The sequence below is a fragment of the Stegodyphus dumicola genome, chromosome 2, assembly GCF_044657685.1.
Source record: "Stegodyphus dumicola isolate Sdum_Otavi_A_Nest chromosome 2, ASM4465768v1".
In the NCBI taxonomy this organism is placed as follows: Eukaryota; Metazoa; Arthropoda; class Arachnida; order Araneae; family Eresidae; genus Stegodyphus; species Stegodyphus dumicola.
Window position 1 is genome coordinate 65419377 of NC_140769.1, and position 1153433 is coordinate 66572809.

At 33.4% G+C, this 1153433-nt stretch overlaps 3 protein-coding genes and 1 non-coding gene across 8 annotated transcripts in view; 2 read left to right on the forward strand and 2 right to left on the reverse strand.

Moving 5' to 3' along the window:
- Nucleotides 1-102383: 102383 nt before the first annotated feature.
- LOC118190665 (sushi, von Willebrand factor type A, EGF and pentraxin domain-containing protein 1-like) lies at nucleotides 102384-796069 on the forward strand. 3 transcript variants are annotated; one of them, XM_085810734.1, is made up of 19 exons: nucleotides 102384-102546; nucleotides 480002-480193; nucleotides 601606-601785; nucleotides 643643-643837; nucleotides 661969-662142; nucleotides 666853-667026; nucleotides 682929-683105; nucleotides 690530-690709; nucleotides 718774-718947; nucleotides 729181-729522; nucleotides 732533-732730; nucleotides 736004-736198; nucleotides 741658-741864; nucleotides 759210-759545; nucleotides 766011-766280; nucleotides 768703-768876; nucleotides 770254-770391; nucleotides 786659-786832; nucleotides 788678-796068. In XM_085810734.1, exons 1-19 carry the CDS (start codon nucleotides 102462-102464, stop codon nucleotides 788875-788877), a joined length of 3765 nt encoding a protein of 1254 aa, XP_085666860.1. In that variant the 5' UTR covers nucleotides 102384-102461; the 3' UTR covers nucleotides 788878-796068. The 3 variants fall into 3 exon arrangements, with proteins under 3 accessions (XP_085666860.1, XP_085666861.1, XP_085666862.1); XM_085810735.1 differs by having other exon boundaries at nucleotides 768706-768876; XM_085810736.1 differs by lacking the exon at nucleotides 759210-759545 and having other exon boundaries at nucleotides 788678-796069.
- A 58624-nt stretch (nucleotides 796070-854693) lies between these two features.
- Uch-L5 (ubiquitin carboxy-terminal hydrolase L5) lies at nucleotides 854694-916038 on the forward strand. The gene is made up of 11 exons (XM_035353344.2): nucleotides 854694-854851; nucleotides 859903-859966; nucleotides 867773-867878; nucleotides 869692-869817; nucleotides 876763-876824; nucleotides 876932-877062; nucleotides 890093-890159; nucleotides 893274-893373; nucleotides 897956-898048; nucleotides 907401-907499; nucleotides 912964-916038. The coding sequence occupies exons 1-11, from the start codon at nucleotides 854773-854775 to the stop codon at nucleotides 913021-913023; spliced, it is 987 nt and encodes a 328-aa protein (XP_035209235.1). The 5' UTR covers nucleotides 854694-854772; the 3' UTR covers nucleotides 913024-916038.
- LOC118183743 (SH2 domain-containing protein 3C) overlaps nucleotides 913023-1153433 on the reverse strand; it is a 333243-nt gene continuing 92832 nt past the window's right edge. Inside the window, exons 2-13 of one of the 3 annotated variants that reach the window (XM_085810737.1) lie at nucleotides 1095272-1095399; nucleotides 1092774-1092885; nucleotides 1058337-1058418; nucleotides 957591-957657; nucleotides 950541-950786; nucleotides 948326-948665; nucleotides 946792-946954; nucleotides 946254-946408; nucleotides 928005-928482; nucleotides 925651-925819; nucleotides 923291-923564; nucleotides 913023-916833 (exon numbers count right to left, since the gene is read on the reverse strand). In XM_085810737.1, the coding sequence (XP_085666863.1) occupies nucleotides 916532-916833; nucleotides 923291-923564; nucleotides 925651-925819; nucleotides 928005-928482; nucleotides 946254-946408; nucleotides 946792-946954; nucleotides 948326-948665; nucleotides 950541-950786; nucleotides 957591-957657; nucleotides 1058337-1058418; nucleotides 1092774-1092885; nucleotides 1095272-1095399 (2516 nt within the window). In that variant the 3' untranslated portion in view covers nucleotides 913023-916531. Of the gene's footprint in view, nucleotides 916834-923290; nucleotides 923565-925650; nucleotides 925820-928004; nucleotides 928483-946253; nucleotides 946409-946791; nucleotides 946955-948325; nucleotides 948666-950540; nucleotides 950787-957590; nucleotides 957658-969569; nucleotides 969641-1019096; nucleotides 1019401-1058336; nucleotides 1058419-1092773; nucleotides 1092886-1095271; nucleotides 1095400-1153433 lie in introns of those variants that run through there. The other 2 variants (XM_085810739.1, XM_085810738.1) reach the window with 2 other exon arrangements.
- TRNAH-GUG (transfer RNA histidin (anticodon GUG)) lies at nucleotides 1097920-1097991 on the reverse strand. The gene has a single exon. It is a non-coding gene; the product is annotated as a tRNA-His (tRNA).

The window sequence follows — 1153433 nt, forward strand, 5'->3', positions numbered from 1 at the left end:
AACATAGACCCTGATAGTGGCGCCCAACGAAGAAGAATAACCATGGCCGAGTTTCAAGAAGAACCTGTGCTGCCTGCAGAAACGGCTCAGAATCCAGAAATGCCAGCTGCCGCCCTGGAAGGATTTGGTTACATCGTCCAGACCATGCGCGCTTCGATGAAACCAGAAGCAACATTTAATGGAAACTCACCGGTAACCAGTTTTTTGGAAAAATTGGATGACCACTTCATGCTCTACCCCGTGCACGAGTTTCAAAAAGTTACCTTAGCTACCAGCGCTTTGAGGGGCCAAGCGCTTAACTGGTTTAAATGTATAGGCAGAAATCTCTTGGGCAAGCAGGAAGTCCCACCTATACTTACGAAAATTTCAAGACTGCCCTACTAAAAGCCTTCCCTGTTGTAAGAGATCGTGCGAAATTAGAAACGGAACTTTTCAGTATATATCAACAAAGAATCGAAAACCTCTCGAGCTTTATTTTAAGAAAAATTCACGTTTTCAAGCTCTTGTATGGAAACCGTCCGGATCCTGAAATAATTCAAGTGATTTTGCCGAGGTTACTACCCCAAGTGCAAGACTTTATTGAATTGAGAAATCCAACTACACTGGAAAAGTTATTTGAGCTAGCAATCCAGTTTGAAAGTAGAAGAACGGCGGACGTCGAAACAAGACGCCAATATCAACAGCGAAACCAATTTGGTACGCCAAGACTACAGCAAACTCAAGCACACGGCTACGGAGAAAAAGCGAATCAGTGGGCAAGGAAACCCGAGCATTCAAAAACAGCCGGCGAACGTCGACAGTTCAATAGCAACCCAGGAAAAAAAGTCTCAAGGCCAGTGGAAAAAGAAGGAAAGCACGGAAAGGAAAAATAATTTAAACTAAAACGGATTTCTGCAGACGAGAGGGTGCGGAAATCCGAAGGCCACGAAAACCCCTCTTCTTACAAGTTAAATATAGTAATGGTGAAAAATTTGACTCTTCCGAAGATTGAAGTCTTGGTGAATAATATCTCAGCCACCGCACTCCTGGATACCGGCGCGCAGTGTTCCTGTGTGGCAGAAGATTTTTTTAGGAAGTATTTTTGCAAATACCGCATATATAATTCGGATAATACGACAGTGTTAGCGGCGCAAGGAGAAAAATGTAAGTGCGTAGGTAAAGTACCTTTGTATATCCGTATCAAGGACGAACAAGTAAAGGTGATGTTTTTTATAGTAAAGAATCTGCAAGCACATTTAATCTTAGGAATAGATTTTCTTTCAGACGCACAAGCAACACTGGATTTTAATGAAGCGTCCCTTAAGCTGACAATGAAACCAGTTCGTACTGAAAAGGCTGAACCGCCGATGGTAAATCTTGACCACCTGCCTAATGACGAGCAAGGAAGAATCCGACAAGTGGTAAGTGAATTTGCTTCGTTATTTAGTGATATTCCAGGATTTACTCAGGTTACTAACCATAGTATTGACACCGGAGATACAATGCCAGTTCGCCAAAAACCATACCGGTATGATAAGAATAAGGAAAAAATTATAGAATGGCATATTACCGATATGCTACGTAAAAAGATCATAACGCCCATCTCAAGTAGTTATGCTAGCCCGGTGGTTTTATGTAAGAAAAATAATGACTATCCTTTGACCCATCCAAAAAGATGGAGATTCGTTATTGATTACCGTAAATTAAACTCCATAACTAAATATCCGGTATATCCGTTACCGATCATAGAAGAAATTTTAAGGAACATAAAATCAACCAAATTTATGACGACTTTAGACTTAACGACTGGTTATTTTTAAATAGGGGTTAGGCCTGAGGACGTGCCTAAGACTGCTTTTATAACCAAGTCTGGCACTTATGCATTTTTGCGTATGCCGTTTGGCCTTTCAGGGGCCCCGGCAACATTTCAGCGATGCATGGACATTGTGTTAAGACCTGTTCTTGGAAAGTCCACATTTATCTATTTAGACGATATCATTATTACTAGTGATAATCTCGACCAACATGTACAGGATTTAAGACAGGTGTTTTCTTTATTAAATGAGGCCAGTCTAAAAGTTAATGTCGAAAAGTGCAAATTTGCAGCCCCTGAATTAAAATATTTAGGTTACAAAATATCTCAAAAAGGGATCGAGACAGATGAATCAAAAATAATCTCTGTACAAAAGTATCCGACTCCAAACACGGCAAAGAAGCTCTCTTCTTTTCTAGGACTTTGTTCATATTATAGGTCCTTTATAAAAGATTTTGCGGCTATCGCTGAGCCATTGTTAAAATTAAAAAGGAAAAAGGCAAGATTCTCGTGGACGGCCGAAGCCAATAGTGCTTTCGAAAAATTAAAACAAGCATTAACGCAAGCCCCTGTGTTAAAATTTCCTGAAAAGGATGAGAATTTAGAAATTTCAGCGGATGCTTCGGATTATGCGGTAGGAGCGGTACTTTCGCAAAATCAGCAGCCCGTGGCATTTTTTAGCCGAACTTTAAATCAAACACAAAGAAACTATTCCGCGACCGAGAGAGACGGACTTGCAGTTCTGTTAGCAGTGCAAAAGTTCCGGGTCTATTTTGGAAAGGCGCCGATAACAGTGTACTCTGATCATGCGGCGGTAACTAGATTGTACTCAGGAAAAATTTATCCCCCAGGTTAATAAGATGGGCACTCAAGCTGCAAGAGTATAATCTGGTAATCAAGCATACCCCCGGAAAGGAAAATATCGTAGCAGATGCCCTATCAAGAATTCAAATAGACGAACAAGGTAATACCGTAAAGGTGGCAATGCTTACAGCATGTTCAATAAATTCCCGAGAAACTGTAATAACCGAACTGGGTAAGGTTCCTGAGTTTGGAAGCATTTATGAGTATTTGAAGGATCCTGAAAATTTTAGCCACCAAGATATTGTGGCGATAAGAAATAGGGCGGCCCATTACGAACAAATAGATTGTCTATTATTCTATACAAAAACTACGAATTCCAACAACGAATTTCAACCTGTTATCCCAGCTAGTCTTAGATTAAATATCCTGCAGGAGCTCCATGACAGCCCTTTAGCTTCTCATGCTGGTATTCGAAAAACTATCCAACGCGTACGCGAGGCAGTCTACTTTCCTGAACTGCAAAAGTTAACAAGGGCGTATGTCCAGTCCTGCCCAACATGTCAAGCAGTTAATTATATTAATTTCCGCCCGTCCGAGTTTCTAAATAGTATTAAATCCGAATTTCCAAATGAAATAATTGGCATCGATTTATTGGGCCCTTTCCCAAAAAGTCAGTTAAATAAAAGTCGCTATCTCCTTGTTATGGTTGATCATTTTAGTAAATGGACCGAAATTGTTCCCTTAAAACGAGCCTCCGCGAAAGTAGTTACTGATTCTATTTTAAATAAATATATTTTAAAATACGGGGCGCCCCTAAAAGTTATATCGGATAATGGTCCTCAATTTGTAAGAAATATATTTGAAGACATGTGCCAAAAACTGGGCATACGTCATTTAAAAATGGTCCCGTATCGGCCGCAATCAAATATAGTGGAACGGGTCAATAGAAATATAGTGAAAATTATCCGTAGTTATGTTAAAAATTTTCACAAAAGCTGGGATAACTATGTCAATGAATTTGCTTTCGCCCTTAGGACCGCAAAACATGATACTACGGGCAAAACTCCTGCTGAGTTATTTCTAGGCAGAAAGATTATAACACCATTAGATAAATTATTTTATGTGCAACAAAGAGCCCCAGAATTTAAAATGGGTGATATAGAAAAACTAATTAAGGAAGCAAAGAAGAATACGGAAGTAGCACAAAGAAAACAGAAGCTCTATTATGATTTGAAACGACGGGGAGTAACTTATAAAGTAGGGAATGAAGTTTTAAAAATTAAGCATTCACTTTCTTCAGCACCAGAAGATAAAACTGCCAAATTTTTTCCACGATTTGAAGGACCATATGTTATAGAAAAAATAACTGACGCTGTAGTAGTGTTAAAAGCCATAAATGGTGAAATCTGTTCCGCAAATATTGATGAAATCAAGCCCTACTTCGATCGTAATAAAATGCAAATATTTTCAGATCTTTTGCAGGATCCGGCACGGCAGACACCGCAGGCACAAGCTCCAGAGGTGGAAAAACGACAAGTACAAGGGCAAGCCAATAAGAGGCAGGAGCAAGTGAAAAGAAAATTGCCCCGCGGAAAAATTGAAGGTAAAAAGAAAAAGAAGCCGTTCCACCGTCCAGAAAACAGAGTTCACGAACACCCCCAGAATGAAGAAGGGAGAAGGACGACGTATGTGAAGAGAACCAGGAGAAATGACGGCAACTATAACCCGGCTCTAAAACGGAAGATCTACTCATCTGACAGGACTCTCCGCAGTAAATGTAGCCGAACTGCGGAAGGGCCATCAGCGGCGGAGGAAAAGTTACAAGGAAAATTTGAACGGCCAGCAACGAGGTCCAAGCAGGAACACGACAGAAGTTTCCCGGTTCCGCCAAGACCAGCTGCCATCAAACGGCCAAGACCACAAGCAGAGGAGAAAAAGAAATTATTCAAGGGTGACCGAACTGGTGAAAAAAGGAAGCTTCCAGAGGAAAGCACTGAAGGGCGAGCCCGTACAAGAAGGAGGATAAATCACACAACTATCTGCAATACCTTTAAAGACTGGGCCCAGAAAAGGATGTCTGAATATCACAAAGATAAGTAAAATTTTATGTTACTTTGCAAACTTAAGTTAATCTTTCATTCTTACTGCAAGCGGAATATTTCAAGAAGTTTTACCTCATGCGAGGTCTACCTTTATCGCCAAAAGGGCGAGAAATCAGTTTTTACCGATTTTGATATTATGTTTTTAAATTACTCGCGCGTAAAACTAAAGTTGATGTATAATAGCGTTGTGTAAAGACTTAAATATTGAAAAAAGCTATTGTATAAATTTTATTTAAAACATTCTAGCAAGAGAGAAGTTTTAGTCTGAAAGACTTTTTGAAATGTAGTATTTCAATGTAGAAAGAATTGGCACTTGCTTTGAAAAGAATAGAAGTTAACAATGTACTACTAATGTATGTTTTCAAATGTGTAAAATTAACGGCATGTTGATATGTTCTTATATACAATGTGAACTGTTATTTTAAATGTTAAGAAATACCGTGATATGGTAAAAGTAAATGTTAAAATTTTTTTATTCGTGTGACTGTAAAAAGACTAAAGCATGGCGAATATGTGTTAAAGGTTGAATGATGTAGTTAGGCTCTCTGACGCTGCACTTTAGAGTAGACACTTTCAGAATAGTACCTCAGGGTTTAGAGTTGAAATTAGGGTGTGTTAAGAGGTCTTGTTATGTTGAATTTTAACACGTTAGTGTTTTGATTGTAGGAGGAAGTGTGGAACACGTAGACAGAAACACATTCGTGTTTGGTGTTCTTTTACAACACATGTCAGAGAGCACGGGGAGAGATAATTAAAATAGTCCTGAATGAAATAAGAATGTTAAGAGAAGTATAATTGTATATGTTACTTGCCATTTCATTGTGTAACATTTCATTAAACTAGTTTTCCTTCCAGATCTCTGGAAGGAACCAGAATTGAATAAAAGCTCCTGTTTAGATGCAGTACAGATGAAAAAAAATTGTTGTATATCCTGGGAGCTGCTATTGTAAAAAAAAAAAAAAAAAAATTCTTTCTTTTAAATTTCTAGTTTCTAGCGAAGTATGTTTGTAAAAGATTGGCCTCGCGTTAGATTCTAGAGCTAAAAGTTTTCAACAAGGTCATTTTAGACCTCAGTTTCAAACTAATTAACTCTGGCGGGAAGTATGTAAGGATCTTAAGATTTACTAACGTTTATTTTTATTTTAAATCTTTACTATCACTTCTTATTTTCTACTTCCGGCCAGAACTATAAGCGTTAAGGTTTTTATGCAAAGTTGTCTGGCGAACGCCAAGTATTTAAGTTGTAGCCTTTTGCCAAGCGAGAGAGAGGAAGCAGTGAGTCAAAGCAGGCCGCTTACCTTAGAAGTTGCGCAGTTGCTGTTTGCCTTCCAGGCCAGAGGTTTTAATCCTCTTGATAAATTTAAACGTATTGCAGTGTTCACAGTCTCTGTACTACATACGCTTCCTGTTAATATAAGGCCAATCTTACACGTTTATTATTCTAAAGTTAAATTAGAGTTTAGTTTTATTTTTATACTTTTACGTTAGACCCCAAGTAGCGGGTCAGTGTATTCCGAAGAACGGAAGTTATTGTATATAGAGAAAAATAAAGGGTTTTGTATACCCTTCGTCTGTATCCTGTCTACTTACCACAATTAGTGAACATAGCTTTAGTAAGCTCTCTGTTCTGAGTCAGGTCCTTGTATGTTCCCGAAGAAGGTAAGAAGGAACATAGAACCTGATACTACGACTGCTTTAACCTCTAATTCGTAGCTCGAATACTTACGTTCAATGTCTGTCGTTTTCCTACTCATATAATAAACCAGATGCATCTGATTATCAATTAAGGATTTCTGTAACAGAACCGCACCATAACCGTCAGCACTAGCATCAGTGTGTATTTCGGTTTCTGCTTTCGGATTATAAATACACAAAACAGATTCAGATGTCAAGATGCGTTTCAATTCGTTAAAAGCATAAAGTTCTTTAGTTTCGAATTTAAATTAAAAATCTTTCTTCAGTAAATCACTAAGCGGTTTTGCAATTAATGAATAATTAGGTATAAATTTTCTGAAGTAACCAGTTAAACCTAAATAACTTTGAACACCTTTTACACATTTAGGTTCTGGAAAATTAATTACTGCTTTCGTTTTAGAAGAGGAAGGATATAACTTCCCATCTTTAATTTTGTGTCCTAAAAATTCGATTTCGAGCTTCAGAAATTGATATTTTTTAATGTTTAGCTCTAGTCCATATTCCGATGCAGTCTGTAATTCCCTGAGATTCAATTTTTCAAAATTCAATTTTTGAATTCCCTGAGCTTCATTTTCGGAAGGAATAATGATGTCGTCCATATAGATTACAAGAATATTGTCCTTTAAAAGATCACGAAATATATCGTAGATGTATCTCTGGAAAACACTTGGGCTGTTGGCAAGACCGAACGGGACTTTCAGAAATTCATACTGTCCGTTTTGTGTCACGAAAGATGTGTATTTTCTACTTTCTTCGTCCACTTCAACATGAAAAAAACCGTTCTTTAAATCTAGTGTTGTAAGTACCATTGCTGCTTGTAATTTAACAATAACATTATCAATTAATGGCAGAGGAAAGCGATCGCGAACTATTTTTTTATTCAGGCGCCGATAATCTATGTAAAGTCTCAATGAGCCACATTTTTTTTCTACTTAGCACGATATTACTTGCGTAATCAGAACAAGTTTGTTTAATGATTTGTTTCTCTAACCACTCCGAAATCTGTTTATCAATTTCACGCTGCTCAGCGGGGAGAAAGCGTCGCGGCGAGTTATAAACCGGAAGTTGATCTGTCAGCACTATTCGCATCTTCAGGCCAGATGTTTCTATTTTATTCGGCTCATAATTCCTTACTAAGTGAAGTATTTCATTTCTATGTACTCCGTCTTTGATATGACTTAAATCAATTTCCTCGTCATTATAAATATCACGACTGCACATCAAATAGTTTTCAGGTTGCAATTTTCTAATTTCAACTTCTTTTTTATTTACAGTTAATTCCCCTTGCCTTATAATATCAGTACCAATGATCGCTTGTAAAAACATTTCGTTTTCTGCGATAACACAAATATTTGATCGAAATGAAGAACCATCGATTTTGAATTCACCATCAAATTTTCCTATAGGCTTAATTTTCCCATTACCAAACCCCGTTAACAGTAGATCTGCCGACTTAAGTTCAGGAGAACCTATCTTATGTATATCTTCTCGGATTAGCGTTACCTGACTACCAGTGTCTATTAAAGCATCAATTTGCAAATTACCCAAATTAACAGTTTTATGCATTTCTTTCTGACAAGTTTGAGTTATTGGAGTAACAGCTTTGGCATCTTGGATATTTTTAGATGATGTTTTCTAACAATCTACGGCTTTATGTCCAAACAAATCGCATTTAAAACACTTAAATCCTTTACTCTTATTGTTACAGAAATTCGATTTATGGCCTAAACTTCCACAATTATAACACCTTGGCTCTTTAATCTTACTAGGTACAACGCGTGTTTTATTTTGTGTGTTAGTACTTGAATAAACCTTATTTTTCGTATCTGGAACGCGAATTTTCTCATAAATATTTAATTTCTCTTTGAATTCAGAAATAGTTTTACACCCGTACAAAACAATTTTGTTTCTACTCTGATCTGGTATCCCATTGATTACGTAATCAAGAATTGATGAATCATCAATCATTGATTACGTAATCAAGAATTGATGAATCATCAACAGAACCGCGACTGGCTATTTCACGCATGGCAATTAAATATTCGGAAAGTGATTCACCAGGTTTTAAGTGTCGTTTCTGTAACAAATTATGAAGTTGCGCACTGTTTATTTTAGAACCAAATTCAGATAAAATATTTTCTTTTAATTTTTACCATGATATTATACCTTTCAAAGACCTAATAAATACTTTACCAGAACCAGTAAGCAATTCTTTAGCAAACACAATTTTCTGTAATTCCGATAACTTAAATAATTTAAAAGATTCTTCTAAATCACCAATGAAGGACTCAACTGGATATGTATCAGTGTCATTAAATTCAGAAACAGTTTCTAAGATATCACGAAAATGTAGGAAATATTGCTAGGCATTGTAATGTTTCCATCCACTGAGTTATTTATGGGAGGTGATTCTGATCGAACAGAATTAATATCATCATTTTTATCAGAACCATAAACACTTTCCTTTTCAGATAACTCATCATCGTCATCACTTTCGGATTTTAAAAGCTTAAAATCACAAAGACTATTCAATATTAAATCACAGTTTTTATCAGGATTTGAATCATAATTAAGATGTAAAAAATTACACACAGAAATAAAATCATTTGCAGTAAGAGTTTTAAGTAAATTTTGTTTTGTTTCTTCAATATTAAAATCAGATGGAAAACCCCAAAATTTACGCAATCTAGCTCTACTTTTTCGATCACCCAAAGTCCCAAACACAATTTTATGTAAAAGTTTAATTGAGTTAGTAGGCCCAGTCTTTAAAGAATTTGAAATTCTAGAAATAGAATTTAAGGTAGTCATCTTAATTCACAGTATCATAGAACACTATTCTTAGAAGTAACAATGTGGAAATAATCGAAACAAAACTTACTTCTCTTCTTTTGTAATATTCATCATGCATCTTCCTAGGCTCATACCTGCCTGAGCGCCCAATTCTGTGGAATTGGTACTTACTGTCTAGGAATATGATGTTTGTAAACTTACTCCTTTTGTGGCTGTCTAAGGGCTAACAAACTAGTCCAATTTACAAATAACTTGAATATTTAATGGAAACATGAATAGTTGCTACAAACTACAAAATGATTAATGTGTAGAAAAATTAATTTTAACAGATGATATATACAGATGAAGAGAATCTACTGTCTTTTACATGTAAACATCTTTCAGTCGCGTCATCGTCTTAATGGCGGAATCGTCTGACTTCATCATCGAAAAAGTAAAAGATTTATTCCCACAGCTTGTCAAGTCATCCGATTATAATGAACGATGCCATCCCACATGAATATAGTATTAATTGACCGCATTTATCTTTCGAAGGGTATTTATAGAATTCGGTTAGATCCATTTCTTTAAACGTTATTTTTAGCATATCATCATTTTGAAGATTAATCCGTTTCAATTGAAGATTTGACGGAAACTCTCCAATCAACAACACAGCCTTTCCTAAAAATAGGACAATGGTATAATTCACTGCTAATCATTCTTGCTTAGGTGGGATGGGAGAAAGTATCTTTAAGGCGTAGGCCAACGTTATATTTTGTATGGATAGTTTATTTTGCTGTGCAAGGTTTTAGCTGGTATTTTCTTTGTTTATTTTATGGATTTATGACAATAGCATGTTCATTTGAAGCTCTAGAAAATCTTCATTAACCTGTTGGACACCCAGTTTTCAAGGTGGTGTTATTGGAATAGAAAGACCCAAATAGGCAACTGTTACGCATATTCGAATATCCAGCAGGCTCAGACTATCATCATTAAATAACTGACGGAGCTTCCATGAAGCAATAAATTCTGTTTCAAGCGTATTAATAAATAAAGGCGAGTACCCATTCTTTTCTTGAATTGACATAACATAAGCTGCTACATGATTATTAAGCAGGTCAGCTCCCTTTTTTTATATTTATTGTAGGATATAATGCACATTGGTATCTGTATCCGTTTTCTGCCACATTTTACTCTTCTGTCTACGGTTGATACACTTTCTCTTTCTTCGAAATTGTGTATTACTGAAAGAACACAACTGCTATTCATTTGAACTGCTGCAACTTTGCTTTTTGAATCAAAACTGCTATCTGAAGAGCCGCGTTCCATTTTTGACATTGTTTTAGAAGTATAAGCGGACATTTAGACATTCTGCTTTCTCTAACACTACTTGTAGCGAAGAAGGTTTTATGTGCAAGAAGAGATAATAATTCATAGGAAGTAAAAGAAATTATCCATATAAATCTTACGTATCTCAGGGTTTTAATTATTGACAGCAAATTTTGGACAACTGTATCTGATATAACAGCTCATTCACGACTTTCTTATTGGTTTCTTCTTTTGTGTCTTTGGATTTTTATTCTTCTTGAATTCAAGCATGCAACAACGACAGAAATGTAGTCTACTTCGATGAATTTCAGAATACAAACTGGCTTCACGAGTCAATGCTTGAAACATTGACTCAAACCCCTCCTCACATTTTGCACTGCTGTCTGCCTCGTGATGTGCACCGACAAGCTAGTCTAAGCGCTAGCTTGTCGGACCCAAGCACTTAGTCTAGCTAACCCAGGCACTCGCTAGTCAAGGTAGACCCAAGTGCCTGGGTTAGATGTAAAATAGAAATGTTTGGAATGTAACAGAGAAAAAAAGGATTATGTCCATTGCCCCCAAACTGATGCGGATTTGGTAGTAGTGGATTTTACCATCGACCTATTTTTAGGATAGTTAAAAATGCAAAGAAAATTTATCTTTTGGGTAAAACTTTTTAATAATATTTTAATGATTCTAGCTGGGATAAACGTAGCGAATATTATCTCAACAAATTTACATGTATGTTTTTATTGGAGATCAAAATTTTAATAACCTTGTTCGTTGAAATCCTACGCAAAAAAATCTGCAAAACTCCCTATTTTAAAAAAGTTAGTAAAACATATCTAAATTAATTCTAACTTGCAATAAAGACAAATATATAGTTAAATGACTCTTAGATAATAAATCATCTTAATTTGAATTAAATTACTTCAAATATTTTATACAAAAACCATTTATGTGTGCAGTCTTATTTTTAGGACGATGAGGAAATATGTGTTAATTTCACAAAATACATTCGTCGCGAAGTTGTTTTGAGGAAAGGGGGTTTTACTAATATTTGAAATATTTTCAGCATGGAAAATGATCAAACTTGTTTAATGTGATTTGTGTTTCAAACAGTCTAAATATTCAGCAATGAGACTTTACGATAGAATACATTTCACATTATGAACACTGTTTTCCCGCGTAATTTTAAATTCGTTAAGATATCCCACTATGTCTGTAGTAAATGTTGTGTTCCATAACTATTCATTATGGAACATTATCTATTGTTCGATAACTGTTGTTGGAGGCAGTTTTCTCATTTAGAAAAAATTATATTATTTTTTTAGTTAAAAATCTGCTAACCCACCGAATTGCTGTATGGTAGGGCGAATAAAGATTTTCGGCTTCTGTTTTCAATAAAAGTTCACACAACTAATGATGGTGAAGTCCAAGAGAGTTAGTAGAATTAACCGTTGACACAGCTGGTTCAATTTCCCACAGAGAACCTGCTGATGAATAATGCAATGAATTATCAGATGGTTTGAACATTTAGCTTGTTTACAAGCCTTAAAATTTTGTCCAACCAATGCTTTCCCACATATTTTTACCATCATCAGTTGTGACACATTTTAACACATTCAATTGCGAATTATACTGAGTTAGTACTTCTTGACTTCCTTGAAGATATTTTAGCTTGTAGCTGCTCCGTGCGTTTGTTCCTAGAAGGTAATACTTCAGTCAATATTTAACCATCGAATAAACAGTTAGTCATTCTCATTAATGCTTGTCGACTCATCAACAACCAATGAAAATCATTCGAAATATTTTGTTTAATCTTTGAATTGACAATGACTGAATGTAGGTCTCGACACTTCTATCAATCGTTCTCGCTGAAAGGCTAACAGATCTCTATTTCCTTTGGGCATATTTCTTCGATAACTACAAGCAAACATGATGTAATTAATTCAGCATCGTTATATGACTTCCCTTTCTTAGCTAATAAATGAGCTATTCGTAAGCTTATCTGACCTAAGTTACTAATCGTTGTTGTTCTCTTGCTAATGTATTTCATGGAAGAATGGTTGCTAAATCCTCAAGGAGATTTTTTTTTTTGCTTCATTATCATTTATTACTTTTACGAATAAATTGTTCTATGATTTAGCTTTTCGTTTTAAAATTTTCAATGTAGGCAATTGCTCATTTTCTATGAATTTTGACACAGCGACAGGGCACCTGACTTTTCAGATTTATTGCTTAAAAAACCTAATGGTTTAATGGTGGCAACCGAAATAAAATATGATGGATGATAACTGGTCCCACCTGGGTTCGGTCGATTGGGTCTGTTATTTCTTTCCCTTGTCTCCTAGTGAGAAAGGATTTAAAGCATTATTATCTTTCTCCGTGCGTACGTTTAGGGTGCAATTGGTAACCTCGTCCAGTTATCAAAATGAAAGATCTGCTTTAATGGTCTCTACAACTGCAATATCTACTATAAGATCTAAGAGAGAATTTCCTCATTCCTTAGAGAAATATTATCTAAGAATTATTCTATTGGCTGAAAGAGAGATGCAAATTCTATAAATTCCCGCGAGAACTAAAAGTGTTGAAGAAATGCAAACCATGTTGAACTTCAGAAATTCAAAATTACCAAAAAATATAACATTTTGAATAAAAAACTATTACATTTGAGGTGCGGAGATACAACTTTCTGCTATTACCATAGCATGAATCTTTCATCCCGAGTGCTTGAAAAATATTCAAAACGCGAAAAAAGAAACATTTTTGCGTATATTTATAAAGCAGTTCACAAAACGTTACCAACAAAACATAGCTTATTTTCCGCTATTCCAGGCTTGAAAATCGAAGAATGCAAATTTCACATATAGTGCAACATAAAAATATTTTTTTTATTTTTTTAATGAATGATCAGCACATAACTGATTGTATAAGAATTTCTAGTTAATACATGCTTACGTTGCTTAAACCTGGGAACTTGGAAAGATTTACGTACTCTGGACAGAAATATTACATAAAATATCTTGCTCTCTTCCTGAGACTTTCCTATTTACGGGCGACTCACATTATGATAAGCCACTACAGATTGAAATTATCACTTAGTCGAAATTGCTTCTAATATATTTAACCTAGATATTACCATATCGTTGCACATTTTATTTTAATAAGGCTCTGGGAACTTTATTATAGCGTTCAAGTGAGAAAAGTCATTTAACACGAAACTTCTTTAATACAAAGTTTCGTCAGAAATATCTAAAAAATTATTGAATATTTCACCCCTTCTTACTGTTAACTTTGTGTAGACAGAATTTGATTTTAAATACACTTTTTCAATAACACGTCTTTTGCAATACGGATATGCTGCTATTTAGCAGAAAATACCTAGTGGGAACTGTAAATCTTTCTAACATTTTATTTTAGGTGGATAAAGTATTTTCAAATAGAAATATTATATCATCCCTTTTTTATTGTAACATTTTTATTTCACTTGCTTTATATTACATTAAAGTGTCATGAATTTCAGATTTTATATTTTAATTCAAATGTCGCAATAATTCAAATTTCTGCTTTAAGTTTGCAATTTTTGTAACTTTTTAGATATTTATCAGTCAACTACAATGAACAAACTAAACTGGGTTTAAAAATATATGTTCTGTTATACATTGCTTTCTAAAACCCATATACTTAATATGTATCGGAAAACCCTGTTATCCTGCCCTTCGATAAATTAACATTTCGCATTCCTCATTTTCTCGATTTTGTTTTGTCCACGTTGTGCTAATAATCTATAATTCTGCATTTTAACTCTGATAAACAGTGATATTCCCATAAATTAACATAAATCATTTTCGTTTCTCGGGCATTATTCAAACTTTTACGTGCTGTACCACACGAGGTTAAAAATGCATTAAAGAAGTTATCTGATAATAATAGTATCGGAATTACTGCACTACATGCTTATACAGATATTGATTTTGGTTGACATTTAATCACAGTTACACTGACAGAAATTAATTTAAAATGTGGTTTCTCTCTTCTTCCAGCATACCTTCGCGGTGTAGCGGTAGTACACAAGGCGTGTATTTGAGAGGTATGGTCAGAATCCCGGCGAGGGCATTGCACATTTTTCACATCTCCAGCATCTAAAAACCTAATGACTCTACAAGTGGCATCCGAACTAAAAGGATCTGGACAATTATTTGTCACCACCAAGAATAGGCGATTGGGCCCCCTAATCTCCCGTCGACCTTTAAAAGGGGGAGTATATAAGTTATTTTCTTCCTCCCACTAGCTTGCCTTCCGAGTGTAACGGTAGCACACTCGGCGAGTATTTGAGAAGTTGTAGTTCGAGTGCCGGTAAATACATTGCTCAATTTCTGTGTCTCCTGCTTCAAAATAACCTAATGACTCTACATGGTATTGGCCTTTGACATAAAGATAAAGAAAGCGGCTGATATTAATTTATAAAATAAAGAATAAAAATCTGAAGGATAGACAAAATAACACTTTGATAGTAATCTTTCTATTACAAACTCTTAACTGACGAAGAAATTTAAAGCAATTTCTGAATGTGCAAATAGTCCCATTGAAAAAGAAAATATAAGCGATAAAAAATGTTGTTTTTTACCTTCAGCGGGCTCTGCATTCTATTAGTTCCTTCAATTTCAATTTCAAGATTGGAGAGTTTAAAGCATAAGGCAATTTAAAGAAAACTTACCTTAAATTTGAGAAATTGAGAATTATTAAATTTAGTTAGACATTTAATTTATAAGGATAGTTAATCTTATTGTAATACTCATATATATAACTGGCATATTGTTGCGTTTTTCCTTTTCTTTCTGTCACCAGTTGTTACGTTATTTTCTTCCTTCACGTTATTACGGAGTTCGTATGGATTTGGAGTGAATAATGACAATACTACTTGATGAAGTATCGAAACACACTTTATTTAGCCAATATTAATTAGGACAGCTCCAAAGTCACTTTTTACAGTCGTCGAAGATCTACTATAAACACGCTGGAACAATCAGCGACACAGCCTTCACACTGTCAGGCAATAACGGTGGAGAAAGCTTCACTGCAAAGCACCCGAGTTCAGCTCCCAACTTTGCTTGGTCGTTCTCAGAACTCCATGTACTCTCGAGACTCTCCACGCGATGCACTCGACGATACACAAGAGTATAGCTCTCGTCTCAGCACAGTCTAAGACAAAACTCGACGATGCACCAAAAGACTCTCTGGATGCACTCGACGATCAACTCGGCGCTAGACTTCGAGACACTCGCTCAATGACTGACTATCAGCACGCTAGACGAGGCACACACTAACTGACTGCGGACCAGCAGGGTTTATATAGCTTTCGGCTTGTGTTCGAGAATATTCTGGGCTAAACCTGTAAGAATTCGTTCCAGAAAGTTCTCCATCCGTCCATGGCATATCGCCAAAATTGTCACCAAATGGGCGATTTCTCGCCAAATGTGGCAACTCTACATTTCCCTGCCATTTTATGGCAACCCTAAAACTGCTTTACGTGGAAGCCATCTTACCGCGCCTGTACATTTCTTAACACTGCTCCCTCCCAAGGACTCCACGTCCCGGGCAGTACAACCCTAGGCCAAATTCGATACAATCGAAACGTTTTAAAACATACAGATAACATAACTAAAGAAACAAACATTCACACTACATACAAACATTACACAGAATTTAGGTAAGAAAACTCATGCACAAGAATTATTTGTACCCCTAAGAATGAGAAGCACTAAGTGCTATGGCCATAGTATGGGGCTAATCTGTCATAATGAACGACTTTGTGTTTTGAATTTGGGGATTTACGGATCCGTATCACAACGTCGTTCAATCTGTTGAGCACTGTATAGGAACCCTCCCAATGCGACTGCAGTTTGGGAGAAACGCCCTTACGACAACTTGGATTCCACAGCCAAACCTGTTGTCGTTTTCCTGGAATTGACGTTCGGAGGCTCTTCCGTTGTATCTCTTCTTCATCCTGTCTGTCGAGATGTTGATCCGCTCTCGAGCAAACCTGTGTACTGTTTGCAACCGGGCCTGGAGGTTTTGCACGTACTCCTCAGGCGAGGAATGTACGTCTGGAGGGTGGCCGAAGAACAGGTCACTTGGCAGACGAAGACCGCAATCGAAGAGCATCTGTGATGGAGAATAGCCGGTGCTTTCGTGGACGGCACTATGGTAAGCAAGCAGGAACAGGGGCAGCTTGCGATCCCAGTCTTCTTGGTTTTTTGAAACCATTAGCAAGAGGTGGTTCAGGAAACCTCTCCACCATGCCATCAGACTGCGGATGTAACGGGGTCGTCTGCGTTTTCAGGACAAGACTTCCTGGATAAAGCATCCGCATTTCCGTGGGAGGAGCCTTTACGATGTTTTATCTCAAAGTAATATTCATGCAGTCTTTGAATCCATCTGGCTATTTGTGCTTCGGGGTTTTTGAAATTCAATAGCCAGGTTAGAGAAGCATGGTCGGTTCGCGATAAAAATTTTCTGCCATAGAGATAATGATGGAAATGTTCTATGGCCTTTACGATAGCAAGCAATTCTTTACGGGTGGCGCAATATATTCCTTTCCGGTTTGGACATGCACTTACTCGCTCTTGATCATTAATCATTTGAGAAAGGACTGCTCCCACACTTTCGTTGCTTGCATCTGTGTCCAATATAAAATTTTTGTCTGTCTGGGGATATGCGAGCACGGGCGTAGATGTTAATGCCGTCTTCAACTGATTAAAGGACTTCTCGCACTCCTCAGTCCACACGAATTTTTGTTTACTTTCTGTTAATTTATGCAGAGACCTTGCGATGTTGGAGAACCCCTTCACGAATCTTCTGTAATAAGTACAGAGTCCCAGGAAGCTCCGTAGTTGATGAATATCCACAGGATGTTCCCAGTCCTGAACCTTTTCTGGATCCGTGCGGACACCTTCGGCAGAGATGACGTGCCCGAGATAGGTAACTTCACTGCGGAACAACTTGCATTTCGAAGGACTCAGTTTAAGGTTGGCATCTCTGAATTTCTGGAACACCTTCCTGATATTTTCTAGATGTTCCTCGAAAGTACGGCCCACTATAATGATGTCGTCTAGGTAGACCAGACAGGATTCGTAAGATAGACCACGAAGCACTGTTTCCATCAGGCGTTCAAATATTTCAGGGGCGTTACAGAGTCCAAAAGACATAGCTTTAAACTGGCAGAGTCCTTGACCGGTAGTGAACGCAGTTTTCTCTTTATCGTTGGGATGAATTTCCACTTGCCAGTATCCACTCTTGAGGTCCAGAGTGGAAAACCACTTGTGTCCTGATAAGGTGTCTAGAGTATCGGTAATCCTGGGAAAAGGGTAATTGCTTTCTTAGTGACATTATTTAGTCTCCGGTAGTCGACACAAAATCTTGTCGAGCCATCTTTCTTCCGGACGAGAACTATAGGAGATGCCCATGGACTTGTGGATGGTTCGATGATATCATTTTCTTGCATCCCCATCAGAAGATTTCCAACCTCTTCCTGTTTTGCGAATGATAAATGTCTGGGATGCTGCTTTATCGGAGAGTGATCCCCCATATCAATTCGTTTTTTGTTGCGTCAGTTTTGTGCCGCCAACATCTCTGTATGACCTAGAAAACGATCTTCAAATTCTTTAATTGTTTTCTTTGCCGCACGTCTTTGTTCATGGGTTAAATTTGAACTCTGTAGAAGTTCTTCCATTAATTTCCTAGTTGTCTTAGTCGGAATTTCAAGTGGGCTTTGTAAACGCAAGTAACTGTAGTGCATGCTGTAATGCAAGTTAACTGTAGCACTTCACCCTTTTGGATGTTTCTGGGTCTGTGACTAACATTCGCCACTCTCACAGTGATGAAATCTTTAGAGTTGGGTTGGGTTGGGTTATTTAATTACGGCAAAGCCACGACGGCTATCTGCCTAAGGGGAGGGATGCCTTCGTGGAGGACTTTCTAAGGGATACTGGCTCGTATACACGTTACACATGGGGAAAACCACGAAAACACCCATGCAGCCAGCCCGTTCGCGGGATTCGAACCTCTGACCGAAATCTTTCGAAAGGTCTATTAATGAAAAGGCCACTAATACCTCTCTTGGGCTATTTTCAGGGTATTCAATTAATCCAAATCTGAAGCTATTCTTTCCTATGGAGCCGGCTATTATTAATTCTGTCATCGGAGGGATGGTGACATCTGTTTTTGTTGCTACTTGGCGAGCTGAGGGAATGATGCTCTTCATTTCAAACACAGTTATATCTTCTTTTGCAGAGCGCATTTCTTTACGTTTAAAGTACAATGTAAAGTCGTACTTCCGCAAAAAGTCCAGTCCGAGTATTAATTCGCCCGCGATGTTAGCGACGAAAGCTAAGTGATGGTAGGTCTAATTCCCGAAGGTAATGATGATCTTAATTTTACCTTCAATGGGAATCTTATCACGTCTGTTATCTCCGCCGCTAATTGAAAAATTTGAAGAACTTCCAGAGGGGCTGCATTTTTTCCTGGCAACCTCCGCCCCGTGAAATTGCCACACTTTAGTTTCCCTGGTTTTGTTTCGCAGGAACTCTCTCCCAGTCTTGATTCACGTGACAGTTCCTACTGAGATGTCCTTCGACGATTTTCTCCCCAGTATTGTGTTTATTAGGTCTTCTCAACGCCTCCCAAATTTCTCTTATTTTTTTTTTTTTAGTTTCCAGTTATCAAAATTTGAATCTTCTGTTTGAGCCGCTCTAATAGGATGGCGATCTCTTTGAGCCGCTTGTTGAACCAACTCGAACTTCACAGCATAGACCAAGGCAGATTTCAGGTCTTTCAGATCCGCCAATCTGAGAGCTTTCTGAATTTCCGCATCCTTAACGGCATCGACGAAATGCATCAAAGTCAGATTTTCTCGGACATCAGGTGGAAAGTCCGGATATGCTTGATGCTCCAACCTCTCGATGTCAGATGTAAGTTCTTGAAGGCTTTCCGTGATTTTCTGCTTTCGGGATTTCAACTGCAGACGGCTACATTCCTTTGCGCACCTTTCCCCGAATCTCATTTCCAGCGCATTCTAGAGGGCGTTGAAGTTTGAAATCTTGTCTTCGGAGAGAATTCCTAAGATGTCTGCAGCATCTCCTCGGAGTGACGCAGCCAACTGAGAAGCTTCATGTGGGAGTCCCACTTGTTATTTTCCGCCACGATGCAAAACTGGGTCTTATATGCACCCCATGATGATTTTCCATCGTATGTGCTTGTTCCACTTCCGTCTGTTCGAATTTTTTTTGCATCGTTTTTTGAAAGCCTTTTATTTCGCTCTTGATCTCAGCCCTTATCTCCTCCTGTCCGAATTTCTTCTCTTTCATTTCAGCTTTCATCTCTTCCTGTCCAGCTTTCAACTCGGCTAAACGGTGCATCAAAGTCTTCTTTTCTCCAGCCATGGCTTTCATCTGCAGGCGGGTCACTGGCATTCACTCGTAAATCCCACTTCTCACACCAGATGTTGCGTTTTTCCTTTTGTTTCTGACACCAGCTGTTACGTTATTTTCTTCCTTCACCAGTTGTTACGTATGGGGTTCGTATGGATTTGGAGTGAATAATGACAATACTACTTGATGAAGTATCGAAACACACTTTATTTAGCCAATATTAATCAGGACAGCTCCAAAGTCACTTTTTACAGTCGTCGAAGATCTCCTATAAACACGCTGAAACAATCAGCGACACAGCCTTCACACTGTCAGGCAATAACGGTGGAGACAGCTTCACTGCAAAGCACCCGAGTTCAGCTTCCAACTTTGCTCGGTCGTTCTCAGAACTCCATGTACTCTCGAGACTCTCCACGCGATGCACTCGACGATACACAAGAGTATAGCTCTCGTCTCAGCACAGTCTAAGACAAAACTCGACGATGCACCAAAAGACTCTCTGGATGCACTCGACGATCAACTCGGCGCTAGACTTCGAGACACTCGCTCAATGACTGACTATCAGCACGCTAGACGAGGCACACACTAACTGACTGCGGACCAGCAGGGTTTATATAGCTTTCGGCTTGTGTTCGAGAATATTCTGGACTAAACCTGTAAGAATTCGTTCCAGAAAGTTCTCCATCCGTCCATGGCATATCGCCAAAATTGTCACCAAATGGGCGATTTCTCGCCAAATGTAGCAACGCTACATTTCCCTGCCGTTTTATGGCAACCCTAAAACTGCTTTGCGGAGAAGCCTAATACTGTATACCGCGCGTTTACATTTCGTAGCAATATGTTATTTATTGAATATTAGATAAGAAATGAAAAGAAACTTGATTGAATTGATATTCACCATTTTACTCAAAAGATGAAAGCACATTATGTCTAATAGAGTCTGAAAAGAGCAAAATAAATTAAATACTGAATGATAACATGGATATTACTAAGAAATTTATCTCTGTTTTTCTTCTAAGGCTAGAAAACAGCTGATAGAAGACACGGAGGCTTCGCATGTGCATAATATTCCGCAAAAAAGCATAAACATTTCATATTTCAAAACGCAATTTTTTCTTTCTTAATATCTTTCACTACAGCAAGTAAATCATTTATAATCAGAGCGTTGCTCACTTGCTTTCGCGTATCATATAGTACCGCTTATAAACGGATCTTGAAGTGTTGAAAATGAATATTTTATAGTACGGGTTATACCAAAAATGCATCATGTTAATGCTGTCATAGATCCGAAAAATTGCATATTCAAATGTAGAAAAATAGTGTGTAACTTTAGTATATAAAATATAGGAAAACTCTCCGGTTGTCATTTCCGGAAGTGGTAACCATCTCTGGAAAGGACAATCTTTAAAAGTGAAACAACGTTTGAAAATATAAGTAGGCATATATACTGATAATTTAAATATTGTTCTCTAGGACGGTCATTTTCTAAACCACCAAAATTAACTTATTTGATCACCAGAAACCTCTTAATTTTAGCCAAAAAGAATTTTTGGCTAAAATTAAGAGGTTTTGCAAAACGCACGACAGCTATATGCCTAAGGGAAGGGATGTCTTCTTAAAGTAATTTCTAAGGAGAACCTGCTTATTATTCGTATTCACTTTACAACTGTGAAAAATCACGAAAAACAACAATTCACCTAGCCTTACCGCCTAAGATAGAACAAATATTTAGCAATTTTAATAGTTAGGCCACTGGTGGGACTCTATCTTTGGAATTAGTTCAAAATAGTATCTAAATGCTGTAAAAATTACGAAATGTCACCTCAACGGAAAACTTATTTTTTGATAGAAGACGGATTTTTATACTTTCTGAAAAATAAGTTCTATACTTATCTCAAGAAAATGCGATTTTACTAACAGGAAAATTTTTGACACAAGTCAAAAGGACTCATTACATACTCAAAATATGTACACTAATATTTTCAATTTACATCTGTGCAGACTGATACGATAAATTAATTGCATTAGTTCTCATCATTAATAAGATATAATAAGTTAAAGAGCATTTTATAACTTTGACAAACTTGTTATCATCATTATCTACTAAATTATCGACAATGAAAACTCAAGCATGCAAACATAATAAATAAGTAAAACACAGGGAGCTCTATGTTTGCTTCAGTCAGTGCTTTAGACGAATAAACCACTGTTCATAGAATATATTAACTTATTATGAGAAGTCATTAATCAAAGTAGAAAATCAAGTAGGTAAATTTCATTATACGTATAGCGAGTTTTGTTATTATTATAATAATGCTGAAATTACTAAATGAAGCATATAATGTGAGGTTTTTTAAAGTATTTTTGATGTGTTATATATATATAATTTATTTTATATATATTGTACGCTTCTATAAATATTATGAATTTCGGGATGTAAGAAAATAATATGTCTAATAAATTACAGAGGTTATTTAAAATTTTTTACAGTTACTTTAATTTTTAAACATGTTTTACCGTCTTTTCTCGTTTCCCACTAACTATTTCCTGCCATAATAAGTTTCTAGTATTGCGTTGCATGTAAAAGAAGAAGAAGAAGTATTTAAAGTTTCGCTTACTTCAGCAAAAGAGCTCAAGACGTGTGTTGTTTCTTAATGGAGCGTGTTTTCTCCGTCAGGCTATTTCATTGTTTAACACTAGCTGCGCTCGGCCGTATTGTACGTGCCTGCTGATATTCGCTGGTGAATTAAATTACGGAGCGGCTGAGCGTAAATTCTCTGAATGCTGGTAGTTTTGTCCGAGGTTCGAACGGGCTGGCTACATGGGTTTTTTTCGTGGTTTTTCTCTTATGTGATGTTGTAGAGAGATGTATTTTATTAAAGGAGAAGAAAAAAATGAGCAATGCCTTTGCCGGGAATCGAACCACGGACCTCTGAAATACGCGCTCAGCGTGAAGACTACTACACCACGAAGACACGCTAAGAAGGCGGGAGAAATGCCTTATATACTCTCACTTTTAAAGGGGGACTGGGGTTTTTAAGGGACCCAATTGGCAAATTCTGGGTGAGGAGAATCATCATCTACCGCCCTTTTAGTTCGGGAGCCACTGTAGAGACATTAGGTATTTTTTGGAAGCAGGCAAGATGAAAAGTGAGCAGCGCCTTTTCCGGGAATCAAACCACGGACCTCTAGAATACGCCCCCAGCGTTTAGACCGCTACACCACAAAGGCACGCTAAGAAGGCGGGAGAAATACCTTATAACGTGCATACCAGCCAGTTTCCCTTAGAACGTCCTCCATGAACGCATCCCTCCGCTTAGAGAGATAGCTCTCGAGGGTTTGTCGTAATCACATAAACCGAAACCTAATTTAATTACAGCTCAACTACGTTAGAGAATTGTGCATAGCTTGACATAATAAAGGAGGAGTTTAACCCTTCTCTGAACTTTTCATTTACACACTTGGACTCAGCGATAAGTCACTACATAGTTCAATTAGGTTTCTACTAACTTAAGCATAGATAAAGCAGTTAAAAACATTACAAAATGGTTTCCTAATACTTTCATTTTGTTATTTTTTTATTGATGCCCAACCGGGATAGTGATTCGCGATGCTGACTACCATACCAAAGGGCTTAGGTTCGAATCTTGTTGAAGACATGGATGTTTCTAAAAGTATAATGTTAGGGCAGCATGGGATCACTCTAAATATGCAGCGAGCAGAAAGTTCTCTCGGAGGGTTGGAGGTAGGGGAAGAGGGGAAGGAGACCCTCGGACCAACATACCGTACTTCTACATCAATATGCTTTTCTAAAAACACCAGAAATTTTAAATAAGAAAAATTCGTTACATAAATCGATAATCCTTATCGACAGGCTTATTTTTGTTAGACGACGACGTCGCAGAATACCCGAATTACCTAGAATCTCCGGTAGTCGTCCAGGCAGGATTCACTGCATTTTTGGAAACAGGGCTATCTGATTCAAAACATTTATTTCACTTTTGATTGCACGGAAGCGGTAATTTTTTAAACAAAAACGTTAAAATCTAAACAGTTTGAAAATACCCTAAAGCCTTACCTTTCAGACGCATGCATATTTCTCAGAAAAGGGGCTTAACATGTTTTAATCTCATCTGATATTAGCTATGTCATTTTAATAAGTTTGCAATTACTTAGACTTTAATTGAAATTCACATCATGCCTTCGAATTCCATTTTCATCATTTTGCTTTTATATATAACGTGAAGGTAATTAAAACTCATACTTCATGTGCATTCAGAATTTAAGAATTGGGAACTATTTGCATATTTATTTTACGAAACATGGGTTTCATTAAATGCATATATTAGTTAAAAAAATTCTTCTTTTTCTTAAGAAGGTCCCTAATGTGATTCTCAAGTATTTCGAATGATGTAGAATTCGGAATATTAACTGATTTTCTAATTTTCTCCTGTAATTATTTCTTCGAAATCCATTCAAAACATATATCTGTGAAGGCGGGTAATTATAAAGTTTTCGAGGAACAAAAATGTACGTGCACACTGTACACGGGGAAAACACTTAAATATTTATTGCTTAGACGCTCTAGGTAATAATAAGGAATGTTTAATATAATCGGGTGAGTTTTGCGTTTGTCTAAAATAAATAAGCAAACGTATTTAACCAGCTTTTCTTCTATCCTACTTTGTTTTGTCATTTATGGTTTTAAACACAAAAGCTCACATCTCAGAAGATTATGCAAAATAATTCCGTTTCGAAAGGATATAAGGTACTTCTCCCGCTTTCTTAGCGTGCCTTCGTGGTGTAGTATTACTGCACACTGGGCCGGTGTTCCAGAGATCTGTGGTTCGATTCCTGTCGAAGGCTGTTGCTAATTTTTCATCTTTTCGGCTTCCTAAAATAGACCTAATGTCTCTAGAGTGGCGCCCGAACTAAAAGGGTTTTGGATGAGGATTCTCCACGCCCAGGATTTGGCAATTGGGTCCCCTAAAAACCCCAGTCGCCCTTTAAAAAGGAGAGTATATAAGGTATTTCTCCCGCTTTCCTAGCGTGCCTTCGTGGTGTAGTGGTTCTGCAAGCTGGGCAGGTATTCCAGCGGTGCGTGGTTCATTTCCCAGCGAAGGCAGTTGCTAAAGTTTTATCTCTTCGGCTTCCAAAAATATAACTTATGTCTCTACAAAGACATTGTTATTAAAAATAACTTCTCGACTGCCATCTATTTTAGACGACATAAGTGATTAATTATTTTTAACAGGGATCAGATGGAACATAATTGCTTATTAGTTAATGTTTAACACTACAGAGGAGGGTATTTCCATGTACTAATATTTTTCAAATCAATTTATTAGCTTTTGATAATAGTAATAGCTACGGATATTATTGTTACCAAAAGTAATTATTCATCATATTTACATACAAAATGCTAAGCATGTACACTGCTCAAAAAAAAAAAAAAAAAAAAAAAAAAAGAAAAATAGGACAGTGCTATATCTCCCGTTCTACTGGGGCGATTCACGAAATTCAAATTGCGTTCTTCATGTCTCGAAAGCGCGACTTAGGATATATATTAGATTTATATATAGCACTATTCTAACATAGGTATTTTGACACAAATTCTGAAATAACATACCAATTGTTTTACATATTTCGATTCTACGACTCAAATTATGCAAGAATACCACGTTTTGTAAAAATCGTACGAGTAGTTTTTGAAATATTAGCTCTCAAAATTTTAGCTCCTCAATGTTAATTGAATTTGGCAAATATTTATTTGTATCCCTTTTTTTATTAAACATTTTTGATTTTTTCTCTCACATTTCGAAATTTAGGTTCATTCCAAATAAAATTTACCCATTTTTTGTGTTTTATTTTTTTAATATTCTATTTTTAAATAATTTTTATAATTTTTCGAAAAACATTTTGAATTATAACCTATAAAATTTTTACCATCATCTTGAAGTAGGTATATTTTTAAGCATATCTGCAAAAAATTAGACTTTTTTATTCAAAATTTTCTAAGATATACACAAATTTACATATTTTCGCGTTTCGAAATTTGGCATCTTGTTTTTGAGCGATAATAATGCCAAATGTGGTCTATGGAGTTTTGTTACACTGTATTGCCACAGCTATTTTTAATCTTAAATTTCAAGTAAAATTTTACGGAGAATTAATTATATTACATTTTTTCCCTCAATGATGCGTAATAAATATTTATTAATACTATATGAAAAGCTATTTTTTTAAATAAATGTTTTAATATTTTTTTAATTTTCTCTCTATCTTCTTTTTTTAGTCCAAAGGGATTTGAATCCCGAAGGACTATTACTTTCGTTTTGGCATTTTGCGTCGGACGGATAAATGTCGGTTCACTTTTCAAACTGTTGCCATAAAATGTTAGAGTCCTGCATTATATTTGAAGAAATTAAATAATGAAAATCTGCGTAAATGTATGTATATTTCTCACATTGTCATAAAATAACGGTACATAGAGTCATCGAATTTTGAATAACGTAATCCTCCAACGAATATGAGCATGTGGAAGACCAAATTTGAAATTTGAAATTTGTTTTATGATCGATTTCCTATTTTTTAAAACTTTGACGAATTTTTGATTAACAAACTCAAGGATTTCAAAGCGAGCAATGTCAACGTTGTGCAGAAAAAACATTTTTATCTCCAGCGCGTGAGTCTCTGTATCGGAAATTCTAAAGATATGCTCGTTTTAAAACTATTTTGCGATATTGCTGTTGCACTGGATCTTATGGTTTAAGTGCGAGGAACATGATATTTAATAAAGAAAGGTGTGTGTGTGTGTGTGTATTTAATTATGGCAAAGCACACTAGGGCTATCTGCCTAAGGGGAGGGATGCCTTTCGTGGAGGACTTTCTAAGGGAAACTGGCTCGTATACACGTTACACATGGGGAAAACCACGAAAACGCCCATGCAGCCAGCCCGTTCGCGGGATTCGAACGTCGGACCGAACTACCAGTGTTCAGCGACTTTACCGCTCGGCCGCTGGTGGGCAATAAAGAAAGGTAACACACAAAATGTTAAAAAACGCCCCTTTGGACGTAATTTAAAATCTGAAACATTTCAGATTTTTTTTTTTTTTTTTTATTTTTAATAAGAGTACATTTTTGTAAAAGTAAATTTTTACCTTCGGCGTTTTATCGTCAGCTACTTTACTTCGTTTAAATCGAATTGTCTAAAACTGAGAATTTTCGTTTGATGTTTATTTGAATTTTATGACATTAACTGCACAATTTATTTCTAAACAAACTGATGCTTTTGAAGTGGCTGAAAGAGCGGCTGGTACTATCATCCATATTTTTAAAGCACAGTATATTTTTATACAAACATAAGATTTAGAATAATCATTTTTATAAAAGTCAAATTATGATATAAATATACAACCCTCTAGAGACTGAATTAATGGAAGTTCAATGGTTATGTAGAAATGATCTGCAGCTACTTAATCGCTGGATAAGTCAGCAGATTCCGTGGACAAGTAAGAATAATTATATAAACGACACCCAACATTCTGAATTCAATTAACAACGAGGATATGATGTTTATTAAATGAATTCAAGAAGTTTTAAAACATAAAAAATCAACTCATGTTTTATCAAAAAATGTATTTTTGTGCGTAGCGTATTTTCATTATTCTAATTTAAAATTCTAATAATTCTTAAAATTCTAATTTAGAATGTAATTGTCAAGAACTGATTCCTAATCATCAGTAATATAATAAGTAATTATTACGGTTATGAATAAATCCTTCTTATAAAGTAATTGCAAATATTTCAAAAAACTTTCTGTCTGAATGCAAATATTTTTCTGTGCAAATATTTTTAATTTTATATTAATCAAGATTGCACACGATATTATTTATTTGCACTTCAATTCTTAACGTCAGTTCTAGTAGAAGTTACAAATCAATTATATTTAATTAAGGATTGGATTATTTAATTATGGCAAAGCACACGAGGACTATCTGCCTAAAGGGAGGTATGCCTTCGTGGAGGACTTTCTAAGGGAAACTGGCTCGTATACACGTTACACATCGGGAAAACCACGAAAACACCCATGCAATCAGCCCGTTCGCGGGATTCGAACCTCGGACCGAACTACCAGTGATCAGCGTCTGTACCGCTCGGCCGTTTGTGGGCCTTTATGAAATGGAAGACGATAACTTTATTTAAAATAATTGTCAGAAATACAAAAATGTTTCGAAAAGTTGGATACTTTTTAATATACTTTCAGAATGCTTAAAGAAAAAGAGAAGAAAAATAAATTTTTTCGTAATATTTGTATTTTTTTAATTTAAAACTTTTCAATGTTATGATATTTGATTCTTGCGATTTCAAAAATAAAATATTTGACTAAAATATGAATAACATTTTAAGAAACCAAATGTAGGATAAAATTGTGTAAAGCAATGGGCACAATGATAAAACTGTTTAAAGCAGTGTATGCAAGTCATCCTAAGTTAAAATGTCGGTTATACATCTCTCTTATTTATATATATCTTTTCTGAACGGAACATTGAAAGGCGTGTAAAACTGTGCTTTACTGTATTTTCTCTTTTAATATAGTATGCAGTTTTCAAACTCATCGTAGTCTGGGCTACAAAGTATTGTTCCGAAAGAAACGCAGTTCAAATAAATAAAATCAAATTCTGGAAAATTGATATTAATAAATATATTTAAAATGAGTTCGAAGGAATAAATAGAAAATTTTAAAACAATTATCTGAAGAGACAATGCAACACAAACAATTAAAATAAAAGTATAAAAATTTAAAAATTACCTAAAATAATAACTATGACGAAAAATACCTATAAAAAAACTATTTGAAAAAAAAATAAACGCTGCACCTTTATTTACGCAGTTCGAATACGTAAATAGAAATTTTTAAAACAGTTATTCGAAAAAAAAAAAAAAAGTGCAACTTAAACAATTAAAATGAAATTCGAAAAAGAAAAAATTACTTAAAATAATAAGTTATAATTAAAAATATAATATAAAGAATATTATTTGGAAAAAGGAACGATGGTGACTTTTTTTCCTCTCACGGGAAAGGAAACTAGGTTGCCATGTATTAAGTTCGCCAAGTGAAGTATTCTTGGCGCAAACTGACAAAAAAGTGCCAACATAAATTTGTGAATTTCTCCGTAAATTTCGCTCTAAATTTTACAAAATTTCATATTTAGGCGTAATTTGAGTCGTAGAATCGAAATATGTAAAAAAATTGGTATGTTATTTCAGAAAAAGTCCGATTTTGTGTCAAAATACCTATGTTAGAATAGTGCTATATATAAATCTAATATATATCCTAAGTCGCGCTTTCGAGACATGAAGAACGCAATTTGAATTTTGTCAATCGGTCCAGTAGATCGGGAGATATAGGACTGTCCCATTTTTTTTTTTTTTTTTTTTTTTTGAGCAGTGTACAAACTATTTTGTTTTCTGAGCACCAAACGTGAAAACGTGCGTCCTGATTGAGACACGAGGCATGATTGCCCAATTGTGTTATCTAACACATATGCGCAGAAGTAACAAGTAATAAGATACGCGCGCAGAGAATTGCAGTATATTCCTTACATGGACAAGCCATTCTTACTTAAACAGTATGTATATACATGCTGAAAAGTTCTTATTTTCATTCTGAAAGAAAACTAATGACGATATTTCACTAATTCAAAATTTTTTCAGTTATAAGTCAAAATTTTTTGCTGAGATTTATACATTTAGGGTGACTGAAATTGGTACACCCGGAAGGAAGCATTTCCTGCAACATTAATAGGCATCAAGGTACTTATAAGAAATATGTATTAGCTTTTAAAAATTATTACGATTAAAATAAAAGATATATATAACAAGGAAATGAAGGAAGACATTGTGCGTCCAACTCTTCTACAACAGAGTGTTGCAACCACCATGTACTGCCAGACAGGAAGCAACACGGCAAGCGCCTCACATATTTCTGCTGCAGATAAATCTAGATCTGTAGTGCAAACATATTTTTTATTTCAATTATTGCGATATGCGATATGCGACGGGGGACGTGGGCACCATCCCTTTACCATTGGGTTAATTGGTACAGCGCCACGTCCACCTTTATCTAGAGTTTGGCTATTAGAATAATGGGAGATTACATACATATTTGAAATTGGTATTAAGGAGTGCACTACATACAATACTTATCGGTAATACATATAAATTATGGGTTAAGGTACAGTTGGCCTGTAGATATACATAAGACAATGACATATTCGTGTATGGTATGATAGATTCACATAAAAGCTGCGCCATATATATCTGCGCATTAGGACATACATTACTGCATTGCAAATATCTAGCGGAAATTAACACAGACAGAGGAAAGTGGACAATGATTATGACATTACAACATTCATATTTACAACACTAATTAGCTCAGCATAGGGGAGTGAATAATACTGTACCTTGATTATAAACATATACAGTTATAGCAACAGATACAGGCCATTACTATTACATTGTCACATCGTCTCTATGACAACTGAAGTTCATTATTATAAATATATACAGTATAACAACAGATACAGACAAATATTAATAGGATTAGTTGTGATACGCTACTAAGATATGATATTACTTATGCAATGCGGCTTAGGCCACATATCAGACTTACAGGTGTAAATCCTAAGACAATTATATATCATATTTAGCACGTACAAATGCAAGGCATTTTAATGTACAGTTTAACAGGAGATAGCAAGTAGTGGTTATTTAAAACATTATGACACTGTCACATAGTTGCGCTGCAAATAAAATTTATATTGACATACATTAAGCATAATATACATTTATGCAAAAAGGGAGTATTAATATTCACGGTACAAACATTGACATTTATAAGATTCATTCAGTTTGACATTAAATGTGTATTATATACATTAAAAAGAGGAATAAATAAATTGTGGTTGTAAAAATTACATTGCTACAACATCGCTGTGACAACAGATATTCATTATTATAAACATACGCCGAGGCTGGAGTATTTTGTATGTTAGATTATCTACATGCACCTCTGTGTGTACAGTTTCTAAGGCTTTTGATGCAAGTTTAAGTCAGTGTTCAGTTCTGCTAGTTTGTCCATTATGCGTCCGATTTTCAGGACTAAATGCCGCTGTTTGATTAGGAACTTGCAAAAGGCCTGCCGTTGGCGGTCGGTATACGGATGTGGTGTCCCTCTGTTAATGGACATGTTGTTAGATAGTGCTCCGGGGAGCCGAGGTGACCACATGTACACTGGTCTTTGTGCCAAAGTCCAAATCTTTTTAAATATACCGGAAAGGGTCCATGACCCGTGGCATACCTTATCAGCTGTGTGTTGGCGACATTCCGTGCTGTGTCCACACAGCTGATATGGTAATGTACACGTCTGCAAGTGGTGCTGCTGTCCCATTCCTGCTGCCATAGGCCGATTGCTTTGAGTCGCAGTGATTTCTTTAGTAATGACACCGGCCGTGGTATTTCAATTTGTATGTCTGTCGGCCCTAGTGCCGCTTCTTTAGCGAGTACATCCGCCATCTCGTTGCCGAGATGGCCTACATGTGCCTTTATCCACTCCAGTTTAATGTGCCTATTGCTTTGGCGCATATTTCAATTATTGAGATACGGCAGTAGAACAGTTTTATTTTATCCCGGACACACTCAACACTACGTGGGTAATCCTGAATAGCACCTGACAAATGCAGCCCGTAAATATCCCTCTGGACTAACTTCCCCAAAAGAAATGTGAGCACGTGTGGCCGTACAATCTCATCCGCATATGCTGAGCTATATCTGTACCATGAATCACTAAGAAAGCGGATTGGCTACCTAGGGCATGGTTCCCTAGGCTGTAATGCACCTGTATCATTCCACTGCGTGGGTGAAATTGTACCACTGCCTACAGTTGGAGACGATAGTTACCCGACACAAAAACGAAGATGGCTGAAAGTTATCTATTACTATTCCGTGGCCTTCCAATTTCCAATACCCTGGCACAATTAGAAATGAAGCCGTCGGATATACTAGTGTTAAAAGACAGGATACGTAAAGTGTGCTGAGATTGGATTCCTTTTTTGGAGGCGTCTCGCAATTATTTTCACACGTCACATGAGCTGCTATAGCTGCCCGTGCCGACTGAGCAGCTACTGAATCTGCACATGCCTGGAGAACGAGTTTTAGATCTCTTCTGCGGTGGAGTTCCTGGTCAATTCTGAACTGGTTCGCCCGAATGTGCGTCCCTTTATGTTTGCATTGTTTAAAGCACTGACGAATGGTACTCTCCGAACTATTTGCATATCAGACTAATCATCGAGCCGAACTCTCTGAGATCTTAGTTTCGACAGTAATGCATCTCTGTTTGGATGTCTGAAATGTACTTAAATGTTCGAGCTCTGGCGGGCAAGTAGCATCTTTCTTCAACCGTGCATCTGATTTCAATGATTTCACTCTTGCATGAAGTCGATGAAATGCTACTATTTAAAATGTGTCCCATTCACGATTGCAGAGAAATTATTAAAAGAAGGTGTCGATACTATGGAACTACATTTAGATCATTTGTAGACCAACGTGCACTGTAACCATTTGTGTGGTTTCGTCGAAGTGCAGCTCATTTCATTGATCGTCAGCGTATAACAATCGTGAACATATAACAATATTGCCTCATTTATGTTTTTTAAGATAATGACCATTAACTGATAAAAATAATAAAAAATTGCGTTATTATAAAGAATGAATATTATAAACAGAATTTTTATAGGATTTATTTATATCTTATTTGAAGGCAGAATCTCGTCGAAAAATGCCTATTTTTCTTTAACAATTATCGCATATTTGAAAAATCTGTGTGGGTAAATAAAACTTTTTATGCCAATGATGGATGACATTTTAGTTGTACGAATGCAGAACTTGGTGCATAGATATGTTTCAGGAATTGTGGCTGCTTCAGTTCTTTTCTGTATAATAAGCTTTAATAAGCTCAATATGTCCAACTACCTTGATTATTTATTCATTTTGCACATCATTACACAAATATAATTGAAGACAAAAGAGGTAAATGTGAGCATATCGGCAGAGCAAAGAAGAAATTCACAAGGTTATTTTAAGGAGTATTTTATTAATTCATGTTTCATTACGTAAGTTTTATAAGATTTTATTTAAGTGAAGATCAGTTAAGGTTTTATTCCGATGAAAAGTTACGTAAGTACCTGCGGCATTAGCGTTATGTAAGAATGACGTTGTAATGATTAATTCTAAAATGACATAGTCTAGAGAAATTTATTAGAAAGGTAATACTATTTTTAAGATAGAAAAGAGAAATAATGAAATTGGAAAGGAAAGTTAAGGCGTAAAATTTATTGTAAATTAAAGTTATTATTTTATCTTTCTTCTTAAGAAAATCCCGCCGATGATAATAGGAAACTCTCAAATCAGGATTTTCAGAGGCCCAGCTTGTGAAGAGAGTATTTCGGTTTCCATTTTTCGTGTCGAATTTCAGATTTACCATACACCGACAGGACCTGATGTTAAATTAACTTCTTTTATACTTTCAATGCATTTTAATGGAATGTTAATGGATTGAATTGATTCCCTATTCTTTCTTGTATTTGCTTTCTGCAATTCCTATGAACAATAGAGAATTTCAAGTTATGTTGGTTGCGGCGTGTAATCATGTTGTAACTTGTGAAAGCGTTTTACTTTTAATTTTTTCAAATACAATTTTGCATTTAATACACATTTTCGTTAAAGATAGTACACTTTCATAATTTTTTGTTTTACGAGTATTTCTCAACATTTAACTGTTAGGGAACTCGATTGTGCAAATAATTACTTGTATACATTGTTGTAAAGTTCAGAAGATGTTTAAATTCATTTCATTGCGTTATTGTTTTTCTGTAATTGAGTCTTTTTTTATTCAGTTATTTGTTGCTTTCAAGATAACAGTTTTAAAACTTATTTTGTGAGTAACTGAATTTGTTACCACATGGTTTTTGTACACAAATATTTATTTCTTACACAGAATCATACAACTTTAGATTCTGAGTTCAATAACGTTTAAACTGTACGGAGAGCCTTAGTAATCTGAGAGTTATGGGCAAATTCACTCATGACGTATATTGGCAAACATTTTCGTCCCCACGTTGGCAACATTTGGAGATTTCTAATCAACGTCTTTCTGGGAGAAACGAGAAAGCCTATTTTGGAAGACCTACTGCCGATATTTCTCGAAGCTTCTAGAAGACTGTGCTAGACTATATAAATGCAGCTCCGAGAACTACAGAGCTAGTTTTTGATCTGCTAGGAGACTTAAATGCTCAAAATGTTCGTTGAGTTGCGATTTAGATTTTACTCTGAGGCTAATTTCAAAAATTGGCAATATTTCTCTTGCACTTGTGCTCTTAAGAGTTCTTGAATTATTTATATTTATTTATTGTGCTGCGTGTGACTTTTAATAATAAAACAGTTCAAATAGTTATGGAAATAGTATTTGCCATTCAGAAAGAAGCAGCAGCTAAGTTCGCTGAAATTAAGACCTAGATTGATGTGAATTCTCCTGACATGAAGATGAAAACAAAGAACTCTATTGCAACGAATTCTGCTCAAATGAAGAACTCCTTTGAAGCAAATGCCGCTGAGATGAGAAAGATAGCAGTTGAAATGAAAATAGTAATACCGCGTTCTACGGGAAAATTGTGAATGTTTGTGAACAAGAAAGCAACCGCCAATAGGACAGAATATTGAGAGAGACACAGGACAATCGACCATACATAAAGATGGGAAGAAAGAAGTAATCTCAGAACAAAGCACAGGTATCATCAGAGCACATATTTCTCCTTAGGACCAAAGATCCAATGAGGAAGTAAGGCGAAAATTGAAAAGTACACAGAAAACCTTAGAAGTAACCGTACATCAGCAGCTTGATCTACGTTGAGTAAAGAGCTGGTGAACTGTAACTAAACTGAAAAACTATAGAAAAAGAGATTATCAGGAGTTGTTCATTATTTCTGATTTAGGATTTTATATTATGTTTCTGGTCGCAGTCTCAACAAAGAAACATACTGGTTTTTAAAATTTTTATTTCCATAATTTTATTGCAATTTTCAAAGAAAGATTAAATTATATATATATATATATATATATATATTATATATAATTACGAAACAGTAAATTTAGAACTAATTTTTCACAAAGACAATTAATAAATTTCAAATAATCCATAAATGTTACAAAGAATTAAAAAAAGTTAAAACCAAAACTTTTCAAACAAGCAACACTATATATACTATATATACTACATATACTATATATACTATATATACTATATATACTCTAATAGGAAATGATATACTCAGTAATCCATTAGTAAATAAATTATTTTATATAACTATATATACATATAACAATTGTCATATTATCATATAATAACAATTGTTAATTGTACTAAAATCAAACTCAGAAGTAATGGCCAGCAGAAATTTTGATGGCGGAGAAGTGTTGATCCATAATGAATAGAAAACTGGAGGCGAAGGCAGATTAAATCTTCATTTTTTATTTCAGCAAACATGTTGTGGTCACAAACAAGGTAGCACATTAAATGTGACTATTCCAAAAGTTCACATTTTAGATAAATTTGTAGTAAGATAGAAGGAGCAGACAGACTACAGTCCAGCTAAGCGAAAGCGTAGAAAGCAAGTGCGTTATGTTCAGGGTAAAATCGTAATTCAGACTGAGTTAGTTTTGGTTCTCAATGCATTTTTATTGGATAGTTAATATTGCTGTAAAATTACTATTGGCTGTTTAAGTTTTAGTTCCATTTATATCATCAGAATTACGTAAAAATCATATGACATGGATTAATCTCGAAATGACGCAATGCAAATAGAGGTCACTATTTTTAGAATTAGAGAAGCAAAATAAATTTACGCTGATAATTTAATCTTTTACATATTCTTTATTTTCTCACAGATATACACTGAAGTGCCACTGAATTAGGGATATACATGGCTATGCAAATTTTATAGCGCTGCACGGCATCTGTGCTCCTGTGAGGAAGTTGTGGTAAATGCACATACAGCTAGTATTATGGCTGTAGGTAATCAGTCGTTTTAATTATCAGAATGGATAAAACTTCTGATTTAGACAATTTCAATCTCAGACAGATAGTAGGCACTCGACGCATGGGCCATTCAATTTCTAAAATATTCAGCGGGCTAGGATTTTCAATGTCGACAGTTTCAAAAGTATACCGAGAGAGTCACGGATAGTCACGGATGTCAAGAGTACACGGACGGTGGGAAAAAGAACTAGCAATCGGGTAAATTGCAAAGGACAATTAACCTAGAACAAGCATGGCGTGAGACGGCTCAGCCGTATTGTACATAGTCAACGAAGCCAAACATTAGCCCAAATTACCACCCAGCTGGAACAGGGCGACAGTCGTACAGTCAGTAAAAGGATCGAGTAACTCTCGCTTCTCGATATGGGCTTCGGAAGCCGTAGACCCACGAGAGTGCCTTTGCTGAATACATGCCATTGAGCTGCATTTCTTGCCTGAGCAAAAGAATACAGAGAATAGACTCTAGTGGACTTGAAATGAGTAGCAAGGAGTGATGAGTCTTGATTCCGACTAATTAATACCGATGGGAAGCTAAGAATATGGCGTCAGACTCATGAAGCCATGAACTCTGTATGGAAGATTGGAATTGTACAAGGTCATGATGGCTTAATCATGGTCCGGAATATTTTCTGTTGACAGTGTTTGGGATCTTTGGTACTTGTACCAAACTCCCTCAATATGAATCGGTACGCAGAGTTGTTGGGCGATCATCTCCATCCATTTATATTGTTCTGTCATTCACACGGAAATAGAGTACCTTAGCAAGATAACTGCACCTCTCACAGGTGCCGGTTGGCTACTACCTGGTTGGATGAGCTTTCTTCTAATTTCTCTGTCATAAATTAGGTAATTAAGAGCCCTTACTTAAATTTTACTTAGCATCTTTCGGACGTTTTGGAGAAAGGTTTGAAACCTCATCACACAACACTAGTGACTCTTCCTAAATTATAGACAGCTCTATCCGATGTTTAGCAAGCCATTCCAGTAGAGTGCTGTCAGAAACTTATTGAATCTATGCTTCGGCGTTTAACAGCCATTATAAAGGCCAGGGGAGGTCAAACTCGTTATTATTGACTAGCTATGCCTAATTCAGTGGCACTTCAATGTACCAATATATATGTATATCCTGATCGGAGGTAATAATTGTATGTAATAGTTGGATGACTACATAAGAAATTTAACGTAAATATGTACAAAGATCTTGTTTTTTTCCCTTTCAATTATTATTTATACTATCTTTTTACAATTTTGTAAATTTAATAACTGGAAAATCTTCTAGCTTTTACTAAAGAAATGGGGCTTCTGGTTTCAAAGAAGTATTGAACCCCGATTACGTGAAGACTTTTATCTGTTTTATAACATATATTTTCTCTTTTTCTCAACTTTGAGCCAGTACTGCTTTCACGTCTTACAAACGTCTTACAAGACTTTACAAACGATATCATCTTTAGAAGTTTCTTACGCCGCCATTTTGGAGTCGACGAACCTCCTCCTCGTAAGTAATAATTTTTGCAGACTGTACCCAACGTTTGGCACCCCCGCACACGAAGTTTAACAGGATAGGGCATTTTGAACGCACATTTAAATGTATAGGTCTGCTATTGGACATTTTGAACCTTATCGCTTACTTACAAGAACTATCCAAAGCAGTTTTAAATTCCACAAGGAACACAGTTTCACAGTTCGGTCGTCTCAAGAATTTACTAAATTTTCGTTTAGAAGGCCCCTCTTAGATTTCAGTAAGTTTGCGTTTCTTTCGATTTTTGTTTCTAATAGGTTTTCAGTTTTTAGCTTATTAATGCTCATTTGATTTTATCATTTAGAGAAATTTCTTTCAAAAGTTTTTCGTTTTTTGGTATGAATAATTTAGCATAATTGGTGACCACCCAATTTTTTAGTGTTGTTTAAATAACAATTTAGTTTAAAGTGCATTTGTTTTGCTTTTGAATTTCGGATTTGCATATAATGGTTTAAGACCAGTTTGGCTCTTTTGTATGGTCGTTTTACATAATGTAAAAGGACCATAAAAATTTGGCACTATGCTATAATTCATTCTTTTCTCCAAGTGCTTCGAAGGCGTGTAGGGAAAATTCTGGTACATTTGAGATTCGATTTTTCAGTTTTATATGAATTTTAATGTCTTAAATGAAAATTTAATTGATTCTTTTTTCGGTTTTTGATCTCACATGAACCAGGAGAACGAAACATGTTTTCTAAACATATTAATCGACTTTTACGAAGCTTTAATTCTTTTACCCTGATGAGTTCTGAATTGGAGTTTCAGTGAAAAGGAGATTAATTTTTATATTTATATTATCTTGTATATTTTTTTTTCTTTAACATTTTTATTTTTCGTGTTTGTACTACTATTAATTCTTATTTTAATTTGATTTATTTAGATATTGTGTTAAGCCTCTTATGCACAGTTGAAATTATTATATTGTTGAGGAATTGCCTTGCTTAGATTCCAATTTACTTTTAACTTTGAATGCATTAAGTTTATTTTATTTCAATCCTGCAGCTATAGCGCAGGACGGGTATAAAAATTTTATTTTTAATTTTTAGCCTCTTATTATATTTCTTTATGTATGTATATATATTCATGCTAATTTATATACATATATTAATTAAAAATATTGCGAATTTACAAAGTCGACTTAAATTCAAGTTACCTAAACGTTTACAGAATGCATTATTTATCTAACAGGGAAGACTGCAGTAGGCCTCTTTTAATGGCTTACCTTAATATTATTTCCTATTTTTAAACCGAAATTTGCATTGTATTTTGATGTCTTCAGACTTTGTTCTGTGATATTTCAGGATTCTTTTAAAAATTCATCTTCCTCTTGAATTATTTCTCTAAGTTGTGAATTGAAATATCGAAAAACTTACTTTACAATCATGATTGCTCTTTTCAGAATGAATTTCTTTTAAATGCAACATTTTTATAATATACAAAAGAATAGCGTCATTAACAGTTTCGCTCAGTGCTGTGAAACTCATTTTAAAGCAATTAAGTATCAAGCGAACATTTTCCCTTTAATTACCCCTTATTGTTAGTAGTAGTTCTTTTTTATTATTTTCCTCTCGTATAAAGTTCTATTAACCTTCGGTCTCGTATTTAGTTCTACTAATTTGTAGGTTTCTAAATTGTAGCCGTAATTAAAGTAGTTTAAAGTTACTTATTGCTATTTCTGATTTTATGTTTGTTTAAAGTAATTCAATTTTATGTTGAACAGTTTAGAAAGGGCATCCTTCCGTTAGATGGAAGAAACTATTCCAATAGGGTTTATCTTTATGCTTTTTTCATTTTTATTTATTGAGGTAATTTACTTTCCTTGCTTTTATATCGGTTAAAATGTTTCATAGAATTGCAAAATTTTCCGCCTGAAGCTGAGGTAGCCAGGTTTATATTCGCACCCTACTGAAAAATTAGATTCTTCACTGGGGAGGGGGTGGATTATAAATATACGTATATTTAATGAAAAGGTTATGCATATACATGTTTAATATTAAATTTAAATACAATTTTGTTTATTTCTTTTAATTAATCATTTAAGAAAAAGGCTAGAAACAAAATAGACAGCCACCGAGCTCTATGAATATGCACAGAATTTAAATGCGTAACAATCAAGTAAAGGCACGTATGCATATCTGTATTTTTAAGTTGCCCCTGTCATAATGAAATAAAAGGGAGTAATATTACATGTGACCAGGGAAGTGAATAATGAAAGCTATGGCGGGATAAGAGAATTTTTAAGGCAATTTCACTCACTTGAGTTATATTGGATTTTAATTCCTCATATATATATACAGCAAAGATGCTTAAAACTAATATAGTCAAGACCACCCAGATATCAAACCTGCATAACAGTTCCCGTATATGGCCGGAATTGCCTGATGCTACTTAACTAGCGCAATGAACGCACTGATTAGAGTATTATTAACAGCCTCAGAGATCACAATTTTCACAGAAACGTCTTATGTGTGTGTGTGTGTGTGATTATGGCAAAGCCTCGAGGGCTATCTGCCTAAGGGAAGGGATGCCTTCGTGGAGGACTTTCTAAGGGAACTGGCTCGCATACACGTTACACATGGGGAAAACCACGAAAACGCCCATGCAGCCAGCCCGTTTGCGGGATTCGAACCTCGGACCGAACTACCAGTGTTCAGCGACTTTACCGCTCGGCCGCTGGTGGGCCAGAAACGTCTTATGAATGGCTGTAAGAGATCCGTATGTATCTATTTAATGAATGCAAGCTTGGCTAAGCTACGTGACATATTACGATTTATTCAGCATTCGTGCCCCGAACATTCTGCTAAGAACCAACAAGAATGAAACAGTATATTGCTTACTGACAAGCAGAATTTCAGCCTAGAGAGTGATAGTTGTAGATGTTTTTCAGAGAAGTGTTTTCCTGAAAAAAGTCGAATATTTTCATAACTTAAAGAAGTGTATTTACACATTAAAAGTGAATTCGAATTACCATATTTGTTACTTTCAATTAAGAAATAATATAACTGAAAAGTGACAAACAAAGCGCAAAAGTACAAAATACAGCAGCCGATACGTCAAAAGTAAGATAAAAACATGTGTAAAATAAAAAAAAAATTAATTAAAATTCTAACTTTAATTTTCAACAGTTCTTCAATTCTCTTTTTTTTTAATTTGGTTAATTCCCTTTTTAACTTAAAAACAAAAAATCTGTCTAAACTACGTCATTTTAAAATTAATCCATGTCATATGACTCTAACGCTAATGCGCAGATGCTCCAGCCAAATTAGATTTCAATTTAGGACCCGAATTTTATTATTAGGTAATGGAGACAACTATGAGATGAAACGGAATTACTCTGAAAAGAGATTTTATCTTGTACGCATAATATTAGCTCTCTGCTTGCTGAGTCTCTGCTTCCTGTCCAAACAGATTGCTCTTTCAGCTTTACTTACTGCTACGCCTTAAAAATCCAAAATTCACTCAGAAACAAGTACGCTTAGCACAGTTTTATCAGCAATGCATCAATAATGTTCATCTTCAATTAAATTAATTTTAAAAATAAAATTTACTGATTCGGCCTCGATTGCAACTATTCTTTATGCATTTGCATGTCTTCAGCGTCAAAATTATTTAATACGCACACATCAGTAAAAGTACCTATAAAATTCGCTGAAAAATATCACCACTACCTCTGATTCCCTTTCTGTACTAAAAAGTGGCAAAACTGCACTGAGGTTTGTAAGCAGTTCAATAGCCATGACTTTTATTATTTGGCCGCAAAAAGTAGAAGCATATAGAACGTTTTAACTTGACGGTTATGGAATGTATTCGTGTGAAAATACAGCAGACCTTCGGTTGAGTTTGTGAATTGTAAGAAGGGAATAATAGCACTTGAAATACTGTGGCATGATTTGTTATGCAAAATATTATCGCAAAGTGGTGAAATACTCAATCTTGGTTCAATAGTTTAATAGTGGAGGCACTTCCAATTGCACATTATATCCCAATTGCACATTGTATTATAATCGTCAGAGAATCTCAATATTTGCTATCATATGTACTAATGCCTGGACGGTTGGGTGAGTGTTGTGTGGAGGGCGCTTTTGGTCAGTTTGACTGCCCTCTGGATGGTCCGAGCGTTGGGCCTCGGCTTTTGGTGCTGGGCGCAAATGTGGCTCCTACACATTGGCTCTAGACAGTGGTGGGTACGGTGCAATACCGATTAACCATTATGGTAAAGGGACAGTGCCCGTGCTCCCCGTTACCTACCTACCTACCTACCACAATAATGCATCCTTCTCTTTTTTTTTTCTGTGTGTGTGTTTTATGTACAGTTTTATATTTTTGTGTTTTCATGTATTTAGTACTTAGCTCTGAGCCTCTCATCTGTAAATCCGCCTCAGAAGTCTCATAACCTGTAATTATGTAATTAGTCAAGCATTGTCAATAAGTCGCCCCTGTTTGGCCATGTAAACTCCTGCGCTCTTGAAAAGCTCTCGGTGTGGTCTCTTGAGGCCACAGGGAGTTATTGCCATTAGCTAGTGGAAGGCGAGGAACACATGCCTGTTTATCTGTGGTAGCCACCAAGCATCCCCGTCATCCGTCACCTACCTACCTACCTACCAAAATAGTGAGAATTGTAATAAAATGCGTCAATCATTAGTATACAGACATCCGTCATGTTATTTGCATTTGTTATAATTATACTCTGCGCTTACATATTTTGCTGCAAGCCTTATATGACTATTTTTTATTTGTTATTTATATTTAAATTAACAATTTTATAAAGTATTTCTCTCGCCTTCTTAGCATGCCTTCGTAGTGTAGTGAGCTGCATCCTCGGCGCATATTCTAGAGATCCACGGTGCGATTCCCGGCGAGAGGGTCTCTCATTTTTCATCTTGCCTGCTCCGAAATAACCTAATGTCTCTACAGTGGCGCCCGAACTAAAAGGGTGGTGGATGATGATTCTCCACACCCAGGATTTGGTGATTGGGTTCCCTGAAAACCACAGTCGCCCTTTAAAAGGGGAAGTATATACGGTATTTCTTCCGCGTTCTTAGCATGCCTTAGTAGTGTAGTGGTCTAAACGCTTGGCGCGTATTCCAGAGGTCGGTGGTTCGATTCCCGGCGAGGGCGTTACTCATTTTTCCTTTTGCCTGCTCCTCCCCGAGGGTCAACGTAGAGAACTCTGCGAAGCTACTGGCTAGGATCTGTACCTAGGCAGTCTCGGCCACGGGGGTATAAAATTTATCAACTTGGTGGTTCTGAAGGCCCTGGGAGAGGTCACTTATTGGCCGGCCTCGAGGTCTGGCATGTCCTGAGCGGTACGGCTCTAGTAGCCGGAGGTAGCGCCCCCCGGTTCTCTAGGTTCGCTGGGCGCCTGGCAGAGAGCACGACCAGTGCTGCCTGCTGAATTCCAGGTGCTGGGCCGGCCCCTCTGAAGGGCCAGAGCGGAGGTTGAACCTGCGCGTCTGGTCCTGAGGGGGAGTTGGATCTCTAGTACGGACTTATGTAGTCACGTGGAGCAGAGCATGCCAAAATCTTATCTTATCTTGCCTGCTCGGAAAGAACCTAATGTCTCTGGAATTTTATATATTAATTTGTTATTTTTATGTTATTGTATTAGTTCTTTCTACTTTTATTTCTATTTTTATTCTATTTTATTTTTATAATACTTCATTTATGTATGTATTAGACGAGTTGCTGCATCAACTACTGTCTTACGTTTCTTGATTGGCTTATGATTCTTGATTGCCATCTAGTGATCTGCAAGGAAACTTCAGAAACGGTCAGTCTTGAAAACCACTCACACGAGTGATTAAGACGTTCAATAGAAAAGATGGTTAATGTAGGTAACCATGGCTTATGTTTCTTGATTTGCTTGTGTTTCTTGATTGTTAGCTACAAGGGAACTTCAGAAACGGTCAGTCTTGTAAATCACTTACACGAGGGAGTGGTTGCATAACCAAGGCTCAGAGAAGAACGATTTCTCAATAGTGAGAAGAGAGGTGCGTAGAAAAAAAGTTTTCGATATAATGTTAATATCAATAAAAAGTTAATATCAGCACAGATGCAGTGCTGAAAGAGATATCTTAATAACGCCATTTTTATATTTTTGACCCTCTGATCGGCACGAGGTTCCACTAGAAAAGCCAAATTCCAGAAATCTCCTATAAGAAAGAGGTAGTTTCTTGGTTTTAATACCAAAACGCTCCAGGTACTTTATACCTGAATTTATATTATACCTGGTACTCTATACCAGTATTATTTCTTGGCCATATTTCAAGATGTACATTTTCACAAAAGTAACAAAAAAACATTCTGGGCCGTAAGTATACGGACTTGCCAGTCAGAGGGTTAAAAAGGAAATACATTGTGAAAGGCTGAGAAAGAAAGATCGTAAAGGACATAAACACTTATTAGATGATAAATAAGATAAAAGTTTAAAAAACTTGGCAATCAACTTACACACATATACAAATCAAAATCTGTTTATAGGCTTCTCAAAATTCTTAAAAAGTTCCTAATTCCCAACTGTCATTTGACTGATATCGTTTCGTTTAACTGTTTGTGTATTCGCGTTAGATTACTATAACTGCACAGTTTTAATGGAATACATATTTCTAGTTTAATGATGTCCCATCAATATATTCATTGTGGCTAATTCTGGAAGTACCTAATTTTTTTACAGGATGCATCGTTCTTTCGTCGGGTCCTCGCTTTCGGTTTTGTTAGATTGCAAAAATGAAGAATTAAGGGATTACTCCCAGTAAATTATAAATTTCATAACTTATTTTATGCTCTCTCTCTATACATACAGTGTATTCCAAAAATATCTGGCAGAATGTAAATGCAAATAGAGGAGGCCCAAAAAAGCAGATTTCGTAATTCCCCGTGTATTTTAAATACTTTTTTTGAAAAATATTTTAAATAACGCGTTGAGGTGGTACAAGACTCTGTTCAGCGGAAGATAAAAATATTCAGTTGGCGTAAATTGTCAGTTGACGTAATTTGGCAGCCATTACGTGATTTGAAATAGTGTGCTTCGCTACACGAACGCGAATCTCGTCTACATACATTTTACCTCTGGGGCTGCAGCTGAAGCAAAGTACTTACTTAAAAGTAGTGCAATGAAAGATTCTCGTGTATGTTCTATAAGCAGTTGCTTTATTTCTTTCTCCAGCCCTCTTGATGAAATTCATGCCGGTGAAATCAGCTTTCGGATAACAATACATATCACTTAAAATGTTCACTCGAAAGCTAATTGACGCTATCCGAATAATTTTATCTACAATTCAATAGCACCTTGTATCTTCTCAATGCACCATTTGGGCACACACGTTCCATTGCAAAATCTGTTTATTTCTTTCTTTCCTAATTTGCATCAATTATTTCCAGATATGTTCCGAGCACCCTGTATATCTATGTGCATGTATACATGTGTGTATGTGATATATATATAACTTGAAGGAAAATGACTAACTTGAATTTAATAATAGTTCTTTTAATTCCTCATTTTAAATTGGCTATGTCCTCTTTTTGTTTTATAAAATACTAGTTTATGAAACCAAAGTGAGTCATCTGAAAACTAATCCGCATTATGTCACCTTATTAGTACTACAATACGGTGAGTTCTTGTCCTGTCAACGTTCAAAATTTAAGCAAAAAAATCAGCTCCATAAATATATTTTTGTTAAAATACGCTCTAACGTTTTTGCCTTCCTCTTATTGTGTTAACGTGTGTTGCTAATTTATCCATTTTATTCGTTATCTCGAGTTGTGATCATTTATATAAAACTGTTTGCCAATGGTTAAACAATGGATATCCACCAAACTTTACCATACCCATATTCACTTGTATAAAACTATGGGGTGCTTACCGCATCCATAATAAAAACGTGTAAAGACGAACATCATCCTTCAGAATTATTTATCAAGGAATAAAATGATGTGTTATACTTCCGCCATGTCTCCTAAGTTTTTCTTCTCCGTTATGTTAAGATGTCCAAACAGCTATTTTTAATTTTAAGATGCTAAAAAATTTATATTATATATACATGTATACACCATATTATATGTGTGTGTGTGTATGTTTCTATTTATATGTATGTAAAAGATTTTGATGCACTTCATTTAAACTTATTACGTCGAATTATTCTAATTTAATTAAAGAACGAAGGCAAGTTTAAAATGGCATCCAAACCTGGAAATTTTGGAATTAAATATTATGTTTAATTTTTGTCGTACAGGGGTCAAAGTTCCTGTATTTTTATTTTTTTATAAGGAGCATAAAATTTTCCCAAAATTAAGTGTAGTAACTGGGAGACCGCATTAAAGTTATATTTCGATATTTATCCAAATCTAATTTTTTTTTAAAATATGACATTGCTTAAACATGAATGTTTTCGTTAGTTTAAATCCTTTTGTAATTTAAGCTGTATGACTACGACCAACGATTGCGAAGGTAAAAGTCGGGTAAGAGCAGTAGGTATTTGGAGTAATGCTTAAAGTTTTGATTTAACATTTTTAAAATTCATTTTTAGTTATAGTATTATTTGGAATTTATTAATTATGAATTTCAAATTTTTGGTCTTTCTTACATTAGCTATAAATTTCTTACTTTATATATATGTTGATGTATGTGAAATAAAAATATGTAAATCAAAATTATAGTTTAATATTTCCTCTTAATTGTTCATTTTTAATTTGGGTACTTCCTCTCTAGAAATAACTTTTTCGAAACTGCGTTGTATCTGAAAACTAATTTCGGTTTATGTCATTTTAAACTTTTGCATTGCCTGTAAGTTTTAGCCAGTCCAGATTAACAAAACATTTACTATAAATATCCCTTTCTTTTTTTCTGCCTACGCTAGCTAAACGACGTCTTTTTCTTGGGTACTCCTGTTAAAATTGTAATGCGTCATCATCAAAACTGTGGGGATGCAATTTGGCCCGGTTGTGATGTCAAAGGGCAATCAACAAGTAATAGAGATATTTGCACTATCAAGTAATAAAGAGATATTTGCACTATCAACAAGTAATAAAGAGATATTTACACTATCAACAAGTAATAAACAGATTTGCACTATCAAGTGATTTTTCAAGAGTTCCCCCGCATCTTCTATTACGTAATTGATATTTTCAGTGATCTTCTAACCTCAATCCACTCGCGACAGCTAAATAATGTTTTTCCTGTACTCATCTCATTTTAACTAAAATAAATAAAGTGTAGTTTAAATAAAGTGTAGCAAAAGTGTTACATACATATGCATGCAAACATACATACCCACATATATATATATGCACAACACACACACACACACACACACACACACACATATATATATATATATATATATATATGCACAACACACACACACACATATATATATATATATATATATGCACAACACACACACATATATATATACTCGTATATATATATACACTTTACGTACTTCCGATAGCAATAAAAAAGGAGGTGCAAGTCTATATATCATAGTAGTCCCATATACAAAATTTCAACGGTCTAAGGCTAATCTATTTTGAGTTATGCAAGATACATACTTACGTACGTACGTTCTAATGTAACGAAATAATCTATTTTAAATTTACTTTACTATCTGTTCTGGAAAAAAGAGTCCTTTATTTTGTCCGTACGTTTATAGGACGTCCATATGTCCATACAGTTATCACGCAAAATATAGTCAAAATGGATCCAAGAAAAGTCAAAATGCAAATTTACGTTGAAATATGATACTCGAAATCCTTCGCAAGTACAATACTTCCTTTACTTCGTACAAGGAAAATTTGAAAATTACATTAATTAAAAATCATTAGAATATTGAAAAAGGTATACAGAAAATTATACACAAAATAAAAATTTTAGCATCTGTTTTATCGGTAATACATATCAGTGGTACAAAATGTAACTCGTTATTTTGAATTTTCTCATATTATATGCTTTCCTTTTCACATGTGATACTCGTCATTCCTGCGTATTAATTGTGGTACAACAAAATCAGGAATGAATTTATCTTCAAATTTCGTAAACTAGACATGATCTAAATGCCTTTCCAAAGATTTTCTCTTAAAGATGAAAAGTTTATATGACTTTAAATCAATATCTAACTTACATAATGTCAAAGAAAAGCTGACTGATAGAATTCTAATATAGAGACTGAACCCTGGAAGCTACGTTCTAATTAAATTTATACTTCAAGCTCAATTAACTCCATCTCAAAGACTTCAGCTTCTGCACGGTGTGTTTCCCATTAACATCATTGCTGGTTAAGAAATATTGCAATATCTTGCCATCGAAATTCTGCAGACTGATGATTATGTTTTCATTTCATGGATTTAATCAAACTTCACGGTGAAGATGCATTTTAGCTTAATTAATGGTAATGAATCCAAGGAGAATCTACAAATATTTCATGGCTTGCCAAAAATGAGATTAAATTTATTTTTAAAGCTTTCAGGACTGCAGCAAGTTTGTAGGTATTCCATTAACTAACATCATAATCCGTCCAGGGTTTTCAAAATCCAGATGATTAAGTTCTTTACTTCCTTGTACGAAATAAAGGAAGTATTGTAATCACCAAAAATTCCGGATACCGTGTTTGAAGGAAAATATCCATTTTGACCGCTATCGAATGCAATTTGACGTTGTTTTTGCCTGACATCTATATGTAAGGAGAAAACTCTTTTTCCCCAAATGATTTATAAAATTGATATAAAATGGATTAAGAAGAGATTTTTTTTGTGGCGTCTGTACGTGCGTACGTATGTACGTAACTCGCAGAACTCAAAAACGAGTAGCCTCAAAACGTTGAAATTTTCTATATACGACTGCTATAACATGCAGATGTGCACTTCCCGTTTTTGGTTGCAGTCGGCCGCACCAAAAGTATATAAATATACATACATATATACATACCCCCTGTGATGCTTCTTTGGCGAAATGAAGCAACTCCAATGATGGAACACAGCAATAACTTTTATTTAACACTAAAAAAAATGGCGACATACAAACAAGAAGAGAAAACATATTCTAACATTTAAAAATAAATTACATTCTTCGTGCGATAATCGCACGAGGCACTCGAGTCTGGTTTCATATATTGCCATTCACAAATACCTTAATGTTCATCTATTTAAATTATTTAAACTACAAGATTTTAATATTATTTAAAGCTGTTACACCCCTCTGTTTACTCGGTTCAGTGAGCTCAGTTTCTTATTCTTATATGTTGTTAAACTGGGCATTTTTCCTTAAAAATGATTGAATTATTTTGTTCTTATCTTCCGGTTAAGGGTTTTATGCATTTGCTTAATCTGCATGCAATATTTGTAGAATGATAAATAGTTTAAAAGTTGTTCAAGTCTAATTCTTTTTTATCGTAGTAGCCATATTTGTTTATATTTGAAACTTAGCAGAATAGTGAATTAATTCTTTCTGCACCTTCAATGTCTTTTTTCCGAGTGGGACCAAAAGGAATCCTTCAGTTTTGCGCACCGAAAAATCTGTGTTCTTGCTCGCTGGCCGAATTGCTTATTTTTGCTTAGAAACTTTAATTTTAATTGCAAAAACTGTTTTTTTTATTGTTTTAACTATACTTGGTGTTTTATGTTTTTCTATATCTTTCAATTTTTAATGAAAATATTCGAGTGTTTATGCATTTTTGCTTTGCAGCGAAGTGAGAACGGTATAATTGAATGATAAATATATCTCTAATGAAATTTGAGGAAATAAGCTCTTCGTATTAGTAGCAAATTGTATTGTTGCCAATCTGCATCGGAGAGTGGATGTTTAAGAGTAGTGCATTAGGTAAGCGGCGCTGAATCTTCTGTGAAAATCTGTTTCTATTTTAGTATTTTAAATTTTTTATACATCGTTTTAGATTTCATATAGTATTTGAATGGAACATGAGGCAATGATTAGATAATTCTTTAGATGATATAATTTTTGTGCGTTATGAGTTATAAAATTTGATTGCCTGCGTATGCCATATTCAGTTTCCTGGATCGCTTCGGAAAATTTGCTATCTCATTGACATATTAAGAGAAAGATGTCATGAAAATTCTCGCCTAGGAGGCTCAGTAATTCATAAAGAAATGATGCCAAGGAGCACTATTTCTTTATTAATTACTGTGAAATGCCACTGGCATCAAATTGAATTACCAGTGAAGACTTGAAGCAGTCGGTACTAGCCGGAGAAAGACCGTTCACAAGTTCACAAAGTTATAAAATGAAACAGATGTAACGCTGTTAAGTCAAACTAGTGCCAGAATCTCGCTATTCCAAATGAATTTTAAGAAGTGCAATTATTTTATTGTGTTTTATGCGCTTAAAGTAGATTTAATTCAATTCAATAAGTTTAAATGAAATGCAGGAAAAAATACTTATTATATAACATTTTGTACAAGGAAGTCATGAGGTGTACACATCAACTTTTTTATAGGTCATGACATTACATTCAATTATTCATCTGTATATAAGTGAAAGTGTGTTGCTTAATTTTGTTTATACGATTTTATTTCATTTTTCGAGAAAATGAAATTTTTCGAGAAAATAAATAGTAAGATCCATTTATAAGCATCAGACCGTAGAACAAGCACACTTTCATGTACTGTAAGGATCATTTTAATTTTACAGCCTGTTATTTAATATTAATTCTCTTTATTATCAAGACTTGCTTCATTTCGCTGCCAGAATGCAAATTTTCAGCACGCGCGATATTCTAATTAGGTAGAAAGGAAGAAATACTTAAAGGAAAGTTTTCGAGAGTGAAATCAGAGCGTAGCGTATTCTGCTTGTTGAAGACCACGTTGCTAACCTTGATTCTCTAGCGATTAGAATTCTGCGCCATTGAGTAATTCTTACCGTTAGGCTTGTTTACGCCGACTTCGGTCAGAGCCAGCTTGCGCCCTAGTTAAATTATGAAGCCGTTAGGCTAGAATTGAATTTTATTAAATTTAGTTTATCCATTATCTTTGATTCAAATTCAAACATGTTGGCTTCTGTACGCATGAGTTGGTGCCACCTATTAAACTTCATTTGCATTAATAAAAGGGTCTTTTACACTCTTTTCTGTCTCTGTGCTATTTACAAGATATAACTATAATTCGCCGCTTGTCTTTCAGAGTTTGGATCTAGTGTATGCTTTCTAAGAAGACCCTACTCTACAGTACTTTCACCCATTTATCCAACAATACTAGAAGAACATAGAACCCAGGCTATGTTAAGCATAGTAATTCCATTTCCATTGTCAATGGACCAGTCGTTCATCGATGGTGAAATGAACTGAAATGTCATATTGTAGATAATGATGGCCTTATAGATTATGTTTGAATGCGTATATCATCTACAACGTTTTATAAAAGGAAAACTACATCAACCTTTATTTCAAAACGTTCTTTATCTAGAGTCTGAATTAGAGATTATAACATATCTAAAACAAAACAGTTTCTTTTAAAATTAGGCAAAATTGAACTTTTGACTCGTTTTGTGGAAACGCATTGCGAACGTTTTATCTTTAAGAGGGAAATGTAATTTCATCATTTTATAGGAAATACCTCATTTAAATATTCGCAAAAGATTACTAACAAAATTACTGATAAGCAGCAACTTTTATGATTTATCGATTAAAATAAAAGTATACAAATAATGAAACTTAAATTTTAAAAGCTTTTGGAAAAACACAATTGTATATAATGTAAACTAAATTTGATCTTGAAAGTGAAGAAGAAAATGTCGAGTTAAAAAAGATTTTTGAATAGAGTTTGAAGGAAAAAAATTGGAAAAGTGTTTGAAAGTTAACAAATTATTCTAATGAGTTATTCGCAGTTATTAATTTCTTTTCTTTCATTTATATAATTTATTCTTATTTATAAGAAATTTCAAAATTAGCTAAAATTTACAAGCTACACTGATAGCAAACATTCTAAATTTCTGAGAAAATCTATAGGCAAGATGATCGTTATGAATCGATGGTGACAAGGTGATAGTTTCAAATTGAAATCGTTACGAATATGCCTGGAATGTATTTATCGAAGCTAAAATAAATAAATCTGATGTGGGTACCACATGACTTCCTTGTACGGTCTATTAAATTATATAAATATTTCGCTGCACTTCATTTAAACTTATATCCACTAATTATTCTAACTTAGTTAACCGATCGCTTTAGCTAAGTTGAAAATGACAAAAATATTTGTAAATTTTGAAATTCAATATCTCGGTCAATTTTTTGTCGTACGGGAGTCAAACATTTTATAATTTTATTTTTTCATAGTATAGGAAACGAGGGACAGCATTAAATATTAAATTTCATTATTTCTCTAATTTTGCTTTTTTATTTGACATTGTAAAAACATGAATATATTCATCATTTAAAACAATTTTGTGGAAATTAAGGCTGGGTGAGGATTTTTAAGCCGGATAAGGGGGTGGGTATATATATATATGTAGAATTTGACTTGATTCACAGCATGAGAGCACGAAGTAATATTTAAATGGTTTATTTAATAGAAAGAAATATAAGTAAATAAGAAAAGTATATAAAGATGAAGTTAACGGTATGCAGGATTAACATAATGATGCACCAACAGTCCTTTTATAAACTCTTGAAGACGTGTGAGCCGTCTGCTCACGTCTGCCCTCCACTCTCGACCAGGTCTCAGCGCTGTCTGGGATGATTCTTACTGCGCTGGGTGATGCTATACTGATGACGTCATAATCCTGGTATTCTAATTCAGCATTGGACGTTGATGACTCCCACAGCTTCGGCCAGCCTGAAGAGGCATCGTCCTCGATGTCTGTTGAATGGACATCACTATCATGTACCTGCAAAGATAATAAAAAAAAAAAAAAAAAAAAAAAAAAAAGAAAAAAAAAGAGTATCAGGTCCTTAGGTTTTGAGCTGATACAAACATCAAATCAATTTGACCATGGCTTCATATGGTCAGCCGCAGTAGATGTCAAATTTGGTCCTTCATGGCATCCTACTTTCTCGACTTCATATCTATCATTTGATCGAACAGCTATGATTTTATACGGTCCATGAAACTTAGGTCGTAGTTTCAAACCAGTCCCATATTGAGTTCTCTGAATGGCTACCAAGTCGCCAATCTTGTATAGTTTCGGTTTCTTACGTTTCTTGTTAAATTGTTTTCGATTCTCTTCTTGAATCCTCAAAATGTTGTTTTTCGCATCTTCTCTCATTTCATCACGTTCTTGCATCAATTGCTTTAAATATTCTTCATTCAATATTTCACTAATTCTCAAATCTTCTTTATTCTTCATTTTCGTGCCTATGAGAAGCTCAAACGGTGAATATTTTGTACTTCTCGTAGTTGTACTGTTGATTATTCTCTGAACATCTGGAATATACTTAAACCATTTCGTTGAATCTTCATGTGATAATTTTGACAAAACAGGAATCAAAATTCTATGAATTCGCTCAATTTGTCCGTTACCTCTTGGAATACCGGTGGTAATTTTGACATGTTCTATACCCTCTTCAGTACAAAACGCTGAAAATTCTTTCGATGTAAAGGCATTACCTCGATCTGAAATGATTCTGGCTGGATTTCCAAATACAGTTTGTTGTTGCTTCAATTTTGAAATAACTTCTTGCGTAGTTGGTGATTTCACTGGATAGAACCAAGTAAATTTCGTAAAATCGTCGACAACAGTTAGAATGTGTTGGTATCTCTTGTTCGTCGATGGAAGAGGTCCAATATAAAGTCGATATGATACGTACTCAAGGGAACGTTTTCTTTCGGTACAGGATGAAGAAATCCTTCTGCTTTTCCTTGCTTCTTGTTGTACAGTATACATTCTATACAGTTAGCAATTACTTTCTCAACTTTACATTTCAGTCTGGGAATATAGAATTCTTGCTCTACGGCATTCACAGTTTTATCTACAGCAAAGTGACCTTTTTTATGTACCTTCTGTATGATTTCATTCTGTAAGGATTCTGGCACTACTAGAGGATATTTACCATTTTCAAATTTGTACAAAATATCATTTCTCACGAAGAATCCATTTTCTTCTCCCTTCTCAACTAAATTCTTGATCAGTTTCACATGTTCATCTTCAATCTGTTGTTGTGCTAACCGAATCTTCTCAGTTACATCGGATGTGTATGATGTTAAAATTAGAGCGTTTCTACTTAGAGCATCAGCATGTTTCATTTGGCTTCCTGAACGATGTACAATTTCGTAATCGAATTCTTCAATAAACATTGCCCATCTCGCAATTTTAGGAGTTAAATCTTTCTTATCTAAAGTTTTCTGAAAAGCACTACAATCAGTTACAATTTTGAATTTAGTCCCTAACAAATAGTTTCGAAATTTCTTCAGAGCTTCTATTACTGCAAGGGCTTCTAATTCGTAACTACAGAGTTTCTCTTGCTGCGGTGAAGTCTTCTTGCTCATATACTGGATTGGGTGATAATTACCATCATCAGACAATTGGAGTAATACCGCACCAAAGCCTTGACTACTAGCATCAGTATGAAGTTCTAATGGATATCCTTGCCTAAATATGCGTAGAACAGGTGCCTGAGAGAGAATTTCTTTTAGTCTGCAAAATGCTTCCTGTTGTTCGGAATCGAACTTAAAACCAATACCTTTTCTAAGCAAGTCACTAAGAGGTTTAGCTATTTTAGCATACTGAGGAATGAATTTACGAAAATATCCCGTTAGTCCTAAAAAGCTTTGTAGTTGTTTACAGTTACGCGGTTGTGGAAAGTTTCGAACAGCAATAGTTTTGGAAGGTGATGGTCGAATAGTTCCGTTTTCAATTACATGTCCCAAAAATTCAATTTTACGTTTTAAGAATTGGCACTTTTTGAAATTTAGTTGTAATCCATACTCCGAAGCAGTTTTGAGTACTCTTTCTAATTTGTCTAAACATTCAGCTTCATCATTAGCCGGTATGACTATATCATCCATATAAATAATTAGTACACCTTCATTTAACAAGTCACGAAATACTGAATAAATGTACCTTTGAAAAACATTTGGACTAATACATAAACCAAAAGGAGCTTTAAGAAATTCGTAAATACCATTATGTGTTACAAATGCGGTATATTTGGTGCAATTTTCGTCTATGTCTACATGGAAAAAGCCATTTTTCAAATCTAGTGTCGTGAAGACTTTTGACTGTTCTAAGCGATCAAGTACTTCCGGAATTAAAGGCAGTGGAAATTTGTCTTTAATAATCTTCTTATTTAATTTCCTATAATCTATACATAAACGTTTTGAATTATTACGCTTGTTACACAAAACAATAGGCGCCGAATAATTAGAATTGCTAGGCTTTATTATGCCCTCTTTCAACCATTCCTTAATTTGATCGTCAACAATTTTTTGTTCCGCGAAAGACATGTATCTTCTATTTTGACAGACAGGAATATCATCGCATAAATTTATTTGCATCTTGAAGTCAGATTGTCTATTTTTCCGAGGCTGGTACGAATTAATTAAATTACACAGTCTTTCTTTATGTTCTGCATTCGAAATATGCGATAAATCAATCTCGTTGACAGAAATAGCATTCACCAGATGTGAAAGGTAATTAAACGTCGAGCTACTTCCGCTTTCGGGACTTTTGTTTACATTAACAGAGACGCCAGACGATCGCGAAGGATCATAAGCATTCTTCAATGAGATAGCAATATTCAAATTTCCCATAACGCAACGCACGTTAGAATTTCGAGATGACTCAGCAGTTATCAAGTTTACATTACTTTTATTCCGATGAGAAATTATTTGAAGGCCATTCTCGGTAAAAGAGAAGTTAAACTGACTCAATACATCCAAACCTAATACAATTTGATTACATAATGACTTAACAACATAAATTTTCGTACGAAGTGAAAAACTATCAATTGAAATATCAGAAATGAAAAAGCCGATGGGGTACGTTTGCTTTGATTCAATTCCGTTTAATGTGATATCGCTACAATTTAAATTAGGAGAACCAATCTGCTTGTGTAACTCTACGCTGCATATCGTTACATCTGAACCAGTGTCAACTAAACTATCAACTAAATGATTATTTATCTCTACAGTCTTCATAATTCTATCCTTGTCACAAATTCGTTGTAATAAAGCTGCTTGATGTGTCTCGGGGGTCTGCTGTGGACAGTTTGTTGAATAATGCCCGAACTTCTTACATTTTATACATTTTACACCCTTTGATTTGTTTACACAATGCTTTGAATAATGCCCAAATTCCTGGCAATTAAAACATTTGACCTTATTAACGTTAAATTGATTTCGGTTTGATGACGAAAGCTTACTTCTATCTTTAACTTGAGTGTCTACTTTCGGTTTCGGATTTTTAAACTTATCATTGTCCGATCTCATTTTATCATAAATTTTAAGCCTTTGTTTAAATTCAGATATTGTTCCGCAACCATATAGTATAGTTTTCCTAACCACAGAATCGGGAATACCATCAATAACATATTTAATTAATGAAGCATCTTCAATGTTACCTCGCGAACACATTTCTTTCATTTTCAAAAAATACTCATCTAAGGATTCATTAGGCATTAATTTACGTTTACATAACATTTCATGCAATTCAGCAGAATTAAAAGCTTTACCATATTCAGATTTCAAAAGCTTTTTTAACTTACACCAATCATTAACTTTAGGTTCACTCTGAATAAATAGTTTCGCTTTACCTTTTAATGATCTTTTAGCAAAAACTAATTTATGCAAGTCACTCAATTTCAAAGAGTTTATAACATCTTCAAATTCATCAATCCATTTATCAACATTTTCATATGAATTATCAGAAAAAGGATTAACAATACTTTCAATATCAGAAAAACTAAGATGAGGTTTACTATGATCTTGAATTGGAAGCTGCATACTGTTATTTACTTGAGACTCGTTAAAACCAGGATTGTCTCTTTGATTATCATCAAGCATTACTTCAGAAATTTTATTAATATTTTCATCTTCAATATCACTATTCTCTTCATGCAAAGTATTTTCAAATAATACAGATAAATCACATAGAAAAGAGACAATTCGGGTTACGACTTCCGTTTTTAAACCTTCTGAATTTATGCACAATACATTGCAAACTTTAATTAACTCATTCAAAGTAAAACTATTCTGCATTGTATCTATTTCCTTATTAAATTCTTCAGAATCTGGTTTAAATATAAAGCCAGAAAATTCACGTAATCTTTTCCGGTTATTTCGATCTCCATCAGTATTAAAAATAAGCTTATGCAAACTTTTGATTTCAGAACTTTTACGGTTCTTTAAAGCTGCTTCCAATTCTGGAATTTCTACTAACTTCATATTGGAAAGAAAGTTTTGTACTCACCCGACAGATGATCGTCGTTAATTGGGTAATCCACACTTTATACGAGTAATCCAATAAATCGAATAACTTGTGACAACAGTTCACTCAGTTCACAGTTCAAAGCACAGTTCTACTACTCGAACATTTTGGAATTCGAGGCCGCACGGTTGGTCGCCATATTTTTTTTGTAGAATTTGACTTGATTCACAGCATGAGAGCACGAAGTAATATTTAAATGGTTTATTTAATAGAAAGAAATATAAGTAAATAAGAAAAGTATATAAAGATGAAGTTAACGGTATGCAGGATTAACATAATGATGCACCAACAGTCCTTTTATAAACTCTTGAAGACGTGTGAGCCGTCTGCTCACGTCTGCCCTCCACTCTCGACCAGGTCTCAGCGCTGTCTGGGATGATTCTTACTGCGCTGGGTGATGCTATACTGATGACGTCATAATCCTGGTATTCTAATTCAGCATTGGACGTTGATGACTCCCACATATATATATATATATATATTTGATACCTCAAATTGCAATAATAAAGAGAGAGAACAGCTACATGTTATAGCAATTCCATAACAAATTTCAGCGTTTCAGTTTTTAGGTATGCGAGATACATATGTACACTGCGCCAAAAAAAAGAGGGAAAGTTCTATATCTCCCGTTCTACTGAGACGACTGACAAAATTCAAATTGTGTTTTTCATCTCTCGAAAGCGTGACTTAGAATATATATTAGATTTTTATATAACATTGTTCTAACATAGGTATTTTGACAGAAAATTGGACTTCTTCTGAAATAACGTACCAATGGTTTTTCCATATCTCGATTCTACGACACAAATTATGTTTAGATATTAAATTGTGTAAAATTTGGTGCGAAATTTACGGAGAAATTCAAGAATTTATCTTGGCGGTATTTTTCAGTTTGAGCCAATAATAATTCACCTGCCGAGCTTCTTAATATGTGGTAACCAATTTTCCTTTCCCTTCTATTATGCCGGGACGGAAAAACGCACCTCGTTCCTACCTTTTTACATTGTGCATGAGCGGGGAAAAAGTCACAACGTTTTTACTTCCAAATAAATTTAGCAAAGTATCTAAACTACATTTGATGTTTTATCGCTTTCAACAAATATGCCAAATTTCAAAACGCGCCAATATATAAATTCACGTATATCTTAGGAAATTTTGAATAAAAAACCGTAATTTTTTGTAGGTATGCTTAGAAATACGTCTACTTTAAAATGATGGTAAAAATTGTATAGATTATAAATAAAAAATTATTTAAAAATACAAATTTTAAAATTAATTCATAAAAAATGGGTATATTTTATTCGGAAGGAATCTAAATTTCGAAATGTGAAAGAAAGAATCAAATACGTTTAATAAAAAAGAGAGCTTAATAAATATATACTCAATTAATATTGAGGTGCTAAAGTTTTGAGACCTAATTTTCTAAAAAGTACTCATGCGATTTTTACAAAACGTGGTAGTTCGGCGTAATTTGTGTTGTACAACCAAAGTATGGAATAAAATTGGTATTTTATTTCAGAAAAAGTCCGATTTTAGGTCAAAATCCCTATATTATAACAATGCTATATATAAATCTAATACATATCCTAAGTCGCGGTTTAGAGACATGAAAAAGCAAGTTGAATTTTGTCAATCGGCCCAGTAGGATGGAAGATATAGAACTGTGCCATTTTTTTCGCAGTGTACATACGTACAAACAGACATCACGAGAAACTCCTTTTGAATTCATTTTAAATAAATTTTATAATCCGCTTTAGAAAAAAAGAATCCTTTATTCTGTGCGTACATACAGATGTCATGGGAAAAAATTCCAAATGGATGCGTTAAGATTTGATGGATATTTTTGTTGAAATGTGATAGTCGAAATTTTTTTATCTTAAGCAAAATGTCTTGTGCGAACCTTTCTTGTGTGACGTACATGTTTTTTAATCTGAAGTTACCATGATTTCTCGGGAATATGAATCATAGTCTAAATGAATAGAGTCCCTAATATTTGTAATATGGATCACATGAGTTCTACTCTTATCAAACTAAATATAAGGAACTAAATATAACGAGTGACCTCTTGAAATATTAATGCTTTACTTGCACATACGTATAAGCCAATGCTTATACAATTAATTGGAAACAAAACATTTGCTAAGAAATGTAGTTTCCTATAAAAAAAGGCAATATATATATTATATATATAAGAATAAATTGAGTTTAATTAAAAAAAATTAAATTTAAACACATATTTAATTAAATATTCTTTGCGCCATTGCTGCAAGGAATGAAATTTAAATATAAACAAATTTAAATTCTTAACAAATACGTATAAAAGTAAAAAAGTAAAAAAGCAAATTTAAATTCTAAAAAAAGTAAAAAAGCAAATTTAAATTCTAAAAAAAAGGAAAAAAGCCAAAATAATTTAAAATAATTTAAAAATATGCAAACATATAAAAGATTCAACTCTCGAACTAATCCACAATATTCAAACTCAGAAGCACAAGCAAATCAAGTGCAAAATCTATCCATGAAAATAAATCTACTAATTTAATAAATTAAAATTAAATTAAACAATTTTTTAAAAAATTCATATGTGAATGATCGTAGAGTAGGCAGGAGACAGACTTATCAAGGGGAAGTTGCCTCCAAACCTAACTCTCCAATCATTCAACTCGTGTTTCGCCATTCATGCAGGTAAGGGTAAAAGTCAAAACCAAAAATAATTCCAATAAAGCGGTATCCCTAGAAATTTACATTTAAGTATTACCATTTAAAAATTAAAGCTCAAAAAGGAAATACCAATTAAGTCCCCTGAGAAACCAGCAAGTAAAGTCAAGAATTAAACTTTTCTTAAAAAATTAAATTTTTTAAAAATTAATTTTTTATAAAAAAATAAAAAAAAATCTAGAAACCAATGTATTCTAGAAATCCTTGTCTACAGAAACTTCCCCTACACGAATATGCATATCAACAAAAAGAAACTACAAAAGAACTATACATGATCCATATAAACCAATAAGAAATAAGAAACAAAATGAAACAAAAAGAACTAATTCACAATTTCCAAAAAATAAATATATATTTAAAAATATAATTTCATATTTAGAAAATACTTAGATACTACATAAAAAATTAAAAAAAAAATACTTTTTACTTTTACCCTTGCCTGCATGAATGGCGAAACACGAGTTGAATGATTGGAGAGTTAGGTTTGGAGGCAAGTTCCCCTTGATAAGTCTGTCTCCTGCCTACTCTACGATCATTCACATATGCATTTTTTAAAAAATTGTTTAATTTAATTTTAATTTATTAAATTAGTAGATTTATTTTCATGGATAGATTTTGCACTTGATTTGCTTGTGCTTCTGAGTTTGAATATTGTGGATTAGTTAGGGAGTTGAATCTTTTACATGTTTGCATATTTTTAAATTATTTTAAATTATTTTGGCTTTTTTCCTTTTTTTAGAATTTAAATTTGCTTTTTTACTTTTATACGTATTTGTTTAAATTTATATATATATATATATATTGCCTATATATTGCCTATATATATTGCCTATATATTTAACAAATATTCTCATTCGTATAAAGCTCATTTAAAGCAAATTTTAATTTTAATTTTAAATTATGAAAATTTAAAAGAATTCAAATAAAAGATGATTATTGCTTCGAACTAATTTACAATATCATTTAAATTCAGAGAGCATATGTAAATTAAGTGCAAGTATCTAAAATCTTGAAAAAATATTTTATAATACAAATAATCCTAAATATTTTTTTTATTATTTAAATTTAATTTATACATAATTATTTACATTTAATTTAACTTTACTATTTATTCTTATGAAACAGTACACTGTTTATATAAGCAAATACTTATTTTAAAGTTCATGTACATAATATTTTAGTGGAAATATCTTTTATTATTTATACTAATAACTAGCAATTACTGTTATACATATTCCAAATTAGACATACTATTGTATAAATAAGCATTATTCTCGTATATTGTTTTTTGATATTAATACACATTACTTAGAAGACTAATGTTTAGTAATTGATTTGCGCACTGAAATGCAATATTCTTCTGTTAGCTGTAAAATATACTGAAGTTTGTTTGCTTCTTAAGGATGTGTCAGTTTTCACGAACGCTTTTGTGAAAATATCCAGTTTTTACAGAAGTAATAGAATAATAATGAAGTCTGTTTAAAATATAACATAAAACAAAAGGGTATAAAATTTTATGAAAATGCAAAAAGGTAGGTACTCTTAGCGCCTAAATTCTGGATTTTCTGTTTAGCGATTTTTATTGAAATAACGCGGATTTATAAGATTTTTCTAGAGTTATAATAGGTTTTATACTATAGATTTGGAAATGTGTAAAGACAACAAATTAAAAAATACTCCGATTTATAAAACCAGGGAAAATCTGACCATACGTTCCATTACTGAGCGCACAGAATTCATATTTTTATTGCCTAAGAAAAGTCATTGTCTGAGAATCACCCCTGGATATATGTTTAATATTGAAAACAAGGGAAACTCAGAAACCGATTCCATTAAATTTGGATTTAATGGATAAGCAATTTGATGCAAGTTTGCAATAGTTATACAGTTAAGTGATTGTATTATATTAATGGAATCAATTAATTGTATAAGTATTGCAAACTTCTATCAAATTGCTTAACATTATCAATATTCGAATATAACAAATGAAATGCAAATTAGTACTGCATTTCTTTTCCTTCATAAAACTTAAAATTACAGGATTTGTCTTGCTCAGTTAAATATTACGATAAATTTTAATTCGCTCAATTTGCTACAGAGTTAAGTAATTCGCTGCTATAATGTAAAAATGAATTGAAGATATTATACCTGAGGAAGACAACAGATCTAAGTGCTGTAGTTTAGGAGACGATGTGGATTTTAAATTCTACCGCATCTTAACATTACCTTAAGTAACGTAACTGGAAGAGTTAAAAGGACTGTAGATGCTTCTAAAAGCAATAAAAAACTCAAGGCTTTTTAAGATAACATTTCCTTTTAAGACTTCTTTTTTCTTACAACCACGTAATAGGAAAAGTTTCTTATTAGGTTACTTTACAGAGGCTTTTTTTTTTTTTTTTTCAAATGGTTCTGTGAGCTAAAGAGGAGAACTGTAGAATGAGAGAAAGTAATAAGGAAACTGTAAAACTTGCATCCAGTAATCCCCTTTAGAAAGCGTGGCACGGGACGCTCGACGAAACTCGATTTCTTCGCCTAGGATTTTGCGGTGCCAAGAAAATAACAAATGGCACTTGCTGTGTAATTTATTAAATTTTCTACCGCCTTTACATCACCGAATCCACAACCGTGCCTGGGTGAAGAAAAATAAAGTTCTAGAAGCGAAAAAGTGATGAAATAGTGATGCTAGTCGGCACAATATGAAGGTTTTTGTTGTTGTACGATCATGAAGTGATTAAAGCTAAGTAACTGTTCACAATAATGGTATGTTTTGAGGGATTGTTCGGTGAAATCTTTAGTCTTAGCAAAATGTTTTGTTCTAACATTGGCTTTCGACTTTGAAGCATCGTTTAGGGGATAATATATTTCATAAAATAAAATTTAGTTCGTAGTTTTTCTGATAGGTATATTCCTGTTTTAGTTATTGTTAAGGATTTGTTCTTCCTTTTATTCAAGTGCTGGAATAAAAGAAAGAATAAAAATTCAATCATAATTGTGTTGGATTGTAAGAATTAAACTGTAACTTCATGAATCAATGAATCAATCCACAGTATATCAAAGATAAAATTAAATATAATGCTGACGATATATAAGGTATTAGATGTACACCAGGTTGCATTTATTTGCTTAAGTAACTGTCCTTAAAGTGTAATTACAAAGTTTCTTAAAATAAGATGAGTAATTTTTATGAAAACAGTTTCAATACTGTAAGTGAGAGGGTATAGTAAAATGTTTATTGCAGAGGTATTTTATATTGAATCAGGAAAGCAAAAACTATAACTACTAAACTATTTAACGTATTTTGAAAGCAAAGCAGATAAAACTTTAAGCAAAATTCTGAGATGCATGTTTCACCCATTCTCAGATGTTTCACTCATCTATAGGACAGCTAAGGAATAAGCATACGGGAGACCAGGAGTTTTTAGTGATACAGGTACTGTACCATAATGCTACTGATCCAGTGAAGCGTCCTACAGAAGCACGTTCAAATTTTCCAAACCATTTTCATACAGATATTAGTTAGAAGAATTCGTATACTAGTATAAAGAAGTTTACGTAACAGTTGCCATTGTTCTGAAAGTTATTTACAGTGTTGTTTATTTTTGATGAAATTTGGGATTATTGATGATATATCTTGCAAACTCGAGTTCGAGTTTTGTTGATATAACGCTGTGATGGGCTTGTGTTAATGAGTATGACAAGAGGTAGTGTTCTCGACATCCTCATTAACTTCAAACACAGTTGTCTGAAGAGATATTCCTCGCTTAGTAAATTGGGTAAGGGTCCATGCCGAGTTACTGAAACATCTTTTCCCGCTTATTAAAATGGTTAGTTCACCTGGGAGAACTGAGTTCCATTCTTTCTTCCAAATTCGATTTATTTCCTTGTTCATGTTTTCGGAATCAGGATTTAGCTACATTTTTAGCAACTGAAGGTCGGCGTCTTCGCTTTCTTCATTTCCGCAGTGTCCTTTCACCCTGTCAAAACCAAATTTTAATTTGGTTATTTTCTTTTATGATGATGGAGATGAAGGATTTCCTGTGTTTGTGGAGAAGAATGTTTGAAGTTTTCCAGGGCATCTAGCAAAGAAAGAGAATCTGATTGAATTGTGAGCTGCAAGTGTAAAAAAAATAGTTGTAAAGAATTATCCAAATACCAAGGAATGATTATTTATTTATATAGCCAGACAATTATCTTTATAGCTGTGGTTGCGTTGTATGCAATACCCTAAAGGAAGAGAAGATTAAGATTTGATTTTGATGTGCTTTAATAACCTTCATTTGGATAAAAGATTAACCTTAATTTACCCATGTAGTACTTCCAAAAGGGAAAAAGTAATAGCTTCACCTGTGAAACAGAATTTTTTTTCAGAATATTAAGGTTGTATTAGAAATTTAAACGCATCTTCACAAAATTGCATAAAAGCAGGTTTATATGAAATTTTGTGCAGGTAGTCACAAAGTTACATGTAAACATCGACTAAATGAGGACACTAGCGAATTTGTCGTTCAGTAGCAAGACACAGCGAGACGTACAATCTTGAAATATTATATGATCCATTAATTATTTTTAGCCTTTAGGCTTGTGGAATACTGTAGACTGGGTAGAAATGAAAAATGTCCAGGTATGTTTAACCGAAATACATGCTTGGTAGACGCCGTGTCTCTGCCTCGTTACTCGGAGATAGACCCAGCTAGCGAGTGTTAGAGCTTTTTGAGCTCCGCGTTTTCCGCCTTTAGATCTGGCAATATTCATCGGAGAAGTATAAAAGTAGTTGTTCTGTGTAGCCTAGAGCGTAAGCATTACGCGGATACCAAGTTTACATGGATACGACCAGTGGTTTGTGAATTATGAATTTTCTAAAAATATAGAAAATCACTACATTGTTCTGTGCCATTTTCTGTGCTACCGCTAGCTTTATCACCCAGTCGAGACGCCGTTGTCCATCGCAGAGGATAATTTTTTACACCATCAGAAAGAGCAACTTCCCAGCATTACCACAAAAGTTGTTTCATTGGAATTGGATAAGTGGATGAATTTTTATCAATTTTAAAAAATTTTTTGAAACTCTAAGTTAGCATATTTTGCACGTCAAGAAAACCAGTTCAAAGGAGCGACCCTTGGGAGCAATCGTCCCCCCCCCACGGGCAGGAGAACTAGTTCAAAGGAGCGTACGTTGGAAGCAATCGTCCCTCCCACCACGGGCAGGAGAAAATAGTCAAGGACGTTCAAGTGTAAGCGGGCATTCTTTAACAAGCCGTTAATTAATAACCAATTAGTTCCCCTGACTCGGGACCAACACTAATCCTCCTAACATCCGCTCGCGGATACAGGATTCTAAATTTGGAGACAATCGACCCTTTAGTTCCGGAGTTAGTATTTTTTGAGTTAATTATTTGGACTTAGATTTTCGTCATCTGTGTGTGAAAAGTGCTGTGTCAACAGTGAGTACCGTGTGTGTTAATAATGCCATTCCCTTTCACCTAACAGAAACGGGAAGAAGGACTGAGGATTATTAGCACAATTTGCTAATCAAGCGGCTAATTGGAGTAACTCGTCGGGACCCTTGGATTTGGAATCCTCACGCGATAAGGATCACGGATATTTAAAAATCGAAATTTTTGAACGAGTACAACTAGAGGTATTAACTTTGTGTTATTCCGGACTAGAATTTACATCTTCCAGTGATTGTGCCAGTGATTTGCATAATTAAGTGTTGTGTGACTATAATCTGGATTACGCAGTTCCGCAGCAGCATCCTGTACAGAAAGCACAGATAAGATAATAACGGCCAAAGTAGGCTTTCTCTACAATAATTAAATATCTAATTATTTTCCGAGTTTAGCTATATAATCGATTTAATTTTCCGCCGGATGTAATCAATTACATAATAGGACAAGTACTCTTTTTGTTAGCTACTTCAATGACTAAGATACAGGTTTCTATTTAATTAATGTAATTAATTTTCCTAATTTTAAAATTTAAATTGTGTGTTGCTCTGCTTCGATGGTGCAGTAGCACTGAGTAAGAAGCATATGCTAAGCTAATTGACAGATTTTTGCTAAGTAGCGCAGATAAGTTTTTAATTGTGTATTTAATTACCTGCTATTAGCAACTTTATTTTGATATTTCACAACATTGTGGTATTTATTTTGTGTGCAGTCCGCATATCGTGACATCTAAGCAAACTGTAGTCTGATAGGTGCCATAGATTAATTAATGTATGTGAAGTTAATTACCTGTAATTAACAAATCTTCACGTTACCTGTTTCAGTGGTCTTAATTTTGAGTGTATTTATTGACATAGTTGCTTCACTGTTGAACAACTGTGTATTAATATTGAATAACGAATTTAATTGACATACAGTCAGTTCCCGTTAATTTGTGCACAGAGTGATATATGCGATTGTTTAACAAGTGCTTAGTGAATTTAATTAGCATCTATAGTTAGTATTTGATAATTGTGTGCAAGTGATATATGTGACATCATTAACAAATGCTTAGGAAGTTTTAATTGATATATACAATTAACTATTTATGACTTGTGCACAGTGTGACACATGTTATTTGTGTAATTTATTTAATGAGTGTTCTTATTTTGACATAGGCAGTTAGTGTTGATTTATCGTGCACAAAGTGATTTTCATGATTTATTAAACAAGTGTCAAGTTATCTTAATGGTGTATACAGATAGTTCTTGATTAATTGTGCACAGAGTGACATATGTTATCTATTTGACCAAAAATAAGTGCATTGCGATTCTTCGCATTAAAGTGATTTAGTTAAAGTGAAAACAATGTTTAGGGTATCGCGTTTAGCTGTTAAAAGTGCCTTAGTGAAAGTGTCATCAGTAATTAGTGCATAGTGTCTACTCACATAAGAGTGCTCTAGTGAAAGTGTCATCAGTGCTTACCGCATCGTGTATATTCGCAAAAGTGCATTAAGCTACACCAAGTGTTTTTTAGTGAATTTTTCTCAGCGTAAAGCGGATCGTGCGATACTAAAGTGACATTACACACCCCTCAGTGGTGCCAGAGAACACGGACACCCAAAATTTACAAGAGCCACTGGATACAAATGCGCTGACAACCTCGGAATTGACCCACGAGGACCGAGTTAAAGCCCTTGTCAAAGACATCTGGCAGATCACTGCCACTTACAGAAGGGGAAGGCATCTTCTTCCGCAGGATCTCCGAGATCGGGTCCAGCAATCTCTAAGTATCCTACAGGGCTTAGCAATTGAGGGTGAAGACTTTAAGCCCAAGCCAGTTACTGCAGAGATAGGTGTGAATACGTCCACTTTTGTTTGCTGCAGCCAGCTGCACACGCCGCCCACGGCAGCACAAAGTGAACCTCAGCAAAGAGCCACTCCTCCAGTTCCAGAGGCATTTCCTGGTGCACAGGACACAACGCCAAGGTCGTTTGCAGAGGTCGTCAAGCTTACGCAGAAACCCAGCCTAATCCTAAAACCTTCTGCGCAAAAGAACAAAACACAACTGAGAAAAGAGCTACAAGAGAAGGCCCCTCTCAGCAAGTTGCAAGTAGCAGTGGAAAGGATTTCCACCACAGCAAAAGGAGAGATAGAGGTCTATTGCAAGACAGCGAAGGACGTCGACAACTTAGAAGAGGCATTGCAGAAAGCCAACATCGATGCCAGCCTACGCAGACGACAACGAAGGAAACCGCGTTGCACAACTCACAACGTCTCAGACTCCGTTAAACCGGAGGATCTCATCGACGAATTGGCAACGACAACAAGCATTTCAACCAAAAATGTCAAGGCCCTTTTCAAGCTCAGAGAGAGAAATCCAATGCGTGTTAAATGGGTCCTGGAATGCGACCCCTCCTGTATCCAGGCAGTCCTTCGAGCTAGAAGAATCTACATCGGATGGCACGCACATAAAATTACAGAGTACTTGGGAATACGCCGATGCTACAAGTGCCAACAGCTCGGCCACACACAAGACCAATGTACCTGCAAAAAGGAATTCTGTGCTTACTGCGCCGGACCCCATCACACCAGCAAATGTAAAGCCGAACTTCCAGAATGCATTAACTGTCGGGATGCAAATGAGAGACATGGAGCTAGGTATGACTGCAGGCACCCGGCATATGCAGCGGAGTGTCCAGAGTACCAACATGCAGCGGCATATATCAGAAGTATTACCCAGTACTGATAATAGCATCATATCACAAAACAGCGGAAGCCAGTCAAAAACTGATGTACTTGTCAACCGAGAGACTATAGCAGAAGAAACACCGGTGAAAATACTACAAATCAATATGCAGCGCGCCAGAGCGGCAGTCGCTCAAACAATACAATATGCAATCGAAAAGAACATAGATATAATCCTTGGTCAAGAGCCTTATGTCAGAGAGGGGATGGCAGTAGGTTTCCCGGTAAAATGGACGGTATTTCAGAAAATAGATAAAGATAATGCACCAAAAGCAATTTTAGTATGTTGCAGGCCGGACTGGTCGCCGGTTATCATCGCAGCGGAACAAGACAACATTGCAGTACTCCTGGAAGTTCATTCACTTACTTTGGCCATCGCTTCGAGCTACTCGCCACCGACAGTGGAAATTGGGCCCACTCAAGGTTCATGGAGCAAGTTTTACACAAGATAAAGATTCCATACGTACTTTTCGGGGGAGATTATAACGCCCATAATACTACCTGGGGCTATCGTGCCACGGACACAAAGGGCAGAGAACTGGAGGACTTCCTCAGCTCGAAAAATCTTGTTATCCACAATACCGCAGAAGCGCCACCCTCCTTCGACAGAATCTTCGCTCGGGGCTGGCCCGATCTCACTATTACGTCTTTGCAAGCAGCGTTCTTACTGACAGATTGGAAAGTAGATGATCAAGAAAGTCTAAGTGATCACAAATTTATAACTTACTCTCTGCGGCAGTCGACATCTATCACCAAAATTAAAAGGTACAATCTCCCAGGTAGAAAGCTCCTTACCTTCACTAGGAAGGTTAAAAGGCACCTGGAAACTCTTGAACCGGCGCTACAGCATGCAGACACAATGGCAGACTTAGAGAATTTCTCCATCAGGCTACAGAACACCCTACAATTAGTTTGTGACCAAAATCTCCCCAAGAAAAAACCTCAGAAGATAAAGGAAATGCACTGGTGGACGGGCGCATTACAGAAGCAACAACGTAAATGCAGGGCTTTGCGAAGGAGATTGAAGTACGAGAGGCGGCTAGAGATCATCTCGGGCACACTCACCATTTTTCAAAGAGAGCGAGCAAAATACAAAAGGATGATCATCCAGGCCAAAGTAACATCTTGGAGAGAGTTCTGTTCCAATACAAAAGAAGTATACGGGCTGCATCACAAGATAGCAACGGGGAAGGTGTTCAAGCCTTCGCAGTTTCAAATCCCGTCATCACTGGATAGCAGCCAAAGCTACACGACTGACACTTTGAATGTAGTTTTAAATACTGTGTTCAGTCAGGACGATGCAGAGCAAGACACCGCCGAACAAGCTGCCCTTCGAGCAGATACAAATAGTGTAGACACAGAAGCAGATCCGGAATTCACGCTTCAAGAACTGCAGAGAGTGCTGGCAAGTCTGCCGCGTAAGAAAGCCCCCGGGACAGACGGCATGGACTACACAATCGTAAAAGCTACCATAAAGGCATACCCTACATTCTTCGTAAGCTATTTCAATAAGCTTCTGTCAGTAGGACTTTTTCCAACACCATATAAAATAGGGCAAGGGGTATTATTCCTCAAGAAAAACAGAGATCCTTCAGAAGCCTCATCATTCAGACCCATCTGCCTTTTGTCTGCGATGGGGAAGGTGTTGGAAAAGCTAATCATCAACAGACTGCGCCACCACTTGCATCTCAACGGTTATTTCAGCAGCAGCCAATATGGCTTAAGGACTGGTTCATCGACGGTGCATGCTCTCCATAATATAAAGGAGACAATTCTGGAAAATAGACACAGCGGCCACCACACGGCTATGGTCAGCATAGACCTAAAGAATGCTTTCGATACGCTGTGGTGGCCGGCTATCAAGCAGGCATTACGAAGGGCCAATTGCCCAAGTAACATATATAGTATAATAAGCAACTACCTGCAGGATCGGAAGCTATTAGCGGTGCATAATGCAGGCATTATCGAAAAGGTGCAAACTAGAGGATGTCCGCAAGGATCGTGCGCCGGGCCGCATTTATGGAACTTAACGTTCAATGAAGTACTGACAGCGACGTGGCCGGCGCACACTAAAATCATTGCATACGCGGATGACGCGGGGCTTATCGTAAAGGGTACCACGCGAGAAAAATTACAGAAAAATTGCAATGAAGTTTGCGCGATCTTTCATGACCAGTGTACCAAACTTAAACTCACAATTGCAGAACATAAGTCAAAAGTCCTTTTAATTCCGAAAAAAGGAGGATCCTTAGTAAGACGCCCCACCATAAAGATTAACAACCAACGTCTGCAGATAGTGGACCAGCTAAGATATTTAGGGGTCACTTTTGATCATAAGATGACCTGGATCCCTCACGTGCAGGATCTCAAACTCCGGACGGCAGCCATAGCCAAACAAATGAAACTCTTTTATGGTCACAAATGGGGGCTTAACCCCCATATTCAAAAGGTATTGTACACGACAGTCATGGAGAAGATAGTGACGTATGCTGCCGCAGTATGGGCCTACCCAATGCAAGGAAGGAAGGTCAGACATCTTAACAGCATACAACGACCATTCGCATTGGGAATCACACGGGCCTACCGCACCACCTCCACCGATGCCATTAACGTACTTGCTGGTCTCCTTCCCCTGCACATCCGGGTTGAGGAGGAGGCAGCACGCCAACACATTTTGCAACTTAAGAAGGCAGTTACTTTTTATGATGAAACATACTACCCGGATGAGTACGAAACAAACTTCTGCCCTCTTGACGTCCACCCGGCAGAGAAAGGCAAAGGGATACTTATCTCAATTAATCCCACTGCAACTCATCACTCAAGGGAAATGACCATCTATACAGACGGGTCTAGATTGGACGAAAGAGTGGGATGCGCCTATGTCGCCACGAAACAAGACAACGCAATCGAGAAATGGAAGGGACAGTTAAGACAACATAACAGTGTCTTTCAAAGCGAAGCAGTGGCAATTGCACAAGCGATTCGCTACCTGCACTCGCACCAGCATAGCCATGTCACCATTAAAACGGACAGCTTATCATCGTTATATGCCATTTGGAATGCAGATCATCCCTCGGAGATTATACAGGGAATCCAGAGAGATCTTAGAAGTAACACCCAGTACCGCACAAAATTAGAGTGGATAAAGGCTCATGTTGGCCACTATGGCAATGAACTTGCCGACCAACTCGCCAAAGAGGCAACAACTGACCCGCCTGATGCACCAATTATCATCCCATGGCCGCATTCGTATTTAAAGAAGACACTACGCCTAAGGGCTACTGGCATGTGGCAGAACGAATGGGACCAAAGCACCACAGGGAGAAGGACCCACTACTTCATCGGCTATGTGGACACTAGCCGAAATGTAGCGAACGCACAGTTGGTAAGGTTCATTTCCGGGCATGGGCCCTACCCGGAATATTTCTTCAAGCGTGGCATAAGTCACACAAGTCAATGTGCATGCGGCGACTCAGGCTCACCAGAGCACTATCTAACGTCATGCCCATTAACAGAAGGACTGCATATCAATCTCCCTGAAACAAATCGCCAGCCGTTCTGTAAATATATGATAAAACAGCGGCACTTTATTAAAAAGCTGGTACAGTTGATGGACAGACTGTCCGATTTAGATACAGACTTGTGTCAGCCATAGAACAACCCAGCATGTAAAAACAACTTAAGCATTTGAAAAGGACATGTATTGCAATGTAAGAAAACTGTCATTCAAGTGAATTGTAAGAAACTATAATGTAGACTAGAAACTCACAGTATAAAGACTGCCTGTATTCATATCTGGAAAGTCAGTTGCATTTAACAATGTGCATGTACTGTGTAAATAAATTTCGGCAAATTATACCGTAAGACCATATATAATGAACCGATATATAATGTAGGCATAACGAATGTATGAAAGTGCATATATCTGTAAGCAAAGTAATGTAAGGGAGTGTAATATATGTAAATATTTTTGTGTATCAGTAAGCTATGTATAAGTAAGTTATGCAATTTAAAGTAATGCAATATAAATGCAGAAATGTCTAATAAAAATGCATGGGTAACATATATGTTTTGTATTATGAATAAGGGATATAGGATGTCTAACGCAAAGCAATGTATGTATTGGAATGTCTATTTCATGTACTGGAAAATTATGCAATAAGTACCCAAATAACATGTAATGTAAGTAACCTGTAAGACTATTATGTTTGTAAATATTTGTATCTAAAAAATTAATCAGAATGTATCTGCATGTATCTATATGCAACTGCAAGTATATGTAACCTAAGTTTAAGCAGTGTAGGTAAAATTAAGTAATATGTGAAGCAGGCGTGCCTGACTATGTATGTATATAAAAATAATGTAACGCAAGGCACATGTAATGTTGGCATATGTAACTGTACATGCAAACTGTATTTATATGCAATCTACAAGTAATGTAGGTATATTTATTGAAATGTACAGCTAAAAACTATAACTGTACACAAAAGTAATCCAACGCAATGTAAGATTAATGTAATTCAGGTAATGCATATGCATTGTATGCCGGAAATGAGAGACAAAGTCAGTATGTAACTCTGTAAATCACGTTATCCATAGAATATGTTAACCAGCAAACAAGAATGTAATACTAAATATTAACAGCCCTTGTATGGCCATGTAATTGCTCTTTTGAAAGACTCAAGGTTCAACTCTAGATATTGGTGGACGTGGCGCTACACCAATTAACCGACGGTAAAGGGGTGGTGCCCACGTCCCCCGTCGCATGTCGCATGCCTCGTTACTCGAAGTAAAAGTGATGCAAAGAACTTGCCTCTGAATTCAATTCTGAATTTACGAATTATTCTTCATCCTAGCAAAACGTTCGACGAGAAAAAAATATAATCTTGATGAAAAAATATTAAAGATGTTCACAGATATAAGAAAAGAAATAATTACATGAAGAAGCACGAAGACTTGATATTAAAAACTACTACACCGATTTAGCCTGGAAAGAAGTCTCCAGACATGTCTCGCAGTCTACATTAAAGCTAGTGTCTTCAGTGAGTAAACAAATGAATAGCTAAGCGGCAACAACAACCTCAAAACTGTCATTAATCTTTTTATTTAGCGTCCGTTGCCGTAGTCAAACTGGAATTCGAATTCAAATATCCATTCACATACAAATTACCAGAGATCAGATGTTTAGATAAAATGACAAATTGAATAACATAACATAATGTCCTGTGATGACTAGTATAATTTAAGGTTATATTTCGGGAGCTACCTTTGGTCTTGGGTTCGAATCCCAAAGAATGAATTAATAAAAAAACTTGAATTATTCAAGACATAGCTGACCCTTTATTCAATTCTATAGCTTATAGTACATATGACTTGGAAGATACTTCCTTTATGTGGCAATTCTTTCTACTTTGTCAAAATATGCATTCCGATAATTGGTAATAATACAGACCTCAGAGAAATTTACTTGGTACTTCTTAAAATGTTTAATAAAATTTCTGAAATGTAAGCTAAAAGATCTCAATGAAATTTTAGTTTTCATAAATAATTTTGAACCTCTGATGATGTATTCTAAAGAGAATGCAAAAAAATCAGTTTTAATATAATAATAAGTGTATAGAAATTTAACTATTTCATAGTGAAGTCGCCTGAAAAGCGCGTGCTTTCAGACACCGGCATGTCGCACGAACGCTTGCGTCCCTCTTCTACCTGGTGCTTTTCCCTTATCGCGTTACTGCACTGCTCATTGGTTTCGGGAGTTATTAAATAACACGCCTTTTGAAGCGACTAAAAGTAGCTCTGTTATTTGAATGCATCTTCCCTCCCCTTTGCTTAGCTTCACCATTTAACTATTGATGCTCGTAGCTGCAATCGTGTTCTAAGGGTTCTAAGAAGATGTGCTTATTCTAGACGCACATAGTTTTATTGAAATATGTTTTTTTTAGGGAAAGGGGTTCAATTATCTTATAAACCTGAAGTATTAAAAATTATAAATTCATAGAGAAATAGTTCAAAAGATTAATAAAGGTTCTGCTTAAATGGCGAAGCTTTATGTGTCAATTTGACTATGTACTATATATATTTTCCTACATAAAACGTAATCTATAACAGTGGAATTAATCCAACATAAAATCATATAAAGGAAATTTGAACCTACTGTTAAATGTTTTAGTGAACAGTTTATAAAATTTTAGGGAAAAATAACGGTTTAGAATTTCTATATTATGCGGGAATGGATGAAAAATGCATTTATAATTTAAGGTACACTAATACTCTACTTGATCTTACGTATTTCTCAGAAATTATGAAGCAAACATTTTAGAATTTTGAAATGGGGAGCCATGTATATCAAATTAAGAATTCCTTTCTTGCGTACGCATGCAAATAGATAGAAGCATGCGTACGCATGCGCATAGAAACTGTTGTAACGTACCAGAATGCAATTAAAAAATATTACAAAATTTCCAAAGATGATTTTTGTCATTATGAAACAATATACTTATAATTAAATAATATTATGCATGTTGGTTATGAAATCTCCCTAATTAACATTCAAATGTAATATCAAAGATAAGGGGTAAACGTATGGTATTCATTTAAATATATCTTATACAAAGAGGGCTGTTCGTTGAGTCTTCGGTTAGATTATTAGATACTAACTATTTATCTTGTCTCTCAGATGGGTTTACTTTCTTAAGTGCAAATATATGTTCTAAGCTAGCATTTTAAATTAAAAAATAAACATATCTCTCTTAAATGATCATTTCCTTGAAAGATTTGAGTCAGTCCTTCCATAGAAAACTGAACTTAGCTCATCAGCAAAATATCTGAATATATTACATTAAATGTGCCATAATATGCAGAAAATTATAAACGATCTGTATTGGCTCGAATATAAGAGGAACTGTTTTTTCCGTTAAAAAGCTATTATAAAACAGCATGTGTTATATGCGCAGCATGATATTTAGAAACATAAAGTCAAATTCGCTTAATTTTATCTCAAAGTACTCTATTTAGTCTATTCAATTAGTTTTTTTGTGAAATACCTAAAAATATATCAAACTATAATTTATTTTCCTGCAAAACGCCTTTAGAACTGCAATATTCCATTCCATAAACCATCAATATACAATAAATCGTTTTTCACATTTTATTTCACACTTGTTTTTCAGTGTCTGAAGTTAATGCGTATGAAATACATAGTTTGGACAACAAATGATGAAGCCAAAGATAAAAGCACAAAAAAATGAAAGAATGTTTTATTTTTCTCTTCCATAAAGTCTATTATTACGAGTTTGAAAATAATATACTAGGAAAGGAAATTAATTGCACAGTTTAAAGCTCTTTTGTAATAAATGAACATTTATTTAACTACACGATAATAGGACAAAGTTATTATCCTTATATCTTCCTATAAAATGTATTTATCTAGTGCGATTAATCCGCTCCAGCTCAGATCGCTACAGATCTGATAGGAAGCCTTTTCCCTCACATCTTATTTAAGAGATGTAAGTAGGAACGTGTTTCGTAAATTATGTATGTACAGTGGCAGAAGCCTTCTCATGTGTATATGCACAGAGCTCCCCCTAAGGACCAGCAATGCAAACACGCTGGCACTCGTTAATATTGGTTATTGATGAGAACTTACTCCTCACGAGTACCTGAATCGCGGATATCCCAAGCTAAAACTTATTTCTTGTTAGCAAAACCACTCATTACCAAAGTTTGAGGCACTGGTAATTCAAATTTAAATCTGATCAAAACTTTCTAATGTAATGAATGAGTTGTATAAAACACAGATTTCCACTTAGAGAACACAATGAAGATTGTGATAATTTGCTTAAAACTGCGTAATTTATCCAGATTTGCTCACGTAGCCGAAAAACGAATACCAATTTCGTTTATATAATTTAAAAATTAGTTCTTTGTAGGGATTCGCAAACTTTTTTCACAGCGAAAAACTTCTTAAGTTATAAAATTGTTAAGAAATACTAGAGTAAACGTAAGATTTTAGTTATAATAAATTGGAATGTAGATATGTTGGAAACATGGCATGAGAAATATTGCTGAAGAGTTAATTGCAAGTCGTACAGATATTGTAATATTTTATAAGGTATTTTCTGTCTGCTTCCGCGTGCCTTCGTGGTGTAACTGACGTCCGATGCCTTAATTGGGAAGTCCGGTTTTCGTGTACCAGCTAGAGCATTGCCGATTTTTCAGGCTTCCCGCATCGATAAAGCGTAATGATTCTGTAGCTTCATTGTAAACTTTTCTGTCTACTTTTGAATATTCTTTAAAATCTAAAATTTCCTTTTGTTAAATTAAAACCTGAGTATAAATATTGTAGGTAATTTAAAGAATTATGTAAGAAAATGCATTAATGTTCAATTCATACTTGCTCATCTCAGTTGCAAAAGCTGGTCTGTTTAATATGTGGGGTAGAGAACTGGACAATCACATTTTTGAATTATATCTGCTGTCTTAGTTCTTATCTCATGTCAAGGGCTTATCTCTTAATGTCTTAATGCTTATCTGTCATTCTCCGTGACGTTTTCTATGTTTTTATCGCTAATATGTGACCTGTAATTCAAGTATGTCAGAGCACCTGGGAATTTTGTGGAATATTTGGGTCAATGGATTGGGCATGGGGATACCATTTGTGTCATTGTCACAATTACTGGATTTTGATACCTACGGATTTCTTTCTATTAGACATTCCAAAAGAACTGGTGCATCGAATCCCACTTACTACAAAAACAGACTTTCTCATCCTCATACTACGCCAGCACGTTTCTAGATCATAAATGGTCAGCTATTTCACGGCAGGTGCAAGCATAGCTTGACATATGCGTTTGTCATATACGGGGTTTTATTGTGCAAACGTAATGTGATATATCTGTAACATTATTCAAGTTTTCGAAACAACCTATTTCGCATGCCTCAGATAGTCTCTCTGTTCCAAAGAATGGCGGAAGTTCAAAGCTATAAATGTCTCCAATCACAAACTGTGGTATATTTTAATAGCGGAGCAGGTAAAGTTAAATAAATGCGTCAGATACCAATATCATAGTCTTTCATTGGCATTGTTTTCGGAAACTACAGGGCGTAGAGGTATTTTTAGATGCACTGACAGAAAAATTTCCTGTTGCAAAGATTAACGTCTTGGGAGGGACAGCCTATATTATTAGTTAGTTATTTACATGCCGTCTGGTATTCAACTCATTGCGGATTTCGTTCTTGGTATTGGAACCTTGCTGTAAAGTGCATGTTGATGAATAATTCATGAATAATTGGAAGCATTTCTTGAGACTTAACGTTTATCAAGGAAACCAATTAGAGTACTTATTTATCATATCTTGTCTGTGGGAGTTTAACTGAAATTATCAAACTACAACCAATTAGAGCTCTTCTTTATTATATTTTTTCAGTGTGAATTTAACTGAAAGTATTAAACTACAACCAATTACAGCTCTTATTTATTGTATTTTGTCTATGGGAGTTTAACTGAAATACCGTTAACACTTTATAACAAATAATTCTAATACCATTATCAAAAGCAGGATAGGTTCTGTATCCAAATTAGTTCAATCCTAACTTGTTCCTCATACATCTGCAACCCAGAGACAATGAGACTTGAAAACTGGCATTAGTTAAATTTGCGATATTTGCGCCTCGCTTTACTATTCTATTTTGAGTACCTGAGGTGAGTGATCAGAGTTTTATTTATTAAAGTTTGAATTAATGGTTTCTAATTGTTACCTTTCATATATATTTATTCCTAAATTATTCTCTGTGATATAAATGTTAAATATACGCTTTCCTTTTCTGAAATGCAGCTTTTCTTGTTTTAATAAAAAGGAGAGAAATCTGTTCCATATAAAATTCCTTCAGTCCTCAACTTTACTGCTCCATTCTTCCCTGAACGTTTTTTCTATTCATTCTATTTGCCACCATGACTGCGCACGATTCTCTAGAGAACTTACTGTAGGATTTAAATCGAAAGATATTTTTTAGAATCGCTTTGGATAGATGCATGGAAATCGAAACTTGAATTCTTTTAGGATTTTAGAGGTCAAACCTGAATGTTAGAGTTGTGATTAATAAAGATTACCCGCCAATTTATTTGATTAAGTGCATTAATTATCTTTATTTCGTCGATAACAATCGCACAAAATTTAGCCATTATTTTATATGTACTATCAAATATCAAAAGAGCGTTATTTTCAGGGCTTTATAAAACTGACACATTAAGTCTGAGAACTAAAGTGGAGTTTAAATGTGTTTTAATATCCATGTCACAAACTTGATTTTAAAATAATATTTTAATATTATTTTAATTGCGAAATCGTCCATACAGAATGAGATGAAATAACAAGCAAGTAAATCAATCAATGCTTCGTTATGAAATCTTATATAACAGATTTCCAAGGTTTTTTTTAATATTTTGCCGATACCTGCTAAAAAGTTTCAACAGGTTGTGGTAGCCAAATGGCATTTTGTTTTCAGAAAACTAATAAGTAAAATTAAAAAGCAAAATCTTCGGAACCATTGTGATTTGAAGTCAGCAAATACTGGACGGCAAAGCATGCAGTATGGCTTCAAAGCCCGAAAATGTTGACCCTGATAACCCGCCAATTTAAGATCGCCAAAGAAGATAACGGAGAAGTTATTGGGAATGAAAAGACTTACTGACTATTTAGCGGAAATTTTCAGCATGGTAATTACAGGAAGAAAGACTTGATAAAATAAATGTTAAGCCTTGTTTCGTAAATTTTGCGTTCCTTCAGGTCATAAAGCATCACTATTTCACCAACTATCATTTCATATTTTTAATTTTATACTTTCTAGATATCATCTTAAACTGATGATCTAACATCTGCAAATTTCTGATATTTGGAATTACTGAAGTCCTGACTGTTTCAGATCTGAGACTTTATACTACACGCATGTCAATAAATTAAGGATAATTCGGAGTCACGCGGAAATCGAACTCTAAAATAAATATATCACCTGTAAAATCGCTACACACATCTTCAAGAATCATATGCAAATTTCAGTAAGTAACCAGATGACACCGATGGTACGTCACAATGACGAAAGTGTAAGAGAGTGTTATATAAGATTTGCAGGCAAAGAAGTAAAATTGTTCGCAGGCGATTTATAAGCATTTCAGTGCAATAACCGAATAGTTATGACACAAAAGACGCATTTGGATGATTTTGTACGTGGTAGAATTATCGGCCGTCTGGAATGTGGATGTACCCAACTGGAAGTATCAGACGAACGTGGAATTGCCTAGAGTGTCATCTCCAGGCTTTGGCAACGATTCCAAGATGATGGTAATGTGAGTAGACGTTACAGCACAGGTCACCCCAGAGTTACAACGCCGAATGAGTACCGGTATTTGGCAGTTACTGCCAAAAGAAACAGGCGGAGCACAGCCTCAGACCTGTCTCGTTAGCTCTCTTCAGCCACTGGTACGACAATTTCAAGGCAGACTGTGTACAGACGCTTAGGGCAGATTGGTCTATATGTTCATAGACCTGTCAGATGCGTTCCACTTACTGCAACTCACTTTCGCCTGCGGCTAGCCTGGAGTAGAGAGCATGCATTGTGGATACCGCAACAGTGGGCTTGTGTGATGTTTTCCGACGAGTCCAGGTTTAGCTTTCTGTCTGATTCTCGCCGAACGTTCATATGGAGAGCTCCAGGTACCCTTTACCAAAAAGAAAACATCATTGAACGACACCGTTACGGTGGTGCAGGAGTGCTCGTTTAGGGTGGAATTATTCTTGGTTCCAGAACTGACCTGCATGTTCAAATTGGAACCATGACAAACCAAATCTATAGGGACGTCATTCTGGAACAACATATACGTTTGTTTCGGGGCGCGATGGGCGCACAATTTGTGTTTATGGATGACAACGCCCGTCCTCACCGTGCAAACATCGTAAGCGAACGCCTTCAATCGGAGGATATCACCCGTATGGACTGGCCAGCATTCTCACCAGTAGAGCACGTGTGGGACATGCTTGGCCGACGAGTTGCAGCCCGTCAACCTCCTCCTACATGTCTACCGGAACTTCGGAGAGCATTGCCTTTTGAGTGGTGTAATATCCCCCAAGATCAGATCGATAATTTGATACTCAGCATGCCTAGGCGTTGTACGGACTGTATTGCATCGTCTGGGAGACATACAATGTATTAACAATCATACCAACCATGTAATATTGGTTTTTTGTAAATAGGTTTTTTTTTTTTTGTAATTTGCTCCAGGGAGAAAAAATCGCTAATTTTTTAAATAATATCAAACATATAGCAACTTTCTTTGCTCTTTACCTTTTGTTTAATAAATAAGCTTTACAGATAAGTCAAATTTGTTTTGCTCTAACTATTCCTTTGCCTGATTTTGCATTATCCTTAATTATGGACATGAGTGTATTTCTTTATGTTCCTATGGGTAAACCCTCACCAGTCAAGACATGCACGTTGATTGTAATATTCTTTGGAAGCTTTTGAATTTACGTATAGTAAGCATCTTACCTAATTTGGTCTGTTGTTTCAGGGCTATAAGTGCTTATGGTTTATTAAATGGTAGTGATGAATCCGATAGACCCATGTTTGGACAGGTGAGGCTTTCAGGAACTCTGACACCAAGTAATTACTTAGTTTACTATTTCTTTGAGTGTTTGATTTGGAGAAACGAATTTTTGTGCAGAAAGCTATTCATAATAAAACAGTATGAACATAATCTTTGTTGCGTGACTAAGTTGCTTAATATCTTTAATCTTGGAAATACCAACAGTTGTATGACTGGACTAAACCGGTGAACACTAGAATTGGTGCTCAGAGGATATATTTGTTAGCGACACTGACCACCGTACCGATGGACACAGGTTCGAATTCCGGAGAGGGTATGCATATTTGTAAATGTACAGTTTACAAACATGCTACTTGGCGAGCCGAAAGTCCTGTTGAGAAGTTTGATGTTAGGGGAAAAGGAGTGGAAGTTCCTCGGAACCGTCTCCTGAGATGCGTTCCTTCAAAACTGGTGTAGAAATGGGTAAAGTCGTACTGTTACCTATATAGTGCTAGAGTCTTATGCCACTACAGACCGGCGACAGGTGAGAGCAGGGTCCAGACACCCGAGCTGGTTTCACTGACTATTCGGGTATCGTCCGGATCCCGCAACTGTGCAACAACAACAACAAAAAAAAAAAAAAAAAAAAAAAAAAAAAAACATTGCCAAACAGAGGCTGATGTTGGAAGACGCCACTACAGACGCAATTTTGCGCTCTTAGCTGCAATAAAAATTCGTAGGCTTGTTCTAATTAGATCCAAGAGATGAGAATAGGTAGAACAATAACAGCACTCTAAATTTGGATTATGTTCATGTCCTCTGAAAAAGGGCTTGACTGTTAGTTCCCCATGTGTAATGTGAAGATGAGTCAGTTTTCATTATAATTTCCTCTATGAAGACATACACATACAGCCTTGTCATCCTGGTCTTTTAAAAGTTCCAGAAATTTTTAATGTCACACTTTGGAGCTAACATCTGGAATTTTCTAGATTTTACTTTTCATTTTCATGGCGTTATGAATGGGAATAGTTATTTATATTTTAGCCAATATTGCATGATCTTCTTCGCGCCTGTCTGAAATCTTACTGTACTTTCACTACCTTTAGTACCCTGAGTATATTTATATCGTGAGGTTTTGAGCATTTTGAAGTTTCTGCCTCTTCGAAGTTTCTACAGAATGACAAGAAGATTCTTCTTGTTGGACATGATTCCATCAATGTGATAGTTCTTAATTTTTATTAAGAATTAGACTTTGGGAATAAATCGCAATAACGTCTTTTATTCAGGAGATCATGAACATAAAAATGCAGCGTTATTTATATCTGAATTAATTTTATGATTCATTTTACATTACCTTATTGTTTTTTTCCTTAAAAATTTTAAATTCCTAAATGTCTAGGAGGAACAAAAGAAATTATTTTGCTCTTGTGTGTTAGATTTAAGTCTGAATTCCAGCTTCTTTAGAAACAAGCAGGGAATCTGAATTCAAACTGTGTATCATGGATTCTTTGAGCTTTAGAAATATCTTTAAAACGAATAATAAGAAAAAATATTTTATCCGAGGTTTATAGTTCGTGAGGAAGATATGATAATAAATCTATGTAGAGGTTATGGGGGCGGATTTCAGTTCAGTTATTTTCATGCAATTCGATAAAATATGCAAATTCTCTTAATTTATTTCACCAGTGTATATTCTTACACCACTTTTTGAGTCTTTATTATGGCTTAGGTTTAGAGGACAAGCACTAATGGTGTTGAGTTTGACAATTTTATACATTGATGAAGTTGGTTTTGGTTATGAACGATTTAGATTCTTCTGCTATTCTTTTACGAGTTACGGGTACATTATACTATAGCGCCGCTTACGTAATGTTCTTGGTGTTGACATTGCAAATTCTTAATTTGAAAATGCCTGCCCTTGGAAGATAAGAAAGTCTAAATTTTAAAGTCAGTCTTTAGTGATAATAAAGTAATATTAAATACGATTAATGAAAGAAATTGAATGCTTCCATTAAAAGAGAAACGAAAGCTGAGTTATCAGAAAAACACATAAAAAGAACCTGATGGTGAATTTTTAAATTTCCCTCTTTTTTTCATTAAATAAAAAGTATTTTTCGTTTTATATACTAGAACTTCTTAGAGTGTCACAAATGTAATTATCTCAAAATTTTCAAAATGCATTAGCATTAATAAATGTACTAAAAAGGCAGAATGAATATGCTATCATCTGCTGAAAAATAATAAAAACTCATTTCCAAGAAAAAATTACCATAAGTAATCTGAATGAAAAAATCGGATGAATCAACTAAGTTAATTAATTTTAGATGCATATATTTAAATGATTAATTACGGCGTTTTTTTAGGATCAATTATTAAATGTGCAAAAAAAGTTCAATTTTCTAACGTGGATATTTCTTTTGTGGTCCTTTTCCAATCAAAGATTCTTAGAGAAAAGAGGAAGCACGAAAAGAAAAGAATGATTTATATTCACGAAGTCAAAGTGTATATTTTCCTTTATACATTTGTACGAAGTTAGATTCTACAATTCTAATGTTATATTGCATATATTACATAGAATAAAGTTGCTTTGTGGAATAGGTTTCCTACATTCCCAGAAAATTCCAATTTTAGAAGTCGTTGTTCTTTCAAGCAACACAATCTCTTTATTCAACATGAACATCTTGTGACAAACTACGAGTTCCATAGAGTGGTATCATTCAACGCGAAAAATATTTTGCACTCAACTTTCAAATTAAACCAGCATGCTGCATAACAAAACGAAAGATTTAAAAGCAATATATTTATTTCAGAATTATTTATCACTATATTTACTTCAAATCATTCAGTAATTCTTAATATTTTTTAAAAGACTATGTAATTAGTGTAGTTAAAGATATTAAAAATAAATTGTATAGTATGTTTAAAATTTTATAATAAAGCGTTTATATTAACTGCACATTTGACTACTTTTGGTAAAACTTCCTTGACCTTAGAAAAACCTTTAGAGAAATTTTTTCATATATTTGTACGCCTCCATACATTTACCACCCACGTAACAGCACAACATAAAATCAGTTAATTACCTGGTTGTCAAAACCGGTTGTAACCAGTTATTTATGTGGTTGTTAAGTCCTTACAAACAAACTAAGTGGTTTAAAATTAAAACTAAGTGTTTTAATCAATTATTTGTCTGGTTGTTAAGTGTTTACAAACAAACTAAGTGATTTAAAATCAATAAACTGATTACAACAAATTTTGAAAACCAGTTATTTATCTAGCTGTCAAAACTGGTTGTAATCTGTTATTTATCTGGTTGTTAAGTGCTTACAAACAAAGTGATTTAAAATCAATAAATCTATTCCTAATAATTTAAACCATTATTTATGTTTCAATGCAGGGGGCTTACAAATATTTACCCCATTACAAATGATGATAACTCATGACTGTGCACAGATAATAAAGCATGCATTGTACCTGAAATTTATAAACTAAACAATTTTGGAATCACACTGAAAATATCAATAAACTTCCACAGGTGCACCTCTAGTAGCAAGTAGAATTTTTAACACGTGCTAAATTTCCTGCCACACATACCACATTAATATTTATCGTGTCATTGTGTGAATTACATCTTTGATGCGCTGAGCAAAGTCACAACAGTAAGAACTCTTGCGTGATGCACAATGTCTTTAACATATTTCCAAGGTAAAAAAGGTTTGGGGGAAGGTTATACGAAATGTGCATTTGTAGAAGTTAACTAAATGACTTCATTATGATTCTAAACTTTGAGAGTACATGCATTTGACGGTCACCTTATGTTTCATTATCTGAATTATTATCTTTTGTAACCAGGTTCAACATTTACGGATTCGTTTTATGTAAGTTGTTTAGATTATTTTTTTGAACATTTCTAACATTATTTTATTTAGAAAAATTTTTAACATGATATTGTATTACGCATCTGGTTACAGAATTGATGAAGTGTTTCTTTCACTTCTTGTGAAGAATAAAATTGTTTTTAAGGTGCGCCATTTCTACGTTTTCTTGAAGTTCTAAGCATGATCGGTAATTTAATACTTACATTTTATCTCCGAGATTTTCTGTTCTTAACAATGCACTTGACATTCTCCTTGAAAGTATATTTTGTAGAATTTTATTATCTTTTAGTGAATCTAGTACAGCTACATTCAAAAGAGGTTTGGATGACACCTTTCGCAAAATTTGTCCTAAACTCTTCGTCCTGAACTTTTATTCAATATTGACTAATTTATTTTATAAAGAGTTTACAGTCGTGGGCTATTAAAACGAATTTTAAAGTAAGTTCTCATGGAAAAAGAAACTTTTAAAACGTCTTTCCAAGAAACTTCTTGTCAAGAAGAGGAGTTTTGAAAGAAATGTCGTGTTTATTATTCGCCAAGTTGTTCCCAGTGAAGAATGCTTATCGTTTATAATCTTCACAGTTTTCAAAACTTAAGTTTGAAACATTTAAGTAGCTATAGAAAACATATTATTAAAAGTTTACAGTTTTAATGCTGTCAACTATTCTTTTGTAGTTTACGTCAAAAATAAAATAAAGTATTGATTAATGATAAGAAGCTTTAAATAGAGATTTCACTAACTAATGTTTAGAAAATTAATGATTAATTTTTCTTGAAGGTAAAAACACTAAGCCATGTACATATATACCAAAATGAGCCTGTAGTGATAAATCAGTACAGGCTCATTTTAGTAGCCACTATAAGCACCAAATTCAAAATTTTTACGTTGAAGCTTAGAGTAATTCTTGCCTCGATATCTGTTGAAAAACCCCACAACATTTATACTTCTGCGAAAGGAATTATTATAATTTATTGAAACGAAATATTATTTATTATACTGTAAAGTTTTCTCTCTCCTTATGGCGTGCTTTTGTGGCGTAATTGAGAACACACCCAACTAGCATCAGGAGGTTCGGAGTTTGAATCTAGCCAAGGGTATTGCCAAATTTTCATGTTTCTTGCTTCGACAATACTACTATACTCTGCAGTGGCATGCAAACTAAAATGATAATTCGTCACCAAGAGGGGCTGGAGATCGGGTGCCTTTGTGGATTAATCATCTTTAATCTAATCAGAACATGTTGGAAACTCTCTTCGAAGTTCCTGTCATACATACCAAACTAAATATAGATGATAAAATAAACTAATATAAATAAATAGGGTCAGCGTTCACATTACAAACCTCAAGCTAATATGTTTACCGTAAAAAATATATTATTTGTTTCAAGGTAAATGTACTATTACCAGACTTATATTAATATAGCTTCGTTTGTAGTAATAAGGGTCGATCGTCACAGTCAAAGGTATTTCCTACCGTCGATTTCCGAGAGGATGGCATGTTATACGCGTCTTAGTAAATGTACCCCACTCTCCTATCCCGCAGGTGTGAAGCCTACATTACAGCTTGCGGAAGGTCTTTTGAGCAATTTTTTTTGAGCATGTACATTCTTGTTAATAAAATGTTTTCTGAAGTGTCTCGTCTCATTCTTGCGTTAATTATTTAAATGTGACAATAGAAAACTACCATTTAACTTCTCACCGTTTGCGTTCCGACCATATATTCTGCGACGAATATTACATGTATAGCTTCGTTCTATCACTCCATAAAGTTTTGCCCACTTTTTCAGATTCATCCTGTACAGAAAGATATATATTACACGTATTTATAGTAAACTCGGCTTTTTTATAGTTTTCAAATGGCAGTATTATATTATTTAAAATATTTTATGCGTTTTTCTCTGTATAAAGTTACCTTCAAAAAATACAAAAACAAATTTCCGACGCTTTCACAATTATAAGTCTTTTTCCTTTAAATTTGAGCCTCATTTTTGCTTTATAAAGATATATTTCATTATTTCAATCAGTTATTATTAAATAAATATGCATTAAGTAAATGTGTTATGTTTATTAGCAAATAATCGTATTAATATTTCGATTGCTACTTCTACTTTCGTCGTTTCCATCAGGATGCAAAATAGTTAATGTACTTAGCATAGAATTCTTGAGTTACAAAGAAGGCTTGTGGCAATTATCACGTACCGACTCCCTTGCTAATCAGAACTAATCACGTAAGTTGAGGGCTTGAGAGAAAATTTTTACGCGTGATTTGTCTTGTAAATCTCCTATTTTAGAACTTTAAATTTTACTTTAAGCTTAGTCTCTCTTATTATCTCAAGCTACGGAATTTACTTTCTATCATTGAAAGCCATGCATCAGCGTACTGCCATGGTGAAGAACTAATAAAAAAGCTTATTTTAAACCTTCTGTTTTTTTATTATTTTACTACGATACAAAGATAGGACGTTAATTCGTCTGACGATCTTCACGTAGCCATTTACAGTATTTAGGTTCCGGGCAAATGTGATGTAGTGAAGATAGAATCGTCTCCGATGTGTTTAACTGTAATCTGAATCTGAATTCTCCCTCAGAAAATACAACATAGAGAAACACAGATAGATTCTAGAGGCACCCATCATTATTCATTCGCCTTAGCAAATGTTGTTATTGCATGAATATAAGATATTTAATTTGTATTCATCGTGAACGAACAGTCGATTCTCATGTTATTTCTATGCCGAAAAGTATAAGATCTTAAATATTTTTACAAATCTAATTAATCTGTTATTATTAACAAAATAGTTTAATGCTACTGAAATGCATTTACTTCTTTTAAGGTTGTAGAAACATTAGGTTATTTCGAAGCAGAAAAGATGAAAATGAGCAATACCATCACCGGAACTCGAACCACGGACCTATCGAATATGCGTCGAGCGTGCTGACAACTACACCACGAAGGCATACTAAGAAGGTGGGAGAACTACCTTGTAAAATAGTAATCACACGTCTAAGTAGTCTATAACTGCATTTTATTTATTTTGATAAAATCTAACTAACAAAAATTAAATAAACTTAATTTTTTATATTTTCAACCGGTAACTTTTGTAAAGATTTGCAACTTTTGTACTAATTCAGAAAAAGCATTTTCAATGGCATTTCTTATGTAACTGGTAGAGAAATTTTTAAAAAGAGTTTTCATTTTATAATTAAAAAATTGTTTAACAGACATTTGTAGTATTTTTATAACAAATTCTGTTATGACTTTTGAGATTGTGATAGGGAGTTTTCGGCTGTAAGAGAAGATAAACCCCTTCTCTGTGACTTGTGAGATTGTAATTTGTAGTTTTCGAACTGCAAGTGATCTACCACTCGCTTGAATTTCCGATGTTTGAAGTTCTAGGGCTTGATTAAGAACTTTTATATTTATTTATTAATTTAAAAATTAAAAAAACATTGTTCTGAAATATTTTTCATATATCGATATGTTTTTTGGAAGCGGAGACATGCAATTTTAATTTGCGTTATTCTGTGATACTTTGCGAAAAATAATTTAGTTCCTCATGCTACCGGATTTTAGTAATAATCCTGTGAATTTTGCTTAAACAACTACCTGCTGGAATTTTGAGGAAGGCTAACTTAATCTCGAAATCCTATAGCGTAATTTTAGGGACAGGAAGAGTGCAACACGCAGCAAAATAGATTTCATATAATAATCAGCAGAGTAACGATGACCAAGTGTGGTACCCTCCATAGTCCGAATGCAGCTGGATTGGAAATTATTAATGATAATTCCTCTTGGAAAGTTAACTGCAACTTCGCATTCTTCAAAAAGTTTATTTATTCAAAATAATGCTTTCTAAAATGTATGTTGTCAAGATGAGGTATAACATATTTATTCAAGTCACGCACAGGAGCAATACTTGGCTTGGCTTTAAAAATATTTGCAATTACTTCTTAGTTGCGCATGGAACAGCTACTGCGCTTTAGTTGAAGCTGAGCAACTGAATGTTTTCCTGGAACTGTATGTTAGGAGAGGGAAATTGAAGAGACCTGGAAATTGTAAAGATTCACCTGTAAAAAACTTAACAATATTTGTTAAACATTTAGGATATTATTGCAATACTAAATGAGAGTACTGTAATATTACTACATTAGGAACGTTATTATTAGATTCACTTTTATATTTATTACTTAAAAAATAATACTTATAATGTTATTCATTATTATAATGCTTATAATGTTATTCATTATTTTTGCGTTAAACTTACTGTTTCTGTGAATGTAATTTATTATGAATGTTAAATATTTAACGCAATAATAACTTTTCATTCTTATATGGGAATAATAACGTTAATAACAAAACAATGATGTGATTAATATAGCGTCCTGAGTTTATTGTTATTGAATTATAATACGTTAAAATTATATTCTTATGTGCCTTCTAACTGAATATAAAATCAGGGGTTCTGTAAATTACTGCTGTCAAGAAAATTAAATTTTCTATTCTGATTAAATAATACAGAGCTTTCATTCAATATTAAATCTTGTGGTCTGGTAGTTCTACCTTAGTTCAAATTTTGGCGAACGAGCTGGACGCATAGGAGCTTTTGTGTTTGTTAACGTATGTAACGAAGATACGAGCCATGAGAAGGTTTCTTTCACATTGGCAGACAGCTCTCCATTTGCTTTGCCTTAATTTATTAACCTAACTTAATTGCTCACTGCACATGAAATAAATGAAATATTGTCATTGCTAGAATTTAAGTGAAATTTGTAAAAGCATTATCAAACAAGAAAGGTCTGAAAAAAGACAACAAGCTTCACTTTTTTAGTTGCACTGGTTCTTAAAATAAGATTTTATATAAAACGTCTAATTTGATGCAGTGGAAGAGTTCCTTAAGAAGAAATCCAGTATTTTATGAAGTTTGAATAATTAGAATAATTAGTTAGTAAAACATTCATTGTGCTTTAATGAGCTATGTGCGAAAAGTCTCATACCTTACAAGGAAAATCTGCAGATATTTTAAATTGATAATTTTTAAGGCTAACTGAGGTGTTAGAAATAATTCCTGCATTACCTAATATAAAGGATAATAATAATATATAATTTTAGGAATCACTAAAATAAGTAACTTTTATTTTGTAGGTGTGTCCTAATTTTAGACTTTGATTCATTTCGACGTTCCTATACATGTTGAATTTTTTAGAATAATTCTCAGATCATTTGCATTTTGAAAATGATCTTCACCATTAATGTAAGGATTTATACATTAGTAATATTTCATAAACATCGTAAATTAATAAAATAACTTACTAATTAATGGAACATAAAAGAAACATTAACTAATTTAATTTTTTTCTTACTTAATGCTAAACTAAAAAGATGCAAGATTTCTTCTCATCCTTAATTTGCATAGATGCAGCATAAATTAGTTACAATAAAATATTTAAAAGCTGTAACTTTAATAAATATCCCATAAGAAACAAATAAAAAACTTTTGAATACTTTACATTAAAATTGATATAGTCGTTAATAAATCAAATCTTTTTAAAGTTACCAAATTCAAAATGAAGTAATTGTTATTATAAGAAAACAAACGGGTTTAGTCTGCCAAAGATCGTTCTTAGGGGGATAGACTTTCTAAACATTGGAAGCATTTTATAGCTTTCCATCAGACTAAAAATGGAAGTTATTAACTTAAATAGATAGTTATTCTGTTGGCAGAAATTTATTTATTAGTTATCAATTATTTGTTTAAGGTAAAGACAAGAAATTGTTTACCAATTCAGAAGTCAAACAACAAAAATCAGCGTTACATTTACAAAGTTTTCACAGGACTAGTTTCGATGGTTTTACCGAACCACCATCTTCAGCTGCAAAACCGCAAATGAACAAGATAGGAAATAATGATTAGATAAGATAAGAAAGCCTGGACAAGAATAAGCAAGTGGCGCCGTCTGTTGGTAAAACCAGAACTAAAACATAATTTCTTTAAAGGCCGAAGGCAAATTTGGATTGGAATTAGGATCGTTAACTAGAACAGAAAGATTTTTATGAATGTGAAATGCCTCTAGAAAATCCAGTTCTCCAATGGAAGATGTTTTTTGAATAATTTTGGCAGCAGAAAAACTGAAAGTGTGGTTTTCGGACCAACTATGTTGAGCAACAGAAGACTTCTGTGTTTCCTTTTTTCTAACAAATGCCTCATGTTCCTTGACGCGAAATTTTAAGGCTCTCTTAGTTTGGCCAATGTAAATTAAACCACACTGGCAAGGAATCCTATAAATACCCCAGGAATTCATATCCGGAATGGGGTCCTTGAGTATGGAACTCTGAATTTTATTGATGGGAGAATAAACAACCCGAAAGTTAAATTTCTGCAAAATATGTGCAACTTTATAGCTAATTGATGGAAAGAAGGGAATGACAACAGAATTTTTATAATCTCCTAAAACAAGAGTGTGCCTTTTAGTGTGTTGAGATGAGAATTTTTTAACTGCTTGGTTAATAATGTTGGGTGGAAAGCCCCTGTCAATAGCTATTGCTTTTAAATACTTTAGTTCTTCATCAAGGGCTAGTTTGGAGGAGCAAACTTGAAGAGCACGGAAAACATAGGAATAAAATGAAGCTAACTTTTGTTTAGTCGGATGACATGATTTAAAGTGTGGTGGAAGGCAAACCGATGAAGGTTTACGGTAAACTGTAGTACTGAAGTTGGATGTGTTACGTGTGACCAGAATGTCGAGAAACGGAAGAGAATTGCAAGTCTCAAGTTCAAAAGTGAACTGAATAGCAGGATCAATAGAATTCATTGTTGAAAGAACTTTATTTAAATCATCTTTATTACCTTCAAACAGAGTAAAAGTATCGTCTACGTAGCGGAACCATGCCGGGAAGTTTAATGTTTCAAACAATTTTGATTCATAATAATGCATGTAGATATCAGCCAGGATGGGACTGAGGGGGCTTTCCATGGCTAATCCCTCAGTTTGCTTGTAATATTTATTTTGGAAAACAAAATGTGTTTGTTTCAAACAGAGTTGAGTGAGAGAAATTAGCTCATCAATTTCGATGCAAGAGAAATGAAATTCGCGAAGTCTGGTTTCTAGACATCTTAATGCACCCTCCACTGGGACATTGGTGAATAATGATTTTACATCAAAAGAAACCATGAGTAAATTACTAGGAGAAATGTTTTTAACTTTTTTTACAAACTCTATTGAATTTTTTATGGTGTAAATGTTATTGTCTAAAAAGTTGAAAATCTAGAAACTAAATATTTAGCTAATGGATACGAGGCAGTACCTAAATTTGATACAATAGGGCGGAAAGAAATACCACTTTTATGAATTTTGGGAAGAGCATATAATCTGGCACAATTCGCAACAGATGGGATAAGTGAATGTTTTAAGTTGGCTGAAATGATTTGCGAAGATTTGATCGCAGTTTTTATTTTTGACAAATCCGAAGGTGAAGGATTTTTAGGGATCGGATTATATGGTCCTTCGTTTAAGAGTTTAGTGACACCATCGATGTAAGTGTTCCTATCCATGACGACTATCTGGCCACCTTTGTCGGCCTTTGAAATAATAATATCCGGGTTAGAATGAATTTCACGCAATGTAGCTCTTTCTCTCGCAGTTGGATTTGGTTTCAAAGGTTTATTATTGAATTTCACATTATGAGCGATAAGCTGCCTAATCATTTCTTTCTGTGAATCTGAAACTTTACTGAACTTGAAAGCTTTTTCGATAGGAGCTAAAATCTTTGGAATCGAGGGTTTACAGGTTTGTGAGAAGTTAAAATTATATTTTAGAATTCTCTCTTGTTCTTCTGAAAGACTAACATTAGAAATATTAACTATTGGCTTGATGTTTACAATGGGAAGATTTTTTGAACTACTTGAACTGGAAGATTGTAAAAGAAGTTTTTCGAATTTAACTGCAAGGGTGTTTTTATGACGGTTAACTGCATTCTCCGTTCTAGACCAAGACTTTTGTTCAAGGTCAGTGAATTTTGGATATGATTTAGCGAGTTCCAGATGAAGCTTATAGAGTTCACGTTCAATTTTGGACAATTGTTGACGTGTATCCCTTATGACGAACCGAAGTAAGGCAAGCTTGCAATTTAACAGAATTCTTGAAACGCGACTCGAATTAATTCAGAAGAAAATTTAGAATTTAGAATTTTCAATATTTAGAATTTACTTTTGGTTTTGGTATTTTTGCGATTTAAGATTCTACTTTGCTGATTATAAAACTAAAAGTTGAAATTGCTATTTAATACTTATTTAAATTCCGACTAAAAATTTATTTTCATTCTTGGTTTTAAATTGAATTTGTGTTCATTGTAGATGGTAAACGGGAAGTTTTTTTATTATAAATTATTATGAATTATTTGTTCATTACTATGCAGCCTTAGCGCAAATCATAGGCTTTTTAGTTTGCTTTTAATTACTTTATTTAGAAATTAAGATATGTATTTTTGTTTTCTCAAAGACTGGTTTCTAACTAATAGATCTCTAAGCGTTTACATTAAAATTGGTTTAGGCATTAAAATGCAATCCGCATACTAAAGTAAAACGGTAATTTTTATAATGTTATACTTTTATCTGGTGTATTCAGATGGCGATGCTTTTAATATTTACTATATATTACTAAAATTATGTAATGTATAGACTTTTTTACATTTAAAATTTAATTTATTGCATTAAAATTAAACAAAATGTTAATCTATATTTCCATCAGTCAACGCTCGTAAGCCTTTTTCATGTAAACTAGTGTCCTTCAAACCGAGGGGAATAGAACCTTCATCTTGTTCTAAAAGCGCAAAGCAGGTGCAAGTGTGAAATGCCACTCCGGTTATTTTTTCTATTCTGCTCATTAGAATATTATGCACACCAGTGAGACACATTCCAGGTACTTCGCTAGCCTCATAAGTAAACCTCAAATATACTTTGGCCAGTTTTGAAATCAGGTGCCCAGAGTTAGTCAGTGCAATATTAATGGAAACGTTGCTGTTAGTTCCAGTTGTAAGGTTCTACTAGTCGTGTAGAAATTTAAATAAATATCATTCAAATCCTAGACAGACAAGTTATCTTTCCAGTCTGAGTTAAGGTGGCAAATTCTCGAAAAGGTTAAAATAATCCTCATTGCTGCACTTTAAAACACGTAGGCGGCCCTTGCGCATACGAAATTTCGCCAATTGCGTGTATTTAAAATAACTTAAGCTGAAATTCAAATTCAAGTAAAGTAGTCGGAGACTACACAAAATGGTCTATTTAATGTGGATCAAATATTTCAACAGCGTGGTTTTAACGCAGACTAGCAAAATGGCTCAAACCGGATTTAATATCTGACAGAGCTGTGGATAGGACGTAACTTGTAGGTGAGTCTTCCAAACGCTCTATACACTAAATCCTTCGAAACCTTTGACTTAAACAGCTAATTTGCATTGTACTAAGGACTAAGGAAGAGAGAAGCTCTGGTAAAGGTTTAAATTATAATTACCTTATAAATGTTACACCTGCTTCGGATATAGTTAAGCGTTTCTAGAGAACTCGGTTTATAACAAACTCCCTGATATAATGAGCGAACGTTTGGGTCCCGACCAATATTTTAAATACTTAATGCTATTTTTATACGATTATAGTGGACCTCCAAATGTAGGAAAAACTGATACAATGACATTTATGGAAATTTTGGACCTGAACATCTTTGTAGTTTTCATATTTTGCACAGAAGTTTTGCAAGACTCAACCAGAAATTTTGCAATTTTAATAAAATTGCTAAATAATAAAATTTTCCATTTTTAGGATCCTAAGATCCGCATTCCTTCGATGTGATAATAACAAAATTCCTTTACATTACTGTTCTTTTTATTTTTAACAAATCTTGCTCTAAGTTATAAATAAAAGCTATACGAGGCAGGTGTAACATCTAATTCTTACCGAAGTAGAACACACGATACGTATGTTTTAAGACACCATTTGGTTATCCGTGTCTATTAAATCAAAGAGCTTGAACTGGTTCTATGATGATTCCATTCAAATTCGTAGACTGAGCTCTCAGTCTGAGTCCTATTAAAATCTAATTTAAGCTGTGATTGAGAATTCCGAAGTTTTTGTTATTGACGGAAAGAGTCTAGGCCTTATATATACGGCCTTGCCGCTTAGGAAAAAAATTTTCGGTTTGCTTTATTTCAATATTTGAAATGCTGTGGAAGTTCTGTATTCCGAATTGGAGAGAGATGCTCTATATTAGTTCTGTTTACCGAATTGGAGAGAGATGGTTTGTATTAGTTCTGTATTCCGAATTGGAGAGAGATGCTTTATATTTTTTGAAAGATTTCACATATTTTTTGCAAGGTTTATTGCAGCTTTGCTTTGCAACCGAACATATATTGGAGGAAGCAAATGAATTCTGACTAGACTCTGTATAGGCCAAATTAATAATGAAACTAACTTTTCATATTATCCAAGAAAAGCAAAACTTAGGGTATCCTTTTATCTAATTTGTTCATTCTGTATTGGGGAAATTTTTCATGTCTTAAATTTCTCCGTAGACCGTTCGGTAAACGTAAAACATCCTGGATTGAAGATAAGGTGAGTATTATTAGAAAAATACAAAATGTGTGACTCCAAACAGATACCTGCCATGAATGACGTTTATTTAAATCTACAGTTTGTATCAAATGAAAAACTTCGAGACTCGATAAATTCTATTTGTTAAAAAATGGCAAAACGTTTGCTACAATGAACTTTTAACATAATGTTATTTAATCAAAAGTAATATGGACTGTACTGTGTCCTTAAATCTGTATTTTGTATATTATAAGTACAGCACAAAGTAAACGACGGGTATTTCTGTATTCAAATGTGCAATTTGTTTGTAATGTGTAATTTTGCTCTTTATTTAAGAGCTCTTAATTTATTTATCTGTTGTATCAAGTTATTTATTTAAGCCTGTCTTATATAATTAAGTTATGTACTATATAATCAAGTTATGTCTTATTGAATCAATTACATTGTTCAGAATCTATGTTGAATTGTCAAGAATAACGTTTAGCGTAATATGTTGCAAAGAATATATAGTGTATTAAGTGTAGCACTGAGTTATAAATGTGCCTTAAGTACAGTGCCATAATCAACGAAATGCATGTTATAAAATGTATAGTGTAGCAAATGTGTGTAGCAATGTGTTAATATGCGATGTAGCCAGGAAAATGTTTAATTCCGCATAACAGAAAAATCTATATTTTGCTCTTGTATGGCTATGTACTTTGCCCTTGTATTGTTTTCGGAGTGTAACTTCAGATAGTTGCGGGATCTGAACGATACCCGATTAGTCTATGTAAGCCGTCCGGGTGGCATATTTCACAAGTGCACATCAGCGTAGCCACTGAGCGAGGAGTTTCGAAAATGGACCAATGAGCTGCTATTGCTCTTGTGATGCTAAATCTTCGTGCATGTGAGCATATATTGTTTACGTTTTAATTTGCATTTGTTTCGCAGTTATAAATATATGACATAATAGTAGAAATCTTGTAGTGCTTTCGTTTTCTGAGTTTAATTAATAGCGATTTTTATCACTTTCGCGATTTTTATCACGCATTAATATTTGGATTGATGTTCACTGCATATTATGTGGGTTAAGAGAATTGAAGTGTATATTTTTTTAATTGAGCTGAGAATGACTGAAAGGGTTGCAATGAATCTAGTGTTTTCTTATTTCAGTGCTTGCATTCTTTTGATTTTTAAAGTGTAAGATTCAGAATACATATAATCTGATTATATCCATTGCCAACATTAAAAATTATATGTAAATAAATTGAATATATTCGTTGTAAGATAAATTCACTCTGTTTGATGAGTATTATTTCTCGTGTAGACAATACATTTAAGAGCCAGTTATTAAATGAGAAATTTAACACACTAAATGTATATGAATGCAAATGACTAAAGTTCACTTTGAATAAAATTCTGCATTGCTTATTATTATAGAACATCTTTTTCATATAGACTGCAATAAAAAGTGCTGACTTCTATTTACATATATAACTGGTGTAAGTATTTTTCTTATGCGCATAGTTTTATGTAAAAGTTGCATTTGGGCTCAGATGTTTATCACATATTTCTTTCTTCATCTTTTTTACCACTTATTAAGTAATATTTCACATCCATATTTTTTGCGAAGTATCCAACATGTGTTTGTATTTATTTCAACCACGTAGTGAAATCTTCATAATTGCCTATATTTGAACTAACTTCGCAATGAAAAGTTTCAGAAGCAATCGACGATGCTTTAATTGTTTTGTACAGAAAATTGCGTGGCAGAAAGTTTTCAACCATCTTGCTTAATCTTAAAGCACGCGAAAGGTCATGTGACATGATAGAAATATCACAGGATGCTCATTGGTCCATCCTAGAAGCCACTCCCTCGGTGGCTACACAGATGTGCACTTGTGAAATATGCGTCCGGGTGTCCGAACCTGCTCTCACCTATCACCTATTAAAAATTGATACAAGAAAAGCTTTTGTAAAGATAAGAATAAGAATGCTGAACCACCACTGCTAAAATGGTTCGCCATTCAAAGAAACCAAATCTTCCGTTATATAAACAAATGCTAATCCTAAATCTTTATTTTAGATGGAAATATGTATCCATTTTTGCGATCCTTCAATCAAATTGTCTTCCACTATTTTGTAAAATAATCCATATTTTTCTTATCAGCTCGAATACAGCGAACCTAACATTCGGTCCCTTGAAGTTAGTTACAGCGAAGTTCGACTGTAGTGTGAAACACTTTTGGATTAATGATATATTCGGTCTTCCAGTTATACCACAGAATGGAAATAGCAAAACTTTAAATATGACATAAAGAGTGGTTACCAAAATGAGCACATCCATAGTCTTGCTGGCCAGTAAACCCGGCCGTATGACTTTAAAGGTGGTATTAAAGCAACGACAACCTGGAGTTGAAACAAATTTGCTTAAATGTATGAGGTAAAGAAACATTCTTCAAATTCTTAAGTGATGACGATTTCAGATAGAAAGTTGAGGTAAAACACGGAAAATATTCGATTAAATAAACTGCAGGCTATTAAATATGGGAGATCATAAAAAATAACATCCGAGGTAAAATGTTTAAATACTTCGATAATTAGCCTTCAACAAATTCACAGCGAGATGGCGCTAGCATCACCATCTTGGTAGTGCCTACTGATCCTTCACGCTTCTGGTTCTAATCTTTGGCAGTACTTGTTGCCTCTGCTTTGTTCACTGCGGATGTTTAAAATGTATGTGGCAATAGAAAATCCCGCTAGTTGTGAAGTGCGATCAGTGATTATATTTTGTTCACAAAGAAACTGAGACCAATGCAAATTTATCAGAAACTTTGTACGAGGTAATGAGTGAAGTCGGAGTGAGACAATGACATCATGTTTGAAAATGGACTCACAGATGTTCACGAGGAAGCTCGAAGTGGCCGACGAGCGAAGTTAATGCTGAACTGGTAGAGAAAATAAATTTATGAAAGTATTCGAGACCGCTGCTTCACAATTTCGGAGCTCTCACTAGAGTTCCTTTAAATTTCGGGAACTTTGTTTGGTGTTGCGACGAAACTCTTGTGAGAAAATCACAAAAAGCAGCACATAGCGGCAACTTTGACATTTGGTAGAGGCGTACCACGAGCATGATGAATCACTTCTCGATCGTGCTGTAACAGGAGAAGAGACTTAAGTAAATTTCGTGACTTATGAGACTAAACAACAGTTTATATAGACTGGGGTCAAACAAGTGTTTCCAGAAAACCAAGTAAAATGTTTGCAAACATTGTCATCAAAAGAAATCATGGCAACTGTTTTATGGGGCAGGTAAATTGTACTTTTGGTGGATTAACTCGAACGTGGTGAAACAATAAACAGTGAGAAGATATGGTGAAGTACTTAAAAAATTAAAAGAGCGATTTAAAACAAGCGTCGAGGAAAGATGAGTTCCAAGGTTTTTTACATTCATGGCAAAGGAGCCCCCACACCGCCATTAAAGCTAGGTTGCTGTTGGGTGGTTTTTGGATGGGAGTTATTTGTCCATTCACCGTCTAGTCCAGACCTTGCTCTTAGCCATTTTCACTTGTTTCCACGCATGAAGATCCGGCTTCGAACACAGCGCTTCGACGATGACGAAGAACTGCATGAAGGCATCCGTGCATAGTTGAAGTCTCAAGCAGGAAAATTATATGACGATGGAATTAACAAGCTCGTGTACAGTTATGATAAATTTCTAAATTTAGGAGAATATTATGAAGAAAAATAGCTGAATAAAGTGGCTTTCAAATGTAAGTTATAAAAAATGTTTACTTTCATTTTTTATTCTAAAACGTAAGTTACGTTCTGAATAGCTTACATACTATTGTAACACAAATAATGCAGAATAATTAAAACGTATTGACTACGCATCCAAGCTGAAGTTTTGAAATATATTGCCAAAATAAATAATATATGCTAACTAATTTCACTTTAAATAAAAGTTCGTTGAGTTTAAAAGCAATTTTAAATAACGAACCTGTGCTTATACCATAAATTTAATTTCAGGTTCATTAATAATTAAGTTTTCTGTTGTTGAAACAGCACCTTATTCTTATTCGGAAGATTAATTGCAGCAAATGTCTACCAAAAAATCGTTAAAACGGATGCGAAACTAAACGAATTATACAAATGTCAAAGCTACATAAATGTTATAAAAGCACAGAAACTTATCGCAAACAAACACTAAATCATTTCATTTTGTAAACGATAATCGAGAAAAAGGCATCATTAAAAGTAAAGCAGTCAAAAAAATTGTTTACATGCTGTCAGTTAGATTGAGAAACTTATATCGCGGCAAATTGTATCTCACAAATGGATAGTACAAAAAACAGAATGTCGTATCTGCTGATATATTAATTATCACAGAAGTGTTCTAATTGATTGTTTCATGCTAAAATCTTTGTACTATATTTAGATTAAAAAAATTAAAGAAAAACCTTAAAATGCTCAGATTTTAGCGGTCGCTCAAAAAGGTTTGTTAAGGTTTTTCTACGCTCTGTTCAGCTCGCAGTGACTGTCTGCTGTTGCACTCACTCTTGCTAACCTATTTCTTTTTGTCTTTTTAGCTTTATTATTAAGCTTGATTTTCTTCGCACATATGCCACATACAAAATTACAGAAAAATTAACAAAAATTTTAAAAGCAGCATGTGTTTCGAATTCCCGATGCATTTTTATGTTTTGGCACAAATTTTTCTATTTTTTTTTTTTCAGTCTGTTCTGAGTTTCTCGTATCAACGTACAGTTTAATTAGTAAGAGGGTTTGGGGACTATTTTTTGGCTTTTTATTATTAGCATTTTGTGTGCTAAATTTATTAATTAAATAACATTTTTTAACGCTTAAGCCACTACATAAAATTCAGTTGCATATCAAAATAAAAATGTATTCAAAAACAGTATATCTTTAGAATTTCCGATGTATAGTCTCGGGCGCTGGCGATAACAATGTTTTAATCCATACGGTGTTGCCACTGCTCGCTTTTAAATCATTGAGTTTGTTAAAAAATTTATTAAAAGTTCTACATAATATGGATTATAAAATTCAAAATTCGAAATTCGGGCTTGCAGGTAGACATTTTCTGGTGAAGGACTACGTTATTCAAAAATTTGATGGCCCTAGGTACCATCACGTTTTCCCGACGCGAGAAACATATATATATATATATATATATACCTTCAGATACTTCATTATTTAATTTCTTTGAAAATGGATATATTATCATAAAATATGGCGATAATATTTGGTGGCAACAATTTAAAAAGTGATTCGCCGTTTGTAGTGGACGAAGCAAAATCCCGTTTTCAGACTAATACCCCATTCGAGCTAACGCTTTTTTGGGGAAAAAATACAATTTCAGAGATCATTTGTGCTCTGGACTGCTTTAAAAATGATATTAAATTTTGGTTTGATTACATTTTATATTTGAATGTTTATCTACCTAATGGTGCCTTTTTGAATGTCTATCGATTTTTAAGAATATCCTTTTTGAAAAAGGCTTTTAGAATATAACCATATCTCCAAACCAACCTATTTACTTCATAATACTAATGAAAAAATTTCAGGCAATTCATTAAGTGTTTGCTGAAATATAAAAATTTGCTTGCTGAATAAGTCTAACCTTTCGGTCTTCAAATATCCGGAATCCAGTTATCCGGATCGATTTTATGACAATACGAAAAGAACTAATTAATTAATCTATGACTTTTAATTTTCTGTTGATTGAAAATTAGGAAATAATAACTCACCAATGTACATCCTTTTAGTTTAGTTGAATGTGTACACAATATATAATATTAATTTGATAAACAGTTTTCAACAAGGATCTGAGGGATAATCGTTAATTAAAAAGCAATTACATTCTTCGAGTAGATCTCCTATTCGCTGTTTATTCCATGAATCATTGCTTAAAGTGATAAAAATAACACACAATTAATTTTTGTCTGAAAATTTTAAGTTAGACAAACTGATTAGCTTCTTAAAAAGTTAAAAATTTTTAAATTTTATATTTTAGTTAGATAAAATATTTTAGAGAGTCTATAGAATATATTATTTTAGACAAAATTTCAAAAATTCTGTTGATTAATTTAGAGATTATATTAACTTGCTTAATTATAGTTATATTAGTATAAATTAATACATAATTATATTGATATAAATCCACTGAATTAGGCAAATTAGACAGTATATTCGTTCCTAAAACATTTTAAATAGATATGTTACAATCGGCAAATTTAAATCAATTACTTTTTAGTTACAATCATTTATTTTTCTGAGACTTTGTACGGCAATTTATCTTTTGAATAATTTCATTTTATGGAATAAATTGCCAATTTTTTAGATAGACCTCCAGTGGAACGGTGTAGCACCAGGGTGCCTGGGTTATCATGAACCCTACCCCTTGTAAAATAAGTACGCTTGTAGAATAAGTACGCTGTTGCGAATTATATCAAGGCAATAACTACAGTTAATATAGATCAAATGAGGATATACATAAGTTTTTCTTTCTTTCTTTTTTCTTCTTATATATATATATATATATATATATATAATATTTATATAATACATACATATATATATTTTTAACATATTTTTTTAATTTACTTTTTTCCCCCCACAAACTAGAAAAACTGAGAAAACAATACTTAAAAACTAGCAAGGCACGAGAAATTGAGTAAGTGTGAGTCTCACGGTGCATAACAGAATGAATAAGAAAAAACACATTAGCACAAGTCATACAATGAAAAAATACAGTAAAGGAATTAATCAATATTTCTAGCCAGTATGGACATCGGCCGTCTGATGTTTTGCACATTATTCACATCATAATCGTAGACCCGAATAACTGGGTTTTTAGATAGAATAAAGTGTAATATTTTTTGTAATAATGCAATATTTACTAAGACCAAACGTAAAAAAGTTATTAGTCAAACCATTTAATATTCACTATAAATAGGCGCAACAAAAAAGAAAATTCTGTTATCCCAATCGTTATAATATCCGAATAAGCTGCAGTCCCTGGTTGATATTTGCCAACACACTATAGTTTAAAGTTAAAAAAAAAGTAAATTTATATTTCATCGATAGATTCTTACAAAGATATTTATAGCCTTCTCCTGATTTGTAATCAATAGGAGACATTTAAAAAGAATCAACAATGTTTCAAACTAAAATTTTTAACTAATTCTCTCACTATTTCAACTATTTCCTACACGAAATAATTATTTAAGCTATTTTACTTTTCAGTTAATTAATTTACGCTCACAGGATATATCTCGTGCAACAGAAGTATTAATCTTGTCAAATTAAAATTTGCTGTTGCCCGAAATTCAAGAAAAACAACCATTGTAACCTTTTAACTTCCCTTCACCCATTTTGTCATACTTTTTCCATTATTTGTCGGCGTGAAAGCTATCAGGTCTGCACCGTAACTCCTCTCCCGCCTCGACCGCTAGGGGTTGAGGGACGTAGTATATATACGAGCGTTTCTCCACGTCTTTCCAGTGTGAGCGCATATCGTGCTCTGTGGGAAAAGCAACAGTACAGTTTCTATTGCTCTCTTCAGCGCTTCGCAGGAAAGTCGGCTGTAGCACATGGCATTGCTGAAGGATTTATTGGGGTTGCTTTTGTGTCTGTTCGCTCTCTGCCAGGTCGGGAAAACCACTGGAACAGTAACTGGTAAGAAATTCAAGCTTTTTCCCCCAACTTGTGGGATGTTTTCTCTTATTTATTTATTTATTTTTTTCGGTGAAAGGGGGAGATTACGCTGTTCGCTTTTTATAAAAGTGGTTGTTTCGATGTGATGCGTAAAAAATGAAAATGGAAACGGGTTTTATATATTTTTCTTTAAATAGTTTTGAATACTTTTTTTGCAAAGGATATGAACATTTTTAAAGAATTCAGAGCAATCGGTTTTCTGTTATTTTACTTTCTGCTGATGCTAAGTTAGAGATTATTCATTGGATAGCTTTTCCATACATAACTATACAAGTAATGATAGTAAGAATGTTCTAAATAGTTCATCTTCAGCAGCCTCCTTAGATTGTGAATATTCTTTCGGTATTCATAGTATTAACAAGTTCAGTAACGATAATACTTTGTGTATAAGGTTATTCAAGCGAGTTTTGGGAATCTAGAGATTGAGAATGCAAGCAATGTTATGAAGCAAAAATATGAATTAAACAAGACATCAAACCAAAACGATTAATTCAGAGCTAAAAGGGTCATAAATTTAAAATAAAATAGATGCTCTGAAACTTTAAAATGTAACTTCGTATTAATGAATGTCTTTGATGGTATGCACCATGTATTTTAAATTAATTCCTCCTATTCTTAATTGCTTAGTATTTATGTTTAGTATTTATGTTTAGTATGAGAGGATATTATAAAATATAACGCAAATTCTTCAAACTGCATTGCAGGATTTTTTATCATTTCTGACAGATAGACACTCCTTTTAAGAATATGTGGATGTTATAATAGCGATGCAAAAATTTGTGAACGACATATTAATACATAAACATTGTAAAACTTTATTTTCTAATATCATGCCAACAATTTCAATGATAAAAATTAATGATTGCAATCACAATATTTAATATCAAACAAATTAGTTTAATATTTAAATGCTAGTGTTTGCATTTGTTTCGTAAATGTTTATCATGCATACTTTTGAGTTTGGATCTCCCGATTCCAAAAATACTTGCAGTGAATGAAAAGTATGCATTACATTAAAATTCAAAAAGATGTATTCAAAATCATTAATACAAAATTCAAAAGGATGCATTGTCATCATGGTTTAAAATTGACAAGAATGGAAAATTTGTACCAAAACCAATGGTGCCGATATTGATAATAAATTAATTGCAAAATTCGAAGTTTTTAGATCTTGTGGCTTAGAGATTGCAGCTTTAATCTCAATACTAAATTATTAAAAGTATGAAATGTACAAATTGTATGCGTTGGAAATCTCGATTTCCAATACTTTCCTGTATTCATGGGCTTTATGCAGAGTGCATTCAAATTTCTAGATCTTGTCGGTTACAAGATACTTTTGAAATAAAAAAAATGGAAATTTGTTATCCATAGTTTTTATCAAAACCCTCACTAAAAGAAGACCACACAAATGTATCGTTTACCATTGTTTATAGATTTCAAGTATATGACGCATTATGCGATTTCAGTTTTTACAGAAGTTGAACTATTTTGTGCTAAGAACAAATTTAGTACCATTGAATAATAAGGCTGATCTATTTTCGTTTTTTTAGCTAATAAAATTATAAATGATTGCTGTTGATTATATTATAATGCTAAATAATTAACGCCATTTTTTCCTACTGTTTTAGCAGTGAAATTTGATTATTCTATTAAAATTATGAAATTTTGATAGCAAATATAATAATATTAAATTACAAAATCTTTCTTTTTTCCTTCCTGCTAAGCATCATTAGACGAAAACTCATTTTTCAACCCAAAATATCCTTATCCTCTGAAATTTCTTTTGAAACCTCTTTATTTCCTTGATCTGCGTTTAATAATTTCTATTATATTGAAATATTTTACATTTTCAGCGGTATGATATGCATTTAATAAACAAAACTCAAGTTATCGATTTCTTAATTTGATTTTTTTTTTCGAATAATATTTTGAATTTGACTGGTACTGGGGAATTGACCTACCCTTTTAAATTTTCTTTAAGTTTCTTGGTTTAGTTAGTTTCTTGAAAATATATAATTTTTTTAAAAGTATTATTTTACATACTAAAATTAGTCATTTGAAAAGTACCTTTATATACATATATGTATATATATATTTTTTAATATCACAACATACTTGATTTGATCACCTCGATATAGCAATACCTTTTTCTTCTAATGAAACATTTAATTTCTTAAGCGTATATAATTATGTTTAGATTTTTTGGTGTTTCCCTTTTAGATGAAATTGTGTTGCGTAAATACTGTTCTATAACCATGTTAGGTAGATTCCTTGTTATAAAGGTTTTAAGTTTGCTTTTTTTCAGTATCATAACATATATGTGTTTGATCATTCCACGTAGATATATATTTTGTTCTTTTAAGAATAGACTTAATTTAAGTGTATGTAATTATCTTTAGCTTTTTCTGAGTTTTCCCTTTTATATAAAATTTCAATCCTCAAATACTAAACGGATTTTTGTACCATGTTAAAGACATGGTAGAGAATTACTATGTTAGAGAGAATTGTTGTAAACGCTTTATGTTCACTTGTTTACAATTTTACATGTTTATCTACAATTAATTCTTTTACATTATTCTTTCACAATTATATTCTTGATCCTATTAATATTAATTTCAAAAAACATGCACAAAATTTCATTTTAAGAATCAAATATGAAATGAGGGAACCAGTTAAATATTTATCTCGTGAACAGAAAAATATATTCGTGATTTAGAATAAGTAAATCTGTTTTATTTTTCATAAAATGTCTTTATATTTGGTTACTTTAGAAGAACATGTGAGACCATATTGAATTTATGCAGAATATATTTTGTGATTAGATTGCCAATCAGTGGACTGCACATAATGTTTATTTTTAATGTTATGTAAAATTTAGTTTAAAAATGTATCAAGATTAATTCGAAAGATATAGATTAATTTAGCATTGAATCTAAAAGTTATTGACAAAATGCTATCTGCATAATTAGAAAAGTACTAGTTGTTCCTAATTTTATAAATTTAGCACAATAATGATTAAGTTGCACCTATTCGAGAGAATTCATTAGTTATATATTGCACCAATCCCAGAAGACAAAAGGATTGAGGATTACTATAGAAAATTGTATAAGTGGTTACCATGACATATAATTTTTAATTTCTATACACTGATTATTGTCGGAATAAGATGTTCCTTATAGCTTTTGGTTCAGTTTTTGAAACAGGAGTGCGTCAATGTCTAGAGCTCTGAAAATCGAATGCAGTTAATGTACATATCATTTTGACTGGAGAGAGCTATCAATATAAGTTAAGCACCAGGTTTTTTTGTCCTTTTTGTTTAATATTTTCTTTACAAAGCAAATTTGTAATCCTATTTCGGCTTAAATAATAGAGCATGGTTTAATTTAAAAAAATACAGCAAACTTGTTTTAATCAATATGTCTTACATACACTTTCATATATCAAAATGATGCTTATAACGTGCGCAAAATCGCATTTGTGACAAACATTAATTTTGTTGAAAACATTGGCTTTTTTTGAAATGCTATTTACTCAAGTTGGGTTTTGCCGGTATCTCTTTTCATTTGTATTAATTTATCTAAATATTTAATAATTATAATATCGAAATACCAAACATTTATCGAAATGGTAATAATTTTATACTTTAGTAAGAGATTGAGATTTAAATTTCTTAAATCTATCTCGTTCCACAAGAAATGTAATTTCTGAAAAGCATTTACTTAGCAAATTTTAGATTTTCTTCATGTTTGCATCAGATTTAAAGCATTCATCCGGAACTCAAAGCAAATTTTAAAGCTATTTTTAAATAATGTTAACTGAAATAGATAAAGGTATCAACCAATATCAATACCGCCAAATCTAACAACCCTACAAATTTTACTATACACGCAATTTTATAGAAATACTACTTTTGAATCGATACTGTATTTTACGTCATTTTAAAGCTCAGAAGAAGTGAAAATCAGAGTTTTGTTTCGAGCTTAAAACCTCGCGGATCATATACGTTATTGGCTCTAAAAATGAAATAGCATTAACAGCTAAACGTTCTTCCATCATATCCTTTAAAGCTCCCTGTGTCAGCTATATCCGCTTCGGCATGCGCTAATCTGATACTTCAGAATATTTAAGAACTATTCAATGCATCAGAGCATCTCAAACGTTTAGATTTCACATATCAATAAAGCGTCTTGTTTAATGCACATCATATTTTTCAAGCATATTGAAACAATCCTTTTAAAACATTAGGACATATAAAACATTTTCTTTTTTTTCTGCAGCATCAGTTTGCTTTTTATGGTTTTAAGACACGAAAGTATTACGCATTTTGTAAGACGGCGTTTAAAAAAGTAACAAAAAGTTCAAAATCATACAATAAATGCTTCAGAGGTAGCTATGTACTGTATATCCTTTCATGACATTATCTCTGTTGTTCTGTCTCCTCATAGAGGTCTGATAAAATGTAAATTTATTAGTCTTCTATGATATATTTTTGCAGCCTTAAGACCAACTGAACTTAAAGTAATATAGCAAGAAGACATGTATGATTTAAACACACACATTTGTATATACCTTATAGCTAACTTTATTTTCGTATTTTATGCCTGACATGTAAAATAAGGAACAGAAACGAGTGACGTTGTTAAATTACATATCAGGTTATTTCTCTCTTCTTTCAGCATGCTTTCATGGTATAACGGTAGCACACTCAGAGCGTATTCGAGAGGTCCAGATTCGAGTCTCGGCTAAGTAGCCCATTTTTCACATGTACTGCTTCGAAGTAACCTAATAACTCCACAAACACATCAATCTATCACTTCGTGTACTTTTTATGTACTACCATTGTCGAAAAATGAATTTTAAAAAATCAGAAAATTCGAAAAGGCTGAACAGTTACGATTTCGTAATAAATTCGTGATATGCTCAACGAACAACTATCTTTCTCTGTTTACGTTTCGCACTTTTACCTCAGCTTCTTGACACAATTACGGAAAACGGTTTTAGAAGTACCAGGAACAAAGAATGTAATAAGAATAGCTTGCTCTTTTTTTAAACTCTACCTCATTCCGAAATGATTTCCCTCTTAAATTCATAAAAGGGACCAATTGTATAATATTCCCAGGGAGAAAGAATGGTTTTATAACATTTAAAAAATGCATGTTCCAGCAGGGTGTCTGCGCATTTTCCCACCATTTAAAATTTAATATAATAATTCTACTCTCCTCTATTACACACGTTCTTTAGGCATGGTGCTGAAATCCCGATGCTTGAAGATTCATGCTCTAAACCAGCCTATTGCTGAACTACATGCAATAGTATTTCTTGGCAATTTGTGAGTTTCAGCACTACCAGGCACTACTTCTTGGCAATTTGTGAGTTTCAGCACTACCACTACAAGCACTTTCAGCACTACCAAATTGTCTTGCTAAGTCATATAAATTATTGGAGAAATTAAGGAAACACAAATCAGCTTAAGTGTAATATTCTTAAATTTGCAGGACTAGTTTCGGAGGATGAAACAAGGAACCTTCTTGAGTTGCAGAAGTGCAAACGACGAAAGAGAAGCATGTTCTCAAACAGTAAGAAGAAGGAAGTGAAGTTATTAGCGCCATTTTTGATGAAAAATGAAAGCAAATATGAAGCAATTTCCATAAAAGCTGAGGCTAAAGATGAATTGGAATTGGGACTGTTAACTAGAGCTGAAAGATTTTTATGAATGTGATAAACTTCTAGAAAATCTAATTCGCCAATAGTTTAGGGCAACAAGAGATTTATATGTTTCGTTTTTCGTACATAATCGATGGAAAGTAAGGAATGACAACAGAATTCTTATAATACCCTAAAACGAGAGATGCATTTTGATGTATTGAGATAAGAATTTTAGTGAAAAAAACTCTGTTAATAGAAACTGCTTTTAAGTAATTTAATTGTTGGTCAAGAGCCCATTTGGAGGGACCAAGCTGAAGTGCTTCAGAAACGAAGGCCTAAAATGAAGCTAGTCAGTCGAATCACGTAATTTGAAGTGGAATGGAAGACAAACAAATGAAAGCTTACGGTACACAGTGGTTCTGAAGTTGGATATGTTGCGTGTGAAGAAGATGCCGAGTAACATTTAGATATAAAATTGCACGTATTTTACAGAAATTCAACTTTCGGTCATTTTCTCTTCTGTTAATAAAGTTCGTTCTTCGATACTTAAAGACATCATTCTGCATATGAACTCCTTAGGTGTACGCAGGGGATTCCTTTCTAGTGTGGTTTAATTTATACTGTCCAGACTAAGGTTTACTAACGTTTATTTTATTTTAAAACTGTACTATCACTTCTTATTTTCTACTTCCCGCCAGAATTAAATGCTTTAACATTTTTATGCAAATTGTCTTGCTAACGCCCAAGTACTTAAGTTGTGGCTTTTTGCCAAGCGAGAGAGAGAAGGAGTTTTAGGAAGCAAGCCGCTTGCCACTGCAGTTTTACGAGTTTTCACTCGGTTTCTGGTTGCCTTTAAGACCAGAGGTTTAGCCCTCTTGATATTTGCAAACATATCGTAGTTTCAGCATCTCGGCGTACTACATACGTACCTTTTTTAAACAACGGCCAGTCTTAGTGCTAGGCATTTGTGTACTAATTCAAAGTTAGCTTTTAGTTAGAGTTTTAGTTAGTAGTTTTTATATTCTTACGTTCAGACCACAAGTGGTTGGTCTCTGCATTCCGAAGTTCGGAAGTGACTGTAAAAGATTGAAAATAAAGGATTTCGTATACCCTTCCTGCTTGTGTTGCCTACTTCACACCTTCTTGAACATAGCTTTAGTAAGCTCCCTGTTCCTATTCAGGATCATTCATGTTTCCAACGCAAATCAAGAGAAACACAAGTCCTGACAAGGCAGCCTAAGACTATCGCGCTAAAGAACTCGAGGCATATGTTAGAAAACCATTGCATAAATCCCCTGCTGCTCGACATTGTTGGTCGGAAAATCACATTTTGCATTTTTCTGCAGGCAAAGTTATTCAAAAAATATATTCCGTTGCGAATTACATTTTCAAGAAGCGTTTCACGTTCATAAAACTCCTTCAATTCTAGTTAGCCATCCCAATTCCAATTCGTCGGTACCCTCAGTTTTAAAGAAGTTATTTGGGAGTTGTTTTCAGTTTTCATCCATAGATTGCGCCAGTGGCTTGACTTCTCTCGTTGTTGTCGCCTGAGCACAGGCATCTCTTTCGTCCTTTGCACTTCTTCAAAGGGATTTGTTTAAATCCCTCTTTAAATAAATCCTTCCTCGTTGGTCCTTCAAAACGAATTCTAAACATTTCGAATATTACAATGATTCTTGTTGCTCAAAAAATCGCTATTCGGTGTGTTATTTGAACTCAGATTAGTCACTTAGATGTTGCGCATTTTATATAATGTAATTAAAAATTTAAGGGCAAATCAAATTTGCAAGCATCTGAGGTTCAGAATAATTAAAAAATAACTTTTACATCTTTGTTCTAATATTACAAACATAAAATGCTACTGACTGCCAAGCTAAATAAAGTGCACTCTACTGGCTAATTTCTCATTTAACTTCATAGCCCTGTACGTTTTAAATATCCGGATTGTAATACTTGCTAATCTATTATTGAGTATTGCAAATTATTCCTTCGGTAAATTTAATTCATTTCCAAGCATATCTCACTTACTTTTAAAAATTAGTTCTTGTCAGTTTATTCTTTGGATATTTTCTTGTTGCATATTAGGAGCCATTATTCCTTTTTTGGAGAATAGTTTCCTATTCGGGACTTATCGCGTTTTCAGAAATAACATATTTATTCCTGACGGCAAATGTAAATAAAGTAACCCATAAAAGCGAGTCTTGCAAAAAATAAATGAAATTGTCTTCAAAGAAATTTTTCAGTCTTACAAAATTCGGAAACGAAGAGAAAGATCGAGACACACAAGCAAAATTAAAATTTGTAGCATAAAATTCGGGTTATATTAAAATCGAGCAGATACCTGTGATCATAGATTAATTTACAGAAATGCATACAGATCATTTAAATAACTGTAATGTGTTAATAAATGTAAATAATTGTAATGTGTTAATAAATGTAAATAATTGTAATGTGTTAATAAATGTAAATAATTCCTTCACTCTATATAAACATTCAAGTTTTTCAGAGAAATCTTCAGTTTAAAAATTAGTAATGTAGTTTTTGAACCTCATATTACGTCTGCTGCGTTTCCTAATTTACAGCAAAGAAACAGTGAATTAGTAAACAGGAAAAAAAGAAAATTTAAAACAAAAGCATATAAAAAGAGAATAAAAAGCAAATTACTTCACTTGACTTTTACATAAACGTAGTATTTCCAACTGTATTGGAAAACGCTTTCAAGATAGGATTTTAACACCCCCCTGTTTTTATTTCCCATAATAAATATTCCTTTATCACTGTGTTTCAGATATGCTTTCTCTGACAACAAAGCTTATCGAAAAAATGTTTGAGTACAAAACATATTTTAGGAAGGAAACTAAAGTGCTAAATTTTACCATGACATAAAAGTATTGAAACTAAGTAATACCCAACTCATAATAGATTTTTATTTTTTGCGGAGATAGACCATATCCGATTTATATTCATATCGTAAGAAGATAAAGCAAGAGCATTGATTCAAAAACCCGTAACACTTTTTTTCATATCTGTAATATTGTCCGTTAATGACTAAAATCTATTACCCCTTTATCAGGTTTTCGCAGAGGCGGAAATATGTTTCGATTTGTTAGGAAATCAATTCATTTCCCATACGAAAAATTGGAAATTTAAGCTTTCTTTTTTGCGATTTACATGCTACATTTCTTTGTACGAGTGGAGAAGTCAGATGCTTAGATTTGGTTTCACGTAGCAAAGGATATTTACTTCAACGTTAAACTTCAACTTCTCATAATGTTTCGTATAGGTCATACGAAACATTATGAGATCGCTTTTATATATTTTAATGTGATAGAAATGTAAGTATTTAACACCGATAGTACCTTACACTATATTTTTATATTAGAAATGTAAGACTCTTGCTCGATCTGAATACATCGACGCCATCTGTGTGAATGCACCTTTATATGATTTTGAGAATGCACAATGTATCTGGTTTGCTTCTGTATTTGTTGCGATGCTGAAAATTAGAGGGTCTTAACTTTTTAAACTTTACACCTTAACTTAACTGTCTCATCTGCTAAATGCGGGAAATCCATAACCGCAGCCCGCTAGTTCACGGCGCTCGCCCCGCCACACTTCTGTTTTCCTTTTCTTTTTCGCTCAAAAATCAGAATCAGAATTGACTTCTTACAACGTGCAGCCTGCAAGGTAAACTCGGTCTCTCCGCCGAGACCATATTTCATAGGCTATGAAATAAATTAAATTAGATAAATTTCATAGGCTTACAAAAAAATCACAAACTTAAATCTCACCAACCCAAGAATTTTACTTTATCTTTAACTGAGAAAACGATACCCCCACAACGAATCAAAAACAAGAAAATCTGACAGTTGAAGTCCTGAGCATCTGTACTTCGGGAAAAACGTGGGAAATAGACCCCCCCCCCAGATAAAAAGCGGAAACTAGCGATAAGAAATTCAATCACCTAAACTTACTGAAGGACACATTGCAAGTATAAGAAAGCGAAATCAAGTGAAATAAGAAAGCCGATTTTAGATATTCGTTTCAGCGCCATTAATAAAAGTCCCCAGCGAAGAAATGCGACAACACCTTAACTGCTTCTACTGTTAGTAAGAAGGAAAAACCAGGTGTGTTCTAGTAGATGTTTCCTGTCTTTGTTACACTACAGTTTCAAGAACTACCAGCTAAATAAGGCTTTTAATAACTGAGAATATAAGGAATATAATTAAAAATACTTGAAAAAAATACTTAAAACAAACATTAATATAATTAAAATTCGCGACATAACATATTCAGTGACAATCGACGCTTTCGAAATTATGTTTTTACTTCAGAGGAAGTGTGCAAATCTGAAGAAGTAGGTTCATCTCCTGTGAAGTGAATGCCATTACTTCTATACCTATGGTGACATGCTGGAAAATCAAAATACGTTAGGAAGGGACAATATTTTTTCTGAAATTTCCAATCAGATATCGTCTGTTCTAAATTTTAGGGAAAGTAGCTTCTTGAGAATACGTTTCAATAACTTTGCCTTCATGCATTTCGCCTTGATATTATTGACATTAATATTTATAGTCATAATGAAGCTCTACTCGAGGATGGAAAATACCATTCAGATGTATTTTTCCATTTGGAAGATTACTATCCTACACATTTTCGCTCAATATTTGAACAAATGTTTTTCTTACAGATAATTATAATCGCTTTAAGGTATTTTCTCCCTCTTTTCCGCATGCCTTTGGTGTAGCTGGAAATACACTCGAAGAGTACTTGGGAGATCCGGCTTTCGAATCCTAGCTAGGGCATTTTGGATTTCTTCAGTTCGCAAAATTCTAAAAAGCTCTACAAATGGCACCCGAGCTAAAAGGCGCTGGAAAATAATCCGTCAATTACAGGATTTGGAGACTGGGTACCCTAATCCTCAGTCACCTTTTAAAGATGCTGAGTATATAATGTATTTTCTCGGTCTTTTCCGCAGGCCTTCGTGTTATAACTGGAAGCAAACTCGACGCGTATTCGGAAAATCCAGAGTTCAAATCCCGGCAAGGAAGTGCGAACAGTTTCCTGACATCAGAAAACTTAATGACTCTATGATTCTGTGGCTGTTTTATTCACTGGCAAGAAACACTTGATAGCTGTGCGTTGCTACACATTAAAACTTTACTCAATTACAGGTAACCTATCTGAACTCTAAGCTGTTTGCTATAAAATGAATCAGTTCAATTTTGCAACATAGAGATATCACGTGATTTAAATTCTAACGTATTCCAACAGATAGAACTGCATGGTCTACGTGGTTTTAAATCGAACCTATGAGATTATTCTCATTACTTTTTTAACATAAATTTGTACGAAACGTGATTGTTTAAATATTAATTTCTGGCTCCATATTGACAGCCAGCCGATGTATCGTTCCGTCCTAAATCTTAAGTAAAGTAACCCTAAGTCAGAAGAAGGTTTGAAAAAATCCTTTTTATCAGAATTTTAGTTTTAAAACTTAGTATATCGCATGTGACAACAGAAGACCTCCGTCATAACAAAGTTAAATTTAAAACGTTAGAATTCATAACACAAATTGCGTCCATAAGTTGTTGCTCTCTCTCTCGAGAGTAATGTAGTGAAATATGTTGATAAGAATCGACAAGTAATATAGAGATGTTCGGATTTTTAAGTGAGTTTTGTGATTTTACAAAAGAGTTTCAGTTATCTACCATGCTACAGAATCAATCCATCTGCTCTCACTTTCCGCCACTTCATTTATGATTGTTAGCGAAAGATTATACTTAATTCCTCACCGTGCTAATTAATTATATATTATATACATATATATGTAAAATGTTTTATGCATAGTCGTGATAGCAGAGCGGAAAGACGGGAAAACACAATTTTATCACCAAAACAATTTCAGCTAATTACGATCTTCATTTCCAGGCATATTAGAATAATTAATCGTAGACAATATTTCTTTAATCATAAACAATTACAATAATCTTTATATATATAAGCGGCTAAAGTGTGTGTCGCCGATAGTTAAATGAACGCGGGAATTAACGTTTCCGGAGTTTTTAATTAATATCTTAACCGATTAAAGTCGTACGAAGATTAGAACGGTATCGATGGATTCGGAGATTTCTTTTGGAATCCGAGGATACGCGTCTCGAATTTCAACTCGGCGCCGTTCCGTAGATATTCGAGAAAAAAGAATTTGGCACGCAGCCAAATCCCTCTAATAGGAAAAACCCAAGAAAGAAAGAAAGTGGAAAATGTAGGGAAAACGTAGGGGAATGTTAGTTTTTAATTAATATCTCGGCTAATTAAAGTCCCAAGAAGACGCGAATGGTCAAAATGACGTGCCACGGACCTGCGGAATCCAACGGTGTGCTTCGCTAAGCCCGGGAGCCAGCCGTTTCGATGAAGATGTTGTTACTTCACCCCATATATATATGCGGCTTAAGTGTCTGTTTGTCGCCGATAGTTTATTAGTTGCTTTCGTAACTGCACTAGCCAATGGGGTGAAGTTGCCATGGCACAGGGTTGCCGTTTCAATAAGACGTAGACAATTTCCTGTAAAACTTCCCTTTGCTATGACCATCAGTAATTCTCAGGGCTTTTTTACCTGAGTCTGCATTTGGACACGGTCAACTTTATGTTGCCTATTCAAGAGTTTGTGAAAGAACGGACGTAAAATTAAAAATATTGGATGGTCCTCTGCAAGGCGAGCTTAAAAAGGATGGAAAGATGTACACAAGAAATGTTGTGTACAAAGAGATCTTTGACACGTGAATTAACATTTCATTATTTAAATCACCTTTATTGATTGAGCTAGCCACGGGCTATTAAGAAAATAGAATAATAGAATTCTATACTAAATTGCTCAAAGTAGAGTACAGTGGTTTCCTTCATTGTATTCTACTTTAAGCAATTAAGCAAGTAGAAGGGAAAACCCCGTGGGGCAGTGAGCAAAGGGGCGTCCTCGCCGCCTGCTTTGGGTAATTCAGTTTAAATTAGCAGACACCTTTGCACAAACCATTTTAATCACAATTCATAATATCTAGAACAGCTGTCATTTCGTATGACTGCCGGGCTTTCTAGTTCCTTAACACAGATTAACGGGGCGATATGATTTTAGACGAACAAGCAAAGCAGCGTGTATCTTGGCGTGGCGAAGAAGCGTGGCGAAGGCTGGAAGAAGATGACGCAGTTTACTTGCGAGCGGTTATTGCTGTTCATACTAAGCACATGAACCTGATTTCAAAACTGCTGGAAGTATATTTGAAGTTTATTATAAGGCTAGCGAAGTACCTGGAACTTGTCTCACCAAAGTGCATAATATTTTAATGATTAGAGGAGAAAGAATAACCGGAGTGGCATTTCACACTTGAACCTGCTTTGCGCTTTTAGAAGAAGATGCATATGTGTTTTAAAGTGCAAAAATAAGATTATTTTAACCTTTTCGAGAATTTGCCATCTTAACTCAGACTGGAAAGATAACTTGCTTGTCTGTTTAGTAGCGTTTGAATGATATTTATTTTAATTTCTATACGACTAGTAGAACCCTACAACTGGAACTGACAGCAACGTTTCCATTAGTATTGCACTGACTAACACTGGGTATCTGATTTCAAAACTGGCCGTAGTATATTTGAGGTATATTATGAGGCTAGCGAAGTACCTGGAATGTGTCTCACCAGAGTGCATAATATTTTAATGAGTAGAGGAGAAAGAATAACCGGAGTGGCATTTCACACTTGAACCTGCTTTGCGCTTTTAGAAGAAGATAAAGGTTTTATTCCCCTTGGTTTGAAAGACACTAATTGATATGAAAAAGGCCTACAAGCTTTGACTTTTGTGCTAAACAAATAAATGATAACTATTAAATCAATTTCTACCAACAGAATAATGATCTATTTAAGTTTATAATTTCCACTTTTAGTCTGATGGAATGCCTCCAATATTTGGAAAGTCTATCCCCCTAAGAAAGATCTTGGCGGACTAAACCCGTTTTTTTTCTTTTAATAATAATTACTTCATTTTGAATTTGGTAACTTTATAAAGATTTGATTTATTAATGACTATATTAATTTTAAAGTAAAGTATTCAAAGTTTTTTATTTGTTTATTATGAGGTATTTAGAAAAGTTACAACTTTTAAATATTCCATTGCAAATAATTTATGCTGCATTTATGCAAATTAAGGATGACGAGAAATATTGCATCTTTCTTGTTTAGCATGAAGTAAACAAAAAATTAAATTAGTTAATGTTTTGTTTATTTTACACTGATTAGTACGTTACGTTATTAATTTCCGATGTATATGAAATATTACTAATGTATAAACCCTTACATTACTGGTGAAGATTATTTTCAAAATGCAAATGATGTGAGAATTATTCTAAAAAATTCAACATGTATAGGAACATCGAAATGAATTAAAATCTAAAATTAGGATACACCTACAAAATAAAAGTTATTTATTTTAGTGATTCTTAATTCTTTTATATTAGGTAATGCAGAAATTATTTCTAACACCTCAGCTAGCCTTGAAAAATTATTAATTTAAAATATCTGCATATTTTCCTTGTAAGGTATGAGACTTTTCGAACATAGCTCGTTAAAGCACAATGAAGGTTTTACTAATTAATTATTCTAATTATGTAAACCTTATAAAATAGTGGACCTCGTCTAAGGAACTCTTCCACTGCATCAAATTAGACGTTTTATATAAAATCTTATTCTAAGAACCAGTGAAACTGAGAAAGTGAAGCTTGTTGTCTTCAGACCTAATTGTTTGTTAATTCTTTTACAAATTTCACATAAATTCTATCAATGAAAATATTCTATTTATTTCATGTGCAGTCAGCAATTAAGTTAGGTTAACAGATTAAGGCAAAGCAAATGGAGAGATGTCTGCCGATGTGAAAGAAACCTTCTCATGGCTCGTATCTTCGTTACATATGTTAACAAACACAAAAGCTCCTATGCGTCCAGCTCTTTCTCCAAAATTTGAACCCAGGTAGAACTACCAGGCCACAAGATTTAACATTATATGAATGTTCTGTATTGTTTAATAAGGATAGAAAATTTAATTTTCTTGATAGCAGCAATTTAGAGAACCCTCTGATTTTATATTCAATTAGAAGGTAAGAATACAATTTTAATGTATTATAATGCAATAACAAAAGAATCGGAACGCTATAATAATCACTTCATTGTTTTTTTATTAACGTTATTATTCCGTTATTATTAACGTTATCATTATAACAATAAAAAGTTATTATTGCCTTTAACATTTAACATTCATAATTAATTACATTAACAGAAACAGTATATTAAGTTTAACTCAAAAATATCGAATACCATTATAAGTATTATTTTTTAAGTAATAAATATAAAAGTGAATCTAATGATAACGTTCCTAATGCAGTAATATTACAGCACTCTCATTTAGCATTGCAATAATATCCTAAATGTTTAACAAATATTGTTAAGTTTTTACAGGTGAATCTTTACAATTTCCAGGTCTCTTCAATTTCCCTCTCCTAACATACAGTTCCAGGAAAACATTCAGTTGCTCAGCTTCAACTAAAGCGCAGTAGCTGTTCCATGCGCAACTAAGTAATTGCAAATATTTTTAATGCCAAGCCAAGTATTGCTCCTGTGCGTGACTTGAATAAATATGTTATACCTCATCCTGACAACATACATTTTAGAAAGCATTATTTTGAATAAATAAACTTTTTGAAGAATGCGTAGTTGCAGTTAACTTTCCAAGAGGAATTATCATTAATAATTTCCAATCCAGCTGCATTCGGACTATGGAGGGTACCACACTTGGTCATCGTTGCTCTGCCCATTGTTATATGAAATCTATTTTACTGCGTGCTGCACTCTTCCCGTCCCTAAAATTACGCTATAGGATTTCGAGATTAAATTAGCCAACTGCTAAATTCCAGCAGATAGTTGTTTAAGCAAAAATTCACAGGATTACTACAAAAATCAGTTTAGGAAGTTAGAGGAAAATTATTGTTCGCAATTTATCACAGTTGATTACAGAATAGCACGAATTTAAATTGCATGTCTCCGCTTTCAGGAAACATATTGATATATAAAAATATTTCAGAAAAATGTTTTTAGAGTTTTTAAATTAATAAATAAATATAGAAGTTCTTAAGCAAGCCATAGAACTTCAAACATCGAAAATTCAAGCGAGTGGTAGATCCCTTGTAGTTCGAAAACTGCAAATTACAATCTCACAAGTCACAGAAAAAAGGTTTATCTTCTATTGCAGCCGAAAACTCCCTATCACAATCTCATAAGTCAGAAGAGAATTTATTATAAAAATACTACAAATCTTAGTTAAACAATTTTTAAATATAAAAAATCGGTTGTCTACTGGAACCGAGAGTTGTAAGAGGCGCAGTTATCTTGCTGGGATTCTCCATTTCCCTGTGAATGACAAGACTAAATAAATGGATGAAGCTGATTGTCCAGCAACTCTATTTCTAAGGTATTTCTCCTGCCTTCTTAGCATACCTTCGTGGTCAGCACACTCGGCGCGTATTCGAGAGGTCCGTGGTTTGAGTCCCGGCGAGGTCATTGCTCATTTTTCACATATACCTGCTTAAAATTAACCGTTTCTAAAAGGCCCGAATAAAAGTTGCAAATCTTTACAAAAGTTACCGGTTGGAAATATAATAAATTAAGTTTATTTAACATCAATCAGTTACATATTATCAAAATAAATAAAGTGCAGTTATAGATTACTTAGACGTGTATTTACTATTTTATAAGTTATTTCTCCCGTCTTCTTAGGACGCCTTCGGGGTGTAATGGTCAGCCCGCTCGAAGCGTATTCGAGAGGTTCGTGGTTCGAGTCCCGGCGAGGGCATTGCTCATTTTCCCTCTTTCCTGCTTCGAAATAACCTGATGCCTCAACAGTGGCGTCTGAGCTAAAAAATGGTGGTGCATAATGATTCTTCACCGCTAAGATTTGGCGATTTGGACCCCTAAATCCGAGTCGCCCTTTCAAAGGGGGTTATAGGGTATTTCTCCCACCTTCTTAGCATGCCTGTATTGGTCAGCACGCTCGACGAGTATTCGAGAGGTCTGTGGTTCGAGTCCCGGTGAGGGCATTGCTCATTTTTCACATCTGCTGCATTGAAATAACCTAATTTCTCTACATATTTATCGAATCATATTGAGAGAGGTTGGTACAAGTTCCAAAGATCTCAAATATTGCCAAGAGAAACACTCCAGACCATGTTTGAGCCACCATTGCCTTGTAGAGGTCCAACCTGGTATACAGGATCCATGATTAATCGAGATTTATCACTCCATGCTACTCGTTCTCTGTCTTCCGGAGTCTGTTCTCTGTGTTCTCCTCCCTAGGCAAGAAATGCAACTCGATGGCATGCATTCAGCAATGATACTCTTGTGGTTCTACGGCTCCCGAAGATATATAGTGAAGCTCACTATATAGTGAAGCGAGCGTAGAACGATCGGTTTATTGATTATACGAATGTGGCCCTGATTCAGCTAGATGGTGCTAATGGTTGCCTTCGTTGACTATGCACAATACGGCTGAGGCGTTTCACATCACGTTTGTTCGAGGCTAATTATCTAATGAAATTTTATCTAATGAAATGAAATTTTCCCGACTGCCTGCTAGTTCTTTTTCACCCTTCCATGTATTCTCGGTATAATCTATACATGACCTTGAATCTTCTATACATGACCTTGGATCTTCTGACGATTGTTGTTGACAATGTTGACGTACACTGTTCTGACGATTTCGGAAACTGAATGGCCTATGCGTCGAGTGCCTACTGACTGTTCGCGATCGAAGCTGTTTAAATAAGAAATTTTACTCATACTGGTAATTGAAACTACAGCACTGATTAACAACAATAGTACTAGCTATATATGCAGTTACCGCAACGCTCTCACTTGAGTATAAACGTGGTACAGCTCTACAATATTTGCATAGCCATGTCTATTACTAATTCAACGGCATTTCAGTGTTGCATGGGTCCAAAAGTGGAAACGTCAATAAGACTTTGTAGCATCAAAAGCGTTCAGAAATGCACATATTGCACGTTATTCTTTAATTTAATAAATTCTCTCTTATTTCTACAGCTGTAGCTGTATGCGACTTATTAAAGATGATTTTGCTCAAAAGGGCAAATGCAATTTTGGGTTATTTCACTTTTAATTAGAGTCTGCTGGAAAAATGTAAAATTTGAAAACATGTAAGATATTTTTCTTTCAAATTTAGCCCCTCTGTTACTAAAGAAAAAACTAAGCTATTTAAAAGCAATCTATGCAGTTCTTAAGAACATTTCTTTTAATTTGAACCTAGTTCAAAAGTAAATTTAATTTATGATCCAGCTAATTAAAAAGATTAAATATTTTTATTGAATAGAATTACGTTATACATTTACGTATACTTATAGAATTAAGTTACATATTTGTGCACTTTTTAAATATACAAAAAATACATAACGTTTCCATGTTAGTCTAAATTTATATTCATCTAGTGTCCTAAAAGTGTTCCGCTATTCCATCTGGATCATCTCTGCTGATAAACCACATTAAACTGTGGTAATGTGGTTTATCAGCAGTAGTGTAAGGTTAAAGAACCATTTTAGGCGAAGGTAATAATCTGAGCCCTTTCAGATTAAATTTTTTAAAATAATTTATCAAATATTTTTGTCAGATATGCATGAAATAAATAACTATGTTATCATTTTGATTACTTGCCTAGTATATTATTGGAAGAAAAAAAGAGAAAACTTGCAGAACGAAATTAAATCAATAAATAATATTTTTCATCATATTCAACATCTAATTAAGTTGCCTTCAATTTACTTCACCCTAGGTTCTTAAAATATGTATAAATGCGGTCAGCATTAAAGCTGACTTTTAAAGTTGATATTTCTCTTTAATTAAATATCTGCAGTTCGTTATTTGGAAATCCAAAGACGCGAGCGGTTATTGAAATGGAAATATTTATCTTTTGCCAATACGTTTCAAATTTTGTGGATATAACCCACAATTCTGGACAATCGAATGAGGCTGCTCATATTAAATAAACACTACGGTTAGAGCAAATTAGTATTTAAATCTTTTCAAAATATCAAACAGCTAATAGAATATCTATTCTTGAATTCCCTAAAGCTTGATATTTAATGAAGGTATCCAAAGTAGCATTACAAATTGAAATCGATTAACGATGACGTGATATTTGCAAGCGATTGCTTCAATATTCTGTGAGTTTCTTAACTGCAAGATAAGAGTTGCAAAGGTTTTTATTTATTTATTTATTTATTTTTTTGTAGTTGATGTAGTGATACAATGAAATAGAGTAAGCAGACATAAGGTTTCATTCACGATCGAATTTTCTGTTTAATTAATTCTCTTGATAAATGATTGTTTTGACTTTTTTATATTTATGCACTAGATTTTAGAATCTGATCTAATATTTTGAAGTCAATTTAACACTCTTTGAGAATTTTTTTGTTGTTGGAGTGATACAATGAAATAAAGTAAGCAGGCATAAGATTTCATTCTTTTTCTGTTTAATTAATTCACTTGATAAATGATTCTTCTGATGTTTTTATATTTATGCACTTGATTTTAGAATATGAGCTAATATTTTGAAGTCAATTTAACACTCTTTTAGATAAGTATTTTTAAGAAAAAAAAAAAAAAGAAATATCTGTCTTCAGTTTATAAGGAAACAAGTATCCCTTGTGCATACTTTCATGGTCCAAATGGTTAACATGGCCATCTGCTAATCGGAAGCTCTGCTATTAAATCTTTTTTGACACAGTTAACTTATCATGTTTAATTATTCACCTCCACAAAAAATCTTTCTAGTGACGCTCTATGAAAGGGAATGGACGTAATTTGTGACCACTGGAACTTGATAGACTGGAACGTGTAGTTTTTCTCTATCATCATTTAAATGATGAATAGTGTAAGGGATTCAACCGGGTGTACTATCATAGCGTGAGACAGTAGCACGTCCTGGTAGAAACTGCAAGATTCGTGGTCCGAATCCAGGTGAGGGTGCAATTGATTTTTAATGTCCCGCATCTTCGAAAAACGTAATAAACGTTATAAGCATTTATACTCGCGAAAGTTCATTTATCACGAAATTATAATCAGGTCTATCAAGCGTATAATCGTAATATAAACGTATTTCATATATTTCATGAGATATGATAAGGTGAGTAATATAAAATTCAGGTGCAATAGAAAGCTGCATCTATATTCTATCTTTTTGGCTTAGAGATAAACTCACCAGTTTATAAGGCACAATATAACTTTTGAACACATTTTCGTATCGTAATCACGCACATATATACAAAAATTTTACGATATTCCAAATATGTTTCACAGTACATTATTCATTAAAATTCTAACATAGATACTGAAATGATGTTTTTTCAGTTACATTGAAAACTCAATGTTACATTGAAAAAAATTCTAACACAGATACTGAATGATTAATCACCCCCTGAAGTTTAACAAAAAATTACAAAACAAATATGTACAGATTTTACTCAGTATTATTACTAAAAACGTTTTTTAAAACATTTTTCCGAATATTTTTATAACCAGTGAAAGTCTATATATTAACCCTAGTAATCTGCAGTTAACTCAATTTCAAAATATTATCATGTGAAGTATTATAATAAACATGCAAAAGTCATTTTTGGATGAAATGTAAATAAATTTGAAACGTCTTGGACGTATATTCTAAGAACTTCAACAACACAATATTCTGGAAAATAAATTTATAGGTATTCTCTGAATTGAGATAGTTCACTTTGTAGGAATTTTAAGTTTTACTATCGTTTATTGATGTTATTACTAACGTTTAACGCTTGCAAACTGATAAATATTGAAGTTGTGGATTTTAGCCAAGAGAGAGAGAGACTTCTCGCTACCGTACCTAGTAGAAACTTTATAGAGACGCTATCTTATAGAGAAACACACCTGAAGATTTATCGCGCGCGTTTCAGTCAGTTTCTGTCTGCCTTTGAAACCAGAGCTTAGTTCTCTTTGATACTTGAAGACGTATTGTTGTTTCCTGCATTCTGCTCACTACATACGTAGAGTTTAAAAGGCCAATATCCGCGTTACTAGTCTTTGTAAAGTATCTGAGATTAGTTCTTATTTAATTTAGTTTTAGTTCTTCTTTTTACTTTTCAGGCCATAAGTACTGGTCTTTGTATCTCGAAGTGCGGGATCGGCTGTAAATTGTAAGAAATAAAGAGTAATTAAACCCTTCTCATTTGTGTTGTATCTTCTACACTTGCATGAACTTAGTTTAAGTAAACTCCCTGTTCCTACTCAGGACTCCATTTATGTTTGCAAAGGCAATTAGAAGAAATTGTAGTCCTTATAACTTTTACGAAATTCTGCATTAATAAATAAAAATTATAAATATATAAACTATATAAATATTACATATAAATTTATTTTCAAAATGTCTACTTCAACAGGCAGAACAACTGAAATTTGACAAATTTTCAGAACTTTAGTCTAATTCAACTTAATGATTACCTCTCCTCTTATTCAATAATTGCAGAATTGTATCAGTTTGAAAGACTAATTGGTATATGCAGTGCGGTTCAAAGTTTGGCAAAGGTATTTTGTAATTCAAAGATGTATGACTATAATAACTTTTGGCATACTTTTGTCTTTCAGACTCTGTATAATAATCACACTAGTTATCAAGCTGAGATATTGCAAAGGTCAAAGCATTGAAAAGTTGCAAGAATTAGCGACATTGCTGCCTAGGTAGATTCAGAAGATAGAGAAGATATTAATAGGTGAACAGTCTTTTCTGTTTTAATTTCGAATTTTTCCTCCTTGTATAACTTCAGCCTCAATCGTTGCAACCATGAACTCTGAGTTTGCTGGTTAGTTTATTTTCGTATTTTAGGTACGTTGTTTGTGCTTAATCACATTATTTAATTCTTCACATCAGCTTGTTTTATTACATGCTACTCTAATTTCTGGTTTTACTTACCAAATCGTTGCGTGCTAACGGATCATAAAGATTCCGCCATATAAATAGTGAAACACACCTGAAGATTTATTGATATAAATAATATCTCACGCAGTAAGATAGATGTAAATAGAGCAAACGAAAGACAGTTGTAAAGAAACTCGTCTTACTCACGCGGAATATTCGAGTTAAAAATGAATCACTCGCAAAGCAAAATCTGAAAGAAGTATTCAACGAGAGATGTTTTCATGCAAAACAATGGTAGATTCTGAACTTAGTGGTATATGTGACGCCCGAGGTACGATACCGTTTTGGTATACATTATACAGTAATATACTAATAGTATAGAATATAGAATAGACGAGAAACACACCAATGTGACAATCAAAATCGCAATAACAACCTTGTACTTAGCGTGCATATATTAAAACACTCAATCGATTTTACTACTCACAGAATATACTTGTAATAAGAATATAATACAAATAATAATAAAATGCAGTATCTGCCTTAAAATTCTCTGTAATATATTCGGACTACGTAGCTACACCTCTACAAAATGCTATGCAGTTTTTCGGGAGGATAGTCTCAGCTAGGCTTTACATTTAAGACAAAGGATTAAAAAAAAACCTATTAAAAATATCAGTACTAGGATGGATTCGGAAAATCTGGTGTCAGTGGAAAAACCAGACATCCTGTCACCTAGAATTACTTAAAAATATATTACAATGGGAATTAAAGATGCTAAAATATGGAAAAATCGATCATTTTAATTTTTTTCTTTCCACAGTTAAAAGTGTTAGGTCACTTAGGCGATCTTGTCCTAGCGTTTATCGTAGGGATGACAAAATTAATTTTAAATCTCTGAACGAACGTTCGCAGCTAGCATTTGATACTGAAATAGTAAGGATTATTTGATGTGCGACTCTCATGTGTGGAAAATATTTTCCATATGAGTTTATTAAAGGTAACTCTAAGTTATAGGTTCAGTTTCTTTTTTACTGCGGAATAACATTTGCAGCCAAATATTTCAACGTTGAGTTCTGTTCCATTAAAATGTGCATTATGACATTCACCCAAATTTTTATTATTCTTTTTAATATCGTTTATAATGTTATTTATGTTTAATAAATTTTCAACGTCCAGTAAATATCCACATTTGGAATTACGATAAATTAGTCGCGTAAATCGTGTACTTACGTCCTGCTGCAAACGATCAGAAACGCTTTTCATAGCGTAAGAAATTTCACTTTCTACGGGAAGGCAAACATCTCTAGCCAATTCTTTAGTTTTACAGCATCTTCTAACACGACCCGTTTTTGACAAAGAGATTTAGTCTTTTCTATTGCCTCTTCACATATCTTGTCTCAAATTTCTGCAAGTTGAGTCGCTAATGATTCAAAAGTCATGAACCTCTCTAAAATTCATTTTAGGATCTTGTAATTCTAGCTGCACATGATCAGTTCTCCTCAAGAGTTCATGCCAGAAATGTACTTAAGATATAAAACTAAAATTGTGTATTTTGTAATAAAATTCTACATTCATTTCTGGTGTCATTTGCTGTAGAACTATCCTTTGATAATTTCCCTAATAGATCTACTAATTCTTCCAGTCGATAGATGGTAACACTAGCCGCCTGTGCTCTGGCACTGCATCTTTTTCCAGAATTCATGTTTAACAGTTTTCTTTAAAGCTTTTTTAATTCCCATCGTAATGAGAAAAAGAGCTATATGTTTCCACATATTCTAAAAGATGGTTACAAACACTGAATCTTGTTTAGCTGCTGTAAATCGTACTAAATTTAGTGAATGGTTGTAACAGTTTACAAAAAATGCCGCATTATTTTTTTCATAAATGTTTTGTTGAACGATATATATATATATATGATCTGACATTACGGCAGCATTATTATAATATTTTGAGCTACAGATTTTTAATAAAATCTGATCGTAATTTAATTTCTCTAAAATTTCGTTTTCAACTGAGACTGCACCTTTAACATTTACTTCAATGAATTTCGAAAAAGATTCTTTGACGTTTCTGCTGGTAAAATGAATACCTACATACCTATAGACTTGCGATATTTATTTTAGATGAGCGATATCAGAAATCGAATCAAATAAAAGGGTCATAATATTTATTTCTTTTGATATCACTTATTAGTTGATCATTATAGTTTAGAGGCCGAATTAATAATAGTTCAAGGTCGAATGGCTTGTAATATAATAAAAGATTATAGTTTATTATTTTATCGTTTTAAAATAACAAGCGTAAGCTGTACGAGGATTTAGTTTAAAAAATAAATATATTTCAATAATTTAGAAAAACAAAGTGTTCAGAAAGAAAAAAGGAAGAACGTTTTGCATAAGGATATGTTTGATTGATTTAGTGCAAACATTATTTATAACATATTTTCATCAGACAAATCAACGAAGGAAATAATTAATTATATTATAAACATTATTAGTTTAAAATTTATTTCCCAGAAATCGATTAAAATAAAAAGTAAAAATTTCCGGAAAATCTTGTGTTTCTTCAAGACCATTTTGTGCCCCTTTGGGAGCGGTGCCCGGGGCATGATAGGCCTCTTGTCCCTCTCCCGGTACGTAACTGTCTGAACTATTTGCTTGCGTGTAGCTTTTTGAATAGTATTCATAGGGTTGCTCAAGAATGGATAAGCACTCCTAGAAGCCTCGACGGGGGTTCGCATAGGGCTTTTCCAAAATCATTCAGAGTATCGTTACGTCAGCGACAAATCGGAAATCGCTTAGATATCCAGTAAGAGAGTGTCTTCTCATATTTCTAGTTCTTTTCAGCTTCTTTGACTGTCCTTATATGTAGAGAGTCAAACGATTCAGTTTTTAAACAGCCACAGCATAATAAACACACACACATTATAGTAGCTATAAATTAGATTTAATAAAAATATGCGATAAATAAACGTAAAATCAGTACTGGAAGTGTAGTAAACAAATAAATATATAAATGACAACAATTCAAAATGCGTGAAAACTTTGAATTTCATAGAAATGACTAGAAATAATTTTAAAAAATCTGCAAGATTATGCTTTACGCTAACAGTACGCTAGTTTTTTTGATGCTACATAAATTTGATTTAGGTCGAATTTATAATATTATGGCAAAATATTTCAGGGTTAATTGTTTAAGATGGAGCAATACCTTTGTAAAGGATCCTGTAAGGAAATCTAGCTCATAATCTCGTTACACGTGACGAAAACATCCTTGTGTCGTTCATCGCGATTTGAAGCTGGGATAAACCATTACAGTTCGCTGCTCGACCGCTTATCCACTTAACCACTGTTGCAGTCATATTGGCACCCGTCGCGTGGTGTCATGTTCACGTGATTTATCTAGTATCAGGTTCTTTATGTGGCTGATCTTTAAGATCATTAAATCTTTAAAACTATTAGGGTTTTTCGTAAAGGCTAAAAAACATACTTCTCAATAAAACAATGTATGACGAATTTCAATGCAGCTTAAGAAATACCTTGATCCTCACTTATTTCAGCATGCACTAAAATTAATTATTAATGATGCATTTATCGGGTACAACAAATTCTTCCTAATGTACCGTTTTTGTTGCTTTTGTTTTACGTTTAATGTTTCTAATCACTTGAATCAGCTCTGCCCTTGTCTAACATTGTGGTAATGACTTTAACGTAAAAGGGAAAGTACATCAGCAGTGATAAATTTAAGCATACATAGGTGCAATTAAGTGGTTTATCGAAATGGCCTTTGCAACGGATTAATTCCGCTTCTTTTACGACGCAACGGCTCGAACAATAAATTCTAATTTCCTTTCTAATGCGTATTAGTGAGTGGATATGGATTTCGAAATTATTTTTGCACGAGATCAGTTGAAACAAGGTTGCAATTTAATTTATTTACACGGTAAAAGCAAAATTTTCTTTTTTAGTTGGTAATGTCAAACGCATTATATTATTGACTGATGTTGCAGTTAATGCATTTCAGTACTGAATTAATTACGCTTTTTTCTTGCCTTAATTTGAAATTCGCTGATATTGCTATTAAATTCATGAACGCAATTTGTTGCTTTTGTAGTTTCAAGTAATCATTAATAGACTGTTGATTCACAGATTTATTTCATTGCTATTTAAGTAATTTTATCACTTAACAGTGTATTTAAATTTTCCCACTACATGATTGTAGGAATTTTTTCTCAAATCTCAGTGTCTATACAGGATAATTCAATACCAATAACAGTTTATTTATAATTATATTTATCACTTTGTATTTATCATTTAATTTTTTATATTAAATATATGTAATATTATTATTATATTTATAATTATATTACTTATAATTTATCACTTAACAGTGGATTTAAATTTTCCCACTACATGATTGTAGGAATTTTTTCTCAAATCTCAGTGTCTATACAGGATAATTCAATACCAATAAAGCGAAAAATAATTAACCATAATGAAAAATGTGAGAATCACAGTTACTTTGAATTTTAAGGCAAATCGTAAGTTTAAACTTTAGTAGTGTCGATTCCAAGAAAAAATCCTCACAGTAATTTTGAGAAAAAATGCTCTTTATTTCTGATTGAAATAACTCACGAATGAAATGAAAAAAAATACTGATAAAATGTTTTTAGAATACTTTCTTTGTAGTAACACGTCGAAAAGAAACGTTATTAAAAGCATAGGAAGCAAGCTATATAAAAATTTTTGAAAAATTAAATTTTTATTTTGCAAATGCCTCCACGGATTAAATAATGGAATAACATTATATTTTTTTATCTGATGCTTGGCATTAATATTTTGTAGACATGAAAACAAATGTTAAGATTTTAAATGTAAAAGTACAATTAAACCAACATAAATGATACGATACCATAAAGTGGTAGTTCAATACTAAAGATATTATACAATAAGGATTCGATACCATAAAAATGTGGTAGGATTAAAAATGATTAGATACTTGTTAAAGATGAAACTGTTCAATGTAACAGTTGAATGATAAGTACGATAAAATAAAGAAAGGAAACAATGTTATAACATTACTAATGATACGATATTTGTAAGAAAGGAAACAGTTCATGGTTTTCAGAGGAGAAGTATTCTGCCACAATTTGCTCTACATGTACAGAGATCCCTCCTTTATCCATTGAAATGTATTGAACGTTAATTTGAGATCTTCATCAAATAAAATCTGGCCATTGGTGAGTTGTTAGTAAATTATACTTTTGTCAATAACTTCAGAATTTAGAGCTTATTAGTTTTCTAACTGAGATAAAATGCAAATAAAAATTCGAAAGGGTTCAGATTTTAAAGGTCATGCAGAACGACTCTTAAAGATTAACATAGCTAATCAGGAAAAGATATCTATAGAACTTCATAAGTGGAATAGCGAAGTATTTTGTAGGATATTACATAAATATGCATTTAGACTAACAGGAGAAAATTATATATCTTTTGTATATTTAAAAAGAGAAAAATATGTCATTCTATAAAACTATTTAATGTTTTTAATTAGTTATATCAAGAATAACATTCATTTTCATTTAAATCAATGAGGTTAAAATGGACAAAAATAATATTTCTAAGAACTGCATCTATTGCATTTAAATAATTTAGTTTGTTGATTAATAATAGCTAGATTTAATAAGAAAGAATAATATATTACGTTTTACCGAACTGCAACAGAATCGAATGAAATTTAAAAAAAAAATAATAAGTGAAACAAAGCAAAATCGCGTTTCGAGCTTATAGTCTTTTCGGGCTAATAAGAAGTTATCAGGAAATATTTCTTTTATTGTAGCCAATTCTAATATTTGCTTTCCGTCTTCTAGCGCATGAAGCAACTATCTTAAACTTTTAAAATTAAGAATTATCATTTTTTAGCAATTTTTGTGAGTTTAGGTGTGTTGAAATTCATCTTAGCAAATATCATTAGTTTCCTTTTTCCTTTGCCCTACCTATATCCTTTTACTTTACGTATGATGATATATACCATAAAATAAAAAAAAAACATAAATATGCAAGTTAGTTTTTATTTGTGCACGTAAGCGTACATACACATACATGTAGAGAGAGCATGCAGAGGAAAAAATAGGAAATCTAATGGTTCGTGCAAAAAAGTATTTTTATTTAGGTTTTCAAAACTGCACTGAACGTTTTTTCATAGGCTTAGATGAGAGAAATAGAAACTGTATTGGAATATTCTTTTAACTCTTGCTATACATTTTCCTGATTGAAATTTTTTTTTTTTTTTGCAAAAGGAAAGTTTGAATTTTTTATTGATAAAATTTAAATTAAGTATTTCGTTATGTACATTTTTTGCATAAAGATTGTGTTATATCAGAACTGAATTGCAAGAAATTATTTGCTGTATTTTCTTTACTTTTCGATTTTTTTTTGTAATACTGTTATAGCCCAAAACATATTTGCATAATTTTTTAACTGTTGGGAGTTTTCGGTTTTCAGAAACATTAACGAACGGAATGGAAATTGAATTTGAATTTTTCCTTACACTGTAGTATATATATATCTATATATATATATATATTGGAGACGAATATTATTGTGAAAGAGATTATAATATTTATTGAAAGTTTTTCTTCTAAAATTTTAGAATTATTTGTAAAGGTCTGCTAATCAGCGTGTCTGCTGTATCGAATGTATACAAACAGTGTAGATCAAGCTATAAATGCTTCCGCATTTAAAAGTTTAATACTCCATAAATCATAAGAGAAATAACAGGCACAACAATTATAGAAATTTTGAAAGAATGCTTCGAAAAGAGCTGTTATTAGTTTCACCTTCTTTGGGAGAAATATTTAGCGCAAGCATTGGACATAGTCCATCCAGGAAAGAAAAAGCACTGAATCTCAAGTAATTAAATCTTTGCTCTAGAAACGTTTGTAACGGATGAGAATTTATGATGGAATAATATTATAGCAAATTTTTATCAACCTCTTGGAGCTGCTATTTTGAGCAAGATCAATAAGTAATAACTTTAAAAATATGAGTACAATCAATGTAGGATAAATGATAGGATACTATTATTTAAGGTATTCCACAATAAAGATATGATACCATCAAGACGCTATACGATATAAAATGATTCGCTATTTCCTAAACGTGAAACGGTATTAAGATGAAACCATCAAAGATAAAACATGTTAAGCTACAATAAGCGAAATACAGTACTATTACGAAAATTGCCATATCATTAAGATACGATATTTATAAATATGCAATTTTAAAGATACGATTTTTGAAGATTAATTTTTCAACTAGTGGGCCTGAACTGTTTAGCTGAAATTTGTTCGAGTGTGTAAGGGAAATCTGCATAAGAGGACCACATTGCATTTGTTAATTTTTATACTCCTTAAGTTTGCGAAATATTTAGTGGTAAACTTATAAGGTAATTCTCCTGCCTTCCTAGCGTGTAGTGGTTCTGCATGCTGGGCCGGTATTCCAGAGATCCGTGGCTCGATTCCCGGCGAAGGCGTTTGCTAATTTTTCATCATGCCTGCTTCCAAAAAATACCTAATGTCTCTATAGTGGCACCCAAACTAAAAGGGTTGTGGAAGATGACTCTCCACACACAGGATTTGGCGAGTGGGTCCCCTAAAAACCCCAGTCGCCCTTTAAAAGGGGGTATATAAGGTATTTCTTCCGCCTTCCTAGCGTTCCTTCGTGATGTAGTGGTTCTGCACGCTGGGCCGGTATTCCAGGGGTCCGTGGTTCGATTCCCGGCGAAGGCGGTTGCTAATTTTTCATCTTGCCTGCTTTAAAAAATACCTAAAGTCTCTACAAACTCTTTGAGGTAATAGAATTTAATATTAGTTCCCAGATAGAACATTTTAATTATTATGCATGATTTCTAATTGAAAAATATTGCAAATATGTCAAAATCATTAGCTTGGGTCTTTACCATTTCAGCCATGCAGAGAGAAGCTAAGTGATCATGGGTTAAAATTTTTATACATCTACACTAAATAAGAGCTGACTGCTTAATTTTTCTGCTCTGCATCTTCGTCATCATCAAGTAATTTTCGTAATTACCCTAAGCGACAGAAAAAGACTGTTTTTTTAACAATTCCTCTAGATTTACAGAAGGAAACCATAGCTACCTTGAACCAATTTTCTCCGTTGCTCATCTCGGCAAACCCGTTGAGACGCGCTTCAAATTAAGTTACGGTAAAACTAATTTATTATTTCGTCGCTTTGTTCATTTTTTCTCCCCTTTCCACCTTCCTGAAACCGCGAAGTCATTTAATTGATGAATCAAGTTTCACTTTTTAAACGAGCTTCCCTCTTTTTTTATCTTTTCAAGCAGCGTCGCTTTGAAAATTCAAATAGGTAACAGTTCTCCTGAGAAAACTTTCGGTAAAAATAAATTTGGTTTTCTTTTAGTAGAGGATAATATGCATTAAATATTAAAAACCTAATTTCTTTTACGGAGTTTGTCACGTGAAAGATTAATAGATTGCGGGAGGATGCGAAAAAAAATTCAATATTTAAAGATGTTTAGAATATTGCTAGAATTAGAGCTTGAGGAAAAATAAGTGTCAGTAGTGAATGAAAGTTTAAAGTAACGAACTGAATTTTAAAACATAAAAGTTTTAAGCAAGTATCTTTTTCTACATCTGTAATTGAGCTGGAAAATATTCATCATAAAATATTGTTTCATTTAATGCCAAATATTTTGAGACTTTCAATCATTTATATATATATATATATATATTATAAAAAAGAAATTAATTAAAAACCATCTCAATGCAGTTTATTCATCAAACAGAAATTACGTTATTATATGTAATTACAGTACAGTTTATCATGTTAGTTAACACATTTTATGCCACATATGCTAAATTGCACATTTTATGCCCCATAGAAGGGCAATAGTTCGTAAAAACTAGCAATTTACCACGTAATGTGTAGTAGGCAGCATTAACTTAAAAAGATATATGTACGGAATTATCACTATTATCTTCCCTAATACTTTAAAGACAAATCTGAAGAAAGAAGTAAGAGTGATTCAGTCGTATAGGCTAAATAGTTTAAGTTCACATGTTAAAAGTTGACTGATTTTAATCTAGATTTGTATGACCCATCTCAGGTTTTAACATTTAAATACAAGGTTGATTCTTAAGCTGGTACCCGTGTGAGACAGACGAATAAGATATACCTATAATTTACAAATAGGCCTTTTAAATTTTTCCTTCCCCTTTTTTACACAAATATAACACTTAGGGTAAACTTAGCAAATATGGCCACTAAAAGGTAATATGGGTACATTTATGAAAATGCTTATAGTAGAGGGAATTGTTGAGTTGCTACATTCGCACTGCGGTGTTTGCAATTCTCAAGTGCCATGGCAACTTTGTGATTAGTTTGTGTTGTTGTGCGGTTCAAATAGAAGTGCAAACGGACCGTTTCGAATGACAGCACAAGTAGCTGATATTTCAAATTAGGGTTGCTGTTATATTTTAGTAATTTTTAACACACAAAATTAATTAATTTTACATGAAACCTATAAACTGCTGCAATCGTATGTGAGTGGTGCGTTGGCAGTAGCGGGAGGTGTCGTTCGTTCTCCCTTCGATAGCAGTAATGCCAACTATTCAATGATGGCACTGCAGAAAATATGGGCAGTACGATTAAGGGTAATATGGGCAGTACCAAAATGTTATGATATTTTCCTTCCATGAGGCAATTATTATGATAAAAATCAAGAACAGAACTGCGTGTAATGTTGTGACTCTTGTTCATCCTGGTTCCATGAGGAATGTGTCGAGTTAGAGGGCAACTGCTATTGTAATGAGTATAGCGTATGATACAAGTACATGTCCTCGTTAAGAGTTATTCTTCATTAAGTTTGTAGTAGTTTATCTGATTTTCACTATTAAATTATTTTTAATTTATATAAAACTTGGACATTTTTCGGTACAATTTGTTCAATAACAATAGTTTTATTTTACTTCTTATCATTTGCCAAACTTATAATTTGTATAAGAATGCAACCTGCCCATATTTCTCCATAGTGTCCATATTACCTAAAATATTAGTCAAATATGGGGCAATTACAGAATTTGTTGCAGAGCTTCTTTATGGACATAGCATTAAGAGTTAGAGGCTTGTTCATATACCTTTAGAAAGACCGTACTCTGAAGTTTGATATATATTAATTTCTGAGAAATGAATTTTTTTAATGTACTATATTTTCAATTAAGTGTTTTGGTGCCCATATTTGCCAAGTGTACCCTATCAATATCTGATACAATATAAAATTCTCTGAAAGGTATTTGGTCATAAACAAAGGCATAAATGTAAGGAGTTTACACCTAATCTTAGAAACGAACACCGTTTATAACATCGTATATTTAGAATTAAATTTATACAGAGAGATAAGCCTATCTCTTATATATTTCATTGACATATAGAAATGTGGGTGTCAATGCTTATCGACGCTGCCTTCAAAGGACCTGGGTATTCATGAAACCCTCAGGAAAAAAACATAAAACTATAATTCACAACCTTCTCAAGTTTCAGTAGTCTCATATATTAGGCTACTGGTCAGAAAATCTGCTGGCCTCTGTCTAGTGGTGTTTCGTTTCTAACAAAAGTTTGTTGCTTCCTTCTCTATCGAGAGGATGATTCATCCGCTTTATTCTAATGAAGACGCACGACGTATAAATGCTCACCAGCTATTGTATTCATTACCTATACGGCTGTCATTTAAAACGTAAGTGCCAGATTTAAAGTAAGTGCCAGTCAGGGTTAAATAATCTATTGCAGCTGAATCCGAAGGCACATGCTTGACGCCCGGTAGGTTTGGGCCATTGAAGCCGGAATAAAAAAAATCATACAGAAAACAGTATATTTTTAAACCGTGGCAGGTTCGAACATTTCTCTTCGTATCACCTCACTTTCCGAAACAGCAACTTTTAAATATCAGCCCCTTCTTAAATAACGGTAGTCTGGAACATCGCATCTTTTGGGCTTTCATTTTCTCCCTTTTCCCACTCTTTTTAAAAAACTCATATGATCCTACAGCGATCGAGGAGTATGCCACACCACATTCTATACTATCAATTAGAAGCGCAGGGGAAATTAAAAGCTTACTAAACATGCTTTCCCTTCTTCCCCCGCGAAATTTACGGATATTGTTCTACGGCAGGAGACCCATGGCATCAAATGAAACGGCCTTCAACAAGTAATATGCCCCGTATACAGTACGTGTACATTTTAAATTTTTATTAACTCCAAAACCAATTCTAAGAATATATGCAGTCATGCAATTAAAGGGAAACCCTATTTTAAAGCTACCGTTTGTAGCTCAGGATCTACAACTAATTATTTCCTGAAAATGTTAATATTTCCTCATTGCAGACCTCCAGCTATTAGATAATTTTGAACAAGGAAATATTTTCCTTCAAATCAGCTTCTTTTTTTCATCGCGATTTCATGGCGTCTGAAACAATCTGGATCGTTATAACGACGGAGTCACTCAGCAATGTTTCTGCAATAAATTGCGAGAATGCGACGTCGTAAATTTTGAACCTTTGTTAAACGACTAAACGTTGGGATTATGATCAGACTTAAATTTTATTCTCCCGAGTAGTCTGTGATATCTTTATTACGTTATATTTTACTTGGAATGAGACTGATCTCTTGAAAATAATCTGCGGTAAATGTAGTTACATTCTCGTATAAGTTAGCGTATTCGTATTATGTAAGATAAAGTCTTGAGGTTAAAACTGAAAATGTATTTTTAAGGTTAAAATGATTTAATAAACCATATTAAAATGATTTTTAATGCTTGAATGAATTATGAAAAATAGACGAGTTTACAGAGAATATTCAGGAAAAAAATTCACAATTTCAAAAAAAGACTTTATCTTACATAATACGAATAGGCTACCTGATTCGATATTATGACTTATAGACAAGCCAACACAATATGGGAGAATTGTGTATTATATATATATTTCGGTTCTATTATTTTAATATTTATAAAATATTAAAAATGCACTAAAAATATAAACGATTTCAGAACTTGGGAAGATTAAAATGATGTTCAGAATAGAGGTTATTATTTAGTTCTGATAATGGCTCTACTTTTTATGAAACTATCTGCGATTTAATAATATGTCATTCATTAAACCAAACGTTTCATTTTAATTATGGCTACAATTTAATAAACGCTTATAGGTCTCAACATTACTCTCTTACCTTCACAATTTATTTGAGAGATGTTCTCCGTTTACGTTTATTTACTGCTACTTAAATGCATGGCGAGTACCAGATTTCTGTAATGCACCATTCAGAGTGCTCTGTGTCTTCAGCTTGTGTACATTTGCTTTATGTATCTTCTGGATGTAAATGTTTTCATCAATATGATCGCAGCTGCTTTGATTTGTTTAAGATAAGGTATGCTTAGCATTAAACATTTGAACACACAGCTAAGGTGTTTAAGTGTGTTATCCTAAATTCAGCACAGATTAAAAATAGAATAATAATTTATTATAACTATGAAATATTTATTAAATAAGTAAGAGATTTTTACTTATCTTAAGCAGAACAAAAATTAAATTAAAATTCTTCAGAGAAATTTAAAATTGAAATGTTGAAATAACGACTTACCTAGGCTAATCTATCAATCTTGATTAGCATCCATCTTATCCGTTTGAGAACATTTTAAAAGCAGGATTACTTCTAAAGACGGGAAATAGAACGGCTGAAAGAAAACTTAGGGAATGAGATTCTGACTTAGGTGTAGGGTTAATCTGGTCTCACCAATATGTACTCGGCGCATATTCGATTAACGCGTCCGAGATTCATTATTTAAAAACAAGTCACTAAACTACTATAACAAGATACCTCTCACACATTTTCTGAGGTATAGTTATCACATATTTTTTTCTTCTTCCTGATGTTTGTTCTCAGTGTCATTCTGTGAATTGTTATGGCTTAAAGGATAATTTTTGTATTATAAACAAAGAGATCCTAAAGTCATCCTAGTTTTATAATGACCGGAATGATTATTCCTTCCAAACGCTTAAATTAATAGTGCTTAAATTAATTTCTTTATACTTCCCGGTGTATTTTAATATATACCAGGGCTACTTTATTATAAACCAAATGTTACACGGAATGCGTTGTAATGCTACTTAAAGGAAAGAAAATGTTTGTGTTTTATCCTGTTTACTGAAATGTTTTTGGATGAATATTTTTAGATGATGGCAGAATATGTTTTCAATTCTGGTGCGGGCAATTTCACGTTTCTACCCACATAGCAACATTCCTTATGCTTCCTTCTTAAATTTGAAAGCTCTGTAATGCATTATAATTTATCCATCTTTCCAACAACCACACTTGGATGAAGACTGTTATCATATTTAGCATCGTAATGGAATGCATTAAGATTTAAATCAGCGTGCAATGTCCATCTAGACAGAGCAGTGCGTACTCATATACTTTCCAGTCTTGCTGCCCGTTGCTCGTTTGTTTCATACGAACGGGTTTGAAGCAGTATGTACTCGAAGGGTTTCCAGTCTTGTTTCCCGTTGCCAGTCTGTTTCTAAGGCTCGTGAGGTCCTTTTTTTATCGTGCTTAATGTGAAAAATCGAGCAACCGATTTTCTCTCTAGTGGCATAATTGATTTCACAGCAAAAGTGACGCTTTGTAGTGATTATTACAAATAATTCACTTTCAAAAGAAACGAAAATACGTGTGATGCAATAACACGCATGTTGATACGTGCGTGTTATTGCGTGAAAAATTAAATATTTTACGCTTTGTTGAACGGTAACAAACTTTGAAATATTTTAATTTGAGTAGTGCAACATATTTCTCTTAAATAGTCTAGTTTTCATTAAATTCGATATAAAATCAATATAATTGCGTTTTCCCAAGTGGCAACACAATTTGTTTATATCTCCGAGTATTTTGATTATATTTGAAACATATATCTCTTACGCTTTTGCAGAGTAGCAACGCAAAGCTTTCAGAGCTCTGAGATTTTAATCAGATAATTTTTAAATTCGTGTAAAATATATGTGTATTGAATTTGTTTTGAAAAAACGTGAACGTCGATCTTTTCCAGGACACAGAAAAGAATTGTAGAAAGTTTGGTTACGATAGCTGTAGTAGTGACTGAGTGTATCGCAAACGAACAAACAAACACACAAACCGACATTCTTCTTTATATATATAGAGTTAATGACGTGTTAGGTATTTTTGGAAAGGAGAACGTGAGAAATCCAACAGTGTTGTCTAAAGGATTCACATAAATCCAACAACGAATCTTCGTTGATGGACATGTGAACCATACAAAGGTAAGTACAGGCAAGCATGATATGTCCTATTGTCTTCCTCACTTGGCAGGCGATTTGGATTAGGCATGGAATTAATTTGACAAAATTATTGATTACTCGTTCTCCACATTTTAGTTTAGGCATTTTTATAGAGAATATTAAGTGTTTTGGAGCAAGAACAACAAGAAAATCGACAAAACCAGCTGTGCCCTCATCGTGATTCGAACTATGCATCTATCTCTCACTTCTTAGCTGCAACTGTCTCCCCAGAACATGCTGACCACTTATATAGAGGAATGAAATAATAAATTATATGCATGCAAATGAAACCTTCCGTAAGAAATGGCAGTGATATTTGCAGAGAAATGACACTTATCTTGTGGTACATTTTAAAATCATTAATTTCTAAAACTGTAGTTGAACTTCAGTAGCTAAGCCTACTTTACAGCAGCATGCCTTCATTAACTAATATCTGATAAATCTGATTAAAGAAGTTATGTGAAGTAATTAATTAAACTTTCAGAGGAAATATTAAAATTACTTCTATATACTCACGGTAACTGTACTACGCAACTTCTGCCGGCTCCACCGTCATCTCATTTTCATTCTACGTTTTACGTCTCCTTATTATATCTTACGTAATTTCATTTCGTTTACTGTGTACATTCTGATGATGAGTCACAGATGCCATTTCATTCATTTACAATCAGTAATCACCCAGTTAGCTTCAGTATGTGTTACTGTTTCTATCTGGCATAATCACTGATCATCTGTAAGTTACAGCATGTTATCTACCAGTTGCATTCAGAGATGTCGTTCATGCCAACTACAAGCAGTCATCTGTTAAGTTTTAGCTAGAGTCAGGAATGCAGTTGCATTGCTTAGACAATTATCCTCAGATTTTTGTTAGAATTATTTTTAATTCATTAATTAATTTTACAACTGTAGTTCAAAATATATAATTTATTGCAACACTTCACAAATTCCGGCATTTCAATTCTATCGCAAATGACGCAAGTTTAATACTTGCTTCGCTTTAATAGTAAGACTTATAAAAGCAGTTCCGACTAACTTGCCAGTGAGCGAGGCATTTACCCTAAGAAATGCGAAGTTTTTATAATAAGATGCCTTTAGTTTGCTATTTTTTATGAAGGCAGTCCTAAAAAAGTCAACTTTTGCTTTGAAAATTTATAGAAGACGAAACCGTTGAAATTGCCACACCGTATTTACTTCACGTTATTCGTAAAAATGTTTCAAGTAACTGTAAAGCTCTCTTCCCCTCGCATTAATGATGCTTGCGGAGAAAAATTTCCTTTTCCACTCTCACTCTGCTAAACAGAATATTAAATTAAAAAACAAAATATTTTTTAAAAATTGCAGCCATCTGTGTCCTGGTGTTTCCTTCATAACTTAACTTGTTGTTTTTTTAAAAAGATTTAAAGACTCTTTTAGTTGAAGACGGGAGGCAGGCAGGAAAGTACAACAGCTGGAGAATGGCGACTGCCTGCGACTTAATCGTGTTTAACCGCTGTTTTTAGTTAACGGATTTTTGCTTCTTAGAACCCCTATTTATAAATTTTTTGACGTTGGAAACACGTGCAGTTTATTCTTACAGTTTTTAATATCAAATTACGTTACGTTAAACAACCAGGACAATAACCACTCATGTAGACATGCAATTTATAATACTAAGAGCTAATTCTTTAGATATAAAGTATGAAATTCATCTTTTAAATTAAAATAGTGCATCGTTTATCAAAATAACAGATAGTGGTTTAGAATCATTAAACCAGATTCGTAATAGGTTGATATTATAATCTTTTTTTACGTTTCGGTCATGTTACATAATGGTATGCTACGAATTAATCGTTTCCTTTTCCATTAAGTATACGAGACGGATATCTCCCATTTCTCGAATTTGTTGTTATTGCACATGGATTAAGGTTTATAACTTATGTTCCAAATTAAAACAATATATTTCTATATATGTTCAAAAAACCGAAATTAACTGTAATTTACTCAGCATTGTTAGGCTGCAAACCACTAACTTAATTTTGCTTCTGCCGAAATTTTCCTAAACACTTCTTCAGCTGATGAATTAGATTTCTTTGAGGCATATTATATCCATAAAAATATCTCGATATTAGTCAGTGGCTTAATAACTCATTTTCGGAATTCATCCATAAATAGTTCTTCCTGATTGTATTTTCAGTACCTAGCTGGCGCAACTTACATTTTTGCATTGATTAGTCTTTCTCGTTTCATGACAGAATGCGTGTGACAACGCAGTTCTCTCATTGATGGATTTAATCGTCATTTATTTAATCGTAAGTTGAATTATCATCGAATAGTTGCACGTGGGAAAAAATTCTCCCAGAACTGGGTTTTTCCCTCTTTTCTGATGACGACGGCTAACGGGAGAGCAGGGTTTCGGTCCCGCTCTTCCCGTAATGGAGTTAGTGTCAAAGGTGCGCTACGTAGCTGACGCTTAGAGGATGAGATGCATAGAACTAGTAAAAGAGTAATTTTTCATATTCTTAGATTTTGTCGAATTTATTCCCCTGCTACTCTTGTTCATTCTATCATGGTAAATAAAGCACCTGATGCGTATATTAATGGAATTAGAGTAGCTGTGGTGCACCTAATGCTAAAACATAATAGACGGTGTGGAATTAATCAAAACAGGTCTATTTTACAAAAATAAGCGACACATTGTGAACTATATAACATAAAAAGTGCAAGTGTGTAATTTTCAGTAATTCCAGAGAGAAAAGGCGAAGGATTTCACAGATTAACTCCGGTACAGTATAGTGCACGTGGTTGCGCAGCTAATTTATGGTCACTATAGCGAGCTTAGTTCAGTTCATATAATGTTCTTACCTTGTGTATTTAATCAAGATGGTTGCAAAATTTACTCATGAGTTATAAATAAACTAATTTGTTTGAAGACTATACCATGAGCGAGTAAGTGAAGTTCTTTATTTATTTCTTTTTCTAGGGTTATTTTAACGCAATGTACTTATTTTAGTGTAGGCCCGCAATTATTGAGCACATACGACTTTCGTTTCAACGCCTAGAGCGTATCTCGTTTAGTACCAATTTCACACCATCACAATGCGTCAAGGCTTGATATTGACATCTTTTACAAAATTCATCAGACTGTTCTTCTGTTTATGGTACTTGTCTTTCAGTTAGTTGCAGATGAAGAAGACGATATTACAAAATCCCGAAAGTACCTCTGCTAAATCTACATATTAATTATTGCTAATTTAGTGAATTATTTCTTCATAATACTATTAAAAACTGAACTATTGCCATAGATAATAAATGAAGCTTCTAAAGCCATATGTCATGGAATTTTGCCAAGGAATGTTTTATTCATCATTTGTTTTACATTTTCCTTTCTTGAACTATAACATACTTTGTTAATGAACGCAAAAATTCTCAGCTATTTATTATCAATGAAAACGGTTAGCTCTTACATAATCACGCATCTAATCGAATTATGTGACGTTCGGTAAATTTTATAAATGTTGAACTGCAGTGTGTATAACTGGTACTTTTTGCACTGTTCACTCCCTATTGTTTGATTTAAAATCTTCTAATGACACACACATCCATATGTATGCCTTCCGAGAGAAGGTAAATGAAAAAAATTTTGCTTATAAACAGCGCATGCTTTTACGGCTTTCAAAGCAGATTACTTTGTAAATTATCTAAAGTGTCTTTCCATTATCTACAGGGCATTAAAAATATTATAATCATTGTTGCATATTGGGTATAGTAATACAAAACTGGGGTACGTTGCTGTAGGTACTTTATGTTTCCTCATCTGATAAGCATACTTCGCTCAGCGAGCTTCTTTTGATTGATCTTGGCTTTGTTATAAGAAAAACGTGGCAACTCTGGTTTGATTTTAACCAATCTGCAAATATACGATTCCTTCATGTCTCTATATCTCATTTCAATAACTTCATTTCATATTTTTTATATTACAATCAAATTTTTGTCGTTAAAACATTTACACTTTCTTAGCTAATAATCATATGATGAACATAAAGCGCCTGGAAATATTAAACCTTCAAACGGTAACCATTTAATTTTTTCTATTATCAACACTGTATCTATTATATTTCTGTTGTTCTGAAGATGAAACATAGGCATAAATTTCACTTATTTAGTGTATATATATATATATATATGCTTAACATTTTCAATACCTCAGACCTTTACACTGATCATATAAAAACTAGAATTATTAATTACCACACAGTGCCATCTACGCCTTATATAGTTGCCTCTAAATGTAATAAAACAGCGGTCATTCGCCTTCCATTTTAATTCAAAAGCTCTCATTCGTTCCTTATCAGTATAGACATTATTAACGCCAAACAGGCTGAAACTTCGGTCTTTTGTGTTCAACAGACGACTTGTGAATACAAAAGAAATACTGCAAACATAAATTTTGTGTTCAAAAAATCCATAATTTCTTTTCATTTATTTTACTGCGATAGCCTGGAATTGAGCCCACAAAATATGAAAGTAAGTTTGTTCGTATCCTTTTGTATTCGAAGCAGCTTTTCTCAAATTATTAGCTCTGATACCTTAACTAAAGACTGTGGTTAACAGAGAAAACATTAAAAAAGAAAATTTTTTAAACTCAGAGAGAAAATATTAAAAATGACCTGATTGGCCGTACTTCATTTAAAGCTCTTCAATGCTTATATTAATAATCTGTAAGCGCACATAGACATTCTGTCGTTTTTAATTCTGTCATAGCCTGCGAGAAGACAAACATTAGAGTATATAAAGAGAAGAAATGAGCGAGCATTTGCTTTCAACAAACGTAAATGTTTAGTTAATCTGTTAAAGTTTTGTTATTAGAAAACGGAGAACATGTGCGAAGAGCAAAGACGAAAGACAAACTTAAATACAATCTGTAAAGGCTATAAAATTACGCGGCAAGCTTTGAGGGGAAAGAAAAAGTATGAGATCGTAAGAAAAAAACAATTTACAACTCGAAAATTCCAGTGGCTGAAGTGTGGGGACAACAATGCAGATTTTCAAAGTTTGCGCCACGCCTCAAAGCAACACAGGCATGATGTTGTAAGAAATACGAACTAGTCTATCTGTATTTACCCTTCTGCTGAAATCGTATCCACTTTCTTCGACCGGTTCTGCAGCGTTGCGGACGATTTATTTCTCCCAAGGTTTTTCGCTTTTGACATTCGTAACTTTAAGACATTGGACGCCAAAATGTTAATGCATGCTAGCAGTTCTTCTATAAAAATATGTAAACATTATTTTTGGAATATCATATTAGATATTTAGAAGTTTTGAACACCAGGGTAAAGTATTAAATCTTTGCTAATACTCCATTATCATATAAGAATTTGAAAATGTGTGATATGTTTAAAAAAGGCTGAGAATTGTTTAAAAGGGATTATATGGTACGTTTAAAAGGGAACGTGTCTAAAATTGACGTGAAAATATTAGCCAGTCATACAATTTGCATTACATGTGAGTCACTTAAATGATCTGTACGATTTCTCTTAGGAAAAATTGTGAACAAAAATAGGTATTTTGGTTTTGCTTAAATTATTTAAAGAAATAATAATAAATAAAATACATTTTTGTGCAATAATGTTAGACAGAAGTTATTAAAATTTGACATTAAGAATGTTTTACGATGAAACGCAAGCTAAAGTTTTAATGAAAATTTCTAATGGATATGTTTTCTCGCCAGAAACAAAATGTAAATATACGCATAGGATTCTAGATCTAATTAAAAATGCTGGATTTTGAAATTTTTTGTTTAGCATTACTCAATTTTTATATGATCTCAAAACTGGGAATTTAATCACTTCATTTTAGTCAAGATAATCCATATCTTATACTTTTAACAACTTTTTAAGAGTCTTGTTTCACATTACAAATTGATGATGTTTTCAAACAAATCTTTAGTAATTAAGAGAGAGGCGTACTGTTGAAATGTTTTCTGAACACAGTGAAACTCGCAAAACTTTGAAGCGCATATTTCATGCATTTGCAATAAAATGTAAAAAGTGTTCAAACTTATTGTGCTTGGGAAATAAATAATCTGAGTTTTTAAAATTTAAATAAAAGAGGAATCTCAATATTTTTATTTTTAATGAATTATGAAATTACAAAATATTTTATAAAAGACTAATTTTACTTTACAATTTATTGATCCTGTAACATTATCATATGTCCTTTAATAGTATAATGGAAATAGTATAATGTAATCAATGTCACCAACCGACAATAAAAATAATGAGTTAAAATTAAAAGAAAGTGTTTGGTATATGCAATTAATATCGAGCAATCGATATAGGTTGTAATGTGTTTGTCACAACTGGCCAACAGTGAGAGCCAATAGTACAGATGAAATGTAATTGAATTACACATTTATCTAAGCCTTATATCCTCTTTAAATTTAATCAGGAAAGAGGGGTGAAGGATTCTCTCAGAGCGTATTAAGCATAGGTTTTAAGCAAATTAGTACAACAATCACAATCGGCGTTACAGGGAGGATCCTTACTGAATGTTCCAGCGCTCAAAGACTCATAATCCTTTCAATGTAGATGCTTCGGATAATTGCTTTTCTCTTTCTAAAAGATTATTTCAAACTGATTTTGCAAGCACTATAATTTGATTAGATTCCCTTACATCGTTCTGAATGGGAGTGCAGATGCTGAGTTTTAGAAAAGGTACCATTGTAATATTCTGAAAATTTCTGAGAGAAAACATTCTTAGGCAAATCTATATATCGGTAAAATTGAAAAAGAAAGGTGCATGGGTATTTTTTAATTTAAAAACTATATATATATTGTTTTTATGATCAACTCTACTTTGAACTTAACAACCTCAATTATATTCAAGTATCCGAAAGATCTTTGAGATTTTGCGAAAATGTTGCATTTTAAAATGAGTTCCTGAACCAATTACATAAAACCAACATAGTACATTAATTTTTTATCTAGCTGTGTGCTTTCAAATAAAATGCTGCAGAAAATATGCAATAATATATGTTAGAAATACATTTTTTAGTTTTGTGCAAGGTAGGAACAAGCAAATGAATAACAATCTTTTCGTACGAAGTATCGTACATTTTAAGCTCCCCCAAAGGGAAATTTTTGTTGATCGAAATATGAATAACAATGTATAATCGATAGTAATCTATTTTATTTGTCATGAAAGATGTACAGTGCGCAAAAAACAAATGGGACAGTTCTATATCTTCCATTCTACTGAGCCGATTGACGAAATTCAACTTGCGTGTTTCATGTCTCAAAAGCGCGACTTAGGATCTGTATTAGATTTATACTTATCATTGTTTAATGTAGGTATTTTGATACAAAATTCGAACTTTTATGAAATGACATGCCAGGTTTTTCACATATTTCCATTATATGACTCACATTAGGCCAAATTGCTAAAGTTTGTAATAATCGCACGAAGAGTTCTTAAAAAATTAGCTATCAAAATTTTGATCCACAATGTTAATTGAATTTGATATATATTTATTATATTGTTGCCCCATATTCTATTCAAATACTATAATATATCTAAAACGATGTATAAAAGAAATTAACTAACAAAAAAAAAAAAAAAAAAGAGAGAAACAGTTTTCAACACGTTCAGTATTTCTCATCCAATTAATTCAGCCTCCCTTCGTGATAAGGCAAAAATGCATAAAAACTCAAAATATCTATAATAAAAATTACGAAGTAAATCTTAAATACTTATTTCCACGAATAAATTCCAGAATAGATTAAACATGATTTAATTCGCAATAATAAAAGAAGGCGTTGTCTTTGTTGTTGCAAAGATTAGTTTCTCTAGATTGGAACAAATCCACTAATTTGTCAACTTGCAAATGTAAACAAATATGGCCGCTATAGTAAAAATAATTAGGCTTAGCCACACATAAACAATTTTTAAATTGTTGATAATTCTACAAATATTGTATGCAGATTTACTAAAGGCATAAAAACCTTAACTGGAAGATAAGAACAATATAAGTGAATCATTTTTAAAGCAAAAAATGCTCCATTTACAAATATATAAGAGTAAAGAAACTGAGATCACTGAGCAGAGCAACAGAGTGGATATATATATATATATATATATATATACATATAGTTATATACTTTAGGTGCGGCCGATTGCAACCAAAATAGGAAGTCCACATCTACGTGTTTCAGCAGTCCTATATACAAAATTTCAACGTTCTGAGGCTACTCGATTTTGAGTTATGCGAGATACATACGCAAGCACAGACGCCACGAAAAAGTTTCATCAGAATTCATTTTAAATCAGTTTTACAATTTTTTTCGTGGAAAAGGTCCTTTATTCTGTCCTTAAGTATAGATGTCACGCAAAAACATCGTTAAATTGCATTCGATAGCGGTCAAAATGTATATTTTCGTTGAAATATGATAGACAAAATTTTTCGCGATTACAATATTTCCTTCTTACTTCGTACAAAAAAGTCATATATAAGTCTCATATATAAAATGATCTTGGCTTCCCAGGTTGAAGTTTCATACAGAGTGATGCGGTCTGTAAAAATCTGATACAAGGTGTTTGACGAATTGTCACCAAAGTTATTTATTTTCGTTCTATGCATTGTATTTTCGAAGTGATTAATATGATGCTTAATGTTTCGTATGTGTGACAACCCTGAATGCTCATTATTATTTCGATGTGTATGATTTGCGTGATACGTTTGATGAAAAGTCCGAATATCTTAGGGCTGAAGCTTTATGAGTTTTTGAGTCCTATTGTTAGAACTTCATTTTTAGTAGCTGAAATTTGAAATTTGCGCTGCCTCCAGTCTGTTAAGTTATCGAGTCACATCTGTTGAGATACAGATAGTTTCTGCCAACCATAACCAGGTAGTCGTCGCCTGCGTAAACCATGAATTCTGTGTCTTTCATCTCTACATATAATAAAAGACAGAGTCTGTCTGTGTGTGTGTGTCTTTCGTTCGCGCCGTGCATAAGCTAATAGACCCACGGATGCGAAATTTGTTACATAGGTGCATCTAGACAAGAGCCAGTGCATGTCGAAGCAACTTTTTCGAAATTCAAATTCGAATTCTTTTTATTTTATGTTTTGTGACTAAATCGCGTCATTTTGAGACATAATTCGCTATAGGAAAGCGAGATTTAACTCTACACACTCTATTTTGACATCGTCGTGAAATGTAGGCACTTAGCTATTTTACGAACTTAAAATAAATTTCGTGTTTCAATAAATCGATTAAATACGAATTTATTTAACAAAGGGAGCTTAACACCTTTTCAACGGATTTTTTTTTAAAAGTTCATTTTTAAAAATGTACAGTTTATTTTTCTTTGATTTTTGGACACGTTAAACTTTCATCCTTGTGATTGCTTTTACAAAAAGAATTTTGGAAAAATAATAATATTTTGTATTTTTAATAACAATTTTAAATGAATCTTTCGAGTACACTTCTCACATCTTACATCTTTAAAAATGTGATTTTGGCAACGATTTTCCTGTCTTATTGTTGTTGATAGATTTTTGACGAAATCGCATCATTTTGAACAGTTTAATTCTTTTAGAAATATAGGTTTGGCAACAATTTTCCATCGTATTTCTTATGTGACTGTTTTTAAGAGATTGGCATATTTGATTGTCATTTTTATATATATATAACGGGTGGCCATAATTAAACTGACAGTGCTCACAGTGTTCTGTAGCGCGATCTATTTGCGAGAATGACGCCACATTTTGTAGGAAGATTAAACAAGACGGGGTACGAAGGATTCCGCAAAAAACAAATTAGTAACAAAAGTCACCGCTAAGGGAATATTTGGCGCTGTCTAATAGAAAACAGAGTGTTAACAAATGCAAATCAATACGGAAATTCCCTTTTATTTTGCATTCAAATGAGTTTCAATGTGGCCGTCGTTGTTGTGGATCACATATTGCATTCTGTGCACAGTATGCACAACAGCAGAAAGTAATATGTCTGCAGGAATCTCCCGTACAGTCCGTGATATGTTATCCTTCAACGTAGCCAGGTCCTGGACCCCTCCTTGATAGACCTTGGACTTAAGATAAACCCATAGCCAGAAGTCGCATGGGGTAAGATCAGACAAACGAGGTGGCCATGCAGTTGGAAAGTAGCGGCTAATGACTCTTTCTGTTGTGAATTTCTGTTGTAGCAGCTGTTGCACCCGTACAGCAACGTCTGGAGGGGCTCCATCTTGCATGAAAATGATTTTTCCCAGGCATTGTCTTTTATCGCTTTTTAAAATCGCTTTTTTAAAAGTGTTGCCATATTGCACTTGAACTAAATCAGAAAATGTGCATAATAAAAGGTAATTTTATTCCGTATTAATTTGCATTTGTTAACACTCTATTTTCTATTACACAGCGCCAAATATTCCCCTATCGGTGACTTTTGGAACTAATTTGTTTTTTCGAGGAATCCTTCCCCCCCCGTCTTGTTTAATCTTCCTACAAAATGTGGCGTTATTCTCGCAAATAGATCGTGCTACAGAACACTGTGAGCACTGTCAGTTTAATTATGGCCACCCGGTATAATACATTTTTATTTAGTTTTTTGATAAAGTTGTTCTGCAGAGTAAACTTCTGCGCGGAATTTAATGTTTTTTGAGTTGCTTTCATGTTATTTTTTGTTTATTTCACTGTTTGTAAGATATTGGAAAGTTTTGCATGATTTATTTTCTTCAACGGAAAGTTGGTTAATTTTTTATTAGGATAATTAATATTTGTATTAAGGAATATAGCTTATTTCATTGTAATTTTTTCCTCTTGAAAATATAAGATAAATTATAATTAATTATACTTTGTTTTTTCAGAATTTTTTGTTTTTTGTATTCTTTTGTGTTATTTATTGCTCATTTCACTGTTTTTAAGATACTGAAAAGTTTTGAGTGACTTTTCTTAGGAAACAAATTTCTTAGCCTCCTTTCTACCATTCAATTCTTAATATATGGATCACCAACTTTAATATCAGTAAAATATGACCCTATTAATTTGAAATTTTAACAATAGCTTGGAATTATTATCGGTCACAATTGGAATATGATTATTTCGTTTCCGTTTGGTTCTTTCCTCATAACTGAGTTTAATTTTTCTGTGTGAACTCATTTTATCTAACGTTTACTTTAAAACTATTTTTGCGGTCATTAGATTAGCAGCGCTGGAAAACGTACCTTACAGTCAAAATCACAATAACAACCTTGTATTTCGCGTACATTTATTAAAACACTCAATCGATTTCGAGGCCAGCTACTGGTTCCTCCTCATCAGGAAAACTAAATTACTAGAAAGCACTAATGTTAGAGTTCCGTGCACATAATTTGAGTTTGAAACCACTATTTGAACAGTGTATTTTCGAAAACCAAAAATGTAAAAGATTTATGGATTTAATTAAGTTCAGATGGTGACTGAAACTTGAACGCATAACTCTCTCAAGAGCCTTTTATAGGATAAGAAGGAGACATATTGACCGACATGGCGATAGCAGGTTATGAGCGTTATTGTTTTTCAGGAATAAGGGGATATCGGCGATCTTTGTGGGTTTTATTTTTGATAATTACAAACATTTTTGTTAGTATATTTCTTCTACTAAAAATTACGAAATCATATACGGTGAAAGCACTTTTATGAACATGATTTGCAATAGAATGTGTTAATCAAATGTATATTGTTTATAATATTTATCAAATGTGTAGATTTCTAAAAACCTTTCTGAGAAATACTAAACACAACATGGCAGAATATTAATATGTAATATTAATTTTTATCGCCTTATTAAGTCCTTATTTTACTGTAACTTCGTACAAAGAAAACATGTTCATCTCAATTAATGTTTTAGTCTTTATTTCTGCATTTAGAGAATTTTTCCTCTGCTATAAACTGAATGTAAAGGAATTTGCAAGTGAACTGACGAATCTAAAAACAAATAGAACTGTTACAACTTTCCATGTAACATTTCTGACTAAATATAACTACGAACAAATATTAATGTTAGCATATAGAGGAACTACATCTGCTTACATCTTAAAATAACTTTTAGCTGGCGTAATTAAATATTAACTAGAACGCGATAGAATTAGTAATGCTTTATGGGAGAGCAATTTCCACATTTTGCCTGTCGGTGGCTTGAAAAAATCTTTTCCGAGCCCTCCCTGCTTTCGACCAAGGACTGCATATTTCGCTGCATTTACCCTAAAAAGTATTATTTTGATAAAGCTCTACGAAACAGCAGTAAAGATAAAACTTTGTGCTTATTTATGCTAATTATTATGCTGAATTTAATTGCTATGAGACAGTAGAGCTCTTTTCCTCGGGAACCTAACAATGGTTGATGTCAGTTTTTTTTTTTAAGTTTCTTAATTTATTTCTGAAATGTTCTGTCAATTAAATTGAATATTCCGATGTTCAAGAAGGCACTAAAGTTATCATTTTAATCCACCTAAGCTTTTCTAAGTTTTCGTTTATGTACTGTTATTATAGAGTAACAATATTCATATATTTTATAAAAGATTTATATATAGTTGTTTATTTATAATCCGAATTTCAGTCACATATCTTTTACAGGAATTAAAATGCAGTATCAGATATTACTTCTTGGTTTTATATTTCTATATAAAATTGGATACACCGTTATGGCCTTTAAAATATCAGCAATTTTGGTATATATTTTCCATAACATATATTTTTCCATAATATGAAGGAACAAATCTCGAAAGAATTACTATCATTACTGCTAATAAAAAGTAAAAGTAATTTTGTAAAATTAAATAACGCGGTTTTAAAAATTAAAAAGAAAATCTGAAAGGTTTCAGATTTTAAATTACGTCTAAAGGAGCGTTTTTTTAACATTTTGTCTGTTACCTTTATTTATTAAATATCACGTTCTTTGTACTTAAACTATAAATTTCAGTTCAAGAGCAATATCGCAAAATAGTTTTAAATTGAACATATCTTTAGAATTTACGATACAGAGTCTTGCGCGCTGCAGATAAAAATCCTTTTTCTGTACAACATTGCCATTGCTCGCTTTGAAATCCTCAAGTTTGTTAATAAAAAATTCGTTAAAGTTTTACAAAATATGAAATCTATAATAAAACAAATTTCAAATTTCAAATTTGGGCTTCCACATGCCCCTATTCGCAGTAGGATTACATCATTCAAAATTGGATGTCCCGATGCACCGTTGTTTTATCACAGTACGAGAAATATACATACATTTATGCAGATTTTTCATTGTTTAATTTCTTCAAATACAATGCACGACTCTAACATTTCGTAGCAACAGTTTTAAAAGTGAAACAGACATTTATAGTGAACCAACTCAAAATCTTAAAACGAAAACAATAATCCTTCAGAGACAAAGCCCCTTTGGACTAAAAATTTGTAAAATGATACTCCGGAACAGCCAAATTCTATCACGTACAAAAAACTAAATTTTGATGGCCAAAAACACGAGTATGGAAACTCAAATTACTTATTAATGCAAAGCAATAAAGATTCATTGGAGAACATTTTGTTAAAGAGCGATTTAGTTGTGATCGAATGCAATAGGTTAATCTTATTTATAAATACGAGATCAACTTATCATAATTTCTATCGAAAACAATATGCATAGATCACATGGTTTTTTCTCTCCTAATTTATTGTTTAATTTTATGAAAAACATTTTTCAGCATAACAAAATCTTAATTAGATACGAAAGTGCTCGCTAAACTTTGTGCTCTTAAGCAAGGAGGAATTCATCCGAAGGGAGAATTTCATAGTTTCAGACTGAGGGGGGGGGAGAATGAAGTCAGCCTGACTCCAATTTACATGCGTACTTCGAATTTTGGAAAGAGAGGAGGGGGAGAGTGATCTTCTGGCAACGGGAAATGGAGTAGTGCTAAAGAAGTTGAGAACCATAAACGTCAAGATCAAATTAAGCCTTCAAAACAACTGATTTAATTGGCAGGCTTAATTTTAATGAATATGGAAGTTGCGATCTATCTTTCAATTTGATTGCCTTTTTTACTTAACTTACCACACTTTCGATTTAAAGAAACACATTCAGCAAAAGGTGCGCTAAATGCATTACGCATTCAATGTAATCACTCTAAATTTCGTATTAATTCGAATTTCTTTAATATCATCGTCAGAAAATAAAAATACATCTTTCGCTCAACATTATAGTAACCAGTATATCTAAATTCTTTGTAAGCAGTGATCTCTGATTCATAAAGAGCAAGGGGTCCAAAAGCATGGACTTTTTTCCATTAAAATATTCTGAATTATAAGTAATTTTAAATTTATTTCAATTATTTGAATATTTATTGAGCATTTTATTACAGATTGCTTTCTTTCTCATTAAAGGTGCTTTACATTACACTGTTTCCATTGGCTGGTTAAAAGAAATCAGCATTTGTTTTAATAAGGTTTCGTCTTTTAGGATTAACTGCAGTAAGAAAAGAAAATAAATTTATTCGATTTCTCAAACATTGTATGGATGCTCTATCTTGATCGTTTGACACTTCATTGGTCTTCATTCCATGTAGAACAACATCATCCTTTTTTGCATCTACCAAAATGCCCCTTTCTTTCCCGAATGTTTAAATTTCTTTCCTTTTTAATTACAGATAAGAAACTTGTAGGAAAGCAATGAATTTATTGACACCCTGCAAGCTATGCAGTGCTAGAGTATTAACGGCTAATAATAATAATAATTCCTTAATCCAAATTTTGAAAAACAAATATTATTTGGAGCAATCTAAAGAGGTATATTTCCTGCTCGGGTAAATATATGTTTTAAAAATGAGTCATGATTTCTTATAATAAACGATTCAGAAAGCATGAGTTCGGAAAAAAAAGCAAGAGAATTGCCAAAACAGTGTATTTAGGTAAACATATAAGTCATCTTTTCTTTTCTTAAACTTTTTTCGGGCAGAGGTTTAAAAGTAAAGCAGCTTTTAATAAATAAATTAAGAAAGTTTAAATCTTATTATGCTTTAGAAAGGCTTTTATACTGCGAACAATTTTTAAACAGCTAAGAAGACTAAGTGCGCATTGTTTCACTTATTTTCTAGGAAGAATTTTTATATTCTCGGAGAAAGCTGCTAGGGAAAAATAATTTCCCAGTAAAATAAAAGGGAAAAGACCGAATATTTTTATTCTTTAAAAAGAAGAAATCCCTTTTTAGTTATGAAATAAGCCAGATATTAATATTTAAAGAATTGGTTTATGAAGACTATTTTTAACATATTACGAAATTCAGTGTTTGAAAAAGGAATGGGAAATGTTGTAAAGTTTTATTTTAAATGTAATATCCAATTAATATTATACTTAACAGTTATAGGCATCATATAGCTATCCTATATAGTTAAACAAACGGGGACATTTATCAAAAAGAAAAAAAAACTAAAATTCAGTGGCGTAACAGCCCTAATGGGCCAAGGTCTGCAGTGCCCGAAATCTGCTTTCTTGACCGTGGGCCTCGGGGTGCGAAAGCATATGCCCTGAACATAGTGGTCAGCTTGTCGCCAGACCCCCAGTCTTTAGTCCCCAAGCGAACTTGGTACTCATTTTATCGACCCAAGTGATGGAAATCAAGGGATGAAAGTCGACCTTACACAGGCGGAGAATCGAATCCCGGACATATGGTGCTGCTAAACGATGCGCTGCCCCTGCGCCACCAGGCCTTATTTATCAAAACGTATCTATTTAAATTGTTCTCAGACTTTACTCGACAATTCTTAAATGAAATGTATTTTAAAATTAATTCAGTGAAAAATAGTTTTTTTTTTTTTTTTTTTTTTTTTTTTTTTTTTTTAACATATCAATCCTTTTTTTTCTTTTTATAATTTGAGGTTCTAATATTTTTAATATTTTTCTTGACGTTGAAACATTAGAAATTAATAATGAATCTAAAAGTTAAAAATATTTGTTTTGTTATTTTTAATGAAATTTTAGAAACTCGATTTATGAAACGATAGCACGAAAGAATCCATTATAAAAAGAATCTGAATGAATTAAATGAAAATATTATAAGGAAACAAAAACAAAAAAGGGGAAGTGAAATACTAACCGTAACTGGATCTCCGATAAAATCATTCAATTAAGTTGCAACAATAATTCTTTCAGTTCCCCGGAATTCTCAAATTTGCCAGAATATGCCAATGATCTTAACTGGAAAGCAGAGGAAGAGCGCCCATCATACTTGACTGACTGATTGTTCCAGCAGTTAAAGCTGATTTATTATTTGAAGCTTCTCCAGTGTCTTTTAACCGCATCTCAGGTTTTGAATTAAGGTTTAGAACTCTGTTATTTGTATTGAACTTAACATATTAAACAATAAGTGTGTTTAAAATCACTTTATTTTCTCGTTAAAAAGAATGATGTTTCGGACATAACTGTGTAAAAGTGCTTGAAGTCATGTCATATTTATAAGCATTGTTTGGATTCCTGTTCCATATTCATGACTTTTCTTTTGCAAATTTTCTTCTAACGTCTTCTAAAGATTAAGTTTGCAAATAGCAGGCTCTTAGCTTATCACTTAACTGGACTTTATTTTCTATACTTTTATAAAAATGTTTACTTAGAAACATCTACGTCTAATCTTCCCATTTCAGTATCATGTTAGAAAACATTGCAATGCCACATTATTATTTATGGGACCACACAAATAGCCATTTGGAGATTCAGTCTTTGAATTGCAGCAGTATATTGAAATTTACTGCTACAAATTTAGAGATTCGGCCAGTTATTGCCTTTCGTTTTACAATACCGATTATTCTTTATGTTATTATCGCTAATGTATTTTTCAAATCTAGAAATGAATTGTTAATAACTGTTGATTTAAAAACAAAGTTTTTGTTGTTAGCTGTGTGATTTAAAAACAATTGTTTTTCTTAAGAATTTTTAATTTTTAACTAATATTTGTTTCCTAAAAAATAGGAATGCATTCCTTATAGGTGTAAATAATCTATACAAAAAAGCAATATGCTGCTTTGTTTTGGTAAACATCAATAATAAAAAATAGTGCTTATTATTTACATAATGCTGTAAAGTGAGTGAGTGAGCGGCTAAGATGGTTTCACCATGGAGATAAACAAAACGGAATTATATACCACCACAGCGAGGAAAACTAATAAGTTATAATGTTGAATATTATGCACTGATAGTAGTTTTTATAGTTTAAAAAGTAGTTCTTGTCTAAAGTTAATTCATATTAATACATTTTCTCAGTACCTGAAACACTCAGATTTATACTTCTTGCTGAATGAATAAACAAGCCTTGCTGTTCTGGGATAAAACTCCTAGTAGTTTGGGAATTATTTAGCATGATAACTACGGACTTTAAGCGGTATACTAAATATCGGGTAAATTCTGATCATGTGCAACCTATTGTTATTCAGAGTGGATTCTGTTTAAGCAGTGCCTTGAGAATTTCTATATTTTACCTGTGATTACTCTGTTCTTGAGTGTGTTATAACTCCACGTTGCTGAAGTACATTCAGATGGTTTCGTGAAGTGTCATATTCTTGTAGTAATATAATGAAAGTAATAATGGATCGTGTAAACTTCCTCTCCGCATCCGCAGAAAGGAGTATCTCTTAAGTCTGAATCTGTTGAGATATACTGAGAATGTACCATGACCTGTGAAGAATTGTGTTAGACTAGCACAGTGCGTCTTGATTTATATGTTAACTTTTGTTAATAAGCGATACGTCCTTCGTCCTACCTCTTTCTCTGGCTATCTACTTTGAGAGTTTTGTAGCAGGCGTGTGAAAGTGTCTCTTTTAATGTGAGACCAAAGAAGTTTAGTAGATTGTTATAATGATTCCGTTCCAATAGCTGACTGCTTGTCAGAAGGTCGCGGCTTCATTTGTCCTTAATCACTGTATGAGCGGGAACCCATTTTAGAGCGGATCTTTGTGAGATAGGCATAGACATTTTTTAATTCGATATACTAAGGGACTTTGTTTTGCTCTTTTGTCCTGTGATAGCCACCAGACTAGAAGCTGAACCACTGAGCATGGAGAATTTCTGCTTCTGTTATATATTAGTATGGTTAATTGCAGCGCTGATAGCTAGAAGCTCTGCTTGGTATAGCGAAATGTTGAAAATTTAGTTTTCTCTTCTACACAAATGTTACAGTACCATTTTCCGGTCTACAAAAGGCCCGTGCCGTTCTCAGTTTTGGAGCATCTGTAAAAAAGGTTATTATTGCTACTTTGAATTGATTCGCCATTTATGTTGATGCCGTCAGAGAGATTAAAAGCAGCTTGTTGAGAGTTTTTGCAGAAGTTTCGCTTCTCAGAGTGCAGATGGGTTTCTTCTCCAGGTGCTGATAACTATTATCCCAGAGTGTTGACGTTTGACCCAGCAAGGTCATCCTTGAGATAGTTGCCTTCCTTTCAGCTATGAGATATAGAGGAGGAATTCCTGCCAGTTAATGCTGTAAAGTATTTTCTCTCTCCTTACCGCATGCTTTCGTGGTGTGGTGTAATTCGAAGCAATTTTAGCTAGTAATTGGGATTTCCTGAGATCGAACTCGGGGAGAAATTACACATTTTTCACATGTTTTGCTACGACGACCTAGTGACTCTATAATGTAACTTCCTGAGAAGCAAATTGGATTGTAGAATCATTAATTAATTAATGATAACTTTTGTAAAAATAAAATTATACATCGATAACTTTTATAAATATTTATACTATTAATGCAGTTTATAAGAAAGTTCCCTTCACTGTTATTTATTACGATATTAAAAAGATGTATTCCTGTATAAATAGTGCATGTGTTTACTTTCTGGTTTTAAAAATTTTGCGGAAAGAATGTAAAGAAAATAATATCATTTATTAAACTAGATTTTATTAAATATATTTTGAGTTACATTGAAGTTAGTGAGAGTGGAACTATCTTCAGAATACCGTGATTGCTTAACCAAGGGGAAATAAAACAGAAATGAAGTCTTGGTATTCTAAAGAATTTTTCCTTTTTGTAACTTCTCCACGAACACATTTAAACCACGAACACATCAATTTTAAATAATAACATCTGTAATAATATTATAAAGCTGTAACTAGTTAGCCAAAGGATAAAAGGTATTGATTGAAAACGTTTTTTATAACTTCTAAAGCATTTATTAAATTTATTTTATCAAATTTACTCGTTTTTACTTAATTTGTTTACCCCAAGACAAGACAAGGATACTTTTTAATGATCTAGAAAAAAAACATCTTTGATGTTTTTAAAACGAAAAATATCTCTTTGAGGCCACGAGTTGTTTATTAATTTCAATTCTTGTATTTTGCCGTTTATTTTGTAGGATTCTAACCTGTTTACTTTTAAGTTACAGTTAAAGTTGAAGAATCTTAAGAACTGGTAAGCGAATAATCGCTTGAGTTCGTAAGACAGAAAATAAAACTTGGGGAAGGGTTAAATACTCTTTATTATTCCAAATTAATTTCACAGATTTCCTTCTTGGAATTTTACAATAAAGTCTCTACTCGGGGTTGAACTCAGAAAGCTAAAAACTGAAACTTAATTAATCTTAACTGAAAGGATACAGCCTAAGCTATCAAGATGCTATCAGAGTTCGCCCCTTAACGCTAATTAACGGCGAAGCTATCAAGGGCCTAAAGTACCTCCGAGCGTAATAATAGCTTAAGAGTGAAAGTAGCCTAAAAAGGCGGACGCACGCTAGTCAGAATCACTGTTTCTCTCTAACGAAGTCAGTAAAATTTCACAATTAAATACTACCTCTCCTCATTTGCATTCAACCGCGATTCTAAAAATACATTCTGGCCGATAGTTGTAAGCTTGTAATTAAGAAAGGACAGGAAAGTAACTTTTTAGAAAATTTAACTGTTAGGTAAATTAACATAATCCTTACAATCTAAACATCAAGTATTATCCCTCGAAAAAATATTTGGTGCAAACCTCCTATAGAAGAGATTCTATGAACTGAATAATATAATTACATCTTGAATACTTAAATCTTTCCTATTGTTTCTTCTAAATACAATTGCACAAATTTTTACATCACATAAATTTTAGGGAAACTAATACTGTAACAAAATGTGCCCAAATGTCTTGCACTGTAACCTTAAAACGTGTTTTCAAGTACGTGACTTACACTCTAATATATTTTTAATTTGGTTGGAGGACTCTTAGATCAATAAGACAATCATAATTGCTTATCTTAAAAGTATATCAAGTGTGAAACCTGAAATAAGCAAACCACGATCCTATTTCAATTTTCTTTATATCTGATAACATTTACATTTAAACTTGATGGTAAATTTCTCGAGATAGAGGTAATCTGAAGTTTCAAGATTATAATTTCCTTTCCCTAAAATTGTCTCTGTTATGCAATTAGTCCTCCAGATAGAAATCATTAATAAAATAATAATTATTTTTTATTTTTATTATAACATTTTTTTGTGTTGTGTGAAAAAGGGGAAATTATTTTTTTCTTTGAGATCTTTTGTTACTTTGATCTTTTGAGTCCTTTTGTTTTGACACTAATAATTTTAGTAATCTAATAAAAACATACTTTTGTGTTCGCTTATACAATGTTATTTACATATAGATCGATTAATTTAGTTTATTCTTCGCAAATGTTTGCACACTAATGATAATTTCCTCTACATTTAAATTAAAAGATTTATGAGTAAAATGTATTTTTTATTTTCATTGAAGTTTTCTCTATACTAAGAGAATTTATTCAGCTTAAGGATAAAAGTGTTTATAATAAAAGGTATGTTTTGTTCTTCAGAATGTTCATCTTGTTTCTAAACTAAAAAATTAACTTAAAATTTTAATTTTTAAAATGAGTATAATTTTTTTCAACATCTTATTCAAAAGAAATTAGTATGTTAAAAAATATGATTTGAATTTCATTCTAAATTTAATTAAAATTTTTCTTTAATTGCAAAGTTTCTTTATATTTAATTCTTCAAAACTTTAGGAAATTTGTTTTAGTAATTTCATGCATATTGCAAGCACTAAACACAAAATTTCTGAGCATTTGAAGATTTATGAACTCTTCTGAGTTTAAACAATTTGAAGATTGAAAACAATGAAAGTAGCAGCAGAATAAGTAGTTATGTTTAAATCTTATGTTTCATTATATCTTATGTTTAAATCTTATGTTTAAATCTTATGTTTAAATCATATCTTATGTTTAAATCTTATGTTATGTTTAAATCTGCCCAATATATGCAGATGGATACTAACGAAAGCATTATAAAATGTGTTATCTAATTATAATTGTGATATCACACTTACTTCATAGCTTTCTAAAATACATGCAAAAAATTATGAAAAAAAGTCTATAAGGTATTTCTCCCGCCTTCTTAGCATGCCTTCGTAGTGTAGTGGTCTGCAAGCTCTGTGCGTATTTCAGAGGTCCATGGTTAGATTCCTGACGAAGGCGTTGCTCATTTTTCATCTTTCATGCTTCTAAAAAAAATTTAGTGACTCTACAGTGGCGCCCGAACTAAAATGGTAGTGGATGATGATTCTACACACCCAGGATTTGGCGACTGGGTCCCATAAAATTTCCAGTCGCCCTTTAAAAGGTATATAAGGTATTTCTCTGGCCTTTTTAGCATGTCTTCGTAGTGTAGTTGTCTGCACGCTGGGCGCGTATTCCAGAAGTCCGTGCTTTGATTCCCGGGGAAACCGTTGTTTATTTTTCATCTCTTCTGCTTCCAAAAAATACCTAATGTCTCTAGAAGTCTTTTTTAAATATTTGATTTTAAACTCCGTAATTTGCTTTTAAGCTTAATTGATCCTTTCGCTCACTCTTCCGGAAATTATTTCTGGGCTAGATAGACTTCATCACATATTTAGTTTAGGTGTTATAAAGAATGTTCATAAGTAATATCTGAAAGAGGAACAACCGTTGTGATATTTCGTGCCTGCACAAAATCCTCATCGGGGTGTGAATATCATTTATATTCATCTTCTGATTAAAACTAATACCACTTAGTTACTTGAATCTCCGGTGCGAAGGATCATTATTAAGATATCTGCACACAAAGGATGCATAATACACCCTCTAGAATGGACAGATTCTGTAAATTATTCCATTAACTTTAACGCTTCAGAGTCGGCCATCTGCATCCCAGAGGAGATACGATAAGACAAGGATTTAAAAATTGAAGTGATATTTTCTGATTATCTTCTCCACTAATCGCTGTTTGAATTCCCAGATTTATCAACCGTTGTGTATCCGAGCAAGTGCGTAAATTGGAATAATGTCGTGAACTGCTCTGTTATGAACTGTTATTGAATGCTTTCGTCCATGATGCACTGCCACAGAAAAGAGTAATTATTGCTAAATATCTAAAGTTAATCAGATTCATTTACTTAGAATATATCAACTGGCGAGCTGATGATCTGATTAATTCACACTAAATTAGAAGTTTTAAATGCAAACTAGTCAGAAAAGCGAAAATTTAATATTTTTTACTGCTACTCGAATTTTTCAAAATAAATACCATGCTTTAAAATTTGAAAGATTTTTATTTGTTTATACACAACATACAATGATATTATAATCAAAAGAAAATAGCATTATTTATTAGCCCAGGAGCGCTATCAATCTCAAAACAGCATTTGGTGACATTTCCCTAATGGCGAATCATTTTTAAGCTGTAGCCATTAAATATTATCGCACTGTATTATATTTAAAGAAATTAAATAATGAAGAACTTTCGTGAATGTGTATGCTTCTCGCACTGTAAAAAAACGACGCTACCTAGAACCATCAAGTTTTAAATAATGTAATCCTGCACCTGAATATGGGCACCTGGAAGCTCAAAGTTTGAATTTCGAATTTGTTTTATTAATTGTTTCATATTTTGTAAACCTTTAACGAATATTTGATTAAGAAATTCAACGATTTCAAAGCTAGCAATGGCAACACTACACGAAAAAAAAGTTTTTCTATCTCCAGTACGAGAGAATATCTGTTGGAAATTCTAAGTGTATGCTGTTTTTAAATATTTTATGATTTTGTTGTTGAAGTGAATTTTATGTGGATTAATTATGAAGAAGAACATGATAATTAATAAATAAAGATAACCCATAAAACGTTAAAAAATTCCCTTCGGTCGTAATATAAAACCTGAAAGTTTTCAGATTTTATTATTTTTTAAAATTTTTGTTTTGTTTTATTTTATCTTAATTTTAATGTTTTAGTCTTAGCTTATCTCTATTTTATTTATGTTATGTAACAATTCTAGTTTCAGGGTTTTCCTAGCTGTGGATTCTTTGACAGGAAACTGGTCGGCAAATATGTATTTAAGTAAGAGCTAAGAGGTACAGAATAGGATCCTTTCTCTTTCCATATGTGTTCTAGTGAAAATGAAATTTTTTCCCTTTCCCTAGTGAGATCTTGGCCACTGGCCTTTCGATAAGAACTTGAAGGGAAAAGTTAGGATTGTTAATGGGCAGGTGGGCTACCTTTGTAAAATAAATCTTGAATGAAAATAGGCGCCAGTCTCTGTTACGCATTACTTGATCTGTAATGCAGACAGAATATGTAGATAAATGTAGGGACATTGTAGACAAATGTTCATTGTAGAAGACGTTTTGTCGGGACGTGTTTTGTTTTCGATTTTTTCCCACGAAGAAGGCAGTACTCTAATGTTTTCGCACGCCGTTTATAAAGAAGGATGTGCGGCACCTACTCATATTTTTTACGGATTTATTATTGGCGAGATAAAGTCCTGGTAGACTGTGATTCACCAATTAATTTGAAATGAGACGTAGTTGCGTCCGTCGCTGCTGTATAATTACTAATTAGGCGAGAAGTTAAGAGAGGGAGACTTGTTTGACAGGGGGAGTTTTTCATTGAGCTGCTTGTTGTTGTTCAGAGTTTTTCTCAGCCGCTAGTTTTGAGTTAGCAAAAATAAAGTGAAAAAAAGAGATAGAATATCTTGAAAGTGGAGGGCTCGGAAAGTTTCCTTCTGTTATTTCTTTGATTAGAGTCTACAGTTTTAGATGAAGGCAAAGTGTTGAAAAGACAGTTTCTAGGTTTCTAGAAATTATTTCTACAAGTTAACAATAACTAGAGATTACTGGCTGAATGCTGTGCACTTGACGTAGAGGAGAACAAACGTATTTTAGATAATCTCTCTTGGAAACACCAGAGAAGTGGTACAGTTTCCAGATTCTAAGAAATGATTTCTACAAGTTACAAATAGCAAGAGATACTGGCTGGAAGATGTGCACGGAGTGGATGGAAAAAGAACTTTTATTGTAGATATCTAGAAATAAAAATCGTGACAATGAAGAAGAGAAAGTAGTGTAATGCGGTGATGAATCTCCAGCGTATATAAGACAGAAGTAAACTAACGAAACAGTCTCGACCTTACGGAAGATAACTAGCGGTATGGAATGAATACGTGTGTAATGTAAGTGAGATACAGGAACTCATAAAACACTAAAGATGCATATGAATTGAGCTTTGTTATGCTCTCGGTAGGTATTCTAGTTTCCTAAGCCTGAAAAGACGGTTCCGGATGCATTGAAATATCGAACTGTGTTAATCAATCTGTGTGAACAATTGTGTGGACAATCGTGAACTATCGTGAACAATATCAAACAGTATTATGTACTAAAAGTGAGTCTGTTAAGGACAGGTTTCATGTATTCGTCGTACTGCATCGTTAAATTTGTTTTGTTTCTTGATTGTGAGGAACCCTGAAGTTGGCAGTAGTAAGGACCATTCACCTTCTGTTTGTTCTGGAGTGATTTAGTAAATTTGAATTTTACTTGATTAGTAAATATTTATTTTGGAGTTTAGGATAAACTTTTATTTGTATGTTTATTCTGACCTCAATATGTCATTGGGGAATGCAGGAAAACACATTTTGAAAAGAAAAAAATAATGAATAAATTTTGTATCTAGGGCAAGTGTTTATTTAGGAATATGCTTTTATTCATACCAGATCTATTTAATGAATTGCAAATTGAAATATGTAAATCGAACCTGGGTTAGTAAATCAGTTTCGATTGTACTGTATTTAATTGTCAAAATGTTCATTAGGAAGTAAAATTAAAAGTTCATAGTTATCAAAATTTTGGTATGTGGTTATTTAACATCAGACCTTAACCTCAACATTTATTCAAGTCTGCATTGCAAAAATCTTAAAAGTATTAAAATTTTTCTAATGATGTATTATCTGTTAGTGTATTGAATATAATACGACTATTAGACTTTTCGTAAGAGAATTTCCGAAGAATAATAGAAGACCTTGGATATTCGACCCATCACAGTTTAGCCACGTGTAGTGGGAACCTGGTCTTTCCAATCGCGTGTGGTGATTGTGAGAATCATAAATAAGCAAGAAATACCTCTTTTCCTGAAAAAACGAACTATCATGAAATTTTCGGAAGGAATGAGAACTGATGCATTTAAATTTTGACAGCTTCACTAACAACATGGAGAAAAATGAGCACTTAATAGCAGGTAAAGTATGATGCCATATCTCATAGTAGTCTGGAATTATTCCCTATTACAGCATAACTGTTAGAGAGAGATACACATCCAAACAATTACCTTTCCTTGAAGAAGTCTTGAAATAGTTTCTGGATCATTGAGAAGATACGATGCAAAAGAAATATTTCCAATAATGGTATACTTTGCAAGCATGTAAATCAAACTGGTCGTTGTAATAGTTAAAAGTGTTAACTGGCATAATGTTGGGCGCGGATTTCGAATTCCGGAGAAGGCATGTGAGCTTGTAAATGTTTTGTACCTTTCTAGCATGAAGGCACTTAAATGTTATCGAGACCAAAGTCTTTTTAAGAGATTGATAATAAGAGAAATGTTAAGGAAACCCTTCGATTTCATCCACAGAGGTTTTCTCCATCGACATGGAGCGGAAATGGACAAACTGGTGCTGTCAACTATAATGTATAGCCAATGACAGGCTCAATCCTTTGTTCATAATGGCCAACAAGCACCATAACGAATTTCGTGGATGTCACCTTAAAAATCTATCTGATCATTTTGCAAACGAGTGTTAAGTTCTGTGACAGCAGTAGTTCTCCTTTGGAACCTTAAATGGAAGCAAGATAGGAAAGTCGGAATTTTAAAATCAGAAAATTTCCATATATTATTTCTAAGATCTTGCAAGTTAATTGATATGTACACATGACTTAACAAAGTGAAAAAGTAATATTTTTTGGTTTATAAATTCATTAAAATTTATAAACAAATTTAAATTTATAAACATGCATGGGAGGAAATAAAAAATATTAAGTAGAATTTAGATTTTAAAATTTAACAAAACGGCATTAGCTTGAAAATATTTTGCTTGAATTTTAATAAAATACTAGAGGGTTACACTGGATGAGCATATTGTTAGATCCGAAGAATATAAATTCAAAATTATATACTGTAAATAATTAGTACAAGAATAAAAATATCGATACAGATCTGCAGTTTAATACAATACATCGCTACATATGCTAAAGAGCTTTCCTTCGCAAGATGTATGAAGTTAAAACCATTCATGGTTTAGAAGATTAAAAAAATTCTTTTTATTCATAAGCTTCTAAATTTCATAACATCTTACAAATATATGTTGCAAAAAGTTTATATCGCAGTTGATATATATGATTGCTCTGTAAAGGTTGAAGACAGAACGCTGCCGAAATCCATCTTGAAATAAATAAAATAACGAAGACAGGTCTATGAGTGAATACTATGAAAGTGAATGGTCTCGGAAATTTTGAACTGATACACTCTTGTTTATGATGAATGATGAAGGTAGTCAAGAAGATGCTGGTTCTTGTGATAATTTTGTAGAACAAATCGGGAAAAGTAATGTGAGGGCCGCTGCTAAGCACTATCAGAAATATCTCCTGAATTTTTTTAAACTAGTCACACATTCGGTAGAACTGTGAATGTTACATAAAACTAGATTATAATAAGTTTTGTGTAACAGTCACAGTTCATATTTCAGTTGCTTTATGCAACTGGAATTCAAAGACTGTCGCTCTGTGTACATGTTATATAAATGCAAGTGCAGATTATCTTTGTAGTAATTAGTTCTAGGCTTTATAATGATTAATTAGTTCTAGGCTTTAAAGTAAGAGTATTTTCAGCCAAAATCCACTTTTGAGACTAGATCAAGTTTCGAAAATATGCAGTGAAAATTATATTATATTATACACAGAATGCATAAGAGAAAGTTCGCTACCTGCTTGCCATAGCTGAATCGGTAACGAGAGAGTAAGAATTGTATTAATCAACGCTCAATATAATATATATAATATATTCTTGAACAACAGCATCCTTTGGTACGACGTTCAAGGTGATTTTTGCCAGCCTCATCAAAAGAGAATGAAATGAATAAAGAGTGTCTCGGCTATCTATTAATTGTACATTTAAAGGTAAGTAATCATCCATACATATTGTTTTAAATACTAATTGTAGTGCCCAGTAATTTACATCAGGTTACTCAGCTTATTCCAAAAAACGTTTTGCTTTAACGCATTTTGATTAATTGTAGTATCTTTTGTATATGCGATAACGTAGGCGAAGTTAAGTTGTGAAATTACTCAAATTAGGTATGTCATATGTAATACTTTTAACCTGTGATAAATTGTGCTCTTGTGATTTATTGAAAAATTCTTTTCAGAGATATAGAAACATATTTTTAACAAAAAAGTAAACATAATTGAGTATTTTTAAGTTATAATAAGCATATTATGTACTATATATAAAGCGTTAATATGTATGTCATAAAAATGAATTTATTAAAATATCTTAATATCTCAAACTATCTGCCTTCAGTATTTAAAGATTTCTGCAATGCAGGGTCTGGGATCAAGAACATTTTGATATAATTTTTTTTGTTATGAAATTCATGGCCTCCTTCTGTCATAAATCAAAACGTCTTCAACAGGAATAATTTTTTTGAAGTATCCCAAAAATGGTATCCATCGGAAAGAAATGAAGTGATAGGGATAACACGTATCGACACAACACGCGATGGAATAATTCTTGCGCAAGGAAATCTTGCATGATTACAGCATAGTAAGAGGGAGTACTATCTTGCTAAAACATTTCTCACCTTAAAAGCTGCGCTTTTTAGATTGCCTCATAACAAAGATCTTTTTTATCGTTCCTGTCACAAAGATTCGTAAAATGGATGCTCGAAAATAACTACAGGATTTTTTTAGTGAAATATATAATCCTAGATATGGTTTTATTCGTCAGTCGAATAGAACCATATGTATGTCTAGTTATCATTCTATTAAAAATCTAGTACCCACATTTAATTATCATCTACTAACAGGATAATAACCATATCTAGTTATCCTCTGATTAAAAATTTCATATATCCTGAGAGTATTATTTGATGTGATGAATGGCTCTAATTTAAGGCATTAAATTGAATCTTCAGTTATTGAGCCATATGACATTCATTTCTAAATTGCTGTAAATTGATTATTCTCTCCTACTCTTTAGACCCGGATCATTATTTACTTTATTCGTTCGATTACAACTTACGATAATTCTATTCTTTCAACTTCTTCAAATTATACTGACTGGTTCTGTGAGAGAAGAAATTTTAAAGTCTCTAGAAAATGTTCAGGTATTACATGAATTCTTTGTAATAAAATATTGTTAAACCTATATGTAGAGCTGAAAGGCTTTTGAGAATAAAATTCAAACTATGATATCTAGTATTAAAAAAAATATAAGCTGCGAAATAAATTCAAACCAAAAAGCGAGCCTTTAAAAGGAAGTATAAAAGAATTGGTAAGTTCAGCCAATGTTTTTAAATTTAATGACAGGTGATTAGGATTAAGAGGAGTTACGTACACGGCTGTGGTTAAGTTAAAAAAGCTCTTTTCATTGGTCTGAAGTGGTCTGATATTTACTGTAAAGTGTTTGCGTTTCAAATGCTCCTTTCTTATTTCCTTTGTAAAGAAGCTGGCAGCACCTTTTTTTGTAGTTAAGCTAGAATGTTTTCTGAACCCCTTTCTAGAATTACGTTTACGTTTCTTTTTCTGCTCTTTTAAATTACATTCTTTTTCACTTGAAATCAAACGCATTCGATCACTTATTTTCAATTTCCGTAACCCGAATTTCTTTTCCATGGTTTGTTTCTTTCCTTTTCTCCAGACTAAAGGAGAAAGTAAAGTATTGGAACTGACCTTCTGCAGAAAGTCGCTTTAAATTCGCTACGCTTCTCTCCTGAATTGTTGTTGCGATGCTGTGCAAGTTTTGCCAAACGATTTCAACCAAATAGTAGATTCTTGACTAAACTGCTTTCTTTCAACTTACAATTCATATATAAGAGCTGTGAAACATCAAAGTAAATAAGTATCATATATGTTGTAAAGGAAGGAGACCATCATAGCAACTTATCAAATTACAAACATGAATTAATAATTAAATTAATAATGGAAATTATCCAAAGCTAGTAATGATTAAGATCAGTTATTAGTGGAAAGGAGACTTTAGTTCTCTCGACCACCACTTCTTGTCAGTGATGTCCGTGTAAACTAGAATTTAAGGAAGGGTAAGAAGAGTCTCTATCGCTATAGATTTGACTAGAATAATTTGATTAATTGCTTAAAGTTAAATTATGTGATTTCATGGATAAGTGAAATTATGCGCAAGTCATAGATCAATGCAAAAGGCACTTGCCTACGGATATAAGTTCTTCGTTTGATTCATAGTGAAAGCACTGATATTGGTAAAATTTGTTTTTCATCTAAATCCGCGAAATATTTGGAGATTTTTCCTGATTTCTCAGCTCCCAAACATGGTTTACATGTTTCTCCCATTTTTAACATAATAAGAAATACTTCGGAAGTCAAACAACAAAAATCAGCGTTATATTTACCAAATTTTCACAGGACTAGTTTCGATGGTTTTACCGAACCACCATCTTCAGCTGCAAAACCGCAAATGAACCAGATAGGAAATAATGATTAGATAAGATAAGAAAGCCTGGACAAGAATAAGCAAGTGGCGCCATCTGTTGGTAAAACCAGAACTAAAACATAATTTCTTTAAATCTACATGCATTATTATGAATCAAAATTGTTTGAAACTTTAAACTTCCCGGCATGGTTCCGCTACGTAGACGATACTTTTACTCTGTTTGAAGGTAATAAAGATGATTTAAATAAAGTTCTTTCAACAATGAATTCTATTGATCCTGCTATTCAGTTCACTTTTGAACTTGAGACTTGCAATTCTCTTCCGTTTCTCGACATTCTGGTCACACGTAACACATCCAACTTCAGTACTACGGTTTACCGTAAACCTTCATCGGTTTGCCTTCCACCACACTTTAAATCATGTCATCCGACTAAACAAAAGTTAGCTTCATTTTATTCCTATGTTTTCCGTGCTCTTCAAGTTTGCTCCTCCAAACTAGCCCTTGATGAAGAACTAAAGTATTTAAAAGCAATAGCTATTGACAGGGGCTTTCCACCCAACATTATTAATCAAGCAGTTAAAAAATTCTCATCTCAACACACTAAAAGGCACACTCTTGTTTTAGGAGATTATAAAAATTCTGTTGTCATTCCCTTCTTTCCATCAATTAGCTATAAAGTTGCACATATTTTGCAGAAATTTAACTTTCGGGTTGTTTATTCTCCCATCAATAAAATTCCGAGTTCCATACTCAAGGACCCCATTCCGGATATGAATTCCTGGGGTATTTATAGGATTCCTTGCCAGTGTGGTTTAATTTACATTGGCCAAACTAAGAGAGCCTTAAAATTTCGCGTCAAGGAACATGAGGCATATGTTAGAAAAAAGGAAACACAGAAGTCTTCTGTTGCTCAACATTGTTGGTCCGAAAACCACACTTTCAGTTTTTCTGCTGCCAAAATTATTCAAAAAACATCTTCCATTGGAGAACTGGATTTTCTAGAGGCATTTCACATTCATAAAAATCTTTCTGTTCTAGTTAACGATCCTAATTCCAATCCAAATTTGCCTTCGGCCTTTAAAGAAATTATGTTTTAGTTCTGGTTTTACCAACAGATGGCGCCACTTGCTTATTCTTGTCCAGGCTTTCTTATCTTATCTAATCATTATTTCCTATCTGGTTCATTTGCGGTTTTGCAGCTGAAGATGGTGGTTCGGTAAAACCATCGAAACTAGTCCTGTGAAAATTTGGTAAATATAACGCTGATTTTTGTTGTTTGACTTCTGAATTAGTATTTATTCGGCGTATTATTGTGTCTTAAGAAATACTTCGGTTGAAAATGCCCACATAAAGACAACCCTTATTTTATTTAGCCTTCGTATGTTGCCTCATATTTAGTTAACACGTTCAATAATTAAAAATAAAATAATTTAATTGTCATCCAATTATTTCTTCCTAATATCTGTTATTCCATTCATAATTGTCACTACTGTCGTGACCAGCTATCAGAGTGATCAATCCTTCATCCCGGTTAAGGTATGGGTATTGTGATCATAGTTATCACTGCATAATAATGGCATTCAAAATTCTTGGATCTGAAAGTCTTCTCAGAAGTTGGCAATGGAAAATGCTATATGATCATTCTTTGGATACTGTCGATCAATATTTGATTGAATTGTATATAAACTTACAAATCTTTGACAATTCTCGGTTCTGACAATCTGTGTCTATCATACGCTTGTGTTAAATTAAAACTGTTTTCTTCCAAATAAAGATGTAGAACGTTACAGCAAAAGTATTTGTAAATTTGCAGAGCATGAAGCGAAGGGTTGATTCCATTTTATTTAAATATTTTCTGTAGAATTCAAGGATAAATTTTTAGCATTTAGCCTGCAATCATGAAGATGAGAAATAGAGGAGAAGCCCGAAAGAGTTTTCCCATACACTTCCTTGAAGCCGCCCCTCCCCGGTGACGAAATCATTTAGTGACTTGTCATTAAGATCACCTGGTTTTGATAAGATCGGAGATAAGCATTTTGTAAATATGTCGTAAATATAAGAATCAATGTACACACTTTCTTTTTCTACAGTATTTCAGAGCCATTTATATGTGAAAGAATACTTTTTCTAAACAATATTTCATTCTGAATGCCATACTTTTCCCAGAACAGTTTGTAAGGATTATGTTAATTTTATTAACAGTTAAATTTTAAGTTAAACTTCCTTTTCTGTCAAATTCTTAACTTCAACTTACTACTTCCGGCCAGAACGTAGTTTTGGAATCTTCCTGAATATTTAATGAGGAGGAGTGGTATTTAAACCACGAAGTTACTTGCAGAGGGAGAGAGAATCAGAGTTTCTGATTTACGCGCATCTGCCTTTTTGGCCACTCTCTCTCTCGAAGTTGTTATTACGCTCGGCCGTACTCAGGCCCTTGCTATGCTTCGTAGTCAGATAAGTTAAGGGGCCAACTCGATTTGAATCTTGATAGCTTCGGCTATATTTCTTTAGTTAATCTTAGTTTTAGTTTAATTCTTAGTCTCTTAAGTTCAAGCCCAAGTGAGGGCTTTGTTTGTACACTTCCAGGCGGAGTTTTGTTAAATTTTATTGAAATAATAAAGAGTTTGTAAGGATCTTAAGTTTTACTAACGTTTATTTTATTTTAAATCTTTACTATCACTTCTTATTTTCTACTTCCGGCCAGAATTATAAGCGTGAAGGTTTTTATGCAAAGTTTGTCTGGCGAACGCCAAGTATTTAAGTGTGGCCTTTTTGCCAAGCGAAAGAGAGGAAGCAGTGAGTTCGAAGCAGGCCGCTTACCTTAGAAGTTACGCAGTTGCTATTTGCCTTCCAGGCCAGAGGTTTTAATCCTCTTAATAAATTAAACGTATTGTAGTGTTCACAGTCTCTGTGCTACATACGCTTCCTGTTATTATAAGGCCAATCTTCCACGTGTGTTATTCTAAAGTTAAATTAGAGTTTAGTTTTATTTTTTATACCTTTTACGTTAGACCCCGAGTGGGGGGTCATTGTATTCCGAAGTACGGAAGTCATTGTATATAAAGAAAAATAAAGGGTTTTGTATACCCTTCGTCTGTATCCTGTCTACTTACTACAATTAGTGAACATAGCTTTAGTAAGCTCTCTGTTCCTAGTCAGGTCATTGTATGTTTCCGAAGAAGGTCAGAAGAAACATTGAACCTGATAGTGGCGCCCGACGAAGAATAACCATGGCCGAATTTCAAGAAGAACCTGTGCTGCCTGCAGAAACGGCTCAGAATCCAGAAATGCCAGCTGCCGCCCTGGAAGGATTTGGGTACATCGTCCACACCATGCGCGCTTCGATGAAACCAGAAGCAACGTTTAATGGAAACTCACCGGTAACCAGTTTTTTGGAAAAATTGGATGACCACTTCATGCTCTACCCCGTGCACGAGTTTCAAAAAGTTACCTTAGCTACCAGCGCTTTGAGGGGCCAAGCGCTTAACTGGTTCAAATGTATCGGCAGAAGTCTCTTGGGTCAAGCAGGAAGTCCCACCTATACTTATGAAAATTTCAAGACTGCCCTACTAAAAGCCTTCCCTGTTGTAAGGGATCCTGCGAAATTAGAAACGGAACTTTTTAGCATATACCAACAAAGAATCGAAACCCTGTCGAGCTTTATTTTAAGAAAAATTCACGTTTTCAAGCTCTTGTATGGAAACCGTCCGGATCCTGAAATAATTCAAGTGATTTTGCCGAGGTTACTACCCCAAGTGCAAGACTTTATTGAATTAAGAAATCCCACTACACTGGAAAAGTTATTTGAGCTAGCAATCCAGTTTGAAAGTAGAAGAACGGCGGACGTCGAAAGAAGACGCCAATATCAACAGCGAAACCAATTTGGTACGCCAAGACTACAACAAACTCAAGCATACGGCTACGGAGAAAAAGCGGATCAGTGGGCAAGGAAACCCGAGCATTCAAAAACAGCCGGCGAACGTCGACAGTTCAATAGCAACCCAGGAAAAAAGTCTCAAGGCCAGGGGAAAAAGAAGGAAAGCACGGAAAGGAAAAATAATTTAAACTAAAACGGATTTCTGCTGACGAGAGGGTGCGGAAATTCGAAGGCCACGAAAACCCCTCTTCCTTCACGTTAAATACAGTAATGGTTAAAAATTTGACTCTTCCGAAGATTGAAGTGTTGGTAAATAATATCCCGGCCACCGCACTCCTGGATACCGGCGCGCAGTGTTCCTGTGTGGTAGAAGTCTTTTTTAGAAAGTATTTTCGCAAATACCGCATATATAATGCGGATAATACGACAGTATTAGCGGCGCAAGGAGAACAATGTAAGTGTGTAGGTAAAGTACCTTTATATATCCGTATCAAGGACGAACAAGTAAAGCTGATGTTTTTTATAGTAAAGAATTTGCAAGCACATTTAATCCTAGGAATAGACTTTCCTACAGACGCACAAGCTACACTGGATTTTAATGAAGCGTCCCTTAGGCTGACAATGAAACCAGTGCGTGTAGAAAAGGTTGAACCGCCAAGGTTAAATCTTGACCACCTGCCTAATGACGAGCAAGATAGAATCCGACAAGTGGTAAGTGAATTTGCTTCCTTATTTAGTGATATTCCAGGATTTACTCAGGTTACTAACCATAGTATTGACACCGGAGATGCATTGCCGGTTCGTCAAAAACCATACCGGTATGATAAGAATAAGGAAAAAATTATAGAATGGCATATTACCGATATGCTACGTAAAAAGATCATAACGCCCATCTCAAGTAGTTATGCTAGCCCGGTGGTTTTATGTAAGAAAAATAATGATTATCCTTTGGAGCATCCAAAAAGGTGGAGATTCGCTATTGATTACCGTAAATTAAATTCCATAACGAAATATCCGGTATATCCGTTACCGATCATAGAAGAAATTTTAAGGAACATAAAATCAACCAAATTTATGACGACTTTAGACTTAACGAATGGTTATTTTCAAATAGGGGTCAGGCCTGAGGACGTGCCTAAGACTGCTTTTATAACCAAGTCTGGCACTTATGCATTTTTGCGTATGCCGTTTGGCCTTTCTGGGGCCCCAGCAACATTTCAGCGATGCATGGACATTGTGTTAAGACCTGTTCTTAGAAAGTCCACATTTATCTATTTAGACGATATCATTATTACTAGTGATAATCTCGACCAACATATACAGGATTTAAGACAGGTGTTTTCTTTATTAAATGAGGCCGGTCTAAAAGTTAATGTCGAAAAGTGCAAATTTGCAGCCCCTGAATTAAAATATTTAGGTTACAATATATCGCAAAAAGGGATCGAGACAGATGAATCAAAAATAATCGCTGTACAAAAGTATCCGACTCCAAACACGGCAAAGAAGCTCTCTTCTTTTCTAGGACTTTGTTCATATTATAGGTCCTTTATAAAAGATTTTGCGGCTATCGCTGAGCCATTGTTAAAATTAAAGAGGAAAAAGGCAAGATTCTCGTGGACGGCCGAAGCCAATAGTGCTTTCGAAAAATTAAAACAAGCATTAACGCAAGCCCCTGTGTTGAAATTTCCTGAAAAGAATGAAAATTTAGAAATTTCAGCGGATGCTTCGGATTATGCGGTAGGAGCGGTACTGTCGCAAAATCAGCAGCCTGTGGCATTTTTTAGCCGAACTTTAAATCAAACACAAAGAAACTATTCCGCGACCGAGAGAGAGGCACTTGCAGTTCTGTTAGCAGTGCAAAAGTTCCGAGTCTATTTTGGAAAGGCGCCGATAACAGTGTATTCTGATCATGCGGCGGTAACTAGATTGTACTCAGGGAAAAATTTATCCCCAAGGTTAATAAGATGGGCACTCAAGCTGCAAGAATATAATCTGGTAATCAAGCATACCCCCGGAAAGGAAAATATCGTAGCAGATGCCCTATCACGAATTAAATTAGACGAACAGGGTAATACCGTAAAAGTTACAATGCTTACAGCGTGTACAATAAATTCCCGAGAAACTGCAATAACCGAACTTTGTAAGGATCCTGAGTTTGGAAGTATTTATGAGTATTTGAAGGATCCTGAAAATTTTAGCCACCAAGATATTGTGGCGATAAGAAATAGGGCGGCCCATTACGAACTAATAGATGGTCTATTATTCTACACAAAAACTACGAATTCCAACAACGAATTTCGACCTGTTATCCCAGCTAGTCTTAGATTAAATATCCTGCAAGAGCACCATGACAGCCCTTTAGCTTCTCATGCTGGTATTCGAAAAACTATCCAACGCGTACGCGAGGCAGTCTACTTTCCTGAACTGCAAAAGTTAACAAGGGCGTATGTCCAGTCCTGCCCAACATGTCAAGCCGTTAATTATATTAATTTCCGCCCGGCCGGGTTTCTAAATAGTATTAAATCCGAGTTTCCAAATGAAATAATTGGCATCGATTTATTGGGCCCTTTCCCAAAAAGTCAGTTAAATAAAAGTCGCTATCTCCTTGTTATGGTTGATCATTTTAGTAAATGGACCGAAATTGTTCCCTTAAAACTAGCCTCCGCGAAATTAGTTACTGATTCTATTTTAAATAAATATATTTTAAAATACGGGGCGCCCCTAAAAGTTATATCGGATAATGGTCCTCAATTTGTAAGTAATATATTTGAAGACATGTGCCAAAAACTGGGCATACGTCATTTAAAAATGGTCCCGTATCGGCCGCAATCAAATATAGCGGAACGGGTCAACAGAAATATAGTGAAAATTATCCGTAGTTATGTTAAAAATTTTCATAAAAGCTGGGATAACTATGTCAATGAATTTGCTTTCGCCCTTAGGAGCGCAAAACATGATACAACGGGAAAAACTCCTGCTGAGTTATTTCTAGGCAGAAAGATTATAACACCCTTAGATAAATTATTTTATGTGCAACAAAGAGCCCCAGAATTTAAAATGGGTGATATAGAAAAACTATTAAAAGAAGCAAAAAAGAATACGGAAGTAGCACAAAGAAAACAGAAGTTATATTACGATCTGAAACGACGGGGAGTAACTTATAAAGTAGGGGATGAAGTACTAAAAATTAAGCATTCACTTTCTTCAGCACCAGAAGATAAAACTGCCAAATTTTTTCCACGATTTGAAGGACCATATGTTATAGAAAAAATAACTCACGCTGTTGTAGTGTTAAAGGCCAGAAATGGTGAAACTTGTTCCGCAAATATTGATCAAATTAAGCCCTACTTCGATCGTAATAAAATGCAAATCTTTTCAGATCTTTTGCAGGATCCGGCACGGCAGACACCGCAGGTACAAGTTCCAGAGGTGGGAAAACGACCAGTACAAGGGCAAGCCAATGAGAGACAGAAGCATGTGAAAAGAAAATTGCCCCGCGGAAAAATTGAAGGTAAAAAGAAAAAGAAGCCGTTCCACCGTCCAGAAAACAGAGTTCACGAACACCCCCAGAATGAAGAAGGGAGAAGGACGACGTATGTGAAGAGGACCAGGAGAAAGGACGGCAACTATAACCCGGCTTTAAAACGGAGGATCGACTCATCCGACAGAACTCTCCTCAGCAAAAGTCGCCCAACTGCGGAAGGGCCATCAGCGGCGGAGGAAAAAGTACAAGAAAAATTTGAACGGCCAACAACGAGGTCCAAGCAGGATCACGACAGAAGTTTCCCGGTTCCGCCAAGACCAGCTGCCTTCAAACGGCCAAGACCACAAGCAGAGGGGAAAAGGAAGGTGTTCAAGGGTGGCCGTACTGGTGAAAAACGGAAGCTTCCAGAGGAAAGCACTGAAGGGCGAGCCCGTACAAGAAGAAGGATAAACCAGGCTACGGTCTGCAGTACCTTTAAAGACTGGGCCCAGAAAAGGATGTCTGAATATTACAAAGATATGTAAAATTTTATGTTACTTTACAAACTTAAGTTAATCTTTCATTCTTACTGCAAGTGGCAGATTTCAAGAAGTTTTACCTCATGCGAGGTCTACCTTTATCGCCAAAAGGGCGAGAAATGAGTTGTGACCGATTTTCTTATTATGTTATTCAATTACTCGCGCGTAAAACTAAAGTTGATGTATAATAGCGTTGTGTAAAGACTTAAATATTGTAAAAAGTTATTGTATAAATTTTATTTAAAACATTCTAGCAAGAAAGAAGTTTTAGTCTGAAAGACTTTTTAAAATGTAGTATTATTTCAATGTAGAAAGAATTGGCACTTGCTTTGAAAAGAATAGAAGTTAACAATGTACTACTAATGTATGTTTTCAAATGTGTAAAATTAACGGCATGTTGATATGTTCTTATATACATGTGTTCTGTTATTTTAAATGTTAAGAAATACCGTGATATGGTAAAAGTGAAAGTAATGTTAAAAATTTGTTATTCGTGTGACTGTAAAGACTAAATCATGGCGAATATATGTTAAAGGTTGAATGATGTAGTTAGGCTCTCTGACGCTACACTTTAGAGTTAGCCACTTTTAGAATAGTACCTCAGGGTTTAGAGTTGAAAGTAGGGTGTGTTAAGAGGTCTCGTTATATTGAATTTTAACACGTTAGTGTTTTGATTGTAGGAGGAAGTGTTGAACACATAGACATAAACACATTCGTGTTTGGTGTTCTTTTACAACACATGTCAGAGAGCAAGGGGAGAGATAATTAAAATAGTCACGAATGAAATAAGAATGTTAAGAGAAGTATATTCTATATGTTATTTGCAATGTCATTGTGTAACATTTCATTAAACTAGTTTTCCTTCCAGATCTCTGGAAGGAACCAGAATTGAATAAAGCTCCTGTTTAGATGCAGTACAGATGAAAAAAAAAAGATTGTTGTAGATCCTGGGAGCTGCTATTGTAACAAATTTCTTTCTTTTAAATTTTCTAGTTTCTAACGAAGTTATGATTGTAAAAGGTTGGCCTCGCGTTAGATTCTAGAGCTAAAAGTTTTCAACAAGGTCGTTTTAGACCTCAGTTTCAAACTAATTAACTCTGGTGGGAAGTATGTAAGGATCTTAAGTTTTACTAACGTTTATTTTATTTTAAATCTTTACTATCACTTCTTATTTTCTACTTCCGGTCAGAATTATAAGCGTGAAGGTTTTTATGCAAAGTTTGTCTGGCGAACGCCAAGTATTTAAGTGTGGCCTTTTTGCCAAGCGAAAGAGAGGAAGCAGTGAGTTCGAAGCAGGCCGCTTACCTTAGAAGTTACGCAGTTGCTATTTGCCTTCCAGGCCAGAGGTTTTAATCCTCTTAATAAATTAAACGTATTGTAGTGTTCACAGTCTCTGTGCTACATACGCTTCCTGTTATTATAAGGCCAATCTTCCACGTGTGTTATTCTAAAGTTAAATTAGATTTTAGTTTTATTTTTTATACCTTTTACGTTAGACCCCGAGTGGGGGGTCATTGTATTCCGAAGTACGGAAGTCATTGTATATAAAGAAAAATAAAGGGTTTTGTATACCCTTCGTCTGTATCCTGTCTACTTACTACAATTAGTGAACATGGCTTTAGTAAGCTCTCTGTTCCTAGTCAGGTCATTGTATGTTTCCGAAGAAGGTTAGAAGAAACATTGAACCTGATAAGTTAGTTACCCTTCTATCTTGTTGTTTCTTGTCACCCGAACTTAAGCGATTATTTGCTTATCACTTCTTAAGATTCTTCACTTCCAACATTAACTTAGAATTACAAAGTGAGGAACTTTACAAGTTTTAATTTGAATGAAATGCTTTCACAAATACGTTAGAAAATAATTACGTTAGAAAGAAATTTTAAGGCAATTCTATTTTATTCGGATAACGATTGCAAGAATTAAATTCAAAGTTTATTATTTTAATAATTTTAAAGTTATGCATTGTTTCTTTTCTATTTATAGAGCTTCTTTCTGAAACACCGTTCTCAAATATGAGATGATTTTCTGCTTCCGACGTAGCTTTTAAATCAAAAATCAAAGCCACTCTATAATTAATGTTCTGTTCAGTTCATTTCAAATTAGAGAAGATTTTATTTTAATAGCAAAATATATTAAATATTGCTGCTGATCTCTAATTTCCATGTATTTAACTTTCTCTGAATATTTCTGAAAGGATAAAACGGATAAAAATGGAGAGGAGTTGTTAATATTATTTAAAACTTGTAACTGAATTATTATAAAATGTAAGGAAACAACTCTTTTTTACTTATAAAGCTATTTTTTCCCTTGAGTTCAACAATATAAATTCTACTTTACTAGTTCCTTAAGTACGCATCTCATAGACTGTGATTTACAGTATCTTTTAATAAATTTTTTCCAGTACGAACAATTCCTGCTTAAATAATTTTGTAAATAAATTTAGCAACTGAATTTTATTTTGTGTTTGCAATTAAAAGTTAAGGTCATTGTACATTAAATACTGTTTATAATCATTATAAATTTACATGCGTTTAATAACTAGATTTCTCCACAGTAATATTCACTGAAGTTTATAAATTAATAAATCCTTACTTTCCAAATACCTTTATAAAAAATTTAATAAATATTTATGTATTTTGTTAAAGGCAAATACATGTTTTTTCAAGTATGTATGTAAGTACTCATATTTTTTATTTTCGGCATGTGCAAATCTTTAATTACTCTGCATTCACAATATTTTTCGAACAAATTAATTTACAATAACTTAACATGTATCAGAATTTTGCGTAAGAAATATGTATAAATATAAGTTGAATAAAAATTAACATGCATTATTTTTAATACGCACTACAAATCAGTTTTTCTCCAAAAGTCCTTCACAAAGGCATCTCCCCCTTTTGCACATATCCCTTGCATGCTATTCTCTGTTTGAAAAATTTAACCTTAATTATGTGTCTAATTACAAATATTTTAACTTGCATAGTTTTACATCGCGCAGCTAGACCACAGGTTCGGGGTTCAATCCCCGGGCTGGGCATGGTTTACTCAGCCTTTCAGCCCTTGAATGAGTACCAAGTTGACTAAACACCGGGGGTCCTGCGACAAGCTGACCACTTGTGCAGGGCATATACTGATGCACCCCGGGGCCAAAGGTGAGGAAAGCAGATTTCGGGGCACTGCCGGCCGTGGCCCACTAGGGCTGTAGCGCCACTTATTTTTTAATTTTAGTTTTATGTTTTCAATTAACCATCAAATTTGAAACTTTTGATTTAAAACACGTTTTTGGACAGATCCATTATCGAATTCAAATTGTCTAGTAAATATACTTTAGAAGATTATTCAATATCCCTCCTAGCATATTTGCCCTGTTATTCTAAAGAATTTTACCACTTTTTAATTGTCATATTGAGAGTAAATGTTGTAATATGCTCTAGTAACCCAGTAACTTTGGCTATGGATGAGAGCTACGGATGGTAAAAACCTATCATAAACCTCGAAGTTTCGAGGAGAAAAGACTTGATAATCGGACCAGCCGCGTTTTCGGACCGAATCCTAAAGAACCGAAACAAATCCTATGTATACAAGCCTAATATTATTCGCTTATTTGGACCAAAATTCCGTTTAATCGGACCAAAAAAACGTGAGAGCGGAAAAGAAAGATTAGTCGGCCGCGTGCAGCGGATGTACGGGTGGTCCGCGACATATGGGAGGATCTGTAGCTGCGCTTCCCAGAAGTTCCTTAGTTCCTTAAGTTCCTTAAGTAAGCTTTATCAAAGGTCAGGAATTCCTTAAAGTGCGTGACAAGAGCAAAACCAGTGGGAGGTAAACACCCGCACCATTTTCTTTGACCTTTCTTAAAACAGAGCCATCAGTAGCCGCCAGGGAGGTTATTGGTCCCACTGCATCTCCGATTTTTGAGGAAATGAACAATAGAGTATCCGGCTCCACCTGAAAGGAATTCCGGCCTATCAACCATCATTAAAGTTTACAAGAGAAAGGTATCATTTCACCACATTTTGGGAATGATTTTAGTGCCAAAGCTTTGAATGGCGAGCATTATATCTCCCTCTTGACCTCAAAATCTTGAACCCGAAATACCAAGGTTTCTTCAGACCAGCAAGGTTTCAGTGAACTGTGCGCGTGTCTTGTCTCCCCTGCAAAATGTCACGACGGAACTTGACGTTAGCTGGAAAAATTGGTTTCCTGGATAAGATCAAGCAACAACCACGAAACACTAGTCAGCGTCGGTAGGTGGAAATTACCGGATTGGCAAAGACTACAGTTTCGATCTTGATAAAACAAGAGAATGAGCTGCGAGGAGAATGGGCACAATGTGAAGGACGAGGAGGAACTTGCAAAAACGGAAGCGTGAAGGCAAGGATCCAGACGTCGATAAAACCTTAATGAATGGTTTGCCATTGTTACTGGACGAGCTGTGCGAGTGAGCGGCCCAATGTTAAAATGCGAAGCAGAAGAACATACTAAAAGGCTGTGCCACGATGACTTTAAAGCTACGGACGTTTGGTTGTCTCAACGGAAATCTAGACATGACATGAAATTCAAGAAAGCACATTGCGAGAAAGAAAGTGCTGATAGTGCAGATGTTGAAGAATGTAAATCAACAAAACTGCCCGAGCTTCTTGAAAATTTTTCAGCAGATGACATCTACAATGCTGATGAAAATGGGCTGTATTACCGTGGTACACCGGACGGCTCGTTAAATTACAAACATGTTGAACTCTCTAGCTCCAAAAAGCGATGGATCGCGTAACTGTCTTGTGCTGCTCAAACATGTCAAGAATGGACAAGAGGAAGCTGTTGGTTATAGGAAAAAGCACTAAGCCTTATGCTGCTTTAAAGGACTTAGGATGGACAGTTTACCAGCTGTGTATCGTGAGAACAGAAATGCCTGGATGACCTCTGAACTTTTTAAAGAATGGCTGAAGGATTGGGACAGAGAGCTACAACGGCAGTCGAGAAAAGTGCTGATTTTTCTTGATAATTGTGCAGCACATCCTGATTTAGATTGCTTGAAGAACATTCAAGTGGAATTTGTACTTCTGAGGACCACAGCTTTGGTACAGCCAGTAGGGATCATAAAAAATTTGACCCTTTATCGTGCAAGGTTGGTTAATTACATCCTTGAAGCAGAGACAGGGAAAAGTGGACGGAGCACCAGAACTTCGTCAGTGACTTTTACAGGTGTTGCTCCGCCGCACTACTGTACCCCGCTGGGCTTTTAGTTGGCCCGCATCGGATGCTAGCCTATCAAGACATAGTAATTTTACATTAATACTAGACTTACGTATTGAATATACAATTACAATTCTGACCTCATCGTCAAAAGCCAGCGAATTCAGTGCAAAGGACCACATTTTACAAGCAGTTACATTTTTGGCCGAGAGCTGGCGAAAAGTGAGCAGTAAGACAATTCAGAACTGTTTTTCTCACCGTGGCTTTAAGCACTTGGTTTTGGAGATGGATGTGGACATGGTCATTGAAAGTGAAAATGATGACGGACATGTGGAACTTCAACAAGTACAAAATTGCGAAGAATTTATATCCATCGACAACGAGCTTCAATGCTACGATGAAAATAAAGATTACGACGCTGCAATCGTTGCTCGAGTTGCAGCAAAGCACACGATAGCATCGGAAGACCAATAAAGTGATGATGATGATGCCGCTAATAAGAACTTGTTTTTATTATGCTTCGCATGCTGAGTATCGTGGAGATCGTTTCTTAGAATTTGTTTCTAAATTAATTGTCTTAATGAAAAATGTTCGACTGTAGTTCTTGTTTGTATATATATGTTCGCCATACGTGTGTACCGCACAATAAATGTCACAATTACATTTTAGTACATGATTTAGATGTACATTTACTGTTTGCTACATACAGCATGTCCCGTCTCACAACATAGGACATGTTCGTGTAAGCGGCTCCACCGGTTATTAGGACAAAAACTATCGCTTCCCGATGTTGTCCGATTAAACGGAATCGACTGCAGTTAAAAAATAGTCACTTTGGGATTATATAACTTAACTGAAAAATGAAATTATCTTCAAATGTTATAATACTTTTTTAAATTAATCAACATGATAAGAGATATGTTAATAAGTCAACTTTTCCATCATTTGTAAAGTTCCTTGCAATCCGAGATAGCCAAAGCGGGAAACATGACTCAGAGCAACCATTTGCACAATGAAATATTTTGCAAGACAATCCGCTGTTGCGAGAGAGCTGACTGTGCATCGTAGTCCCATCAATAGGCTGTGAAATCGTAACCAATGGGGTCAAAACCCTTGTAGAAGACGTGGGTTTAGGCGCTGGAGGATTGACACACTGACAGAAGATCGCTTCCTATTGCCATACTAATGTGCAAGACGCCGTAGATCACAAACAGCTTGACAGCTACCGTCGCAACCTGCAGGACGGCCCATATCCTGCTAACCGCTTGAAGGTTTACTGTGCGACCGACGACCTGTGGTTTGTTTTCCTTTGTCTCTATCGCATGCCAGAACGCGGTCTAATTGGGCCCTTGAACACTGCAGTTGAATACTAGAGCAGTAGGGCCACTTATTCTTTATGGATGGGTCTCGATTTAACATCCAGATGATTTCCGAAGGAAAAATACATGGAGAGAGTCAGGGACACGCTATCGGGCGCCAGACATCACAGAAAGCTTCTTTTACAGAGAAGGAGACTTTCTTGTATGGGCTGAGATAGCAACGAACGGCCGCATCGACCTCTACATGATTCGTGGTGGTTCCATCACAGCCGTCCGATATCGTGACGAAATTCTACACCCGCTTTTGTGTCCTTTTATCTCTGTAACGGGTACCGACACGATATTTATGGACGATAATGACTGCCCGCAGTGAGCTCGAGTGATTCGGAGTTATCTGGAGAGTGAAACTATTCCACATATGCTGTGGCCTGCTAAATCACCGGACTTGTATCCCATTGGGCACGTGTAAGACACGATATCAGGATGATAGCAGGTCGCAGTGTGCCGCCGGGTGCCTCCCACAAGCTACGACATCGGTGCTAGTGCGACAAGTGATCAACTGCAATAATGCCAGTTTGCATCCCCATTGTCAAACATGCATTTGAGCTAGAGAGGATCATACCCTTTATTAGCGTGTTGTTTCTATTTCACATTCTTCCGACCCATTTGGTTTTCCGTGATATGATAGTTGTAATACATGTGTTTTTGCACATCTTTGCTTTATTGTGTGGTGGTCTAGTAATTCGACACATCTTGGATCAGTTGTTCCTCAACATCTTGGATCAGTTTCATGCGTATCGATTAAATACTTTTTTTTAATCCGCGTTCTGTCTTTGTTGCTCATGTTAAGAGCAAGAATGCATTACAAGACATGACTCATATTTTATTTGAATTAATAATCATCCTCGTTCTCCTCTCTTCATTATATGTTTTTTAATATACTTATGTAAAAGCCAATAATATTTGAGAATTGAGTATTTAAGCAACTTTTTACGTTATTCCTGTCTCTTTCGTGGATTTAAATTTCCCTTTATGATGAACACTATCCACACAATACAAAAAACTAACAGTTCTCTGTAGAAACATTAGGTATATTTTTGAAGCAGGCAAGATGAAAAATTAGCAACGCCTTTTCGCCTGGAATCGAACCACGGACATTTGGATTGGTCCAGCGTGCAGAACCACTACACCACGAACACACGCTAGGAAGGCGGGAGAAATACCTTATAATCTCAATTTCCAAAATGCGGATATCAATCCAGACGCACATGCACTTGAATATGCATTCGTATAAAATGCGAGTTTTGTTTCGTATTTTTGTTTCGAATTTGTTCGTGTGCAGGAATGTACGTGTATTTTTCTCCTGTTAAAATTTTCAAATATCTTCACTTTGATTTCATATACTTAGCTTTCTTTAAATATCTACTTCAAAAACTTTTTTCTAAACAAGAATATCTATTTTAAACATTGTTATGAATAAAACATTGTTATGAAACGCAAAGTACCTTTTATTGTAACATTCCATTTTACTAAAATATTTTAATAGAAAATTGCGAAGTATTCTTTAAAGGTTCCCAAGAAAAGGAAGCCAAAATGGGTAACTAAAATAATATTCGCTAATTTCTATAATTTTCATGTTTCGATTCTATAATACAAACATTATTCTACATTAAAGCTTGCTCTTCCAGATAACTTTCATTAGAATTTCGCATTACCCAACTAACACTGTAACTCTCTTCTTATTCATAATTTTAGCAGCATTTTAGTCTTTTATTTTAAAACACACAGCAATTTTTCTATTAATCAGTTTGCTCAAAAAATAATTATTTTGATAATGTCACATTAGTCGTCTTAAATTACTACGCAAGTGATTAATTAGTGCTCTATTTCGTAAAATGACAAATTGCTTTATAAGTACCTAATTAACTTCCTCATTAATTCACAGTTCACAGATAATCAGATCTGAAAAGTGAACTAAAATTGGTCACAAAAATCGATTCCTTTCGCTTGTTGTTACGTTTTGTCTTTTGGTGTCATTTTTTAGGTGTTTCTGACAAGGATTCTGGGGTCTTTTAACAATAAATAATATGTAAAAGTAATTATTAATTATATAATTCTAACTCATAACATATTCTAATTTACATTAAGTATTACATTAATTATAATATTTTATTTAAAATGTAAACAGCTATAATTTTATACAGAATGGTTACAGTTTTAATTCAAAATATGAAAACTGTTTAAAATTTTTTAAGTCTTCTTTTTATAGAATATTCACCTTATAATAAAAACTCCAAAACTTTTCAACTTGCATACTTTTAAAACGCAGATTTAACTTCGTACATGAGCTATGAGGAGTACTAAAAATGAAATTTTTATTGAATTATGTCACCACATAAACTAGAGTTACGTTTGGAGCATTTCCATGTTTAAAAATGTGTGTAGATACCGTTTATCTGTTTCAAAGGCGCGAGAAACCCACTAACACTATTCAAATACCTCTAAGAGCGATTCAGTTTGAGAAGGCTAGAGTAAGATCTCTTTAGTATACTTACAAACCTCCATGTCTCTTCATGAAACCATAAATTCTGAAATGTACAGAAATGTTGACGAGATGAACTACCTGGTGTTGTCCAGGTTTTCGCACAGTGAAGAGGCATCATTTAGGGGATCGTGTTCGATAAGGATAGACAGTGAGTTTTCTCTTATTTGGGTTGAAAGTCAGTCGTGCAAAATTTTACCAAGCTCGAATAAAACTGTCGAACAGTGTAAAATTAACACAGTGCCATTCAGCGGTTTTATTAAAACTGATACTTGCTTTTTTATCACTTATGTCGAGTTTCAGAAATAACTCTTCGGAAAATAACCATTCACTTTTTCCGATTTCTCCATCGTTTTTGAAATATTCGCGAAAGGTTGATACAGAGAGTACTTAAATTCTGCTTTAAAGGCTGTACACTGTTCTGGAAGATTCTGCATTGTTCTAAAAAGTAAACGAACACTGCGCCATCCAACGTTTTTAAGAAGGACTGATAGTGGAACTCAGCAACGGCGAGCTGAACCTAAGATGTGTGACGAAAGGGTACTGTTCTAATACAAACTGCCTGAAATGGACCCTGTGGATTAGTAGTTTGAAATCTTATGCAGGCAATACTCATGTTTGGAACGTCAAGTATGTAAAATTTCATCAAAATTGGGATAAAACCTTAGATTTATATAAATTACTCAATCAAAAACAAGCAAACGGGCAGTCTTCTTTCATGCTATATGCTTTTATGCTATTTGCTTCTTTTATGCTTTATATACTATATGCGGTTTAATAAATCCAACAGGTGTAGTTTAATTCGTCCAGTTAGCAAATAATAATAATGAAAATGAATCTACTTTTATTACTTTTAAACCACTTGAGCCCAAAAGGAAAATTACGTGTAAAGTTATTTATTTCATAACAAAAAGCCGACTTCAATTTTGGCGGCATTCACTATGAATTTTATTGCATGACTTTATACCTTTGATTACAATACAGAGTATCAAAGTCTTCTTTTATTCAAACTAATAAAGTTCTACAAATATTTATTAATTTCCGTTTATACATTTATACCGTGAAATACTAAAAGTAATATTAGCTTAGTCTATTAGTAAAGCTATTTAAGTTTGAATCTATTTATATTAGCAAATTATTTCTTTGTATTATCATATTAATGTATTTGTCTTTAAAAAAAGGTTTTATTAAACTAGAGCATTATTTTTCCATACAAGAGTTTGTATTCAATTATTAAATGCAAAATAAATGAAAATTAAAGAACGATGGAATGAATAAAAGTGGTTTCTCCAGATTACCATCATGTAATCTGTGCCAGGGAATAAATGTGCTTTATTGAAAGGAGTTTATTTTAAACATTCGATGCTGATTCTTTGATACGAATGCAAAAATAAGACAATTCTGTGTTTTTTCTCGTAAATATTGTGTTACTTGAAATTAGACGATAATCCTTCATTTAAACGATATGAAACATAAATTTTACTTAGTTGTTGAAAGCATTTCATTCCATTTAAAATGAATAAATTATTAATAAAAATCTTCCGTGAAGAATCAGCTATATAAAAAGCATAAAATATGTTAGTTTTGAAAAATAGCTTATATAAGACACTCTAGTTATGAATTTAGTCTTTAGTTCTTCACCACGCATTTCGTTATTTTTAAAATCGGTTTCTAATTTCATCCTTCACTTAATATTAATAGATTTTGATTAGTAGATACATTCATTGAGGGAATTTTAGTTTGGTCTTTTATTATAATCCAAATTAGATGCTATTTCTTTCATTACTTAATGTTATATTCTGCCCAAATAGAAATTCAGTAAATTGCATGTGTTAAGTTAGAATACAGCGCCACCTATTGCATAGGGAGAGAAACTCTCACTTGGCCATCTGGATTCGGCTAAGCAACATGCCGGAGCATGTATTAGATCTGAATAGTTAATTACTGTTAATAAATTAGTTAGTTCTTTTGCTATACAGTCCATTTATTAGTTTCGATCATAGTACATGGTCAGAAGAACCGGAGAAATGAACAAAATGCTGGCATTAGATAGAAACAAAACTTCGTTAAAAGCGAAACTAACTAGGTTAGAAAATGTAGTGAAGGAATATGATGATAGTTCGAATAATAATGAAATTCAAATAAAGTATAGATCGCTACAAAGCATTCGAATGGATATTAGAAACTTGAGAATTAGATATTTCGAAAGTGTTGATGAAAAAGATGTCGCAGCCATCGATGAAGAAATCGCCGAAATGGAAGAAAGAACGGAAGTTCTGGAGGTAAGAATTATGCAAATTCTATCATCTATCGCACATTCTGAAAATGAAAATGATTGTAATAAATTTGATTCTAAAGTACAAATATGTTTGCCAGAATTACCAATTCCTATGTTTACAGGTAAATATACCTAATGGAATAATTTTAAGCTTCAATTCGAAAACATCATAGCGAATAATACGCAACTGACAGAAGTTCAGAAACTCTACTATTTAAAGGCTGCATTAACTGATGAAGCAAAAAATCTTGAAACTGTTGATGATACTTTCAGTTCTCTATTTAAAGCCCTTCAAGATAGGTATGAAAATAAAAGAATATTAATTGAGACGCATATAAAGTCAATAATGGATTTACGTACTTTAACATTCGAATCGTCTAAAGGAATAAGATATGTAATAGATGATGTTACTAAAAACGCTAGGGCTTTGAATGTTTTAAAATATGAGAAAAATAACTTATCCGACATTCTGTTATTAAATATCGTACTTCAGAAACTAGCTTTCGAAACGCGCAAACAATTTGAACTAAGCATTAATGCTACGGAAGTTCCTATGTTTGATGAATTAATTTCGTTTTTAGAGAAAAGGTGTCAGTTATTGGATAACATTAACCGTAATGCTAATAAAATGAAAAAACTTCGAAAACAAAGGCTCTGATGGTTAAAACCGATAGTGTTTCGATTTGTGTTATATGTAAAAATAATAATTATCCACTGCATAAATGTGATTCATTTTTAAAATTAAATCCAAATCAAAGATATGAAATAGTTAAACCCCATAAACTGTGTCTAAACTGTCTCAGTAACGAACATTTAATCGCAAAATGCAATTCTAAGTTCAGATGTTCGGAATGCCATAAAAAACACCATTCATTAATACATCGTCTGCTGAGAAATGGCGCCATTCAACATAAGTTAGACAAAACAAAAACAGAAGCAAAGAGTGACGAAATTATAAACAAGAACGCAGATGTCTCTAATAAAAATCAATCAAGTTGTCTTTTGACACGCAGAAAAAACGTGTTATTGGCTACTGCAATAATATATATATTTGCAATTCCGAAGGAAAAAGAATCCCAGTTCGCGCAATACTTGATAACGGCAGCATGAGTTGTTTCCTGTGTGAAGGAGTTGCTAATTTGTTAAATATAAGGAAAGAAAGAATTTATGCATCTGTATCCGGAATTGATGAGAACGTTATAAATATTAATTATCAACTAGATGTACAGATTTCGAATAAGGATTTAACATATGTAAGATTAGTTAATTGTTTAGTTATTTCTAAAATAACCAGTGTAACTCATTCAAGGAGTTTCGATGTGCAGTCATTAAATATTCCCATTGATATTGAATTGGCGGATCCGCAATTTGAAACACCTAACAAAATAGAAAATGTTACTAGGGGCCGAATTGTTCTTTGAGATTTTAAAAGAAGGATAATTTCAATTAGAAAATCAACCGTTGATATTTCAAGAAACAGTTTTTGGATATATCGCGTCTGGTGCATGCAAGAGTGACTCAGAAGTAAATTATTGTGGTTTAGTTCTAAATAGTGAAGAAAGAGTTGAAGAAATTTTGAAAAGATTTTGGGAAGTTGAATCCGTTGAAAATATCGAGGATGCTTTGAGTGAAGAAGAAAAATACCGTGAAAAACATTTCAGGCGTACTCACTATAGACAAAATGATGGAAGATATGTAGTTCAGTTACCCATAAGGGAAGATGTAGAATTAGGAGAATCGAAAACGCTGGCTAAGAAAAGATTGCATCAAGTGTGGAATCGACTAGAAAGCGATTCGAACATGAAAACATTATGTAAGAATTTTATCAAAGACTATAAGGATCTAAATCACATGGAAGAAGTTCAAGAAATTGAAACATCGACTTGCAATTATCTTAGTCATCACGGAGTTTATCGGCCAGAAAAAACTCTACCAAGCTTCTCGTTGTGCATCAGCGGCTTCTAGCAATGGAAAATCACTTAATTCAATATTAATGAAAGGGAGAATACCTCAAGAAGATTTATTTTCTGTTATTATTAGATTTCGAAAGTACAACTATGCATTAGGAGCTGATGTTCATAAGATGTACAGACAAATACTTATTGAACCATCTCAACAAAACCTGCAGTTGATCTTGTGGAAAGAATCAGTTGGTAGTCCTGTACAGACTTATCGTCTAAGGAACATACGGAACAGCAAGTGCACCATTCCTTGCAACAAGGGTCCGGAAGCAGTTAGCAATGGATGAAGCAACTGACTTTCTTCATGCCTCAAGAGCCATACTGAAGACAGTTACGTGGACGACATTATTACTGAAGCTAGTACGATGCAAGAAGCCAAGGAGTTGCAGACACAGTTAACCTGTTTTCTAGAACGTGGTGGAATGCAGTTACACAAATTGTGTTCAAACAATCCAGAATTATTGAAGAATAAAGAAAGTGCTACTCAGGATTACTCCTTTCAAGTTACGGATAAGCCTCAGATTACAAAGGCTTTAGGAATGTCATGGAATACGTCTACAGACTGTTTTTCTTACGATTTAAAGATACTTGACATTGAAGAAACTGGAACGAAAAGAGATGTTTTATCAACGATAGGTCACCTCTTTGATCCGTTAGGTTTAATTGGACCTGTTACGACAAAAGCTAAAATATTTATACAAAAATTTTGGCTTCTAAAATTAAATCGGAATACACCTCTTCCTAAAAATAACTTTGAAGAATGGAAGGAATTTCTGCATTGTCTAAAAATAGTCAACGATTATCGCATCCTCAGATTTGTTCTAACCAATGGATTACAACAAATAGAAGTTATAGGATTCTGTGATGCTAGTCAGAAAGCCTATGGTGCTGCAATTTATGTGAAATGTATGTCATCTTCAAATGAATGTTCATCAAGACTTCTGTGCAGCAAGTCTCGTGTGTCACCTCTGAAGTCAATTACCATTCCTCGTTTGGAACTTTGTGGTGCAGTTCTGTTGGTAAAACTAATGAAAAGAGTACTAGAGGCCATACAGCTGCCTATAGTGAAGGTGTATTACTTCACTGATTCGTCAATAGTGTTAGCATGGATTAAGAAGGAACCTTATCAACTAAAGACATTTGTTGCTAATAGAGTATCTGTTATTCGAAGCATGACTGCGGTTCATGAGTGGTACCATGTTAGCACTCACAATAATCCAGCTGATTTGATATCACATGGAGCTTAACCTAAAGATCTTCATAATGATTTATGGTGGTGTGGACCAACTTTCTTGACTAAGGAGAAGTTTTTGACTAATCCTTGTGAAGTAATTTCATCTGATATGGCTGATGTGGAATACGTCAAAGAACTCAAACTTAAGGATAATGACTTAGTTAATCTAAATGTGAACTCTAATTCTCTTGTTTTAGATCATATTCTTAACATTAGTAATAACTATTTTCGTATTATTCGTGTGTTAAGTTTTGTTTGTAAATTTATAGCCAATTGTAAGGGAAAAAATTTAATAGGTTCTCTAACAGTTAAAGAATTGGATGACGTTGAGAAAATCATGATCAGGTATGTACAGTTACAACATTTTAGCAGAGCTATTCTATCTTTAAAAAATAAGAATTGTGTTTCTTCCAAAAGTAAGTTAAAATTTTTATTTCCATTTTTAGATAATTATTCTCTTCTGAGAGTAGGAGGCAGACTTGCCAATAGTAATCTTAATTACAACCAAAAGTGTCCTTATGTAATGTCAAAATCTCATGTATTTACTAGATTAAATTTTCAGTATTACCATGTTAAATATTTACATCTTGGTGCTCAAGCACTATTGCATCAGGTTCGTAGTAAATTTTGGATTATTAATGGTCGAGATATAGCTCGAAAGGTTGTACATGAATGTGTAACATGTTTTAAGATTAAACCAATTTTATGTGAACAACTTTATTTTACCTAGTGAGAGAGTTAATCCAGGGTTTGTATTTAATACGTGTGGACTCGACTTTTCTGGTCCATTCCTCATCAAGTATAAAAATCAGAGAAAGGGTAATTATGCAAAAGTTTACGTTGCTATATTCATTTGTTTAGCTACTAAAGCAATACATTTAGAGGTAGTAACTGATTTAACCACAGATTCATTACTTGCTACTATTAAAAGATTTATTGCTAGACGTGGAAAATGTAATTCTATAATGTCAGATAACGGTACTAATATGGTTGGTGCAAAATCAGAACTGAAAAAATTGCATAGTTTAGTCCTTAAATCTAATTCTGATATAGCAGATTTCTTAACATTTGATGGTATAAATTGGAAACTAATTTCACCTAGAGCACCAAATTTCGGTGGTTTATGGGAAGCAGGTATTAATTCATTTAAATACCATCTTCAGCGTACAATCCGCAGTTATAAATTAACTTTAGAAGAATTTTGGACTGTTGTCACACAGATTGAAGGTATTCTCAATTCTCGTCCAGTTTTACCTTTATCAACAGATGCAAATGACTTTGAAGCCTTGACGCCGGGTCATTTTTTAATTGGACGTTCCATTACTTCATATCCTGAACCAGATTTGTCTCATCTTACAGATAATAGACTTTCTAAATGGCAAGTTATTACCAAGTTTATTCAAGTTATTTTTAAACGTTGGCAAACTGATTATTTAAATCATCTACAACAACGCACCAAATGGTTTATTAATAAAGAAAATTTAAAGGCAGATATGTTAGTTGTGTTAAAGGAAGATAATCTTCCCCCATTTAAATGGTCTTTAGCTAGAATTCTAGAAGTTTTACCTGGTAAAGATAATAAGGCCGGAATTGTTAGTGAAAACATCAAATGGTGTGTATATTCGATGTATTAGTAAAATTTGTTTACTACCTATCCAGGATAATAATGCTTAATTTACATTATGTTCTTATTGAAAATTGTGCTTTACATTAAAAATGGAACTGTTTAAGAATAAGTTCGATTGTAGCATAGTGAAAGTTAATGTTCTCAAAATGATTATATTATTTTATATTATATTCATGATGAAATTATCTATTAGCTTTCATATTGTACTCTAGAATTAAGTTTTCTTGAATTGTTAAATTGTATGTTTGTTTGTAATTTACATGCTAAAATTTGTAATTTCAACGGGCGGCGGCATGTTAAGATAGAATACAGAGCCACCTATTGGATAGGGAGAGAAACTCTCACTTGGCCATCTGGATTCGGCTAAGCAACATGCCTTAGCATGTATTAGATCTGAATAGTTAATTACTGTTAATAAATTAGTTAGTTCTTTTGCTATACAGTCCACTTATTAGTTTCGATCATAGTACAGCATAAAATTACGCAATTCTGATACAGATTATATTAGCGTGCGTTATCTGAAATTGATAATAAAAGATAATAAATTATTTATTTTCCAATTCATAATACCTTTTTTAAGCTATAGAAAGACTGAGAAAAATATTAATGTCAACAGCATAAAAACAGATATATTTGAATACAATTTTATATTTCAAAGAAATTATATCGAATATTACAGAAATCGAGTATAAAAAATAAAATGTCAAAATTTCCAATTCCATCTAATTTTGAATAAATACGCAAATTTTAGTTAAAAACAAATTTCTGTTTTTTTAAAAGTAATCGTAAATTTTCTAATACTTATAAATGTTTAACGGTGCTGTTGCATGTGTAAATGACCCAGAAGACTACCACAATGCAAACTGCGCGCCGATAGTTTTCCGGGTCTGTCGTAAAGACTATTTATTATATTTCGATTTCTGGGTCTTTCTGTTGCAAAGACTATTAGATTTTTGGATCTATGAAACGTGAAAAATCAGCTGTGCCATTGCAGTAATTTGAGTCACGAATGTTCCGTTACCAGCTGGACATAAAACCAATTGACGCCACTAGGGTAGGTATGGGGGATGTGATAATACTTTACATTCTCATCCACTTTAAGGGCGACTTTGGAGAACCACAAACAAGTCGCAGTTCAAAATATTCAAATAAAAACAAAATACTTTCCATTATATTTTAGTTCGGAGGCAACTTCTAAACGCGTTAGATATTTCGGAGAAGAAACATGAAAAATCAAATTGTATTCTCGCCTGGATTCGAACCGCGGATTTTCCGACTGCCAGTTAGAAACTCATGTTGTAAGCTAATCACTTACAACACGAGGGAAAGCCCCAGAAAATTCAATAATTCCTTATAGAAATATTTTTAAAGGAGCTTTGGGTTTATGATCTTCATGTTTTTCTGGTAATGTCTCACTTCAGTTCTTCGAAGGAAGAAGGAAAATTTTAAAAAATCAACTTCATGAGTTAAAAAAAAAAAAAAAAAAAAAAAGTTAGACCTTTTCAAATTTTCCCAGTTAAAGAAATACGACTTATCATTTAGCTCTAATTTTTATTTATGTAATACATTTCTATCCTGATTACGAATTCAAGTTAATTCGAAATACCGAATTCTACTGCCCTGCCTAGAATAGCAAGAAAGGCATATACGAAATTATGAATATCTCTGCAATAAATCTGCTTAAGCAGGATAATGCATTTTAATTCATGATACCTTTCAGTTAACCTTAAAATAATTTGAAATATCGAATCCTACTACCCTTCCTAGAATAGTAAGAAATGCATACACGAAATTATGAATACTTTGCATTAAATCCATTTAAACAAGCGGAAATACGAAAACGTTAGTTGTTTCATGAAAATCTACACATTGTAACACTTAAATTTAGTTAACACTGCAATATTTCTCCTCAAATTTAATCAGGTTTAAATACCTTAACTTTTAGACTTTGCCCATCAATAACTTGTAGGGTACAAAAGCTAAACTTCCTTCCTTCTTAACTCAAATACCGCAGAAGTGATTAAGTCTTATAGATTACACTATCGTCTAATATGAAAGGTTTTACTGATTAAAGTAGTTCATTTATCAACAGGGATTAATTACTTTCATAATTAAGCGTTATTCTGGTGTAATCACTGTGGGCCTAAGTCAGTCGTCCATCAAATCCTAAAATCTTCTAACATTTTGCTGTTATTCAGTATATGCAGTAGACATATTGATTATTTTCTTTTGGGATTTTATAATCAAAGAATAAAATAATGCTTTGTATATCCTACAGAAAAAATAACGTATTGAAACTGCTGATGACCTCCGTCGCCCTAAAAATAACAAAAATAAATATGCGAAATAGTATTGAATTTAGAAAGGCAAATTTATTGTTAGGAAACATACACAAAAGGGGATATATGTAAGTATACTTATAATGTATTTTGCAAAATTTTAGTTTTCTAGAATGGATAACTAAATTGATAGTTTCCAAAATTGTATTGCTATAATAAATTGACTTTGCTGTTTTCGGCATACATATTTTCATCTCATTTGCCCATTTTGATTCGATTAAAAATACGTTTCTAAATTAAAATAAGTATTTTTGCTGTAAAATTGTTTATGTAGAATATTTTCAAATGTCATTAAAAAGTTTGTTCTTTTTAATAAAATTAAACATCTGCACTGAATTGCTGATAAAACACTTTTAAATGCAACAGAATATTATTTAATATTTTCTTTAGTCTTAAACTAAGCACTTATTGTAAAAATGATAAATACGCTAGAAGTGTGCTTATAACTAGCAAGAAAAGTTGTGCGATACTATCCTGTTATTATTTTCTTAGATATACTGCGGTTTACTTTATCATGCAATATTTATACAGCATGCAAGTGCTGTATAAAAACATCATGCAAATAATGCTAACTCTGAGTAAAATTTATCCTATACATAACGATTTTTCAAGCATCAGTCCTTCTTTCAACGAATAATGAAGTTTTAAAAGAATGTCCATGGACGACATTTTAAAACAAAGAAAATAATTCTGCCTTCAGATACGTACTATATTTCTCTAAAATTATCTTTTTAAATTTAAAATAAATTTGAAAATAATAAAAAAAATTATATTACATTAATGATCAGACATCTCCTGTTTAAGATTTTGTCGAGAATTATAGTCATAACGACTGGTCACTTAGCAATGTCAACAATGACAGCATTGGCCAAAGGGCACCCAACGGATTTAAAAAAAAAATTAGTGGCTTTTAAATCTACATTTAACATTTTATTCAAAGCATGATTTGACAAAGATTATACTAAATTAACCGTATTTTTAATATTACCAACTTTTTTAAAACACATGATTTCTCCTTTGAATTCTAGTTTGTCAGAACGTGAAATAAATTTATTTTCGTCTTTCTCTTCTATGTAAGCATAAATTAATACCTTAAGAATTTATATTCCGAAACCTTTAAACTGCAAATACCCTGCAGTTTCTTTTAATATTCAGTTTTGCTTATATTATACAATTTTCTTCCTTATTTTACACAAATAAATATGAAAATAAAAATGCTTCTGCAAATAAATTCAGCTGTAATAGAAAACCTTTAAAATTACGTTAACTTTCCATTTCTCTTATCGCAATACTTTAGATATTCCTTTTCAGTTTATGTTTTCTTAAAATATACAGAAAAACTCTCAACAATCTAGACGTTCCGCATATTTACATTTTACATAAATTTTATCTTTCAAAAGCATTCATTTTGCGTTCGAATATACACAGTTACTGCAGTCTATATTTCTAAAGCTGTAAAAAGTACTACTAAGGAAAGGGGAGTGCTTCGGGCTAGACGTTGCATCGTAGGAACAATAAGGAAAATATCATCTTAAAATAAGTTAATGGAAGATATGGAAGAAAAGTGAGAAGTTTATCCCTGAAAATGTTTTTAACGTCGAAAATATACCAATTAGAGAAAACTGTGTCCCTTTACTGCATTGAATTAAAAATTTTTCAATTGGAATCTGTTCCATTTTACGCAACTGCGTATATTTTTTATACAGGATGTTTTAAAAAGAAGGAATAATTTTACGTGCTTGCAGATGTTTTATTTCAACCAACTGACAAGCGTTACTTAAAAGAGAGAAAATAAAAAGCGCCTTATATTAAACATTCTACGTATATTAGTTAAATAACGTACTTAATTCTACGCATTTAATTCACCACATATCAAAGCAAAAGTGAATTTACTGCCGCATGTATTCAAACTGTGCAACGATAATGAAATTTACTGCTGTAACAGTTCATTGCTAAAGTGCATTTGATGTAATAAGTAAAGCAAAAACTAATTTGGTATGTTCAACGAATCCGCAGAAAATAATGTTTTGATATCTGTTTTTTTAAGATCCACTTCACTAACTAATTTATATCGTATATTGTGCGTTATTACTTATGTCACTTGTCTGACAGTGACATCAAAACAAGCTCACAAAATCCATCGTGGTAAGGAGAACAAGATTGCGTCTGTTATTGGCAAGAGCTTTGAACACCATACAGGGGACAGTATGACTTCGCTCAGTTTCCCCCCCCCCCAGATCTGATGGAGAGCACTCCGGGAGCACAGGTCCTAGGGTCTCCCAAACCTCTTTCCCTACTACGAGCCTCTGGAGAGGACTTTCGGCTAGCCTTATATTTAGAGTGCCCCCATGCCGCAAAGACACTATACATTTACGAACATCTATGCCTTCTTCGGGATTCGAACCCGGACCCTTCGTTACCGCAGTAAGCTCTCCTAAAAACTGTACCGTCGGGGCGGCTTAACTAGTTTTCGGTTGTTAACTATTAACAATAATTTCAATATGCTGTAGTTTTTACTATTATTTTATTTATTAGTTTAATCTAGAACACTTTCTGTCCCTTTTTAATGCAACTATATGGAACACGACAAACTGTAAAATAATATTTTGCAGCAGTGTAACAGTGAATAGAGCAATTTCTAGAGCTTTTCTGTTTCTGACAAGAAAAGTAGTTAAAGTTGTTTCAAAAACAATAAACGAAAATTTTGTTAGTCGGGGAAAAAAAAAAAAAAAAAAAAAATGCTTATAGTATTTTTATTTAAAAAAAGTGCGTATTCTGTTAAATCTTTGTTATGTTATTTTGCAGTATGTTTTCATTATGGTTTATCCTCCATACATTTTAACTGACTGCACTTCTACAAGTTATTCTTATTTCATGCTGCTTGGCTTTGCTATTTCTTCGAAATGTTAACAATGCGTAGAATTTATAAACAGCAAAAAAGCGAATTAAAAACGTACTTCGAAACTCTGCACAGCTAGATTTCTCGTTGGGAGTACATAAAAACTACCCAAAGAAGTGTTCCTGTACTATCAATAGTTTACGTGAGAAATACGAAAAACAAAGTATGACGTCACTGCCGGTGCTAGAAAAATACTTTATTGGACATATCAACAACAGTATTGGCATATCTTTCCAGACGATAATGCTTAAAACGTTCGCCGCGCATATTGCGTCATGCATGCGCGCGCGCCGTGGAATGACGTTAAGCCACTGTTGAACTGGTATTTAAAAGGCTGCATCTTGCAGCTAACGGTAGTCTTTCGTATGGTGGCCATGTATTCCGTTCGTGACTACTGCGACATGTATTTGATGTACGGCCGATGTAATGGAAAAGCCTTACGAACTTCTAGGGAGTATGCCCGTCGATATCCGTCCCGTCGTTCTCCCGATGTTAACGTCATCCGTAGGCTGGACGACAGACTGCGAAATAGGGGAAGCGTCTTGCCAACAGCCAATCTTCACGATACTGGAAGACCACGGAGCGGCCTGACGGTAGCACAGGCGGATGCAATACTGCAACGGGTAGAAGAGACGCTCGAGGTAAGTACACGTGCATTACCCAGTGACTTCGAGTAAAAGTAATGTACACAGGCTTGTACTGTCTGAGAGGCTACATCCATTTCGGTACACACCTGTGCAAAGTCTGAAACCAGATGACTCTCAGAAACGCGTGGCCTTCTGTGAATTGTTGTTGCAGCAACAGAACACAGATAATGGTTTCATTGTACATATCCTGTGGACCGATGAATTATGTTTCACTCGTGATGACGTATTCAGCCATCACAGGACAGGAACATTCAGTAACGTGTTTTTTCTTGCACCGGCGTGTGTGTGTGATTATAGCAAAGCCTCGAGGGCTATCTGCCTAATGGGAGGAATGCCTTCTTGGAGGACTTTCTAAGGGAAACTGGCTCGTATACACGTTACACATGGGGAAAACCACGAAAACGCCCATGCAGCCAGCCCGTTCGCGGGATTCGAACCTCGGACCGAACTATCAGTGTTCAGCGACTTTACCGCTCGGCCGCTGGTGGGCCTTCTTGCACCGGCAGTGACGTCACACTTTGTTTTTCGTATTTTTCTCGTAAACTTTGGATCGTACAGGGACGCTTCTTTGGGCAGTTTTTATGTACTCAGTTAGTAAGATTAAAAAAGACATCTCTTTGAAGAAGAGTGTTATGTAATATCTCTGCTACAAGTAAGTTTTAGTCTATTAAATTTAAGTAAATATCACATTGTTTGTTTAGCAAAATCTCTTGAGAATTTTTAAGATCTTTTTTGGAACACATTTCCATTTCATTTCTAGATCAAGTCATTTACTTTACTTCAGGAAGAATATGCTGAATTTCATGTTAAACAACCAAATATTTTTATAAGTATAGTCTTTGATCATCCAATTTTAAAAACTTTAATCATCATTGAAAAAGCGTGTTTTCAAGTTTTGCAAAATGTGCTGAAAATGAAATGATCACTTATATACAAGCGAGGTAATCATCGGATTATCAGATAATTTCGCTTGTTAGCTTTTATCCTTCTTTCTATCTTGCGCTCACAAATCATTATGGAAATATCCATTTACAATTATTAAAGCCTGAAAAAAGCATGTCTGCAATGTTATCGTCATGCGATGATATGTTTTTAAACTGCGAAATTTTTGAACCGCTTTATTTTGGACGAGATATTTTGTATCGCGATGTTTTAGAATTGAGGTGTTTTTTCTCTTTGCGATGTTTTCTCCCACGATGTTTTGTATCACGACGTTTTCGCCTTGCGTTGTTTTCTCCGCGATTTTTTCGGCTGTAACCGAAAATTCGCAAAATATTGTTTTCTTCAAGTGCCCGTACACCGTTCTTCAGAGTAAGAACTATTTTTTTGCTTGAATTTTCTCTTAAGTATGTTCCCTGTGGAACAACTGATTAACTACAGTTAGACATTTTATTTCATTCATGAAATGTCAAGATTTTCTATTTATTTCGCTTGAGTAAGTCTACCATATTTTTACATGCCAAAATATAGTTCCAAAAGGTTAGATATAATACAAATTGCAGATTTTATAGAGAAAATAATGTTATAAACTAATAGCAACCAATTTATTACAAAAAAGAGCCGACCACTGATGCCGAATTGTCGCGTAAATATAGTTTACATTGGCAATATTTTGGAATGTTTCCTATAATAATAACAATGACTAATATGTAAGAAATCGCCGAATTCCGTTGCACATACTGTTATCATAGAAGTAGATTTAGCTAGAAATTAGAAAAATTCATTGTTAGGATCATGGCAGGGGTGCAGTTGATATTTATGCTTCTTTTTCCGGAAAGTTTAAGATTCGCTACAACATTACCCAACTAAATGTTTGATGGAATTTCGACATCTGTATTTAGTCATCTGGATGTGTTGAATGTCACCAGTCCTCGTCGCTTTTAAATGGAAGATGGTATGTAGGGAATTATCGCATATCTCCATGCTGGCTCTCGGGGAGTATGTGGTTAACATATACAGTCTGAAACTGCAATTTCTGCAGTTCGAATATTGGCAAGGGCATAATGAATGTTACACGTTTCCTGCTCCAAAAGACAAATACTCTCTATAATATTGAAATTTTAAAATTATTTTTAGTAGTTAACTCCAAGTTAAAATGTAAACGTTATTGATAATACTGAAATAAAATGATACTCTAAGTTAAATACTGATAAATGCTACTGACAGCTGGCAGCTTTTTTCCTGAGTTTACACTATCAAAAATTAGAACTTGTAAACTGATGCCAGAAAAATGTATGAAAACCGAACGCATCGCAAAATCACTAGTCAAAATAATGATTATCAACATCAAACATTTATGTCTTGCTGCGGGCTAAGTAATAGTACTTTGATGGTAAAATGCAATCCATTTACCAGCTGTTGATTGTAACTGATGTAGATAATCAGTAAAATAATTGTATTTGATCTTTCTAATAATCATGTAAGGGATTTTCTTTATTACTGCGTGCCTTCGTAGTCTAATTGAAAGCACTTCCGGCTAGCATTTCTAAGATCCAAAGTTCGAAAAGTGGCTAGTGCGTCGTTAATTTTCTTCTTTTATCTCTCCAGAATTTCTAAAAGAAATTTAGTATGGTGCTGGACCAAAATGTGGTGGACAATAAATCGTCCTCTAAGTGAGAGAAAATATAATAAGTTTTTAACCTAACCCCGTAAACACCTTCATGATGTAATTGGAAACATGTCTGGTTAGCGATCGGAAGTTCTCGAGTTTGGATCCCAGTAAAGGCAGAGTAGAATTTTCATGTTTCTCTCTTCAGGAAATAAACTAATATGTTGTATACATACTCTCAAAGTTTTAACCCAATCCAAGAAAACAGCAATGCGAAAGATTTAAAAGAATGCAGACATTGATATCAGATTATATTAAAAGACTAAGGGATGTACGGTGTTGAAAGAAATTTGTTTGTCATGAAATTTTAATTTTTAACTAAGATTCGAAAAGAACAAACAAAAAAAAATATTGTAGCAGCGTATTTTAGATTCCAGTTTAACATATGAAAGCTTATATCAAATTATGCCTTTGCAGAGTAAAACAAGGGAACTAAAAGTTGAAGTTCATATTTTTAGTAATGAAAAATATTTACTTTTCCATATATATGGTACAAAAACGTAAATCGGAGATCATGATGCGTTGGAGCTTAAATATTATTATAGGCTAAATTTGCAAACGAAAGTTGGCCTAGCTTCTTATTTATAGATACTTTTATGAATTTTGTATACATGTAAATAACGGTAGTGTAATTGTATGTGAATTGTAGTATCTCTCACAAAAGTAGTATGAAAAGTGTCAGAGTGCGAAGCATCGCGGGAAAGACAGATTTATAGATATAATTTAATTTTGAGGTAAATGATTATCTCGCCAAGCGCCAAATTGGATATAATTTTGGTGACTAATATTTTTTTTTTTTGCCAAATGTAGCGAGAAATAGTCAAAAGTCACTAAACTTGCCGACCATTTCATGACATTTGTGTCCGATCGCTGTGTAACTACCAGGCTCGATCGTTGTATGACTGTAACTCTTTCAGCCATTTCAAATCAAAGGTACCGGAAATTTCTTGGCAGACAGAGTAAATTATATAAGACCGTAAAGAGCATAATTTTTTAGTTTAGTTCAGGAGTTGAGTTCAGAGTTATGTCTGAATATTGAGAGTATTCAGAGATCCCTGTCTCAGCTTACGGATTTGAGGCTTTTTGTATTGCCTTGTGTTTCTTAGTAGTTTTATGTGGTAACTACTGATTGTGCTCTGTCATACAGAAAAAAGCTGTGCGAGTATTTTTAGTGGAAAGTTCCAGAGTAAATTGTTTCTTTTGGGAAAATAAATTTTATCAAGCTAAGATCGGTTCTGTGTGTGTTCAATCCATTTCGAACCCATACGCACGTAGCAGTATTATAGCGCATCGTTTACATATGCTTTATGTAAACGATGCGCTATAATACTGCTACGTGCGTATGGGTTCGTATGGGTTCGTAATAAAAATACTTAATTAGACCCGATTTCTTCGTTTAGTTAAGATATTAAATGAAACGAATAGCACTTGTTTTCGAGTATTTAAAAATCGTGCTGCTGAGCAAGCTCCATTAGCAAAGCAGATTAAAAGCAAAACAAGTGGTTATTTAGCAGACGCTCCTAAAGAAATTTTTAAAAATAAAAAATAAAAATAATAAAAGCTTCAAATTTTAACGGTCGCCCAAAAGGGCTCTTTTAAAGTTTAATACGGCTTACCAGTAGAGACTATGGAGAGATATGGCCCAGATGGAACACTTTTAGGATATCAGAAAAATGTACATTTAGAATAACATGGGAACGTTATACATCTTCTCTATATTTGAAAAGGGAAATCAATATGTAATGTAATGTAATTCTATTAAAACATTTAATGCTTTAATTAGATATATCACAAATTAAATGCATTTTTATTTAAGTCAATCAGATGAAAACGTAAAAATATATAAACATAATGTTAAGAATTGCATCTATTGTTTCCCAATAGTTTCATAACTGATAATGGAGAGATTAACTATGAAAGAATATCTTACTTTTTTCCGAATGGCAAAGTGAAATGAAAATGATACTCAAATGAAAAGTGAAACAACGCAAAATTGTGTTCTGAGACTAAGAAGCCTTTTGGGATAATAACGTAATGTTAAACAAATACATAACTATTAAAATAAAATCATTTATATACATGTTAAAATAAAAAGAAGGTATAATTCGTAGCGTTTGTAGCATATTTCCAACAAAATAATGAGATGAAAGCTATTAGAAAGAAATTTCTTCGCTTTTATAATATCAACTTCCTATACTTAATTCATAAGTTTAAAAGTTTTAATTTTTAATTCAACATTTTTCAAACAAAGATAGATATAAAACAGAGAAAAATATGCATTTTTTGAAACATTATAGTTTATACGTAGAATGCAGTTTCCGTTTTAAGTCTTTGCCGAAAAAAACTAGTGAACTTGATGAAAAATAACACATTCTTTTTCTACACCGAAATTCTTTAAGAGTTTTACTGTCATTAAGCTGCCTTAATGACATTTGTAACACGCTTAAGTATTGATTTCTAGGCTAAGTTAATTAATTAGTCTTAATGAATCGTAAATCAACGGTAATTTGGGCTATTAAAGTATGGTCACCATTTATAAGATGCCGTTTTTAGTTGTATTTTTCTGCTTATCGATTAAGTATTCTGTGCATTGTTATTTGCAAGACAAGGGTTTTTTGCAAGTCTTAAAATTATATAATTTTAGTTCCAATGAATAATTGTTCTGTAGATTATAGGAATTATGCATTTTGTGAAGAACGGAAGATAGTGTTAACTATTATGAAACTCACGTTTTTCAGAGGACAGATATTCGGAACTTTTTACCTTTGGTACACCAAGCAAAATTATACTTGTTTTTGATTTATTTTCGTGTTTTTATTCCTTTCACGGGTTAGATTAACATAAAAAAGAAATTATTGCTTAGAACCTATTTTTATGAAGACTTTTGAAACAAAGTTTAATATGTATGCTTTTGATCTTATTTTAGTTTTATGAATTACAACAATACTTTTACTTTCAGCAAGGAAAATGTAAACACATTTTAGCTAGTCTGCATAACAAATACTTTAATTTTTAACTGCATACATATTTTTAACTGCATAGACATTGCTAAAATAAAGTACAGTTAACGAAAAAATAAAATTCTTTCATTTCATTCCAGTAAATTTAGATTTGGCGCATAAAAGAGCAACCAAATACCAAATTTTTCAGTTATCTGAATGGAAAGCAGATTATCTACGTATTACTGAAATTAGATAGATAAATTGCAAATTCTATGTCATGTAAATTGCAATAGTTTGAAGAACTGGAATGCAATAGGGAGCAATATGATAAATCAAAGTATGTATCATTATGCAAAAAATGGAAAGACTAAATATAAACATCTCTAACGTCCAAATAAAATAAGTATCTGAAAGTTTATTAATACATTCAATCGCTAATTCCACTGTTCAAACTGTTCAAGAAAATTTAAGACATAAATATCTTTAAGATAAACTTTTAAAACGCAATACAAGAGCAAATTGTACATGCATGATTGAAATGTTTCCTTGAAGGACTAGTAGAAGTGCTTAGTTAGTAAATTTATAAGCAAGACAAAACCCATGTGTTGCTGAATTTCAATACTCAAAACGAAATGAAATTGTAACTGATATGAAATTAAAACTTATATTAGAATTCGAAACAATTATATCGAAATTCTTTTCTGTAAGGTTCGCTCAGCTCACTACTGTAATATTACCACGTGTAGGAGATATACTTAAGTTTTACGACGTAGAAGAATTAGAGACTTAACTTGAAAGGAAAAGACAATTTTCTATTCTTAATAAAAATAACTCTGTATATCTAAGCCTGTTAATAAAACTTAGATGCAATAAAAAAAATAAAATTGGTGAACAAGGAGCTAATACACCATCTTAACTTCTTTGCGAAATTCGGTGACTCATAATTTTCAATTTTTTTCAATAAAAGATTTTTTTCCTTTATTACTGTGGATAGAATTGTGCACGGAAATACGCATTATATTTATTATGTCATTAAGATATCACAATCCGCTGGCGCGGAAAGTCAGTCTGAAAAAAAAATTGAGAATAATAAAAACAAATTAGTATCAAAGGGGAAAAAATCGAATGTAATGCAAACGCGCAAGAAAAATAAGTTTGTCCTATTTGAAAAATGAATATATGTTAATAGATATAAAACATAAGTATTACGTATTAAAAAATGATTAAAAATAATTTGCACAAAACTATTATTTAACATAAATTACTATGCTGTCAATCGGCTAATCTCAAAATATTCAAATTAAAGTCAAATATACGGAAATTTTAAAACGACAGAAAAGCGGATTCCCTTGTTTTGTAACCAATCTCTCATTTATATGATGCGGGATCACCTGTGACGTAAATGCATGCTTCATGTCTTGAACTCATATAATTTACAAAACTTTAATCAACGCTTGTGAAATTCTTCTAAAAATGCTCTTTTCTGATCTTGAAGGAAGCGGGCAGGCATTTGATACGCTATATAGATCGGCGGTCTAAAATATAGCATACATGCTCAACGCATTTCACGTCCAGTGCTTGAGCTCGTTCAACTATTCGAGTTATATTTTATGTTGACAATTACTTGGTACCAGAGCTGAGATACTCAATGAGCATTCTCATTCAATAGTAAAATATTTGAGCCAACAGCATGATTAAATAGAATTAACAGGCATTCTAAACTGTGTTTGTATACCTGTCATCGGTTAAAGAATCTCTATTAAAAGTATATAGCTCGATGGAGCTGATGATTCCACCGCAAACCATGGAACCATTTCCATGGAAATGAAATCCTTCAAGAACAATACAAGGCAAGTTATGTATGTATTCATCCCATTAGAAAAGTTAAGCCTGTATCTGGAGTTGATAATAAACATTACATTGATCTATTCCTATTGGCTTCACTGAACATGACGACGTTTTAATCAGACGCTTATGGAAGCTGATGCGGATGGTTTTCGTGCATTATGTTAACCTTGGGAAGTTTTCATGTGACAGTAAAACTGTTTATTCGAGTTCCTGTGGCATCCTGAAGGAATAAGACCAAACTTTCTGGACTTTCCTTTTTTCATCAAAGAACACATTCCGTTGTTGAAATAACAGTAATAACCTTGTCATTTCGTTTTATCCTTAAATCAATAATAAAACTGATCGGAGTTTTGGAAAACTCAACTTTTAGTAATTTCTCACCTATCAATATGCGTTTATCAGTTCTTAAATGCTCATTTCTAATTTTATTTCTAGGAGAATCTTTCTGGTTGTCTGAAAGGTCACGACGCATGTTTTCGAGTATGTTCTTCAAAAGTCATTTATTTACATAAAGAACAATGAACAGTCAATAGTATATTGCTCTTTTGTTCGGTAACTGCTTGCTTTCTTTCAATGAGCGTCCTAATTCCTCCTGCCTAAAAGAACCTAGCTCCATCAGCGAAACGCTGAACAAGGTGCTGATTTACGACCTCATCCGAATTGAATGTTACATCACAAATTGAATTTTGGTAAAACTTTGAGGGCACTATATCAGGCGAGTATAATACTTTCATCCAAACTTCAATAATTTTTGTCAGGTGATCAAACTTGTATGTAGTCTCGCGTTACCGGGTTGGTGTGCGTTTCGGCCAACAGAGCTCTCTGCCTGTCTGTGAGATATTATTTCGCAATGCGCAGATTGTATGCCCAGCTCGCATTTTGTTCTTGCATTCTTAAAATCGCTAATTGTAACTCTGTCTTTTTACTTTGTGCTGTGTCGTGTTCGAAAGTTCAAACTGCCGAATAAAGGTTAAATTTTACAGTCCACTCGCAGTGATGTATTCTTAGGTTTATTAATTTAAAGTTAAGATTCCGCTTCGCTACATTATTTGGTCGTCCTACGCCGGAGCTTCGAGAAAAACCCTCGCTTGTGAATAAGAATTCTACGTGTCCGTAATGGTGGTGATAATGCAATTTCGGTTTAGAATTCTCAAGAGTTACGGAATGGATACAGTGTTCGAGGTGAGTGAAATAGTTAACGCATTTTAATTGCATTTGAGATTTCCTTATTGCTACTATTTTAATGTTTAAAGTATTATTAAAATCGAGAATTTAGAATATTTTCAAAATGTCAGATCTAGAAAAAAAAACGAAAGAAAATTTTGAAAACACAGTTAACGAAATTTATCGAGAGAATAGATTATGATAGCTTAGATAATGCTGAAGCTGAATTAATCTTAGAAAAATGTAAAATCTTTAAGGAAGATTTTAAATCTCTATTTAGAGAAATTTATACAAATTGTGATGATGAAAAAAAAGACACTTTCGTTGAGGAAGAACAATCGATTTTAGAGAAAATTGAGGAGGTTCACTTAAAAATTATTCGTAAGTTAAAGGTTTACAAGGTCGTAAATGCAAATGGCGACAAACTTGTCGTACCTGAATCAAAATCTGAAAGTTTAAAGTTACCGAAATTATCTTTACCCACATTTAGCGGAAATTTAACTGAATGGATAACATTTAAAGATTTATTTAACGCTAGTGTTCGCAACAATCCAAATCTTTCTGGAGCTCAAAAATTACAATATTTAAAGAGTTCTTTTAAAAATGATGCTTATCGCATTATTCAGTCAATTCCCATAGCTGATCAAAATTTCAGTATTGCTTGGAATTTACTAGAAGAGAGATTTTCTAATAAAAGAGAACAGATATTTGCTTTTATTAAAAGAATTCTTAACGTTTCACAATTACAAAAGGAATCTGCATCCTCGATATTAAGTTTAGTAGATAACGTAAACGAAATAACTCGCTCATTGGAAATATTAGATCAAAGGATAGATAATTTTAGTGATACTTTGTTGTTGTATATTATTTTGCAAAAAATTGACGTTTCGACAAAGTTGTGGTGGAAGCGTCAATTAAAAAAAGACGAAATACCAAAGTTGAATGACTTGATAGAATTTTTGAAACATTACGCTAGAACATTACAGAACAGTAAACCTTTAATTAGTAAAACGCATAAATCAGATAAACCAGTGTATAATAGGGTTACTTCTCTGATTACTAATTCTACCTGCTTATTTTGTAAAGAAGATCATTTTTTATACAGGTGTTCTAATTTTTTTAATTTACCAGTGCAAAAACGAATAGAGTTTGTTAAGACTAATAAACTTTGTTTTAATTGCTTGTCTAATGTCCATAAAGTTAAAATGTGTAAGAGTGCAAACACCTGCAAGCATTGTTTTAAGCATCATCATAGCATTTTGCATTTAGAAAATAATTTCAAACCAAAAAATGCATCTAGATTCCCTTCACCGGAAGCACAAGTGTTTGTTCCGAAATCGCAAATTAAACCAGAAAACAACTTGAGTGAGGTTTCTCCAACTGTTTGTGCAAACAACTATGAAAATCAACATTTTGGTGCTCATGCTAATGGTAAACGTAGTCATGTACTTTTGTGTACTGCTTTAATTAAGGTTCAAAACTCAAAAAATGAATTCATAAATTGTAGATGTTTACTAGATTCAGGTAGTGAAAAATCATTCATTCGTCGGAAAACAGCTATCAATTTAGGATTGAGCATAAAGGAATCGAAGATATTAGTGTCATGCTTAGGTACTTTCAATACAACTACTACTGGAGAAGTTGAGTTGTTGTTTACACCTCATTTTAATACTAATTACAGAATTTCAACATCCGCTTTCATAATAGACAAAATTACAGGAAACATTCCAAGTGTAACATTACCATTATTGAATTTATATGAAAATTTCCAGGATTTAACTTTAGCAGATCCTACATTTCATGAGTCGGGAGAAATTGATATTTTATTTGGAGTTAATGTATTCCTTAGTTTAATCAATGGCGAGGTAATTAAAAGGAGCAAAAATCTTCCATTTGCATGTTGTTCTGAGTTAGGATGGGTAATTGCTGGAACTACACATTTTGAATTCCCAAACCGTAAGCAGGTTTCAGTCAATACGCTAAACGTAAACACGGAGGAATTAGTTAAATCATTTTGGGATTTGGAACAAATTCCCACATCGAAACCTTTAACTAAAGAGAAAAGATTGTGTGAAAATCATTTCGTGGAAAATCACGTGCGTAGTGAAAAGGATCGTTTTTCAGTAAAACTGCCATTCAAGCCTAAAAGAAATGAGTTGGGTAATTCCAGACCATCAGCCTTTCGCAAGTTTCTTAGTCTAGAACAAAAATTAATAAAAACTCCTGAAGTATATCAACAGTATAAAGACTTCATGTCCGAATATTTATCACTTGGACACATGGAAGAATTATCCGATGATAATCCAGATAAAGTAAATTTTCATTATTATATACCTCATCATCACGTGCTAAAAGAATCCAGTCTTACCACAAAATTACGCGTCGTTTTCAATGCTAGTGCCAAAACTACATCAGGGATATCGCTTAATGACACGCTAATGAATGGTCCCAAGGTACAAGACGACTTATTTACTATTCTTTTGAGGTTTAGATGCTATCCCATAGCCATTACTAGCGACTTATTAAAAATGTATCGACAAGTTCAAATTCACGATGAAGATCGCGATTACCAAAAAATATTTTGGAGAGATGATCCATCGAAACCGATTAAAACTTACAGGTTGTGCACAGTTACGTACGGCACTACTTCCGCTTCATACCTGGCTACTCGCGTACTCAAACAACTAACAATTGACGAAGGAGCTAAATTCCCAAAGGCAGCTGAAATAATATTACACAATTGTTGTATTGATGATGTCCTATTTGGTTCAGACACAGTAGAAGACGCAGTAGAGTTAATTTCACAACTGAGTGAACTTTTACAAAAAGGTGGCTTTCAATTGCATAAATGGTGTACAAATGATCGCTCGATTTTGGAAACTGCTTTGAGTGCTCGGAACTCAAATTCTTCATGTACAGTAGTTGATACTAAATCAATAAAATTATTGGGTTTGGAGTGTTATCCAACGCAAGACAAGTTTACTTGTCACTTTGGAAATCTCGAAAACAGAGAGTATTCTACTAAAAGAATAATTTTATCTTCTATTTCGAAAATCTTTGATCCACTTGGTTGGTTAGCACCTTTTATAGTTGCAGCAAAAATCTTGCTTCAAGACATATGGAAATTACAAATCTCGTGGGATGATCCCTTGCCAGATGAAATCAAAGATGGAAAATCTATTGTGAAGATATCGCAAATATTGAATCCATTCATATTCCTAGGAGAGTATTATTGCACAAATCTACAAATATAGAACTTCATTGTTTCTGTGACGCATCAGAGAAAGCTTACGCCGCAGTGATTTATTTAAAGTCTTCAAATCATTCTTCAATTTCGGTGCAGCTACTAACATCAAAAACTCGCGTAGCTCCCCTGAAAGTAATCTCTATTCCTCGTTTAGAACTCTGCTCTGCAGTTCTATTAGTGCATTTGGTTCAAGCTGTGAAGAATTCATTGCAAATTCATGTTGACAGTATTTACGCATGGAGTGATTCAATGATAGTTTTGTCCTGGATACAATCAGAACCAACACGCTGGCAAACATTTGTAGCCAACCGCGTTTCAGAAATTCAATCAGTCTTACCTTCATCGCATTGGAATCACATAAAAAGAAAGGAGAATCCAGCTGATTGCGCATCAAGAGGTCTTTTGCCTTCAGAGCTTTCTACTCATGACTTGTGGTGGACAGGTCCTCAGGGGCTTAATTCAAATAATATTCCGTTCTCTATCAACTTACCATTTTCAGAAGAGTCTTTAAGAAAACAACGGAAAAATATTTCTTGTTCAATTGGAACAGTCGCTTCGCAAATTCCAGTCCTTAATGAAGTTTCATCATTTTTGAAACTTAAAAGAATCATCCCTTGGTGTTTTCGGTTTGCGAATAATTCAGCTAAATCTACCGCAACAAGAATTAAGGGTTACCTTAAAACCGAAGAATTGCAATACGCTAGAAATGCAATTGTTAGAGTAGTTCAAATGGATGAGTTTTTTAACGAATATAATCTTCTGAAAAATAATCAACCGTTAATCTCAAATAGTAAGATCCTTTCTTTGAACTCCTTTATCGATAAGAATGGACTTATACGCGTTGGAGGAAGATTAAGACAATCCAACATCGCGCAGGACAGAAAATATCCTATTTTGTTGCCCAAGAAACATCACATAACACACACATCACATAACACAGATTATAGTGAATCATTTTCATATATCCCATCTTCATGCTGGCCCCCTGCTATTGCTATCAGTAATTAGAAGAGAATATTGGATAATCCACGCTAGGTCAGATGTAAGACAACAGATTTGAAAATGTGTGAAATGTCATCGTGTACGAGCTAAAACATCTACCCAGATAATGTCTGATTTACCATCGTCTAGAGTCGTTCCGTCAAAGGTTTTCTCCAAAGTTGGAATTGACTACGCCGGGCCATTTCAAGTGAAGCCCAGGCAAGGTCGAGGAGTAAAACCAATGAAATGCTACATTTGTGTATTCGTGTGTTTTACTACAAGAGCTATACATATTGAATTAGTAGGTAATCTTACATCAGAATCATTTATTGCCGCTTTGAAGCGCTTTGTATCTCGAAGAGGAAAACCAATAGAAGTGCATAGCGATTGTGGCACAAATTTTATTGCTGCAGATAAGGAATTGAAAAGAGTAATAAACTCCTTGAAGGAAAATGAATTGGTTAATAAATATTGCTCTACTGAAGATATTAAGTGGATATTTAATCCTCCCGCAGCGCCAAATTTTGGAGGATTATGGGAAGCTGCAGTCAAGTCTACAAAGTTACATCTCAAGCGAACCATAGGTGAACAACTTCTAACGCAAGAGGAATTTACGACATTGCTAGCTCAAATTGAAGCTTGTTTAAATTCGCGACCTTTGTGTCCACTGTCTGAAGATCCATCAGAATTTTCTGCACTTACGCCAGGCCATTTTTTAATTGGTACCCCGCTAACTGCCTTACCAGAAGAAAATTTACACGATCAAAAAATTCCTATATTGCAACGTTGGAAGCTTGTTGAGAAAATGTTTCAAAGCTTTTGGAAAAGATGGTCCAATGAATACATTTCTAATTTGCAACGACGTTCAAAATGGTTGAAAGTGCAACCTAATTTAAAGGTTAATGATTTAGTTATCATAAAGGAAGACAATTTCCCCCCGCTACGATGGAAATTGGGAAGAGTGCTGGAAGTTTTTCCTAGCTCAGATAATATTGTGCGTATCGTGAAGATCAAAACCGCTAACGGAGTTTTCAAAAGGCCAATTCACAAACTTAGCGTTTTGCCTATCAATGTTTAAGTGTTTTTCCCTAAAGCATTATAACTTTGTACTTTAACTATAAGTTCCTGAATTGTATAAAGGCTTCTGTGCATCTGTTTTGAGAACAATTTAGTTTCATTGCATAATTTCATAGTACGTTTTCTTGTGAATATTTTAATGACTCATTTTTGCATAATTTAATATTGTTATGATAATTTCATTTTGTAAAAGCTATTTAGTTTGAAACGATGTTTCAACGCCGGGCGGAATGTTTCGGCCACCAGAGCTCTCTGCCTGTCTGTGAGATATTATTTCGCAATGCGCAGATTGTATGCCCAGGTCGCATTTTGTTCTTGCATTCTTAAAATCGCTAATTGTAACTCTGTCTTTTTACTTTGTGCTGTGTTGTGTTCGAAAGTTCAAACCGCGAATAAAGGTTAAATTTTACAGTCCACTCGCAGTGATGTATTCTTAGGTTTATTAATTTAAAGTTAAGATACCGCTTCGCTACAATGTGTATTGGTGTATTGAGAATACGGCAAAGCACACTAGGGCTATCTGCCTAAGTGGAGGGATGCCTTCTTGGAGGACTTTCTAAGAGAAACTGTCTCGTAAACACGTTACACATGGGGAAAACTACGAAAACGCCCATGCAGCCAGCCCGTTCGCTGGATTCGAACCTCGAACCGAACTACCAGTGTTCAGCGAGTTTATCGTTCGGCCGCTGGTGGGCTCTTTATCGGGTTGGAATGAAGTTCCTATACTATTAATGAGCTCTGGGAGTTTCTGGAAGATGGATTCGTGTGTGTATGTGTGTGTGTATGTGATTATGGCAAAGCCTCGAGTGCTATCTGCCTAAGAGGAGGGATGCCTTCGTGGAGGACTTTCTAAGGGAAACTGGCTCGTATACACGTTACACATGGGGAAAACCACGAAAACACCCATGCAGCCAGCCCGTTCGCGGGATTCGAACCTCGGACCGAACTACCAGTGTTCAGCGAGTTTATCGCTCGGCCGCTGGTGGGCTCTTTATCGGGTTGGAATGAAGTTCCTATACTATTAATGAGCTCTGGGTGTTTCTGGAAGATGGATTCGTGGAAACTGTCTAGTTAGAGACAGCACACATTCGAATTAATTCGTTGGCGCGTTGGTAAGAGCTTGGAAATAAGACCACGCACAAGATAGTAAGTTGTAAATAGCAATGAAGAACAATAATTATAAGAGGACTTGAACAATTTTATTAAGCTGAAACTTGTGCAAAGATTCGAATAATGCCACTTTTCTTATTTTACTATGCCTATATATTACTGATTATTTGTAGTTAACTTATGTACTGTTCTGGATACAAAATAACTCCAAAATACTATTATCCTAAGCATTTTTCCATTTTTTGAAATTATCTATAGTTTTATGCTGATGCTTTGATATAGTAATTTTTAAATATTCAGTAATAAAATATTGACTCTTTTTCGATATGTTTGATTAATCGAGAGTTAATTATATTAGCATTTAAATAACACACATGAGAACTCTGGGAGCGCATGGACAATAAAGTTAAGGTTGTGTGATAAACACGCAGAGGTTGTTTATCTCAAGAAAAAATTCAAAGTAAATGTATTTCTGCACCATTCTTAAAAACAAATAATAAATCAAATTTTGTAAGTAATAGACACACAAAATTATCATTAATTTTTAATACCTTTTAAATGTGAGAAAAAATATTTTTTTCACCCTGAAAATTCTGAATTTTCAAAGTTCAGAAATTTAGATTTCACGGTAAATATGGTTAATAACATTTATAAATTTCTACGACGATTATTGCAGAATTACAATAGATAAGAGAAACATTAGACTGTTCTAGGAATGTTCTAGGATCTCATTGTCTTTGTATCCCTGAGCATCCTTTTATAACATTCTTGTCACTCTCAAACGTCATCAGAAGACCAAACCAATCACCATCCATCACGTAGAGTTCTTACATTGGCTAATGATTCGTGACTGAGCATCCCGGACTCCTGTCACTGATATGTGCGAAGATATCATAGCGCAGAATTTCTGTGGAGATAATATGTTCCGCTAATGCCATAATAATTACCGTTCCTTGTGAGAAAATGACGTATGTATCAAATGCATACGCGCAGACTCCTCAGTGCGTAGTTTAAAGAATAAAAATTCTTTAAGTGGTAAATAATTTCATCTGTGGATTCTTGGTATATTTCCTGATCGTTATTTAACTGGTTATGCACATTAATTTTAACTTAAGTTTCAAACGTATACCTTCCAGATAAGATAAGACACAACGCAGCCTTTAAAAGATTTTACAAGCGTTACTCCTTCTTTGGTATGATTGAAATGAGACACGAATACCATAAAAGCGCTTAAGAAATAGTCTGAAATCCTGCATGTATTTATCTAAACATAAGTAGTAATATTTTTAATTAGTAAATAAGTTATTGATCATATAAAGTATAAATACATTACATTTATTCAATTGATATCTTTACAAATTAATAATTTTACATGCTATATTATCAGCTTTAAAATAATAGTAATAATTAATAATTGTAATAATTAATATAATACTGTTTTGTATTATTAATAAGTTACATACAACATTATAATGATGTTTTGAGACACACATGTAGTTAATTTCCTTGCTACTGTTATTGTCAGTTACTGCAGGATGATTTTTTTTTGTTCATAGAGTAATGAATACATTTAATGCTTTGAATTTCATTGGAAAACATTTTTCGTTTTTTCCAATGATCTGACTCTTCCTCGATTATAATTGGTCATTGATCTGACTCTTCCTCGATTATAATTGGTCATTCCTCCATTATAATTGGTCGAATTCACTAGTCCCTTAGAAGTTGCCCCGGATGAAGCACAGGTGATAGATCCATATTATACCCATCAGAAAGGTGAATGATACACACACATAACAACCAAGCATTTTGCGGGAATTGAGTCTACGGCCTAGATTTCGATTTGGGCTTTTGAGCTCCGCTAACCACTGCACCACCCAAGGCTACGCATTGGGATGCAGTAAAATGGAATTCAAGCTCTTCCCATTGTGAACGAGTGAATAACAATGTTATAAAGGTTGTCTTTATCGTATTCAGTGAAACAATTTTTCCATAGCTGGGTGTTTTATCTCATTCACCTACACAGACTGCTATTTTACGGTCGCCTTCATTCTGGTCTCTGCTTTCCTCAGTTTGTGTTATGTCTGCTAGCATTCTTCTTTCTCGAGGAAGATTTTTTTTTCTCACTCACTTTTAAATCTCAATCTATATTTCAATTTCCATCGTCATCGCTGTTCATTAAAAGATTTATCTACATCGTTATAACTACTTAAATCATGCAAATGCTGTTATGTGATCTTAATTGCACGTACAATCTGCACAAAATAAAAATCACAGAACATTTAAAAAAAGCATATCTTTAGAATTTCCGGTACACAATCTCGCGCGCTGGAGATAAAAATGTTTACTTTTCCATACAAACAGTGTTGCAATTAATCGATTTGAAATTGTTGAGTTTATTAATCAAAAATGTTTTGCAAAATTTGAAATAGATGTTATAACAAATTCTAAATTTGGGCTTCCCGATGCCCATTACGTTATTTAAAATTTAATATCTCTAGGTACCGTTGTTTTTTCACAGTTCGAGAAACATGTATACGTGCAGAGTTTTCATTATTTAATTTGTTTAAATATAATGCAGGGCTCTAATACTAGTTGGCAACAATTTGAAAAGCGAAACCCCGTTTTATAATGGACGCTGCAAAATCCCAAAACGAAATTTATAGCGCTTCTGGGCAAATTGTCCCTTTGAGCTAATAAACTTAGACAGTTATATATCTCCTATTCTACTGCGCCGATTATATATAGCATTCTTCTAACTAGGTATTTTATCACAAAATTCGATTTTTTTCGGAAATGACAGAACGAGTTTTTTTCGATACTTCGATCGTACACCCAAACTACGCCAAAATGCTGTTTCATAAAATCACATGAGTTTTTTTCTTAGCTCTCAAACGTAATCAGGATTAATTAAATATGGTATACATTTATTAATATCCCTTTTTTATTGAACTTACTTGATTCCTTCTTTGACCTTTTTAATTTGAGCTTGGTCTCAATAGAATCCGCAGCTATTTCCTGATTTATTTTTCAAATTTGTATTTTTTAGTATTTTTTATAAATTTTTCGAAAACATGTTTTAATTATAACTTATCATATTTTTACAATCACCTTAAAGAGGATGTATTTCTAAGCATATATTCAGAAAACATATATGCAGATTCTAAGCATATAGATATATGCAGATTCTATGCTTTATAGCATTCTAAGCTATAAAGATTCTAAGCGTATATGCAGATTCTATGCTTTATAGCATTCTAAGCTATAAAGATTCTAAGCGTATATGCAGAACACTAGAGTTGTTTTCATTCAAAATTTCCCAAGATATAAGTGAATTTATATCTTGGCACATTTTAAAATTTAGCATATTAGATGCAAGCAATAATAACGCCAAATGTGGTTTAGATACGTTGTTAAAATTATTTGAAAGAATAAGCAATGCACGTTTTTTCTACTCGTGCCGAATGAAAGGGAGAGGAAATATGGCATTATAAACTAATAATTTCGCCAACTGAATTGTCGCGAACTAAAAAAAAAGAGCGAAGATAAATTTTAAAATCTTTATATATATATATAATTTAATATTCATGCATATTTTTTGCTGTGGAACCAAAATAGGGATAAAACCTGCTATGTCATTTCAGAAAAAGTCTGATTTTTGTCAAAATACTTATGTTAAAACAATGCTACATATAACTGTAATATGTATCCTAAGTCACATTTTCGAGACATGAAAAATGTAAACTTAATTTTGTCAATCGGCCTATTAGAACGGGAGATATAGAACTGCACTTTTTTGTGCGTGATATTCGCCAAAAATAAGACTAGACACTGGTAACTAAGACTATATAACTACTTTGAAAAATGAAGTATACATTCTAAAAATATTGGAGTTTCTTGCAGTTATCTTTTCCCCATTATTGACATCGTTTATGAGAAACTGTCCAGGTAAATCCCTTTCAATTTTAAGTCTTCTGACTGAAGGTACTTCATTCTTTGTATTTATCTGCCATAGATCTTTGTACTCAGCTCATTAAAGCTTAAAATAATATGATTTAGTTTCTTTCAAACTTGTCATTAAAATAAAGTTCGAAGCTTCAAAAGACCAATTCTTCACCTCCCAATGGCACGCACTATCCGTTATAGGTTTTGACCAGTATAATAAGACCGGAAGCGGTGGTCAATTTATTATAGAGGCATTTAATAGGTGGGCCACTATTGCTCATAAAGGAACAGAAATTTAACTCCCTTCTCTCGGATTTGAACTCGGGCTTTTTGGTACGGCATTGAAAGTCCCAACTGAGTGACGCAAAAGACCAAATATCGTACCTTTATTTCTGGGGCATTGATAACGTCCCTTGGAATAGAATTTGTGGCGTACATATGAGAAACCCGCAGATCTTTGGAAACTTGATAAGAAAGTTCATATGCTATGTTAAACAAAAGCAAGTGCAATAAATTACTGTTGTTGGATAGGTATCATAAATTTTAATTTCATGAATCCAAAATAACAGCTGACACAATTTCGATCTTTAATCTGAATTTCTTAGAAGCTTTTGAAATTTCCCTGCACAGTAATCTCGCGAATGAAATAGCTTTGAACATAGTTCCTGTGTTTCTCTTCTTCCGACTAAGCACTGCGACTTCTACCACATTACCCATCTAAACGACAGTGTTGGTCTGAACTACAAACAACTTGCAATCAGCGAAACAGTTTTTACTTTTCCTGTGCTAATCATAAAGTTGTATACTTCGTTATTTATTTACTTATTTTACTAAAACCAAAAAAATGTTACACAATGGCTCACAAAACAATCCATAGAAGATGTATCTGTCAAAACGAAACTTTTATAAAGATACTGATCAATATATAAATGATTAAGAAGATAGGAGTTTTAATACTCCTGTTCTTTAAACTTAATATGTTTCACAAACAATAATCAATCAACAAATGGACTGTATTCCTACAATTTTATTTCATTACACTAATTATAAATAATATGTCAGCGATGCGAAATAATTGATACAAAATAAGCGAGCCATTCTACATGGCTGTCACAAACACAATTCTATCAATCAATTATCTTGTTGCCACACATAAAGTTCAAAACTAAAGGAAGAAAAACAAAAGGAATTTACGCTGTTTGCAACAATAAAATGAAGCAAACGATACTCACATAAACATCCTGGCCCTCGTTGAAATCCCAGGGGATTTCAACAGTTGGAACATTTTGAAACGTCTTAGTCTGTAATAAAAGATAAACATAAGAAAAATAATGCAAAATATTATATGCAAAGCAGTTCATAGTTTTTAGTCTGAATAGGAAGAGGACACAATTTCAGGACTGGTCGTTTTATGACACCATGACCAGTTTTAATACTAGCAACTCTGACTCTTTGATCTGAGCCCGGATGAACAGCAATTATTCTCCCCAACCTCCATTTCAGAGGCGGAAGGTTGTCTTCTTTGATGAGGACTAAGTCATTGATTTCTAAATTGTTTTGAATTTTTTGCCATTTAGGTCTTTGCTGAAGCTGAGACAGGTATTCTCGACTCCATCTTTTCCAGAAGTGCTGAAAAATAAACTGTCTCACATGCCATCTGTCAAGGTGATTGAAGGAACTATAATTTAGGTCTGGTTCAGGTATGGCAGTTAAAGACGTTCCTATTAGGAAATGCCCAGGTGTTAATGCAGTTAAATCATTTGGATCAGCCGATGTTGGACACAATGGCCTAGAGTTGAGACAAGCCTCAACCTGCGCTATCAAGGTCGGAAATTCCGGATAGGTCAGCACAGTATCACCAACAGTTCTTTTTAGATGTAATTTCATTGACTTTACTGCCGATTCCCATAGTCCACCAAAATGGGGAGATGATGACGGGTTGAATATCCATTTTATTTCCTCTAAAGACAAAAATTTGTGAATTTCTTGATTTTGCTTACATTTCAAAAAACATTTTCTGATTTCTTTGTCTGCACCTTTAAAGTTAGTACCGCAGTCACTATAAATCTCAAATGGTTTCCCTCTTCTTGCAATAAATCGTTTCAATGCACTTAAAAATGCCTTTGTTGACAAATCTTCTACCACTTCAAGATGTACTGCCTTGATTACAAAACACACAAATAAGCATACGTAATATTTAAATGATTTTTGTCCACGTCCTGCACGATGTTTAATCATGAACGGTCCAGAAAAATCTATTCCAGTTCGATGAAATGGTCGCGATTGTGTTACTCTAGATTCCGGTAGATCAGCCATAATTTGACTTGCAGTTTTAGCTCTAAGTTTGCAACACGTGATACAAGATCTTACTACTTTTCGAATAGCAGATCTAGCAGCTATGATCCAAAATTGCTGTCTAATTAAAGATAGAAGAAGTTCCGGTGCTGCATGCAGATATTTGACATGAAAGTGCCTAATTATGATTTCTGTCAGATTGTGTTTTGAAGGTAATAAGATTGGATGTTTTTAATTTTCTGATAGTTGCGCATTTTTCAGTCTTCCTCCTACACGTAACACTTTGTTGTCATCTAAAATTGGACACAAGCTAAGGAGGTTGCTGTTTGTAGGTAAGTCCTTTCCCAACTCCAAACATTGAATTTCTTTAAAAAAGTGAAATCGCTGTATTATTCGGACAATACAGAAAGTTGCAGCTCGAATTTCATTACTAGATAAAAAAGACGTATTTCTTTCTAGATATGCTACTTTAGAATTCGATATGAATCTTAATATCCAAGCAAATATGCGTTGTAACTTTGGAAATGAAGATATATTTGATATAATAGCAAGTTCCTGTACAGGTTCAGAAACTACAAATGAGACTGTTTTACGTGCATCTGGTAATGCCTCTTCATCTATAAGAATATTTTTAGACAAGGCAATCTCACTGCACTTTAACCAAGAGGGACCATTCCACCACAATTGATGCGATAGTAGTTCTGCAGGAAATAACCCACGTGAAGCACAATCAGCTGGATTTTCCTTTCTATCAACATGACTCCAGTTCTCAGGTGGTAAGATGGATTGTATTTCAGAAACTCTATTGGATAGGAAAATGATTTGCCATTTTTTAGGATCAGATCTTAGCCATGACAACACGATTTGTGAATCACTCCAAGCTTGAACTAAATCAAAATTTATAACTAATGCAGCTTTTACAGACTGAATCAAGGGTGCCAATAACACTGCTGCACATAATTCCAGTCTTGGAATCGTAATAGATTTTAATGGTGTTACACGAGTTTTAGTTGTTACGAGTTTAACATTAATGTCAGAGTTATTGCAAGTTTTGATATAAATAACTGCTGCATAACCTCTTTCAGACGCATCACAAAATCCGTGAAGTTCACATCGAAAATAATCAGGTAGCAGAATTTTCCTAGGTATATTTATAGAATTCAAAAGTTTAACTTCTCTACATAGATTTCTCCAATTTCGATCAATCTCTTCTGTTACAGGATCATCCCATGATAATTGTAATTTCCACAATTGCTGAAGGATCATTTTAGAGAGAACAATAATCCTTTTAATCGGAACACTTTGATACTCTATTACACCGACATTACATTTGAATTCATCATTGTCCGGATGCCATTCCAATCCCAGAACTTTCAATGTTTTGTCTTCTATTACACGATGAATATTGTCACTATCTGTGTTAACATAAAAATCTCTTAAAACTATATTCTTTGCCTTTGGAAAGTTCAATCCTTCATCAATCGCTAACTGACTCAAAACTTTGGTTGCAAGATATGGAGCAGCTGCAGTTTCATATGTAACTGTTTTCAAACGACAAACTTGTATTTGTTTATACGGGCAATCTCTCCATAATATTCTCTGAAAATCTCTATCTTTTTCATGAACCTTTATCTGTCTGTACATCATTTTAATATCAGCGGTTATTGCAATGTTATGAAGTCTAAATCTTAGTAAAATACAAATTAAGTCATTTTGTATTTTTGGGCCTATCATTAACTTATCATTTAAAGAAACACCTGTGGTTGTTTTAGCGCTCGCATCGAAAACAACTCTCAATTTTGTTGTTAAGCTAGAGTCCTTCAACACTGATGTGGGATATAATAGTGTTTATTCTCTAATTCATAATCTGTGTCTGGCACTAATTCTACGTGTTCTAGTGAAAAGTACTCTTTCATAAACTGAATATACTGGTTGTAAATTTCTTTCATAGATAACAACCTCTTCTCCAAGTATTGAAATCTTCTGTACGCCATTTCACGCGAGTAACCTAGAATATCTCTATTATGTTTGAATGGTAATGCAACTGAATAACGACCTGATGTGTCTCTAAAATGCGAGTTTTTAAAATGTTCTTCACAACGTTTCCTTCATTTGTTAAAGGTTGTACATTTGGAAACTTTTCTAACTCCCAGAAAGAATTTACTAACTCATCTGTATTTGTATTCAAATGATTTACATATACTGGCTCAAAATTTGTAGATTCAAAATTTGTAGTACCCGAAATTATCCATCCCAACATCGAATTTAGAGCGAATGGTAGATCAGGACCACGTTTGACAATTTCTCCCGTCATTAAATGCAGAAATACATTTACTCCAAATAAAATGTCAACTGGTTGTGACTTGTAAAATAATGGATCAGCTAATTGTAAATCACTGAAGATATCGAAGATGATTGATGGCAAAGATACATAGGGAATGTTATCTGTCACCTTGTCCAGTACAAACGCTGATGTTGATACACGAAAATCACTTTTAAAATGAGAAGTGAATATTAAATCGACTTCCCCATTACTTATAGTATTAAATTCTCCTAAACATGATACAGAAATGGAATTGTCTGTCACTCGTAATCCCAATTTCTTCACACAATCCCTTGAAATAAATGATCTCTGAGATCCAGTGTCACATAAACATCTACACTTCACAAACTGTTGTTCAGAATTTTGAACTTTTATTAAAGCAGTATACAATAAAATGTGACTGGTTTGATTACCTTTTGCATTCGAATCATAATGAGAGGCACAAACTGTGGCTGAAACGTCCTTAGGAGTCGTTAATTCATCTCTTTTAGGGATAGATTGCGTAGGCGGAGATATACTGTTTAACTGAGTTTTATTCTTTGAATTATTTACAATGTGCAAAATACTGTGATGCTTCTTAAAGCAATGTTGACATGTATTTAAACTATTGCATTTTTTGAGCAAGTGCATATTAGATAAACAATTAAAACAGTAACGATTAGATTTTACAAATTATATCCTTTGCTGAACCGATAAATTTAGAAATTTTGAACATTTGGCTAAACTATGATCTTCTTTACAATAACCACAACCCAAAGTAGCAACCAGAACATTATTCTTATTTTGAAACACAGATTTAGGTACCTTATTACTTGTTGATTTGCTATTTTGAAGTGTTCTTGCATAGTTTTTTAGGAATTCAATTAAAGTCGTAAGTTTTGGAATCTCATTAGATTTTAACTGACGTTCCCACCATAATTTTGTAAAAGGGTCTAATTTTTGCAAAATTAAATAAGTCATTAAAGTGTCACCAAAATTATCAATGGTTTGATTCAATACTTCTAAAGAACGAATTACTTCATCAATATTATCAACTAAATTTAAAATAGCAAATGCTGATTCATTTTGAATAGTTGGTAAGCTTAGAAAACGTTTAATATATGCAAAATTTTGTTCTCTCTTATTTGAATATCTTTCGTCTAACAGATTCCATGCTATTTCAAAATTACAATCCAAAATTTGAATGGTTTGAATAATGCGATATGCTTCACATTTCAACGAAGCCTTCAAATACTGCAATTTTTGAGCATTAGATAAATTTGTATTATTTCTTACACAAGCACTGAAAAGATCTTTAAAAGCTATCCATTCTTTAATATTACCACCAAAAGTCGGTAATGTTAACTTGGGTAACTTAATATTGTCAAGAACCTGTTCTGAAATTACACCATTAGAATTATTTTTACTATTTTGATTTTTTAATATTTTTTCACCTTTAAATTTCCACAAATAAATTTTATCTGTGTACTCCTGAGCATTATCTATTTCGTTTTCTAATTCTTTAGTATCTGTAATTAAACTTTCGATTTCAGAATCAAGCTTCTTTAACTCAGTTTCCTTTTGTGTCAATAATTCGACACATTCCTCTAGTTCTATTAAATTAATTTCATCTGCAGTTAAAATAGTTTCAATTTTCTTTACATAATTAGTAACACTCCTGTGTAAGACCGCTCTTTTTGTTTTAAAAGTTATAAGTTCACTCATAATTGATCAATTCAAAAACAGAAATTGTTCTTAAATCACTTAACACTATTATTAAAATGAAATCGAATTCTATGCTGTATTACAAAATTGTTCTTAAAATTTAGCAACAAATTAAACGAATTTTTGTTCAAAATCCACTTACCTCACAAATTGGAGTAATTTTTCACCAACCATATGCATATTTCCGTTGTTAGAATACACTTAGAACAGTCACTATCTTCACTAGCTCTCCGGCTAGACTTTTGACCAACAATAAATGTTCTTCAAACTTAATATGTTTCACAAACAATAATCAATCAACAAATGGACTGTATTCCTACATTTTTATTTCATTACATTAATTATAAATAATATGTCAGCGATGCAAAATAATTGATACAAAATAAGCGAGCCATTCTACATGGCTGTCACAAACACAATTCTGTCAATCAATTATCTTGTTGCCACACATAAAGTTCAAAACTAAAGGAATTTACGCTGTTTGCAACAATAAAATGAAGCAAACGATACTCACCTAAACAACTCCTGAACTATGATTCTTTACTCAGCAATTATTATGGCGCAGTAAACAAAAATATATAGTGAGGTCTAGAATGCGTTCAACCGTGCGCACTATTGAGGAACCTTGCAGGCAGAAATTTTCCAATTTTATCCCAGTATTCAATATGTTATATAAGATAATTAATAATTTAAATAACACTGGCTGCGGGTTAAATTCTATTTCCAAGCCTTAGGCAAATACAAGTTTTCTCAATTCATTTACAGTTGGCTAGGTTAAACTATGTAATTCGGTATGTTACGCGTTTTAAATGGGACTTCAGTTTGTAGAGTTTTAAGCTTAATGATAGATTTATCATGAATAACTTCATAAGAATATGAGGCCTTTTCTCTTGCATCCATGAAGGCGTTTCATAGCTCAATGAGTTTTCCAAAGCCAGGAAATATGAAGTATTCAAAACATGGCTCCTTCTGATGCCACCTGTGTATGTTAAACATTTATTCCAAAAGAACACACGCATGGGGTCCTGGGAAATTTCTTTATATTCACTCCCACTTAAAAGGAAACTGGGGAAAGATACGAGAACCAGCAAATCCAAAAGGTGACTACTCCATACCTCTGGTGCGACTATTAAGATAACCGAAATTTCCGGACTAGAAAACATGAAGAATCAGCTTTGTCCTAGATAGAATTCTAACTACATATCTTCAGTTCTCAGCTTAATGTGCTAAGCACTAACACCACAAAGGCACGCATGGGGAGAATGCAATAATTCTTTTAAAAGTTAATCAGTTAATCTAAGTTATCACACTAAAATAGGAATATATTCTTGTAAAAGTTTCAAAAGAATACTCGCATTCTTATTCTACACATTATGATGTTTCTGAACAAGCAGTTCATAAATCTTAAATATATAAAAAGAAGAATGACAACTAGCTGCTGTGTTTTCTCACGTATGAACATATTCACTATCCAGAAGCCATTTGTTTGTGCAATATAAGTCATTTATTGAAGCACAGAACTTTGCAACTTGAAGGCAAAGAAATTGTAGTTCAGGTTTCTTTTTCTACCAAAAGAAAAAGTCGTCTTTAAGAATTTTTAAGGCTAAGCTGGAATTCAAAGAAACGGAATGTATTAAAACGGGATTTAAAGCATAGACGTTTAGTCTGCTTTCAAAACTATAACTCACATACCGAAAGAAGTTGCGACAAAAACTGTGGTTGTTTCGAGTTGATGGGACAACTGCTCTCTTCCTGAGTAGCAATTTCAAAATTATAGGAAGTTACCTTCAATTTAGAATAAGATATTTTATTCCTACAGATTCAAAAAGAAACTGGATTATATTGAAACTTAGTAACAATGTAGAGAAGCAGGAAGTAAAATTTCCTGCTTCTCTACATTGAAGAAGTTAAAAAATTCCTATTTTGAGACCAACTAGTGATATTTAGGGGTTAGTTAGACAATAGACTTCTAGAAAACCTTTTTCTAGAATTTATTATGATAAGTGAAATGTAATTTTGTAATAAAACGTTTCAGTGTTAAAAGTTTTTTTTCCCAAATAAAAAGTTAGAAGCCTTTTTATTTTCTCTTGCTTTGTAGAGACGACTAGATGTTCTAGGAGATGTAAAACAATTGATTGTGCTTCCTCTGAGATTAAAGCCATGGGTCTTCGAATTGCTACTTGGGCCCGCTAGCCGAGTACACCACGAAGGCACATTTTGGGGTTGCGTTAATTCCTTACATTTTCCTCTCCTTAAAAGGCGATAGAAGGAAGGCACGAATTGCATTCGACAAAGGTGACGAGCTATCATATACTTCATTCCAATCTGAACACCACTGTAGACACGATTAAATATTTTCAGAACAGTAAATATAAAATATCAACTTGTCTGTAGCTAGCTAAATGTATGAACCATTTATATAACAGCACATGGGGGATTATGAAATTTCCTTACGTATTTCGTGTTCAACAACTTACCAAACAATAAGAAAACATTTTAAAGCTATTAAAATTTGTTTTCACACATTAAATACTATTTAAAAACTGGTATCTCGAAAATGGAGTTTTAATATGATAACACTCTGCTGGATTCATTGAGTTAATAATGTAATTTTCAAATTCGAACAGCAAATGAATATTAATGTATTTTTAAATTTAAATTGTACCGTGTATATATAATATTTTATCAAATGCCCAAAATGTTTTGCAATTTTGATGATATTTACTGAGATAAATTGCATTCATGAAAGTTTGAGTTAAAATAAAATTTCACTTTCATTTTGAAGGAAATTGAATTCTTTAACGAAAACTTCTGCGCAAAAGAAGAAAAAATTTGTTGCCCTCAACATCCATTAACATTTTTATTAGTTTCGAGTAAAAGCTCGGCGGTTACCAAAAAAAGAGATTTAGAAAATTAGAGGAAACGCCCAACTTTGGGAAAAATCGTTTGACAGCCAGAGCTTAGAATAATTGATATAAGTAGCTTACGAAATATTCCATCTGCATTAAGGGAACGTAATTAAACTTAGGAAATTATGATAAATAGATGGAGATTCTCCGAAAGAGAAACGCAAGAAAAAAGTATTTACCCAAAAATTTTGATAGTTAATAGAAACAGAAAATAACATAAGTTGTAAAAAGTATGAAGCAAAAGTAAAAATGAGAAACGTTTGTGCCCTTTATATTAGTACACAAATTATACACACTAGAGCTCCAAATGTCCAAAACTCCAGTTATTGGGATCACTTGTTCGGTCAAGTAAAATTTATCTGACTGTTTATTTATGACATTCGTCTTAATTTCCTTTGATTTAAACAATACAAAAACATAAATATAGTAACACCATATACATTCGGCTATGAAATACATTCAAGTTGCAATACGTCTTGTATATTTGGAAGCGAAACGTTTTGTTTGGTAAACCATACTTTTTTGGGATATGACTCGAGTTCGATGAGTCACGACTATATGTATTGCACTTTTTTCTCGTTTGGAACGATGCTACAATAGCTTTGAGCGTCATTAAGCCTGTTGGTGCTATTCAGTAAACAACGCGAGCTATAACTCTAAATTTCCATGTGATTTTGTTTCTCCGTTCAGAAATGTTTTATAATTTCTCTAACAATAAGTTTTAAGAACGTCAATGAGAAGCGTCAACAAAGAAAAATGTTATGATTAGCATAAAGCTGAAAAAAGAAATTGTTGAAAAGTGTGAAATGGCGCGTGTATCTGGGACTTACTGCATATCTTATGTTGAGAACGATGGGATCTACGATTGTGAAAAGCAAAGATAATATTTAATAGGTTAATGTTGCGAAATGTTGCGAAGGAGGAAATCGAGTACCGAACGCAGATTAGAGATGTTTTAACGCATGTTAAAAAATCACTTTTGATATGGTTAGCAGAAAAACATTTATGTAACGGGTGGTGGCCATAATTAAACTGGCAGTGCTCACAGTGTTCTGTAGCGCGATCTATTTGCGAGAATGACGCCACATTTTGTAGGAAGAGTAAACAAGACGGGGACGAAGGATTCCGAAAAAAAAAAAAAAAAATAGTTCCAAAAGTCACCACTAGGAGAATATTTGGCGCTGTGTAATAGAAAATAGAGTGTTAACAAATGCAAATCAATAGGGAAATTACCTTTTATTTTGCATTCAAATGAGGTTCAATATGCTGCCGTTGTTGTGGACCACATATTGCTTTTTGTGCACAATATGCACAACAGCAGAAAGTAACATGTCTGCAGGAATCTCCCGTACAGTTCGTGATATGTTATCCTTCAACGTAGCCAGGTCCTGGACCACTCCTTGATAGACCTTGGACTTAAGGTAACCCCATAGCCAGAAGTCGCATGGGGTAAGATTAGGCGACCGAGGTGGCCATGCAATTGGAACGTAGCGGCTAATGACTCTTTCTGTTGTGAATTTCTGTCGTAGCATCTGTTGCACCCGTACAGCAACGTATGGAGGGTTCCATCTTGCATGAAAATGATTTCCCCCAGGCATTGTCTTTGCTGAAGTGCCGAAATGACAAAGCTGTTCAACATGTGGCGATATTACTCTCCGGTAACAGAACAGGTTTCCGGTCCTGTCGGGGTAATGTTCTCATAGAAGAATGGACCTACGATAAATTCCGCTGTGAACCCACATTAAACAGTTACCTTTGGTGAATGTAAGGGAATTGCTGTGACTGTATGTGGTTATTTGTCTTCTCAAGTTCGGCAGTTCTGGGTATTCACAGTTCCATTCTGTTAAAAGTGGGCCTCGTCTCCACATAAGATCCATCACGGCCAAGCATCATCCACCTCCATTCTTGCAAGAAAGGTGAGAGCAAAAGTCAATCGCTTATCATATGGTCGGGGTACAGTAACTCCTGTGCACGGCTGATCTTGTACGGATAGAAGGTGATAATCTTTCGTACGATTTTCTATACCGTACTGTAAGGCATATTCATATTCTATAAGGCATATCCATAACAAATGTAATTTTATTCCGTATTAATTTGCCTTTGTTAACACTCTATTTTCTATTACACAGCGCCAAATATTCCCCTAGAGGTGACTTTTGGAACTAATTTTTTTCGCGGAATCCTTCGTCCCCCGTCTTGTTTAATCTTCCTACAAAATGTGGCGTCATTCTCGCAAATAGATCGCGCTACAGAACACTGTGAGCACTGTCAGTTTAATTATGGCCACCCGGTATATACTGTTCTTCGTTTACGTACAGTACGTATTTCACGTCTGGCATTTGAATTTTAGTCTCAAACGGTGTTATAATACGAGGTGCATCTAAAACGTTCGGTGAATGGATGAATATCTCATAAACAATGCGAGTTAAAAATGTGTCCTTACGCATGCTCAGGTAAAGACCAATCGTGAGAAGACACGTAGCAAGAAGCGCAAGAAACCGAAGCAAAATAGTCTTCTATAGGCAGTCGAATTGTGTATGTTGGAAAACACGCGTCCTATTTAAATGGAGCAACGGATAAACATCACGTTTTGATTCCATTTGGGGAAAACCGTCATAGAAACGTAAGCAGTGTTGGTCAAGGTGTACGGAATAGACGCAGCGAGAACAAAATGGGTGTACGACTGGTTTAAATGTTTTCGGGAGGGAAAGGAAATCGTGGATAACGAATCACTTTCAGATCGACCTCAACAAGTGTGACGACCAAAAATAACGAGCGAGTGCGCCACATGGTATTAAACAATCGCCGACTGCCTTTATCAGAGGAGTTCTATGGATATCAGAGGAGTTCTGAATTGGCAAGGACAGTATTAGCACCATCATTCATCAAGATTTGGGTAAGTGCAAGATCTGTTCCCGTTTAAAAGGAATGCATGATGCTCAAGATTTCATTGACACGTGTGGCCAAGGTTCAATTTTTCTGCAAACCATTGTCACAGGAGATGAGATTTGGTGCTACCAGTACGATTCGGAGTCGAAACGGCAAACAATGGAATTGTGCTCACCAGCTTTCCAGCGCTCCAATAAGAGTCGCCTACAGAAGTCCAGAATAAAGGCACTCCTAATTGCGTTTTTCCAGCAGCAACTGCATGATCCACTAAGAATTTATCCCGCAAAGGCAAACTGTCAATGTAGAATCCTATTAAACTGTTTCGAAGCGCTTAATGATAAAGAGGAGTGAAAAGTGAAATATGCTGCGTGACAACCTTCCCAGCTTACTGCAATCCATAAACTTAAGTTCTTGGCCCAACATCGTGTAAATGTTATTACACATCCACTGTACTCGCCTGATCTGGCACCTGCAGACTTCTTTCTGATCCGTTGCCTCAAGGGAGTCATTAACGGCAGAAGTTTTGCAGACATACCATATATCCGACGACGTGTGACACCTGTGATTCGGTCGATCCCAAAAGAGGCCTTCGCTGACTTAGTCCAGCAGCTTTATCAACGATGCCATAAGTGTACTGTAACCAAGACAAATGTTGTTTTGAGAGTGATTAAAGGTATTTTGGTTCTATGTTTTATTTTACTTGTTATACGCTTCCATTCACCGAACTCTTTAGACGCCTCTTGTGATAAATATAAGATTTTTTGATAAAAATGGATTAATTATATCCCCTTTATTTCCTATTGGAAACTTTCGTTGGTTACAAGTTCAGTTTGTTATACGTCGAAGGATATGAAACTGATTAATGACTTAAGTTCTTAGCCCAACATCGTGTAAATGTTATTACACATCCACTGTACTCGCCTGATCTGGCACCTGCAGACTTCTTTCTGATCCGTTGCCTCAAGGGAGTCATTAACGGCAGAAGTTTTGCAGAGGTACCGCTGCATAATACAGTGTAGAATTCTGTGAGTTAATTTGTAATTGGTGATGGTCTGATTCCTTCTTATTTTTTTCAAAAATCGCTCTTCTTCAGAAACGCAGATTATTATCTTTTCTTCTCTTCCATCATAAAGAACTTTATCTCAAAATGCAAGCAAGTGATAAAAATTTCTATATGAAATATAGTAGTAAGACAATACAGCTTCAAAAATTTATTATAAAGCTATGATTAATTTTTGGAAATATTATATGTCATTTCGTATGCGTAGCAGTAAACGCTCTCGTCATATTTGACGAGTATAAATTATTTCTTAAAATATATAAATTATTAACGGAATATTTAAATAACTTTTCTAGGACTTAATGTTTTGTTTATGCAGCTGAATTATAGATCCTTATTATAAGAAACTTCGCTATTGACAACCTTTGAAATATTTAGGAAAAATTAAGGATTTCAAAATTTTATTTATATCTTACTATATTATATTTTTAATATTTTGTTACTTTACTTTAGGTATGAATTTATTATGTTTACTAATTTTTATATAATGAAGTCCTCGGAAATTGTCTCTATACGTTTTATTCGAAAATAGTTAACGAATAGTGATCTGGGCGCCATCTAATGAATGATGGCGCTGTGCTGGCTTCTCTGATCGTATTTACCTCTGCAATAAAGTGCAATGCATATTGTTTAAAATTTATTAAATTTATTCAGTTCAATCTAAGTGTATTTCAATTTGCAATATATGCAAATTGAATAGAGATATTCATTAAATACCTTGGTTGTAAACAGTAATGAGACAACATCTGCATACTAGGTACTATAATCTCATTGTTCTGGAACAGATCAAATTCTCGTACATTAAAATACAAGTGTGGCTTTAATTTAAGATTTATATAAATAGAAATTTAAATCATTGTTTGATTTCGTTAAAGTATATATTGATTGTGCGTTTATGGAAATGTAAATCCTTTTATTGCTGTTTTGTCAAAACATTTGTGTTTTGAATTTCATTTCGCAGAAGTAAAGTTTTCGTGACTCTGGCATACGTTTTGAAATAAAACAACAGGACGAATAAGAATTTCTTACTTATATGTATTGATAAAAAAAAGAAAACATCAAAATTTTTCAGAATTTTTTAACATCCGTGTTAGTTGCAGTTTCAATGTGTCTGTTACAATATTGCACTTAGAAAAATTAATCAAAAGATTAATTATTACTTTTATTGCCGGAAATACATGCTTTAAAATCTAGAATTCTCAAAGAAAAAAAAATGAAATTTCTGATTTTAATATGTGTTGCTTTTTAACTGAAATCTGTTCAAAAAGTTCCAAATACATATAATCAGTAAATTGATAGTGTTGACATTATTTAATCAAGCACTTTACGATATTACTCAATTTAAATATTTCCGTTTCGGATATTGCATTTCATTGCGTAAGTATTGACCTAAGTTTCGAATTTACTTAAAACGAATTTTATATATAGATATATAATGTAGTATTATTTTACCTTTTATATTATCTAAACAGTATTTACTTGCCATTTTTTAACAATGTTTATAGCTTTCTATTAAATACAATTTAATGAAAAAAAAACGTATTTCCCACATACCACACTTAATTCGATATCTTATCTGCCTTACAATAAATAAATTTTCTTTTACAACGCTATGCAAACAGACTGTTGAGTCACATGTGAATGGCGGCCTGAAATTGTGTAGACACGATGCTCTCGATTCAGGAACAGCGGAGTTGTTGAAAATCCAACAGCAGTTAGAATACGGAACTATATTGTAGTTCTGTATCCTAACTGCGTATTTTATATTGTAGCGACATCATTACGTGTCACGTTGAAAATCAAAAGTTCGTTGGATCCCTAATATTTTGAAAATTATGATAATTCTTATAAACTACTATGACGGTTTTACTATAATGCATATCTTACTTCAAATGATAGAGTGTCTATATCCATTATTACTCTTTCTTTTGAAACTTAACCTGACACCAGCCCCGCAGAGAACCTGTGATACTTTTTGAGAAATCCATAATCATTTTGCAAGACAAAATTCAGACACGTTCGAATTGCTGAATTGTGTATTGCATAGGGCTGATAAGTGTTTTATTCACTTATTATATTTCTTGGATGTTAGCCCTTGTCTTTATGATTTGATTCTTAAGATGAAAGAATTAATTTGTGGTAGTCACATTATAACTATTCTGGAGATATTTGTTGGAAACGATGATCCGATTTGTACTATAAAACACACCAGGTGTGAACAAATTGCGTCAGTGGGCCACTTTCACTTACCCTCTTAACAGCGCTCTCTGACATCAGAACACGTTAATATCACACACACATTCGATTACAAAGTCTGTTCATTTCATTCCCCTCTGCACTTTTACCAGTTATTTTACAATTTGCCTTTACAGTTTTGCCAGATTTTTTATAATAACCTTGTATTTCTATACCTATGCTTACCTATTTCTGTATCTGTATAAAGGGCTTGCAATTTTTACATTAGTATAAATTTTCCATGTAGCCATAGATTTTATTTCTAAGACAAATTATAATGTAGGCGAAAGACGGGACTGGAGACATGTTATCCATTATTACTTTATCTTTTGAATCTTAACCTGACACCAGTCCTGCAGAGAACCTGTGATACTTTCTGAGAAATCATAATCATTTTGCAAGACAAAATTCTGACACGTTCGGATTGCTGAATTGTGTGTTGCATAGGGCTGATACGCATAGGTATAGAAATACAAGGTTATTATAAAAAATCTGGCAAAACTGTAAAGGCAAATTGTAAAATAACTGCTAAATGTGCCGAGGGGAATGAAATGAACAGACGTTGTAATCAAATGTGTGTGTGACATTAACGTGTTTCGATGTCAGAGAGGGCTGTCCAAGTGGGTAAGTGAAAGTGACAGAAGTCTATTTTTATTACATTATATAAAAAAACAAGTAGAGCAGAATGTAGCTAAGAAATTCAGATAAAAATATTTTTAAATGATTAACAGCTTATAAAGCAACGAATTTTACGACATCGACGAAAAGTGAGAATAAATTCTTTGAATTATATAAAAAGCAGAAACGAAATCTCATGTGAATTTGTTGCGATATGTTTCTTCTTGAGGCTTAAACGGAAGAAAATTATATGGCACCTCAGAGTATGCTTGCAAACTAATACCTCAATGAATTTCTTTAGAATTTCAAAACGTAAGCAAAACAATTTACAAAAATTAAAACGTTATGTTTTAAAATTAAGAAACATTACAATCTGATATTTATAAACAAAGTTTTGAAATTTTGTATTTGTAAGAACTTCCTGTTTTAAAAATTACTGTATTAGAAAGTCAAGACATAAAGCATAAAATTATCCCTTAAGATGAGCATTTAAACATAGCAATGACTGATGATACGAAAAAACATTATTACGGTATTATTGCATCATGAATAAACACTACACGGATTTTTGCGCGTTTATTTATGAAAGAAAAATGCTTAATTATTCAAGAGGGACTGTGTACTTTTTTATCGGATAGTTTGCGCATGGGACTTGCAAATAATATTTTTTGCAAATAAAATGATAATATTTTCTTTTCCCAGAACATGAAATTCGCGTATTGAATGCAATATCAGTTTCTTAGAATTGTTAAAAAAGGAAAACGTGGAAAAGGAATCGCACGTTAATTTGTCAAAATGTGTTTTTCGCTCAAGTATAATTTAAAAATACGTTATTTGTTAAAACATCCAAAAAAATAGTTAATATGTTAATTGTAATGCTTCCAAATTCATGCTAACGGAATGGTCGGATTAGTTAGGCAAATTAATCGAATCTCACCCTCAAGTAAAATTTACATAAAGCGCATTTCTACATGGCTTAGTTGGTAAAAGTACCTGACTAAAATTATTAGCCTCGGTCGCTAGGTTTACAGAAACTAAACTGTTTTTGCCGAAACTAACTAATCTATATTTTTATAGAAACTAAACTTAATCCGCATCTACAAAGCGTTTGAAAAATATAAAATATTATTTAAATAGTAAAATTGAATTTCTTATATTTTCTTTACATAAATGAAAAAAAAAACCCCGACAATATGGAAATGCATATTAGAGTTTCTCTCCATTACAAAATTTATTCTCAGTTGCAGACAAACTTTTAAAAATTCCAGACCTGCAATTTTTTACTCTTACGTGCACTGCTATACATATGTAATTTAAAATAATTAAATGTATGCCTCTTGTATGAGGCATCATAGAGTCTTATCTCCTACCACAAACTACTTTAAAATCATTTCCCAGTGTAATAATAAGATTGAAAACTTTAAAATTCTTAAATATAATCTAGATACAAGGAAAACGAATCCCAGGAATGTCTGAGCCTAACTGATATCTACCTCATTCGTATAGGGATTTGTTCCCATGTTCGCTTTAATAGGATTTTGAAAATTTGCATAAACAATCCGAAAATTTTCGTGATAAAAATTTAAAAATCTTGTTATTCTATACTACACGGAATTATCTTTTCACTCGGTACACAAGTTCCGAATGACAATAAGCTGAAAATAACTGTGTGAAAAGTTTTACAGAACAAATAGAAAAATATATCAGACTATATCCAGACTTGGCAAAGATAGCTCAAATATTAAGTTCGAACAATTTATACAAAATTCTTCAAGTAATCTTTACCTTATCTTATTTAATTAAGCACAATTTATTTACTAGTTTATAATTTTATGTCAATATATAAAGAAGATTTTTTGTAAATAAAATATTGTGTCCTTAATTTAAGAATATAAAATAATGCCCCAAAACTATGATTTATATTTGCTTACTAATTAAATATGATTCGTTGTTCTTTCTGATGGTAAAGATATATTGTTAATAATGTTTTCCGTAAAATAACGAAATACGTTTTCTTAGTTTCACTGTCTGAAAATTTACAGTTTTGAAGTATATGTCATTACATTGTTATTTCAATATCAATAGTGCGTTTCAAATTTAAACAAAAAATTAAGTTTTAAAAGATAATAATCATGACAAAGATCAATAATGAAGACTAAATACACTTTGTGTTTCAGTTATATAAAGCAATGAAAGTAATTTTTATCTAAATGTATACATACATGAATTTTAGTTTTAAGATATTATATCAGTCTGAATTTAAATTAATTCTAGATGGAAACGTTTTAGTACATTTTCAGATCGATTTCGGGGACGCCTAATTAGTATTGAAAATCTAAAAAGTATTTCTAAAAAGTATCTAAAAAGATTTATTGTATCTGGAATCCAGATAATTCAAGCTCTATTATGTAAAATGCTTTTAATATTAAAACTAAAGTAAAGCAAGCAATGGTTATTTTTTCAATAATTTTATGACTGCGTGGTTTTAAAGGAAGAGAAAAAGAGTTTCTTCTAAAAATATAACTTAAATGTATCAAATCTGCTCTTGGGCAAGCATTTTATGTCGTCTAACTATTTCCCAAACTCGGCAGTAATACATCCTCTTTTATCACTCTAGAGCTAGTGCTCTTCGTTACAGTCTCCAACAGAAAGTGAAATAAAACTCGAGAAACTTCAACAGTTGTTTCTCTTGGAGAAAAGTTTACTATCGTTTCGTTTCCAGTATTATTTTACCTTGGGGGAAAATCCCTGGGGAAAGTTTACGCCTGCCTTTTATCTTATCTCGGCCCGACCTTTTCCCTCCCCCTCTTTCTTTTCCATTTCACATTTTAGTTTTTCTTTTTAACTTGAAAAATACAGATTGGAGGTTGAGTGGAAATTGTTTAGAGATATGTGGCTTTCGTAGCAGCTAAAACTATCGCAACAGATAAAGAGAAAATGTATTGGGTAGAAATTTAAAATAGAAACTTCAATAAAATGAGAAACCTGTTTCGATTTTACATAATTACTCATACCTTTGAATGCTACTTTTAAAATCATAATAGTTAAAGTAATAAATTGTAACACAGAATTTGCCAAACAAACTTCTGTGCAAACTCTTTAGCACCTGGTCCAATTATTTTTATATCTAATTATGGAGATTTGCTATGGCAAACAGTTTTACTGAATGAATATTTTTGGCTACCTTTTAAACAGCTTTAAACATACTCCTATTGCTTTATATGCTTTTAAAAAGCATTTTAATCAAGATAATAAGTTACGACAAGCAAATGCAGTAGATAACCATTCTTCGAATTTTAATTTTTTTTAAATTTTTGAATGATTAGGGTTACTGGTTAGAAAACGTATTTAATAAAGATTTTCATTTTTAAATAATGTAAAATTCAGTTTTGATTTTAGACTTAAATCAATGCTCTCTTGCATCACATAAAGATTTATTTATTTATAAAAGCTGTAGATATTTTTTTTAAGCAGGAGACTTGAAAAATGCGCAATGACTCGAAAATATACCCCCAAAATACGCGCCCAATGTGCTACTAGAGGGAAAATACCTTATATACTCCCCCTTTTAGACGGCTACTGGGGATTATGGGACTCCAGTCACCAAATCCTGGGGGGGGGAACGAATTATTTTGCACCACCTTTTAGTTTGAGCATCACTGTAGAGATATTATTATTATTATTATTATTATTATTATTTTGAAGCAAGAGACATGAAAATATGCAATGCCGTCTCCGGAATTCGAACCTGGAACTCTCGAATACGCACCGAGTGTGCTTCGTTTACACCACGAAGGTATGTTGAAACGAGGGAACCATTATCCGCTTTGCTTCTGAATAAGTTTTGTTAACAGAAATAAAACTATTAAGTGTACAGCACATGCTTTTAAGTGTTCGTTTGCTGATAGGTTTTTCAGAGTCGTAAAAGATAGCACACTGCAGAATTCCTGAGGCTAAATACAAAGAGATGAGCCATAAGTCAATCACGTCGAAGTAAAATCCAGATTAATGCCGCAGCTGAAGGGCGAGGATAATCAAAGAATTATATCCCTTGTCCGTGAAAAATTTTTTAGACTTTTCATTAGCTTCTATGCACAAATATGACTCATGTATCTCACTAAATTTCATATTTATCAATCATTTCACAGAATGAAAGAGCATGAATATTTTCGCTTCTTGGAGGACAGTCGTTTCTTTCCTTGTCTGGAAAACTGCACACTTGTATATGTGTACTCCACAATGCTCTGGCGGCCTTCTCTGCAGTCTTATTGAGTATTAAAGAGATCTCGGCTTTCATAATTCCTTTTTCAGTCGCCAGTTCAGTTCTTAGCAAAAAAAAGGACAGATCTAGAGTCAGATAGCATAACGTCTTTAAAGAAAGACGTCCACCACAGAAAAACTCTTTCAAAATTTAAAAAACGGAAAATGTAATAAATTGGCCATTATTAATAATCATCGTTTGTTTCTTAACCATTTTTTTTTAATTTTGAGTTCTTCTGATATCATCCAAAACATGTGAGCGAGGAAATTATTTCGTGTTTTAATCTACAATAGTGTTTTTACCTAACTGTTTCATCCAATAAAATTCTGCAAAGTAATTACACGAGATAATGCATTAGAATTTTGTTTAATTACTTTAAAGAATCTTGTGTTCATGGGTAGAATAACTAACGAGACCTAAAAGATTGTGTAATTATAGTTAGGTTTCAGTTACGGCAAAAGTCAGAAGAAGGCTGTAAAAAACCCTTTATTCACTCAGTATAAGTTTAAATAAGTTAAAGATTAAGTTACAGATGGTCCCAATTGGGCGTACACAAAAGCCAACACTTCTGGTTTAACTCAAACAGGTAACGATGAACTTAAAATTAAATTAGTAAGTTTAGCCTAAAGGTTCACGGGATAATTTAACGCGCAAGAAGACTCATAGAAACAATCCTAATGGCGTAAAAAAGGATAATTGCTAGAAGCGCTTAATACCACAGAAATCTAATCGCTGGTAATTTAAGATAGCAACGTGGCCTTCAAGCAGACATAACACGCTCTTAAATCACCTTCCAAAACCTTCCCTTAAATACTGTTTCTTTTTAACTGATTTGAATACATGTGCGCTCGCTTTTTAACATTCTGCCAAGAAAGCATGGGTGAAAATGAGAATGAAAAGAAAGATGCTTTAAACCCAATTTAACTTTTAGCTAAATTAAATGAATCTCCACAAGTTACACAAATGAAAAAAAAAAAAACTTTTTTTAAAAAACTTAAATTTTAATTTTTTAAACTAAATTTATTTTATAAGTTGTATGTTTAAATCGAGCAATTTAATATAAGTAATACTATGCTATTTATAATTTTAAAAATAAATTAAAAGTACATTTGATGAAGAAATAAGAATTTTCAGAAGTGGCTGTTTGCAAAGTCATTTGGATCATTGAAAGAGCAAGCAAGGCAGTTTCATAAGGTAACATATTGTAAAGTGAGTCATTTTTTTCAGAAACAGAGAATGCCTTACCCACTCCCTCGATATTCAAATCCTGGATCTTCTGATCGCGCTATCATTTACACCACCATGGCACACAATAAGAAGGGTGAAAATAAAGTGACGCATCGGAGAGACTACACTGGTGTGCAAAAATTAAGGACGAAGTCGAAAAATTAGCATATCAGCTGAACGAAGAGGCAGAGCGGACAGAAAGACCAATCAGGAGATTAAGTAAGGTGATGTACGGTAGCACATGCGCAGATATGAAGGTAGACGTAATGGGGGAGTTACTGAGTAGTATAAAGCATGTTGTCGTTGTAAGATCAGTATTTCTGGAAAAGAGATTGCACGCCATATAGCAGTTAAAATCACACGGAGTTGCTGCCTCAGCGAGAAAGGGCGAATAATCAATCTGTTAGACGACATCTGGATGCTTTTACCCGAGGTCGAATCATTGGGAAGTTGGAGGAAGGCCGCAGTGCGACAAGTGTGGCTGCAGAGTTCGGAATTGCTCACAGCATCGTTTCACGACTTTGGAGACAATTTCAAACTACAGGAACAGCTATCCGGGGATTTAGTAGTGGTCGTCCACGAGGAACCGCACCCGCAGATGACCGGTATATTGCCTTACAGGCCAGAAGAAACAGGCGGCAGACAGCGGAAGAAATCGCTAGACACACGACACAGGCGACTGGACGACCGATATCGCGTTTTACCGTGGCCAGAAGACTGCACGCTTGTGGTCATTTTGCACGACGCCCTGTACGGTGTGTACCTCTAACGCCTGCCCATCGGAGAAGGCGTTCTCTGTGGTGCCGGGAACACCGGAATTGGAGAGACAATGAATGGGGACGAATACTCTTTACAGATGAGAGCAGATTCAGTCTGAGTAGCGATTCTCATCGCATACTCATCTGGAGAGAGCGGGGAAGCCGCAATCCTCCCTCGAACATCATTGAAAGGGACAGGCATGGAGGTGGCGGTGATCTCATTTGGGGAGGCATCATGCTTGGTAGTCGTACAGACCTTCACATCTTCGACGCAGGTTCAGTCAACGGGACCCGTTATTGCAACGAGATTCTTCTTCCATATGTGCGTCTTTTTAGAGGCGCTATGGGTCCGCAGTTCCTTTCCATGGACGACAATGCACCATGTCATCGCACAGTAGCTGCCGAACAGCTCTTAGAGAGTGACGATATTGAACGTATGGATTGGCCGGCACGATCTCCGGATCTCAATCCCATCGAGCATGTATGGGATTTTCTAGGCAGACGCTTGGCAGCTCGTACCTCACCACCAGTAACGATTCCGGAGCTTCGATTGGCGCTGCAAGACGAATGGGCAGCAATGCCTCAACAACTCATTGACACCCTCATTCTCAGCATGGGCAGACGCTGTGAAACCTGCCTAGCAGTCAGGGGAGATCATATCCCCTATTAAAGACCGGATGTTTCTTGCTGGACACCCATCACAGGGATGTTTCGGCCTTCAGTGACATTGCGCTCCATGCTACTTTTTCAATAAAGCTTCTTTTTATCCCTCTGATTTCTCTTTTAGTAAGTGATTCTTACATTACTCATGTCCTTACGAATTGGGGATCTTACGGTATTAAATATGTTGATTTGGAAAGCTTTTGTACAAAGTTATATTGAAAAAACCGTTTCGTCCTTAATTTTTGCACACCAATGTATGTTATCGACGCTGCTAACGTAACAGTATTGAAACGGCTGTCTAAAGCTTCTAAAAACTCAGCATCATCCGTGGTATAAAAAGTGCTCAAAATTTGTATTTAACGATGTTTGCGCTCTAACATAATAGATTAGACAGGCCAGAGTTGATATGGATTCAATAAATATGCCACTTTAAAATGCTCTTTCGCTCTAGCTTTTCAATAGCAATAATGAAGTTTTTGAGCTAGTTTAAAGTCACGTTGCTAAAGGCTCAGCTTTTATTGTCAAGCTATCTTTTGCGAATTAAAACCTCTTTCGGTTTCTGTATATAATGCAAATAATTCATTTTTGAAATCAGGATTTTATGCATAGAACTATTGATGCCCAATTTCATTCCGAAGGAGAAAAAGCAACTTGAACTAACCAGTGCAAATATTGCTGATAAATTTCAGGATGTAACAGTACCTCCTTAAAGAGGAATTGTTCTTAAAACATTAATTGCGTTATTTGTCTTTTTGTTAGGAAACGCACAAATTTAGACTTATATTTCCCATCTACATTGTTCTCCCAGTGTAAAACGCAAGCACAACGATATGGCAGATGGTGCAGCTAACGACGAAACTGAACATGGCACCATATAAGAAATACTAAAATATGATTATAATAAAAAAACCTCAATATGAATAATGACTGCTGGAGCTATATAGTGAGTTAGCCAGCGAAAGTGATAAAAGCAATTCTGGAGACAAATGTATGAAACGGTGTGATTCTACTTGAGAATTAATTGAATAGATATATAGCTACTTAAAACTAATGTTGAAAATTTAAAAAAGTGATTTTTTTAATCTGAAATGTCTTTCTAAATGTAAAGATACTATATTTTGATTTCTGAATAAAGTATTTGCTATCCTTTAAAATATATAATAAAAACTATAAAATGTTAACCATCTTGGTTTCTTTAAATCTCATGCAAAGACATTTATTGCATTTTCAAATTATTTTGATAGTTACTTTCCACATATTGAACAGTTCAAGATTACCATTGCTTGTGGTTATCATTAAATGATTCAAAAGTCCCTAAAGCGCAAAAACGCAGTTTTCGTCATAATCAATTACACGGAAGTAATTTATCGTCATTAAGGATTCTATAATGCAGTAATCCTATAAGAAGAACGAGATACGAACTCCACAGTTTGAGGAAAAATCTGTAGTACAGAAGGAATATAAAATATTCTCGGCATTAGTCATGAAACGCTCGCCTTAACAAATCCTTTATTTACATTCGATTTGTCGAGACAATTTAACCTCAGTGTGTTTTAGAATATATTTTGCCCGTGGTAACGGTACATTATGATTTATTTAAAATTCCCAATTATCTGTGTAATAGAATTTAAGAAGTGCTGATAATAAAAAGCTAGATTTCCTAAGATGAAGTTTTCGTTAAAACACACCTCTGATTAGTTAATAACTGCTAAATTATTTAAGACCTGTAAATGTAATCGTGCATTATCACTTTGCATTTATAGAACAGCATTTATATTTTACATTTTTATTTAAGTATTGCCTTAAAATACAACTTTCCAAACAGGCGATACTTTCGTATTTGACTTTTAGATTCCTAAAGTATAATGGAAAGTCAACACATCTTTCGCACGTAAAATGCTTTTCATAATTACGTGAGAAATCCGATAAATTCAAGTTAAAATATTTTGATAATTCGGTCAACTTTAAAAATTGCATTTCACAAGATCTTATTAATCAGAATTAAAAACTGAATTTACGTGTTCTTACTGATTTGTCATTTATGTGGATCTCGATGAAATTCCAGTTACCAGTATAATGTGATTTAAAATGTTAATAATGATGCTATCATGTATCTATAAAATGTTGATTTTAAAATGAGATCAAACTCTTCAACTTTAAACAAAACAGGAATTGTTACAAAATGATTGCTTAAAAGTACATTATAAAAACAGTGGGTGCTAATATTAAAGGAAACCGTTTAATTTATTATGATACAAATTATTTTATCTGCGGCACTTTCTTATTTGAAAGCTTTTACTTTATTTCGATTTCCCACATTACTAAGGCAGTGCTCAAATACATATGTAGATAAACGTCTACCAAAAACATGTTCATAACATATCAACATAAAATTTAACGGTTTAATAATGTTCAGAACTAGGAAGAAAAAACGCAAGACCTTCAGGACAAAAATTCCTATGGTTAAAGTTGAGGTTGAAAGCAATGAATCCATTCAATGAATGAATGAATCTAATAAGGTAGAGACTTACATCTGAAAACTGTGATTCTGTTAAATCACTCAATCATTTGAACAAGCATTTTATTTTACAATTAGTCAAATAATACCTGAGAATCTGTGAGTTATTTAAAAAAAAATTCTTGAAATGTGGGTACATGATGTGCGTATTTCTAACATATCCATACAGACGAGAAATCGCTATGAACTTACTTTTTCTGTAATATCTAGCGCTATATTTTGCATTTCACATTTCGTTTGTTGCATCTGCATATACATTTTGTGAACTGAATTACTTGAAAATGATTTTTTCACGACCATTTCTAAATGTGCTGCACTAACATAAATTCTTCATTTATTTTTTGGTGAAATTAATTATTTTCAGAAATACCGCTTGTGGCTTTATAATGCATATTAATTTCGAGCTGCCCTTTCTAATGTGATATCAATTGAGCGTTACTCTAGCTTTTACTAGGACTTCTACGCGTTGCTGGGTTTAATTATTCGTTTACCTTGTTTAACCAGGTTACCTTAGTGCTCAAGTGTATTTTAATTTCGAATTTCTCAGGAATGTAAATGTAAATTAGATCATTTGCGTTTTACATTGCTTTTGTTGAGATTTACGATTTAGCGATTCCCCGATTTCCAAAAGCCTGAGTGGAAAGAAATGAACGTTTGCCTTAAATTTACAAAACAATAAACGGAGCGATGCAAAAGAGAATTAAGTATCTGTATAAACTATTGCCAGTCTCAAAGATTCAATGTACACACATGTCCATAAATTAAGGATAATTCGGAGTCACGCGGAAATCAAACTCTAAAATAAATATATTACCTGTAAAATCCCTACACACATCTTCAAGAATCATATGCAAATTTCAGGAAGTAACCAGATGACACCGATGGTACGTGACAATGACGAGAGTGTAAGAGAGTGATATATAAGGAATACAGGCAAAGAAGTAAAATTGTTCGCAGGCGCTTTAAAAGCATTTCAGTGCAATAACCGAATAGTTATGACACGAAGGACGCATTTCTATAATTTTTTACGTGGTAGAATTATCGACCGTCTGGAATGTGGGCGTACCCAACTGGAAGTATCAGACGAACTTGGAATTGCCCAGAGTGTGATCTCCAGGCTTTGGTAACGATTCCAAGATGATGGTAATGTGAGTAGACGTTACAGCACAGGTCGCCCCAGAGTTACAACGCTGAATGAGGACCGGTATTTGGCAGTTACTGCCAAAAGAAACAGGCGTAGCACAGCCTCAGACCTGTCTCGTCAGCTCTCTTCAGCCACTGGTACGACAATTTCAAGGCAGACCGTGTACAGACGCTTAGGGCAGATTGGTCTGTATGCTCGTAGACCTGTCAGATGCGTTCCCCTTACTGCAACTCACTGTCGCCTGCGGTTAGACTGGAGTAGAGAGCATGCATTGTGGACACCGCAACAGTGGGCTTGTGTGATGTTTTCCGACGAGTCCAGGTTTAGCTTTCTGTCTGATTCTCGCCGAACGTTCATATGGAGAGCTCCAGGTACCCTTTACCAAAAAGAAAACATCATTGAACGACACCGTTACGGTGGTGCAGGAGTGCTCGTTTAGGGTGGAATTATTCTTGGTTCCAGAACTGACCTGCATGTTCAAATTGGAACCATGACAAACCAAATCTATAGGGACGTCATTCTGGAACAACATGTACGTTTGTTTCGCGGCGCCCTGGGCGCACAATTTGTGTTTATGGATGACAACGCCCGTCCTCACCGTGCAAACATCGTAAGCCCTCAATCGGAGGATATCACCCATATGGACTGGCCAGCATTCTCACCGGACTTGAATCCAGTAGAGCACGTGTGGGATATGCTTGGCCGACGAGTTGCAGCCCGTCAACCTTCTCCTACATGTCTACCGGAACTTCGGAGAGTATTGCTTTTTGAATGGTGTAATATCCCCCATTTGGTAAAGGGATGGTGCCCACGTCCTCCGTCACTAAACTAAACTAAACTAAGATCAGATCGATAATTTGATACTCAGCATGCCTAGGCGTTGTACGGACTGTATTGCATCGTCTGAAAGACATACAATGTATTAGCAATCATACCAAACATGTAATATTGATTTTTTGTAAATAGATTTTTTTTTTTTGTAATTTGCTCCAGGGAGAAAAAATCGCTAATTTTTTTTATCAAATATGTAGCATCTTTTTTTGCTCTTTACCTTTTGTTTAATAAATAAGCTTTACAAATAAGTCAAATTTGTTTTGCTTCTAACTCTTCCTTTGCCTGATTTTGCGTTATCCTTAATTTATGGGCATGAGTGTATATAGCTACTTCGAATGAGTGACTTCATAAGAGATTATGAATTCATGCACTGGCTAGCTAGATCTTCCGCTTAAAACCAATTATTCATATGTGAAATGTTCTCCGGATGCTAAGCGAAGAGTATTCAGAAGGCTAAGTCGGGATTAAATAATATCGATTTCTGGACGTAACACTGTACCATATACGGAGGTATTAAATTTCATCTGTACACTATGCGATTCAAGTTTGAGAAAGCAAATAAAAATATATACGTATACGACATATGAAAGCAAAGAATTTAGTTTCCTTAGTATTGTACATACCACTAAAATCGAAACCGTCGAACGACTTCTAGAGTACAAAATCTGATGTATACACCACATGACTTCCTTGCATGTAATATTAAATTATAGGAAATTATACGCATTTTTCCCGCATTTCATTTATACCCATTGAATTTAATTAAATCTACTTCGTCGATAGCGCATACAACACAATGAAATAAAGCACTCTTTTAAAAATCACGATATTTTTTACCATAGCGACACTCTGGCACTAGGTTTACTTAACAGCGTTACATCTCGTTCATTTTACAACACAGAATGCGCAAAAATGATATCATATTAAGAATAACATAATCGTTGCCACACGTTCTACTCAAATACTATAATAAATCTAAAAAGATGTGCAAAACAAATTAGACAAATAAAAAAGAAACAGTTGTTGTTGCGAAGCTTAGTTTCTTTAGATTGGCAACAAATCCACTATTCTGGTTATTTTCAAAGGTAAGCAAATGTGGTCGCTATGATAAAAATTTAGGCTTAGCCGCACTTAAACGACTTTTAAATTATTGATAATTCTACAAATATTGCATGCAGGTTAACTAAAGACATAAAACCATAACCGGAAGATAAGAACAATATCATTCAATCATTTTTAAAGCAAACAATGCACAATTTACCAACATATAAGAAAAAAAATTGAGCTCACGGAGCCAAGTAACAGAGTGGTTATACGTATATATATACATATATATATAGTTATTTACTTTTGGTGCAGCCGATTGCCACCACAAAGGGAGGTGCACAACTACATCCTATAGCTGTCCTATATACAAAATTTCAACGTTCTGAGGCTACTCGTTTTTGAGTTATGTGAGGTACATACATGCGCACGTACGAACGTACGTACGTACAGACGCCACGAAAAAAAAAAACTCTTCTAAATCCATTTTAAATCAACCTTATTATATTTTTGGAGGAAAAGAATCCATTATTCTGTCCATACGTATACAGATGTCACGCAAAAATATAGCGTTAAATTGCATTCGGTAGCGGTCAAAATAAATATTTTCGTTGGAATATGATACCTGGAATTTTTAGTGATTATAATACTTCCTTTAATACGTACAAGGAAATAAAAAGGAGATAACACTCAAATTTTATGTATGTTTATATATTGGTGAAATTCAGGTATTGTTTAACATGCGTTTTTTACAATAAACATTCAAACTGCATTAAACATTAAATGTTTAGGTTATCTTGTAGAGTCATTAGGTTATTTTGAAATAGGAGTATGTAAAACTTATACCACACCCTCGCCTGGATTCGAACGTGGCTCTCTCGAACACGCGCCGAGTGTGCTGCCGTTTCATCACGAAGGCATGTAGAATCGTGGGAGAAAATACCTTATGATCTATGCAAAACAAGAAGCGAAGCATCCATAGCTATTCATTATCTAGCTATTCTCTTCAGGCCAGACCCAGCAGAAAATTCTCACTTTTCAAAAAACAAAGTATAAATTACTTTTAAAAGCGCTCTTTCTGTTCATGTGAATTGTTTTGTATATTCCTGTTCTTTTATTCCTGTCACCAAAACGTTCACAGAAAAGTCGTTTCATGTGTATAAAGTTTGCAATATTTGAATTTTTCTCTCATAGGCCGTTAGCATGATTTCTGTAAAAGAAATGTATAATGTGCGAGTAACATCATCTGCAGCAGCGTAATTTGTATTGTTAGATACACAATCTTCGAGCGTCATTCGGTCACTCGGCGCAGTGATGCTATTTTTCATAAAGAACATTCAAGGAAGAAAGTGTGTGTGTGTGTGTGATTATGGCAAAGCCTCGAGGGCTATCTGCCTAAGAGAAGGGATGCCTTCGTGGAGGACTTTCTAAGGGAAACTGGCTCGTATACACGTTACACATGGGGAAAACCACGAAAACGCCCATGCAGCCAGCCCGTTCGCGGGATTCGAACCTCGGACCGAACTACCAGTGTTCAGCGACTTTACCGCTCGCCCGCTGGTGGGCCTCCAAGGAAGAAAGCTGAGATACTTTGATCTGAAAAAGTTCCCCCTCATACAATTTATTAATATCTATTATATATGTTATATATCTATTATCTATATTATATCTATTATCTATATTAATATGTTATTTGCCAAATATCTAACCTTTTGGTTTCCTTTTGCTCCATTATCAAGATAGTAACTCCATTATCAAGATGAGTTAAGAATTTCAGACAATTCAGTTGATCAGTTAAACGAGGGCATGACTCAGCTGCAACAGAGGCTAAAATAGGCAATCCACCAATGTTTTCAAGAATAGCAGAGGCATTGGAGCAAACATGCGTATTTTGATGGATATTACTTCCAAGATAACTAAGTCATAATTTTTCCCATTTCAAGCGGAACCGCCTCACTTGCATTTGCCACAAACGTTTTGAGCAAGGGATTAAATTTCCATTATGGAATGAAGAACATAAGTCCTTCGGAATAAAGTGTAGAAAGAAAAAAATATCTTTATTTATTTCCTTCTTATGTTTCAGAAGTCCTGTCAGAAACAACCGAAGAACATATTCCTACAGCAATCAGTTGATAGTTTAAGAAACAAGACATTTCCAGGACTTTATTTTTATTTTATTTATTTATTTATTTGGTAAAGCTAGATCACCATATTCAATAGGATATTCCAGTCGAATATCAAAAAGAAATAATTTACTGTTTTTATTGAAGAAAGACAGTTTAAATCTTGTCTATTTTTTTCTAATTAACCAGGCTACTTGCAACATGTAACAGATAACAAAAAATGGAGACACCAGGACTTTGCAGTCATGTCTGCTAGTTAGACAGATGTAGTCTCACACACGGGTCGTGCGAAAATCCGGGGTGCGACTATGGTTTGACAAAGAATGCAAAGGAGTATTGGGAGTGATGTTAAATCAAAATCTGGAAATGCCTATGAGAAAGTACTGTGCAAATGCGCGAAAGAAGAAGTTAAGTTACATTACACACATCTAGTCCGTGTGCTACCAGGATATCTAGGGCAATCTTGATATTTCTGATGAGTGCTTTTTGTTTGATGATACAACCTTGGTACGGGATTGTGGCATCTATATTGTCCGGAAATCTGAGACAGCGTCTGTATGTCAGCGGATAGCTTGTCAGCTAATGTTGTAGAGTTCCTGCGCTACCGCAGGTGCACTGGTCAGCATTGCTTAGAAATCATTATTTATGAAAATAGACTGGAAATGGGCCATGACCTGTAGTAACTTAGCTGAGCAATGGGAGTACATTGTTTCTGACTTTGGCAAGGAATAAATAGGCGACGGCCTTATTGTCCACGATCGCATTCGTTATGCCATAGCCAAACTGTCTTCACCGCTTTTGAGGTGAGAGTATGCTAGGGGCAGATGTTGCGAGCTGCCTCCTTTGCCAATAAATCTTCTTACTTATTTTCGTGATTTTCGACATTTCCCTTTATGCAATGAAGGTGGAAATTAAAGAGTCTGAAACCCTGTAAAGTCCCTGTAAAAACCCTATAGAGTTAGAACTGTGGTTTGTTTAGGATGTAGCACCGACAGCCTGTTGCTGTAGAAACTTGTTTTGTAGTGATTACTGTTCACTGCATGAGATTTTGCTATTGCTAATAATTTCGCTGCTGCTTGGAAGATGCTAGTCTTGGGTGAACGTTGCTGTTTCCATGTGTAGAATTATTATTCATCAGTGTACTGAACAAAGACACGGTCAGTTCCATCATCTTTGCTTGAATCGCCAGTGTGAATGTTGGATGAATGCGCACCTTATTGTTAATAGCACTTCATACGCAAGATAGTGGAACCATGTGTTGTATAGCTGGGTTTGTTTTCGTAACTAGAGAACAGTCTACAATGCAAAGTTATTCAAGTGTGTATATTCAGTTGGTGAGTCCTACAAAATTTGATGCAGCTGTGAACGTTGTACGGTTGGCATGTGTAATGTTGATGTCAAAAGGTGTCTGAATGCTTAGAAGATGTTTCACTTTTGTATTTTACATTGGCCTTGGCCATACTGTCGCTGCATAAGATTTTTTTCAGTAACAGTTGTGAACAGCATTCTCGTAGTTGTGAATTCAAGCCTCGCTTCGCACTTTGGAATTGCCGAATTTTGTATGCAATTCTTAGCGTCTGATTCTTGAGGTCCATTATGCATGGAATCCAAGTAAGACCTGGATTAAATATCAGTCTGAGGTATGTGAATGTAAGGGCTATTTTAATTCTATGTCGCATCATTCCTAGTCTGGGCGTATTTGTGAGTTCGGTGACATTTTAAGTAATTAAATGGGGCCGTAGAATTTCTTTCGAATATGCGAAGATTAATTTGGTTGCAGCCATCATAGGAGCTCACTTGTTTTATTGCAGTTTAGTTTAACTTCGTTGGATCACGTTAAAAGGTATTTCTCCCACCTTCTTAGCATGGTGTAGTAGTGTAGTGGTCACCACGCTCGTCGCGTATTCGAGAGGGCAGTGGTTCGAGTCCGGGCGAGGGCATTGCTCCTTTTTCATTGTTCCTCCTTCGAAATAACCTAACGTCTCTAAAGTGGCGCCCGAACTAAAAAAAGTGGTGGATGATGATTCTCCACCATCAGGATTTGGCGATTGGGTCCCTTAATCTCCAGTCGCCCTTTAAAAGGGGAAGTATATAAGGTATTTCTCCCGCCTTCTTAGCATGCTTTCGTGGTGTAGTGGTCAGCATGCTCGGAGTGTATTCGAGAAATCCGTAGTTCGAGTTCCGGCGACAGCATTTTCCATTTTTCATCGCTCCTGCTTTGAAATAGCCTAATTACTCTACAAGATAATTAGAAATGAAATAGACTTTGCTGGGGCATTTTCTATTTCACAGGACACGCAAAGTCGCACGCCACCAGAATGTGTCGAATGCGCTTCGGAGGACAACGTTTAGAAGTACTGTGTGATATCCGTTGTGTTTGTTGATCAAATACTGTCTTTTAGGTCCAGAAGGACATGGACTGATGATTTTTGACTCGGAAGCCATACTATCAAGTATTTTGACTTACGTAGATAAAGATAACCTCTCAACTATTAATTTTTCGTACACATTTTCTAGCGTAGATAAAAGGCAGATGCGATGGTAAGAGTCGGGGTTTTGTGGATCTTTATTGCGTTTGAAAAAACAAACAACTTGGCGTATTTTGAAAAAACCCGCGAAGGCGTAATAATGCAGTAGTTTGTCGAAAAAATTCAGAAAGTATTTTGGTCTGCTGTGGTAAATCTTTTTAACTATGGCGATGTCTACCTCAACAGAGATTTTTATGTATCTGTGTTATTCCAACAGCCAAGCACACCCACAAAGTTATTGTCACGCAACCATTGTCAAACAATAATCCTCAGCCCCTGTTTGGCCATATATTGATCTTTAGATCTGTATTATAAACTCCCGAGGCAGCCTCACGGGGCCCCAGGAGTTGTTATTCCTAGATAGGGGAGGGCGTGGGACACACGCCTGTTTACCTATGTTAAACACCAGGCGTCCCCGTCCTCCGTCACCTGTCAACAGAAGTTGGCGCTTTTTCTTTAGGCAATGATTCCGATGAATTGATTAGATGTGAAAGGCGGTCATAGGACGTTGTTGGTTTGGAAGTGTCCGTTTGCAAGGAATGTTGCAGTTGTGTATCCAGATTGAGATTGTTATTTGGAAATAATCCATCCTGTATTGTATTAAGATATATTGTGTGCTATCGTTTGTGGTTTGTCCAGATTGCAAGTGGGAATGGCATGGTTTAAATAGTTTTTTAATAGCTATTTTGAGCAAAAGTACCATATTCATCTGTAGTCTGGGTGCAAAAAAAAATTTTCTGTCTTTATTGATAAGCTCTTGCAAGCATATGTTTATAAATTGCCCATTTTTTCCTTAAGTTCTGTAGAAGGAATTGATGTATAGCATCATCTATCACACTTTTTAATTTTCGTATTATGGCTTTGCATTTGTATTACTACAAGCAGTTTACAAGCAAGATATTTGAAATAAGTAATGATTTTTCTTGTAGTAAAATGTTACGCAGATTACTTTAATAACTAGCTGTAAAAGAGAAGAAACTGCTTCTTGCATCTTCCATTTTTAGTTTCGTAGTTTCGTTCTGGTATGAGACATATTTTCAGATCTGGAAAGTACAACACCACACTTATGTTTCTTTTATGCAGAAAATACTGGTTATCGTTTTTTTTTTTTTTTTTTCTTTTTTCTTTTTTTCTTTTTTTTTTTTTGTGTGTGAGGGTTGTCGTCAAGTACAAGTCCTTTTGGTCCATCGTCGAGTCCAAGTCCATCATCGAGTAGAAGTACTGCATGTCAAGAAATATAGTGAATTAGTCTTCGTTCCTGAGAAATAAAGCTCCATAAAACACGTTATATAAATGCTTTAGTTCGCAGTTCACACAAAAGTTACATTTAAATTGTACGCTATTATATAAAGCAACAATGATTATATAAATAACAAAGGATGTTTCACTTTTTCATCGTGTGTGTAGTCATCAGGTAGCACGCTTACTGCCCATTAAGCACACATATAAATATTTTAACGGTTTACATATAATATATATACAACGTTCTATATATACTATAATATTTTATATTTTTAAACAAAATTCAAGAATACTCTTTTAAACATAGAGTAAGACTGTTATTTTGATAAAATATGTATGAGATATTTTAATAGGAACTATCACTGAGATAAAGAAGAAAATGTAAATTAATGTTATTGGTGGATTGGAGCTAATTGAAATACTTTGATACCAGACTGTCGCGTACATTCAGCATTGAAAAAAGCGCAGAATGGAGGAAATGTAATACAAGGGAGTACAATAAATCAAGATATTCTTATATATTTATTTTTTAACTGTTGCATAACTTTGGATAGTCGCACATTTTAACGATAATTATAAATTGAAGCTATATCAAAAATTACTTTATTTCATGGGCGTTCCAAGCTACATATTCAAGAAAACATTGCCTGTAGTTTAATAACATATCCGTACCTTTGCCAGATGTTATAATTGATTCTAGGAAATCCTAGGATTACAAGTTACCTCAGAAATCTTCGTCTTCCCAGTCTTTATATTTTTGCTTTTGTTCAGGAAACACCTGCTCCATTCTTCTTGAAGAAATCCTGTACTGTTGTATATTTTTCGCGTCGTATAAAATCATTTCTGATAATAGGGGATCCTCGTAATATATCGGAAAAGAATATATCAGATCGCTGTCCTGTTATGTGCGTTGCACGTTTATTCTACAAACAAATGGTAACTGTAATTTTTCAAGCTATTTTAGTAAGAATGAAGAGTTGTTAAGGTTTAGCTATCTTTGTATCTCAACTTACTCCTCTCAAAGCTGTGCCTTAATACAGTTTCAGTGAAGTACCTTGAATACTATCTTTAATTATTAATACAATAAGAAAGTGATTCATCTGAAAGATTTAACATTAATAGCTCATTTAATTTACTGCACTTCCGACTACAATGCATTATAACTCATGTAGCAAGATCAAATGAAAACTTCGTCATAACAGAAGTTAAAAATTTGCAGTAAAAGCAATCCAATGCTTGTATAGCATGATAAAAATAGCATGCGTATATGCATTTAATAGTGAGCCTTAAATAAAATTACGTCTATGCATTTAGTAAATAGAAAGCAATACACGAAGTAAAAAATATACATTTAAATAGTAGAAAATAAGAGTCTAAAGAAATTAGAAATCTAAATAGGATATACTAGAGTCTGTATGATTGTTTACTAAATTACACAATTTGTTTATTAAATTACAGAATGGAATTCGTAACGCCAGAGTATTTCAACTGCCAAGTTATCATTGCAGCTCTCTACTAGCTTGGTTCACCACTGCAGGATATCCTTTATAGTCCTCAGACTGCAGACCTGGCAAGACTTGTCATGCAGACTTTTTGGCTCCATTTAGCACCCTTTTTATGGGCAAGACAAAAACAACATGGAATTCTTAAAATAGCGTTATTTGTAGAAAATACGTTTTTCAGTGCTACACACATCAAAATGTATATATCTCTGTACATTCACAGAATTTCTGGAAGCATTTTTAGTAGGTTTGGTTATAGCAATAGGAGACAGCAGCTCTGAAAATATCTTTCATCATGGTATGGGAAAGACAAACATTTTCAAACGCCTTAATCCTACGGAGTGCTACAGGAGAAAAGCAAAACAGGTAGTTGGCATCCCTCACGCAAAAGCGACAAAGCACAATATTTCGAGTTTACCCCAGTCGGATTAGAAGTATATTTGACAAGTATGCTGCCTCAAAAATGGAGTTTCAAATGAAAGTAACCTCCATCGTACAGGAAAATACTTGCCATATAGGAAAAGAACTTTAATTCATTAAAAAAAGTGGAAATCGTTTCGAAATTTAAAAAAAGTGGAAGTAGTGAAAACAGTTGGTTCGTGTATATTCGCATTTAAAAAAATTAGTCAGGATGATGCAATTCCCAAAGAATCAAATAAAATCTTTGTATCTGATATAATTAAATAAGAGGTTATAAGGTATTTCTCCCGCCTTCTTGGCATGCCTTCGTGGTGTGGTGGCGTATTCCAGAGGTCCGCGGTTCGGTTCCCGGTGAAGGCGTTAACATATGTTTCATCTTTCCTGCTTCCAAAATACCTAATGTCGCTAGAGTAGCGTTCGAACATAAAGGGTGGTGGATGATGAAATTCCACACCTAAGATTTGGCGACTGGGTCCCCTAAAACCCCAGTCACCCTTTAAAAGGGAGAGTATATAAGGTATTTCTTCCGACTTCTTGGCATGCCTTTGTGATGTAGTGGTAAGCACGCTCGATGAGTATTCGACAGGTCCGTGGTTCAAGTCCCGGCGACGGCATTGCTCATTTTTCATCTTTTCTGCTTCTAAATAACCTAATGTCTCTAGAAGGTGAATACATAAAGGTATATGGTAGGCTGAGCTCTGAAATTGAAATACCATTTTCATGGAGAGCACTCATCAAACATAGCATATTAGGAAATAGATTGCAAATTAATACTTTACACCCAAATATTGTTATATAAAACAATATTAGAAATCCATACTTAATAATTACAAATGAACACCATATCTGTGAAACAACTAGAGCAAAAGTTCATTCTGGGTTATGAGGTAGGTAACTGTGTGTATAAGTCACTTAACTGAACATATCAATCAATATTGTAACAATAACATACTAAGTATGTGAGCAGTCATAGTGAAAAATAAAAACAAAATATGTAAACAATTCAAATTGCGTTGTGAATTTTCTTAATAACCCATTATATGTTTAAGGTCTCGTGTAAAAGTTAATTACAATAATTACAAACAGGATAATAGAATCAAACTAACGTTTATTTATGGTAGGACAATATTATGATTACAAATCAGAAGAGAGTCATGACACTCACAAGTTTCTTTACAATTAAAACGTGGTGGCTGGATCAATTAAATAAACTGAGGATAACAACAGAAAAGGATGACATGCCCTTCTTTAACATATATAAATTATTTCTTTCACAATTCCGGATTTGGGATCCATCATACATTTTGGTTTTTGTTAGAGTACTTGATAGTGAACATTGTGATCTCAAGGAAAACTTGAGATAGTATCCGAAATTAGAAAAAAAAAAGTTAGGTTGATGAGATTCAACAAAGCTATTGTTTTGGAGTCCAGGCTTCCCTCATATTACTGCTTCCAACCAGTAGGACACAGGTCTTCCCTCCACAGGCCATCATGACAGCGTAAATTTTAGGAAGAAATATAGATGTTGCAGCCTTTCTTCGGTGCTGGTTATTTTACGTTGCTACGTCTACGATGCGTCTCACCTCCAAGCTGCTCGGCCAAGTTGACATCTTTTTATGTTCTCGTGAAATTTCTTTTCTCCGTCTCTGCGTCACTTCGTCTCCCCGTCTCTCCTGAAAAACACTACGCAACCGCTTTAGTAGCTGGCGCGTTTTTTGAAAATTTGGCGTAGATGTTGACTAGCAGGAAGCCAAAAAAAGGCAACCCACACTCTGATCTTCACGGGAAGGGGTTTCCCGACTACCAAAAGGAGCCGTTTCTCGCCATTCCATCTTTCAACTTCCAAGGCCACACCAATGTGTCATCAAAACTGCAGGCGGAAACAGGGGGGAAGAAACTAGCCTCGCTCCAGGGTCCCAGTCGATAATGCAGATCTTCTATCTCAATGAATATTTTCCCCCACAATAAGTATGCTGTAGAACATCTCCCTGCTTGCCTGGTCCAGCAAAACAGGGTCCTCTTTTCGTGAAAACACATGGTATAACTATCCAGCACTTCGCCCCTCACACATGGTGGAACGCTTGGTAGAAAGGAATTTTTGGGTGCAGTACAACTGCTGATAAGAATTTCCGCTGAAGGAAAGAGGGCAAGGGGTGAAAATCTCTGAACCAAGTTAATACAAAATGGGAAATTAAAAAAAATGAAGCTACTAATTACACGACATTATAATTCATAATAAAAATGTCAGCACTGTAATAATTGTTTCCTCAGCCACAAATTGAGACTAAACACAATTTATCCAAAAAGAAATACAAATAAAATCAAATTATTTTTCTTCTACCGCTAGTCAGAAAGTATGTATTCGTTTAACGTTAAAAGAAAGAGGGATACAAATTAAATTACTTAAGGTTAAGAAAAAAATTAACACACCAAAAGTGCAACAGCAAGGCTTTAAAATAAAATTAAAGTTAAAAGTTAAACAACCATAAGGGTCAAAACAACTAGAAAACAACTAGATACAAAAACAAAAAATCTTAAGTCCCTAAACTCAAATTAAAATTAACCAACTTCAACTTAGAACTTTTAAAGCAACCTAACCAAAAATTTAAAGTTTACGAAAGTTACAATTTAAACTTACAACCAACTTTAAACAACAAAAAAATATTAGAACTTCAATTACAAATCAAAACTGAAATAAGCAAAACAACTTAAGCTTAAAAAAAAATAAAACGATTAATACATAACAATATTACGCGTGAACATTTCTTGTTACATGACGCCACGAACTAGTTGCTCTCCCGAAATATCCGGTAAGGTAAAGGCTCCATTTGACAATGAATGATTATTGTATATGTTGGTGGGGAGAAATTTTAAATATTTAAATCAGCTCCCTATTTGACCAAACCATATAGAAGATTTAATGCTTGCTATTATGCAGTTAAGACTTATTAAGGTTAAAGCGCTTTTTAATTATTTTGGTATGCTTTACCGAATTTTTCGATGCTATTAAATTTATGCTTTAATGTATGATTTCAATTTAGCGAATAGAGAATAGAGGTTGCAAAATCTGACACGAAACATTTGCTGCTTCCGTTTAAGGTGATTAGAAACAACTATGATGGGGTTAATTCCTTTTAAATCTTGGGCCTACTATTACTTTCTAGAACATACATGTTTAAGCAAAAAATTCTTTTCATTTATTTAGAGCTAATGAAAAAAGAAACTTGCTGTCCTCAAGTTTTTTGAAAGCTTATTCTCTCTTATCCACAAAGTTATTTGTCTATCTATTTAGCTATGATTTCAATCAAAATCTTTTGGCTTTCCATTCTTTCCCTGAATTCGTTAGCTGGAAATATAGACTGAAGAAATTAATGCAAAATGTTCATATAAAATTGTTCCCATCAGCAAAAGCATTTTAAAGGAATATAGTTCGGATTAGTTATGATTGCCATTGATTATTAGTAGGCTATTGAGGCTAAAATATTAGTTAAAACATTTTGTAGAATATACTATGTGTAAGTATACCGAAATCAAAATTACGTAATACGCATTTGTATATGTATTATTTCACATAAGAAGCATATTTTAAGTAGTATAAGTTATTTCACATGTACATAATACTTTCTTTTTTTCATTTCATTTTAATACATTATTCTGGAGCTCTCGCTTGGTTACTCGCTTGTAGTTTTAGAATGCACTGAAATATAATATCATAAATCGCAGTATACGGAGCATTATTATAACATAGAAATACTGTACAACTTACAAATCCATTATTCGTCTTCACAATGAAAATGCATGAAAGCATTTAAACCATTTAATTACTTGTCAGCGAAATTTCGCAAAACTGGAGCAACAGCTCTAAGTGCTTTTATCGCACACAGTTACTGGTGACATGGGGACTTTGATACTTAAATACTCTACATTTCAAGTGGTTATCGTCTTCTGTCATGAAGTTCCATCCGGTCCGTTTGTGGTACATAGAAAATGCTCATTTATTCTAGCTGCGCCGGCGGAGTAATTGTGATAATCTGCAGCCGCTGTGCGTAATGGGTCTTGAACGACCCTATCGTACTCATTAGTGGAGACCGTCATCCATCGTTATGAATTATAACTCGTTCTCTGTTTGCGCAGACCTCTGCTTACTTAAATCACTGCTGATTGTCATTCGTTTACAACCTAATCTCCCAGTTCATTGTCAACATAATTCTCTCGTAAGGTTTAAGTGTGGACAAACGCAGAGAACGTTCTTTAACGCACAGAAATTTGTTTGCATGCGTTAATTGTTAAAACGTTTAATTCGTACGAGCAAATATATATGTATTGTTCTATTTGCTTAGTGATTAGCTTAATGGAAAAGGATAGCTGATCTCTCTTTAGTCCTCATTGAAAGGAATGTCAATAGTAATATAAATAATAATTATTTAGATAATTTACAAATGCCTGTTTTGTTTCCAGATGTTACTGGTATAGGTTTAAATTTTCATGTTCATGGTATTCATATTTATGTTGTATATAAATCCCCCCCCTCAGTGTAAACCCTTATCTGAAACTAAGGATTCAAAATTTTACATTACCTTGTAAAATATGCAATCGTGCGTCGATATCCTCAGAAGAAGTGTCATAGGTTTGATTCATCCAAGTTTCACGATTTAAAGAAATTTGGGATTAATAACTACGAACTTCAAACAATGTTCTGCGGAGCCTAGGGGCTCCTTGCAAATCCAACAGGGCTTTCTGAAGTCAAAATCAAATTGTGAAAGAAATTTTAATGCTGCATGGACCACTAAATTAAAAATAATTAGTTAACCAATACATTTTATTTCTTTTTTTTTTTTGTTTCTTAAAATAATATGAAATTATTTTTTTCTATGATTAAAATTAAAAATAAAATTAAGTTTTTGTTTTCATTTTCCACATAAATTGCATGCAACACTGATAAATTTTCGTTTCTCATCTGAAATAAGTTTTTCTTAGGATATTAAAAGTTTCTCAAAAATTTAATCTGACAGGCCCTTAAAAATTTATTATTTTATGATTTCTGTAAAAAGTAAGGTTTTAGGAAGGCCTCAAGCTCACGTTTTAGGCTAGCGTTTTTAAAGCTAACGTTTTAGGAAGGCCGCAACACTACATTTTAAGACTACTGATCTATATTATACGAAAGTTCAGCATGCTTTAAATACTGAGGCGTATAATAGCCGAACTGCTTGGAGAGCTATTTTTTCAAGGCAATCCGGACAATGAGCACAAAAATACATGAGTGATTCGAGGCATTGTTTCATTCCATATAGAGAGCTTAAATAATTGATAAAAACGAAATTATTTTTATTGGATTTTAATCCTTTTAAACTTTAATGCTATTTTTCAGTGCATCCTAGACTCTAGAAGATAACGATAGAATGTTAAAACGTGTGACTCTGATGCATGCGAGGGAAAGATAGAGAGGACTGCTCTCTGAATATACATTATATCATCATTATACTCTATTACTATTACTTTCTCTGGTGTCGGCAATGTATTAGTCTACGCTTTTGTTGATTAATCCTCATAGTATTCATACAGGATGTCTCAGAAACAGTATGACAACATCAAATCCTTTACCTGGAAAATAAAAAAAATTAATGTCATTAGAATTGTTTCGGTACACCGTTTCATTCAGTTTCTTCAGAAGATTCAAACCACGTCGGGCTGGGCGAATTGGATGTATTAAAAGAATTATTCCTGATGATGTCGCAGTACAAGTAATCCTTTCGATTTCATTTTATGTGTTTACGTGAAATCAGTTGTGTGCTAAGAACCGCTGAACATTGAATATGCTCTCGATGAAGGCATTCAGTCGGCTTTCGACAACATTCTGACTGCACCAAGAATCTTTGTGTTATATAACCTGTAATCCAAATGTGACGCTCCAATTGAAATCAACGATTGATAATTGACTGCTTATTATGACGGGTATTAGATAAGACACACGGAGCGACATTCATGAGTATGTGCACGGGTCTGCACCGATTAATAAAATAAACTAGTAGATGCTGTAATAACTTTATACGTATTGCCTCTTTCACTCTGCATAGCAACGACTGCACTGTCATCTGGTGACTGATATATATTTGCTCGCAATATATCAGTGTTTTCTCACGTAATATTACTAGGAGGTAACACAGGAATTACTATATGGTGATTGTTAAGAGATAAGGAATGTGTTTCACGAACGTCCCTTTCTCCCATTTATCATTTGTCTGTGTTGTTTCCTTATACTTTCAGACACTTAATTGATCTTTACCTCTCACTTGTTTCCCTGACATTGTAGAAATTCTTAAGCGTTTAGGCGCGATGTCTATCAATATGTTTTTCGTGTTCTAAAGACCTGCGGCTGCATAATTGTGTCCTTTCAACCGCCTTTCTGGAAGGAAGGTCAAAGGATACTGAAGACTCGTATCTCCTAAGAAAGACGGGGTCTACCGAAATAACCTAAAAGATTATCTGTTACTTCTTACCTTCCGAAAAGGCTGTGTAATAATAGCTCAATTTTTATGGGACACCTATGTTATACACCTATTATATTATGTAACATATCGTGGAAAAGGCAGTGATAGGACTTACATACTTAAATACTGATGTACTTCCAATTACAAACTCGAACGGAACTCGAATCTGGACCTCTCGAATACATGCCGACTTGCTACTATTACACTACGAGGGCATGTAGAAAGGAGACAGAAAATCCCTTTTAAATCTTTAACGGGCAGGAAAAGGCAATTAACTTTTTCAGCAAAACTCTTGTTTTATTTACTCTATCAAGTATTACAAGAAATGATTTGTGAGAATAATCAGTGACCACCGAAAATAGAACACATCTTACAAATCAGTCTCTATAGTACTCATGGAAACAGTTTTTCTTTTCCAAGCAGAGTGCAGCTTTGCATGTGCTGCATTCCCACACTGTTCTTACAGGCATTTTCTTGGTGCTACAGAGTGCACATCGTCATGATGTTGTCTTCGATGGCTGATGCTTATTTTCTTGAAGACGATTTGCTGCATCAACTACTGGCTTATGTTTCTTGATTGGCTAATCTTTCTTCATTGGCATCTAGTGAGCTACAAGGGAACTTCAGAAACGGTTAGTCTTGAAAACTACTCACACAAGTGAGTAATACGTTCAATAGAAAAGGTGGTTACTGTAGGTAACTACCGCCCTTCAAAGGGTTAAATAGTGACTGGGAATTAGGGGACCCAATTGCCAAATCCTGGTGGTGAAGAACCATCATCCACCACCTGTTAGTTCGGGCGCCAGTGTGGAAGCATTAGGTCCTTTTGAACCAGCAGACATGAAAAATGTGCAATGCCCTCGTCGGAACTCTAACCTAAACCTATCGAAATCGAGTGTGCTAATCGTTACACCACGAAGGCATGTAGGAAGGAGGGAAAAATATAGAAATAAATTCACATAATTTTATGAAAACTATTTCAACAATTTGATTGGAAAGCTTCTATAAATGTAAAATCTAATATTTTATCTGGTACTCCTAAGGAAAATTTTCCTCTAGCAGACTGTTCCTTAAAGATTTATAAATGAAACACAAACTGCCAATGCATTTATATAAAAATTTAAATTAAGCTCAATTAATAGATGAAAAATTATGCGTATTTAATAGTCTTGTGATGCAAGCTATATATTTGATAATAAATGTTTTTTAATCCAATAAGGAATCCCTAGTCGTCAAATGAAGGTATTTTCGTATTTCAGTTACTTCCTAACTTATGCCGAAAATCATAAATTTATGTCCGTGTTATGTACTGAAATTACTTTAAACAGGTAAATTCGTTCTTAAATATCTCCTCGATTGTTAAGTGAATGTACAGAAGATTTCGTGTTTTTTTAAGTTAAGAAAACAAATACAAAAGTCCTAGTGTTCCACAAAATATTACACGAGGCTTGCAGATATAAGTAAATAACTGGGAATAACTGGAATAATAGTACAAGGAGATACAATTGAACAATAAAAAACAATATCTAGGTCTGGAGAGGGGAAAGAAATATACAAAATATAAATACTATTATAATAAAAATACCAAAATATACCATGAATAATAAACGTATATTAATACTCCTATAAAAGAAAATAAACCAACTTAATAATAATAATAATGGAATAATATCTAAAAATAATACTGATCCAAAGAAAAATGATAAATCAACAGTACAATACATCAATACATAATGTAATCATACATAGAGGGTAAGCAAAACAATAAAATGACGCATAAAAGATTAAAATTTAATCATATAAGTAATAATACTAAAAGTGCAAACAACAAATAAAGTCTTGCAAGGCTGCAAAGGCACCGGAGCTCCTGACAAGATCATAGAAAATAGGAGGTCAGCATATAGAGAGCTGCCCCAAATTTACTTTAAATGCACTTCTGGTACTCGCATGCAACTTACAATGTAATAAAATATGTTCTGTATCTTTCACAGCATCGCCGGAAGCACAGAGTCCATTAGTTACAGTATTAAAACGAAGTTATGAAATTCCAAAATCCCTATGACCGGTCAAAATCGGAGAAAATTTTTAGTCCGGTTACTTATAAAATTGTGCTTAATGCACTACAAATCGGAATTTTTGCCTGTATGGTATCGATATAAAATATTACAGCTTATAATTAAGGTAAAATAACACGGCGAACAAATATTAATTTTACAGTTTATTTACAGCTTAATTTAGTTAATATTACAGCTTATGTTTACAAACATTTTCCATTCGATGATAATGAGAAAATTTTGATGAAACTCTCTCGTTTATTTTGTTGAATTATGTTACTGGAAAAACATCAGTTTGTAAGGATATAAGATTCGTGCCCACTTTGCTTTACACACTGTATATTTCGTTTAAACTGTTTACCTATAAGCTAAAACTTACTGCTGCTTTCTTTCACGGAAGAATTTAACTCTTCCTTGGAATATGTAAAGATTATTATATACCTTTCTGAAGCGTATTTATTCATTCAGTCCATAACTCTAAAATACAGCATTCAAAATTCTACTTTCTTTCTCAAAACGAAACAAACTAATAAACAGAATGCACCAATTTGGGGGCGTACTGTTTGGATTTTATTTCCAAAAGTAACCGTTTCGCAACGTTCCTGTTCTCTGAACACTCATTTTGGAGAACTCTACTATAAAAAAATCCTTTGTTCAAAATCGAAAATCGATCACAGAGTTCAGACGTGCCACAAAGTGAACTGAAACGCAGGAATGTGTTATAAATATTTCAGTAGCATATTTTGATTTACCACTCAGACCTGTTTTTTTCATCTCCTTCGTTCCCAAAAAGCGTGCTTAAGAATACGGTAGCGCCTACAAAACAGTTCCTATTGTTCCTTTAGACTTCGTAAACGTTATTGTCGAATCAGAGTTTTGCCGCTATTTCTACACTCTTTTAGATCTTCAAGTGGGATGTGAACATTTTTTACTATTTGAAAAGGCAAGCAACTTATTCACTAAGAAGCAAGAATGAAAGGAGTTTAGGTAGTGCTTAGGAATAATAATTTTAGAACTTAAAATTGTAAAATGGTGCTATATAAAATGAAAATTTTTTTAATAAATTCCGATTAAATTCATATAATCTATTTGCCTTCCAACTCAATTATGATTTTCGAGCCATATGCTGTCCTAAATATTTGTTTTTATTTTCATTCTTTAATTTTACGTATTTTTGTGACGTTAGGCATTGCTTTATATCTAATTATACAGTTCATGTTTTATAATAATTTTATATTGAATGTTTGTTTAATCCAACGCGTAGTCATTTGTTGTAATAGAGTATCTTATGCGTATTTAATAATGTCGCTGAACACTGGTAGTTCCAACTGGATTTCATTAGAGGTAAACGTGCTGAACTGTATGGATATTTTCGTGGCTTTCTGCTATGTGTAATATACATGATAGCCAGTTTCCCATAGAAAGTGTTTGGTGCCTTTTAGGAAGGACACCACAACACCAAATTAACTTTTCCTAAAATCATAAAAAGTGATATAAATTAATAATGCGTAAGCTTAAGTTAAGTACAATAAAATCAAGTTTATTATATAGAAATTCACCCGATTCCATTGCGTGTTTCAGCGCGTTTACAAGTAACGAGTAAAAAGAACGTACCATATCTTTTTTACAAAAATCCCAATTAAAATTAAACAAATTAAAGTATTTATTAAATAGAATACATATTGTGTATTCTATTTATGTGTAGCATAAATTTAAAATATTAATAAATTAAATTTCTAGTAAGTTGTAATTCAAATAATTAAGTGAATTTCATACACAACAAGTCTTCCAAGAAGGCATCCCTTCCTTCAGGTAAATAGCCTTAGCGTATTTTGTCGTAATCAATTAATTAAATTTAAGATTTGTTTTTAAATTTAGGGTTGATTAAATCTTATTTGCAAGCATAACTCAGGTAGAATGAACGAAATATGCAGAAATTATTCTACCAGACCCTTGGCAATATTTCGCAGTTTCTCCCCAGCGAAGCGATATATTAAAAATTTCTAGAAAACGCTTCTTCGAAGCACTAGGAGCAATTCCTTAAAGCTTTCAGAAGTTCTTCCCTCTGATCGGCAAGGCCGTATATATACGGCCTTGAATATTTTTGTGACCGCTTCAAAATACACACACACACACACACATATATATATATATACGTATATCTTGAAATGTGTTCAAGAATTTATGGTAATATATTAAAAGTACATTAATTTATGTATAAAGTACCAGGAGCATTTTGGCATTAAAATAAAGAAAATACCTCTTTGTCGTAGCAGTTTTGGAAAATTTGAGTTTTCTTAGCAAAACCTCTGGGTGGTCAGGCGGGTTGAGGAACCCTACAGGGAAAAAAATCGTGAGTGTAGTAGGTTTGTGAGTGGAAAAGAAGTTGGATCGAGACTCTTAATTTAGTGACTGCTGAGTTTCTACTCAATGATTATTACTTTTGCTCTACGAACAATTTTGTTGACCTGCGATACTCTTTGCAGGTAAGGAACAGTTTACCCAATCTGTATTTTTCTCGTTAGGATATTTACAGCTGTTTATTTTGTTTTTAAAAACTACTTTTTGTTTCTGTACATTTTCAGGTCTTCCTGTTCATTTGTCCCTATATTACGAGTATCTTCCTTTATCCTAGTCTCTATCTCTAAAAAGATCTCTGCTAACACCTAGCACACAAAATATGAATCTATAATTGAATGAAAGTCTTAATATTGTTAGTGGTTTGGAAAAATGTAACAAATTCTGGAATATGTTTTTACTTCATTATTTTCAATTATGTAAATCTATAAATAAAGACATTAGGATTCATTCACTGATCTATTATATCTGAGGAAGCGGCTATTAAATCACTTATTACTTCTCGAAGAATAACAAGTGCTTGTTACTAGATGTATCTTTAAATTGCTCAATCAAGATGAAAATTAAAAAAAATAAAGTGAAATAAAAAGCGGATCTTACAAGCAAATTAAACAGTTGTAAGTGTCCTAAGGAGAAAAACAGAAATAGTTCAAACTTCTCCTTACGCGCAAAGAATATTGCAGGTCACCAAAATCGCTCCCAGAGCAAAGGTAAAACTAGTAATCACTAAATAGAAAATCAACAGTCAACAAATTAAGAATTTCGATTCAGCTTCGACTACTGTACTCACTAACTCACAACCGCTTAGAACCTTTTCTGTTTCTACTAAGTTGTTGAGGACATTTGAATCATATTAGCAATCTCATGATAAATCGCATCACAATTCAGATTATGTAAACTCATACTGAACGTATGTAATTATTGCTCTGTATTAGTTTTTTACTCCAACGATGATTATGATAAATATCCAAAAATAGGTCACGAGATTTCTTATTTCTTACTATTCTTTATGCACTGAAAGATGAAAAAAATCGGTAAATCTGGAGCAATTGTAATTTTCAACAATGAACTTTACATTAAGTGCAAAGCTTAAAGCGAAAAAACCAAAAATAAGTGCAGTCATAGTAATTTTTCTGAAAATATTGTGGATAATTGGATAGATTTGAGGAATGTTCAAAATGCATTTTCTGTTTAGTTCATTTTAACTGCACCAAAGCACTAACTTGTAAGTTTTAATTACCACAAATTTATAATGAAAGTTTTAAAAAGCATTAGAGGCATTTTTTGTATAGAGCTAGAAAAGGAATTTTTTTCTGAATAAAAGCACAAACATTTGCTGCTAATATAATTTTCTCAAAGAACAGTTCAGTTTTAGGAAAAAAAAAACTGATGAGATTTTTTTAAATAGCTAATAAATCGCCATTCTCATTTTATGTCACGCTCTACAGTTACATTGACTGCGTCACCCAAAGTGTACACAGCAGTAAATTAAAATATAAATTAACTGACGACTGTCTGTACATGTTAAAACAGATACTACGTTAGATTTCCAATTAATCGGTGAATTAGCATTTGATGCTATAACATTTGGGAGTTAACTGTTCTTAATTTAAAATATATAAACATCCTTAAATCATTTTTTTAAAAAAACACATCCTAAAAATTATATCGAGTTACAGTCATTAATGTCTTTCACATTAACGCTTCTTATTACAAGAGTAATGTACACAGAAACACATAACAGATGCTCGGCCTTGACAGTGAATAACTGGCCTCGCTCCTTTCATCCTAGGCCTTATTTGCCATCGTTTACTTTTGAAGAATTTATGCCTTATATGCTTAATAGTTTGGGTTTTGATTGTTTCACACTCAACTAATGTTTGTGAAGATTACACTTTGAATATGTTTGCATTTTTTGCTGCCTTCTTAACTACTTAAAAGAGCAGATCCTTCAGCGGCCGAGAGTAAGTAAGTCGCTGAACACTGGTAGTTCCAACTGGATTTCATTATAGGTAAACGCGCTGACTGTATGGATATTTTCGTGGTTTTCTCCCCTATGGGTAACAAACATGCGAGCCAGTGCCAGTTTCCCATAGAAAGTCTTGCAAGAAGGCATCCCTTTCTTCAGGCAAATAGCCTTAGCGTATGTTGTCGTAATCAAATAAACCAAACCTGGAAGAGCTGGAAGACAGTCTGTTGAATCACAGGATGACATTTCGCAAGATAAGATTATCGATCTTAAAAAATAAACCACTGTCCTAACATATAAATTCTAACCGATTATTTTGTGAGAGTTTGAACGTATTATATTTTACAAGTTCTCTTCTAAGTTATAAATAGCATTAAGTATTCCTTAATGCTATTTATAACTTAGTTTCCTCATTTCTTATGATGCTTCCGTTATTTATAGTGCGTTCTTATTGAATAATACGTCAAGCAACGATTTTAGAAGTCAAACAAGAAAAATTAGCGTTATACTATTTGTGTTATATTTGCAAATATAACGCTAATTTTTGTTGTTTAACTTCTAAAATATACTGTACAGAGTTTAGTGTTCTTGGGTAATATAAGTTACCTAAAAATGCTAACAGGCTTTAAGCGAATTATCGCTCAATCTGAAAAAAACTACAGAATCTCGAGAAGGTTTACAGAAACCTTTTCCTATTAAATCCGAACTTGAACATAAAGGTACTTCTCGTGCTCGCATAATCTCATGTTCATCTTGTGGCGATGAAACTTAAAATGCAGTCAAATTCAAAATAAAACTATGACTATTAGTTGAAGACTACATAAATGATTTAACATGAAGTTGTTTCAAACTTTTCACAGGCGTAACAATTTAAATGCCACTAATTATATAATGCAGGTTGAAGACTGTAATGTTATCTGAGTTAGTGAAACCTAGTAACGTGCCTTCGAGAGACCGAAACATGTTCTGTCACACAGTCCAACAACCTCACCTTAAAAAACATTAACCTGATTTACTGCATTCTGGTAGAGAAACGGGGAGGGGGAGAAGTGACATTAAAGATCTAAATCATAATAATTGGTTAGATTAACATACAGATACAAATACAGTGAATTCCTAAAACATTTTTCAATTAATTATATTATTTATCATTCTCTATCTCTGTGTTTTTTAACTGCTTTCGTATTAACTGTGATTTTGACTTAAATGTGCCCATCCTTCTCGGTCTCAGTTATTCGCGAGTCTGCTATATTTCAACATCGAACTTAGAAAAAATATGTTTATCTTTTAAGTAAACAACAAATCATATACTTTACAGCTGGATTTCAAAAGATACGTCACAATGCTAAATTAGTGTTTTAATAAATGAGATGTTGAAGGAATGAATTTCATTTCCCAAACATTACGTTCTAATTAAATTTAGAGGTTATTATCAAGTTAATTAGTGAATACGTAGTGATACAATTCGTTCAAATTAGTTAATTCAGTTAACTTAAATTAATTTGTTTAAATTAATTTAGATCCACATAACTATCAAAGCACTGCTAATATTATTTTTAAACATGTTTTAATTCATAAAATTTGTGAAATAAATTTTATTACTTGTGCTGATAATAATATACCTATTTTCATTACTCACACATTTCAATTACTAATTGTTATTCCGAGTGAATGCACAATCCTATTAATTTTGGCATGTATAAACTATATAATTGCAGTAAAATATTTCCTAACTGTAATTCCTTGTTAAATAAGCAATCACCCCAATTTTTACCGTGCAAAACCGTGCAAATCCAAATGACATCAAACGCTTATGCACTAAACGTTTTAAAAAGGAAATATTTTTATAAAATTTTCATTGCAATAGGAAAAGGTTTTTAATTAAATATGCATCATCAGTGCTTTCTTATTAAGCTGCTACTGCATAAGACTTTAGCAACATTTGAAATTTGCGCGTTATTAATCAAGCCAATTAAGATTGCCAGTTTTGGCTACTAAGCAAGGTGGTCATTTTAATAAGAGAAGTACTAAATTATTTTTTCATCATATTATATACTTTGTTTTACAATAATTTCGAAAATTTACGTCCTACTCAATAGCTTAGATAATTGAATAAGAGATACTAAAATAAAAAAATTTTTAATAATTATACGATTAAAATGAGGAAATTTTCTGTTCAAAGAGTACACTATCTGAAACCATATCTTAAAAGACTTTGTCTGTATTCATTCCACATGAACTTTTACATAATTACCGTATTTCATAAATATAAATTGCTATATAATTGTCGTCTTTCATGTGTACTACATGTGTACACATTATGTACTTCGCTTTTATTACAGTATATTTTGTGCATCTCTCAATTTGTTGATTTCATAGAGTAACGTACCTTCATCTATGCCTTCGTGGTGTAACAGTAGCAAACTCGGCGCGTTTTCGAGAGGTCCAGGTTCGAGTCTTGGCGAGGGTAATGCACATTTTTCATGTCTTCTGCATCTAAATAACCCAATGACTCTACAGTAGTAATAAAACAAAGGGTCCTTTGTAGAAATAAAACAAAGGACAAATTTTCCGACCAAGATTTAACTGGTGACCGATATTTTTATGTCCAATTAAGATTCAACGAATGCCGATATTTTTATGTATGACGGTATTCTTATTGAACTAAAAGTTGGTGGACCATATTCGTCACTGCGAGGATTTGACGATTGGGTCTCCATAACCCACTCTCCCTATAAAAGGAGGAGTATATAAGATATATTCTCCCTCATCCCCGCATGCCTTCCGGGTGAGTATACTCAACGGGTATTCGAGAGGTTCAGGATTCGAGTCCTGGCGAGGACATTGGACAATTTACACATCACTTGCTTCAAAATACACTAATGACGATACAAATTTACTTTTTATAATCCCCTAGATCTTCATATTTTTGCTAAATTTAAACATCTGTATAGCAATTAATTTTGCATCAGTATGAAAAAATAGCGTAAAACATTTTTCGAACGTTAATCCCAATTCGAATAGAAACTTACCAAATTATAAATACTCAGACATACAACTAAAACAAAGAATAAGTAAAATCGTATACTACTCCATCAGAAAGCGATATTTTTGTTTAAGAATACAAGGAATATTATGGCTTAAAGATACATTTTTACTTTGTGAGAGTAAATATAATTTATGAGTGATTTTTAAAAAAAAATGATAACAAATTACAGAGTAGCGTTACTGCATTTGAGTGTATGAGGAAAAACGTCTTCCTATAACGGCTCAAGGGGTATCCTCACTGAGAATGTGACAAGAACACCACAACTGTTGACCGATATTACATCTGCGAAGAGTGGAAAGAAAAGACAACATAATTACCAAAATGTTTTACGCAAGAGTAGAAACTACATCTCTGATTTTGCTCTTGCAGCAAAACTTCCGCTAACCAATATGCCATCAAAGTGACTAATCAAGGAAACTGATTCAGATTGGATTTTAACTGAGGAATGGTTAAATTTTTTAAAGCGTCCTAAAATTCTTGCTGTACGTAATCAAAATTGAAAACCTACGAGCAATATGAAAAATGATTTCTTCAGTATAGCGTCAGACACGGTGCGAGCGGTACGAGTGCAATGGAAGATTTAATATCAGAGAGGCAAAAATTTTAGTATTCAGGAAGTCATCGGAAGCAGAATTTATTAGCCGCAAAGATTGCATACGGAGGTAAAAAGATATAACGCTGGCCCTGAATAACCATAAATACTTCTTCTATTTGTAACTGAAAAACTCAGCAAAGTTATCCAGTCCAATACTATCAGAAGAAGAGACACAAAATAACAAGACAGATGGTTTCACAAAGCCCGGGAAAAGAATTAGAAAAAAAATAGAGAAAGAAACCCAAGTGACAGTTCATTAGAGAATTGCAGAAGACACGTCCTTCCCTTCGAAAACAGCCATTAAGGAAAACAACTGAAAACAGCATAAAATCTAAGGACAATAAAAGAATACCAATGCTATATAAAATTCTTTATTAAGTTGTAGGATTCTCCACTGCGTAATTCTAAGTTACTGTTGGAAGTGAAGAATCTTAAGAACTGATAAGCGAATAATCGCTTGAGTTCGTGTGACAGGAAACAACAAGATAGAAGGGTAAAATTACCTTTTATTATTCCAATCACAGTTTAACAGAACTCCGTCTTGGAGTTATACAGTAAAGCCGACACTTGGGCTTGACCGTAAGAAAGTAAGAATTAAACTAAACTAATCTTAAGAGATATAGCCGAAGCTAATAAAATTTTAACAGAATTGGCTCCTTAATGCTAACTGACTGCGAAGCTATCAAGGGCCTAAAGTACGCCCGAGCTTAATAATAGCTTATGAGAGAGTAGCCTAAAATGGCTGACGCGTGCAGCCAGAATATCTTGTATATCTCTTTCTACGACAGTAGAAATCCTTGGTTAAATATCGTTCTTCCTCATTAGCATTCAGACGTGATTCTAAAACAACGTTCTGCCCGGAAGTGGTAAGTTGAAATTAGGAAACGGTAGAAAAGGAAGTTTAACTCAAAATTTAACTGCTAATAAAATTAACATAATCCTTACAAACTTTCAAATAATATTAAAATATAGTTACGAATATAGTTACGCCACCTGAAAAAAACATTTTCGAAATTTCGTTTGAAATAAACATATGAATTTGAAACAGACATATGAATAATTTATTTTTTTATTTTACATCTATCTTACTTAAATTATACAGCTGAAATATAAGCAAACTTATTCTTACTGAATTTTTTATCTGAATGTAGCACTCGTTTTTTTTTTATTTTCATTTTTATGTTAAATTATTTCTCGTAATCATGAAAATTAAAAATCATTTCTTGAACTAACATTTTATAAAGTACCTCGATAGCTCTAAATCTCGTTGAATGCTATTTTATGTATGAATAATTTATTTTTACTATTTTATATCTATCTTTCATTTTGTCTTAAATGAGAGTTTTGTCATTGTGCAATCTTAACATGGTTTTGTCATTAAATTACTTTTGTCATTGTGCAGCTAAAATATAAGAAAACTGACTCTCACCGAATTTTTATCTTAATGTTACGTTTTTAGGTATTTTATCTTTTAAGTTAAATCATTTCTCGAAACCATGAACATTAAAATATTAACTAAAATTTTATAAAGCACCTCGGTGGCTCTAAATCTCATTGAATGTTATTTTATGTATGACGGTAATCAAGAATAAATGAATGTTAAAGAATCTTCTTTTATGATTAATTAATGTCTGTCGGTCTTAGTGTGTTATGTTATTAACTTACTCTTATTAATTTTTTCACTTCAAAAAGTGATAATAATAACAGTATTTCGAACGAAAAGTCTGTGAGCATCTGATAAACATTATTATACCTCAAAAGTTACTACATAACCTGAGATATTAATGCACACACCTTTCTCGCTGCTTTCATGTTCAGGATTGGAATCACAAAGGTTTGCCCCAAAGCATAGTCTATGTCATCACACGAACAGCACAAATCCTGCCAAACTGGGGATTTTATGAATTATTATTGTAATAAGTCCAATGCTTGGCAGTCTGGAATATATAAATCATTTGAAATCTTAATGTTAGATTACTAATATTAATCATCTCAACCATATAGTGAAACGATGATATTGTTGTGTTCTACGGGTTGCTGGATTTGGAGTGATTGACGACAACACTTGTTGAAGAATCAAAGCATAAATTATTCGTCAGATCACATAGGACAGATACAAAGACGCGTTACAGTCATCAAAAAACTACAATAAACATCCTGAAACAATCAGCAACACGGCCTTCAGGCTACCAGGCTGTTACGGTGAAGACAGCTTCACGGCAAAGCACTAAAGTACAGGTCCTGACTCGGTCGATCGCTCTCAAATTAAAGCTGAACTCAAAGCTCTACTTAACTCAACACACTCAAGATACTCTTCACGATAAACTCAAGATACGCTGCTACTCCGCGTACAGGTAAGGTTTATGTAGCTTTTGACCTGACTTCGAGAACATTCTGGAGTAAACTGGTAGGAATTTGTTCTAGAATGTTCTCGCTCGGTCTATGGCATTTCGTCAATTTTGTCGTCAAATGGGCCATTTCGCGTCAAATCTGGCAACCTTACCTTTTTTACCACTTTCTGGCAACCTTAAACCTGCTTTGTGGGGAAGTTATCTTACCTCAGCTGAGCATTTTGTAACAATATTTTGCTTCTTCAAGGATTATATAGCCGGTAATTTTTGCCCCTTAACACATTTCAGGATAGCAGTTTTTAGTAATTAAATGATTCTGTATAACTTTATAATCATCCATGTACTTTTGTCTTATTTCGCTGAAGAGCGAATATTTGATAAGTTTCTTCATTATCCATTGTAAGGTTTTACAGTCTCTTTATTTGCTCAGATATGTCCCTTTTATTAGACACAGGTCTGACATTTACTATCTGCAAGTTAATACCTAAGTAAAAAATGTAGTTACTGACTTTTGCAATCTCTATAAAAACACATTTTAAAATCACTCTATTCACTGTATCAATCGTTAAAAATAATTGTACAGAATTTATTCTCTAAGATTGTTTATAAATGGCGACATTTTTCGAAATATATTAATTGTTGAAAAGTAATCAGTAATGTACTTAAAGAAGCGTCATTATTTTCGCATTCGACACAAATTGAACTTCAAGGCATCACTCTGCTTTTTTAAGGTTTTATTTCTCCCTAAATATGAGTTTATATTAAAATTCATTACGTTTACTCAAACTTTCAATAAGATGATCCAAATAAGATAACCCAAATTTGAGTTTAAGGGAATAATGATAAGAAGTATTCAAATCTGAATTTAAGGGAATATTAATAAGAAGCATCCAAATTTGAATTTAAGGGAATGATAATTAGAAGCATCCAAATTTGAATTAAAACAACTTCAACTTTCTATCAATAAAGTAAATAAAATAATTCAAGATATTCCAGATTGGATTCCAAATTAGCGTAAAAGGTGTTTCTAAAGTGTTTCTCAATACATCAGAAACCGATTACCATAAAATTTATGAGATATATTTATCCTATAGTATACACTAAAATGTACTAAGCAAGAAAATACTTTCGTTTACTTCTAAATGTGTGTTTGCTGAAGTAGCATTTTTAATGCGCTCTAAAAAGTGTTCAAAGCGTTCCTAACAATTTGTTATTTGATTCTATGTAGCCGGAATAGTTATCGAATATTAATTAAATTATAAGCGAAACTAAATGAGCAATGAAGCTTAATGAGCAATTAAAACTAAATGAGCAACAAAATGCATTTACTACGACATATGGATTGCAAAAGTCAGAACGTAAAATAATTAACCGAAATTTAGCAACTACTCTTTATAAATAACTGTTTAATTAGAAACAAAATTCAATACGATAAACCAGTTTCATTCATGTAAGGCACCTAAAACCCATTTGCCTACCTATCCATTATTAACTCAGAATTCTCACTTAGCAATTCTAATATTTCATTCAGAACAACCTCGAGAACGAAGGTTAAGACAAGACAGTAATATTTCGAGCAGGAGATCCCAACGACCTCCTACTCCAACCAAGTATTGCGACTTTGGAGTACTCTCCACATTTTGAATTATCAAAATGGCATATTAAATTTGCACGATAATTCTGTGGCGTTTGTTTGGCATTGGATTTATTTGTGCTCTTTGTTAATATTATTTTTCATTCCTGTTCAGTTTGGAAAATCAAGTTAATTGCACCGAACTGTAATATTCTGATTTTTAGAAAATATTATAATAATCGATTAATTGATTCAAGGACTCGCCAATAGACAAAAGCGTAAGTCTCTGAACTCTGGTTGTTTAACCTGGGCTCGCTCGATTACAAGCAAATGGGCTGCCTGCATGAGCTTTTTCTGTGGTTTTAGCCGCGTGTACTGTGGATGCGAGTCTGAGTCTCATAGAATGTTCTCCACAAAGGCATCTCTTCCCTTACACAGATATCTATCGTGTTCGTTTTCATAATCAAATAAACCAAATCAGTCGTATACATAGTTAAGAATTATATTTGATGAAAATGTGACATTTAAAGACCAAGTAGTTTACACTGTCAATAACGCCAAGAAAGGCTTTATGATTATTTAATGTCTTATCCGAAGGAAATTCAAATTACGTCTTTGTATTAAACGTAATTAAAAAAAAGTAAAATGCAGAAGTAAAAGGAAAAACAACCAAAAAAAGTACAAAGAAAGAAAAGCTAATGAACCACAGCAGGATCTATGCCTGTTTTTTTCGTCCTCGCCTGTCGTTGAAACTTTTTAAGACAAGTTCTGGTCAAAAAAAATTACGTCATCAGTGTGTAAGTGACATACTAATGATATTATATCTAACAAGAATTCGACAAATTAAAAAGTATTCCTTTGGCTTTTATTATTTCTGGCTTTCATGAAGCGTTCAGATATTTCTTTTTTAAATTTTGTTGCTTGCTTTCATTTGATCAAGTATAATTTGAGACTAATATTTTATTGTTTTTTGTATTCAATCAAAATGAATCGAGCCTAACTCGTAAGACAAATAGTGGCATAAAAGCACATTTCAGCAACTCTTCCGATTATTATATTCAAGAAATGCAGCATTCTTAAATCAAATGCAGTTACAAAAATTCGAAATTTTAAAGCAATCTAAAGCTAGTCTTTATTCGAATTTTTTAATGAAAGAATCTTATTCTTAGAGACGAATAACAACGATTTCAGATCTCATGTTATGAATCGTCCCGCTTTCCTTTACTTTTCTCAAATATCACCCTAAATGTCTTTTGGGTTATGATTAAAACGTTGTATACTCCTGGGCAGATTTACCTTTGTGCCTGAGGGGAGAGATTCCATCTATTGTCTCTCAAACTAAGCCAAACATTGTTTTTATTGAAATCAATATTAAGCAAAAAAGCAAACCAATTATTAAAATATAATGCCTTTTTCATCAATAAAATTTAAAAGTATATTAGTATCGTTCTTAAATCGATAAAGTCAACAAAGCAAAGGATAATATGCGTTTCGTATTAAAAAACTTGCATTTTTTGCCTCCCTTTTTTCCTACTAGCACTTTTATCGTAGCACTTACAACGATCTCTACGAGAAATCTTTGTATAAAAGAGACGCATCATTGACACATTATATGACTTTTTGGCTTCCTTACTGAATGCTTTTATGGTGTAATTGGAAGCATGGCCAGATAGCAATCTAAAAGTCTGAATTTCGAATTTCGGTAAGTACTTTGTTGACACTGGCTCCTTATCCGATAAATACTTTGCTCCTTGGCTTTGTTCCGATACTTTGCTTCTTATCTGATAAATGCCTAACAGTTCCGTAACGTTACAATAGTAAAATCAAGAAATCAAGTAATTGAAAAATTAAGAAAAATTTGTAGTAATCCCTATGGTGAAATAAAAAATAAAATAAAATGAAAAAGTGTTGCATTTGATACTCTAATTTAAGTAAAAACTGTAAGACTCCACCTGTATATTAGATATATAAATAAAAATCTATATTAAAATAATTATGATTAACTATAAATGACTAAAGAGATAATAATATTTAATATAGTTACCAAATTAAATATATAAAGTTGGGTTTAAACAAATATATTATAAATTAGGAATATGGGATTAAAGGCATTTGCTGCACAGGAAATTTGGCATATGAGCTTCAGTGTTTTGGACATATTTATGGTTATCACCTTTTACAATTGATAATTCAAGTAATTTTGTTCAAGCTAAATAAAGAATTTGATAAGCTTTTAAGTGATACGAGGAACGTTACCAATTGTTTCTAGTTACATAAAATGTATCAGTAATTTTAATATTTTTTCTAAGTATAAAAATTAAATTAAGACATGCAATAAGATAAATTTCGGTAGATTCTTCTTTAAATTAAATTGAAGCTGAAAAGTAATTTATTTTAATATATTTTTTTTTTCTTTTGCAGGTAAGCAAGTTCTTGTTTTCTTGTTCCAAAAATAGGCATATGGAAGCTGTTTTAAAAGTAATGTATAAAAGTTCTTACTTTAAGATAGTGTGATCTCATAAATAAAGCTGCAAACAATAAATTAAAAAAATTAATAAATAAAATGAAATTGTGTTCTTAAAAATGTGAGTAAATTTTACCCTAAATGTTTACTCTTATATTTAACCCTAAATGTTTTTAATACAAAATTAACTATTTCGCATTAAGTAATTAATAATACAAATATAAAATCTTAACTTGGAATTATCAAAACGAAACAACAATTTATACGAGATTATAAGTCACTTCAATTCTATGCCTTTACATAAGCAACAAAATAAAGATCTCTGAAAGAAAAATTTATCTTTTGTTTATACTAGATAGATAAACGGGGTATTGGACCTAGCAAATATATTTAGATTTAAGAATTTATACAAAGAAAATGAGGATTTCTGAACATTCGTTAAAATTAAATGCATTTAATACTTAATTTTTCACATTTTGCGAAAACGCTAATTTATTTCAATTGGTATTACAATAATGAAATTGATTTATTTCTAAAATTATTTCCTCAGTAAAATAATAACGTATCATTATTCAGTCTTTATTGTAAGTAGATATTAAGCTTTTTTTAAATACCGAAATGACAAGAAAAATTCAAATAAGTTTAAAATATTCTATGAAAACTCTTTTCTTTTTTAATAAAATTGCACATATTAGACTTATAGATGTATATTGTAAATAAATATATATTTTCTTGAAATAGTTAAATGACTTCCCAATAAGGGACCCTTCCGAAAAAAAAGTTTTGCATTAGCAAATTTAACTTTTAACAATTTATTTTTTGATACTGCAATAGAAAATACACACGCTAAAAATAATTCCGATATTTATTTTATACTTTAATTATTGGGAATATTTATTCGCTTAGACATAACGCTTCTAAACAAAGAAGGAATAAACTGAAATCCATGTTTATAGCGCATTAAATTCGCAACTTTCGCAGTTAAAAGTTCTTATAGCGCTATGTATCATATTGTTACGAAATGTCTAGCCGCGGTAGAATAGCTTCCCGGCAAAGCAGGTTTAGGATTGCCAGAAAATGACAAGGCGGCTAGAAATAGTCCATTTAGCAACATTTGGCGACAAAATTGGTGATATGCCACAGATGGATAACCTCCTGGAACGAACTCTTACTGGTTTAGCCCAGAATGTTCTGGAACACAGGACACAAAGGAAAGCTATATAAAACCTGCTGGTAGGGTCAGTCAGTGCCGAGACTAGTGAATTGATAGTAAGTCAGTGACTGCCTAGTCGAGTCAGTGAGCGAATGTCTCGAAGTCTAGTGCCGACTTGCTCATCGAGTGCATCGAGAGAGTCTCTTAGTGTATCTCGAATTAGTGCATCGTCAAGTTCTTTCTTAGAGTGTGTTGAGCTCCGAGTAAGACCGAACCGAGTCGGGATCTGTACTCTAGTGTATCATCGAGTGTATTGCTAATTGTAGCATGGAGAGTCTTGAGAGTATGTAGAGTTCTGAGAACGACCGAGGAGAGCCGGAAGCTGTACTCAGGTGCTTGCCATGAAGCCATCTTCACCGTTATAACCTGATAGCCTGAAGGCTGTGTCGCTGATTGTTTAAGCGGGTTTAAAGTAGTTCTTCGACGACTATAAATGTGACTATCAGCTGTCCTGACTAATACTGGCTAATAAACTGTGTTTCGATACTTCATCAAGTGTCGTCGTTTATTGACTCCAAATCCACGAACCCGTGCTCTACGTAAGATAAAAAACGTAACAATATTATATATATTAGTTAAAAATCTTATCTCATGGTTTATAGGATTTATATATATATATCAGTTGCTAGTAGTTGCTAGCAGTTGTTATATCATGCAGTAGTTGCTAGCAGAATAACTGGAGTATTTTCTGCTTATATTACGGATCCAGTGTTGCGCCAAATTTTTGTATAGAGTAGCAAAAGAAGATTAGAAACGTCGAAAAAGTAGCACTTGACGTCAAATACCACGTGATATTGTGATGTCTTAGTTTCGTGAACTTACATGATCTCTGACATCATCACAAACTGAATCTCCGAAGGTTTCGTAGGTTAAGAATTGTAAATCGGTTTGGGACTGTTATTTAGAAACAAGTTTTTTTTTTTTTTTTTTTTTTTTTTTTTTTTTTTTTTTTTTTTTATTTACAAACCTGGTGCTGCTTTCATTTTTAAATCATTTCAAATGTTTAGTTTTTAGCAATCATATAATCAGGATAACGATTTCAAATATACATCATGCAGGAAGCTAACCGTCACATAATAATTTTCAAAACTGGGGAAGGGCGCATTGACAAAAAAGCATCTACAGAGCAATAAAATGTCCAGTAATAATATTAAACTGCATAACATCGTTTTACTCTTGTTTTGTGATGATTTTTCCTTTATTGCAATGCAATCTGTAATTTCACGAGTTCAAAGCAAAACATTTAAATCGCCTTTCACACGAAAGGGATGGGATCTCGAGTGCGAAATTTAGAATATTTCCGGTTTTAATTTTTTAAATTATTTATATTATTGTTTTTTTAAATATAAATTATTTTCTTCCTTTTTAAAGGTATATAGGTGACTTTAGCTGAAATTATTAGCAAGAAAAGGGAAAGAAAAAAAATTACTAACGTATTTTCTAAATAAATAAATAAAACTGATCCTTAGATATTTATACTATATTTTTATATGGAATTTTATTAAAAAAGGTATATATATATATATATAATGCAAGATATAAAAATACGATAGCTGCTTTAGAAAGGATTGGCGACCTCAAAATAATGTTTCTAGATTTGGTGCGCTCCTCCTAAATTTATCTGTTCTCCCAAATTCGAGATCCTTCTGTGTTATGTAACAACCTCAAAAATTAACCAATCATAGCTTGTCTTTGCAATTACATCAGATTTCATCAGACTTAGTATAAATACTGCTGGCGAATTAATTACGTCATTTCATTCCTTTACCTAAGTCCTCGGGTCTCTTTGCTTCTCAACTGCGTACGTCATTCCTTGTTAAAACCCAATGTACACAGAAATTATCATATTTAATTATGATTGAATAAGTGTCTGCCAAATTAATTGGATATGTGTGAAAATAAAGATTGGTGATTTTGTTGAAATTCAGTTTTGTTGCCTTCACCTGTATATCTAAACCACCAGCCATGATGGATAACAAAGGCTGTTAAAACTTCTAATATTTTCTCCTACGCATTAGAACATTACATATATATATATAATAATTTATTTCCTAAACAGTATTGATTAATTGATTATATTATCTCCTAAGTTTAATTAGAATTATTTTAAAAGTGTGCATCCATACTGGTAAGTTATATTTTGAAAGATGTTTTGAAGTAATTTGAAAGCAAAATGTTAATAATGTTTTAACGGGGACTGGAGTTAAATCATCACGAAGAATAATATTTCAATTGTAAAAGGAAAAATTAAAACATGTAATTATTGTCATTGATCGGAAATTAGTTGACTTTTCAAGGGGAACAAACCAACTCCCGTTCAATGAGCAATAATTGATAAAAATACGTAAATATGAAAGTGTTTCGTCTTTACTCGAGTTATAAGTTAAAGCCAAACCGGCAATTCTAGTCAGGCCAAATATTTCCGCGAATAGTTGCTACTCAAAGAACTTATTCTCATGAAGCATTTTAATCAATTCAATTTGGAGTAAAAATCAATTACTGTAGAGAAATCCTGTAAAACTCGAGTAACCGTCCCCGACACTATCATCTTTATGTATTTGAGTACTATATTATTTGTAGAAATTAAACATTGGAAATTGTCATCATGAAATCGAATTCAAAGTAAAGTTGAAATAAACATAGAAGATTATAAAAAAGATAAATAATGCAAACTTTGTAAAAACAAATCAAAGAAAACATAAAAATAATATAAAAAATAATATAAATAAGATCAGTGAATGTACATGAAGATATAAAGGCCAGAAAGGTATTAAGTAACTTACATTCTTTCTAGTGGGGGAGTTGACAAAGTGTTCTCTTCGTGTTATATTATTTACTATATTTTATTTTTATATTATTTTTATGTTTTCTTTGATTTGTTTTTACAAAGTTTGCATTATTTATCTTTTTTATAATCTTCTATGTTTATTTCAACTTTACTTTGAATTCGATTTCATGATGACAATTTCCAATGTTTAATTTCTACAAATAATATAGTACTCAAATACATAAAGATGATAATGTCGGGGACGGTTACTCGAGTTTTACAGGATTTCTCTACAGGAATTGATTTTTACTCCAAACTGAATTGACTAAAATGCTTCATGAGAATAAGTTCTTTGAGTAGCAACTATTCGCGGAAATATTTGGCCTGACTAGAATTGCCGGTTTGGCTTTAACTTATAACTCGAGTAAAGACGAAACACTTTCATATTTACGTATTTTTATCAATTATTGTTCATTGAACGGGAGTTGGTTTGTTCCCCTTGAAAAGTCAACTAATTTCCGATCAATGACAATAATTACATGTTTTAATTTTTCCTTTTACAATTGAAATATTATTCTTCGTGATGATTTAACTCCAGTCCCCGTTAAAACATTATTAACATTTTGCTTTCAAATTACTTTAAAACATCTTTCAAAATATAACTTACCAGTATGGATGCACACTTTTAAAATAATTCTACTTTAATTAAACTTAGGAGATAATATAATCAATTAATCAATACTGTTTAGGAAATAAATTATTATTAACTAACTTTGCAGCAATTGCGCAAGTAATAATAACTTGTATTCGCACTAAATGGATTTAAGTTCATACAACATTATATATATATATATATATATATACAGAGAGAGAGAGAGAGATAGATATAGATATAGATATTGTTCTATAAATTTTATATTAATCAAGTAGCATTTGAAATAAAAATATATTATAGAACAAACACAGTGAACATACGTATGCTTGTTACTCATAACACAGCAGCTAGAATTTGGAATCCTATGCATAGATTACCAAAACATTAAAGAAAGCAATCAGTGAAACACATGAAAACATTAGTAACTATTGCTGAAATTAACACATGCGTTCATGGGCTCCGATCGCCAATTATTAGCATTTATTTAAGAATAAACAAATTACTAATTTTAGTATATATTAATTTGGATACACACATTATATTAACACAAATGAATTTTATAATATATTACAACAAATTTAAGCAACAGAAAGTAGCACAAGGATATAACACAGTAGTAAAAAAGTCGCGCAAAATCGCATAGATATAAATTTTAATACCACAAAATCAGCAAAATTCGTAAGTTTGCAAAACATAGCACGATTCGGCAATACTGCGTGCAAATAAATACGTCAAATGGATACCATAATTTAATTTTCTATAAGTTATTTCTATAATATCATTAAACGTAAATTCATTAAGATCCCCGCGTAACAGTAAACAATGCTCGGTAGGTTTTGGAGCCATAGTTGACTACTGACTACCGTACATTTCGGAGTTAGCACGATGAAAAGAAAAATTATAATAATAGGTGTTTTCTAATTTTGCTATTTTCTTTTGTGCTTCCTCGTTATCTTTTGTGCTTCCTCGTTATTCCTCGTTCAAGAGAATAAATAATAAGCGAAATTTTTGGTAAGATGAGTTTTGAAGTTTTGCAAATAAAGTGCTGTTATAAAAATTGTGCTTTCGACGGCTTAATGTAAGTAAATGTCGTATCTAGATATAATATAAATAGTTTCAATATGTTTCAATATTATTTAGATTAAACTCCTAAACATTCAAAGTAACAAATAGTAATTTCTGATATTTATGCCGTGATATAATGTGTATATTCTTACGTTATGGGATATTTACTCTCGAGAAATTGCCTATCGTTGAATATATATCCTCTCTTTCGCCAAGCCTGAATCTTTTCCAGAACTAAGTGCATTTGGGAGCAAGGGGTTTGTTATGTGTGTTTTCTAAAAGTCTAAAGCCGCCAGATTTTGCAATCGGACCAACATCTTTAAAAGGCGACAGAAGCTTTCCCGTTACCTCCCATTCCTTTCTCTTTGAATTGCAAATGCCTTTATGTTGTTTGTACCACTCTTAGGATTCCATTTTATGGCAAGTAACCTTTCGGATGTGCACTTTTTGCACTTCCATTTGGGCAATTTTATTTTGAAGGTACGGGATAATATTTAAATATTCTTGAAGGCGAAATTGAATTTCTATTCTGCCGTATTAAAAATCCTTGTTTCGAAAATATGTAATAATACTGAAGAAATGAAAATTTTAAAAAAATCCTGCGAATCAAATTAGTAGGCTTTTGTTTTCAATCAGACTTTCGAAATCTGAATTAACAGTTTAGCCAGTTATATTTTGGCTAAATGGAGTATTTGTAAATATTTTGGGTAGCGCCTGAATGAACTTATTATTTACTAAAAGTATTTAAAAATTATTTACAGTATTTATCAACTTACGAAAAAAAAAAAAAGCTAAAAGATTTGATTAATTAATCATAGTTATTTTAAGAGATTATTTTTAATGTTTCTTATTTGGTGTTATATTTTATTATAGGCAAAATAAATAAGTATATATGTTACATTTTAAATAAGTAATTTTATTTTATAATATTCTGGCTTGTATATTATATGCGAAAGTCATTCCAGTGCATGTCTAACTTTTGAATGAAGTTTTCTGAGTTTTAAGAAAACCGACTATAGGCTGCAGAATCAATTGCTACTCCTCTAGCAGCTATTTAAAAATAATAGGATTTCTGTTCCCCAATTCAAAGCACCAGAGGCAAAATTTTCAATGATTTTATTCTATACCGTTTTGTGCATATTTAAAAATGATATAAGGTTTTACAAAATAAGTATGCAGATGCTGCCCAACCAGGATAGTGGTCAGCCATGCTGACTGCTGTACCGAAGGGCCTGGGTTCAAATCCCGGAGAAGGAATGGATGTTTGTAAAAGCATAATGTCTGTGTGGCATAGGGACACTTTAAATATGAAGCGAGCTGAAAGTCCTTTCCAAAGGTTGGTGGTAGGGCAAGAGGGAGGAAGACCCTCGGACTCATTCCCTCGGGGTGCTCTCCATTAAAACTGGGGAGGGGAGTGGGCAAAGTCGTGCTGTCACCGGTATGATGCTCAAGACTCTTGCCATTGGCAGGCGCAATCTTGCACTCCTTGCCAACATGAATTTCGTGGATTTGTTCTGCTTTTATTGTCATACAAGTGAGTTACGTCACAACAACAATATGCAGATAAAATTCGGGTGATAGAAAACTTGTAATCAGGGAGAGATCTAATTTAATTTTGAGAAACGTTCTAAGGCATATTAAAAAAGTACATAATTTGTGTATAATTTTTAAAATGCTATCTTAGCTGATACATTTGTATCTGGACAACGAGCATATATATCCTACAACATTTTAACCATACTACAAATCAGACTAGAAGAGAAACGCGCTAATGTGACAATCAAAATCGTAAAAACAACTTTGTATTTAGCGTAAGTATAATGAAACACTCCATCGATTTCGAGGGCAGCTAAATGTCCCTCCTCATCAGGAGAAAGAAATATCTAGAAAGAAGAAAATAAAGGAGAAGGAGTCTCAGAAACACGTGGTCCTTATCAGCACTGCGCGTGGTTATAACTGGATTTTTAATCAGAGTTGCACTGGCCGCCTACTTTTACTGAGCAAGTATCATTTTAACTTCGCTAATTTTTCTTGTCCTTTTGCTTGATCAGATAGCCTGGCTCAGTAAAAGTAGGCGGTCAGTGCAACTCTGATTAAAAATCCAGTTATAACCACGTGCAGTGCTGATAAGGACCACGTGTTTCTGAGACTCCTTCTCCTTTATTTTCTTCTTTCTAGATATTTCTTTCTCCTGATGAGGAGGGACCTTTAGCTGCCCTCGAAATCGATTGAGTGTTTCATTATACTTACGTTAAATACAAGGTTGTTTTTACGATTTTGATACTACAAATCCTTATCTCAATATTATTCTTTTTGACTTTCGCCTTGCTCAAATATGCTGTAACCCGCAGAAGCGTTCACCACCAAAACAAATTCAGATGTTACCAAAACCTTTTACATCCTTTCAAATTGTTGCAATATCTAGTTAACTTGCATCTTCATATAATTATTACTGAAACTTGATTGTTTACTGTAAACAGAATAATTCTAAATAAACAGAAATGAGCTTTTCAAAAGAGCTATCACTTTTCCAAGAGTATATTTCGCTACATCCTTCAGTCTGCTTAGATGCTGCCAAAAAAAAAACCCGCATTTATCCATGCTAAATTATTTCCTAATGAGAAATATCTTTTTTCCAAGGCTTTCCTCATTAAGATCAACTTTTTATCATTTCTAGAATAGGGATAAGATTTCTAAATTAGTCACTTCGCTGCTAGCGAATTCTGCACATGTAACCCGTAGTCTGGTTCTATTTTAAAATACTCATTTCCTTTCTAGAAGCGCTGCAAATCTACTGAATCGCCAGTACTGGATTTCTTATAAAGAGATGATATGCCTACAACTGTAAAGAGCTTCAATTAAATGTAAAAAGCTTCAAACAATAATTGTTAATATAAAGTTATAGAAAGTGCATTGTAATTCGGAAAAGAATGTTTGAGAGGAAATAAGGGTTGCAGATATTCAAACCGTGCAATAAAAATTCTTATCTTTTTCCTCTGTTACATTAGATATGTATAAAGGCCTAGGACCATGCCTTTCTACAGTAGATAAATTACTTTTTCTTAAAATCCAAAAACGTAAAACGTCCAGCGTTTATGAAATAAGACGTATAATAGAATAATACAGAAACAAACAATTAATTTTATTCAAGATACATCTGTTTGGCAGAGTATACATATACAAGTGGTGTGATCTGTTAATGACTGAAACGAACACTTTAATTCTCTTTTTTTTTTTTCAAATGTCTCGAAACAAAAACCATACTCTACTGAATATTTTCAAGAATATAAAAACTTCTTTGAATAGTAACTTCAATTTAAGGAACAGAAAATGCTCAGAGACATACATATCAAGAGAGCACAATAGATGAATAACTATACATCCTTTATTTTAAATATCTAGAACAATTATTTCTGAATAAGAAACTATACTGTTGTGAAAAGTAACCAACTGCCAATTGACCAATTATCGGGTCCGATTTGTAAAATCTTCTTCAAAGAGTATTTTAAACTCATCTAAGCACTACCGAGGAAAGCGTAACCTTCCTATGAAAATCCTGAAAATTATTCAAGTGATTCCCTTTACTTTTGAAGATTACATCTCTTATCATTTGATGACCCTGGTGATTACTAGTCAGCATTTGTACGTTTAGCAAGGAACATTTTTATGATTAATTAGCCTTAATGTCAGCGTATGGCAAAGACAAAAAATATCATCCCCTACCCAATCGGTTTCAAAAGGTTTAATTTCTGTTTTGATGATGCTTATGTTATGATGCCTCATGATTTTGACCACTTGAAAAAACATGCAGCACAAACCAGGAAAGCATCTTTCTCTTATTTACTACTTCCATTACTACAATTTGTATTTCTGTCAATAGAAGCGTATTCTACCATGATTCTTAGAAATTCATAATGATCTTTAAGATACTCCCAGACACATAAAACCGAATCCCTAAATGTGTTTTAATTTCCCAAAATTTCTTCACCGTGTATGAAAGACCTAAATATCTATTACACGCGATCCATGTATTCCAGTGTAATTCCCTATGGAGTACAGTATCTCCATATCATCCTTTCAAGATTTAAAAAAAAATTTAAAATTGTCTCTGTAACCATGATGTGACTGGTATAACACCCATTGGCTACCCACCGACCTAAAGCTTCCTATTCCCAGCAACCGTAATGAAGAATCATAGAAGGAATTCTTACCTCCATGGCAAAACAAGATACTTGCTGGTAGCCTCTGGTGCTCAGTATAAATGTGTATTGTTGCATAATTATCGGATTCCTATGACAAGGTTAAACTGAAATATCATAGTTTAACTAAATTCTCTGTTTGAGAAATTCCTTTCTTTACAACTTTCTTGCCGAAAACACAACTTTAGATTTCTGCAAAAAACATCTCTACAATGAATTTTAAAAACGCATGAACTTTGCTTTCGTGCATGCAATGAAAGGCGTATTGCTGCCAAATACCTTTAAAGTAAAGTAAAACTTTTTACATTTCTAAAGGATAAAGCAATAATTTGCAGAGAAATTTTATATGTAATAAGATTTCACAAGATATTTTTTGCAACTGTAAATCAAAAATATTTTCTGCCGATTCAGAGTTTCTGTTTATTAAAAATATCAAAAAATGCCCTTAAAATCATAGTTTAATACTTTTTCTCTAAATTCACTTTCTGTTACAAAAAATACATAGTTTTCTATTTCAGCGTGCTATAAAGATTATTGGAATCACACTTTTTTTCTGAAAATAACTTTTGATACTATCAATCCCGAACTTTTATTGCTAAAACGAACTCACGTAAAGAAAAAAGAAACCAAAGCATTAAAAGCCATAAGCTTCTGAGCTAAAATAATAAAAGTATTTGGGATAAAACTCTCAACTTTTGAGATTAGAGAAAGTCTGAATTTGGTGGATCTTATTTCTTTCTTTGAATCGTGTAAACAAAGATATATAGTACGTGAACAGAGGGGTCGATAGATATTGCAGACAATGCTTCAAGTATGGTTAAGAGCTTATTAAAGAAATCAAATAGATGCGGGTTCTTTTGTTATATAAAAACAACATTTAATATCTTAAAAATCTGAGCTTAATATAGATCCAAATCTAATTTTTATTCAGTAATGTAATTAATTGCTGACATCAAATACTGGCGTGAGTAGCAACTTGAAGTTTTACGGCAGTTAGAAAGAAACCATGCAAAATTTATTATTACACAGCGGTGATAATTAATATTTGAATCATTGGCTTCTCAGAGGCATATTGACTAAAGATTTAACTTACTTTGATGATTTGGTAATCAAACGTTAAATCGGGCGAAAAATATCACATTGGACGCTTATCTTTTCTGCATCCGTTAAAAAATAATTATTTGTGGAAGATAAAGCGAAGGTCAAAGAACAACAGAAAATATCATTTATGTAGCAGATTAAACAAGAAAATAAATTATAAAGATAGTAAACTAGAAGGTAGAGACTTTGTGATCCGAGCTTTAAAATGTCCTTAACATGGAATGACGCCTAAGTATGACGCCTAGAGACGTTCGACGGAGGCGACAGTCCGCTAGTGGTAAATCCCGGGCGACAATGAACAAGGTCAGGTTTATGAGCACAAGACAGGGCGACCAGGCATCAGCTGGTCACCGAAAAAAACTAAGCCAACGTTAAGGCAGCGTCGTTCCCCTTGAATTGACACACGGAGGCGAACTCCCGAAAACGACCTTAACCATATCAAATTCTCACTATATATATTCATCAAATCTACAGTTTTTTTTTTTTTTTTTTCTGATTCTAATGAAATTTTATACAAACTGACCTTAAAAATGTAAGGACGGTTACTGTTGCCTACATAAGATTTCAAAATTTGAATTTCAGGGTACATTTGAAAGCGTTTATACTAAATCGTTGCCCTCACCATACTTGTCTTAAACTCACGTTCCCATTGTTGCGTTCCTGCTGGCAGTGGAAGTCATATGTTCTATGCAAGGAATATATAATTCTTTTCACAAAAAGTAAATATGTTCTATGCAAGGAATTTATCATTTTTTTTACAGAAAGTAAATGTTATTATCTCTACACGGTTTCAATTTTAAACCACGTCACCTATCTTTCCAGTCTCCACTACTGCGTTCCTGTTATCAGTTCTTGCTATAAACATCAGATGGTGTCCAATTCGTTCAGTCTTAAGAACACTGTAGAACGTTTAAAGCAGAATTTAAGTGGAATCTCTGTCAGCTTTTCTCGAATATTTCAAAAACTGTTAAGAAATCGGCCTAATTGGATGATAATTTTTCAAAAAAAAAAAAAAAAAAGAAGACATAAACGATAATAAAGCAAAACATTACTAGAATCGTTAAGTAGTGCAATATTATATCTACGCTTTCTGCAGTTTTTTTAAGTTAAGTAAAATTTTGCACGATTCCGCCTGAACCAAAGTAAGATTAAAATTACCGTTTAGTTGAGATTTACGAAAAAGCCTACTCCCATCCCTCTAATAAGGCGCCTTTCATTTGCCCCGTGCAACGCCGAATACTTCAGCTAAGATGGCTATAGTTTAATGTAACACGATGGGTACAGTGTGTCATTGGTCCATCCATAAAGAGCATTGCAAGGGTAAGGGAGCGAGGGAAAAAGTTATTGAGAGGGAAGAGGTGATGGTGGGGTTCGTTGCAGAAGCCAATTAATGGCCGCTACCTGGGAATAAGAATGAGGAGAAGCACTCTTGAAAGTAGCAAACGAAAACTACGGTACGCCCCGTCACTACGTTTAAATTGTGCCTTTTACTTTAAGAATAAGTCCTTGAATTTTTTTTTATAAAAACTGCGCAACATCTGCACATAGAACGGGGATTTCATGTGATACAATATGTAAAACAAGAGCTTTGTTTGCAGGTGCTAATATGGCTATCAAAATAAATATTGATTAGAATATTGGCATTCCAAAAATGAGCTGATATTATCATTAGAGCTTTTACTTTTATTTCTTGCCAAGTGCAGCTTTAATATTTTGGAGTAAGAAACATAATTTTTGCTTAAAGAACTAAAAATATAGTTCATGGTGTGGTTGTTTTCATCAGTCATATATTGCATTCGGTGGCAGATTTTATCGGGGAGTGGGTTTTTGGAAAATCGTTTTTCGAGCATGCTTCTCAATAACTCAAAAAATATTGACACTATTATATTACTTGCATTAATTATTAAAATAATTATTTCTACCTAAATTTTAGCTAAGAATTGTTCAAAATTCACAATTAGATAATAAATAGCAGTAACATTTTTATATGTGACAGGATAATCACATAGAGATAATTACTATGAGTGCAATAGAAAGACCAGATTTAATCAAGATAGCATTTTTTTGTCTGATCCCTTCTCTGATGCAGTTATTAGACATGATTCTGGTTTTAGTCGTTGATAACACGTGACAGTTTATTTTTATCATGAGGACAATGATCTATTTCTCTCACTCAGTAACTAAATGATATTTGCATTGGAACTCTATAAATTTGCATAACGTGTGAGTGGAAGGAAACAAATTCACTTTTTGATACTCTCCTTACAGACTGATTTTAAGGTCTCTTTGCCCAACATTTATATTTCTGCTACAAGTAATTAAGTTGCATTCATGGTACAAGATCTATTTGTGCTCGTAGATCGTAATTAACACATCATTTGTAGTCTCCTTTACATCCAGCGTTTCAAAATATCTTTCAACTTCGTTTTTGCACCGATTTGTTTTGTTTTGTCTGACAATTTTTCCCCTAAACGCAATTTCTAAGAACAGAAATGAATGCTAAATAAAAATATACATATATTTAATTCAAGTATTCGTAAGGGTATAGAAAGTAAGGGAATTCACAACCATTAATAAATATCTACTGATACTTGTAATCGAATGTCCATTAATATTTTTAGGACATAATCACAATTATGATACAATTCAAATTAATTCAGAATGCAACAGCACTAAACCCAAGAGCGTAAACTGAAAGTGATTCAAAACAAATATCCTATTTCACAAAAAGTCTCCTAATTTGCTGAATGAACAATGAACCATTCCCCCCAGATGGGCAAATTCTAGTTTTGCTATCTCCATTCCATATTTTCAGCCTGGACTTGTAATGAATTTTAAATACTCGAATAATGAAATAAGAAGAGTTAAACGCCGAAATAATTTCCTTATCTTTTTGTTCATTAATATTATGAAACATGTTTTTCAAACTCATGGCGTGGATTACATTTGAATTACTAGCATATTTCAATATCTGTGTTGTCAAGAACAAGTTAAAACTTTCAAACATATTTAAAACTTTCAATGAAGTCATTTGTTTAATGTAATATGAGATACCTTTATAAGGTGTTTCTCCCACTTTCCTAGTGTGCCTTTGTGGTGTAGTGGCTCTGCACATTGGGACGGTATTCCAGAGGTCCGTGGTTCGATTCCCGGCGAAGGCTACTGCTAATTTTGCAATTCTCCTACTTCCAAAAAAATAATAATAATAACTACTGACTCTAAAGTGGCGCCCGAACAAAAAGGTTGTTCATGCGTGGATGAGGTTTCTCCACAACCAGGATTTGGCGATTGGGTCCCCTGAAAACCCCAGTCTCCCTTTAAAAAGGGCAATATATAAGGTATTTCTCGCACTTTCCTACCTTGCCTTCGTAGTGTAGTGGTTTTGCACGCTGGCCTGGTATTCCAGAGGTCCGTGTTTCGATTCCCGGCGAAGGAGATTGCTAATTTTTCATCTCTTCTGTTTCCAAAAATTACCTAAAGTCTCTAAACCTTTAGTTTACTATAAAATTTTCCCTTTACTTTAATGAAAAATGTGTTGGAATATCAGCTCAGATTAGTTAGTCATAGTTATATCAGGTTAACTTCTTCTCAATGAATGGCTAAAGTGGTAAAACGCAGGTAGTTTGCCTCAGATGCTATTTTCCTTAGTTGAAAGGACTGGCTTAGTAAGGTTTCCCTATTTTTTCTCGTGGGGTATTTAAATGCGACCCGCTTTTCTGTGCAAGACACCAATAATGAAGGCATTTTTCACAGCAAAATATCCATACTGTGCTGTATAATAATTAAACAATCCAAACGATTAGATTAGGCGAATATCAGAATCCGAAGTTAACAGTTTCGGGTAGCTCAATTCGTAACAGCTCTTAATTATAAAATGAAGACATTAAGTTCGAGTCTTATCCAAATCAAAAGTATGTATTCTCAGTGCAAATTAACATTTCTTTACTGACGGTTTAAGCAAAAAGAGGGAATATAAATGCGAGAAAAATAATTAAATTCAAATGTACTATCTGATTTTTATGTCGTGGTCACATTTTTATTCTAAATATCTATTACACCACAGCCTTTGTCATAAAAGTATACATTAGTTTTCTATAAGGTACTGTATCCCTATAGTGAGCGAATTTTCTGCATATAAATCCATCAAAATTAGTTTTTACATATAGTATTTTGATAATCCCAGAAAATGTTGCTAGGATGCAAAGACGAGAAGTGGAGGACAAATGAGGCATGTGCATCAGCTATGAAATGACAGACGGCGCGTCAGTTAAAAATATAATGATATAATTGCTAATATGAAAATTATTTTAAAATATTTAAGGACAGAGTTTTACTAAAGAGATTTCTCAAAGCTCGTTAAAAAATCAATTTCTTATTTATTTACCACTCGAGGTAATTCCTTTTAACTCTGAATACTATCTTTGAGGAATCTAAAGACTTTCAGATGCTATTTTTTTTTAATTTTCATGCATCCCAGCACACAGATAATGAGAAAGGTCTGTTCTTTCCTTTATTGATTAAAATTAGGAAATATAAAAAAAGGAAAAACTTGCTTAATACTAAATATAAACGCAAAGTATTCATTTAATTTTTATTTCATTAGTAATCGCACAACTGAGACCTCCATTTACTTTTTAAAAATTACTTATTATGCAAATGCTGTCATATGTGAAATTAACAAAAATAAAGTCAACCAAAAGAAACAAGGACAATGCGATGTGGATCCGGAGATTATTGAAATAACTTTTTAATCAAAACTTTTTCTTACTTTTAAAATTTCTCCGAATAATTAAGTCAAGAAAAGCCACGAATTTGTTTTGCGAGTTTAACAGCGAAGCTACTTAAACGCACACTGAAAAAGGTAATTTGAATTCCCGAGGGTTGCAGTGAATAAAATATCGTAAAAATCTTCATAACGTAACCAGATAAAAGAAATATGCTTTCTGTTTTGTTTAGCTGAAAAATTATTTTTTAATCTTTTTATTTACTTTGTATCGGAGATCTTTGTGATTAAGGGCAAAAGAATACATATGTAAAGGGAAAAGGCTAATTTTTTTAACAGTCAAATAATTCAATAACTGTCGAACAATCACAATTTATTGAAATTACAAGTAAAATATTTCTTATGCAAATTCTCAATAAAGCTCCGTTTCGAATACAATGAAGATGTTCTCTAAATGCCCCCAAGGTATTCTGTTAAGACCTTATAATAAGGCATATAGCAATAAAATAATCATTTAAGCTGCTCCCTTCTTTACGAAGAAAACTTGATTTCGCAATAACACGTTAGTTGCCTGCAGTATAATAACTAAAAAAAACTGAAAGTTTTCAAATTTTATATTACTCTCAAAGGAGCGTTTTTGTCATACATACACGTTTCGACAGCATTTGGGTTAAAAATATTTAAAAACAGCCTATCTTTAAAATTTCCGATTTACAGTCTCACGCGCTGGCGATAAAAATGTTTTTTCCCGTACAGTATTGCCATTTCTCGCTTTGAAATCATTGAGTTTGCTAATCAAAAATTTGTTAATGGTTTACAAACATAAAACCCACAATAAAACAAATTGGAAATGCCAAAGATGAAACTCCAATCGGTTTGAAGCAATAAAGTAGAAAGAAATATGTCAACTAAAATTAGCCGCTGAATGTGCACAATATACAGATTGTTAAGAAAACAAGCATTGCATATGAAATGTTTAAGCAATTAAAGAGAATTTTCTGATAAAAATGTATCGGTATTGAGAAATTCCTGAAAGTTGCCAAAATATTGCTACATCTCTCTATTTACATATACCTCATGCCAATTGTCAGTTTGAGCAGACTTGCGGATAACGGATTTTTGCGTACTTTTAAATGAACGGATTTTTTTTTGACAATTAATGTTTTATTGGTAACGCGTTGATCCAATTTTTAAAACTCAAATACTTTTACTCATTTATCGAAATCGTTTGCTCAATAGTTCATAAATATTTTTGCTGCACACTAGGAGCGCAGCAAACGAGCGTGCGGACAATTACAAAACACTATAGCTCGATCGCGGCTCAAATTGCGGTAAACGGGCTGTTGTTATAGTTGTTCTTGTCTTGTCCATTATTACATGGAACAATGGCTGCCAGAGCCTGCTCCGAAGAGAGGTTGGACTTCTATTTTGTACTCCCCAATTTTGAGGTAGAGCACCCCAGGGGGATCCGGGGGGGTCTCCCTCCAACCACATGAGATAACTTTCGGCTCGCCGCACACTTAGAGTGCCGCCATGCCGCACCGACACTATACCAACACCCATGTCTTACCCGGGATTCGAACCCGGGCCCTTAGATACCGTAGTAGGCTTCCCTAAACACTATACCGTCTGGGCGACGTTAGTATAGTTTCTATTGTTTTCCTCATTTGCAATTCGACTGTTCCTTTAAAAGAAAGTTTTTCATGGAAAGTCGGAAACCCTATACTGACAATTTTAAATTGGCCATTTCGATGTACATTTTCTCAAAATCTGCTGTAGATACATGTTTGAATTTTTTTTTTTTTTTTTTTTTTTTTTTTTGTTTAATTAAAGTACACCTGTCTGATTATATGGAAATGAAATTTTGAAACATTTTGAGTTTTAGAGTAATTTATAGAATATTTTATCGGGCATAGTAAAATTTAGCCTTTTTCTCACAAAAAAAATTTGAAAATTTTCGTGAAAAAAATAATTTTACAATATATGAACGAAAGAAATTCGTACAGGAATAAATGCATATGAATTAAGATTCTACAGATACACTAAGGAAAAAATTGTGAAATTTGTTCTTTAGTTTATCACAAAAGGCTTATTTCAGTAAATATTAGGAAACATAATAAATAAGCCATAAAAAATTACACTGGTGTGCAAAACTTAAGCAACAGGTGTTCTTTTTGACATAAATCCTCGAAATATCATCTGAGAAACATGAAATTCAGAAATAAGAGAGAGCATTTTGTATTTAAACGATGACGAAAGCATAATTGCGGAAAAATGAATACAATGCATACAGTATGGAATTAAACAAAAACAGGCTTTATTGAACTCATAGTATTGTTACACATGATTGTCTGTATAAAAGGAAGAACAACAAGAATATGTTCCTTAGTATGGGATATGCCTTTCCCTTACAGCAGTGGTTGCTTCTCACCATCTCCCCATACTCAGCGCCAGATTGTCCAACAGATCTACAGGTGAGAGTGCCGATTCCTCAATCAGCATCTGCTTCAGTTGTTGGGTGTTCGCCGGAAGATGTAATCGTGCCTCAAAGCGTCTCCCCAAAGCATCCCATACATGTTCTATGGGATTTAAATCAGGGGAGTACGTAGGCCAATACATTCGAGTGATATCTTCTCTTTTCAGTAGCTTCTGAACAGCAGGAGTCCGGTGTGGCCGTGCATTGTCATCCATAAAAACGAATTCTGGTCCAATTGCACCTCAGAACAGACGCACATAGGGAAGGATCACCTTCTGACAATAGCGATCTCCGGTTACAGAACTTCTGTCGAAAACGGGGAGCTCTGCCCGCCCGTTCAGCATAATGCCTCCCCAGACGATATCTCCAGGACACCGTAATGGTCTCTTTCCATGATGTTACTGAGATTAAACCGTGTCCTTACCTCTCCCGAAATAAGTTGGGTCCTTACCTCTCCCGAAATAAGTTGGCGTTAAAAATCGCTTGGGGCACTAAAACAACTCTTATCCGTAAGGAGAACACGACTCCATTGATAAGTGATAAGTGACGGGGGACGTGGGCACTGTCCCTTTACCTTCTTTAGTGGTTAATCAGTACCTTCTTTAGTGGTTAATCAGTACAGCACCACGCCCACCATTATTTAGATAACAGCATTAACATATACATCGTTCGAGGTACATATGGTGCAACTACTATATGAGAAGAGATTGCAATGTTACAATTGAAAGATTAATACAACATGTACATATTTATATAGTGTTACTATTGTGGCATGAAACGACATTCATAGTAGGAGTAATTACACCTCGGGGGGGTAGATATAAACAATATAACACATACACGTTGTTATGCGACAACATGACATTCGCAATCGTGATGTTATAGCAGAGGTACGGAAATATGTTGGACGATTTGTACAACCTGCATGACATGTAAGGACTACTAGCTAAATGATACAATACAGTTACCATACAAAGTGCAGGTTACAATATTACGTACAGACCGATTATAACACCGCTGTTAATGTGAACTACAACATAAAATACAATAAATACATATCTGGATTAACATTTTACTGATATTCTGGAGTAAATACATTCAAGGGTAAAATGTTTATAATGGCATTCAAAATACTATATACATGTTATATAACACAATATAATTACCATTACAAAATACGAGCAAGAAGATTATTGAGAAATTAATTATTACATTTCAATAGTATAAACAGTACGTTACACTAGTAACAGTAGTAAATACACTTCTGTAGTAAAGTGTTCGAAATATCTTCTAAAGTGAGTACAAATCAATGCTAAAAAGTGCGAAACCCCTTTATAAAGACTTTGTCATACGAGCTCCTACGTATAGGGTGGCCCAGAAGTCACTTTACATTTTGAAAATTAAATAACCTTTTCTTAAATGACTGTATTTAATTAATTCTTTTTTATTTTTTGCTTATTCACATGTCCATTCAAATGGAAATGAGCTTCATCTCCCATGATCAACTTGTGAATAAACTCATTGTCATTTCTTGCAGTTCTCTGAAACCTGACAGCATAATTTAGTCGTTTCTGAAAGTCTGTTGGTTTTAAAGATTGCACTAATTGAACCTTGAAAACGCGTCACTAAGTTCCTTATTGCAGGCCTACTAGGGGGATGTCGAATATTAAAATGGCGCATATAACGATCTTTGCGTTGCAACAATTGACCGTCCATTTTCAAAGTAAAATTCAATTATCTTCACTCGTTGTTCTGTTGTAAACTTATCCATGCCAAAAATTTCCAGGGATTATATTTTTTAATTCTGAAAAGAGAAAAAGAAATATATTAATAGAAAAAAAGTTATTTAATTTTCAAAATGTAAAGTGACTTCTGGGCCACCCTTTATAAAATAGCGACAGTACTCATCACAAGATTACCGGTAGATTAATTATACAATGTTATTCTAGCAAAGGTGTTACATACAATATGCAGTATGGGTAGACAAGGCGCTAGAACCATTACAGAACATACTGTTATATATAATACATACACCGGGTGTTGGATATACAAATATTGTTGCAGTAGCATTGGTATTTTACATAATGTGATAAATGTTAGAAATAAAGAATCATTACAGAACATACTGTTATATACAATATATACACTGGGTGTTGCATATACAAATATTGCTGCAGTATTGGTATTTTTCATAATATGATAAATGTTAGAAATAAATTGATGCATAGCAATATATACCTATCTTACGTATAATCTCACAAATAGTGTTATCTTTGATACAATAGAGGTGTGTAATAAAGATGTCATAGATAAATACGATACAATTCTGTGATTAGGCTAACATATAGACACAAAATTTCTTTCACAAATGAAATACTGGATGAGTAGACTATTACATCATAGGTGTGTTTAACATCTTAAAAACATACAGAAAGAGTATTTGGCTGCAGAGCTTGTTGCACAAACATATAATAGTAGCAGATTAAGATTCACATAGCTATACATAATACAAACATACACTCAATATTTTAATATGCAGTAAAACACGTATGACAGAGAACACTGTCAAAGTTAACACTGTGTGAGATGCATAATGTGCAATACATTCTAGAATGCATATCAGTAACTATACATTAATTGACTACATCATTACACCACAGGTGTGCTTAAACACTTCTGCATGACCTTAATTTGTATAAAACAGTTACCACGTTTGAATTCTGAGAAATATGTACCAATATTGAGATACTTTTAAATTACGGATATATTGGAATATTTGATGATTGATGCTAGAACTACACTTGAATTTAATGATGTAAGATTAAAGTTTAGGCAGTACATGATTCGATGTATACATTCAAGAGTAGATTGGTGCATATTGATAATTAAATAGTTGGGAGATGCCTAGTTTTTGTGCTCCTTGCACCACTCTAAACGGTGACGCTAATGGCCAACTTTCAAAGGGATGCAGCGTTCAGAACGGCGAGCGAATAGGCCATCTTTGGGAAGATGTCTGGACACTATAAACCACGGCAATTGTCTCCGGTTACTGTACACAGTTGCTGAGCTGTGGAGCTTGCTGACTGGTTTTGGGCTCTTTTCGCCTGTAGGACGATATATCGGTTAGGTTATCTGCTGCAGTTGTTGTCCTGGAGCGGCCACCACCAACCTTTCTAATAGCTGTACATATGGCTTGGAAGGTTTTCCAAGCCCGCGAAACGACACTTTTGTTGAGTTCAAAATCTTCAGCCACCCTGGTCACACTACGCCCCTCCTCCAGCTTTTCGATCATTCTTCCACTCGTGAAGTTATCCAGATGATTTCTTCTAGCCATATTTCACGAAATATTTCGTTTGTACTTGCAGCGAATATCTTTAATTGCGTCTTCGTCCTTCCTTTTATGGTAGTCTCGAGTGGAGCGCACGCGTTTTGCGTACGATCACGTAGCCTGTGATGTTTTTTTTTTTTTTTTTCCGGACATTTGCATATGCATGACCTTTCTACTGAATTCCGTGTTCATTGTACCGATAGCAAGGACCCCTTTTCTGCAACTGCATGGTTATCTGATTAAAATTTGTACTGTTGCTTACGTTTTTCACACCAGTTTACATACTTGTGAGCAGTAGTTCCTGAGAAAAGGTACATCGAGTATAAAAAACCACATTTGGAGAAAAACGCATTTTTATGTAAAACTCGTCATTTATCAAAGCATTCGATGATAAATTAAAACTAGATTTTTTACAGTTCTAATATTCATAGATATTAAAGTGTGATATTTTTAGAAAGCTGAAACGGTAGAGAATTTTAAAATTAAAAAATCCTAAACCACCATTTTTTGAAGATTTTTGGCTTCTAAGCCCTTTTAAAAGGTTTTTCCTGACGCAGAAAGATCTCGGGTGTTTTACCATAAATAAATAATCCTGTCCTAATCTGTGCTTTGGAATAAAGTCCTCAAATTATGTACTCTTAGTAATATATGAATTATTATTAATTACTAATACATGTTTACATAAAAGCAAACTAGTGTTTAAACTTGATAATGATTAGCATTCAAACTGCACATTTAAAAAATTTTCAATATGATATTCCTGTTCATTTCGGGATATGTAAAATTTAATTTTGTTTTGATCATTTCAGAGCTTTATCCTGCAGTCTGAAACACCTCCTTACATAAAGATGGTTTTCCAAACTTCAGTGAACTCTGAAAATCATCTTTCTGAACATGAATCAGGCTTCATATTTAATTACTTAAATTACTCTTCTGTTCATATTCAGGCATCCTTTATACTGTTTTTTCATAGTCTTCTTTATCAATTGTTTTTAAATGTTTATTACAGACTTACTGAAAACAAATAGATTGCTAACTATAATTAAAAATGAACGAAAGAAATTCGTACAGGAATTTCTTTCAAGGATGCATACGAATTACGATTCTACAAATACACATTCATTTGTTATTTCACATTACCTTACAGAGGATTAATCATCTCATGCATAGTATTCTAACATTCTGAAAAATCTTCAAGTGCCAACCGTATTCTGTTTGTATCTCTGTTGCTACGAGCATTTAGCTTGCTTACCTACATAATTTCTGTATCTAATTTTTTAAACACTTTATACTTTTAGATGAGCAATCGTATACTATATTTGTTTCTTAACAATATTAATATTGACAGGTCATCATTATGTAATAATAAGTTGAATAATTACACTGGTGTGCAAAAATTAAGGACGAGACGGTTTTTTCAATATAACTTTGTACAAAAGCTTTCCAAATCAACACATTTAATACCGTAAGATCCCCAATACTTAAGGGCATGAGTAATGTAAGCAACACTTACTAAAAGAGAAATCAGAGGGATAAAAAGAAGCTTTATTGAAAAAGTAGCATGGAGCGCAATGCGACTGAAGGCCGAAACATCCCTGTGATGGGTGTCCAGCAAGAAACATCCGGTCTTTAATAGGGGATATGATCTCCCCTGACTGCTAGGCAGGTTTCACAGCGTCTGCCCATGCTGAGAATGAGGGTGTCAATGAGTTGTTGAGGCATTGCTGCCCATTCGTCTTGCAGCGCCAATCGAAGCTCCGGAATTGTTACTGGTGGTAAGGTACGAGCTGCCAAGCGTCTGCCTAGAAAATCCCATACATGCTCGATGGGACTGAGATCCGGAGATCGTGCCGGCCAATCCATACGTTCAATATCCTCACTCTCGAAGAGCTGTTCGGCAGCTACTGTGCGATGACATGGTGCATTATCGTCCATGAAAAGGAACTGCGGACCCATAGCGCCTCTAAAAAAACGCACATATGGAAGAAGAATTTCGTTACAATAACGGGTCCCGTTGACTGAACCTGCGTCGAAGATGTGAAGGTCTGTACGACTACCAAGTATGATGCCTCCCCAAACGAGAACACCGCCACCTCCATACCTGTTCCTTTCAATGATGTTCGAGGGATGATTGCGGCTTCCCCGCTCTCTCCAGATGAGTATGCGATGAGAATCGCTACTCAGACTGAATCTGCTCTCATCTGTAAAGAGTATTCGTCCCCATTCATTGTCTCTCCAATTCCGGTGTTCCCGGCACCACAGAGAACGCCTTCTCCGATGGGCAGGCGTTAGAGGTACACACCGTACAGGGCGTCGTGCAAAAAGACCACCACCGTGCAGTCTTCTGGCCACGGTAAAACGCGATATCGGTCGTCCAGTCGCCTGTGTCGTGTGTCTAGCGATTTCTCCCGCTGTCTGCCGCCTGTTTCTTCTGGCCTGTAAGGCAATATACCGGTCATCTGCGGGTGCGGTTCCTCGTGGACGACCACTACTAAACCCCAGGATAGCTGTTCCTCTAGTTTGAAATTGTTTCCAAAGTCGTGAAACGATGCTGTGAGCAATTCCGAACTCTGCAGCCACACTTGTCGCACTGCGGCCTTCCTCCAACTTCCCAACGATTCGACCTCGGGTAAAAGCGTCCAGATGTCGTCTAACAGATTGATTATTCGCCCTTTCTCGCTGAGGCAGCAACTCGGTGTGATTTTAACTGCTATACGGCGTGCAATCTCTTTGCCAGAAATACTGATCTTACACCGACAACATGCTTTATACTACTCAGACACTCCCCCATTACGTCTACCTGCATATCTGCGCATGTGCTACCGTACATCACCTTACTTAATCTCCTGATTGGTCTCTCTGCCTCTTCGTCCGCTCTGCCTCTTCGTTCAGCTGACATGCTAATTTTTCGACTTCGTCCTTAATTTTTGCACACCAGTGTAGTTACATATAGTACGTGTGTTTCAGAAATGGCTAGTTGAGGGTTTGAAAAGCGCTGTTGAACCGTAAGTTAAAGCATTTTGCTGATGTAAATCGTTGTTTTTTCATGCAGGGTTTGAGATCTTTGTTGAAACGACGAAACCGCCGATATACGTTTTGTCCGCAGCCCATAGATTAAAACTTAGCCTGCAACTCAAAGGTGATATTTAGGAAACAGGCAGCTGCTCAAAGGTGGTACTTAGGAATCGTTCTTTCTGTTGTTGCTGAAGCGGTAAAATGTATGCTGTCAAGCTCAGCATTCGTGTAGCGACTCTCGAAATTCGCACGGGGAATAGCGGTTTATTCCATCAGAGCGCGGTTTCCTACCATTCAAGAGAGCGCTGTGCTGCTTACTAGCCGATGTCTCACACACATTTTGTTATAAAATCTGTTTATTTTAGACCCTCTGTCTGACTTTATAGATTTATCAGCTATTTTCGAATCACTCTGTATATATTTAAAATTGGTATTAATTTTAGCTATTCAGGTACATGGCTTAAAAATCGGGTTCATTCTAAGCTTTTTCTGGCATAATTGAATCGTCACGTATTAATGTACTATAGTCAAAAAGAGATTCAAATCATTGATGTGGTATGACATATTATAGGAACTTACACATTAAGCAATCAGATTTCTAAGACATACATGTTTTTAGCAAGTCCATTATTCCTACCAAATCTTCACGGTTTCTTTTTAAAGTAAATGGATAAATATTTTCATACAGAGTAAGTACACTATTTAATTTTATTAATACAAGTATTACTAATTGAGTTAATTAATCCTTTAATTAAAAGCTATGTTATGCTTCTTCGTTCCTATCTGTTTCCTAGAATAATATAAAATGGGGAGAATTATTGTTATTATTGCTATTATTATTGTTATGTAAAGCATTATTCGAATATCGCTCTTAAATTTAGAAATGCTGTTATATTTCGTATATTAGAAACATTTACAATATAGTCCTTCCATTCCTTTGAGTAGTGTAAAATGAAGAGAATTGCTATTCATGAAGCATTTTTTTCATCAATTCTAGGAATACATTTCTCAACAAGTATTGATAAAAGAGTTTATTTGTGCGACAATTTTATAAGGTAGAGGCAGCTACGTATAGATTGTTAAAATATTTATTTTCTTCCTTTACTTTAAAACTGATTCAGAGAATTTGGTGAGAAAATTAAAAGGCGTATTTGATGATATTTTTAAAACCCATAACTGAATAATTTTTAATTAATTTATTATTAATTTAAAATAGAGTAAGCATACTTAGATAATTACTTCAATTAACGTTTGAAATTGATTATTAGTTATTTTGAACATCTTAAAAAATTAAAGTTTAAAAGCTGCAGCGTTATTGATAATTTTCTGTAAGGAAGTTATTTTTACGTTATTATTTAGGTTATTTAATCTTGTGTATATATTCTCTATGCTTACTAAGGATTCTAAATATTACATTCAGAAATTTGAGTTAAGGAGCATTATATACAAGAAAAGTATATTACAAATATCATACATTAATTTAGATCAACAGTTTACAAACATAGCTTCTTAGATACCAACTAATATTTACAACTTTCATCCAAGATTATTTGGTTTTAATTTGTTCCTTAAATGGACGAATATTTTTTGTTGCTTCTATTATTTATCGAGTAGTGATAAAAACATTATAATATAACATTCTCGGTCCCCAGTATATTTTAATACAAATTTAAAAATGTTTACATTTAATCAGAGTCTAATTTGACATTAATTAATTTGACATTAATTATTTAGTCCGTGGTGTGATTAGGATGATTTCTTTTGACGGAAGTTTTTTTTTTTTAAATCTATGCTGCAAAATCTACTATAATCCAAAATCTACTATAAAGAGAAATTACAACTAAAAGCAGTGATGCAAATAAAAATGCTAAAGTATCTGAAAAGTGTACAATAAAATCAAATTTTGTCTTAATAGAATGCATTTCAGCTGAAAGGTATTTACTTGCAAAACGTTGCATGATTAAAATGAGTACACAAATTGGCATCTTTTAGTAAGTAACTTCAAGTTTTATGAGAATGCAAGTTTAAAAATAAGTTATTTCAAATGCAAGCAAATTTCAACTGAAAATGAGCTAGATTTCTCAAAGATAGCCGGAAGATTCGTTATTTTTTGTGTGTATATCTATCTATATCTATAGGTGTGTGTGAGAGAAAGAAATGCAAATATGAAGGAACATCATTAATAAATTTCTGCTTAATTGGAACAAATTACTAAATTAATTGGCAATAAATAGTTCTTTTAATTCATCAATTGAATTTAGATACAAAGAAGCTGTGCTTCGTCATTTTGCGTTATTAGGTTTTCTGCAGTAATCCGCATTGCTATAAACTCTCATTGTTTTAATTGCCCAACTCATGTTCAAAATTAGCACAAAGGATCGTATGTCTTCCACTTCCATCACCTCTTCGGCCAGTTGATCTTCTCTCATCGTATCGTCAAAATTATTACATTTTCGAGTCAACAGGATATCAAGCTTGTGTGTGCCTTTCCACGTATGTCATGCATCATCGGAAAGTGTTCCATCTTCAAAACTTCTAAAATAAGTGGCTTACTAGGCATAAATATTTAACGCAATAAACCTTACCAGTCTATTACAATAAATTCAAATCAATGTATGAGAAGTGACAAAAAAGAAAGAAAATAGTGATGCGTGTTCTGTTCTATCTGTAAATAGATCTGCAGAAATTTTAGCCTACTTAAATCTGCAATTTAATGAGAGCATATATTTTGTACGAGTTTTTATTGAAAGTAAACGAATTATCTGATATATTTAAAGATAAAATTATCATTTAATACATTAAAGCATTTGTTTTCAGATTTAAATTATCCAAAATAACACATCATGCAAAGTACAGGGTGTTAAGGCTTGATTAAAATTCTGAAAACCTGATTTTTATTGAATTCACCATAAAGACATAAACTGAATTTATTATTAAAACTTATTTAAAATTCTGATCAGAACGCATGTTCTTATTTCCATTACTTATGTGGCAAAGAAGTAAAAATATCATTAAAAATCTGTATTGATGTGTTGAAAAAAAACCTATACACGTTATTTATTTCTAAATCTAATTAAAACATTGTTGTTTACCTTTGTTGCTATTGTTCCTTATTTATAATTTCGCCCTGACCATACGAATAGCGCTCGTGAATTAAGATAAGTTCAAAATTTGCTGCTGTCATTAGTCAGATACCATCAGTCGTTATATTAAACGTTTTGCATATATTGGTCATTTTTTGATCGAAAACATCCCAAGAAATAATATCCGAAAGTCTCCTAAATTCTTTACCGCTACCAATTGCTACTCGACTACTTTTCCACTACCAACTGCTACTTCCTTATTCCATAAGACACTTATGATGCTCTGCCTTATTCAGCAATCGAGGAAAGGCTCATAAAATTGTGACTGTTTCCGATGAGCGTCATATCAAACAAATGGTTGATTTATGAGCATTTTCTGCCTTCTTACAGTGTGTCTTCGTGGTGTAAATATAAAGCACGTCCAACTAGCAATTGGGAGGTCCGTATATCGAATCCGTACGAGGGAACTGCACATTTTGCATATTTCTGTTGTGGAATAAAATGCCTAATGACTCTGCAGTGCCGCCCAAAGTAAAAAAGGCATTACCAGAATTTAAGAATTAGGTCTCCTCTTCTCTTCTTATAGATGGGGAGAATGTAAGATATGTTTTTCCTTTTAAACATGTGCCTGAGCTTTGTGTGCCTTCGCCTTTTATACCTCGTGCTGGCGTAGAGACACCCACAGGAATGCCTAAACTCATTTCAGCGACACCAGGATCAAACATTACGTGGTAACCAACTATTCAGATTTTTTGTGGTAATTGAGGAGCAGTGTGGAAAAATGTTTTCCATCTCTTAATTTTGTCCGTCAGTGTAGTTAATAAATGTAAACTATATTATTGACCTTAATTAAATATAAATTAGGTTTTAATTGTAGAATTTTATTTTATAAAGTCTATTATTGGACCAGTACAGTACTATAGCAGTGTATCTTCCGGCTAAGATCAAGGACATTAGTTGCCTTGAACTAAAAAGCATCAGCTTTGTATACAAACTTTATTGATATTCCAAAAAAGTGAAATTCTCTAACAGAAAGATTACCTGTAGCACAGTTTGGCTAAGAACGCTATTCTACTGAAACATAAACATGAACAACTGTTGCCATTCACACAAACTCAATAGTAAAATAAAGCATGTTGCCAGTAACAAGATTATTGTAAAAATCATAACATAAAATTAAACAGTGAGAAAATAAATAAGGCAAAAGAAAAAAAAATGAAATGCAAATATTAAATATACATCCAACAGGCTTGATTAATGTCAGTTAAAAATATTTAGTGTCTTTAAAACAATTCAGCAAGAAAGCAGCCATATATGCCATTTTAATACTTTGATCATAAAAGCTTTTAAATTAAATTATTTACTTTCCATTCCAGGAAACGTATAATTTACATTCCAGCGTCTTTTTTAAAATTTATAAAGAAACTTGCAATAACAATTATAGGAAATCGAAACTTACTATCATTATTTTCTTATGCATATCTAGAACTATCCAAGAGTTTTAAATTCAGTAACAATCAATAAATTAATAGTAGTTAAATCATTTAAGATAGCAGTTACTATTTCGAAAACTTCAGTTAACGGCAAACGAGATAATTTTAGATTTTAAGCAAAACAAATTCAGAGAAACTGATATAAATGAACGCTGAATTTCATGATGTGAGCTACTTCTATAAATTATTACTCATACTTCCTATTTTAATGCAAGTAATTTACATAAACCTATTATTTATATAAACAGATAGAACTTCCTTCCTTTATTTTGGAGTAAATATCAGGATACATTTCATTTACTGAAACTTTATACATGGGCATTTCAGCTGAAAATAAATGCATTTTATTTAAACAAAACGAATATACATTACTCGTGCATGTATCCGATTTCATTCTCCAGTGATAATTTAATTTCGGTAAAGAGCTTATAAACATTGGTATACATTTCTATGCATACTGATTTTAAAATGACAGCTTTCATACTTCAAAAATTAATTTATACTTAAGAAATATATTTAGTTATTTTCGAAAACATTTGGACAGGCAGATTCGTTACGATAAGATACTGTAAAATACGCTGATCATCAATGCGACTTGCAAAGTATTAAGATTGCTCAATCTTTAATTTATTTTTCATGTGGCCTCACACACAACACAGCCCGTCTAGAGTGTTACCATTCGTGAAATTGCAAGACCTTTAATAGAGTTTCCAAATTAAAACATTCTCTTATTTCTTAAGCTGTTGAGTGACTCAAAAGCAACAAACGCACTTCTTAAAAGTTAAAATAAGTCTTTTGAACTAGATTTATTATATTATGAAAAACACGCAAGGGGTATGCCTTCGTGAAGAATAGTCTGAGACTCTGATTCACATTACACATAGGTAAATCACAGAAACGCCCTTACATGCAGTCCTTTCGATATTTATGTTGTTCTTAAATATATAACTCACTGATATCATTTAAAATACATTTAATTTATAATATCTATAGATGATATAAGCATTTTATGCTTTGCTCTCATTACTTTTTTATTTTTCCTCCTCAAATGACAGGCATTTCATCCTTAAGCATTGATCGAGAATGGCCAAATTCATCGATCATTTAGACATTTTATCACCGATAGCCTTTTTCAGTGTGCACCATTAAGGCAAACAATATTACCCCAGCAAAGAGGAAAATAGGCAATACACATGTAGCCAAGCGTTACCCGAGTGTCGAATACACATCCTTAGTTCAGAACAGCAGCCAGTATTCACTAACATTTATTCATCCACTACAACTTTAATAAAAGATGTCTCTATACACCGTATTTCCTTCAATATTTTTCCCAATCGCGTATTTTTACCCCTAGAAATCTACTAATAGCTTAAATATGAATGTCTGTACTATTTTAATGTTGTACATCAAAATTTATGCCTAGATCTCAAAAGTTTAGAAATTTCTTGTTACATCGTATCTGCATCTTAGTTAGATCATCGACAAAGTACTCTCGAGTCTCATGACAGTTAAGTTTTGAATCTCAAATGAGACGGAAAATGATTATTAGTTAACGATGCAAATGAGGTGATTAACAAATGAGATGAATAGTTAGCAAAAGAGTTTTTCTCGACAGTTAATGGCTGGTTCTACGAAGCAATAGGAATAACATTTGGGTTTCCTGAATTATACTTCAGTTTTAAGGTAAACTCATATAGTCTGTCGATTCAGGACGAAAAGCAAATTTATGCTATGAATATTAATAGAACAGTAATGCAGCGAAATGGGTATCCATAATTAAAAGAACTTTTTAGGGGGGCATTGAATACGAGTACAATGGTTAAAATTGTTTACTACGTTACCCTCGTATAAATAACAGTGCTATCCTAATTTTTTCGGTAAATAATTTAACTATGTAATATTTCTTACTTTTTTATTTATTATCTGTCTTTGAGTATTAACCGGGAACATGGACCTTATAAGATATAGACTAACCCAGTGGGCGGGGCGCATGTCACCGACATGTCGGCAAGAAAGTGTAGGGACGATCTGGTTTACTGTAACACTGAAACCTATGGCGTTTGTATCTTATAACTGTTTTAATTATTAAATGTGATACGTTGTATAGTGATGAGATTATGAAAGCCACAGTTTTTTCCAAATAGAATTTAATATATCTCATTAAAGTACTTTGTACTGCATTTCGCGCATTTTTTTCAGGCCTAATTCTTGTATAAACATCTTTACTTTGGTAAAACGGTAAGAACTCTAGGCACAAAATTTATGAAGTTAATTTTGTGTACAAATAACGTAAAATTAAATAAGATTGATAGTACGTGATGCTCTGAAATAAATAAGATAAAATTAAACAAGATCTGATATTTTTTTTTTTTTTTAAATTTAATGACCATTTCCAGGCAGTGATTTCCAAGACTATAATAACATTACAAAACAATCATTTATTTGATTATATCATCATTAAATTATTAACATTAAAGTGGAATATTTATTTTAGTAATTTATAAAATTCGGAGCATAAAATTTTCTGAGTGTAATGAAGGGGGCGGAATAAGGTTAAATAAAATCTAAAAGCATTCAGATTTTATATTACGCCCAAAAGGAACCTTTTTTAACGTTTTGTGTGTTTCCTATATTTATTACGACTTCGCCCGTAAACCACATATATCATATTGAAAAAAGTGGTTTATTGACATAAACCACATTGAAAACAGCATATCTTTAGAATTTCCGCACTGGAGATAAAACTGTTATTTTCCGTACAGTGCTCGCTCTGAACTCATTGAGTTTTTTAATCAACAATTCGTTAAAGTTTTACAAAATATGAAATAGATTGAAACAAATTCGAAATTCCGCCGTCTAGATGCCCATGTTCGGGTGGAGGATTACATTATTCAAAATTTGATGGCTCTTGATGGCTAGTTTTTGTCACAGTGCGAGAAACATACATGTACTCATGCAGATTTTTCATTATTTAATTTCTTTAAATATAATACAGGGCGATAATATTTGGTAATAACAATTTGCAAGGAGACTCGGACATTTATAGTAAAACAGCGCAAAATGACGATTCGAAACTAACAGCCTTTCCAGGCTACCGCCCCTTTGGGCTAATAAATTAAATTAACAGTAAATAAAAAAATCTTATGCAGAACTAAAAATAAATTTAAAAAAATAATCACTATAAAATACAGGCAAAATTAATTATTACGGTTAAATACAATTTTAATATTAGAATTAAATGTATAAAAATTATTAAGGAGTCAAAAGAGTTTATCACTATGATGTATTATAAAATATAATTGAAATAAAATTCCTTTATAGAAATTGTGCTATAATATTCATCTATAATTTTAAAAAAGCAGCACAATTTAGAATTTTAAACAAAACTTTGAAAATTTCGTTTTTAAATATTTCAGTATTTTTTACTTATTTACACCAATAAAAAGCATAAAAACTGCTTGTTTGAAATTTTCTATTAGTTCAAATTTAAAATATTATTTTCTAAAAGAAGTAGTAACAAATTTCCTTACAAGCTAAAAGCCTAAAAAAGTATCGAGCCCTGAAAGCTTGCAATAGCTTTATAAGTATTTGGAATGCTAATTATGCTTGATAAATATGTTAAATTTTTAAAAATAAATCTCTTTCAAAAATAAAAATATGGAGAAATTCTAATTTGTGAAATGAGGTGCTACAACCAGCTTTTCCTTGACAATTATACACGCTGCAATAGGCAACCACTGTTAAATTTCTGCAAGTCGTCCCTACTCCTTCGGATGTGATCAAGGTGACAGACTGGACGAGGGAGAAAACTCATTTGGGTTAGTCTATTTCTTATAAGGTCCATGACCGGGAAAGATTGGCTAATTTTGGGATAATTGGGGAAAATATTTTTTTCGGGTGGTAAATGTTTGGAAATAGCTTCAAATTAGTTTCAAAAGATCAATTTACTCTAAGCTACAACTTTCTGCCACCATATGAACACCGGTAAGTACGATTTCAAATGGAGCCTGACTGTTGTACTCGTAAATTATCTTGCTGATGCAACATCGCCATACTCTCTTCGAGTGACTCGAATAAAACTTCAATTTGTGCAAATTGGAGCACTGATGTTTATTCTGCGTACGTTACAGCTTTATAAGAAATGTATAGCATCAATTTCCTTGTTTCGTAGGTACCATAGACCCATAATCGAAATATAAATGACGTCTTATAGGCGTACTTAAAATATAGAGACATCCTACGATTGCAACAGCGATTAATTAGCATCATAAACTGTTCGTACTTTTTCGGCAACATTTTTTCCTTTAACATGTAAGTACTCATTAACCTTCACCTTCAAGTTGATTGGTTTATGTAATTATGGTAAAGCCCCGTGATTATCTGCCTAAGGTAAGATATGCTTTCTTAGAGACTTTCTAAGGGAAACCAGCCGGTTACACACCTTACAGATGGAGAAAACCACGAAAACGCCTATGCAGCCAACCCCTTTTGTGGGATTCGAACCTTGGACCGAATTATCAGTGTTCAGCTTCTTTACCGCTCGGCGGCCCTCTTTTTAGAGGATTTTTAATTCATTTGAAAACTATAAGTAAACTATCAGTTTCACTTTCATTTTTATCTTTACCTATCACAAATTATACAAGGTGATCCGAAAACAGTGAACATCAAATTATTAATATGTGCAGAAATTCCGAAACGGATATTAATGGCAAATTGTTTCAATGGATGATGATGTTCCTATACTGTTACAAAAATATATCATTTAAAATTTAAATTACAGCTGATAATGTTAACTTTAAAAACCATGTGTTTGGTGCGAAAGGTAATAAGATTTTTCCTACAAGCAGAGCGAATTTTTATGATTGAGCAGTACTTCGCAACGCATTCTTACAGAAAATTTGTTGAAGCGCTTAAAAAGATCTTGTTCGTGAACCTAACAAGAGGTAACAATTCCCCGCTTGGTAATAAGATTTCGAGAAATTGGAAGCTTTTACTGTATAGAATGAAGTGGCTACTTGTTTCTTTTGAGTTCCTACAAAATACAAAAAGTCAGGAACTGTTATATAGAAAAAGAAATAATTTAACTTTAAAATAAACTCATCTCTTTAAAACTGACTGCTTGGTGCCGCAACAAAAAAAAAAAAAAAAAAAAAAAAAAACTACTCTAAACTACTAAAGTTGTACATACAATAATCAAAACTTTTAAATCTAAAAGACATCAAAGAAAGATATCCTCCCTGGTGTTTTGGTAGAATCACGATTAATTATGCACTTCCATAACAAAATCTTTAACAGGCTATCTCTCACTAAATTAAAACTAATTTATATCTCCAACCTGAAAACACATAAATTTCAGTACAAAATCTAGAGATAGCCTTAAACCTTTGACATTTCAAATACCACACAGATCTCTTCAAACACCGGGGAAAGATACAAACTCACAATTAAGAAGTTTACTCAACAAAATCAAAATTAAATTCTGTAAACAGATCGTATAGTCACCAACACTACAATTGATTTTTTTTCTACTACCGCAATATAATTAGGTAATTACCCAGGTTCGAATAAAAAAACCATGTTTCCGTTAGGATCACATGGGTGACCTACAGTAGATCACAATTAATACACACAAAAAAAAAACATACAATATTAAAGATAATAAACACATTTATTGAAAATTCCCACAAATTATAACTTAAGATAGCTGGCCAGACTACCCCTACAAAATCTTTTAAAGATACTCATAGTTTTTTTTTTTCAAATCAATCTCATATTTAACATTAATCCATTAATACAAAAATCATAGCGAAACACGTCACAGTTCTTAATCATTTTAAACAGGAACTCAAGAAGATTAAATTCATTTAAAAGGACTAATTTAGAACAAATCATATTGAACATAGCACTTAAACATTAAAACAAAGATTCACTTCCTCCAATTAGTTCAATTGACTTCTGACTATTAAACATTAAATAAAAAATTACTTTCTCAGCTAGAAATTTGGTAAAAATATTCAATTTTTATCTACTTAACATGGCAACTCTTGCTTTAGTATTAAACATTTCCAAATTTAAAAGGATTATGCATCAAAATAAAACACCAATGAAAATTAAAAAGTCACTCACGAAATCGGCGTACCACCTTTGAGAGACTCAGGGAGCTGCCCCGATCCAAATTACAAATCCCGAAACAATAACTGCCAAATCTTCATCGTTGTTTTCCGGAACCGGAGCCTTTTCATAGTTCCATTTAAAGTTTTCAAATTCCTCCGTTAAGCAGCACTTTCACTCAATCAACTTCCCGTTTTCGAAGTTCCACTGAAGATAAGAGGAGGTCGAAACTGGAGACAAAAGACCAAAGCAGACTTCAGGCGATGACGACTTTCCATATTTCCATCTTTTCTAAAGCAAAATAGATACTCCAGCACGAACGAGCAGTTCAAACTGTTCCACAAATGGGTTAAAGAAATCTCAGCGACGAAATTGGAAATAATAGGCCGCAAGAATTGCCGCCGTCAAACATGTTGAGCACCCACACTGTCTCGGACCCTCCGTACCCAGAAATCTCGGAGATAAAAACTTAACTGTATACCGCGGTCGACCACCGAAGAACCACCGCGTTTTTCCTCCGCTCCATCTCAGCACCTCACTGACCGCGGCCGGCCCCTCAGGGGCCGCCGTCAAAGAAGCAAACCCCTAAGGCTCCAAAAAACCTCTTAAAAGTCTTCTCTAAAAATCGCTTTTTTTTTTTCAAGTCCAAAAAGATCCCCTCTGCCTTCCGTGCAACGGCTTAAGAAACCTCGGTTTACACACCCTAAGAAACGCCTCAAAATTACTATTGGTTCAAACAACACTAAAATTAAAAATTTAGCCAATCTTAAGGAAACTTGGACTCCCTTTCGCCAATTAAAAGAAAGGTCATAAATCGCCACTGAAATTCTCTGAAATTCAGAACTTTCTACAAGATGACAGACCCTTTCTTTCCCACGCAACAGAAGAATGTTTCCAACCTATAACTCTGTCAAAAAAAAATCGCCGCCCCTTAGAACTATTCGCCTCTGAACGAGAAAAACACGTGTTTTCAACCCCCGCGAAAAAAAGGGGAAAATGCAGCTGGACAGTGACCTCTAACCTCCAAAGAAGCCTACGCGTGAGAAACGGAAATACAACCGCGCCCTTTTAACTGTAACACCTATTCAATTCGTTAAACACAGTAAAATATTATAATAACTAAGAATACATTATGCACAGTAAAATAACAAGCAATAATTATATACAACAAAAATAAAATACATAAGAATTTACATAACAGAACAGAATGTTGCAAACGCCAACAAACAGTATGAGGAAGATGGCATTACAGTCAAATTTATGCATTGTTAAATAATCATAAAAACCGTTGAATTTGAGAATAACTCTCTCCATCTTGCACTAAAAATTGCCTTAAAAGCTGATAGCAGGAATTTCAATTGAAATTTCAAGTGATATATTACTTTTAACAGTATAGCGATACCATCCGTGAATGAATTTCTATTAATTTTGGAATTTCTACAGTTTTTGAAAGTTTGCTTGACGCGACTTTTGAATCACCCGACATTAATAATTGCATTTAACTTAAAAGATATCGGAGATTAATTAAAATTTATTAAGTAGTTTTTATTCATAAATTTATTCTGAATCATGTGACAGTTCTTTATACATTTACCGAATACACAAATGATTCTAATAGTTACTGTTATGAATGAAAGGAAATGTTTAAATGCGTGAAAGCTAAAAACAGTTATGTTTTTTATGAAGATAAGTTGAAAAGAGATTTTTCTCTGTACCACTTAAAAAAAGTAATATCGAGATAAAAATAAATGTAAAAATAAGAATGGAAAAATGATAGACGCGTGAGAGAAAAAAATATTCAGGTTAACATTACTGAAAACGTATAACGCGTCAAAGCACAATATTAAACTCCCTAAATAAAGTCTGGGAGAACACAAATGGTATTTTTAAGCCACAAAGATAATTTTATATTCAAGGCTTGCCCATCTGGTTGATGAAGTTAAGGATACTTTCAAAACTGCGTACTTTATATTGACACATTTTAGAGGGGTTAACTAAAAATAAATTTTTTACATCCCAGTCACAAAATCTTTTAAAATTCGTCAAGATACGTTTCTGAGTGAGACTGCACAGTTTTATCGCAATTTCTTATCCGTCATTATAATCGAAATTCCCAATTTAGTTCCATCATTTAAGAGGGGGTAGCCTGAAATAATAGAAATTATTTAGGCAATTTTGTCATACATTTCGCTACATATTGTATCCCCTTTTAAAATGTTCTCTATGTTCTCTACCATTATTGATACATTTTTCTCGATATTCTTCTCACGGTTAGAAACATGGAAACAGTTCTGAAGCTTTTGACTCCATTTTCCTTTGAGCTCCATTTTCCTCAATGGTTACAAATGTAATATTCTGATTGCTCGCGGAAGTTCGTAAAAATGTTAATTGTTTTTAATTTTCTTCTTTATGCCCCTCCATGAGCGCGGGGAGCTGCGATTCGTAATATCGCGTCTCAGCACGAGAAGGATTTTCTATGTGCTCCTCCATTTTGGAATGTGTATATTTATGATTTCAGGGCAGCGTGAATTTTATGCATGATTTACAAAAGGTGTAGCCGTGTTGCTTCCAAAAAATAACGCTTTCTGACAGCAGATAATGTCATTGTATTGAAGGTTTTTTCTATCAAAAATTCTACGAATTTAGTTGTGCGTCATCATTCTTCTGTTTTGCATTGACTAATACCGAAATAATAGAAAGTATTGTATATAAACTGCATGCAGCACCGAGAAGATAAAAAGCTAATTTAGCATTGTATACAAATTAATTTCAACATTTCTAATGTTGTTTATTTTTCTGTCAATCCTATTTTTTAATTTTTGCTTTGAGTACTGATTCAATTTAAGTAGCAAAATAATTTTTTTTTATTAAACTGTTTAAAAAATAAGTATGTGGTTAACAGTATTTTTCAAATAACTATAATCTGGGTTGTTCCTCTTTTCTATTAGTCCATTAAACAAAGAGTTTTGCAAAAAAATAGAGAGATAGCAGTTTTCCTCGCCGGCGCAATATGTTTTTTGGGATACTGATTCCGAATTTTAGGTCTGCAATCTCGCCAGAGGCAGGCTTCGCAATAGAAATAGAAAAACCTCAAACACTAGGCACTTTTTTTCCGTTTCTTGCTTATAATTCGAAATCTAAGCATTTGTCAAAGATGACCATTTTATGCAAACTTAAAGCAGGGATAATTTTCTACGAAATGCGAATACTAGATTTAGTGTTAGGACAATCTGTAACGCCGCTGAAGCGCACTAAAGAAAGACCATTTTTTTAATTTCTGTGAAAAGTACAAAGATGTGCCGCTCTAACAGAGCAGTAGTGTTCTCGTATCAATGTCATATGCCTGAAACTAATTATTTTGTGAATATTTGGCATGCCTAAGTCATATTATTGGACGTAAGGAACGTTAATGAAGTGACGTAGTCTACGAACCCACTAACTTATGAGCAATCGTGCTACTACTCTCCTTGTTACATCTACAAATGATAAATGAAACTTAAAGATTTCGAGTGATGGTATATTAGAATACTTTTGTATGCTAGATTTTGTACTAAATTGGCAGATCTACAGCGATGTGAAATTAGCAATGCAATCAATTTTCACATTTATGGAAAACAGTGCAGAAAAATGCCAATTTACAATTGCGAAATGATGAACGAAATTGAAGGTAACTTTTGTTCTCACCCAAAAATGGTAAAATCATGCCTGCTTGAAACGCATGAAGATAATGTGTTGGTAACAGCTAATATGTCTTACGTTCCGTTTGAAGGCTACATGTCACAGATTTATTACTAATTTATGGTATTAGAAGAGGTTGTATGGATCAGGAAAAGCTAAGAATTCTTAAACCAGCAGCTGCTATCTCAAGCTGTGACACGGTGCGCTGCAGCAGATAGGATTCTGGAAGGCATTGAGGAAGCAGATAGTTTTCTAGAAGGTCCTAGCCGATAGATTAACATGGTACCCTCCAGAAAATAGGTTTCTGTAATCCTGAATGGTCATTGCATAAATTCCTCCAGCTTTTACAGATGTTGCAGTGATGAGCAAGAAGAAAAATATTGACAATTGCAGGAATAAATCATTTTCAATACCCGACTGCTTACTTAAAGCTGTGAGACCAAAGTAATATAAATTTCCTCTGCAAGTGTGGATTGCAGCATTTTTGCATACAAAGTACGGATCACACAGCTTAATTAATGTGCTGAATTCCTTAGGGTTTTGCTCATCATACACATATGTGACATGTTTTTAAATGTCTTCCATCACCCAACTACCTCTGACTATTGATGGGTGGCAAATTTTGTGTGACTCCAAAGTCTGCTGTGATACCGATTGAACACATAGCTCGGTTGAACGATATAACTTAAGCAGGAAGTATTGGTCGTGTCGGAACTGTTCTGTTGAAACTAATGTCAAACTTGAAAACTCCCAACTGCATCAACACAAGACCCATATGACAGGGCAACCTAAAAGAAGATATACCAACCTTCAGAATAACCAACCTAGTCCCTCCAGAAGGGAAAAAAGAAGCAGTTCTGAGCGTTATGCAGATATAAACTTCATAATAATTCATTCTAGCACAGTTGATCTTTCACGTCTCCTTTTCATAGACTCCACTGATGGAACTGACATTTTTTTCAAGTAATAGTCATCTGAAACCCCCTTCTTTCTTTCCTAGATGAAGCTAATTCGCGAAAATATCAAACTAAAAGCCATTAATTATTCTGAGAACTTTTCCACTGTAAACAAAATTTCGTTTCAAACATATCTCAGCAGTACTTCTCTAATTTTTTCCTGAAAGCACCATTTTTTAAGCTTCGATAACTGAACTGTGACTGTGTCTTTAACTTCCGTCTGATTACCCGTGGACGTTATCCCTGATAATATTTCTGTAAATTGGGAGTTCAGTTTATTTATAAACTGCCGTTTCTTTTTGGCTTGCTTGACCTCTTATGATTAGGTCTGTTATCTTGTGAGTGCTTTGTTTTATATGAAAATGGCTTTTATATTTCATAATTATTGTTCTTGATAGACAGCAAATCTTTTTTTTTTATTTTTTAACATTGTTTTTAACAGTGTTATAGAAAGAATGCGCTCCTATTGCAGGCAGTTAATTATTCATGATAGCATTTTTTGTGTGAATGAGTCAAGTAAAGTTTAGATCACAGTTAACAAATATGACGATAAGTACACTTATTTTAAGTAATGTATCTAGAAAGTTACCTCTGTTTGCGGCATTAAATCTTAAAGAACTAATAAATTTTTCTCTTACTTTTTCAACTCAAAATTTCTCTTGTCTAGAATGGCTATAAAGCAACGTGCAGATCTCAGTACATGTTACAAAGGCATTCGCGCAAGCTTCGAAATGAATTATTTTACCGTGTTGTACTATGTTTCGTCTTGGCGTTTTTATTGCTTAGAACATTATGACTTTTCTCTAAAACGTTTACAAGTGTCAGTTTTTTTTTTCCTTTTTCCTCTCTTTATGAGCGGCGCAAACATGTTGGAGCGGAAGCGTTGCGCGGTCTTTAGGGACAGAGCATTTTACTTTATAGAATTCCTTACAATTTTTATGTTTCGCGTACTTTAATATAATGTATTTTCAAAGGTTTCCGAAATAAAAATGTGTTTCTGTTGCTTTACACTGTAAAATTTTGAAAATGTATATATTTTTTGAGAGAAATAACATCCCAGAGCGTCAAATTTCGGAATTGTTACTTTCTGTTGTTTTATGGAATGTGTGCTCTGCTTAAGGTATTTCATCTTAAGTAAGCTCATATTTTAATCATGTTAGAGTGTCTTTTAAAGTGAAAACATTGTAAAGTAAGTTTGCTATTTGTATGCAAAATATTATGACACATTTTCTGCCATGTATTTTTGCTTGAAATCTGTTAATAAAGTCTAGAAACGACAGCTTGACAGGAAAATAGTAGAAAACGTTCTTTTACAAATTGATATTTCGTTTTCATAGCTTTTCGGAAACCGCAAAATCTTAAATATATTAGTTTTAAGTAGCGCAACATTTCAAAATACATTTTGATAAATAAGGAAACTTTATAGAAAGAGTTTAATATATATTGTTTAGAAAATAAGACGATATAGCCTTCTTGAAAAGTCTTTCATAAAACTATATTAAAATCTCGCCGAAAATTCACGTGTTTTGCCATACTGGATTAAGCAAATTGATTAGCCTTACCTTTTTAAACACATCAGAAAAATTATCCTTTATTCCCTCTTTCTAATTTAGAAAGATATTTAATGATTTAGTTTTTATTTCAATGTCAGCATCTATGCCGTTTTCCTTCTATTGTAATTTAAAAGTACAATATTCATACAATTAAAGCCGCATTATGTGTAAGCCAGTATATTTTCGAATTGGTAAACAGCTTTAAATATACAGGTTTTGGATGTTTGGTTAATTATGATCAAGCAGGCGACGGCTATCTGCCTGAGGGTAGGCCTTTCTAAGAGAAACTTATTCGTATATGTGTTACATATGAGTAAGCTAGAAAACCTCATCCAACCTGCCCGTCCGCTGTTATTTGAAACCAGGTCGAACCGCCAGTATTCTGCAGATTTACCGCCGCTGGTGAGCCCTTCAACTATATAAAGTCATTTTAAATTTGAAGCCCAAATACTGAGTCATCTTTAACAACTCATTTGGTTTCGGATCCTGCAAATGGTATTTTTAACATAATATTGTAAAATGCTGCATATATGGATTATACTGCGCATTTCATTTAGGCACTTAATGATACTTTTAGTTGCATCGCATATAAGATATTATTCGACACTTGTTGCTGAAGCTTCGATTAGATTTTTAGATTGAAATGTCATACAGAAACTTTTAGATCAATCCCTGCATCTTGCAATAAAAACAGCTATTGGTCCATATGTAACTGTAATACATTGTTAAAAATAGTATGAAATATTAAAAAATAATTTGTATAATAATGAATATGAAATTTAATAGCGAATTATTATTTAATAACGATTATGAAATTGAAAAGAATAATTTATTTTAACGATTAACATGAAATTCGAACATAAGTTTTAAATTAATGGATGCTTTTAAAATTTTCTTCGACCAACATTACTGAAAGATTTTCTTAAAAGGTTGTCGAGATGTAAATCACTATGTGAAAAGAAAGGCATAAGTCGGGCATTGGTTTACGCTTCAGTATATTTTAAGTTAAATTTCAAAATGAATACGAAATTCAATGTTATTCTCATACTAAATTTTAATAGTTGATAACTGTTTGACTAGCATCGGAAGAGCGGTAAAGTCGTTGAACAGTGGTAGTTCGGAACGAGGTTCGAGTGGGCATTTTCGATGTTTTTCCCATGTCTGACATGCATACGAGTCAGTCTCCCTTAAATTGCCCTCCAACAACACATTCCTTCCCTTAAGCAGATGACCCTCGAGAGCTTTTCCTCATTCAAATAAACCCAACCAATTATCTTCAATATGCTTTTCAATGGGCCATTCTATTTTCCCTTTTAGCAGCTTTTCTTGTAGAGTTGGTGTTAATGTTTGTATATAGCCCAGCGTTTAAAAGCCTATAAAACACAGACTGGACAAAAGCTGCATCTATCGTTAGGCATAAGTCTTGTGGATAAGTATGCGCAATATAATTTTACTCTCATATAATACTACAACAAAAAATGTTATTATTTCATTATTAACATTTTCTCTACAGTCACGATACCGTATGCCAAATCGTACTAAGAAGAAATTGCAGATTATATTAAAGTTTGATGTCTGCAAAATGCAAGTACCATTTCAGAGTTCTGTTCCGCAGTTTTTTAAACCTTGAGAAAACAATATTCAATGTATCTATAAGAGTCCTTAACGCGATATTTATTTTCGGAACCATGAGTTGTAGACATGCACTTCTAAATATTAAACGTGTCTTAAATAACGTAATATCTCATGTTATAGTATTTTTTAAAACAAGGAAAGAAAAGAAAAAACTGTTTCACTATTCTTTAGTCCATATAGTGATATTTAGTAAAAGTTACATTCACTGTGAAACCTGAAACACAAAACGATTGATTCCCATACGATAAAAGTTGATCAAAATCTTTAATTTCGATTTTTTTAAAACTTTTTTTAGATTTTTTCAGAACTAAAAAGCACTCTTATTGCTCCCCTTGAATCAGTCAAACACAAATTAAAACAGTTCAAGTTTACTCTTTTTACCATTTAATGTCATCTATTGGTATTGCTTCGCGATTTACTGGTGTGTATCGATCTCCAATTTATAATATTGTTACTTTATGTATACCAAAAGCATTTTCGCAGAAGTAATTGTTGAGCTTTCAAATGCTAAAAATATATTATTACTATTTACTAAAAGTCATAAAATATATTTAAAAATTATTCATTTAAACAGCTAAAAGTATGTTAACATTATTCGCAAAAGAGCATTAGAAGCATAAGCTTGCTATCCTACCAAAACATTCATTGGGCTAGAAGTAATTTTAATTTTAGTTTATATAAATTGAACGAATTGGCCTTGAATTGGCCTTCTGCCAATACCTATCACAGAATTTTAGAATATGAATTCTGTAAAATTCTGATAATAATTTATGTAGGATAATATATGATATCGAAAGAAAATCTCCCTTTTTGAAAACATTTACGTTGAACTGATCTTTCCATGGCAGACTACATTTTTTAACTAAAGATAACTGTTAAAAACGTAAACTTTACAAGGTAAAAGAATGCGTTCTTAAACTTTCAATTATAATTGCAAACATTTAGTTTCTCGTAGAAAGTACTCCAGAAAGGCGTCCATCCAAAAGAAAATAATCTTTGCCATAATCAGCATCCAGGCTAACTTTATAATAATTCTTTTTAAGCTGATTTTTATAACAAAATCTCATTTGTATTTCAATCGATGTAAATTTAATTTTCAATTCGGAATAAAGTTTCCTCGAAGCGCCAGTTAAAGGTTCGTCCAATACATTAAGAGGGGATCAAAACTGAAGTATGAATTCATTTTATAAACACATACCTTCGCAGAATAAATAATGCATGAAATTTTCTATTTAAAACCTAAATAATGCGAGATAATTTAACTATAATTGCAAATTCGTGTAGCTGCACAATTAATTTAACTTCCATTAACTATGCAATTTTTCTTTGAATGTTTCGGTTGAGCGAATACGAAATATCCCAAAGTGGAGATTTTCTGCTTAAATGCATTTTGAGTGCTGTTAAATTGCTCGTTATGGAATACTTTCCCTATTGTTCAGCGAAAGAGGGATAATTTCCAATACTGCATACAACGGTGACGCAATACCAAGTGTAGCTATCTGTCAATATTTTGTCGCATAGTTTCGTTTTTCTCTTCTTCTGCCAGTAGTTTATATAATCTCCTTCATAGTTGGTTTGTGTACATGAATGAAATATAGGGGAAAAAGTTATTTTTTTTTCTCTGTGATTTCTGCATCATTTACCTTGTAGCATTTATTATTTAAATTAACCAGTTACTTACAATTCCAGCTTTTACAATATCTTCATCTTTCCATTTCCTCAGCAGAAACGTAAATTAGTTGAAAGGTATTTAAAGTAACAAAATGCCTCTTTGAGATAGAGTGAAGTTTTTGGGGTTCGTAAGACAGCATGTGTCTAGTTCTCCAGACCGTATTACTAGGTTTCGTCAGCTTTGATAAAAGAGTACTCATTCGGCTCTGTGTGTTAGCTGCCGTCATTTAAACTCTTACGCCGATTAAGGCTCTGACCCAACTTAGTGTTAAAGTTAATTGTGTAGGCTCTGACTTCTAAGCTTAGTTTAAATTCTGGTTGGGTTTGGTTTAGTTGATTATAGGAAAGCCCACTAGGGCTATCTGTCTAGGGAAGGAATACCTTCGGTGAAGGCTTTCTAAGGGAAACTGGCATACACATGACAAAAACCACGAATATGCCTATACAACCAGCCCATTCACATAGAATCGAACGCAGATCGGAATTGCCAGTGCTCAGCGATTTTACTACTCGTCCGCTGTTGGACAGTTAAATTTTGAATTTGAGTATTACTTTAAGTTGGTACCTCAAGCGATGGCTGATGCTGTGAGCACGAGCAGTACATTTATCAAGTGCATTTTCAAAAATCTCTAGTTCATTTCAGACACTTCGTTAATTCGCTTAACGGCTGTTAAGAGATTTGATGTTAATTTATGCTCCCAAAGAAAGTTTTACTCCGTAACTTCAACGAGGCGTTTTGTTTTGTCTCCGTTATTTGAGCATTCAAAGATGACATTTCATAAGTCTTAATATAGTCACTTGAATACCATTTTATATAGGCGGAAATTTAGAGAGATGTTCTTAATTTTTAATGTAAATTACAAATAAAACTCAGTCTGTTGTTGCAAGTAAATTACAAATAAATTACTGTCAGTTATTGCAAGTAAATTACAAATAAATTACAGTCAAATTTTATGTTGGCATATGTGTTTTAAACATTTTTCTTAAAAATATATTTATTGTATTAAGAAATATTTATACCCTAACTTTCCCTGTTTCGCGTTATAATGCTATATCAGACTAGATTCCTCTTCTTTAAAGTTTTTCCAACCTTATGGAGATCATTAAGATTATTTTGTAGACAGGAAACGTAAGGAACTAATTTTACTCTCGCTGGGATTCTAGCCGCTGTTCTTTTAATTTATAACTGGGCATGTTGTCTTTTGCTCCTACAAAACGCACAGGGAAATACGATAATTCCCTATAATCTCCCTTCAATTAAAAGCGATTGGACAGAGGCCACAGACCCAGTCGAATCAATCCAAGTGGTAGCGGTAATTCCTTATTTTCTTGAAAATAACCATTTAATGAGATACTCCCATTCTGCGCAGATATGATTTATAATTATCTTCGTTAGTGATGTTATTATTACTTTTGCTTCCAATCGTGAGATACCTATTCAGATCAGGTCCACGAATTAATAGCAGCCAAGCGGAAGACAGTGCCTGTCATTGTTCATGGCCTTAATATCGTCTTGTTTTCACATTCGTTAAATACTTATTCTAATCAGGGTCTACCTATTCGTACGCAGCATATGGTAAGCAACAGCAAATTCCGGATAGGCATGCTATCTTCATGCATTTTAATACCCTTTCATGGCGATTCTGACACTTTTCTTCGTTGCTTCTCTTTAACTTTCCTAAAACTCAGAGTTAATGAATTTTAAATAAATTTGTTTAAAAAAACACAAAACCACTTAAAAATTCAAAATTGTTATGTGAGTTGTTTGCTGAATAAAGGCAACAAGTTTACTGAAACCCATAGGCAGTCGTCTTATTATTTTCAAAGATGTGAACAAGTATAGTACACGCAGTTGGGATTCATTTGACTTGAGTTGTATTCCAAACAAATATCATAATACCAAACAATATTTTTCGCCTATAAACAGGACGCATACTGAAGTGCCTCTAAACTGGACGTACTTCAGAGCGGGCGTATACCGAGTTGCTAATGTATGTATAATTTGGTTACAGAGACTTGATTTCATACCAATCCATTTATAGAGATCATCAACGCATATCACAGCTAAAACTAATGCATAATTTTTGTTGGAGAAAAGTACCTGATTATTGAACACCTCAACAAAAGATGCGAGAAATAAATCAGTCAGTAATTAAAGAAACAAATCTTTCACAAACTTTGTATAGCGTAATTTTAGTTCAATAAATTACTGATTAAATATGTATGCATGTATATAAATATGTAATTTAAAATAAAAATCTTAATTTGTAATAACACTTAAGGTCTTCTTTTAAATTTGATTACTTCCTTCTTCTCTCCTGAATATTCTTATATTTTTATAATAATCTTTTAACAGTCATCTCTTTTTAATCCCTTTTGCATGTTTGAATAGTAACTCTAAAGAGGCGCATACTTACAAAGTGGCAAAAGTCTATATCTAAACTAAAAAATTATAACTAAAATAAAAACGTTTCCTTGATTTATAATTTAATCGAAATTAAAATAACTGTAGTATTTATAAGCTCAAAAGGGCTATTAGTCTTGAAACACAATTTTACGTTATTTCACTTTAATGCATTATTTCACTTTTCTTGTGAGTCCGTTGCCATTCTGAAAACCGTAAGATATTATTCTTTCATATTTAATCCTATGTTATTAACTAACAAACTAAACTATTTAAAAATAATAGATGCAGTTCGTAAGAGTATTATTATCGTTATTTTTACATTTTAATCCGATTGAAATACATACCGCGCATTTAATTCAGGGCATATCTAATTAAAAATATTAAATGTTTTTATAAAATTACATTACATATATTTTTTTTTCATTTTTTATACGTAGAGAAGATATATAGCGTTCTGATGTTAGTCTAAAGGCACATTCATCTAATATCCAAAAAATATTTCGCCATTTCACCCGAGCCATCTCTATCGATGATCTATACTGATAAACATAATTATACTTTAAAAGAGTCCTTTTGGGTGACGTTAAATTCTAGATACATTTAGATTTTTTACCTTATTTTGTTTAACTCAAAAAGATCTATTAGTCTCGAAAATAGATTTTGCGGCATATCACTAAACATTTCCGTTTACTTTAGATGGCTAATTCACTTTTCAAATTCCTGCCAACAAATGTTATCTCCCTATATTGTTTTTAAGTAAATAAATAATGAAGAATCTGCATGTATGTGTATGCTCCTTGCTTTAGTCCTCCACCCGAACGTGTGCACCTGGAAGCCCAAATTTTGAATTTCGAATTTGTTTTATTACTTGTTTCATATTTTGTAAAACTTTAATGAATTTTTTGATTAACAAACTCAATGATTTGAAAGTGAACAGTGATAACACTTTTCGAAATAAAAGTTGCTGCCATTCGGAAAAATTTAAGATATTTATCTTTTGATTCTAATTAATAAACTCGACACTATGGAAGCAATATGTTGACGCGGCCGTCAGTAAAATACCGTTATCTTCCATACACCAGCGTGTTACCATTTCCTACAGCTTAAGATGCTTTCAAATTCAATCTGGAAGATTACTGAGTAATAAGCTTAGATATTTAAAAGCAATACAAATAGTTCTTCAGAATAATTTTCTACATTTTAACGTTATTGATTTAAATAAAGCTGAATTAAAGTCATCAAATATCTATTTAGAAATATTGTGAATTTTTATGAAACTATATTAACTGTAATCACTGAAATTATCATATACGTTTTCTTTTCTACGATAAATATTTTAGACTGCTGGTCAAGCATGCGGCTAATTTTTGCAGAAACAACATAGCAAATATTTTGCGATTTTGCTGTTGAATTAAACTTTATAAAGTGTAAGTTTGAAAAACATGATATTTAATAAATAATAACATACAAAACGTTATTAATAAAATGGCAATAAAAAACTGCATATTAATGTGATGATCTGAGAAAAGTTTGAAAAGAATAGAAAAATGTGTGACAATACTCACACTGCATCGGGAATTCTAAAGATATGCTGTTATTGGTATACTGCGATTTACGTTTAGTCTACCAGTCTACTCTAGCACTCCCTCCTGCTTAAAAAACCTTAAGAAACCCTTTTGGGTGCCCGATAAAATCTGAAACCTTTCGGATTTGTTCCGCTTGGATCTTCTCAGTCTAATATCTTGTCAACTGCTTCTCAACATCATTTGCTAGAATGCTGTGAATACGACGGAACCAAAATTTTAATCATATATTGTTATTTCATTAGCACCGAAGTTGTTATTAGTCTCGAAACTCACTTTCTGTCTATATTGCGTTTATATCCAAATCTTTTTTCAAACTGTTGCCACCAAGTGTTATTGCGATGTATTGTTTAAAAAAAGCATTAAATAAGTAAGAATCCGATGTATGTGTATAGTATGTATGTATGTCCTTCACGTTGTGGGAAAACGACGGCACTTAGAGCCACCGAAGTTTTAATACACGTAGTCCTCACCAGGAATGGGCACCTCGAAATCTGAATTTTGAACTTCGAATATGATTTTTTATTTATTTCAGATTTTGCCCATAATTAAAGAATTTTTGTTTAACAAACGCAACGATCTGAAAGTGAGAAAGAAGATGTAACACTGTTTGAAATAAAACATTTTTATCTCTGGCTCGCCAGACTATTGCCATTTACCAAAGCCTAATACCTTTTCGTTTTATCCATAAATTCGGCATTGGAAAGCATTGTATTGTCACTGCCTCAAATAGAGTACTTAACATCTACACGCAATAGCGTACTGCTATTCAGTAAAGCTTAAGATGTTTAACTTTGAAATTTAATCTTTCTATTACTGAGCAGCAAACGAAGTGATTGAAAAGCAATAAAAACAAGTCTTAAAAATATGTTTTCTAATTTTAAACTGATGCATTGAAATGAAAGCGCATTTAAATCATGACATGTCTAGTAGAAATATTATATATTTTTATAAAATAATACTAGGTCCACTCATTAAAAGCGTTATATATTATTTTTATTATAACACTTTTAGGGTAGTTTTTAAAGTAACAATATAGCGAATATAAAAAAAAATGTATGCCTACCCCTCTATCGGAAATTCTCAAGATATTTGTGATTTTGCTTTTGAATTTTATGTGGCGTAAGTGTGAAGTAAGCGATGTTTAATAATAAAGGTAAAATACCGAAAAATTGTGTCAGCTGTAGCGAGTCTAATGACATATTGGTAACCTGTGATGTTCAGTGAGAGCATAAAAACAGTAACAAATTCTGTGATGCGAAGTTAAAATCTGAAGCATTTCAAATTTTCTTTCTTTTTTATTTCTTTTTATAAATTTATTTTTTCTTCGTTACTTCGATTAACAAAGTTAAATAATTTTATAAATAACAACTAGTTCATTTCAATCAATATTGAACTTAACTGGTTTTCATTTGATTTTCAATTTTTAAATAACTAAATGCTATGTAAATATTTTATTAACTGTCAGAATCATGAGAAAATATTCTTCCAATTTTGTCTCAATTGTTTACTGTTTCGATCCCGATACGAAAACTTACATCAAAACCTACTGCAAAAATCTGAAAATCAGAAGTAATGAAAGCCTATTTGATACACTGAAATACATCACAATTGTATTTTCTTCGATATTTCCTTCAAGGCAAAATCAATAATATTCTAATAGTAATAAATTCAAGAAAAGGTTCAATTAGTTGTCATAGAAACACTCACTGACAACTAGATTTCCTTTCACACAAACACGAAACACACGAAAAGTATACCGATTGCGCTAAATTTAAAATATAAAAAAGTCGTGGTCGATATGAAAACTTCTTCCATTTCAAGAAATTCTCTGATGCGGTTGGAAACCACACCCAGTACTAAGCTGCCATCATGCCAATTGATGCGCATGAAAAATTCATGCTTTAATGTCCATCATCCAACTCTTCTGCGGGTATCAGGTGATAACTTATCAATTAAGAAAAGTTGTTTCACACCCATTAAATCTCTTTCGCCTTTACCATTACAGCTCTTCTCGGCAAAATATTTTTCTTTTCGATAAGCCTTCCTTCGTAGAATCCTTGCCAATTCATTAATCATTGGAGTGGATAATTCAGGAGAAGATTCAGCTGAAAGACGTTCAGACATTAAAGTAGTAAAGAAACTGATGAATATATCGAAAAATATTTTGCCGACCTGGATGATTATATTAGTAACGTTCTAGGGTTAAGACGTTAGGAATTTAGTTAACCTGCTGCAGTCGTTTCAAATGAGGACTAATAAAATTGAGGATTTTGAATTAAAGAAAACGAAATTTTATTCAAGTATGAATTAATTATGTATGTAAAGTTATAACAGAAAACATCTGAAGCGATTTGTATGCATTTCACTCAGAATATTACATAAGTAACAAAAGTTACTATAGTAGATAGTAAATAAAAAAAGTAAATACAGAAATGTAAATATGTAGGACTTACGTAAGTACGTCAAATGCACATATGTGTATGAACATTGGAGAGAAATATAAAAATATTCAAAAACTCGTGTGACTTGAACGAGAAACTTGAACAAGACCTTTATTTTACCATGCATGACATGCCTTCAAAATAAATAATTACCTATTTTTACAAACATAAAAAATATGATGTGTACACGACATGATTTCCTTGTGCGGAATATTAAAAAATACGCATTTTTTCCTGCACTTCGTTTAAGCTTATTTGTCGAATTTCATTAGAGATATATATCTAATTCAATTATTTCAGTTCCCACTTCGCGGCAAAGCAAAAATACATAAAAACTCAAAATATCTTCATTAAAAATTTAAATATATAGAAAAATATAAGACACCGAATACAATTAAGCGTTTGACAGCTACGCGGTGCAAAAACGCTACTGTCATTTGTCTTGAAAACCGCGACGCAGCGCTTTCGTGCTGCGAGTTTCAATGTGTTGCTCCGTGGGTGTGAACGTACGTAGTCTGACCTCACGCGTACTTTGCAACATGAGTGCATTCTAAAATAATTAAGTGCGTTGCGGTTTTCGAGACAAATGAACGCAGCGCTTTTGCGCCGCGTAGCAGTTGAAACTGTTAAAAAAAAAAATTACAATTAAAATTACAGTTTCTACGGAAAAACAAGCAATTTGTCCAGCGGGCAAGAAGACATATTCTTCGGTGCACAAAACTAAAAGTTTCTTTTTGGTCTCAGTAAACAAAAAGACATGAAGGTGCAGAAAGACTTAATTAACTATTCTCCTAAGAATCAAACGTAAACCAATATGGCTGCTATGGTAAAAAAACTAGGCTTAACTGCACTTAAACAACTTTTAAATTGTTGATAATTCTACAATTATTGCATGCAGATTAACTACAAGGCATAAAAAGCAAAAAATAAACAATTTACCAACATAAAAGAATATAAAAAACTTAGCTCTATTAAAGCTACTCAGGAGGCTTATTACTTTGCATTTTAAGTTAATAAAGGATGAAAGGTTTCAGGTAATTCATTGTTTCACATCTTGTCGTGTTAATAGATAAACACTTTTGTCAAAATTGATATAATAATAGAATAAAATTGCAAGTTTAAAATTATTTAATAAACTTAGTTTTCTCGTAACATGAACAGAGAGTGGAATAGCTAAACTACATTATATGGAGGAATAACTGAGATTTTTTGGATACCTGTCATGCAGTTGGCTGCGTTAAATGGTTTGATTGCTTAAAAACATTCGGATAAGCACTTTAATTATTTAAGATTAAAATCAGTTCGATATATTTGTAAGGTTGAACTTAATTAACTATCTGTTTTCCTCGCTCAAACTTTTGCTCTGCCAAATTTTCGTTTTCGCAATACATTGAAGTCTAAATTCAGTTACACAGATAAGATAAAAAAAAAATTAACTAAAAAATTACTATGTCTAAAATAATTAGAGAAGAACTATGTCTTGTTGTACACTTAGGATTAAAAATGCTTGCCATTGTTATTTTTCGAATTGCCTTAAAGCAGATATTTCAATAAATATAAAACTCGCGCTAACTTCTCAGCTTCAACTAAGGGTATTACAATGTTGCGTGCCAACATATAAGGTATTTTCTACATACCTTCGTTGTGTAACGGTAGTACACTATTCCAGAGGTCCAGGTTTAGTCCCGGTGAAGGCACTGCAGATTTTTCACTTTTGCTTAAAAAAATCTTAATGACTCAACAGTGGCGCCCGAACTAAAAACTGTGATGGATGATGATTCTTCATCACCAGGATTTTGCGATTAGGTCCTCTAATCCCCAGCCGCCTTTTAAAAGTGGGAGTTTATAAGGTGTTTCTGCATACCTTCGTGGTGTAATGGTAGCACACTCAACGCCTACTCAAAATGTCCATGTTCGAGTCCCGGCGACGGCATTGTACTTCTTTCTCTTCTCCTGCTTCAGCAAAAGTCCTAATGACTCTACAAATAAATAAAAATTTCATTCGTGAAAGAAGTCAAATAGGTGGGCATCTCAAACTGAATAATTCTATAAATTTATTATCTAGCTGCCTCTAAACACTAAGTAGCCGTCATCTGCCTCTAAAGTACAAATAAAAAACTATGAACATTAAGCTAAAGTAATCGTTAGCTGCTGCTAAATTCCGTCTCGCTTAGTGTTAAATTCAGCATTGTTTATATTTTAGTGAAATTACGCAAAAATTAGGAGGTACTGAAAATAGCAATTAACGTAAAAATAAATGTATCAATTAAAAAATAAAGCTTACATGTTCATCCTTTTCTTCTTTTTCGAATTATTATAGAAATTCAAAAAGAATGTAAATTAAGATAAATACACATTTTTCTATTTTTAGGTATTATTTGGGAAACACTTGCATTTTCATCTCATATGTAGTGTACTAAAAACACAAAATTATCTATAAATAATTTCGTAACATACAAAAACCCATTCATAGCCAAAACTCACATGCACACAAAACTTATACAACCGACGAAAGTTCATGTGTTATGAATGCGATTATATAACTCACTCACTAATCATTTCAAACACTTCCAGCCACGTCACTGAGAGGTTCATTTCCCTCGTTACAACACATAACTGAATATTACCTTCGATTTATGAGGGCCATCATCTCGAAAATGAGAGCCCTCACACGTTATCAAGAGCCTAAAACATAACCTTTCAAAAATGACCCACTTCATTTAAGAAAGAAAATCAGATTCTTCTCCTGTAATGACACACTTCGCTTTGGGCACAATTGATCACTTCTAAATGAATACCAAGTTCCTTTTGATGGATATCGGTTAATTCCCCGCCTTCCCCCTTAATTGAAGGGGCTGCCTTGGGGGAGATAGACCCAAGTTCTATTCGAAAGAGAAATTTTCATTGATTATGGATTTTCACTTAGTGGGGGATTTTGGTATAAATATCTGTACGTTAAGTGCTTGAAATTCTGCGAAGAGGGAAATTATAGTATTGGAAATGGTTTTAATGTACATGTATGTTGAATTATTAATTCTTAATATAAGCTTTCTCTAAAGGGATCTCGACTAGCTTTATAAATCCAAATGTCAAATATATAGTTGTTAACATTATAGACTATTGACGTCATAGTTACCCGAAAAATCACATTAGAGGTCTAGTAAATCGATTATCGCTCGTATATGCATCACAATATAAGGTATCGAAAGTCAAAGAAATACATTTATTTCGACATTTACCACAAGCTGTATACGTACATAGCATATAAAGGTAGTACTCCCGTAGTATCAAAAGATAATATATGTGACGGTACTTATTATTTATTCATTAAAACTTTGAACCAAGTGTATAAGACACGAATATTCCGACTCGAATTTGGAAACCAGTGAGTTGCTTAATTACTTGGATGTCTTCATGATTTATCCCATATGTAAAATATACCAGGTGTACATAAACTGATGTAAAATACTAAGAGTGACTATAATCCTATCGAGGCAAGCAATATTGTGATGGAATCTAGGACCACATTCTTAGAGTAAATTTGAAACAAGTTCAACAAAAACATAAATCCTCACTTTAGACGTCACTTCTGACATGGCAGAGAAATAGCACAACACCACCAAGTACTAATTTCCAAAACCAGCTGCATCGACAGATGCGGTTGTTCAATAGAAAGCTAGAGCAAACGTTGCGCTTCAAAAATTTTCCCTCTTTCGTTTCCTTCTCCCACCCATTTCTATTTACGTAGCAATTGAAATATTTTTCTCTTCAACATCTGTATGGCCGTTGAAGTTTTAGACACACGATGTCAAAATTTAAAACTAAATGTATTGGTCAGTCAATTTTAAATTAATTTTCTCATAAAATTGTTAAATCATTTGTGCTTAGCTTTTAAAATGAATTTAAACTTTCGGTGAACGGATGGAGGTTGTATGAAAAGTTAAATTTTGTTATTACTACATAAATATTTTTAATTTAATTTTTTTATATCCAGAATGGCCTCTCTTCAGTTTTTTTGCATAAATACGATAATAAAGGTCATTGAAAATTCACTTTCGGCGACAACGAAACTCTTAGTTCAATGTAATGTTTACAAACTAAATGCAGATTTCCCTAGGCGAAAGCTTTACTAAATTTAAAGACTGTCGAGTAGTTTAGTGTTATTATTCACTTACTATGGCTGCCTAACATACTTATTCTCGTTTCATCATCAGCTCATGTCAACATAGGACACACCGAATAGAAAGCAAAATACTCTAAATGTAACCCCCAATGCCTCGAATTCCGAGCGTGTTAATTGTTCCTCACTTTCTCACAAAATTCGATTACTTTGCGATAATAAGGTATTTCGGAACAAGCCGCTAATGGATGTCTCACCATCTGAGACACATGAAACGAAGTTAATGCAAAGTCTTACTAACCTATGTCTTGTAACACCTTCCAAAAATATTCTTTCAGTAAACTACTAACTGGAAATGCTGGAGATGTTCAAAGGGAAAAATTCAATTAGTCGTAGAAGCGTAAAGTTGATGTTTGAAGTTTACGTGATGTGAGAGTTATGTTGTTTAGAGGCTTCCTTTCACGTAGAATAATTTTAATAATATATGAAACAAAAAGGAAAAGACGGCGAACTTCAGCGGAAAAGAGAGTATTTTAAATATATATTAGCTTTTGCTTCTTTTAATGAGTGTTTGAATTACGTTAATTTCGGGCAAAGCGAGTATGTAGCATCTGTATTTAAATATGTAAGTTTGAAAAGTTGTACCTCAAGAAATAATTTCTACCACTATGCGTTTTCAATATTTAATAATTTTTGCTGCATTTGTTTAACTTTAGATGCTTGACTTTAAATGTTAAATAACATAATATGAACGCAAGACAAGGGTTGCAGTTACTCACTATTTTATTGAGGAACAAATTTCTACATTTTTGACATTGAATTCAAGTATGTGAATGTATCAGTATTTCTGTAGATAAAATCGAATATGTAGTCATAATTTTTGTATTCTGAAATTATATTTTGTGATAACATACCTTATATTCATAAAGTTTATACTGATGTATATAAATTTATGCACATGCTATGGAAGGATATTATTTAACAACTATAAATACTCAGCGGTCAAATTGACCGATGGGTACTTTTATATTCTGATTTTGGCAACACTGGCTGAGCAAAGGAAGTGAGGGAATTTGTGAACTTTACATCACCCTAGTATATAGTATGTCAATGTTTGCTAACAATAAGTTTTCTGCTTTTTTAAAAGCTTCAAAATTGTAACACATTTATTATCAGTCTTGTTTCATAAGCTTTGCTTGTTAATTTAAATATTCCTTAATTAAATAGTCGTTAATTTTTATTGCCTTATGATGCTTTTTAAATAGCAAAATAGGTAAAATAAAAGTATTAAAAATGCATACGCAGTCAAAATGACTGCATGTGTACCTCTGCGTTATAATGAACATGTGTTCTTCTAGGTGTTAAAATATGGAAGTACAGGAAATTCATTCTGATGATCTTAGAAACATCCCTCGCAATGGTCGAGCAGATGTAAGCAAGCATTATGAGAATATAAGCAATATGCAATAATTTTTCAGTATAAAAAATATTCGATCAAAACTCTCACAATGTTTACCATTCCATTCTTCAAAATTGTAACATGTTCTAGGTGATAATGCAAATGATGTTATATGGTGCAAAATGGTAATCACTTAGCAGCATATAACATCATTGTATGACCTCAAAGAATTATCACGGTTTTCGATACACCTTTGTCTTACAGTTCTTCGATTCTCTAAGATATTTATGCGTATTCTTGAAAGTCTGCCAAACAGCTTTTTCCATTAGATCCCATCTGTGACTAAATTAAATCTAGAAATAATTTTCTAAACTGTCATTACTAAAAAGATCTTTCTTTTATTTAACTGTTACATATTTCAGGATTTTTGTTTCCAAGATATGTAAGTCTTGCCTATTTGTATCCATTTCCTCAGAAAAATTGATTTTACATATAATCTTATCATATATGTTTGTTTAATTGATTATAAATATTCCGTATATGTAGTTTTACATTATATGTTTTGTTGCAGAATTTTCAAATTTTCTAAATTTTCTTTCATATTAACATCCTTACCTAACAGTACTAACTATCCGCGCTTAAGAATTACCACTTACTCTTGGTTAGACGTAACTGCATATCAAAAGTAGAGAATTAAAAACCTAAAAACTGAAGGTAATACGTGAAAACGTACAAATGGAATTTAAAATGTTTACGTTTGAATATGCCTAAACACTTAACTTAATATTCTATATATCCGCAAATCCTTATGAAGCATTTAAATAATTTCAGACAGCTTCAGCAACTGATGTCACTAATAAACTACAACGATAGCAAAAATTTCTTAAATCAGAATGTAAGAATGTACTGGAAATAAACCTTGTTTATTCTGTTATAAAACACTTGTTGATTATAATTTTAACGACCCTACTTTTTACGATGATAATGTGTGTCGACATCAACATTTGAGGGAATTATGGAGATTTTTACGAATTAGAGGATTCTACCATCTTCCGAGCCTTCGTTACCATGGTTACGAAGCAAGCTTGAAGGGAGAAAATGGCCTTGAAATGCCTGTTGTAAGGTACCAGGTTCACGCAGGTCTCATTAATGGTGACTAAAAGGGCCATCCTTCACTTAAGTCACTAACGGACTTTACATTAGGCTCTCTAACTCATTATTTTATTGTTTACTTATTCGTCTACACGTTATATATAGATTTCACGTTAATAAAGAAAGTTAGTTTACGTGCTTCTACTCAAAATAATACTTCACATTACTTTTTTAACTTGTGCAATAATATTTAAAATAAACATTTAATTAATTTTGCTTTTACCATTTGTTTCTTCTTTTTAATTTAAGTCTGTTATTACGAAGCATGCAGATTTAAGGAACGTTAAAGATAAAAGATATGGAATAGATAATTCGGAGGTTACATAGCTAACAGTTAAGACAGTTTGCTGACTGATATTGCTTTTATAAGGTTATAGTGTCTCGTGCTTTTTCAAGCATGAACTAATGAAACACTAGAAGACTATGTGAAGAATTATCCTCAGGATTTAAGTACTACAAAGTCCAGAGAAGGGTGTAAATAACCCTTTATTAACTCAATATAATCACAGGTGGTGCCGACCCGTGCTTACAGAAGCCAAAACTTTCGGTTTAACTCACAAAAGGTAACGATGAACTTAAAATTAAATGCAGTAAGTTTAGCCTAACGGCTCACACGATAGCTCTGACTCCTAAAAGTTGGCGTAAACAAGCTTAATGTCTAGGAGCGTTCAACGTCACAGAAATCTAATCGCTAGTAATTCAAGATTGCTCTGACTTCTAAAAGTCGGCGTAAACAAGTATAATGTCTAAACGCGTTCAACGTCACAGAAATCAAATCTCTAGTAATTCAAGATAGCTCTGACTCCTAAAAGTCGGCGTAAACAAGCTTAATGTCTAGAAGCGTTCAACGTCACAGAAATCTAACCGCTAGTAATTCAAAAATAGCTCTGACTCCAGTCAGCGTAAACAAGTCTAATGTCTAGAAGCATTCAACGTCACAGAAATCTAATAATTAAATGTAGTAAGTTTAGCCTAACGGCTCACAGGATAGCTCTGACTCCTAAAAGTTGGCGTAAACAAGCTTAATGTCTAGGAGCGTTCAACGTCACAGAAATCAAATCTCTAGTAATTCAAGATAGCTCTGACTCCTAAAAGTCGGCGTAAACAAGCTTAATGTCTAGGAGCGTTCAACGTCACAGAAATCTAACCGCTAGTAATTCAAGATAGCTCTGACTCAAGTCAGCGTAAACAAGTCTAATGTCTAGAAGCATTCAACGTCACAGAAATCTAATCGCTGGTAATTCAAGATAGCTCTGACTCCTTAAATTCGGCGTAAACATGGTCTAATGTCTAGAAGCGCTCAACGTCGCAGAATTCTAATCGCTAGTAATTCAAGATAGCTCTGACTCCTAAAAGTCGGCGTAAACAAGTCTAATGTCTAGAAGAGTTCAACGTCACAGAAATCTAATCGCTGGTAATTCAAGATAGCTCTGACTCCTTAAATTCGGCGCAAACAAGGTCTAATGTCTAGAAGCGCTCAACGTCGCAGAATTCTAATCGCTAGTAATTCAAGATAGCAACGTGGTCTTCAAGAAAGAATAACACGCTCTAAAATCACCTTCCAAATCCTTCCTTTAAATATTACTTCTTTCTACCTCATTTGAATACACGCAAGCTAGCTTCTTGATATTCTGGCAAGAAAATGTGGGTTGAAAATGAAAATCAAAGGAATGTTGCTTTAAAATAAAAGTTAACTGTTGTGTAAATTAAATGAATCCCCACAAGGTGACTATGGATTGCCAGTCAATGAACTTAATGCGTATATGACTGAGCTGTCTGGCACTGTTCTTCTAACTATTAAAGTAATTCAGATTTACTGTTGCGAAACGAAAGATGAGAATTTTATAACATAGTTAATTCGATAAAATTGTGAACTTGATAAAATTCAATAATTTATTCTTCTGTTACTGATATTTTAGTTTGTGCTTTCTCACTGCAAGCTGCAGTATATAAATATCATATAGTTAAACAAATATACATGTTTTTTCTGTGATCGTTTTTCTAGTTCTGGCGTCTTGCCTACCTAAATAAATTGTTAACTAATCGTACTGATGTAAACTATGATGTAACTAAAAGTAACTAATCGTACTATCGTACTGAAAACTAGCTAAATAATACTCGTGTGCTCACCAATGATCGTTGACATTATTAAATTTATTATTTAAGTCTGAAAATTAATATTTAATTTCACTTGTAAAAAATTGCTCATCTGTTTAATTTAAATTAATTTAAATAGCGATTTTGATAAAATTCTTATCTTAAATATATATATTTTTAAAAATTTACACAAATTAGAGTAAATTTTAAATATAGAGATCAATTAGCTTTTGTTAAACACTTTTCTACTTATATAGACTTTATTTTTAGCAATATTTCAAGCTATTCAAAAATGTTTAATGAAATTAAAAATGTAAATAATCGCATAACTTGCAAGAATTACAGCATTTTCCAATATTTTCTATTATAACATAATGGTTAGCATGTCCGTAACATAATAAAAATAATGGCTAGCATGTCAGAAATATAACGGTTAGCAACTAGAAGATCTGAGTTTTAACTTTCCTCTTCTTTTAAGTGAGGCAGAATGTAAAAAACTGTCACATTCCCATGTATATCTCTCGAAATGTAAGTAGTTAGCACGACCATCTGCAGGAGAGGAATCCATGGTCCGAATCCCGACGAGAGCACTGCTGATATTTCATGTTTCCCCACCCTGAAAAAACAAATATTCACTACATCTGTCCCTGATTTAAGATGTGGTGAATGGTAGTTCATTAATACTTAGATTTGGTCCTTTGGATATTGAACCTTTCCCCAGTTGCCTTTTATTCAGGTGAGAATATAAGGACTTATTACAGTCTCCCATGCGCGCTGTCTTGGTGTATGTGGTTGGCACCTCCAGTTAGGAAATGGAAGATCCGTGGATTGATTTGCAACTAAAGCATAGCTGATTATTCAGATTTCTCGCTCTGAAGAACTAACAGTTTCGACAATTTAAGTTAATGAAAGAATCCGACATCTCTCATTTCTAATGAAAACCTTGAAGGTCTTCGCTTTTGATTCAATATATATTTATTTAATATCCGTTTTGGGAAAGTTGTATTCTAAAATAACAATATTTAATGTAGCGTATAGGTTCGTAATATAGTGAATGCGCATAACAGAATTGATTATAGCTTTATAAAATTGATTTTACTAAAAGGAACACTTCACACCTCTGGAAATTTCCACAAAAATACTCGTGCAACTATTCACGGTATCACAGAGCGCAATCAGTAATTACACTTAAAATTAATAAGAATGTTAAACACAACGCAATGGAAACATCATCTAAAAGACCAAGTTCTTATGGAAATATCAATACTCCGAATTCAGCTCTGAACTTAACAACAACTGAGGGCAGATGCTATCTTCTGGATTATATAGTTTTTCCCCTGCCGCCGAGAAATCTCTGGTAAATGCCATATCTCGAAATTGCTGGAAAGCATATATGGTTAAAATTACATCTAAATGCCGGATAACGTTGCAGTTGCATATAGATTAATTACGGCTATTCAGTTGCAATACCCATTACAGTTATACAGAGATCGGACCAAAATGTTGCGAAATTTGACCTCGTTTGGCGATTTTTGCCAAATTTGGTAACAAAAATTAGTCACCAAAATCGCCAATTTAGAGGAATAGCCTGTTGTTCAGTGTTAAATAGACTTGCCCCTTTATTCCTATTTTTTCGGCAGAGCATCGCTTCTTTAGATTTTCATGTTATATTATAAACGAAATTGGTAACTGATTGTAAGTAATTTCTAATGTAATCTCAAATATATTTTTAAATTTAAATAAAATTACAATAAATTTAAATTAAAAAATGTGTCGAATAAATAAACTTTTGAGACGCTCCAATGCCATATCAAATATAATTATAATGCAGAATTTTTCAGAAATGTTTTATAGGTACCTGAATTAATTTCACATTCTCGTATTTTTGCAACAAAAGACACAGAATTTTGTTTCCCGAAATTTGAAAATAATTAGGTGATTTACAAGCATTTTATTTCCATCCGTTTAACAAATTTTTCATAACAAAACAACCGTGCTTCAGACACCGTATACGCAAAATTCCATGAAACTAAAGTTTTCCGCTTCCTTCTACATTTCCCAGACTCAAACTAATTAAAGAACATGTCATATGTTTTCAGTCACTCTAATCATATCTCAAAGTCAGTAAAACGGGTCACTTTCCAAATATTCTTTTGACAGAAAGAATTCTCAACCGAAAGTTTCGTTCAAAATGCTAATTCGAGTGCCTGGGTCCTTTCCATTTCAGAGTAAAGAACAAAAATTCTCTTCCCGAAATGTCGACGCGCGTGCGGCTGACAAGGAAATCTTTCGAAATTCGATAACAAAGTGGCCCCACGCCACTATTTTAAAGCGAATTAATTTCGAATATTCAGCGTTAATTGATGAATAAATTAATGCTTCGTTGGCTTGCTTAGTGGAGTGGAAGATAAAAGATGCTAAAGTTCTGATTAGCTTAAAGTTTAATGAATAGTTAAGTAATGAAAGCGGTTGTGAATGGTAAGACACATCACTTATAAAGCAGTTAGGCTCCTGAAGCTCTCTGAATCTATGTTAATGCTGTAATCTTAAGATAGCCACACCATATTTTATTATTTTTTACAAGTATTTTTGGCAAATGAACGATTTGAGGAAAACCTGCATCCTAAAAATTTCTGAGTGGCATCCCAAAGCTTCTCAAACGTTTTCACAACACAATTACGTCCACACCTTTGCAGCGTTTCCATTTAAATATATATACAGTCGCAAAGTATTGAGGAAACTCATACCATATCAATTTATCACGACCCACATTTATACATTCGTAGTTTATCTTGATCAACATGCCTACGTTCACAACAAGTCGCTGAGACAGTCACAAATGAACACGGGGTATATATAACACTCTGTTTCTCTGAATATATTACATTTGCTGTCAACAAATGAAATATAGGAAAAGGGTTTATGACAAATAAATAACAATAAATAAATTTGAGATGAAGTTTACTAAATGTTAAAAATAAGTTATTCGTTAATAACTATGAATAAATATATACAGGTATATAACAAAGCAAAATAAAACTTTGCGATCTGGCAACAATTTTTGGATGCATTACTGTTTAGTTAATAATATTTTATCTATCACTGTTTAGCGAATCATACTTTCTTCATCACCAATCAATACTCTATTATAGGTGTGATGAAAATGCAGCCCGCGAGCTACACATGGTTGTTTCTCTGGCGAATACAGCTCGCATTGCAACAGATAGTAGTTTTATTCAAATAATCTGAAGTATAAATTATGTTACGACATTTTCCTTTTAATAATTAATCGGGTGCTGCTAGCTGATGATGTGGCTCAGATCTTACTTGATGAACGTTGCGAATATGTGTTTTTGTACCTTTCAATGGAGTAAATGAAATGCGTTTGATGATCCAAATTGTGTTTAACAAATGAATCAGTTAATTTAAGACCTTTGCTATTATGCGGGAAATACTGCTTTGTTATTTGTTAAGAATACCGCTGTCAAGTTGGCACCTCATTTTGGGTTGGGCCATAAGTTCTGTTGTTTTTCATTTATTTGTTTTTAGATTTCACAAAAATAAAAAAGAAATGAACAATAAAGCAATCAATTATGTATTATCCATTGGTCTTAACAATCTCTTTCCAACGATCAAGAAGCTGTTCAGTTCCTCGACGGTAGAAAAAACAATCTTTGAATAGCTTAAACCAATTCTGAGCCGTCTTAAGAGGGACTGCCATACACTTTATACAAATCTCCAGCAGATTCTGTGGCTTTGGACCTCGGTTAAACGCAAAACGCAGAAGGTTATCCAAAATGCTTTTTTGGAGTCGACTTAACAGTTCATTTTAATGACGTAAAAAGAACAAAATATATATCAGTATAAAAAGCTAAATGAACTCTTTTTATAGAGCACATCGATTTCGTTCTCTATAGAATAACATAAAACGCATTGACAAACGATTTTATTTTCCACGCAAAATTTTCGCTTAAACGCAAAGCCTTGCGGGCCAACCCAATACTAAAAGAATTGTCGTATCTCGAACTGCAGTTTCTCTGTAGCACAAGTTACCCAGTGTTATCAGTGTCTGAAATTTTCATTCATTTCGCCAGCCTCAAACATATATCAAATAAATTGTCTTTGTTCGATTGTGGAATAGAATACATCTGAGCTCCAGTCAATAAATTTACGCTTAGTCAGCTGGTTAGAAATTGTTTCGAAAAAAAGAAATTCTGGTATAGTGTGATCAGAGACTGGTTAGAATTCTACTTCTAATGATAGGAGTGTTTTTAAACATGAAAACAAACTATTGCATTTGTTTGTAATTGATCAATTTGTACTTCACCCATAATTATAAACAAAAGTGCAAATGTTATGGAATTTGATTTGCAATTTGCACACACGTTAAGCTTCTAGAGATATTAGGCATTTTTTTTCAAAGCAGGAGAGATGAAAAATAAGCAGTTGTCTCGCCGGGAATCGAACCACGGACCTCTAAAAGACGTGTTGAGCGTGCTTACCACTAACCTACGAAGGCATGCTAAGAAGGCGGGAGAAATACCTACATACTCCCCCTCTTAAAGGGCGACTGGGGATTAGGGGACCCAATCGCCAAGTACTGGGGGTGGAGAATCATTATCCACCACCCTTTTAGTTTGGGCGCCACTGTAGAGACATTTGGCATTTTTTGAAAGTAGGAATGATGAAAAATGAGCAGAGCCCTCGCCGGGAATCGAACCACGGACCTCTCGAAGACGCTTCGAGCTTGCTTACTACTACACTACGAAGGTATGCTAAGAAGGCGGGAGAAATACCTTATAAGCTTTTTTTAAAGTTTTCCTGCAAATGATTGTACATCGATTGGAAGAAAATTCAATTCATAATTCCCATATAACAGAAATTAATATTCACAAAAAGTGCTGGTTTTTTTTTAATAAACAAAAAATGATTGAGAAAGCTGAAAAGAGAAACTGCAAATCGTACTGCCCGTCACGGTCCTTATCTCAACCAACAAATCGGCTTTCTTAGACGAAAGGAAGGTAAAAGATGATAAAATCATGTTAGCTTTCAATTAATGTTAGATAAGGTGCACAATATTTTTCTCATCGGTATAGTTGAAGGAATAGCAATAATTTAAATTATTGATTAAAATTTAAATTGTAGATAACAACGAAGGAATGGTCTCAGAGGTAATGGACATACATTCTACTTTGCATTTTATTTATCTAAAAAATTAAGCCTTAAATATACTCTGATATTAAAGAAAACAAAAAGAAATATTGCAAGTTTTGGTAGGCAATTTGGTAGTTCATAAAATCTTAATCTTATTTATTTGGCTATTAACTTGCATTGTATTTAATTTTTTTTACCATTTAAGACTATTATAATTATAGTATCATATTTAATTTCTTGGCTAATTATTCGAGCTTGCTTATTTTCTTAGATCAAAACACCTTTATACTAATTTCAAATTATCAATTAATTGTAGTGTCTGTTTCGTCTGTTAATCTCTGTTTAGCAGAATATAAAAGAAAAGGAATATCTCTAATGAATGAAGTTCTCTGCCTCCAAAATGAAGCTGAACTTAAATCAAGTCTTAACACGAAACTATAAATAGAAACTAGAAGCTGCTTCTGGCAATCACGTAATAACAATTAAAGCTCAAGTATAAAATCATATAAGCACCATACAGGAAATGAATAAATAATTCTGTAAGCTTTATTCTTACTAAAATTAACACCGAAGAGTTATTATTGTGTGTTGTGTCTTATCTCACCTGTCTGACAGTAACATAGAACAAGCCCACGAAATTCATCGTGTCAAGGAGAGCAAGATTGTGATTGTCGTTGGCAAGAGCCTTGAGCACCATACAGGGAACAGTGTGACATTGCTCAGGTCCGCCCCCCATTTCTATGGACAGCTCCCAGGGACACTGGTTCAAAGGTTTCCCAACCCTCTTCCCCTCTCGAGAGAAGTTAAGCTCGTCGCATATTTAGAAAGTCCCGTGCCACACAGACACCATACATTTACAAACATCTATGCCTTGTCCAGAATTTCAACCCGGGATGCGCATTAGATCGTGAGGGTAATTTCCCTTTAACTATTAAAACTTTATCTTCATTATTAGTTAAAGTGATTAGGAAACTTTTCTCCAACAATGCTTCTTATTTTTCGAACTTATATAATCATTATTTTTTTCCCAAATCGGTTTAACATTTAGGGGATTGAAGAATTTTCTTAGAAATATGTAACTACTGAATTCTTCAAGAAACAAGGCAGTATTTTTTAAAATTAACCCATGTGCATAATTTAATGTGATTTGAATATTCACATTAATTTATTATTAATCACTGGAAATTATATTACTTCTATTATTCATATTAATAGAAATAATATATTTTATATGATTTACAGCACGTAATTGTTTTACCAATTCATTAATCAGTTTTAAAAATACATTTTTTGTGTTTCTTTAATATTCTTACTGAGAATTTCTCACCGGGCTACTTTTATTTTGCTTAAAAATTTATAGTCTGTCTTTAAATTTACCAATAAGTTGGCCAGGTGAATAACTAGTTAGGGCAAAGCATTCAAACAGTTTGAGGCATGATTTCTCATTCACCCATCAAAGCTGTGACTTTAAATCCAGTAGTTCTGTCACTTTCCACGCCTTCACAACCATTTCTATACTTTTAAAATCTCGCTTTTAGCTTGCTATTTCAATGAGGCAGTATTAGCTACTACTTCTTGTCTCTGACCCTTAATTTTCAACAACGTTAGAGGAATTCCATTAATTTAATTTGACAAATTGTCTTCGCGTAATGCATTACAGTTGGAATAAACACGAACCTAGAGTTTATTAATAACTAAACTGTATTAGTGTAAGTTAATTAAGAATGATGATGAATGGGTTTCATTTGAGCACTCAGACATTCCTTGAGATATATTAACTGAATTACATTGTTGCTTCTCAAGGTAGAATAAGGGAATTCAGCGCTATTTATTTAAATTTATGGTTTACATTACTACTGATTGGAGTACATATTTTTATTTATCAAGATCTTTTCTATATAGCAGTAAAAGGATTTTAATTGGTTATTAATCTACCTTTATAAAGTTTTGCTTTGTTATTTAATTATGATGCGAGTATCTGAAATATTCGTACTAAATATCTCATGAGTAAAACTCAAAATTTTCAACTAAAGTTTTCACATAAGTCTCACCTTGTTACAGCCTAAACACAAATCATTAACACAGCATTGTGACACCCCTTTCTTCCTCTTTACTATTTTTACATATAAAAGATGTTTCGGAAACGTTACACGATTAAATGCCTGTTGAAGATCACGAAGACAGGTGGGCACGTTTTAATAACCATATTAAACGTAGTAGAATTTCAGATAACGGCAGGCTTGACCTTTTAACATCTTCCAATAAAAACGTGCAGAACTCAAATTCCTATTCGATCTCTATAAGGTTACAAATACCTATATGTAAATGTTTTTCATAGTCGAATTAGTCTAATGAAAAATTCTATTTACGATGCCAATTAAAATAACTTCAGTTATCGTTAATTTAAATATTTCTGGATCTTAAGCAAATGTCCCTAGAACAATTGTAAAAATAAAGTACCAAGAAAATACTTTTATTACCTATTTGTCAAATTTCGTCATATTTTAATTGTAGAAAGTTCTCGATTTAATAAGGGTAATATAAAAACACAAGGGCATATACGTAAAAAAGCAAAGTTAAATTTATAAAGAGTCTAAGTTCCGGTAATAAACTCGTTTGTATCATAAAATTGTGAAGTCCTCTGGATATTTAAATTTTCTTTTGTTTTCATATTATAAGTATACTTACAGAACGAATTCTAATTTTAGATACAAATCCTAAATACAGAATAATTATCCACTGATTTCAAATAATTTGAACCGATGCAATAAAAATAATTGTTAAAAATAGTTTATCTCTAAATCTAGACTAGCTTTAACTCAGTTAACTATAAGGTATAAGCCACTACACAGTTTAGTTCTTATTTATAAGAACTAAACTGTTCTTATAAACATTCAGTTCTTATTTATAAGAACTAAATGTTGTCTAAAACTACAACATTTATACATTACATATAAGTAATGATTACGTATCAGTATTTTAATATTCTCATCAAAATACCCATCAAATTATATTTTTTGTTCAAAATACTGCAAGCAAAATAGCAACCCATTTCAAACCTTTAGCATAAAGAATAAAGCATATTATAAAATTTAAATATACAGTACTAAAACCATTTCTGAAAAAGTAGAGTCTTGAGTCGTTTGTATTTTATGGAGAAATTGAATATGTAAAAATACAAAATATGTATTCACAAGAAATATTGTCTAAGACAAACTAAAATACGTATCCTTTCGTTACATGAAAGCCTCTGTTGTGAATTTTGGATGCTGTTTAGAATTGCACATTTTTGTGATGTACTATATCACCTAGCAAGTTAAATTACATACATTGTTTATTAAATTTGAACAATACATTGCAATTGAAAAGCAACATCTCGCATTTTGTCCTTATGTTATAGAAATCAAGTTATTTCAGTAAATCTCGATAACAAACTGAATTTAAAAAAAAAATCTAAATGCTTTGATCAATCAAGAAAGAACATTGCACTCATGGACATACTTTTGAATTCGCAAAATGCTCTCAAAATAGCGATCTTTAGTGTGATATTTTACTTTAGAAATGAGTAAACAATACGCAAGCGGCGTATCTTTGCATTAATTTGCTCGTTCAACACTGCATAGCGAAAAAAATCTTATGGCTTGTTTTTTTGCAATTTTTTAATCTCCAGCAGCACGTATTGATTCCTTGAAATCACGTAAAATATCTATTTGAATCTCTTATCAGAGAAGAAGGTACATGTGTAAATAAATCAAACTGAGATGTGTTTATAATCTTAGCTAATAACTATTGTTTAATACCTTTTCTAATATTATTTCAAAAAATGTCATTTCTAAATTTACATATATTCACTTTGGGCTTGCAGTGTTCTCTAATAATAACATTTCAGATGGCTCCAAATTTAAACTTTTCTAAGTCACATATGTTATGCCAAATCTCCAAAACGGAAAAAAAAAAAAAGAATAATGCATGTGGGGTGCCAGTGCATGTGGGTTGCAGCGGAATGGCGACCCGTGATGTCATCATTGATGATCCAGGGTGATATCCCCGCTTTACTTTGGGTTCGCATAATCATGAAATGCAGAATTCGCCTGGCCAGCTATAACATCCTAACCTATAGCTTATGAGCAGCATTATATCCCAACAATACAAGAGCAGTCATTACGACTTGAGAAGCAACTTCCTATGAATGTCGGCTTGTTTCATAGCACACTGTAGCCTTGTGTTAGGCAGATGACTTATATTATGCTTAACTGGTATAGAATTGTTTGTATTATGTGCAATCATTTCCATAGCCTACACACTCTCTCAGCCTGTGCCCTAATCGAACATACCTGGGAGGAATTCAGAGGTGACATGACGCCGTGGCGCAGGCTTACGATTTGTATGAATATTCTTATACGAAAGGCGCGATTTCTTCTGACAATGGTAGGCGTTTAGACGTAATGCATGAAATGCTGTGGCCTGTACCTCAACCCTCATAAGTGCAACACACAGGATTGAAGAGCATGGAATTATCTGAGATCATACGCAGTTTCATATGTGTATTTTTGTCTCTTAAACTTCAGTTTGTTTGCCTCCTTTTGACGTGCATATAAAGAGCTATTTTTAAACACAGATAAATGTGTTTGCGTTTAAAATATTCCCTTTTCTAAAATAACTAAGAAATTTACTTCCAATAAACATTAATTAGCTTTTAAAGAAATAAGGTCAATGAGTTCACATGTATTGGGTTTTCATGAATTTGAGGAGACAATAAATGAATATATAAGTTAATATGTATGGGAAATTAAATGGAAATGACATAATATCCATTTGTATACTAATGCAGCTGTATATAGATTTCTTAAGATTTTTGAAAAATACAAAGTCGGAAGTTTTTCGACTGTTATTGAATTTATATATTCTTCTGCAAACTAAATCTTTTCAATCCAGTTAATTACAGTGTTTTAAAATGAGTTTGTTATTCAAAATTAAGAAGAAATTTGAGGCTTAAATAATCACTGTGTTGTTACCATATGAACTACTCCAGGTTGTGTTATTTATGTTTAATTTTAGATTGCACTATCGTAATATATGCAGTAACGGTATATCTCACAGCTCTATGACCAGTAATGAGTTTTTAATTGTAAATATGATAGAAATATAGAGCATTTCAGTTAGTAGTTTCCCAAAGTATTAAAAATGCTCTACAAACTATTCTTAGAAAAGTGACTTATGATTTTCAACTTGACTTGAATGTATGTGAACATAGTACTATTTGCTAAGAATGATGCAAATATCCTCCCAGATGCCATATGATTAATGGAGCTGACAAATAATAGAGATTGCATCATTATATATAATAGAGATATAGATAAAAGATATATAGAAAAATAGCGATTGCTTATGCTAATTATTGTATGGAGATTTTTATAAGCTTTCCTCCAATGTTATCACAAACGTGATTTCACATTTGTCTTATATTTTACTACCCCCCCATAAAAACATATCTCTATATAAATGTTATGCACTTTTTATGTAGTATGTGATCCAATAATACTTAAGATTAAGTATCTACTCTTTAACAGTACAATTGCCAAACTGAATTACTTTTAAAATCTCTGTAAAATATAAGCACATGCTATTGATATTTTCCTTGTCTTGTGAATGTTTTCCAATAATTTCATTATCTCAAGGACACTTGGAAATAAAACGTCTTATTTCTCTGTAGAGTGATTTGAAACAAATAGTGTGCTATTCGGAGAGGTTTTAAAGCATTAAATAATTTCAGAATGTTTTTGCTTACTATTGGTAAACGTCGAAATGAATACGCAGCATATTATTATTCCTTTGAGACGTTTCATACGCTAACATTATAATCCTTAAATACAACGTGTTAACGACAGTTTCAATGCAATTCAAACCTGTCATTTACCTTTCTTTATTACCATCACCAAGCAAAGACTTTCTGTTGAGTAGCTTACTAACTAATTTGCTAGCTGTCATTGAAAGCACTAATAACGCGAGACAAACTTTCTAACCCGTTAATTAAGAGATACCAGGTTCCAAACAAACAAATATAAAAAAGTGAAAGTAAATTAACGACTATTTGGAAATAGCATACATTTAGTGAAACAACGAAAATAAAAATAAATAAAGAACGCTATATTTTTATTTCAGTATTGAGAGTAGAAAGTAAAAAAGACATACTAAATTGCCCCTAATGAAGTTATCTGTGTGGGATTCAGACATTTGAAAAGAGGATGTGTTGTTAATTATTTATTCTGAGGTTTAGTCCTGAATGCCGAAAGACTGGAAATAATTTAATGATATTTCGAGTACTCTTTTCAGAGCGGGTGGCATCACTATCTCTGAAAGGATAAATCTAGTTCAAATGAAGCTTTATCATCAACGATTGTAAATGAACTGAATGTGAAGAGGATACTCGATAAAATTACAATAAACCTTGATTTGAAAGCGACAAGCATCTGGAATATATGATCCTTAACCTATGAAGTTAAAATATCTCTGTTGATGAAACTTCAATCCAAACATTATTTCTTAAACAATTCGAAACTTTTAAGGCTTTGTTTTACATTAAATTATAGTTAATTTTATCATTAATTATAGGAGAGTGATCAAATGTGATAAATGTTTGAAACGCTTGAATACTGATACGGGTGTAAAAATTAGAAATCACCAAAAGATAGAAGAGTACTCTAGGTATTTAACACCCTCCAAGTTGCTATATTAATGGACGATGTGTTGCCTGCCTCATAAAAAGTACATTATGACAAACGGCCACTTGAAAAAAAAAAAAACGACGCCTGCTTCGAAGCATGTATCAAGAAAAGTATCAAACAGATATCATCGTCATATAATCATATAATTATTGACAACATATAGTTACTTCCAAATAGTAATTTACAGAAAAGACTGGTCTTACATTTGGACCATGCAAGTCTCGCACTTAACCTTGCACTCGATCTTCGCTTGGTGTTGCTCCTGACTCATTATTCTCTCACAAGATTAATGTCCCTGACACATAATACTATTCTACACAAAACCCTTCCCTGTTGATATAATGTGTTTTAGATAAGGGTGACTCCATTTTCCGAAGCTAGGTTTAAGAGTGCAGTTTGATTCATGATTTTTGAGAATTAATTAATTTGTATGGGAAAATAAATTTAAATTGATTCTGTCTATGGTCAAAACGCGTTTTTGTATTACTTGCAGAAATACCATAAAGTGCATATGAGATGAAAAAAAAATTATGTAAGTTATTAGCCCAAGAAAAGTTATCCCATATTTGCTATTTGTCTTTCGTCGAATCACTATAAACGGCGGTATCACTTTTCAGATTGTTGCCACCAAATTTTATCTCCCTATATTATACTTATAGAGAAATTAAATAATGAAGAATCTGCATGAATGTATATACCTTTCTCGTATTATGAAGAAAACAAAGATACCTAGAGCTATAAAATTCGGAATAACGTAGTCCACTACCCGAATATGGGCACTTGGAAGCCCGAATCTTGAATTTCGAACTTGTTATTACTTATTTCGTGTTTTACAACTTTAATGAATTTTGCATTAAGAATCTCTACGATTTCAAAGCGAGCAGGGCAACACATTGCACGGAATATAATATTTTTATCTCCAGCGTTAGAGACCGTCTATCAGAAATTCTATAGATATGCTATTTTTAAATATTTTAGTCCAAATGCTCTCGAAACGTGTACGTAACTGTAAATGCAAGAAACACCCTTTTGGACGTAATATGAAATCTGAATTCATATTATCTGATATGAATTCATATTAACTGACGTAATATGAATCCTTCAGATTTTTTAATAGTTTTTTTTTTTTTTTTTTTTTTCAAGTTTTTTTCTGAATGCAAAATGTGAAAAATCAATAATGCCCTCGTGGGGATTCGAATTCTAGATCTCTTGATGTTAGCTGATGTGATAGTAATTCACTAGAACAAAAACTTCCTTACAGCTTTAATAACAGTGAGAAATGTATTGTTTCTGTGTTGCTTCAAGGTCTGTTGATTTCAATTCAGCTCTTATATAACTCGCGTTTTTTTTATCGACTTCTAAAATAATTATAAAGGCAGTTTTATTTTCTAATACAAATGTGCTTTCATCTGTCTTTATACTGGTGTAAGGTATATTTTATTTTTATAGCAGTTCTTTTAAGCTAATGCATCTTTCCTGTGTTACTTCAACTTATAACTCCCTATCAGAATGAGTTTTTAGAATCGCGTTAAATGCAAATGATAAAAAATCAAGTTCACCTGACTTCGAAAGACATTTCTGAGTAGCGCGCTTTTGCCTTTGGGCAACGTCTCTCTAAGCTGTTGCATTACGAGCCTTTTGATAGTTCGCTAGCTAATTTAATATTACTGGCCAACTACTAGTTTAGAACTGTATTAGCTTCGGCTAAATCTCTTTAGTTAGTCATTAGTTAGTTTTTATTTATTACATTTTAATCCAAGTGGAGGCTCTGCTGTATGCCCTAAGAAAGGGACTGCCGAATGTTAATCTTAATAATGTTTTCAAAATTATTCAAAAAACATCTTCCATTGGAGAACTGGATTTTCTAGGGGCATTTCACATTCAAAAAAATCTTTCCGTTCTAGTTAACGATCCTAATTCCAATCCATCTTTGCCTTCGGCCTTTAAAGAAATGATGTTTTGTTCTGGTTTCATCAACAGATGGCGCCACTAGCTTATTTTCTATCTAGGCTTTCTTATCTTATCTAATCATTATATCCTATCTCGTTCATTTGCGCTTTTGCAGCTGAGAATGGTATTTCGGTAAAACCATCCAAACTAGTCCTGTGAAAATTTGAAAACATAACGCTGATTTTTGTTGTTTGACATCTGAATTAAATAAACGGTAATTAATCCTTGTAGAGTTTACGTTTCTGTTCTTGGGCTTAAACGATTGTTCGCTTAGCAGTTTATTAGGTTCCTCGACACTTAATTTGGCAGAATAAAAGTGAGGTACTCTATATACTGTAAACATAAAAAAGATTATTTTTAAATTTAAATTCTACTTCAAAATATATGCTCCAAAACTAAATTCATTCTTTCATATTTGCTGCATGTATTTTAAATATTGCTAGTTTCTTATACCAAGGAATAGTTAAATAAAGAACTGCTACTATACTGTAAAATATAGATCTACATAAACTTTTTGTGGCTGGTTAAAACATCTAGGCTCTGAAAGCTGAGGCGAAAATAAAATGATTTATCTTCATCTTGAACTAGGCCTCATTAAATATTTGTTAAACCTATGGCTAAAAAGGACGCGAATTCTATTAAAATTTCCCTAGAATAAGTGAGTTTAGTCTTTTAGTTTCCTTAAGACCAGTGGACGATAGTAAAAAAAACACGTTTTTTATTTTGATTCAACAGTTGAAATTCTATAAAAAAAAACAGCCGAAGAAATGTCAGAGTAGAAATAAATATCTACATGTAAATCATTATACCTAGGGATGAAAGTGTAAGTGAGGAGACTTTTCAAAACTTTCAAACGTTTAATCAGCTTGTTTTGCTTTATTCTCGACAACAATTATTCACACATGAATGTAACGACAAAAAGAGTAGGTATTTTTCTTGAAAATATGCATAAATCTGATAGTTTTCTTCAAGTATGGCATTGTAAAAACTAGTAGAAGATCGCTAATTGGATTAAAATAATTTTTAGCAGTATTTAGACCTAGGCGATAAATGTACATGGTTCAACTGTATTAAAATATTTTAGATTGAATGAAAGAAGTAGTTGAATGGGAAAAGGTTTAGTTATCAGAATGAGAAAAATATTTTAGTAATGCAACGCAGAAAATATTTTCGCAGTTTCGAAAATATGCGTCAAAAGCAAATTTATTCTTAGAGAAGTGCGCCATATGCAGCCACTCAGATGCAAAAATGAATTCAGAAAAAGCGAATTTCTTTTAGAGTTTTACAGAAAAGTATGTAGACACAAACAAGATTCAGCAAAATCAAATTTATTCTCAAGTTCCTGAATTTAAAATAAGTCGCACATTTCGTAAACATGTTCATAGTAAGGCTATAAAAAAGCAAGTAATTGAGAAATGATTCTGAAAATATGAATTCATTCACAAAAATATAAAACATTTTGCATTACATTCAATTCAATTTAAATAAGCAAATATATAATATAGAACCTGTAAATGTGCAGAATATGAAATTATAATTGAAAGGAAATAACCGGTACAGATCAGTAAATGAAAGTAAAAGGATAAAGTATTTCCAAAGGATTGTAATTAAATACTTGATCAGTGACTGCTCGTAAGCATATGGCTTCAGCTGAAGGAAAAAATCCACCAAGATACACTTCGCGATAATAATAATTCTCTTTTTATAATGAAATATGAATAACATGCTTTAATAAAATACGTCAAATGTAAAATTTCCTTTGGACATTTTTTAAAGAAGCTCTTGTAAAATTTCTCTTAATTAGCATGTTATTTTCTCATGTTACTCGTAAATATTTCGCTCAATTCTACTTTCTGTCAGTTAAACTAGATATGCAAATAAAGCGAATTCAAATAACAAGAGAGAATCTAAATTATAATTAATTTAAAATTAATTAAACGAGAAGTTACTGTCAACTTATACTAAAAGCGCTATATGTTTCTTTCAACTTTCTGAAGTGCTATGTTATTCTTGATACGTTTGATTTCTCTTGAAGACATGCGGATGACATGTTATCGTACGCTAAATTGTTTGCGTATCGCATTAGCACGTAGCTTAACACAACTGCACGTTGTCATATTGCGCAATGGCTGCTTGAGTTGGTGGCTGTTACGAGAATTCGCAATCGGTATATCCAGAAAGGAAACACCTCCTGCAATCATGAAGCACATAAACGCATTAATGACGCGACATCATCTTTTCTATTGAATACTGCTTTTACTTACATCATACCGACCGTATCCGTGCGTGGAGGTGTCGTGGGAAACAAATGTCAGATGCTTGCATATTTTATCGTCATACTGGATTAATGGTGTTGTATGCCAATGGGTACACATGTCTTTGCCCCCCTTCACATATCGAGTGCTCTGCAAACCTTCCTGACATTACTGAAATTTTAATGCTTGTTTCCAAGACCTATCGTCGAAACTGCGTCGCTTCACCCTTCAGCACTATAATGCAAGATTCATTCTCATGTTGTTTAGGCTGTCTTCTGTTTCCTCAATGCTTAAAAGTTTCAAGTCCTACATTGTCAGAGGTGTTTTCTAGATTTCCGACCAACTGAAAATGCCTGGTCAATGCTTATAGAGTAACTGACACGAACACACTCCCCATATTACGACAAATATACTCTTGCACAGAACTGAAGCCAATACCGGGTACTCCGTCAAATATGTCCATGACAAAATAGCCCGTGGCAAAACAGCCCATAACAAAATTGCCTAAATCAAAGACTTCTGAACTGGATCCCCAGAACCGTTTTTAAAATTTTTAGTATCTAGATATAAGAAATAAAGAGTGTCACTTCATATGTATAAGTCAGTAATTATATTTTGCAAGAACATACATTATAAAAAGTATAAATATCGAAATTTGATAATTTACACATATTTACATACGTTGGCTAAGAGGCTATCTCTAAAACAATTTTCACAACCATTTATTATGGCAATAAAATCCACATACAGGTTTATTGGTATTATCTGGGCTATATTCTAAATTATAATATATGTATATAAAAATTACAATTTACCGGATATTTACATGTTTTCGCAAAACATATTTAAGTAAGCATCGCAATAATTTTGAAATATGAGTGTCGATTAATACTGATTTTGTTATTTTTATTGGTCTCATGCACTTTATTTTTATTTTAAAATGTATATAAAATATAAATAAACTTTTTGGTTATTTTAACTGCCAAAGCCGGATGTGACTTTTTTCGAACGCTATAAAAATCGATATTCGCATAAAGTGTTTTTTAAACTGAACCCGAAATTCGATATTTATCGTTATATTTAGGTTATGTTGTCAGGAGCTATTCTGTCAAAGACAGCTTTGTCAGGGCTATTTTGACAAATCACGGCAATACCATAATCGCATTTAAAGTTCCTCCGATTATACATCCACCCATACAAACGCTGCTGTTTCTGCCGGAAGTGACTACAGGATATTGATTTCTACATGTTCTGTATCTAATAGTTACACTAAATGTTAACTATTTCATCATTTCGTCATAATTTATATTTTTTAAATAAATATTATTCTCTTGTTTGATTCCTAGATGTAGCAGTTTTAATGGCAAGCAGTGTCTATTGTCAAATAGGTTAAAATTCATCTTTCAGAGGTACGCTCCATTAAATACATATTACTCTATGACGTATATTTAATTTTATTGTGTAAACTCTATTTAGATCCTTCTGCTGTCAGTAAATCATTTTATTTTGCTACTTTATTTAATATATTATTTTGTGAAGAAGTGTCACAGAAACAGAATTCATTTGTTTTGGCACGAATAATATAAACAACAAAAGAACGTACCTATAGAAGTACACACAAAAGTGAAAAATATTATGGCCCAAAACTTTTTCAAATGGAGGAATATAGGAGAAAATGGCCAAAACATTCAAACTACTGAAAACAATTTGGCCAGTTTTGCTACCGAAAAGTAAATCATCAAAATGTTTTTATGAAGCAAATCTTACGCAGACGGAAACAATTCATCGAGAATAAATTACTGTTATAAGGCAAAGCGTTAAACTCTTTCAAAAACTGTATTTTTTTAAGTTGTGTTTTCCATAATAGCCCTAGAACGGACACTACCTCAAAATACCTTCGTTTTTTTTATCCCATCTCTATTTTAGTTGCGCAGCCATACCGCCATGTATAGCCCACAGCCGACAGCTCCTCCTTCACATAACGGTTCATTGATGCAGACCATTAAATCTAGCATCTACGAAAGATTTTCCCCGCTAAACGTTTCCGTTAGAGAAGAATTTTTAGGGGTCATTATCATTTTTTTCCCTCCAGTTTGCAGAAATGTTTTCGATAGCCATGCAGAAAAGTAAAAGTTTTACTTTTTTTAGCATTTATTTTTAGATTTCGTATTGATCTAACGTAGGGAAATTATTTTCTGCTTCTTGCTTCATAGACGAATTGCTTTTCTTTCTTTCGTATTAACATGTTGATAGTGAAAGAAATTTTTTCCACCTTGTGATGAAAATTTCAATGCAATCTGTTTACAATTTTGAAGGCATGTGTAGATGTATGTCTCTCGTTAAAATGTAAACCACTCTTCTAACTATATTTTGCTCCACTCTCTGTATCAATGGGGGCCAAACGTCATATTATTAAGAGCAGCAAGTGATGATTCAGAAAATAGATTTTTCAGATAGAATGGCATATTTCATAGAAGTAGAATTTCATAGTTTTTAATTAATGTTGTTATCGATTAATATAAATATACAGCTTGTCCCATCAAAACATCGCAAACCCTGCATAGCCAGATGGCTTGCTTGGAATATGTAAATAATACCTAAATAACTGCACCAGTTAGAACCACAGTTTTCGAGATAAATTCGGAAGAATAATATGATGGCGTGTCCGTTCAAGGAAAAAAATATTGCAAACATGAACGGCAGTATTTACATATGTTTACATAGCAAGATGTTCAAAATCACAGCGCATATCCAAGTGTTTCGTACCGATGTTTATTTTTCCAATATTTTTTTTTCTCCTGGATATGAAGTTACATTTTTCTTTTACACTTATATAGAAAACTATCGGTCGTACAGGTACAGTTCTTTGGGTATCTTTTATGCACTGTAAATGAGAAATCTGATTGGGCAGATTTTGCGGTCTTGAAGGGACAATCTGTATTATATATACTGGGTTTACTTTTACATTGAGAATGCGGCCACCATCCACTGGGCTGAATCAGCAACTTGGTTATTAAATCTCATTATCAGAACTATTTGTAAACTTGAGCAGCATGATTTGCTCCCTTGGTCTATCCGTTAACGACAGTACAAGGATGACTTAGACATCACATAAACTAATCTTTACCTTATATTAGATTTGCTGCTTTTTCTTACACTCGCTCAAAGCAAATATTAAACTACTGTAGTTATTTCATAAATTAACTTTTAGCACCGAATTGTTTCTAAATTCAATACCAAATTTTATTAACACTCGTCAGGTGAAAATTAAAAAAAAATATCTGGAATGCATATTTGTAAAAAAACTTTTTAGGTAAATTTCAGATACTTGAACTGATTTCAGAAAGTCACAGAAGTCATGTAATCTTAATTGACTTTCAATGAATAGAGTTTTAATGTTTTACTTGGAAAATGGAAAGAATATTATAGAGCCTCAAGTCTTACTTCAGGAAGAAGAGAAAAAATAAATAAAAATAAGAAAACTGTGAAGGTGAAGTAAACTTTTTAAAACTGTTTTCTTCATGATATATGCACCAGTCGAACTCCCAAGATCGTTAAGTTAAGCGCTCAGCCCACAAGTGCTGCATTTCACGCCTGGGCGTACTTTTTCTACAATATTCATCATTCTTAGGTAAAGGAGATAAAATAGTATCGTATTTTTGTCATGAAAAAGTGGTTTAAATTTTAATTTTGACAGTTTTCGGTGCATGATTTTACATAACACAGAATAGAGATTATGAGCCAACATATTTCAGTCAATTTTTACTACTTATAAACGTTGTTGTGACTTATCTCACTTGCATGACAGTAAGATCAGAACAAGCTCACGAAATTCATCGTGGCAAGGAGTGAGAGATTGCTCCTGCCGTTGGCAAGAGCCTTGAGCACCATACAGGGCACAATACGACTTCTGCTGCCCGACCACCCTGGGAGAAGGGATCCGATGGTCTCCCATCCCTCTTCCCATAGCATCAAACTCTCGATAGAGCTTTCGGCTCGTTGCATATTTAAAGTGCCTCCCATGCCGCACAGACAGTATACATTCACAAATACCCATGCCTTTTCCTGGATTCGAGCACGTGCGCTTCGGTACGGCAGTCAGAGTCATTTACCACTATACCGATTGGGCGACTACTCGTAATACTAGTATATTTTAACCCCAGTTTTTAAAGACAATCAAGTTATAGTTGAGAAAACTAAATACTAAAACAATCCTCATGTCACTGAGATTTAATTCGTGTAATTGAGACTGAATTTGATGACTCATTTTAACAGAAACTCAGAAGAAAAAAGGAAAATAGGCATATTTATATTAAAAAATTATGAAATGAACATAATTTTCACAATAACTATCGATTTCTTCGATTTTCAGAATGTGCTATTTTGAATTTCGTAATGCTCGGATACCTTCTAATGATAAATTTATATGTAAGGGAATACATCGGTATATCAGGCTTACTTTCGAAACTATTTACTTTTTATTGACCAATATGAAACGATAAAAAATAATAAACGATACTGAAAGAAAATTTGAACGAATTTAGGCTGTTTTATTCGTTGTATTTTTTATAATTTTGTATTTTTTATAATTTTGTATTTTTTATTTGTTATATTTCTTCTAGTGTTTCAGTAAGTGTTGGAAATAATTGTACATTATATATGTTCATGTTAGACATGCAAAAGGGACTTATGGTTATATTTCAAAATTTTAGACATTTTGCGTCTAAAATCCAAATAATTTACGGTTTGCTAAATTGTCTCCAAAATAATATTAATAAGAAATCTAAACATTAATTCTTTTTGCTTTCAAAAACAATAACAATAAAAAGCAAAGATGATATACGTTATGTAGCTGTATTCAAATATACTCATGCATGCTTACAAATACATACCTACATGCATTAGTATAAAATCTAGACGCAAATCAAATTTTGTTTCAGGGATTTTCTCAGCAAAGTGATGCAGCACTTTGTTCTCAAAGCATTCTGGATATATCTTTTCTTGTCAGAATACCTTTTAGAAGCAGAAAGGTTTTAGAACAATTATATGAAGTTTTATGGATTGGGTGAAGTATTTGGGAGCAAATTGCTTTTAAGCGCACTCTCCATTCTAGCTCTGGAAAGCTTTGAGATTCGCTGGAAATATCTTATTCATTCTGACAAGCATTTCAAGCTGTCATCTTGTTTCCAATTCAAAGAACAAATATAATGGTATTAAAGCAGGTAATAATACGAGTTCTCAAGGTTAGACCCATCGCTTGATTTAAGAGAAAAGTTCTTCAGAAACTGCCATATAACTAACATTTATAACAATTTAGACGAAAAGTATTTTCGAAAGATTCAATTTGTTATTCAACTGGCAGGAGAGCAAAGCCGTTGTGATTGAAATAAAAATGATGAAATTCTTCATTATTTATTATCTATTTCGAGTGTAGTCGCATGAAGTAGTTGCATGTTTTAGGTGTTTTGAACGTATCATGACTGGAGAAGCTTTATTTCATTAGATGTAGTATAAGGTATTTCTCCCGCCTTCTTAGCGTGCTTTCGTGGTGTGGTGGTCTGCACGCTGGGTGCGTATTCCAGAGGTTCGTGGTTCGATTCCCGGCGAAGGCGATGCTCATTTTCCCTCTTCCTTCTTTCAAAAAATATCTAATGTCTCTACAGTATAAGATGCTGCTGCTGTTTAGAAATATTCGATTTGTTGCAATCAAACTTCGAGACGTTGGATTGGCGCAATTTTACCAGCTGCACATTTTCAGCACTTACTTTTTTTGTAATATCAAGATTTTTTCAAATATTTTAATTATTATGATACCAATCATAGTAATAACTTTAAAATATCCTATAAGTCAGTGGTATTTAACCTATTCTACTTCACCCAACCCTTTCACTATCACTAGATCATCCTCCTCCTCTTCCAAATTCAAAAAAATACATGGACACATTTATATAGATTCAATTACTTTTATCGTTTTTATAAACTAAAGAAAACGTCATAAATACCACAACTTTGAATGAAAGTAACTTTTATCCTCATAAACTAAAACTAAATACTAAATTGCTGAATAAAAAAATGACCACATATCCTCCTGAAACTTTGAAATTGCCCACTGGTTTTGAACTCTTGCTCTAAATGTTTTATGACAGTATTAAAGTTTTACTGAAGTTCTCATAAACTATAATTTAATTTCATCTGTTGTTAAAATTGTCCAATTCATTAACACTTTTTCGAATACATTTCAGAGCAATTCTAATATTCTTATATTTTTAACTCATTAAATGTTTTTCCGGGTACTCCATTTGCTTAAAATAAAGTTATAGAGTATAAAATGTACCTTCAGGTACAATTTACAAACTTTCAGTTTAAATTAAAGAAGAAAGTTTAAAATAATGAATCGTAGATGAAGGAAACTATCGAATGCTGAAGCAAACTCCGGGATTAGTTCTTTTAATCCTAGATTACTCAACATTCATCTAAAATCTACGCTAATTTATGAAAAAACGTGATTAATAAAAGTTTTTGCTAAAATAAAAAAAATATACGTGCCATATTTGCAAAACCTCATGAAGCAGTAACTTCCAAATAACATGATTACCAAGATATGGATGATAAACCATTTTCAATCATGAATATAAAAAACACGAGTTTTTCACTATCTGTTGTTGATTCCAATAATGATGATTTAGTAATTTAGTCTCCACTGGATAAATTTGACGTAATATATTAAAGTCTTCTAAACCTATTTCATAAAAGAGAATCAACATTTCTTGTCAACTATAAAGGCAAATCAATTCAAACATCTTCTAGTAAGGATTTTCATATCATTCAAAGTCCTCAGAATAAAGACCAGCGTGCATTTCAACTTATCGATGAGTTTTCACTCATTTTGAGAAAAATGATAAAATTCAACCCAAGAAACACATAATCAGAAAGCATCCGCAACAATATCTGATATTAACTGTAGACGAAATAAAAGCACTTTTCGTTAGTTTAATTGTAGCTTCTGTAATGAAAATGAAAATTACTTATTCTTCTTCTTTCGAAAAACTATCTGATTCATCTTTACCGAGAAATACTTAAAATAAGGCAATAAGATCTAAAGGGCTATAATTTCTCTAAAATGAAATTCGGTTTTATAATAAGAATTCTCGCAATAAAATAGAACAATGAATCTTCATTTTTGACAACAATTTCATTTTGCATTCATCTGAATAACTTGGAGTCATTTGCCAAGAACTGTAGAAAGGTATAAATCGAAATGTTACCTTACAGTTTGTGGGCAACTATTAGCGTTCCGTGATAGATATCCGAAATCAATTTGCCTTTAAATTCAATCTGTTAAAGAGTAATAAGTGGAAAGTTTTCACATCACAGCATGTTTAGACTGTGAAATTAAAATGGAAATCAAATTTTTTTTGTAGTCAAACTCTTAGCAGGAAAGATAAATTTATGATGACATAAAACGTGTTAACTTTAATTTTAGTAAACATATATTCTCTCAATATGTGTTACAGAAATCTTTAATATGTATGGTATCTCTTTAATAGAGCTAGTAATCTAAGATTAAATCAAATTATTAGCCAAACATGAACGTAAAAGCAAATTTCTCGAAGGTAATTTAAAACATTACACTAGCAAACAAATAATGGGAATCAAAATCGAAAAAAACAACCTTATATTTAGCGTAGGTATAATGAAACACTCAATCGATTTCGAGGGCAGCTAAAGGTCCCTCCTCATCAGGAGAAAGAAATACATAGAAAGAAGAAAATAGGAATCATAGAAACACGTGGTGCTTATCAGCACTGCACGTGGTTATAACTAGATTTTTAATCAGAGTTGCACTCGCTGCCTACTTTTACTGAGCCAGGCTGTCTGATCAAGCATAAAGAAATATTAGCGAAGTTAAAATAGGGAGCGAGGGCAAATGCACATTACGCTCAAAATATGAACTTCAAATAATGGAAAGCAACCACTGAACGGATTTTTATACCCTCTGGTAGTACCAAGTGCGAGGAGGTAACGCCATCTATCGGCAAAAATAATTGAATTAAGACAGTAGAATTTTAAAGGCATTAGGAAGGACTGGATTGGACTTCAAATCATTAACTAAACTTTCTAAATCTTTGTGAATGTGAAAAGCCTCAAGAAAATCCAATTCGCCTATGGAAGAAGCCTTTTGGATGATTTTTGCAGACCCAAAATCAAAATTATGGTTAAAAGTCCAGCTATGATACGCTATTGAAGACTTGTTAATTTCCCCTTTTTTGACATAAGATTCATGTTCCTTGATACGAAACTTCAACGCTCTTTTTGTTTGGCCAATATATCTTAAACCACACTGACATGATATACTATAAATTCCCCAAGAATTCAAGACAGAAACGCAATCTTTTAGAATCGAAGGGTGAATTTTATTAATAGGGGAGAAACCGACTTGAAAATTGAATTTCTGGAGAATCCGTGCAATTTTATAGCTAACAGAAGGATAAAATGGAAGCACGACAAGGTCATTGATATTATTTCTAACAGTGGAATGTCTTCTTTGATGGGAATCTGAAAATGTTTTGACGGCTTTATCAATAATCACGGGAGAAAATCCACGGTCAATCGTACCTGCTCTCAAATAATTAAGTTCATTGGTAAGCAAAGATTCAGAGGAACAAACTTTTAGCGCGCGGAAAACATAATAGTAAAAAGAAGCCATTTTTTGCTTAACAGGGTGGCATGACTTGGCATGGGGTGGTAAACAAACTGCAAAGGGTTTACGGTACACAGTGGTGCTAAAATCGGTTTCATTGCGGATTATAAGAATATCGAGGAAGGGGAGGGAATTGTTGGATTGGCTATGGGTAATCCTCTCAGTTCGGTACTTGCTGACATTTATATGCACTATTTTGAGATGAAATTATTTGATAAATTATCTTTTCGTCTTTGGATTCGGTATGTTGACGACACTTTCGCACTTTTTGACGGTTATAAAGAGGATTTATCCGAGATTCTATCTATTATGAATTCAATTGATCCAGCCATCCAATTCACTCTTGAAATTGAATCCAACAATTCCCTCCCCTTCCTCGATATTCTTATAATCCGCAATGAAACCGATTTTAGCACCACTGTGTACCGTAAACCCTTTGCAGTTTGTTTACCACCCCATGCCAAGTTATGCCACCCTGTTAAGCAAAAAATGGCTTCTTTTTACTATTCTGTTTTCCGCGCGCTAAAAGTTTGTTCCTCTGAATCTTTGCTTACCAATGAACTTAATTATTTGAGAGCAGTTGCGATTGACCGTGGATTTTCTCCCGTGATTATTGATAAAGCCGTCAAAACATTTTCAGATTCCCATCAAAGAAGACATTCCACTGTTAGAAATAATATCAATGACCTTGTCGTGCTTCCATTTTATCCTTCTGTTAGCTATAAAATTGCACGGATTCTCCAGAAATTCAATTTTCAAGTCGGTTTCTCCCCTATTAATAAAATTCACCCTTCGATTCTAAAAGATTGCGTTTCTGTCTTGAATTCTTGGGGAATTTATAGTATATCATGTCAGTGTGGTTTAAGATATATTGGCCAAACAAAAAGAGCGTTGAAGTTTCGTATCAAGGAACATGAATCTTATGTCAAAAAAGGGGAAATTAACAAGTCTTCAATAGCGTATCATAGCTGGATTTTTAACCATAATTTTGATTTTGGGTCTGCAAAAATCATCCAAAAGGCTTCTTCCATAGGCGAATTGGATTTTCTTGAGGCTTTTCACATTCACAAAGATTTAGAAAGTTTAGTTAATGATTTGAAGTCCAATCCAGTCCTTCCTAATGCCTTTAAAATTCTACTGTCTTAATTCAATTATTTTTGCAGATAGATGGCGCTACCTCCTCGCACTTGGTACTACCAGAGGGTATAAAAATCCGTTCAGTGGTTGCTTTCCATTATTTGAAGTTCAGATTTTGAGCGTAATGTGCATTTGCCCTCGCTCCCTATTTTAACTTCGCTAATATTTCTTTATGCTTGATCAGACAGCCTGGCTCAGTAAAAGTAGGCGGCCAGTGCAACTCTGATTAAAAATCTAGTTATAACCACGTGCAGTGCTGATAAGCACCACGTGTTTCTATGATTCCTATTTTCTTCTTTCTATGTATTTCTTTCTCCTGATGAGGAGGGACCTTTAGCTGCCCTCGAAATCGATTGAGTGTTTCATTATACCTACGCTAAATATAAGGTTGTTTTCTACGATTTTGATTGTCACATTAGCGTGTTTCTCTTCTAGTCTAAATAATGGGAATTTGTAATTACACACCTACAATCAGCCATGTGCATTCTGCTTAAACATAACTTATCTTTATGCTGAAATATTAAGATTTCAGTTTGTTTTATTGCAGAGAAGTGGAATCAACCCAGCAACATCTCGCGGTTTTGCTTGTGTATTAATGTTATGTTTGCTGACTTCATCAGCTGTCATAGGAGTTGTGAAATACATTTAGGATAAGCAATCTGAAATCAAAAAGGAAATTTTCCTTTTTTGCTTTCTGTCGTTATATTTCATTGTAATTATTTCACTTCCTACAGAAAAAGACTGTATTTAAATTTTTCAACAATAATGCAAATTATTGGCTTAATTGGTCACCTTTAAGTTAGCCAAACTAAAGATAGAATGTCACTGATGTGTCGTGTGAGCAGTTTTTAATTTAATTAATAAACAGAAAAGGCATGTTCTCAAAGCCTGTGTGATTAGGGTCTTGAATTTATAAGGAGTTACTGCATTCCCCTTTCTGATCGCATACGCTTTTGTGGTGTAAGTGGTTAGCACGTCTCTCTAGCATCATAAGCTCCGTAGTTCGAATCTCAGCGAGGTCGCAAGTGACTTTGTCAACCTTTCTTATCTGAAGCTTCCAGATGATTGCTTCAAAGTTGTAGAGTCATTAGTCATTGATGCTGGAGACGAGAAAATGAGAAATTTTCTTGAACAACATACCATCCCTCCGTCATCAGGAAAAGGATCCTTTTTAGGTGATGGAAGTGTAATGATTTAGAGGCTGGACGGCTGCACAGCCTTGCATGTTTTTGAAAATGGCTCCCTAACTGCTATGAGGTATAGAGAGGAAATCTCAGAGCCCTATGTTTGACCTTTGAGGGGAGCAATTTGCCCTGAGTTCCTCTTAATGTAACCAATCTGTATAAGTTCCTACTAATACAACCTTCGTCCACATAGGGCTCAACTGGTCGACGATTACCTAGAAAAAGAGAATGTTCGCCATACAGATTGCCGACTAGTTCTCTTGAACCTATACAGCATATCTGGGTTTCTCTTGAGACGACAATATCATATCTCCATTCCCCTGCCATAACAATCCCAGAGTTGAAAACTGCCTTGCTGCAGAAGGGGAATCGACTGCCACAAGTAATTCTCAACTGCCTCTTATTCGGTATTCCATCACGTTCTGCGATCTGTCTGGTTGTGAGTGGAGAACAAATGCCATATTAGGCTCATTTTGTGTTCGACATCACAACACTAATTTTGGATATCCTGCACTATGAGCTTTACTGATAATTATGCATACAGGAAATGACTTTTGAATAGTATATCTCTTTCTCTGTTATTAATATATATTCACAGCAAATTTTATTATAATCTGTCGAATAGGTTTTCCCAAATTCGACATAATATACATTCTCTTAATTTTACACACTAGTGTAAATAAATTATCTTTTAAAAAATTACTAATTTTCCAGTACAAATAATGGGATTGGAGATGTGCATTAATGGTTGGGTAATCAGGTAAAGGAACACATTTTGGCGGAATAGCTACTGTTACTGACTGTATTAGAAAGCTGAGCATTCTGAAGATTATGTTAAAAACTAAGTTAGTGATACTGAATGTGCAAATTGTAGTATTTACTGTATATTTATTAATTAAGTCTTCTTCTTAGTTTCATAAAAAATTTAACCCGTATTGTTAAATAAAATTTAGTTAAAGTAGGTTAGTGCCTGCTTTAATGAAGGATTTAAAAATTATTCACATAAATTGAATAAAGGATACTACTAAAATGGTTAAATTTTATCGACAGTTACGTATAGTGCAACATTGGAATACAACTAATTAATTAAATTGATTTTATGAACGCTATGTACAAACGCATAACGGAGTTCAATACATCACAGCAGTTAAATCGATAAATACATCGTGCTGTTACTGCCTTCACACTTTACCACCGCTTGTCTACTCACTTTACCACCGCTTGTCTACTCACTTTAAACTCACATAGCTTGGCCATCATTATAACTTGTTACACTTGCACCTAAATGACAACATTCAGAAAATTAACAAGCTCATGTAATTAGACAGTTGCAAATTTTGGGATGATTAGAGGAAATGGCAGGGAATTCCGTAAACCTATTTGCTTTAAAATAATTAGGATTAAATAGAGAATGAAATGAAATGTAACTTATTGGTGCTCATTTTATTGAAATTATATTATTGTATTACGAAACTGTGCAAAAATACCACATAGTACTTTATCTGTTTTAAGTTTTAAAGATAATGCTTAAGCCTAAAAATCATAAATAAATACTGCACCATATATATTGTGATCAAGAAAGTCGAATGTATTTTGACAGAGATAAAACGTTTAAAGATGAATAATTTGGAAGCATCCGAAGTTTTAGTAAATTAGGTGATTTCTAACTAGCGAACTGATGCTATTAAATGTTATTCACAATATTTACTAGAACAGACCTCATTGTTAAATTATATTTTAATTTAGTGATTCAGCAGAGCAGTGAAGATGTTTAATTCCATCTTCAAGTTCTCTAAAGTATGATTGAAAAGAATGATATTGGTGACTGAAGTCGTTATCATCTAGAAATATGCAATTATTTGTTTAGAAACTTTGTCTGTGCCAGTGAACAGACATATTTAAATAATTATGTAGTCAGTGGCATTTATACTTTCTTATAAGGTGATAATTAGACCTGCAGCAGAATTGCAATTATGTTTTATTGTAAGAAGCAGAGAATTTAAATTTAAGCGACAAGTAAACTATCATAGTTGGCGAAGAAATATATCTTTCGTGTAGAGCAGTATTTAGAGTACTGAGGGGTCATTTATCCCAATTTGAAAGCTCGCGAAAATGTGTACAATATGATTTCAGAAGGACACAGAAAATTCTAAAATTTTATCATGTTTTATGAAAAAAAAGTTTCTGCATCTAAAAATAATGACTTTTCACAATGAAACTAGTATTTTCTACTTTTTCAGTTTCGCCAACAGCCCAAGCGCCGGCTGTCTAGAAGCTCAGGCAACTGACAAAAAAAGAAAATTTCAACCGGAACTCCTAGTTTGGTATACATTGTCTGAAACTGGCATTTTGCAAACTTTAATCCGTAAGCGATGACATAGTGAGGTCCGATAAACAATTGTCAAAACTAATTACATGTATTCGAATTAAAGTATAAAAGATAATATAATCTTCCGCCACTTCTAGCTCCGAGTTATTACATAAATTCGAAAATTCAACTACGTAATTTTATCATTCAACAGTACAATCCTACTTATTGATACATTTTTGGATGTATTAAAATTTTTGGTTTACGATAATGGTTAGTAAGATAGATATGCTAAAGAAGATACGGAATACCTGGGTAAACAAATATTTCTTTGCAGAAAAATTAGACAAAACGCAAAGTGGTAATGCTATCTATCGGAATGGACTGACCAAAAGATAACTCAAATAATTTTAAGCTGCTGAAATTAATGGAGAAATAGAAAAACTGTAAATGAGACAAAAAGGCTGCCTTAATATCGCGTTCGCTTAGGAGAAAAGGCAATTAGCGGTCGAGCGGTAAAATCGCTGAAGAAGCAGTTCGGTCCGAAGTTCATATCCCACGAGCGGGCTTGTTGCATGGCCGTTTTCGTGGTTTGTCCCATATGTAAAGTGTATACGAGCCAGTTCCTCTAGAAAATCCTTTACGAAGGCATCACTTTCCTTAGGCAGATAGCCCTCCAATGCTTTGGCATTATCAAATAAACCAAATCAAAAACAATTTCGGAATTAAAACTATAGAAATTTTTTTTTTTTTTTTTTTTTTTTTTTTTTTTTTTTGTGTGTGTGTGTGTGTGTATAATATTTCTATCATATACATGATGACTGGCAGAGTGTAATTTAAAATCCTCATGAACTAAATTTCCTTTTCTCCTTAATTTTAAATTTTACGCAGGTGTGGTTTACTTTCAGTTTGATTGCAAATAAATTTTTGAACAAATTCAACAAGAGAAAACACGACGAATTTCATTTATTTTGCTACTGACATTAGCACATGCAAATTTATATTATTTGTATATCCCGAAAATTTTTTGGGCCTGTATTATGCAACTTACGTTTAAGGAATTGTTAATTCTCTGCCAATTTAAGTTTCAAGTGGTACAGATGAATGACTAAACTTGATATATACGTTGCTTGTTCGAACTAGTGCTGTTTGGAAGCAATGAGTTTTACTTTACTACCAGAGAAAAATCATATACATACTGACTTTGAGAAATATTTATATCGTTGAACACTTTCATTGTTATTGCTACTGTAATTACTCTCCTATAAACTGTGACTTGCTGCTGAGCAGGCTGTTACTAAGACATCATATATAACGTACTCCGATAAGAATGAAAAATCAATACTTATTGAGTACTCACTAAACCTTCGCCAAGTATTCGCGAAGGCATTAAAGATAGATACACCTTATTTCCTCTGATAACTTTACATTTGCTTTTTAATGTATCATGTTTTCTTACTTCCCCTAACCTGCTTCTGTGGCTTCCGATGTATTTGAACCACCAGAAATTGCGAGCTGTTTGCACTTCAAGTTCTTTCAAGTTCTGAATTTTTTTTTTATTGCACGTTACTGCACGTTTTTCTTGCATTTCAATTTCCCTGAAGTTTACACATGTTTTTCAGTGAATGAATGGGTATCTAAATATTGAGCTGATACTATATAATACAGTATTTGAGTATACGTAATGTATCATGGAACTGAATTTCAAACTCCAGATGGCCATTCTGCAGATACATACCATACTAAACATTTAGTACGAAATTAAAACGAGAAAAGTTTGTAAAATTAGTACAGCAATATCCTTGTGTTTGACGTGGAGTTAGTCAAAGACTCAACTGATTTCGAGGGCAAACACATACAGGTATCTCTTCATCAGGAGCAAAGAAATCTGCAAGACTAGAAAGCAACTAGTAGTTAATTAAGCCCGAATTATCACGCGATGTTACCTGCTCTGCTAAAAAACTGCCGATTTTATGGCTCTTTTGCTAAGTCCATGGTATAAGTGTATCCGCGAGCGTGGATGAATGATGACATAGATAACCTCTGGAAAGCAACTAGTACCAATCTACATCACTAGCTCAGCCTGAACTCTCCCCTTTTGTTTCGTAGTGTACAAGAAAATAAGATAAATACACAAATATGGTCATAGTTATGGTTCATAGAAGTAAGGATTGGACTGCATTTAAAATCATTAACTAAACATGATAAATCAAGATAAATAAGTTCTGTTAAATTATGTTTTCAGTTTTCGTTACTACTTCTAATTGACCACGAAATCGATTGACTTCGTATAGAAATCTACACCAAACACAAAGTTGTTGCTTTGCTAATTTTGCGTTATATGTTTTGGACATTGTTCTGCATCGCTGTAAATAATCAAAATATTACCCCGCGGTTGAGAATTTGTGGTTATTTTCTCTACAGATTCATCAAACGTACCAGTGTATATATACTCTACTCGCTACATTATACAAAAACTTCGGCGGTGTATTTCATAACCGATTGCTCAGTCAGAACGACTGTAGGCCGAAATTGACTGTTGCTTCCATGCAAGGGTCAGATGATGAGATTGGAATACCTTGCTAATATTCTGCTCCAAATTTTAAACTATACACTTTTGGTTCGAAATCTTGAATGTGTTTACCTATACCGGAACACTATCTGAACTTTGATTTTTCAACGGTATTGGGAGTGTTACCTTCAAAATTGTACAGTATAAGTGGGGATTAAATTAAAATTCAGAAAAGTACAAGATGCTTGGGTTTATGTGTTGTTATATCTATAGCCAAGACAACAGGTTTTAATGACATATCAATAGCCACAGCATCCAGGCTCATACCTGCACATATGGGAAAGCCACACTTACATTGCAGCTAAACTATTTGTGATTAGGGGTCGAAACTTACATGATCGGAATAATTTTCGAAGTTCGAGAAAGTTATCTAAAAATATTTTAGAGAAGAATTATGTCCAGAAAACGTAAAATAAAGGTATTCAGACGAAGGCTGAACTTGACTTTCTCTCTATATGGCGCATAAAAACCCTGCCTGCCAGAACTTACATGGGATAAATATTCACGGGTAAACAGCTACAGCAAAGCCTCTGATAACCATTGCAACATACTATGCTCTGGTTTCAGTATGTCAAGAACGTAAAACTTGTGTATATGTAATGTAACGACCTTAAAGGCCTTTCCCAGTTCTTCTAGAATTTATGTGCGGCAAAGGCCTTGACACTATCATACCAAGAGTGGAACATGGATGTGAAATGGTGACACTTCCGGCCACTAGTGTACAAGTCTTTAAGAATACTGATTCTTCTTGATGGTTATATCACTGTCAAAGAATATCTATGGAAAAAAATCCACCCAATTACCTTGATATTTTAGGTCAGAACAATAGGACATCACAAATGATGAACGAGTTCTTTTAAGAAAATGAAAGTGTGCTCTGACATCTTTCACATCTTAGACAATGTTCTGATCTCAGCACTGTTCAACTTTCTGATGTAAGCTAGAGAACAAAACTTGGAAAATGTTTTGCTCTTGTGGCATCATAAAAGAAAATAGGCACCTTTTTTACACAGAATTGGCATAAAAATAATGTTATTTATTGAATAATACTTATACCGATTATTTCTAAGATGCCTGGGTTGATTTTTCTGATTATAAAGAACACGCTACAGCTATCTAATTAAAAGGAAGGATATTTTCGTGAAGAACCTTCTTAAGAGAAATTGGCTATCATCCCTGTAATATTGGCTGCCCAGTTGCAAAGATTATGGCATGATCTTTTGCAACGTGACCTACTTGATTCAATGCCACACCGTGTTTCAGCTTGTATAGCTGTGAGAGGTGTCTACACTATTTACTGATTTGTAACCTTTTTTTTATGCCATAACTTCTTCAGAATAAAACAGTCTTTTATTCTGAATTCGTAATCATTTGCTTATCTCCACATGCACTACATACATGTTAAGTTTTGTGATAGTACAGTCAGATACCGAAAATCCGCCGACCTGAAATCCGCGTTGCCTCTTAGAATATAAACATTTAGTTTATAAGTTCCGGAAACCGCAACATTGAGTATGAAATATCGAAGAAAAAATACTTACCGAATAATGACGTCATAATTACCGAATAATAATGAGTCAAAACGGAATTAGCAAATTATTGATATAAAAACGTTAAAAAAAATAAGATAATTTTTTTCCCTCTAATCTGCATCGAGGTAAAAAAGCAGACGATTCACTCGACTCTTTGTTCAACTTCATGATTCACGTTGTTGTATTTTCTGAGCTTTGTTATTTTATTTCACGAGATTGTTTAGTGCTGCCTTTTTTATCCAGATATTTTGTGGATAAATTAAGAATATTTTTAATTTCAGTCCTTTTTAATACAATGACATATAAGAAACGCACTCGTGATTTTACTGCTTGCAACGTTGAAAAACGTAACCACGTTGCATTGACGGTACCGCAAAAAGTGCAAATTCTTGCAAGAGATGGAAGCAGGTGCTACTCCTCGATTTATAGCAGAATGGTATGGAATTGCAACACGATTGTGTATGATATACGGAAAAATAAAGAAAAGCTGTTCAAATTTTACAGCAACAGTGATTCTAACACCGAAATCCGAAACCGGAAATCTTTGCATGAGACGAAATCGGCAAACCTCGATGCTGTGTACATATAATACAATGAATAATATAATCAATTTATATATGTAATAATAATTTAATGCATATAATAAATTAGTGCAATAATATATATAATAATTTAATTAAATGTATCTAATACGCATTAGTCATTTTGCACTTTTAGTCCGAAAATTATGCTTTATCTTTTTTGTCCTGAAATCCTAAAATCCGCACAACCTCTGGTCCCAAGCTTTGCGGATTTCTGGAATTCTACTGTAGTTCGTTTCTTTCTGAATGCATATATTTTTGTGACAGAGTGCATTTCTGTAAATACAGTAAAAATCATCTAAAAAATTTGTAAACAGCCTTCGTGCATTTCTTTCTTCTCCTTCTGACTTGCTTCTTACCTATGGTAATAACTGTGGTTTGCAGACTTGTTATGCTTAAACTGTGAAATGGAAACAAAAAATTTTAAATAATGAAACCAATGTAATAACAAGCAGAAATAATAAAAATAACCAAACAAAAATATACAGTATCACATTAATTCATTAAATGCGTTGCCATAAAAAACAAAATCTTGCTAACATTGTATGGTTATCATAACGGACCAAAAAAAATTGCCAAATTTGTTAACTTGTACAATTGGCAAATCTGTACCCATAATTTATAATCCGTTACTTTACAATATGTACGTTAAAGCAGTTTTTCCCTCTTTTGGCAGCCGCCTAAACCTCGGCAATGACTGTTGAAGAAAACGGTCATGTTTCCTAATTGGTTCAAATACTCTAATTCTCTCTGTGTAATGAGATGACACATATTACATTCATAAATGAGAGAAGAATAATTACAGCCTTGAAACGTCTTAATTTAAAGTACTAGACTATATTTAAATGTAACTGCATTTACTGTTAATTTCATTAACATACAAATAACTCAACCTCGACGTTACTATTTTAATTTTTTTATATATTTTTATAAAATATAAACTTGAGTTCCTTCGAGGCATTGAGCATTCAATTTTTTACAAAAGGCAGTAAATCAAAAATATTTGAGAAACACTGGCCTAAATGATATGCTACATACATTTTATAATAAAGATTCTCAGTTCTACAAACAAGTATATCATTTTCTAAGTTCAGATTTTAGTCGAAATGATTTGTAACATGTATCAGATGTAGGTAATTTCTCTGCTGAACAAATAAGCTTTTCCCACATGCGTAAGCAAAAGTTCCCATTAAACTAATTTTTATTCTAAAGGACAACAGACTTCTCTTTTGTGTGGATATGCATATGTGTTAGCAAAACACTTTTTCGTCCGTATGACTTCTTACATATCTCACACACATGAGGTTTTTCTCCTGTGTGAATAAGCAAATGCCCCCTTATATCTCCCTTATTTCTAAATGATTTCTTACATATCATACAAACATAAGATTGTTTTCCTGTGTGAATGAGCATATGTCTCTTCAAATAACTTTTTATCCCAAATGACCTCTTACACACATCGCAGACATGAGGCTTTTCCCCAATACGAACAGGTGTATGTTTATTTAAATCACCTTTCTGTCTGAATGACTTGTTACATATCTCACACACATGATGTTTTTCTCCAGTATGTATCAGCATATGCATATTTAAATGACCTTTTCTTCTAAATGACTTATTACATACTTCACATACCACAGATTTCTCTCCTGTTTCAAGACGCATATGCATAATTAAACCACTCTCTTGTTTAAATGACTTGCTACATAACTGACAAACATATGGTCTTTCTTCTGTGTGATTACGCCATATGTACTTTTAAAATACTCCTAAACGATTTGCTGCATATTTCACAAACATGAGGTTTCTCTCCCGTGTGAATAAACATATGCATTTTTAAATAAGGTTTTTGTGTAAATGATTTGTTACACATCATACACACATGACATTTTTCCCCAATATGGACAAGTATATGATCCTTTAAATCACCTTTTTCAGTAAATGACTTATTACATATTTCACACACATGAGGCTTCTCTCCTGTGTGAAGAAGCATATGAATGCTCAAATTGTTTTTGCGCTTAAATGATTTCTTACACACCCCACACACATGTGGTCTTTCTTCTATGTGGATAAACATATTTCCTTAAACGGCTCTCGTTTTCAAAGAATTTGTTATCTATCTGATCTTTGCTGTGAGAAAAGCACATACACATTTAAGTTATCTTATGTGCTTATGATACGCTAATACCTCACATAGATAAAATTTCTTTCCTTCATAGATAAGTATCTGTCTATTTCAGATAGTTTTGGTTTCATGTAACTTGCTACATGATATTCATGTTCTGCGTGTATGCTAAAACAGATTTAGTTGCATTCAACTTTTACACAACTTACTTCTTTTAGCAATTTCTAGCCTCTACATATATCCATATGACAACATTTGTAAAAGCATTAATGTTCCTTATGCACGAGGCTCATCCTATGTGTGATTTAAGTAAACATTTCCAGTAATTTCATTAATTTCCAGAAACATTTCAAAAAATTAGATCATGGTTAATTTATCCAAATATTTCTTGCATGAATACATATACACTCTTCAATATCAAATTTAATGAAATCAAACCTTTAAGCGTATGAGGCAAATCACGAAACTCTCTGTGCAGACTGCCCGTTCGCCAGGATTTGAACACGAATCGAACTAACAGTGCTCAGCGAATATAACGCTGGGCCGCTATTGAGTATTTCAGTGAGGAATCGTTGTATATTGACTCAGATAGAAAGCCTATACTGCATTGATAATGCATTTGCTCTTTAGATGCCGGTATTTCAGATTCCTTGTCCATATTTTGTGCGCTTATACTTACAGACATTGTGTGCATAAATTACTGACATATCAAATGTTTTTCTGTTCGCTGTGATATACCAAACTTCGTCCAGTACGTTGTTGCACTGTATAAATAACACTTGTTCAATTTGGTAAAATATGTTCCTTCTTTTCAAAACAGTAAATCAATAAGCAGGTAATGCACACGTTCAGACACAAAATGATAAAGAAAAATTAAAAAAAAATAATTGAAATCTAATAAAAACGCTTATATGTGCTTTCCAAAAGAGACTAGTAGCAAACATTATTTGAAATCAGAATCTTAAAAACAGTCATTACATAATGCAAATATGTTTTAATTTAACAACCTAATCTTTTTACTATTCCGTATTACAGATAGATTTATGAGAAAAGAAGTTTGTTAATTCAACATCATGATCCACGTTTATTCTCTGAATCATCACTACGGGTGCAATGCTTCGGAAAAACTTTTTTTTTCCTCTGTTATCGATTATGCATTACCCGATAACAATCACTTCAGCTTTATCTGCAGAATATTTCAGCTACTTTTTTTTATCTTATCTCACTTAATTCACCTCCTAAAGCAACCTGCAAGTCAATTTATTATCCGCTGGGCAAAGTGATTTATCCTACATCATCTTTTCATTGTTAAAACTTATTTTAAACCAAAAAAAATTTACTTTTACTAATAATTCATTTTTGTCTTTTTCAACAATTTAAACATGTCCTTCATGTAAACCCATATTTTTATGATATTCCTTCAAGAGAAAAAAGGAATTTTGATAGGAATAAAAAACGCAGGCTTTTCTTTAAGAAAGTTACATGCGTAAACTCTGCGAACGTTATACTCGTACTTTCCGTGTGAAGATTGTGATATTACTTTTAGAAGTTTAAATATGACAAACTAATATACACCTTGCCCAAAATATTCCTTACTCTTTTCCTTCTTAGAACCTATGGTTGTAGTTATTTACAAAATATTTTAAATGACGCAGAGCTTCATGCTTTTGCATTTAAAATTTTTACAAAAACTGAATAAGGTATGAAAGCTAACTTTTTATACGTTGCTTAGATCCCTATATTTATATTTAGAAACGTTTTCAGATATTTGGTATTAAAATCAAGAATCATTTCAGGAGCCCTATACAAATTGAAGAGCGAAATGCCTGCATTTATATGTAACTAAAACTAAAATAGGGTTTAGATAAAGAGTATATAAGCTTATTTGAATATGGCAGCAAGTAAGGCTGACTGACTGCCTGAGAAGAGGAATGCCTTTGTTGAGGATCTGCTGAGGGGAAATTTCTGGTATTCTTGTTACATATGGAGCATACCACGAAAATTAACCATGCAGCCAGGCAAGTCTACCAGTGGCCTTAATGAGGGTCCACCAGTGGCCAAGAGGTAAAGTCACTAAACACTGGAAGTTTGGTCCGGAGCTCGAATCAGACTTTCCTTATGTGTAACATGGATACGAGCTAGTTTCTGTTGGAACATCTTCACATCTTCTACGAAGGCGTCATTTCCCTTAGGGAGATAGCTCTCTAGTGCTTTGACATAATCAAATTTTGAAACAGAAAATTTCGGGCAAATTTTATAGTGCGGGAGTCAAGTACTTTGATTGCTGCCTAGATCGTATAGGAGTTAGGAGAGGTAAACCGCTGATTGGTTTCCGACACAGCTATAGATATATTCATGCAGAATTGATTGCCGATTCGGCGGGAGTCAGCCACTAGCTACCAGGCCGCAGCCCTGGGCAACCCCGGCTGCGTAGACGACATTTATAAAGTGCAAAAAAGAAATATACATGTGCATACAAGGCACTTGAAGAAGAGTACAATCAAAATATATGTATATACATATAAATACCAACTCAGATACAGATATATACACACTTACATATATATATATTCCGAAATAAATAAAAGTATACATACCCTCACTCCTATTAATATTTACATCTATACATATACGTTATCATGATAGTTAAAGTTTACAAGAAGAAAGCCATTGAGGCACGCGGGATCCTTAGTATAAATTAGGTACCATAAATAAAATATATAAACATATACAGATACATTACAGCATTCAGATACAGTACGAACTTTATGAGAACCTGGCACAGCATAAATACAAAATTACGTATTGAACATACATATCACATATTCTGTTGGTGACATATTGAACTAGCTTATATAGACTTTTATGACTACTATCTTCCAGCGTCAGAAAAGTAATTGCTAGTACAGTAGTCAATTATTGTTTTCAGTTTCCGCTGGGCAACTCTGTTACTTTGCAGATTCTGGAACCAATTTATACAGAATCTGGCTCCTGGTTGCTTAAGGCTGTTATGTGCTGTGCGTGGGCAGGAGAACACAATATGGTCTGGATGACCCTCCTCCCCACATTCACAGTCTCCATTCCCTCTCAAGCCAAAGCGGCAGAGGTATGAAGGGAAGGGCCCATGACCAATGAGGAAATACATCATGTAATTGCTATTAGTTTGGATTGTTGTCGTGACCTTGGGAATGAGATTTTAAACACGTCTCCCTGTGGAGGCTTGATCCCAACGTTCTTGCCATATTCTTAGGAGCTGGTGGAATGTCCGACTCTTTTAGTCCGAGACTGGCCTAAGGGTCGGGACTTCTCGCAAAGTGGATGAATCCGCTGCTTTCTTTGCTACAACATCTGCTCTCTCATTTCCTTTCATTCCCGTCTGAGCGGGCACCCAGATGAGTGAGGGCCTTTACGAAGCAGGCATGTGGGTTAGAATGTCTCTAATTCTGCTGACGATAGGGCTGCGAGAACGAATTCCAGCTATCGCAGCGAGGCTTGAGGCTGAGTCTGTGTAGATGATATTGGGCACTGTGGGATTAGTCTTCAGGTGGAAAAGAGCTGCTCTAATTGCAATGAGCTCCGCCTGAAAGACAGAGTTTTCAGAAGCGAGCTTTCTTTTCCTCTCATACGTTAAAGCTCCTCCAGAAAATATACAGAATCCGCTTCCCGTGCCCCCTGGAGTTTTAGAGCCATCAGTGAAAACACCATTTGCAAATCCCGAGTCCTGTGTTCTTTTAAAGTAGATAGTGTCCACAAGGTTATTTTTAGCAGGGTGGCAGGGAGCTTGCGGTATGTGGTGCTCATAATCAATATGGATATAGATTTGTCCCCAGAGACTCATGGTGCGTCGTAGCCTGCTTACGTTAACCACTGCAGCCTCTCGTTCAACTAACAAGTCCAGAGGTGGCGTGCCTGCGATAATTTGTAAGGCTGACGTGGACGTGGTACGATAAGCATTGCAAATGAGAAGAAGCTGGTGTCGCTGCATAGAGAGTAGTGAACGTCTCATTTGGGAAGAGATGTTAGTTCACCAAATAGCAGAGGCATACAGTCGTGTGCCATATTCTAAGCAAGTGGCATGGGATACCCCATCTTAACGAGGTTGTTGATCGCATGGAAGTAGTCAGTCTATTAATTCTTAACTTTAAAGAAGAGATGTGTGTTGCCAGGAAAGTCTATTATCTCTTATTACTCCTAGGTATGCTAAAAGACTTACTCCTTCTTTGTTTTCAAAGACTCAAAAAACTAAGTTAGCAACTATGTTCCAAAGAACGGGTCCAAGACAGGAACCTTGCGGACATCCGCTCTTAACACCTTTCCTTACCAATTCTCTGTCTAACATCATTAAAACTTGTCTTTTGTCAAGATAGCTGCGAATCATGTGTCTTATGGAAGCAGAACATTTGAGGGCATCCAAACTGTTCATGATGTCGGGCCACCACAGCGAGTCGAAAGATCCTTGTATATTGAGGGATATGACTGCTCTGTGCCTATCTTCCATTTTGCTAGTGAGTATTATATCCAGCAGCTGACTCAATGCGTGCTCCCTGGACATACCTGGTTTGAAACCGTCTGATGAATGCTTTTAGATCGTTCAATGAAGTACACGATTCTCCCGAGTACAACTCGCTCAAGTAATTTACCCAGAGCAGGCAGGAAACAAACTGGCCTACATGAGGATGGAAAGAAAGAGTCTTTTCCTGGTTTTAGAAAAAGGGCCAGTTCAGCCGTCTTAGTACCAGAGTGGTTCGAAGAGCCTGACTGCGATACCGAATGACCCGGGTTCGAATCTCGGAGAAGGCATGTTTGTAACTGTCCGTCTCTTCATAGGAGGTAACGGAGGCCGCCTATAAGGTGCCTACACAATAAAATGGTCACAACTTTTGGTGGCCAATGTCGAAAGAAGAGACAAAAAGGTACCCGCCGTTCGAAAAAAAAAGTATTTTGAATGTATTCTTTTTATAATGAGTCAACGTTTTTCCTATATGTAAGTACAGGAGCTGGAGGAACGTATAAAATTTAGTTTTCGTATTTTGAATAAAATAAATTTTGTTTTATTTTAAAATACAAAAATATGAATATTTGAAAATGTATAATATTTTTGTAATTGGAAATGTCTACAGTCAAATGTTTCAAAAATAAAGGCCGGGTAAAGATATATGTGCACAGGGTGTATATAGTTTTACTGGATAAGAATGACAGGTCGAATCTTAAATAGATTTTTTAATTTGCTAATTTAAATACATCTCAATAATTACATCGAAGCTTGAAGTTGATAAAAACAATTTTAGGTCTTAAAATAGAAAAGATAAACATAAAAAACATGCAGTTACATATATATTTTTTAAAAATATGATTTTTAATATTTTCTTTAAGTTACTCGCTGTACTCGCGATATATATATATATATATATAATTTAAAGTAAAGTAGAAAGAACAAACGATAAAAGACCTATGTGGTCAAAAATTTTGCGCATTGGACTGCGAAATTAAGGAAATTAGAAGATAAATTTTAGTACGCACGCTAAAAAGTTGCTAAAAAACTGTGGCTCCGCGAAAACTTCAACATAGCCAAATTTAGTTGCAATGAATTTTGTTAAAAGCGAAATATACAACATTTGAATATTTACAAGTAAATATTAACAAAAATAGTAAGCTATATGTTAAACTAATTAAGTATATTTAAAACATAGTAAAAGTACTAGTCGATTGCTCGAGGTAAAAATAAAATAAAAATTAAGAAGCGGTAAATGCTTGATTAGCCCAATTCGAAGTTCATTTTGGCACGCCATGTGTAATTTTTTCAATGAATTTCGAACTAAGCTAATTCTATCACGCGTTTCCCTGAAACAGACAGGTGCATCTGTACGCGACACATTTTTCAAAGAATTAAATAAATTACGTCAAAAACTTTAGACTCGATTCTCTGTTCCAATTTCCCGACGCGTCCGCTTACATTAACTCATTAAGGTGTAAAAAAGATAATAAATAAGTAATGGAAAGGAAATGCCGATGTATAGAAAAAATAAATAGCAATATGCTATTAGTCAAAATGTACAAGATCTTATGGTTGGACCTGCGAGCTTAAAGAGTTAATACTTTGTGAAAGTACCGTAAATTATATTTAAATAAAAATGAAAAAGAAAATATAATAGACGAATTGTAGCAAGGGTCTTGCCAAGACCTAGAAAAAATCTTTTAGAGAAAAAAATTATTAAAAATAGACCTGTATCATTGCCGTCTTCCTCGGTCAACGAGGAAACTCGAAAAGGGTGGGCAAACCCCGAGCGTTCCCACTGCTCTCCAACTCGCCGGATGACGTATAAAGGGGGGGACAACGTCACTGGGAAATAAGCAATGTAGAGCGACTGACCGTTTCAAAAAACCTGATTAATTGCAAAGAGGGGGGGGGGTAAAATGTGTTGATAAATGCGGAAAAGATTCAAAATGGAGTAGTAGTTTGAAGAAGTCTTAGTAGTTTGAAGAAAATTGGACTGGGTAAAAGAGCAAATGTCTAATTCAACAAAATATTACCTAAAACGGCCTCTAAAGTCAGCAAAAATAATGAAAAAAGTAGTAATTTCTTAATTAAAGTCGTAATTCTTCAAGCTAGAGGACGTTCAAGCTGCCAGAAACGAAATAGCCCATAAGTTAATAACAGAATAGAATTGACCAGCAAATGCTTAAAAATCTATTTAAAAATAGAATTAAAAGTATTGTGCCAAATTTCAAGAGGATTGGATTGAATTGGATTATATAATTATGGCAAAGCACACGAGGGCTATCTGCCTAAAGGGAGGGATGCCTTCGTGTAAGACTTTTGAAGGGAAACTGGCTCGTATACACATTACACATGGGGAAAACCGCGAAAACGCCCAGCCCGTTTGCGAATTTTAAGAGGAAAAATAGACGTAGTGACAGGAATTATTTGTACATTTATACAATAGATCTTCAGAATCAGCCTACCACTTTATACCGTCTAATAAGGCTTTAAGCATAAAATTTCATTATCTAACTCAAAACAATCTAAAAAATGGCAAGGCTAATGCCAGCTTTTTTTAACGTATTTTTAATTACTTTTTGAGGAATAAGGTTATTTTTCAATATTGTGACGAAGTATAGTACTTCTTCTTGAAGGTGTTTTGTTGTATTGCAAATTCTTTTAATTCTAAGCAGCTGTGAGTAAATTGTGTTCAAGATGACTCTTTTAGAAAGATTGGAATTCCAGTTGGTTTATTTAAGTGTTGAAAAGTTGAATTCTCTTCATTTGTCATAAAAGGATAAATACGGAATGAAAAGTAGTTCAAAACCTAATCCGTAGGTGAGCAGAAAGCAGCAACAAGTGGTGGTAACAAAACAAAAGAAATAATAGCTTTAAAATTTTGTCCCATATAATTCAGTTCCTTATAAACAAACCCCAAACAACAGTGTGCTATTCACGAATGTCACACTTTGTCTCGCCGGTGTAGAGCTGTACGCCACTAAACCATGTCGCTAATAATCACGGCACAACGTGGCCAGGAATAGGCAGATACGCTCTAAAAATAACTTCCAAAACTCTTACTTAAATAACACTTCTTTAATCTGAATAAACGCTTGCTAGCTTATATACATTTTAATATGAAAAGCGTGGGTGAAAAGAGAGTAAGAGGAAAGTGCTAGCATAAAATGAACTATTAGTTAAAAATAAATAGAACAACCTCATAAAATAATGAATTTAATAATAGTAGTTCTTACTAAACCATCTCCTATTTGCTTTCTTTCTTTGCCAAATTTCTTTCCTTTGACTTTCTTCACTCTGCTAAACAAAATATGCTTTTTTAACATTACGTGTTCTGTTCTTATGTATTTTCTTTCAAAATTTACTCTTTCTGAGGAATTCTGTATTTCATATGCGGGTTCATTTCATAGACGATGTTCTCCTTCGATAACACATACAATTTTTTAACATTTTCTTCTCAAAATTAAAAAATAATTTCTTAACGAAAACTTGTGTGAAACTTTTGTGATGCTATTTTGCACTTCTGATAAATCCAAAATCTTTTCACTGTGTTTTTAACAATACAGAGTTTCTCGAAGTTTTCACCTTCCGATTATTCTATACTAAGGAAATCAGTTATTCATTTCTTAAATATCTGACTTCAGGTTATTAATTTATGTGAAGTTTATAACACTTTTAACATTGTCGTACAACTCACATTGGCTAGACGAGTACAGTGTTAAAATTCCATACGCAGCAATAGAAATCTTATGGCAGAAAAAGAAAACTTAATTCAATTTTTACAACTAATCATTGAATGAATTAATCATCTCTTAAATCTATTAATTTTAGCTTATAAATTCATGGAAAGTAGTTCAGGTGTAATTGATAGTGAGTTGTACTTCAGTTCGCTCCTAAATACTTTAAAGCTCATCTCAGGATATTAAATTTGTCATTTCTTGTTTGTTCTGATCACTACGACTATTGCTTTCTACTTTTTATTTATTTTGTTCGTTAGTTACCTGTTAGCTTGCTAAAATATTTCTGCTGTATGCGAAGAATTACCTCGTCACATTTTTTTTCATGTTCTTATGTTAACCTCTCATTCTTATGTTAAATTTTGTTTATTTAATAGCTGAAATTAATGCGAATCTTTTCATTCTTTTAAAGTCTGGCTAAAACAAAGCAATATCTAGAAATCCTAATACACACTGAAGTGACAAAAGTCATGGGATACCTCCTAATATTTTGTCGGTCCTCCTTTTGCCCGGCGAAGTTCAGCAACTCGACGTGGCATGGATTCAACAAGTCGTTGGAAGTCCCCTGCAGAAATATTGAGCCATGCTGCCTCTATAGACGTCCATAATTGTGAAAGTGTTGACAGTGCAGGGTTTTGGGCACGAAATGACTTCTCAATGATGTCCCATAAATGTTCGATAGGATTCATGTCGGACGATCTAGGTGGCCAGATCATTCGCTGAAATTGTCCAGAATCGTTCAGTTCGTCTAACCAATCGCGAACAGTTGTGACCCGGTGACATGGCGCATTGTCATCCATAAAAATCTCATCGTTGTTTGAGTAAGTGAAGTCCATGAATGGCTGTAAGTGATCTCCAGGTAGCTAAAGGTATCCATTTCCAGTCAATTATCGGTTCAGTTGCACCAGAGAACCGATTCCATGCCATGTAAAAACAGCCCAGACCATTATGGAACCACCACCAGCTTGAACAGTGCCTTGTTAACAACTTGGGTCCATGGCTTCGTGAGGTCTGCGCCACACTCGAACCCTACCATCAGCACTTACCAACTGAAATCGTGACTCATCTGACCAAGCCACGGTTTTCCATTCGTTTAGGGACCAACCGAAATGCCCACGAAAGTCGCTGCAGGCGTTGTCGTGCTGTCAGTAAAGGCACTCGAGTCGGTCTTCTGCTGGCATAGCCCAAGGAAGACAAATTTCGCCACACTGTCCTATCGGACAAGTCCCTCGTATGTCCCACATTGATTTCTGCGGTTATTTGACGCAGTGTTGCTTGTCTGTGAACATTGACAACTCTACGCAGACGTCGCTGGTGCCTGAAATTAGATACTCTCGGCACACTCTTGACACTATGGATCTCGGAATGTTCAATTCCCTAACGATATCCGAAATGGAATGCGTCTATCTCCAACTACCATTCCGCGTTCAAAGTCTGTTAATTCTCGTCCTGCGGCCATAATCACGTCAAAGCCTCTTCACATGAATAACTTGAACACAACTGAAAGCCATGCAAAAGCACTTCGCATTTATACATTTTCTACGCGATACTACTGCCATCTGTATATTTGCATATTGCTATCCCATGACTTTTGTCACTTCAGTTTATACTTACAAAGATATTAACACGGCAGGTTATAAGATATTTTCTCCCTCCTTTCCGCATGCCTTCGTGGTGTAATTGGACACATACTCGACGCGTATTCGAGAGGTCCAGGGTTTGAGTCCCGGAGAAGGCACTGCACATTTATCACGTCTTCTGCTTCAAAAATTCTAATAACTCTACAAATAACATCCGAATTAAAAGGGTGGGGACGATAATTCGTCACCTCCAGGATTTGGCATTTGGGTCTCCTAATCCCCAGCCGTCCTTTAAAAGGGGGTATATAAGATATTTTCTTCATCCTTTCTGCACGGCTTCGTTGTGTAATCGGAAGCATATTCGACGCGTATTCGAGAGGTCCGAAGTTCGAGTCCTGGAGAGGGCATTGCAAATTTTTCATTTCTTCAGCATTAAAACCTTAATGACTCTACATGGTAAATTCTCATAATTGGAGTGAAACCTGTATTGCCCACGCGAAAACATGGTATAAACCGCAATGCAGGTTTTGATGCTTCTAACTCCAAAACTGTAGCATGGGATTAGAACTTACTTGCCGCATGTAAATCAACGCTGGTTTATGAACGTGTTTTTAGATTATTAAATATCACATAGGGAAGAAGAATCACAGAACCACAGGATTTCGTATAGGATAAGGAAAATAAAAGCAATCTTAGTTTTGAAATCCTGGATCTTTGTTAAAAATTTACCAGGTTTGGTTCTGTTCAATTCAAATACTGATAATTTATAGTGTTTAAAATTTCTAAGACCTCAGTCATCAGTTTTTTTAATCTATTTTCTAATTTTAATGATCACATTCTCGCTTTAATTCAAAGACTTAATTTTCAGTTACTATTCATACTGCATATTCAAAAGAAAAGTATTTTTTTAATTTGCCACATTTTTTCAATATATTGCTCATTAAACAAATTTTCATTTTTTAACTACTAATATGCATTTATCGATAATCTCAAATCCTCTAAACTTTTCACTTTCCTAAATTCCTTTGCTAAATATTTCGGCATCTATTATTCCAGGTTCAATATCTTACATTTTATTTCAGTCTAATCAGTAATGCACTCTAGAAAGGAAAATCAATACTATTTAGCATTTTCCTTTATTTGTATAAGCAATACCATCAAAATTTCTCAATCAAATAAAAGGCAAACTTTCATATTTCATCTAATAAATACACAATTCAGGTGTCCCACTCTCTATCTCATTGATTATAGAATTGCAGCTAAAATCGAGGAAGGTTCAATGGAAAAGGTTTAATTTTGTCCATTTAATTTGCATGTCATTATGCAGTTGGCATTGAGAATTGATTGCTATGGTTGAAGCGAATCTAGTGATTGCTACTGCTTTGGAACTTCTCTTATTCGAGCGTGACTTAAACTATTCGTGCGGGAAGTAACTATCTCAACTTGCAGTGGACTATAGTCATCTAAAATAGAATTGTTATTACATAGGTAACAGATTTGTCCATAGTTTTCTTAACTTCGGCAGAACTGATTAGGAAGGAATATGTTAAATAAACTTTCAATTTTTATACCAGTTATTTCAAAAATACACTTTTTATTTTTATTTACTTGTACGAAGTAAAGAAAGTATTGTAATCACGAAATATTCCGAGTATCATATTTCAACGAAAATATCTATTTTGATCGCTATTGAATGTAATTTAACGATGTTTTTGCGTGACATTTGCACGTAAGGACAGAATAAATGAAATCGTTTTCCCCAAAACGGATTATAAAATTGATTCAGAAGAGATTTTTACTTGAGTCTGTACTTAAGTGCGTGGGTATATATGTATGTATCTCTCATAACTCAAATTCGAGTTGCCTCAGAACGTTGAGATTTTGTATATAGGACTGCAATAACATGTAGTTATGCACCTGCCTTTTTGGCTGCAATCGGGCGCATGAAAAGTACATAAATATCTGCTGCGCGGCGAGAGATAGTGCTAGTGTCCTCATTTTGGTATCGGAGTGTATACTGAATCCTTACGCTTCCAGTTATAATTGGTGACGGCAGGTATTGCCCCTGCTTTGTTCACTGTGAATGTTTAAAATATGTGCGGCAACAGAAAATCCCGCCAGCTGAGAAGTGCGATCAGTGATTAGATTTTTGTTCGCGAAAAAACTGAGACCAATTGAAAGTTATCGGGAACTTTGCAAGGTGTATGGAAACGACGTAATGAGTGAAACCGGAGTGTACATCATGTCAAAAAATGGCCGCACAAATTTTCACGAGGAAACGCGAAGTGGCCGGCCAAGCATTGTTAAGGCTGAACTCGTAAAAAAAATCGATGAAAAGATTCACGAAATGCACCACTTCACAATTTTGGAGTTTTTTTAAATTTCATGAACTTTGTTGTTTGGTTTTGTGGCACAAGATCTAGACTACCACAAACTTTGTACCAGATGGGTGTCAAAAATCTTGTCAAAAGGCCACAAAGAGTAAAGCATGGCAGCAACTTTGATATTTCTCAAGGAGTAACACGAACTGTGAATCACTTCTCGATTGTGCCATAACAGAAGACGAGACTTGGGTAAAGTTCGTCACTTGTGAGACAAGACACGTGTGTGCCTGATTTGCTTCGACAATAACGAGGAACTGCATGCAGGCATCCGTGAATTGTTGAAGTCTCAAGCGGCAACATTCTGAGACGATGCAATTAACAAGTTCGTGTGCCATTATGATGAGTGTCTTATTTTATACGGTGATTATGTAGAAAAATATCTGAATAATGTGCCTTTGTAATAATGTAAATAATGTAATAATAAATAAATAATAATAAATAATGTAAATAATAAAAAAATTTTACTTTCATTTGTTTTTTTAATTCTAAAACGTAAGTTACTTTCTGAATAGCCTACGCATATTTATTTTTGGCAAGCCCATTTAAATAATTATTCTTAAAAAATAGAATTAATGAGAGGATTGGGAGTTTTTTTCAACTTATTTGAGTTTACCGTACGAGGAATGACCGCTTTTTCCAGTGTATGCTCTCGGGGTGCAATTGATTAGTAGGCTTGTCTAGCGACTGGAAAGCTTATGGATTGGATCTTGCTGAGGCTATGGTTGATTTTGCCAATTTTCCTTGATTTTAAAAAAATATAGATATTCTGTACAGAGGATAATATTACACAGGTATTGAAAACTGCAAGTGAGCCGTGAGTTTGCTTAATATGTAATTATATGGGTAGTAGGAAAAAAAAACATTTTAAATGTAACTTTTTTGTTTTTATTTCTTGTTAATTAGTGTAAAACTGCGAAGACTCCAAAAAATCATTTACATGCACGAGAATTTAATTCATGAGTGAAAAAATTGCATTCTGTGTAAAGAAGCAGAAAAGCCGAGACCGCCGATAGAAAAAAAAAAAGGCAAATTTCGATAGCAACTCTGTAATCCAAGGGCAAGATAATGTTTATTAGAAAGATAATCCTTTTCCTTTCCTGTCAAGTTTCACGCCATGTTGAATGCTGCACATATTAGCCTTTACTAGTAATTCTCAGATTTTCCAACAAGTCAAATAATTTTTTGAATTAAAATGACCATTCAATGTATTCTGTGTCCTATTCCACGTTCAAAACATGCTTCTTGTCTAGTATGAAATAGTTTTTTGGTGTGTTAATATTAGTGTGAACTCATCGAACGCATAGGGAGAGCTGAATTATTTTAGTGTTAAATGATCTCTTTCAGCTTGATTTTGATTACTCTCATTTTCGAAAACATTTTTTGTACACATTGATCCTTTGAGTGCATCTCTAGCGGTTTAAATTCGAAATGTCAATTTATTTTCATTTTCTTACGTACAAATTCATACTTTTAAACACAACCTTCTTTAGAAGAAGAACCAAAGCATTTAAAATATTTCAAGAGTTTCTTATCTATAAATAAGAAAATACGTAATTATTATGATGTTTGGAAACCGCCAGCTGCAGCTACACCGTCCGTACCAAACACTTTCTTTTATCTTCCTCCTTCTTTTTACTTCGACATTTTTTTCCTTCGCCTTTCTGAATCAAATTAACCAAGATGCTGATGTGACTGATAATGCTAGGTATAATAGCTGAAGTACAAATTTGAAAGGTTTTCACATAAGATTATAAATCTGATTTATTACAATAAATCATCATTTTAATATATATCAGTATTATCTCATCTCATATAAATTAAGATAGCTCATTAGTTTGAGTTACATAAGTTTTTGTGCGCTGTCCAAATCCATGCTTATTCCAGTTATAATTAAACAGACTGAATATGACATCATTTGACTATCTATTTGCCTGCCTTTGTACGTTTGTTCATGTTACGGCTTTAACGCCAGTAATTCCAAGAGTCTATATAATCAATTTTCACTTCTTCACACATGGTCTGTGTGTATCCAGCTTGTAATGAATCCCTTTTCAGTACAACTTTGGGATACTATTCTAATGCTCTAATACTTGGAACACTGGTATGTAAATAGTACTGACACAAAAGAAGAAATTGTTCAGAGAATACACTTCGCCTTCATGAACTATTATTTTTGCGTTTCAAAGTTAAAGCATTTTCAAATCCTAATTAAGTTCCAGTTTATTCACTCAGTAATTTCGCTGTTGCTAGTAAATTTTGTCCCATAACATAATTTCCAATTATGATAAGTAAGGTAATATTCAGTTTAAAAATTAGTTGGTTTCTCCAATTCCTATCATTCAGAAATTAACAGAATTCACAATTCATAAACTTCAGCAACTTTAAAAGTTAATTCAAACCTAGAGTGCAGATCAAATTAAAAATAAAATTACTAAATTTAGTATTTAAAAAAAACCCAAAAAATTGCAATTAACTTTGTCTTAAAGTCAAAATTTTCTGCGGTAGAAGGCGTTGACTATCTCTGTCTCAGCATAGGAAGATAACTCTGGTATGCTTTGTGTTATTCAAATAATAAATCTCAATTTCAGACATTGCTTCCGAGAATGCATCAGATTAAGCAAAGCAAGTAGATGCCAAATTATTGTGAATTATTGTAATGGAAAGACATGATATTTTGATGATAAAAAAAGCCATCACTCATATAGCTAATCCGAAGCGATGTATCTTCTTTTAGCTGATCTAACTCAAATTTCCCCACATCTACGACTGACGCATTTTCTTAAATGTTTTGATAATTTTCCCATCCAGATCAGAGGAAACTTGAAATACGAAACAGAAGATAAATAAAATTTTATTTAACTTACAAATCAAACATAAACTTGCATTTGAATCCTGTTCATTTAATTAATCATTTCAATCGTAGATTAAAATTCAATGATAAATATTTAATACAGTATTGAGCTCACTGTTGAGCATATAGTATACAGTATTGAGTATTGAGTATACAGTATTGAGTATTGAGTATACAGTATTGAGTATTGAGTATACAGTATTGAGTATATTTAATACAGTATCTCTTATAAGTTAGAAATCTTCGCATTTTATTACGATCGCATTCATGTAGAAATTTCTCGTTAGTAAACAATGCCTCAGATCAAGCGAAGCATTCAGATACAGAATTATTGTAGTACACAATGTCTTACCAACACAGTACGGCCTCCCTATCGAAACATGAATAACGTGGCATCGGATAGCACGTTGGGTAGCATATGTACAAAAGGCATCCGTGCGTGGAAGCGCATAATGACACCACCGCTTCCACTTTCCAGAGATTGAACAACAGTCGCAGAACTAAAGATTCAGCGATAATTGAAGCTTGAATATGCGCATATTCCATTAAGAGAAAGGGTTGATTGCAATCATTGAAACTCTTAATGTTGCCATTCTTAGTTAGAGAAATTCGTATCGGCCCATAACCACTGGGAGATAAAGCGAGCTGATAGAAACTATTTTGTGAAGCTGCCTCTCTAATTTCTCTAATAACGCTGAAGGAATACACTGCTCGTTTAATTACGTGGTAATTGTGGCATAAATTTGGGTTAGCACTACAGCTGTTACGCATGGAATAATCATCAGTTATACAATTGCCTTCAGATGCCCATCACTGAAACTGAGGGAAGAGAATTTTCTTCCGTTTATTTCTGAAACATTCGCAATTAACGAATTGAAAGATAGAATTTTAATATTCATAAAGGATTTCGTCATTTTCAGCTAGATAAACTTATAATACCATAAAAGTAAATTAAATTTGAAAACACCCTTTTTTTAAAGCGAAAAAATCTGAATTAAAATAAAAATTGCAATGGATGCTACAATTTTTGAAGGAAGCTCATAAATTAATTTGAAGAAACCTTATGAAATTAAGTGAAGCTTCAGAAGAAAAAAACTTATTTAGAAATCTACGAATAACGCTTTCCTTTAATATTTTCCTATTGGTATATCAGATGATACTGTATTTCAAAGACATGGTATATTTCAAAATGTATTTCAAAGACACAAAAATTGTAATTCCGTTCATTAAACTTTTACTAAATGAAAGGAATTACGATTTTTGAACTATAAATTTTGAAGAAATCTTGCTACAGCAGGAAATCTAAATACAACATATATGAACGTCGCTTCTGAAATATTATTATTCTGAATTTGTGCAATTATCGAACCTGTGCTATTACTAAGTGGATATGAAGTTAGTATGTGCGCCTTAATTAAATTCAAACCTTTTTAATTAGTATAGTAAATGCAATCTTCGCAAATCAAAAAGATGCAATGTTTGAAACAGCAAACTAATATTAAACCAGCGTCATCAATTTTACTCAAAAATTGCCTCAGAACTGAATTTTATTATTTTCCTTACTATTTTAAGCGCTAAACATGAAATATATTTAAGAAAACAGCGCTTTATAGTTACCAGTTTTAAACTCAGTCATGATTTTTACACTAAATTTCTATGAAACAGCAATGTAAATTAGTATTTCTTCGTAAAACAATTAATGCATTGTAAAGTATATTTTTATCTACAGTTTTTATTATTGGCATCAGATTAAACATTTTAATAAAATATAATTACAAAAATATACGTCTTTTAATTATTAACAAAATAGCCTATTTCTCCTAGAAAGTCCTCCGTCAAAATATGCCTTTGTTTAGACAGCTATATCTAGCTTTCTTTGCATTATACACTAAACAACTTACTTTAATTATCAACACATTAAATTCTGAATAGCAGGGAAGTAAAAAATTATATTTATTTAACTTTTATAATGGTGATCTTTATATCTAAAGTATCAAGTTAAATTATCCTTAATTTAGTAAGTGATATTATTTGAACAAAATACGTTTATATTTTTTGGCTTTGCTATGTGTTTTTTAGGAGCTGTTATTTTTTAAATAGAACTAGTTTAAATACTAAAATATCCAAACTTTATGCTTTTCATGGTATTTTCCTTACCTATAGAGACATAGCAGTAAATAAAGTTCGTATCACAGAGCACTTTGAGAGATCATTTCCGTAATTTTCAAGTTAAAATACATGTATATTATTACATGGTATTTGAGTAAAACATATTGCTTAAATTTACAGAACTCTCAAACACAATTTTTATAGTTCGTCTGACATCTTCTGTTTGATATGTTTAGATTATCGTGAAAGAAGTGCGGAATAACTAAAATAAAATCTTGATTCTTTACCTTAAGAAGCTGGAAGTTATAAAACTAAAATAGCGAAAGAAGATTGACCGGAATTGACTTTATATATTCCTTCACTCTGATATCAACTGGAAAAACTTTTTTTTTTATTTTTAATCAGAATCAGTTTATTTTAGAGTTTGTTGAGCTCAAAACAAGATTTCCAGATATAATGTTTGTAGTTCCCTTGACATCTTCACTTATCGTCCTCACGTGTATTTTCCGGGTTTAGGAGAAAGAAGTGCAAAGATAACTCAAATTAAAACTTGACTCTTATTTTGAAGAAACTATAAATTCCAAAATTAAGATAGGTGAAAGTGTTTAATATAAAGGTTGCTATGTATTCGTTTGATCTGATTTTGCAGCACATTTTAGAAACTCTATGCAAAAATAACTGAACATTTGTTTTTCCAAAAATGGTGCTATCTCAAATGACATAATAAATTTCAAACGCTGTTTTAGAAGTTGTATATATTTTAGAAATGCTTATTCAGTTGCGCTGTGTTTGTAGAAATTTTATTCAGGGAAAAAATAATTTTACTTAAATTTTGTAGAAAACGGAAAATAATTTGTTTAAGAATACCGTCGTTCAGAGCATACATTTAACTGAATCACTCTTTTGGGTAGCGTTATATAGAAATACCAACGTTGAATTCCTTTCAACTCCAGGTCTATCTTAACGTTCTGGCTAGAAAACTTAACTAATAAATCAAAACATGACCATAAGTGCCAATATCTTCTAATTCTCCTCTCGATTCTACTGCCTTACATTGAATGCTGCCTCATTGGGGCTGAAAATTGAAAACAGTTCAGTTTTCATTAAGTTACTTTTACTTGTCTTACAAAAAAAGACAAACAATTCAGATTTCGGATATCTAGAGACTGAATATTTTAAACGTTATTGCGCTACTTACTTTTGTATGTCTTTTTCTTATTCCTGCTGAACATGCTATATTAAAATGTGTCCAGGCACCTTTAAACAATTGAAAATACTTTACTCAAAGGCAAGAAACGTTTCATTTAAAGTATCCGAAAGTTCAAAGCTGTTACGCTTATTTAAGGAGACAATAACCTTTATCTCTAAACACAAAGCCTTATGCTAAGAACCTATTTGACTTTTCCAGTGTAAAAATTGAAGCTACGCTGGCTATCTTAATTACTCATACATCAACAACAAAGTCACCCTTTAATGGATTCCCTAATTGGCTTAGTGTCCTCATTCGAAAGCTTTTACACGATCCAATAAGTAAATTAACTTAAATTTAATGTTCGGCTCCATAACTTTGAGTTAAAAGGTGCAGTCATAAAGCTGTTACAATGGATGCCGCCCATTAAGAGACACGCGGAAATGCACTCCGAACTCATGATGGCAGGGTGAATGGGAATTGTGTTCCGTTCCTTGAACGCTCGTTGCCATCACTCGGAGAGCGATGTTATCGATGTTAGCACACTCTGTGATCTTAATCGTATCGATCATTAGATTTAATATCGACAATTTTTGAAAGTTACAAAAGCGCAGATTAACCAAATGACAATTGCCTGTTGTTCGAAAACGAAAGTTACAAGCTCTATTTTGTTAAATATTGATTTTTGAGATGTACTTCCAGTTACAAAATTTAAGGCGGAAAGCAAAACTTCAATTTTTGTAGCAGAACTTCACGTTTTCCAGTTAATTTTCTGTGTAAGTTTCGTGTTTAGTGGACAAATGCGGTCAGCTCCTTGTTAACTGGGAGCTGATTAATCTGATTACAGGGCTGATTACCGATAACGGATCCCATTTTAAAAAGTTTGTTTATTGCTAAACGATAGAAAAATAGCAGTTAGAAAACATCAGCGTAAAAAAAAAACTATCTAGTTAAAATGCAAAACAGAAAAAATTCTTCAAGATGTCCTATCAAGACCGCCGAAACTCTGCACAGCCAGATTTGTACCTTGGAATTCTTAAAAAAATTCCCAAAAAATTGTACCTGTACCATAGTTTCGTACGTGAACCATAAATTTCGAGATAGTTTGCGAAAGAAATGTATGACGTCACATCCAGTGGAACAAAAACTTTGCTAGAGACATGAATATCGGTATTTGCATGTGATCACAAAGGAAGATGTTCAAAATGTCTAACGCATATATCGAGGTATGCATACGCGCGCTGTGAAATTGCTTACACACGATGTAGCTGCATGGTGTCTACCAAAGTCACTTTCTGTAGTAACTAGGTCTTGATGGACTTAGTTATTAATCAAATCGCCTCATCGGAAGCAATCCAATGGATTAAGATCTGGTGATCGTGACGGCCATATAACCGGATGCCCACGACTAATCCACCGGTCTGGGTATTCCATATTCAGCCAATCACATGCATGAACGTTTAAATGTGCCGGAGCTCTGTCATGCTATAACCATAGACATATTTTTTAAAGAAACGAAAATCAGATTTCTCTAACAGGTTGTTTTATGCCAGTTTAAATTAAATGCCATTGCTCAAGAGAATTGCCATAGTTCTCTTGTAGATATTGTTTTTAATATTAGTTATAAATTAGTTTCATCGAATCCAGTTAAATTTATTGTTCCATTATTTACAATATGTTTATTATTTTTAAATTTTATTTTATTCAGGTAATCACATAAATGTTTTCTCAAGATTAAATTACTTAAAAACGCAGGTCAACTTTTTGATAAAATTTTCCAGTTATTATAAAATAGATTATTATTCTTCATTATGCTTTTGTAAATGTTCGTGATATAACTATGATTTTGAGTCAAATATAGTGGACCTCTCCGGTATTATACCATTATTGTGTTTATGAATTTGTAATTCCATTTTAGCTATGTATGCTCGGATCATTACTAGCCATTTTTAGCCTAAAGGGCGTTAGCCCAGATGGGTTATTAATTTCATTTTGGCATTTTGCGCTGAAAACTTTAACTTTAAAATTTTTCGAATTGTTGCCACCAAATATTATCGCCCTGGGTTATATTTGAAGAAATTAAATAATGAAGAATCTGCACAAATGTATGTATGTTTCTCGCATTGTGATAAAACAACGGTATCTAGAGGCATCGAATTTTAAATAATACAATTCTCCACCGAATATGGGCATCTGGAAGCCCTAATTTAGAATTTGGAATTTGTTTTATTACCGATTTCATATTCTGAAACATTTTAATGAATTTTTAATTGACAAACTCAACGATTTCAAAGCGAGCAATGGCAACACTGTCCGAAAAAAAATACATTTTTATCTCCAGAGAACGAGATTGTGTATCGGAAATTCTGAAAATATACTCATTTAAAAATTATTTTGTGATATTGCTGTTGAAGCTGGCTGTGAAAAAATACAAATGTTGGAATCTGTTGGGAAAAAAACGAAATTACTTTCTGAACAACCCAGTAGGTCGGGCATTATTCCTCAGCTAAAACGAATTTACTTCATTTTTTTCCTTTTCTTTCATCCAAATGCAATGATTTCAGATTGATATATCGTTTTTCTGATCTGTGGATAAATAAATTAATGTTAGATATGCTTCCTGATCGACTTTAATTTAAAAAAAAAGCATTCAGTCAGAATAAAAATGTCATTTTCTTTACAACTTTCTGTATTGAAATATAATGTTTCCGTGGAATAAAGTCATGAATATAATTCGTAATGCTAACATAAAAGTAGATAGTGAGGCTTCTGAACATATGAATATTTTTGACATGATTAATTCCACGCCAGAAATTCGTCACGGTTTCTTAGCAATGAGTAATTAAAATTCGAACACATACCAGACTGGAAGGCAAATCCTTTAAAAAACAATCCAAATATTGAACCATTTGATTAAAGCTTAATTAGCGGCTGAATCCTTCTGAACATATCTATCTATTTTTTCTTTCATTTTTCCAACAACATTTCGTGAGCAACAGATCATTAATTTAGTTACAACGTATTTTACTTACGTCATAAATATCGATTCCCCCCCCCCGCGAAATGGTTCGCTAAAAGCGTTTACTTTGTTGCAAAATATTAAAATTCATTACCCATAAAACTCTTAGTTGAATTGATTTCAGATAATATAAACATTAGCGAGTACTTTGAAAGCATTCACAGAAAAAAGAAGGAAATGGCAACGCTCCTCTTGTTAACAAAGATACTAAAAACTATACATTTCAGCACGCAATTGCTATTATCTTTTGCAGAAAAAACAAAGGGGATAGTTTGAAAAAGAATAGATTATGAAGGTCTGTATCATAAAGCTGGTCATCATTTCCTATACAAACGAAAGAGATTAAATTTAGTAAAGCGGACTAATTCCTCCTGTCGCTTTTTGAAGAAAGTCAAAGTAAATAAAGAACGAAATCATCGTTAAAGAGGAAATGAATCTTTCTAAGGCGTACCTGATGAACAATTAGAAATTCTTTTTGCTTCAAATCGCAATTATGTCATTGAAGCCATTTAATTAAGATTATGACTTGCCTTTTATGAGAAGGACTGCAATAAATCTTCAGGAACTAAATAAACATGGTCGTTAAAATTGCAAGACATTTCATGAAAAGGTAAAACTTAAACTCGCTGTTATAAAACACATTGCCGTTGTTATGACTCAAAAGAATGTATTAAAGTTTCATAATGCAGTGATAGAGAAGGTGAATTTAATTACTTTCGATTTATTTCCTCCTAAACCAAACAAATCTATAATATTAATACTTTTCCTCCCTAGTAAATGCTAGGATCATTTAGTTCGATCATTCTGAAACTGTTGGAATGCTAAGTATTTATATTTTGATACAAATTGAATACATGTCACATTAAGGATATTCTCCGCTAATGTTTTTGTACGTCTGCCATCTTTTTTGGTAGTTTCCGCATAACTGGGGTGTGTATCTGTATACCACTTCAATTTCGTCGGCACTATTCCTTACTAACCATCCATTAATGGCTCTGTGGACATCACCGAATAAGCACTAGTAAGTACGGCCGGATTTCCATCTCAGCAAATGGTTGATTGTCCAAGCATTTTTGTGGCCCAGGTTCCCTCAAAATGTCCTCCACAAAGATGTATCTCTCACCAAACACCATTGCATGCTTGGTGGTATTCAAGTTAACAAACAAATGAAATGGAATTTCTTTGCACCGAAGTGAAAATAGCGTTCAAGACAAGATCATGAGAACAAACAGAATGAGACAGCACTGTACACTTCAGAGATTGTAAGGTACCGATGATGTGATTATGCATATGGGAACTCATATTATCGTGTTCAAGAAGAACGCTGCAATTATCTGGCAACTTCGTTGTTGAATGAGTTGATGCAGTATCTTTGAATAATTGGTTACTGTTGCCATTTTCTGTATGCAAAATACTTGATTTAAATTCCTTACGATAGCTTTTCCTTCAAAAGTAAAGAAAAAGAAATTAATTGCTAAATTTAAAATTCTATGAATCATTGCTGAATATGCTGCTGATCTCTGATGAATCTTCGTCGGGCTAATAGTGCATTTTTATCTTTGCAACGCAAACATTTAGTGTCAATATATTTCTTAGAAACATTTTTATTTATCTCATTGATAAAAAGATTCTTAACAAAATATATCCCATTCTGAACAATATTTTGTACGCAGAGTTTTATTTGTTACTGTGAATATCAATATTGCAATTATAACTTTCTTGAAATGCTTTCGCATAAAAACGCAGGGAAAAAGGAAATCCCTTTTCCTACAGTCCCCAGAGAGGCGGAATGTTTTTAATAGTTTAGTAGATTTTTCAGATACTTGTTTCATTTAGATAGCTAGTAAAATTTGGTTTTGATAGATTGTTCTGTTAATGATATTTTAATAAGGAAATTGTTTTTGATAATTTTATGATAATTTTAATGAGCAATCGTTAATGATAATTTAATGAGTTCCTGCTACTCGTTCTGACATATTCATAAATATTCATTGACTCATGTGGAAGATATATGTCTCAATTTATTTACTCATCTCCTGGCATTTCTGACTTTCAACGTCTGTTGGCAGGTTTCATGGTATAATTAGTTCCAGGTTTCAACAGCTTGCATATCCTAGTAACGTACATCGCGTTATAACTTGAATTTTACCAGGAAAAGTACGATAATGTGTTGCAGTTTCTCTAAGGCAGTGTACTTCATCAACTACTCCGTTTACAGTTCTAAGTAACGTACGTAAGCTGTAGCCAAATCCATTTATTGCAAATATAATTCAGCTTTTGCTAGTAACATTAAGATTTATAGTGTCATTATGCCGCTCTACAGCCCCAAGCAGGCCATTCTCGCGATATATCACTTACATCTATATTCTTATGTAATAGCTTGGAAGTACAGTTGCACAGTTTAAAGTGAAGATTTATAACCGGTTATTTCCATAATTTTCTATTCCCATTATTGTTTTGTATTCATTTAATCTTCTATTACTATGAGCAGTTTTGAAAAACGCATTTATTATCGCTTTGTTACGTTTACTGTTGTTAGATTGAATATTACTTTGTTTTATTCTGATTATATTCTTTTCTTTTACCTGGATTTTTCACGTTATGAGTTATTCCGAAATAGCCACATAACAAAATTATGAAAACCGGTATGTCATGCATTATAGGTAATCCTCAATTTGTTATAACACATTTATAACACATTTGGTTTTAATTTTTACGAAACATTTATGTTGATACTTGTTTACGATTTCTGAAAAGATCTGAAAAGGATTTGCTTGGGAGGAGAAAAGAAAAAATCCCTTAGCTTTGTTTTATGCTCGAGGTTTTTAGATTTTATGTGGTATTTATTAACATCTGATTGAAATAAAAAAAATTCTAATCATCTTTTTCCAATTTGATAATCATTTAACTTTTGCCGGCGATTTTAATTGTTATTGTTAAATTTTTGTAAGTTTTATAGCGTTTGGGATTATATATCTCCTTTTATGAGATACGTATGTTTCTGCATTTTGTTTTGCATTTTAATGTATTATTTGCTTTCTGCTCTCCGCCCAGGCAACATAAGGGTTAAAAGTGGCTGGGATTTCACTCCAGCAGAAAGCTTGGCTACAATTGTATATGTTCCTGCTCCCCTTCGTGAATATTATACTCCTCTCCTTCTGTAGCACAACCTGAGCAATACTCTCGGCGCTGACACGACTAAAGAAATGGTCGACGGATTTGACCATTCTCTTCGAATCCTCAACGAGAAATTAACCGACTAATTTGAAAAGAAAACTGCTCCTGTATTATTAGCTACTGATAACTATTTATGTACTTATTTTTTATCAACATCGATAATTCTTTTACATTTATTCAGCTGCTGGACCCACATATTATTTCTTTAACAAGACGAACACATGGTATCTGTTATTAGGCAAAATACTCACGACCTTTCAATTAGGAAATCATGATAGCTATATCTGCAGTAAATATCTTCATTCATCTTCCAAAGTAACTATATGTATGCAGTACAGTTTTACAAAAATATTTGCTTATTAATAATATAGCAATACTTTACGATAACTTTTTCTTTTTAATTTGGTTTTCTTTTGTAGCAGTTATTTAAAACTTGATTTTCATCTCAACACACTAAAAGGCACACTCTTGTTTTAGGAGATTATAAAAATTCTGTTATCATTCCCTTCTTTCCATCAATTAGCTATAAAGTTGCACATAGTTTGCAGAAATTTAACTTTCGGGTCGTTTATTCTCCCATCAATAAAATTCCAACTTCTATACTCAAGGACCCCATTCCGGATATGAATTCCTGGGGTATTTATAGGATTCCTTGCCAATGCGGTTTAATTTACATTGGCCAAACTAAAAGAGCCTTAAAATTTCGCGTCAAAGAACATGAGGCATATGTTAGAAAAAAGGAAACACAGAAGTCTTCTGTTGCTCAACATTGTTGGTCCGAAAATCACACTTTCAATTTTTCTGCTGCCAAAATTATTCAAAAAACATCTTCCATTGGAGAACTGGATTTTCTAGAGGCATTTCACATTCATAAAAATCTTTTTGTTCTAGTTAACGATCCTAATTCCAATCCAAATTTGCCTTCGGCTTTTAGAGAAATTATGTTTTAGTTCTGGTTTCGCCAACAGATGGCGCCACTTGCTTATTCTTGTCCAGGCTTTCTTATCTTATCTAAACATTATTTCCTATCTTGTTCATTTGCGGTTTTGCAGCTGAAGATGATGGTTCGGTAAAACCATCGAAACTAGTCCTGTGAAAATTTTGTAAATTAACGCTGATTTTTGTTGTTTGACTTCTGAATTAGTGTCACTCTTTTAGAAATATGGGTTTGGCAACAATTTTTCATGGTATTTCTTATGTCACGACTTTTAAGAGACTGACATATTTCATTGTCATTTTTTTATACATATATAATACATTTTATTGATTTTTTTGATAAAGTTGTTCTGCAGAGTAAACTTCTGAGCGGAATGTTTTGTTTTTTGAGTTTCTTTCATGTTATTGTTTGCTTATTTCACTGTTTGTAAGATATTGAAAAGTTTTAAATGATTTTTTTTTCAACGGAAAGTTGGTTAATTTTTTCTTAAATGTTATGTTAAATGTTATGTTCTGTTAAGTTAAGTGGCTGCGATGTGACTGCTGACACATTTTCTCAGCAGTTTCCTGAAGTATCATAACATTTCAATATTTCAGAAAAAGAATCATTCAAACTATCGAGTAAGAAACTGTTTAAAAAAATTTAATTTTATTGTAGAATTTTTATATAATTTTTTATCTAGTTATGGTGGTGGTTAAGAAGGGGGATATAAATTATGCTTTAACAAATGTTTAATGTACATCTCATGCAATCAGTTTGCTAAAAATTCAAGATGTATATGATTTTCTGGAGATACATCAGGGCCGTATGCAAGGGAGGGTTGGAATCTTAACAAAGAGAAAAAATTTAGAAGAACATACGCGGCCATCGGTCCCAGGTGTGTCTTTTAGGCATTTTTCCGGTACGTTTAAAAGCCAGACGAAGGCTGGCCGCATAGCGGCTAGTATTCTATATATTCAAAAGTTCTGAAGATTACTTTTTTCTGAAATATTATGCATTTTAAACTAATAATTAATATTCATTCGTGATCAGATAATGAATCACTTTATAACTGATTATGAACTGCAAATCCCTCTTCTCTTCTCCTTTTAGCAAACAATTTCTTTCGATGTCGAACAGAAATCCAAACATCACACTGCAAGTTGTCTTTCTCCATTAATTTTGAAAACAATTTCTGCTGAAATATGTTAAGAGTAAGCAAATTATTATTGAAATGGGATGAGTATTTTATTTTTGTGTTCTCAGCCGTTATAATATAACGCATTTTAACTCACCTAAGCAAAATTTTTAAATTCCTAATTTCCTAATTGCATGATTTCCTAACTGAAAGGTCAATACTTATTTAATACAGTTTCTTATTTATTACATTTTTTCTCACTTCCCAGTATGCAAAGCGTATTTATATTACATTACTAACCAACTCTCACAAATTTCACATCGCTTTTGTATTTATCGACATTAGTATAAATTATTTTCGAATACTGTGTAAAGTTGCGCTCCTCCAACCTGCACGCAACAAAGTGGTGACTGCTGAAACTGGAAATGAGACAGAGTCTTGAGAAGGGTTTAAGTCCCTTTTTATTCAGCTTTAGAAATTACAAATGCGTGCTCTTGACGCTCACAACTACGCCGACACGGCGGTAAAATAAAAATAAGAACCTGAAAAGAAATAATAACAAGAGACTAACTACGAGGCTCTCTAAACGTAACTAACCTCACCGCGTTTTACACTACCGCTGATACTTCAGCAAACTCTGAATATTACGTTGAAAGATTAACAATTTGCCTAGGCAAGCACACAGGCCGAAATGCGTGGTTCTTCAATTTCTAACTAACTACCTCCGCGCTCGTGAAGCAAGAAAGCACACTTCGAACTCGTTTCCTTTCTATTTAACTCAGAATACTTCCGCTGATAATTTGAATCCTTGCGCGTTCTACTAAAATTTACATACTCTGGCATTGGCAGTTCCAGGGGAAAGTAAAGCATTGACAGGAAAGATAGTTTAAACTTAAAATAAATGTTAGTTAAAATAAATATAAACCCTACAACTGTATTTTTATTCATACATGCTTCAATATCAAACATAATTTTATAGTAAACTTTATTTGTTAATTTTAGATCTAGGACATCTAATATCAGTATTATGCCAGAAAATACGGTGTCAATAATTAAGGATTAAATTTCTAAATTAAGTATAATCTCTATGTCTTATTTTCCTTTTGGATGAACCGCTACCATATAAATAAAACAAGCTAACAATTTTCAGTTATCATTTCACTATGCACTAATATGACCAGCAAAGCGGCCAGGAAGAAAACAAAGAATTTTAGAGTAAATGGAATTTTCATAAATAATTCATATGTTTGGAAACAAGAAATGTTCAACGGGGATAAAGTCTGTGTTCCTTCTGGTAAAGCTGTATGAACCACTGTTCGTTGCTTAAGAATTCGTAATGAACTGAAGCCTGAAAATCATTCCAGTATATTACAACTAATATACAGCTATAGCAAAATAATTCTGTCATGTCTACACGGATCGCTCGGATTGTCGCAAATAAATAATCAATCGTAATTTTATAAGCTTTGCATTCGCGTCAGGATTCCAGTACCCACCGTTACTAAATATTTCAGTGGGCATTTTTGAGCTTCTTGTTAATGTACTTCTTTAATAGATATGAAACTGATACTGGCTGATTCACTAACCGCAGTTTGTGGTGTTCTATAATATATTGAAAATTAACTAAGCAGTGTACTTTTGCTATAGATGTATAAACCCAGGGAGCTGCCATATTATGTTTAAAATACAATATACAATCTTTCATTCCCAATTGTATAGTGGGATCTATTTCTAATTCAAACACAAGTCTTATTATTTATGCAATTCATTTGGTAAAAAACGGGATTTTTACCGATCTGATATCCTCGAAATTGAGCGTAGTGCTCTGCAATACTGAATTTTCTCTTGCTATGTCATTTTTTGAAGGTTAGAATAAAATGGATGAATGGCTTCTTTACAGATATGCGAAAAGCGAGTGCGATGAAGATTTGTCAACCTAAAATCTTTCTATCTGCTTTATACTTAACATAAATTTAAAATATCATCATATAACATATATATAACATAAATTTAAAAATCAAATAATGCATTAATGAATTGATATATTTATTCAAAATGTACTTCACATTTTACCTTGTAAAGACAATAGGTATTTTTGGAAGTAGGTGAGATGACAAATAAGCAATGCCCTTGCCGGGATTCGAGCCACGGACCTCAAGAATACGCGTTGAGGGTGCTGACCACTACACCACGAAGGCATTCTAAATACCTTATATGCTCCCCCTTTTAAGGGCGACTGATGATTAGGAGACCCAATCGCCAAATCCTGGTGGGGAAGAATCATCATCCAACATAACATAACAACGGGGGTCACTGCAGAGACATTAGGTACTTTTATTTTTGAAACAGGAATCGTGAAAAATGAGCAATGGCCTCGCCAGAACTCGAACCACAGAACTCTCGAACACGCGCCAAACGTGCTGCCACTACACCACGAAGGCATTCTGAGAAGGAGGGAGAAATACTTTATAAGCTTAAAAGTGAAAGATTGTGTGTGACTACACCATAAGGGAGAAGGCGCTTTTCTGAGGTTAGTATTAAGTTTCTGAGGTTAGTGTAGAAGTCAAAATACGGTTTTAATGACCTCAATTCGAATGTTATCTCATTTCAGTAACTGTAGTCATGAAGGAAAGGGTTCAATTTTTTTCAAAAATATCTCTTAGAATATATGAAGAAAAAGCATATTTTATATAATTTCATATGATTAAATATCAGCAGCTTATTTTATGAGGAATACTGAGAAAAAAAAACATTAGCTTAACAAAATAAATCCAAATTACTTAGTAACTACTGTAGATATAATATAGCTTCCGATATGAATTAGTAGTGTTTTTAAGATCGTCGGCTTAAAGCAACATTTCAACAAACAGCAGCCAAGATACTTGAGATACCCGAAGAGAAACAGCCAGCAGTTATCTGGAGTTTAGGTACTAAATATACTGTTACGAATTTGGTATTTAAAAAGCTAATGTTAGTTCAATTATAAATTAAATGGTTTTATTTCTCGCGCAGTGCAGCGCGTGACGAATATTAAAAGAAAGCTAAGCCGGAAAAATTAAAAATACAAGAGCGCGTGCATTAAATAAATAAATATCTCTTTTTGATTTCGAGAAAGTACTGGAAAATTCTAGCGCGTGATTTTAAAATCTTATAAAAGGAGGAAAACATCTCAGTTTGTAGTAGTTGCTTAGTTTGTTGTTGTTTAGAAAACTGCCGTTGTTGATTATAGCGAATTCGCGGATTAGCGTTCTTTAGTTGTTTTGAATTACGTTCTATTGTACATTTAAGTAGTTAAAAGATAACTACTGTGAGATATTGTGATACTGCATGATAATTTGAGAAAATTTAAGCATTTCTGTTGTGATAATAATAAATTTTTGTTCATTTTTCATCGGACTTGTGCATTCATTTCATAACGAACCCGTACGCACGCAACAATTTTAACTGCCGGATAACTGCTGGCTAGCCTGATAAATACAAACATTTAGCGTAGGATAAAAACAATGTTTTTAATTATGTTCAGAACTTATGCGTATTGGTTTAGCAACTGTATGATTGATACAGTCAAGGAGGCACACGTTAACAAAATCAGTACAGCAATGACATAAAAGAGGTCGATCATTAATACATATACATTCAAATAAAAGGTTTTTTTTTTCTTTAGGTTGCAGAATCCAGATATTACTCAAGTGTTCGCACACCTCAAATGAAGCTTTTCGAGATTGCTTTAAAAAAAGGTTTGAAGCGTTGTAAGTCTTATTCCTGCGTATTCCATTAATGCAAAATATTAAAAATTACTTCTAGCTCTTTCGTCGTTTTAACCCGTCTCCACGTTTTACATTACAACTTTTGTTTTCGATATTTTTCTGGAGTAAAATACATTAAAAAATTAAATGAGACTTCATTTTTTTCTCTTTTTTGTTCTCATTCTCAGTGTTATAAAACTGCCTAATTATTAATTGCCTAATTAATTGTCTGTTTTTCTTGCTTTATTCAATCAGCAGAAAAATGTGATACACACAAACGCATATAAATGATGAAAGAGGCGTCAAAATCGGCAGGAACAGTAGCAAAAGAAGCAAGCCTAATTACTCTCGGTTCTTTTTCATTTAAGTGAATTAGGAACGCATATTTCGCCTACAGAAAACAACATTCTGTATTCAGACATATACATATGATCCATGTATTCGCAAAAACGCAATATTATGAAGGGGGGAAATATCTGCGTGCGACACATTTGCCAACCGGGGTGGTGGTGGAAAGGAATGCTATGAGAAATGGAGGTGAAGGTATGCGAGAGAACCTTTAGATGGCGTCGGGGGAATATCTGGGAAAAAATGCAAGATCAGCAGTTGCTGAGCGGTTGGGGAACTAGATTTATTAGAAACTGGGGTGATTCGCTTCCCATATGTTTCTCTCCAGTGCTACATAGGGACCGTGTATTACACAAGACTATGGCGCAAAGAAATGCAGTATTAGTTTGTTGAGAGGGGAATAGGGGGTTAAAACTACGCTATGATGACATTCGTCTTATATGAAGTTTCCAAAGAAAATGTTTAATACTTGCACAGGGACATTTAAGAAGGAATTTCAGAAACCAATTCCATATATTTCAATTTAAAAAAAAAAAACTGAAGATTGGAAAACGGAAAACTGCTACGGAGGATACGGACTATTAAGGAGGCAAAAATGTAAAAACATAATTATAATGCATATATATATATATATATCGAAGTTTCATCATGTGCATTTCATTTACTTAACAATCGCACAATGCATGTAAGTGCTCATTTCACAAAATTTATTTATTCATTTATTTATCAATTTGTTATTTTTCTAAAACATGGTTATTTTTATAATTTTACCGTATTCTTTTATTATGGCGTAAAGAAGCGTGTTATTCTGAAAGAGATTTAAATGCTTAAAACATTACCTGTTTTAATTAAGAGAATTTTTCACTTGCGTTGTTAGATTTTTGGCAGTCTCATTATTTGCATAGTTTTTGTTAGCACCATCGCTTTATCGACGGCGGTGTTATATATAAATGGCGCTTTCCATCTCATCAAAAGTCGCTTAAATGTTACTTGATACGTAATGAAACAAGTGATATTTTTGAGGCGGACATTTTAGGCATACAATAGATAACTCTTCCGTACTTAGTGCATTATATAAGCTATTTATTTATTTTACGTAACCAGTTACGTTATGTTCCGAATCTATTCTGTCACTTGTCCTCTTCAGTTTTGCAAATTTTATTTCACGTGTATTTAAGTCAGGGTTGAGATTGCTTTAGTCAAAGTGTGTTCCTCCAGTTGAAGACCGCGTTACTAGTTGATATTCTCTACAAATTCCTGTCTTGGCGTAGTTTTAATCTTGCAAATAGCGCTATCACGACGGTGTAGGCTTAAGCCAACTTGCACGTTAAATATTTCTGCGTAGCCTTTTGCCTTAGTTTTAATTTAAAATTCTACTTCCTAAGATACGCCATAATTACCGGCTGATTTTCTAAACTCCAAGAGGGCCTTCTATTCTAGTAATTTGAGTTCTTAATAAAAGGGTCTTTTACATTCTTCTTACCTTCTGTTCGCGTATCTAGACATAGCGATAAGTCACTTTGTTATGTTTAGAGTCTTGACTCAGTGTATGTTACTAAAAATAGTGAGACTCTACAATTGATGTGGTCCAAAATGTTCCAAATTGAGATCTGATTCCGAGAGAATCAATGTTGAAATTTTATGTAATTGGCTTCAAATCATGAACTTGTACAGCGAGAAAGGCAGGTACTTTGCATAACCTTATTAAAATGCAGGTACTCGTTTTATTTTTGAGAAACAAAACATAAATGCAGTTCTTAGCAGAAAGAAAAAATAACTTACTGCAGGTGAAAAGACTCATTTTCAATATAAGATAAGCTATCTGAATGTTTTCAGATACCATATCATAAAATATATTTCCGTATTTCACATAGCATTGCTTATTGCACATCTTATTAGAATATATCTTTCCTTACTTATATGCAATTCGGACTTTTTTAAATACTTGAAATTTTTCTAAAAGAAGAAAGAAAATATTAAAACTTCATCGAAGTTATTTATTTCATCACTGATCAGAGAGAAAGGAAACATATTCAAACTTTAAATCATTTCTAGTAATTTTTGGATTTAGGAACAGAAATAAAACGAAAATTACAGGAAGCTCTTTTGAAAAGTAATGAGCGTTTTGCTATTCATTAATTATAAAAATTTTCTAATTACAGAAAAAAAAAAACCGCAATGTTTTTCTTAAAAATAAGCCAAAAGTTACGAGATAAGAGAAATGCATTGATTAGCAGTTTAATGCAAAAGTAAATACTTTCGTTTATGTCATTTTAAGGGAAGTAATGTTCCAGTCTCAATAAATAAAACAAAAAGAAGCAATTCATGGATAATAATTGCAGCTCATCCTAAGAATTTTTATCTGATACCTGAGAATAGGTTAGTATAAAGATGTTGTTTTCCTAACTCATTTTGCCTAAGATGAAGGGTTAGGAATCTACCAAACTATGTAGCGACTTATCGCTGAGTTCAAAACAACTGAGACGTAGACTCTAGAGGGTAAATTACCCTTTTATTCACTCAGCTAAGAATTGGCCCTTTTCGGGCTTAGAGAAAGCCTCTACTCGGGGTTTAACTCAGAATAAGAAACTAAACTATAATTAACTAAACGAGACTTACCCGAAGCTACATACAATTATCTAACATAGTTGGCCCTTAATTAAATAAGCCGACGAATATCAGTAAGCCCGTACAATTTTGCCAAGCGTAACAGCTTCAAGAGTAACTTGGTCAGAAAACGTACACGCACCACTAAGGACTCCTAGTCCCCTTTATCGAAGTTAACTGAACCTTCCTTAAATACTTCTTCTAACTCAATTGCATTCAACGTGATTCTAAAAATTCATTCTGGTAGGGAGTTGTAAGTGGAAACAAGAAGCGAAAGAAAAGGGTTTCCAAATTAAAACTGTTATAAAATTACAAAGATATGAACAAAGTTTTAAGTTCCCAAAATCGGCACAAGATTGTATATCAAAGACAAGAGCACATTGCGTAACATTTTCCAATGAGTCCTAAACCTAACATTTTCCAATGAGTCCAACCCAACTTTACAAAACAGGAATACAAATAACGGACGTTTCACAGCACTGGGAACTCTTCCTCCTATATTTCTGCTCAGTGTATTAGATATCAAACGGTACGAATCATATGTACAATTTCGTGAAATAATATCATAATTTTTTATTTTTTAATTCAAAGTTATTTCAAGGAAATACGAATCTCACATTTCTATATGTTTTGTCTCTTATTTTAAATTTATTATGAGTTGTATAAAATATAACCTCATACATTTTGAACTAGGGTCATTTTTTTCCTGTAAAAGTACTGTGGTAAAGAAAAAAAAAACTCAAAGAATCCGTAATAATTTTATTACAAGCCTTAAGCAATTAAATTATAGAAATAACTTAGCAAATGCAATTATATTACTTATCAATTGGATAATCAAACATATACCTACGTCTGTGGCAATCAAAAGATCCTCATATTCACGCTTTAAGCATGGTGCTTTAGGCACAGTAGCAGAAATTGGCTTTGTAATTTAGCATTCATTTAGAAATTAAGGCTCCGCTAAGCGATATAAGTCACCAACGAGAATGTAAGGTATTGACTTAATGTCTAGTCTGATATTTGAATAAAGATATAAATATTAAGTTTAGAATATTAAATTTAGATTTAGCCGAGATTTTAAATTGTATTCCTGCATCTAATTGTACATTTTAAACCCTAAAAATTAAAAACGACTAAAATTTAGGTATTTCAAACGATAGAATGCCTTTGTTTATTCTTGTATAAGTATATCATTTCTTGTATAAGTATTCCCTCATCCGTTTATTCTTGTACAAGTATTTCATCTAAGAAACTATGTAAAATGTAGTTATTATAATAGCCATCTGTTAAAAAGATTGTATCATGGAAGCAAATATAAGGTACGACAGAGTTAAATCATTTTCTAAGTGCATTTTTTATAAAAGCCCTTCCTTTTTTTTCACTTTTCCAAATTACCGATACAATTAAGTTTAGTTAAAATTCTCTTATTTTTTTCAAGCATTTTTGACCGCATTGCTATGTTCAGATTATTACGAAATGTCAAATGTACAGGCACGGAAAGAGTGCAAGTGAGTGTGCCTCGTCTGGAGTGCGAGATAGTTAATATCGAGTTGGTTTCTCGTCTAGCGAGTCAATCTCTGCGGGGTTGATCAAGTTGACAGCCGGGTGTGTCGAGTGCACCGCAAGAGTCTCGTAGTGTATCGCGGCTAGTGCATCGCCGAGAGAGATTTTTGAGCTCCGGGAACGACTGAACCGAAGAGTCGGGAGCTGTGCTCTGTGTATCGTCGAGTTTTGTCTTAGACTGTACTGAGTCGGGAGCTGTACTCTAGTGCTTTGCGGTGAAGCTGTCTCCACCGTGAAAGCCTGATAACCTGGAGGCTGTGTCTCTGATCGTGTCAGCGTGTTTATAGTAGTTCATCGACGACTGTAAAAGTGTTTTAGATCTGTCCTGATTAATATTGCTAAATAAAGGAGTGCATAGATTTTCCATCAAGAGTCGTCGTTATTCACTCCAAATCCACACAAACTCCGTACGAACGTGAAGGAAGAAAATAACGAACAACTGGTGTCAGAAAAGAAAAACACAACAATATTTTCTTCGATATAGTATACTGTCCTTATTAACAGATTCACTAAACATTTTCCAATGAGTTCAATACGGACTGAGAAAAGACCATATTAGACTGTATTTGTCATTGGCTTCCTATCACCTTAGGATGCTCACACTAGATCGTTAAATTACCCTCTATCTTCTCATATGGAGCAACCATTAAGCAGCAACTGTACTTTCAGTACATCTTAATATTTTATTCGTTTATCTGTGCATCAAATAGCAAAGGACAGAGTAAGATCTCCTGTAAATGCTCAACTAATCAGTACTTTTCTTTCATAAGATTCTACTACTAGGATATTAGTCTAATAATTTTAAAACCATCTATCATATTCAATATTCAAATTAAAATTTATTCGTTGGGAATTTATGTTCCTATCCTCTCCAAGATATGACTCTTGGAATATGTTTTTGAAGGAATTTTGTACAAACAAGATTGCTGTCCTTCGAAATAGGTGCACGAGTTTTAATTTTACAAATTATGGTTTGAAGACATAAATTGGGGACAAACTTCCGAGTGGAAAAATATATATAAATAGAATTCTAGAATCGTTAGGCTTTTAGATGCAAGATACATTAAAAGTGGGCCCTCGCCGAGATTTGAACTCCGGAGCCTGATTGCTAACCGAATGGGTTTCAATTGCACCTCTAAAGTACGTGGCAGGGAAGGAGAAAGTATCTTCAACTTCGAGCAAACTATCAACGTTTCAAACGTGACGTTTACATAAATGATACCAAATATCAGCTGAATTTGGTATCAGTTTAGTTAATTTTCTCTACCTAGTGCTTAGTCTTTCGATAGTTTGCTAGATATGTATTTCGTTTAGTTTTTAATCTGTCCATAAATTTTTAAATAGCTGTAATGCTTATTTCACGCATTTTATTTGAAGAATTGTGTCTCATTCAGCAGCAAAAAGCTTTTTCCCATGGAGTATCGTTAACCGCAAACTAAATGAAAAGATTTAAGATTTATTCTCTTACTTAATTACTTAATTCTACAAATCCTGCATTTTGTTCCCTTCAAATCTGAATGTTAAATTATACTTTTCGCGGGGTATTCTAAATTATTCAAAAATATGAATTAGACCATTATATGACATCCTCTTTAACAATGCGAGTGTGTCGTTCATCATTTCTTCATTTAAAAAGAGCTTTTTTCAAACTAATTACTGTTAGTGTTGCGAAATTGCAGGAATGCCACGTCACTTTGCAAGCATACATTGCCCCGGAACAAAAGTGCTGCTGCTGTAGAAAATTTTCTTTTTCTTCCTCTTGACTTTATTTAAATGATTTTAAAGATGTTTACATAACAAAAATCGTGCAATTTTAGCTGGCTATGCTTGTTAGTATCCATTATGTATTGTGCAATTTGTCTGAGCATTGCTTTGTCGATCACTCGCGTGTTACTGCCTTATTATAATACCATACTGATTTCTTTCTTTTTATTATGTCCTTTTAATCAGCTTATTTTGAATATAATAGCATTTAAGTTCTGTATCCTTAATACCTGTGGATTAATTATTAAACTTGTAGACTCATTGTAACTGCTTACCTTAAAACTGTTTCATTTTAAACTGAAATTAATATCCCAAGGTTAGATTTATTTTTAAATATATGATATTTATAGCTGTCAGTTTTTAATACATTTCCTTAATGTTAAGCTGGTTTTAAATATTGTTTTTGTTGGTTTGCTGTTGATCTTTTTGTGGCATTAGTTCGAAGAAAACTACGTTTAATAAATACAGTTTAAAAGACAAAATGTTAGTAATAAAAAGATGAAAAACAGTCATCTTACTAAAAAAATGAATATTGAAATGAGGAACTGAAAAAGTTGAAGCAAATAGAAAAGTGTATGGCAACACAAGGCACTGTCCATCGGGAATTCTGAAAATTTGCTTTTAAATTTATGTGATTTTTAATGTTTTATTTGATATGATCTAAACTGGGAAGAAAGCCTTGTTTAATTAAGCTTTGTTGTTTAAATTTAAAAAACAGAAAATGCAGTTACCAGGACCGAGTCCAAGAGTAAATTTGTAAAATCCTTTAGAATTTTGTTTTAATTTTATTCTACTAATAGAGAATTTAGAAATCATAACTCATAGTTATTTATTTTTTATTGCTATACAAAATTTTGAATTTTCTCTTTGGCTGCATTTTTGTTTTGTTGTTATCTTGATAACAATGGCTTAAGTACTCAAATACGCAGCGGTAATTTTTTACTATAAAATGGGCTATATAAGTAATTAAAAAAAATGTAAATAAGGACTAATAACTATTAAGTATATTAAAATTTAGTTATGGCATAGAACATTATACTAAAAATGTTTTTTAATCATTTTAATCATTATTATTTTTAATTTTATATAATCTAATAATACAGAATTTGCTGTTAAGAAGATATTCATATTTTAAGCACACTTATTTAAGATATTTGTAAGGCTGACCCATTTCCTGTTATTTTATTCGATTTACTACGAAATAAACTGGTTCTGGGCATAGCTCCAGTTTAGTTTCATTCCCTCAAGAAAAGTCTTTATTGCGTGTTTTTCTGCTACCTGAATATAAAACTGTTATTTAAGCTCAGTAATGTTTCGAAATGGAATTTACAATGTTATTCCCTTAATGAAAATTTATAAGACATACAGAAAATTGTCTGCAAATTTCTTTGTAGGATGAATTAGACTTAGTGGTTCTAATATCTGGTATCACATCGTTGGGTATATTATTCTCTGCTTTGTAGAAGCACATGTTTCAGACAACCATAATTTGACTGCCTAATTCGAGCTGCTCTTTTCCTGAAAAATATGCATAATATACGCACACTGCATATACTAAATGTATCGCGAGTCTCTCTTCGAATCTAAAAGGAATATACGCTAAATTGTTGTCATTTCTGGCAATAAATTGACGAGTTAATTATCTTAAATAAATAAATTTTCATATTTTTATATGTATTTACATTATTCTATGCATTTAATTATTGAATAAATTTGATTAAAATGTTACATATTACAGTTAATTTTAATAACTTTAGAAAACCCTGTTGGGTTTGGGGAACTGAGAACACACAAAATCGCTAGGTTAGATTATAGGAATAAGGCAAAGCTATGAGAGCTTTCTGCTTAAGAGATGGTGTGCCTTCATGGAATATTTTCTGACAGAAACTGCTCGTACTCAGGGGGAGAATACATGAAACACAGCCATGCAGATAGCCCGTTCACCTAGGATCAAACCCAACCCAATTTGAACTACCGGCATTTAGCGGTTTTAACCACTCGGCCACTGGTGGGGCTCGAAACGTCACTATACTTGAAGAGTATAATTTTCACAATTAACTAGTAAACAGATAAAGAGGTTTAGTTTAGAAATTAACTCAAAGAAGCAAAAAATTCAACAATTATCATTGAATACAACTTAGCTGGACCTCAGTTCAATTTTGTTGAAACTTTGTTGCATCGGTGAATGTAATGGAAGGTATGAAGTTAGTGCTTCAGGAGACATTTTAGACCTTTATCGAAAGAAATAAGATGGGGCTTAGAACTGGTGTTTTCATGCCTTCGAAGAAGCAGAGCATAAGTTAAGTCAATAATGAGATTTCCATGCATAAACATTTGAAAATTTCTACGAAATAGAGATTAAAGGCCAATAAATGTGAGCGGCAATTTTGACCTCCGGAAGACGAAAGTTATTGTGCCAATTTTCTCTAAAACCAACCCTTTATCTAAATATTTCAAACGCTATAGTTTTCTCTTAAATTTGCTAGAGAAATAAAATTCTCAGAGTTGTCGAATGCACATTAATGGCATTTGATTTAAGGGAGATTTTTAAGAAATCCATGGCGTGTGTATATAGATCAAACTCGCATGTCTTTAAAATTCCGGAAAAGAAAACCATACTTATATGTTAAAACAAAACCATACTTATATGTTAAAACAAAACCATACTTATATGTTAAAAAGAAGAAAATAAAAAGCTCTTCACTTGTATCTCATTATTAGCAGAATACCATACATATCATTTTAAGGGGCCAAACTCATTTCATTTATAACAGGATTGTTAATGACTTCCACTCTGTTCCTATCTGAGGTGTCGTGAAGGCCCCCTAAAAAAAGAAAGTCTCATAGAATTCAGGTTTTAACGTCACACCAGTAGTTTATTAAGGTTTTTATACTCCCGCTGAACAGCGAAGTAAGGGATTGGGTGAATATATATATATGTGTATGTATTTATATACTTTCGGTGCGGTCGATTGCAACTAAAAAGGGAGGTGCACAGAAGTCCTATATATAAAGTTTCAACGTTCTGAGGCTACTCGTTTTTGAGTTATGCGAGATACATAAATACGTACATACGTATGTACAGATGTCATGAAAAAATCTCTTTTGAATCCATTTGGCAATCCGTTTTGGGAAAAGAGTTCTTTATTTTTGTTATGTACGGGTGACGGATGAGAGCGGATCTGGACACCCGGGCGGCTTACTAGGACTATTCGGTATCGTCCGGAATCCGCAACTGTACAGCGCGATAATTCTTTGGTGCCCCAGAAGCGCGGCGTCAGGAGCTTAATACAAACTTTCGTTGTTGCTGTATATTGAAATTTTAGCTTTTTGAACTCATGTTTAAACATTTTACAATAATTGTAAATTACAATACGATAATTGTATACTGATGCACACACTGCAGCTGTTACATAAATATTATACATTAATAATTAAACATTACCGTGGTGCATTTTATGTGCACCTAGGTTTAAACACTGGGAAAAAATTGTTTCAATAATATTTGTTTTGCACATGCGCACGTTGTTGCACATACCTAAACATTCCACACTAATAATTAAACATTTTACTCTTGGTTACAGGCCAGTTCTACAAGGATACATACATATATATATAAATAAATAAACACACATAAGTTACCCTGGTGCATTTTACATATATAGTAGCTAATGATAGGTTAGTTACTTTAGAATGTTCATGTACTGGGCTCCATCATACATACACTAAATAGCACACTAACATGCCGCACAAGGACACAAGGACATACAACGAGACACTCGGAAAAAGGCAATTAATACTGAAGACTGGGCGGGAATCTACAGTGCACTAGGTGACATGACGAAGGTCCTGTCCCCAAACCTGCAATTTTTCCATTATGAGTTTTAGTTTTCTGAGCAGAGCAAGCTGTTTAATGAAGAATGGTGCATCATCAACTGGCAGCCGCATGTGGCGCGTCTCAGTGAGTGGGCATGCTGTTATGTAATGGTTTGGAGTACCAGCCTCACTGCACACACAGAGATTAGATGAGACAAATCCCTTTTACAGAAATACTCTGGAAAGGGGCAGTGGCCCGTTACAAATCTTGCTACAAAGGGTGCCGAGATAAGTCGGTCAGTGGAAACTTTATGATAAAATACATGAGCTCTTCTACCTTGAGGAGTTGCATCCCATTCCTCTTGCCACTGTTTTAATGCCTTCTCCTAGATCTGTCTCTTGAGATGAGATCTAGGTAGCAGAATGGGCACAGGCTCAGCATTGATGTTTCTTTCTGCTTCTTTGGCGAGTTCATCGGCTTCTTCATTCCCCTGGTATCCAGCATGTGCCTTTATCCGTCAGATATAAATGGTCCTTCGACTCTCTAAGCAAAGCCTGGATATCAGCTATTTGAGTAGAGGAATGGTAGGGATTACGGATTGCATAAATAGCAGAAAGGCTGTCTGTGAAGATGCGGAATGTGTGCGCATGAAATTGTTCCGTCGCTGCGGTGGCCTGCCTAGTTGCGGCCACTTCAGCTTCAAATACCGTATTTCCTTATGTACAGTTGTCACGCAAATACATCGTTAAATGGCATTTCGTAGCGGTCAAAATGGATATTTTCTTTGAGATATGATTCTCGAAATTTTTAGCGATTACAATACTTCCTTTATATCGTGCAAGGTAATAAAAAAGTGAGTTTTAAGACTATGGCACTTCAGGTGCTAGCGATGAAAAAAAAAAAAATCTGAGTCTCGCTTTTTCTTCCGACTATAAACTAGGAATCAACCCAAACATTTTCCTTTAGCTGTTGAATGTTTTGACGACTGCCCAAGGAAAAATTCCTTTAAAATCTAGTATACTTAGATACATTCACTAAATGTTTTTGTTTATTATAATTATGTTTCATTATATTTGTTATTAAAATTTTGTTGTTAAATTATTAGAATGTTTAAAAATATTGAATATGTTCGATTAAATGAATTATAATTAAGGATGAAATTAAAAATTCTCTCAGGTTTATATCTGTCTTTGGTTTTATTATTCTACCAAGTTGATGTATGTCCCATTAGTCCGTAGTCCAGCAAAATTTGTAGATGTATAATGAAACAACTCAATCCACCTCTTCTGCCAGCTCACTTCGTCTTCTACTAAATCATGAAAGATGCGTTAAAAGATGCGAGGTTTCTAGAAGCCTAATTACCTTGCTCATTCATTTTCGCATTAGTTTAGGTTTATGATGTTCAACAGATATAAATGCAAACAAAGTTCTCCCATTTTAGTTGCAGCAGTTTTCCCGCCTTTACCATGTTAATAATAATTTTAGGATTTTATGTAAAGAAGACTTAAGATATAAATTAAGTTTCCCAAATTTTGTGTTCCTTTAGAAATTTGGTAGAACCTATTAGCGCAAGCTAATTGGATTTGAGCATTCTGGTAAACACTTTCTTTTTTGGTGGAGATGGTAATTTTTATGCATATAACTTTCGACAATAATGTCATCTTTGGGTGCAATTTTACAAAATAAATTTCCATTTTCCTTTTAAAGTATTTATTTTTGTTAAATGAATAAATGAAAAATATGCATCTGTAACCTCAAAAATGTTTTCTTTTTTATTATCACAGTTACAATTTTTAAATTTTTAAGCGAATGTTCCATGTATGCAGTTTGGAAAAGGCAAGAAACTTAATGCTGCTGTAAATTCAAAGCATGCATATTTACAATACAAAAGAGACCTTTATCGAAAACTCTCGTTATTAGGTGGCTTAATAATCCTTAATTTTCTAATTTCAGAAATTTGCTTTTGGAATATTGTCGGTATCAACAACAAACGACTGATTAAATCTACTTGATTAAACGTAAGATCTCAAAAAGAGCTAAAGGTATAGGAACCATTTTTTTTATTTGTAGATAAAACTTACAAAATCAGTAACTTAAAAGTATAAAATCGTATGACTATTAGACATAGGATTATATTTATTTTCAAAATTCGAGTTTCATTTATTATTTTTCTTATAATTTTATTCCTTTAGTTGTGTTTTATTTAAATTTTTATAGAAATTGTTAAACCATATAATGACTACAGGCTTTATCTCTTGAGGTATTGAATACATGCGTCTTCGAATTACATTTTTTTTTTTTTTTTTTTTTTTTTTTTGGAAACAGGGAAATAATATTTATGAAAATGATTTTAGTACAGTGGATGGAAAAGTATATTCGTAAGCTTGTGAAGTATTTTCTCTCACTTTTTCGCGTGCCTGTTGTTGTTACCAATTTCATTTCTCTGTTAACGGTCAGCTCTGTTAACGGTCAGCACAAGGCTACAACATTCGTCATGGGAATGAGTCAAATACGCCTCTCGTTAGCAAGAGCTTTGAGCATCATATGGCAGACAGCCCGACTTCATCTCAGTTCAGCCCCCTCCCTCCCCATTTTAAGAGTGAGCACCCCAGGGGGACGGGTCCGCTTGTAACCCAACCCTCTCCCCCACCATCAACCGCTCAGATGGCCTTTCGGCTCGCTACATATTTAGAGTGCCCTTATGCCAAGGCTGTACATTTGCAAACATCTATACGTTCTCCGGGATTCGAACTCGGGCTCTTCTATATGGCACCCATTCACTATCGCGGTTGGGCGGCCCTCGTGGTGTAAATGGAAAGCATGTCTAGCTAGCACTGTGAGATCCGGAACTCAGGACCTAGCAAGCGCATTGCTTATTTTTCCCATTTCCTGCTTCAACAAACCTAACGACTCTGACATACGTTTTGACTCTTGTCGACAAAATTCACAGAGATAATCAAGAACGAATTTACTGACTTAAATCAATTTTCATTACATATTACGAAAATTGTCAATTTAACCTATTACGAAAATTGTCAATTGTCAACTGTAAAATGCATTAAAAAAACTGTTGCTTCCTATAGCGACTGATAGTTCCAAACCAATTAAAGCACCATTTGCTAATAAATTTAGTTATATATACGAACATATTAAATGCACATATCTGTGCAAGTTTTGCAAAGATTTGTAAGCTTTAACAGATAAATTAGATTATTTTGAGGTAGATTATCCCCTGTCAAATGCCATTTGATGATATTCTTCTATGATTTATTACTATCTTTCAAAATAATTTTGTTACATTTTGTGTACCGAAAGAATTTTTATTTAAGTAATTTTAACGTTATTAATATTCCCATGAATTTTCATGACTTTAATCATAAGCCGGTAATCGTAAAAAATCATTAACTACAAATATTTTTCAATAATTAATACAAGTAAAATTACGTGTTGGCCATGTGCTAATATTTAAGCTTGTTAGTGTTTTCACTATAACGAACATTCACTAAAAAGAACATTCTATAACATTCAGTGAATCTCTTCGAAAAAGGAATTATACTGATCAATATTTTTCACGATTCAACGATTTCAAAGCGAGCACTGGTAACACTGTATGGAATAAAATATTTTTATTTCTAGTGCGCGAAACTGTCTATCGGAAATTCTTAAGTTAGGCTGTTTTTAAATATTTTGTGATTTTGCTGTTGAATCGAATTTTACGTGGTGTAAGCGCCAAGAAGCGGATATTTAATAAATAAAGTAAACACACAAACTTTAATAATAAAAAGACAAAAAAAATGTTTTGTAAAGCCATATCAATAAGTAAACTGAACGTTGATATAATGAACTGGGAAAAGACTGAAAAAAAGTGCGTGGCAACATTTAACATTGCATTGCAAATTTCAAACATATACAACAATGCTGCTTTTAAAATTTTGATAATTTTGTTGTCTAATTGTATACTGCGTAAATGCAAAAAATAATAATAATAATTGAAAAATTGCTTAAATAATAAAGCTAAAAAGACAAAAGAATGGATTAATAGGAGGAAATGTAACAGAGGACTGCTAGACTGCGAGCTCAGCGAGAGCGTAAAAACCTTGAGAAACCCCTTTGGACGGCCGTTAAAATCTGAAATCTTTTAGATTTTCTTCTTTTTTACATAATTAATGTCTTTAAATTTAATAATGCTGAAACACGTATATTTGCGTCATTTAAAATATTTTTGTAAATGGAAACTATGACCAACTGTTACGCAAATCAAGGTCGGATATGGACTTTTGTGGGCACAGTGTATATGAATGCATTGTACCGTGCATTTTTGTGTAAAAATATAACTCGCTTCATGCATACGAATAAGTAATATTATAGTGTATTTCTGTAAGGACTTTCAAGCCAGAATATTTTAGTAAATACTCTTTTTTGAATAAATTAATCACATGACAGGAATATTGGATTTCGAGTTCTGTGTGATATTTATCAATAAACTAATGGCCCAAGAAAATACTTTCAAATTTCATTTTCGCTTCAGTTATTACTGTTACCACTTTCAAGTAACAAAAATCCTAAAAAAGGCGGCGTAGATAAAGAAAGTTCAGTATTGGACTTTACAACAATGCCAAAAGTTTTTCAAGATTCATCAGCAAGTCCAATACTTTTGATGCAACAAAAAACATAAAATCTGATACATAACATAAAAAACATTTCTCGAGTACCTGATCCTCTGAGGTTGTAAAACTAATCTATCGAACTGAATTCCAGACCCAGTCTTTGATATTGACTGACATCGGTCAGAGCGACCTCTAGTGTGCTTGCTACAAACACTTTTTCCATTGCATTTCAGAGGGGAAAGGCGGATCAGCTTCCTTTAATCCGTTAAGATCCCAATTTTCTATTTGGAGATGCTGCTTCCAAGATTGATTGGTTGGCTGTGCTTTCACCAGATAGCTGGCTTAAGCATTGATAAGGATGTATGAAAGTTGTGTTTACTTTTAAACGAGTGGTTCTAATCCCCTTCTGCGAAGCGGAGTTCAGATGCTTACTTTCCCATCTGTGAGAAACGGTTCCGATCAATTTTACTAGAGGTGTTTACTTTGCATTCTCTGCATATCAAGATTTGTTTGTTCTCAAAGGTGGCAATTTTAAAATTTCTATCGTTTAACTAGTCTTGTGAAGTTAAAAAAATACGTATGTAGAGATTTATTTATTGTTCTATCAAAAATATTGATTTAAATAAAAAATGACGTTTTCAAAATTAATGTTCCCATTAAATAAAAGTTTTAATTGCCCAACAATTGCTACACAAACTTATCTTTTTTCTCATCACTCAAGATACTTATGGTAAACAAAAATTTTATAAGATATATCTATTGTCCAAAACTTTACATTCATTAAAGAAATTTTAAAACCAAAATTAAAATTTTTTCGCTAATTTTTGTTCCAGTCACAGCCGAATTTTACGTTAATTCGTAAGGTTTTCGCAAAGACTTTATGAGGTATCTCTCTCGCTTTCCTAGCGTGCCTTCGTAGTATAGTGGTTCTGCACGCTGAGCCGATATTCCAGAGGTCCATGGTTCGAATCTTTGCGAAGGCGTTGCTAAATTTCATCTTATCTGCTTCCAAAAATATACCTAATGTCTCTACAACTTTAAAAATAATTATTGCTGGAGATTATTACAAAAACTGTCACAAACTTATGCTTATACAATAAGATCATAACTCATCAATAAAACTTTGTTACTTTTGACCCTTTTCAGTTTAGAAGGTCTAGGTATTTAAACAGAGATATTTACTTATTGTTTCATTGAAACATGAAATTGGTGTCGGCTTTATCTATTCTGAACAAACACGTAGGTTAAAATGTCAAAAGAAAAGATTTTATGATCTTTTCAAAGTTAAGATTTAATTCTAATCAGTTCTTTGACGTAATAAAAGTAATCCGAATAAGTAAAAATTATTTGATAGACGCTTTAATGGACAGAATCAATTGAAGAATTTTTTTTACTTATGAAAGTGCAACTGTTTTAGATATGCATTAGATTTATAATTTTAAAATAAAACTTCTGGATTAAAAAAGACCAACTGACTTTTGAAGAAATAAATGATACAATAAAAATTAACGGTAAAAATTAAGTGCAAGAATGTCAATTGTGAATAATTTTATTAAATACTTATGTTAACAAAGATTCTATAAAACTCTTCAGTAATTATTTTTTTCTCGTAAAACAAAGACGAATAACTATTTGAAATTTGTTTATTGTAACAACTGCTATAAGCATTATAACTAATTATAACTATTTACTACTTCTGAAAATATAAAAACTAAGCAAATTTACGACTAACAGTTCAATTTAACTTACAGGAATAAATAAAAATTACAGTTTAAATGAAATCATACTCAGAAGAAGTAATAAACATTTTAAATCAAACAAATATTTTACTGCTAGGTCTTGCCTTATCTTAGAGAATATCTTGCCCTCCTTCTTCTAAACATGGGTAGAGACCAGAATAATATTTCGCCCGCTAAAGTAACATATATGGAAATAATTCTCCACCCGAAACTGGACACCTGGACGCCCGAGTTTTTAATTTCGAATTTGCTGTGTTATCTATTTAATATTTTGTAAACTTTTAACGAACGTTTGATTCACAAACTCAACGATACCAAGGCGAGCAATGGCAACACTATACAGAAAAAATATGTTTTTAAAAATCTCGAGTGCACGAGACTTTCTATCGGAAATTCTAAAGACATGCTGTTTTTAAATATTTGTGATATTGCTGTTGAATTGAATTTTATGTAGTTTAAGTGCGAAGAACATGATATTAAATAAATAAAGTTAACACACTAAATACTAAAAACGCCCCTTTGAGAGCAATATAAAATCTGAAAGCATTCAGATTTTTAAATTTATTTTATCCTTTTTGCTGAGTTTTACAAACCTCCAGTTGCTATCATGGAAACCGCAATCTTCGCAATTACAGCAAGATTCGTCATTCAACTCAAAATATCAAAGTTGAGATGAAATGCAACCTTTTAGACTAATCATACATGCTCTTAGAAAATCAATAACACATAAATGATGCATGATATCCTGCAGACCCATTCAGAATTTGACAATGAAAAACGTACTTAATCACTAGATCTGCTTTAGAAAAATAAACGAAGAATTTTTTTAAGGGAAGTTATTTAATCGTCTTCTTCGAAGAGACTTAATATCCGGTTAGAACCGGATATCTCTTACTGAAAAAATGGTTCAGCAGCATTTGAGCAGAAAAACAAGCTGGAAGCAAATGTAACGGTGTTTCATTACTTCGGCAATAAAAAGAGACTTCAGCAAAAATCTAAGAAAGCTTACGTTTTCCTGAAGTTAATATTTTGCAGCGAATTTCTTTTTTAATTTATTTTTCGAGAAAGAATAACATTTCATTTGAAATGAAAAATGTTGTGACAGAAATATATTTTAGGATAAGAAATGTGGAAAAAACGAGGAATTTATACTAACTTCGGAATATAAATATTAAGAAAGTCATTTCTCATAAAACATTTAATAAATTTATTCAGTTACTCATAATGTCCTTCTTTCATTATTGTTCTCTTTTTTTTCTCCTTTCCCGTTAGCAGGGAAACTAAAACTTTCATACCTCTTTAAAACAAAATCTTTCTTTGACGACGATATTCAGTGGACGGATCAAGTGAAGTCTCTTGGAGTCACACTTGACAAAAAACTAACTTTTCGGCAACATTTACACGAAACTGCCAGGAAATTCAATATCTCAATAGCTACTATGCGTTCTCTCCTCGACAGACATAGCAATCTGACTATCAACAATAAACTTGTTTTATACAAGTCCATCCTTAGACCTACTTTACTTTACGCCAGTCCGGTATGGGGACACGCCGCTAAAACCCACATAAAAAGATCCAAGTTATTCAAAATAAAACCCTTCGTGAAATTATTAATGCACCCTGGTTCATCCCAAATTCATATATTCACAGAGATCTTCAAATTGATACTATACAAAATTATATCAAAAAACTTGCAACAAATTTTTTCCTTTCTGTATTTTTACATCCAAACAGCTGTATCAGTTCTTTGCGATGCTCTCTTTTCCTAGAGAAAAACACGAATATCCTTCGGATATTCTTACCTAACATTTTGTTAATTATTCGAAGTACCTACTACCTTACTGATCCAACTTTTTTTCACAGTGCTTGTCTGTTTTCATTCATTACATCTTTCTTCGCCAACTGATGGCGGTTAAGTGAAATATTCTATTCTACCATCTCGATTCTTTATACCATCCTTTTGTTGTTCCAGACATTCTTTTATCTTATGTAGAGTAAAAGCTCTCTGTCGCGCGCTGTAACTCGCTTTCCGTTCGACACAAGTCGAGTCAAGTCAGAACATTATTTTTTTCTTTTCGATGAACACTAGAAAACTTAACAGGCGTTTCTGTATTTCTGGCCATTCTCAAATCATTTAAATGAAAATGGTCTGAGATTGCTTTATAACGTTTCAAATAAGAAATTATTTCTTCCCATAGAAATATGTTTTACCTCCAAAATAAAGTTTTGTTAAAGGTCTGGCTATGTGATTTGCGGTCATATAAATGAAACATGAAATGTACATTTAGTCGTGCTTTCTTTCACACTGAACTTTTAACTTACATTTCTTTTACAGACATTTTTTTGCATTGGTTATGTGATTTCAATGTATTTAGATATTCTGTCAAAAACATTCATGTCTCTTTCAAAGCTGTTCATCTCAGAGAGGTAGCACCTTGAAAAGGTTCACTTTATATTATAAAATTTAAAACTGCACAAAAATATTTTTGTGAGCACCTTTTTATACTAAAATTAGCTCGAAGAAAGGCCTTTCCAGATAGAAAAGAGGCAGCGCAGTGAGAAAAATATTTCGCTGTGGAGTGTAGTTACAGAAGTACTAGACCGGATGCAATGCCCGATATTAATCACAATGACATCAGAAACTTCCGTTGGATGTAACGACTAATATTCATATTAGTTTATTTTGATATTTTTAGGAATACTAATATGGCTTAATATAATATATGGACTTACCTGCAAAACGTATTAACCCTCCATTAGCCTTCATTTCTTATTACGTAATTGCATGCCCAATTCAAATGCTCTTCTTGTAACGTTAGGCGAAGCAATGGCGTTCTAGCGTAAAGAAAACTATCAAGCACACTCAAACGTACCCAAAGAAAAGTTGTTAAAATACTTATGTCTAATGCAGTACTCATACCAGTGATATAAAGCAGCATCTGTATCACACTTTGTCGTTCAAATTTCTATTAATAACAGACAGATTAACTATATCTGTCTGTTATTAATAGAAATTTGAATAGTGAGAATATTTGAGAGTGAGAATATTTGAGTCATTATTCTTTTATAGTTAATCTATCTGTTAATCTGTCTGTTATTAATTGATAGACAGTCAACTCGCAGTGCCATTTTAGTAGGTGTACCACAGGGTTACTTTCCTGGCCCCACTTTACTTAAGTATATAAAGGATATTCCTAAAACACCTCACACTACATTTGCAGTGTATGCTGATTATACAGCGATCCGTGCATAAAAGGCATTTCTTAGTCCAGTTATTCAACATCTTCAAAGCCACATACACACACTAGAGGCTTGGCGTATTAAATGGAAAATCGAAGTCAACGTGGACAAGACCGTTGCAGTCATGTTCAAGATAAAAAAGAACATTCAACAGCATCTGCAGTTGTATCGAATAACTCTGCCCTGGGCTAAACACGTCCCTTATCTTGGAGTAATTCTCACTAATTCTCTTACTTGGACCTAAAAAATATAGTCGATTCTCCAGAAGTTTCGAGTTCGCAGAGCTAAACTATACCCCTTAATTGCTAGAAACAGCGTTCTATCTTTAGACAAGTTACACATTTATAAGTCCATGTCGCGGCCAGTGTTATGTTATGCCTGCCCAATCTGGGGGTATACTTGTAAATCTGACAGAAAAAAACATCAAACTGCATAAAACTGTGTTCTCAGGCAGATTTAAAAAGCACCCTGGTACGTTGGTAATAATATCTCTCATGTAGAACTTGGCATTGTCCAAATAAGATCCTTTTATTCCCATCTTTCAAGAAAACTTAATGCGCAAATGAGATCACTTAGTCATCCTGATTTCCGGATCTATAACTGTAAATATCCGAATGAGCAGCATAAAAAGCGGCCCGATGACCACATTTAACCCCAGAGTGACAATGGAGTAATTAGTATTTCATGTCATTTTATTTAAAATTTCCCTTCCTTGAGTATATTTAACTGTATTATCATTAGTGTTATTATTATTATTTGTTGTATGTATTCTTAAATCGTGTAAACTTTACCACTACGACAGCTCGCATTGTGCAGTTAGTATTTTTCTTCCCAGCTCTATCAGCTTTCTGAACAATCTCCCCCAACTAATTAATTAACATTTATAATATATTAAAAAAACTCTATAATACAAATTTGTTATTTTATTTCTTAATGTATTATTAAGTATATTATTTCGAAATTTTAATGGTTCGAGTGGACGTAGGGCACTGGACGCAGGCACTCGGGTGTCTTAAAAGCAGTTCCAAGTCAGCTGCTCTCAGTTGTTGTTAGCCGATATCTCAGCGGGCGTTCCGAATACTATTTCCGGTTTAGCTTTGCTCTTTAGCTGCGCTAAAAACTGCATTGTGTTTAACGTCCATAGTAGTTTGAAGTATAACTATTGATTGTACTCTGTGATATTATGAATATGTGAGACTACGTTTTTGGAAAGTTCTAGATCTATGAAGTGTTTCGTTTGATAAAATAAATTTTATCAACCTATCTATTATGAACACGTACGCGTCTGTCACCATTCAGAAAAATGTAAGTCATTATTCTTTTATAGTTAATCTGTCTGTTATTAATTATCATATTAATCTGTTTAAAAGAAACAGAAATATTTAAGAAATATAAATATTTAAAAGAAATAGAAATATTTTTAAGATATGCTTTTAAAAGAAACAGATACATATCTTAAAAATATTGCATCACATTATTATCTTAAAAATTATCATGTTACATTACATTACACATTTTCTAGTCTCAAAATGTGAGTTTGCTTTTCCGCTGTAAATGTGTTGTTTCACGTTCCATTCGGAAAAACGTTAGATGTTATTCTTTCATATTTAATCTGTCAGTTATTAATTAACATATTAAACAATTTAAAAGCAATAGATGCATATCTTATTTTTTTAATTTTTTAATCTGATTGATTTAAAGTATAAATGCATTTAATTTATGATCTATATAATAAAAACATTGATTTTTTTTTGCTTTTTAAATAGACAGAAGATATGCAATGTTGCCATTTTAGATTAAATGTATATTCATCTAATATCCTATAAAATGTTTCGCTATTTCACCTGGGCCATCTCTATCGACAATTATTACTGATAAACAATATTATACTTTAAAAGAGACTTTTAAGCGATCGTTTAATCTGAAACTTTTCAGATCTTTTTTACAGTTCTTTTTTCATCTTTGCTTATTACGCAATCTATCTCGAATTACAAATCTCCAAATTTTTCCGATATATTTCTTTTTCAAAATAGAAAAATCTCTCCGTACAAGAGGATCTCTCCGAGGTAATTCAAATTTAAGTGATTTAAGATTCAAATGCATACTTTTACTGTCTTTTTATAGTATTATAAATTTTTAAGAGATCCTTAAATAATGTGTGTGTGTGTGTGATTATGGCAAAGCCTCGAGGGCTATCTGCCTAAGGGGAGGGATGCCTTCGTGGATGACTTTCTAAGGGAAACTGGCTCGTATACACGTTACACATGGGGAAAACCACGAAAACGCCCATGCAGCCAGCCCGTTCGCGGGATTCGAACCTCGGACCGAACTACCAGTGTTCAGCGGCTTTACCACTCGGCCGCTGGTGGTCCCTTAAATAATGAAATCATAGCTTAAAAAACCACAAAAGTAATAAATAACATTTGGCAGGATTTTTTACCTCAAATTCTCTTTATTTCAGTACAGATGACACTTATTTCTAAGCACTTTTTCCAGTACAGAAGAACTTAGAGTATCTCAGTTCAGTGCTTTTAAAGTGAAGTAGATATATATATAATAGGTTTTTACCAATATTAATGGAATTAGGCAGATCAATACAGAGATATATATATGCGGCAAGATTTTGTCTGTGTACGTGGCAAATAGATGAAACAATCTAAAAATATACAGAAGACTAAAACCAAATAAAAATACTTCCTTACTTAGTCCTTGTACTTTCTTTTTGGCAATTATCTATTTACTTTGATCAGTATAAAATCCCAAATGATCCGTTAGATCTACATTAATACCTATATAATTACATAGATCAAGATAAGCAATCAAAAAGAGCTTGAGAAAAAAATCCGCATATAATTCAACAAAGAAACAACAGAACCCCCCCCCAAAAAAAAAAACATAGAAAGGAAAATGAGAAAAGCAGAGAGCTGTCTGGCTAAATACCTCCTTCGACAAGGAAAGCAGGAGTAACTGCAAAAATCAAAACCAAATACAATATACGTCTTGTCTCAAAAGAGATGAAGGAATTTTAGAATTTTGATATATTGGAACATTTTACTGATGCCTTATGATATTGAACTCTGATGCCTTATGACATTGAACTTGCATATACGGCTAATATGGTATAAAGATATGGCTAATATGGTATAGATTGCACATTTTTTGAAGTCAGAAACTTCAACATTTTCCATTTTTCACGTCAACTTGAATGCAATTGCATTACGCTGCTACAGCAGCCACTATTTATATAAACCTTATATAAACCTGGAAATTTTAGTTTTGAGTGTTTTTTTTTTATTCTATGGGAATCAGAACTTCAGTTGCTCATTCAAATAAAAACAATGTCTGTTTTAACTGCATATCAAACAAATTTAAAAAAAAAAAAAAAAAATGTCCTTACTTACTAAATGGTACGTTTACTTTATTTACAAATTGTTATACTAATAATTTTCTTTCAAATAATAGGAATACATTGCTTATCAGTGAACCAAAATTAGCTTTCAGCTTCCTTGTACGAAATATAAAAAGTATTGTGATCGCGAAAAACTTCGGGTATCATATTTCAAGGGGAATATTCATTTGAACGACTTTTTTGGGTGACATCTGTACGTACGGACTTATTAAAGGAGCATTTCTTATAAAACGGATTGTAAAATTGAATTAAAATAGATCCACAAGGGATTTTTTACTTTACGTCCGTACGTACGTATGCATGCAATTATGTTTATATGAATGTGACTCGCATTATTCAAAAAGGTTAGTCGTAGGACGTTGAAATTTTGCATAAGGGATGCTATAATATCTAGTTGTGCACCTCTCTTTTTTTTATTGCAATCGGTAGTACCAAATATATATATATATGTGTAAGATAAAAAATATGTGAATCAAAATTATAATTTAAACTAACGTAAAAACTTTAATTCTCCCTCTCTGTTTTAAAAATCGCAATAACTTCTCTGGATTGCGTCATTTCTATATCATTCTATGGCCTGCGCAGCTCTGATGACGTAATAATTGGGAACTGAAACTACCATCGTAAACCAAAACTTATCCCTTCGCGTGCTTTCGTCTTGCATAACTAAGAACTATAATATCGGAATGAATACGTCTTTGAACACTCTAAACATACAAAATAATTACCTTCCATACTAACGACCGCGGTAGTAACACCTTAACTAACTTCTATGCTTCAAACTTCTTATTCAGGCTTAAATTCTGTAACGAGGCAATATTTAGTGGAGTAACATGTCTTTAGTTGCCAATTCTGTATAACGGACACCAGCCAATAACCAACTGCGCATGCGTGAAGCAACTTTAATGCAAGGCCGAGACGCTACTGTAGTTATGCAAGATGGAAGCACACGAAGAGATAAGTTTTGGTTTACGATGATAGTGTCAGTTCCCAATTATTACGTCATCAGAGCTACGCAGGCCATAGAATGATCTAGAAATGACGCAATCCAGAGAAGTTAATGCGATTTTTAAAATAGAGAGGGAGAATTAAAGTTTTTACGTTAGTTTATATATTAAATAATAATATATATAATAATATAGAATAAATAATATTATTTAAAATAATGTATAATAAATAAGTATACATATAAAATAAATAATCATTTATGTCTTTAATGATAACTATTCTGCAGCTTATTTCGCGAAAATACTAGGCATGTTTATATTTCATTTTCAAAAATAAATAAATAAATATAAGAGGAATGTTAAAAGCCTAATGCTAAAAAATACATTGAACACTATAGTTCCTTAGCAAAATTGTAAAATTATGTAACAACTAGAAACAATAGTAAAATAGTAAAAGCTATCTCGTAAAAATTAAATGTAGAAATTACAAATCGAGATGACTTAAATTAAAAAAGGGTTGGAAAAAAAATAAGAAATTTTAATGCACAAACAATTTTAAAAAGAACAATAGTAAAAATAGAATACATTTCAAATACACAGTAAATATGTACAATAAATGGTAAATAGCTCAACTTGAGGCTTGAGCCGGATTTATCAAGGAAAAAGCAGCTCAAAACTCGAATCAAGTTAATACCTCAAATATTATCATTTCGTCAAACGATAATATTTGAGACTATAAACGTAATTTCACTAATAGAATAATCCAACTTCATAATCTATAAAAGTTTAGTAAGTCCCAATTATATTGCTCCTTTTCCAGACCCGCCGTAATTTAAATTGTAAATGTAAAACTTACTAAACATGAAAAAGCTTTACAAGAAAGCCTAGTTAGGCAAATGAACAATTAAAAGAAAACAGCTAAAAACCTATTGACGAGTTGTAATTTAAATTGTAAATGTAAATCTTACTATTAAGCATGAAAAAAACTGTACAAGAAAACCTAGTAAGGCAAATGTACAATTAACCACTAAGGTCTCTCTAATTAAAGTTGTTTTGTTACTTTCGTATATATATATATATATATATATATATATCCACTATCTTACCCAACTTGAAAGTCCTTAAAAAAGCTTTAATTTTCGCAATCGTTGGTTGTCATCATATACGTTCCAATTATAGAAGAATTTTAAAGACGAAAATATTCATTCACGAATTTAAAAAAAAAAAAAATTAGTTTTTGACAAATAACGAAATCTAATTTTTATTCTATCTCCCGTCCCCACTTATATTTGTGAAATTTTTTATACTCGTTATGAAAAAAATTCAATTATAGTAAGTTTGATTACGTATCTCAAAACTGAAGGGGACATTTAATTTCAAAATTTGCAATTTTTTATGTCATTTTAAACTTGTTTTGAGAGATCAGTTAATTAAGTTAAAATAATAGGATCATTAACTGTTTCTAGAGGATTATTTTAAAAATATTAATTATGAAGTACACTTAGTAAAATATGTTTCCAATTTGTCTAAGGAATAATCATTTTCATTGTAAGGTATTTATTTATTTTACCTAACCTGTTACTTTAAGTTCAGAATCTATACTATCATTTCTCTCTTTCCGTTTTCCTGCCAGAATGCTAATTTTAGTTCGAGCGTCTTGCCGACAGTGTTGTCACACCAGTATAGGTTTGAGCCACCCTGCTCGCGTGTTATTTCTGGGTAGCCTTTGAACTAACTTAAGATTTAATTTTGCTTAATTTGAATTCCTTACTTTTGAGTTACGCCATAAATGCTGGTTGGTTTTGCATGTACAAGGAGTGTCTTCCGTTCAATTATCTGAGGTCTTAATAAAAGGGTCCTTTAGACCCTTCTTATGTGTTTTTGTTTTCTTGTAATTAATAGCAGTAATTCACTTAATTCTTCACTTAGCGTATGCTTCCGAAAGAGGTGAGATTAAATTATTTATAATAGAAGATGCATTAGGGTTACTTTCGCTATTCAAATACTTATAATAATGAAGGTATAAGCATGTTAAATCTATTTGCTTTCCATTTTGACTAATTATATATAACAGATGTACATATAAAATCAATTTTGTTTGAAAAGAAGGTTGGATTAATATAAAGCGGTTTAGAGTCTCAGAGAATTCAGTGGAACGAAACATGTTTTCGACACTAATTTATCAACTTGGCTTAAGGCTTCAAAACACTTTACCCTTGACAAGTTCTGTTTGATGCGTTAAACAGAAGAGCTTACCTTTCAACTTTACATTAAACTTTTATTTTATTTGTTTTTATTATGTACAAATTTATTGTATTTATATGCAAATATATTGTATTTATATTTTACTCATTGAACTAATTTTTTTAATACATTTTTTTAAAATTTCCGTTAACTTTCGTTTTACCAGTTTATAATGTAACCAGGAGAAATTAGGATGGACCTTCAAAATTTTGAGTACGGAATTTTATTCTTTTTCCTTCCTATTTCTTTTTATTTATATATGTATTTATATATTAATTGATTCAGAAAATGATATACCCAGATAGATCGGTAGACATGCATGTTATTGCAATTCTTTGGGTGGGATAGATTTAATTTGTTTTATTCAAATAACCACAATGCATACATTACGAGCGTAAAAAACCGGTCAGTCTAAAAATAATATATTTGTTATTTAATAAGTCTTGCCATGACCTTTTCTTATTCGATTAAGGAATAATTATATAAAAAGTAGATGCATTAGTTTACGTTTATTACTGTTTTCATATTTCATATTATAATTACTATTTTTATGTAATTTCATTAGATTTTGTATTACATTTATTTTACTACTTCTGCGACAAGACTGTGCTAAAAGATATTCAGAAAGCGTCAGTCATCTTTGGTAAAAATTAGCTTATAAATGCCTTATTGTTTTTTAGTACTTTAGATAACTAATCGGTAAATTAAGATAATAATATAATACAAATATGTACTAAAGTGTTTATTAATTTATGTTAATTGCTATACAAATCGATATCTTAGACATTAATAATACGTATCAATACGTAAGATTATCTTGGACATAGTAATACGTCGTACGTACGATTATCTTGGATCTTAATTAGCTTAGTAACACAGATGTTGCTTATATAGTCCGCTTCTTAATTCAGCGTTTAATACATGTTATTCCTTTACATAGGTCCGTCTAAAAATATTGTGTGATTAGTTTTTGTATAACTAGTCTTAGAACCATATGACCAATAAATTAATCTAAATGAAGCAAGGTTTCCGAAAGTGACAATTTTTATTCATGTTACACTTTCTAATTAAAATACGCAAAAATAAAATTCTTATTCAATCCTTTGACGGAAGAAGTCGTATTTAGTGACGTCGTACTAAAACATTTGGAAAAATTTCCGATTCTGTGATATTTAAAATTGTCTGAAAAAAATTTTAAATGTTGTGATTTAAACTAATTTCGTATAATGAGAAGAAATGCCGAAAATTTAAATTTTTCGATTGTTGGAATCTCTGTAAAACTTTAGGAATTCAGCATTATTACAAATGTGAATTTAAGTGGTTACTTCACGTTCCTGAAATGACATGCATTTTTCAAAAACCTGCACGGGAAACTTTTTCTTTTTCTTTCTACATATGAGCTACTCTCACGGTAATTTGCATGTAGTCTCTTATTGCAAAATAAAAATTGTAATGAAATCTCAGAAAATTTTGATTTCGCGGTTTTTCTAAATGCTAGTTACGTTTTAAACACAAATGTGATTTTTGTGTCTTATAGAGCCACTGTTAAAATTTGAATTTTGCACATTTTTTATCTAAGTTGTCACGCTAACATATTGCCGTAATCTGAAAGATTTTCAATACGTGCACCTTTATTTTAAGTGAAAGGCTTATGACGATTATTTAATAGTACTTTTAAAAAACCTCAAGTTCTTATGCTGGAAAGGAAAACAAATACTATTTTAATTTAGTTTTACTGAGTGAATTATGCATCTTGAGGAATATTCAACCAAGAATCCATCAAGGACTACAGACTTACGAGCCGCATTTACTAGTACTGACAATTTGACGCCTTAAGTTTTGAACCATTTGCAACCTGTCCCTCAAATGTCCACGTCCTTGGAACCAGCTGGTCTAATAATTATCCTCAAATACCGAGGTAGTTGGGATGGGGGGTACACAGACGGGGACATAATGAAGTTGAGGACGTCATATACGATGACCGTTGACAAGCAGATAGTTTGAGAAGGGCTGCTGTCCAAAAGGACCGGCTCAAAAGTTTAAAACCGTTTGTATTTGATTTGACTGAGTACGTTTTTTTAACTGTCATTATTCTCTTCTAGGACTAAAATAGCCTTTTCCTGCATTACTTCCCCCCTTGGCATATTTTGAAAATGTGATTAGAGTTGTTTCTTTTACGACGTTTCGATATCATCTATAAGACTGCAGTATCTATTACGGTTTCGAAGCGTCAACATTTAGTTTCTTTTTATCTCTAGAATAAATGCTACATTACATGAAACTAGAGTGGGATATTATGTAGCTAATGTATTCATTTACGATTTTTTGACAGATATATTCTTCCACTGGACTGTAAATACAAAGTTTCAAGTTGTCTTAATGGCTTCTTTTAAGTTTTCCACAAATTAAGAACTCGTTTTTTTAGAAAGCTATCTTTAATCGTAAGTTTACAATATTGGCATTTACGATCTGTTCATTTAAAAAAATGACATTAACGCTAAATCACCTCTCACTTCATAGTTTTGACCTCTACTTTTACGTTGCTTAAACCACCGAAACATAAGCAAAGTAACATGGTAAGCTATGCTGAACAAAGCATTTCATAAAAATTTGTAACTGTTTTGCTTAGTTGCAAAGCAAGCTAAGTTTAGAGAGTATGTCACGTTTTTCAAATTTCGATTGAAAAAAATGAAATATAAAATATATGACGTAGAATTTTTATATGTTGACCAAAGCATTTGGCAAATTCTTTAGCCTTTTATTTACCACTTTAGCATACCTAGATGACATCATGCTGTTCAGAAATATGGCCATTTGGATAGCATAATGCTGTTCACAAAGATCACCTGTAAACTTGCCTACAAAGCAAACTGAGTTTAGAGGCAAAAAGCAAGTATCCTATTATCCTAGCCAAATTTTTCCCCTTTCAAACGCTTTTATATTTACCTGGAATTATCTGCATTTTTTCACAGTAGGTAGCATGGCTTGTTACTAAGAAACATACGTGTAAATTTGCAATTTACCATCCCACCAAAAAACAACTTGGAAACAAAAAACTCATTAAAAAATAATAAGGATTGCATTACCAAAACTGACCGATTTCCTTCCATCTCATCACTAGTAATCATCTGCACACCAATTTTTTCTGCTACTTATGGTGTGATTTCCATATATTTCAATGGCATTCCTCTTTTTATATCTGATTTAGGGCAGAAAAGTCTTTTCTGGAGTTGAATTACGTAGTTGTTGATGGCAGAAAAGAATGTTTACGACACTCAGTAACGAAGCCATGTCTTAAGCTTTTGAGAATGATCTCATTTAATAGAAGATTTCTGTTATCTGGCATAATGAAGGCAAATGAAGGGGATTTATTTTCTGGTGCTGTCTCAGAAGTGCTATTATTTGTTGTTCGGACTATTGCGACTAACAAAAGATAGACACTGTATGGAATTCATGTAACCTTATTATGTGTGGTACTTTGCTAGTTTGCATATGCTACACATAACATCATGTTCACCACTGCGCATCTGTATGAAATAGTTCTCTTGGAGGAAGTGATTTATTTTTTAATATGTTTAACATATAAGTTTAATATATAAGCTTTTTTGAAGACGTTTCTTCTAAATTATCAGAGCGATATTTCGGTCAATTAATGAGACTCAGTAAACTCAAATACCAATTAAACTCAAACGCCAATCTTCCTTTTACGTCTGCAGGCTTTTGTCTTGTCTTCCCTTTTTTATATAATCAATGCCAGCAGATCTTTTAAAATCCTGTGCGAAATCTGCATCCAAGATATCATATATGGGATGCGAATTTTATGTAGAGTGAAAATTATAACATATGTTGCAAATGATCTCAATCTATATTGAGTAATATGCTTTCTTAAATCTGCGAATTTTAATTCTTTTAAACACGTAATTTAAAATACTTTTATACATGCCACTCTATACGCCTAGAATGTTTCGATCGTTTATTACAAATTGTTATGTTCAAGTGCGTTGTGTTGATGCAGTCATCGATAGTTTTTTTTTATTAATTTACAAAACAAAATTGCAAAAATGATAACATAAATCCATGTAAAAGAGTAACTGAATGTTACTTAAACGTTAGATATTAGACTTTATCTAGATTGCAATTTATATATCAGAAAACTATTTTAGGCTCTTGATTTAGCAATTTTAGAGTACAATGAATTGTATCCTGATACTTTAGTGATTTAGGGAAGTGACTGTAATGGTAGTCATACTGTTAGTCTTTTGTCGGATGTAAATGTTATTGCAAATGATAAAATATTATGAAACAATTATTCTTAATTTTAACAACAGGACAAGAAATAAGCGGGACACCGCAATTTCACCATTGGGTTGTATAGGTGTAGTTTCACCGCAATGACTATACATTTTTACTCCAATTTTGAATGTGAAATTCCGGACGACGGAAACAAGGTCATCTCCTCACCAAACCTCTTTTGCCTCAGCATTATTTTAAGTCCCTTCATGGCCGTGATAAACCTATGCACTTAACAAATCCATGCCTTCGTTCACTTAAAAAAATTAAATTTAAACAAATCAGCGTTTCTAACCCAAATCCCATGATACGGCAGCCAATATGTCCAATCACTACGCTGAGCAAGGCGCCAAGTTTTACTTGCAGTTAAGTTAAACTTGCTTATCCTTCTTGTCTCATATCGCAATATTTGCTGAGACCAGAAAATTGCGCAAACTTAAGCATAAGTTAAAAGTAAAAAGATAATCATTATTAGAAAGTTTTTGCAATTTCCACGGCATGCGCGTTGGCATTCCATAACTTGACACCTGTAGATGATAACTTATCTCGCTTCGTAGTACAATTGAACATTAAATTAAAATAGCAATAAATTATGAAATTACTTTCGCAGATTTAAAGCATAATCTGTATTGTACTTTATATTTAATCATCTACATTTCTTGTTGGGAAGAAATTGTCCAATTTCTTAAGAATAAAAGCACCTCGAAGCATAAACCCAAGATTAAAATTTTTTTAAACAATTAAGTAAGAATGCTCCACAAGTACTAAATTTCCTTTCTAAACGCATTCTGGCATTGTTTTTACTTCCTCGGAGAAAGAACATGGAATACAATTTGCATCGGCCTTCTTAGTCAAAAACAATTTAAGTAGTTGCGCAGCTATCGCTTTGATTTGTCGTCTTATTCCCGAAGCCTTTATTCTTTCTTTGATGTGAATCTAAAGAATCTCCTTATCCTTGTAAGCCGAATAACAAATTCCCTTTGACAATAAATTAAATTGAATGACATAAGCATCGTATTCCTTCCACTCTCTAAGATTTAGAAGAGGTTTCCAAAGATACTTTGGTGTATGTCAGTTAGATGGCAAAGTTCCAATAAGTTTCGGTTAAATTCTGCACAATTTGATGACATGCAAATAGTATAAAAATATATTGGAATTTCACTGTAATCATTTTTCTCTTGGATATTTGAGAATACGAAAATCTCTAAGGATTCATTATAGTATGGAAACAAGTTCCATCAGGCTTGCAGAAGAAAGGCATTACGGATGATACTGAATACTTCTCATTCCAAGGAAAGAATGTTAAGGTACACTAACAAAAAGACTAAGAAAAAATTAGTTAAATTAATGGTTGTCAAGTAAGCATTTCTCAGCCGCGTTGTCTAGATGCTTTGATTCTGCCTTTCTATCTGCCTAGTATTCCGATTAATCGAATCGGAAATGTTAAAAATACTATTATCTGAGTTCTGAATATACCTAATTGATATAAATAGTTAATATGCTTTTGGAAGATGGAAAACAAATATCAAAAATTAAATGTACTTGTTTAGAAACGCAAATTCGTAAAATAGTTAATTCTCCTCACGAAGTAAAAAGAGTCACAGTAAAATCAATAAAATAAGAAAAGAATAAAGAGATTAAAAATAAGTCAAAAATGAACTGTAACGACATTAGGTTATTTCGAAGCAGGAGAGATGAAAACTGAGCAATACCCTTGTCGGGAGTCGAACCTCTCGAATACGCGCCGAGTGTGCGTGCCGAGATGGCATTGTGCTGGCCATTCTGATATATGTTGACATTCTGCCTGCCATAAGTTTTTTAATTTATGTTTCAATCCATAGTAATGAATTACCCTTATTAAAATTCGGGCATTTCGTTAAAAAAAAAAGAAAGGGGGGAAAAAAGAAAGCTTTTACATTTTATATTATGTGCAAAGGGGCGTTTATTTAACGTTTAATGTCTTACCTTTATTTATTAAATATCATGGTCTTCGCACTTAAACCATAAAATTCAGTTCAACAGTAATATCGCAAAATATTTGAAAGAGCATATCTTTAGAATTTCCGATACACAGTCTCGCGCGCTAGAGATAAAATTGTCTTTTAACGTACACTGTTTTCAATGCTCGTTATGAAATCGTTTAGTTTCTTATTCAAATTAAAATTTGGGCTTCCAGATGCCCTATTCGGGTGGAGGCATTACGTTATTCAAAATTGGATGTCTCTAAGTACCATTGTTTTATCACAATGCGAGAAACTTACATACATTTATGCAGATTTTTCATTATTTAATTTCTTTAAATAGAATAAAGAGCTCTAATATTTGGTGGCAAAAATTTAAAAATGATTCGCCGTTTATACTGAATCAAACCAAAATGCTGAAACGAAATTAATAGCCCTTCTGGGCAAATTTTCCCTTTGGGCTAAAAAAAAGCCAAGTGGAACATAAAATTATTAACGCAATGACCTTGAGTTTGGCTTAGATTTAGTCAGCATCTCAATCCATTTCGAGGGCAAACAGGTACAGGCCCTCTTCGTCAGGAGTAAAAGAATCTGCAAATCTGACTGTCTTGCAAGTCTTGCAGATTTCTTTCTTCCTGGTGCAGAGCAACCTGTACCTGTTTGCCCTCGAAATTGAATGAGATCTTAACTAAATGTACGCCAAACTCAAAATTATTAAATAAATTAAATTGAATGACAATTAAAAATTAAAAATTGAATGACATTTAAATTAAATTGAATGACTCTCTTATAGCGACCATTTGGCCATATTTGGGTCCGGTCCTTATATTACGGTTATTGGTACTATAACTGAAAAACTGTAATTAATCTACATATTCAACTGTAACCGCCTCCAGACCTTTTACGTAACTTTAATTGTATATGCCGTTCAGTAATTTCAAGAGATTTCTCGGCAGCCGGGTGAAAGCTGTATAAGACCGAAGAGAACATCTGCTCTCAGTTGTTACTTCAGTGCTGAATTCGGAGTATTGAGATCTCCATGAGAGTTTCGCCTTAGACGCGCTTTACATTGCGTTGTATTTGACATTTTTAGTAGTTTAAAATGAAACTACTGATTGTGCTCTGTCATACTATGGAAAAGTTGAACGAGTGATTTCGTAAAAAATTTCTGAACTGTTAAGTGTTTATTTTGGTAAAATAAGTTTTATCATGCTATCTTCGGTTCTCTGTGCATTTAGTCCATTACGAACCATACGTATGTACAAAATATTAAAATACTATTTATTATGAAAACTTACATTGTAAATACACTAGGTATTTTTTGAAAGCAGGAGATGAGAAAAACAGGCAACGCCTTCGCTGGGACTCGAACCACGGGCCTCTCGAATACGCACCGAGCGTGCTGACCACTACACTACGAAGGCATGTTAAGAAGGCGGGAGAAATACCTTCTAACATAAGCTGTTTTATTTGAGAATAATATATATCTATGAGAATTCATCATTTTGCACGATAATTCAATAGTATTTTTAAGATATATTCTAGACCAGAAATCTTTAAAAATTTTCTAATTTTAATAAATTTACTGAAATGCAATTGGGTATTATTTCAAATTTCAAGTTTTTAATCTTCTGAAGAGCAGCGGCTACAAAACTTAGGAAGGTTTTTCAAAATGTTTTGCTTAGCAATGTTATAGTTGAGATCACAAATTTGTCTTAATAAGGGGGAGTTAGCAAATACACAGCATAAGTAACAGTTGTCGAAGGTTCAAAATATTGCAATAGTTAAACTTTGCGACACATCCAGATGTTTAAGCAGACTTGTATATTAAAACTTACTGTCGTCATCATTTAAAACTTGTTTAGAATATGGCCTTTAACTGAAATTCAGATACCTCTGCTTTTTAGTTTTCATGCGGTTTATTCCAAAATTGTCGTTCATAAAATTCTGTCGCTAGAATGTAGCTGACCTATAACTGTTTTAATATTTGTTAACTATGTTATTGGATTATTATTAGATGTTTATGTATGGATATTTAATTATTATGTGCCAAAATGTGATTTTTATAAACTGGGAGTAGTGTAATTATTAAAGTTATTTCAAAACCTAACTTCTCAGTCAACTTCGCCGCCATCTGATTAACGGCCAGTAATATATATATATAAACGGCCAGTAATATATATATATTAACGGCCAGTAATATATATATATAAACTGAACCTTGTTAACCTATTCTAGGAAATCATTATGTATATTAATATCACATTTATATTCTGTTTTAAAGTAAATGTTTCAGTTGTGGAGATATTAATGAGTCTGTGATTTTGATAAGAGGCGACTTTACAACTTATTATAAGAGAAAGGATAGAATGGAATAGTGGTGGAGGTATTAAAGCATTTTTTATCAAGAGAAGTTGAACAAATACTATAAAAAGATGGCATGAAAATTGCATGGATAAATGTTCTCATGACAACACTTGTAAGTATAAAATTTTTCATAGTCCAGCATACTGTTTTTAGTTTTCAAAGAAGAAACATTTAATATCAAAGTCACTGACACGATATCAGTTGAACATGATTTTATACTTATAAACCGCCTATTTTAACATACATAAAAAAGGAAATGACGCCGTTATACCTGTGTGTGTACAGCCTTGTCTTCTCAACGAAATGATTTCTTGATTATGTAAACTCTTGGACTGGTCACAGTGAACTTGACACTGTGTAGTTTTTAACTGGCGACGTGTGAAAAACGTCGTGTTTTCGATCATTCTTGCAACATCCTCACAGAAATTCTGATTTACATTTCAGAAACTTCGCTATTGTTGCAGTGAAGGCAGCAAATATAAAACACTAGCTTTGCATCTGTGAATTTCAAAAATAAACCCATTTGAAAACAATTTGATCAATCGCTTTAAATAAAATAACTCTGTAATTTAGATTTCCCTCCCTTCGAAAAGAAAATGAATTAATTGATTACTTTTACATTATTAAAAATGGAACCTTATCTATATATTTAAAATAAATGCTTATTTTAAATTTTATTTAAAATTATTGATTATTTAAAATTATTTAATTTATTTATTTTATTTTAAATTTATTTATTATTTATTTTATTTTAAATTTTATTAAAAAAATCATAGAAAATAGAAAAAAAGATTCCTTTGAAATTGGAGTAGTGTAACAATTACTAAAATTTTTAAGGTATATGCTTATTTTTAAGGTATATGTTTAGGTTATATATATATATATTTATGAAACATTAAACCTAAAGATAGCCTAAAGATTAGATAGAAATTAACCTAAAGATATATTAATCATTACTACTTTTTGAAAATATAGCTTCAAATATTCTTTAATTTAAGAAAAAAATAATAATACATGATTTGCAACTTCGTATTAAAGAAAGTACTTAAAAGTAAGTATGCGTATTCTTTATCGTAACACTTATGAAACGCAAAACAAATTCCTTTGGTTCTTATACAACCTATTTAAATCTTCTCTCATAAATAAAGTCAAAGGAAATGCTCTCTTGAAGTGCCCCGCGAATTTTATCTCTAAGACCGTACTAGCAATTTCCGGAGGTTGAAATTTATGGCATACTTTGTCGGAGAAATCTTCACGAAATCTGCGATCTTTCGTCGGCTTTACGCAGCTCATTATTGCCGAAACCACAATGACTGCAATAAATTGCAGTATTAGTCGTAAGGAATTCTGAAATCTAAAAAATAAGAATATGTTTCTATTGAAGAAACTTTGTACAAGATTTCAGTCATCGTCATTTCACCAGGTTTTACTTTAATCAGAATTAAAACTTTAAATTATTTTTTAGTTTTTCTAAAATGTTTTATGAATTTCAAGGAAATATGGCACAGATTCTTGTTCGAGGAATAAAAATTTCAGCTTTTATTAACAGCATACTTTTGTTATTTCAAGAAGATGTTCTCAAAATGACTTTAACGTTGCTGTGAAACTAATATAACGTAAGGTTAACTTTTGCCTGATTAAAATGATGTTAACAGAGCGTTCCAATAAAAATTTAATTTGGGATTCTACTGGCGTAATAACGTAAAGGCAAGATCAGAATAGTACTAAACATACACGTTATTAATATCTAAGTTAGTATTTTTTCAAATTTTATTTATTATTTTTATTAATTTTTATTCTTTAACCAAAGCATAATTACAATCGTTTAAACTCTACGAAAGCTTATGGGCGTGATTGTCGTACATATGAAACGTGTAGTACTTTATTGCAAACTGAATTTTCTTATTACTTTTAGCCGGTTTTCCACTTTTTCACTTCAATAAATATATATATGAGATGTTGTAGTGTTTATAGATGATGAAAACAATTCACTCTTGAGTCATCGCCGAGAAAAACTGCTTCGCATATGACTGAAGGAATGTGTTTAAATAAGTACCACATTAGGAATGCCAAACGCCCCACCCAATTTCTATATATACAGTTTAAATTCCAGTTAATAAAGAGAGAAAGCGAAGCGAGAGTAGAGTTTATTCAAGCAGCAGCAGCGAAGAAAAAGATGCTGCACACTGACTGTGGGCGTATTTATAAGAAGGAAAGTCTTTGCTTTAATCTTGAGCAGTGACTGGGCTGAAGATTTCGTTATGCTGAGAAATTGCAGGGAAAAAAGAGTGACGTAACATGCTGCAGAGCAACGCAGAAAGTTGCAAAGCGTATCCTTTGAAGCGGGGATGTATTTAATTAAATTTTATGAATTTGAAAATCTGTTGTCAGTTTAATAATTATGCTTCATATTTTATATGTTACAAGTATATAGATAGAGAAATTCATAATTACTTTTGTGTTTCGAAAATTTATTACACATTAGCTGTAATAAATACAGCAAAAGGGGCATACCAATACTTAAAGAATTTCTTCAAGTCTTTTATAAAATCTTTTATACGCCTTAAAAATACTCTATTATGTTTACCTGTGATAAGGTGGCATTGCATTCAAGTTATTGCGACACACGTTCCAACATGTCATAATCCATATTAGAGATTGTAAGCAGGTTTCTTTTTCGTAACTGCATTACCGTGGCATGAACACACCATCACTGATTTAATTACATAAAAAAATCATGTTGGTTTACGCTAGGTTAGCGTGAAGACCGCGGGAAAAGAGAAGAGTTATCTTGACAAACATGTTTACTCCAGTGACCAAAAGCTTCAGCATCAGGTTAAACTCTAGCACCCATGTAAATGTGGAGGGATATTCATATTGCTGAAAAATTAAGTCGTCACTCTGTTCCTACAATTGTGACATTAGCCTCTGTTACGTTGTACTAAATGCCACTTCATCAGTAATAGTTTGTCCTGTAAAGGAAAATAGCACACGCTAGAACATATAAGAGAAATTGATTTCCGAAAGTAAAGAAAACTTGTGGGAAAAAAACTCACAATATCAGAGTTCCGTAGACGCAATAAAATTGCGAACTTGTTTTCCGCGGAAAAGACTTGAATATTACATACTTGTACTTGCTGCTCAATTCTAAACTAAGTTGTTTGGCGTTTTCTACCATCTAGTTTACATAATTGTGGTTCAATAAAATTCAATGAGGGAAAAAATGACAGAAATTTCTGGAAAAGTTCCTTAGAACTTCTTCTATACTAGTCTTAGAACTATTCCAAAATGTCACCAAATTTAGCGAGAGTTTGCCGAAAGGTGGATAGAAAACAAACACTAAATTACAATATAGGAAATATAATCAATTACATAATAATATGAAATAATTAAAATATATGCGTTTTAAATATCAAACAAGTATTTGCATAAATATGCAACAAAAGTTTTAGAAATACAACAATATTTCACTTTTGGGAGGAGACAAAGATACAGAGCTGTGCATCTAGAGACAAAAAAATACCCAATAAAGCTATCTAAATTATATAAATTACTGTATTTAATAACAGAGATGTAAAGTCCTTATTTTATTCTAACCAATTATTTTTAGTTTACTTTCCCTCCTCTTCTGATTTCAGTTTCCTGCCGGAATGTAATTTTAAATGACGTAGTATGCAAAATCTAAACGTGTTTCAGAAGCAGTATTTAAGCTGCCTTCCAAGAGTTCGTGAGAGTAGTAGCGGAGTTAGTTCCGAGTTTTTGCTGCTTGGTTGAAATTAGCTCTCTAGTTTGGCGCTAGACACCTTTCAATTTATACTGATATTATAGACTCGGCTAGCGGTTTATAATAAGCTAAGGAGCCAGTCGTTTGCCTTTCAAATTTATTAGCGGTTTATTGCATTTTTATTTTCTGTTAGCCGCAAGTGGTGGTAAATTGTCAGCACCGAGTGCGTTCATCTTGTTAAATTTAGTTCAAATGAAAAGGTTATTTAAAACCTTCTTTTGCAGTATCTATTCGTCAAAGACATAGCGAGTATTCTCTACTTCGTCTTCTACGTATGGTGTACAATTTACGCTTCCAATGAGAGTGAGACTCTATAGAGTAACTCTGGATGCATTTGGAAATTACCACAAACATTTATAAAATTTTATACTAACACATTTTGCCTAGTGGCGATTGCAAATTAATTAGCAATATTTAGTAGGATATATAGTATTATTTTAAGTTTCATTGGATGGACCGTTTAAACAAAACTATTCAAACGGAGTAGAGCATTTTGGAAAAAAACAATAACAGTAAATTGATTTTTTAACTAAATATTTTGTCATGTTTGGTGGAGTTTTTATCTCCTTTCCTGCTCTTAAAAGCTGTTACAGCTTTTATCTTTGAAACAACGGAGTTAAAAATATTGCATTGATTTTCTCTGTAAAAGCTTGCGTTTATTTCATGCAAAAGCACTTTAACTACACTGGTTTGTTTTTGTTTCAGTAAGATTAATGAAAACGTTCTTTTTTTAACCCTAAATTTTCTCATGTTCGCATTTCATAGTTATTATTAGAAAGCTTTCATTACTTAAGAGAGATTTGCATTTGTAGAAAAGTTCTCGGTTTTTTTTAATATTGTTATTGTTTCTAGCTTATTTTATTTTATATTTTGATTCATTTAATGGATTTTGGATTAAATTACTCTTTTAAACTTTCAGTTTTAATCGAAGTCATCGGTATTTTTTGCTTAAACTGATAACTTACTTTTCAAGATAAACAAATTTTGTGATTAATTTTGATGAAAAAAGGTTTATCGTAACTATCTATGCCTTTGCAACAAATGCAAAGGCAGTTAAAAAAGCTATATAAAAAAAGATACAAAATTGTTTTTCAATTTTATATCACTTTTATGCACATGATATTTCTCTACCAGGATAAAATGACTTTTATTCACTTATTAACTTAATTTTTTTTTAAATGTTCATTTTAAAAGCATAATCGGATAATATTTTTTTCCTTTTGGTTTTAGGTTTTACTTCATTTCGGGAATCATAATAGTCATAATAATTTTCAGTTACTTCTGAATATTTAAAGAAAGTTATTTTTATGTCAAATTATTACACAAGAAGTATTAAAATCTTAGCAATGTAAAAGTATCATCATGCGATAGGCGAGAGACCATCGCTAAGAATTCTTTTATTAATAAGCAAAATATGATAATAATACACTGAGGAATATTAATAGCAATGTTATGAATTACAATGCAATGTCATTAAATTTATTTCTAAGCAGGAAACATGAAAAATCAGCAATGACCCTACCGAGATTGGAACGCTATATCTATACATGCTAGAAGGACGAGCGTCCAATAACATTACAAAATACGCGTTTAGGAAGGACAAAAATTCCTTATATTCTCTCCCACTTAAAAGGCGACTATAGAGGAAGAGTCTCTGTCTCCAAATCCAGGTAGTGACAAATTTTGTTTCGGGTAACCACACTTTATTTCAGTCAATATTTACAGAGTAATTAGGATTTTTGGAACCAGAAAATCAGAGAAATTAGCAGTGCCGTTCCTGGAAGTTGAATTCCTGACGTCTTTATTAACACTCGGACTTTCTTTCAATTACACATCAAAGGCAAGCAATGGGAAGGAGAAAATTATTTACATTCATTTTTAGAAGGAGAAAAAGAAAAGGTGAAAATTCCTTTTCAGAATTAAAAATTTGGAAAGAAATTACATGCTTCTCAAATTACATCTAAAGCAAATTTCTTTATTTTCAGTAACTTTACGCTTTTGATAATTTGAAATATTATTCATATTTGCATATCATATTTAAACTCAAAATTAAATAGCACCTGCTTTCACTACTATTAAACTATCGTTTCCAGCTATATTTTAATCTTCTTGCCAACACATTTACTGCTACTAATCGAAAATAAGCTAAAGAGAATAATATCTTTATGCTTATGCTAAAGAGCATCTTATGTTTATGCTCTATTATGCCCCTTACGCTTAAGGACTCCCGATACAAGACTGAAACTAACTGGAAGAAAAATACGTTCACGCAGAATTGAAAATTATGCAAAAAATGCAGCCTTAAAATGTCATAGATTTTGAATGAAACTCTATCAACGTCGAAAGCAATCAGGGATAAATTTCTAATCCTTATTAGCAAAACCATTTTGAGGAACAATAGCTATATATTTAGGAAACCGAAGGATTGTAGCAAAGAAAAAACGATTTTATAGTGATCTTTGGAAGAAAACAGTAACGAAATGTGAAGAAGCTAATTATGGAAAGCTATTATAAAAATAATATCATTGATTGAATGACGTTCTTTAATTTGTTACCTAACGACATTAATTCAAATCCAATTTTTTAACTTTTTCTAATATCTGAGCATTTTTACATTTCATTATTGTTTACATTGAAAGACATCGCCCATCAGTGACCGAGCGCCGCCCATTTGGTATAGTGGTTAGCGTCGGGTGGAGCACCCTGTAGCGCGATCTAATAGCCGAAATGACACCAAACTTGGTATTTAGACTAATAAAGACATGGGACATCAAGCCATACAATCATGCAGTTAAATTATTAATGTTTATTTACTACATTAACTTCCCCGGTGAGGAATTAGAGCACATTCAATGTGAGCACCGCTCTCAAAAATAACATCGTGCATTCTGTGCACAACGTTCTCCACAGCCGTATGCAACATATCACGAGGGATATTCCGCACTGTCTTTGTTATGTTGTGCTTTAGAACAAATTTGATACTTCACTAACATAAACTTCAGATTTCAAATAAACCCAGAGCCAAAAATCGCATGGTGTGAGGTCAGGGGAACGATACGGCCATGCAACTGGAAAACTGCGACTTATGACTCTATCATCAGTGAAGCTTTGGCGCAATAGTTGCTTTACCTTATTACTAATGTGTTGCGGAGCACCATCCTGCATAAAGATTTTCTATTGGAGACGGTTTCTTTGCTGAAGTTGTGGAATAACAAACGTTTGCAACATTTCGTGGTACCTTTCTGCATTTATGGTGCCCGTTTGAGGTCCTGTCGGAGTGATGGTCTCAAAAAAGAATGGCCCAATTACGAATTCGGCTGTGAAACCTTACCAAACAGTGACTTTTGGGGAATTTAATGGGATTTCGTGCACGGTGTGGGGCGCTGCTCAGAAGCTCAAATTCGGCTATTTTGTGTGTTTATGGACCCATTGAGATAAAAATGGCACTCATCTCCCCACATAATGTGCCATGGGAAAGCATCATCAATTTCTGCCTTTGCAAGAAACGATAGAGCGAAAGTCACTCCCTTATCATAATCACTTGGTTTCAGTACGTGCAAGAGGCTGATTTTGTAGGGGTAAAATCCAATAACGCGCCGCAAAATTCCCCATACCGTGGAATAATTCATGTCCTATTGTCGAGCTACACTCCGGGCGCTGCTAGTACCAGCAATGGTTCCCTGCGATCCTTCGACAGTTGCAGTTGCCACATCAGTTATTACATCTTCTGATACTGGTTTACGTCCTCTTCCAGCGCGAATGGTCAGTGACCCCGTTTCCTCGAACTTCTTAATTATTTTCTTAAGACCATTCAGCGATAAAGGCCCCTTTCGTAATATTTTTCTGGTTCGAAATTCCCGAAGAGCTGCGGATGCATTACATACAGCTTCACCAGTAACGCCCGTTCCGGTAACGTGAGAGGCATGTCCACTGGAGCTCGTTTACTTCAGTTGAGATTATTTGTCGAAGCTGTCTACTACTTGCTTTTATAGGCCCTATTACTGGCGCTGTCATTGCACAGAATTTGCATTCTTCTTTGATACCCGTGTTTTATGCTAATCCTCGTTATTGTAAGCTACAGCAGCGGCAATTTTTGGAACTAAAATATTTTTTCACGGAATCCTTTTTCCCATGTCTTGATTAGTCCAAATACCAAGTTTGGTTCCATTTCGGCTATTAGATCGCGCTACAGGGCACTCCAAACACTGTCATTTTAAAAAACATCACCCTGTACTTTAACAGCTATGACGTACCTCTTTACCATTTGATCGGTAAAGAGGTGAATGACAATCTGTTTTCATATCTAAAAGAGATTGGATTTTATCATTGAATTTGATCTACTTTGTAGTGTTTATAAATGTTCCAAATATTTTAATCTATGTTTTTACTCTTCATACTTTCAAGTTTCATTCTGTTGATTAATCACATCATCACAAACATATTTTAATACTGGTTTTATCTGTCATCTGTAGAGATTCAAAATTTAACCATTCGTTTGACGCATTATGACCTTAAAGGTTATGCGCCATGAAACTCACAAACTCAAACTCAGTGACCGAGCGTTAAAATACTGAATACTTGATAGCGAGGACCGAATTTATACCTCGCAAAACGACTGGCTTAATGGAGGGTTTCGTGATTTATCCTGCCTTCAACATGAATACGAGCAATTTTTCTTTAAAACATTGTACACAAAGCTAATTTTTGTTCTTAGTTAGACGCCCAGCATTGATGAGGTGTTTGAAATCGCTGAATACTGGAAGTTTGACCTTGGTTTGATCCTAAGGAAACTCACTGGTTGCATGATTTGTTTTTGCATTTTTTTTCAATGTATAACAAGAATAGGAACCAGTCTCGATGTATAGCATAAATATGAGTTTGCCCTCAAAGGCATTTCTTCCCTTACCTTTTGCTTTCCCATGTTGAAATAATTGGATCTCCCTTGGCCCACTTGTCTTTTGTCATACTGTTATAGTTTAATCTTCTTTAGACAGAGAGTCATTGAGAGCTTTGCTATAATCTAAAGTCCCAATCACATTATGTTTTGTCTACGCGCGACTTGACGTCGAAAGGGATAATTCTCAGAACCCGCATAATTCCAGGAAACTCACGTTGCTAAGCTACCATTTCCACTTACTACAAAGACTTGAACGCCAAACACTAATCGATTATCGCTCAGATTGGGATCACGTGAGGCTTCAGAAGCAGAATTTTCATCTGATTGGTAGTCTCTACCCGGGACTGAGGTCCAGACGAGACATTTTCGGTGAGGTTTGAAAAAAATCCCGCGTAGCCGCAACATTGTTTTCGTAGGTAGACGGGACTCTTTTTTCTAGGAATCCTCCCGTTTAAACCAGTGCTACCAGAAATCTCGTTTCTCAGAAAAGCTCCGTCTATCAGGGACTGTAGCTATGCCTCTTAAATAGTCCTAAACTTAATCGAAAGATGGCGATCCGCTATTTTCTTTTTGCTTCATCGTTTGATTTTTTTAGAAGTTAGTGTTGCAATGTAATGTGAAGGAACTAGATACCCGTCCTCGTTTTAAACACAAACTTATATTAAATAATTGCACAATACAAGTATAAACAAGAAAATGACATATAAAACGTATAAACACGAGAACACAACAAAAATAGTGAAGAATAGACAGCATTCCAGCTGCCTTGCGTATGCGTTCTTCTGAGTCTGACTGTTCAACTGAATTCAATGTTCTTTGGCATAGTTCCAGAAGCGAAAGAGACAGGTTGAGTTGTTCTGTTCCGGTGCACCGGAACATACTCTCACCCTATCAGGCATTAGTCCTGACATATGGGCAAAGGAGCTAATTTAAGAATGTTTCTTTTGAAAAACAGAGTTTTTAGTTTCAACCGTGGTCACACGAACCTATCCGTCAGCACTATGATGAAGTTCAACCACTTGTCCTAGTGGCCAAGAACCTGGAAGATGACCCTCATATAGTAACAGGACGATGTCTCCAATTTTTATATTCGGCTGAGTGTCCTTCCATTTCTTTCTGGTTTGAAGAGAAGATAGATATGCTTTGGTCCATGATTTGCAGAAGTCCTTCCGCATCTTTTGAAGGAGATCCCACCTATTCCGTATATTGGCAGGACTAGTAAGAGGTAGTTCAGGAGGGGATAGGATCACGTCTCCTGTAAGAAAATGTGAAGGAGTGAGAATATTAATGCAATCAATGTCAGTATTGTTTACACTACATAACGGACGAGAATTTAAAATGGCTTCTATCTGAGCCAATAGTGTTGTCAATTCTTCGAAAGTAAGTAGCGTTTCACCTATTACTCTTTTACAGTGATATTTGGTTGATTTAATTGCGGCCTCCCAAATTCCTTCGAACTGAGGAGATGCTTAAATGATAAAGTGCCATTCTATTGATGCTTGAGTTAAATGATGAGCAACGGCTTCGTTCTTAGGAAGTGAAGCCCACAATCGTTGTATTTCGCTGAGCTTTCGATTAGCCCCAACGAAGTTTGTTGCATTGTCGCTGTAAATGGGACTTGGAGCTCCTCGTCTAGCAATGAAGCGACGCAAAGCAGCTAAAAATGCATCAGTGGTTAAATCGCTCACTACCTCGATGTGTAGTGCCTTAGTAGCGAGACAAATAAATAGAGCAATGTAACCCTTGGTTGATTTTGTTCCACGACCCTTGTTGAATTTGATTGAAATAGAGCCGGCATAGTCCACTCCGCAGTTGAAGAAAGGCCTGTCGAGTGTTACACGATGCTTTGGTAGATTACCCATAAGCTGAGATGCGGTGGATGCTTTAAATATGAAGCATTTGATGCATTTGTTAATGAGCTTTTTTCCACCTATGATCCAATATGATTGTTTGATAATGTGGGAAAGTAATGAAGCACCAGCATGTAAATAAGTCACATGCTTTTCTTTTACGATGAGCTCACTTATCTTGTGTTTAGCAGGTAGAATCACTGGGTGCTTTTGATTAAAAGACAATTCTGAATTTTGTAAACGCCCTCCCACCCGTAAAAGACTGTTTTCATCTATAAACGGATGGAGGGAGTGTAGCTGACTTTTCTTAGGCAACGATCTTTGATTTTTAATGCATTTTAGGTCTTCATTAAAATAATCTTCCTGAACCCACTTAATTATGATTATTTCTGCATTTTTAGTTTCCGTGTAAGTGAGTGGAGAAAAGGAATCAGTTATAAGTTGACATTTGTTATTGGTTTTGCACTTATTGATGAATCTTAAACAATATGCTAAAATGCGTATAATCTTAGAAAATGATGAATATTTTTCAAATAAATCTCTATATAATTCACTTGACATAGCACTATGAAATGAAAATATAGGATCAGACCTTTGTTGAGCTTTAATTAGATCCTTGATTTCTTTGGAAGCGGATTCCTCTTTCGGCCAGTGAGACGAATCCAAAAAAAGCCAACTTGGGCCATTCCACCACAAGTTGCAATTAGGAAGATATTTGGGATCAATACCACGCGAAGCGATATCTGCTCTATTCTCTTTGGAAGGGACATGCCTCCAGTATTTTGTTGAAAGTATTTCGATTATTTGAGACGTCCGGTTTGCAACAAAAGTCTTCCATTTACGGGGATGTGCTGAAAGCCAGGAAAATACGACTTTGGAGTCAGTCCAAGCGTAAACATCAAACTTATATTTTTTAAGAGTGTTCATGACTGCACGATATAACTTTGAAAGCAAATGAGCACTGCATAGTTCCAATTTAGGAACAGATACTTGTTTGATAGGTGCGACTTTAGTTTTAGAAACTAAGAGAGAAACCTTTATTTCATTTCCGTGTATTTGTTTGCAATATATAGCAGCAGCGTAAGCAAGTGTTGAAGCGTCGCAAAAGCCGTGCAATTCAATTGTGTCAGAGGAAATAAGCGTGACACATCTAGGAACGTTAAAATGTTCAACTGCATTGAAAGATTTCTGAAATTTAAACAAATCTTCAGCAAGACTTTGTGGAATAGGAGAATCCCAGTACCCTTTTGTAAGACAGAGCTTCTGATAAAAAATTTTCATTACAACAGTACATGGTGAAATTAATCCTAATGGATCGAAAATGCGTGCCGATTGGGGCAAAATGCGTCTTTTTGTCAGCGGTGAGGTGAGTGCAAGTGCGGGTTTGAAAATGAATGTATCTGTTGAAGAGTTCCAAAATAATCCTAAGACTTTCGTGCTTTCCTTATCATTAGGAATTATTTCTAAATGAGTGTCCGTTGAACAACGTTCTTGAAATTCTGCAAGAAATGCATTTGAATTAGAAATCCACTTTCGTAGGTGGAAACCGTGGGTTTCTAAAATATTGTTAATTTCCTTAGAAAGTGATATTGCATCACTATCGGTTCTTGAACCCGATAGCAAATCATCCATGTATACATCGTGTAGTAAAGTATGAGAAACACAACTATTTTGTGAATAATCTAGTGCAATTTGCTTAATGCACCTAGTGGCTAGGAAAGAAGCTGGAGCTAAACCATATGTTACGGTGTTTAACTTGTATGTGCGTATTTCTTCGTTAGGATTAAACCTCCAAAGAATTTGTTGGTAATTCCGATCCTCATCGGACACTAAAACTTGACAGTACATTTTCTCTATGTCTGCTGAAAAGACTATTTCCGGAAATCGAAAATTAAGTAAAATTTCGAAAATGTCTCGTTGCAATTTAGGACCAACACCCAAGATTGAATTCAATGATTTACCGTTGGAAATTTTACATGAAGCGTCGAAAACGACTCTTAATTTGGTAGTTGTACTAGACGGCTTGATCACTGCATGATGGGGAAGGAAATATTGCTCATTTTGAAATCTATTTAAACAGTTTTGTGTGACCAATTCCATATGACCTAAATTTTCATATTCATGCATAAAATCCTTGTATTGGTTTTCAAATTCCGAGTTTTCCTTAAATTTACGTTCCATAGCATATAATCGAGAAAGTGCAGCTGGTTTTGAATTACCTAATTAAAATTTAGATTTTAAAAATGGCAACTTCACCACAAAACGACCATCTGAATTAATTGAGTAATTTTCCTGAAAGTGCGTTTCAACAAATTGTTCTTCAGGTGAGAATACAGTGTCAGTTGAATTTGCCACTTCTTCTAACTCCCAAAACCTTTTCAATTCGCTGTCAATATTTATTTCATAAATATGCAAGTTTGAAAGTGAATTTGATTTCGTTTGAGATTCCGGTAGTTTTCCGGATATGAGGAAACCAAATATTGAGTTTTGAGCAATTAAATCACTTTGAGAACAAGTTATTTGTTCAGGACGTAAAATAGAAAACAAGTAGTCAGATCCTAGAATAATATCTATCTTATCCGGAATGTGAAAATATGGATCAGCTAACTTTACATTTTTCAAATGCGAAAAGTTTTTCTCATTTATTTTTGGCTTGGAAGCGCAGCAGTTAGTTTATCTAATGCAAATGCCTTAATTGGCATTCTCACTGATGTATCATGGATTGACATCAACTCAGTTTCAACGCAACCTTTTGTAACTGCGACTTCTGACTCAGCTAAACATTTGACAGGAAAACGCGCATTTTTTCTTTTAAATCCCAATAAATTAATACAAGATTCAGATTTAAATTTGGGGCATTTGAAAAGAAAATGATCTGATTTACACATAATACATTTGATACTTTTGTTAACAGAAACTCTTTTAACACTAGGTTGAGTTTTTTCCCTTTCCTTTTCGTGGAAAATTTCTAAAGAGGAACATCTATCATTTATAAATTGCATAAACATTTCAAAAGTAGGAAATTCCACTTTTACTGAAAACTCAGACCATTGTTTACATGATTCGTTGTCAACCTTCTGTAATAAAATATAAATTAGCCAAACATCTCTTTCATTAGCTTTGGGATCAATAGATTTTAAACCTCTGATAATCTCATCAGAAGTATCGGCAATTTTTCGCAAATTAATTGAGTTTGCATTAATTACACAAGATTGTTCCATGAAAGTTTTTATTAGTGATGTGACAATTTGCTTTTTCTTATCATACCTAGATAATAATTTTCCCCAGGCTTCCATATAACTATTTTCTGAAATGGGAATATGTTTAATAATAGAAGCCGGTTCATCAGTTAATAAACCCTTTAGATATTGAAATGTTTGAATGTTGCTTAAATTTTCATTGTTATGCACTAATGATACATATAAGTCCTTGAAAGACATCCAGTTTCTGTAATTACCGTTAAAAGACTGCATATTTATTCTCGGGAATTTAAAATTATTAGCAGTATTTGTAGTACTATAACCTGGTATTTGACGTTCATTAACATTAGTAACTTGCATATTAACAGTAACATTTAATTTCTCAAGTTCTTGTTGTAGTTTGGCTTTGGTTTCATAATAATTTTTCTCAAGTTCTTCCATTTCAGAACTTTCCGGCGGACGTTCTGCGTCTGCCTTGTCAAAATCAGAATAAATACTTTCAATTTTTTTAAGTTTATTTATTAAATCGTATTTTTCGAATAACTGCTCATCATCATGAATGAAATTTGAAATTCTAGTAAGAGCAGCTTTCGCTCTACCTTTTGCAATCTTAACCTTGTCTTCCATTACGACGTAATGGTGCAATGAGGAAAAGCAAAGTCAAACTTGTAAAAAAGAAAAAAAATACTTATCTTGCTTGGTCTTTAAATGAAGTTCGATGCTAAATGTATCCTGTAGTAGCCAATACTGTACCGAATGCAGCGTTGCAGTGCTGACGAATGTTGCAGTGCTGAATCAAAATTCCTTTAATCTCGCCGGTGCCTCCAAAATTTATGTTGCGATGTAATGTGAAGGAACTAGATACCTGTCCTCGTTTTAAACACAAACTTATATTAAATAATTGCACAATACAAGTATAAACAAGAAAATGACATATAAAACGTATAAACACGAGAACACAACAAAAATAGTGAAGAATAGACAGCATTCCAGCTGCCTTGCGTATGCGTTCTTCTGAGTCTGACTGTTCAACTGAATTCAATGTTCTTTGGCATAGTTCCAGAAGCGAAAGAGACAGGTTGAGTTGTTCTGTTCCGGTGCACCGGAACAGTTAGATTTCATGAATATGGCAAAGCACACAAAGGCTATCTACCAAAAAGAGGAATGTCTTCATGAAAGACCTTCTAAAATAAACTGGCTCATGTTCACGTTATACATGGAGAAAACCTATAAAAACAACTATGCAAACGGCTCGTTTGCGTGGCTTCGAACTCAGGTTGAAATATGCGTATCCAGATGTATTTAACTGCTTGAACGTTATTAGGGCTTGATTTCGTTGTAAATGTGCTTGTTGCTTCTTCCAAATTTGCTGAAGTGTTTCGTTGCTGAATAAGACTGTCGTTCTCTTGCTTGACTCCCAAATTTGAAGCAAGTGATACAAATTAGTGCTTGAGAAGTGAGTTTCCAGGTATATCAAATTGTTCTTTATCAATAGTGGAGAAAAAAATTAAAGGATAAATAATCATAACTCAATGGAGATGAAAATCCCTGAACTCTATGCATTGAAAACCCGTAAAAGATATTAAAATTAAAAAAAGAAAACTAAAATTTGTAAAAGAACAAAAAAACTGTAAATGAGCTAATCTGAAAGGTTTATCTTAAACTAAAGAAAATGAAGCAACATGGACATGGAGAGATTTCAGTTAAGTCCTTAAAATGATAAAAAGCTTTAAGTGCACGATATAACGTGACTACTTTGTTTCAGCTTTTCCAGGCATTTTCACCTTTTAGATTTCCCACTTGTAATCTTCAGTTGAGTACTCTATTCCAAAGCATGGAGGCTTGCAAGGTTTTCCAAGCTTTGCAAGGCTTGGAATTAACTAAAAGTTTGAAATTTGCAATCTGTACATGCCCGATATTTGCACATTTTCAAATATCATTGCCCTGTGCGTTACTGATGACACCCATTAGTGGTCTAAAAGCTAATGCTTTGAAGAAGTTATTTCAAGTTTCGTTCGTAATTTCCAGCTCGTAGGTAGATTTCATGTATGCTCATTTAATAAATTAATAATTCAACTTCGCTGTGAAACGAATTAAGACTTACTCTCGAAGTTCGAAACGAATTTCCAATTTGCTTTGTATTAGTTTCTCACTTAAAAATCCGACTAGTAAATATTTGTGAGTACTGATTTGTTGATATGTTACCATTCATTTACTTATGAATAGCAGAGAAAAAATAAAATTAGCATAGAGAAAGATAATAACACTGCCAAATTTACAGCAATTTAAGATTTCTTACTAACCCTTAAATTAGAAATACATATAACCAGAGTTAAAAAGAGATCAACCAGGGTCTATTCTAAGAATCTGCGTATAACAAGCTCTATTAGCATCAGAGCAAGGGACAACACTGCCAACTAGGACTTCTGAAATTTCGCAATGCTGATTCTGCTAATAATATAGCAGAGTGTGACTGATGAATAAACTACTCTAGACACCCTTGGTAATTAAATACTTTCTCCTTAGAGACACCTTCATTTAACTAACCATTAACGTCCCAGAAGGCAAAGTATAAAAAACTGCCCTTTCAGCTACATTAAATCTATATTTATATCAGGTTACAGTTATGTACTTATATCTTTACCGAATGGAATGCGTTCTTTCCTGACTGAACGCTTGTGCTCTTCAGCGAGTACTTACGAAATAATTAAATGATACTTACGAACCCATAAAATTTGACAACACCTCAGAAAGGAAAATAGTTCAAAATTAAGATAAAATAATATTTAATACCTTTCAATAAACACTTTAACATAACTCCTCGTACTTTTTTGCCCGCAAAACACATAGTAATTATGTTGTTGTTACCTAGGGCTTAAGATCAATCCAAACGTATAAAACAGCTTAAGTATCACACATGAACAATGATAATTAATAAAAAAGAACAAACATTTATAAAGTAAGAATCAGAATTAATGCACGTACGAATAAATGTACGTAGTAATTATGTTACAACACTTTCTGTTTATTATCACTTAGTACTGTAATTGGATTTCTATATGTTTCCAGAAAAGAAAAGCAAATAAAGAGATACTTTACCTCATTGTGTTTCATTTTTCCAAGGTTACCTACCTTTTTAGTGCTATTTCGAAGATTAATTTCCAATAACAGGACATTTTTTTCTGTAATAATTATTCCTATCTGTTACTTCAAACTCAATCAGTTCATCAGTTCCCTGCATTTGTTAGGACAAATTGAACCAATTCACGATAATTGAGCCTTCGTATTATTTCAACAATGTCTTTGGCAATAGTAAGGTCTTGTGGTAATGAACTAATGCCCTTAAGAACATTTAAGAAATAATAGGTGTAATGATGTTCGTAGAAAAAAATAGCCCTAGTAGTTAATGATTGATCTGTATTTATTGTTCACTGAACTCATTAAAATATACGAGTTCATGATCAGGAATACATATTTTATGTCCCTTTTATTTAAGTTTTTTCGTCCTTAAGCAGCATACATAATGTGAATCAGGCATCAGGCATAATGTGAATTATTAAAACACTCGAGGAATATCTGGACTCACTTGAAGACTATCTCGAGAACTAAGAAAGGTAAAATTATTAGAACATGATAAAGCACAAGAAGGCTCTCTGCCTAATGGGAAGAGATGCCTTCCTAGGGGATTTTCGAATAGGAAAATGGCTCAGTTCATGTTAGACAGGGGGGAAAACAACGGAAATCGAGCATGCAGCCTGTCTGTTTGCCTGGGATCGTCATAGTCCCTGGGTCGAACTCGCAGTATTCAACCGTCTTAACCATTCGGCCATTGGTGAAATACGGCATATTTCTGTGCATATGTATAATTGTAGAGGCCACCTAATTATTTACCCTAAGTAAGTAAGTATTAGTCCTTACAGTACTTAATGAGTGTTTAATGTCATGCTTCATGTCGTTAGCGGTGCTGTTTGCTTTCCAGTGAAGTTGCACTCGAATACTTTTTATCTGCATTTAACTGCTTTATTCCGCTGTTTCTGAAGCACTTCTAAGGTGGCTATGTGTATTGATGCACGAGTTACATTTGTTAACATTTTGGGATGCGCTGATTGTGTTAAATTACAAAATATTACTTTCATATCAAGATTCGATTGCTTCTGTATAATTATAATTATATAACAACTATTCAATATTTCAAAATTGTTATTTTGTTTATTTTATTAGTAGCTGTTTAGATATAATGTTATTTGTTTTTGTTTAAACAGCATTACATATTACTATATTTTGCGATCTTAGTGTCATATAAATTTTGCATAGTTTCTCAGAGATTAGAAAGATTAATGTCATATTAGCTATGCTACATCATTCAAATACAAATGCTGTCTAGACATTCTGTGCTATGTCACTTTTGAGTCACAGACGCGTAAAACTATTATCAAGCTAAAATTACCTAATTTAATGTCCTTTGGATAATTCTGTGAATGTTTAAAACTGCTGGAAAAAACAGTCACGTTTTCTTGAATAAATTGATAGGAGGGCTAATTTTGTTTGCTTTGAAACGCAATGCTCCAGAATAAGCAAACAGAACCGTATTTCTTTGCTTACCCCCTTTTTTTCTAATTCTATCATTTTTACCTCTCTGTAACTTCAATCTCGCATTTTCTCATTGTTGTCTCTGATACTCCTTAGCCCTTAAATGTTCCATAAATAAAAAAAAAATTAAAATTAAAATTAAAAAAAGTGAAGGAAAGAAGGTGAATTTGCAACTGACTCAGCAAAATCATAAAATGAATGTCAGTTTGTGTTTGCTTTGTTGCGATTGATCAGTTCTTAGAGTATTAGGCTGGCATAAAGCTTAACAGTTAGAAAGCGAAGAATCGGCGTTAACTGTGCAGGTAGTTTGCGAAGATTTATTTCTGTTCGTGAGATAAAAATAATCACTACGTATGCCACTCCATTTTAGAGTTTTGGAGAGCTCGCTCTTTGAGCGCTTTGAGGAAGAGAAATATTACTCGAATAATTTTCAAATTTTCAGAAAAAAGGCTAGACGCTAAAACGCTAGGGGGTAAATTAGCGAGAAAGTATGACCTTTTTACATACATATAAATTTATTATTTGCAAAAATAGTTTTAATATATATGTACGTACATATATGTAATTTATACAGTTATAAACACACATATGAAAAAAATTGAAATAATTTATTGTTTGTGCTCCAGTAGCTGTATATGCAGAATACGGTGTCTTAATAGTACTAACGTCACATATATTGCACATGATAGATAAATTAGTTCCTTTTTTAAGTACAGAAAAAAGATTTTAAGCTGATTAAGTTACATTATTGATAATTACTACTTCTGTTATGTTATTCTAAAACTACTTCTGTTATGTAACGTATTATAAGCATTAGCCTGTAGGCATTTACTATTCTCTTTATTCTGATATACATTTAATAATATTATGCGTCTTTAGGAGCAGTCATTAAAATTGTTTAATAAAATAGCTCCGTAACTTAAATAAACTTCCACTGCAAACTATTCATTGAATCTAAACCTTTTGTCTAAGTATCCTTTTAAATGAAATACTCAATCTTAAAATCTCTTTGATCTAACGCATCTCAGTGACTTCTCTATTCACATCCCTTTACAATGGACTAGTATGTGACAATAATCCAGAACAAAATCCCATTTAAATCCCCCCAAGCAGGACAATACGAACTTCAGATACAGCGGGGTCGCCTATCGAATGACCCATCGTTTATCCCCCACCCTTCTCTTCGAAAATGGTGAAAGAAGGAAGAGTCTTGGCGGATTATCCTGTCAAGGAGCCACGCTGAGACACTCTGGGAACATAAGCTTTAAGTACGGCGATGAAAACCTTTGTCTCTTAGCCGCCCCTCTCATTCTGGCGCAAGCTGTCACCCATTTGGGCCATCTTTCTTGGCGTGATATTCCGCGTCAGCGACTCTGGATGAGATTTCAGCTGAAGCCCAACTCGCCAAGCGTGTTCGCCACGTCTGTTTTCATGATCCTCCCGGAAAAGGATAGTCGAAATCTTGGTTTCTGGTTTACTTTTAAGATAGCTCTATTGGGAAATGTGCTGATACTGCATATTGAAGCTGATGTTTCGAAGAAGGAAAGTGAAAAATATTTTGTCAGTGTTTATTTTTGTGGGCATATAAAGTTTTTAATATTATGAAGGAATTTCAAAATGTAATTTTAAGGCCATAAAATAATCCCTTTAAAGGTATATTTTTGAGTTAAAGGAATAGAAGCAAAACAGCGAAAAGGGGCAATTTAGGGAAACTTCATCACTTTTTAAAATATTTTCTCTTACGAACCTTCCGTGTCATTAAAGATGAGAGTATTAGAAAATGTTTCAATTACGTTATAGTAATGAAATACATTATAAGCTCTATTAAACAGGCGTCTGCTAAAAGAGCTATCTGTTAAAGGAGCTATCAATTAGTTTAAAGTAACCCTTGATAAAATGTAATAACTTTAAAATGGGTATATCAAAACTCAGAAACATTCGCAATTGTTCTTACCTGTGATTAAACCTTTTGGCCTTTCTGATCTATCATAGAGGTTTTAATGACTCTCCTATTGTGCCATATGTGATTGTAAGTACAAAAGGAAAACTGTAATGTAGGACTGAATTTTAATTTCGGTTTTAAGGAATATTAACGATCGCGATAAACTGAAATTGCTTTAAATTGTGAAATATTCTTAAACTCAGGGCATACAGAAACATTACTCTCGATTGTCTACCAGAGCAATATAAAAAACAAAGTATGCCTGAAACATGATTCTACTAAGAATTTATTTTACAGATGAGACAATATTTCAAGAAATTAAATCTGTTTGGAAATACCATATTGATCATCGAAAATGTGCCATGTCATCCAAATGAAGAGGTGTTGGCTTTGGGCAAAATAAAAACGAATTTATGTAATTTGAAGCTACGGATAATTGTTGCGGGGAAGGTAGACTCATTTCGCATACCTGAACAATTAAATAATATTCGTAATTAAAAGACATAAAGGCAAAATTACTAAAATAAAAATAAAAAGTACAATAAATCATATAATTAATTTTATTTTACAATTTAAAAAGTACAATAATCGTATTTTAAATAAATACAATAATCGTATTTATTTACGATTTAAAAAGTACAATAATCGTATTTTTAAAGTTCATGGTTTTTATTTTTCGTTTTTATAAAACCAAACGCTGTGTATTGGACTCCTTAACTAAGTTGCGTCTCAGTTTTGGTTGAAGGAACCGTTGAGAAGAGAAACACGGTGGGGATATTTCAAATGCTTATTGCTATTACAGCCGTCTACAACCCGTACGAGATTCGATTTTGAATCCAAAGACTCATCAGAGGACATGAATGTTTTGCTGATACTGCGATTCAGTTTCATAACGAAGTTATCTCATTTCATAATCTTGTTGGGTGAATTATAGTTAACTCTTTAATTTTATGCAGTACTTTCGAACTCTAGCACCCGTTTCATATTAAAGGAAATATATAAATGAAAAAGAAAATTTACTTTAAAGACCACAGTTTTAATTATAACTTTTTTTCGTAGCAGCGGCACTGAGTCACTTATCATATGGAAGGCAAATTCTTGTGTGTCTTTAATCTTATAAAAAATGTCTCCAAATAATATTTACATTTTTAACATTATTAAGAGAATGAAAATTCTAAAATTGATCTTACTAGATATTTTCTCTTTCAAGCTGCAATGTCTATGGCCATTGCGTGTGAGAGAATGTGAGCATTTAGTTGTTCTTACTATTACAGACACTGGGAGGTAGATATCAAAGCACACTAAATAACAGAAACGAGCACATGTGTTTTTACAAGCAATGCTTTGGCCCGCCAACAGCCGAGTGGCCGCTGATTACCAAAGGTTCGACCCATGTTCGATTCTAGGTGAACAGCTGATGGTATGGATGTTTCCCCATCTTTAACCTGAACTACGAACCAATTTCCTTTAGAAAGACCTCCATGAAGGCATCCGTTCTCTTTGGCAGATAGCTCTAGTTTGCTTTTCCATATTCAAATAACTTAATCTAACTTAATTTAAAGTGATTCTGGAAAAATGGAAATGTGTACGAGGCACAAAGGCAAAAAGGAATTTATAGTAGCAAAAGAAACAAGCAAAAGTAACATCAATGGATAAAGTAAACAAAAGAACAACAATGGACTTTCTGACGTATATGCTAAAATTTTATGGATATGGCAAATCTTCAGACAATACGACTAAGATCACTTGTCCTTCCGCCTCTGGTGTCCATAATGCTCACTTTTGTCGCTCTGTTCCGTAAAATTGCAGACGATGTATTGCTGCCAATAGCTGTCATTTTGAGAATCTAAAAATAACTTTATGACACCAATAAAGTTAATACTCGTTGTTGTTAATGCTACTATTATTAATGTTTAAAAAATGTAGATATTGTTTTGAGTAATTTTGAGTCCTGCCACCATTCAATTACGAAATGCAATTACTGTTAATCTAGGATACTGATAAATGTGATTACATTCTGAAGTTCTCCTTCCAAAACTCCTTTATTTTGTAAAACTGTTCCAATGCCTAGGGCAAAGTCAGTTTCTTCCAGACCTATTGAAAATTTTAAAGAATTTGTATGAAACAACGGCAAGCGTTTGAGGGCTGTTGTGGAAGATGATCAAATTTTTGTTACAAAGCATTTCGTTGCTAAAGAATAATTCTAGTAAATATTAACTCCATTTCTCAATAGGCGAACCATAGAAGTGTGTTACTAAGATATATACATACGAACTTGTCTCCAGATATGCTAAATGTCAGGGGTGGCTTTGAGCTATAATACCCCAAGCCTAGGTGGAATAATCTTCAGTGCTTATTATTTTCCATTCTCTCTTAGAATAAGCGAATGCCCCCGTGAATCATAAAAGATAGAAGAAAAATAATTTGAAAACAAAAAGAGTTCAGAGTTTGAAATTTTATAAATTAATCATTTAGAATAATCGTTCTGTGGCTCTATTTACGTTTATGCTTACAAATTTTATTTTCCAAAGAAAGTGGAATAAGTGTAAACTTAAAATTTAGATCATTATAAAAGCGTTTTCAATTTTACAATTAGGAGCAAGCTTTAAATTAAATTTCAAACACAATGAGCAAAATGCGCATGATCAAGTTGTAATCAAATAACATCGCTTAAATTTACTATCTGAAAAAATCTGTCTTGTGTTTTTATGCACAAGAAATTTCACTAAAGTTAAAGAGAATAAAATTTTAAAATCATTTTTTTAGCTTTAAGTTCTTCTACGAAACGTTCGAAAGCAAAGAGCAGCATAAAAAGTATTCTGCTTTCCTAGAAACATAAAAATAAAATCGTCGTGCCCTGCATCTTAAGGTGCAACTTTGTAAGTGTCTCGGCTTAACATGACGTTCAATATATCACTGAAACAAATGAAGCGAAGGAAGATGCTTTCACGACGGTGGATTTTCCATCTCACAGGGTTCGATTTTCGAGCTGTTGCTACAAAATTCTAGAATTGTGATGGATGTTCTAGATCTGTGGTGTGAAAAGACGCTGACAAAATTTGCTTCCTTTTTATTGTATTCTTATTCATAACTATGTAACAGGCAATGTATTAGAGTTAGGGCCATGTATGTGAAAAGGGTATAAAGGAACATTTATTTTCATTGTTTCAATCGGTTATGCAAGCATTACTGATTTACTGATTTAAATACAAGTTATGCTGGAAATACGTTTTCAATTTACGACTTTTCAGCTTTAAAATGGTAAAAAAGTGATATGTTTTCAGAATACAAGTTTCAACATAATTTGACTTAATACAAGTGTAAACTTTTAGAATGCTGGGCAAACTATGATTCTATCCTTATTTTATGACTGCAAAAGTAATAAATAAATAAAACAATGCTAAGCAACTGAAATAATTATTGATCTACAGTCTGAAGTCATAAGGTATTTCTCCCACCTTCTTGGCATGCCTTTGTGGTGTGGTGGTATGCACGTTGGGCGCGTATTCCAGAGGTCCGCGGTTCGATTTCCAGCGAAGTCGTTGCGCATTTATCATCTCTCTTGCTTTCAATTTACCTAATGTTCTCTACAGTGGCGTCCGAATTAAAAAGGGTTGTGGATGATGATTCTCCGCACCCAGGATTTAGCGACTAGGTCACCTAAAAACCCCAGTTGCCCTTTAAAAAGGAGAGTATATAAAGTATTTTTCCTGCCTTATTGTTATGCCTTCGTGGTGTGGTGGTCTGCACGCTGGGCGCGTATTCCAGAGGTCCGCGGTTCGAGTTCCGGCCAAGGCGTTGCTCATTTTTTATCTCTCTTGCTCCCAATTTACCAAATGTCTCTACAAAGTTACAAAACTAATAACATTAACAAAAGAAGCTTATGTTGTTTGGCTTTATCAGATACAACGATTCAAGATATTTACGAGTCAAATTTTAAGTTATAAACCTAATAAATTTCTTCCGATATTCCGAGATTGCTAACTTAACTTCTAAATAGGCACAAATTCAGCAGTTAGGAGCAACAGCGCTAAAAGCAGACAGTAACAGAGGAATTTCATTACTGTGATTTGAAGTAGCCAATCCACTCTCCTAAACTTACATTCTTGTCTCCAGCTTCAAATTCATATAATTTACACATTCTAGTAGAGTAGACGAAACAGATCAAATTCAGGAAAGATCTAACATTAGAAATAACATTTTAATTAAAATAAATCTTACAAGTAGATTCATTAATTCGAATTCTGTATATTGATCCTTTTCTAGGCTGAGAATGCATTTGATGTGATATTGAGATAACCTTAAGAAATCGGAAAAATAAAATTTTAGAAACTTAGCCGTGTCTATACTAGTCGAATTCGGGACCTTGAAATTACCGAATAGATTTGCTGATTGTTACACCTAGCGTACAGCAAAAGTTTTCAATTTCTTATAAATAAGCTCAAAGTAAAGGTAAATGCTGAGCACATCTGCTTCACAAGCAAACCTTGACATACTTTTAAAAGTACTAATGCTGCGTAAGCTTACATCTACTTCGAGCCTTCTGAAAGAACGTAAAATGAAGCTTCTTATTTTCTGAAGCTCCAATCCGGCATTTAATTTGGGATCTCTTTCAGTTCATTTGCTACTCAAAAGTTGGCAAGTTCTCTTAATTTCGAAAATCAGGGTAAACTTAAAGAGTTGATGAAAACATTACTACGGAATTTTTAACATCCAGTTTTGTAGTCTAAATAAACTGCTAAAGTTTCGTTGATAGTAAATTATAGGTATCAAACGCATAGCTTCTATGTGCCGTATTGACGCTAAAAATATTTTCTTAGTGTTATCAGGGTCAATGTTCCTTCTAACCTTCTTCGGGAACATGCAAGGACCTGACTCGGAACAGAGAGCTGACTAAAGCTATGTTCAAAACTGTGGGAAGTAAAAAGGATACACAAGAAGGGTATACAAAACCCTTTATTTTTCTCTATTTACAAAAACTTCCGTACTTCGGAATACACAGACCCGCTACTCGGGGTCTAACGTAAAAGTATAAAAATAAAACTAAACTCTAATTTAACTTTAGAATAATAAACGTGGAAGATTGGCCTTATATTAACAGGAAGCGTATGTAGTACAGGGAACTGTGAACACTACAATACGTTTAAAATTTATCAAGAGGATTAAAACCTCTGGCCTGGAAGGCAACAAGCAACTGCGTAACTTCTAAGGTAAGCGGCCTGCTTCGACTCACTGCTTCCTCTCTCTCGCTTGGCAAAAAGCCACAACTTAAATACTTGGCGTTCGCCAGACAAACTTTGCATAAAAACCTTAACGCTTATAATTCTGGCCGGAAGTAGAAAATAAGAAGTGATAGTAAAGATTTAAAATAAAATAAACGTTAGTAAAACTTAAGATCCTTACAGTGTCTGTTCTCAAATCGGCAAATCGACCGTGTTGATGATGAATGCTTCGATAATGTAGGGGATCACGTTTTGCGTTCTGTGACGTTACTATACCCACTAATCGCATTACGCGGCGCTGTATTACCAATCTGAGAGCTCTTGACAGTATTGCAGAGGTAGAATTTATCATTCGAAGTTTAAAAGAATATTTAATATCGTTTAAGAAACTGGGAGATTTATCATTCGAATTTTAAAAGAATATTTTATCGTTTAATATACTGAGAGATTTAATATCAGTAGATGTACCTCATAATAATTTACAACACTGTGTTATTTTTTCTAATATATTGTCCCGAATTTTTTATAATACGACATCAACAGCCTCTAAAAACGCAAAGATATGCCGGAAAAATACGATTACAGGGGCAAGTCTATATAACATTGAGGTAAATGGTTATTTCGCATAATTGCCGAAATATCACCAGGCTGGCGATCCCTAATTAGGCAATTTTTTATTAAATTTTGTCGTCAAATTTGGCAAGAAATCACCGAAAGTCACTAAACTATTTAGCGACATTTTGTCTGTTCCCTGTATAATTGTAATATCTAAATGCATATGTAACTGTAACTGTACCCGAAACTTATAAGTAATTGTAACCGTGTATAGGCCAGTAATTTCGAAAAATGGAAGGTACTGGAAATTTCTCGTTGGACATAGTGAAACTATATAAAACCGGAGAGAGCATACGTTCTCAAATGAAATTCTGAGTTCCATGTGAGTGCATTTGTGGAAAGTTCTAGAAATAAATAGGGGTATAAATAAAAGATCTGAGTTCCTAATGTCTTGTAATACAGAATAATTATGCATCAATAAAATCAGCACTGCACCCCTTCATTTAACTGCAGCGAAAAGAACTGGAACTGATGCAGATTACTTTCAATATTTTACAACGTGCTCATTTTTATTTAAATTTTGATTTAATTTACATAACAAAATTACCTAATTTCTTGAAAACATAGCCAAATGTTTATAGTATGTTTTCGTAAACTGTAATATGGATTATTTCTCTGTGCGTTTTTTTTTTCTCCTTTCTACGTTGCTTTATGAAAGGCATATTAGGGTAGCATTCGGATGGTCCAGAGTTCGAGTACCTACGCGATACATTTTTCACGATCCAGAATAAAATGCTTAATAGTCTGCGACACTTTATGCTGAGCATTTTTAACTACCTTTGGATTACCGGTAGCTGTGGCTGGAACCAAATGGCTTCATGAAACAGCCTTTTAATTGTATTTTTTTAAACCAAGGACTATGGTTCACTTAACTTAAAGTTATCTTTGTATATTATGAGGTTAATCTCTAAGTTGGTTAACTAAAATTAATTTTCCCTTTAAACTTAAAAGACGAAACTAAACTTGTTTCAGATTTCATCTTGATGTTATAAGGTATTTCTTCGGCCTACTTAACAGGCCTCTGTAGTGTACTGGTTAGCACGCTGGGGGCGTATTCCAGAGATCCGTGGTTCAATTCTCGGTGAAGGCGTTGCTCATTTTTCATCTCTGCGGCTTTTCTAATTAACCTAATATCTCTACAATGGTGCCCGAACTAAAGGGGAGTTGGATGATGATTCTCCTCACCCAGGATTTGCGTTTAAGTCCCCAAAATCCCCAGTCGCCCTTTAAAAGGGAGAGTATATAAGGTATTCGTCCCGTATTCCTAGCGTACCTTAGTGGTGTAAGGGTTTTGCACGCTGGGCCGGTATTCCAGTAGTCCGTAGTTGGATTCCCGGCGAAGACGTTTGCTAATTTTCATCTTACCTGCTTCCAAAAAAATCCTAATGTCTCTACAATGTATAAAAGTAAAATAGCAGATTCCATATGAAATCGAATTGCATACAAATCACAAGTTAAATCTATCCTAGTACTTCGATAAATTGTGTGAACTAATTACCTAATATGCAACAGCAAATGGTAAACTTATAGGCTCAAATATTTCCCGCTCTCAATTGGTACAAGCACGGACACATTCTCCGAGGATCCTTTTCCTTAACTTAGATTCTTACAAAGCAAATCAAGATTAATTTGGACTAAGCAGCATACTTTTACATATTCGATAAGATGCTTTAATACTGAGTTAATATTCGATAAGATGCTTTAATACTGAGTTAATATTCGATAAGATGCTTTAATACTGAGTTAATATTCGATAAGATGCTTTAATACTGAGTTAATATTCGATAAGATGCTTTAATACTGAGTTAATATTCGATAAGATGCTTTAATACTGAGTTAATATTCGATAAGATGCTTTAATACTGAGTTAATATTTGTTAAGAGATACTTTGTCTGGCCTAATGAATCCTTTACTTCCTTAAATCGTTCAAATGAAACTTTTCCATTCACAATTTAATGCACAGTAAAAGTGTAAGATATCGAGCCGTGTTTTTCATTTTCTACTTATTTCATTAAATTTTGAAGCAGACTATACTTATTATCCCGATAATTAACTACAAACATAAATGTGTATAAATATTATAAACTGTGTTATTATATTTATAAATATCTGGCAAAACGCATAGACCAATGTAATCTGAACTTTGACATATATTGATAAAAGTAAGGCAGAAGCATGCTGGATGGCATGAATTAGATAACTGACTAAATCCCTCAAAGGCTTTATCAATATTTTCGCGCATGATGTCACTCACTGATGGTAGACTTCATGAAAGATAGGGCCGGCGGCCGGAAATTAGCCACTGGGTGAAAGAGACTACCCCATAGATTTTCCTTCCCTCACTTAGAGATTATTCTATAACCCTTTCCACTAGATTGTATTTCAGCTATCAGAATTCAAGTCATGTAATAGATGGATGTGAAGATATGCGCGCAGTTATTTATGATAATATGAGTTAGAAGTAACTCCACTTATCAGGCAATACAGCTTATCTGTTTCTTTCGTAATCAATAGTCAGTAGCGACTTTAAATTTACCAGCATTTTCAGTTATCAGTATTTCAGTAAAATTGCCAGTTAAAACCGTTTAAGGAAAATCACCGGTAATTCATCAGTATGTGTTCTTTCAAAAAATATTTTTTAATTTTTAAAGAACATAATACAAAAAACAGATATTTTATTCAAAACATGTTTGGCTGCACAAAAAGTACAACAGAAACCGAAAATGCGGCTGGTTCAAGATTAGGGATGTTTAATTATTGGAATAAAATTTTGTAATGCTGAAAACCATTTTTTTGTATACTATTGAAAGAAAAAATATTGCGCATGATAGTTCTGAAAATATACAGCATAACTCATTAATAAACAAATGTATTCAGAGTTAATTACATTTAATACCATACATTTCTTGCTTTGAAATACTTATCAGTTTTCTTCTTGAATGTATTATTATTACTAGTGTAAGAAGTTTTATTAAATGAAGCTGGTCAAAGGCTTCACTGACTCTGCTCATTTTTCAAAAACCTCATTTAGTACAATATGATTATTCATTATTTCTCCAGTACTGCATTTCTCCCTCTTAGAGAATTTCGCAAATATATTAAATGCTTCACCAATTGGACGCCAAGTAATCTTGTTCATATGTTTCAGTTTCATTCTCTTATAGACTTAAACAATTGGATAGCGTTATTTTAAAGGAAGAAAGATAAAGCGAGAACATGATATATAAATGAGACGTTTTAAAACAAAGATCTAATTAAAAAGGACTAAAATGTAAAAATACTTATGAAACCTTACCAAATATTGCGATAGAAAAGTTAGTAGCCTCATTGTGAGTAACAATGTCAGTAAAATGAGTGCTGTATTATCAGATGTGCCAAACCAATAGATGCCAGCATATTGGATTTTTACTACACATATTGTGCCTATAAAGTTTTAGGTCTGAAATCGAACGAAACTAAAAGCTGATAAAATAGAAAAGCAGTTGAAACATTACTTCATAAATTTCAGAAATAAGGTGCGCCCCCTAAAGTAATAGAACATATTTCAAGCCTAAACAATAAAATGAAAAGTGAAAGAATAAATGTGAGTTTAGAAAGAGTGACATTCCAACTTTTGTTAAGGATAGTTAGAACTAGTTATTTTCTCGTTTGCGTATCAAAACGCTGGAGTTATTTTCATTTACTGAGAAGATATTGTACCAAAATATTTGCTTTCAGATGGAACAACATTATAACTCTAAACTTTGTTACAATAAGTAAATCTGCAATCGAAATGTTAGAAATGATTCCAACAGTATATGGGGAATGCACCAGTATGAAGACCATGAGTGTATGAGTGGTACAATCGCTTTAAATGTGGGCATGAAATGCTGTAGATGAACGAAAGATACAGTGCCCTTCAACTTCTAAAAATGAGGAAAATGTGGAGAAAATTCGTTCTTCGGGTAAAAGCTGATAGGTGCATCACAACTCAGCAACTTTTGAACATGCTTGGGATAAACAAATTAAAAACAGTAGGTTAAATGTAATTGAAAATATCAAAATGAGGAAACTTTTTTTCTCAATTTATACCTCTAATTTTGATAGAACAGCAAAAAGGAAATCGAAAAGCTTGCTGTAAAGACTACTGCGAGACAGAATAGCAGTTTCTTAAACTATATCATAGCGGGAATGAGATCTAGTGTCTAGAATACGAACCAGAAACAAAAAGACAAAATGAATAATTGAAACAATTAATCAAACAATTTTCAGATATGAAAATTAAGTTGAAAGTCCTGACTGCGTAAATGAATAAACTTTTGACTTAAAAAAATAGTCAAAGTTATAAACTTGTGAAAGCAAAAAAAGGAAAGAGGAAATTGCTTAAAAATGAAAATTGTTAAAAATCGATGAAAGTCCAAAAATTGTACCTGTTTGTTGACGAAAGCTCCTGCAGCAATTAAGCTGTGAAAACCCCGAACGTGGAAAGGTTGCCAAGATTCGAACTAACTTAACAGAAAGGCAACGAGAAGTTTGAAACAGTCAATTTCAACGAATAGCAGGGCAATCAAATCTGAAACAAGTCTTCGTAATCTTGTTGCTATGCCAAGAAGGCTTCCAGAAAAAGAGGGCCCAGTGGAGGGGTGGGGGAGTATTAGTCAAATCCCTTAGAAAAGAAAAATGTTAAAACCTAAGAAAATCCAAAAATCATACCTGCTTGTAGACGTGAGCTCTTACAGCAATTAAGCTGTGAAAAATCTAGACGTAGAAAGGTTGCCAAAATTCGAACTAACTTAACAGACAGATTTGATTCAACGAATAGCAGGGCAATCAAATCTGAAGCTAGTCTTCCTAATCTTGTTGCTGTGCCGATGGAGGCTTCCGGTAAAAAGGAGGCCCAGTGGGGGTTATAAAGTCAGAGGTAGCTTGTCAGAGTATGGTGTCGTTTTAAGCAGGTTTGTTCTAAAAGAGAGCTAGACAAAATGCTTAAATGTCGAAGTTTTTGCTTAAGTTGGCCAAAAATGTTGAGGAAATGAAAAAAATTTTTGTTAGTAAAAGTCGTCATTCTTCACGCAATCGAGCTATTAAAACGTCTTAAAGAAATGAAAAAGGCTTTTTTTTTAATAAAAAGGAAAGATTGCAAGTAAATCATTAGAATACGTATAAAGTATTTTACTGATCTTGAAAGCCGAATTCAAAGAGAATGGAGAAATTTAATTACATATTTACATTAAATCACTTGTACGAGTCATCCACTATATATATATATGTTATTAAAGTAAGCAATTTTGTATAGCTTTCTTATCTTATGTATGGATCTTATGTGTGTATATATATATATATGTCATAATAAGAGCACAAAGAAAAAAGACGGAGCAGTGTCGATCTGTGCTTAGATTCATATTGAAGAAGAATTTTGATTGCGTAGTATTTAAAGAACTTGGCAGTCGAGGCAGTTTTAATTCCATTTTTATTTCCAATTGATATTTGTGGCCACAATCACTTGGCACTCTAGTCGTGCCTTTCCACAGAAGATTTACATTTTTGATATTGTTGGGATAGCAAGCAAGCCAGCGAGATTACATCTTAGCAGCGTAAAGAGCAAAGCTGAAGTGCGTAGTTATGAAAGATGAAAGCACGCGAAGAGAAAAGTTTTGGTTTACAATTCGGTGATTGGTCGTCAAGAGGCATCTGGTATTAACGGTTACGTAAGATCGCATGATTAATTTGAATGACGCAATGCAGATAAGTTATTACGATTTTAGAATAGAGAGGAAGAATTAATCTTTATAGTTATATTATAATTCTGATTTATACATTTTTATCTTACATATTCCCCCCTTCAATAAGAAAAAGGCGTAGCGACAGAGAAGCCTTTTTAAAGAGAAAGAGTTAAAGCACTAGCAAATAAAAAAGAAAAACATAAATCATAAAATTTTGATTCTATAAAAGTATAATTTATAAATATCAATTTTTTTTTAAATAAATTTTTAATTTTTAGAGTCCTATTGACTTTTTCAGCATTTTAGTCCAAAAGTCTTTTTTGTTTGAGAATTCACATAATCATAATTCTTCAGGGAAGGTTCTTGTTATTACAGAATATCGCAAAATAAACTTTTACATAATCATTACTTATAATTAAATGTAATGCACATAAATATTTATGATATTAATTTTCATATTGATAAATTATAATTTAACATCATAAATAATAGGATTAAGATTTTCAGAATTTATGGTTTCACCGTTATCATCTTTCATTTACAATTCCTGATTTTACCAAACTGGAAGCCTCGCAATACTTCTAAACAAACATATCCATCAATAGGGCTGTCCTCTTGAGCTAACCAGTGTGTTCTCTGCACTGGTGGCCCAGGGTGCCTAGACAGTTACTTGAAAAGGCCTCCGTTCCTTGCATTAAGGTAACTGGCCTTTGAGAACTGCACTAATACATTCCATAATAAAAAAATATAATAATAAAAAAATTTACATGCATTCATAAAATGAGAGCCTCCAACATTATCTTGCATGAAGAGGGTAAAAGGAAAAACTGGTACAGAGGTAATTACAGGTCTCTGTTGAAGGCACCAGTACACCCTCATCATACTATACTTAACACACAATAACCCACAAATTTTAACATGCATTTACCATAATTTCATATTACTTATCTGTACTAATTTCACTTATTTTTAACTTCTTTATTTTTAGAATAATTATAAAATTCGTATTCAAAATTCTCAAAAAAAATTTATCTTAATATCCTTCCCTGTGAATAATTTAAATAGCTTAAAATTAATTATGTAATTTGCTCACACATAATTATGAAAAATTAGAAAATTTGATGAACAAGAATTTCAGATTTTATCAAAACAAATTGCAGAAATTTTAACCAAAGTTGAAATGAAAACTATAGAATCCGATGCACATTAAATAATTTAGTTCCTGAGCTAGATTCACACTAATGTAATAATTTTTGAGCTGTTGAAAAAGCGGAAGTGCAAATAATTTTCTCTCGCACATACTTGCAAACACCAACTCAGATCGACCTTGAACTCGCTGTAATGCTGAATTCCTAAACGGTAATTCACTGATGATTTAAAGCACTTTTTTTTTCTAAATATTGTAGAGATCGGCGAAGCAAATTCAATATTCCTTTTTACTATCATTCGAACTTCTCAATTTATCGAGATATTACTTTCAATCTGTAAACACTACGCGTGATTATTTATTGAAGCACTTGCAAAACACCACAGCAGGAAATAACGGAGCAGTGTCGATGCGAGTTTAGATCCATAATTGAAGAAGATTTTTGATTGCGTAGTATTTAAAGAACTTGGCAGTCGAGGCAGTTTTAATTCCATTTTTATTTCCAATTGATATTTGTGGCCACAATCACTTGGCACTCTAGTCGTGCCTTTCCACAGAAGATTTACATTTTTGATATTGTTGGGATAGCAAGCAAGCCAGCGAAATTACATCTTAGCAGCGTAAAGAGCAAAGCTGAAGTGCGTAGTTATGAAAGATGAAAGCACGCGAAGAGAAAAGTTTTGGTTTACAATTCGGTGATTGGTCGTCAAGAGGCATCTGGTATTAACGGTTACGTAAGATCGCATGATTAATTTGAATGACGCAATGCAGATAAGTTATTACGATTTTAGAATAGAGAGGAAGAATTAATCTTTATAGTTATATTATAATTCTGATTTATACATTTTTATCTTACATAACACATAATTATGAAAAATTAGAAAAATTAATGCTTATTATAACATATATATATACTGTCAAGGATCGTTCTTCTCGGTGTCTCGAACCACGGATGCGTCTATCATGATACTGTATGCAGAATCAGGATTCGTCTAAAAAGACGACGTTGTGACACTCATGTTTCCCAGTGTCGGCGGTTGTCTCACCAGTGTATGAGAACTTGTCCCTGCTGCAGCGTCAATGGAAGCCGCAACGATGTCACCGTGCTGACAATCCATGTTGCTGTACATTCTCGCACTGCCCATCCAGATACTTACCGTCCTACACACTAATTGTCCGAATACTTCTGCATACAAATTCCTGATACGATCGTGGAAGCCTGAGAAGACAAGATTCTATCCTCTCTGCCTTTAGTGGCTTGGGCCTGCTGAAGATCCTGCATGATGTTCAGTATTGGCCTAGAGGACTCCTTTTCCCCATCGACTCCTAAGTCGCCTGTCAATCATTGTATCCCGACTAAAACCTGCAACAATGTTGCAGAACGATAAACCGCAGTCAAGATTGACTACAGTCCTCCCGCGGTCGAATTTTGAAATCTACTGGTAGGAGTGTTTCCTTCTTACACGAGGCAAAGCACAACCTTTACACAAACAATCAGTGTTCAATTGCGATTTCCAAATGAGAAACCTTTGTGCAATCTTCTCATTATGCATGATGATTATGCTTCCCATTATGATGTCATTACTCATGTCTGCTTTGTACGCGCTAGTAAGCTAGTGATGTACATAGCCCAGCATACAGCACCTTTCATGAAAGTTTTACGACGTTTCTTCCATGTTGGCTTCATGGTATAGAAAATTATATATATATATATGTATAATTCAGAGAACTGATAAAAGAAAGCAAATAAATTAAGTTGCATTACATGCATACTAATTGCTGGTACTATTAATATAAATAAATAAGCAGAAATAAAATTGTTTTAACAAAATTGTTAAATACATGATATATAAGTTACCGTGAAAGACCGAAATTAGAGAATGTCGACTTTCACCGGAGAATGTTAACATTCACCAAATACTTTGGTGAAAGATCGAATATTGCACTACATTCTTATATATTCGGACCTTCACCGGTGTATGTCGACAATCACAGATATGCTCTGGTGTAAGTCTAAAAGAGAGGTCATAAAGTGCCATAATAGTTTAAGTTGTTGCAATAAATAAGATTTTAATCACATAATTTAGTAAGTTTTTTATTACTGTTATTTTATTTTCTCATTTAGAACGTACTGTATAATTAAGTAAGTTTTTAACCTCTATTATTTTCCTTTCTCATTTTGAATGTATTGTGTGTTTTAGGTTCTCTGTTCTTAAGTTCTTATTTCAAGTTTCAAGTGCGTTTATTCGCGACTGAATTACGGAGAAGAAAATATAATATTGTTATATGTTCAACATTCACCATTAGTACATGGTGAATGTCGACATTGACCGGTGTAAGTCAAGAGTATTTGGAAAATATTTCGGACATACACCAAGAGACTATGTGAATGTTGACATTCACCGGTGAAAGTCGACTTTCTCCAGATTTCGGTCTTTCACCGTAACATATACACCTCATAGAAATCAAGATAAATCGAAATAAAAAATCGCATATTTCCAATTCCAGATAAGTAGAAAGTGGGGAAAAGAAACAGGAGTGATTACGATATTCCGCTATTCGTTAAAGAAGACGTTAATAGCCCGTATACTAAAGTACTACTTTTCTGAATTCATTTCTAGATCGATTTTAAATCATTTTGAAAAGCACACTTTTTTAATTAAAAATTAAGCCAAAACGTAATAACTTTTAAAATATCGTCACCAGATACGGATCTTCAACCAGGTTCATTACTCTGCATTTAATTCGCATTTCATTGGCAAATAAATTTAGTTGACGTAATCGGTGAAACTGCCTTTTCTTTTAGTGTCATAATTCAATTTTAACTAGAATAAACTTTTTTCTTTTAAATTAGATAAACAGAACGTATAAAGAAGAAGAGTAAGCAACATCATTCAGCACTTAAAACTACTTAGTTTATTTACTAGAGAAGAAATGTGCTTCAAGTTTCATACCTTTAGTCGTTTGAAATTAAAGGATATTTGTTTTTAAATCTCTTTCATTCTTAAAAGTTAAAATACCTACTTATTCAAAGATTAAAAGCAACTTTATTACATTTTTATTTCCTATGTGCTTGAACTTTGATTTTTTTTCAAACCATTCTAAGTGGATCTTGAAAACAAATTTCTTCGCATCATTCCAATAATTAGAAAGTTGATTTATTTCTTTGAACAAATAGACACTTGTATTGATGTTCCTGTGAATTTTAAATTGAATATCTGAACAAATAAATCTTTGGAAGTAGTAAAGGAACCATATTAATATAAAAATTATTTGAAATGTAATGATAGCCTGTCTCTTTCGTTTTCCTAAATTTCTTTCCTTTTACTTCCTTCTACGAAGTAAAGGAAGTACATGTTTTACTACTGTAATCGCGAAACATTTCGTGTATCATATTTCAACGAAAATATCCATCTCAACCGCTCTCGAAATCATTTCAACGAGTTGTTTCTGTGTGACATCTGTACCTACGAACAGAACAGAGGACTATTTTTGCTAAAAAGGATTGTAAAATGAATTTAAAATGGTTTCAGAAAAGACTGTTTTCCCTGACGTCTCTACGTACATACGTAACGCCTGTACGTACATCATACGTACGTACCGTCTGTACATTTTCGTGACTCATGTACGTACGTGCGTGCGTGCGTATATACGTATGTATATATCATTTCGCATACCTCAAGAACGAGTAGTTGTAGGACATTGAAACTTTGCATATAGGACTGCTATAACATTTAGTTGTGAACCTCTCTTCTTGGTTGCCATTGTCTGCACCAATCGTATATAAATATATGCATATGTATTTATATAGAGAGAGAGGCTTCAAGATTCTAAAGTTAAGAGTAAATTGGAGTCAAAGCAAGGTTATTCCTCAATAATTAGAATTAAAATAAAAATTCATAGTAGTACAAACTCTAAAAAAAAAAATTAAAATGCAAAAGGGAAAAAATACAAGATAAACAATATAAAAATAATAATTAATATCCTTTTAGTGAAACTCCAGATTAGAACTCATTATGGGAAAATGAATTAAAGCTTCCCAAAAGTCGATTAATATGTTTCGAAAACGTGTTTCGTTCTTCTGGTTCATTTGAGAACAAATTAAAATAAGAATTCGTATCAAAATTAAAATAAGAATTCATAGTTTGTACTACTATGAATTCTTATTTTAATTTTGATATGCTTGAATTTTGTGTTAAACGACTTTTACACGATTGCTAATGTTAATATTGTTGAGAAATAACCTTGCTTTAACTCCAATTTAGAATATTTAAGACTACTTTACTTCAATCCGCAGCTACAGAGCAGGACTGGTTTAAAAATTTGCTTATATTTTAGCCTCTTGTTATGATTTTAATATATATATATATATATATATCACCACTTCGAGCTTAGTATTTTTATTCTTGTATGTTATTAAATTGTGCATTTTTTGCTTTAAAAGTCATTGAATTATGTGGTTTTTATTTTCCATTTATGGTTTTTATGCCTCTAGTAAATTTGCATGCAACTGTTGTTGAATTATCAACAATTTAAAAGTTTAAGTGGCGAATTAAGCTTAATGAACGGCAATTTGTTTACATTTGAAACTAAGTAGACTAGTGAATTAGGTCAGTTTCTGCACCTTCATGTCATTCTGCCGAGTGAGACAAAAGGTAAACTTTCTGTTTTGAACACCGAAAAATATGCCTTCTTTCCTACTGGCCGAATTGCTGGTTTGGGGGTAAAAACTCTGTTTTTTGAACTGTTATAACTGTATTTGGTGTTTTATGTTTTTCGGCATTTTACGATTTTTAATGAAGAATATTTTGAAATTTTGTCTATTTTTGCTTTGCCGCGAAGGGAGAACTGCATTAATTGAATGAGAAATATACCTCTAATGAAATTCGAGGAAATATGTTTAAATGAAATGCAGCAAAATATGTGTATAATTTAATAGGCCATGCAAGGAAGTCATGTGGTATCCACATCAGATTTTTTAATAATAATAAAATTAATTTTTCCATTTTCTTAATTATTTATTACAACAAGATGCCAAGTTCCTGATTAAATTTTGAATTTGTTTGATTTCTGAAAAGTTCAATTTTCAAAATTTTGACTCAAATTTTAAATTTATATAATTTTTTTTATTCAGTTCTGCAGATGTCAGTATATATTTAATCTCATACTGCATGAACAAAATTCAGGTTGTAAAACTACAAAATTCACTATCTAGTAACAATTCTTAAATTTTGCTAATAGCTAGTGAAACCCCATGGCTCAACGAGCGCCACCTAGCGGCCGCCGGATTAAACACCGGCCAATAAAGTTAATAGCCGTCAGTCGATATACGGAAGTTATGAACCAAGCATGCTGTTCCCCGAGATTTACTTTGTAACTTAAATGTATAATTATACCGCCCTTAATTGCAATGGTTTTGTTAATTGTGTTTTGTTAATTAGAACTATTTGAAAAAGCCAAGTGAGTCGTTGTTTATGGTAGTTTGGGTTATGCGCCACTTTGTGAGGGTGTCGTTTTAGATAGGATCATAGAAGAGTCCGGTATAGTGTAACAATCATTTATTAACATGTTTAAATTACACGCGGACATTACATTTAACATTAAGAAAACTGGAGAGTAAGAGTCTGACACAACCTATAAAGTTAGACACTTGGCTTTTACTGAAATACTTCTCTGGCTATTCACCAGAGGGTAGCCTTGTTGTCACAGTTAGTCCAACAGTTTATGTTAAAGGACTGGTTACACTGGGCTTTTAAACTCTATCGTATCTTTCTCGTCTCAAATCACAATGTTCGGCCAGACCAGAAAGTAACGTAAATATGAAAATTTGCAGCATAGTTTAAGAGTATTACTTTCTGCTAGTTTAATAAGACAAGTATTTATTCTAATTTGCTTTTGTAGTTTAAATTGTAGGATTTGATTTCTTTTGTGGCTATAATTTTAAGACAGATAACTTGCCAATGGGTTAAAATTGACCATTAACGTAAGTATTCGCTTTTAATCAATCTCATACCACAGAGTTATAATGCTAACCATATAGTTCTTATATTCTCAATTGGAAATATTTATAAAAATTACTTAAAACTAACTAGATTTAAATTATATCATTATTCATGTAATTCAGCTTAATACTGGATCGAAGATAGTTTTTAGAGTAATTTGTTTCAGTGAAAAGTAATATTTTATAAGTTATTATTTATTGTGGAAAACGTTTTGAACATTTCGTTTTGCTTTCAAATATTTTGAGGCGGACACCACAAAAATATACAAATAAATATTGCAAATATTTTTATTTTAATTAATTAAAAAACTCTGAACATTATATTTCCGATGTGTAATATAAATATTTTTTTTCTAATGAAATAATAGATTCACTGATTCTCAAAAGCATATTCACTCAACTACATTTTCTATATTCTTAAAGGCAATACGAAAATCAGTTAAATCCTATCTACCGTTGAATTCGAAGTGTAAACTATTAAGCATATAGAAGCCCTTTAAAATGATTACTATTTCTAGAAATTTTGCAAATTTCTTTAAATGCCTAGTAGAATCCTCTTCATTAAACTGCTCAGCGAGTATTTTCAGCTTCATTGTCTAAATATTTACGTCTACTAAATTTGGTAAGTGAAAATATTTGCAAAATGAAATTCCAAACGAGTTGTTCGCATTCGAAAATTCTTCGGCAGTAGTAAATTTAATCAATTTATTTTGGGAAACTGATCACTGCAGTGTTTAAATACTGAATGAGAAATCAAGTATAGACACTTAAATTTTAAAATTGCTAAATGTATTATTATTATGTATTACGCATTTCGCCATTAGGCTCTACACTGAAAGGGAGCGATGTACCGTGGAGGTCTTTTTAAGGGAAATTTGCTCGTTTCCACATTATACATGGAGTAAACTGCAAAAACGTCCATGCAGCTTAAGCGGTTCGCTGGGTTTTGAACTGAACTACCAGTGTTCAGCGGCTTTTACCGCTCGGCTGCTGGTGGACTTTAATTTGCTAATGTCTTTGTTTTTAATATAACATTATACAATATATAGGGACAGAAACTAAATTGTTTTCTCCTTCATACAAATGCATGTTCTGAAGAATACTGTTGATGTGACTTATCTCGCTGGTCTGACGAAAACATCAGAACAAGCCTGCGAAATGCATCTTGGCAAGGAGTGCAACATTGCACCTGTCTTCGTCAAGACTGACGGACAGTAGTATCTCCTGTTTGCTCATTTCTGCCTCCAATTTTGATGCAGAACACCTCTGAGGAAAGAGTCCGAGTGTCTCCCACCCCTCTTCCCCACTTCCAACCTCTCCAGACGACTTTCGACTTAAAGCATCTTTAGAGTGCCCTTATGCCCTATGTCACTGTACATTTACAAACACCCGTGCCTTCTCTGGAATTTGAACCCAGGCCCTTCGGTACAGCAGTCAGCGTCGCTAACCACTATCCCGGTTGGGCAGCTGCAGAATATTGAATTTTTTTTTTCAACTTAACATTTTGAATAAAAATAAAATCTATTAAGTATTATTTCAAAGTAGGAATTTTTAGGTAAAACGAGTTTGAGCCCTAAATGAATTCCATTGAATAAAAAAAATGTTAAAGAATTATTTTTCAATAATAACTAAGATAATAATCGACTAATATTCTTAAAAATTAAGATAAAATATTTGAAATGTGAGACGATTAACCACTTTGCCGGTACAATTTTTTTAAATTTAATTTAAGTCATTTGCATAAAAGCTGCATTCTTGTTTTATGCTTTGTTTCAATGAAACATAAACTAGTCTATCAGAAATATTGCAACACTGTTAGAAAGTTTACAGTGCAAATGCATATTAGCAATAGTACTCGTATAAATGAGAGGTCATAATTTCTGCTGTAAAAATGAAATTATTTTTTATTATTTCATTTCCTGTGATAGACCTGTAATAGATAAAACTTCTTTAACTATTTTGAATAATTAATTCACTTATTGAATTATTTTCATAATTTAACAAAAAGCATTGACATCATCTTCCAAGTACACCTAATATCATATTCCAGTTTTTTGCGAAAGGGGCTGCTCACCAGCGGCCGAGCCGTAAAGTCGCTGAACATTGGTAGTTCGGTTCGGGATTCGAATTCCGGCGAACTGGCTGACTGCATGAACGTTTTCGTCTTTTCCCGCATGGGTAACGAGCCAGTTTCCCTTAGAAAACCTCCAGGAAGTCATACCTTCTCTTAGGCAGATAACACAAGTGTGCTTTATCGTAATTAAATAAACCAAACTTAAGAGAAATGGCTTACCTCTGTAGAAGGTAGATATTCGAACAAAATGATATTATAAATTAACGTAAAAGTGCTTAAGCAGAATTTTGAATTAAAGTATTGTAAAGTAGCAAATACTGTGATTTCGTGTTAAAATATATATGTACCATATGTTATGGACTGGGGAAAATTTCCTATATGTATATAACAGTAAAACAGAAGAATTTGACAAAAGAGGTAAAACATTACATTTATAAAATTTAGCAGTATAGACATATTTAACAGTATGTACATTGTACATTTACGTACATTGTGAATTTCCTTTGTAATTATACCGAAACATAAACTGCAATAATATGTTAGCTGGTGACCCAGCTTTACTGATCAGAATGTCACACATTATTATTAAACTCATTTTATTAACGAACTAATTATTTACATATTTACATCCAACTGTATGCTGGGAAACAACAAATTGCTCTCTCGTTTTCGCTCTTCTATCTCGCTCGCACTTCTCCATTTTGCGTCCTCTAATGGAGGCTTTCTTACAACGCCATTTGTTGGAGCCTACAAATACAATTTCTAATAAATATTTAATATATAATAAAACTTCCTTCTCTTTGCAATGATTTACAAATGTAAATTAACTCAGAGATTTTAGCAGTTGGCATAAAATGTATTCTCTGTTTATTTCGAAGCCCAAACTGTTCTTTGCTTTAGTTTTAAATGTTAATTTGGAATGTTTTACTTTGGTTGAATAATAAGCTAATTTAAAAGTAATGTGACTATCATGTTGCGCTAAAGAAATTCATCTACATTAATCTGTAGAGCCTTATATTCCAGATTACGAGGTGGACCCTTTAGTCCCTGTGGATCCCGAAGGCTGCTTACGCAACAGGGAAGAAGCAGCTGCCAGAGGGCAACAGTGCCTACGGAAGTGCAGTTCTGACGCAGATTGTATAAGTGCCAGGAAAAGATGCCTTTGTGACGGTCTTTGTGGATGGTCTTGCATACGACCAGGTAAGAAATATATATTCAACTAAAAAAGAAATAAATATAGAAGTCCTAATTAGAGAACTATAAATATTTTGATGCTAAAAAAGCATGCTTAAGAGATGAAAACGGAGAACACAATGATATGTATAAAATACATACAAAAATTAATTACCGTTTTTGCCGACGTATAAGACGCACTTTTCTCAAAATTTCCTCTTTTCGATTTTGAATGAGTGAAAGCTACATGGCATGCTTTAAAAAACAGAGACAGTGGCATTTAAGAAGTATGGCATTAGTTATGCACTGGATGGTACAGAGGACAATTTGTTGTATGAGGACTCGGATGCTGATTTAGAAGAGGTTCCAAGTGACTCGTGATTTAGCTCTGGAGATGAGTATCCGGGTTTTGAAGAAGATTAAAAGGTATTCTTTCCCAGATGGAATGGGTATTTGCCAAAATGTGTTACTTTGTTTTACTTTATATTTAAAATTCTGTAAATTCATTATAATGATCAGTAATAAAGTTTTATCCTTCAAAAATGTGTATAAGAAAAGGAGATGCGTCTTATACGCCGGCAAATACGTTATATGTGGAAAATTTTTCTACATATTTTATTTTTGCATGTAATTTATACCTTACTTCGTACTGTTTATTTTTCGCATAATATATGCTCTGTATCCATAAAAATTCTTATGCGACCTAGCTTTTCAAAGCCTTGGACCTAAACATATATTTTTAATTACAAAAATGTTTGAAACGATGCAGATTCGTATTTTAGAATTTTTAATTTAAAAAGATGAGCAATTTTGTAAAAGTTATAAGCTATTTCTCCCGCCTTCCTAGCGTGCCTTCGTGGTGTAGTGGTTCTGCACGCTGGGCCTGTATTCCAGAGGTCCGTGGTTCGATTCCCGGCAAAGGCGATTGCTCATTTTTCGTCTTGTCTGCTCCCAAAAAGTACCTAATGTCTCTACAAAGCTACAAAATTTAACTTTTCATATATAATTCCCATTTCTTTACATATATTTTTACTTATATTTAGAAAACGTTTATATTCGTTACAAAAATAAGACACAAAACATTTTATTTCCGCATGACAGAAGCTGATCGAGATATTTAATTGCAAAGTTTCCTTTTTAGTGCGTAGGAAGAAGTGTCCTTGATGGGAGGTTAAAAAATAAATTAGAATGATTCGATTCGAGGTGATTTTTCCCATTTAACATTTTTTCGTGGTATCCCTGTGCTATGTACTGATATTTATTTTAATATATCATTAGCGTTAAGGAATATTACACATAAATTTTTTTAATTTATGTGTAATATTCCTAAATTTATAACTTTATTACATTTGGTATGCTGAATGCTTTTTCACTTAAATCGTTTATAAGACTTTAAATGAAAAATATAGATTAAAAATATTGATATACAATTTTGCTATTTTAAAATCATGATCTAAAAGTCACTGAAAAAACAATTAAAATAAAATAAAATAAAATTGGTGTGGAATTTTTCTTCTTTTCTAATTTTTGCAAATGATTGTGTTGACCCTCTTACCGAAGCCAACTACAAATTTTCAGAATCTATTTTTATAACATTCTGTAGCTAAGATCTCTTTTTTGGAAATTTTTATATTGATCAAAAGGTTTCATGAGAGTCTGCATAGCAATACTTGCCACTTAGTCTATTCACATGGGAAACATTCCCATAGACATATATTTCATTTTTAGGTACCACGTACAAATTTAAATACTTCACGCTTCAGTTTTAAAGTTTGAGATCCTGAACTCCTGGATGTTATTTCAGTCTTTAAAAATATTAAATATCTGGACCAAGTTTTATCGTACGGAGGTCAATTTTTCGTGTTTTAATTTTAGAATGAGTATACGTTTTTACCAAATACACACGAGGAATATATAAAAAAAAAACAAGAGAATTTTTTTTTATTTAAAAATGCCATAACATAAATATTTTGCTTTACCTAAATCAGTTTCATAACTGAAAATACATGCGTATGACTAATTATTACAAAATAACGTCGCCTAAAGGGCTGATATGAATGCGGTATATGTGTACATAGAAAGACGAAACATAAATAGGTATCTACGACGAAATTTCCCTATCTCATCTCTCGGTTAAAACGAAATTGCGGATACTAAATCGTTCTTAAAGGTTTGTTTAGTTTAATTTACTTTGTTACGAAAAGAAACCCCTATAACTGTACTTTGAAAATAGACACCTCTTAAATCAATGTAAGCTATCTCTCTTTCAACAAAATTTTCTGTGCCTTTCAATTTTCAAGAAAAGTAAATGGCTGGCATTAACTTTGAAGATTAAACGAAATGCGAACAATATCTGACAATGATAATGATTTTGTTGTAAAGCTAATTAAAGAGAAATTTTCATCACAATATAGCCTTATAATTATGCAGATGGCTTCTGATGACGAAGTAAACTCAAACTTATAATCAAAAAACAAAACTTAAAAAAAAAAAAAAAAAAAAAAAAAAAAAAACTAATAATAATTATAAAACAGATACATAATCCTCGTGAGGAAGATATATCAGAAGTTTGACGAAATGTTAAATTTGAACTTAATATAAAGAAGGCATAGGTATAGTTCTCTATTTCTCTTAGTTGAAGATGGTTCGAAAGTAGTTTTGGAACACTTAAGCAGCGTTGCACTTTTTCAAAAGAAAACAAATTACTCTTTAAGACGTTTCTAAGCATTAATAACAAAATCTTTTATAAACTGGTTCAGTTAGTATATATCCGTTAAGTTACCAGATTTTATGTTTTGCTGTAAACAAAAGAAAAAAAACCTATATATTTGATTCAATATGCAATTTAATGTAAGCTTCGAGAAAGGAATCTATGAAATTTTTATCATTAAAATAAGGAAAGATTAAAATTTGCAACATTGCTCTTTGAAATTTAAATTAATGGGTTAAAACTTAAAACTTCTTACAAATTTCCTTCAACTTTGATAACTCGGCAAAAAATCTTAACAAGATTTTATTTTCTTTAAGCAATATTTTACTGCATGGTCTGTTTAAGAAAGGTTGGATACATCTTTTATTCGCTTGATTATTAATCCTACGTATATGCCTCCAGTTACGATTTATCAATTTGACAAGATGGTTTCAGTACTAGTGCTAGGACAATTTTGAAAATGCAAAATTTTATTTTTTACATTCTCCACATAAAGGCAGAAGTCTGATTACTTAAATGCTCATTGCGCATTCATACGCTAAAAATAAAATGTCCTATATGCATGCCTGTAAATTCGCAGGTTTATTTATAATTCACTGTTTTCATGAAACTAGCCAATAAAATTAATATACGATAGGGATGATTTACTCAGTACGGGACTATTAATTGCCAAAAGAGTAACTTTATTTTTTAGTTTCTTCTCATAGCTAAGTTAAAAAAAAAAAAAAAAAAACATGTTCGCTAATATGTCTCTAAAAAGGATCAAAGTCAGTGAATTCGTTTTCTTACATAAGTTTTACATATAAGGTATGAAGTTAGTTGTTTAACTTATAAATGCATACTGAACTTGCTAGTAAACTGCATGTTACCTTGTACGACAGCCACACAGTTAAATTTTTAAATAAATAATTAAATTCCGTTCTTACAACACCTTCGATCTCCAATGTTGAAACATTTTTGTAAAATTCGCTAACTCAGTTGAAGACAATAACTCAAAATATTTTCTAAGATCAACACTTAAGGAAATGTATCCAGGAGCCGGCTTCTTCGAACAGCCTGTATATCCATTTTATTTAAGATATATATACTTATATATGAGCATATTACTATGCATGCCGCAAAATAAATAATAATGAAACAAGAAAACATTTAGAGACAAATATGTTATGATAATTAAATACGAAAACATTTGGATGAGTGCATTCAAATTGCTACTACATTTTCGGTGTTCTTTTATTCAGTCACGCAAATTTGAATTTGTTTTTCGTGAAATTTAACTGTCTTACCTTTATGATATTTTAAATTTTAGCTTTAGATTATTCTTCAGTCACACAAATACTAAAAGTTACTATGTGGTTAATGCTATTTCCATTTTGTTTTAAACCTTCAATCCGGAAATGTCATGGACGCTTGTTGCTTTATAATGGCTTTGTAGAATTTTATAATGGTTCTGTCTTTAACATTTGTAGATACGAAGTTGTCAAGTTGATTGCCAGAAGAAAAGTAAAAAGCCTTCGAATTCCATTTCCCAATTAGTTCTTCATCAAAACTATGGTGGAGATATGTATAAAATATTTTCAATTGTAGTAGTTATTTCCGTTTTTATTATTTATTTATTTTCATTTCATTTTCATAAGCAGTTCTCTCCTTGTAGAATATTTCTTTACTGTGGAAAAAAAGATTCCTCGAAATGCATCTATATATTTTACAAAACTAAAATCAAATTAAGGTTAATTTAATTTTTCAATTTTTTAACTATAAAAGGACTTTAAAGGAAGCTAAAATAATTTAACTTTTTGTTGACTGAACTTCAGAGATATGTATGACATTTTTAATAATTAATAGAAATACTAATAAATATTCAAACTTGTAGCCACTAGTGTACATAAGCAAACAAGGTTTCTAAGCTTATACGCAAACATGTCAGTATCCATTACTAATAATTTAACTGAAAATGTCATGTCATTGATCAAGATCATTGATGTCCTCAATTTTCTGTTGAAACACTTTTACTCATCGTTTATAACCGTCAATGGCATTTACATTTTACCCTGTCTTGTTAATGATTAGTTTCTCGCAAAACAGTATGTTGCTGACATGTTGGAATGATACCAGAAACTATCAGTTACCACCGATGGGATTTTGACATTAAATTTTGATAAACTACACTTCTGTAAACATTCCTAAAAGGGCTTTAGGAATTTTGATACTGAATTGAATATTTTTGCTGTTTGATAGTTTGTACTATTTTTAATTCTAAAGGTTATTATTTTACTTTAAAAAACTAATAATAAAAATTTTTAAATTAATAATATATTATTTTAAGGCTATTAAAGTAGGGATTGTGATTCATTAGAAGGTCTCTAATCTCATTAACGGTCGCAAAAGTATTTTTAAATTCTTTTATGAGTTATCAGATTACTAAAGTTTTTATCAAAATTGTTTAAAGCGTAGACATTTTTGATGCCTCTATAATAGGTGAAACTTATTTAAAGCTTTTTCACTACACTTATTTTAATTTAATTTTTTAACGTATTTCTTCATTTCAGTACAGCTACAGTCTCGGCTTAAAAGTTTTGTAATTTTTAGTATATCCAGTATTTTGTGTCGGTACTTCGTGTATTTTTAGTACATTCCGTATAAGTGTCAAGGGTGCGAAAGTATAGGTGCCAATATAAGTTCCGCCCTGAAAATTTTCGGATGATAAATGGAAAATTCGTATAGTAAAATATTTGAAAACATAAGTCTGTATTATATGGAAAATAAACATACAAATCGAAATTTAAAACTAAGAATTCTATAAAATTGATAGTTAAAATTCCGTTTCAGAAATTTTCTGTCTTTTTTCTTGTTTTCTTGCTAAAATTTGTTTTCCAGTCTGTTAAAAAACCTGTTTTCTAACTTAAATTCATGGATATAACATTCTTTGTAATAATGTTTAACATACAACGGCTGCTTTAAAAATAAAGTTAATGAATTTTACATTACAAATGAAGAACAAGACAACTCTTTCTTAACTAATTATTGTTTCTTTCTTAATCACTGTTGTGTAGGGAAGACGAACATCAGTGTTATAGTCAAAGAATGAGATTTCTTATTTTGGGAGCGGGTGTACAAAGCATAATAGATATGAATTATTCCACTCATAACATTCATAATATTATTCAGGCATTCTCATTATATTCGGCAGTAAGAGGCAATTTTTACCTCGAAATATGAAACTGAATTATTTGCTGATGATCTAATTTTACGGAACTTTGCTCCAGATATTGGAGTGATTGAAAACAATATTAATTCCACACTTTCTGAAGTGGAAGTTTTCGCCACCATAGAATACAGTTTCACATCTCTAAATATTTTGTGAGCTTTTTTACTACTTTTCGAAAATTATATAATTATCATCCATATATAGTTATGCTGGATCAGAGTTTACCATATATTAAACATCCTAAATATTTGGTCTCTACTCTTGATCTGGAGTTTTTGATAATAAACACACTGAAAACCAGGTTTTGAAACAGCCCTTTTTCTTTGGCTTATCTCATCGGTGTGATATATAAACCTGTTGACAGATACTCACTAAAACTTACTATCAACCTATTGGAAGGAATTCCGTGCGTCTATTTTTACACCGACCTAAACTCTTATACCAACTAAAAACAGATTTACCAGATTATCTTCAGCAGATTGCTCTGGAAACTTTAAATGGCATTCTCTGTAATATCATTCAGATTTTCACTGACGGCAATAAACATGAACATGGAAATTGCGGTAATAGAGTTTTCATACGAACATCTACTAATTGCTTTAATTTTAAGACTAGAAACCCTGATCACTGTTCTGTTTTCCATTCTGAGCTTATATTAGAAATTAAGGAGGGCTTTAAAGCTGCATGCACTTGCACTGCCTACAAAGATATCCGGATTTTGACTAAGAGTCGCAGTTCCATCCAGCATCTGGAAAGTTGGCCTCATATTGGTGATAAGACTTCACTCTCTATTTTGGCTTTACTGTTAAAACTCTTTTCCCGCCGTGATGTACATCTGGCAATGGATTCCTTCACATATTAGCGTCAGCGGTGATGAAATGGCTGATGCCTTCTCTAAGGAAGGTACTTCAATGACTCTGACCACTGGCACGCTGACATTTTTGAGATCTGCTCGAGAGTTAAATATACTGCTGCCTCTTTCTGGAATTCTTCTCCGGCTCATGACTGGTACTTTGGCGAGCAACCGGGAGTTTCTATTGCTTTTAAGGGTAATTGTGCGCAGCAGACTACTTTGACGAGGCTTCTAAGTGAACACCTGAAGTCCCTTAAATTTTACCAGGGAAATAAGATCTACCTAATATGTAGGAAATGCAGCATTGATCATTTCCTTCGAGGACCTCTTCTCACTTGTTTAGAACTTGCAAAAGAGGACCTATCGAAAATACCTACCTTCGTGGTAGAAGTATTGACGGCTCTTGGACTTAGGGATCTTATCTAGCCTAATGGCTAACCAGTTAGGATCATTTACAAAAACATAATATTTTACAGCACTTAGTTCCATCCATAATAATTAAAAAACTAAGTAGGTTAATAATTAATTTTTTAAGCTTTAATTGGGTAGTCAGATAAAATACAAAACAAATATATATATTCAAAATGAACACTTCAGTTGTCTCTAGATTATTCTTTCGAGTTATAAATAATTCGGATCATCTTTATATTAACACAACGTGCTTGTATATAACAATATCTGAATCATTATTAAGTACTTTAAGATAGCGGTTTCTATATAGTCTATGCCGTTTCGAGCAGTCAGTTTCCGTGCACATTCTCTAAGGACTCCGAGCGCTCTTCGGGAAATTAAAATAAATTAAAATTTAAAAGTTGCATTTTAATTTAAGAGCTTAACATTAAATTGGAATTATCTTCTTTAAGTTATAATTCGAGTTAAAACTAATGATCATATACATATTTGAATTGTATTTTATCATTAATTTGGAGTAACCGCCTTATTGTACGGATATTTTCTTTTGTTGTTGCCAGAAATGTAAATTTCAGACGGTTTGATTCATTGAATGCTTGTAGAAATTTTATGTCTGGCCATGTTTTAACCATGTCATATATATTGATGATAGATGAAAATAAACTGAGGTATTATAACAAATTTCCAAGTTTTTAAATTAAAATCTCATTGCATGGACATTGCGCAATTGGTTCATTGCTCTTTACTTTCAGTTTCATTAATCTCGTTTCCCCTTCTTCCGTAATATTGCTCCTAAATACATGAAACTTGTAAGGCAGAGGTTAGATACTGAATCCAAAAAAAAAAAAACAAGTTTTCACTAATCAAAAAGTTTCAGAACTGTTACCTTAGGAAAATTTTAAGCAATCGATAATAGTACCTTTCTGACAGTGAATAATAATTATCTTTTGTCACACAGCTAAACATAAACATATTTAAAAACTTAAACACAAATACAACGATTAATAGATAAAAGGTGCTAGTAATGTATCAGATCTAAAAGAGGGTACAACTTACTTACAGGAACCACCTTCAATGGTTCCATGAAAGAAATGAGACAATTTACTTTTTTTTGTGATGTGTACTGTTCTCAGTTCATCAAAGCTTAACAATCCAGATTCCACAATCCAAGACGGTAGATGGATAATATAACACACAAAGCAACGATATCCTTTTTACAAGCGTCCACTTCGAGATGTCCACACCGCAGGAACAACCGAAACTCGAATGAAGCCACGCGATGAAGCGAAGTCTCTTCGTAAGTTATTGATGACGGTCATAGAAACAACAAACAAAAGTTTAAGAATACGGGATTGTAAAGGGATAATACATTATGAGAAGCTGCGGAATCCTTTTAAAGAGCTCTACTTAGGCAGGAGTCCGCAATGCAGAGCCATCGAAGCCACATCTAAAAAAATTATCCTCAACGAAAAACAATCTCTCTTTAAATTTCTGAAGCCGATTATACCAACGTAGTCAGCCGAAATTCATTTTGGCACCCACGAAGCAATTTGCATCAAACATCGGTGCTGGAAAGTTGTTACTTTCTTTTCCGATTCCCATTAAACCCTCTCGAACATCTATCACTCTAGAAAATTATGAAGATCAGGTTTCTGGATATAAAATTAAAACCAGTCAGTCACAGACTTATTCGTACTATTCATCTCTAATATTTCGTTTTCATCTCCTCTTGTCGGCGTTCTTTATTTTTCTTTTCCCTTCTGTTTTTCTCCAGCTTCTTCTTTTTGCACTTGAAAACAAAAGCTAATCGGGCAGACCTACCTCCAAACTAAACTTCTCTTCTCTCCTTTCTTTTTATTACTTTTCATTTCTCTTTTCTCACTATTTATTCGTTTCTTCAATTATTAATCAAAATGAACCTTAACGAAATCACGCCTGACTTCATCTTTCATCAATAGAAGGATATCTGCAGCATGTTCTGGAAACCAATCAAGAACTGCTAATCACCCTCTTCTGAGAAAAACAAGTTACAAGCATCAAGTGGTGCAATTACAATTATATACCTAACTTCCAGACGGAGTAATTTTAATTTAATAAGCCAGTAAACAATCTAGAACGAGGAAACAAAAGGAAGAAATTTTTATCGATGGCCACAGAGGTAATCTGTTTAATATTTTATCACAAAGTCTAAATAAAGTGCTTTTCATTACATTCACAGAAAATTATTTTCAAAGACACTGTACTTTTCCTTTATTTTTTACTTTCCCTAATTCAAGGTCCGCTGCCCCTTCCTGAAGTTCAAGCTGACTATGCTCAAAGCAGTATATATTTTTAAAGCATGCTTAATAAGCTGTGGAACGATTTAACTAATTAGATCCAAGGAGAGTTGGCAATTTCTTCATTTTTTCGATGAGTAATACTAGAAGACTGTTGTTCTTATTATTGTTAAATTTTCTTGCTTCTAAAATATTTTGTATAAATTCTTTTTCTTTCGTCGGCCAGAAACGTATTGCTGTAATGAAAAAGGAAATTTTCCAATACATTCTTTCAAACGGCTTGAAAATGGAACCGTTATGCAGTTGACAATTTGCCCTCATTTGGGGTCAGGTATCTACTATATCATCCTGTCAAATGTAATTCTGAAAATGTTTCTAAAGACACATTTTCATTTAATGAACTTACCTCATTCACAAAAGTATAGCATTTTTAATTTCGATCTTCTCCTTCCTGAGTGTAAAGCATTTTCCTAGTATTTTATTTCTTTGGAATACTACTATTTTCCGCAATTAGCAAAGCTACCATTTTTGCATTCTTTTTAATTACATTTTGTCTAGCTAAAATACGCATTTATAGATATAGCGTGGAATAATATATTTCATAAAGAAGTCCGTACCAACCTACACGAGTGAAGATTAGTTTAAAATACTTGTAGCTTCAGCAGTGTGATGTGATGACTACAGGCTTCCCGCTATAGCAAGTAAGTATTAAAGACCTATAATTACATATGCACGTCTCATAATGTTAAATATTTTATCAGATTGAAAATTTCCCAGTTTATAAAAGTTGACATTGCTGCTTTGTAAAATCCGGCATTTTTATAAATTAAAAGCTAAAACGCCTGCAGTATACCATCTGAAGTAACGTTCGAAAGTTTTACTTTCATATATTTTATCATTTAAGAGTTCTAGTATTTTATTAATAAAGAGCTAATTTAAACACTTAAAGAAAAGATCTACAGTCAGCATAATTGTGTAACACTGTAACCCTTTGCACTCAAAAAGATGTTTAGACAAGCAAATATTTCTTGCAATTAATGCGTTAGGCAGAAGTGTCTTTTAAAAAAAATTTTCATTTTTTTCACTTTTTAACCTATCAGCTATTCCATTACCCCAACTGTTTTCCATCTTAACAACGATGAACAAAGTCTTAATCAATAAAGTTTTGATGAATCTGGTTACCTTGCAGAAAAGTAAAATTATTAGTTCCCTATACAAGGTGTGACACAAAAAAAAAACAGAGACTGGTCCAATAAATCATTGTACCTGCAGAATCAATTGTCCATGACATTATCACCTTCAAGCAGTCCCCTTTCAAACGCTTCTGCATTCGGTGCTGCCATTGTTGGTAACAATTCTGGAACGAGGGTTTTGGAAGGCCCTTCAGGAGATTCTCCGTTTTGGCCTGAACCTCTTCAGCTGAGGTAAAATGTGTTCCCTTTAAGTAAGATTTAATTTTATGGAATAAAAAAGTCACATTGAGACAAATCAGATGAATAAGGAGGATGCCCCATCACAGTAATGTTTTTGCTGGTCAGAAACTGCTTGGCAGATAAGGACGATCACTTAATTCACAAAAGAGACTCTATGGAAACATGCTTCAAAGCTTTGCCTATTATGTCTTAGAAAAAAAAACATCTAACGAAAATACAAATTATAAAATGAGTTAAGATATGCAAAAAGAATGTTTACAAAAAAAAACCAGCGTCGATAGTAATAGAAGTCAAATGACAAACACTTTCATAGCTTATCGCTGACGTCAGGCCTTTAAATCAGTGAAATGTCGCATAAATGAGTGTTTATATTTGACCATTAAAAAAAACTAGTGTTGTTGTATCGATGAGAGTGGTTGCAAAAGCAGCAGAAATATAGTAACTTTAAAATTAATCAAAAGTTGAAAATTCGATTCTTCGGGCAATTTAAGGTGTATGAGATCTATTAAATCTGTAAAGAATAAAACTATTTGATTAACTTTCCAAGCATAATTTCATAAAATGTTACGAAGGCTCTGAGTAATGATACAAAGAATCGCTTTGAAAATGCGTCGCATTTACTACCAGAAGCATAAAAGGACAGTCATGGAAACTTTTTATCCGGAGGCTGATGTCTAAGAAGTAATGTTGCCATTACATTTTTGAAACAAATCTAAAAGATAAAATAAAAACTGAAAAAACATATATTTTATAAAAACCCGGTGCAGGAACGAACTGGGAACGAAACACTAATGTACATTACTTTTTACTACTTCAAAACCTTCTCTTGTTATTTTTCGATTAGGAAGTTTATTTGCCTGAAGCAACTATTTTCAAACAGTTCAGATACCATCGGCGATAAAACCTGTTTTTTGGCAATGATAAAGTTTCGCTAATCATTTCCTTTTTCTGTTTTACCATTTTTTAAGTTTTGGAAACTAACCGTCGCTTTTTTTTTTTTTTTTTCCGATGGTACTAGCATCTAAATTTATCTCACAGTTTAGGCTTTTTATTATTTTATTTTTAAATTCTCTTTATAAAATAAACCTCGTATTAAATTTTTTGTAACAAAATACAAAGTTCTTAAGAAAGCTTCTGTTAAAATTGTTTGCTATATTTGAATACGTAAATACTATTTTTATAAATATGTTAAGAATGCTTTTGGCTATCAGATTAAAAGAAACAAATGTCACAAAATGTAGCCATGAGATTAAAAGACAAAAATGTCATAAAATGTGGCACTCAATATTGTGATATTAATGTAGAGCTTTCAAAAATAAAGTAAATAGTGTTTAATTATTATACAGCATTATTAAATTTATTTTCTAAAGCAGGAGACGTGAAAAATAAGCAGTATCCTTGCCGGGCGTCGAATCCAGGATGTCTCGAATACGCGTTGAGTATGCTTCCAATAAAGGATTTTTTTTTCTGTTGTTTCCAACATCTTTGGTTTCTGTCGATTTATAAATTAATATCAATCACATTATTAATTTACATAGTCGGCATGAGCCCAATAAAAGAAATATAGTATTTTTGATGCTTCACTTTATAAATTTTCTTGATATTCACTATCGGTTTTCCTTTTCTTCTTATTTTTCCGAATTTTTGTAAATTTTATAATTTTAATTGTCGTTTTATTCTCAGTTTGCTGCAATGACTTTCTTTTATTTATTTGTAGACAATTGAAAATATTTTCTTGATCCCTTTTCAGTTTGTGGGAATTAATTTTTTTTACAGTTAATTGAAACTGAACGTTTCCGCACATATTTTTCTTTACTTAAAGATAGTTACGAAATGTTCAGACTTACGGCAAAATAAATATTTTCTCTGTCATTCACTGTATGCAGTTCGAAAAGTTTTTAAACAGAGGAATACATTTTACTAGAGTAATACCATACTTAACATATAGCATTATTACAATCTTATCATGTTTCATTCCCTATTTAAATTCAAGTAACTAATTTAATTTTTATTATTATTATTATTACTAGATGCTTACCCTTCGATCTGGGATAGTAACTCATAAAAAAAAATTAAAAATAGAAAAGGAAAAAAAGAAATCGATAAGCAGGGAATCGAATGCACTAGAATATTAGGAAAACAAGGAAACTACGAGAACACTGAGTATAGCAGAAAGTTACGCATGCAAATTCGGATACACTGGCATTGTAAAAAAGCAAAAAATATATTATAAGACCACTCATTTGACTTTAATAAAAAAACATAAAAAATTCATTTTCTAGATTACAAAGCTGACACAAAACAAATCTCAGCTTAAAGATACGCACATAAACACACAAATATATATATTCAACAATATATATATATATATATATATATATTGTTGAATGATCTTAAATTCACTTAGTTCGGAAAAAAGTTTTTCTATAAACATGACATATATATATATATATCATTTTTTAATGCGTGGATGGAGGAATCCGGCATCAGAACATGACAATTTAATTTCTGGCCTCCTAAGACACTTTATTGCTTAGTTGGTAGGATGAATGCATAAACCAAAAAATTCCATACATGGCCGTTTCGAAACATAATTTTATTGCAGGATAATTCACATCAGATCATCTTTCTGTAGATAAGATATTTTTCAATCATAGTTATTTTCATGTACACGGGTTTTAAGGTACGACGTCAGGCAAGTAAGCAGCAGCGTGGGTGAGGAGCGTCTTGCTAGTAGGAAAGCGTAAGCAAAAAAGGACGTAGCGATACAGAGGAAGAAGGGAGGGGGTCAAAAAGTTTCAGTTCCGAATTAAATAATTTTGTTACTTATAGCGCCATTTTTAAGTTAGAGAGAGGAAGTATTCGAATTGAATAAAAAATAAAAGTGTTTATAGTCAATTAAATTTAGCAGTTTGCTTTCATATTTTGTATCTTACATATGTAATATAATACGGATATTTTGTAGAGAGATGTAACTTGTCTTATTAAATTCTGGAAAGCACTCTAGAGCTATCTGCCTAACGGAAGAGATGTTTTAGTGGAGGACTTTCTAAGGCAAACTGCCTCGTATACACGTTACATACAGAAAAAACCACGAAAACACCCATGCAGCCAGTCCGTTCGCCAGGATTCGAACCTCGAACTTAACTACCAGCGTTTAGCTTCTTTACCGCTCGACCACTAACCCTTTAACTGTCAAGTTATTTTGATGATTTGGGTACACAAATTGTCAAATCTTTTTATTGGAAAAACCAAATGTAGCCGAAATAAACATCTCCCGATATATATTCGGGTATGACAATACGATGCACTCAAAAAATAAATTACCCCGAGAAATACTCGGGCGTGACATTTTCGAACACCAGTGCTAATCTCGGGCATGACAGTTAAAAGGCTAATGAGCAGAGAGATGTAGATTGCACACAAATAAGATCGTCATGGATGATAGATTGATAATGTTGCGTGGTTGAAAATATTGATTAGCATACAAGCATGTCGATTTCAACATATAACATGTTAATTTCTTAAGATATCTCCTTGACAGATGCAACACTTTGTGTGCTATGAGCGCCTCACAATATCTATATAAGCATTTTACGTTCTAAATAGTAAACACATTTTGGCGAAGAGACGTGATATAGCAGGTACATGCAAGCGACAAAAATTAACGCGTAGTAAATAGCTTTAGTAAAAACGTAGTACTGACAATATTTTTTACCTAACCACAGGCCAAATTTCAACAAACGAACGATGTTATATCTCTCGCTGCTTCTAAAAGCGCACTTACGTTTTTCCTTTTCTCTCTTGCTTTGCAGCAGGTTGCCATTCTGTGTCTTCAATAGTCTAAATATGTGATAAGCTATATTAAACTGTGAATACGTATCTTAAGAATATAAAGCAATAAATTATATCTCGTTTAGGACCACATGTACACGCTTTTCTTCTCCATTTTGCATCTATGACGCTACCAGTTCTCGTCAAGCTAATATAAGGAGTCATCATTCTATCTATGCAGTAAAGATTCTCAAAGTATTACATAAAGTATTACACATATATACACAGTGGAGCCTCGCTGAAAGAACATAATTTTTTCATTTTTGTCAAATTTTGTAATTTATTATGTCTTGCAAGACAGAGAAGCAGAAATGAAAATGCACAGATCATAAAATGAAAATCCGGTCAATTTCGATTAAGTTTTGGTTTGATTTAATTCTTATTGGCTGCTAAAGCTTTTAATAAACAAATTTTAACATTATTATTAGACGCGCTATCTAAGTACCTGCGGGACTGGTGTTATATAAAAATTGTATGACATGGAGTAATTTTGAAATGCCGCTGATTAGAGCAATTTTGTTAATTTTTACTCATTGATATATTTTTTCAAAAGCTCTTTAAAACATATTTTAAGCTATAGATTAGAAAATTACTTAATTTGAAAGGAAAACACCTGTAACTTAATGATGATGTAAAATTTTAAATCGTACAATGATTTAATACCGTCTCTGGAAGTAGAAAATGTCAAAAATTAAAAATTGTTTTAAATTCTGCTGGATCATAAAACAAATGAAAGAAAAATTCGAAATTCAAAATTCGGACTTCGGGGTGCATATTTTCGGTTACAGATCTATGCGTTTCCTGATTCAGATGGCTGCCACCTTCTTTCCATAGTGCGAAAAACTTGCATACTCACTCACGAATTCTTCATTTTATAATAAGAGAGATCGTTAAGATAAACCACAATCTTTCCATGTCGCTGGCAAGTGTAATACACGAATTGGATTTAGGTGGCACATGAAATAATTGTGATTATCTTTTAAAATTTAACAAAAACACCAAGAAAACCATGCATATTTAGTTTAAATTACTAATATTTTTTGAAAATTTAACAACGAAAGAAAATTGGTTTAAAGCAACAAAAATGTCAAGTTTCATTGGCCGTGATGTAACAAAGTTTCTCAAGTTTTACCAAATGAAGAGCCTATCTGAATCAATGTCAAGCAGCAAAAGAGCAAATATTCTATACCTTGTATTGGTTTCCACAATTTTAAAGTAAATACGAGCTAGTTTTCCTTACAATATCCTCCAAAAATACAGCTTAAAACAACTATATTTCGTGTTTTTTCTGATAAACCAACAAATTAACCATCCTCACGCTGTACCTGTATTACCTGTACCTGTATTCAAATAGCTATGAATAGTTGTTGATGATGTGTAATATTGAGCGGCCCCAACCTGCACGCAACAATAGTGGTGACTGCCATGAACTGCAAATTACACTAAGTCTTGAGAAGGGTTTAAATCACTTTTTATTCAACTTAGAAATTACAGATGCGTGCTCTTGACGCTCACAAACTACGCCGACCCGGCGGTAAAATAAAAATAAGAAACTAAAAAATGAGTAATAATAAGTGACTACCTACGAGGCTCTCTAAAACATAACCTAACCGCGTTCTAAGATACCACTGAAAATTCCGCAAACTTCTGAATATTACGTTGAAAGATTTAACTATCTACTGAGGCAAGCATACAGGCCGAAACTCGTGGTTCTTCAATTTCTAACTAGCTACCTCCACGCTCGTGAAGCAAGAAAGCACACTTTCGAACTCGTTTTCCTTCTATTTAACTCAGAATACTTCCGCTGACTATTTTGAATACTTTGCGCGTTCTACTAAAATTTACATACTCTGGCATTGGCAATTCCAGGGGAAAGTAAGGCTTGACAGGAAAAATAGTTTAAACTTAAAATAAATGTTAGTTAAAATAAATATAAACCCTACAAAGTAGTAAATATTGTGAATAAATTGTGTATTTTTTCAACGACAAATTCTGGGGCGAACCTTCCATTATTTGACTGTCAAAGATACCTGAAAAACACTATTTATTATATTCTGAAAAACTAAAGGATCTCATTTTGTTTAAATTTCTACTTATCTTTTAAAAAATAAATATCATTTAGTTTTTAATTCCGTAAAAATTCAAGTGGGATAATATCTAATGTAAAAGTGAGAACAATCATATTTTTACCTGTATCGCTGTTCTTGGATAAAGAACACATTTTCCCGGGAAGATTTTAATATAAATTTAATTGTAATAATTAACACCGAAATACAGGAGACTGATCATTCTGCTGTCCTTAAATTAAAATTTTTCCAGTGCTAGAACTGTCTATTAGTTATTAATTTCATAGCAAATCATTGAAGTTACATGTAATTATTTTCCCAATTATACTGAAATAAAGAAGTTTTAACATTATGTCTTTCAACTAAAAACTGTCCAGTTTTAAAAGTGCCTATTATTCTACCCCACTTATTGCAATATTATATTTATAAAAAAAATATAAATTAAATTTTAGAATGTCAACGCTTTAAATTCTTTTGATAGCAACGCTTTAAATTCTTTTGATAGCAACGCTTTAACTTCTTTTGATAGCAATTATTCTTGTATAAACATGTGTGTTTACAGGTTTACAGGTTATATTTCTGTAAATAATGATTCTTCGTATGCATTTCCAGTTTTAAATCTCTCTAAATTAGATTAAGTTATTTTACAGAAGCATTTCAAAACTGTCTTGGTAAGGCAATGTTTAATATAAAATCTAACTTTTTATACAGCTTTCACAATTGCAAAATGTTACTCGTGTTTTATTAAGTTAAATGCTAAATGGTCTATTAGCTATGGAGAAAAATTCGCAAAGGTATTAAAAAACGAATTTTATTATCAGGTAAATCAGTTTTCAAAGCTATTATGTAGCCAACTCAACATTATCACAACCAGATTTGGAAATAAATAACGAAGCATCTTTCATTCTGATGACTAACTGGACTGAAATTATAACTGGATATTTGGACTGGGTTAGATTTCTCAGATTATGAAAGAGCACAGAATGGATATCAACATAGGGGAATAAATAGAGGACACTTTGTGGAAACCGACTTGTATTCGGTTTACATAGGGAAACCCACTGGGACTGAACTGGAATTGTTAGGCTTTGAAGCGGAATCGAATTATAAGTATTCAACTTTATTACTGCTCAGACACTCGTGGGAGCACTGGTCCATAAAAAATATTAACTACATACAACCTGCAAATTTCACACGTAAATAGATGAAACCTTTGGCTTTTAATTTTCTAAACTATAAAACTATTTTTTGCTATGCACTTCACTGATTACTCTAATAAATTTTTCTATTTTAAATAATGTAAGAAACAATCTGTTCGTAGTTTAAAACTTTCCTGTTCAGACTATATTATAGCTGTAACGAGGAAGTAGACTGATGCGAAAATTTATATAAACTTTGTATTCAAACGATCGAATTAAATAAATGAGAAAAATCAAAAGGACTTTTTTAATCAAACTTAAGATTTTGATCTCTTGTAGAAAGAGTCTCCTTAGAAAAATACAATTAATGTAACATTAATGAATCCTAACCCTTAGGAAATCATCTGGAAAATTATATTCCATTGTTACACATCCATCTGTGTCCATTAAAGTCTCAAACGCATTCATCTGTTTTCATTACTTTAACATAAGAATTTTCGTAATTGGTTAGGGCCAACCAATCCCGATCGCTAAACACACGTAGTTTGATCCAACGTCAAATCCCTGTGAACCAGTTCGCGGTATGAAGCTGTGAAGCTGTTTTTTCTCGTTTATGTGTAATGAAAATACGATTAAATTTCCTTTAGAAATTTCTGCACGAAGATAAGATATCCCATTTTTTAGGCAGATATGCTTTGAGATAATCAATTAGCTGTAGTATATGTCAGTAATTAGTGAACAAAATTCCTGGCCAAATTTTAAGAACTTTGCACTACCACTGAAAACTAAAATTTAGAATGTGAATATTTTAAAATCCTCTCTAACTTTTTTCTTCCTATACCTATTTTCTTCCATGCTGAGAGCTAAAAATACTGTCTATGTATACTAGTTCTTTAGCTGCAAGTCTTCCGGTAAATAATGATCATGAAGTGTATTTATTTATCTCGTTGACTCAGAATGTAATCCCAGGAATTAAAGCCGGATGTACAAACACGGGAATCACTGACTAATTTCGCGAGATAAGCCTTGACGGTACTTTTTTCTTTACCATATCTCAGTCTTCGGATCAAAAGCCAAAGATACATTGCTTGATGAGTTCCCTCTGGTTATCTAGCATGAAAAAGTGGTGCAAGTCCGTCACTAAGCAACACTTTTTGATGTCGATCACATATTATAAATAGATAATAAATCTTACTAGTAAATGAAATTAGTATGAAATTTAAATATCCAATTTTCATTTGGAGGCAGTTTAATTTTTAGATATAAAATGAAATTTACTGAAGAAATCTTGATATAATAAGGATATATCCTCCCCCGTCAAAATATATAACTGTAAGTTTTTTTAAAAAAAGCTTCACGGTTATTAGAAAACTCTATGTACATCCTAGAAATACTGTTTTAAATATATCTTGATTAGAATAGCTGTATAAGCAACTGTGTAATAACGAAGAACTGTGTACCTTTTATATATAACTTCAATAATGTAGAAAATTCTGTTAAACTTTTAAAATTATGTTGCAGGTAATTATGAAAGTTTCTGTTGAAAATTAAGATTATATTAATGCACATTTTTGTCGCTAAAATTTTATGAAAGTATTTTAAGATTCCACGTATTTAAACTCATATACGTTATTTTTTTTCACATTAAGATAAATTTACAATTAATTAGAGTAAAATTTTACTGTAAATAGTACGAACTAGATGACCTACATCAAAATTTCAAAATAATTTCAAATTTCTACATAAAAATTCATTTTTGATCTTGTAGAAAATTATCGTATTCCCCTGCGCTTAATTCTTGTGGTATAAATAGATAAAACACTTAGTTTCGGGCGAGGACATAGTTGATTATTAATGTTTCTTCCCCCCCCCCGCAAAAAAAAAGATCTTATTCTTATCTGGCAGTTTAAGTCCAAACGTCATTAGCGAATTCGACAGTTCAAATACAAATAAATATTGGGAAAACTTACAAGGAGAATGTGTAATACATTACAATGAAAATTGAAGTATTTGAAAAATGTAAGAAGTATAATGTTATATGGCAATCTCATTAAAGTTTCGTTGTGCACAAGCATTAACTCTTCAAATTAGTAATCAGGCGAAACTGAACTTTGAAATAACTTTGAAATCAACAACAAATTGTGAGCTGTTTACGTTCAAATTTTACTTTTGACTCCAAAAGGGAAAAGCTACGTTTATTTCGACAGAAAATGATAACTTAATTATTAACGTCCTTAAGAATTTGAAATTTACATTCATGTTGTATGAATCATTTATTCACATCTGGAAGACAACTTTTAAATATAAGCCCTTTTATACGGTGTTCGCCGAAAATATCGCGGAGAAAACGTTGGGAAGAACACAAAGCAAGGCGAAACCATTGTCATATATCGTGGGAGAAAGCAATGATAAAATATTGTAGTTCTAAAACGTCATAAAAGAACGATTTAAAACTATTGAAGTTTTAATATATCGTCGTAGAAAATATCGTCGTAAAAATTAAAGCACCTACAAATCATGACATGACGATACCATCGCAGAGATGTTTTTCAGGCTTTAAGAGTTGTTAATGTATATTGACATGCTGAGTTGTGAGCGCAAGAAGGAAACTTAAGTATTCAAAAATTGAAAATGAGTAGAAAATCAATGCTCTGCATAGCAGTTAATAAAATTTTAAATGTATGTAATTAACAATTAAAGGTCATTATTTAATTAATCTGTTTTGTAAAATTGTACTGATAGTTTTCAGGAAAAATATAGTCTAATAAAGACTATAAAAGTGAAGTTGAGTGTCTGCTTGAGGCTACTTAACATTAAAATTGTTTAAATATAATTAATTCAGTTTAATTTCAATAACTTAATTAGTTAGTTCATTTTCAGTTTTTAATGCTTAAGTAGCCAAAATTTATTATTAACTAATTCAAGAATAAAAATATAGAGGTAAAATATTCCTCATTTCTTCTTGCGACCACAAATCATTCTGCGAAAATACATTTATGACTTTTAAAGCCTAAAAATGTGCGTTTTGTTTCTTTATTAATAAGCAGTATGTGCCAGTAATCTCAAATTACTATTCTTATAAAAATATTTCTTTGAATATTTCCAGCTGGAATCTACCGAATATTTTAGTACTAATATATAAGCTGTCACGAGCTGCATTATTTTATCACATTACAGTATTAATGAGGTAAACATGTCACTTTATCAAAGCAGCAGTTTCTAAGTTAATCTCTTATTATGCCTTTGGATGACATAAGGGTTAATGAATTGATTTATTATGTTTTCACCCCAAACAATGTTTGACTCCCGTTTGTATCCTAACTGAAGTACTTTTGCAAAGTTAGACACACAAACCCAAATAGGTTTTTTTTTTTTGTGTGTGCACTGATTCTGATTTCTGTCACTTGAGTTAGAAGACAATAATAATAACTACAAAGTTAAAAGGGTAAAATAAATGCTAAATTGACAAGGAAAATAAACAATAGGTAAAATGAAAGTTAATGAATTAGCACCGATTGATGCGAGGCTACACCAAGTTCATGAAGTAAACTCTAACCATCGAAGCAGAGTACAGAATGGGGAAGATACAAGTCTCCCCCTTCCAGAAGACATTTTATGCAAAAATTATTCTCTTCCTTCCAAATACACATTTTTAAAATTATTAACAGTATAACTTCCGAAATGTTACTTGCTACATATATTTTTAAGCTTTCGAAATTTGTATTCGTTAATTATTTTTACTTTACTTGCGTTTAAGGAGAGTTTAATATTAATTTCCAATCTGGCTATCTATATATTTTTTCTTTCAGTTATTGAAATTACTTGCAAATTTTTCTGTTCAGATATATAAACACAACACAATAATGGAAAAGAAACATAAAAACAGAGGAAGTAGAAACCTTTAATTACTGATGTAAACAGATTTATTTTTTTCAGAATCTCTTCACACAGATTTTGTTTACTCTGTAAGTAATGAAATCTCTGAATTAATTCTGATTATTTGCTGCGATAATAAAAAATTACAAGTTTAAAAATCAAAATATTGAGCATAACATTTCTGATAACTTGAGCCAACCAGTGAAATGAACACTGTAGCTAATTCGCATACGTTTATTGATGAAACAAAAAAAAACGTAAACTAAAAAATAACTTAGAGCTACCATTAATTACAGAGTAAGTATCTAAATAATTTTAAATATACTAGAGTATATAAGGCGTTTTTCTTATTCATGTTTTCGAGTGAAACTCTAAAATAATACAGGACCTGTTCATTAAATACAAGTATGACTACAGACTTACCGAGATGTTTATAGTTTGTATTATTTTTTTAAAGAGCAAAGCCCATTTTGTCCTTATAGGGTGGCTTTCTTATTATTCAAGTTATGATTTTCTTTTCATATACCTTTTTTTCTGGGTGTGCCAACCAAAAATATATAGCTAGCTTGACTTACAATACAGCACTGCTTTCATTAGTTTACACGCAACGTAGACGTACTACTACCACATTTCACTGTGTGCTGTCTCGCTACAGGAGGCGTTGAAATTGGAAAATATATCAGCTCAGTCTGACATTATCAATAGTGTATATGTGTAAACGTGACTTTGGTTGGTGGTATAAGTAAATTGAAATTCGTCTTTATTAATCTTTAAGGAAGTATGCTTTGCATACAAAATTAAGATAAAAACTCTTTACTTCAGGTCTGTATATCTTAGCGTACTGTATATGTATTCCTCTGTACTTCAGTACTGCATGTCTTCATTCAGTGTACGTCGTAATCTTTAATTTTGTATCGTGGGGAGAGATGTAGTGGAAATAAAACTATTAAGAGGATTCTCTACAGTGCTATTAGCGTAGAATTAATAAAACATAGCCTCAAAAAATAGTATGTCATTCTTAGTATGAACAAAAATTATATTAACATTATTTTTCATTTATTTCGCGTATACTTTTATTTGTGACATCCTAGATTTCAGAAATATTAATACAATTAACTGATCGATGCTTATCACCATAACATAATTTACAAATTAAAAAGTTACATAATACATAATTAAATTTACAAATTATATAAACATACACATACACGCGACCCTTACTCCTTACACATAGTTCGAAATATGTCTGTGAGTCACTGAATAACTGAAAGAGAAGTAATGAAGATTTGTCGCTTAATGGTGAAACCTTTTAAATTGACTATAAATTTTAATTTTTTTGTATGACATAACGTTACCCTACTAGATCACTATTCGCTATTTAATCATCAATGATGCCAGGAACGTTATCAGTTCTGCAGTTCTGTTTCCGCCTTGCATAATATTTTAAATTGTATTTCAAAATGTAAAAGTACATTACTTATAAAAAACTGATAGGCTACGTGACAGAAAAAATTGTCATGACAACTTAAAGTAAGTGTCATATATATAAAGAATAAAAATATAGCATCCGACATTGGCAAACTTTAATGAAATGTCAGCAGTTTCTACATCGTTGGCTGTGATCCATCAACGTTTTGTCTATGCATAAATACTACGGCAAGTATGTATATCAACAACACTTCAGATATTACGAAATTTCCCGTGACTTGCATCAGTCTCTCTCTGTCTGTGATCCTAGATCGTAAAATGACTTTCTCCCCGAATGATCATCAAAGATGAGCTCAGAATGACAGCTAGAAGATCAGTTCCGCATCACTGAGGCATAGGTGTAGATTGCTTTGAGCGCGTCACCGAAGACTTCTCCAAGTGGAAAAGGCACTTCAATAATCCGTTTGATGGTTCCTCTCGACGAAGCAATGATTAAATAGATATTCGGATAGGGTTTCATTGCCGCTTTCATGTTCTATTAGTCTACTAAGTAAACTGTAATAAAATTTTCATTTGCGTCATAAGCTCCTTTAGTGGATTACGGTCCACTTTCCCACAAGAGAAACATATCGAAACCACCATAATTTTCCCCGCTAAACCTTATGACTGTACTACTTTCCTATCTTAGGTTGTAAATGATGTTTATGGGTTTATTTTCTAGCTGTAATAAGATACTTAATGTTAATTGCGGCTAAGTAGCGAACGACAAATGGAATGGAAAACATATTTTTAAAGCAGTCCTAAAATGTCGTTTCTGTTCGTCGATATCGTTCATGGTTGTAAACAACGAAAGATGATGCAAAATTTAGTTTAAGATATTGGAATTTAATGGAAAGAATGCCGCAGAATTCCATTAATGCATTAACCAAGAGGTGAAGTGGGATGATGTCTTTTAAAATATTCAATATTTATACTATCTATTTGCTGTCTGCCTATACGTGAGAATTAAATTGTGTAATTTTCTTTTAGTAGGTTGATCCAAAAAACGTTTACAAGCAGAAGCATTTGAAACGTAATAATTGTGGAGCGAATACTTCCACCCAGGGTGGTTGACAGATGGTGCTAGTTGTCCTACAGCGGTTCTACGAGTAAGTAGCGTCAGTACGCAGACACTTAAGAGCGACAGTAATAGCACGACGTCTAGAAAAGTGGTGTCGCATAGAGGTGCGAGCCGTAATTCGATTCTTATCGGCCAAGAATGTGGTCGCATCCGAAATTCACAGTCAAATCATTGAGGTATACGGTGACAAAGCAATGAGTAGACAACAGGTAGCGAAATGGTGTCGTTCTTATCATCAAGAGGGCATGGAGCATGTGGAAAACCGCAATATGGAAGCGAGCGGCCGTCCAAGTTCTTCAAGGACGGATATCAACGCGGCACGGGTTGAAGAAATCATCCAAAGGGATCGACGAATAACCGTGCGTGAGATTGCCTCAGAGTTGGACCTGAGTTATGGTAACATTCAGCGTATCGTAACCGATGAGTTGCGATATTCCAAAGTTTGTACCCGCTGGGTTCCACGTGCGTTGTCCGCGGAGCATAAGGCCACTCGAATGATGTGCAGCCTCACATTTCTTCAGCGATACCATTCAGCCGGCCAACACTTCATTGATCGCATCGTTACCGGTGATGAAACAAGGCTTCATCTCTTCACCCCACATCCAAAAGAGCAACGATACAGTGGAAACACGCTGGACCACAGACGAGGAAGAAGTTTAAGTCACACCCTCTGCCGGTAAAGTGATGGCAACCGTTTTCTGGGATACGACTGGTGTTATCCTAATCGAGTATTTGGAGCGTGGCCATACCATTAAGGCTGATCGTTATTATGCCACCTTAACGAAATTGTGGAAAGCCATCCGACGCAAACGGCCTGGATTACTGAGCAAAGGCGTCATTCTTCTGGAATCAACCCCCATACAGCTTCGATTTGGCTCCAAGTTATTATTAACAATTATAATTGATATAGTCATCTGATTCATGTGATTCGTAATACATATAAGTGATTATTTTTACAAATGTTTGCCCATAGTTGTAATCAACAAAGATACTTCTAACTCTGTGTGTTACGTATCTAAGTACAGAATAATTCTTTGAACGGCACCTAACAAATTCGAATTGTCCGAGCGTATTTTCAAAGATAAGTGAGCAAACAATACTATACATATATACACATAACAAACTATAAAAGACCTATGGGGTCAAAAACTTTGCGCATTGAGCTGCAAAATTTTAAAAAAAAAGTTGAAAGAAAATTCCTAGTTCGTACGCCAAAAGGTTGCTTAGATACTGTGGTTCCGTTGACAATATTAACATAAGTAACATAAAGTGCAATGAAATGTGTAAATATAAAGTACTAAATAAGCAATATAAACACTTGTATATTTACAAATAAAATTCAATACTAATTGTAAGCAATATGCTGATATGATAAGTAAGGTATATTTTAAACATTAGAACTTTATTATTTTAAACATTAGAGTGTGACAAAAGACTTAAGCAAAAATACAAAAACAAAGAAGCGGCAAATGGTAGATTAGCCCAATTCGAATCTCATTAAAGCTCTTCAGGAGAAATTATTTTAATGATTTTCGAATCCATCTAACTCCACATCGCGTTTCGCAGAAAAAAACAGACAATTGAAACTGTATACGAAACTCTTTTTTTAAAAAAATTAATTGAATAAACTTAGCCATGAACTTTAGTCTCAATTCTCTGTTCCAATTTCCCGACGCGTCCGCTTGAAGAAACACATTAAGGTGTAATAATAACTATACAATTGTTTATATTATTTATTTAATCTTTTAAAATATTCAAGTGTTTATGTGTCATAATTTCGAAGCAGAGTCGCGACGGCTGAGCGGCAGAGCGAGAGAAAGAAGCCGACACCAAACCAAAAGTTCAGCCAATTATGACCTTTATTTACAGGTTTTCAGGCACACTGGAATAATTCTTCGTAGACAATGTAATCTTTAATCATAGCAATTACGATAATTTCTTATATGTCCGTTATATCATCTTATAATAAGAACAAATGGGGCATAGCGAAACTAGAGATGCCGACAAAGCGAAAGCTAGGGAAAGGAATGCAGCAGAAGAATGATGATGTAATTACTCGCCAGCGGTATTTATACTAAGTTTAATGAACAAGTCATCATAACTAATATATGATTGGTTAGTTTTAGTTTTAGTTGCCCTTTTCAAGTAGCATTACATAACGTCGAAAAGTATCGAATTTGGGGGAACAGGTGAAATTAGGGAAAGAGCACCAAATCTAGAAATATTAATTTTGAGGTCGCCAGTTATTTTTAAAGTAGCTATCGTATTTCTTATATCTTATACATACACACACATATATATATATATATTTCATAAATACTTATAAGAACAAGACTTTTGTTGCTTACGGATCTGACCAAATGACCAGTAACCGGTTTTTCGCATTAAGTAATTCTATAAACGAGGTATGGAGTGTAATTCCCATGATTTAAAACTACTAATTTTAGTTTGCAGAAAAAGATTTGTAAAGAATAATAATATTGGCGTCATTTGAAAAATGTAAGACTCGTTGAATTTTTAAATTACAAAATTTTGCTCATCAGTAAAAGTTAACATTAATTATTAATTCTTATTTATTTGTTTACTTATTCAGCATGAAAAAAATAATTTCACTGAGAAAATTACCGTGACCCGAAAGTGACCAAGTGGATAAGAACGCTGATTAGTCGTAGTTGGACCAACGTTCAGATCCCGACTAATTGACCACCTGCATGGGCATTTCTATAATTTTCCTCTGGAAAAACCTAAATACCAGCAATTTCTTTTATAAACCCTTTACGAAGATATTTCTTTCTTCATGCAGATACCTCCAATGTGTTTTGGCATAATTAAAATTCATTAAATTGTCGAAATCCGTGCAATCAAAATTAGATATCGTAGTCTTTTAATGTTCACTGTTAAGCAAATAAGTTTAATTCTTTTTATAATTGATAATTTTTTATATCGGGACTTTTTTCTTTCTATATAACGCTGATTTACTTTTGATACGGCACTAAGCATTATAATGAAGAAGTATTGCATTAGTATTATAAAAAATACCATCAAGAAAGGATTCGCCTGACGAATCCGAGCAATTAAAGGATACCAGACAGCTGAGATGTAAAACATGCCTGCAGCAGTTAGAGACCGAAAAAAGCCTTTGGATAGTTTTGATATTGCAGTCGTAAGAAGGGGCATTAAAAAGACAATTATCCTAATTGAAGAACATTTGTTTGAAAAAAAATATCACATAGCTGCAAGACAGGAAAAACGAAATGTTGCTGGATTTTATTACTTCAATTCACATTCTCATCCGAGATTTAAAAATTCGTGTTTTTTCTGTGCGTTATAGATTTCATTTCAGATAAATATATGAGATAATTTTATCTGCTCAATTTTGTTCATTCAATAAATAGCGAGGAAAATAAATACAAAGTTTTGCCTTCGATTATATAAAAATTGATGAATAAGGTGAAGTTTATGAATAAATCAAATTTATGAAAAAATTCAAACTTTAATTTAGGGTAAAAGAAAAATATTTTATTTCCTTATATATTACTTACGCATTCCTTAGATATTCCTAACTTTTTAATTCGGGACACTATGCGCTGTTTATTCCATTCTTAAGGGCATATTCATTGTTGTTAACATCAAAAGCCTTTGTTTCGAAAAGATTAAACATTTTGCAATTTTATTTAAATCATTCATTACCCCACACTCCTCTAGGGTAAATCGTGAGGCAAAAGGTAGAATGTTATTTCTTAAAATGGCATCACCTGAATGTAAGATACCTGAGTTTTTTACAATAATAATTTTTTCGTTGTTATACAACGAGAATAATAATAATTGAACCTACACGTCAATATTGATAAATGATAAATTTGCATAGTTCTAGCAGTCTTTTGAATTGTTTAGTTTGTTAGTAATAATGCAAAGTTAGATTATTATCTGGTTGATTCATTTAATTCCTATGAGTTTTAAGTAATGGTACAAAATCTTAGAATTCTTCAGGTTTATTCAAATATTACCTTTCTTATAACAGAAAACTGAATCAAATAATGACGATAACTAGAAAAATATGAAGAGAAAATCCAATCATTGCCAGAAGCATTTTGCATTCAAAGTTCAGTTTAAGTTATTAACTAGTACACTTAAGTTTCTTGCAAATGTAGTATCTAAAGCGCCTTTTAATGAAAATTTGTTCATAGAGATTTAACATTATAGCAAAGAACATTCAGATATTAGCACATGCAAGTATCCAAAGTGCCTACTATTCCAATTTGGAAAAAAGGCTTCCAGTTTTGGATCGTAATCTTGGTAACCCAATTTATAATATATTTTTTCTGATATTTTCTTATTCTAAATCTCTTCTGACTTTTATGCATCCTGGCATAATATTTCATTACTTGCAGAGATAGTTTTTATATCTGGCTTTTGATATACCATATTCCTAGTTACTAGATTACCTATGAATAGCAAGGCAGTTTCATCAGCGGGACTCTGCATTGCGGTCCCGCTAGGCAAATCAGAACAAATATAATGCTCTGAAATGTTCTGAAAATGCGATGTTTCGTTCTAATGCGCAACTACCGTTTTAATCTGGAGTATATTAGTCAATACAGATGAGTCTGTTCTTTGCATTCTTTGATCGCTATGAAGCTTATCGCTGGCTGAATAATAAGACGGCTAAACACTGATACAATTAGACCTCGGTTCGAATCTCGCCGAACAGGCTGACTACATTGTCGTCTTTATGCATTTTCCCGTACGTAAAGTAAATATACTTCCTGGCAAAGAAAGGAAATACCACACCATGGGAGATTACTGGAAACAAATCATTACCCATTTGTACATAATAAATTTTATGTATAGATAACATCAAGTATTTAACGAATGATTTACTTTTCAACGATCTACAACGATAAGGCAGAATAGCAACGAGATGTTTGGCCCCATTTTTATCAATACATTATCGTTTCATTGAACCAGTGAGTGACGAATCGTGTCATGTAATACCGTCCACCACGTTAATGTTCATCTTTGTTTAGTGCAGGACAGGAGGTATTTGACTGAACCTCAGTCATGTCCTACGAATACTGGATTACTGTCTTAGCATATATTTGAATTTCCGTTTTGTTATTTTTTATGCTTGCTGTTCTAACGGCTAGTTATATAAAAAAACTATTCATTCTGTAGAGACATTAGAATTTTTTTGGAAGCAGGCGAGATGAAAAATAAGCAACGCCTTCGCCGAGAATCGAACCACGGACCCCTGGAATGCGCGCCCAGCCTTCAGACTACCACACCACGAAGGCATGCCAGGAAGGCGTCAGAAATATCTTATATATTCCCCCTTTTAAAGGGCGACTGGGGTTTTAGGGGATCCAGTTGCCAGATCCTGGGTGTGGAGAACCATCATTCAGCACCCTTTTAGCTCGGGCGCCACTGTAGAGACATTGAGATTTTTTGGAAGCAAGAGAGACGGAAAAATGAGCAACGTCTTCGCCGGGAATCGAACCAGGGACCTCTGGAATACGCGCCCAGCGTGCAGACCACCACTCCACGAAGGCGGGAGAAGTATATAATTCCACATAATATAATACATATTCCTTATAATTCCGCATATTTTTATCATTTTAAAATTATTTTTGTTGTTGTAAAGTTCACTTTATTTCCTAAATATTTGTTCCGAATTTTTTTAGATCGGTACCTTTGCAATATTCGAAGTGACTACTCCTTTATTTCAAAAACTGCGGCTTTCACGTAAAACTTAAGACATACCAATAACAGTTCGATTTTGCAGAATGAAAAATAACCGCGACAAATAAACGAACAAGCTAATGCACAGCAACGAATCAACTCGAAATTCTGAAGTGGTAACAAAACAGCACGCAATTTTTTGGATTTTACTACAATCATGTAATCTGGCGACAATCATTTTGTCTGAACAAAAGAAGCAAAAAGAAAATTACCCTTGAGAAAATGGAAACCAACGAAACTTTGTTTAAGTAACCATGCTCAATTTCTAGCAAATATTAACGACCATTTTTGTACCGGAAAGATATTATCAACCTCTTATCTCCGAATTTCTAAAACTGAAAAATACTTATTTCGGCTGTGTTTTCTTTTTGTTACTTTACATTTACAAATAAAGTAGCTATGTTTTTCTCAAGAAATATCGATTTTAGCATTTTCTCCCTAAGAAAACCATTTGTCAGTTTTGCTATCAGTTTTGGGGTGGAACTTGCATCATGAATTAGTAATATGTTCTTTTTCTACTCTAATGTAGTTTCATTTTCTAAATGCTGTTGTGCATAATGATTTCTCGCTCTGATAATGGTTTGATAACTTCAAGGTATATTTACATAAACATTTGAGCTTTTTTTTCCTAATATTGTCAAAGATCGTACTTTGGCATATACTCTTTTTTGTATGAAAGCTGAACATTTTGAATGTGAATTTGATGATGAACGTTTGAATTCATTGGATACAACTTTAAGGTATTTAAAATAAGCAAATTAATCCATCCTACGCAACTTTTATAAAAGAAAGAAACAGTCAAGAATAATATAGCAAGAAAAATAACAAAAGCAAAAAGCTTTTGTTATTTTTCTTGTTATTTTTTCTGAATTCTTAAATTAAATGCAGAAATACTTATTAAATGCAGAAGTAGATGAACACTAGTTGGATATTTTTACCCATGAAATTTTCATAGTTTTATAGTACCATTGGTAATAGTCCGACTTTGCAGAACTCTCTCTGCATTTTGATTGAGAATGTGTCACACTGGATGTCACCCTTTGTCACACTGGATGTGCTAGTGGCTAACTTGTACGTCCATCTCCAATTTAAAGGAATTTATTAGTACACATTTGGAACAATTTTTCAATCATGGTGTTTTTAACTCTTGATTTGCAATCAAGACACAACGCGTATTATATGGAGATAAATGTTATATTTCCATGCAGCTTGGCAAATATACATAGGTATCAATACAACAGTATCAATCAAAGTTAGAACGAAAGTCTGAATAGTATAGAACTAGAAAATATAGATAATCAAGAAATATTAGAGATATTATGTAGGTCTAAAATATACTGTATTGCCAATAAAGACAGGAGACCCATAAGTATGCGTTTATCTAGCACAAAGTTTATCATTGTAAGCGCGCCATATACAATGTAGAAGAACCATTTATCGTGATCTCATTATCTTCCCTTCGATTAAACTTTAAGGTGTGTACAAGCATGCGAAAAAAAGACAGATACAACTTGTGCTATTTCACAATCGCTGGCAACCCCCAGAACATAGCATATTAAATGGGACGCATGTCCTCAATATTCTTAGTCACGTATTGTGTATTTGGGAGTTAAGAGATCAATGTATGATAAGACACGTGCCTGGCAAATGACATACATATTGTAGAAAAGGAATTGTTGCTTGTGGGTTGTGATATAGGATACGGACCTATTCGACCGCCAACAATAATGTAAATAATATTAAATGTATTATGTGACTAATCAAATTGAATGTAGTTTACAAGTTGTGGTACAAATACTATTAATGGTAACGCTTCCGCAGGAAGAAAAACTTGAGAAACAAATAAGAAGGTTAAGAAGCACATTCATGGGGATTGTGTAGCTTATAGTAGTAACAAAAACCAGGAACTGTTAAAAATATAGGTTGACAAAATACAGTAAATTGTAACTGCTCCTAAGACAAACGGTACAATGAAATGAGAAGTGGCATAAAATCGCCAGTATATGTATACCAAATTCCAGTAGGTGCGTAACATGGATCAACAATTCACTGCTGGCATTTAAAGAAGGAAACTAAAGAAGCAGTTACGCCAATGGTCATTCCCATTTTTAAATCCAGCAAGTATTATTTTCACAACTTTAAATATCCCTTCTGTTCATCACATGGGTTGACTTCTCTCCATGACATGGTGACACATATGTTGTAACTACCTTATACACTGACTGCCAATAAGTATTTGGACACCTGTGATAGAAAAGAAAAACTAACTTTATTTAAAATCAATAGTTGGTAGAGCCTCCACGAGAGGTAATTACAGCGTGGACCCTCCGGGGCATACTTTCCACAAGTCTTTGTATGACAGCTAGTGGTATTTTCTTCCACTCGGCTTGGAGAAGACATCGAAGTTCCTTCACCGATTTTGCACGGGTAGTGCACCACTGAATTCGGAAATGCAATTCGTCCCAGAGGTTCTCGATAGAGTTCAGGTCTGGACTCTGGGCAGGCCAGTCCATTCGATGAACTCCATTGGCACCATACCAAGCCTTGGTTAACGTCGAAACATGACAACTGGCATTGTCGTCCTGAAAGTAACAGGGCTCCGAACCGTAAAACTGCCACAACGTAGGAAGCACATTGTCATCCAAAATAGTGCAGTAGGCATCGGAGTTGAGCTTACCATGAATGGGGACCAAGGGTCCTAGCCCATACCAGGAGAAACACTCCCGACCATAATGCCACCTCCGCCGAACTTGACTGTTGGCACAATGCATTCTGGCAGCAGACGTTCTCCAAGTAGACGCCAGACCCAGACCCTGCCATCCGAACGGTAAAGGGTGAACCTTGATTCGTCACTCCAAAATAACCCGTTTCCACTGATCTACGGTCCAATTTCAATGTGCTTTGCACCACATTAACCGAGCAGCGCGGTTGGACTTTGTGATCAAAGGCTTATGGACAGCAGCACGACCATGAAAACCAAGCAGATGTGCTTCCTTACGGATGGTATTCATTGAAACAATACTCCCGGATGCCTGTTGAAACTCCTCACGGATGAGGGGCATCGGTTGGGTGCGGTTCTCACGAATTTCTCTGGACAGCACTCGTCGGTCTCTATCTCCCAGTTTCGTTGGTCTGCCGACTCAGAGCACATTCCGACAATCACCGCTCACCTTCCACTTCTTAATCACATAGGCCACTGTCGATTTTGGGTACTTCAGATCGCTAGATATGTTCCTTAAGGATCGGCCACATTTGTGATACCCGATAATTATACCTTTCTCGAAATCAGAGAGCTCCGAACTGCGAGGCATCTTGCATGCGACTAAAGCCGATGCTGTTTCCTACACGATATATACCGGCGGAGTCCGTGACGTACCTTAGAACCGCAGATATCGTCATTTGCATAGGTGTCCAAATACTTATTGGTAGTCAGTGTACCTCATAGATAGATACATGATGTTAACCAATCTAAAGTTGCAAATACCGTGAGAGTAGGCAGCACTTTATCTGCCGTAAATGTTGTTTTTTGCACCTCCTGCTTCTGCACTCCTTGAGGATATCCTGGTAACTAATGACTTTCCTCCTGAACTGGCATCGTTCATTCATTACGATAGCAATATCTATTATGCATATTCAATTTAAGCACAGACATTTTCTGGATGGTGATGTGTCTGTATGAGGTACGGGAAATAACTCTTGTTCCATTAGGTCTACAATTATTAACAGCATATGTATCACCATGGCTGTAAAATTATAGTGTCCAAAAAGCTACCAAAATAAAACGAAATAGATAAATAATTATATGTACTTGTGAAGGTGAACGTATTTAACTGACTGTCCAACGAATTAACGTTTCTTAATTATATCAATTTACCATAGGCAAATTTCATGCTCTTTTGATTGACTATTAATTTTTCTCAGCAAATGAACTTATAACTCTTTATATCATTTATTGGCAAATGAAAATCATTAAAATCGAAATTTGAATGGATGCAAATACTGAGAAGCTCCCAAGTTAGTTAAAAATATTTAATTCTCGTAATATAAAAACGTTCATAGTGGTCAAAAAGCTAATAATTTTTTTCTTCTTGATATATTTATGAAATTATATATTTATGAAACATTATTCTTTATGGAAGGATAAATTGAAGCTTTCAATTAGTTTATTTTGATTTACGTAAGAGATGAGTTAATTCACACTAAATCCATCATCAGATAGCGCAATAATGCACAATATTAGGAATTGTCGCTCTGTAACAAAATAATTAATATGAACTTCGTTAAAGTTAGTATCGAAATATACCATTTCAACAATAAAATTATTTCTTTAAATCACAATGTTTGAAATTAAAATTTTTACACTTGTGTAATATAGGGAATGTTTCAATCAATAATTTCTTTCTTAACCGATTAATTGGGTTATTCTTTATAGAAGGGCTATAAAATATTTGTAAGAATTATATCCTTTGAAATTTTTCAAAGACTATTTTCACTCGAAGAAAGGAAACAAATTAAATTTAATTTCGAGAACATTTTAGAGATGTTAATTGAGAGTTTTTGCATAATTGAAAATGGAAGTTTAAGAATCCTCTTTCTTGAAGATATTTATATGGGCTTAAACAAGTTTTTAGACTCTTTTTCTTTTGCTGAGGTGTTAACAGTAACATGCAACAAAAAGGAAATGTCAAGCATGTTAAGTTACAATGAATCGTCATAAGACCTTTTTTTTGGCAAATTTTATTATGAAATATTATTATGAAAATATTATTTTTTCTTCAACCATGCAATCAAAATTCAGAAAAATTATTATATAAAATTTTGCCAAATTTTGTGTTTAAGCGATATTTAGAGTTACAGAAAATACTGTAAATTTCTGAAAAAACATTTTCCAGGGAAAAATGCACAAAACTTTCTGTCTCAAATTTATCCAAATTCTAAAACACTCTGCATTTCTTTCACATTTTTTTATTCCTTTAATAAGTACGCTTAATGCTCAGCTTGTTTATTTTCCTCTGAAATTTAAAAAAGGTTTCTGTTTTCTTTCTAATGACTGCGTATGAGTCAAAAAAGCAGAATCTAGAAATCATGGTTGTTTCATTTGTATCGGTATTATGCAAATTTGCTTAAAGTATGTGTTGAAAACATTGTTCATTCTGATCACATGTACTACATCCCCAATGTGCGCAGTACTTGTATAACATGCGGTCGTCTGTTTTTGTAATCACATTAAAATTTAGCTCCTGAATTACATAATTACAGTTTCAGATCTCTTAGTGCTCTTACTGTAGATCATTTCAAACTACTTCATGTATTCAGAAATGACTTGCATTACTGAGAAAAGCTCTGGTCCAGAGCCTGTGATATCTTAGTCGAGAAGACCTGGCTTTTAGATAATGAGGAGGATGTTCTCAGTTAAAACTGTATTAATTTTTCTATTATACTGTAGAAGTAAAGTGCACTTCAAAGCAGGTTTCGGCGTGAGTATTGAAAGCGTGTATAACATTTCTGAACATAGTGAAAATATTTGACATTCCTAATGATAATTTATTGCAGCAAGCTACATTCTTTACTAATATATTCCCTTAAACCCCTCAACTTCAACACTGCATATGAAATCAGAATACGAGTATCTTCAGAATTCTTTCAACTAGTTCTAACGAATCAAATACGCAAATGGGTGAAACTCCCTAGGGAATGAATTGAATGGAAAGATAGTTAAAAAAGAGAATAAATCGAACTACATAATATATAATTTATTAAGTTGTGTACACATTATGAGACTTGGAGATAAGATTAAAAGAAGTTTAGACGAAATTAAATAAATAATAAATTATATTAAATAAAGATTAAAGAAGATGGATGAATGTTTTTGTTGTTTTTTTGCTGAATTATTTTACTCAAACTTCGCAGGACAATGAACAGTAAAGTTAACAAAATAAATTAACTCGTGAAATTAATGAAATCTTTATTCTACGCAAGGTTTCAGTAAAAAGCCTCTTCAATATTTTTAAACACTGGTCAGCCGAGTGATCTACGCTATATACATTTTAATCTCTTTATCTTTTCTAATATAAAATACCTGACATGTACTTCTGATCCATAACTCAACATCTGAATATTCGGTGCTCGTTTTTACAAATGTATTATTATAATTATATTACGAAAGTATATTATTTTAATGAAGAAAATGAAGATATGTCCTGTTTGTACAGCCGTCATTCTTTACATTCATTACAAGGATTATAATAATATATAATTTATTCAGTTGAGAAAAATCTTGAAAGTTAGCGCAATAATTTCTATATTGCATAATTATTTATTACTGTCAGTGTTATTTGCTGTTTACACGTAAATTACTTTTCATCATTTTCGATTTAAAAACGTTCAAGTAATTATGTCATTTACCTAAATGTATAGAGTAAAAGTAAAACATTTTATATAGGAGTACTCTGATTTTAAAGTTTATAAATATAAAAATGTACAGATATGGTTAAATTAACTGTATACAGCATTTACGTTTTTATTTCAGGTGAAAACATATCCATGCACAGCACTGCGACACACTTATTTTCTATTATTGCAATATTAAAAATGTATATCACATTTTGTGCATTCTCAGCAAAAAATTCATCGATACTTGAAGTAGCGTCCAGACGTTTAACTTTTTTCACAGAAAACGGATAAAATTCGTGTGCTTTTTAGGACCCTATGTCAGAATCCACTCTACTGCTTACTTGCTTACATGAAAAACATTCCAGTCAATTTGTTTGTTTACAGTAGTTTCATGGTTGAATATTAAACATACTCTAATAAGGCATTATTTTTATGTAATATTTGGAGTGTTCAACATATAACTTACTTGTCAATAGTTTTGAATAATTTTGTGAGGTGTAATTAATACTTTTGCTTTCCTTATACTAATTTAGGCAACTGTTTTGAGCTTATTGCACTTGATTTTGAATGAAGAAAATATATTATTTTATGAATATATGAATTAATGTATTATAAATGTATTACTTTATAGATAAAAATGTATTACTTTAATGAAGAAATGTCTTGTTTACATATCCTTACGTTCATTATAAGTACTATAAAAATATAATTTTTCATAATTATGAAAGAATTATGAATTATTGATTATCGTAATCATTTATTTGAAATTAATTTCAATTAATTATATTGAAAGGCATTCATCTTCGAATAGATTGTAACTAGGCAACGTATTTTTCTAAACATCAGCTTGTAATTTTGATAAAAAATAAGTTTGTATTGATTTTATAGCTTTGTTAGCACTTATTTTGTACTAGGATTGATTTTTTAATCGAATAATAAATTCGTAGTTGCTAGAAGTTATTTTTCCTGTTGAAGTGTCTGATTTCGAAATCTGTTCTCTTTGTGTTCATCGCATATTTTTGTATCTTTTCCCCATAAATCTACAATGCTTGTCGGAAAAATTCATTTGAAATCACGCTTTATGCAATTTTCTGTTGAACAAATACTTATTTCAACATTTGATTGAATTTCTAACCTGCATGTTTACTTTGGAACTAATCTCTAGATGAAAGTGGTATTCCACGGAGATAATTTAAAATTCCGATTTGATGGATGACATTCATGTCCCAGATTCCCATGAGTTGAATGAAAACGCATTTCTATTCCTTTAATTTAAGCTACTATTATTGCTTACTTGCTGTTATTTTAAAAACAGTAATACTCCATGCATTTAAAAAGCATACTCACCAATGAAAAATCGTTAGTATTTCATCTTATTTTAAACAAATTATTTATTTTTCATAAGAGGTTACCTTTCAGATCTATCTTTTCATAAATGTAAGTTTTAGGAGCATAAGATTTATCTTTCGCACGCACGAAAATATTGTTGTCTAAACACCTCATCCTGTATTTTTAATCCGTTAGAGCATAGGAAAAAATTATTAAAAAAATCCTTAAGCAGTAAATATTTTATGTAAAATATAAACTTCCATAGGTTAACTTTGGCTAATCAGTATTCATTTTTATGTGTTCTGATGCATTGCCTGCCTGAAATAGTACTAATGATAAAACACGGGATTTTCTACTGAAATTTCTTTAATCATTTCATTATACAGAAAACTAGGACCAAGTCATATCTCTTCTTATTAGTTCCTTCTAGATTCCTGCAAAAAGTTTTTTTAATCTGCCGTTATATATCGTTACGGATTTGGTATTTAAATAGCTAATGTTAGTTGAATTATAAATTAAATTGTTTTATTCCCCGTGCCAGTGTAGCGCGTGATGAATATTAAAGGAAAGCTAAGCCGGAAAATTAAAAATACAAGAGCACGTGCATTTAACATTTAATAAATAAATATCTCTTTCTGATTTCGAGAAAGTTCCAGAAAATTCTGGCGCGAGATTTAAAATCTTATAAAAGGAGGAAAACCTCTCAGTTCGTGTGATTTTAGTTAGTTTGTTGTTGTTTTAAGAGTTTGCTTAGAAAACTGCTCTTTTTGACTGTAACGAATTCGCGGATTAGCTTTCTTTAGGTGTTTTGAATTAAGTTCTCTTGAACATTTGAGTAGCTAAAAGATAACTACTGTAGATATTGTAATACTGTACGAATATCTAAGAAACTGAAGTATTGTGTTTTATTTATTTGTGATAATAATAAATCTTATTCATTTTTCATCACACTTGTGCATTCAATACAAACGAACCCGTACGCATGCAACAATTTTTGGTGTCAGGAGTGGGGTTTTGAATGCCAATTACAAGAGCGATGGAAGAACAATTCAGGCAAATGATGAGTGCATTTGCTGCTTTCCAAGAAAAGATGAAAGGGGCCGTCAATTCCGTTAAGGAAGAGATGAAACCCGTCAGGAAAAGATGGAAGCTGGCCAAGCAGCATTTAAAGAAGAGATTAAAGCGAGACAGAAACCGTTAAAGAAAAGTTGGATATTGTTCAGGAATCTTTTAAGGCAGAGATGAAAGCTGTTGAAGAGGAATTGAAAATAGGGCAAGAGGAAATAAAAAAAAGAGATTACTTGTATAACAGAAAACAAATTTGAGGCTATGGAAGGCAGATTTGACACTGTTGAAACTAAAGTTGGACAAATAGAAGAACGAGTTTCTTCGGTAAATGAACAAGTAGAAGAAAGATTTTCTTCTGTAAAAGAACATAGAGAAGAGAGAGTTTCTGCCGTCGAACAACAAATTGATGATAAGGTTTCAGCAGTTGCGGCAGAAGTTGGTACTTTAAAGAAGATCGTAGCGACGGCAGGGAGCAATTCGGATAGTTTTAAATTTTTATCGATGTCTGCTCGTTCCATTCTGAAAATATCTGCATATGATGGGAAGACCTCCTGGCAAGTGTATACGACACAATTTTCTATCGTTGCGGATGCGAATGGATGGGATTCCCAAACTAAGGCCTGTCATCTCGCCGCTTCTCTGAGAGCAGACGCAGCGGATATCCTGCAGACGCTTCCAGAAAATCAAAGACTTGACTTCGAAGCTCTATCTGGCGCATTGGAGCTGCGCTTTGGCGAGAAATGTTTAAAAGACTGCAGCAGGCTTCAAATAAAGTCCCGTCAACAGAAGCCCACCGAATCACTCCAGGAACTCGCGGCGTATGTTGAAAGGCTGTCCCACCTCGCCTTTACGGAGTGCCCGAGAGAAACGAGGGAAATCCTGTCCCTGCAGTACTTTATCGATGGCATCCGGGATCCCGAAATACAGAAGGCTCTACGAATGGCTGACGTTAAGGATATAAAAAGCGCTCTGTTGTACGCCAGGAAGTTCGAGGCAGCCCAGCAAGCAACTGGTAGAGATCGTTTCCCAGTCCGAGCTGTGCGAGCCAGTGGATGAATTGATGGCTTGTTTAGATGATTTATCCAGACAAGTCGACGCTTTGATACGAAGTAGCAGTGAGAACAAAGTGGCTATAAGGTGTTGGAGATGTGGTTCTGAAGGCCACCTACGACGGAATTGCAGAACACCCCAGAGTACGGAAAATAAAACAGATGATTTTACCAGACAAGTCAGTGGCTTGAGACGGAACAGAAGTGAAAAGAAACCAGTTCTAAAGTGCTGGAACTGCGGTTTTGAAGGCCACGCGCGAAGGAACTGCAGAACACTCCGAAGCACGGAAAATATGACAAACGAGTTGAACAGACAGTTAAATGCCGTCGGACGAAAAACGATTGACAAGAAACTAAAGTGCTGGAACTCTGGAGCTGAAGGCCACGTACAAAAGAATTACAGAACACACCAGGGTACGAAAATTGAGACCATTTCTAAGCAACGACGCAGGAAACAAATTAATGACCATATCAAGGAACGGAGGTTGCCAGATAATGAAAAACCTTGTTTTAAAGCACTCAAGATTTCTACGGTGAGTGGCAACAGTAACGGACTGTCCATCAATGGGCATATCGATGGAGTTCCTTGCAATATGATCATTGACACAGGAGCTAATGTTACCATCATTAGGAAAGATTTAGCTGAACAGTTTAAAGATAAACTTATTTGGACGCCATCCTGTGTTACCCTTCAAACTGCGTCTGGTGACAAGATCGACATAGCTGGGAAGTTAAACGTGAGCATCACGTTTGGAAGTGCCTCCTACCATCACATGGCTTATGTAGCGGATATTACAGATCCATGCATACTCGGATTGGACTTTTTAAGGAAATACAATTTTTCCTTAGACTTCAAAAACAACAAACTGATTTCAGCATCTGATGACATGACTATCCATCTTCAAAAGGGATCCTCACCTGGAAATGCCGACGCCTTGTCCGAAAGACCCAGCTCGGGAAGCTGCCAAAATCATACTAGAGTCGAAAAGAAACGCAAGACTACCAGCTATTCTCCATCGCAGATACTCTTCATTCGAGACCTTTGTCTGCCTTGTGACCACCTGTTTGGTCGCCCTACGGATTCGCCTTCATTGCTTGAGGAATACATCCAAGATGTCCAAGCCCGGTTTGAAGTGATGCACCGTTCTGCAAGAAAGCGAGTCAACTTGGCGACGAAGGCATTCCTCCTCTTAGGCAGATAGCCCTCGAGGCTTTGCCACATCACACACACACACACACACACACACTTGAGCTACAATCTCGCAAAAGCGAAAAAACGAGGAATTCATTCCAATTTGCAGGTAAGCCAGGCACATGAAATTCTGCATGACGAATAAGAATATAAACCACTAGAACGATGTGCGTAAAACGAGAAACAGCATTTTAAAATAATAACTAATTGAACAAGTAAATTACAGGGGAGGAAAAACGGTTAACTGAAATATAGATGATGCACATTTTTGAATTGTTTGCATTGTATGAAAGCAACAACAGATAATACAGTCCTACAATACAAATTGTTACGGATTTGGTATTCAAATAGCTAATGTTAGTTGAATTATAAATTAAATTGTTTTATTCCCCATGCAGTGTAGCGCGTGATGAATATTAAAGAAAAGCTAAGCCGGAAAATTAAAAATACAAGAGCACGTGCATTTAACATTTAATAAATAAATATCTCTTTTTGATTTCGAGAAAGTTCCAGAAAATTCTCGCGCGCAATTTAAAATCTTATAAAAGGAGGAAAACCTCTCAGTTCGTGTGATTTTAGTTAGTTTGTTGTTGTTTTAAGAGTTTGCTTAGAAAACTGCTCATGTTGACTGTAGCGAATTCGCGGATTAGCTTTCTTTAGGTATTTTGAATTAAATTCTCTTGAACGTTTGAGTAGTTAAAAGATAACTACTGTGAGATATTGTAATACTGTACGAATATCTGAGAAAATTGAAGTATTGTGTTTTATTTATTTGTGATAATAATAAATCTTATTCATTTTTCATCGGACTTGTGCATTCAATTCCAAATGAACCCGTACGCACGAAGCAATATGTTATTATGTATCATAATTTCGGGAAAATATCCTGAAACGTTTAATTAGTTTTGGGAGCATAGCCTGCGTTAGTATTACATATATTATTTAAGATATCGTAAAAACTTCTTATTCCAATAATAATTTTAAATTCAACGGTTTCGAGATTTCGAATGCATTTAGAAATCAGTAAATAAACTGAGACTGAGATTAAACATGACTAAAAAAAGTAAATAAAGAGAGGAATGTTTTCTCTGAGCTTTTTGGGAGATGAAAAAAACCTCGGTTTTCTTAACATAAAAAGTATCGACTTGGTATCAACTTGTCCTTTTAAAGATTGTTTGCGTAAAGGAACGAATAATTCTTAGTTTATTAGAAATTATCGCGTTTCCTGAAACGTTCACTAATTACGTAAATAATTAACATATTTAGTTAAGGATGGAAGATACATAGTTTCAATCATGGCAAGGACACAGTTTAACTGTTCTTATTTCTTGGTTTCAAAAGTGTAATGATTCGTGTGGGAACTAAATTTTAGAGGGTGATCATTTGTCATCATCTGGATTGAGTCGACTAAGTCTTGTGTCCCAACCCAGTCACATTTTAAGTGGGGGAGACCATAAGGAATTATTGCATTTCCCTGTCGAGTTCTTGAGCCATAGTTAGCACGTCCAATTAGCACCTGAAAATTCGTAATTCGAATCCTTGATTTTCGTGATTTCTGGTCTTAAATATTTACGTAATTTCTAAAAAAATTCCAAATTTAAAATTAGACAATAATTCATGTTCCTCAGCAAGTTTTATAGTTTAATTAAAAGAAACCCTCGACCGTATTTTCCTGTGGAAGTCATAAGTATTATTTTGTTTTGATATTAAATAGCACGAAAAACCACGAAACTCCAAAGTTTACGAAATTCCCATAAGGCAGATATATTTCTTCATTGCAGCCGTAGAGTGTCAAATTTCACGCTTGATCTCTTTAGTTACAATATGCTTCCTTAATCTCTACATATAATAAAAGAAAGAGTCTCTCTGTGTGTGTGTCTTTCGTTTGCGCTGCGCGTAAGCTAATAGATCCACGGCTACGACATTTGGTACATAGGTGCATCTAGACAGGAGCCAGTGCACATCGAAGCTATTTTTTCGAAATTCGAATCAGAATTTTTTTATTCTATGTTTTGTGACAAAATCGCGTCATTTTGAGACATAATGGGCTATAGGAAAGAGAGATTTTACTCTACACACTCTATTTTTACATCGTCATGAAACGTAGGCACTTAGCTATTTTACAAACTTAAAATAAATTTAGTTTTTCAATAAATCGATTAAATATGAATTTATTTAACAAAGCGAGCTTAACACCTTTTCAATGGGATTTTTTCTTAAAAAGTTTATTTTTAAAAATGTACAGTTTATTTTTCTTTGATTTTTGGACACGTTAAACTTTCATCCTTGCGACTGCTTTTACAAAAAGAATTTTGGGAAAATGATATTTTGTATTTTTAAAAAATGTTTTAAATGAAGCTTCCGAGTACACTTCTCACATCTCACATCTTTAAAAATGTGATTTTGGCAAAAATTTTCCTGTCTTATTGTTGTTGATAGATTTTTGGTGGAATATTTTCATTCTTTTAGAAATATGGGTTTGGCAACAATTTTTCATCGTATTTCTTATGTCACTGTTTTTAAGAGAATGGCATATTTCATTGTCATTTTTGTATATATATATAATACATTTTTATTGATTTTTTTTTGATAAACTTGTTCTGTAGAGTAAACTTCTGCGCAAAATTTTATGTTTTTTTAGTTGCTTTCATGTTATTGTTGTATATATATATAATACATTTTTATTGATTTTTTTTGATAAAGTTGTTCTGTAGAGTAAACTTCTGCGCAAAATTTTATGTTTTTTTAGTTGCTTTCATGTTATTTTTTGCTTATTTCACTGTTTGTAAGACATTGAAAAGTTTTGAATGATTTGTTTTCTGCAACAGAAAGTTGGTTAATTTTTTATTGGGATAATTAATATTTATATTAAGGGATATAGCTTATTTCATTGTAATTTTTTCTCTTGAAAATATAAGATAAAATATCATTAATTATACTTGGCTTTTCAAAATTTTTTGTTTTTTGTATTCTTTTATGTTATTTATTGCTCATTTCACTGTTTTTAAGATATTGAAAAGTTTTGAGCGATTTTTTTAGGAAAAAAAGTTCTTAACCTCCTTTATCCCATTTGAGTTCTTAAGATTTTGCAAAGGGAAGTTAGTTAATTTATTTATTAGGATAATTAATATCTGTATTAAGGGATATTGCTCATTTCATTGTAATTTTGTTATACGTAATAACTTTTTTATGAAGTTGTTCTGCAGAGTAAAATTCCACGCAGTTTTTAAATTTAACGTTTGGTGTTTCCTTCAGCCATTTTTCCGGTACATTTAAAAGCCAGACGATTACTGGTAGCGAAGCTGCTAGTGGTTTAATATATTTCAAGATGCACGTATGTGTACTTGCCTGAATGTTTAAAGGAAATACTGTTTAAAGTATATAAATGGCTTAAAAGCGTGAAGGGTTGATTAGGGTTCTCTCTTATTGCAGTTACAAGAATTTTAGTAACAACTTGATATTTTGCCAGGACGCGAATTTTTCCAGTGGAAACGATAACATCTAATTTCAACTGTCAATAATACCTGAGAATGAAATCACTGCAATGCAAAATTACGGCTATTGGGTATCATTATCATGCGTTATCTAAATAAAATGTTAAAGAAAAAGGGCGCAAATTATATTGTCTTCTTTTTTCTCGAAACGAAAGAAATAGAAGATATATGTAACAGGTTCTGCAGACGTTCTCGCTAAATTAAGAGAAACTGATCTCTTCAAATTTATTCCTCAAAGAAGAAGAGAAAATGACAAATTTTTGCCAATTTATTACCAGAAGTAAATCATATGAATAATATCCTAGTTTATTTTTTAAATGCAGGTTTCAAAATGACAGGCTCTCGCATAGGAAACTTTTCATATAAATGTCCTATTTCCTTCTTTTTATGCCTCTTTTTCCACGTCTTAGGCCTGCTTTATTGGCAAGCTGTCAAAAAGAAAAAGAGTTCAATATTTTATTGTCATAATTCGTTTTTTCTAAACCCAATAAACCATGAAATCTGCATTTGAGAAGTGTATATATATATATATATATATATATATATATATATATATATTACATTCTTTGACTACTCAAAAATAAATATCCCTAGCTAACTTTTGCCATATTATGTATTATAAATTTATTAGCTTGTAGGTAAAGCGTATATCTGAAGTCAACGTCTTTTTATGCAAAAAAAGAAATGCTTTTTATTGTAAAATATGTAAGGAATATTTAGTTCAAGAGGAACGTTAGACCCAAATGAGATATTATTCTCGCAACGACATTTTGCGTTGAAATACTTAAATGCGTTGCATCAGTTTTTAGATTATTGCCACCAAATGTTATCGCCCTAAATTATATTTGAAGAAATTAAACAATGAAGAATCTGTATCAATGTATGTATGTTTCTGGCATTGTGAAAAATAAACGGCAACTAGAGCCATCAAATTTTTAATAAAGTAGTTCTCCACCCTTGTGCCCGTGCTGGCACCTGGAAGCCCGAATTTGGAATTTCGAACACTATGCTGAATAAAACATTTTTATCTCCAGCGAGCAAAACTGTATATCAGATATTCTAAAGATATGCCGTTTTTAAATATTTTGTGATTATGTTGTTGAATCGAATAAATCGAAAGAGACAGAAGCATGTATTAATAAATAAACACACAAAATGTTAATAATAAAAAAGAAAAAAAAAAGCTTTTAAATCCATCTTAGCAAGAAAATTATTGACATTGGTAGAATGAACTGAGATTAAACATGACTAAAAAAAGTAAGCACACAAAAAGCGGAAAAACATATGCCAACACTTAACGCTGCATCGAGAACTCTAAACATACACTACTATGCGGCTGTTATAATGTTTGTTATTTTCTTTTGAATTGTATATGTAACGTAAGTGCGAAGAAAATTGTGTTAAATCATAAAGCAAAATATACAAAAAAAAAAAAAAAAAAGGGTTAGTAGCAGTGAATGTAACAGCAGATTAGTAGACTATGAGCTCAGCGCGAATGCGTAAAAGACATTAACAAACTCTTTTTGGGTGACCTTGAAAATTTGAAACCTTTCAGATTCTGTTTCTCTTCTTCTTTTCCCCCGTAGCAAGAATTATGCTGTAATGAATCTAAAAAATATGAAAAATATTTGTAGAATTTTTTTAATTGAATTGAAACAAAAGAATATGTATCTAACAAATAAATATTTCTTCCTGCATTATTTAGCCTAAGAATTAGATTTCAACCTAATTTACTGCATTTTAAAGTGGAATCAATATGTAAAACGTACTATAAAATAATATTTTGTTGTAACTATTGTGATCATTATAATGTTTAAGTTCCAATGTAAAGAAGTTTTAGCATATATCAAAAATAAAATCTCATTTTATCGTGACACAGTCATATATTATTTCGATCATACAAATCATACATATATTTTATCTAATAAATTTTTGCTCAATTAGTATGGCCAATCCATTTCTTTCTAGTGCTTTTAAAATTTTGGCATTTTAATGTTTTGACATTTAATTTATATTTTCCTCAGCAGATGGCTCTGCATTTGTTTTCTCCTTACTGCGCCCATTGGTTTCTTCATAAATAGGATGTTTATAAAAGATTTCTTATTGTCGAAGAAGATGTTTGTTTCATCACCATCGAAATCGGTAGAGTTTTACAAAATCTGAGACAGTGTGAGGATGATTTTATCTCCCTTGTCTTATTTTAAATTTTATAATAATTTATTTAATTTTATAATAATTTATTTAATTTTATAATAATTTATTTTATATTTTATTTTTTGTTTCAATTAGAACTGTGGGTGACGACCCCTATGAGGATCGTGGGACCTGCAGCAAGGGATCGCCAAAAATTTTAGCAGTTTTGATATTTCTTTAACCTAATATAATTATTATATAACTTATTATACTATAATTATTTATTATATTATACTAATTTTACAATTACCAAATATTTTTGCACAATGTATCTGAAAATAGATAAAGATAAGACAATACAGACAAAGAAAACCGAAAACATTTCGACGCATTGTTTTTTTAACATAAACCTTCATTTTATTTGCCTTGCACGTGACGCTGTCGTTTCGTCTGTTACTTATTTAAATTTTCACATTGTTCTATGTCTTAAAATTAGAAATTAAAGTTAATGACCTAAAACTGCAATAGTACAAGTGACATTACAAGTGAAAAAATTGACACTCGCGCGGGTGTCGGATTTGCGAAATTCTTATGGGGTCCCACAAAATGTTCGTAAATATTATGGGGTCCTGGGGCCGCGAGTGAAAAATGTTTAAGAAGCCCTGAATTAGAAGATATGAACATTTGTAACTGGTTTATATTATAAGGTATTTCTCCCGTCTTCCTAGCGTGCCTTCGTGGTGTAGTGGCTCTGCACGCTGGGCCGGTATTCCAGAGTCCGTGGTTCGATTCCCGGCAAAGGCGTTGCTAATTTTTCATCTTTCCTCCTTCCAAAAATACCTAATGTCTCTACAATATGATTATGACAAAACACTCGAGGGTTATTAGTATAAGAGGAAGGATGTCTTCGTAGAGGATTTTCTGCAAGAAACTAGCTCGTGTTCATATTAACGCATGGGAAAAATCAGGAAAACATCCATGCAGTCAAGGTGCTCTCCTAAGAATCGAATCCAAGACGAAGTACCAGTGTACAACGACTTTACCGCTTGGCAGCTGGTGGATTATTTATAACTAGAGTGGATAAGGTAAATTCCATTGGTCAAATAAAGCCAATTGGTAGAAACATAGTGAAAAATTGAAAGCCAATTGGTAGAAACATAGTGAAAAAAGATTCTCTTATTACATTCCCTGGTGTGCTGTCCATCAAGAATGTGATATAGCTGAACGAAGTGCTTCTGACGCCGCTGATGATGACGATTTGAATACAAAGAGTTTGCGCAAATCCAATACCAATCATTAAATCTTCCAGCTCAGCAGACTGCATTCAGTTTCATACCAAGTGTGGTGACAAAGAAGAGCAGCAGGAAATCCAGATTTGAAGTAGAAAGATTAACCTGATAGGATTCAAAAAGGATCGTTAGATGCATCTTAGTCAAAATCTGTTTCTGAGTTCTTCAAAGACTAATCTGGATTCATTCAAATTCCGTAATTCATGTAAATCAATTTTATCTGAGTCAATTGAATCATCCATATGTTGGTTAAAATTATCCCAAGAATCTCAATTCTTCATGTCATTGGATTTCTTTAAAAAGGTCTTTATCACGGAACTTTCAGTTTATTTCTGGAAACTGCAATGCATGCATTCTTTCTTAAAATACAAATGACATTTCAGCACAATAAGCAAAAAAAGCTATGACCGGAAACTTACGATCATTAAGAGTAGAGGTACTTTGTGCATCAAAAATTTAAACAAAAGAACTGCTCTCATCGATATACAATTAAAAAGTTTCCATCATCATTTTCTCGAAAACTAGACATCACCATCATCCTCTCCTTTATAGACTCTTCTGAAAGATGCTCAAAACGACATAAATAATGAGTAACTTTCGAAACGCCATCTTAGTTAATTACTGCGCGCTTTTTATTCGTCGCCCTTCCCATTCTACTAATTTGAATTGGAAATGTAATTTATGGCTTTTACTGTTAGCCTTCGGGGAAAGTTGCGCTCAAAACAGAGCGGATAATTGAAGGATTTTTTTTCCATAAATACAATTACCATTAACAAGTTTCCGTTCCTTTCAGGTATTAAACGATTCTCTAGAAGTCAAATGGTACTAAATAATCACTGGATAACTGACTCTATGAGAAAGAAATTACGGCGGAAATAAAGGAACAATATTTGATTTGCTATGAAATAACTTTACATTGATAAAGGATAAGCTTATAAACTATTTGATGGGAATATGCGTAGCAACTAGAATGCCGTCTGTTATACATATTCAGACGTTTCCTTCAAATCTGAAATACTATCGGAGTAGATTATCTGATTATAGCAAAACACACAACAGCTATTTGTCTAAGAGAAGTAATGTATTCAGCGAGGATTTTAAAAAAGTTATAGGATTCTATATTTATTGCCTATAACCACCGAAATGCCTGTACAGATAATTTATTCGTTCTGATTTAAACCCAGGAAAAAACTACCTAGTACGTTTATAAAGTTTAAGTACTGAGTTCCTATAAAACTGAAAGTTACGAAAAATAACAATTTTATTACTTAGATTTCTTAGAAATATACATTCATTATATACCTCCGCAATGCTTGGCACGTTCAGACACTTCTTGGTAGAACTCACCGTATGGAATACACATTAAACCTCTGATTACGGTTATGACTTAAAGCAAGGTAATGGTATTGCCGCTAATTTGTGGGACGATGCTGGTTTCATGAAGTCATCTATACTTGGCAATGATAATTATTTGTTTGTTGGTTCACGCAGTTATGTTGATAATAAGGATGTTCGTCCAAAAAAAAGATGGCACCAGTGGAGTCTGTGTACTTCTTGTCTACTCTGTTTCGGATCAGGTTACAACCTGATGTACTTCGGATAGTATCACGATGTTCAAATCGATGAAAGAATAAGGTCTCTCATAAAGGCTATTCATACTGGGATTTATCTGAGCTAACGGAGTCAGTTCCATGTCTCGACTAGCTCCGCTATAAGTGCAGTTCGGATTTTTCAACTCGTTCCGCTATGAGGAAGAACTGGTTTTGGAGCTGCGTCGGCTATGCTAAATGTTTTCGTTAGCTCTGATAAACCCCAGTGTGAACGGCCTTTTAGAGTGACAGCATTTGAAGCGATGACTTTTCTGCGTGACAATCGAAGCCTACACATGATTTCCTGAATCTCTTCTTTCCTATTGAAATAATAACAATTCAGGTAAGAGACTGTTCAGACTGTACTTTATCTGAGCTAATGGAGTCAGTTCTGTGTGTCGACTATGCGTGGAGTTCAGATTTTTCAACTCGCTGCGCTATTGGGAAAAACTGGTTTTGGAGGTGGTTCGGCTAAGTCAGTTGTCTCCGTTAGCTCAGATTAACCCAACTCTAAACGGCCCTTAAGATTTCAATTTAAGGAATTGAAAGTAATGTATACTGGACAAGTAAGAACGGTGGTTGTGAGTTACGGCAATTTTCATTGCTCGAAACTACATGACGAGAATGGAATTACGTGATGCTGTACCATCTCGCAGGAAAACCAATTATTTGATTGACGGATAACCGGCTGAATTCATTCAGAAGTCGATCTATTATGTCTTTAATAAATTATTGAGTCCACCATCTACTTCTAAGGGAAACATTCCTTGTGAATTATCCTTTCTTAATCAAATTGTTTCCCTAATGTTGCCTTAACTCGAGATTTCTGTATTCGAAATTCCTGTAGCCCCTGTAACCTACTGTAATCAAAACAGATTATCGTGGTTTTTATCTTAGTTTCATAAGAAAGCAAGTTTCATCTCCAATCAGAGTTTGAGGAAAATCTGTACTAAGGTCTGCCGTTTGGCTAAAACCACTTGCTCATCTCATCCATGCTCATCTCATATCCATGACAGCAAATGTTCACTGGAGGTGAATAAGCAATTAATTGCGAAGAAAATCTTACCCGTAAGCATGCTCTATTTCAAGAAAAGCAAACTCATATTATCATTATAAAATAGCGTCAATTAGCGCTTACATGCTTGAAAGACTATATTAAAAATTCAATCTGGAAACTTTGACGATGCACTTCGTATTCTGCGAGTTTTTACTACATTTTTCACAAATATTTATTAATAAATATTGGGCTTGTTTAACATTTTATGTATTTGTCGTGAATAAGCAGGCAAAATGGAAAGGAAAACCTGAGAGATTAACAGAAGTGAATAAAAAGAAAGAAATGCAATATTTCTGTCAGCATGGATGTCCCATAATTGTTCTTGGAAAAAAATGGGATTTCATTTTCACAATGCAAAATCATCTAATGTCTAAAATTTTTCATGACTTCGGGAATTTGAAAGGAGCAGCAGGATTTCGAAAGTTTTTAAAAAGTTGCAATCTGAAAATTTCAGATCTAATACGTTAAAGATGATTATATCATTATTTATTTATTTTTTTAATTTCAACACCTCCAAATAATTTGTATCCTATTCAGACAAAACTAAGTTCTGTAGTCAACTTCTGTAGCCAATGTAAGTACTGTCTTCTGCCAATTTGAGAACCTAAGTCTTTACTGTGGCATAATATTAAAACTCAAAAAGAATTCTAATTTTCATGTCTACAGTACTTTTTCTGCCTTTCATTTTTAGACAAAAAAAGGTGCATAAAAATTCAAATATTCAAATATTAAAAACATAAATTAGAGTTTTAAGAAAATTTTTAAAAATGCGAGTACACTACAAAAGAACTTGGAATATATATGTATATTAGGCCAAATCATAATATCGATTAGATTTGTTTGGGATGCGGACAATAATGTGCATGCAGAGAAAGAATATTAACTTTGGAAAGTTAATAAAAAATTAATTGGAAGCTTTTAACCAGCTGTCATATTTTTCATGCTCGTGGTATAAACTTATAATGTAATAATTGTTGAAAAATACTGTCACAAAATCAAGGTAAAATGATTTTTTCTAAAATAAGGGAAAAAAATTACCTTATAAATTAAAAATCTGTAACTGGAACCTTAACCTGGAATTCCAGTTAAATTTTAAAAAATATAACTGGAATGTAACTGGAAGCTTTGGTGATGTAACTGGAAGTATACTCGACGCGTATTTGAGAGGTTCAAATTTCGAGTCTCGGCGACGGCCACACAATTTCCACATCTCCTGCTAATTAGCATACTCGACGCGTAATAGAAAAGTACAAGGTTTGAGTCCCAGAAACGGCATTACACATTTTTCACGTCTTCTGCCTTCAAAAAAAACCTAATGACTCGTATTAACTTGACACTAAATAATTCATTTTTATAATGCCACAGATAAACTAGATCATCTTTATAGTCGATTGGCATCAACATCTGTTTATGTTCGCGACATCGTGTTCACTGAAATTTAAAATAATAACATTTCTTTGAGGTGTATAACTTTCACTGTGGTTGATTTCTCTTTTGAATCTCAAATTACTAAATGATGAATGGCTTCTGTAAGCTGCACTTTTCTTGGAGAAGGAGAGAGGACTGGCTGAGAGTAAAGGCATAAGACATTTTCTTCCTCCTTCCAGCATGCTCCATTATAGCACCATAACCAAACTGCAACAGTAGCACACTCGGCGGGTATTCGAGAGTCCAGGTTCGTGATCCGGCGAGAGCATTGATCAATTTTACACATCTCGTGCATCAAAAATTTTAATGACTGAACACTGGCGCACGAACTAAAAGGTGATGGATGATAATTCGTTACCACTCGAATCTGGCTTCTGGGTCCCCTAAAAAGGGCGAATATATAATGTATTTTCTCTCTCTTTTCCGCATGGCTTCGTGGTGTAACGGTAACACACACGGCTCGTATTCGAGTCCCGGCGAGTGCATTGCACATTTTTCTCATTTCTTGCTTCAAAAATAACTTAATAACTCTGCGAAGGAACTCTTTCTTTATACCTTTCAAATAAATTTCCTTTCGAAAGCTTTCAAGAAGATCGTATCCTTGCAAACCTGACTTTCAAAACATTCCATAATTCGCCAAATTAAGCAATAATGGTGATTCGCTTAGTTCGGGATTTATCAAATATAGTTTAGTTTGATAAAAACTGATTTTCTCTCACTGGAAGTATTTGTCCTTCAGTTTTTCTTAGAACTTCCATCACGAAGGCATCATTTCAAAGAAAGTTACTCCTAAAGTGCTTTGCCTTTTCAAATGAACTCTATCTAACATAACCTTGAAAACTTATCCACGGTATTATTAGTTTACTTTTCCTTTGATTTTACTGTTTTCTTAAAATACGTAAAAATAAATTTCGTCATTATGCCGAAAATACACCCAAATTTTAATAAACTTAAAATCCAATAAAACCTGGGCAGAACTACATGTATTAGAATGTCCCATTAATTAAACTTAGCATAAAATGTCTTACTTAGTATTCTTTAAGTGAATCAAAAATTAGAAATTCCCATCCCTGTGTCTTATCGAGTCTGAAGCACTCTTTCAAAGAGATCTTAAGAGTTAGCTACAAATTCGTAATGTCAACAAAACAAAAGTTCCTTGTCAACTGCACAGGTTCTTTTATATTCAAGTTAATTGTAACTAGAACTAATCAGCATCGTTGTAAACCCCACTTAGAAAATCATGGAAAAAAGAAAAATTCTAACCGCATCTTTTCCAGAATGTCTGTTGTGAAAGTATAAAAAGAACACCGATCACACTTGATTGGTTTTGAATTAAAAGCTAATTAAATCTTTCACTTAACCTTTTTATTAGGGTTCAGGAAGTCCTTTCTGGATGCATTTTTATTAACGCAGCTTCATTGTCCAGGAAAGTGTTGCTGGAAAGAAACGTAAAAGATTTTCTAATATGAAAGAAGTTGTGATACAGAAAGGAAAGGAAAGTTGAGAACAACTGTCGTTCTATTTCGTCTGCAGATAGTTTAAGAAAAGCGGAAAAATGTTCGAAAGCTGTTAATGTAAAAGACAGTTTCAGTGTGGTGCTTTTATCCAAATAACGTATTACTTATTCGTAAGATAATGGGGCACTCGTGTTTTGATAAAATTCTTTCCAAACGCTGTCGAGTTTTGAGCCAAAATATTACTTAGGTGATCTAGAAATCTGTGTTTCATTATGTTATAAGGTATTTCTCCCGCCTTCCTAGCATGCCTTTAGTGTGGTGGTCTTACGCTGGGCGCGTAATTGAGAGGTTCGCGGTTCGATTCCCCGCGAAGAAGTTGCATATTTTTCATCTCTCCGACCTCAAAATAACCTAATGACTCTACAAAGTAATAACTGAGCAAGGCGCTACAACGTAGCGCGAATAACATCGTTGAACACTGATTGGGCGAGGATTCTAATGTTAGCAAACGGGCTGCTTGCATAGATATTTTCATGGTGTCACCCATGTATCACGTCCCCAAATGAGACTCATTTTCTGTAAATTTTAGTACGAAAGCATACCTATCTTTAGACAGACAGATTAGGCGGACAGCTGTAGCCTCTTTGTGTTATTTCTTTAAATCCTGGTTTGAGAAATTCTCAATCACAAATTCATCATGACCAAGCTGTATTAAATGCCTGCCATTGAACAATTTCTTGGGCATCGTATAGACGACAACTCGTAATTGCCCAACTTTGTATCAATTCTGATTGAGAATCCCCTAAGGGATTTATCTAAAGGCCTTTTACCTCTCCTGCCCTACTACACTTTCTCGAAAGAAATCTCAGCTCGACAGTATTTTAAGTTTCCCTACTCAAAAACACTATATACTTACAAACACCTATATCATTTCGGGTATTCGAAACCGGGAATAACGATGCTGTAACCGACTTCGTATATCACTATGTTAAAATGGGGCTAGGCATATTGTGCTTTGTCATAAGGTTGTAGAGACATTAGGTATTTTTTGGAAGCAGGAGTCATGAAAAATGAGCAACGCCTTGGCCGGGAATCGAACCACGGTCCTCTGGAATACTCGCCCAGCGTGCAGACGACCACACCACGAAGGCATGCTTAGAAGGCGGGAAAAATACCTTATAAGGTAATAAATCCCAGCTACAATACGTCTTGAAAATGTTGTTGTGAATGTTTGTCCGTATTTAAATAAATATACTCATGTCCAAATTCCAAACTTTTCTGTACAATACCCAAAAATAATGATATTCCACGAAATACCCTATCAATATAATCCATTTTTGCAATGTTAATTAACATTATACAATAAAAATATTATCAGGCGTTTTCTGATATGCAAATAATTAGTTACGTCATCTGACGGTGAATCAAGAGCTTTGTACACAGTGAATATCGGAGTAAATATCTGCAATACGGTATTTGATTTTAGTGTGTAATGACTGAAATCGGTTTTTTATAGCTCAGAAGTGTCATTTAGAAGAATCTGTGACGTGGAAAATCATCGGCCGTTAGAAGTAGAGCAGACAATCTAGAAGTAGTGAGATGTGTGAATATTTCAAGACAGACAGTCTCTACGCTAGGGAAACAACTTCATAACTTTGGAACTGCTTTAAAATGACCTGGATAAGATTCTAAACGAATAAAAACTTCTCCTCAAGATAGATATCGAGCAATAATTGCCCGTCGTAACAGGAAATCTACTGCTCCGCAATTAAGTTCAGAGTTTGCAATCGTCACTGAAACTATTGTATGTAGACACTGTAGACATGTGACTAGCCGGAGATGTCAGAATGAAGTCTTAGAACGTTAATGTAAGATTTTTCCAAAGTGTATATGAATCTGACTTTTTATTTAGGCTCAACATTGCTCTTCCAACGTCGAGCTAACCTCGTAGATGAATTCCTTCCTTCAGAGTAAAGACATCGAGTGAATATCGTAGTCAGCAAAATCTGATCTGATGCTGTACAGAACTTATGGGACTACCTGTAGAGACTTTTATGGGACTTGCGAAAGCAGTTGCACAGAGACTACCTTCTTCTGATAATGTAAATGACACCTATTATGGTGATTGAGGAACAAAACGCAAATAATTTGGCGAATTTTGGCGATTTCTCACCAAATTTGGTGATGAAAATTAATCGCCAAAACCATTGCCAGCTTGGCTATCTATCTAAACAAATTACCGAGGTAGCCATTTACTCAATGTTAAATGAATTGCCTCTATATTCTTAGTTTTTCAACAAGCTTCGTTTGTCTGGACTTTTATCTTCTGTTATACAGGAAATAGAATAATTTCACATATAACTGCGTTAAAATAATTTGTGCATGTACCAAATTCGTAACGTTGCTCCTGAAGATCGCATTGCTGGAGAAGGGGAAATTAATTCCCAAAACTTTGGTTAACAACGTTATTGTTAGCATGAAAATACGTTCTGGTATATGTGTACTAGTCAGAGGAAATCATGTTTTTATAATAAATTCATAAGGTATTCATAATTAATTTTTTCCTGAGGTATTAATTTTTCCCTTGAACTCTTATTTTAACATGCTATTCATTTTTATTGTTTTATACTACAATTTTATATCATATGCAATCTTCTTAATTTTTTTCTTCATATTTACGTGTCATTCCACACATATTCATAAAATTATTGTTCGCAGTTTATGAGAAATGCATTTCATGCATTTAAAGGTAATTTTGGACATGAATAGATTAACCTGGAACATATAAATGCAGTTTACTGAATTTCGTATTTCTTAATATTATTATAACTTAAAGGATAATTCGAGAACTATTTTGGCGTTTTCCATCTTTGTTATTCATATTATGTATTGGAAACGTAGAAATTTTACCGATTAAACAGAAAATAACTAGAATTAAAATTAACTCCAAATTAGCTTAGATTAGATTAATTGACTAAAGGAAGCCAGCTCGCAAGCTATCTACCAACGGGTAAGATGCCTTCGCGGAGAATATTTTAGGGAGGGATGGCTCGTATCCACGTTACGCCTGGAGAAATGGTATTACACGTGGAGAAAAACCACGAAAACCAAAAATGCTGCCATCCCATTCGCTGGAATTCGACCCCAAAATTAACTCCAGAATAAATTTTTAAGACACTAGTTATTTATCTACTAATTGAATGAGTACCAACTTTCAAAGCATTATCGTAATAAATTTTTAAGACACTAGTTTAAGGCACTAGTTTTTTAAGACGCTAGTTAATTAATAAATTTTAAGACACTAGTTATCTACCTACTAATTGAATGAGTACAAAATTTCAAAGCATTATCGCAGAGGCCACTTTGACAGAATATTCATCATTTTCTCTAACTTTTAGTCTATACTAACAATAAAACTCCCTAAAACAAATCTACGGCTGTACATTTTGTATGGTTGGAAGACAAATTTTGAACCTTTGTATAGTATTATTTGTTGCTTTTCTAACTCAATAGAGATTTCTGCGAGTATTGTTGTAATGTTAAAACGATTACAAAAGTTACCTAAATATAAATCGATCGAAGGAACTTATAAAAATTTAGATTTCGTAGATTTAATAAAATTGATATCTTTAAATTTTAAAATATCAAATTAATATGAATATTTGCATCCTGTAAAACAATTTTATAACTGGAAGTAAATGTCGACGACCAACGGCTGCGAAACTGAAAGCCAGGTGAGGATTTTCATGCACTTATGTAAATTTCTTAACAATACATATGGAAACTGCATAACACATAAACAGTTTTCTCTCATACATACAGTTTCACTTTGTTCCTAGTGATAATACTGATTGCCTTTCTAAAATAAACTGCAGTTATCATTTCATTACTCCCAGAAACAAGAGTGCAACTACTTAGGAGTTTGACAAAATAGTCCAGGAAGTCACGAGAGGGCAAATATTTCGAACTTTTATCGAGCCGTAAGGAGATTCTTACACGGGTCTGACGCATGAATCATGCGTTTATAGTTATAGTCTTCAGTTATAGAAAAATCTACATATGGAGGGAGATTAAGACTGCATCCAAAATTCTGTGCGGAAGTAACTGAAGTTCCGTACTACTGAAGAGAAGAAATGAAAGAATTTAAATGCAGTAATCGCTGTATGTGAGACAGTACTACATCCAAGCCTTTCCTCCTTCTAAAACACTCAGATGCATAAAATATGCGAGTTCTTTTTATATTTGAAACTATGTTACGTTTGAGCGGAAACACTCTAGAGAATTACCGAGAACATGCGAAAAGCAACTGTGCTCTCGCCGAGTTTCAATTTGCTAGCTAGACGTGTCTAATGCCACGAAAGCACGCGTGGCAGAATACATTAATTCCTTGCATTCTTCTCCGATTAAAGAACTGGGGAGAGGCAGGTGACCTAGTGGACTAAAGTACTGATGATTTATACATCATTGCATCTTTTTCTTCGCCTATAGTTAGAGATAATAAATTTCTCTAATTAACTTGAGAAAACTAATAGTGGCCTTAACGGTATTTGAACCACGGCCGCGTATTTCTAGCTAAGCGATCTAAACAACTACGTCACCACAGTATGCAGAAGGAGCACAATAATTCTTTACAACAGTAAACCCCTTCCCTGAACAACGTTAGTGATATCTACCTAAAGATGTCGAAAATTATTTCCATGGACCGCTATGTAAAACATTTATTGAAAACAATTATACCATATGCTATATGAAAAGGTAGAACTGTATTATAAAATTACGGTTTTCTGTGATATAATATTGCCGCTTGTTCATTTTATCTTGCCATTGATATCAGCGGTCATGTATTACAGTCTATCCGACGCCTTTATTTTTTATGTGCTCCCCTTTCACATTTCTGTAACAAACTGATAAATATTTTTTCTACGTTGGTGAAAAGATTTATATTGATATTGAAGGAAAAAATAATGATTTAGAGACATGGAAGTGAAAGTGGTCGCAGTTTCTCCTCCGGTGATGATGAAAATGTCGATTTTGGAGGAAAGAATTACATGGAGTAGGCTGAAATAATGCTTTTATTTGCTGGGAAGAGTAATGTTCCTAGTGTCTGCTCTCGAGAGATATCATCCTCTTATATAATAGCTTTAGAAAGAATGATGAGCTTTGAATCAAACACAGGAATTCCGGTGCCTTCTTATTAAAAACAAACATAACTTTCACATCTGAACTTGAAAAGTTTCATTTTTATATGGACTACCGAATTGTTAGTAATACAATGGAATTTGGAAGCAAGACAATGATTTTATTTTTGTTGTGATAAAAAAAATTGCATCTTTTTTTTTTGGAAGGAATAACTACGCTATTCATTAAAAGACAATTATTTCTTTTACCCGTTTTAATAAATGATGGCATATTTTAGAAGCAAAAATATTAGTTAGGAGTAGAAAGTTTCTTTTCATTAGCTTCGTTTCATTTAAAGAAAAAGGACAGAAACGGAGAAACAATAAATTTACTTTCAAAATGGTAATAAAATTATGCTTGTTATGACGCAAAGGATTATACCCTAATGAATCCTTTTTATGGTAAAACTGGAGAGTTCCTCATTGAAAACGAGTAAGTGATTGGCGTGTGCTTTTAGGCAACATCTATGTAATATTCAAACTTGCGCAGAAACCTCTAACATAAATAAATATCCATAAACAATTTCTTTTTATTCCTTGGTATCGAAAATAAATTTTTATTGCCTTAGTAAAACCAATTAATTTATTTTTGGAGAATGTAATTGAGCATAACCATTTCTTATTTTTCATGCATAAAGATTTACTAAAAGACTAAGTTTTAAAATTAGCCTAAAAGGTAATGTAAAGTTAGCATATATTTTGAACAAATCTTTATTGATTTCGAAGGAGATCAGCCTATGTTCTTTTGGTAAAAAATTATGCTCTGCATAAAACTGAATGTTGAAATTCAAAGGTAATAACGCTGATTGACGTAGATTTTATTCTAACAGAAGAAAGAAAATGTACAGCGCCGTCGACAGGATTTGAACTCCGGAGCTTGCAACTTCTAACCGCATGTGCTTCCATTTAAAGCACGATGACATATGATTAGGAGGTAGAATATACTTTACACTGTATACATTATTTTAAGACGTGAAAAATTTCGCTCTGATCAAGTCTTTATTTTAGCTGATCCCCGTTTCGGTACATCTCAGTTTCTGAGTGAAATCATAATTCCAACTAGAACGCACTGAAGCTTCAAATAAAACAAGCTGTATTATGCCACTGAATTGAAATATTAATGAAAAACAATATTAACAGAAAATATTAACGGTATTTTATTCAGCATTTAGTAAAACTGTTCATTGGTGCTTGTCTCGGAATGAACGACTCAATTTCTCTGAAAAGAGCAAAATGTGTGAAACAAACTTCATCAGCTGAGAAAGAAAAGTCTGCTTTTCAAATAGCGAATCGGTCAGGAAAGGAATTTTTATGAGACGCATTCATTTGGACAAAATATCTTTAAATAGATTAAAAGCCGAAATAAAACTGCACTCGTCGTTGAGTGCAGTGAAGACTAAAAAGAAAAATTTACTTTCGTTTTATCGTCCCCCTAGACTACAGAGTAGTTAGTGGTGTCTTCTTGACTGCCAATCTGATTTGCAGAGTGATGATTTAAACTCTATGCAAAAGCATGGCTGCTTGCATGTCCTTCAGCCTTCTGGCAAGCGTAGTATCAGACCACTCCTGCTGACGAACTCCCTATAACGCTTTCGGTAATAAGACCGCTAATTGACTGATGAGTTCTACTTTTCCCGAAAACTCCGCGAGAAATAAGTGCCCAGATATTTGTGGGAAAGAAAAAAGAGAGAAAAAAAAGAGAGGAAAAAAAAGGAAGAAAAAGAGAAAAGAAAATCCTAAACCTAGGTGTTATCTTCTAAATCATACTTTGTTACTACGAATTTTCATATATCATTTGTTTAATTATTTCGCTTAATTTTTTTAATTAATTTATTATTAATTTACTCATTTTCATTTAATTTTTAGGGTATTTATTAATTCGTTATTTTCTTATTTATAAGTAATTTAAATTATTAAAAATAATATCCCTTTATATTCTTTAATTAGTCATTATACCTACTGCTTTATTTATTGTTTTATTTTAGTTTTTAGTTGTTTTTTTTTTTTTTTTTTTTTTTTTTTGTGCCGTGTATGAAAATTCAAGATACCCTCTGAATTCACTATAGTTACCAATAAACTTATCTCAAGTTTCTTTCGATGCGTAAAAACTGCTTGTTAAAATTTTTAGCATAAAGTTGTAGAGACATTAGGATTTTTTTTAAAGCATGAGTGATGAAAAATTAGCAACGCCTTTGCGAGGAATCGAACCACGGACCTCTAGAATACCGGTCCAGCGTGCAGAACCACTACACCACGAAGGCAAGCTAGGAAAACTGGAGAAACACCTTATATATTCCCCTTTTTTAGGGGACCCAGTCGCCAAATCCTGGGTGTGGAGAATCCTCATCCAACACCCTTTTAGTTCGTGCGCCATTGTAGAGACATTAGGTATGTTTTAAAGATGCAGACGAGATGAAAAATGAGCAATTGCCTTCACCGGGAATCGAACCGCGGACTCCTCAATTACGCGCTGAGCGTACAGACCACTACACCAGGAACGCACGCTAGGAAAGCGGGAGAAATACCGTATAAAGTAATAAATATATACAAGCATCGAAACTCATTATTAGGTTGAAACATAACAAGTTGAAATGTCATTTGATAACAGTGTTGTGTAGCGAATTTAATATAATTTAGTGATTCATAAAAAATCAAAATTTTAATTTGTAATTATTCAAAATTTGAGCTACACCACAAGTTTGGTTATAATCTTTTATTTGGCTTATTAATTCTAGTGTAATCTATTTCGGCTATTCGAGTTTACGCGAACTGCGTCTTCAATCTTGTACGATCAGACAATGGATTTAGGCGAAATTTTCATGTAATAAACTCAGTTTTTCATGTTAAAAATTAATTTGATTTCTTAGTATTTAATATCATTATTTGCAGAAAATTAGCTCTTTAATTTAACATAACTTTCGTTTTCCTAACTTTAATTGCATTTTAGTTATGAGCTTTAATTAGTAGATTTTTTTTCCGTTTGCATTGTGATTTCTCTTGTGGGGGGTGAAATGCCCTTTTCCGGTAAAATAGTCGCTTTTTTTCGAGTTTCAGCGTTTCATCGTTGGGATGGCTTGCAGGGTTGTTGAAATTCCAAGTTTCCCCTTCCATTAGGCGTGGTTATTTTGGCGGCGGCTTGGCGACTTAGAATTTCCGTTGGGGTTTCAAAGTGGTGGAGTTGGTGAGTTTGCTAACATGAAGGAATGCTTTAGTTGCAACTGTTTTAACTTTTGGCGAGGAGGGAGTTGTGCCAACTTGCAGTCCGGCGTCCTCCCTTTTAACGGGTTGTTTTGAGGGGACGAGGTGACTTTTTGACATTTTTTGCGCTTTTGAATTGCTTTCTGATGCTGTCCGAGGCGACAGCTGTTTCCGCCGAAAAAATGGATGGAACTCCCGATAGACCTACGGGCCCCTTGGCTAAGCGCCTTGAGCGCGGGCCGTAGGTATTGGCGTCTATGTCTTCGCAAAAATTCAAAATTCCTTCTTCAATTTATTTTCTTTCGTGTGTGTTTGTGTATTTCAAGAAAAAATTTAAAGCAGAAAACGATCTATGAAAAATGATGAGTGCTCCCAGTTCTCAACCGTCTGATTGCCGCTATACTCTGAAATGGAGCGTAAAAATTACCACCGTTGCTTTTGGACCACCTATAAGATCTTGACTCGTCGTTTCCCGCTGAAGATGTCCGGAAAGTTGTCTGAAAATTAGTTCCTCTTGATCTCCTCGTATCTCCAATCCGGGACTGTATGCACTTATTGGCCGTTTTTCATCCTCATTAGTTCATCATAATCTCCTCGTATCTCCACATCCAGAACTGTATTTCACTCATCTTACCTTATTGGAACCTCATTTGTTCATCCTAAATTCTACTGGAACTTCTAGGCTTCCGTACTGACTCCATACATTCGACGAACATTTTTTTTTCCATTCAACAGGCTGCCAGCATTCCTCAGGAGCTTCAATGGACATTTTTTTTTGGGGGGGGTTGACTTTCCAGCTACTCAGCTACAAGATAAGTTTTCTTTCTTTTTTTTTTTTTTTTTTTGTTCAATTTTTGGTTAGTTAAATATCACAGATTTCTGCAGTTAAAATGATTGAATTAATTGCATTTATTGAACCTTAAATTTTTATAGTTGATAAATTTATCATAACTATATAGAAATCATTTTTCTTTAGTGTATCGATTAAGAAAAGCATTAAATTGAATAAAGAATTATAGCCTTATTAAAATTATTGTAACTTAACTTAATAGTTAAGAGAAAGAAGTTCTTCAGGAAATTATTTAATTGAATTTTTGTTTGTATTACTCATTGGTGAGGATGATTTGTAATAGTGCCTGTATTAGAGCATTCTTGCTCCTCTCAAGACGAACTTGTTTGTAGAAGTGTAAAGGTGTCTCTACTTATCTTTATCCGGTTAAACCATATTTAATTAATCAAAAGAAAAAAAATAGATGATAAAAATTATTATGTGCAATAATAGTATTTAAATGATGGTATTGAGTGCAATATTATGCAATATTATTTTTGTATTGATCAGTTCGGTGTGAAGTGGAAAGTGTAACTTGTTAAATTTATTTTTTTTTTATTTTATTTTTCTCCCCCGGGAGGGTACTATTCTTAAATTTATAGTTTATTTTTTGGTATGTTTTACCAGATTTTGCAATATTAAATTTAACAGTAATTACAAGGATGTTAAAAGGATAATTACTCAAACGTTTGATGTGTAAAACAATAGTACAACTTTTGTTGAATATATTTTGATTTTTTTTCAACTAATGGATATATATATAATTTCCATTAATAGTTAAATAAATAAGTTTTTCTAAATCAATCAATGGTTAAATTTATTTTGTGTGCTCATGATTTTTACCAGGCTTTTACTCAAATTGTTGTAAGGGTTAATCCGGAATAAACACAACGCAAATGTCAATTTTATTGGTACTAGTATCTTATTGTTGAAATGAGTTTTATTTAATTTGTTGTGGGCAATTAGTAGGGTACCTTTTGGTAATTTGGGTAATTTCAAAAACACCATAACAACAGAACGTGTACTTACATTAGTTAAAATAAGCATCATTAAATGCAAAATACTTCTTTTAACATAATACTGGTGCCTTTATTCTAGTTTTAAAAACGACTGATATTTTAGATTTAAAAAAAACGTTCCGAGGGAATTTATTGCAGTGTTGAACTATTTTCCCTCTAAATAAATCATCTAATTGTTTCGAAAGACGATAATCGCTTGTCTGTGTTGTTTCTCATGCATTACACGAACTGACCGTTGTTTGACACAAGCGTTGCCATGAGCAGTATAGCTCCATCTCGGTTGAACAGTCTAGGACTTTAAAATCCACAGTTTTTAATATATTTCATTTAGCTAGATGCTATAATTCTCAGCATTACTGGTTTATATGGGGATCCCAGGTACGCACCATCAGTGCCTTCGCTAGATCAAACCGAGAGTGTTTGTCCTCCAAGAAAGTAAATAAATGCAAACTTGTATGTCACATATCATTTGTTTTCCAGTGAATTCACAGAAGAGTTTTCCAGATGATTGTATATCATGTAAAACTTTCGAAGAATTTATTCTTAATTTCGTTCGTATGTTTTTTATAATTCAGTCAAGATAAAACTCATAAAGTTGGCAATTCGTCGTTGTCAGTGGCTGATGCTGGGTGTCCATTCTGCTTGCTTTCAAAGCATGTACCGCTGGAATTGAACTTTTGTAATCGTTGCTGTATGTTTTTTTAGACCAAGGGGGCAATTTGCTACAAAGGGTTATTAGTTTCGCTTTCCCATTTTGCGTTGACTCACTATAAACTGCGAATCACTTTTTTAATTGTTGCCACCAAATATTAGAACCCTGTATTATATTTAAAGAAATTAAATAATGAAGAATCTGCATAAATTGTATGTATGTGTCTCGCATTGTGATAAAACAGCGGTACCTAGAATCATCAAATTTCGAATAACGTACTTCACCACCCGAAAATGGGCATCTGGAAGCCCAAATTTGGAATTTGGAGTTTGTTTTATTATTTTTTTCATATTTTGTAAAGCTTTTGTGAGTTTTTGGTTAAGAAACTAAAGGATTTCAAAGCGAGCAGCGGCAACACTTTACGAAAAATAAAACATTTTTATCTCTATTTCATTTTATATTTTATCTCCATTTACATTTACTGTTTTGCACCACAACGTTTTAGATTTGCTTTCATCCTATCACAATGCTTTATGCAATTTTTACCCTCGTGTTTCTGCCTCCTCAACATTTTTGTCAGTGATGTGTCCGTCGACAATCCATGCTTAGAACGAGCAGTTTAAAAAACACTAAAAAAATTAGTTTTAAAAAATTATTTTAAAAATCCTTAACAAAACCATGAGTCCCTCGAAAACACTTTCTGATGTGAAAGAATTCATCGTGCAAATATTCCAGAACTGAATATGCAAAAGCTTAAAACTCCTCAATGAAATAATGGCCCACCGGAGGGTAGGAAACTGCATATCAAGAGAGAGCTGGCATTCAAGAGCAGCTTTGGTTGCGCTCTGTACTTTGACGGAATCATGCGTACCTCTAGGAGGCCGTAACATCCAACTAGGTAACGTCATGATAAAGGCACGAATAAAACGCACGAAGAGCATCTATAACATCACTCGCTGTATGGCATTATCTGAAGTTAAACAAGAAGGCTTCAGAACTCCAACTGAATTCCAGAAGGCACTGTCTTCGCTTATAGATAGTAAACATCACCAAAATGTAAGTTTTTCTTTAGTAAGTTTTTATGAGTAGCGTGAAATAGCGTCCAACTCCTCTTGTGGTTTTCGATGATGTGACGCAGTTCATGCTGGGTTTTCACTTTTTCTTTTAGATGTAAGCAAAACAAGCTGGAAACCCAAAATACCAATTTTTTTCTTCAAAATGATGCATATCACTGCTATCTAGAATAACTGATTGTGTAACCGCATCAGATGACAAAGGGATTATTCTTAGAAATCCTTCTTTCTACTGTCATTTCAAAGCAGAATAAAAATGGCATTTTAGATAAATTTTATTTACATACTTAGTATAGCAATTTCAACCATTTTTTACAAACATAAACTGGATAATATTTGGTATTTGGGTGAACATTGACGAAATTGAAAAACCGGATTAACTTGCGAAATTTGGGATTTTTCAAATACTTTAACTGAAAGTAAAATCCAACGAATGGCCGAGATAAAAGGAATAGAAATTTGGCAAAATGGTGGGTGGAAATGCTACTGGAAGAACAACCTTTAAATTCTTCCCCAAAGTCTTTGAAAAGAGATACATATCGGATATTTTCTTAAATCAAATTTTAACAAATCATGGAATATTTCCAAAATATTTAAATAGATTAAATTTTAAAGGAAAAAGTTGTTCCTGTATTTATGGACACACCAAGGTGGATGCGTTACATATGATTTTGGAATAGCGTCTTGTATTTTTCGCAACCATAAACTAACAAGACAGAAGAAGACTGAGTGAGGAATTATTCTCAAGCCCTAATAGTACGACAAAGTCCAGAAAAGGTCGTAAATAACCTTTTATTAACTCCATATAATCACAAATGGCACCGACTCGTGCTTCACTTTTTGCTTAACTCAAAAAGGTAACTAACTAACGCAGGATGAATTTAAAATTAAACGACTTGTAAAAATTGGCGTAAACAAGTCCTAATGGCTAGTCATCCCCATTAAATCAAATCGCAAGTACGTTAAGACAGCAACGTGGCCTTACGGAAGGCACAACACGCTCTAAAGTCCCCTTCCAAAATCTTCCCTTAAATCCTACTTTTTTCTGCCTCATTTGAGCACATATGTGCTAGCTCATTAACATTCTGGAGAACGCGTGGGTTGAAAACGAGAATCAAAGGAAAGTTCCTTTAAAATTAAGTTTAACTGTTAGCTTGCAGAGATATTAGGTATTTTTTCGAAGCAAGAAAGATGAAAAATTAACAACGCCTTCTCCGGGAATCGAACCACGGATTTCTGAAATTCCGGTCCAGTGTGCAAAACCACTACACCACGAAGGCGCGCTAGGAAGGCGAGAGAAATACCTTATATACTCCCCCTTTTAAAGGGCAACTGAGGTTTCAGGGGACCCAATCGCTAAATCCTGAGTGAGGAGAATCATCATCCAACACCCTTTTAGTTTGGGCGCCAATGTAGAGATATTAGGTAATTTTTTGGAAGCAGGAAAGATGAAAAATTAACAACGCCTTCGCCGAGAATCGAACCACGGACCTCTGGAATACCTGTCCAGCGTGCAGAACCACTAGACCACGATAGCATGCTAGGAAGGCGGGAGAAGTACCTTATAAGGTAAATTAAATGAATATCCATAGTAAAATGCTCCAGTGTGACTGTTGAAAGATCAAAATTCATTCCGTGAGCATTACCAGAAGATATATGTTTAAATTAGTATAAATGGATCTGGAGTCTCCCGGTCACGTCTTTCTACTCGAATATATTTGGCATTTGATGGGACATACTTATCATCTACTAATTATCATATATATATCACAATCAAATTTTATAAGAGAAAATTTCGCTAAATGTTCTTCTGATATTTCAAATTTCGGTTTTCAGGTTTTGATTAAGCATTAGAAAACGCATCAAATCTTATGAAACATAATTTCTCTAAATAAAAGTAGATATTCCTTTGAAATTTTTAGAATTTTAATCTGTACAGTTCTTATATCTATACATATATAAAGAAGAATGTATGTGTGTTTGTTCTCGATTAACTCAGTCACTATTATAGCTATCGTCACCAAACTTTCTATAATTCATTTCTGGGCCCTGAAAAAGTCCAAGTCCACTTTTTTTCCAAACAAAAATAGCTAAAATCAGAGATATTAATTATAAACTCTGAAAACGCTTATTTGCCCTAATTTTTCTGAGCGGTAAGTCAAGGACGCTGGAGGTGAAAATCTGCTTTTTTTCGAGGAGTGTTGCCACTGCTCGCTTTCAAATCGTACAGTTTATTAATAAAGCATTTCTAAGTTTTACAATGAAACAAAAATACCATTGCCAAACATTAAATACATTATTCCCGATTCCAAAATACGGAAGCCATTTCGATTGTTCCGATTTTCGTACGACTTTAATCAGCCGAGATATTAATAAAAAACTCTGAAAACACTAATTTTCACATTCATTTTCCCAGGTGGCAACAGTCTCGAGCGTTGGAGATAAAAATGCTTTATTTAAAAAAGTGTTGCTACTGCTCTCTTTCAAATCGTAGAGTCTGTTAGTTGATTAGAAAAACAAAAATCATTAAAAACTGCGTGTCATTATTCGTGATATAATGAGAGTGAATTAGTTTATTATTCTGTCTAAATTTTTTATCTGAGTTCCATATCGCATCAGACTGAAAAATGTATGACTAGGAATCGTAATTTTTGCATCGTTATTAGAGAAGGATTACAGCGGTATCGTTCTCTCTGTTGTTAGAAACTTTAGTCTCAATCTAACTTAACTGGCATCGGATACTTCCGCTAGTATATTACGAACTGCTGAAAACTAAGGCAGTTTACCAGAGTGTTTACCAGAAAATATTAATTCAAGCCATATTCTAAGTTGAATGTATGGTTTACTGAAATTCAGTTTCCTCGGAATATTTCTACAGCTGAGGAAGAAAATCTAGAGGAATTACACCATTTCATCTAGTAGAAATTCCACTCATATTCAGAAACCTGCAAAAGCTATGAAAATCGATAGTTTGCAAATCATAAATCACTTGAATTTACCACGCTTCTAAACTCCGAACTAAACTGAGGCATACCATTCCTATTCACGAATTTATGAATAGATTTCATCTGCTGTGTATGTGTAACCAGAGATTACGTCTGGAGCATTTAATATATTGAAGTAAAGTTACTAAAATTAATGAAATTATTCAACTGAATGCTTATAATTTGAAACTTTGAACATGTTGAAATGAAATTTGTCCAGCAGCTCAAATATTCAGTAGATACTGGATTGTAAGTGATGGTGAGTCTGTTATAATGCTGACATGAAATAGTTCCAAAAACACTAAAAACATGCTTGAAGCTTTTAAATATGTAACATTAAAATGATTATTTGTGGATTCATGAAATGGAATTCATGTGTAAGGCCATAACTTTCCATCAATGTTTCCAGTGATGGCTTAGAATTATCTTATTTTTGTATCTTTGTACTCCATTCCTCGCCACATGTTATGTTACCACAATATCAGTCAATCTAGCAAATTCTTAAACCGATATTCTGTTGCTTAGGTCCTTCAAGGTCGTAGTACACCTTCCCTCTATAACAACTTTAAATATTGTTGGCAAAATCTTGTGCAATTGGAATAGATAAAGAATAAGGTATAATTTAGTGGCAATGTATGAAACGCAGGCTAGAGATCCGCACGCTGTTCTCGCACAAAGAAAATATTTAATTTTAGTATTTTCAAAAAGTTAGAAGACGTGTTTTTTTCTGGTTTGCACGTCGCCATTTTCTTGAGCGTATCTTTCATGTTGTGAAATTAAAGTGTCAAATAAAGTCATTGCTGTGTTCCATGAATGGAGTTTGCTTCAACTGCGAAATAAGTATCACACCTCGCTTGTGATTATAACGTGTATCGTCTTCACCACACGGGGGAAATTTGGGGATTTTAGCAATTCCGCAAAAATCGAATCCTCTCCACAGTAGTTTCTACTATGACTATGAGGCATGGGTTGGGAAAATGGCTTCGAAATATTTAAAGTAGGAGACTGTATGAGCCGTTTCCAATTTTACAAGAGGATACATCCAATTAATGTTTCAATTTATAACACAATATCAGTGTAACAAACTGGCAAATTTAAAAATACCATAAGTAATTTCTTATAGCTTTTATCACTATCTCTTAATAATATCTCAATCTGATATAATTTACAATATATCTAGTTGCTAATTTTTAATACATATTGTACAATTAGCGTGAAAGGTGTTTCTAGTGCCAATATGCAACTACTTTCTTGTAGAATAATAAGAGAAACTGATTAAAGTTTGCTTGTTATTTAGCTTTTACTAGGCACTTCTCGTTAGTTTGCCAGCCTCTTAATTTTCTAATACTATTATTTGTTTATACATAACTTTGCGTTTTTCAAGGAATTATAGCAAATATATTAACTAAATCCTATAAACTCTTTGGCACTGTAAACAGCAGTTTGTGTTCGCAAAATTGTTTAGCATGAAATTTTTCAACTAAATGCAACTAATTCCACTAGAAAATTTAATTACGTAGTAAAGTTTTTATTCTTAAAAGTATTTCATCAGACAAGAAGCGATAGAGTCATAATAAATGGAAAGTGTGTAATTAGTGTTTTATTCTCAATTAATTATCCCCCAAAAAATTTCCATTTCAAAGAATAAAATTAATTTTCTCGATATCAATTTATATTCAAGAGAAAGAAAGAAATACCGTTATCTGACTATTACTATTATTATTGTTTTTACATCCAGTTGAATTTATCCTTTTATTTTTTTGTTTTCAGGATATGAACACCTCTATATCATTAATGAATATAAATAATTGCAAGTTGATATAGCAAACTAATCCTTTCATCGAAACATATTTCCTGTAAATATTTGACTGTAGAGGTACTGACTACGATTTAACTGTTTTATTGCTAGGTCATTTGTTAAATATACATCTCATTTTACTATCTAACGTAGTCGCAGGGCAATAAAAACGCTTTATTTTACCGCAACCTTGATCTCGAGTAGACAGGAATGATTATTTTTCTGTTTTTCTGGTTCAATATAAGCATTCTATCTTGTTAAAACTTTAATATATAACTTGTTATTCGCGTTAACCTGTCTCCCATCCATCAGTTTCGCTTTTCCACCAATGATAACACTTTCTACAGCCTTTTCTGGGATGGGGTAGATTTTTATTTCTCATCGGCCGGACAACTTGTTTTATACGTGTTTGCTTGATCAATGACAAACTCTTATATATTTATGTCTTATGTACTATCTTTGACGAATATGAATACAGCTTAGTACTAATGATTTTTGAATTAATACAATTTATAAGACTGTAATGCGACAGTTAATTTCCCTAACTTTCTGTCACGATTAGGTTCGTTTTTTAAACAATCTTACCTGGAACATTCAGTTTATGAACTACTATAATTGTCGTAGATTCGTCGTAGTCCCTATTCCATCAAAAAACACTTCTTAAAATTCAGTAATCTATATAAAGGAACGAAACATATATCTGTATCCCAGCACTTCCCGCTCATTTCATTAAACGTAGCAACAAGTCGAGAGAAACAGGGAGTAAAATCTCTCTACGTAAGGGAGCGACTAATCTTCCTCCGTTAAGAGCGTAAATTACGTGCTTGATTTACGCTCTTTAACTATCCTTGATTATAAGGCATGAATGTGATCCTCTTCGGAATTATGTGCTTAGCTAGACACGTCTTTCTTGGGGTCACTTTATCATTACATTTACTAGATATTCAGGAAAAAACATGAAAAACAGGAAGACAACTCTTACCGATATCCCCACCCCACACCTGAAATTGACTATTGCCTTGAACAGAAGTATGGGTAATGTTCTTACTGAAGAACCTTCTTCGCGTATCTCTGTAAGTTGACACATGTTTTTGTACTGTCATCACTGTTATTCATTTGAATTTTCCTATTTTTCTTCGATATGCACACCAAGGATGAGACTGTTCATTTTTGCTCGACCTAAAGCCCTCTAATGAATAATTCTTCTGCTTGTGCTCTTACCTTTTTCCCTCAGTGCCTTGAGTATTCGATGATAATACGGTTTTCCGCTCGCAGCTCCATTGCTGTCTTTCATTTTCTGCTTTCCTACTAACATTTTTATATTACTTCTAAATTTAAATGTTCGAATTTATTCAATAATTTTTTAGAAGTTGCATTCTTTCGTTACTGTTAAAATGTTCAGTTTTAATTCTAATGTTACTGTTAAAATGTTCAGTTTTCATTCTAAGTATTCTAATGCTCGCTTTATGAAATTTCTTATCTTAATAATGAAAAGTATTAATCCTTTAATAGCCGTCATCGAGCTCAGCTCGTATTCCAGTTACTCATTACGATGTGCGCAAATGAACATGCCATACAGTACGACTTCGCGTTACAAATTTTCGGCTGACAGATATAGGGCGTATTTTATAAGAAATAATTGCTTAATCTCGTAACCACCGAAGGATTAACTTCTGCTAACTGTTCATCATCTTCGAATATAATACCTGGTATCCTAGCTCTGGTTTCTTACGAGAGTATTTTGTTATCATATATGCGTTTCTTAACTTTTCCTTCTAAATCAGAGTTTCATCTCTATAGTGAAATTTACCTCATTACTATCCATTACTGGTCAAAAGAACCGACAACTTATCTACTATCAAATATGAAAAAGCTTACCTAATCACCTATACTCTAAGTTTTCATTTTTGATTTTTCATTATGTTCTTGCCATATTTTGCTATTTTTCTGATGTAAATCTTCCCATATTGGGAGCTTCGCCCTTAATCCTATTATTATTCAAACACAGACGTATCTGCTAAATGTGAGGTCCATGCTGCCCCCATGCAGCTTTACTTCAGTTGTTGTTCTTGTTGTGACTAATCTCCCTTTTTTTATATCAGAGAAAGCCCTCGAATTTTGTAGTGGCAAGAAATAAAAAATTACGTTTGCCGTACGTAAGGGTCTCAACGCCATGCAGTACAACTTTGCTTAGTTCCGTCCCCAAGCACGAAAAAGAGCATACTGGGGGACGGGTCGGAGAATCTCAAAGCCTCTTCCCCAACCATCAACCTCTCAATAGGACTTTTGGCTTGCTGCATGTTTAGAGTACCCTCATGCCGCACAAATTTACAAACATGAATGCCTTCTCCAGGATTCGAACCCATGTCCTTCGGTACGGCAGTCAGCGTAGCTAACTACTATCCCGGTTGGATTTTTTTTTAGTACAGCGAACAACCAAATGGATTCTCAACCACATGACGGTTAAAATGTAAATACCCCTGTTGTAGAATGGGAAATGTTTTTATACACCCACACCATGAAAAATATAAGTTTGTTCCAATTTTTCTGGTTCTCCCTTATCACATGATACAACTTTTCCATAAAACCTTTATTCCATCTTTCCACGAACCCTTTCGTATCGGAATGACTTAGAGCCCAAAACCTAGAATAAGACCCCCAGAACCCCAAAACCCAAGAAGCCTTGAATACCTTGAGAATTTTTTTAATTAAGCCACAGCGACATTTGTTCTTGAGGGGTGTTGGAACCCCAAAATCTTCCAAAAATTGTGATTTCGGATTTTTGCATTTTCAAGTTCTCTACACTTTTATCTTTCTAAAAATACCATTCTTTAATCTCTATGAAAATTAGAACTGTAAAAAAAATCTACTTTTAATTTGTCATCTACTGTTTTGATCAATGAGGATTTTTACATAAAAACCCGTTTTTCTCCAAATGTGATTTTTTTATACTCGATGTACCTTTTCTCTGAAACTACTTCTCACAGGTATCTAAACTTCTTATGGCTTATTTATTAGGTTTCCTAATATTTACTGAAATGAGCTTTTTGTAATAAACTTTAAAAAAAATTTTTTTATATTTTGTGTGTGAGAAAAGTGCTAAATTTTACTATTCCTAACAAAATATTCTGTAGTTTACTCTAAAATTCAAAATGCTTCAAAAGCTCATTTCAGTATAATCAGGTAGGTATACTTTAACTACAGAAAAAATTTCAAGCTTGTATCTACAGCAGATTTTGAGAAAAGGTACATCGAAAATGGCCAATTTAACATTGTCGGTATAGAGGGGTTTCTGATACTCCTTGAGCCTAAACAATCAATTGGGGATACTAGGCTTTGGAAATATTCCGAGCACATGTCTTTCTCCAAGTTAGAGCTTTAATTAACACAAATTTCTGTCGATGGGTTCAACTATCATGAATGCGTAGCTTCATTCGATTTCGAATAGTTCGGTTATGTCTGTATATTTAAGTCTCGCACTTCAAGTTCCTACCAAATAGCGGCGTTCTAGAGATGGAAAAAAGTGCGTTGAAGATCGAGAATTCACAAATGATCCGGTGCGTTTTTGATATCAGTCTGATGGTCAATCGGTTGGCGCTTCACGAAAAACTCGACTGAAGCATCCTGCCGCACAATTTTAGTCGTTCACTCCATTTACTTCTGAGCAGGTGTTACAGGTATTCGATTCGCTGTCTTAATTCCTGTTCTTAACTCTGGACATGAATTCATGGACTTCTTTAGCCAAATGTAACCAGTAAAATGAATGCTTAATTCTTTCAAAAGTGTTTTGTAACCATATGGAGTTTAGAAATCAGTGTAAGTTTCTTAATTTAATCTAACCATTTATTATGATTTTGATCGTTACTGTAACTTCCCCTTTCCGTATTCCTCACCAGAATGCAAGTTAGTTTCTCCCGGTTTCAGTTCCTGGAAAAGAAACTTCAAGATACCATGTTTTGTCTTCTCATTTAGCATTCTCTTTGATTCAGGCAGCAACATTTCCACCTCTTAGTAATACTTCCCTTATCGTTTTTTGTTTTGTTTTGTTTTGTGTTCTTACTTCACCCCTTTGGAAAAAATCTGCAGCATTGTTCTGCTTCCTTCCTATGGGTGATTTTCAATGCTGCAATATGCGCCCTATCATGGTTCTGTTAAGTCTGTGCAGTCAACGGAGCTCAACAGTATATTATTATTCACATTCCCAGTGTTTATTAGATATGATAACGTTAATAATTGGTTTTACTCTGCTCCCTTCCGATCTTGCTACGTTTAACGTCACCTTTCCTAATTTAGCTTCAATATAACCCCCAAACGTGTACTGTGATTGTATAACTTGTTGTAATTTCATATTTCACGGATCTAACAAATTTGTGTTAATCACAGAAATATCGACTTCAGTATCACCTATAGTATCCACTCACTTTTATACGTACTTAATTTTACCTACCTCTAAACATAAGACAAACTTAATTTTTACTTACCTTTAAACATAAACTTCAGTTAGCTCTGGAAGTTTAACATCTCCAGATTTTATTCTACTTCCAAGCTTAGAGCTTCTAATTCCTTCTACTACCTGATCATATATCTCTTATTTGCTTTATTAGAGCTTCTATATTATTTATTTTCCCTTCCGATTTCTTTCTTTTTTCTCTCAAAAATGTGTTCCTTTTTCCTGAAGTCGAAATATGTCTGAAGTGAGATGGGCGATATTTTGCATTTGATGCTAAGTATACGCCCCCTGGAATTTTAGTCTACTAGAAAATCAGGGTTTCTGGTTGTTTGGTGGTCCTCCAGCAGATAAGAGGCTTCTCTCCTGATGAGAGGCTTCCTTTTCTCACTCCAGAAAAGGAAATATATTTCTTTTTAACCTGGTGGGTAATTCTTCCTTTAATGTCTAACATTACAACACAATTTATTTATTTCCCATTTTGTGCCTTCTTGCTATAAACATGGAATACTCTCAAGGTTTGATCAAGGCTTTTTGAAAACTATGATTCACACGGTTGTAGTTTCTCTCTATAGAATCGCGTATAATATTCTACAGAACTTAAAATGTTTGTTTCTCAGCTCTTCATTCTACATTTCTTCGTAATCTATAAACTATTCTGTGATTAGCTTGCAGAGTATATCATTCTTTTCATAACAGGGAAAGCGAAATGTCAGTGATACCCTCACCGGATTTCGAACTTCGAGATTAGAAGTAGCCTGACATGTTTCCAATTAATTCACGAAAGCAAGCTTAAGGAAAGAGAAATCCGTTATATTCTTCTCCACTTAAATGGCGAATGGAAAGGACGGGACTCATTTTAGGAATGAACTTGAAAAAAGAACATTCCATAGAAGAAAAGAAAGTAACATTCCGCAGGCTATGAAACGTATTACGAGGTATTTGCGAGTCATTGTTTTGGAGACTATAACTAGCCCTTAAACAATGAATGGTGTGTCAAAAAAGCAGCTTCTAAACATTTAAAGTACAGTGTATAAAATCTTTCATTTATCTTCGATATTATGAAAGTCTTGTACTCAATACTGCTTAAGTTAATCATTTAGAGAAATCTCTTATGTGAAATTCTTAATAGTAATTTTTAACAAATGTTCATTTTACAATAAGTATTATAACCAGGTAAGTTTCTTAACATCTAAAGAGGTCTATTGCAAGTTTCCTAAGTCTATCACTTGCGTGCGCTATGATCAGCATCCGAAATGAAATTTAACGATTATAATGATAAAAACGTCGCAATAAAACATTTAGGTTGTAACCTAAATGTTTGCTGACTTCATTCAGACAAATGTTTGACGTCGCAATAAAACGTTTAGATTGTAACCTAAATGTTAAACTGGCTTAATATTACTTCATGCAAACGGCAACAAATTTTATAATACAGGGTGTTTATAGGACCCATTTTAATGCTTAAAAGCTCATAAAATAATAAAGATAGATTAAAATTAATAACATAAATGGTTAGATAGACTCAAAAAGTTTCATGACCCTTGTCAATAAACTTCCACGTGTGCCCCCTTCGTCACACGGAGAATATCAAGTCGATATTCAATTTCACGCCAGGTACCGACCGGCAAGCATGTCGGCATCCACAGAGGCTATTGCGGTTGTAATTCTGGCTTTTAGGTCATCAATGTTCGACACTCTTCTCCTGTAAACGTTGTCCCTTACAAATTCCCAAAGGAAAATGTCCAGCGGCGTTATATCAGGTGATCTGGGTGGCCAAGGAATTGGACCTCCTCACCCAATCCATCTTCCTGTAAAATGGTGATTCAAAGAACTACGAATGATGGTACCCCAATGAGGTGGTGCACCATCTTTTTTCAAAAAGACATGTGGCTGAAGCTCTTCTAGTTGTGGAAATACGAAGTTTTCCGACATGTCTAAGTATACGACTGATGAGACCGTCTTTTCTGTAAAAAAGAAAGGCCCAATGACTCGGTCGTACATTAGACCACACCACACATTAACCTTTGGGGAATCCCATTGTGCCTCATGGTATTCATGGGGGTTTTCAGATCCCCATATGCGTACATTATGACGAATAACAATGACAGAAAAATGTCAAAAACAAAAGAGAGAAAAATGCAATTAATAAGCAGACGATATTTAGAAAAGTACAGATATTTAGACTGGAAAATGAAATTATCTGAAATTAACCACACGCGCAGACGATATTTACAAAAGTAAAGATATTCAAACCTGGAAAGGAAAATATATAAGTTATTCCATCAATAAATGCCATAAATTCGTTTATATCTTCATTATTTTATGAGTTATTAAACACCAAAATGGGTCCGGAACTTTATAAGCATCCTGTATTTTATTTTTTCACCATACCATTTTATGTTGAAAAAAGGATATGCTAAAAGAAACTGAGCTTTCAAAATTGAAATTCATATTGAATTAGTGAAAACAATTTTTGAGTTGGCAGCAGTAGAATAAAAATGCACTCGCGGACAAAATTAAGAGTTGGAATGCTTTTTGCGAAATATGTCGAGAAATACTGGATAGAAATAAATAAAATTATGTACGGTTATAGTTTATTATATGCCAATAATGTGTACAAACACCGAAAATGCCATTCATTAGCATGAGTTATGGCTAAGATTACAATTTGGTCCAAACTTGAGGTTGAAAGATGACAGTAAAAATGCGGCTAGTTGCTTCTGACAGACAGGCAGCATGCACAATGAGTAGCCATGCTGTTAATATGAGAGTTCAGGAGTGCCTGTGGAAGTCGCATCTACTACATCAGTTTTTAACACATTATTAGTTCTGAACGACGGCTGGTGTATTGGCATAGCCTTCCAAAGAATATCCCAAGCATGTTTAATAAGATTAAGGTCAGAAGATTTGGCTGGCCAATCCATTCGGTGAATATCCTCGCTTTCGAGATAGACATCAACCAGGTGGTCCCTATGTAGTCGTGCATTGTCATCTATAAAAATGAACTCAGGGCAAACATCAGCCCTAAAAAGTGGCACATAAGGCTCTAGGATCTCCTGCCTGTACCTCTGGTGATTCATGGAACCATTTTCTAATAAATGGAGCGATGAGCGGGTATCTGGCATGATTCCTACCCAGACCATCACTCCTTCACCACCATACTGTTCCTTTTGCGTGATGTGACTGGCATTGGTCTCGGATCCCAGGTTCCCTCCATATCAATAATCACTGAGATTCAGGTTGTGGACTAAATCTATACTCATCCGTGCACTGAAAATGTGTCCAGTGTTGGTGTTTGCATCATTGTAAACGCTCTCTTTTGTGGGAAAGAGTGAATGAGATGCAAATTGCGGGCTTTATGGCTACAGTCCAGTGTGATGGGACCTTCTGACAACTGTCATCCTTGAAAATGATATTCCTGAGGCTGCAACGAGGTCATGATACAGTCGTATGGCTGTAGACGTCATCTAGTGCTTGTCTGAAAGTACCAATACCGGCCGTCATTGATTATTGTGGCACTCGGGCAACCTTGTCCTGGTCTTCTGGACACTTTCCCACTATTTTTAAACTAATTCCACAAATTAGAGATGAAACTTAATGTTACATTCAATTATTTCGCAATCCGAGATGCCCTGCCTTAAGCCTACACACGATTCTCCATCTCATACCTCCATCTAAGCGATGATGTGTGCTCATTTCGCCTAAAGCACAGAAGAAAACAGCAAGCTTATTCAAGAAAGACAATAAAAATCACTTCTTTGTTGCAGAGCGAAATGAGTTGAGCAGCTGGATGCTTTTTATTGAGCAGCTTTTATACCTCCTGCTGGCGTAGCGACGCTCACAGGAATACGCAAACTCATCTCATTCACACCAGCGCCACACTAACATTATACGGCAACCAACTTTCCAGGTTTTATGTGGAAATGTTTTCAATCTCTTAATTTTATCCACTAGTGTATAATGAGGTATTATAAGAAGTAAAATGCTTGTCTGTTACATATTTTATATGTTTTCTCTGCATGTCTTTTTTTAATTTTTTAAAGTGTTTTTAATAAAACATGAGCATTTTAATAAACATTTTAATAAAACTCCATCTTAAAACATGAGCTTATAATCTAACGCTTTTCAAATAGTAACTATTTTCCTTCCTCTTATTAATATAACAGAATAATATCAAATTTGAAAGGAAAAAAGGTTGTTAAATTGTGACATTATTTTGACAAGTGTGAGAAGTATATGATGCAAATAATATGTGTTTTAGATATCAGTAAAGACATGCCTTTTATTTTAAGGCGGACAACTCTCAAGAATTTGGATACAGGCACACATCTCAAAATACATTGATGAAATAAATTAAGGGAACTTGCATATTTTATCGAATTGCATGAAAAGAACTGAATTGAAGGAAAAACGACTGCTTCTAGATAAAAATGCAAATCTTGTACAAAAAATACGTAAGCGTACACGTGTGTGTAGGCGGAGCCAGCAGAAAAACAGCCTCGATAAGCGCGTGGAGGGTAAGATGAATTGCGTTCGCTAGCACAACTCGGCGAATTTCTTGGTCTTATCTGGCAGAAATCGGTTGAATTCACATCGGAACTGTAAAAGTGAGTAGCCACCAACGTTTAGATGATGGAATGAGGTGGCGAAATGTGGGTAGGCAGAGGCAGGCCAATCGCAAGTCCAGATATGCAGAGAGTTCAATTTAACGCCCAGCGCCGCGTGTAACCTATGGAATCAGTTCCAGGATACTGGATCCACCAAGAGAAAGCCCAGGGAAGGTCGTCTAAGAGCCACGATGGCTAGAGAAGCTCGCTGTTTGTCCATTTTAGCGAGGCGTAACGGAGGGGCTACTGCTTCTCACCTCTCTCGGGACCTGTATAGCCACAGGAACTCGTGTAACAAAGGTGACTGTTTCCAAAAGGCTGAATGATAGAGTGTTGTTTGCCAGAAGACCGGCTGTTTGCGTCCCGCTCACTTCTACGGACAGGAGAGTCCGATTAGCATGGTGTAAGCAGCATAGTGATTGGAGTACGGAGCAATGGGCGAACGTTCTGTTCACTGACGAGTCCCGTTTCAGCCTAAACACCGATTCTCGCTGTACTTTCATATGGAGAGAGCACGGAACCCGCTACCTAGCCTCCAATGTCCGCGAAATCAACAATTATGGCGGACGTGTAATGCTCTCAGCAGGCATCCTGTTGGATGGCCGCACACCTCTCCACGTCTTTGACAGAGGCTCTGTGACTGGTATGAGATATAGGAATGAGGTCTTGGAGCCCTATGTTCGCCTTTTCCGGGGTGCAGTGGGTCCCAAGTTCATCTTACAGGACGATAACGCGAGGCCCCATAGAGCTCTTCTGGTCGACGAATTTCTCGAGACTGAGGATATTCACCAGTTCTCTAGACCTCAATCCTATATAGCATGTCTAGAACGCTCTGGAAAGGGCAATTGCAACTCGCAACCCCCCTCCGAGAAACATCCAGCAACTGAAACCAACGTTGCTAAATGAGTGGGACAAATTGCCACAGGCACTGATAAACTGCCTTATTTCCAGTACTACATCACGCTGCGAGGCCTGTGTGGCTGTAAAAGGGGACCGTACTCGTACTAACCCATTTCTTATGTAGTCCCTCCTCTAAGGCAGATACCCTAGTTTGTTTTTCCGTAATCAAATAAACCAAGCCAAACAGTCCTTAACAATTTCAATTTCCAGGTCATTATGTAGGTTTTTATTCCCGATAAATTATGAATTGGGGATTATCCTCAGAAACTTCTTTTAAAGGCCGCAGTTTTTCCAGATCTTTTCCCTTCCAATTACCCAAACAGATGAGGTGTAGAAAAAATCTTCCTGGTAACAGCTATGCGGATTCTTCTCTTGCAAGCTAGATTTCATAATGAGGTACTGGATAGGAATAGGAAGAGCTTCAGTATAATTTCGCAGATTTTACCCCTGACATTATTAACATATACTGACCATATTAAGGTTCGATTTGACCCCTGAGTACTTGGAAAAGATAACTGAAAGTAAATACTTTTAATGAGAACATACGTTTCTTTGTTACGAAGATTTGGCATTTTTCGGGGTTAATTCTCGTCTTCCAATTCCTACACCAGCAATCAATCTCTGGAATCTTGTTCAAAATTCTTTTCAGCGTAAGATTTGGTGGTCAGGAACAGGTGATTGCTGTTTGCGTAACAGCCTGAAATGGCATTGTCTGAATTTTTAAAAAATTCTTTTACGTATATCACATAGAGGAACAGCCTTAGATGGACCTTTGCGGAACACTAGAGTATTTTGAATAGGTGCTTGACGTGAAGTCTCCTTGTCTCACTGAGAAAGCCGTACTGTCAAGGTATGGTTTTATGACGAGTATTATATCTCGAGTAAAATCCAACTAAATAAGCTTGTAAATAACTTCCTTATGCCATATACTGTCAAAAGCTTTGGTCTAGCATAAAGATAGCTGCACTTGATTTATTGTGCATTTCCGTACCAATGAACTTGGAGATTCGAACTAGTTGATGGTGGATAGTCCTCTTCGTAATCTATACTGATATAAGCGCAGAAGTATGCTACAGTCTGTTTTAGGTTAAGGATTCCAAAACATTTCCCAATGATGACAGGATACTAATTTACTGATAGTTTGACGGATTTTCGTATAGCTTGTTACATTTTTGCTGATGATTAAGCGTATGGAAAAACATTTTAGCAATCTATTAATAACTGCATCATTTCCAGGAGCCTTTTCGGAATTGATGTGCTTTATAATTTCTAGAACTTTAATGTTAAGCAACTAATTCGATGATGTTATTAAGGGAAGGATTTACTTCCAGGCATGTGAGGAAGATAAGTACCATTTCCTGGAGCTTTTCAATTCCAACAAAACATTTCCCATTAAAAATGTGATCGCCTTCCATGACAAAACTAGATATTGCCACAACCACACAACGGCTGATTCGATAGTTGTAAATATCTTAAAACCAATGTTAATGATAAACACTTTGAAATTATGTGTTTGGTCTAACTCAGTATATTAATAACAAAAATCTTTCGAAAAACTATGATATTCTTCAAAATTGTATTATACTATACACGAAGAATGCGCATGCCATTGCCAAAATGGTACCAAAAAGTCAACTGGCTCGATGCAAGAAAGTACTTGTTTATACCATTATCGATCTGTTTCCATTTGCAAAGTAAAATGCTTGGGCTAAAATTAAATACTTATATATAATCTGAAGAACTGAGTCTCTGTAATCCCAGTAACTAAAGTGTTTTATTAGTGAAAGTAGTTTGTTAATCAACTTCCTAACAATTTTATAATTTCATTAAATTAGGCATTTTCATTACCTAATTGAACTTTGCTTTACAAATGAGAAAATAGCTCATAATGCTTTTTATTCGTACTGTTAAAAACCTAATTATGACTTGTTTTCGTCTGCCACCTGCTATGACGTATTTAGAAATCATTCAAATATCGAAAACATTAGAACTGAAGCATTAAGAAAAAAAATAGAATTTAAGCAAATATTTACTAGTATTCTATTGATAGCATTTGCTATTTATCTGCTTTAAATAATTCGTTTTTAAGATATCTTGCGAAAGATGAAAATAATAGTAATGCAAATAATGCAGATGATGTAGCAACAAGTATATTTACGGTCAAACTCTCATCTTATCTAGTATTCTGCTGTTGCATATGCAATGCAAAGATGCTATTTCTTCAGATAATTTAATGCTCTCGAAATGTGCTCCGTTATTCGAAACTTCTTTCTGCAATTAAATGGAGCATAAGGAACGATCAAGGAAAAGCTCCTAAAATGTTTCTTTACATTTATTGATGAAATATTCCTGTCATTTGCTCTAGGTACTTGACTAGATATAAGCATGCTGATTTTAAACATATACCTGTGCAGAATTTAGATTCCATGCAATTGATAGTTATTTTGTTCACAATTTTCCAAAGAATATCACTTATTAGACATATTAGTTAACTACTTCACAAGTGTATTTCAATTTGAAAGTTTCTGAAATAAATGGACTTTTCTACGTAACAATTAGCATAAATAAGTAAAATTTGATCCCTAACTGGAGTTCAGTCCATATTTATCAAATTGTTGCTGTTTATGATTGTGAACATAATAGAAGTTGTAGTGCTTGATCCAAATAAAAGAGGAAGAAAAGTGTGATGAAGATAACTATCTTTTTATTTACTTGTAATAATGAAGCTAAAACAAAGTTTTCTGAAAGCTAGAATACTGAAAAACCGTATAGCGACCATTTGTGAGTTCTTATGCGTAAGTAACAACTCCGGAAAAGGGTTAAAATGCTTTTTTTTTTTTTTTTTGCTCTAATTTTATATATATATACTATAAACTCATTCTGGGAGGAAAACGTAGGTGAGAATATAAGAGGGTAAAGTTTTGTTCAACATTATGGTTTGTTTTATTTAATTATGGCAAAACACACTATGGCTATCTGCCTAAGGGGAGAAATGCCTTCGTGGAGGACTTTCTAAGGAAAACTGGCTCATATACATGTTACACATGGGGAAAACCACAGAAACACCCATGCAGCCATGCAGGGATTCGAACCTCGGACCGAACTATCAGTGTTCAGCGACTTGAACGCTCGGCCGCTGGTAGGCCCGCTTGTTCAACAATAGAAATAACTATTAGCGAAATAAAATAAAACCTCTACATTTAATTAATTGAAATCGAAATTTCAAAACCGAAATATAAGTTATTGTATTTCGTTATAGTAAATCGCCAATCCCGTGTTATTAATTTATATACAATGAAATTTCTAAATATAAGGTGTCTAAAAAGATAGGAAACAAGAATTAATTTCTGTATAAATGAAATGGTTTTATATTAGTGAGCAAAAGAAACTCAATCTCTCTGAAATTTGCGTTCAGTGGTTTCAATAGTCATCTACATATTTCAAAATAATTCTTCATAGAAGGAACAGGATATTAAAATTAACAAGCAAATAATAAGCGTCTTGCGCGTATATTTTGAAACTTAGCAAAATTGTATTCTACAAGCTTTAGTCCACACCGCAGAAGAAAGAGAGATTAGCTTCAAAAGCTAGAATTTAGATTTAAAGCTCTTAAGATATTCTCCAATTGATGCTACTATCATATTGCCTTCTAGTTATCAAAATGTTTGATTTGAATAACACTGAATATTATGACAGATATGACAGATTGAACTATTTCTTCCTGTTTCTCATGCTTGCGGCACTACTAGCCCAGTAGTGTTGAGTCGGTACTACCAAACCGGGTATTTTGTAACGGGTACTGAAAATCGGTACATCCAAGTACCCGTTACTTCAGTACCGAAATCGGTACTTTTCGGTATTCGTTACTTCTGTAAGATTTCTCATTTACGTTTTGAAAGATTAAACTCAAAATGTTTGATTTGAATAACACTGAATACAAGATTTCTCATTTACTTTTTGAAAGATTAAACTCAGCTTTTCTGCTTTTAAGGTCAAGTCTTGAAACCCATTTCTGATTCCTATCCTGAGAACCTAATTTCTTGAAATCTTGAAAATCTATTTACTCGAAATGAAAATGTAGTATTTCAAAGCGATTTTTCCAGAATCCGATAGCGACTGTCTTTTATTTAATGCATCTTAACATAGATCTAAAAATACAAATGAGGTTTATTCGGAGTTTCTAGTATAATTTACCGATTTTTCCAACATCTGCAGAAATAAACTCAATTAGCCTACTGCTTTAATTAATTTAATTAGTCCTCCTGAGATTATCAAGCCTCTTATCGCTCCGCCTATGAAATCAATACCTGAGTCAGAAGAGCATATAAGATATTTCTCCCGCCTTTTTAGCGGGCCTTCGTGGTGTAGTGGTTTGAACGCTCAGCGCGTAATTGAGAGGTCCGCGGTTCGACTCCCGGCGAAGGCGTTGCTAATTTTTGATCTTACCTGCCTCCAAAAATACCTAATATTTCTACAAGGATTTACTTTTTTTATTTAAACTTCAACTTATCATTGCACTCACTGCTACAAATCAGTTTTCGTTGCTTCGTTTGCGTAACTTTACGAGACACAACCATCAGAGTTACTGCCAGAGGTGTCTCCTCAACTTTCGAGAACTATGCTTTTATGCACAGGTATCTTATTTACATCTGGTGGGAACTAATGAAAGTGATAACAGTTCAATTAATAAGATAATGAGATATTTAACATAATCGTTACTCATCGACCAATGGGTTACTTACAATAACAGATTTTTAAATTAAAATGTGTTAAATGTGTAAATGAATTAAATATAACCTTACAGTATCGATCAGACCTTAAAAGATCTTGAAAGAAATTGATGTCACGTAGGCCATTGCTACGCTGATTACAGGTAATAATTTTTCTGTGTACATAGGAGTGGTTCTGTTTATTACGTTTCTCTGTTTTATTTAATAAAATAAAATATGTATTTAAAATAATGTACATATTTAAAAAACGAATTTTACATAATAATCTTTACTGGCTGAAAGTACAAATACTTAGAGATTTTTAAACAACAGATACTATGCTAATATCTTTGTTTTATTTTTATTTTTTAAATATTTAATGTTTGCTGCTTTCAGTATGACAGATTGAACTATTTCTTCCTGTTTCTCATGCTTGCGGCACTACTGGCCCAGTAGTGATGAGTCGGTACTAGCAAACCGGGTATTTTGTAACGGGTACTTAGTTGTAACGGGTACTGAAAATCGGTACATCCAAGTACCCGTTACTTCAGTACCGAAATCGGTACTTTTCGGTATTCGTTACTTCTGTACCGAAACGGGTACTTTTCGGTATTCGTTACTTCTGTACCGAAACGGATACTTTTCGGTATTCGTTACTTCTGTACCGAAACGGGTACTTTTCGGTATTCGTTACTTCTGTACCGAAACGGGTACTTTTCGATATTCGTTACTTCTGTACCGAAACGGGTGCTTTTCGGTATTCGCTACTTTGTAACGAAAATATGCGTCTCTTCTCGGTATTTCGGTATTCGTTACTGGAGGATCGATGAGGGTTCAGCTCACTTCGGTTTTGGTACGAGGACAGTAGTATCTGGTTGTATTTGCGAAATGGTGATATGCGCTTCTTGTGTCCATGAATGGCCTGCTCCTCAAACACTTCCGTAGTTGACATGTTTTCTGATATTCAAAATCTTACTCCGTACAGATAAAATCAAACACGTGGTGACGTGGCAGAGTTCCTTCAGTGCGCAAAATCGTTAGCTGCGTATTTCGGTACTCCAAATCGTTACTATGTCACTTCGGTACTCCAAATCGTTACTAGGGTACTTTGGTACTCCAAATCGTTACTAGGGTACTCCGGTACAGCAAACCGTTACTCCGGTATTTCGTTGCTTCGGTACTCCAAATCGTTACTTGGGTACTCGGTACTTGAAATCGGTTTTCGGTACTTTTCAAAGTAACGGTTACTTGAGTAACGGGTATTTTGTACCGGGTACTTGTCTGTACCCGTTACTCTCGTACCTGGTACAAGAAAGTACCGAAGTTGCCCATCACTACTACTGGGTGTGAAGGTTGAAGATAAAATTAAGCTATCCTTTAAGGACTTAAAAATATCTACATCTGAGGATATTTTATAATTTTGTCATTTATTTTCTTTTATTTTACCATAGCAGATGAAGTCATACTTATTTAAATGCAATGTAATTCTTTTTAACAATACGAAATTTAACAGTATGAAAAAATGCCTTAGAATTTTTTAAATGCCTTACATTTTTAGCCTATAACTAAAACGTAAAATAAATCAAAGGTATAGCATCAAATTTGGAAATAGAAAGAGTCGACAGGTGGTTGAAATTGCAACGGCCTTCTTTCGAGTTACCAAAAAAAAAGGGGGAAAAAGAGAGAGAGAGAACATAAAAATTAGAAACCAAAAAACCATTAAGATATTTATAACGAATCGAACGAGCATGAAAACTTACCGAAAGAGCGAATAAAATGTTCTTATTAAAAGCATTGCTCGTTGATGTTTAGCTAAGACATCCAGTAAGTATGAAGTGACACGTCTCAAAATAGATTAATGTTGCAGTATATATGCGAACTCACTTGTCATACGACGTGACATCTACAAGGAAATTAAAGTTAGGATTCTGAGATAAGCGCTACTTGTCTTCCACTCCAACAAGAAGCTGGGGGGGATAGAACTGCAGACGCCACTTCGTTCTGAAGCATTTTGCCATATAAAATACCATCGTGATATTGAATTTGAATTTTTATACTTTTGACAACAGCGTTACAAACAGAAACAAAATGACAATATTTTTAGCGGTTTTTGCTATCGGCTTAAAAATAACATTCTGCTTTCAATTTTTTATATTAAATTGGAAAAAAAACTGGCATTATATTTTTGTAATTCATTTTTACACTGTTTCGTCTTAGACCTACATTTTGCAGATATTTTGAAATTTTCAGGCTGATATTTGATCTTTTATTTATGGTCAATGTACATTCCCACGTAGTACAAAATTTTCTTAGAATAATTTGAGTATGGTGCTTGTGATCTTAAAGCACATCTTCAGGATATCCAAAAATATTCCTTTTCTTTCCAAAATACTACATCTTATAGACGACTATTTTGTACATCTTCAGGCCTTTCTCTAACTCCCCACGACAGCATTTAAGTATATTATTACTCCAGGGCTTTCTTCAATGAAGTCTAGATTATTAGTTCTGATCGCTAACTAACAGTAACAAACGTTGTGGTAACTTGGATGTCTTTTCTTAGAAGTAAGTTTTAGAGTTGATGTATTTAGAAACGCGTTGAATTATCCAACAAAAAGTTCTTTCATGGTGTAGGAAACAGAAACGGATTTCTTTAATTTATTTTAAGTACTGGAAATCCTCCGAATACATTTCAAAAATCTAAGGTCATAAATTATTTAAAATTTAAAGCCTGTTTGAAGCTTATTTAACGTTTTCCCCTGTAACATTTTTTCTTTTCAATTGCAAGGAATTATTTTTGTTGAAGAAACAAATTGCATGTTATATAGTCTTAACAGAGAATAAGATATGTTAAGTGAAGAGGACGGAAATAGAGAAACGGTGGAACCCATAAAGGATCTTCCTTCACTTAAAAAAAGAGAAAAAGTGAAAATAAATAATAAATGTAAAACCATTTGAGTATCTAGCAGGAAATGAGCATGAAAAATAACAAAAGAAATGAATGAAAGCTCTTGTTAAGCTTTGTTTGCTGAGTTTAGCTACAATACCCAATAGCTGCTGGCTGAAACGTCACAGAAGAGATTAATGCTGCAGTATATATGCAAGCTTACTTGTCATACGGCCTGACATCGACGAGGAAATTAAAGTTGGGATTCTGAGATAAACGTTGCTTGTATTCCTTCTTGGGTGACGTGGGATAGAGGTACAGTTTCGAGAATACAGTTTGGTTTGGGAAGCGTTATGCTGTATAAAATACGCATCGTGATAATAAGCTTGTATTTTTATACTTTTTTAGAATCATTAAAAAGAAAAAAAATGGCATGATGTTGTTTTACGATTGTGATTATTGATATTAAAAAAAGCTGTGTCCTGCTTTTTTTTAACTTTCGGAGCTCAAAATTAACTTCTTTTATTTTATTTCAATACTCCTTTGCCCTGGGCACATATTTTGCATAATAGTTTGAGATTTTGAAGCTGAGCTTCGCACGTTTTTACGACTAAAGTAAGTAACGTGTAAGACACAGCGCTGATGGAGTTAAAAACGCTTTTAATGACTTCCCAAAAAACTCGATTATGGTGCAGGAGAAAACAAAAGGAGAATTTTATCTTCTTTAGGAGCATGTTTCAGGGCTCTAATTTTTTTAGCAATAGCTCTGCATATTTTAAAAGAGGCAAAAATGCATGCACTTTTTAACGTAACAACCATTTCTAATGTTACAAACTGAAGTTCTGAGGTACTTGGAAAAGAAAGAGTATAAATTATTTGGAGCTTAAATGCATTTTTAAGCTTTTAGTGTTATTTTGGGAACAGAATATTTTTTATTCCTCCTGGAAAAATATGCTATACACTTTCTCAGCTACTCTTCATTTTTTATCATGAAATTTCTTTCAGTTTTTCTCTTTTTGTTATAAACAAGAAATTGTTTGTTATATATTACTAAATTTGATTAACATAGATTAAGTGAGAGTCTTCTGACATAGGAATTAATTTAAAAATAAATCATACTAAAATTCCAATAGCAATGTAGATTTCTTACAGTTTGGTTTAATTAATTGGAAAATTTATTCTTATAGGTTTTATCTCTAATTATCACGTAGAATATCCACAAATTGTTCATAAGATAAAAAAATAAAATAACTTTAATGCAGAAACATACATCAGCAAACGTTATCCCGTTACATTCATTGATTCAAACATTTAAAGTGTCTATTGTTTTCCTTATAAACATCTTTCTTAATACTGTACCGAATAAATACAGTTAGGGTCCCCACTTATGTGCATCTGCAAGCATAGATCACATTGACAGCCGACTACAGTTCCAGTGTAAAGAAACGTAATTTTTTTCATTTATATGGAGTGTTATCGAAAGGAAGATGACTATGTCGAAAACATTCTTCTGTGTTGATATTAAGAAAAGATGTGTGATAGAATTAAATTTCAGTATCGTGGTGGTTATGGCATCAGTAATGGTAGACCTGGTTCACAACATGTAGAGTAAATTTGTGAGTAGAATTAGAAGTACGGAACCTACTTTGGGTTCCCCCACGGGTATTTATATGCTCTGCTGTTCACAGAAATTGCAATGCTAAGAAAAGTTAGCGAGAAACCTGAAATTCAGCCATCGACTAAGAAACACAGATAATTATTGATGAATTGCTTTGGAAATAAAAACGTGCGCACAATAGTGGTTGAAATCTGATTCGAAGGACATTACAAAAAAATTCTATCCCCAGATAGAATTTTTTTGTCACAAGTCAATTGTTTTTGTATTCACAGTAGGTAAGGATGCCTCAGAGTAGAATGAAATAGCGTCATCAACAGTTGATGGACGTCTGGTGAACGGCTAGCGGCGCCAAATTTTCTGTGACATTTTAGAAACACCTTTAATAATTATGATTGTTAACTCTCCATTTTTAAACATATCGAGAAGCACCGTTTAAAAATAGCGCTTTTAAAACAATAAAAAGGGTATTATATTCTTCAGAACTGTCACATTCCCGCGCTTTTTCTTAATCAATTAGCCAAACCAAATCAAAAACTTAGTTAACACTTAACAATTAAATACTCGTATTTAAAACAAGGCAGAAAAATCATTGTGACGTATTTTATATAATTTTAGTCAGTTTTTATTATTTTACATTTAAGCAAATTTCAAAATTATATGAAACTTAATGATGTCACTGCAATGGGTTGAAACTAATAACCTGTTTAAACAAATTAATTTATAATTTTATATATCTTCGTGGAATTTAACACTGCAAGAAAAAGAAAAGACAAAGTCTTGCAATAAAAAATTTTAAAGATACGAAATCTGTATCCTTAATAGAGCAACTGAATCCCAGCGAATGAGTTGGCTGCATGGATGTTTTCGTCATTCCCCCGCCCCCCACGTGTGAAGTAAACACCAGTCAGTTTTTCTCTAAAATGCCCTCTACCGTATCCTTCTCCTTAGACATATTATCTGCATGCGCTTTGCTTATTAAACTAAACGAATAAATGAAGTACCTCTTTCTTTACGGAAAATGAGAGAAATAGTCTTGAGAAATGTGAAAACTTAGATTTATAGATGAGTGTGTAGAGACATTAGGTTAATTGAAAAAACCGGAGAGATGAAAAATGAGCAATCACCTTCGCCGGGAAAAGAACCACGGACCTCCGGAATACTGGCTCAGCCTGCAGAACCACTACACCACGAAAGCACGCTAGGAAACCGGGAGAAATACCTTATATACTACCCTTTTTAAATCGCGACTGTGGATTTTAGGGGACTCAATCGCCAAATCCTGGGTGCGGACAATCCTCATCCAACACCCTTTTTTAGTTCAGGCGCCACTGTAGAGATACTAGGTTAATTGAAAAAGCCGAAGAGATGAAAAATGAGAAATTGTCTTCGTCGGGAATCGAACCAAGAATCTCTGGAGTACTGGCCCAGCGTGCAGAACCACTACACCACGAAGGCACGCTAGGAAAGCGGGAGAAATACCTTATCTGAGGAGAAGTGGAAAAAAAACTAAAAAGGTCAGATTGTTAAGAATCATTTGAGATTAATTTTATCAGAAAAATATTTTTTCACGGCAGAAATGAGAAATATTTTAACCTCAAAATTAAAATGGAAGTATAAAAAATTAAACGAGATAGTTTCCGATTTTCAGATTCATACTGGTGAATAGTTAATAATGTTGGATTTAAGCATTTTAAAAAACGGAGCTTTTAATTTAACACTTAAATATAGATGATGCTTCATATATTCTATCAGATATATCTAGTTTTAAAAACCATGCTATTTCGAAAACTGCACTCGTTAAAACAAAATCAAGTTTTATTTTTAAAGCGAATTAAAAGAATGCAGTTTATTTCAATCATTTCCGAACTCGGAAATTACATTAAGAGCCATTTCAAGCGTTGCCAATCACACATTTTAGGGTTAAAGAAGCTTAAAGAAATTTTGAATAAAATTAAATTTAAAAAAATTACACAAAATCTTCTCGTGGTCCCACGAAACAATTTATAGCAACACTATATTGAATATAAATTAAGTAATCAAGTAGATGAGATTTGGAAAAAACAATTACTGTCCATTTTATTTCAATAAATGCAAAGGAGAGCTAAATTACAGAAAAGCTTGAATATTAATGCAAATGTTAAATAAACCTATATTAATTAAACTTCTTATATTAATTTTAGTATATGATTTATATTATTTGAGTATTATTTGTTATTTAAGAAAAAAACGCCTTTTTTAATATTTTTACTTTTAAATTATATACATTATTACATGCATCAATTTTCTGAATACGTAAATTTCGGATTTTAAAACGTTCTGAGAGTTGTGGTATGATTTTATATAATTACATTTGTTGAACGTAGATGTACACATACACATTTAATTTGAATGTATACAGGGGCGAGTATTTACCTGTTTGTCTAAGGTGAAAAAGTACGTCGCCATGGTTCTGATGCTATTTACAATCATCAACTGTAAATGAAAAGGGGGTAAAATGAAGTACTCAATTTAGCAGGTTCCTTTTGGTTTACAGTTTTGAAATTTTAATTATTCATAACTTTACTATATGAACTATTTGAAATAACTGTGTTGTAACTCATGCCTTTCTTGGTGCTGTAATTTCTCTGAGCTTTTCTCTTGTGTAATAACTATAGAGTTCAAGCAAAATTCCTTGAGTAAATAAATATAAAAAATTCACTTATTTTCTGAAAAACATTTTCCATATAAAGGAATCGCTCAAGCGTTCTCGTCACCAGTAAGTAGTAATTAAAGTTTACTCGTTGTAAAATCAGAAATATGAGAAAGTTTTAGTTTAGTCTGCAATCCCTTAAAAATTTGAAAAAGCGTTAAAACATGCTCAGGTTCTGTTGCTCACAATGTTCTTTTGGGAAAAGTTCTCATTAAATTCTGAGCACCTACCAGCTGTAGCTCTTCTATGGAGGTTTAATTTTACTAGTTTTCATCTTAATTCTCAGTAGATATTTAAATTGTGTAGCTTTTATCTTAGTTCTCAGCAGATGTTTTAATTTTACTAGCTCTCTTCTGCAGTTCATAGCTGATAAGCGATAATTCGCTGAGTTTGCTCAGATAATTCAGTAGAAAGTGAGTAATACAAAAGTGAAGTGGTTGTGTATTTCAAAACACGAATCATCTTTCCTATCCTAAAGTTAACTAATCCTAAAGTTATCCTAAAGTTAACAAGTTTTATCATTTAATTCATTTTCGGGATTGTTTTCCTGAAAATTAGCAATGGTTGGTTTTTGCACACATTATTTGGACACTAGTATTATTATTAATGTCTTTTGTACAATTTGTTGCCTTAAAAAGTTTCGATTCTGAGCTTTATAGTTTCGCTTAAAATACAGCAGTTAAATGCTTTATTACAAACAAAATGAAGCCAGCTTACATTTTTCTTAAAACTATCACCGAGTTAAATTAATGTCCCATAAATAAAATTTGGGAAGCGCGGTGGTGAAAATGGACAGTTCTTTGGCTTACAATCTAGAGCAATTACAAAAAATTAATATATAAAAATATGATTACAAAATTTAGTAACTTTCCTAAATAAGGACAAAATTGCGATTTCAGAAACAGTCTTCAAAATGTTTTCAACATCAGTGAGTAAGTAACTCACTGATGAATTTCTTTAAACAGCGGCCTAAATTCGTTTTGAATGCACTTCAAATCTTGTTTTAGATGGGAGAGAAATATTTTATTGAAGCCTTTGTTACTTCCTTTTTTAGTTTAAAAGAATTCGTTTACCAACACTGAAATTTTTATCCGGCATTACACATCAATACGAGCAGGTACTTAAGTGTAATCTTCTCGCTATAGATTTCAAATTCTATTTTATCCATACAAAGCATAGCGATTACTTTGTAGAGACTAATTGGCTTTTAGGAGTAAGAAATGCGAAAGCTTCAACTGTGATATTGCCGGAGTTCACGCCACTAATTTTCTAGGTTCCCACTAGATGCCCTAACCACTTACACAACGAAATCATGCATGTGGGAATGAAATAATTCCTTATATTCTCTCATATTTAGAAGAATTGAGAGAAGATATCCAATCGACTAAATCAATGTAGAGACGAATTATCATATCTGCCGCAGTTTTAGACACTGTTTGGGAGTCAGTGTAGAGCTCACTGGATTTTTCAGAATAGGAAAGAATAATTAACCTTGCTTTCGCTGAGAATTGAATGACTGATCTTTTAGTTGTCGGATGGAAATACTACCTACTTGCACCACGAAAGACAGCGACATGTATTTATATCATGAAATACGTACATATGTATTTTTAATAATGAGAACTTTGAAGACGTTAACTTAAAAGTTAACTTAAAAATGGTGGATTAACTTTTTATTTTCTAATTAAATATTAATTTAATTATTCTACTTCCGTTTCGGTTAAGCAAAATTCAGTTAAATGAGATTTTACTGTAATAAAGTTACACGGTGAGGAAAATTTCTGAAAAGGAAACTCGTTAAAACAATTTAATAAAAATAAAGGACTCTGAAAATAAAAGAATAAGTTTTTAAAATCATAAAATGTTTAAAAATGTAACTTTATGCTTTATCATTACCTATAATACACATACCGTGAGCAGACAATGAAACGTCTGTTCGTATAATATGCTTATGAAGAGCAGTTTCTGCAATTATCTGAGAAACGTAATCCTTAAGTAACATGTAACTTCATTTCAGTATCTGCTACTTGTCTTAACTAATTTACTTTCCAACTTAATGGAGTTTCTTTCTGCTGAATACTCCATAACCCCAGAAGTACTTGAATTCCCCATTCTTGCACTTTAAGCTCCAGTAATTACTTTTCATGCGACAATTAAATTTCTTTACTCGTTCATAAAGGAGGAAGAAGAGGAGAAAAGGCCTTTAAGAATTTCTACTTCAAGCGACAACTCTATCCTGCGATCATCAATGGCTTTAGAAGTTACCGTTAATGTTATTTTGTGTCTGACGCGAAGCTTTACGTTTCCAAGAAGATTCTGTATGCGAAAAATGAGCTAGGAAGAGGACATCAGAGTTTTTTATTTTATTTTCTTGGCTTAATTCACTTTATATTCAAAGAAACGTGTATTTCCATTTCAATATCCTCTTTAACTCAACATTTAAAGTTATTCGTTTAAGTGCCCACTCCAAATTCCTCTGATATGAACCGAGGAAGGGAAAAAAGAATAAACCGCTGTGTTGCGTGATAAAGAGCATGTGAATAGGAGGGTTTTAGTCGGCGTTTCATTTATGTCATTTACTTACTCCATCATCATACTCTTAGTCATTATCTGGGGTTTCCATCATCATCATCGTCAGGCATCATCGATGTTCGGTTAAATTTCTGGACCGTTAATGGTTGGAAAGACTGAGTCTTATGTTACAGCCATATTTTATTTCTTTCGCAAAGCTATTTTTCATCGCTGTTCTTGCAAGAACAGTTCAGTGTCAGATATAGATAAAGGTAATGAGACAACGATCCTTAACCTTTCTTGCACCGGTTGGTGTTTAAGTACCATCATGTTCGAAGTCGATTTGTTTGTGACCAAAATTAATTATGAATTTATAGCATAACGTTATCGCATTTTACCTTGTGCCTTTTTGAGGAGTAAATGGTTTTAGTACCTCCAGCTAGCAAACTGAGAGCTTGTAGACAGCAACTGAGGGCACTACTGGTTTACTATGCGGTGAATGGGTACTAACATTTGACAGTAACTTTCTGTGGGGTACCTTTTATCTTTCATGTTGCATTAGTTGTATTGCTTAATCAGATTTATATGAACGAATAAGTTGCATATGTACGGCTATTGAATTTTCTGTGATGCACCATTTATGATTAATTCTCTTGATTACGACTTTCCTGAAACGTATGTTCTTCATGTAGTGTTCCTGGGATAAATGTAGTGTTCTGTAAAATGAAAGATATCGACTAATGCATAATGAAGAGGGAAACTTGAGGAGAAGGGAGAACACTATCTGACGTATTGGAATTTTATGTTAGATGAACGTTCTTTATTAAGGTTGACACGAATCAATGCTTATATTTGCTACTGTGTTCATTATTTTAGGAATGGATCACAGTTATTTCTATGTTTTTCTATTCATGTTTCCTCTGAGGTCTTTCCATTTTATGAAAAAAGATATAGATTGTAATATTTTATTATTTAACAAATAATTATATTTATTGACCTTGAGATTGGAGTAGCAACTCGTATTTTGTCTCGTGTTTCCGTTGCTGAGCAACGTCAGAAATGTTTAAAATTTTGTTTTACCAGTAGTAAATATTATATGAAAAATTTATATAGAGAGAAATTGTAATAATAAGCCAAAATGTGATGCAAAGTGTATAGAATTGTATCTTAAATTATATGTCTCCGTGAACTGGAAATAAAATCTATGTTTTACTAAGAAGCTCATCTACTGTTTCGTTAAATACCGCAGAAAATCGTTACAGTATCTTGGAGTTAGTTGCGCTGAGGATATTCCTTGTTACTGTGGATATCCTTCATTACTGACTATTTTAAAACATAACACAGATTGATTCTTACATTTTGTATTCCAAAAACAAAAGTCTAATTTTCCCTATAACAGCGTTAGATTTAAAGCTGTAGGGAGCGATAACTAATTCTCTTTGGACTCTCTGACGACTGGGTCTCGTGTTTCTCTCCAGTTGTACTTTAAGCGAGGTAATTGTGCTTTAAATAAGGCAGAATTTAAGGACATTCACATTCCCCCTACATGCAATCCTGTTAAAAGTCTTTAGTACATCCCTCCAGCAGTTGAAAGATCCATGGTTTCAATCTCGACGTTAATTTTTCCACTTCCTGCTGAGGAAATTAAATATTCTGTACATATGGACTCGAACTAAAACTACAATGGATGATAATTTTTCATCACCTGAATTGGGTCGCCTGGGTTTCGTGTCTCAGTCTAGTCGTTTTTTAAGTGAGAGAAAATGTGAGAAATTATCGCATCCCTGTGTGCGTGTTATTGCAGTGTCAGTGGTTTGAAATTCCAGTTAACGACTGGAGGATTCGTGATTTAAATCACGGCAAGGGCATAGCTCCTTTTCCCATTTCCTACTCCAAGACAGTTTATATGTACTAAGTTAGTACTAAAGAATAACTAACCAAATTATAATACAAAAGAAACCTGCATTATAGCTTATGACTATTACCTGTATTACAGTTTTTAAACCTGCATTATAGATTTTGATTGCATAAACTAACTAAAAGATAGTGGCAATCAGTGCATAATACAAGTTCCATGAATAATACGCTTACAATATTTTAAGACTGATTTCGTGGCTAATTAAATTTTTTTAATTACTACTGTATTACGGATCTACAATTTATGTTTTTCATGTCGGTACTAGAGCTAAAATTCGTTAAGCGAAAACTTTGACCACTTCTGGAATACTGCGGTCGGTCATTTCTTTTATTTTCTGTGAAATATTACAATACTAATTGATGTTGTTAACAAATATGCATTATAAATTTTTCTAGGAGTTTTACTAAATTTAACAAACCATCTAAACTCTGAAAACAGTAAAATCCACCAAAAAACAGAAAGTCATAATAATTATATACATGTAATTATGAAATTCAAAAACGAATGAAGGGATAGAACAAAAAACAAATTATAAAATTTTGAATAAATGTGAAGATTTCCACGGCTGTTGTCTTAGATGGTTATAATTCTGTAAACGATTTCACACTTTGTGCTTTTGCTTCGTAGAAAAAAAATCGAAAAGTCGTTCCCAGTGTCTGGTTGTATTTTTACAGCATAACGGAATTTACTTTAAATTCAAAAGGTGCAGTGATAAAACACTTAATTGAAAAATCCCTTATTTTCATCAAAACATTTCGCATCAAGGCAGAAGTGCCCAAAATGCAAAGAATAACATTCAAATAAAAATTCTCTTTTGTATCAAAATATTTTACATCAATAAGGAAGTGGGCAAGATGTAAGTAATAATATTCAAAATGAAGTTTCGTTTCTATTGCAGAATATTTTGCAACAAGGAGAAAATATGAAAGATGTAAGAAAACGTGCTCAAAATAAAATTACAGTTTCAATGCAAAACATATAACATCAGTGCCCAAGATGTAAAAAAAAATTTAAATAAAGTTTTCTTTTTGTTAATTTAAATTTCATAAAACTATAAATGCAAAGCAATAGTTTCAGAAAAAAATTATAAGGAATTTTGTTTAACAGAAGACGCATAAATACATTAAACAATTCCCAATAATATTATGTTGGAAAACAGTCCCCATCGGGCTTAGAAAATCTAACTAAAAAAACTTACAATTTTGCTTTACATAAAAAAATTAAGTAAATGATCATGCCAAGCGTATTCTCATATCTTGTGATGTATTATGGTTATGAAGAATTCAATCGGCGAAGACATCCCTGATTTTTCATGCTTGCTGCTTCGAAAAGAACTTCAAAGTTTCTACAGTCGCGCCGGAAAAAAAAGTTATGGTGGATAATAATTAGTTAATACTTGGATTTGATAGACTGCATCTTGTGGTCTCTCCAATCGCCCTTCAGGTAAGGAAATGTATAGATATTTTCCCGTGTGTTCTCTTGTAATGTAAGCGAAACTTGTCTGGCAAGCAATCGGAGGATCCATGGCTCTAAAACATGTGACAACTTTGAGAATGATTTTTTTCTATTTATTGCTGCAAAAACACATGTATTTCTATACTACACTACACTTCAGCAGACAGAAGAACATTCTTCGGAAGTCTAAACAAAACTCTTTAAAACCGAAATTTCAAATCTATGTATTGTTTATTATCCGGCCTCGTGGTAAATGTGTTTAGAAACACTTTAAAAAATTATTAATAGTGCAAATATTAATAATATAGTTAGGAAATATGAAATTTGCTTTTAAATTACCTAGTTTTCTGTAATTAAAGAATTGTGTAATTTTAAGGTGGATTAAAACTCTTGAATTGCGGAGAATGGCAAACAGAACTGAAATTTTGACTTTTTCATTAAGTGGGTCTTTTATATATATCTGTTTAATTAATTAATTAATTTATATATAAATGTTAAATTCATTTCGCAAAACGAAGTCCAGAAACACGCCCCTTACATAAATTCAGGCAATATGTGAACATGTTAGTAAATTTTTTCACATACGCGAACGATCGGCTCTGTAAATGGCCCTTAGGAAGATTTCGCAAGCGCGGTTCCACTCACCCTCTAGGCAATATCATTTATTTTTTTCTTTGTCCGTTTGCCCAAATCCGTATTCAACGGACGTTATCTAGCAAAAACGATAACTGATACATTTTCCTGATCTCTTTTATTGATTCCTTTGTTAAGGAGAGAATGGGTATAAAAAGGTACGGGAAACTGATATAAAGCGCTGTTTCCCAGCCTTTAAGTCGCAGATATGTTGTGTCTCAATATATTAGGCCTTTGTTTACTCGCTTATAGATATAAGGAAGGTCTTAATTTGCTGGATATAAACTGTGATGTCTGAAATTAAATAATATTCGATTTCCTTTAATGTAAAGTTAATAAACGCAAATGCAGTTGAGAAACTATGTCAGAATTTCGTTTCTAATAACACAAAGAAAGAATAACTATCTTAATTTGAATTTCCCTGTATTATAAGCTGTAAGGAAATTAGTGAGATAATAATAGGAAACCCTCAAGTTAAAAGATTCTGAATGGTACAAGTCTTATATATTATTCAAAATATTCAAACCTATTTACTGTACTTCTTAAGTTTTTCCATTGAATAATCAACTTATAGATTTGCTATAAAAGTTCTTGTGTTGTTGCTCAAAAAAATTAATTCAAATACCCTGTCTTGACGTAATCATCAGGAATAATATAATAATAATATATCTTTAGTATGTATGACAAACATTTCAATAGTCTCAATAAAATTGCTTCATAAAGTCTCCTGTTAATTTAATAATAAGAGTATAAGTATAATTATGTAAGAGGTCCATCTTATTTCTGGACATCCCTGGTTTTTTGCTTTCGACTGACTACTGCATGTTTAAATCCAGCTGCAGTCCTCAGAAGGTTTTTCATCAGAAGAGCTTCATTATAGCTGTCTCTTCTGTAACTTCACTGATTTGAAAAACGTTTTTTTCCGCCTTCAAAAATCTTCTATGTGGAACACCAGAGTCGTCCTTCCTGCTTCCACCCCTTTGAATTCACGAAGCAATATCATCCCGTTTTAGAATGTATGATCTTAACGCATTAACCTAAAACATTTTTAAGAATTTTAAAGTTTCCCCATCGATAAACATGAGAATTACGTAATTCCCTGTATTTTATTTGAATCAGTATATATGTATAGTAAAAAGCTCTTATGATTATATAGGTAAATTAACAGATACATAAACAGTCAAGAACAGCATAAAATAGGAAATGAAAGATATAATAAATGGAACTGATTAAAAGTATCAAAATATTTATGATACTAATTAGAATAATAAAAACTTTGAAAATTATATAATAACCAAGGCTAAAAACTTGTAACGTTGCGCGCTTCCAACTTACACGCAACCAAGAGGTGACTGTGAAAACTGGATAAAAGACAGAGTCTTGTTAAGGGTTTAAGTCCCTTTTTATTCAACGTAATAAATTACAAGTGCGTGCTCTTGACGCTCACAAACTGCGCCAACGCGGCGGTCAAATATAAATAATAACCTGAAAAGAAACTAAAGACAAGACTCTAACTACGAGGCTCTCTAAAAGTAACTAACCTCATCCCGTTTTACAATACCGCTGCTAATTCAGCAAATTTGAAGATCACGTTGAACGATTAACAATACGTCCAGGCAAGCACACAGGCCGAAACGCGGGGTTCTTCAATTTCTGACTAACTAACTCCGCGCTCGTGAAGTAAGAACAGCACACCTTGAACTCGTTTCCTTTCTATTTAACTCAGAATACTTCCGCTGATAATTTGAACCCTTGCGCGTTCTACTAAAATTTACATACTCTGGCATTGGCAGTTCCAGGGGAAAAGTAAGGCTTGACAGGAAAGGTAGTTTAAACTTAATGTTAGTTAAAATAAATATAAACCCTACAAACTCACCAAATATTTAACGGGTAAAAATGCTATAAGAATAAATATGAAGTTAAAAATTATAAACCCAAATAAACTTAAAAGAGAAACAAGTCCCTTCAATGAGAAAAGCAAGTACACTCCCGATTATCCGCGGAATTGGGTGGCGCGGCCGCCGCGGATAACAAAAATCGCGGATAATCCGAAAAAAGCTAAAAACGGGTATAGCAAAAGAGAAAACAGTCATTCCAACTTTGAAAAATTGTTTTATGTACAATAAAACGTAAAATAAACAGCAGGAAATGTTTAACTAACACTTAATATTTTAGTATATCACTCAAAACTAACCTAAAATGCATTTTGTTAATGAAAACAGAAAAGTGCTTTGTACTTACGAGAGGCGTCAAGGATACACAGAAAATTTAAAACATATGTACTGTTTTAATACTGTAATGTATTGTGTAATTACAAAAGCATAACTGTAAAACTACACCTTTTAGAAGAAATCAGTCATTTGAGTTTGCTTCTTGCTTTGGAAGCATTTTCTCTTGATCCGAGATTGCATTTTTCGTAGTATAATTTTCTCGGCCAACCCCGCGTCGTCTTGTTTTCCAAATAGCTCAGCAGTCCGTCGAATTGTTGCAAAGCCGCTTCGTGAGTCTTCCGCATCTGCACAGTGGGCTCTTCTTCGCTTTCACTTCGCTCTCCTTCATTCTCGGTCTCTTCCCTTTCTTTCTTCACAATTTCGTCATCTGTCAGGCGTTCGAAGCCAAGTTCGTTGACGTCACACTCCAACCACTCATTAATGTTTTCAGCATCGACGTTCTCATCGTCCGGAACTGTTTTCACCATATCGGCAAGAGTTGCCGTGGGCGTGTCTACATCTTCATTCTCTTCTTCACAACTCAAAGGGGTTATGTTGTTGTTGGCTTCAACATTAGGCATGAAATTTCACCATGATTTTATGAGGGTTGACGGTTTCACTGAGTCCCATGCAAATGCAATATCGTAGATGCTGTCCAAGATTGTGTAGTGTTTCCAAAACTCTTTCAGATCATAATCTTCTTCAATTTTGGTCATTAGCAGCTTGGTTCGGTATGTTCTCTTCATTATTGCAATGACTCTTTGGTCCATGGGTTGGATTAGGGGGTTAGTAACGTTTGGGGGAGATAACGTTTGCAAAAATTTGTCCATCAGAAGATTTTAGCACGCTTGTTGCTGGGTGAGAAAGTGCGTTGTCGATCAATAGCGCAGCTTTTACGATTTAAGATGTTTACGCATTTGAAGAACAAAGATTTTTTCGAACCATCTTTAAAATTTTTCGGTTCATCCATCCTTCTTTTTTTTTTTTTTTTTTTTTTTTTTTTTTTTTTTTTTTTTTTTTTGTTTTTGTTTTGTTTTGTTTTGTTTTGTTTTGTTTAAGGTAATCAACGGGCAAATTTTCTATCCTTGTGCCTTTGAAAGATCTCGTTTTTTTTTCAATGAAAGACATGATAGTTATCCTTTCCTTGCTGCTTTTATGACCCGCCGCTTTACTTTCACTTTCAGATGCTAAAGTGCGAGTGGGAAGATATTTTCACAAAGTCCCGATTCGTCGGCATTGTAAATTTGTTCAAAAGATAGCTCTTCTTTTAAAACAAATCCTTCAAATTCATGGTGGAAATCGTCGGTTGCTTGTTGGTCACCACTAAGTTTCTTCCAATGAAGTCCAATTTCTCGAATTCCATGTCGCTGCTTAAAACGAGTCAACCAGCCAGAAGACGCTTCAAAATTTCCTTTCAGGCCTAACATCTCAAAAAAGGTTTTTGCCTTCGTCGCAATGATAGGACCATTTAAAGGAGTACCCTCTTTTCGAACTTGAGCTAACCACTCTGTCAATGCTGTGTCTAGCTCATCAAAGGTAGACCCTTCATAGTTTTCCGCGTTTTCATTGCGAAGCACTATCCGACATTGATGCAAAGTTCACCAGTTTGTCTTTTTGCCTTAGAATGTCACGCTCTGTTGTTTCCGCGATTCCGTAATCCAATTCCAGCTACTGCCTTGTAGCGCCTTTGCTACTTTGGAAATTAATTCTAGTTTTTGCTCAATCGTCAACACAACCTACTTTCGTTTTCCTGACATTTTAAATCAGTAAAGAAAAACACAAACCAAAAAGCACAAGCACTGAATACAATAAAAGATAAGAAATTAACTCCGACCGGTTCGCAAACACTATCAGGCTTAAACTAACAATGGCGAGTGGGAGGAAGTGGACGAGTAAGATTAAGACGAGAGAGGGCGGTGGAGCGGACTCTGCAGGGGTGAGTAAGAAATCAAGAAAGCACTTACTCATCAGAGGGGAAGGTTCCGAGAAGGCCTGGGATATTTTTGCGATAAATAAGCACGATGTTTAGCAAATTTAACGTTTCGCTCACTTTTTTGAACATTTTTATTTTCTTTGCTTATATAAAAAAAAATTGTGCGGCAGGCGCGGATAATCGGGAGTCTACTGTACTTGTGTATTCCTTCTTTCCCCCTTCCACTCGTAGGACTCAATGAACATTCAAAGGAATAAACACAGTTTTGAAGTTGATACTGGTCCTCTTGAGTGAACAGAATTGGTTACAATAGCATACAAAAACGAAAAACAGAAGCACATCTAGACATTTCGAAACTCTATAGCAGTTGACAAAAATACATACCTGGCAGCCGCCCAGACAGTATAGCGGTATACTATGGTTCCGAAGGGCCCGGGTTCGAATTCCGAGTAAGCCATGGATGCTTGTAAATGTATAGTGTCGGTGCAGCATGGCGTTACTCTAAATATGCCGTTAGCCGGGAGTCCTGTAGCGTGGATTGGTGGAAGACCCCCGGATCCCCAATGGGATGCTCTCCCTTAGAATTGGGGGTGGAAAATAGAAGTCCAACCTCTCTTCAGAGTAGGTTCTGGCAGCCATTGTTCCATGTAATATGCGCAAAAAAACAACAACAACATACCTGGCAAACACAGACGTTGCTAGATACAAAATCTTTCAAATCTTTACATCTACAAGGTGGAGAAAGGTTACACTTATGCGTTTACACTTCAATTTGGCAATGCTGAATATAAAACTATTCATTGTTAGTTCCAGCGAATATTGCTGCAAAATTCCATTTTTAGTTGTCAATCGATTGATGGAGGTAAAATCCCCAAAATGTCGATAAATTACATTAGAAATTCTTATTAAATTCCATTTCGAATATCATTTACCAATCTATCCAATGATATAAAATAGGAACTCTGCAGTTATTTACTTGATTATTAAACAAAGATCCATGAACAAAACTCCATAAAAATTTCTTTTACTATTAAACGAGGAAAACAGACCTGCAACGAACTTGAGGAAAATTTGCTGTAAAATATTGAACTGTCATCGCAAATGAGAAATTTGAAAAAACATAAAAATAACAGAACTAGGTAAAAATTATTTTCAAGATCTGACCTAAACAAATAAACAGAGAAGCCAACTTAAACAAAGCCATTCAAAATATTAAAAAAATTGCAGAAAATTTAAAAGAAAACTTTCACTAATACATTAAAATAATAGAAAGGATTTTCAGAGAAATTCTAGAAATTGCAACAGCCCATTTACTCATTGTAAAACTGTAGTAAGGATTATTAGTCAAAGACCCTAATATTCCTCTGTCAAAGATAGTGAATGAATTAAAAAAAGAATATAATGTAAGTGAGATTTGACAAGTATAAAATTCCTACAAATAAATTCAAATTCAAATAAATACAAAGATAGTCAACAAAAATATTTCTGAATGGTCATAAATTACGCAAAAACATACAAGGAGAAACCTCACAATCTTTAAATACATTTACTTTTTAGAAGACCAGAAACATTATTTAATTATTTGAGCTCAGGGTCGCCGTTTCGAACAGAAAAAGGAATGAATACCCTTGTCTAATTCTGCGATTATAAAGGCAACTGCAATGTTATGTTGAATAACGTATGATTATGCGTGATGACAAGTGTTAACCATTACATGAATTATGAAATTTTAAATCCTTTTTACGCAGTATGTTAAACAATCATTTAATGTAAGACATTTTATTTTTTCTTATATTTTCTATGCTGTAAAATTAAAAAATGCAATAAAAACATTTATTGTTAATGTAAGCCTCACTAATGCCTGAATGGTTAAGCTCGCTAAATAATACTGGTGATTTGACTCGGGTTTGAGCTCAGGCGAACCGACTAACTGCATAGTCATTGACATCATAGACTGTCCACATGTGCCATGTGCTTACTAGCCGATTTTTCTTAGGTTACATGAAGGCATCAATCTCCTTAGGTAGCAACATGTACTTTACCATATTCAAATACCTGCATCCAAGCTTTATTGATTTAAATGTTTATTTTTCATAAGTAGTATAATTTAAGGTATATTTAATTTAAGAATTAATCATTAATTTGATAGTTATAAGCATTTGCAGCAATGATGCAAAATGAGAGATATTTCTAATGCTATATATTATGTACCTCGGAATCTGTATTACAAACTCGTATACAAAAACAAAATTTCTCCAGTAAATTCAATTTAGACTTCTATCCTGAAAACAACGCTGATGTCATGAAATTCATTTAAATGCCGTTAGCACTTTTTATAGCAAATACTCTCAACTGTCGATTAAATCTTTTAAACATTTTAAGGAGTCAGAAAGCCCTCGTATGTTTTCCGTACTCAACTAAAAAATCAATTAAATACTGTAAAGCTTGTAGAGTCATTAGATTAATTGGAAGCACAAAAGATGAAAACTATGCAACCGCCTTCGCCGGGACTCGAACCACGGACCTCTGGAATACCGGCCCAGCGTGCTACCGTTACACCACGAAGGCACGCGTACGTTTTTCCTTAACACATGCTATTTGCACTTATTTTAAGTTTTATTTTGTCGGCCAATTATGACGTTACTTTACTAATTCTTCCTACGCTGGATGTTTTTACTCACAATATTGTCGCCTTTTTTTAATGTTTTAAGGGATGAGAAAGATAGAATGCGAGTTCACTAAAAAACTGGAATAGGAAGGATTCATTAATGACTTATAGTTTGATGCCTCAAAAGTAAAATATCCAAACTCTAGTAGTTTGACCTGGGTTCAATAACCAAAAAAAAAAAAGCGAACAGGCTGCTAAGATGAGCATTTTGTGGTCTTTCCTATGTGTAGGATTACCAGACGACCTAGATTGTGCCCCGAGGATATTTGAGATTGTGAATAAAAATGTTGCTTTTGAAGAAAAGTCTGAGAATTTTAGAGAATAACTGTCCTTTTGATTTTTCCGTTGAAATCACTAGTTACGCACAGTGATTTCTGAAAGCGGTTCAAGAATTCTATTTACACTATCCGCGCGTAATATAATTTTGCAGAACGTTGCATGCTAGTGCCCTCTTGTGATACAAGCGTTTTTCAGGCACGAAAGAAAGTGTTGCTGGCTTGAGCTATTTGCCCTGATTTTAAAATTTTTATTTATCGGTCATTTATGACTTTACTCTTTCTTTTTACGTTGGACTTTTCTTCTTGAAAAACTACCCCTTTTTCATTTTTTAAGGGATTGGAAAGGCAAAGTACAAGTTCCTAAAAAGTTGCAAGTTGTGAGTAAATTTTTAAAACTTTGTTACGGTAGTGACCATGTAAATTGCATGTCATGTAATGGAGTTTTCAAAATTTCATACAAAAAGAAAGTAGCAACAAAAGATCATTTAAAAATTATAAACACAAGAAAGCAATAAGCTTTGCTTCGTGTTCTAACATTGCTGCTTTTCTTTAAATCGATAGATGTTACTACTATTACTGAAATGTGCCATTAAAATATTAACGATTCTGCTACGCATAAAATTAATTTGAAGACATCAAAATGTATATTTAAGCTAAATAATAAGTTATTTGAACCAAACTTTTGCGTAACACGCATTAATCTAAAGCGATAATCACACATGTGAAACTGCTATTCATTTTCAATGAAAGGTGAGGTGCTTTGAGAAATGTCAGTTACTTAATTGTAACGACTGCTAGTTGAAACCACAAAGACATAAAACAGAATCCTAAAGTGGTTCGACTCTATGCTCATGGGATTACTTCATTGCTTCGACTCATGGGACTCAAATCACCCTCTTACATTTTGAAGAAGTACCAGGAGAATATCAGACGTTATATGTGGCTACATTTAGAAATATTTCATTACTCTGTCTTGGAAGAGTGATATGTTATTGAGAGGATACCAAAATGAAATTGAGAGGTATAAATAATAAGGCATAAGATATACGTATTTTTAAATGAATAAACTACATTCCAGTTCCAGCAGATAAAATACCTGAGGTTACTGAAGTGAAAGTAATTAAAATGCATAAATATTTTCATATGTACACCCTCAGAATAACATTAATAAAATTAATGTTATCAGCTAAATTAGCTAAATTATCAAATTCACTAAAATGTTTAAAAAGTTATTTTTATTTTAAATTATAGCCAATTTAGTTGTATACAAATAGTATAAGAAATCTCTAAGTTGACCAGCAACAATTATGCTGATTACTAAATATCATAATGGTACTAGACCTATCACGTCTAGCTACGGAGTTAGCTGCCCTAAGAATATTGTATCATACTGAAACGCATGTACTGTTTTTATCCTAAATTCTCATTCCTAAGGCATGGAAACATATTCATATATTTAACGTATTTTTATATAGGTGTTTTCTTCGATAAAATGTAAGGGAACAAAACCCACCTTTTTCTTTATGTTAATCTTCACCAGCAATCTGAGAACAGCTTTCTTTCCATCATATGCAACATGAATTTTTTTCACGTTACAATGTTTTTCCAGACTACTGCATTTGCGCCCATATAAAACAGAATATTTTATCCATGAATTTCAGTATGTATAAAATATGTGGCTGTCTCTACTGTTATGACACAAAAACCATTTTCCAGAGTTACTATTTTCCTTCTTTTCGTCTTAGACCACAAAGAATTTATAATATATATAACGAAAGCCCGCTTCAATTTGAAATTTAAAGTTTGAATTTCTTAATTTAAAGTTTTAGCTTCCTAGGAAAGATTTTTTGAATTTTGAGAATGATCTATGATTTGGCTCTGTCTTCTTCGAGGTACTGGCTAATTAATAATTGATAGAATTTACGTCCCAGTTATGAATTGCGAATTCAAAGCTATAGGGTTTTGGTTCAGCGATAATGTAAATAAGCATTAATTTTCATGGATAACATAGTCTTCATAAAAAAGAAGATTATACAGAAATCCTGCACATCAAAGAAGACAATGACTTTTTACTTAGTCACCTGATTTCGGGAAATTCGAAGCATTCACCATAAGTAACAAAGTGGCCGGCAGTCTCTTTTGAGCTCAGATAAAATGAAAGGAGAAAAAAATGTTGTAGTCACCAATAAAGAGTGCAAGAAAGAATGAATCGCTATCGAATTTACGCAAATTCTCGTTATAAAATTATCATTAGCTTAATCGTAAAAATTCATTCTTATAAACAATCATATCCCTCTTACACCAAATAAATGGTTTTTAGCTAACAGCATAAATTGCAACTGAAATTTCAAGCGATATTTTACTTATAAGAAAAATTATAGGGTATCAGCCATTGGAACAATTTGCTATTAATGTCCATTTTGGAATACGCCAAATTTTTGAAAATTCGATTGGCACGAAATTTAAATCACCCTTTATTATTATTTTTGCCCATTTTTAAAGCCGACTAAATTTTGTTTTTGACATTAGGCATAATTATACCTTAGTTCTTTTTTTTTTTTTTTTTTTTTTTTTTTTTTTTTTTTTTTGTGTGTGTGTGTGTGTGTGTGTGTAATTCCATAACGCTACAAATAGCTTATGTCATTAACTCTGCCTATTAAAATGCTACCGTTCCACGTGCCGCACGACCTTTAAATTATTTTGTAGAGTCGTTATGTTTTTTTATGCTGGAGATGTGAAAAATGAGCAATGCTCTCGCCGGAACTCGAACATGGACCTCTAGAATACGCACCGAGTGTGCTACCGTTACACTATGAAATCAAGCAGAAATGCATTATACACTCCGCCTTTTAAAGAGCGACTGGAGATTGGGAGGGACCGAGTCACCAAATCCTGGTGGTGAAGAATCATTATCCACCACCTTTGTGTGCCACTGTAGACTCATTAGATTTTTTTGATGCTGGAGACGTGAAGAATGAGCAGTGCCTTCTCTGGAACTCGACCCTAGACCCTTCGAATACACGCTTAGTGTGCTACCGTTACACCATGAAGGCATGCAGATAGAAGGGAGAAAATAATCTTATAATCTTTCAAATTATAACTGTGGTTGCTTAAAAAATTAAGCGATTTAAAAATAGTAGATAGGTTTCGTAAAAATATATATTCTTTATTTTAATTTGATAACGTATCTAGGGTATTTAATTTACTATATATTTAATTTATATAATTTGTGGTACATCCAATTAGTGTAAATTTCATTGAATAATTGTATCATTTTTTTATTAATAAAATATTTTTCTGAAGCTATATATTATGTACCTGCTTAAATAGTATTCATTTGCTCGCTGCCTAACAGAAAGTTATATGTTGCCAGTCGCAATAATATTTTTACAAATTCTGTAAGTCTAATGCACAAGCATTTAACTACCGTGTAATATTACAAACTTATCCACTGAAATTATATTGAAATTAAGGCTTTTCGTAATCTTTTTAACTGAGTATAATAATAGTTAAAGAATGAGACTTTCGTCTCTCATTTTTAATTAAAAGCTAGAAAAAAAAAACAAGTCAGACTCAAAACTTTTAGATTTATTAGATTCATCCCAACAGATAAATTGACTCATATTCACTTTAACTAAGAAGAAAATCATAAAAATATTCACCAAGATTTATAAGGTATTTCTTCCACCTTCCTAGCGTGCCTTCGTGGTGTAGTGGTTCTGCACGCTGGGCAGATATTTCAGAGGTCCGAGTCCGTGGTTCGTTTTCCGGCGAAAGCGTTGCTTGTGTTTCATCTTGCCTGCTTCCAACAAATACCTAATGTCTCTACAGTGGCGCCCGAACTAAAAGAGTGTTGGATGAGGATTCTCCACACACAGGATTTGGCGACTGGGTCCCCTAAAAACCCCAATCGCCCTTTAAAAGGGGAGTATATAAAGTATTTCTCCTGCTTTCCTAGCGTGCATTCTTCGTGTAGTATTGATTCTGCACGCTGGGACGGTATTCCAGAGGTCCGTGGTTCGATTCCCGGCGAAGGTGGTTGCTAATTTTTCATCTTGCTTGCTTCCAAAATACCTAATGTCTCTACAGATTTTAATTCGAGTTCAAATTTCAGTGTTCAGCGGTTTTATCTGCCCGATCGCTGGTTTTCCATGTCTAGATAAAGACGTAAATTGATTAGAGACAACACGTAAACTGAGCCTCCGTCAAGACTTAAACTGATTATTTTATATCAGGCAGTAAATTAGGTGCTTTTGAATAAAAACGTTTTGAATACATTATTATTATTTATTATATTTACTTGCGAATGCTTCGTTTTTGTCATTTAATTCACTAGCTGTCTAGCTTCCTAATGCTTCTGGATTAATGTAGAGCAGGAACTCAAATTTTCTCTGTTTATGACTTGCCGAGAGAACCAAAGACAATATTCTGAAGAATTCCTGAATCTAATATAAAAGAGACGAGCATTAGGGCAGTCAAGTCAGCTATGAAACGAAACGATGTCGCAGCTCCGGCGCGAAAAGAATTTGGAATAGCAAAATCTTCTCCTCTTGATCCTCTCCTAAGATGGATAAATTAAAAGTTATAACCTTTTTTAAGTATTTAATTCTACACAGAAAAAGTATCCGGTTGATTTAAGATATGGGTGTTTACATTTTTGGCAAATGTTTTCTGCCAAACTTAGACTACAAAGATTTAATGTTATTTTTACTCGGCGTTTCTCTGCGCTTCAGTTTCTTAAAAATCATGTCTGATCTTTATTCTCCATTTTCTTGCGATATTTGTAATCCCTTCTAAAATGCTAATTAGCATTCAGACAAATCCATGTATTTCCACCACCTTAGGCCATTAAATGCATGACGCTGCAAATGCAAAATACTTTCGCTATAATGAGATTTTTTTCACTCCGCCTAACTTCAAGAAGAGGAAATGGATTTTCTAATTCAGTTCAAAAATGAAAAGTTGAAAAAAATATATTTCTCTGGCAATTATCAAAAAGAAAGCAAATTGCAAAACAAAAATAAATCAAAAAGCACAAGGTGAAAGTAATTTTATTTTAAAGAAGAATTTCTAATTTTCTTCTTGCGATAAGTGATGAATAAAAGTTGTAGTAAAAACTGATTCTTTTGTCTTATTTCGAAATAATTATTTACAGCTTCACGTTTCATAATTTAATTCAAATCGCTTTCTGAAGCTTGATAGACTTTTACTGGCAATAACTAAAAGTCGGAAAAATATTACTTACTACTGAACTGGCACCACAATGCATCCGGATATCTGATTCGTACGAAGGAGTTACTTTCTTTTTCAGGCCAAATGCGTATGTATTGTGATGTAACAGTGGGAACTTTATATTTTAGTTTTCGGTTATTTACTTAATCTTTTATTGTCAATATTTTACCGTCACTCTATATTTTTGCTTGCTTTTAATGTAATTAAACGGTTAAATAACGAATTTTCATTTTGTTAAAACAAGAGTGCAAAACAAATTTTTTGGGCAAATCTAAATCACACAACGAAATCCCTCCATAAATAAACAGCGCGACATGCGCAAAACTTTTTTATGAAAGTAACTTAAAAGAATTATATTGAATGTTCCAAAAAAAAGGACCTGCATAAAATCATCTCGCTTTTTAAATCTATCTTTTAGGAAACAGTTCTTACAATGTCTGAGCAACGATTCATGAAATAAACACGCTCGAAATACCAGATTTTTTTCTTGAAAGCATTCTACTGAATGATGACACCTGCCGGCCCTTTAACAGAGATAGTAGTAGTATTGGTGTACAGACAAAAACACTGATATTTCATCCGCAAGAAATTGGGGATGACCGGCACATACACTCAAGCTATACACACAATCTAAAACCTCACTTTTTCTTTCGGTTGGTTACTATAACGTCAAAGATGGCAGCCTCCGTTAACCTCTATACTGCCTATAATGGCAGCTAATATACAATATATAATAGCTTTTACATTAATGCGCATAGGATGCTTATATTGTGTTCATTATTTAGTTTTACTTATACATCGTATATATTTATGTAAATTTACTTAACAGGTTGTAAAAGGTATATGTACTAAAGTGTAAATAATTAACAACAAACTTGATTTTATTTACCCTAAATGAAGAACAAGCAATCCGAATAATAAGCTCTAGGTACCTGGGCTATTTAACGATGTCTAGCAATAAAAGCATAGCCCGCAGTTCTGTCGTGTTTTTATTGCTGAAGTCGTTTCAAACATGAAGTCCAAATGTATCCATTTCATTAAGACCATGGGTCTGACTTGCCCTAACCCATATATGATGAAGATAGAATTTATAAATAGTGCAAGTAGTATAAGTAAAATAGTATATGAAATTGTTCATTATGTTGGATTTTTCTTTCCATATTATTCCTTTTCTGAACACTACAGTCAACAAATAAGCCTGCATAATTCCCTTCCACCGTGCACTCGGTATGAGTCCTTGCATGTATGTTTCCATGAGGTTAACATGAACAGAACATCGATGCATTTTTAATAATATTCCTCATATCATGGGATTCATTTCAATCAGCAATGAAGAAAAATGTTCGAAAACAATAAATACGTGACATTCACCTATAGATTTATTATTTTATGATATATTATTTTGCGAAGAAACGCCAGGAGCTATAAAAAATTATTTTCTGTCCTATTTCTCCCTTTCATTAAATATTAAAATGCAAAATTCGGATTTCATGACGAGATTGTTAACAGTTATTGTAATCAAACTATATATAAACGACTAACTGCACCGACGAAGTGCTCTTTATCTCAAATTCCAGTTTAAAGGACAAGATTGCTTACAGTGAGTCGTTTACATATAATTTATATAATTTATTTGAGGAAAGTATTTAAAGAAGTAAAACATTACTTCTCAAAATTTGAATAAATCTATCTCCTCAACAGTTACTTATAACGTATAAGTTAGGTTTGCACATTAAATTGTTCGCTACCTTTTTTAATAAATAAACACAAAAGTGGCTTACCTGTGCACGGGAAGGAGGAAACATAGTCAGATTAGACATTTTCTGAAATTTTGAACTTTGACCCTAGAAAACTTACAATCGATAGCCTGGTGGATAAAATCGTTAAAACAAGTACTTATGTCTAATCTATTTCTCGCGAAAAGCCTGCTGTTCTTTACGAACGAAAAATAATCCAGACTGATATTCTGTGGAAAAATTTTTCCTGAAAGGCATCACCCAAATTCAGATAAACTCTGCTAACTTTGTTATAATTAAATAATCAAACTTCGTAAACACAAAATGAAATTTAATTATAAAGCTTTTGTTTGGTAAATTAGTGACCTCCCGGTATAGAATGATTAAACAAGACAACGTTTTTGCTCAAACAAATGTTTCCCATTGTTTAATCTCTCCTCTTGGATATTCACTAAGTACACATAACTCTTCCGATCAATAACAGCCCCCTCTCGTTTTTTTTTTTTTTTTTTTTTTTTTTTTTTCAAGACGGGGAAACGTTTTAGATTACTTCATCATCGATTAGTGTTATTTCTGTTAATTATTCACGATGTCTAACCGTTTTGGCTTATTAGAAAGGTACGGATTTATTCCGCTAACAGTTTTAAGAGCAGTACCTTGATCTTCCATGCATAAAAGTTCAATTCACTGCCAGTGATCTAATCAATCCATCATTTTTTATTTGCCTTATCAGCTTACATTAAAAGCACTACAGAACAAAAACTTGATCATCTACAAAATTAGTCTGTTGTACGCAATTTTAAATATCCCAGTGTAAATACGTTGGGTTCTCGCAAATGAGGTGGCCTATAATGTGTTTTCTCCCTCCTTTCTGCATGCCTTTGTAGGATAAAGGTAGCACACTCGACGCGTATTCGAGAGGTCCAGGTGCGAGTCCCGTTGAGAGCTTTGCACATTTTTCACATCACTTGTTTCAAAATAACCTAATGTCTCTACAGTGGCGTCCGAAGTAAAAAGTGGTTAATGATGATTCTTCACCACCAGCATTTGGTGACATAAGGTTGTTGTTGTTGTTGTTGTAAGGGGGGAAACCCCAGGCCCCCCGGGCCGAAACAAGTTAAGCCATCAGGCCATAACAGGGGCAAACCCGTTAAACAATAACGGATAACAACGAGCCAGCCATGTTTCATCAAATTATCCAATAAAATCAAAATCCCTATCACTTCTCTATTCTGATTAATTCTCATGATAATTTCTTCAGGTACGTAATTAAATTTATCATAATTTTCAAATTCCCCATTTATATGAAACTAGTGTCTCTGAACTACACTCTTAGACAAAAAAAACGACGCACCAAGAAGATATAAAGAAAATTGGACACAAATTGATATGCGTATAGGTTTCGACGAAAAATGCAATATTTTACATTTTGGCTGCCAATGAATGAACGGTTGTCGCTACAGCGCATCTGATCTGAGCAACTGGCAGGATAGAGGAGAAATTACGATTCCAGGTCATAAATTCTTCACGAATTTCATTCCGTGTACTCTGGTAGACTGTAACTAGGCCTCACATACAGGTGCGCGAACGATATGCCCAGATGTCAGAATTTGAGAGAGGTCGTGTAGTTGGACTCAAAGAAGCCGGTTGGTCTTATCAGCAAATAGCTCGACATTTGAACAGGAGCGATGCCACTATTGGACTATGTTGGCAGGAATGGGGGACGCTGTGCGCATTGCCGCACACACAGAACGCGGTAGGCCTAGAGAAACGATAGAACGTAAAGACTGAGCAATTGTCATTGCGGCACTCACAGCCCCAGGATGCATCATTATCATCGATTGTATGTGCAACTAGTACTTCAGTGACCGTAAGGACCATTCATAGACGGCTCACAGAAAGCGGGCTGAGGTCACGGCGCCTCTTGCGCCGACTACCTCTGTACAACGTCAAGCCCGTTTGCAGTTGTGTCGGGATCATTCGCCCTGGAATGTCACTGACTGGAGTAGAATAGTCTTCAGTGATGAGCCCCGCATTGAACTGAGCACCGATGACCAGCGAAGGCAAGTCTGGAGACGCCCCGGACAGCGGTGTTATACCAACCTTACTGTCTTCCGGCAGGCAGGCCGACAACCAGGAGTGATGGTCTGGGGCGCCATTTCATTTCATAGTAGAACCCCTTTGGTTGTCATCCGTCGTAACCTTACAGCATAGCGGTACGTCGACGAATTTCTAAGGGCCGTTATGTTGCCCTTCATGTCACGCACGATATCCCTCAGTAGGACATCCGCAACCTCTATCAAAGGATGCCAAGCCGAATAAGTGCTTGCCTAAGGACCAGAGGTGGACAAATGCGCTACTGACCTTTTCACTTTATGAAGCTCTATCACTTCAATAAATCATCCAATTTTCTCAAACTGTAATCATTTGTTTTTCTGTACATGTACATCACTTCTACCGATTTTCGCTCCAGTCGAATAACTGCTTCTTGTTGCGGTTTTTTTTTTTTTAGGGGGGGGTCTAAGAGTGTATGTCTTTAGTAAAGCTAGAAGATTCAAAGATTCAAGGAAGTGGCAATTATTACTCCTTTTACATTACAACTTTGACAGTTTTTATTTTCTTGAAGACTAAATCTTTTAAAATATGCTGGATTACGTCCGTGACCAGTAATAATTTGGTTCATATCTATATTATTAAATATCTTTTTCCTTTTGTTAACTTTCAAAAATCTGATATAACCATTATTTTTTCCAGACGATTCCCAATTTTCTTTGCATTCCACAAAATTTCTTTTTTCATAATATTTAATAACTTTATTTTCGAATACAACACTTCAATATCTTTCTTTCCTAGAACTTTAGCAGCTTTCTTTGCCAGCATGTCTGCCTTCTCATTACCAGCATTCTCAAAATGGGCCTTGATCCAGTGTAAATTTATGTTATGTTTTTTAGCCAGAAATTTGAAATCAGTTTTAATTTCGTTTATAAGTAAATTAGCAGTGTGCATATTCGAAATTGCATATAAAGCAGATAGAGCATCGGAATAAATATCTATTTTATGTCTGTAAGTCAAGTTTTCTTTAATCCATAAAACATTGCTTTAATCTCAGCTTGAAAAACTGAATTCAATGGATTTAACGTATATTTTTGGCACTCAATCTCTGTTCCATACAAAACATCACACATGAACAACCAACTCCATTGTTTATTTCCGATCCGTCTGTATACATAGCAATCTGGCTTACATCCAAAAGGTTCTTATCGAATGTAATTACAGTCTTTTCGGCCGGATTCGTATCCATATCAAAATATTCATGGAAACATTCCGTCTTTATAATCAACTCTGTAATATCTAATTCATCAATTAATCCATTATGCAATAAAACTTTATGATAAAAATTACTTGTATTGTATTGAGAGAAGGGGCACACCGGCAACAATACATGCCTTCGCTGTTGAAACTGTTCTAAATACTCTAGTGGCTGCTAGCATCCAGCTTCTCTATTACACTGTCCAATTTTTGTCTCAGCTTTATTGGTTTCTCCGCTCGGGCACCCCATGCACCAACACCATACCTAATAGGGGTAATGACATTTCTAAATAAAAAAAAAAAACTCAGGTGGTAACCTTTTGAGCAATAACATCAGATTAAAATATATTTTTATAATATATTAACATACCGTCAGTCCTTGTTTCAATACTTTTAAAATGTTCTATAAAGTTCAATTGACAATTAATAATGACCCCTAAATATTTTATTAAAGCCAAAAACTTCAATCTTTTTTCATTGAACTTTATTCTAGGGGTCATAATACATTTATTCTAGAAGGCCATTTGTTTTTTCAATATTAAATTCAATGTATTATTCATTACTCCAATCCCTCAATTTTTGTTCCCCTTCCATAAAGTTCTTTTCAATTTTTTCCAACAAAACATCATAAATAAGGAATAAAATATCGTCTGCGTAACATATTATATCCACATTATCCATATATATGTACTTCTAATAAGTTTGTTGGCGATGAGGCTGCAAAACAGGGAAACACTGCTCGAACCCTGTGGACAACATTTATCAAATATCTTTCAAGAATCATTTCATTCTGATTATCAAGTAGGACCAGAGGCGTAGCTAGGGTGGGGCAAGGGGGGACATCCGTCCCCGCGCACAACATCCAGAGGGCGCCACATTGATGATAAACATATCAGAATGGAATGTTTTAAATCCTTGGAACACAGAAAGGGGCGCAAAATCTTTAGGTGTCCCCGGGCGCTGAAAATCTTAGCTACGCCTCTGAGTAGGACAATCTTTCTTTGGCGAGTATCTAAGTTATTTTCTCCTTTCTTTGTGCATTTTTCCTTCGTGGTTTAATAGTAGCACACTTGGCTACACTTGTCCAGTCCGAGTCCAGGGAAGGGCATTGTCCATTTTCATGCCTCCTGCTTCAAACCTCCTAATGTCTCTAAAGGTCGATTAAAAGACCGATCGAAAAAGAAACGAATAACGATAGGAACACCTGTTTAATCAAAATAATTTCCATCAACAACAATAATTTGTAAATTTGTAACCATTGTATGACAAGGTACTTCATAACACGATTGTGAAAGTCAGCGTCTCTAGAAGTATTGAAGTATTCCCAATGCTCTAAATTGATGCGTTAATAAAGAAACATTTCTTGTATAAAAAATTGTAATCTGGTAATCTGTTGTGGAATTGTCAGGCTAGTAGGGAATATGATATGTAATTACTATCTATAAATATTTATTTGCGGTAAAGTTGACACTGCCTGACTATATATGGTCGAGAGTGGTCGTGAAAGAACGGATTCTCTGTTTCGACATATAGCCCAGTGTGTTACGCTTTCGCCTCATATTTGAATAATATCATGCTGCATTTATTATTTCACCTTGTGGAAGGAATGAATAGAGAATAACACCAACAAAAGACCACAATACAGTAGACAATATCAAGTTTGGACGCGAAGGTGCCTTTCGTGTTCTTCCTACCTAGAGAATCTGTTCCTCCCAATTATTACGTTAAATGCATTGTTGTAGAATATCCACTGCCACGATTCGTTGCAGGAAACTTTCTCCTTTACTTCTTTCTAAAAGAAAAAAGCGCATCATTTTCAAATGCCCTGGTTTGATTTCATCTGTGATTTAGTGAGACATCTACTTTTCGAGTTTTCTACTTTTTCCTATTATTGCAAACTAACGTAAAACAGATGAAAAGTTTACATTTAATGTCTGGGTAATGTCTCGTACAGATTGTTATCAATCTGATTTGATTAAATCGATTAATTCATTCGAATCGAAGGATGTAGGCGATGGCCTCAGGGTATTTTGCGTAGCTATATAATAGGAGCGTTACTTATAATGTGAGTAATAAAACAAAAATACAATATATACATTACAGCGGTGTCGGCAAGGACTTATTGTATATTCCTGAAGGTGCTTTCTTATTATAAATGGTTAACATATCCTTCTAGCAACTGCAAGATCTGCGATTCGAATACTGAAAATGCATGGTTCATTTTTCATGTTTGTTCTATTCGAAAAATGTTTTCTGTTCTTATAGTATCTACAATGTACAAAATGAAGAAGAGGGCAGGACACCAGAATTTCACCAGTGGTTGTACAGGTATAGTCCCACCACATATTACAGTAAAGGAAAAGAAGAACTGGAAGAGACAGCAGGATTTCACCAGTGGATATATAGGTAAAATCCTACCATACTAAGAGTATGGCTATATCCCACTCTTTATAGAAAACATTCGGGCGATGAATTGGAAGGTTTCCCATCCCTCTTCGCTTACCAACAAACCTCTCGAGAACACATTCAACTGGCCAATAATTTCGCGCCCCAGTCGCACAGACAATATACTACATTCGAACTTGGGTTTAACAACACATCAGTATAACTAACCTCTACATACTAGATCAGAGAGGCTTGTTGTATTTTTAGTGGTGCCTGAAACCTAAACGTAGTGCACATTCCTCACTGATTGTGTGTTACAGCGAATAGGTATTATGCTTCCGTGGTGGCTAATCGCACCGACGGTGCGAATAGCTAACAGGCTATTCACACCACCTATGTTCGCGCATGCGCTCAAGCAGCCCAGGTACAAGGCAGGTGGTAGTGAGAGCGACGGTTGTTAACCCTAACTCAGCAATAGAAAGGGTTGTTAATAATTCACCAGCAAGAGAATAATTTGCTAGTAATAATTATCAGTTACAAAGACGAAGTCAATCTATATACATGAGAATGTTCAAAAAATGATTAGATAAAATAGGGATTTAATGATGGTTCTAATTGCAAGCGAGGACGAGTAATTAGTTAAAAAATTTTTAGTGTATTGACAAAAAGGCTACAGAAATTACTTAAATTCTTTTATTTAACGGAGGAATTTTTATGCAAACTTAGACCCTAGTCTTATAGCATTGGACTGTCAGAATTTATTATTTAATAAGAAAACTTAGTGAAAATTATAATATTCTTATATATTCATCACTTTTTCAGTATCCACTCATGTTTATAGGTTAAAATGCCATACTCAATATTAAAGGTTTTATGAAATAAAAACCTTATAAAATCTGATAAATCATTTGTGCGTGCAAATTTTTAAATCTAAATCTCTTACATTAAATTATTTCTGTCTTTTAAATTACATCCCATTATTTATTTCAATTTAATTGATTAATGTGTTTATACTAATATTTCAAAGTTCTTTGAAGCACTTTTTGTGTCCTGAAAATGCCAAGTATTTCCGTAAAAAAAATAAGCAGGCATACAGAATAATTCATTTAATAGTTCATATAATCGCTTTTAACTTATTTCATGTCTAAATTTTCTACACAGAAATCCGCTGTCTGATTTTTAGTATCTTTCATCGGACGAAATTTTTCAAAGAGGAATGAATTAAAGGCTTGATTGAACAAAACGCATCTTTAAAGCTAAATGTATTTTAAGAAGTACAAAAAATGTCAACACGATTTTGCCCCCTCCCTTTAAATCAGTCATTTAAACTATTCACACCGTTCAGGAAAAGGATAAACATTGCGAACGTAAAAATCTGCCCTTTTTTATATATACTTTAATAAAAGGAAATGTGTTCCTTCTTTTTATAAGAAAAGGAACCCATCTTCCTTTCTAAACTTTTGAAAGTCGCCAATGCTTAAAAAATGATAAACTACGCCAAGGTAGAAACCCGCCTCTGACAACTCAATGCGCATGCGTGGTTAATGTTGGTGCGAATAGCTTAAGCGGCTAATCGCACCGGTGGTGCGAATAGCATCGGCCTTATGCCTCTCCAGTAGCCTTTTGAAAGGGAAAAATGCAAGAACTTTTCGCAGCTCTCGCCTCTTCTGTGCCTTTTCGTATTTCTCTCCTGAGGTTCAAAATATGTTCAACTGTTAGTCAAGCACGTCAGCTGGAAGATAAATGGTTAGCCACTATGATCGGTGTAGTGGTCTGTGTTCTTGGCTGCTGTATCGTTAGGCTCAGGTTCGAATCCTTAAGAATGCATGGATGTTTGTAAGTGTATATTGTCAGTGCGGCATATTATTACTCAAAATGCGGACAGCCGGAAGTCCTCTCGGCTGGTTTGTTGTTGAGGGAAAGAGAGGTGGGAGACCTTTGGAGGGTCAACAGAGTGATTTCCATCAAAATTGAAATGCAAGCTAGACAACGTTGTAATGTTGCCTATATGTTGCTCAAGACACTTAACCAACGCCAAATGCAACCTTGAGCGTCTTGTCGCATGCAGGTTCAGATAAAAGCACGAGGAACACTTGACCACCATGATAAACCATCACGTATTGTTTCCAATTACTAACCATCCTTAAGGGCTTCCATGAGAGTGACCGCATCGCAAACCTTCCGTTTTAAAGCTCTATTGTTTCACTTCATAGAACTAGCTCAACTATCTTCAACAGCTCATCATGCGCATCCCAAACAATGCTATCTTGCTACTTTCTATAGCTTAATGAAATAGATACGTTATAATAAGTTATAGCAGATTAAACTAACTGGAGTTGCATTGTTAGACTTTACATCAGTTATTATGCTTCATTAAACAATACCATTTACATTTAGGCAATATGATGAAATGTGCATATTTATTAAAAAAGGATTATTCATTTTCTTCATGCAATTAATTAATTTGTCATTCTCAGTGTGGCACTTTTATTAATAGCAGCGTAAAAAGGGGGAAATCGAATAAAATATGTTAAACAGAATCAGGGGAACATATTTCTATAATTAATAGCTCTAAATATAACATTTTATAGAATTATTAGTTTGAAGACTGACAATGTTATGCAATAGTTGATTTATTTGTTTTCGTTTTGCGAACAGATGTCATTGCTCTTATTCAATTAGTGTTATTTGCCATGCCATTTTATATTAATTACCTATGTGCCTTTTAATGGATCCACTATGGAGCTTTTAAGCTACCTACCTATTACATTAAGTGTAAAAAACGTAATTTGCAAATATTAATCGTTCGTTATTCTCTTAAATGGTAGGAATATTACTCTGGGATTTTTTCAGCTCTTTCCGTAATGAATTATTGAATGTGTTCTTAGCATTTGTTTGAGATACCCGTTAGAAGCACAAACATGAAAGAGGTAATTAAAATCAGACAATGCTTTTTAAGTTTAAAAAAGAGAGGAACTGTAATTCACTAACCGGAAATTCTTCATTTCAGATTTACATTGCGCGGACCTGGCATCCATGGAGAACGGAAATTTCAAAGTAACAGGTGACCACTTTGGAGCCAGAGTTATGTATTCATGTGATGATGGCTACTGGATGTCTGGCCCTAAAGAAAGAGTTTGCCAAGGAGACGGATCCTGGAGTGAACACAGTCCTGAATGCAGACAGAAAGGTAAGTATATTAGATTTATATATAGATTATATCTCTCACCACCAGTTTAGAAATTTGTGGTATTTTATAGGCTTATAAATCCATTATTATTTTAAACTATCGCTGGTTTTCCACAGTGATAACATACATATATATGTCGCTAATAATAAAATAAATTGTTTACACCTGGAGAATCTGCAAAATGTGGAAAATGTTGTTCAAGCAGACTTTGAAGCACGGATTGCATTTTGGATCGCGACAGCAGCAGAATATCAGACTGCTGTTTTCCAACACAAACAAATCTCTTTGTGCCTTGAAGTTTGCAAAACTTAATGCGCACTTGTGCGTTGAGTTGGAAATTTTTAATTTAGTAGATAAAGAAAATTAAGTAGAAGGAAATCCGAAAATTGGTTCTTTAGAGTATAATCAATTGTGATTTAGATGCAGTATAAAGCAGTGTATTTGAAATTAAATTTCATTACATTCCAAGTTATCAGTTGTATATCCTATGTTCCTAAAATCATCGTATATCCTAAAATCATCTGAAGATCAGTTCTGCAAAATGGAAGTTGAGACAAAACTGGAAAATATTTTCCTAAAACTGTATTATACTAAAATTTTATCGCACATTTCAGTGAAAACTCGAAACGTGTGATATACTAATTAGATCACACATTTATTGAATTCATATATTCATGAAACAAATACGTGAAAATGTATAGTCAGTCACATTTTATGGTTAAATTAAACCCGTAGAAATAAACGAGGTGAAAAGAAAATCTTGAATCCCTATTCCGAACTGAGGTTTATAATATCTCTTGTAAGCAATGTAAACAGATAAAATTAGCTTAAAAACACATAGAGATAAACTGAAGTTCTGCTTGACATGAAGTAATATCGGAGATCTCTCGAAATCTCTCCGCAGCAAAGCTGTAATTAACGACTTGAAAGCTCACTAGTGTAAAACAGACTAAGCGTCTCGACAGAACTGTCTAAAAATATCTCAGAGGGTCATAGATATCATTGCTCAAGGCAGGTTTTTACAAACTGTCTTTCTCGATCCGGATGTGTTAATAGGTTTCTGTCGTGACTTCAGCAAAACCTTTTGTGGTTTATTGATAAATTAAGCAAGTTGTGAAGTTTAAGATATTTTCCTTATTATTATTATACAGTAACATACAAAATGTATGCTACTTTCACATACAAACAGTTACAATACAGACAAAATGTAAAACAATAAAAAATTTTTAATGGGAAGTGTTATAAGGTATTTCTCTCACCTAGCGTGCCTACGTGGTGTAATGGTTCTGCACGCTGGGACGGTATTCCAGAGGACCGTGGTTCGATTGCCGGCGAAAGCGGTTGCTAATTTTTCATCTCTCCCGCGTTTCCAAAAAATACCTAATCTCTCTACAGCGTGATGCTATTTCTCGCTAACTAGAACTTTCAGGTTTACCGAAAACGATGACAATATTATCCTTAAATCTACTTCAGCATTTAATAGGACTTTTTGTTATACTCTCGACCGCAGGATAGCCAAAATCTATCGATGGTATTTTGTCGAAGCTGTCCTTTAAACGTTGTACCCCAAGATAATTTATCAGAACTAGTATTTCTCCTTATCTGCTTTGCGAACATGATGAGTCCTGAAGGGGAACAGTGACCTCACTGGAGGCTATGTTCTGTGGAATTGTAAAATAGATGACTAAGATGCGAAGGGTTTAACTACCCTTTATGCTCCACGATATTACAGGCGCTCCCGCACTTCGGGATACAAAGACCAACCACTTGTGGTCTGAACGTAAAAATATAAGAACTACTGACTAACTAAATTTAAATAAGAGCTAAACTTTGAATACTTTACACAGAAGACTAAACACTAAGACTGGCCTTTCAAATTATCACGTATGTAGTACGCAAACTGCGGAAAACTCTACAGTACGTCTTTGGATTTCAAGAAGACTAAACCTCTGGCCTTAAAGGCGGAAAGCAATTCATTGCAAGCTCGCGTGAAGTACAGTGGCAAGAAGGCTCACTCTCTTCCCATCTAACTAGTAGTGGCGAAAACGCCACTACTTAAATATTTAAGCGTTAGCAGGTACAATTTGCATAAACAGTTTGACGCGTTTATTCTGGCCGGAAGTGGAAAATAAGAGAGGATATTAAAGTTTTAAAACAAAATAAACGTTAGTCAAACTTAAGATCCTTACAAATTCAATTATAGATTCAACATCCCAGCAAAAGCATTGCAGATTCCTCCAGCTTCCTTACATCGAAAAATTCTAAGAAGACACTACAAGTGGCATCTCATCTAAAAGATGGTGAAAGGTAATTCGTCAGCACCAGGATTTGGCGACTAGTTCTCCTAATCCTCAATTGCCCTTTAAAAGGAGTAATAGTAAGTAAATAAAGTATTTTCCCCTCCTTTCTGCATGCCTTCGTGTTGTAACTGAAAGCATGCTCGATGTGTATTCGGGAGGTCCGGAGATCGAACCCCAGGGACGGCACCGTGAATTTCTTCAGTTTTCTGACATCGAAAAATTCTAAAAAGGCTCTACAAGTGGCGCCCATACTAACGATGGTGGTGGACGATGATTCGTCATCATCAGAAATTGGCGATAGTCTCCCCTAATCCCCAATCGCTCTTTAAAACCGGGAGTATATAAAGAGTTTTCAGAGGGGAAGCACGATCGACGCGGATTCAGGAGGTCTGGATTTCGAATCTCGACGAAGGGGAGATGAATCGGAGGAAACTATTATTTCGGATTTGTCTGCAAATCCTGTCATATTTTCATTCATAGCAACTTAAATTTTATTAGTCAAGGAGCTAATATTGTATTCTTTTTGAACTTCTCAAAAGCCCTATAATTTCTTTCTTCCACACTTGGTGTCCACAAAATGAACGTTTCCATTGCAGCATTCATTTTTCGTGCACTAATGTTGATTTAAGAACGTTAAAAACCTCTTCTCCCATTTCCAAAAGCCTCTTCGAAACATTATTTCTGGATAACCATCGTACATCCCAAGGTAATAGGCTCATGCTCACTACCCATCTCTTCATATAATGCACTGAATAACCTCGAATTCAAGAGAAAATGTTTCCTAAAATTTACACATTTTATACATTATTTATATATTTTATTTTATAGCAGTTTACAAAAGCAATGGCATTTTTATGGCCAAGGCTTCACTGTGTATGCTGTAGTGCAAGCATAAACATTTCTAGTGTCATGGCCTTTATTTTTGGTAAAAGACTTTGCACACACATCTAGACATTGCTAAAGATTACTGCTTAACCCCACACTCTTTTTCCAGTCATTTTTACAGTCAGTGTCATTTCGATGAATATAGGTCTCAATCAAGTTAAAAACTTTTCTGATGTTGTTTTTGTATTCATCGGTTAGCAAGCCAGAAATTCTTCATTAGGTGTAGTCTCAAAATCATATCTCACAAAACACCTTTAAAAACTCGGTATATCTGTACTTTCATGGATTTGAAAAGAGAATTATTGTACTGTTTTAAGCGAACTATAGCAGTTTTTTCGATGTTACCTACTATTTCCACAATTCTACACTTCACTGTGCTACTGGAGAGAGATAGCATATTTATCTGCTTTTGCTGTTTTTTATCATATATATACGAGAATCGAATATTTTCATTGCAGAAACTATTTCCGCAACTGTATGAAAACATCCAGTTCCAACAATAAATTGGGATATTTTATAAGAAGCCACAACTACGTTTTCAGATAATCCTACGTTACTGGAGAGAGATAACATATTTATCTGGTTTTGCTGTTTTTATCGCATATACGAGAATCGAATTTTTTCATTGCAGGAACTATTAACTTTTCCGCAATTGTATGAGAACATCCAGTTCTAACAATTAAATTTGGATATTTCATAAGCAGCCACAACTACGATTTCAGATAATACTGTGTTACTGGAGCGAGATAACATGTTTATCTGGTTTTGCTGTTTTTATCGCATATACGAGAATCGAATATTTTCATTTCATGAACTATTAACATTTCCCCAACTGTATGAGAACATCTAGTTCCAACAATAAATTGAGATATTTTAATAAGAAGACACAACTGCGTTTTCAGATAAAGCCCCCTGAGAAAATCTCGAAGATATAACCTGTTTGCTAGCTCTTAGTTATTTCTTTTCATTTATAAAGAAATCTATCTACTTGTTACTATATTTTGGATGTTTTAATTCCAAGTGTCGCTTCAATGTTGGAGGCCTCATAGACTCATATTAAATGAGTTAATTAATAACGCCGTATAACAAATAACACATAATTGTTTTTCATCAGCACTTTTCATGAAACCGAATTTTATAATTTTAAGAATACTGCCGAATCAAAATGTTTGCTTCTTTTTTATACGCATAATCAAAATACCTCATGCGCTTTTTTAGAGCTATTCTTGAAACTAGTGCTTGTCTCAACGTCACTTAACTGTTTTTTGTTAGTGTCAAATTAACAAAAATTTTTCCTATCTGGAAATCTTTTGGTTTTTAATTGGTTATAACCGATACATTTTTAATTAATAATTTATACATTAATAATGAGATGTGATATTGTAATTAATAGTAAGTAAGCTCAAAAAATGTACGCAGCATCTAAACTAATAAATCTAAACTATCTAAACTAATAAATCAATACTATCTAAACTAATAAATTTATCAATAGTATTTCGTCGAAGCTGTCATTTAAACGTTGTTAATTCAATTATAGATTCAATATCTCAGTCCAATAGTTCCATCTCTGACTGTACATTAATAAGGTATTTTCTCCCTTTATTCTGCACGTTTTCGTGGCGTAATTGAGAGCATGCTTTCCTGAAGTAACTATAATCACTGAGAGTGCGAAATAAAGCTGTGTCGCCACCAAAAGTTGATTGGAACACGGTAGTACGTCCTAGCCAAGTTTTTCCGCTCTAGTCTAGACTCTGTATTGTCGCTTTCAAACAAAAACATTAGTTGAGTCTGCTGCCGTACTCCAGTTAGCCCTAGTTAAGTTTTGGTGGCATCACAAATAACATTAAAATAGGATCAAAACAAAGAAATATATCAATAGGCGATACGTTTTAGTATTATATGTCATACATGAAGATATTAAATTATTAAATCTCGAAGTCATCTTTTGAAAAACTGCATATAATACAGTTTCATGCCACTCTAATTGTAATTTTAGTAATTTTGTTAAGTTCATGTCCGACCCGGTGCTTTGCTTTCAAAACTCAGCGCTGTGTCACGACCCGGTCCATTCGGAAAATACTGGTTGAAAAGGATGAAAGCGAGTTTTAAAAAAACATCGCTTTCATTTCTTGAAAAATGCTTTTTCCGAAGCATTCCAAAGTGACGAATTACATAACCGTAAGTTTATAATGTCTTAAGTTTATAAGACAGTAGAACAATCAAATTTTTCGCATCTGATTCGCTAACCAATAAATTAGCATTTTTATTTATTTGTTAAGATCATTTTAATACAACAGAAGTTCACTTGAAAACATTAGTAAAGCTAGAGTAACCAAATCACTATTACTTCCATATATTCCATCTCGCTGAGACCTTTGTTTTAAAACCCTTACTTATTACTGTTTTATTAATATTTTCCTTTCGCTTCCGATCACCACTTTGTTTATTATACTAAGATTCTGTGTATGCGTGAGTCAATGGCAGATTAATGCAATGTACCTAACTTATCATCGCACAGATTTATTCATGTAATCCTTCATTATTATTATCTTATTATCATTCTTCATTACTCATTAACTAAAAAAAATAGGCAAGCTTTTATTAAAGCAAAAATTTTTGTAAAATTTCCAAACCATTATTCTTCGAATTTGGGCCACAAAATATTAAAATAACATCATTGTGTGCAGATCAGGCAGCGCATCAGCCATAATATAAGTCAAATGAAGTAAAATTAGCTTAGCAGAAGATTTCTTATTCTGGCTTCAAGCGAAAAATTCTTAGAAATTCCATAGAACTGAACAATCTTTTATTTGCTTATGCATTGTTTTTATCTTTGATGATATTTTAAATCTGTTCCAGTGACTTAATTCTCTTATTAAATAGTATTTCCGAAATTCATTACTTTAACGACATTTCAAATTAACTTTTCCCTGTATAAACCTCGAATATTACAATGTTATTCATTAATAAATAGATTTCCCGCCAAGGTATGGTAGTCGTCAGACAGCAAAGCAGACGTTTGCAAAGCGTACGTTGATGTATATTCAACAAGATAAATGTTTATTAATCGAACTATTAAAGAATTGTTTTAGTATATACCCTGTCACACTGTAAAACTAACTTGCCTATAAAAGAACATGGACGAAAGTGGAAGTGTAATAATTGTACAAGAAGGACGTCTGCCTTCAACCGAGTTTTTGGATCACTGAAAATTGTTCTACTCAGATTTATATCCTAGTAATCAGACTGGCTGCATGGGAATTTTCGTAGGTTTCCATATATCTAACGTGTCTACTAGCCAGTTTTTGTTAAAACATCCTCAGTGAAGGCATCTGTTTCTTTAGACAAAGAGCCCTCATATGCTTTGCCATAGTCCAAATAACCTAACCTAACTTTAGGAGATTTTCTGACACCACAAAAAAATTTATACAGTTACTGTAAATCTATTCTTCATTTATTTTATTTTTCCAATGAATAAAAATATGGTGAAAGCGATTACATATAGAAACATTCACATTTTCGGTATCTGCAAATAAAATCAAAGCACTCATCGATATATTCCATATTTTTTGACAGTCACTGATTCATAATTTAATCATTCGATACTGTAACCGATTTTAATTTCTCTCAGATATATTTTAATTTCTCTCAGATTTCATACTGTAAACTAGCAAATAAAAATTATGCAGTTCCAATGCTGATGAAAGCAAAAATGACCTTCCATAGTTCCTGCGTCATTTAAGTCTAATGTCTCTACAATGACTGTGGAGATTCCTTCCTCGCTGACATTCGAGACACGAAGCTTCCATTTGTTAGGTGGATGTGCTATAGCCACTAATTACTGTAAAAAATTTGGTTCGAGGTTTCACCAAATTATAGTACCAAAAATTAAACCAAAAGATGTTGCAACCAAACCAAAAGTTGCAACCAAAAGATGGTAACATGTTGTTCCATAATTTGGTGCTTTGAATGAACCATTGTTTGGTAATATGTTGAACCATGAATTGGCATCCATGATTAGAGAATGTTGAACCGTGAAGTAGGAATACGTTGAACCGTAAATTGGAGACATATTGAACCATGATTTAAAAATACCGTAGGCCTTTAATTATAATAATATTTACCATTAATTGTAACTATTTTTAACTATTAATTATAAGGCGCAGGAAATTATTTCAGAGCACAGGCATAAAATTTCACATTAGCCATTTTCTGCTGATTCTTCTGGTATTTTTTTATTCTATTATTGCTAAGGAAATGCTTTTTAATAATTATTGCTATAAGTTATTAATTATTATATATCATATTATACAATTAATAACCTATATCAATCTACTATTACTTTTTTCTATATAACAAACAGCATACAACATATTGATTATGCAAATGACTTCACATGACCATTAAACTATCAACAATAGAAATTTTTTTAATTAGATTCATGTTTTTTTTGCTTTTAATTTTATAAATATAAACACGTTTTCAGAAGCAAAATCACAGATTGCAAGTGAATAAGGGTTTCATTTTATTTAAACCTTCAACACAATTTTTTAATATTTTGCATAAAATTGTTTACTTCTTAAATCACGTAAAAAATGTTCAACTTGTTTTCCATGGTAAATTGATTTGACTAAAGCCTGCTTCCAGTAGGTACGAAGAGAGGAAAGTCAATAATGTTGGTTAAATGTAACAATATTTATTTTGGAATGTTTCTCTCGAATGACTTTCAAATTCCAAAACTTTGCAGATTATGCTTATGATCTTTCTTCAATAGAAATATCTCTTACTGCAGCATAAGATACATTGCAAATCAGTGGTGATATCATCTATATCCTCTGTGAAGATATACAGTATTTTTCAATAACAGACAGTAGCATTTGTGTAATTCTTACCATCTGATATAGCTTTATATCACTACAAAATTACCAATTTTATTATTACATTTTTTGTAATAAAATTTGAATATGCCGATCTACTGCTCGTGCATGTTCAGCTATTGATATCGATTCCGTCAGGAACTCTTGATTTTGCAATATTTAAATCTAAAAAAGAGAGAGGCATTTTCCCAACATAAAATTAAAATTACACATTGCTTCTGGTGTATAATTAATAAATATTTAGTTGATTAAAATTAGATATAAAAATAAATTATTCTATGCATAAATCGTACTTTTATTCACATTCCATGCCATTTATAAGCTGATTAAACTGCTGGAGATTCTGTCAAATATTACTTGGAAAATTCTTTTAGTCTAGATCTTAAGAACTTCATTTATAGTATAGGTTAAAATGCATTATGTAGGTATGTTAAAACGTAACATGCCTATGACACAAAGTAAATTTTAGAAGGATTCAAATGAATTTTTTTATTTAAAAGCAAGTTTTATTTTCTTAGAGATTAAACGTATCTCTCGATAATCTAAATGTTAAACTATAAGATAATGAAAAAACAATCCTAAAAAAATCATTACAAAGAAATTAAGGAAGAACATATTGAAATAATCAGAGACTGAAATAATGCACGGCTGTTACTCAAGAATATTAATAATTCAAGAAATATTTTATATTGATTCCTGAATATATATACATATAAACAAACATAATTACATTATATTGCATAACTTAAATTTAATTTACCTACATAAAGCCACTCTGCTTATCAACTGCTGATAAACATTTTAGTAATTAATTTTCCGAATTAACTATCACAACTGTAGCATTTAATATATTTCAGTTTTTGTAACTCAAATTAAATATATTACTGCTATTGCACATATATTAAAATGGAGATGAAATATGCATTATGAAATGAAAACTTGATAATAGTAGGCTTGAAATTAAAAGTTTTGAATTTTCACAGAAAATCTTTAAAAACAGGAAAACAAAATATTCTACTTGCTTATATTTCATAGTGTAGTAATAGCATGCAGTAACACAACAGCCGAAGTAAAGTCTTTTGAGACACTTAGAGTTTCATTTTCTGCAACTATACAGAAGTAAGAGGAAGAAGCAGTATGTCCAACTAAAAAACATGTAGGTGAAACTGACTGTAGCGTTTTTTCAGCATCAGCAGGAACCTAAAAAAACAATTGGAGAAGAAAAAATTCAATAAAAGTTATAGTAATGGACTTTTTAATAGCAAAACATTTTATTGCCAGAATAAGTCATATAACATTCACACAAGATGAAGTGCCTCTACACACCACAAATCCTGACCTGTATCTTCTATAATCGAAACATGAAAATGTCCACCCCCTGAATTGCTCTAACATACACGAATAGCCAACAAGGTCTCTACATATATACCTTATGACTTTTGACTATGGCTATAAACCGCAGGTATAAAGAGGTCAGCTGACATTCCTGGCCATGCTGAAACAATTTTTTATGGAATTAAAGCTGAGTATGGAATTATAGCTGCATTTCGTTCCTTGAATACCCTCTACTGGTATGACAACCACCATATTGAGCATATGTAATCTTAGTGGCAGTGTGAATTGTACTGCATCACTATACGGATTTCTGACATAACAGACATGTCAGTGACAATATCTAACTATTCTGGCAATAACATCTGGCAGTAAAACAGCAACCAAGCTCCATATGAGCAGTCTGCTAATGTGTTAGAAACCAATAAATACTCCTCTTGAATAGCTCCAGTTTTAGTCTTTCTGAGCGTTTCAAATGTTAAGAAAAATATTTCATCCATCCTCAGCTTACTGTTAGAAAACAATAACGCATATCGAATTGACTTTGAAATCCACATTCCTGCCGTAACTTTTCTACATACCCGCATAAAACAATTTGACTTTTTAATTTTAAATTTCATTTTAGAATTACATTTCACGCATGTAAATTCTCACTTTATTAAACCTGCTTCCTTTAGGAAATATAATAATAATTGCTGTTTTTGGCATTAATGTAAAAGGAACAGCCTATTCCTTACACCAGTCTTTCCTAACGTCATCCTTTCATTTGAAAACAAACTATAAATTCCTCATTAACAATCCCTGAAACTCCTCAATAATGCTTAAAACAGACGGCATGATAATCAGAAAATATAGTACGGAAATCGAGGCTAATCTTCCATGAGCGAGGTAAGCTGGCGCTAAACTATTTTCGTTTTCGATGTCAGACTTCATTTTACAATTGCCAATTGCAAAAAGAAAAGGCGATGTAAATTTTAACATCGCCAAACGAAAATGACGCGAAATGCAACAGAAGCATATCCTTGTTAACAACTAACTAAAATATACAACTTAATATGGTCCGTGGAATTCAACACATTGAACACCTTTCGCTCAACAATCGCGCCAAATAAACACCTGCCAAGTTTCGCGCTCTCCCCGCTTATGGAAGATTAACCGAAATCGGAATAAAAGAAAAGAAAAGAAAAGACGTAACAGCTAAAGAGAACAGGAAAACATCCAGTCATGCATATACATAAATTAGTACTGTTTTTAAAACAATAAAGTAAATAAATTGTACTAATACTGTTTGCACCGTATTAAGTGATGTTCGAAATCGTTAGTCTAGCTACTAATGCATCATCTCATTATTTCAAAAATAATTTTCTTACCAGCAGAAAACAATTATAAAAATAAAATTATGTTTGGGTTATAAGGAATGTAGAGTCTGCATGTCTTTACTGAACTTTTGTTTTAAGTCAGAATAAAAAACGAATACAGATATTCGATTCAAAATATCCTGAAGCGGGAATCCAAATATAGTCTCCGGTTGCATGCATTAGGAAACAAAAATCCCAAAGTTCTTCTTATAGAAATACATATATTTACAATTGCGAAACTATACATTATGTTATGAACAATTTACGTAAGAATATATGAGAATCTCTTTTCAGTGCCTTACTCGGAGCCATTTCTTACATAATAGCTACGAAAATAAACTTCTATAAACATATGTAGTTATGAATAAACTAAAAATATGCGTACATACAGTTAGTCAATAAAGTCGGCGTACATCAAGAAAAGTAATATCAAATCCAAATTTTAAGGTGCCAAAAGGGTAGTTTCTTAAAGTTTTATTTTTTAAATATCTAGTTTCAATAAGGGACTTTAAAATCATTTAACTGTAATATTTTCATATCTAATCTAATTTTCATATCTGTAATATTTTCATATGCACACTAATTTTTAAAAGATAAGTGGCCAGAAATCAAAGCCAATAAAGTTTGCGTACAACTCGAAGGAGGCGGGGGATTTTTTATCTAACTTTTAAACTTATGATGTTGCTTGGCCCCAACTTGTCCGCAACAGTAGTAGTGACTGCTATGAACTGTAAATTATACAAACTCGTAAGAAGGGTTTAAATCCCTTTTTATTTCACTTTAGAAATCACAGTTGCGTTCACTTGACGCTCACAAACTACGCCGACCCGGCGGTTAAACAAAATAGAAAAGTACAACTAAAAATAAATGACAAGATGAATAAATAACGAAGTCACTATCTGCGAGGCTCTATAATCGTAACTAACTTAACCGCGTTCTAAGATATAGCTGAGATTCAGCAAACTTACTGATTAAGAAGTTGAAAGATTCAACGAACTACCGAGAAAGGCACACAGGCCGGCGGTTCTTAAATTTCTACCTAGCAACCTTCACGCTCGCGATTCAAGAAGCACACTTACAATTTTGTTTACCTTCTATTTAACTCAATTTACTTCTGCTAAAATTTAAATACTCTGCGCGTTCTACTAAAATTTACATACTCTGGCATTGGCAATTCTAGGGAAATGTAAAGGCTTGACAGGAAAGATAGCTTAAAATTAATGTTAGTTAAAATAAATATAAACCGTACAAACTTCAAACTTGATAATGCAAAGAAGGTTACACTTTCAAGGTCATTGACTTCCGAAGCAAATTTCACGTTGATTGGAAGTTGTTCTTTCTATTTTCTTTGACGAAAATGACAACCAATAAAGAAATTCCTTTAGTTATGAGACAACTAATTATCAAATTGAGAGATGAAGGTAAAACTCTTCGTTATATTGGTAAAACCATTGAAAAACCATTGTCTAGTGTGCAAAGAGTTATTCAAAACTATCTTGACACTGGTAGTCTTGCTGTAAAACCAAGATGTGGGAGACCGAAGAAACTAACGCAGAGAGAAGAAGGAAAAATTCTTTTACGAATTAAACAAAATCCTAAACTTTCTGCTGCAAGCATTGCAAAAGACATTTTTTTAACTAGCAACAAGGAAATTTCTCCTGAAACTGTACGAAAAGTGCTGCGAAAGGCCGATTATCATGGACGCAAACCTAGGTCTAAGCCATACATTTCCAAGACAAATAAAAAGAAAAGAATTGCTTTTGCCAAAACATATTTAAACTCTTCGCAGGACTTCTGGAACAATGTAATTTGGTCAGATGAAAGTAAATTTACAATATTTAAAGTTAATGGCCACCCTATTGTATGGAGAAAACCAAGAACAGAACTGAATCTGAGAAATTTAAATCCAACTGTCAAACAGGGAGGAGCTGGCGGTGTGATGGTATGGAGGTGTATGTCGTCGAAAGGAGTTGGGAAATTTTCACATTATTGATAAAGTCATGAATAAGTATAGTTTATCTGGATATTCTGAAGAAAAATCTACGAGACAGTGCCCGAAATTTAAACCTTTCTAATACCTTTATTTTCCAACAAGATAACGACCCGAAACATACAGCTAAAATTGTGAAGGAATATCTCCTCTATCACACTCCAAGACAGTTGCGTACTTCTCCACAGTCACCAGACATCAATCCAATCGAACATTTGTGGGCAAAATTGGAGAAACGAATTCGAAAACACAACATTACGTCGTGAAATGAGCTAATTAGTAAATTGCAGTGAGAATGGGCGAAATTTACTTCGGATGACACTGAAAAACTAGTTCAGTCAACGCCCAGACGTCTGCAGGCTGTTTTGAAGAATAAAGGATATCCTACAAAGTAGTATTGAAGTAATGTAAAAAACTTATATTTTGCATTTTTTTTTTTTTTTTTTTTTTTTTTTTTTTTTTAAGTGTACGCAGACTTATTGGAAGGAATTTCTGAGTTTTTTTGATAAAATATATTTTTGAAAAAATGTAAAAAGTATTACACTGATATTATTTACTTTTTATTTAAGCTTACAATTTTAGCTAATAGAAGAAAAAAAATGCAATGATTAAAATACATTTTTCTATGCTTTAAGTGTTTTTTTTTAATTTAAAATTTAGTCTGTACGCAGACCTTTGTGGTTAACTGTAAATCAATGCTTAGATGCGAATAAATTAAAAAAATACACACATAAGTCAAAACATAGCAATGAATATTCTAAAAATATACATACCTTGTAATTTTCAATTCCATGTACGTATATTCAACCACCACAAGCGTTCTTAAAGATGGTGGTAAAAATAGGCTGACGCGCTTGCGCTGAAATGGTTTGCATTGATTGGCTGTAACACGTTGCCAAGAAATGGTGAAAACTTGAGCCGTTCTTGCAGTTTCACCATTTATCGGAGCTGTTAAAAAAACAAGTGAACCATGTTTTGATTCATCCTTGAATATTGAACCATTAAATGGTCCAACATTGTACTGAAATGTTTTACAATGTAACCATAACAGCCCGTACGCAGACGCACGTATACAATTATTATTGAGGGTTTTCTTATGACAATGACAGCAATGAGGATTTTCGTATGCAAATAGCTCTGAAGTACATTGCCATAAAACGTCAAAGACTCAACCAACCTTCACATGATTTCGCTGTTTTGTAGTTCGTGATTCTGGAAATCCTCATGACAGCAGAAATAAGAAATACATATAAAAATGAGAAAGAGACGTAATATTTCCTCTAATTAAAACTTCAGCGATGTTTGAAGTGGCTTCGCACTATCTAGATGCAGAATTTCAAATCAGTATATCAACTTTAACGTCTAGAATTTATAGAACATAGAATTTAGAGTCAACAGTTTCCAATGAATGTTTACGTACTTGAAGTACATATATATAAGGTTCACTCATGTATAAGGTTGTCCATCTGTTGAACAATGGATTACTAAACACTGGCTTTTAGATCTAATTTCCTATCTCGGACAATGGCTGTAATGGTATTTTTTCGCGTGTAAAACATAAAATCGAAACATTTTACCTCAGAAATTCCACCACTAATGCATCCCTTTCTTTAGGCGGATAGGAAGATTTATCATGATCTAATAAAGCCAAATCCAATAATGAAGGAATCCATCCGCTTAGACAAGTAATTCTTGCGTATTCTGTATTATATAATTAAACAAAAAGAAATCTGCATAGAAATAGTGATAAGAATGGTACTTAAGAAAGATAAAAATCTGAAACATGGCTTGCAAAAGAAACTTGAATTAAATTTATCCTGAGGCAAACCTACTTCTGAAGATCATTTTAAAAAAACTTGTGTTTTGGGAAAAGGCGAAAGTGCAATACTTTTTTTTTTTTTTTTTTTTTTTTTGTTTGCAGCAAAAATAATTAAAGAAAAATTTTATTTTCGGAATGTCAACACAAACGTAAAAACACTTGAATGGAAACAGATTTTTCTCAAGTAAATTCAAAAACATGAAACACGATCGAAATGCATGAAAACCTAACTATATAGTAAAAACCTGATATTGTCTCTAGCATAAAAAGGTATTGAATAGTGTCCTAAAATAGTATGCAAACAGTATTGTTTTGTCTCCGATCAATAAACTGTAACGTCTTTGTACCAAAAAGAAAGAAAGAGAAAATATTTTTGAAACTGAAACAATAAGCAAATCAACTCTACATGTGCGACTATGGAGAATAACAATTTCAGTAGCAGAAAGCATTTTACTTTCTATGATGCCAGTAAAAATCCTTTCCTTATTTCAATATAATGGATATTGAACCTTGTAGGAAGAACAAAGCTAAATTTTCAGAATGAACAAAATAACTTTATTTGAATTTTAAAACAGAACCAAAAAAATAAATGCCCCAGCTCTTAACTATCAAAATTTTAAACTCTTAACTAGTATAGTTAAAACTCTTACAACTATTAAAATACTAAAATCTTAAACTCTCCAAACAAAATATATCAAAAAAAAATCTTCCGAATCCCTTCTTGTTGCCACACCGTAAAATGCAAGTCCTTATCCTATTATTTATATTTCACGTTCTCTTTAAGTCACGATCTTTACAAGTCATGTTCTTTATAAGTCACGATCTTTACAAGTCATGATCTTTACAAGTCACGATCTTTACCAGTCATGATCTTTACAAGTCCCCTCACAAGAAGCACATTCGTCACCGTAGAGACAATGCTGCTCAGAGTTCATTGAGAGAGAAAGAGTTAACTGCTAACCTTGACAAAGCATCAGCATTCCCATGTGAACTTCCTTTGCGGTATGTCACAGTCATGTTATACCGTAACGCTAAGGCCCAACGAGACAGTTTAGCACCATGAGGGGCGCTTTGGGTCAAGTAGGTGAGGGAATTGTGATCAGACACAATCTGCACTTTGGCACCGAAAATCCATGTGTCGAATTTTTTCAAGGCTTCGATGCAAAATGCTTCTCGTTCGATGGTTGACCATCGTTGTTGACAGGGCGTTAGTTTCTTGCTGAAAAATGCTATGGGCATTTCTTTGCCATGTTCGACGTTTTGAGCTAAACACCCTCCAATTGCGAAAGCAGATGCATCCGTATAGAATTGAAAGGGCTTGCTGATGTCCGGAGTATGTAGAGATGGCATTTTAATCAATTCTTCTTTAAGTTTGTTGATAGCTGCTTCTTTTTCAGAGTCCCATGGAATATTATTTGGAACACTCTTCTTTGTAAGGTTTGTTAGAGGTAAAACAATCTCAGAAAAATGTGGGATATAATCTCTATAGTAGCTTGCTAGCCCTAAAAGACTTCTGACTTCTTTTTTAGTGGTAGGCTTAGACAGATTTCTGATGACTTCTACCTTCTCAGGATCTGAAGAGTGAGTGCTAGAACCTACTACGTGTCCTAGAAACTTCACGTGACTCTTTCCGAAATCACACTTTTCTAGATTTGCGGTTAGACCTGCGTTTCTCAGTGTCTGAAACACTTGGTCGATGTGATAGAGGTGGCCATCCCAAGTTTCAGAAAATATTGCCACATCATCAATATATGAATGGCAGTAGTTTTTATGGTTTCAAGCACCTTATCCATCGATTTTTGGAAGGTACTTCCAACATTTTTCAAACCGAAAAGGAGAACTTTCCATTGGTAATGGTCGGAATGAGTGATAAATGCTGTGTAGGGTTTAGCTTCTTCTTTCATAGGAATTTGCCAATATCCCTTGGTTAAATCGAGAACTGTTATGAATTTGGCTTTCCCTATTTCGAATAGTAAATCTTTAGCAATCTTCATCGGATAAGCGTCTGGAACTGTGAAGCTATTTAAAAGCCTGAAGTCTAACGCCGCCATTCTTTTTTGCAACACATACTATAGGATGTGCCCAGTCACTGTCACTGGGTTCTATAAGATCCCATTCTTTAACTTGACGATCGACTTCCTCTTGAAGTGAAAAACAGGAACACGGTAGGGTCTCAATCTTTTTGGATTACATTCTTCTGTAACCTTGATGTCATGACCATCAACATTGGCTTGGCCAGGTTTGCTACTGAAAACATCTACATAAGATTTTAGTACTTTAAATAGTCCTTCCCGTTGGTAATATTTTAAGTCGCCTTTCAAATTTTGTAAATGGGTCCAGATATCATCAGCAGATTTATTCATAAGATCTGCTGGTGCATAGTGGATATCTCCAAACTCTTCGTCTTGGTCAAAAATGATACCAACGTGATCTACACGAGCAATATAAGGCCTTAACTTATTTATATGGAGTTCTCTAATACTTCCGTTTTCCATTTCGATTTTGGCAGAGTGTGGCCTGGTAAGTTTGATCACGGTAGCTGGTCCTTGCCACGTGTTGAGCAATTTATGTGATGATGATAGCATTAACACGAGCACTTTGTCCCCAACATTGAAAGTCTTTTATTGAGAACGTAAATTGTATCTTGAAGTGTACTCTTCTTGAGATATTTTGGAATTTGCTGATGCAATGTCATGAACTTTTCTTAATTTTTCTAAAAGGTCTTGTAGATAATTTTCAATTGAACGGGATGCTGTAACTGGAATGCTACGTTCAGCTGTCCATATCTCTTTCAGCAAAGATAATGGTCCTGGTAGTATTCTTCCATATACCATCTGGAAGGGAGACAAACCAGTGGTGCTATGTGGTACTTCTCTGTAGGCAAACAGGAGATAGGGAAGATTCAAATCCCAGTTTCTGCCATGTTCTTGGATATTTTTGTTCATCATCTCTTTTAAGGTTCTATTCCAATGCTCGACAGCACCCATACTCTAGGGGTGTCCTGGAGTGGAGAATCGTGGAGACACACCAAGTAAGTTCTCAAAGGCTCGGGTGCGTTTGGCTGTGAAATTAGTTCCCTGGTTGGAACAAATCACTTTTGGAAATCCAGTTTGAGTAAAAAGCCTCATCAAAACGTCGCATGTTGTTTTCGGACTTATGTCTTTGACGGGGGTGGCTTCTGCCCATCTGGTGCATAGGTCAACTGCACATATCACAAACCGATGACCTCTCCTGGATGGAGGGTCTAATGGCTCGATACAATCCACGCTCCATACTTCAAAGGGTGTTTCCGGTCTAATAATAGGTTGAATTGGGATTCGATCTTTGTACGTAACTGTTCTCCTTAATTGGCATTCTTTACAACTTTCACAGAATTTTTTAACATATTGCTTAATAGGAGGCCAAAAGAATAAGTACTTGATTCATTGAATTGTCTTTTTCTCACCGAGGTGGCCGGCAAGAGGGATTTCATGTGCCATTCTTAGGACTTCCCTTCTTTTTTCTAAAGGTAACACAACTTGCTTAATGTTTTCACCACAGTTATATTCGGAATGAAGTAATATGCCATCATCGAAAGTATATGAATTTTGATTTTTATTTGCCCATTCAAAGCATTTTTTCAGAGTTTCGTCTTGTTCTGGATGTGTCTTGAATTCTAGTCTTCTTGAATTCTAGTCTAGTTCGTTGTTTTCAGAGACTCTATGTTTTCTTGGGAAATCTGATTAACAACAGCCAAATTTGTAGTATTTTCTTCAACTGGTAAGGGTTTATCATCTGTCTCTTTGTACTCTAAGGGGGATGCATCCCAATGGCGATCACCGCTCCACAGTTCAATATTTCCACAGAGCGTTTCATAAGCTGAAGAACTCAATAACAAGTCGGTAACTAGAATTTTTGAAACAGCACACGTAATAGACACTCTACCGTGAAAATCATCGTCAATTTTCATCTGGAAAATCTTTAGTGGAGTAATTTCGTTTTCAACAAGAGCAGAAGATATCTCTATTTTACTTTCTCCTTCGCAAGGTATGTTGTCAACCAATTTCTCACGGACTACTGAAATTTGTGCTCCCGTGTCTACGATTCCATTTATAATAATATCTCCACATTTAACTTTGACAAGTTTTAATTCATCAATGTTTCTAGACACGTCCACTGATTTTGAGACAGGAATAGAGATCTTGGCAGTTAGCACTTCTGGTTTTTCTTTTTCTGCAAGGGGTGCTTGTGTTTGTATTAAGTTGTTTTGTCCTGTTGCAGGAGCACTTCTTGGTATCCGATTTTTGGTACATAACTTAGATGTATGACCTTCTTTTCCACAAATTATAGCAAGTTAGTTTGAAACTAGGCTTTTGTGGTTCGTCACTCTTACGCGATGGGTACACTCTTGGCGTGTTCTCAGCGGACAGCGATTTATATCTGAAAGCTCTTTCTGGAAGTGGAGAACGAGGTTGCCATTTTTCATTAGTTCTGTCTGTTGATGGATTACCACCAGTCCGTTTTGAGATATTACGAAAACTGTCATATTCGTCAAGTTTATCAGCTAATTTGGTTGGAGAAACTAACTTCGCCAAATCGTCAAGAAGATGGTCTCTTACTTCATAGGGTACTCTTTTCTTAATTTGGTCAGTAATAATCAAGTCTTTTAACGCGGCAAAATTTGTGATTTCAAGACTATTGATCCATTCTTCAAAATAACTTGTAATTTCGTAGCGAAAATCTCTCCATGATTTTTCAGCGCTCTTTTGGTGCATCACGAATTTTTTTCTGATGCTTTTAGGATTTAATTTAAATCTCTTCAATAAAATGGCCTTAATGTACTCACAATCTTCAAAATTTTCTTCAGATTTTCTACCAATTAATTGAATGATTTCAGATGGCATTAAAGTCAATAAACATGAAACCCAATCTTTAGGATTAATCTGTGTCCTTTTAGCTTGTCTTTCAAATAAGGATAAATAAATCACAATATCATCGTGTCTTAAATTGAATTTGGGAATAAGCGTAATTAAATCAAAATTATGATGTCCATTTTCATTTGTTGGTGGAGTTTGTGTTAGTCGAACACGAGATTCAATTTCGAGTTTCCTCAATTCAAACTCCATTTGCTCTCTTTTCTGCTGTGCTTCTAATTCTTCTTTCCTTCCTTGTTCCTCAAACTCTTCTTTCCTTCGCCTTTCCTCAAGCTCTTCTTTCTCCTTTCTTCGCTGTTCCTCTTCGTTTCTTTTCCTCTCTTCAATAATCGTTAAAAACACTTCTTTAGCAAATGCTTCATCATTTGCTAAAGAATGAACTCTCACCTGAGTTATTTTGGTTCGTAATTATATACGGGGAAACCCCGATCCTGTCGGCTGCTCCAGTAAAAATCCTTTCCTTATTTCAATATAATGGATATTGAAACTTGTAGGAAGAACAAAGCTAAATTTTCAGAATGAACAAAATACTTTTATTTGAATTTTAAAACAGAACCAAAAAAATAAATGCTGCAGCTCTTAACTATCAAAATTTTAAACTCTTAACTACTACAGTTAAAACTCTTACAACTATTAAAATACTAAAATCTTAAACTCTCCAAACAAAATATATCAAAAAAAATCTTCCGAATCCCTTCTTGTTGCCACACCGTAAAATGCAAGTCCTTATCCTATTATTTATATTTCACGTTCTCTTGAAGTCACGATCTTTACAAGTCACGATCCTTACAAGTCATGATCTTTACAAGTCATGATCTTTACAAGACACGATCTTTACAAGACACGATCTTTACAAGTCACGATCTTTACAAGTCATGATCTTTACAATGCCATTCGCTAATTTTACACATGTTTGAAATACAATCCTAAAACTGAAAAACATCTTCCTCTTTCAACTGTTTAACACAGTTCTATATCTGCAAGTTAAAATACAATATTTTACCAGAAATTATTTACATTAACCCCTATCATAAACCTTATCGATACACCGATGTTATTGGCATGTAATATATTTCATAATACATGAGTTCTGAAAATCAGCATAAAGAAAGAGCATGGTAAATAAACTACAATAAAATTTTTACTTATAATTTTCTTCCTTGAATATGGAAAGTGTAGTTTGGTATATCAAAACATAGGACGTCCTTTGAGTTTAGACATAGCAGTCCTTTGACTTACCTTTAATCGATACAAATATAAAACCCATTTTCGAATTATTCCTTTAATAGTTATGCATTTATAATACCCAAATATAAGAAGTGAATTCAGGATATAAGACAACTCCAACCTTCCGAATAACTGGGATCGATTACAGTTAATTATTAATCTGGGTATTAACTAGGAATAAATATTATGGGATTTCATGAGGTCATTATGAAATATACAATATGCGAAATGGACTAAAGTACTTTTATTTAATTTAGTCACTCATAAAAGTTTGAAACAATTAGTAAATTTCAGCATATACCCCGTTAACAATGCAACAGATAAGGATAGGCAAGAATAAATCATAAGGACGCTTTCACCAGTTGTTCGAGAGATTCTCCCTTGCTGGTAAAGCTCAGTTCATTCACTGCTGTTATCCCCTCACTTTTGACAGTCTATTGAGGTAAGATATGAATATCTTGTGAGCACTAAGATAGGTCCACTTTTACTAATCTGTCGTCTTGCAAATGCACTACTGCGTTTTACAAGTTCATTTGTGCGTCATATGCTATAAAAATTGGTGCTCATAACCTTTTCGAATAGGTGGAGTAAGTAAAATTATCCATTTCATAGATATCTCGATACATTTCATCATTCATTCTTGGAGACTACAAACGAAGAAATTTTATTTTTTATTTTATTTCCTATTTGTTTACATAAAGATTATTCAGTTAAAATGAATAATGCAAACATAACTTCAAAATAGTCTGTAGAGTTTGCTTGGCATCTGATATCGCTGACGTACAATCGTAGCGTAGTACAACGTTTTCCTTTTTTTCAGTCTATTAACTACATTAATTTAGTTACTATCGCGACAAGAATACACTTAGTCTTTCGAGGGTATATTAATTATAATATACTTTTCTACTATTCTACTTTCCCTATGTTTCCTCTACTATCCTATACAACAGGGCGGTAGTTGATAGTTCTTATAAATATTTATAGCAGTAAGAGATGTTTCTAACTCTATAAACTACGTTGCCTACGTCAATATAAATTATCATTTGTTTACCACCTATTAATGAGTTTTTACATATGCAAATTTCCTTCTATTTTTGTACCTTACTCATTACGATAAGCTTGAAATACTAGTCTTTAAAAGAGTTAACAACCAGTGTTAATTAGAAAATGAAGCGTTTTCCCTGAAAGACAATTTGTTCTGTAAAATTCTTTGAAAGAGTTATCCTGAAGTTCCTCTTTCAAAAGGAAATCAGATACAGTTTGAGGAAAAAAGATGTTTGAAGTGGGTGTACAACTTCTGTTATTTGAGTTTAGTTATTTGATACTGCTTTAGGCTCTTTGAGTAGATAGAAAGAAGAAAATACTAAATGTTGCAAAATGATATTTAATCTTAACATATTTTGTCAGTCATTTTAAAAGCATTACGAGTAAATCTTTTAAACTTCCAGATAATGTAAATTTAGCTAAGATCAAAGTTATGTTAACGTAGACCTTAAAGAACGCACTTAGTTGAAGAGCATGTTTCGTAACATTATTGTTACGGATTTTGTATTTAGTTTGCTATTTATAGTAGCGTTATAATTAAATTTTTTTAAATCCCCGTGCAATGCAGCACGAGACTTATTTTAAGAGAAAGCTACGCCTGAAAAGTAAAAATAGAAAAGCATGCACATTTAACGTTTAATAAATAGATATCTCGTAATTTATATTTAAATCGAATAAATGTAAAGTAGCTGTAACCGTAATTCTATTTTTTTTTCTTTCTAGAACCCTCGAGAAAACAGAAATTACCACAACTTCTCTTGACCGATTAAAATGCTTTAAAAAGCCGGAGAGAAATATCTCAATGCAGTTGTTTATTTTGTTATTGATTGTAGCGAATTCGCGGTGAGATCGAATTAGCTTTCTCTGCGCTTTGGATTACGTTCTATTTAACGTTCTAGTAGTTTAGAATGACTTGTGCATTCAGTCTATTACGAACTCGTACACACAACCTTGCGATGAGAAGTCTGAAAAGCAATGAAATGCAAAATATAAAGTAACGAAGTAGAAGTTCTTCAAATTAAGAACACATTCTTTAATGCGCTTACTAGTCACATCGGACGTAATAAATCTTATTCATAGATACGTATAGGATTTTGTAATTTTGTTAGAAAGTTAAACTGAATAACATTTTGATTTCACACGGATTGTAAAGTTAATGTGATATGGATGAGAAGATATTAAATCGAAATGCCTCTATTCATATATAGGATGTTTATAAAGTCTCTACACATTTCTGCTTAAACAGGCTTTATTCTAAAATATAAGCTATTTACATAAAAACTCAACATAATAGAACAGTAAATTAGTAAAATTCAATGTGCCCGCCTGAGTGTCTAGGCACAATTGCCACTGTTCCATTGCTCTTTGGAACACCTTATGTAAAGTTGTTCGTGCAATTTCAGCTGCTTCAGCTTTAATTTTCTGTTTCAATTGTTCAATGATACCAATCTTCACTCCGTACACTTTGGATTTGACAAAACCCATGCGAAAACGTCTACCGTAGTTAAGTCTGGTGATCGTGAAGCCCAAAGCCATTAAAAGCCAATCCACCTATCAGGAAACGTTTCACTAAGTTAATTACGCACAATAATGGAAAAACCCATCCTGTTGGTATACAGCATTGTCAATAATGCCATATTATACTATCTGTGGCTCAAGATTTTGTTGCAACATATCGAGATACATTTCTCCAGTGATGGTCTTTTATGCAAACGTGAAAAGTCGATAGAGCTTAGTTATTCCAATCCATACATTAAATTCAGGTGTGTCTTGCTAAGATTCGTCCAACACCATTATCTGGTATTCGACAATTATGCCTATTAACGTGGCCGCTGAGATGAAATGTGGTTTTGTAAGAAAGAGAACACTCTCCATTAAGTTCTCATTCTTCACAGCTTCCAACAAATCATAACACATGGTTTGCCGAGCTGCATAGTTCTCGGCTTCAATCTTATGCGCGGATTGAGTGTGGTTGGCATATTTGTGTAAATGTTAGGGTAGAATTTTACAAACGGTAGTATGCGAAATACCGAGTTCTCGGCTGAGTCTTTGTGTAGATGCCTGGGGCCTACGCGTAATCATTTTTTGTATTCTTTGCACAACTTGTGGTGTTATCGAAGGTCTCCCAGAACAGTCTTCATCTTTAACACTCCTAGTTTGCTTGAATTGGCTTACCAAGGTTTTTAATAGCTACTCTGGTAGGGGATTGTTTTCTGAATTTGCGGGCACCTGTTGATACGTTAATCCACGTGTACGGGCATAAACGATGGCTATTCCTTCCTCTGTTGACAGCATTCTTTCAGATTACCTGCAAAGAAATCGGAATTAAAACCTATTTCTCAAAACTATATAGAGACTTTATAAACACTAAGTATAAAATTAAATGTTTTCTGTGCATTTGCTTGTGTCCAGTCACATAAACACTAGTTGAAAGAATGATAGCTGTTCAGTAGATTAAGTATATCTTGTAGTGGTGAGAGGACGTTTTTTGAGAGACACTTGCATGTATTCACATTTCAGATGGAGAAGATCGTGAAAATGCTTATGCGATGAGCCCATTTGGCGACATTTGCGCTCTCGTCGTATTACTAATGTTCAATTGTCTTATGCATTCCATTACAGTTGGCTTAGCTTTAAAAGAAAATCTACCTTTAAATCCAATCTTTTTAGACCATCAATGATCGCAAGACCAGTTGGTGCCATGACATTCCCATACGCTACTGCCATGCATAGAAGCTTTAGAAAGAAATTATTTTTTTAGTTCAGAAAATACAGAACAGATTCAATCATGCACAATAAATGCATACTCACTGGTTCAAATCAATAATGGCAATATACGCATTGAAAAGTGTAATCGTTAATATAACCATTAAAAGGTGTTAAATGATTACTCGGAGTATGCTCCATTATCAGTATGAATCAGGTTTCTATTTTGTGTCCTGTTTATGCTTAGCAGCCGAAGAACTTACCAATACCATGACGATAAAAGAATAAGAAGTTTATTAAGATTATTTAAGATTATTTGTTTTTCTGCCTCATTGAGTTAGTTTTCTGCTTTGCCGATTTAAAGCTCCTTTCAAACACCTTTCCTTCTGCACTACAACATTCATCTAATTCTGCCAAAGTGTGACAATGAGCAATCTTTAGTTTATCACCAGTTTTAATAATATGAGTTATATGGTAGAAATAGCATCTGAAAATAACCATTGAAATTATATAATATGCCCTTTTTGTGGGAAATAAATTATCGGTTTTGAAGATATTTTCAGAATTCTAATTCAGTCTAAATCCAGGCGAAAACTAAAATTCAGGTGAAACTATTAAATTTCCATTTGATGTAAAAACCTTAAATGAGAATTGTACTTTTGCAATAGAATCAAAAAACGGATAAATTTATATTTTTTAATGTAATGATTTTAGCAGTTTAATATACTACATTGTATAAAATCGAACATTTTATTAACGTCCGAACTATAAAAGTAGCTCTTATTTGGAAACGGTTAGCTTCATTTATATCTCAATGTACGAAATAAAATAACCATCGAGATTTCATTGTTACGTTGCAATAGTAATGGAAACAGAACACACTAAAAAAAGAACACACTTCTTTTTCTAGTTCTTTGAATTTGGAAGCAAAAGATAATTAAAATGAACGATAAAGGGTAGCTTAAAAATAACATTTTTATTACAAAAAGGACAAAAGCATTTCGAAAGAAATATGAAAGAACATTTTAGAAAGAATGTATTATGCATTTCTACTGAAGAAAGTCATAGCACGAAAGAAGAAATTTAATGCTTTTAAAAGACTGATAAACTTTCTATTTTTGCTTCCGTTTTCCAGTACAAAAACAATTGTTATTTTTCTCACTCTTTTTTCTTAAGTTGCTTCTCTTTTCTGTCCGCAAGTAAAGCGAAGTAAAATTAAAATAAAAGGCTTTCATTAATTTTTCCAAGCATTTACCAGTTAACTAAGCTCTGTTTAAATTTAAACGTGTCCGTCTGTTTCCTGAGAATTTTTCCTTGAAAGCTCAATGGACGATTCGTATTTTGTTGTTTAGTGCTTATCTTGCGAGAAGTAAATCTAACACTTACGTCTTATCTTCCAGTAATGTTTGTACTGTACATAAAATAATTAAACGTACTACAGATTTTTAAAGTAATTATTTAAATAGAAAAGAAGTATGTATATATTTTCCTAAACTATTAAACTTTTTATGACTTTGATATTCAAAACCTAAAATTTTAAGTTTATTGCATAAGTAAATAAAGTGACCCTGTAAGATAATAAGAGCATTTTGGTAAGATGTCATCTTTGAGTCTTTAAATAAAAAAATACAAAATATTTGCTGTTTGTTTTATATTCTGATTCTACATAGTTGAACTTTTCACAGGATAAGCCTTTACTTTTTATACATTGTAAATTTTATTTTACTGACTCCTTTGATGTGCGTTGTAATCAGGAAACACTGCATTAATTACAAAACATATAATAAACGAAATGTTTTAAATCATCACATGGCTACTTTAAAAATGTGTATCTGCAATTTTGATATATGTGTCTGGGTACTGGAAAGATTCTATTGCACGAATATACGAAACTATTCTTCAAAAGTGTCTACTGACTACGTCCAGAAAATTCAAAAGAATGATTGATGACCGCTTAAGCAACTGTTTTTTCCCAATAAGTGGTATACAGCTCCAGATGAATTACGTCCCTGACTTAAATGTGGAGAACTTAAACAAAATCGGATTTGTCCTAAAATTGAAATCGAAAACTTTGATAGATATTCCTTTAAAAGAAAACTCCGGATAGTAAAGGAAAAGAAAAAAAATAAGTAAAAAGGGAAAAAACTTATAGAATAAGTGCACGAAACCCTTGCAGTAATATAAAATAAAATATCTATGTCTATAACAAACACTTCTCTTTTCTATACTCGTCAGGCATTCTGCTTGAAATACATAATTTCCAATATTGGATTGAGATTAGATTTTGTTTTAGGAAATTCAGTGCACCAGTTAATTTACTTCCCAGAAAAAAGATTTGATTTTCAAGCACCAGCAAGTTTTCATTAAAGCCTGCGTGGCCTCAGAAAAATTTATATTTCATTGTGATATAACTTTCTTAAATCAATATTTTAAATGTACTTCTAAATAAAAGCTACTACACCAATTCAATAATACACAGAACATTTCGAGAATTGGATGTTACCTATAAATAATTCTATGTACTATGAATTAAAGTCTATTTGCTTCAAAGACAACATTTCATGGAATAAAACACATCCCGTTGCGTTCATTAAGTGAAAAAGGTTTTATTCAGTGCGCACTTTCTTTCTAATTGATAAACCTTTGCATGGCCAACTGCTAAAGATGTATTTGCTCCCAGCCTCAGAATAGCGCAGTGAAATTTTATATTTGATTTATTAATAGAATATATATATATTATACACATGTATATCCAAATGTGTCCTGGGGAACCATAGTTCAAACACAGCATACCGTCAATGAGTTTGTTCACGCTTTCCTCACTCTGATATCTTTTTTAAGAGTTTTTCGAAGTCAGGAATCTGAAGATATCTGCACTGCCCTCTCTGGGCTTGGAAATCCGGATTGAAGCCGAACGTGCTTCCAGTTACATACTGAAAGAACTCAGAGAGAAAGGAGTATCTTATCATCTTTTATCAGGCTTCATGTATTTCTGTTTTAATCTTTTAACTTTATTTTTGTTTGTCTGTGTTGGGTGTGCTGCGTTAAGCATTGGGGCCGATTATTATCGTAAAGGAGGGTTGCTGCATATTCGTATATTATATTACATTTTCAGGTTTTATAAGGATGTAACAATCCTTGTTGTTTTCCACCTGTCAGTTTATTCCTGAGTCATTGAAAGCACGCTGATTTGTATTTCCTTACACATCGTTTCATGCCTGAAAACCAATGAAATTTCTTAATTTTCTACTTCTGCCCACAGAAAAGTGACTAAATAAATCATGAAATTCCGGTATTACATTTTTCCTCATGCTTATAGGAATTGCGTAAAAAATTTTTAGGGATCACGTAAAAGCAGGCAAAATTTCTAGGGCTTCCTGATGACAAAAAAAAAAGATAAGAACATTTTGCACATGCCTAATAAAATCAAGCGTGCAACGAAATTTTCCGATTTTGCAGAAACTATTGGTATTCAGTGATGAACATCATCAACCACTGATAGGACAATAAACATTCAATTTTAGGTGTGCTTTAATAAAGGAACCGTGTGACTCACATCACTCACATCACTCCTTCACGCCTCCTTTAATCTCTCATAATAACTCTCTTATTGAGCACTCTATTTATATTGTGAACAATTTAATTACTTTTATTCTACGTTAAACATCTGTAAATGTTATAAGGCATTTTCTGTCTTCTTCCAGCATGCCTTCGTAGTGTAATGGTTAGCTCATTAGACGCCTTTTCGAGAGGTCTAGTCTCGAGTCCTCACGAGTGCATTGCACATTTTTCACATCTCTTGCTTCAAAATAACCTAATGTCTCTAGAGTGGAGCCCGAACTAAAAAGTGGTGAATGATGAATCTTCAATTGGGCGGTTTGGCGACTGAGTCCCTTAAGCCTCAGTCTCCCTTTAAAAGAGGTAGTATATAAGGTATTTTTTCCTTCCTTCTAGCATGCCTTCGTGGTGTAATGATTAGCACACTCGCCGCGAATTCGAGAGGACCAGGTTCGAGTCCCGGGTAGGCACTGCACAGTTTTCACTTTCCCTGCTTCAAAATAACATGATTCTACAATGTGTTAAATAAATGCATTTCGTTTACCATTTCGTGAACAAACTCCTTTTGGATTACTCAGGATGATGCTTATGGAACTACGGAAAACACAAGATAAAAAAAAAATTGCTTCTTTTCCTTACTTTATTAATTTATTGTATAAATGCTTACAGCACAAATTGATATGCAATTTGTGCAACATTAACCCAAATTAGGAGAAAAATGGTATTGCATTTATTTTTTTTTAATTCGATTTAAATTTTAGAAAATGTTTTTCAAGTATATTTCACTATAACGACAAAATCTACTGTTGTTGTTGTTACCAATCTCAATTGCCTGACAACGGTACGATATAGCCTATGACATTCATGATGGCAAGGAATCAAATGCGCTTGTTGTTGACTTAAGCACCATCTGGGCGGGAGCCCGACTTTAGCTCAATTCCGCCCCCAATTTTGAGGGAAAGCACCCCGAGAGGACAGGTTCCAGGGTCTCTTCTCCTCTTCCTGTACCATCAATCTCTCAAGAAGATTAAATGTCGCACAGACATTATGTATTGCACGTCTTCTCCGGTATTTAAACCCGAGCTTTTCGGTACGGTAGTCCGAATCACTAACCAGTATCCCGGTTGGGCGAGACGTCAAAAGTTGAAAAGTAAATTAAACTTTCGCCATTATCTCACAGAACTTCACAACACGAGTGGGACGTACATAGGATAAACATATGTAAGTGACTTCTTACAGAAATAGTTCCATTACGAATAGTGGTAGGATACGCATCCTAATAGATGAGCACAATGTCGTAGTCGAGAAAAGTGATTTAGAAACTTATGCCGAATTTGGAGGATGAAGAACGCGTTTGTGTTGTTAAAACATCTTCAATATACAGACATTCATTGTGAAATTATGCAGACGGAGAACGAAAGCAACTGGCACGTTCGCCCGTCGTCAAATGGCGCCAGCAATTCGACATGTCTCTGCAGACTTAACTAATACTGATCAGGAAGAAAAGCAGTAGTATCGATCATAGAAGACAACATGTTTCAGGTTGATGGAATGATTCACAGCCGTCGCAGCCAGGCAAGGTCCCGTGAGAGGCTGCGTCTAACCCCTCAATACTGGGAGTTAGACCACAGTTCAATTCCAAGCGAATAAACTGACTGCATAGTTGGTTTTCGTAGTATTTTCCATGTGTAATGTGAATACGAGGCAGTATTCCTTAGAAAGGCGTTCACGAAGGCATTTCTTTCTTCAGACAAACATCTTTCAAGTGCTTTGCCACGTTCGAATTATCCGGAGCTAGCGCAGATAGTCATTCTCAGAACCTGAATAGAAGCTGTATAATAATAATTAGCCATGATAAAGTGTCTCTCAATTTTTTAAATTTTTACATGCTTCTAAATAATAAAGTAAACCATTTACTAAAAACGCTTATCGTATGTAAAACCTTAAAAGTTATTTTTTAAATTCAGCGATATTTAAATACAGAAAACTGATCACTTGGTCAACAATTTATTTTAAATCTAATTAATGTATTAAAAAATTTAATTTTTTATCATTTTTAATTTAAATAATTATATTTTTATTATGATTCGATTGTTAGTTCAAAGGGGCAGTTTGCCCAGCAGAACTATTAATTTTGTTTTGGCATTTTGCGTTGATTCACTGCAAGCGTTGTTTCACTTTTCAAATAGTTGCCACCAATTATTATCGCCCTGTATTATATAAAGTAAATAATGAAGAATCTGTAATGTTTGGAGATGTATGTGTGTTTCTCACATTGTGATGAAACAACGGTACCTAGAGCCATCCAGTTTTAAATAACGTAATCCTCCTGCGAATATGGGCATCTGGAAGCCCAAATTTGAAATTTGGAACTTGTTTTATGATCAATTTCATATTCAGTAAATCCTCAACGAATTTTTGTTTAATAAACTAAACGATTTCAAACGGAGCAATGGCAAAACTGTACGGTAAGAAAAAAAAGCATTTTTTTTATCTCCAGCGCGTGAGACTGTGTATCGGAAATTCTAAAAATATGTTCATTTTAAAATTATTTTGCGATATTGCTCTTGAAGGCTCAGGTGCGGTGCACAGTGTGTCAGGCTCCTGGGCTAAAAAGCCTCATCCTGTGTATAGTGCCGTAAGAAGTGACATGACTTCCCTAACATAACATGGCAAAGTTCGTAAATGAGAATAAATCTCGTAATAAGCATTGATGAGCCCTGCGCATATACGTAACGTCGAGTCAGTTACTTCCGATGTTTGCAGATGTTTCAAGCAATAATATCATGGCGAAGGTATCAATAAAGTATATCTTAGATGTCGAAGGTTTAAGGCATTGCTCTTGAACTGAATTTTATGGTTGAAGTGCGAAGAATATAATATTCAATAAATAAAGGTAACACACAAAATGTTAAAAAAAGCCCCTTTGGACGTAATTTAAAATCTGAAACGTTTCAGATTTTTTTATATAATTGATAATGTTTCTTTCATACTTTGGGTATTTTGAAATTTTAATATTTAATGTTAAACATTTACAATAATTTAATAAACAAATTAAAAATAGTGCTTTATTTGCATGCTATTAACATTAAAAATATTCAAAGTATTTAAAAAATAATACCCTAGGTTACGAAGTTGGATTGGGTTACTTGGATTATCGGAAAGCACACAAGGGTTGCATATTTGAGGAAACTAGTGTCTTCGTGAAAAAAAAATTTCAAGGAAAACTGACGTCCCTTCATACATAAGAAAATATCCCATATAGTCAGACCGCTCGTTCAGATACAGAACTATAACCTTTCAGATTCAGAAAATAATCAAAGGACTAATAATATTCTAATTATGATACTGAAGAGAAAGTTAAAGGTATATTTATTAACATATAAACAAGATTTTCGCCCAACAATTTGAAAATTACTTTTTAAGTTTTCATAAATTTTAATCGCCTTAATTTAACTTTAAAGATTCTATTCACGTAGTTCTCAAAATTATCTCTAAGCCGCTGTTGTTGATAGCTCCGATGACAAAGATTCACTTTTTACTGAAAGTTCCCGCTACCTATTAGCTTTCAGTTTACGAAAAGGAAAGACTGTCAACGACCGACATTAGATAAACCAGTTAACGCCGTAATATTGTTTGCTAGCTTTTTCTCAGCAGTCAACATTTTTCAAAGCTTTTAGAAATTAATATGTTCATTAAAAATTTAATTAACAATCAGCCGATGCCTCTTAAGCCAGCGGCTAATTTTCCAAATGATTAAACACGTGCTCTGAGTAATTTTTGTTTATGAAGTCGAATTGCACCTCTTTCTTGGTTGAAATATTAATTATTTATTTAGCAACTAAATTTTCAGACATTTTTTTAACTCAGTTCGTTATTAATTGCGTTAGAAACTTTCAACTGATTGAAAATTCTTTCATCTATAGCTATTAATATAAAATAAACTCCGTTTCCTTTGTTTATTTTCGCATTTGCTCCTGATGGGAAGAATTTGAACGTACGTTTTATTTTTTAAATCTAGATGAGTGAGTAATTTACAGAATTCAAACAATCTCTTGTCTCAAGTTTTAAGTTCTGAATATATGTCTATAAGCTCATGGTCTGAATTCAAAATACTGAAATTATTTACGTGTTCTGAATTCAACTAATTTCTGCATAAAATATTAAACATTATAAAATTTGTATGATGTGAGCAACGTTCTGTAATTTAAAAGTTTTTAAATATCACAAAATTTAAAAGCATAGTTTGTTTTAATGCGCCTCATTAATTCTCAGAAAATTTAAATTATATCCGAAATGCATAACCCTGTTTCACAAATTAATTATATATGTTAGGATATTTTGTAAGGTTATTATTTAATTATTATTTTAGCTTTTGCAATATATTCTCTTTTCCGTTTCCTTACTAGAATGCAACTGAGTTACCTAGTATTTAAACGGAATTTTAAGCCAGAGCGTGTTTCTGGCTGCTCATGCAAGCGAAGTTTATTTCCTGCTAGTTCTGGTAGTTCTGCTTCTTCAGCGTTTCGTTATGTCGCTGCCGATATATTGTTTTTGACTCTTCGGTTAGAACTATTGAGTAAATTTTACTTTGTGTAGTCCTTGGTTACTTAAATTTGATTGTTCTGTTTAGTTGCATCACCACGAATTGTGGCTGATATTATTAACACAAGAAAGTGCGTGTATGTTCTATATTTTTATTCATATGAAAAGGTTATTTAAAATATTATTATGACTTGTTGTTACTTTAGACCTAGCGATAATTTGCTTCATTTCTGATGGGTTAATACTTTCAGATCAAATAAAACCGCCTACCTTTAAGAGAAAAGTACTAGATTTTGTGATATGTATTCTAGCAAATATTGTTAGTTTAAAGCTATAAAAGAACTAAAAATACTTAAAGTCTGAACCACTTGTATTTCAATTTCTAAAGGCATTTGTGAGGATTTCGGTTGGTGAGCCTGGTGGAATTGACGCGAGGACATATAAAGCAAATGCCCGGGGATTCCATTTGCCGTGACGCCTCCCAAATCCGGTCTACCTTATTTATATAATGATTTTGCAGACCAATACTTTAAAAAAAAGAAAAGAAATTATAAAGAAAGATCCTTATGTTAGTGAAAAGTTAAAAATTCTCAACAAGTTTGATGTAAAGAGAAGCCTTTCTAATACAAAGATAACGTTAAAATTATTCTTAACATCGCCTATATCAAAATGTAAGGGAAGTCACAAAATATATTGAATCAATTTTCTCTATTTGAAAGGCTCAAATCACACTTTCGAATTTTAAACCACAAATTTAACTCATCCTACTCGCTACCATCCAATTAGGTTATGGCGATCTTAACAAGTAATTATGTTGCAAAAATATTCTGAAGGAGAATAATTAAAACATCAGTCCTTCAATACTGCGGTTAATTAAATTTCATTAGTTTAATTTTGTGTAGTTCAGATATGTTGTAATTCTACACATACAGACGTGATGGTATCCGGTAAAATAATGGGGTAAAAATATCTCGAAATAAAACTTCGCGGATTAAACAACGCAAGGGGAAAAAGTAGTAGTATAAAACCTCGTAGAACAGCATAAAACAAGGGGGAAATAATTTAAAGCTTAATCGTACAGAATATTTTGGTTAAAAATAAAGCCCCTAAAAATGGTCGCATAATGATAATATCGCAGTTGCTTCTATATACTTCATATTTTATATTAACTGTTAAATAGTTACTGAAAAAGCGAAAAGGAAGTTCAAACACTCAAAATTTGTAAAATATTTCATAATGCGGTATTATGAAGACCACTACCTGTATAGGAATAATTTCATAGATAGGTTATTTAAAAATAATACTGCAAAATTTTAAAATGAAGGGTGGTTATTATTATTGTAAGGAATCCTAATTATGTCACATTGTAATTAGGACATAATTCTAATTGTGTCCTTACATTTTGCTACTTTTAGCATATTATGCAGCTTGCAGCATTAAGACACAACTTGAATTGGCTGTTGCGGGGTATACAGTATTTTGCAACAACTAATAGCATGATCAAAATGCATTAATCATTCAGAATGAATTAATGTGCTGTGAATGTCTTAGAATACTGAAAGCTATTCTGACAGTAATGTGAAATTCCCTTTAATAAGTTTGGAATACTCAAAATGAAATTTACAGTATTGTGAAAATATGTAAACTAAGAGAATATCAAAAACATTTTTGAGAATGCCATAAAATTTTTTTGTAGCCAATCAAAAAAGCCGGAAATTACGTTATATGTATTTTAGAAGAAAAGGAAGGCTAGGGAGGGAGGAAAAATTATGCTTTTGATTATTTACGTACTGAAGAGAAAGTCAAAACAAACAATGAAATTTTAAATAGAAAATTTACATAAACAGTTGAAACCACCCATACTGAAATGGTTGTAAATTTAGTAATACAATAGCTTTTTCTAAAACTAAATATAGAGCAATTAGGAATTTCTTAAAAAATGTAAAAATGTAAAGAAATTAACCATTTATTCAATACGGAATAATTGAAGTTCAAGCATAAAATTATTCATTTTGGATAATCTTGTTTCAATGTTAGAGATTATTTATGTTGTTTTGTCTTCTAAAACACGATTATCGGTAAAGAAGTCCAAAATTATAGTTTTGGTATTTCTAGCACACGGTTTTGATATATTTTTGCTTCCCTTATAGTTATTCCCCTGTGAACACTTTTGTTGACTTCCGAATGTTTTCATAATACACTTAGCAATCGCCAGTAAACACCGTTGCTTTATTTTGTCTTTACTAAATTATCTTACCCTAGTTTCTCGCTACATAGCTAACATTTCTTAGGTTAGCGAATCGTTGTTATCCTCAGATTCTGTCAGAATTTCACGTATATCCATTTCCAAAGTTTCTTTCATGTCTTTCTATTAATGTTTTCATGTATTATTAGCTTTTAAAAGGCAATGAAAATCTTGCTCGTTAGAGAGCTACTGAAGACTGCGTTTTCAGACTTTTGATCATAAGAATATTAACGTCTAAATAAAAAAGATAAACTATACACATGAGTTTAAATTTAATCTCTACTACATAAACTATTCCTTAAGGGTTAACAAGTAAGAGAATATTGCAGCAGAATTTTATTTACTGCTTGGAAATTTTACAGTTGTTGCTAAATTATCAGTAACATAACCAAATAAAAAGAAATTTGCGTAATTTAATTTTTTTCTGAAAAATTATTCGTAAATACCTTTTAATTCCCCAATATTCTATACTTTGTGTGTCAAGAAAATACACTGCGGTAGTTACATCAAAATTCAAAGCATACTAAAAAATATGAAGCATCTTAAAATCTCTCCATTTTAATTTGAATTTGAAGTATACTTAAACCCTTTTTGAACTTCTGATAATGATCTGAATTCCAGCTCAGGAAGAGTCCTATTGTACACTTTTTCAAGGAATAGAAAAGTAAATTACGATCAAGTAAGAAGCTAACCTGAATTGAAATCTATCTTGAGAGATATTGTTGAAAACAAAGAATGCTGTATTGTCATAGTAACTGCTATATTGACAATTTGTAAGTATCCTGCTTTTTAAACTGAAACTCAAGTTGAATAATTATCAATTAATCAAACTATGATTAAAAAACTAAATTTAATTTTATGCTATCAACCCGAACTGGCAAATAAGACATTAGATTCTTATCATAGATTGCCGTATAATACATTATCAATCAGTTCTATATAATAGGGTTCACTATTATATAATAGTCGTAGTCTAAACTGAAGATTTCAGTAACAAAATCACATTTTATTAACTTACGCTTTTCCTGACTTGACGCAAATTATTCTATTATCATTATTGTTCCGAAGATTAGCATTACATCTTCTAGATACATTAGGAATTTTTTGAAACAAGAGAGATGTGAAAAATGAGCAACCGCCTTCGCTGGGAATGGAACCATATACCTCTAGAATACGCATCCAGCGTGCAGATCGCCACGCCACGAAGGCATGCCAAGAAGGCGAGAGAAATACCTTGTAATCTAAACTGGTTTAATTCTTTGAGCTAAAGTGCATTATATACATTCGTGAAAGGCTGAACAAGTATTCCTACTATGTCTTACAGTGGCATTACGTATTGCATTGTAAGCTCAAACTATTAATATTCGTATAATCTACAAATGTAAGATTCTGAACACAACTTAGCCCTTTCTATTTTAAAGTGCCCAGAAAGCGTACTTTAACCTACAACTGAATTAAATAATTTAATGCTAAGTCCATTTTAATAAAAAGATAAACTTCCCAACTTATTGAGCAATCCAATGAAAGTTAAAACATATTAAAAGTGCAGGAACTGGATGTGAAAATCCTGATAAGCCCATCGCAAGTTAAAAACAACGTTTTTGAAAGTATTTGAATCAAATGATTAACTAAATATTTTATAAAAAAGTATTTAACTACATCCTCTTAAATTTGAGAAATAGTGAAAAAACGCTTTCCAAGATTATAAAAAAAGGGGGTTCGACAATAATTTTTCAACAAACTTATCTTAAATCTTTTTTATACCACCTTTATATATATTTTTAATATATTATACTACAAATTATCAAGAAGAACTGAAGAGGAATTTATAATACGCTCAAAACGAAATTTTGAGCGAACGCAAAAAATTTCTGTGAAATAATAATTAATTAATTATAATATTATTTAGTATTATTATAGTAATTATTTAAAATACACCAAGCTCATATAAATTAATTATTTAAAATAAATGAATAAATTATTACTTAATGCAAATAAATAAATTATTTAAAATGCATTATTTAAAACGCACCACCACACCACTTTCACTCAGATCTGTCGTCAATAACCTCTTACAGGTAGATCAGAATTCGCCTCATTCATTCATTCACAAGAAAACCTCATAAGAGAGCCTAAGGTAAATGTACCAGCACCTTTATAAAGACCAGTTCTTAGTTCAATAAAGTAACCTTTATAAAGATTTTTTATCTTTTTTATTTTTATTACCTATCTATCAAAGCACTGTTACTGTACACTTTAAACATTATTTCTAGTGTTTCAGTTACTTATGTCTTTGATTAAAACAACAGAAAAAATTCCTTTTGCACAATGGTGCCGATACTTTTATTATGATTTCTTTCTTCAAGTTAAAAGCTGATTTTCGGGAAGTTGTAAACACTTTTATACAATGGCCCCTTTTTGAAGCTTTCTGTCTTGGCGAATCTTCATTGAGCTGCATGAACCACTATGGCTTCGGAAGGTTCATCAGGCAGACAGCGTTTCTGGAAGGTACCATTTGTTTCTGTTCTTTAGCGTTTTTTCTAAATTTTCTTCTTTTCGTTACGTATTACTGTACTGCAAGAAAGAGCATTCTACACATTCTTGCCAGCGTCGTTGATTGTATGCATTACCCGTATAATAATACAGCAGTTAATCTTAACCAATAGAATGGTAAAAATTTAAAATTCTCAAAACGATTTCAACTGAATACACAGCATTTTTTGGAAGCGTAAAACTGAAAAATCATAAAATTGTCCTTCGAAAGGCTACAACTATTTGTATTTTCTTATCTTTAAATCATAGGACGTTAAAAAGAACAGTAAAACTGCATATTTTAAAGTACAAAACAAATAGAAACAAATCACGTGACTAAGTAAAAGAGCCAGAAAAATATAGAAGTTTAATTTTGTAAGCTTTTTGCAAGAAGAAAGACGTATTTTTTGTCAATCTTCTTGTTAAAATTATTTTACATCTGGGACTGTCGGCTACCATGACAACGCTTTATTTTTTCCCGTTCCTCTAAAGCTACCCTATAGTTATTTTATAAAAGCCTTAAGCGCTTTCTTCTTGATTGTGTGATCGTTTTTCTTACTAAATAAAAAATTATTCTGCTTTACAGTCTGTTCGTTTTTGCTTCATATACGGTTTTTTTTTATCTGGAAAATCAACGTATGCGCTTATTTTTATACATATGATGCGATTTCATAGTACACGTTAGCTTTTCACGATGCTTGTATTTTCTAGTAAATATTGGACATTCAGCTAAAATATATTTCACATTGCATAGATCTTTTAAAGTAATTTCGTGCCTAAATTTTTTTAAATAAATGTCATATGTTAAATTCATTATGTTTCATATTCATTTCCTAATGCATTATACCACATTTCTAATTGATAAAACCTTTACAGGGAAGTTTGTTTTTCTCTTTCGATACATAATATATGGCCTCAGAAATAATCTTTTATTAACTTCTCCTCACAATGTAAATGTGGGTCAGAGCTACAGATTGCAAGTTACACAAGTTTATTATAGTCGTATATTACACGTATGGCATATCAATTAAATGTAGCTCCCTTCTGCTCAACGTAAAATCGTGCTGTTAAGAAGGCATTTACGTATTTATTCCATCGTTTCTAAACAAATTGCATAAACTCTCTGCTCATAAATTATGAGTAATAGTAGTTTCCCTCTTACAAGTTTGATTTAGGTAATGTAGGACCAACGATAAACAGAGTACTTCTGCTGTAATGAAATTCATAAACTATTAACCAAACAACAAGGTATTTGCAAACTTTTAGATACGTGCATGTTTTTAGAGGATGTAAGTTATATCACGAAACATTATTAAATCAATTCGCTTGTAAGTAAATTTAAAACATATTGAGGTGAACTTTGTAAACTTTTTTATGGATTGGTAGTTCCAGCTAGATTGCATTCATTATACATTTACGAGGAAGAGCTTTTCACTATAGAAGAACCAAATTGTAAGGTAATGAAACTGCATATATGGAGTGATTCAAACCAAGTACGCGGCTAGATGTCCCTTTAAAGTTTTGTTACATGTCCATGACTTCAGTTAAAGAAATAAGTCAAAGAAATAGATTTTCGACCTACAGTGTTAGTAATAAGACACTTTTTTTTTATAATAAATATGTAAAATCCGAAAATTTTGTTTGGTAATTCTGCTTTATACTCTTCTTAAAATCTTTAAAGAAGAGGGAAAATGCAATATGCTAACTGCTGAACTATTTAACGCATTTCTACTCTGTAAATCACATTTATTAATAAAAATATGCAAAGAAAATACACATTTCAGATGACATGTAAAAGTTTTCAAACCTGACATTTATTTTCAAGATTCAATTGAACTATTGAAACTTTTGTGTGTCACAGGAGGGAGAATATAAACGATCATTCCCCCCTCCTGTAATTGAGGACTTTTAAACCCTTTCCGAAATCGAGTAAAAGATGCGTTTTTGTACTGATGCATATGTAGTACATGTGTTTTTAAACTGATGCGACTGCTGCATTTCATAATTTTTAAAACCCCATAATTAAAATAATTAAATTTAAAAAAATATTTATGTAATTTTTGGCTACTAATTTTTTGTTCTGCTCCTTGAAAAATGTTTGAACATCTACCTCCAGTTGCATCCTCAAAATAAGATGGGAAATTTTTAAGGATAGGTTTAGTTCATTGAGAGAGTTTTTAATATAAAATGTAACTTTTCACAGGATCTCAGTAGAGGAAAATTCCAGTCACTAAAACATTCACAATGAAACTTTTATATAAGATAAACAGACTATTTGATGTTCCTTGTGTATTACAGATAACACTCAGGAACATAAAATGAGGCCAGATGTTTACCATAATTATATTACCTGTTCAGTGAATTAAACATTTGCTAGAGATAAACCGTACTCACTTCGATTTTATGCATCAGCAGTAGGAAGACGAAATTCGTAGATGCACATTTCTTTGATAGCTGATAGATTGTGTCTAGGCTGTCATTTCTTGTAGCTAGTTCATGAATATGTTTCTTGATAACTTTTTCCGTTATTATCAGCATCAGGTAGAAAAGCCGGGAGGTTTAAATGAGATAGTTGCTGCTAGAAGAGCAGAAGAAAATAAGTATGGCTTAACTCACTAAAACAGCCCAGCCATTTTATTCTATAATGAAGGCAATATTTTACTAAATCGAAAAAGAAAGTTATAAAATGATAAATTTTGATACCTCCTGCTACAAAAATTACATTATAATAAGGTTGTAGAGGCTATAAGCGGGAAATAAGGAAGATGAACTGCTTTCTTACTGCTAATCGAATTAAAGTTCTTCAAGTTGTCAGCTGGATATGCTACACTAAACTACAATGCCAGACATAGGATTGATATCATACTTTTTTAAATTCCTACACATACTTTTAAAAGTTGACTGGAGAAAGAGAATAGACCTAGTCAGCCAAATCTAAGTTGCGATGATTCATCGCTCACCGTAGTATAATTTGGAAACTTCTTCAGATATTGCTAAGGTTTATGCAGCGGGTAGCCTAAAAACTCAACTTCTTCGCTCAGAATTGAACCACCTAATCTTCCACTTGTTACTAACTACTACACCCTAAAAGCACGTACAATAGGGATTCATAATACCTTAAAAAGTATTATTTAAACAGAAATAAGTAAGAATTAAACTAAAGTCCAAAGCGTTTAGATTTAAGTAAGAATTAACCTAAAGTCTAAGACTTTAAGATTTCATCTGTTGTAAAAGTTTCGACGTACTGTGGATATTCTTCAATTGATATTTTAAAGAAAGGTCAAATTATTCAAGTGATGTAATTTTCATGGTATTCTGTCTAATACGGGTATCAAATTAAATTAAGCCAGCAAACTAAGCTAGAATTCACGACAAAATTTGTAGAGAACGGAAATATTTATACATTAAAAATCAAAATTAATATTTAGTAGCAGAAAAATAAACTAGTTATATCAAATTTAACACCAAATACTCTCCTGAAGAGTTGAAAATAACGTTTATGAAATATTTATCATGAAAAATCTGGTGAATTAGTAACAGAAGTAATAGGTAACATATGCATTTTATTGCCAAATCTAATGATGTAAAATGTTAATGACATTTATGAGACGTACGTTTATTAATTTTAAGTCTCTCAGTTTGTTACAGAGTAGTAGAAGTGAGTGGGGCACCAGAAAGTTCACCTTGGAATGCACAAGACACCCCAGGACACTAACAATCTTTAGAATTAACCCCACCATGGGGCCGTTAGTACAATGCTGAGTTTGAATGGAAGAGGTTGTAGGCTTTAGGGGGCATGAGATTCCTTTATTTCTGATGTCACATTTGGTTATTTGCTATACGATGTGTTTCGTAGAACATGTTTATATGGAAGAAGAGTTCCTGTTTTATTGCCTACTGTTTTATTCAGTACATTGTGGATGCTGATTACCTTCGGCCCTGATTTTGTTATTCTTCCTGGCAGATTTCAAGCCCGCAATGGCTCAAATTTTACCTTTCCAATTTGATAGGAAATCAAATATTTTATGCATAAATAGTAGAAGTGTTCTAAGCTGGGACTTTGCTAGGCCCGATAAGAAAAATCCGAAAGAACGGTGGTTTCCTAGACGTAGTGAATCATAACACGACACAATTACTACGTTTTCCCCCGCCTTTCTGCATGCCTTCGTGGTGTAATGGTAGCACACTTGGCGCGTATTCGAGAGGTCCAGGTTCGAGTCTCGGCAATTCAATTGCTCATTTTTCACATTTTCTGCTTAAAAAAAATTTCCTAATATCTCTACACAATACTATAAGGATTCATCAGAAGCATTTCTAATATCAGCTCTAAAGAGTTCGAGAAGCGGTTCCTGATCAATTTCTTCACAAAAGTACTTTTCATTACACCCTGTCCAGTAATGTATTAATACTTTTCATTATCAATTTCTTTAAAAAAATACTTAGCAATGTTATTGAATTGCTCATTGTATTTTTCCTAATTATTTATGTTAATATTTTTCCTAATTATTTATTTTTCTTTTAATTAGCAATGTGTGGTACCCCACCACATGTGCCTCATTCTCGCCGTAATGCATCAGATAGCCCCGGAGCAGAATTTGACGTAGACGAAGTGGTACAGTACAATTGCTTCAACGGATATGATCCTCATGGGTATTCCAAGGCTAAATGCTTATTTTTCAATGGAACTACTCAGTGGTACGGACTGGATCTGAGATGTATACGTAAGTCAGCTTTTGCTATTACATCTCCAATTTCTGGTACAATCAATAATTCAATCAGACTTCAATAATACTTCAGTTTAAGGGTTTATCCATGTTTCAGTTTCGGAAATCTTTTTAATAAAAGGAATAGATATATTAAATAGAGGAACTTTTGAACTGAAAGATTTAGGTATATTATTTTATTATTGAATTCAAAATTTAATTTAGACTCATGAAATAAATATTTTATTGATTTCTACACAATTTTCAGTCTGCTTTAAAATATCTTGTGCCTCAAATTAATCAAATTTATTGCATAACTGGAAATTATACAGTTACTGTTTTTATTCTTAAATCTCTTTATTCAGACTTATTTCGAAATTGATCCGATTATTGCTATCTCAGTTATCATAGGAAAAAATATATATTGCAAATTGAAAACTTTAAATTACAGATTTCAGTTTAACGCTTCAAGCAATTTAAGATTATGATAGGCCCACTGATTTAACAAATAATCTTCAGACATTAAAGGCACATAATGCAAAATCATATATTTTAAGTAAGCTGTTAAAAATAGCAGTTCCAAACAATGCGGAAAATCACTTGCTATATTATTATTAAATTTTTGCCATATGGAAACGTTTGCACTTATTTAATAAAGAAAAGATGCAATTATTTAAAAACTACTGTGTTTTTCAGCGTATCACTTTTCCAGACCTGCAAAAAATATTTGCATCAGTAAAGTGGCAAAAGTTTCATTTTCTCAAGACACGAAATTTATACAGTGAAAAAAATAACAGCTTTCTCGAGGTATTAATAAAAAGATTTGGAGACCCAGTCTCGAGGAATGTCAATGTAAAATACATTTTAAGGAAGTAAATTACACTCGTGGGAAAAATAAACAAAATTTGCAAATTATGCCTATTTTTACGAAATGTAGAAAACCAGCGGTATTAATTATGCCTTCGAAGAATTATGCAAATATTCTCAGTCGAATACTTAAACGTACACGTGATTACTGAGAGGATGTCATCGCACAGCGGTTTTCGGCGATTTGTATGCTCATACTCTCGCATAAGTTGGGTAAAATTCATAAGATATCAGGTAAAATAAGTGCCCACGGACGTATGATGAGAGAATGAGATGCAGAATTTTCGGTAGATTGAAGGCAGGCTAATCACAAGTGTAGGTGGCTACAGAGCTAAATGCAAAGCCCAGTGTCATCTGGAATTTGTGGAAACAGTTTCAGGATACTGAACCCATATCAAGAAGACCTAGATAAGGTCAACTAACATCCACAACTAGGACAACTGGCAATGCCTCTGTCTATCAGGCAGAGCTAGTAGCTCTGCGAGAGGCCTTATATTGGCTTTTCTGTAGAAAATTATAGCGACTGCGAAAGCGCAATTTTTTCAATCACGGATGTTTGTCCAAGTAACGATTTAATTATACAGATAAAAGATATACTCATTTTTCTTAGCGCTTTCAAAGATATTAAACTGTTTTGGACGAAGAGTCAAATTGGGACTATAGGTAACGAGTTAGCGAATGGATTGGCAAAGGCTGACACTGAAAATCAAATTATTGATTTTGAGGTAAAGACTTCCTTTGACAGTTTGAAATCTTTGTTGAAAAGAAAAAGTTTGACTCTTTGGCAAGCAAAGTGGAACAACCCAGAATCTAAAGGAAGATTCACATATAATTTAATATCATTTGAAAGTGAGAGAAGATGTCTAAGTGATAAGTATCTTAACAAAGCTTTAACTAATCATGGCCATTTCCCATTTTATTATAATAGGTTTTCGATTAAAAATTAGGCCTATCCTTGTGGCATGAGTAATGTCGATCTTGAGCACATTACTCATGCCACAAGATGCTTAAATATTTTTCTAAGATTTATTCCAGATATTGCTAAATTTAATACTCTGAAGGATCTCTAAAGGATTGAAATGTGCTCGGGAATGGAATGGTTCAAATAAAAATAAAGGTTACTTGAGGATTTTGACCATAAAAAGAAAAATGGATCTATTTAATAATATAGATACTATTCAAGTTATCACGGATCATGGTAGATTCCCGGCCTATTTAAAACGATTTAATCTCCAGGGCAATGATCAATGCTTGGCTTGTGGAAAGTACGGAAATGCAGCTCATTTTATGGAAGAATGTAAACTGACCGAGAGCGTGAGGACGAGATTTGGAAAAATAAATGAACAAAATGTAATTGAAAAAAGAAAATTCTTGAATAGCTATGCAAAAGAAATTATGAGGATTGTGAATGAAAATAAGACTATCATAGGAATAGGACTTTAAATATTTTAATCTTTTATTTATTTATTTATTCTATTATTATTATTATTTTGTTGTTGTTTTTCTGCGTCGGGTGTGCTGCGTTAATCATGAGGCCGATTACTGTCGGCCAGGAGGGTTGCAGCATACTCGTAAACTAAACTAAACTAAACTCTAAAGGATCTATGTAAAGTACATTGACTAATTTGAAATTTTCAAATTTGATAAAATATGTATCTGTATATGAAACGAATTTATATATTGATTGTGTTTAAAAATTTCTCAGAAATATTAGGGTGTTTATGATATCCTGTTAGTAACATATTTTTATGCAGGTGAGCATATGTGTTACATTTTGTTTTACAAAGTATGTAATAATGTGTTATTTGTTGGTGTAGCTGGTAAATTTCACCAGATTCTAGACTTTAAGTTCATATTTTAATTGTTAATTTTATATAAAGTTATTTCAGGTAGTATGGTGGTTTTCCTGCTGCTTTTGGACCTAATTTAGGTCTTATTTTAGATTTCCACGTTTCTTTATATAAATAGCACCATTAAGCCCTATTAAGCCTCTAATGGCGGTACAGGAAGCTCAATGAGTCATCCACAACTAAAAACGAGGATCGTTATTTGGCACTTTCAGGGCGGCGAAGATAGGACTGCTACAGATTCACGGCTCTCACGTGAGCTGTATGTTACCACTGTAACCACGAATTCCTCAGTTTGCAGTTGCCCGAAGACTTATGAGGTAGGGCTGTATGCCAAAAGACCCTCTGTTTGTGTCTCTCTCGCTGCAGCACACAAGATAGCCCGTTTAGCCTGGTGCAGACAACATGTGCCTTGTACCAGACTTTCTTGGATCTTCATGCTATTTATAGCATGAAGATCCAAGGACATAGATGCTTGTTGTTGAAGAACGTGTCGAGATTGAATCTGCACACTGATTCTTCACGTATCTGTACCTGGAGAAAACACGATATCATTCCTGCCTCAGCCTCATCAAGGAAAGGGACCATTACGGTGATGGAGGCGTAATGGTTTGGGCCGACAATTATGTTGAACACACATTCCTGCATGTGTTTTCCAAAGGCTTCCTGACTGCTATTACTTATAGAGAGGAGATCTTAGAACCTTATGTTATAATATTCAGTGACGTAGTTGGTCCTAGGTTCCTATTAATGGATGGGAACTCTCATCCACATAGGGCTCAGCTGGTCGACGATAACCTGGAAAGTGAGGATATTCGCCGCATTGATTTGGCTAGCCAGATCTCTTAACCTTAACCCTATAAAGCATGTGATGAATGAAAATTTGTGGTAACACTCAATGAAACATGAGTATGTAATAAAAAAATATCAATTTTTTTTATTGCTCAGCTGAAGAAAGTGGCGAACAAAATGGCTTCTTCCATGTTCCAAAAAGCTCCCAAAGGGATTCGTGATAGTTGGAGAATTTTGTTACAATGGTATATTAAAAGTCAAAAATGTCTGAAGTGAGGCTACAATTAATTTACTATACTATCAAAAGAATACTTCAGAACCAATTTTAGGAGGCGAAAGTTCACTCTTACATGGAAAAGAGATCAACAAATTTGAGCTTTATGTGGATAATACAATCTCAAAGTCAACTTCCGCTTATTTATCAAAGAAATGACCAGAAACAAGAGTAAATTAATTAGTGAAATTTAATTAAATATCTGTAAAATTACTTGACCCCTCTCCTGTGGTCTCTTGTGCTTCATTTTTGTGTGTCTGACTGTTAAAACGAGTCTTAATATGGTATCCAAGAAAACTGAACGGACTTTGAAAAACAATTCAAGAGGGAATAAAATTGACATGACGGTACTAAGAAAAAGCTTATTTTTATGGAAAATTCAAACTAGAGCTATAGCCAAAAATCCAGAACAAATCGTGGCAAAAAATACATTTTTATACAAAAATTTAATTATGAAAATCATTTCCACAAAATGCGAACGACTTTAAAATGTAAGCTTTCAGTAACAAAGCCTTCGAAAGTAAAATTGTTTTCTCAAAATAGAAAAGCCCGTCCTGTATATATTAAGCATAAGTTTGTTTATTTAAAAAAAAATTTTCCGTACTTCTGATAAATCGTAACGCTTCGAGTAAAATATAAATTTTAATTTCTCTACACAATGTTTCTCAGTAAGGATAAATAATACTGATTTATTTTCATGCTTTAATTTTCTCAACAGACCGTCATACCATTAAATTCAGTCTTAGAAATTTTCGTTTTATTAAGCTCCTAAATATAAGTCATTATTTTCTAGGAAATATATTGAATAATGCAATTCAATCGCTCACATAACAAATATGATTTTGTAATCGAATTTATGTTTATCTTCTAGAAATTGCAGATTCAGTAATTGGGATCTTTTCAAATAACGTATCCCAACTAAAGTAGTGAGTTGTTTTTAGCAAGCAAATAATCTTCCTATATTTGTTCAGACTTTTTAAATGCTATTTAGGGTTCTAGAATCTGGAACCAATTATATATTACCCTCAGATTATTCTTATATTTGACTACATACAATTTAATCTGCTTTGTGTGCTTTGTTGTATTCGATGAAACAAACATAAAAGCATATGGTTAATTCGTGAGTTTCCTCATGTACTAAATTTTACGATTCTGCATTAAGCAATAAAAAATTAAATTTTAGGACTTGGATAAAAGGTTAAAGCCAGTTGCCGTTTTAGGTGTTGACCCAAATTGCTGAGAAATAATTCAAATTAAAACTCCTCGTCCAAAATAGTGTTTATATCTTTCTTTTAATATACAAATGAAGTGAAATATTTAAAGTAACAGAAATTTTAAAGGTTTGCTTACACTGTGTTACTTAAAGCTTATGACTAGCTGTCTTAATTCATGTTTATTTCTCTTACATATTTAAGAAAATGAATGTGAAATTATTCCGTATCGGCTTTCCGGCGTAAAATTTGAGCCTTTTGTATTAAATTTGCAATACACTGATACAAGATCGTCTGCATTTGAAAGTAAGGATGATTTAAACTCGATTTTGACTCGAGGGCTGTCTGTCTTCAAGGAAGACTTTCTAAGGCAAACTCGTTCGTATACACGTGGAGGAAGTCGCGAAAATTCCCATGCAGACAGCTGGTTTACCGGATTTGAACGCCTGTCGAACCACAAGTGTACAGTGATATGAATGCTTGGCCTCTGATGGACATAATGCTACTTATTGCCAAAGATTTCTTACTGCTTATTGTATATTCAACTAGAAAGAGTACAATATAGATTATTGTATAAAATGTAGAATATAGATTATTGTATAAAAACGTAGAATTTAGATTATTCTATGAAAACGCAGAGTATAGATTATTGTATAAAAACGTGAAATGCTGCAACTCCTCAAATCACTCAACAATGCGAAGGCAATGGGCTGAAATGGGGTTTTAAAAGAAGTTTTAAAGATAATCTATCATCAGGTCAGCTCAGAAATACTCCTAAAAATTTACAATAAATGCGTGAAATACAACTGACCCGGACTGCTTCAAGCACGAATAAATCGTCCCGTTCTCGAAGAAAAAAAAAAAAAAAAAAAAAAACAGAGGACCCTCGCTCACATCGACCAATAAATCTACTACCAGCCATGGGAAAGCTTCCTGAACGACTACTGGTCAACAGAATAAAATACCATATATAAAGGCGATAGAATAAGACTAATCAGTGTGGATTTAAAACCAAAAGCTCAACCCTTCAGGCAATAGATATAGCAATCTCCCAAACACAAGCAAACAAAAGCAATCAATTGCATTCGACCTTCTATGGCTAGACCTGCAAAACATATTCGACTCTCTCTGGTGGCCAGCTGTTAAGCAGGCACTCAGGGAGATGCAATGCCCAACAATTTACCTTATGGTTTTGGACTATCTCAAGAACAGATATAGCGTAATCTAAGACAATACCAAAATCGCTAAAAAACAAACTAGAGGATATCTCCAAGGGTCGTGTATGAGCGCAGACATCTGGAACATCACCTATAATATTATCGATCATCAATAGTCAAATCACACACGGATTGCTGCCTTCAGCGACGCTGTTGCCTTCAAACTCCAAGGATCTACAGGTGACAAGTGGAGTTCTGAGGCGAGTGCATTTTCTATCTCTTCTGGTTGGACGTCAGGAGATACGTTGTGGATAGCCACTCGTGGTAGTCTAGTCAGTGGTTGCTTGATCTTGACTATTTCTTGTCCCTGCGTGCTTTAAAGTAGTAGTGAGCTTGGTCACGTCCTCTTTGGAAACACAGTCTATAGCTAGTCCTCCTTTCTGTAGATTTCTAATGGAGGAAATTTGAACTCCAAGCTTCGGAATAGGGAAATGTTCGAAGGACAGCTTTTAGGTACTTATTAGCCTGTGCAGTACTCTCAGAGGGATAAATTAAAACTGTATGTTTTGGCTTCGGTCTGGTTGCTTGCGCGTATGTTTTGACTCTGACGACGGTATTGCTAAGCGCTGATGAGTCGTTGGTGCCTTCGTTGGGAGCTGTGCCGTGCAATGAACCGCAACAGACTATGGAGGGTGTGTTGGTACAGGCGTCTGCTGCTTCTGGTTTTGGTATGTAATTTGGGCCTTCGAGTGCCAAAGTGTGCACTGCGTCTATCAAATCCAGGAGAGATACCTTTACGTCCGAAGGAAGAATATCTGCCTCTCTTTGTATGGAGGCTGTTTTTCTAAGACTTTCGCAGAGCTTATTGATTTTTGTCTGATAGTCTAATTCTGAGCCAGCAAGAGTTGCCGGATCAGAGTCGCAGTTAGAATTGTCGTACTCAGCCACTGAGGTTGATGGCCGTGTCATAGTAGCAATCACTTGCACTATACAATGCGAGAAACAATTGTGGACTTGAGATGGCGCACTGAATTTGATGCAAAGAGTAAAATCACATAGAGACACACAGAAGTCGCTTCACAAGTATCACTGTTACATTTAAGGATCACTTATACACTTCACTGTAGTAAAAATTTCACTGTGACACTAACTCTGCTCGTAAATTCACTCACTGATCGTAAATGTACTTATGCTAATCAGCACTAATCACTAAGGCACTTTTTGTGCACTAATTACTTGTACAAATAATATAGTATCACTATAAGCACTTAATAATCACTTATTCACTTTCACTGTAGCAAAATTTCACTGTGACACTAACTGTGCTCGTAATTCACACACACTTGCACTTTAAGTAACGCTAATGCTCTTATTCGAAGAAATATGTAATGATCAACAAATTAATTAATGTTAATTAATAAAATAGAATAATCAAAAGCTGACCAGAATGCTATAGCAGCACTATTATACATTCACGGAATAGATTATATGCACAGAGATACACACAAATAATATAGTATTACTATTTATGTTTAATTACTGCCTAATTAAAACACGTTGGTAAGCCAATTACCACACATAAAAATTTAGAATAAAGTACAGGGAAACTAAATCATAATGCTCTGATAGGAAATGCTACTGTTTATGCATTCCGTAAAAACATATTATCAAATACTGATACAAGAGAATTATATTGGCAATTAATATAATTAATGAGTCAGTTTGAACTGCGGTAAACAAAACATATTTGTAATGGGAGCTGGAGCCTTCTGCTCAGAGTACAAATTAAATGCACACGATCACAGCAAAATTGTAGCGTTAGAAACTGTAATTAAATTAGCATAGTAGTAATAGATATTATTAGATACCACAAAATGACACAAATTGACATAGTTTGGTAATTATACAGTATCCGGTGTTATTCCCAAGGATACCTGAAGCCTATTTCTATAATATGAAGTTAATGACTAAAATTAGCCGAGTCCAACCAGTAAGTAATGCGATTCTTAATTAAATTAATTGATTTAATTAGAAACAGGCAATCCTACCTTGGTTGCTAACATTCTCTGTACCATCAAGCAGCCGCGGTAAGCCAATTGGCACTTGGGCCGCTATTTTCTCTGTTCTTCTTCTGTATAATGAGTTTCTGCAGAGATCGTTCAAATATTGTCACTGTGTAGTCCAAGAGATGGGCATAAATCAGGTAAACACTGTACGTAAACAGAGTCGCGCGAAGGTGAAAATCCTATGTCCAAAATAAAGTCACAAAAATGAAAACTCGGGTTGTAGTCGTCCAAAAATTCTGAAATTTATATCTCTGTAATCCCTAACACATGAAGAGTCCAAAACTGAAGGTTCCGAAGAGCTACTCCAGTTAGTTGCCTAATTATCGAAAAGACGAATTAAAACAGAGTCTCCTTTGTTGATCGAAAGGAAGTCGCAGACGCCGGGAGGTCGCTGGATTGCAGGTGATCGTTGGATTGCTTAAAAGGTCAAGGATCACGGACACCTCGTGGCTGCAGAATCACTTATTTTAAAAATTAATTACTGGCGTTGTAATTAACCAATTGTCTTGAAACTGGTCTCTAAATACTTCTTGTAAGGTTCTCTTTCCAGTAATATAAAATTCAATATGCGTCGGCTTCCGGCGGCTGCTCGGCGGTCGCTCAAAAACAATTTTAGGTTCAGCCCCGTTGGATGTTAAACTCAGAAGTTAATTAATCCGTAATTAATGAACCGTTGGCCGTTGAACCAAAACATTAGTGTCTGCGTATTCCTACTGATGTGGGCTATATAATAAAACTTGTTTCAGCACCTGAAAATAAAAACTTCCGCTGCTAAGGACGAAACACGCGGAGCGACGAAAATGCACTACTGCCTTTTACAACCCAGTTATATTTTTCCAAAGATCTACACGAAGACAACTGGAGAAAAACACCAACTTTAGTATATTCAGCAACCTTTGTCACAGAATAAAACTCCAAATATCACATATAAATCGCACACATTTATAATACAAGATAGGACAATCAATCACCAGGAAACCCATGTTGCGGATTGGAAACAAAAATATAAAATGTTTGAATACCATCAAGTACTTAGCATAGACCAGAAATTCAGTTGGATACCGAATCTCCAGGACAAGAAGTTAACCACTGCCAAAATTGCAAAAGCACTTAATGCCATGAAAGAATATTCTTGAGGCATTCGTCATCGCGTTATGACAATTCTATTAAATACAGTAGTCAATAAAATAATCACCTACGAATGAGTTATCTGGGCCTTTCCCTTGACAGCGAGAAAAATCAGACTCGTAACTTAATTCAAAGATCATTCTTGACCAATATTACTCGATCATTCTCAACAACCTCCACCAACGCACTGCAAACAATAGCCGGGCGGCCCCAAAACCAGTTCAAACAGAAATCGACGGACTCTCCACATCCTACAACTCAAGGAAACCTCCACGTACAACGACGTCATTTTCGATCCAAAGGACTATTAAGAAAAGTCACCGAAACACAACAGACATCCCGCTCTGGGTCTTCACAATCTCCATTGCAACTTCGATAAGCCACCTCCACCAACCGAATTTGCCGCATGCACAGATGGCTCAAAGATCAAAAATAAGATGGGAAGCAGTATTACCATAAAAACCAAAACAGGCCTCCACTTCGAATGGCAAGGTTACCTTCGACCGCAAAACAGCGTATATCAACCACAGCTCACAGCCATACTAAACAGCATTATGCAGCTTAGAGATTTAAAAACAGATACCATCCACGTGATCACTGGCAGTCAGTCTCCCATAAATGCCATCAAACAGCAGCACACAAATTCGCCAATAGCTCGGCAAATTCAAGATATAAGCACAAGTAATAAGAAATTAGTCCTGTTATGGACCAGAGCGCATAACGCCTGTGGAGACAATGAAAGGGCCTATTTTCTAGTAAAACACGCTGCACTAGAACAAACAGGATCTCAAATTCATATCCCATGGCCTAAATCAGCATAAGTGCAAACTAAATCAAATGGCGAATGAAAACTGGCAACGTCAATGGGACCATTCTCAAATGAACGGTGCTCTCGCTGGGACTCGAACCACGGACCTCTCGAATTCGCTTCGAGCGTGTTGACCACTACTACGAAGGCATGCTAAGAAAGCGTGAGAAATACCTTATATACTCCCTCTTTTAAAGGGCGACTGGGGTTTTAGGGGACCCAGTCGCCAAATCCTGGTGGTGGTGAAGAATCATCATTCTTCACCTTTTAGTTCTGGAGCCACTGTAGAGATATTAGGTGTGCTTTTTTTTTTTTTTTTTAAAGCAGGAGAGATGAAAAATTAGCAATGCCCTCGTCGGGCGGGATTCGAACCACGGAAATCTCGAACTCGCGTCGAGCGTGCTGACCACTACACCATGAAGGAATGCTAAGAAGACGGGAGAAATACCTTATAATATAAATCCAGCAGCTATTTCACCTACATAAATTCGATTAGATTTGATTTTTACTTTCTCTGTGTTATAGTATACCATAATTTAAATGCTTTTTCTTTATAATCGCATGATATACATAATTAAGGCTTTGCTATTTTTTATATTCTTTATTTGTAGAAGCACTTGTTATTTCACTTTCAAATCTGTTACCTGGTTCATATTTAGAGTCAGTCTCTTCAATTAATAACGCAAAGATGTTTTTATAATTTTTCTTCAAACGTACTTTTAAACTTTGACAACCATAATTCACTTCATTAACCGTAATCAACCAGGGTTTCACACCTGTTCAAGTCTCAGAAATCGAAACGTTCATTTTAATATGCCCGTGCACAAAGTCTATTAATTTCAAATGCATGACAAGATAACCTTGAAGGACAATTAAGACAACATTGCATGTAAGAATACCATTAAATAAAGACATAGTTTAGTATAGAAATTCTCCTTAAACGGCACCTTAATTTTTACACTTCTGCAATCAGTTTTACCGCAAATTAAAATTATCTGAAACTTGCAAAAATGGAAATATTTACAAAAAACAAACAAAAAAACGAACAGCAGTTTGCATTGAAGTAAATATGTATAAGTTAACATGAACAAAGGTAAATAATTTAATAATGATTGTGTAATTATAAAGTTACATGCTGCAATAGTTTGCAAGATGAGACTTTAAATTAGTATTTTCTTAACCTAAATCTATCACGAAAAGAATTTTTAAAGTGCGACAGATCGCAAGAGGAAGTTTGGTTCTACAGCTAATTTTTTTTTAATCCTTAGGAATTTAGCAGGCATATTCCATGAAACATTGAAATACGTGGAAATAAAATAGTACGTAGAAACCTGTAAGGTCTTTTGCTTATTTACGAACACCGCATAAGTGCAGACTCCAGTTTTATTGAGAAACTAAAGAAGGATTTTCTATAAAACATCGGAATTGTTAGAAACAAAGCAGTACATAGATACTGTAAATGCTTTTGCTTATTTACAAGAACACAACGTTTAAAAAAACTAATTGCCGCACCAATGTAAATTCGCAACTATATATATTCAAATTTAACTATACTCTGCATCGCAATATTGTTTCTGGATATTTTTAAGAAACTGTAATATTCCGCGAACATGGCAATTAAACTTTCCATATTTAATAATCCATATCTTTTTATCTTCCTTGATAGAAGTCTTTTTTTTTTTTTTTTTCTAAACAGATAACTCTCGCTTGCTTTGCCATAACATATATAACAAACAAGCTGCGAAAATAAAATCTTCTGGGAAAAAATCAAAGTTATAGCCGTATATTCAACAAATGTGCAGAACTTTAAGGAAGAACAAAAACCATGCTGAATGTATCAGAACAATGTGTATAAACACTGTTCCGAAATGCGGTGAGAACGGCGAGTTTAGCGTTTCCAGAAAGTGGAAGAGAAAGGCAGGGTTACTATATTTGGCGAGATATTGCCTATTTGGCGATACCGGGTGACAAAACTGGCGATATGTTATAGATGGAACGAGAACATTCTTCTCGAATGCATTCTTAGCCATTTTCTCGGGAATATTCTTGAAGGTAGGTTAAAGCTACATATAATCTGCTTGTACGGGGAGAGTAGCAGTGTCTTGAGTTCAGAGATTAGCTTGACAGCAATCGAATGAGTCGAGAATTTACTGTACTGTAGTGCTTTGCCGTGAAGCTGTCTTCACCGTCATAGCCTGAAGGCAGTGTTGCTGAGTGTTTCGACGTGTTTGCTGTAGTTTTTCAACGAGTGTAAACGAACTGCCCTGTGTAATAATGCTTATTGGCGAATAAATTGTGTTTTGATTCTTCATCAAGTGTTATTATCAATTACTCCAAATTCACGAACCCCTAGAACGCAACAATACTTTTGAAAAGAATGTGCAATAAATTTATTTAAATTAGAATGGAGCGATAATGAGCATGTCCAAATTTACCTATTTCTAAGGACACTAAATCGCTGTTTCGTTCCTCAGAATTCCCCGAATTTCTTTATTTCGTATTAGCACCAAATAAAAATGTATGTTTTTAATTCTAAGTTCTCAGGTTTAAATACAATAATTGAGCATGAATATATTAAATTACGTATCAAACTGTTGTTAACATTTCGTGAACTATTCCTTACTAAATGAAATGCTTCTGTATAATCTTGTTCTCAATTCTTTACATATTTCGGAACAATTAATTTAAACATTTAATTGCTTAGAAATGTTTGAAATTTTTCTTGAAGTTGAATAACTCAGTTCCAGACTGTAATTGTTAAATATCAACATTTCTGCGTAAAGCATTTACTTAAAACTTGCTAATACAGACGAGCTGCAAGCAGGTACATATATGGCATGCCATTACTGTTTAATTAATTATAATTGAAACTAAATGTCATATTTCGTGAGCTTTATCAGGAAATTTTGTCATTTACAAACGCATTTACTATTTTCGGTTGAAAGTTTAAAATTACGTTAGAGGAAAAGGCACGTTTTCTAGATAACTTATCATTTTAAACCTACAAATCATTATCTGTAATTTAACTAATGTGCTTATTTTCAAAAGCATAATTCTGCAGTCTATATAAATTTTACGGTAATAGGATTCTTGTGTTTACATATATACTTTTTAAATAAATCATTTTAGACCATTTCATTTTAAATGAACTATAGAATCTTTTCGATTTTCGACGATCAGTTCTTTTAATGTCATACCAAAACGCACACAAAGCAGTCTCTCGGTTATGAATGACTTTGTATTCAGTGCGCACGATTGAGATTTCTATTATGATAAAATAATTGCATGACTAAATACTACTAGAAATGAGAAATGCGGTAAACTGGAGTCAATCATTTCCTCATTGTCGTGGGTATCTTCGCACTAAATACCTTTTAAGAAATCGATGCATAGGATTTCGACAGTTATTGTAGTTTTATTCATTTCAGGGCAAGGGTTAATTAGGTTAATTGATTAAGGCAAAGCAACTTGAAGGCTAACTGGCTGTCGTGAGGTCTTTATAAGACATTTATATTACACATGGGAAAAACCACGAAAACTCCCATGCAGTCAGTCTGTTCTTCAAGACTCGAACTTGGGGCGAACTACAAGTGTTCAAACATCTTATCGCTCAGCCGAGTAATTCATTTTTGCTTTAAGCGGTTTTTTATGAGTTTTGCAACATTTTTAACATTTCAAACGCAAATGTTAATTGTATTTGCAATGTTGAAACTTCTTATAAATATTTTTACAACACTTTAAAATACTTTGTAGGAAGGACATGTTTAAACGCATATCGATGTTTAAGAAACATAGACCATGCATCGCTCTTTGCCAAGTATCGTGAGCAATTTACAAGATGATTTATATGTAAATATAAAATGCAATATGTTCAATGCTTTATTATAAAATGAAAGAACCTGTGAATGGTTTCGTATCGTAGCACAAAATGGATTAACTTAAAACAAAAAATTTAGAATATGTGCTGTGTGGACTGTGAAACTGTGCAACTCAAAAATATTTTTTTCAAAATTCGATTTAGATATTTTATATTTAATATTAAGATAATCTTCTGTAGATGTTTCGCACATATTTTTGATTAATTAGTGATTTAAGACTCTCAGAACTTTAATATTTGCATACCATCATATGAAGAAATAATATTCCTTTGAAATTTGCTGAATTTCGGCCGTTTTTCAAAAGTCACTCGATTTTATATTTCACGTTAATTGTTTTTTTATTCCAACATTCAAAAAAATATCTAAAATCTTCGCCCTCTTTTGAAATAAGCTATGAGTAATCGCCAAACTGAGTACGCAATACAGTTGCGTAAGTGGCTTGTATTTCGCATTATTTAGCACACAGAAGTTTCAAGTTCATATAATATACGGAAGAGACATATTCCATTATCAAATATAAAATTAATCGATCTTAAACTTATAACAAACATTATTCATTTCCAAGGAATGACACAAATTTATCTCCTTAAAGAAAGATCAGATCTCCTTAAAGAAAGCGGCAGATCGTTAAAGTAACTGGTAGTTAAACTTAAGTTAGTTTAACACTGGTACTTAACACTGGTAGTTAGACTTAAGTTAGTTTCTAGGCAAATGAGCTGGCTGCATGAGTGTTTTCTTAGCTTCCCCGAAGAAAGTCCTCTACGAAGGTATTCCTCTCTTTAGGCAGGTGACAGGTGACGGAAGACGGGGACGCCTGGTGTTTAACAGTGGTAAACAGGCATATGTCCCACGACTTCCCCTGTACAGAAACAGCAACTTTATTTAAATTAATAAAAGTATTTACTAAGCCTTTCTTGAGTGCTTTGCCACAATCAAATAAATCACCGTTTTTCTTAAACAAGAAAAGTGGTTTGCTTTGAACACTGGGCCAAATTTCAAGAATTTGCGATTCCCGCAATTTATTAAAATCCCTTCCATTTAAAAATAATATTATTTTACGAAACCGCTGAGATTAATAGAAGGTGGTTTGTCTGCTGCAAATCGTGCGATTAACTTTAAACTTATCTACTGAGGTAATATCTAGCAACTAATAATTAATACCTGAAATAATAATTAAAAATTAATTCTAAAATTAAACTCTTTACTCGATTTTGAAATTGTTTTTTTCTAGTAGCTTTATAAAAATATTTTTTATAATTAGAAGGCTAATGAAATTTTTAATGTTTTTAAAGAACTGATGCATCTGAATTTGTTTTATACTATTCGTCGAAGTTTTTCAGTTGTTCGTAAAACTGCTGGTAATTTTCTGATTGCCACCTTTCAGTTCAAAGGTTTTTAAAATCTGCAATTTATTTCTGGATTCCATTGAAGCTGATATATCATAATTTTCTTAGTAAAGCGTCTTATTATAATTATCTTTCAGCGTATTTTCACTGCCAGTTTCGGTAGCGCTCTTTTAATATGCTCTATAATACCGTAACCAGTTTTTTAACACATTTTCTCAATATTATCGGCAGTTGCAGCCTATTCTCGAAAGGAAACTTTATAGCATTTCTCATTTATTCTAAAACGTTGCTTACAGCTTGTAATTACTTTAAGACTTATTTTAAACAAAAATCGTATTTTTGTAAGCAATTTATCTAAATACATAATTATTTTTTAATTTTACAGTTAGCTGTCTCATTTTTAAAGGAAAAAAAATATTAGAAATACGTACATCTTGACGTTAGGGAGTTCTCTTGGTTGTGGCAGGTCAGAGGTAAATTTTTCACTTTTTTAAAACAGAGAAGATTTCTTCTTTTGCCATTAAGCAATGATGTCTTTTTAATTGTTTCATCCATATTTTTCGTTAATAATACAATAACTCAATTCAATATCTGAAAACCAGCTGTTGTTTAGGTTTTATACATTGCTAAGTGTTCTAATAATTACTTAATCTGGTAATTGCTTTTTAAACAGATCAGTTTCGTTTGTATCATAAATTGCATGCAGCTTGTATTTCTTAAACAGCCCAGGAAAAATCTGTTTCATACAGTAATCAGCTATATGATACCTCTTGTTTCTCAACATGCATTTTTCGATTATGAATATTATTTTTCTTTTCATTTTCTGAACCATCAGTTGGTATAAAGAACTTTCTTAGCATTTTAGAGAACTCCACAACTTTTGTGGTCAAATAAGCTCTAGAAATTGGGATATAGTTTACTCTCTTTGCTCAAAACCACAGTTTTTCGTCAATTATAGTCCTTTATTGATAAAAATTACGAAATGATGTATGGTAAATTTTCAGTTTGAATGCACCATATACATTTTCGAAATGTTACCAGTTACACACGCAACAAATTATAATTTGCTTCTTCCAGTCATTCGTTCAATTTCAGAATTCATGTTTCCAGTCAGCTGAAAGATTGCACATTGTCTGTTTAGTCGATCTCTCACGTCATGGCTACACACATGACCAATGCTTTCTTTTCTTCTTTTTAGACTACAGCCACATTTTCCTTTCCATTCAAAAACTGATAATGTTAGGAAGCGATTCGTGATGTTTTCTAAGAACTACCTGTGAACATAATGTGTATATTCCAACGGAAAGATTTTGAACGAGGAAACCTTAAAAGATAGAACGCAGAATATGCACTTCCCGTTATCATATGATGTTCAAAAACCTCTAGGGTTTTCAGCGCCCAGTGACAACTGAAGATTTCGCGCCCCTTACTGCTTGCCAAGGATGGAAAACATTTAATTCTACAATGTCGTAACATCAGTTTGACGCCCCTTGGATTCTGCGCCTGGGGACAGTTCTTCCCCTTGCCCCCCTCTAGCTACGCCCCTGCGGACACTCATCCATTTATAATGCCTGCAGAGAACTGCTTTTGTTAATGTTAAGACAAAGAAACTTTTCCTGTGTCATCTCAAGTTCAAACAAAGAGCTTTGTAAATAATATCTGCAAGGCATAGGAAATGAGAAGGTTTTTTTTTTCTCTAGAACTACAACTTCAGTCACTGTACGCTCTGTAAGTTACAGTCCATATTAAGACAAATAAATTATCTACAACACTTTTGATGGGTGCCTGATGGAATAGGATCTTCTGGTTCTTAGTGCAGTCATTTACCAGTCTGAGTTTTATTAATTAAAAATTTAACATTTTATTTAATTTTATTTTGGCAACTTGGTGACTTGTCCATTGATTAGTATGCATTTGTTTTGGCTTCTGAAAGTATGAACTTAATAAAGTGTGATTTTATTAACCAATGAGTTAAAAGACTGGCAATATTGTAATCTAAGTTGAATAAACGTGGCATCCAAAACCTGAATTGAACAAGCGCAATGAAAAATTAAGACAAAATTTGTGGCTTTACGTATAAAATGAGATAATGTCATCTTCAAGCAATAACAAATGCTCAGATCAGAAATATCGAGCTCTTTTATTGAGAGCAGATAGCAGAATTCTGCAAAATATGTTTTTTCCTTTACAGACTTTTATAAAAATAATTTGCTGGTTTAAAAGATTGCAAATCCTACTTTGATTGCAAAGCTTTTATATTTATATCCTGCTGACTTTTATATTTATGTGTTTATATGTCGCATTATCTTGTACTATATGCTTAAGCAATTCAACAGTAAAGATAATCTTTAATAAAATGTGACCTTTCTTTGACAATAAATGGTACAGACACAAAAAGCGAAATTTCAAGATAATCCTTGCCCTGAAATAATCGTGGATACTAATTCAGAAGTCAAACAACAAAAATCAGCGTTATATTTTCAAAATTTTCACAGGACTATTTTCGATGGTTTTACCGAACCACCATCCTCAACTGCAAAACCGCAAAAAATCGTGGATAGTCAAGATTTCTCAAACTACAAGTTAAAAGTTAAAGCCCAATAAAATCAGTCTCGGACTTTGTGCCGGAATCCTTTAAAGCTTTAGTATCCTCAAACCATTTCTCATTCTGCTTCTGGTTCGCTAAAAACATCTCAATTATTGTATCATTTCTTTGAAAGCCAATTTCCCATGTTCGAAAACAGCTTGTCCTTAAAAAGCCATTTTCTTTTTCAGCTCTCACTTGTGATCATCCCGGCGAAATCGAAAATGGTCGCCGAGAAGGGGACATCTTCACGTTCACAAGTCGTGTCACGTATCACTGCGACCCCGGTTACGAATTGGTCGGAAGAGCCAACAGATACTGCCAGTCAAAAGGAGAATGGAGTGGCGTGCTTCCATCTTGTAGACGTAAGTAAACTTTTTTATGTAGAGAATAAGAAAACATTAGTTCGTAAAACAGACGCGTTAAGAATGGATATACAGGAATAATAGAAGAATTGCATCTAAATATTTTTTGAACAGTTGCTCTTGGATTTGTGGTTTTAGTTGAAGAAATGAATCAAAGAAAGTAGGTTTCGTAACTACAATAATAGTTCCAATTAGAAAACTGCTTATTATACTGCTACAGACTTCTTTAAAAAAACTTATTTTTAAATACTGAGAATCGGCTCTATAAAATTCATCCAAAGCATTATATGACTTGAGCCGTTTTTATTGAATGAACATAGATGTTTCATTGTGGAATAAAAATTTCCGAATTTTGGCATCATTGACAAACGGCAATGTGAAAGTAAGGATATCGTGTCTGAGGTAAAGAAAGGGTGTCATTTAAAAATCTGCATTCGTGTTTGCCTTCAACATAATATCTAGAGTTCCTAATAATTTTAGTAATTATATTTCGGATTATTGATTTCATAATCATAAAATGTTTTCTGTCTAATTTGGCTAAGGAGAACAATTTTGTTATTGACAAATTTTCCAGGAAACTCAAGTAAATTTAAGTTTTATATATTGGAGGCGAACATTGACCTGATTTAAAAATCTATTAATGTCTTACGAAACTGACACCGTAGAACAATTTTGTTATTGTCAAACTTTCCAGGAAACTCAAACGAATTTAAGTTTTATATATTGGAGGCGAACATTGACCTGATTTAAAAATCTATTAATGTCTTACGAAACTGAAACCGTAAGCCTCTCTCGGGTTCGAATGATGAAGAAGTCATGGGTGTTTGAAAATATGTAATATCTTTTTGTCGTGGTGGCATTTATAAATCATCCCATGAACTAAAAGTCCCATTGAGATAGTTATGGAAGAAAGAGTAAAATTTTAATTCTGTTCTCCGGAGTTTTCTCAATCAAAATTGATATCAAGCTGAGAAATATCGTACTGTCATCTATAAAGAGCCCAAGAACTTGTCCAGCGACAAGTAGTCTATTTCTCTTGACCACGATGAATTCGCTGACCAGAATAAATAGCAATTGGCATTAGGAATTTTTTTAAATGCTGTGTGAAATGTCTCATTTCATATTACACAGTTCCAAATTAATGAGAGTAGCTGAGCTCTATAAATGTAATATAAAATCAGTACAGTTGTAAAAATTTGAGATCGGCGATGACATTAATCCAGAACTTCCTACTCAATTCTCTCCCTGTGTTTTCACTCGTGAGTTACCAAAGCTTGATATTATTTTACAACTAAAAATAACATTCGATGATTCGACCATGATATCATCAATCTGACTGAAGAATAGCAGTCGGATTGATTCGATTATTGACTGATATTATCGTTCTACTTAACCAATAGCAATGTGTACCATATATAAAGTTAGCTAGATTTCTCTATTTTTATCTATTTATTTATTTCAATCACCGTGAATTTGTTTCTCAAAAATAATTCCTTAAACTTGCAGACAAATCACGTTACTTAAGAATATTTAAGAGAAAACTGTTTACCGCATGAATGCTTAAAATATGTTCATACATTTAAATTTTATTAGTTACCATGATGAAAGGTACTCATTTCTATTACAAAATGTTTTAACTTTTGATATCTAATGTTAACAATGAATGAAAGAGCCCATCAGCGACTGACTGGATGAATCGGGAGACATCCAGTCAATCGCTGATGGGAAGTTGACATCCAGTCAGGAAGGAGATGGGTGACAGTGTTTTCATGGTTTTCCTCAAGTGTGATGGCCCACCAACGGTCGAGCGGTAAAGTCGCTGAACGCTGGTAGTTCGGTCCGAGGTTGAAATCCCGCGAACGGGCTGGCTGCATGGGTGTTTTCGTGGTTTTCCCCATGTGTAACGTGTATACGAGCCAGTTTTCCTTAGAAAGCCCTCCACGAAGGCATCCCTCCCGAGTTCGGTCCGAGGTTCGAATCCCACGAACGGGCTGGCTGCATGGGCGTTTTCGTGGTTTTTCCCATGTGTAACGTGTATACGAGCCAGTTTCCCTTAAAAAGTCCTCCACGAAGGCATCCCTCTCCTTAGGCAGATAGCCCTAGTGTGCTTTGCCATAATTAAATACACCACACCACTTCAAGTATGATGTTGATACGAGTCAGTATTTCTTAAACTATCCACCATTTCTTTGCGAAGATAACCCTTCTCTGTTTAGCTGCATTCAAATAAACTGTGCTTAAAAGAAATTGCAGAAGGGCTTTCAACGATTGAACAGCTAATGCCTTCTTCACTTGCAACAAATTATTGTTACTTCTTCTAGAGTTGCTTCTATGTGTTTCGTATCATGTGTGTATTTAAGTGTGCATTTAATTATGGCAAAGCACACGAGGGCTATCCGCCTAAGGAGAGGGATGCTTTCTTGGAGGACTTTGTAAGAGAAACTGGCTCCTATACACGTTACACATGGGAAAAACCACGAAAACGCCCATGCAGCCAGCCCGTTCGCGGGATTCGAACCTCGGACCGAACTACAGTGTTCAGCGACTTTACCGCTCGGTCGCTGGTGGGCTCCGTTTCGTATCATGAAATATGAATGTAAATTTTATGTGTGAAGAATGCAGAGATCCCTAATAAAGAATGCAGATTAAGTATCCCTAATTATTAGAAAGTATTCTCACCTCTTTACGATTTTTCTAATAACATTTTCTTTCCTTTAAATTATTTGTGGAAATCCATGATATCACGTGTTTCAAATGCTTATTATTACCGCCCTAATTTTTTAAATGACAATTTATCGTCACCATAGGCACACAAATTTGCAATAAAAGCAGACGTATGGTTACAGTCAGGCAATATTATATTTTGACAAAGTATACTAAAACTATATGCTTAAGAAGAAGGATGTCTTTATAGATGAGTTTCTAACGGAGACAGGCTTGTATTCATGTTATATATGTGGAAAACCGCGGAAGCATTCACGAAACCGGCTCATTCACTGGGATTTTAACCTTAGACGAACTACCAGTGTTCAGTAATCCTCTCCACTCTGACGCTGGTGAGAGAAAACGATAGGAAAATAATCTTACAAAAAATTATGTAAATTTCATAAAAAGATGTATATTAAAAACATGTTTTTGTAACAATTTTTATTATTATTTTTAATTTCTTTGTGTAATGAAGTAAATGAAATTCGAAATCTAAACGTGAAGAGTAGAAGTCGGGGTCCATAATCTTCCGTGTTGTTCAAGGGCCGTCTAAACTGTATTTTGCACTTAGGAAATGTAATGCAGTCAATCCCTTGGTCAGGGCCGTCTTAAGGAATTCGGCGCCCATGGGCTACTAAAAATAATGCGCCCTTCTTCCTAAGAAAATACACAGAATGGCAAATGGGAGTCGGAAAAGTTATACAAAATAAAAGTGTCAGAACTAGAAAAAAACTATTTATTACTTTTATAATAAACTGTTATCTTTATTGTAACTTTTCTTTAAAGTCACTTATTTAAAAGATGGGTATAAATGTTTACCCAGATTTGAGGGGATTATCTCAATAATGACAGTTCCGATCAGTTTTTAGTCTAATCCTTAGAACTTGATCGGAACTATTATATGATTCTCCATCAGTGCATAACATAAACAAAAATAAAATTTAATTAAATAAAAAACCATTTAAGAACAAAAGTGGGAAACGTTATGTCATGATATTCCCTAATCTCCTACTGTGTGACGTATGCATTGCGTCAGCATGTGTTTCCCGCCTTCGGGAGAAGACGAGGGTTAGCTGGCGAGCGGAGCAGACGTCGCTCGATCGCTCGTATACCATTTTCATTAATTGTAATCCTAATGTAATCTATATTTGTAAATAGTAATAAATGTGTGTTATCAACTATGGTCGTTGCCTTTCCCCACAATAATAGCATAATATGTTTTTATGCGGAATTCGTCATTTGCATCAAGTTGCACTTCTTCCGACGTATTTTCGTCGAACTGTCTTTTTCTTTTCCGTAACCGTTTGTATTGTAACCGTTGTAAAAGGAAAAGCACTTACCTTAGGAAGATAATAATATAATTTAATAATTTCCACTTAATTTTCAATTTTTAATTCACCTTATTCAGTCGACAAATACTAAAATTATACCAATTTTACTTTTGTCGTGCAATCTATATTAAGGTACGCATCAGTGACTCCTTTATGTTCCTATCTTTTATCAGGATTGTTAAAATAATACAATTTACGTTTAGATAAATGAATATGCCTGGCGACGCGGTGAGTATACGTAGGTGGTCTTATATTAACTCCAGTACAGCTCCGACAGTTCAAATGCAACTGAAACAAAAGTACGATCGGTAGGGTGTTACTCCTATTTCGCGTTGCCCTTCTCTATCTATCGTTTTTCAGCACATTTGGAAGAAATAAAAATCAGTTTAATATTTTAAGAAGTGTTTTAATTTAAAATAAGTAAAAACTAATAAAATGAAAAATAAATTTTTACTATATCGCAAATAAAAAATTGCCGCCTCAAAAGGCTTGCGCCCTGGGGCTATAGCCCGTTTAGCCCTGTGGTTAGGGCGGCACTGCCCTTGGTTAACGAGAAACCTAGGTTAATAAGAGTTTGGATAATCGGGATTCCATTCCAACAATTTTATAATATGTTACGTTATAAAGGCAATGTGAGCAACCTGAAGATCATACATGCAAATTATCTTTTCAGCTGTCCAATGCCCAATGCCTATGGATGTCACCAATGGACAAGTCGTCTATTCCTCCCAGTCCTACAAATCCATTGCCAAATACGAATGTCTCTACGGTTTCCGGCTGGTTGGCCCTTCCACTCGGGTTTGCGAAGCCAACAAACAGTGGGAGGGGGAGGAGCCCTACTGCGAAGGTAAGTGAGAATCGTTGTGAAGCAGCACTCACCTCTCAGCATTACTTAAAGGGGGGCAGGAATACTCCGAACCATATTTAGGCTGGCGTTTGCGTACATCTGGATAGAATATTTGCTGTGCGAGAAACATTTACTTATGTGCACGGCTCGCCTGGCTCACGTATTTCTCCTGCTACGCTCCAAGGAGTGCACGGAAAACGTAGTTCCAATATTTGTCGATTCTGCACTTTCTTGGGAAATATCGGAAAATTTTGCAGCTCGATTGTTATACTTGAAGTGAATTTGTTTTCCTTTTGAATAAATTTCCATGTGCCTTTCGTGTAAATTTCCTTTCATTTCTTGACTACTATTTCTCTTTTTTTTTTTTTTTTTTTTTTTTTTTTTTTCCTGTTAGTTTCTACTGTGTTGATCTCTCTATGAGTGATTTGTTTGCCTTTATTTATTACTCTATCCTGTATGATTTATTTTATTTTTTAACACTAAATGCTCGGAATCTCTGCAAGATTTTGAAAACATATACACAAATATTGATTTATTTTAAACTATTAATCTAAAAGAAAAAAGCTTATGTAATTCGTTTGGGGTTGGATTATTTTGCAGTTATGACTAAATGATTGTGTTATATCCATCTCTTATAAAGTTAAAAGAAGTTCAAGGATCAAATATAAATAATGATTCGGGAACCATTTAAGGTAACTAGACCAGATGTGTGGATAGTACTGTTTCAAAAAGGAAAAGATAATTGTTCGACATACTAAATATTATTCTAGACAGTTTACTCCATATAAAATAATTTGTGTTGTTTAAAAAAAAGTTTTAAGGCAAAAGTGGGGGGTTTTGAATATAAACATCGGAGCAACGCTTGCCAATTTATTATTATTTTTCAACATATCAAAATTACTATTTCAGGTTTCTGTTACAAGAGTTATACATTTAGCTAATGGATGTTAATTTCTTCTTTAGTGTCAGAGACTGTTATTGCAGTACAACAGACAATAGAAATTCTAAAAACACCGTTTATTTACATACACTATATTTATTTTTTATTTTAATCATATTTTTCTCCTTATTTTTTTTTACTTTAAAGTTATTTCCTGCGATATTTTTCGAGCACGATGGCTTTAAAACGAATAATGAAAATATTTTAAGTCAAGATGTATGATTACAATGTATTATTAAATTTGTTTAAACATAATATATGAAACATAATTTTGTGCGTATTAGAAGTAATATACACTATATCTGCGTTGATAAAATTTTAATTGGATGTATCTACTGAAATGTTTCACCCACATTACGCATGTATTGGTGTATACGATAACAATAAACAAAATTTTATAAAAAAATATTAACTATTTTTAATATTAAGAGTATTCATTTTAATAAACGAAGTGTCAATTTAACTTACGTGCCTTAAAAAATTCGATTAAGTGTGCATTTACATAAGAAAATAGGTTAACGAAAAGAATTCCATATTAAAACAAATTAAAAACGGTATTAGGAAAAGGTTTTAAAAGTCCTTATTTATTACTAAACGGTGAATTTTTTTTTATTTCACCGCTTAGTAATAAATAATATATAATATAAAATAAAAGATGGAAATAAAAGTATTCCTTTAAGTTATTCTTTTTTCTAATTTTGCCTCTAAACGCATTCATTTATAACGTGCAAAACATGGGAAAAAGCACTAATCTTTGATACGATCCTTTTAAAGATTAACGACGTTTCCCTAAAAAAGAACAGGCGTACCTTTCTGGTGCATAATTTTGATTCTATTCGCAAAACGGAATTCAAACACGTGATAGTTAACTGTAAAGCTTATTAAAAAGAATTTTAAAGATTGCAAACGTGAATTGTCCAGAGAAAGTTAAAAAAATTTTGCAGGATTGCTGTAATTAATTATCCACTAGATGAATCAATTAAAGTAAAATAATTTTATTGGAGAAACATTGTTTCAGTGACATAACAGAAACTATTGAAAATATTGAATAATACCGAATAAAATATTTAAATTTTAACGATTAAGTCATTTCTTGTTTTCATTAAGAAATCTTTAAATGATTTCAACTAACTGAAGCTCCTCTGCTAAAATAGCTTTAAGGAATATATTACTTGATGATGTCACTCAGCTTGTATCTTTCAGTTGCTTTCAAATTAACTGTGCCCCAAATGTAGTATTAATAATTTAATATTTGATACCCTGTTAATTTGAAGCCATGGTACTAATTTCTTCGAGAAACAAGTTATGATCAAAATTCTTAGTGTGTTACAGAGAGTAACTTAGTCACTCAGATTTTTTGAATTATGTTTACTTAATTTGGTAATTAATACTAACACCTCATCGGTGGTTTCTGTGAGCGGTTATTTGACTGCTCTGAAAATACAGGAAAGTCTAATTTATCACCTATTTTCATACCAGCTTATAACTCCAATATACAATATTCTGGCGTTGAATTGTGGGAACTAAGCCCAAAGTAAATTTTGAAGCATAATGCAGCATTGAAAATGCATTTCAATAAAATAATTGAGTGTTATGAAGCTAGAAAAGTAAGCTTTTAAATTTCAAATTAATCAGTAAATATATTAATATAATTATTTTAAACTGTTATACTCTTAATTAAAGTTATTAAAATAAATATGCATTATATAATTAGCTTCAAAAGCTAATTTTACTCAATTATGTCAACGAATTGTACAAACAAGAAAAAAATTCCAAAAAATACCTAAAATAAAGATATATTTTTATATATATTCGTAATGTATGTTTCATGCATTTATTGAACATGCATGTGACATAAATATGTATGTTTTCTAATATTATTTTTAATCGTGTTCTGAGTATGTAATCTACCATTTGACATTTATATTTGTCAGTAAAATTGAACTTTTTGTAGCAGAAAGCTGCGATATCCACGAAGTGAGGCACCTTTTAAATTGTTGTACTATATTTCGAAACAGTGTTATTCACTGACAGAGAATGCGATTGAGGAATCTCTGTTTAGTTACTGTAAACGTCTCCCGGTATCACATTACTTACGTAGGTTGAGTAATATAATTATATTATATTCGAAATACCTTGAAAATTCGAATATACCTTGTAATAATCGAAACCGTAGTATATCAGAATATGATATAACAGAAAATACTGCAACTTGTGTGCAGTTCCCTTATTTTCAATATATCTCTATCAATAAACTATATTTAACAATTATTTTTTAAAAAAATTCTTGTAATTGTTGCTTTTCTTTTCGGGATAAACTAGTGTCTTATCAAAATGAGAACCTCTTGAAAATACACGCGACAAAATTTTTTTCTTTTGTCGTCCAAGTTATAATATAGTATTAACTATCAATGTAACAAACTGAATATTCGAAAAAAGGGTATGTATTTAATCCTACAATAACTGCGTCATCTTTTTCATAAGTAGTTTTGAATGTTGTTGTGAAATAAAATATTTATTTATCTCACCTACAAATAAATTTCATTATCATGTTTATCATCAGTGAAAATAATAGAAAAGCTTGTAATGCCTCTCATAAAAAATCAAATATATTTGACGTATGAACATTTGATCGTAAACTACATGAGTGCATTTTCGATCTCTGAGCTCAAAGCTTTTCAGAGAGGCTGAATTATGAAAAATTTTCTCCTTTTTAATTATTAGTAATGCTTTCATCTGAATTTACACGACTTCGTTCGTGCTTGCCTGAGAGCACATACATTATTTGCTAGATATGCAGAACAAAAATAATGTTGATTCATTCTCTAAAACGAACCATCCCAATTTGCTGTTTTACCTCTGTTGGAATTCCCGATGAGGTATGGAATTTAAGCTGAAAAAGACAGTTTCCTGGTAATTGTGTTAACTGAGTTATAAAAAAATAATAAGGAATTAAACTAAGAATTGAAAACTGACAAAAATTACAGGTTATAACTAAATATGATATATGCAAATTTGTTCATTAATTAATTTTTTCCCATTTAAATATAAAAAGAAAAACCTAAAAATTAAATTCGATTATCATTATTTTGTAGATGGCCGCATGGGTAATATTTTTCATGTAACTAAAATAAAATGCTTTTGAATCTCACGTAACGCTGGAAAGACTCCATTCGAATATTAACAAAATTGTATGCTTAGGAAAAGGCATTGAAAATGATGCATTCTGGGATTAAATATCATAAAAATAGAGAAGAGCTTTTCTTCACACTAGAGGATGTATCATTTTTGCGGGATTATTGCATTGTTAATAATATTTTAATTTTTGTCCCTAGTGAAAAGTTTCATTTCATCAGTTTAATTAACGAAAGTCATTGAAAATCTAATTGGAAATGTAATTAAATGAATATATCTAGTTTATTTATTCAAATTCTTTGCACAATTAAACAATAGATAAGTTTCATGCAGAGTTAAGTATGATGGTAACCCTGAAATTAGAAATAATGTATCAGAATTAAATTATTTATCGGAATTCATAGTTTAATATAATTCTAAAAATAAATCTTATAATTTACTTCATAGTATGTGAAGCAATAAATTACAAAAAGCAATCTTTTATTTTATTTCATTAATCTATTTTATTTTTAAAATATGTCAATATGTTTCTCTCTCGGCGTGTTCTGAAATTTCATTCTGACGATCGAATTTACATTAAAAAATCTTGCTCTTCAACTGCCAGTCCATCATATGCTTAAAAGTGTCCCGAAAACTTAGAAATGGTCTTTGGAGCGTGAACAGCAAGCATCGGCCAGTGATTGCACTTGCTTCGACAAAAATATCAACTCGATAGAAACTCTATCCGTCATGTGAAAAGAACCTAACAAAAAGCAATCAATACTACAAGTCACTGAAACAACAACAAAAAAAGTGTTGAACGCAGTTTTTTGCTTTGAAGTTCGAATACCATTTTGACAAAACACTCTCAGTACCTTAATGGTTATACTGGGCCTTTCCTCTATTCCTTACACATCAATTTAAATGCAAATTACAACCTTCAGACTGATACTCTGCCTGTCGCTGTATACTTTATCATCGTTTGCATGCAAAGAGGACATATTTAATAGTTATATTTCTTCTACATTGTGATCAAATGGTTCTGCAGTTGAAATAAAACTCATTTTAAGTATCCTTAAATAGATATTCTTTAGCAATTTTGTAAAGCGTTTTATTTTAAAAGGCTAAGAACTAATATAATTTTTGTTTTTTTTATTTATCCCATGGTATTCAAAAGGCTAAACATTCTAACATATGGAGCATTTCGATAGAATTTTCCTGCTCACCATTACTAACTGCTTAGATGAAAATCATAAATTGTTATAAGTGTATAAAGTATTTCTCCCACTTCCTTAGCGTGCCTTCGTGGTGTAACGGTAGCACGCTGGGCCGGTATTCCAGAGGTCCGTGGTTCGATTCCCGGGGAAGGCGGTTGCATATTTTTCATCTTTTCTGCTTCCAAAAATATACCTAATGTCTCTACAAGTGACAAATAAAGTTTACAACGAATAAAATTCATACATTACGCCACGAATTACAAACAATTGTCACATTTACAAACACTATGACTTTTGGTGTTTACAAAACAATGGCTTAAACAACGTTTAAAAATAATACTCTCGGCATTTAAAACTGATTATTTAAAAAAGTTCACGAATAAATATCCAAAGTCAGACCATTTTGTAAGAAATTAGTCAGCTGACTACGCGAAGCCATTTGGAAGGAACATTTTAAAAGCTTCTTTATAAAAGTAACAAAATTTTCAAATAACTCAACAAAAACCTAGGTAACGTGTTTCAACGAAGTCTGTTAAAATGATTATTGCATTATTTTATAACACTTAATAAATCTTATGATCTCCAAATTTTACGTACTGATGATCATATTAACGATATATTGCTAACACAGAGGACACTTTCTCTCCCAGGGCAAATTCACACTTGAACATTGTCGGTAAGGTTACAGAAATATTTCTGATAGACTGATTTTTACCACTGAATTTCTCCACTTTTCAGATTCAAAATAATATTCTGTGTTGTGAAATAATCAAAAAATATTCCTTAAAAATCTGAGATCGGTATTTTGTTTAAGATATTTCGTGATTAAAATAAAGTTTGCATAAATATGTAGAGGTTAGTTTTTAACCAGTTTTCTTTATGTTATTTCAGTCCTATCATTTCTACTGCTTCACTTTCAATTCAATGCGAAATTTAGTATAAAGTTTAAGGTGTCGCATTATTAAAAAGAGTAACAGAATGACCCTCAGAGAACTGTTACAGCACGATTGCGACCAGATTTAAGAGACAAATAGAAGCTTACAGACGCTGTGTACACATTTTAGAACGATTTCGGGACCGTTCAATTAGTGTTTAAAATATAAAGAGCATTTTTTAAGTGCTCGAAACGATAGCGCTTCTTTTTTCTGGACTATAAGTCTGCATCACAGTTTCCATTATAGAAGGGTTTTTCGTAAAATTTACAGGGGCGACTGATTTTCATTCCTCTTCCACCACTTTCCAGAATATATCAATTGTGGTGGGTTTGCGCTTAAAAAGAGCTCTATACAAGACACCAAAGCACAATAATACATAGGTGAAATCTCAGGGAACTTGGCAGAAATGCGCTGAAAATATACATATTTGCTATACCTGTATCAGTCTTCATTATACAATGGTACTATTCGAGGTATGAATTGTTCCTTTATTTTGATGAAGTTTTACTGTTTAAAACATCCCTCGGATTTATCCCAGTAAGAAATTCCATTTCTTTAGAAATGAAATTCTTTAGAAATGAAATTTCTTCTTCTGTAAATATCAGACGTAAAATATCTATCGCTTTCAAATAGTCGCGTTTGTTAATCAAAAATTCATTAAAATTTTATAAAATATGAAATACAAAATTCAGAAGTCCGAGTGCAGATGTTCGGGTAGAGGACTAGGTTATTAAAAATTGGATGGTCCTTAATAACGTCGTTTTTTCGCAATGCGAGAAACATACATACATTCCTGCAGTTCTTCATTATTTAATTTCTTTAAATATAATACAGGGCGATAATATTTGATGAGAACAATTTGAAAAGTGGTTTGCTGTTTATAGTGGGTGACGCAAAATAGCGTTTCGAGACTAGTAGCTATTCGGACTAACGTCCTTTGGGGTTAAAAAAAAGTAATAAAATAAAGTTAACTCAATGATGTAAATTGAATGTTTAATTTCGAAAAGCAAAAATTGTCTCTACCGATGTAAAATGCCGTTTCGAGATTAATTAATGGGCTAACGCTCCCTTTGAGGTTTATAAAAAAACCTAAAAGAGTTAAGATTATAATGATCGCCCAAAAGGATTTGTTAAAGTATTTTACGGATAACAACGTGTACAATTTAACAGAAAAATTACAAAGAATTCATAGGTAGCATAGCAATATATGTTTAGAATTCCAGATGCAATGTTAGTGTTGGCATACGTTGTCCTATTTTTTTTTTTTTCCAATCTTTCCTCGGTTCATCATATCAATGCTCCGTTTTCTAAGTAAGATAGCTTAAAAACGTTCTTAGACCAAAAGGGGCGTGAGTCCTGAATGGGATATTAGTCCCCAAACGGTATTTTCCTTTGAATCACTGCAAATGGCGTATCACTTTTCAAATTGATGCCACCAAATATTACCACTCTGTATTATATTTAAAGAAATTAAATAATGAAGAACTTTATCAATGTATGTATTTCTGGCATCGTTAAAAAAACAGCACCTAGAATGATCAAATCTTGAATATCATAATCCTCCACCCATACATGGGCCCGACTTTTAATTTCGAATTTGTTTTATTACCTATTTCATATTTTGCAAAACTTTAATAAATTTTTGATTAACAGACTCAACAGTTTCAAAGCGAGCAGTGACAACACTGTACGGCATAAAACATTTTTGTCTTCGGCGTGCAAGGTTGTCTGTAGGAAATTCTGAAGGAATGTTGTTTTTAAATGTTTTGTGATTTTGTTGTAGCATTGAATTTTGTGTGGCGTAAGTATGAAGAACATGATTTTAATAATTAAAGTTAACAGGCAAAACTTGAGTAATAAAAAGACAAAAAAAATTGTTTTGCAAGCCATCCTACTGAACATATCTGAAATAATATCTGAAAATTTCAGATTTTTTTTCTTTGTGTATGCGTGGGTCTTTAATATAAATATATAATATTTTATCCCATACAGTTTTGTCACTGCTTGCTTTCAAATCGTTAAGTTTGTATATCAGAAATTCCTTAAAGATTTAAGAAATATGAAATATAAAATTCCACAATTCGGACTTCCAGGTACACATGTTCTTGTGGAGATCTACGTTATTCAAACTTTGATGGCCTTAGGTACCATCGTTTTTTCAGAGCGCGGGGAACATACATACATGCAGATTTTTTATTATTTAAATTCTTTAAAGATAATACTCTGCGATAGTATTTGGTGGCAAGAATTTGAAAAGTGATTCGCTGTTTATAGTGGATGACGCAAAATACCGTTTGGAAACTAATAGCCCATTCGGACCAACGCCGTTTTTGGCGTTGGTCCGAATGGGTGACGCCAAAAACGGCGTCACCCATTCGCCGTTAGATTGGTCGTCAAGATACAGGCAGGCGTATCAGATTTGCTTGAAATATCTTCATCTGGTGGGCAAAATGAACGTACAGAAGAATATGCTTTATACCTTCATCGCCGCTACCTCCAGCTGCAAAAAGCGCTTCAAGCAAGTCTAAATTGCTTGCCATGTCCAGTCAAAATCTGAGTTACTTTAAAACCTGTTGAAAATTGATAAATTTTTTTTCTGTGAAAAAATTGTAGGAAAATATTCTAGGTCCATTGTGCTTTGAGTGAGCCCATATATTTTCTATTCAAAATACAGATAGCATCCCTTCTATAAAAGCGCTTCTAGTAAAAAAGAGGAACACGGACGAATATTTAAATCAATAGTGAAATTTCTTAACTAGCTTTGATTGAGCATCAGCCTTCTTATTTCCAAAATTTCTGCAGTGTTCATGAACGTAAGCAAAATGAACGTCGATATATAGATCTTGCAAGGTTTTAATAATAACTATAAGTTCAACAGCAAGTTTCTCTAAAACACTTTTCTTTGATAATTGTAGCGAAGAAAGAGAATCACTACATATTAAAACGCGCATTGATTTCAAACCACTATAAGAACTTTGAATCCATTTCACAACAAGGTTTAAGCATAGCAACTCAAACTGAAAAAAACAGAGCCATTTATCGCTAATTCTGTATTGTTTGAAGTCTCTTTGTTGCTTGTCTTCATAAACAACAAAATCAAGGTCAATTTTTTTCATTCATCTTACTTCTGTTTGTAGAACAAATTAAATTGCACTCTTCGAGAATAACATCGGAATAGCAACAACTGATACAGGACTTCTGTTAAAAGGATGCGGCATTTTTTTACGATCACCCACTTTGGCAACAGCACCTAATTTTCAAAATTTATGACAAATCATGATTGATAGTTCGATCCGAGTTCAACCCCCACGAACTGGCTAACTACATAAATGGTTTTGTGAGTGCCTTTGTGAAACGTGAATACGAGAGAGTTTTTCTCGGATCATCCTCAGAGGCATCTTGCTCTTAGGCATATAACCATTGTGTGCTTTACCGTATTCTAATAAATACAAATCCCTAAGTTCAATTTGGTACAGATGGGACGGTTTCTAATAAATTCAATTTGGTACATATGTGCTTTTTTTTTTTTTTTTTTTTTTTTTTTTTTTTTTGTGTGTGTGTGTGTGTGTGTGTGTGTGTGTGTGTAGGAGTTGCATTTAAGAGAATGAGATCTTAATTCCTTTTACGCTGCGTGTTCATAGAATTTCTTACCCTTAAGCTTATACCTTGTCCAATTTTTTTACTATTTTAACTGAAATATCTGCTTGGAAATAGACTATGAATTCCAAAATAGTAAATATCAGAACGCATTTCAGTGATTTTCATCCTTGTTTAACGTTATTGATCAGATTAGAAAGATTTGTTTAAGTTATATCTCTATGTACATAGTAATTTACTTGATTCTATGGAGAATGAGAGTCTATTAAATGTCAAAAAAAGTTTAGGAACATGTCAAGAGTTTGTTGATTGTCCATGGATTGATTCAGGAAAGCCACGCGAGGGCTATGTATTTAGGAATGTACGAAAGTTTTTCTCAACAGAAAGTGATTAGGATTTAAGTTATACATAGGGAAAACTACGAAAAAGGCTTATGTAACCAGCTTGTCAACCGAGGTTCAAACTCGGGTGGAACATAACAGTATTCAGCAATCTTATCCATTCGGCTATGTCTAAGGCAAAAGAGCAATAGGTGAATTTTTATTTTCTTTAGACAAAAGTTTAAATTCCGTGAACAGATCGTAAGTATTTATTTAGATCTTAACTCACTTTACAAAAAACAAGTTTAATATATTATATTTTCATCAATGCTAAGTGTTACATAGGTTCGAGGTTTATAAGCATATAGTTTTCATTCCGTCATGATATTCAAAACTTTTAAAATATATATGCATGATGTAACTTTGAGCTAATTTCAGGCGTCAGTTAATTAAAATTGTAAAATATTTTAAAGTGAAAATAAAAAACGTTTCTGGAATATGTGACTAATGAATTTGCCTCTGATATTTAATTAGATGTTTTTTTATGATTTATTGTATGCAATACGATGAATACATTAATTCTAAACTCGATAAAACTAGATATTTTAATGAGATGTATATATTGATTTCACGAATGATATTGAAATCAATATGTGGAAGCAATTTATTAATATTTTATTTAATTCAGAGTTTCTTTTACTCACTTTTGGCGAAAAGGTTTTTCAAATGCAGTCTAATATATTTTCCATTTAATTCATTTTCTCTTACTTTAATAAAAAAAGGTGTAACCCGTATGTGAAATCAGAACTATATTTCAGTTCTAAACTTTTGTTGCAGTAAAAGGCGTCACTCAAAACATTAAAAACATTGTTTTAAATTCAATATATTTTTCTCTTTCGAAAACAATGTAGTGTTAAAAAAATGTTATTTAATAAAAGCTGGTCTTTATAATTAAATAGGTTCATGAAACTCCACTTCTCGGACACCCTTTTTTTTTTTTTTTTTTTTTTTTTTTTTTTTTTTTTTTTTTTAGAATGAAAGGAGTTTGATGAAAAAGTCCAGAAAATTGTATAAAAAATTATAAATTTCGCAGTTTTTACGCAATAGATTTCTTCAAAAGTGCCCAAAGTCTTTGCTTTATTCGAAACACTTTCGTAGCGGAATAGATATGTTTACGACTAACGTTACGAAAAGAAAGACTTTTGTATATTTCACAAGACTTTTGTGGACACAATGTATATATGCAAGGTGAATCAGAAATATGGCTACAGTTTTGAAGTAGAATACGTTAATAAATTAGTAAGGTTAAAGTTGCAACTTCTTTTTTTTTTCCACTTCAAATAAGAATCTCATGCTTCGATCATCTGGGATTACATCATTAACCGAGATAGCGCTAAGCGTGCAACAGAAAGCTACAGTTGCAACATGGACGTTTGCATTTGCAACTAACTGCCTTTACTTATAACTGATCATTGATGAACGACTTGGGCAGTGATCTGGCTAAACTTTGATCTCTGCCAGAATGATTTGGGCAATGATTTAGCTAATATAACTGCCGAGAATTTTCATGATTGCCTAGAATTATAGTGCGGCCAAAGAATTGGAGAGGCCAGGTTTTAAAGTAGCGTTATTGTTAGAACGTTTCGAAACGGCAACTAGTTTTGAGGCCAATTGGTAGCCCGATTGGTACTGTTGTATACTATTCTGCCTGAAGACTTGATTTTACAGTAACACTGTCTCATTTCTCTTAGCAATACTATACAATCAAAAGAGAATCAATATTTCTGACTCTCCTTGAATACTAATAAAGGATTTTCTTTGAGTTATTTCTGCTCTGCTTTGGTCTTTAATTGCTGTAAAACTTCCCCTCCATCTGTTAGATCGGATTAGTTTTCATGAAAAATAAGCAGAGTTCACTTTTTTCACATCTTTTCCAACAAATTATATTTTTGCAGTATATTTGACATAAAATAAACTTCAGAATTTCTCATTTAAATATTTTATTTTTCTCTAAATCAGATAAAGAGAATACTATAGCCTCGTTAGTCCAAATATACGGTCTTATGTTTTTAGCCAATCCAAGTCAACTTTCTAAATTTGCCATGGCAGGTCTTCCATAAGAGCCTTGGAAACACAGTCCTTGATTCTAATAAAGACTCTCAGTGAGTTTTACAAAACCTTAGAAAGCTAGTGTACTGTTCTTCCTAAAATGAAGACCTATATGCAGCTTTGATGAATGGAAGTTCATGGCTCTACAAGGTATCTGCATGTAGTTGCTTTTCACTGTCCACAAGATTCACTCATTTATTTTCTGTTGATTTTTTTATTTTCTTTAGACAAAAGTTTAAATTCCGTAAAAAGATGGTAAGTATTTATTTAGATCTTCACAAAAAATAAGTTTAATACATCATATTTTTATCAATACTAAGTGCTACACAGGGTCGAGGTTTATAAGCATATAGTGTTCATTCCGTCATGATATTCAAAACTTTGTCAATAAAATGCAGTAAGATTAAAACTTTAAAAGATTAAACGGTTAGGAACGTTAAACACAAGACAAAACAAAAAACAATTCCAGAGATCTCTTGCCTGTCAGGTAGTATACATCCTCTATCTTATCCATCATAATAAGCATGTGAAAGGTTTTTTTGATAGGCGAAGTGTTACACTCTGAAGCAGATATAATATCTGTGGCTTACGAGCGCCCACATTTCGCGAGTTTATGATACCTATGCAAAAACCAAGCCTAACGCACAAAGAACTCGCATAACTGAAGTCTAGTCACCCGATCAAAGCAAAGGTGATATCTTTTCCCATAGTTCTTAAAGGTTCACATCTTACGCGTACTGAATTGATTTTGAAACGCGTACTGAAAATTTAAAAACTTTTAATGTCTCACCTTTATTTTCATTTTATGCTGAAAACTATAAAACTATTAAACATTCTTTTGGGAAAACTGGGCGTAATCTTTCACTGAAAGGAATTATTGAAAATAAAGAAAGCAAATTTTTAAATATTTTAATTTTGAAATACTGTGGGAAGTTGATCCCAAATTTGAGTAGACAGATATCATAAACGTGCAAGATTATCTCTCCCTGACTGGTTGTGGATTAATATAATTCCCCCATTCTTTCGTCGGTATGAATGCTGTTGCAATTTAACTATGAGACTAGTGACGGTTAGATGCTAGTAAGAAAATTTCCTCAATTTGTAACTTCCTGCAATGAAGTATGTGTGACCCATCTATTGTTACGTCTAGCACAGAAAGATGGAAAATAGATTTTAAAAACGTATCACTATACTATATGCTCAGAACATAAATTTTCGTAGTGTTCGATTTCTTACGAAATATTCGGTTTGTTCAACTTTATAGCATATTTAAAACTATTAATCTAGCATAATTTTTATTGTAGTATGGAATCCAAATACTGCTTCTAAGAGCGTAAAAAATTCGAACTTATTTGACTAAAACATATGCCTATTGAATGTGATCGGAGAGGACTAAGCATTTTCATGCTTTGATTTAATTCCTCTAAGCACTTCTACGGATATATACAGGGTGTCCCGCAAATGTTGCAAAAACCTTCTGGGGGAGGTAGGCTATATCAATAAGAATTATATAATTGCATAAAAACCCATGCCCAGAAGTGTCAGGGGGTAAGTGGTAGCAGAGGTAGAAGATGGGAAAGGAAACAACAGAGTGATTAATTTGAAACATTTATTGGACATGGATACAGATTGTGTACGACAGCTTGAATGTTACTACAGATGTTCGGAGTTTGCACCATGAGATGCCTGACACCGACGGACCATTACTTGCCGGACATGTTCAAACACACCGGCAGCTTCTTTGATAGTAGCAGCTGCGCAGGCGAGTCTTGCCACGAGATCCATTTCAGACACAACAGAATCGTGATATACAACACTTTTGATGGCTTCCCAGAAAACGAAATCAAGGCTTGATAAATCCGGTGAGCGTGGGGGCCAGGGAACCGGTCCACCACGCCCAATCCATTGATGCGAGAAAAATCTGATCAAATGTCTACGAACATCCAGTCCAAAATGAGCAGGCGCCCCATCATGTTGGAACCACATGTTCACAAGCTGTCCGTTCGTATAGCGTTCCATACTCTTTGTATGGTGCCCACCGCTCGAATAAGGCAATCCTTACTTTTCACTAGCACTCTCCTGTACAACACCCCCTGATGGCGCACAATCACGTTTCTAGGCAGGAGTTCCTATGCAATTCCTAATCCTCATAATGTTCCCTACCTCCCCCAGAAGTTTGTCGCAATATTTGCGGGACACCCTGTATAATTTAAAGAACAAAAGAGAAGATGAGAAGCATCGTTCTAATATCTAATGTGTTCACGTGTAACTTCTGAAGAAGTGCTTTGCTTTAACTGACAACTTGATGGGCAAAGTTCCATGCAGCACTTAGCTATTCATATTCGGATAATGTGAAAATATATTCTAAAATCGGTTAACTGTGCTTTTATTTTTTTTCTCCCCATGCATTAATCCATTACTTTCGATATAACATGCGTGGCTCTGGTATTCACCGGAGAAAAATGCATCTCATTTCACTTTTCTCAGTTTACGCTCCAGTGGCTAAGATTTCCTCTTGAATAAAGTTGCCAAATTTCGACAGACTAAAAAATGTGTCTGATGAGAATCATAGACTAGAACTTCTCATTTAATAATACTAATTATGATTTACGTATAGAGTATTAATTCTGCAAAAGCTAAATTGCAAATTCTCCAATAGCAAAATTTTCTTAATGAAGATTATTAAATTTCATAGAATAGAAATTTAATTTTTTAGAAAGCATTTAATAAAACTTGTTTATTAAACTTTAGTCCAAAATGCAAACCACTAACTGAGATCACAGTTTTATTTTGGGATAAATAAACTTGATTTCGTAAGAATCTTGAAAATTTAGTATAGTTTAAAATTCGAGAAGTTGAGTCTGGCACTGGTGTTCATGTGGAAAATGAACACATTTTGAGAAAACCAAATCCGTCACTGTTTAAGGAATAAAATCATCTGCCCCGTAGACTCATTTAAATAGTCAGATAAAGGAAGAATAATTAAACTGAAACAAAACGCTTGAGGTAAGGGATTGATAAACAGAGCTATGTTTGTTGCTTTCTTTATAACGTTTACAGACAGTAAAATAGCAAACTGTTTTAACTGTAAGGATAAAAGAACCAGGTGAAAAAAATTGTTCCATTAGAAACAATCATAACGAAAGTTAATAATGTCCCTACCTACTTGTATGAGATGAAATGTCTGAGTTAATTTATTCGTATTTGCAGTTTTTTTTTTTTTTTTTTTTTTTTTTTTTTTTTTTCCGTTTATCTATTATATTTTAATTATTTTTATGATTCTATATGTAACTAAAATGTTCCAGTAATAAATGTTACTAACAGCAGTCCAAGCAGCACGCATCTTTATCCATGCAGATATCCTTCAAAATCGTTAATTCCAATGGGTATTTATAGTTTTAATGCAATATAATTGCTTTTCAATTATTAATTACAATTAACAATTTCAAGTATTAGTTACCAAATAAAATTACTCCTTTAAACGTTGCAAATAAGTATGGAAATTTAAACCATCTCACAAATTCTTTGCGAGATCATTTCGTTTTTCTAACACTGACGAGTTTATTGAAAATTATTCAATTCATACCGTTATCAAAAAGAAATTTTGTGTTAGTAATAGTTAGATGTATATATTTCATGTGCCATTTATAATACTTTTTCCCGTTTTCAGAAATCAAGTGTGGAAATCCTGGTATTTTGCACAACGGTTACGTGAAAGGAACCAGCACTCGCTTCGGCACCGTGATTTATTTCAGCTGCCTCGAAAACATGACCTTTGTTGGGGAATCTGCTACCACTACATGCCAACACGATGGAACGTGGAGCCATCCGGTTCCCAAATGCATGGGTAAGCTGCTATTCAAAACTTGCGACTCGTATATCCTGCAATTTGAATGCATGTTTCGTGATACACTTTGCGCAGCTTCTCTTTCAAATGTAGAGATTTTTGATTTTATTTAGTTTCTGACTACGTGATTTGTTTCCGATTGGAAACCAACGTCGACATGAAATCAATACATATGTTGAACATTGCCCGGATATTTTACGGTTTAGGCTAATGTATTTTAAGGTCATTTACGGGCTTCTTAAAATTATTCCATATGTCTGTTTTGATCTGAAATATGATATATGATAATTTAAAATTAAGGGAGGAGTTAAATAACTTGTGTACTTAAGTATGAATATTTTGCATGTTATAGTTATTCTTGTGCCTACGTGTTTTGCAAGTTCAGGTATGCAATTCGTAAGACTTTTTTATTTCTATAGTTACAAGAAATCGTAAAAAAAAATTATTGCTAATCTGTTGCAAGTACGACTCTACGAAGAAAATGTGGGATTAAAATGCGTAAAGTAATTATTTTTGTTAAAGGAAGAAGAGTAAATCTACGAAAAGATTGACTGCCGTAACTGATTACAATAACATTCGTAATAATAAGTAAAGTTCTGAGCTAAACAGTTTAAGCTGAGCACAAGGTCCATTGAAGATAATCTCCTCCCAGAGCTTCAGATATTACATAGTATAAAAAGGAGAACAAGTCCTTATTTTCAATTAAAAGATAATGTTCTCAATCATCAACCTTAAAATGTCCTCCTTTTTTAAAAAATGGTAGGAATTTAAGTGCTGTTGAATGTTAGTGAAATTTAAGTACATTTATTTCTACAATCGTATTATTTTTACATTCATATACAACACGAGTTGCCATGAATGATTCGCATGTGGCGAACATATTGTTAAGTTTTTCTTCTGACACCGATTCGCCCACCAGCGGCCGAGCGGTAAAGTCGCTGAACACTGGTAGTTCGGTCCGAGGTTCGAATCCCGCGAACGGGCTGGCTGCATGGGTGTTTTCGTGGTTTTCCCCATGTGTAACGTGTATACGAGCCAGTTTCCCTTAGAAAGTCCTCCACGAAGGCATCCCTCCTCTTAGGCAGATAGCCCTCGAGGCTTTGCCATACTCACACACACACACACACACTCTGACACCGATTGTTGCGTTTTTCTCTTTTCTGACACCAGTTGTTACGTTATTTTCTTCCTTACGTTCGTACGGGGTTTGTGTGGATTTGGAGTGAATAACGACGACACTTGATGAAGTATCGAAATACATTTTATTAGCCAGTATTCTCAGGACAGCTCCAAAACATGTTTTACTGTCGTCGATGAACTACTATAAACACGTTGACACGATCAGCGACACAGCCTTCAGGTTATCAGGCTATCACGGTGGAGACAGCTTCCTGCAAAGCACCCGACTCTGCTTGATCGTTCTCGGAACTCCACGTACTCTCGAGACTCTCCACGCTACAACTCGCGATGCACTCGACGATGCACTAAGAGACTCCTTCGGTGCACTCGACGACCCACTCGACACTCGTTGCCCGGCTGTCAACTTGATCGACTCCGCACGGCTCGCTAGACGAGACACACTCTCTGAGACACACTGACTCGCCCTCTCGATGAAGCACACAATCGCCCTCTCGACGAGGCACTCTCTCTGAGAGACACTCTTAATAGTACTACTGACTGCGGACCAGGAGGGTTTATATAGCTTTCGGCTTGTGTTCGAGAACATTCTGTACTAAACCGATAAGAATTCATTCCAGAAAGTTCTCCATCAGTCCATGGCATATCGCCAATTTTGTCGCCAAATATCGCCAAATAGGCGATTTCTCTCCAAATGTGGCAACCCTGCCTTCCCTTGCCATTTTATCGCCACTCTAAAACTGCTTTGCGGTGAAGCCATCTCACCGCGCCTGTACATTTCGTAAAACAATATCTACAGCCTACAACCTCGCCAGCTACGGCCTGTTGATTCTCCTTTCGTTTATTCATCGGAAGTAGGCGCTTAATCCCGGAACGAATTCTATTGTTTGCTGGAAGAGTCCAAGATTTGTAGGTATGGTACGTGAAAGTAGGGATGAGCTAAGAGGAGAAAGGAAAAGGGATTTTTGAGTATAGGGAATTTCAGTCGTTCCGGGATTGAGTGCCTACTATGAACGGGCTCCTGCTTTGTGAGGGTAGCTAGCGTTTCGTTAGTAAGTGTATTATTTATTCTTCTTCTTGATAGTCTGTTTTTTTTTTTTTTTTTTTTTTTACAGTTACAATTTTCTACAATACCTTACGTAAATAAAAACTTTACAGTTACGTGTCTTAACTTCATGTGATACTCTGTTACTTTACCGTAATAAGAGTTCTAATAAATATAAAATTTCGTTGGAATAAACAAAATTATGTAATTTCGCCAAAACGTTATGCCGTTAAGCAAATTTTAAATAAGCATACAATTTTACATTTCAAACGCGTATTTCTCTACGAAATATTTTTTTTTTGTTTCATAAATAGATAAAAATTAATCTGTCCTTAAACAAAATGTTCAATAAAACATGGAGCATAAAAATAAGCAGTGAAACTCCTCCCACAGTTCGGGGATAAGTCAGCGAGCATATCCCTTTTTTCCCTAGTACCCACTAAAAGCCATTCCATGATCTAATTATTATTTCCGTTGGAAACCATTCCGGAAAACCTTTCCTTTCTATTTCTCGCACCTGCGTATATTGAATTTGCCCAGCTAACAATAGCAGGCGTTCCGAGATTGACGGTCTAGTCCTCATCAGGCCTACAAACAACTTTAATGACCTCATGCGATCCAGCGTTTACTACTAATCGTTTTTTCTGGTCGAGCATGCCTCTTGCCAGCTGCTTCATTCGCCAGATTATTTTCTATTTCTAGCTCGCTTACTACGTTGTCCAGACTTACCTATGCCTCGCAACCATCATACTAGAATTTTGTTAACATCGATTGCTTTCACACTAGGTCCACTCCCAGATCGCCTATTAACTATGTAACTAGAAAAAGTCATGTACAACTACTAACGTGCTCCACTCAGGATGAGGCTAACAAGCCTAGGTGTCTGCGTCAGTGAAATTAGTTCACCTGGATCTGTTCCCGGGTTTCGACTGCGTTAGTAAATTTTACCGAACCATCATCCTCAGCTGCCAAAGCGCAAATGAACGAGATAAGATATAGTGATTAGATAATATAAGAATGGCTGGACAGGAGCTAAGCTACTGGCGCCATCTATTGATGAAACGAGAACTAAAGCATAATTTCCTTAAAGGCTGAAGGCGAAGATGGGATGGAATTAGGGTCATTAACTAGAACAGAAAGATTTTTTTTAATGTGAAACGCCTCTAGAAAATCTAATTGACCAATGGAAGAGGATTTTTGAATAATTTTGGCTGCAGAAAAATTGAAAGTGTGATTTTGGGACCAACAATGCTGGGCAACAGAGGACTTCTCTCTTTCCTTTTTTCTAACATATGCCTCATGTTTCTTAACGCGAAATTTTAAGGCTCTCTTAGTTTGACCAATGTAAATTAAACCACACTGGCAAGGAGTCCTGTAAATACCCCAAGAATTCATATCCGGAATGGGGTCCTTGAGTATGGAACTCGGACTTCTATTGATAGGAGAATAAACGACCTGAAAGTTAAATTTCTGTAAAAAACGGGTAATTTTATAGCTAATTGATGAAAAGAAATTCTTTCCAGAAGTCCTCTGTTGCCCAGCATTGTTGGTCCGAAAATTATACTTTCATTTTTTCTGCAGCCAAAATTATTCAAAAGACATCTTCCATTGGTGAATTAGATTTTCTAGAGGCATTTCACATTCAAAAAAAAAATCTTTCTGTTCTAGTTAACAACCCTAATTCCATTCCATCTTTGCCTTCAGCCTTTAAGGAAATTATGTTTTAGCTCTCGTTTTATCAATATAGATGGAGCCAGTAGCTTAACTCCTGTCCATCCATTCTTATCTTATCTAATCACTATATCTTATCTCGTTTATTTGCGCTTTGGCAGCTGAGAATGATGGTTCTGGAAAACCATTTTTGTTGTTGACTTCTAAAATAATACTTGTTCGGTGGGTTATTTTATCTTAATTGACAGTTGAAGTCTATTACGTATTATACTGGAAAATTGTTCAAAATAGAAAATAGCTGCTAGCTGCAAAGAAAGATACTAAGCACTGATGAAGCTTTAAATTAATGTATGCTATTAACTACATTTTAGACAAAGCTGAGTTGTTTTTTAAAAAAAAAGCAATCTGAAAACTGAAATCTGAAAGTTTCTGAAAGCAATCTGAAAGTTTGCAGTCGAAACCTTAAAGTTTGCTGTTGAAAACTTTCAAAGAAATTAATGAAAACATAAAAATGAAAAAGTAGTATAATTCTTCGTATTCAGATTTCGATTTAATTCCTGAAATAATTTTAAGTTAAATTCTTGCGGTAAACGTGCTAATTAAAGAATTACCTTCCAAAATGTAAAGAAAGAAGTTTAAAAATCTTGCATTTAAAACTAGTTGTTGAAAATACCGGTGCCAAAGAGTAAGAAAAAAACAGTACCGTGATGTTGTTCCATAAAAATTAATACTACGCAAAGACCAGCAAATATGTAACAAAGAAGATTTATTTAAAATGTAGCTGTGCAGTTTTTATAACATCGCTTGCTTAAAAGGTTTATAACAAAGATTTCCTTTAAGTGGCAACAATTTTCATTCCGCCAGGACACGAAATTATTTTAATGAAGTAAACAATGCTTTTGCAAGGTTTTGAAATGGCATTAATGAGTAATTATATTTTAACTAACTATAATAAACTGACTAACTGTATAAAAATATTTGATATATGAAAAGAAACTTAAAACCGTTAGTATAGTTATATAATTATTGCGAATAATATAAAACTATATAAAAATATTTAAAAAATTTCATCAAATTCAGTCCTCACGAAAGCTTTTAATCTCCTTCCACTTTTTAAATATTACTGTTTATGGATTTCAAAAGATTTGTTTTTAAAATCATTATTTCAGTTCATTACTTCCTTTATTACTGAAATAAGATCCGTTCGAAGGATGTCATTCTTTAAAAGAGACTTATCGGGATTCATTGATTTAAAAAATCGAATTCTTCTTTGTTCGGTTTCTTCCTCAAGAAAAATGTCATTTCTAATAATGACTTATCAAATTTCATTGACCTAAAAAAAATGGTGGTCTCTTCAACACATTTTTTTTTTTTTTTCCTCTTTCAAAGAAGTAAAGACAATTTTTGGATAATGCACTTCGCTGTCTGAAAAAAATTGGGTAATATGTGTGTGATCATGGTAAAGCATCGAGGGCTATCTGTCTAAGGGGTGGAATGCCTTCGTAGAGGACTTTCTAAGGGAAACTGGCTCGTATACACGTTACACATGGGGAAAACCACTAAAACGCCCATGCAGCCAGCCCATTCGCGGGATTCGAACCTCGGACCGAACTACCAGTGTTCAGCGAATCTACCGCTCGGCCGGTAGTGGGCTTGTGTTATTATGAAACATATACTTTGTGACGTCCTTACATGTACCACATGTGATCTCTTGACGCCGATCGTTGATTACTGTGCTCACGAACGATGGAAAAATAATATTTTTTTATTAAAAGATATCAAAGCATTTAAAATATTTAATTTCGTGGAAAATAGAATATTTTTTTAATTTCAAACACATTAAATAATATCTCTAACTAATCGAGTTCTAAACACTCTGTTGATTATTCTTTCTAAAATAGGTAAAATTAAAGTTACTCTTAATGTATTCGTATCTTTTTGTACCTGAAATCAGGTGTTGTTGTTTTCACTGCCTGGATTTCGTGTCCTGGCATAATCGAAATTTTTGACACTTCGCGAGCGGAAAAATATTCGTTGTAAGCCACGTGCGGAAGCGATTCATTGAAAACATTAGACAGATTCATTAATAAAGTATTATCTTTTTTATATCTGCCACCTGCGAATACATTAGTTGGCTGAAATTTTTGACATGGGTAGTGAGAGATTTCATCGATTGTTTTGTTTTAAAAAATTCGTGCTGCATTTACGTTATTAGTAACGAAGTCACCTTATAAGCTGCGGATGTAACAGAACTTATTCATGCAGAAGTCATATCTTTCTGTAAAATATTACTTATTAATTACTGATCTCAATCATCTGGCACTGATTGGCTAACTAAGAAATGACGTCATTCCTCCCGTCCGTCTTTTGTGGCGGCAAATATAAACATTGTATAATCTGTGCCCGGCTTTAATTCATAATTATACAACATCATAAGAAAAGCCGCCCAACCGATGTAGCGGTTAGCGTTGCTGACTGCCGTGCCGAAGGGCCGCGTTCGAATCCTGGAGAAGGAATGTATGTTTGTAAATGTATAGTGTCCGTGCGGCATGCGGTCACTTTGAATATGCGGAGAGACGAAAGTCCTCTCGAGAGCTTGGTGGTAGGGGAAGAGGGTGGGAGAGCCTCGGACACGTCCCCTCCGGTTTGCTCTCCATCAAAATTGGAGGGGCGGAACTGAGCTAAATCGCACTTTCACCTGTAAGGTGCTCAAGACTGTTGCCAACGACAGGCGTAAACTTGCACTCGATGCCACGAGGGATTTCGTTGGCTTGCGCTGACTGTAGGTGAGACAGGTGAGCATTAACAACACCATCATAAGAATTTTTCCCTTCTGTTTGGCATTAATCTTTTGAATAGCTGCTTTTAAAAGTAGGATTTTAGATTCTGTGTAGTGAATTTTTGGCAATTAATTCTTAAACTAATGAGCTTGCTGTTTTCAGATATTAAACTAGAACCTGAGCATTAATACAGCATTGCAATTTTTTTTAATTTTTTTTTATTTAGAATTTTTTTTTTTTTAATTTTGACATCAAACTTTATTAACTAGTATTTAAATAATACTTTACAGTATATTTTAACAGTATCCTAACTATTTTGTTAATTATTTAGAAATTCATATATATTACTGTGCTATTTTATTTATACAAATTGCATTTTTTAAAATTTTTCTATTCTAAAATGTCTCGTTTTTTAAAATTTTTAATCGCAAACTTTAATAAGTATTATTAAACTAAAACCATGCACTATATTTTAACAGTATTCTAATTATTTTATTGACTATTTAGAAATTCATAAATATTGGTGTTCTATTTTATTTAATGGTACGGGATTGCAATTTTTGTTTAATTTCTTCTATTTAAAAATTTTTGCTTTTAAGATTTTTGACGACAAATTTTATTACCTATTATTAAAACAATACCTTGCAGTATATTTTAACAGTATCCTAATTATTTTGTTAATTATTTAGAGATTCAATTATATTAGTGTACTATTTTACTTTTATGATTCAGACTATTCTCAGAGACTATTCTTAGACTCTTCTTCAACTTATCCTTTTTTATTTTTACAGCTCCTTGTTCTGTTCCTGTCATCGAACACGGCAGAGTGACAAATTATGCTCCTGATGACAAAGTGGGACACGGTAATCACACCACCGTCGATTGTGTGGCACAATACGAATTGCGTTACAACAACACCCCTGCCACTTGTAACAACGGCTCGTGGACGCACATTCCTTCTTGTATACCAGGTTTGTTTCGTAGTCGTTTAAGAGTAAATTAAGTATTTCTGATGTTTTACTCTAATATTGAAACTTCAAATCGTACTTATACCATTCTGTATAGATAGTAGAAATACTCTAGAGAAACTTATTTTTATGGAAAGAAATGTCAGGAACACATTTCAAGTTAAAATCAAGAACGTTAAAACGTAGGATCTTTCGAAAAATTAAAAGATATCTGGAGGAAGCAGTATGTTATACCCTCGTATGAGAGTTTAATGTTCTCAACTGAAAATTTTATCTAAATTAATTGTTTTCAAATTTTACTTAGAAACTCATCTATTTTAATTAATATTTGTAGAAAATCGATTTTTTTTTAAATTGCTTATATATTGATGTTTTAACTTCGGAAAAGAAACGGCCGTAATTTGGCGAAGATCTTAATCAAAGCTCTACACTTTCGAAAGAGGGGTCATCACACACAGGTGTCTTTTCTTCAGGAGCAATTATATTTTTGCTTCTAAAGCAAAAAGTAAAGAAATGATACAAAGATGGTCTAAAATATTCGATGCTTGTCTTCTGCAATGGCCTTAGCGAGAATGTTGATTTTGGCGTGTTTCTACCTCGGCGAGTGACAAACGGTTAACGACTGAGCATGTACGAGAAACAAATGCTTACGGTTACCGACCTAAACATGTGCATTTCTTCTAATGTCATTTTAAAATGTAACGCATTTTCGCGTGTGTCCGTAATTCCCGCTTCTCCGGATAGTAAAAATTTCGCTTTTCGCTTTTAGTAAAATATAAAAGTTTTTCATTGCAAATATTTATTATGCATACTATTTTCAATCTATCACCAATAAGAGCATTTTACGACGCGAGAAAATTAATTAAAATTGGAATAATATGCAATTGCCTGTTGGGAAAAAACATTTAACCATACAATGTTCAAGCACCAAATAGGCTGTGATAATGAGCATGAGGCATTATTAGCAGCAACTGCTGGACTGTAGTCGCCAGAAAGAGTTTTAAAATTGTAAAATTTGAATTTTCTGGTTGTGTTCATGTGTTATTATTTTTTAATAAACTGGTAATAAAAAATGTGGTAAATAAATAATAAATAGAATTTTACAATTTGCTTAATTTAATACTGCTTTAATAAAGGCAAAATTATATAAAATTCTTTCTGTATGCATATATTAAATAACTTATGTTATTGTAGGTATTAAATGCATTACCTTTTCACATAGTTTTGTTTTCGTGCATGCTTATAACATCAGGCAACAAATCTCATTTTTTTAAGTCCGAATTGTGCCAACATCGTTTTATCTCGCCAAGATCGCCAAGTTTATTCGCTACAGTAGTCGAAAACCAGAAATAATCTTAATTTATATAAATGTGTATATGTATTTTTCTAGTCTGCGAAAGGAGGAAGGAGGACGATCATCTAGCGATGGTGAAAGGGCTGCATGGGACAAAACAGGTTGAGAAAAAGTGTGTTAGATCGTATTTACGCTTGGATTTACCAAATAAGGCGTACTGTTTTCTGATGATCAGGTTCTTAAAACTCTTTAAATTTATGCCAAATAAATTATATAGTCAAACATAAAATTGCTGCACTAAAGTGTACCGTATGGAATACATGTAAATCCACATCAAATTTATCGCTTCAAAGAATTCCGAGATCCCTTGAAACTTTTAAAGTAAAAAATAAAAGTAATGCAACGAATATACGAAGTAGGTAAAAAAAAATGCTTCGCCATCATTTTTTGGATATTTGATTTGATTTGACTCTTTTTCTATGTCGGAGAGAGGAAAAAGAATGCAAAGAGTACTTTTTCCCAATTCAAGTAGAAATGACGAGATTCATCTAACATAGTAAAGTGCGATTTGGGGAAAGATTGTTCAAAGATCAATATTTTTTTATCTATAAGTTTGTTTATATTTTAAAGCTAACCTTCTGTGGACGAACGTACAATAAATACAGCACTGTATAAATACAGTTTTCTCTTGGATAAAATGAGAATTTGAGAAGAAATAAACTCGTGTTATAAAGCCATTCGTATTATACTGAAAGCGAAACCTTTTTCCTCAAAAAACGAAAGCTTTCTTTTGGAGCTGGATTTCCCTGGAGAGTTAGCATGTTAACCAGAATCCCCATTAATGAAACTAATTTTGTTATGTTTAGTAGATATTTGCTGGATTACAGCGTTGAAGTGATTGAGTTTCAATGATATAATTGAATATAAAAAATTCAGTTTATAAATATACATAAAATAAATGCATATGTAAGCTGATAAATACAGAATTAAACGAGTTGGAAAATGTAAGAAAGGTAAACCAAATATAGCTTATAGAAGGAAATATGCAATATAAAATACTATACTATAATGACACTTATAAAGCTTATGCATGATATGTTATAATAGAATATTTAAATAATACAGTAATGAGTGCTATAAAATGTACTGCGTTAGCGGTATTTTCTGACGACATCGACTTAGTTTTAATATTTTTGAAGATGTTGTAAATGATGTTAATGTAGTAGCGTATGCGTTTGAGATCATAAGGACACATGTATTTTCTGCCTATACATGAATAAGACCTATAGAAGGCTTGCGAAGATTGCATTCCGCATGCTCTTGGCAGTCAGCTATCCAATGATCCGGATTCCTAGCCACCCCATATGCATTCTTATCATTTTCATGTACTCTAAGAGGATGGAGATAAATAAAAAAATGCCTTGGCCTCTCAGATGCTAACTGAAATGAAATGGTCCAATTTTGATCCAATTTTTAAAAGCTACCCTACGTTTGAGAATAATTTAAAGACTGTCTTGCTAATTGCATCTAATGTTATCCATCTGTTCCGATTTCAGTTTTCAAAATAGTTAAATGCGAGTCCGAGAATAGCACAACTAGTGTGAGTACGTAGAACTCTATGGATATTCCACTAACTGCTACATCAGAGGTCTCATTACCTAATATTCCAGAGTGAACAGTGGAGTTAGGCTAGTCAACAGATGGCACTGCATTAAGGAGAACGTATCAACGTATGGCACTGCATTAAGGGAATTTTATTTGGCTCTAACAAGTGGATTTTTGCAACTATATTCTTGAACTACTCGTAGATTTGAGGTACAGTACGCTTATATTTTGTTATGATGACAGTTTATCGTGACGGTGACTACTGCTGCTTTCTGTTCAATCAATTCATCCTAGCAGACTGAGTAGTTCGGTTTCATTTTCTCTCCGAAGCCTTAATAGCTTCGTTTCTATTAATTACACAGTATCCACTGCAACTTCCATATTGTCTTTTTCAGCTGTCAATGTAAATATCCATGACCTCCAGCTTAGCTATTCAATTGCAGTTGTTGAAAAGTTAAGTTCTGCTAGATAGCAGATCGATTCATGAGTATGTTCAAAGTCTTTATGAATATAAATCTTATCCCCTAGCTCTGCATTGCCTTTTAGAGGAAGCTCTCGCACCGCTGCTCTTTCATTCTGCACATATGCATGCCAAGATGGCAGTTCTGAAAGAAATTTTAGAGCACTTGGGGACAAGGTTCTGCATCCCTAGCAGATGCTTAAAATGATGTTTGAGTTAAATTAAAAAGATTAAACGGCTTCTTATTTTTGTTGAAATAATAAAGCATACAGAAGCTAAAAAAACAGAAAAGAACAAGTACTGTCGAATATCTATATAGTATATTTAAAAAAAGATAAGTTTTTTCGATCCTTCCGGTAATCAGTCTCTTTGTGAATCGACGCTCACTAGTAGTTCATTCCATAGAAATTCAGTCTACCTAACAAGTAAATATGTAGTATTACTAATTGAACGCCGCTCAACCGGTACAGTGGTTAGCGTTTCTGACTGCCGTGCCGAAGGGCCCGGTTTCGAATCCCGGGGAAGGCATGGATGTTTGTAAATGTATAGTGGTGTTTGTGCGGCATGGGGGCACTTTAAATATGTGGCTAGCGAAAGTTCTCTCGAGGGGTTGCTGGTAGGGGAAGAAAGGTGGGAGATCCTCGGGCCCGTTCCCATGGGGTGCTCTCTCCATCAAAATTGGGGGTGGAACTGAGCTACATCGCACTGTCACCTGATCGGTGCTCAAAGCTGTTTCCAACAGCAGGCGTAACCTAACGCTCCTTGCCACGAGGAATTTCGTGGGCTTGGGCTAACTACGTCAGGCAAGTGAGCATAAGCAACAACAACAACAATTGAACTGTTTTGTAAATGCATTGACTATTAGAGGAAAAAAAGATACATGAATATTTTTTAATAACGCTGACGGCATCGTTTTTGCAAAATCATTTCTGAAAAACTGAATTTGAAATAAAATGCAATTATTCATATATTGTGGTACAGTTTTCCTGTATATTAATTATCACAGGCAAATTAAGTTTCGAGTTCTTGCTAACAGAGTTCTTAATTTTTCGAATTAAAAATTGACAAATGTACTATATTAAGGCCATATTATTAATAGATAGGCCTTTAAAATACTTAATAACTATTAATAGATATTAATAGCTATTTAAAGAATTACTCTTTTATTGCCGTGCGCATTATCATGCATTGGAGTTATTTACATGTGGTTTTAGGTAATAACTAAAACCACATAATATAGCGTTATAACAAGGGATTACTGTAATTTATGTCTGAAACCTTTAAACAAATGCGCAGTGTAACAAAAATAAACAAATACTCATTTTCTCATAAGCTTGTTTATAAGATTTTAATACGTTTGTTTCATGGTTATAGAAAAAAAATATTTAGAAAACCTGAAAGCATAAAAAAATTTCTCTTTCATCTCTCAACGTTTTTTTTTTTTTTTTTCCATATTCATTTCCTAAGAAGGAAAGCTAATTAACTTTTCCTTCGTTAATTTTTTTTTACTCTGTGGATTCCAGATTAAGCTCAAATTTTCCTAAGAAATATAATTGCACATTATGAGGAACAGACTGGACGTAGAAGTAATCCCTTTTCCTTCCTGTGCGGCAAAATATACAAACTGCACATAGCAGAGAATAAGAAAACTCTCTACTAGCATTCCGGATATTTCGGATGAATAACGGTACATATGTTATAAATGCGGAAAATTTAACTAAGAACGAAGAGGACTGCTGTGTAGTGAATTATTTTTATTTTAGCAAAGAATGTAATACATCTTGCATCACAAAGAATATTATCTTTGAGGATGTCTTTTCTCTTTTGCTTTAAAAGTTATATATGGAACTAACTTATATGAAATTCTCCTTTAGAAACCGAGAAGGCTATCAGACTTCGCAGGATGTTTCAAAACGCTTGCCTAAATAAATATCTCTGGAATGAATGGACTTAAACCCATGGTGTCAAAACCAAAACTGAATTAAATTAAGATAGAATTTTAAGGCTATGACAATTTCGATTGTACTATTACACCTTTTAGTAAAAATGCATGAAATTTGAGAGTTCTAGTTAATATTTTTCCTTACTGAATTTTCTGAGAAAAACTGATGAATAGTATGCAAAGTAGGTACTGAAAATAACTGGATAAATCAAAATTGTTTGATTTAATACTTGTTTCTGCTGCTGAAAAGAGTTGATTTAGGTATTGTGCAAGAATTAAATTTAATTAAATATGATTAAATAAAATAAAATAAAATTTCATTTAATTAATTTTAATTAAATTTTAGAATTTCTCTACATGATAATTCAACCAACATGGTAATACATTACAAGGTTTCTAAGTTAATAATTTCGAAATACATACTCAGTTTCATAAATCAAAGAGTATTTTCCAAACTTTCATCTGACAATTTAACATATGCATTTTTCGATAGCAGTATTTGCATAAAGCCCCCGAAATCTTATATTAAAGATATCTCCGAAATTTTGAGCGTATGGATTTGGTGTTTCTTTTTGGTGCCGGTTCGAAAAAATGAAACTACACCACGTTGAAATCAAATGCAGTCCTTTTTTCTTATGCTAGAAGACGCTAGATTACACAGTGTTTCTTTCTCTTTACTGTACATTCCTCGTAACAGATGATTTAACAGTGAGAATTGCAAGTAACCCAGTGTTCCAAACAGTCAGTATACTTAGAAGCCTCTCGCTTATTTTCCGTCACAGCAGGCTTTAGCCGCCCCACGCACACACCCCCACACAGAGATCTGCTTTGCAACCGTATATAACAGGAACTCTTGTGAACTATCACTGACTTGTGACAGATTTTTGATTTGGCTCTGAATTATTTAGTATACTTTTATTTTTATTTACTACTCTTTATTTCAATTATTTAATATTTTTATTAATAATTTTGTTTCTGGAAAGTATACAAGAATTTAATTTCTTTAAAAATTTAATTTTTTATAATTTAATCCGAAGATATCCTGTGACCAAAATTACCGCAATCTGAAGGCCGGCTTGATTTAATTCATTTCTTAAACCGAAAAAATGAGAACTATTTAAGAAAATTGTATTAACGGAATTTCTTTCCCGTAGATCATGTAAAAAGCTAGAATTTAAATTTTACCTAACCCTATCATCGACACCATTGAAGATGTTTTGATAAAACCTTCAATCTCATTTTCAAAACATTTTAAATGGAAAAACACTACTAGGAAAAATGCTCAAAAAAGTAAAGTCTATATAGTGTACCTTTATCAAAAATTCTGTGTAAATATTCATGTATTGAAACATATGAAAATTTTTACATATTCGTTTTTCCAAATTATGGTATATTATTAAAACTTCAGCAGGCCTATTGAAACCAAATGAATGGAATATTACAATATTTTCAGTGAATAGCGCTTTCTCATTTCATAGTACTTAACAGGTTAAGAATTATTGCACTTTCCAAGATTTACCTTTTTCAAGAAATTTCATTCTGCAAAACAATCGAGAAAGGAAAATAATTATCTTTGCGCCTATTAACAAAGGAAATATGTTATTTTTAATTAAAAACTGTCTGTAATCAAATACAAAGCACAACATTTTTAGAAAAAGAAAAAAAAATACTTTCCTGCGTTATGTTCTGTTAAGACTGTTACTTTTATTAAACATTAAATTCTAAAACGATGTAATAAATAATCGAACTAATTATATACAAATTAGAAATTTTTGAAGCTTCTGTTGTGTACATAATGGTTTGATCGCGTTATAAAAAAAAAACAGGTGAATTATTTTTCTGATTTAAGAAAATCTTCATTTTATTTAATTCTGAATTATTATTTTAATGCTTTAATTTTGGAGAAAAACAGATGCTTCTAAGAATATTATTTTGCTTCTATGAATATTATTTATTTTCCTTTTTATTTAAAATTATTTGTCCAAGATTCGGTTTATTGTGAAAATAATTAGGAAAGAGAGGCGATTTTGCTAAGTCATGATTTTTGCGGGTTGTTTCTGTCACTTAGAAAGTTCGATAACAAGTTTCTTTTGTGCAATTGACCTTTTGGACAGGATGTATGTGACGGAAAGGTCAGAAATGGCCATTTTACCTTTGATGTAAATCATCTTGTTTGGCGATCGGGGTGTCCGGTTGTTGGTTAAGTGAAGAGAGGCGCGCATGTGTGATCACCTTATTTCTGTCATTCGGGGGAAGAAACGCAAATTTAGTCCCAAATAGGGGGGCGATAAATGAAGCCATTATGGGAGCCCGTGTTTTGAAGAAGACAAAGAAAATTCGAGTTTGAAACACTTGTTGACTGACACTCAGATTTTAGACTTGTGGTTTTGTCAGGTGAGAAAAGATAGATGTAATTCTCCGGCTAGTAGTGCTTCCGGCGGGGAGCGGCAATATGTTCCCCGGCCGCGTGTTTCGCTAAAATGCAAGAATGAGCTATGCAAATTCTTTTGAAACTTAAGTTTTGGGACTGCCAAGGTAGAAGGCAATTATGTTCCCCGGCCGCGTGTTTTGTTAAAAGGCGAGATCTTCCGAGAACGAAAGACTTGAATTATCGACTGTCGTCTTATATTTTTTTAGTTCTGATCTGGTTGAATTAGACATTTATTACTGGTCTTCAACTGCGAAAAGAGCAGGAAGCTTCTAATATGCTCTCTCCAGCTTTCGTGAATTGAATTTCGATACCTGATTGAACTGTATACAGATCAGAATCCACGCCAGTTACTTAGCTGCTGCCAAATATTCTTACGGGAATGGACCAGGGCTGCTCCTTATGGCACTCCCTTCTAATGGTTCACCCTTTCTTCGAATACTCCAGTTTTCCCTGGACGGTGTAGCTGATTTTCCTTGAGTATGATACAATTTATTGCCGTGCCGTTTCGAGTCCCTGTGGTGTGGATTGGCCAGGTGTTGTCTGGAATGTTTGAAAGAAAGGTCCCCCCTTTCTCCTCAAGGCCCTTATAAAATTTTGAAACAATATTCTGAAATCACTTTTGAAACAGATAAGCCTAATCCTCTTACTTAAAAGAAATCAGAAATTTTCCGCTCAACCAGACTCAGACCTTTTAACCCAGTATATTCGGCGGTGTAATAAGTGAAACGTAATTCAACAGTAATATGGAGAAAGGAAAAAAAATCTAATCAAAGATTTGCTGCGAGTGCTTAGAAATGCAACGTAGTACCAGCCGTTCAAAATCAATCCAATGTTTCAGTAAAATGACGAGTATTTTCAGCGTGCCAACGTTTCAAATCATTCTAGTGCTTTGAAGGTCGCCGAACTGCGTATCTTCATCCGGTTCTTATGCGAAGTCATTAGGATCTTTTTTCGTCAGTACAGGAATGAAATTAATGCTTGAACTGTGTGCTAGATTATTATTTCTCTTGTGTTTTCTCCAATCGTAATGTATATGTAATCAAGTACTAATGTCTAATTAACTAATAATCAGTATCAAGTACTCCTGTATACTGATGTGTGATTAACAAAATTCAGAACTGAAATTTCTCCATGCAAGCGCGTTCTCAAGCAAAAATGTCCTTGGGCAAACCCAAAACTGCTTCCATACGCATAGACAAATTATTTTTCCAATTTTTAATAGTCAGGTTTCTGATTTTTTTAAACGTATTTTCCCTTTTTTGAAAAAAAAAAATGTGATACTAAAATGTTACTGACATGGAAAAACTGTTGTTATTCTCAGAATTCTTAAGGGGCGAAGCCCTAGCTTTTTACATCAGATTTTTCATATTGATAACTGGGTAATCCTTAAAGACAATTTTTTTAACCTATTTTACAATTTCCGAAAATATTACCTTTAATGATTTTGTAGCTGTCACTTATTCTAAATTTAATGATATTGGGAAGTTCTTTAGACAAAAATTACACTTTGCATTAAATGATAAAAAATTAATTGCAGTCTTAAATTAAGGACTGTCAGAGCAATAAAGGATGTTGCTAACTGTCCTGAATGTCAATTCGTTGCAAGGGTGGATTTCTTTAGCGTGTAAGCTATTTCCTATCTCATGTTCTCAGGGAGAATCACAGAGCACTAATAATATACCTCGGTTTTCAGTTCCTAGGCTAAATTTACAACTACATTTTCACCACCCTAAATATCGTACTTCAAGGCCATTTTATCCTAGGCAGTATGTACTCTGCGCAAAAAAGAAGGGGGAATAGTTCAATATCTCCTATGTTACTGAGCCGACTGACGAAAGAAAATTGCGTTTTCCATATCTCCAAAGCGCGACTTAGGATATATATTAGATTTATATATAGCTTTGTTCTAACATAGGTATTTTGACACAAAATCGAACTTTTCTGAAGTAACATACCAAGTTTTTTTTCCACATTTCGATTCTACGACTCAAAATTTGTAATTTATGGGGAGAAAATTATGGTGAAATTTAAAAATTTGCCTTGGCAATTTTTTTCAGTTTGCTCCAAGAATAATTCAGTTGGCGAACTTTTTAATTTATAGCAACCTATTTTCCTTTCCTTTTTCTTCATTGTCCACGAGCGGGAAAAAGTCATTGTTCAAACTTTCAAATAATTTTTAAAAAGTGCTTAAACCACATTTTCGTTATTATAGCTTATACGCCAATTTTCAAAACGCGCCAAAATGTAAATTCACGTATATCTTAGGAAATTTTGAATAACAAATTCTACTTTTTTTGCAGGTATGCTTAGAAATACATCTACTTTAAGACGATGGCAAAACTTTCGTAGGTTATAATTTAATTTTTTCGAAAAATTTATAAAATATTTAAAAGATAAATCATAAAAAATCGGCGAATTTTATTTAAAATTAAATTTCGAAATATGAAAGGAAGAATCCTGACTATCAAAAATTGGAAAAATAATTTGTCTATGAGTATGGAAGCAGTTTTGGGTTTGCCCAAGGACATTTTTGCTTGAGAAATAAAAAATATAATAATTCTTATTATATTTTTTAGTTCTCAAGCAAAAATTTTCTTATTAATTTTCTTATTAAACTTATTTGCTAAATAAGTTTAATAAGAAAAGAGATAGTAATAAATATATATTATTAATTAACAATTAACAATGAGGAGCTAATTTTTAAAAAAATATTCTTGCGAATTTGACAAAGCTTAGCAGTTTGGCATAATTTGAGTCGTAGAATCGAAATATGGAAACAAACTGGCATTTCATTTCAGAAAAAGTCCGATTTTGTGTCAAAATACCTGTACTAGAATAATGCCATATATTAATCTGATACATATCCTATGTCGTGTCGAGACATAAAGAAAGCAAGTTGAATTTCGCCAATCGGCCCACTAGAACAGGTGATATAGAACTGCTCCATTATTTTTTTTTTCCGCATTATACCTCAGAATCAGGCCTGAAGGAGTTTCCAGCTACAACAAGTGGCCTAGCCATATCGCGCTCTAAATTATCATACAACCTTCCCAAAAAACTTCACCTAAAAAATGGCAATATTTTAAAGTAAATATTCAGATAGGAATACAATATCTTTCTGCTATAATTGATACAGGCAACCAAATAATTAATTAATTTTTAAACTATTTTAAGCTGTATTATTGCACAAATTCAAACTATTGAGAAGAACCCTAAGACAATTATTATCTCTATCTGGAAATTAATTCTGTAACCTCCGCATTGTGCATAATTCCTCAGCCAATCAGACTAAAGCAAAACTTCTAATAAAAATAACTGCTAACTGCGTAGTCGCTTTAGAGATATTACCATGTCAGGAAGCTCTTATTGTCATGCACCTTTTAGGCTTCATTCTCAATGTGTAATTTTGCCGGATCCGTAAGAATAAAGCCTAAAAGTGAAGAAGTTCCGGCGATATGTTTATTAGTTGAAGTCGCTCTCTTTTTTCGCCATTTCACCTACCTGCTGACACTGTGTTGCTAAGCCTCTTCTAGCTATTCTCTATTGTATAAGATGTAGTGGCATATCTTAAATTATGGGTAGCCTTTAGCATCCCAGGTCTTCTGCCAATTATGAAGATATGCGCTAAGACATTCATCGTCCAAAAATAAATTGTATTTAACTATCAAGCTGGACGCGCTCCTTCTAAAATTGCAGCTGATCATCCACTACACTGCATTTTCCAATCATCTACGCAGCAGTGTTTTCGGCCATGACTAGAAAGTTAATTGTTTTTATCTTCCGCCAAAATTACAATATCATATATATATATATATACTAGTAATCCCGGCGGTCATACGAAATGACCCCTGTTCTAGATATTATAAATTGTAATTAAAATGATTTGTGCAAAGGTGTCTGCTAATTTAAACTGAAATACCCAGGGCAGGCGGAGAGGACGCCCTTTTGCCTACTGCCCCACGGGGTTTTTCCCTTCTACTTACTTAATTGCTTAAAGTAGAGTGCAATGAAGGAAACCACTGGCGGTACATTTTTTAAGAGCCACCGCTAGCTCAATAAAGAAAGGTAATTTAAATAATGAAATGTTAATTCAAATGTCAAAGATCTCTTTGTACACAACATTTCTTGTGTAGATCTTTCCATCATTTTCAAGCTCGCCTTGCAGAGGACCATCCATTATTTTTAATTTTACGTCCGTTCTTTCACGAACTCTTGGACAGGCAACATAAAGTTGACTGTGTCCAAATGCAGACTCAGGTAAAAAAATGCAACACGCTTAAGCGTTTGGCCCTAAGACTTATTGATGGTCATAGCAAAGGCAAGTTTTACAGAAAATTGTCTACGTCTCAATTGAAACGGAAGCCCACCAGCGGCCGAGCGGTAAAATCGCTGAACACTGGTAGTTCGGTCCGAGGTTCAAATCCCGCGAACGGGCTAGCTGCATGGGTGTTTTCGTGGTTTTCCCCATGTGTAACGTGATACGAGACAGTTTCCCTTAGAAAGTCTTCCACGAAGGCATCCCTACCCTTAGGCAGATAGCCCTAGAGTGATTTGCCGTAATTAAATACACCACCACACACACCAATTGAAACGCCAACCCTGTGCCGTGGCAACTTCACTCCATTGGCTAGTACAGTTACGCAAGCAACCAATAAACTATCGCCGACAAACAGACACTTAAGCCGCATATATATATGGGGTGAAGTAACATTTTCTCCTCCGAAACGGCTGGCTCCCGGAAACGGCTGAATTCTGCATCCTCCGAAACGGCTGGATTCTGCAGGTCCGTGGCACGCCATTTTGACCATTCGCGTCTACTTTGGACTTTACTTAGCCGAGATATTAATTAAAAACTAATTTTCCCCTACGTTTTCCCTAAATTTCCCCCTTTCTTTCTTGGGTTTTCCCTATTAGAGGCATTTGACTACGTGCCAAATTCTTTTTTCTCGAATATCTACGGAAGTTGTACCGAGTTGAAATTCGAGACGCGTATCCTCGGATTCCAAAAAATTCTCCGAATCCATCGTTACCGTTCTCATCTTCGTACGATTTTAATCGGCCGAGATATTAATTAAAATACTCAGGAAACGTTAATTTCGGCGCTCATTTTTCCGAGTGGCAACAATAAACTATGGGCGGCACATACTTTAACCGCTTATAAAGATTAAATCTAAAAGATTAAAGGAGGATTTGAAAAAGCAAGAGAAAGAAAATTGTATTCATATTGTTGCACGCGTACAGGAATGCACACAGAACCGATGATGGCTTGATAAAATTTATTTTCCCGAAAGAAACATTTTAAAAATCTGGGACTTTTCACAAAAGTACTCGTAGAGTAAAAGTACTCGTACTTTTCAGTATGACAAAACACAATCAGTAATTACCACTTCAAATTGCTAAAAGCGTTAAACACAAGACAATATAAAAAGCCTCAAATGCGTAAAATCGTGCAGTGATCTTTCAGTACTTTCAGCTAAACTCTGAACTAAAGCTCTACTGTAAACAACGAGTGATGTTGTACCACCAGGGTACCTGGGTCATTGACACTGTCCCTAATTGAAAATCGGCTACTTCGAATTACAAAAACATAACTAATAGAGATATATAAATATGTACTAGACAAAATACTAGACTTAACTTTTCCGTTTTAAACTATAGTTAAAGAAATAAATAAGTGAGATTAAGGTAATTATTTATAACAATTAGAGGGCACAAGATTCGTTAAAAAAATGAAAATGCCATCCGGAAAAAGCTGAAGAAGGCCGTCGAAACAGTGAGAACATCTATGTCAAGAACATGTAAGTGACAAACAAATACAAGGTAAATGCGAGATCTTGTGTGCAATATTATGAGAATACGCATACAAAATTATGAAAATAACTTAAAGAATACAAAATAAAACTATATAGTTACACACAACACAAAGACATACTATACAGATAGAAAATCATGGTACTCAATAAAAAACTTAGTCAATAGTGTCACTGAAGATGACCATAGGAATTACATTGATCATAAGCATCGTAGTCATATATTTTAATGGAAGGATTATTGACAGATTTCAGATAGTTGTACAATTTCTTAGCAAGGCGACAGTAAAAAATTCTAATTGGGTCAATTCTCAGTTCTGTGTGTAATTTTTGATTTCTAACGTACCATGGGGCATTAGTAATTTGTCTCAATATCCCGTTTTGAGCTGTTTGCAATTTTTTCTTAACGATCTACTCGAATAAGCCCAAACTGGGCATGCATAACATAGGATGGGACGTATCAGAGACTTTTAAATGAGTAACTTTATCTAAAGCAGGGCTTCTTAAACTGTAGGTCGCAATCCCCAAGGGGGTCGCAGGACCTGCAGTAGGGGGTCGCTAAAAACTTTAGCAGTTTTTATATTTCTTTAACTTATTATACTAATTTTACAATTGCCAAATATTTTTACACGATGTATCTGAAAATAGATAAAGATAAGACAATACAGACAAAAAAAAAAAAAAAACGAAGACGTTTCGACGCATTTTTATAATATAAACGTTCAATTTCCTTACTTTGCATGCGACGCTTTCATTTCGTGTATTACTTATTTAAAATTTTCACATTGTTCTATGTCTTAAAATTAGAAATTAAAGTTAATGACCTAAAACTGCAATAGTATGTTACAGTACAAGTAAAAAACTGACAGTTTCATTCATGCGTGTGTCGGATTTGCGCACTACTTATGGGATCCCACAAAATTTTTGTAAATATTATGGTGTCTTGGGAGTCGCGAAAAACTCTCAGTGATAAAAAGGGGTCGCGACTGAAAAATGTTTAAGAAACCCTGATCTATAGAAAGAATATTCTATAGAAAGAATATATAATAGATCTATAGAAAGAATTCGAGATATTAAGGGGAAAAGTGTATGTTTAAGTACTCGAAACTTTCTGATAATAGATGTAATGTGTAGGGACCATGAGTAAGTTTTACTGAGGATCACAAAGCTCTACTAATGCTCTCCTCCGATCTTACATAGTTAGACCCATCCCCGAGAAATTTCCAATACCTTGTATTTCTCAAAACTGCTGGAAGGCATACATAGTTACAGTTAAGGACGGATGCAGTTACAATTACAGTTGCATAAGGATCGGACCATTTTAAGCTACATAGGAATGTAAACCACATAACTCCAAATTTGGCTACTTTTGTGATTTCTTCCTAAATGTGGCAGCAAAAATTACTTACCAAAACCAGCGCCAGCTTGGCACTGGCGAGACAGCCATTTATCTCAAGGTTAAATAGGCTTGCCCCTGTAATATTATTTTTCCGGTGAAGCTTCGCATTTTTTTGGACCTTCCATGTTGTATTATAAAAGAGATAGTTTAATTATTGTTTCACTAAAATTATTTACATGTATACAAAATTTTAGAATGTAACAATTTTTAGCATGTAACAATATTTTAGAATGTGAAAAGGTTATTGTGTAGTTACGTAGTTTTGTAAGCATAGCTTTTATTTAGAGAATTTTATAGCATGAAATTGCATTTATTGCATTTTCAAAATCAAAACTTACATAAAAACTTTGCCAAATATGTGCTGTGCTGTGCTGTTCATTATAAATTCTATGAAAACTTCTTAAATAAGAACATTGTTTAGAATTATATTCAAATTGAGTTTTTTAAAACAAGTCTCCTATAAATCCTGTTAAATAAGACGGAACTGTGTCAAAGAGAAAAATTAAATATTTTTTATGGTATAGAGCTATACATGGTAGAAAGAAATAATAATGCGTATCGCTATACGCAATATGACTGCTTAGTTCTAAAATATCGCTGTCAGAACTTACTTTTATAGCTACTAATCAAAATAAATTTGCAATAAATTTCTAGCGTATGCTAAATTTGTACTGGGAATTTCTCCATTTTCCCATTTTGTTCTTTTTTTTGAAGTTATTTCTGAACTTTTGGCTGTGTTAAGGTGCTGTTTCTAATCGTCATTCCCCCTTCATTCTCAATTACTCTAGAGTCCCCGGTTCTGCGATAAAAAAGCAATATTTCGTGTCTCTTTGCTTGGTTAATTGCATACATGAGTTCCCTCTAATGAAGGTTTTCGTTGCTATGAACTGAGAAAATAGAGAATTCTGCTGTTGCTAAGGCAACGATTTTCATAGTCAATATTTAACTCTCTCTTTGTCTTACAAGCTAACTCCAAAAACGAATTATTTTTATCATTTTGTGACTGGTATTTCTTCCAAATCATTTAAATTACTGAAATGTTATTTTAAGAAGATCAATCAGAAAATTCTTTTCATAGACCAACCAACTAATAAGAAGTTGCAATTTTTATAGTTCAGAATCCTTTTTGACACAAATCTAACTTTACTTGCAGTGTGAAGTGCGAAATAAATATGAAATGGCACTTTTAGTAATAAGAAAAAAGTATTCGTAATCACTTATAAGTTTTCTTGCGACATATGTTTTTTTTCTCATTGAACCGTTGCTTAGAACGCCAAGATACAGTATCCAAATGGCTTTATATTTTTCGAAAGATAAGTGAATTGGATTTGATTAATTTATGGTGACGAAGCACACTAGAGCTTTCTGCCTAGCGGAGAGGAATGTTATCGTGGAGGATTTTTTTAAAAAAGTGGTTCATATTTACATACATCAAAAAATAAGTGAAAGATCTTATGCTGTGTAGACAAGCAACAGATTTTTATTTTGAAGGGAAGATTCACTTCCGATGCAAACTTTACGATAGTTACAAAACTAATGCCTCCTTTCCACCTGCAAATTATGATAGATACTTCTGACTGCTAATGTTGTCATAATACTGTGCTATATTTTAAATTACTAACTTTGAATAAAAATTATGATAATATTGTAAAGAGGACTTTCGTTGAAACGCTAGGTTGAAACTAGAATTAAGGCCCCATTATGTAGTTCACCCTTACTGTACCTGAAAGGTTTAAAGATAAAAAGAATACATATTTTCATAGTATGAAGACATTTTGGGGTTATTTATTTAATGGTGTGTCTCTAAGACTATTATTATGCGTTTTAGACAACAAATTATTTAAGTACAAAGAAGAAAACTTTAAAATGATAAATGTGATACCCATGGTATACAAAAGGTTAAATACAAAATTGCTCGATAACTGTGGTCTCGATTATTACGCATTGTGGTGCCTGAAATATATACTAATTGCAAAGTCTGAAAAACAGACTTATAAGAAAATGTATTCTTTTAAATATAATAAAACGGCCAAAACCCTGTAGCTTACCGCATATGAAATGTTAATTTTAGAGAAACTATGAAGGATAAACAAGAGCCCAAACTTTGTATATGTTTTTAAAAATATAGTTTTATAAACATTGAATTTTTACATTTGGAAACCCTTCACCTTCGACATAGAGCTCACTTACTTCAAAAATCTTGCTTTAAATCTTGCTTGTGGTAATTAATTGTAATCTATTAATTATAACTCTTTCCCATTCAAATCTAAACAAATATAACATGCCCCACTATACATACTATTGTATGCATTGTTTAAAGAAATTCCACCATTTTGGCTGAGCACCAAACCTTTTATTTTTCAAACTTGCAAAAACTAAGGTAGGAGAGGATCAGCGGGAGGATCTTCAAAGTACGCTCTGAGATGAGCGAGGATTTTAAATATATCTCGCTGAATATGTATTTGGTAGCGTAGCAATAAAAGGGCATATAGTAGATATACATAGATATATATATTATGTATGCATAATATATATATATATATATATTTAAACAAATTTAAATTCTTAACAAATACGTATAAAAGTAAAAAAGCAAATTTAAATTCTTTAAAAAAAAAAAAAAAAAAAGCCAAAATAATTTAAAATAATTTTTTAAAAAAATGTGCAAACATGTAAAAGATTTAATTTTCGAACTAATCTACAATATCATTTACATCATTATTTTGTTTCATTTATTTTTACTTTTGCAATAAATATTTCAAGTTTTACTTCCAGCTAATTTTGATCTAAACAGTGCCCCTTTCATTCGCTCCTCATTATATTCGCTCAGATAAGATGGTGTTGGTGGTGGTGTATTGAGAATACGGCAAAGCACACTAGGGCTATCTGCCTAAGGGTAGGGATGCCTTTCGTGGAGGACTTTCTAAGGGAAACTGGCTCGTATACACGTTACACATGGGGAAAACCACGAAAACGCCCATGCAGCCAGCCCGTTCGCGAGATTCGAACCTCGGACCGAACTACCAGTGTTCAGCGATTTTACCGCTCGGCCGCTGGTAGGCCTCGCTCAGATAAGAAAAATCTGCGAATTTAAGCACAGGAATGAGAATTTAAAAGTTAGAGATGGTTAACTCAAACTCATCCCTTGTGAAATAAATATTCGGATTATCCTTCAGCGATCTATTTGGAAAAAGTTAGTAGTACTCGGAGGCTGCATCGATTCTCTTTGCCGCACGGTGGTGTTGATAAGTTTCTACTTCATTGTGATTAGCCGAGAGTAATCCCATTTATCTTATTCGAGGGAATTTAGTTTTTATAATTGTAAATTTCAAAGGCAGATTACCTAAACGTCGATAAGTAATCGACCTTTGAGTTTGTACATATTCGACTTAATTGTAACCCACCAAGAAAACGGATACGTGCTTATTTAAAGAAGCATAATAACAATTTATTTTTGTAAACAACGTTGTTTACTGTATTTTCCAAATAACTAACAAGAGTTATAGACTACATACATCATTCATTCTCTTCAGATTACTTAATTAATAATTTAATTCATTCTCAAATATTATTGTTATATTAACTTACGCATGTTTTTTCAATGAAAAATCACAGAGGCACATTCTGCTTTATCTATGGCTCATCCATATTTGAATAAGAGCAAAGTGCAATTATAACAGCCTTTTAAACTATCCATTTAGTGCATTTTGAATGTTCATTAGTTCATCGGAATGTGAAATAATTTTGTTCAATGATGAGGACAAAATGTTGAGTAACATAGTTTTTACGGCATATCCTGCAAAATATACTTGCTGTAAAAACTACTTTTTTCCGGAAACTTAGATTTAGTTACTTATGAGAAGGAAAAGCTTATCCGTAACAAGTAATGCAAAAAAAATCGTTATATTACTTGTTAAGTCAATTCCTACTTAGGTCAACAAAGAAAATTTTATGTTAGTTACTTTTTATTAACAATATTAACATTTTTCGTTTAGGCTACAAAATGGGACATTCCATCCGCTTCATCCAACTCTATAAAACTGCAATTCTTAAATTGCATGCACTTTAAAAATCTTTAGAACTCTGTCTTACTTACTGTTGCGACTTATTTTTGTTAAATATTACAATCCCATTTATCACAGTCATGTACTATTATTTATAAGCTGTTATAAAATTACGTTTCATAGCACGTGAGAATTCCTAATAAACAGTCATTATTTGTAAGTCTTTAATTCATTACTTTAATTGACTTTATGTGAAAAACTGTATTAACATCAAGTGTCATCCACTACAAGTTTAAAAATATGTATTTGAACTTGAGTAATTTATTAACGATTGAAATTTTGAACAAGATATAGGGAGAGTGTAAGCTAATAGTAGGAATTTAAAAATAGGAAAAATGACTAAGAAACATTAACAATGAATTCAGTGCTATAATGATGGGCTAGAAAATACATTATGAAACATTTCACACAAAATATCACTTAATTGTCAAAACAATGTTCTGCAAGAGATGAAACATAAAAGTAATAGGAGAACACATACGTGTAAATGATATATTTTATTGCTTTTCTTGTATGGTAGTTACATTAAACGCTGTACGAGCACATGATCCGTTCTCTCTATTTCCCAAAACGCTTACGCGATGAATCGAAAGGTCAAATTTGAAATCAAGTGAAACACTGCTTCAATGAAATATACTTTTATTTCTGGTGAAGGCGATTAATTTCTAACAAATATTATCCCTAATTTCATTTTTATTAATATTTTATAATGACGCATAAAACGTTAATATATTACTTTAATAGTATTAGCCCACTTTTTAAATACCCCGTTTCCCTGAATATAAGGCAGCCTCATATGTAAGATAACCTGGATTATAATAATTATTGCTAGTGATTAAAAGTGACTTGCAAATAAGACAACTTTACATAGAAAGCTTGATATGTTGAATATATTTCACAAAAATGATATCGTAACAGTTTAAATGATATATCTTGAGAATAACTAAATAAATAGCTTTCTTTTTAAGTGTAAAATTGTAGGAATTAGATATAAATTATCTTAAAACTGTCTTAAATGGTTATCTACATGAATTATTGAATGATTCAGGCATTTTAATGAAAGTAAATAATCGAGTGATATTAGGACCGAGATGATAATTTATCTACTAATTTCATAAAATATAACATCAAGATATTCTTTATTTTCAAGATATTCATTCCGAATATTTATTTTATAAACAAAGGCTCAAAATATAATAAGCGAGTTTACCCCTTTCCTGGTCCATAGCATAAATATAAGCAACAACATAATGCATTATTATATTGAAAATATATGCAAAACTATTTTAAAATGCTTCAAATTAATGCAATTGTCATTGGAAATCCGTTGTTATATTTTTAAACGGATTAAAAAGTGCCGCAGTCCTAAAAGAAAATTTCAATCAATAATCCTTAGGAAAATACGTAAAAATAAGCGTATCTTTAAGAAAGTTAGAAGCTAAAAGTTAGTATCTTCAAGCTTCGGTGTGCTTCGTTATTTATCTTGCATTCTTTTACTTCATATAATGAGCATCCGAATGTTCTCAAGCCCAACATAGCCTCAACATGAATCTCGATATGTAGATATTCGAGCATTCCGATGTTCATTAAAATTTGCGGGGAAGAACCGGAAGCGATTCCACTGGGATCATTATCGGAAGTTACGTGCACGGTTGGATATTGAAACAGTAATAATTCCTCTACTTTACCCTCCACCCCCCCCCCGAAAGAAGAAGGAAAAAAAACGAATAGGAATAGGAATAAAGTCGCAAAAATGTAAGAAAAAAGGTAGCTCGGAGTAGCATACCTGCACGAAGTTCGCAATAATCGTTGCCCATTACAATGCTACGTGATCTCATCCCACGAGTTTTTTATTTTGTCCCACCCCGTCGATAACTCAATCAGTATTTCTGGTGTTTGGACCCGTTGCCATAGCAACAGAATACTATTTCCTATAGCGAAGACATAAAAGATGTCTGGAATGAAGAGAAGTCGAGATTTGTTTTCTGCTTCCTCGCCAACACTCTTGATTGCGTGCGATCGCAGAAAAAGTGGCAGAAAAACGCAAGGTCGGGCGCGTTCGGTTGTACAAGAATGGATGTAATAAAAAATAAAGTTTATTCTATACTTCCGCATACATACGAGCTTTTAAAGTATGCATTAAGCAATGACACTTCTTGCAGGAGACATTGCAAATTTAGTTTTAATATAAGAGAGTTTCATTTTTTATGTGGAAGTCTAAAAATTAATTGCATTCGGAATAATTCTGGTGAAAGTATTTAACTAACATCTCAAAGTTAACTTACATAGTGATAAAATGTTTGCAGCATTAAAAAAGAAAAAGAAAAGAGACAATATTAAAATCTGAAAGGTTTCAGATATTAAATTACATCCAAAGGGGCGTTTTTTTAACATTTTGTGTGTTATCTTTATTTATTAAATATCATGTTCTTCGCACTTAAACCATAAAATTCAGCTCAAGAGCAATATCGCAAAATAATATTTTAAAGAGCATATCTTTAGTTTTTCCGATACACAGTCTCGCGCGCTGGAGATAATTTTTTTTCTGTACGTCGTTTCCATTGCTCGCTTTGAAATCCTTGAGTTTGTTAATCAAAGATTTGTTAAAGTTTTACAAAATATGAAATCGATAACAAAACAAATTCCAAATTTCAAATTTGGGTTTCCAGATGCCCATATTCGCAGGAGGATTACGCTATTCAAAATTCTATGGCTATAGGTACAGTTGTTTTATCACAATGCTAGAAACATACATACATCTATGTAAATTCTTCATTATTCAATTTCTTTAAATATAATACAGGGTGATAATGTTTTTGTGACAACAATTTGAAAAGTGAAACAACGCTTGTAGTGAATCAACGCAAAATGCCAAAACGAAAATAATAGTCTTTCTGGGCAAACTGCCTCTTTGGACCAAAATCTAATAATCTCCTAACCAGTTAGATTTACTAGTTAAGTTATGGTCAAGTATAAATGCAGTCGCAGAAGAATTGCTGTCATGTTTGGTTTTGAACGTTTAAATGAGCTGCGCCTGACTTTTTATGATTTTTCTTATATGAAACACAAATGTAAGCCAGTTTCCTTCGCAACATGTATCAAAAGAATATCATTTCTGTTAGCTACGAGTTTTGTCAAAGAGTTGATGATCTAGATAGTCCACAACTTTTTGTAATAAATTAGATTTATTGAATTTCAGGATCTCAGGATAAATTTAGGAATTTTCTGGTTTGTTAAAATTATGAAAAGTAATTGAATCATATATTATACACCCACCTCTTTACCCAGCCTTTATTTTCGCAATCGTTGGTTGTAGTCATATAGTACTTCCAATTACAGAAGTGATTTAAATGATAAAAATATTCATGTTTTCCAAATGTTAAATTTTAAAAAAATAAATAATTGTGGACTAATAACCAATTAGATTCTGGAACAGTAACTTTTCACAGGTTCTCTCAGTTTCTATAATTACATTTGAGAAAGTTGTATACTCGGTATGAAAAAATAAAATTGTAAGAAGTTTGACTCTCAAACGACAAAAATTGACATGAAAATTTAATTTCAAAATTTGCAGTTTTTGATCTCATTTTCAACTCGCTTTAAAAGGTCGTTTATTCAGATTAGAAAAATTCGAGGAAATAAGTTAAAATTAAGTGCGTCAAAAAAGTGTGTGTAATTTAATACGCCGTACGAGGAAGTCATATGGTGGCATATCAGATTTGTGTTTTTCAGACACAAGACAGGAACAGGTTTAACTGAAACAACTTTCTGTGCATATATTTTATTTTTCACAGATTCTTTAGTTTTGAACACTATCTGTAACATGTCAAAATTAATAATTTTTAATAGCAAGGAAATTTTTTTATATTTCAGTAACTACAAAGAAACATACTCATGTCCTAAATATTCACATTTTTATATCGAGAGCAGCATTTAAAAAGCTCTTCTCAAAGTGGCTGTGAAAATAATTAAGAAATGAAATCAAATTTCTTTAATAGATATAAATTTTCAAGAATTCTTATCATAAATCCTATATTACTTATAAAGGTAGTAATGAGTATCGTATTTTCAATAAATGTTCAAAGGCTAGACAAATTTCTTAATTACTTTTAAAACATTTTATTGCATAAACATTTTTAAACATTCTATTTTTATATAATATATGCATATGTATATAAAAGTGTGTACGTATACACGCATATTTTGAACACTTAATGGAAATTGAAGAAAAATAGAGTTTCTATTCAAGAAAAATAAACTCGTTTTCCTAAGTTCAGGTTAATAGACAGAAACCCATTGCGATGTTGTTAGAGATTAATAAAAAATAAATCTTTATTGCATTCAGAAAAAGGTTTAAAAATTAGTACTTTCATACAGGAGAAAAACGAAAGAAATTGAACTGAAAAAGAGAGTTAACATGTGGCATTTAGTCGCATGCAGGTCATGGGTTGTATGCAGGCCATGTGATATTACAGAACCAGCTAAACAGTACAGTCAGACACTAAGAAACTGGCTAACAATTTTTCAATATATTCGGATTGGAGGAAGAGTGTTCTGTTGTGCCCTTAGCATGCTTAATCGGAAAGAGATTAGAATACCCAATAAGCCCTGAAGAAGTATTACTCTAATGGACCTTACAAATTCTGGAACAGTGACAGTGCCATTCCAAATGTGACTAAGCCTTGCCTTATCAAAAATATTGCCTGCATAGGATGTGATAAGTATGCTGATAAAAAGGTTTCAGAATACCATCGATTATTCTGTCTAGACAATGGCAGGGAGGAATACTGCTGTCAGGACAGAACGTCTTTGACCAAATATCATAGGAAATTGCCTCCCATAGTGTTACTTTTAATATGTAATAGGTCTAACGTTTAATTTAAAAACCCTATCACATTTACTAGCTGCATCATTTCCAAACATTTTTGCACCATTGCTTCCAAGCTGAGTAATATGAAGTATGTACGACTACAGGAAAGTATATAATATGAATAAGGAAAGCATCATTGCAGACTGTACCGGAGATTCTCATTGTTTACTAACAGCTGGTAACATGGTCTTCCGGAATGAAGCCTCCATTCCCACTGATTATCATGTATTTCTCATGTGTCAGATGGATGCAACCATACATTTATATGCGGCTATGGAAGAAATGGTTTGATTGGTGCTATTCATGGGAATTTAACAAGCGTTTTATTAAGAATTTTATCGTCCCTCTGGCATTTGTTAATTGAATGTATATTGCTGGAAAATGGCCTCCTACCTATCGACACCAATTTCACTGGACTGCAGCATTCATTCCTCAAACTTATGTGCTAAGAGGTACGTCGACTAAATCAACGTAACTCGAATGAAGACTTAGCCCAATGATACAGTCTTTCTCACTCTTTAAAATTTTCTTGTATTACGCACAAATATTATATTAAAACATTGTATATACGATAGATTCTGGCACAGTGGGCTCTCGTAATTTAAGCATGACTTTTAAGTGCACTTTTTCATGGATTAAAGAGGGATATCATTCAGGTATTGGCCATTATTTTTGAAAATAGAAACGTATGCATGTTTCAGGTTTCGCGATACGTTATATTATGTGTGCAAGAGGACACATGATTCGCACGACCTGGCAAATGTTGCCAATTGACATCTCATATAATCTGTAATTTATTATCCAGGTATCCCACTAATAGTAGTTCTTGGCAATACTGCTATTCGATATGTCATCAAACACATCGAAAATAAATTTAATAAACATAATTTGTTTTTTAAAGTTTTTCAGTGCTTACCGAACTGGGTGATTTAAAGTAATATATTTCCTTTGTCAGAAAAGTTCCATGACAAAATCGTAAAAAATAGAAAATTGCATTTACCAAGTAATGATCTTAGCTGCTATCAAAGTAGTCCCCTCCCTTAGCTATCTATGCACAACTGCCAACGTTTCTGGAGGTCTTGGAAGCAGGCAGGGAAATCTTCAACTGCGATGCTTGTAAGCTCATTTATCACAGCCCGTTGGATGTCTGCAATAAGCTTGATGAAGCTTTCCTTTCAGTCAACTTTTCATTCACGGAAACAAGAAAAAATCACAATAATCTTTGACACGAATGTGAGATCACGTCTGGCTCTATCCAATAGTTCAGCTAAAATTATTCATCTTTTCTCTTTCTCTTCATCTGTACGCACGGTTACACGACGGTTTTCTTGCAATCACTGCCTTGCACGCTCCATGTTTACATCGGTATGTACTATAGACGGGCGACTAGCTCTGGGATCGTCATGCACTGAATCTCTGCTTTCACGAAGCCTTTTGTGCGAATCATAAAAAACGCATTCTTGAAAGTGCCTCTACTGCATTTGTTTGCTTAATCATGTTCCCTCGTTTCACTGGGAGTTTTCCCGAGCTTAACGCAGAACTTAATGTTCACTCTTTTGCTCGCAATCAGCATCCATTTAACGAATGCTACAACAATCTGAACAGTGTGTTGCTAAGCACAGCTCTGACCCCTAGTAAGTTTGCGCGGAAATATTGCCAAGATCATGTCAAGTAAGAATACATACCAGGTAACATATTTTTTTTTTTTTTTTTTTTTTTTCATTTTTAGTACTGCAGACTCTGAAATAAAAAAAATTGTCTTGGAACTTTTCTGACAAAGAATGTTCATGCTTTTTATCATAGCTTTATTTTAATTTTTTAATAATATTTCTAGTTTATGTAATTCATAATGGGTCTACTTCATATAGTTACAGTAAGATTATTAATGATGTTGTAAGCATTTACATCATACTTATAACATAATAAAAGACCCGCTAACGGCTGAGCGATATCGTTGTCATTCGACCTGGGTTCGATTCCAGGCGGACGGGCTAGCTCCATGGACGTTTTCTTGGCCTATGCCATGTGTAACGTGGATATGGACCAATTTCTTTCAAAACTTTCTCGAAGAAAACAGCCATTCCCTTAGAAGCCCTCACATGTTTTACCATAATCAAATACACCAAACCACATAATGTAATTGGAAAAAGATGTTCATAACTCCTTCGGTATAGAATAATTTTACATTCCATTTAAAAGTTTATTTATTTAATTTGACAATTTGCTTTTAGAAATCCATGATGTGTTTGAAATATGTTTATAGCATATCTATATAAAAATTAAAGCCACCTTTTAATTGTTTGTTTATTTTTTTAAGCCTATTATCTTTCGATCTTTAACTTCTCAGAATGTTGTTAATGAGTTTACGCGTGTAATATTATATATATATATATATATACATCTAATAATGACTATAATATAGCAAATAATGTAAATTATTATTCGTTATATAATTTTTTAAAATTAGATATTTATAAATTTGTGTTTGAATGCTTTTGGTGTCCGTATGTGCACCTTGAATGCAGATATTTCAGACTCTTAAATTTATAACGAATATCTTAATACAAGTACTAACAGGTTTAATGATTCACATAAATGATTCAAATACTTAGTATTAAAAATGATTGAATTCCTTTTACTAATATCGATCGACTATTGTAATATGAGCTATCAAAACTAATATGACAGCATATTCTCTCGAAGTTTATCATTACTATCTTTCGCACTTGATTATACCAAAATGCCAGATTCATTTTGAAAAGTTTAATCTCTGAGCTGAGAACAGTAATGGCCATTTTGAAAATAATAAGATTACTTTATACGATTCCTCACCTCAAAGCATACAAATCCGTTGCTTCTCAAAACTATTGAGTAGGAATAGAAACAGAGAGAGAAAGAGTTTACAAAGCGAATGGAAATATCATTAAAGATTCCAGTTGTGGCTTAAGCCCTTAAGTACCATTTAATCTAGTCTTAAAGCTTTAGAGTTTTATCTTCGAGAGTAATTAAACTTCTGCAGTCACAGTTATAATAGAATCTTTCTGCCAAAAGAAACAGGCAGAAGTTTTATTAGTCTAACTCATGACTATCACTATCGGATGTAAGTGTTTTATTTTGAAAATGTTTTAAATATTATTTAAAACATTTATGTTATTTACTTTCACATTTTGGAAAAGGTCTTGAATTTAACCAAAGGGAAAGAATTAATATGGAAATTACTTGACAAAAAGATTTATTCCGCAGCTAAATCGTTTTGATGAAAGAAAAACTTCAACAACTTGTAGTTGTTGGTGGATCGAAGTTAATGAAATTCGAAAGAGCTTTGTAACATTCTTTCCATTGAAACTTTTATTCACTGAAGTACGTAACGTTTATCTATGCGATTAAACAACTAAGCGTCTCGTTTGCTTCACTAAGGGAGTAGTCAAAAATGAAAGATTCAACTTATTAGCTACTAGGATTGTTAATAAAATAATGCAATAAGAAATATCATAGTTTTTCATGTTTCTATATTTATTTTAAAATCTAAAACAGCCTCTACGTATTGTCATCTCATACTGAGCATATTTAATAACCGTTTTTTTTTTCAGTATAAACATTATAATTGCAGTGCTATGCAAAGTAATTTATCCGATTTCAAATATACAGTATTCAGTACTTATTTATATCATGTTAATTTTTATATACATTAATGAAAAATTAACATTGTGTGAAACGTTTAAATAACAGTTATATTACATGATATTTATGTGCCGATTCATTTAAATAGCTACTATAATGCATATGTATATATATATATATATTGCAAAGCGTTTCAAAGTAACAATAATTCTTAAAGTATTTAAATAATAATAGCATTATTGCATATTTTTAATCCTTTCTTTATTTTTTTATTCCATAAATAGCCTTACAACTGCTCTTTTTCAACATTTATTTACTTTGTATTTAGGCTACTTAAAAAGTCATGTCTTTTTTTAAAAAAATGGCAAAATATTTTGGCGTCATTCGAACTGAATCAACTTTTTCTATAAAAGTAATATAATATCATAGTTTTGAATTTTGTTTCTTTTTAAAATATGGAATTACGAGACAGGGTGCGAGACAAAACAAATTGAGATTTCTGCAACTACAGAAAAGAAATATTTATTCAGCGAATGAATTCGTTATTTACCGCCTAATGTTTCATTCGCAGCCCGTTGCAAGACATTACCCAAGAGACCAAGACACGGCATGGTTATAGCGCCAAAAACTGACCACGGCATGAAGGCCTTGTACAGATGCAAAGATGGATACAAACTCGAAGGCCCCAATGTAACAGAATGCAGCTTTGGAAGATGGACTGGTGAAACACCCAGCTGCAACGAAAGTGAGTGACTACATTACTAAATCTATAAAAAGGATTTCCGTAAATATACAAAATAATATCCATGCAATAAAAATTGCAAATTTAAATAGTTAATAAAGATGATCCTTAACTTAAAGTCCAGTATTCATTCACTCGCAACTGCCAGAACAGGACATATAAATTGACTAGCGCGCACATATTTGCAGGTATAACTGACAAATATAATGTATCTGTGAGTTACAGTATCATTATTATGATACATTCCTGGGAGAAGCATGCAGGTTTTACGTCAGTGGTTATTACATGAGTAGGGCAATACAGAGCACGGCATATACGACTGCTAACAAGTCACTTCTTAGAATAGTATTTAAATATGTTGCATTATTTTACCACAAGTGGCAGTTCCGAGCAAATTGCTTTCAAGTTAGGTAGCAGAAAATCCGACAATCAGTTATTGGAATTCTCTGCAGAGATATAACTGCTCTTAACTAAACGAAAGTAAAACAGCTCTTTGCAGAGCTAAAAAAACACAAAAGAAAAGGTTTCTTTCTTTCCACTAAAACTTAACTCTCTATCTCTCGCTCTCTGGAACTGTTTTCATTGTTCAAGATTTCCTCAGGGTGTCGAAAGGTCTTTTTGAATTCTCATTTGCCTGAAAATGTTTAGAGCGTCTCTAGAATGGCAAGAACACCCTGAATGTTTGTGGATGTAATGTTGATAGGCCTGAGCAAATTTCTATGAGAATTTTCCAGCTCCAACTTGGTATTCAAACAGGGATGGTCGGTAACAGGCAGTCGATGCATAATAAAACAGCTGTAAACAGATGCATGGACGAAGGACTCTGACGTTCTAGTTTTTCTCAAAGAAGAAATCAGTGTTTCTTCTTCGGGATAAAACTTCTTCATGAATAAAACAAGGACTTAAGGACGTCATGAGTTTACAGGTCAAGTTCAGTTTTCCCGAGAACTGCTAAGTAGTCGTTAGGAAATAACTTCTGGTTGTCATCAGTCTTCAGACAGATTAGTACAATGGCGCACAAAAGGTCACGAATTCTCCAGCAAATATATACATAAATTCCAGAAGATGCATAATATAGATATCGCTGATGACAGAATACTTTAAAAACGTCATAGACAAGTAACATTTGGTAATCAATGTTTGCAAATATTGCGGTCTCGTGTGTCACATAATATGATCTATTCTGGAGGTAGCAGCTGATTGTGAAATGCTACATTTTGCACTCTCTTTCTCTCTCCCTCTCTCTCTTTCTGTCCTTTTTTTTAAATCTTGATTACACCTGAAAGATTTGAGATTTGTGGCCATTGTCATCTAGTAATCCGATAGCTCTCCTTGTTAGCCAATAATCAGAAATCTTATTGGAATAATAAATAGAGTTATTTAAAGGTAATATAATTTCATTAATGGATCGTCCATATCTTTAAATATTCGAGGTATTTGCAAAATGCTACATTTTAGAAACACTTATTTTGATTTGCAGCGTACAATTTACTGACTTTTAGAATGTTTAATTTCAAAACTAAAACTCTAAGAAAATAAATTATTAGAATAATTTCCATAAATTGTTGGAAAATAATTGAACAGTTTTATTTAAGCTTTAGTCGTTTTCACGTTGTTATTTCTAAGACGTTATTCCAAATTAACAAAAATATTCGAATTTAGGATGTTATTCAAGTGAAGTTTCGCTGGAAACAACATCATGAGCAAAATGGTTCAACATCTTTCTACTATACTGAAAGAGCATTTTGCGATGTAACACGAGAATGATTAAATTATGTGAAAAGATTCTCAACAACTTTCCATTTCTTATTTAAAAACATTATATATTTGGTTGCTAGCCTAAATCAGCATTAAAAGTATTTCAGCTTAAGAAAGTTATTAACATATTTATTAAATATTATATATTTATTAAACGTGTAATATTTAATGTATACCTTTCTATTTGCATTAAATGTTAAGTTATTTTAAATGTTGGTGAATTTAAATAATAGCATATGATGTGTGTTAGTATAATTAGTTATATAGTGTTTAGTTTGTTTACTCTGGCAAAGGCTACATAACCTAAGATTCAAATTTAGTTCAAGATAATTTTTGCTACGCTAGAAATAGTTTAGACAATTTTCAATAGGAAATTGCCTAGTATGTCTTCCGCAGATGAAAAAAGTATAAAATACCCTGCATCAGCCATTTCAGTTTTTAAAGTACCTACTTCATTTTCATTTCAGTTTTTAGTTCCTTCTAATATCCATTTCAGTTCCCTGCAATAGTCACTTCAGCTTGGTGCTTCAGTCGCCGGGGAATAGACTAACTATCAACCTTTCGTAGTCTTGTTCACTGGGCCTTTGATGAAATGTGTTATAATGACAAATAAAACGAAAGCTTTATGCTAATGTCTAAATGTCGTGAATTAACTCTGCTCTTTGAGAGTAATATCAGGACAAGTAACGCATTTTATCGTGGCGAAGAGCATCGGTCATTATCATGGGTCTTGGATAGATTAATAGGAACTCTCCGTCTCAGTTTTGAAGAAGCATCCGACAGAGAACGTGCCTGAGGATCTCCCACCCCTACCACTAAATCACTCGAAAGTACTTTTGTCTACCATGTATCTGAAGTGCTTTCGTGTCGCAAAGACATTTATATCCTTACAAACATTCTCTATGGATATCCAAGCCGTGGGATTTAAACCTAGGCCCATCGATACGGCAGCTAGCATCGCTAACTTTCATGCTGATTAAGGAGGCATGTTTAAATCTACAACTGAAACTATGTTTGACATATTTATTATAAACACTATTTCGTGTTCAATTTAGCTGCTGTTCAAAAATCGTTAATATATTCATGATAATTGTAATAAGCTTATTAATTAGGCTTCCTTTTGCTCGGATTTAGCTATATTAAACTAAGTATTTTTTCATTTTTGTAATTAAGGCTTTTTTCTTGCCACAACTAAAAAACACTAATGCAAAATTTCAAGACACATTACTTGTTTTACTTGTTTATGCGCTTATCTAAGGTTTTTAAGTGCACAGAGGTTTAAAAGCCTTTAAACAGTTTTTTAAACTTGAAAATATAAAGTTAACTGTGCGAACTTTAATTAAAATTCTTAACAGAAGCGGTCTTATGAAATATGAATAATACTTAAATATGTCGTCTTTAGCAGTATAAATAAGTAATAGCATTTTCAATTCACGAACATCAAAGGGCCGTTACTTTATAAACCCTTAAGTCTAGAAAAGTAAAGAGAATACAGTCTTAGAATAAAAAAATATTGCCAGCATCACATTTCAATATATAAATTATATCAGAATATGCTTTTTGTTAGCAGTGTACTTGCTATTAAAATCAGCCGCCCTGATGGTCAGCAATGCTGGCTGTTGCATCGTTGAGCTCGTGCTTTTTTAGCTTGAGGCTTGGATTATAAGAGTATATGGTCTAGACAACATAGTGACACTTGAAATACTGCAAGCCAGAAGTCCACTGAAGACCTTTGATCGCAAGGAAAGAAGAGAGGGGCAGCCCAGATCTGTCAACCGAGGTGTTCTCTCTGAAGCTTTGGGCGGAGCTCTACTGTTAGTATGGTGGATATTATACTTGCAAAACCATTGGTGAAGCTGGTATTCCGTTCATTTCTTCCTGTTTTGCCCTGCTATCAGAATAAGAAATGCTGGCGATTCATAAGAGCTTGGCGAAAGACAAGTTGTAATGACACGGCCTTTCGTAAACAGCATTTCTGAAATGCAATGGCTTGTAGGCTGCTCACGAACGCTGTCTTGAATACATATCAAAAGTTTTGCAGAGATGGACAAATTATGAATCTTCGGTCATCCGCTTGTTGGAAGTAGCTCACTGATGTCAGAGGCCAGCGTATTGTGTCATGAGTTGTTCGATGTAGTACCAAGACCGAAATTTAGTAAATCACTCACATGTACTACACAGGTCATTTGGAAAATTGTATGTACCACACAGAACAGTTCTATGTATGAGCCTACGTATTTGTAGGCCTGCTACGTCTCAGTGCTAATTACTGAATTATTAATTGATAAAAAAACGGCAAGGTATGAAAAATGCTTAAGAGTATCAAGGCTGAGTTTCAGATAATTTAATAGTAATTCGTCGGCCAGCTTTATCCATATTCCCCATTCATAAGGACTGAATGCGTGCAAAGCAGCTTTTGGAGCCTAGATGCACTGTTTTATTCAAGATCTACTAGCCTGTGGGCGATGTTTATCCTATGGGCCTGCTGGAAGACTCCTGGGTCCATTATTCTAGTAGAACTTCCCTGTTAACTATTAGGTAACTGAAATTACTTAGGGGCAAATTTACTCATTCATGTTAAAGGCGTTCTCTTCTGGCAGGAGAATGAACCATGCTACACTGCCAGGATCATCAAAGAGTGGTGCAAGAAACTTTCTTTACGCCTTAAAATCCAGCGAACTGAATCTAGTCAAACATTTATGGTATGAATTGGAGTTTTGTGCTACATAATCTCTGCTGAAGTTATAAGAGAACTAGAACTTATACTTGATGCTCTCATATATTCCAGGGTAACAACCGCTGCCTTATCAAATCATTATCGAGTCGATGCTTCGTACACTGGCAACCTTTACAAACTAAACTAGATCCTGCATTTTATTAAAAGCTGACCATTATGCACTGGTCTTTTGGTGTATTTGATTTATGTGTACATATCAACGGTCCTTTGTATTCAAAGCTTTCTGATTTGTTGTTTGCTGCAGATGTACATGCCTGCATTCAGTGCAAATATGTAATTCATACAGTATCATTTACGCTGTCATGGTTCAAGAACAGAAGGGCAAGATTAAATCTTTGAAATGGTAAAATCATTTAATAAAATGACAAAGAAAATTTCAAACAAATTGTAATGTATTTAAAACAATTTAAATGTACTGCTATTAAAATAGTTTCCACTTACAGCTGACCGACGTAAAACTTAGCCTGAAAAGCTAGTAGTGGAAATATTTCTGATACAATGAATTGTATCAAAATCTTTGAAAAGTCAGAACATCCAACACCCATAAATGATTCTATGACACCAACCAAATTCAAAATTCTCCTGCAATGTAAGTGTGGCTAATATTTAGCCAAATAACTGAAGTTCATTTTTTTTTAAGAACAGTTCCTTCCATTAAAAAAACTCAGGTTCAAGCAAGTTCAAATGCTTAAATGAACATGACATTTTTTAAGGTCTATCGAAAAATACCAATAAATTCTTGAAAAAGGAGGTATTTCTGCTACATAAAGAGATAATCTTGAATGGTAATAAACGATGCTGTTAAATGGTGTAATGCATGCTTTACTATCTGAAATTAGTGCATTTCAGGCTCCTACGGTAAAGCTTCACACGTTAATTTTGCGCAAACCACATTGTTGAAAATTTTGCTAAAGTTATCTAGCTTCTTCTTAGAAATTTTGAACCTGTAATGAGATGCCTAGAATCTGCATTTAAGGAATTTAAATTTATAATCACCTTTCTGGAACACATTAATGGTATTCTTCAGCAGTTGTTAAATGTTCTTCATTAACTATGAAAAGAAAACCGTGTAATTTTTCTAAATGTTAGGAAAACAAAATTATAAATGTAAGCAGGTTTCTTTAAATTCAGTTCTATGTGTAAACTAATTATCAAGTATGTCTTCATATAGAAGTAATTTATATGTAGTTTTAGATAGGCTATTGGAAAATGTTTCGCAGTCGTTACTGATATGTCATCGAATATTCTTGATCAACCAGTCTTTCTGTTTATGCGAACAGTACAACTAAGTATATAGCTTTACCTAGCCCATCTTCCTCTTCCTCATTATAGTTGTTAATTGCTTTCAGTATAAAAACATGATCTTTAAAAAAAATACTCTTCTTAATCATTTATTTCGGGTGGCCCAAGACAGACCAGACCCAATGCAAGTGAAGTCTCCTGTGTTCGGTATGCTTTATCTTAGGCCACCTTTTACAATATCGCTTTACAGTTCATGTGTTCTTCGCTTGCTTTGGGAACAGTTTATCTTGGGCTACCCTTTATAAATTGAGAGAAAGCTAGAAATAGTATATGCACTTCAACAACAATAATAAAGAAATAAATAAAAAAAATAGAAATTTCTAATAATACGTTCATGCACTCATAAAGGATGGGTATATTCATTTTTGACTTCTACAGTTGTAACAATAGTTCAGAGTTGTTCCATAATTGTCCTCATGTTTCTGTTAACGGTGAATTATACTGATCGACCAACATTGGCCAAAGGCTTGAAAACGATTGCTGTGCATGGCTTACAATTTTTCCTTATGTGCATCTTTTGAGACTAACATGTAAACTGCTACAACACCATTGTCAAGAAAGCAGGACTTTTCAGTATCATTGCAATAATTAGGCGTGTCGGAAGTTTTGTTGCAAATTCTTGTCTTCACTGTAGCTGTACTTCGACAAAATCCCAAACTTTTACTACCTCTTTTGAAAGCTGCTGCGATTCTCTCTTTGTTAAACCCTTTGTTACTTTCTCTGATTATTCATCTGTCAAATCGCGAAGTTAGCATTCAATGCAGTCACATTAACCAAGAGAAAATCACATTGCACTGTAAAGTTCTAACAAATAAAGTTCTTTAACTTCTAGAACCTAGTTGAATTGAATAACTACTATTCGCTAAGTTCTCCTAGCATAAATAACAACTCCGAAGAAGGGTTAACATACCCTTTTATTTGATCTTAAAATATTCACAGACGGCCCCATTGGGCTTACAGGAAGCCAACACTTTTGGCTTAAAATAGACAATGTAAAATTAATCTAAGGCTAAATAGAACCAAACAGCCTAAGCTGAACAGAATTGTTACCACGTAGTTGGCTGTCAACTGAAAATCCCCAGTGTAGACTAAAAGGCACGTAATAAGCACAGCCGTAAACTAGCAAGCTTTAATTTCACGTTGTTATACGAGTTCTTATACGAGTTATAATGCTGTAGAGACATTAGGTTATTTCGAAGCAGGAGACATGAAAAATAAGCAGTACCCTCGCCTGATCTGGAACCTCGGACCTCTCGAATACGCGCCGAGTGTGCTGACCATTTCACCACGAAAGCATGCTAAGAGGGCGGGAGAAATACCTTACATACTCCCCCTTTTAAAGGGGGACTGGGGATTAGGCCCACTCGCCAAATCTTTGGAGTGAAGAATCATCATCCATCACCTTTTTTTAGTTCGGGCGCCACTGTAGAGACATTAGGTTATTTCGAAGCAGGGGAGATGGAAAAAAGAGCAATGCCCTCGCCGGGACTCGACCCTCGTAAATCCCGAATACGCGCCGAGTGTACTAACCGCTACACGACGAAGGCATGCAGAAAGAAGGAATAAAATACCTTATATTCTACCCCTTTTTTAAAGGGCAATTGGAGATTGGGAGACCCAATCGCCAAATCCTGGTGGTGGAGAATTATCACCCACCACTTTTTTTTTAGTTCGGCCGCCACTGTAGAGACTCCTTTTAAAGGGTTTTTTTTAAAGCAGACGACATGAAAATTGAGCTATGCCCTCTCAAGGACTTGAACCTCAGACCACTCGAATACGAGGCGAGTGTGATGACCATTACACCACGAAGGCATGCTAACAAGGCGGGAGAACTATCTTATAATATTATACGAGTTACTGTTACAGTTATACTCTCTCTCTCTCTTGCTAGCTCTCTGGCTGTCTTACTGAAGGGCCTCAAACCTCAGCTTAAGTAGTAGTTTCTCCCCTATTTTAAAGCGCGAAACTGAAAACTCATTCTAGTAGGATAGCATAGGTAGCAAAATGAGGAAATAAAGCAAAGCTATCTTAAAATAAAAACTATTAGTAAAATAAAGTAAAACCTACATTACATTGGTAACGAAAAGTTTGTTTTGTTTCAACATCGATGATGTCAACAGCTAACACCTAGATTTGCGGTTTTGCAGCTGAGGGTGGTGGTTCGGTAAAACCATCGAAACTAGTCCTGTGAAAATTTTGTAAATATAACGCTGATTTTTGTTGTTTGTCTTCTGAATTAGCTAACACCTATTCTATTTACGCTTTCTAGTTCTGTCTACAGATTGGTAATAACGTAATTATTAATATTATTGACATGGTTATTAAGGTATGTTTTCCTAATTAAGGTATTTTGTCTCTCATTTGATAATTTCATAAGTGTTCACACAGCCAGTGCATTTAGTAAAAGGCATTTGTAACACCAATCTATCATGCAGCTCTATTAGAAAATAACCATTTGTTCACCGTCTAGGAAAATGTTTGCTTACATTTAATTATTTTTCCTGTTTTTAATTATGTTCTAATTTAAATAGTTATATGTTTGCACATGTTACTTAACCTTCCAAGTTAAACAATTCTAAACGCAAACTAGATCCATTTTTTCACGAGGAATACTTTCATTGTTTAAATAAATTTCTCATATCAAATATTTTGAATTATTAAGGGTATTTAAATAAAAGAATCTGAAGTTCTTTTACTTAACCTAGCGACTTAAACAGTCATATTTGAAACATCGTTTGTGTTATCTTTTGAACTTTATAGAAGCTTCGGTTTGAAAGTTTAAAAAGCGCCTTTAGATAAGTTTAGATTATTTTTACGAATCTTAGAAAACATTTTTATGTTTTGAGAAGAGAGAAGGTGATATTTAAATTCTTCTTTCATATTGAAGATTAATTTGATCAAAGATGTCTCTTTACTGTCTACCAAGCTGCTTTTGTCTTATTCCTGAAAGTTATTAAGTTGTAATTGTTTATTTTTTTACTTGAGTTTAACTTTTAATTTCTAATAGGGATTCAGCAAGTTAATTTACATTCTGTTTATTTTGCAACAGTTAATTACATTTCCCACCACTAAGAGGAGTCTGATTCTAATTCAAAGAAAAATTCACAAATTTAGAAGAAGAGTGTATCATCTAAAATTTTAGATTTAGTCTTTAGTACAAATATTTCTTTATAACTACTTGTATAAATTAATTATATTTATTATTGCAAAATAAAATTAGAATGTATACTATAAAAAGCAAATGATTATGTTCAAATTGAATTAATTAATTTATTAACTGATTATATTCCAAATTCAAAAACTAATTCAGAAACTAAAAAAATTGTGCATCAGTTTCATAATTTATACAATTTAGATTCAGGATTTGAAAATTTTAAAGTGTATATCATTTTATAAGTAGCTAAAGTCAAATATTAATTTATGTTTTCAAAATCTAAATATCATTCTTAGAAAAATTTTCAGATCAGGTTTTTAAGTTGCGATAGATTTAACGGAACAAAGCTAAACTGGCCAACATCATTCCTTAAATTAGAATGGCGGAATAAAAGAGAGTAGTGAATGAAATATTTAATGACGAGATGTTTTGAAATAACCTTTCTTAATTCAAGAAGCAAGAATTTTGTAAGTAATACCATGCTGTAAACCGAAATATGAGCCACTTTCTTTAAATTATATTTTAAGTAAACTGAATGTAGTGGCATAATATAAAAAAAACTATGGGTGTTTGATTTTTGTATTTCTTATTAAATATTAGCCTTTTTTCATTATTTTATCCATGACATTGTTCTTCACTCTCTAGCCTCTAGCCTAAAGCGGTCACTTGACTGTCTGCCTTAAAACCTGCTATAACAAGGCTATAATACTACAAAATAAACACAAAGCAAATTAGATCAGAAAATTAAAATACTATTTTCGTTTAGTTTTAGCTTCTACCACAAATTAAAAGGAACATAAACTGCTCTTGGGGGACAAATAGAATATATGCAGTCAGTAACTTCGAAATTTTACCGTAATTAATTAATTTAAAACGGCCGTAATAGTCCTGCTGACTGATTGTTATAACACTAATTAATCATCTAAGCGCCTTTCATTTGCAACTTGATATTCATTAAACGTTCAAGCTAGTTTCATTAACAGTGTATGGAATTAAAACTATTTGCAACCAAGCCAGTGGACGATTACTTATCAGCTCAAAATAAGACTTAGTTTTCATTTAACAAGTTGCTTTTATATCTGTATATGCCTTTTATTTAAGACTCCATCAATGGAATTTGCATTTTTTTCTGGAGTAAGCGCTTTTATATGCATAAACAGAATTTAACTAAAATAAACCAGCAAGTAACTCAGGATAAAAATTACGAATGTTTCGTGTAACAGCTTTAGAATAGTATTTTCTATTGGTAGTAATTAAACGTAATGATATTCTTTCAATTTCACAGCATATTGCCCTTTCCCTGGAACCCTCGTCAATGGCCGCATCTTGCTCGTTGGGCATATGGGCATGTACGACTACAGGCCATATGTACGCAAAATAACTAACAATCGTCAAATTATGTACGAATGTGATCGACACTATACGCTTGGGGAAGGTCCACCAGGTGCCACTTGTGTCGATGGACGCTGGAGCCCTGAAGAGAAACCAAAATGCGTGAGAGGTTCTCATCCTCAGGTGAGGTGGGACAGATCCGTCAGGGAAAAGAGGGAAGTGGCCATTCGAAGACAGCGAAGGTTGGATATAACAAAGACGAAGTGGAAGAAGAGAGGGAAGAGGAAACAAAAAAGTAATGTAGTAAAATGTTCTGAAATTATTAATGAATCTTGTTACTTTCAATTTACCCTCTGTTATGTATGTTACATAAAATACAAGGTTAGTGAAAATCGTTAACCTGATTCCAAAGGCTTTATTTTTAATGTGGCCAAGCGAAAAGTGAACGGTGATGCATGAGAGAAAGAACAATTTTTCCCGTTTTAGCTTCAAGACGGATTCATTTTAGATGACCATTTATAGTTAGTCTAATAACACAACGCCGATAAATAAAGTCTTCCCATACTTAATTTCAGCATATCTTTTGATAACAGAAGCAATGTAACTTTTGACGTCATGCAGGCTTATTGAAACGATGGTAGGAAAACAATACCTTTAACATATTTTGAAAGAATAAAAACACACGGTGTAAGATCAGGTAATTTAGAAAGTCATCTATCTATTGAAGCACTAAATTAACCTGTCTTCACAGCAACATGCAACTATCGCGCACTCTTCTTATCTTTACGTAGACATTCTCTTCGTTGGAACTGCCAATTTGCTTTTAGTGATTGGTGAATCAATTTTATAACGTCAATAAAACACTCCCATGAAATTTCGAAAATTGAGGTACACCAAAAAGCTTTCTGCTGCACAGTTACCATTTATTTAAAACAAAGCGGTTTCTTGAGGAATCGCAAAAACAGTAACGATTTTTATGCCATTCTGAAATAAGATCTTTTTCATCTGATACATATCAAGCATTATTGTATGACTCAAATGTATGGAATTGTGCTTATCTAAAAGAAATCAAGCACTTTTAATAATCGTTTGTTACAGATATATTTCGAATCTGTGAATTTGATCCCTCTTTGTTTCAAGGAAATACGCGAATTACAGAAATTTAAATGCTAATAATCTGGTTCAAAACAAACCAAATTCACATGAGTAATTGAATGAAAGAAAATTCTTATTATTTTAAAACTACATATAAAAGCGTACCAGTTTTTAATTACGTTGGAAAGATTAATCTTATAATTAGTTGTTAACATAACCCTTCCTGTGGTTACATAATTGAAAATCAGTTATCCGACATACTATTTTACTCTTGAAAAATCCTGTCTTTAGCATCAAATTAACTTTTCGAAAATCCTTATTACATCTGTCTGGAGAGACATATAACCAGCTCACCAATATTCACCTGTCTTTAGTCGTTCAGCCACTGGTGGCGATATGATATTAAGCTGGTGGTGGTAAGGCCACCTGGTGGCGATATGATTGAGAAGGTTAAAGAGTACAATAGCCTCCATATTAACCGAGATAATATGGAGAACGTCCATGTTTAACCCAAAATCACGACCAATCCGACAGCAATAAAAACAAAACAGTTATAATTCATGTTAAAATTCGCAGAAAAATACTATTAACAATTCACTTGTATTTTTTAAGTAGTTTAATATAGATACTCAGCTCATTTTGTTAGCTAAACCAAATTAGCATTTCAAAACATGAACAAAACACTTCAAGCCGCCCGGACGGTATAGTGTTTAGGGGAACTTGACTGCGATACCGAAAGGCCCGGGTTCGAATCCCAGAGAAGCCATGGGTGTAATTGTCTGTTCCTTCATAGGAGGCAAAGGTGGCTCATCTATTAGGCGCCTCCATAATAAAGAGACCGACACATCTGGTCTTAGGAGTGGCCGGTGCCGGTATAGGAAAGTGCCCGCCATTAGGGAAAAAAAGTCAATACTTTTCAAAATAGAAAGTATTGTGTATTGAGAATACGGCAAAGCACACTAGGGCTATCTGCCTAAGGGGAGTGATGCCTTCGTGTGGAGGACTTTCTAAGGGAAACCGACTCGTGTACACGTTATACATGGAGAAAAACACGAAAACGCCCATGCAGCTAGCCCATTCGTGGAATTCGAACCTCGGACCGAACTACCAGTGCTCAGCGATTTTACCGCTCGGCCGCTGGTGGCTTCAAAACAGAAAGAACAATGTTTTTGTTTACGATGTTTTTGTATTTCGAAAGAAGTCAACAAGAACCACCTGTACACTTAATTTGCCCCCCCCGGGGTTCACTCAGGAGACGTCCTGGGAAGTACTGGTTAGGATCTGTACCTAGGCAGTCTCAACCACGGGGGTACATAAACACTCTTCACAGGACTAGAACCCGAGTATTGTACTCAGGTAGGTTCGGGCTTGGCAGGGACCGTACTGGTACTGTCGTGTCCGTTCCTTCGGCTGTGGTGGAGCAGATATGTAGAGTTAAGTGGGTCTCTGCGAAGGGGGTTCAGCCCTCATAGTCCCAGTGACGGGCACTGACGACGCAAGGTAAGGCACCGAATGACAACTCGATGCTGAGAGAGTGGTGCCCCAAGGCAAAGATGACTTAGCGATTTTTATTTGTATTAAGACTTTCGTCTTTACTGAGAATTAGTATAAAGCCGGGCAGGGACCGTGGGGCCTGCGCTGCCACTGATGAGTCCCTTCTGGAGCCCGTTTCATTCAACTCTGCATGGTATTCCGGGACTGAGGTTCGGTCTCCAGTGCACTTAATTTATTTTTAGGATTCAGCAATTTATTTTAAAGGATAATTTAATGATGTTCATAAATTCGAGATTAAGTATAATTAAATAGCACACTACTGTTAATAAAAACAATCCGTAACATGTGTAATCTGTAAAAACTGTAACATCATCTAGTATCCCAAGCACATTTTCTTCTATTTGATTTTACCATACAAACTTTATTTTATCCTGATGATTTGCGGCAGTAATTTTTCCATTGTTCTGTTATAAACGAACTTAAACTTTTTTTTAGGCAAAGCCCGGTTATTCAGCAGATAACTGTATTATATTTTTCAATTAGCATTTTTAGTGATCTTAAACCATAAATCTCTTTCTATAATACATATTCTATTATACAGAATTTATAATTTAGTATAGTTAAATTAATGATAATGTAGAATATTAAAATTCCTTTTGTTCTTTTGAAAATTTTTATATCTTGGGGAAGACCTCATTAATATTTCTTCTATTTAGGCCTCTGCAAAGCAGTGGAGGAAACACCGTGGATGGAGGTGAAGGTTTTGAGAAAAGGTCGCGGATCAAATGCCTTAGCTTCCAGAGGGGCTGTCATCCAAGTGACTTGTGGAGGAGGCTATTCTCTCAACATCGGCAACAGGACTGCGAGGTGCATTGCAGGAAGATGGAAGCCTAGAAAACCAGAATGTGTCACGAGTACGTAAATTGCGTACGTGTCAATGTCGACTTGCCAATTTCTGCTTCATGTGACCATTATGATTCCTTACATTTATCTTAACTATTCCAGCTGACACTTAAAAGCATAGATAGTTCGATTTCTAAGAGTGAGTGAAGTAATGTTTTACTAGTTGAACATGAGTTCGTTCCAATACAAGGGATTTAGAGAATTAGAAAATACAAAAGCTATGCCTTTTTAATATCAAAACTATCTAAAAAAAAATTCTCTCAAATATAAAAGCAATGTTTTTCATTCGAATATTTTAAAAAGAGGTACAGATATTTCTCAAACGATAGATAAGAATTCCAAAGCAAAGGCGAAATTAGTTTTAATACGTATTTAGGTCTTAAATTTAAGAAATAAAATTCATTCCTAGATTATAAAATTCCATATGTCATCCCTACTCAGAACCACCTCTTTCTCTGTTGTTACATTTTACCTTAGTCTTAAACAATCATTAAATAATAATAATTATTTAATAATATAAATATCTAATCATTTTCAGCGAACTTTTTCTTACTGTACCATATTTAGACCTGCCTAATAGTAATGTCAAATATGAATGCAGGTCTGTGGGTGGAAGTGAAAAGGCGCTTTTATTAGTTGATTTATTACATTCTGCTAGTCTTCAATTAAAACTTAATTATTTTATTAATTTCGCTATTCTCTGCTTTTATTATATTACAAACTATGTAAAAGAAAAAGCCTAACTGTATATATATCTTTATGAACATAAAAATGCTCCAGTCATGCATATCTATTCTAGTCAGTAAGCAGTATAAATCACAGTTTCATGTTTGCATTCATTGGCGCCACTGGCCGTGCTTAAATAGCCGCGACTACCGTACTTAGATAGCATATCATGTTAGCCTTTGAAGAATCAGTAGCCGCAGTTGAATAGTTTGGTTTTGTTTATTTGATTATGGCAAAGCACTCGAGGGCTATCTGCTAAGAGGAAGGATGCCTTCGTGGAGGACTTTCTAAGGGGAACTAAGTCGTATACACTTTACACATGGGAAAAACAACGAAAACGCCCATACAGCCAGCCAGTTCGTGGGGTTCGAAACTCGAACCAAACTACCCTGCGATTTTACAGCTGCGCGGCTGGTGGGCCATCACTGTTGAATAAATTACCAAGAAGTATTGCAGCATTTGAATAGATATTTATTTTTCTTAAAGTCTCTAAACGTAAGCTTTATTTTATTAAATGTTTTAAATTAACAAAGCGTTAAGTAAACATCAAATAAAAAGAAAAGTTCCTATACTTTAAATAAAAGGAATGTGACATTTTAATCGAAGCTTATTGTTTTTAAATGGTTAAATTAAAATATATCATCATTAAATATTTATTACTTCTTATGTAATAAATTTTATGTTAATGCTTTATACTATTCCGCAATCGCATATCTATGTGACTTTCAAACAGTTTTAATTGGATTTGCAGTCAATTTTTTTTATAAAATTCATTGAAACTGTTTTGTTTCACTTTATGTAAAATGTCCAAAATATTACCATATTTTCATGATTATCGAATATGTCTTTAAGGAAGCTTTTTAAGATTTCATGTTTTGTGTATTATAAGACAATCACAGATATTTCTTTCCAAAACAATAAAACTTTTACTCCTGAAGGCAAAAACATATTTAATTAATTTATTTTTAAAAAGATTTCAGCTTAGTCTGTTATTATACAATATACAGGTGTTTATTTTTTTAACTACACTTTAAAAATCTGATATCTCCTTCAGATTTTGAAGATATTAATTCCAATGCGAGAAATCTGATTAGCAAATATTTCAAAAGCATATCTCAACTGATTTTGAATAACTAAAAATTTATTGAAATAAGAAGCAGTAATAAACCAAGGTTAAAATTTGGTATTCCTCTAGGCAGCAAATGTGAACTGCGAATAGAGGGACTACCGATTTAACCCTACTTCCCACGTGCTTCTTAATATTACAATTTGTTTTCGAAAAAGGTTATATTGTATCAGGCATGTATCAAATCACTTCGAAATGTGTCATACAGCTTTGATGTAATTTGACAGTAAACTAGAGTGGAGTTTAGAGGACATACATGAATAGTCTGACATATGACTATTCACTCGAAGGTAAAGCGCCGACGAATAAACATTCAATACATCGTATCATCATTTTGTTCGAAATCACAGCGAGTAGATGACGAATTTGCACTTCTTTTTCCTATTCTAAGAAGGAATTTAAGAATGTTACAAAAACGAAGTCCAGGTATAATTCTAGTGCTCTTAAAATTGAGGTTCACAACTGTATCCGTTAATCATTAAGGAAACGACAATAATGTGCTCAGGAATTTACTCAACAGCAAAGTCTTTTCGAAATAACAGTCGTCAAGCATAACAGTTTTCATAAATATGCAATAACAGTTTAACAGTCAATAACAGTTTTCATCAATATGCAATACAGACCACTCCGGTTATTTGACTAATAATGGTACATCTACAGAGTGTTTCCTAGCTATTCAAAATGGCGGGTTGCTTTCAGGGTAGACCTCGTATTTTTATAATCATTTCTATTTCTTCCTTTCAGCGAAACTCTCAATGCTAATCATTGTTTCTCGCTCTCCGACCACCTCCTTTTCTCTCTCTGTCTCTGCCTTTCGGGGAAACAAGGAATGTTTTCCAAGCAATTTGGAATTAATCCTTATAGTCTCAGGATTATGTAACTGGCAATCAAATTTAGTCTGTACAGCATTCTAGCTCATGTGTTTTACATTTTGCTTCAGATCAGAAAGGATTACAAGTATGAAAAAGTATATATTACTAACAGAAGAGTTTACTAAAAACATATTGCATATATTGAGATTCTAAGTCCTTCTGATTAGTGGTATACTGATGGGCTTAGTTTTGAAGTCCTATTAGGAATTAATAAGAAATTACATAAAACTGTAAAAGCATTAAACTTAATAATCTGACACGTTGATTTCATCTATTTACTGTTCTTAAAGCAATTTCAATAAGTACTTTTTTCTGATAGATATATTTATGGAGTGTATTTACGGCGGATCGTCGGATGTACATCGCTTATACCTTTCTTGAGCTTTCAAGATAGCCCGCCCTGAATATGGGTAGAAATTAAGTAACTTAAAAATAGCATGAGAATTTGTTTTATTCTTAAAACCTCAGCACTTCCTGAAACTTCCATATAGACAAAGAGCTAGAATATATAAGATTTAACGGACAAATGGTTAATTCGTGCTTGTTTCTTCTTTTTCTAGCGCCTTGTAAAGTTCCCTATACACAAAATGGCATCTACCACCATTTTGATCAAGAAGTGACAACCAAAAATTATATTGAACATACCGAAGTAATAAATCTTTCTTGTGAAGATGGATTCCAGTTAATGGGTCCCGAGGCTATCCGATGTTGGTATGGAGAATGGGCGGTGAACAAGATGCCTAAATGCCTGCCTGGTAAGTCTTTAATATTCTGTTTCAATCTCAATATTTTTCTCTTTTTCTATTGGCAATATTAGTTAATTATGTGAAAAGGTTTTCCAGATACAAAAATCATTTTACTGTTTGAATTAATTAGGCGAAGATATTTCTAATAACTCAAAGTCAACCAAAAAATGGTAAAGGTAAATTTTTATAGATACTATTGTTCTTGACACTATCGTTAATTTTTAATATATTTGAGTAAAATATACTTGCAACGCACCCATTTTTAACATTTTTTCTCGCTTAAATCACATTGGAACAGTTATATTCAACTTCCTGCAAGTTGCAGAGACCCTTTTTCTTTCTGGAGAGCAAGGATCTTCTCATGTGAGAGATAAGTTCACCATGTTTGTAAATGTCGATGTAACATGGCGGCACTCTAAATATGCGGCGAGCAGAAAGTCCTCTCATGTGGTTTGGTGGAAGGGGAGAGGGGTGTAAAACCCTCGGACTCGCCCATCTCGGGGTGCTCTCCATCGAAATTGGGGGCGGAACTGAGCCAAATCGCACTGTCACCTGTAAGGTGGTCAAGGCTGTTGCCAACGGCAGGCGCATTCTAGCGCTCCTGACCACGAGAAATTTCGTGAGCTTGGGCTGACTACGTCAGACAAGAGAACATAAGCAACAAGAGGAACAAATGCAATAAGTGGCCGAAAATTCCATTAAATAAAAGCATACACGCTAAACGTATAACATAAAGTTCAGCAAGTAACCAAATAATTAAATAAAAATAATACTTAGCATTATAACAATATACAAAAACCAAGATTCAATTACATGACACAAATATTTACGAAAATTTATAGTAACAGCTGTCACATAATCTTACAATCGTCGTCAACATGTTAGTGGCGGGTGCGTCAACACCCCCGATATACTGATGTATACTTCTATATGAGAGCTTTGCATAATTTTTTTAACTGTGTCAAACATAATTTTGAAATGTATAATGTTCCGATCGAGGTAGGGTCTCGTGGTTCAGGTACTCCGGTGTTGCACCAATAAATAGCGGATCAAAATCGCCCATTTTCTTCGCATACAAGAGGCTGGAAACTGCGAAGTGAACTATTTGCTACATGCAACCCGAAGTCGGACACTGCCTACATCCTTATGCGGTGAATGATCCTATTAACAAGAAATCTTCTCCGTAAAGTAGGTTCGCTGGTCATCTTCTCGAATAATATCTGCAACTCAAATGGATTTGAATGTTATGCAAATAAAAAAGAATGGATAACTCTATTTTTTATATCGAAAATCTTCTTGAAACAAGAGCACCAAAAGAAGAAGTTACTTGAGTGTTTTTCATGAGTGTTCTATATTATATTGCAAGTTCTGTAGTTGTCACCCAATAACTAATAGGAGATTTAAAGATGATTAAATGCCTTCGATATTTTTAAATCACTCAACATACGGAAATAAGCTTAACATATTTCTTCACACTTCCTTCTAAGTTATAAAAGCAGAACTGAAATCTAATATTTGCTGGTAATCAGCTGAGTTCTGTAGAATATTTCAAGGCTTAATTTATCATTCCGTTTGTAAATATCAGTAATAAGCAAACTGCTTAAGGAAAGGAAGTGAAGTCATAAGCTTCGTGAGTTAGTTTACTTATAGCTAACATTACCTGCAATTAAAACTGTACACATAAAAGCAAACTAAAATCAAATAGTGGAGAACACTATTTTAAAACTTTCACAATTGTTTCTTGAAAATTAGGTTTCGAAATTTTTTTTAAAGTTTTTTAAGTAAATAAAGATATACAATTATTCGACAAAATCATAAATTTATTTCTCTCAGACATACTTCACAATAGAAAAAATAGGTATTTACGAAAGTCTTTTAGTACTCTATGAAATTTTTCGAAGTGAGTATGTATTGCGTTTCAGGTGAATGGCATTCTATGCGTGTGACGATGAAAACGAAATGCCATCTGCAAGTGCTCCCTTTTAATGTCTTTTGCGTGATAAGGATATTTGAGTGCTTTCTATGCGCTGAACATAGTTCCAAATGTAGCTTAAGTCTTTTCAATAGCTTTTAGTGATCCTTTTTATGATCGCTAGAGAAACGTTAGGTTTATTCTGATCTTATAAATATAAGTGCAGCACATAGAGTAGGGCAAATTCCGCAGCAAACATTAAAATTGCTGTCTATTCGTAGACAATTTTGTTTAGTTAAGAAATATGAAAGTGGTATTTTCCGCAAAATACTTTTATTAAATAAATAAAAGTAAGAAAAGTAAGTATTAAATAAATAAAGTAAGTAAAGAAATACGCGAAGAAATTTGTATGTGCGTTACATTAAATAAAAATAATCAAAGGGTATAGGCTTTTTTCCCAATGAGTTAATATTTTGAGCTTTTGAGAAATTAAGTGTAAAGCTTTTTGAGTAAATGAACAGAAAAAAAAATCTCTTAGCTGATAGCATAATATTTTCTGTTGTAAAATGAATGCTAGAAATAAAATTATAACTTCATTTTCTTGTCTTATAGCTCTATTAACAATATCTTGTCATTCTTGCGCAAGATATTGTTAAGATACCAGATAGAATAAGATATATCACATTCTGATATCAGATAAGATATCAGATTGTGAGATAGTTTTCCATTGTGTATTGAACTTGACTTATACACGAATATTTAACGATGTACACTGCACAATAAAAAGGGGGACAGTCCTATATCTCCCGTTCTACTGTGCGGATTGACGAAATTCAGCTTGCCTTTTCATATCTCGAAAGTGCGACTGAGGATATATAATATATTTATATATAGCATTCTTCTAATATAGGTATTTTGACAGAAAATCAGACTTCCTCCTCTGAAATGACATGCCAAATTTTTCCATATTTCGATTCTACGACTCTAATTATGTTTAAATATTAAATTTTGTAAAATTTGGTGGGAAATTTACGGAGAAATTCAAAAATTATCTTGGTGCATTTTTTTCAGTTTGCGCCAATTTACTTGGCGCATAGTAACCTACTTACTTTCCCTTTTTTAATTGATGCACGATCAGAAAAAAGGGCCATCGTTCATTCTTTCAAATAATTTTAACAAAGTGCGTAAACCACATTTTCGTTATTATCGCTTATAATAAATATGACAAATTTCAAAACGCACCAAAATATAAATTCACGTATATCTTAGGAAATTTTGAACAAAGAAACTCTAATTTTTTGTAACTTTGCTTAGAAATACGTCTACTTTAAGATGATGGTAAAACTTTTATAGGTTGTAATCCGAAATGTTTTTGAAAAATTTATAAAATTACTTGAAAATATAAATTTTAAAAATAAATCGTAAAAAATGGGTGAATTTTATTTGGAATGTACCTAAATTTTGAAGTGTGAAAGAAGAATCAAATAAGTTTAATAAAAAAGATATATTAATAAATATATACCAAATTCAATTAACATAGAGGAGCTAAATTTTTAAAACCTACTTGTGCGATTTTTACAAAACTTGGCATTTTGACATAATTTGAATCGTAGAGTCGAAATATGAAAAAGAATTGGCATGGCATTTCAGAAAATAGTTCGATTTTATGTCAAAATATCTATATTAGAACAATGCTATATATAAATATAATGCATATCCCAAGTCTCGCATTCGAGACATGAAAAACGCAAGTTGAATTTAGTCAATCGGCCTAGAAGAACGGGAGATATTGAACTGTCCCCTCTTTTTTTCCGCAGTGTACAATTTTACATCGAAACATTCTTTTATTACTGAAGGCAAGTTAGGAAAATCAATTAATAACGTTTATTTGTTATCTTTGAATTTTTATTTCAGTTAGGCTCCGCTATAATTTCTGTGTTTATATTTTTGACGTGTGAATATTATGTATGATTGCCAACTGAAATAAATTTAAAACTTTTAACTTTTTAATGATACTAGGAAACGCGATTTTTTGCTGTCCCTCAAATCAACGTCTCCCACATCACGAAATATAAATTTCATAGCTCCTGCACATGGTATTTTTAGATTAACAACAAATTGACTCGTAGTGACTGCATATCAAAGAGCTAGCTGACTCAGAACGGTAAATTTGGGATTTAGGAGAAATATATATATATATTTGATTTTTATTGTTCTGTTCATGAAGACGCTGGAGAGGAAATATCTGATTTTTAATCATTTGAGCAGTAGTCACCTTTAGAGGACCATGCAACGTTATATAAACCGGGAACTGGTATCCATGCATTTCCTGTATGGATTGGCTGATGGTAGTATACAATCAACTCAGCAATTGTATCGGAAACGGCTCTCACAGAGAGATGTACCGGACCACTGAACGGATGCGCATCACAATTTGTTAGAATATGAGTCTTTAAAAGGAAGTAGGTATAGTGAGGACAAGCCAGGAGTGACTCGTACGCCACACATGGTATATAAAGTGTTGGATGCGACAGAGAGGATTATGCTGAGTACCAATATACGTGTTGTTTCTGTTGCTATAAGAGGATTACGGAACTGCATACATCGCGTCTTGCAAATCGCATCCTTATACCCATATTGTCTTTAAAGGCCACAGTTGCTACTCCCCGCAAATCACTATGCACGTGTGCGTTTTGCGCACTATTGTGTAAATGGGAAGATTCTCATTTGCCTTGTTATGTTTTGTTTACTTATTAGGCATATTTCACACGAGATCGTGTATTTAATCAGCACAATGCGTATTTATGGACTCAAGCAAACTCCTATAGAGTGAGAGAGCGTTATGACCAACATCTTGTCTCACAGGATGTTTCGGCTGGTTTAGTCGGTGACTGCTTAGTCAGGCCTAATCTGTTGCCATCATCTATTTTATCAACAAATTATCTTAACCTTTTCGAAATCAGACTTACTTCCCCCTGTCCCATAAAATGTAACAGTATGTGATTTCAGCATACCTCTCCATTTTGGAAGCTATGTTCTTAGACGTATGAGTGTATTGTTTGTTCAGCGATGGACTGGTGTGGTGGACCGGTTGCGTAGTCCATCCTCTCCGGAGTTTTTCTATGGGGATATTTAAGACGTAAAGTGTTTGTTGCTCCAACCCTAAGAGATATTCCAGAACTTAAACGAAGAATTCAACAAGAGATAAGAGAAATTCCTGTTGAGATGCTACACAACGTAATGGACAATTTCCGGTCGAGGTTACAGGAATGTATACAGAGAAATGGTGGCCATCTACAGGGCATTTTATTCAAGACACGTCGTGCTCAACACCTGTAAGATAAATACTTATGTACTTAAATATTACATGATCAAAAATATCAAAATAATTTAGACTTAGGACATATTTAGTTTTTAAAATAGCCCGTTTTTCTGGCGGACCACGTACAAATACATTAATTTGCTTTATGATAGACTTTATTTGTGTGTGTGTGTAAGTTTTTATTTCTTGCAAAGAAGAATTTAGCTTGATAATAGGCATTTTCTCATTATGGAGGTCTCTGCGAGCTTCAAGATATAGCCCATGGTTCTTACCTTGACGGTTATAGGACCGGACTCACCATATCCCATGGGTCTTCGATACGATACTCCTGTGATCACGACTTCGCGAAAGCAGTGCCTGATCCTGTACAGTGCCTGGAAGGAAAACTACGGCCTGACATTCCAAAATGCATGGCTGTTGGTTCCAGGAAGAAAGGCTATGGTTTGTATCTAATGTATTATATTTTGCATATATTATATAATCTTTTTGTATTTATTACGTTTAGTAAACCTACCTATAGCATTAATAATATAATATTTCTTTCAAAAGACATAAAACGTGCTTCAAAGATAATGGATCAAACATCATTTAAAAGAATGCTAAAGCATACAAAAAAAAACTTTTCATCACATGATCCCATGTTAAGTGCAGAATGCTTTTTCTATTGCTGTCCTCATGCCATATTTCACAGACAAAAATTATGTACACGTTCTCCTCATTCGTATACCGATCCATTATAAATCCCTGATAGCGCTAACCTGCCGATATAACCATGAATTTGGCTCGGAGTGCAATGTATCTGGGTCAATGACAATAACAGTTACTGATGACATCTCGTGTATTTATGTCATAAGCTAGGAATCATGCTTAAGGTATGGAGGATGAAGGGGTGAAAAGGTGAGACCGTCGTTTCTTTGCCAAATTTTATTTTGGTGAAACTCCAGGACTTCTAAGAATAAAAAACACAGAATACGAAAATCTTCAGGTGGGAAACAAGGTCTTCTTAGGGCCAACAGGCACATACAAATTGAATAAAAAATACAAATGCAAAAAAAAAGGGGGGAATACAAAGAGAATAATGACGGTGCATGCCAGAACTTCGACTTTTATACGCCTGTTTGATAGCACTTACGTCTCTACCTTGTCAAAGGTAACGCGTGTGGGAAAATAGAAAGCGTCCTCCAGTGCCTTACTGCTTAACGTGTAGCCTTCATTTAAAAACATTTTTTGTTCAGTTTGTTCAGTCACTAACTTAAGGTTTGTTCCCCTAGTATTGAAACCTTCTGTTTCATATGTGAAAGAAGTGCACAGGAAGAAAGACATTTATTGTAATTATCTAATCATACATAATATTTTTTCTTCACAAATGTTCTCTGCAATGAAGAATTCAGAACCAAAACATTACATTAATTAAAATTTCACAAACCTGATGTGTGTCACGTAATGAATGTTCATTTTATACTCGAAGAAAGAGCAAAGTTAGCCTAGTTTTCGTGTCAAAAATTCAAATATAAATTTAGATATCATAAACTTAACTACTAGCAGAACGCTATCAATTAGAAACATTACCAAAACCCTTAGCAGTTGACTAACGCATGTTTCGGATGTTGTACTGAATGATCCAAAATAATGTTCCTACTAAAGTTTTGATACAATTGTGCCAATACTATAAATATTAGACAGTTAATAGGATAAATATTTTTACTATTTTACTCTGATATTGTACTTGTTTTATGCCATTGGATGATTCCTTAAAGTTACTTGCATGCCGCAGGAGTAAATGAAGATAGATTAGATAGCGCCAAGACTATTTATGCTCATATTGAAGCTAGAATGGAGGTGTGACATCTGTTAATAACGGTACAGAAATAGCGACAATGACATAAGGGTAAAAGCTGGATATCAAAACAATTTTTCCTATCTTCCCTGAGGAAGTGGTTCGAATTAGTCCAGAAAACTGATATTTTATTTTCCTTTGAAATAAAAAAGATTAGCAACCTTGAAACCAATAATACGAGTAACCTAAATATTGTAACTTATTCGTGTTTCTCTTCGGAGATATTCTACATTCTACAAAATATCCACTATAACAGAGAATTTTGTCTCATATGTATAAATTCTACGTAAAGTATATCATTTAAAGCTTCATTTTTTGTAACGAAATTTCTCGTCACTAATCGTTGTATATAATAATACAAATCGATTAGTATGTGTCTTGGGTGAGGAAATGTTCATCAGGAACATGTGGTACGCTTAATATCTGAAGACGCGGAATGTGAACACTTTTATAACTCTGTTGCTTGCAGCTTATGGGTCATTACTGGATAGGGTTTAGTAATAAGACTCATTTTTCCGTCTCGTATTTCTTTCTTGTTTAGGGTATCAAATTTATTTTTTCGTCTGATATTTCTTTTCTATTTCCTCTTTATTACTTCTTTACTTTCTGAATATGGAAATTCTTCTAAAACATGATTAAACGTTTTTTGAGAATTTAAATCAATATTCGGTAAACTTCAACTCACACTGATTTTGATTTTATAATTAAAATTTTCGAGGAAATTAATATGGATTTCGCATTCTTCATGGTGTATTCTGCTCAAAAGTCCAGAAATATGCAATTTGAACAAAAGAAATAAAATAAATAAATAATAATAAAGGAAGGAGCAACTGTAGCGCCTTTAGTGAGAAAAAAAGAAATTAAAGGTTTAAAAAATAGGGAGAAATTCTTTTGAGCAGCTTTAGTAAATTAAATTGAAATTAATTTTTTTTTAGATTTTAGTGATCGATTTTGATTAATGTGGTAAAATTCAAAGAAATGTTGTAGAGACATTAGGATTTTTTGTAAGCCAGAGAGATGAAAAATTAGCAGCGCCTTCGCCGAGAATCGAACCACGGACCTCTGGAATACCGGCCTAGCGTGCAGAAGCACTACACCACGAATGCACGCTAGGAAAGCGGGAGAGATACCTTATAATGTAATTCATTATTGGAATAATGTTTTTGCTAATTTGTAATAAAATGCATTTGAAATAGCGGTTACTAACTAATAAAATATGTATCAGTGAAAGAATTTTTAGTTTGCTTTTTGAAATAATATTTATGGCCTTTCTGACGATCTCTTATTGTGGCTTATTGCGTTCATAAGCTGTCAAATTAATTCCCTCCTGACAGTACAAACTATATATTGGCTAATTTGCAATTTATAATACAGAGAGAAGTAACTGATATGTGAGCATAAACTTCAAATGCGAGGAATGCAACGTGGAGTAATCATGTGGATTGTTTCAACGTATGACAAATGCCTCAAACTTTGTTCATTTTGAGCAAAATTTTATTTTAAAAATTTCTTCGAAATCAGTGTATTGATAAAACAGCTTATAATCATGTAAAAACTATTAAAGAAATTGGATTTTTATTTCGCGATTATTTGTATTTAATGAGACTAATAGCTCGGGCATTATTAACCACTAAATATCATGATCAGTTGGGAATTTTTGAGCGCCTCTATATAAAGCTTATAAAACAATCTTATCAGGTGACAGGTGAAGGAGAGCGGAGATTCCTGGTGGCTACCAGAGGTTAGCAGGAATTTTCTCTGTCCTTCTATCAGGAATTTATTGCAACAAAAATAATTTTGGTACGACCAGAGAAGGCCTAGAGCACATAAATGACATATTACGAATGACTTTTCCCCCTACTTAATGAACGTAGTGATCGGCTTGGTTTTACAGAAGGTAAACGTGTTTTCTAAATAAACATACACCTAAAAACACTAATTAAACTAAAATTAATATTAAAATTAAACTAAAACTAAAATCAACTAAAAATAAAAATAAAATAAAATAAAACTAACATTAAAATTACGCATATAATTTTTATTAAATTAATCATGCACTTGCTGAAAAGAAGCTGAGCTCAGTGAATGTCCTTCATTTGATTAGTGCTGTTGACAGATATCTTGTTCCATGATATATTTCACTATGATATATTTCAGGGAGTGCTTTATAGGCTATTTTGATAATTGGATAATCAAGTCCATCCGGTCCCGATGCTTTTTTCTTTGAGAGGATTCGAAATATTTGTTTAATTTCTTTATTCCAGAAATCAACATCATTGCTGGTTATAAAGTCGGTTGAGTTTCATCTGATACGTTTTTGTGCTGGAGTATCTTTAGTTGGGTCATTTTCCGGATAAAAAGTATTCGGGTGAATAGTTGTAGTATTCGAATCATAGTTAGAGATATTATCAAAGTCTGTTTGTTGTAGGTACAGCTGCGTGGGCTGAAAGACTTTATTTTGCGTAAATTTGTGAAGGACTGAAGCTGTTGTTACAAAAATTTCGCCAGGTAGTTTTTTACAGTAAGGGTATCACGTTTATGTTGTGCTCTCTCCTTATTTAAAGCACCCTTAACAGAAAAATGAGCTCAAATAGCTCATATTACTAAATAAATAATAGTTATTTGATAAATATACATCATTATTAGTATGTCCTTAATGGCCAATAGAAAACGACGTATCACTCCAAACAACTCTTCTTAATATATCATCATCAGTGTTATCCTGCATCTTCTCATTTTTTAAATGGATTAACAAATATTTTGAAGAAACAAATTCTTTATTAAAAAAAGAAGAAAGAAAACTGGATCAATGAAAGAGATTTCTCATAAATGTTTGAAATTTCGTAACAGAAGGATAAATTACACTTACCTTTTAAACGCCTTTCTGTACCAACATTATAAATGTATTGCCATCCTGTTTTATTTTAAAGAGTAATTTTCTTGTCAAATTAAAATAACTTTCTGATATTTCCATTAAAATTAAAATACGAAAAAGGTACTTTTCTCTTTAATAGAGTTTGAGAGGTCGAAAAGGAAACTCTAATCAATATTTTTAAGAGCTACCGTAAGGAGGAAAATCCAATGAACTCAAAAGGGAACTGTTTCAAATTTCGGTTTAAAAAAGATATTTTCTTTCCTTGCGGCGAAGGAAATGTCAATACTTTTTGTTTTCTTCATAACTGTGATGGAGTCAATCTCTCTTTCCGCTTGGGATAATCTAATATTAGAAGACAGACAGTAAATTGGAAATGTCAAAACAATTTTTTAAATGTTTGAGGAATTCAAATGTGTGCAAGGATATTAAAAAATCTGTCATCTTCTTGACCACTACTTGAATTAGTGAAGACTTCATGACACAAACAGATATTTTAAATGGAGAAGCAATTATGTTAGGCGATTAAATAAAAGATCTGAAATTACAATTGGCATTTTTTATTTTTTTTTCTCTTTTTCAATTACATGAAAAGATTTATTCTTTCATAAAAAGATTCATTCAGATTTTACATTTAGTAATAATTTGTTCCTTTAAAAGGTTTTTTTTAATTTGAGTATTTTTGGGATTTGACTATTTTTAAGCGTTTAAACAGTATTAATGTTTTATTGCTATTTAATTATTTTTAAAGTAAATTGCTACATTTTTATCTAAATTATGATCAATTATGATACTGCATTCCTTTAATTTATAACATTTCATAACATTCGGTTAAAATTTCTTATGCATTGCTTTTCTTTTAACCCTGGAAATTTAATCGTAAAAGTAACTCCTTTCAATCGTGTACAAAGAGGCATAAAAACTTAACTAAGAAGAATTTTGATTAGAGCAGATCTTTTTTTGAATTAAACCTTAAACTCTGAGATGCAGTCTTTTGAGACTGTTCCCTTTACAAGACATTTGCGTCTGTTAATATGTCAGTAACGAAGAATAGATGTTTAAATTATTTTATGGCTATTTTAACACTTTTTTATTAAAGCAGCAGACACATAGACGGTTTGTGAACCAAAGTTTCAGGAGATCAATAATTTAAAAGGCTTTCAAAGGATTAAGCGTACGTCTTCTTAATTTAAAACATAATTTTATTTATGGTTTGATACATATTAGATATTAATAAAATGCATTTAATTTATATTATAGGCATGTTTTAATGCCTAAGATTACAGATTTTGTTATAAAATTGTTTTTCTAATATAATTTTTCTTTTCATTTTCTAAAGCGTATTATAATTCACAGTTAAACTTTTTTATTCTACTTTTAGTAAGTATATTTTCTACTTTACTTATTTGTTTATTAATTCTAAATCGCATCTAAACTTTTTAAAGTATACTTACTTCCTGGAAGTAAACTAAAATACACTGATTTACTAAAACATTGAAATGCTAAGTGCTATTGTCAACGAAACATTACTCCATAGATCATTTAACCGATTTAGCTTACAAGACGTTTAGCCGACACGCATATGCGGCACAACGTTTAGCAATGGTACCTGTAACAGGCAGGACGTTTAGCGATAGTATCTTTAACTGGCGATAAGTTTAGTCGACACCATGATTTTTAGCTGATAATACGTATATTTAGATAATGTCATACGACAATCTGTCAGTTACATTTGTCCATATATTTTTTATGAGTTCAATTTTAAGTCATTTTCTCACCTAGCAGTAAAATTCGCTATTCGATTCTTAAATAAATATCCCAACTTTGATAGTTATTATTGTGGAATTTTAGCATATTATGTCTGTGCTGTTTCACATACATCGGGCCAAACTGAAAGAGCTTTGAAATTTCTCGCCAAAACACATGAATCACATGTTCGAAAAGCAGAAACGAACAAATTTTTTATAGTTAATCACAACTGAACACTTAATCATAATTTTGGCTTTGGATCTGCAAAAATTATCCATAAAACGTTTCGGTTAGTAAATTGAATTTCTTTAAAACTTTTCTCGTTAAAAAAAAAACCTTCTCTTTTAGTTTAGGATATTAATTTTCCAATACAGCTCTTCTCAGAGCTTTCAAAAGTCTATTCTTCTTCTTTTATAAATCTTTATATTTTCACATTTCTTTACTGTTTTTCTTCATCAGACCATGCTAAATTCGTTTTCTCTTTGCTTTATACATAACTTTCCATATAAAATCCTTTCGCTCCTCCCAATGCTGAAATTTGCTTTCCCTGTCCTCAAATAGAGGTACCTAGGTCTGATCGCATTCGAAATTGATTTCAAAAACCTAAGGTTTATTAATTTTAAAATCTATGTAGCATTAAATAAAGACGTGCTGTTTGTCCACAAGCCTTCTCCCTGTGTAGTCTGGAAACGGCCTTTTATTTGATAACAAAGGACAAATTTTACTACAACTGTACTGCCTTTTCTCCTTAAATGTACGCGATGCCAGCTTAACTTGGCGTCAGGTAAATGTCCTGTCGGCTATAATATGTCGTGTCGCCTAAATGTCGTATCGGCTGTCAACTAAATGATTTATTTGTTGTTGTTGCTAATGCTCATTTGTCTGACCTATAGTCAGCCCAAGATCAAGAAAATCCTCGTGGCAAGGAGCGGAAGTTTACACATGTCGTTGGCAACATGCCTTGACACCTTACAGGTGTGACAGTGCGATTTAGCTCAGTTCCGCCCCCAATTTTGATGAAGGGCACCCCGGGAAGACGGATTCCAGGGTTTTACACCCTTCTTTTCCTACCACCACCTCTCAAGAGGAGTTTCGGCTCGCCGCATATTTAAAGTGCTCCTATACCGCACGGACACTATACATTTACAAACATCCATACCTTCTCCGGGATTCGAACCCGGGCCCTTCGACACGGCAGTCAGCGACGCTAGCCACTATACCGGCTGGGTGGCCAAATGACTGATTTACTTGATTATGGCAAAGCGCACTAGGACTGCCTGACTAAGGGGAGGCAAGACTTCGTGGAGGACTTTGTAAGGAGAACTGACTTTTATACACGGAGAAAACCACGAAAACTCCCATACAGCAAGCCCGTTCACCTGTAATAGAACACAAGTCGAACTACCAGTGTTCAGCGACTCGCCCGCCGACTCCACCGTCGGCCGCTGGTAGGTTGTCAGCTAAATGTCCCTGTTGGCTGAATGTACGTATTGGCTAAATTTCTTGTCGGTTAAGTGTCTCGTGAGCTGAGTGTCCATGACTAGATAAGACGTTTTCGTTTTGAACATTTTTAAACAACTTATCTTTACCCACATTTAGCAAGTTATCACTTCCAGCACTCAGAGAATGTGATGTAAACAATATAATTCATTTTCAAATATTAAGTTTACAAACTAAAATAGAACACAAGTCGAACTACCAGTGTTCAGTGTCTCGGCCGCTGGTAGGTTGTCAGCTAAATTTCCCTGTTGGCTGAGTGAACGTATTGGCTAAATGTCCTGTCGGTTAAGTGTCTCATCAACTAAGTGTCCGTGACTAGGTAATTTTTTTTTTTTTTTTTTTTTTTTTTTTTTTTTGTTTTTGAATGTTTTTTAACCAACTATCATTACCCACATTTAGCAAGTTATCACTTCCAGCACTCAGAGAATGTGAAGGAAACAATATAATTCATTTTCAAATTTTAAGTTTATAAACTAAAATAAACAGAAGTATCTGCAACTTTCAATCAGTTAAAATAAATGGTTTTAAGGAAATTTAATCACAGTAACAACATTAATCTCAGTTAATACTTAGGGAGACAGTAACTAACTCTTTCAACCTAATTTAACTTTTCTAAACAGATAACCTTAATTCAATCTTATTTACCCTGAACTATTTTTCATTATATAAAGATTATTTATTTAATTACCCTGAACTTTTCAAACAGGTAATTGGTTTTAAACAATTGCTGAATTAGATTATTTTCAAAATATTACTCCTCGGCCAAAAATGAACAATGATGTAGAAAGGTAGTCAGTAACTACTAAGTTCCACGTAGCTAAGTAATCTGGTAGATTGAATCACACTTGCATTTCTTCCTTACTTATTCTTTATTTGAGTAATAAGCTACACGTTTTATCTTTATTATTATTATTATTATTGTTGTTGTTGTTGTTGTTCTTGTTGTTATTATTATTACTTTAAGTAAATCAGTCTGAAAAATCTAAAGTAAAAATATCTAAAAGGTCTAACTTTGTTTTGTTTCGTTTTTGTGTTGTTTGTTGTTGTTCGTAAAAATAATAATACCTTACATATATACACATACGTTTGGAAATCTCTGGCCTCATTCGATCATTTTTCTTTACTTTTATTTGGTGATTCTTAATACAGGGTGTTTCTAAATGAATAACGGGGTTTTAGCGCTTTGTAGTATTTTTTTCGTAAAACTTAAATCATAATATATGAAATAAAAGAGCAACTCAAACTTTTATACCTACAACCTTACAAATGTTCAGTGTGAGCACCTTTCGTCACGCGGCACACATCCAGTCGATAGCCCAGTTCTTCCCAAACGTTGATTAGTGTTTGTGGTATACTTGTTGCAACAGTTACCTCAATCCTGTTTCTTAGGTCGAGTAGGTCAGCTGGTAGTGGAGGCACATACACACGATCCTTTATGAACTCAACACTCTCTTCACTAACCCTTGGTCATCTCGTACTCTTCCTTTTGCAAAGGCAGCCGGTATTTTTCAAACTGATGACACCATCTGCAGATGTTATTATCACTTGTGAGATCATATCTGAACTTAATCCGGAACGCACTTTGCACGGTAACTACAGAATCTGTCTCTGTAAACTGCAGAACACAAAAAGGTTTTTGTTCACTAATCACCATTTTTGCTACTATTGTATGCGCATGCGCCATTTCTGACGCATGTGCGTACCACAAAACAAAACTGTCTAAGTTGCTCTTTCATTTCATGTATTAGGGCCCACCAGCGGCCGAGCAGAAAAGACGCTGAACACTGGTAGTTCGGTCCGAGGTTCGAATCCCGCGAACGGGCTGGCTGCATGGGCGTTTTCTTGGTTTTCCCCATGTGTAACGTGTATACGAGCCGATTTTCCTTAGAAAGTCCTCCACGAAGGCATCCCTCTCTTTAGGCAGATATCCCTCGTGTGCTTTATCATAATTAAATAATCCAATCCATTCCATCTCATGTATTAATTATAATTTTAAGTTTTATGTAATAAATTCTACAAAGCGTTAAATTCCTGCTATTCATTTAGAAACATCCTGTATAATTACACAATAAGTAAACAAAACGCCTTTTTGAAAGAACTTATTTTACATTCAATCAACATTTTTCAGGATTGGATTAAGCATTTATACATCTGTGGTGATATTGAATAAATTTCTGTTTGATTAGATGAAACTATAACTTCAAACAATCCATTGCTGATTTCTTAGCATTTGAATGTTCGAACAAAGCATCTTAATCTCTATAGAACTAAGTGTGTATTGAAAATAAGTAATAACTGCTCTTGAATTAGTCGACAGGATTCCTAAAGTGCCGAATGGAACATTTGGGAATATATGGCAATGGACAATTTTTTCGACCAGCACTTCAAATCGTTGTTTGTGTGCAAATACTAGACGATGCATAAGAAGTGAAAAAACATCTGTCATCGTTCTGTTGTGACCAGTTAATAATGCATTATTTAATTATGAATAATAGAAATAATCCCGTATCATTATCATTATAAGGGCACAGCCACGATCCTCCTAGTCGGCACAAGCCGGCCGTTTAATAAAAAAAATGGGACTGGCCAGAAAAAAAACATATAAAGTCCAAAATCCGAGTCTCATTGCCGAATTCCAATTCTAACTTTATTCGTATTTATAATCTTCATTATTGTCTTTGCAAAATCTTTCAAACTTCAATAGTTCCTTTTAAAATCTTCCTTGAAATTCTTTCTATTTTTCTCTCTTGCACTCCGGGTAAGCGTATATTCATCGAAGAAGTGCCTGGCATTCCTAAACTTATCACATATTAAGCATTTATGATTATTCTGTAGATAGAACCGATTAAAATAAGCCCGGAAACGCCCATGATTAGTCAGTACCTGATTTATATCAATATTATTTACAATATTTATCGTCTTGTTTAACTTTATATTTTTTATTAATTCTTTTTTCTTATTAGACGAATCCCAGCAAAAATTCCCTTCTGTATAAATCCAGTTTTCCATTTCCGCAATGGTATTTTTTCTTGAATCTTTTATATCAAAATTATCGGTCCCATCCTCAAGTGCCGCCATTTTAGCAAGGGTATCCGCCCTTTCATTTTCGACAATTCCACTACGTGCTTTCACCCAGCGTAATTTAACAATATGCTTTCTTTCAGCCTTTTTAAACAAGTGTTTTATTTCATTAATCAGCCGATTTTTATGATCTGTTTGGGCGAGTGCCTTAAGCGCGGAGATAGGGCATCAGTATAAATATTTATAAAACATTCGAACTGTTAATTTTTTATTAATCGAATTCAAAGCCTCTATCAATGCGTATAGTTCTGCTTGATAAACCGAATTCATTGGTTTAAGTTTTTATTATCACATTGTCAATCTCCACTCCATGAAAATAAATTACCACAGCGCTACCCACTCCCCCATCAATTCCAGAATCATTTATAAAAACGTCTATTTCGGCACTAGAAGGAAAATCAAGATCATAAAATAATCCAAATCCATCGGATGAATAATATCCTCATTCTGTTGTTGAAAGACCTTACTCATGAGTACTTTTTGTCCAATTTCATAATAATATGTAATTTTCTATAATAATTTTATTAACTAATAGAAACTTTTTGTAGTATAATTTGTATAAAATTGAGAGGAGAGGAACACCCGCAAGGACGCATGCAACTTCAGTCAAAACGTTTCTGAAGGCTGTTGTAATGACAAGCATCCAGCTTCTCTAATCCAGTTTCATTCTAATCCTAAGTACCTCCTCTGCCTGACAGCCCCAAGCTCCTACTTCATATAATATTTAAGGGATGACCGCATTTCTAAATATCTCTCTTACGGTAGAACTCTTCCTATCCAAAGCATCAGCTATAAAATTATAACATTTCTAAATGTTATCTGTGATTTGATGTATATGCTTAAAATATTCCGCAAAATTTAATTTGCTATCAATAATAATTCCTGGATGTTTCATATTTTCACCAAATTTGATACGATTACCCTTAAATTTCAACTATGGGGGTTTAGTCTTCCCCCCCACCCCTAGGAAAAAAATCCACACTTTTTTTCATTATTAAACTATATTTTTCTCTTTGTCACTCCATTCCTTCAAATCCTTTTCTATTTTTTCAAATACTTTCTCCATTTTTTCATGAGAATCTCCCTCCACCATAACCAGTATATCGTCGGCATAACAGATAATCTCATAATTCAAAATATTGACTCTCTGCAGTAAATCATTAACAATGAGGCTCCAGAACAGAGGAGCGCTGTAAGAGCCTTGGGGCATCCTTTGTAAATGTCAAAAACCAGGTTCAAATTATCAGATGGACCCCTAAAAACCAGCTTTTTCGTCTTTTAAGGTAACTTTTTATAATTTCATACATATTCTTAGTAATTCCAATATTCTTCGAGTGTCGCATCAGGGAGAGCCACCTTACATTGTGTTCACATGGGCATTCGATAAAAGCCCATGTGTATGTGTGTGTGTGTGTGAAATTTTAATGAGTATTATGTTATTCTTTGCAATATTTTTAACAGTTATTTCTTTGCAGAAAAGCAGATATTTTGTTTCAGGATTCGATCCTATATTTTGAATCATAGAACATTTTTTTAATAAAAGAAACTTCTAAATAAATTATTTTCTTTTTTCGTCTCTAGAGGACGCCATGACCCCGTTGCCAATTAAAAAAAAACTAACTTTAAATGAAAAGCAGGAGGTCTACAACTCAATCAGCAATCTAAAAACAACTCAACTCCACTCGAAACCACGCCTCCTAGTGTGATGACGTTGCCTTTGGCCCCGCTCTCTGTGTGACGTCATTGGCCACGCCCACACCGCACACCGCGTGTGGATGAACCCGTGTTTTCTATCTACTTTTATCCTTTGGAATCAAGTTTAATTTTCCAATTTTCCATACATCTGAAAATAACCCCAACTTCAAGTGCTAACATATGCTTGAACATATGCTTTTTCATAACACATAGTGTTCATAACACTATGAAAAAGGAAGGACAATTTTCAAACAATATCTTCAACAATGTGGCCCCGATCCCATCCAACCCAGGAGTAGACCTTATGCGTAGACTTTTCATCGCAATCAAAATTTCAATGTAAACAAAGTTTTTCTTCTCTTCATCCCGCTCCATAATAATTTCTTCTTCATTTATATCCTCATTAAAATCCTTAAGATATAAAATATCTTCGATAATTTCTTTGTAATTGTTCTCAATAGACGTTGTCGGGGCTTCACTATCTCTCTCAATAATCATTTTCTTTTTCATTTTAGCGATGGCAACTCTAAAGAATCCATCATAATAATTCCTATTCCTCATAAACAGATGATTTTTATATCCTTTCCTCTTACGCATGATAAGTTTTTTTATATTTTACTAGGTTTCTTTTATATTCGATTTTTCGCGCAATCCTTTTATTTGTGTCCGCTTCTGTGCCGCTCTTTCTTGTCTCCTTATATTATCCAGTCCCGAATTTCACCAGGGAGTTCTTTCCTCCTTCTCTTTCTTCCACACATTCAGCTTTTCCACATTTCTGTTATAATATGATTCTCAATATGTGAAATCACTTTATTCAGTTCCTCTTCATTCTTAGATTTCAGTATCTCATTTTCCATTCCTATTAAATCTTTTTTTCCTATTTCGACTAAATCTCTTAATTCTATTAATATTAGTACTTATAAATTTCTTATCACTTTTCACTTTCAACCCTAGTCCTGTCTCAATCCATATATATATATCTGTGGTCGCTGAGAGAATCCTCATTCAAAATATTCATATTAACTTCCTGAGTATTAAGTCTTGGCGAACCCAAGACTAGACCCGTCCAACCTTCTCCCACTGAGAACAATAATGTAAGTTTAGAATCTGAATTATTTGCTAAAATCAAACCCTTTTGTGCAATAAAATCATCGGTTAAAACTGCATCTACAACAGGTGGTCCCCAGCTAAAATGTTTTTAATTAAAATCACCTATAACAATAAAATCGTTTTCATCGTCGTATGTATTTAAAATATCTTCGAATCTAAATAAATGTGGATTCAAGTCCTCAGCAGGCGAGAAATAAACTGAGACGATACCAAAATATTTTTTTTTTCTAAAAATACAGATATTACCACTATTGTATCCCCGACAGCATCCACTCGAATATCAAATATCGGTTAAAACTCCCTTTGCATCTACAACAGGTGCTCCCCAGCTAAAATGTTTTGAATTAAAATCACCTATAACAATAAAATCATTTTCATCATCGTATGTATTTAAAATCTCTCCCAATCTAAGTGAATGTGCGTTCAAGTCCTCAGCAAGCGAGAAATAAACTAAGACGATACCAAACATTCTTTTATTCCAAAAATACAGATATTGCCACTATAGTATCCCCGACAGCATCCACTCGAATATCAAATTCGGAATTGCACACTACAATTGCGGCTCTGTCTATTTTATCATTAATTACTCTCCATTCATTTTTATTATAAGCAGTTCCATCTTTAACATTATATGGGTCTTGCAGCGCAATAATATCAGGTACCTCACCCCTAATATTCTCTAACGCAGAGATCTGGCATACCGCAGCATTATAATGATTTAAGTTAATGTTTAAATTCTTCATTTCTAAAATTAAAAGAATCATATAAGTAACAATATATACAAAATCCAATGTAGGCAAAGTTAAAATCCAATATATGCAAAATTAAAATTCAATATATTTTGGCACAAAAAAGCAGAAAAGAAAACCAAAATATAAAATGTTCCAGCCGCATATAATAGGCCTTTAAACATAATCAATAAAATTCCTATAAATCCATATAATCCCTTAAAAAACGTGTTTCCTCGATTAAAACCGACCATTCATTAGAAAAGGCATTGTGATTTTCCGAATAGTTTATTCCATATTTTTATTAACTTCTACACAATTTATACATTTTTCAGTTTCAGATCTACATTCTGACTTAGCATGTGCCAATGAACAAATTCCACAGGCGATTTTATTCTTACAATATTTCTTAATGTGTCCATACCCTAAACACTTTATGCATCTTTTTGGGCGAAGGTACAATTTAGCGGAATATGACTTCCACCCAACAGTAATTTTTTGGCCTCCAGAAGATCTTTTTGGCAGGACTCAGAAATTTGGTACACTCGATGAGAGACCTCCCTTTCTGAAGAACGAATCCTAAATAACGGGCGTACGCATTTACCATTGCAACAGCAATCTTCCTTTAATTTCTCTATCATCTGATCCTCCAGAAGAACATCCAAGATGTTGTAAACAATAATCTTGAGTTTAATAAATCTCTTCCTTTTAGGTCTAACCATGGTATTCAATTTTTCATTCTCCAATACTGCATGTTCTAATATTTTATACTCTTCTTTATTCTTTAGGCGCACCACACCATATCTCCGTTTCTCCGACAATATGAGTCAACCACATTGATGCCTATTTTCAGGGAACTGAAATTGTTCTTAATTTCATCATATATGCCTACATTATTATGAAGCGGTCTAAGAACAATTTCATTAGCTTTCTTCCTTTTCAATTCGTTATTTTTACCAAGGTTTCGATCTTTGTGTAAATCATCTCCATTTCTAAAAAGTTATATCGCAAGTCGTTTCGATTCAATCATATTCCTAATCATGCCAACCTCTCCTAGAAGATCATTCAGTTTTTCTTCATTCCTTTTACTTGCTTCTATTGCGATATGGACATAATTATTGCGAGTAGCCCAGCTGGCCGTTTGAGTTAGACCTTTATTCAGCGTCCCTATTAAGGCTTTAGGAACACGTCTTTCTTTTAAAATTTCCACCGCTTTATTTAATTGTGTAATCACCACAAATACATCATCTTCGGTATCAATATTAATATTATTCTCTAAAGGAGATTCTTGAGTATTATCATTCATTATGCACAAGGATCTGGGACGAAATATAAATTTTCCTTTATTTAAAAATACAACAATTTATCCAATAAAAGCTCATAAATTCATTAAAAATCAAATCTTTTCTCTCAAAACACTCAAAATAATTTTGACTCAAATTCATTCAAAATAATTTTGACTCAAATTCATTCAAAATAATTTTGAATTCCAAAAAGGTTCTAGTTCTGCGAAGAATTACAAAAAAATCACCCAACGTGCTAAAATACAACAAACTTCGGTGCACCAACAGCTGTTGATTGCCTCCTCAGCGGGCAGAAAGAGGCCAGGATTGATGCACCAACAAACTATGCTCAAACGTAAACAAACCAGTTAATTAAACAGTTAACCAGCCTAACAGTACAAGCAGCAGTAAAGAAAGCAAATACAAAATAGGCTATAAAACCCAATATAACCATCAAGAAAAGATGTGAAAATGATAATTTTGTCTTCTAGAATTCAAATAAGTGTTCAAAAAACAATATGAAAAGCAAACATAAATTTATAAAATGCGATCAACGTTACACATAAATAAGCAAACTTGCATAAAATAAAAAAAATTAAAAAATTCAAGTTAAACTTAGCATCAAAAGATTCTAAGTTTCTTCAGAACTTACACAATCTTGAAAATACACAAAATTAAGAATATTATTATTACTATACCTTATTTACTACAAAGAAATCGGAAAAACTGAGAGCGCGCAAATTTCAAAGCAACATGCCTGCTGACATGCGCAGTCTTGATAACCCCTTCGAAAGCGCTCTGAAAATCACCGAACTACGTGTTTATTTATTGCTTCCCTCGGCTGTTATGTGAATAAATTAGTCGGGTTTTTTTTCACTGGTACAGGACTGAAAATTGTGCTTGAAGTGTGTGCCAGAAAATTACTTTTCCCTCTGCTTTTCAGTAATCGCATTTATATCACAAACTGACAGTTTTCTCATTAAACTGGATTTTTAAAATGTAGCATTGTTGTGTGAAAAAAAGTATAATTTTATGGTATTAAAAATTCGATTTCATAAAGAATTTTAAGATTCTAAAATTATTTTAGTGGAAGGTTAGCAAGATAAATAATTGTATTTTTGAATTTATGTTGAAAATTGAGTTATCGTGAAGAATCTTATAATTATTTTCAGAATGATGTGAAAGCAAAAAAATGAAATAATTTTAAAAAATTGGTTAAAAATATAATAAATAATGTTGAAATTAATGAATAACTGTGTGGAAAGATTTAATGCGTTAACATAAATTTTGAAGGCTTGCCACCTTACGAAAAAATAAGAATTTTTTCATGGATAATTATTGTTTTTATTTTTTTTATGCATAATAAAGTGAGGTTTAATTTCTTTTTAATATAATGGAATGTTTAGCACAATTCAAAAAGCCCAGTTACCTTTACAAAAATCGGAAAAATTAAAGTATAAATTTTGTAAAAATTTCCACAGTATGAAATACTTAAATTATCAAAATCTTAGTGTTTGCGGATGGTTTTAATATTTAATGAATTAAAAGATGCAAAAACTGTTTATTAAATGAGCATGTCAGGTGTTATTAACGAATATTGTTAGATCCTGTTCTATCATAATACTGTAGGCATTTTACGACAGCTTAATATATCCCCATTCATCCAGAAGTACAAGGCTAAAGATACGAAACGAATCATCAGATTATTTGAAATGTTGTTCTCGATGAAGTATTTCCTGAAAAGGAAGAATAGCATCAAACATTTTAAGCCATATGGAAGAGACTAAGAACATAATAGCTCAGTTAGCATTCTCTCTCACACAGCTTCACTCATTTAAAGAAATTTCTTCCTAGAACTCATTTACTTTCAATCATTCATTTGAAAATTTACTGATTTGAACTCTTCATTGATTAAATAAATTTCTTTCCAGTTTATGCTCCAGAAAACATGGTGATGTCACGAACAGGCACTATGTCACCTGACACATTAGACACTGCCAATTTTGGCAATCTCTGTACTCTTCCCGAGAGATTGCATAATACTCTTTTGTACCGTGGCAGCACTTTCGTGGAACCCACAAACTCTGCCGGTATTTTGGCAACCGCAAGCTTTCGCAGACAGAAGCTGCCATCTGGCGGGGCAAATCGTTACTTTCCCAATGGAACGGAAGTGCTGTTCAAATGCCTTTCTGCATATAGTGGAAAAAAGACGACATGGAAAATTGTCTGCCAAGATGGAGTTTGGGTCGGAAGGCCACATAACTGCGGTCAGTATTATTGGAAATATTATTTGAATTCAGTTGAACTCCAAATATTCGGACTTATTGGAACCACAGTTTATCCGATTGTTTGAAAAAAATGAATAATTGACCTCCCAGTAGATCAAACAACTATTTCCTGTAATGCAAGTAGCAGAATTTTCTTTTTTAAGGTTGAATTTCGACAAAGATTAAACGATTTTAAAAGTGAAATACTTGTGCTTAGATAAAATGCAAACTACGCATTTTGTCAAAAACAATTGTTAAAAAAAAATCCATTCTTATTAAAAAACTAAATTAATTTTCACTTACACAAACACAAAAGTGATTCCTATTTCAACTAAAGACACTTAAATTAATTTTCATCTGCTTCAAATTTTATTAAAACAAAAATTATGTACCTGGGAAAAAAGAAAAGTAACATACATAAATTACTCAAAGTTAATTTATTTATTTATTATTTTTAAGAAAAAGAGTACCACCTATTTTTTTCTAAGCTATGAGTCGCAGAGTAAACAAAGAACAATAATAGCTTGTATACTAATTTGTAATAATTTTTCTCTTAATGTTAATAGACTACATATCCGCCGGATATCGCGGAACAATCTACATGCCGTATGCATGCATTTTAAAAAGTATATACTCTTCTGAATTACACTTATGTTAGTTGAATCAACGTAATAAAATTCACAACATTGTCTGTTTTACTTCTCTAAAATGAAGAAAAAACAACATGGATAATTCCAATTTCAGGCATTTGGAGACCGGATATTTGGAGTTTTACTGAAAATTCAGTTTACGCCTATGTAATTAAAAATTAAATCGAAACTAATCTGTTAAGAATTCCATATTATCTGTTCTATGTAAACTCAATTACAAGTAAATGAAGTAAGGAGAAAAAAAAACACTTTAGTGGGAAAAAAGTAAACGTCAAATTATGCAAGCTTCTTTTATTTTATTATTTTTCATTTCATGTACGCAATTTTGCGAATCAAAAGTTTATGATAGTTCTGCATCGAACCATTTTATTAGAACCATTTTATATATTGCACCTGATTGCTTCACAACTCTGTGTTAGATCCTGATAATTTTTATAAAGTTTTAAAGATTTTTCAGTATTATCATATTGAAATTAAATCAAATAAAAGTCACGTAATTGTCTAAGAAGTACTTAATAAACAAATATGTGTATTTTACTTAAAATTACTCGATTTTGCTCATCATCGAAACTATCCATTCTCATTAATTCCCCGCTTTCCGAAATATTACAATAATTCTGAATATTTTACAGAGTTAATATCCATTTCTGTGCTTTTGTGACTGACAGCAAGCAAATGGTCTTTTTTTGGCTCGCCAAAGTTTTGGCAATCAGTGAGTTTGTGAAACACTCTTCATTGACTTAATAAGACATCTATGGCTGATCAGCTATTGAATTTTTTTGTAATTATGTTCTTGCGTTTGTGATGCCATTCTCTTATTTAGCTGGATCTTTAATATTATCTCCAATAATCTCTTCTGTCCTATCTGCCATCACAAACTATTTCTTTGGCTAACATTAAACATCAAACTCACGCGGCTAACCATATATGCACAGTAAGGTCAGAGTTGAGAGAATAATCTCCTGATAACAGAGTGTATTTTAATGTCACGTGAAAGTGATTTTATAAAATCCATGAGTTGTAACTTGCAAATGTTTTATTTGCAGAAAATATTAATTTTCCTGCTAGAAAGAATAAACTCGTGTATTTATTAACGGTAAAGCTTAGCTTAAAAAAGAAAAAAGCGACATTCGTTTATAGAAATTTTAGACAAAGCCAGGTGAGATCGAGAAAACTTTCTATTGGTTGATCGCTTGATTAGACAAATAGAGGCATAAACATGTACAATATTGCTCTAATTATAAAATGACTGCATATACAAGTAAGATGCCAAATCTCTTAGACATGGGAATTATTAAGAGGAGCATTATTTTTGTAGGTTACAAACCACAGGTATACGCATAAACTGCTTAAAGACAATTGCAGTCTGCAAAGAAATTTTGTTTTCCTTTGTCACTTTTTAAATCCATTTTAATGGTATTAGCCACATAATTCTGTTTACCATTTTCGTTTTCAGAAAAAAAGAAAGGTGTTTGCTCACAGAAAATTTGCGCGATGTCACATGAAGTCAGAGAAGCTTCGCAGTAATCGAATGCTTATTGAAATATATGTATATATATATATACATAAATGTACAAGAGTGGTCTGATTAATAAAATGATCTCCTATTCGGTTAAGGCGCTAACTCTGTTTCGAGGGATTAAGAATAGTTGCAACAAAGTGTTTGACGATGAACACATTACGCGAAGAAAACTTTGTTTCTCATCTTTTGATCTTTGATCCCATTACAGCATATCAGCCGCATAAAATTAAACAAAATATTTCACTTAAATTTCTTTTAGCAAGCATGTGATATTTAAAAGAAATATACTTACACGTATGCAATCATTTCCGCTATTTCTCATGTGCCATCTTTACTGAGCCTGGTTGAAAAATTTCAGTACCTAGTAGACATGACACATATATAATTGAACCATTATAACCATCATCTTAGCTTCATAATTTATTAACAGACTTCAGTTTCATTCCTAAAATTACTTATGGACCTACTTAACTGTTAGAGATAAAATTCATTTTGTAGATAAAGCATTTCGCTTATGCAAATATTTATCATTTGATATTATACTGCAACTACGCTTTTGTAGACAGCATATTTCCTATGCACTTTGCGTGTATCTTCTGTGTCAAATTTAAACATTCAAAAATTTATACATTTTCTTTACGCTCATAAATCTTTCACTGGATATCCTACAGGTAGAATATTCGCTATGTTTCTCATTATTAAAATATAAATTATATTTTAAGTAGATGTAGTAAGATATTGTTTTTCCGAGACTGTTTACTATTCTCGACACGAAACGTAAATTTCTGCTATGTATTTCTAATAGTTTTCTAAGGGAAAAAAATTCTTTTGATGAAAACTGTGCTCACGATTGAATTAGTTTTTCTCCCTTCTGGAAATGCGATGTTATAAATAGATTATAGACATATTTTAACTCCAGAATAATGTATAATCATATTTAATCATATTTTCTATATTTATATCATATAATCATATTCATATATTATAATTTTTAAATCATATTTTCATTGCAGTAAAATAAATATTGTAATGAAACGATTCGCGTGCAATATTTATTTCTCAAATGTATGTAAAAGTTATCTTTACATTCTACACATTATTATCTGTTTCTAAAATTTTTCCCCTTTCCTGAAGTTTATTTGTGTATTCATCGGATTAGAACTTCATAATGAACTCCCGATTATTCAGAGGACGGTTTAACTATATTAGGGATCAACCGGCCCCTATCTAATAAACGCTGGCATAAAATAAAACTGTATAAAAAAGAAAAGCGTATAGGATAACAGCATTGATATCAGATAATGTCATAGTATTTGAGAATTGTTTTTATCCCCCTAGAGTATATAATTTAATTTAGTAATTTTGAACACATAAAGCTTTCACTGTAAAAAAAAATTTCTGAACTTTACAGCGAGTTTTAATTTGATGAATTTTTCGTTTGAAGATAGTCTTCTTTAACGTCATTTAGAAGTATATTTCTTCTTTTCTAATGATGGTTATTCTTTCGTTATTCATAGTATGTTATTTTGAACACGGATGTAATTTACTTAATCAAGAGAACTTATTCTGGAGATTAAAGTACTAGAAGATAAAGGGTGTTTATATATGTATAGTGCAATTTAAAAATTAGTAATAAATCTATGTATTACTCTACCCCCGCGGTAATAGTAGTAGTAGTAGTAACGGAGGACGTGGGCACCATCCCTTTACTTTTACGGTTAATCGGTTCTGGCTCCGTCCGCCCTTGTCTAGTATTTATTAATAAAAAAATTTTACATTGCCATATATAGTGGGTGATTTACAAATAAAGTCTATACAATAATTGTATTAACATTATTATCATAACTTATTACATAAATTTGGTTGGAGAATTTTCTCTGATGAATTTCTTTCTTAATTTCATTAGAGAAATGATTAAGGAATTTAATGAATAAAAATAATTAATAAATTTCTTTTTAATTTCTCTTTATTTTTAAGCAATATATATATCATTTATTTATCGTGAAGTTTCTATTTTGTTATTTGCACCATTTCAACTAGAATGTTGTCTAAGTCCTCTTGCAAAATTCCTTTCATTTTACTGTATTTCTTTCATGAGTCTCTCAGTTTCAAAGTTTCTCTTGTGTTCCTCATTTTATACCTTATAAATTGTGCTAATGTCTTCCAGAATAGTACTTTTTCTTTCCAAAGTTTTTCGTCTTTTCCTTTTGTGTGTCGCTGAATCCTATCTCTCTTTGATCACGCCGAATCAACATGAGTACTTCCACGGTAGTAAACCCTACACCGTAAGCATTGGCAACTGTCCAGGTTTCTCAGCTGCTATCTGCTATTTGCTTGTCGTGCTTACTGCGCAGCGTCAATTTCCAAAAAATAGCGTCACAAAAAGAAGAGGATTTCTGTGTTCTCCATTTTGAGGTGTCCAGATCTGTGGTTTCAGTGCAACGTGATTTTCGCGCACGTGTACTGTCACGAGGCAGTCTCGGCCACGAGGGTATAAAATTTATGAATCTGGTGGTTCAAGAGGCCCCGGAAAGTTCACTCATTGGCCGACCTGATGGTCTGGGAAGTCCTAGAGCGATGTGGCTTTTGTAGCCTGGAGGGTAGCGCCCTCGAGTTCGCTGGGTAATGTCCCACTGCGACGGGCAGACCGAGCGACTGGCAGGTAGCAAATTGACGATCAGTGTCGCTTTAAGCGATGCGTCCTTCACTCCAAGCTGCGAGGGCGGAGGTTGAAACTCTGTGCCTGGTTCTATGGGGCGAAGGAACTCGTACTGCGGTTCAGTCTCGCGGAACGAGGAAGCCCTTATTTTACCTAACTGTAAAGTTAGGTAAGATATATATATAACTGTAAAGTTAGGTAAGATATATTAAGGCCATCTTATCCACTTATTTGTGTCCTGTTCTGGAGAGTTCTTTCGAGTGATTTGGTGATAGGCGAAAAGACGTGAGGGCCTTCGGATCTGTCCTCAGTAGTTGCTCATCAAATTGCGACGGAATTGTACAGCAAGTATGGTATGAATATACCTGTAAAATACTGGTGCAGTCTAATGTCTCGCCCTTTACATCCTGTCCTATCCTACCCATGTAGCCTAAGATCTCCTTCAGAATCGCGTCTTAATCTCTCAACTTCGACGCCTGCATGAATTATCTTGAATGTGCATAAAATTTGCTTCTTTTGAATAAGACTGAGTTGAACTGAGAAATAAAATAAAGCAAAATTTAAACAAGAATTATTAATCAAAATAATTAAACATTAAAATTTGTAAGGTCGTCGAGTCATTAGGAAGCAGAAGACATGAAAAATGAGCAATGTTCTCGCCGGTAGTCGAACCCCGGACCTCTCAATTTCTCGTCAAGCGTGCTGACCACTACACTATGAACGCATGCTAAGAAGGTAGGAGAAATACCTTATATACTCCCCCTTTTAAAGGGCAAGGGGAGGGGACCCAATCGCCAAATCCTGTAGGTGAAGAATCATCATTCACCACCTTTTAGTTCGCGCGCTACTGTAGAGTCATTAGGTTATTTCGAAGCGGAAGAGATGAAAAATTAGCAACGGCTTCGCCGGGTGTCGAACCATGAACCTCTGGAATACGCGCCCAGCGTGCTGACCACTACACTAAGAAGGCATGCTAAGAAGCCGGGATAAATAACTTATAATGTTATAAGATTTCAGTTTAAAGAACCATAATGTGTTATTCAAGTTTCTTTCCTTTACCTTGATTTTTATTTTAACTCAGCATTTTCCAAATAAGCAAAGGATTTGTTCTTTAAGTTCGGTGCCTGTCCATAGTTGAAGGAAATCATAGCTTAGATGGAAATATCTATTTAATGTGTGTTAAATGTAAAATCTAAGTAAATTATTACGCGTTTGGAAATTTTGAATTATTAAGAAAATTGTTTGAGAATATTTTTTTTACTTTTAATACTTACTAATAATTAGGAATTAATTAAAATTATGCTTCATTTCCAGACATTAATTCAGTTGCGACACTGCATGCCATAGTGTTTCTTGAACTGTGAATACTCTTCATTTTATTATTCTATAAATAAACGCAAATGAAACGCCTGTAGTTTGACTTTAATGATTATTTCCATTTAAAGAAGTTGTAGAAGAAAACTTGCGAACTTAAGTGGCAAGTTGGCAACTAACTGATAAAGGGCTAATCAGTTAGTTTCCAAGGTGTTACGTTTTAGATTTACAGAAGGCTAGGATCTTACGAAATCAATAACTTAACTGAAATTGTATTTCTTAAAAAATTATTCTCATATTAAGTTGCTTTTTTTATGCAGATACTCGGATTCATCCGCCGCCAAATGACCACAACCGCAACAAGAGTTGCATTTTTCGGAGACCCAACCCAGATGTTGTGGCTTTCGTGAATGATAAAAAGCTAAATGTTGACATATCAAAATTCCCGCCCGGCACAGAAGTTGTCTACAGATGCAGCGATATCGGCAAATATAGCTTCGAAGGGAGCATCCGACGACGTTGTATGGGAGGACAATGGACAGGTTCAGAACCCATTTGTTTGGGTTTGTCACAAGAATATGACTATGCCCGTAAGAAATTTGTTTGATTCATAGTTTGAATAGTAAAACAAAATGCATTAAGTCTTTCATGACATTAATATTGATTTTTAGCATTATCAATATATTGAATATAATACTTTCTTCTAAATGGCTCTGCATTACAAAAGGTACTGCGTAGGTGTTTGTTAAATGCAGTCAGACTCAATAGTATTTCCAAGCACAAACGTCAGGGTGGACGCTGAAATTCACCTATTATACCTGTTACCCAAAACACCTGAAATCCATGTTAACATTAATAAAAATATAAGGTTTTTATCAGCATTCTTAACATTAGATTCTTACTAATCAGATTGTAAGATTTTCCTAACGTGTGATCATGTAGAATTTCTATGAATGATTTCATAAATCTAAAAGGAAAACGTGAAAACTTAATTACTTTTTGTTTACACAGAATAAACTATTCCGTTTCCTCGAGCTCATAAATGTATGTACAAGCCAGTATATTGTAACAAGGTGAAGGAAATTCATTCTTACAAACGTAATGTGCAAGTCCATAAAATAGATCACATAATACAATTTTATTGTCGCCCAGAGGGTATAGTGGTTAGGGAAGCCGACTACGATACCAAAGGGCCCGGGTTCGAATTCCGGAGAAGACATGGTTGTAACTGTCCGTCCCTTCATAGAAGGCAAAGGTGACCCAATTATTAAGATGATTCCATAATAAAGTGACCACCCCCTTCTGGCCTTAGTAGTGGACAAGCCGAAGTCTGCTGAGAGCCCGCCATTGGTTAAAAAAATTAATGCAAAATATATTGATGCATGCCATATATTTACATGGTTCATAGAGGTTGATTTATATGATGTGGATGAATCTGTTCAACTACAATAAATTGATTAATCGCAGTCGTTGCAAATTGCGTCTCATACAGTACATACCAATAATATCAAATCTGATGAAACTATATTCGTTTGCCAGCTATTTTAGAAAGTAAAATAAATCACAAAATTAAAATCTCTTAAATTTGGAAAATTCCTAGAGATGGTCTAGCTTTCAACTAGAATAGCTTCTAATGGCGAAGATGAGATTCCTATTCAAGCTTAAGTCTAAACCCAAGTTTTTACACGTTTTCAACTAATCACTCATAAAAAATCAATATCTATCAAAATAAAAAATTAATTTATTAATCACATTGTCTAGCTAATAAGAGTTATTTAAATATCGACCAACAGAAATAAGAATTTAACTAATCTCTGGAGGAAAGCATCTTACAAAGACTCTATTCAATGCAAGACAAAACGGAAAGCATATATATTAATACACATTCATGCAAAATAACCCAAACCTTTCTGTTCATTCTAGAATCCAACATACTTTATATTCCTGGCCTGATTTGCAAGAAGTAACAGGTCAGAGATTTTGATGATCAGCTCGAAATTCATTTTAGTATCGAGCTGTCCCTCTAAATCTTAACATTTGCCGTAATCCATAAATCCATAAATCTTGACATTTTTATATCTTGCGTGATTTAAATGCATTGCGTTGTTAAAAAGCAAAATACATTTTACCATTTGTCGTCATAGAAAATGTATTTTGGCCTCCTGTGCTTAAATCAGGAAATAATTCGTAATTCATAAAGTTTTTAATAACCGTAGTGAATTCAATAAGTAGCATCTGATAATTAATAGTGAAAGGTAAATCCCCAAATCATAAACTGACTTCCAAATACTTTGATAGATAATATTTAATTTTAAAAGCTTGTTTATATCGTTTAGTATAATATATTATTAAGCACATTTATATTTAGTTAGCAGTAAATTTAATTCAAAATTTTGTTGCATATATTTTAACTTGATCTATGTTGTGACTTCTTGTAATGGAGCATTTAGAAATAGAAGCAAATCTTTTACAATTGAAAAAAATCCATGTTAATTTCTTCATATTCTTTATTCAAATACTATATATTACTCCATCTTCTTTGCATACTCTAATGCATGTAGGCTTTGGTTATCTTCAAATGCAAATAAAATCCATACCATCAATTTAAAAAAATCAGCTAAACTTTTACTTTCTGTAATTACAGTCAAACTATTTCTTTCTAAAATTACAGTCTATGATTGCATCAAAACTTTTACTTTCTGATTACTATGGGAGAGTTTCTATGGTTACAGTTTTTATTATTTGTTTGTTCGGCTAATTTATGAAAAGGAATAAAATTGGCTGCCGAAAGTTTTCTTCGTGTTCATCGTGCATTTCAAAAAAAAAAAAAAAAAAAAAATCTCGCTCAATATTTAAACAAAAAACAATACCAGAACAGAGTATGAACATTTAGTAAAGTAATAAGTTATTTTTAAGTAATAATGAAATTTTAAGTATATTTGTGACACTCAAATTAAGGTTTAGAACTTACACGTTTTGTCCTTTTTCGTTTTCTTTGATATTTCTTTATAGTAGAAAAAGCACCGACAATTCTATTTCGACACCAGATCGGCCAAATTGCTCAAAGTAACGATGGAAAACTCATAGTCTATCCTGGGACAGTTCTTCATTTGGAATGCCTATGGATCAGGAAGTACGGAACACCACACTGGGAAGTTAGTCACAAAAACAGAAAGTATCCAGAAGGTAAAGTGGATTTTGTTAATGTTTTTTTGTATAAATTTAAATGGTGGATTAAAACTAGTTATAAACTAGGTAAATAAATATGTTATGCTTTATGTTAGAAATATTATTTCTTATTTTTATAACAAAATTATAGCAACACATTTTACTTGCTAAATTTCTGTTTTTTATTATCTGAGTAAGACTCCAAAATTATTATGAAAGCCTCTAAACCCGGATGAAGGAATTTTGTAGCAGTAGGTATTTTCTCTTGCAAAATACCGAAAAATGAAACAACTAATACATTTGCTAATGAAAAAGTGGTTTAGTTGCAGTTAATTGATAAAACTAACTTTTAAACAATCTGTCCAGTTACATATCCTTCTGAGATCCAATACTGAGATCTTCATAGTTGTAACATTATTAGGTAAATAAACTTCCTTAAATCCGACCAAAAACTTATACCCTTAATCATTTTAAAATTTATTAAGTGCCATGTATTTTTTCAATACTAAATAATGTAATATTTGAAGCAGAAGAAAACTTTTAAGAGTTTTTAGTTATCTTTTTTCCAGTATCTATCAAAATCAAAAACAGGCAAAAGGCCCTTGTGGGCTTTGCCCTGAAAGAAATAATCTACTTAATTTTCTAGGAAAAAATAATACCCTGGTTTAAAATATATAAGTTTATATTTTACACAATACGTAATACACTGAAAGCATGGAAGCAAAACTGAATTCTTTTCCTTTTCTTGTTTGTTTAAACAATTTTAAGTGAAACAATATTGCATTTTAGATTGTTTTATGAAAACATTTACATAATTCGCATCCAGTAACAGGTTCTACGTTGAAATAAGATAAAGAATAGAGTCTTCTTAAGAGCTTTTTAACCGAGCCTTTATGAATTGGTCTTTGCTGTCAGTAAATTACAGTGTCGTAGATTGCAAAAGTTAATCACAGTTTTGATGTAGAAAAAAAAACGTAGTCTTTAAAAATATTTAAGATACTATATTTTTTAAAAAACTTAAGTGCCTCATAAACATACTAAGATATGTTTGCTTTTTATCCTCTTCCACAATTATATTTTCTATAGCTATATTTTTCGTAATTTCAAATTAAATCTCTTTTCATACTTGCTGTAAATTTATTAATTTGTAAAGTATACAATTAATATCATTTTCTGTTACTTGCTAAAAGGTCTGCATGTTTCGTATTTTAAAAATACTATTTTTCCAAAAAATATTTTAGCGTAATTCCCTTTCTACGTCATTAATCGTTTTTCGGAATTAGTTAATTTTTTATCTTCTCTTCTCGATTACAAAGGGTGAATGACAAATTCAATTACTCCAATTTAATTCAATTTTCAAAGTTAGTACATGATTGAATAACTTTTTTTTTATAGGTTGGACGAATGAGCCAGGAAGGGATTCCCAGCTAGAATACAGACTATCAATCTACCATGCAAAAACAGAAGATTCAGGTCTCTTCACATGCGTTACGCCCATGGGGCATCAGCATGCAGTGGAGATCGTCGTGTCAGGTAATTCGATGAGATTATGATTGCTTGAATTAATAGCTTGTGAAGATCAAATGCTTCTCCGTATCTGCCCTTTATCTCTACTGTTAAGGTGTTTCTTCTTCTAAATGTATTTCGCGTACATGTACCACTCATTTTACGTGCAAGCTCTCGATTTTACAAATTCATAAATGCTACAAAAAAATGTTCAAAAAATCGGAGCTTGATCAGTGAGAATTTCATTAAAGTCCATCAACTGACCAAAACCAAAAACATAGTTTCTAAAATCGAATGGCTCTTAAACTGAGATACCTAAGCACGAGAGTTGAGTGCATTATGCGTTTTAGCATAACCAAAGAAGATAGCAGTCCTGCATGCAATCAGCTGTCTAGTGCCTTTTTGCCTAATATATTTACTGAGTGTCGCTATGCCACAGTCAGAAAATTCTCACATTATTCCAAACTTTTCTCTTTCATTCCAGTTAAGATAAATATAACGAACCTCTCTCATAAGAACCATTAAGGACCTTCTTAAGATGATACCACCTTTGAAACAGGCCAATATTTCTGTAAACAAACAAACACTGTCATTGAGCATCATCTCTCTAAAACAATCCTAGTCATTTTACAGAAACTCAGAATCGATCTGAAAGAAATTAAATTCACCTGGAATGATAAGTGGTCGTCTAGGTTACTGTAGTAGTCTTTACCACAGCCTCAGTAAGCTCAGTGATTAAAAATGAATTCCAGTCCTCAAGGGACTATTATTTAGCCTTCGCTAAAATAGCTATTATTTTTCATTTTACGTTTCCTCTTCTTTTCAGATTATTACTTTATTTCTATAAGCATCATACGCTAACTTAAATTATTAATTCTCATTACATTTCAAACTTTTTCATTAGTATTCAGTTAGAAGTAGCATAATTAATAATTATAGTGCGAAATTAAATTATCGCTCTTGTGTATTCAAGTGACAGGATGAGCCAACTATCTCCTTCTTAAATCAAAAACTATAAATCATTGATCTTTTGACTAACGCTTACCCGAAAAACTGGTCCAATGTTTAACCCGGTCCAATGTTTAACCGACGGGTCATATTCTAGCCTGGCAAAAGTGTAATCAAGACTTCTTATTACTGTCTGGAATTTTAAAATATTCTGAACTAACACTACAGAATAATAACATTTTCGTGACTCTAAATATCGATGGAATTTAAATCGTTTTATGTAAGGATTCACTGTACATTTCTATTTTTTTACTTCTGTTATATTTTTGCTAGGAAGCGGATGCCATTCTTTGGCCCACGGGCTCAAGGGCAAGATTTTAACTGCCTCTTCGTTCGAAAACGTTTGGCAATCGTGATCTAGGTCAAGTCATAAAAAATAGGCTTCTTACGCCTAAGAGCTAGTTTATTGTCGATGAAGAGGAAACATTAAAGAAAGAAATGTCAAGAGTTTCTCTGTATTGATAAATGCTACCCGTAACCAATACACGAATGTTAAAAAAATAAAGAATTGTAAACTAGTTCTGTAAATTGAATTGTTATTTAAAATTAAAAAAAAAGTTATTATTTTGCATGGTTGAGGTAATGCTTATTCGCTCTTAATAAATACTGCATTTCTCATATTTTAAATTACAAGTCTAATTTTTAAGGTTATGCAGTTGTGTATGATGTAATTAGACAGGTGCTTATTTTTTTTCTTAAAATGTGCTTGAAAAGTGCTTATAGGTGCTTATTTTTTTAACTAAAATGTGGCTATGAACTATGTATTGAGTATAAATATTCTACATGTACTGCTGTATGTCGTTTTTGTTATATATAATTGCTATGTTTATTGTAATATGAATTTTCATTATGTCTAAAGGAATTAATAAATCACTTTATTTCGAAGCTGAAACTTAAAAAACAATTACTAGGTGACTCAAAACTCGCGCATGAAAAGAGAATGAGAATCATGCATTGTCAAATCATAGTTGTTACAAGATTATTCGGTAGATAAAGCTCCCAATGCAGTTATAATTTTAAAAGGTAAATTTAGGTATAATTTGAAACTTGGAAAAAAATAATTACCGATTTAAAGCATTATAGGTATGTTTGCTGAAGAAAGTATTTGAATCAGGTCTTTTATTGTAAAACTTGTGTTTCAAATGGCATTCAAAATCTAAGTTCAGTGACTGTAGCACCTAAGTTAGGAAATGATGTGCAGGTGATTGTAATAGGTTAGAACAATTCTCATATGTGACAGCATTTTGAGCAATACTCACAAATTACCAATTATTTTATAGAATAACTATATTATGTATTATGTAATCATAGCATTTATTTACAATAAAAAATAAAAACATTTTTCATTGTATCATTTATAACATTCCTTGTGATTTGTCTTATTGCTATATTCAATTCATTATGGTTAACTGGAAATACCTCAAAACATATCTTTATATTTTAGAGAAAAAACTGAATTCGTCCTTGATATCATTCCAATCTGTATATCAGTTTCTTGATATCATTAAATCTGTCTTGTCATAAAATAATAGTTCTTTGAAATAGTATGTGAATAATTTGTTGTATTTTGTAATGATGGACTGGCCTAAAGCCGCGAGACTTTTCATGCATGTCTTGAAAGTATAATTGTTCATCTCGAAGTGAATTTTTCAAAGTTCGATTTGAATGTTTTCTTGTGTAATGCCGGAATGATTTTTTCCCTAAATCTTTGTTTAAGAAAGAAGCTAAAAATATCACAATTTTACCGCATGCACCTTCTGATAAAATAGAAAAAAGTCTTTTAAATGACTTTCAAAGAATTTTTGATGTAATCTATGCTAAGAAAAATTGCCGATTCTTTTTTTTTTTTTTTTTTTTTTTTTTTTTAAATTATTCAATTTTTGCTGACATGTAGAGTCATTAGGTTTTTTTGAAGCAGGAGACATGAAAAAGGCGCAATGCCCTCGCCAAGAGTCAACCCGGAACCTCTCGAATACGCGCCAAGTGTGCTACCGTTACACCACGAAAGCATACTGGAAGGAGGAAGAAAATACCTTATAGCCATGCGGTCTAAAACTTCAACATCTATAAATGTTGCAAAGTTTTAAAATTTTCGCAGTTATTAAACAAACTCTTCTCCCTGTTTTAAATAAAAAATTGCTTGAAAACTATTAATTAGATGATTTTCTGCAATATTTCCTCAACATATCATGTAAGAACTTTTGCGGCATGAGTTTTCAAACTGAAAGCACTTCCGTTTCCTGCTACATCACTCGACTACATCGGGGAGAAGCCAAAGAAACGGTTGCGCACTTTGTCATGTAAATAGAAATAAACAGTTGGGTATCCGCATAAGGTATTGGAATATTAACAGAATTTCAATGGACAGCAGAAACTTCAGCGTAAAAATGACAAGTAGAGAATAACTACATTCAATTTAAGTAGATTTCTCTTTGATAATTTTTATTTTGAAAATAAGCTTCCTTGCTTGCCTCTTTGCCCCTTTTTTTTTTTTTTTTTTTTTTAATTACGTACAACCAATAATTGTTTTTTACTTTTTATTACATTTTTCTGAACTAATTAAACACTTTTTATACGTGTTTTATTTTTTGTTTAGATTTTAATTTATTTTATTTATATAATCGTAAACAAAGGGACACCAAAAAGAAATTAATTAAAGAAATTATCATATAACGTATAATAAAAATAAAAATTAAATTAGAAATTGCAAACGAATTTGGTTCTTTTAATGGTTTGAGTTTTTGGTATTATTATTATTGTTACGAGTTACACAAACCATACAGAAGGCCAGCCGAGTAATGAGCTAGTCATATAAAATTAAGAATTTTTTATTATAAAGAAATGCAAAACTTAATCGAATGATCCAAGAAAAGGCTCCAGTTACAATTATCGCCTGACATAAATTTCTCCAGAATACATTTTCCCCCGTCTTGCAATATTGGCAGCATTTCAAAGCATTACTGAATATTTACAGGAAAAGGTGCATTGAAAAAAACATCCCCATATAGTTAGTTATCTTTTATATTCATGGATTATTTGTATTCATCATTTGACAAGATACCAACGAAGGATTTTCATTTCGTATTTAGCATTTAATGGAATTTTCTTAATTAATTTTAGGTCTTTAAATTGATTATTATCATAGAGTACTTGTTGAAGTTTAAGCAACCTTATACTAATTAATAATTTAATAGCAATAAATTAATTTCTGTAGGTTCCTTTTACTCTGTAAGTTCTCTACTTTTCTTGAAGGAAAAAGTCTCAATTTAAGTTAGAAAAGCCGGACCTCAATAAAGCAATGTTAGACAACAATCGTGCTAGATTAAGGCTAAATTAAGGCTTATTCACAAAACGTTTTAAATAAAAATTCTAAAAAAAAATGCATTCATGTATAATAGCAAATTATGAAAATTAATCTCAAAATAATTGCTTTAAACTTCTTACCTTAAAATTAATTTATTCATCTGATATGAACATAACAAATGGTGGTAGTAACCATATATGCAATTCCATTTTGAATATGTAATTTGAAAGCAGAAACTTCGCACGGAAATGCATTAGCGATGGATTTGCCACAGCACATACAATTTATCCCATTCTCAAGTTTTCGTGGGTTCCGGTTCAAGAGTAAGTGTTTGTCAATACAGATCAAGTATTTGAACGTAAATTGATAATCCATGTTTCTATGCACCCCTTCTAAATCCGCAAATAAATCATGGCCTTCCTAGTGATATGTATTTCTATTACCAAGGGAAACAATACCTGTACATATAGAAAATAATTCATCTGATATGAACATAACAAATGGTGGTAGTAACCATATATGCAATTCCATTTTGAATATGTAATTTGAAAGCAGAAACTTCGCACGGAAATGCATTAGCGATGGATTTGCCACAGCACATACAATTTATCCCATTCTCAAGTTTTCGTGGGTTCCGGTTCAAGAGTAAGTGTTTGTCAATACAGATCAAGTATTTGAACGTAAATTGATAATCCATGTTTCTATGCACCCCTTCTAAATCCGCAAATAAATCATGGCCTTCCTAGTGATATGTATTTCTATTACCAAGGAAAACAATACCTGTACATATAGAAAATAAAAATTAAATTAATTCTGTAATGCATGAAATAAAAGTTCTAACGAGTAATTTATAAAATCATCCAACTATTAGTTTATGGATTTATTTAATATGGTAACATTCTCATGTTACGTTCTGCTAAAATGCAATACAGCTACAAATATCAAGGTCGCTTATTGTTATTTCGAGGTCATTTACATTTAAGCCTAATCTTAATAGTTAATAATAGTTTTAGTTAATAATAGAAATAATAGTTTTTCCGTACTAAACGCATCCTTTCAAAGCTGTTAATTGTTACTTTCGTACTCAAGGCAAATAACTTACATTTCTTCTATTATTATCATCTCACTTGCTGTTGTTGTTGTTAATTATTATTATTATTATTAACCCAAAGGGGCAATTTGCCCAAAAGGGCTATTAATTTCGTTTTGACATTTTGCGCCCATTCACTATAAACGGCGAATCACTTTTTAAATTGTTGCCACCGAATATTAGAGCCCTGTATTATAATTAAAGAAATTAAATAATGAAGAATCTGCATAAATCTATGTATGTTTCTCGCATTGTCATAAAACAACGATATCTAGAGCCATCAAATTTTGAATATCGTAGTACGTCTCCACACGAATACGGGCATCTGGAAGCCGGAATTTGGAATTTTTTTTATTATCTCTTTCATATTTTGTAAAGCATTTATGAGTTTTTGAGTATGTGTGCAGGCACGCCTCCACATTATTCAGCGTCAAGTGTGCTATCCGCTTAAATGCTTAAATGATATCAAAGGTAGAAATGTTCAATTTTTTCTGGGTGATATTATTGTTGCTGCTGACAGTGTATCTGAATTGAAGGTAATTCTTCAAAAGGTTTTTGATAGGCTAAGGGCATTCAATTTGACTTTGGATCCAGCTAAAGTGCAGTTATGCAAATCTGATATAACTTATTTAGGTTTTAACATTTCTAAAGCAGGTTTTTCTCCTTCTGAAGATAACTTGTTTAACATCAAACAACAAACAAACTTTTCATATGCAATTGGATAAGCAGCCTGATATTGTGGACAGATGGTTATTGTATTTACAAAATTTTGATTATACTTTAAAGGTTTCAAAATTCCCTATTCCAAAAGATGTTAAACAAGTTCAAGCTTTTCTTGGTATGATGAATTATTTTAGACACTTAATCCATAATTTTGCTGAGATCGCACAGTCAATAGTACACTTGACTAAAAGAAATGTACCTTTTGTTTGGAATCAAGACTGTCAGGATGCTTTTGATCTGTTACAATCAATAATGTTAGAAAAGCCAACTATAAAAAACATTGATGATAATCATGAATTTTTTTTTTAATTACTGATACTTCTAAAGTAGCTATTTGTGGTATTCTTTTGCAAAACATTGATGACAAATTCTTTCCTGTAGAATTTTATTCGAAACTTCTGACTCCTGCTGAGTCTAGGTATCCATCTATTAGACGTGAGCTCTATGCTATATTTTCATCTGTGAAACATTTTCATGAACATTTGTATGGAAAAAAATTTACTATATTAACTGATGCTAAACCTCTTACTTTTCATATGCAATTGGATAAGCAGCCTGATATTGTGGACAGATGGTTATTGTATTTACAAAATTTTGATTATACTTTAAAGCACATACCTGGTTTTTATAATCCTGTTGATTTTCTTTCTAGAGTTCCTGAAGAATCTCATAACGTAAACAATATTAACTTATTTCAACCAAAAAATAATCAATTAAGCATTCAAAATGTAGTTAATGACCAAAAAGATGATAAAATCATTAATGATATCATATATAATATCGATATTAACGATAACAAAATTAACAATAACAATTCTGAGATTTGTAACAAATATTTTATTGATCAGAAAAATGGTATAGTAATGGTTAAGTTAAGACATAGAGCACATCATTTAAAGACAAGGCATTTAGAAAACAAAATTCTACTTCCAAATTCTTTAGTGAAACCTTGCTTAGAGATTGTTCATGCTCCACATTTTGGTACCAACAAGACTTATGAATTCATAAAAAAGAAATATTTCTGGAAGGGCATGTTTTTAGACACAAAAACCTTTTGTGAAAATTGTCAACAATGTTTGGAAAATAAACCCAAATCTTCTAGAACAGTCACAAGTAATATAAAGATGTCTAATTTAGCCCCTGGAGAGGTGTTACCTATTGACATTGTAGGTAAATTACCCAGGTCACACGATGGTAAATTTTTCATTTTAACAATTATTGATCATTATTCGAGATATTTAGAGCCTATTCCTTTAACCAATATCACTTCTGCAACAATCATAAGATGTATGAATCTGTATTTTTCAAAATTCGGTATTCCAAAGATAATATTATCTGACTACTGGTCAAATTTTTGTTCGGCTGAATTTGAGAATTTTTTAACAGATTTAAATATTGAACACAGAAAAAGTTCCATTTATTACCCACAATCTAATGGGATCATAGAACGAGTTCACAGAACTATGAAAGAAAGCATAGCTTCATTATCTAATCAGGTCTTTGAATGGTCTGATAGATTGGCATTTTTTAAACTGTATTACAATAATTCAAAACACATAGTAACTGGTTTCACTCCTGCTCAGTTATTTTTTGGGCGAGAACTCAATACACCTTTAGACTTAAATAATGAACCACATGCAGTAGACAATCCTTCACAATACTTGTTGTGTCAAAAGGAACACATTAAAGCCACTAGAGAATTATTCAAACAAAATGAAGAAAAGTATTTTCAAACTCAAGATAAAGTTGTGAAAGGCAGAGAAAGTCCTAAATTTAACATTGGAGACGAAGTATTTTTAAAGGCTTTACAACCACCTCATGCTTTACAGCCAAAATACACTGGTCCTTCCAAAATCGTAAAATTTTTTCCAAATGAAAACTATTTAATTCAAAATATCATTGACAGCAAAACTCAAAAAATTCATTGTAGTAAATTGTTTAAAAGAGTTCCCCTGAGGTCAGATTTAACTAATTAATAGCATTGTTTTCATCGAGGTTGTTTTTTCGAGTTCACTAAGTAAAAAAAAATAATAAGAATTAAAGAAATAAAGAAAAAATTCACACATGTTTGTGTTGATTTATGAATGTAGTAGATTTAATTCCAATTGTTTTTTTTTTTTTTTTTTTTTTTTTTTTTTTTTTGAGTTTTTTGGTTAGTATGAGTGTAGGTTGGCGACCTTCATGTATACGTTTAGTCAGTTACAGGCTGGTCCGGGTTGACTAAGGTCATGGAATTTCAAAAAAAAAAAAAAAAAAATAAGAGAGAGTAACTAAAGAAAAAAAAATTCTAAAGTAATATAAAGATGTCTGATTTAGCCCTAAAACACTTAGTGGTTATTACAAGTATCCAGTTAGTAATGAAAATGTGCTATTTTAACAATTTGAGAATTTGGAATAACTAAGTTGTAAAAGAAAATTGTAGAGTAATCATTCTTACACATTTGCAAAATTATTAGAAAAAACTGATGCTATTTAAAAGAGATGATAAAATGATATGATTTGAAAATTGTTAAATAAGATATATAGTAATCAAGAGTTGTTAACAACAGTGAAATATTGTATGAAATATGAGATGTGTTCAGTTACAAATGTAATGTGTCTACAGATTGTAGTGAAATTCATGCTACTGTATGTGAAACATGTATTGTATGTATTAGTTCTTAGTTTTAATTTTTAACTTGACTCACATGTGTAGCAGCTTATCCCCAATTTTTTTTTTTTTTTTTTTTTTTTAATTTATGCCAGACAGTGAGATTTTGATAATTGAATATTTGATCATAATTTGGATTATGCCAGACAGATATATTCGTTTAAGTTAATATGTACTCATTTCAAATGTATACCAGATCTTAAAATTCTGATTTATATGATTTCAAATATATCAAGTTTATCTACAAATTAGTGTTGTGCTTCGTCAAGATTCATGATATTCTGAACTGTGCTATGTTCCTTTTTCTTCGGCCGGAGGGAATGTGCAGGCAAGCCTCCACATTATTCAGCGTCAGGTGTGCTATCCGCAACCGCTCAAGGACAACAACGAAAAAGATTGCAACAACCGGTTTCTCGCTTCTCCTGCTGCTGGCGTTCGAGGGTGTAGGACGGTTTTCGGTCTGTCTTCTTCCTGGCCGATGCGATGTGCCATTTTCCTGCTTCCTTTTGCTGTTCCTTAGATGCTGTCTGCTATACATAAAAATCCTTTTTAGCGAGATTTTTACTTGAAGATTCAAGAAAATAATTACTCCTGTTTCCTGTACATCATTTCAGAAGATAATTTTTGTTCAGCTTCTTCCTCCTTTCGAGAACTCTTCGCGCCCACGTATTTGTGAGATCTGAAACTTCCTGATTTAAAGAAAAAAATGCAGAAATACGCTTAGCGACTGCTATCAAAATGTAATTATTCCTTTAACGTTAAGACTTTGTTTGGAGCTGATGAAGAAAGATTGACTTTATTCTGAGTAAAACGTTAATTCTGGTGATGCGCATCACTCGTACTTGATGTTCAAATTTATTCGTTTGTCTGGTTGATAAAAATATTTATATTAATGCTTATTTCAATATCAGAGATGAAGAATAAAAAATAATTGATTTGGTAGCATACAGTTGTCATACTTTGGGGTAAGTACTTTGATTTCATATTTCCTTCTAGATCACACATTTTGATCTGCACGTTAGTAAGTATTTATGGGTTATTGCTACACAACGCGATTTACTAAGTAAGCAATTAATTTGAATTACATTTGCTAATCATTTAATTCAAAGATCGCCAAGTGACTATTTTTGGTGCTCAAGTAATTCTAATTCACTACACTTAATTCTATTTCATTTTTTTACATTTAGCACCGTAACACGCCATACATTATAACAATAGGAATCTGAACGATTTCATAGCGAGCAAATGGCAACACTGTACGAAAAAAAAATAAAACATTTTTATCTCCAGCTCGCGAAACTGTGTAGCGGAAATTCTAAATATACGCTCTTTTAAAAATTTTGTGATATTGTTGTTGAACTCAATTTTATGAAACATGAGATTTAATAAATAAATGTGACAAACAAAATGTTTAAAAAACGCCCCTTTTGGCGTAATATAAATAATAAATCTGAAAGCTTTCAGATTTATTATTTTTATTATTTACTATTATTATTGGCAGTCAAACTTTACTTTTTAGTCCGTATCACTTTTCAAATGTTGCCACCAAATGTTATCGCCACGTGTTACTAGTGAATATAAAAAATATCAAAACACAAATAAAAAGGTATTGCACCCAAATGCTATCTCTTTGTACTGTTTTTAAAGAAATAACAGAGCGAATATAAAAAAAAATATTCGACTTACCATAATGGACATATTTTGAACTGGCATGAATCGACAGGGATAGTGGCTCATGCATAGGCACCCTGCTGTCAGTACCATTCCAATCAGAACTCGTTATAAAATATTCATTTTCGTTTAAATTTAATCAGCCTGTTATTAATTAACAAACTAAGTGATTTAAATGCTATAATCCCAGTTATTTATCTCTTTTATTAAATACTAGCTGGACCCATGAAATTATACTAGCTGAATTTATTAAAAGCATTATATTATCAGGACTACTATTTCTTCTTATTTGTTTAGCAAACATATAGGTGTCCTGAGTAGAACAGTGCGTTTACTGAAAACTGTGTCCTAAGCTACTGTAGAAGATATGACAAAGATAAGAAGGGTTTAATTACCCTTTATTCTCCACAATTTACAAGTGCTCCTGCGCTTCGGGATACAAAGACCAGCACTTGTGGTCTGAACGTAAGAAAATAAGAACTACAAACTAACTAAATTTAATTAAGAGCTAAACTCAAATATTTTACACAGACTAGTAACACTAAGATTAGCCTTTTAGATTTTTTACGTATGTAGTACTCGGAATGCGGGAAAACTACAATAGTCTTCAATAACAAGAAGACTAAATTTCTGGCCTTAAAGGCGGACAACAACTGACTGAAAGCGCGCGTGAAGTGGCGAGAACTGTCGCTCTCTCTTGGCGTATAAATAAAACTAACCCGTTTATTCTGGCCTGAAGTTGAAAAAAAAGAGAGGACAGTAAAGTTTTAAAATAAAATAAACGTTAGTAAAACTTAAGATCCTTATAATATATACCACACGTCAGCGACAACTCCTTTCTCCCCGTAAATACTACAACCCTATCAAATTCTAACGCTATGAACACTGACTGTTATAACCATTTTTTTCTCCGATTCAGATTTTGCAAACAAGTAAATTAATTCCTCTCTGGCCATATTTCTGTACTTAACTCTGTATTTAAATACCTTCCTTATTGATTTGACGTCTTAATCTAATAAGAATGTATTAATTTGTGCATGTCCCGGTTATTTTATATTGATTTTGCACTGCTTCGCTATGCTCAATGTGACGATTTCGGGGAATATTTTTTTCTACAGTAAGAATTTCACTACTTTAATCATAAATTCAGTTTAATTTTTGGCTTGTACTTTATATTAAGCAGAATTACTAACTAAATGTTCATTTTATTTACTTTTTTACTTTGTCATAAATTCAGTTTCGTTCGTGGCTCCTGCTTTAAATCAAGCAGAATAACTAATATATTATAAGGTTCCAACCTAGAATTTAGTTAAGTGTGTGGAACCTTGAGAACCAGTAAGCGAATAATCGCTTCAGCTCAGGAAACAGAAACGTAAACTCAAGAAGAAACTCAAACAGAAACGTAAACTCAATAATTACCCTTTATTGCTCAAAATAAGGCTTAACAGATAGTCTTTTCTCAGGACGTACAGGAAAGCCTCTACTTGGGGTATAACTCAAGAATACTAGGAAATAAAACTTAACTAATACTTAACTAAAAAGATATAGCCGAAGCTATCAAAATTCTACAGGAGTTGGCACCTAAATGTTAACTAAACGGCGAAGCTATCAAGGGCCTGAAATACGGCCGAACGCAGTTATATCTTAAGAGAGAGTGCAGCCAAAAGGGGAAAGCGCTAGTCAGAATCTTTGGCTCTCTAACGAAGTCAGTGAAACTTCGACTTAAGTACTGCTCTTCCTTCGTTTGTATTTAACTGCGATTCTAAAAACACACTCTGGCCGGAAATCAATGTAAGTTGAAATTAGAAGCGATAGGAAAGTAACTTTAACTAAAGATAACTGTTAAAAACGTAAAATAAACTTTAAAATATGTTCATTTTCTTTACTTTTCTAATTAGTTTTTGACTGTAATTCGATTCTTACTTGGGAAAAAAGACGAAACACTCTCGCTAATTTTGGTTATTTTTAATTAATCGAAGACGGGTTCGTTCCCCTTGAAAGTCAATCAATCTCTGATCAATAACAATAATCACTTCTTTTTTCTGAACTTTGGTTTTAGTATTTGGTATAGTTCTTGATTTTGCAGCTTATAATTAAAGCTGTCATAATTTTTGCTACAATAGAATTTTAATCGTTTTCTTTAAGTTTATTTTCCTAGGAAATAATATACAAAACTCTTTAATAGCTCTTCTGCGCTAAAATACGTATAGCAACACTTAACACTGAATGGAGAATTCTTAAGATATGTTGTTTTTTAAATTTTTTAATTTTATTGTTGAATTTTATGTGGCATGAGTGGGAACAAAATGAAGTTTAATAATAAAGTTTAAAAAAAAAGTTGTGCCAGCAAAAGTGATAGTTAAACTGCGAGGTCAACGAGAGCACAAAAAAGCTTCTGGTGCAACTTTAAAATCTAAATCCTTTCAGATTTTCTTTATTATTATTTCTTTTAATATTATTAACGCACCCACAAAATACTGCTTCATTCTTAGCTTTCAGCTCAATGGCTGTTTAACTGTACGAAATTAGTCTTTTAATCCTTTGTATAAGATAGCTGTCAATTATATTTAGTAAGCATTTAAAATACATTTACTTAAAATACTTATAAACATATTTCAATTCCAAACAGGCTAAATAAGACTAAAGTTTTCAAAATACATGTAAAGTCACGGCGACTGCCTATTAAATTTATATTTATTTTTTTAAGGAATAAAAATTTCAGGAATCCAAGATACAAAAATATGATGTTTTAAAACTGCTGCGCATTAAGAAGCACTCTTTAACGCTAGTATTGGTTCATGTGGATGTATCTTCTCTATGACAGGCTACTGAAAGCTATAATGATCAAAATTCCCCGTATCTCCACTGTTACAATACTTAATATCTTGCTGGTCATCCTTGTTAAATAAGTCTCGAATCATGCCCTGTCAGGAAAAAGATTAGATGTACTGTAGAGTCATTACATTATTTTGAAGTAGAAGTACATGAAACATGAGCAATGCCTTTGCCGGGACTCGAATCTGGAACTCTCGAATAAGATCCGATTGTGCTACCTTTACACCACGAAGGCATGTTAGAAGGACGGTAAAAATACGTTATACACTTCCCCTTTTAAAGGGTAACTAGAAATTAAAGGTGAGTAAGCCATCAATCGCCCTGCTGGTGATGAATTATTGCCCACCACCTTTTAATTCTAACGCCACTGTAGAGCCATTAGATTATTTCGAAGCAGAAGGTATGAAAAACGAGCACTGCCCTCGCAGGAACTCGAACGTGGACATCTAGAGTACACGGTGTTACCGTTACACCACGAAGGCATGCTGGAAGGAGGGTGAAAATACGTTATACCACGAGTGACAACGTTTATAATGACAACAATACAAATGTTGAGAATTAAGGGAGTCCATCAGCCAGCTGCGGAAGTGTTCGCTTCTTGACTCCATTCGTTCCAGATAATATCAAAAGTTCCAAGGTAGTTGTCGTTCATACAGATTGTTTAATGGAATTTTTTTTACTTGGTAAATATTTTACTTGGTAAGTGCTATTTAAACACATTTGCATTCATTACTGTTTTATAGGTACTAATTTTTTTATGCAACTTTCTTCCACGACCGTCGCTAAGAAAAAGTGTTGGTTGCAGATTCAAGGTACAACAACGAGAAACTTTCTTCCAGAAAGGAGGGAAGCCAACGCATGCAGTGTTTTGATTGCAACGAACAATCATTTATTGCGATTTAATGAAAGCAGCTGCAATAAAACATTGCATTTTTAACTTTGAAATAATATCTTCTTTAAAAAAGAAAAAACGTATCCATTCCTAAGCAAACTTAAAGTTTCCTTCGTTAGCAAACCTGTCAACAAAGGAAACTTTATATCTGCATAAAAAAGTAACTGGTCTTTATCCTCCCTCGCTCTCAAAAAAATAAATAAATAAATATTTTTTAATCAAATTGCTTCCTTTGAAATTTCTGAATTTTGGTATAATTGTTCTTTGTTTACCTTGCGCAACTTTTAGCGTAATTTTATGCAAAATGTTTTATTCCTGGAAGTATATCAATGAAACTTAACTTATAAAATAGTTCTATATCAGGAAAAGTGTTTAATGCTTTAAAAGTAAGAAGTTTTATAGTCTATCATTATGCCAAAAAGAGAGCCTAGATAATTCCTGAAAAATGTTAACACTTTGCTAATCATGGACTTAATTCAAAATTCAAATAAAATTCTTTTGAATCTCATCGAGAATTTCATCTTTTATATTTACAGAGGTTGTAAACATGCAACTAGAATTTCTATCTTAAATAACTTGATACATCGGATATTGTAAAAATAGAAATGTTTCCAGGTGCTGCAGCAACAGTTTCTTGAAATGGTATTTAAAGATGCATTTAAATGAAATATACGTGCCATTTTTCAAAATCAGTGAAGAACTTAAAAATTATTGAATTATTAAAAATCTTCTCCAATTTTAGATTGTTTTTCCTCCAGATTGCCCACCAGCGGCCGAGCGGTAAAGTCGCTGAACACTGGTAGTTCGGTCCGAGGTTCGAATCCCGCGAACGGGCTGGCTGCATGGGAGTTTTCGTGGTTTTCCCCATGTGTAACGTGTATACGAGCCAGTTTCCCTTAGAAAGTCCCCCACGAAGGCATTCCTCCCCTTAGGCAGATAGCCCTAGTATGCTTTGCCATAATTAAATACACCACACCACCTTTTCCTCCAGATTATTCTATGTATTATCTTTAAATATTTGTTATGTTTACTAAAGATGTGTTTCAAATCGTGAGAAGCTGGCTAAAAATCACTTAAATTCAAGCCTTCTGCAGAACATAATGAAAAATTAATTTCAGCTATGCAAAGCTGATTAAATTTTAAATTTAAAATATTTCGTTAAAAATTATAAATTGTGAGATTGTAAAAGTATTTAATGGAGAAGTTTCTGAAGAAGCAAGATTATCTTTTCATTATTTTTTAAACAAAACAAAGAATGTATATTTATGAAGCATAAAATTATGCAAAATTTCAATCTTGGCTTTTCTTAACTGGAAAATTCCACCAATTTCGAAAACATCAAGTAACTTTGATCCCTCTTCTTCGAGAAATAAAAGTAAAACGGCAAACAAAAACACAAGCTAAATTGGAACGAAAACAAAATATTGAATTAAAAAGCTATCATAGATAGGCACTGATTTTTAATTTTCTCACCTTCAAAATCGAAATAGTTTTATTCAAAATCCTAATTGCTTATTTTGCCCCTAATTTTAAATTTTATGCGGCGTACTTCCAATTATATAAACACAAATAGTTTATGATGGTTTTATCGTATGCTTATTTGAAAGGGTAACCATAAAAAGTGGTTAGAATAATGCATTTGAAGAATTCTGTGCAGTATTTCTAACTATTTTTACTAACCTGTTAGGCTCATTTAGAATGGTATTTATTTTCTTCCATTTTAAATGCTTAACAGTCATAGAAGTAACCGAAGCAGTTTTATTATTGAGCTATATCCTTCTAGTGATATGATTATACTTTATTTTATTAATGCCCTTTCTTGTAGGCACCTAATTAGTCCTAATTAGTTAATAAGGCACCTAATTAGTCCAAAACTGTTAGCAGTGTTTTTTTGTTCATAGCTTAGGTACAATCATACCTTTATGCAGAAGTCATTATTAGTGGTTATGGTTTGGTAGGTGAGTGGTAGTGTCCCTCTTTGTGCGAAATGGAAATTCTTGCTTCATATTCCAGTCAAAATCTAAATCTTTAAAGACATTTTTCTTTTGAAAGTCTATGTAATTCATATTCACTTATTATTTAATGTCTATCATGCAATGCAGTTTCTTCATCTCTTTTCAGCTGTGCACTGTAAACCTATACCTGAAGTAGGCGGCCTAATACTGAGCACGAGTGTTACGAAAATGAATGTGAAAGTAGTGTTCTCGTGTGAACCAGGCCGCAAGTTGAACGGCTTCGAACAAGCAACTTGTTTGCCTTCGGGACAGTGGTCTGCAAAGCCACCAGTTTGCCAAAGTAAGAAATCATTTTTATAAAGAAATTGTTTTATTCTTTTGCAGTCATTCACTAGAAAATTTTTAAGCTGGATATCAAATTGATCAAACAATTTAATAAAGCATATTAATTTTAAAAAGTAGAAAATGTACCTTATCAAAGGAAAACTGTTTAATCCGTTTCGTGTATATTTATTGAAAAGCGTCACATGACTAAATTTTTCGTAATGTAAAACGATCTGCTTTATTTGACACATTTTTTAATCTTGAAATATGGCTTAATCTTGACAAATCTTCAAGAGATATTTAGCCATATAACATTTTTAAATTTCACTACGAATGCACTTAAAACATAAAAATTAAATTGTGATTAAAAACAGAAACTTTAGCTAGATCTTTAGAGGTTCTATTTAAGCAGCTTTCTTTTCATAAAGCACAGAAAATTTTTAAAAAGAAGTCAATAGCTTCCAGTTTCAATGCACTAGTTTATTGAATAGATTGTAATGTCTTAAAGTCGTTTTCTAATGGATATTGAATAACTTATTGGCTCTTTTATACCTTAAACATGGTCATATCCTCAGTGCTAGATTCTTAGACACGTCAAATATTACGCGAAATGCTAGTCAAGCACTATAGTGAATGTGATATTCACGTTTGCCAACTATAAAATGCGTATGAAATATTTTAAAAATTATTTATCATATCAGAGTTTTTTTTTTTTTTTTTTTTTTTTTTTTTTTTTTTTTATTCTTGAGATACTTTTTTTTTATTTAAATTCGTTATTTCTCCATTTAAATTTGTAATTTATATTTTTCTCCAATTAATGTTTTATCCTATAACTTTCCAAAGAAATTTTGCGTCACGAATATTTGGGTTCAATAATCTTGTGTAACTTGATGTAATATTAAATTTAGTTTTGTGAGATTTTGTTGAGATAACTATTTATCATAAAACTGTACTCTTCTTTTGTAAGTTATTCATGATCTAAAATAATTTAAATGAACTCTTTACAAAACTTTGAAGCAATAAAAATGCATACTCCAGATTTTCTAAGTTATGAAAACTACTAAAACTTCTTTTTACAGATGCAGTATCTTTCCACGAAGTTAAAACCCGCGTTATTACACTTAGCCGCATTACTGACTAAATTTATAATCTTTTATCCTTTTCTAGAGTTTAAACTGTCCAGATTTAAAGTTTCCAGATTTAAAACTACTTTCTTTTTGCTCTGTGAATGCTGTATAAATAACTGGAGTGAACTTAACTTTATTTTTATTTCTCTACATTATAGAATGGAAATACTTTTAAAAACTCAGTATATATAATGTGTTGTCCTTCAGCCAGAATTTTCATATTCTGATTCAAGGAATAACATTCAAATAACTCATTTCATAAAAGGTGCGTATCTAGCACATTGTGAGGAAATACACATAAAAATGTTGAATCTAGTTATCTTACTACCAAATTTTGCAATTAAATTTAGTTTCCTGAACTATGATGGTTCAATAAAGGGGCACAATCCCTTTATGTCCCATATCTCCTTACACTAAACTGCAAATGGCGTTAACGCTTTAAAAGCCTTGGAAAATATTTATCAAATGTTCAGCTTTTCCAGATATCGATTCAGATTAAAGTTGCACCAATTACTCAGTATTAGAAAATGTTAGGACTTCATCCGTCTTTTAGCAAAGCCTTCGATTCAGTTGTTCTTCGATTGTACTATTTACATTTATTTTATAGTCATACCCTATCTGAATTCTGCTACATAAATTGTTATTATTTGCATCAAAGAATAATTGTACCACGCATACACCAATGCTTTTCCTGAACTTTTATGAAATAAAATCATTATTATGTTTCTTTACAGAAGTACCATTGTGTCCTTATCCTGGTACGAGCAAAGGCGCCACTATTTCGAATGTGAAGTTCTACTACGAAATTTCCGAAACCATTGTTTTTGGTTGCAAAGATGGCTATAAAATTCAAGGTCGAAATGTTCTGCAGTGCCTGGATGAGGGTAGATGGTCGGGTACAGTTCCAACCTGTCATCTGGTCAAAAAGGGTTAAAAGAGATGTCATATTGTCAGTGTGTAAAGAACACTTCGTAAGCCTTTTGTCTGTGAACTGATGAGAATAGACAGAGTGATAAAACACAGATCACTTTTATAAAGCAAATGAGACCAAGAATTTGAGATCTCGAAAGCAGCCCCAAGAAAATCTGCTTAAAATGTCAAGTGGCGTTTTAAATGAATATTTAATTTTGAATGTTTTAAGTTTTAACATATCTAAGAAGCTGTATTTTAATTATATCGGAAATAGTAAAGCAATACCTTAATTTATTTCATGTCTTCTACGCATTAAATAATGTGCTTGGGACAGTATAAATATAGCAGTTTTCTAAGAGTTATGTTCTTAGCATTTTTCTTTTCTGTGGTATAAAATGGAAAACATTTTTATCGTTTTTTACACCTTGAATAAAAACGGATAATTTACTAACGAAAAACGCATACATACATAATTTATCAGTATTGTATAATTAAATAAAAGGGTAGATGATAGGATCATGCGAACTCTCGTTATAAAACCAAAATTAATAGTAATAGTAATACGTATTTGCCAAAAATTTAACTTCACAAAAAGCTTTTAGCATGTATTTACCAAAGAAAACTAGCTGTTAAACTACGAGCATAAAGCAGAAGCGTGTAACTGGACAAGCAAAATATACATAGTGTAACCATAAAATCGAACACTTAGTGACAGAAGGAGAATTGTTGAAACAGTTTTGCTGAGTATAGTTCATTTAAATCTCTGTGAGATACTGCATAAAACTGAAACTTTGGCTTTTTTTCCGTGTTCATGATCACTGTTTGTCGCCATTGTGACGTGTATATGATAAGTAGGACACTGGAAATGGAAATTTTTAATTGGAAGACATGTAAATGGAAATTTTTATTGGAAATGGAAATTTTTATTGGAAGACATGCAGTTGGTTACATCACCCTTGGTCATACAGAAAAGGAGATCGCGTTGGAGGAGTCCAGCTCTACATAATTAAGAGTAACATTATCCACAAAATTTTGCACAGTGTCCATGAAGAACTAACTTTATTTTTTTTCAGTACTACAGAAATATGTATCGATAAATAGAGGAATTTATGGCCCTTCCTTTCAGAATCAACTCCTTCCTAGGACAGCTGCCATTCTTTGACCAAAAAATTACTGAGATTTCTCTTAACGAAGCTAGGTTTATGATGGTAGTGAATTGCTAATTTTGAATTTAAAGCAGTTTTATTATATACTTGGTCCACAAGCCTCGTTAACTAGAAAACAATGTTCCCTAATTGTAGATCTTGTATTATGTAAATTACATTTTCATGCAAATCCTTTTATTTCACTTACATCGGAACGTGTTATTCTTATTCCACTTATGGAATATATGTTGCCACTACAGTTTGCATGTTTGATACTAAGTCCTATTAGCAGTGATTCATCTACACTGCTTCTGATTTTACAAGAAATGCGGTTTGATAAAACGTATTCTCTCGATTTTATCTCATTTACTTCATAAATGTAAATCAGTCTTTCCTAAAGATACAAATAATTCTGCATGCTTGTTTTTGGAGCCAATTGTAAAACGTGTTTAGTTAAGGCATTACTTAAATTTAATACAGGCGCATCATCTAGTAGATGAAGTACTTCATCTTAAATAGCATGTTTGATGCATAGTAATTAAAACCTGTGGTGATGACATTGCGGATTTAAATTAAAGCATTATATCTTAGTTTAAGTATCCTACTCTATGCTGCTCTTTTTTGCTCGATCATGAATAAAAATTAAATTCCTGCTTACAGATGTAAGACATTCATGGATGTTGTGCAGAAAGCTGTTGTGAAGTGTAAGAACAATGGATACAGCAGATTGTTGAAACAGTGCTCAATGGTGTTATTCGGACGCACATCCAACACAGTGAATAATGACAGACAATCTATATTAGTTTCATTTAGTACTAGGTATTCAATAAACAGGCAGAATGCCTTAATTCTTCCACATAATGCTAAAAAAACTATTTGAATATTTTACTCTTCTGTCAGCTAGATACTGATGTGGACTGTTCAGAATGCATTGTTTTAAAGAATAACTCCAAAGCATTTCATTTCCTTAATTATATGTACGTTAGGTGAACTAAATTTGAAGATGATATGAGCTTCATTTTGTTTAGATTTGTCCATGATTATAGCTTAAGTTTCGTTTTACACTAGAAGGTCGTTTACGGTCTGCTGATAATTGGTAGACCGGAATAACTTCGAATAAAGCTTGTAGCAATCTCGAGAGCAAATCAACTCTCGCAAATTCGAAAAACTCTGAATTCTTGAACCCAGCACACAGGAGTTCTTTTGCGCTTAGAGAATTCGACTCGCATTAAATAAATAGACCCGAGATCGAATCCCAGGGTCATTAATTCAAGGCATGCGAAACTCGTGCACTGCAGCACTTTTCACTGCTGCTAATAGATGGCGACACGAGTAAGCAGTTACATATCTGAAGGCCCCGAGATCCACGTGATCGCTACAAGCTTTATAAATGCAGTAATGACCACGATTGCATAGCCTTTGAACAGCGTTTTTCCAATAACAATGATCAATGTTATGTTCCTGAACTTTTATATAATAACGCAGCTAACATTCAGTTTTACAGAAAAATTTTAGCAAGGATTGAAAGGCAATGATTTTTTTAAATTCATGTTAAGTTGCATTTATGTTTCCATAATATTGGCATTCGGTTGTTACGAAAAAAATTTTATCGAATTATGGGTTTGTGCATAGTGTTTAATATAAATAATGTGAATGTACCTCTAAGGATTTGAAGCTATAAAAGTTACACTACATCGAATTGATAGCTGATAGCAAGCGAAAACGCCAGTTCTTGACCTTGTAGTCAACAGGTAAACAGATTACGAATACGGATTGCTGAGTTCAAAGAAGTAAATTTCAATGAAATCTATAAATTTACCAGAGCAAGTCTAACGATATCATAGGCCACACTATAGGAAACATTTTGATTACTCCACCTTTATCTATGGCTTCACCATTACTCCACCTTTACCTATGGCCGTAATAAAACACTTGTCGAATTAAAAGGATGAAAACTTTTGATAATTGTGTTTAGAAAGTTCCTGACGCACAAGTTTGTTTAATCGCCTTCTTTACTGCAGTAATATACATCCTGTGACTGAAACTGTGGTTCCTTTCCATGACATATGTCTGATATGGTCATAAACCAGAACAGTTACACATCAAGTATGAAAAATTGCAATTGGTGTAAACATATAAGAGGTCGCAGCAAAGGTAGATCGACTTAAAATGTTTCAAAATCTTTATATTATTAAACGAATATAATAAACTAGTGAGTAAGGAACGATATACAACTGCATTATTAACAGTAAATACCCATATTATATCATATCAGGTATTTTGAACTTAAAGCATATCAAACATTGTCATGTATTTTAGAACGAAGGTAACTGAAACAAAACATTGTAATCCTGAGCCTTAAGGTAGGGATCAACTGCTTGTGTTTGTAATGTTCAACAAAGAAAGTTCTGAAATCACTCACTTCTATGTGAAAATTATAGATTTATGATAAATTTGCTTTAATATTTCGAGTAGTTATATAACTGATGTAAGGATTACAATAGCTTACTTCGAAATATTGTCTTTCATAAAAGATAACTTTGTTAATAATAAAATAAACTGTTCTTTCAACATTTGTGTATCAGATTGATAATTTTTAATATTTCAGTTTCTCTTCCAGTGATAATGGCCATTTACTAGTTTCTAAAGCGTAGTATGCAAGATAATTAATTATTATTACCATAAATATTCGAAATCCGTTATTATGTGCAATAAGTAGCAAAATAAAGTTTTTATGAACTTTCGTAAGCTGAAATTCTTATTTGTAAAACCTAGAAAATACTTATGTTCTTTGTAAATTGCTGAATCCCAAGCTTACCTCATGCGGCATTTTGAACTGTTTTAAATCTTATGTTTTATATTCACATAAGTTGAGTAAACATTATTTTTTATATATAAACACTGAAAAATAGACGAATTCATATTTTCTGTAGGCAATTTTTTAAAGATATTGACTTTTTCTAAATTATAAATAGGAATGCGAAATTACTAATAGCCACCCTTTCCACACTAAATTTCACTCATTCAGACATTAGCATTCTAACAGTTTTCGAGTTCATGGTTTTACGCACAAAAGTCACGTTTGGTTTTATATATAAAATTTATAATGAAACAGAAATATTAATGCTCATGTAAGCACAGACATTTTTCTGGAAACCTTTCCTGAGATGGAGTTATTTTTTGGAACTATGGAGAATAAAATACATCAAAAGATGTTAGCTTGAGATAACAATTTTTGACTTTACGAAATCTCACTTTGCTCTAACTGTTCACTAGCAGCCATTTTGGTTTTCTGATAATTTAATATTGAGCCATTATTTTATAATTAATAACTAGAAGAAATCTTGAAATTATTAAAACAGAACAAAAATAAAAAAACAAATAGTATGACACGTTTATGTTTTATTCAAACTTATGTAAAATTTAACTGTGGATTTTGCTCGGCTTCAATATAATAAGTCTTATTACGTCTCATCAGAATAAGATTTATTTAAATCACTGAGAAATCAATAAATTCCCTGTACGTTTTTCATAAAAAAGAATATTTTATAATGAGATGAATTTCAGTCAAGCTCTATATACGAGAAAAATATCTAAATACATTTACTACTCCGAGATGGATTACTTTTCCTTAAAATTGCATTTCATCTATGTGGTTTTTCTGAGATAAACAATAAAACAAATAGGGCATAATTTGTTCAAATTTGAAAATTTCTTAAACTAATAAACTCCGTGTGTTTCTACTTCCTTGTACGAAGTAAAAAGGAAGTATTGTAATCGCGAAAAGTTTCAGGCAGCATATTTCAACGAAAATATCCCATTTTGACCTCTTTCAAATGAAATTTAACGATGTATTTCCGTTATATATGTACGTAAGGACAGAATAAAACACTCTTTTCCTCCAAAAAAAATTATAAAACTGCTTTAAAATGAATTCTGAAGAGAATTTTTCGTGGCGTCTGTACGAACGTATGTACGTACGTATCTCGCATAACTCAAAAATGAGTAGCCTCAGAACGTTAAAATTTTGTATATAGGACTGCTATAACATGTAGATGTGCACCTCGTTTTTGGTTGCAATCGGCCGCACCAAACGTATATAAATATATTTATATATATATCCACTCTGTTACCCGGCTCAGTGATCTCAGTTTCTTTACTCTTATATGTTTGTAAATTGTACATTTTTTGCTTTAAAAATGATTGAATTATGTTGTTCTTATCTTCCGGTTAAGGTTTTTATGCCTTTAGTAAATCTGTATGCAATATTTTTAGAATTATCAACAATTTTAAAATTGTTTAAGTGCCGCTAAGCCTAATAATGTTTTAGATGGCGGCCATTGCTCTTGTTTACATTTGAAACAGCAGGATAGCGGATTTGTTGCCAATCTAGAGAAACTTAGCTTCGCAACAACAAAGATAACGCCTTCATTTATTATTTAAATCATGCTTAATCCTTTCTGGATTTTTTCGAGGAAATAAGTGTTTGAGATTTACTTCGTAATTTTTAATACAGATATTTTGAGTTTTATGTATTTTTGCCTTGTCGCGAAGTGAAAACTGAATTAATTGAATGAGAAATACTCAATCGTCTGGGAAAATCTGTTTCTTTTTTGTTTTGTTTGCTTAATTTCTTTTATACATCGTTCTAGATTTATTATAGTATTTGAATAGAACATGTGGCAACGATTAGATAATTCTTTAAATGATATAAATTTTGTGCATTCGAGTTATATATTATGAACGAAATATAATAGTGTTAAGTGAACCTAGCGCCAGAGTGTTGCTATGGTAAACAAAGTGAATTTTAAAGAATGCATTTATTCTATTGTGGTTTATGCGGTGTCGGCGAAGTAGGTTTAATTCAATCTAATAAATAAGTTTAAATGAAATGCAAGAAAAATGCGTATAATATTCAGTACAAGGAACAGGAATATTCAGTACAAGTATGTGGTGTACACATCAGATTTTTTAAGTATAAAATAAGTTTCCTTAAATGTAGTTTAAACATATAGCACGTAAGCTTTTGTAACTGCGTTCGAGCATTTAACTAGACATAATTTTTTAATTTAGTCATTAATTTTACTATATTATATATTTAAATATTTCTGTCGGTTTCAATTTTCATGAATTGGCTTTAGTATTTTATTATGGATTATTCAGTATGTCCAAAAATAATGTTCACGTTCTATTACTACAAAACACATAGACAAAGCTGATATGATTTCAGTAGAAGGCGTAACAGAAATAGCTTAAATCATATGTCTCATGTCATCCAATGTCTATGGTGCTTGGGCATACACAATGAAAGTCCGAAACGCTGTTTCCACATTTCATCCAATTTTCCATTCTTGCTGTTGCGTAATCATTTCTTCAAATAACACATAGTTCCTTCCTCCTTAATCTTCTCACGTAATCTGGTAACAGTTACACGTGACTGAGAAGTATCAAAATCAGTCCTCCATCGTCTTAGCATTTCGCACGCACTCTAAGTTTTCTAATCACATTTTAAAACTTGTGTTGCTTGAAAAGAAATATATCCTTACCTCTACAATTTAGGTGTATTCTGATGTCTATGTTCTGTGAAGGGCTTTGATGGAATTAAACACAACGGAATGACTACATGCGATCAACATTAGGACACTGCAGTTTCAGATACAAAACATACATTTTGTAACGGTAATAAATAATGATTATCAATGTTCAAAAATTTAATATTTTCATTTTTTAATGTTGATAAACATTTTTTATTGCATTAACCTTCAAAAAGTATTCCTATTGTTTTGGAACTCTCTGCATGTTTGCATTATCTCAACATTAGAAAATTATACGTATTTGAAATATTCTATAGGAAACTAAGCTTTTTACAAAGTTACTATTAGTGATTACAGAAACAAAACTTCTTATAAAATTTAGCAACTTATTTCTGAATGACAAATTTGAATTATTTTTATATTTGTGCAAAACGTTTTATGTATGATCTGATTTAGATATAAAATATTATGTATAGATCTCTGATCAAATTTCATGTACAGTAATAGTGCTTCAAATGCAAGCAATAAATATGTAAAAAAATACATCATTTCTTTAACTCTTTGGAATAAACATATAACGTCTGGTTCTTTTTGCATTCATCCAAAATGCCCAGACTCTTGGTAGATGTCTGGCGAGCCATCGCTACATAACAACTAAAACTTAAGAATGGTGTAAAAGTACCATTATTTAAAATTAAATAATAACAGAAGGCATACCTTGTACTTACAACTCAGCCAACCACGTATGGCGAGATAACTTACGAGCAACAGTAAATTCAAAAGTAAAACTTAAATTCAAATAACACAGTACCCAAAGGCTACGTAGTTCAGTTAATGTAAAGTTGGCTTGAAACTTAAACGGCGTGGATATGGACTTAAGCAATTTCAATCCAAGGCTGAAGACCGCAAATCCCATCTGATCTAGCAACCTAGTAACGTGATGCAGAACACGCTCTCTCTTACAATGCAAAAACCTCACTTTAAATACACGCGAACTAATTTGCATTCTGGCGGGAAAACGGTAAGTAGAAGTAGTTGTAAAGATCTAAAACATAAAATAACTGGTTAATTAAAGTAACCTTGCAAACTGATCCCATTGATATGAAATAATATGCGGTTGAACACTACTTTGAGAGACTAAAAGTTCGGCTGGTTAATTCCGGAAGTTTGCTATATCCGAAGAAAGAAAAGATTGTTTTTCCAAATAGTGCAAAAATCAATTGATGAATCACAAAAGGCAAGCTAATTAACGTTATCGCATTTCTTAAAAGAAGTGAATAATGACTCTTATTAAAAAAATCATGTCAAGGCTAAATTTCGTTTTTGCTGTCTTACAGTTTCATGATATGTCAGTTTTTTTATGCAATAATTTACATAAAAACCATACATGCATCATCTATTTAGCGTAAACTTACTGATTTAGATTCGTCTTTCCAATTACACATCTCCGTTTAATGCATGCACTTATAATTAGTATTTGTCTAAATAATGAAAAGTTGCGGTTTCTTTGAAATGGTGAACCATTTCAGCAGTGCTTCTTCAACATAGTGATGCTCGGCTTTTTTAAACATTTCCTCATATCCAATTTTTTCCGTGAGTAGAAATAACTGAGTCTTGATTTTACCACATGGATTTGGATAAGCTGCATTCCCGGTAGATATACACTTTTCTGCATTCAATCTGTATTTTTGGAATAAAACTCATTTTAAGTTCATTACCGAACATTATATTACTTGTTGTAGAGATGAATTTTTGGCACCCAATATTTCCTCAATGCAGAGTTAGGTAAAGGAATGTATTGTTACGAAATGTACAGGCGCGGTAAGATGGCTTCCCCGCAAAGCAGTTTTAGGGTTGCCATAAAATGGCAAGGGAAGGCAGTGTTGCCACATTTGGCGATAAATTGCCCATTTGGCGACAAAAGTGACGATATGCCATGGGCTGTTGGAGAACCTTCTGGAACGAATTCTTACCGGTTTAGCCCAGAATGTTCTCGAACGCAAGCCGAAAGCTATATAAACCTTGATGGTCCGTAGTCAGTCAGTATCTAAAGTGTATATCTCTCATTGAGTGTGTATCTCGTCTAGCGAGTCAGTCCCTGCGGAGTAGATCGAGTTGACAGCAGGCCAGCGAGTGCCGAGTGGGTCGTCGAGTGCACCGCAAGAGTCTCGTAGTATATCGCGGTTAGTGCAACGTCGAGAGAGCGTGTTGAGCTCCGTGAACGACTGAATTGAAGAGTCGGGAGCTGTGCTTGTGTGTCGTCGAGTGCATCGCGAGTTGTAGCGTGGAGAGTCTCGAGAATACGTGAAGTTCCGAGAACGACCGAACAGAGTCGGGAGCTTTGCAGTGAAGCTGTCTCCACCGTGATAACCTGAAGGCTGTGTCGCTGATCGTGTCAGCGTGTTTATAGTAGTTCATCGACGATTGCAAAACGTGTTATTGGAGCTGTCCTGATTAATATTGGCTAAATTAAGTGTGTTTCGATACTTCATCAAGTGTCATCGTTATTCACTCCAAATCTACACGAACCTCTTACGAACGTGAAGGAAGAAAATAACGTAACAACTGGTGTCAGAAGAAAGAAAAACGTAACAGTATGAAGCTTTGCCCTTCTCGAAAATATGGTAGCTGCAAATAATTTCATTATTAATTTGTCCAATATAATGTTCATGAGCATATAATGAGCATTCATTCATTTCGCCCAAGGTATGCTTTTTGTGTATCCAGGTTCTCCAAGAACTAGGTGTTATACCTGGTTCGCAGAGCTTTTGTTTAGAACATAGAGAAAGATGTGAGTGAACGACCTACAAATGGTTTTCCGCTATTCTAATATGGATAATTTTAAGGGTTAGTAACTTTCCAATCAAAACTAATCAAAATTCTGGACAAAATTATGAAAATTAGAAAAAAGAGTGTTTTAGTCAAAGATATCCGTTAGCTCTTTGAGGGGGCAGGAAAAGAAAATTAATTTTTTCAGCAAAACTCTAGTTTTATTTACTATATGAAGTGTTTCAATGAAATTATTTGTTACAATTACACATATTTTGTCCAAGACGCGTGAAAAAAATGACCACTTCTGATGGTTAGTGTTAGTGACCACCGTCCACAGAACACATCCCTATAAATCAGTCTCTATAGTACTCATGGAAACAGTTTTCGTTTTCAAGCAGAGTTCAACTTTGCATGTGCTACATTCCCACACTGTTCATATAGGCTTTTTCTTGGTGTTGCAGAGTGCACATCGTCGTGATGTTGTCTTCAATGGCTGATGCTTATTTTCTTAAAGACGAACTGTTGCATCAACTATTTCTTATGTTTCTTGATTTACTTATGTTTCTTGATTGCCATTTAGTGAGCTACAAGGGAACTTCTGAAACGGTCAGTCTTGAAAACCACTCACACGAGTGATTAAGGCGTTCAATGGAAAAATTGGTTACTGTAGGAAACCATGGCTTATGTTTCTTTATTTGCTTGTGTTTCTTGATTGCCATCTGATGAGCTACAAGAGAACTTCACAAACAGTCAGTCAGTCTTGAAAATCACTCACACGAGTGAGTAAGACGTTCATTAGAAAAGATAGTTATTGCAGGTAACCACCGCCCTTCAAAGAGTTATGTCCTCTATATCCGATTTGGTATATTTGGAAATTCGTTATAGCTGTATAAAATAATATTAACTCTAAAGGTAACTGGATGGGACTCAAAAGTTCGTTGGATCCGAGACAAGTTTCGCTATGGCGGGGTTTGACTGTATTTATGTAGAAGTATTCATATCTGCATTCTTTATCCCTTTCGCGCCGACTATCATGCAGACCTGCCAGCATGAAGCTCGCTTACTGGTTTATAGAGAGTTTTCTCGTTCACCCCCTGCGGTCACGCATTCGTATTAGAGTTTTGGAACGTTTTTGAAACTATTTTTGGTACTGGATGGCGTTGTGGAAAAAGGAAGTTGGAGCATATACTTTCGAAAGGCTGTTTAAATGCGCATGTGGTATTTAATGAAAGTTATGGAAGTTTGTTTTTTGGCTACAGCGTCAGCTGTTTCTGTAATTACGCTCGTGGTATCTATTGATAAATACCATAGGTGATTTGTTTTCTCCCATAGAGCATCTGGTTTGTAGTCCAGTTTCTAATCGAGAGTTATACCTTGTGTAAGTGAATGTTTCTATTTTGAGCCTTACAGTGTCGAAGCGTCGAAAATCTTTAACAAATTATGTGAATCTAAATCAGGTTATATCTGTAACTTTATCTTTTTTACGGGAAAAGAAACAGCGTTGAAAGAAACTTCAGTATCATGTGGGAGGAAAGTAGTTAAATCTGTAGTTGAAGAACTTTCTTGTCAAGGGTGCCATTTATATATTGATCATTTTTCCATGTCTTCACAATTGGCGGATGAAATCCGTGAATTTAGAACAAACACTTGCGAGACTGTAAGGTAAGTAATGACTGAAATTTTCTCGCTACCCAAAACAAAAATTAATAAGATCTTGGTTTTGAAGAAAAAATTCTAAATTTAAGTGCTTTTAAAGACTGACAGAATTACTCTGTTCAAGTGAATGTTCTAAGAACGTATGATGGTGATGCTTTGTTCGTTCATATTCCCGCAAAAATCCTCCAAAAAAGAAATTGAGCTATTATGAATGCAAAAACTGTAATACAGGACTATGTGCAGATCCCTAGTTATCGCACTAAAAACTAATTTATCGCACTAAAAACTAATTTATCGCACTAAAAATGAATTTTAAGTAAAATGATTTTTGTCAGCTGCAGAAAGCCAAAATCACTAACCGGGAAGTAAATGAAAAATTAATGGGCAAAATAAAAATATTTAAACTACAAAAAAAAACCTAACTATATGAAGTATGTAAATAAAAAAATATATAAAGCCCATACTCTATAGAACATTATTAAATAAAGTGTTCATCTTTCTGTAGTCTCGTGGATTTAAGCTTAGTAGCGTAAAACCGTCCGGCCTTGGATAGACGTTGTCTGGAGAAACCGCAGGCACCAGCGATAAATGCGCGTTTGCGCCTTTCTTCGGAAATGGCTAGAAGAATTTTTGACTTCTGTGACCTTCAAATCAAAGACGATCTAAGGGAGGTGGGGAAATCTGGCTACAGTACAATGCTTAATGTACACTGCTCAAAAAAAAAAAGGGGACAGTGCTATATCTCCCGTTCTACTGGGCCGATTGACAAAATTCAAACTACGTTTTTCATGTCTCGAAAGCGCGACTTAGGATATATATTAGATTTATATATAGTACTATTCTAACATAGGTATTTTGACACAAAATCGGACTTTTCCTGAAATAACATACCAATTTTTTTACATATTTCGATTCTACGACTCAAATTATGCCAGAATACCAAGTTTTGTAAAAATCGTACGAATAGTTTTTAAAATATTAGCTCTCAAAATTTTAGCTCCTCAATGTTAATTGAATTTGGCAAATATTTATTAATATCTCTTTTTTTATCAAACTTTTTTGATTTTTTCTCTCATATTTCGAAATTTTGGTTCATTCCAAATAAAATTTACCCATTATTTGCGTTTTATTTTTTAAATTTTTATTTTTAAATAATTTCTATAGATTTTTCGAAAAACATTTTGAATTATAACCTATAAAATTTTTACCATCATCTTAAAGTAGGTGTAGTTTTAAGCATATCTGCAAAAAATTAGACTTTTTTACTCAAAATTTTCTAAGATATACACGAATTTACATAATTTCGCGTTTTGAAATTTGGCACCTTTTTTTTGAGCGATAATAACGCCAAATGTGGTCTATGGATTTTTGTTACACTGAATTGCCACAGCTATTTTTAACCTTAGACTTCAAGTAAAATTTTACGGAGAATTAATTATATGACATTTTTTCCCTCAATGATGCGTAATAAATATTTATTAATACTATATGAAAGGCTATTTTTTTAAATTATAGATGATATTATTCAAATTTTTAACTATTTTTTTTAAATTTCTCTCGTATCTTTTCTTTTTTTAAAAAATTTAAGAGTAAGTTTTTGTAAGAGTAAATTTTTACCTTCGGCGTTTTATCGTCTGCTACTTTACTTCGTTTAAATCGAATTGTCTAAAACTGAGAATTTTCGTTTGATATTTACTTGAATTTTATGACATTAACTGCATAATTTATTTCTAAACAAACTGTTGCTTTTGAATTGGCTGAAAGGGCGGCTGATACTATTATCCATATTTTTAAAGCACAATATATTTTTATAGAAACATAATATTTAGAATAATCATTTTTTATAAAAGTCAAATTATGATATAAACATACAGCCCTCTAGAGACTGAATTAATGGAAGTTCAATGGTTATGTAGAAATGATCTGCAGCTACTTAATGGCTGGATAAGTCAGCAGATTCTGTGGACAAGTAAGAATAATTATATAAACGACACCAACATTCTGGATTCAATAAACAACGAGAATACGATGTTTACTAAATGAATTTAAGAAGTTTTAAAACATAAAAAATCAACTCATTTTTTTCCTAAAATGTATTTTTGTGCGTAGCGTATTTTCATTATATCCTTAAAATTCTAATTTAGAATGTAATTGTCAAGAACTGAATCCTAATCATCAATAATATAATAAGTAATTATTACTCTTATTAATAAATCCTTGTTATAAAGTAATTGCAAATATTTCAAAAAACTTTCTGTTTGAATGCAAACATTTTTCTATGCAAATATTTTTAATTTTATATTAATCAAGATTGCACACCATATTACTTATTTCCACTTCAATTCTTACCGTCAGTTCTAGTAGAATTTACAAATCAATTATATTTAATTAAGGATTGGATTGGATTATTTAATTATGGCAAAGCACACGAGGGCTATCTGCCTAAAGGGAGGGATGCCTTCGTGGAGGACTTTCTTAGGGAAACTGGCTCGCATACACGTTACACATGGGGAAAACCACGAAACCGCCCATGCCGCCAGCCCGTTCGCGGGATTCGAACCTCGAACCGAACTACCAGTGTTCAGCGTCTTTACCGCTCGGCTGTTGGTGGGCTATTTAATTAAGGAATGACCATCTAAGTTAAGAAACAGCGTACCGTAACAACATTTCAATTATTGGTTCCGTATCTTTCATGTTACTCCCGATTGGCTAGCTACATGATTTTTAATGAGTATTCGGATTTTACTAGTAACTTCACTTGGAAATCGCGCTTAAACTAGGTTAGTTGGTTATTTGAACATAGAAAGAACATGGGAGCTATTTGATTAAGATGCTTTCATAGAGAATCTTTGTAAAGAGAACCTAAAAAACTACGAAAACCAACCATGCAGCCTGGGTTAGACTGAGCAGCAAACAATTAGTATTTAACATTCTTTTCTTTTTCAAATGCTAGGCAACTGATGAGGCTCCAATTAAATCTCCAATTTAATATTTTATTTGTAAATATTTAAAATATTGTTGTATTCTTTGACACAAAAAGCAGAATTTAAGTTTTGTTAACTCGTTAGTAAACTACCAAGCCGTAGTGCAAATGAATATTCAATTTCTTTGGCTATAATTGTATTCACTTAATATTCTTGGAATATGAGCTAAAGAAGGAACGTTCTCGGAAGATTAAAGAAGTGTTTAAATCCAGTGATATTAGGTTTGTCTTATAAGCTCAGGATCAAAACGATTCTGCAATTGCCCGAGTAGTTGACTTGTAAATGGATGTGAATTAAGCAGATGACTTTTAATCTTACGTTATTCAGCCAGAAAACGTATTCCAAATGTTTTGTATTGCATGACAATGCATCTTTTCATTATTCAATAACCAGTCGGAGAACCGCTTGTGTTCGGAAAATAAGTATGTATATTCAATCGTCCTGCATGTTCTTCAAATTTGTCTTCTTGTGATTTTTTTTCTTTCTCAAAAACTAAAGTTGCCTCTCAAAGGAAAGTTTTTTGACATTGAAGAGACAAAATTAATATGACATCTACTTTTAGAGGCATGTGAAAAACAGATCTCTACAAACCTTCTCTTCCATTACATGTTGTGCAGTCAGACAAAAAGTTACATCAGCGTAAATTCTATAATCTATTTTTATTACACTCTGATTACTTTATTAACATACAGTGAATATGTACTAAATCTTTAACTTTAGCTTAAGTAATTCGGAATTTTTGACGGAATTGTTGTCGGAACTAGGACTTAGAAGATAAGTCAAATTAAATATTTCGATAACCCAGTAAATTCAAGTTCGAAATTTCAATATTTTATTTTCGGAGGGAGGGGAAATGTTTTCAGTTTTGGTCCATTATACTAAGTACATTTGCTTCGATTTTTTATTTTTCCATAAAAGCGAAACTCATGGTATACATATAACGCATAGCTTCAAATTAAAATTTAATAATATACAGAGTGGTTATAATTAAAGTTCCACATTGAAACGGTCATAAAAGGAAAACTACTGGATCAAATGTTATCAAACTTGGAAATCGTGTAAAGGAGGTCATGGGAATTTATTTTCCGTGAAAAAAAGGAATTTCGAAACCTCACCACCAGGGCGGAAATGGCGCTGTATGCAATATTGTTAAACGAAATATGGGTCGGAATCTAACTTAACCTTTTGTTAAACGGGTTTAATATGTTGTATACCCTTAAGAAACTTAAGAAACTTTGAAAGTAGGCAAATTATTATTTAAAGAAGTTAAATTCGATAAATGTCGAGTGCGCCATCCCTGTAAGTGAGAATTTCGTCCGTGAAAACCACGAATTAGCGATTAGAAAATGTGAGATCGCAAATCACTCTCACAAGTGCGTACAATTGGAAATCGTTTTCTTACAGATCGCTAATTTGTAATTTTTTAAGCCTGAATTCGGCACTAAAACATGAAGATACTGATTCAAAACGCTTTTAATCGATTTGGGCCAAAGAAATCTCTCATGTTATCTATCTAGTTCCATTGCATTCTCCTACTGCATTCGATTGCATAACAGTCATTTCACACCGTTTACTGTTGAATGACAGCTAATTTTATAACTGAACCATTTTTTTCTGAAGAGCAGTCGACAGCTGGACCACTGCGATTGCAGCTCACTTAGAGCCAATATTAAAATGTTTCGTGATACATGAACTGCAGTAACGTGGCATTTTAGATACTACGATTTTTATGTAGGGCTGGGCACCACCTCAAGAGTGTCGCATAGTTACATAGGCAACATTTCACGAATGAACGTCTTATAGGCCAACACTTCCCCTCTTCCCACCAGACCTCAACCTCTGTGACTTTTGTCTATGAGGTTATCTCAAAAGCACTGTTTATGGTGATAATCTAAACAATTTGGCAGAAATGAAAAATGTGATACACTGATAACATTCCTCCTGATATGCTATGTGTAACGTGTATACGAGCCAGTTTCCCTTAAAAAGTCCTCCACGAAGGCATCCCTCCCTTAAGGCAGATAGCCCTCGAGTGCTTTGCCGTAATCTAATAAACCAAACCAAAACCAAACCTGATATGCTAAGAGCTGCTGTTGAGATTGCAGTAACATGATTTAACTTGCTTTCGGAAAATGCTGGACGCTACATTGAACATGCTTTGTAACACGTTTCGGAAAATATTAAACACATTTTAAACAGATGTTTTCGTGTCTTATTTCATTTAACAATATTGTATACAGCGCCATTTTTCCCCTGATGGTGAGTTTTTGAACTCTTTTTTTTTCCGCCGAAAATAAATTCTTATAACCTCCTTTACACGATTCCCAAGTTTGATAACATTTGGTCCGGTAGTTTTCCTTTTATGACCATTTCAAAGTGGAACTTTAATAATAACCACCATGTAAAATAAGCTTTAAAAGTCTGACAGTTTGGTTCAAGTCCCAACTTTAAAATATATATATATAAATATAAATTTTTATATTAATTCTCTTAGAAAGCATGTTTTAAGAAGCTAATTTTTCTCTCGCGTTATAGATTGTATAAAAAAACATGATCTTTAATATGATTTAGATTGTTTCAGCCGATATAAGAATCGGGTTACTCTGTGGTACAGAATAAACCCTGCTGGACTGTTTTATTTCTTTGTCATTTAGCAAAAATCTTTTAATTGAAATATTTATCCTTTGGACTTCGCTTTAAACTTTATTTATAGCTAAAATGACTAGAAAATGAAAAGCTGTCTTTAGCTGAAACGCTATTCATATAATTGATATTTTAAAAAATTGAGAAGAATGCAAAATGTACGGAAGTCTAGCAGTCGAAAAATCTTAATTTTCTTGTGTGAGCACTGAAAATAACTGTAGAAGGAAAGAAGAAAATTAGGGAGAAAAGTAAGCAAAAATTTGCAGGGAAATTGGGCTGTCAGACGTACCAAGATGTTCAAAAAGTTGGACGCTTTCGAATATACTTTCAGGATACTTCAAAGAATTTAGGTGTTCAAAGAGAAAACACTCGGACGAGTACACCAGCAAATACCATCAATTGAGCTTGTGTTAACAGAAAAGACAAAACGATATCATTGCAGATTAAAGTGAAGAGCGACTGGTTTTAAACTATATGGTTGTGTAAATTACGTTATAGAACATCATATCGTATCATAAATGGTGAATCCCATGATTTCCTCAGTCGAATTATTTGAAGATTCAGGAGTATGTGTACAGTGATGTATGTGGATGTCACTTAAAGATGTTTTTTTCCCTTCCTGATGAAACAGCGGCCGAGCGGTAAAGTCGCTGAACACTGGTAGTTCGGTCCGAGGTTCGAATCCCGCGAACGAGCTGGCTGCATGGGCGTTTTCGTGGTTTTCCCCATGTGTAACGTGTATGCGAGCCAGTTTCCCTTAGAAAGTCCTCCAAGAAGGCATCCCTCCCCTTAGGCAAATAGCCGTAGTGTGCTTTGTCATAATAAAATAAACCAAAACCTTTTGATGAAACCAGTCTTTCCTTTCATCTCATAGCTTCAAAATGTTTAGCCTCTAAAGACTGATAAAGGCTCTGACGAAATACTTCGTGAAGAACTTTCTAAGGGAAACCAGCTGTCATACGCGGTACACATGAGAAAATCCACGAAAACTCCCATGCCGGGGTTCGAACCCCGGAGTGAACTACCAGTGTTCAGCAACTTTACCGCTCGAACGTTTGTGGGCCTTTATGAAATGGAAGGCGATAACTTTATTTAAAATGATTGTCAGAAATACCAAAATGTTTCGAAAAGTTGGATACTTTTCAATATACTTTCAGAATGCGTAAAGAAACAGAGAAGAAAAATAAATTTTTTCGTAAAATTTAGTATTCGTATTTTTTTAAATTTAAAACTTTTCAATCTTATGATATTTGATTCTTGCGATTTCAAAAATAAAATATTTGACTAAAATATGAATAACATTTTAAGAAACCAAATGTAGGATAAAATTGTGTAAAGCAATGGGCACAATGATAAAACTGTTTAAAGCAGTGTATGCAAGTCATCCTAAGTTAAAATATCGATTATACATCTCTCTTATTTATATATATTTTTTCTGAACGGAACATTGAAAGGCGTGTAAAACTGTGCTTTACTATATTCATATACTTTTTTTCCTAAGGAAACTAGGTTGCCATATATTAAGAAGTTCGCCAAGTGAAGTATTCTTGGCGCAAACTGACAAAAAAGTGCCAACATAAATTTGTGAATTTCTCCGTAAATTTCGCTCCAAATTTTACAAAATTTCATATTTAGGCGTAATTTGAGTCGTAGAATCGAAATATGTAAAAAAATTGGTATGTTATTTCAGAAAAAGTCCGATTTTGTGTCAAAATACCTATGTTAGAATAGTGCTATATATAAATCTAATATATATCCTAAGTCGCGCTTTCGAGACATGAAGAACGCAATTTGAATTTTGTCAATCGGCCCAGTAGATCGGGAGATATAGGACTGTCCCATTTTTTTTCTTTTTTTTTTTTTTTTTTTTTTTTTGAGCAGTGTACCTGTAATTTTTCGATATTACTATTTAGGACATATTTGGAGGACATAAATAAACAAGAGTAAGGAGCATTTATTCTGTCTGAGCGTTTTTACAAAAGAACGTAATGAACTTACGAACGATTTGTGTTTAAGATTTATGGTATTGTTTGAATTATGTCAGCACGAAAATCTTGTTGATAATAGTTCGAGTTTTTAACTCAGATTTTGACTTTTCTTTAATTTTTGCAGCTATTTTTTGCTTATTTTATCATACTACTTCTCAGTTACGTAAGTATGTGCAATGTTGTACCGACTTCGAGTCTATTAAAAGATCTCCCATGCTCCCTAGGCTGTAACTCCTGGATTGTTTGGAGATTCAGGCGCTTATTTCTTTTGTCACAATCTTTGGAACTTTGGAACTTTGCGGTTATACTGGCTTTCAGCAGGAAATTAATGTCCTTCTCTTGCCAGTTCCTGATGTGATCCCATGTGGGGCCTGACAGAGTAGAAACCTGAAAGAAATTTTCTCTCGTGGAGGTAGAAGTGTGCTGGAGAGAGAAAAAGAAGCACTTTGCTCCTGTACTGCTACATCTTGGATGGAATCCGCCTAGCAGGGGCCGGAGAAAGAAACTTCGGATGACCTGTGTAAGATAGCCCGAATACTAACTGTTCATTCGTCGGAGCCAGTTACGTGAGAGGTCACCCTCCCAGAAACTGACCCCGATCGATGCTGCTTGAAAACCAGAAAACTGGAACTTAGAATTCTGAACTCAAGAGGTGGGCGGCAAATGGGCGGAGGTTTTTGTCTTCAGCCAGGATTTCGTAGATAAGAATGTCCGTGAAATTAGCGGGATTCACATTGATAATATTATTAAAAAAGTTGTTGTTTATTCTGCTGAGGTAGTCCTGAATGGTATCTATTTTCAAGTCGGAGTGGAGAGTCCTATTCCGAACATAGTAAGGAGCTTTTGTGATGATTCTTAGCACCTTATTTTGAAGCACTTGGAGTTTGCTAATTTCGTTTGCTTTGTAGTTTGCCCAGGCTGGGGAAGCATACGTGAGAATGGGTCGGATTACAGTTTCATAAATCCTCTTTTTCAGTCTGAGGGTGAGGTTTTCATTCTTTAGGAGAGGAAAAAGCCTGAAAATGATCACGTGTGATTTTCCGCTTACTCTAAGCATATGATCCTTCCAATTGTAGTTCTTGTTAAGGGTAACTCCCAGGTAATTAGCTTTATCAACTGTAGGGATGATTTTGCCAAAAAGTTTAACCTCAGTTCTGACCCTTTTCCTCTGTCTGCGATTTCGAATGAGTAGAATCTTGGACTTTTCTGGCTGAATGCACGTTTTCCAGAGACTGCACCACCCCTCAATAGCAGGGATTTTGGCCTGAATTCTTGACAAGGCATACTCTGGGTTTAGAGACTTGGTGGCTATCGCTATATCATCAGCGTAGCTGGCTGCGAGAACATTTGTATCCTCGGAAAAGCAAGGGAAATCGTTGGTATAGATGATGTAAAAAAGCAGGCCTAAAATAGACCCTTGAGGAATACCTGCGTAAATATTTTTGACACATGAAGTTGCATTTCCAACTCCAACGGTGTAAGTTCTATTTTGAAGGAAGGACTTGATAATGAGTATCAGATTTCTGGGGAAACCGAAATGAATTAGCTTATAGATTAGCCCTGGATGCCAGACGCGGTCAAAAGCCTTTGCCACGTCTAGCATCAGGATAGCAACACTCATTCTGTTGTGCATAGCCGCGCCGATGAACTCCGTGAGCCTGACTAACTGCGTTGTGGTCGAAAGTCCTTTCCGGAAACCGTGCTGGTGATCAACCAGAAAGTCCAAGTTTTCTTGCATTCTGAGATAAATAATACGTTCCAGGATCTTGCTTATGGAGGACAGCAGGGTGATGGGTCTAAAGTTTGCCGGGTAATCCTGTGTTTTCCCTGGCTTAGGAATCATCAGGATGCTTGCTTGCTTCCAGAAAAGCGGGAAATAATTTTGATACAAACATGCATTGAGAATGCCTGTTAATTTGCATACGGTCTTAAAAGGCATGTTTTAAAAGCATCTGGTTCGTGATATTGTCCATTCCTGGAGCTTTCTTTAATTTAAGTCCCTTAATAATGTTCTGCACTTCGTGCGGCATGATTAGTTTGATAGAAGGTTCCGTAGAAGGGGAGTGCAGCCATTGATCGTTAAGGTAATGAACTTGAATGTCCGAACTATGATCTCAGGGGAAGGAATTTGGAATGAACTGTTTAGAAAGGTGTTCCGCAAAAAGTTCCGCTTTGTCTTGATCGGAGTAAGCAAATCCGTTATCGCATTTAAGCGGTTTTCTGGCAGAGCAGGGGCGTTTTAGTGTCCTTGTATGACGCCAGATGGCGCCAGGTTCGTCGTTGATCTTTTCCATCTTATCCTGCCATAAGCTAGAACGATGGTCCTGAATCTTTTGCTTGATCTTTCTATTAAGCCTGTTAATTTGAGTTTTGATAGCAGGATCCCAGGTGAGATTAAATTCCTTTCGGAGATGATTTCGAAAGCAGATTATTTCACGAATATTCGCAGGAAGCGTGTGCTCATGTCTGATACGGTCAACCTCAGTCGTAGCTAGGGACTTAGCAGAATGCAGGTACGAAGTAAAGTCTGTTATAGCACGTTCAATATCCGTAGTGCTTTGTAACGAGTCACAATTAAAATCAGTGGTCATCAAAGTATTATGATAAAGATTCCAATCAGTATGCTTAATTGGCGGTAGGTTCTTAGCATTTTCCACTCCAAGGTAAGCAAGCACAGGTACGTGATCAGAAGACATGTCACATGTTACCGTAATAGCCATAGGAACATTGAACGTCGTAATAAAAATATCCAGAATGTCAGGCCGATGGTTGAGTATATTTGGCCTATAGGTAGGCTCATCCGGCACATGCAGAAAGACAGGGTAATTACACACAAAATCATGCACTATGTGTCCATTATAATTCGAGTTGCGGCATCCCCAGTCGAGATGCTTGGCGTTTAAATCGCCACCTAGAAAGGTGGGGAAGTCTGAGTTAATAAGTCTATCCAGAATTTCAGCACTGAGCTTGTTCCCAGGGCGGTTATACATCGCACAGAAAGTGACATCCCCAATGTTGGGTAGATTCACCATCACTTTAACACTTTCCATTCCATCACAATTTTCTGCACTTATCAGATATGAATCAAATGTCCTTTTAACATAAATGAGCACTCCGCCACCACGGTGGTGGAGTCTGTCACTACGGTAGCTGAAATAATTGGCTATCCTTAAGGAGTGCGAAGGGTTAGCATGGGTTTCTGTAATTAAGCAGATGTCTACGTCATTTTGCTGGATAAATTCATGAAGTTCCGGTATCTTGGAGGTAACGTTCTGCGCGTTCCAGAGCAGGATCTTAACAGGAGAACTTTGCCGGGAGGTGGGATTATCCATGGTTGGGGGAAGCTGGCCTGACTGTGTCCTCTATCACAGAGGCGGTAGGAAGTGCCTTCGCTACATCAGCAAACATAGAGATGGCTGTTGTGAGCTTTTGAATTACCGCATTAGCTTCGTCGAGCTTTGCTTGAAGCTCACTGAGTTGTGGGAAGATTGCTTGTGGCGCCATCTGTGGGGGAGTAGCATTACTATTGTTGACTACTCTATCTGCATATGATATGCCTTTTTGCACAAAGGATGAGCGAGGCTTGGGGTAGAACGAACAACCTTTAAAACTGGCAGTATGAGGAAGTCCGCAATGACAGCACTTTGGTGGCACATCCTTGGGCTTGGTGCAGTCACGAGACTCATGCCCCTGACCACATTTGACACACCGTGGTGCGTGACGGCATTGACTTTGAGCGTGGTAAAAGTCTTGGCATCGGAAGCACTGCGTGATACCGCGTCTACCTCTGTATCTTTCAACTGTTATCTTTAGCCTCATAAGATACTTTAGATTATTAAAAATGCCCTTGGTTTTCTCATTCCTTTCTAGCAAGATCAGAAATAGAGGCATGGGGGCAATTTCAGGACCTTTTCGGCGAGACATTTGTACAACCTTTTTAACAGCGTATCCTTCTGCAATGAGAGCATCTTGGATATCCGTAACTGGGGTGTCAATCGGAAGGCTACGAATGACGACTTTGATGTTTTTGTCTTCAGCAAGCTGATATGAATGAAATTTAATCTTTTTGTCGTCAAGGAGGTCAGTGATGTTACGATAAGTCTCACTGGAATTTACTTTGATTTCAAATTCATCTACGGCTTTCATCTTTGCATTAAATTCACTGTAGCCGGAGTTATCCAATATATCAGTAATATCCTTCCATTTCCAGTTTGAATCCTTAATGACAATCGGCGGAAGCTTCGAACTTCTTTTCGGAAACTTAAATTCTTCAGATACATGAGCATCACTTATTTGCCCAGCCGGGCACGTGACCTCATCTGTATTTCCAATAGGCCGCAACATGCTTTCCGTCAGGGACGTACTTGCAGCCGGCTTCTCTGAGGATTCACTAGATGGCGCCACTTTAGCGTGGCTACTGATCGCTACTTTAGATGGGTTTGTGGAGGAGATTTCATTCGGCTTTTTGGATGAATCATCAGCTTTTGCAGCCCTCGGTTTCATCCTGCGTTTTACTGCAACATCGCCTTGGGTAGTTGAGTGAGTACTCCGTTCAGTACCATGGGTATGAGCTTTTTCGGGAGGAAGCTGAGTTAGCACATGGTATTTGTTTTTCAAATCCAATTCGGCTGACTTTTCAGGGCTGAGCGGCCGTTTAACACTGTGGCTGGGGGTAATCCATTCCATGCTTGAATCCACATGGTTAGAATGGTTAGACTCAGATTGAGAGGCCAAATCTCTTTCCGTGTTATTTATTATATCCATAAATCTGTTCAGGAATGCCAATTCAACTTGCTCATAGGGGGTCAGGCTATCATTCCTGGAAGTCAGTGCATGAAAGCGATCCACAATTTGCTGAATAATTGACATTTTCCAGATCAAGTCCAAGTCAAGAAAATTAGAGCTAGGCAAGAAATAGGGCACGCAAGGACCTTTTACAGTCCCCAGAACACAAGGTTCAACGGGAACAAACCTTCTGTATGTGCCAACAAGTGCAGAAATATGCGAGCAGTTAGCAGAGTAACGGCAATCAAGAGCGAGGAAAAAGTCCTGGACTTAAAGAGCGTCAGCCCTTTGTCACAATCATCACTGATCGGTGATTATAACCACTGCATTTTACATTAATAGTAGTCATCAAGTGAAATAATGAACTTGAAAAGAGGTAGTGTATATCTGATGCAGAAGACTTCCAGGCAAACAATTAAATTATCGTATCCGGATAAAATCGCATTCGTAAAATGCGATTGGAAGAACACTGAAAAAACGCTACAGTCTCCATTGAACACTGTAAAGGCTACAGTCTACAATCCATGTATTTCTGAGCGTTCAACACTGTTTCTATGTGCACGATTTTCAGATACATACTGCCTTTATAGAGACAGACTTCGGTACAAAACTTCCACAATTTGATTATCTTGGAATACGTTTTTCGGAGCAGGAACTTGAAAGATCAGCTGTACTCTTGCTAGAATTCGAACTATGGATCTCTCATTTGCTGAGTGGAAGTTCCTTGTTTATTTTACGCCCGCCAGCGGGCCGGGCTGTAAGATTATTAAAACTGATCGTTCGCCCCGGGTTCAAATTTTGTCGAGCGGGCTGGCAGTATAGGAGTATTCGCAGTTTTCCTAACGTGTAATGTAAATTCGTGTAAATTTATTTAATGAAAATGTGTGTAGTATTTAATAAAACTAGTTCATAATTTATATCACTGCTACTACTTTAGCTTTACGAAATGACAACGTTGAGGAGAAGGATTCCAGATCAAAAACACTAATATTTGTCTTACAGGCGATCATTCCTTTGTTTTATTTTAATAACCTAAAAATTTGCATTCCAAAAGACGAATTATTTCGGGTATGTTGGCTTTTATTGTAATTTTCAGTTGTGATTACGCTATCTCAAGGCTGTGTAACTGTAACTGCCAGAGCAATTATTTTCCTACTTGTAGAATTATAAATACTTGCCACAATTACAGTTATGATGACATTATAATTATAATTGAAATGTAATTACAATTATTGTTGCAGGGTATTTGTAACTACATTATATGGTAATTGTAACTAGATTATATGATAACTGTAACTAGATTATATGTATAATTACAAAACGCAGTTACGCTGAAAATGCAATTACAAGTACTTACAATACACTAGTACCACGTAATTATAATTGTAGCTGCAATTACATTTTCTCCAACTATGAAAACAATGTTATAAATATGCATAAATATTTTCCGTTGATCATATTATAAATTAAATTTATTTAAAATTTTATAATTAGCTATATTATTAAAGTGAAATCAAACCGACGGTGATCCGCGGATTAGCACCACCATTGCGGAGAGGTGCAATAAATTAAATAGATTTTTAAAATCAAATTAAGCCTAAGAATAGCAGTCACCGTGAAGACTGTTGATCACCGTTAAACTAAAAGCTGTCAGTGAGTGGTTTGAGACGAAGTAAAAATTTAAATAGATTATTTTAAAATAAAATTGAAACGAAGGTCATCTGCGACTATCAAAGCCTTTTTCATCTGCGACTTAACGATTTGGTCGCCACCAGTGAGATACCGCGCGAGTTCATTGCTTTTAATTAGCTGAGCGTGTTAATCAGTAAAAGGTCGATTAAATTTGAAAAATGAATTAAAGTTCTTATGCTTTTCTTGTTGAGATATTTGTAATCGCATTCTTACTGGTTAAAAGGAAGTATAGCTTTCTGTCAAGTCCGAAACATTCATTAGTTTTCAGCCAGGTCCGAGTTATTCTGAAACTTAAATATCATTCTGTATGTTACTTTTGATTGGTTAGTTATTGTGTCTTGTTTATGATTTGTTAAACCATGATCTGTTATGAAGTTATATATATGACCTCTGTAACCGCTACAAGTCTTTCAAAACAGGATTCTAAGAGAAATAGTTAATTCTCCTTGGTTCGTCAGAAATTTGCAAATACACAAAGAATTAAAAATCAGACTAATTGCTGACCAAATTATTTCAACCTGCCACAACTTTTATAGTAAAATTGAACAGTCTCAATATGATCATATTAAGGAACTAATCAATTATGATCCAACACTTGAAAATGCTGCTAAGCGTCCTAGGAGCATTTTTCATAATCCAAGGTGGTGAAACTTGTAAATAGCTGTACATACTGTAAATATTTCCCCACTAGAGACTTTTGTGTTTTTTTCAACTTATTTAGGACTTAGAAAAGCTCAGTGGATTACTACTTTATATCATTATTTTCAAGAATTTTATATTTTATTAGTGTTCCTATAAAAAGACTTTGTTAGGGATACACAAACTGACTTTCACCATCCCGCCTTCTAAACTGTGACTTATGCTGAAATATTGTGTCTTTTAAAATTACAAGTGTTTCTTAAAAAGTGTGTTTATTCCAGAACTTTGTACAGTGTGAACTGTTTGTGAATACTGTTAATTTATATGACTTTAACATTTCTCGTACGAGAACTCTTGAAATTCACCAGAAATATGTTACTGTTGACTTATTCCTCATTTGAGCCACTCCCACCAGTATAATTACGATCCATTTCATTCTGAACCTGTTTCAAAAGCATACTTAATTTAAGTTACTTAATGTTTATTTTTTCAAATGCTTTATTAAGCAAACTTTTCAGCTAGTTATATCTTTTGTCACAGCTCGAACAGCTCCCAGATGCTTTTTCACTCTACATACCTTTGTATTTGCTTCAGCTTCGCCTAGTAGGCGCGGCGTTACACGCCCATTTTTTCAATTATATATACCAACGCCTAAGGGCATTTTTTTCAAAAGCGGTGGTTAAAGCAGCAGAGGCTGCTAATTGCCTCCTAACCATTCAAAAGACAAAGACAAAGGCTTATCGCTGCTTAGTATTATTCTGTTATTCTGCTTGCTTAGTATTATTCTGCCTGTACTTATTTATCTGTGCCATTGCTTGTACTTAGTATTATTCTGCTTGCATGTAACTCTGCGTATTACTCTGCACATCTCAGTAATAAATATTTGTTTTGCGAACCACGGCATTTTCTATGTTTAACATTTCTAAATGGCAACATTAAGTGAAGTAACTGATTGTTAAAGATAGATCCCTTGTACTTATCGTAATGGCAATGATGCTAAATGATTGATACAATGACATGATTGATAAATGCATAGTATTGTAACGTAATTAAGCAATTCTAAATTTTTAAAGCCCTTGCTAAGAACGTTTATAACATCAAAATTAAAATGAAGGTCACTGATGCCCATCAAACCTGTTAACCATCGTAGTCAACCCATAGGACACGAGAATAGAATAGGAAAATAAAATTAAAGGAAGGGCTAAGTGATCATCAAGCCAATGGTGAGCCATTGGTTAACAATCATGTGCAAAGCGCGATGTTTCATGCAGAGACAATATTTGCCAATAATAGCTCTGAATAACAAATGCAGGAGTAGCGAAACCAACATAAAACACTCTCCAAAAATTTTTAGGATAGTTCTAATATCTCTTATGAAAAAGAGATTTTATTATTGTCATTGCATGTTTGTTGTACTAAATTATTTGCTATATAAACATATTTAAATGAAATAAATTTATTACTGGGCATCATTCTGACACCAAATTGTAAGTTCTCTAATTCATCTTCTACGCGGCTTAGCAAATAGCCATTCTTCAAATTGTTGTCATTCTGTGTGAGATAGGTTCATTAATCTGTATGTTTGAAATTATAAATGCAAGATGAAAAATTGAAAGATTATGGGCGACAAATAAAGATTAATTTAAATCTCTATTTTATATTTTAATAACACTGTAGAGTGTTACTCTACTCTTCGACATTATAAAAGATACTCTGTAATTCCCATTATTTTCACAATATCTAAAATAAACAACAGTTCCGTAAGCACTTGGTGAAGCATCGCAAAACACATGTACTTCGGATTTTTCATTCTCACAATCCAGAAAACAATATCTCGGAATAGTAACGTCTATCAATTTTTCAATTTCTTTACACCATGTTTGGGTCTCGTCCCAAATAACACACACTAAATAAATTCGCTGGTTCGATTCTTTATTAATTCTCATAATTAATTACAATCACTCATTAACTCATAGCTGTGACCAGCCCTCATACACCGTCGATGGCGATTCTCAAACTCGTTAGATCATCACATTACAGATGCGCATGCGTGGATTACATTACAGATGCGCAGGCGCGAACATGCCGCCCCGCGTTGCAATGCTTAGCATTCAACTATTGTAATTAAGATATAGCATAAAAAATTAAATAAGTATATCATAAACAATTTTTGAATAAGTACTATTACATAAAAATCATTATTATAATTAGACATTTACCATATACATAAGCGTACAACTCAAAGCAATACAATATAACATTTCAGTTACATAATGTCATTTTATGTGAAGCACGTTCAATACTGTACAATAACTATAAGGACAATACTCATTTTTGTATTGGTAAGACACATAATTTGGTAATTGGTCGTTTGAAAGTTCCAGTTTGAGTTTTTACATTACATACGCGAACCTTTCCATCTTTACCATAAAATACTTCTATTATACGACCAACCGCCCAATTACAACAAGGCAAATTATCTTTAATTAAGACCATGTCTCCAACTTGTATATTGTTTTTAGAACTTTGCCATTTAGATCGATTTTGTAAATGACTTAAATAATTGGAGTTCCATTTTTTCCAGATAATTTGTATTAATCTTGTGATCTGTTGCCACAATTTTAACCTGTTAATGTTAACTTCCGTGATATCTGGCTCAGGGATCGAATTAATTGCTCTACCAATTAAAAAATGCCCAGGTGTTAGAACCCCTAAATCATCAATGTCCGAAGACAAGGGTGTCAATGGTCGGGAATTTAAAATTCCTTCAATCTGAATCATAATTGTTAAAAATTGTTCAAATGTCAATTTTGCATTACCTACGACACGTTTGAAGTGGTACTTAAAGGATTTAACTCCAGCTTCCCAAAGGCCTCCAAAATTAGGTGCTCTGGGAGGGAGAAATTTCCATTCGATATTCTCAGAACTCAAATAACCAGCTAAAAGCTCATCTTGTTCGTTCACTAGTTTGTTTAACCTCTTTAATTCTGCATTTGCACCTACAAAATTCGTAGCGTTATCACTAAATAGTGTTAAACTTTTACCTCTTCGTGCAAAGAAACGTTTCAAGGTAGCTATTAATGCTTCAGATGTTAGATCTGTTATAAGCTCTAAATGAATGGCCTTAGTAACCATACAAATGAATATACACACATAAACTTTTTGATATATACCTTTTCTCTGGTTTTTGTACTTAATTAAGAATGGGCCACAGAGGTCAACTCCAGTACAATTGAATGTAGGATTAGCTGTGATTCTTTCCTTGGGTAAATCACCCATGCTGAGCTACAATGGGATTGGCTTTAAAACATATTATACAATTTTTTACAATTTTTCTACAAACATTTCTACCACTTACAATCCAAAATTTTTGTCTTATATGATATAACAAAGACTGAGGACCCACATGCAAATATTTTAAATGATAATAATTAACTATTAACTCTGTTAATTTATGTTTAGAAGGCAGAATAATAGGAAATTTTTTCTCATAAGTTAAATTGCTATTTTTTAATCTACCTCCAACTCTCAACAGTCCATTACTGTCAATGAAAGGGTTAAGACTTTTAATAGAACTATTTCTTGGAACAATACCTGATTTTTTAAGATCATTTATCTCATTTATAAAATACTCACCCTGTACTAATTTTATTAAAGTTTCTTCAGCTGCTCTCAATTCTCCCACTTGTAAATTACCTACCTGCCTTTGTTCTTGCTTACAATTCTTGTAAAACCTAAAACAAAAACTTATAATACGAATTAATTTTAAATACTTATTACTGCAATTCAATAAATCATTAACAAAATTTTTCACATTCAGATTTAAACATGTAGATAGTTCAGAATCAGCACAGTTTTTAAGTTCATTACTGTCCTTTTCAGTAATTGCTTCAGGTATAACTCTAATAGGGTACTGATCCTTCATTAAGAAGTCAGGCCTGTTCCACCACAGTTGACTTAGTTGCAGTTTTTTGGCAGACATACCTCTAGATATGAGATCTGATGGGTTTTCTTCAGAAGCGATATGATGCCACTGTGCTATTTCAGTCAGATCCTGTATCTTTGAAATCCGGTTTGCAACAAATGTCTTGAGCAGGTGTGGCTCTTTGTTGATCCATGACAGCACAATCATAGAATCGGTCCAAAGGCAGTAAGCTCCAATTTTAATGATGATTTCACTCGATGCATCAGTTTAGCTAATAGCACTGCTGCGCAAAGCTCAAGTCTTGGGATTGTAGTCTTCTTTAGGGGTGAGACACGCGATTTACTGCACACCAACCTCACTGATGTATGGTTTGTTTCTGATGTTGCTTTACAGTAGATAACTGCTCCATAGGCTGCCTCTGAGGCATCACAGAAACCATGTAATTCAATCTTGATTCTATCTGGTAATAAAATACATCTAGGGACTTCAATGTTATTAATTAGCTGCGAGGTAGTGGAGAATTCTTTCCATTCTTTAGCCTCCTTTTCTGGCAAAACATCATTCCAGCTCAATTTTAACAGCCATAATTTCTGCATAAATATTTTTGCTACAATTATAACTGGAGAAATTATACCCAATGGGTCAAAGATCCGAGATATGACGGATAACACTTGCCGTTTCGTAACCTTTACGTTGTCTTCGATTTTAACGTTGAAGCTCAAACAATCTCCTTTTGACTTCCATAAAATACCTAATGCTTTAGATTCTTCTGATTTACCAAAGGGATATGTTTTGTCGTTTGTTTGACACAGTTCAGTAGCATTACTACACCACTTATGGAGTAACATACCTCCACTCTTCAAAATGCCTATTAACTGATTTTGAAGTTCTAACGCAGAACTTAGCGATTCAGCTCCAGATAGAATATCGTCCATGTACATGTCTTCTCTCAGTACAGGTGCTGCTAAAGGAAATTTATCTCCTTCATCCTTTGACAGCTGTACAAGTGTTCTCATTGCTAAAAATGGCGCACTCACAGTTCCATAGGTAACGGTGGTTAGCTCAAAGTTTTTAACTGGCTTATCAATGCCTTCTTTCCATGAAATCCTTTGCAACTTCCACTGATCTGGATGGATAGAAATAGCTCGATACATCTTTTGTATATCAGCAGTGAAAGCAAAAATATATTTCCTGAATCTCTCCATAATTGAGAATAAATCATCTTGTATCACACCTCCATTATACTGTATAGAATTTAGAGAGTTTCCTTTGCTTGTCAAAGAAGAAGCGTTAAATACTACCCTCAAGGGAGTCGACTTACTTTTCTCTTCTCCCCTATATACTCCAATATGAGGAATGTAATATGAACCTCGTTCCTCCTCGCTTTCACTCACCTCAACCATATGTCCTAACTGTTGATATTCTTTTAAAAAATCTGAATATAATTTTAAATATTCGGGATTCTTTACTAAGCGTTTCCATAAGGAATTTAATTTACTCGTTGCAATTTGTTTAGAACTTCCTAAAGTGTCCGGATCCTCCTTTAATGGCATTTTAACAACGTACCTACCGGTTTTATCTCGTGTATAATTTTCTACGAAATGTTTCTCACAAATTAAAAATTCTTTGTTTTTGGGTTTATCAGTTTCAATATTTTCTAATTCCCAAAATTTTCTAAGAGTTTTATCTGTGTTCTTCCTTTAACCCACAATGAACCCTGTTTTCAGTCTCTGTTGGAATACTTCCAGACACGATAAAACCAAAAACTGTATCTTGAAAAATAAGATCAGGATTATTCATTCGAATTTGACTTGGTTTCAAAAGTTCATTAAAAACTCCCGCTCCCAACAACATATCTACCCTTTCTGGAACATTAAAGCCTTCATCTGCTAATTTTAAATTAGGAAGATCTTGCACTGAAATTTTAATTTTGCGCGAAGGTGTTAAATCAGCAGTTATTTTTGGAATTACTAAAAAGTCCAAATTCTTTATTAAAAGTTCCTTCTTTATTGCATATCGAAGCATTAATTTTATGCTTTATTGTTAAAGTAGCATCATTTATTCCCGAAACGGAAATGTTTGTTTTTTCTTTCTCTAACTGCAAATGCTCAATAAGATTCCGTGTCAAAAAGTTCGACATACTGCCCCCGTCCAGCAGACACTTCACTCTGTGTTTTTTCCCCTCGTTATCAATTAGAAAACATACGACTGTTGAAAGCAGAACTGTACTCTGTTTATTCGAATAATTGCTAATAAATGCCTTTTGAACGAACTCCTGCGCATTAACATTCAAGGTCGATGAGTCATCTCGTTTGGGAATGTTGCAGTCAGATACATTTGTTTTGTTTTTGTTTTGTTCCGATTCCTTTACGATATTATTTGCTTTCGGAAAGTGAATAGTTTTGTGGTGCCGTTTTTGACAAAAACAAGAATATTTCGATGGGCAATTTGATACTGAATGCATATGTAGACAGTTAAAACATAATTTATTAGATTTCACAACCTGTACTCTTTCTTGTACTGGTAATTTTAAATACGATGGGCATTTTTCCAATCTGTGATTCTCGTGGCATAAAATACAGTTCTCAGTTTTAACATCTGATAAAAACACTTTAGCTACACTTTTTGAGCTATTATATTTACGATTAACATGAGAATTCTCAGTAAGAGGTTTTCCTCGTGACGTGAAATATAAATCTATTTCTTTATCTAACTCACTAGGTGAAAACCATGAATCACCTTGCCTCACTGCAATGTGAGAAGCTGTTCCCGCATCTAAAGATTGGTATAACCTATCTGAAACTATTAGTTGTTTGAGGGTCTCGAAGTCAGTTACCTTCCTTAATTTTAAATAATAATCCCAAGTAGTTACTAAACGTGAAGCAAACTGCACATCAGTTTCATGAAGTTGTTTAACAGTTTTTCTGAAGTTTTCTAAACACGAATATGGTGTTGGCTGAAACTCCTTCAGAACTACTTCTTTTACTTTTTCATAATTCGCGATATCCTTATCATGTGAATAGGTTATTATATTCGAAGCTTTGTCTCCTAGCAGATTTAACAGAATTTCTGCTTTATAGTCCTCCGAAACATTTTTTGTAACAAACGCTCGTTCTAATGACGAAAAAAAAAAATCCCCAACTCTCAGGCCGTATAGGAATTTTTACAGTTAAGGTTCTGATACTTTTTATTAATTGATCTAGTGACTCTGATTTTGTTTCGGTTTCGCTTACACCATTAAGTTTAGTTTCTGCTTTAAGCTTAGCCAACTCTAACTCATTCTTTGATCTCTCAAGTTTTATTTTTTCTAACTCGACAAGTTTTTGCTCTTCCTGTTTTCTATTTTCGATAATAGAGTCTGCTATCTCTTTTACTAAATCTTGTTTAGTTTTGAAAATTTCACTATTCTCAATAATATCAGTTAAATCTGCTATAGTCATTTTTTCGTCAACATTTAGATTTATTTCTAAGGCAATAAGCCTTAAATCTTCTTTTTTAGCACCCTTAAATAACATTGTTATTTATAACAGAACAAGCACAGAAAGTACAGAATTAACAAGAGAGGAATCACTTACCTCTGCAGTGATTCACTTTTGATGAATATCCGTATCCCAAATCAGCGATATTCGTTGAAAAAAACAAGCTTGGAATACTGGCAAACACAAACACTCCTGTGTTCTCAAAAACGAAACACTACTTATTCATGCACAAACTCACACTCCGGTCGACTACGACCAGATATGTTTGGGTCTCGTCCCAAATAACACACACTAAATAAATTCGCTGGTTCGATTCTTTATTAATTCTCATTAATTACAATCACTCATTAACTCATAGCTGTGACCAGCCCTCACACACCGTCGATGGCGATTCTCAAACTCGTTAGATCATCACATTACAGATGCGCATGCGTGGATTACATTACAGATGCGCAGGCGCGAACACACCACGTTATCCACTTTTGCTGCAAGTCCTCCGGCAATTCTTCGTCCCAATCACACGCTCTCTCCCAAATTTCCTGTAACAATAACTTTATACGTATCACAAACGGCGCAATCAAACCAATAGGATCAAAGATTCTTGCAGCTGTCTGTAAAACACATCTTTTAGTGCGTCGCAGCGTTTCCCACGAATCCACCAAACCCTTCACCTCCAACGACAACTCATCTCTATCAGTATTCCAATTCAACCCTAGGATTTTCAGTTGTTGAACTCCCACTATCTCACTGTCACTAAGTCCATTTTCTATCTACAATTTTTCTAATTCTCTACTGTTCCACCTCAGTTTCCTTAAATTAAATCCACCACTCTTTGATATTGATACAGCACCCGATGACAACTCAAATGATTCTCTCACACTGTCTCCACCATAATATAAATCGTCTACATAAAGTGATGAATTTAACATTTCAAATGACTTCGGTTTACTTTCCTTATATTTTTTATATGATGCTTTATGGTAGCTCTCGAAATGAAAGGGGAACTTTTACATCCAAAGGGTATTCTTTTCATTCTCATAATTTTATATTCTTCACTAGGGTTATCTGAATACCAAAGAAATTTTAAGAATTTTCCATCTCTTTCAGAAATTTTTATCATTAAGAAAGCCTTCTCTATATCACCATTAAACGCTATTTTGTAATTACGAAATTTTAGAGTCACATCAAGAATATTTGGATTTAAATTTGGGCCAGTTTCCAAACAATCGTTTAAAGAAAGACTACCTTTATATTTTGAACTGCAGTTAAAGACTATACGAACTTTAGTTGTTTCTTTATCTTCACTAATAACTGCTCTATGAGGCATAAAATACTCATGCTCATCTCTACCACATTCCTCAATAACTCCATTTTGTTTTTGGTCATTTATTATATTCTTATACTCATTAGCAACCCAATCATTTTTAGAAAAATCCTTTACTAACTCATCAAACCTCTTTTTAGCTAAAAAATAATTATTTCCTAATTCAAATCAGTTTCATATCTCTCATTCACGAATTTTAAATTTTTCTCAAATTCAACTATCAGCGCTTTATCAACTACATTTAACTCTTCCTTTTCTTTAATTCCTAAAGCATCAAGCTCCCATAATATCTGAACATCTGAAGCGGTTACACAAAAATTCACTGAAACTGCAGTCTTAACATTTGGCTTGTAAACATCTTGACTTTCCTGTAAAGCAAACCCGAAAATCGTTGGCACGCAAGTAATTTCCTGGTTTATTTTTTCGCAAGCTGAAGCTTCAATAATCTGCAAAAACACATCTGCCCCAATTAATATCTCAATGGTAATATCACTGTCACAGCAGTCGGCTAAGACTAATCCGCGGGACTGCATAATATTTTGTACTTCTTCATTTGGAACAGAAACAGATGACGCTGTAATAGTATCGGCCACTAGCACTTCAATTTGAATACACTGATTAGGGTTGTATCTGCTAGATAATTTTAATTCTACTACTTCATATAATTTCTCAGTAGGCTTTGCTGAGCCAAAGAAAAAAACTGACAACCTTTCCTTTCTACTTGGTTTTAATTTTAAGCAATTGGCAAGGACCTTCGTACACCAGCTTCTTTCAGAGCCATTATCGCATAATATGCGCGTCATTTTATTCAATTTTGTTTTATCAACAGAGCTAACGTATACACTGCGCGTGAGTAACAGCACAGATGATTTATGTATTCGGCTTGACCTTGATACTGAAGCATTGCACTGAGTTTGTTCGGCGCCACCATTCTCTACTTTGGAAAGAGGTTTATTTTGTTTATAAAAAGGAATAATAGAATGATGAGCTTTCCCACAGAAACAATTTCTGGCTCTACACGTTTTCGCATTACACTGGGAAGAAAAACATTTGAAACAAAGGTTATTTTGCTTAGTAATTTCAACACGCTCATTTAATGAAAGCCTTTTAAAATTAGGACAATTTTGTAACGGGTGGTTTTGATTAGTTTTACACAAAATACATGTTTGATCTTTTGCTCCAGATACATATACATTAGAAATATTTTTGTAATTATAATTACGAAGTTTATTAACATTATTTCCATCGCCTCTTTTATTATCGTTACCTATAAATGATTTTGCAAAAAGGGATTCTGGTTTCTGTTTACCTTTTGATGACAAATAAATATCGCATTCACGACCTAAACTTTGGGGTTCGAACCATGTCTCTCCCTGTTTAACTGTTATATGGGTTTTTAATTCACGATCAAGTTTACTGAATATTTTATCCGAAACCATAAGATCACATAACGATTTAAAATCTTTTACATTTCTCAACTGACAATAATATTCAAAATTTGCACTTAACCTTGATGCAAACTGTACAAAGTTCTCAGATGACAATTTTTGCGTAGAACGAAAATGATTTAAGCACTCTTGAGGGGTTGGTTGAAATTCCTTTAAAATCATGGACTTTAGTTTATCGTAATTATTAATATCTTCTTCCTTCACATATACCATTAAATTAGTGACCTTCTCTCCCAAAATATTTAATAGGATTTCTGCTTTTAAATCTTCAGGTACTTATTTTGTCCTAAGAGCCCTTTTAATTGATTGAAAAAAGAGATTAAAGGATTCTGCTTTAGTAGGTACAGAAATTGTTAATGTTTTTATACTTTTAATTAAATTTTCCATATTTCGATTTGAGTTGTCCGTTTCAACATTTGGATTTTGTAGCCCGTCTTTTCTAGTGTTAGCTAAAGCTAATTCCGCCTCTAACTGAGAAAGTTTTATTTTCTCTAACTCTAATCTAATTTCGTTTTCCGATTTTTCTTTCTAAATTTGTATTTTCTTTTCCTCTAGAATATTATCAATAACATTTTGCACAAATTCAGCATCATTTGCACAAACTTCTGAACTTTCTATTAAAGTTTTCAAAATAACAATTTTCGCCCCGCTCGGAATTACTAATCCTAATTCCTCCACGACGAGCGTCAACTGTTCTTTTTTTAATGACTTAAGCGACTTCAGACTCATCTTAATTCAAAGAAAAATACAACCTTGAAGTGACAACTAGAACACAATGAGTACAAAAACGAACACAATCAAACTCAACACAGACACTATCAACTCAAATTATCAAGTAGGAACACCTCAATACACAACACTAATAAACAGAATTTAACACTAAACATTATTACAACAAACCAAAATTACTCACCACAATCTACACAATGGAACACCTTCACTTTTGATTTCCGCGCAACACTTATTCCCATATCGCAACACTATTTTTTCACATAAAATTCGATGATACACATTATTACCATCACATTGTCACCTAACTCCACTTCCTGACACCAAAAATGTTATGTTCACCTCTTTGTGGATTGGGCTGGAAATCAAAACTCTACACAATAAATATCATAAATATTTTACTCTTGCTCAACGTACAAACTTGAAACACAATTCACTTATATCTTTAGAACACAATTACAATAAAAATAATCGCATGTCTAATCGTGTGTAAAAATAATCCACATCTCTGAAACACAAAACTTCATTCATTTTTTAGCTTTATACGAATATCGGAAGCGCGCTCTTTCGGCAAGCAATGGATGGCGTAACAATATTCGTTGCAATGTTTTAAGTAAACGAGAGGTTTTTCTGTCTCCATATATTACACATCTTGTATAAAATCATTTAATTTTTAAAAATTTTCTACCTGTTTAAGCTTTTCTGCTAAAATAGCATTATTTGTTAGGTATAAACCGCTTGTACCTCTCCCTGTACTTTCAGATTAATTTAGATAAGTCGTATTTACTATTTATGGGCAATAATCGTCGCTTAACTGCTTCTCTTCGAAGCATGTCCACGCGCGATTGAGGATAAGCACGATGAAATGAATTTTAAGGAGGCTTAATGCCCTATTTACGCTGAAAAATGCAGCACAAATTGCACACCCTAGATAAAATTTGACTTTTAATCAGCTTCTTCAGAATCATCGGAGCATAAAGCAGAGGAAAATGATCGCCATCTAATTCTTTTATACGTAAATACCTCGCCACACCCAATGCAATTTCGAAATTGGCTTATATAGCTCAGGAAACTTTTCAAACGGTTAATGTAAAGTCTCTAATTAAAGCATCTCATTGGATTTCGCTGCGCATGGATCGATGTGTATTAACTAGCAATCGGGAAAAGACCATTTTGTGATCCCGCTTGGTTAAGTGAACTACTTAATTGCGAAATCCAGTAGCAAGTCAAAAGCTCGTTACTGAAATGAGTTTTCTTTCATTTTATTTCTTGGAGTTGCTTCAAATGAAAAATTATGGTTCTACTTTAGTACTGTCGTAAAATATACACTCAGCAAAAAAATTGTTTCTGAAGTGGCAAAATGCTGCAATTTTCATAAAATGCTTTAAGAATGCTTTAATTAACCACATTTAGAACAAAGTATTCACAATATTTATAATATATTAAGCAAATATATTAATGAACATTAAAGCACTTAAAAGAGTTGGAGATTTTAAATGTAGTTTTCTCATTTTTCTTCTTTTCATTTACAGCTCAGAATGTAAACATTATTTTTTAAGTTTCGTTTCATATTAGAAATGTGTATTTAAAATTGTATTTTGAATTCATTTATTAACTTACACTCGATAACTCCTTCTGAGTGGGCATCGTACGTCTAGCATACCAATCAGATCTCTCCTCTCAGGTAATATTGAAGTTTATTAGTGATTACGATAAATTAACGGTAATAAAACGTTTTGAAAAATGCGTGTTTCCATAAAGTTTTCTATTGAAATTGTATAAAAATCAAATCAAAATAAGATTTACATACCGAGATACATAAAAAAATATCAGTTAATGTTACGTCGGAAGAAAGCATGTAAAGTTCATTCACTGTGCTCTCTAAACTTCATTCTAAAGAAATGGATAAGGAGTTATTGTAAATAAAAAGGAGATTTGTATGCGGGGTATCTCAAAAAGTCGTTGCCAAACTTAATATGTCATACTATGACAAATAAAATTTACATAGGAAAACTTGTCCGAAAATATGAACCGCGACCGCTAGAGGGCAATGTTGGCAATCGTAGAGGGGAAGAAAGAAATGATTTCGAAAGAAGCATTAATATGACTTTTATTAAAGAACATGGTTAAATCATAGAAGATGTTCAAAATTCCTTTCAGTCGCCAAACTGTATGCTTCACAACGTGGACGCATGAATTCACGGATCCGTTCAAAATAGGCAGATGTGTCATTGATACGTCCGCCACTTCCGCGATCCTGGTGACCAGATCCATATCCGATATTACATACACCATTGGACTTCATGTATCCCCACAGGCATAAATCCAGAAGAGTGAGGTTAGGAAATCGCGATGGCCATGCGATTGGTCCGCCTCCTGCCAATCCAGAGATACGTGCTATAGAAGTATTTCCACACAGTGCTGCTAAAATGTGCAGGCGTCGCTCCATCATGCTGAAACCAGATGTTTCGGCGTGTAGCTGCTGGAATGTCAATCATCAAATCCAGTAACACACTTTCCACAAAAATGTCCATAAAGAAGTGTTTAGTAAACCGTTTCATCCTTCTTCGGCGACGTCCTCACCTGAAATGATTACACTTCCCACTCTCCCATAAGCCTGCGCACATCGCCGTCTAGCGGTCGCCATTCGCATTTTCGGGCACAAGTTCCTGTGTAAATCTTGTTAGTCATGATATGACAGACCAGCTTGTTAAGTTCGGCAACTACCTTTTGAGACACCCTATATTATCTCCAGTGTATTATATAAAAATGCCAGCAAATCTAAGATTATTATCATGTACACACTGCTACTCACAATTAAGCCATTTTATATTATTTTATAATTAAGTTTATAGAGTCATTAGTTATATTTTTGGAAGCAGGAAAGATGAAAAATAGCAAACGCCTTCGCTGGAAATCGAACCACGGACCTCTGGAATACCGGCCCAGCGTGCAGAACCACTACGCCACGAAGGCACGCTAGGAAGGCGGGAGAAATACCTTATATACTCCCCCTTTTTAAAGGGCGACTATTTTTAGGAAACCCAATCGCCAAATCCTGGGTGAGGAGAATCATCACCCAACACCCTTTTAATTCGGGCGCCACTGTAGAGATATTAGGATTTTATTGAAAGCAGGAAAGATGAAAAATAGCAAACGCCTTCGCCGGTAATCGAACCACGGACCTCTGGAATACCAGCCCAGGTTGCAGAATCACTACACCACGAAGGCACGCTAGAGAAAAACCTTATAAGTTATGAGTATCATTTAGATATGATGCATGTGAAATATAAAAAAAGACGAAAATTTTAAAAATAAAACACCTTTGCCATCAAATCCTAATAAATAATTTTAATAAAATTTCTAAATAAAAAGGAGTTGCAGTTAAACGACCCAAGCAATAAATGTATAAATTATATTTGTTAGTAAACGTACTAATTCATAATCAATTATAGCCCAAAATGATCATTAATCAGAAACGTCGCTACGACATGGTATGAAATCTTTTAAAAATCCACACTGATCAGTAAAAAGGTAAAACTACAGAAATATAATCACTTAAAGGAGTAGAAGAACATGCGAGTAAATAAATACAGTATTTAAAACGAAATGTTCAATCAATGTGTAAAAAGGTAGATAAAAAAACTTTCTATAATGTTATTCTGTCATAAATTTAATGCCATTAAGAAACTTTAAAAATAATTCTTTAAAAAAATCTGATTTGTACACCACATGACTTCCTTATTAGATTGAATTCAACCTACTTCGCCGACAGCGCATAAACCACAATAAATGCATTCTTTAAAATTCACTTTGTTTACCATAGCGACACTCTAGCGCTGGGTTTACTTAACAGTATTATATGTCTTTCATATTATAACTCAGAATGCACAAAATTTATATCATTTAAAGAATTATCTAATCTTTGCCACATGTTCTGTTCAAATAGTATAATAAAGCTAGAACTATGTATAAAAGAAATTAAGAAAACAAAACAAAAAAGAAACAGTTTTTCACAGACGACTAAGTATTTCTCATTCAATTATTTCAGTTTTCACTTCGCGACAAGACAAAAATACATAAAAACTCAAAATATCTGTATTAAAAATTACAAAGTAAATCTTAAATCTTATTTCCTCGAAAAAATTCCAAAAAGAATTAAGCATGATTTAAATAATAAATGAAGGCGTCATCTTTGTTGTTGCGAAGCTCAGTTTCTCTAGATTGGCAACAAATCCGCTATCCTGCTGTTTCAAATGTAAACAAGAGCAATGGCCGCCATCTAAAACATTATTAGGTTTAGCGACACTTAAATAATTTTAAAATTGTTGATAATTCTAAAAATATTGCATAGAGATTTACTAAAGGCATAAAAACCTTAACCGGAAGATAAGAACAACATAATTCAATCATTTTTAAAGCAAAAAATGTACAATTTACAAGCATATAAGAGTAAAGAAACTGAGATCACTGAGCCGGGTAACAGAGTGGATATATATATAAATATATTTATATACGTTTGGTGAGGCCGATTGCAACCAAAATACGAGGTGCACATCTACATGTTATAGCAGTCCTATATACAAAATTTCAACGTTCTGAGGCTGCTCGTTTTTGAGTTATGCGAGATACGTACGTACACTGCTCAAAAAAAAAAAAATGGGACAGTCCTATATCTCCCGATCTACTGGGCCGATTGACAAAATTCAAATTGCGTTCTTCATGTCTCGAAAGCGCGACTTAGGATATATATTATATTTATATATAGCACTATTCTAACATAGGTATTTTGACACAAAATCGGACTTTTTCTGAAATAACATAAAAAATTTTTTACATATTTCGATTCTACGACTCAAATTACGCCTAAATATGAAATTTTGTAAAATTTGGAGCGAAATTTACGGAGAAATTCACAAATTTATGTAGGCACTTTTTTGTCAGTTTGCGCCAGGAATACTTTACTTGGCGAACTTCTTAATACATGGCAACCTAGTTTCCTTTCCCGTGAGAGGAAGAAAAGTCACCATCGTTCCTTTTTTCCAAATAATATTCTTTATATTATATTTTTAATTATAACTTATTATTTTAAGTAATTTTTTCTTTTTCGAATTTCATTTTAATTGTTTAAGTTGCACTTTTTTTTTTTTTTTTTTTTTTTTTCGAATAACTGTTTTAAAAATTTCTATTTACCTATTCGAACTGCGTAAATAAAGGTGCAGCGTTTATTTATTTATTTTTTTTTCAAATAATTTTCTTTATATATATTTTTCGTCATAGTTATTATTTTAGGTCATTTTTAAATTTTATACTTTTATTTTAATTGTTTGTGTTGCATTGTTTCTTCAGATAATTGTTTTAAAATTTTCTATTTATTCCTTCGAACTGAGCATTTTAAATATATTTATTAATATCAATTTTCCAAAATTTGATTTTATTTATTTGAACTGCGTTTCTTTCGGAAGAATACTTTGTAACCCAGACTACGATGCGTTTGAAAACTGCGTACTATATTAAAAGAGAAAATACAGTAAAGTACAGTTTTACACGCCTTTCAATGTTCCGTTCAGAAAAAATATATATAAATAAGAGACATGTATAACTGATATTTTAACTTAGGATGACCTGCATACACTGCTTTAAACAGTTTTATCATTGTGCCCATTGCTTTACACAATTTTATCCTACATTTGGTTTCTTAAAATGTTATTCACATTTTAGTCAAATATTTTATTTTTGAAATCGCAAGAATCAAATATCATAAGATTGAAAAGTTTTAAATTAAAAAAAATACGAATACTAAATTTTACGAAAAAATTTCTTTTTCTTCTCTTTTTCTTTAAGCATTCTGAAAGTATATTGAAAAGTATCCAACTTTTCGAAACATTTTGGTATTTCTGACAATCATTTTAAATAAAGTTATCGCCTTCCATTTCATAAAGGCCCACAAACGGCCGAGCGGTAAAGTTGCTGAACACTGGTAGTTCAGTCCGAGGTTCGAATCCCGCGAACGGGCTGGTCGCATGGGTGGTTTCGTGGTTTTCCCCTTGTGTAACGTGTATACGAGCCAGTTTCCCTTAGAAAGTCCCCCACGAAGGCATCCCTACCTTTAGGCAGATAGCCCTCGTGTGCTTTGCCATAATTAAATAATCCAATCCAATCCTTAATTAAATATAATTGATTTGCAAATTCTACTAGAATTGACGGTAAGAATTGAAGTGGAAATACGTAATATGGTGTGCAATCTTGATTAATATAAAATTAAAAATATTTCCATAGAAAAATGTTTGCATTCAGACAGAAAGTTTTTTGAAATATTTGCAATTACTTTATAAGAAGGATTTATTAATAACCGTAATAATTACTTATTATATTACTGATGATTAGGATTCAGTTCTTGACAATTACATTCTAAATTAGAATTTTAAGGATATAATGAAAATATGCTACGCACAAAAATACATTTTAGGAAAAAAGATGAGTTGATTTTTTATGTTTTAAAACTTCTTAAATTCATTTAGTAAACATCGTATCCTCGTTGTTTATTGAATCCAGAATGTTGGTGTCGTTTATATAATTATTCTTACTTGTCCATAGAATCTGCTGACTTATCCACCCATTAAGTAGCTGCAGATCATTTCTACATAACCATTGAACTTCCATTAATTCAGTCTCTAGAGGGTTGTACGTTTATATCATAATTTGACTTTTATAAAAAATGATTATTCTAAATATTATGTTTCTATAAAAATATATTGTGCTTTAAAAATATGGATAATAGTATCAGCCGCTCTTTCAGCCACTTCAAAGGCAACAGTTTGTTTAGAAATAAATTATGCAGTTAATGTCATAAAATTCAAATAAATATCAAACGAAAATTCTCAGTTTTAGACAATTCGATTTAAACGAAGTAAAGTAGCAGACAATAAAACGCCGAAGGTAAAAATTTACTCTTACAAAAACTTACTCTTAATTTTTTTAAAAAAAGAAAAGATACGAGAGAAATTTTTAAAAAAATAGTTAAAATTTTGAATAATATCATCTATAATTTAAAAAATAGCCTTTCATATAGTATTAATAAATATTTATTACGAATCATTGAGGGAAAAAATGTCATATAATTAATTCTCCGTAAAATTTTACTTGAAGTTTAAGGTAAAAAATAGCTGTGGCAATTCAGTGTAACAAAAATCCATAGACCACATTTGGCGTTATTATTGCTCAAAAAAAGGTGCCAAATTTCAAAACGCGAAATTATGTAAATTCGTGTATATCTTAGAAAATTTGAATAAAAAAGTCTAATTTTTTGCAGATATGCTTAAAAATACACCTACTTTAAGATGATGGTAAAAATTTTATAGGATATAATTCAAAATTTTTTTCGAAAAATCTATAGAAATTATTTAAAAATAAAAATTTAAAAAATAAAACGCAAAAAATGGGTAAATTTTATTTGGAATGAATCAAAATTTTGAAATGTGAGAGAAAAAATTAAAAAAGTTTAATAAAAAAAGAGATATTAATAAATATTTGCCAAATTCAATTAACATTGAGGAGCTAAAATTTTGAGAGCTAATATTTTAAAAACTATTCGTACGATTTTTACAAAACTTGGTATTCTGGCATAATTTGAGTCGTAGAATCGAAATATGTAAAAAAATTGGTATGTTATTTCAGTAAAAGTCCGATTTTGCGTTAAAATACCTATGTTAGAATAGTGTTATATATAAATCTAATATATATCCTAAGTCGCGCTTTCGAGACATGAAAAACGCAGTTTGAATTTTGTCAATCGGCCCAGTAGAACGGGAGATATAGCACTGTACCATTTTTTTTTTTTTTTTTTTTTTTTTTTTTTTTTTTTTTTTGAGCAGTGTACATACGTTCGTACAGACGCCACGAAAAATTCGCTTCAGAATTCATTTTAAAGGAGTTTTGTAATTTTTTTGGAGGAAAAGAGTATTTTATTCTGTCCTTACATACAGATATCACGAAAATACATCGTTAAATTGCATTTGAAAGAGGTCAAAATGGGATATTTTCGTTGAAATATGCTGCCTGAAACTTTTCGCGATTACAATACTTCCTTTTTACTTCGTACAAGGAAGTAAAAAGAACAAGCTTATCTAAGAAGGAGCCTTGGATTTTTGTACAATAGATCGATTGCGCATAAGGCTGGAAACATACGAGGTAAAAACCCATTTTTATTTTAGCAAGCAAGATGCAAATTTTCCGCAATGAAAACAATAGCATCTTCTTAATGCCCTAAAGTGAAAGGAAATGTAGGATTGAGATTACTTGGTCCACTATATAATTCAACATATAGTAGCACAGAACTCGCGAGAAAATATCCTGTATGGAGAAAATATCATAGGTAAGAAAATATCTTGAATCCTGTGAGTTCGATTGCTCAGGCATTTTTTAGCCCAAAGGCGGTTAGGCCGGAAGGGCGGTTAATTTCGTTTTGGCATTTTTCGTTGAAAACTTTAAATGTCGGTTCACTTTTCAAACTGTTGCCACCAAATATCACAGCCATGTTTATATTTAAAAAATTAAATAATGAAGAATTTGCATAAAAGTATGCATGTTTCTCGCACTGTGATAAAACGACGGTACCCAGAGACATCAAATTATGAATAACGTACGTTTCCACTCGAATATGGGCATCTGGAAACCCAAATTGGAAATTTGGAATTTGTTTTATTATTAGTTCAAAGGGACAATTTGCCCTGAAGGACTTATTGGCTCCTGACTCCAAATTAATCTTTATAATTAGAACTCCGTTTCTTCAAATAACGTTAATTCATATTTTAAATAAAAAGTAATCTTTATTATCGTTTTCAGCAAATGTAAACAATTTTTAGCACAACAGCATCAATAATCTTTTGTTGCCATTCCAAGAACAACAAAACTGACTAATATTTTTTGTTACCATTCTCAAAACAACAAAAACCAAATAAAACGATATTATCAGTGTTGAAAGTTTCTGCATAAGTTCAAGCCACAATAGTACTCCCTTACCGGTAACCAAGTTACGATAGAGCATATTATTACATTTAAAACACACTTTACAAAAAATATTATTGATACATGAAAATGCTAATCCTGAAATCGCACAGGGGGCTTTATTGTCCGTCCTATACGCGACTGTTTTGCAGGAAACTTGTTAATTTTAGGAGGTAAGTCTGTTGGAGGTTTGACAGGTTGTCTTATTGACGTTGTTGGTTGCTTCGTAGTAACGTCTGGTGTTTGCAAGAAATATGCAGGCTTTAATCTATCGATAGACACTGTAATATCTTTGTGATGGATTTTTACTGTAAAATATTTTTCGTTTTTGTCAATTACTTGAAAAGGATCATCGCAAGGAAGTTCTAATTGCTTTTTAACTCTTTGCGAATCAACACATGTGATGTTGTTTTCAAGTCTTTAGGAACGAATATTTTTTGGACATATTTATGGAATAATGTTCTTGGTCCAATTTGTTGCATAGTTTCTTTTAGCTACTTGAAAAAAGTATCAGGTGGTGTAAAACTTGTGCTATAGTGGAAAAATTCTCCAGGTAATCGTATATTTTGTCCATAAACCATTTGAGCAATGGTATATGCCGATCATCCTGCATAGCTGTACGTAAGCCAAGAAGAATAGTTAGAAGTGTTTCACTCCAGGCCAGGCTATTGTGTGCCATAAATGTGGTTTTGAGAGATCTATGGAGGCGCTCGACCTTCCCATTTGCTTGGAAGTAGTAAGCCGTTGTATGTTGCAATTTTATTCCACACATTTTTGATAGTTTGTTGAACAACTCTGAACTAAACTGCGCTCCACGATCTGTGACTAGTCCACATGGCGTACCAAATCTTGAAATCCAATTAGAATAAAATGCTTTAGCAACTGTGTCTGCTGAAATGTTGTTCAGAGGAATCACTTCCATGCAGTTAGAGTACCGGTCAATGCAAGTGAGACAGTAAATACTCCCATTTGATGGTGGTAGGGGTCCAATGAGATCAATATGCACGTCACAAAATCTTTCTGAAGGCAGTTGAAAATCACCGAAATTTGATTTTGTGTGCGATTAATTTTACTTTTCTGGCAAGCCATGCAAGATCGAGTCCAAAGCTGCACATCTTTACGGATTTACTTGGCCAAATAAATTTAGACGATAAGAGCTTTACAGATGACTTAATGCCAGGATGGGCGGCATCAAATATTTTCTTTCGATAACTGTCAGGAATATATGGTCTAATATGATTCGTTGAAGTTTCACACCACAAAGACTTCTCAGAAGGTAGCGGATACTGCTTGAAGTTCAGAGAAATTGCTGATGTCTTCAAATTTTGCAATTCTTTATCCATAATTTGCTCATCTGCAATTTTATCATAGTCAATCAAATAAATTTCTTCAATTCTAGATAAAGTATCTGCAACGATGTTGTGTCGACCTTCTATGTGCTGCATATCATTTGAAAAATTGAGAGATGTATTGTAAATGTCTAAGTTGATGAGGTGATGCTTTTTCTGGCTTTTGTTTAAATACAAAAATTATGGGTTTATGGTCTGGGAATATTGTAAATGTTCTTCCTTCCAGTAAAACTTTGAAGTGTTTGATGGAGAGGTAAATTCCTAGTAACTTCTCTATCGTAAGTACTGTAATTTTTTTGTGCTTCGTTTAGTTTTTTGAAATAAAATGCAATAGGTTTCATCGGTTATCTTCAAATTATTGAAGTACCGCTCCAATCGTCGAGTCTGAAGAATCTGTATATAATGACAGAGGTAGTTCATGATTCGGAAATGATAAGAGTGCTGTATTCACTACATCATCTTTGCATCACTGAAATTGTTCCTTAGCTTCATTTGTCCACTGAATTTTCCGTTTATCTTTTTTCCGGGCTCCTTTAAGGTAGTCGTGTATGAGAGATTGGTTTTTTGATGCATTTTTTAAATATCGCGGATAAAAATTAATAAGGCCTAAGAATGTTCTGAGTCCGAGAATGGTTGTTGGAAGCTAGTAATTAACAATTGTTTGGATTTTGTCAGGTAAAGGTCGTGATCCTTGAAGAGTAATCAAATAACCCAAGAATTCTATTTCTTGTGTGCCAAAGATGGATTTGGGAACATTAATGCGGAGTCCATAGGCATTTAATCTTTCAAACACTAGCTTCAAATGAATTCTGTATTGTTCTTCAGTAGCAGATGTTATAAGAATGCCATCTAAGTATGGAAAAGCGAAATTTAGACCAGAAAAAACTGTATTTATAAATCTTTGAAACGTTGCTGGGGTATTCCTCAAACCAAAACTCATGACATTAAATTCTTACAATCCAAAAGTAATAATAATAGCAGTTTACATCTGTCTTCTTCGGCACTGAGCACTTGATAGTAGGCTTTAAATAAATCTGTTTTGGAATAAATTTTCGTACCTTTTAAAATATGATGGAAGTTCTCTATCTTATTGACAGGATATCTATCAGGAACTTTTCTATCGTTTAGTTGTCTATAATCTCCACATGGGCGAAGAGTACCATCTTTTTTTAGCACCACATGCAGAGGACTTGCCCATTGAGAACTCGAGAGTCTTATTATATCATTGTCCAACATGAATTGGAACCCTTGCTTTAACTACTGCAAGCTTTCGAGGATCCAACTCTCTTGCTTTAGAATGCACAGGTTGACCATGTGTTATAATATGACGTTCAACGCTATGTTTTATACCTCATAAGAACAAATTTGGTTTTCATAAGTCTGAAAACCAAATTTGTTTGGTCATATTATTTCATAAGTCTGAAAACCAAATTTGTTTTATAAGAGTATTAAAATCTGTTGAATGATTTACTGTAACGATATCACTATTTTTTCTGATGGAAGCAACTTCACCAGTTACCTTTAGTTGAGTTACTGCATCAATCAGTTTCTTGCAATGTAAATCAATTATTAATTTAAATTTGTTAAGGAAACCAGCTCCTAAAATTCCTTTATTAATTTTGGCCACTATAAATAGAAATTGGAATTCACGCCTAAGTCTTAAATCAAGTGTTTACATTTTTATATCATATGTTTCGATTTCAGTACCATTCGTTGCATACAACTTGAAATCCGCGGATTGTTTGTCTTGTGATGATGCAGGTAAAATGGTAACATCTGCACCACTATCCACTAAGAAACGCACTTTAGATTTTTTATCTCTGATAAATAGACGAAATTGACAACACTCTGGAACATTATCGGCAGTATAGCTTGTCGCTTATTTTTCTGCGCATTGTCGTTTTCCTGATTGGATGACCTATCAGTTGACCAACTGCACGGCTGAGTACATTTATCCTGATGACATTTGTTACCAAATCGGAAATGATAAAAACAATAATTTTCGTTAGGATTAAATCTTTTTCTAGAAGTACTGCGAGATCGTCTGTGGGACTGAGAGTTGTTCCTAAATCGTGGTTGCGATATATGATGAACAATCATTTCGGCAATTCGCTGTTCAAGGGATTGAATTTTCATTAACAGCTCCGTATTCGAGCAATTACTAGCTGTTGATACACCACAAATCTCTTTAGAAGGTGTCATATCTGAAATTTTATCAGCCATGATCGCCAACTTGGGTAATTCTTCGTCTTTAACAAGTATTATATTACGCATAGAATCCGGCAATTTCTCTAACCATAAAGTTTAATTAAATTTTCGGACACATCCGATGTTGCAACAGATTTTAATTTTTGTAATGACTGACTGGGTCTCATTTTGCCTAAATCGATTCCTGTAAGAAGTTTTTTTTTAATTAGAGTACTTTCGCTTTCCTTAAATAAATCTAGAAGCCTTGTTTCGGATTCCGAATATTTAGGAGCGGAATTACTTGTTACGATATCCCAGATGCTCTCAACATTTTTGGATTCTAACTGTGATACTAAATAGTTAAATTTCGTTCTTTCAAAACAATTCCATTTATCTTAAACTGAGCCTCAACTTGAAAAAACCATATTTCTGGGCGATCCAACCAAATTGGAGGAATTTTGACGCTTACCTTACACAGTTCATGTACATGATCTGTCACAGTTTTATCGTCTTCAGACATAGTCAATGTGAAATCTAAACTCCAAGTCACAAGTTATTAGCTCCTGACTCCAAATTTATCTTTATAATTAGAACTCTGTTTCTTTAAGAGGTTATCACACATGGCTACAAACTGTTAACCAGAGAACAGGGGCTCCATTACCTAGCTGACATGATGTCTGCCTTACACGGATTAAAGCCCCTGCCTCCAGAAACTATTTATTATGACTAAGCAGAATAAGTTTACAGTGGCATACAAGGCCTTCAAGAACACAAGAACATAAGTAACATAGTCATAATAGACCCTAAAGAAAGCATGTTACAAGTAGTACCTATAAGCATTCAAACAATTTCAAAACTGAGTCCAACTAATTTAAATAAAAACTATGGTACAAACAAAATATAATACATCCATTACTGTATTATACACAATTAATATCAATTAGATTCACAATTTCAAGAAGAACCATTCAATTTAGAAAAAAAAATGCATAAAGATAAACTAAGACAATAATAAACTGCCAAATAAAATTTTTTCATATGAATTCAGAATTAAAAACCAATAACTTTGATAACTGAACAATATTATCATAAAATACACTGAACCTGAGATATTATTACAATACAAAACATAAATTTGGTTTAAAAACAAAACCACTTCAAGTAATATAAAAACTCTACATCAGGTTTGCTGGCAACGCGATAAAAATACAGTACAAGAATAATGCCAACATAAAGATATGAAAAATTTCCAATTCCAAAAACCACATTCATTCAAAAATAAGTCATAGAAAATTATTATAAAATACTGCTTTAAATGCACATTTTACAATAGAGAACTCAAGTAAAACCAATCAAATTCACAAAAACAGGTCATCTATTCAATTCAGAAAAGTGCAAAAAGGTATACAAAATAATTATTCTAGATTAGGTTTGCTGGCATCGCTAAGATAAATGCAATACTAGAAAAATGCCGACATAAAATTTTACAGAATTTCAAAATCAAATACAAATTGCATTCAAGATTAAAGTAAAGAATAATATAAAATAACTATCACGAATGCAAATTTTTATAATAGAATGCACAATTAATGCGTATCAAGTTCACCAAAGTGAATCAATTCAATTACAAAAGAACGCATTAAAATATGCAAAATAATAAAATTGTCACAAAACTTTTCTGTTAAATTTAATTAACAATTACAAAACTGAACAAAATAATCATGATATATATATATATGATTAAGAACGATTTCAGTACCATACAACAAATACTATGTGCATCACAAATAAAACCGACTAGTTGTACAATATAAGAAAGTAATAGGCTACAAGTAACCGTTACAATTTATAAGAGCATAGATGCATTCAATGTCAGATACGTCTGTTCTACGTAAAACCATTTCTAATTTTAAATCAGTAACATAAGTAGTGGAAACAACAAAACTGAACAATAATAAGCATCAAACACACAAAGTTAAACAATTACCATTATACAGTAAAAATCTAACAGTCGCTGAAAGTCAATTACTCACTCCCAATAGAGATGATCTGAGAGAATTATTTACGGAAAAATTTAATTCCTGACAGAAAAGCATAATTTCCTTAAATTTCTTACTCTCACTAGAGTTTTTTAATATCAATTGAGCCCATTTTGGCCTGTGTTGATCTAAAGGTTTATTCAAGTGAAGGTTTTTAGTAAATGGACAGTGAAAGATAAAGTGTTCAGGGTCTCCCAACTCCCCGCAAGAACAAAGCTCAGTCGTACGTAATCCAAATCGAAAGAGATATGTATTAAAAGGTCCATGACCAGTGAAAAATTGAGTATAAAAATTCGATGTGCTTCTGTGACTGAGTGAAACTTTTGGAAAGAAAGAGAAGACTCGTCTTCCTGTGGAGTCATTAGTCCATCTTTCCTGCCATTTCACAAGCAGTATATTTAAAGTCTCGTTCTTCAAGTGTGAAAAAGGCAATTTCGTTGGATTTTCAATTCCGTTGATATCATTAGCAGCCCATTTAGCTAAAGTATCTGTTTCTTCGTTGCCCAGTATGCCAACATGAGCTGGTACCCAGGTAAGAAGTGGTCTTTCAGATTAATTATATCTTAGCAATTTCTCTTGACTAACTTGTAAAATCGGATTTCTATTCGTAATGTCTGAGATAGCCTGCAGACTAGATAATGAATCACTGAAGATCTTAGTCTTGCCCGATAGATTTCTTTTAACATAAGTGAGAGCAGCGTTTATCGCTAAAAGTTCTGCTTGAAAAACAGTATTTCTGTCATCAAGCCTTCGAGTCCATGTATATACCTTTTGAGTATTGTTAAATACACAAAATGCACAACCTGTTCCACTTTCAGTTTTAGAACCATCTGTAAATAGAGCAATGTCATTGGCTACTGGAGCCGTATAGTATAAATTGACTGCAGATTTGAGTTTTAAAGCGGCAGGATGGCCAAGATTAGATGGAACCCGTAGTTCATAATCATTTACTAGGTGATGTTGGTTCCATAAATCCCCATTCAATCTTAATCGTAGGATCCGTCCTAAGAAAGAGTCTCTTTGAGCCTGCAGATCTAATGGAGGTATACCCGCCAAAATCTGCAGTGAGGCTGTCGAGGTTGTTCTATAACCTTTGGAAATAAGTAATAGCTGATGCCTCTGTATTGAATTCAGTAAGCCGCTCATAGTTTTGTTCATATCAAAACCCCAAATAGAGACTCCGTACAAAAGAACTCTTTCAGTGATTGTTTTATACCACAGCCGCAAGATTTTTGGGGAAGTACCCCAATTAAGGCCCATAGTCTTTGTCATGCCATTCGTAAGAACGGCACATCTCTGTTTAAGATGTTTCACATGTGGAAACCAAGACAGCGTATTGCTGATAACAAAGACTAAATATTTCAAGTTGTTTGCACATTTTATTGGCCTTCCATGGATTTTTATAGACGGATTTCGACGCATTTTTCTTTTCCTACCGATAAACAACATAGTAGTTTTTTCTTCGGAAATTCTTAATTTATGCATGTCTGCCCACTCTACAAACTTATTAATCGCTTGTTGAGCTCTTACCTCAATGTCCTTTACGCCTGAGATAATTAACAGAAAATCATCGGCATAAACTTGCAAAGTTACTTGTTCAGTATTTTCAAACATACCAAAGGCCGACACATGGCTACAGTCCCTGCTAAACGGGACTTTTCTGAGAAACGAAATTCTGGTAGCACTGGTTTTAATGGGACGATTCCTAGAAAAAAGAGCCCCGCCTAGCTATGGAAGCAATGTTGCGCGGTTACGCGAGATTTTTCAAACCTCACCGAAAATGTCCCGGGTAGAGACAACATATCAGACGAAAGTTCTGCTTCTGAAGGATCCCGTGATCCCGATTTGAGCGATAATCGATTACTGCTTGGCGTTCAAGTTTTTGTAGTAAGTGAGAATGGTAACCTAGCTACGTGGGTTTCCTGAAATTGTGCAGGCTCTTAGAATTGTCCCTTTCGACGTCAAGTCCCACGTAGCAGAAACATCATGTGATTGGGACTTTAAATAAAGTTAATTCCCATTTTAAATAAAAAGTAATCTTCAGTATCGTTTTTAGCAAATATAAACAGTTCTTAACACAACAGCATCAATAATCTTTTGCTGCCATTTCAAGAACAACAAAATTGAATAATCTTTTTGTTGCCATTCTCAAAACAACAAAACCAAATAAAACGATATTATCAGTATTTAAAGTTTCTGCATAAGTTCAAGCGACAACAGACTATTAATTTCGTTTTGGCATTTTGCGTCGATTCATGATAAGCGTTGTTTCACTTTTCAAATTGTTGCCACCAAATATTATCGGCCTGTATTATATTTAAAGAAATTAAATAATGAAGAATCTGCATGAATGTTACGATGTATGTTTCTCGCACTGTGATAAAACAATGGTACCTAGACCCATCAAAATTTGAATAACATAATCTTCCATAGAATATGTGCATGTGGAAACCGTAATTTAAATTTGAAATTTATTTTATTATCGATTTCATATTTTGTAAAACTTTAACGAATTTTTGATTAACAAACTCAGCAATTTGAAAGCGAGCTATGGCAACACTATACGGAAAAAAAAAAAAAAAAAAAAAAAAAAAAAAAAAAAAAAAAAAAAAAACATTTTTCGTATGTATCGGAAATTCTAAAGATATGCTTATTTTAAAATTATTGCGCGATACTGCTGTTGAACTGAATTTTATGGTTTAAGTGCGAAGGACATGATATTGAATAAATAAAGTAACGCACAAAACATTAAAAAAGCGCACCTTTGAGCGCAATGTAAAATCTGAAAGCTTTCAGATATTTTTTTTTTTTTTTTTTTTCATTCAATTAGAAGGAAGGGTTTCATTCAGTTAGTAGCTGTGTTGGAGATATTGTACAAGGGGTGTTTACAAATTTTTAGAACGACTTCGATGAAGAATTAAAAAGAAGCAAATGTTTGGGAATAAAAATTTCAGGTAACAGCTTATTATTCGAAGTGAATAATATATTCTGCTACTTTTAAATATATTCCTCTTTCAAAATATCTCATGTAAATAAGTTGCAGATTGAAGGATATGTTTTTGTGCTTTCTAAAGAGAAATATTCCGATTCCATAATTCGAAAACGGCGTGAAATGCATGGTATAATTTTTTTTCAGTGCAGAGTATGCAACATTATTAATCGGAAAGGGGAAAACTATCCATCATTATTTCTACATGGAAGAAGACTCCAAACGAATACCCGAAAAAGCTACGTATAGTTTCTAATTGTTGGTAACAACAGAAAATCTGCCGAATCAGAAATCAAATAAAACGTATTTTAATACATTTGTAGCAATAATAAATAAAACAGCAAACCAAAATTTACAGCTTAAAAATGCTATAAAACGTCATGCTCACCAGCTTTTGCCAAAGCATGTGACTCAACACAGACCTGTAGAACCCTGTATGAAAACAATTTAGCAGAAGATAAATGGAAATACATTGTGACCCTTGATGAAGCATAGTTTTATCTAAATTGCGAAAAAAGGTCTACTTATTTCGAAAACGAAGAGAGAAAAGAGTACAGACTGTGTCAAAGCAAAGAAATTTCCGTCAATGCAAAGAAAGTTTTAGTAAAGAGTTAATGACTGTCGCAGGAATGTCTTACAATGGGAAACTAAAATTAAGAAGACTTGGTGAAATTTTAAAATTACCTCAACGGAGTATGGAGAGAAAGTTTTACGTCCGATATTTACAGAAGAAATTCCATTTCTTTATCCCAGTGGCTTTCAAAGAGTGAAAGTTCAACAAGTAAAAGCAACACGTCATATTTTGAACAGTACCACTGCATTTCTTGAAAAAAAATGAAGTTGATACTGGTGTTTCATATAACCTCTTCAGAGCTAAAAAAAAAAAAGAGCAGGGTCATCCCTTGGAGTACGATGCCAACAGGACCATTTTGGGGAGCTTACCGGATGTTATGTGATGTCACTGCATTGGTCACCTCGCCTACTCACAAGAGCTCCACAGTGCAAAAACGACAAAGTGTAATAGAATCCAGAATGCATTTGAGAGAATCCAGAATTTTAATCTAAAAAAGGCACGCCTTGTATTTCAAACTAACACAATGGCCATGAGGAATTCGGTGATAAAAATGTTACTAAGCAATGTTTTTACTTGTTCTCCCCCCCCCAAAAAAAAAAATCCGAATGATTTGAGGATAAAATTATCGGAATTCAAAAACTGTTTCTTAGCAAAGAAGAAGATTTAAAAGGAATAGCTCAGAAACAACTGACGAAAGAAGTTCTAAAAAAATTAATCAAGAAAATTAAGATTGCGGAAAATGAAAACGTATGTTCAAAAGTATATTTACTAAAACAAATAAAAATAAATGCATTAATGAGAAGAGCTAATTAAATTATATCCATATAGCATTTCAAATAGCATTATAATCACGCCATTGTCCATAAAATCATACGATTTCTGGAAAGAAAAATTAGATATTCCACTTTCAAGTGTTACACATACACACACACAAAAAAAGAGATGTGTTAAAAATGTAGCTACATCCCTGTCATTCTAAATGATGTGTTATTATAGATGAGAAAATTTGCCAAAGTGCAACTGACCGAGAAAGATTAAGAGGGTTAGGTCTCGTTGAAATCCATTTAGATGACTCTGTTGTCATTCAAAATTAGAGGCCTTTCAGAAAACCTCGATTTGCATTGGTTCGAGGACTAATTTCAAAACAGAAACAGCCCATTTATTTTGAATTTTAACATCTTATGATTGAAAAACTTCTATCTCTTCGATTCTGTTTACACTTAAATCCTTGGGATTACAAGACAAAGCAACTGTATCTGGCATGAAGGTAATCAGAAACTTTGGAAATAACTCCAAATTTCTATTACTAAATCTTTCTTTTACAGTCCCAATTTCAGTACAAAAATATGGGTTTTGGCTGGTATGCCGCATTTTATAAATCATTGTGAAATCATTTTCTTGATAGATATTTAATTTTCAGAAACGGTACACTTATGAACAAAAACTTTATATGAAATACGCAATAAAGATATCGGGGAATTAAACTGAGCTATGAACTGAAACTTTATTTTCTATCTGTAAAAGACAAAAGAGAGAAAGTAGCGCCAGCAAAAGCCTTATTTTACTCTATAACGGCTAAAGCAATTATACATTTTATTGGTAATGTTGAAACAAATAATTTTTACTTCCTAGTACAAAGTAAAGAAAGAATTGCAATCTCGAAACATTTCTGGTATCGAATTTCAAAGAAAATATGAACTTTGACCGCTCTAGACTCTACTTAAATGATGTTTTTGCGTTACATTTATGCGTACGGACAGAATAAAGCACTCCTTTTACCAAAACGGATCATGAAATAGATTTAAAATGGATTCAGAAGACGTTTTTCGTGTACGTATCTATCCCACATAACTCAGAATGAAATTTTGCATATGGGACTGCTATAATATGTAGATGTGCACCTCCCTTTTTGGCTGCAATCGGCACAATCAAAAGTACATAAATATATGTTTATGCAATAAACGCACAATCTTGGATGCACTGATGTAAGACCACTAAGATGTAAAAGCGTAGCAATGTTGTTTACCTTGGATACTTGATGCTTAGAACGTCTATCCATTCTGAAGAAGAAGCAGTCGAGTCGGATTAATTTCCATATTTATTGAAATTCACATTTGTAGGCACAATTCACTTGACCATTTGTGCTTATTTCCAGAACAATTTTGATACTATAGCGATAGAAGCGGACATAGACGACTGAAGCAGCTTCTTAACAGGAGGAAAGCATAAGCGAGGAGAGAGAGTGTGTCGCAGTAGTATTGCAGAGGAAGAAGGGAGAGACCCACTCTGTTACCTGGTTCGGTGAGTTAAGTATTTTTAATTCTTGATAAATTATGCATTTTTTTCCTTTAAAAATGTTTGAATTATATTGTTCTAATGTTCCGGTCAAGGTTTTTGTGCCTTTAGTTAATCTGTATGCAATAGTTGTAGAATTATCAACAGTTTAAAAGTTGTTTAAGAGGTACTAAGCCTAACGAAGCCGCCTTATCTTTATATTTGAAACTCTTAGAAGATTAGTGAATGAAGTCAGTTTCTGCACCAACGTCTGTGTCTTTTTGCCAAGTGGGACCAAAAGTGAACTTTCAGTTTTCTGCACCGAAAAATCTGTCTTCGTGGATGCTGGCCGAATTCACTGTTTTTGTGTAGCAGCTTTAATTTTAATTGTAAAAATTATTTTTAAGTGTTTTTAACTGTATTTGGTATTTTATGTTTTTATGTATTTTACAATTTTTAATGAAGGTATTTTGAGTTTTTATGTATTTTTCCTTTGCCGCGAAGTGATAAATGAATTGACTGAATGAGAAATATATCTCTAATGAAATTCGAGGAAATAAGTTTAAATGAAATGTTGCAAAAAATATGCATAACTTAAATAGGCCGTACATAGCACAGGCAGTGCCTCCTAGATATATAGGACCTTGCGCCGCACGACCTTGCACCTATTGTCGGCGCGGGCCTGACAGAGACCTACAAATAGAACCTATACAAGACTATATTAAACTCTTAGCGGTCAACTTCTTTCATTTAGTATAATCCCACAGTAATAACCTAGCCTTTTTAGCACACTCAGACACTCTCCGCACCCTAGGGAGAAACATCGATATCCCTCTGACATCCTGCTCACATAACAACTACAACGAAAATTGGCTCATTCACGCTTACACCTGCATTTACACCTGCTGCTCCATCTCGTAACGTCACTGACCTGTTGCAACTCTCAGGGTTACAACGTGCAGGTTACAAATTAAATAATCACAGCAGGGATTATTAATATAAAAATTTAATATGGATATTTCACAAGCTGAAACGTTAAATTACTCTAACTAGTGCATACATATAACTGAGTGAAAAGGAAATTTCCCCGCTTAGTTCGCAGTTAAAGAAAAAAATAAGAATAATAAATAATAGTCCAATCAGATGCGGAGCTCCGTCTGTCGACCTTCGCCGAGCCGTTACGTAATCGTCTGTCTGCAGCAGCCGTCTCCAACATTCTCCCCCTCTTTGAGTCGACTTCAGGTTGACTCAAAGACATACAGTACCTGGTCGAAGAGATCCAGTCTCTGAGGCACCTTGATCACTCGTCCAAATCTTGACACTTTAGCACCTTGTAGGATGTTACTAGAGTCATTTGAAGAGTCATTAGAATCTGAATGCTCATCACTAGAGATAGAAGAAATAGGATTAGTAAAAGAGTTATCGTTTTTGGTATTAGTGGGTGTGTCCGCTAACTGCACTTCTAATGGAAAGACTCGCTAAATGGGACGAAGCAGCGTACCAGCTTGAGTCTTTAGTTCTACAGTTCTCACCTTGCCATCTTTCCCAGGAATTAGTCCAATGACCTTAGCTAAAGGCCAATGCATCCGTTTTTTGATGTCATCTCCTATTAGGACAATTTCACCCAACCATAGCTCTGACGATGGATCCTTCTTATTTTGAACCAGAAGGCCTAAATATTCTTTCCTAAATCTATGCCTTAAATCATTAAGCAGTTTTTGGCGATATCTAGCCCTTTTTCGAAGACCTTTCGAATCACAGAAATCAACATCAGGAACACCTAAGCTACGATTCTCGATGAGAAACATGGCTGGGGAAAGTGGGATTAAATCATCCGGATTTTCCGATAGATAGGTAAGAGGTCTAGAGTTAATTATTGACTCGCAGCCACACAATACTGTGTACAACTCCTCGGTTGTAAGAACCGCGTTACCGAGTGTCCTTTTCAACAGTTCCTACACGAACTAACCTCTCCCACCAGCCTCCCCACCAAGCGGCTGTGGGAGGATTAAACTTCCATATTATACGTTGTATAGCCGTTTGCCTCAAAATGTTTTCCCAATCGATGTTACTAAGTTCTTTTTGCGCTCCTCTGAAATTAGTTCAGTTGTCGGAATAAATTATTCTCGGCCTTCCCCTTCTAGCTACGAATCGTCTCAATGACAAAAAGAATGCGTCGGTAGACAATAAGGAAGTCAATCCCAAATGAACGACCCTATATATTGCACATGTGAACAAAACAATCCAAACTTTTTCACTTCCCTTCACATACAAGGGTCCTGCCAAATCAACTCCTACTACCTCGAACACCGCTGCGTCATTGACACGATCGCCTGGTAGCGACACGGGCTCGCAACCGGAAGACTTGGCCTTGTATCGATTGCATCTTACACAACCTTTTACGACTTTCCTGACCGCTCTTCTGCCCCTCACTATCCAAAATAGCTCCCTTAATATTCAGAGTAATATATGGGTTCCAGCGTGACAATTTTGTAAATGATAATATTCTATCAGACGCTGGGTGAAAATACTCCGGTCTGGTAAAATAATTGGACAAATAAATTCAGGGTAGTCTGATCGCTCTGTAATGCGCGTTTTCACCCTTTGTATACTCTCTCGGTCTGAGATGACACTCATATTGGGAAGAGAGTCGGCAGAGGGAAAATACTTATTTTGTACAATTTTTATAAGAGTTGTTTCTGCATATTCCATCTCATGAACAGTTAAATCTCCAGTCTCTCGAAATGCACGTTTACTTTTTTGCGTTTTTCACAAACCGCAATATCCATGCGACTAATCAAATGATGGATTGAAAATTCGAAAAAATAATTGCATACCAAGGTATTTCCTCTTCAACTGAATTAAGGTTACACAATCTAACCTTCCTTTTTTCTCGTTCTACCTCAGAGGTCTCGTAAGCCAAACGGTCTAGTGGCCAGTTGTTATTAGGTTCCAGGAGCCAGGACGGATCCTCCCACCAAAGAGAATCGGAAAATGAATTAGGGGAACTGCCTCTTGAAAGCATATCTGCCGGGTTTAAATCACCTGTAACATGACGCCAACACAGAGAAGGAATCAAACTGTTTATTTCTTTTACCCTATTCGCAATGAAAACTGACCAATCACCACGGTTCTTAATCCAGAGTGCTACCATAGAATCACTCCATGCAATAATTTTCAAATCAGAAAAATCTAAAGCGGCGTATACTGAGTGAACCAATCTCGCGCCAATGCAACAGGCCATCAATTCTAACCGGGGTATTGTCAGAGATTTTAACGGCGCTACCCTGGATTTGGCTCTGATCAATCGAATTTTGACTCCCATGGGCGTTACAGTTCTAATGCAAACACATGCACCATAGGAGCTCTTACATGCATCAACGAATAGATGCAGCTCTGAATTCTCATTTATCTCTACATATCGTGGAATACTAATTTTCTCAACATATTTATTTTCATCCTGCCACTTCTGAAAAGTTTTCTGAATGTTATCTGGCAAGGGATCATCCCATTTTAATTCCATAGTCCAAGCCTCCTGTAATAGTAACTTAGGTAACAAGGTAGTTGGACTCAAAAAACCCTGCGGATCAAAAATTTTATGTACCATAGCCAAAATATTACGTTTAATTATCTCATTATCCATTGAATAATTAAGATTTCATTTTAATGTATCGTTATCCAAATCCCATAAGATTTTAAGAAGAGAAGTTATACCTGAACTACGGGAAATACAATGACCTGGAACATTACTTTCCCAACCCCCGTAGGTTAAAACTTCCCCGAGCGATTACTTCTGTAGCCTTAACTATAAAATTTTCTTGCTGTTTGATATCGTGAACCCCAGTGACACAAATGTCAACATAAAACGAATGCTTTAATTTTTGGGTCACATCGTCAAACTCGGCAGGGGAATTATCCAAGAGATGCTCTATTGATGCAGAGAGTTGGAACGGAGATGAACAAACGCCGAACACCACTCTGCAGTGTCTGTAAATCATAGGTTCTTCAACAGTCGGAAGAAAAATCCTCAAATAATCTCTGTGTTCTGGGATAATACTCAGCTGAAGAAATGCTTTTGCTATGTCTGATGATAAACCAACGGAATACAATCTAAACCTGTCAATTATATCAGGTATGAATTCAATTAAGTTCGGCCCTCTATTTAAACAATCATTTAGGAATGGTTGATTTCTCTCTCGGGCTGAAGCGTCGAACACCGGCCATACCTTCATTGTCTGGCTAGTGTGCTTTATAACAGGTCTATGGGGCAAATAATAACTCAAAATATCAATTTCAGTTTCAAGAACCTTTTTATTATTTTTAGGTCTTCCCGTTGCTTAAAAACTACCTTATAGTCATCTAACTGATTTTCCTCATTAATTCGTTGACACATTCTTAGATACCTTTTAAAAGTCATAGACTTATTGTTAGGTAACAGAATTTCAGATTTAAAGGGTAGGGGCAATTCATATCGGCCATCAGGAAGAACATTTAAATTCTGTTTAAATTGCTCAACGGTGTCAGAGTGAGCAAGTTTACGTTTAACATCTTCAGTTGGATCTGTTATGCCAATGGCATCTAAATTCCAGAGTTCAGTTACGCTAAGATTAGCACAATGCAACGAAACTACATTATTGCAAAATTTATTTTGTAGTAATGCTGGAATAGTAGCTGAAGTAGGTTCTTTAGATAAGCTGTTTACTTTACCAATCACAGTGTATCCGAATTTAGTCCCAACTACAGTTACACCAGAGTTCAGTTTCAGAGAACTGCCAATAATAATGTCCCCAATGGCATCTGCTCCTAAAAGTAATTCAATGTCATATTCTTTAACTTGCAAATCAGACAAGGTAATAATTCTTTCTTTTAATTGTTTTAGGGTATTGGGATCAACTACTTTTGGAACACATCCACATATTTTGTTTTGAGAAAGTACTTCAAAGTTATGGTCATAAGTGCCCTCAAAATTTCTTAAATTAACATCAAACACTAAACGAGAATGAGGACTCTTCTCTCTCCCCCCAAACAAACCGTGTATAATGTTTTGTTTCGATTTAGGACGCAGCTGAAAAAACGCGATAACCCTTTCTGAAAGATAAGAGTTCTGAGAAACACTGTCCAAATAGTACGAACTGTAAGTTGTCTACCCTCAAAAACTATTTTTAAAACAAGTGTTTGCAAATACACATTTTCATTAACAGTTGACTGATTAGACAATGCATTACTTGAAATAACAGTACTGTCAGTTTCATTTGGTTTCACAGGTTCGCCATTTGAGCACATAATGGTATAGTGAAATTTATCACATGTTAAACATTTTACTTTTTTTCACGGGCACATAGTTCACGGGCATGCAAACATTTTTGCATGCCCGTGAACTATGTCCAACTCGTAGGCAGCGAAAACAGGCTCGCCTTTTGCACCAAAAGCTTTCGTTTGTCTTCTAAAGACATTTTGCGAGCAGAAAAACATTCAGCAGAATTGTGGGATTTCTCACAAAAAATACAACGTAAATTTCGCCTACCAGTATTGTCTTGAACATTTACCAAGGCAGCAGCTGTAGAGGAACCCGGATCGTCACAATGGGGATGCGAATGTGCAGAACGTGAAGCTCTCAACCCGGTACGAGCGAGCTTAATCATTTCCTCACTTTGCACTTCATTTCGAAGAAAGCACAAAAAATTCAACGAACGCGCACTATCTCTCTGTGACGCAGTAGCTTCCATCGAGCGGCTTCTTTCCCACGCACGAAGAACAGTCTCTGGTATACAGGACTCAACAAGTGGCTCTAAAAATTCTGCACATTTTTCCTTAGTTCTACCGAGACTTTCGAGTGCCATAAGCTTGCTCTCAAGTAAATCATAAAGTTCAGCTAAATCTACTTTAATCCGACCAGCAGCATTTTTCATTACTATGGAAAGTAGATCCCGTACATAAATCTGAACCAAAAGTTCATCTCTCCCGAAGCGTTCTTTAAGTTGTGCAATGACCTTTGAATAGTTTTGTTGGCGGAAAACTTGTTACTAGTCTTGACGCTTTAGAATCCGCTACCACACACTGTAAAAGATACTGAAATTTGTCTTCGTCCACATTGGAGAGGTCGTTGTGAATTTTTTCAAACTGGGACCAAAAAGCAAGAATGATTTTCGATTCTCCACTAAATTTCCTCTATTCAAGTTTCGGAAGCTTGAATTTCCTTTTTTGCTCGGTTGTTGTTCCTTCCGTAACCGAATTTGCCTTCTTCTCATTTTGTAACAGCGAACAGATCAAGCAGAACTTGTCACGGTATTCTTCTACTTTCAAATTCACGGTATTCTTCGGAATATTCATCTTGAAGGGCATCATCACTTAGCAACAAATTTGAAACTTCTTCTTGAGTTGTTTCCAAACGTGTGAATTTGTCTTGAATCTGCCGAAACAACCTACTGACTTCGTCACTTATTAAACATTTGTTTTCGATCTTCTGAGCTATATCGTTGCAGCATACCGTAAACGCTGTTCTCAGCAACTTTCGTTTTGCTTTCAAAACTTTTATATCCATATTTCATCCAAAAATATAAAGTAGCGGACGCGAAATTTACTATGTTGCAACTCTCAGGGCTAAAACGTGCAGGTTACAAATTAAATAATCACAGCAGGGATTATTAATATAAAGATTTAATATGGATATCTCACACAAGCTGAAAACGTTACATTACTCTAACTAGTGCTTACATATAACTGAGTGAAAAGGGAATTTCCCCGCTTAGTTCGCAGTTAAAGAAAAAAAATAATAATAATAAAAAATAGTCCAATCAGATGCGGAGCTCCGTCTTTCGACCTTCGCCAAGCCGTTACGTAATCGTCTGTCTGCAGCAGCCGTCTCCAACACTCCGCACCCTAGGGAAAAACATCGATATCCCTGTGACATCCTGCTCACATAAAAATGACAACAAAAATTGGCTCATTCACGCTTAATTGACTTTTCGGTTTACACCTGCTGCTCCATCTTGTAACGTCACTGACCTCACCCAACACCGACTCTAATAGTACATACATTGAACTGCGGTGCTTAACCACCAGGGTGCCTGGGCGCCATAGCCCTACCTCTCATCGAATTACATGATAAAAGTTTTGAATTATGAGAAATGTAACTGAATGTGCTAAATTAAATGAGTAAGAGTTTAAATACATAATTGCTAATAGTTAAATACATATTTTTTCCTTAAGTACCTAATTACTAATTCATACATAATTAATTATTTTTAACAACTATTTCACAGAAGAATACATGTACACACAAGAGAAACAAAATACGAAGTGCGACGCCTTAGTGCCACTAGTAAAAACAAAATGCAATCAGGAGGAAAAAAGAACAATATACAATAAAGAATCTGAGCAACAATTTTCATAACACATATACAAAATTACATACTACTAAGATTTAGGATCGCCCTTGGGCGTTTACTGAAATTGAGGTCCCTAGTGTCATAACAATAGTTAACAACCACAGGATTGTCCAGAAGTTCCTGTTTATCATGAAATGCCCTAGATAGGCGGCAATAAAAATCACAAAGATCCTCTATTCTTAACTCTTTACGAATTTGGCTATTCCAAATGTACCAGGGGGCATTACATATCATACGCAATACCCCGTTTTGGGCAGCTTGTAACTGCCTTCTCAAACTTTTGCACGAGTATGCCTAGATGGGGGATGCATAACTAAGAATTAGACTCAACATGGTTTTGTAAATGAGCAACTTATTATCAATAGATAGAACACTGTTTCGAGCAATTAAGGGGAAGAGTGAAACTTTACTAGCTCGAAACTTCCTGAGAATATGTGTAACGTGTGGGTTCCATGTAAGAGATTTACTGAGGATCACCCCAAGATAAGGGACCTGCTTGACCCAGGGAATGTCCACACCATACATTTGCAGGTGAGTCGGGAAATTCTTCTTAGTAGTAAACAGTATGGCATGTGTCTTGTCGACATTCACTTTGACTTTCCATTTGGTCAGCCAAGTCTCTAGCGAGTGGATGTGGTGTTGTAGCTGTTGTATTGCTGAACTAACAAATGCACTTTGCGTAAGGATCGCTGTGACTCTACTAGTAGAGTCGGTATTGCCTCACCCCCATTCGCCGCCGCTTTAGCGGGGGCAAGATTCTCTTCTCACCCCCTCCCACACCTCCTACTACAATGTTCTTCTTTCTCCTCCCCCCCCAGATTGCTTAGGAAGAAGCTATTTCTACATCTTGACAGTCGAGAATAAAATATGATCTTCTTCGTCGTCTTCATGAATACAGTTATGTGGTTTTATATTTACCTTTTTGAAATGGCAGCAAAATTATATTGTTTACTTTGATTATACTACTATCTGGCAGTTGAGTTTAAAAAAATGTTAATAAAGATATGAGTCTGTTCTAACTACGTTTTCATATTCATTTTCCTAAAAAAAACAACGTAGTATTTTAAACCCGGTGAAGTGGAATTTTTATTTTCTCAGGTTCACTTCGCCCCAAGAGTCTTGACTAACAAACACAAGGTCGTTGCTCTGCTAATTTTATGCGCACTATTGTTTGCATCAAAAATAAAGACTAATGATGATTATAAGTTCTACAATTATACGTAGACTGATATAATATAATAATATTAAATATTTTTTAATTTCACCGGTATCAGGCTAAAAGACTGCTTCTGTTGCAAAATTCGACAGTTGTCTATCATTTTTTTTCCGTTTGATTGATTCGTGTCTGTTGTGGTTTTTAATTCTAAAATGTCAGGTAATCCAGCTGGTGAATGGTGTTTGATAGAAAGTGATCCAGGTGTATTTACAGAACTTATTAAAGGATTTGGTAAGCCATTTCTAATAAATTGCTTATTTCTAACTCAACAGTTTAATCCAATAGACATGTTGTGGGTTATAATTATTATGAAATCCTTTCTTTGCAAGTATATGCTCCAGAAAAAAGTATCGAAAATCTTCCATTTACCACTTTTATATAGAAAAATGTTTTGATGTTGTGATATTTATTAATTGAAAAAGCTGTCAACTAAAGTGGTAATTTTTATACTCACGTAATCGACATAACATATTGAAAATTCAGTGTAGATAAAACAAGCAGCAGTATATTCTGATTTAAATTGTTTATTATGGGTTTCTTTATTGATAGCTTCCTGTATTATGTACATAGAAACTGTATGTTCACTTCTATTAAAATTTAAAAAGCCAAATATGATTATTAAAGTGGAAGAAGTAAAAGTGAAGTATAATTTTTAATGACCTGTGGTTTCATGTAAGATTCCATTAATCAGTCAAAATTCGTCCAAGTATTCCTAACTGAAGTTAAACTCATTGTTACAAATATCAAGTTTTAATATTTTTCATATATCTGGAAGTTTTATACTTTGTTAAATTTATAATATGCATTTTTGATTGCTTCAACTTATTAGTAAATGTAATTTTATATTTTTAGAATTTATTTACGTATTTTCATATGAAAGTTGGCAGAGATCCCATCAGAATGACACATAAATTCACCTATGACAAATCTGCTGTTACACTACTGTTCAGCAATATCTTGTATTGCACCATTTTGATGAACTTCACAGTCTTTAAATGTTTTGAGTATACACATCATTACAACATATTCTGCAATTTTGAAACTACTTAGCTGCTTGTTGCAATGGAGAAGGCAGGTCACAAATTTTAATACCTTCTTTTTGAAAATGCAAGAAAAATGGGTTGATCTTTGGATTATGGTAACTTGGCGAAAATTTGGCGACCAACTCTGCTACAGCAACCCTTTTTTTTTTTTGGCCGCCATTTTGTCTTTGAAGTAAAGACATGTTTCTTTTCTTTTTATTTACTGAACACTTTTTCCACCAATCTACTAGCAAAATTACACTTATGCTAGAAATTTTATGTAACAAAACTGCTTAATCATGACAAATATTAACTGCAAAATTGGGAAAAAGTGCACAATCGCAAACTCCTTGCGCGTTTTTCAGAATAGCACATACACATAAACCATTTACACGTCGACTTATTTTTACTTAAAAAAACATCCCAGAATTGCACAAAAATGGCATTGCACACACTCTTAACTTTATCCATCTACACTGCTATTTTCTCATAAATTACAAAAATTTGCACGAAAATGCAAAAAAAAATCTGTGAATCTTTAAACTCGGTAAAAAGCACATATATGAAATTAACTGATCGCGAAAAAGTATATACCCTTTGCAAGGATGGACATTTCCACGTATAAAATAAATAAAATATCCAAAAATGTTTACCTCTAAATTATCTATTATATTATAAACGTCACCAACGAATTCATACCGCAAACATTACAAATGGTTACAAATACTTAGTGTCAAATATTTAAATTACTTCCATGCACGTTTACTTCAACTGAAACGTATACCGAATTCCTACAAAGATAAAATTCACAAAATAACTATAATTTAATTAAAATATCACTAAACCATGTACATGTCGACTTATTTTTACTTAAAAAAACATCCCAGAATTGCACAAAAATGGCATTGCGCACACTCTTCACTATATCCATGTACACTGCTTTTTTCTCATAAATTAGAAAAATTTCACGAAAATGCATGAAAATACTCAAACGTATTCCAAAATACTACAAACATATAACTCACAAAATCACGATCATTAAATTAAAATATAATTAAATTAAAAAACACTACTTAAAATATAAATAAGCACATACATTAAATTAATAAAAATTAGATTACAATCCTAATTACTTTAAACTAAATCATTGCTAATAACAATTTTCCAATAATGTCATATTAATTTATTTACTCCTTACATTTAGAACAATGCATAAAAATAATATCCTCAAATGATTAAAAATACTAACTTACCTAATATTCAGAATATTCATTACGTGGCACACACACTTCCACTATTTCACACAACACACAATGAAGCTTAATACAAAATAATATAGTACTACAGTTTTCCAAATTTCCCCCCCTTTCCGATTAAAGAACTGTAATTCGTCCATTAATGTCACATGACATATCTCATGATCTCTCATTTCCCTCACACAAAATAATGCGTAATCGGAACTAAGTACTTCTCACATTATTACCAAAGTCCTAGGTAGTAACCTTTATCGCCTCCAAAATGTCGCCAAACTACCAGTTACCATATTCCAAAGATCAGCCGAAAAATGTAAAAAAACTACAGTGAAGTACCTTATGAAACCTAACCCCTGATAAAGGCAACATTCTTTGCTATGAAGTGATGCTTATCTGTTACTGGAGATGAATATTTTGGCAATATTGTTGAAAATAGTTGATGGCAAAATGCATAAGTATCTAAAATAGAGGAAAGTGCAGAATCGCCCACTGTTTGCTGTGTTTTTAAAAATTACACAATCCGTGTATACATCAACCTATTTTCACTTTAAAAAAATCGGAGAATTACACAAATTCGGCATTCCCTTGACTTTGTCAATATACACATCGATGTATTTTCACTTAAAAAGTCAAAGGAAATTTATAAAAATCCAAGTCTTCTTACTCTTGTAAAAGCCAAACATAACGTGCCAAATGCGGCGCCCAATGAACTGGAAGTTGATCTGTCAGCTCTATCCTTATCTTCAGGGCAGATGTTTTTATTTTATTTGGCTTATAATTCCTTACTAAATGTAGTATTTCATCTTGATGTACTCCATCTTTGATATGATTTAAATCAAATTCCTCGTCATTATAAATATCACAAATACACATCAAATAGTTTTCTGGTTGCAATATTCTAATTTCGAATATGCATAATGTATGCTTTACGCACGTGCAAGTTGAAATAAATGTTTAATAAAGTAAACAAATAAATATTAAGCTTCTTTTTTTTTTTGTAAATTTTGATACCCTTTAGATTATAATTGCTCTTTATCTCATAAATTATGGTTTCATATTTTTAATTTTATAATTTCTGCATGCCATCTTACCAGATTTAAACTGATGATCTATAATCCGGAAAAACCGATAATCCAGAATCGCCGAAGTCCCGACGAGTCCAGTAAAGACTTTTGACTGTTCATGACTTTTGCACAAATAACAAATGTTCAAATGTGATTTCCTAGTAAAAAACAAGCTGTGTAATCTTCCCATTTATATAATGTAAAGGGCATTACTCCTGCTTGTTTTATGCACATGTGCTGGAATGCTAATCATGTACATAGCCCAGCATGTAGTACCTTTCATTCAAGTTTGACATTTGTTGCATGCTGCCTTCCTGGTATAGCAGTTTAAATGGCCAGCACTTGTATGTATGAGAAAATTCAGTCATATCTTTCCCTTTGAATGCAAAGTGTGTGTTATTTAGAAGCAAAATACAGTAATAAATAATGCTAAATTTGTATAATTTGCATGAAAATACAGTAATAAATAAAATAGGTATGATTTACAGTGAACTCTTGACTAACCAGATTGCAGATAAAGTCTTCCTTCTCTAAAAAAAAGTTGAGTTTTTGTTTATTGTAGAATGATAAAAAAATTATTGTTGCAAACTACCAGAATAGAATAAATTTCTATGGAAAATAGAATAAGTAAAATGTGTTGCATTACAGCAGTGAAAGCAGTTGATGTGAAGGTTTTTTTTAAATCGGCAACAATACAGAATTTAATTGTACATACTCTGGAATATGAAAACATTGCTAAATCATTTTTGAAAAATGAGTTGCTAAATTGTAAAAATAAATTAAGTGTACAGCCATTGATCTTCTGTTTCCCATTTTCTCTTATCAAAATATAAGAATAATATAAATAAAAGTTATTCTTTGTGTTCTTATTTTGAATGCTGATTTAATTCACATAACTAACATTTGAGATTCATTCCAGAATTATATTTCTCAATTATTCAACAACAAGATCAAGTCTGATCTGTAACTGCGTTTTTTCCCCTCCTATCTTACAAAAGACGACATGTGAGTTCCATATGGCATATGAAAGGGGACTAGTCCTATTAAAATTCCAGTATTTCAATAAAGTAAAAATTAAGAAAGCCAATGAAGATAACTAAGACTTACAATTTGAAGTCTACATAAATTCCAATTCACAAAGTCATAAAAGATAAGGATAGATAGACAATATTAGGCAATATGATTTTTGGGTACTTTTCTATTTTGCCGGCGTAAGCGATGAAGTCCCCAAAAATGATACAATCGATACCAAATGAAATATCCTTGCTAGTAATTTTTTATGCCTCATTTTCAAAACAAGTCGCAGCCATTTCTTATCAGATTGATAGTTGCTTTCAATACTGGCATACAATTACATAGAATTTTTACCCATATAGTTCAATTTTATACTCTAAGGCCATTTGTGGTAATTAATTAGGACGCAATCACACCACTCACCCGAAGGCGAAAATATAGAAAAGGCAAAGTCAAGGGTTAAATTCATCAATTCTAATGAGAATACACTAGCGAAGTAAAGCACTGCAGTTTTAACATAATTTCTGAGTAAGCTATTCATACAAATTGAAATAATTCTTGCATTTAAATTTGTATTCCAAATTAAGATTTAACTTATATTAATGTAGATAATTATTGAGAGAATTATATTTTTGTAGTGTAGTTTACGTAAGGGGTCACGTGATACCAACCGGCAAATCAGGATGTTGTACCATGAAAGCATAGTAAATTCTTAAATTAATGTCTTTTTACAAAATTTTAAGCGATATTAAAATGTTCATGCCTTCAAAATAAAAAATTCTTAGAACTTACATTTGTTAACATTTTTTATGTATATACTGTGTGTTGTCGCCAATAAAGTCTGCTTGGTGAGATTTACACCGGGGAAACAGAAAAGTACCGTTTTTTGCTTACATTTTCTCATATTATCTTTTATTTACACTCTTTAGGTGTGACAGGAGTTCAAGTAGAAGAATTATACAGTTTAGATGCTGAAAGTTTTGAAAAAATAAAGTATGTATGTAAGAAAATTATTTAAAAACTTACATTTTTAAAAATTGTGGCTAATATATATATTATTTTTAAGAAACTTCTAAATATGTTATTTTAGATGTAAAAGAAAATGTCTGAAATTTGCATGCATCAATAACAAATGTATACTCCAATTTAAAAATAAAATAGTAATGTATGATATTATCATTCAAAAAGTTTTGAAATGTTTTGCAACAAATATTGATATTCATTATATGTTACATTGGAAGTAATGCCAAATATGTATGAAAAAATGTTTATATTTTTGGTGTCCCTATGTATTAGCACAACCACTTTGCCACAAATTAGGCAATTTTTTACAGGTGGAAAGGTAAAAGTTACTTATCTGGTGCAAATGTGTGTTTTTCGTGACTTTTTTAATAAGATTCCCAAACTATTGTTATTTAATGTAAGTTGGAAACATTATCAACATCTGAAAGGAAAAATACTGTGCAATTTTGAATTTGACAGATGAATACAATACATGTAATCATTTGACATAAAATTGTGAAAGTTGGAAGATTAGGGAGCAAGCAGAAAAGTCGTATTTGTACTTGTGCACTTGCATAATGAGTACAATTAGAAAAATTACAATCTGATAAAACTAGGAAAAATTGTGGATTGGCATTTGATGAGAGAACTTTTGTGCTGTGTGTATTATGACTTAAAAGGGCTATGTTTTCTTGCTATAGACTTTTAACTAGATGCTATTGTCCATCCTTTTTGGCTTCTTATATGAAATAAAGAGAAGTATTGTAATTGAAAAAAAAAAAAAAAAAAAAAAAATGGCTATCATAATCATATTTTAACAGAAACACCCATTTTGACCACTTTTGATTCCATTTGAAGGATGTTTTTGCATTACATCTGTACATACAGACAGAATAAAGGATTCTTTTTCCCAAAACGGATTGTGAAAGGGATTTGAAATGGATTCAGAAGAGCTCTTTTTTCTGCCATCTGTATGTATGTATGTATCTCTCATAACTCAAAAAACAAGTAGCCTCCGAGCGTTGAAATTTTGTATATGGGACTACTGTAACATGTAGATATGCACCTCCCTTTTTATTTGCAATCTTCTTTATCCATGATTGAATTATATTGTTCTAATATTCTAGTTAAGAATTTTATGCCTTTAGTTAATCTGCATGCAATAGTTTTAGAATTAGCAACAATATAAAAGTTGTTTAAGTAGTACTAAGCCTAATGAAGCCGCCCTGTGTTCACATCTGAAACTCTTAGTAGTTAGTGAATGAAATCATTTTCTGCACCAACATCTGTGTCTTTTTGCCAAATGGGACCAAAAGTGAACTTTCAGTTTTGTGCACTGAAAAATGTGTCTTCCTGGATGCTGGCTGAATTGCTTGTTTGTGCTTAGAAACTCTAATTTTAATTATAAAAATTATTATTTAACTGTTTTTAACTGTATTTGGTGTTTTATGTTTTCACATATTTTGTTTTGCAGCAAAGTGAAAACTGAATTAATTGAATGAGAAATACATCTCTTATGAAATTTGAGGTAATAAGTTTAAATGAAATGCAGCAAAAAATGAGTATAATTTAATAGGCTGTACAAGGAAGTGCTGTGGTGTCTACATCAGATTTGTTATTTTATATTATAACTTACAGATGAACAGAGATACCTGAATTGTGTTTAATTTGACTTCATCAACTTTTGGCCACTGAAAACCTAGACCAATAATTTGCACTTCAGAGGTTTAGTAATATCAAGAAGGACTGAAGATGTTGATAATATGCCTTAAGTTCCAATATTCAGCATTTGTATACAACAGATCAAGCAATACATATTGAGGGTGGTTAGTCCTAAGCAGAAGTGATTTCATGATAGTGTATGTCGGAGATTTCCATTTCACAGGCATACAAAGTATTAAAAAATATTGGACCTATGCTAAAATCTATGCTGTATATATTTCTATTTTTAGTGATACAGTAGAATCCTGCAAACTCGACTCCCGATATCTCAACATTGTGTATAACTCAACAACTTTTTAGAAACTTTTTAAAAATATCTGTAGGCCAAACAGAGCAAATATTACATACAGTATATATAATTATTATTTAAGGGTACGTCTTTCCTGTTCTGTTAAAAAATTTGTGTGTTCTTTTTCTATAATTTTTGCCGTTTTCGCATTGCTCCATTAATTCTTAGAACTGCTTAACAAATTTCAAAATATGTTGTAATACAGTCAAAAGTCTTTAATCCGGACGTCCATAATCCGCAATGATCTATAATCCGGACCTGAAAGCAACAAACTTTTTGAGCATATGCATTTATGCATGCACATAATGTGTTTACGCATGCGCGTTTAATGTATAACGGATGGTATAAGCTAAGCTAAAATTATCTAATTATCTATTTCAGTTAATGTTGCAGATTGCGTTGTTCCTTAATCTTCGAATTGGATCTGGCTTATTATTTTTTGCAGAATGTTAGAGCAATTTTATAAAAGTAAGCTTGAACTTTCGATTATGTCAAAAAGAATTTCGGATTCTGGAGCTGCCTAAGCATCTACAAAGCAAAAGCATCTTTCGATGACCATCCAACAAAAAATGGAATTGCTGCAAAAAATGGATAAAGGCATATCCTTTGTTTCTCTAACCATTCTGAAATCTGTTTATGAATTTCACGATGCTCTGCGGGGTGGGGGGCGGATGTCGTGTCGCACAATGAACGGGAAATTGATCTGTCAGCATTATCCTAATCTTCAGGGCAAATGTTTTTATTTTATTTGACTTATAATTCCTTACTAAATGTAGTATTTCATCTCGATGTACTCTTGTCTTTAATATGATTTAAATGAAATTCCTCGTCATTATAAATATCACGAATACACATTGAATAGTTTTCTGGTTGCAATTTTCTAATTTCGACTATGCATAATGTGTGCTTTACGCATGCACGCGTTGAAAGAAATGTTTAATAAAATGAACAAATAAATATTAAGCATTTTTTTTGTAAATTTTAATACCCTTTAGATCATAATTGCTCTTTATTTCATAAATTATGGTTTCATATTTTTAATTTTATAATTTCTGTAACAGAAACCAGATTTAAACTGATGATCTTACCATCTTACCAGATTTAAACTGATGATCTATAATCCAGAAAAACCGATAATCTGGAATCGCCGAAGTCCCAATGAGTCCGGATTAAAGACTTTTGACTGTACTTGACAATGCTGTTTGCTTCTTTTGAGGATACGAAGAAAGTTAGGTAGTGGCTGGGTCAAATTCCTTTGTGTTGTTGCGAAATGTTAGGAGACTTGTCTGAACTTTTGTGACTGCATTTTATTGCAAACTAAATGCACACCAGTTCACTACAGGTATGGTTCCTCAATTCACAGCCAAGCATATAAGTGTTACATATTTTTGGGAACTTTTGATATTCTGTGAAGTGAAAGTGTCGTCGCCCCCCCCAAAAAAAAAAAGAAAAACAAGCTAACATGACAATAGAAATGAAATTAATGATGAAGTTAGTGATGTTGGGACAAGATGAAAATTGTGAAATTTTAGGGCATGCAGAAATAGTTGCACTAGAAGACAATGTAGATAAAAATGAAGATGAATCAGAAAACGAAGAGACTGAAGACAATGGAAAAGCTTAAATGATAACCCGTAGTGAAGGACTGAAGGAATGCTCCATTACATTGAGGAGCAAGGTGCATCTGGTATGGACATTTTGTTTCTCCATCGCCTATGGAACAGAATGACTGCATGACGACAGAATGAGTGTGAGAGGCAATTTACCATCACACAATATTTTTCTACCAGGAACTACTAATAATGTTCCTTCATGTAAGGTATTTCTCCCGCCTTCCTAGTGTGCCTTTGTGGAGTAGTGGTTCTGCTGCACGCTGGGCCGGTATTTTAGAGGTCCCCGGTTTGATTACCGGCAAAGGCGTTTACTAATTTTTCATTTCTCCTGCTTCCAAAAAATACCTAATGTCTCTACAGTGGCACCCGAATTAAAAGAGTTGTGGATGATGATTCTTCACACCCAGGATTTGGCAATTGGGTCCCCTAAAAACCCGAGTCACCCTTTAAAAGGGGGAGTATATAAGGTATTTCTACCGTCTTCCTAACGTGCCTTCGTAATATACTAGTCGGCACATTGAGCCGGCATTTCAGAGGTCCGTGGTCCGATTCTTGGCAAAGGCGTTGCGAATTTTTCATCTTTCCTGCTTCCAAAAATACCTAATGACTCTACATTCATTTTTGTAATAAGTTTTTTACTCAATTATCTTAGGGTATTTGTTCTTTTTATGACTTCTATCATGCTAGAACTTGACATAAAAAAATCACACATTTAATTGGATGCTGTACTTTTCCATGTCCAATATTGTGCTGTTAATGTTAAGAGTAATTTACAGGTTTTGAAAAGTCCTTATTCCTTAAACCTCAACTTTTCGGAAACTCCACAGTCTCTCTGTCCACATTAATTCGAGTTTACAGGATTCTACTGTACTGTGAACATTATTTACATGATACACAACTGCATTAAGTCATATTATACAGGGTGCGGCAGGGGAATTTTCTTTTTTGAAATGCGCGCCATCTAGCGACATTTATTCCAAGAAGATGGGGTGGTGCTCGTTGAAAAGAGTGGTGCGTAAAGTTTTAAAGTTAATGTAGGTTTAGTACCGATCATGCAGCAGACAAGACAGGAGCACGTGTTCACCGTGGAGTCATATTATTCAACATACTGCATTTTCGTCCATCTAAATTGCCAGTGGTGCAAAAACTTGATCCACGTGATTTTCTTTCACGAGAAAATGCATGCGAAGCCGTTTTTGACAATATGCCACATGATGCCCTTGTGTTCTTTAGCGATGAGGCTCATTTTCGTCTTTCTGGTTGTGGGAATAAACAAAACATATGCGATACTGGAGTGGCACGAATCCCTGAGAACTTCATAAGCAGCCCCTCCATACAGAACATGTGACTGTTTGGTGTGCATTGTCCAGAATAAGCATCATTGGACCATGGTTTTTTGAACAGCATTTTCATGGACGCCTTATCTCCTTACGGGGCGATCTTCAGTGGCCAGTGCGCTTGCCTGATTTAGCCCCATATGCTTTCTTTTTGTAGGGCTATCTGAAATTTCTGTCGTCTCATCTGAAGAACAATATTCTAGCTGCTATGCACAACATACCTGTTGATATGCTGGTAAAAGTGGAAAGAAACTTCAAAATTCGACTATATCGATGCATTAACCAGAACAGAGATCACTGTAATGATATTATTTTTAATCCATAATAAAAAAACTTTAAGTGTATCTCTATAACTTAAAAAAATATTAAACTGATATCGCTTATACTATTTGTGTTATTCATTTTTAAAATAAAGTAGTTTTCCTGCCGAACCCTGTATTATTATGTTCCCTAATAATCAAAATATAGTGTTCAAACTGATTCTTGACTTTTTATCTGAACAAATTATAAAACACTTTCAACATAGAGAAAGAAGTATTCTTATAATATTTAATTGCTATCATTAACACATATCACACTTAGAGGAGTAACATGCTGAATAGTAATGCATTACAGTAAGTTTTTGAGGGGAGAAATGTGATTGCCATAGCATGGTATGTATATGGTATGGTCAGCTAAGTATGGCTAAAGAAACTGTTATAGATTGGAAGAATTCCCTGTGGAATGCTTGTATTCATAGCGTTCTAAAAAGAAGTTCCGGTAATGTTGGTAGCCCAACAAAATTAAGTCAAAAGTCGTTAATTCGGACACCCATAATCCGGACCTCAAAGCTACATACTTTCTGCGCATGCGTCGCATTGACTGGTAACATGGCATGCAGAAATTATAAAATTAAAAATATGAAACTGTAATTTATGAAATAAAAAACAATTATGATCTAAAGGGTATCAAAATTTACAAAAAAAAAAAAAAAAAAAAACTTAATATTTATTTGTTTACTTTATTAAACATTTCTTTCAATGTAAGTTGTTTAAGTTGCTTCATTTTTTATGCGATAATACATTCTCTTTAATTCTATAGACAGACATAATTTCTTGTTCAGTTACAATGTTCCGCTGTTCAAGTCCTATAATTGCTGTGTCGAGAATACCGACTAATTTGTCAATCGAAATTTTTTCGTTTTCAATAACTTCTGTCACTTTCTTCGCTATCTGAAGCGAATTATAATGACGAGGAATTTGATTTAAATCATATCAAAGATGGAGTACATCAAGATGAAATACTACATTTAATAAGGAATTATAAGCCAAGTAAAATAAAAACATCTGCTCTGAAGATAAAGATAGTGCTAACAGATCAACTTCCAATTCATTGCGCACCGCCACGTTAAAGATAAACAAAGTTTAGATAAACAAAGGATATGCCTTTATCCATTTTTTTCAGCAATTCCACTTTTTGTTTAACATATTAGTAAATATATATCAGAAATTCTATTTGACGTAATCGAAAGTTTAAGCTTACTTTTATAAAATTGCTCTAACAGTCTGCAAAAAATAATAAGCCGAATCCAATTTGAAGATTAAGGAACAACGCAATCTGCAACATTAACTGAATTAGATAATTTTAGCTTAGCTTATACCGTCTGTTATACATTAAATGCGCATTCGTAAACGTATTTTGTGCACACGCATATTCGCAGCCGTAAAGGTCCGACGCATGCGCAAAAAGTATGTAGCTTTGAGGTCCGGATTATAGATCATTCCGGATTATGGGTGTCCGAATTAACGACTTTTGGCTGTATTTGTTTAAATGTATGAAAGCCTATACATATAAAAAATGATAATTAACCATGCCAAGAGAAGAAATTATTCACCTTATTCTGATAGTTGAAATAATATGAGGGATGTTCAAAAGAAAATGTTTGAAATGACACTGTGGGTATAATTGAAGTCTTTATTCACAAGTAATCACCAGAGGTCTGAGCAAAACTATCCCACTGTTTCACAAGCTAAAGTATTTCTTGTTTCCATAATTCCTGCAGCTGTAACAGGAGCCAGTTCTTCACTGTCACCTTCAGTTCATTGTTCAAATTGAAGCACTTCCCTTTGAGATTTTTTTTAGCAGACCAGACACATGGAATTCTCAGGGCGATATGTCCAGGCTGTAGGATGGATGCTCAACCTATTCCCACTAGAACTTGGCCAGAACATCCTATGAATTAAAAAAATTTTCATTATCAGATAACAGGAAAAGTTTGTATATTCGTCTTGTGTTATATTATTGAATTCTGCTTCATCTTTACCTCACTGTAATTCTGATCTATAAATAAATGATTATCTTCTGTTCCATCTACGCCGTTAAATATAATACATTTTTAAAATGACTTTTTAATTATGTCGGGAGTAATTTCATTCTATGCTGTTTTTTACACTTGCATGCTATTTCTAGACTGTTATGATGCATTTGGTAAAAAAAAAGTCTGCATTATATGGTGAATATACAAATTAAAAATGTAGTTAAAAAATATAGGTACATGTTATACGACAGTGCACATACACACCAGAATATACGGTACATATTTATTTCCAGTCTTCCTAAAAACTTATTTCCTTTGCAATTCCTTCTCGTGCAACTGCACAAGAGTGTACATATTTATTGTTTAATTATATAGATTTTTGATAACTTTTTATATTTTTAGAAGCAGTGAATTTATGTACTAATTTAAAATATAAATGGGAAAAAATAAAGAAATTCATCAGTTGCTTTTCACTGTACTTTTATGTTAGAAACTGCATTTGTATTATTTGAATGTAAACAACCTTTTATACTTTTATAGGCCCGTTCATGGCTTAATCTTTTTGTTCAAATGGTTTCAAGGTGATGAGCCATCGGGTACCATTGTGCAAGACAGTCGACTTGATAAGATATTTTTTGCTAAACAGGTGAAATTTTTTTTTTTTTAATCTGAACATCTTTACAGGACAAAAAAATATGTATTAAATGTAGTTAATTTTGAATTATATTTTTAATAGATTATTATACGATGAATAAATTTAATTGTAGTATTTAGATTTCTAGATATGCAGAAATCAGTGTAATGTGATAACAAAGTGATCCAAAAAATAATAATTCTTTTAAGAACATTTTTCATCCAAAAAAATAAAATTTTGAGGTACTTTAATGTATACCGTTAATACAAAAGTGCATAAAATCAGTTTTCTTTCTTAAAAGAGTTTTTATAATGCAATAATTTTTAGAATGTTGTTTAAATGAATGAAAATGGAAATGAAAAAAAATCGTAAAATTCTGGGGGTAATATATTTAAAGTAGAAAAAGGTAGCAAAATTTAGTGTACAATCCTTTCAGTGAAAATTTGGTTAAAAATAAATTTTAAATAGGAATATAAAATTCTGCATGGGCTAAATATATTATTAGTAATATTGATGCACAAAAGAATAGTGATTCAAATGAAAGAGAGCACAGAACAAGAGGTAGATTTGAAATAAATGGAAGGGTTTGCTAAGTAATTGGCATATCCTTTCAACTACCATCTGCTTGCTCTAGAAGTGTAACAAAGATTATTGAAAGTTAATCTAAATAATTTCATGAGTAATAACTAATTTGACTAGTAGTTTTAAGAGATGTGTATGAAAAGAAAATTAGTAACAGAATATGCCATCAACCTTTTTTAATATCTATTTGAAATTAAGATAAATATATCCATTGCTACTACGTAATAAAATATCTAATGCTGCTCTTTTAAATATATTGATAATTAAGTAAATCTATGGATAATGATATGCAAATTATTAATGCAGCATTCAGATTTCTAACTTATATCACAACAAATGTGCTTGTGAATCAGTAAATATAATTATTACACAAAATTTTCGCACATGTAAACAAGGTTTGTGAATTATTTTTTGAAATAAATTTTAGAATATTATTTGTAACTACCAAATAAATGAAACAAAAAGCCCATTGAAGTTGTCTTCTTTTTAGGCTAAAGTGTGTAGTCATGTAAATTTTCTATAATTGGGCTAGTGATATTCTTCGGGTGCAGAATTATGAAATATATATGAAATATGAATATATGAAAAAAGGTATATTCCAATAAATTAGAAGTTTGAACTTCGAATATTTGCACCACTGAAATGTACGAAATTGCAAAATATTATTTAGTTGCATTCTAAAATCAAATATATCAGCCATTTATTTATAAAAATAGCTGGGAATTCACTTAAAGGTACCTTCATATACTTTAAAAATCACAGCTTTACTAAATTTAAACATAATAATTTAACAGCTAGTAGATATTAACAGTAAGGTAAAGAAAGAAAGTAGTAGTAAATAGTGGATTCAGCAATTAGTAATATTAGAGCAAAGCTTGACTCAATTAATACTTTTGTGAAGCGTAACCTGAGCTGGGCCCCAAGTCAAGTTAAAACACAATGTAGCTGCCAGCAAATCGTAATTTAAATTGTTCTTTATTGTCTACAGTTCAGACTTTTGTAGATAACATCACCTAATTCTTAACTTGATTGTGGACTTGATATAATTTTTACCCCCAAAATAAATAATTGTTTTTTAAAGAATTTTATAATTTGGAGATTCTAATTTTCATAACAAATATATCTATAAATATTTTAAAATGTTTTTCTTTTGTAATTAGTAGTTATTGAGTATGTTTTAATTTCTTCGTTAAAGTAATGCTTACAAAGATGATTTGTTATTTTTATATTCATTTAATTTCAGGTCATCAACAATGCATGTGCAACTCAAGCAATCTTGAGTGTACTATTAAACTGTAAACATCCAGATGTGAAATTAGGTGAAACCCTCACGTCGTTTAAAGAATTTTGTCAAACATTTGATGCTACAGTAAGAATTATGCAATTCCTTTTTATTGTTATTTTTAATGCAAAAATGATTTTTGGCAAAGAGTATTTATTTTCATACCTAAACAGCATTATAAAAATTTCTTTCTTTGAAATGTTATGTTTTATAATAATAAAGTGGGACATCAATTATCTATTGATCTTGGGACATCACAATGATGAGAAAAAAAGTAAATGGGTAGTTGAAGCATGTCCCACAATCACCACTCGTTAAAGGAAGTTGATAACAAAGATCTTTTTTTAACCGTAGTATATGTAGTCAGTCTTCCCTAGTTGTGTTACATCTAAATCACATCACCATTCTTCAGTTGGCAGAGGATTTAGAGATGATGTATTGAAAAGCATGTGAATCATCAGGGGTATAGGACATCTTGATGAGCATCAGAACATTTAGATTGATGCATCTGAAGGCATGTAGTAGCAGCCGGGCAACTGTTGACATTCTGTAGAGTATGTAGGGAACTTGGAATGCTCCAACAGCATTAATTTCACAAGAATTGGCTGAAAGTAGCTTCCAGTAAAATTATATTTTGGGGTGATTGCCTTTGATGCCAGCCCACCAATATGAAAAATACAGATTGAGACTAAATTTCATTCATATAATGAATGGCATAGGGTTGTTATTTTGCTAGTCCAGAGACTGGTATTCCAATTAGAACCATGCTTAGACATCTTTATACTTGAAGCAAAAAAGTTAAATGAATTTTCTTCCGTAATGGCTGTGAGCTTGATTTAATAGCCATCAGCCTTCCACCTTTACAAGAGCTGGAAGTGGTGACCATTTCGTTATGGAAGCACCTAATAGGTGGCCGCTGTTGCCTCCTATGAAGGGATGGACAGTTATAACTACGCCTTCTCCAGATTTTAAGACTGGACTATAAATTTTATTTACAGAATGATATTCTATTAGTATTTCTAAATTATATCATAAAGCCATCCATTTGTTTTCTGATTGAAAATTGGGGGGGGGGGATATGTAAAATATAAAAATATTGTTACTAATTTTGTATTTAATTAGATATTTTAATAGAATTGTAATTAAAATTGTTGTATTTCCCCATGCAGTGCAGCATGAGACAAATATTAAGAGAAAGCTATGCCGGAAAAATAAAAATATAGGAGCAAGTGCATTTAACATTGAATAAATTGATATCTTGGTAATTTGTATTGAAAGTGAATAAACATAATTGACTACCGTGTTAGTTGTAACCATAATTACATCCTCTTATTGCTTTTCAGAAATCTTGAAAAGTAGAAAATGCTAGACCTATCTTGCATGGCCGGTTACAAACTACGAGGGCTATCCAGAAAGTAGATTACGTTTTGGAATAAAAAAATAAACAAAGTATAGGAAACAAATTTTATTATATACAGATGAAAGCCACACTCAAATACTACTTTTCTACATAGTCACCATACAAATTAAGGCATTTATCGTAGCGATGTACGAGCTTGGAAATTCCTTCGTCGAAAAATTCGGCCGCCTGCGCCTTCAACCACTTCGTTTTTGGGGAGAACTTGTGTGCCCCCACTGCATTGATTGCAATTTCGTTTCACAGTTCACATGTTTCACCCATGTTTCGTCACCAGTAACGATGCGATCGAGTAAAGAGTCACCATCCTTATGGTAAGCGTCCAAAAAGTTCAACGCTGCAGCCATTTGCTGATTTTTGTGGTCCTCTGTCAAGATTTTTGGAATCCATCTTGCACAAAACTTGTGGTAACCAAGCTTTTCGCTGATGATTTCGTGCAACAAACTTCGCGAAATTTGTGGAAAACTCAAAGAAAGTTCCGTTATTGTGAAATTTCGATTTTCACGGACTTTAGCATCGACTTTTTCGAGAAGTTCGGCGGTCACTATGCTGGGGCTCCCACTTCGATCTTCGTCGTGAACATTGGTTCGGCCATTTTGAAATCTTATGACCCACTGACGCACTCCACCTTCAGTGATAATGTTGTCCCCATACACTTCACGAAGCTGCCGATAGATTTCTATTGGTTTACAGTTTTTTGCAGTCAGAAACCTTATTACTGAGCGCACCTCGCAGCTCGCGGGATTTTCAATTAACGCAGACATTTCAAACCGTCACAGTATCTGAACGGAGCACAGCACGAACCTCTCACTAGCACGGCTAGATGCAGACTGAGCTCTGCAACGCTCTGACCCCAAGATGGCCGCGCTAGCCCCGCCCCTAGCGGACACAGACGGAAACGTAATCTACTTCCTGGATGGCCCTCGTATTTAAAGCTGGAAGACATCTGAGCTCAGTTGTTTATTAGCTGCTGTTGTTATTTTTTGCGAGTTTAGCGCAAGATCTGATTAACTTTCTCTTTGCATTGCATTGTATTCTAATGTTTTTAGTAGGGAAGTATAGCTACTGATTATATTCTGTGATATTGTAAACACTTATGCAAATATCTCTGAGGAAAATTCCAGCATTACGTTATATTTCTTTTGATAAAAATAAATTTTATTAACCTTTTATTGAACTTGTGCATTCAGTCTATAATAAACTCATACACATGCAACAAATGATGGAAATTTATTAACAAATTAAAACTTAATTGGAACAAATTGACAATAGACCATTAAATTATTAATTGGAATTAAGACACAATGCCTTCAAGGCATGTTAATTTCCCCGCAGTATCTGCATTGCTGTAAACTTTTGTCCATTTGCTGCTCAGGTTTAAAACAAAGACTTGCTAAGCTTATAAACAGTAGCGCAACTGATTATGCCTTCTCTTTCACCACTTTGCCTTCCTGCTGGCAGAGTGCTGTTTAGCCTGTGCTAGGTATTCTCCTTTATTTGAAATATAAATATGTATCTATAATTTTGGGACGTGTATAGCACCCCTAATTTTCTTCCAGTTAAGAGAATATGTGCCAAGAAATTCATCACATAAAATTAAATTATGTTTAACTACCAAACTTGTCATGCTTCTAAAATTCCATCCAGTCATCCACTACAACCCAATTTTCAGTCACCTACTTAGCAGCGTTTTTTTTTTTTTTTTTTTTTTTTTTTTTTTTTTTTTTAGGGCGGAAATGATTAAAAAGTGAATTGGTGCATTTCTAATGAAGCTATAATCAAATATCAAGTTATCTACAACAAAAATAAATCATTACATATGTGTAAGATATAAAAATATGAAGAAAAATTTATTACCAAATTAAACTTAATTGGGACAGTGTTTAATGGTGAATCTCATTTCTGCCTTATTAACCACTTGCGCTAAAAAGACATTCCATGCACGTCGAGATGCTTTTGTCTCAAACCGCGAGCGACATATGAACACCACGTCGATAGGCATTTATCACAAGAATGAAAATAATGTGGTGCGCATGTCGCCTAACAACAAGATTTTTTATTTCTCGAATTACAGCTCTGGATTCACTCACAGATGCAGAGTGGCGTAAATGAGACACTTTACCGCTTGTTATATTGTAGCGCACTGCACTGCAAGTGTGAAGTTTAGTCATAGCGCAAGTGGTTAATGATAGTTGCTAAGTGAAAAATTGGGAGGTGGCCCAGAACTATTAAATTCTGCTGCTATTGTAATGCAACAATACAATATGAAAATTAAGTTGTGTGCTACTACAAAATTCTACTCTAATTTAATATTTGGCTTTGCTGACAAACAATTGCCCTTATGGAGGAATGATAAATATCATAAATGAGAACATGTATTATAGTCTGTTACTTTAGAATCAGCGCTTTAGTGCCATTTTCTTCCGTCTATTTTATTTATAACCATGGTTAATGAATGCTATGGGAGATAGTAAAGTCCTTTGATTTATTAAAATCTTCTAATCCTCTCTGTGTTGGGATGATGACGTGTTACGATTGTAAATGAAGGGAGGGTCATTACAATCTTGAAGTGCTTATTTTAAAGTAACTGATTTTAGTAGAAGACTTGATATTTAAGTGTTTAATTTCAAATCTGAGAACCTTGTTTCGAAATACGTACAAGAAAAATAGTGTTACAGGGATGCCATGTTATGCAGAAATTTTTCTAGTTGAAGTGTCTGCTCCAAAATGGAATTAGCTCCAATTTTTCAAGTTTTCAGAAAACCACAAAAAAGTTTCAAAATTCAATGGCTGTAGTTTAAGGTCTTGTACTATAGAAATGGAAGCCGATAACCTAGGACATTTCCTAGTAGACGGTAATTTTGTTACTTTCTTGTACTTTTGATGATTTGTTTATAAATTTTTCATTGCCAAAAGTTCACCAATTTTGTTATAGTTCGTACTGACTCATACCATACTGTGTAGAAATATTATCATTGTCGTAAAAAAGAATTTTTTATTAAATTTAAGCTGAATAATTGGTATTGTCCCAACTGGCGATCTTCCAAATTTCCTTAGTTAACTAGTTTTATAATAGATGGTACCCTCTTTTTCATACAATATTTTGTTTATTTAAAAGCAATGTGTATGCTTATCATTTCTTTCACATGCAGTTTTTCCATTGAATTTGAAAAGAGCTTTTTAAAATGTTGTCTTCGAATCTTTTTTTATCAGTTTACTCTCGAATAAATTTCATGTTTACATTACAAAGAGTTAAAATAAGAAGCAAATGAAATAATGTTATCTTAAGCAGCAGCAGTGTTTAATGTATTTCTCTTAACCCTTTAACTACAAGTTTTAAAAAAATTACCCTGTTTTCTATCCAAGTAAACAAAATGTCATATATAAGGTAAATTTAGCATTTGGGATTTTTTTGACAAATGGTTTTCAAGCCAAAGGCTGGGACATTAATGTCCTAGCCATAGTTAATGGTGAGATACATATGTCCCACATGTGGTGGTCTATTTACCTTAAGCACACCTATTATTCTGGGAAACTTTATTATATGAAATAGATCTGCATCATATGGTACAGGGTAAAAAACATTCTTTGCAGAACCAAATGTTTCACATTGGGCAATTTATATTTTTCTTCAGATTTGTTTTTCTTGTTGATTTGTGTACAACGAGTAGTGCAGTATCTTGATTTTCCAACCGTTGGAAGATGATCCCCAGCATTCATGGATATTTTAAGTATTTTTTAACCCAGCAGTAATTTTTAAACTTTTAATGGGGCATATATGTGCTGTTAGTAGTCGAAGAGTTAAATTCATTATCTCTGTTCTTTCAACACTCTGCTTATAACAGATTGTTTGTAAATAAGTTTTGAAACAACTAAATATAGCAGTAAAAAATCAGATGCATTTTGTCATACTTCTTAACTGTTTCATTTACTATATGCATAAAATTCTTGATTATAAACTATATCCATCACATTTAGGGTCTCACTTTCCTGTTATATAATTATTGAGTAATTCGTTGAAATACTTAAACTAGCTAATCTAATAAAAACTATTTCACCCTTTTATTTGGACACTGAAAGTGTTTTTTTATACATATCATAAAACACAGCAAAAGAAATAAATATTTTGCAAAACGTAAAAAATTCCTTAATATTAAATAATAATGAATCTGATCATGCAAATTTGAAAGATAGTTCTGAATTTTTAATTGGCTGTCTATTGGTTGATGGCATACCGAAAGGTGCAATGAAATGAATGGGAAAAGAGGTGTAAAAATTTATTGATTAAATCAATAAACCAAAATTTACTTGCTGTCTCTCTTTTTAATGAATTTGAATAATTTAGATATGTCAGAGACTAAAGTTTCTAATGTTGCATGACATAGTGAAAATGGAGTAATTTTTATTTTTTAAACATAAAAAAAAAAAATTAAACAATTATCATAATTTCTTATAGTGTACTTGAAATTTTACTTAATTTTTAATGCTTCCAGAAAACTTTTATATCTTTATATCAAGAAGAAAAGGATCCTTATTTTGAATTACTAAAACATAGTAGAAGTTATAACAAATTTTTACTTCTCACAGTTGTATCACACATTATAAAATTATTTACTCAGTTTGCTCAATGATAAAAGTAAAACATAAAATAAACTAGATATGTAATTGATAATGTAAATTTAATCAGCATTCCTTCATTTGAAGACCACCAGCAGGTGAGTAGTAAAGCCGCTGAACACTTAATTAAATCCGAGGTTCGAATCCTACAAATGGGCTCTTTCATGAGTATTTTCGTGTTTTTCCTTCTGTGCCAGTTTCCCTACAAAAATCCTCTATGAAGGCATCCATCCCTTTAGGCAGATAGCCATTGAGTGCTTTGCCATAATCAAGTAAACCAAACCTTCATCTCAAAAAAAAAAAAAAAAAAAAAAAAAGATAATAATAATCAAAATTCAACTTTATGGTGTATAATAGTAATTTTGTGACTAAGTTTCTAAAGCGAAATATGAGGTTTTGTATGCACTGAAATAATTTACTTTTTTATAAAAAAAAAAAAAAAAAAAGTAAGCATGCAATTTCTATATATTCTTTGTGTATTTAGTGAAAAAACATTATATGGTGTAAAATCATACAGTGTGATGTGCAGTGCTTATAAACCTGCCTCAAATCATACAATGTGATGTGCAGTGTTTATAAACCTGCCTCGTGAATATAAAATTCAGAGTATTAGTTCAAAGGATGTATATATAATTGAATACTTATATAAAAAGAGTATTTTTGTATAACACAAGTTAATAAAGCATGAAGTTTAAAAATATTTTAATTAATTCAACTCAGTTTTATTTGGTAAATTCATTTTAATTTTAAAATAAAAATTTGTTTTTTAATATTAGCCTGTTTTGGAGAAATTCCATTTTAATATATGAGCACCCCTCCTGATTCAGGTCTGGTTATGCCCATTCACTTGTTGTTTCTTTGCAAAATGGACTTCATTAGTAATGTCATTCTAAGGTGTAGCAATTTTTTAGAAAAATATATTTTGCTACTTTTCTAACTATTTCTCCTATTTGTTTTTAATTATGGAATATTTGGTGAATTATACTTTTGATTTTCAGATGAAAGGCTTAACATTGAGCAACTCAGAGGTGATACGAGAAGTTCACAATAGTTTTGCAAGGTAAGCTATTAACGGTGCTGATATTTAGAATTTAACCCTCTTTCTCTTCAAATGAAATTGTTATTACATCATATAAATCATGTATATTGTCTCTTTTATAATTTTAGGCAGCAGATGTTTGAATTTGATTCTCGGCAGCCAAACAAAGATGATGATGTATTTCACTTCATTGGCTATGTACCTATAGACAATCGTTTATATGAGCTAGATGGATTAAAAGATGGGCCTATTGATCTTGGTAATTGTTTGTATTATAACTTAGTCTGCATGCAATTTATTAAAAACATCATACTGATATTTAATTAAAAAGTCTCCACAAAAATGTATTTCTATTATTAAATAATGAAGAATATATATGTATGTACATATCTCGCATTGTGCAGAAATGGAAGAACCTAAAACCGCCAAATTCTGAATGCACATAATCCTTCATTCAAACTTCACACCTCAAAGCCTGAATTTTAAAAGGGGAGCTGATTTCGTTGTTTGTGCGGACTTAATTAAATTTTGATTAACAGGCTAAGCAATTTATAAGGTAATAGAATAAAGGAGTGGTTCTCAACCTTTTGACTAACACGTACCATCTAAACCAAAACTGAAAAACCACTACATTTTGCAATGTTTATTTTTCAGTTCCTCAATAGAAATATTAAAATATATATTTTGCCATTTTCAAAACCTATTGGGTCAAGTCAGGTCAGGTCTTAGCATTAGGCTACAAGTGTCATACTACCAAAAGTACATGACTTGTTCTTATTTGAATAATCCAATTAAGGCTTTAGTAATATGGGAATTTAAATCTTGAAAAGATGCATGTTATTAAAATTCAAGTCTTGAGTTGCAGTTAATTCAAGATGTTACAGGAGGCAGAGGAACTGAAACACGTGATCTCTTACCGTGATGTTAATTGGTTAGAGCGAGAAAAGCTTAAGTTAACATAATTTGCAATATTTTAAATTAAATAAAAGACTATATACATATCTAAAGCATAGAATTGCTTACTAACATTCTCAGTGAACATAGAAAATTTTCATAATGATGATGCTGATATATTATAAATAAGAAAAAATAAAAAACTTGAATATATAGGTGTGTCGCTGAACGACCAATACGATTGCAGTAAAATAATGTAAATTCGTGGTTAAATAAGGCATATACTTCAGCAAAAAGTTCAAAGTTCATAGGATTTGAAGTATATCCTGATCTTGGTTAAATACAGAATAAAAAACAATAAATGAGATGAATATATACAGATGTCACCATCGAACATTATGATGAAGTGTCCTTGGTCTTTTATATGATTGTTCAATGATGAAGTCATAGTTGCCTATATTTTGAATAAGATTTGAGGGCTGGTTTTGAATTTTGCTGTAGAATTTTTAAACTGTCTTTAGAATTTCTTCGTCGATAGTATTGATTTTTATGTCTCTGTGCAGGACTTCGTTTCTAACAAACCAAGGGGCACCCAGCATGGTTCTGATAATTTTATTTTGTATGGTCTGCAATGGTTTTCTATTTGTTCGGGCAGCTGCCGCCCAAACAGGCGAACCGTAAAGCATAACCAGTCTTTTGGTATTAATGCTATGTTTAGAATTGCTATTGATAATTGAGTAAACACTCATGAATGCTTGCATGGTTTCGGTTTTAATAGCTTGGAGATGATCTTTAAAATTTAGTTTGTAGTCAAGGTGAATTCCAAGATATTTTACAGTGTTGTCTCTATTAACAGGTTGATTATTGATATACAGTTGATCACAGACCGGTCTTCTTATGGTGCGTCTGAATATAATATTATTGCTTTTCTGAGGATTGATTTTGATTTTCCATTTTTGGAGCCAGTCTTGGATGTTATCAACAGCACTTTGGAGCTTGTGCTGAGCATGTGCAGGATTGATTGAAATTGAAAAAATTGCTGTATCATCAGCATATTGGGCTAGCTCGGTGCCTGGGTAGTTGGGGAAATCATTCATGTAAATTATATATAAATACGGGGCCAAATTTCCTCCTTGAGGGATGCCAGCATTAATTTTTCGTGTGGTGGAGTGGTCATTATTAATTCTCACTTGAAAATATCTGTTCTGAAGATAGCTGTATATGATGTTGATTAAGTCGGCAGGAAAATTGTAGGTTATAAGTTTAAAAATGAGGCCTGTGTGCCAGACTTTATCGAAAGCTTTTTCCACATTGAGGAAAAGAGCAGCTACTGTTTCCTTTTTATTAAAGGCTTCACTGATCTTTTCAACAATGCGGGAGACTTGATGTATTGTTGAGTAGTTTTTTCTAAACCCAAATTGAAATGGAGAAATGATGTTGTGGTCTTAGCGAAGCATAATGTTGAAGTCTTTTTTGGATGATTTTTTTCAAATAATTTAGATATTGCAGGTAGAAGCGAGATAGGCCTATAGCTTGAAGTTATTTTTTTATCTTTTCCAGGTTTCTTGATGATGATGATGGTGGCAAGTTTCCAGACATTTGCTATATAATTTTTTCTTAGACAGGCATTGAAAAGGTTAACTAAGAAGATTATGGCTTTTTTAGGAAAATTTTGGATTGCTGTATTTGAAATTTGTCGTAGCCACTGCCTTTTTTAGGATTAAGTTGCTTTATAATATGGAGGACTTCTGAAGGTGTAGTGGGAGGATTCGCTGTGCTCCTATTGGAAATGATATAATTTTGCACATGTTCTTTAATGCTGCTATCTTCAGGGTGCGTAAAATTATTAATAGTAAATTGCTCTTCGTAGACATCTACAAATTCATTAGCAATATCTGCTGGATGATAAATTATATTATTATTATTTTCAATTGGACCAATTTTTTTAGTGTTGTTTCTTAATTTTCTGGCTAATTTCCAAATAGAGTGATCAGTGTGTGAGAGGCTTTCTACGTAATTATTCCAGCTGTCATTTTTGAATTCAAAACAAAGTTTTTTAACCTTATAGTAGGATCTTTTATAGTTATTGTGATCTCTCTGATCTTGGGTTCTTTGCCATATCTTTCTTAATCTATTTTTGATTCTAATTTCTTCTACTATGTTATTTGGGAGCGAGTGATCTTTTGGGGAGAAATTTCTGGTAGCTTTATTGATGGCTTCTAAAATTTTATTGTTGAGATGAGTAGTAGCTTTTCTATTAATTCAGGAGTATTCATTTTTGAAGTTGCAGAAATATTATTATCTAGAATATACTTGAAGTCAGTCCAGTTGACTAGTAGGCTGTGGAGGCATATAATGAATGATATTATTAAGGATAAACATAATTGGATTGTGATCAGAGTCCAGATCTGTGATATTTATAAAATCTGGAATTTGAGGAATATTGCAGGTTATGAGAATATCGATTACATCAGAGATATGATTATTGTTGGTCGAGATGTGAGTAGGTTCAGTAGTAGCATGAATATTGATAGTTGAATTTTGCATATAATTGTATAATCTGACTTCATTGCTATTGGTAAATCTGGAATGCCATGCAGGGTGTTTGCAATTTAAGTCACCTGCAATGATGGTGGGGTAGCCCAAATTACAAATATAATCAATTTCTGCAGTATTAATAATTTTTTAGGTGGTTTGTAGACCGAAACAATTAGATAAGGAGTGTGATTATTACTGTAAACAAAGCAAGCACAGGCTTCTATTGATGTAAAATTAGCCAGTTGGTATTCCGTATGTTTAATGGAGTTTTTAATGATGATGGCAGTACCTCCTCCACTATTGTGCAGTCTATCATTCCTGTAGATTCCATAGTTAGCAACTTTGAATTTTTTGTTGGGTTTCAGGTGCGTTTTATTTAGCAACATTATATCAAGATTATTTTCAAACAAAAATCTGGTGATTTGCAATTGCTGCCTAAGCAATCCATCACAATTGTAGAAAACTATTTTTGTATGGTATAATTTATTGGAATTTGGGTAATTACAGTAATTTGTAGTATTAATATTATTAAGATTTTTGTATATCCTTAGAACTTCAAAGGCAACTGTCATTTTATCAGTGACTGTTTTGGCTTGACAGAAATCATCATATAGATCATAAATTGAGGCCATGAGGGCAATTAATTTATCTAGATTTTCTCCTGTGCGTTCATGTCTACTATTTTTTTTTTTTTTTTTTTTTTTTTTTTTATCGTTAGAATGATTATTTCTGTGACGATTTATTTTATTTTGAAGAGCAGCTGCATATGAATTGCCATTTTCTGATTGGTTGATAACATCATGTGATCTTGCTTGACTTTTTTGTAGATTTTCTAGGCTAGTATTACTTTGAATTTTTTCCATGTCAGAGTATTTTATCTGTTTTATTTCTTCATTATGATTTTCATTATTGCTATTATTTCCTGGTCTGCAAGAGCATGAGATAGATGAAGCTGGGTGCGGTCCTAAACATAGGACGCCCTTCGCATTATAATTTTGTGTGCCCTTAAAAGGACATAGGTGTGAGCGATGATTTTCAACACATCTTACTCAGTGAGGTGTGTTATGACAGGCTCGCTGTGTATGATTGTAGCATTGGCAATTGTAGCACTGGGTGGGCCCAGGTTTGGATTTATATTTGATAATACGGACCCATAGTCCTATTATTTTTTCGACATGCATGAGTTTCTTTCCCTCCTCTGTTCTAGGAGCTTCAACATAAAAAACAGGTATAAAGTTTGAAATTCCATCAGTTATTTTAGTAAGGTGTTTAACTTTTAATATGGGGATTCCTTGTGCTTTGAGGTCCTCTTCTATTTCTTGTTCCGTGATGTCATTCGGTAAATCTTTTATGATTGCTCGTACTGTTTATCGGTATGCAATACAAAGGAATGGTAAGTAATATGCTTTTCTTTGAAATATTCTTGGATTTTACAATATTCTTCTAAATCGAATACCTTTATAATTAGGTTTCCTCCTTTAAGTTTGCCGTCAACTTTATTGATGTTTAATTTCTCTGTGAGTACTTTATTTAAATTCTTCCAACTTACATTAGTGTCAGTAATAACAAAAGGTGGAATTTTGTTCTCACAGTTTTTTGGATGTTCAAAATTATTAGCATTTTATTGATCTTCGTCTATGTTAGAATGAGTTTCTGTACTGTTAATTTGATCTGAATTAGTGACCATAGAATTGTCATTGAGAATAACTTCAGACTGAAGCGCATCGTAAGAATTTGTAATGGCCAGATTTGCCGATTTATCGCTTATTTCCTTTTGCGGAGTATGTTGGTTTGGGATCGTACGCCAGCGATTGCTTTCTATTTTTGTAAATTTAGTAGATTTATTTGGAGTAGTTTCATACAATTGTTGAGTGTTATCTACGTTAGAGGTATTGATTTTATTTTCTTTATCCTGACTATTTTTACTATTGTTACCAGTGTTATTATCTGATGTATTTAAAATTTGCAAATTAGTTGGTGAATTAGTAGGGCATAATTCATCGGATATAGGAGTTTCAAGAATTGAATTATGTAGGCTAATTTCGTCCTCTATTTCTAGAAGATTTTTCCTGTCTTCTGATGTGAGTCCATCACCATGACCTTTGCTAAAGAATTTTTCTTGCTCTAATTCAGGATCGTTGATCTTGTTTATTCTCCAAAATGGGGAGCGAGGGTTATGTTGCTTATTTTTGGTGCTTTGAGCACCACTACGGGTGAGCATAATTGCTCTGCTCGGTTCCTACTATCGATCTAAGCAGTAAATATGATTAAGTGATGCCGCCGTTTTTGAGAGTCACCATTATGCAAAATAAACTTACCCACGCTAAAGAAGGTCTAGAAGTTCTAGATGGCCTGAAGTGAGCAACTGAAATAGCAATTATGGCAAAACAATAAGCAATGGCAAGTCGTAAACAAAGAGCGCAAAAAATCCGAACCTGTCTCTAAGAGCTCGGGTCCAAATGAATGACCTATTGGGTATTTGTATTAAATAAGCATTAAATTAGATTAAAACTGGTTACCAATTTAATTATTAAAATTTAAGTTATAATACTTTCATTCTAAAATTTAGTGTGAATACTGGTTAAGAGAGATCAGCTTCTTTATGTCTGGTCATATCTCACTTAGTTTTTAACCGTAAATTAGGATCACTTTTAATTTTGTTTTGTATTTATTTTTCAAATATAACTTGGAAGAAAATCCTTGTTCACACAAGTAGGTTCTGCAGAATGGCAGTAAAAATTTAATAGCCTTATTTGAAATGCTTTTAAGTTCTTTTTTTCGGTTCAGCCAAAAGTTAACAAGTGTGTTGTTTTTCAAATCTACAGTTAGATTTCAATCACGGGAAATTTCTATCAATTGTTCTTGTTCTTCACGTGATAAAATTTCAGACATTTGAACAAAATAGATTTCTAATCCAATTTTCTTTTTCATAATCCTCAGGAAAATACATGTTAAAATTATTTATCAAAAAAAAAAAAAACAATCATTTTTAATGTCGGATGCTAATTCTTCTTTTATTTTTAAATTATTTTTGGTTAAAAAACTTTCTGTTAGTGGTAACAAGCTTAAAATATTATTTCACAACTTGATTCAAAGCGGTTTTCAGGTTTTCAGTGATTATTTTGGCTCCTAAAGCTTCACGATGAATGGAGTAGTGAGTAAATTTAGTTTCAGGTGTAACTCTCTTTATTTGAGAAATAACACCAAAATGTTTTCCTGTTAAAGGCCAGGGAAATTTTTTTCTGTTAGCTGCTTTTTTTGTTAAATAATGTTAAAAGGATATTTTTAGCTGCTGTTAATATAAGGTTTTCTGCAATAGTGTGAGCAGGCCCAGAATTAGCAATTCTTAGGCTTACTAAGTAACTAGCTCTCAGAGCTCTTTAATTTGAAGTAACAAAACTTTTCATTACTTGTTTACCGTTTTTGAACTCTGATAATTTCCTCTTAAATATTCTTCAGATTTATCCTTATAATGGCTTGCTTATATTCAAGATGTCTTTTAAGAAACTATGGTTTCATACTTTGATTGGATAATAGTTCACTACAAACAACACATTGAGATTGAGGGTCAATTTCATCTCCATTCCAAGTAAGCGCAAGTGACAAGTAACTTTCTTTATATTTTCTGTTAACATTTTTTCTTATCTTTTCATTATTCTGAATGCCAGTCCATTGTCCTGGATCCATCACCTGTAAATCCTCACTTTTCCACTTAGTGCACTTTTCCATTTTGAAAAATCTAGGTTTGTTTTATTATATTTTCACACGTATTTAAATGCACAATATATTGCGAGTTCTTCAAAATCAGATGATATTCTCAAATCGTGTAGAAAAGTAAGGAATACTTAGAAACAAGAAGACAAAATACCGGCTGTTAGAGACAGCAAATGGACATAAAAAGATTATTGTAATTGAAAATTATTTTGCTTAAGTTGATGAACAGTTATTGACAGTGAACAAAGCTCAGATTTAATAAATTTACGAATGTTAGAGAAAAAAATTAAACAGGATGTTTGAGGTATTTGATTTTTGAATTTAAATGTTAAAATACTTTGTTTCTTTGTGTACCACCAGTTGAGAATCACTGGAATAAAGCAAAATATAGTAAAACCTCAAATGAAGAATGTCTTTCATTGTGAATAAACCATTTCATGAACAAGTTATTTTAATAAAACACATTACAGGTGACAAACAGTGGCTCAAGTTATAAACATTTAAGTCAGCAACAAATGATTTTTAAATATGTTTTAAAATAACCTCTAGTGCAGAATGACCACTCAGATTTTAAGAAACATCATTTTTAATATTTCTTGTTGCTTAACTCTCATTTACAAATCCTGGCAGCAAGTAACTTACAAGACCATGGTTCAGCTTGGAGGAAGTCATAATTAGATTGTATTGTAAGCAGAGATTTTGAGGGCTTTGACATTAAGGGTTTTTTTTATTATTAATATTATGATTATTATTATTACCTGTGATATTGTCTTGGCTTAAAAGGAACTTAACAAAAAAGAACTGGAGCAACTTTGGAAAGAGGAGTAAAAAGTAGTTGCAGTGACATTGTTTTCCTAAGTGTCTTCAAAAGAAGACAACTGAAGAGAAAATTAATTAAGTTTTTGATCTATGAAATTGGTGCAAAATGGGGTAAATTCTAATGTGTCATGTAATGACACTACCCATATAAAGCAAGAGCAAGTTACAGCATAAGCATTTTTAATGGCAATACAGTCAAAAGTCGTTAATCCGGACTCGTCGGGACTTCGGCAATTCCAGATTATTGATTTTTCCGGATTATAGATCAGTTTAAATCTGGTAAGATGGCATGCAAAAATTATAAAATTAAAAATATGAAACCATAATTTATGAAATAAAGAACAGTTATGATCTAAAGGGTATCAAAATTTACAAAAAAAAAAGCTTAATATTTATTTTTTTACTTTTTTAAACATTTCTTTTAATGTAAGTTGTTTAAGTTGCTTTGTTTTATGTGCTAATACTTTCTCTTTAATTCTATATAAACAGACATAATTTCTTGTTCAGTTACAAAGTTCCACTGTTCAAGTCCTGTAATTGCTGTGTCGAGAATACCGACTAATTTGTCAATCGAATTTTTTCGTTTTCACTAACCTCTCTGTCACTTTCTTCATGCCTTTATCCATTTTTTGCAGCAATTCCACTTTTTGTTTGATGGACATCGAAACATAATTTCGCTTTGTAGATCCTTTGGAAGCTCCAGCATCGGAAATTCTATTTGACATAATCGAAAGTTCAAGCTTACTTTTATAAAATTGCTCTAACAGTCTGCAAAAATAAATAAGCCGGATCCAATTCGAAGATTAAGGAACAATGCAATCTGCAACATTAACTGAAATAGATAATTTTAGCTTATACCGTCCGTTATACATTAAATGCGCATGCGTAAACGTATTATGCGCACATGCATATGCGCAGCCATAAAGATCTTACGTGCATGCATAAACGCCTATGCGCATGCGTCGAGTTGACGCATGCCCAGAAAGCTTGTATCTTTGAAGTCCGGATTATGGGTGTCTGAATTAATGACTTTTTACTGTACTATGTCTCACTTAAGAAATATTTTAAAGTAAAAACAGTAAATCACATTGGACAAATATTGAATGAAACAGAGACGATGTGAATCTCAAGCAAAGTTGAATAGCACTAAAAGATAAAGAGATAATAAAAGAAGCTGCTGTAGAAAGACAGTAACATAATATTTTTGTTGAAGGGGACTCCTTATTGAAACAATAATCTGAAAAGAAAATATGTTTTTACACTTTAAAGTGAAATTAAAGTTTTCCCAAAAAATTTCCCCATAGCCTCAAATTTTTCAATGAAAATCATATGCTGCACTAAATTCTATAAAACTAAAAATAAGAATGCATCTATTTTGAATTAACTATTTTATCTATATTAGTTAATATTCAAAGCAAATTTTAACATCAGAAAATTGTATGTAGCGCAATACAGAAAAATTTTGACAGTACCTAAAATATCAGTATCTCACTGATTTTCTGATAGTAAACAATTTAGTTTTCGTCTTCTTTAGCATATTCATTGCATAACTTTTGCGTGCATTCCAAACAAACAGTGTCTTGGCAAGATAAACATAAATATACTGTCTTTCTTTTCTTGCTTGGGGGGCACAGACGACATGTTTTCCTTGATTTGAATTTTGCTTCTTTTGTGCACTGCTCCACATTCTTAGACTCAGCTTCTTATCCTAAAGTCTGCTTTATCGTCAGGCGCAATTCTCGATTTTTTCTTGGATTTTTCCCTCTCGTGTGTAGTGGTGGTTGGACTAATTCTCTCGCTAATTCTTTCGAAAACACCCTTCTGGTCATAACAGGGTTTTGGTTATAACCTTGGTGCAAAATGTATGCGTTTACTGTACTCATATCTACTAACCGGTAGAAAAGAGCCATAGGCCAACGCGTTGTTCTCCTACTACAGGAATGGACAGAACATTTTTCATCTAAAGCATCAACACCACCTTTGGTTCTGTTATAAAAAACAATTATTTCAGGTTTCTGTGTTTCCGAGTCTGTTTCTATCGAATGATGCAATGATGACATCAAATCCACTGCTCGCCTTTTTCGCAGAAATTTTCTTCACAATCATCTTCTTTACTAAAATCACTTCCAACTTCGTCTAGAATTTTTTTCAGTTCTTCTACATAACGTGGATCAGAAGGATAAATGAATCTCCGTGTACCTAACTTCAGAGCCATGTGTTCACTGCTGCCGAAAATTGTAACACTGAGAGGGAGGTGAGGTCTCACAGACCGCTCTAGAAGAATTTCAACAGATACACTTGCCAAAGCATTCCGATAAGAAGGGGTCAGAAAGAAGGTCACGAAACGTGAAGCTAGGGGAAGAATCCATTCACTTGGACAAAGTATGCAATAGGGGTGATGGGAGGAACATGTGGCGCAGTCCGTCAGACCGCACGTCCCCTGTTACGGGTTAAAGTAAATTTTCATCCATTTTCTTAGTTTAATATTGTGTTTACTTCTTTTAGATTTAATGATTCCTGTTGTTTTACATTAAGAAATTATGTGCAAACCTTTAAAAAAAAAATCTTTTATGAACACCATATGACTTCCTTGTATGGACTATTAAATTATACACATTTCTTGCTGCATTTCATTTAAACTTATTTTCTCGAATTTCATTAGAGATGTATTTCTAATTCTATTAATTCAGTTCTCACTTTGCGCAAAGGCAAAAATATAGAAAAATATAAAACACCAAATACAGTTAAAACAGTTTTAAAAAATTTAAATTAGAATTTCTATGCAAAAGCAAGCAATTCTGTGAGTGGGCAAGAAGGCAGATTTTTCAGTGCACAAAACTGAAAGTTTACTTTTGGTCACACTTGGCAAAAAGACACAGACATTGGTGCAGAATCTGACTTAATTCCTTGTTCTACTAAGAATTTCAAATGTAAACACAAGGCGACTTCATTAGTACCATTTAAGCAACTTTTAAGTTAACTTGGAAGTCAAACAACAAAAATCAGCATTATATTTTCAAATTTTCACAGGGCTAGTTTCGATGGTTTTACCAAACCATCATCCTCAGCTGCAAAAGCGCAAATGAACAAAAGATATGATCATATCTTACTTCGTTCATTTGCACTTACATCGCATAAAATTCAGTTCAGCAACAAAATCATAAAATATTTAAAAACAGCATATCTTTAGAATTTCCAGTAGACAGTCTCTTGTGCTGGAGACAAAAATGTTTTATTTCGTACAGTGTGTCCACTGCTTGCTTTCAAATGTTGAGTCTGTTAATCAGAAATTCATTATAGTTTTACAAAATATGAAATAAATAATGAAAAAATATATATCTTTCATGGAAAATTTTGAATACTTTTAATTAAGATCATGAGTTAAATACATTTTAATTATTTAAGTCAGCCTAATTCTGTCTAGCTTAGTTTGTTAACCCTCTGAGTGGTGCGGGTTTTTGGAGCTGTCATAAAGACCTGCATTTAAACAGCATGTATCAGCTAATTTTATACAGTTACTTATTTTAGTCTCTTATTTTCCTAAACTCACATTCATTAAGATGACATTTACATTATTAGAAAAAAGTAAGAAAGCAAACTGTCTTAAATTATAAGCTAATATATATACCAAGTGACAAAAAAATCTCATGACCGGATAAAGTCAGTCATGCCACTTAGAGGATTAATCTACAACAGACAGATTCAGTTAGAAAGATAAATATCGTACATTTTGCTAAATGGTTACAGAATCCAATGAAAAGTGGAACAATGCATTTATTGTGATTCCGTGCATAATCTCATTTCGAGACTAATAGCTCCAGTGGGGCTGTGAAAGAATCATCTGTTGTTGAGGAATAGATTAATATATTTTTTTTACATTAATTGTTTTGGTTTAAGAGTATTTCGGATGACAAATGGTGTATAGGGATAATTAAATACATGAACTGAAGTTTTACTATGTGAAAGAACATAACAATACACTAATACTTTGTGTTACACCTATTTATGCTGAATTGAGATAATGCTCTTTACAAACCAATTTAAAAAGCTATTTCATAGTAAGTGAAGCTGGAAATGTTACATCAATTTGAAAGCAGCCAGAGCCAAATTGATATCGGAAAAAGACCTTAAACTATACAAACAACTTTGCAAAATTCAGAAAAAATTGAATTTTCTGCATCATTAAGCATGATAGCAAAAAAAGTAATGAAATGGAGAAATTCAGTTTTTTGAAGAGATGGAAAGATGACTCGGCATTTGAATGGATCATGAAACACCACATAAGATTCCCTTAAATTAAGCCATAATTATGTTTAAAGCAAAAACATTTTTATTAACCCTGTGAGTCTCAGGGGATATTGAAAAAACACTGTCGAAGAATCCCAAACAGTACAACCGTGCTTTCTCTAAATGAGTACAAAAAGACCCAAGCAGCGCGATAGTGCTTGTTTTATTTTATGTCGAGAAAGCCAAGTGGCACAATAGTGCTTTGTTTATTTTACATTAATGTGCACTTGATTTAAATCAAGTACCCACATTATCAACATCAAGTGCACTGTTGGTTGTCCACATTGTTTGAAATGTACTGGATTTTCTCAAAATCTAAACAGCGCGATCGCACTGCTTAAGACTCAAATGGTTAATCTTATGCAAGAAGAAACAGTAAAACTTCTAAGCTTCTTGTTGCTAGTCGAGGATAGTTTGATCAATTCAAAAAACAAAATAACAGTTGAGAATTACTGGGAGAGCAGCTAGTCCTACTACAAAGCTGCAGAAGGATTTCCACAGTTTTTAACAAAAATTATTACTGATGGAATATGTACTCTGCAAGTTCTGTTCAATGTGGATGAAAATAGTTTATTTTGGAAGAGAATGCCATCACCTACCTACATTTTATGAGATGAAAAACATGCTCCTGAATTTAAAGCATCAAAAGACAGACTCATCTTGCTTTTAGGAGGTAACGCAAAAGGTGATTTTGGAATTCATACTTTTGCTTGTGCATCATACTGAAAACCATGGCCATTGAAAGGAATGAACAAATCAGCAGTTCCCATGATTTGGCAATTAAACAGAAAAGCTTGGGTCTCTATAGAAGGTTTTAAAGAATGGTATATAAATTAATTTTGTTCATTGGTAAAACATTATTGCTGTGAAAACAGTATTGAACCAAAAGCCTTTCTTTTGATAGATAATATTCCTGGGCACCCAAAAAATTTAGACTGTCTTGATACTTGTATTAATTTTTTTTTTTTTTTTTTTTTTTTTGATTTGATCTGGTACTTGTGTGTATGTTTATTTGTAAAATAGTCTATATATTTCAGGTCCAGTAAATCCTAATGGTGATTGGTTGCAAACTGTTAGGCCTGTTATTGAAAAAAGAATACAAAAGTATGTATTCTTATTTTGTATACATTTTTCATACATTTCTCTTGCAATGTACTAGTATTTTATACAAAAATTATTCAATTGAACATGATACTGAACTTAGATTCAAATCCCTGACAAGGCAAAGACATTTGTGACTGCAGTATCTGTGCAGGATGGGTGCATTTAAAATCTGTAAAAATGAAAATCCTTTTAATAGACTGGAGATAGAGGAAGATGGGTAAACGATTCTTAAATTGTGTGACCTGGATGTTATTAGCCTAAACTAGAATGAAGATAGTCTAGCATATTCTGTCCCAATTAAGTAATTTGGTGCAAATCCTTTAAATCACATGTTCCTAGCAGGGTCGATATGGACCCTTGCGGGTCAATGAAATTTTAAAGAGGGTCAAAAGATAGATTAGGGTCAGTAACTGAATATGCAGTGACAATTCAGTGGCACACTCAAGATTCCATTGATTACAAAAATGTATTTAAAAATTTTTTTATTGATATAAAGCTTTATTTGTACACAGATTGTTCAAGTTCTATTCAAAGCACATGTTTTCTGAATAAGGTAAGTTTTGGAATTTAAAAATCATCCATGAAAAATATCTCCAAATTACATTACCGATGAGCATTATTGACTTTCCCTTTTCTTATCCTGTTGAAGCATGCTTTAGTCAAGTCAGTATTTGACAACAGAAAACAAGAAAAAGATTGAATATTTCATATTTGACAACAGAAAACAAGAAATGGTTTAAATTAACCATGTGTTTTAAGAATTAAACAATTTTATGCCAAATATTCAAAAAATGGCATCAGTACATGAAGCACTGCCATCACATTCATTAAAATCAAACTTTTCAACCATTAGAATCTGATTTTGTGTCTGATAACTTGTTTATTATTGTAAAATTAAAAAGTATAAGAATACAAAAAATAGTAAAATATAAGCCTAATAAAACTTTTTTTTTTTTTTCAAAATGTCCACTTATGTTCGAAGTCTAGTTATTATTTTTAAGTTATGTATGCATGTATTATTTGTATGTTATATGCATTTATTATTTGTATGTCGGAGCAAAAAATGTAAGGGGATTGATGAAGAAAACTATTCTTTTAAAAGGGGTGATGCAAGGAAAAGGCTGAAAAATCCCTGCTTTAAGTAATTAAATTTAATATTCAAAGTAAATTCTTCTCATCAAATAGGAGGAATTTACTTTCATTGTTACTAGTATGAAACACGTACCAATAGTTTCTTTATGTAATTTGGTATTGTTATTTATAAATGTGTTTTTATGAGTGTGTAAATTTTCCCATTTTTAAAAAAGTAAACAGTGCTGAATTAACTCTTTTAGAGGCTCTAAGCTCTTAAAAGATTTTGGTGCCCTTGCATATATTTACCCCAGTTTTTCCCCTTTCGTTCTCTCTTAGTTTACGTGCACTGTTCATTTCATGGTAAAATAGTCAATAGGAAATTTTTGTGGTGCCCCTTCTCCTTGATGCCCTAAGCATGTGCTTATGTTGCTTAGTGGTTAATTCAGCATTGAAAGTAAAGCTTTTGTGTGAAGATATGTCTCTTTATAGATTGAAATGTCTTAAAATGAAGAAGCAGCTAATGTTCATTTATATGCAAAGGGGGGGGATTTATTCCCAGTAGTATCCCCCCTAACTTTACCAGTAAAGTATTATACCAAATAATTAATAAAAGGTAACATTAAAAGTAAGAAGAATAGAGAAAATACAGAGCATAAATAAATAGAAGTAACATTTTAATGCCATTTGATCTTCTAAAACTGAAACAAACAAACAAAAAAATGACCACAGTAGAAGGGACCCATGATGATGGTGCATTATGGTGAGTTGTCAAAGATTAAGTGGTAGGAGATGCAGAGGATAAGAGTACAGGAGAGCAGAATATCATCATTATAACAATCAGGTCACCATATCTACATTTTTTCTGTCTAGCTGCTTTAGTGGTAAAAAACAGAGATTTCTGTTCTGCTGTGACTAATGTAGAAGACTTGAAATATAATAATATTACTTGAATGCTTAGACTGATCAACTTTTTCATTCCAGATTACTAGCAAAATGGTTCTAAATCTGCATGCTGTCTCTCAGTTAATATCATTTTTCTGCAAGTATTGCAGAAAACAAATGCTGAGTGATTTTTTTCCCCTTCCTCCATAAGATCCCTTTCAGATTTTTTTTTTTTTTTTCCCCCAAACCAAAAAAAATTTTTTTTTTTTTTTTTTTTTTTTTTTGTGAAACTGGGATTATTTGTATAGGTAATTGATTTTGGAAAAAAAAAAAAAAAAAAACTGTTGTCAGCCCTATAATATGCAAGTATACCAGCAATTCTATTTAAATGATCAGGTGTTCTGTTTGTACCAATTTTCAGTTTGAGAGGCTTGATATTCAGAAAATAAGAAGTTGTCAACTTGAGAGGAATGCCTAGTAAAGCATTACCTAAAGGAAACTAACTGATGTGTATATTGAAAACTATTCCAGGCAGCTTCTTTCACCAGTTTGAAACCACCAGTGTTCAAATGAATTCATTCATCCAAAGTTCAAGCTTGCAATCGTATTTAATTATCTACTGTAATTACATAACACTTTTTTATGTGTTTACATTTTTTTTTCTGCATTAAACTATATTAGTGTTTAAATTTGCATTTTTATACTCTATTGTTTTGTGCATGAATGGTTTTTAGCATTTACTCAGTTACTTTGGAAATAAAACTAACAAGCACTGGTAGCTTTGCGAAAGCTGGTAATGCTGACTTCTTTTTGCTGTTAGATTCCATATGAAAAACAAATACAAACCAGTTCCCTTTAGAAATTTTTTTTGTTAAGAAAGCGTTTTCTCATTTTACGTATGGTCTTGCGCAGCAGTACTAAATTTATTTCAGTACAGTGAATGTACAGAGAGGGCAGGAATTAAATCGCTATTGAAAATTAACTTTTTTAACTTGACTAATTTTCAGGGGGAGTTAGACCCACCCATCCTGTATATAAAATTCATTAATTTTTATGAATATTTGCAGTATTGAAACTGTATTTGTACTACTTAATTGCATAACTATGATACTAAAATTTAATAAAATATAAATTTAAACTCTTTATTTTCACCTTTAGGTATAATGAAGGAGAAATTCATTTTAATTTGATGGCTTTAATATCAGACCGTAATATGTTATACCAGAGACGACTAGAAGAACTTACCAATCAGTTTAATGTTTGTATATTTTTATTTCTATAGTTTATTGTTTAGTAATTAGTTGTTGCAGCGCGTTATTATTCAGTTACAATAGATTTATACTGTGGAAATACTATCGTTAGAATGTTGATAATTTGCATACTTTGGGATTATGAATTATGCACATTATAGAATTTTATGAATTAAAAGTCATATCTTTCTGAACTTTATTTCTGCATTAAGTGTAAATTGTTTGAATGTAAATAATTAGCAGTAATATAGTCGTGCTTATTTAATCAAGTATTTTTTGCAAGGGAGTGTTTTGTATTACAGAAAATGTGTATCTGTGATTGAAATTATTTTTTAAGCAATTTTCGCACTCAAAATATAAAAAAAGTGACCTGTTTATCTTACCAGCTGCATTTCCCTGAACTGAATCCTTAAGCTTATTCTGCCATTATATTCCTCAGCATATGTGTTTGGATTAATAACACATTACTTTTTAATTTTACTGGTAACCTAGTGATTAATCACCAAACAATACAGCAAACCCATAACCAAAACTAAGTAAATACGAATAGTAAAATCTTTTTTTCCATAAGACACCCCCCTTCAATTCTGAATTTTACCATCCAGCTTAATTTACGAAGGTGGCCATAAAATGAAGTTATATACAATTGTGCAAGGCATCTGAAGATGCAGTGTAAAATACTGTGCGAAAAAGAAAGACCTTCACTGTTTCAAAAATCACATTTCTGCCTGTGGTAAGATTTCTATACTGTTAGTCAAAAGAGGTATAGGGCTAACCTAAAAAGTAAATTGCAGCTCTTTTTTTTTTTTTTTTTTTTAAGAATACACATTTTTGAAAATAAAGTGTTTTTTAACATTTTTGTTAAAATTCCATTAGTTCTAAGTTTTTTTATGGCTTCTAAATTTGGCAATATTTTTTTCTTGCTGCTTCAGTCACCTGGTAAAACCAAGTACCATAATACTACTAATAGGTAACAAAGTGTGCTAGAATTGAAATTTTTATTTATTAAGATAGAATTTCTTGGACTGTGAAATTTGTCTGTTTCTATTTCTTTTCTTCTGCATGTGTTCTGATCTAAATTAGCTTTCTTGTTCCACTGAAGTGAAGCTGGTATGTGCATTTGGAATTCATTGTTGAAAAATTGTCGGAAATTAAATTCATTATGCAAACTGAAAATTAATTTTAAGAGACAATGTACTATAATCCAAAAGTTAGAATTTATCTAAAAACATTTGAAGACATTTATGGTTTGTGTTTATTATAAAAACATTTATTTGCATATACATATAAGAAAAAATTGCCGTCAAAATGCCTTGCTGAATTTTCTGAAAATTGGAATTTTATTTTTTACATCCCCAAATGAGCTTGTATATAAATGTAAAAAATACTGAATTGACATATTATTAAACCACCAATTAAAGAAATGTGCTGTTATCCAAGCTACCTGTAAGTCCTAATAAAAAAAATAAAGTCTGTTGTATGAAATTCAAATAACCCAGTTAGAAGTTCATTGAAAACATAGATATGTTAAATCTACTAAAAGAAGAAATGTGTTTTTGTTTACAGAATAAATCACATTTATTATATCTTTCTACTATTATTAATTGCAATAGGATGTTACCCAAAAGACAGATTCACTGTTAGCGGGCAGGGTCTTGTTACATACGAAAAATCTACATTGATATACCTGTAATAATATTACAGTGGGAAGTGGCCATGCCAATATTGACTTGAAACATGCAGTAATAGATTTCAGGATATTATAATTTTCATAATGGATGTTCTGTTACTGGAATATTACAAGCAGTTAAATCAAAAATAAATTTTTACAGTACAAAGTCTGAGATCCAGAATTATCTAAAATCCGGATTTCAAAGGCAAGTACCAACAGTTTTTTTTTTTTTTTTTTTTTTTTTTTTTTTTGTGTGTGTGTGTGTGCTGTATGCATGTGCATTTGACACCCCCCCCCCCACACACACACATAATAAAAAATCTGGAGAGTCCTGGTTTTTTATTTTACTTTGGCAATAAATGAAATACCTCGTTATTGAAAAAACAATCATTTCAACATAAATTTATATGATCATTAACTTGACTCTGTAGCTGCCTGTCATATATCTCAAACTGAAACATTCTACAGATACATCGTTGATTTTACACTTATTAATATTTTATATCCGTGATGCCAATCTAGCGAATCATTATTTATTATATTTTGCTTTCATCACCGCATGTTTATCAACATATGACAACTTGAGTAATGACTCAAGGAGCGATACCTAAAAATTTTTTTTTAATATTAGTAATTGAGAAACACTATAATAACCTTTTATGTTGACATTACGCTTGGTGAGGATTACAGATTTAAGTTAAATGCGCTAAGAAATGTTGACAGGAAAAATTTAACAATAATTTCCATATGCTAAAAGTAGATTTTGTTAATGATACTCATAGGCCAAAATATTATATTTAGTGCTATTTGAATTAAGAATAATTGATATGTCATTTGTTATTCACATAAACCCAGAACCAGCGCCGTGTGAACCAGAGTTCATGTGGCCGCACTGGGCGGGAGAATTTAGGGAAGTTAAAGGGAATTTTGTCTTCCCTAAATTCTGCAGAATTTAGGAAAGAAAGCAAGGGCTTAGTAGCAGAATTTAGGAGCCACCGAGTTTGCATCAGGTGCTTAAGGCTTCTCAATAAGCCTTAATTACATGTGGGAATTTATTTATTCAGGACTCAGATAAGCATTTAGCATGTGCAAGAAATAGGCATAAATATAATAAGAAACTAAATTAATACAAATCAGGCTTAACTGTCACAGTGTGTGATAGAAGCAAGATAAAATTTAGTGGAACAACTTGTTTTTAGTTGCCAATCTCGTAATGCATAGCCAAATATGTATAGTGAACGATAGCTAAATTTTATGATAATAGCGAATCTGAGAGTTTTTGGATGTCACAAACCAAAGGTGAAATTTTCCAATTAGTGGATTTTGTTAAGAAATGTGGAGAAGCAGTAATAAATGAAGAGGATATAAAAGAAGTTTTTCACTGTGATGACAATGCTCCTCAATCATCAATCAATTACCAGATAGAAATTACCAGATGGCGAACTCTGTAGTATGATTCTAAATCCAGAAAATACCGCTACAGACAGAGTGACAAAAAGAAGAAAAAATTTCCGAGTGACATGTTAGTCCAAATTCTAGGCACAGCAATTACAGAACTTTAGTAATGGAACTTTGTAACTGTATAAGAAATTATGTCTGTCTATGGAATTAAAGAGAAAGTATTAGCACAAAAAACAAAGCAATTCAAACAACTTAAAAGAAATGTTTAATAAAGTAAAAAAATTAATATTAAGCTTTTTTTGTAAATTTTGACACCCTTTAGATCATAAATACTTCGTTATTTCATAAATCACAATCTCATATTTTTAATTTTATTATTTCTACATGCCATCTTACTAGATTTAAATTGATGATCTAATATCCAAAAACCGGAATCGTAGGAGTCTTGACGAGTCCAGATCTGGACTTTGTACTGTATTATTATCTTGATAACATTAACTGAATTGTTGATCACAATACGTTATGTATTTTCTTATGCAAATGGGTAGGCCATAGCCAGTTCAATAATAATTATCTGAAAGATAACATTAGCCACAATCACATTAAGTGGCAGGTACTGTAATTTATTTTTTTATTTTTTAAAGTTCAGCTAAATATATTGCAATAAAACATGGATATGAAGGATTTGAAGTTTTTTCTAGCAGTTAATTTACTCAGAAAATTAGTGTGTACCACATGATTCAGTAGACAAAACTGTCACATTTATTGTGGAGAAGGTTTGCTTTATCAAATTTTACTGTTAAAAAATGTGTATCCATTATTGATTTCCTTGGATTTTATTCAAAGGTGCTGCAGACATGTTCAGTTTATTCTTCATGTACATGAGATAGATCTTCCAAGGGCACAAACAGTGCATACTTTAAAATTTTTCTATATCAATGAGTAATAGATTTTATGCTTGTAAGTGATTTTCTGGAACTTAATCAAAATTTGCAGTGAATTATTTTAACAGATTCAGTGTGCTGAATTTAAAAGGCTGTGGAACAAATTAAACTACTGTAGAAGTGGCTATTCTGTCTGCTGTGTCGCATGATACATGCATGTCAATACCTGGAATATGCATATTACTACCTGGAATGCTGGGGGGGACTTCCATTTTTACATGCATTTGCTTCTTCAAGTTCTGTGATATTTTTCATGGTGCACTCTTTACAAATTATTGGAATTGTAAATTTTTTTTTTTTTTTTTTTTTTTAAGAAATCTGCATAATCAGGAATTTACAAACCAGAGTTAATACAAGAGAAATGAAACAAACTATTTTAAATTTTTAGTAGCACATATATTATCCGTGCATATAATTTCATACTTCTTTCGTGACAGTTCCTTTATCAAAATTAAAAACTGCATTACTTTGAATATATGTTCGTGCCTTATTACTTGAAAATGAGTAGCACTGTGCTATTTTAAAAAAAAAAAAAAAAAAAAAAAAAATCAAATGTGTCATTTCTTTAAACAGGCTGGTGGAATGGAGGTTGAAGAAACACAAAGTGAAATAAGCAAAATCCATATGCTACTAGCTGAAGAAGAACAAAAGCAGAAGAGGTATAAGGTAAGTACTGACATTAAGAAATATAATAAAATTATTAATTGATTCCAAATTTATTAGAGATTTAGTTAACAGTAAGTTTAAGTGTAAACTGTAACACTAATTTTAAGTGAAAAGTTTTTCTTTACAACAAATGCTGCAATTTCATCATTCATATATTCAGATTTTAGAGAACACTAAAATTGCAGATATCTTGTATTCTATAATAGATAAAATAATTTTGCTTTTTTGTTTAATTTTACTTCATACTGTTATATTGCAATAAAAATAAAACACACTTTTTTTAACAAAATTAAACAGTAGAGTTACTTTTCATTTGTCCAAGTACACTTATTTAAGCTTAAACAGTGAAATTAATTTTTATTTACTTAGGCTCTGACATTAAAACTTGTAATTTTGTTGAGAATTTTACTGTCTAATATTAAGCAAAGAATTTTTTTATTTGCAGAAAACATTATCCATAACTTATTCAACTGACATTTATAGGTTATGTATATACTATATTCAGTACAATACAAAATCCGTAATCCGGACTCGTCGGAACTTTGACGATTCTAGATTAGGGGTTTTTCCAGATTATAAATCATCAATTTAAATCTGGTTAGATGGCATGGAGAAATTATACAATTAAAAATATGAAACCATAATTTATGAAATAAAGAGCAATTATGATCTAAAGAGTATCAAAATTTTCAAAAAAAAAAGGCGTAATATTTATTTGTTTATTTTATTAAACATTTCTTTCAATGTAACTTTCTTCACTATCGGAAGCTTGCATGGGTAAACGCTTTAAATACGCATCAAACGCACTTGCGTAAATTTGTGGTTTTGAGATCCGGATTATAGATCATTCCGGATAATGGACGTCCGGATTACGGACTTTGTATTGTATTTTTTTTGACATTTGTACCCATTAATTCAAATTAATATAACAACTTCTTAAAAGATATGCAGTGTGCTATACTTTTATTTTAACTACTTTATTATGTAAATCCTTTAAACAAAATCAAGAGCATGTAAATAAATTAACCACAAACATAATTTTTGTTCGGTATAAATAAAAACAAGTGTTCTGGGTAATTGCCGAATTTATGATTGTATATCCAAGATGTCACATTTATTAAGTGTGTGCATAAGATGTGATTTGCTTGCATTATGTAAATTATATTCAATAACAATGTTTCTTATACTTTTCAAAAGGTGATTTTTGTTTTATTTTTGTTTGATTCTGTGTATGATTTGCTAATATTAGAAAAGAATGTTTTTTTGCGTAATGATATCTGCTGCTCAATGCTTAATAATACAGCTTAATAGGGCAGTATTGTTAGTTTTCAAGATTTTTTCTGTACGTACTAAAATTTTCATAATAATATTGCATATATATTTCATGAATAAAAACAGCAGAAATAAATATGGTATATACAATTGATATGCAACATATAACTCATCTCAGAACTGTCTACAGAAAAGCACAACAAAAAATGATTCACTTAAGCTCAAGTGTTATTCACCCATGTAGTATTTAAATCAGTAGATGTAAAAAAGAAGTTATCTGACAAATCAAACTTTGCAGGAGCAACAAAAACCTCTTGTGCTCTCCATAAGAATGACAGAAGTCAACAAAAAAAAATATGTCATTAATACAACTAGGATCCATGAAATGAAGAATTATTTAAACAGTTTAGTTGTTCATGGACCCCACCACAGAATTTCAGAAAATTTATTCTTATCCCTTTTTAACAACTTGTAGCAATTTTTTTTTTTTTTTTTTTCCCAGATGGGGCACAGAATAGGAAAAACTCTCACTGTTACGAAAAATTTGTCGCTGTTTATAAAAATAAATCTTACAGTAAAAAAAATATAGTTTTAGAAAAACTGTTAAAAAAATAAGGTACAGTCTGTGAATTGTAAAAAAAAAAATAATAATAATTAAATTTTATTTTATTAGAAAAACAAGTCTGAAAGCATTGAGGAGCTGTTAAAAATATAATAGTAAGCAATAAGTAGGAAAAGGCAAAAAATTTTGTAATAATAATAAAGCCTTTCTTATCTTCATCACCATTATCTTTGCCGCTTTCTGTTGCTGTTGTCAGCCACTTCTTGATGTCATAAAAGTCTCTATGCTTGGCCAATATATATTAATTGCACTTTTGAACATCCACTACCTTATTTCTGTTAATCAAATTGTTTCCTTCACTAAATTCTAGTTGGTCCACCAAAGTTTTGAGAGTGCTAGGTTTTTTTTAGGGTAAATGTATCTTATCTGAAACCACGTATGAAAGGAGGTTCCTTTACATGGGTCTCTTGAATATTACTTTATTGTCTTTCCTAGTATGCTTGTTCTTGAACTGCTTGATTTGATCAGTATCTGTTCATATCCAGTTAGTTCTTCTGATGTGTTTGATTGTTTTGAAATCTTGATCATGTAATAAAGGGTTACCCCTGATAGGAAAACAAATTTCAATTTTATCAGTTTCAGCCATTTTTAATGCCACTCATCAGCTTCTTAGTTTGATAAGATTCTTAACAACGTGTGGCTCTTGTTTTGATATGTACATCCATTGGAAAAAAATAGCAATACCATCAATACTTCAAAACATTATTGTCAAAATCCCTATTAAAACTAAATTACTGTTTGATAAATGAAGATATTTGATTTCTCTTGAATATAAGCCATGCACATTATGGTAATTCTATAGAAGTTTATCTTCTTTATGATTTCCATAAAATTATCTGAAATGTCTTCAGCTCAGTTTATTTGGTCATTTTTTAAAAAATTGTGTTTCACTTTTGTTTCTTTCACAAATGAAAAATGTACTGCCTGGTTCAAAGTATCATGTAAACATTGAGGAGGACGTAGGAATTTAGGAATTATAGTAAGTAAGTAGTATTAAAGTACAAATGCCTAAGTATTATAGTAAGTAGTATTAAAGTACAAATGCCTAAGTATTATAGTAAATAGTATTAAAGTACAAAGTAAGTATTATAAGTACAAACTAAGTATTATAGTAAGTAGTATTAAAGTACAAAGTCAGAAACTGGGGAAACCCCCAGTTTCTGACTTTGTACTTTATTTGCAAAAAATACAAAATTAAAGCTCTTTCTGATAGAAATAACTCAGTTAAAAAAAAATGGCAACAAACCCATTCTAGGTTTTACCTTGTATTTTTTGGAAAAACCCTTTCAATTATAGTTGCATAGATACCCATGGATTATACAGAATAGACCTTGGGTATCAATAAAACCCAAGGTCTATACTGAATAGACCTTGATCTATACATACCACCTATGCCAGCTTGGGGAAATCCAAGAAACAAAATAACCCCAAAAGGTCCTAATTTGAAATACATAAATTAATGATATTTTTTCCTGAAAGAAAAAACCATGTCCTCTAGCCTAGCCTAATTCAAAATATGTAAATTGATCATTTTTTATCTGAAGGGGGTGGAATATACCCTAGAGCAGTCAAATGTGAAATTTATGTATTTCAACTTTGACCTTTCAAGAAGGATGTTGATTTTATACTCCGATCACCCTTGCTCTCTTTATTACATTCCTCTTGTGAAAGTCCTGATTATTTTTCCATTTTGTCTCCCTCTGTTGGGTTTTCATTTAATTCAGCAAAATCGGATTCCATTATAAATTATCGGAAACAGCTATCAAGAGCAGCTACATGAACAAACTAGAAATGAGTCTCTGCGACATAAACAATTGGCCAGTGGGAACCGTAATCACAGACTAATGAGAAAGTCCACAAGGGAAGAGGGCTCTACAGATTGATGGAAAGAGTAGTAAAAGTAAGTCGTGAGTGCACACACATTCCTTTTTAAAAAATTCTGTGAGTTCCAACCTTCCATTTCACCCTTAGGCATTGTGCTGAAAGCTTAATTTTTGCTTTGGCAAGCTTCATGTAGTGATGTATTCCCACCAATAATCACATTTTTAAAAAAATGTTAAATAACCCGTTTTGACATTTACTGATTTATTTGCGAAGTAAAGTGAGCAATTCTTTCCCTCATTCGTCCACTTTTTAAAATGTTTTTCATTCTAATTATTTGTTAAATTGTTAAGTAAGCTTATAAAATTATACTTAAATTGACTTGGCTTGAGTAGATATGAGTTAATTTTTTAAACTTTGAGATACTCCAACAAAATCAGCATAAAATGTGAATAAATAATAAAATATCGAATTCATAAAAGATTTGGATCAGTAAACTTTTCACTAAACATAATAGGAGATTAAAAATAATTTGTGAATGATATCAGCATCTTCAGTCTCCCCTCCCCCTTCTTTAATATAATCTCAAGTAGCACAAGACATTGCAAACTGGTCCGAGAAGTTGCAGAGTGGTCGTGGTAACTTTTACGACGTCTTTACAATGTTGTGAAGCTGCAAAATATTTGCCGTTGCATCTTGGCAATTTGTCGACGTCACTGAAACGTCATGATATGACCGCTTTTAGACGTAGTCATTTTAGCATTTTTTCCGTAGTTCATCAGCGCTACTTTTAAGATAAAAAGAGACTAAATCTGCCCTTTCAAGAATCTGAAGACCGCATAAGATTTACTCTGCAATGTTTCATTACTTTATTTCATCTAAATATATTTATCTAAGGTATATTCATCTAATGAAATATAAATTTAATATAAATACTTTTGATTTATTAAATTTAATTAGTACTAAAAATGTGTGCTAAATAATTGTTTACAATTTGTTAAAATAATTTATACGTGAAATATTTTTTTAAATATTATAGCAAAATATTTTAAAATGAGACTAATCTATAAAGTAAGTTATTAAATTATGCATTTTATATATTTTAAAAAATCATATTTCCAAAATCAATGCAAATCACATGTCAGCAATTATTTCCTTACTGAAATATGACTTTATTTACTATTTTTGAAGTATGGACGAATTTATTTGAATTAATATGGTAACATTATATGAAATATTTTGCCGCATACAGTGCAAAAAGTACAATTTTCGTGAAGCTATGATTGGGCGTGAAGATGTATTCACGGATAAAAATGGGGCGATTTTAAGAATTCCGTTAAAAGACGATGCATATTTAATGGCTGTCCTACTGTCTGTCTACGGTAAGAACAGTCTGGTGGGTGGCGGTCGCTATAGCAACAGGGCTAGTATATTTCAAATAAAGACGAACTAAGGGTTGCTTTATTGTTATTTTGTTTTTGGTGACTGTTGGCTGAAGGGAAAAGAGTTTATCATTCGTCTTCTCGGTTTCATTCCAGCTGCACGCATCTTTTCTTAAGCCTTATATTATTACTATTAGCTAATTTTATTCTCGTTGTTATATCTTTTGTACTGGTATTTGTTCATATTTGCTTTTATTTAGCTTGATTTTCGTAGTGCTTTGTTAATCACGAATTTTTTTAAATGCCCTTCCAGTTTAAGAAAAGTCAACCTTTAAAGTCTCAGGCACGTCAAATAGTGTACAATGTCGCTGAAATTTGCGCTTCTGAAGCTTCAGTGAACTCTTTAGTAGTTCTCTTCCTCAAGTTTTGAAGAGAACATTGCAAGATACTGGAGTATCGGAGTTATACAATTAACAAAAATTAAGCGCGAAGTATCAACAATGGGTGAAAATAAACTTCTAATTACACCTGGAAAGAAACGTAAAAGCCCTACATTTTTAGTTCATTTAATTTAATATCTTTCTCACTTTGATTTGCCTACTTTGTAGTTCTCTGTAATACACCGTATTAACATTAAATTTCCTTTTCGTATTAATATTAAATTTCCTTTTTGTACTATTTTCTGATTTCACTCATTTTTCTTATGTTATCTATTTTTTTTTTATTTTTTATTCTGTCCTAAGTACTAAAAAAACCTTCTTTTTTATTTATTTATTTTGTTATTAGTTTATTATTTAGTTTGTTCTCTCCAGTTTTTTTTATTTTATTTTAAATTTTGTAGATGCCGATGGACATATTACAAAATATTATTCTACAGCATGAAAATTATTTAAATTTTGAAAATTAAAATTTCAAATTAAATTAAATTTTAAAATAAAGTGTCCAATTTTAGGGAAATTATTAATTTTGGCTGGTGTTTATTGAACTAACCTCTTCTGCAAATTCAACAGCAGCTTCTGCGAAATGGCATCTTTCCAAGTTCGCATTTCGAACTGAGAGAAAAGAGAAGAAAAAATCGCCAGCCATGGCGATAGTATGCCAAAGTCTGGTTTCAGTTCCATTTCATGCCCAAACTCCTGCAGCTCATTCCTGTGCCGCTTTTTCACCCGGTTTTGAATGGCGATACTCTGTTTAGTATATAACAGGTCTATGGTTCTTACCACAGACACACAATATATATATGACATAAAACTCATCGATAGTCAGGAGAAGCAGAACGGTATATTATTTACTAGATGCTTATATAAACGCACATCTCGAGATTTGCGCGCTTTGGCTAGCTGCCAAATTCGAACAAATAACTGCACAATTAATTGAGATTCTAGCAGTTCTTTCAAGTAATTTGGTAAAGATGCCATCTGTAAGGCGTTTGAAAAGACTGACTTCATGTTAGAAATTGAATCGAGCAATGACTGATATAAATAACATTGCTTATATTAAAAGTAAATGTAATTCACTGACCATCAAAGAGCAAATTGTGAATCTTCTCATTGTTCTGTATCTAATTACTTCAGCTGCCTTCGGTGAGTGAAATTCCATTGCTGTGAGCTCGTATTTGGAAGCCTCTGAATTGAGGAGAAATCATCGTGAGAATGCTGAATTTGTGCTTATTTTGTTTGTGAATATCTGCTCTATAGGAATGCTACAATGGCTAATCCTGAATATAGTGTTCTTGAAATAGTGTTGTGTTTTGGTGTTTTATGTGTTTCGATGGTGTTCTCCAATCTTTGTGGTTCCAGCAGTGCAATATTTGGATACCCTTATTAGCTTTGTGCTTTGGTTATGATGTTCTAAGTGCTTTATCGCATATCATTCATATTAATCGATTATTGTGTTCATATTGAAAGGTTGGGTCTCAGAATTAATTCATATAAAACCAAAAATAACATACAACGGTAAGGCACTTTCTGGTTTTGCTGAAAATGCAGTCAATACAGAAGCAACAACAATTCAAGCTGTTATGGTATGTTCATTATTTTCAAAATACAAAGAAATCATTGGACTGGTGCCAGTACTTAATATGACTGCTGAAGATGAATTAGATATATGTAATAGTTAAAATTAATAATAAGGCACATTTTATAGTGTGTTGTCCTTTGTATAGTATGCAAAAAAGGTTAATGATTTTAAACAGTGTATGAAATGTATGATCGAAAAACTGGTGTTAAGGAAACACCAGTTTCCAGCATTTCTATGGAATATTGTAATCTATAATTATGTGATATTTAATTGTGTAATATTAAAAAACACTAAATAATTTTTATTGATTGCAAATTGCAGTTTTATTACTTTTCGTTTGGTATCTATTCTTCCAAACACTGTGTAATTTACATTTTTTTTTTTTTTTAATATTGCCGTTAGGTATTAGATTATCTCAATAAATGAATGTTGGAAATTAGGTTTTATTTTTTATTAAATTTAAGTATATTCTATTTTCTTCGCTTACCTTTTATGTGCTTGTGATAACAAAGAAATTCATAATAAATAGAAGCAAAAAGTTTCATCGTGTGCTATTTAACAAAGAGCTTACTTTAACGTACTTAGTTTATACTATTGTATACTATATTATTTAAATTATTTCTGTACAGTAACAAAAGGAAAGTTATTTATTATAAAAAGTGCATGAAATATAATCATTGTAATCTACCACTAATCTAAAATGTAGAAACTAAAAATAAGTAAATACATTAACATATGATCAAAAGAAATAATGTTAAGAAACATCAGCATTACTAGTAAATACTGCAATCCATAATTATTGCACTTTTAATTGCTTACTATTAAAAAAACACAAATATTTTTTTATTAATTGGAAATTTTAGTTCTGTTACCTTCCTTCTACTATTTATACTTTCAAACACTACTAGTTCGTGTTTTTTCTTAAATAGTGCTGTTATGTATGTTGTTTGTTAGGTTATTATTTCATTTTAGATATGAATATGGGAAGTTATTATATTTAGGTATATTTTTGTATGAAATATTTTTTATCACATTTATTAACTACTTTATACAGTCTTTCATTTGCATATCTTAGAGATATAGAAGTTAATAGTTATATTTTTTACTGTGAAACATGAATAAATTTATACTTGAGTTCAGGTAAAATACTGATTATGTTACCTTAAGAACCACTTCCTAATTTATCATGACAGGGGCAATTTTTAATGTCTCTGAGATTTAACAGAAATAAATCTGTTAATGTTGTTATCGGAAACGCTCTTTTTTTTAACCCACATATATATCTTTACTTTTATTTATGGCTAATTGAGTTTTATTTACTTAAACCTACTATTAATGTTATATATTTATAATAACCACTTTCATAATTACTCTCACTTAATGAAAAAAAATGAAATCTTAAATAATCATAACTTAGAACTTGAGTTATTTAAAAACTATAGTTTAAAATACTAAAAATAATTAAGGCTATTATTAATTATGCATATTTAGTCTAAAGAGAAAAAAATTTATTATCTTCTGGTTTTCAGGAAACGATAAAATATTTAAACTTTAGAAAAGTACTAGGAATACAAAATTTTAAAAATGAATAAAAATATATTAATTATTAAGCTCATTTTTCTGTGTAAATCAATATGTACACATGGACAATATGTACACAAGGACATGATAACGACATTTTGACAACTGTTGCAAAATGGTGGAATTTTGTGAACATTTAGGCGTCGTTAAGACGTCGTGATACGATGCTTTCACAACCAAAATATAACCTCCGAAAGACCCAATAATGTCTACGCGACTAAAACCTCATCTGCAAAAATGTAATAAAGACGTCTTTGCAACGGTTGCAAAACAGTGGAGTTTTGCGGACATCTGAGCATTTTAAAGATGACATATTGCAACATTTTTACAACACGACTCGTGACCAGTTTGCAACATCGTTACAACATTGCCCTGCTACTTGGGATGCCAGCTTTGTTTTCTCTACCCTCAAGACATTGACACATTTTACACAAATTTATAATATTAACTATCACCATCACACTCAAATTGAAAATTAGCTGTGAAGTTTTATATTAGCAAAATGTAATAAATTATTTTTTATTATTATTATTATTATTTTTTGGCATTACTTATTAAAACAGCTATTACACTAACTTTAATCTTTTGTTAAAAAATAGTAGATTTCATGTTGCTTGTGTTAACTTATCCTCTAAACATTGTTTTTCCTCTTTAGATTGAAAATATAAGAAGGAAACATAATTACTTACCATTAATAATGGAGCTTTTAAAAATACTTGCTGAAGAAGGGAAATTAGTTCCTCTAATAAATGCTGTAAGTATTTTTTCCATTATTTCTTCACTGTTTAATTTACATAAAACTCTACTCTTTCTTTTGTAAACATACCCAAAAGAATGGTTATTATTATTTTTCTGAAAATCTGTAGCCATTTGGGTTGGGCCAATCTTAAATCTAACGGTGTGCACTGTTACTGAAAATTCTGCGAACTTAGTTTATTAATTTGTGATTTACCTATTTAAAATCACTGCTCATAACATGAAAATCATAAACTCACAAAAATGTTATTCTTTCGCTTACTTTGCAAATGATCAATTTCTACTGTAGCCACATCCAACTAAATTTTGAATAACAACATAATTTGCACATCCTCCAGTATTCAGACTTTTTTGGGATACCAATATAATGTAACATCATAGCAAGGGTAACTCTTAAACAAGGAGTTTGCTGAATGTTCATGTAGGCAGGACTTTTCAGTCATATTCAGTTAAAATCTCAGTCGTAATTGCATTTTGTAAGACGGTTATTATTTTACAAATAATATTTTTCAGTATTACCTTTGTTCAAAACTTCATAAAAAACCTAACTTAAATGGTTTAAAAACTGGCTCAGCTTTTCCAGGAAATTAACAGTGGATTTTGACGTCTGGCTGCTTGCTTTGAGATTTCTCGTGGTGTGTTGTTTTCGTATTTTATTTCCTAAATATTACTTGAGTTCTCATCCATGTTTCTGATATGTGACAATAAATAATTTGTTTGCCTTCGTAAGTCAATAACATACTTCTGGAAACTTATCAACATATTGTCTTTCGGAAGTCAATCAATATAATGTCTTTTGGAAGTCTGCGAAACTTTTTTTTTTTTTTTCTTGTAGAGCTAAATTATTCTGTGCCATAAATCAACTACACTAACTCAAAGTTGCTCTAAAATTTTCACTTTCATTTTCACTTTTTTTTTTTTTTTTTTTTTGCCCACATTAAGAAAAATAAACATACACTGTTTCTTGTTAACAATAAATCCATCTGATGATTTTGTAGGGCCCAGTTCTCAATACTTTGTTCTAGGATAGTCCATTTCAGTACCGAATGATTTTACATTTAAAACCAGAACTGTGTTTATTTTGTTTGGCAGGAGCCATATTTGCTACTAAACGGAATACTAGATCAACTGTATTTCAACTAAAGCAAGCGTGATTTACATACACCTTCGATATTCATTTCAAAATCACGGCTTATTAAATAAAAAGAAAATATCTGACTCCTAATTCTGTTAATTTATTTGGGTCAGAAGTGCCCTCTTACCTCAAATTATGCCCAAGGTATCTCAAAACCCTAGCTAGACATTCTTGTGCGTATTTGCATTTAGTACAACCTACCCATTTTGCAGAACATTTATTCCATCAAGCATTTCCCCCACAGATATATTGTTCCCCTTTTGTAAATTCAGTGTACCATTATTCAAAAACCTGGGAAAAACTCTAAAATGAATGACTTCAAAAGATGATGACATACATCTTTCAGGTTTATTCATGAAGTAAAGGGTACACATATTATGCCAGATAATACAGTACCTGTTTCAGTATTTTCAAAACAAAAAAAGGATACATCAGCATTAGAGTGAACATATTTCCATGTATGCATTACTCATGAGTTGTTTATTTTAACATCTGATTCTAAATGTGTTTACATAAGAAGGGAGTCAGGAATGTGAAATGTTCCTTCGAGCATTATGGAATGTGACTCTTTTGGTAATGCAGGTGTTATAGTACAAGGTGGAATAATGGTTGATGGGCATACATGTTTTCATCAGATCTGTGACAAACCAGAGATAGTGAGATGAAATCTTAAAACCTTATGTAAGCCTTTTCAGAGACGCATATGGATCTGATTTTTTATTTCTTTATGATAATGCTCGTCTAGATGAAGCAAACCTTGGTGAGAAATTCTTTAAAGTAAAGACAATTAGCGAATATTGCGGTCAGCAGAATTTCCTGATCTTAATCAAATAGAGAACTTACGGGGCTACCGTGAAAAAGCAGCTGCACGGAGACATCCTCCAGTGCTCTACAAATGGCATTCCTTGAGGATTTGGAACTTAATTCCTCAAACTATGGATAAAACATTATTGCATGCATGAAAACAGGTTTTAGTATGTGTATACAAGTCAAGTGAACTTGCATTTCATATTAAATTCAAAAGCCTTAACATGTTTCTGAATTCGTATTTATTTAATGAACTCTCCTTGTAAAATATTATAACTATTTTCATTGTTTCATGCCATAGTTTTATATAATATGTAATATTCATGTTTTTTTCTTTTTATTTATGTGTTATGGTGTTATGTTTCATTCCACACAAATTCATAATATTATCATTCCTAGTTTATGAGAAATGTGTGATATAATTTTGGACATGAATGTATTTTACAGAAATTCAGTTTGCCACGAATTTTTATGACTACATTTAGCGATGCAGAACTATTAGGCAACCTGTCGCCTATCAATTCAAGCTTCAAAATATAAAATAGATGAATAGGTTAAAAAAAAATCTGGCTATCAGTGCACAAAATGTAAAGTTAAATCTCTGAAAAATGAAATCAGAATGCTAGAAATTCTGAAAATATATACTGTTGTAGAAAGATGTCTCATGTTTCAGTTCAAATAAGATGCATTATTAAAAAAAAAAAAGGAGAGAGATCAAAGAAATAGCATGTTTTATAATGACTGTAAAGCATCTTGAATTAAAAGTTCTCATCTCTGTATAACTGTAATCGGTTTGCAAAACATAAATTCAATAGAATTTTTTAATTGATGCAGGGGGTACCATTGTAAATGAGCACACATAATCCAAAATACTTCCACATGGTTATGCACTGTAAGGAATATGTAATAGCCTGTAATTTAAAGGTATTGTTCTATTCAAAAACTGCATGAAAGTTGTTCTATTTACCTAAATTTCTGAAACTTTTTAGATGTACGGACAATATGCACTAAAAGAAAATTATTTGTTAGATGTGTAAATTTACTCGTGTGTTTGTAGACAATACTTTACGGCAGTAATTGCGATTTATCTGCAGTAGAATAATGTTTGAAAGAAGGAAAATGGAACTGTCATGAGAGCATTATTGTGGTATGATTCTCTATGATTTTAAAGTGGGACTAAATCAAGAATGTCTTTTATGTCTACAGTTACATGGGAATGAAGCTCCATCTCATGTCACTGTATGGAAATGGTTTACAGAATTTCATAGAGGTTGAAATTCTCTGAAAAACATGTACTAAGACCTTTGTCAGCAATAAGTCCCAGAAAATATGTTGGCCGTATGAAAAATGATTCTCTCCATATCAACAAAATGAGACAGAAGAAGTTTAACATTGGATCTGCAGCTATACATAAAATTATTCATGTAGAACATGCATGTGAAAGAATTAGTTTGGTTTGTCATTGGGTTCCCCATAAATTAATTAACAAGACATCAATAACTGGAGGCAGGCAAAGTAACCCCAAGTTTACTTAATGATGTGGACATGGCATTATTTCTAAAATCATAACTAGTGACAAAAGGTTCCATGTTTTGATGCTGTAACATTTTAAGAAGGTAAATTATGAATCTTTGAAGATGACCTCAAATCAGCAGTGGTGAAAGACAACAAGCAATGAAAAAAAGTGTTTTTTTTTTCAGAAGTGTAAGAACTGATCAAATTTATCAAGTTAGACAGAAGAAAACAACTACAGCTAACTGATTCAGTAAGTATCTTCCAAAGAAAATTAGGAGTGATTCACCATGATAGTGAAACTTCTCTTTCAGCTTGATTGTGTTGAATTTCTTGAAAAAAAAACTTGAAAATTTTCAAAATAAAAAATTTTTCAAAATCTAATTTGTCAAGGAAGTGAATTTTCCTACTTATAAGCGAATTAGAGCTATAGTTTTAGAGGAAATGTTCTCCCATCCCCTAAGAGATGAGTTTCAATCAGATCATGATTTTTATAAGAGTAGAAGCCAAGAAATGCTCTAAATAAATGAGACAGTAATTTGCCGTTTTTATTGATGGTGAGCATAATCTTTGTATGAGTATGTTGAGAACTTTCAGTTTGTTTTGATCCAAATATAAATAATCAAATATTCATCCTAGTGAGTTTCCATGTTAAAAGGTAAATTGATCTATAAGGTATTTCTCCCACCTTTTTGGCATGCCTTCGTAGTGTGGAGGTCTGTAGTTCTATTTCTGGTGAAGACACTGCATATTTTTCATCTTGCTGCCTGCTTAAAAAAAAAAAAAAAAAACTAATGTCTCTACAGTGGCACCCGAACTAAAAGGGTGTTGGATGATGATTATCCTCACCTAGGATTTGGCGATTGAATTCCCTAACAACTCCAGTCACCCTTTAAAAGGGGTAGTATATGAGGTATTTCTCCTGCCTTCTTGGCATGCCTTCGTGGTGTGGTAGTCTGCAAGCTGGACGCGTATTCCAGAGGTTTGTGGTTTGATTCCCGGCAAAGGCACTGCATATTTTTCAGCTTGCATGCTTCAAAAAAATACCTAATGTCTCTACAGATCTATATTAAATATAAAAAAATACCTAATGTCTCTACAGATCTATATTAAATATCGGGTAATCAGTTAATTAGTTTCAAGTCTTCTATGAAAATATCTACATCATTTTTTTGAAATGTTCTGTTGCTAACTATAGGTATTTTTCAGAGATATGATGGCAAAAGTCTTTCATTATTTTCCCACTCATAATGTGAAATTTAAGTTTAAATTTGCTCATAAAGGATTAATGTGCATGAAATGATTATACCCAGCTGTCTTAATTTAAAGCATGTCTGGCTTTTCAAATTGATCATGCACATTGATTTGAAGCCTTTTGGCATAATGAAATCTTTTAAACACAAATCAATTTTTTGGGATTGATCATCAATCTTTTGGAGCTTTGTAAATAATTTAGTCTCAAGTAAGGAAACTGTGTAACGTCACCTGACACCTTGGAAAAATTTTCAATTCTGTATCACTTTTTTGATTTATTTATCAGTCCAGATTTGAGATGACCAGTGTTATGAGAAAATACCAGTATTTCTTGTGCATTCATTATTTGAAAAACAAAGCAAATACAGTACAAAGTCCGTAATCCAGACTCGTCGGGACTTCGGCGATTCCGGATTATAGATCATCAATTTTAATCTGGTAAGAGGGCATGCAGAAATTATGCAATTAAAAATATAAAACCGTAATTTATGAAATAAAGAGCAATTATGATCTAAAGGGTATCAAATTTTACAAAGAAAAAAAGCTTAATATTTATTTGTTTACATTATTAAACATTTCTTTCAGAGCATGCGTAATGTTTGCGCATTCTTTACGCGCATGCATAAAGTTTGTGGCTTTGAGGTGCGGATTATAGATTATCCTGTATAATGGATGTCCAGATTACAGACTTTGTACTGTACATGTTTTTCATAGCATCTATTTTCTTAATACTTGATAGTTTCTCTTTTCTTAGGCAAAACAGAAAGTGGAAGAAAGGAAAAGGAATGAAAAGAAAATAAAGCAGGAACAATGAAATTCTTAGTTTTTTTTTATTTTGTCATATGCTGTCAAATGTCATTCATTACATTCAATTATAAATTACTTGAAAGCACAAAATCATCGTATATTCAGTTTCTGCTCTCATCTGCAAGCATATTTTTAAAGAACATAATTTAAACCTTCTGAGTGGCACAGCCTTTTGTACCTGTTCATGTATATCTGTATTTAAATAGCAGCATTTATTAGCTAAATTTGTATAATTACTAAAGATCATATTTACTCTTAAAGGAAGTAAAAAAACAAAATATTTTAAATTATAAGCTAATATATAAAAATGAAGTGGTAAAAAATCTTACAATTTAATAAAAGCAGTCAAGCCACTCAGATGGTTAATATTAGAGATTTGTTAATTCTCAATTGAATTTCTCAATGTTTAAGTATTCAAAAAGAGACTAAACCGATAATTCCCCTTTCATAACATTCTAGTTTTAGGGGAAAAAATTTACTTAAGAATTTTCTCCCTCTTTCAAGCAAATAATAAATCTGAAAGATTTCTCTTCCTGTATTTAATATAAATTTTGTTAATTATCACTACAGAATCACTTCAGTTATTTCTTTAATTATTAAAATGTTGAGAGTAACAAATTTCTTAAGCTATATAAGCAGTATGCAATTCTTTCTATTTACAAAATGTTAAAGACAATATATACGTACATCCACATAAAGCTTGTATTACATATACATATATATATATACATTGACTAGAAAAAAATCACATACAAAAATGTACATAGGAAAGTGTTCAAATTACTTCCACAAGTCACTAAAGGTTATTCTGCCATAACGTGCTTTTTAATTGGTCATAATACATTTATACAGTATGCTTTTTAGAAGTGTAGATGTATTAAGTAGTAAAGAAGAATGGTAAAAATTATCTTAGTTGCACTAGCATAACATTATAAAATTATTTCCTTGAATGAATGCAAAATGAAAGGCTAGGAATGAGAGGGGAGTAAAGGGATTTAGATCTGTACTGTATTCTGTCATAAATAAAAATACATCTTTTATGGGATAATTAAGAAGTTTCAAATTGTGTTGTGTACTACGAAGAGTGTGCTCAGGCAATATGGAAGTCATGATTGAATCTGGGATTAATTGGATGTTCTTTGCACTCAAAAATCGAGAATGTAAGTCATATGGTTGCAGTCCGCAGTAGATGAATGTGTAATTATTCTTTCCTTGGCTTTGGGAAATTTAATCCGTGCACATTTATTTAGTTCTTGTAATTTCTTTGCAAACACAAATTAAAATGTCTTCATAATCTTGAGAAGAAAGTATACTGTTATTGCATATGCTCATACTGCTAGAATTACTAAACAGAAAGATTACATCTTTAAGTAAAAAAAAAAAAACTTAAGCAAAAATTAATAATTTAATATAAGTTTTTTTTTTCAAATATATATATATCTTCGGCTTTCTGAAAATATTCCAAAAGGACACTGGTCATTACTATATAATAAAATGAAAAGATCCACACACTTTTTATGCAATACAGCATTTAAAATTTTTTAATCATCCCCTAGATATCAATCAAAAATATATTAAAAGCCATAAATTTTATGCTCTAATTAGGGTTATCAGCTAAATTATAATAAATTCTGTATAGTTTAAGAAAGTAAATTTAGTATTAACAATCATTTAACTCAATATAAAAGATTCAATAAATGATTTCCTCATGTAATATATACATATATGCACTACCTGAATATGCTTAAGATTCAATCGATACTTAAAGCAAAAAGTTACCTGTATCAGATTGGTGTAAGTATAAGAAGTATTTTTCCCTCTCCCTATTTAATCGAATTTAAAACAGTTTACAATATTTATTTGAGCCAGATGTAAAAACAATATAGATGTTTTAGCTATATCCTTGATAAGATTATATATGATAAATATAATCCAAATAGTATGAACCTCATTTGATGAGATTACAGAGGGAAATGTTGGATGATTTATTTGCACCTTATTTTTTAAGTTTCAAAAACAAGCCAATTCATGAAGATTACCATACTTTCATATTCAAACAGATGAATGAAATTTTGTTTTTTCTGAAATCTGCACAAATACAAGCTTGTCCTTTTATAAAACCCAGCATTATGCTTACAATCTCTCAAATTACTATAAAGGTAGAGCAATACATGAGAACCAATTTCTTTATGTAATTCCAAATTGCAAATTACCTAATCTTTGGAATTTAGAAGTAATTTTTCTTTTGGAAACTGATATATATTAAGTTATAAAATATTCCAAATATTAAATACAAAGAGTTAATAAGAAATTTCTGAATCATTTTACAGAAAATTTTTATGGAAATTATTTAATATTTTTATTATTATACTAGAAATTATTTTAACTTTTTATTTTCAAATCCACAAGAAATGAGTTTTATAGTACTATAGATAATTTAAGAATCACATTTACATTATATACAAAAAATCGGTTTCGTAGCTAGATAAAGCTCAGCAACATGAAATTTGAAATTTTTTAACTGTGTGTTAATCTTCCCCATAACACTCTAAATAAAATACAAAATATATATATATATATATATATTAAATAAAACTTCATTCATCATACAACTACTCTTTTTATGTACATTTTGTAAAGGAATGCACATAAACAGACAGTTGTATGGTAACTGAAGTTTCATACAGTTGAATAAGTTCAGAGAATGCAGTAAAGCAATTTGCTCACTTTTATATAACAGGAAATATTACAATATTGCATTAAACAGTGTGGCAGTTACACATTTGCTAGCCTATGTAATTTTGTATGTTACATTGTACAAAAAATTTGAAGTGCAGAAATATCTATACAGGTACCCATTGATTTGTCTGTAGTCTCGAAAAAGTCATATAAAAAATAATAAATGTTCAGCTTATTTGTTGCTTGACTAATTGTTATTTATTAAGATTGGATTTTTTCAGAGTCTGTAGTCTATTTCAGAATTTAAAGAGATAAGAAGTTTTTTTTTTTTTTTTTTTTTTTTTTTTTTTTTAAATAATGCCCTGGTGTTAAAAATCATCTTTCCACACCCAGTAAAATCCAAATGAAGGAAGCCCAATGCAGCAAAAAGACTGATTGCATGGGCATTTTTGTGATTTTCTCCTACATATAACATGAATAAAAGCTAGCTTCTCTTAGAAAGTCTTCCATTTAAGCACCTCTTCTCTTTAATTCCCTAAGATAGATAATCCTTGAGTGCTTTGCCATAATCAATTACCTCAACTTATCTAGACTACCTTATTTGCTTCTAAGCCAAATAAATTTTTAGTATATTTTTCATTTATTAATATTTTAATTTCTGCAAAAAAAAATATATTTACTTTCTCACCTTTTCGTAAAGAGAATTCTGATTATACTGACAAGAATATTTTTTCTTGAATGACAAGTTACTGAATACAAATAAATCAATACGCACCTGTATTATTTACTAAGTTACAAGCCCTGAGTATTGAAATACATAAACATTAGGAATGATATTAATCAGGCTCACATCGCTCAGACATGACATTTAAGACTTGAAGAAATTTTGAGTATCTCTCTTTGCCTGCAACATGGCAACCTTTACTACCCCATAAAAACTTCATGTGAAATTCTGTCCTAAACATATCAAGCATCAAATCATCATATTTTACATTTTCTAGAACAATCTCACTGTTTCTTTTATACATAGGCCATTGCTGAGTTATAGATCGTCCAATCTCTAGGTGAGTTAATAGGAGCTGAAGTCCATAATCAGCAGCAGTTTTTTCCCATGGCAGTCCTAAAGTAAGTACTTTGGCTATATAAGACAAATGTAGAATAAAATTATTTCAATTTGTTATATGATGTACATAAAATTTAAAAGTAAATATAATGTTTTAATATAACATCTCTTATATCTATATCTAGAGAGAATAGTCTAATTACAGTGCAATTAATTTGACATTATAAAATAACTACATTGTTGATAAGATATAGTGCACCTAGTTGCAAATGTTAGATTGTTGGAAAGCTTGGCATGCAGCTGTGTTTCACGCAGATACATAAATGATTACAGTTGTATTTATGATTATGCAACTTATGAAAAGACTCTTGGAGGTTATTTTTATGCATTGTGTTATTATTCATTTGTTGAGACTACTGTCTACTAGACATGCCTCTAAGTCAAAAATATTTTGTTAAAGAAACAAACTCTGAAAAGGATTTATCACTGACTTGGAAAAAAAAAAAAGAGAGAGAGAGAGAAAGATGGCTACTTTAAAAATTATCTACCATTTAGGCCTTTTGGATCTGTTATTTTCTGTTAGGAGGTGCTAAATTTGGTAGTTGTGTATCAAATTTAGCACCTCCTAACAGACTTAGAGGCATGTCTAGTAGACAGTAGTCTCAACAAATGAATAAAAACACAATACATAAAAATAACCTCCAAGAGTCTTTTCATAGGTTGCATCAGTTTCTGATTTTGGTTTATTGGTAAGCACAAACAGTGCCAAAAGTTTCCTAGTCACTATATAGACAGGCAGGCAGCATCATCTTCTTTAAATCTCTGGCCAAACCATTTCCAGACTCTTAGGAGAAAAATATTTGATGTCACAATGCTCATATGTATTTTGACATTGAAAATCAGCCACATTTGCAATGGTATCATGAATGAGGACTTGGAATGTTACAGACTGAAGTCATATAGTTTTAGCAATGTATGGAAGCCTGTCATAATCATGCTCAAGCATGAGAGCTTCTAGCTTGCCTTTTCTATGAATTCATTCTATTGGTGTTATGATCTGAGGAGCGAAATGATATGATAGTCGATCTCTCCTATTAATAATATGAAAATTCTCAATACCTTGGTATGTTAAGACACAATAACACGCCGAATAAATACTAATTCAGAAGTCAAACAACAAACATCAGCGTTATATTTACAAAATTTTCACAGGACTAGTTTCGATGGTTTTACCGAACCACCATCTTCAGCTGCAAAACCGCAAATGAATATGTGTAGGACCTTGGTATGTGCAGGACATTCTGCAATCAGACGTTAAAAGAGCTTCCAACAGGCATTTTTGAGCAAAATAATGCTTGTTGACATAAGCAAATGTTTCTTGGGAATGCTTGCAGCAGGTTGCTATACTTTCTTCACTTTATTGTCCCAAAATTTATCAGTTAAGCACTTGTGGAATCAGCTTCCACAGCACATGAATATGTGAGATCTAAAGGCCCAGCTGCAATATTTTTGGACACACATGGCACAGAATAACATGTGAAACCTAAATGCTTCTTATACCTGATCATATCTTTATCTTATAGCACGGCAAGAAGCAACCTAATAGTAATAAACAGGTACTAGAGCCTTCTTTGAATTATACAGTTTTCTCCAGTCAAATTTATCCATGGATCATCACTTTGCTACTATCTTCAACTACTGTGAGTTTTTACTAGTTGATTTCGTTTATTGCCCTAAGGCCAATCACGGTAATTTTTTAAATTATGGTGCAATTGCACCTTACAGCTAGAGGTGGCGCTGTTATTTTGGCAAAGTCAAATGTTCAAAGCTAAGTTCTTAGAGAGTGAATTAAGCACTCCGGCCTTGACAGTCTCTAATTCACATATACACTATTTACACAGTTCTTTAGATATGTAGAATGTTGGAACTTTCGATTTCTTGGTCATGTGACATGAACCAGCTAGTGGGACAGTTTCTTTCTAAGGAAAAACATTTAACATGAGGTACTTGAGTCATTTAAAACTTATCCTTGCCCTCTGACACTTTATGTATCAGCATTTCATTTTCACATATGCTTCCAACAGGCATTTTTGGCAAAGTAGGCTTGAGAAAATTCAGTACTATTTTGTTACAGCGACGTTAGTTAAAAATGTGCCCCTTTTTCTGCCCCCACTTTTTGCCAAATATAAAATTATTAAATAATAATACAGTTCAAAAAACTAGAAACAATCAGTTCCATAAGAAGTATTTTTTTAAATTTCTTAATTCTTAAAGAAAGTAAATTTTATTTTTAATCTATAATATTCTACACATAAATAAAAAATAACAAAACAAAGTTTATTCAATCTAAACAAGTGGAATGAAATTATAAATATCATTTAATATTGCAGAAAAAATTCCAGTGTTTAAATATAACCGACGCCACATAAATTCCATCAAATAGGTGGCAAGCAGTGGCCTGCTGTTTATTTCTCCATTTAACACTGCTCCACAATCGCTCTGCAGTTTGGGTATGGCATCCAGTTTTGGGGTCTGCAAAATTATAGCTGCGATTCACAGTGAAATGTTCATACCCAGCATTTCTTAATTCCTCTTTCTTGTATCCTTTCCATCAGCATACAAATATAATGCTGCCATCCGCAATGTTTTCCTGAATGATTGTGTCATCAAAGTTGTAGCACAATGATCAAGAATGGCGAAAAAAAATTTTTCTTTGCTTTCCCGGCATGAACCCTCGAATACCCATTGTTCCGAAAGAACACGTCCAAAGTTGTTTTTCTTTTTTAAAAAGACCTTTAAAGTAGTTATTCCAATTTATCGTCATACTATGGCTGATTTCTGACTGAAGTTGGCAAAATCCAATCGATGTCAATTCTTGACACCTCAGATAGATAAAAATAACAGCACTGAGGAAAGAAAGATGGGAGCTTTCAGACCATGTTTTGGCTTTCAATCTTTTCTTTTTTTTTTTTTCCCACATCACAAATATATGTAACAGCGCCGTATTGTTCGAGTCAAAAGTCAACTTAATCGGATGCTTTTGAGAACTAAGTCTATTGCCATGAATTATTTCTTTGTTGTGAAAGAATCTTATGGCAGCCTCTTTGTCATCAGGTAATTGTGTAATTCATCGCATTAAAAAATGGTCAAATATGGCCAAAAAAAAAAGTGATGATATTTCAAACGAGAACTAGAAATCTCGAGCCACGATATTTCAAACATAAATTTTAAAAAAATACTCAAAATAATGAGTGAAAATATTTCACATGAAAACTAGGAATCTCGACCCATGATATTTCAAGTATTAAATTCTCAAGCCACGATATTTGGCGTGTTGCTGGAGCATCGTTTTCTTCTAATTTTTTTCCTTCATTTTTAACTGACACCGCTCTAACGGAATAGTACCGAACATTCAGCAGCTTAGCACAGGATAATGAGTGACAATATTTCAAACGAAGACTAGAAATCTCAACCCATGATATTTCAAGCATTAAATTCTCGAGCCATGATATTTGGCATGTTGTTGAAGCTTTGTTTTTGATCAGTGAGTGTACTTGTTATACAGGACACAGCAAATTTTTTATAAGTAAACTGCTTATTACCTGATCAGTATCTTCCCCCCCCCCAATGTCTGATAGTTGAAGGACAATAAAAAAGTGCACAGCTGTTCCACAAGCAACACTGAAAAAATACGCAGTTTCTTCATGAACTCTTATTTAGTTACCAGTCAACATGTTGGATGAAAGCACTGGAACTAATTTTAGCAAAACAATATTTCACAGCATTCTTCATGATGTTCTTCACAAGTATAAGCTAAGTTCATCCCAGACTTTTTTAACTTATAAAAAATAGAATAAAAAGAAAGAAATGATTGCCATGCAAAGCTTAATGAAAATGGGGCATGGCATATTAAGTTCCTCTGCACCTTCAATGAATCATAATCTACTAAGTACAATCCTTCACAAGAATAATAAAAGTGTATTCCCTTTGTCAGATCATTTATCATGAATGTATACCTACAGGACAACAAGTCCTTTCAAGAAACTATGAAAATCATAAGTGAAATGGTTCTTTCTACTCAGGCTTACATACTAAATAACAATGATTATGCAACCTCCTGCCTTACCAGATCCAGCCAGTCTAACCTTAGAATTCTTTTCCTAAAATTCAAAACAAGCCTGTTAAGGAAAAGATTCAAAGAACAGTAATACTGGAAATTGATTTCTCCATACTAATTCAATGATTTCTAAAACAAATTAAGTTATGTATCAAAACAGCAGACTGTTGAAACCACCAAAATTGCTGCAATTATGCTATGCTATATATTCCTTAGAGTTATCCTAGGACCTTTCAAATATATGTACACTCAATTAATATCTGGTGAGGAGATTTAGCACTTTGTACTCCTTCAACATAAACCATTCCTAAAACAATTTTAATTTGGTAAACGGGTTTTTAAAAATTAATTTTAACATTTATTTAGGTAATTTTTTGGTGCTTATTAGCGTAGTTTGTCCCTCATTTAGGTAGCAAATTTGATCTTTTTTTTTTTTTTTTTTTTTTTTTTGTATATTCCCCCTTAATTAGTATGTTATGATAATGAACACTGTGAATCATGAGGTTGAGTCCAGTAATAAGTACTATAGTTTCTAATTAGATGTTATGAACATGCTACATAATTACTATCAGTTAATACCGAACTACGAGGGCTATCCAGAAAGTAGATTACGTTTTGGAATAAAAAAATAAACAAAGTATAGGAAACAAATTTTATTATATACAGATGAAAGCCACACTCAAATACTACTTTTCTACATAGTCACCATACAAATTAAGGCATTTATCGTAGCGATGTACGAGCTTGGAAATTCCTTCGTCGAAAAATTCGGCCGCCTGCGTCTTCAACCACTTCGTTACCTCTTCTTGCAGCTGTGCGTCGTCATCAAAACGCTGCATAGCCAGCCACTTCTTCATTGCTGGGAATAGGTGGAAGTCGCTCGGTGCCAGGTCGGGACTGTATGGCGGATGAGGAAACAACTCCCACTTAAAAGATTCAAGAACTTTACGAGTGACATTTGCCGTGTGGGGTCGGGCGTTGTCGTGAATCAACAAGATCTTAGACCTCAACATTCCTCTGCGCTTGTTTTGAATTGCTCTTCTGAGTTTTTGGAGAGTTTGGCAATACCTTTGAGAGTTTATTGTAGTGCCTCTTTCCAGGAAGTCCACCAAAATTACACCTTTTCTGTCCCAAAAAACAGTCGCCATCATCTTCCTTGCCGACATTGTTTGCATGCATTTCTTGGGTTTTTGGGGAGAACTTGTGTGCCCCCACTGCATTGATTGCAATTTCGTTTCACAGTTCACATGTTTCACCCATGTTTCGTCACCAGTAACGATGCGATCGAGTAAAGAGTCACCATCCTTATGGTAAGCGTCCAAAAAGTTCAACGCTGCAGCCATTCGCTGATTTTTGTGGTCCTCTGTCAAGATTTTTGGAATCCATCTTGCACAAAACTTGTGGTAACCAAGCTTTTCGCTGATGATTTCGTGCAACAAACTTCGCGAAATTTGTGGAAAACTCAAAGAAAGTTCCGTTATTGTGAAATTTCGATTTTCACGGACTTTAGCATCGACTTTTTCGAGAAGTTCGGCGGTCACTATGCTGGGTCTCCCACTTCGATCTTCGTCGTGAACATTGGTTCGGCCATTTTGAAATCTTATGACCCACTGACGCACTCCACCTTCAGTGATAATGTTGTCCCCATACACTTCACGAAGCTGCCGATAGATTTCTATCGGTTTACAGTTTTTTGCAGTCAGAAACCTTATTACTGAGCGCACTTCGCAGCTCGCGGGATTTTCAATTAACGCAGACATTTCAAACCGTCACAGTATCTGAACGGAGCACAGCACGAACCTCTCACTAGCACGGCTAGATGCAGACTGAGCTGCGCAACGCTCTGACCCCAAGATGGCCGCGCTAGCCCCGCCCCTAGCGGACACAGACGGAAACGTAATCTACTTCCTGGATGGCCCTCGTATAAGTGTTTCAATTTTTTTTTTCTTCCTTTTACAGTTTAAATCCAATCTTAACTAGTTACAATAACTGTAGTATACACAATTAGAGAAAAATATATGCAAGATTATTTTGAATCATAACAGTATTACAAAGTAATATAATACTTAAGAATAGAGTAATAGTTAAATTTTTATATATAATACTTAAGAATAGAGTAATAGTTATACTTATTAATAGAGTAATAGTTAAAAGAGAGAGTTATAACACAAAAGGGGACACCACTTCATAAAATTTATAGAATTTTTTCATTGGCAAAAATATAACTATATTTTTTTAACTTGATTGATAAATATTACAAAAATACATGTTTTTAATAATGTAATACAATGAACATTATCATATAAGAGATATTCAGCAAAATTGACATTTACAGTAAAAACACATACAGGTTTCATATAATGTTGGTCAAGACTTATATTAAATAAGAAACATAAATTTTAAGTATAAACTTACCTTTTTCTTTGTTTGAAGATGATAAGCTTTCTAGAGGTGAAATATAGGGCTTTTCTTCATTCTCTTGGGAAAAATCTTTTCCTGATAAAATATCCAAATGTTGTTGCAATATAAGAATCAATGATAATAGATATGGAATGCAAGTATTAGGAGCTTGTGGATTGGAGCATTCTTGCATATTTTTTATCGTAGGTCGAAGTTTTGTTTCATATGTAAAAGCATTTTCTGTGCAGGTTTGTCTTAATTTTAACCATGTTGACCGTAACCTAGAGATCTAAATGAAATTCCAAGCAATTAATATATGTTCTACAAGTCATCATGTAAAATAGAATGATCAACTTGTACTAACAATTTACTAATATCAACTGGTACTAACAATTTACTAATACAAACAGGTTTTAAAGAGGAGTAGCACAACACAAAAGGATATCTAACAGCACTTCAAAATTATTGTATAACTAAATACATCTTGATCAACTCAACTGGCTGTAGATCTACTCAGTTAAAGAGATGAATTAAATGAAATAAGCTTTCACATTGCAACAAACTTGATCACAAAACTTTTAAATAAAAATTAACATCAGTTACTCGAAATATCATTAACTTAAGGTTTTGAGGAACTGCTTGCATACATTGTCTAAGTCCCAGTTTTTAATACAAATTTTTGAAGAATTTATTTATTCATAAATGTAATCGTACAAGATTGTCAGTTATAAACTGTCTTTTTGTACAAGGTCTGGAATTTGAAATTTTATATTAATGAAATTCAATTTTAAACAATTACTGAAATTCATGCTTTTATCCTTCTTTCCTTCTTGTGAAACTTTTTTTAAGTTATAGAATTTTCTCTATGGAACAAACTCCCCTTTCCTAATGGGGGGACTGACAGAATAATGAACAATTTATTAATCGCTTCATGGGACAAACTCCCCTTTCCTAATGGGGGAACTGGCAAAATAATGAACAATTTATTAACCTCTTCATCGTCCGTAACGCATCTAGCGCGTTCCAGTGAAACTTCCGCAGGGTGGCCATAACGTACAAGCGTTCTTCTACCTTTTAAACGTTTAAAACGCTTTCTAAATGTTTACTTGTTTGAGTTTTTGTTTGTTCTAATATCTCCTAGAGGGCAGCACTAATCAGGCATTCTATTTCTAATTGAATTTGCTCTGGTTTTATGAATATTCGTGCCATTTTACATAAGATACAAGACAGTGAAAGATGGCTTCAATGCCTACTCAGCAGAAAAAGAGAAAAAAATGAGGTTGTGAATTTGGAAAGATAAGAAGGATATACGTTTGATGAGTACAGTCCATAATAACTCGATGATTGATGTTGGAACACGAAAAAGAACTGTAAAAAATTACAACAACAAAATGGGAGGAATGGACTGCCTGGATCAGATGTCATCAAATTATCCTGCTGTTACAAATAAGCAGAGATATTATTATTTTTCCATTATGCTTTATTTCCTTATAATTTTACTTAATATTCATTGACATTCATCCACTACGAAAGTCATGTATGGAAAGTTATGATGTACATAGAAAACAACATTGCACGCTACGAAAAACAGATGGCCGCTTGGGAGGAAATTTCGCGGATAGGAGAGGACAGCGAAAGGGTTAACCAGAGCTTTCTTAGCCTGCATTAAAATTTAAATTTTGTATATGTTTACTAAAATTTTTCATGTAAATAGTCTCCAGTAACCTTACTTTATACATTTCAGTGAGAACTTATGAATCATTGTTAAAAAAAATATTTAATTGAACACTTTCTTTTAATCTTTATTTATTTATTATATTAATGCTGTATGGAGTTACAGATTCCATGTAGTATTTTTGCAAATGTAATGCAACATATGCTAAGATCTCCAGTGAAGTAAATATGAGGAATTAGATTGAGAAAATAATGAGGTAATCCTTATAAACAAACTGCAGAGGAATAAAAAAAGGAAAGAGAAAAAAGATATTTTTTTACTTATTTACATCAATTAATTTCCAAATATCTAAGAAATAAAGTTACAAGCAAAAGCTAGTTATTCTCATATTAATAATAATTATATTAATTACTATAATGTTATTCAACATTTAAACCAAGTTTCATAGATTTCTGTTTCTTTTGCCTTCTTTCTTTTTGTTTAATGGCATCATGATAAATGTGACAATAAAAAGAGAGATACAGAAACAATTCTTTATAACAAAAGGAAAATTTCATATTATTTATTCATTCTATAAGCAATGTTATTCATTTTGGAATATATAATAATTAGACACCATAATGCAATGAATATTTTTTCGCATGCAAATGCAATTAAAGTACCGCATTTATGAATAAGAAAAGTATTTTTATATATCTACCTGTTCTAAAGCTAAACCCTGCATAATTCCAGTAAAACCATACAGATTCCCAAGTGCAGTTTTAGTTTCTATTGCAATTTGTATCCACTTATTCAAAACCTGAGCTCTAACATCTTCATCACCACATGTTAGTATGGTAATTGCCACAAAATATTTCAGGCATTCAGTTCTGTATGAAAGAAATAGTTATCTAGTTTAGAAAATATAATTATAAAAAGCTGACTTAGCATTAACTTCATAAGATATGTCATGGAAATGAAACATGAAAAATAAATAAACTGCAGAAGGAACTTTAAATGCTTTAAACTTTAATTTGCATAAATAAATACAGAAATAAACAAAGCCTCTTTATTTCATACTTTTCTATATTAGTATTTGAATTTAAAAGCTAAAACAATCTGAAGTAAAGTTTTATCCCATTTCCTAAAAATACATTTAATAACATATCTTTGCTAATTTTCTGAAAATATCTTAAGCATCAGATCTTTGCTCATAGTAAAATAAAGTGCACTTGTCTTCAGTAACAGTCTTGATGGCAGAAAATGGCATTGGCACAATTCGGGTTTAAGGAAGTGCAGTTTGCATTCAAATGTTATCAGCATGCTTGTTTTCTGTTTTATTTGGCTACAGCAAAGCATATGAGGACTATCTGCACAACAGAAGAGATGCCTTTGTGGAGGGCTTTCCAAGGGAAACTGGCTCATATCCATGTTATACATGAGGAAAAACATGAAAATGCCCATGCAACCAGCTCATTCATGAGTTATGAAAAATGAAACTGACTACAATAATTTATTCAATATCCTAAGTTATTTAATCTATACATACAAAAAGAATTTAATATAAATTTGTATTTATTATAAAATTTTATACAATTTTGTCAACAATTTATTCAAAATAACATAATTCAATAAAGCTTTTTTAATGTGTACATTAATTATATTTCATACCATTATATAAGAAATTTATTTAAAATAATAACATACATAAACATATCAGAAAATTCTATTTATTATTAAACATACCAGAAAATTCAATTTATTATTTAATTTCATGCAATTTTGTTAGCATTTTGTCAAAAAAAAAAAAAAATAATAATACTAAAAATTAATTTTTGCACACTTTTTGGTAGCTATAGCTTAGCAACTGGTATTAATAAAAAGAATCTATAGTTAATAATGCATTAGATATCAACTATAGATTCTGTTTTGCTGTTGTTGGTGAAGGAAGATTGTAAATAATGAGTATTTTACAATGAAACACCACTATGTTGCCTCACCATAATTACGAAAAACCAGATAGATTATTAACTGTTTCTTTCTTGCACAAACATAGACTGGTAATCGTTTATTTCTCACCAATGCAGAAACATGCTAAATCTACATTCTTACTAAGGCCGCTTTGGAGGACAATTACCAAAAGCATTAAGAATATTTAAATGGTAGAAAAATAACTATATTTTCAATAATTTAATAAATAATTATTCAATTTTTAGTTTTATTTAATCAATTTTTTTTAATTTTTGAGTCGATTTTATTGAATGAATGACTGGTATTTTCCATCATGAATCACATTTTTTTATTTAACTTTCATTCCAATACTGTATTTAAATATTCATTATGCAGTTGCAGTTCTTTTAAACTATCTGATCCTTACCCATATGTCCTTTTACAGTAGTTTTTATTCACAGGATGGGTAAAATTACTATTGCAGATATTATATTTTAAATAAAATTAAATACTTTAGAATGACAGAGCTGTAGTTAGGGTTTTTAATGCTCAGGGACAAGTGAAGATCTTGCACCCCTCCTGTTTGCAAAGACTGGAAAACATTTCATTATAAAAACTCATAACATCAATTTGGCACCCACTGGATGATGCACACAGGGACAAATTTCGTCCATTAACCCCCTCTACTTATGCCCCAGTAGAATGAATATACTTTATATACAACTGGGATTTTTACTCAATGCTATTCTATAGCTAGTAATTAGTATAAAAATTTTATACACAGGATTAATTTTCATTACATATCAAGAGAAACAGTCTTATTTTCTTATAAAAAAGCGACAAAAAGTCTATATAAAATCACTATATATATATAAAATAAAAAATAAACTTTGTAAATATACAAATCATTTATCATTGCTGAAACTATACAATTTAATCTGGTAATTATTAATAAAAGCTTTATGTTGTCTCAAAAACAGTAAATAAAATTAAGGATTATATAGAAAGGATATTTAGCAGAACTTAAAATTTTTTTCAACAAAAGTTTTAAGAGAAAAGAACAAAAAAGTTTTAAGAGAAAATACAGCATAGCTGCCAAGGTTGAACTAGTAAAATGATACTTGCCTTTCTAAAAGATCCAGCCGAAGTTGTTGACCTTGAGGTAAAACCAAAAGTTCAAAACCTGTAAGTACACCTAATCCTAAATCTTCCTGTTTGCTTAATTTTAAGACATCAAGATCTACTTTTGTTAGATGGCTGGCAATGATTCTCGCTCCACCTTCAAGTATCATGCATCTCATTTTAGCCAAAGCTGGTGGATCTAGAGGCTTGTTTTCAGAAGGGAGTAACACAGTGCTAAAGGCTGAAAGATCGAAACTCGACAGTGGATCAATTTCAGGAATTGTGATTTCTCTCAGGTGTGTGTTCAAGTCATTATTTTTACTATCTTCATCCCTTTGGTACAATTTTATATGTGGGATATCAGTCCACTCCTGATTATTTTTTGTATGTGCACCATCTGCATTCGAAACATTGCCATTCAAAGGCTTATTTATAAAATTCAGCTCTGAATATAAATGAGGAGTTTCAGGAATACTGCTATCTGAAATGGAAAAATTGTACATAAATTAATAAGTAAGTATTTAATGCACATATTTATGAGAATAAATGTCTGAACAACTCTCTAATCTATTAAATCTAAATTTATTTTTGCAGAAGTAATAAAACCCAGCATTCTTGCAGATTTGTATAGTAACTCCAAGTATTTGAATTTTATGCAAGTCAAATTTGTAAATTACTTAAGTGTAACATTGTAATTTATATTTTTATGTGTGTGTACATATATCTATATACATTTATGGTACATGGTATCGTTTTATAAATGAAATATTCTGCAACAGTATTTACTTGGATATGAACTATAAATATATAAAAAAATATGAACGAATATAAAACAAACTGAAATAACACTTTTCAAATTAATCTGGTTCTGCAGTAGGAGAGTCAACACTGGAGGTGGATGGTTGAGAAGGAAAATGCTGTTCCTTGGTAACATCCACTCCTCTCAGTGTTGAAGGATGATGGTAGATAGGGTTGTTCAAGTTATCTTGATGTTGTTGTGAGCAGCAACTCACAAACTCGAGTAGACAGTGCAGTCTACTCTAGTCACATTTTCATCATCATCCTCATGTCATCACAAATGACCTTGTAGCTACACATACTGGAATGGATATGCAACTACTAACATTCTCGAATTGCTCGGTGCTTGAATCCATCATTCTCACTTTGGTAGTGCCAAGTTTATCAGCTTAAAAGTTTGGCTATTCCTTCTACTGTAAATTTATTGTAAAAGCTTCTTTGATATTCAGGAAATGGGGCACCAAAAAGTTTCCAGTTGACAGTTTTATCATGGGACACATGGTGCAGCTAAACCAAAACCCAGAAAGAGAGAGAAGGAATGAAGAAAAAGCTGGTGTAAATATATTGGACAGAACCAAAGTGCTCAGGCTTCTAAAAGTTTTAATTGAGACCTTTACCTTTCCACACAGCATTCATTTTTTTTCCAATTAATTCATCCCCTACTACCCCAATGTTTTTGATAACATCAAGGATATTATAAATTATAGAAATCACAGAAAGTAATGTCCTCACTACTATCACTACTATCAATGGCCTTGATTTTTTAAGAAAACATAGGCTGCACTAAATATTTGGAAATATTCTCTTTACTCAATTATTTCTGTCAAAGTTCCGGAAATTTACTTGCCTCATCTGTAGCTACATTTGCTATCTCATCTGCAGCTTTGATGCTTATAAAATATATTAACTGTCAAGAATTCAAGTTATCCTGGTTTAAAAAACACTAATTCAAATCACACATAACATCACAAAGGTAAACAAACATTACGAATCAGGTTTCAAAACTGCCAAATTTATTCACGTCTAACACACATTCAACTGGCACTGCCAGATCCAAGAACAAGAAGTATACATAATGAAAGATTTATGCCCTCTTTGGCAATTAAAATATATTTCCACATAAAATTTCTTACACGCTGGGCCCGGCTGAACAGTAGTTCAGAATAATCAAGATTATCAGTGTTACATGGACATTTTCAAGAATAATTTTCTAGAATCATTATGCATTTCAATACAAATTCAAGTTTTTGTAATCAAGAAATTACATGTTCCTGATAAATATCAGGAACATGTAAAACTTACCATATGTTTCAAGAATATCAAGTAAATTTTCATTCATCAAGGATTATTATTATAACATTCCTGTTCAAGCATCAGGATTTAAATCAAGAATTTATTATGACTCAAGATAATATTAAACAAATGACATTTCAAAATCAAGATTATCATAATTCAACTAAAATACCAGAATTATTACAAGAAATCCATCTATTTTTTTTTTTTTTTTTTTTTTTTTTTTCCCCCTTCTTCTTCAGAAATAAATTAAATTTTAAATACACTTATACATTTCTACAACCTTAAAATTTTCTAATATATACATTTCTTTAAATATTAAATATACAATACTAAATAGAATTAAGAATACATTTTCAGTAAGAAATATACTATCATATAATATTAATACTCTTAGCACTCTAACTCTAGATGGAGGTAGTGGTGCTATGACTTGTCGCATCGGTCGGGAGTTATAACGCTGACACAGTACACAGTTTCTTATAACACATTTCACATTTTGTCTGGATCTAATTATCCAGTACTTTTCACGGAGGAACATGAGAGTACTAACAAAACTCTTTCCTCACTTAGAAAAGAATTTAGTTCATAAATGTTTGACTTTTTTAAATCAATTGTCCAGACTTTAAACTATTAATTTCATCAAAAAAATTTTCATATTGAACTTCTTTCATCAAATATAATTCTGCGGCAAAGAGTTCTTCTGCTATCAAGGGTCCTGTTTTCTTGTCAGTTTTATTTTTCAGATTGTGAATAAATCTAAATATCCATGCAGTCACTCTAATTGCTCTAATTAATTTATTATAATTTTCAAGATTCAACAGAGAATTAAGGAATTTTCTGCAATAGACAGTAGTATTGTTGTATCATTTATACACTTTTTCCGCTCTAATTCAGCATCAGAAAACTCTGTTGTCACGATAAATTTACTAGGCCAAGCACTCACTGATTTAACTAACCAGTCTGACCCAGATTGGCATAATCTTGAAGATAACAAATATTCGGCTGAACATCCTCGAGATAAAATGTCTGCTGGAATGGACTTCCCATTACAATGTCTCCAGTTACTTGGCCAAGTTAATGATTGTATTTCAGATACTCGACTTTTTACAAACATTTTCCATCATTCATGAGCACTATGAATCCAATGAACCACTATCATACTGTCAGTCTACAGATAAATATTTTCTTCATGAATTAAAAACAGCTCTTTTAAATTTTTACCAAGTCTTGCCGATGTTAATGCTCCTAGCAAATCTAACCTTGGAAGTGTGAGTTTTTGTTTTATTGGTGCAATTCTAGATTTTGCCATAATGAATGCTACCTGCCCTTCTTCAATCGATCTAAAATATGTATCTGAACCGTATGCTTTAATAGGTGCGCATCACAAAATAAATGAAGTTCGATATCTTTATTTTGATTCAATTTGCCGGGGAAATATTCTCGAGAAATTTCTTTAACTTTTCGATTTCACCCCTCCACTCGGACCACAACTGCTTACAATCAGTTGGAACTTCGGCGTCAAATTCTAAACCCAACTGCCAAAGGTTTTGCATTATCAATTTTGCACGTAATACAAATGGCGCCAAGAAACCTACTGGATCGAAAATAGTAGCAGTCACCTCAGGGGTGTAGCTAGAGGGGGGCATCTGTTCCCGGGCGCAGAATCCAAGGAGCGCCAAACTGATGTTACGACATTTTAGAATTAAATGTTTTCCATCCTTGGCAAGCAGTAGGGGGTGCGAAATATTCAGTTGTCCCTGGGCGCTGAAAACCCTAGCTACGACTCTTGAGTCACTTTTAATATATTTCTTTTTGTGGCTTTTCTACAACTATTTAATATTTCGCACAAGTTATCTATGGTCAAGGAAATTACATCTTTACTCGTACACCAGTTAAGCCCTAATACTTTTAAGGAGCTATTTAGTTCATTTTCTGATTTCATTATTCCACAATCATCCCAAAGTTTTTTGAGTTTCTCTGAATTTGGATTAAACTGACGCAAATTCATTCCTGTATCTTTAAGCATGCAATAGGCGTGCCAGTACTTAACTTAAAAGTACTCCAGTACTTAACTTAAAAGCCTGTTCCACAGAATCTGTACCATAGAAAACATCATATACGTAGATCGAACAGCTCAACATCTCCAAAATATCTGCATTTTCTAACTCTATTTTCTTTATATGCTTTTTTATAGTACACGCCAGAATGAAAGGGCTACATGACACACCGAAAGGAACGCGAGTCATTCTATAATGTTTCAAACTGTAATTATTATCAAAGTATAAAAACCTCTATCAATTTCAGAGATTCCAATCTGGAGAAAGGCAAAGGCCTTTTCAATGTCTGCTCAGAACGCATGTTTGTATTGTCTGAACCGCAATATCAAGTCCAAAACAGAAGGATTCAAATTTGGGCCAGGCACCAAACAATTGTTCAGAGATAACCCATTACACTTCGAAGATGCGTCAAACATGATACGGACTTTAGTTTTTGATACATTTTTTCTTACCACTGGAGAATGTGGCATGTAATATATTTTACTACTGTCACAATTTTCAATTTCGCACTTTTCAATTATTTCATTTTTTAACTGTTCGTTTATTATGCTATCTTAATTCGCCCTAAGCCATTCATTGTTTTTTAGTTTATTAACCAAAGATACTAGACGTCACTTGGCATTTTCTAAATTATTACTCAAGTTTTCATGATGTGATTTCCATAACAAACGAGCTACATAGCTACCATTAGTAAAATGCAATTCTTTTTCAAATTTCTCAGTGACTGATTTATCATCAGGATTCTTGTTCTCCTCTAAACCCAAGTGGTCCAAAGTCCGAAACCTTCGCATACAGTCATTAACTGAATTATTATCTTCCTTCAAGCAGTGAGAAGCACCAGTTGTAAAAATACAGGCACTAGACTAATGACCTTCCAAAAATCCAACCAAGAACCAACCAAATATAAAAGACACTGCAAAGAAAGAAGTAAGTAATTTATTACTTACTCCTTTCTTTTCGCCTGTTTGCACTTCCCAATATGAATCAGATCCTAACAATATTTTTATTTCAGCTGCTTCACCATTATCGGCTAATTTTAAACTTTCTGATTTTATATTTCTAAAATGTTTTTGGAGGGAATTTTTATAATCGCTTCAGAAATTGTGTCTGTAACAAAAGCTTCAACAGTGATTGAGTCATTAGGGCAATGTATACTTTTCAGGGTTATTTGAACAACATTATATTCCATTAGTCTATCCTGGATATACCCAAAAGAATAAATATATAACCTTTCTTTCCTTAAAGTCTTTAATTTTAGTTCTTTAGCTAAATCAGATCGAATAAATGACATCTGTGATCCGCCATCAGTTAAGATTTTTACCATTTGGCTTCTAGTATTATCTGTATCTGAAGTGTAAACAGTACAAGTTTGTAAATATACACCTTTATCAGCAGTTTCATAAACAGTCTTAGAGTTAAACGACATGGATGCAATTACATTCTGCTTAGAATCTGATACTGTTCCTACTTTCTGTTTAACATCTGAAACTGCTTCCACTTCAGGAACAATATTTTTACAAAATAGCTTATTATGATTTAAACCATTACACAACTCACAAGGCTGAAGTTTCATTTTACATTTGGAGGATACATGGCCTCTCTTAAAACATTTGTAACAATGTCCATGGTTTTTTAATATCGCTCTTTTTTGCTCATTTGTTTTCTCACATTTTCCTACATCATGTGTATTTTGATTACAATAGAAACAATATGGCTTAGTCACTGTGGCTAACGTCGAAGCAGTAGGAACGCTTGCCCCTTTTAAGTAATTATTTTTATTCTGCTTAACACCGTAATTTGTATCCCTTTTCTTTGAGTTTATTATTAAATTAGAAGCTTCCCGACTCTCAACTTCCAGTCTAATGAATTCGAGAAGTTCTGTTAGGCTATATTGCTGTTTAAGAGTTTCTTTTTCTAGTAAACTCCAGATTCATATCGTCTGGTAAAAGCTTTAAAATAACAGGTCCTAAAAGGCTTCCGTAAGCTTCAGACACAGTACCTAATGAATTTAAACTACTTATATTGATTTCACAGGAATCATAAAGTGTTCTTAGTGCTTTCACATTGGATGAACTTCTAACCGGTTCGAGATTCAAGAGTTTATACATGTGCGAATATATTACCAAATCTGTTTGTCCAAATCTTTCTTTAATTAAACTTATAGAAGCATCATAATTTTCATTAGATAGTGCAAACCCGGATACTGCACTTAAAGCAGGTCCTGCAAGTAAGGATTTAAGATAGGTAAACTTCTCGACCTTTGTTAACTCATTATTATTACCAATAGCATTTTCAAAAGAATTATAAAATTCCAAAAATAAACTAGGATCACCAGAATATTTAGGAAGTGAAATTTTAGGTAACCGAATGTTAGTTTTGTTTTCAACATTTACGGCAGCAGTGTGGTTACCAGGCCATACATTTTCAATGTTCACTTATCTGAGAATTTAATTAAGTTTCTTTTTAGCCCTAAAAATACATAAACTCATTTTTTCATCATACTCTAACACAGTATTACATTCTTTCTCAATTTCAAACTCATCCCTTTTAAAACAATCCAGCATTTTTTCATTAATTTCTTTCAACGCAGACTGTTTAGAAGTAAGTAAAAATACATTTTCTTCTACCATATTCTTGTCCCAAATGTCTTTTTTAATTTCAGGTTCTACAACATTTATTATTTTAGAAATAGCTTGTCTCATAGTTTTTCTACTAGCTTTCAATTTAACAATATTGTCTGCCATAATAACAACAAAAATAATTTTATTCTCTTACCTGTGCAGTATTCAAATAGTTTAATCCCTAATTTAGTAACTCACGTTCTTGGTGAAGCACATTCACAAGTATTCTGAACGTTTATCTTGCCACGTTCAGTGCCGAGGTATAATTTTTCACTAACACGAAAAAACACTGCATTCTAAATCAAAAAACTGTTTGTGCGCAACTGTTGGGCGCCAAAAATATAAAATATTACATTAACTGTCAAGAATCCAAGTTATCCTGGTTTAAAAAACAATAATTCAAATCACATATAACATCACAAAGGTAAATGAGCATTATGATTCAGGTTTCAAAACTGCCAAGTTTATTCACATCTAACACACATTCAACTGGCACTGCCAGATCAAAGAACAAGTACACATAATTAAAGATTTATGCCCTCTTTGGTGATTAAAATATATTTCCACATAAAATTTCTTACAATGCTATAGAGATTTGTATGTTTCTTCAATCAATCCTCTACCACTAGTTTCAAGTGCATTCTCTCTGTCCATGATTACAGCCGTGTATTGTAAATCTTAACATTAAGACCTACTCTCCTCCTGGGTAATCAGAAAATTCAACAGTATCTGCTTCTATACACTCAGACACTCAATCCAGGGTGGTACAATTTTCCCATCTCTGAAATCCAGTCCATCTTTTTCTTGGTTATGATTGTGCTCTTTAGTTTCATAACATTGTTCATGCTTTCAGCAAGAACTTACAGTATCAGATTCACAGTCAAAATAGGATACTTTATATTCTGAGTTATTGTTAATATAATTTCCTAGTCTTCATATATGTGGATTACTTTTAGCTTTTCTTCTGAAGTAACTACAGAGGTTCTTTTTATTATTATTATTATTATTATTATTATTATTATTAATAAAGATAAAAAAGTGACTAAACAATCATATGACTATTGTTTGTGTGCAAGAAATATAGTTCAGGGAAAGGAGGAATTTATTTACTTAGTCTTTGTTTTAGATTGGTAGGTTGGTTTCAGTTTGAATATTAATGGCTTAATGTTTCAATGAAACTTTAACTGCTTCGGTAACTTTCATTTCCCATTAAAATACATAACATAGTATGAAAAAGAAATTTTCTCCCAAATTAAAAACTCATCAATTTTACTAACATTTAATTGAATAACTACTAACAAAAGAGTATAGAGTTACAGATGGATGTGGAATGCACATCATGGTGCTTTTTATTCCAGTCCCCATCAATGATGGTAGAAGTTGTATGTTCCAAGTGTTATGGAGATGCAAGAATATTTTTTGAATATTTTTGTGATTTCAAGAATAGAATATTTTTTGTGATATCTGTAAGAATGTATATTAAAATATGTCAAACGTGCATATTAAAATATGTCAAAGAAATTGAAGCAATATATCAAAAGTACACAAATCCAGGTATGTAATACCAGGAGAATTTTTACATTAAAATCAAAAACATAATTTGTTCTCATAGTAGTTTTGGGAAATTTGCGCTTTCTTAGCGAAAACCCTGGCCGCTCAGTAACTCTATCATATGGGGAAATAGAAATGAGAAATTATAGTAAAAGTCTGAAATCACAAATAATTGGGTAATTCATATAATAATAACTGCACATATCTTTGAAGAATAATTTTCTTTACATATTTAGTTTCTTTCTTCAACACGTTTCCTTTTCATTTTAGAATTTTTTGATTTAATTAAGAATTTCTGTTATTCTAAAAAACACTAAATGCATTTAGAATGTAAAGAAAAAGCGGCTAATTTTATTTCTTTAGTAATATGAATATTCAGTAGAAATATGAAATATATATGGCAAAGGCCAGTTACAGAGCTGATGTGGCAGAATTTTTAGAATTGAACGACACACCAAACAACAAAATCTATAAATAGCAAATCTTTTAGAATTTAGAGCTGGCATTGGATGCATTTAGAAAGGCACTAGGCAACAGAATTTAGGATCCACAGAAATTGCATCAAGTGGAAAAATGCCTCGTGCCGGCTATGAGTATGGTGCATTAAGACATATTAAATTAATCTTTTAAATTGTAAGTTTTCAATTTCTTTATTAATAAAAAATTCCTTTCTATAATGCCTGTCCATGTGATAAGATTAGAAGCATGTGCTTTATAGTATTATACCTTATTTATTTTTTAGATTCATAATATTGTATAATAAGTTGCCAAAATGAAACTTAATAATATGACAGCGACAAGTAAAGATATTTTTAATGTTATTTTTTAAATATAATTTCAATATATTACTATTATTTTAATGAAATGTTTCAATGTTACGATGTTTTAAAAAAAATCGTCGAAAAATTCTCAGATCTCGGAATTAAAAATGTTCTATGGAAGCTGATCTTAAAATCACCAAAATGTTGATAAGTCACCAAATTTAGAACTGTTTAATAAAAGAATTCACATCCCCAAAAGCGAAAAGTTGTTTAAGGGCTCTTTATTAGAAAAACACGAATTTTGCTATGCTTATGTTTCACTTCTTGCTTAGAACGTCGAGTACCCCATCACTCTTATATTAGAAATAGAAACAAATTATAACCCATGAACCCATTCAAAAGATACCTCAGTGAATCGCCAAAAATATTCCTCCAAAATGCTAATTCACAATCAAAATGGCAGTCGTAAAAACAGACAGAGATTTCAGATGATTAAAATTAAAGACCTTCTGCTGATTTTGGCCAAAATTAAGGAATTTTAAGGACCAAAAATCAATTTAAAAAAATCTAAGGACTTTTAAGGACCGTATGAACCCTGTTATACCATGACATTCTCAAACTAAACATAAGTCCATATTTCAGAATTCCAATGAGAAATTTGAGATTATAAAAAGAGCCATTTCTGGATATAAGACACAAATTACATTTTTTGTCAAACAATTGAAACCAAACATAAAGCGACGAATGTAGTTTTGTTATTGCTCAATGTGTAGTTGCCAAAGGCAAAACTTTCACGGATGTCTAATATATTAAGACACATTTTTAAGAAGTGTTCGAATATTGTTCGGTGATTTACCAAAACTACAAACAATATTACCCCAAATTCAAGAAATATCGGCTTCTGGAAAATAATGAAGTGAACGATGTTGCATGCCTTGTTTTATTATTATGTCGTAATTGTACATTTATTTTTTATTTTAATAAATATGTTTAAAAGATACATAATATATGTATAATTTAAATTTTTTATTTATATTGATGGAGTAATTATTTTATTTTGTTTATTTTATATTAAAAAATACCTTTAAATTATGCATAATTAATATATAATAAAACACTAAATTTGTATTCTTGACCTCTATTCGCTAACTCTGCATGCATTCTTCGAGAATCAAATTGTTTCAAATACAGTCAAAAGTCGTTAATCCGGACACCCATAATCTGGAATGATCTATAATCCGGACCTCAAAGCTACAAACTTTCTGCGCATGTGTCAACGCATAATGCTTTTACGTTTACGCATGCGGGACGGTATAAGCTAAGCTAAAATTATCTAATTATCTATTTCAGTTAATGTTGCAGATTGCTTTATTCCTTAATCTTCGAATTGGATCCGGCTTATTATTTTTTGCAGACTGTTAGAGCAATTTTATAAAAGTAAGCTTGAACTTTTGATTATGTCAAATAGAATTTCAAAGGATCTACAAAGCGAAAGTATGTTTTGATGTTTATCAAACAAAAAGTGGAATTGCTGCAAAAAATGGATAAAGGCATACCCTTTGTTTCTCTAACCATTCCAAAATCTGTTTATCAATTTCATGCTGCTCTGGGGGGGGGCGTCGCGTAGAGGAATGAACGGGAAGTTGATCTGTCAGCATTATCTTAATCTTCAGGGCAGATGTTTTTATTTTATTTGACTTATAATTCCTTACTAAATGTCGTACAATGTTATTTAAAAGCAATAGCTATTGACAGGGGCTTTTCACCGAACATTATTAATGAAGCAGTTAAAAAATTCTCATCTCAACACACTAAAAGCCACACTCTTATTTTAGGAGATTATAAAAATTCTGTTGTCATTCCCTTCTTTCCATCAATTAGCTATAAAGTTGCACATATTTTGCAGAAATTTAACTTTCGGGTTGTTTACTCTCCCATCAATAAAATTCCAACTTCTATACTGAAGGACCCCATTCCGGATATGAATTCCTGGGGTATTTATAGGATTCCTTGCCAGTGCGGTTTAATTTACATTGGCCAAACCAAGAGAGCCTTAAAATTTCGCGTCAAAGAACATGAGGCATATGTTAGAAAAAAGGAAACACAGAAGTCTTCTGTTGCTCAACATTGTTGGTCCGAAAATCACACTTTCAATTTTTCTGCTGCCAAAATTATTCAAAAAACATCTTCCATTGGAGAACTGGATTTTCTAGAGGCATTTCACATTCATAAAAATCTTTCTGTTCTAGTTAACGATCCTAATTCCAATCCAAATTTGCCTTCGGCTTTTAGAGAAATTATGTTTTAGTTCTGGTTTCGCCAACAGATGGCGCCACTTGCTTATTCTTGTCCAGGCTTTCTTATCTTATCTAAACATTATTTCCTATCTTGTTCATTTGCGGTTTTGCAGCTGAAGATGATGGTTCGGTAAAACCATCGAAACTAGTCCTGTGAAAATTTTGTAAATTAACGCTGATTTTTGTTGTTTGACTTCTGAATTAGTAAATGTCGTACAGTCAAAAGTCGTTAATTCGGACACCCATAATCCGAAATGATCTATAATCCGGACCTCAAAGCTAAAAACTTTCTCCTCATGCGCTGTGTTGACACATGCGCATAGGTGTTTACGCGTGCGCGTAAGACCTTTACGATTGCGCATATGCATGTGCACAAGCGCAGAATACGTTTTCGCGTGCGCATTTAATGTATGACGGACGGTATAAGCTAAAATTATCTAATTATCTATTTCAGTGAATGTTGATGATTGCGTTGTTCCTTAATCTTCAAATTGGATGCGGCTTATTATTTTTTGTAGACTGTAAGAGCAATTTTATAAAAGTAAACTTGAACTTTCGATTATGTCAAATAGAATTTCCGATGCTGCAGCTCCCAAAAGATCTACAAAACGAAAGTATGTTTCGATGTCCATCAAACAAAAAGTGGAATTGCTGTAAAAAATGGATAAAGACATGAAGAAGGTGACAGAGAGGTTAGTGAAAACGAAAAAATTTCGATTGACAAGTTAGTCGGTATTCTCGGCACAGCAATTACGGGACTTAAACAGTGGAACTTTGTAACTGAACAAGAAATTATGTCTGTTTATAGAATTAAAGAAAAAGTATTATCACATAAAACGAAGCAACTTAAACAACTTACATTGAAAGAAATGTTTAATAAAGTAAACAAATAAATATTAAGCTTTTTTTTTTTGTAAATTTTGATACCCTTTAGATCATAATTGTTCTTTATCTCATAAATTACGGTTTCATATTTTTAATTTTAGAATTTCTGCATGCCATCTTACGAGATTTAAACTGATGATCTATAAAGTCCCGACGAGTCCGGATTAACGACTTTTAACTGTATTTCATCTCGATGTACTCAGTCTTTGATATGATTTAAATAAAATTCCTCGTCATTATAAATATCACGAATACACATTGAATATTTTTCTGGTTGCAATTTTCTAATTTCGACTATGCATAATGTATGCTTTATGCTTTACGCATGCGCGCGTTGAAAGAAATGTTTAATAAAGTAAAAAAATAAATATTAAGCTGCCCCTCCTTTTTTTTTTTTTTTTTTTTTTTTTTGTAAATTTTGATACGCTTTAGATCATAATTGCTCTTTATTTCATAAATTACGATTGCATATTTTTAATTTTATAATTTCTGCATGCCATCTTCCCAGATTTAAATTGACGATCTATAATCCAGATAAACCAATAATCCAGGATCGCCGAAGTCCCGACGAGTCCAGATTAAAGATTTTTGACTGTATATATTTGTCTAAAATTCAATTTTGAAATATGTGACTGCAGCATTAACCCAAGACAGAAAAAACTTTAGTAAAATTTCTACAGGAATATAATATTTTGCTACAAAATGTTAAAGAGAGTAAATATTTTGAATCTATTCTTAAAACTGTTACCATAAAATTTGCACAAGTGAAGAAACAAAAACTCACTTTTGATTAGGTTTATTGATTAATGTGGGGGATAAATATTTAATTAAAATGTAAAACATATATGTAATAAAATGAATATATGCAATAATATTTTTTGAAAATATTAGAGAAAAATAATAAGGGGAAAATATGTGGTACACAAAGAAAACACAAACTAGAATTAAAAATATTGAAGTATTTTTTAACTTATTAAATCCAAAAATTAAATACTCCAATTTCCTGTTTAAGTTTTTCTCTTACACTTGTAAATTTACGCGATCTGAACTTTGTTCAAGGACAACAGCTGCTCATAGACTTTAGCAAAATAATCCATTCTTATTTTCTTAAATATTCTTTTAGCTATAGCCATAACCAGTGGCATAGCTAGGGTGGGGCAAGGGGGGCATCTGTCCCCAGGCACAGCATCCATGGGGTGCTCCCCAGGCACAACATCCATGGGGTGCCAAATTCATTTGATGAAATTGCAGAATGAAATGTTTTCCATTCTTGGCACACAGAAATGGGCGCAAAATCTTCAGTTGTCCCCGGGAGCTGAAAACCATGGCTACGCCTCTGGCCATAACAAAATTTGTCATAAATGCTGCTTTTAAAAGAAGTAATAGAAATGGATGTTGTACTTAATAGAAAATAAAAATAAGTTCCTGTAATAAAAAGACAATAGTATCTCATTATTTCTTTTAGATTTGATCAATTTATTAGCATATGTACGCTTGTCGCTATCATTTCTGGTATCATATATATATATATATATATATACACACAAAATATAAAAATTGTAGTAAGCTCGCCTAAAAGTTACCAAGAGCTGCTGCTCCAAAAGGTTCAACACGTTTTAAAAAATTAATACATATGAAAATCGAACCATTAGACATGTAAAACATTAAAAAACAGAAAAAGATAAAAAGTAAGCGGAAAATGGTAAATTAGCCCAATTTAACCTCCAAACAGGCTTTTCAAGGGAAATTTCATTAATTTTAACGTTGAATCAAGCTAACCCCATTACGCGTTTCGCCGAAACAGACAATTGAAACATTTCGCTAAAAATTTTTTTAAATTTAGACAAAGTGTCTTGGAAATTATAATTACTACTTTAAAAAATTATAATTACTACTTTGCTTGATAAATTATATATATATACATATATATATACGAGGGCTACCCAGAAAGTAGATTACGTTTTGGAATAAAAAAATAAACAAAGTATAGGAAACAAATTTTATTATATACAGATGAAAGCCACACTCAAATACTACTTTTCTACATAGTCACCATACAAATTAAGGCATTTATCGTAGCGATGTACGAGCTTGGAAATTCCTTCGTCGAAAAATTCGGACGCCTGCGCCTTCAACCACTTCGTTACCTCTTCTTGCAGCTGTGCGTCGTCATCAAAACGCTGCATAGCCAGCCACTTCTTCATTGCTGGGAAATTTGTGGAAAACTCAAAGAAAGTTCCGTTATTGTGAAATTTCGATTTTCACGGACTTTAGCATCGACTTTTTCGAGAAGTTCGGCGGTCACTATGCTGGGTCTCCCACTTCGATCTTCGTCGTGAACATTGGTTCGGCCATTTTGAAATCTTATGACCCACTGACGCACTCCACCTTCAGTGATAATGTTGTCCCCATACACTTCACGAAGCTGCCGATAGATTTCTATCGGTTTACAGTTTTTTGCAGTCAGAAACCTTATTACTGAGCGCACCTCGCAGCTCGCGGGATTTTCAATTAACGCAGACATTTCAAACCGTCACAGTATCTGAACGGAGCACAGCACGAACCTCTCACTAGCACGGCTAGATGCAGACTGAGCTGCGCAACGCTCTGACCCCAAGATGGCCGCGCTAGCCCCGCCCCTAGCGGACACAGACGGAAACGTAATCTACTTCCTGGATGGCCCTCGTATATATATATTCTATTAGAATCATAGTTGATTTGCTGTCCCTGACAGGAGGTATTTTTATCAGTATCAAAAACAGTAAACAAGTAATAAAAGGTTTTGTTCTTTCAAGTGAAAAAGTTTTGGAAGCTAGTTACCTAGTAAGCCTAAGAATAGCCAAGACTGGGCCAGCTTACACTGTTGAAGAAAACCTAATATTAGCTGTAGCTAAGGATATCGTTTTAACATTATTCATCAAAAAAGTGGCTAAATGAACTTAATAATATTCCATTATTAAATGATACAGTAAGTCGATGAATTCATGAAATGAAAAATTCCATAAAAATACAATTATACAAAAAATAAAACATAGTGAGTATTTTGCATTGCAATTGGGTGAATGTACTGATATAACAAACTTTGTTCCACTCTTGGTTTATGTACGTTTCGAAGAAGATAAACGATTTTCCAAAGAGTATTTATTTTTTGAATCTCTTCATGATAGAGGAAATGCAAACGAAATTTTCAAACTTATTGGCAATTTTATGTCAACTTTTGAACAGTATTACCAGTTGCGATAAATTAGTTATCGAAACCCTAGTAACTGTTAGTTCACTTAGAATTAGAGGTATTGATATCTACTTTGCTTATGTGTGTCCTCATGGTTTCTACGGAAATGGAAGAGCTGATTTCTTAGCTAAAGATGCCTTAAATTTACCCATTGATATCAACATTAGCATTCCAAAGAGTTTTTGGAAGTCCTTTCATTATAAAAAGCTTTTAGCTATGTGAAATGAGGACTACATTTCATCTTGTAATGCTGAAGTCACCAAAAAGTTCCTTCCTTCTATTTACCATAGACTGAATTCCGAGTCTTTCCTCTCGTTAAATTTTAAAGTGTCTCAGTTTTTATCTGGTCACCATAAATTTGCAAGTTACCTGTTTCGTTTTAATCTACAATCAAACAATTTATGTGAATGTTCAAAAAGAGTTCCTCAGGATGTGGAACATTTGATTTTCTCATGCCCTACATTTGATGGCCCTAGATTATGCTTACAGAACGATTTGAAAATGTTCGGAGTGACTTGGCCAGTGAACTTATCTGTTTTCGTGAAGTCCAGACTGCTGTTCTCTGCTTTTGTTTGCTTTATTTATGCATGTAACTTTTAATGTTTATTTATGCATGTAACTTTTAATGTTTATTTATGCATGTAACTTTTAATGTTTTAGTTAACTTACTTCTGTAAGCCCCCTTTTGTACATGTGCACAAGGAGTCTGTATGTTCTCAAATGAAAAAAAAAAAAAAATATGTCCAAGAATGATGATATCCCTTAGAATAAGTCGATTGCAGTACAAAGTGATGGAGCTCAGGCTTTAAGAGGAAGACATTCTTGTGCTATTTCTCAAATAATGAGAGTCATACCTGAACCTGTAATTTACTCACTGCTCCATTCAATGTGAAGCTTTAGTATCCAAAACAATCCCTGAAAACCTGAAAATCATTCTTAATCAAGTTGTGAAAATTGTTAATTTTATTAAAAGCCAAGCTCAAGAATATTAACGATTTTATACCAAAAGATGAAAAGTGAACAATAAATGCTTTTGTTAGATTTTGAAGTAAGGTGATGGTTAGCCAGACACAGAGTTTTAAGTCATCTTTGTGAACTTCGATCAGAAATTCCAATTGTCCTCTGTGATCCAAAATTTGAGCTGCAAAAATGTTTACTTAGTCAATTATGGTTGGTGAGTTTAGCATATTTAGCTCCTATTTTTGGAAAGTTAAATGAATTAAATTTAGGATTACAAGGACAAAGAGTTAATTTGTTTACCATCAGAGATAAAATAAATACAACCATTAAAAAAAATTTAAGCTATTAATCAAAGAATTGAATAATAATTTTTTAAGCTTTTTACCACTTTCAGAAAGCTTTCTAGTCAAAAATAATTTGAAAATAAAAGAATTAGCATCCGATATTAAAAATCTTTTTTCACTGATAAATAATTTCAACATGTATTTTCCTGAGGATTATGAAAAAGGAAATTCGATTAGAAATCCATTTTGTTTAAAATATACCTGAAATTTTATCTCATGAAGAAAAAGAACAATTGATAGAGATTTTCTGTGATCAAACTCTAACTGAAGATTTCAAAAGTAACATGCTTATTATAACTTTTCTCTGGACCGAAAAAAAGAATTTAAAACATTTCAAATAAAGCTATTAAATTTTTATTCTCTTTTTACACAACTTATTTTTGTGAACAAGGATTTTCTTCCATGTTATATTGAAAACTAAATGCAGAACAAAATTAAAAGTGGATCCTAATTTACAGTTAAAACTAAGTGAAATAAGACCAGACATAGAGAAATTGATGTCTCTTAAACAGGCCCAAATTTCAGACTAATCTTTAAAGTATTATAACTTAAATTTTGACAATTAAAATGGTAACCAATTTTTAATATTTTTTATATGTGCATAGTTAATACAAATATCCAATAGGTTCTGCAATATATATATGTTTGTTAATAGGTTGAGAACTGCTGGTCTAGATGATTATGCTAGTAAGTACATACTGAAAAAAAAAAACTGCAAATTGGTTTTTCTTTTAAAGAATACTTATAGTCATATCATGAATAGTTTTGTATGTATGGAAGTCAAAATGGATAGCAGTGTTTGTGTTGTTCCAAGTCACTTCATAACTGCTTTTAAATATTTTAAAAAACCTCTGTATTTTGTCAGACTGGATCTTTATTGAAACAACTGTTTTAATTTTCTTCAATTTATTTTTAATCTCAAATAGATGATATAATTTCATCATCCTTGAACCCTCTCAGCCCTGCTGGTGGTATTTGCAAGGACCTTTTATGTAGAAGTCTCTCTTATCAGTGGTAGAGATTATTTTACTATTCACCACCAAAGGTCTCTTCTGGCAGCTTGTCCATGTATGTTTTTCCACTCGTCCCTTGGATATTTTATTACAATATGCATTGTCACATTATCTAGATTCATTTATTATTAACATTCAATAATTTTAATTATCTAAATAATATACTGCCTTATTTAATAACTCTAATTTATGATTTGACTTTGAAACTGATTATCTGGATAACAGTCTAGTTCAAATAACTGAAATTCAGATAACCATTATACTGTAATTAAATGTGGGAGGCACCAAAACCTTTTAAGTGTTTAGAACTTCTAAAGATCTTAATCTGGCTCTGATCTAAGACTTGAAATAGATGGTACTTTGTAGTAAGATTTTTAAAAGCTTACTTTGAACTTAAATAATCTTCTCTTTCAAGTTATTAACATTAAATCACTTACCTAATTTGTTTCCAAAATTATTATCAGTTCCAGATGAGTATGATGATGTGCCATATTTTTTCGATGGAACACGACTAGGTTTAGGAGGTGGAACATCATCTTTCGATTCTTCTTTGTTATTCATAAATACATCAGGAACAGTTTCTTGACTCAGTCTACAATGAAAATTTGCAATTAATATTCACTTTTAGACAACAAAAATGAAAAGATAAAAATCTATTATTTTTTAACAAATGAAAATAATGAAATCACTTATCAGTTTCAAAACCACATTAAATATAAATCATAATTTGAAATAATACAAAAATTTATTCAAGTTTTATCACTTTTCTAAATAAACAAATATGCATGGCAATAATCCTCTTTTGCTTGGCTGTAAATAAATACTACTACAAACATAAATTACTAGTAACATTATAGTTTTTTCATAAATTATATATTATTACTAACATTAGAATAAACATAATAATTTGTTACAACTGCAAACAATTAATTACAAGAAGACTATGAGTGCTTCAGATGATATATGTTGTCTTACTTCTGTTTAAGTATTTTCTTATCTTGAGATGAACTGCAGGAACTATCTCTTTTGGAATGTGAACCTATACCATGTTGAAGAGTTGAAAAATTTGGCAAAGATTTCCTGGGATAATCACATGCTGTAGGTCGAGGCATAGTAGCCACACCGCTTGGATGAGCATCTATGACATCAACCATACATTATTTTAACAAAATATAAATAATCATTAATCTTGTCATAAACATTTTCCACATCAATCCTGGCATTCATAATTTTTCACATCAATCACGGCTTAGCCGTGTGAAAAAAAAATCAAATTAGAAAAGAATATATACTACAACCCAATGATTTTTTAAGAACTTACAGAACCTTTTTGCATGCCATCTATTTTGCCAGGCTCTTAGCCATTAATTTACATAGTATTTTTCAAATGCAATTAAAGATGTAGTTTCATATTATGACCACACAGCCTTTCTAAGATTCAATGAAAAAAGTTAAGGCATTGCTGCTAAAACTAATGCTATTATTCAAAATATACGCCATTAAAATTAATACTGCAATTTCATTAAATTTTAGGAATGTAGATAATAAACTAGGTTTTGTATCAAAGTACAAACACATTATGATAGAATGTTCCATTTCATTCTAGAAATTTCAGAACAGAAATGTAAAAAAGATGAAAATCTATGTCTTGCTTAAGCACATAAAGAAGATACATTAGCATTTAATAATGGACTTCAAAATTTAAGTTTTGAGATGTACTAATCAGATGAGACCCATGTAAATTTATATATTTTTATTAAACCTTACAGCTGAAATCTTGCTTCTTATAGCTGAAACCTTAATATAAAACAATAAGAAATATGTTAAATGCTTGTCATAAAAATCTCCAATTTACCTTTATATAAAGTAACAATTTTACATAAAGTAACTGTTATTTTAAGTTTTACTGAAGTGCTGATATTAATTTTAATTTTTCTTTCATAATTACTTCAATGTGCACTTCATTCAATTAAAATTCAGTAGAATTTAATGAGAATTTTATTGTAAAATAAGTTTTGCAGATATGTTGATTTGCTTGTTACATATACTTTAGTTACACTGAAGATTTGTTTAATATAAAAAAATTTTCTTTTTATTTAGTTAAAGTCATCAGAATTTTGACAGTTTTTAGGGCATTTTTCATATTACAAAATTTAGTAAAATACATTTAGCAGATCATAAACAACTTACTAGTTAAAAATTTTTCTATAAAAGGGACCACATGAGTATTTGAATTTACACATTTTTATAAGTAGATGTCAAATAACCATATTTGTTTTAGTCTGAAAGGCTCTCTCTTTTTATTCATGTCTTAAAATACAGACATGAATTTAAAAATATAATGATCAGAAGTTTTCAGTTCAAATCAGTGATATTTTAAAATTAAAAATAAATAAATAAATAAAATACGTGAAATTGGAAAAAAAAACCTAAAAATCTGATGCTAAATATGTACCAGATGTACATATGCATTTATTTAACAATCTATTTGAAATTAGAGAAATCACACCTTCTATTGATTCCAAGGGTTGAGATGATCTTCTTTCTTGATTTAAGCTTTCACCACTCCCACCATGGGAACATTTCCTAATCAAAGATTCCTGACTGCCAGCAACCTTTTCTAAAGCTAAAGCTGCATAGTGCATCTGGCATTCCAACCCATACCGAGTTGCATAGTATGATAATGGCATACTCCGATTCACAGGTTTTGATATCACAGCACCAGAAGCTGCAGAAATGGGGCGTTTGTTACCTACATAATATGTCACCAAATCAGGTACCGTATCAAAGCAGTCATCTTCAAACTGATATTGAATACGTTCGTACACTGTAAACGGCTGAAAAACAACCTAAAATATAGAATTAAAATACCTGTTAAAAGATTAATAAATGTGCTTTTAAGTTAAAGAATAGAAAAAAGTAATTGCATTTATTAGTCTTAACTATTACCACATAAAAAATTGTCGGTAATCATGTAGTATGCAATCTATCCCTTTTGGCTAGTGGTTTTCTGATGGTGGTATTAAAATTGATTGCTATTTAAATCATCTCTTTTTCTAGCCGTTTTATCACATGTTTGAATTCAAAAATTGCGTTTTAATGATGTCATCTACGAAATAAATAACCAACTAAAAACGGTAGGTCGCACAGTACATGATTACCACAAAAACCTTTTAAATGAAAAGTAAAAATAATTAAATTAGCATCAGCATATTTTGCGATGAATTTATTAATTTAATTATCGATTTTGAAGTGTGCAAAATCCATAATTTCTAAGCGTCACTCAAACTTGATAGAATTTACACATACGCGAATTCCCTGGGCATCAATTTTAACGTTCTTACATCTGTTATCAGGCTTGGAAGTTATCCAAGACTGTGCGTCATAAGAAACATTTCCAGGAATCTTCGCTTTCGGGATAATTGACATACAGTCAAAAGTCGTTAATCCGGACTCGTCGGGACTTCGGCAATTCCGAATTATCGATTTTTCCGGATTATAGATCATCAGTTTAAATCTGGTAAGATGGCATGCAGAAATTACAAAATTAAAAATATGAAACCGTAATTTATGAAATAAAGAACAATTATGATCTAAAGGGTATCAAAATTTACAAAAAGAAAAAGCTTAATATTTATTTGTTTACTTTATTAAACATTTCTTTCAATGTAAGTTGCTTCGTTTCATGTGATAATACTTTCTCTTTAATTCTATTCAAAAGACATAATTTCTTGTTTAGTTACGCCGTTCAAGTCCGCTGTTCAAGTCCTATAATTGCTGTGTTGAGAATACCGACTAATTTGTCAATCGAAATGTTTTCGTTTTCAATAACCTCTGGGTCACTTTCTTCACTATCGGAAGCGAATTATTATGACGAGGAACTTGATTTAAATCATATCAAAGACGGAGTACATCGAGATGAAATACTTAGTAAGGAATTATAAGTCAAATAAAATAAAAACATCTGCCCTGAAGATAAGGATAGTGCTGACAGATCAACTTCCAATCCGCGGCGTGAAATTGATAAACAGATTTCGGATTTCAAAACATACATTCGCTTTGTAGATACAAATTACATATTAGTAAATATATATCGGAAATTCTATTTGACATAATCGAAAGTTCAAGCTTACTTTTATGAAATTGCTCTAACAGTCTGCAAAAAATAATAAGCCGGATCCAATTCGTAGATTAAGGAACAACGCAATCTGCAACATTAACTGAATTAGATAATTTTAGCTTGCCTCCGTTACACATTACACGCGCATGCGCACAAACATATTCGCAGCCGTAAAGGTCTTACGCGCACTCGTAAACGCCTGTGCGCATGCGTGAACGCAACGCATGCGCAGAAAGTTTGTAGCTTTGAGGTCCGGATTATGGGTGTCCGAATTAACGACTTTTGACTGTATTAACTTACGCAAAACTAGTTTTTTGTTGATCCTGTGCACGATAAAGCTGCAAGAGAGAAATTCCCGTCAGCGTCGCAAAATGTTTCGCGTATGTGGGAGGGAAATAGCTTCCAGCGGGACTGATTCAGCTAGAAACCCTCCCTTTAAAACCAGTGTTGGGAGACATGGTTTCTCGGGAAACTTTCTTCTAGCGCCATACACTGCTACATGTGATAACCCCATTAGCTAACTGAGGTAATATTAACCTCAACAGAAATTTATAATCTGTCTGCAGTATTCTCTAGACTACAAGAGTGAATTTCAACTTTTTACCTTATTTATGACAAAATGAAGAGATGTTCCTCTCCATCGGCAAGTGAGAACATAGTCTCCAGGCCTGGAGATACAATCTCGAATGAGAAAATCACCTTCCTCAGACATAAGTTCCTCAGCTCTGGGCCGAGGAATTGTGCCATGATACCACGCGTGGCTTCTTAAATCGTTGTTATCTAAGCTAAGTTCCCATTCGAGAGCCTTTTTTAGTTCTTCCGGAGAGGCTTCTGTACCAGTGAGTGGTTCCTAAAAAGCAAAAAATGAAATTAGACTGGCTCGTCAATAAAGATAGACTGATATATAAATAAAGAAATTAAATGAATTCTTTTTCATTTCATGATAATGAAAGTCTCTCAAGATATCTAATTCAAGGAAATGCAAAAGAATACATACTGAACATCTTCAATCACTTTGCAACACATTTTCTCTCCCCTACAAAAGTGTACCGGATATATTGCACAGCACAAGTTAATGTAATTTTTTACCAAAATGGGAAGTTCTCTGTGACATAATTTATCATGAAATAATTAAAAATTAAACAGCAAAAAAATTAAGCACTTATGGAACATGAAATTAACTGTATGAATACAGAAACTACGGTTGACAAGTTAGCTTTTGCTGATGCTGATAAAATAGAATATATTGCCAATGCAGATGAAGAAAACTAGGTTTACCTTTTAGGAAAACTCATCGAAAAGGATATTTTATGATAAACTAATTTCAGTGTTGAGAAAGTATTAAGAGTTTCAAATTAATGCCACCAATACAAAGTTGATGTGAAGAAATGAAAGCAAAGAAATTCGATTGACAAAAATACAAAAAATATTAAAACGTTCTTCAGTATGACTTGTGAGGATGCATTAATGAAATTACACACTAAGTTCTCAAAAACAATCCGATTTTATACTATGATACCTCCATCCCGGTAAAAACATTACCTAAGATTCACGCTTTTACATCCTTCTTCTATAAATTAATTATTTCTTCAACGTTCATAACCACTCTTTGGAAAATCCCGCACGTCTTTATGTCTATAACAAAGCCCAGATATAATTAAGAATCCAGAACTGCCTCAGAAAAACTTGGTAGTTAATCTTAGTAATCTGATAACCCTACACAAAATAAAACTACAAATTACAGATATTCATTCATTTACCCTCGAAAAACACATATTATTTCAAAAATATGAAATTTTTTAGAAATGGATAAAAGAAGAAAGTGATTTCGGTTAAATCGAAATTTTAGCTTTAAAAATACACCAGGGCCGATATTGAGTATGAATTTAAAAAAAAAAATAGTACAGTTTCTAATGCTAGCATGTGCATCTACAGGACAGATGCGTCCCCGCAATCGGCTAAGTAAGAAAATTGTAAATTTTTAACATCGCGTTGGCATATTTTGATAAATAATATTTGGTTTAACACACCAATACTTACGTATCATCTCGTCGATCGTGAGACTGTCGCCAAACAGCCCGATTTAGCACCAAATCTGGATAAGCGTGACGTAACAACACATGCGTAATATCTCTGTTTCCGTCTCATGTAATCCCGATTGATTCTCGATAAGCCAAGTTTTGTTTTTGTGAATAACGATTTAAATTAACTTTTATTGCGGCATTTTTTTCTTGCATGTTGAAAACAACGGTTAAAATTTGGAACCTGCCTTCTAAAGAACAGCAGGCAGTGGATTTTTAGCCCAAAGGGCCGTTAGTCCAGAAGGGCTGTTAGTCTCGAAACGGCATTTTGCGTCAAATCACTATAAACGGCTGTATCACTTTTCAAACTGTTGCCATCAAATATTATCGCCTTGCATAATACTTAAAGAAATTAAATAATGAAGAATCTGCATGAATGTATGTATGTTTCTCGCATTTTCCAACGATACCCCTGGAGCCATCCAATTTTGAATAACGGAGTCTCCACCAGAATAGAGGCACCTGGAAGCCCGAATCTTGAATTCTGAATTTGTTTTATTATTATCTGTTTCATGTTTATATATATATATATATATATATATATATATATATATATATATATATATATATTATCTGTTTCATGTTTTTTTTTTGTTTTATTATCTGTTTCATGTTTTTTAAACAAATTTTTGATTAAGAAACTCAACGATTTCTGAGCCAGCAGAGGCAACATACTGTAGGCAATAAAATATTTTTATCTCCAGCGCAATCTCTTTTTAACGATCGCCCAAAATGATTTGTTAAGTTTTTTTTTATGCTCTCGCTGAGCTTGCAGTCTACCAGTCTGTTGTTGCACTCACTCCCGCTAGCTTTATTGTTAAGTACCATTTTCTTCGCACTTACGCCATATAAGATTCAACAGCAAAATTACAAACATTTTCAAAGCACTATAGCAGCGTATGTTTAGAATTACCGATGCAATGTTAAGTGTCGGTACACTGTTGCGTGCGTACGGGTTCGTAACAGATTGAATGCGCAAGTCCGATTAAAAAGTTAATAAAATTTATTCTTATCAGAAAAAATAAAACAAAATGCTGAAATTTTTCCTTACAGATATTCGTACAGTATCACAATATATCAGTGTAGTTATATTTTAAACTACTAAAACGTTAAATAGAACACAATTCAAAGTACAGAGAAAGCAAATCCGATCTCACCGCGAATTCGCTACAACAAACAACAACAGTTTATATAAACAACTGAAATGATATGATAGACAGGCTTTTATAAGGTTTTTAATCCGTCACGAGAAGCTTCTAGTAACTTCTCAAGGTTTCTGGAAAGCAAAAGAGTACAGTTACAGCTAATACGCAATTGCATTATTTCAAGTTAAATATAAATTACGTGATATCTATTTATTAAATGCTCTTGAATTTTTACTTTTCGGCGTAGCTTTCTCTTAAAACTCGCCATGCGCTGAATTACACATTGCAATAAAACAACGTTAATTGCAATTCTACTAGAAATAGCCAACTAAATACAAAATCCGTAACAATATGTTTTTCTATTTTCTTCAGTCTCTTCTCAGTTCATCATATTTAATGTTCAGTTTTCTCGGGGGGAGGTGCGTCTTTTTTTAGAATTAACAATTTGTGTCTTAACTTTATTTATTAGATATTATGTCCTTCGCATTTACGTGACATAAAGTTCAGTTCAACAGCACAATTACATAATATTTAAAAACAGCATACATTTAAAATTTTCGACAGACAGTCTCGCGCGCTGGAGATGAAAATACTTTATTCCGTACAGAGTTGTCGCTGCTCGCTTTCAAACCGTTGAGTTTGTTAATCAAAAATTTGTTAAAGTTTTATAAAATATGAAATATAAAATTTAGAATTCAAACTTCGGGCTTTCAGGTGCACATCTTCGGGTAGAGGACAACGTTATTCAAAATTTAATGGGTCTAGGTGCCGTCGTTTTTTCACAATGTGAGGAACATATGTGAATGGAGATTCTTCTTTAATTTCTTTTAAGATGACATAGGGCCATAGTATTTAGTGGCAACAATTTGAAAAGTGATTGGCCATTAGTAGTGGACGACGGAAAATCCCGCTTCAAGACTAATAGCCCATGCGGGCTAACGCACTTTTCGGCTAAATAATATATCGAATGTAAAACGAAATGCGTCGCAACACTTTCTAGAGCCCCACAACATTTTGCGATTTTATAATGATGTTTGTCTGTCTGTGTGTGTGCAAATCTGTGATGATTTTTCGCCCGTGATAACATTTATACGAATTAAAAAATTTCTGTTTTCTGTACTTAAGTTTCCTATATTCACATAAAGAGTTGATTAGATTTTGGGTAAAATTGGACAATCATTAAGTGAAACTTTACGGGAAGTCCATAACAGTCTTTAATGAGCAACCGGTGTGGTTGGAACTTTATTTGAAGCTCATAACAGTTTTAATGAAAAACTATATTAAAGTATAATAGACTTTTAAATCAATGGGAACAACATACCAGATTTTGGCTAAAACTGATAAACCAGCTCTAAACAGACTTTCTAAACAGATACTTGAAGTGCAGTATCTGTTTACAAAACAGTGCTCTAAACAGATACTTGAAGCTCTAAACAGACTTTCGTAGAGAACAACAACATATTATATTTGTAAGTATTAAATGTATTCTTGCAGTTATGATAAATGTAACGAGAATAAGTTCATTGTGAAGACATGTTCTCGTTATGAAGCAATTAAATATATTAGCATTAATCCTTAATGAGCGAATCACTTTTCAAATAAAAGGATGCTGCCATCAAATCCTATTGTTATGAATAATTTTTAAGGAAATAAAATAGTAAATATAAATAATATATCGAATATATCAAATACAAAAAGAAATGCAAGAAATGCATTACAACATTTAATGCTCTATCAGGAATTTTAAAAATATGCTGCTTTTAAAAATTTTGTGATTGCTAAGCCGTTACAATTTGGATACATTTGTGTATCCAAAACATTATAAGACGAGAGAGATATTACATATTATGATCGATGCGATATTTTTTTTTAAATACGCATGAAAACTGATGTGCACATGAGCTCGTACAGTTAACATTGTCCATCGTATGGGAGAATAGAATAATAAAAAATGAGTAGTGTTTGTAATTAAAATTGAGCCATAAATTTAATAAACAAATTAACTTATATTTAAAAATAATCAACCTGAAGTGACAGTTTACATAAAGATCGTTGATTTCCGCCGATTCCGAGTCTTAACATGGAATTGAAGGGAAGTCAGGTGCTGGCCACATCAGTTTTCTTTTAAATTAAAACAAAATATATATACAAAATTAATGTAATCTGTTTTTCATATTTTGGGTTCATTTTAACGCCGGAAACAGTTCTAAGCTGAACGGTGACAACAGGCTCCCTAATTGCAGAATTAAAACCCAAGAATTCCAAACACAGAACGTAAAATTATATATTTAAAAACAACTGTTCAAAACAACAAAGTTAAACAACAGAAAAGGAAGAATTTTATGTAAAATTACTTCATCATGAACTAACGCCACGTGGAGATATTTTTTCACTTACTGAATGCAGAAAACACAGATGGTGAAGAATTCAATATGCAGCTATGCAGAGAAAATCAAAAACACGGCAGTACTCGCTACATCGCTTTGCACGCAAAGATTTAAAATTATATCACCAATATTTCCTGCCAAGTGGCAAAATTCTGTATTTTGCCAGGACATTCGAGGTATTTAAAAATAGACTTCCCAGGCAAGCAAAATGATACACACTGCCAACACCATTTCCAAAATATAATTCGAAGTAAAAATCATACTTTATTTTGTGAGCTCATGCTTTACAAATTAGTTGACAAAGTATTTATTCTCATCTAATCTGCCACCAGACATAAGAGTTTACTAGGCACTAGGCAATTAATGTGCACCTCGCCGTCCAGGACATTCTATTAAGACGGACTCTTCAGTATTTGTTAACATCCCGGATGTTGGCAGAGTGGAACCATAAAGCAGGCATTTAACTTTCCCTCCAAAATGACAGTTCCGAATGCTTCTAATTATATCATTTGTCAAATAATGCCGTCTCACAATAGAAAAGAGGTTCATGACCTTAAGTAAATTATAAAGAGGCAGTGTACGTAACATGAGAATACAATACTTGATGAGTAACAGAACTCACGTCTCGTTTCCTTCTCCCATTGCATATGACAAAGTTGTTAATGCTAAATGCTAAAAATAACGGAGTTTAATTGTCGAGTGTTTCCAAAATTAGAACTGAGATATGAAACGTAAGCAAGTTTTGGTACGAGTTACAATTTGTAATTTTAAGTAAAATCATATTCAGTGAATTTAAGTTTCATTTTTATGTAAGTCAAAATAACGATGTTCCAGTGAAAAGGAAGATGATTTTTAACCATCTTGTACACAGGCACTCTCTGACTTAGATGATTTGACTTTTTTAATTGCAAGAAAGTGCTAGATATTCAGTAGAAACTATTCAAGTTCTGAATCTTCAAACTGTATGATCAAAATTTAAATGTCAGTATCTTTTAGCAATTATTTCAAACCCAGAGCCCGAATCAGCAGAGTCGTAGCTAGGATTTTCAGCGCTCAGGGACAATTAAAGATTTCGCGCCCCCTACTGCTTGCCAAGGATGGAAAACATTTAATTTTAAAATGTCGCAGCATCAGTTTGGCGCCCCTTGGATTCTGCGCCCGGGAACAGATGGCCCCCTTGCCCCCCTCTAGCTACGCCCCTGCGAATCAGACAGCTGGACTCTAGACATCGCGTTCTTTCAAAGCTAAGGATACAAACTGGGTTATATATTGGCACAGTATGCAGAATTATTTGCCATGGGAACGGATGCCAACATGAAAATCTTTCATACAGAAATTAATCCGTATTTACGCAATACACGTTGATAAAACGTAAAGCCATGCTGTTTAACAGCTAGTAGTAAAATCCGAGGCGAATTCTCCAGGACTTACCTGTTCTCCTATGACTGGACTTTACCAGTTTTAAAGACTTAACAGTTCTCCGATGGTCAAAAGACAGACACCATATGTCGATAGTATATAAAGTGGGAAATATTAGAAGTTTTCAAAAGTGCAAGCTGCCCATATGATATAATAATATGGCTTATATGTCGTCAATTTAGAAAGCTAAAGGCAACATTTAACGGTTTACGCTATTAAAATAAAGTTGTATTTCATACGATCAAAGAATTCCAGCGTATTCATCCATTCAGGAAATACACATTTCATTAATACTCTGCATGTTTCCACATTTCTTAACCTACAACAAAATGCAATAGTTAAATATCTAAAAAATGGCTATCATCTTGACTAAATTTTTAAAAGAACGCCTTAAGAAACAACTGGACAATCATAAAGTGTAAAATAAAATGTCCTCCAAACTGTAACATCCTGAAATAATGGGAAGAATCGTTTGGTTGAAGAGTGCAGATGCTGATCATTTCGAAAATTAAATATAAAAATATCCATCTAATATGGATTAACAAAATTTGAAGTTTTATTATGTGTATTACATAAATTCACTTGTGCAGATGGTTTTGTTATTTTTAATAAAATTGCTTACCATGCTGAATCGAGCACTGGACCGCCTACTCTCTGGGACACTATGCCTCGGCCCACGAAGACACGGGCTGTAATGAATAAGAAAGGATAATTATAAATAATTTTAATAAAAATAATTATAATTTTTTTAACCGAATAGAAAAAACTGAATCACTTTATCACGAACCAAAAATCAAACTGAAAGTTTTATGAAGTTAAAAGAAAAGTTATATTAAGTGCGTTTACATTCCAATACCATTCATTTCAGAAGTTGAAAGCAAGCCATAATGCAAGCGAAAAACATATTTCACTCTCTAACCAATTTCTAAAAGAATGCAAAAACAAATACTTGCAATCAACAAATTGCAAGCATTCGTAATATTTGTTTTTGCCTTAAAATGTAAATTATTTGTAGTATTTGTTTTTGCATTAAAATACAAACAAAAATAATACGAATAATTTTTTTATTATAAATGACCTCAAACACAGAGAACAAGAATTTGCGTGCTCTCTGCTGCGTACACCAAACACGAAAATAAATTTAAAAAATCAAAATGGATTAATATTTAAGATAAGTTATAGATATAGAAATCATCTATAACATAACCCTTCAAAGAATAATGGGATAAACACGATGTAACGCTAATCTTTTCCCCCCAAGATCAGTAATGCATTTTTCCTTATGATTTCATTATTTTACTGTGCTTTTGATCAAACATTTTTGCCAGTTACCTTGGCCGATATTTGATCAGGCCAGCAAAATCGGTCGGAAAAAAACTGACTGTATACTTCGTAAAATAAGAGTAATATTGAATAATGAGAAAACTAAGTATATAGTAATTCAACTACGAAATTTTACACTGCGTAAATTATATAATATATTGTGGCATTTATAAATGATAGATAATAAATATCATCATTTATAAATGACGAATATTTTGATTATTCTCTTATAGTATATAAAACGGCAGCATTTTAGATATTCCTCCTAATAAGCAAAATTATATTATAAATGTTAGGTTTATTTAAAGATTACGAATCTAGTGCTAAATACCGAAATAAAGATTTTGGCAAAATGACTCACTTTACCAAGTTTGCATTCTTTAGACCCATAATGCTTAAACCTACAGCACCCGATTTTTAAGGGCCCACAAATCCTCGTATAAGTTTTTATAATTCATTTTTTTTTCCTTCCACATATAGAACACATTGTCAGATAAAGAAAGTGGGCATTATGATCCCTGGAAGAAAGATGTGCTTGCAATCCTAGACTATTAAAATTCGGCCCTAGACTTCTAAATGTGCATTAATGCCAAAAATTCAATTTCGTTGGGTATAAAAAATAAATCCGAAAGTATTTAGATTTTAACGTCGCACCAGAGGATTTATTACTGCGCTCGTTGTTTACCAAGCTGCTCTTGGATTCACTCCTACTAACACAACTTTTTTTGTCTTTTTAACGTTATTATTAACTATCACTTTCTTCGCACTTACTCTACATAAACTTCACCAGAAAAACCACAAAAATTTTAAAAAATAGCATATCTTTAGAATTCCCCAAATAGCGTTAAATGTTGCCAAACACTTTTTTAGACCAGAAAGCTATTATTCTTGAACCTCACTTTTGAGTAGAATTGCTTTCGTTCTCCGTTTCACTTTTCAAATAACTATCCACTGGCACAGCCAGCAGCCTAATACTCGTAGTTACTACAAAAAAGAAAAAATATATATATAATGCTTCTAATAAATCCAGGCAGTGAACTCAGGGAGGGTTCAGGTAGTGCTTTTAAATCACTTTGTTTATAAATAAGAGCCAGATTAAATTTCAAATAAACATTATATACATACGCTCCGCCAAAAGGCAACAAACTGCGGCATGGAAGTTCAAAATATTCTTATATCGAATATACTATAGTTGATTACTATGCTTCTCAGTTTATTACGAACATTTCTGATCGACACACAAAAAGCTCGCACAAACAATTACACAATTTGTTTTACACCACACGCAGACAATATAATTCTAATCAACCCTTCTGACATACTTGGTTATATCGGCTCCCTCAAGACTAATAACACCTCTGGACTAAATGTCATCAGCAACAAGATTAAAAAAATGTGTCTTCGCTTGATATGGCGGCTAATTAAGTAAGATCATCAATTAATATCATACGGCTCCGTTGTTTCCCTAGATGCCTGGAAAACTGCAGCTATTACTACAGTTCCAAAACCAGGAAAAGAAGCAGATCAGCCTTCATCATTTCGGTTCAACCAGCCTTCTTCCAACTGAAGTAAAGCCGCTGAAGAAGTTATCTTACAAAATCTTCTTCAACCATCCAAGTAACGTAATAATTCCTCAAAAGTTTGGCTTCCGAAAATATGGTTCCGAAATGTCCAGGCGCGGTAAGATAGCTTCCCCGCAAAGCAGTTTTAGGGTTGTCCGAAAATGGCGAAAGAAGGCCGGGTTGCCACATTTGGCGAAAAATCGACCATTTGGCAACAAAATTGGCGAAATGCCATAGACGGATGGGGAACCTTTTGGAACGAATTCTTACTGGTTTGGCCCAGAATGTTCTCGAACACAATCCAAAAGCTATATAAACCCTGCTGGTATGCTGAGAGTCAGTCCGTGAGGAGTCCATCGGGTTGATAGTGAGTGCCTACTGCCGAGTTGTCGTCGAGTGCATCAAGAGTCTTTTAGTATATCCCAAGTTAGTGAATCGTCGAGTTTTGTCTCTGAGCTCCAGTAACCACTAAACCTAGCCGAGAGCTGTACTCTGCTGAGCACATGCTTTGCCGTGAAGCTGTCTTCACCGTTATAGCCCGATTGCCTGAAAGGCTGTGTCGCTGATTGTTACAGCGTGTCTATAGTAGTTCTTCGACGACTGTAAACGTGATATTGAAGCTTTCCTGAGAATACTGGCCGTTTTGATACTTCATCAAGTGTCGTCGTTATTCATTCCAAATCCGCACGAACCCTGCGCGTACGTAACTTAAAGGAAGAAACTAACGTAACAATATCATTCTACTAGTTATCAGTTGTTTCGTGTTGCAAAAAAATTTCAGAAACTACAGCAGAAAATTTACACTGAAGCTGTCTTTTTAGACATAGCTTTAAAGCGTTTGACCGTTGTTTATTTTCTACATAAACTCATTAACCTGGTTTCCCTGAGCACATTATTCCAATCTAACCGATAAGTTGTCGTTCGTGTTAATAATACATGTGCCACAAAAAGAAAAATCGAGGCTGACGTTTCGAAAAGAAGTTTACTTGGCCCGCTTCTTTTCAACTTTTACACAGATGATATCCTACAGGCAAATGACACTGCACTTACAATGCATGCGTATGAGATTGCAGCCCTCACATACAGTGAATCGCAAAGCTCAGCTCCGCAATAGTTACAAACACATATTCATGCAATTGAGTCTAACTGCCTGGAAGATTCAAATAAATGTGGTCAAGTCAGAACTAATCATGTGTACTTTCAAGATAAACATTCACAGCTGCATCAAAATGAATAATCCAAATATCCTCTAAGTTAGATATATTGTTGTTATCCTAGACAATTTCACATTTAAGCCTCACATAAAGCATATTTTCTCCAAATTTCATAGCCAATAAATCAACTTTTACCCCATTTATCGCCTGAAATAGCGTTTTTATCATTGATCGCAAAATATTCATTTATAAGACCATGTTACGTCTCATAATGATAATTTAAGCCTGCTCTGTCTGGGATTGTCTCAATAATTCTCATTTATTTAAAATCAAGGAACTGCAGATGCAACTATCACGCAAGCTATCGGTTGCCCCTGGTTCATTAGAAACACTATAATTCAGAAAGAACTCAATATTCCAACCATCACTGGCTTCACCGTAAAAATTTGAAAGAAATTCTACAAAAATATCGGAAAAATTAATAATTCGAGTAGCCCCATCGTGAACTATAACATTAATTCTACAGCAAAAAGAAAAAGGTCTACACCAAGTCCTCTAATCTCTATCCCATCGGTAGCTGCACTTTTAATCCCTAATTCTGTTTCATTTACCCAAGTATTAATTAAATTCTTGCTTGTAATTAATTTTTGCCATTTTATTTATTTATTTATTTTTACTGTTCGTTTTTGCTTTAATTTTCTTTACACCTCTCTTCCTTGCAAGCAAGTGATACCCTTGGCCAACCAGCAATCACCTAGAACAGAGGTTCTCAACCGGTGGTACGCACGGGAAAAATAGGTGATATGCAAAAAAAAAAGTATTTTTAAGTATTAAATTCAAAAATTAAAACCTTAACACCCTGATTGAATTTTTTCTTTAACACTCGTAAATTTATGCGACCTGAGCTTTGTTCAAGAGTGGTGGTGGTGGTAGTAGTACTTTGTGGTGGTGGTACTTAAGATTTTCAGTTTTTGTTAAATGGTACGCGTTAGACAAAAAGGTTGAGAACCCCTGACCTAGAATATTAACAGCAACGTCACCTCCCACGACCAATCTGTAATCAACTGCTTTCACGTGATCCAGCTTCACCAATCAACTTCTACATAGAGTACATAGGCCTCGTCTTCACCGTTAGTTCTTCACAGTAGCATCGTAGACATCGCTATGCTTATGTAAAGCTATGTTTATTTATATAAATCTGTGCACACAGGATAGATGTGACTTTGTTACACGGTGTTCCAGGTAACACTAGTTTCTTATTTAAAAAAAAAAAAAAAAAGCGCTGCAAAGGATTCCTGATTCTTTGACTACCAAGGCAACTAGATGTTATTGTACCTTGTACAGCTTTAATGATAAATATTCTTATATAATACTTCATAAACCCACCCTAGCGCCACTGCTGCTCAGTGGTCCAGTATATTTAGTCGTCAGTTATGATCTGGATTAAGAGTAGTAAAGTGACGTAATGTACTTTATCAGAATACATACATGAATACCACTTGTGATTACTACCTAACTTGATAAGCAAGTTTTCGAATGGCTGGAACAAACCATGTTTTAGGGTAACGGCGGATACACTTTTAAACAGCCTCTTGCAATTCTTCGTTGCTGGCGAACTGTTTGTTAATCACGTCAGTTTCGAGTCAGACGGAAAATCGCCCACTTATTTGGAGCGTTTTGTTTGGCGCATTTTACGAGATTAAGGTCCCAATCACATTATGTTTCGGTTACGCGGGACTTGACGTCGAAAGGGACAATTCTCAGAACACGCACAATTCTGGGAAACACACGTAGCTAGGTTACAATTCTCACTTACTACAAAGACTCGAACGCCAAATAGTAATCGATTATCGCTCAAATTGGGATCACGTAATCCTTCAGAAGCAGAATTTTCGTCTGATTGGTCGTCTCTACCCGGAACCCGAGACATTTTCGGTGAGATTTGAAAAAATTCCGCGGAGCCGCAACATTATTTCCGTAGCTAGGCGGAACTTCGCTTCCAGTGGGGCTCTTTTTTCTAGGAATACTCCCGTTTAAACCAGTGCTACCAGAATTTCGTTTCTCAGAAAAGTCTCGTCTAGCAGGGACTGTAATCATATGTGATAACTTCTTAATAAGCGCGGCAATTGTATCCAAGCCGATTCTGGGGCTCTGGAAGAGTGCGAATTTCGGAGCATTTTCGCGCATGCTCAGTATGTATTTTAAATTGAGAATTTCTGATTTGTGTAGATGGTAATAGATGATAGCGAAGCAGTTATTTCAAACAATCCTTCAAGAATTCGTTACTTTTCGTTCTTCGGCTGAGCCTAGCGGAGTGGATTACCTCTTTTCAGGTAAATTAATTTTTCTTTACATAAATTTTTATAGATACTCACAATGGCCTCCAGTGATATTAGTCTTGTTGAAAATGTGAATGAATGCATGTTGAAGTATGCTGAATATTCTGAAAGATTTTTTGCCATCTTGCTTTCTTTAGGAAAGAATGCTGTGTTAGAATGGTGTATGGAAGAAGAGTTGATTGGATCATCATATGCATGTCCGAAATGTGCGAAAAGCATGAAATTGAGAGAAAGAAAGGATAAAAAGGTTTTGAATGGTTTTGTAGGAATCAGTCCAGTGTGAAAGAAGAAAGGCACGATGTGTGTAAAAGTGTAGGGAAAGGGTCTTGGTTTGGTTTGAGTAATTTGGATATGTGTACAGTTTTTTAATGATGCGAAAGTGATTTGGAAGGTGCCCTTAGAAATATGCAATCGAAGGCCTATAATGTTTCTAATCACACGGTAGTCGACTGGTATAATTTCTGTATTAAATATGTAATCATGTTATGATGAGAGATAATTTCAAGATTGGAGGAGTGGGTAAGATTGTTGAGGTTGATAAAAGTAAGTTTGGGAAGATGAAGTACGGAAGAGGCAGGCCCGTGAAAGGAAGATCGGTGTCCGGAGGAACTGAAAAAGATACGCACAGTTTTTTTTTTTTTTTTGAGTGGTTCCGATTTGAACGAGTGCCTGCTTGCTTGATGTAATTAGTGAATGGGTGCTGCCTGGCATCATAATCATTTCCGACTCTTGGGGTGCCTATAAATGTCTGGAACACGAAGGATTTCGGCATTTAGAGGTAAACCACAGTTTGGCATACCCCGTGTGCCCAGTAACAATTGCGCATACTAATACCACTTAGGGTTAATGGAAAGAATCAAACGGTTTCTTGTAAATTCTGCAAATCGAACTGAAGAAATGCTTGATTCATATCTGTACGAATTTATGTGGAGAAAACAACATGACCACTGCGACGATGTTTTTAAAACATTTCTTGCCGATACTGCAAGATTTTATCCCCTCCCCATACATAAACTTTACGATGTTCAAAGCCCGAAGAAGAATTTAAGTTCAATACGACAATTTCTGGAACGTTATCACATGTTGCTTCTGAAGGTCAGTAAGTATATAGAGCAGCTAATAAAAACAAACAAACCTTCACGCACTCTCATGCGTAGAGTTTCCGTGCCAATATACGTTTCACGTTGTAACCTCCTCGAAGGTTACAACACATCAGTTTGTCAATCACAAAGAATAGTTACAATGGTTATCGGTTAATATGTTTCAGCCACAAGGGTCAAGGGTGCTTCAGTTTGTCAGGATCAAGTTGGAAATCTGTTGTAACGCGGACGATTCTTGACTACCTGATCTACCACTGCTCATTCCTTTCACTAAACTTTCATTTCCCAATTTGAAGTTTTTAATATAGCTAAATAAAGTTTCACGCAAGAGCTTGATTATCACATAAACCATTAATGTGCAGCTCGCCCATCTTTCCAAAGAAACCATGCAGTCCGTTTTTAAACATATGCATCACCCTTCACACGCTTGTCCACAGTCTTCTGCAATACGCTTAATGTCATGACTCACTCTCGTACTGGGAATAGGCGAGGCATCCTACAGATGAATTGTGGTGTGAAATCACCTGAAACATCATCATCATCCGACGTTCAGCTGTTACACTGGTACAGTAGCACGAATTCAAATCAATATCGAACACACTAATAAACTGCAGCGAGTTTTTTGGTACGAATATAAATAACAATTAAGTTATTTTCAAGTTTAATAGGAAACTAAATTCTTTAGAATGCAATTAGTCGCAAAGAACTTATATTAACACCTAAATTAATATTTAAAAATGCATCTATTTTTGTATATATGGAACGTACCTTCGCGTTTCTAACTATATGAGCTTTTTTTTGCAGTATACTTTGGGATGAAAATTTACAGCTTTCAATAAGATTGAAAATTTAACAGCACTGTAATAATAACATAATAAATTATGACCTTACAAAAATATATTATTATTTTACACAGCAATTCCTAACGGCAGCAGTCTTCCTAAACTTCAATTAAACAATACAGATAATATAAGCACAGTAAGGTGCACATGTTCTTCAAATACGAATTCATCAATGAGTACGTGTTCTGCTCTAAATATGTAATAAGTTTTCGACATTCGAGTAAATTTCTTATTGAATGCACATTCAACTCAGTTTGTTTGATTTGATGAATCGAGAATAATTATTATAACTTTTTACGAATATATATTTTTTAAAGTTCGTTAGGTATGCAAAATATTATGAAATCACGCCATTCATTCAAAATTTCACAGAACTTGATATTTGCCATTGTACACGTACAACGCATTTTTACACGCAAAATATGACTTCACGTTTCTTAGACAAATTATAAAACCTTTACGCAATGAACCATAAATAAAGATTGCTTTAGCACTTTTTAATTGTCTTTCACTCCTGCTTCTCGTTGTATTTACAACTGGATCTAAGAGCTAATTTATTTATTTTTCCTTCCTGGATTTTACTACTTGGGTTCATTCAAATTGATGCTATTTTATTTGAAATTTATTGGAATATATGTTATGATTTTTTTTAAAGTGAAGTATCATCAACACTAGAGCACTATATATTTTTAATTTTTTCGTTCTTCCCGTACTTAATAGTAAGATAAACGGAAGGTTCTATAAAGACTGTTTTAATACCAATAGTTAAATTAGTTAAGAGATATTATTCGTTCAAATTATATAGAGAAATTCTGAAAGGTTCAGACAAAGGTACACATAGTCAAAGTCTACATACATCCATTAAAATAGAGATTTACCAAACAATTTTTGAGTTTAAACTGTTAAATTATATTAATTGTCGTGCTACTCACGTAAAAAAATACTTCCCCTAAAATAATAGCTTAATTAAGATAAAGACGAAAATTATACGCAGATTTGTTGAAACCTGCACGTCACGAAAGTCAGTACACAATTGATTGTCTCTTAACTAAATTTGTATATGCGGCTGTTTTCTTCCCTTCCAGATTTATAAGGACTGTGAAAGTTAAAAATTTACATTACATTAAAAAATATAATTTATCTTCAAGACGCTTTAATTCATATTAAAACCCCTTCGAGCCGGGTAGCGAAAACGCGCGCTTATCGCGGAGGCCGGCAGTGTCTTCTGCGATCGTCTCTACAGGGCCGGGGGCTTTTTTGCTACTAAACCTAAATCCATGAAATTTCCAAAGTATCAACGCATTGTTTAATAATGCTCTATAGAGTATTTAAACGGCTTATGCTTTATAGATATTTATATATATATACTTTAATTACCTTATTTCTTGTTTAAATGCATATTTTACACATTTTATTTTAATTACCCACCATTTTATGACTTTTAACATTATACATCTGAAAACTAAATATATTACTGAAAATTCTCTTTTCGTATGAAAAATTTGAAAACAGGGATCTACACACAGTCCTACGTTACATTCCTTGAACTTGTAATAACTCATTTGCCGTTTTGGAGGATTTTTCCGGGAATGTGAACAAACGAAGCACCGTCGTCTCATTTTCTTATCAGTCTCTTCTGAACAAAGTTTTAGAAAATGTCTTTCAGTTAATCTTTCAGAATCTATATCAGAATTTCAGAATCTTTATCTGAAATATTTTGCATCATTTCTGCTATTTCATGCTCTGATAAATATTTTCGACGCTTCAACATTGCAACGGCAATAACAGAAAGAATTCACGTCTAACAAGATATAATTATTTTCTAAAAACTGAACTGTAAACCGAAATACTCAACGCTTTAGCGCATATAAAACTTTTACTTACAATAAACAACTACCACGTGCGAATAAAGTGCGATTTAAAGAGACGTCATAAATCACGCCATTCGGAAACATTTAGTTCCCCGTTTGTTTATATAATCAAAAACACGTGTATGTGAGTCATGCTTCTCTCATTTCGAGTAGAAGGTCTAATGTACATGTATCTGAAACCATATGGACATACAGTGCCATCTTGTGGCAGAAATTATAGTTTGAAAAACATTCCAGGACGCTGGCACAAATACGTGACAGTAGGTAGTAAACGGGAAAATGCTCTGTCACGCCTGCGTGTCGGCCGGTAGGTGAGTGTGTTCGTTGCTGGTACGTAGACGTGACAGTCGACGCAAAGGGGTTAAGGAATATCTATGGATCTCTTCATATGTCATATGATATTCAAATCATCAAATAATCATACCACATATACGTATTTTAATACATTTTCCTCTTTCTAACATTTTCCCGCAATTATTGGGAAAGTTATCAAGTAAAATTTTATAGTTCATTTTAAGCGCTGAATTTTAATTTAGCCAACATGATTTCAATTATCTGTTTATGATTTCGCAGCACGTTTCTTCTCTAAGCATGAAATAATGAAGCTCTTCAGACTATCCTATCAGATTTTCATTAAATCGGAGTTTACACGAGATGTTCATATTTCTAGTACCATTTTCGATCTGTCATCTTGAACATCTAATCGATTATTCTGAAGGTCAGTGAAGAAAGTAACCCGTCGCATTTTTTTCGGGTAAATAAATAATACCAATATAAGCCTGTAAGAAGCGATAAAGTAAGCGATAACTGATAAAATAGCATCTGTTTCGGTTTATTGCAGAATAGTGACGAAAGTTACTTGCAATCATTTTCTTTAAGATTCATATTCGCAGAATGCAAAAACTGGGATAAACATCCTGAAAAACCACAACGAACTGCCTTTTAAGGGGGAAAATATAAAAGTTTTTTAAGCACCACAAAAACCAAAACTACAAAAAACAATTTAAAGAAAACGTTGCAAACATATACTGCAGATAGAAAACGTAGGAGAGAGGGACAAAAGAAATAGCAACATTGATAATCTCGATTAGCGCTTCTTAGGAACTGAACGGAATTTGTAAGATATGACTACTAACATTTAAGCATCCGCATAAAGTTTTCATAAAGTCGGGACAAAACTGGAACTTTTAGCAAAGCAACAAACAAGGCACGCCAATAAAATGATACTCCTAATCAAAACGGGATGTATGATCACCTTGAATTAAAATGAAAGAATAGTTGAACAAAATCGTATAAATACTTACATGTTAATTCTATTATTCGTGCTATGGTATTCTAAAGTGTAACTAAATTATGTTGTAGTTTTTTTAAGCTGTTACATCTTAGCACCATAATAAGAATATTTTCCAAATCATACATTTGTGAAGTTAAACTGACTACTGAGGATCTTTTATTTCTGTACACTTTCTTCCCTCATTTTTCCGAATAGCATCACTTCTGTAACATTAACATAAGGCAATTTTCCTTAGAACTCCTCCACGAAGGCATCCATTCCTTCAAACAAAGTTCTCTCGAGTTTTGCCATAATGAATAAATCCAATGAAGAGACGGCACCGTTGGTAAGGGATGTAACAGTCAGACCAGCTTTGTCACCACGGCATTTATGTTTGTTACGTGGGATGTTCATTACCTTGAGACTTAACTGCAATTCCAACTAACACAGTGCCTGTTAATCCGCGACTCCTAATTATGTTTCACTTCAGCGATGAGGACAAATTTTGGTTAATTTGTATATAGCAACTATTGAGTGCTAATGTCTTGTCTTCAAAATTCCCAGAAACCTATCGTTTATCTACTAATAAAAGCTCCAGCTATTTTCACTTATCTATATAATAACTAGTTCAACTTTAAAATTCAAGTTCTGTGACTGTTCAGTGAAAATTTACCTGACATCGTAATAGATCAGCTACAGCGACTGAAATAAAAGCATAGAAATAAACGTTTCCCTGTCAGCTGGAAACACTAATTTTATTTTTTATATGAATTATTTTTTATTTTTTCCCATCATGATTCAATCATCTCTATTAGCACTTTAGTTGAGTTTAAAAATAATTTTGTCTCAACGAACTTGCATGGTACACAATTGATACATAGCAATTTAATTTTTATCTATTTTTTACCTCAAATAAATTCCGGACAAGACACTAAAAGTGAACTTTTTTGGCGCTTCCTGGCTTTTAAATTTCTTATTATACAGACCAAAGAAAAGATTCAAATAATTAAAAAATTTTAAATGACATCAAGTTTGATTTAGTACGTGTAATGCTAATACAATCGGTTGCCAGAGATTTTAAAATACGGTAGATACATAAAAAAAAATTAAGAAAGTTGTCATAAATTATTAACTTACCTTTGACAAGAACTGAATGGAATGAAATGGTTAAAAAAATAATAAAGGATTGCCATATTCAATATACCTGCGATAAAAAGAAAAAGAGCGCCGTGCCAATTTAATGTCAAAGTGTGCGCAATTTTTCCTTGATGAACTCTTGTCACGCCTGAGATGCGGAGGCGTTGCTGAACTTGCAACAAAAAATAGTTTGAAAGAGCAATAAGAATCGCATCACGTTCGACGAGGTGGCTGCATTATTTGGCGATTTATTGCTCATCCACTGACAAGCTTCCAAATTTGATCGGGATATGCATACAAATCGGAAATCAGATACTACTACTTCCTCCAACGAATTAAAAAAAAAAAGCAGTCTAAAGAATTTTTCAAGAGTGAAGAACTGGATTTTTGCTTAACAATTTGTTTGCTTCTGGAAACAAACAATCACATCAATAAATTTGTATTTAGTTATTTAATTTGGGGTGTTCATAAATAGATTATAGAAAAACTTGTTCGTCAATAACAAGATGAACAATTGGGTAATTCTAACGCCAGAAAAATGAAAAATATAGTTTTTTGACCAGTAACGGTGTGCAATAGTAAATTCGTGAATTAATTATTTTCTGAATATAAATTTCACGCTCTTTGGAGGGTAAATTCAAGGCACCACCTTATTTGACCTCTGCAGGGAACTAATACCTCAAAAGCCGATATACGGAATAATAGCTTATTCAGGATTCGGAGACATCAGAAATTTCCTCAAAATAAATAACTTCTTTCTTTCTCCTTCTTCTTCTTCCCCCCCCCCCCATTGGAATATAAACTTCTCCCAAAACGCTCTTCTGGAAAACCACAAACTAACATAGCGTCCTAAAATTTACAACAAATATTAAGGTAATTCATAATTAATTTCTTAACTTTTTACCTTAAAAGGTAATTTGTTTACCTAATTTTATATCAGATGTTAATGATTACGACGTCCATAAATACCTTTCTTGTAGAAAACCTTCAATATATCATACTTACACATATAACTTGCCTATGTATTTAAAGGTCCTCTTTTTGTTTTCTGCAAGATTCTATAAGGACTGCGTTCGATATTCTGACTGCATTTTATTCGAGCTAATATCGTACTTTAAAAACTCCATATAAATAAATATTTCCAATAATACGATAGTCATCAGCACAAAAAGTTTTTCTCCTTTCACGAAAATAAATAAATAAATAATGTTTCTAACTTCTGAATTAACACAGTCACCCACTTTTCAACAAGACAACAACCCCTGCTCTGTTGTATTAAAAACTCGTTTCCCAGATAATATCTGCTTTAGATCGTAACTGCCTCGAGATAACATACGATTACAAGCGAAGTTGCCTCCGTGATTCCTTTGTGTAACCATAATCCTCGTGAACACGGTCACGGTTAAGCGCCTTTTTTCTACCGTAGAATAAAAACTTTCTCCCTCCCTCCCTCCTTTTCCTGTCCGTCGACTCATCTATTTCAATGCGGTACGACGACTTACTTGGTAACTAAAGGATTGTAGCAAGTTCATTATTGTCTTTAATGCTTTGACAAAATTAAAGAGAGCGTGAAGAGGTAAGATCTTCCGGTTTTGGTCTCATGAATATGAACGACCGGCGTGAAACAAGTAGACATTGTATCCATCGAAAAAAGTCAAAGGAAGGAAGCTGTGTTGCTCGAATGCTTTGCCTAGTAAAGCCAAGCAAACATGCACATTGTAAATGTTTAAAAGATTTAGATTAATTACGAAATTAGTCTTTTTATCCCCCGCATTCGAAAATAACGAGGCCAACTTCAGTTAGTCACTAAAAAGAACTGAGTTATAGCATAATATTATATACGTTTCGTTTTATGAATTATTATACCAATTCAAACAGTGAAGAACACCTCTTATACAATATATATTTCGCCCCCTGTATTTTGCATTCGAGGAACAAAAGTGTGAATATAAAACTCTGTTTCTCGAAGATTTAATGATAGAAATTAAGTACAAAGATTAGGATTCATTTCCATTATAGCAAAGCAAATTAAGGCTATCTGCTAACGGAGAAGGAAACCTAAATGGAAGATTTTCCACGAGGACTTCTACTGGACACTGGCTCGAATTCAAGTTACACATAGGAAAACCATGGAACAGCCTACGCAGGCAGGCCGTCCACCAAGAGTCCCATCCGGATCTAACTACTAAATTTCAGTGGTCTTAGACAATCAATCATGGGTGGGCCTTAAGCGCAGAAAGAAAATTCTCAAATAACAAGTATATCCATAAGTTTTTTGCGCAAATCTTCACTGTTGTCTTCGAATGAACTGTTCAAATATTAAATCACGTGAGGAACATAAATTCCATCTAAAAATATGACAAACATAAAGCGATAAAAAAGACAAGTTTGCGTCAAACATTTTAAAGGGTCATGGGGAAAAAAAAAATTACTTGCACAAAACTGAATTTGAATTACCATGGTTCGTATAAAGAATCTGGAAGACTTCAACCACAAAAGACTAGTACAAGAACAGGTCAAGGGAGAAATTATGAGTTTTTCCTGTGGATCATTCTTTCAATTCTTTCTTGCACAAACAATCCTAAAACAGCAGAATAGTCATCCGAAGAAACAATGATTCAGTAAGATGTCCATCCATAAAAAAGTATAATATTCACAAGTGAACTATGACAATAACTTATTTGTCTCAAAACAAAAATAACAACTGAAAAAATGTGAATATGTAGATGATAATAGTTGGGGATCGCTATACAAAGGTGCTCTGTGATAAAAGTCCTAATCTTTATGTAAGTGCCCGAACCTTTATACAAGTTAGCTGCTGTTCGAAGTGACAGAAATCTGGCAAAAATATAAGCGCAGTGCTGTAAGAATCAGTTTCTAACTTGAAAAAAAAGCAACTTTCGTAAAGATATCAGCATCTTTATGCCTGAGCGCCGTATGAGCTTCACTTTATGCAAAGTCTCCGTTTTTGTCTTTTTCTTAATTCATTCCTTGCTAAAGATTTATTTCAGCCCCTACTTAATTAATTAACAATACAAACGAAAATTGAACTTTTATGATGTGGTCCCGTTATGAAAACGTTCCAATAAACCTCAAACGCCAATAGCGCAATGAATCGTTTCAAGACAAGACAGCCTGCAAATAAGGAGAAGCCCGACTGAATGGCCACCCAATGTGATTTCTTCCTTTCCAACTTTATCAAGGATACTTACTCTTAGGAAAATAAAACTAAGTTTCTCACTAAGCTCAACATTATAAATTGCCGTAGCTTTCCACTGTATAAAATTAAACATGCTACAGAGCACATAAACAGAAGTAGATACTTCCCCGACGCAGCTATCAGAATGTACGCATAGAATATTACCAGGGTAGAAAGGTATCTTTCACAATTGCCTATGTATTAAAATTAAGTTACATATTACCGTTTTCTTAAGACTGTAACATGAAATTGTTTACTTTTATAAACAACATAGAATATATTTTTGGATGTTATATCCAGGAATCCATTCACTGCAAGTGAACTGCATCATCCAGTCATCAAAGCATGGGATTATAGGCCAATTCCAGTCAAACTAAATGTTATCTGGCAGCTGACAAGTCTCGTATAGATAAGCTAAAATTTGTGGAGGACTACCCTGGGAATGAAATGAACATACGCGGTGGCCAGCGTATTTACTGGGTTTTAATCCAACTGCAAATCTTCATGGTATCAAGTAATATAATAACTGCCAGAAGAGTTGAAGTAAATGAAATACAGAAAACGATGATAAATTTAGAACAAGAATGGAACGCATTGCAGGAAAGTACACGATGATTTCCCTTTCAAGCAAAATATCAGTACATCGCATTTTATACTTCTAAAATTTAATTTCGATTGGAAAATATTTTTTAGATTAATGTGTTTAATTCACTAACTCAACAATGTGAGTGCGTATTTGTGTGCAAGGATTTAAAAAAAGAAAAGAAAGAAAGAAAGAAAATGGAAAGGAAAAACTCAGCACAAAATCTACAGCCCTCTTTCTTTTGCACGCATTTTAACAAAGGCTAAAGAGCATGCTTGGGACGCTCTTTGCACAGCAATTTCATCTCGCTTTCCGCCTCCGAGAAAAATCCTGGAGTTGAAAACTGATTTGCTAAAGGTGGGGGGGGGGGTAAAAATTCTCTTAATTTTGCCCACAAATTTACTTTGTCTCTTTTTATGAAGTTTAAAGGAACGCAATAGAAATTACTTTGAATATTATTCACTTTTATAATCGATGAAATGATAAAAATATTTTATTTTGTAAAAATAACAGTTGAACGATTTTTCGCATTGATAATTTTAAATACTTCCGTGCCCCCCTTTTTTTATATTTAATGAAAAATGGAAGAAATAAAAAATATTACATTTATATATATATTTCGTTCAAACTGCAATTAGTATTACACAGGTTCGGATTTTTACTTGAGATAATTATTAAAAGTTTTATTTTATTTATTTCTTTTACATAACTATATAGATTATTCTGATAACTTTTAGAAAAGAAATTGTTTTGTTTTATCTCTATAACTGCGTACTCAGTCTTAATTTACTCATCCCAGAAAACTAACATTTAAAATTGCAGACAAGATTATCTAAAATCAGTATCCTACAGAAAAATCCATCACGCAAAAAGATGAAAATTATTTAAATCTAATAACAAAATATTCGCTCCTTTCTGTTCGTTTACTGAACACACAATGGGAAAAAAATTTTCCTACTGTACATTGTTTCGCTTAAAAGGGGGGGGATGTTCAGTTTCTTTAAATGCTTAAATAGGGATGAGCAAACTAAGGCCCGCCGCAAATTCAAAAAATATATTACATAATGTATTTGTCACAGATGTTCATTGTCACGTGAACAAATTAAACGTCAAGATGCAAAGAAAAAAAAAAAAAAAAAAATCTGTTCATCGCCGATGTCGGGGCCTATCTCAAAGGTTTTAAACTAAAACTTGACCTGTTTGCTGGTCAACTTAAGTTCAATACCCTCAGTAAACGAAGACAAGTTTCAGAGTTATGAAGATAACCTGATAAAACTTCATTTTGAGCTTGACTGCAGATTTCAGGATTATCTTTACCATGACTTTCAATGTAAATTGTGAAGCAATGAGGCTGGATTTGCAGCTTGAATTAACTGAGTAATAATCTGACAATTCTCTCAAGCAGTTAATATTTCACACCTAGAAAATCAATGCCATATTTGCTTCATCTTATACATGTGACCAAGTGTTTTCTACCATGAAACTTAAGAAGAATTTTATTAGAAATAGTCTGACAGATGAGCATTTAGCATCACTTCTCAGAATTAATCTCTTCAGAATTAATCTTCTCAAACTTTTAAAAAGACAGTTGCAATTTCATTCATCACGTTCATATATATATTATAACATTCACATGCTCATTTCAAAGTTTTAGAATAAATTATAGTGGACCGCTATTTTTTCCCCTTTTGTTTTTTTGTCAGCTTCCAAATACGTTTTCCCATCACTGGTTTAAAACGTAACTAATTATATAAGAGGTTTTCATTAACTAAAAAGAACCGTTTTGTCACAAAGATTAGAAGGATGCATAACACTACCTGAATTCTGCCTATCCACCCTAAAATTCAGCAATGGTTTATCCGATCACGACTTTACCTGGCTGGTAGAAAATGAAGGAGGGATGACCTTGATGGTCAAATTTCTATTTTCTTCTCTATCCTGCACAACGACCACCTTGGTACCATACGATTTTACTGCCGGATAAATGAAAGGTTTATTGCTCCGTATTTCGGGAAGCGAAATCATACTTTTTTAAGAAAGAGGAAGGAAGCGGAGAAAACTTCTCTCTGCATCGAATTAATGTCTTCAATTAAAAATAATTGGCAGCGAGACAGATAAATAGAGATAAAAGAATATTTCTTTACACTAGAATATAGGCGCCCTCTTATAAAGAACCACATACGTAATTAAATTTTATACAATTATTTCAGTTTCGAAGAAATAATCTAAAATTCAACTTTTTAATTTGAATTATAAAATAGTATTGAATACAAACATACCGGAAAAATATAATTTACTACATTCTTCAGTTACGTGTTACATATTCAAACTACTATTTACTATTTAAAAAACTATTTAAATGAGAAAATTTACAAAATTACTTCTGAAGTAGTTTTTCCAATTTTAAGTAAGAACTTATTTATTTCAATAACTATTTGAATAACGTTGATTTTGGAAATAATTTGTTTCAGTGGCAAACTACTACATTAAATATATATTATTATTTTTAAAATTCCTACTATTAGCTCACACTCTCCCTATGATTGTTCAAATTTTCAATCGTTAATAAAATACTTTTTATTCATCACTCAAGTTCAAATACATTTTTTTAAACATGTAATGGATGACACTTAATACAGTTTTTTCGTTATATATAATTATTATAATACATTTAAAATATTATTTTTAAATATATATAATTATACAATAATTTTTCTTTGCTGACTTAAGTACGAATTGACTTTAACAAAAAAATTGTTATATTACTTGTTATTTGGGGGGGGGACTCTTTAAATTTTCTTATAAGCCATCCCCCCCCCAAAAAAATACGATAGTTATTGAGAATAACTTCGTAACCCACATGCACATAACTGCTTACATAGAAAAGTAAAAAAGAGTACTAGAAAATCTGATAAAAGTTGATTGTGGTAAAACACCAGAGGGCTATGTAACAATGTACTAGAAAAACAGTGTAATATTGAAATAATAAATATACGCTTTCATTAACAACTGCTGAATCATTACGAATTAGTAAATAATTTTGAACAAATATCAGTAACAAAATAAAAAATTCAAAAGCTTTTCTCGATCTACAAATATTGTTCTCCAATCCATTCCTGCATCACGCCCATACTCTTGGAACTAGAGTGAATGTTTCCCAAAATTCCCAGCTTCGTAACTCACCCACGTGCAGTTCCAGTTCATCACCACAGTAAGAATTCCAAAAGAATGTTATGCAATAATAAAAAAATAAACGCATGTAGGTTACTACATGCAATAAATTAATACTTATAAATTAATTTGTAGTGAAAACTAAATGTGTATAATTTTATTAAAACGTCAGCAAAAATAAACTCTCGAAATCTTTCGTCATCCATTCAAAAAATTGTTTCCCGCGAGTAACACCTAGGGAATCACTGTTCTAGAAGTTACATTTATGTAGAACAAATTCACTGAGTGATAAAATTCGAATACCGTGTGAATTAAATGGGGTGGTTGCCAAATGAAAAGATTCCAAATGAGAAACGAGTCCATCGAATGATGGCTCGCAGAAGTGCGTAAATCCTCCCTAGAAACAAACATCTTTCATTCATTTTAATAATTCTGCAAATGTTTATGAAACGATTAAATATGTATAGAGTTTAAATATTTATATAGCTTTTAAAATCGCTGAATTAGCTAAGCATTTTAATTTGAGTGCAGGATCTAGTCTACTTTGCTAGCACATACTGCTACTAGATCAAGATAGTGAATGTTTGGATAGCGACTTATCGCTAAAACTAGAAGATGAATACAATAGGGAAAGGGTGTAAAAGACCGTTTTATTGAACTCAAATAATTTACAGATGGCACGAACTTACGTGATTACAATTTCACCGGCCACTTGTGGTGAGGAACTTAAAGAAAATGGTAACAAACTAAATTAAAATGTAAACTACAAAAATTAATTTAAACTAGTAGATTGACTCAAATGTTATACTCCGGCGGCAAGAATGCGAAGCCGAAATTCAAAATTCCAACAGCTCATAGAAGTAACAACGTGCGAACTCAATAGCGAAAACACGCTCCGACGAACTTTTTCGCTACTTCAGTTTAAATACACTCTCGTTCACCCTAACTCTTTTACATCCTGGCGAGGAAACGTGAGAGAAATCAGAAAGGACAGAAATGCTAACAAATGAAAATAACTATTAGTAAAAATGCTATATCTCACAAGAGTTATTACTTGATGGCAAAGAATAATTAATTAATAGAGCTAACGGTCAAAGAGGAGGGTTGCGTTCGTAGAGGACTTACTAAGGAAGCTGGTCTGTATTTAAATTATACGAGTAAATTAGGAAAACCACGAAAACGCCTACGCGGTCAACACAAGATTTGAATCTTGTTCGAATTACCAATGTTCAGCGATCATTAAAATGATTACATAAATGTAACCTCTCGATCACGCAAAATGTAAAATCCCTAGAATAGATCGACTGCTAGTGAACCTCCCCTTTTTTTAATTTGAAAGATAAAGGCTTTATTCAGTATCGAATGCCAACACTTCTGAGAACTAGGTATCTTCCAGTCTGTATGAAAATAATACCCTGCCAGAGTAGCGTAACAAACCTAAACTTGTCTCTCAAGTGACAAAAATATAAAGATTAAACTATGAATGTTTCTAATAGCAAAGCTATTAAAATTCTAATTGAAACTGAGTTTACAATATAATTGTTTAACACAATCGATAGCTAGTTATATGTTATTACCCCTTAATACTAAGTAAAAGTTTATTATTCTACCCTTAAGATATCAAGGGCACATTAACAGTTGTTTCGATACTGTAAAATGTATTCGCAGCGATTATTTACATATATTTTACATTGTTTTCAATAAACGCTGCTTTGGAAACAGTTTAAAACAATATGGCATGCTAAAATTCTCATATGACTTAGATTTAATCAAAATTCTGCATGTTATACACATCCAAACAATATGGTTCTAACGCCAAGCGTATCTTCAGATTGATGGAAAAGCAGTATTTACAACAAATGAACAATAAAAGCAAAACCTATTCTTACCGAAAAAGGTTTATAAGAAGAAGCAAACATGGAGCACTTTTTTATTGGCTTCCAAAGTCTCTCAGATGTTCTCGACGATCAACCCAACCCTTAATTATACAATTATTTTCTGAATACCGCAAAGATCACCAGTAATTTTACGTTTTAAAACTTAAAAATGTCTCACTTTTTGCAACTGAGGACACTTCTCAATTTTTCAGTTCAAAGAGAATCCCCCACGGAGTAAGCATTTTTATGAGCCTCTAGAGAGAGACTATTTCCACAAATTTTTTCACAAATCCAAGACTATTTCCACAAATCCCCTTGTCACATTCATCTTGAGCCATTCTTTCTACTTCAAATCTAATGAAAGAATTTAATAAATATGGATATTTCATTTAAGGAGAATTGCCATTAATCCTATAAGCCAATCAATGATCAGGTGGGTAAGACTTGAATATTGGTAATTTGGCCCTGGTTGCATAAGCGATTTGAGGTTCTTTCCATATATAACGTGAATATGAGGCAGTTTCCCTTACAAAGTCATCCACAAAAGCATTCCTTCCCTCTTTCACAGATAGCTTTTGCTGTTTCGCTAAAATTAACTAAACAACCAGTGAACGTTTATCATAGTTCACAAAGCTTTAATAAAATTTAACAATATATTTAGTGACACAGCATGATTTCTGCTATTTATAAATTACGATGTTTTAATTCATCGTAATTTATAAATAGTTTGCGAAAATATATTTAGTGACACAGCATGATTTCTGCCTATTTATAAATAGTTTGCGAAAATAGTTTACGTATGTTTTGCGAAAACTTTAGCCTTCTAGAGTCAAATATCTAAACAAAACAGTTTCGCGTTGGTTAAAATTACATTTTATGAGGATGTGGGTAAATTACAATTAATTAATCGACTGTCTAAGTGTGGTGCAAAACAACAAAGACCGCAGATGTTATCTACGTCGGGTAACTACGTGAAAGATTCTCCAATAAAAAATTATTGTCATTACACGAAATCATGGAAACTTTCCCGCAGAGAGAGCCCAACACGTTGGAATCGAATCAAACACGTCTCCAATTCTATCCAACCAGCATCTAAACAAAAGTTGAGTTTAACATAATTTATACATCAAGTCACAGAATCAAAATGGGATGAAAACACTTGTCATTGTTAGAATACAGAAACACGTCTGTTTTTAAAAGCATGTAAAATGGTGTAGTACCATTTTAACACTTTACAAGATGCATTCGAAATGTCAAGCATACTTCATGTTGCATTATACATTCTTTGATAAACTGAAATAAACCATACACTATCTCGATTGTATTAGCACTCAAAAACACTCAAAATACCATTACGGTGCACATCAAAGATCGCGAACTAAAAACATTCATTAACACGTTATTTTTCTACTAAGAAAAACACTTTCTTCGAAGGTGAGTGAAGAGTTATGTGAAGGCCGAAAAAAGGAAAAAAAAAACTATAAGTGCGAGTGAGAGGCATGAAAAAAGATTTCTTCCGACACACCCTCCCAGCTCCATAGACGAAGAAATGTTTTGATTGATGTGCGGTAGCGCTTTTGACGAGTGGATGACAGCTGGAAATTGTCAGCTTCAAAGAGAGTTTGCCAAGAGGAAGGAAGCTACTGCAGCGTAGGAAGGAAAAGTTATGAGAGCTTGCCTTACTGGGGGATTTTGTCCTTAGCATATGAATGCTCTTTTTAGGTATAGTGCAATAAGGCAACACATACTCCAAAGCCAAGTATTAACCTCACCAGTATAATTCAAGATTCAGTACTTGGACTCTCGGTAATCACAGCTGTCAAGCTACTTGCTACGATGACGATAGGGACATTGTTTAATGGCCCATGAATGCACCACTTGCCACCTCTCGTCTTCAGTACAAAGTCGGTACCATTAACCCTACTTAATCGAAATTACTTCCATTAACCGAAACCTAAATAAAAATGCAGATAAGCATCTATAACGACCATCTCTCATTGGATTCGATTGTGCTCAAAATTTCAAAAGTGAACATCTTGGTGTCGCAGTAAATGAAGGATTTAATTGGAAAGGTTACATTTATCATATTATTAACTACTGGATTTACGTACTGCTTGCTCCCACTAATACACCCTGGATCTTTTTTTCCAAAAGAATAATTTACATTACGAATTTAGGATTAATTAATTCTCCATTATGTTTCTTCTGTATAAACAATATTTTAAAACTCCAGAGTCTTCAAAACAAAATTTTAAGAAACATTCTTAACATTCCTTGCTTTATAAGAAATTCTTCTATTCGTCTTAAAAAAGAAATTTCATCCCTCAGAGATTATCTGCACAAACGCAATATCACCATTTACATGAAAGCCTTTATGCGTAAACTCCTCAGTTAGAGAAACAACTTTAAATACTTAAAACTACTTCACACTTAAAAGACTCTGATCCATGACCATTTACTACTCATGTCCTATGAGATCTTTATAATTAATTACAACTCGCTCATAACTCCCTGATTTTCTTCACTTTAGACATTTTTCATATAATTTGCATATTTGTATCTCTGAATTTTGTTCATTTCATCGTGCAAAAGCAGTTTTGCTGCAAGCAAAATCTCAAGCTATACCCTAGCATCAGAATGCAGAGATTAATAAGCTAAAATAATGGCATGAATATACGAACTGAATAAACCTCAGTAAAAAAGCACAAATTGAAAAAAAGTACAAAAAGGTCACCTTTCGTTAACATTGAGTTAAATTAAATGGCAGATGGTTAGCAGCCAGCGATGCGACTACTTTTATTACCCAATTACACGTTTATGGAAGTGATAATAAATAATTTTATACATGTCTGCAATGTGATCATTCTCCATACTTTCCTGCATAATACGGGAAAAAAAAAACAACAATCCTGTATTATATGATGTAAAAAAATGTTACTTAAAAAATATATATATACTTTTTGATAAAGATAAATGCTTGCTTATTAAAATATTTGCTCATTGTTACTTATGATTATTCTTCATCTGCAACATACACTTAACACATCGAATCCAGGCAATGTAACTAACTCTTTAAGTACACAGTAACCGCATCTGGCAAAAGATGGTGGAAGACAAATGAAAGTTCTTGCATACTGTGAAATAGCAAAAGTTTTCTATTTTGAGAAGGAACGCAATTTTCTTAAGGAGTAAATTTCACCGCGTGGTGAAAAGAACCACTTTCAGACATTCTTAAATGCTTAAACTCTAAATGATGCCTCATCAGCATTTCAGAGATAATGGTTCAGCGAACTCTTGAAGACGTCAGCAGCAAAGAAAGAATTTAAAAATGAAGATTGCTTGCACCTGTAACAAGATCTCACAGCAAAATTAAGACAATGTGACAAAGAAGAGGATATGCAGTAACCACATCTACGGATGTGAAATGCAATAGGAAACCTATATCAAGAAAGCATTTCTCAGAACTAGTTTGAACTGCTTCCAGCCGTAATATTTTACGACGAAGTTTTGTGACAAAAAGTTCTGCTGGATATTACGTTACGTATGAAAACGTTCCGTCAACGATTTCCGCGCGGGTTAACCAGGGATGACTGAACAATGAAACGATTTAAAAATAAGAACTGCATATATTATAACATTTGCAACAAGATCTCGTAAGCAATATTGAGACAGTATGAAAGAAAAGGGAATATAAATAAAATGGACACAGCAAAGACTACAATGTAAATAAAGTAGAGACACCAGGAGATATATTAAACTACATTATTCGCATTATGAATGTTTCTGAACTCAGATGCCAAAAACTGTCTTATTTCGTTGCTGATGAAAACTGAAATAAAGCAACTTATCATTCCTATTATAAAAGTATGCCCTGGAGACACGAAATACCGAAGTCCGGAAGACTCACTTGAAATAGAAGTAAATTTGCAGCTTTTATATCTTAAACAAATGAATCTAAAGCGGCTCAGATGCAGTCATTAGTATAAGAATCGCTAAGATGGTATGATTTTTACCTCATCTTCAGATTTCACACAAATTAATAAACTGAATTGGATAACTTAATTAAAGCCAAAGTACAAGCAAATTACCTACTTAAGCTTCATCTCAGTTTTGACCTAAAACATCCAACAGGCTCTCGAGAGTCTTTTCCCCCCTTCCTCTCTACTATAAGCTTTCCGAAAATATTTCTTTTGAACAGATCTTAAATGTTTCCATTCCGCAAACAGACTATATATAATCGATTTTAGACAATCTATCTATGGATATCTAAGCAAAAAAAAAAGTCATGCCTTATTCGAGATTCCAAGTAGTAGTTTAAGAACTAGGCCTAATAACTTGGCAGGAGCCTTTTAATATATAAAATTAGACAGCAGTCGTTGGTTGGCTAATTAATTACGCCTTATCACACTATTAAGATCTACTACCGAAAATATCACACACCACAAGTCAAATGACACTGTTACAACGGCATGAAAAACCAACTCAATCCGTCACTGGATTCGAATCTTGAAAAAAATTATAATTAAAGCCATGTTTGGTGTTTTAATTACTTGCTCGCTAGTCAACTGGGATGATGAATGATTATATTATAAAAAATGAGGCTATTTCAAACGTAATGCATTTAACATTAACACTAAAACTATGGGATGTAAATATCTCAAAATAAATAGTCAGAAAATTTTTTTAAAAATTCTTATTTCAAGGGAGTGAAGAGAGGGCAGATTAATTTAAGATAAAATCAGGCAACCCTCTTCAGATATGAATCACGTAAATTTCAATTTTAGTTAAAACTATGTGAGAAGGGGGGAAAAATCCACGCATTTCATTTCAACTTTATTTTAAAAAACACTTCCATTCTAATGATATATACTCAGAGAATAACAAGAAAAAAAAAGTCTAAAAAGGCTTTGAAAAAAAATTACTTGAGATATTTCGAACCAGGGAAACGTAAGAAATCAACTGAGCTTTCGCTGAAACTCAAACTACGTATATTCCAGCAGTTAACTGGATGTAGTAACCACTTACACCACAACAGCACGCACGCTAATTCCTTACACATATATAAATATAAAAGAATGCGTAATTTAAATAAATGTAGACATAATTCTCCTTCGTTGACTTTACACTGCCGCTAACACCGTTTACCTTTTAAAAAAATTATTTTTTTTCACTGCTTTTCCGCTAATGGAATTAAAACTTTGTTTATATTGCTTTATACAGATTGAGAAAAAATAGATAGCATATTCTCACAAGCTTATCCTGCTGTGCTCCAAGATTCGCTGACATAATATTCTCGTCATGGTAAAGTGCGATTGTCAACGAAAACATACCCCTACTTAACATGTCTTTCAAGCGTCAGCTTTTATCCTTCAGCTGCCAAAAGCTTAAGAAGAGTTTGGAATTGCACTGTCATGATTCCGAAAGGCATTTTTGTCAAAGCTACCAAAAAATTATTACGTATGCAAAAAATAAATTCCATTCCAAACGAAGAAGTCATTCTGCGCTGTGAAACCAATGCATTTCGTACTTTTTTTTTAATAAGCATGATTTAAATTGTATTTTACTAAAGGATACACAAATACAAAATATTAAATAAATTTCTTGCAGATCGGTTCTTGAATTCTTAGAATGGTGGTATCAAACTGACGGCTCACGGGCCACACGTGGTCCCCGAAGCAATTTTATGCGGCCCGCGAAAACATTTTATTGATGAATTTGTAGCAAATGTTTCAAAGATTACGAGATTTTAATTATATGAAGTTCAAGTTTATTTTATTTTCATTCCCATTAAAAACTAATTTTCCTATTCAAAGATTACGAGTTTTAATCATTCAAAGATTACAAAATTTTAATTATATGAAGTTCAAGTTTACTTTATTTTCATACCCGCATCAAGAAAATCTACTTTTTTTAAAACCAATGGCGGGCCCTCAGCCGACTTTGGCTTGGCCTCTAATAAGATCAGAAGCGGTGGTCACTTTATTATGGAGGCACGTAATAGGTGGGTCACCTTTGCCTCCTATGAAGGGCACGAACAGTTACAACCATGACTTCTCCCGGATTCAAGCCCAGGCCCTTTGGTATCGCAGTTTGCTCCCCTAACCACTAGACCGCCTGGGCGGCGAAAATCTATAAATGGAGTTAATTTACTGTGACATATAAATCTTTTTCAAAGATTTGAAGATTGAGAATTCATTAACTTTTATTGGTATTTGTCGGAAAATAAATCAGTTACGAATTTTTGTGCTAAGAATAATATCTTTTTTAGTATGTGAGCAGCATATTTTCACAGTTGAAAATTAATAAGAAAAAATCCTCTACTGACCGATGAACATCTACATTAAACTCCATCAAGTGTCAAGCTGTTATAAGGAATAAGAGAAGTTAATTATTCACATGCAAATATATTATTTTTATTTCTGCGTCGAAGAAAAATCTAATAAATAAGAGGAAGAGACTAAGTTCTCATCATTTATTCTAAAGTTTTCTCCTACTTGTAAACCTTTTTTTGAAAATGTAAGAAAGTTTTCATAACGTCTTTCAATTTAAATTAAATAAAAAAGATATTTAATGATTAATTAAATACGAGTATTTTATAACTATTTTAGATGAAAGACAGTCTGAAAATTTAATACATAGCTCTTAATATATCTGAATGACAAAGTGTAAGCAACAAAAGTGTCTTGCAGTTACCAAACTTTCCATTTCAGATAGAGAATAAATATAAATTTGATTTTTTTTCTTTTGCGATATTATTACTATTTGAGATTTGAAAAATACTTAGTAAGTGAAATTTAAAACATATTTATTTATTAAAAAAATTTGTGGTTCATCAGCTGTTTACAGATCACGCATACAGCCTGCGGACAATTCGAATTCTGAGATCTCTGTCTTAGAATACTCTAATGAAAATTAAATTTGGGATATTACAGCCATTATTTCATTTAATTGAAATCAATCGAATTTTTTTTAAAGGCACATACTGATTAAAGGTAAAATAAATATTGTAGATTTCACTTCCCATTTTTAATTAATAAATATAGCCTACATATATTAAGAGACATTAATATTTTAATTAAAATATTGTCTAGATTGCTTTTTCGAAATACATAAGTTTGCTAAATTTTCTTTCTTAATTTCACTTTATTCTAATTAATAAGAACGCCATTATAATTTTCTTCAAATATTCGTATTTACAAGCTTGTATTTGCTTGTTTTCGAAGAAATATTGATTTTTATCTGATCTGTATAATTATGTATTTGTTTTCATTTATTTATTCATTTTGAAGAATATTGGGATTTCATGCTCATTTACGATGTATTCTGCATAATTTGCGGCCATTTATTGCATTTTTGTATTTGGTTGCTTTATCATTTTCCAGCACTCATAATTATATCTAAATAAATGCTGGAATTACGTATATGGCTTAGAAAAACACACAGATATTATTTGTTGGAATGCACCAATACTGACGACCTAAAAAATTACCAGGATCTAAATATATTATCAAACCAGTCGATACAAACTCAATAGCAAACTTTTCTGAGAAACACGTTCTTTCCAAAAGTATACTGGAACACCTTCCAGATGCATACTTCACAAAAGCAGAATGTTCCTCTGATTCGTTGTACTCCTCCCTTTTCTACGAAGTAGAGCCACTAGCACAATTTGTTCCTTAAAACTGTAAAATATAGCTGTTATGTACGCGAAACAGATCACTGAATGCAACTGCTGCCCAAAAAGTTGTGGCTAGAGATCTCTCATTCAAACTGAAGCTGAGGGATACGAGTTTCTCAGAAAAGTTTCTTATTGCTCTGCGCATTGCTAGAACTAATAAGGTCATAAGACTTACTTCCTCACAACATCTAACTAATCTTCTGTTTCGGAAACAGTATATATGGGTTTATGGCTTATTTTATTATGACAAAGTACTCGACGGCTATCAGCCTTACGAGGAGGGACATCTTCGTGGGGGACTTTTCAAGGGAAACTGGCTCGTATACACCAGAATAAATGCGAAGAGTGGAGCAAGGCTAGGTTGAATCAAGGTCGGTTGAATCAGGTTGAATCAAGGCCGTCACCTGTGCATTCCCGAAGGCATATTATATATTAGTTATCCCCGAGCCTTGTTAACAATTCAGTTCTACCCCAATTTTGATGGAAAACACCATGGGGGCGGTCCGAGGGTCTACAACCCGTCTTCCTCTACCATAACCACTCGAGAGGATTTTCGGTTCACAGTGCATTTTGAGTGCCGCTTTGCCGTACAGTGGACACACTTGTGAACATCAAGGATTTTATTTTCTCCAGGATATGGCTGTCCCATTAGTACGGTAATTAGCGTCATTAAGAACTATCCCGACGGCTATAAAAATGGGAAGCAAGCCGCTACAGAGAGTTTGTCTGTAGAGTACACTGCAGTTGGATTATTTTTTGGAATATTTTAGTTTATGGCATAACACTCCAGGGTTCTCTGCCTAGAGGACGGATACCTTCGTAGAGAGCTTTTTGAAGAAAATGGCTCGTGTTCACATTACACCATGGAAGAACTACGAAACCCCCATTGAAATAACCCCTTCGCAAGGATTTAAACCACGGGCGATAGTTCAGCAGATTTTTCGCTTTTTTGGGGGGAGGTGCATCATGACGAGTAGATGAGGTCTATGTATCTTCGGTTATTTTTGCCTATGTTGTGTTGGCGCTTTTAAATCTGAAGTTCTGGAAAGCGATCCTGCACTTTGTAGTCCAGGACTGAAATTCAGTCCTATACTAAGGAGAATTACAGCGTTATCTCTCGGTTCTCCTTAAGTTATATTTAACTGGTTCACTTCTCTATAAAAATCTGCAATAAAGGTTCAAGTTCTCCTCTTCATCCCTTTGTTCAGATTTTTTACCAGTTACTAACACGCAGCATATATGATCCCGAAATAACTCTTCACCCAATAAATGGCCTTTAGTCAATCATATTGAAAAATTCCAGCCTGAATTCCGTTCAGGAAAAGGCAGTTCGATAAATTTATTTCCCATGTTTAGACAATTTCTCCTGAATATATATAGAGAGATTCCACAATAACTGAAATCAGTGCCTTCGATTTTTTAAAGCAAAGCAATATTTCAGCTGAAAATTTATCTTTTTAACAAGACAGAAGACGGGATGAATACAGTAATACAGTGAAAGAGAAGATATACGTAAACCTTCAGTTCAAAATCAAGTAAAGCAAAAACGTCAGTTAAACTGGGTAACAGACCATATTTATTTGGACATAGCAATAAAATTTCAGCATATTTTAGTACGCAAAGTATAACAAATGTTAAATTACATAGCCCCGAAGCTGGAAATAGTATGCAACGCATGCCTTGTTGTCGTGACTCAGAGATTGTACGAGATATGTAATGGCACTGCTGTATGAGCTTAAGAGGAGGGTTGCCTTTGTGGAGGACTGTGTGGGGAACATGCAAAATAAAAGCGAGGGGATAACTACGTTAACTGAAGGAGATTTTATAATACCAAAAAAACTTTCAGCAATCGAATGCTATCACTTTCTTCAGCTCTAACACAAATTGCTGAACGAGTATCCTCTAAAATAAAATCTACAATTAACGCTAGTTTTCTTGTCGTCATATATTATTTAAAAGTCCTGTATGTACAAATCATGAAAGAAAAAACTTAAATCGTACACGCGCCTGCTGGAAGAATGCTGAAATAAACTGCACTGAATTCATAACTTATACAGTAATTAAAGAGTCATGTTACAGATCCTGTCCATTGCGCAAGCAAAATAGTCTGGATTCTCATATGAGAAAGTAACGCATGTTCTTTTGCCAGAATTGTGAATATTAAGCTCAAATTTCATACTTTAAGATTAATTCCAAATTTACCGAACATAGCTTGAATGATGTTTTCTTATCAAAACCAGGTGAATAGGAAACTGTTTTATTAATTGCTGAAACTGTTTTAGGTGGACTATAACTGAATTTAATAACTCATAATTATCTTCTGATTAATTCTGTTTAGAGATGATTCAAAATGAAAATGGCTCAATAAGCTGAGGCAGATAAATGTGTTCGCACAGGACCAAGTTATTCTTTGCGTCAGGATCGATCCAGCTGCCATCTATAAATAATGCAGTAGATATGATATTGAACGCGACTAAATCAATGCGCATGAAAGAACAATTTGCTCCTAACTGCATCGCAGGCTTACAGACATGCTACCTTAATATTTTTCAGTCGATATCAACGTCAACCAGTCTCGCATGCGATGTTTTGCAGTTATTTATATTCTACATTCGGCTTTCTATACTGTTACGTATTAAGTAGAGCATCTCATTAGTGATCTCATTATATATTAAAGCTGAAAGTCATATTACTGAAAAACGTAAAAGGAAATCTGACAAGATTTTGGATAACATTATGCTAATGATATACTAAGCAACTAAAGCTTAAGTAAATCAGTAACTTTGTTTTTAACTATAGTATTAAAAAAAAACTGTATAACATTAATGAAGACATTTATTTATAAGGCAATAAATAGTCATTTCTCGGGGGAAAATTTTTCTCTTTAAATTAAATTACTGCCTCACATAACGAATGTAAGAAGGGACCGAAAATTGTGCCACGTCACACACGCAAATTTCGCCATAATTAAAAACAGACCTATTTTTTTTGCTTTGTTTCAATGGCAAGTAAATCCAAAATGGCCTACGCGTGAAACAGCAAAATAAGTAAGCACAGGAGCAGAAAATAAACATATTTCTTAATACTATTATATTTCACTGAAGAACTACAGGCCTTCTTTGACCACGATTATTAGAAAGATAGAAGTTGCTCATGTTCAGGAGAAGAACACTACGATAGTTGTAGTTGTTTATAATAGCTGCAGTTGGTTTGTGCCAATTGCAACTATCCTGGATGTTCTGAAGGATTAGAAATTGGACAGACATAATGCAAAGTATGCGCCGAGCAGTGACATTGCAATTAGCTGAGATGATAAGAGTGGTTAATTTGCTCAACAATAATGCCAAGCACTACTTCAGAATCACTCTAAAGAAGAGAAAGACCGCTTTAGACAACTTTTAAATCCTTTTTAAAAAAAACTTCTTGAAACCTGGGTTTCTCAGTATATGACAATAAAGGAGAGCTGAGTCTTTGCCCAGTGGAACATTAGGATTAGAAATTATTTTGAATTATGGCAAATAGTGTGAGACCTCCTGCTTCAGGAAAAGAATGCCGTGGAAGAGGAAGTTTAAGAAAAACTGACTTGTAATCATGTTACACATGGCGAAAACAATTAAAAGATTGAAATCCTGTTTGGGATTTTATTTTAGGTCGAGCTACTAGTATTCAGCGATCTTACCGTCTTGCCAGTTCCAGTGGAAGATTGTAAAAACTCAAACTGAATTTAGAGTGACAGTGTGTACATAGAGTGGAATATATGTAAATACTAAATAGCTAATAAAACTGTAAAATGATAGCCTTAAAAGAATAAATAAAGATGTTTTATGATTTTCAGCTCGACTTGGAATAAAAATATCACTGCCATTAGTAGCTTAACAAGCGGCACCCCACGTAATGAAACCCACTGTACAATGGATTAAATTTGTTAAGCAAGGCACCACCATAACATTTAGTTCTTACTTATGCTTCGAAAATATTTATTATTTGCGGAAGATTAAAAATTTCATCTTTTGCTTCAATTAAGTGTCAGAAAACTTCATCTGAAACGAAGAATACTTTGTATCAAAACAAACTGTTGTTTTAGTAATACCAGTTTTGTAACGTAAACCTTAAGACGAACTCGTTTAAGGCGCATACTCGGTTAACATGAACAAAATTTCGGTTACGGCAACGACGTACGTGATTTTTTAGGCAGTTTCTTCGGTTAGCATGAATTATGAACTGTTTTTTAGTCCCTCGCGTGGTTAATTTTAATCATTTCACACGAACTTTCGAATTTCTTTTCCTGTTGTTTCTCTGCTACGACTGCGTTCAGAAATATTCCATCCCACTTAATTGCAAACTTCACAGAATAAACGGTTATCTTTAAAGCTCAGCAATCACGATCATTGCGTCAACGATGAGTTTTGAGAAACTTTTTAGTGCAGTAGATGTCACTGCCATGTGCTCCAATGGAATCTGATGTACAAACAGTTACGTATGAAATACAACAACTTTCTTCTGAAAGCGAGGAGGACAATACCATTCCGCTCTTTCTCCCCAGGAAATGTTACACGCCTTGGACACTGTAGAACGTTTTCATGCAACATCCGAAATGACCACGATTTTTACGGAAGCCATGAGTACCGCTGCCCGTGAAGCTGGTGATCAGAGAGTGCATTTCTTCAACTTACCGCACAGTAATGAACTGTCATGTTTTCTATGACGACATATATAACATGCCGTAGTATTATGTAACTGTATACTGTAAATAGTTAATGTGTAGAATGAATTATTCCAAATATAACATTTGAGTCTCCAGTTAACACAAACTCTTGATTTTTCGGTCTCTTGAAATTCATGCTAACAAGGATTTACTGTATATTCAAACACAGTCTGATATTTTTAATCAACTTGCGATGAAGAAATTGCGATCTATTCCTAACGACAGGAAATAAAAGTATTAATAAAACGATCTAGCGGAAATCAAGCAAGAAACGTGTCTGGGTTATTTCCGTTGATCCGTTTTACATCATCAGAAACTGCAAAATCGCGGAATCAAAACTCAGAAAAAATAATCTTGAACTTTTCTATTATGAGACGTTATTAAAGGCAAAATAAAAAAAAAAAATCTTGAACTTTTTGCATCATGAGACGTTATTAAAGACAAAAAAAACTATGACAGTTCATAGTTCGCAGTTCATAATAAGAGAGAGAGAGGGTGGGGACCTTTAATATGAAATATTTATGCAGTTTTTTAAAAGAAGTTTCATTATTATTAATAGATATTAAAATTATACTTCCCGCTACCCAATGTTTTAAACATAAAATGCTAAACTACATCAATTCACTTTACTAGTTAGTGCAATGCATTAGATTCAACAAGACTAGATTAGCTTTGATCACTGGAATTATGACAAATTATGACAAACCGTGGAATTATGACCACGCAAGCTTATCCGCCTAAAGGAGGGATTATAAAATACCTTCTTAGTTTTTGAAATTTTTTAGAATAAAACTTCGAACTATCAGGAGAGCCGCTTAAATGGATTGTATTCTAATACTCATTAAATTTTTTTTAAAAAATGTTTTGGGTGAAAAAAGTAGTTTTTTCTTTAACACAAAGTATATTCGTGTTATAAGCATAATCCGATCATGGACAGAATGACCTTTGTTGACACTGTCAAAACATTTAAAAATTTTATCCTGTATGTGAGTAAGCAACATGGGGGGAAGGGGGCAAAAATCATTCATCTGACAGACTTTAAAAATGTTAACTCATTTATTGAGATATATACTGATACTATTAATATAATTTCTGTTATTTAGTTATGATCTGTTAAACAGAGACAAAAAAATCAAATAAATGATCCTGTCTCACGGAAAACATCCCACCACTCTATTTGGCAATCGGCAATAATAACTAATTCGGCAAAATGAGTGCTTGAGTTCATGGTCGTTAGTTCCGTGGGATGATAGCAACTTTCTGCACGAAGTTCCAAGACGAAAAAATTTCTCTACTTCAGGAATAAGTATTTTCTTTCGAATCAACTGTTCTCATTTTAACCTGGGGGAATGGTCACATTGAAGGGTATTTTGAGCGTAAAGCGGAATACTTCCTTTAACCAGAAATTAACTTTAAAAAAATCAGCAACCAGAGTGTGATGAGAAAACTGAAGTATCACTTAAAAGAGCGACCTTCAATCGTGGGTGTCACCCACTTTGCAGCTAGGTCATAAGGTCATCAACTACGACTTCTCAACCTCTCTTCTCACCAATGAAGGGTGAGGAATAAATGAGGTTAAAGGCAATATTTTGTGAAGAGATTAAATACACGTAGAATTGCAGTATTATCGTTGGCCGATCATTATCCTCAAGAGCTGAAGTGGAAAGAATTTCAAAGCACGACTACTAGTAATTACGAGAGGCTGGTGAAGGGGTTTTGCGAGGAGGTACATCACGTTTTAAAAACTTGAGCAACACACCCATTACTTATTTTTGCTGCACGTTTCAAGACGAATGAGAAGGAAAATGCGAGTTAGTTTTCTAATTGCAACATGACAAAATAATTATTTTTTGCCACGTTTTAAATTACAAACTCATCGTTTTCTAACTACTGCCACTAGTCTCGAATGATTAAATGCAAAAAAACCTATGCTTTTAAAGTACAAAACGTTGATCCTTGTACGAGTAAGTTTTACAGACATTTATCAGGTAGTGAGTGTTGAAAATTCACATATCAAAACTTAAGCTATTAATAGCTTATAGTTTGCCGAAAACATAAAATGTCTATTAACAGATACATTGTCTGTAGCACAATTGTATTCTTAGCAAGAATCAAGATAATTAAAAAAAAAAAAAAAATTCTCATAAAGTCGAAAACCAAAGCATATATATTTACAATACTGCAATGTAAACTTCTCATAAAACACTGGCGAACCCGCTGGAATGATGCCACAACGGGTCGAAGCACACATGCAATGCTCCCAAGTGTAAACATGAATCTGCAGAGCAAAACTGGCAGCATGTCACATTTCCTAACAGGACATGGATCGTATACAAAGCCTATCTGCATAGGTTTGGTCTTTCCAACACAGACACCTGCGACTGAGGGAAAGTGGGCAGCCCAGACCACTATTACTTTAAATGCTGCTTGACGGCGAAGTTCCATCTGAAAAAACGAGCACCTATGTTTCGCGCAGCGTGGTGGAATAATATTCAAAACAACAATGTTGCTCTATCGAACTACATGCTATAACTACACATACTGCACTGCAAAACGCAGTAATCTGGCACAAATCTCATCACAGTCATTCCCCAAGTAGCTAAATTACGGTTTCAGCTCCTGTAATATAAGGATTTAATTTTATAACATTCTTTATACTTTTTTACATGTAGTTATTTAACTCTTTTATGATAAAAATCTTTATTCCATCGAATCAACTTCTTGACATATACAAATTATTTGTACTCATCCGGTGTAACACATTGTTACATACATCATACAGTTATATACCTCCGTATACAGTTATCTGACATTCATTATAAGTGTTCATTGCAATATAGGAAATATGTCAATTTAACACATGAAATACCAATAACAGTGTTGCATAATGTCATTTATCTGTAGTGAAAAAATCTTTCTTCCACATTGATTGTCATCACTTAAATGTAGCACATTTGACTTATTTATACATAAAATGTAGTACTCATTTAATGCACTGCCATATGCATATATATGTACACATACGATATAATTTCCCTTATATATAGTAATCAATTATGTAATATGAATGTTCATATTTAATACTGTGCTATTCAAAATATATTGTAACAAAACAAACAAACAAAAAAAAAAAAAAAAAAAAAAAATGTACTCAACAACTTGTATGCCAATGTAACTGATTTCCGCAGAAATGACGTTCAATTCCGTGCGGCATGAATTAGGACGGATGTCATCTTCGCGGTGCATAATACTGCAATGTATTTATCAATAGCTAAGTTTACATCCTCCGTTTACAAAGTGAATAATTTACCTGCGCATGCGCGTATCAACAATGTTTTAAAGGACACGTTAGACATTACATATTATTAAATTAGATATCGAAAATGAGAAGTTTTCGTAATAGTTTTATGCAGATTTTACGGTAGCAAATGATAAAATACACTAGTTTCTACATATGCGTTAACATTCAAAAGAAACGCAAACCTTTTACACTTTTTCGTTATTTCTAGGCTGAAGCACTTTATCTGCAAACCGAGTGGTGTTAGAAAAGAAAGAGAAGACGACGGCGCAGTAAAAATGTACAAGAGAGTTATATAACCTTCGAATTCCAGTTCAAACACCTGATTTATTTGAACATAAACCAGTTAAGAAAAGCTTACTAGTTTAAATTTAATTTCCAGAAATTTTAAACTATCAGACTAAAATCATACGTTTGAAACGACTGTTGAAAATAACAATGATAAAAAAATCCACTATCTGCATTCATCAAAACAATAATACTTCCTTCGGATTATTAAACATGTCCAACATTTATATATATATATATATATATATATATATATATATATATATATATATTATTCAAGGGTAAATGGAAATGAAAATTCAAACACTCGTTGTTGAAAGAGAAACTGAACACTTTTTAAGCTTTAAAAAAAAATCTTTAAGAAGAGAAATGTAACAGAGCTAAACACGCTAATATCTTCAACACTCAAACAGTTCTTTTTAAGTTTTTATGACACTGTCACTATTTTAATTTCAAATTACTTTTTCAACCAAAAAAAAAAAATCGATAAGATAATCTTTTCAATATACAGCCTTTGAAAAATTCACAAAACTTTCAGTCAAATTAAAAGACGGGAGGGGGTGGGAACGCTTATAAATAAAAAGCAGCAACAAATTCTCAAAAAGCTAAACTCCATCGAACGCATACAAACCGGTGCAAGACATGCTGATGAAAACACTAAAGTTTTTTCCACCCTAAAAAGAGGGGAAGGAACCTTGTAATGAACAGAATTTTTGTAATGAAAAAATAAATATCTCGACTTAACATTTCAACGATACTTTGGCGATATTTCGCCCGAATGAAAAAGGATAACGAGCAAAATGGCATCGCTTTCACTTTCATTACATTAATGGGAAAGGAGAAAAAACAGCGGTTATATTAAATATTCTAGATCAGAGATTAAAAGGGAAAGTAAATAATAATAAAAGATAGCGCTGGCCTTTAATCAGGCGAAAGTGAAAGGTCAAGGCTGCCTTATTTTAAGTGATAAATACTCTTTATATGGTGTGTAAGATGGACAAATATTCGTTTGCGCAAGAGGGAAATTTAGTCGCTATTGTCTCAGCTGCACACTCGCGGCTTAGATGATCGAGCAGAGAAAGATGAACGGAAAATACAAGGCGTTCCACCTTTCAATAACCTACTCTTACGAGTAATATTATCAAAACCAGATTTACGGAGCAGCGCAAGTCGAGACAGTTAAGGTTACAGTGTTTCAGTGATCCCAAATCATTAATTTTTTTAAAAAAATAGCAAACATATAATGTTTGGAGAGGTGGGGAGGTAAAATTCAGCTAAGAGGAGCCACTTCATAAATAAGCCACTGAATATTATATTATTTTTAGCAAAGTCTTTTAATACTAGCCTTGTCCGTTATATGTAGTGACTTACTGTGAAAATGTATATCCTGAACTGAATGAGTTTAAAACTTCTCATGCAAAATATATTGTTGCACTGAAAAGAATTTGAAAACAGCAAAATTTTTATTGAATCATTTATTTCATTGAACATTTACATCATCATCAAGATTAAACTGCACTACCTTTAAGGAAGCAAAGAAAAAAATAGTACTTTCCTGTCAGAAACTAGCCAGTCGCAATACGTGCGCCAAAGCATTAAATGTGGTAGCCTATTTATATCGCGTCCTGAATATTTGTAGAATGGTAATACATATGTTACTGCGAAAGAGTAAATAAACTGTTGAACGTAAAACGAAGAGTACATTCTGAATGAGAAAAAAAAAACATAACATCTATAATCAATTTACTTAATCATGTGATTGACGTTATACGGTCTTATTTATTGCAAGAATAACCGGTGATAGCCCGAATGTAAAAGAATATAACCAAATATTCAGTTTTTCACCGACGTATTTGGAGAATGTTGACATTTTCTACCGGTGATAGCCCAAATGTAAAAGAATATAACCAAATATTCAGTTTTTCACCGACGTATTTGGAGAATGTTGACATTCTCTACCGGTGATAGCCCAAATGTAAAAGAATATAACCAAATATTCAGTCTTTCACCGATGTACTTGGAGAATGTTAACATTCTCCACCGGTGATAGCGCAAATGTAAAAGAATAAACCAAATATTCAGTCCTTCACCGACGTATTTAGAGAATGTTGACATTCTCCAATTTCGAGGTCTTCACGGTAACATATACATAGGACACAATGCAGAAGCTCAGTCTGCGGAAGTCTTCACGTGTGCGATGCCAAAGCTGTGCGTGATAACGAATTTGTGCAATTCTCTGATGTTCTTTTAAGCGAAAAGAGATCGATGTATACTTTGGGAGTAGAACAGTTTCATTCTCTCCAGGTTCACAGGTATATGTTTTTGTTTAAAAAAAAAAAAAAAAAAACATCAGAATATCATACATTCAGCAACACGCTTTGGCCCATTAAACATTATATAAAATAGATACTCTTCCCACGAAGCTTTGCGTGTTAGAATTTTTGCCATTTAACTAAATTTCGCACCAATGTTTATGTTTGGCACTAAGTTGAGTTAACAGAAAAGTACCGAAAATCTGTTGAAAGGTAAATATGGGTCCGCAGACATGCATTAATACTGTCAAAAACCTTTATCACAGTTATAACTATATTCTAGATGTCCAAAATAATGCTTACACCTTTTGAACATTAAAAACAGGAACATTTATAACAGCACCACTAAACTTCTTTTGATGACATATAGCTTAATTGTTTTCACTTTTCTATTTATTTTTCTAATTATCAATAATTTAAAAGTTTATTAAATTTATTCTATACTGACCTTTATTGGAGTTGGTACATAAATTGCATTCTTTATCAGGTTTAACTTTTGTCTTCACATTGAAAATGTTAACGTTTTGGATAAATATGCGCTTTTAATAGGAGATACATTTATTTTTAATTTCATTACATTATTTATAAGTTAAATCTATGCCGCCAAGGACCAGGATTCTAAAAATTGTCCTATTTACCATTTTTGTTTCATGTTGTTACATGTATATATTACACATAGTTATATTTACATGTTCCGAAAATTTTTTTATATACTTATTAACTCTTAGATGATCCGAAAAATCCTTCACTGAAGACTCTGAAACTACCCAACAATCCATATATTCGGTCACAATTATTGACAAAGCGTTATTTAAAATGCGTTCATTACTAAAGGTGCCATCCTGCCTATAGATAAAAATAGAATACGCTTTTATACCGTGTGCTTGTGAGATGTTTTATAAACGTACTCCCAGCTGAGATTAAATTTACAAAAAACTTATTTTTTTGTTTTACCCCCCCCCCGAAAAAAAAAACACCATAACTAAAATATGAAGCCGTTTAGAATTCAATGTGTTGAAAACCCTAAATATCTTGGTGTTTTTTCGATTGTAAACTGAATTTTGAAGAACATTTTAATAATATTTATTATAGAACTAACTCTATTCTGATGTACTATAAAAGAAATTTCTCAGCTGAGACATTAGCACTGAAAAGTAACATTATTAGATTAATTTACAAATCAACTATTATTCCCATATACGGTGCTGGAGGCTTGGGGTTCAAGAGCCGCGGACCTAGCAGCGAATCAGAAATACACTCATGTCCATAAATTAAGGATAATTCGGAGTCACGCGGAAATCGAACTGTAAAATAAATATATCACCTGTAAAATCACTACACACATCTTCAAGAATCATATGCAAATTTCAGGAAGTAACCAGATGACACCGATGGTACGTCACAATGACGAGAGTGTAAGAGAGTGATATATAAGGAATACAGGCAAAGAAGTAAAATTGTTCGCAGGCGCTTTATAAGCATTTCAGTGAATTAACCGAATAGTTATGACACAAAGGACGCATTTGGATAATTTTTTACGTGGTAGAATTATCGGCCGTCTGGAATGTGGGAATACCCAACTGGAAGTATCAGATGAACTTGGAATTGTGCAGAGTGTCATCTCCAGAATTTGGCAACGATTCCAAGATGATGGTAATGTGAGTAGACGTTACAGCACAGGTCGCCCCACTGTTACAACGCCGAATGAAGACCGATATTTGGCAGTTACTGCTAAAAGAAACAGGCGTAGCACAGACTCAGACCTGTCTCGTCAGCTCTCTTCAGCCACTGGTATGACAATTTCAAGGCAGACCGTGTACAGACGCTTATGGCAGATTGGTCTATATGCTTGTAGACCTGTCAGATTCGTTCCACTTACTGCAACTCACTGTCGCCTGCGGTTAGCCTGGAGTAGAGAGCATGCATTGTGGACACCGCAACAGTGGGCTTGTGTGATGTTTTCCGACGAGTCAAAGTTTAGGTTGCAGTCTGATTCTAGTCGGGCTTTCATATGGAGAGCTCCATGTACCCGTTACCACCAAGAAAACATTATTGAACGACACCGTTACGGTGGTGCAGGAGTGCTGGTTTGGAGTGGAATTATTCTTGGTTCCAGAACTGACCTGCATGTTCAAATTGGAACCATGACAAGCCAAATCTATCAGGACGTCATTCTGGAACAACATGTACGTTTGTTTCGGGGCGCCATGGGCGCACAATTTGTGTTTATGGATGACAACGCCCGTCCTCACCGTGCAAACATCGTAAGCGAATGCCTTCAATCGGAGGATATCACCCGTATGGACTGGCCAGCAATCTCACCGGACTTGAATCCAGTAGAGCACGTGTGGGACATGCTTGGCCGACGAGTTGCAGCCCGTCAACGTCGTCCTACATGTCTACAGGAACTTCGGAGAGCATTGCTTTTTGAGTGGTGTAATATCCCCCAAGATCAGATCGATAATTTGATACTCAGCATGCCCAGGCGTTGTACGGACTGTATTGCATCGTCTGGGAGACATACAATGTATTAACAATCATACCAACCATGTAATATTGGTTTTTTGTAAATAGGTTTTTTTTTTTTTTTTTTTTTTTTTTTGGTAATTTGCTTCAGGGAGAAAAAATCGCTAATTTTTTTAATAATATCAAACATGTAGCATCTTTTTTTGCTCTTTACCTTTTGTTTAATAAATAAGCTTTACAAATAAGTCAAATTTGTTTTGCTTCTAACTCTTCCTTTGCCTGATTTTGCATTATCCTTAATTTATGGACATGACTGTAAATTATATACAACGACCCTGGGGCTGCTGCTACTGTCCACATGCTTTAAAACTGTCTCAACGGAAGTCGTTTGCATGTTGGCCGGTATGCCTCACAATATTTCATTCTTTTTATTATGATAAATTTTAATTAAGTTCACAAAATGTTGATTTTATTACTTACGGAGGTTTTACTGCATATAATACATGTTTTTCTGTTTTTAATATGAACAGTAAATATCCTGCATTAGGAAAAGCAACGGAATGTCAGACACCAAACGTTTGCGTAGAACTGGATATATTTATTGACGGTTTGGGTTATGACAATGGAATAGGTACAGCATATGTAGTTTACTTGTTTGGCACAGAAATAAACTGTGGCAAAATTAGACCTGAACCTTACAATTCGGATTTTCAAACCGAATTGGCTGCTATCGTATTTACTCTTAAATGGGTTGATGAAAACCTGACTATAAAAATATATATTAATCTATATACAAACTCATTATCTGGTTTGAAAGCACTAGCAGATGCTGATAACACTAATATTTTCGTCTCTTATACATAAAAAAGATCTCCTTCTAAGGCAATGAGATTGCCAGCATGCTGGCCGATCTGCTATGGGTAATGCCGGGGATGCGATCGATATTCAGGCATCAAAAAGGGTTGTTATGGTAGAATCAAGGATTTCTTTCATAACTGATGGAAAGAAAAATGGAACATTTCGGGAAAAAGAATAGATTAGTTGTTGAACTTTAAAGTTTCTAAAAATATGAGAATGATATGTGATTTTGATTAAAATCAAATAATTACTGAACACGGGCGCTTCCCGACGTACCTGAAAAGATTTAAGGATTACAGCACATTGGTATATTACATTACATTACTCATCAATGCTTAGGAACTTCAGTTATTGTGTTTCGTTACAATTTTTTACACGGTTTAAATGATCTATTTTAGAGTTTCAGAATTCTTTGAGTTTAGTTTTACGATAGATGGCACTGAGATCATTACTCTGTTTACTTCTTACTTTATTCCAACTACTTAAGGAACGTATTTCAGGCAAATGGCCTAGAAGATTTTTACTCTTCGAATAAAATGGATTACAGTCATTCTTTTTCGAAACATAAACATTTTCTGAAAAACCAACGTCAATTAAAAGCTGCAATCTGCCTAATTTTAAACGCAGAGTGTTTATCTTTATGTGAGAGAGAAGTTCTCATTGTTTGGGCTATGAAAAATTTAAATGTATTCTTTTCTTGCAACATATTTCACGATATCTATAAATGTTAATTATTATATTATTTTTATTAATTAAATATTCCCGTGTTATTTTGTTTCAAGGAGCGGCATTTCTTCTTCTTGCTTTTCACAGCAATTATATATCCGCATGAATCGGGGGAAATCACGATTGAATATATGAGTCCGGAGGCTAAAAGCTTTGGGAAATACTTCTGTAGCAGATGATTTCAAAACAATATTCGTACTTAGTAATGCTACTGTTAATATCCATTATTAATACAATTAAGTACAGACATTTCTGAACCTCATATTATTTACTTCCGCTACAGAACTTTTGGTATTCTTATAATCCAACCCATGAAAGTAAAATAAAATTTAAGTGTTTACAATCAAGAATTAAAGCTTTTGTATAAGTAAAGAACATTTGTAAGAGCTGCAAATCATCGATTTCTGTTTTATCTTCACCATCACTGTTACTCTGATCCATAAATAAATAATCATCATCCGTTCCATCTTTCATCAACACCAAACATCCTTTCTGCAGCACGATTTCCACTTTCTTTCGCAAACTGAATGACTTTGCATTTCAAATCAGCGTTGTGTTGTTTCGTTTGGCGGGAGCCATATTTACTACTAAAAAGAACGCTAGATCTTAACTTAAACCTTCAATCTTTTTTTTTTTTTTTTTTTTTTTCAAAATCTTAGCTTCGAATGACCATAGAAAGAGAAAATACCAATCATAATTCCACGAATTCCTTCCGGTTGGAAGTGCCTTCTTACTCCAAATTATATCCCCCTTTTCTCGAAATCCTACAACGGCATTCTTTTGGACACTTGCACTGAATACAATGCACCCTCTTTGCAGATATATTATTTCCTTAAGCATTTAATCCACACACATATTATTCCCCTTATCCCTTGTCAGTTCGGTATACCATTGTTCGAAAGGTTAGGACAAATCTTCGAATAAATGACCTCAAAATATAACAGCGTTGCACATGAATCTTTTAGTTTTCTTCGTAAAGAACTGGGCGCGCGTTATGCGGCGAATATACCTAAAAATTAAAAAATATAACTCGAAATTATGGATGCGCGTTATACACCAGAAAAAACGGGATTTAATTGCAAAACCTAGAAATATGTAAAATTAATTTCTTCTCAAAAGAATGTTTAAGTCACAGTTAATCCACTCTAAGTACTAGGGTTCTTCCAAGGTATAACGCTGCGATGCAAGAGTACCATTACTATATAGCTCGAATAGTACTTCAGCTGTATTTTGTAGGATACGGTTCAAAGTTTAGAACGTTACGGATACTTCATTCTCAAAATATACAAAACGTGAAAGCAAAATATAGAATTCAAAAAAATGTGCTCTGCTGTACATCCACTAAATCATTAAAAAAGTTAAAATGACTCTCATAGATTATGTAATAATTCTTGTTGCAGATACTCAAAAGAAATGAATTATCACATCTCACCAGACCTTGGAATCTACACCTTGGAATCCTGAATCTATAGCTGTCACAGGTCAGAGTTACATGACCTGTCACAAATCAACATTCCTAGCCTGGTAAAAAAGCAAGCATTACATTTTGTGTTGGAGAACTACTCCATAGTGAATGGCAGCGTAACATGCCACTATAAAATTTTAAATTAGGTAAAAAAGCAACCTCGGTTTGGTGTATATTTTGCATATCTTAGTTCAAAATCTGCATCAAACTACGACTGGTTTTCAGCCTAATCTATATAAAAAAAGTCTGTGTGTTTGTTTCCTAATAACTCAGTCACTAGCTATCGTCATCAAACTTTCTCCAATTCTTTTCTGGGTCCTAGAAAGGGTCGACGTCCACTTTCTTCCAAAAAAGTAGTTAAAATCAGAGATATTAATTAAAAACTCAGAAAAACAATTATTTTCGCCTTCATTTTTCCAATCTAGAGTTCGTTAATAAAAAATTTCTAAGTTTTACAATGAAATAAAAATAGTATTGCCAAACATTAAATACATTATTCCCGATTTCAAAAATTCGTGGGAAGCATTTTGACTATTACCTTCTTCGTACGACTTTAATCAACCCAGATTAATTATAAAGGCTGAAAACAATAATTTTCGGACTCATTTTTCCGAATGGCAACAGTCTCGCGCGTTGGAGATAAAAATGCTTTATTTCGAAGTGTTGCTATTGCTGGCTTTCAAATCGTAGTTTGTTAATCAAAAATTTGTAAGTTTTACAAAATCTATACATATAACGAAGAATGTCTTTTTCCCCCCTTTGTTTGTTTGTTCGCGTTATTGATTTCTGATCAATTATCATAATTTTTTTTCTCACATTCAATCGACTGAAATTGAATATATGGGAAATACTGGATAGAACTTCAGTGCCATTGTTATTGACAGAATGAGCTTATTTTTCTATCGAAAATTTTGTATGGGTTCCATATCGCATCAGACTGAAAAATATATGACTCGTATTTTTTGCAACATTATTAGAGATGGACTGCAACGGTATCGTTTTCTCTGTTGTTAATGCATCACTCTCAATCTAAACTGGCATCGAGTACTTCCGATAGTTTTAAATATTTCATACTGCTTTACCCGGGAAACAAGTTTGAATTTACAGACAGAATCCAAATCTGCAGACATAAAAGGTTCTGAAGTCACGGGTATACAGAGATCACTCGGAATCAGTGGCAATTGTTTTAGTTATTTACGGTGGAATACGGACACCACGCCTCTATCGATTAGGTTAATTGGTTCAGCGCCATCTCCCCACAATCCATAGATGGCGATGAGAGGCATGAAGGCCACACTGATCCCCACACCAGACGCCACCAGCCAGCGATGCGAGTCGACGTTCTAACCCTCGACACGTTTATTAATTTAAACAGAATATACAGTAAAGATGTGTACATAATTTGGACAGGTAACATAGTTTCATGTACAGAATATTGAGTATATAATAATTTAAATATAATTGTCATGTAATAAGTAAATAACCTAATATAAATATATATCATAAATTAGTGACAGCAAATGTCATAAAGTAAAAACAAAACAGTAACATAGTACATCCATATATATGTTTCATATAGTTCAATAGTTCATAAAGTTAATAATGAGTCATATAGTTCATAATCAGTTAATAGTTCATAATAGGTCATAAGGTTTATAATAGTGCATTTATATACTGATAAGAAATAGTTAATGTATGTAGTCAGAATAGGAAGTTCATATGAATTCTTCTTTCATTTATATATGTTACGTATAGTTCAATAGTTCATATAGATCAAAATAGGGCATAGAATTCGTATAGTCTATAAGAGGTGATTAGTCGTGGTATTGGTCTCTTCTTGGTAGTACTTCTTCTTGGTAGGATGGGCAGTGATGTGAGTAAGCTGGATGATCACAGCAATACTCTGAGCCGGAATAATTATTGTTAATTGCACAACTGATGCAGTTAGGAGCATTAGCTGTGCAGTATGGTTCTCTTGCTTTTCAGCGCAGTACTCACAGTGCGAGGGAAAAAGGTAATCTTTTGTTCGGTGATCAAAAGCTTGACAATCATAGCAGCGTCGTACTCCTATAAATTCTGATAAACAACATGCCAACCATATTGAACGGAGACATACATTTGTGAAAGGATGTTGGTGAACATTCGATAATCCATTTTATGGTGTGATTACGGTCCTTTAATTTAAAAATGGTTTAAAGTCTGAAATGATACGTTGAGTAGCTTTTGAAAGAATATGGGAAATCATTTCACCAGTAATTTCATGTGCGTTTTCTGATTGTTGGATAAAATTATTCAAATGTTCGATATCACCCTTGGTTTTGCAGCGAACCGCGATTCCTCCTTTTTTAACTAGTACTATTTTCCTTACTTGTGTTTCAATATTTTCAATTGGGAGGATATGTTGAAGTTTATCAGATAATTTTGATATATTTCGAGCATCATTGACATATATGAGAAAAACTGGATCCTTTTGTTGTGTTTTCAAAGCTTGTGCATAAGAGCGTTTGCAATTTGATTCCTGGATTTCTTAAATCAGAGAATTAGCTACGGAGTTTTCTCGTACATCATTATGGTAAAGTGAAGGTTCTTAACTTGAACATGATTCTTGAATTGTTCTGGATTCCGCAGTTGTTGCAATATTGTTGTTTCAATTTACGTCCTGAGAGACTGGAGAATTCAAATCAGGTATTGCAAAAAAATACCTGACTTGAATTGGCAATTGTTTAAAGACATTGCGGGAAACATTTAATAATCATGTTCTGTTCATCATTTATCGTAAGATATATTGTATAGATATATATATATACAGAAATGGCGCCTGATAGACATAACTAAAATTTTAAAAATTACATAATAAAATCCTTCACAAAATTTAGAATTTTATGCATTTTTGTGCTAAATGGAATGGCAGAAATTAAAAATTCATTAAATCACTTTCTACTTTTTGCCGAACCGACTACTATCTAGAAACAGATAGATAGTTGCCAGCTGCATGCATCTTCCTCAGGATAGTACGATCTATAAATAAATTAAAAATAGCTTAAAAGTCTGTGGGGGAAATATGCATGGATAGCATGCATTCCCCAAGAAATATCAATGAATACAGCACTCCTCTCCATATTTTTCCCCCTTGTTAATGCCGCAGACTAACATATGTTAGAAACGATGGTATCTTTCTACCCAAAATATAGCAAGCCCTTTTTCATTCATGCCATTCTAAAGTAAATACCCCAAAGCGTTCCTCCATCAGCAATCAAGTCAGATAAGTAAAAAAAAAAAAAAAAAAAAAATTTCCGTGCTAGGAATAGAAAATTACAAAAATCGCACCCCCTTCTGACACGGAGACACGGCCTTTCAGGTCGTAAATTTAGCACTAGTGATTTAGGTAACAAGCGGAACGCCTTGTTGCGGAATGCTTAACATACGGATTGAAGATGAACTTCAGAGGCCCTCTGAAGGTCTCAAAATGTTGATTTTTCCCCCTTCTAGGAAGAAGAGCAATTTGTTGTCTCTTGATATTTCGTATACACCATTCAAAAAGTAAATATAGTGAACCCACTCGAGGTGACCCATATTCTTTGAGATGATCACCTCTGAAAGAGATGAATTTCTCGAAGAAAAAAATAAATGTCAATACCGAACATAACTTCTCCAATTTAACCATCTTAACAGAAGACAAAAACACCTACGCCCGTAGATAATCGTTTTAGAGAAACTTTACTTTATTTCCAGTCTAAAAGGCAAATTTAAAAAAATTCCATTGAAATGTTAAATACTATAATACAGAACAACCCTGTTTATCCGAACTCATAGAGACGAACGAGTAATTTCGAATAACGTGTTCTATTCGGAGGAATTTCAAATAATAAATTTTGATGAATAATAAATGGCACGAAGATCAAGTAAATGAAGGTAGGAACAAAAAGTAAAATTGTGCAGTACGATAAATTCGCATGTATATATTAGTTAAAAAGTATGTTGCCTTTTTTCTCGCCATGCGTAGCCAGTCACCCAATGTCTTATGGCTTATTGCCTCCATCCAATAATCTTTTTCCTTTCAATATCTATATTAGTTTGATCATCACTTCCTATCCCTGAAACAATAATATCACATATATTTCACTTTTTTTTTTCGCTCCACCCGTATACACATGGCAACTATTTAGCATGAGTCGCAACATAACAATTAATGAAAATCTACAAATAAGTTCCCGTGTTCATTTATCAAAAAAATAAAACGAATGAGACCGCTAATATTGTGAAATCGTTTTACTAATCTCATTTAGATCAGGCTTGTAGAACAGTTACATGCTGCTCTTACAACGTCATCCAGATGAGAATCAGTAAGCCGGTTTCTATGCATATGCTTTACTTTTATTTTCGAGTATGACGATTCACATAAATACGTTGATGAGAACAACGTGGGCAAATTCTAGGCACACTTTTATACAGTCTTATATTGTTTCACTATTTTCCAAAATTCAATGTACTCTTTTTTCTCCTCCCCCTTTTTTTTAAATAACGCTTAGGTGCTTATTGTTTTCCATCTCAATAAATTCGTCAAACAATGTATAATTACATCCTAATACACCAGCCAGTTCTGATATTACTGCTAGCTCAAGCGGTTTTCTACGAGCAATAGAAAATTAATTTTCCTTATATTATGAAATTTACGTTTAAATTCTTCAGATAGTGCAGATACATAATTTAATAATTTTTATTTTATTTATTATTATTTTAGAAATTTCAATACCATTCAGTTTAGCTTTTGTCATGGCTGGAAAACTTATTTCATACTACTTAGTTTTGTATTTCTTCGTAATAAATGTTTAATTTTCCTTCGAAAACAAATATTATATTCACCATTTGTGAAATTATTTTATTTCCACCCTATAAGCCACTACTGAGACTGTTAAGCTTCTCCGGCAATGTGGCATAGGTGAACAGGTGAGAGCAATTCCGAACAACCAGGCAGCTTACATAGATAGAGCGCGCGTTGTCCGGATCCGGCAACTGTCTAGACAGAGCAACACCGGTGCCCTACAAGCAAAGAATTTTAGTGGGAGAAAATTTTTCGCGTATAGCAAGAGTCGCATCGGGAGTTTGTTGAATTTACATTCTACATACCCATTGACATTAGTACTTAATAAATTCAAATGGTCATCTAACACTCATTACACATTAATCACAATAAAAACAAACTAAACACAAAACGAATATTATACGAAGCAGCTGAAAATTTTACAAAACACAATACAAAATTATTCAGATTACTTCATAATAAAAATTACCGATGCAATGCCTTAAACATAAAGTACAAAATGCTATATCCATTGGGTACAATACGCTAAATTCAGTATACTATATACTATTAAATACATTTTACAATGTCTGTTACCCATTACATTAAGGGCAGAAGTTCTTTGAATATTATATCGTACTGAACTCGACACGTATTACATACAACTCTCAGTATTACTTATTCATTACAGTCAATACTACCGTCATTACTGTATTATCGATATTACAGACATCGTGTTTCGTCACGGACAGTACTACAATCATTGTATGCAGCAGTATTAAATACAGTGCATATAGTATTCACTCCATGCCTTCTTCATTAGACAGGAGCGCACGCTAATCTGCATCGCACAAGCCTCGTTCTATTGCCTCTCTATTTTTCCATTATATATTTAAATTTTCTTAAGGACGGCGGGCTGCTTGATGAAGAATCCCTTAAATGAATCATCAGATTTTGGCAACCGCAATGTGCCACGCCTCTGTGAGTGGGCACACTGTTATGTAATGATCCGTGAATCCAGCCTCGCCGCATGCAAAGAGGTTAGAGGAAACAAAACTCCTTTCCCAGAAGTATTCCGGAGAGGGAACATGGCCTGTGACAAAGCAGGTTATACATGGTGATGGAAATTAAGCGATCTGCGGAAACCTTGCTGTAAAAGACACGAGCTCACAATGTCGAACAGAAAAGTTAACATAAATCACCATCCATCAATTTGCAGTTTATTGTAAATTTAGCCGTTTTGCTGTAAAATAACAATAATTCTCGATGCAAAGGGTGGGGGGGGGACTGTTTTAAAACCTTTTGCTAAAATTTTCACGACGAATGAACCAAGTTTATTTTGCACAGCAAAATAATGAACTTCTCAATCGTCTTGAAACAATCTATTTTTATCGGATGTTTTTCGTTTGTATTTGGAAGAGTCTTTGACATGGTGGATAATTAAAAACTACAATTTCGCATTTAAAACGATCGCTATGATTTATTATCACAAACCAAATCTCAGAAGAAACTTCATCCAACTCGTATCTGCACAACACATGCAAAACAAAACAAAAACTACACCCACTTGGGGGGGGGGGGAACTGCAGTTTCAAAACGACGAAGATCGCAGGGAAATTCACGCGATAGGTTCATCGCATCTACGCGACGCGCAAGGCCGACCGATTGATGATAGATTTTTTCCGCGAACTTTTGAATAATTTAACGCTCACAGCGTATTAAGTTTTCTGACTGCTTTTACTGGCCACTTACTTTACTGGCTTATGACTGGGCCACTCACAAAAGCTCTGCGGGCTTCTATCAGGCATCCTTTAGACCATGATACCTTTGACTGAATGTGCATTGAAATTTTTATATACCTATTTTTATGCACGTTTTCTGGTTATTTTACTTTTTCACTTTTTCTGTTACTAGCTTCATGCACTCTAGTATTCCTGAGTTTTAAAAATTATTATATTAATTAAATTTGACATAATTTATACCCCCCTCTGAAATTTCTGTAATATGTATAGGGTGAATGACTCACCTTCGCTTGTTGCTGCACAGGCTCGTTCTAATACAGCAACTTTATGCCTAAACATAAATTTGGCTACGTAAGTCGGGGACTCGCTTACTTCGCCATGTAATTTCATAACAGCTTGATAATGGTTAAAGACTAAAATATCACTGATCCCTGCAAGTACAGGCCTGGAGGGCTGCTTCAAGAATTTTACACTGATAGGTTATAATTTACAAAAGCCCTTGTTTTGTATAATTCCTTGCAACACACAGCAAACTTTGCATTTAATAAGCATGACGGACAACCTGATATGACTTAATACTGTTCTTACATAGATGCTTGCCAGTTATGTTTGATTACACAGTGAATGTTTCATCTGTTTGATAAAAGAGTATTTAGACAGCCAAGTTTCTCCAGCGTGTTGTCCTCTTATTCCTCAGTGGCCCCCTCACTTCCCTCCCAGGATCAATAACGCCATTCCAATATCTCTTCAAGCCACGGGTGTGCGTTAAAGAACAAGTGTACTCATGGGAAATTCGGCTCACTAAACATTTTTTTAAATAAACATTTACTTGATTAATAAAACTATTACCCTCATGCACCTTAACAAGAATAATACCAAATGGTATCAATCAACCCTTTACAAATGATGCTCCAACCAGTATGCTGGTTCATTTCCTTACTCCAAGAAGATGTAAATTACAAACTTCAAAAAGTCTAAAATCCTAAAAACCATGATCGCAACACATCTTTGCATGAAATTCAATTTATAAATTCTTTTGGTATCCACTACAAAACATGCGCATTTTGTTAAGACTGATTACAAGAAATATTTTGAAGAAATTTCAGTAGATATCATTTCGTATTTCAATTTATAATTCGAAAAAGTGCAATAAATGCATAAGAAGCGGAAAAAAAACATTTTAAAATTTCAATGCGTAATGAGTCAGTATTTACAGATCGCAATGAAAGGATGTTTAATTTAAGATTAGGGGACGTAAACAAACTTAAAGGAGGCGCTGAGCCAAAAAATGTAGGAAAACCTTTCTTTGATGCAACATCTCGCTACCGTTTAAATTTACATGAAAGTCGTTTCCTGGAACAGAGAGTTTACGGCTCATTAATTCTGTATACAATATACAAAGACCACTTATTTCCGCTGAAAACAGATATTTACCCTTAAAAAAAAAATGAGTGGCCGGGGTGGTTATCTGAAAGCAAAATTGCCGATAACTGGCTTTTGGATTCACTGGCTTAAATGTTATTTTCCTAATTTTAGTTGCTCCAGTTCCGGTTAAAAGAAGTTCGTTTATACAGCCTTCAGACAGTGAATGGTATTTTTGCTGATCAGCAAATACTTATTGTATAGGGTGTCCGGGGGGGGGGGGGGAAGAAAGGACTATCTTCTTAAATACCGATTTTAGATGTACTTCCAGATACTTTATTTTTCAAAATAACGTACGGAATTTTATGAAAGCATATTCAATATTAGTAGTGGAACGGTTCTTTTGACTTTTTTTTTTTTTTTTTTTTTTTTTTTTTAAATATTCGATTTTTTGACTACAGAAACATCTGTAATTTTTAGTTTCCCTATTTTAGTTATTAAATTGTTAACCTACCATGCAGCTTAATAAATTGTCAGCTCTTTGAGGTATCGCTATTTCATGCGACATAAAGTTTTTAATTCATCTCTCCAATTAAAGCAGTACATTGTTTAACAAACTCATCTTTAAATAAATTATATCCTTTCTTTTTAATGACGTATGAGCTTTATGTAATTTAAAATGATATATATCATAATCTTTTCGACATAATTAAAAATAAGTATTGCAAAAATACAAATTTTAATAATCTAACTCGTATAATTTATCACAGGTACAGGGTAATTTTTACAATTACATCATTATTTTAATTAATAAAAGGGTACTTACGTATGATCACGTCGACCGTTGGCGGAAATTTCGGCAACGGTGGCCAGTCGTTGTTACGGAATTCTAAAGGCCACGGTCGTCCGAAATTGGCGCTAAATCGTGCTATTTGACCGATCGACGAGATAATACGTAAGTACCAAAAAAAAGATGATCGTAATGCTTTATAAGTTGACCAGTGGCTAAGACTAATAAACACTAGTTTTTCCACCCGGGTTCAAAATCCGACGACTGCATGTGCGTTGTCGTGGTTTTCTCATGCATAATGTGAATACAAATCAGTTTTAACTAAAAAAAACTTTCCATAGTGTTATCCAGAGGCTAAAGCAGATAGCTTTCGTACGCGTTAGCGTTAATTAACAAAACCAACAAAACGTTATTTATTGTGTTTCTCAACCATAGAACAATACTTTTTAACAATGAATTTAATTATTACTTATTTCATCGACGAGAATTTTATTTTCAATATTGGGCAATTTAATTTTGTTATTACCATCCATTCCAAGTGGCAACGAGGAAACACTGAATTATTTTTAGAAATCGGGTAATAAAATTACACGATTAATTCACAGAGAAAGTAAAAGTATAAACTTCGACTTTCATTGAAATTCGTTTTCGGCCGAAAGCGACTTCTCGGAATTTCAGTCACCCGTGCAGGGAATGTGATGGTTGAATGCCACGGATATATATTTCAACTCATTAACAAGATGTACTTAAGCAGAGCAGATAACAATGGGCGGAAACGTCATTGTTTACCAGTGCCGGAAGACAAATTCTATAGCATAGGGTAAGTCACAACGATTACCAAACATCATCCTTGTTCCCGCATTGTACGCTCGCATTTCATAAACCATAACAGATTTGTTGATTGCTCTATTTTGAAATTTTCCGAAGGAACGATTTTGAAGGTTAAAAAATGTTTGCATCATAAAAGATTCAAATTACGTATTGTTATTATTTTCTAGGAGGAGGAGTACAGTTTTCTTCTAGTATTTCAAGAATTGCTATTTCAAGTTTTATAATTGATTTAAGTACGTATTTCATTAAATTGTTGGAATTTGATTATAACATTAATGGTCGGCAGTATTTTCAAATTTTTTACAACATTTAATATGAAATCGCGGCGAATGAACTAGCTGAATGCATTTTTTGTGCTTTCTCATCCTTCCATGCGCAAAGTGAAATCGAGTTAATTTCTCCAAGAAAATACTTCACAAAGGCATCATTTTTCTTAAGCGGATAACCTTAGAATCCTTCACCGTGATCAAATATCCCTTGCAATCTATTCCAGACTTCGTGAAGACATCAGAAAAACTGGATCGTATTCACGTTATATATTAGGAAAACCAAGAAACACATATACTGCTGGTTCATTCGTCAGGATCGAACCGGGTCGAAATACTAGTCTTCTGCGGTCTTATCCAATCGCTCTGTTGATGGGTTTCCGTCAATGACAATATCCCTGCCCTTTGGCAGACACCTCGAATGAGTTTTCCCATAACCTAATACACTCTTTTGGTAAAAATAACTATTGAAAAATAATTTCTCATTAGGGTATATCTGATAATTTTAATTATTAATAAAAAATTTTAAACGCCATTATATGTTTTTCTCTTACTATTTGCGTGATTCATTAAACTGTGATAAATTTTTATAGTACCCAAAAGAAATACATAAATAAAATATCAAATTTTATACAGCACGGAAGACCAGATCTGTCATTTGCACTTTGAAATCATACACTGCTTTACAAAATATAAGAATTTGCTTAAATTTCTTCTCATTGCCTGTACACAAGCTGGCAGCCATTAACATGTTGCACACATGCTAAGGGTTCAACTGAAATAAATAATTTAAGGGTCGAGATATATTTAATATTCTTTGGCTCGCATTTATTTTCATTTATACGATGAGACAACCCTCGTGTGCTCTGCCTACTGACTAAAATACTTAATTATGTTGCATTTTTGCTACTATCACTTGAAAATTACTAGTATTTATAAAGAATTTGCTGCCGCCCAGACGTATAGTGGTTAGTGAAGCCGACTGCGATACCGAAGGAGCCGGGTTTCAATCCCGGTGAAGGTTTGGATGTAAATTTTCTGTCCCTTCACAGGACGTAATGGTGGCTGCATATTAGGTGCCTCCATAATAAAATGACTACTTCTGGCCTTAGTAGTGGCGAAAGCCTGCGAATGGCTAGTGTCCCTCATAAAATAAATAAATAAATAAACGTTTTTAACCCCCCCCCCTCCAAAAAAATTTTTTTTTTTTAATTTTCGCTTAGAATATAAGTTTGGGAAACTGAGAAATTAATTTCACGGTAAATTTGTTAAATTTCTACAAAATTCGTTATTTAAACATACCTGAAGCTCCTATGCAATGTTTTCGATAGTATTTTATGTTACTGAAAGTTGCTTTTGCGGAATTTTTAAACTTAAGCCTTTCAGCCTAGATATTTTGAGATGCAAGGGGGGGAGTCTACAAAACATCGCTTATAAGTGTTAGATCTCCCTTACAATATGTTAACAAATTCCTACTACTTATTGCCTTCTAATAATATGAAAAAGCACTTAAAGATCATCTCCCAAAGAAAGGGAAAGTAGGCCTTCGTGGAGGACTTTCTAAAGAAAATTGGCTCGTAATTAGGTAATTTTGGGAACTAAATCACTTTTTCAATAATAATAACAATAAAAATATAATAAAAAGTATACGCTCAAAATGACAAAGTAAAGCGAATAACGACGCGAAAACGATCAGAAACATATACTGAAATGATTAAGATACTCTGGGATTCTGAAAACGTAGCGTCGTAAGCGGTATATCGTGTCATCCAGGTAATGACTTAAACAGGTTTACAAATTCAGGAATGAATCTTAACCGCCCTATTCAATAAGATCATTTGGATTCTTGGGCTCACATCTAAGACTTATAAAATTCCATTTTATCCTAGGAAAATGTTTTATCTTTTCCAACTATCATACGGTTTAACCAAATGCGTTGGTAGATAAGGGACTTTTTTTAAACAATGAGGGATGAATGCCCCATAACCGAAGTAGCGGCCGTTGTCTCTTTTGCATAATATGCCCCGCTAACAACGGGAAGCGCTCAATTGAGCGAAATCTCATGGGAAGATCGGGATTAGTCACGCTCGACGCAGTGCTGCTAATAAAAACAAACGTTAGCTATGTTTCAGGTCAAAAATCTACTGACATTCGCCAAAAAAAAAAAAAAAGACATCCCACAGGCCAGTGACCAGTGAGCCCCAGTTAATAAATGGAATCCTACAGATGAGCTACTTTACGGTGATTACCAAATAATCTTCTGGAGCTTCCTCATTAAAAAAACTAAAAAGTCATAAATATTTCAGAAAAAGATATTAAAAATATATTGTATAACACCTTGTGAGCAATTTCTCCCTGCGTTCAATGACAGTTCGACAGGGAACTGGTAACGTCGCGCTTTGCGCGGTGGACCAATATTCATATTATAAGGTTCGCCTGGTATTAAGCATACCAGCATTCGTCCAAATGAAGCTATGAGTACTGAAGGGCACCAAGAAGGAGAGTCGATAAGACCGCTGAAAATATTGGTAGCTCAAAATTAGGCAAATCAGCAATATTATTTTGCCTTATATTTTGAATTAAGATCTATGGACTTCGCGGGCGACTAAGCACAGGGCCCTCTTCTTCTTTGGAGGTCCAGAAGATCACTCTTCTTCAAGGGCAATTATTTTTTTGGTTCCTGAAGAAGAGGAACCTATGTCGCCCAACAAATTTGATAGAATTTTATAAGTCTACACCAAAAAAAAAGGTTGATGTTTTGACTAATTTTACATTGGCATATTTTTCTTCCTATTTGATTCATAGCCTAACTGATTTTACATTGGCATATTTTTTTTCCTATTTGATTCATAGCCTAACTGACGTTCAAATCCTAGCGAAGGAGTAAGCTTCACAGGTATTTTCACGACTGCGATTTCAGCGCTATCCATTAACGTTCAAGTCTTTTATTTTTTGCTGTTAACGAAATATTTAATAATTAAATGAGATATCAAAAATCATATTATAAAACATTAGCTCTTTGGGGGGAGCAGGAGACATGAAAAATTATCAATGCCCTTACCGAGACTCGAACTTGAATTCTCGAATACCGCCAAGTGTGCTGCCATTACAACACGAAGATATGCTGGAAGGAGGAAAAAATACAGGGAAAATACCTTTCAAAGGATGACTGAGGGGTTAGGGAACCTAATCGCCAGATCCTGATAATGACGAATTATTGTCCATCACCTTCGGGCGCCACTGTACCGAGTCATTAGGTATTTTTCTAAGTAGAAAATATGAAAAATGAGCAATGCCTTCGCCGGGACCCAAACATGGACCTCTCGAATACGCCCCGAGTGTGCTTCCGTTACACCACCAAGGCATGCAGGAAGGAGGGAGAAAATCGTTGATTTTCGAAACTTATTTTAGTCTGAACAATTTGAGCACATTTAAAATAGACTAGGTTATGATATTCTCTGGGTTACGTTGAAAACTCGTTAGAGTTTAGGACAATGAAATCAGACCAAAAGCTATTAAGTTAATAACGCAATGTTCTTGAAAATCATTATAATGTTCGGTACAGCGATAAAGTTCAACAATGTCCGATAGAACAAAATTTCACCAGAAGACCTTAAATTAACCTATAGGTATATTTTCAAAAATCACCCATTATCGATAATGCAAAATTACACATAAAGGTACTACATTAATAAGAAATTTATACATAATTAATTAAACCGAGAATCCTAAGATGTAGTCATTATTTAAATGAAACCTCCAGCCGTAAAACAAAGGCAGCAGTCTGCCTTTATGTACCTAAAAATAACATTCGCAACAAATGGCCATTCTTGCTTCCATTCATCCATTGCTTTGACTACATCCTTGAAATACCCTGGCATATTTCCAGTCTCAATCGTATTCCAAGCAGTATTTTTCTTATTAACTTATGCTAATACGTTTTAATCAGCATAAGAATGCATATATACTGCCATGAAGGCGTGTGAAGAAAAGGAACTTCAACAAAAATAAGGGCGTAGTCGTGTCTTAGGCATAACTACATCTTCCTTTTATAGTTTATTTGAATGAAATCTGTAAAGATAAGGTTTGCGGATAAATCTTCCAATGTGGCGTATTATGTGGAAAGGATACTTATAGTTCAGTATATATCGATAATCCATTTTAAAAATAAAGTCCCTCCCGGCGAGATTTCTAACACGACAACGAAAAGCACTTCCAGTATACCATATACTCGTTATCTATATAATATAATGTTTTTGCACCATACTGCAACAAGCCTTCAACTGCTCAGAGTTCTACTGGAGATATTTCACAAGTTTACTTAGAAGTTACATATGCAGTAAAAATTACACCCTGTTAAATGTCATAAAGTGTAATTTTTATCTAAAAATGCAGAAAACAATAAAACACAACGCGGAAAAACCTAACGTTGAGTTAAATTCTTTTTACACTTCGGTGGTGCTTCTAAAAACGTAACATTTGTAAAAATTCTTTTGAGTTTTGTCTTCAAAACTTTAGTGCGGTCAAGTCAAAGATCTTTTACCAATTTTGTACGCGCAAGCAGGAACAAAACAGGAATTCCAAAGTAGAAGGAAAGAATAAGGAAGACGTGAACAAACACCAGAACTTCACCAATGTTTTCTTTACAGGCATAATTTCACATACAGTTATTGTACATTTCCATCGCACTTTTGATCGATTATGCCCTGGGAGATGAAATCGGCGGTCTAACTAAATACCACATACATACAGGTAAGTGGTATTGTCTCACTTTGCTCTTTTCTTAAAACCAGACCTCTCGAGAGCACTTTCGGCTCACAGGTATTTTAAGTGTTCACACGTTGAATATAGACTCTCGTATGCAGGCAGTCTTCCGATGTCAGTCATATCTTAATCTTCCAATTCCAATTTAACATAACGGTGAAATGGCTTGCGTGGTGTGTCTCATCGGAACTGCTAAAATATTTAATGTTGTTTGAGTATCGAGAATTAACACATTACTAAAATGCAAATTCGGAACCTGACAGAAAAGTAAAGGGAGAAGTTAAAATCTGAAAAGTGCGGTACAGGACCAAATATAAAGTAATATTCATATGACACAATACTGCATTTTTAAAGCCTTTACAATGGCGACAGAGTGATCTTATCAGACTGATGTGTTAAAAGTATATATAATCTATATAAAACTATTGGTATATAAATAATTTAGCACGAAAGAAAGTAAATTATTTTTTAATCACCGGGCTGCATATATAAGATATGGACATTTTAAGATTAAACAGCATCGTCTGCATTCGCGCCTATACAAGAATTCAGTTATTTCATATAATTTACTTAGCCTCAATTTGGATTAATTGGTGCTGAACTGTGCGCATACGTGCCGAAAAAATAAATCATACGATACTGCACTTGCTTCAAATAAATAATAAAAGAGTGGCGAGCACGGATCTTTGGCGCCTTTATGAGCGGAGGAAATCCATGCATTCGCGGTTGGAGATTCATTCAGCTTCCACTGATCGATGAGAAGGAAAGTCGTTTCCTTTTAATAAACCCTTTAATGAAATGGTCGACTACAAGCGAGGGATTAAAAATAGGTTAATTATTATCTCCAATTTAAATGGAAGATACTACAAAGAAAATAAAAGTCTTGCTTCCTAATTGGAAGGTATCTTTCCGGGAGAATTTTTTTTATTAAATTTGGATTTAAGAGTTCATATTTAAAAATTCAAGAGATATAGAAAAAATACATTGAACTTTTCACTGGTATTGTCATGGGAGTCAGCAAAAACCTTTCCTGGAAGGCCAGAGACAAATAATTACGGGGTTTAACAAATTATAGAAAATGCAATATTGTATTATACTGTTTGTAGGCAAGTGTCCCATTTACATTTCCCTGCGGATACTCATGGGTAATAGTGTACTAATTGTGCATAATTGCTGTGGTTGTCTGCGGGCTTTATAATCAATTATTCATAGAAATGATTTATAACTTTCGTTCAAAATGAAATATGCTCGGTATTCTAACTGATAATGAATAACTGCCCGAAAAATATATTATAATACCCACGTTAAATAATTATTTTTACTGTTAATGAAAACGTTATCAAGATATATATGGATACATAAAATACAGCCATATCATAACCGAAACAGGTTAAAAATTGCAATTTTGTATTTTCATTCCATTTAAATTTTAGTGTGTTTAGTTTATAGAGAATGCTTAGAGGAAAAGTATCTAGTTTATATATAATACCTTAACTGCATGATTTTAAAACTATGGTCCACAGATCGTGTTATATGAAACCGTAAGGTTCTGTAGGTGACAATCAAAATTTGAAAGGATTTTTTAAATGACGTGAATTAAAAATAAATTGTTTAAAACAGTTAAACACATTTATATTTCTGTTGTTACTGTATGATATAAATCTGCTTTCACCAGTGAAATAGAATGATTATAGAATATAAAATATGCATTTAAACACTGGTACTTTTCGCTTAGATCTAATGCATAACCATTGCTAATCTGCTGCATCATTTATATTCCTTTTTTAAAAGAATACAGACATAGACATGTATGTTCGCGTTTTTGTAGAAGGGATTTCTAAAGAATTAATTAAAAAAAAAAAAAAAAAAAAAAAAAGGACGTAACATTTATTTTATTAATGGGTCTTCATGACTCTCTCGAAAATTAAGCATTTCTTATAAAAAATTCTCCTGGATATTTCTTTATCCAGAATAATTATAAAACTGGATAATTTGGCGCCCTGAATCCAAGAATATGCAGTTCAATAAAATTCCAAGCCTTGAAATAATCATAAATTACTTTATAATAAGAACTGGCACTGCTTCGCCAGACGATGCAATGAATATTCCATCATAAACTCACAACTGCAATAAAATTTGCATTTAACTCTTTACGAGTTAAAAAAAAAAGAGAGAAAGAAAGAGGAAAAAAAAAAAAATAATAATAACATGTTTGTTTGTATATTTGTTTATAGATGTGCAAGAAAATTTTAGTGGCTTCGAATTTCCTGTTCGTTGCCAGAATTAAATGAAATGTTACATATTAGCAACAAATATCTAGCAATAAGCAGAAAAACGACACTTACCCGGATCAGGGATCGAAAACCACTAACACAGCGCATTCCAGAACTGAACTAAAACGCCTACATTGCACTCAACAATGCATTTTGTCTGCATTGTCATTTGCTATCCAAGAAGCTGGCATATAATTTCACAAAGTATCTTGCTGCACCACCCTGATGTTTTATATCTCAAGACATCAAGACAGTTACGGCGTAATAATATAGTGCACACCTCTCTATACTGCAGAGCACTTTTCACAACCCCGTGAGTCACTGCGTCGTTTTTCTCTACACTCGGTTTTCCCGGCACCTAGCACTGTTTGGGTCGATTTGCAGTTAGGAATGAAGGCGCTCGATATCGAGGCGAGGAAAAGGTTACCGAGGGAAATTTTCAGTACCGCCAAATTTCTCGCCAAGGATCTGTCAATGTGGTATTATTTCCCGCTTGAGGAAGAAAAAACACGTGCACTGCTGCAGATCTGAGGTTTTAATTCGTTTATTTTTTTTTATAGATCATTGCTATAAAAAAGAGTTTTAAAAGTTTGGTCGTCCTTGAGCTGAAATAAAAGTGTGCCATATAATAATAATAATAATAATAACACTTAGCAATCTGCCTTTATTAAAACACGAAAACAACCAAAAGTTTTTAAGAATTTAGATATTACTTTTGGCATCACATGAATAGAGCAAATTTTTATTCAAAATATTAATTAACAATTAAATGGTAAGGCGGGATCGTAGGTACCTCTAAATATAATTATTACTTTTATAAAGCCTTTAAAATACGTAGTTCTCTATTCATAAAAGTGCTTACTCATTTTATTTAGGATAAAATATGTTCAGTATTTCAGCGAAAATTATAATATTACCGAACTGCACACACATTCTCCAGCTAAATCAGTACCGGATTAACCATTAAACAAACAAGACAGATGTCTAGGACATGTAATTCGAATATCAATGGAAAAATAAATAAATAAAAATCTGAAAGCTTTCAGATTTTATGTTACGGCCAAAGGGGTGTTTTTTAACGTTTTGTGTGTTACCTTTACTTATTAAATATCATGTTCTCCGCACTTAAACCATAAAATTCAATTTAACAGCAATATCACAAAATATTTAAAACAGCATATCTTTAGAATTTTCGATACACTGTCTCGCGCGCTGGAGATAATACCCCCGTACAATGTTGCTACTGCTTGCATTGAAATCGTTGAGTTTGTTAATAAAAAATTCGTTCAAGTTTTATAAAATATGAAATAGATAATAAAACAAAAACTAAATTCCAAACTGGAGCTTCCAGATGCCCATATTTGAATGAAGAACTACGTTATTAGTCCAAAGGGCGTTAGCACAGGAGGGCTATTAACTTCGTTTTGGCATTTTGAGTTGGTTCACTATAAATGTCGGTTCACTTTTCAAATTGTTGCCACCAAATATTACATCCTTGTGTTATATTTAAAGAAATTAAATAATGCAGAATCTGCATAAATGTATATGTTTCTCGCATTGTGACAAAACAACGGTATCTAGAGTCATCAAATTTTGAATTACGTAATCTTCTACTGAATATGAGCATCTGGAAGCCCAATTTTGGAATTTGAAATTTGCTATTTTGTAACACTTTAAAAAGTTTTTGATTAACGAACTCAACGATTTCAAAGCGAGCAGTGGCAACACTGTACGGGGGAGGGAAAAAAACACATTTTTAATCTCCAGCGCCCGAGACCGTGTATCGGAAATTCTAAAGGATATGCTCATATTAAAATTATTTTGTGGTATTGTTCTTGAATTGAATATTACAGTTTAAGTGCGAAAAACATGAAATTTAATAGAAAAAGGTAGCATACAAAACGCTAAAAAAACGCTCCTTTGGGTGTAAAATCTGAAAACTTTCAGATTTTATTTTTTCTGTTTTTCAAAATTTGATGTTTCTAGGTACCGTTGTTTTTTCACAGTGCGAGAAACATACATACATTCATGCAGATTCTTCATTACTTAATTTCTTTAAATATAATGCAGGGTTTGAAAAGTTAACCAACATTTATAGTGAACCGACGCAAAATGCCAAAACGAAATTATTAGTTTTTCTGGGCAAATTGCCCCTTTGCGCTAATAAATAAATAAATTTAAAAAATAAGTTTTTAAATAATCTTTACGGGATATTTATATTATAGTTTTTAAGTAACATAGATAAATGTTTTCCTAATAATTGATAATAAAATCAAATCGAATTCGAAGCTACATAGTGCGCTAGTGTCCAGTGCTCGTGAGCTATACATACGTATTAACTCCAAATATACAGATATTGCATATGTATACTTATTGTTCCATTAATTCATTCTTTTCCGATTACAGTTGTTATTGCAACAAGTAACATGAACACTTTTTTCATTTATTCTACAATTTATTATATTTTATATCTGAATTCCCCAAAATACAAATGTGAGTTACCAACATAAACCAGGATTTAAAAAAAGAAAGAGGCAGAAAGCAGGGGAAAAAAAAAAAAAAAAGAGGAAGAGAGGTCAAAACAAAAAGACGCATTGTTTAAATATTGAAAGCTTGTTTCTTGTTAACCAAAGTAAAATACATTGGAGGGAGGGGGAGAAAACTGGACTTTGTTCTAATGACTGTTATTTGAGATAAAATATTAGCAGTGTTAAGGATGACGCATACAGCAAATAATAGCATAGAAGATCCTAGTAAGTATTTAGTGATCTTTATAAGTTTGCTACAAAGTTTATTGTAATGCATACATTATTTAAGGGGTAAGTACAACGAAATTTAAAATGAGGCATTACTAATACTCGGCATCAAATTCTGGGCTTAACACTCAAGTAAGATCTAAACAACGGAAATAATTTTTTAACCAAATAGATGAAAACCTCGATTTAGCTGGTCAAACAAAGTTTAGATTAAACACATTTTATGTTATATCTGACAAACCTTGTAGCAAAATAGGTAAGAAATAAAAAAATTTAAAAAAAAAATATTTAAAAAAAAACAAGAAGCAAAATATTTTAAATAATTTTTTACAGAGTTTGAATATTTAAAGAATGTACTGGGATTATATAACTGGACTTTAAAAAAAAATAAATAACCCCGCTTACAATGACCATTGATGCAGAGGAATATCATGGAGCATTAAATGCGAGAAACGAAAATTTCGGGAGCCTGAATTACATGCAGCAGTTTATGAAAAATAGCAACACTGCATCTTCTTTTCCTGATGCCAAAATAATTAAGAATCTTCTTAACTGTAACTGCAAATAATGCGACAGCAAGAGGTATCTTTCTGTATTTTAAAACGAGTTAAAGTATTCAAAAAGTTCAGTAGGACGGAAAAGGTTAAAGTTTTTAGCAGTTCTTTCTATAAAAAAAAAAAAAAAAAAAATATTCTTGAGCAGTTACACTGAGAAAATATTATTGATCAGTTTTCTGAACAGAAGATTTGAAAATGAAAAATTTTAGCCTCTTAAAAAGGCTGATTAAAGAAATAATTTCTTTCCGCCCGTCATACCAAAAACGTTTTTATTATTCAACTGTTATTGTTATTAGTGTTTGCCTTTTCAGTTGTTGTGACTAATCTCACTTGTCTCACAGTAAGATCAAAACAAGCCTACAAAATTCATCGTGGCAAGGAATGCAAGACTGCGCCAGTCGTAGGCAAGAGCCTTGAGCACCATAAAGGTGACAGTACGACTTTGCTCAGTTCTGCCCTTAATTTTCATGGACAGCACTCCGCGGGGAAGGGTCCAAGGGCCCTCACCCCCCTCTTCTCTTACCACCAACGACTCGAGAGGACTTTTGGTTCGGCGCATATTTAGAGTGCCCCATGCAGCAAAGACACTATACATTTACAAACATCCAAGCCTTCTCCGGGACTCGAGCGGGGCCCTTCGGTACGTCAGACGGTAACCACTCTCCTGGTAGGGCGGCTTTTGTATTCTATATTACTAAGAGAATTTGTGAGTAACATTTTTAAGATTTCATTAGAAGCAGTTTATAAAAATAGGGCTTCCCTGTAAGCTTTGTCTATAGGCCCCGCTTAATCTGACACACAGCTAAATACAGACAGATATTAGTAAAACAGGACAATCGGGTCCTTAGTAATGAAGATTTCCAAGCCAGTTTTATAAAATCAATCCCAGTGTCTAAATTTATAAAACTTTTATATTTTTTAGATTTCTAGGGAAACAGATTTCTACGTTCTGTTTTTCTTCCTTAAATAAAATCTCGAAAAATCACATAACTTTTTCCCAACTAGTGATAAAATCCTGATCAAATAAATAGTAAGTAAAGCACAGAAAGAAGCTAGGCCAGCACCTCTGGAGTACCATAGGTGATGGATGTATTGCTTTACCTAGCTAAATGTTTAATTTCTTCCCCGATTTCGAATTACGAGAAAGAACACGGTGAGGGGTGGTCCGAGAGTATCCCAGCCCTCTTCTCTGCTACCAGCCTCTCGATCAGATTCCCGCTCGCCGTGCATTTTGAATACCATCTTGAAGCACAGACACGACATGCTTACAAACACTTCTGCTTTCTCCGGAATTCGAGCGTGGGCTCTTCGGTATGGCAGTCAGCATCACTAACCATTAACCTATCTGAACGGCAACCCAAGAATGCAGGAGGATTAACCATTATATCTATCACGGTGAAAGTAAAAAAACAGAAAATCGTTAACGGACATTTCAACTCAAACCACACTATTACTTATTATATAACCCCTAAGACTTAACTGTGCTCACTCTCTTTTCATGCATTACATTAATTGGTAGAATTCATGTCTACTTGCTCATGAGTTGGATCACATATTACTTTTGAACTTCTATTTATTTGGAATGCATATTCAACATAACATTTCAGGTTTAAATGTATTTATAGTTTATGTGTTATGACATCATAGGGAGTTTTCTAAAAGCGTTAAAAAATTAATGATAATTGCTGCTTAGCTTCACACGATTTCGGCTAAAGAAAAGTTTTCACACAAACGTCGTGCTTTTTAAAGCGGAATAAAGCTGAACTTTAATGCATTTAGAGGAGCAGAAAAGCAAATCAAAATGATATTTTCATAATTATTTCTTATGATACATCATTTACTGTGCACGAAAGAGATTTTAAAATTATTTCTTATGGTACATCATTTACTGTGCACGAAAGAGATTTTTTAAATTATATTGCTGTAGTTGTATCATCATTGTGCACCTATAAAGTTTTAAAAATAATTTTTTAACTACTTCCAATGAACTCCGCAAATGATAATTGACAGCATTTATTTTTATGACATCTCAACTTTTCCTCACATGTTGTTTGTTTATGATGTGAAAGAAATGCAAGTAGATAAAATATTATAAGCAGTCAATCGTTTGCTTTGATCAAATGAGCATGCGCTGTCATGATTCGAAAGCTGAGCAATGAACAGAAATAAAGTTTTGCGGCAAAGATAATAATATGTTTAATGTTTGGCAGTGCTATTTTTATTTCATATTTTATAAAAATTGCAATTTTTTTATAAACAAACTCTACAATTTGAAAGCAAGCAGCAGCAACACTTTTCGAAATAAAGCATTTTTATTTTCAACACTTGAAACTGTTGCCACTAGGAAAAGTGAGTGTGAAAATTAATTTTTTCAGAGTTTTTAATTAATATCTACGCTTATTAAAGTCGTACGAAGATGAGAACAATTAGCAATGCTATTTTTATTTCATATTTTGTAAAACCTAAAATTTTTTTATTAACAAACTCTACGATTTGAAAGCGAGCAGTGACAACACTTTTCGAAATAAAGCAGACTTTTATCAAAATAAAACTCCCCCCTGTTCCGGAGGAGATAATGCTACAAACAAACAGACAGACAGGCAAGCACAGATTTTAATAGTATAGATTACTTTTCAATGTGCAAAAGCCTTTGGAAACTCATGCTTGGGTAATAAGGTACAAATAAAATATAAAGTAAACATATACAGATAAAATTGAATAGCAGAACCAGAATTTAGGCATTTAAAAATAAAAGTTTTAAATGCCTATGACGAGAATCTCACGCGATCTCCAGCCTTTCTATGATACTGAAATAGAGAGTTTAGTTAGAGCAGGTGGTGAACAGATTCAAGTGGTATCTCGAATTTCATGACTTACTACATCTTGATCCTGCTCAAACTGGCTTTAGACAGCATTGATCGACTGAGAAGCATAGTAAGACTCATATTGAAGCTGTAGCTTTTGTTAATTTTTAAGATTGTATATGGCTGCGTATGGGGGACAACTCTGCTTAAGAAACTTTTGCATATTGAAGTATCCGGAAAATAATAAAATGGGTCACCAGCTTTGTTGGCCAACGATTCAAAAGCGTGAATTTTGAAAATGCTGTATTTCCTCAAAAACAATTTCAGTCTCGTGTTCTCCAATGAGCAATTAGCAGGTAGGTATCGTTTTTTAATGCATATATCAACAATTTTATGTCCATGCTAGAAGGTAAGGATGTAAATGTATTCATATATGCTGATGACTTTTGTGATACGGTACTCCAACCCAAAAATAAGTTAACAGGAGAAGTTACAAGATACATTAAATGAAGCCATGAAGATGCAGAGAACGTGATGTCAAATGGCATGAATGTGAGCACTGAAAAACTGCTTGTCTGATTTTTTTTACTGTGACACAAACCTCTCTATGTTATGTATAATAAAACTCCTATGACTGAATGCCAAACTTTTAAATATATGAGAATCTTCTTTGATAGAAAGTTATGGAATTCCGAGATGGAAGAACTAAAGTTAAGAGTAAATAATTGTTTGAATGTAATTTAAACTAACAACAGACCGCTGGGGATGCCGTAACTTCCAGCTTATTTACATGATACAAAACGGTTATAAAATAATGCAACGCTTCATTAATAACTACCGCTGAAAATTTGAGAAACAAGCTTTGCAAAACCAGGCTCTTCGCCTCGTTACAAGCGCAGTAAAAAACACCCCAACATACGCTCTGCTACATTATAGTGGGCAGCTGTGCCTTAGGGCTACATTCTGGAGGGCTCACAAAATCTAAATTTCCAACGGAGAATTTTTTGAGAAAATTATCAGACTTCATCAGATGCCTTAGAGAATTAAGATAAACAGCCAACCACGAAGACTTAAAATTTAGTACGCGTTTGTCCAGTTTGCTATGAGGTATAAACTGAAATATCAACTAAAGTTTGACTTATCTCCATTACTAGAACTATGCGATCCTATTGAAATTCAGGGTATTGTTTTGCGACTGAAACTTTGACAACCTATTCTGAAGCCGGAATGCAACTCAAAAATTGTGTTTCCCCTAGCAAAGAAAACGGCTAAATGTCATCTAAATATATAGTTTATGAATAGTTTCAAAATCTGCTGCATAAAAATGAAGACACAGAATTGTGAAACTTATTTGGGCTAGAAATTTGTAACGAAAAAGAAACTGTGACAGTGCTTTGTCGGAGAGCATACAATTATTCGATTGATATTTACCAGCGCAGCGCACTGATTTCTCTTCAGAAATCTGTCCATTATGTCTGCTTAAAATATGGAATTCATCATATGGATCATCGTGAGATAATGAATGATCACGTGATCATTCATCTTCATCATCGTGAGGAATAAATTTCATATGAATTATCTCTTTCCAGTTCAAAAGGTCACGGGCATGACCTTTACTTGATTTTTAAAACCGAAGTTTTTGTAAGCCTTAGTGAATCTTCTCCAACCCAACTGGATCATTGCCTTTTTATTACAAAATAATAATAATAAATAGTTGCATATTTATACAGATGGCTCTTGAGCTTCCGCAAAGACGGTAAAGCCGCTGCTAGTATTTTCAGATCTCTTTTCATTATTTACCTCTTGATTTTCAAAACATAGCTTTTGATGGCGAAGTTGAGGTCATTCATATATCACTCTTGATTCTTAAACATTGATTTCCAGACTTCTCAAATGCTACTGTCCTTTCAGATTGCTCCGCTGCTTTGAAGGCCATAGCCAATCAAAATAAACTAGCTCCGTGCCTAAAAGTTCAGGAATGGCAATTATTACTCAAATATTTATCTCATTCCTAAAACCTAATCGCTCTGCAATGGATGATATCACATTACGGCCCACCTAAGAATGAGGCGGTGGATGACCTGGCAAAAGTGGCAAGATGAAATATAAATTAAAATATTCCAATTAACATTATTTAAAAAAGCTTGTAAGACCACAGCCACAAGGTTAAAAATTCTTTTAGTTCTTGCCTCAAAAATCGTATTCAAAACAAGGTGCAAGGGTGTTTTGACGATTTATCAGACTGCCCTCGAGACACTGCAGTAACTATGTTCTGAATGGCACTTGGACATGATTGTTTGGCTACCCATTTGAACAGGATCGGAATTTTTGATAGCCCTATGTGTCCCCTCTGCACTTTCGGCTTCATGGGCGATCATAAATGTTTGTAAAGTAACGGAAACGTTGGAATAAATGCTGTATAAAAAGCATATATTGGTACGGATAATTTCGTGATAGTCGAGGAGATGTAGGCAACGAATCTAGGAGTAGTCGCCTTTTGCACTCTCGAATGGATAAAAACATCGAAATCGTCACCTTTGACTTTCCGAATGACAATCATGAGTTTAATATCAGTAAAGACAATGTTCACGAAACCCTCGTGAAAGAGCTTGAAAAAAATGTTCTTGTCTTTCACATACTGACCGAAGAACATAAGGAATCATGACATACATTTTTGATGTCCTGATTTAATGTAAATAACAGACATTAATTTTGATTTTTTCAAACAAATTGCGAATGGAAATGAAATCTGAAACTTTGTTTATCATTTTGTAATAAAAAGGCAATGATCCAGTTGGGTTGGAGAAGATTCACTAAGGCTTACAAAAACTTCGGTTTTAAAAATCAAGTAAAGGTCATGCCCGTGACCTTTTGAACTGGAAAGAGATAATTCATATGGAATTTATTCCTCACGATGATGAAGATGAATGATCCCGTGATCATTCATTATCTCACGATGATCCATATGATGAATTCCATATTTTAAGCAGACATAATGGACAGATTTCTGAAGAGAAATCAGTGCGCTGCGCTGGTAAATATCAATCGAATAATTGTATGCTCTCCGACAAAGCACTGTCACAGTTTCTTTCTCGTTAAAAATTTCTAGCCCAAATAAGTTTCACAATTCTGTGTCTTCATTTTTATGCAGCAGATTTTGAAACTCTTCATAATATTCCTGGTAACGCATTGCAGATTTACATTGATTGTAGCAGACGTGATGGCGCTATCTCGGGTAGCGGAGTGTTTATCAAGCAGAAGAATGGCATTATGATCTGTAGGAGAAACCCCGATTACTGCTCAGTTTTCCGTGCCGAACTCATAGCTATTGAGAAGGCCTTGAGTTTTTGTGTTAATGAGGGTGTCTAATCAGACATCTGGATTCTGAGCCATAGCCAAAGTTTTATTTAGCATTTGGCTGAATGGTGGAAACATGGTGACAGTTACGACTGTTAAAACTGTTCAGCGCTTGGGCCGCTTGAGTGCCCATGATAATATTTTCTTTCAGTGGGTTCCATCAAACGTAAATGTTTATGGTAAAGAGATTGCAGATAATACCAAATCAAATTAATCGACCCTTAACAAAAGTTGGTCCCGATTGCAATTTCTATTTCAAAGAAGTGGAACTTCCAAACTCTCAATCTAATATTATTAAAATATAAACACAAGTCCGTATTCGCTATGATATCCAGTATGACCAAATAGCATCCTCTTTCATTATATGGTCATGACGTCCTACAGCAGGAATTCGTGCAAATTTCGCAGGTTCGTTGTATACATGTTTTGAAAAATCTATCACAGTTATTTCCGATTGCTTGATGAGTTTTTAATTAATAATTTGATGCAGTGCAAATGCATAAAATGTCTAAACATTTTTATATGTTTACAGTCAGTGCCTATACATTTCATTCAAAAGTCATCTAATATATCGTTATTGCAAGGGTAAGGAAAGCTAAACAAAATAAAACTCGATAAAGGGGCAGTAAGCTAATAAAGGTTATAAAACAATGTGTTAGTTTAACAAAGGCAAACGTGAGAACAGCAAAAATCAAATTGATATTAGACTCCGTGGAGTGAAATTATACTTTTTCTCTATTGACGAACAAAGCACCATGCTTTAGTTGAAAGTTTCGATTTAATTAAAATTGAATAAAAAATGTTACTTTTTTTTTTTTTTTTTTTTTAAAGTTATGCAAGAGCATACATCTTTCGCATTATATAAGAAGATAAGAATTAGAAATCAATTTTGAAACAATGCAATTCAAAAAGATCTATTGCAAGCAATTTATTATTTTCAAAATAGAAAAGGGAAAAACAAATTAAAAAAGGATATTTAAGGGGTTATTAAAGTTAGATTCTATTTTATATAATGTATATATTTTATTAAAAATATTAATTAATACTAATCGTTGCTCCTCACCTGCGTCAGCAATCAATATTCCCCTCGCCCACAAGCCCGATTTTTCAGTTCGCAGAAACCAAGGCTGTTTTAAAAGTTGTTTCACTACAGGTTGAAGAGATAATATTCGGCAAAACTCGTTCAACAGCCAAGTTTTTATTTCGTTGATTCAATAGGTATATTAAATTTTATGTTATATTATTATTCGGTCATTTACCTTCATTCCTAACTCGATTAATTTAGAAAACACAAATAGTAACTTTGTACGACAATGGAATATCGAATGGAAGTGAAAAAAATAAATCCCGAGAGTATTAATTTAGTAATCATTTATTTCAGAAAAACCGGTTTTTCAAACATTTCAGTAACGTAATAAAGATGGAAAAGAAATCATTACATTAGTATTTCAAAACATGAAGTGAAAAATACTTTAGCCAAGACATAAAAGCTTTTAGACGATGCAGAAGACTGAAAATACTTGATTTTTGAGCAACAAATGTACGAAATTCAATGGCAATAAACTCTTATTAACTAGGGCGATTTCGGGGACGACGTCCGCGATTAACCTCAGATGATAGTTAATCATACAGTAGTTAAAAAAATGTAAGGAGGAATAACCCCTATTATATTTAACAGAAAAATACTATTGTTACAGATTTTGTATACAGTAACATGAACGGCTTCAAGAAGAGCGTAATTCTTCCGGAAAAATTAGATTACAGGGACAAGTCTATTTAACATTGTGGTAAATAGTTATCTCGCTAAACTGGCCAGGTATCGCCAAGCTGGCGATGATTTGGGCGACTAATTTTGTCGCAAAATTTGGGACAAAATTGTCAGTAGTCGCCAAGATTGGCAACCAATTGGGGACATTTTGGTTCAGTTCCTGTATAGCTGTAACTAGTACTGTAACTGAATAACTGTTATCGATCCATGCATGTAACGGTAATCGTATCCGGACCTTATACGTAACTTATGCTTTCCAGTAATTTCGAGAAGCGGGAGGTGTTAGAAATGTCTAGGCTGCCGGGGGGGAAGAACTATATAAGACAGGAGAGAACATCAGAACAGCTGTAAAAGTGCTTTTGTGGAAAATTCCGAAACTGTAAAATGTTTCTCTTTTGAAAATAAATTTTATCAAGCTATCATCGGTTCTGTGTGCAATCATTTTATTACGAACCAGTACACATGTAACACAATTAACATTTTATCTGTAGTTCTAAGTAGTTCAGCATTAAGAATAAGTTTATTAGTTTATGTAAATTAAATCACCATCGAAAAAGCAGAAAAACGGACTTCCAAACAGAAATAACAATGTTTACAATGATCCAATTTATTTGGATAGGACTCGATAGCTAACGAATGATTAATGGCTGTGCAGTTAATTTATTCATAAGATTTAATAACTTTTAACATCACATGATTTAACGATGCTTATATTCCAGAACTATTTGTAATTAAACTGGGTACAGTTGTTAAAAATAATTCCCAAATACTCTGACTCTTTTTTTTTTTTTTTTCTTTTAATAGAAAGGCAGAGTTCGCTTAATCAGCATCGGTTAATCTACTAGACTGTACTAGAACTTTTACATCTAAACAAGCGTTTCTTAGTATGTGGTCCTCAAAGCGTACCTTGAGAGACCTCAAAATAAATTTTATCAATTTTATCAATCCTAGATTTCCCCCAAAAATAAAAAATAAAATTCAAATAAATTGCATATACCACATTATAAGCCGCTCTGACGGGATAATTTCGTGAGCTTCGGCTGACTCCGTCAGACAAGTGAGCATAAGCAACACCACCACCACACAATATAGCTGAAATTTTCGCATTCTGGAGATTAAATAATTCAACCGTTTATCATTTTTTCTCTAAGACTGACATTTTATGAAATTTATTTCTTAGCACACCTACGGACAGCCCACTAGAGTCTTGACAACAAAAGAGGGATTTACAGCACTATGACTGGTGTTTCTTACGAGCACACATAAAACAGCTATGCAGAAATCGGCAATCTCCTCCATCTTATTAATGAAGAGTAAGGGGCAGAATATTCTAAGTATAAAAATGGTCCTCGCTTGAAAAATGTTTTGAAAAATACTGTGCTAAGGCATTCAATGCTTTCTGTTTGTCAAAGAATGACAACACATATTCCTTTTCTACCATTTTATTAGCATGAAAAATTATTTTCCAACATATTGTTACGAAATGTAAAGGCGCGGTAAGACAGCTTCCCCGCAAAGCAGTTTTAGGGTTGCCATAAAATGGTAAGGGACGGCATGGTTGCCACATTTGGCAAGAAATCGCCCATTTGGCGACAAAATTGGCTATATACTATGGACGGTAGGAGAACCTTCTGGAACGAATTTTTACCGGTTTAGTCCAGAATGTTCCCGAACACAAGCCGAAAGCTATATAAACCCTGCTGGTCCGCAGTCAGGTAGTAGTATCAAGAGTGTGATTCATCGAGAGGAAGTGTGTCTTGTCTAGCGAGTCAATCCCTGCGGAGTCGATCGAGTTGACAGCTGGGCAGCGAGTGCCGAGTGGGTCGTCGAGTCCACCGAAGGAGTCTGTTAGTGTATCGCGGTTAGTGCATCGTCGAGAGAGCGTGTTGAGCTCCGGGAAAGACTGAACCGAAGAGTCAGGAGCTGTGCTCGTGTGTCGTCGGATGCATCGCGAGTTGTAGCGTGGAGAGTCTCGAGAGTACGTGGAGTTTCGAGAACGACCAAGCAGAGTCGGGAGCTGTGCTCCGGAAAGCAGAGTCGGCTGCTTTGCAGGAAGCTGTCTCCACCGTGATAGCCTGATAACCTGAAGGCTGTGTTGCTGATCGTGTCAGCGTCTTTATAGTAAGTCTTAGACGACTGTTAAACGTGTTTTGGAGCTGTCCTGACAATACTGGCAAATAAAGTGTGTTTCGATACTTCATAAAGTGTCGTCATTATTCACTCTAAATCTACGAACCCCGTACGAACGTGAAGGAAGAAAATAACGTAACAACTGGTGTCAGAAGAATAGGTAGAGGAAAAACGTAACAATATGCCCGTAAAAGTAAGTACATGAATACCATGGTTTGATATTATTATGTGCAGTTGTAAAATGAATTGTGCCTTTAATTTTAAATACAGGCTTTACAGTGCTAATACAGTTTTCATACTATGATTTGCATCGGGATATTCGAGCTCACTCTTCTAAGAAAATACGATCCTGGACAACAAGTGTCACTAAACTATTTCCGTGTAATAAAGACAAATTATTTTGATTTTATTACATATTTCAGCAATATCTATATGAAATGAGACTTATATAATAATAAAAATTTAAGTATATGAATTGAATATACAACAGAATTCAAAGAAATTTAATGGAATGCTTGAATATTAATTATTGACATTCTCAACGAAAAGAAAATTTGTTCATTACAAGGGATAAGCAGAATGAAAAGTTAGATTTCCCAGTTCAATGTATGAATGAAATGCTATATTAAATCAGAATTGATATGAGTGAAATGGTAATAAAAACATAAGCTAGCTATTACTATCACTGTTTCTTAAAGTTTCATTCGTTGTTTATATCAGCGCGATGGAATGTTTCTGATTACTTTGTTTAAAAAAATAAAATAATATTTTCAATTTACATTTATCGTTATTTTAATTTTACATTCATTGATAAAATTCTGAATACAATTTTTATGAGGAGTTGCAATACTAAATCATCAGCGAAAAGGATACTTACAAATCGCTTCTCCAGTCGTAGCTACGAAACGAAAGTCACAACGATCATTATTAATTTAAAAGTTATTAATTATCATTATTAATTTAAAAGACATACAATACAATACTTTTCATACTTCTCTCTAACTTTTAAATCTTTATCTCTAACTTTTTTAAACTTTTGATTGGGAAGAAGCATCTTCAGCGAAAGAATCAAGCATTCCTTTATATGGGAATATATCCCCCCCCTTTTTTTTAAAGTCTTAAATTTTCAATTCATTAAACATATTCATTCATTATTGCATAAAAAGTACTAATTACTTCTTTAACTATATCTTAAAAAGTCAGTTCGCGACAGAAATAAAAACTGACGGCTAGGAAAAGGGACTTATTATCCCTATCCTCTCTCCCATAAAACGCATATGAACGAAATTTAAACGAATTATACGCAGATAAATTATAATAAATAAGAACTATATACAACGTTCTCTCGTCGGAATAACAAGGGGAATGATGAAAACATTAAACTTGCTTTACACTGAAAGTGCATGGTGATAAAGCTATATCTGAAATAAATATACTGAGTTACTGTATATTGCAAAATGGTAAATTTACATTTATCGTTATTTTAATTTTACATTCATTGATAAAATTCTGAATACAATTTTTATGAGGAGTTGCAAAACTAAATCATCAGCGAAAAGGATACTTACAAATCGCTTCTCCAGTCGTAGCTACGAAACGAAAGTCAAAACGATCATTATTAATTTAAAAGTTATTAATTATCATTATTAATTTAAAAGACATACAATACAATACTTTTCATACTTCTCTCTAACTTTTAAATCTTTATCTCTAACTTTTTTTAATTTTTGATTGGGAAGAAGCATCTTCAGTGAAAGAATCAAACATTCCTTTATATGGGAATATATCCCCCCTTTTTTTTAAAGTTCATTAAACATATTCATTCATTACTGCATAAAAAGTACTAATTACTTCTTTAACAATATCTTAAAATGTCAGTTTGCGACAGAAATAAAAACTGACGGCTAGGAAAAGGGACTTATTATCCTTGAATTAAACTTGAATCATTATTTATATCACCCTTCCCAATTTCAAATAAGAGTTGCATGCTTCAACTTAGATAGTTAACTAAAACAGTAGAGCACATGCAACAGCAAATTACAATTCAGCAAGGGCGCTTGCATTTGCGATCATCCATGATGCAATTCATCACTGCTCAGGCCTTTGGATTAGCTGGTGTCCATAGCTATAATTCACCACTGCGACAAATTACTGAACATATGCACATAAATAAATAACTTACCTGAACATAGAATGATCGTGAAGACAAAAGACTTGACAGACAGGATTTAATACAGTATTATTTCTGCCGACTTTGAAAAAGTGTAGAAAGCGACCGCTTTACAACACTTCATATCCAGAAAAGAAAATCTCATGATAGGATTCGCAGTATCATTGATGTAGCAACATTGATAAGGAATGGAAACGTTCCTAACGCAAGCAGTTTTAGAAAATAAAATGTGTCCGGTTCATAATGTGCATTATTCTTGAGTCTGAAGACTTGATTTTCCAGTTTATCTTATTTCCTCCAAACATAATAAATACTATCATCGTCTACCAGTGGCTGCGCGTTTAAAATCGATGAACACTGAATCGATGAACTCCGATTCAAATTCCAGGGAACGGGCTGGTTGCATGAGCGTTTTTGTAGTTTTCTCCATCTGTAACGCGAATGCAATCCAGTTTTTCTTTAAAACCCTCCACATAAGCATCCCTCCCCATTGGCAGATAGCTCTCGAATTGCTTTGCCTTAATCAGTTAACCTAACCTAAACCCAATATTGTCACACATGATGCGATCAAAAGTTTAGGCATATTTCTGACTTACTTTGCAAAGTATTCCTAAAGGGGGGAAGAAAAAAACTTTTGCACATATATATAAATAGTCAATTTCAATTATCAACATATTATACAATAAAAATTAGCAAACAAATAACAAAAATATAGGGTTACACTTAATCTGCTGATGCTGCTTAGTCCTATAAACCCTAACAGATGTGAAGCGAGTTATCTCTATATCTGAGATAAACAATGAAGTTTTAGTAAGGTAATAAAACCTTTTTTTAATTTAAACAGTAATTATAATTTAAGGGCACACCCTTGTGCTACAGTAACAAAAATTCGCGGAGACGCAAATAAATAAAATAGTCAAATTTAAATTTGACATTGAATGGTAGTCAAAGACTACACAATTTAATACTAAACTAGAAGTCTTCTCAATAAATTTACAGGCGTATTACGAAATAAATGTACCAGAATCAAAGAATCGGCGCCGACAGAACGCAAGGCCGAATAATTACACCTGTCAAAGCTGGCAAGAACTAACTATTACATAGTGAGCAAATGTCAGAAACACTTTCTGTCTCAAATCAAAAATCTCAGCTTAAATACTCGCACGTAATTTTCATTCTGGTGAGAAATACGGAAAGGAGAAATCAAAGTAAAGACCGAAATTATAATAATTAGTTCATTTATAATAATTGGTTCGTTTAAAATAATAACCTTGTCAAAAAAAAAGGGAGCAAGTAAAAGCACAAACAGGAGTAAATATGTATTATATATCCCATTGCAGTATTTATTTAATATCTGTTATCTATTTGGTTTTAGAATAATTTGGCGTTGGGATTACTGAAATAATTTACGGAGAGCCAGTGATATAAGGTGTTAACTTCTGTCAGGACATTGTGCAAATTTGATGATATTTGGCAATTTCGGTACAGTTTGGCGACATTTTGAAAACTTCCAGAAAAACATATTTTTAAAATCCTAAGACTGATTTTTCTATTGGGTTCCAGTACAGTCGTTTCTTTCCTTTAAGATTATAATAAATACAGGCAACTGCAAAACGTCCAACGCAATTTTTTACTGAATAGTTTAGTTTCTAAACTGAAGCAAGTTATTACTCAGTGATTTCAGTCTTTGTTGATCGGCTTCGCAATTTGCTATATTTAATTTGTAATTTATTTTATGTGAAGAAAAATTTCGGCTTTTTAAGCAATATTTTTCGGCTCTCCTCTCTCCGCTCACTGCCTCTCCCCCTTCTCCAGTATTTCTTCATTTGTAAAAACGCTTCAACTTAAAAATACTTATTTCTGAAATATAAACATTATTGTAACAAATTTACATGTTAAAGAAGATAGAAATCAAAATAATTTAGTAAAAAAAAAAAATTTAAAAAAAAAGATAACCGCATCTACAGTTTTACTTCGCATGAAACAGTAATCACTGTTAAGAAATTCAGGCATAAAAAATATAACTCTTACCCATGATTTCATAAAAATTTGAGTGAGAATTATTTGTAAATTCTTCATACACATTAACTTTTTAGAGGGGAGAGGGATATCTGAGTGTCTTAAACTGCTGTAGTAAAAATGATATGGTGTTAGCAGAACTTTTAAACAGATAAAAGGTTAACAATTTGCTTTAGAATTTAAACTTGATAGCTTTTTTAATTTCATTTATTAACATATTAAATTAAAGACACTTTTGTTTTTAATGGACAAAGGTATAAATTAACTGTTACTATATTTTTTGCCCTGAATTTTGAAACGAATGATTAAAATTTGGGATTTGCTTTCTACAGAACAGCAAGCAGTGGATTATTATCAAAGTTATGTTATTCCATCATAAAAAAATTGTGTGTTTACAATATATGGTCAGCTGAATATAGTTGACAAAGCAATAAGAGATTGGTACAATTACCTGTGGGATGTTTGTACTCATAGCGTTCTAAACAGAGCTTTCGATGAAACTGGATGGCCTAACAAAATAGTAGAAATCGACGACAACCCATTTACGAACTGCAAAAATGAAGGCGGCCGACAAATAATTTATTAATAAATAAAAAGTCCCCAGTTCCTTCAGAATTCCACAGGAATGACCGGCGGCCAACTTAGAGGGACGACGGGATTTCCATAAAGTTAAACTGACCTTGGTTCCTTCAAATAAACGTACATAACAATGATAGTCATAGTCCATTCGTGGTCAAGTGGATAGAAGAACTGCTGCACATGAGCGGCTCAAAATGAGTTTGAATCCCAGCAAACGGACTGGTTGCATTAGCCTTTTGTAGTTTTCCCCGTGTATAAAGTAAATATGAACCAGTTTCTCTCAAAAGTTCTTCAGAACAGCGCTTATGTGCTTTGTTGTATCCACATATACAGGCAATAGCACTCGCTTTCACTGACTTAATAGTAACATTTCCCTTTTAAGAGTCATTTCTGCGTTTCTTTTCATTTTCAGTGTAAATGGTCAACTTCTTATACTTTATAATATCATTGAAAGGCAATGACCTCGGCATTTTATCTGGTTGGTCAAAACAATATCTCTGCCTTTATACTACTAACACGACACCAGTTAAGGAATTAAGTCTGTGCAATTACACATTACTTCTAATCTGCATAAAATGACATATGTTTCTAAGCTTTTGAATTTAATGCCAGTTTTGTTTTTTAAATAAACGCTATTGTTTAATTTTTAGCATAGCCCGATCTATAGTCCGACGACAAAACAACATTGGGCGCTCTGGGGTCTCGCTCCATATTCGAAACGGCGTCTTGTACCGGAAGTTCGAATCGGATGATGGGAAGACTTTCCGATTACAACAGATACTTCTAAGATCCCGGATTCCGGATGTCCTTAAGGAACTGCATAGCAGCCCTACATGAGGTCACTTCGAAATAATGAAGACCTTGCAGAGAGTTCGTGAGCGCTTCTACTGGAATAATGCAAAGGATAACGTGCAAAAGTGGTGCCCATCTTGCGATGCATGTGCAGGTCGGAAAGGACCGAAGAAACGAGGCTGAAGCAATGTGCCTTTTGAGCGAATCGCCTTTGACATCTTGAGACCTCTGCCACGAACTGCTGATGGCAACAAATACATCCTCGTTATCACTGATTACTTCACCAAGTGGAATTCTGCATAATGAAATGCTAATGCTTTATTTATTTTAATTTATTATTATTATATTACTACCAGTAAAAATCTATGTTCTTTCTTTCTCTCTCTTTTTTTAAACATAATTAACTAGTTGACTTTTAGAAAACTAAATTAGAATTTTTGTACTAGAACTAAAAACTTTAATACTGTTCTAAGATAAATGAATTTAAATTACTATGTGGTATATTACAGGTGATACGGACAAACAGCACTATTTTTATCTAAATAATAAAAAAACACAAATAATACATATATATGATATTCAGTGAAATCAAGATTTTGCATGTTTTGTTTCGTAAAAGTAATCTAAGCAATATTCGGGTTAAATTATTAATGTTAAAATACTGTGGAAAAAAAAAATAACAGCATCGATTTATGATTTAACGTAAGTGTTATTTATCGATGATTTTTACTAAAATCAATATTTGTCGACGATGGGATCGAAAATTTAATCATGTAAAAATTCAAATGCATATTTTGCTATAAATTCACTATATAAGCGATAACTTGCCAAATGTTTGTAACCCCGCTTTCTCAGGAATGGTAATGAAAAAGAGGGAGGAGGTGCTCAGAAAAGTCCACTCGTGCATACCATAGGGGGTGAGATCTCCATGGGTGACAGAGACCTACGCTACATAATTAATCTCCGTATAAAGGGGCTTTGTACCCCCATATGAAAAATGAACATCGGTGTCAATTTAAAGTACTTACCGAAAGTTCAGGAAAAAAAAAAAAAAAAGACTGCACTTTCTCCACTGAAAGTTAATTCTTAGCACATCCATCCTCATGTTCATTTTAATTTTTTTTTACTCCTTTCTCCGCTTTCAAAAATTCTTTGCTTACGCGGCATACTATGTTTAAAGCATTAATCAATGGAGGAAAAAAAGAAAAAAATTACACTCTTTTTGTTCAGTAAAGAAGGCATAATGACGATAAAAAGTAAATTGTTTTCCTTAAAGTCGCACTGAATAAGACTATAGCGAAACTCATTTTTTTCAAATTTTACTTTACATCACATTAAGGTACTACGTTCTTTCATAATTACTGAATTCTTAATATTCTTTAACTATCAGCATGAAAAGTACTGGCTGGCTCGAGTTTTAAAGTACACTAGAATTCAAATTGTACTATTTCAGATAATTGAAATTTCAAACAAAACAGAAGTTCTCAGCCACCTACCGAAATAACAAATTTCACTAATTTATATGAATACAGTATCAATTTTAAGCACACTCCTCCAACCTCAATAAATTCATCACTGTATAAAAAGAAAGTTTATATTTTCGTGCTAATGTTTTTTTTTTTTTTTTTTTTTTTTTTTTTTTTTTTTTTTTTAAATAGAAGTATGCATGTTGTATGTGCAACATATGTTATACTTTCATTTTAATATGAATAGATTGCCTTATACTGAAGATTTAAGAAAATGAAAGAAAATATTTTACAAAGGGAAAAAAAAAAAGGGGAAAAAAAAAAACTGAATCTGTTTAGATTTTAACGATTGCCTAAAAAAGCTCCTTTAAAGTTCAACATGGTTTATCAGTAGAGATTATCGATAGAAATGCCCAGGTGGAATAACGAAACATTTTATCGGATATTAGATGAATGCATTTAGACTAACATGGGAATGTTATAAATCTTCTGTATATTTAAAATTGAAAAATATGTAACATAATTCTATAAAAATATTTAATGCTTTTAATTAGATTAATTAAATGCAATTTTATTTAAATAAATCAGATCGAAAAGTAAAAAAATAATATTCTTCAGAATGCATCGATTCATTTTAAATACTTTAGTAGGTTAATTAATGACAGATTAAATATGAAAGAATAATATATTACGTTTTTTCGAATGGCCACAGACTTGAATGAAAAGTGAAACAAACAACGCAAAATCGTGTTTCGAAAGCATGCCTTTTTTTTTTTTTTTTTTAACCCCTTCTAAATTCTACCGTTTTCAGTTTCGAGAAAATCATGTCTGGGGGAAAAAATAATCGATATTGATAAATGATAATAATCGAGTTTTCATGTGAATGCGAATGAGCTTTTCGCAGTAAGTTCTAGACCAAGGCAGCTTTTCCGTTAGATAGTCCTACTAAGCTCCCCTATAATCCAATAAATCTAAATCCTTTGTAAAATAAGTGCATGGCTTCTATAGTTAGCATTAATTTACGAAGTAACATCAGAGCAATTTTTGTCCCTGCTACTCAGCTATGTAATCTTAAATACCTTGTTTTAAATATAAGATTTTCATTTTATGTCTCAGCGGCCCTACACTTATTAACCGCTGTATTCCTTATCCTCCTTAGCGTTAAAATAGAGTCAAATGAAGTATTTTCCCGCTTTTCTCATATGTTTTCATGGCATTATGACCAACTGCATGGGAAATTTTGCAGAGATATGCTGTGATTTAAAATGTGTAAATCAAAACTTTTGTAAATTATAAAAAGAAAGATATTTTTTGTATTTCACCTCAGATTATGCAGAATGTCAGGTAAACGTTGAATTAAACGATAATCAGAATTGTACTCTGAGAACTCTGATTGTCTCTGAGAGTTCTGCTACTTTTTATTTAAATTCTTCTTCAAGAGTTATTTGTGAATCTGAAAAAAAAACTTCCATAAACGTAGTTTCTAAAACTGGTGAGAAAGAAAGATGATAATTTTATGCGAAACGAAAAAGAAGTATTATCTAATAATCAGATAGTTAAAAATATGTGCAAATCTCTTTCCTTTGTAAGCGTTTTCTCCTTCCTTTCCACATGCCTTCGTGGTGTAATTCCGGTGTAACTGGAAGATAGCTCGACACGCATTCGGGGATGTTCGGAATTCGAATTCAGGCAAGGGCATTGCGAATTTCTTCAGTTTCCCAGCATCGAAAAAATTCAAATGATTCTACAAGTGGGGACCGAACTTAAAGGTGGTGGACTATAATTCGTCACCCCCAGGACTTGGCGATTAGGTGCCTTAATCCACAATTGCCCTTTGAAAAGGAGTATATAACGTATTTTCTCCCTCCTTTCCACATCCCTTACTGGTGTAACTGGAGGAAAGCTCGACGGGTGTTCGGATGGTTCGGTGTTCGAATCCCACAGAGGGCACTGCAGATTTTTCACGTTCTTCCATCGTATATCATTATGACTCTATACACTATTATGCTTAAATTATGCTGCAAATCACTTCCATTGAATTTTTTTTTTTTTTTTTTTTTTAATTCTCTCTCTTTTTTAGCCCAAACGGCGTTAGCCCAGATTAACTTCGTTTCGGCATTTTGCTCTAATTCACTACAAACGGCAAACCACTTTTTAAATTGTTGCCGCCAAATATTAGAGCCCTGTATTAAAGAACTCAAATAATGAAAATTCTGCATAAATGTATGTATGTTTCTCGCATTGTGATAAAACAACAGTAACTAGAGCCATCAAATTTTGAATAACGTACGTTTCCACACAAATATGGGCATCTCTGGAAGACCGAATTTAGAATTTGTTTTATTATCAATTTCATATTTTGTAAAACTTCATACTTTGTAAACAAATTTTTGATTAACAAACTCAACGATTTTAAAGCGAGCAATAGCAACACTGTACAAAAAAAAAATTCACGTCCAGCGCGCGAGACTGTGTATCGAAAATTCTAAAGATAAGCTCATTTTAAAATTATTTTGCGATCTTGCTGTTGAACTGGATTTTATGGTTTAAGTACGAAGAACCACACAAAACGTTGAAAAAATGCCCATTTGGGAGTAATGTAAAAATCTTAAAGCTTTCAGATTTTTTATTTTTTATTTACTTCTTTTTAAAATTTTCCCCAAGATATTAAGCAAGCATTTACAATATAAAAATATGTATTCTATTTCTCCTGTTACGCTCAGAAGGATTTTATGAGTTTAAAAGGATTTAATGCAAAATACGAGGTGTATTCAGAAAAAAAGGAACGTTTTAGAATTAAAAAGAAACTAAGTACAAGGAAAAAAAATTACTATATGCATCAGAAAGAGCGACTAAAATTCTACTTTTCTACACAGTCACCAAACAAACTGAGGCACTTATCATAGCGGTGGATAAGCATTGAAATTCCTTCGTCATAGAATTCTGCCACCTGCGATCTCAGCCACTCAGTGACGCGCACCCGCATCTCCTTGTCGTCGTCAAAGCGCTGTGTTGCTAGACAGTTCTTCATTCTTGGAAACAAGTGAAAATTTTTACGTGCAAGATCGGGACTAAAGGGCGGATGAGGGAAAACCTCCCATTTGAATGAATTAAGGAGTTCTTGAGTGCGGTTTGCTGTGTGAGGTAGGACATTGTCGTGTAAAAACAAAATTTTGTACGTCAACTTTCCTCGACGCTTGTTTTGAACTGCTCTCATAAGGTTGCGCAAAGTTTGACAGTACCGCTCAGCGTTTATTGTGGCCCCACGTTCGAGAACATCAATCAGAAGCACACGTTGCCTACCCCAAACCACAGTCGCCATAATCTTTGGTGACAAGGTATGCAAACATTTTCTTGGTCTTTTGGGAGAACTTGTGTGCCCCCACTGCATGGACTGTAATTTTGTCTCGCAATTCACGTGTCTCACGCACGTCTCGTCACCAGTTACGATTCGATCCAGTAATGAATCACCATGTCTGTCATAGGCCTCCAGAAATGTCAAAGCCAGAGTCCATTCGCTGACCTTTATGGTGGTCTGTAAGCAATTTCGGCACCCATCTTGCACAAAATTTGCGGTAGCCTAGCTTTTGTGTGACAATTTCAAACAACAAAGTCCACGAAACTTGTGGAAAACTAGGCGAAAGCTCCGTTATTGCGAAACGGCTGTTTTCACGAATCTTTTTATCGACTTTAGCGACCAGTTCGTCAGTCACAATGCTAAGGCGTCCACTCTTCTCTTCATCGTGAACGTTAGTTCGGCCATTTTTAAACTGAATGCTTGTTTTGAACTGAATGCTTGTTTTAATCCGGTTTTAACAACCGGATTGAACTTTCATTCATTACGTTGTTTCCGTACACTTCACACACTTGCCGATAAATTTCCATAGGTTTTAGGTTTTTTGCCAAAAAAATTGTATCAGAGACCGCACCTCACAACTGGCAGGATTTTCAATTGCAGCGCACATTTTAAATTTGAATATCGAAAAAACGGGCAGTGTGAAAATGTTCCCGTTGTGATGGCTGGACGGCGACTGAGATGCCGAGCACGCAGACTTTGTGAATAGCCCATGTATAAGCAAAGCTTTAAAAAACAAAATTTTTTTTTTTTTTTTTTTTTTTTTTTTTTTTATCTATACATCTGTTTTTTATTAAGTACTTTCAAAACAATTGCAAATAAAAATGTCCAAAGTTTTTCGAAATTTATTTATACCGCTTCGAAATTGCATGCGATTACATCGGTCTGTATAGCCCCCCTCTTGCCTCCCTGCAATTTTTGGGTGATGCTTCTTTATAGGTTTTGTATTTCTGAATCCATTTAGTATTACTCACTAGTTTTCAAGAGAACCAAGAAATTAAAACCATTTGTGCCAGGAAATGTCCATTAGAACCCTTTTTACTACACAGCTTTAATAAATAGTTTCATGAGACCCAAGTCCATTTATGCTGAGATAAATAAAACTCATCCAATAATGCAACCCCTTCTATGTTTTCTTCACCGTGAACACCACTTTCTCGGAGAAGCATTTTTGCTACACAGCCACCTTATTCATAACAACCCGAGCCGATCTGTTTAGAAGGAGTTAATATTGGTTGCAAGTCGCGTTCGATTCCCGTTTCTGCTTGTGGCTTTTAAACGTCTCGTTCATAATTATTAGACGAAGGCAAAAGCAGCTGTCTTGTTTTCGAAGATTTGCTTTTCATAATTGTAAATTTCAAGTAAGGTTGCGTAAAGTACTAATGTCGATAAGTAATCGATCATTCCGTTTGTAAGTTTGCGTTTTAGTGGGAGTGAGAGCCACTGAGCAGGCTGCCCACCTAAAGGTTTAACGAGCGGATTTTGTGCCTGGCCAGTGGGATGAATGACTGTCAGAGCAATCCCCCCCCCCCGATTTCAGAAGAGAAGCTCATAGTCACAATTTTTAGTGATACAGGTCATCTGAGTTACATAGCATATTTAAATTAGCTTAATTACGACGATATCTTGCTTCGTGATGTTACATTGGATATAATTGCAGTTATCCTTGAAAGGTTGTACTCTATGTTACATTTCGCGTTTCATAGTAGTATCTTAAGTTTCATTTACATTACACTCTATATTTTTCTTTCATTACTTGCGTTATGTTAGGGTGTAGTACATTACACCCTACATTATATTGTACAGTACATTATATGGAATTATTGGCAACTATTATATTAGAATGCATACATTATATCACAATACAAAACATTAAATCATACATTATATTATTAAATACACTATGTTTGGAATTACTTTGAATACATTGCATAATATATAATACATTATACTTTACTACGTTCGCTTTCCACATACGTGTCTTTGACGTAGAGCGCCTTACTGAAATACATAGCACATTACTGGCACTTAGCATACTGTACACTACGTACATGGTACTAGTTACTTAGTACTTTATATAATACTGGAATACATTACTGGATTACATTATTGGGTTGCATAGTATACATTACATAGTAAACTGTATTCGCTTTTCATAGTTGTGTCGTGATTTTCCTTTCAATACTTGTGTATTTAGATACAGTGCACTATATCATACATTAATTTATACAAAACATTTACGTGTAAGACATGGACTATATTACCGGATTACACAGTACATTACTGGTACTTAATACATGGCACTCTTCATATATATTGCTAGTTACATAGTTCTTTACATACTGCATTACTGGAATTCAGCATTGAATTACATTATTGAAATACATTGAATACATTACATAATGTTTAGTACTCTATGCCATACTCTAAATTATTCACCATTCTGTACACGGTATCATATAAGACAAATACATGATTTACAATTTAAACTTATATATTCTTCAATTCATTTGTTATGTTAGGATTTTGCGTTTTAGTTATAACCCTCAAGGAATGGACCACGGGTTTATTGAATTTTAAATTTGCGCTCCTCTACGTCAATTTAATCTAATTTACGCTCTACGCTCTCGCCTTCTAAATGTCGGCGAATCTACCAGACTCGCCGACATTTAGAAAGTAATTTTTAAGGAAGTAGCATTGGATGAACATTCTTTTCAGAACAGTTTAAGCACTTGAGCTCAACAATTTAAGCTCAACTATTTCATTGATTGCTTTCATAACGTATATGTTCGAGTAATATGCATAATATCGAATCTGTCATTAGACTATTTAATGTACACAGCATGAAGCAGCAACAAAAGATAATTTCTTCGCACCAAAATGAAAATAAAATGAAAATTTTATTAAGTTTATTTTGGGCACATAGATGAATTGTTCCCAGTTTTAGAGTAATATGACACCTTAAATTCAGTCAACAGCATTTTCGCACACAGATATACTAAAACTTCGCTTTCATTAAAGTACTCAGATAAATAATTATAATGATAGATTTGTAATAGTCCACTGTTAAAATATTTTATTTCAATAACTACACTTTTTGGTCTTAAAAATGGCATTTAGCTTTAAAAGCATCTTTTTTCTCAAAAACAGTGGATAATTCAGTATTTTTAAGCTTGTTTCGAAGTGCGCAGTGTCTAAATTATGTATGCAGAACAAGGTCATTAACTCTACGACATTCTGTCCGACAGTTTATAATATCTGACAATAAAAAGTACACATGACCCAGATCTGACTGTAACTAATGGTCTCCACGTTGATGACATCGTCATTCTGCCATACACTCATTCATCGAAGAAACAGGCGCACATCCACAGCCGACCAGACGTCTATGTTATGCTCACAAAAAAAGAAAGAAAAGAAGCAACCGAGTCCATTTCTTATAAAATGGTATTTTTTGTGCTAATGAAAGGGGTAATGAATGTAAGCATCAATCGTTAAGTAGGCAGTGTGTGCTCCTTTATCAAATCGGGATCACAAGAAAATAAATAATTTTTAAGCTAAAATGAAAGAAGTTTTCAAGCTTGAATTACAGAAGCTTCACTGAATTATCAATCAGTAATCTAACACGTGCGTCAAGCTAACGTCGAGCTCATGTGAAGCGGATTACGTTCCTCTAAGATACATTAAGCGATTTCATGTATGCATGAGTAAATTCCTTTTCGTATTTATGAGGTCACTACAAACCTCTTCTGGCATGCGAAATTAGAAATGTCACAAATGATTCATATATAGTTCAATATGATACAGTATGCTCGTTTTTAAATCAATCGTTTACTTTCCGTTCAGCAAACCAATAACTAAAAGTTTTTTTTAATTAATTTTTTTATTTAATTATAGAAATGATGTGCAATTTTTAAGGCGAATGGAAATTCTACATAAAATTTTGTTTGGCATTTTTGCGCTTTCGTCCTAACTTTTATGTCGTAGAGACATTAGTATATTTTTTGGAGGCCTGAGAGATGAAAAATTAACAACGCCTTCGCCGGGAATCGAACCACGGACTTCTGGAATACCGGCCCAGCATGCAGAACCACTACACCACGAAGGAAGCTTGGAAAGCGGAAGAAATACCTTATATACTCCCCTTTTTAAAGGGCGACTAGGGTTTTAGGGGACCTAGTCACCAAATCCTGGGTGTGGAGAATCATCATCCACAACCCTTTTTTAGTTCGGGCGCCACTGTAGAGACATTAGGATATTTTTTGGAGGACGGAGAGATGAAAAATTAACGCCTTCGCCGGGAATCGAACCACGGACCTCTGGAATATCGGCCCAGCGTGCAGAACCACTACACTACGAAGGACGCTTGGAAAGCGGGAGAAATACCTTATAATGTAAGTATGTATTATGTATGGTTAGATGTATTATGTAACCTAGTATACATAATACATCTAATCTTTATAGCTTAGAAAGTAGTTTCCAAATTAGGCGGAGGCATCTTGGGAGTTTCTAATACTTTCATAGAAATGATACATACCCTTCTTGGATTCAGAACTGGATCAGCCATGTGTTAGTGTTATGATAGAAAGAGAGCATGTAAAGACAAACAGTGCACATATCCTGTTTCTAAGGGTCAGTCATCAGCTTACTTGGAATTTTCCGTATGGTTAGAGGATCCAACTGCGATACTATAGGGCCCGGGTTCGAATCTCGGAGAAGGCATGGCTATAACTGTCTGTTCCTTCATAGGAGACAAGGGTGGCCCAGATATATTAGGTGCCTCCATAATAAAGTGACCATCACTTCTCGCCTTAGTAGTGTCCAAGCTGAAATCGCTCCCTCCAACAAACAAACAAACAACAACAACAACAATAATAATAATAATAATAATAAATAAATAAATAAATAAATAAATAAATAAATCGCATAGGTTCAAAGGTTTTTCAGAATCTGTTTTGAAGCTCCTACTTCCGTAGAAGAAAATTTTGTTGAGCTCTCGTACGATCATACTTCGAAAATGAAATTCAATGGCAAGAACTGATTAATAGTCCATTGTGCGGTGTTCCGTTTGTGTAAAAACGGCTTTCAGAGACGCTGTGATAAAACACAATTATCCTGATAATAATCTATACAGAACAAGAAATGAGGCAGCTATGTTCCATTTAGTTCCAAAGTTTTAAACGATTGTGCAATGAAAAAAAAACGCACCCTTCCCACTAATTATTCAAAGATATGATTGCCCAAAATATATACCAATTTTGCATCTTTCATATTGGTTGGTTGGTAACGGAGGACGGGGACGCCTGATGTCTAACAGAGGTAAACAGGCGTGTGTCCCGCGCCCTCCACTAACCAGGAACAACTCCCTGAGGCCGCCTTAGGAGCTTTTTAGGATGTTAACAAGAGCATTTACATGGCCATACAAGGGGAGATTGCATTCGTTTTACCGTTTTGACATTTGTTGTTGCAATTTGCTATGGTAATTTTGCATATTCACAATAAAATTCAAATAAAAATACAAATTAAATATACAGATACAAAAATACATTTACAAAATAATAGGATTAAAATACAGGCTCATAAGTTAAAAAAAAAATAAATTTAAAAAAAATTAAGTATTATGCATATACAGAAGAGGAAATGTTAAATACATTTGATTGTACATTATTTGATAAGTGTCTGTAATAGGGACTTATGTAAGTTTTAGTAGACTTATGTGTTTGAGAATGTGGAACTGCATGTTGAGTTAGTTAGTGTATCATGCCTTGAGAGTTTTGGCTAATGAGGAGAGCACAAATCTTGGCCCATTCTCTTGAGCTTGTTAACAACTTTGCAGATTGTATTTACTGCCGGTTTGTGCTTTATAAGGAAGCGGTGATAAGCTTCACTATTGCTGATGGGAAGAGGGAGGTGATTTCTTGCTGTCAGATGGCATTCAAAAACATAGTGGTCTGGGAAGCCTTTCGCTCCGCAGGCGCATATGTCCGTGGTTGTTATGCCATGTCTATTGAAGTAGGTCGGGAATGGGCCGTGTCCCGTAATATAAGCCGTAAGAGGAGCTATTGCAATGTTGCGTTCAGTGCTGACTTTCGGGAGGTAGCTGTATGTACGTCTTCCAGTTGTGCTATGCGTCCAGTCTTCCTGCCAAAGATTTAGGCCTTGATCCCGTAATAGCCCTTTGAGGTAGGAAGGACGGGGTGGGATTGTGATTTTTTTCAGCTTCTAGATCAGTGGCTGCTTGCTTGGCCAGGCTATCAGCTGCTTCATTCCCCTCATTTTCTGCATGTGCCTTGATCCATGTTAAGGAGAGATGTTTCTGCGAGTTGCGCTGTAAAAGTTGTTGTAATTTGATGATCAAGGGCGAGGTGTGGTTGTGATTATCTAGTGCTAGAAGTGTTGACATACTGTCAGTGAAAATTTTCGCCCGTTCTATATTATTATTGAAAATGTAATCTACCGCCGTTATAATTGCCTGCACCTCCGCCTGGAACACATTGTTGTTTAAGTCAAGGCGTCCTTTCCATACATGGATGATTCTTCCTTTGTCATAGAGTGCAAAGGCGCTGCCTACTCCGTCTTCCTGCTTAGAGCCGTCGGTGTATATTTGCGTATCCCTTGAAACTCGCGTCATTGACAGTGGCTGTATGTTACCTGGGCTTTGAAATTGCAGAGGGCTGTATGTTATGTTGCCAAATGTTGCATCTTTGCGAAGGTATATGAGGGTGGTGTAGACTGCCTCTTGTTCTGCCCGTATGTGGAGTGGAATGAGCCCTACAAGGACTGTCGCTGAGCTGGTGCCTGTGGTGCGGTACGCTTTACAGAGATTCAGGGCGAATGGCCGTTGAAGAGATGTAAGATGTTTGATCTTTCGTCCTCCCATCGGTTGGGCCCATACGGCAGCAGCATACAAGACTATTTTTTCAGCTACCGCATGGCAGAGGATCTTCTGAATATGATGATTCTGACCCCAGTTTCTACCTTGGAAGACGCGCGCCTTTCTGGCTATAGCTGATGTTTTGTTCTTTAGTTCTTGGATGTGAGGGATCCAGGTTAGTTTTTTATCCCAGATTACAACTAGGTATTTTAGCGTTTGGACAATCTTTATGTTGGCTCCTTGTAGTTTGATGCAGGGGCGGCGAGTTGGATTCGTGCCTGCTTTGGGTATTATTATTGCTGATGACTTTGCGATAGAGATTGTAAGCTTTAAGTTGCTTCAGATATTGGTGAGGAGGGAGCAGACTTCGGTGCCGTTTTTCTCGAGCTCCGCACGAGTGCGACCTTTGACAAGAAGAGCTGCGTTGTCTGCGTAGGCGATGACACTTGTATGTCGTGGCCAGTTTGCATCCAGTACAGCGTTGAATGTTAAATTCCAGAGAATCGGTCCAGCACAAGAGCCTTGGGGACATCCTCTTCCTTGAACTTTGAAGGTAGTGTCGTTGTTGATGGCTATGAGAAGATCACGATTCTCTAGATAACTACTAAAAACGCTGAAGAGGTTGGATGGACACTGTGCGTCTTGGAGGGCCTGTCTTATCGCTGGCCACCAGAGTGTGTCAAACGCACTCTGGAAGGTCAATGGATATGAAAGCTGTATGGAAACCTGTGGTGCTATTGCGTTGAATTGTTTCACGAATTTTGCAGAGGGCATGAGTAGTGGACAGACCAGTGCGAAAGCCATACTGTCTGGGGCTGAGATGATTGTTGCTATGGAGATGATATTTTAGTCTGTTAACAATTAATTTCTCGTAAATTTTGCCCAGGGTTGGCAAAAGGCATATCGGGCGAAAAGAGCGCGGATCTTGCGGGCTTTTATTCTTTTTCAGAAATAGGACAACTTGTCCTTTCTTGAATGCCCGCGGGAATATTTGGTTGTCAAACAGTTGGTTAAAGAATTTGTAGAAGAAGGAGGGGCGTGCTTTGTAGGCAACTTTGATGATGCTATAGTCCAGGCCGTCCGGACCGGGGGCCTTTTTCAGGGGTAAGTGTATATTAATTGCTTCTAAATTTGAAATAAATCTTTCATTTATTTTCCATTTAACTATCCTAATCGTTTCCAAAATACAATGTCCCCCAACGGCCGAGTGGTTAAAACCGCTGAATGCTGTACGAATCCAGGCGAACGACCTATTAGTTACAAGGTTGGTTTTCCTCATCTGTAACATGAATAGGAGCCACTAACCGTAGTAAGTCCTCTCCGAAGGCCTCCTTTTCCTTAGACAGTTAGCCTTCGTGTGCCTGGTCATATTCAAACATACTGTACTTAACAGGTAGGTAACAGGTAGGTATATGTTCAGACCTCAGGGCGGTGGGAAATTTCTGATAGACCAAGAGTCGTGAAACGAGAACGTTGGGAACCGTCTAGAGTGCCATTAGATTAAGCTTCGTTAAATAACTCTAGAGTATCACTTAATAATGATTCAATAATTAATAAATAATTAATATAATTATTATGTGATTCACTTAAGCTTATTAACTCTCTTTTACATTACCAAATCGAAAAGAAATCATAAATGCTTCATTAACGTCACAGACGACGTCATTACCTCACCTACTTAAACTGCTGCTATCAAACGAGAGAAAATCCTGCAAAGTCCACTGAATATTACGAGAAAACTTTGTTTCTAGTAGTATTACGGAGCGAAATCCTGTCATCATTTGTTTGATACGATTGCTTGATCAATGCCGCGTCGAACAGCAATTTTCTCCTTTAATGCAAAAAGTTGCCAGACAAACACCTACTGCTAAAGTTAGCATACAGAAATTTCATATACGTAGGATTTTTAAAATCTTATTTAATAACACAGTAATCAGCTTATTGTGAAAAGATTTGCTAGAATGTTTGGAGAATTGGTAACCCAAAATCGATGAAATTATCGATTTTCCAATTTTTTTGTTAAACCTTACCGTTACTACGACCTTATTTATACCTTACACTTACCTATTTAAGAAGAAATTTTTTAAGTGAACAGGTGACAATAAATGGAACAAAAAACACTTTAAATGCCCCATCCACGTCAGTTTTTATTTTCTTTTACTTCTTAACTGTGTCAGTTATTTATTAAAAGTCAGTGCAGAACAAGAAGGACATAATTAGATGCAATGAAACTATCAGTAAACTCTAAACTGATTGAATTTAAATACTAAGTGAAGTTCGATGAAAAAAACCTTTTTTTCTTTTCACTTTTGAATTTGCAGGGCCTCCCCCTTCTTCCTTTCGTTTTCTTTTTTTACTCAGCTCAGCAAATATTTTTATGTGTATTATCTGTCATTCAGAAACGGAAATTATTTGAGATAGGCATGAACGGAAAGAGTTGATATAATGAAAGTAATCAAGTTCCTGAAAATAGCACTATTAAAAATCGTTCCAAACCAGAAACAATAAACTCTTTAGATAATTAAAATACCTCTAAATTTACTAAAAATGCAATTCATATACAAGATCAAATGGCTAAAAGAAGAGAAGAAATCACGTATCCTGTTGGGCAGTTTTAAATAAAAAGCTTTTTATCTTCAAATTTCAGATTTTACTTTTGGGAAAATGATGACAAAACATTACTTTCCGAAGAAACGACAAATTAATACTGATTATAAATGCTTTAAAAACATATTATAATTAATTCATTTATTAAAACTGTTTTGAACGCATTTTAAAAAAATGGTGAAAAATTCTACTTGCATTTTATGATTTTTCTTGCAATATTTCCGGTCAAATAAGGTTTCAAATGAAAGCCAGTAATTTATATTTGTATTCGTCAGTTGAATATTAATAGGTTTTATTTTAAGTATACACAAATCGAAATTCAGTGAGAAAAAGATTTAAGAAATTTGAAATGATTTAATGATCCTTTAGTGAATATTCATTCCTTAAACTGCGTTTTCTCAGTCTGCATATTTTTGATAAATCCTTTTCTTTAAAGTCCTGAAATTACACAGATATAGACTAAATTATTTCATACCTTTACTGTGTGTTTATACTTAAGAGAAACAAAGACGAATTTTGCAAAATATTGAAAAGAAAAATGATTAAAAGTGAAAAAACAATTTAAATCATATTTTTTCAAAACTTTTACATGTAAACATGCTTTTTATTTATTTTTTTCCCTCAGAAACAAATTCATTAATTGCAAAGTCGATTCTTAAAGATATTAAGAACTTTCTTTTAAATAATTTCGCGTTACAAAACCATTCAATAATATTCATAAAAAATAGATGAAAGTTCTTAAAAAATCATTCAGAAATTACCGCGTCCCCTTAAATGAAATCAAACAGATACACTATCATCTCCAGTGTAACTATAGCTGAACTGCTTATTTAAATGACTGAGGATGAACTCTGAAAACCCTCCCTACATTTTAGAATAAATTTTAAGAAATAAAATTGTGTGTATTTATTTCGCTTTGCAGTAATTCTCAGAAAAGGAACTTGTCGCCCCCCTCCTTCCGAATTTCCTTGAAATAACAGTAGCGTTAGCTATGGCCCAAGGACATTGTTAGTGATGCATTGTTCCTACTTGTTCTCACTTCATACCACTAACTAGTACTGTAGATGCGTGCCTAAACTTAAAGCGCTCATGTAAATACAGCTTTTATAATTAGCGGTAGTTATGCGGTAGTTTATGCATCAGGTAATTAATTACCTACGTGGTTTATATAATTTAGTATTTAAACAGTGTAATTATTCTATGTAGTATCGATAACCATATGCTTCCCTCTCATTCTGGAATTTATTTATCAAAGTAAATGAATTCTAGAATTTATTATTTCCTATTTTAAAACATGTAAGAATTATGTTAATTTTATTAACAGTTAAATTTTAAGTTCCCTTCCTGTCGCTTCTTAACTTCAACTTACTACTTCCGGCCAGAACGTAGTTTTAGAATCACGTCTAAATACATAATGAGAAAGAGCGGTATTTAACCGCGAAATTCTTCTGTCTTAGCGAGAGAGTTACCAGGTATTCTGCCTGCACGCGTCCGCCTCTTTAGGCTACTCTCTCGTAAGCTATTATTACGCTCGGCCGTGCTTAGGCCCTTGATAGCTTCGCAGTCAGTTAGCGTTAAGGAGCCAACTCGGTTAAAATCTTGATAGCTTCGGCTATATCTCTTTATTAGTCGGCTACTCTTAGATTAGTTTTAGTTTACTTCTTAGCCTCTTAAGTTCAAGCCCAAGTGTCGGCTTTTATTGTACACTCCAAGGCGGAGTTCTGGTGACCCTTACATCTTGTTGTTTCTTGTCATACGAACTCAAGCGATTATTCGCTTATCAGTTCTTAAGATTCTTCACGTTCAGCTGTAACTTAGCATTTATAGAGTGGGAAACTCTACAAACAAAAATATAGCAAAAAAAAAAAAAAAAAAAAGGGAGGTCGTACTTTCGATTAAGTGCGGTATTGCTCACTGTTTGCTTTTTCATATTATTTGTATACACGTACGAGGATATCTCGCCATTATGGATTACTATAAAAAATGTAACAATTTTGGATGCAGGAAAGAAGAATTCATCGAATATTCTTTCAGCAATCACTTGCAGAACAGCTTCTTTTGAGAATTTCTACTCTGAAAAGACGCACTTTGCAGCTAAGTTGGGTGTCCTCCAATGCTGTCGACTTCGATCGCTCTTTCAACCGACTCGCAAACTGGCAGCTTTTTGGGTTTGTCCACATTGCCTTAATTGATGACTCTTCATGTGGAATTGGAGGAAAAAGAAAACATCCGTGGGACAGAGAACAAGATTCTTTGTGGAACTACCAGACTTCCTTTCAGGTCACAATTTCGATGACACCTAACAATGACAGCGAGCAATGTGACAATGGAACACACACCTGCCTACAAGGTTTGGTAGAACACAACATACCCTTTCCTGTGGTCTTTTAAATACCTTGTGATAACATTAATTACTCTAGCTTATTTGTTATTTTCTTACGTTTTTGTCCTCGAGATCTCTCATACTACGATTCGTCTCCCACAATTTCTCTATGAAATTAAAACATCTTATGTTATAAAAAACTTACGCTTCCGAAAATACGGTATATTTCCCGTACATTTTCAGTTCTTTACATTAAATGCTGTTGTCTTAAAAATGTACGTTATAATTACTGTTTGAATACTTATACCTGGGTGTGAAGCACATATACAATTTCAAAAATTTTATTAAATTTCAAATGATTTTATGTAAGTAGAATAATTTAATTGCATGAGCCTATTGCAACGATTCCCAATCTGAGCACCGCGAAGCCATAAGGGCTCTGGCTGCACTTCTCAGAGTCTACTCGGCCGCTCCAGGAAAATAAAATAAACAAAAAGTGAATGAAATTGAAGAATAAGAACAAAGAGTGCGGTCAAAAACAGAAATTTAGAAATCCAATTTTTAAGGCGGAAACTTGCCAAGCTAAATTTTGTGTTCCCCTATCAGATGATGAGTGGCTATTACATGGAACTACACATTCTAGAAGCTTCTCGATTCTTCAAGAATTTTTGATATCCACTCGAATCTTAGCCTGATGTAAATTCAGGTGGCTTATCGATTCGAAATCAGTTCAATGAAATTTCAGAACGAAAATATCGTGTTTTCTTAGAAGTTCTTCCACGGGATTTCTATGCATTTTATTTCTTTATGAGTTTATTTGTGTAACTAAGGAAGTGCTCATTAATACAGCTCATAGTAAAAATAATAAACTGTATGAAATCGCAACCTCTTCAGGGCAGACTCATCTATTCTATATAGTAATATGTGAATAATATGGGGATCCACCACGAGTCCCTCCTGCTGCCCATTGAAGCAAGGATTTTGTCTCGAGGCCTTGACACGTGCACTAATTGTGCACTAAAATAAAATTAATGGTGGGTCATTAAACATTTTCTTTTTTGGTGTCTTATGTCTTGAGGTCTGCAGTGCGCTATAGTAGAATCATAACGAAATTAAATTGCAAATGTCTTCTACAAAGTCTGATAAAATTTCAAATTACAAGTAAGGAACAAATATATGTTTGAATTGACTTGAACTGCACGTAATGATCAAATTTATTGTAACGACTCTACAGATGCTCTCAGAAATAATCTAAGATGTAGATTGTAAGACAAACTGATAAGTTTTATTAATTTTGGAAGAACATTTATGCATGGCTAACTTTTGACAATCTCATGTTGACAATGAATTGAGATACGGTAAACTTCATAATTTTAAAAATAATATTTAAAAATTTTTAAAAATATAATTAAATAATTTAATTAATTTTAAAATTTTCATGGACTTCAAAAATGATTAGATAGAACTCCCTAAAAAACCTTTTTTCTACCCTGGTAATAGACTGATAGCGCCCTTTTGCTTTGCCATAATATTCAAATAACCTAACCTAACCTACCCTGTTGTAAAACGCCTATAGAAGACGCTCTACTTCCGCTATGTCTCCGAGTTAGGGTCAGAATTTGATTGTAATCAGATGTATTAAAAATCTGCGAAGGAATCGCCGGAGCTCATAATTTACACCAAGAGAGAATTTATGCTCCATTTCACTAAAATCAACTTGCAAATAAGAGTGAGACATTTTAACGTCTATTGTTTTGAATCTGAATCACCGAACGAATTGTTTTAATTGATTTCGAAGATAGCTATTTTTTGGATTTGTTTTTAACTCATGCAAAAGAAATCTTAAACATCATTAACTTGTAAGACGTAGGATGGACCCATCGGGCTCCGCTAAACAAAGTAAGTCTAAAAAGGACTCCGTCAGTCAAAGGATTAGGAACCACTGGTCTATAGTATATAACCCACATGCAGTTTTCTCGTTATAATGTAGCAGTCGAGAAAAAAAAAAAAAAAAATTAATCCACGTTATGAGACCATTTACGTTACACTAGAATTTACATCTAAATGAATCGGATATTCATGTAGTATTGTTGAGATATAAGGTTTTTTTTTTTTTTTTTTTTTTTTTTTTTTTTTTTGAGCAGGAGACATGAAAAATGAGCAAAGCCTTCGCCGGGACTCGAACCTAGTCCTCTCGAATATGCGCCGAGTGTGCTACCGTTAAACCACGAGGGCATGCTGGATCGAGGGTGAAAATAAGAAAAAAAACCCGTGTACATGAAGAAAAATGGTCAATGAATGCTAGCAGTAAAAACCACATAACAAACCCTAAAATATCAACAAATGGAAGTACGTGTAGTTTGTTTTCATATATAAGTACATCAAATTCATATCGTACTCATATATATACATATTATGTAAATATGTACATTTTTACGTTATTAATAATTAGAAATATATCCTAGATTTCAATTTATCTTTAACTGTTTTTATCTTTTCCTGTAAAATTCACAGTGGATATCTTTGCAATTCGCAGAGAACAAGATTCCTTTAAAGTGTCAGATAGGCAGCTATGTTATTTCCAGATCGTGCTTTTCAAAAAATGCTTGCTAACTCTAAAAGAGTAAATACTTTGCTGTTATGATCGTTATTTCCAGATTGCATTATTTGCACGTGATTTTAAACAGCAACTGCATAACAGACGATTCAACAAAGCCAACAGCCATATAACAGGGTAATATTGTAATAATAAAATGCTATGCAGATTCAAGGCTTAAGTTTTTAAGCCTTGTGTATTGCCGACAAGTTTGAGGCTCAACAAAGAACCGCAACAATGATCAGCATTGAAAACAACGCACAGTAAGCTCAGTGGGAATGTTCTGCCCACGCCTATTGCAATTAGCAGTCAATAAACTGCTCCATTTCAGGCGAAGAGATTACATTACTGTTGGGTGTTAGAAAACCCGTTCCAAACGGCAACCGCAAAAGTGACAAAAATGAGGAAGCATTTCCTTTCATCACTATTGCATCTTCATCAGATAGAATTCTCACAAAACAGGAAATAGTTGGAGAATAAAACTCGGTGATCATAAAGACAGAATGTAACACGAAAAAAAGGTGGCAAATTTTTGCATTAATATATGTTTTATTAAATAACGAATATGCTTATTGGAAGAGTTAATGCAACTAGAATCAGCGTAATATCCATAAATTTTCAGGAATAGATTCGAAGGTTTAAAACAGAACCTCCTTCTTCAGCTGCAGAAGTCCATTCGAAAATAGTACACTTCTGCAGTTGAATAACGAGATCTGCAATATTTTAATTTAAATTAAAATAATGATTAAATAATTAATATCTTTTAAATTAAATAATGGTTAAATAATTCATACCTTTTTAATTTAAATGAAATAATAATTAAGTAATTAATACGTTATACTTACGTCTTTTTAATTTAAATTAAATACTCATTTGCAGTATTAATAATTTTACATATTTTTATCGTTTTATTTACTATATCTTTAACAATATTTTACGATAACCTATACGCATTGTGAGAATGGATGTATTTCTTAAAATTTCTTATTACTAATTGCTTCAAATTTCGAGGAATGCAGACTCCAAAAGCTTACTAGAAGAAATGCATGTTCACCTTAAACCTTCTTCATAATACTCAGCCCATCTGCCTCTTGTTACCGCACATATCATTTCGCCGAGAATAATATATTATCTCAGTATGTACAGGCGATTAGCTTACCTGCTGTGAACGCTTTCCCGACTATGCACCAAGCTGTGGCGGACGGAACTGGGAGCTGTCATCGAGCGAATCCGGCTGTCGGCTTCATATAATATGAAAATAAAACAAAAATTACTGTTAGGTTCATGAAATCATCTATTTCGAGAAAATGACAAAATACATATTCGATAAAAGTACTTTTAAGGCATGGCACAGCTATGTAGCGGGTCCACAGCAGCGCACATAATAAGGGTCATAACAAACACGGTTTGATGGAAAAAATTTGTAATATTTTTTATATCACATTTATTTTAGTTAATTTTATGTCAGTTTCTTTCTACTCCTTATATTTCTTTCGTCAACCAAAATGCAGATTTATATGAGTTTAAATAATAAGCGAATTCGTAGTTTAAGTAAGTGCTGTGGCAACCAGCAAGCTACTCGTATTTAGCCCATAGTGAACCTCTAACCGATTTGTATCTTCGAAGAATGAATTTTTGTATTTATCAGGATGCAAGGTTACAATCCTCATTAGTTAGAACCAAGCTGGTAGTAGATCAAAGTAAGCTCCTGTATTATATTTAACTAAATATATGAATTACGGAAAGTCCCCCCCCCCCATGTTCTGCCTGGTGTTGTCACTGGTAATTAAGTGCTCTTCTGTGCAAATGTTTCACACCAGGAATTTTCGTCACACATGTATCGTTCCAACGCCATTTATGGTTTTCTCAGTGCGCTGAACAATTTGAGAAAAAAAAAAAAAAAAAAAAAAAAAAGAGTGTTGCCATTCGAAAATTTCTGAATTTATCGCGTACCTTCAAATAACAATATCTGAAATTTTATTTCGATTAGTTGAATGAATAGGCCGTCAAGGGTTCATACATTAGAAAAGTTCTTTTATAACCACCCTGTATATATTTTCGGAAAATTAGAACATGTAGTGATTTGTAATTTTAATAACTTACATTTATCTTAAAAATACTTTTTTGATACGTAGCAAATAGCATTGGAATGATACGAATAGCAGTAAAATTAATATCAAATGTACTGCACTAATACTCGCACTTTTTTGTAATTTAATTTTTAAAACTTAAATCATCAATAATTTAATGAAAATCTACCTGCCTAATTAATTCATGTTCTGTAAAGAGATATTGAAAATATTTCTTGCCGTTCTATTACCATATTTAAATTAGAGTTAGTTGAGTATAAGGTATTTCTCCCGCCTTCCTCGCGTGATTTCATGGTGTAGTGGCTCTGCACGCTGAGCCGGTATTCCAGAGGTCCGTGGTTCGATTCCCGGCGAAGACAATTGCTCATTTTTCATCTCTCCGGCTTTTCCAAGTGACCTAATGTCTCTGCAGTGGCGTCCGAACTAAAAGGGTGTTGGATGATGATTCTCCTCACCCAGGATTTGGCGATTGGGTCTCCTAAAAACCTCAGTCGCCCTTTAAAAGGGGGAGTATGTAAGGTATTTCTCCCGCCTTCCTAGCGTGCCTTCGTGGTGTAGTGGTTCTTCACGCTGGGCCGGTATTCCAGAGGTCCGTGGTTCGATTCCTGGCGAAGGCGATTGCTCACTTTTCATTTTGCCTGCTTCCAGAAAATACCTAATGACTCTACAAGTATAATGTATTAGTTGGCTTTCTTGCGATAAAAATTCATCTGGCTGATGAAAAGTGTGTGAATATTAAAGTCTAGTTCGCTGATTAATCGATTATAGTAAAGTAAGCAGGGTTATTTGGTTTAGGAAGGATGCTTTTATGGTGGATAATCTAAAGAAACTTGTTTCATAAAGTTACACATGGAAAACGTCTGAATGCTAGACATACTTAGATAACCCGTTCTCTGTAAACGGTATCAAGGCAAACTTCCAGAATTACACACTGGACCAAATGTGGACAAGAACATAAAACGGAAAATCCAGGAGCATAGAATAGTTATTCAGTAATCTGCTAACATTTGCGTTCTCAGGAATATGTCGTAAAATGAAAGATACATGTTAGGATAATATTTAGGAAAGTCAACATGGTTTCAACACGAAAATCATGTTCAGGTTACATGAATGTTACATTTACATAAGATTATCAGTGCAAATTAAGATTTGTTATAAATTTTGAATTTTAATTAATTAACTGTAGCAGAAGCACGCTGTAAAATTTTTAAAACGAAACCACAGCTCGTAATAAAGTACAGGATTTGTATAAGGGTGCGTATTCACTTTTTTACCTCAGGTGGAAAATTATTTAACCGAGGCTCTGATCTTCTCTTTACCAAAATATCAATAAAGCATCAAAGTATGACTACAGACACTGAGATTACCAACAAAGAATTCTCATTCAAGTCCTTTATTCTGGTGCTAAAAGAGTGAAAATGTACAATCCACAATTTTTGAGGAAGGGAGGATAAAGTCGTGAGTCTTTCTTTCAAAAAATAAAGCCGGTTGTTCGTTCGAACCACAGGGATATGTGATAAAGCTCTAAGACACATAGCACTATCTTTCGATAGAATCTGACAACATTCCCACTACCAAATTTGTATTTAAAAAGACATATTTTTAACTACCGTACAGCGGGAAGAAGGAAAAATAATATTAAAATTAAATAAAAGAGAAAGACAGATGAAAGGATAGAGAGAAGGCAGAAAGAAAACATAATTTTTCCCATGAATGAACATATATTTAAAGTAAATTTTCTGATGAATTCAAAAGACGAGGGGAAATTCTAAACCTTTTAGCCCACAGGAGCGTTAGCCCAGAAGTGCTATTAGACTCGAAACGGCATTTTGTGTGGGATCACTATCTCACGCAAAATGTACGTATTACTTTTCAAATTGTTGTCACCAAATATTATCACCCTGTATTATATTTAAAGAATTAAATAATGAAGAATCTGCATGAATGCATGTATGTTTCTCGCACTTAAAAAAAAAAAAATACCTAGAGCCGTCAAACTTTTAATAACGCCGTCCCCTATCCGAATATGGGCACCTAGAAGACCGATTCTTGAATTTCGAATTTGTTTTATCATATATTTCATATTTTTTTAACTTTAACGAATTCTTGATTAAGAAACTCAACGATTTCATAGGGAGCAGTGGCAGCACACTGTACGGAATGAAATATTTCTAACTCCAGCGCGCGAGACTGTCTATCAAAAATTGCTGTTTTTAAATATTTTTAGTCTAAAGGGGCGTTAGTCCAAATGTTATAGGTTCGTGTATGTATGTGTAACTGGAAAAAACGCCCCTTTTGGGTGCACTATAAAATCTGAAACCTCCCAGTTTTTTGTCCCAAAGGCATTTGCCCAGAAGGGCTATTATTCTAGAAACGGCATTTTGCGTCGAATCACTATAAACGACTGTATCACCTTTCACTCGCATTGTGAAAAAACAACAACACCTAGAGCCATCAAATTTTGAGTAACGTAGTCCTGCATCCCAATACGGGCACCATAATCTTGAAACCATAACCTAGAAACCATAATCTTGAATTTCGAATTTGTTTTATTATCGATTTTTCTTTCTTTTTTTATGTGTGTGTGGGGGGCTGTGATTTTCTTGAAATGTACGCATTTTTTCAGAGACATCCTGTGTTTTATGCATTCATTACGTCCAATATTTTTTTACTTTTTCTGAAGTTTCTAGGCTATCGATCAGTCTGTGTATTTTTAAATTGTCAAATATCCTCCAAAAGCTTCTTAAAATATTTACTGAAGAAAAAATTCGCGTATAAATGCAGCCATAAAATTTAAACTGATGTTTTTCAAAAATGCGACAATTTTCAGTAGCAAAATATAAATCAAATGCATGAAAAACTGAGATATTTATTGTCACAATATTCTTTCTATTTTTTAGAACTAAAATATTAAATTGGTTCAGGTAAGGTTTAACATTTTATCTAAAAGAATCAATTAGAATCAGTGACCCGTACACAGAATGCATTCGAATTTCGGGTCATTCAATTCAAGCATGTCAGTTATCTCAAAAAAAGATAACCGTCCACAATTCAGTAATTCTTTTTTCTTCCTGCTTATGTTACGCTATTTCTTTCTTCCCCCTACCCCTACTTACATAGCAGATTTCTTTACGCGATGTCTGGTCTCATATTTATTTGTTTTTAGATGTATTCTCAATATTTTAAAAAAAAATTGCAATTTGAAAACTTTTAAACAGCAAATAAAAGCAATGCCTTGCCATCGAATTGAACAGAAAAAAAAAAAAAAAATAAGACTTCTTGCAGGTTTTACTTATTTAAAGTAGAGAATAGAAAACAAATTATCCGAATTTAAGATATCTTGATTTTCAATTATTCATCAATGCCAAGTATTTTAATTTATTTACGTGTTTTTAATTTTTTTTTCTAATTAAAATAATGTAAAGTAGATAATACAATCCATAATGTGATACATATATATTTTAACTCCTAAAAATATGTACTGTTTTGAATATGTTTAATTTTAATAACATTGTTCATTTAGTTTTAGTGGCAATATACGTGCTATGAATTATTTATCATTTTTAACTGAAGTGGAAGAGCTTTACGCTTAAAATAAAAATATAATTTTTTTTGTTTCATTCCCCCCCCCCAAAAAAAAAAGAATTTTTCATTAGAAGATAAACAATAAAAGGTAAAAGAAATCTTTTATTTAAGATTTTCCTTTACTATTAAATCTTTTAAATCTAAAAAGATTTATTATAAATCTTTTTATTTCTTTAAACTACAACTGAAGGGGGAATACGATGAATATAACCAGTTTATCTCATTTACCTAACGATAAATGCATGCAATTCAAAATTAAGAGCCTATAAGTGCTATTTATAAGAAAGGCTATAATGCTTTACTCAGAAAGGACAATAAAATGGATAATGACTCATGATAAAAAAAAGTCATAAAAGGTGGAGTACATCAGAAGGAAGTAGCAAAACCCTACAGAAAAGAGATAACCCTCATTCCCGATATTTATGAATATCTGGATAGGATATTTTTCTAATTATTTTATCATTAATTGACAGAATTACTCTCTGTTACTGCATCAATTAGTCTATAGTTAGAATTCAGCTGTAATACGTTTGCTCTGGTAATTCTCAGTATTTTTTCGATACTAATTTGTAAAGGAACATATAAAGAATACTTATTGCATATTCCTATCAGAACTCTACAATGTTATTCATGGTTACGTAAAAAAGAGAAAAAAAAAAAAAAAAAAAAAGAGAGAGAGAGAGATATCTGTACTTTTTGTGCCTCGCAGATCTGTTTATATTGATTATTCGCTATTTTCTGAAGTCTGCGAACTCGTATTTCAGGGTAGTATTGAAATGCTTGTATCTCCTGAGCGACATGAATTACAAACATTTCCAAACCCTTTCCGGGAAATGTTTTTGGAATAATTTTAGCACCATTGTTACTGCAGCAGGCTGTCACAATTATGAATTCGGATTTACTTTAACAGCTAGTTTTAAGTTAATTTCTATCCTATATTCCTTAGCTTCTAATTAACTCAAACCAGAGGTTTACGCAAACTGAATTGCAAGGGGCGTAATTCCATAATAGGATACAACCTTAACTATAAACCTATTGATGTTTGTTTCCTGATCCTGCCGCAAGGCCTATGAAAGTTTCGTACAGCTGTAAACGGTACCGAGAAAATTTAACTGCATTCGACAAATGTTAAGAAAGTTAGTTTTCAATTTAGACCCGAGTTAGCTGTAAAATCAAATTAAAATATAGCTGTAATTACATCGTAACCTTAGAGAAAAGGCAAGCACCCTGTCGTAAAGTTTGACGAGATCGGAATTTTTTTTTTTTTTTTTTTTTTTTTTTTTTTTTAATATATATATATATATATATATATAATTTTAGTTTTGTAATACCTCCAAGCCGCGGCTTGGAATTTCAATTCAGTTCAAGTTGCAAAATTTAGCATAAACTTTGGTTTAATTTAGAACCAAAGTTTATGCTAAATTTTGCCACTTTTTAAGTTGTATCAGAGCCAATAGCTCATCAAGCTCTGGGGTGAGACTTTTGGTGAGAGATATTAGGTGTTGAAACATATAGATCTAAGTTATTTGCACCACAGGTAGTTAAAAGGTCATACGCGAAAAATACCCATTTTTTAAAATTAAAGAGTACTTTGATAAAGATAAATACTATTAATACTCGAAAACTACAGAAAAAGTAGAAGCTAGCATAAACGCGCTGTAAACATCCCCCATGGGGATAAAACCCTTATAAAAAGTGCTGCTTTGTTATTTGTCGTACAGTAAGAATAACAGTAAGAATAATTTATTGTAGTAGTAGCTTCATTAGATTCTATTTAATGTTGATGATTTAGTGAGTGAACTTACTCTAGTCTCCACTCACATACTGACCACGTCAAATTTATTAGCCAATATTAAAATTAAAGGAATTTGTAATTAAACAGAAATCATACGGAATCTATTAATACACTGGTTTCGAAAAGTTAAGCAACAAATTGAAAAATCGTGATAAATGACAAGTTTCTTGAAATTTGATATGTTAGGAATAAAAGTAAGCTTATCGAGTAGCATTATGCAAAAGAGTGACGCTACCGTCGGTTTACGCAAATATGATGCAATTTAGAACCAACTGTTTAGGTGGGGAATAGCTTTTCAATGAAGGCGATATATTACACAATTCCGAGATAATGAAATTGTAAAAATTCGTTCGAGGAGACATTTGCCAACATAATTGCGTTAGAGAGCCATAGACCGATTAGAAGCAAGTCAACTACGATCTAACAAATTGCAAAATGGCTAAATGTTGACTATTCAGTGACAAGCCGGTTGTGGATCCAGTTTCAACTCCTGGTTCACCCTCTCGAAGACCTATCAAAGGTAGGCCAAGAGTTACGACTTCTGCAGATGACCCATTTAGACGCAAAAGGACGGCAATTCCATCTCCTCAGTTTCGCGCTTATTTTTGCTACAGGAAGGACAGCATCAGCCGCGAAGGTACGCAACGCAGAAGGCTGCATGGAAGAGGTCTCTATGCTAGGCAAGCGGTACTGTGCTACCCGATTACCTCCCGTCACTGAAGGGAGCGTTTGAATTGGCCATGTAGTCATGTAATCTGGAATGAAAATTAATGGAAGTTTGTTCTGTTCACTGACGAATCCTGCTTTGTTTTACACAGTGATTCTCGATGTTTTTACATAGAAGCAAAAACTTAATACCTTCCGTCTAACATACGGAAAAGGGATACCTATGCCTGAGGTAGTGTTCTTGTGTGAGGTAGTGTTCTTGTGTGGAGAGGAGTATCTTTAGGTGGGCGGAACGACCTGTATGGGCTACTACATTGAACTCCCAATGCTCAGATGTAAAAAGATTGACATACTGGATCCTATTATTAGATCGTTTGCTGCCGTAACTGGCAATACCTTCATTTTGCAAGCACGTAATACTTTCTATGCCACTGCTCTCTTCGTGCTCCAGTTTCTTGAAGAAGAAATTATAGTCCAGATGAAAGGAGCAGCACTCTTTCCTAATATTAATCCCATTAAGCATGTGTTGGTCGCGCTTGGGAGACGTGTTGCTAGCCTCCAACCCCTTCCCCAAACGCTTCCCTCCCAAACCCATAGGTGGGGACTAGTAAACTGCTTTACTTGATCAATGGCCATTGCTACTCATTTACAACAACCATAAACTGCATAAGATGTCGCTGTCAGGTCTGTATTGGCGTTCGGTATTGACATGCGCTTTCAAGTTATTCAATAGGTCCACAAATCAGTAGTTTCTGTTTTCACTTCCAAGGCCGAGTAATGTTTTCTTCAATATTACATCATGGCAGGTTGATCAGCCATCCAAAGCTGAGAGACAGCTTCAAATGAAGAAGGGGGTGGTCTCGTCGTAGGAATTTAAAAATACTAAATCCAATTTTTATTTTTCGACTTTTTCACCCATTTTTCAGGTTAACGTTGCAACACCTTTTTCTTTTTTCCCAAGAATTCTTTAAATTTCATCGCAAAACTTTCATTTATTATATTTTCGACTTCCATTTGACCGTGGATGTTTTTTGCCAGCAAAAAAATACAGCAGTGACCTACACGCATAATAATAAAACAGGGCGATGTATGGCCTTTCGGAAGGAATTAGTAAGAATTTCCCATTGTTTAGTTTTTACTGAGCTCGTCTTGCAGTATGTGATTTAGCGTTATTCTGCGGAAAAATCACGTTTGGTCTGATGATTAAATGTAAATAAATAATTCGGTGATTAAAGCCAGTTTAAAATTACCTGACTCCGTATAAAAGATATCTGCATTAACGGTTCGGTCATTTTATGAGAGTTCAAAACAAGCCTCATCTTCCATAGCATATGCACAGGTAAACTTCATTCGTTGTGGTTTCTCTGCAAGATTTTACGTCTCTTGTCGACTCATTAGGGTTTTTTTTTGGGGGGGGGGATCAGGAGACGTGGAAACTGAGCAGTACTCTCGTCGGGATTCGAAATGCGGACCTCTCGTTGCTAGCTGAACGTGCTTGCAGTTACAACACAAAGGCACACGATAAGGAGGGAGAAAATATTTTACATTCTCCCCCATTTAAAGGGTGACTAGAAAATAGGGGACCCGACGCTGAATCCTGTAGGTAACGAATTATCGTTCACTAAATTTTAACGTTTTGGAGTTGAGAAAAGAAAAGAAAGTGCATTGTATTATGATTAGAATAAGCTGTAAAAATTTCGATAGCAGAGTCTTTGCTATGCTTCTATCCATTTAAATACTAGTAAGACAGAATCCTGTATTACTGTCTAATCAACTCTATGTATCTGTGTTAAATAATAATATTTACAAGAAAGACAATGCTTTTACGTAAAATTTCCCAAAGAAATCGTTGTGCGCATCCATTGTAGCAATAATGTATCCTTGTTACGTCTGCAAAACGTAAGGATGTTATGAAGTCACCGATTTGGATCTTTGCGGGAAAATACACTAGTGCTCACCCAAATATTTCTAAGAACATCCGCTTTTTGGAACCAAACCTTTCATTATTCAGCCCCCAATTCTCTTTTCCATATATATTTTTAAAATCTTATTGGGGAGGGCGAATCAAACAACAAAGTATGTGTGCATAAAATAACAAATGCATTTTGTAAATATGTTCATTTGGATATTAAAACCGCATAATACACTATTGAACAAAATTAAGAGAATTTGCGAATTATGTCTATTTTTATGAAAAGTATTGAACCAAAAGTACTAATTATGCCACCGAAAAATTATGCACATTTTCAGAGTTGAATACTTATACGTACAACGTGCGTGTCTGTGGAGTTGCAATTGTGAAGGGAATATAAGCGCACGAAGGGTTTCCGGCGATTTTGTGTGCTCGCACCCTTTCACAACATTCGCTTCGGAATTTTTATTTGAACAGGTTTTCTCGCAAGAGTTGGATAAATTTTATAAGGTATAGGGTAAAATGAAGAGGTAACGTATGGATGATGGAAAGAAATTAAGATTTATATGTAGATTGGAAGCAGTATAATCACAAAGCTGGTGGCTACATACCTCAAGGTAACGCTTCGTGTTGTCTACAATTTTTCGAAATAGTTTCAGGACACTGAATCCATACGGAAAAGACTTGGACAAGGCCGACCAAGATCCACAACGACGAATGAGGAACACGATTTGGCACTTTCAGCCCAGGGAGCTGTATGTTGCTATTGGAACCCTAGTTCCACAGTCTACATTTGCCCGAAGACTTCCCGAGGTAAGGCTGTGTGCTAGAAGAGCCACTGTTTGCGTCTCGCTAACTGCAGCACACGAGATAACGCGTTTAGCTTGGTGCAGACAACATGCGCCTTGGAACTGCCTGCGGAGGGCAGTACGTTTTACATACAGATGAGTCGAGATTCAGCTGGACACTGATTCTCGGCGTAGCTGTATCTGAAGAAAAGCCTGGAACACGATACCATCCCTCCTTCATCAGGGAAAAGGATCAGGTGTAAAGGTTTGATCACACTCCTGCGCGTGTTTGACAAAGGGTTCTTGAGAGGGCAATTTTCTCTCGTCATCCCTCTCTGAGAGAATCAACACAGGGCTAAAAACAGCCTTCCTTCAGAAATGGGATCGATTGCCACAAGGACGCCTCAGCTGCCTCCTATCCAGTACGTTGCGTGAACTGTCTGGATTTCAGAGGAGACCATATTGCATATTAGACTCATTTTCAGTTCGCTATCACAACGTAAATTTTGGACATGCGTGCACTATGAGCTTTATTCATAATCATGCGTACATAAAATTACTTTTGCATGGTACATCTCTTACAGCGTTATAAATGTATATTCATATAATATTTCATTAAAATCTATCCTTTAGGTTTTCAGAAATGACTTTAAGGTATTATGACTTACTGAGGTAAGTCTGCATGCGATTTATTATCATGCGACTTTTCATAAGAAAACACACTATTTGTTATTGAGGAATACGTATAGCTACAACACTCATGTTTATAATTCATACTGAAACTGCCGTGCAGAATTTACTGTTCAAACACCAAGCATTTTATTAACAATCGTGATCCTTTGTAGTCCTTTGCTTAGAAGCAAACTGCCTTGTTCTGTTTTCACTGATAAACAGTATATAATATTACAGTTTGAAAGACAGATTAAAGATGCCGCTTGGTTGGAAATGATTTATAGATTTTCGGTTCTTTCATTAATTTTTTTTTTTTTTTTTTTTTTTTTTTCTTTCGTAACGATTTTAAGTTAAGTATTTTAAAGGCAGTGAGAAGATAATAACTAAACAAACGCAGCGTTGCTTTACTTGGATACGGCTTTTGAAATGGTTTTAATACTTAATCTACTTTCTCAGCAATAGCAACTGTGCAGTAAATCATACCTAATTATTTCTGTCGCAGAATTTTAAGCCATCCGACTTGACACTTGATAGTGAAGCGTAATTTCTGTACGTAAAATTCTCTCCCTATCAAATTTTATTTCCCCAGCAAGCTGTAACCAGCGAACTGTTAAGTGCCTCTGTCATTCTTTCCTACCCTCTTAAGAATAAAGGGGAAAATATTTTGCCTCTTTTTTTATGTCGCTGAAACTTTCAAGAGGTCGGTCCGAAAGAATGTCATTTCTAACGCCACACAACCTCGGCTGTAATAATATTCCAATTCATTTTTCTTTTATTTTTTCATTTTTACTCTGCCATGGGGGAAGAGGGGTGTTGGAGATTGCAGTGAAGATATTTCTTTTGTTCAAGGTCATAAACAAAATTCCGCCGCTAGTGACAAAAATGATGAGCTAGTGTAACAGACTCTCACATTGTTGTCAAAGGCAGCTTTGACAATAGATGTGATACAATACGAATTTACGCTTTAATTAAAAACAATGCAGCGTTCCCTTATTAAATATACATGTAATTTTTATATAGATAAAACAAAATTCAGACATGAAATATATAGTGTTAGAAATGTCTTTTATTAATTCCACTAACGGTTCATAAAATTATCAAATAGATGTATTATATAATACTATAAATATATTTATAAATAGTTATTTGCATAAATTAGAACACTATATTTTTAAAATAGATAAATAATGTATTATTATATTTTGAAAATAAAATTGAAAAAAAATTAACTAGAAAAACTTTAAATTACAGTCTGATACCTTCAAAGAAGAATTTGCAAAAAACATTAAAAAAAAATCACAAAAAATTGCACTTTGATCTTCGTGTTCCGATTGCAGTTAAATGCCTGAAACAATTTGAAAATATGTATTGCACGCCTTTATATAAACGTAAACCCCCAAAACATTCAAAATACAAAACTTAAAATCATGTATTAAAATTCTAAACAGTAATTCCAAACATTAGAATAAAAAAAAAATGTCGTGATATCATTTGTACGCTAATCTTTTCTTTATTAAGTACAGAATAATGCCTTATTCTTTTTTCTGTACTTAATAAAGAAAAGATTTAACTATTCAACAGGTAGCTATGCAGTTTTTTCACCGAATCGCTTGTGTACGAAGCCTACAACAAATATCTCTATTAGTAATGCAACAATAAGTTTTCTTTTGCAACGGGATAAAATTCGCGCCTTGTAAACAGTAGCATCCACCATCTATTAACAAATAAGTATGTATGTGGGTAGAAAATGGCGAAAAATCTGCAGTACACATTTCTAAAAAAAATGTAGACTGTGTTCACTAATGGAGACATGGAGAATCAACTAATATAACGAGTAGAACATAATATCAAAGCTCTATACACGCATCTGAACTCCAGAAACTGTTATTTAGTACTTTGTGAATAGGTTTCACATTTAGCTAAAAATATGGACATTATAAATAAGTAATAAAACTCTAAGTATTTATTAGAAAAAAAATTCGTATGGCTAAAGTACGAAAATTTAAAGATGGATGAACGCAGATTCATTATAGGATTCATCACCTGATCTTCTTTCCTAATATTATAGCCTAAGATTAGGATTCAGGTTAAAATGGCATTGTTAGATTTCGTATCTTTTGAAAACTAAACAGCAGTAGTAAAAATGACTTTCTGATACGAACGAAAATAGATAAGTAGTGGTCACCTCTGTTTTGTAGATTCCTAATTTTCTGATGTCAGTTTACGCTGTCTAATGAAGGTACGTTTGCGATTTTACATCGATGTTCTTTTCCCGTAACGAAGAGCGTGAAAAGCTGGGGATGGGGAAAAGTAATTTAACTGTAAATGAAACAATAAAATTCATAGTTTCATATGAAATAAATAACAAAACATAACTTATTGTTAAAAAAAGGCCAGGATCATCAAAAATGGAAAAGAAAGAGATACTTTTTTTTAAAAGGATAAACAGAATTAAAATTGTACCGTATTTTAGTGAATATTTCGCTTCAAGTTATGTCGCTAAAAAGTGTGTTTCGGTTTCTGTTAATAATACCCGAGTAAATAGGTGACTTGAATTTTGCTAGTGTTGGTTCATATAAGAATGAAGATATGTACCGTGTGCCTTTAACGAAACTTGCAGGGTTTACATGAATAACTATAGAAATCATTTTGGGTTTTAAATTCAAACGTGTTTCTCAGCTAGAAATGATGTACAGTTCAATCAGTGTCTAAATGAGGTGGAATAGAATGATGTGGAGGAAAGCTTATTTTTTTTTTTTTTTTTTTTTTTTGCAAGAAAATATTTTAACGAAGAGAATTAGCTCACTGACATAGATGAAATATTATGCTTTTGACAGTCCAATTGAAACTGACGCGAAAACAACTAAGAAATATTACTGTTTTCAGAGTAACAATGTTTCATTCACATTTGTCAAAGTTATAATTGTGTCTGTGCTTGTCACGTACAAATGCAGCAATATAGTATGCATGCATGTGTAGAATAAGAAAATAAAAAGGTTTCAGATTTTCCATTACGAGCAAAAGGGCTTTTCTTAACGTTTTGTGTGTTACCTTCATTTATTATTAAATAAAATTCAATTCAACAGCAATATCATAAAATGTTTAAAAACAGCAAAGCAGCATATCTCTAGAATTTCCGATACACGGTCTCGCGCATTGGAGATAGAATTTTTTTCCTTCCCCCCCCCGTGCCGTGTTGCCATTACTCGCTTTGAAATCGTTGAGTTTGTTAATCCAAAAATTCGTTAAAGTTTTACAAAATTTTAAATAGGTAATAAAACAAATTCGAAATTCAAAATTCGGGCTTCCAAGTGATCAAGTTCGATTGGAACACTATGTTATTCAAAATTTGATGGCTTTATATACCGCTGTTTTTTTTTTTTTTTTTTTCAAGGCGAGAAACTTTGATGCATTCATACAGATTCTTCATTATTTAGTTTCTTTAAAGGTAATACAGGGCGATAACATTTGGTGGCAAGAGTTTGAAAAGTGAATCAACGCAGAAAGTGAAACGATGCAAAATGCCGTTTTGAGACTAATAGCCCTTTGGGTCTAACGCCTCTTTGGGCTAAAAAGGAAAACTAAACACTCATGTTCTGAAAGATCTGATTATCACAAAACATATAATTGCAGAACAGAGCGCAGAGTTCAGTTAGTGGCGTCGGATCGTCGATGGTGTTGGCCGTTAAACTTCGTGCTCCGATTTTAGTTGATTTTAAAGGTGGAAATAGCTACAGTCGGTATTTTTCATGTTTTAAAATGTGTGCATAAAGTGTTCCTGATCAAGTAGATACCAATTTTGTGAAATTCGACCTGCAAATTTCAAAGTTATGGTTATTTTGGATACTTAGTTGTGGTTTAGTGTTGCGAGATTCCAGCAATGGGGTCTTCGTTTTGGAAAGTTTTGGATCGTGTTTTGTGCCAAACAGGTGTAGAAATTATGTTCTAAAGCTTCCGTGGATTGCATAGATTTGCGTCATATGTATTTTAGATAAGTATTTACTGATTTATCTTCAATTTTGTATTTGTTTACATTGTACTTTGTGTTCATAGACTGATATTAAGCTAGAGACTGTTTTCAAATTAATTAATGATCCTTTTAGTGAAATTAATTGCAATTTTCTTTTAAATATTAATGTTTTTTATGATTTTATGACTTACAAAAAATTTTTGGACAGTTTTATCACAATTAGGATAATTAATTAAGATTTTTATACTATGGTACAAAAAGGACGCTATCTTACACCACTGTTCTTCGAAATTCTTAAGAGTCTATAACCGGAAGTTGCCATACGCATAGAAAATATGTTCTAAATTTATATGCTGTTACTGATTATAATCTCTAGAGAAGTAATGTTTTTGAACTTGTCAAACTTACGTTCTGAGACTGTGGTTCTTTCCTGGAAAACTCCATAGACTATATGTAAATTCATGCTTATATTACTACTTGAAGTCAAGTGATAATTGTTTTAATTTTTGCAGAAAAGCCCATTTTACAGAATTATAATAAAATGTCTCATTCTAATGTTACGCTTTCTCCGGCACATTCAGTTTCTTCAGTCTTTGAATCTTCTCCTGGCTCTGTACAAGTTTTGGCTCCAGAAAAGGTAACTGGGAACCATCTGTCATTTATTAATGAATCCTATGACGGTATCTTAGCATTTTTAGTTGATGCCAATGCAAAACATAAATTAAATAAATAAAGATGCAGCGAAACTTAAAAAGTTTGTAAGCAATATCAGATCACATTCAAACAAACGTGAATTATGCATAGCTCACCTGGAAGGTTTTAATGCCTGCTTGAAGCAAAGAGTCTCTTCATTGGAGGAAAAGAATTCTTTGTTGGAAAAAAGACTTTTGGAACTTGAGTTAAAATTTAATCAGTTAACACAGCTTGACCAAGCCACTGTCTTACCACATTCGGAAATAGCGTCCGATTTACAGGCTTGTCATTCACATAGTTTAGACGGTAAATTTGATAAAGTGAATTCGGAGTTATCTTCTGCAGAAATTGTTAGGCTCACTTCGAAGCCTTCACAGGTAAGGAAGATTCCAGCTCAACAGGATCACGTTTTGATTATCCAGGCTAAAGATATAAGTAGATCGCCAAGCAGTATCAAGACGCAATTAGTTCAGAATATTAAACCGCAAAGGCTCGGAGTAAATATTTTACAAGTTCGTCCAACAAGAGCCAAAGAGTTACTTGTTCGTTGTAAAGGGGAAGAGCAATCGGTGACATTGAAAAAAGCCATTTTGGAAAACTCAGATTTGAAGGAACATTTGGACCTGAGAATTCCAAGACTACCAAGAGTGTCTTTCATAGTTTTGGGGGTTCCTCAGGATACTACTTCTGAGGAACTACAAATTGCTTTTCAAGAACTCTTATCATCAGGTGAGAAGAATTTTGTTTTTCCAAGGGAACCCAGATCCAGAACAGACAGAACGTGCAACTGGCTTGTTGAGGTGTCTAGAGAACAGGCACAATTGTTGAAGGACCTGAAGAGAGTCTATATTGGTTTCGCATCGTGCTTCTTTCGAGAATTTCATAAAGTGACGCGTTGTTATCAGTGTCAAGCCTTTGGTCATTTAAGTCTAATTTGCAAAAATCCACCGGCCTGTGCAAAGTGCGGGAAGGGCCACCTTACTCAGGAGTGCTCCGAAAGCATTGCAAATTGCGTCAATTGTACTCACTCCAACGCCTCTGCAGGAACGAAGTACGAGACATCACATCAGGCTAGCTCATCACAATGTCCGCTATACAGGAAGGAGATCCTTCGCCTCAACAACACTCAGAAGTGACAGGCTCAATGAACATACCTGTTACTCAGAGCATCTCGGGTCTGACTTGTGCACAAGTAAATTTACAGAGATCAAGGGCAGCTACTTTAAATTTTATTGATTTTATGATTAGAAATGAAATACAGCTCGCTCTCTTACAAGAACCTTATGTCAAAGATGGCAAGATCATTGGATTACCAAACTGTAGTAAGATATTCTTTTCTGGTTCTTTTAAAGCGTTGATAATATATAACGGCCGTCTAAATCGATTTTTTGTGGCGAGAACTTTAGATGCAGTGACAATTTGCTTGCAATTTATCAATAGAAGTATTAATATTACTAACGTTTATTTTCCACCGACGGCCGATTTAGATAGCAATTTAACCGAACTTTGTTCACATATTATTCATAATGATCATTTGCTTATTGCGGGTGATTTTAATGCTACGAGTCCTCTTTGGGGTGGAAATCAAGAAGATCATAGGGCTGCTAAAGTTCTTGATTTTATCCACGAAAACAGACTGTGTGTTCTTAATTCCTCCGATTCAGAGCCAACATTCTTGACTGTCAGAGCCAAGGGTTGGCCTGATATTACATTAGCTTCATCTCCTTTTGAAATTTCTATTACAAATTGGAGGGTGTTGACAGGGTGTTGTCTATTAGCGATCATCAAATTATTTTGTTTGAAATTGGAATCTCGGAAGACATAATTTTGAAACGTAGATTTAAAACTTCATATGGTGGACATGAAAAATTTATTGAGAAACTTCGTCCACGAATTTCTCAATTTATAAATTTATTTGAATCTAATACTTCTCGAGAGGATTTAGAAAATAACTATGACTTTTTTATTGGTTCATTGATGGATGCAGCAACAGCGTCCTATAAGTCGAAAAGAGTACGGATTAAAACCTCTACATCAAGGTGGTCTGACTCGCTCACAATAAAAAGGAACAAAGTTCGTGCTTTAAGGAGACGTATGCAAAAAGAAAGGGATGACAATATAAGACATTCACTTAAAATTTCTTATAAGAAGGAACTAGCAATTTTTAAAAGATTGATTATAAAGACAAAAAGTGAATCTTGGAAGGCATTTTGTGCTGCTATTGAAAATCCTTATGGCATCACTCAAAAGATTGCAGTGGACAGAGTATTTCAACCTCTTCAGCTGCCAGTAGAGGTAGCTTCGGACTGTACTTCTCTGGGAGAGAAATATAAAAAAAATTTAGATGAGTTATTTCCATTGGATTTGGAGATTGACGATATGGAGTTACATAAAGTAATGCGAGAAAAATTTAAAAATCAAACTTGGAATTCTACTTTAAGTGACTCTGCCCTCCTGGACCTTGAGGAGTTAGAAAATACAATTCGTTCTCTGCCGTCTAAGAATGCCCTCGAACCAGACGGTCTTGATAATATTATCATAAAGATACTTGTCAAAGAATTCCCCCAATTGTTGTTATCTTTATATCGAGCATGTTGGAAATTGGCTTTATTTCCACGGCAAAAGAAAATTGCCGAAATAGTTTTATTTGGCAAAAAAGGTAAAGATCCTGCTATTTTGTCTTCTTATAGACCAGTGAGTCTTCTTTCTTCTTTAAATAAACTCTTTGAAAAATTAATATTGAACAGACTAAATTATTTTCTAACTGAAAATAAAGTGATCAGCGACTTTCAATTTGGATTTAAAAAGGGGGTTTCAACTGAAATGGCTGTTTTTAATCTGCTAAACACAGTAAAACGCAACAGGGATGGTAACAGGCACACGTTAATCATCTCCATTGATATACGTGGTGCATTTGACACGGTCTGGTGGCCTGACATAATTGATGCATTGGATAGCGCAAACTGCCCTGTAGAAATTTTGAATTTAATTCGAAATTATTTGGAACAACGCAAAATTCAATTAACCCTGGATAATGAAATTTTAATAAAAGATTTGCAAAGAGGCTGTCCACAGGGTTCCTGTTTAGGACAAACCCTGTGGAACTTAGTTGCTAATACGGCCTTTGGTATGTTTGAAAATACTGAACAAGTAACTTTGCAATCTTATGCCGATGATTTTCTGTTAATTATCTCAGGCGTAAAGGACATTGAAGTAAGAGCTCAACAAGCGATTAATAAGTTTGTAGAGTGGACAGACATGCATAAATTAAGAATTTCCGAAGAAAAAACTACTATGTTGTTTATCGGTAGGAAAAAAAAATGCTTCGAAATCCGTCTATAAAAATCCATGGAAGGCCAATAAAATGTGCAAACACCTTGAAATATTTAGGCTTTGTTATCAGCAATACGCTGTCTTGGTTTCCACATGTGAAACATCTTAAACAGAGATGTGCCGTTCTTACGAATGGCATGACAAAGACTATGGGCCTTAATTGGGGTACTTCCCCAAAAATCTTGCGGCTGTGGTATAAAACAATCACTGAAAGAGTTCTTTTGTACGGAGTCTCCGTTTGGGGTTTTGATATGAACAAAACTATGAGTGGCTTACTGAATTCAATACAGAGGCATCAGCTATTACTTATTTCCAAAGGTTATGGAACAACCTCGACAGCCTCACTGCAGATTTTGGCGGATATACCTCCATTAGATCTGCAGGCTCAAAGAGACTCTTTCTTAGGACGGATCCTACGATTACGATTGAATGGGGATTTATGGAACCAACATCACTTAGTAAATGATTATGAACTACGGGTTCCATCTAATCTTGGCCATCCTGCCTCTTTAAAACTCAAATCTGCAGTCAATTTATACTATACGGCTCCAGTAGCCAATGACATTGCTCTATTTACGGATGGTTCTAAAACTGAACGTGGAACAGGTTGTGCATTTTGTGTATTTAACAATACTCAAAAGGTATATACATGGACTCAAAGGCTTGATGACAGAAATACTGTTTTTCAGGCAGAACTTTTAGCGATAAACGCTGCTCTCACTTATGTTAAAAGAAATCTATCGGGCAAGACTAAGACCTTCAGTGATTCATTATCTAGTCTGTAGGCTATCTCAGACATTACGAATAGAAATCCGATTGTACAAGTTATTCAAGAGAAATTGCTAAGATTTAATTCATCTGAAAGACCACTTCTTACCTGGGTGCCAGCTCATGTTGGCATACTGGGCAACGAAGAAGCAGATACTTTAGCTGAATGGGCTGCTAATGATATCAACAGAATTGAAAATCTAACGAAATTGCCTTTTTCACACTTGCAGAACAAGACTTTAAATATACTGCTTGTGAAATGGCAAGAAAGATGGACTAATGATTCCACAGGAAGACGAGTCTTCTCTTTCTTTCCAAAAGTTTCACTCAGTCACAGAAGCACATCGAATTTTTATACTCAATTTTTCACTGGTCATGGACCTTTTAATACATATCTCTTTCGATTTGGACTACGTACGACTGAGCTTTGTTCTTGCGGGGAGTTGGGAGACCCTGAACACTTTATCTTTCACTGTCCATTTACTAAAAACCTTCACTTGAATAAACCTTTAGATCAACACAGGCCAAAATGGGCTGAATTGATGTTAAAAAACTCTAGTGAGAGTAAGAAATTTAAGGAAATTATGCTTTTCTGTCAGGAATTAAATTTTTCCGTAAATAATTCTCTCAGATCATCTCTATTGGGAGTGAGTAATTGACTTTCAGCAACTGTTAGATTTTTACTGTATAATGGTAATTGTTTAACTTTGTGTGTTTGATGCTTATTATTGTTCAGTTTTGTTGTTTCCACTACTTATGTTACTGATTTAAAATTAGAAATGGTTTTACGTAGAACAGACGTATCTGACATTGAATGCATCTATGCTCTTATAAATTGTAACGGTTACTTGTAGCCTATTACTTTCTTATATTGTACAAACAGTCGGTTTTATTTGTGATGCACATAGTATTTGTTGTATGGTACTGAAATCGTTCTTAATCATATATATATATCATGATTATTTTGTTCAGTTTTGTAATTGTTAATTAAATTTAACAGAAAATTTTTGTGACAATTTTATTATTTTGCATATTTTAATGCGTTCTTTTGTAATTGAATTGATTCACTTTGGTGAACTTGATACGCATTAATTGTGCATTCTATTATAAAAATTTGCATTCGTGATAGTTATTTTATATTATTCTTTACTTTAATCTTGAATGCAATTTGTATTTGATTTTGAAATTCTGTAAAATTTTATGTCGGCATTTTTCTAGTATTGCATTTATCTTAGCGATGCCAGCAAACCTAATCTAGAATAATTATTTTGTATACCTTTTTGCACTTTTCTGAATTGAATAGATGACCTGTTTTTGTGAATTTGATTGGTTTTACTTGAGTTCTCTATTGTAAAATGTGCATTTAAGGCAGTATTTTATAATAATTTTCTTTGACTTATTTTTGAATGAATGTGGTTTTTGGAATTGGAAATTTTTCATATCTTTATGTTGGCATTATTCTTGTACTGTATTTCTATCGCGTTGCCAGCAAACCTGATGTAGAGTTTGTATATTACTTGGAGTGGTTTTGTTTTTAAACCAAATTTATGTTTTGTATTGTAATAATATCTCAGGTTCAGTGTATTTTATGATAATATTGTTCAGTTATTGGTTAACAATCAAAGTTATTGGTTCTTAATTCTGAATTCATATGAAAAACTTTTATTTGGCAGTTTATTATTGTCTTAGTTTATGCATTTTTTTCTAAATTGAATGACCTTCTTGAAATTGTGAATCTAATTGATATTAATTGTGTATAATACAGTAATGGATGTATTATATTTTGTTTGTACCATAGTTTTTATTTAAATTAGTTGGACTCGGTTTTGAAAGTATTTCGTATTTTCAGTACAAATTATGAAAGTATATTCGGTTTATTGTTTAAATGCTATAGGTACTACTTGTAACATGCTTTCTTTAGGGTCTATTATGACTATGTTACTTATGTTCTTGTGTTCTTGAAGGCCTTGTATGCCATTGTAAACTTATTCTGCTTAGTCATAATAAATGGCTTCTGGAGGCAGGGGCTTTAATCCGTGTAAGGCAGACATCATGTCAGCTAGGTAATGGAGCCCCTGTTCTCTGGTTAACAGTTAACAATGGTTAACAGTAGAATTAAAGAAAAAGAGGGCACGCATACAATGTAAAATTACTAATGTAAAAACATTTTGAGCTTTTAGGACGATTTCATAATCATGGAAGATCATTAAGTGCTATGGAATAACTATGGTAAGGTTTAATATTCGGTTATTATGATAATTACTTCAAGTTTTACCAGTAGGTAAGCTTAATTTAAACACCGCGGTCTCTTTGATTTTTCACATATATTCGCTCAGACCAGAAGGTTATGCAAATGAGGAGCACCTGAAAATGAGTTTAAAAGGTAGTTAAATCAACAACTCTAGCAATGCTAAGTGAAAAGCCCCGAATATCAAGCAAATTAACCTAATCTAGAATCTCTTTAACAGCTCATCAGCATCATTCAAGCTGTATCAAATAAATTGAAAGCAAGTTCAGACTGTTGCCACTTAGTGTTCTAAAAATGAATGCGCTTCTGCTAATTCTCGAAGCCATTCAGAGGTAGAGAAAAAAGTCTATTTAAAACAGACTAAAAGCATCAGCGCCCGTTTGTTTGGGAACAGGCAGAATTTGTTGAAGGTAGCAGCGATACCTTTTTGCCGATCAAGGATGGTAAATACGCTTTATAGCGATTAGTTGACGAAACAACCAGGCAGAAGTGTCTTGTTCCAGACAAACTGATTTCGGTATTGAGATATCCTATGGCAAGTCACCCAACTGTTAAACGTTATATCGAGAAGCAAACGACTTTTTAACTGTACATTCAAATTTTAGTTATAATCCACCAAAAATGGATAAAAAAAGTTTTGCTGGATTTTAAATGCGCACAGGATGAATATCGTCAGGACATAGCTCGCCAAAATGAAAGACATAACTCTGTGTACTTAGGTAACTCGGTGTACTAAGTGCCATTAGGTGTATGTACTTAATAGTTTAATTAGCAGAATTACATTATTATTTATCAGACCTTCTTTAATCGGGATAGATATCTCAATTCTAATACGTATCAGGAAAATCTGGTCACTTTCATGCATGCATGCATGCTGAGCATTTTAGCTGAGTGTTGATATAAATAGTACGTAAGACCGGAACGTGCATTGGAAAGGAGAAGGTAGGATTTTTTATTCAGTATTACCATCTCCCCAAATCGTAAAGTAGGGCGTCTATAAAAGGTGATCTCATCGAATTATGCACCCTGCCACGGAGGGTGGATGACTCAAATTGGGTAGGGAAAAAAAATCTTTTTTGTGCTCCGCTTTTCCCATGCTGCACGCTTGACTCCATTTTTTTAATAACAAAAGAAAAGAATGATTTATTTAAAATGAGTATAGCAATTATATGACAACAGCTGCCCTTCTGCAATTTAAATGAAGCTATTAGTAGAAATGTATTAGGAAAAATAATTAATGAATGAACGTAAGAAAAAATTCCGCAGCTTTCTGGAATACGTTTTTACACCGCAACTAAAAACTCCTCAAGGTAATATTATTTTCAGTTTCACTGCAACAGCGATAAACAAAGATTGTTGATAATCGACGAGAAATAAAACCTTGAGATTTATCATCAATATCATGAAAGTTTTTCGCTCAACACAGCGTTCGTTAATCATTTTGATCTTTTAATAACATTTATAATAAGGTGCTATTTTATATAATGTGTGTCATATATAAAATAGGCTCGTCACAACTTAGGAGCCTATTTTCCTTACGACACTTGTCATTTGTGAATTTTTTAAATTGTTGCCACTATCGACTGCATCCCAGATACAATATATTGGATGAGATTAATTTTGGAATAACTTCTCTGGAACACCGCCAGTTTGGAATAACTGGTGTTGTTCTCTGTAATTACATTATATATATTATATATATATATTAAATTTTATTCAAAAAATAACATACGTTTTGATATTTTAATATACTTATAGCATTTTACGTCTAAAAATTACAGAAATAACGTTGGAGCTTTCAAAATAGGTCTAACGCCCCTTTGAGCTAAAAATGAAAACTAAACACTCATGTTCTGAAAGATATGATGATTATCACAAAACATATAATTGCAGAACAGAGCGCAGAGTTCAGTCAGTAGAAATAAAGGAGGAATGCATACAATATAAAATTACTAATTAAAAACGTTTTGAGCTTTTAGGACGATTTCATAATCATGGAAGGTCATTAAATGCTAATGGAATAACTATGGTAAGGTTTAATGTTCGATAATATGATAATTATTTTGAAGTTTTACCATTAGGTAAGTTTTCCTAAGATGTGTTTTAATTTTACTCAAGAAATTATTTTTTTTTAATTTGAAAAGAGAGGAGAAATAATTCCATAATTTTTTATTTTTTTTTTAACTAAAAAAAAATTTTTTTAATGATAAACTCTTTTTCAAGGTATTAGATTGTAATCTAAAGTTTCCAAATTGCAAATTTTAAATCGTCATTTGAATTGTTATACCTTCAGATTATGTAATCATTTAAATGAGGATTCCATATAAGAGTTTCATGGAAATTTAAGGAATAATAAGCGTGACACAGCTTTTTGGACGTTTTTATTGTTACTTATATACATCAGTACCGTAGTTAATTTTAATGTGTCTGCGCTTTACTTTTTTATCATCTTATTTTCGAAAATAAACGAAAATGTCTTCTGATGATAAAAATCCCAGCATGCCTTCGTGGTGTAATTAGTGCCAGTACATATTCGAGAGGTCCAGGTTCGAGTTCTGGCGAGGGCATTGCTCATTTTTTATGTATTCCTGCTTAAAAAAATATTAATAAAATAAAAATAAAAACCTACTGACACTACAACTTAAGATAATTATGTTCCGCACTGTATCATCCCGTACCTTCATAGGTTAGTTCTCAATTCTGAAGAAAACCCAAACTATTCTTTTTTTATAATGGGAGGGAGGACTGCTAAGCTGATGGCTTGTTTTAAATGATTTTCATGTACCAAACTGCACTTGGTCCGCCAATTTTTCTTTTCCATATCCTCTGTTTAAAAGTTAAACCCCACAAAAAAAAAAAAAAAAAAAAAAAAAATAACTTCGTCAATTTTCACTTGAAGAAGTTTTTTTAAAATTGTTATTATAATAAAGAAAGCTACATCTCATTCTTTTTCAGTTTACTTCGGTTAAAATTACGTAATAATTAGAATTACACGAAAAAATACTAAAGATCAGAAGAAAATGCTGCTTTTCTGTTTGGGGGGGGGGAGTGTTCAGTATATATCGTTAAAACATTTAAATTTGTGTTTTATAGCAAGCAACGTTTTTGAATACAATGCCACAGCAAAAGAATTATTTATTTATATACTCACTAAATAACCATATTATAAAATGCGATATCATTGTTAATTATTGAAACACTTCTTTCTATTCTAAAACTGTTTTACTGCTTTTAAAGTTATATAAATACCTAGTTACGGCTGTTAGTAAATCAGCCTGCAGCTTTTCAGTTTTCCAGAATTCTAGTACACGGCCACGGTTGACTCCAAAACGGGTACACAACCGATGCGGTTGTAGCGGAATTTAAGGACGAAAACATTTTTTAAATTTAGAGAAGTAACATGCAGAAAAATTCACAGATAGCAGAATTTTCTCCGAATCATTCAGTGTCTACCCAAATGTTCTACTACTTAAACGTATTGTGAAAGGTGAAAATTCCTACAATATCAGTTTGAACGACTTATGCCTCTTGATCTGATGATGGTCTGCTTCTAGGTTTTCTTTCAGTGTATCGTAAGACGGTCTTTTTATAAACTTAGTAAAACACATCAGAGCAGATTTCAAATTAAGAATTGTACGATAATTTAATAATAATAACAACAGCAACAATTCAGAATCCAAACCATTATTTCATAAGATAATAAGTGCGCAGATAAATATATCATAAATCCAAAAGATTGAGAAATTTTTTATTTGATTGATTTCTTAAATATGAACTACTTATCCAATGACAAGCCGCTTGAGAAATATTTAGCCGTGCTATACTTTTGAAATAGTCTGTAAAGAGAAACTACTAATCATACAAAAATGCACATTAAATAATACGACATGCATATATAACCTACCTTAAAACTTCAAAATTATTTCAGAAGTTCTTACCAAAGCAAAATGCTTAAGAAAGCATGTTACGAATAAAGGAAATGTTATAAATAACGATGGCCTGTCATAAAAGTGTCAAAACTACACTGGTTATCATAAATTAAGGAAAAATCACAAAAATACTGATAACTCCCTCAAAAATAAGCCAAACCGTGTAAAATTTGAATAGGTTGCCAAGTAAGAGTAGCTGAGTAAAATTGCGATTGCAAATTACTGGCGCTGCTTTCGGAATACGTCATCTGCGAAGAGCATAAAAGTCCATGTTTGAGAGCAAGCCCACATATTTCACTGTGACAGTTACATCAGAAATCTGAGATAGCCAATTCGTAACAATGACCTCCAGGCATCATTTGCCTGCAGAACTGCGATGGAGAGCCATCGGGAAACTAGAGGCAGGACAAAGTCAAACAGAAGTGGCCAGATGGCTAAATGTGAGTCCTTCTGTGGTTCATAGACTTTGAAGGCAATTTCAAACCACAGATTCGGTATCTAGGAGGTTCAGCCAAGGACGTCCAACTGCTACTGTAAGGATCTTAAGTTTTACTAACGTTTATTTTATTTTAAATCTTTACTATCACTTCTTATTTTCTACTTCCGGCCAGAATTATAAGCGCGAAGGATTTTATGCAAAGTTGTCTGGCGAACGCCAAGTATTTAAGTGTGGCCTTTTTGCCAAGCAGGAGAGAGGAAGCAGTGAGTTCGAAGCAGGCCGCTTACCTTAGAAGTTACGCAGTTGCTATTTGCCTTCCAGGCCAGAGGTTTTAATCCTCTTGATAAATTAAACGTATTGTAGTGTTCACAGTCTCTGTGCTACATACGCTTCCTGTTATTATAAGGCCAATCTTATTCTAAAGTTAAATTAGAGTTTAGTTTTATTTTTATACCTTTTACGTTAGACCCCGAGTGGAGGGTCATTGTATTCCGAAGTACGGAAGTCATTGTATATAAAGAAAAATAAAGGGTCTTGTATACCCTTCGTCTGTATCCTGTCTACTTACTACAATTAGTGAACATAGCTTTAGTAAGCTCTCTGTTCCTAGTCAGGTCATTGTATGTTTCCGAAGAAGGTTAGGAGAAACATTGAACCTGATAGTGGCGCCCGACGAAGAATAACCATGGCCGAATTTCAAGAAGAACCTGTGCTGCCTGCAGAAACGGCTCAGAATCCAGAAATGCCAGCTGCCGCTCTGGAAGGATTTGGGTACATCGTCCAGACCATGCGCGCTTCGATGAAACCAGAAGCAACGTTTAATGGAAACTCACAGGTAACCAGTTTTTTGGAAAAATTGGATGACCACTTCATGCTCTACCCCGTGCACGAAATTCAAAAAGTTACCTTAGCTACCAGCGCTTTGAGGGGCCAAGCGCTTAACTGGTTCAAATGTATCGGCAGAAGTCTCTTGGGTCAAGCAGGAAGTCCCACCTATACTTACGAAAATTTCAAGACTGCCCTACTAAAAGCCTTCCCTGTTGTAAGGGATCGTGCGAAATTAGAAACAGAACTTTTCAGTATATATCAACAAAGAATGGAAAACCTCTCGAGCTTTATTTTAAGAAAAATTCACGTTTTCAAGCTCTTGTATGGAAACCGTCCGGATCCTGAAATAATTCAAGTGATTTTGCCGAGGTTACTACCCCAAGTGCAAGACTTTATTGAATTACGAAATCCGACTACACTGGAAAAGTTATTTGAGCTAGCAATGCAGTTTGAAAGTAGAAGAACGGCGGACGTCGAAAGAAGACGCCAATATCAACAGCGAAACCAATTTGGTACGCCAAGACTACAGCAAACTCAAGCACATGGCTACGGAGAAAAAGCGAATCAGTGGGCAAGGAAACCCGAGCATTCAAAAACAGCCGGCGAACGTCGACAGTTCAATAGCAACCCAGGAAAAAAGTCTCAAGGCCAGTGGAGAAAGAAGGAAAGCACCGAAAGGAAAAATAATTTAAACTAAAACGGATTTCTGCTGACGAGAGGGTGCGGAAATCTGAAGGCCACGAAAACCCCTCTTCCTACAAGTTAAATACAGTAATGGTGAAAAATTTAACTCTTCCGAAGATTGAAGTCTTGGTAAATAATATCCCGGCCACCGCACTCCTGGATACCGGCGCGCAGTGTTCCTGTGTGGCAGAAGTCTTTTTTAGAAAGTATTTTCGCAAATACCGCATATATAATGCGGATAATACAACAGTATTAGCGGCGCAAGGAGAACAATGTAAGTGCGTAGGTAAAGTACCTTTGTACATCCGTATCAAGGACGAACAAGTAAAGGTGATGTTTTTTATAGTAAAGAATTTGCAAGCAAATTTAATCCTAGGAATAGACTTTCTTTCAGACGCACAAGCTACACTGGATTTTAATGCAGCGTCCCTTAAGCTGACGATGAAACCAGTGCGTGTAGAAAAGGTTGAACCGCCAAGGTTAAATCTTGACCACCTGCCTAATGACGAGCAAGATAGAATCCGACAAGTGGTAAGTGAATTTGCTTCCTTATTTAGTGATATTCCAGGATTTACTCAGGTTACTAACCATAGTATTGACACCGGAGATGCATTGCCGGTTCGTCAAAAACCATACCGGTATGATAGGAATAAGGAAAAATTATAGAATGGCATATTACCGATATGCTACGTAAAAAGATCATAACGCCTATCTCAAGTAGTTATGCTAGTCCGGTGGTTTTATGTAAGAAAAATAATGATTATCCTTTGGAGCATCCAAAAAGGTGGAGATTCGCTATTGATTACCGTAAATTAAATTCCATAACGAAATATCCGGTATATCCGTTACCGATCATAGAAGAAATTTTAAGGAACATAAAATCAACCAAATTTATGACGACTTTAGACTTAACGAATGGTTATTTTCAAATAGGGGTCAGGCCTGAGGACGTGCCTAAGACTGCTTTTATAACCAAGTCTGGCACTTATGCATTTTTGCGTATGCCGTTTGGCCTTTCAGGCGCCCCAGCAACATTTCAGCGATGCATGGACATTGTGTTAAGACCTGTTCTTGGAAAGTCCACATTTATCTATTTAGACGATATCATTATTACTAGTGATAATCTCGACCAACATATACAGGATTTAAGACAGGTGTTTTCTTTATTAAATGAGGCCGGTCTAAAAGTTAATGTCGAAAAGTGCAAATTTTCAGCCCCTGAATTAAAATATTTAGGTTACAAAATATCGCAAAAAGGGATCGAGACAGATGAATCAAAAATAATCGCTGTACAAAAGTATCCGACTCCAAACACGGCAAAGAAGCTCTCTTCTTTTCTAGGACTTTGTTCATATTATAGGTCCTTTATAAAAGATTTTGCGGCTATCGCTGAGCCATTGTTAAAATTAAAAAGGAAAAAGGCAAGATTCTCGTGGACGGCTGAAGCCAATAGTGCTTTCGAAAAATTAAAACAAGCATTAACGCAAGCCCCTGTGTTGAAATTTCCTGAAAAGGATGAAAATTTAGAAATTTCAGCGGATGCTTCGGATTATGCGGTAGGAGCGGTACTTTCGCAAAATCAGCAGCCCGTGGCATTTTTTAGCCGAACTTTAAATCAAACACAAAGAAACTATTCCGCGACCGAGAGAGAGGCACTTGCAGTTCTGTTAGCAGTGCAAAAGTTCCGAGTCTATTTTGGAAAGGCGCCGATAACAGTATATTCTGATCATGCGGCGGTAACTAGATTGTACTCAGGGAAAAATTTATCCCCAAGGTTAATAAGATGGGCACTCAAGCTGCAAGAATATAATCTGGTAATCAAGCATACCCCCGGAAAGGAAAATATCGTAGCAGATGCCCTATCACGAATTAAATTAGACGAACAGGGTAATACCGTAAAAGTTGCAATGCTGACAGCGTGTACAATAAATTCCCGAGAAACTGTAATAACCGAAATGGGTAAGGATCCTGAGTTTGGAAGTATTTATGAGTATTTGAAGGATCCTGAAAATTTTAGCCACCAAGATATTGTGGCGATAAGAAATAGGGCGGCCCATTACGAACTAATAGATGGTCTATTATTCTACACAAAAACTACGAATTCCAACAACGAATTTCGACCTGTTATCCCAGCTAGTCTTAGATTAAATATCCTGCAAGAGCTCCATGACAGCCCTTTAGCTTCTCATGCTGGTATTCGAAAAACTATCCAACGCGTACGCGAGGCAGCCTACTTTCCTGAACTGCAAAAGTTAACAAGGGCGTATGTCCAGTCCTGCCCAACATGTCAAGCCGTTAATTATATTAATTTCCGCCCGGCCGGGTTTCTAAATAGTATTAAATCCGAATTTCCAAATGAAATAATCGGCATCGATTTATTGGGCCCTTTCCCAAAAAGTCAGTTAAACAAAAGTCGCTATCTCCTTGTTATGGTTGATCATTTTAGTAAATGGACCGAAATTGTTCCCTTAAAACGAGCCTCCGCGAAATTAGTTACTGATTCTATTTTAAATAAATATATTTTAAAATACGGGGCGCCCCTAAAAGTTATATCGGATAATGGTCCTCAATTTGTAAGTAATATATTTGAAGACATGTGCCAAAAACTGGGCATACGTCATTTAAAAATGGTCCCGTATCGGCCGTAATCAAATATAGCGGAACGGGTCAATAGAAATATAGTGAAAATTATCCGTAGTTATGTTAAAGATTTTCATAAAAGCTGGGATAACTATGTCAATGAATTTGCTTTCGCCCTTAGGACCGCAAAACATGATACAACGGGCAAAACTCCTGCTGAGTTATTTTTAGGCAGAAAGATTATAAAGCCGTTAGATAAATTATTTTATGTTCAACAAAGAGTCCCAGAATTTAAAATGGGTGATATAGAAAAATTAATTAAAGAAGCAAAAAAGAACACTGAAGTAGCACAAAGAAAACAAAAACTCTATTACGATTTGAAACGACGGGGAGTAACTTATAAAGTAGGATATGAAGTATTAAAAATTAAGCATTCACTTTCTTCAGCACCAGAAGATAAAACTGCCAAATTTTTTCCACGCTTTGAAGGACCATATGTTATAGAAAAAATAACTCACGCTGTTGTAGTGTTAAAGGCAAGAAATGGTGAAACCTGTTCCGCAAATATTGATCAAATTAAACCCTACTTCGATCGTAATAAAATGAAAATCTTTTCAGATCTTTTGCAGGATCCGGTACGGCAGACACCGCAGGAAAAAGTTCCAGAGGTGGGAAAACGACAAGTACAACGGCAAGCCAATGAGAGACAGAAGCAAGTGAAAAGAAAATTGCCCCGCGGAAAAACTGAAGGTAAAAAGAAAAAGAAGCCGTTCCACCGTCCAGAAAACAGAGTGCACGAACACCCCCAGAATGAAGAAGGGAGAAGGACGACGTATGTGGAAAGGACCGGGAGAAAGGACGGCAACTATAACCCGGCTGTGAAACGGAAGATTGACTCATCCGACAGAACTCTCCGCAGCAAAAGTCGCCGAACTGCGGAAGGGCCATCAGCGGCGGAGGAAAAAGTACAAGAAAAATTTGAACGGCCAACAACGAGGTCCAAGCAGGATCACGACAGAAGTTTCCCGGTTCCACCAAGACCAGCTGCCTTCAAACGGCCAAGACACAATCAGAGCACAAAAGGAAGGTGTTCAAGGGTGGCCGTACTGGTGAAAAACGGAAGCTTCCAGAGGAAAGCACTGAAGGGCGAGCCCGTACAAGAAGGAGGATCAACCAAGCTACTATCAGCTATACCTTTAAAGACTGGGCCCAGAAAAGGATGTCTGAATATTACAAAGATATGTAAAATTTTATGTTACTTTACAAACTTAAGTTAATCTTTCATTCTTACTGCAAGTGGCAGATTTCAAGAAGTTTTACCTCATGCGAGGTCTACCTTTATCGCCAAAAGGGCGAGAAATGAGTTGTGACCGATTTTCTTATTATGTTTTTCAATTACTCGCGCGTAAAACTAAAGTTGATGTATAATAGCGTTGTGTAAAGACTTAAATATTGTAAAAAGTTATTGTATAAATTTTATTTAAAACATTCTAGCAAGAAAGAAGTTTTAGTCTGAAAGACTTTTTGAAATGTAGTATTATTTCAATGTAGAAAGAATTGGCACTTGCTTTGAAAAGAATAGAAGTTAACAATGTACTACTAATGTATGTTTTCAAATGTGTAAAATTAACGGCATGTTGATATGTTCTTGTATACATGTGAACTGTTATTTTGAATGTTAAGAAATACCGTGATATGGTAAAAGTGAAAGTAATGTTAAAAATTTGTTATTCGTGTGACTGTAAAGATTAAATCATGGTGAATATGTGTTAAAGGTTGAATGATGTAGTTAGGCTCTCTGACGCTACACTTTAGAGTTAGCCACTTTCAGAATAGTACCTCAGGGTTTAGAGTTGAAATTAGGGTGTGTTAAGAGGTTTCGTATGTTGAATTTTAACACGTTAGTGTTTTGATTGTAGGAGGAAGTGTGGCACACGTAGACAGAAACACATACGTGTTTGGTGTTCTTTTACAACACATGTCAGAGAGAACGGGGAGAGATAATTAAAATAGTCATGAATGAAATAAGAATGTTAAGAGAAGTATATTCTATATGTTAATTGCAATGTCATTCTGTAACATTTCATTAAACTAGTTTTCCTTCCAGATCTCTGGAAGGAACCAGAATTGAAGAAAGCTCCTGTTTAGATGCAGTACAGATGAAAAAAAAAAAAAAAAAAGATTGTTGTATATCCCGGGAGCTGCTATTGTAACAAATTTCTTTCTTTTAAATTTTCTAGTTTCTAGCTAAGTTATGATTGTAAAAGGTTGGCCTCGCGTTAGTTTTTAGAGCTAAAAGTTTTCAACAAGGTCGTTTTAGACCTCAGTTTCAAACAAATTAACTCTGGCGGGAAGTATGTAAGGATCTTAAGTTTTACTAACGTTTATTTTATTTTAAATCTTTACTATCACTTCTTATTTTCTACTTCCGGCCAGAATTATAAGCGTGAAGGATTTTATGCAAAGTTGTCTGGCGAACGCCAAGTATTTAAGTGTGGCCTTTTTGCCAAGCAGGAGAGAGGAAGCAGTGAGTTCGAAGCAGGCCGCTTACCTTAGAAGTTACGCAGTTGCTATTTGCCTTCCAGGCCAGAGGTTTTAATCCTCTTGATAAATTAAACGTATTGTAGTGTTCACAGTCTCTGTGCTACATACGCTTCCTGTTATTATAAGGCCAATCTTATTCTAAAGTTAAATTAGAGTTTAGTTTTATTTTTATACCTTTTACGTTAGACCCCGAGTGGAGGGTCATTGTATTCCGAAGTACGGAAGTCATTGTATATAAAGAAAAATAAAGGGTCTTGTATACCCTTCGTCTGTATCCTGTCTACTTACTACAATTAGTGAACATAGCTTTAGTAAGCTCTCTGTTCCTAGTCAGGTCATTGTATGTTTCCGAAGAAGGTTAGAAGAAACATTGAACCTGATACTACGACGAGCGCCGATGACCGATATTTGACATTATGTGCACGCAGGAATAGAACCGCTACTCCGACGTTTCTTAGATCCTCCCTTGCTGCAGTCACCGGAAGGTTCGTGTCAACGTCACTGTGCGTAGAAGGCTTCACGAAGGTGGTCTGTATGCGAGGCGACCAGCCATTTGTGTGCCGTTCACGTCACGCCATAGGAGGGACCGTTTTCAGTGGGCACGACAACATGTCCACTGGACGCCTGATCAATGGAGGGCGGTTCTCTTTACGGATGAGTCCAGGTTTAGTATAGAAAGCGATAGTAGGCGTTATTTGATATGGAGAGAACCTAGAACCTGTTATCATCCATCAAACATCCGTGAAAGAGATGCATACGGAAGGGGCAGTGTCTGTGTTTGGGTGGCATCTCTTTGGGTGGACGCACAGACCTCCATGTCTTTCCAAGGGAAAACGTGAATGCTCGGATTTATAGAGATGACATCCTTAATGTTTATGTGTGCCCATATGCAGGGGCAATAGGTGTTGCTTTCCCGTTACAGGACGACAACGCAAGACCACACAGGGCATCGTAGATGATTATCTTCAACAGGAAACAATTATGCACATGGAGTTGCCAGCTCGATCCCCGGACTTGAATCCTATCGAGCACGTTTGGGATGCTTTAGGGAGACATCTAGCTGCTCTCAATCCGCTTCCTCAAACCCTTGTCGCGCTTGCAACTGCTTTGCAAGTGCAATGGCTCTCGCTTCCATGGAACTGATAGACCGCATAATTGAAAGCATCACACATCGCTGTATGTGCTGTGTTGCTTCTAGAGGGGATCATATTCCATATTGAAGGTACTTTTCCTATAGCAAACTGACACCTTCGATTCGTTCATTTTATACATGTGCTAATTTCTATACTACCATATTTGTCTGGTAATTTCTTTTTATGTTATTTGATACCTTACTATGTGTTGTATATTGTGGGCACGTTTCATTAAATTCTACATGTAACTTTTTCAGTAATCATGATTTTTGTGATTTTTCCTTAATTTATGATAACCAGTGTATTTAGATTACTGGAAAACACAGGAACCTTCAAGATTTTTAGGCATAAAAGTCGTTGCGAAAATCGGTTTCTACGATGTAAACAGAAAAGAAACCTCCGGGACATAACTATAATATGTAAGCAGAATTTTCATCTGCTTTGATGGTTATAATAACAAATTAAAATCTATCAAGGCAAATGACGCTAGGTATAAAGCCTCCCGCACCATTATGAAGGTTGTTTTGCATAAGTTGGAAATTACCTTCACATGGGTACGGGCAGTTTTATATTGATTCTGTCTTTTTCAAACAACAGTGAAATTGCGGCACTCTTTATGATGGAGCACCGATATAAAACGTGAACCCTCTTTGCTCTCTTCCCATGTAATTAGGTTCTTTTAAGGAGCTTTAAAACAGAAATTATTGACCACTCTGATTTGTTCTTTTGTCCCTAGAACGCTCGTTACAGAAAGTAAGGAAGTTTTCAAACAATAGAAAATAATTATTATTTTATAAAGCATAAAATTAAGAGTAAACAAGGAAACGTGTATTCATAGTTCAAAAATCGAAATACTCTCAAAACTACCAATAAAACACTATCTTTTTTTCTACTAAGTCTATTGAATGATTTAACATCAAAGAAATAATATAAATTTACCTCTATCATACTTGTCTCTTAGAATGACAAGGGACGTCATCATTCGAGCTCTGTGAGAACTATTTTTCACACCTAACGATTTTAATTCTCGTTCGGACAAAGACAAAATATCCTGTAACAAATATAAAGATCTATCATTTCTTATTCATTCTATACATCAAATCCTTATCATAATAAATCGTTATAAAATATAATAAACTAATCATAATGAATGTGTGAAGAAAAATTTGCAAAATTTGGTATTTGTTGGAGAATATAATCATACATTGGTCAGTTGATTTTGTCGATTATGGCAGCCCATACTTGGACCGTCTGTCTTAGGAAAGGAGTGCCTTTTGTAAGGTAATTTTAAGATTTTAAAGAAAAACTGGCTGAAATTCACGTTACATATGTGGAAAACCACACAAGCCTCTATGCGGCCAGCCCATTCAACTGAAGTGCATAATCACAGAACTAAAACAGCTTGCCGATTAATATCTGGTTGTAACAAAAGTTTCACGGAAAAATAAAATAAATAATAAATAAATAAAAACGAAAGCAATGATCCTTTTGTTAGCCAAATTGCGCTTTGCGACACTGCCGACATGCTGGCCGGCATAAACCAACCCCTTTTTCGGCTTGTACAGTTGAATTAAATTCAACTTTCCATCACAGGAGATGGATGATCTGGTCCAGAAGTTTTCTCCTTGCGTTGATATTCGAGCAAATTAGTTCAGACCTGAACACGTCTGTCCTTATCTGCTTGAGTCAGATCATGTGGCACTCAGCGATTGAGCTTGCATGTCATGTTTATGCGATGCGTAGTGCGACTAATGGGCATGGCACTAACGTCTAACTCCTTAGCAAGCTCTCCGAGTGGTTGCAAATTGGTCTTCTTCCACAAGATCTCGCAGGCAGGCCTTATCAGCATCAGAAAGGCGGCAGAGCGCTCTGCCTCTTGAAAGTGATAGTCCTTGTTTTTGAACTTTCGATACTAAACCTTCACAGTGTCATATAATACAACATTAGTACCTAAAGCTGTACACATGATTTGGTGACATTCCGTAGCCGACTTTTAGCAACAGAACTGGAAGTAAATGATGGTTCTTATCTGGTAGCGCGATAATTTCATTTCAGATACTGTGCACTTGATTGTATATAAATTCTCAACACACTACTGAGCATACTATTGTGAATGTAAGAGTTAATTAAATTTTTAAAAGGAAATGAGTTTCTGATGAGTCACGGCACTTTGATTATGGCTTGAAATGCGTTACTTTAGAGCAGGGTTTCTTAAACTGTGGGTTGCGACTCGTAAGGGGGTCGCCAAAAATTTTAGCGATTTTGATATTTCCTTAACTTATTATAATAATTTTGCAATTACCAAATATTTTTACACAATGTATCTGAAAATAGATAAAGATAAGACAATACAGACAAAGAAAAAAACGAAAACGTTTCAACGCATTTTTTTAATAACATAAACGTTCATTTTCCTTGCTTTGCACGTGACGCTGTCGTTTCTTCTGTTACTTATTTAAAATTTTCACATGTTCTATGTCTTAAAATTAGAAATTAAAGTTAATGACCTAAAACTGCAATAGTATATTACAGTACAAGTGAAAAAAATTGACAATTTCACTCACGAGTGTGTCGGATTTGCGCAATACTTACGGGGCTCCACAAAATTTTTGTAAATATTATGGTGTCCTGGGGGTTTCGAAAAAATCTCAGTGATAAAAAGGTGTCGCTTTAGAGGAACTGTAATCAGTTTCTACGTGTTTTGCTAAGGCTACTCAAACTGAAGCAACCTCAATCGATTTTGGGATTGATGTTTCCATTGCTGTATTTTTTTTTCTCCAAAAAAATTTTCGGAATGGATGTTAGTTATGTATTTAGAACTGATATGTTTGAAAAGCGTGACTTACGGTGCAGCTTTCGAGAACATCTTTTGTTAGATGTTTAATAACCTTCCACATTGATTGATTTTTGTGATAAAGTTTACTCATGAATTTGAGACATTTACTGTTATTAAAGTTTCGAAGTATTAACTTAATTTCACAGTTATTCTGATTAAACCTTTCTTCTCAGCTTGGGTCTTCTGAGTTCTGCCATATTTTGCGAAGTTTTTTTCTCGTTTTAATTTTGAAAATGCGTTTACGAACGGTAAAATCTGTACATTTGCTGATAGAGATTTTTTTTAATAGCAATTTTAGAAATCAAGAAACGAATTACTTTTTTTTATATCTGATATAGTGCAAAGCGGTTTTACAGTCAAAACGAGATGGGGGGGGATAGAAACTACTACTGCTAATCGATGCAAACGGCGTTACTAGAGTAGAAAACGCGAAGTTTAAAGTCTGCGCAACACAAAAGAATACCAGGAAGATAATTCCGGTAATTGCCTTTCCTGTAAATTTTGGCATAATACTCATTTTTGAAATAATATATCAGATCCAAATAGTTGGTTTTAGAAAACAAAATAAATGATAAACTCATATAGCATTAAATATATATACTTCAACGCCATTATAGCTCTTGAACAGTTCATTATATTCTTTTAAATCAAGTTTCTTCAGCCACTGGCCGGTGTCTAGATGTGGTCCTGTGATGTAAGACATGGCAAATTCAGCATCAAAAGGTCCACCTAATAAAAAAATTTAACGGAAAATAAGAACTTACAGAAGAGGAAATAAATATAACTAATATAATATATAAATGAGATAATTTGATTATTTTCTCTCAGATGCAATTAGTTCCTTTTTGGTAAAAGAAATGCAGTATTATGGTCTTTCCTTGATGAGTCGAATTTTTAAATATTATATAAGAATATATAATTAGGCATGAAATTAAAAATTCAGACAAACTTTTCGGGAAGCAATGTAACTTCCCCAAAATTTTTGACAATTCATAAAAGGGAAAAAGTGCATATTTAGTAAGAAGGGAGAAAAAAATAGTATCATTACATCAGAAAAGTAGATTTTTATCACAAAGAATTAAATCGCTGAGTTCAGCCACATACAACTAGCCAACTCTTATTTGTTTGGAACCGAACCCCGAAACCAGTTGCATTCATTCAAAGACAGACTTTTCAGATTGGGTTAGTTTAATTACTTAAAGCAAAGCCCTTTAAAGATTACTTGCCTATAGAGACAAAGGTTTTCTTTGAGAAATTTTTAAAGGAAACTGACTCGTATCAGCATTACACATGGAGAAAACCACGAAAACTCACGCAGCCAGCCCAGCCCATTCGTCGTGATTCGAACCCGGATCGTACTACCAGTGTTTAGAGCTACGTGGACGATTATTCTTTCAGCGAATATATATAGTACTATATACTGTAGTGTCTCATTAATAGTCGAGAGAAAACAAAACTTACAGTAGTTACTAAATGCGAATTTCGTGACGCTTGCGTATTTTCTTATATTTTCCTGATAAAGATTAGTATATAGAAATACAGAGGAAATGTAGATTTTTAATAGTGTGAATTTGATTCAGGAGAGCGTGTTTCTTCTCACGAGGCCATACAGTATTTTCAACAAAATACATTATATTTTACATCAAAATGTTAAGTTTCATGGTTCTCATTATACAATATTACATTAAATATAACTGTATTAACATTTTATAGAAAATAACATTTATAATGGTATTTTGAACTTCCTTGGAAATTTAAGAGATATTTTACAGCTGGTCTTGCAGTTTCCGAGCTTAGGCCGATGTACGAATATTTAATAACAAGACGAGGTTAGTCTTTCCTTGACTGATTGATTTAATAAAAAATGCTGTACGTTTATCACTCCTTTTTTAAAACGTAATTCAACAAAGTGTTTGATAAAGTTGTCTGAAAAAAATTTTAAATCTCAAGGATTTTTTTTTTTTTTTTTCGCTAAGAATTGCGAAATACGAGTATTTACGAAATTTAATTTTAAAATTTCTTTTGGATAACGGCAATCGGGTTAAGTATACATAAACAGAGCTGGATGCAAAGTGAGCTAGCTACACAGCTCCCCAGGGTTCTGGAGTTCTGCTTGGAGTACTAAAATTAATGGGACGTTAGATGGGCTAAAAATTTATATAAATACATTTTTTGCCTTTTGCGAAAACCACATAAAAGAGTACCATAGAACACTCTGCGAAAATGTCTTCACCCAGCATCCCACAAAAAAGGCACGGGAGCTAAGGAGCGTTTTAGCATTCCTAATTTTTAAGAAGCAATATTAAAAATAAACAATAATTTTAAAAAATTTTGTTTCAGGTAAAGTCTATTGTTTTAAAGATTTACTTTTAGTCTTTCGACTAAAATCTGCACCTGAGTTTCACTTAAAATACTTTCCAATTTATTTAATGACTATAAAAGTATCCGGTAGATGGAATTACTGAATATTTCGCTATTAAATGTAGCTATACGAAATAACCGATAGATGGCGCCACTCTATACTGTAGTTGCTTGAAAATTTTCATTTTATAAAATGAATTTTGTAACATTACAACACAAAGTCTGTATTATAAATAATAAAATTTTGCGTAACTGCAGTCTTAAGTGAAACAAAATATACTATTTTAAAATTACGATAAATATGTATATATACATATATATATATATATATATATATATATATATATATATATATATATATTATCCGTACTGAAAGTAATATCGTAAATAGGTAACACTTTTCAAAAATGCGGTTTCGAAAATTGCTAATTATTTATAATTCTAACAATTCAATGTATAGCAATTGCCAAATTATCAGCAAATGTTATCGATAAAGTTTTACTGCATCCCATACTGAAAGCAAATGCTCTAATGAATAGAATAAATGTAGCACTTTTAAGATTTTTTTTTAATTACGTTCTTGCAAAACATTTTTGTTTGTGGTTTCTTTTTTAATATACATTGATTTAATAATTTGAAAACTCAAAAAAAGTTTTAGTTCTATATTTATAGTTGAATTATACTCAATGCTTTTGGTCTCCTTTCGAAGTTTATGCACTTTATACACGTAATTTTGAGCGTTATAATATAATTATTAAATATAAGAAAATTAGCAATTATTTGCCGTCTTATGATATACAGCACGTATTTTATATAATTAATAATATTGAGTAAATCCTATCTTTTAAAATACAAAATTTAATAAGAAATGAAAAAAATATCAACCATTGCCGTGACCAGGATTCGAACCTGGGTTATTGCGGCCACAACGCAATGTACTAACCACTATACGATCACGGCGACAGTAATAAAGCTTCAAATTTTGACTTGTATCACAGTAGCTTGCTGATAACTTTGAAATCGGAATAAATTGTTATTATTTATTCGGTTTCTTTTAGTTTAACAACAATGCTTAACATTTTGCAAAAACTTTTTCTTCGACATACAATCTTTCAAATTAAAGGATTATTTTCTTGCTATTCCGTTACAGATTTCTGTTCAAAGAATTTCATTATCCTGCTTTCCATTCAATTAAAATTCGATTATGGCTTTTTTTTTTTTCATTAAAAGGGCTAATATTAGTATGAAATTTAAGAAAATAAACAATTTATCTGATGTATTTAAAAAACACATAAGAAATTGCGTTTAATGATGCTCGCCCTTCTCACGTATGGAAATCTATCTGCGCGTTTTCTCTTCAATCAATAACCAGGTGAACTTTATCAACCTGATACTTAGAAATGAAATTTCACTTTATGCATTTCTTTGCAAAGTGAAATCTTCAAACTAGTCGTTCATTCCAACACTTAGACGTTATGCAGTTTTCACTCAAAGCAGAACGCGGATGTATACCGCAAATTATTTTCACGCTACTTTTCATACAAATAATATGTCCTGTAAAGATTTTATAATAAAATTAATGTTAGCAATTGATTAAACGCATGTTAGTACTGAAATGCATGAAATTAAATTGAATACCCTCAATTTAATTTCATTCATTTCAGTACAAAGAGAAATCTTCAAACTAGTCATTCATTCCAAAACTTACAGTTTTTAGTCAAAGCACTCGGCACCTTTGAAGAAATTTCATTTCAAATGACAAATGCAAAGGTCTTTAGTATTTTAGATGCAAACAAAGTATTTTGGCAAATTAAACTGTCAGATTCAAGTTGTGAATTTACTACATTTAACACTCCGTTTCGTAGATATTGTTTTTTGAGGTTGCCATATGGACTGAGTTCATCACCAGAAGTTTTTCTGAAATTTGGTAATTTAGAAGGAGTTCAAATATATATAGTACCGCAAATTATCTTCACGCTATGTTTTATGCAAATAACATATACGTGCTTGCACTGTTTTTATACTAAAACGTAAGTTAGTAATTGATCTCTAATCTCCGTGATATCTTGATATCGCTGCAAAAGATATTCCATCAAGAATACTATTTTGTTCTACCGGATACTTTCATATTAGATTTGATAATGACTTATCTACCTTCGAATGAAAAAATATAAATAGGAGCGTTACATGATTTCATAATATGCATCAAACTCAGTATTTTATATTTATGTGACATAAATTATTATATATTATGTGTAAGTATCATGAAATATAAAATTATATATGTCATTTTTTACGTAGCGGTGTCGATATAGCGGTCGGCTTCTCTGGTTCTGTCCTTGCTGGAAGCAGAAATCCAAATAAATACGTATTTCACAGGCGCCCTCTATTGACAAATATCGCCATTAAAGTATCCATTGAAAAAAACTAAAACCAGGAGCAATTGGTCAAAGAATATGCATTGAGACGTCCTTTGAATTGGTTCACTATACCAATCGTTGAAGCAAAGAATTTGTAAGGAATACAAACCTTTACAAATTCTGAATCTATCAAAGAAAGGAACCCTTTAATCCAGCGGTCTCAATAGTTTGAAAGAAGAAAGTTTTCAGAAGCTGAAATGGAGAAACATCCCATACAAACACGTTCCAGAAGAGTGATTCGAGTGAAAGAAAGGTTTTATCCTAAACATTTTTTAACTTTTGCACAATTAATTTTGTTTAATGCTCGTACATGCCTCACTTTACTAAAAAAAATGGAGGATGTTAGAAGTGCTGTCTCTGAGCGTTTACTTATTTAAGTGTAGGAATCTGGCAACTGAAATAATTACGAATTTGTTACTCTGTTTTAGCTTTGTATGTGTAGATCGCCACTAGCCAATTTTGAAAGTTTTCTTTTCTTATACTAAAGCTCTTTATTAGTTTAACTTTTAATTTTATTCGATTCGATGCATGATTTTACAACCTCTAACTACGTGTTTACTGATTTTGTTTATTGATGATGGATGATGTTATGTCCTAAATATGTGTGATAACATCATCAAATCTTTGATATACAATTTTCATACATGGAAAACAAAATTTTCTAGAACATCATCATTGTTAGGTACACTTTAGAATATTCAAGACTATATGACAAGATGATCTTTGCAAGATATGTCAAACTGAACAAATTAAAAATTTAGTGGCAAAATCTTTCTACATTCCTGACAAGCTAACAGAAATTTTAACTTAGTAATGTAACTTGAAAAAAAGTTAAATATTTTCTTCTTAAATATTAATCACACATAAGTCTTCTTAGGGTTTTTTTTTTTTTTTTTTTTTTTTTCCCTTTCCCCAAAAGGTTCTGGTAACTCTCATAATCATTTTACTTGACTAGAACACAGTAAAATAAAATTAAATTGAACACATGCTTTTAAAAATGATTAAATATAAAATATTATTTAATCTACTTAATAAATTAAGGTTAACTTTTCCACTTTTAGAAGAAAATTTCAACTCAGCAGTACTCTACAGATCTTAAACTACAAAATGTAGAACTCAGCATGCTTCAAACTACAGAACGTTTTTGTTTATCTATATCTATAGAAATTTATCGCTTATTATTTAGTGCCAATGAGATTTCTGGTGCTTTCTGTATATCACTGATGGGACATATAATATCAGTTTATAATAATATTTTGCAAACTTTGTACATATTTTTGCGTTACTAATTTCATGTATAAGGCTTTTAGCCAAAGTTCATCACAGGAAATAATAATTTGCAAGATAATATACGTACAAAACATGTAGTAGGGCCGTTGCCATAAACAGTGCAGACAAAATTTAGCACCTAAGGTGATTGTGAAAAATTTCGCTACTACGCATTTTTAAGAATAATAAAATTTTCTGTAATAGTATTTTCTCTGTAATAGTATTACTCTTCCTCAGTATTATATTTTCAACATTTCTCTCCGTTACTCTTCTCAGTAATTACTTCTTTTCAATGTTGTTACGAACTTTGTATATATGTAAATAATTTTAACGAAACTGTGTGTGAAATTTAAGCATCATAACAACATGAAATGCCTGAAAAAGCAAAGCTTTGACGGAAAAATAAAATTATACGGGCACGTCCATTGAACATGAGGTAAATGGCTGGACAGATAGCGCCAGCCTAGCAATTGTTTTAGCGACGAATTTTTGTCTTCACTGTCTTTGGTCTGGTCCCTGTATAACTGTAATTAGTACTAAAATTTGAATAACTGTAATTGATCTCTATATGTAACTGTAACCGTATCCGGCCCTTATATGTAACTTAACTGTATATGCCTTCCTGTAATTTCGAGAAATGGAAGGTACTGAAAAATTCTCGAAGAGCGAGAAGAAAACTACTGAACAGAGCATCAGTTCTCAGTTTTTAATTCATGGCTGATTTCGGATTATTGAGAAATCTCTGTGCGAGCTTCACTCTTTGGATGCGCTTTGCGTTGCATTGTGTTTAACGTTATTAGTAGTTTGAAGTGGTAACTACTGATTGTGCTCTGTCTTACTGAGAAAATTTATGCGAATACGTTGACGGAAAATTGCAAAACTGCAGGGTGTTTCATTAGGGAAAATAGAATTTACAAAGTTATCGTCGATTTTGCGTGCATTCAATCCATTACGAACCCGTACGCACATAACAATATTTTGCATGCTCATTTAGTTGTACTGCACTTAATCTAAAACTTATCGAAGAAGCTGAATAGTTATTTGAAATTTAGACATCAAGCAAGAAAAAAGTTGACGTGCTGATAAGACATCAATGGTACATATCCTGTTAAATACAACGTTTATTTTTAAACAGCAAACTTTACTGAATGCTTTTCTTCCCCCTTTCACCTATATTGCTAGAAAATCTGCTGAATTAAAATGCATTTCATTTGTGTAAAAGTTATCAGAAATAGTGTAAAAGCTAATTTGCTTAAAAGCTATTATAGTAATAATTATCAGAAAAAAATAAAGTTACTAAAAGTTAGGAAGAAAATTTAAGTTCGACGCACACACAAAAGAGATATTCCATCCCCCCCTTTTTTTTCCACGCCACAGAATTTAATACTTATGTTGGTCTATAGATGGCAGCACATTTGTAATTCTATAATAAATTTCTAATAAGCGAATAGCGTATTTTCTACTGTAATTGTTGCAAGTAAAAGTTCGCCTGTTTGTAATTAACGTGAAACACCTGCTTCTCAGCTGTGTCGAATGGAATTCATCAATTCCAAGCAACGAATTCATGATATTTATAAACGTGAATCTCTTCTTACTTCGTGACTTAATCTATTTTAGAAAATCATGCACACGGCACAGTGTGAACGATGATTCGATTTATTAGCAAGTAAATGTACTGAATACAATGCAGTTTTAAAATCGTTCAATAAAAACAATAGTGAGAAGTAGAAATTTCCACACCGTTTTCTTGCATCAACGCCTTTTAAAAGAGTGGTTTCCTTTATCGACTCCCCCCCCTTATTTTCTCTATCACATACAACATATAAAACAAGTGGTAATACAAATAACTGAATATAAAATAACTTAAAGATAACAATTAGACTAAGAATAAGAACAACAATTTTTTTATTGGGGGGAAAGGTTTATTAGATTTTTTTAATAAATACTGGAAACAAATTCTCAGGGGGGGAGGGAACATATATTCTAATTTCACAAACGTTCGATTTTAATTAATGTAATAGGTGCACTCGATGTACTGACGCAACTTTTTCAATATTAAGCATAATATCGCTTAAATTAATTCTTAAATCAGCTCCTTCAAAAATACTCCACCTGTTTCTTGTTTTCCATCGCAAATTATTAACTTAAGTCTATTTCCATAGGTAACAAGAGGGAAAAGTCAATAATATGGCTTTTGTAACAACTTTTATTTTGGGATATTTCTCTCGGATGACTTTTAAATTCGGAAACCTAACGTACTTACATGTTTTGAATAAGATTGCATTGAACATATGCAATCAATTCTTCTCGCTTATAATATCAAATATATCACAGTTCAGCAGTCCAATGAGCCATGCTGTCACATTCAAATTTTTAATATCTTGGAAGTGAACAATAAAATCTGCTTTTAAATTTTGTAAGTGGCTGGTATATAACAATGTATCTTCTAAGGAAATACAAACCCTTTCCAATAACGAACAATCTTATTCAGTTATCAAAGTCATGTAATTCTTTTCGTTTCAGTGTCGATATTAATACAAGTCAATTTTAGATCGAAAACCGAGAACAGTCGAATCTTTATGTCAATAAACAATTAATTAAGAATTTTATTTTGTAATGAATGAGATCTTGATTATGCCGAGCAACTGTCGGAGTTATGTCGGAAAAACCTATAAACATAAATATGGAATTGCTTATGTCGAAGAAACTTATAAAAATTTCTTGGGGATCTCCTTTATCATTTACATATCTAAGGCAGGGAGATAGTTGTGACTTATTGACTGAATCTGTGGTATCGCCTAGAAGGATTGAAACTAACAGAGAATTCGCTATTTCTTTTTTTATAGTATTCATGAAAACTTCTGAAGTGCAGTTTATAAGGTCATTTTGGATAGTAAGGGATTCCCACAGAAAAACGTATAAGATATTATTACCTTCCTCTTTTCCGCGTCCTTTCGTTCTCTTTACGTCCGGCTAGCTTTCGGGAAGTCCGTGTTCGAATCTCGGCGAAGGCAGTGCACATTTTTACGTCTCCAGTATCGATAAACCCAAGGAGTCTACAAACTGTATTTTCTTTCAAATGATTATCAAGGATAGCACTATCCAGCTGAGAAAGAAATAGCAATTCTATGTAATCTCCCCTGTTTACTGAATCTAGATGGCAACTCTAATTTACGAGGAAGTATAATTTATCTATTAGTTTTTAAAAACTTTCTTTCTTTTTTTTAATAACGGCCTCGTTATGAAGCTTCATAAATATTTGCTTCTATTTAAATAACCAAGAGACTTTTTATGTCTTGGGACGGATATTTGATAAATGCATTCAAATTCTATCTTTAGTCTACATCCTTGTTCTGTCACCACTAAACAGCAAAGATCCGCTAACCATCTAGATATATTTTTCCCCTCTGAGCAGCTAGTTAAATGTCTTATAAATTTCTGTTTTTAGCCTTACGTTTACAACATACATTGGTTAAAGAGAAAAATCTGTCGTTTTTGATTATTTCTTTTTTCTCAAAGAAAAAGGCTTTTTGAATTAGATCTTGTATCACACCCTCCGTTAAATTTCTCGTCATTCTTGAAACGTTTTTATAAAACATTAAATATTAAAATCTGGCACTGTTTCAGGAATTTTAGCTTATTTTATTGTTCGCTTCCAAGACACTGGAAATTTGAGTGCGATCGCATGGCTCATAGCATTGCCGAACTGAGAAATGTTTGATCTTAACATTATGTTGAGAGAAGAATCGATTGTTTTTAAGGATGTTCAAGCACAATTCTTATTAAAAATATATAAGTACGTTAAGTTTCGGAATTTAAAAGTTATCCGAGAGAAATATCCCAAAATAAAAGTTGTTACAAAATCCATATTATTGAATTTTCCCTCTTCTTATCTATGGAAACGGACTTAAGTCAAGTTAATAATTTACCATGGAAAACAAGAAACAGGTGGAGTATTTTTGAAGAAGCTGCTTTAAGAATTAATTTAAGAGGTTTTATGCCAAATATTGAAAAAACTGCATGAATACATCAAGTGTAACTATCACATTAATTGAAAACGGACTGTTGTTCAATTACAATCTACGATTTTATTTCTGAGAACTTGTTTCAAAATTTTAATGATTGAAACACTGTTTGGGAAATTCAAAGAGGTCCAGAAATTTAAAAAAAAAAAAAAAAAAAAAAATACTAAACCAAATATTCATTATACTATGATAATGAACTTTTAGCAAAAACATTACGCGTAAAAATGCAAAGGTAAATCGCACTTGAATGAAATGACATTCATTCTCTGTAGCTGCGGAGCTACCGCATACTTATGAGTCAAAATTTGTGGCCTAAGAACCGAAAGTATTTATTTACCCTTCCTTTTCCCTCCGTAACTTCTGAGGTTGAAGTTCGCACACAACGCAGCAAGTGAACAAATTTTCCGACGCTGATGCTGTCCAGTCAATAACACGAAAAATCTTCTTGCTAGGGGATAAAGTCCTCGAGGATAAAGTACCCGCGCAGTATTTTGCGCGTGGTAAATTATTTCATCATTGTAGCGGTAAATTTAGCAGTTTCATTTTTAGTCCAAGCTAGAGCTTAATTCTTTACATTAGAAGTGTCGGAACTTTCCGGTTGAAAATTTGTAATTCCAATGAACTTCCCCCCTTTTCCTTTTTTGTATTGTCACTAGTCCTTTAACAGGCATTTCTTTGCGAATGTTTTAAATAGGCAATTTTCGTAATACGTGTATCGCTTCAACGATTTTTCAATGCGCTGTCAATTCGCATAGGAAAAAAAATGGGTGTTCTATTCGAAAATTTCAAAATTTGTTCACTATCACAATAACCGTGCGAGTTCTATTGTTTAAAATCATCATCTAAAGCGTGCATACCTTAATAAGCTTATTAATAGCATCTCGAGCGCATACCTTAATAACAATATCTGAAATTTCATTTCGACTGGTTGAGTGGATAGTCCGCCAGAGATTCATAAATCGGAGAAGTTCTTTTATGACCACCCTGTATATAATTATTCAACACGTGAGAATTATCAGAGTGATTCTTTATTTTAGTTATTGTTAATTCCAAAGGTAACTGAAAATACTCGTACATGAACAGTCATATAACTAGCCTAATTTGCGAGCGACAATGTCCTTCTATTTTTCCGTTTATCTTCTTTTCTCAAGAATCATTCTTTTTAATATAAGTACACTTTTGATAGAAGAAAGCTGAAGAACAAGAATTACAATCGATTTCTTTTAAATACAATTGGCTCAGGATTGATAAAAACCTGTATCTACTTTTATGAACGAACTACACCAGGCGTTGGCAACCTATGGCACGCCGTACAATTCCCACTGCACTCTACACCACTCGACAACGTTAGCACGCAAAGGTAAGTCGTTCTGTCTCTCCTCTCTGTGGCGTAGGAAAGTTTAGTTGCTAAAACTTCGTCACAGCGCTTAACTTCTGTAATGAATCTGTTGTTAAAATAATTAATTTCACAGTGACTTGTTCTTCATTGCGACACAGGCAAGCTAAATCTCTTTTTAGAAGAAATGGATAGCGAATATGTGGATCAGCCATGCTTATTGCCTTCCCTTAGTTGAGGTAATGTCTGGAATAAGTTTGTGCGATGCATTGAACAGATTAAAGTTTTTCTGAATGAAAAGTATCTACATTTCCCCGAATTGAGTGATAAAGAATGGTTATGCAAATTGATGTTTCTCACTGATATAACTAAACATCTCAATGAACTAAGGACTGCAAGGAAAGGACCAAACAGTGCTTGAATTGTTTGAACATTGGAAAGGCTTTGCTACAACATTAAATATACTTTTCCGTGATATTAATACTAGTACCTATAAATACTTCCCAAATGTAAAGCGTTTGCAAATACATCGACCTTAGACAAAGATGAACTCCAAACCTACGTTGAAGCACTTAAGAAGGAATTTTACAAAAGATGCAAAATGTACGCCTATATTTTTCTTCCTAATCAAGCCGGATTCAATACACCCATTAATAATCCCATCCGATTTGTCCATTTTTGACTGGATGGAAATTCATAAATTTGGAAAGGAACTCAATGAACTAACATCTTCATAACTGTGAAAAACAAATTTAAGAAATTTCAAAAAAATCTGAAAGATAACGATAAGTCGACAGCCATTTTAAATTGCTGGATGTCATCGACAGAGAGATTAATTTATTTGAAGATATTTGCATGCGCTCTGCTTTCCGCTTTTGGTTCCACGTATCTATGTGAACAAATCTTTTCTCATATGAAAAATATTTTGAGTCCACACAAACTGTTTAGCAATTAAATATTCAGAATCATGCGTCAACTTGAAAGTCGCACATTATAACCCTGATATTGCGATATTAAGTAGAGCGATACAAGAACAAATTTAATTTTTTATTTAAATATATTGAAGGAATACTTATATTTTACGTTATTTTTTATTTCAATAAACATGTTTAAAAGATACATAATATATATACAATTTTAATTTTTTATTTATGTTGAAAGAATTGTTATATTTTATATTGTTTATTTTTATGTTAATCTTTAAATGATGCATAATTAATACATAATAAAATTATAAATCTGTAATCTGCTCCTCTGTTGCCTACTCTGCATGCACTGCCGCGGGAATCGAATTGTTTCAAATATTTTCTACTGTGCGGCATCACGAATGATATGAGTAGATTGGTTTGGCACACCAAAACAGCTACAAGGTTGCCAACCCTTGGTCTAGATAAGACTCACGAACACATCATACCCAAAAGAGAAGAAGTTTTGGCCTGCCATTGGCCAAGTCATTGAGCGTCTGAGGTTATAGTAAATGTATGCTAAACTCCTGGCCAATTTTCAACGGAAAACATCCTATGGAACGAATCCAAAGTTCTCATATTCCTCTTCCACACCACTAAAATATCGAAAAGTCTTTTGGTTTGACATTATTTTAACTGCCCCCAAGCCGTAAAGACATTGTACATTTACAAACATTCAAGCTTTCTCAGGGATTCTCCGGGCTAATGATACAGCAGTAGGCGTTGAAACGAACAAGGCAGCAATCTATGCAGTGTCTATAATATGAAAGAATTAATTCCATGCAATGTCGATCGTACGTTTATGATAACTCTGTGAAGGTGAAAAAATGTGAATTAATTCTCTTAGTCATTATTTCAACAGTACTAAAAAAAATTTTCCCCCTTTCCCATTATTGTGCCGATAACTAGTATGACGGTAACTCATGTCTTATGTCGTTTCTATAATATACAAGAATCAATTCTACGCAATGTCGATCGTATGCCTATGACAATTCTGAAGGTGAAAAATGTGCATTAATTCTCGTAGTCATTATTCCGACATTACTAAATTTCCTTATTTTTATTGTGTCTCTAACTAGTGTGCCGGTAACTAATGTCTTATGCCGCATCCAAAACATGCAAGAATCAGTTCCACGCGATGTCGATCGTACGTCTATGACAAGTTTGAAGGTGAAAAAATGTGCATTAATTCTCTTAGTCATTATTTCATCGTTATTCTCTTATTTATTCTCTCGATAACTAATGTGCCGGTGTCGATCCCGTGCAGTGTCGATTCTACGCAATTTTAATAATATGAATGTAAGCCAAATAGTTCATTTATTGCTTTAAACAAACCTAGGATGTCAGTTCATTAATCACTTTAAAAAAATCTTGAAATTTATTGGGCAATAAAAGATATGTAATACATACAAATGCATTCCGGTAGTGAATTATACCTATTAATTTATTCATTCTGCTCAGTCATAATCGGGACTTTATTATACCCGAAATTTGACTATTAATATAAATGTAAAATCAGTCGTACATTTTTTAACATTGTTCCAGCCTGAATGTTACGTCCCTTTCTTTCTTTCTTTCTTTCTTTTTTTTTTTTTTTTTTTTTTTTTTTTTTTTTTTTTTTTAATAACCGAAATCTTTTATAATCGAGTTTCTTACTATGAGAGCTTTTTAAATCGGAGTGACAGACTTTTCTTTCCTAACCAAGCTGTCTTTCATATGACGAGACATTTATTATGTTTACAGCTGAGTATTTTAAATGGGGCCATATTCTGAAAATACATGTTGCAGTATCTTCCTTCTAAACTATATTTACGTATGTTTATTTTTGGGCATTTAGGATTTCACTTGGTGTTGCAAGAATTTTACCTAAAACTGATTTTAAATTTTATTTTAGGATCCAGTTTACCCTAAAAAACTGAAACTTTCTCTTTTAATAGCAGCTACACTTTAAAGCTCGGTGATTGAATATAAGTATTAAAAATTCAATCTCTAAGATAAACTGTGTGGTGTTAGAAAAAGGTAACTGTTGGATTTACCTCTTAAATATTAATTCCGGATATACACTTCTAACACTAAGTTTCTTGTGATGTCTCAAATAAGCCTTATACTAAAAGATGAATGAGAAATCCTTTTGGATTTTATTCTCAGCTCAGCCCCCCCCCCCAAAAAAAAATAGAGTATACTGGTTACATTACGAGCTTTTTAAAAAAAGGTCTAAAATATGATGAAATATAGTGAAACCATGAGGAGACAAAAAGCTCTAGTTAATGATGGCACTCAAAAAATCTATAAAAGCTGAAATAAGCAATATATTTACCGATTTAGTAATTGCAATGGAAATATTCTCATAACTCCAGACAAGCAAGTAACTGACTAGAAATATGACAAGTACGTATAAGGGCAGAAACAAAAATTAAGGTACAGAAGTAAAATAGCAAATTTACTTTTTCTTATTTATAAAAGGCAAGTGCAAAAGCAAGACTGTATGTAGTATGAATGAAATGAGGAAAAAATTCCCAATCGAGCTGAAAATTGTAGAGTCACTAAGTTATTTTGAAGTAGAAGACATGAAGAATGAGCAATGCCCTTACAGGGACACGAACTTTGACCTCTCGAATACTCGCCGAGTGTGCTACCGTTACACCACGAAAGCATGCTTGGAGGAAGGAGAACATACTTTATATACTCCCCTTTTTAAAGGGCGACTGGGAATTACGGAACCCAGCCACCAAATCTTGGTGATGGCGAATTATTGTTCACTACCTTTCAGTTCGAGCACCACTGTAGAGTCATTAGGTTATTTTGAAGCAGAAGATATGAAGAATGAGCAATTCCCTCTCCGGGACTCGAATCTGGATCTTTCGAATGCGTGCCGAGAGTGCTACCGTTACACCATGGGGGAAGGAGGAAGAAAATACCTTATAAAATTAGAATGAAACTGCTATAGCTGAATTGAGAATGGATTGAAACAGAAATCAAGTTTCAACTTTAACCCAAGTTTCTTACAATAAGTTAGAGAAATTAGCGGAAACAATTTCAGCACTGAGGGTTGAAAAATTCTGTAAAAATAAAATGTAATTTTTCATATGGTTTTTGAAAAGTAAATATTTTAGTTATTAAGCTATTCGATATGTTTTAATGAATTAAAACGTTTCACAGTTTGTAACTAAACAGTACCAAACAGCGACAGGTTAAAAGAAGAATACAAAGTCGGCTTACTATTCGGAAAGAAAGAAACCTGCGCACGAGTGGCTCGGCATAGTGCCCACATATCACGTAGATGAATTCTAACTTGAAAAAATGAACGTGAATGAAAAGTGAAAATGGTACCAGAATATAAGAAATTTTTTTATCTGTTTTGCTATTCAAAATAGTAAGCTAAAGCACTATATGCGCAGTGATACCACAGCATAAAATTGCCTCCACTTTTGTGAAAGTTGGTTTTAACAAGTTAGAAAAACTGATCTTAACAAGGAGGCGGGCCCTTTTATGCAGGTGCCTCTTCGGAAGGTTTCTGTTTTTTCGATCAATAGCTGATTTTCATAAAGATGCCGGCACTTTGATAACGGCACATTTATGTAGCGATCCCATTGTCGACATTCCCAAAGGCGGACTTTTTCCAGCATTCACTGCTCCGATATGTTTAACTTAAATACCGCAACCACTCTTGAGCTCTGGGGAAAACACTTTGGTGTTTATCATTTTTTAAAATTCCATCCATGACTTGTATAACAGTCAAATTTGGCAAATTTCCAGCCTGCACATTAGTCCTTTAATTTTGAACATACGGGTACAGAGGATAAAGGAGAACAGATAAGAAAGAGTCTAGTAAGAAGGATCAGATAATTATACAATAACTCTTATCAGGCCCAAAAGTACATTGTCGTAAATTTGTTAAAAGAAAATACTAGTAAGAAATTGGAAAGATTAATGATACGATTTGCTAAAGCACTACGCAGCGAGTAATGCGCTTTCGTTTTATGCCCTACCTGTACCCAAATAAACCTCAAGTGTTTCCACGTGAGTGAAAACATGTAAGTCGAGCACGCTGCAGTTGACGGGGATGTAAACTATTGACTAAAGATAAGCAAAGGATTTAAAGGCAAAAAAAATCAGGAGGGAGAGAGCCAGAGAGCTGATAACGAAAGCTGAGATTGACTTCCACTAAGTCGATGCTTTGCTTGACGGAAGGTGAAAAGATAAAAATTCAGAGAGAAAGGTTACTGCGAATGGCTGATTTTCAAAATACATCAAAAGTCTCACAATCCGAACGATTCGGCATTCGGGCAATAGCAAATGATCGGAGTATATACATAACAGACATAATGTGGCAAAAAAAAAAAAAAGGTTTAATAAAAATAATTAAACGTTTAAAATTAGACAAAAAAGTACATTAGATTGACGTAACTTTTGAATAAAATATAATAGGAGGCATAGGTCCTTCCTTCAAGAGCACAAAAAAAAAAAAAAAAAAAAAAAAAAAAAAAAAAATGGCGGAATTTTTTTAAAATTAGATTTAATAAGGAGATAGATTGATATAATACAAAAAATACATAATACAAACCAGATAATATGAAACATATACCATACAACAGGTATGGTATACATGCACGATCATGCGTAAAACTCATCGGCGCAGAAAGTTCAAAAACAGAGGTTGCAAGATCGAATAATAGAGAAGGCTAATAGAGGGCATGGTCTCCTCTAATAGTTATACGGATCTTGCAAAGTAGCTTAATACTTGACCTGAAACATTTCATGAGTTCCTGCACCAGTCGAATCTTTCTCCTGTGGGAATTCTGTTTTTAGGTCCTGGAGGGTTCTAGGAGGAGGAAAGCAAGATGCAGTTGTTTTCCCAAAAGTATTTCAAACTTGTTCTATAAATTTAGGTCTGAAGACCTGGCCGGTCAATCTATTCAAAAGCCTCACTTTACAGAAAATCATCTACCAGCTTTATATGGATAAAAGTTGTGGTCTATGAAATTGAACTGCAAGCCAATTGCACTCTTGAAAATCAAACTTAGCATACTAAGATCTCTTCTCTATACTAAATAGCAGTCACGCATCCTAGAAAATGAAGGTCTGTGCGTCCGTCCGACATGATGTCTGCCCTGACCATAAAACGTCCAATGTTATATTGGTTCCTTTCTCGAATGTTGGACGACAGGTAATGGGGTCTATAGTTATATCAGATGAAGATACGTCGAGAATCAACAGGTTAAGTGAAGGTGAAGCGGAGCTCATCTCTGAAGTAAACGCTTTTCCCCTTGATGCTTTGTTCAAAGATGATGCTTTCTGCGCCATGCTGAAACAGCATGCTCCCTTGCGCGCAGAAGTGACCAGGACGCAAATAGCAGGTTTTCTTGTATACAGAACTCTCTCATACAGCTTTTTGGCAACAGCAGCCTTTGAAATTCGGCTTCCTTTGGCAGCATAGATGTCACGATAGAGCTGGAAAGCAGTTGCATTCCTTTTACGCATAGCTATAATGGACAAATATCGATCTTCATTGGCCGCCGTGATTCTCGGACGGCCTTGCTCAGCTTGTCTCCCCATGGATTCCATACTCTTAAACTGTTTCCATAACTTGCACTCGACATTGGTTGTACACTTAAGTCCTTTAAAAATCTGTACTTGAGACTGAATAAAATGAAGATGAAATGGAGATCAAGCTAAAGATATGCAATTGCAGTTTTCCGACGATTCTCCATCTCTTTCAGCATCGAAATGTTAGTGTTATTCATTTAACCTTCTGCTTTTCAATTTGAAAATTGATGCAAACAAACCCGAAAGTTGCCGAGGAATGTGAGCGAATGAAGCGCGGAAAATGTCACGTGCATTTTTAATGACTCTTCTCATATATACTCCGTCACATGTATATGTTTGCGTATTCGAGACTAGAGATTTACATTTTTTTGGGGGGGGGGAATCTGAACCTTTCATTCAGTACTTTTCAAGAACATCGCTAAAATATGCCAATTCTCTTAATTCTGAGCAGCAGTGTAATAACTAGTCGTAGAGATTAGGATGATTACTGTCGAGAAACAGAAATAAGATTGCTTAACCGTAAAATAAATAATGTTTTAAACAAGGCGAAACGAAAAACACACACTTATTCGTTATTGTACTTTACGTTCTTAGTTTTGGACTGTAAACAATTTCGTATATGATTCTGTTTCGTCTTTATTGCAGTAATCTTCACAACTACCATATGCTTTGGCTGATTGACTTTACTCCCCTTTGGGTCCCGATAAAATTTCTTTCTACGCTGCTTAGCGATACTCAAAAACAGGCCGTCCAGACAAGTTCAGAATAAAATCTCGTTATTTTTCTCACAGAAAAGCTGATGTTTCGGTGCAGAGCATACCTTTATGATATTACTCTATATTTATAAAAAATAAATAAGAATATTTGTAATAAATTGTACATTTGTTATAACAAATAAAAAAATCCACAGTAAATTTTCACTAAGATGACCATCCACCATTCGAAATGATTTCGGTCTTCGCTGGAGGAAGAATGTTCAGTACCAATACTTGCGTATGTTTTCAGAAATACTGGTCACTTTCAAGGGTGACCGTCTTAGAGAAGTTGTAGAGAAATTAGGTATTCTGGAAGCAGGAGAAATGAAAAATGAGCAACGCCCTCGACGGGAATCGAACCACGGACCTCTGGAATACGCGCCCAGCGTGCAGACCACTAGGAAGTTGATGATCACAAAGTGGTTCATTACATTTAACAATTATAAACAATTCTCTTTATTTCACTTTAAGTTACAAATGAGTGACTAACTCGGCTTATTTTCTCCAAAGATATATTTTCCGAGGACATATTTTGCGGAATATTTTTTCTAGCATTCAAGAGGACAGTACACCAAACAAAATGACTTCCGACACAGCTCACTCAAGATCGATTTAACACTGCCCAAAGAGCAAAAAGGCAATAACCATTTAAAATATTTAAATTTTACTCAAATTTCTATGCATGCAATATAATTAGCACAAAAATACATAAAATTATTTTTTCTTAAACCGTTTGTGTACTTTTTAAAAGATGTTAATTATGTTAACCAGCTTCTTTCCGATTACGAATAATAATTGTTATATAACAAATGTAACGTTAACTTTTTAACAGTGATAATTTAATAGTTAAGCCACATTACACACATTACATTCGGGATAACAATGACTCCATTTAATGAATATTAGAGCTACTAAAAGAATTCTATGATAACTGCGTTACATACGTTGCCAAAACATAAAGTAAAAAAAACATATTTGGTTACTTTCGGATGACTATGTGTATCAACTTATAAATCACTTATTTAATTTGAAACACTATTTGTTTAACGCATTTCCAAACAGCAAAGAATGAACGAGATCATTGGCCAAATTAAGCAAAACATCTGTGTTCATTTTCTCGAACAAGTCTCACACTTGGTAACTTAATTAAATCTGCGAGAAACTCGAAGCGGACCGGATGCAATCAGCACATGAATACGTATGAAGTTCCATGAGACCGTTAAAAGAATGGACGTTGCCCCCTTTCACCAGCAGTGTGATGAAGTTTTAGAATGGCTGAACAAACATAATGTTTGGAAATTAAATATAGAATAATGGAAAACAATATCAGCAAGAAAATGCGGGTACAGGATTGGCTTTGTTAAGAATCGAAAGCCTCTTAGCTGTCATTGGATCGACACCGTAGCTCAACAATCGCCGGTGTGAGCCCTGAAATTGTAATATTTTAATCAAATTTTTAGTCCACTGAATGTGCGCCTCTGATAATCATAACCCTATGACAACGTCGGTTATATATATATGTATCAGTGTTAATCCTTCTTTATGTCGATTCTACGCAGTTTTGGAATTATGCTGCATCGATCATCGACCCTGCGCAATGTCGATCGTATGCTTAAGATGATTTTGAGCAAATGACAAATGTGCATTAATCCTGTTACTCATTATTATATCATTGTTGAAAAGAACATTTTAGTTATGTCGATCACGTATCGTTGCCGATTCGGTTCCGATATCTACGGTACGCCGTGTGGTTTTGTGCAGTGTCGATTCTATGCATTGTCTGTCTTATGAATGAAAGCCTACCAGCAATGTTGGAAATGCACACATTTCTTTAAATAGACGACGAATAAGCTATCAGAACAGGAAGTCCATTATCCGATCTCGTTGATCAGATTTAGAGCAAGATTTCGAGAGAAGTCTACAGCAAAGATACAAGTGTGGTGAGCGGAATTCGTTAAAAATCTTCCAGTTATGTTTTCCCGTAGAACTGAGCAGTTAAATAATTAGTTTAAAAAACCACTTCCAATTTCAGTATTTCTGTATTCTATTCTGCCTATACCTTTCTTATTGCGCACTTTACCAGACTTTAGGGAGGTATAAGAAATTTGCTTATGAATGCATTATTCTTAATTAAGACATCTTAGAAAAGATATATATTTTCAATAAAGTATGTTTATAGATATAATCTGTTCAAAAACATTATAACACAGCAAGCGTTTCAATGGCGTCAAAGAAAGCAGACAATGCAGGAGCATCCAAAACCACAGGGATGCCTTCTAAGACATTTGTAGCGATTTTGCTGAAATATAATTCAACGCCGAAATAAAGTGTTTGAATCCTCAACATCAATTTCCGTTTAATTGCAACAATGAAATGTTGAATATTAAACTGTTAAACTGAAAAAGAGTTTAAATAACAGTTACCTATGTCTTGTTTCCAATCAATTCGGTTAACCGAAGCGGTAATAATACTTTAGTAATCAAAATAAAAAAATAAGCCATTGCAAAATCTATTCAGTATTTCCAATACCATCCTTGAAGTTCATATAAAAATAGAACCGAATAAACTGCATTAAACTAGTACATAAATTTTTCAGGATTTCTAAATTTAAGTACCTAATTAAATCCGACGTCCATAGGAATATAACCCGAGACACAAAGCCTAAAACAAGAAAAGACAGCTAACAGCGGTTGCTCTTACCGGGTTCATATCCTAAGACACAAGCTAACTGTATACTTTTTTTTTTTTTTTAAACTATCTGTGAAGTGAATACAAGCCAGTTTTGCCCGGTAGTAATCGAGAGGATATATTCGCTGAATTTTATTGGTAGTGCCTAGTTTGAATCTCGGTGAACGACATTGGCTGTGTATGGATGTTTCCGAGGCCTTCCCCCCACATACGTAGGTTGGGGCAAAAGTCATGGCAACTATTTTTTTCTTGACGATACCAGTCCGGTTGGAATATGTGACATATACTGACGAAAGGACAAGGTCTTAACTACATGTGTGGACAATGAATAGCACTGAAATATCGTAACACATGAATTTATTACGGTAATATACAGGGCAATATGGCCGTCACTGTGCAAAAGAATGATAACACAATACACATAAGGTTGGCATGACAAACCTGGGCCTAAAGACCCTTAATGTAGTCCCCTGCTACTGTCACCACACGCTGCCAACGATGTGGGAGGTGCTGCATACCATCAGCCTCAGCATTTGCCGCACCATGTGTGAATCGGGTCATCTGTCACAGCATTAGCAACGTCCTCTCGTGTTGCAAACCGTCTATCACGTATTGGTTCCTTAATCTTGGGAATGAGGTCAAAGTCACAGGGCGAAAGGTCAGGAGAATACGGTGGGTGCTCTAATTCTTCCCACCCCAACGTCGGAGTAGCTGCCGTACACACTCTACTTCATGTGGTCTTGCATTGTCGTGCAGAATTATTGCACTGTCCACAATATCCGGACGTTTATTCCGAACGCCACGTCGTACCTGTCGCACCAGGAAGTCCCTGTAGTACTGTGGGGTCATGGTTCTGCCATGAGGAACAAAGTCGTAAACAATGACACCCCTGAAGTCATACGCGACGATCACTATCAATTTGACTGGGGCAGGATTCTGACGGACCTTCTGCTGCCTTGGTTATCCGGGATGTCACCACTCCGCGGACTGATATTTCAGTTCTGGTTCGTATGCCCTGGCCCAAAATTCATCGATGGTGATTATTCCTGAGAAGAATTGATCGCCGTCCCGTTGCCAGCGTGAAAAGTAGTCGGAGCATATTGCATAGCGCATCCACCTTTGAACTTCGGTCAGTGCATGCGGTACCCACCGCGAAACTATTTTGCGTAGCTGTAGCTCATTACGCAATATTCTGTGGACGGTGCGTTTCTAGATGCCACTTGCCCTCTCTAACTCCAGTAATGTCCATCGTCTGTCTTCATTCATGAGGTGCTCAATGACGGCACGTGCCAAGTCGGTCCGCACACTCACCGGTCTTCCCGAACGTTGCTCATCACTGGTTGACATACGTCCTTACTGAAGCTTTCCTACCCACCGTACAGTCTCGGAGAACGGCTATTTTGATATCAGCGCGCTGCTCAACACGGGTTACTTCCATCTTGCACGACACTCGCCAAATGACTGATTTCAGAGCCCTCGCTACCACAGAGCCATCTGTTGTTCTGCATACACACTATGCCTCCAGAACTTCCACCTTCCACACGACACATATACGTTTCGTGATCCGTTCACATATCTACAAGAAAAAATAGTTGCCATGACTTTTGCCCCAACCCTCGTATAACTTGTGAAATACGAGTGAAATTTTCCTTATTATTTGGATTACGTAAAGCACACGGGACTACCTGCTTGGGGCGGGGGAAGGATACCTTCGTGAAAGGCTTACTAGGACAAACTGGCTCGTATTGTTGTTATACACGACGGGGAAACCCCTCCATATTACTTGATACGACTTCACTGGTACGAAGATTTGATGAAATCCTCGAAAGCCTGGCGAAACATAGTTAAGAGACTGAACTATAGATTAAATACTGACAGGAAAATTTTTATACAATTATTTTGAAATAATGGGAACATGGCAAAAAGTCCTTTTAGATCCTTATAATAAAATTTCTTCCCGGTAGGCCCATACAGTGGTTAATGGAAGAGTATGATACCTCAAATGGTTAACATTCGCGATACACAGAATGGCGTAAACCATACAGCTTTATTGAAAGAACCACATCTATACGAAGCATAACCACGTTAAATTCATAGATCCAGAAGTCTCATTGTGTGAATGGTGGGAGAAGAACAACTTTGGATAACCGTCCTTTGAAATGCTCTCGAACAAAATTCGAATGGTTTGTTACTTAAAAGTCTTACATCTTCCTGAAGAGGTCGCCACCTCCATAGTCGTAGAAAACAATCCCAAAGAATGCTAATTTCATGCAACCCAGCACTTTTTACATTGTCTTTCTTGATCACGACAAAGTACATTACGACTATTAGTCTAAAGAGGGAACCTTCATGGAGGAATTATTTTGTAAGGCATACTACAGCAATAAGTCCCAGTTTTGCTTCGCAAAAGTGATATTAACAAAAACTTTGTCTTAAAATTAGCAATCAAAAATCCATTTATCCGTTTGAACTTAACATTAGAAATAAGGCAGATTTATGTAACATTAATACTATGTTTGTGGAGGAAAAACTGTAGTATTAAATCATTAAAGAATGCGCAACATTATTCGAAAGAATATTATGGGAATAATTAAGTTTCTATTCACACTGTTTTTGTGACTAATTCGATTCATAAGGGAACATTTATATATTATTTTTACAGTTTTGGAATATCCAAGTTATAACGTTATAAAAAAAGGGAATAATTATAATTAATATCAAGCTAAAAGGGGAAAAAATACTTCAAATTACACGCCAAATACAAAAGCGAACTATTAACATTTAACCTCAAGATTTGCAGGTTCTGTAGTTCTGGCAGTTTTCACTTAAACGCAATTAAACTCATTAGGGAAGCGAAGCTGGCCGGGCTAATCTTATTTGTTGAACTTAATGCTAATTGCTTCTTCCTTATTGTTTGCATCTGATGTTATGTTCTTTCGGCTGATTTTGAGTCCCTTTGCTTACGTTTTTATTTTAGCATCATTTTGTTACGTTACGTAGAAGTTCAACAGGATCAGTGTTTTGCGTTCATTAAAGTCTGCATAGTGTTTATTATTACAAGAAACTCTGCCTTAGGTGCATTAAGTTTTTTGGCTTAAAAAACTGACAGCAAAGAAAGCGGAATTTTACCATTAAAAAAAAAGAGTAAAAACGCTATTATTTTTCTTCTGAGTGGGTATATTGATTTCATAGATAAAAATAATATGCAGTAAATAAAATCTGCATGAAAGAAAATCAATCTAACAAAAAGAACTGTGTTAACCCTTCACGACTCAAATTCAACGCAGATGTTCTTTATGCAAATTCATTCAAAAGTTTTATTAACTTAAAATTAACATATTAAATTTATTATTTTCTATTTAAAAATATCCGAAGTTTACGCAACCTAGGAAACATTTTTTAAACTTATATATTATTTGTTATATTTAAAATAAACTTTTTCATTTAATATTTCTAAGGATCAATCTTTCCCATAATAATTTTAACAAATAAGACACATAAGACTTTTAATATATAAGACACATAATTGATGATTTCAGTATTTTTAGCTACTGCCCATAACTTTTATAGATTTTTCAAATGTTTTAAATTTTTACATCTTAAATCTAGGAACAAGGGAACAATAGTTCAATTATTCAGAACTCTTTATTATCCAGATCGCTTGTTTATCGTGCTGGGTCAAGTAAAATTAAGATCGTTTCCCATTTATTTGTTAATATATGTAATACAGTAGTGAGCACAGCACAATATCTATGTTATGCCGTTATTAAACCAATTTAGAAGTACAGGAAATTTTAACAATATATATATTACATTATAAATTTAATTATTTTACGACGGCGAAAATGTGTTGCTTTCGTTGAATTTTAGTTGAAGGTAAAAGGTTATGTATTTTATTAAAAAAGGGGGTAAGCAAACTTCGTTTAATTTAAGTTCAGTAAAAATTTCAACAAAATGATGTGCTTAGTTTTATAGCCTCTGTAAATAAAATTCAATTTCATTGTTTTATTTTAATTGAAATGAAAATATGAATCGTCTATTTAGGCAAACAGAAACTGAAGTTATCCACTACCCAACAAAATTTTTTCGAAATCAGAATTTTTCGCATTTTGGTTTAAAGAAGTATAAATAGTTTGAATTTTCAATTGTATCCAAGATTTGTTCAGGTAAAGTACACATAAATAAAAAAAGAAAAATATCTGAAATGTTTCAGATTTTTAACGATCGCCCAAAAGAGTTTCTTCTTAAGGTTTTTTACGTTTTTGCTTGAGCTTGCACTCTACCAGTGTGCTGTTGCACTCACTCCTCCTTATCTTATTATTTATATTTAAAAAAAAAAAAAAAAATTTAAGCATGTTTAGAATTCTTGATGCAATGTTACGTGTTGACATATTTTTAGCTCCGAGGAGCGTTACCTCAGAAGGGCTATTAAGTCTCAAAACGGGATTTTGCGCTGAATCACTATAAACGGCTGAATCACTTTTCAAATTGTTGCCACCAAATATTATCGCCCTGTATTATAGTTAAAGAAATTAAACAATGAAGAATCTACACGTACATATGCATGTTTCTCGCACTGTGAAAAAACGACGGTACGTAGATCCATAAATTTTGAATAATGTAATCCTTTACCCGAACATGAGCACCTGAGTCCGAATTTTTAATTTCGAGTTTATTTTATTACCTATTTCATATTTTCGAAATCTTTAACGAATTTCTGATTAACAAACTATACGATATCAAAACGAGCAAAGGCAACACTGTACGGAAAAAAACATTTTTATCTCTAGCGCGCGAGACTGTCTATCGGAAATTCTTAAGATTTTAAATATTTGAATTGAATTTTACATGGTTTAAGTGCGAAGAACAGGATATTTATTTATAAAGGCAACACACAAAACGTTAAAAAAGTCACTTTAAGCGTAATATAAAATCTGAAGGCTTTCAGATATCCCCTCCAAAGACTTTTTTCAGTTTATTATATGAATGTTCAGTTTTCTCAGTGTAAGACAGCCTGCAAAACGTTTTGTTATTAATGTTTTGTATGTTAACTTTATTTATTAAATAAATATCACATTCTCTGCATTTATGCTACATTCTGCACTTATGCTACATAAAATTCAATTCAACAGTAAAGTAAAAAAATATTTAAAAACAGTGTAGCCATAGAATTTTCGACAGACAATCTCGCGCGCTCGCTTTCAAGTCGTTGAGTTTGGTAATAAAAAATGCATTCAAGTTTTACAAAATATGAAATAAATAACAAAAAATAGCAACAGAAATTAAAAAAATCTGAAAGGTTTCAAATTTTAAATTATGGCGAAAGGGGCTTTTTTTTTTAACCTTTCGTGTGTTACCTTTATTTATTAAATACCACGTTCTACGTACTCAAACCATAAAATTCAGTTAAACAGCAATATCGCAAAATAATTTTAAAATGAGCATATCTTTAGAATTTCCGATACACAGTCTCGTGCGCTGGAGATAATTATTATTATTATTATTATTATTATTAATTTTTTTGGTACAGTGTTGCATTATTCTCTTTGAAATCGTTCAGTTTTTTAATCAAAAATTCGTTGAAATGTTACAAAATATGAAATCGATAGTAAAACAAATTTCAAATTCAATTTAGGGCTTCCACATGCCCATATTCTATGGAAGATTACGTTATTCAAATTTTGATGGCTTTATGTACCGTTTTTTATCACATTACGAGAAGCATACATACATTCATGCAGATTCTTCATTATTTAATTTCTTTAAATATAATACAGGGCGATAATATTTGGTGGCAACAATCTGAAAAGTAATTCGCCTTTTATAGTTTTCAATGCAAAAGGCCCAAAACGAAATTAATAGTCCTTCAGGGCAAATTGCCGATTTAGACTAAAATGTATAACGTTTTTCTATGAAAATATTCAGTATTTTTAATTAGACAGATCATGAGTTAAATGCATTTTTATTACTTAAATCAACCCGATTCGATTCAAAAGTTAAAAAGCAAATATTCTTAAGAACTGCATTTATTGCTTTCAAATAGCTTAGTTTAATCTACAACAGAAAAATTCAATTTGAAAGATAAATACATTTTGGCGAATGGCAACAGACTCAAATGAGAAGTCAAATGAACGTATTTATAGTGATCAAAATCGTAAAAACAACCTTGTATTTAGCGTAGGTATAATGAAACACTCAATCGATTTCGAGGGCAGCTAAAGGTCCCTCCTCATCAGGAGAAAGGAATACCTAGAAAGAGAAAATAAAGGAGAAGGAGTCACAGAAACACGTGGTCCTTATCAGCACTGCACGTGGTTATAACTAGATTTTTAATCAGAGTTGCACTGGCCGCCTACTTTTACTGAGCCAGGCTATCTCATCGAGCATGAAAAATTAGCGAAGTTAAAATAGGGAGCGAGGAGCAAATGCACCTTACGCTCAAAATCTGAACTTCAAATAATGGAAAGCAACCACTGAACGGATTTTTATACCCTCTGGTAGTACCAAACGCGAGGAGGTAACGCCATCTATCGGCATAAATAACTGAATTAAGATAGTAGAATTTTAAAGGCATTAGGAAGGACTGGATTGGACTTCAAATCATTAACTAAACCTGCTAAATCTTTGTGAATCTGAAAAACCTCAAGAAAATCCAACTCACCTATGGAAGAAGCCTTTTGGATAATTTTTGCAGATCCAAAATCAAAATTATGGTTAAAAGTCCAACTATGATATGCTATTGAAGACTTGTTAATTTCACCTTTTCTGACATAAGATTCATGTTCCTTGATACGAAACTTCAACGCTCTTTTCGTTTGGCCGATATATCTTAAACCACACTGACACGATATACTATAAATTCCCCAAGAATTCAAGACAGAAACGCAATCTTTTAGAATCGAAGGGTGAATTTTATTAATAGGGGAGAAACCGACTTGAAATTGAATTTCTGGAGAATCCGTGCAATTTTATAGCTAACAGAAGGATAAAATGGAAGCACGACAAGGTCATTAATATTATTTCTAACAGTGGAAGGTCTTCTTTGATGGGAATCTGAAAATTTTTTAACGGCTTTATCAATAATCACGGGAGAAAATCCACGGTCAATCGCAACTGCTCTCAAATAATTAAGTTCATTGGTAAGCAAAGATTCAGAGGAACAAACTTTAAGCGCGCGGAATACATAATAGTAAAAGGAAGCCATTTTTTGCTTAACAGGGTGGCATGACTTGGCATGGGGTGGTAAACAAACTGCAAAGGGTTTACGGTACACAGTGGTGCTAAAATCAGTTTCATTGCGGATTATAAGAATATCGAGGAAGGGGAGGGAATTGTTGGATTCAATTTCAAGAGTGAATTAGATGGCTGGACCAATTGAATTCATATAGATAGAATCTCGGATAAATCCTCTTTATAACCGTCAAAAAGTGCGAAAGTGTCGTCAACATACCGAATCCAAAGACGAAAAGATAGTTTATTAAATAATTTCATCTCAAAATAGTGCATATAAATGTCAGCAAGCACCGGACTGAGAGGATTACCCATAGCCAATCCTTCAACTTGACGAAAATATGCATTTTGGAAAACAAAGTGGGTTTGAAACTTTAGTAAGCGAAACCAACTCATTAATTTCAGTATGTGTGAAGTGAAATTCCCGAAGCCTAGTTTCAAGACAATTTAGTGCTCCTTCGACCGGAACATTAGTAAACAGTGATTTGACATCAAATGAAACCATAATGGAACGAAGTGGAGAAATATTTTTACGTTTATCAATGACTTCAACAGAATTTTTTACAGTGTGAATATTGTTAGCAAGTAAAGGAGAAAATCTGGAAACTAAATATTTGGCCAAAGGATATGAAGCAGTACCTATGTTGGAAACAATTGGTCGAAAAGGAATACCGGTTTTGTGGACTTTTGGAAGAGCATAAAGTCTAGCGCAATTAGTAATAGGTGGAATAAGTGATTTCTTCAACTGAGTTGGCAGAATGTGGGAAGATTTAATGGCACTTTTTACTTTCGTGAGGTCCGAAGTTGAAGGATCTTTAGGGATCGAGCAGTATGGACCTTCATTTATCAGTTTAGAGACTCCAGTAATGTATGTGTGTTTGTCCATAACAACGAACTGTCCGCCCTTATCAGCTTTACAGATAATGATATTAGTATCAGAATGAATTTCACGTAAGATCTCATTTTCCTTTTTGCTTATCAGCTTTACAGATAATGATATTAGTATCAGAATGAATTTCACGTAAGATCTCATTTTCCTTTTTGCTAAGATTCGAGCCCAAAGATTTGTTGTTAAAATTAACGTTATGAGTAATTAGGTGGCGGATTGTATCCTTCTGCGTTTCCGAAATTTTGGAGAATTTAAAGGCTTTCTCTATAGGGGCGATGATTTGAGGAATTGAAGGTTTAGATGTCTTTGAAAAGTTGAAATTATATTTTAATACTTTTAACTGATCCCTCCGAAAGATTCCTATTGGAGATATTAACGATGGGGTTAACGTTTACAGTGGGAAGATCAGCTAGATAGTTGGGACTATCCGACTGGTGTATGAGTTTAAGGAATTTAGAAATAAGCACATTTTTATGCCGTTGACAAACGGTATCGGTTCTAGACAAGGATGTATGTTCAAATGAGGAAAAATTTTCAGTGGAATTAGCAATTTTTAAATGGAGGTAATATAATTCAAATTCAATTTTAGATAAACGTTTGCGTGTGTCGTCCCTTATAATGTGACGAAGAAGTGATAATTTGCATTTATGCAAAATTTTTGAAACACACGCATTACAGTAGACACGCACATTCGAGAATAAAAGACGATTGAATTATCCAGAAATTTCGAATATACGGATGGACTGCGATTCCTTTTAGGCCGGATGTTTCGAACTGTATTAATTTATTTCTATGGTTATTCTCCCAGCACCATGTATAGGTTTCAAGTAAACTATTCTAAATTTTATTAGTTAAAATGCGGTTAACTAAAATCTTTTCCTTTAATTTTTTTTATATATATACATAAAAACTGTAAAGAAGAATTACCGATTTTATGACTGAATTTAATATTACTGCAAGACTTAATTTACACATTATGTCTAAATTTGCATACTTTTATATACTAAAAAATTTCAATTCTGAAAAAAGCTGGGTTAAATTCATTCTCTCTCTAATCTACTTTAATATATTTTTATTCTCCTTAATTCTGAAACATTTCTGTTCAAGCGCATACTGAAATTACTCTTATCTTTCTACCAGGAAAATAGTTTTATATTTCCTTTACAACAGAAGTTTTCTTCAATCATAATTACGTGAACGTATTGTTCATTCTTATTAATAAGAGCAGTTTGACTTCGGGACACTGGAAGTGATACAGTTTTGTTATCAGATCTGTTATCAGATCTTGACTAACATTGTGTCGCCAAGGATTCCGTGAATAGCAGGAAATAATGGTAAGTGAGGCATATGATCTTGCATAACTTTGGGGAACATGACTTCATCATAGCAACCAATAATATATTTTGAATTTGAAGTGTCGATGAGTATTTCATTACTCCTAACATTTCTGTTATTTTATTTGTTACAACGCTGTTATTTTTACTAAAAATTGTATGCAGATTTTTTTTCGTAGTTGTTTTTCCTAGCCATATGCTTCTAATTCCAAAAATGTTTTAAATAATGCAAATATTTATGTTTTTATTTCTAAATAAAAAAAAGTCAGTTTTATAAAAACTGTGAAATTTAATTTTTTATACGATCTTCTGGTCTAAAAATACTTATGAAAAATGTACACTCATTATAAAAAAAGGGAAAAAACTGACACCCGTATGGCAAAAACTGCAAAAGATATTTCATTTCAAAATTTCGGATAGTTAATGTAATTTTCCACATGCTTTAACAAGTAAATTAAAATAATTCCAATTTGATTTTCCCCTTAAATGCTATTCAATGATATTCTTTTGTGATTTACTAGCATGTAATATTCTTTAGTCTCGTAATTTTGTTATTATTGGTATCCCGAAAGAATTTTAACTTAAGTAATTTAGAAGTTTTTAAACATTAAAAATAAATTATTAATATACTCATGAAGATTTATTACTTTATAATCAAACTAATAATAATATAAATAATTCACTGAATTAGAAAATATTTTTAATTTATGCATGTAACGAGTACGAGTTGGCTATATGACAATAGTTGTTCTTAGTATTTTCTAGCCAGCTAGGGCTTAGAACTTAAGCTTCAGCGAATAAAATCTCTCTCTTTTTTTTTAGGGGGGGGGGAGAGAATTTTATACTGATTAATAATTCTCACGACAAATTGCATAGAAATGCTTATAACTTAATCTCTTAGCACCAGAACCCTTTTACTAAACTGATATCTTATTTTAAATTACGTAGAAATGCAAACATTTCTGTCTTTTATTTGTGTACGGCTGCTGAATAATATAATAAATCCAATTTTAACATGAAATATAATGATCAATTTTTGTCTTACGTGAGTCACACCTTTTGTATTTTATATTTTATAAGAGCATGAGGATCTCAGGGAAATAAGAAAAGTTAGATTTCGTAGTTTTTTTCAAAACTGATGTTTCTAAATTTAAAAAATGCTAAAACATAAATATGTATGTAATTTAAAGCATTTTTATATGTCTATGAACCACGCTTGCAAAAATAAATGTTGTGGACACGATGTTGTGCGTATAGTCAACTGAACAACCTGTGCTTATTTTCGCACATTTTAGAGTGAACAAAGACTAAATTTCTCTCAGCATACTGTAAACAGAACTCTGAAATAAACATTCGTTTAACAGAAGACTTCAAATATCAACATTATACAAAAGATTATACCAGTTAAAATTCAAATTATATGAAATTTATTATTGGAGGAGTTAAAACAACAAGAATCAGCGTAAAATATTCATAAATTTGCAGGAGTAGTTTCGAAGATTTAATTATATAACAACTCCTTCAGCTGCAGAGGTGCAAATGTCGGAAGAGAAGCCAGTGAGGAAATAAAATAAGACGATAAGAATGATAGGAAGGAAGTCAAGTCTATCTGCTGATGAAAATTGAAAATAACTATAATGTCCTTAAAAGCTGAGGGTAAAGACGTATTTTAAATGGGATCGTTAGCTAGAACTTATAATTCTTATAGAACTTAGAATTTAAAGCTGAAAGATTCTTATGAATGTGAAACACATGCAAAAAACTAATTCTCCAACGGAAGATGTTTTTTGAATAATTTTAATTACAGAAAATGGAAAATGTGATTTTCTGACCAACAGTCTTCTGCAACAGAGGATTTGTATTTCTTTTTTCCTAAACGTGCTTATGTTCTTTAGAGCGAAATTTTAATATATTTCAATCATGAAATATATTAACAGGAATTTGATGAATTTTCGCACAGTTTAACTACAGAAATAATTTTAATTTCAACAACAGAAAATGGAAAATGTGATTTTCTGACCAACAGTCTTCTGCAACAGCGGATTTGTATTTCTTTTCTCCTAAACGTGCTTCGTGTTCCTTAGAGCGAAATTTTAATATAGTTCAATCGTAAAATATATTAACACGAATTTGATGAATTTCTGTAAACGGAAACTTTAAAGATTCTGTTGCATCATAAAAAATTATACAAAACATTGCTTTATTTTTATCCCCCCCCCCCAATTTTGCGACAAAATTTGTCAGTATTCAGCCTCTGTGTGACTGGCCCTCATGCGTACCTTTCCATTCACAAGAAAAACTCGTATTCACATTCAGATGAGAAAAACAACAAAAACTGTCGTATAGCCAATCCCCGATGAAATTAATGGTAATAAAAGAAAATTTGAAAGCTTTCGGACTTTATATTACCCCCAAATGGGCATTTTTTTCATTTACATACACATATAGGTTTCGAAAGCATTTGGATTTCGTTTCGGGCTAAAAATATTTAAAAACAGCATATCTCTAGAATTCCCTAAAGACAGTCTTGAGCGCTGGAAATATTTTTTCGTTTTTGTTTTTGTACAGTGTTGCTATTGCTTGTTTTGAAATCGTTGAATTTATTAATCAAAAATTCGTTAAAGTTTTACAAAATATGAAATAGAAATTTTAAAAAAATTCCAAATTTTCGTTTCCAGGTGCCCATATTCAAGTGGAGAACTACGTTATCCAAAATTTGATAGCTTTAGGTACCGTTGTTTTTTCACAATGCGAGTAACATTCGTGCAGATTCTTCATTATTTAATTTCTTTAAATATAACACAGGGCGATAATATTTGGTGGCAACAATTTGAAAAGTAATACAATGCTTCTAGTTATTCACCGCAAAATGCCGTTTCCAGACTAATAGCCCTTCTGGGCTAACGCCCCTTAAAAAGACGTAAAACACTGGCCAATTAGGAGCCATCTGGTTAAAGAAAATTGAAAGATTTAAATGCAATCAAAATCTCGTTAGAATTCAGTAACTAAAATAAAAAGTTTTGAAATGTTAGTATGTAATGATATCCTAATTTACTACACTGATCAAAATTCCAAATAAATTAGGCCTTAGATAAGCTTCCATACATTGCAGGAAAAAGACTGCAAATACAGTTCCGTCACCATGCCAAACTACCACAGCAAACAATGACTACACAGTTCTTACAAAACAATGATCAAAATTCCTCACAATCCTTAGCGGTGACACGTGAATAAAAAATCAACGTTTGCGTTATTTATAACTATTTGTAAACACATCTTTCCATTATTCATCTCTACATTTTTTTATATCACACATCTTTATTTCCATGACCCTACATACATCTTTATTTTCCTCTCTTTTTTTTACACCAATGAATTTTTTTGGAAGGCTGGAAACAGAAAAATAAGAGGGATGAGATTGTTCCACAAAAAGCGAAAGTCTGCAGGTGGGCCAGTCGCCCCACACGAACAGCGTTTGCTATGTGGGGCGTGGTTCCACATAAGGCAGGAAATAATGCTTTTTCTCCACGGTATGAAATTTTCACTTCCCTTTCTCGCCGACAATTCGAAAGTCTGAGTTCCAAAACCGAATTTGCTTTACGGGAGTAGACATTTTTTTATGCACAGGGCGTGGATCAGCACAAGACACGGAAATCTATAAACCGAGTCTAATTCGTTTAAAAGAAGGGGGGAAGGGAAATTCAAGGATATGTACCTTCTCTACGACACTAAACTCCTTTTAAAATTTATATATGGTAAATGTACCATATATGCTACAGATTTTGATTTAATCGTTAAAATATGCTCCTAACTTAAGAAGTAAAACCAAACAGAATTTTTTTAATAAAAAATAAAATCTGATGAGGACACTATACGACTTCCTTGAACGGCTTATTTAAATTATACACATTTTTTGCTCCACTTCATTTAAACTTATTTCGTCGAATTATTCCAACTTAATTAACCAATCCTCAAAGCAAACTGAAAATGACATCAAAAACTACAAATTTTGAAATTAAATATCCAGGTCAATTTTTGTTATATAGGTATAAATATTGTTATATAGGAATTTCTCTATATTTTTACATAACGAGTACAAAACTTTCGCAAATATAAGTATAAGAACCAGGATATCGCATTAAAATTCAGATTCCGTTATTTGCCAGAAATTAATTCTTTAAAATTTGACATTGGGAAAACATGAATACTTTCGCCATTTAAAACATTTCTGTGTTTGGAAGTGTATGACTACGACCAATGACTGTGAAAAAGAAGGCAGGTTAGGGAATGGTTATATGTATATATGACAAGATAAAAAATATGAAAGCGAACTTCTAAATTTAATTGGTTAGAACCTCTTTTATTATTTCTTTAATTACGGGACTTCTTTTCTCTGTCTTAAAAATAGCGCTATACATCTAAACTGCGTCATTCAAATTAATCATGCGATCTTACGTAAAGCTCAATGCAGATGCCTCTTGCCCTAGTCAAATAAATGTAAACCAAAACTTTTTTAACTCGGAACTGAAACTTTTGACTCCTTCCCTTCTTCCTCCGAAGTGCTACGTCCTCTTTCGCTTACGCTTTCCTGCTGGCAAGATGCGCCCAATTCACGCTGCTGCTTACTTGCATCAGATGACATCGTACTTTAAAACCTGTGTACATGGAAATTATTGCATTCAACTATGATTGAAAAATATCTTATCTACAGAAAGATCATCTAATATGAATTATCCTGCAATAAAATTATGTTTCCAAACGCCCATATCTGGAAGTTTTGGTTTATGCATTCATCCTTCCACATATACAATAAAGTGTCTTCGGAGGCCAGAAATTTAAGTACCGGATTCCTTCACCGCGCATTAAAACATGACACTTATAAATATGTAAGAAAAATAAAAACAATCTGTAAAAGATTAAATTAGCAACGTAAATTAATTTCCCTTCTCTATTCTAAAAATAGCAACATCTATTTGCAATGCGTCATTTCGAGACTATTCTATGTCATATGATTCTTACGTAATTATGATGATGTAAATGGAACTAAATGTCAACCAGCCAATCGCAATTTTACAGCATTATTAACTATCCAATCAAAATGCTTTGAGAACCAAAACTCAGTTTGACTTCAGATTTCATCCTGAACATTACGCACTTTCTTTCTACGCTTTACCTGAGCTGGGCTGCTGTCTGTCTGCTGCTGCTTTCTTGCTACAAAGTTATGAAAAATGTAAGCCTTTTGAAACAGGCACATATAATGTGCTGACTTGTGTGTAGCCGCAACATGCTGCTGAAAATAAAACTGAAGATTTAATCTGCCTTCGCCTCCAATTTCCTAGTCATTATGGATCATGAATGAACATTATGAACATCTTGATAATTGTCATTATGAACATCTTGATGATTGCTTAAGAACAGGAATATCATTATACTGTCCTAATTAGAAGCAAGGGCCAGCGAAATGAAATGACAAATATCACAAATGTTTGCCTGTACTATTCCCCAATTATTTATTTTATATAGGTATGAAATCAATAGCTTTTACATTTTAAAATTATAATTTTGGAATAATGTTTTATGTACATTATGTGTATTGTACATAAAACTATGTCAACCTATAAACTTACCTTGAAAGAATCAATGTGCCCGCCACCCACGAAACATCTAGAATGCACTCTAAGGTACAAAACGTCTGGGGACGTACTGTAGCATTCGTTTCCATTCTGCTACCGTGTACGTGCATGCACACATTTTGGTAGTTACTGACTTACATTAAAGAGCAAATAAGAGCTCTATTCTATTTTTGACTGAAAGCCCTCTGGTGCTAAGCCCTGTGCGAAATTAAAAAGGAAAATGTCAGGTAAGAAATATTTTCATTCGTTTTCTGATACACTGATATCCAATGACACCTAAAATAAATTTGTTTTAAAAAATATCTTTCTTAGTGAAGCTCCATGCCGGTCAAAGTGAGATATACAAGTCATAATAATAAGATACATAACATAATAATAATATAATAAGATATATAACGTAGAAACGTGATGAATGACTTTATAAAGATAAATGCGGAATGGAGCCTTTAATGTAAAAGTGATTAGACGTTTCATATTGTGTGGAACGGTCCTGCATTTGAATGCAATGTCCCAGAAAACGTACCGCATTCGATAAATATTCCAGGATTTCTTAAATGTAACTGATATGAATTTCATTAGTGACGCTCCATGCGATCATAAAGATAATTTTGTTAGAATATTCAATATACAAATAATCATACTTTACACACGTAAAGTTTTAATACAGGCGCTAAGTCTACAAGAAACCGGTTTGTGAAAGAATTCCTGGACAGGAATATTAAATCATTTGAAGAATTTTAGCTTTTAAAAACATTAAACGAAGCAAGGCTTAACTTTCAAGAGAAAATATTTCTAGGAAGAATAATTATCTGAGAACAGATTATTCAATGAAATACTCTATTCTGAAAGCTATAAAATATCCGAAAAATTAAAACTGTCTGAGTTTTAAGATTGAAATTTAATGAAATGAAGCGAGAAGTTTTCCACACACAAAACAATCATATTTCTTTCAATCCCATGACTTCAGTAACTGAACTCTGTTTACTACGAACAAATGTATCAACACATTTTATATTTTGGGAATAAAAACTAAAACTTCTCATGGCGATTGCCTCTAAAAGCGAGCAGTATACCTAAGAAATATCCATACCCATTGCTAGTGAACGTCATCGACAGTTATATTCTCCAGGATGACCACCTTTATAGAAGATCAGGAATCATAAAGTCTGTTTGGGTGGTTTCACTTCAACATATGAGTTGTTGAAAAATGTTAAACTCAGTGCAGTTATTGCTTGAAATAATAAAATTACGCTTCAAACATATTAGCTAAAATAAGAAATAACTGTTCCATATTTAACTTGGGAAAAATATTTTCATTTTACTGGATGACAGATTAGTCATAAAGTGAATAACAATTCTAGTTTTATAGTTATAATTAAAATTTAAATTCTTCGTAGATTTATTTCGTATATAAATTATTTTAAGTTGACACCAAAGTTCAACATTTTGGTGATCGCCTTAACACCTATTTAAGCATGTCAGTCAAGTTAGAGCCTTATCGTTTAGAAAATAATATTGTAATTATTAGTATCAACTGAGTGCCAATAAATAAATAAATAAAATAAAAGTTAAATTAAAAAGTAAATAAAATAACATTAATTGACGCACTCATTTTCACTTGGAATGTTCACTCATTTCTTTGCATGCCTTTACATTTATACCATTATGTGTTTTGTGGATGAAAAATGCCCGTTGTTACGAAAAACTACTTGGTTTCTACTATAAAGCACAAAGACTAACATCCTATGTTTCTTTAGCACAATTTATCAAATGCTACATAAATCAAGGTATCCAGCTTGATGATTAATAGTTCATCGTAAAAGACAGGTCATGAAATCTACAAAATACCTCTGCATGGACCGACATTAGTAACTGAAAAACAAGTTTGTCCTTTCAAAGATGGACTCTTATTATGTGGACGGTCAGATTAGCTAGATGTATTTTTAAGAAACCGTGCCCGAGGTAAAACAAGATTACATCTCTGCCCCTCCTCCAGTACAGAATCCCCCCTTTTTATATTCATTCATCTCGTTTTCTTTTGCTTTGAAAGTTCCGGCGATGATGGGTCTATATCTGACAAGATGAGAGAACACAAATGGGTTGTGACTGAAGCGACAGTGTTAAAAATAAAATAAAATGAAAGAGTTAATTTTGAAAGCTGGACACGAGCAGCTTAACGCAAAATTCAAAAAGAAAAGTAAATCTGTCAGTAGGTAAACATGCCAGGAATGATATTTTTTTTGCTTATTAAAAACAAGGAGGAAAATAAATGGTTGAAACGGAATTTTATAGGCTATTAAAACGGCTATTAAAAATAAAATTTTCCTTTCAAAACTAATTAATTTCAAGATACCGTTAACCATGGATTATCAATCATCTGTTTTGATGTCAAGGCTTAACAATTATGTATGCACGAATCGAATTATATTAATAAAAAGAGTAGAATTGACGAAGTGCAAATTCATTTTATATCTCTGAAAAAGCAATAAAATTTATATTTGATCCGAATAAATAAAAAAGGGATGAAATTAAAAGATCACCGTTCAAAAATTATAAAAAATGTGGAAGTATTTATATGACTTTTCTTATTAGTAAATAATCATGGAAATACAGCGAGTAAAAGCGTTTTCTTCTTCATATGGATTTTTTTTTTTCTCATCTGTATATAATTTCTGGTAAGAAACAGTTTCAATTATTATTATTATTATTAAATACAATTATTTTTGGTCTTAGAAATCTGTGTTTAGTGCAATCTCTGAAATTTTTTGGGCAGCTACGTTATTTATCAGATTGATAAATTGATTGATAAATAAGACTGATAATCAGGCAATTTATCAGGATAAATCGCGTGGATGCATTCACATGTATAGCAGCTTAATAAGAAATCCCCTGAAATTTATGAAATATCAGAGTTTAATTTATTTTCTCCTCAGCCGGTAAACAACCGGTTTCTAGAGCACTATCATTTGTTGTGACATAAGATCTTGAATTTACCTTTCAAATTACAACTGCACTGCTTAATATTGGATTGGATTGGATTTGGATGGATCATTCAATTATGGCAAGGCACACGAAGACTATCTGCCTAAAGGGAGGCCTTCGTGGAGGGCTTTCTAAGTGAAACTGGCTCGTATACACGTTACACATGGGGAAAACCACGAAAACGCCCATGCGACCAGCCCGTTCGCGGGATTCGAACCTGAGACCGAACTACCAGTGTTCAGCGTCTTTACCGCTCGGCCGCTGGTGGGCGCACTGCTTAAGAAATTGGACGATTTAAAAGCAGTAACCACACTATTTAATAACTTGAATCTTCATTTTATTTTTCAATGAGCTATCTAGGTCAGGGGTTCCAACCTTTTTGTCAATAAGAGCACATTCCAGAACAGTGTTTTCCAACGTGGAGCCCACGCCCCACAGGGGGCAATTAGATTGCTAAGGGGAGGCAATTATGGATTCGTCCAGAGATTAAGGGGACAAAGGGACGTTCAAATTTCCATATCTTCTTCAAGAAATTGAAATTTTTCAAAATTTCATTTTTGATTCCCAAAACTAAAGCGTAATGTCAGTGATGTAAACATATAAATATCTTTAAATTGCGGTGCATTTTATATATTTCATAAAGAATTGTCGCTGTGCACAAGGACATTTAAATGCTTAGATATTTATTCCTAAAACCTATCATTCAAGTTTCTTTCGTAAACATTTCAATTTTAAAAATTATGTATATGACATGAGGAGCATAATTTTAAAGAGGATTAGGTAGGGCATAGCACAAAAAAGGTTGGGAAACACTGTTCTAGAATATCTGTTGGACGACGATCGCCGCACTTGTAAATAATAAAATATGTTTTTAACGCCATATGTCATATATTTATTATAGAATTGGTCGGAATTTTAATAAAAATGATATCAATTTAAAGTGCTTCAATTTTACGATGGTTCAGGTTATGCAATCATTGGAACCGTGCTTCAAATAATTTTACGGGCTAGGAGCCTTATGCACTAGATATAGGAGTTTATGCAATTTACATAAAAACTGGAGAGGTGACAGGTAGGTAGACAGGATGCTTCTACACTCACGTCCATAAATTAAGGATAATGCAAAATCAGGCAAAGGAAGAGTTAGAAGCAAAACAAATTTGACTTATTTGTAAAGCTTATTTATTAAACAAAAGGTAAAGAGCAAAAAAAGACGCTATATATTTGATATTATTAAAAAAATTAGCAATATTTTCTCCCTGGAGCAAATTACAAAAAAAAAAAACCTATTTACAAAAAAAACAATATTACATGGTTGGTATGATTGTTAATACATTGTATGCCTCCCAGACGATGCAATACAGTCCGTACAACGCCTAGGCATGCTGAGTATCAAATTATCACCAAATGATCTTGGGGGATATTACATCACTCAAAAAGCAATGTTCTCCGAAGTTCCGGTAGACATGTAGGAGGAGGTTGACGGGCTTCAACTCGTTCGCCAAGCATGTCCCACATATGCTCTACTGGATTCAAGTCCGGTGAGAATGCTGGCCAGTCCATACGGGTGATATCCTCCTATTGAAGGTATTCGCATACGATGTTTATACGGTGAGGACGGGCGTTGTCATCCATAAACACAAATTGTGCGCCCATGGCGCCCCGAAACAAACGTATATGTTGTTCCAGAATGACGTCCCGATAGATTTGGCTTGTCATGGTTCCAATTTGAACATGCAGGTCAGTTCTGGAACCCAGAATAATTCCACCCCAAACGACCGCTCCTGCGCCACCGTAACGGTGTCGTTCAATGATGTTTTGTTCGTGGTAACAGGTACCTGGAGCTCTCCATATGAAAGACCGGCGAGAATCAGACTGCAAGCTAAACCTGGACTCGTCGGGAAACATCACACAAGCCCACTGTTGCGGTGTCCACAATGCATGCTCTCTACTCCAGGCTAACCGCAGGCGACAGTGAGTTGCAGTAAGCGGAACGCATCTGACAGGTCTACGAGCATATAGATCAATCTGCCTAAGCGTCTGTACACGATCTGTCTTAAAATTGTAGTACCAGTGGCTGAAGAGAACTGACGAGACAGGTCTGAGTCTGTGCTCTGCCTGTTTCTTTTGCCAGTAACTGCCAAATACCGGTCCTCATTCGGCGTTGTAAGTCTGGGGCGACCTATGCTGTAACGTCTACTCACATTACCATCATCTTGGAATCGTTGCCAAAGCCTGGAGATGACACTCTGGGCAATTCCAAGTTCGTCTGATACTTCCAGTTGGGTACGCCCACATTCCAGACGGCCGATAATTCTACCACGTAAAAAATCATCCAAATGCGTCCTTTGTGTCATAACTATTCGGTTATTGCACTGAAATGCTTATAAAGCGCCTGCGAGGAATTTTACTTCTTTGCCTGTATTCCTTATATATCATTCTCTTACACTCTCGTCATCATGACGTACCATTGGTGTCATCTGGTTACTTCCTGAAATTTGCATATGATTCTTGAAGATGCGTGTAGTGATTTTACAGGTGATATATTTATTTTAGAGTTCGATTTCCACGTGACTCCGAATTATCCTTAATTTATGGACATGAGTGTATTTGCTAGACCGACATACATAATGAAGAGAAAAAAATAAATTGTACAGGTAGTAGAATGCAGAATTACAGAATTTCCCCACTGAACCGCAGCTCTAAGTATGTATCTTTCTCCAAATTTTGATGGAAAACACCACGTATACCTCCTCTGGTTGGCCAGCTTATCAGCTTTTGAGTGTATTGCTAACATACTCTACCAGCAATGGATTCTCCTAAACACCGATTCTCGGGCAAGAGCCAAAATGTCATATCAGCCGGGCATAAGAGTTGCCTATGGATGCCTCCAACAACTATTACACAGTAAGTATGCTGAGTTCAAATTGCGGAAAGCGTAAATCAATGTCTTTCAGGTACTAAGTACGGTATCAATCATGAAAAGTCCTTAATTAGAGTCAAATAGCGTCACAGCTGTTAAAAGATATATACACTGCGTGATATATACGTGCATGTTACACTGCGTGAAATGGGAATAACTTCCCTACATTGAGAGAAAGCAATTTTTGCTGATGCAAATTCATTGCACAGTGAAAACAGTAGCACCCTTTTATAATTAGTAAGTTGTTAATTTTATAGTTAATGACACTATATAGAGTTCGTTTGAAAGATCACTAGTAAAAATTTCAAGTAAAATTTATAAATAAATAATATTATGTTTTCTTATTCAATTTGTTTTCAGTAATTCTCACCCTACTGAGGTTTTCTTATTTCGAATTAGTCAATGACTTCAAGGAGTTAGTCTGTGAATTTTTCATAATGCGTAGTGCAGTTGAAAGCATTAGGAGAAGTATACGAATGAATATCAATGAGCGAAATGGGAAAACAACCTCCTAATCCACTTGAGTGTAATTCTGCTGTTTACGAAAATAAAAGCCAGGGAACTTTCGAGTTGGCTTAATTTTAATGGTGTCTTCCTGTCTGCGTAATTGCTGTTGGTAGAATTGGCAAAATCCTTCTTTTTGCGCGAATTTTTGTCTTTATTTTACTCTCTTTATATTTTATCTGTCTACTGTATCATAATTATAAATAATGTAATGCAACTTTCCTTCATAATTTTCTAGCCTTAGGATTTTTATTAAAAAATACGCGGCATGTTTAAAAGTTGCATTGTAGGTTCATAACTTATCTGACTCCCCTTTTATTTTTTTTAAACTTTTTTCATCATACTGAAACATTTTCCCATAATTTAGATTTTTTCCCAATTAAATACGGTAGGGATAATACACATTTTCTTACACTTTGCAAAACCTTAAACTCTTATATTACCCATTACATTCTTTCATTCCTTTTTAGTGGCATTTCCCTCTTCTTTTGCTTTAGGAGTTGAAATAGCATTGGAGTTTTAAATATTGCTTTTTTTTACCTTCATTTGTCAGGAATTTTAACAATTCTAGAAACCTTTGATGATATCTTAATCCTGTAGTGTTCTTTCTTCTTTGCTCTTCCTTATCTGTATTATCGCGAAATCATTTCCGAGACACTCATCAACAAAGTAATTATAAAATTATTCTAACCTTGGATCAGATGGTGAATTTTTCTTGTACAGAGAGCCAACCTTCGACACAATATTTCATGGGTGTGTCGAATATGGTTTGTTCCATATTCTGTGGCTGTGCCGAAGATAGGTTCGTTTCAGATCGTGCGCAAGGGACGTGGACGTCTTGAAACGCAGTCTAATTTCTCTGTTAGATTTGTACTCGTTTATTAGCTCTAATTCTTGCATTCTTCTTGCATTCTTAGAGTCACTGATTTAACACTTTGATCCGGGGGTCTCCCATCCCTCTCCCCTTCCACCAATCCACACAAGAGTACTTTCGCCATGCCGTATGGACACTATACATTCACAAACATCCATGTCTTCTCCGAAATTCGAACCCGGGCCCTTCGGTACCATAGTAGGCTCCCCTAAACACTATACAATCAGGGCGACATGAATAATGTAATCAAAGCAAAAATAATGTTTTGCAAGTTTTTTTTCGTTTATCGAGGAGTAAAATGCCAAAAGCAGCAACATTTGTCTCATATTATTAAATTCTCTCAGTTGCAGCATATTTTTCTTTTAATTTGTGGCGGTCCTGGGTTAGCTTTTTTTGCTGCCGATGTTTCGTGGCACTATCTGCTGGTAACGCTGGAACGTGTGACACACCAGGAGTGACACCGACGATTATTTACTCTTGGAATTGGTACATAATTTTGGGAAGATCGAGTTGAGGTTTGCGGTGAAGAAGTCAGATAGATACCTTTTCAGCAACGCGAAAATATACTTCAGCATTCGCTGTCAGTATATGGATGTGTTTCCTATTGCGAGTGCTGATTAGTTGCCTAAATGCTCCGAATTGCTTAAATGAATGCAGCAAATCAGGCAAGGACAATCTGTATAAAGAGCAAAGAAAATTGTAATTTTTCTAAGGAAATATTAGTTCACATTTACGTCATACGTTAGAATGACCAGGGGGGGATCTACACAGCCTACCCAGTCGCTATGATTTGAGTTCTGGGTCAAAGTATTATTAGCATTTAGCAGTTGGTATGTACTCCTTTCAATACTGAATAGTATAAATCTGAAAAATCTTTTAGTTGCGAGTTCGAAATTTTTAATCTTTCCGCTAATGCATAATCAGTATAAATTAAGAATCACAAGAAATGCATTGCATTCAGACACATATTCAACTTAACAATAACAAAGTGATGACTAAATCGAGGGACACTGGGCGGTAAAAGTATTCTGAACAATGCAAGTGTGCGTTCCTCAGCAAATTTGTTAATGACCGCACTGTGACGTCTGATAAAAATGTTGTGCGCGCGTGTGTGTGGTGGTTGGCAGGTTTTCTATTTCGCTCAATGGGAAGAATTATGGAAACGAGGCAAACAGGAATCGCGTAAATAAGATTAATTCAATTAAAATTGACAGAACAAAATGTCAAAAGGCTTTTCTTTCTCAGTATGTCTTTATAAGTTTTGATTCTACTAATTCTCTTTTCAGAAAAGAATATCAGAATTTTTAAGCTACACTGAATTGCAATATAAAAATAAAAATATTCCCTTGACCAGTAAATAAAAATAACCAATCAACTCAGCTTCCTAATTCTTAAATTTGCTTAAAATACCTCAAGAAGACAGCAAAACAAAGTATGATTTGGTAATACTTGCGGGATTTCAAAAGTTTATGGTGGAGGGGGAGACTATAATAAATAGAATAAGAAAGGTAGATAAAAAATATGCACATGAAAAATTTCCCCAAGTGTGTCCTTATAAAAGGCTCTGTCACGAAAATGTCATAATGTGTGTCTTCGTAAAAGGCTCTGTCACGAACATAGCCGCTAGGCGGAAAACATAACAATAGACAGGAGTATAATGTAAGCAGGCCATAGATTGGTGAAGCCTCCTTTGTTAAATACGAATGGGTCGTGGCAATATAATGGAGATTTCGTACAAAATATCAAACAGAAACATATGCAAGCAAGATAATTCTACGAAATATAAAACAGAAGCTTCTATTAATAAGATAATCGTATAAAATATCAACCAGAATCCCTAACAGACAAGATATTCTATAAATATAAGCCTTTACAGATAGTTCTGCGAACTGTCAAACCGAAGCGCCCACAGATAAAATAATTCTACGAAATATAAAACAGAAGAACTACAGGAAAAATTGTGCTACGAAATTTAAAGAGAAGTCTTTATTGATAAGATAATTCTACGAAATACCGAGCAAAATCATCTACCAATGGGATAATTCAATGAAATATCAATTAAAAGCCCATCTAGAAAAGAAAATTCATGCGTTATACAAATTAATTACATAAACTTACTTTATTACAGCACTTCTTTTTAAAACTAGGAACCACTTTTATAAATTAGACTGCTCTGTGGACCACCTCATCCTAGTCCCTCTCCCCGGAAGCAAATGTTTTTAGCGTATATTACTACGATTATATATACTGTATTTTTAAAATACAATTTATTAAAATTCCTTTTATTTTATATTGATATTATGCATTTAAATCAACAGAAGAAAATTGATATTCATTTTATTAATTCAAGGTTATTAGAGGTTATATAATTTCGACCTTAGTAACTAAAAATTAAATAAATCTAGTTACTCACATTAATGAGACGGATGAGTTTGTCGGTGGTTCCATGTTTGGATGTATGCCGGTACGTTTAAGCCTGAGCTCAGCTCAGTCACTCAATTCGATTTCGGTGCTTTTTTATTTGAGTCATTTTTTATTTATAAAATCTAATCTAATCTCGTACATATTTAAAAAATTTAGGGTTTTTATCTATAGTGTGGTGCATATAAATAATTTGAAATTTATTTTTTTTTTTCTTTTTTGAAACTCTAGAAAAACTATGGGCAGGATTCGAGGTCCACAGTCTCAGAAACGCAGCTTTATCATAACAGCACTGAGACTGGCAGCCTGTGCATAACAAAGCCAATATGCCAGCCGGACCGTTGGTCGACACCAAATTCGCAGCTTTCCCTGAGGTGTGAATACCGAGACCTATGAGATGCATACAGAACCTGATATATTTTGAATCTTCTGATAGCAATATTTTCTTGTATTTGTTTTGGTTACTGTACCACAAATTACCGAAAACACTTGGTAGAATTATGAATCAACCACTTTATGCAGACTTAATGATTAGCAATTCCCATTTAAACGAAGGGCAAAGCTAATGTCAACTAAAATTTGTGTTCCACAATCGGTTAAAAACACAAAGAATAAAATTTGCTCAACTCCTTTTTTTTAAGGTCCTTGAACTTTATCCATTATTATACTTGCATAAAGATTGCAACTGTAATCATAAATATTGTGGAAAAAAAGAATAATATAACAAGTGCAACGATAAATCACAATCTCTTAGAACAAGTAAAGGCTGAATGCCGAATATTTTATTGGCAAAAGGAATGACTGCTCATAAATAACGCGCGAAGAAGCCAATGCCCGCTTCTCAAGCTTTTGCAGAAATTGGCTCGATGATGTTAAAGCAGCATCCTTGACAAGGCGAGGAAGCAAACGATTCCATAATTCAAAATCATAAAATTTGTTAAGCGCGTAAACGACTCCTTTGCCTGAAACTTGCTATCAAAAACATAATGACCAGTTATACACTTATTACACTAAGGTTAACTATATTCTAAGCTCTAAAGTAATCTTTTCTTTTATTACACCATGCTATCCTGGGAGTTTTACAGACCGTTAAATTTTACCAGCACTATACTATAAAGATTCCCATATCCAGTCAGTACTCCAACTACCTGCCATTTTAACTAGTCAAATCAGTTGTGCTTTCCCTTCAGCCAAGCAAGTTTAATATTTTTTTTTCAATTTATTTTCATGTTTTTAATTTTTCCGCTGATTTAAGTAATATAAGATAATACAGTACAATATTTTTTACAAGAAGTCACTAGATTAATTCAGATGAAGGTTTTTTTTTCCACCTTGCAAAACAGATGAAGGTGTATGATACGAAGATTGGTTTACAATGCTCATCAAAATATGTAGCCTAAAAATATTAATCGAAAAACCTTTAATAAACAACACTTAGGCCTACTGTTTTTACATGAATCACTACTTAATCATTAGAAGTGCTCTTTTTCTAAAACTACGAAAACTAACGTGAGAGCGTCGTGTCAAAGAACTTTAGTCTTAAGACTACATAGTATACATACAATCAAACCGGGGTATGTGATATGTCCTTTTCAGTACTTCTTCAGTACATTGCATTTTTCAGCTGTATAACTCACGAAAAATAAAAATACGATATTAAAAAAAATTAACTCCTCTCAGTTGCATTATTTGAAATGCAGATTTGGTCCAGCGGCCGAGTGGATAATAGCCTTGAATGTTAGTAGTCTGACATGCGTTCAAATCTCGACGAATAGCCTATTTGCATGGGAATTTTAATGGTTTTTCCCACATGTGATGTGAGAACGAGCCACTACCCCTTAGAGTGTCCTCCATGAAGGCAAAACCTTAGGCAGAGAGGCCTGTTCTGTTTTGCCATAGTAAAATCCAATCCAAAAACATACTTAGTCTGCAGCAAGATGTAGAGAGCAAGATATAACTTAATTATATCAATTTTTCGAATTCTCGAAAGGGGTTCTAATCCCATTTAACCTGAACTTTTTGAAATTTGACTAGAATATCCATTAATCAAAAATTGGAATGGAAATCAATAATTTAATTCGCATTTAAATAAAATAATTATTTACTTAACAGAACGTAAGCTGAATAGGGAAGATAAGTGAACTTCTTAAAACAAAAAAAAAAAAAAAAAAAAAAAAAAAAGATTAAAGTTTTGATTATATTTTATGTTGCTTTTCTGATATTTTTTGTTGCATTCTCGAAACGCGTGCTCTTTGAAATACGTCGAGTTTGGTATACGTCTTGTTTGTCGTCTTACAAAATTTTTGTTAGATATACGATATTTGTTCCGAATACGATTCGCGTTCGATGACTCACGACTGCGCGCAGTACGCTTGTTTACCTTTTTTCGAGACAATGCCCATAAACGTCATAACGCCTGTTGCTACTGTTCAAGGACCAACCTGCGCTGTAACTCTGAATTTTAAGCGCTTTTTTTTCCCCTTCCCTTCTTCTTCTTCGTGCATTTTTTTGTAAATTCATTAATAATGAGTTTTAGGAAAGTTAATGATAAGAGTCAAGCAATGATGGAAAATGTTGTTGTTGTGATTTATCTCACTTGTCTGATATTAACATCAGAACAAGAACATGAAATACATCATGCCAAGGAGTGCAAGATTGCGTCTGTAATTGGCAAGAGGCTTGAACACTCTACAGATGATAGTACGACTTTTGCTCAGTTCCGCCCTCCGTTTTGATGGAGGGAAGAGACCGAGGAGAAAGGCCGCTCCGACCCTTCCCTCGGGAGGAAGGGTCCGAGGGTCTCTCACTCCTTTTCCCTAGCACCAACTTCTCGAGAGAACTTTCGGCTCGCTTCATATTCAGACTGCCTCCCATACCGCACAGACACTATACATTTACAAAACATCTATGCCGTCCCCGGGACCTTCGGTAGGGCAGTCAGCGTCGCTAACCACTATCTCGGTTGGGGGGCGAAGAAAATTGTTAAGATCACCATGGAAGTAAAAAAAAAGATCGTTGAAAAGTATGAAGATGGCGTACGTATCCGGGACTTAACAAACGGTACCCAGGACTTGACTCCAGTACGATGGTGTCTACGATTGTGAAAAATAAAGACTCTATTAAGACGCTATTTCGGCTTACGTTACGAAGGAGGTGAAATCGATTACCAAAGAAAGATCAGAGACATTAGAGCACGTTGAAAAATCACTTTTGATCTGGCCGGTAGAAAAATCATTTACGTGCAGTGCTTCATTTATGTACAGTATATACTTCATCCACCACTATTTTAGTATTAAACAACGTTATAACAATAACAAAGGGATAGTTTTTAAAAGAAATCATTAAATTTTTTCTTTTAATCTTATTGGAAACGTTAGTATACGTTCAAGGATATGGAACGGATTAATGACATATACCGAGTTACCATTGCACTTTGGTAATTTTTAGTAATTTTTCCTTCGCGACTATCTTATAACGAGAAGAACAATCGCAATTCAAGAAATTTAAAACAAATATTTTATCAGTTTAAATATGCTAAGCAGTTGATAGTAATAAGATAAAATTGTGTTCATCAAGATTTTTTATATGATAATATATGTCGCATGGTAATCAGTATTATATTTGAAAACGCAGTCGTACAAAGAATCGAACTGATCATGCTTAGTGAAACCACACGTTAACTACTAACATTACAAATCACTCAGATTACTAAACGAATTGGTGTTAGTAATATCCGTTCTTTCTGAAATTATTACTATTATTTTTTCACTATTATTATTACTATTGCTGCCATAATAATGACAGGAAAATAATATAGAACAAAGATACCAATCTAAGTAAATTAAAATAAAGCTTACGAATTTTAATAATACCTTTTTTAAATTCGGTATTTTAAGGATCGTCAGTTATAAGTAAAAGAAAAAGTTGTGCTTTCCGGAATGGCAACATCAGGAAAAAGAAAAGAAAAGAAAAGAAAAAGATTGTGAATAAAAAAAAATATATATATGGAGGGATAGCACTAGAGAACGGAAGCAGAAGTGAGTGCTGCTTACCATATTCGTAATTAATCTCCTTCCATCATTTTAAATTATTTTGTAAATAGTAATAAAATATGTTGTTCGTGTTGTAAGAAAGTCTAGATTAATGGCTTTTGTCATTTTGAGTATATACAATTTCTTCGGTGGTCCACTATAAAGAAGAAAGTTCTACTGGCATTATCAAGTGAAAAGAAAAAAAAAAAAAAAAAAAAAAGGAAGACTTATTCCCACCCCCTCTAAAAAAACAGTTAAATTAGGCATTTTTATTCAACTGCATCTCAACGGGACATAGCATCTAGCATCTAATGAATTAAAAGATTTTCCGATAAATTACTAATTCATCAAAAAACTGCACATGTTTACGAATGTTTTTTTTTTTTTTTTTTTTTTTTTTTTTTTTTTTTTTTTTTTTTTTTTCCCCCTCAAAATGAATACGATGAAACTGGTAGTAGCTATACCCCAATTTAACTTTAAAATTAAAAAACTTGAAAAAATTAACAATTTCACTTTTGGTAAAAATAATACGAAACTAAATTATAATTTTCGTCTCATTAAAATTGCATCAGATATTATTTAAACTGTTTCTAATTATTTCTTAGAAGTTAATTATTATTATCTACTGGATGATATGTAACATTACAAAATAAATATTGTTAATTAGTAAAGATTTCTTTCTTTGGGAATTAAATAATGGCATTAGTGTCTATTTAACAATTAAGCAAATAAAGATTTTTATCACGACTAAAAGTACAAAATTTAACTTAAATTGTTTACATTTCTAGCTAAATAAGTTTTTAACAGACCTAAAAAAGTACTAAAGTTACACAGAAAAGTGTTCATTATAAACAGTTTTTTTTTAATGTATTATAGTATCTTTCAGTGCAGAGATATTATCTACTCAATAATTCTTTGGCAACAATTTGCTTATGACGCTACAGCACAGCGATAGATTGCACAGCGAGAAACCACAACTAAAACTATTCTAGGTAATTTTCTAAGTAATAATGAAAAGGGGAAAAAAGTTTCCGTTCGTTCCGCAAAAAACAATGAAGAGCTAAAATAAATCATAACTCTTTCTCAACAAGTTAAAAATAAAAATGTATATTCACCGCAAGTTGTTGAAAAATACCTTTTCCGTGCGAATGAGGTTTCGAAAAACCACATCGGCGTGTTTCAATCTGACCGCACAAAACTGTACGAAATCATATGCATTTCTGATTTCCTACTCGTAAAAGGAAAGTTACCTTAACATGTTGCAACGTTTTCAATAATTCAAAACGAGTGGGACAAGATGGGTTCGGGTAGTTGATTTTCAGATTTAAAAAAAGAGTTTATTTCAAGTACAGCGTTTATTTTTGAACAAGCCGTAATGTGTGTTGGGACTGTGTTGGACGTGTCTGACAATAACATCAGAACACGTCAATCGCGTCTGTCGTTGGCATGGACATTGAAAACCCTTCATTCCCAATTTTAAAAGCGTTTTCCCGGAAGACGGATACAAAGGTCTGCCACTCTTCCTTTTCCTCAAGCTTCTAGAGAAGACTTGCAGCTCGCCCTGTATTTTAAGTCTCCACAATGAAAGATACTATACACTGCAAAGATACTATACACTCCCAAACATCCATGTGTTCACCAACATTCGAATCTGGGCCCAACCCGGGACGTTCAGCATCTCTCATTACTATGCCGATCAGTACTGTAGTTGTAATGCATTTTAAAGGAACATAATTTTATTTCAGACTTTATGTTCTATTTCAATATTGAATTAGGATTTTATTTTCGGACTTTATGTTGTATATTAATACTGAATTATATTCTTCAGCAAACGCACAAAGGAGGGAAAACTACAATCTAAAAGCTTAAATTAAGTTAGCACCTCCTAGAACAGTCTGTCGGTAAAATTTATAAATTAAAAAAAAAAAAAAAAAAAAAAAATTGAAAAAAAAAATGAATTAAAAAGAATATGAAAACCAGTTCTTAATTAAACAGCTATGCTAGGTTAATAATTTAAGAACTAACCCGAAGAAATACAAGATATCGAATATAATATTATATGGACTCCAAATGATCTATTAAAAATAATAGTGCCAAACAAAAGGGGCATAGGAAAATTACTTTTGCACTCACTTAATGAGGAAAATACATAATTCTTTCCCGATATATCTCAACATTTATTTCATTCGATTCGCTTGCGTACAAGGCATGGAATTGTTTTTTTTTTTTTTTTTTTTTTTTTTATTTTTTATTTTATTTTTTTTTTTTTTTTTTCGCTAACGAAGTTGCAACAACATTTTTTCCGAGGTATTAAAAAATGTAATCCCGTAAAGAAAAATTCTAATAGTTAATTTTATCTAATAACGTTACACAAGAAACTTAGCACGTAATATAGCAACGGCTATATATACTGTATTTCCTCGCCTATGTTTGCCCCTAACTACGAAAATTTTTTAAATATTCAAGTATTCATATAATTTACCCTTCTTCAATGCGTTCAAATAAGAAGCTTCCTTCCATTTTAAAACGGATCCCTAAATTTCAAAACCACCACGTAATGATTCTTTTCGTCTTACTAACAAAGGCAAATCCTCGCAAATTAATTGCGAAGGTATTCAAACCTTTCCATTTTAACTGTTATGTTTCCTTTCTATGTTATGTTTTTCTTTTTCCTTTGTAACTGTTATGTCTAACAATTATGTTTTCCATTCTAACTATTATGTTGTAAATTTATGCCGTCTAATACAAAAACCGACCAATCATAGCGGAGCAAACACGAACTGATATTCAGACTACGACTTCGCTGACCCAGCTTCACATTAACTTTCTCTAATTATTTGCTGATGATTTGAGGCTTTAGGAGTAGCAGAGACAAGAATAAGAATGGGCGAAATTGACGTTACGACGAACTAGAAATAAAGATATCTTATTAGATATTGCAATGGTAATATTATTATGTATTCTTCTTGGAATGTAGGTTTCTTTTAAAGAAATAATATTGTGATAGTTACGTGTAGTTTACCCATGACTACTTTTTACTTGTCATGTGCCTGCTGTAGACGCGTCCTTCGGAATAATTAGTATACTTCCCCCCTTTAGATTTTCGGACGATAAATTTAGTTAAAAAAAAGCCGGAAAAGATACGTGGGGAACAATACATTACAAGCCGCAGTAAACGCAATGCTTTTTTAAGAAACTGGCTATTATTCATTAGTAATTCCTTAGTTTCAAAAATTATTCTTTTTCATTTGGACCTCTTGCCTTTACCAATCTTTACTAGCAGAACAAGAAGAAACTATTATGTGAATCAAGCAACTAGCAATAAAATTAAATCCGGCTGAGCATGCATATGGCGCTTTAGAAGAAAGCGTTAAGCGAATGGCCCACCAGCGGCCGAGTGGTAAAGGGCTGAACGCTGGTTGTCTGTAGTTCGAATAGTTACTGGTCTGGGGTTCGAAATCCCGACGAACGGACTGGCTGCATGGGCGTTTTCATGGTTTTCTCCATGTGCAATATGTACACGAGCCAGTTTCCCTTAGAAAGTCCTTCATGAAGGCATTCCTCCGCCACGACAGATAGCCCTCGAATGCTTTGCTATAATGTAATAAACCAAACCAAACTAACCATTAAGCGAATTAATCAACTAGCTCGCCTTCCAAAGTTAAATCCAGCAGAACAAGTGTAAGACGTTTTACGGAATTATTATAACTGTTCTCAGACTGGAAATTGTTACTCGTTAGTTACTGGTTTTGCATTGTATGTACATGAGTATGAACATATTTCATACTGAAGACTCTGCCAATATTATGCCTATCCAATATTATGCCTATTGCACATCCAATATTACATCTAATTTCGTTTGATACTGTTTAAGTTCAGCGGGATAAAATTATAGTTGCAATAAAATTTCTGCTGCAATTAAAGCATACGAGAAACATTTAGGTCGCCTTGAATGTTTTTTATGCAAGTATTATGAAATCGACTGTACGCGATAAGTAAAAGCTACTACGGAATTCAAAGTAGTTACGGCTATACTACGCACGTTTCCAAGTGTGGAAGAAAAAGTGCATTTATGAACAAACCCCTCTGTAAGATAATTTGACGATAAAATCTTTTTTCTATTTTTCGTTTAAAATATAATCGTTAATTTTAAAATTATGTAACTAGTATTTATCAAAATCTTGAGCTCTCTGCTCCCCTAGATGCAGTTTTTTGTTTGTTTTACTTTGTTTGTTTGCAATGACATTTCTGATTCAGTCAAAGCCTGTTTAACCGGATTTTGTTTAAGCACAAGATTGTTTACTGTGGGAATTCTACACAACGTGCTATTCACAAACCATTACAATAAAGCAAAATTTCTTTGGCAAATACAAAAAGAGCAAGAAAAATGCACGGGTTTAACAGCAGAGATAACTGATGACGTCGCAGTACTTAGGAACTGTTTTTATCCAGAAGAATGTGTAATTTATTTGTATAAAATCTGGAATATATAAACATCGTTAAATAACCCGTTGAAAATATATTGGAAAATCGTAAAAATAAATTAAATACACGACTATTAATTTTCTACTGACTCCTATCGAAATAAATCTCCTTTCTTTTTTATTTTGAATGCTGATTTAACTTACATAATCAAGTGCACTTTTCTCTAAACAGAACTGCTTAAAAATATACGTAAAATGGTATTAACAGTATTTTTTAAATTAATAATACTGATTACACCATTTCCTGTGTTTTTTAACTGATGTCGTATTACTTGTGTTCTTGGATTAACGGTAAGACGTCGTCCCCATATAACCCTGGTTAATCGGAAGTCTACTTAACCCTTTGTTGCATACAAATAAGCTATAGAAATTAAACGAAAATGTTTGTATTTTTTCTACTTAAAATAAACTTAGTAATAATAAAAAAAAATTATTCAAATTTCGTTTTAAATAATTGCTACGGTTTGTTCACTACAGTGGACAGCATGCATATACATCCATGCATACAAATCTCTTCCCAATGATTTACGGTCATTGCATTTGAAATCATTTCCTGCCTCGTTTGCAGTGATCATTACCATCTTTTAAATGGAAAATCTACAACTGACATGTACATACAGCCTCCAAAATACCTTCATTTCGTCGATTGTGATTGAATTCATTTTGCTACGATTTTGTAACCTGTACCTATCGGACTCAAATGTCAAACATTCTAGAAATTCTTTGCCAAACATAAACATTTCCAGTGGTTTTTTTGGCTTGATAAGCAGTACATTCGGGTTTCAATTCACTCTTTTCGGTAGATCTTTATCTACCCACTCCACAATTTTCTCAAACTGACACTTAAAGTAAAATGTCTAAAATGACTAATTATGAATAAAAAATGGCAGTATAAGAAAATGTAAGCAATATTATATAATATTTACTATGAGAAATTGTACTAACTTGGAAACAGAAGTAGCAGCCATTTTCCAAATAGCAATGCTTTACTTAGTGATGCTATACGGCCATCTATGATCGACAGTTGAAAATTCTAATAATATAGAATGAATAAACACAGGACTGGAATCTGTTAAAGCATTTACAGAAAAATAAACAAATTTAAACTTTTGTCTACTAGAGTGAACCTGATGCAACAAAGGGTTAATTTATGACAATTATTATAAATTCTTCCCGTTTCGCTATATAGAAACGAAATTTTAGAAGCCAGTCAAACGGTTTAAAAGGATCATAAATTATAGGCACAGCAGATTGCGCTTACATTTATAGACGAGCAAACGCGAGTAATTTTAATCTTATTCTCTAAAATATCCTTATAATAAATCTTTAGTTTGCCATATTTGTTTTCAAAATGCATCTACACACACACAGGAGGAAAAAAAAGATAAGAAGATAAATTGTCCAAGTAAATCACTTTAATCTCGGTTAATCAGACATCTGTTCGGATTAAGATTAAATTAAAGCCCTATATTTTACTGCGAAACAGGAAAACATCTTTCTTTTGAAAACATCTTGATAAGGCTGAAGAGTATTTCATTTGCTGCTATAAAATGATGTTACAGTAGAAGCTCAGTTATCCGAAGTAATACGATCCGATCCTACTTCGTCAGCTGAAAACAGGCTAAAACAGAATGCCGCGGCCAATTTGGATTAAAACTTGGAATGCCCAAAATTATGCTAATTTACAGCCCTTGAAGAAAACAGGCCTACTAGTAGACGAGTGGTAAGGACAACTGAACATTGGAAATTTGACTCAGGTTCAAATCCCGGCTAATGGACTGGCTACATGTGTGTTTTTATGATTTTCCTAATGTGTAATAATATAAATACAGCATCCTTTCCCTAAGGCAGATAGCTCTTGTGCGGGTCATCATTCAAATAACCAAGCCTAAATTCTTCATGCATCTAAAGAGTTCTATACTTAGTGCCAGCATAAGGCGAAAAGAAAATAACGCGACTGTTGAAACTTCAGTGGACCTGAGTTACTAAGATTCAGGTTCACCGAAATTCAAAGAAATTCAAACAACCCCGTTCTTTTCTTAAAGCTTCTATGAATAACACTATAACAAATCTAAGCTATCTAAAGTTTTGAATTAAAATGTTCAACGGTTCTATTAGTTTAGGATTTGAAAGATTCGAATGGTGCAAAAAGTGGAAAGATTCAAGTTTTAGAATCTTGAATCCTTTCCAAGATTCGTTCTATTCAAGGATTATAGTGTTCCCCCCCCCCCGAAATATATTATAATTCTTTAAATCTGAACAGCAACTTCTCCCCCTCACATGAAACGACATGTGTTTTTAATCGTTGGACAATCGCATATTCCCCGCGGAAAACAATAGATATTTCCAAATTTGTAATTTTAACAGGAATACACTTCTGTTATTAATAAATCAAATTTGATGTAATTTCTAGATGTATACTAGCATTTAATTTCATTCGTTTCATTTTCATAGAATCAAAATAATTTCATTTTTGTTTCATTTCATTTGAATCAAGGTCATTTTCTCTATATGTGACTAATAAATCAAATCTGATGTAATTTCTAGATGTATAATAGCATTTAATTTCATTCGTTTCATTTTCTTAGAATCAAAATCATTTTCTTTATTGGTGGTGATGGTGTGGGGGGGGAGGATTAGAGGATGCGTCTTAACAGACGACGGTATCTTAGAATCGAAGAAATCAGATAATTTATTTTCTCTGGAAGTGTGCGAGAATTCTTAAAAAATAAATAAATAAATAAAAATGAATTTTAAAAAATCCGAAAACTTTCAGATTTTACATTACGTATAAAGGAGCGTTTTTTTAACGTTTTGTGTGTTACCTTTATTTATTAAATATCATGTTCTTTGTACTTAAACAAAAAAATTCAATTCAACAGCAAAATTAATCGCAAAATAATTTTAAAATGAGCAAAGCTTTAGAATTTCCGATACACAGTCTCGCACGCTGGAGATAACAATGTCCCCCCACCCCGCAAAGTTTTGCCATTGCTCGCTTTGAAATCGTAGAATTTGTTATTCAGAAATTCGTTAAAGTGTTACAAATTATGAAATCGATAATAAAACAAATTTCAAATTCCAAATTTGGGCTTTCAAGATGCCCATTTTCGATGGAAGATTTCGTTACTGAAAATGTGATGGCTCTAGGTACCGTTGTTTCATCCCAGTGCGAGAAACATACACATATTTATGCAGATTCTTCATTATTTAATTTCTTTAAATATAACACAGGTCGATAATATTTGTTAGAAACAATTTGAAAAGTTAGCCGACATTTATAGCGAACCAATGCAAAATGCCAAAATGAAATTAATAGTCCTTCAGGGCAAATTGCCCCTTTGGACTAAAAACACGTGTAAATTCCAAGAAAACTGGATCCCGAATTTGAAGAGAAAGAAACCAAATATCGGATATGATACCATACAGATACGGATATGATAGTCAGATGATCCATTCCTACAAAAATCAAAGTTTAGACAAATGTAAGTCCTGTGTTCTTTGTCACAGTCAGTTACCATCCTACCTACGTAAATGCTCTTCTAGGAATTTTAATCATTGCTAAAATTACTTCCGTTTTCATTTCGTTCACAGTAATTGTTTCACGCGAAATCACTCACAAAAAAATAGTTGAATTTATACATGTAGCAAAATAAATCTCCTAATTCACTGACAGTGGAGAGGCGTAATACTTCAGCTCTCAGCTTTAGATTATAAACGAATTAACCCTTCTATGTCTATCTTAATTTTCCCATCATCATCATATGCGCATATTTTTAACACCCCACGTCCGAAATTCCGAACGAATACTAATCATTCGTAACTCCTACACATTATCCCGCACCAAACACAAAAGCTGATCCTTTCTTTTTTCTTGTTTACTCGCAATGCAGATTGCCCAACCCTATTGTACTTTGTCAAGCGTGGGTGTCGCAAGTCTCTTCTTTGGGAAGACCTTTGAAGGTAAGAACGCCAAGTGGAGCTTTTAATTAAAGTTCTTGTTCCTTATTCATCCAACGCACACGCCTTACTTTAAATTAATGTATAGAGTGAACTTCTTCAGAGCTTTGCTGCTGTCCTCTGGGCATTAAT

Coding starts and splice junctions, on each gene's coding strand:
- LOC118190665 (XM_085810734.1), top strand. CDS start 102,462: ATGGCATTGCTGAAGGATTTATTGGGGTTGCTTTTGTGTCTGTTCGCT. Junction 480,194..601,605: donor ATGGTCTTGCATACGACCAG/GTAAGAAATATA, acceptor TCTTCATTTCAG/ATTTACATTGCGCGGACCTG. Junction 683,106..690,529: donor TCCGGTTCCCAAATGCATGG/GTAAGCTGCTAT, acceptor TTATTTTTACAG/CTCCTTGTTCTGTTCCTGTC.
- Uch-L5 (XM_035353344.2), top strand. CDS start 854,773: ATGTCAGGTAATCCAGCTGGTGAATGGTGTTTGATAGAAAGTGATCCA. Junction 859,967..867,772: donor GAAAGTTTTGAAAAAATAAA/GTATGTATGTAA, acceptor ATACTTTTATAG/GCCCGTTCATGGCTTAATCT. Junction 898,049..907,400: donor AAAAGCAGAAGAGGTATAAG/GTAAGTACTGAC, acceptor TTTCCTCTTTAG/ATTGAAAATATAAGAAGGAA.